General features: G+C 41.3%; 1 protein-coding gene across 3 annotated transcripts; it reads left to right on the forward strand.

The window, feature by feature from the left end:
• Positions 1 to 47,759: 47,759 nt before the first annotated feature.
• Positions 47,760 to 670,145, forward strand: THSD4 (thrombospondin type 1 domain containing 4). 3 transcript variants are annotated; one of them, XM_073303716.1, is made up of 18 exons: positions 47,760 to 48,028; positions 83,144 to 83,230; positions 91,746 to 91,815; positions 116,508 to 116,938; positions 149,809 to 150,241; positions 175,502 to 175,604; positions 288,212 to 288,348; positions 537,311 to 537,515; positions 594,793 to 594,968; positions 599,042 to 599,138; positions 600,084 to 600,326; positions 607,649 to 607,778; positions 609,696 to 609,900; positions 612,172 to 612,345; positions 635,421 to 635,594; positions 648,404 to 648,583; positions 661,438 to 661,582; positions 664,659 to 670,145. In XM_073303716.1, the coding sequence occupies exons 2-18, from the start codon at positions 83,202 to 83,204 to the stop codon at positions 664,799 to 664,801; spliced, it is 3,075 nt and encodes a 1,024-aa protein (XP_073159817.1). In that variant the 5' UTR covers positions 47,760 to 48,028; positions 83,144 to 83,201; the 3' UTR covers positions 664,802 to 670,145. The 3 variants fall into 3 exon arrangements, with proteins under 3 accessions (XP_073159817.1, XP_073159818.1, XP_073159820.1); XM_073303717.1 differs by lacking the exons at positions 47,760 to 48,028; positions 83,144 to 83,230 and adding an exon at positions 107,337 to 107,482 and having other exon boundaries at positions 91,777 to 91,815; XM_073303719.1 differs by lacking the exons at positions 47,760 to 48,028; positions 83,144 to 83,230; positions 91,746 to 91,815; ... (2 more) ...; positions 175,502 to 175,604; positions 288,212 to 288,348 and adding an exon at positions 429,935 to 430,152.
• The last annotated feature ends 443,144 nt before the right edge of the window (positions 670,146 to 1,113,289 follow it).

Consider the following 1,113,289-nt stretch of genomic DNA (forward strand, 5'->3'; position numbering starts at 1 on the left):
GGCGCAGCCAGGAAGACCTAGGCTGCCATGCCAGAAGCAGAAGGGTGAGACAGGAACAGGAAGTATAAGAGGTGGGCCCTGCAGCTCAGTGGGGCAGGAGTCTCCGAGGGAGATGCATGTTTCCAGCCCACTGCTGGGGCCAGAACCTGCAGAAGACTTGTGCTGTCCTGAGAACACATCCCAGGTACCAGGACTGCCAGACACGGCCGACGCCGAGGAGCTGCTTGGATTGCCCCTGGCGGTGTACCTCAGGGAGACGGTGGGCAACCCTGGGGTTCAGGTACAGCCTGAGGGGAGGAGAGGAAGTGGCTCGGGGCAGCTGACTACTGTCTGACTATGTTTCTGGCTGACGCTAGCTAACGTGAACCTGTGTTTAGCAGTTGCATCTGGATCCCCACTGTCCCAGTGGCAGTACCACTGTCAGGGCCCTGGGCTGGGACGCAGTGGAGTCAGGTGTCGTGCGTCCCCCCGTCACCTCGCTCCTGGGGTGGCAGGCTCCCCACCTTAGGCCAGGAGACCTGGCCGAGTGTACCATCTGATGAGCTAGGACCCGTTCTAGCTCTTTGTAGAAGGGGCATGGTACACTGAGCCCTCCCAGAGCAACTGCTGGAGTCTTTTGTCCTCCTGTACAGGAGCCTCAAGTGCTTGATGAGTTCCCGGCACTGAGCCGGAGTCCACTAAATGCCCACCTGCACCAGGCTCCGTGAAATTTCCCAGTACAGGTACAGGTGTATGTTTCTGCCGCTTTGGGTGAAGTAGTGGGGGATGGTGTACTCCGACCACACATTGATCAGGACCCAGGAGCGGTCAGCAGGCCAGGCGGCTGCTCTCGGAGCAGGATCCATTTTCAATCTGTATTGAGCTGCAAAGAATGTAGCAGAAAGCTATTCTGATATAGTCAGCACAGCTCGTTATTACTGGTCAAAGCGTGGGGATGGGAGATAGGGACCTTTCTAGATTGGGTAATGGTCAGAAAGAAAAGGGTTCAGTGCATTGTGGGAATGGGGATGGAGGCCTATTGAAACCTGTGACCTGGCCCCTTTCCTCTGTCCATGCACACTGGCATGGGTACAGAGTTGTGCCACAGCCCGAGGTATGTACTTACACACACCCCTTAGGCGTATTAGCCCTCTCTTGCCTTCAGACACATGCTTCTGGGGTACAGATGTAGACAATAGGGTATGGCCCGGCCACGTGTACAGTCACTAGTAACTTAAGGGAGATTTAACGCTTTAGCCAGCAACAGAATAATCTCCATACTTAGAGAGAAAGAGAGAGAGAGATAGAGAATATTCATAAAAATTAACCCAGATAATTCCCACTTCTTCACAAGGACACAATCCATATTTGAACGAACTGGATAATTTTACCTTTGCAAGGACTGCAGGATTGAGTATTTGGGGAAAGTAGGAAAATTCACAGGTCTAAATTCTGACATCAGTTCCCTAGATATTAGTACCATTGTGTTCAGTTGAGCTACTCTGGATTTACACCAGTGTAGATGAGATCAGAATCTGCTCCACTCTCATTACGTCCTCACACATGACCCAAAAATACAAACCCATTGTCGCTTTCCTACTTCATTCTTTTCACAAGCTGAGTTTCCTTTTTCTGCGTGCTGCTATGCAAGTTCCACGTAATCCGTGCTGCATCTTTCCCCCTTGAAGGACATGAAATTCACTTCAGGATATATATTTACCAATCCAAATATTTCTCACCTGCTTCCTCTCACTTAGTCTGAACAAAGACAAGTTCACTTCAATGAACAGATACATACCTTGAAGGGTTTGAAGAAAAAGTAAGTTTCATGTGCTTTCCTTGTGCCTTAGGGGACCTTGCTGTGGTGCTCTCTCTTTTTTATTAATTTGAAAAAAAGGAGGATGTTGGGGGTGGAGGGAAGGAAAGAAAAAGAAATGCGAATGGGGAAAGGGAGTCTGGTGTTCCTGGGAAATGTGATCTGATTTATTTTGAAAAATCAGAGGTATTTCTGTCTTAACTCTTAAAGTGCACTTACTTTTAGCTTGCCTCTTAAAAACCGCACACTCTGCAGTGTGTGTAATAGTAATGTCTTTTCCATGTCCTTCCGTAAGCTCGGCTATCCTATAAAATTTGAGATTTTTATTATGAAAAAAGGGAGTAAGAAACCAAGCAAAGAACATAAGGTTTTTAGCTTTGAACTTGTTGCTCAATGGCATGGGTGTCTGTGTGATTTCACTGAATGCCGCACAGGCTATGGCAGGTTCTCTGAAAGTGTTGATTAAATTCAGAAGGAAGCAATCCAAAGGTCCTCATGCTGGGAGTGGTGCTAAAGGCAGCATATAGTTCGTGAAGAAAACTATCAAGTCTTTTGGAACAATTCCTTGGAAGGGTTTACAGGCTCCAAGTGAAATAAATGCAGCTCCATGTTGCTGATTCTATTGTTAGAGAAGAGAAATGGGAAGAAAATTAAGTGGGAGATGAATGTGCACATTTACAATTTCAGTATTATCTATGTTTTTATTTTAATCAGCAGGAATATTGCCCAGCTGTGGGCTGGATGGTTTAGGTGACTGGTAATGGGATATAAACCATTTCAGCTCTGGTCCAGGTTGGCAGCTATTACATCATTGATAATGTGTGGTATATTGTTCATCTCTGTTCACTTCTTATAGATAGGTGTCCAGAACATCAAAAATAGCGTCACTACTGCCCATCTTGTTGGCAAAGAGGACAAATGGGCATCAAGACAGAATGAGGTGGTAATAAAAGGCAAAGAGCAAAGGTGTTTGAATGCAGCCATTTAATACTGAAAATGATACAGTTAAAATGACCATGTGAAGAATTTGCTTGTGTGTGAAGTCCCTAATTGTTAGATTGAGAGACAATTGCTCCATCTTGACATTGGTGAAGATCCATTAAAACAGGAACCCAAGCATATAGGCTGGTGGTATTTGTATTGTCTATTTTAAATGTTTGTAAGGAAGACAACTAATTTTAATAGATGTAGGCAAATTCACTGTAATGTGAACTTGTGTTTAGCAGTTTTGTGACTGAGAGATTAAAAAACCCAAAATCTGTTCTTCTTTCGATATATCTGAGTAACTCCCATGAACGCAAATGGCAAACAGCAGAGTATGCTCGTGGGGGTGTACCTGGCAGCTGGTGGGTCCATGTTGCTTAGCAGGCTGCGGGTTATCCTGTAGAAGTTTTGTCATTGCAGAAGGGATTGGTGCATCTCTCACTGGAGGCGTACCAGAGAGGATTTGAGCAACTAGTGAGTGAGCAATCAGCATGGAGTAGGAGTTCTTGTAGGGCTTGAGGGTCTCCAAGTTCATCTTTAGAGGTAAGTGGTGGTCATAGCAGGGAAGCAGATGGTGGTGCTTTGGGGGAGCCTTTGGTGCATGTTGTCAGGGAATGCAGTGGAAGATGTGCTCTCGAAAGAGCAGGACCCATACAGGTCAATGGAAAGAGATCAGGCTCTCAGCACATGTCTAAAGCCAACCCTGGACGTTATACACACAGGCATATCAATGGGGAACTGGACTCCATTGTCTCTGATTTGCACCAAAGAATGAGCCAGGAGCACCAGAACAACAATTTTTTTGTGTGTGTTTCCAGTTTTACAATAATTGTCATGTTTGTTCCTTCTGCTTTCAGTAGTAATAGTTAAAGTAACACGCTGCACCTCTTTGCAACATTCCACTGAAGGATTTCAAAGCGGTTTAAAACTTCAAGACCTACATTTAAAAAAAAACAACCATCCAATGGTTTTTGGGTTCCTAACTTTCTTGAGTGCTCAGTATGAGATACCCAAGACCTGGCTTTTCAAAAGTGCTGAGAATCTGTAACTCCCATGGCCTTAATCCACAATTCAAATTGCACAGCACCTTTGAAAAATTAGGCCTTGCATAGCTCAGGTTGGACACTCAAACCCCAAATCTGGAGACACTTTTAAATATACCACAGAAATATCAAGCAGGTAGGAATCTCAGGAGATTATCTAGACCAGCCCTCTGTGCTATGGCAGAACCAAGTATACCTAGACAATCCCTGGCAGGTGTTTGTGCAACCTGTTCTTAAAAACCTCCACTGATGGGGTTCCACAACCTCCCTTGGAAGCTTATTCCAGAGCTTTATTACCATTATAGTTAGAAAATTTCCTGATACCTAATCTAAATCTCACCCATTGCAGATTAAACCAATTACTTCTTGCCCTATCTTCAGTGGACATGGAGAAGAGCTGATTACCATCCTCTTTAGAGCAGCCTTTAACGTATTTGAAGACAGTTATTAGGTCCCACTCCGTCTTTCTCAAGACTGAACATGCCCAGTTTTTTTAATCTTTCCTCATATATCACTTTCTTTAAACCTTTTATAAATTTTTTTCCTCTCCTTTGGACTCGCTCCAATTTTCCAATATCTTTCTTAAAGTTTGGCACCCTGAATTGAGCTGAGGTCTCACCAGTGCCAAGTAGACTGGGGACAATTAACTCCTGTGTTTTACATCTGACACTCCTTTTAATATATCCCTGAATGATATTAGCTTTTTTTGCAACTGTATCACATTGCTGACTCAAATTCAGTTTCTACAACTCCCGATCTGTTTCAGCAGTACTACCACCTAGCCAGTTATTCCCCGTTTTGTATCTGTACATTTGATTTTTCGCTCCTTAATGTAGTACTTTGCATTTGTCTTGAAGGAATTTCACCTTGTTCATTTCAGATAATTCTCCAATTTGTCAAGGTCATTTTAAATTCTAATCCTGTCCTCCATAGTGCTAGCAACCCTTCCCAGCTTGGTGTCATCCACAAATTTTATAAGCATACTCTCCACTCCATCATCCAAGTCATTAATGACAATATTGAATAGTACCAGACCCTCAGTGTCTTGTCCAAGAGCACATATGAAGTCAGTGGCCAAGATGAGAAGACACCCCAGGTCCCTTGACTGAGAGTCTTATATTTTAACCTCTATACCATGCTGTCATAAACATCCAGCTAAGGGTAGCATAAAATCCCTCCTTTACCTGTAAAGGGTTAAGAAGCTCAGATAACCTGGTTGGCACCTGACTAAAAGGACCAATAAGAGGAGAAGATACTTTCAAATCTTTTGTTTTGTGCTTCTTTGTGTTCTCTTCAAGACAGCGAGGAACCAGGGCAGGGAAAATACATCTCCTAAAGCCATACCTGAACTAAGCATCTAAGATTACAAATTGTAAGTAAGAGGAAGGAAATGTGTTAGATTATCTTTTGTTTTAGCTTGTGAATTTTCCATAGGCTAAGAGGGAGGTTTTTTCCTGGGGTTTTTTGTAACGTTAAGATTTTGCCTAGAGGGGAATCCTCTGTGTTTTGAATCTGATTACTCTGTAAAATTACCTTCCATCCTGATTTTACAGTGGTGCTTCTTTTACTTTTTCTTTATAATAAAGTTCTGCTTTTAAGAACCTGATTTTTTTTAGTGTCCTAAAAACCCAAGGGGCTGGTCTGTGCTCACCTTGTTAACCTATTTGGTTGGTATGTTATTCTCAAGCCTCCCCAGGAAAGGGAGTGAAGGGGCTTGGGGGGATATTTTGGGGAACAGGAACTCCAAGCGGTTCTTTTCCTTGAATCTTTGTCTAACTCACTTGGTGGTGGCAGCAATACCGTCCAAGGACAAGGAAGAATTTGTGCCTTGGGGAAGTTTTTAACCTAAGCTGGGAGAAATAAGCTTAGGGAGTCTTTCATGCGGGTCCCCACATCTGTACCCTAGAGTTCAGAGTGGGGAGGGAAACTTGACACATGCTTTCTCCATATTAATGGGTAACTCTAATTATAATTACCAAAACCCTATATTTATCAAACCCAGTATTTCATCAGACAGAATTGGGATCTGATTGACATAAGTGGGGGGAAGTTTTTAGAAAGACCAATATTTGGTAATTATTGCTACAATTCATTAGAATTTGAAAATAGTTAATGAAACAAATTGAAATTCATTTTTTGTTAAAATATGAAAAAATATTTATTTTTCACTTTAATTTGGGCCACTTGATCAAGATCCTCATTATTCCATGGGAAAAGGTGATATTAAAACTAGAAAGAACTTATTTGAGTGAAGACTTACTGAACAGAATTTATTTGAATTGATGACCTTTCATGTGTAATTCCTAGATTCTCTTCTAGTGACTTCAGGAAGAGAAGGATTGGGCTCATTAATGTGCTTGTTCCGTTTGTATAGTTTCTCCCGTAAGTCTTTTTTAAATAGATGATTATTTATAAGGCTGAAAGTAAGGATAAAAAGGCAGTTAAGGAATTCTAACCTCTCTTATTACAAATGTTCTTTGTTTGTGTGCTTCTACCAGAAGTAGCATGGTGAAATGATTCTATGTTGTTAGTGATTTAGTAACTCGGCTTTGTAAACTACAGTAAGGTGTTTTTTGTTGCCACTCTATTTGAGAATAACCAAGCAGCTGTGAAGAATTTGGTTGAGACAGCTAACTTGGCAACCAGGCTTTCTCCAGGTGTGTTCTGACTTTAGTGTGTGCTGATTTTATTGCTGTCAGCGGAGGCTTGCTTCATGGAATGCTATGTGCTGAAGAGACAGAACTTCTATCTATCTATCTATCTATCTATCTATCTATCTATCTATCTATCTATCTATCTATCTATCTATCTATCTATCTATCTATCTATCTATCTATCTAAAGCACTTAATGGGACTTTTGGGCCATAGAAATATTAAGCTCTTGTCTACCTAAGGGAATTTTCTAAAAATGTCCCTATTGCTAAAACTAGTGCAACTGCAATGTTGGGGAGTGTAGATAAGGCGTCCATGGTTGCTAGCAATTAAATTATCTCAGAAGCAGTCTGATCAAATGAGGAGCCCCAGCCCCTGCAGGAAGCTCTACTCTATTCCAGTGAGTTGACATGTGCCCAGCGGTTTCAACCACACCACTGTGTCCCCCCCGACCTCCCGCGAGGGGTCTGCCCCACCTGCCTGGCTCCCAATTCCCCAACCTGTGCCCATGCTGGGCCTCCCTTGGAACCCAGACCCGACCCATCACTCCACAGATGTCTGAAGTTGTCACAGCAACTGCAGATAAGCTTGCAGCAGCTGCTCAACATCATTAGTGTCCCCAGCAAGGGTGCTCCCTCCAGATGGGTCTGATATGGATTCTGGGACTCCAATTCCTGGCCCTGGCCTATTTGTTACCCCGCAAGACTCACTCCCATCCCCGTCAAGTACACTCTGAGATGGACAATTTGGGTCCGGATGCTTCACCTCCCTGAGACTCGTGCAACCACCACATTGTCATATTAAAGCAGGATATCACCTGTGCCACCTGTCTCCCCAATCTCAGTCTATTGCAAAACACACTCACCCCTGGAATCAGCCTCACCCCCATCTCCTGGGTTCAGTGTAGAAGAACATTGTGGTTCTGGGCGGCCCAGTACACTTTGGAAGCCCTGCAGTGCTGTGGAAACAACCTCAGAAACAATCTCACTGACCACTTGCTGCAAATGGCTCTGCCAGAGCTTGCACCTTTAAAACCTTCTCCCCTTACATTCCAAGGGGATGAGTCTTTGCTGCAAAGCTGACCAACATCACCTTTTTGCAGCAGTTTCTGACCTTGTTTCCCCTCTCCCCACCCCTGCCATAAAGCACTACTGCCTTCCTCCGGATAGCCTGGACAATGGCCCCCCTGCTTACAGTGCAGGGTGGTCATTATCCACCACACCCGCCAAATCTTTTTCTGCATCACCACTTCCCAGGATATATTCCCCCAATCTTTGTTTTGAGATGTATATATTTACATTTAGCCACGTTAAACTGTGTATTGGTTGCTTGTACGCCCAGTTTACCAGGTGACCAGGTTTCACTGTATCAGTGACCTGTCCTCTTCATTATTTACCACTCTCCCAATTTTGATGTCATCTGCAAATTTTATCTGTGAAGATTTTGTTTTCTTCCAGGTCATTGATAAAAATGTTAAATACTGTAGGGCCAAGAACTGACCCCCTGTAGAACTCCACTGGAAACACACCCATTTGATCATGATTCCCCATTTACAATTACACATTGAGACCTACCCTATAGCCAGTTTTTAATCCATTTCGTGTGTGCCACTTTAATTTTATATAGTAGTTTTTTAATCAAAATGCCATGCAGTATCAAGTCAAATGCCTTACAGAAGTCTAAGTCTATGAAGTCAAAAAGTATATTACATGCCTGAGCTGGCCATGCCCTACCCCCTCATCCTCCAGCCAATGGCACACAGTTCTTGGGCTGTGCTGGCTCCACTCAGGATGTGTTAAGTGCACCTCCTTAGTCGACATCACCAGAGTGAATCTCTGAGTGGGAGGATCGAGGCAGTGGCAGCACACAAGCTACAACATTACTTTTCTCTTTGCCAGCATGGATGGGTCTAGTCCTATATACTTAAAAATTCATGCCCTATGTTTCAAATAGCACCCTAGTTTAACTGAATACAATTATAAAGATCAAATTCAGTGTTTTATGTTGTTACAGCTTATCATTACTCTCAACTTGGGAAATGTAAACAGACTAGTTAGTTTCTAGTCCATTTCTCTTTCAGTTTCTCCTGAACTAGCTGTAGGAACCTGGATGGAACCTGGATGGGGAGTACAGGTTTCTAGAGGGAAGAGTTGGAGAAGGCTCAAGGAAGTCAGTCTATGTGTCAATAGCTAGGAATGCTGAGCTGGTCTTGGAGCAGTACAATAAATAATTGCTTTAATAGATACAGTTTAGTATGACAAGAATAGTTGTCTCCAGTTATTACCTAGTGCACAGTACATAAAACACTAACTAAATGCAGCAGTGCTTGGGCAGCAAATGTTAACACTGATAATTAGGTTATATCATGGCTGGCCCAGCAGTGGGAAAGAAAAGGGTTCTGTGCATTGTAGGAATGGGGGAGGAGGACTATTGAAACTCGGGACCTGGTACACAGCCCTTTTCCCTGTCAACACTTCAGACTGGCATGGTAATAGAACCGTGCCATAACCCAAGCAGTGCTTAATTTTGCCAGGGTTTGCCAGGGCTGAGCCCGGGCGTCTCTCAGTTTGACAGTTCATAGCCCTGGCACCTCTGGGCTTAGCAGTTCGTAGCCCTGGCACCTCTGGGCTTACCGCATCAGTTGTGCAAGTAAAAAAAATTGCTTGAGCTGCGGCACCTAATTGCTTGAGCCCCGGCACCTCTTTCATTACAAATTAAGCACAGAGCCCAAGGCACATACCTTCTCTCCTTACTTACATCCCAGCTCATGCCACATTCCAAGAGGCCACCCACACGTCCAGTCCTTGAGTTCCATACAGAAGTGTTCTGTCTGCATGTAAATAATTGGTTAATAGACAAAGCACTAAAGTACATGGAGCGGGGTTCCTGTTCATTACTTTTATGTGGAGTTTTTCAAACATTTCGCAGAGGGCTGGGGAGAAGATGGATGAGGACAGGGCTATGACCCAAGGCCAGTGTGAAGTGAGGGATCTGAACACTGCAACATATTGGAAAATGCTGCGGCCCCTGTTCCAGGTAATGTGACTAAGTCAACCAGGATGCATCTAGGGTGCCTGCTGTTGTATCTCACTCACAATACAGCTCACTTCAGTGTGAGTGGTTTGCACTGGAATTTTAAAAAATGGAAAATTTTCTATTGTTTGGCTTGGAAAAGCTTTATAAGGATGGTTGTGTGGTTCCAGCACTGAACTGGGACTTGTGAGATCAAGATTAAATTCCTATGACCTTGGGCAAGTCACTTAATCTCTCTGTGCCTCAGTTCCACGCCTGTAAAATGGTGATAATAATACCTCTTTTCTCCCACCTTTGGTCTGTTTGTCGATTTATACTGTAGGACCTCCAGGGCAGGCACTTAGCTGCTGCTTCTTTCCCTTATCCCATCATCTGGGGTTGGGTTGTCAGGTAAGCATCCTCATCTGTCTGAGATGGCACTAGATGCACCTATTTACCACCTTCTTTGATGCAATCAGTCCATCACTTCATTTTACCTTGGTGTCTCTTTCCTACCCCCTTCTTCATTAGGGCTTCTTCTTTCATCTTCTGTATGTGTCTAAGCCAGCAAAGTTGAGCTTCCCAGTAATCATTGGCAAATGGTGTTACAATATCCTCCTCCTTCCCTGTGGGTCTCATTTTTGAAGTGCTATAGATCTCTTTGCCAGCCAGCTGTGAGTAGTTTACAAGCTTGGAGTTCAGGTCATTTAGGACATTCTCTTTGGCCTTCTTCACTGCTGTGTGGCCGCTCGCTTTGCTTCTTTGTATGCGCTTTTATTTACACTCAGTGGGTTCATTTATTCTCCTTTACACACCAGTTTTTGTCCTGCTTGCACAAACTTCTCTGCTGCAATTGCCCATAACTTCCTGTACTTTAATCTTGTTTCTTTTGAGCTTAGTTCCCCCCTTGTCCAACTCTCTACCGCAATCTTTGCCACAAGAGGTTTGTGCTGCAGCACTACCATCTTGCTAAATATCACTTTGCAGTCCATAACTCAACTCCATTGAGATTTCCTCACCATCATCATATCAGTCTAGCTTTTGTATCCACCACAGATGCATGTGGCCACATGACTCATCCTCTTTTTGAACCATGTGTTTTACCTATCATTAGCAATACATGTCTAGTAACACTTTCCCTTCCTTATTCATTGTGCCTAGGCACTTATCACTTAGGGTATGTCTACACTGTATAGTAAACATGGGTCTGTGGGACTTGTGCTTTAGCATTACACAGCATTGTAAACCTGAATTTACAGTTGCTGGACCTGAGTCTCACAACCATGCTAACATGTCCATACTGCATTATGCAGGCCTTCTGACTCAGATCTGTGGCTTGAGATGCATCTACACTGCAAAATGATAGGGCTTAGACCTAAGTCACGGTGGGACTTGAACTTGGACCCAGGTGGGTCCAAGGACCTGAATCTGTATTGCTTGCAGACCCGAGTCAGAAAAAATTGTGTGTGAACAGCTGTGAAGATTGGGCTCAAATCTGGGTCTGATCCAGGGTGACAATGCAGTGTAGACATGCCCTAACTAGGAATTTGTACAGGGCCTACCACAATGGGGCCTCGATCTTTGCTGGGGACAACAGGAGTCACTGTAATACTAGTGCTATTCCTAATTTTTTTTTAAAATGGCAAATCTATACTGTCTGAACCAATTGAGCTCCAAAAACTTAAAGTATTACAGAGAAGATGGCTGAGTAGGGTCTTTTTTTTCTTTCTTTTAATATCTGGCACAAGTCAGTAGTATCTGATGGCTTTGCAGCAGCCTGTGAAAATTGTTGGTAGTCAAAGTCCAGTTGCTAGTGAACAGCTGTTCAGCTCAGAAAAACTACAATTACAATTGCCATTAATGGACTCCCTTATTGGTAGTTTTATCACAAAGGCAAGGATTGAATGGACACAGATACTGAAATACCCCCATGCATACTTGAAGAACAATTGCATTTGACCTCTTGCTAACACACTGTTGTTATGGAAAGGCATTGAAACCAGTGTACATTCTAGAGATTAACACAACAGAGAGACCCCTTATTTTGAGGAATACAGTTGTGCATTCTAGCCATGTACTGCCAGAGGATCTTCATTTGCCATAAAATATTGTATGTCCTTGATCCAGCAGCTGACAGAAATTTTCTGCCTGGAACTAAAGCTGGCAAAAGGAAGGACTCTGGTATGAATCTGCAATTCTTCAGAACGATATATGAGAGCCTGAGGTTAGGAGTTTTTTTTAAACGATCCTGTAATACACTGTAACGTCTGGGAAATAAAAATATGAAAAGTTTCTTAATAGATAAATCTATAGAAATATTTGTTGTTGGTATGCTAAATTCTTTGGGCCAAATTCTGAAGAAGGTCTGAATTGGGACTGAGTAAAAACTCTGTAAGGCTTCAGAATTTGATCCTTTGTGTTTATCCCTGTTAGAATAATTGTCTCCATCTTCTGGGAATTAGATTTGTTCTTCAGATCAAGGATTATACATTTCATTCTGATACTCTTAGAGTGACCATCTCAGTTCCCTTTGGATTTAGGTGAAGCTTTATCAGGGGGTATTTGAGTGGAGTCTATTCCTTCTGTCTTTTTTTTCACCACCTCTTTTTTGGTGGTGGGAGGCTGAAGGGGAAACTCAGTCGCATACAGTCTTTTTTTTTTAAAATCCTTAACGCTTCTCCTGGGTGACTAACACAATCACACTGCACCCTAATACTCCATGTGGGAGGGGCCAAGACGTCAACCTGCCACGCTTACCTCTTTTTTGTTGACGTTGCTTGATTAATATTTTGGGTATGTGTTGACTATCCAAACAACTTTAAACAAAGGCCAGTTCCTTCTTCCTAAACTGGAAACTGTGAGAGGACACTTCAGGGATTTCTCATACTTTTCGGCCCATATACTTCAACCTTGATCCTGTGGGGACCACCCAGGGTGGGGGAATCACTGAAAGTTGGGAATCTCTGATGCAACAGCAGCTGCTTATTCCAAAGTATATGGCTATTCTGTGACATGGGCTAATCTCTCTTGGGATGCTGGAGAGATTCTCCTAACATGGATCAGAGAAAAAAACAGTGAATATTTCAGTTAGCCAGTCCTTATCCATTTATGTTGCCTTTGAAAGGCTGCAAAAGCCTTTGTTTGAAGCTCTCTATTCAAATCATACTTGCACCCAACTGAATGATAAAGGCAGATGGATTGCAAACTCATTCCCCATGTCAGAGGGGAAAGAGGGGCCTTTCCTGTCTGATGATTTGTGATCAACACAATGGAAAAAAACAACTCTGAATCAGTAAAGCATGCTAAGAATATTTAAGGAAATGTGTTGAGACTACTGTTAAGATTTCAGATCATGGGAACTGGACAGATAAGTCTGAATGAGAATTGACATAAATAGCCTTAGAAATGTTTCTTCTTATCCCTTTTAAAGCTAAAAAATTCAGAACTCCTGCCATTCAAAACTAATTGCATTACAGAATGCTAATTCTACGGATCATCCCAGGCAGAGGGTGAAGAATTAGAGAGGACTTCCAAAGGTGAAACCTCACTTATTTTTTAACCTGGCACAAAACTTTGTACGAACATAGGGTTGGTTTATCTGTTTGTTTATCTTTTAAAAAAAGGCTTTGATTTTAATCTTACACCAGCATATGTGAAATCAGAATTAGGCCACAGGCTTCAGTTCGTTAAGTTAGCATCATCAGCAGTACAAATACCCCAATCTGTCTAAACACAGTGAACTCTGGGTAGTGGGCAGGAAAAGGATTCCCAGTCTACAATATTCTGGGAACGTCATCTATATGCTGATTGTTGGCTTAAAGGCTCATCTTTGAGATGTCAGCTAGCTCATCCCCCTTACGCTGAGGTAGGACCAAGTATACTTAGACTATCCCTGACAGGTGTTTGTCTAACCTGTTCTTAAAAATCTCCAGTGAGAGGGATTCCACAGCCTCCCTTGGTAACTTATTCCAGTACTGAACTATTCTTACAGTTAGACATTTTTTCCTAATTTCTAACTTAAGTCTCTTTGCAGCAGATTTATGCTGATTACTTCTTGTCCTACCTGCAGAGGACATGGAGAACATTTGATCACCATCCTCTTCATGACAGCCCTTAACATATTTGAAGACAGTTATCAGGTCCCAGTCTTCAGTCTTGTCTCAAGACTAACTATGCCCAGTTTTGTAACCTTTTCTCATAGGTCAGGTTTTCTAAACCATTTATCATTCTGGTTGCTCTCCTCTGGACTCTTGCAAGTTTTTCCACATCTTCCTTAAAGTGTGGTGCTCCAAACTGGACATAATACTAAAGATGAGGCCTCACCAGTGCTGAGTGAAGTGGAACAATCTCCTCCCACATCTTCTATGTGACACTCCTCTTAATACACCCCAGAATGACATTTTGCCTTTATTTTCTTTTTTCTTTTTTTCTTTTTTTTGCAACTGTGTCATATTGTTGGCTCATATTCAATGTGTGATACCTAATCTATTATAACCCCTGATCTGTTTCAGCGGTACTGCTGCCTAGCCACTTATTCCTCATTTGTGTTTTGAGCATTTGATTTTTCCTTCCTAAGTGCAGTACTTTAAACTTGTCTTTATTGAGCTTCACCTTGTTGCATTCAGACCAATTCTCCGATTTGTCAAGGTCATTTGGAATTCTAATCCTGTTCTCCAAAGTCCTTCACATCAGAATGTGGAGTACAATTATTAAATGATCACTAAACACTTCTGTACCCTCTCCCAGCTGCTCTTCATGACGAAGGCTGTCTCTCACTTTGGACCCAAATGACTTCCTGTCCTACAATGACTCGCTCCTATCTTATTAAAATGATTGTCAATAATTCACACTGGGAAGGCAGAATTGTGAAACACAGGAGGTAAAAAATGTTGTTCATCAGAAAGAGATGAATACCAAATATATTTTAAGATTTCGCCACTCCTCCTCCTCCTCTCCCTGCATACACAAGTCCCATATTTGGGCCTTGCAGGCTAAGATGTACCAGGTGATATGTACCCTTTGCACAGTTCAGTATACCACAGAAAGACTGGTTTGCAGGTGATAAAGCGACTTAGAGCAGAGAAATGTCAGTGACTTCACTGTGAGCAGGCTCTTGTGTGAGAAATTATTTTTTAGCATGGAAGGTAGACTTACATGTGCATATGGCCTCTTGTGCAAATAATCCAAGATATTTTATGTTTTGCATTGCATGGTATGAATAAGATAATATCAATTAAAAAAAACCTTAAGAAAAGACTATGGTCCAGACCCACAGATGGACTAGATCAGCATAGGTCCATTTGCATTCAACACAGGTGCACCTGTTTACACCAGCTGAGGATCTGGTCCTCTACTTCGTTGTCTCCCTTTCAAGGTCAACAACAACTAGATGCTTGGTGAACTCAAATGTTAATTAGTCACAGTGGTTTATGATCATATGATTCAAGCTGGTATTTATGAATGGTACGAAGCATAGTATCCAATAGACACAAACCTTGTGTACACTAGGAAAATTACCAATTGCTCACATTGAGTGTTGGCAGTATTGCATCTGCACTGGAGATGGATGAGATTTAGCTGCACACGTAGGCAAGGACAAACTGTGTTGAGCACCACTTCAGAAACTGTGATTAAAACCAGGGATGCTGAGCTATCCTGGCAGTATTCAGAACAGGTACAGTGGAGACAGGGATAAAGAGAATGATCTGGGAGCAGAGTGAGAGAGCAAATCTTCTGAATCAGAAGGGGTAAAGTGGTAAACTGCTGGTGCATTTGGAGAGCAATTTTATAGTCAATAAGCTAGCTAACAGGAAGCCAGTGAAGGGATTACAGAGTGGGAATGATTTGCTGAGATAGATTAGTGGGCGTAAGTACCCTAACAGCAGCTCTCTGAACCATCTGCAGATGCCATTACATCCTACAAAGAAGTTAAGTGAGCAATAGATTACTAATGTTAACATGCTGAAGTGTAAAAACAAAACAGTGAGTTGGGGCTTTGCTGAACTTTTGAAGTTGATGCCAGTATCCCAGGGATATTAATAGGCTGTGACAATTTAAACAAAAAAAACTAGCAGAACTATATTGTACACACACACATTTGTAATGTATCAGTAATTGTTACTAACTGATTCTCCATGTTCTAGCTCTCAGTCTGTCTTAAATATCTTATCTAGCTACCTGTCTTTCTACACTGTGCTCCTCACCAGAGAGTTCATCACAGTAGAATCTGTCACTAATTGTGTCAGAACATCTTTAGCCCTAGTATAGTAGTAGAAAGAATGCAACTGCTTCTCAGAGTTAATTCCAATACTGCACCTTAACTTGTGACCTTTGTGCCTGTATCTGGCAGCATCCAGGACACAGTGTGTACTATAATAACATCTATGGCTATGTGATTTCAGAAATGCCTAAGCACTTGAAATGAGTTTATGAACATGTGTTGGCCTGATTGGATTTATGTGTTTTAGTTTTTTCCCATACTAGCCTGCTGAATCTCAACTATGTCCTGGTGTTTGTCACACGAGCAGAATTCCTAGTGAACCTATACCTGTTTTGTGAGCAGTAGCTGTTACTGCTAAGTGCCAGCAAAGTGCTCTAGTACTTGGTCTGAAGAGATGACAGCCTACAAGACATACACAGAAGTGCACTGGGAAAGCCAGAGGAGGGAGTAACTTGGCTGTTGTTGTTAATCAATACTTGTGGGCATTGTGAATAAATCTTTAGGAGGGACTTGAATGAGGAAAGAATTTGGCAAACTGGGTATGGGTAATTTTAAATTTGTATCTTTGCAAAAATATTTAGAATTGGCAACCCTAAAGAAGAGTGTAAAAATCTTTGGGGGCGGGGCAAGGGCCCATAACAGAGCCACATGATTGGGCAGCATAATGATAGATCAGGGGTGGGCAAACTATGGCCCGGGGGCCACATCCGGTCCTCCAGATGTTTTAATTTGGCCCTCTAGCTCCTGCCGGGGAGTGGGGTCCGGGGCTTGCCCCGCTCCAGCTGAGAGTGGGGTTGGGGGCTTGCCCCGCTCCGCATGGCTCCCAGAAGCAGTGGCATGTCCTTCCTCTGGCTCCTATGCGTAGGGGCAGCCAAGGAGCTCTGCACACTGCCCCTGCAGCTCCCATTGGCTGGGAACTGTGGCCCCTGGGAGCTGCAGGGGTGGCACCTGCAGACAGGGCAGCGCACAGAGCTGCCTGGCCACGTCTTGGCATAGAAGCTGGAAGGGGAACATGCCTCTGCTTCTGGGAACAGCTTGAGGTAAGCACCATCTGGAGCCTACACCCCTGACTCCCTCCTGCACCCCAATCTGCTGACTCAGCCCTGATCCCCCTCCCTCCCTCTGAACCCCTCGGTCCCAGTACAGACCACCCTCCTGTACCCCAACCCCTCATCCCCAACCCCAGCCGGAGCCCTCACCCCCTCTCCCCCGCACCCCAACCCCTAATTTTGTGAGCATTCATGGCTTGCCATACAATTTCCATACCCAGATGTGACCCTCAGGTCAAAAAGTTTGCCCACCCCTGTGATAGATGAACTTCTGTGTTGAGAGATGCAGAGTAATATACATTGGACAAAATAATTTGAGCTAGTCATGTCCACTCCTGGGTTCTAAATTGACTGTAAGCTCTCAGGAGAAAGACCTAGGGTATGTCTACACAGCCTGCAGAAGCAAGCCTCCTAACCTGGATTGACAGGCTTGGGTTTGTGGGGCTTGTACTAGCACTGAGTAGACAGAGCTTTAAACTTGTCTCAGGCTGCAGCTCAGGCTCTGAAGCCTAGGCAAGGGGCTGTAACCTGAGTTGCAACTTCAAAACACTGTGTACACAGCTATTTTTGCAGTGCTAATGTGAGTCTGTTGACCCAGGTTGGGGGGCTTCTGCCACAGGCTGTGTAGATGTAGCCTTAGTGTCACTGTGAATAACTCCATGAAAGGCTCTGCTCAGCCCACAGTAGTGGTTAAAAAAGGCAAAAGAAGCTGTTAGGATGTGTAAAGAATGGATAAAAAATAGTACTGAGAGTATTAGAATGCTGTTATCAACCTCCCCCCCCTTCCAACAAACAGAACAGAAATAGAAGGGGTTTAGAAATGGGCAACAAAAGTCCTTGGGAGACTTCCATATGAGGAGAGATTAGGACTGCTAAATTTAGGGAGGACACAAATAAGAAAAGATGTGCTATATATATATATAATAATGAATGCTCTGAGAAAACCCATTTGCTTCTTAGCGACCTTTTTTCATAACACAAGAGCAGGGGACTGGATTAGATGACCTCTCGAGGTCCCTTCCAGTTCTATGAACTAAACTAGGCTAAACTAACAAGAGACCGTCTGATGAAACTGGAAGGCAATATATTATTATGACAAGAAAATACTTTTTTTGCACAACACATCATGACCCAGCGCAACCCATTGTCATACAGTGCCACTGAAGCCAAGAGCTAAGCAGCTTCCTCTGAAGCTAATTGTAGCAGAGAAGATACCAGCTTTGAATGAGCCATCAAACTGATCCAATGTGGCAAGTCCTATGTTCCTAATGCCACCAGAATCACTTGTGTGCACAAATGTCTCAAAATGGTAAACTGACGACTTCTTTGAGTGTATACTATAACACAATCAACAAGAATTCATCCCTATTGTCATGCTACTAGTTTCAGGGAGTTATAGGATGGCTGAATTTGGCTTCATGTGCATTTAAAAATCACTCAATTACTCTCGAGTTGTCAGGCCAGTTCATGTTCGACTAACTTTAAATAGACTTCCATAATACATCTGAGTGGGCAGCAAGCTACAATCCTACAGTTTCTAAAAGAATGTAAATATGGGTTGTGGGTTCTGCTATCTCTGATTGGTGACAGTCTCTGAGAGGGGGGTCCTGCGCATACTGAAGTCAGTGACAATATTCAGTATGAACTGAAATGGATTCATTATCATACGACTTGGTGATCTGAGTGCAAATCAAGTTTACTCATATGGACCTTTTACTATAATTTTAGTGAGTGTGTATGTGTGTTTATTTTAAAGGAGTTATATGAGCACATTGATACATGCTCAGTCTTGCTGACGTGTAACAGAAGCCGAGTATCTGACTTGGGCATGTCTTAACAGTGGGAGGTGGCTGGACTGATTATATCAGTTACCTTTTTCATGCATGCCCGCTGCACTTGTATACAGGTACAACAAGACTTTAGCATTTTCAGAAAGCTGTCATATGATACATTGGATTACAGACAAACAAGATGAAATTTCTTTGCTATTTAGGAGCTTGAAGGGCTTGACTCCCACTTACATTCCTATTCTGTGCATTCCTAGTTCCCCGATAATCAAGATGAAAGAGAGGAATTAAAATAGAGACGTAAATTCTCCTTAATTTACAAAAATATATTCCTTTCAATCTGCAAACCCACACAGTAGTTATCCTCCTAGATTCTCCCCTACATTAAAGACGATTTGCACCATGCCACTGGAATAAAGTTGTCCTGAAGCCAGTGTAGCCAGGCATGGGAGGAATCACCCCAGCAACGGAGAATCCTCTAGTGGTTCAGAGTTCCCTGCCACCCCACCTGTGGCTAGCATATAAAGGAAAAGGAGGGACTAGCCAAGGGAAAGGGATCTCAGCTGGGGCATCTCTGTGCTTTGGTGATCTCCAGCCATCCCTTGGAGCTGTTGATAGCTGGTGTAACTTACTGCATTCTATAGACTATAGGCTACTCTAAGTTATGCCAGAGGACCAACGCAGAGACAGCCTAGGATAGGAGATGCACAAAGCCCCTTGCTGTCACTACGCACTCCTCAGGTGCAACCAAGAATCAGAGCCAATGAATCTGTTCTTAATCCTGTGACTTGCATTGAATCCTGGCACACAATAAAACAGAACAAGTCAAGTCAAGTCATGTCAGTTCTTTCCCCTCATCAATACCTACAACAGACAGAGCTGTGTCCAAAATGTTAAGAGTGATAACAGTGTTTTTAGTCCCTAAATAGGTTTAATTCCATGGTGCCCATCTCTTGCTTAGAGGCACAGATACTTTCTGATGCACTTAAACTCCCTGGCTTGTTTGAAGAGAGAAAACACCTTTCTCTGAAGTCAAACATCTTTTGTGCAAAAGTGCTCTGTAACCTACTTAATGTTTGTCTCCTCCTCCTCAGAAACCCGAGACACAATTGGAGACTAAAAAAGGATTTCTCAAGTGTGTGTGTGATTTCTAAGATTAACACTAAGGCTGCCTATTAGCTCTGGTTGCATTTGGTGTGGATTCTGAGGTAACTAAGGGCGCTGGGGCTGCTTATTTCTGTGAATGGGCAGGTAAACACAATAAGATTAATGCCACATAGGATTAAAACCTTTGTAACTACTGCCTTACAGGAATGCCTTTGCCCACAAAGAGCAACAGTGTTCCTGGCAGACTTGTAGGTAGGCTATGGTGCAGAAGGAACCCTCCAAAAACAGCATTAAAATTAGTTTATTTTCCCAATATCTATACAATGTGCCAATCACAATCTCTTCAGGCAAACTGACAAGAAAATTTAAACACCCAAAATAATATGCCCAATAATTACTCCCATTAAATGGGCGGTGTAGAGGCAGAAGCAAATATAGGTAATAAGGAGGAGCTTTACATTTTCATAACAAGATACATACGTGGTCTCTTGTTTATAGACTTGCTTACACAGCCTGCATTTGAAATAGAATAATTGCATAATTGACTGTGTCTCCCATGTAATTTAAACAAACAAACAAAAAACGAATCCAACCCACCAGAATAACCAATAGCAACTAGGAGTAATGGGTTGATAAAGAGAAAGGGAAATTTTGATTAAATATCAGGAATAGATAGAGATGGTGCAAGGCTGGCAGACTGTCTGTGAGAATGTGGGCTTTTCTGTTGTTAGTCTGGATTCTGTTGCCAAAACCAGGCATAAAATTCAGGATAAATACTTCTTGCTGACAGTTGGATCCTATTATTATTATGTAACCAGGGTATAAAGCAGATGGGGGATATCATTTGAGCTAGTGGCACCTAGCCAAACACCAGGAGAGGGTTAGTTTGGACATGACAACTGCCTGGGGTGTGATCATCCCAATCTTCTCCCTTCTGTCTATGCTGGGTATGAGGTTTGCAAAGACCCTTACAGAAACAGAAGAGCAAGTGATGGGAGAGAGTGAGTGAGCTGGAGTTGGCACTCATCCTTGCTATGTGGGCCAGAGCCGGCCAATTGCCACAGTAGGTGAAACTATTGCAGTAATTTATCACGCACATGACAAAACAGATGAAATGTATTGCATTTCACAGCTCTAATCAACTTTTATGTAATTAATATTTTTTCAGAATTTTTTTTCCCAAAGCCAAAAGGCTGCAGCCCCAGCAGCATTAGGCACATATAGGTTTATCTGTGGAAATTCTTCAACCCACAAGAAATATTTTTTTGGTTTTTTTCCATTTCAAACTGGATCTTGTTGCTCAGGATGGGATGGCACAGGTTGCTTAGCAGGATCATCAGTCCCTGGATGACAATCAGCCAGTGGAGGATGTGGTGGGGAAGGAGGCTGACAGGAGGCTGTCAGACAGTTTTTATTGACTCATTGTTTTTAATTTACACTTCAGCAGTGGAGGGTCTGAAGAACTTCTTGTCTATTTTTCAGGGTCTTGACTGCTCCGAAAGGAGTTTTTACAGGTTCTTGTCAAAAAGTGATATTTCTGGATTATGCCTCAGCTTGTTATACCATAGTGCTCCCCTTTCACATGGCTTAGTGCTTTATGGTATGAGCCATGGTGCATAGCTTGGACAGGTGAGTGTGTATGTAGTGGAGCAGATGTACTACACTTGTAGTCTTGCATGCTTATAAAGGAAATTCAAGAATCCCCCAGCCCCTACGATATGTCCTATGGACGCTTCCCCTCCTCACCTCAAACTCGGATACACCTCGTGCCACACCTAATCATTCATAGTCCCAGTACTTCCACTGTGAAGATGGGTCACAAGTGTGGGAGGGCTCTCTGGGACAGTGTGATGTGCACACCCTGCTGACTGACTATGAGGATTCATTAAGTCTTGCTTGTGCTCACAATTACTGACTCTATCATCGTGTCAAAGAGCGTAGGAGAACAGGATGTCTCAGCTAAACAATCTGCTTAGAGGTAGCAGCAGATCTCCTGGCTGCCTCAGCTAAACAATCTGATTAGAGGTAGCAGCAGTTCTCCTGGCTGCCTTTTAGGCAAGGGTACAATCTGAGAGGACTTTGTTTGTTGGAAAGACTCCTCTTCAGGAAGGGCAGCTAGGAAAGATGAAACAGGAAAGGTATTCATACCAGGGAGGCTCTAGAACATTTTGGATCCTGAGGCTGTCATGTTATGAGAAGACATCACAGGGCAGTCGAGAGATTTTATCAATATGTGGGTTTCAGAGTAACAGCCGTGTTAGTCTATATTCGCAAAAAGAAAAGGAGTACTTGTGGCACCTTAGAGACTAACCAATTTATTTGAGCATGAGCTTTCGTGAGCTACAGCTCACTCATCATGCTTAAATAAATTGGTTAGTCTCTAAGGTGCCACAAGTACTCCTTTTCTTTTTATCAATATGTGGTGTGCCTCTCTTCACTGTGGACATTTTGTGATGGTCCAATAGGTGAAATCTGATAGGAGGTTTGGAAGGGCACAGGTATGAAAGTGTGGAGGTGGTGTCTGCCTCTCCCGTTCCCCAGAACCATCATCAGGAAGTTGGCCTAAGTGAGATTTGGGTTCAAAGTAAGATAAGTCCTCCAAAACAGGCACTTCTTCCACCATGGCTAAAAGTCCCTTGATGTAGGCAGAGTTGATGGGAAGGACTGGAGAGGGGTATAGCACTAAGTTGGCTATAAAGAAATTCAGATGTTGGCACAAGATATCCTCTGCCTTTGTGTGACATCTTCTTAAAAGTGCAAGTGAATGTCTATGTGTAGAAAAGTAATGGGGCAATATTCTCGAAGTATGCATTGTTTTTACTTTGCAGGTTTGATTCTGCCATCAGTGCTCTTTTCACTAATTCTTTACCTCCAAAATTATTTCTAACTTGCCAAGTCTCTGAGCAGCTTCAGACAAGAATCGTTATTTTTGTAAAAAGAAACTCTCACAGAAATATTCCCTCCTTTCCATTTTAAAGGTGTATCCTCCTCAAATTAACAACATCCAAGGCTCAGGACTGATAAATAACAGACATGGGCCAGTGACAGGTTCAGGGTCTGAAATCTCATGAACCTGTCCAGGTTACAAACAGATGCTTTATGTTTCAATAGACTGAATTTCTCCATCTGCATCTAATCAGAAGGTTGCACCCTTTTTTCTTGGATGTGCACTTTGCTACGGTAATCCATGCCAATGTCACTCTATGCTGGACTGTGGCAAGGAGGGCTACCTCTTAAATTTACTCAGTAGCTACTGAGGAATGCACTGGACGGGTTGGTAAGTGGAGTATCCTGTCATGAACATTACACCACTACTTTATGATCTGCCTTGGCTGTTGTCTTCCTTTTACATGGAATATAAACTATTAGTTTTGACATCTGAAGCCTTAAATGACTTGGGATCTGCTTGCCTGAGAAATGACCTTTCTTCCCCATCTAATACTGCCTCAGTTACAATCAGTGAGGTGCTTGAGCTGGTTTATAAGGGAGCTGCTGGTAGGATCCCTCATTTTTAGCTTTAGTTCCCTCCGTTGGTGTGAGATAACCCAATGCTGCAGGCTCTCAAGCCCATCTTTTTGGAAAGGCATTTGAGGATAGCGCAAGTGTGTGGGATTTTGGAGATGGGTTTTTTGAGACCTGAAGGATGGCCTCTTTGTTTTTTGTGAAAAGACTATGTGTTCTATAGTACCTGATATGGAATTCTCTAATGTGTATTTTAATGTCTGTCCTGGGTTGTATTTTATTGTTTTGCCTAAATACTGCTTATATCTTAAATAAAATATTAATTTGGGTTCATATGAATAACTCACACTGGGTCAAGCCATGAATGAGTTACTCAGGTCATCTACAACAAGTAATGATAAAACCTTTGTGGCGCATGATTATTTATGTACTCTCATCTCCTGCATAGAATATATACACACCATACCCAAGATAAATGTAACACTTTTGAAATGACCAGGATGTTTCTGGTAAGACAACCATTGCTAAGAGAGGGGATATGATTTAACTTGAATCTATTTTGCACAGTGCAAAGGGTAATTAATGTTAGAAATGTAGGAAAGTTGAGAGGCATTGGTAAGGAAGAGGGAGGGAGGGAGAGGAAAGCTTTACTTGGGCAATGTAAACCACACTCGCAAGTAATTTCCTTGTTACCATGAGACTCCACTTACTCAGAAACAAAGCAGCTTGTGCAGACAGGTTCCAGCTTTATTAAAGAAGAACATTTTCATTGCATGCCTTACAGAGTACATGTAAAAAGCCCTCTTGCAATATGACACCATTTGTTGCCAAGATCTATCTAATTATAGCAATGTTCTGCCTTCTGATCCCTTTTGTAAGGTAAGGAAGAATGATTCTCCTAAGAAACCTTATTTGCTACCAGAGAAAAATGAGTTGGGTTTAACACATCAGGAAAATGCTGATATGCCCACCTATTGCCTAATCCTGCAAGGTACTGGATGTTTGCTGTGAGGTGCTGAACTCCCTCAGAAACTGAAGTGAGGGGTTAGCGGAAATGCTCAGCACCTTTCAGGATTGGGCTCCTGTGGAGTAATTGTGATGTTCTATGTACTTCCCACTCCACAAAAGAATATGTTAATCTGAATTTACTTAATAAAAAGAACTATAAAGCAATCTCCTCTGTATTCCTCTGCATCTGATTTCCCTTAGCTGCTCAGCTTCCGTCTCTTTTTCAATGTACAGTGGTGCCTGCCTGGTGTCTGAACTGTAGTTATTTTTCAGGTTCTCGTGAGGCAGACTGACTATAGTGTGTTACTTTCTCTGATGTGGGTGTTAAAGAGCAATTGATGTCTTCTGGAAAACTATTCTGCCCTGTCATGTGTTCTGGTGGTTTTTCCTGCTTCACGTTTTACTGGTTGGGACAGCAGCATGAAAAGCAGGATATTTTCTAGCCTAAGAAATCATGTGCTCTTGCTGTATATTCCTTTCTTGAAATCATAATCCTCCGTGACACTATAATCATTTCTGCAGCAATTAGTTGTGATTATATAAGCAAAATTGTTTCAAAATCAACTTTTTTCCAAAAAATTCCATCTGGTGTCAGCAGATCTTTAAAGGCCTCATTACTCTAAAGGTTATCAAAAGTTTTATGATTGCTCTTTCCCTCCTGCTGCTTAATAAGTGCTTTGGAGCTTGGCTTTACCTTGTACTGACAATAATCCTGGAATTCCAAATGCTGTAATTATTTGCATTTCACAACTTTCACTGATAATACTTTAAATTTAGAATCTTGATACTCTCCTGGGTTACTTCAGCCATAGGCATATTTTACAAATTAGAGGAAGGGAAGCTGGATATATTTTAATTACCACAAATTAATTTATGAAGAGACAGTGGCCTAGCACATTACTACAGATAGGGAGTCTGGTCCCACTATCCCTTGGAAAGATTTCCACAGATTGAAGATACTCAACAAAACTCATGGGCCAAATTCTGTACTCAGAATGTAAGCGTTCTAGTATAAACCAGTAGTAACGTCTCTGAAATAGAAAAAATTGCACTGTAATGTGGATTTGACTAAATCATATATTTTTATCCACAGGGAAATTCCCCACTTTTATGCACTTTCCAACTGTTTTCCTATTTTTTCCTAGAGTGAGAAGTGGGCTCCCCCTACCTTTTTCAAAAGAGAAAATAGAGAGGAAAAGAATAGAAATGAGAGGGAAATCTTGAAGGCCAAAAATGAAAAAATGAAACTTTTTAATTTCTAAATGTTTTATAAGTGAAAACTTAGTGTTATTTGGAAACTACATAAAATAAAAATTCTCATGGAAAACCCCAAATATTTTGGCTGAAAAGTTTCAAAAAAGGATTGTTTTTTCCTGTGGGAAATATGTTTGGGTTTTCAGACCACCTCTAGTCAGAGATTGTGATGGAGTGGGGTTTGCCTCCTTGCAGAATGGGCACAGGTCTTGACCCCCTCCACACATGACTGTCAGTGTCCCATAACATGTCAGGAAATTCCCTGGATCCCTGCCACATGTGAACAGCTCCATATTCCTGCCTGCACAAACATGACACCTGCTCCCTGCCTCCGTCTGTGGGCTTGTGCAGGTGCAGATCAGACACCCACTGGAATTAACTGTCAGGAATCAGGGCCTGCAGTACAGCCAGTCTTTGGTGACCTAATGAGTACAGCTGGCCTGTAGTGGGCTGCCTAATTGCCTATGCTGCCTAATTAGTTGGCAGACTGGCTCTTAAGCCCAGCAGCTCCAGTTCACTGGCTGCTCAAAGCATTTTGCCCATGGCTGTGATAATGTCTGCTTGTTCCTAACCTTGTTCCAAGTCCAGCCCTTGCCTTCCCTCCATGTAACCCAGTTCTTGTTCCAAGCCCTGCCCTTTGACTCTGGCTCTGGTATTGGGCCTCTGATTCCAGCTCTGACCATGGGGTCTGGTTCCTGCCTGCTGACTCCTGTTCTAACCAACAGGCCTGACAGCTGTGCCAACCACTAGGTATGACCACCCACATCCTGGTCACCTGTCAGTAACTTTCAGAGTCAACATTAATTCCTCTGGGCATTTCGCTGTGGGTTTGACAGGGAATCATGCAGTGCAGAGCAATTGTTCTCTCTCTATCCAAGTATACCCCTTGTGAAACCATGGAAGCCCAAATGCCTAGGACTTTCGGGCCACAGGGAGAAATGGATGGTGCCATTTAGCTTGAAGAACACTCGCTCCCTCTGACAGATTTTTGGCCATTCTAGTGGTTTTCTATTCCTTTTATCCACTCCACGCCTCAAAGTGAAGGTTGTGGTTTGGGAATAGGTATTTGTGCTGATAAGCTGTACTTACGTGTTACACAGGCAGTATATAGATTATACATAGAGATCTATTTTTCTCCATGGATTTCTCAAAGTGGAAATTGCATCCATAATTCATAAAGAAAACTCTAAACACCTATTTTTGGCTCTTTATTAGGTTCTTGTTTTCAGTTGCCCTCTGTGGAAATGTGTAGATTTTTATAAATGAGCATTTGAGCTTTGGGAAAATGTTACATAAAAAGGGCAGGATCTACCCGTCTCAGTATTGCAGCATGCAAGTATGGGATTCATTCCAGCTGTGCTTTGTACCTTTGAACTGGTGCATGTTGCCGTGCGTGCAGTGAATGCATCTGCTACAGAAAGAGAGGCTGAAATGTACATGATAACATGCAAAGCAAAAGAGAATCACCTGTGGAATTTGTTTGTGTAGCAGCACTACTCCAAAATGTGTCTGTTTTGCTGCACAGCCCTGAACAGTTTTATAAATACCAAGAAATGGTGCATCTGGACAGGCAACTATACTGGTGAATACATACTCTAGTAACAACACAGTGCTACATGACCATCCACCAATAATGGATATATGGTATAACCATTTAGTTAGAGTGCCACTACTTTAAAAAAAAATACTAGACTCCTGACCCAATGGCTTGTGGGAATTGTAACATCCTATTGCAGAACAATTCCAAGATGTCAAAGTTAGCTTTTTCAGAAATCTTAACTTTTTTTAATTTAAAAATAAATAACAAGAGTTGTCTGTGTTGACACTGGGTGAAAGTATTTAAATCTATCTAAATAAAACTTTTGCTGCAAGGGGCTGCCCCTTTTTTGGCATCAAACTCTATTGTTCAGTCCCATGGCAGTGCCTTCTTTTTTAGTCTGATGGCACTGTCTGTGCCGTTGTTTTCAATGGAAATGATACGGTCTGCAATTACCACACAACACATCATTGCTCAGTGACTGCAGCTATAGTAACTCACTACTTGACACTAACCAAGTGTAACAGAGCAGAACTGAATAGAAATGGTTTGTATGAACGGTATCTTTTTTCATTCCTATGTTATTTCATCAAGATTTGTTTGTGTGTGTGTGTGTTGGGGGGAATGCGGGTCCTTCTTTTCCTTTTGAAGATTAAGGGGCAAATTCTCTGCTGGTGTGAATTTAGCCTAAAATGTTCCTTTCAGCTGCAGTTTATCGCATCTTTCCCCCACTTGCCAAGGCTCAGGGCAAAGCCACTTCTCTTCTGGCTGAAGAGGCACCACGTTTGCAGTCTATCAATGGCAGCAGTCTGTAATCTACTACAGCAAAGCATTGTTACTGAGCAATGCAAGATGTCCTCTTCCCCACAGAAGGGCTAGCATTCAGGTACTGGAGTGAATGGCACCCTGGAAACACAAGACAGGGAGAACTTCTTCCTGGGCAGAGACCAGGGTTAGGAGTTAAACTTGCCTTTTCTGCAGAGCTATGAAGAGTATTAACTATTCGGCAGTCATGGCCCCTTTCCTCTGCATGAAATGATGATTCAGAAGTTAAATGTAAGCAACTTTTTGCTCACAGTCTAAGGGTCTGATCCACTGGGAGTCTTTCCATTGATTTCAATGGGCTTTGGATCAGGCCTGAGGTTAGAAGGGTCTAAACAAATGTAGGGAATAAATAATCTTTATTGTGGGTTGTTCTGAATTTACTGTAATTACTCACAAAATTGACACGGCCACATCTGAAATGCACAGCATCAAAAGCCAAACCTGTATGTGATGGGGTATACAAACCACACACTGGGCCCAGGCGGTCCCGCCCCACTGCACTTGCAAGCCTGCACTGGACTGAGGAGGAGCTTTAAAGAGGGAACAGAGCAGCTCAGTAGAGGTGAGCTGATTTACCTCTGAGCTCCTGAGGCCATCCCAGGAGCTCTCATTGCTCAAGGACTGGCTACTCCCTAGAGGCTAGAGATTATATTCTATGATTTACTCTGTGGGAGGAGAGAGGACTGGTAGGAAATGATCTAGAGAAGCAGCTGCATAGCACCCCAGGGTGCAGGGTTTAAGCTGTCTACCATTAGGCCCTGGACAGGAGCCTGGTGGAGAGGGTGGGCCTAGGCTTCTCTATCAATCCCTAATGAGAGATGACTGCAGACTCCCCTGATATGGGGAACCAAGTTGTGGGGGAGAGACCCTGAAGATAAAAGGGTCTGGGTTATGTGATTGCAATCTAAGGGGGGAAACCTGAGGCCTCTTGCTTAATCCCAAAGGCTCTCCTATTGCTGGAATCTCTCTTCATAACCTAGACTTGAATATGTCACCTGGTCCCTGAATTGCTTGAGGATAGACCACTGCAGGGTGAGTGGTAGTGAAAAAGGGGAATGCCTGGGATGAAGACAGTCTGCCTCAGACCCCTGCTGGACCACTAGGTGGTGCTGGTGGTGAGCACCCCCCTTCACACTTTATTAAAAAATTATCTGCCCAGGAGGGAGGAACGGAAGCTCTCTTAGACATGAGAGTGATGAAATATGATGGTTTAGAGTAACCATCACTTTTTTTCTCTCATTTGCCATAAATACGAATGATACAAAACCCCTTTTCCGCACAAAGAGCCAACTAGCATAGCTTGGATTTAATAAGTGATTGCTTTGGCTAAAGTGTCACCTATCCTAAGAGGTGTGTATGTGCATTCTTGGCAAGATTTGCACATGAGGTAAATGCTTTTGACATAAAATGGCATCTCCATACTCCCTTTATGCCTATATGATTTTGTAACTGGGTTGTAATTAACCATACAGACATGCTATGAGCTAAAGGAACTGGAAACCTGGATTCCAGCAACACTGCAGATTGATCTATTGCTGTGTAGCTCAAAAACTATGTTTTTCTTCTGGCTTGTCTTCAAATGTGTCTGATCAATGCCACTGGTCACTTTTTTTAGTGGCTGAACTGGCCCTTGAGAAAGTAGCTCCTCTTCTATGAAGAGTATAGGAATTAAATTTGATTTAAGTAATAGACTGACATCATCTACGAGTTTTCCACAGCTTTCATTCAGGAAGTTGAGCAATATTTCTCACAAATTTTATCTGGGACACTGATGCAATTAGTACAATTTAATCCTCTGGAGACTGTGGGAGAGTATCTAATCTATGTGAGACTATGTATATGCTAACATATTCATCATTGCCCCTTGGACAAGCAGACAGAAGTCAGGGCCTTGCAGGTCAGCTTCCTGTTGGAGGAGAAATCAAGGACACAGCATTTGGGTATTTTCTTAGTGTGACTTTTTTATTTGCAAATATAGCCCAGTTCTGGAAAAGTGCTAGTCACAAACATCACACAGGGAAACCTCCCTTGTCCCTCTCAGGCATCTCAGCCCAAACACCAATGCACAGGCTCCAGGGAAAACTCTCACCTCAGGAATTGACCATAGTTTAGGGAGTTTAAGGCAGAGAGAAAAGTCTCTTGCTGCTAGCCATGGCTCCCCCAGAAAGACCTCATCAAAAAAACAACAATACAGCATATTTTCCAAGGCTTGCTTGCTTGATAAGGAAAAAGAACTGAGCACCACCTGCTGATCCCTGCTATAAGAATAGGGCCTTTTAAAAAATGACTCATGAATTTGGGTACCTCGTCTTTTCACTGTCCAACTTGAGACACTTTAAGGGTGCTCAGTCTGCTGAACACCCACTCCTCTGATGGTCATCCTTCAGGCATTGCGAACTGGCCACCCAAAAATGGAGGCTCCCGAAATCAGTAGTTGCTTTTTAAATGTAGATGGGTGTGTACATTATAGGCACACCCAGAAGATTCTCCCAGTTTGAAAGTTCTGCTGCCTCAAAACTTTGCTGCTTTGCCTCTCAAACAGGTGAAATCTTTAATCTGGGAGGAATGCTTTGTTTTCCTGCGGTATATCCCAAGAATGACTTTTGTGTGCGGTCTGGAAGAGGCCAGCACTCTCTGGGTTAAGTGCATGGCGTGTAATGAATAAGGGCTTTAAGAACGTAAATAGATTGAGGATATCTGAAGGCTGTAACCACCTTATTCATCCAAGTGTACCTTGCACATGCCGAATTCCTGTGTGAAATGCATCTTGGGCATCTAATTAAAAGCAACTGAAATCTACTTACATATTTGTGCAAAGACCAAACACATTGTCTAGTTGTTTAAAAACAAGTTCTCTTCCTCCTATTACCATTCAAATGAAACAAATGCCTATCCCTCCCTGTGGGGGATACAAGAGACTTTGTGGGGGCTCACAGAGGCTTAACTCTGCCCTTTAGAAGAAAAAGCTTCCTTTAAGGGCCAAATCATGCCTTTACTTTGTGGGTGTGGCAAGCCCATTGGCAATGGAAGTGATGCCGTGCTGCTGCACAGGGCAGGATATGGGAGAACGTACTGTGCTCTGCAAGGGCTCTCTGCTTGGCAGGTTGGTGTGGGACCTGACTGGGCCAGGGAAGAGGTAAGGCCAGAAACAGGACTTCCCTTTTCTTTCACTAATGCTCATGTATGGTGGTACATAGTGTTCCATTGCACTTTCATTGTCTACTGTGCGAGATAGAAAGGATGACCCATGAGTGCTAACACCCACCATTAACAACAGTAAAAGATGATGCAGATCAGCTTATCAGTGCACGCTTGTGGGGGAGACGTGCACCAAAATGTTTTGGTTCATGCTAGTCCTCATGCAGTCAAAATATTTGGGGCCTAGATCAATGTTTTGATATTAGGCTTGCCTGCAGATCGGTATGCAGGTCGCTTATGCGCCAACTGTTTTCATGACTCATGCGTAAAACATCTAGGCATCTCCACCTCATGGGGAAACAGGCACATATTTTTTCAGTTACATCAAGCACAAGCTTCTTATTTATATTTTCATAAACAAGCTTCTTATGGTTCAGATTAATATCGTGATTGAATTGCTGGTACAAACATTTAGCAGTGAGTTGCCTGTGTACAGTATGAAATCACACGATGAGCAGAAGTACTGTCGCCAGCGGTTTGTAATCTGGTATCTGTTCAGAGCCATAGCTCAAAGATTAGAATTCTGCATTCTGTTCTCTAGGTAGTTCCCCAGAGTATTGCTCAGGAATAGAGCTGTTTCAGTTGCAGATCCTAAAACTTTTCGTCCTAGCTAAGGAACATGGTTTTAGCTGAGACTGTAGTTTCAGCGAGTCTACCCATGAGACCAGCGAGAGTCTCCCTACTGAACTTTATTTACATGTGCCCTTACATATAGATTGGAAGCAGTACATGCACAGACATTCTGTCTCAAACTTGACTGATGAGTTCAGTTTTAGGGACTTGAGCCTGCATGGCCTGGGTTCAGAGTGTTGCACACATAGGTAAAAATATATTGAGCAGGGCAGACAGGATTAAATAACCTAAGTTTGCATTTACAAGAGCTCTGCTGAAGGTTACCAAGCTACTCCTGCTCTTATAAAGAGGAGTATGTAGCTATGTGCCTCCTTTCTTGCAGTGAATCGTGCTTAATCTCATGTCTCCTCAACTGCAGCTTGTCTAATCACATCCTCTCCTTTTTAGACCTGTGTTTTTGAGAATAAGGGTATGTCTACAGTATGAAATTAGGTCGATCTTATAGAAGTCGATTTTTAGAAATTGATTTTATACAGTCGATTGCGTATGTCCACACTAAGCACATTAAGTCGGCGGAGTACATCCACAGTACCGTGGCTAGTGTCGACTTTTGGAGCGTTGCACTGTGGATAGCTATCCGACAACTCCCGCAGTCTCCACTGCCCATTGGAATTCTGGTTTGAGCTCCCAATGCCTGATGGGGCAAAAACATTGTCACAGGTGGTTTTGGGTACATGTCGTCAGTCGCCCCTCCCTCCATGAAAGCAACGGCAGACAATTGTTTCCTGCCTTCTTTTTTCCATGCAGACACCATACTGCTGTCAGCAGACGGTGCAGTAGGACTGCTAACCATTGTCATCATCCACCGCTTCCGCTGCAACTCTGCTCTGCTACTCTTGTCTCAATAGCGAATTTCTCCATGTTGTCTGTCATGTGCTCCCGGGTACTTGTGTTCTTCCTCGGGAAATGTGCGTGGTGCTAACTCTTGTCCTCCACTGCTTCCACCGCAACTCTGCTCTCCTGGTGCCATGAATCTACCTCACAGGTCCTCTCGTCGTTCTGTATAAATATCTATTCTAGTGGTATCCGTTGTCCTCCACTGCTTCTGCTGCAGCTCTGCTCTCCTGCAGACGCCATACCACAGCAAGCACGGAGCCTGCTCAGCTCACCACCGCTGTTGTGAGCATTGCAAACACCTCACACATTATCCTGCAGTATGTGCAGAACCTGCAAAAGCAGGAAAGAAGGCGACAACAGCGCGAACACGATAGTGATGAGGACATGCACACAGATTTCTCTCAAAGCATGGGCCCTGGCAATTTGGACATCATGGTGGTAATGGGACAGGTTCATGCCATGGAACACCGATTCTGGGCCCGGGAAACAAACACAGACTGGTGGGATCACATAGTGTTGCAGGTCTGGAATGATTCCCAGTGGCTGTGAAACTTTCACATGTGTAAGGGCACTTTCATGGAACTTTGTGACTTGATTTCCCCTACCCTGAAGCACAAGAATACCAAGATAAGAGCAGCCCTCACAGTTCACAAGCAAGTGACGATAGCCCTCTGGAAGCTTGCAACGCCAGACAGCTACCGGTCAGTCGGGAATCAATTTAGAGTGGGTAAATCTACTGTGGGGGCTGCTGTGATCCAAGTAGCCAACACAATCACTGAGCTGCTGCTATCAAGGGTAGTGACTCTGGGAAATGTGCATGTCATAGTGGATGGCTTTGCTGCAGTGGGGTTCCCTAACTGTGGAGGGGCAATAGACGGAACGCATATCCCAGTCTTGGGACCGGACCACCTTGGCAGCCAGTACCTCAAGGGGTACTTTTCAATGGTGCTGCAAGTACTGGTGGATCACAGTTTCACCAACATCAACGTGGGCTGGCCGGGAAAGGTGCATGACGCTCACATCTTCAGGAACTCTGGTCTGTTTGAACAGCTGCAGGAAGGAACTTACTTCCCAGACCAGAAAATTACCGTTAGGGATGTTGAAATGCCTATAGTTATCCTTGGGGACCCAGCCTACCCCTTAATGCCATGGCTCACGAAGCCATACACAGGCAGCCTGGACAGTAGTAAGGAGCAGTTCAACTATAGGCTGATCAAGTGCAGAATGGTGGTAGAACGTGCATTTGGAAGTTTAAAAGCTTGCTAGCGCAGTTTACTGACTAGGTTAGACCTCAGTGAAACCAATATTCCCATTGTTAATGCTGCTTGCTGTGTGCTTCACAATATCTGTGAGAGTAACTGGGAGACATTTATGGTGGGGTGGGAGGTTGAGGAAAATCGCCTGGCAGCCGATTTCACACAGCCAGATACCAGGGCAATTAGAAGAGCAAGGCTGGGTGCTCTGCGCATCAGAGAAGCTTTGAAAACCGGTTTCATGACTGGCCAGGCTACGGTATGACAGTTCTGTTTGTTCTGTTTGTTTCTCCTTGATGAAAACCCACCCCCTTGGTTGACTCTACTTCCCTGTAAGCCAACCAACCTCCCCGCTTCAATCACTGCTTTCAGGGGCAATAAAATCATTATTGTTTCAAAATCATGCATTCTTTATTAATTCATCACACAAATAGGGGGAAAACTCGCAAGGTAGCCCGGGAAGGGTGGGTGAGGAGGAAGCACCGGGTGGGGTGGTGGATGAGGGGAGGAGGGAAGGACAAGGCCACACTACAGTTCAAAACTTATTGAATGCCAGTCTTCTGTTGCTTGGGCAATCCTCTGGGGTGGAGTGGCTGGGTGCCCGTATCCTCCCGCCCCGCGTTCTTGGGCATCTGGGTAAGGAGAATATGGAACTTGGGGAGGAGGGCAGGTGGTTATACAGGGGCTGCAGCAGCGGTCTGTGTTCCTGCTGCCTTTCCTGCAGTTCCACCAGATGCCTGAGCATGTCAATTTGTTCCCCATTAGACTCAGCATTGCATCCTGCCTCCTCTCATCACGTTCCTCCCTCCTCTTATCGCGTTCATTTAACGCTTTCCTGGTCTCTGCCATTGTTTGCCTCCATGCATTCTGCTGAGCTCTTTCAGTACAGGAGGACTGCATGAGCACTGAGAACATTTAATCGCGAGTGTGGGTTTTTTGCCTTCTAATCTGCGCTAGCCTCTGGGATGGAGATGATAAGAGGAGCTAGAAACATTTGCAGCTGCGGGAGGAAAAAAAGGGAGAGTAGTATTTAAAAAGATACATTTTAGAGAAAAAAGGGAAGACTATCTGACACTGAATCAAGCGATTCACATTACATAGCACATGTGCTTTTGGTACAAGGTCGCATTTTTCCTCTAATATTGAGTGCCTGCCGGTTTGGTCTGAGACATGACACACGCTTGGCTGGGCAACAGAATTTGGCTTGCATGCAGCCATGGTAAGGCAAAAGGTTTCGGCTTCTTCAACCTTTGTAACATGTGGGAATGGTTTCAAACAGCAGTGCCCTCCTTTCCCAGACCAAGCAAAGCCCGTTGGGTTGGCCATTTAAAAGGAGGGGCTGCAGTTTTAGGGTGAATGTGCAGCACAACCCAACCCCCCCCAATTCTCTGGGATGATCACTTCACCCCCTACCCCACAGCATGGCTAGTATCAGGGAAGATCCCTGTCAGCCAAATGCCAACAGCTCAGCATGAACGGGCCTCCCATCACTGCGTGGCTAACACCGGGGATGATTTCTTTTCAGCCAAAGGCAAACAGCCCAGCAGGAATGGGCACCTCTGACTGTCCCCTTAAACAAATTTCCCATATTTGAACCAGGTGACCATGAATGATATCACTCTCCTGAGGCTAACACAAAGAGATAAAGAACGGATGTTGCTTGAATGCCACCAAAGCCCAGGCCCATTCGCTGCAATGCTTTGTTCTGCAGTGATTCCAGACTACTTGCTACTGGCTTGGCATGGTAAAAGTGTCCTACCATGGAGGACGGAATAAGGCTGACGTCCCCAGAAACCTTCTCCAAAGGCTTTTAGAATACCTCCAGGAGAGCTTCATGGAGATGTCCCTGGAGGATTTCCACTCCATCTCCAGACACATTAACAGACTTTTCCAGTAGCTATACTGGCCGCAAATGCATCCCAAGTCTTCAAGGCAAATTAATCATTAAACACACTTTCTTTTAAACCCTGTATTATATTTACAAATTTACGCTCACCAGAGGTGCCTTCTCTGGCTTCATGGTCTGGGAGCCCGTCTTGGGAGGGTATTGGCTCCAGGGTAGTGAACAGTTCCTGGCTGCCAGGGAGAAGGAATTCTCCGCTTGCCTGCTGCGCGCTATCCTCAACCTCCTCCTCCTCTTCATCCACAAAATCCTCATCCCTGTTGCGTGAGACTCCCCCCTTGCAGATGTCCACGGACAGTGGGGGGGTAGTGATAGGGGCGCTCCCTAGAATTGCATGAAGCTCATCATAGAAGCAGCATGTATGGGGCTGTGACCTGGAGCGACCGTTTGCATCCTTTGTTTTTGGTAGGCTTGCCTCAGCTCCTTAACTTTCACATGGCACTGGTGTGTGTCCCTGTTGTGGCCTCCGTCCATCATGCCCTTGGAGATTGGCATTTTGTCTTTTGGAACGGAGTTCTGCTTGCATGGATTCTTCTCCCCACACAGTGATCAGATCCAGTACCTCCTGTTCGGTCCATGCTGGAGCTCTTTTGCGATTCTGGGACTCCATGGTCACATGTGCTGATGAGCTCTGCATGATCACCTGTGCTGATCAGCTCGCCACGTTGGCCAAACAGGAAATGAAATTCAAAAGTTCCAGGGCCTTTTCCTGTCTACCTGGCCAGTGCATCTGAGTTGAGAGTGCGTCCAGAGCGGTCATAATGGAAGCACTCTGGGATAACTCCCGGAGGCCAATACCATTGAATTGGGTCCACACTACCCCAAATTCGACCCAGTGAGGTCGATTTTAGCGCTACTCCCCTGGCTGGGGAGGAGTACAGAAATCAATTTTAAGAGCCCTTTGAGCTGACAAAACAGGCTTGGTCGTGTGGACGGGTACAGGGTTAAATTGACCTAACGCTGCTAAATTTGACCTAAACTCGTAGTGTAGACCAGGGCTTAGGGACTGGAGATTTAGGACCAATTTAGCAAAGTACTTAAGTATGTGCATAACTTTAGCATGTGCTTAAGTCTATCCTTCTTCAGCCACTCACTTAAGCATATGCTTAAGGTTAAGCACATGGTTAAGTGCTTTCCTTAAATAGTCTTACTTCTGCTTAACTCTACCTCCACATGTAGCCTCCATTCACATGCACTGGATCAGAGCCACCTAGTGTTTTTTGCTGGTTACCGTGCTTGGACTGGGAGGCTCCAGGCCTGAGTGATTTTTGTTTTGTTTTTTAAAAGGGACACATGTACAATAAACAAGATTAAAAACAATCCATATTCCTGTATACATTGTGCCTCAGTCCATGTATTATAATGTGATTCATGCTAACACTAAGGTATATGTATAGATATGTTTATATTTTCAAAAGCTGTTGAACTAACAAAGCTTGTCCTGATAGTTTGCTTTTTAAAAGGGATGTGCAAATGTACAAAACTTTGATATACATTTGCTTTGTTTTCCCTCCACTAATGAAGCCTAGTGTACAGAAACAGAAATAAACCATCCTCTCATCTGTAAGATTTATCTGCAAATCTGAGTGTTTCCCTACAGAAGAAACTAAATGTGGATCACACTGCTCAGCCAACTGTGTGTCCGTTAATGGGCCAATGATTTGTCTCAGAAGTTGATGTTTGAACTGGATCTGACAAAGACTTCCTACTTGAGCCTGAAGTTGGCAAAAGGCATAGGAACACAGGGATTGCCATATTGGATCAGACTAGGGGGACAGCTAATCTACGACCCTACCTCCCACATTAGACAATACTTCCTCAGAGGAAACAGTAAGAAACCCTGCCATAGGCACTCCTGGTATAAGCTGCCTACAGGGAAATTTTTCTCCTAACCCCTTTCAATTAGAGGTCAGCTTCTGGTCTGAGGTATGGGAGTTCATATCCCTTCCCAAACTCTTATTTTTTGTTTTCCATCTTTGCTATCATAACTCTGGATATGGTTGTTATCTATATAAATGTCCAATCCTTTCTTGAAGCCTACCAAACACTTGAACTCAGTGATCTCTTGTGGCAATGAGTTTGTAACAGCGTGGCCTACCCCTATAAGAGCCAGAGAACCTTGGGCCAGCCTGTTCAATTAATCCCGCCTATGCTATAATTAACAGAAGGAGTGGGTGGGACTAACAGGGTCAGGTGTTACCATGACAAATATATAGGTCTTATAAAAAGAGCTGAGGGAAGTAAGGATCTCAATCAAAGGAAGGTACTTCAGGAAGTAAGGCAGATGTGTGAGGTAATGTCTACAGGAAGGTCCTTGGGAGTCCCTGGGGGAACTGCTAGGAAAAAGGGCTTCCAGAGAGAGAGAGAGAGAGAGAGAGAGAGAGAGAGATCAAGGAGGCTGTGCTCTTCTAAAAGAGCAAGAAAGTGCTCTGCAGGGCCTGGCTGTAGACTTAAAGAACAGGGAACTCCAATGCATGGAAGACTGTGAGGGGAGGGACTCCAGGGAAAGAGGCCTGGGAGTGGCTTTCTGAACAGAGCAGGAAAGCCCTAACAGCCTAGAAGGAGTGAGAGCTGAGTCTAGAAGATGGGCTGAAAAGTAGCACAAGAGGGTCAGGATATTTAGCTTTGTTTGTTTGTTTGGACTTTGTTACCCTAGAAGGGTTTAAAATTTGTCATATTAGCAACCTTGACCCAGGGCTGGCCGAGGGGACCCACCTCAAGGCAGGGAGTCCCTCCAGCACCACATTGGTTCAGAAGGGGGTGTGATTGGGGAGCCAGGCCCAGTGACAGTTCCACAAGCTAACCGCACACTGTGTAATACAGAATTTGTTTTGATCAGCCTAAAACTTGCTGCCTTTCAGTTTAATTGAACATTTCCTCCAGCCCGTGGACAGCAGAGGCTTCCTGCCTAAAAGGCTGATATACAGTGTGTTTACACTAAGTTTCAGAGCTGTGAATAACAGTCAACTTTGTTTATGCGCTTGCTATCTTGTTCTCTTAGCTAGACAGCTTCGGGTGCTGAAATAAAAGTAGCATTCTGAAAAATGTCTTTAAGAAAAGTTATCTACCCTGGAACTCACATTTCAGAGACATAAATAGTCTCTCATAACTGTTAAGCCTTTGTGATTTCATCTGCAGCATGGAAACTAGCCCAGTGGAAAAATCCTAGGGTGGACTCCTGTTTTAAACATATAAAATAGCCTGTAAACTAAGAGGTCATTATGTGCCAACTGGGATGGAAGTTGTTGTAACTGGGAACTTACCCAGCAGAAATTGAAAAGAGACAACCAAACTCATTTAATGTAGACAGAAATAGTCCTTTTCCTAACCATAATGGCCTGACTTTCCTTATTTGCATAAGTATAAATTAGGAATAACTTTACTAAAGTAAATTAAGTTACTTTGACTTAGTGCAAGAGAGTGGAGAATCAGGCCTCCTAGCATATGAAGGGTTGTAACTTACAAAGTAACTGTAAGGCAAAGATTTATGGGTAAAAGTGCATGGCTTCCATGGAAAATAAGATAATTGATCAAGTGTAAAGTTCAGAAAGCTTTTTTTAAAACAGTATTTCAGCCCATAATCAATAGAACTCTGACATGCGTTGGCAAGAATAGCAATGGGCTGACAAAGAATCCGGAGTAAATCAAACAACATGATATCAGGCTATCCATCAAAACTCAGCCTTTTCGTTTCATGACTGAGCAATTGCATCACTATTCAAAGGGCTCATTCTTCTGTCATGTATGTTGCCTTAGGCAAATTAGCTCTGGCAATCCACTTAGAAGGGGGGGAAAACAATCAGAATTTTGTCAAGATTTATCCAAAGTCAATATTTGTGAAGCCATAATGCCAAAGGAGGAGTCCTGGCTGTTTCAGGACCCTCGGCCTGTCACAGGATGTGAGGGGTGTTTTCACACCTTTCAACAGGCAAATGACTTACAAAGAGAGCTAATGTATGAACAGCTTTTCCTCTCAATGGCCCAGACCACATCGCTGCATATAGAAGGGTCTCACCCCTCCTGTGCTGAAAAGTGGTTCAGCCCCTTCTGTAGCAGCACCTTCCCCTTCCTTAGAGCACATTGAGGTCTCTCTCTGGGGCCCCACAGAGGGGGGAGCAGCAGTGGGCAAGCTTGGGTCAGGTGAAAGTGGGCTGAGGTGCTGAGCTGGGGGAATGTTTACATTCCCCTCGCATTATTCTCTGAAATTTTCTTGCAGAAAGCAATGCTCTATTTTCTGCAGAGTTCCTCCACAGTGGGGCAGCCTCCCAATTAAGATGTTCCCAGCCAGCCTTTTCACAAGCTACCATACAATAATTTCAGGGTATAATGTTGGGGTTTTCTGGGAAGGGAAGCAAGAGGAGGCAACAGCATAGGAGGTGGTCACTGGTCTTTTTTTTTTAAAAGTTTCCTAGCTCTATATTGTAAGTGGCAATAATAAAAAACATCCATCTTCTCTTGATGTGCAACTGTAAAGTTCCTTAGTGCTTGTGGGAGCCCCACAGACAAATCAAGGACAGAGAGCGAGATCCCTAATGTGACTTCACAACAAAAACAATAAGAAAAGGAGTACTTGTGGCACCTTAGAGACTAACCAATTTATTTGAGCATAAGCTTTCGTGAGCTACAGCTCACTTCATCGGATGCATACTGTGGAAAGTGTAGAAGATCTTTTTATATACACACAAAGCATGAAACAATACCTCCTCCCACCCCACTCTCCTGCTGGCAATAGCTTATCTAAAGTGATCACTCTCCTTACAATGTGTATGATAATCATGTTGGGCCATTTCCAGCACAAATCCAGGTTTTGTGCTGGAAATGGCCCAACTTGATTATCATACACATTATAAGGAGAGTGATCACTTTAGATAAGCTATTACCAGCAGGAGAGTTGGGTTTTCATTTTTGAGCCAGAACTTCATGTGCTCCAGGGAAGTGTGAAAGGGGGTCAACTTTTATGAATTTGTTGTAGCGCCAGTTAGATTTTAAAGCTGAAGTCTAGGGTTGCCAGATAGGTAAGTGTTAGCCAATATAGAATAGAATCAAAATCGGGGTTCTCACCCTTTTTCTTTCTGACCCTTCCCCCCACCAACATGTTATAAAAATTTCATGGCTCACCTGTGCCACAACAACTGTTTTTCTGCATATAAAAGCCATGGGCAGCGCTGGGTGTAGCAAGCAGCACAATTGCCTAGGTCCCATGCTGAAGGGGGCCCCTGTGAAGCTACATTGCTCAGGCTTCAGCTTCAGCTTCAGCCCTGGGTGGCAGAGCTTGGTGCACTGGGCTTCAGCTTTCTCCCTGGGCCCCAGCAAGTCTAATGCCGGCTCTGTGGGATGGCCCCCCTGAAAACTGCGTGTGGCTCCTCAGGGTGTCCTGGACCCCTAGTTGAGAACCACTAATCTAAAGGATAACGCCCCTGTATTGAGTTCATGGGGCATTAGCTGACTAACTTTGGGTTCTTTTCAGGTCAACTTTCAACTCAAACAGTATTTCTCAAATCAGGATTTGCTTATTTTTAACCAACCAACAATTTATTAATTCACCCAGAACCACATTAGTATACAATCAACAGTCTACAATCAAATGTAGACACAACCAATGTTCTAGGTGTGTACTACACCTGCAATAGCCTTGCAAGCAATTATCACAGACTGGAGTTGAGGCTCAGTGGTTATACCTCGGAACAATGCAAATTACCAATATAATTACATTAACTTATAAAAAGAAAAGGAGTACTTGTGGCACCTTAGAGACTAACCAATTTATTTGAACATAAGCGAATACAGACTAACACGGCTGTTACTCTGAAACCAACAAAAGAGAGGATTTTATTCAAGGAAAAAAGGAGCCAAATAAGCCAAATGAATTAAGCAGTTACTTACAAAGGCCTGAAATGAAATTTACATAAACTTTTTACTTGACACAAAAAATATCCTATTGGCTCTGAGAGAGGCCAAGTTCTCTCTCTTTAATCTGAGCTCAAAGTGTCAGGCAAAGGGATCTATAGAGTGAGCATGATGCCATGCAGATACACATTTATAAGATCAGAGTCCGTAGATAGAATGACCTTATCTCTTGTTTTTACTTTCACTGTCTATAGCGAGACTCTTGACCTACAGCATGTACCAAGTCTGCTGTCTTATATTTGTGTTCCTCTTGTTTTTCTGTTGTATAATTTAAATGATGATTGTATTATAGCACACTCCAGCACATTATAATATTTATAAATGGAGAATGACTTGGCATAGTACGTAGTGCAGCCTATCTGCCATCAGAGAAGCATTCTTCAGATCCTCCTTGTCTCAAAAGCTGGGAAATCTGAGCTACAACTCCTTTGAAAAACGCTGGGCACTGCTTAGCACCAGAATTGCTGAGTGTCCAGGGAACTTCACCTGTTCTGAAGGGAATGAATGTGAATGCTGGTACAGCGAAGAGAGAAATGCATCTCTGCCTTGGTGTCAGTCGGTCTCCTTGATTGTAAACATCACGTGTTGTTGATATGCAAATACAGCAGCACCTTGACAGCCCTACTGCAGTACTGCTGATATAAAGGAATAGCTGTAGAGCTGTATATCACATTAGGGCCAGATTCCCCCCTGGTGTAGTGCTATAGGCTTCTGTAGAGTTACATTAAGAATGAATTTAGCCCATTGGACCAAGTCCTCCTTTGTAAATAGTCCCTTTAGGAACTAGCCTGAGTCCATCAATGCCTCAGCTCTTTTAAAACATGATTGAAAGGGATTGTGTGACTGAGAGCCAGGTGATACCCAGGAAGGAACCTTGTATAGTGTTGGCAAGGAACTATCAGTGAGCCTTGTTCTAAGGAGTGAAGGGTTGTGTTTGAGATACTATTAAGGTCTAGGACAGGTGGAGTGATGTGAGTCTGGGACCAAGTCTCTGTAACTGCTCATCTTTTATGGGTCCCAGACAATCCAATACCCTACTGCAGTGGTTCCCAAACCAGGGAAAGCCCCTGGCGGGTAGCACCGGTTTGTTTACCTGCCGCGTCCGCAGGTTCGGCTGATTGTGGCTCACAGTGGCCGCGGTTCACTGCTCTAGGCCAATGGGAGCTGCTGGAAGCGGCAGCCAGTAGGTCCCTCGGCCCACGCTGCTTCCTGCAGCTCCCATTGGCCTGGAGCAGCGAACCGCGACCACTGGGAGTTGCGATCAGCCGAACCTGCGGACGCAGCAGGTAAACAAACCGGCACAGCCTGCCAGGGGCTTTCCCCGCACAAGCAGTGCAACAAGTTTGGGAACCACTGCCCTACTGGATCATCTATAGGTAACAGTCTGGTGCGTATACAGAAGGTGGGAAGGAAGTCCTTCACTGTTAGCCCAGGGGAAGGGCTTGACCTGGGAAGAGAGGCTGCTCTTTACTCTGGCAGGACATTCTTTTTGGTGCGGCTGGGTGGCTGCTGTGACACTGTAAATCTATACTCATACACTTAATTTGTGGAGTTACTCTGGAATTTTCACAATCATAGCTGAGACCAGCATTTGGATTTCATTCCAATAGGACAACTTAAGTCTTGAGTAACTTTCCATCTATTTATCTCAGAAGCTCTTTCTCAAACATGAATATGGGGTGGGAGGATCAATTCCTTAAACTAGAAAAAACAAGAAGAGAATTTTACTCATGGGGGGTCCCCAACCTGATGCTATGCTGATGGCTACATTAGTCCCATGGATCCCAGTGTGAGGCTTAATGCTTAATCACATGTCCTCCAACTTTAAGAACTGTGGGCCACCTCCTCAGCTGGTCTACATTTGTATTCCTTGATTGACTCAAAGGAGCTACAGTGACTTACACCTGAGGAAGATATGGTCCTTTGCTTTACACTGTGAGCCTCAGTATTGTAAGTCACAGAAAACATGGATTCTGTTTGAGTCTCTACATTCGGTTCTCACTGGATCTCTCTTGTCTTCTGGTTGTCTCATTCATGCTGGTTTCCAGCCACTGATGAGAGGAAGTGCACACCCAGTAGAAATGGTTGTTTTTAGCCTCTTAAGTTCTCAGTTTCCAAATAATCGCCTATTATCTAAGAGGCAATGTGACATATGGTTTCTGGACTGGAAGTCCTGGAATTCACATCTCCTCCCAGTTCTGCCACTGGCTTACTTTGTGGGTTGGGCAAGTCCCTTATTCTGTCTGTACCTAAGTTTGCTCTTCTATAGAATGAGGGCAATGATACTTTTCCTTTAACATGAGCTTTGAGACCTCTGGATGTGAAGTGCTAAGTACTATTATTCAAGTTTTCAAAGCAGCAATTCCATTAAAACCTATGATTGTCAAGTATTAATACCCAGATGTGGACATGTGAATTTTTGCCACTAATAAAGTGATTGATTAGCATAGAGATGAAGAGGAAACCTGTAGAAACTGCATGCTCCATCCAAGCCTGATGGAAAGGCCATCTGAATGCTTCAGTGAATCCTATTTTCCTCCTAGCACCCATGCTCTGCTTTTGTCAAGAATGGTATCTGTTTCGCAGGGTCCTTAGTGTTGTCTATATTTTAGAAACACAAAACCACAATCAGAATGGACTTTTGCCTTTTTCTAAACTCAGTGTATGAGATTATGACATCTCTGATGAAAGCTTTAGGATTTTATTGGACCATGATGACAAAGTCACATATTTTGTTGAAAATAAATTCTGTGTGTCAGCTAATCTGAAGAACAGATACATAGCTATGGAAACATTATTCCTCTTCCATTCACCAGCTCAGCAACAAATTTCCTCTTTGGCTGATGAAAAAGTGATGGCGCTTTACCTGCCAATACTTAATCAGGCAAACTAGGGGTTCTGTTCACCTCCAGGCTCCTGCTTTAGCACTGGGGGAAGAACTCTCTCTCAAAGGGGAAAGGGAGATGAATGGTGCAGAGGGAAAGATGAGTTGTGACCAGAAATGAGTGCAGAAGAAGGGAAGGGGAGGGAAAGAGATGAGAAGAAAAGTAAAATGGTGAGATGGGTGAATGCTCTGTCCTCTGCTCTTTCTGATATTCAGATAATCAATGTTATGAGTCTCAGTTATTTGTGACTGTAATTGTGAATGTTGGACTTCAAAACACTGAGCCTTCTTCTGAATGCTCTTAACATCTGTTTCAATAGGCATTTTGTTCATCCCACATGCCTCTCTGCATAGAAAGGCTTGTTGGTTGGACTTCTTTGTTTTGGGCAACTCAAGCAGTATTGTCCTTCAGCTTGAGTTTTGACAAGATTAGGTGGCCCAGCTTCACATCAGCATTCAATTATAGACTAAATCATTTGTTCTCAACCTCAGGTGTGAGAGACTGCTGCAATCAGACTGTGCCGGGATGGCAAATGCTCCGCAGTGAAGTACTCCACTCTTTAGGAAAACACTAACAATCCATTCTGACTGCATAAGGACCCAGGAAACAGTCATGGTTCTTGTCAAAGAGCAGAACCTGGGTGCTGAGTAGAGAACAGAGTTCACTGAAGCCCTTTGAATGGCATAAATGAGGTAATTGGCATTCTTTACCCAGGACAGAGCCACAGTGGATAAACTAGGGGTAATGCAGATCAGAAAAGAGGCTCCCTATATTGGCCTATCTATGTGGGGAAGCTTTGAGAATGTTTGCTCGCACTATACCTGGCTCAAGGTACTGTGTTTAGTCACTTGAATGCTGCTGTGGGTCGGGTCAAGAACAGATCAAGCTAGCATTCTGCTAGGTATCTGGCACAGCTTTACCAATCTACTGTTGGGCTGGCTTCAATCTTCCTTTCTATTCCCCCCCCCGCCCTTTCCCTGAGCTCACACTTCTAATCACCTTGAACTGTGTGCTGGCTTAGTAATGTGCATACTAAAAGTATTCACTCTAGATACCACCAACCATGCTTTATTTATCACCTATGAAGATTCAAAGGTCTCCAGGAGGGAAAGGAAGCCGTATGACTCCCCTGACTGTACAGCCTAGCTCTGTGCTTCTAAGCACTAAACATTGATCAGATTTCCCCCTAAAGTTGTCTATGGGAAGTAGGAAGCAATGGAACAGGGAGTAAAAAAAAAAAACTTAAAAGTTTCTGCATTGTTCTTCAAATTTCTCCTTAAAACTCACCTCTCGCACCGTGGTGCCAACAAAACACTCAAAAGTGCTTAGGTAGCCTGGACTGTGCTGTGATAGCTGCTTATTATCCCTATCATAAATCTCTCTCGTTACTTTGTGCTCCTTCTCTTTGTATCTGCTTGTGTCATTTTTGCACTGCTTTTGGGGTTGGGACAGTCCTTTCTTCGTGTGGTGTGTGTGTTTACACAGCACAGTGGGCAACTTATCGGCCCTGTTGGGACAGTGCTACTATAATACAAATGCTACACCATCCACCCCAAAATTTTTGTAAAATTTTTGTTTTACTTTGGTCTAAGTGCAAGGAACAAAATGGATCCACCTAGCACCAGAATAATAGTGATTAACTTCCTATGTTGCAATGAGTCTTTCCCTGTGGATATCTTGTTATGAAACTGAGATCTCATTATGGGACATTTCATCATAAAGAAAGATTCTTCGTAGTAGTACCTGGAGGGACTGTAGCTAGATTATAATTTAGGTTCCAGTATATTTAATATGGTGTGGAGAGGCAGGCAAATACTTAAAATCCATTGTACGTGGACTTGAAGTTCAAACCAATCTCTTCCTGCATTTGTACTCATTTTGTGTTCCACTTTCCACAGACGTCAGAGCATCACACTTTTACTAGCATGAATGTTGACAGCATCAAATTTCAGAGTCCCCTGTGTAAATATTGGCAGAAATAAAAAGTTAACCTTTCTTTAGTGAGTATTCATGGTAGAAGTACTTCCACACTCATCCATCCAGGAAACAAACCATAGGCTGTGGTTTACCAGATCAATCCTAAAACCAGGTAACACAACTCTTATTATAAATATTTATTAGTGCAAACTTGCAGTGACATTTAATGACCAATCTATAAATCAAGAAAAACTTAAAAGGTTCTAATAATGAATAAATCAAAGAAATCTATGACTGTTTATGATCAGAAAAAGGGGCTAAAATACTTGAATAAGTTATTTGTCGGAAATAATTCACTCAATTCTAATAGGGACTTTTTTCTCAAAGTGTCTCAGGACAGAAAATGGTCTGTAAATGAGATAGCCACACACAAAAAACCCTTTGGCACTTTGTAAGACTGTAGCAGGGAACATAATTGCCATTTATAAACTTAAATGATGACTATATTTCAAGGAGACAAGTATTCCAGCACTCCCTCCCGTGGAAGAGAGCTGCTGAGGGCATTACTGTCTTGGCACACAGCACCTATTCTCCTTGCAATAAATTAATTGTGTAAGAGCATACATGGAAGTTACTCTGCCTCCTCTAGCCTTTTGAAGTGCTAGAGGACTCTAGCCTGATCACTGTTCTCTGTAATCTCTCAGCGTTGGTTGGCAGGTGTTGGGTGTGGTGTTATCAATCCTTTTCACTTTAAAAGTAGGATTGGTGCTAGTTACCTGGGTGTGTCTACACAGTTGACATTAAAGTGCTGGGAGCCCAGCTACCAGAGCTGTAGTACTGTCTACACTGCCACTTTGCTGTGCTGAAACTTGCATTGCTCAGGGGGGTGAATAAAGAATTTTTAACTAGGCCTGTGTTTGTGAATGGAATCTTTTATTGTAATCCTGGCTGAGCATTCCCCTTGCTAAGCCAGGGGAGAACAGAGGAATTGCCATACAGGGTCAGATCTCTGGTCCATCTAGCCTAGTATTTCCTCTGTGAGGGGCTGGCCCAGGCATGCGGCTCTCAGGAGTCTCAGCAAGTCCCTTACTACTCAGACTATTGTCGTTTTCGCTCTTTGCTCCCACTTCTGTACATAGCAAAGCTACTAGGAGCCTGGGATTCACCCTTCCACGGCCCCTTGCTAGCAGAGCTAAAAACCTAGCAGTGTTTTAAATCACCCCGGCCCAGGAGGGTGGCACTACCCGTGCAAGGCGAGGGTCAGGTCCACTGCATCAACGCGTAGGGGGGAGAGGGAGATGACAACGAGGCGCGCCTGGCTCTGACTCGCAGTTTCTTCAATGTCCAGGGTTGTTAGCTAAGCAGTGTCGGCCTGTGTCGAGGTGCGGAGGGAAGCGCTGTGAGCCGAGCGGGAGATGCGGTTCTGCAGCAGAGCCGCCAGGTGGCAGCAGGGACAGCAGCTCGTCCGCCGCTGCTGTTGACGGCGTGTTTCTCTGCCCGTTCAGGCAGGAGGGAAAAGGGAGCGCGGAGGGGCGCCCGCGAGTGGGGCGCTTTCCCCGCAGCCTGGGAACCTGCCTCGGATCCCGCAGGGGTTTGCAGCAGCCGCTGCCGGGCTGTGCGCCGGGCATTCCTTCGGGGCTCCCCGCTGCTCTCCATGGGCTGAGGCTGCCTGGGCATCAGGCTTTGCATCAGCAGCACAGAGGGATCCTCACCGTGGGGGGACTGGACGTGAGCTGCCGCTGCCGCTGACACTGACAAGGTAAACGCTCCGCTTGCTCCAGCAGGTCTCCAGCCCTGCCCCGCTCCCCAGCCGGCCTGCAGGCATCCCCCTACTCCAGCGGGGGAATCGGGAAGGAGAGAGGCAGCTCACTTGGATCGGAGAGTGACCTGGTGCTTTTGGACTGAGAGGGGCTTTAGAGGGTGCTTTAGCCGGGGTGTCATTTCCCTCTGGGGAAGATGCGGAACGTGTCTCTCTGGGGGTGGTTTGAAGGGCTGCGGAGAGCCGCACGTGCTGAGGCTGGAGTTTGCCACGGTGGGACACGTTGTATAGTCACAGTTCCGAGGGGGAATTGGCCAGCTGGGTCCCACAGGGCGTAAGTGACTATTCAGCACCCCTGTCTCCCAACCTGCATCTGCACCTCAGGCCCCCTTGAGGCCCCCCCAGTGGATGGTACAGAGTCCTGGGCTGCTAATTGACAGGTTTCAGAGTAGCAGCCGTGTTCGTCTGTATCCGCAAAAAGAACACGAGTACTTGTGGCACCTTAGAGACTAACCAATTTATTAGAGCATAATAAATGTATTTGCTTTAGTAAATTTGTTAGTCTCTAAGGTGCCACAAGTACTCCTGGGCTGCTAATGTGATCCTGCGCTATAGGTTAGTTAATCTCAGATCATGAGGACTGTAGCTTTGAAGGCATTCTCTCCTGGCACATTTCTGATCTCATCTGGGGGATTTCTGGCCCTTCTTTTATTGTTACTTGATTCTTTTCCCATAAGGAACCATTTCAGAGCTGCTTTTTCCTTCCACTGACTAACAGGGGGTGGTTGTAATCATAGCGTATGTAAGGAAGAGGGAGCCTCTTCTTGTTTTGGAACTTGTCCCATCCAGATAACCCAAGAGCTCATTCCAGAGGGTTTGTACAAGAGCTTAAGGGAAAAAAGTTAGTTATTTTTATGGAGGATGAAGACCCTAATCTCTTCAGTTTGGTAATAGACATGTTGGGCCATATCCAGGGGTCCAGTTTGATGCAGTGTGCAAATTGGGAAGGGTGGGTGGGTGTCTTGCAGCTCCCTATTGCACTCCCCTGATGCTGCGCTGTGCCAGGCTGGTCCCTGGAAATTGTGCTAGAACACCCTATGGGTTGCTCCAATTTACATGGAGCTGTAGTGGCTCCTTGAGGCTGAAAATTCAGTGCAGGATTGGGGTAGTGTAGAAACATCTCAAAATATCACTTTTCCTATAATTGACATGTATAAATTAAAATAATGAATATACTTGTGGGAGACAAGTATTTAGCAGGAAGGAGGAGAGGTGTAAGAGTCCATCTCTAAATCACCATCTCTAAATCATCTCTAAATCACACTCCCTGGGTGATCTTCCCTAGGCTGGTAAACTCCCCTTAGGACCAGATTATGCCAGCAACATGGAGCAAACTGGCTGCATTGTAGAATCTGGCTCACTGTTACCACTGGGATTAGTGTTTCACAAATGGTATTGCCGTACTCCTTTTCTCCAGGACACTTTTTTATAAAAAGCCCTTGAATAAATAAATGTCCTTTGCTAAAAATGTAAGTTTTTCCTTTACTCTAAAGAAATTTCAAGTCTGACATGGCAGAATTAAGTAGTCACTGTGGTGATATGAATTCCCAACAGCAATAGTAGAAATCATCATTGTTTTCTATGCATCCCTCTACTGATAAGACTTTGTTCTTTGGACTGAAGAATAGTATCACTAATTTTGCTAGTGTCTCAAGCATAGCACAATTACACAATTCTGTGGATGAGAGAAGTCAGTGCTTATTATCTTCTGACATCTCACCAGTCTTGTATGCACCCTGCTCTTGTCCCTGCCTTGTGTTCTGTGATAAGGGAATGCACTGGAAGAGACCAGTGCCTTGCCGAGTTTACTGCTGACCATGGTACCATCAGTGCACTCTGACTCACCTAACTGGTCCATCAGTCCTACGGTAAATGTTTCTGCCAACCTGGACTTCTCCCTGGCACAAGGTCTGGTGATGGATATGATTACAGGTCATTTAGACATCATCAAGGATTCAAAATTAAAGAAAATGGTGACATTCTCCAGACTTTTGTAATGCTCAACTCTTTTGGGGGGGAGGGGCTTGTGAAAATTTCAGAATATTCTGTTGTAACAACAGAGTTGATATCCTGATTCTCTAACTATGCTCTGAGAGCGAGTGTCTTCAGTGAAAAAACAGATATCCTTCAAATAACAAGTGTCCGAAGGCTAGAAAGACTAGACAAGCTGCTCTGGCTTTTGAGGTATCTTATAGGTGCCTTAAACATAAGTATGGTCAGAATACCCAGCACACTTACCTGAGAACCTAATGCCTTAATCTGGCCCCTGATTCTTGCTAGTTAGCTTTTAGGAATAGATCAAATCCTGCTCTTATTTACACTGACTTAAATCTGGAGTAGTTCCATTGGAATCAAAACGCTAAATAGTGTTTGCACTAGCTATGTATTATACAGTTTTTCTCTCTTTTCCTGCTTCATACAACAGGTTTGCTCACAACAGTTGATTTAGTTGCAGAAAATTAATTAGGGTTACTGGTGTGCAGTGATGTGTTTTATGATGAGAGTATAAAACATTTGCTTTTGAGAACATGGATAACTGTCTTTTTTAAACCTTCTCTCAATTAAAACCAAAAGCTGCAATAAAAAAAGAGATTCGAACCCTTTGGAAGACTTGGCAGGGGCGCAAGAGAGTAACTCTGGAGATGTTGAAAATAACAGTTTATCTGCGGTCATCATTTTGGGCCCAATCCTCCACTTCGTTACACTGCTTTTTTGCTATTGTAGGCCCTTTGATCCCAGTGGAGCTGTGCGAGTGTAAAACTGTGGCAATGGTGTTTGGGATTAGGCTCTGCATTTAAATGAAAATTCCACCAAATGTCCCCTGCATTAAGGGCCTGATGCAAAGTCCACTGAACTCAAGACTCCCCAGGGTTTTGGATCAGGCCCTAAGAGAACATTAAGTTTGGGTAGGTAAGTGCTTAAAAGTCAAGTGTGCATGCACAACTTTAACAATGGCCTCTGCACTATCATCATAGGCTTTAATTATGTAAACCCATCAATTTTGGCAAATAGAGAAGATGCTGTTCTCACAGGAAGATAATTATCATGTTGGCTGAGACCAGTGTTCCATCTAATCAGTATCTTGTCTCTGTCAGTATTTTTTCTGTCACATTAGGTGTATATGTAACATTTTGTAAATTTTCATTCTTTTGTACTTCACTCCTGTAGTCCTCGTAAAGTTCCATTATATCTTAACAAGCTTGAGCACTTACCTGTGAGAGCGCAAGGCTTTTCATATGTTATGTGTCTGAACAATTTTCTTTTCAAATGGCAGCACAGCCTGCCATAAGTGCAAGTGAGTGGATGAGTCAGTTAACTATGAGGTTAATTTGGCTGTGAATTTAGTGGCCTATATATGCCAGCTGATTACTCTAGGCTATATAGTTAGCCTGTTGGATGTTGTGTACAAGTGGTTTATTGTGTACTTCTCATCTGAATGACTTCTCTGGACTGTTTCTCTGGCAGTCGGGATAGTACATGATGCTAGAAAATGACACTTGCTATCTGGTCACCCTAGTAAGTGTGTTGGGAAGGGGGAGCAGGATATAGGTGACTATATAAGATAAAGCCTCAAGTATTGGGACTGTCCCTATAAAATCAGGGCATCTGCTCATCCTGTATGTATCTGTCATGAGGTTGTAGAACAATTGTATGGTATTATTTTGAGAAATATTATGTAATTAAGGCCCATTGGCTATATCCTCAATTGGTGTAAATCTGGGTGGCTCAGTTTGCTCATTTACACCAATGTGTGGGTGGTGGTGTTTTTTAATACTGCTTAAGGCTCTGGCCCTGTATCCTACTGCATACTGCTTTGTGCAACCTTTGCTTTGGCATTTCCTGGGTTTTTTGTTTTTTTGTTGCATCCTTACCCAAGTAATCTGATCATTCCCTTAACCTAGTTGTCTAATAGAACTTCCTTGGTTTGTTTTTTCTCAAAAAAGAGAGGAGATTAAAACAAAGGTAAACAGGAACTTCAGTCTCTAGGACTCCAAAGCTCATCTGGCTTGCGATACCTGGCAATAGCAAGTATTAATTCCACAAGCTGGAAATACTTGCCTACACAGCACTGGAATAACCTGTCCCACCCTACATTCCAATCCAAGGCCCATTGAAGGGAATAGAAAGAACTACATTAATTTCAATCATCTTTGCACCAGGGCTGATCCTTACTGCAGGGCATGAGTTAGTCTCTTGCTTACCTTACAATCACACACCAGCCTTCTTAAACCCCTTCACACCTTGCAAGGGCCACAGAGATTGAGCCTCTAAGGGGGACAGCTTATAAAATGCACCTGCAGTCCTATGGAGTCTTGCCTCAGCTTCTGCATGCTCTCACTATGCTCTTCACTGCACAGCTAAATCAGCCACAGGTGCATGTGCATTGTAACCTTTCTGGAGCTCCTCGTGACAAGTATGATGTATGTGCACAGTGTGGTTTTGCTGATTCCTCCCTCTGTTCAATCTAAATCAGTTTCCTCTAACCCTAAAAAGTGTTTTTCATCAATAAAGGCTATTTCCATGGCAAAGGGCAACATTCAGGAGAGGAACCTTTAAATGGTGGATGGGGGAGTTTCAAACACTTCTAAATGGGGAGAATGTACTTTTTCACACTCCTGCGGCTTCAGAGTGGCTGACCTGTTATCCCACTTTGCAAAGATCTTCATTTTGGAGGTGGGAAGGAGTATGGGAAGGCAAAAGTTGCAGGAAGTTTTGAATCCCAGAGAAAGGACTGGTCTTGGACTGTAAATGTTGCTGCAACCATAACCATAGCTGCTTCTGCTGTAATAACTTGTACGTCTTATATTCAAGAATCTTCCTCTGTGAATTATGATTATTGCCTAAATGAAAGGTACTTGATAAATTTGATGTAACAGGATACAACCCTTACTACTATATTCTGATGTTAATTCACTTTTCCTTTACTGAGACAGTCTCTCTGTCCATGCTTTGGGTGTTTTAATGTTAGGGTCCCCACTTTTGGTGACTGTCAGGATCTTAATGCTGCTGCAAGCCCCTGATTACCCCCTATATTGCTGGGGCAAACTGCAGCCTCTGTGGCAGTGCAAAAGGGATTACTTTTGCATTAGATACGAACCTGCAGCTCTGAGAAAAGAGGTCATGGGAATATCTCTGCAGCTGCCCTAGAAATTGCAGTTTGGAGTAGAAGCAACCCGAGGCAATCTGTAGCACACCGCACTTGCTTCTGGAAGTCCAGCATGCTTCTCTTGGAGGTAGCATCCGGGCTTTTGTCACTGAGGAGGGGTGTCTCATTAGGCCATGCAAGGAAAGGATTGGTAGGAGGGAATCTCTATCCTGATCTTCTTGCCCAAATTTCTCCTCTCCCCAAGCCAGAGTCCTGGTTCCTGGGAGGCCAGCCAGCTCTCTGACAGACTGAACTTTGGGGGTGGAAGGGAAACCTACTTTCTTAGATAGGAAATAAGTGTAGGCCCTAGTTTATGTTTTATGATTTTTGTTTTGTAGTGTAACCATCTGTTTCTATTAGTTGCTCTTGTTTCTAGTGGAACCTCTATTCTTAAATAAACTTTCTTATATTTTGTTATGAGTACGCGTTAAGTGCTGTGTGTTCTACAGGGGCACTGATTTAAGGTTAAACTGGAGTACATGTCTCCTTTGTGAGCAGAGGATCTGGGATTTCTGTGCTGAGCTGGAGATCACAGGGGAATGTTATGATTCAAGGGGATTGAGGTGCACCTCTTGTTAACCTGCAAGGCAAAGACAGGACTGGCATAGCCTGGATGACAGTGCTTGAGTAGCTGAAAGGCTGGCTGTGTTAGGGAGCTGACACCCAGCTATCAAAGGCAGTACTCCCTCTAGCTAGAGACAAAGGGCAACAAGGTAACGTGCAGTCCTGGGTCCCCTGAGAACCATCACAGTTCCTCTTCCAATTTTGAATGACATTGGCAATCCAGTGGTTTATGCACTTGCTGTTGCACTCCCTCTGCCCAGCATTGGGCTCCAAAGCTGTCAGGCAGAAAAGAGGATTTTGTTTTGGGGCCCTGTGAATTTAGAGCTGGAAAGGTGCCCACTTCTACATTGGCTTCTACAGCTGCAGAATTGTGGCATTCTTGGAGCTTTGGTCAGTATTTATAATCTTGGCAGTGATTGCCATTAAACCATCAACACTTGCCAACCTCTACCACATAGTGGCAGCTGGAGATGCCAAGTAGTGGTAACTGCTGACACGTGTTTGACTTCTTAATGGCAAGCATTGTACTTGAAATGGTGCAGTGCAAACTGGGTTTAAATGATCATTGTAAATAAAAAGGCAATATTGGCTAGATGCTCAGATTGGCTGTCAGGAGCTGGGCTTCTACCTTTCAACACTGTCACTGATTTGCTCTGTGACCTTGATCAAGTCATCTAGCCTCTTTCTCTGTTCCCCTATATATATATATATATATAGGATATTAATATTCCAAATATTAATTAATACTCCAGAGGGATATTAATATTTACCCACTAGTGCTTTAATGTATTCACATGAGAAGTATATTAGGCATCAAAACTATAATACAAATTCTTTTAATGTATAAAGAAATCACGTGATACAGTGTGTGTCCTTTGGATTTATTAATGTCTTTTTCTAAAATTGCAGCTTTAGCACTTCCTTTTTGGCTATTTGACATGTTCCTGGTGGTTCTGTGTTGCTACCTTTTGGCATCCCATTCCCGTATTTATTTTGGATATTCTGTTAACAGGAAGATTCCATACTCATTATGTGGCAAGCCAGGTTTAAAAAAATTACTTCTGTAAATTCTTAGTGGCTCCCACAGATACTGAGAAAACAATCTATTTTCTGTAAGGGCCTGATCCAAAGCCCATTGAAGTCAATGGAAAAGCTCCCATTGACTTGAATGGCTTTTGGATCAAGCCCTAAATGCATGATGTAGGAAAGGAAACAGGAACAGTGAAAAGGAACAGTACTTGATTTGTGGCATTCATTTTTGTTTTTTACAGATTTGTTTTTAACTTAAAAATCCCCAGGTTTTACAAAAGTCATTGTTCGGTCTTTACCAATTTTCACGCAAATTTGAACCACTCATATATGAAAATATATATGACCACTCATATATGAAAATACTCATATGAGAAAAGTCAGTACATTAGGTAGATGTATTTATGTTGTTAATAAATTAGTGTAAATATAAATGCAAGGCTGTCTGTTAAAGTAAGGCAACATAGTGGAAGATACACATGTGTGTGCATATGTGTACGTTCTGTTAATGTGCACTCCACAGCATTAAATTGCTTTTACTTTCAATACTTCTGCTTTTCTCTATTTGTTGCTTTTTTCTGTCTTCCTGTCCCCCAATATTAACCCCCTAAAACTGAAGTTATTTTTTTGCTGATTTTCTACATTTAAATTTTTTTTTTTGTTATAAACACTTATAAATTCATGGGAAACTTCTTAAACAAAATAGAAACTGAAAATGAAGGGTTTTCTACATGGTGTATCAGACCTTCAAACACAGTCCTCTACAGATTGTCAACCTGTGGGAGTCCTTACCCAGGCATGAAAGGCAGTAATTACACTTGTGTCCTCTTTCTGCTAGTGCATGGGGCACTTCTGTTTTGCTGGAAGAGTAACTGTCTGAGCCAGATTAAAAGCACACTTTGTGATCGCGTGATACAAACTGGTGGAATGATTTGATAGAACAAAGAGATGCATACAGAAGGTCATCTCCTCCTCCAGCATTAGGGCTGGATTCTCCGGTGGCATAAATCTCTGGAGCTCCCTCTAGTATTTACAGCATGAAAACAATTAAAAAAAAAAGTTAATATGATCAGAAAGTAAATGGACAAACTCCCCACCTTGGAGATGAACCCTGTCTAAAGAGACTTGGGTTTGGAGTTTTCCTGACTCAAAGGTATTCAACCCTCTTGTTACCCCAGCACAAGGGACTATCTGTGCAATGGGAGAGGTGTTAATCCCTTGTTTGCCACAACTGTGTAATGCCCCTGCATCTTATGTGCTAGTCTTAAGGAGCAAACTAATGTTTGTTCTATTTACACTTATTTATAGAGAGAAATGTATGTGTGCTAGTGAGACAGAAAGCAAGTCTCTATGTGATTTGTTTGGAGAAACGGCCAAGTCTTAAACCTCTCGAAATAAAGGTTTCTAGTGAGATGACAGATGTCGCCATGTAGGCACTTCTGGGGCCCTGCTCTGCTATTCCGTCACTACCAATTTATTATTGTGCAGTACTGCCAACACAATGCATAAAAAGTCATGTTAGGCCCCTAAAATATTGAGATTGGCTTATAAATCATGAGATTTTAAACAATACATTTTGCTTTATAGTTTCTGTGAGCTCTTAGGGTTCTTGTTGATCAAACTTTTCTCTGAAGCTAAGAGGATTAGAAACTTACTGTTGTAATGAAAGCTGGGCTGGTCATGTCATGTCATCCAGGGCTCCAGGAGATGGCTCTTCCAGAAAATCTCTAAATATTGTGAGACTTGTGATAAACTCTCGAGAGTTGGCAATGCTGGGAGAAATTCATCCCTGTACAGAGAGCCAGCCCAAAGCTTATTACCATTTTATCCTTCATTTCATGTTCTGAAGGAATATAGCAGTGAGATGCCAGAGGCTTAACTGGGGAACAAGCTTTACGCTTGTCCTCTTCATAGAGGTGAATTTTGCCCTGCAATAAGAGTAGAAAGGAATTGCTGCCTTCTGAGATCCGCCTCCTCCCCCCGCTCCCTTTTTAATAAAGATGTTAATCGTGTGTAACTCCATATAATCCATGGGTCTGTAACTGGACAGTATAATACTATTTTGTAAGGTGCTGGGTTTTCTACTGCCTCTTTGTTTAGTTCACTTTCTGATTTTGTTCAGTTCTTCACATGATTCCTGGACTTCTAAAAACACTGCTGTTAATAAGACATGGCTGCTCTTAAATTTGATGGTACGTATAATACTGAATGATTAAACTTCTGTGCTTGCTGACCTCTCCCTTACTGGAACCCCCATTTGGGGATCACTTTAACAGCAGAGGACAAAGAACAAAGCTCAGCAGGGAAATCTGAGTGAATGGTACCTTGATGAAGAGAAAAGAGCTTTAGGGAGATACAAGTGGCATGGTAGCTCACTATCCTCCAGTGTGCCACTGACCTAGATGCATGTATTCCTGGCTCCCACTGCCAGAGGTTTGGGAAGTGAAGGGGTCAATGTAGTCATTTTAAAATGCTTTTCTTAGTGATGACTACTGGTTGATGAACACTCATGCACTCCCTTCAGCATGCCAGCTGACATCACCTCTCACTCTGCTGTATCCATTCAGATGCAGGGCTATGGTAGTGTTCTCTCTTACAGGAAAACTTCAGCTAGGTACCCTAATATCTTGGCACCGAATCCTACTATTCTTATTCAGGCAACACTCTCATTGACTGCATTTGGACTAGTGTGAGCTCCAGATCACTCACAAGCATAAGGATTTCAGGATTGGATCTACAATAGCTAAATAGTTAACTAAGACTCTATTAAAATGTATAGCATAGTGTGAGGTCAGCAATTCTGTGGTGTCATTTAAAAAATTATCTTCTAAAATTGTCTTAAAAATCCTTTAAAATCCATATGAGCACCTGTTACAGTATCTCGCATAGTGACTGTTGTCTCTCCCATCAATGGCTGATGTTCAATTTATGCTAAATTATTACCTGAGCAGTCCCCTGGAGGTTGGATATTCACAGAGTAAGGTGCAATTTAGCATGAATAGGAGTATTGCAATCTAGCCCTTTGTGAATTGAAGCTTGCTAAGGACCAGATTTTACTTGTGCTGAGAAGTAGCTACCTTGTTGAGCAGTCCCATTAATTATCTTAGTGGCAGAATCTGGCTCTAAATATGTAATTAATTTTTTTTTACTAAAACCAGTGAGAATTTACTTGAAGATAACTCTGAAACTTTCTGATTTCCAGTTCTTTCTCATGGCAACGCCTATTGTGTTACTTCTATTTTTTTGAAGTTGCCAAGGTGGTGGTCATATACGTCATTTGTATTTTTATTTAGGCATTGTTTTGTCTATAAGATATACAGTTTGATTTTTTTTTTCTTAACATCTTTAATCTGCCTAAGAGAAACCAGGTGTCCAGTCCCACTCCAAGTAATTATAGTAAAATGACACTCCATAAGCTGCCCAAAAGTCAGGATATCCTAAGGATGGACTCAATTATTGAATCTGGCAGCAGTGAAAACTGTATCTAATACATCTCTAATGCCATGGAATAATGCACTGGATAAATGAATGTGGAACAGTGGGTAAACCTGCTTGCTGTGACCCCATTGGGTCTGTACGTGGAATTTAAACATTCAACTAGAGCACTAAGGGGATTATGACTTAAAAGAAAAAAGGAAATTAACTATTAACTCATAGGTCGCTAGTACTGTTCAGGTTTGGCAGCCAAAGAAATACTGTGCATTTTTTCTAGACCTGGTAGCTGGGGGCGTTCAGGATGAATGTCAGTATTGATCTTGTAGTGATACCTGACCATTAAAATGCAATTTCCTTTACTCCTTAACTTTACTGTTATTGCTTTTAATTGTTAATCCATGTTATTCAGCAAAAGTTAGATTTTTATTATACTCTGCTAGCCTACAGGTTAGGGGTCCAATCCAGTGAGGTGCTGAGCACTCTCGTTGGGGTCAGGGGGTTGGGAGCACTCAGCACCATTCAGGGGAGGTTTAGAATGTTGCAGGCTCAGGCCTTGATTTATTACAGTAGTTCTGACAAGGCTGCTCTAGCTAATTGTCTCTAACCATCATCATTACAGAGTTTATATGCTGTCTGCTCAGATCTGCTGTTGGCTGATGCTTAGCATAGCAGGCTCTGCATAGGAGCACAGTTTGAGTCTGTTTTTTTTTTAATATAATTTGAAAAAAATCCAGCTGGCAGTTTTGAATGATTGGGGTATGAAAAAATCTTAGAAAGTTGTATGATGCTACTTCTGCACTCAGGGTCTGAGATTGGTTCAACTTCTTTTGAACATTTACCTGTGACTAATAGTTTAAAACGAAAACTTGCTTTCAAAAGACTCTTCTCAGAAACCCGGATTTACAATAAATGTTCAGTAGCTTTTGTTTCTCCTAATGGAAATTTCACGAAGATGGTTTTAGTATGTAAGATTACTGTGCATGTGCAGCACCTGTATTGACGCAGTAGATCAAAGAGCCATTTTGGTTGAGAGGGTCGTTGATCCACAAACTAAGCTTCCTTAAGCACATAGGTTCTGCTGGTTCTGGTAGTGCTTCACATTTCTGCTTTCACATATCCCTTTCCCAAACTGCTCTTGCATGGGTTGAAATGGAAGCTCCTGTGTCACTGGTATTATGACCTGCTTTCCCCTAATTTTTCTTAAATGGATATGCACAGTTATCAACAAACTCTATAAATGAGCTTCAGTAAGTGAGGTGGCAGGAAAAGTACCTCCAAAATTTTCAACTTTGATACCGGGTGCCTCAACATGGTAGGTGTCCAAATTGAGACACCATAGGCCACTGAAAAGAAACAAATTGCGCTATATATATATAATGTGTCTGCCATGGATGATACGCTTTATCTCTCTTTTTTAAAAGAAAGGAGTGGCAAATTTCAGATCTTAAAAAAAAAAACCTTACACTCCTGCAAGTTTGGGTCAAACACAAAAATCAACTTGGACCCCTCACCTCTCCTTTTTAAGATACAATAAATCCTGAAAGTAAACCAACATTTCTAAATCATCCACAGTGCAGTAGCCTACACCGCTACTCATAATGTAGAGCCTTTTGTGTGTCTAAATCTTTCCCCAGACTTTAATAGGATAGCAATAAACAGTGTGAGCCTTCACATCTGATGAGATCACATCTTGGTTGTAAAGGTCAGAAGGCAGATATAAGCCAGGGATGAATGGTACCAGGAGCAGATCTTCTGTTTCAAGCCTGCACCAGAATGAGAACTATGCACTGAAAAAGTCCACAGATATCACTCCAGGGTTATGTTGTTGTAACTGAGAACACAATTTGGCCCTCTCTTTGCACATGTGCAAATTCTGTGCCTTAAATATATCCCAGGCTGTCTTAAATACCATACTATCTCTTCCTTTCTCTTTCTTAGCCAGTAATGAGCATGCTATCTTGTTCTGCCATCCTTGTTATTTAGTGCAGCCAGGGAATTTAACCTTTCTTTTCTCTTTCTGTTTCAACTTGCTCATTTTAACACTGAGGGGCAGAGGTGCAAATATAGGTTTCTTGAGGATTAAATAGCCCCTCTCTGTTTGAGCCCCCCTCTGGGTGATAGAGGGTCAGCAAAGTAGTTCTGACACATGCTGCTGCTATCTTGATTTCCTAAATATTTTCCTGTTGATTCAGAGGAGAAACATTTTTTGTAAGACTAGGTGAGGTCAGGCCTGCCGGACTTGGTATTTCCATGGATAAAGATATTCAGGGTCTACTTTGTCATGTTGGGAGTGTTTTCCTGAGGCTCGTTATGGGGCAGATGCTACCAAAGTAAATAAAACTCTATGGAGCAGTCTTCTAATAGGTATTCTTGATTGTACTCACATTATTTGTTGGCATGTCAACCTGCAGATGCACATGCAATTTGGCATCACAAGCATTCAGTAGACTTTTTGTCACTCATGCAGGGTGGCTCTGAGATCCATTTAGCACTTCACGTTGCTCTTCTGATACTTCTAACAATTTTGTAATAAACTATTTGGTTTCACAGTGCTCTTCAGCCCTCTAATTAGAGATCCATTATCATTATGTAGGAACATAAAAGAAAGTAATAAATCTTCAAAATGTTTTTGTTGTAATTTTGTTGCAGTATGCGGGGAGTCTGATCAGACAACTTTAAAGAGGAAGAAGTTGGAAACTCATCAAGCATAGTGACTTGTTGTTAAACTACTTCATTAACTAATTAACTTAAGCAATTTAACTAGTCTGTTTTAAAATGCCACTCCCAAGCTCTGAAATTTGCCAGGAAATGTGCATAAACTGCCACTGGCTGCTATGCTGTCCACAATCCAGAGTTTGTTCCTTATCTTTATACTGACTTTTTTTAAAATGAAAAGCAACACACATCACTCATTACTAGGCACAGTAATTTGAATTCCTTTAGGAGCAGACTTGCAGCTGCATTTCAATCAGAATTGACATACTTAAGATTTATCTGACTACCATAGTATTGCAGTATTAGGTTACCTGAAGTTAACATAGATTTCATGTGCTATTTATCATCTCTTTAGTGGTATCTAAAGTCTACCCCGGTTGGGTGCACAAGAAGCTTCTACTTTCACTCCTGCACAGAGGCTTTTTGCTATTCCAGGATGCTCTCTCATGCTGCTCTACAAAGGGTGTAGCAGGATCTATTCTTGCTGAAGCACCCCTGCTTGTCTGATGGTGCTGTGCCTGCATTGGGCACAGTATCTGTGGGCACTCCTACTGAGGTAGTGGACCTCTGCTTGACCCCTCCCCCCATACAGAACTGTGGCTTAAAGCCACAATTTGTCCTTTTAATGGTAGTTGAGTTACAACAGTGTCTGAGCAGTGCTAGTTTGGTTTTAGATGGGATGGGTGTGGGGGGAAATTGGTTCTTGCTGCCAAAATAAAGCATTTGAGTTTCTTAACTTCAGGGAGAGGACTGAAGGGGAGACGTGAAGGTCGCTATCTTAAAACAAAAAAACTTCAAATCCAGACTCCAGCGAGAAACTGCTGAATTGGAATTCATTTGCAAATTGGATACTATTAATTTAGGCTTAAATAGAGACTGGGAGTGGCTAAGTCATTATGCAAGGTAGCCTGTTTCCTCTTGTTTTTTCCTACCCCCCCCCCCCAGATGTTCTGGTTTAACTTGGATTTAAACCTGGAGAATGGTCAGTTTAGATGAGCTATTACCAGCAGGAGAGTGAGTTTGTGTGTGTATGGGGGTGGGGGGGATGTGAGAAAACCTTGATCTATGCAGGAAATAGCCCGACTTGATTATGTAAAGAGTTGTCACTTTGGATGGGCTAGCACCAGCAGGAGAGTGAATTTGTGTGGGGGGGTGGAGGGTGAGAAAACCTGGATTTGTGCTGGAAATGGCCCACCTGTTGATCACTTTAGATAAGCTATTACCAGCAGGACAGTGGGGTGGGAGGAGGTATTGTTTCATGATTTCTGTGTGTATATAAAGTCTGCTGCAGTTTCCACGGTAAACATCTGATGAAGTGAGCTGTAGCTCACGAAAGCTCATGCTCAAATAAATTGGTTAGTCTCTAAGGTGCCACAAGTACTCCTTTTCTTTTTGCGAATACAGACTAACACGGCTGTTCCTCTGAAACCTTTATTTAATATTTACCACTTGAACCCCGGTCACAGTTTCTGGACACTGATTAGTGCAAAATGTACATCAATAGGTATTAGCTGTTAATTCCACTCCTCCTCCCTTCACCACTTATGGCAGGACTGAAATGTGTGTTAAAACATTTGTCACTGAAAACTTGTGTTGAAAAGGATTTAATGAGTTATTTTGGGATATGTGCCCATATTAACTTCCATTAGAGAAAGTACAGGAAACCAGTGTTCTGTAATGCAGCACTCCATTGAGTCACAATGGGGCACTCATTGTACTGTGCCGCAGACTACAGAACCTCTGTGCACTGCTCTGGCAATCTCAGCATATTGGAGCAAGATATTTATTTGGCCAGTGCTATCCATCTGTAAACATATTTTCTTTGTCTATACATAGATATGCAAATAATCCAATGCTGAATTGTCTTGATTGTAACTGTACTGAGGAGGAATTTTTATTTTCCTTGTTTAATAAATGACCCTTTTGTCTAAGCTCTAGTAAATTGTATAGGGAATGGCAACCTCTCTTTCAAATGTTAATCCAACTCACAGAATTTTGTAAGAGAATTTCACAAATAATTCTTTCTATAGGCCTGATTCTTATCCCATTTGCACCAGTGTAAACTGGAGAGAATTCTTCTGAAGCTTATGAAGTTCCAACAGTTTAAGTGACTTAGAATTGGGCCCTACAGGTTTTCATAGCAATTTCTATAGAACCCTATGTGATACCTAGAAATCTCTATTGGGTTAATTTCTGTTTAATTTTATAGGACTTTCCTGTAGAAAAGTGGGAATCTTTAGTTACTGTTTCATTGGCACCCCATGGAATTGAGCATCCAACTCCCATTTAATTTCTTCCTTTGAAAATCCCGGCTGAAAAAGGCAGGATTTTAACATCACTGGACATTCTTCTGTTTTTCCATAGAGCAGGAGTAGCTCCTTACACTGCCTTATCAGTTTGCACCAGCCCTGGTTTAGGGATGAGAGGGCTCCTCATTCTTCATGCCAGATTTCTCCTGGGTTTCTCTGAGACAGTCATCAGTGGGGGGCCAGTTTTAGTGGCTACATGACATGGACACCTCCTAGGAACTAAAACACTTCACATAGGCCACCAGTCACCAAATAATAGCTAGCGGTCACCGCCAACCTGGCAGCATTCAAAAACTTAAACTACAGACACATGACTCCCTTCCCCAGTCCCCTGAACCTCCTTGGCTTCTGCTTACTACTACTGCTGCTGCCTTTCTCCAAGCATTGTGAGAACTGATGATTGGGCCCTTGGAAGTATAAGCAAGGCAGCTTGGGCAGTCTGAACTAGTACATACAGTTTGGTTAAAAAACAGCTTGCCTCCTGCCAGACAGAAGCTCTCATTAAGGGGGGGTGGCTGAAGAACTAAATCTCCTGATACATTTCCTCTGTAAAAAGAGAAAAAATGTCTATACCTTTTGACTGGCTATATCTGGTGTCAGTGCTCCTGAAAATTAGCTGACGGTAGTGCTGACATATGTTGTACTTGAATTTCCAGGCATACATGCCGCCAGTTAATTAGTTAGGTTTTTCTAATAAGATGGCTCAATTTTTAAGAGAGGCTGGTAGGACCTTGGTTCTCATCCCAAATACGCATTTGGTAGTTTAGCCTAGCTCCTCTGAGAACTAGCATCCACCTCATGAGAGGAACAGACACTATCAATTGTTGTTGGTAAACCCATATTCTAGGGGAGGCCCAGATTAAGCTAGTATGAAGGCTGGAAGATCTTTATAGTTCTAGGAGGCTGTATCTTGCTTTGTTTGCATCTCACAGCACCAAATGAGTGCAGGGAAAGGCATTGGTAAGCTTTAGAAACAGTTTGAAGCTGTGGTTGTAGAACTGCTCCAACTAGAACCAGCACAGCAAAGCAATGCTTTGTGTTAAGAACAGCAATGTTTCTGCCATTGGGATGCATAGGGACTTTCTCCACTTACAAAAATGGGGGAGAAATCAAAGTAAAATCCATCTGCCTTCATCCTAGTCTGTGTCATTCACCCCGATCACTCCACAGCCTGGTGTTTCCATCTTCTGGAGAAGGGGTATGTGTGACATTCCCCTGGTGTTATCTGGACCAGTGATCTACCAGGTCACTCCAATCCTCGACCCTAAGAGCCAGCCTTACCCTGCTCTGCTGTGAGAACCCCCACTCCCGGGTTGTTCCTGCATAGCCTCTAGCACGTAAGCTGCTCCTTGGATTGTGCAACCAGGGCCGGCTCCAGCTGTCCAAGCAGGTGCTTGGGGCAGCATTCAGAATGAGGCGGCTGTCCATGTCCTGTGGCGGCAATTTGGCGGCAGCTCCACCGCTGTTGGGGCAGCATCAATTCGGCGGCAACTATTTGGGTCTGCAAAATTGGTAGAGCTGCCCCTGTGTGCAACCTAATGACACTAGCCAATATCTCTGGTCCCATACACAACCCTTGGAACCTTCTGTCAAGGCTAATGCCTCATCTGGCACTTTGAGCGCAGAAGGTGGGGGCCCACCAGGATTCTAAAAATTAATACTGGCCACTCCAAGCTTGTATTAAACTCCCAAGGTTACAACTTCTCTCTGTCCTTGAATGGGTAGGTGCTGCCACCACCCAAATGCAAAAGCCCTTGGACCTAGGAAGATGCACTTGGGAATTCCTTCCTGTGCAGTACCCTCCAGCCTTTTCACACCTTCTCCTCTGGGAAAGAGCTGAGAAAGAAAACAAAAGAAATTAGCTGTTGCCTCCAGCTAATTAAACAACATATGGGTACACCTCTGAGAACTCCAAAAATCCAATCCTGTTCTTTAAAAAGGTAAATTTTATTAAAAACGAAAAGAAAGAAAATACATCTGGAACTTAGGCTTTTGCTAGATTTTAAAAATCCCACCTTACAGCAATTAAACATCAAGAATAACCTTCTTGAGGTCCAGCTTAAAGGTTACAAGCAAAACAAAAAGCATTTGGGGTTAGCACAGAAGAGTCCACAAGCCAAAAAGAAATAAACAGAAATAAACCTAATCATTTCTTTCTAGACATTTTCTGATTTATGTGTAGGTTTTAGGTATTATTGGATGATTTCCATATGTGACAAAAAGTTTTTTACAGCATAGTCCCAGCCCTGTCTCTGCTCTGTCCGCTCTCTCCGCTCTGTCCCCTCTCTCTGGAGAACAACAACAGAACAGACAAAGGGAAGGTTTTCCCAATTTTAAAAAGTTCTAGCCTTCCCATTGGCTCTTTTGGTCAGGTGCCCACTCCTTTTCTTTTATTTGTGGACTTTTTAACCCTTTACAGGTAAAGCAAGTAGAGAACAGCTACTAAGAGGGATTTTATACCTAACTGGCTGGCTGGGTGTCCATAAAAGGGAGCTCCCCCCGCCCTTCATTTATCACACCTCCGTCTTGCAGTGTCCAGTTGGACACTACAAGCTTATATGAGTTTGTCAATTTTAGAAAGAAATTGATGTGTACCAGGCTTGCTATCCCAGGGGAGTCTCTGGCACACTTCAAAACAAATGTACTGCTTCTGGTAGAATAAACAAACACATTTATTAATGACAAAAGATAGATTTTAAGTGATTATAAGTTAAAGCATAACAAGTCAGATTTGGTCAAATGAAATAAAAGCAAAACACATTCTAAGCTGATCTTAACACTTTCAGTGCCCTTACAAACTTAAATGCTTCTCACCACAGACAGGCTGGTTGACCTTCAGCCAGGCTCTCCCTTTTGATCAGCACTTCAGTCATGTGGTGCTGTCTGTAGATGTAGGTGGAAGAGAGTGGAAGACCATGGCAAAAGTCTCTCCCTTTTATCATGTTCTTTCTTCCCTCTTGGCTTTGCCCCCCCCTTCAGAGTCAGGTGAGCATAACCTCATCGTAGTCCCTGACTGACAAAGGGAAGGGGGGGGGTGACTCACTGGAGAGTCCACCAGATCCTTTGTTGCTGCCTAGGCCAGTGTCCTTTGTTCCTGTGAGGCTGGGCTGGGTTTGTCCCATACCTGCCCTAATGAGGTGTGAACTGCCCCTCTGTTCCAGGAGAGTTTTGCCTGGGCTTGTTTTAAGCCATGAGGACACATTTTCAGCCTCATAACTATACACATGAAATTACAAACTATAACATTATTATAACAACAATGCTCAGTGCATCATGAACCTTCTGAAGACACCCGACATGACAAACTTTGCATTGGATACCACACAGGCATAGTAAAAGGATGAACATGGGGGTGCAGGGTGTTTCCCCAAGATACAGAGTGTCACAGTATGTATTTGAGTGCTTCAGACCGTGAGTCTGCGCTCCAGTGGGGTCTCCAAACTAGCGGCAGCAGGACTTCAGTGAGGGCATCTTCATTTTACAGCTTGGCAACTGATGCTTTAAATCTTAAAGTCTGCTGTCTTTAAATAATTATCTGACCCCCCCACCAATAATTTCCCACTACTCTGAACATTTAAAAAGATAATTTTAATGATTCTTTTATTTTTAACATTGATATCTGATGAAATTATAAAAACATAAAAATGAATTCAGCCAGGCCTAATTACACTAATCTGTGGGGTTGTGGAGGAAAGACCCTGGAATGAGAGATCTCTGTTGTAATAATAAAGCAGATCAGTAAGGGGTAAGTTCTGGTTAGGTGTAAGGGATAAGGCCCACAGCAGGGTGTCAGGCTTAGGTGATCAGGAGTGAAGTTTCCTATGAAAGCCAATATAGGAATTAGAAACTTTCCTTATAATAAATTCTCTCTCAAAGACCGCTTCTGGGGCCCAGTTCTCCTACTGTGGGATATGGGTAATTCTCACTGAAATCATCTAGGGATGAGCAAATCAGCCCCCCTGAACTACTGTAGTTGGAAGACAAAGTGGATTCTGGAAACTGGGGAGAAGGGGAGAGACAGAAGGAGGTTAGTAGGAAATATGATGGATAATAGAAACTGAGCAGGAATGGTCTCCAACAATACTGTCAGAAATCTAGCTGAAAACTCCCTAGGCTTTGAGAGAGACCAAACTCTCAATTTTCAGTGATTAATTCCAGGTATCAATCAGTGCTTCATTTATGACTTCACCATGAGGAGGTTTTGATCCATGCCATGATTTGGTTGAGGATCAGTGTCTAGGTGGCCCCAAAGAATACTGCTGACAAATATAATGGTCAGATGTTCAGCCCTAGCCACTGACCTTGCACACTCAGTTTTGCATATGAAGTTGCCTACAGTCTCAGATGTGAATGTACACCCATTTTTAGTCCTACAAATAGCTAATGTGCGCACATGTTGGGATGCACTGCTACTCATGCTGTGTATGTGTACATCAGCTGCATGCACAAAAAGGGATTCCCTAAATCACAGGTTTCCTGAAAATCTGTCCCTAAATGTCTTGGGAACTTTTAATTTTGGAAGCATTGTGTGATTTAGATAATTTACATTTAAAAAAAAAATTCGGTGGTTTGCAATATGCAGAGTAATGAGTATTCATTTGATTGGACCCAGGGTTCTGTTTTCAAAGGTGGGCACCTTTTTATAATGGCCAGATTCTACAGTGGCTGATCTTAGGTGATAGCTAATAGAGAATGGATATTTACACCTTGATTAAAAACTTGTAACAAAGCTTGAAAAGGTTGTTTTGAGTAGTGACTGCATGATGGGACACCTAGATCAGTGGCTCCAAAATATATTTGGTTAGTGCCCCCATTTTGTGATGCATTGGTGCTTGGGGGAAGCTTACGCTCTGCTATAGTTGCTGGGTCTAACCGGTCTTTATCCATTCTCTCTCTCTCTCTCTGCCTTTGCCACCTGCTTTTCTTTCTTCTGTGCAAATTTTTGAAGCAGAGTTCAAATTTGTGCACCGTGAGGCAAATGCGCCCAAGCGAGTAAAATGCTTATACATTTAAAACGTTTTAATTTGCAATTTGTGATAATAGTTTTACACCATGTTGTTTTATAAATGTATTTTTAAATACTTTAGAAAAAGGAAATTTAACCATTCTTCATGAAGTAGAAGTTAGTTTTAAGCATTATGCTTTATGATCTTTTTATAGACAATCACGAGCATATATCAAGCACATATTAATCATGATCATTATTAATCCATAGGCTTCTGCCCGTTGGTGTCCACTTTCACCTTTCATTCTATACATGTCCGAAAAGATTTTGATAAACATATAATAAAGACAGTTTAATAAGTATGATATTATGTCAATTTATATGGATTTTCAGATAGCGACATCATAAATTTAAAAAAAAAAGAAAAGAAAAACAAGAGTTTGTGTTTTAAATTTTAAAATTTTCCTAAAAAAATGATAAATGATTATCAGCCAAGAATAAGATATGTAATTACAAATGCATTTTAATTTCCTTATTGGTCGAAATGTCAAAGACTGCTAAACTAACCTTACTGTTTTTCCCTGCGATCTTTTTCATTTGCCCGTTCAATATAAACTCTGTCCAGATCTATTAGTCCTCCATCCAGCTGGTAACTCTTAATACACATCAGCATGTCCAAATGATCTACTTGTAAACGATTCCGTAGTTTGTTTTTTAGAGTGTTCATTAAGCTAAAGCCACGCTCACAGTCTGCACTTGATGCTAGGAATGTTCCTCCAATATCCATCAACTTTGCAAGATCCTGAAACTGTTCATTCTGGTGAGCAAATGTCACCGTATCCGGGAAACTTAAAACCAGTTGGCTTTTGATTCTTTTGGCTACTGCAAACTTGAAGTCATTGTACTGACTGACTATAACAATCTCTTTAGCAAGAAAGTCTTTGTATTTTGAACATAGGGATTTGACCTGATGAATTCCAAAATTGAAGTCACACTTAACTATTGCTGCACATTCAAAAATGGACCACTCCTGGACTTCATCCTCTGGAAACCTGTCTGCCAAATGTGCACACCAGATGTTTATGAGAGTTATTATGGAACTGGTATCAATTCATTATTTTCTTGAGAGCTCATATCTAAGAGAGCCTCCTCCTCCTCCTCCTCTCTCTGCTCCTCGTGCTCCATCTTCTGCCATGCCCTCTGAAGGTGCCCTGTAGGATCAGGACTTCTGCCTGCATGCATGCTCTCCCTAGCATTCTGTTCCTCCTTGCAAGGATCAAGGAGCATAAGATAATAGTGCTGATTGCCAAATTAAATTAGAAAGAACAATGTCTACAATCTTGGTTAATAGAGTGCATCTGTTAGACTGTTTACTTTTTGTTAAATCTTTGGAGTGAAAACAATTTGACCATGTGTCCTTTAGTTCCCTTGCACCTGTGCAGTGAACGTATCCATGTTAGATGGCATTCAGTTCTGTTCATCCCTGGTCAAGAGAGAGCTGCTTGTACAGGAAATGTCACTCATGATGATGGTCAGAGCAAAACATAATGAGTTCTTGTTTAACTGATTTGGCTCCTTAACAGTGAACTCAATCAAAAATGACTTATGGCATTTTAAACTATATTAAGACTTGTCAAGTAATATCACTCATTTCTCAAGCTTTAGGTAACAGTTGCAAATTGACTGAGTAATTAAGCTCAAGTGGGCAGACTGGACAGCATCTTTCAGTATGCTCAAGCATCAGTAAAGTCATTGATGGTCTCTTCTCCCCTTCTCTCTACCCCCCTTCCCACACAAAACTACCAGATTTACATAAGATGTGGAGAAGGTGGAAAGATTTATGAACCGCAGCCATTCAGGAGTTGTCTGATATGCAGAGAGGGTGAAGTTGGTTGAAGTAGCAGAGAATTGGTCTATAGAGAGTTGTGGCTGCAATACAGGATGGGGAGCCAGAAACTCTTGAGTTCTAATCCCATTTCTGATAGTGACTCTGTCAAATGATACACGTGGATGAACTCTCTGCTTCAGTTTCCACTGCCCCTCCCCAAATATTAACCTACTGTATGGGGGTGGTTTGAGGATTAGTTAAGGAACTAGATTTTCCCTGACACTTCTGTAACCCCACTAAAATTAATAGAGTTGCACAGGTGAAACTGAAGAGGAGAGGGGCTAATATAAGAGTGGGTTAGAAGTTATAGTTTTTTATTGGTAAGCATGCGCAGATGTTGATTTCACCTTATGCACAAACCAATGAAAACATATTTCCATTAATAATCATGGAAATGTACAGATTGGCAAAGAAGAAAAATGCTGCTTGAAAATTTTAGTTTGATTTAAGAATATTTACTTAGTATATTTTCACATTCGATGTTGACAATTTGTGTTTTAACAGTTATAAATCTTTAACTTTTTGAATCTCAACATCCACTGTCATTAAATAACTGTCCGAGTTCCCCTTAATTTCTTGCAACTCTGAACATTTAAATACTTAAAACTGAAAAAATGCTTAAACCCCATAATTTTACATAACTGGTAATTTTAAATTGATAAAAACAAAAAATCTTAAAAAATAAACATTGATATAACCAATTGAAATTATTAAAAAAATTGAATTCTGCCAAGCCTGCATAAGAGCTGTCATAGAAGTGAAGAGAAGCTGACTGTTCAGTAGAAAGATAGAAACCTAGGCACTTAAAACTTCTTCTTTTCTCTGAACGACATCTTTGAGGATAAAGCTGTAAGTACAAATTGCCTAGCATTGGAAATATCATCAAGTATTCCATCAGCAACTAAGACACGTATGGCCGAAAGAGTTCCTAGAGGTACATGCGTCATGTAGGCTACGGAGGATGTCAGGAAGTTTGTTTTTCCCTGAGAGGGAGAACAAAGGGGTCAGACTGATTGGTCCATCTAGCTCAGTATCCTGTCTTTCGACTGTGGCCAATGACAGGTGCCCCCGAGGGAATCAACAGAACAGATGATCATCAAGTGATCCATCCCCTGTTGTCCATTCCTAGCTTCTGGTAAACAGAGGCTAGGGACACTTCAGAGCATGGCTTTGCATCCCTGCCCATCCTGGCTAATAGCCACTGGTGGACCGACCCTCCATGAACTTACCCCGTTCTTTTTTTTAAACTCTGTTATAATCTTTGCCAGAGGATGTTGTGAAGGCTAAGAGTTCCACAGGTTGGCTGTGCGTTGTGTGAAGAAATACTTCCTTTTGTTTGTTTTAAACCTGCTGCCTATTAACTTCATTGGTGACCCCTAGTTCTAGTGTTATGAGAAGGAGTAAATAACACTTGCTTATTTACTTTCACCACATCAGTCAGTCTGGGGACCAACTGGCTAAGCGGCAGTTCTGCAGAAAAGGACTTGGGGATTACAGTGAACAAGAAGCTGGATATGAGTCAACAGTGTGCCCTTGTTGCCAAGATGACTAACAGCATATTGTGCTGCTGCATTAGGAGCATTACCAGCAGATTGAGGGAAGTGATTTTTTCCCTCTATTCGGCACTGGTGAGGCCACATCTGGAGTATTGCATCCAGTTTTGGGCCCCCCACTACAGAAAGGATGCAGACAAATTGGAGAGTCCAACGGAGGGCAACGAAAATGATTAGGGGGCTGGGGCACATGGCTTATGAGGAGAGGCTGAGGGAACTGGGCTTATATAGTCTGCAGACGAGAAGAGTGAGGAGGGATTTGATAAAAGCCTTCAGCTACCTGAAAAGGAGTAACAAAGAGGATTGAGCTAAGCTGTTCTCAGTGGTGGCAGATGACAGAACCAGACACAGTGGTCTCAAGTTGCAGTGGGGGAAGTCTAGGTTGGATATTAGGAAAACTATTTCATTAGGAGGGTGGTGAAGCACTGGAATGGGTTACCTAGGGAGGTGGTGGAATTTCCATCCTTTGAGGTTTTTAAGGACTGGCTTGATAAAGCCCTAGCTGGGATGATTTATTTGGGGTTGGTCCTGCTTTGAACATGGGGTTGGACTAGATGGCCTCCTGAGGTCTCTTCCAACCCTAATTTTCTTCTATGATTTAATAGATCTGTATCATATCCTGGCAGAGATAACATTCTGTTTGTTGGCATGTAACATCATCTGGTAGCTTTCCAAGCTGAAAATAAACAAGAAAAGCCATCCATCAATTTCCATGAGCTACCTGTGGTCCACTGCTGAAAGGAGTGGGGTCAAGCCAGTGATCTTAGCTTCAGCTATAGCAATGGATCTGTATAACCTTGACAGTAATACAATTATAAGTTGGGAAACTCTTGCCAAGTGTCATAGGTTATAGCCATCCCCAAAGTGTTTCCTTTCTGAACATCCGCACCAGTGTGATCGCTTGTGTTAATGGTAGAGGCAAACTGCTGTATGTGGTGATAAACTTTGCAATTGTCTCTGACTTCAAAGAGAAATCTTATCTTGTGAAAACCTCTTCATCTAGCAAGTGGTGAAAGGAGAGAATAAGATAAAGACCATTTTCTGTCAGTTATGTATCTGTACTGAGCAGTAGATGAGATTAGTATGGATCAAAGAAGGTTAAGGGTGTGGGAAATTTCTAATGTAGCCACTCATTTTTTGTATATTATACTGGTTCTAGGACTACAATCAGACGGGTTGTGTCTCTGTCATCTCCTTGCAGTAACATCAGGGCTTTATTTTATACAACACTGACTTTTCTTAAATGCTCTGAAATGCAGCCTCTCCTGAATTGTAAAGGGCATTTTTTATTATTTGATTTTCACTCAATAAATCTATTAGGAGATTGCAGGGAAAACACAACCTATTTTAATGCCTTTCCCACTGAGCAATGCACCGATTAGAAGAGACTGCCTTACCTCTATCCTGTCAGGAGCATTTGACATAGAATCTCCTCGTCATGAAGGATCTCAAAATGGTTTATAAACTGAAGACCAGAAACACCATTCACAAACCCCCGCAGGATTTCCCGCTCTTTACTTGTTGTGAAATGTTCCACTGCAGCAAAAGAGGTTCCTCCCAAGTAAAACACAAATTAATCTTTTAATATATTCAAGTGTCTTGATTAGAAGAGAGACTGACACATAATGTGTTTACATAGCTGTAGTTGGTAGCCCCCCTCAAAGTCATAAGCAACCCCTCACCATGATGAAGCTGTCAGAATAATTCCCCTTTCCTCCTCAGCTCTCCCCACATCCAAGTGTATGCGAAGTGCCCTGCTCCTAAGTGCCCGAACAGCATAATATTTTCCTCATGCAGTTTGTTACTGAAAATTTAGAGGCCTTCAAGGGAAAGGAGTATGCAGCTTTCTCTACCTGACACTTCTAGAGTACATTATTTGTGGGTGGGGAGAATGCAGTATTCTTGCATGATTTCAGATGGCCATGTGGTCACCAAATTTCTTGGTCCAGATCCTGGTCTGTGCTAAAGCCACTTTGCAATGCTGATGCAAAGCAGCTCTGAAGCTGGTGTGGCTGACCATGAGAGGATCTTTGTAGTGTTGGGGGCTGTTCCACTGGTGAAGAGCTAGTGTAATAACTCCTACACTGTCTCCCTTTCTGCAGCAATTGCCGGAGATATAGCTCAGATAAGAGGCATGGCAAAGGCAGAGCCGGCTCTGCATTTTTTGCCGCCCCAAGCAGCATGCCGAATTGCCGCCTGAAGAAGAGGGCTGCCGCTAATTTGCTGCCACGGGACTGTGAAGATTCAAGCTGCCGCCGAATTGCTGCGGCGGCAAAAAAACCCATGCCGCCCTAACAACGCACGGACTGCCGCCCCTTTAAGATTGCCAACCCAGGCACCTGCTTGGAACGCTGGTGCCTGGAGCCCGACCTGGGCAAGGGCATGTTTATACCCACTTGAACCCAGCTGCTGTATTAGCATCTCGGGGCCATTGGCTTATGCCGCGGGACCAGTCCAGTATGCTGCTGGGCCAGAATAGGGGGAGGACAAAGGTGGCTAAAAGCCACCTGTTCATTCTCCCTCCTGAGTTGTGTTGTGTGCTCACCTGCTGCAGATGGGGTATTATTTTTCACCCAGTTCAGATTATGAGCTGGAAAAGACTTTTTTCCTTCATCTCAGAAGGACAGGGGAGGATGGATTACTTCAGATAGATCACTCTATTTATAGGACTCTTCTCAAAAAACCATTGTTCGGATTCCATTGACGCACTTGTTGTTTGGGGACTCCAAAAGCTGTTAGAAAGGAGCAATGCTTGGAATTCGGTGGGCTTCCTTCCACAGATCTGTCTGCATGTTGAAGAGACTTTAATTTCAGACATTAAATTAAGATGATCTTTTTTGCTGCTTTATTTTCCAGAGTGCACTCTTATACCTCCAGACAAGTGCACTTTTCTATACAAAGGACTAGAATCAATAACCAGAAGAAGAAACTTGGGTGTTTTTTGTTTTTTCTTTTTTTTTAAAAAAGACTTCCTGAGGAAGCCTGCGTGTTGTGTCTACGTATCGGGAGCTCTCTATCTCTGTTCTATTTTACACTGGTATTAAGTGAACTGACTGCAGAGGAATTACTCTTGTTATACTCTGGGGTGAGGGAGAACTGGACTCCTAGTGTAACTCATAGCTGCTTTCTTCACTGTAACCAGTTATCCATGGTATCTTCATAAATTGACTCTTGATACAGTTGGTACATTATATTAACTTCTCCTTTTATCTGGGATGCTTTTATTATGAAAAACTCTTGATCCTAAGCATTTCAGAGTGGAATACTTTGTAATGGCATGTGCTCTCTTCCTTCGCAGACTATATGGCTATGCATTATCATAGTTCTATTGCTCAGTTTGGTAAAGCATGAGTCTTTCCAATAGCTTTTCATAATGGCTTTGGCTGGGATATTTTCATTATTAGAATCGAAGTTGTTGCTTATGGGTTGCCCCAGTGATGCTTTTGTGGCAAATGATTTCCCCACCTCTTTCATATCAGGAACATTTATACAATACAGTGCAACATTTCACAACAATACAAGTGTTTTAAATATAGGACACAGTCAGCTTGTCTATCCTTTCTAGATGTGGGGTATTATTATTTGTCTGGTTTTATTCTGTCTCCAAGGTCTTTTGAAGTATGAGGGCTGTTTTAATAGGACATAATACTCAGTTTACCTACTTCAGAGAAAATTGTGGAAAATGTTAAACTCTGACTATTGTTTCTTTATGAAAGGAGTACAGTAAAGCCAGGAAACGATCAGCCATGTGACAAAGGCATAGCCAAGCCCTAATTTTGACCTTTACATAAACTTTTTTAAGAAGGTTGCAGTGGAGGACAACACAGGCTGATTCAAACACCTATTAATATTAATCCGAGCTAAGACTGCTAGGCAAAAGTTGTTGAACTGGAGATGAGATTGTAAGTGCATATTAGCATTGTAAGAAAATAACCTTCTCAAGAATTTTAGCTACTAAAAACAAATGTTAGGATATTCTGATTTTCTAACTTTTTTTTTTTTTTTTTTAAGATTATCAATCTTAAATCTAGTCAATTTCCCCTGCCATTTCTGGGGGCTTCATAGTTGCAATTCTGTGTGATTCATCTCAGACTTTGACAAAAAAATTCTCCTCTTGCTAAATAAGCCACACATGCAAAAATTGAACATGACAAATATACATGACCTAATAAAAGTCATTTAGAGAAGTGGAAGGGGGAGTAAACACAGGCTTAAAATGGAAAGCTTATTACACCTTGACCATGGAGAGAGATTCATTGTCCTGTTACAAGAAGATTCCGTTCACTTTAGTGTTTTCAAAGTAACCCTATTGTCATTTTGGGAATGGGGTATCAACTTAACCTACCCTCCTCAGGACTTGTGGGTTTATAAATCTAAAACCTTCCTAATCAACTTGATACAGATATCATCCCTGTGGGTTTCGTCCTCACCTGACATCAATTAATTCAGTCCCTGCTCATGATTCATGTCAGAATAGTATATTTATCAACTAATCATCAACCGTATCATTACATCTACAAAATCCACATTTCAACAATTAGCATATTTATGGAGTTGAAAAGCTCTTCAATGGATTTTAGAGGCATATCATCTTCAAGTACAAATACATGTTCAGTATAACCTCTCCGATTCCCATAGTGATGACTCACAGGGTAGTATAAGTTTAAATGAAATGATGAATGAACCGAAAACAATTCATAAGAAAGCTGCATCAATACTAAGGGACTTGGTTATTCCCAGTACAGTGAGACTGCCTCCAGTACAAGCCTTGTTTTAAATGATCACTTTAAAATCTGTCTAGAGGTTCCAAAAGCATTTTGTTTGACCTCTGTTAGGCAGAAACCTGCTTTCTAACATGATTTTTATAAGGGAAGTTTTACTTTATAATATTTATTTATGCCAAACAGAATTTTATCTCCCCCAAATGTGTTGGATGGGGCAACCGGTTTAATACAGATACTAGTAATATTTCTACTTCTCTTGTTCCAGGGCTTAATCCCTATCCTATAGGGATCGCCTACATCATGAAGAAGCCAAGGGAAACTGCCTCCCAACAAACAAGGCCTTTGTGTGCTCATGTGGCGCTGATTCCTCTGTCTTACAGCAAACCATTAGCTTAGGCTAGATCTGTTGAAAATTTTGACTGTAGTCATTCCTTTGCATTTTACTAGGTAAATACCTGAGCTCTGTTAATTTCTGCAGTAAAATGTGTATTTGCTCCACAAAGGCTAATGCAAGAAAATGCTTTAACAATGGCAATCTGCAGCACAACAAAACCTCATTTTCACATGACCGGGTTTATGAATTTTGTGGGAATTAGATTCCTGTCATCCAGATTTCAGAGATGAGTTTGGTTTTTGTAATTAATAAACAGTTTAAGAGTTACTGTATGATTCAAGCCCCCATGCCACCAACAGCAAAAATTCAGTGTCCCTCGGCATATACCGGATATGCAGGGTATATACAAGTTATGCAGCTTGATAAAGTTGCTGTAGTACACGCTGCTTTTTGAAAGTGTTGTGAATGTAGTGCACTGGAGGTGATCCAAGGAACACATACTGCACATAGATTAATAGATAGGAGCAGCAAATAGGTAGACCATACTTTACTGACATGTCTGTTATTTTATTCAGACTATCTATGCTTTCAGGGATATTTGTTTTTCTTTTTAAAAGACAAATCTTGCTAATGTTATTTGCTATTGAACTTTCCTTAAGTTAAAAAGAGAGATTATAAATCACTAGAAAATACTTTTAAAAAGCCACTCAAGTTTCATAGCTACTTCAAGTAGCCATTGTCAGTAGCTGGCAAGATACCTAATCCTACCAGAAAGATAAATATCAAGGGAAACGTAGCTCGGCTTGCCATATATTTAAGTCAACAAGACAAAATAGGTTACATGGCACATACCTATTCTGAGTTTATGTATAAATCTAGATGATGGAAGCTTCATGCTTCAGGTTAAAGTAGTTTTATGAGCTTTCTTATTGCACGTGTGTACACACCAAGATTAAAGAGGGAGGTTTCTGTGTTTATAGCTAATATACAAATAATGGCAAATGACAGGATGTAGAACAATGTACAGGTTGAAAGAGTGACTAAGTCTGCATGGGAGTTCATGAAAGTGAAATGCCATCTATTCACAATAAACAAAAGGTGCAACTTGCAGAATTCCATGTGAGAGGTTCCATGAGATTTAAAAGGTTAAGATATCTTATAAATTAGCTTTCTGCATATTTTCAAACCTTCTCTTAGGAGGAACTTTTAAAAACGTTAATTATCCTTATGGCTATTGTGTTTTTTAACACGCTGTTGACTCCCCAGAATAGCTTCCTCTTTTCTTAACTTCCTGAGCCCCATCAGATCTCTCCAAGTGATTATGATGATTTAGTACTCTGGACTACAAGATACTGTATGTAACTTTGATATGTGGTGCCAGGGCTCTATAAGTTTCTGTGGAAAAGTATATTTTGTCCTGGATGGCTGCTGTTCTCAGTCCCTGCATTTTAGGGCAGTGGTTCTCAACCAGGGGTATACATACACCTGGGGGTACGCAGAGGTCTTTTAGGGAGTACATCAACTCATCTAGATATTTACCTAGTTTTACAGCAGGCTACATAAAAACCACTAGCAATGTCAGGACAAACTAAAATTTCATACAGACTATGACTTGTTTATATTGCTCTATATACTGTACACTGAAAAGTACAATATTTCAATTGATTTATTGTATAATTATATAGTAAAAATCAGAAAGTAAGAAATTTTTCAGTAATAGTGTGCTGTGACTCTTTTTGTTTTAATGTCTGATTTTGTAAGCAAGTAGTTTTGTGAGGTGAAACTTGGGGTAGGCAAGACAAACTAGACTCCTGTAGTCTGGAGGTGCTTTCCCCACTGCAGTCTCTGAAGCACTTTCTAGAGGCTGAGGGAACTGGGATTATTTAGTCTGCAGAAGAGAAGAATGAGGGGGGATTTGATAGCTGCTTTCAACTACCTGAAAGGGGGTTCCAAAGAGGAAGGATCTAGACTGTTCTCAGTGGTAGCAGATGACAGAACAAGGAGTAATGGTCTCAAGTTGCAGTGTGGGAGGTTTACACTGGATATTAGGAAAACTTTTTCACTAGGAGGGTGGTGAAGCACTGGAATGGATTACCTCGGGGCGTGGTGGAATCTCCTTCCTTATAGATTTTTAAGGTCAGGCTTGACAAAGCCCTGGCTGGGATGATTTAGTTGGGGATTGGTCTTGCTTTGAGCAGGGGGTTGGACTAGATGACCTCCTGAGGTCCCTTCCAACCCTGATATTCGATGATTCTATGAAATTTTACTCAATATCCTATTGACATTATGTGAAGAAGGCACACATGGAAACTTAAGACAGTGAGAGCAGTTTTGAGAGAATCAATTATATAATGGTCAAAACTGGGCTTTTCGTAGAACTTCTCACTGCCTTGCCTATGGAGATATAGCTACATCAAAGGGGATTGTGAACTTGCAGACTTTAAAGGAATCCTTAGAACCCTTCTTAAGCAAACCTCAAAACCACAGGTGTTTTTTCCAGCTTCTCAGGAACACCATCTCTACTAGAATGTCTTTCTGAAATTCAGAATGAGGTATAACTTGCAATATACTAGGAAAAAGAAAAGGAGTACTTGTGGCACCTTAAAGACTAAGAAATTTATTTTGAGCATAAGCTTTCGTTCGCTTCAGCTCACTTCATCGGATGCATTCAGTGGAAAATACAGTGGGGAGATTTAGATCTAGATTTATATATAGATGTGGGGAGATTTATATCTATATATAAATCTAGATCTAAATCTCCCCACTGTATTTTCCACTGAATGCATCCGATGAAGTGAGCTGAAGCGAACGAAAGCTTATGCTCAAAATAAATTTGTTAGTCTTTAAGGTGCCACAAGTACTCCTTTTCTTTTTGTGAATACAGACTAACACGGCTGCTACTCTGAAACCAGTATACTAGGAAGATACACATTTCTTTTAATGTCTGGGTTTGTATCTCATTGCAATATTCTGTTGGGATCACATTCCCCAAGGAATATGTGGGATGAGACAATTATCCTGCAGCGAAACAGAGGAAGAGAGTGCATCTGGAAAAAAACAAAACAAAACTGAGTGCTCTTTTTTGAAACCATGCTGGTCACAATCCATGTTACATACCTACCCTACCTTTTCTGTTAACATCACGAATCTAAGACAGTTGGCTTCTGAATTTCTGATAGCTAAATACCAGATTGCAGGAAATGAGATATTTGTTTCCCTAACAGTTTTCAAAATTGTCTGTTAGTTTCCTAGGGCATCTGTCAAAATGGTCCAATATTGCCATGTGTGGGGTTGGCTAGACTTTAAATGAGAGCAGGGCTGTTGCAAACTGTGTCCTAGATCCTCAGCTGGTGAAAATTCAGTATCCACTCTGACTTACTTCAGCTGAGAATCTTGCCCAAAATATTGCATATTTTCCCCAAAGAAATGTACGTACTTCTAAGCAGTTGAATTTGGGGAAGGGGCATATTTTGAAAAGGTCATTGGTCTCCCACTGGCAGTGAAATAGCTGGATGAAAAGATTGACTTTGCTGAACCAAAATGCTGTGTTGCTGGTGAGGAATTTGCACCTGTCATGCTCAGATATGTTTGATGATCTGGCACGACAAATCTCCAGTCCATTGTGTTCCAGTTAAATTCGTTTTAACCTGGCCAACCCCTAAACACCTTTGATTAAGAAAAACCACAGAAAGGAGACTTTTTGGTGTACTTTAGATATATTGTGTGATTTTTTTTCTTAATACATGCAGATTTGTCTTTGGCAATCTCTTGGATTATATGGGATGTGCAGTTTGTCCCATTATCTGTAAACAATCCATATTTCTGGCATAGGGCACTTAACTGTATCCATTTAAAGAAAGTTCTCATAAGTCTTTCTCTAGCTGGCTTTTAATTGTCTAGCTGGTTGACAGAAGTTGCTAGCTCCTTATCTTTGAGCAGCAATGCTCTAATGTTTCTGTTCACCGCATTGCATTTCAACACATAACTACTTGTAAATGGCAAAACATAGGCAGGGCTTGATCCAGCTCTGAGATGCATAGATATAGGTTCATTCCTAACATGAAATTAAATTTAGGACTATACTGTGTTCCTCTGAAACAGATTTTCTAGATTCTCACCCAGGGGCAGCAGGTTTGTATAATTTTTGGTGGTGCCCAGAACGGGTTCAAGTCCTGCCTCCCCACACCTGCCTTGTAAGCCAATATGTATTTTTAAAAATAATATAAAAATGGACTGGAAACAGTAGGCTTTTAATAGGTTTCCCTATATTGCACAATGTGTGTGTGTGGGGGTGGGGGGGGGATGAGGGCTCTGGCTTGGGGTGTAGGCTCTGGGGTGGGGCTGGAGATGAGGGGTTTGGGGTGTGGGAGAGGGCTTGGGTAGGGCAGAGTGTTGGGGTGTGGGGGATGAGGGCTCTGGCTGGGGATGAGGGGTTTGGGGTGTGGGCAGAGCTCAGAGCTAGGGCAGAGGGTTGAGGTGTGGGGGTGAGGGGTTCGGAGTGTGGGAGGGGGCTGAGGGTGGGGCAGAGGGTTAGAGTGCGAGTGGTGAGGGCTCTGGCTGGGGGTGCAGGTTCTGGAGGCGGGGGATGAGGGTTTGGGGTGTGTGGGAGGGCTCAGGACTGGGGCAGAGGGTTGAGGTGTGGGGGGCGTGGGCTCTGGGGTGGGGCTGGGGATGAGGCGTTTGGGGTGCAGGCAGGCTGCCCAAGGGCTGGGGCCAGAGAGGAGGACTCCACAGTCCCCACAGCCCTCTCCCTGAGGGGAGCTCCGAGGGAGGGGGCCCCTTCTTCCCCTGCCCCACCCCCGGCAGCACACTTACCTAGCACTGTCACTCCACGTACTCCTAGGGGCTGGGCCCCTGTCAGGTCCAGGAAGCCCCCTCACCTCCCCTGTGGTGGATGCCGGGGGGGAGAGGACTGCCATCACATGTGGCCTCCTCTCCCGCTGCAGCCTGCTGCCCATCACCATAGCCTCATGGGGGATGGGGCTGCCCCTTGCCCACTGTGGGGCAGGAGTGGTGGCTGCAGGTGAGGCCGGGGGAGGGGGAATCACACTGTCGGACACTCACCCAAGCCCCAGCAGCTGCTCAGGTGAGGTCTAGACTCCGTCTCCCAGAAGTCCCTTGGCGTCACCTCCCGGTGGGTGCTGGGGGAGGGGAGGGCTGCCAATCATGTGTGCACCTTTTCCCCTCCTCAGGTGCAGCAGTCGCCTCAGCCTGCCTCCAGCGCTGCTCTTGTGTTGTAGGCAGGGACTCTCTGGGGCAAGGCGGTGGCAGGCGGGGGCTGGGGGCCGCTACAGGGGAGGGCCGGGTGAGAGACCTGGCTCTGAACATTGGTGGAGCTGGGCCCCCGGGCCTTGAATATTCCTGGAGCCTGGGCACCACGGGCCCATACAACTCGCCACCCCTGTCTCATTCATATTTCAAAATCCCACTGCTGCTATTGGACACCCAGTATGTTGACTGCAACTTTACCAGACAAAGAATCCCCAGTGCCCCAACACTTCAGAACTTATGCACATGATATAATGGGCTAACAGAACTCATGTATGTGTTTGCAAAACTAAGAGTCACAAATATAAAATGCTCTATAACTAGGAGAGGAAGGTCCAGTGGTTAAGGCATTGCCTAAGATCTGGGTGACCTGGGCTCAATTCCCTGCTCTGCCACAGGCTTCTGGTGTGACTGTGGGCAAGTCACTAAGCCTTTCTGTGCCTTGATTTCCCCCATCTGTAATGTGAGGTTGATATCACTGCCCTACATCACAGGGGTGTTGTGAGGAAAGTACTTTAAAAATTGTGAGGCACTCCGATAACTGGTAATGGGGCCATAGAAATACCTAAGATAGCTAGACAGACTATGTGATGAATTCAGCGAGGATGTATTGGCTCTTGCGTTTTGGCTGGACCACAAAGGAGTCTTATCTTCTTCAGTGGGCACTTGAATGCTTAGAAAGGGTATTGGTATTAACATTTGGAAACCCTTTTAAAAAAATCTTTGTCATATCCTAAAAAAATTAAACGACCTGAGCCCGTGTGAGGCAGTTGTGAAATAATGGCATGGCGGCGCACCAGAGGGGAACTGAAGCCACCAAAGTGCCGTAACAGAGGCATGAAATAAAAAGACAAGTACCGTTTTTAACATTGGCTCTTTATACTTTGTTATTCAGACCATGATTCGGCAGTCCATTCCTTAAGTCCCATTTACTTCAGCGGGACTTAAATATGTGCTTAAATTTAAGCATGTACTCAAGTGCTTTGCTAAATAGGGGTAGAACTTAAGTTCTGATCTGAATTGTTGTAAAGTCCAAAGGAGTTCAGCTACAGATGTTTGGTTGGGACCCATCTCTAGTTTCATAGGCATCCTGGAAAGTATTGCATAAGTATTGACAAATATTTATTTTTTCTCTATTTCTGTAGGATTTGTGTGTAATCTGCATTACGTTCTAACACACTGAAGGCTTCATATTCAAGGATCATGGTAGACAGTTTAATCATATCTTTGAGGTAAGTTGTACAATAACATTATTTTTAATGATTTAATATACTCTTTCCAAAGGCAACAAGTATGGATTGACTGTGTATCTGTAGACTTTAAAAGCATGTGGTATTTTGACTATTTGGACCATTAGTAGCTTAATGCAAAATCCAGTCCAAATGATTGAATGGTTAAGTACATAGATCACTTAGAACGATCAGGCAAGGGCAATCTTTGAGGGGGGTAGGGGAGAATTGGAAAGTTCCCAGTGTCTTGTTCCTGTTCCAGGAGGGCTTCTTTTCACCTTGTGTCAGTGTCTTAGCAGGATTTCTTGTAATTTGCAGATCTTTTACCATTTTTGATGAGATCTAATGACTCCCATTTATAGTAAAGGCCTTTTAAATAATTTTTATTCTTTAATGCATACATTGCAATTCAAAGTTGAAAGTGTATGTTCTTGGAATGATTCACTCACATATTCATGACAGTTAGGGCATTGCGTGTTTCCTTTCATTTGTGTGAAAATAGACTGGAAGTGACCCCTCAGGTCCAACCCTCTCTCTTCTGAATTTCAAATGCCAGACTTTGGACTCAAATCACCAGATCCAGACCTGCTTCTGTCTTGAGCTTTCAGCTTGAATTTCATACCCGAATGGATCTTCTCTATATTGCAGCCTATAACAGTACTATCTTTTCTGTGGAGACTTCTCCCAGCCTGCCACACAGACAGATGTAGAAACCCCCATGCTCAGGGAAGTCACTCACCATGGCTACCAGAGGCAAAGGGTATGATACAAAGTGGCCCTACAGCTTATACCATGAGGAGATAACTGTCCCCCCATCATAATCAATAATAGGGGAGAAACTCACTGAGGGATTCTTATGGGCATCTTTCTGACTGTTGGGTTTTCTGTGGGGGAGGAAGGCCTTTTGACATTTCTCCCCAGATAAGAGTATTAGTGTCTTCAACAGGAAACCTCCCCCTGGATGTTGATTTAAACAAAAGGTGGCATTGCCACTATGAGGGAGTATGACTGAATACTTTGCTGTGTTCTCCACTGGGTGTGAGATGGATGTTTTGGTTTGACAGTTTGATATATCCCTACATACTCCACTTTGAATGTTGTGCTTAATTTTGATGTGTGCTCGGTATTTTTTTGGCTTTCCCACGTATTTAGAATGTCTGTAACAAATCTTCAGAGCAGGATAAACCTAATTTTGTAGTTTAGAGAACTTAGCACTAGTCAAACATGATAAATAAAATTACCAACTCCAGAGAAGTGGCCAAAGTCAACTAAGTCAAAGTGAAATAACATGAAATTAAAAAAAAAAATCAAAACCCCTCAACCCAGAAGCTTTCCTTAGGAAGGCTTAAGTATTCCTGCCAGATTTCCTATGTGCGTGAAACAGTAGGTTAATAACAAATGTTTCTGGCAGACCCAAGCACATACACAGAGACAAACTATAAACTACCCTCATTGTCCCTGTGCATGTGTGCACACACATGCTGAATTGTAATCTCCCTTTTTAGAGACTGGTCAGGAAAAGCTTGGCAGAGAATAATCACACACATGCTAAGGAGTTTAGTTTTGAAGTGGGAACTTTTAATCTGGTAAGTAATTTGCTTTGAAGATTATAGAATTGCCTCCGTCATGCAGGATTTTATTAAAATGTATTTATAGAAATGTGCTGCCCATCGACAGAGCCTGGCCTTTTGCTGTTCATGAAAGTTTGTTTCCCTATGCAAATGCTGAACTTCCTATTGCACCTTCTGAGGGCACAGGGAGAGTAGAAGCCAGACAGAGGGTGAAGACCTCTGAAAAAGTAAAGTGGGTATTCAACTGGAGCAAATCAGATGTTCCAAAACTAGTATGGGGATCATAGAATGTGAGGCTGCCAGAGGGTGTCTGTGATTTGTGTTCTAGCTAGGAGTTTGTCATATTTCCATTAAAACTTCATTGAAATGGGGCACTATGAAGGAGATCACCTTCCCGTGGGGAAAAGCATATGTGGCTACTGGATTACAGGACACACTTGGGAAGGGAGTGTGTTTCGTGGTTAGGGGACTGGACTGGGAATAGGAAGATCTGAGTTCTATTTCCAGTTTTGCCTTTTATCTTCTTTATGACCTTGGGCAAATTACTTCCCCTCTTTATGCCTTTGTTTTCTCCCTCCCTTTGTCCTTGTGTGGAAGTGCCCCCTCTTCAGGATGGGGGCTGTCTCTTACTGTGTATGCAGAGGGTCTGACTTTGGGTAGCTGGAACTTCTGGGTGCTACTTTATAACAAATAACAATAAAAGTTGCAGCATGTTTTTAAAAAGGCTTTAAAATGTTCTGATTTAAAAACAAAGAAAAGAAAACAAGACTGGCACTGCCTAATAATTTAGCTTTAGTTTTTATCCTTTTAATGATTATTGCTTTGAGCAAGAGGACTAGAACATGATAATGAGGTGGTGATAGGCACTATATAATAGTTATTATCCAATGGCCAGTTCCCCCACCCACAGTATGTCAGTGAAGGCAAACGAATATCTTTCTAATGTATCAAACAGTTTTTCTTGAGTTTTCTATGTTTGTGGTAACAAAATGGCAAGTGTAAAAAAGTATCTCTGTTTATTAGGCCCCTGTGATAGTGTATAGCAGGCCTCCTCTGCCCTTGATGGAGCCATTGCTGCCCTTATACACCTACTCGAAGGAGACGTATGACCTGGGAAAGAGGGATAGTGAGTATAGACCTCCAAACACTGCCTAGAGAAGCGACTCAAGCTTGGTACTGGGGGAACCAACAAGATTTGCCCCTCTGTCAGTTAGAAGAGCCAGGAGAAGGCAGTAGGCAATCACGATCCACCAGACAAGATAAAAAGGCTTGCCTGCTTCTCCTAAGGAGGAGTGCTGGTTAAGGTTACCACCTTTTGAAATGCAAAAAACCCAACATGCTCCTCACAAGGCAAGCCCACAACAGCCACAACCCCAACCACAAAGTAACTCCACACACCCACATCAACAGCCACTTTTTATAATATCTAGAGAGATAAGAGCTATAGATAAGATTGATAACATCATTTTCCTACCTTAGTTGTGTTTCTCCAAGTTGCTTTGTTTGTTTCTGTCTTCACTGAGATCCTTCCCCCGTTCCCCCCAAACTGCCTTGATTCTATATTTTAACTGTATACTTGAATGTGAATTTTCTGGAACTTTATACATAAAGAAAATCTATTTAGTCTATTTCTTGAATTTATATTTGCTGCTTGAATTTGCCATTTGCAGCAATTTCTTATTTTTAACAGCAACATAGTAGCATTGTTAGCTGGACACAAAAACTTTTAATATTAGATATCCCAGTGTATTGTGATAATAATTAAAATCTTTAGAGCCGGTTCAAAAAACTCTGGCAGATTAAATTCTGTTCCTGGCAATACGTAAAAACAAACAAACAAAAAAAGGCCAGGCTGGTCAAATACCGGTAACCCTAGTGCTGGGTGAAGATGGATCAGGAGAAGATTTCCCGGGACCTAACCCAAAATACTCAGGCCTGGATCAGGACCTAACAACTCAACAGCACTTTGGTTTAAAGCTTGTGACATACTGTTCAATTTTTTGAAGTGGAGTTTAAATGCCTAGCTGTCATTTTTGAGTAGAATTTCAGTTAACTGTTTCAATGCTACCAAGGAGTCGCTGTACAAGACACCTTGCTCCTGATGAGTTTTGTCAGCCCCCCTCTGAAAGTATCTGAAACAATGTAGAATATTTAAACGGTTGTGGAGAAGGGAGCTGTGAGTGGGAAGTGCAGCTGGATTCTGTCTGGTCTGTTAGGGCTTGTCTTCATGGTGGGGTAATATGCCCTATCAGGTGACAATTTCTAAAGCGTACTAAGACGTTGCACATTAATTGATCTGTGTGTATCCTGCTGGTGTGCACTAAAGGTTACCTAGTGCATGGTGAGCTTTAGAAATATCATCTCCGTAAAGCACATTACCCAACCATGCATGGATTCACCAAGGCCAAGTCATGCCTGACTAATCTAATTGCCTTCTATGACAAGATAACTGGCTCTGTGGATGAGGGAAAAGCAGTGGACATGTTATTCCTTGACTTTAGCAAAGCTTTTGATATGGTCTCCCACAGTAATCTTGCCAGCAAGTTAAAGAAGTATGAGCTGGATGAATGGACTATAAGGTGGATAGAAAGCTGGCTAGATCATCGGGCTCAATGGGTAGTGATCAATGGCTCCATGTCTAGTTGGCAGCTGGTATCAAGCGGAGTACCCCAAGGGTCGGTTCTGGGGCCAGTTTTGTTCAATATCTTCATTAATGATCTGGAGGATGATGTGGATTGCACCCTCTGCAAGTTTGCAGATGACACTAAAGTGGCAGGAGAGGTAGTTACGCTGGAGGGTAGGGACAGGATACAGAGAGACCTAGACAAATTAAAGGATTGGGGCAAAAGAAATCTGATGAGGTTCAACAAGGACAAGCGCAGAGTCCTACACTTAGGATGGAAGAATCCCATGCACTGCTACAAATTAGGCACCGAGTGGCTAGGCAGCAGTTCTGCAGAAAAGGACCTAAGGGTTACAGTAGATGAGAAGCTGGACATGAGTCAACAGTGTGCCCTTGTTGCCAAGAAGGCTAACAGCATTTTGGGCTGTATAAGTAGGAGCATTGCCAGGAGATCAAGGAACGTGATCATTCCCCTCTATTCGGCATTGGTGAGGCCTCATCTGGAATACTGTGTCCAGTTTTGGGCCCCACACTAAAAGAAGGATGTGGAAAAATTTGAAAGAGTCCAGTGGAAGGCAACAAAAATGATTAGGGGGCTGGAGCACATGACTTACGAGGAGAGGCTGAGGGGACTGGGATTATTCAGTCGGCAGAAGAGAAGAATGAGGGGGGATTTGATAGCTGCTTTCAACTACCTGAAAGGGGTTCCAAAGAGGAAGGATCTAGACTGTTCTCAGTGGTAGCAGATGACAGAACAAGGAGTAATGGTCTCAAGTTGCAGTGTGGGAGGTTTACACTGGATATTAGGAAAAACTTTTTCACTAGGAGGGTGGTGAAGCACCGGAATGGATTACCTAGGGACGTGGTGGAATCTCCTTCCTTACAGATTTTTAAGGTCAGGCTTGACAAAGCTCTGGCTGGGATGATTTAGTTGGGGATTGGTCCTACTTTGAGCAGGGGGTTGAACTAGATGACCTCCTGAGGTCCCTTCCGACCCTGATATTCTATGATTCTATGCAGACAGGCCCTTAGTTTGAAGCTGGATTCTCTGTGGTTTACAACATTTCATCAGCTCCACCATTTTTGTCTCTGCTTTTGGAATAGATCAGACTACTAGCTGTTCATAGGACCAGGTTAATTTTTACTGTAAATTCAGTAGGCTCAATCCAAGTGAGTGTAGAGAGAGGTGAAGGTGGCCATAAATTGCCTTTCTGCCTTCCCAAATCCTGGGGCTTCCTAGGGGAGACACCAATCTCTGGTGCAAATTAGAGCAGCCAAAGGACCTTTCTAATTTAGGCTAACTTGTAATGACCACTTAAGAGGCATTGTGATGGTGAGGCTAGACAGAGCAGAGTTTCTCTGAGCTTCATTGTCATTGTGGTCTCTTCAAGGCTGGGTGAGAGTGTGACTCTAAGCACCCCTGTATTCACACTACTGTCATAATCCTTGTGTAAAATATGCCTTGTGAAGTATGATATGAAACTAATGACTCATCGGTCATTAAAATTCTCGCGTAATGTACGTATGCAGTGGGCATTAAGAGTTATGAATATATGCTGGAATTACGACCAAAGTGCAGATAAACCAGATATGTCAGGGGGAGTTGGTAAACTGATCTGCCCTAAACAAAGGAATGTGTTTTCCCCACTGGGAATTGTACTTTAAAGGACAATGAGAATGTATTTACATATCACATAAACAGACCCAACAAGCTAACAAGGGGTGGAGACAAACCTCATGCTAACAAGTAGGGGAGAGGACAGCATTGTATCTACACCAAGCAGGAGAGAGAAGTTTGGTCTGGGTTTTACTTTTCAGGAGTATCCGTTTAAAAGTATCCATTTACTGGTTTATAAAGACAGTGGGCTGAACCTCAGATGTTAAGCAGTTGAATCAACTGATCATATATAGTATTACTGTATTAATGAAGTGTATAGAGTGAGGTCTTTGCTGAAACCTAATGACACACTGATTCATATAATTGTGAAATGTATGTATTAAAAGTATAGGAGGAAATATGGATACTTAATGATATTATGTTTTAAAGTCTGTAGAAACAGGTTTCCTCTCAGACAGGAGGGCAGGCACTATCTATCTGCCTTCTGAGATTAAGCCAGGTGTAACCAAAACCAATGGAAGCTGCATATACGCAGAAATCAGTCAAGGGGTGGGAAGGCCACAGGAAGGGGAAAAAATAGCATGAGGTCATCCTGCCTCTTGGAACAGTCATTGGACTTTGGAAGATAAACAAAGACAGAAGCCATCTTTTGCATCCATAACTAGACAGACACACAGAACAAAGCTCATGCAAGCTGAGAAAGATGGGTCCTTCAACCAAGGGGCGGTTGAACTGTCTGGAAACTGAATATAGGTGAGAAACTTACATAGGTAAAGGTTGTACCTTGATAGATTGTTTGACACTTTTAGGTCTGTGTTTTCATTTTTATTTGCCTGTAACCTTTCTAACTTAATCATAGAAGTATGGGACTGGAAGTGTCCTCAATAGATCATCTAGTCCAGTCCCCTGAACTCAAGGCAGGACTAAGTAATAACTAGGCCATTCCTGACAGGTGTTTGTCTACCAGTTCTTCAAAACCTCCAGTAATGGAGATTCCACAACCGTAGGCAATTTGTTCCAGTAACTACCCTGACAGTTAAAAAGTTTTTTCCTAATATCCAACCTTTACCTTCCTTGTTGCAATTTAAGCCCCTTGCTTTTTGTCCTATCCTCAGAGGTTAACAAGAACAATTTTTCACCTTCCTCCTTTAGTACCTGAACTCCTTTAAAATCCGGTCATCTTTTGTTAATAAACTTTTTATCGTTAATCTAAATTACCAGTGCTGTGTTTGAATTAAAGTGAATGTTAACTCCTGTTAATGTGGCAAGCTGGTAGGTTTTGTGTCTTTTGAGGCCTTATTATTTCTCTGAGCTGTCCAGGAGCGGGCCGGACATTACAGAGCATGCTGTTTTGGGAAAATTTGGGACTGGCAGTATGTTGGGGTCATCTTGCTGGCTGTAACTAAAACTGGTGGAAGCCAGCGTGTGACTGGTGTGTTAAAGAGTCTGCTAAACCAGGGCTACAGCTATACACAGACACTCAGGGTATGACCCTCCTGCTTGTAGGCTGGTTGTGAGTGGCCCAGGTTGAGAGCTACAGCAGCAAAGTATTGTGAGGCACCCAGGGTTACAGGGAAGGTAGTGACACAACCTCTCAGTGGTCTGGATTGCACCCCTGAACCGAAACACATCACAGAAAAGTATTAGGTGCAACTGGTGTGCCTCTGACCAGCAATCCCTTTAGTGCAGCCTTTTGAGCAGCACAAAATAGCTGGCAACAGGGCCAAGAATGAGGCCCTCACTGAGCTAAATTTGGACCCATATAGTTGTGACAAGGAAGCCCCTTATTGAGGGTGGATCCGCACCTGCCTGGTTGGTGGAAGAAGGGCCAGAGAGACTCAAAAGCAGCTTGGACTTTGGGGCCTATAGCTCCACTTGGAGTGGGGAGCAGAGGTTGCCCAGATGCTATCTGCAGATCTTGAGCACTCTTTCTTCTTGTTGACATGCCATGGATGGAGAGACGCAGGGGGACTGGGGCTCATAAACAAACATTGAACCATGTATTGGGCACCTGGGTGTGGTGAAAGTCTCTGGAGAAAGTGCTGGGTGAGTTGTCTTGCTGCCCCCTAGCTCTTGTGCTATAAAGTTTAGAAAGTTTCCACAGCTGACTGGAGAGGAACCTGTTCCCTTGCAGTCATGGAGGTTCTGTGCATGTTCAGTGCTTCCTCAACGCCATTTTACACAACTATACTAAGGAGGGAGGAGTCATGGCTCAGGAAGAAACTAAGAAGTGGGGTTTGGTTTTGTATGTTTATAGCCAAATTTTCCTTCGCACTTTTGAAAATCAGGGGAAATGTATTTGTTTGGGCACCCAAAAATGGAGGTGTACAAAATTAATGGAATGCTTCTGAAAATGTTAGCTTTCGTCTTCATTCGAGCATAAAGTGGGATATGGTTTGTAGTAATAAATTGTGTGTGTGGCTTGCCCAGTACTACCCTCTTTATTACCATGCTGGTAAGTTGCTTGGTATATTTTGCCTTTACGAATGGCACATGCACACAAGCATGCTGCAGAAATACAACTTATATGGTCCAAGAAATGTTGTGTTATGTGGATGTTTCAAGGAAGACTACTCATGTCAGTAAATTTATTCGAGTGCCTAAGCTTTTGTAGGCTCAAGCTTTAAGACAGGTAGCTGGGGTATGTGGTGTGGTTCAGTGATTATCCTCAATACATACACGTTCAGTATTATTTATTTTTTGCAGACTTCTCGGCTTCATAGTGGTATTAGGATTTCAGCTGGTCATCCCACAGACGTCAGTTGAACACAGAAAGGTAAGCAACAGAAATTCAGGTTTTGTATCATTAGAAGTAACACTGTGGTGTGTTAGTGTAAGAAACATAGAGTAACTTGGTGCAAATACCTCTGCTGTTAAGCATTATATGCAGGAATTTATTATTTAAAAAAGATGGGAGGCTGGCTGGCCCTGTGCCCTTGTGTTGGTTGGCACACTCTATTGCCCGATGCAGGTTGGATTCTCAGTCCCCTGCTGGGAGAGAGACTGACTAGTGCCTTCCATACTGGATGTTTGTGGACTGGTGTTGGATGGGCTCTGTCATTCATTCTCTGCAAACTCAAAGAAGTGGCCTCCAAGGCAGAATCTTAAAGGGTAGAGAGGAGGGGAATGTCACTGCTAAAATGACGTCATAAGGGAGGAAGGTTCCCCAACCAGCTAGCCTTCTTCCCTAGTGGCATTTTCTTCCTTGTGATGTCACTAAGGATAATAATTACTGAGCGTTTTACCATTGGGAGCAATTTGTGGTGCGGTTTCTTGCCAGTTTTCTGGGATGCTGCTGGTTTTACATGTTGTCCCTTACATGCAACAGATCGTAGGGTTGCCAACCTTCCAGATATAAACTAGAGTATATCGTGGATTATCTTTAACTTGAAGTCTTTAAATCATGATTTGAGGATTTCAGTACCTCAGCCAGAGGTTAGGGGTCAATTTCAGGAGTGGGTGGGTGAGGTTCTGTGGCTTGCAATGTGTGGGAGGTCAGACTAGATGTTCATGATGGTCCCTTCTGGCCTTAAAGTCTATGAGTTAAACTTCCCAAAACCCCTCTGACCCCACCTATCAACTGCCAGACAACAAGACAGCCTGAGCAGCTAACAGCAAAGAGAGAGATCTGTCTAATTAAGTGTCAACTCTCAGCTTTGTCACTGGAGGAGTTCTTCCCGCTTTTATGTTGAGATTCTGGTGTATGTTTGCTGAGGGAGTAACTTTGTCCCCTGCTAGCAGCTTCTATATGTATTTCCATGTGGAGCTCCTTTTGCTTCTGTGGACGGAAATTGCAGAACAGCAGACATGTTCAGGGAGAGGTTTTCCGCAGTGGAGCAGTAGTTCTTTCTAAAATTCTAGTGAACAATACAACTTAGCATTGTTTGGCATCTTTCTTATGTACTCTTACAAGGCTTTATGGAATTAAAAATTAAAGTACATATTAAATGGGCGGATCTGAGCCAGTATCCGGGATTAAAGAGACTGTTTAAACACTGGTCTTTATGCGTGTGCCTTGGGCATATTTGTAAGTCTTTGGTGCTTTAGTTTGTGGTGCTGGAAATAGTATGATTACCAGGGGTGGAAGTAACTTAAAAGTCTTACCGGTATGGGGGCCCAGCTCAGTGCCCTCGGAAGGGGTGGGGCCTAGGGTAGAAGGGGTGGGGCTGGGGGTCAGCCTCCCCCAGCCAGCCCTTCCATGTTGCCAGGGCTCTGGTGGCAATTTAAAGGGCTGGGGCTCTGGCCACTGCTGCAGTAGCAGCGGCCAGGAGCCCTGGGCCCTTTTAAATCGCCAGGCCATGGGGCAGCTGCCCCTTTTGCCCCCACTCCACTCGGCGGCCCTGGGTGGGGCAAAAGGAGCAATGATGTTAAATGTTGGATGCATACAGGCCAAGCCGGCAGCCACTTCTTACTGGCATGCTGTACCAGCCCACTTTCACCTCCGATGATTGCTCACTTTGCACCTTGCACAGCTGTTTTTGCTCTGAAAGATAAAGACAGGAAATATAATCCGAGTACTGGACTTGAATACTTGGGTGAATGTTCTCCTAAAATATTTGTAAATAGTCCAGTTATTTTCTTACTCTGAAGCTTTCTGGAAAATGAAGAGAATCCCCAAAGCAGCTGATTGGAATCCAATTTAACTGCACCTCAGTGCAGTTAACCCACCTACAGTGCAGCTGGGACCTTGTATCTTATGACTTCATAGGCAGAGGCTTTGGGTGGTGGTTTTTCCTCTTTCTCTGTCATTATGGGGACGGTCTTACTAATTTATTTTATTCTTTATTTCTCTTCCTTAACACCCTTTCCCTCCACTCCTCCCCCAAAAGTATCAGTGGTAGGAATGTTTTTTTCCTTCAAAGCAGCTTGGAGTAGTTCTCTGCTGGTTTGGAAACTTATATCCTACTTCAGCTTGTTTGGAAGTCATATTGCTTTTGAACTAAAATTCACCTGTAGTTTTCTCATGTACACTAACATTTGTTTTCATTAACTCGTGTCACTGCTTTGGATATGCTTCTAATAGGATTTGGCTTATTGGCTGTGTTAATATTAGGAGAGAAATGAAAGTCTGGTCCTGCATGCCAACATATAGTAAGAAATATTTTAGAAGAGAAAAACTCTTCTTCAGCAAATCCTGCAGGAGCTGAGCTCAATAGGTTACTTGGCTCAGAAACACACAAAAATAATCCATTTTTGGCACACTAGCCTAAATTTAGCTAGAGAGGAAAATTAGCCAAATTACTTAAATAGTGCAGAAGTGCAAATGGAAACAGGCTGTAGGGACAACAGTACTATTTGGGAGAGTTTTCTTTTTGTTTGCAGTTTCTTATTCTGAACTTCTGCTGCCTTCAAGAGCAAAACTTCAGTTTATCAAAAAACACATTAGTTGCAATTGAATTTCACTTAGAATTTTTGTGGTCACTAGAAACTGATGAGCATTGTTAAATTTATAGGGACCAGACCACGTGAACTAAAAATGAAGAATGGATTCATGTAACTTTAGGAACAAACATAGTAGAGCTATTTGTACTGCTCTGCTATTAACTCTGAATCTGAAATTGAGATTCAAATAAAAGCTGGTTTGCAGCAGATGTTTAAAGTTACATCACTTCTGAGATGTGGATTATTGTGCTTATCAGCAACTTTTGAAAAACAGATTCTTCTGATAGCTTTTAGCCTGCGGGGTGTGTGTGTGTGTGTGTGCACATGTATACATAGACTGTACTTTATCATGAGGTTAGGCTACCCACTGATATTAGTAAACACAGATGAGTTGTAGTCTGGAAACAAAATATTTGAATCTTCGCTATATTTTACGCTTAATTTGTGTTCTCCTACCTGGACTTTAATGGATGGACTAGAAAGAGTTTGGATTTAAAGGAAGAATAAAGAGAACTGTGTCTGAGGCTTGGTCTATACATAGCAATACTGCCAAAATCTTTAGTCATGTTCTTTGAATATTATTTATTCAGGAATGATCCTGAATAAGTAATTTACAAAATAGCATGTTAACATTTTATTATAACTTTGGCTTAATAAAAAGTTAAAAACAGAACAAAATCTCAATATAGATGAATCTGTGTCAACAGAAGAGTGCTTCTGTCAATGTAGCAAGCACTGTTTGGGGGAGATAGTGTTCCTACACTGACAGAACTCCTTCTGTTGGTGTAGACTGCATCTACACTAGAGGGCTCTCTTGGTGTAGGCTGTGTCATGTAGACACACAGCTAGAAAAACAGTAAAAGAATATTAATGCTTCAAGTCAAATGCCATAAAAACAAAGAAGTTTAACAGTAAAAGATCAATCAAGCCCTCAGCATAGGCGCTGACTTCCCCTCTGCCCGGTGGGTGCTCGACTCCCCCCCCACCCCTCTGCACTGCTGTCTCCCCACCTCCATTCCACCCCCTTTCCCCAAGTCCCCGCCGCTACCCTACCTCTTCTCCGCCTCCTCCCCCTAGTGCGCCGCATCCCCACTCCTCTCCCTCTCTCCCTCCTGGAAAGTCCTAAGTGCCGCCAAACAGCTGTTAGGCGGCAAGGGGGTGGTAAGCGCTGGGAGGAAGGGGGAGGAGCAGGGATGCAGCATGCTTGGGGAAGGGGGGAGAAGGAGGAGAGTGGAGCTTGGCTGCCGGTGGGTGCAAAGCACCTGCTAATTTTTCCCTGTGGGTGCTCCGGCCCCAGAGCATCCACGGAGTCGGCACCTGTGGCCCTCAGTATCTACTAAACTGAGATGCCATTCCTGTCTGGCCAACTACTTTCCATTGTCCTTCAATATGAGAGATTTGATTGACCCATTAGGCATGTTCTTGCTACTTGGCATTACTCTTTCCATTATTGGTCTCCCCACCTCCTGTGTAGTTTTGTTAAATAAATATTGTTTGGCCTTTTCTTGTAATGGTCATACTGTTATGAACAGAAGTGTAAAGGTTTGGTACTTTGCAGGATTTATAATTCTCTTCCCAAGCACTACCACCAAAGCACATATTCCTGGGTTTTTAAGAGATTTTTTGGTGGTGTGTTTAGCTATTTTATTGCTGTATGCGTTATGTGGCTATGATAAAAGAGAACTATGACAACAAAATTTGCTGTCTTGCTCCTTTTCAGAGTACCAGTAGCTATTTTTCATGTACTGTACAATTTTAGGGGTGAAACTTCTCTGGACATAAAGAGCCAAATTCTTATCCGTTACATTGGTGTAAATGTTAAATAATGCCACTGAAGTCAATGGAGTTGCTTTGTTTCCTGGCTGTTTTCCTATGTGTAACAAGTTCTGAACTCAAGCTGGAGTAATCCCAAGGATCAACTATTTCCTTCTCTTCTCCCTAAACTCTCCACACCATGGCAAGTTGCCACCAGCCCGAAAGGCATGTCCCACTGCTGTTGGGGAACTCCCTGAGCAGCTCCTTAAATCTGATTGAAGCAATCACTGTAGATTGAATTTGTATGGAGCCACAATTTTAAAAGCGTGTCTAACCACCAGAGAGAGGTTGAAGGCATAGCCCACTTCTAAGTAAAATAAGGCTTCTATATTTTCTTTCCTATCATTGTTTACTGAATTATTTGCAAACCAAAGCTTTTGCCCTGATTATTATGCTCTTTCTCTCAACGGATTCCTTCAGTGATTCCACAATCCAGTGTTCATTACGGAGCCCTTTATCACAGAATGTTCTGATTCCCAGGAACAGTATATTTTTAATGTCACTGAATAGACTAGGGGGATTGTACAGTGAAAGTGAGAGCTTCTATTTACCCCAACTGTCTTTTAGCTTATTTGCATATTTGTTTATTTCCCTTCCTGTATAAAATGGTTGCATGGTAGTTAACTGTGTACTGTTAAGCAGTTGCCTAATTTCAGTGCACAAGTGATTACACGTCACTGGTGTCAAAGTGGGAAATTTTTATACATGTGTATATTATATGTATGGAATATATGAATATGCAGGAAATAATGTTGTTAACATATAAACTCTTTCAACATGAGTTTGCAAAAGCTTCATTATATTGTTAAGCAGTTCACCTTAAATGAGTACCAATAAAACATTTTATACCACATCTTGGTGTGATCTGTGTACACCATATACTTTACAAGAAATCTGTTTTAGATAATTAAAAAACCACTTTGGTACTATTCCTATCCTGATATCTGAAAAGCGAGCTACCAAGAGTTCAACTTCCCAGGTTTGAGAGAAAGTAAGAAACTAAAACTAGTAGAAAGCTAGTCAAAAGGCAAGCTGATTCAAAATTCTCAGGGATTTTGGATTATGCAACACTCTGCAAATTCTGCTTCAGATTCATCTGAATCAAAAACACAGAGGTAAATATGAAAAACCAAAGTACATATGAAAATAAAATTACAATCAGAACAGTAGCTCCTGTGATATTTTTATATTAAGATAAATTTATTTTACACTGTTCCCTCACTTCCAGAGCTGCAGATGTTTTGTATTGTCCGATTTAGTTGCACACTATCAAGGTATTGGGATGTGGGGAAAGATGGAGACTTTGGCAGGAGTGTAGGGGACAGTTGTGGCTTTTGGCACTTGAGATGTGGAGAGACACAAAGGCCGCTTGTGATTATGAAATAAACGCATTACCTCAGTGTTTCTCCTCGGAATCATCAGGTGTGAAATGCTGTACAAACACAACTGTTATCTGCCTAGGACAATGAGGTCCTGATCTGTGACTCTTAGGCACTATGATCATATGACTAATAATAAAATATCAATAGCAGTTATTTTTCTTTAAAGTTTCAGAGTTGAGGATCCAAGGCCATTCACATCTCTTTGAGCTATTGTTCCAGGCTGTCTGTCGACTCAGGAGCAGTTTTTAAATTTGAAAATTTTCCTAAACCGAGAGACTTATCCCTTGGGTAAAGGACAAATGTTTGCATATTCATATATTCCATACATATAATATGCACATGTAGAAGAATTTACCACTGGAACAAACGTGAGAAGAATCCACACTAGCCTTTATGAACATAGTGAGTACCTCAAGTTAATTAACAAACTATTAGCTTGATGTTCAAAAGTCTAGTGAAGATGAGTTATGGAGAGTGAGAGAAGTTTTTTGTTTCTTTTTAAGTGAAAGCTTAGATTCTAGAGCATAGCTTGATAGCAAGAGGTAGATTTTTCAGCAAATTTCCCATCCTTTAAGTTGTGGGATAGAACTGATAGAAACAAGACACACTTCTTTTTCACATAATGTTTGTGAAGAATGTTATCCCTCATATATTCATCAACACTTGTGAAAATCAGGGATTATTGAACAGCTTTATTGTGGATCTCTGAAAATAGTTTTCATATACGCAGAACTGTAACTACTTTAAGCCTGGGACCTTCCAGGGCGTACAGCAAGTGCTGTGCCTGGAAAGCTGGGAGATTCTCCGTTCCAATTGTATAAATCTCCCACTTCTAGACCAGGTGAATTGTGAGATATTAGACCTTGAAATCCCTCACAGGTACAGGTAGGGTTGCCAGCCCTCCAGGATTGGCATGTGGTCTCCAGGAATTAAGGATTAATCTTTAATTAAAGATTGTCATGTGATGAAATCTCCAGGAGTACATCCAACCAAGATTGGCATCCCTAGGTATGGGACCTAACTTTGTCTGTCCTAGACTTGGGGCCCAGTGTAAATTTAAGGGAGGGAAGTTAATCAGACTGCCTACATTGGGGGAATCGCCAGTTGCCCCTTTAGGGCTGCTTTAAGTGCCCTTTTTGCTGCTGGAGTGATGCAAAGGGGACTTAGCCTGAGCCAGGGATCTGGGCCAATGTGTTCATATAAATAAAATGTTTTGGGGGTCCATGTGAATAAACACTGTGCAGTGACAAGAGCATCATTTTGGCATAGCAGGATTGATCCTGCAAGGTACTGAGTTCCAACTCCTGGTGGGAGTTGAGTGCTGATGGCTTCCGAGAAGGTGTTCAGCAGCCTAAAGTATTGGGAACATGTGATCATCAGTGACAGGAAAAGTTTAGTTCGTTAAAATATTTTTGACTATTGGCCTGAATTTGGTAATGACTTAACCTGAAGAAGCCTCTCAGTTCTAGAATCTGAGAGCCTGATGCTGATCTCCTTTACCTCAGTTTAAATCAGGAGGAGTAACTCCACTGAGTCAGTCAAGTTGCATCAGTGTAAAATGGCTGCAAGTGAGATAAAAATTGGGCTGAGAGTTTCTTTGTAAGTACATGATCTCAGCTGAATTCCCAGTGGACAACATTCTCTGTCTTGAACACTAAGCTCACAGCCAACAATGGATGTGCTCTTGGTGTGAAAGATTAGGCAGAGTTAGAAGGAAGTCTCAAGCTCTAGTCATACAAAGACTGTGCTAAATTGATTCAGAGCAGCTTACTTTCACAAGTGTTTAGAAAATATTTAAGTCCCTTCAGATGTGGATGAAATCAGTTGGTGGGGCAGTTAAGCTTCTCAGGCTTTGTAGCTCTCTGCAGTGACTCATGGATACAAACATCTTCTATTTCCAGAGTTTTTAGTCCTTTAATCTTCACAGGCACAGATGTTTAGGCTGGGATTTTTTATACAAAGAACGGAAACCCAAACCATTTAATCTGGTAGTATTTACACTTACCATGTACTGTAAAATTCAAACAGTTTACTGCATCTCTGATTAAAGGCTTCCAAAAATGCACGAAAGGATTAAAATAGCAGAGCTCACTAACCAGGCAGACATGTACACATTGTGTGGTGATGTTTTAGTTGGCCTGTGCGCCATTCTTCAGCCACTCTCCAGAGATTTGAGCAACTGCTATCTAGAAGTGCTTGGACTTGTTTGTCAGGCACTCATAAATAAAAGTCACAAATATTCAGTGTGTTTCTTGTAATTGTCATTAAATATTAATGTGCCTGTTCCAAATGAACTTATAAAATGTAGACTCTGCAGACTTAACTTAAATTGCTGGCTATAAATTATGTCCAATATACGCAATGGCCTGCATTACATACAGCAGTGAATTTATTAGAAATCAGCTGGGCTAAAATTGGGATCAGATCATTCCATGGAGAAGATTAGAATGAAGAGAGAAATATACCGTGGCACAACACTGACAATGGTGAAAAGTGAAGTGAAAAAATCATCTCACTATTACCTTGTGTCTTCTGCTCCTTGTGTCCACCTGTTCTCTATCATTTTATACTTAGACTGTAAGCTCTTTGTGGTAAGTCTTTTTGTTATGCATTTGTACAAGGGCCTAGTGCAATGCGGCCCTGAACCCCAGTTGGGTCCCCATTGTGCTACTACAATATAAATAATTGATTATTGCCACTTTATGACCCAAAATTATTTAGGTTATTCAAGGTTAGGTAGGATAGCGAGGCTCTCCAGAAGGACCTAAGAAAATTAGGATACTAGTATGGCAGATGAAGTTAAATGTAGGTAAATGCACGTTAATGCATGCATTAGAATCCACTTAAAGCACCCATACATGCAGATGGATTCTGCATTGGTTGTAAGCTCTTAAGGAGATGACATCGGGGTGCTTGAACAATTTTTATAGTGGGGTGCTAAGAGCCAATGAATCAAACTGTAAACCCTGTATATGATGGAAACCACTTCAAGCCTAGGGGGGCAGTGGCACCCCTAGTTCCGGCACCTATGGACGACATAGTTTTAAACAGTTGATATAATGATTTTTTAGTAAACCTGGAATCTTGCTGTAGAAAAGTATTACTTTGGGCAAACCACTTCATAAGATATTTTAAAAATTATCTTTATTCAATTAAGCATAGCATTTGCAAATTTACAATTAGGGATTTGAAATTCCCTAAAATGTAGTTAGTTTGTATACAAATCCATTCAATTTCTAAATATTTGGCTTGATTTGATTCTTGACCTGACCGAGGAAAAATATGTTGACCTCTACTAGTCCTCTAACCACTACTAGACTTCCTCTTTTTCCTCATGAACTTGAGATCCCAAAATTGTTTAACTCCCAGCTAGCTTAGAGGCTACTTCTTGTGTGGTACAAAGAAAGAAAATATCCAGTGAGGCTCTTGAGCCATCAGGATCTCAGTTTAGAGAGAAGGGAAATGGTGCAATGTGTTCTTAGTAAGAAGTCTTGTTTCTAAGAAGCCTTAGAAACAGCTACCTCCCCACCCCCGCCCCAGGTCTGACAGAGCTACCAGGTGCTAGACTGGGTTGCAAGAGTTACATGTTCTCCCAAGCTTTTGAGGAGGAGGGGAGAGTGGGTTGATTTGAGAGAAATAAAAGTTAGTCATCTTGGGCTAAATGGATAGTAAGGATGGCTTGGCTCACTGGCATGGGAAGCATGAAGGAGCCAGTTGTGGCTCTCTGAAGAGTTGAGGCCAGTGGGGTCATGCAGAAATCACAAAACAGAAGAGGTCTCTGTCCTTGAGTGCAGGTGGTGAGAATTTACTAGATTACTATAAAGATAAAGCTAACATGTTCATTGCTCTTTGAGGTATATTTACCCAAGTGTTTATTCCCATACCCATCCAGTTTTAATATGACCAAATATTATAAAATATTAGGAAATTATAATTTATGAAACATTAGTACATCTTCAGTTTCATGCACAACCAGTTAGATGTGAAATATTTCTGGCTTAAAATACTAGTGTTATTTCCTCTTCTGGGACATTCTCACATAGTTTCAACAACTGCTCTCTAAATCCCGAGATGTGGATCTTGTTTCTTCCTTGTCTAATAGAGGCAATGTTAGAAATTGCACTGGATTTTTAATAGCTTATGGACTGGTGGTTGCAGTGAAATTTTTGATTTGGAGCCAAAGTGCTTATACATATTGGAAATATATGAAGGCATGAGAAACTGCTTTTCTGTTCTACAGGCAACCTATGTCAACCTACCAAGGGCATATTTCATAAAATATAAACAAAGGTTAATTATAACATGGCATAAGGGGTGAAAGTCCTCTGAGAGCTCTGATAAAAATCTCTAAGTCTTATTAGTAAACAAAGTTTTCATAAGGAAATAGTTTTAGGTTGAAACAATGGAATCTGCCGTAAAAGCTAGAAAAGTATTCAAATTTCCATAGAATAACTTAAAATCCCCAAATCCTCAAAAGTCTGGAAATGAACAATGAAGGTATACAGCTGCCTAACTCAAGCCACATATTCTCCCCCTATTATTAACCCATGCAAGTTGTACCATTCCACTCAGTCTCCACTTTGCTCCCTTATAATTTACATAAATATATGTAAAGTTAGAAAGATGTGAGTAGGTATTGTAAAATCCGCTTTTCTTATCAAGAGGTCAATTTCCAATTTGCTACAATTCTAACTTGTAATAGTATTACTACTTTTTGGGAGGCAGGGGAGGAATACAAATATGAATTGATTATCTTAAGAATTAGAGCTAAATAAATAGTAGATTTAAGTATACTTAAATAAATCCCCATATACTCAACATATTTCATAGCTCCAAAGCTGACTGTTTTCACTTTTATTCATGTCCCCCTCCTGTGCCTCAGTTTCTCCATCTGTGAAATGGGGTGATCTTGACCTCCTTTATCAACCAATTTGAGATTTGCTGATAAGAGCTAGCTATTATTACTATTATTATTATTCATAAAAACCTCTTGCTACACAATTAAAATATATTAGTTCAAACCCTTACTCCCCTCATCCTCTAGAGTGCCACAGACATCTATTTTATATCTGAGTGGAGGAATCTGCACTAGTGAGTCAGCAAGACCCACTTGACATCCTCTAGCCACCTGCTGATAGAGTGGGTTTTCAGGAGAACACTGACAGACTTTTACACTAAGGTATCCGTCCAGTTCCCTGTTGTCATATCATTCTTCATCACTCACTGTTCCCACCTCTGATTTACACCACCCACTTAAACTTAACATTGCATACCAAGAAAATTTTCAAAATATATGCAGTAGTAAATATAATAGATGGGTTTTTGATAATCTGCTACTTATTAGATAGTTTCACCTTTTTGCATTTTTGTACACATTTTCTTTGGGGCAATTTTGGGATTGCATGAGCATTATGTATATGTGTGCGGCGGCGATGGTGATGGATTATATGGCAGTGGAAACTGGCTGGATCCATAGCTGTTCATTTCCAGACTTTTTCTAAGTCTTTTGTAAAGGATTCCCAATAGGACCAAACAATGTATACTGTGTTTTAGGGACTGTTGTCTGGATTCTGTGGATATCCACTTTTAACCCTGTCTGTCTTTTTTAAAAAAGTTTTTTTACAAATCTTCCTTTTCTTTTTAAATGGAAAAGCCAAAAGTTTAAGTTGGCTTGGCGTTTAACAGGATGAGAGCCCTTCTTGACAGAGTTTGTGGCACACCAAAGCGGAGTTCCCCTCCTCTGGCTGTAAGCATAAGAACCTCCATACTGGGTCAGACCAAAGGTCCATCTTCCAATAGTGGCTAATGCCAGGTGCCCTAGAGGGAATGAGCAGAACAGGTAATCATCAAGTGATCCATCCCCAATCACCCGTTCCCCGCTTCTGGCAAACAGAGGCTAGGGACACCATCCCTGTCCATCCTGGCTAATAGTCATTGTTAGACCTATTCTCCATGAACTTAACTAGTTCTTTTTTGAACCCTGCTATAGTCTTGGTCTTTACAACATCGTCTGGCAAGGAGTTCTCCAGGTAGACTGAGAGTTGTGTGAAGCAAGTCTATAGGAGGGTGTCTATGGGGAATGATACATCCGTGAGATATAGCAGCAGTGGATACTGGAAGAGAAGAGAGGGAGGCTTTTATCCACATGGAGAATGTTTAATCTCTTGCATTTCCGTATTCTCCTCTGTGTTCCCCCAGACCCCTTGCAACATGCATCCTATTTGCCTCCCCTGGTTAACCATTATGGTTAAGGAGGGTTTTATTAAAAAACAGATTGCCAAAATCTACCATCAGATACACTTGTACAACTCCTATTGACCTCAGCAGCAGTTGCATGTGCATGTGCAAGAACTCAGTAAATACGTAATTATCTTTCAGTGTACACCATGAATTACACAAGCTGTTCCATGTAGCCAGCCTAAGGTTGTGATAGAAATACTTTTTTTCTGATATTCCAGTATTTGATTTCTCAATATCAGTAATGCATTGCATCTAGATTTGTATTTAATAAATATACATATATTGCAATTGAGCAAATGTGTAAATTCTGGTAGCTGGATTCCAGCACAAAAAAAAATACGCTATAGCTGTGGAAGTTAGTCAGACTGTACTTAACTGTATTATTAGCTAGTAAGCCAATACATCTAAATTATTTTGTTTTATATAAGGAGAAGGGACAAGGTCCTATTACCTTGTGCTAATTATTATTTTCTAAATTCTGCTACATAGGAAACTTTGGACTTCATTTCCTACAAAAGGATTTCTACCTATTTTTTAACTAAAGCCCCAATTTAGCACTGTACTTAAGTATGTGTTTCATTTTAATCATCTGAGTAGTCAATGAGATTTAAATGTAGGCATATGCTTACATATTTTGCTGAGTTAAAACCTAGAAGACTAATTATGTGAAATCACAGTACCTCTTATTATCTAATTTAACCACATCACAGTATTGTCAACACCAGGTATTCAGTAATTGTGAACCAGGCCACAAAAAATGATGAGATTGGCATTAAAGTAATGATTTCAAATAAATAAATTCTGGTATTTTTTTCTTTGCCTTCTGCTATTTAAGATTTCTACAAGGCCAATGTGCTAAGGGTTTTCTGTGCAACCATGAGGGCTAAAATGTTGCATTTAAAAAACAAAACAAAAAAACCCTGAGATTCTCATATAATCACATGACTCCAGAAGCTGAAGTTTTAAGAAAAAACGCAAATATCATGAGACTTGCAGTCAAATCATAAGAGTTGGCATCACTGACTACTCCTCTATTTGAATCCCTCCATTAGCTTCCCATTCACATTTGTAACCCTTCTGCCCGTCAGAGTTGGCAGCAACAAGGGCCGGGTTCAATATCTAGGGGATCCATTCCAACAACACAATGCAAACTGGCTCGAGCCCCCACCCAGTGACCTGGGACAAATATATACCACCCCCGCTGGGCGCCTCCAAGAGGCAATACCTCTCGCAAGCACATAGCCTGAGTGTAGCAAAAGCCTTTTAATAACAGAGAGAAACAATGTGGCATTATGTTGGGGAACCACCACCAACAGGATTCATAACACAACCCATGAGCAAAAAAAACCCACCCCAAGCAAATTGGGGCATGCCCTTTTCCCTTTGGTTCTTGAGTCCAGCAACCCCAAATCACCCAAAGTCCCAAAAGTCCAATGCCCCAAAAGTCTCTGTCCCTGGTCAGGGTAGCCCCAGAGTTCGAAAGTTTATCTGCGGAGCTTTACCTCCCAACCTGGGTGGAAATGGGACGGGGGTAAGAGGCACCTTACATGATCTGAAGATGACCGCCCCATAGCTCCATAGCAGCGCTCCGCTCCGCCAGCCGCCCCACGAACTCCTTCGCTCAGCTGCGCTCCGCTCCGCCAGCCGCCCCACGAACTCCTTCGCTCAGCTGCGCTCCGCTCCGCCAGCCGCCCCACGAACTCCTTCGCTCAGCTGCGCTCCGCTCCGCCAGCCGCCCCACGAACTCCTTCGCTCAGCTGCGCTCCGCTCCGCCAGCCGCCCCACGAACTCCTTCGCTCAGCTGCGCTCCGCTCCGCCAGCCGCCCCACGAACTCCTTCGCTCAGCTGCGCTCCGCTCCGCCAGCCGCCCCACGAACTCCTTCGCTCAGCTGCGCTCCGCTCCGCCAGCCGCCCCACGAACTCCTTCGCTCAGCTGCGCTCCGCTCCGCCAGCCGCCCCACGAACTCCTTCGCTCAGCTGCGCTCCGCTCCGCCAGCCGCCCCACGAACTCCTTCGCTCAGCTGCGCTCCGCTCCGCCAGCCGCCCCACGAACTCCTTCGCTCAGCTGCGCTCCGCTCCGCCAGCCGCCCCACGAACTCCTTCGCTCAGCTGCGCTCCGCTCCGCCAGCCGCCCCACGAACTCCTTCGCTCAGCTGCGCTCCGCTCCGCCAGCCGCCCCACGAACTCCTTCGCTCAGCTGCGCTCCGCTCCGCCAGCCGCCCCACGAACTCCTTCGCTCAGCTGCGCTCCGCTCCGCCAGCCGCCCCACGAACTCCTTCGCTCAGCTGCGCTCCGCTCCGCCAGCCGCCCCACGAACTCCTTCGCTCAGCTGCGCTCCGCTCCGCCAGCCGCCCCACGAACTCCTTCGCTCAGCTGCGCTCCGCTCCGCCAGCCGCCCCACGAACTCCTTCGCTCAGCTGCGCTCCGCTCCGCCAGCCGCCCCACGAACTCCTTCGCTCAGCTGCGCTCCGCTCCGCCAGCCGCCCCACGAACTCCTTCGCTCAGCTGCGCTCCGCTCCGCCAGCCGCCCCACGAACTCCTTCGCTCAGCTGCGCTCCGCTCCGCCAGCCGCCCCACGAACTCCTTCGCTCAGCTGCGCTCCGCTCCGCCAGCCGCCCCACGAACTCCTTCGCTCAGCTGCGCTCCGCTCCGCCAGCCGCCCCACGAACTCCTTCGCTCAGCTCCACGGCCCACAAGCAGCTCCTGCCATCCACAAACTGCTCTGCGTCGAACTGCTTCACCAGGCGGTCCACAAGGCACTCCAGCCGTCCTGCAAACTGCTCCACAATATATCTTCAGGCTCCCCCCACTACTTAATACAACACTCAGTGATTTCAGCTCGTAGTAGGGGAGCCCCAGTGCTGGTGCACTGTCAGCCCAAAATGAGCTCAGCAGCCTATAACTAGACTTCTAATGAAATCAATATTCTACAGTGGAGAGAGAAGGAAGTGCAATTAGCATGTGGGGCCCATGCCACCAAGTATTACTACTTGTCCCCAGCCTCTCTCCCTTCACACAGTTTTGGAACCCATGACCCTTGCCTAGCGAGTGCTACTTAGTTGATGGTGAATCCCTCCATCATAACAAAAGGCCACGTACAGTTCCAAGCACAGTTCCCATAATCAGGGTAATAACAATTTATTCTTCCTGCCCCAATAACAGAGACACTGGGGATCCCACAGCAGCCAAAGTGACCATTTGGGCAGCTATGGTCTCATTCTAGGCATGGTGGGTGTGCCTATGCAAATGAGATTGGCCCCTGAAGTTCTTTTCCACAACTTGCCACACCTCACCACCAAATGTCAGGGTGGAGCTCATCCTGACACTGCTTACACATTCAAAACCTTATCCAACTCTGCTCCTCCCTGTTCATCCTCCTTTATTGCCCCCTGCTGCCTCCGCTCTGCCAGCATTCCTTCTCTTGTCCATTTGTATGTCAGTTTTTCCAGCAATAACTTTTGTTTCTTTTTTTCCTCAGAGTCAAGAGCTCCCTCACTTGGTTGGCCTGCTGGTCCCTATATTATTCAGATTTAAGTTCCTCTTAAAAACCTTCTTCTGCTGTGCTGTCTAAGGAGAATCTTATTGAGTTGTTTAAGAAAATAGGGATTTGGTCCCTGTTACAGGGTGAGTTGCCCCTTTAGGAGGGATCAGGCCCAGGGAATAGGACTAATTAGCTGCCTCGCAGTAGGGCCTGGTTGAATTCACATGGCTTCTCAAAAAAGCTGGGCAGTACGTAGGAAGAGGAGGAACAGGAAGTAGCAGGGCACTAGTAGAAGTTGCTTGGGGAGAGTTGCATGAGTCTGGAGAGAGGGAAAAAAACATATTTGGGGTGAATGAGAGAGAACTGAGGAGTCAGTGGGACAGTACTGGCCAGAGCTAGGGAAACATGCCAGGTAGAAGGCTTGTGTGGAGATCCCTAGGTAAAAGGGAAGAACTGGCTCAGCCAACGGCAGGCCAAACCAAAGAGCAAGAGGCTGATTTTGGAATTGTTCAGCAGGGTTAGGACTCTCATCGGAAGGGGTTTGAGGAGTGGAATGCTTCAGGAAGCCGTCTTGTAGAAGCCCTGAGGTGAGGGATGCGACAGAATGGTAATAAGTGTGAAGAATGTCTAGTGGTGTGGAGGCTCTGGAACAGAGGCACAGGAATTACAGAACTGGGTTTGTTCAATCCCAGGTAGATGGAAAATGGGCCCTGGAATAAGGGTAGAGTAAGTCAGAACAGGCTGGTTGTAGACTCTTGGGTGGGTGACCTGGAGATGGCATCCCTGGAGTAGGGATGGAAAACTACTGCCTTTGCATCTGTTGTACTTTGCAGGTTGGTGATTTAGAGGAATTGGAATTGTACTAAAAAATAACCCCCAGACTTAGGGCCTGAGTTGGACTTGAAGAAGAACATCATTCTTCTCTCATGTGTGGTAATTGACCATCTGTCTGATCTGTGGGAGAAAAGATGGGCAACTTGGTTGACCCCACGGACAGCAAGGAGGAAGCTGAAGCAGGATTCACCTGTATTGCCATGGTTGACTGCTCAAGGGTGCCCTGCTGGGAGCGAGCCGTGTGATATTCCTCAACTATTATATTGCCATGATTCCTTAAGGACATTTTTTACAGTAAAATTTAATCCTGGAATGACTGATTTTTGCACTTAGCACCTGACAGGAGGTGTTCGGCACATTGGAGGTTCAGGGGTTGAAATCCTGGCTCCAAAGGGAGTTTTGCCATTGATTTCAGAGGGCCTAGGACAGAGATCTCAAACTCAAATCACCACGAGGGCCACATGAGGGCTAGTACATTGGCCCGAGGGCCGCAACACTGAAACCTTTTCATACAACGATACAAAAGCATAGTCAAAAATGAAAAAAATGAAGAGTAATATAGTATGCTATTAAAAGTCAATGTATTAACTTTTTAAAAACTGTAATGAGAAGAAGAATTTTAATAAAATAGAAACACTTAGTAATGCAGCTCACTCAGACCACTAAACACGCATGTACTTTTAGAATTACTTTGGTTAAAGCCCCCTCCCTCTGCACCAGGCCCCACCCCCAATCCACCCCTTCCATGAGGCCCCGCCCCTGCCCCACCTATTCCCACCCCTTACCTGTCCCCATTCCAACCCCTTCCCCAAATCCCTGCCCCAGCCCTGCCTCTTTTCCGCCTCCTCCCCTGAGCATGCCACATCCCTGCTCCTCCCCCCTCCCTCCTGGAAAGTCCTAAGTGCTGCCAAACAGTTGTTTGGCTGTAGGAAGCGCTGTGAGGCAGGTGGAGGAGCAGGGATGTGGTGTACTCGAAGGGGTAAGGGGAGCTTGGCTGCCGGTGGAGTCGGCGCCTGTGACGGACCACAGGAAATAAGAAATAACTCTGCAGGCCACGTATTTGAGACCCCTGGTTGAGGATTTCACTGAAGGACTCTTGTCCAGACTATAAACTCTCTAGGGTGGTGGTTGTTTTTTTTTTTCCTTTTTGTTTTTTTCCCCCTTTTTCCTCCCACCCCCACCATTTGTATAGTGCCCAGCACAATGAGTCCGTGATCCCTTGTTGGGGATTTCAGGTACTATTGTAATGTCAATAATAGTTGCATGTGACCCATTTCTAGATGCTTTGGTTTCATAATGTTTTTGAGAATAATATATAAAGTAATAAAGCACACACAATCTATCATATTACATTTTCTTCCATAACATATGCTAAGATTGTACACATTAATAACAATGCTTTAAAGTTTACATTTTACTAGGAAAATAAGAGAACAAAATATTATATATGTGCAACTTTTGGGAGTTAAAATTATAAGAGAAACTAAATCTTGAACTCTCTTTATCTTTTTTGAATGCTTTATTTCACATTTTTAACATACTATTAGGATGAGTATATGTTCTTTTCGTTCCTCTGGTTTTCTCAAGAGAAAAATCTAGAGATGTGCAGCTTACAAGCTCTGTAGCCTTCATGAATGGAACTTGTCCATAGAGCTGGCCAAGAAACATTTTGCAAAATAATTCCAGGTTTTGAAATTGTTTAACATGAAACAAAAATGAGACCTTTAGAAAACTTGTGTTTTTTAAATACTGCCCCTTCCACCCAAATAGCCAGTAACCTTGTTGGGGTACTGGCTCTAAATTGGGCTGAGCAGGGAGTTGAACCTGGTTTTCCCACATCCCAGACAAGCACTGTAAACACTAGGTTATTGGCTATTCTGTCACTCTGTTTCCCTCCCTCCAGAAATTCAACCCTGGACCTGATGAAAGTATTGTCCATAATATTTCTTTAAAAATTTTCTATCAGCTGTATGTGTCAATTCCTGACACTGCAGTTCTTTGGTTTATGTGCTCAGCATGCATTGTCAGAGGAGCTTGTAAACTTCTCTGAAGCTAATGAATTTATGGAGCTACTGTACAAAAGTGCTGTAAATTCCTGTGTCTGGAGCTAGGCAGCTGGCTGCACCTTTACAAGACCCAATACCCCTTGCTCTAAAGTGATTAATCCTCCTAATCTTACCCTCTCTTCCAGCTTCAACAGCTGAGCTTGTAAATTTCCCTAACATACAGGGTTAATTAACTGCCTGTATACTTCATCAGTCTTCATGTGCAGTTAAGAACTTGAATGTATTAAGGTCAAGAAAGTGTGTGTTGGGATTACTGACCCTTTAAGGGGAAATGGAGCTGGCCCCACATGTGACTAATTAGCTGCATCCCAGCTGAGGCTGTGGGGCTAAGGGTCAGCTGATAGCCTGAAGAGGACCTGGTTTTTATAAAAGCAAGAGCTCAGCTGGTCTAGAGAACTGTCAGAAGCCTTCTCCAATAGGGGGGAAAACCTTGCAATTAGGTGACTCCCAGGTAGAGGGCCTGGAACATAAGAATTGAAGGAGAAGATAGGTGCCTGCAGGAAGTTCCTGAGTCAGGGCAGAGATCCGGAGGGACTGAGACAGGGGAGGACCATATCTCTGAGCACCGTAGACAAGGTGGAGCAGAGGAACTACTTTAGCTAGATATGTTGTCCATGTATTTGGTTTAACCAATGAATTAAGGCAAATGCCCGAAACAGACTTGGCTCTGGTGTTGATTCTTTCCTTGACTGATAAAAGAGCCCACCAACCTACACAAAACCTAGTGTTAAGCTCTTAAATAAGTAACCTGATTCTTCTGAAGTGCTGAGCATCTAGCAGCTCCTATTTAAATCAACAGAGTTGCACCTGCTTAAGCTGGGATTGAGTTTGGTCCTGAGATCTAGTTCATGATTCTATTTCAACCAGGTTAGATTAATTTAATCTTTTGCTCTCCTAGATAGTTCCCTTCATCAATTTCAGCTTTTGTAGATATCTGCTGCTAGTTATACTTAAGATGAAGACTTCCCACAATATCAGTCCTGTATATTAACAGTTTGCCTGACTGCATATTTCATAATGTTGGGGTATGTTTGTGGCTTTTTTCTCTGTTGCTATAGAGAGAGACTTTCGTTTGTTAATCTTGGGCACATTTTTAGTCTTCTCTTGGGCACAGATCAAGTCTCATGATTATACTTGGGTGGGTTCAAATACAGCTGAAGGCTATATGGGATTTGTCCTCTAGCTTAAGAGCTGTCACACACATATACACACACACACACAGAGTTTCAATTAAGAGATACTGGTGACATGGTCCTAATGACTCCTGCCACAAAAAAATATAGCTTTCTACTACAGAGTAGAGGGTGGTGTGGAACAGTGTCAGTCTTACCGGAATGAGGTTGGGAGAGGCGTGTGAATTACAAATAAGTAATGCAAATAACCCTAAATGAATGCTGATAAATCCTTTGCTATTCAGCTTCATTATGTATTCTGATTATGGCACATTTCAGAAAAACTGTTTTAGGAGTGGTCTCTAGCTCCAAATAAGGTAGTCATGCCTTTGTAATTAACTACAGTGACTTTTATTGGGTAAGACGAATACAAATGATTAAATAAAACACAAATGAGTTGAGTTAGTACAGTTCCTGTTTACAAACTGTAATCAGCACCTCTTTGTTGTTCAGTTTGGTATCCACCCCAGCTCCAGAGGCAGCTGATGTCCTTGAACTTTGCCATACGCTGTCACAGCTCTTGAAGGTCACAGCATCATTAACGTTCCAGACCCCACAAACATGTTTTATAAAATTTTAAAATATTTTATAGGGACTTTTTTTTATCTCCGAACCTATAAAATCAGGTGCCTTAGTTACCATGAGTCCCACTATACCAGGCATAGAGGGATTTATTAAATCCCTGTACACTTTAGGGATAGAAGACCCTTTTCAGATTATTTTAGAGGTGTTTACACCCACATATTTAAAGTCCAAAATCTGAGTCTTTCTGGGACCAGTGTGTGATGGGCTCTGTTGGGTGCCTGAGCATCTCCCCTTTTCTATGTTGCAAAACCCCTGTTTTACCTCTCACAAGGGCTACAAGAGACCAGACTTTAAACTTGTGAATTTTTAATATGTTGAATCGTTCCCTGATTGTGCACTTGTAATTTTTTTGAGTGGTTACATAAAACATCCGTTCTGTAACTCAGACTGACACCTGTAGTACCACATCCCTGAGCAATTCTCATCCAAGCTGTGGCTCAGATTTCCAAAAGAGTTTAAGGGTATTAATGGACAAATCCTATTAAACTGGGTGTCTAACTCTCAGGCTTTGAAAATCCTACCCTTATTATTATTTAGTAATAATAAACTGTGTTCAGTATGCACTTCCCCTGCACTCTGCCCACTGCTCCATCTTTGCTGAGGCTAATTTGAACAGTCTAAATCTTTGAGCAGCTTTGAGCAGCCACTTGCTTTCCCCCAAATATGGAATTGCCAACAACATTTCTCTAAGCTCGATGCCCGGGACAAACAATTGTCAGTTGTTGTTTGCTGTGACAGATCTAAGATCTAATATCTCACAACCCAGCAGTTAGAATTGGGAGACTTATACCACTGGAAGGCTAGATTTTCCTCTGTCTTTCCTTGAACTTGCTTCTGGCCCAGGAAATTCATGACATTTTGGAGTTTAAATTAGGGATATTTTTATATGTAGAAAAGTTATTTTACGAGGGTTGGGGGGGATTTTAGAAAATCTCTGACCTTTGGTTTTAAGAAGCTGCTGTTTGTCTGTATTGCAGCTTTTGTTTCAGAAGAATGATAGATTTTTTTCATGAGTAAAAGAAGAGGACAAGCTCTTTGGTGCATTTACAATTAGACTGGATAATACTAGTTAATATACAGTAGGAAACAATCCTTCTCTGCAGGAAGATGGACTAAATGGCCTAATTGATGTCTTCCATTTGTCAAATCTGTAGACAGATTGATTTAGGTTAGTGGAGAAAGGTACTATGTTCACCATGTGTTTCACATTCTCCCCGACACATATGCAGGGGAGGAAATAAATGTTATAAGAACTCTAGATAATTTTAACTGCAAACAAAAGGTCATAGTGATAAAGAAAAGGAGCGCTCCCACTATCTCTTGTCAGGTTCTTCCTTCAGGCAAATACATATTACACAAGGGACAACTGAAGTCTTGAAGGGTGAGTAACAGAGGCATAGTTAGAGCATAGGATTTGGAGCCAGGGACCTCTGATTACATAGGTCGTCTTAGGCTATGTCTACAAAGCCCTGCATTTAGAACTGGGGGCAGGTGTGGGGGGGTGAATACATGCTAGTGTGTTGTATTGTAAGTTCTCCGTGTGGATGCTGTGGATGTGAACTAAAAGGTACATAGTTTGAATTAACGTAGTTCAGTTTAAAGAGGTTTATGTAGTCCAAACTGCAGTGGTATGTATATGAGCCCTCAGACTCCAACTCCTTTGCAGCCTTGGGCAAATCAAAATCTCTGTTTTCCCAGTCTGCAAACTGGGAATTATGCCCACTCAGTTAACCTGATAGGACTGATGTGAGGATTTAGTTAATGTTTGTAAAGTGCTTTGAAGATGAAATGTGCTATGTAAATGCTGTCAGATCTGCTATCTAAACTTCCCCTTTTCCCAGAATTTCCCCAACCTGTGTGCATAAGTCATTAATGAATATACCAGAGTATAAGACATGCTAGACTTTTTTGTTTTATTACCTTCTGATTTAAATACCTAGATTAAAGCCGGCAGTGCTATCTCAGCAGTAAAACTAGACATTAAGATGGGTGAAACTACTTTTCTGCTGCCTTTAGTCAGTCAAAGTTTAATTTTATCTAAAACAATTCTTGCTATATTGAGGTCTGACAGACAGGAGGGTCTTTCTCTGGCAGGTCAACACTTGTCATGTTTATGTCTGTTTCTCTTTCTACGGAACAAAATGCTTCATTTTTAAGTGATTGTTTGAGCTTGTTTGCAAACCGATAGATACTAATCGTTGCCTGGATGAATGCCTGTGGCTTTGCAAAAAGTTGCAGTGAATCACCATAAAAATGACAACTGAGCAATCAATTTGATTGCTGATCAATTTGAAGTTTCTGGTGAGAATGAACGTTTACTTCCATGACAAGTAAATTTCACAGCAAACTAGGGCTGAGTGCAAGAAAGATGATGGATGATTATCTTAATCTAACATGGGGCAGTTTTATATTTACGATAGTGCTGTGTTAACCCAGTGTTCAAAAATAGTGAGTATTCAGTGAAGAAACTGCAAATTGATGAATAACTCAGAAGTTTAGTCATATTATGAGCCAGTGCTCTTCTGTTATTGGAAATAGATGCAAATATAACTGCCAGAAACCAGTACCTTGTTGCATATTGTTCATAATTTTGACATTATGTAGTTATTTGGTTGTACAGGCAATTGGATTTAACAGACTGATGCCAAATGGGCTACCCATGGAAAAAGAAATATTAAATAGAGAGACATCTGCTCCTATTTTCTAAGTAACATTGCAGAAACTGAGAACACATCACATTAATACAGATGCTTTTTATTATTTGCTAGTTACAATTAAATGCAGGGTTGTTTTTTTTAATGTGGTTGGTGATGAAAGAGTGAGAGGAACCTCGGAGGGGGGGAAATGTTTCCGATTATGTAGACCACAGCTGACAGTTACATAGTCCACCACAAACCCTGTTCTGGCTTGGGTTATTTTGTAATAGTGTATTCAAGCCATATTTGCAAACCACATTCCACTAAAGCCTTCCCATGTTTATAGCTAGTTGTTCAGTAATGTGCTCTGACTGGCTGAGAGGGTTTGCAGTTCAATCAGACTTTGAATGGAGGCAAATATTTAGTTGTTAATCTCTCCCCTACTACATAATGATGCATGGAACAAAACCATTAATGGCAGTTATGTTATTAAGAGGCCATCCTTTGAAAAGAAAATGTGACCTAGAGAGAGATCTGTGTGTCTATCTTTTAAAAGCTCATCCTTGAGATGGCTGCATATTTGTACATGAAGGAGTAACAAATTATTCACGACTATTCCATCTTTCACATTCCAAGTGAAATGTTCCTTGGAGTGTGTGGTTCTTGTATTCATGTTCAGTGGATAGACTAGTGAACAAATGTATTGACAGGAACATTACCTGAAACAGCAAGTTTCAGCAAACATTACAAGATATTTGTGTAAAAAAGACTTCTGAATATCCATAATCATGAGTATTTGCCTTGGAAACTTGATTAGAAGACCAAAGCCTCATTCATTAAGAGCAAATAAACTTGTCATGAACTATGTCTAATCAAAATGCCTTAACTCTTGAATTTCAAATATGAAATACTCAACCCAGTACTAAAAGGTCTCAGTCGTGACCCTGGGCCATACAGAGGAATTAGGAAACCCATTACTGCCCTGTGCAGGCTATCCTCCTTGCTAGACACTGCACATGAGGAAGAACAGGCATGGGTTGGCTGCTGCTCCTCATGTCATGCAGGTGAGTGGGGAATAAGCTGTGCAGCTGAGGGAAGTAAGCTGCTCCTGTTAAAGCTGCATCATCTTATTTCTCTCTCTGAACAATGCGGAAGTAGATTAATAATCCAGTTCCTGACCTGCTTCTGAAGTTGTAAGGTTACAATCCAGCCCATAGCAGAGTGCATTAATAGAAAAAGAAGAGGATGCAGTGCACTTTTTCAATAATGCAGCTTTCTTGTCCTCTTTGGTTTTGCTGCTTCTGTAAAAAGTTCAGTCTGAAATGTCATGTAAACCTCAATCTACCACTTGCAATCACTATTGTTCAGTCACAAGCAGGGGAGAAACAAGCAGAGACATCTTAGTCTCTGTCACAGAGAACAAAAATGTAACTCTGATCTTGTATGTTGTCTTTCAGTCACTGTGTGGTAAGTGACTTGAGGTTTTTTATTTAACTAATTTCCCCTCCCATCTGACTTTGCTGTTGATGTGGAGGGAAAAAAATAGTTTTCCATCTACATGCTTCTGAACTTTGCACTGAGCAGCATTTTCCACCGTGGAGGCCAAAGGGAAATCCAGCCCTGTCCAGAAAGTCCAAAAACAACTTTTAGTCTGAAGGGTTGATGGTTCTAGGAGGGATGCTACCTCCTTTGCTAGCAGAGTGAAGCAAATGTCTGACATAGCGTCTGAATAAATACAAATTAATCAGCTCCCAGTCAGTTTGGTTTTAATTTCCATGAGGATGGAATTAATAGCTTTTAAAAGGAAAGTAGAGCTTTCCTTTATATTGCAGTGCAATTTCTAGTTACCCTAATTCTGTCCATCTGTGTCCTCAGGTTCCCCAGAGGATAGAAGAACAAAGTTCTGAAGACAGCAGTGCAGGAATCCCAGGCATATGGGGCAGTTGGGGCCCCTGGTCTGCTTGCTCTCGAAGTTGCAGTGGTGGGGTGATGGAGCAAACCCGGCCCTGCCTCCCAAGCTATTACCACAACAGGGGCTATTCTAGGCCAGGGCAACAGTACCCAGCCTTGGAAAGAACTCTCGCACCCCAGCATTCCCGCCGTCATGAAGATCCATTGACCCCTTATTCCGGCCATGTCATCTCTGCCATCCGTACGTCCGTGCCACTTCACAGAAACGAGGAGCAGCTTCAGAGCGGTCTTTGGGTTTCAGTTTCCTCTACGGGCCACAATGACAGCCATCTGAACAGAGGAACGTTGAGAGGCAGCCGGCATTCTCAAAGGCACAGAACCAAGCCAGAGAGGAGGTACTGTTCCTGCACGTGTAATTGAGTCCATAGTTTGGTGCAAATGGTGTGTTTGAAGAATGTGTCTCTTCATGCCAGATTTTAAATTAATTGATGGGAAAATCTCAGAATAGCATGGGTCTGTAATATCCACAATATAGTTTTGGAGGGCTGTCTCAAGAAATAGCTTGTGATACTCTGTGTATTATACTTCAATATCTGCTGTTTATGTTCTAAAACCAAAAATTAGTGTGATAATTTTGCCTACAGGCAAAATAAAACTGCAAGCTATTTTAATATCTCAGCTTAAAATATAATTTTGTGATGTAGTAATTTCTCCCCATGATCCATTACCCTTTGACAACCTCATAGTAAATTTAGTAAAGGATAACTGTGCCATGCCCCTCAGGTACCAATCTCATCAACCCATTCTAATTAGAACTGGTTTGAAATTTTTCTTCAAAACTACTTGTGATGAAAAATGGCTTTTTAACCAAATTTTGCGTTCTGATCAAAATTTCCTGTCTTTCAGTAAAAAAGGACTTTTCGGTTTTCTGGTTTGTTGTTTTTGTTTTGTCGTCCCTCCCCTTTTTCATATCCCTTTTGTTTTTTCTATAGGAAAAACAATTTTTTTTCCAAGTAAATGAAACCTTTAAAAAAAAAAAAAAGGAAAATGCTTACCTTGACCAGCCCTGATTTTAATATCCACTGAAGTCAGTGTATATCATTTTAACGATTCAATCTCTAACAGCTCCACTCTTCTGATTTAATATTAACTCTATGTTCCTATCACTCCCCAAAGACAGACCTTCATTAGTTCATGCCAGAATCTCAAGGCTTAAAATATAGTTGAGAATGCACTTACCATCAAGCAACCTGCGGCCATGCCCACCTTTGAGGCCTCATTTCTTGGGTAGTTCCTGTGACCCTGTGCTTCCTTGTCAAAGTTTATCTTTCTATGCTCTGTTTTTTGCTCCTTCAATTTCAATTGGCTGGCTGGTTGAGAACCCTTGCGCTTACTCTGAGATAATCCCAGCAATACACCCATGATTTTCCATTTCTGAGGAAAAGGGGCTGACTTGACAGCTTGCAGGAAACTCTCTGGTCAAACAGCAGCAGCATCAAAGGTGGGAAATTACCTGTTCCCCTTCTGTTTGTCTCAGTGAGGTATGCACGCCAAAGCTTACTTGGAACCAGACTAGGTTCAGATTCTGACATTTTGGGCAATTTCACTTTATTCTTGTTTCTCCAAAAATACAGAAATAAAAGGCAAAAAATATATGAATGTCCCTGAATCAGCAGTGCAAAGCCATTCTAAAGCTGTCAGTCTGATTCAGCTTGTGGGGGACCTTTCCTGTCTAGGTGGAATCCTCTGGTGAGCTCCAGATTCTGTAGCATTTCCGCTGTCAGGCTACTGGCCTTGTCTTGTTTCTCTCCACTCTAGCTGTCCCTAGCTGTGATAGCAGTTCCTTGGGGCCGTTGGTGGTTGGCGCAGCTTAGAGCAGCCTCTGCAGCTGGAAAAGGAGATGAACAGAACATTTAGGAGAGGAGAATGGGTAGAACTCAGTACTGAGCATTGTGCAGAAGTCAGGATACACTACAGCTGCCTCATAATATGGAACCTTAAAATGAGGATTTAGCCTAATTCAGCTTTGCTTTCCTGTATGATGGAAGTCCTGTTGGTTTATGTTGGGGATTTTTTTTTTACACTTCTCTAGGTATGTGCAAATCTGTGTACAGATGTATAGCAATTTTTCCAAGGCTGAAGTCTTGAAAAGAGAGTGATTGATAGTGAGGTGTTTAAATCTTATTTATATAACAAATTATTTCCTCCTTGTGTAAAATGGTCACTTGCGGCTTTAGAGCCTATTATGTTGTGTAATTTTGAAATGTTTTGCCGGTGACTGTAAAGACACTCGGAAATTTTTTTTTAATTTAAAATGAAATGGATTAGTATGGCAGACCTAATATGTTTTCTTAATTTTGTAAAATCCAGAGGTCAAATGTTTGTTGTGAGGGAGGGTGCTGTATATCATGGGTAGCAAATTAATTCCAAATATTAATGAGCTGTTCATATGATTTATATACTGTAAAATGTGTTCTTCAATAGACCATAAAATGGGGAGGTATAAGGAACTGTCCCAAGTCATTCAAAAAAGTCTGTATTTTAATAATGTAGAGAATGAGTTCAAAGTTTTTGGAATATATACAATTACTGTTTTCAGATTTATATATGATCCATAATTTTAGTAGATTTCTTTAAAACAATAAAAATAGGGATTAAGATTTGTGACCGAGAGGAGCTAACATCTGAGAGCATAGTAAGATGAAATGGGACTGTTTCCAAGTCAAATATATTCCATGAGCAATGAGCGTTCTTCAAAGAAGCAAACTACATTTGTACCTTTTGGAAAGAAGTGGAAAAGTTCTCAGGCAGTTGACCAGGAAAGTAGAGGAATCAGCAAATGTGAATGGTATCTTAATGCAATTGAGAAAGTAGAAACACTGAACTGTAAATGGCAAAAATCAGCTAATCAGGTAGAGTTAGAAAATTTAAATGGCGGGGGCAAGGAAGTGGAGAGCTTAGCCCAAATTTTGACCTATTTTAAAATTTTTACTGGATTCTTTTTTGGAAGGGGAGAGTAAAGCAGCTTGGACCTTAGGGCTCTATTGTGGCTCTGTTCGTATTGTGTATATGTGGGGAGAGAAGTGTACTGCTCCAGCAGGAATACCTAGAGAAATTATGCAAGTGAAGACAAATGGCAAGCATAATGCCTATAGGAGGATGCGCAGCAGCAGTGACGACTGCATCTCTTCTACAGCTATAGATGGCTTGCCCCTCTCTGCATTTGTGTCCTGCAGATAACTGCTAGAAAGAGGGGCCAAAGTGAAGTCCTTTCCTCTTTCAAACAATCATTTTAGGGGTTTGCATCAGTGCCAGTAATTTTGGATGGCGCCTCTTCACATTATGGATGCCTTTTTTGTGGGTATGCTGGGGAAAAAGACCTCTGAAAACATCGTTTGTCCTCTCCTGATGATTTTGGGGCAGAAATTCTTATCTTGCTATACTGTTGTCTTAGTTGAGACAGAATTATGTGGCCCATCCCAATTAAGAGAAGAGGTAGTTTAAAAAAAAAAAGATACTTTCTTTAAGTAACATAGTGCACTGAATGAAAATGATATCCACAGCATTTGAACTTTCTTCTTAGGTGAAGTGCTACTTAATGATTTGGTGCTGGCAGAAGCTGTCCCCATTAAGCATAAATTGTTCTATTACTATCCTAATTAAGCAGTAGTCATTTAGGCCCTGATTCTCCTGTCCAGGAAAGCACTTAAGCTCATACTAAATACTTTTCTGAATTAGGATCTGTCCTGGATTGTCTCCTGAGAGTACTTTCCAGCCTCAGTAACTGACCACAATCACTCCAGCTCTTCTTAAACACCACGTATATATTATGCTTGGTTATATATTATGTTTACAATCCATAGCCAGCTTCCCCACTTGCTTCTGAGGTACCGTACAGTAATAGCAGCAACCAGTCCTGCCTACCTCTGCCTTCCTTAATCTCTCCATCTCCTTCCAGAACTTCCTGTTTGCTTATATAGTCCTAACTGCTGGGGAGTCTTCCATGCCGTTAGCCCCTCAGCAGGATCTCCACTCCATTAATTGGCCTCCTCTGCCAACTCCTTGTCTTTCAGTCGGAGCTCAATTAATGTAAACTGGTGGGGAACTGAGTGACAGGGTGCTACGTTAGTTCCTGAGTCAGCACATGCTGTTATAGGATCTCACTGCCATTTATTATTCTAATGTTAGCTCTGTTCCCTAGGAGAGCATAGAGGGGCTTTTCCAGTTAAGCACTGTTTCGATTAGAGCTAGTCAGCAAATGGAATTTCAAATTGGGATGAAAAGTCAAAATTTATTGTGGAATGAAGATTCCAAAAATATTTTCTTTTGGAAAAATTGCAGCAACCTTATCAAAACTTTTTGTTTTAATAATGTCTAAACATATAATATAAAATGTTATAATTATAATGCAACGTTAAAATTGATTAACACTGAAATTAAAATGACAAAAGACTAGACAAAACATGAAATGAAATGAGAAAGACTAGACAAAACATGCCAGTGTGAATTGTTTTGAAATTTTCCCATAGAAAATATCATCAAAATGACATGTTCCCTTTGGGTATTTTAATTTTAATTGAATGTCATTTGCAGATAGAAAACTGCTCCAATGAAAATTTGTCAACCAGCTCTAATCCTAATGAATAAGTCTTATTTTTTATTAACTTTTAAAATTTGATAATTATTTTATTCTTCAGTGGGATCAAGATCTTTTAGAAAATGACAGCTCCATCATGATGCTCTAAGAAAAGCTTACTAGCTTGTCTCCAGTTCCTCTATTTATCTACATGACCCTTTGCCACAATAAACATGGCTTTTGGAGCTCTGTGGACACTATTGATGGTGTCAGTGCAAAACTAAAGATGTTTTAGGAAGATACAGTGCTAGAAGATCCTAAATAAAAACAGTCATGATTGTTCCAACTCTATTTAGAACTGAGAGGTGAGGATGGAGGGGTATGGGAGACAATAATTTTGCCCAAGTTATAAAGAATACAGTTGAAGACTTGCATATCCTTGAACTTCTGAGAAGTAATTACAACAAATAAAAACATTATATTGTTTGAATACATTGTAGAACGCAGTATTTTATTATCATGCATCAGGAAGGTAAAGGAGTCTTGCACCTTATTTAGATGAAATACCAGTAGTATCGGCCACAGTGTTCAGAACACTGGATGATCAAGAGCGTCTCTATTTGACCTTTTCCCTCCATCAAATATAAATATGGCTGAATTGGAAATAGGAAAGCCACCGTTAAAGATCTGAAGATCATAACACTGAGAGGATATAAACTGTTCATTTCCTTGAGCAAAATGCAGGACATACTTTTGCTATCTCTTTTAATATAAATGCCCCGATAGGCCCTTAAGGGTTTAGTAGTCATTAGCACTGTATTATGCCTGTGCAGACACGTTTCTATCTCTAGCTCTTATTTTATGTATAACCTGCATATGTGTTAGGAAATCAAATAGCTAGAGGCACAATTAGCATATACATATGCAGGTTTCAAGGGGTGCAAGTGGACACTTGCACAAATTTTGCACACCCACAGAGCCGTGGCTCACTGACAAAGTGGTCCTAAATCCCATATTATTTTTAAATGTTTATGAAAGGAGATTTTGACTAAACGTTAGTGGTTCTAATCCATTACTAAAGGGGATATAGAGTTGTAAGCAATCAGGATCACCTCATCCCTCCCTGCTATTCCAGGTGTATTGCGTAATTTTGTAAGTAGTGAAACTGAAGAGGGAATAGTACCATAATAGGTGCTATGTGTATAGTAGGTGCGTGCAGGATTAAACCTTCTGAGGTGGGGAGCAAGCAAATTGCCTAGCACAGACTTAAGTGCTATAAAAATAACAATTCTAGTGAGAGCTCATTGGAAAATAAGGTTTTCTTCCACGGAAAGATTGAACTTTTTGGTAAAAAATAGAAAACGGGATAACTTTCAGCTGACCACTGAACATTTTTATTTGGAAGTGCTGCTGTAGTGCCTCATGTGAGTTGTGGTCTGGGGGAGATATGTCTCCACTCTTCGTTATAGGCCAGGCTGTCTGGCAGTAGAACATCTTCCATGATGCACTATGGTCTCCTCTCTTGTTGTGAGATCTCATAGGAGATGTGGTCTAGCTGGGTAGCCTGACCCATGGAAAAGGATGAAGGCATGAGGCATCCAGTACTCATTGCCATGGAAAGACAACTCTCAAGCAGAACCAGGGTGGCATTTCTGAATAATTTTTTTTTGTGTTAGGCTTTTTTGATGGAAAAGTGGACATTTTTCTGTGGAAAGCAGACTCCTTTCATGAAAAATTAGTGTTACTCGAAAACCTAATTTTTGACAGATATATTTTTTTTAACGGGCCCTAATAAAAACCTTGAGGCTGCAAATAAGGAGTTTTTAAAAAGCTGCTTTTAGCTGATGGTCACAAAAAAGTAATCCTGTCTGAAATGGAAAGACGCAGATTCTCCTTCAGAAATGGCTTTGAAAAATATTGCATGTTTTGACTGTTGGGGAAGATGTTGACAGTAATAATAATAAACAAATTTTCTTTAAAATGTGGGGCAAAGCAGTTAAGCATCTCCAGAATACAGTCCTGCTGACTTGCTTTATCTTCCCAGGTCTTGTGGAGGGGATTTGATATGGGATTTTGTTCTTTTATTTCTTTTTTTCCCCTATCAATAATCCTTAAGGAGAATGCTTTTGTATTAGAGTTTACCACATGATCTTGAGGTCCTCTGGTTCCCCTAATGCGGATCCTATATGGATCTCATACGCATCAATATTTAGTATTGATTTGTTACTGGCATTCCTTGTCTTTTTCTTAATGCTGTTTTGCATACTGTGCATAATGCTGATTGCATACTGTGTAATCCTTACTCACACTGAGTAGTACATACTTTTTCAAGGAATCAGTAGGACTAATTGCATGATTCAGTGATATATCACAACCCCAATCCAGGAAAGGACTGAAAGTGCATAAGCGTTGGCCCTAAAAATAGAAGTTTTCTTGAATTGGGACCCATGTGAATAAGGGCTGCAGAACTGGGCCCTGTATCTTTTAAAAGGAATTATTGTACTGATTATCAGAAAATTGATAATAAAAATTAAATAACATACGTTTAAAAAAACAAACCAAAGTTGCTTACAATCTGTTCCCACTTGAATGCAATTACATTATTTGGCATGAAATAAAAATTCTTGTGAAACTGATTGGAAAAAAATACTTTTCATATGCAGTGGCCAATTTTTAAACCTCAGTCTTGGCCATTCTAATTTGTTTTAATTCCAAAGGGCTCAGATTTTATTGGTGATTAATGGGCAAGCCAAAGTCCATTTTAAAATCAAAGCTATCCCAAATCACCTCTGTTTGTCTTTTTTGCTCGTTTATAGTAATGTCTGAAAAAAAATGTGGGCAGGGGGCTGCCCTTCTGGTATGTTGGACAGCGCCTACCACGTTGTTCGTGTTAACATATTGCAAATAACACATATCATTAACAATTGATGCTCTCTTGGAGCACTGTAACTAGAATTTCTTCATAGTGCATGTATTTATCAGGAAGCCATGAATTCAGTAAGTTGAAAGTGGGAGTTAAAAATGCTGTAGATCCCTTGGTTGCTAACTGTAAAATGGGCAGCACACTCGCTTTGTCTGGAGAGCTAAGTGGCCATTACAATTGTTTAACTGTATGATAATTTTATATAATGATTTTACTTCTTAAAGCATCATCTCTGCCAGCTGAGGTATTTGGAGCACTTCACAGTTAAGACAATAGGAACAGGAACAAACCAGGATAAAATCAGTAGTGTAAAAATCTAAGTACTAAAGCATCTAAAAAAGAAGCAGCCGCATTAAAAAGGGGGCTAGAATATGCAGAAAGGCAGAGTGTTCAAAACAGAAAACACCTCTGCAACAGAAATAGCTTTCACAGACTAGTGTTTAAAGCTCCGAGAGCTCCGCATTTCTCACCAGTGAAATTTCAGAAATGAAGAGAGTTGAGGCCCCAGTCGTGCAATTGATAGCACATAGGTGGGCTTCTGTAACACCCCACTGGCTTCAGAGGGACTCAAGGTGCAGGGGCCGCTCACATGTTTTAAATTGGAGGATCGGGGCCTAAAAGAGCAATTCAGATCCTAGCAACTATAAAAGAGATAAACATTAAAGAACATGGGTAGTTCCATTGATGTGGATAGTGGAAGGTGTCAATTATCTCTGGCACCAGAAAGGACGAGGGATTCATCTTGAGTGGAGAAGGTGGGGTTGACATTGCCTGCTCTCCCTTGGGGGGAATTTTCTGGGAAAGGGCAGTGTTAAACTGAGCCTGCTAAGAAACTGTGCTGAGTCAGCATATCCTTTAGTGGTGCCCACTTGTTGAGCTTCACTGGCTACCTACACACCCACATGTGGTGGAGGGACAATTGCAACTTCTTTCTGTCACTGCTACTTCATCTCCCTCTGCAAGTGGGATTTTTACCGTGGAGCCCTGTGGCTGCATCAACATTGGCAGAAGCTGATGTGGACTCTGGGCTGAACTAAGCATGTATGTGTATTTTTATTGAAAGAAGGAAAAATTGCAAACGTCAGTGAGATTTATGAGACATTAATGAGGTGGGTGGGTAACACAGACGTAGATAAACAGTGCAAGTTGAAAGTAATTACATCCCCCTGTCCCCACACAAATGAAAAATCAGTCTCACTATAGTTTTGGAAACATATTAACGGGGGAAGGGTTTCCTTAAGGCATTTTTGTATGTGGAAAGGGGGTGAGAGGGAGGATTTGTACTGAGGAAAGAATCCAAAAATTACCAACCTTTCACATTGCTACGGCTCCATTTCCTTTCTTCTGGTGCCAGCAGTTGAAGTGAAAGTCTGCTGTGCTTCTTTGTACCACGTAGGTTCTGCCTGGGACTTGCAAGAGGGGTTGGGCAATTCTAGCACTGTACATAAGGGAAGGGAAGAGAATATAGGTTATCAAAAGTGGCTTTGCCTTTCTGAAGCTACCTCTGTTGTTTCATCTGATGGCATATTTGGTGTGGGAAATGTACCTTGTTGAAACGTTTAAACTTAACTTCAATAGGGACAATACAGCTGTTATGCCTTTAACCAATTTACGCCTCACTAGCTGTAGCTCACGAAAGCTCATGCTCAAATAAATTGGTTAGTCTCTAAGGTGCCACAAGTACTCCTTTTCTTTTTGCGAATACAGACTAACACGGCTGTTCCTCTGAAATGTGTCTTTTGATGTGACTTATCTTGACCTACTCTTGTCAGTTCCAGTTTGTGGAAGTGAACACATATCTCGTTGCCTTGTTTGAAACAATCGAAACTACGTTCTCAAGTTGTTTAAATTTCTGGACTAGAAACACAGCTCAAATACTTCTCCAGGGGCTAGCATTATTGTTGTATTCTAACCAAATAAAAATTTGATGTATTGTAACCTATGAAGAGTGTTTGTATGTGAAAACGGAATTTAAAAAAAAAAAAGGATTTGCTGCTTTACTGGGTGTAAGTTTTTTAAAAGTATCCAGGTCAACAGCATCAGCATTATTCAAAGAAATCATTTCCACGACACTCAGGAGGCATGACAGCACCAGGGGGAAATGTTTATTTTCCTTCTGAAAGAAATTCTGAACAGGTTCTAATAGCAATAAAGACCTCAGGGCAAGGTATTTCCTGGGAAATGAATAGCTAACTGAGGTTATTTTGGCCTCAGCTTGACTTTGTGTTACCCCATCTCCCATCCGGCTATTAATTCAGGATGTACCCTGGATCTCAAAATTTTATTATGTTTATTACATTACTGTGCGCAGACTTTGTAAAGTGCTGTCAAAATTTTTTAAAAAACTAACATAGTTATAAAGCACCTTGGAATGCTTTTGGGGAAGGACTTATAGGCACCATTGATGGGGTGATATCAGGCAAACATGTCTCCCACTGTAACTGAATACCTTGTGGATGAACCCCATAACGCAGCTGGAGGCCATATGCATTTAAACTCCTGCTCTTGGTCCCTCTCCCGCACCCAACACTTTTTCGATTATGTGGCTGCAGCTTTGATATACGCGTTAGACAAGGACCTGAGCTGCAAAATTTGGAGCCAAGATTTTGAAAACAGACTCTTAGGATGTTGGGATTTGGGGTTTTATTCAACCTGTTACAGAAATAGGGACCAGCTGTGAAAATTAGATCTGGATCTGGGTTCAAATTCTGATGCCTCGCCTACCCCTTGTAATCGGGGTTTTGGGTGAGCTCACCTTTACATGTAGTTATTGGAAAAGCAGAATAACTGTAGTGTAGTGCTTTACCTTAAGGTTCTTGATGGGAGGTTAACAAGGACTACAGAGTGTCTCTTAAATTGTATTAGTTTTTCATTTCCTCAAAGTATAGTAAAAAAAAAATGCAAAGGAGAACTCTGTATTAAATCTGAAGCTATCTTATATCTGTACCAATGCCTGCTGTTAATGCTTAGATCAATGGATGCTTATTCTGGGGAGCATGCTATATTTGAGCTATGCTATTCCCATATTAACCTATACTGTACTAATATATCTTGATGTGCTGGATATGCATGCTATAGCAACTCTTCACAGTGCACTTTCAAAATATTGCAATTTTGTCTGGATTTAACCAGACCAGAATATTGCAGAGTATCAATTACCTAATAAAATAATACGAAAGTGACCAAAAGGCTAATGTAGTGCCAATCTTTAAAAAAGGGAAGAAGGAGGATCCTGGGAACTACAGGCCAGTCAGCCTCACTTCAGTCCCCGGAAAAATCATGGAGCAGATCCTCAAAGAATCAATCCTGAAGCACTTACATGAGAGGAAAGTGATCAGGAACAGTCAGCATGGATTCACCAAGGGAAGGTCATGCCTGACTAATCTAATCGCCTTCTATGATGAGATTACTCGTTCTGTGGATGAAGGGAAAGCAGTGGATGTATTGTATCTTGACTTTAGCAAAGCTTTTGACATGGTCTCCCACAGTATTCTTGTCAGCAAGTTAAAGAAGTATGGGCTGGATGAATGCACTATAAGGTGGGTAGAAAGTTGGCTAGATTGTCGGCTCAACGGGTAGTGATCAATGGCTCCATGTCTAGTTGGCAGCCGGTGTCAAGTGGAGTGCCCCAGGGGTCGGTCCTGGGGCCGGTTTTGTTCAATATCTTCATAAATGATCTGGAGGATGGTGTAGATTGCACTCTCAGCAAATTTGCGGATGATACTAAACTGGGAGGAGTGGTAGATACGCTGGAGGGCAGGGATAGGATACAGAGGGACCTAGAGAAATTGGAGGATTGGGCCAAAAGAAATCTGATGAGGTTCAATAAGGATAAGTGCAGGGTCATGCACTTAGGACAGAAGAACCCAATGCACAGCTACAGACTAGGGACCGAATGGCTAGGCAGCAGTTCTGCGGAAAAGGACCTAGGGGTGACAGTGGACGAGAAGCTGGATATGAGTCAGCAGTGTGCCCTTGTTGCCAAGAAGGCCAATGGCATTTTGGGATATGTAAGTAGGGGCATAGTGAGCAGATCAAGGGACGTGATCGTCCCCCTCTATTTGACATTGCTGAGGCCTCATCTGGAGTACTGTGTCCAGTTTTGGGCCCCACGCTACAAGAAGGATGTGGATAAATTGGAAAGAGTCCAGCGAAGGGCAACAAAAATGATTAGGGGTCTGGAACACATGACTTATGAGGAGAGGCTGAGGGAACTGGGATTGTTTAGTCTGCGGAAGAGAAGAATGAGAGGGGATTTGATAGCTGCTTTCCTGAGAGATGGTTCCAGAGAGGATGGTTCTAGACTATTCTCAGTGGTGGAAGAGGACAGGACAAGGAGTAGTGGTCTCAAGTTGCAGTGGGGGAGGTTTAGGTTGGATATTAGGAAAAACTTTTTCACTAGGAGGGTGGTGAAACACTGGAATGCGTTGTCTAGGGAGGTGGTGGAATCTCTTTCCTTAGAAGTTTTTAAGGTCAGGCTTGACAAAGCCCTGGGTGGGATGATTTAATTGGGGATGGGTCCTGCTTTTGAGCAGGAGGTTGGACTAGATAACCTCCTGAGGTCCCTTCCAACCCTGATATTCTATGATTCTATGAAAAAATGAAACTTTATAGTACTTAGAGGTAAATTATATTTTGTTTACTTGCAAAATGCACATTACATTGGAAGGATAGTTTATTGCTCTGTGTATTCCAGAATTTGCAAATATTCAAATCAAGGTATACAGAATGTTTAAAGGCAACACTTTAAAACCAGGATGTTTAAAGTCAAGCTCCTGAATCCATTTTTAGGCACTTAAACCAAAGTGACCTGTGTTGTGTTTAAAAAACAAACAAACGTGCTTAACGCTGTAAACCATAACGAAGCCAATGAAAGTTGCCAATGCTCATTAGCTCTGAAAATCAGCCCATTTTTACACGGATTGAGGAGCTTGGCTTTAGGCACTCAAGTTTAAAATGATTAACCAAACTGTTTAGATAGTGGTATAACTTTAATTACATTTCAATAATTAATTATTCAAATGCCTGCATTGGGCTAATAGCAGTGAAATGTGATATTAAAGTGCAAACAATGTTATGGGTGGCCAGAAACGTGTGGTTACTCATAGGAAGATGGACTAGTGTATTCCCAGGGGCTATAGATTAATGTGGCCAAAGATTTGTCAAAGGTGGCTGTTCATCACTTTGAGCTATTGTCTAGGTTAATGTGCAGATCTGCACATATTTTTATAACACAAAACGGAGTCAAAGTTCTCCCCTCTTTCGTTCGTGTTGAAACTATTTCCTCCTGATTGATTTAAAGCTGGTGAAAGGCGAGTGTGTGGAATGCAAAGCTGTGCAGTGCTGTGGTATAGTACTGTGAGGTGATATATGGTGGTCTTTGCCTCAGAACAGTGGTGCAAATCCACCTGGCTCTTAAGAGCTCTCCCTTTCTAAGGGGAGTAAATGCCACTATACTCTCCAGGACTACTAAATCAGTCATTTTCAGTAAAAATATGCTGTGTGTGTCAGAATCTACAGAAATACTACAAAGTATAAGCTTGACAGAAGTAGATGGAGTTTATTTTGTGACTTAAGATTTTAAGAAAACAGGGCAAAAATTTGTGAGGTACAGTTTTTTCAGACTAAACTTTAGTTTTTCAATCGTATGCTTTAAGACCTGTTTAGAACACACAATGCAGAAGTAGTAAGAGAACTGGAGAGTGTATATGAGTGGGACAATTTTAGAGCAGTTGTAGTTTTGAATCATGGAGTTAACAATGCCAAGAAATAAAGCCTGGTATCGCTTATGTAATGGCACTGGTTCAAGATGAACATTTTTTTATATATATATATATATATATATATAAATCTTATATTTACAGCAGCTTAAACATTTTTTTAAAAAAGCCCTTCACTGTGTGTACTGCTTCCTGCTGCATCTTCCTTATTGAAAATAGGTATCCATCTTCCTATTTTTTTTAGATAATTGCACTTTAAATTTTCAAGGACTGGCAAAATGTTGCAATAGTTTCATTGCAAACATGGAAGGCTAATGCATGCTTTAGTAGTTTAAAAAGAAAATCATGGCAACCTATCTATAGCCATATGTTTTTGTTCACAACATGATTTTTGAATCAAATATGAATGCTTTCAGTGTCTTAAGTTTAATTTTAAGCTTTTAAATTAATTTTCACTCTGACCTAATAGGTTAGAGTTGAAGTTAAATCCTGCTATCTTTACAAAATTAGTCTTACTGAAATTAGAAATGTGCATAAGGGATAGACCAGACAGAACTGGGACGGGAAGTGGGGAATCAAATCAGTATCTTATATATCGGGGGGAGGGATAGCTCAGTGGTTTGAGCATTGGCCTGCTAAACCCAGGGTTGTGAGTTCAATCCATTTTGGGATCTGGGGCAAAAATTGGGGATTGGTCCTGCTTTGAGCAGGGGGTTGGACTAGATGACCTCCTAAGGTCCCTTCCAACCCTGATATTCTATGATTCTATGTCTGCATACTAATGCGAGAAGTATGGGGAATAAGCAGGAAGAACTTGAAATGCTAGTAAATAAACACAACTATGACATAGTTGGCATCACAGAGACCTGGTGAGATAATACACATGACTAGAATATTGGTATAGAAGGGTACAGCTTGCTCAGGTGGACTGGCAGGGAAAAAGGGAATGAGGTGTTGCCTTATATATTAAAAATGTATACACTTGGACTGAGGTTGAGATGGAAATAGGAGACAGACTTGTTGAAAGTCTCTGCGTAAGGATAAAAGGGGTAAAGATCAAGGGTGATGTCTCGGTAGAGGTCTACTACAGACCACCTAACCAGGAAGAAGAGGTGGATGAGGCTTAGTTGTTTTTTGTTTTGTTTTGTTTTTTTAAATAACCAATTTCAGAGTAACAGCCGTGTTAGTCTGTATTCGCAAAAAGAAAAGGAGTACTTGTGGCACCTTAGAGACTAACCAATTTATTTGAGCATAAGCTTTCGTGAGCTACAGCTCACTTCATCGGATGCATACACTGGAAACTACTGAAGACATTATATACACAGAGACCATGAAACAATACCTCCTCCCACCCCACTCTCCTGCTGGTAATAGCTTATCTAAAGTGATCACTCTCCTTACAATGTGTATGATAATCAAGTTGGGCCATTTCCAGCACAAATGGATCACTTTAGATAAGCTATTACCAGAATAGGATTATAATTCAAAATGATCTGGACAAACTGAAGAAATGGTCTGAAGTAAATAGGATGAAATTCAATAAGGACAAATGCAAAGCACTTGCACACATACAAAATGGGAAATGACTGCCTAGGAAGGAATACTGCAGAAAAGGATCTGGGGGTCATAGTGGACCACAAGCTAAATATAAGTCAACAGTATAACACTGTTGCAAAAAAAGCGAACATCATTCTGAGCTGTATTAGCAGGAGTGTTATAAGCAAGACATGAGAAATAATTCTTCCCCTCTACTCTGCGCTGATTAGGCCTCAACTGGTGTATTGTGTCCAGTTCTGGGTGCCACGTTTCAGGAAAGATGCGAACAAACTGGAGAGAGTCCAGAGAGAAGAGCAACAAAAATGATTAAAGGTCTAGAAAACATGACCTATGAGGGAAGATTGAAAAAATTGGGTTTGTTTTTTCTGGAAAAGAGAAGACTGAGAGGGAACATAAGTTTTCAAGTATGTGAAAGGTTGTTACAAGGAGGAGGGAGAAAATTTGTTCATAACCTCTGAGGACAAGAAGCAATGGGCTTAAATGCAGCAAGGGTGGTTTAGATTGGACATTAGGAAAAACTTCCTAACTGTCAGGGTGGTTAAGCACTGGAATAAATTGCGTAGGGAGGTTGAGGAATCTCCATCCGTGACGGGTTGAGATCACAGAAACCCCCTTGGGGCTGCCAACTGATGTGCCAAGAGTACTATTGCCCCTGCTTTCCCCAGCGAGCTTGGGACTTCAGTGCCCTGCTGGGTTTGAGCCAGACTTGCTAGCCTGCTGCAAACACAGACCCAGGTCTGAACTACGTCCCACAAACTGCAGGCTTAACTGAAAATAGCTTAAGAAGTACTCCTGTCTTCAGCAGTCAGATGCCCAGCTCCTAATGGGGTCCAAACCCCAAATAAATCCGTTTTACCCTGTATGAAACTTATACAGGATAAATTTATAAATTGTTTGCCCTCTACAACACTGATAGAGAGATATACACAGCTGTTTGCCGCGCCAGGTATTAATACATACTCTGGGTTAATTAATAAGTAAAAAGTGATTTTATGAAATACAAAACATAGGATTTAAGTGGTTCCATGTAATAACAGACGGAACAAAGTGAATTACCAAGCAAAATAAAATAAAACATGCAAGTCTAAACTCAATACAGTATGAAGCTGAATACAGATAAAATCTCACCCTCAGAGATGTTCCAATAAGCCTCTTTTACAGACCAGCCTCCTTCTAGTCTGGGTCCAGCAATCACTCACACCCCAGTGGTTACTGTCCTTTGTTCCAGTTTCTTTTACGTATTCTTTGGGGGTGGAGAGGCTATCTCTTGAGCCAGCTGAAGACCAAATGAAGGGGTCTCCCAGGGATTTAAATAGACTTTCTCTTGTGGGTGGAAACCCCTCCCTCCACCTGTGTAGAATCCCAGCTATAAGATGGAGTTCTGGAGACACATAGGCAAGTCACATGACCATGCATGACTCAGAACTTACAGGTAGCAGCCATTGTTCACATGCTACCTTGAACGTCCTCAGGTAGACTTCTTATGTGGACTGGAGCCTTTCAAGATCCATTGTCCATTAAGTGTTTCTTGATTGGGGCACTTAACTTGCAAATTCCTTTCTAAAGTAGCTGCCCAAATGCTTTACTAAGGCTACTTAAAATCAAACAAGTACACAGCCAATATTCATAACTTCGAATACAAAAATGATACATGCATACAAATAGGATGAATATATTCAGTAGATCATAACCTTTGCAGAGATTATGCTACATATGCCATGTAACATAAGCATGTTCTAGTTATGTTATATTTACATTCATCTGACCTTAAAGTCTATGATTCTATGATAAGCATATTTCCATAAAGCATTATGGGGTGCAATGTCACACCATCATTGGAGATTTTTAAAAGCAGGTTAGAAAACACCTGTCAGGGATGGTCTAGATAATACTTAGTCCTGCCGTGAGTGCAGGGGACTGGACTAGATGACTTCTCGAGGTCCCTTCCAGTCCTATGATTCTATGATTCTGTAAGGGAGTAAGGCAAGCAGGATTTGGCCCCCAACAAACTGACTGACTATGCCTCAATTCTATAAAACACTCCAAATTGCCTCTTGTTTTTAAAAATTAGATGTAACAAAGTATGACAATCTTAAATTGTTTTATAAACAACAACAAAAACCCTGTCAAGATATCCCTTGAATATTCCCAAGATATGTTCATTTAAATCATAACAGGAAACTGCATTTCACTTTTCCATTTTTGCATGTGTTCTAGTTCATTCATTTTTTACCACGTTAACTCAAAAATATCATGTATATTAACTCAAAAGTATTGTGTATTAATAGCATAGAATGGTGAAGGAAGTGGTTTTACTTGATTCATAGACCAGGGGGAAACAAAATGTAGCATTTGCAATCCAACTGGCTCAGTAAAGGCTAATCATGATGATCTTGCATTATGTCCCGTATGAGATACATCCTTAAGCATATGTCTGCATTGCATTAAAACACCCCCATCTGACCCGTGTCAGCTGACTTGGGCTTGAGAGGCTGGTACTGTAAGGCTATAAAATTGCAGTGTGGACTATGTGATAGCTATTAATTTTGGGGCACTGTTTAATGATGTACATTGGGAATACTGGAATCTTTTTTTAATTGGTCCTGGAAGATTTGTACAGGGTCTAATTCTGCAGTTCTTGTACTCATCGAATATCAGGGTTGGAAGGGACCTCAGGAGGTCATCTAGTCCAACCCCCTGCTCAAAGCAAGACCAATCCCCAACTAAATCATCCCAGCCAGGGCTTTGTCAAGCCTGACCTTAAAAATCTATAAGGAAGGAGATTCCACCACGTCCCTAGGTAATCCATTCCAGTGTGACATCAGTGAAATTGCTGAGTCAGTCAATGTGGAGGGGGAAGCACTGAAGCATGTGCTCAGCTTTAAATATTCTGGTCAAGGGGATATAAGCATGTGCTTAAATTTAAACATCTACTTAAGTGCTTTGCTGAAGTGAACAACCACAAGATCAGGTCCGTGCTGTGGAACATTTTAAAAGGTGTTGAAATACACATCAAAGTTCCAAGGGACCAGAAACGGTGGGTACTTCAACATATCACTGAGATGTGTTTAATATTTGCTGCTGTCACATTAGAGCACAGAGTCCTTTTAGTAAGGAAATGTATCTGGTTGGTAGCAATTTTATGATTTCAAGAATAAATGTGTTTAAAAATAATACTCCCTCTTGTCCCCCACCAAAAAGCAACTGAAAACCATTTTTTATTAAATGTACGCATCAGATGGGATGTCTGTTAATAAGAGCGATAAATGTAGTGAATTTCTATTATGCTTTTTAGTTATCTACCCCTTTTCTCTTTCTATAACAGTTACTATTACATTACTGCCTTTTGCTGCAAGTAGGTAGCTGCAATATAATTCATGGGTCGGGGAGACTCCCAGAAGGTGTAGATAGTTAAGTTTCCAGGAAAACCTTTCAAATGAGGCGTCACCTGCTTTTCTTTGTTCATTTACCTGCTTGCCACAGCACTGTCACTGACTACTTCAAAGACTCTTGCAACAATCAAAGACCCTGCAAGGTCTAAGTCACATGTTCCCCTTGCTCCCTCCTGCAGTATGTGTGCTGCAGTTTCAAATAAAATTGCTTTTATTGCCTGATCTTTGTCTCTTTCCTCTGCCAGCACATTTTCAAGCTTCTAATAATTTTTTTTATTGCTTATCGTACTATTTTATGACCTGTCAACTTCTATAACTTCAGCTTTTTCTCCCTTAAAATAGTAATCAACATTTCAAATCTGTCTCTCAAACTGAATAAAACTGTACAGTATTACATCTTTCAAAAGACAGTAGGGCATGTTCATACCTGTTGTAACTCCATTGAATTAACACTGGAGATGAATTTGACCCACTTATTCCAAATGGCACTAGAAAAATAATCACTTCTAATTAGCAGGAAATTTGAGGCCCAATCCTGCAAAGCCCTGCATGTGTGTTGGAATAGTCACCTATTGTTTCTGAACCTGATTCTGCAACGGGATTTGTAGGTGCTTGGGCCTATATCCACAAAGGTACTTAGGTCCCTAGGTACCGGTTTTAGATGCTACTACAATCAACAAAACTCCTGCTCAGCTGCTGCTGTTTCCTAGGCATTTAAGTTCCTGCCTTCTAGGTGGGTGCCCTAACCACCTGGCTACGTGGTCATTCTCACACACTCTCTGTCCCAATGATTCTTTAAATATATATCCCAAGTGGAACAGCTTCAATAGGACAGACTGACAAAGCCCCATTTCAGAATATCCTATAGCTCTGTGGTTAGAACACTTTCCAGAGAGGTGCGAGAGCCCTGTTCAAATTCTTTCTCCCCATCATTTGGAGTGGGGAACCAGACCTGAGTCTCCCACATCCTAGATGAGTATGCTAATCATTGGGCTGAAAGTTATCAGGCAGGCAGTGGCACCCTCCCTCCCACGACTCTCCACCCCCATTTCATGTAGAGTGAAGCCAGCATCTAACTCATACTCAAAATAAATGACTTAGGCACCTAAGCCACCTGATTCCAAGACAGGATTTCCCAGTTGTCAGAGCTGGGTGCCTCCCTGCAGCCCACACTTGGGCACGTTGCTCCACTCAAGGGCACACCCCTCTTATCAGCATCTCCCATTGGCTAGCTGAGGTGGCTCCATGTCTAGTTGCTGGCTTTTGTGGATCACTGGCTTAGGCTTCTGTCTCTCCCTATAGCGCGTCCGACCAGAATGCCCAGTCGAATGGCAGCTTTGGTCTGGTTAAAAGTCTGGTTGGCAGTCCAATGGGGCTAAGGCAGGCTCCCTGCGTGCCGTAGCTCCATGTGGCTCCCAGAAGTGACTGCCAGGTCCGTGCAGATCCTAGGCGCATGGGCGGCCAGGGAGACTCCATGCGCTGCCCTTGTCCCTGGTGCTGGCTCTGTAGTTATTGGCTGGGAACCGGGACCAATGGGAGCTGCAGTAAACACCACCGGGACCCTACACCCTGAGTCCCCTCCTGCACCTCTGCCCAGCCTGAAGTCCCCTCCTGCACACAAACTCTCTCCCTCTGTACCCACCCAGTACCCTGCCCTAGCCCTGAGGCACCTCCTGCACCCCAACCCCCTGTCCCAGCCCAGAGCCCCCTCCTTCACCCCCAGCCCCACCCCAGAGCACACACCCCCTCCTACACTCCAAACCCCTTGGCCCCATCCTGGAGCCCCCTCCTGCACCCAAACTCCTTCCTGAAACCCACACCCCACACTTCCAACACTCTGCCCCAGCCCTGAGGCCCCTCCTGCACCCCAAAACCCTCATCCCTGCCCCCCCACACCAACACCCTGCCCCAGCCCGGAGCCCTTTCCTGCATCCTGAACCCCTCATTTCTGGTTCCACCCAGAGCCCACACCCCCAGCCCAGAGCCCATACCCCTCCCCTTCACTCTAACTCCCTACCCCAGCCCGGAGCCCTCTCCTGCATCCCAAACCCATCATCCCTCAGCCGGAATCCTCAGCCCCCTCCCGCACCCGTACACCAGCCCAGTGAAAGTGAGTGAGAGTGGGGGAGAGCATGTGATGGGAGGGAGGGGGGATGGAGTGAGCAGAGGCAGGGCCTCAGAGAAGGGGCAGGGCAGTGGCAGAGGTGTTCAGTTTTGTGCGATTAGAAAGTTGGCAACTCTATGCCTCACTCAGGCTTTGTGGATCACAGTGATGTTCCTGTGATTTTCTGGGCACCTAACTTATAGGCATTATGCAGTGCTCATTGTCACAAGGCCAAGTCCCTTTGTCGATTCGGACCTGGGTGACTTGTACAATTGGGCCCTCTGTGATGAGGCTGCGGGTTTTTTCCCCTGTTTCAATAATACTTGGGGCAAAGCTCTCTTTCTCACTGGCGACATTTCCATTCCACAAAAGCCAAAGCAGGGGACTATTCATGTAATCAGAAAACAGTCAAGGCATCTGTCCATTATAAACAAAATAAAACATTCTCTCTCTCTCTCTCACACACGTTTTTAAAACAAAAACTTCATTTTTTAAGTATAAGAAGTTACCTTAAGATAAAGAAAAGATAATAAACTTAAATGGAATAGTAATACAATTTTATTTAAAAGTAGGAAACCCTAGATTGCATTTTTCTAGCAAAAATATATTTTACAAGTTATCAGAGTCTAGTGGTGCATTAAAATATCCATGTATTACAGAAGGCTTAGAGATGGAATTACTCTGATATTAAAGAAGGCTCCTGGTGCTGTGTGTATATATTGCGTTGTAAGTCCTTGCTGATCATTTTTATTGTCTTTTTATTAAGTAATATAGTACAAGAATCATAGAATCATAGAATATCAGGGTTGGAAGGGACCCCAGAAGGTCATCTAGTCCAACCCCCTGCTCGAAGCAGGACCAATTCCCAGTTAAATCATCAAAGAGTAGAGATTCGTTTACCCTAGTGGAAGTCGAACAACTCAGAATATTTTTTTCCTCGGTTTGTATCAAACACTTTTAATCAAACACTTTTTTTCCTCAGTTTGTATCAAACACTTTTAATGTTTTTCCTGAATTGTGTGTTACACTGTTATCAGATGGGGAAAAAAACATCTGATTTGGGGTTGGAGATTTAATTTCAATCTATGTCTGAATTCAAATACAAATGTTTCATTTAGCTCCTGGGTCTCATTTCCAAGATGTGATAAACTAAAACTAATTCCAGCTTTGGAATGTAATGCTGTTTATAATGTTCAACTAGACTCTAAAAGTATTTTTTTACTTGGACTTTGTGTTTGAACTGTATTTTAGACATAGTTCTGAAAACACGTGTCTTCCTGGGAAATGATTGCAGGTAGCACATCCTGGCTTTTCAGTTGCTGAAGATGTTGCACAATGTTGTCTTAAACTGTGGAAAGTGTCACTATTAATGTACTGAGTGGTCAGGAATACAGGCAGTCCTCGACTTTATGATGTTCGAATTATGACGAACGGCACTTATGCCGCTTCTACATTGACACCCTGATTCGACTTACAACTACAGGTTTCGAGTTTACGACGCTCTGTGCCGCAATGGAGTAGATTGCGGTTCTGAGTTACGACTTATGACGCAATTGTAAGGAACCAATTGTGTCGTAAGTCCAAGGACTGCCTGTACCCTGCATTGATGATGCCAGTGGCTTATATGTGCCTCAGGTCAGTGTTTGATCAGATTTAGTATCTTAATGTTCATTTAAGTGTGAAGTTAGAAAACTGAAATAATAGCTTGATCCTATAAGGTACTGAGCACTCTGGCCCCAATCCAGCAGAGGACTTAAGCATGTACTTAACTTTAAGCAGCTTTAATAGTTCCACTGAACAGTCCTGTTGAAGTCAATAGCCAAGCAAGTGCCTAAGTGCTTTGCTGGATTGAGGCCCAAATACTCAGCAGCTTGTAGGATCAAGTTACCATATGGTTGGTGTGCACGTATTGTTCTGAACTGCACTGAAACGGCATGTCTGTATGAATTAAAAGGCACGTCAGAGCAGCAGTTTGGAAACTTGGTAAATTCTAGGCTATGCACCTGCGCTATTCCAAATCTCTTTCCTACTCTCATTCCCCTTGAGCCTTGCCTACCCAAAGAAATGTAGCTGTTGCTGACAATAGGTGTCAGTAGCAGGCATGGGTAAAACAGGCACGGAAAATTAATTGCAAGTCTAGACAGGACTAAACCATGGACAGCATGTTTCAGGAACCACAGTTTCCTCATGTAGATAGGTCTGTACATACTCTCAGGTGAGGAACATAAACTGGTGGGGGATTGATATGGCTTTGTGGTGGGGAGACTGGGCCAGTCTCAGAAAGTTATTTGCTTTAGCTTCCATTTATGTTGTTCTTCTCTGGTCCCTTTCCATCTTCCCCACCCCACCCCCAACAAAGACAATTAATTTTATCATTAATTTAAATGTAATTACTTAAGACACTTCCTTTGTTCTATCAAACACAAGTCCTACATGTACCTGCCACAATCAGCAAGTTATTCTTGGCAGTGCTATTACTGAGGCTCTGCTGACACCACCCATGATTTATATGGTTGTATCATTATCACTGATTGGGAATCCAGCACAGCTCACCCCATACTCTTTCTCTCCATGGGAACTTGTGAGTATATCAGAGATGTGTGGTCAGGGAGTCAGAGCTGAGCTCTGAAGAAGCCTGTAGTAAATAGGATGCTACCAACATTGTCAAGCTACAAATTCACTTAACTATCAATCACATCTCTTTGGTTTGGGGTCTCTTTGAATTCTCAGTGGGGCGTGTGCACTGCCTGTTCCAAAGGGTTGCCAATCTGAATTGAATTGCCCCATGGCTGTACTGCCAGGCAAGGGAAATGTCCATGGACAAGGAACAGCAGCCTCCCCTCAGCTCATGGAATATTATTTTGTGAGTGGAAATGAGAAGATCCAGGAAAGACACTACGGTTTTTCCTCCTCCTTCATGACAGCTTAGCAACTCAGGGGTGTTACACTTATGGTAATGTTTCAGGAACAGAAGCCCCTGAAAAATAGGATGAAAGGTTATGAACTGAAAGTGGGGAAAATTGGAAGTTTCTGTGGAATCTTACCAAGAAAACATTTTGACTGTAGTACAATAAATCTGTCATTGTATCACTAATGGATGTTTGCCACTGTCCAACTCCTATGTTTTATAATTTACTGTGATAGAAATGGTAACCAATGGAATAAATGGAATGGATGATGAATGGAATAAAAGGCTACAGTGTTAATGAAAAATATGTTCCCTAGCTCATGCATATGAGAGAGTGAGAAATCAGTACACTTCAGGTTTAAGCAAGCCAGGTAGGATATGTCCAGGGAACTGTAAGAGAAATGAAAGGAGAAAGTGAAGGGGCTGAGGAAAATGAAGACAGTACTGAGGTTTGGGGGAGTCTCTGGAGGGAGCAACCAAAGGAACAGATGGGGTGGGGAGGGGGAATCGTTACTGATGCATTTTGTTTAAAGTTTTTTTCTGAATAAATGATTCAGTTCAAAGAATACTTGTTTTCAATGTAAACAACAATCCCTCAATTCAATACACAACTTCATTACTTAACAAAACTCAAGAACACTTGAGTTTGACAGCATTGTTCCCAACTTAGATCAAAGCTCTGTGAGGAAAGGACCATGCATTTTTGTCTATAAATGGACATGCATGTCTATGGTTCTGGGTAAATAGCTAAAAACAAGGGGAGTTGCCTTGCTACAGCTATAGATCAGTTTAATCCTTTGGAATTTTACCTTTAGAGCCAAATACTTAGGATTGTGATTGTAGCGAGTCAATGGAGCTATCATGATTTACCCCAACATTGGAGGAAGAATGGTCCAGGATTCGGGGGCTATCCTGGGAGACTCTGCTCCATCATGGGCTTACTGTGTGACCATGGGCAAGTCACTTTGTCTTTATACGCCTTAGTTCCCCATCTGTAAAATGGGGATAATAGTCTTTCCCTACCTCACATAGGTGTTGCACATTAAAGATGGTGCGCTGCTCAGATACTACAGTAATGGTGAATCCATCAATCCATCGGTGATCTTCCTGATAACACCATCCTGGCCACTATGGATGTAGAAGCCCTCTACACCAACATTCCACACAAAGATGGACTACAAGCCGTCAAGAACACTATCCCCGATAATGTCACGGCTAACCTGGTGGCTGAACTTTGTGACTTTGTCCTTACCCATAACTATTTTACATTTGGGGACAATGTATACCTTCAGATCAGCGGCACTGCTATGGGTACCCGCATGGCCCCACAGTATGCCAACATTTTTATGACTGATTTAGAACAACGCTTCCTCAGCTCTCGTCCCCTAAAGCCCCTACTCTACTTGCGCTATATTGATGACAACTTCATCATCTGGACCCATGGAAAAGAAGCCCTTGAGGAATTCCACCATGATTTCAACAACTTCCATCCCACCATCAACCTCAGCCTGGTCCAGTCCACACAAGAGATCCACTTCCTGGACACTACAATGCTAATAAACGATGGTCACATAAACACCACCCTATACCGGAAACCTACTGACCGCTATTCCTACCTACATGCCTCCAGCTTTCAGCCTGACCACACCACACGATCCATCGTCTACAGCCAAGCTCTGCGATACAACCGTATTTGCTCCAACCCCTCAGACAGAGACAAACACCTACAAGATCTCTGTCAAGCTTTCTTACAACTACAATACCCACCTGCGGAAGTGAAGAAACAGATTGATAGAGCCAGAAGAGTTCCCAGAAGTCACCTACTACAGGACAGGCCTAACAAAGAAAATAACAGAACGCCACTAGCCATCACCTTCAGCCCCCAACTAAAACCCCTCTAACGCATTATTAAGGATCTACAACCTATCCTAAAGGATGACCCAACACTCTCACAAATCTTGGGAGACAGGCCAGTCCTTGTCTACAGACAGCCCCGCAACCTGAAGCAAATACTCACCAACAACCACATACCACACAACAGAACCACTAACCCAGGAACTTATCCTTGCAACAAAGCCCGTTGCCAACTGTGCCCACATATCTATTCAGGGGACGCCATCACAGGGCCTAATAACATCAGCCACACTATCAGAGGCTCGTTCACCTGCACATCCACCAATGTGATATATGCCATCATGTGCCAGCAATGCCCCTCTGCCATTTACATTGGTCAAACTGGACAGTCTCTACGTAAAAGAATAAATGGACACAATCAGATGTCAAGAATTATAACATTCATAAACCAGTCAGAGAACACTTCAATCTCTCTGGTCACGCAATCACAGACATGAAGGTCGCTATCTTAAAACAAAAAAACTTCAAAACCAGACTCCAGCGAGAAACTGCTGAATTGGAATTCATTTGCAAATTGAATACTATTAATTTAGGCTTAAATAGAGACTGGGAGTGGCTAAGTCATTATGCAAGGTAGCCTATTTACCCTTGTTTTTTCCTACCTCCCCCCCCCCAGACGTTCTGGTTAAACTTGGATTTAAACTTGGAGAGTGGTCAGTTTGGATGAGCTATTGCCAGCAGGAGAGTGAGTTTGTGTGTGTGTGTGTGTCCGGGAAAAAAGGGGGTGTGTGTGAGAAAGCCTGGATTTGTGCTGGACATGGCCCACCTTGATTACCATGCACATTGTAGGGAGAGTGGTCACTTTGGATGAGCTATTACCAGCAGGAGAGTGAGTTTGTGTGTGTGGTTTTTGGAGGGGAGTGAGGGGGTGAGAGAACCTGGATTTGTGCAGGAAATGGCCCACCTTGATTATCATGCACATTGTGAAGAGAGTGGTCACTTTGGATGGGCTATTACCAGCAGGAGAGTGAGTTTGGGGAGGGAGGGGGGGCGGAGGGTGAGAAAACCTGGATTTGTGCTGGAAATGGCCCAACTTGATGATCACTTTAGATAAGCTATTACCAGCAGGACAGTGGGGTGGGAGGAGGTATTGTTTCATGATCTCTGTGTGTATATAATGTCTGCTGCAGTTTCCACAGTATGCATCCGATGAAGTGAGCTGTAGCTCACGAAAGCTCATGCTCAAATAAATTGGTTAGTCTCTAAGGTGCCACAAGTACTCCTTTTGGTTGTCATTCTTTTCTTTTTGCAAAGACAGACTAACACGGCTGTTACTGTGAAACCTATTTTTCTGGGGTTTGTTGTATGTTTCTGACTTTTAAACTGGTGTTTGGTGTCTGTGTCTATCCAAAACACTGCAGAAAATTGTTTAATTGAATAATATTAAGTGCTTATTAGAAACCGTTAAATAAGTGGGGCCTATTCTACACTAGAAAGTTTTACTAGCATAGTTATGTTAGCGAGGAGTGTTTAAAAAAATAAAACAAAACCAAAAAAATCCTTCATAGCTATGCTAATAAAAGCCGTAGTGTAGATGCAGTTATATCAGCAAAAAAATCCTTTTGCTGGTGTAGTTTATTCTATTCAGGGATCTCTTTTGCTGCTATAATCTGCATCTCCACTAGTAGAGCTATACTGACACTCAATCTGAAAATTCTTTTACGTATAGAAAAGGGCTAACTTTCTCACTTGATAGCCTAGTGGCCTGGGATGAGACACCCCCAGGTTCAAAACCCTGCTTGCCTGAATGATGTGGGGTGAAAAATTCTGCTAAATCAAGTAGAGCAGGGACTTGAACCTGGGTTTCCTATATCCCTGGCTGCTGGCTTGACCATCAGACTAAAGAATATGAATGTCAGTCTTTCTTGCTCTTTCCTCCTTCCAACCAATGCCGAACAAAAACAAATTCTGAAACCTCAAAATTTGCCCCCAAAAGGAAGGATCATCCTCTGGACAACTCTGACAGTTATTCGAGACCAGCACTGGACTGCACACTTTTACAATAAAAGATTGACAAAATTCACTTATGACTAGTACAATAAAATTGTAGCTGTTCTCCAAGTGTAAATCCACTTGGACCCAGATGAGGATGGGAGTGCCTTTGAGGAAATTCATGTAGGAGGTAAACTGATAACCAAGCGTGCTCTGAGATCCAAAAAAGTAAGTGCAAAAGAGCCCTGAATTTACACAACGGAGAAATACCATTGTAAGGAGGCTGTAATTGTAAGGGAAGGAGCTGGAATAAAATCAGAGGATGCTGATTTGACCTTCCCATGCCTCTCTCCTTATTACCTGAGTTGTTTCACCTTTTCAAAAGCAGTTTGAGCTTTCAGATGCATGTTAAATGGGGTTTTCGCTCCTGTTGTATTTTAACTGTCTGTTATATAGTTAAGTTTCAGAGTAGCAGCTGTGTTGGTCTGTATTCGCAAAAAGAAAAGGAGTACTTGTGGCACCTTAGAGACTAACCAATTTATTTGAGCATAAGCTTTCGTGAGCTTAGCTGTAGCTCACGAAAGCTTATGCTCAAATAAATTGGTTAGTCTCTAAGGTGCCACAAGTACTCCTTTTCTTATATAGTTAAATTAGTTACAAGATTTTTTATTTTTTTTTTTTAAACAAAGCAACCCTGATCATGGAAAAGATCATCCTTGACTTAATGCCAGTGGTACACTCCTCGAATCTACTGCAATCAATCTCATGCTTAACATTCCAGCTTTTAGTTTTAATACCTAAATGAATCCCCATATACACAAAAGCTGTTCTGTACTGAATGTAGCAAGCCATTTTACCAGGAGAGGCTTACAATATGTACTTTAAAAGGTGTAAATATGACTGTGAATGCTTGTTTTAGTGGGAGTTATGAGGAATTTCTATAGAAACATTAATCCCTCTTTGATATGTGTCAGTACATTTAACACAACTGGGTTGCAAGCCTCTGAGATGGATAATTATCTTATGTCAGTACAGCTTGGCATGGTAAATTATTCTCACTTCAGAAATGCTGGGCCAAATCCTGCCCTCAGATATATGCAAACATCTCCCCACATCTGTCCAAGTGGCTGAAAGTTCAGTGGACCTGGGCTGGTGCACTTCACACAGCAATAACCGCTACTGCCAGTCATCTCCTCTTCCCAAGCTCCAAGGATCCCTCTTCTTACCATTTCTATCTTCAGAGGGAGTGGTGGTCTTTTATACATGTGCTGTTTCTGCAAGCTATTGCCTCCACCCTGGATTTTCTGCGTGTGCTGGGTGGCTATGCTCCCTGTGACAACTTGGGGAATATGTCTTCTGTATTTATGAATTCTAGTTCATGTTATGAAGAAATTATTGTATCAGGGAATGCCACTATATGGAAGTGGAATCTACCATTTGCTGACAAGGGACGTAGCACATCCCTATCCGACAGAGGTGACCATGTGACTCCCCTCCCCAGATTTCTGCAAGGGTTTATATGCCCTGCGCTGAACCCTGCTGCATACCACAGAATCTTTAAATTGTGCCCTCCCCGCACTATGAACCAATATCGTCATCTCTGCTAACAGAACAGGGACAATGGAGAATAGTTAACCTTAATGAACTATGCTCTAATTCAGTAGTTCTCAACCTGTTTATCATTGTGGGCCGCATCCAGTACTACTTGTATGGTCCTGAGGATGTCACATGGGCTGCAGCTGTGTGCTCATTGGGCTGCACCACCACTCTGACTGAACGTGGGCTTGCTAAGGAGGTTGCTGAGTCTGGGAGAAGCTAGTTCCTCTAACTTGTCAATAGGAGCGAGAAGTGGAGAGTGGAAAATTCCCAGCAGCAAAACAAAGGAACCAGGTGGTGTTGATGGAACATATTCACTTGAGAGACTCACTAAGACAGGAACAGGAATCTGTGGGCAGGAGAGGTCCTGTTCAACTGCAGTTAGAGAAGGCTAAGTGAGCTCAAATGGCTTTATGATTCTGAAGGGAAACCAATGAGCTGCAGGGAAAGGAACCTGGACACTCAGAGAGCTCTCTCTAAGCCCAAAGAACTTTCTAGAGTGGTGAGGAACTTGAGGCAGGGAAATGTATGTAGGTGTTTATAACTTTATATAGGTCTGTATATTTCTTATGCTTACTATGTGAAGAGGCATGGTGTTTTAGAATCCTGTGTAAAGTCTGTGTGTGCTGTCTTTCAAACTATCTCATGCCCTTGTAGAGTTAAACTAGAAACCAGAAGGCTCACACATTTGGTAGCATTCTGGGGAATGTGCAAGAGCAGCAGGGGAGGCATGGGAAAAACAGTACTAGTTTCAAGGCCTGTGCAATTTGACCACAGAGTCTCCAGGGCAAAGAGGGGTATCATACATATGGTCTACACCTGGAGTGTGTACCTACTGGCCCAAAGTGAGGGACAGTGCCAAAACAGTGCCCAGCCTCAGCAAGCTAAGGGCAGCTGGGATTCAGCATTTAGATCCCATCACAGCAGTCTGACGAGTATGCAGCTGTGGGAGCTTGACCAGATCTGACACACACCCATCTTCTTTGTTTGGGGAGATCTATTGGTAAGAGCCAGTGCTCTGGAATCTAACTCCCAGTGGTTCTCTGCTAACTGCACTGAGCCTTAGGCAGTGCCCCTCCCTGCTGAGTTGTTTTTTCTGTTGCTTGCTGCCTAGGGTGAAGGCATATCCTAACTCCCATCTTTGTCATGACGGAAGGGAGCGGCACCCTTAATTACAGGCTGCCCAATAAAGGATAATGGGGAAGTGGCCGTCTGGTTTCTTCAGAATAACTGTGAAAGGAGAGCACTCAAAAGCAGGCTGTGGTGAGAAATAGAGGCATGCAGGTTATTGGGCCCTGAGAATTCGTGGGAAGGAGGGGTGTCCTCGGTGATTGGGCCATCCCGTTGATGGGTCAAATAAAAAAGCAAGCCATCTAGGCTTACCCTACTTCCATCCCCTTCCACCAGATACTTCGGGGTGGGGTCACAATGTACACAGCTCTTATCATTCGATAAGTCATGGGTTTTTTTTCATGGTTCTTGCATCTGCATGAATCCAGATATTATTCTCTCCCTCAGTCTTGCATGACTTCATAAATTATACCTGACACTCCCCAAGAAATGTAGAAGTTAATTGTGTCCAAGTTATTTTTTAGCTAGCGTCTTTATATTCTAGCATCTTAATTGCATCTCTTAATGCAACATGCATTCCTAACTTGTAAGGATGTTGCCAAGAGTGAATGAAAAATGCTTTAAGGCAAAACAAACAGTGCTGTGTGGTTTCATTCCAAACAGTATCAGTTAAAATGAGGGCATGAACACTAATAAAGATGTTAATAATTAGAAGTTGCATGTTAAACTTTGTATGGTGAAAGAAATGTGTTGTGTCCTGCCATAAGAGAGACACTGACTCTCGTATTAAGGGCAAAATAATCCACTGGCCTGATATCATGTGTAGAATGTCCAGCCCAAGACCTGGATCCTAACAACTTCGATTCAGACCTAGATCCAGCTCTAAACTGCTCAGGTCAGTCTCTGGAGTTACTAACACTTTGATTTTAATAACAAAGTCCACAGTTCAGTTCAAGGACATTCCTTTGTCTCCTCTTTTTCTTTTTAATGCGCAAGAGTGGACTGTGTTTTGGTGGTATGGTGAGAACCAGTGGCTCTACCAGAGCATTAGAAAGCAAGCCATTCGCACTCTGATAAAGTTTTTTTTTTTTTTGAGTGTAGGAGTAATGAGGAGAGCTGGTAGAGGCAGGCCCCTTTAGGAAGTGATGAACCTCTCTAAAAACTCTCCCCAGGTAGTTGGACATAGTGATGTTTTGGAAAAAGTATAGGGCCATGTAGGAAAGAAGACACTTATTTTTCATTAAAGTCCCTGGGATTTTTAGTTTAGTTTTGTTAAAGCTGGGTGAGACTTAAAATGAGAGAACGAAGACAACGAATTAGTTAAAATGGGTATGGTGTGGGAATAAGGGATTACCTTTTTAAAAATCAGTAGCTATGAGAAATAGAGATAAAATATGAAGTGTTTAAGGAGAAGCTGGATCAAACCCTTGCGCCTTCCTTGCAACTGAACATTGCTTTGGAGGAAAGCTGTCTTGGTAACCTACAGTTCTGTTATTGGGTTATGTAGGTAGGCTCTCCCAATTGACAGGACAGTTCTCACATGCTATATGCATAAAACTGATAGGGAAAAAGTTTTGGAGGTTCAGCTTGAATAAGATCCACAATTTCAGATGCTTTGATCACTAAAGTACCTGTCTCTCTTCAGTCTGCAAAATATGTTTGGAAATATGTAACCACATTTCCTGGTTCTTCCTGTTTTTTGGTTTTGCTCAGAATTGGGAAGTGAGGAGGGGTGTGAAAATGAGATGTAAGGGGAAAAATCTGATGTAAACTTCTTTAATCATCAAAAAATAAGTTTTTTAGTTCAGTTCAATTCAAGTTCTGGATGAAGGTCTTCTTATACCTGGGCGTGCTTTATCTGAACTTCTGAATTGGTTTGGTTTTGTCCCTTTCTGATACACACTCCTGTGTCCCCCGATTTGCCATCTTAATAATTACCTTTCTTCCCCCCCCCCCCATTAACTTTACAAACCCATTATATTTCAGTATGTTAAGGTAGAGAAAGAAACCTTGCCTCAATGACCACCAGTCTCAGAGAGCAGATTAACTCATATAAACAACTTGAGTGCTAGCCATTTATCTGGCTGGGTAAATCAACACTTTAGTTCACACATCCTTGAGGCATGAAGATTGATTGATTAAAACCCCACAAGGCCACTAAAGCTAAAATGTAAAGTAAATTACTTCCAAGGTTTTTATGTAATAAGAGTCTTAGGAGACAATAAAAAAGAGATAGGAAGAAATAAATACAAGGCAAAATGAATCCAGATAGAGTCTTTGATTTGGGGACTAATGCCTGACATCCGTAACTTCCAGTTTCCTAGAAAAAATATGTTAAAAATATAACCTCATTTTCATTGTAATCCAGATTTATATATAATAGGTAATAAAACAGGTGAATAAATTTTACAGACAGGAGAGACATTTCCTTCTTTGAAAAATGTATTCCTCACTGACTTGTGAAGAGACTGTTTGTGAACAACTGCATCAGGAGATAAACATTTGCTGCACAGTTAGAACAAAACTATTGTATCAGCTCTAGGTCTCCAGGACTGCAGCATTAAAAAAAACAAAACAAAACAAAAAACAAATAAACCAGGCCTGAAGTGATTTTGAGTTACAGTGGGTGACAAGGAAAACAAACAAACAAAAATAGCTGCTGTCAACAGTGGTATACAATACTGGGATTAACATATATACTGCAGTAAAGTCATATAATGTGACATTATAAGCGTGGGGTGTGGGGGTGGGTGATGTGAGTTCTGCTTAACTTGTTGTTACATACTTAAAATATATGTTCAGTCCCAGTGGATCCCACAACACACCAAAGATGAAGATCAAGTTAGCCAGGAACTGGGCCATGTTAAAGGAAAAAGTTAGAGTCTACATAAACCTGTTAACCTCTGAGCCAGAGATTGCATGGGTTTGCAATGGTAAAATATAGTTAAAACTGAACTACACTGCAGCCAATCGGGACACTCAATTTAGGTGTGCAGTCTGATTGACTGACACTGCTCCAGATCTCAGTCTTCACCTCTGTTGGTATATACTCAGTGACTTACCACAAGTCCACTTATAGCCAAAGAGGAAGCAGGAGTTGTTGCACTCTCTGAGGGTATGTCTTCGCAACCTGCAGAAGTGTGCCTCCCAGCCCAGGTCAATAGACTCAGGCTAGCAGGGCTCACTCTGAAAATTGCTGTGTAGATAGTACTTTGAAGTTGAGGCTTGCATGGGAACTCAGGCTCTGAAGCCCAAACACCACCCTAGATTTCAGATCCTGAGATCCAGCCCAAGCCACAACTCCAAAGTGCTGTCTACACAGCAGTTTTTAACATGATCCCCGCTAGCACGAGTCAGTTGACCTAGGTTGGGAGGCTCACTTCTGCAGGCTGTGTAGATGCCCAATATACAGAATTAGACCAGCGCTTTGTACACATATTGTTAAAAATAAATGAAAGCTTTTGGTTCATTTGTTCTTGTCTAGTTTGTTGGCTGTAGATAAAGTTCATATGCGTATTTAAATGTTCATACATTTATCAGTTCAGTAACTGTTTTATTTTACCTTCCTTTAGAAACAGAAACCAAAGTCCCATAGGCCCAGGGAAATATGGATATGGAAAAGTACCATATATATTACCACTGCAAACTGACACTGGGCAACTGCCTCAAAAAACACGGAGGCAACGACAGTCAACAAGGAACCAAGCATATGAGCAGAATCAGGGACTTGGGAACACACCCAATCATCCACCTAACCCTTCAGTTCAACATGGGAATCTTTACCAAGAAGAACGTGGACCTCAGGTGTTGGGGCCCTCAATTTATCAGCAGGCTCCAACCCATTCACAGGCCTTTCCTGCATCTCAAAGTTTGTTTCATGGGACTGACTCAACCCACCATGGCTCTGCATCCCGCCAGCCCTTCCAAGGTCAACCTCACTCTCCAAGGGCTGGAACTATTGTGTGCATTGGAGCCTACAAGCAGTACAAACTCTGCAACAGAAATGTAAGTCCATTCTTTTCTCTCTCAATTTTAAAGACAGCTCCCTTAGCATGCTGGATTTCTATTCTTCCTGTGGCTTAAAATCAAACGATATATATTGATCTTATTAACTATGGGGGAAAAAATCCCTTCATTCTGTTAGTCATGGGATAAAAGAACCCACTGTATGTTGATTTAAAAGAAGAGTGGCTTGCGGGGATGTCCATAGTTGCTGTATAATATACTATTTGCCTAGCAGCATCCATCCCAGGGGGTCTCAAATGGTGGTTAAACCTCACACACCTGTGGTATATGTATGATTCCTGTTAGATAGATGGGGAAACTGAGGCACTGACTTTGCTTCACAGACAGTAGAAGGCAGAGCACAGGATGGGGATTGGTAGTCAGGTTTCCCAGCTCCCAGTCCCATGCTCTAATCACATGGCCTTTTTGCAACATTTTGGAATTCATATACCCCAAACTAAGGTTTCTGATTTTAGGTGCCTATTTTTAGGGTAAATTATGGCTTCTTTAGGAGTAAAAATCTATTGTATTAGAATTTTTTTTAAAAATAACATTTTTCTTAAAGCTGTTTTAAAATATTTGGCTTTGGTGCTACTCTGTGTTCTGGGATGACCTCCCCATGGGTTTTATGAGATCTTTCAGGGTCTGCTCTTCTACTTGACAAACAAATTTGTAAGAGCTGTAATTTTTGGCTGTTTTTCTTGAAAATTTCTTAAAACGTCTTTCACCAATGTTTGCCTTGGCTGAGTTTTATCAGTGTTTAACCTAAAACAAGAGGCCTTCTTCTTTCCAGTCTCTAGTGAATTAATATTGTTGAGTTCAAGAGCCATGCTATTTGGATATTAATAATTGTTTTTTTCTAAAGTATTAGTGCAGTTGTACGTTGATGTAACAGAGAATTGGGCCTTAGGGTGCATGTGTGAGTCCTAATCTGCCTTTACAGCCTTTGGGCCTTTTAAAACTGGGAGATGTAATCATAGGGCACATGCCTGGGGACAAGCATGTGACCTTCAGGAAGCCAGATGGACACTTCCTGTCTCTTAGGTGGGGGTAGGGTGACCAGATAGCAAGTGTAAAAAATCTGGACAGGGAGTGGGGAGTAATAGGTGCCTATATAAGAAAAAGCCCCCAAAATCGGGGCTGTCCCTATAAAATTGGGACATCTGGTCACCCTAGGTGGGGGCAGCAGACAGGAGAGACCCAGTGCCAAGTTACCAGAGGAGAAACATGTGTTTCCCCCTTCCCAGTTGTGGCAGCCAGAGACAGCCGGAAGAGTCTCTGTTACCAACTGTGTTGTATTATTTTGAACGTTTTTTGAATTTTCTGTTAATTAATAAACTTGCATTGGGGAAAAGGGCGTGGAATGGAATTTGAGTATTTGGGCTTTCATTTGGACTGCCATGGCAGGTGAATCTGCACACTGGTGCACGGGTAGGGTAGTAATACATCCCAGTCAGTTGTGCAGTTGAGGGGAAAAGCAGTTTGCCACTTCTCTTTGGGGAATATGGAGTTTAGCTTGGGTTAGTTTACTCTTTTTTTTTTTTTTTTTTACCACTACATCCTGACTCTGGTGGTTCAGTACCTCTGTTATGTGCTTTTGTAACACAGCCCTTTCTAAACCTTGCTTTCTCAGCCCTGAATCCTGCTTGTTCTTCCCTCTGTTTCAGTCCCAGCCATATGGGGCATGAAGGCACATAGTCATCATTTTCAAGACATACATAAAGCGTCAGCAGGAGCTTTTTCAAGAATGGTCTTTACAGACTTCTCTGTGGAAACTTCTGTTTAGTCACCACTATAACCAGCACCCTCCCAAGTCTGTTGCCAGTCTGTCCCTTGTGTAGGAAGTGTTATGCAGGATAGACGCACCATTGGTTTGTTGTTTATCAAGTTATTGGATAGTTAAGGATTATTCTGTATGTACACAGCCCTTCCGGACACACAAGACATGGTCCCAGCACAGAGGAGCTTAGAATCTAAACCAGGCTGACAAATGTGATACAGTGGATAACAGTTCAGACCTAAGAAGATGGGTTGATGATGGAGATCAGAATTGGAAGGTTCCATTAAAAAAGCAAGATGTAATGAGGGATCTGGAAGAGGAGTTTACAAGATGGATGCGAGACAGGCTATTCCAAATATGGAAGAAGGGCAAAGTTAGAAGAGAGGACTGTGAGGAGACTTCTATCCTTATTATTATTGGTAATGCCCACAATATGCAAGGTGCTTCCAAACTCAAAAGAAAAGCAGTTTTCTACTCAAAGGGGTTACTAGAGTAGCGGAGAGTAAGGGAATATCAGAGCAGAGGTTAGGTGGGGTGAAAATGTTTACAGTAGAGCTGTGAAAACAAGTGCAAAGATCTTGATTTAACTGTCTTGAATTATATTAAGATCATGACGCGAAGGAACAAGGTGGGTGATGTGGACTGAGTGGCACGAGGGGAAGATGGTTACAGCAGAAATATTTCAGATAGAGTTGCAGGTGAGTGGAGATGGAGTTAGAAAGGAGGAAGTGACAGTAGCTAAGAGGAGCGATCAAGGCATGGACCAAATGATCTAATAGTGGGGATGATGAAGAAAGGACATTGCAGAGGAAACTTGGCAGGAGGTGGCATCCAGAGAATGGGGTGAAGAGCAAGTTGTAAATGTGGGCTTGGGAGATGGGGAGGACAATGAAGATGTCAGCACTGATGGAGAAGGAGGGGAGAAGTTAGCTCCAGCGAAGTTTGGGATGGTGGCAGGACATACAGTTCACTGTAAGTTAAATATGTTTTAGTGTTCATGGGGAACTTGAGTGAAAATGCATTCACAGTAAATAACTGTAAATTTTTAAGCTACATTTAAGGGTAGGACATCAACAGAATACCAAAAAAAGGGTGAGCATATCCTCATCATTTCCCTGCACCTCTGAATGTAACCAGATTCTCAAGAAATGGGTGTGACTATTCAATGGTCTTTTTAACAAGAGAGAAATTGCAGGTGATGCAGCTAGAATTTTAAATCCTTGCAGGCACATAGCGCAGGTATTCAGATGATGAAGTTCCCACGGACCAAGTGCAAGCTGTAATTGCCATCAGGGATCAGTTTCTCCCTAGGATGTGGTATTTAATAGTTATAAACAATAATTAAGTAGGAACAGTCAGAGGAGTCAAGGCCCAGGCCAGAGCAAAGCAAGGCTGATAGTGTTTGTCCTTATTTACTTTTTCTTCCTGTGTCTCCACTTTTATACATGGACTTTGATTTATCATCAGTGACGTGTTCCAGAGTTAGCTAGGGAACGCTAGCTTCTTTTTTCTTTTCTTTTCCTTTTTCCTTGTATGTTCCAAGAGGTAAATATAATTTATCAAGGGGGAAAGATTCTATTAACTGGTACCCCAGTGTTTGGTTTCTCCTAAGGGTAGTTAATTAATTACAAATTAACTCAGTCTGCCTTGGCCTGTTAGGTCATTTCCTCATCGTTGTGCATTTAATGTGCTCTCATTGATAGCTGAACTCATTCTGCATGACTGACAGCTTGGTTCATAAAAAGTTAAGCTTATAGATTTTGGTTAGTGAGAGGCTGGGAAGAGCTTTTATTTGTTCAAGTGTTTTTGCAGGTCACTAAACCCATTTTCTCATTGTACAAATGGCTTCATCTCTTCAGCACTTGCATGTGTGTTTCCTGCCAGTCAGCCAGCTGATGGCTGAGCAGTCTCCCTGATCTGCCTGCTGGGCTTCCAGACTTCCCATGTTGCCCACCTCTGTGGGACACTAGGCTGCCTCGCTCCCCAGATGGTTAGCCAGACTGAGAACTGGCTGGCTCCTTGCTCAGAATTTTTTGAAAAATTTTCCATTCTACAGAAATTTGCTTTTGTGTCTTTTTGTTCTGATTCCGAAAAAACATTTTTTTGGAAATGTACAATTTTCCGTGGACAGGAAATTCTGTTTCCTGTATTGCTTTGTTCACTACCAACACAGGGGTGATGTGAGGAAGTATTCATTAATATTTCTGGGATACAAAAGTGAATGGGGAGGTATGGAATTTTATTCAGTGAGAACTTTATTATTAAAAACTCTTTTCGTTTGGGACATCTGGGTGCATTGTTTTTACTCATTTTGAGAATTGTGTGGCTATGTATTTGATATAATAGCAAAATGAGGTTAAGACGATGTTCCTTTTCCAAGGAATTTAGCTTTGACTCTAGTTTGGGAGTTTCCTTTTGAACAGTGTAGGATTGTATGTGCATTTAACAGTTTGACATTTCTAGGTGTATAGGAAAGTTTACTAAAAGCTTATATGAGTTTACATTACTTTAGGCTGTACTGTGGTTTCTTTGATTCTTTGAGGTTTGGGGTGGGATTTCTTAAAGTTTTAGCTCAAAGGCCATTAGTGCTAGTGGCAGAAGTAACATGCCAGCCATTGCTATGGGAATAACGGTTAAACGTTCTCCTGTTTGTCCATCAGTTGATCATTTGTCCCTTCCATTGAGATGTTACCCTAAAGAGTAACATATAGGGTATCTTCACTGAAGATACTGGGCCAGGATTAATTTCTGTTGTAACTCTATAGCTATGGCTATAATGAAATTACTCCAGGGATAAACTGGGCCCACTGTTTTGAATCTCTTTACCATATTCTATAGAACACAATGTCTTATGCAGGTCTCATTAGAGTCTGACTAAATAACAGGGACTTGGCTGGCTTAAAACACTGGGGAAAATGTTTGCCGACTTGCAGTTCAGAAGCCTTCACTTTAATGTGTTTAGTCTAACCTAAACTTGTTTCATAGCAAGCAGTGATCTATCCTGAAAAACCAGTTCATTGTCAGTCAGTCATCACAATATATTGTAGCATCAAATGTAATTACAGATGAAGAAAGGCCCAAAACTGTGGATTAACAGAGGATCTAGTTAGCCGTTTGACAGTTTTGTGTTGACCTACCTCTCCACCCCGAATAGGGCCATAAACTCTAAATGTAGGCATGTCCATTACACACAAAAAAATCACTAACATAGGTAGAGGGATGGGGACTACCAGTGTGTTAAGAAAATAAATTAAAAATACTTCTCCACCAGGGAATGTACGTTATTTTATTTTTATTGCCATAGTGCCTAGAAGCTCCAGGCACTGTCTAGGATCCAATTGTGGTAGGTGCCGCACAAATAGAGGACAAAATAATGGCTCCAATACCAAAGAGCTTACAATCACATAGTGTATGCATGCCTATTACAATCCTCGGCAATTTACGTTCTCCAGGCCAGAGAAAAGTAATTAGTAGAGGAACCTCTAATGAGTTAGCCAGGGCTTTCTGCACCCCGCATGACAGGATTTCAGTCTTCTCCAAAGATATTTTAGGTATTGTGTAGTATATTTCAAGGTGTGTGCGTGCACGCAAAACCAAAAAACTATAGACCATCAACACCCTCTATTTTAATGTAAAGGTTCAGAGTTCATATCAATAACTGAAGATGTTATAGGTGTCCCAAAACCAGTATATGCATTTATATGCCCACAAAATTCAGAGTTAAGGTTACACTTAAATTTTACCTCTTTTGGTAAGAAATTAGTAATTAAGAGAACCAAGCAACCTTAACTCAGTCCTGTAGTGATATTATGCAATAACACCACAATTATCATTAAGGCATTTTATGGCATGTTGTCCCAGCTTAGATTTACAGAGGGACATTTTTGATATTTTTCTCCTCAAGGTGTCCTGAGTGGGATGCATGCTCTACATTTTGTACAGATGTAGCAAGTGCCTCTGAGTGTGCTTACCACAAGTCCCCATGGGCTTTGTACCTTAGGTGGGCATTATTATTACTCCTCCTCTTACGTGCTGCAGCTGCTAAAATCAGGATCATGCTGTCAAACCTGCAAAATCGTCCAGTTTTCCACTTTAAATAGTTGTCATAGTCACTTTTAATTTCAACATTATGTAGTTCAAACAAATCTGCCCTTTAAAACTCAGTAAAATGTAACAAGATCAGATTCCTTTTCTCCTGAAACCCCTCCTTCCTGTTACAAGTCCAGACATTCTTTTTGGTATTCACCCTAAATTTTCCTTTTTTCTCTTTCATCCTATTGCTCCTTGGTATAGCCTCCTTGAACCAGCCAAAGGTTCCCTTGTCTCTTCTTGGAGTTTATACTTGGTGGACAGTTACCATAGCCTCACATAAGATTGGCCAATTCACACAAATGTTTAGCTCCTTTAGTCTTTCCTCAAGTCACTCGATCCACACTCACCTTCTGTGAATTCTCTTTAAATTGTTTAAATCTTTCTGGGACTTGTTGTGAAAGTTAGACATTTGGTTCATATTCTATGTCTGAAAATATTTCATTGGCATCCACACAATATTGGAAGCAGTTTGAATTCAATGTACAGAATCCATTCTGTTTTTGATGGAACGATTTCAGGTACTTCATCAAATTCACATATTGGCATTTCAGTCTTCCTGCTCTCCAGCCATTTTGTAAATCCAGGAGTTTTCAATTACAGATCACTGAACGTACATGGCTATAATCCACATTGCATTTATTCTGCTATATACACAATGTAATTGGGACCTTTTAGAGAGTCATAGTCGTTATGATGCTGGAGAGTGCTGTGTGTGGCTGAGGAAGTGTTTTCATCCAGACCAATACAAGAAAAGCCAATTGCTTTCTTGTGAAGTGGTGAAAATTAACACTTTTTTGGGGTTTCTGGTTACATTGAGTTAGCATGTACATTCTCTTCCCTGCTGATTCAATACAATAAATGTACAACACTCCTGTACATCATCCATGCTTTGTCAAGATAAGTTTGTCCCAAGAATATATTTTGCACATAATACTCAGAATCTCCAAAATCCTAATGAGAGGATAGTTTATTATGCTAATATTCTGTAACTCTTTAGAAACTTTTTTTCTTCACTATGCAGTGCAAAGCCTGCATGCAGCTATGATTTCCTGGAGTAACATCTTGGGGCTTATCTACATTAGAGCATTTTGGTGTTGCAACATCTTTGCAGCACCTCAATGTGCCTGTAAAACACCCCATCTTCACTAAAAACTGCTTGCATTGGTGCACAGTTGTTCTTGCTACCATTGCAGTTGAAGTTGCTCTGAAAAAAAATCTCCGCATTGCAATCTACCCAGGGTCACTCTGCTCTGTTGCAATGCCAGAGTGGACAGAAAGGCTTTATGTGCTCTGTGCTTAATTTTGTGCAACTGTTAAAATTTAAATGGATAAAAATTGAAGAAAATTCTTAAAAATAAACATTGATAATAGCTGTTGAAACTATTTTTTAAAAAATCGAATTCTTTCAAACCTACATATATCTCTTCATGAGGGTTCATTATGGTCTACGTTCTGTCACTGGATCTGTCTCTGTTAGTGTGTAGCCCTCTTCTGAAGTTTGAGGGATGTCAGTACACTGTTTGAGGTTGGATGGAGGTGGGGGATCTGTTTCTCTGAAGACTCAGACCCTGATTTGTGTCCAGAAATAGTGTGATAGATGAATGACTAACATTTTTATAACTGGCGCCAAATTCATATCAAATGGTTAAAGAGATTGTTTCCTGAGCTTTTGGCCAACTAAGTATAGTCGGTTTGATTTAGTAATTGGAAATGTCTGGGAAGTTACCTTAAAGTCAATGGAATTCATATGTCACATTAGAGGGAAGGGGAGGGGGAAAACGGCTTGCAACATCTGATCACCTCATCAGTTCCAAGTAACAGTTTTAGCACTAAAAATTGAATTGTGGTGGTGATTCAAAGGTCATCATTCTGCCGCTTGTCAAGTTGAATTGAATTTATTTTTTTCACAATAAAATGACTGAATGATTTAGATGTACAGCTTTGTTATTGTTTGAAAGTAACTGCTAGTACCATGTTGTAAAGATGAAAACTAAGCGATTAAAATAAAATTTCAAGTTCAAAACCTCAACTACCTAAAGTCAGGTTGTTACATTGACAAATATGTCAGGAATGTATGTTTAATATTAGTGTGTAAATTAGAATATCTGTCATTTATCTGCACACACAATGTCCTAGAAGGTATTTTAATGCGTCTTAAATTCTCTTTTGTCTTTTCAGACAAGATGCTTTGTCTGAATTTTGCTGCCTTAATATTAAACACAGCCATAATTTGAACAAGAAATTCACTTTTTACTTATATGTTGGTTTAATTGCATCCAGGCTTTGGAAGCAGTGGAAGTCTCAGTCTTCTGGAAACCTCATTCAAGCGAGATCCTGTGAATTCATTTACAAATGCCATTAAAATTGTTTTCCAAAAAATGATGCTTTTTGAACATTTGGTAACTATTCATCGTCGCTCAAAAAGAATACAATAACATACACATTCTGTCATACAGCACCTTCTACTGGAATGTCTGTTTTGGGTGAGAGCTGACTATGGTATCAGCAAGTCTTCTCAAGGGAAGAATCTATTTTTCTCTGACATTTTAAGAAGGTTTGCCCAATACCACAAGCTTAAGGTGATTTGCTTTTCTAAGGCCGTGTGGACAGGTTCAGAAGTAATTAGAACAGGGCTGATCCTATGTTTTGAAGGTACTTCACTGAAGTAAGGTATGCAGTGTGCCATCCAGCTTCCTCACTTGTGACTACATTCCTTCAACATGTGCATATTCGTTACCCACCTTCCACCCCTGCAGCCACTGACTGCCAAGCAAGCGTTGGGTAGTGCATAAACCAGACAGCAGGCAAAGAGCACAAAAAGAGTGCAGATGAGATCTGGCAGGGAAAGAAAGCTGCCTTGCTACCCTGTTGTGCTGGGCCACAGATCAGTGGGGAAGGAACAGAAGCACTGAACCAGAGGGTGGGGTGAGAGAGAGTTTGGCTGGAGGGTGCTGAGAGGCCAGGCAGTATATGAAGTTGTCAGCTGTTTGTTAGCAAGGGGTCAGAGCGATGCAAATACTTAGGGAGCATGGACCTAAGGTCATAGCTAGGTATGGGTATTTCTCTGGGCATAGCTGAAGGATAATTTGATCAAGGGTGTCCTAGAAAGACTGGTCATTCAGAAGAGCTGAAAACTGAAGACTGGCCCTAGATGTACTGTGATGAGAAAAGCAGTTGAATAGGCCTTTTCTATGTGGAATATCAGGGCCAAGTTCATAGATAACACTGCAAAGGACAAATAATTAGCACACACTCTCAGTACCCGACAAAGCCGAGACAGAGCACTGCAGGTTTGCTCTATGTACTGATGCAGTAATAATGTCCAGGAGAGAAAGCCACACCGTATGTGTAGAGACACACTCATGTGTACTGAACTATCTTTTGAGCAACACGTACAGTAATGCTGTTATTCCATAAACATTTACCTTACAATTATGGAAAGCTAATGCCAAATTCCTTGTATTATTTAAGGCGAGGAAAGGAGCTGGGCACACTAGATGAACAGTAGTTCTGTCGTTACTATGCTTGCAGGGAAGTGATTGATTTGTAGGGAGAAGCAGCCAGGGAAATATCCCCAACTCTCTCCTGCCAACTGTCTGTGTCTCTGACTTTAAACTTGCAAAAACTTCCCAGCCAAGGAATGCATTTTTCTCCTCCCTTTATTTGTCTGTGGTTTGCATTATCATTTGCTGAAGATAGTAAAGCATGCTAATTACCTTGGACTGCAGCTGTGAGACCTATGCTTGGTGGCTTTCTGATGGCAACATTTTTGTGGTGTTGTATAAATTACACACACACATACATTAAAAGGATGTTATTAATCTTTAATTACATGATCACATACTACTCTTTTCTACAAGCCCCCTGCCTATCTAGTGCATGGAATGGATGGTGCTCACTTAATGAACCGCTGTTCAATATTTTGTTTTCGCAGCATTATTCAATGTATAGCCCCATGCCTTATTTACCACACGCTGTTCAAACCCTGCTCTGAAAACAGAATTAACTTCCTCCTGGGCTTTTCTGTAGTGCTCATCACTCTAACATTGGAGTGCTTCCCAAACGTTAATTTATTTTCACAACCCCCCTTTGGAGATGAGGGATTGTTATTGTTATTTTATTATTATATTTTATTAATAAAAATAATAAGGCAAACTGAGGCAAAGATGGTAAGGTCAAAAGTATCCACTGATTTTGTGTGCCCAATATGGGACACCCAGGATATGTTTTTTTCAGAGTGCTTAGCATTATATAGCTTCATTCAAAGCACAACTCCTATTGACTTTCTGTGGCAGAGACAGGGATAGAATCCAGTGTTCCAAGGCAGCATTCAGCTGCCTTACCCATGAGACTTTCTCTTCCTACAGTTCCCTGCCTCCTGCATGACACACCTTCCAAGCAGTACCCAGTGGCTCCTTAGACACCTTTGAGGTGTGGTGGGTGCCATCTGGGGTTCTCTGCTCAATGTCCCCATCTGGCACCCTGATTGTAAACATATGACCCTCACTTCCATTCCATTCCATTTGTTGTCCCCCAGAATTAGTTGATCCCTGATTCCCTGAGGTTATTTTCCCCCCTGGTATTTCCCCTCTGAACAAATAAGGCCTTTCTGGTTTACTAGCGGGATCTCTTTCGGGGATCCATCATGTACATGGGGACCAAATAGGCCTGTGCACTCAATAAGGCAGGAGCCCTGTGGAGGAAAAAATAGTATGTTTTCTAGAGCTGGTCAAATAACTGATTTTTTTCAGTTTGCTGGCAGAGGGAGGAGGGTTTAACCTGAACCAAAATTGCAAACAAAATTGACAAACCAAAAAAGCCTTACACAAAGTCACCCCTTGCCAAATTTTGAGTCCCCACTCCAAAACCAGGTGCTTCAAGCTTCGCTAAGAATTTTTTTTTAACAATGACAAAAAACCCTTATTTTTTATCTGCCTCATTCCTGGAAATGGCGGAACCATTTAGGCTGAAATTTTCCAAAAAGTTTCAGCCTAAGGCAGACATTTGGCATGGAATATTTCAGCCTGACCAATTAATCTGGCAAGGTGATAAGCAACTAAAACAGGGTCTTATAATGGAAAGTGTCGGGTGACCATAAAAATAATAGGTCATGCTGCTGGTCCCGCCTATAATAATAACAAAGCACTTGTAACACAATGATGAACAGAAATAGTAGATTGGAACATCTTTTTATTTTTAAGTATGAACCAGGGGGTGAATACAACATGTTGGAAAAGCAGTAATAGTAAGAGCTTATTGCATTAGCAGATATTCAGGGTCTTGACTTTTGATGAAAGCAAGAACCCCCAACATGAGAAATGGCATAGTATCCATAAAAGCAACTGAAAGGGGTGGCACAGGTAACTCTTTGACATGCTGATTGAGGAGCGTTGTGCTGAGCAGAAGCCTAGAGGAAGCTGCATTTACTGTGTATTACAATGTGTTCTAAAGAAAGTTGCTTTTTGTCTGGTTTTTGTATAGTTCCTTATTTGTATTAAGGAATAACGGGTTAGAACAAAGTTCATACTCAAAGCAGATTTGCACACAATGCCTACTAGAAATACTAAATTTCTGTTCATTCCTTGCAGAAAACTGTAAGCATTTTGCTTTGAAATGATTCTGCTGATATACCTGTGAATTTTAGCTGGTGGTTTTCCTTTATTTGCATTGCTGGGGACTTGGAAATGGGATTGTTGTGGTTAGTTCATCTGCTCCTCCTGCTTGGTCCTCACTTGAAGTGGTGATCCTCCATTAGTATCCTCAGAACTGTTTGCTGTGATTAGGATTATTACTTCAAATGTGAAATAAGCAGCAGGAGTAAATGAGCAAACACAAAGCTCCTATCCTGCTATTGGATTTATGTAGACAGACTCCTGTGTCTGTGTAGAGCCCAATTGACTTAAGCAGAACTCCAGACACATAGATATATATTTAATCAATAGAACTCCACATAGGTGCACAGATCCAGTGATAGGATCATGGCCATAGGCTTTAGACTTATGCTAGTGCCCATAAATAGAAAATGAGAAAAGAAAGGCAGAACCAGAAAGTGAAAATGTACATCTAAACCTGCTTTTAGGTATCCCCTAATGACCCAGCAAAAATCAGTTGCCTTGTAGAGATGGTCTTTTAAAACCAAATCAAATATCACTGGCAGTCTTAGTACAGATTTAATTGTCAGCATAATTTTCTACAAACTGAATGTGCCAACCACATCATCTCTGCTTTAAGTTTATTGACTTCAGTGGAGTTTCACCAAGTATTAATTTGGCTTAGTGTCTTTCAAAATTGGCATAGATACCTTTTTAAAAACAATGCTGGAGTTGACAATACTTTTTCTTGTATAAAGAAAACACTTTTTAGTTTATAAAAACTCTGCTTGTGAAAGCATTTTGATTTGTTTCTATCTCTTGTATTAGGGCAAATATGCTGTGGCACATTTTTTGGTGGTGACTATAAATATATGCCATCATTTTTATTGTGTTTTTGAATAATAAAGCCAGATGAGACACTGAAGAACCAGCTAATCTGAAGGGTTTCATGTTTAGACATTCTTAAGACTTTTTGCCAGGTTTTCTCTAATAGAAATAATTTTCATTGGTTTCCCATTAAATGAGACAACAGTGGTGCTGTTTAAATGCCTCAAGCATGACACACGGTTTCTGTAAATGTGTTTTAGTGAAAGGATTTTTGAATTTGGATGGACTCCTGCAGCATATTTGAATGGGAGCAGCCAGGGTACAAAGGTAGCTAAGGATTTGCAGTAAATTGGCTAAGATCAGCCAGAGAAGATCCCTTTGGACAGCCCAATCTGAATGCTTAATGGCCTATCCATCGCACAGTGAAATGGGCACTGACAAAAACTTGAGAAAATAAAATTCGCAGACTTTTTTAAAAAAATTCATTTCTTCTGGAGTGAGGTGATAGACATCTGGCTGTCTGATGGATCAAGGGTCTGGAAAGACAATCAAAAGTGTAAATCAATGTAGTTCTGTATTCTGTGGAGCTATTCCTATTTACACCAACTGAGGAGATGTCTCCACATGTTTAGATTTTGTTTCCATTTTCTTATTGTTAAAAATAGGTAACGTAGAAGCTGTTTTTTTTCCAAGTGGTTTTTATTTTCCTGGAATAAATATCTGTGTCTGTGAAATTTTAGTAATAGACAGCGGTGGAAGCAGGAGTCCCCCTTAAAACTGTGGACTAGGTGCTGTGGAGGCAGTTGTATTGTTAGTTTTCCCACACCAGTTCTCTTGTGGACCTATTCAATATTGAAATGCCAAGTATGCTAAACCATATCACAGTGGAGTGATATGGTCTGTTTATCTGTGATTGAACGGAGTCACTAAATTTTATGTAAGACTTGAGACTGAACTTGAATCCTCCCACTGGCAGTGGAAAATGTGAGAAGAGATGTTTCCCCCAATCATTTAAACAGCTCTCTGTTTAGCAGATTTGCACAGTCAGAATAAAATACAATAATGATAAAAGCTAGGCAAGAATTTTTCAGGTGCTTTGTTAACTGAGATTCCTTGACATTGGAAGGTCTGTGATTTAAGCTGGAAAGCGTTATTGTGGGAAAACAACTGGCTAGTTATTGGTTAGTCTCTAAGGTGCCACAAGTACTCCTTTTCTTTTTGCAAATACAGACTAACACGGCTGTTACTCTGAAACCTGGCTAGAGCAGTAACAGATATACTTGCTGCATTGTCCCTGTTTCTGCTGCATTGCAAAGCTAATAAAGATTAGGTTCAAATAACACTTCAGAGGCTTTGGAAGTGAATTCAGAGAACTCTTCAGTGCTGCAAAGCTGAAATCAATAGCGGAACAAAAGATTTAAGGTTCGAGCTGCACTCCTAAAAAGCTGGAGACAGGCGTTGCCTGTATTTTGTTCATACATCCAAAAGGCATGTTCTGTTAATTGTATTTTAGCTGCAAGGAATGCAGAAAACTTAATACAATTAACAGATGGAGAAAGGAAGAAAGGTTAACAATACAGGATTGGTGAAGGAGTTACCTGGTAAAACGGAACATATACAATCAGCAGGGCTAGATGAGATGCACACCAGGGTTTTAGATAGTCTCTGAGGTGCCACAAGTACTCCTTTTCTTTTTGTATTAGCAAAGGAAATTGCTGAACTTCTAGGAATATGTTTCAATAAAGTATAAGAATTTGGAGAGGTACCAGATGGCTTGAAAGGTAAAAGTTTTATGTACCAGTATCTTTAAAAAGGAAAGCCCAGGAAATTGCTGATCAATTAGTTTGACTTCCATACCAGATAAAATATTCCAACATAAATTAAGAGAGCAGAATTGTGAATACTTGGGAGCAGCGATGAGCTGCCAAAATCTTAACAACGGGTTCCCTCCTCACCCCACGAGGGGGTTGTTGTCCACCCCCGCCCCCCAGGACTCCTGCCCCATCCAACCCGCCCGCGTTCCTTGACACCCCCCCAGGACCCACCCCTGCCCTATCCACCCCCCTCCCCTGTCCCCTGACTGCCCCCAGAACCAGGAAGGAGGGTCTTGTGGGCCACTGTAGTGGGTGCCCACCCCACTCCTAAGAGCCAGAGGCACAGTCCTGGAGGTGCTTACCTGGGGCAGCTCCCAGGAAGCATCCGGCAGGTCCCTCTGGCTCCTAGGTGTGGGGGAGCGTAGCTGGGGGAGGAGCAGGGGGAGCGGCCACTCCCCCACTGATCACATCAAAAGTGGCACCTTAGGCACCGACTCCCTGGGGAAAAAACCTCCCACGGGGAAAAAACCTCCTGGGCTGGAGCACCCGCGGCAACTTCCCACCCCGCGCCCGGCCCCAGATCACCTCACCTCCGCTCCGCCTCCTCCACTGAAGGTGCTGCCCCACTCTGCTTCTCCGCCCCACCCTGCTTCCCACAAATCAGCTGTTCGGCGGGAAGCCTAGGGGGGTCAAGAAGCAGGCTGTGGCTTCACACTCAGGCCGAGGGTGGCAGAGGTGAGCTGAGGGGGGGGGGAGCACGAGGAGGCGCGGGCAGCCCTCCTCACCCCCCAGCTCACCTCCGCCTCCCTGGGCCTGAGCGGGAAGCCGCTGCCTGCTTCTCAGCCTGCCCCAGCTTCCCTCGAGAACAGCTGATTTGCAGGAAGCCTAGGGGGGCTGAGAAGCAGGCAGTGGCTTCACACTCAGGTGGAGGGTGGCGGAGGTGAGCTGGGGCAGGAAGTGGTTTCCCTGCGTGCCCCTCCGCTAGGGTTACCTGCTGCAGCGTGGGCAACCCTCCTCACGCCCTCCCGCCCCAGCTCACCTCCGCCTCCCTGGGCCTGAGCGAGAAGCCTCGGCCTGCTTCTCAGCCCGTCCCGGCTTCCCGCAAGAACAGCTGATTCGCGGGAAGCCTGGGGGGGAGGGGCGGGGAAGCAGAGCGGGGTGGCGCGTTCAGGGGAGGAGGTGGAGGCGGAACGGAGGTGGGCTGGGGCTGGGGGGGGGGCAGGGAGCTGCCGGTGGGTGCTCTGCACTCACCAAATTTTCCTCTTTGGTGCTCCAGGGCTGGAGCACCCATCGAGTCGGCACCTCACAACCAGTTCTAAAAGGGCTTCTAAATTTAACAACTGGTTCTATCAAACCGGTGCAAACCGGCTCCAGCTCACCACTGCTTGGGAGAAAAGACAAATAGCAGGGGGTTCATATAAATTAGTTGTGCCAGCCTCCAGGCAGACTGTTACAAACCAGGGCACAAGCCCCAACTGGTTGTGTGTTTTATACTTAGATTTCACCAACCAAGTATCAAGTGTGAACTCCTCAAGTATTATAACAGCCTTAACATGGAGTCACAGACAGTCCCCTTGGGTACTCTGGTCTGTCTTGCCACCCAGCAATCCTGTATTTGTGATTGATGATCCCTTACACCAAAAGTTACAACAATATTCAGTTTACTCCAAGTCCCAAAGGACCAGTCACTTACTCCAGGTCAATTGTACCTCAGATCTTCCATCAAAGATAACACTTGTAGTCAATCCTGTAATAAACTAAAGTTTTATTAACTAGGAAAAAGAAATGAGAGGTATTTACAAGGTTAAAGCAGGTAAACATACACTCACAAATGAATTTTATTCTTAAGTATCAAAAAGAAACAGAAGCTGCTGTAACATGCAAGCTCTGTATGTCTATAAGCTCAAATGTAGTTGCACACTCAGAAAATATGGCTCATGAGATATTGTATGTGAATCAGAGTCCTGGCATTATATAAGAGCAAAACTGAAAAACCACTACTGTTGAATACTTATGATTTACTGGGGTACTGCCTAGCAATTAAACCAGGCCAGTGCTTGATTGTGCTAGGCATTGCATAAATGTATAATGCGTGGCAGTTTCTGTCCCAAAGAGCATAAACATTTGAAGAAATTCAAAGGACCTATCTCCAGAATGGTATAACTATGAGGAATTCAACATACAAAGACAGACTGAAGGAGTTTCATTTTTTTGCATTCTGGGAAAAATGGAGATTGAGAGCTATTACATTATACTGTACGAACCCCTTCAAAAAAACACTGTCGAGAAAAGATTATTCAAGTTATCTGAAAGTGGTTTAAAAAAGGGAGAAAAAATGGCCTACAGCTAAAATTGGAAAGAATTAGACTAGATAACTTGATAAGGTAACTCTTCTTTTCCATCTACCGTGAAGCTCAGATGGTACCTTAGGAAAATGGCTTGAACAGGGAGAGGTTGGGCACGGCAGTAGACTGCTGAAAGACATAGTGGAAACACTGTCAGTGGTGCTCAAATAGGAATTATATATGGAAATGCCTGTCATGATATTGAGTTGATTGAAGTGAAAGGTTCTAATTATTTATGTTTGCCCTGTCAGTGACTTTGCTTTGCAGAAAGACAAGCCTGAATAAGAAAGAGGCTGATGATGTGTGAGCACGTTGAAAGTTTGATATGTATTTGGGAAGCATGCTAAGCATGCCAGAGTTTCAACCTGTGTAGAAGGCATGTAGGTAAAATGTTAATTCCTATCTTTCACTTTTCAATTATTTTCTTGGCTGTCAGTGACTAAAATGGAACTAGTAGATCATAAGTATTTTATGTATGGATAAAATGTGTTTAAATATATTAAATAAATTGAGTAGATTTTATTTGGAAATTGTTCTTTAAGTGAATAGAAAGGAAACTAAAAGCTTTCATGTGAAGTCAGGACCAGGTTGAGGAGTTTAGTGTATTAAATATACTTTTGAAAAGCAATAAATATACTATGAAAAGTATGTTCTCTATTTTAAAAAAAAACATAAGGGCAAACATCTGCTTATTCAAGGACCCAGTTATTGTCATTTGTGTGATTTACTGGTGAAATCTAGAAACCCTTTTTAAACTGTTAGGACATACCTAGTGAGTGTAAATTGTCAAAGCTCATCTTTTTAAATGTTTGTGGAAGAACGGAAGTATTCATGAAAGCGAAGAATGAATACAAGAATTTAGGCCCTCACGTAAAGCCTAATCCAAAGCCTATTGAGTTAAATGAAAAGACTCCCATGGGCTTTTATAAGACCCACAGTGAGGAGGGATTGTCCAATGGTTAGAGCACTCGTCTGTGAGATTGGGGTTCAAGCCTGCTCTCCTGCTGATAATAGCTCATCTTAATTAATTAGCCTCTTAAAGTTGGTCTGGCAACTTCCACCTTTTCATATTCTCTGTATGTATATATATATCCTCTTACTATATGTTCCATTCTATGCATCTGATGAAGTGGGCTGTAGCCCACAAAAGCTTATGCTCAAATAAATTTGTTAGTCTCTAAGGTGCCACAAGTATTCCTGTGCTTTGTGCTCTATCACAAACATCCTGTGAGACCCTGAGCAAGTCACTTCGTCTCTCTGTACCTTAGTTCCCCATCTGTAAAAAGGGGATAATAGCACTTCCTTTCCTCACCGGGTGTTTTATCAGAGTGTGAGGTGCTCAGGTACTACAGTGATGATGTACATATAAGTATCTAAGATAGCTTATCAGTGCCTGCCTGCATGCACTATCCTCCCCTAGCTCTGCATCAGTGCAGCTCAGTATAGGTCTGAAGTATAACCTCTTAATGAACCTTCCCTGATTAGGTACTTCCAGATGTTCTGAATTTTGGCAGAAGTATGATGATTTTGTGATATGGACACAAGCCTATCCAGGAAACATGAATTAGACCACCAAGGTCACTTTCATCTGTGACACAGCGCAGGCTTGAAACCAGCTACTTATCTATCAAGAAGTGAGTCTCTTTGCATTATCTGCTGCCTCAAACTCTGCTCAAACTCTTGTTTCAAATAACATCATTCCTTAATTATTTTGTGTGGATAACCATAACCAGGCATAGAAACGTACTGCAGCAGACATGTAGATGCAACCTCAGTGCTTCAGGCAGGGCTGTGATTTAGTCAATTCAGGTGCTTATTCCTTCTAAACATGCCAAGATACAGCACTATCCACAGCTGGTAATTTTAACTTCTTGCCAACCCATATGTTCATGGTTTACTATCTATGGTCATGGTCTGTAACTAGAGTTGATCAAGAATTTTCAAAGTTTTTCCATTTATTAATGGCCCTTTTATAACTGTTTTTGCAAGAACTTGGAACGTTGTTTTGCTTTACAATTGTTTTGCTTTACATTACATTTTTTAATCAAAATGTTTTCTGAAAATATAGAATAACATTTACAACAAAAATGTCAGTTACCGTAAACCTGTTTTTGTAAACAAAAAAAGAAAAATGTTTTAAATTTAAAAAAATAAATTATGCAAAAATTAAAAAGGGTTTGTTTCAAACCTTCTAAACAAAAACAACTTAATGAAATGAGTTTATTTTTCAACCATCTGTCTCTATCACTGAATTCTGATGCATGCTAGGCAGCAGAAATGCTGTTACATAAAATTTACTTTATAGTATGTAATTACATTGCTGTGCATGTGCTTTGGACGTACAAGAAGAAAAAGCTTGTGGCCTCAAGAACTTACAAAGTAAGGGCCAAATTCTGCTCTCAGATACTGGGATGTGATTTCCATTGACTTCAGTGAGACTCATGCACATGCATTTTGGGGCAGAGTTTGGCTGCACATCCCACTGGATTACAATGGGTGATGATGTAAAGAGTTGGAGAGTGACTCAGATAAACATAGGAAGGGAATTTTGCATTTGATAGCACATTGCCTTTTTTTTTAAAGAAAGAAGATGCTGAATCATTCTTTCAGAAATGTCTTGTTTCCTTTTGTTTTGGTGGTATGTTTCCTTTTAAGAATGGTCAAGTATCAGTAAAAATAGATAAGACTGTAGAAGAAATTAAATGGGCCATGAGACAAAGGAAGTCTAGATAGATGCCTGCATGATTTCACTTTATTATGACGCATTGACTTTCTGGAAATACATGGAAAGCTTTTTTGGCTATCAGTTTTAGAAAATCCCTTCTAAACAATTTTCATGAAAGGCTAGGTCGGAGCTCACTGTAACAAAGGTTGTGACCAAAACTGATGTGAATTTTTCCCCATTTATTTATTTATTTATATACACTGAAAGTATTCATCAGTGAACCATACTCAAGTCTGGGAAATCCAGGAGGACTGTAAGGACTAGGAAAAAAGATTTTGCCAGCGACTATAGGTCAGACAAATGAAACAGTGCCAAAATCTTAGTCAATGGTTTAACTGCTCTTAGAAGTAGTTTCAGTATTAGAACAACCCATTTATGCATTTCCAAAAGTGAATTATCCTAGTGCCGCTTTGGAACAGTTTTGCTAATTGCAGGCATGTGTCCAGTTTGGGAAAGTGATAGTAATTTTCTAGTATTTAGCCAAAAGCTATTTAAACTGATTAAGATTTCAAGAAAAGTTTAAAAACCCCTCTGTTTCAAATATTTTTGAAGTTGAAGAATAAATAAGATTTAGTTTTTAAATGTTACCTGTGGTATTGTACCTGCTCCCCATTTAGGCTGATTTTGAGGCAACACTAACGATATGTGACATATATAATAAAGCGCTTCACAATCCTAGATCTCAAAGTGCTTTCCTGAACTAGGTAACCTTTAATATTCACATCGTGCAGATGAGGAAATTGAGGCAGAAATGGGGTAAAACATTCAGAAGTGTCTGTTGATTTTGGTTTCAGAGTGGTAGCCGTGTTAGTCTGTATCAGCAAAAACAACGAGGAGTTCTTGTGGCACCTTAGAGACTAACAAATGTATTTGGGCATTAGCTTTCGTGGGCTAAAACCCATTTCATCAGATGCGTGGAGTGAAAAATACAGTAAGCAGTATAAATATTACAGCACATGAAAAGGTGGGAGTTGTCTTACCAAGAGGGGAGTGTGTGGCGGGGGTCAGTGCTAACCAAGCCAATTCAATTAAGGTGGAAGTGGCTTATTCTCAATTGTTGACAAGAAGGGGTGAATATAAAGAGAGGGAAAATTACTTTTGTAGTGCTAACGAGGCCAATGCAATCAAGGTAGATGTCGCCCATTTCCGAAAGTTGACAAGAAGGTGTGAGTATCAGCAGAAGGAAAATTACTTTTTGTAGTGACCCATCCACTCCCAGTCTTTATTCAGGCCTAATTTGATGGTGTCCAGTTTGCAAATTAATTCCAGTTCTGCAGTTTCTCGTTGAAGTCTGTTTTTGAAGTTTTTTTGTTGAAGAATTTGTTAGTCTCTAAGGTGCCACAAGGACTCCTTGTTGTTTTTGTTGATTTTGGTTGCTCTATTTGAGACAGCTGCAGGGGTTCCGTGCTTCTGGAAATCAGCCCTTAGTTACTCAAATTAGTTACTCAAATTTGAGCAACAAAAATTGGTGACTTGTTTTGAAATTTTTGCCCTTACACTCTCTGGGCCTCAGTTTCTGTAGTGCTGCTGTCCTTTTCATCACTTGCTGGCTGGACAAAAATATTGAGGGTTATAGGGTCATGTTAATGGGGTTGGGGTTTTTAACTGGAGCTTAATGGTACTCTAGCTAAGTAGTTAAAATCCTGAATATTGAGTTGAAAATTTTACCATTGCACTAAGATTCAGGACTAAAAATGGCAGGTTATCATCCTGTTTCCTCTCTGTTTCTCACTGATGGGCGAGCACTGTTTGCTGAGAAGGTATCTGTTACGAATCTATCAGGTTGAGGCAGTAAAATTTTTGAAAATCTACCTTTATTGAAAAATTTTAACACTTTAAGCTAGCTAGCCTAGTAGCTAAGTAAAATAATTTGTCACTAGATTGATGCTTTCTTTCTGTGCTAGTGTACTGTGAAAAGGAGGTGACGTAAAAAACTTACACAATTATGGGTTCTAGTTTTTGTTTTCCTTCAGCATATTAGAAAGTTAAACATTCTACCAATATGAGATTGATTTATCTAGTTCATTTCTATGGGCCCTATCACAGTTGAATCTGAAAGCTTAAATTAGTAGGTGTAAATAAGTATTGCTTCACCTGAGCTCTGGTCCTAAATGTTTGTCTTCACAATTGGAGCTGGTTAAGAGTGTGTGTGGGTTCCACAAAAACTTTTCAAAACTGTCACCCTATTTTTATACATATTTCTCACCAGCTCTGTTACTGACCAAAACACAAGATGTAAGTTTTGCAAAAAATGCTTGAAATTTTGGATCTGTTTTTTAAATCAAAAGTTGTGATTTTGATAAAAAATTGCATTTTGAAAATTGTCCCCAATCCCTACTCATAGCATCCCTATTTGGTAAGGAGCTACTATTATCCCAATAATAATGATAAATGGGGAACTTCAGTGCAAAGACACAAGGAGATGAAGTACCTTTCCCAAAGTCCCATGAGAAGTCTGTGGTAGAGGTGGGACATGAACCCAGGTCTCCTCAGTCCCACTCCAAGACCATCCTTCCTCCTTGAACATGCTTTTAAAATATATTCAAAGCAACAGATTTTCAATGAACCTATGTGTAGCATTATTGGAAGGATCAGCAAGCACAGGGCATCTATCATCAGCAGACACTCTGATATCATGGTGGGAAGTGTGATTAAAAACTACTAGATACATGAGAGTTGCTGGGGAATTTTGTAAGAAGCTAAAATCTGGGGCAATGGTGAATGTGACCTTTTTCCTGGAGTCTCTCCTTTTGAAACTCAGATGCTCATGCTGTTCTTAAAGCTTTTCTTGACCAGGCAATAATATGGGTGTGTGATAAATGGCGGTAGGGAATGGGAAACTTAAAAACTGATTGTAGCCTCTGATGAAAGAAAAGGAATAAACCCAAGGGAATGGATGGGGTTTTGTGGCGCTTTCAAAGTCTCACACTTAGTTTTGTAGCATCATGATTAATTTTTGTGTTTGTGTATATTTTTTGTAGTGACACATTGTAGCATGCTGCAAAGGTTACAACTGGGCTTAAGAGGACACAGGGAGCCTACACAACTTTCAGTCCCCCCATCAGAGCACTCAAAATATCTGTTTTTCAGGCAGGCTGCACAAAAATATTGTCTGGGTCACATTTTATATTATGTTTTTAATATATTCATATATAAATGGTTTATAAAGGTTAAATGTATCATAAGTGTTATCAGACTATTATAGACCTAAGCAGTATGTATTATAGATTATTATTAGCACATCAGCAGAATGTGTTATAAATGCTTGTGACCTTAATCTATATAAAGAAATAAATCTTCAAAAAAAAAGCAAAGAATCAGTGTTGACCTGTTGTCTCCTACCAACTCTTATGTACATATGATAGTTCACAATGATTCAAAAGAGACAGACTAGCAAATGGGCTTTTTCCTACCATCACACTGTAACTTTTAGAAGTAGCCAAGACCTCATTAAGGCAGTGCATTTCTCAGCTAGTGCAAGATTGTTTTGAATAGTGTATTTTCCTAGCTTTGTCCTGTCCAACTTTTAATAACTCAAGAGCTGAGGTTTTCACTGTTTCCTCCGGGTGACTCTTCCATAACTTTAAAGTAGAAAATACAGTGATATAAAAATAAGAAAAAAAAAGACTACTTTTTGGCAACCCATCAGTGAATATTTTGATCTTTTTACTCATGTATTGTCCACAGTTAGTAGGGACAGGGTGTACAGGAAATGATTTATGTGCCAGAAATACAGATAGGCAAGAGCATGATCTCAAGACTGCACAAGGAAGAACAAGCAAGTACAAAACCTCAGACTGTCAGAAGACGTGTGCCAAAATAAAAATTAATTTAAAAAAATCAGTGACATTTAAAAAAAAATCAAGTCAGAGTCTGAGCTGGTGTAAATTGATATTGCTCCTCTGACATTCAATGGAATGATGTTGATTTATGTCAGCTGAGGAGCTGCCCTTGTTATTTAGGAGGTATAGGTGATAGATTTCATTTTTAAAGTTGCAATCCCCTCGCCTTGATTGTTCTGACATTATTATGATGTAGTTAACTCTTGTTGCACTGAAGCCATTACTGAATTTTCAGCGCTAATGCGTTCTGTATTTCAAACCTAACATTATAACTTTGATTAGTGTTTGGCAGTGGGGTAGCATTCTGTCCCGTCCTTACAATTATGTCTCAGTAACTCTCAGTGGTATTTCTAGGGTGCATAAGTGTGTGTGTGTCGTGTTTGTTTTAAAACAATATTTGAATTCCCTTGGAGATCTCAGGGGGGTGGGTGAACAAAAAAACAGATGGCTGTTTGGCTGGAAGCATTGTTTTAGCAAGCTCATTATAATGATTTAATAAAGATAAAGCAATTTGTGACACGTGGATGTGGCTTTGGCACAATGGCCAACTGGGAGAGACTTAGGCTTCAATGCCTCCATCAGCCAAACAGATACATCTCTGTAGACAGAGGGTGGATAATGACCAGGCAGCTCCTATGTCTGACCTTTAGTACGCTGTCTTCTGCTATAAAGAAAACTGCTCCTTCACCTGACATAAATATATGAAAACCAACACACAATTTCAGCAATAGCTCTCTTTTCACTGCTTTTTTCCAAAATAAAGTAGATACAGGTGAATTAGTTAATCAATGGTACTTGTTGCTTTTGTAGAATTCTGAGCCCATTCTTTGAAATCTATCTCTTCTCAGTAGAGAAACTTGACATGCTGGTCTAGTTCTTTGTGTGACATCCCATAGTCTTTCTAAGTACACACACATGCATTTTTGGTGTCTTGGACATTGTTGTTGTTTAGTTTCAAGAATATTGCAGCTGGGACTAAGACACAAGTTAAAATACCCAGTAATGGAAATAATAGAATTGTATGTAGATAGGAAGAAAAAATAAACAAACCATAGATGGAATGAGTTTTAAATATAAGCTAAGAAATAACTGTGGCCAGCTTTTAACATTTCATGCAAGTGTTTGAGTTTCAACTGTGTTGAATCTGAGCCCAGTAAATAGAATAATACAAAGCTATTGTGAAAGGGAAATGACTAAATTTGGTTTATTGTATTTCTCTTGAAATATCATTTGACATTTGTTACACGACAGTTCAGTAACAAAGTTGCTTATTTTGGACAACTATTACCCCATTAACTTCACAAAGTTCATGAATGTATTCTTTCCTTGGATACTTCAGATTTTAATGTTATTGTAAATAATAATTACAATTTTAGTTATGACCATGGCATAAATGTACTCATTTGTTTCTTGATCTTACATTTCTATGGTGCTCATCACTGTAATACCAACATTAGGGCCAGAGCTGGGTGAATTTTTTCTGACAAATAGGGTATTTGCCAAAAAATCCATTTTTTGGTCAACCCACAATTATTCACAGATTTGACATGAATTTGTGAAATAGTTTTGGCCCCAAATTTTTGGGGGACTTGGATTGTGTGTGGCGTACTAAACAGGGTGGTTGTTTTTTTATTTGATAATTTTGTTTTTCAATTTTTGGATTCAGTTGGACCTGACCTTTTTTTTTTAAAAAAAATTCAGAACAGCAAAGTAATCAAAAAGCCCCAACAATATTCACTCAGCTCTACATGGGACTTGATCCTACCAAGCCATTACTCATGATCCCCTGTAGCAGGATCCCTTGCATGACTTTTAGTGAGCAAGTAGATAAGTCACTGCAGTAGTGCTATTCCACATGCTGCACAAAGTAGCTGAGGCAATTGGCACGCTTAGCTCCAATTGTTCACTGCCTGCTTCTGTCTGTAATATAGGAAGGGCCAGGCAATCCACATGGTGATTGCTCAGAGGCATATTCCCTTGTGACTTTTGCTGGTGAGGTCCCTCTCATGGCAAGATTTCTACTGAAGAACAGGTGTTTTGACTGCACAGGACAGCCACAATTCCTCTAACTGTGCTTCTAATTCCTAACCTACGTAGCAGAAGAGATGCCTCCTGTAACATAGCTTTTTGGATCTGAGCTTGGGACATCTTTATTAGACTTGTAAAAGCAATTAATAAAGAAGAAAGTGATAATGATCTCGCTGGAAATCATAATATAACACCCCTGTTCTTTATTGTAATAGATGTGTCCTGAAAGCAGCAGAAATATCAGAGAGGTACAGTGTGCATCATACAACAACAAACCATTTATGGGTCGATTTTATGAGTGGGAACCTTTTGCAGAAGGTAAGAAGTCAAATCCATTTTATGGTTATTACATGTAGTGCATTTTGGAAATAGAAACATCTTTAACTCAGGAAATATCAACAGGCTTTAACTGTCCTTAAACCCTGTTGACCTTCCTCTCTTCATCCACTGTAGTATATGTGACTGATAAAAGCCTAACACCAATATTTCCTAGTTACCTCCTTAGTTAGTACAACCAGAGGTGACTGTTTTCAACTTCTGTATCTTCTCTTTTGCTTTCTTACATTTGGAGGCTATGTCCACAACTGGTGTAAACAGAGTGTCTCTCCATTTAAGTAAATGGAGCTAAACAATTTTACATCAGATTAGCATCTTGCCCATGGTTCTTACACATCCTACTCAAGATTCTCTGGATAATGCATTCGCTTTCTATGGACATCTTCAGCAGTTGGGGTAGGGAACAGCAGAGGATAACTGTGCTAGGAATTTGCCCAGCTGGGACTAGAACTGAACACCCTGGGATATAAAAGCAACAGCAGCTTACTAGTAGCTTGCCATCTCTAGTCAGAAGTTGGCCCGGAGGTGAGGCGGGTTAGAACCCCTCTCTTCTAGAGACATATATTTTGAACTTTGAGGTTGCAATTATTTATTTATTCATCTTCGTGTAAGCAATGGTTGGGCCCCCCTCAGGCGAGATCTGTGATTATCACTGTATAAATATTTATGGTGTATATAGAAACGTATTCTTCAAATATTTCTTTGTGGCTGAGAGAAGGCTAGTTCATGTTATGCTTTATTAACTTTGTCAAGAAGACGGTGAAGACATCAGTGGAACAAAGAGAACTCAAGCACAGAGAAGTATGTGCACTATCAGGGCAAGATCCTCCCTGCTGACTGCTGGGTAAAAGGGCTGGAGATGCCTAAAAAGCCTTGTATCTGGCTGCAGGAGGATTTCTCAGGTTGCAGAGATTGTGGAAGACAACTGGTGGGCTGCTTCTGAGGTACTGCTCATACCGTCTGGTGTAGGTGGTGTCTCAGGGTTTGGACTGCATCACTATGGAGTTTCTAGACAGTGCTGTGGGCCTATTATGTTCTAGCTTCTGGAGCAGCTCCGGATTACAAGGGAGCAAAGGAGACTTAAAGTCATCACTGTCCCCCTTCCCACTGGGGTATGATTTCTGTGCTGCACCTCTGAGTGTAGCAGAGACTGTCACCCTGAAATTTGAAAGTGGAGCATGTTAAGAAGAGTTTTTTGATCCATCCATTTTCCTCTTTTAGTATTTATTTTAAATCTTTACCTCAGGCCACTCACTCTGGCTGTTCTCAGCTCTGGAGAGCCCCGTATTATTCCTGTCACTTGGATTGCGGTAGCACTGCAAAATATGCAGCAAAGAGATGGACCCTGCCCTGAGAAACTCACAATCTAGAGAAGAGAATGTATTTGGATGTTTTAATTAGATCTTTTTTCTTACTAGCTGTGCTCCCTGCTTCTTCAACTGCCCCTTCTTCAACATAATGCAACACTCAGTAGTTGAAGTAACACATTATGCCACAGCCAGATTAACTTGAATAGATGGCTTCTTAGTAGCTAAATCTACTTTACTGGATACTGTGACCCTCTCTTTTGGTTAATGTCTGTAGGTATTTCTCTCTCTGTATCAGGCTTTTCAGTCACATCGGCAGGTTCCAATGGAGCTATCCATAACAGTCATTAATTCAAAGAGGTATTTTTACTTTCACACTCTGCCCCTTTAAAATCTGAAGTCAGCGTAGACACAATGTTGCCTGTTGTGTGCATGTCTTCCATTTAGAGATCTTTTGTGCTCTCTAGTTAAATAGTCTAGACTGAACCTACTAATTAGCTACTTGGGTTTGTTTTACTTAATCCCAGGTTTAGCACTATGCTGTTGATGGTGTAGCATTGTTTCCCTAATCCAAACAGGAAAAAGATTCCTAAGATTTTTCTTAGAATGTCATAAGGATTCTCTTTGCCACTTTGGGAGTCTAGTGTCTTCGAGCCAAAGATTAATTTAATTTTTTCTCCCTCCTCATCCAAAAATGTCTAGCAAATGGAGAGAGAGAAATTGTTTCATATTGATGTTTAATAATGTTTTAACTAATGATTTGTGTCTGTGTAGCACTGTAAATTGACACTCACAAACATTCCTTATTTAGTATAGGAACATTCGTCTACTAGGTAGCTACTAGATTGGATTATAAAAAAATTCTGAATAACAATAATAATTAATAAATAAAGTGATGCATTTTCAAATGCACCAATTTCTTCTTGGGTTGTGATTCTGCACCCCGCATGTTGAGTAGAACTTAGATACATGAGAAGACCTACTGAAATACTACATAGTCTGAATTGGAAGACTGGGGCCTTAATTTATAAAAGGCCTGCTTTTAAATGGAAGTGGAGTAGGACAGAATATGCTGAAATACACGTTCAGGGAATGGAATTCTTAAAGTGAGTGAAACACATTTGGAGTGCTAATTGTTTGTTTCTTTCCTCGTCCTTGAACTCAGTTATATTATTATTCCCCACTACAATCTGCATTTGAAAAAAATGATGGTGCTATTAGGGAATGAGTCTTTACAACTTCTTGGCTGACCATTCCTAAGAACAAGTATTTTTAAAGGATATGTTGTTGCTGCTGTTAGCTATGAAGAGGAGGTGGAATATTATTGATTTTTGTAAAAGCCCAGAGATGGTAAATTGTGACTCCTTTGAAGGTGAAGATGTGGGCCTGCTGACATGGAATACAAATCAACCTGCTGTATAGTGGAGGCAGGAAGTAAGATTTCATTTCAGTGAGGGAGGGTCCCATCAAGCTGGCTCAGTGCAGGGCTCCTCTATTTCTATACCACTTCTTGAAGGGCACAACCTGGAAGAGGTACTCATTGCTGGAAAAAATCTGTGGTTCACATATTTTTAATCACATTAGTCTTGCTTTTTATATATATATAAAATAAGGGAGCTGTCCTACTGCTAAAGGTTGCTTATCTACAATATCACCTGGTGAGATGGATAAAGTAAGTTTCAGCAAAAATATGTATATCCGTGCAAGTCTCTTGTAATTAAAATCACACTTGTTTCAATCTCCTCCTTTTTATTTGCTGAGTGTGAAATTGTAATTTTGTTAGAAGTATTGCATAAAGTGATTTAGGAATCTAAGAATTTACAAGTATTGACAGGCTCTAGTTATTATTGGTACTTGAATATAAGAGGAACTGCCCTCATTTAGCTGAAGCTTAACTCACAATCTTTTCATTTCTAAACTTTCATGGCTTAGCCCTTTAAAATACTGTAAGGAATTTGGTTTGGTTATTTAAATAGGCGTGACATTTTCCCAAAGAACTTTCAGAGGTACTATGCGTCCAGAAAGAGAATGCAATATATCGGCTACAGATCAGTATACTATATTGGTCATAGATGCAGTATGCTGGCCATAGGATAGCATGGCTTATTTTTCTTATCTATAACTTCTTGCTTGTTATCTGTTTGCCCAAGTAATGAATTACAAACACACTCACTACGTACATCACAGATTGTCACTCTCTACATCAAAACTGTTCTCCAGAACAGGGGAATCTGTCACAAGGACTGATTTGGGCAATTCCCCTCTCTCACATTTTAATTCTTTTATATGGATAATCACTACATGCAGAGCCATAAAACTCCTCCAGTTGAATTCACAGTGGCAAAACCTCCATCTTGAAAGAGCAAAAGATTGAATTCTTCAGTCCTTCCTTGACTTTTTCTTGGGGGAAACTCCCATTATGGTCCAGGAGTGTTGCAAGAGCGTGAGGGTTCCTTTTATAGACACATACCTCTTCATGCCTTCTCTGTGCTAGGAAATAGCATCATTTCATCAACTGCTTTAGCTGAAAAGGTGTAAGCAGAGGCATTGTTGACCTTGCCTACCTGTACGGCTAAACTTGGGTCAACACCAGATCAGCTAAACCAGTTGCTGACACCTGAGTGGTGAAATGGTGTTAACCATTGGATTAGCCAAGGCTTCAGTCCTGGCTTTAATTCCAGCGGCATGCTGCAATTAGTTTTACTTCTGTATTTAAAAGCATCAACAGGGAAGTTTCTACAGTCGATGTTGTGTTGTGTCTTAATTTAAATTTACCCTGTGGTATGTGGTGGCAGTGAGGGAAAGCCCAGAGAGCTGAACCCCTTTCACCCACCACATTGTGCAATCATGAAGAAGCAGGGCAAGGTACACTCCTAGCACATGAGTGCTAAGAAGGAGGCCTCTTGACACAAGATGGCCCCAAAGGATCATGATACATAGGGGTTGCCAGGTGTCTGGTTTTCAACCGGGACGCCCAGTTGAAAAGGAACCCTGGCAGCTCTGGTCAGCACAACTGACGAGGCCACTAAATGTCCAGTTGGCAGTGCAGTGGGGCTAAGGCAGGTTCCCTTCCTGCCCTGGCTCTGGCGGCTCCTCAAAGCAGCTGGCATATTCTGGCTCCTAGGCACAGGGGTGGCCACGGGGCTCTGCACATTGCCCCTGACCCGAACAGTGGCTCCGCAGCTCCCATAGGCCAGGAACCGTGGCCAATGGGAGCTGCGGGGATGGTCCCTGCGGGCGTGGGCAGCAAGCAGAGACCTCTGGTCCCTCTGCCTAGGAGCCGGACACGCCAGCCACTTCTGGGAGCTGCTTGAGGTAAGTGCCACCCGGCTGGAGCCCAATCCCCACCTCCAATTCCCTGCCCCAGCCCTGAGCCCCCTCCCGTACCCCAACCCCCTGCCTCAGGTCTGAGCCCCCTCTCGCACTCTGAACCCCTCAGCCCACCCCCCAGCCTGGAGCCCCCTACTGCACCCCAAACACCTCATCCCCAGCCCCACACCCCCAGCCACGCCCTGAGCCCCTTCGTGCACCCCGAACTCCTCATCCCTGGCCCCATCGTGGAGCCCTCACACACTTCTGCACCCAACCCCCCTGCCCCAGTCCAGAGCCCCCTCCTACACCTAGAACCCCTCATTTCTGTCTCTACCCTGGAGCCTGCACTCCCAGCTGGAGCCCTCACCTCGTCCTGGACCCCAATCCCCTGCCCCAGCCTGGTGAAAGTGAGTAAGGGTGGGGGAGAGTGAATGACAGAGGGAGGAGGGATGGAGTGAGTGGCCAGTGGGGCCTTGGGGAAAGGTTGGGGTAGGGGGTGGGGCAAGGGTGTTCGGTTTTGTGCAATTAGAAAGTTGGCAACCCTAATGATACACAAGCTTAGGGGTCTGGCCCCATCTCCTGGTATGCATGCTACAATCGACAGCATACAGTAGGCAGTGTGTGTGCTGCTGCTCTGAGGAGGTGATACTTAGACCACCTCCTCTGCACAACCAGCCCCTTCCCCTTCTGCTCTGAGCTAGCAGAGACAACTCAAGGGACTTAACACACAACTACCACCATTTCTCTTTCCTTCCCCCACATTGCACAATCCCAGTGAAGAAGGATTTGGGGAGAGCTTTTTGCCCCTAATGTTTATGTTGGAGCAGTGAGAGTGCTTAAACCATGATTTTCAGCCCAGCCTTGATGGTGGAGTTATGTATAATTAGTATTATTTTTTTAAAAATTCATTTTTTTTATTTCTCCCTTCTTTAGATTGGTGCAGTTGCAGTTCTGAACTGTATTTTATATACTTCTGCTCCAACACAAACTTCTGTCTTTATTAAAAAAAAACATTAAAGGGACTATAAACCCTATCAATTTACACTCTCTAGTTGATGTTGGAGGAACAATGGCACAGGACAGGTTTTGGGAGAAAAGTCCTATTGTGAAAAGGAAAAGTCTGAATAAAAGGAGGAGTAGAATAAAAACAGCAAGCAATTTTAAAATTACCGTAACAACAAATTTTCTAATTATTTAAATCATATGTAATTGTAATCATGTTTGTTTTGGGTAAGGGGGAAAAGGTTCTTTAACCTATAAAGAACCCCTAATATATTTTGATGGCTTATGAACAGGTAACTGAAGGTTGAAGAAGAAGCAGAATTGCTAATTTCTTTAAAAATGTATGGGTTTATCTGACCACAATAGAGACTGTCAAGGCACTTGAGCTAATGCTATTTTTTGGTGGGGAAGAGGGGAGGAATAGTTGAAGATGCCAGTTCATTTCAGAAAAGCTGTGCAGGTTTAAAGGTGAAATGAAGTACTTTTTAAATCAAGCAAAATCCTACCTCTATAGCAGAACACGCAGGTAATCGCACATATTCCAAATACATGTTGAAACACAAAGTTTGAAAATCAGTTCTTCCCTGATACACCTGCCACCTATGGCCGTTGGTTCACTTTCAGTTCCATTTGCTAGTGATGTATTAGTTGGTAAACCCCTGATATAGCATTGCCAGCACTGGATTAGATGTGACTGATAATGCAGAGGAAACACAAAACCCTGAACTCAGGACTTGGCAGATAAGTAACGGGGGAAAGGACTTTCAACTAGTAGGCTTTTAAAGTACTATGTGTTTTGAATTTGAAAGGCTAAACATACAGGGCTTATTTATGGCTTGTAAGAGCGTCATCTGTGCTAGGGAGGGGAGGGATTGAATGCACGTGAGGGGACATGAGACGTGCCTTTGAAAGGGCAAAGGTGCTGTGGGTATTGTGTGGGTGGCATTACAATCTCTGCTAGTTCAAGAAGTGTAGCTGTGGTGGGAGTTATTCCAGCATTCTAATTAGGAGAGGTGGGAGAGATTGCTCTTGTGCCCCTCCTGCATTCCACCCTGGCCTTGCTAAACCAGCTTGGGGAGCCAGGGAAGGGCTTCCTCTCCCTTTGGTAGGGAACCTGCAAAGGGGGAGGCATAACTGAGCCCTTACTGTGTTGAATGTGAAATCTTTAAGAATTTAGCTTTTTGTTTTTTTTATACAAGCGTTGCAGTTTACAGGCAGACTTCCTGAAGAGATCACACCTTACCAGCAAGACAGATTGGGAACTTGTGAGATGTGATATTCCCGGCATGTTTGCTTCTGGTGGGTAGTTGTACTCAACCTACAGTGTCCCGATTTTTAAAATAAGTGTTTCCAATTTTGCAGACCAAGCTTCAAAACTGGGACATTGTAGGTTAAGGAGAACAGCCCACAAGGAAAAGCTTCAGAGGCCAGCTTTCAGCGAATTTTTTTTTTTTATAAAAACAGAGAATTTGCTTCTTTTTGAAATGTTTCTATTTTGGGGAGAAAAAAATCATAACCTGAAAAGGTTTCCTGATCCCTGGAGCAGAGTTTCAGCATGGCTGGGAGCGAGCAACCTGAATGGAAGTTACTGCAACCTTGAAGCTGCAGTAGGGGCTATAGAGTCGTGCTGCTCCTGCTGCTTCCTGTTCTGTGGAATATTTCTTCTACCTTGCTTCCCTGGACATCTCTGTTGCCAAACCCAGCTACTCAAGGAAGGGGGGGATTTACCTCCTGTGCTTTTAAATGCATGGGCATGCAGGCTTCTCCCAGCTAACCATTTATGGGATCCTGTAATGATATTTAGGGTTTAACAGATTTTTCAGCATATTTGGACTTTGCTGTTTTTTGGACTGTTTCTTCTATCATCACTTCCACCTCTGCACTCCCTCTGCAGCCTTTATGTGCATTGAACTCATGCTGGAGCTGGCCGAAGTTCTGTGAGTGCAGTGACATCCTTTTTTAACGCTTCCTAGTACCTTAACTTCTAGTTGAAGACGTTCTCCTGCTGACGTTCTATAGCATATGGGCTCTAAACAAAATGAAATCTATTACTTGCTGAGGTGTGCAGCAGATACTGTACTTGGTGCAACTTCGGCATGTCGTAAATGCTTCTTATTCCTCACTATCCAGAGTGGTTTTAATAGCAAAAAATAGTCTTGGGATTTTATCATTCTGCTCTTCCAGACGGCTGCGTTTATTTATTCATATTTATTTTGCTGGATTTCTAACAAGAAATTTCACTGTCTGTGATTCAACAAAGACAGCTTAGTATAGCCCGTCATAAAATTAGTAAGTAGCACTCTGTAATAATGGCCTAGTTGAGGAAATTAATGGTGAATTTTATGGAAATCCTGCAGTGCACAAGTAAAGGAGCTCATCTTGATAAATACAATTATGACAAATCTAAAAGGGAATTAAATTGATCTTTTAAAAGTCTCTTTATTGGTGAGTGAGAGGTGTAAATAACATAGCAACAAGGTTTATCAGATGATACTAGACAAAGTCGGTGGGAAATGGCAGGCTAAGAAACCATGCAGCAGGTTCATTGTGGAGGAAGTGTAGAGACAGGCCAAAGAAGCACTGGTGGCATTATCTGTGGATCCAAAATTAAATAGAACAAGGGAATGGAGGGTGTTTAGAGGCAATATTGCCAGTGGACTGGAACTGCAGAGCCACTCTACTGGTGTTTTCTGACCTGTGGAGGATTCTGTCCCTGGACACTTGAGGAGCGTTCGTATGCAAGCTCATTTACTCAGATTTGTGCAGAGGAGAGGGTTTGGGCCTGAGAGGAAACCATGCGACCTCTACCACACTAAAAGGGATATAGCCCTTGGAGTCCCATTGAGTAGATTTTATGGAGTTTCCTTAGATCCAACCAATTAGCAAATTGAATCTGCCCAAGACTAGTGATCTCAGGACACTCCTTCCTGGAAATGGTGCAAGTTTGCTAAATTCTTTCTGTCTTGAACTCCAGTTAATCTGCACTCAAAAGCTTCGCTGCACAAGCCATTCTTAGCTGTATTAGCAACTCCAGCTAGTTAAATGACCAGCATCCCCAATCGTTGACACCTGCCTTGCTACCACTTTCTGTTACCACTTACCCTTCAGGATCACTGAGTCACTTGCTTCCACCTCTTTAATCAGGGAAGGGTCTGTGTAGTCATGCACAGGATGCTTGCCCTCATACTTAGGTGTTTTTGAAAATTTTACTTATGTGCTATTTTCAAAAGTGCCATAGCCACTAAAGAACCTCTCCTTCAGAGCAATGGGGCTTCGGCTTTGAAGTGCCAAAGTCATTTTTGACAATTTGGACTGCATTTGGTGCCTGATTGAAAGCCCATTAAAATCAAAGGCAAAGCATCCATTGACTTCAGTGGTGAAGAATCAGGGCTTTACACTGTAGGCTTAGCCTTATTTAAAGTATATTATAGTATTATCTACTTTAAAGTAGTGGGAGCTCCCAGGATAATTTACACAAGTTTCCAAGTCCCATGAATTTTCTCACTGTAAGTGAAGTAGGGATATGTTGTATATTGCAAACTGGCTGCATTTCCCATAGCTCCCCCTGACTTTTTTAAAATCAGAGGGTATAATGCTTCCTTTGGGTTGTCAAATGGCTGTATTGTCTATTGCATTTGCCGTGAAAATAATGCCTTTTAAAAATTTAAATATATATTTACATGCTGAACACAGAACCTTTTATCCAAACCTCCCTGAAGTGTGGAGACTGAGATAAAATGGAATAAACTTCCCCTTGTTACAGAATGAAAACCTTCCATACGCAGTCCATCTGTACTATCAAGACTGAAAAATTGGCACTCTGATGTAAATGTACACATTTTGTGCTACTTACAGAGTTCTGTAATAGATCAGCGCAGCCAGGTTACCATATAATTTCTGACAAGGTTTCATGGCAACTTTTGCATTGTCTTACTCCTGTCAAAACGAAACAAACAAAAAACCACCTCTGAATATAATTAACTTGCTTCCTAATTTATCAGGAATATGGAGTAAGATATCCTAGTAGTGCTGCCCCAAGTACCTGGCCTGTCTCTGCAGTGCCAATATTCATTCAGGCACTTCAGAGAACTTCATTGCAGACTTTTAGGCAACAGAAGCATCTGCACAGTGCAATGGCAAAATAAACCAAAATCAAACTCTGCATTCAAATAACATGAAGAGTGAATTAAAAAAGCAAAAGCGAAGATACACATTTAATGAAGAATATCAACTTTATCCTATTGTGTCATGATACCTTAGAGGTCCACTAAGAGTGGATGCTGAAGATCTATGTACCCAAAATATTGCAATATCAAAGACAACGATGGACGAGTATTATCAATTCAGATTCGATTTTACTTAGTAATTAAAGAGACCTCAGGTATCCAAGCTTGATTGGTATTTATTAATTAATAGTATGGCACATTATAGAAAGGCATATACATTATAAGTCTGGAAGTGAAGCTTGCAACCAATGACAAATGACAGACTAATTACAGTGCTTTCTGATTGCCTGTTTACAGTTTTTGAGGATGTCTGCAATTTTGGTTCCTAGTAGTTCCCTTGCTCCGATTCAAATACTGTATATCTTGTTTTTCAGTACATTTCCAGACTTTGTATTTCATAAACTTCCTAACTGCATAATTAACATCTGCTGCTTACTCATTATTTTGCTGCTGTTACATTATATTTATATATATTTCAATCTATTGCCATTAAAACATTGCTTGCTCAGTTAAAAGTCACTGTATCTTTCTTCACAAGTTTAGCAAGCTTGTATTTTTCCCTTTTTAGCATCATCATAGAAGATTATTGGAGTCTGGTTCATGAGCAAGCTATAGACCTTGTATAAGTCTGGTTCATAGGTCAACAGAAGGAGAACGTAGTTTTAGCTTGATCTTTGAATTCCCAAGGTTTTGTAGATGGGTTCATTGGTTTTTAAATATGTGGGGCCAAGATCTTCAGCTGGTGTAAATCATTGCTCCAATTTCCACAAGTTGAGGATCTGGCCCTCTGTGCTTTTGATTTGATCTCTCTACAGAAGATTTCTCTCTGGGGATTTCCTTTAATGTTGTTTGTTTTCAGTTCACGTAGGTTTGCATGCATTGACCTTCACTTTGAATTTTATGTAAAATTGAACAAACTAACTCAAAATCTCAAAGTGAAATGCAGCTGGAATGGTTTAATTTTAACAAATCAGATGAAACAGCAAATTTTTTTTGATCTTGAGCAGATTAGTGAAGTCTGCTCAAAACTGGACCCTGTCTCAATTCAAAGCTTTGTGAATTTTAGTGAGCTTTTACATGCATCCATTTTCAGTTTTGATAAAAAACAACAAGGAGTGCTGTGGCACCTTAGAGACTAACAGATTTATTTGGGCATAAGCTTTCGTGAGTTTTTTACCCACAAAAGCTTATGCCCAAATAAATCTGTTAGTCTTTAAGGTGCCACCAGACTCTTTGTTGTTTTTGTGGGTACAGATTAACACGGCTACCCCTCTGATACTTAATATTGTCTCATTTTACTCCCCTGTCTGTCTGCATCCATCTATTGTTTCTTACCTTATATGTAGATTATAAGATCTTTAGGGCAAGGATTGTTTTTTGTTATTTTTGTTTTGTTCTGTGTTTGCACAGTGCCTGGCACAATGTGGGTCCTGGTCCATGTCTAGGGCTCCTAGTTGCTATGGTAATACAAATAATAAATAATTGGAAATGAGAGATTTGCACCCAGAAGAGGAGTAGTATATGATTCGTATATCACTAAATATGTCTCTAGAGGGTAAGCTACAAATGTGGCTTCAGTTAGGTATGGGACAAGACTATCATAAGAAACATACAATCCTACCTCAGTGCATGAGGTGGAACTAGAAGACCTGTTGATGTCCCTTTCACCCCTACATTTCCTTGATTCTATGATATCTATGTCAAATTTTCAGCTGTGACTTCCCAGTTTTCCACTTACTCAAGTGTGTGGTCATCTGTTTTCCCTTCACAATCAGGTATTTGCATGTAGAGACCCAGCTACGCTCTTTGCATGAACAATTTTCCAGTACTTAACACTTGCTAGTGTATTTTTTGAACCTGGTTTAAAGCCAGCTAAATCTTTGGCCCACAGAATTCTGTGTGGAGTAGTAAATCAGTAAATGCTCTGTGCTAACCCTGAATATTTTATTACTTGTTTAAATCAGCTTAGTATGTTGATTTTTTTCTCATTGCATGTTTGAAGTGTGCATAAGTGATGTGATTGTATATATAATATACACTATATATATATATATATATATATATACACTCACACATTATTACAAGCATTCCTTTGGCACCCATTTTCACGTGTGGGGGGTATCTGTATATATAATATCTCCATAAATAAAATGATCTGTAGGATTTATCTTGAGTATTTGGAGATAAATGGTGTCAATTTTATCATCTTACATCTTTTGGATTGGAGAGTAGAACTTTAGCTTCTGATGGCTAAGAATTGGCTGTAGAGTATTTTCAAGTCCTCATTTTGTCCATGAGCAAAATACAGTAAAGTAGGCCATGATGATGTATGTTTCCTGCACACCTGTGATTTCTTGGCTGGGAGAGTGCAAGCCCTCTGAGGCAAAGGTAGTTTAGTCCTAGCTTACAAATTCTTGGCTTTTCCTGAACAGTGCCTGCCAGTTGTATTTGTGACTCAAGATTTGATATGTGAATTAGCATTCGCTTAGTTCTTGGTACAAAACTTTGACATTTTCATAGCAACTTTTTTCAAACAATAAAATAAGTCTTCCTCTCCATTTTCCTTAGCAAATTTGTTTTTAGTTAGTGGACATGCAGATGTTTTGAATATATACACAGTATCTCAAGACACAATCCAGCTGTGCTGCAATTCCTTCAGCTGTAAGGTATTATATCCAATGGGCCAGATGTTTTAAATCTCCATTTCTCAAGGCAACAGACCTTCTCCCTACCACACTCTTTATCTCCACCTGTTAGAAGGCTTTTTGATTGTTTTTTTTTTTCCATTTTTGGATTAGTTGTTGTTCTTAAATCTTATGCTTTAATTGCATACACTGTTTTAAAAGCCATTTTTTTTGTTATCCCACATTGCAATGAACTACTGTAATGAGCCAGATTCATCAGAGATAACAAACAGAGAGGTTTGGGGAGATTGTAATGAACAGATGGTATTTCTATTAGTTAGTTACATGGTGGATACCACCCTTCTGCAGTTATACAAATGAGCACATAGGTGACAACACTATTTAAGATTTATGATATGTCCTCTTAAGAAAGCAAATGGATGATTTTTTACCCCAAATTTTTGTTGCATTTAGGGTCTGCGTAGAAAGCAGCACTCTGGGTTCTCAGATCTCTTACTTTCTCCCCGAACTAGCTGACCACACAGAAGCATGCAAACCAAACATCAAAATCTGGCTATATATACATATACATAATTTTTTTTTTAAAAACAATCTTCTAAACAACCATCCAGATGTCACTCCATTCACACCCTGTGTCATCACATTCTATACTGTTGCTACAGCTACAGACACACTTTTGGTAGGCATCATAGTATATTGTAATAACTTGAGACTTAGAAAATAGTCCAGTGTGTATGGAGAGAAAATGTTGCAAAAATATCATTCTTAATCTTTATTACGGAAACATACAGCTTCAGATCTTCAGTTATTGCTGAAGTTATATACTAACCATAATGGAATATTCTTTCATTTTCCTGTTGAACTAGGATATTTTAAAGTTTGGATGTTAACCCCAGGTAGTTCAATACCAAAGTAGCTCTAAAAACAAGTGCGGTTTAAACTGGTTGTAGTATATTAACAGAAAATTGAAAACGAGAAATGGTCTGTATCAAAAGATTTTCTAAAAGATATTCCTGAGTTTTTTAAAGGGGGCTGTGAATGGGTTTAGGTGCTCAAGACCCATTGAATTTCAATGGAATATTGGCTCCTAACTCCTTTGAAAATCCCAGTCTACTAGAAAACTAGGTAACTGAGGCAGTGAGATGTCAGTGGTTTTTAAACTGCTGTACATGTTTATCGTAGTTACATTTTTCAAATGGAACCTATTTTAAAACGGTTGAACTGTAAGAACAGAAACCATTTAAATACAAACACAAAGTATGCTTATTAGTATCGTGCCTGTTCTTTTTGCTTCATGGAATCTTGATTTGTGAATGGATCAAAGAGAAAGCAGATGGGAGTTGGCAGTTTTAAAACTGTGGCTATGTTAAAATATCTGAGGAATTTCTCAAATTTGATCCTTAATCAATATTCCTGTTTCCTGGCCATCAGTTATGTGGAATTTAGACAGTTGCAAATATTCTGTGTACTACTGAAATATATAGTCCCTTCTGTAGGAGGCTTTAATAATAAATACGCATGGAGACTTATATACTTTGCAACTGATTGCTTCAACATGGCAGCTTATCTTTCATTGTATTTGTCAAGCTGTCTGGAGTGTCTCACGACTGTGAGTACCAACCTCAGGGCAGGCTGTCAAGAAACAGGGCATGAATCCCTGTTGTGTGCTCTGTAATTACATTTCTCCAACCAAGCATCAAGTGTGAACTCCTCAAGCACTGGAACAGCCTTAACATGGAGTCAGACAGTCCCCTTGGGCACTCCAGTCTATCTTGCCACCCAGGCAAGCCTGCCTTTGTGATAGATGGTCCTTTCCACCAAAAATCAAAAAAATACTCAATATCCCAAAGGACCAGTCACTTTCCCCAGATCAATTGTACTTCAGGTTTCAAATCACAGATGCTTTAAGTTTGTAATAAACTAACTAAAGTTTTATTAATGATGAAAAGGAAATAAGAGTTATTTACAAGTTTAAAGCAGGTAAACATACACACACACACAGATGAGATAGAGTCTTCGGTTCCAATAGATGATAGTAGCTGCTATAATATACGAACTTTATATGTCCTTTAGGGCTAACCCACACTAAACAGCTGGGGGCCCCTTGCTTATGCTTCGAAATCTTCACCTTTCAGAGTTCAAGCAGCACAGGGATAACAATCCCACATAAAAAGAGATTGTTATTCCCTTCCCCCAGCGTTCAAGTTGGGATGGGATGAGCACTTGTGCACGTACCCTCTTCAAGAATGTGGGGGAAGCAATCAACAAAGTCTTTTGTCCACTGATGTTTCACAATGACTTGTCGGTGTCTATTTTGTTGGGGAGGAGATAACACCTCTTGTGGTGAACTAGTATTTCACCCTGAGTAATGCTTCTCCCCTGACTGGAGTGGGGGGTTTACAGTGTTAGCAAACATTTTTATTGTTATGGAGCAAACACTTAAATAAATCTTATAACATGGGATACATATATTATAAGTAAGATTAATACATGAAGCATTCTACAAGCATTTGATAAAGTCTAAACCCTAAATGTTCTTATGACTCTAATTTATATTAACAATACTAATACACAGGCGAGCCAGACTGGTTTCCTGCTATCCATTTGTCAGTGTTCATTGGGGCCCAGGGGACTTGATACAAGCTAGCACCTGTTCTGCCAGCATCACAGTTTTCTTCCTTATTTTTTTTTTTTGAAACAACACTTTTACATCCTTTTGTGTTGGTATAGTGCCAGCATCTAGCACAATGGGGTCATGATCCATGATTGGGTCTCCTAGATTGCAATTCAAATAATGCATTCAGATTTATTCAATGTTGCTGATTCAAACAAGCCATAATCCACAGTATAAAATCATATCTCTTCCTACTGTAGCAGGCCACTTACAGAAGATAATCTAGAAAAATGAGCAGACAATGAGTTATAGTATGGAATGGAAAGTTTCTCCCCCCATCCACATAACTCATTGCATCTCCCTTACAGATGCTACAAACTGTAGCCAAATACTTTGTGTGGTAATGAAAGTTATTAGAACAGAACAGAATGTGGATGAAGGGTGTGATTTTTTTCAAAAGTACCTAAGTGGGTTAGCTGCACAAATCCCAATAACTTTCACTTAAAGTCAAGATAGACTAAGGGAGTGTTAGAATAGGTCATTCCTACTAAAAGTAATATCCAGTGACAGAGTTTTAGAAACATTACCTGAAATGTAAAAACTATGGATTTGTTTTGAAATTGTATTATTTCCAGTGATTAGTTAATGGTTTATCTTCAGACTAGAGACATATGACTGCATCTCTGTGGAAGAGGAGGCTAGGACTGAACTGTATATGTGCTTGCAAGTCAGAGTTGAGATAAATTGTCAAATCTGTGCCCAGTGATCTACACCAGGTGATCTGTACCAGGCTTGATGCAGTACTTTTAATCTCAAACTTTCATGAGTACAGGAAGTAGAGCATAAGATTAATATTTAGTATCCAATTGTGGTATTCAGCACCCATTTGACAAGAATTTAGGACAATATAGAATTCTTTGCTAGGGCAAAATTATCCCTTTCATCTGTGGAACATTTACACATGTGAGGAGAGCCAAAACTGAAGACAAGTCCTGTGCAGATCTGAAAATGATCCCTTTATTCAGCAAAACCTGTCATTTTACCTTAAGGTAAAGATTTCAGATCTAGTCTCAGTATTTTTAAACATGAGGCTATGATGGATTGTTTACCCCGCACAGGTTGTGAAAGGGTTAATGTAACCAGACAATTAACCCGCCTGGGTACACCTGGAGGGTGGCCCGTGGCTAATTAGAAATGAAGCCCAGCTGTGCAAGAGCAGGGTTTTGTCTCCATAAAGAAAAGGGAGAGCTTAGCTGTGGGGGAGGAGAACCCCAGGAGAGGAGGTGGGAAGTGCCTTGTCTCTGGAGAGCAGTCTGAAAAGAAGGTGGGGTGGGAAAAGAGAAGAGTTGATAGGCTTCTCCAGGGACAAGCTGGAAGCCTGACTGAGACGGGCCCTGTGCTAGCCCTTGGATTGGGGGGATTGACAGAACTAGGGAGAAGGAGCAGCACCAGCAGAGGCATGTCTTCACCAAGGTGACTATCTGCTGAGCCCAGCCATGCTGAAAATTTATTTTGTCTCTGTATTTTTTCTTGTCCTTCGATAAAGGACTATGTGGCCTCAGAAGGGCTGGATTCTGTAAAGTGGTCTGGTCAGAGGGCCAGAACACTCCTATGGCCAGGGTAGTCCATAAGAAGGTGAGGGGAACTGAGGCAATGCTCCAGCCAGGAGGAGGCATGTTGGGGCAGCAATTTTGTCACAGAAGCAAAATCAGTTTGATATGGAATGTTTAGGGTCAAATCCTACATTAGTTTAAACAAATAATACAGTTGGGTCAAATTAGATATTCTGCAGATGTAACTTTCAGAGCTACATTTCGAGTTCTTCTGACTGACTGATATGGGAAATGTCTGTTTCTTCTTCTGCATGCAGAACTCCCACTGTCAATAAATGCACAATTTCCATGTAGTTAGGGACACCTTTATAAGAGCAGTGTCCTGTTTACTGTATTTTAAGTTTAGCAACTAAAGAAATTGTGAAATTGCAACTATTAATATGAATATTAAGTATATTTTTAAAAAGCCAATGTGTGTTTGACGTAGCACTGATTTAGCTTTGTTTCCATTTAGTCCATGAAGCTCCAATAGACCAAGTTCCAGGCAAAGTCAGATTATGTTTTATATTTCCTCCAGAAGAAGAAATTGCCTAATCAATCAATACCATGAAAGTGAAAATGCTGTTGAAAATCATTTAGGATTGTTTTATATGCCCTTTCTGAAGACCCCAAACCACTTCAAAGTCCATTCTAGTATTTCTGGCAAGTGCTATAGTTCTAGTGAACTCTACATATAGAATTTACAAGGGAAATAATAAAACAAATGGATTGCTCTGGCAAAAGAAAGAGAGAAGTTCTTATTGCAAATGGATTTAAATTCTCTGAAATATTAACGGGGCCTTTATTGTGGTTAGAGCGTAAAACTGTTTGTGGCTCATGGTTATTGTTTGTTTGTATTACAGTAGTGGTAGCAGGTCCACCACAGAGATCAGGACTCCACTGGGCTAGTTACTACAGATACAAATAATCAGACTGGTAAAACATTGTTGTTCCCATTTTACAGATATGGAACTGAGGCCAGAGATTAAGAACTTGACCCTGCATCCATTGACGTCAGTAGCAAAACTCCCATTGATGTAGCAGTGGGTGAGGCCTTAAATGACTTGCCAAAGTCACTTGTTGAAGGAGCCTGTGGCAGAGTTGGGGAACTGAACCCACATCTCCTGAGCTCCAGTTCAATACTGTCACCACGAGAGCACATGTCTTTTCTTCTGCTCAGCTTCTAAACTATCCCCTGGTTATTTGTAATTGGAACAAGTCCTTATATATGTAGATAAAGCCAATCTGAAAGAAGAGAAGGCAGAAAAAAAACTGATCTTCAGCTACCCTAGTTCTACTGCTGGAGATGGTACTTCATAAATATAAAGGGAAGGGTAACCCTTTGATTATCATTAATCCCAAAGTGCTATAAAATCCCTCCTCGCCTGTTACCTGTAAAGGGTTAAGAAGCTCAGCTAACCTGGCTGGAACCTGACCCAAAGGACCAATAAGGGGACAAGATACTTTCAAATCTGGGTGGGGGTTGGGGGGAGGCTTTGGTTTTGTGCTCTTTGTTACATGGTGGTTCTCTCTTGGAACTGAGAGACAGAAATCCATCTTCTCCAACCCATCCTAATCCAAGTCTCCACTATTGCAACCAGTAGAGGTAAGCCAAGCAAGGCGGATTAGTTTATCTTTTGTTTTATGTGAATTTTCCCTGTGTTAAGAGGGAGGTTTATTCCTGTTTTCTGTAACTTTAAGGTTTTGCCCAGAGGGGGATCCTCTCTGTTTTGAATCTGAATACCCTGTAAAGTATTTTCCATCCTGATTTTACACAGATGATTTTTACCTTTTCTTTTTTTAATAAAAACCTTCTTTTAAGAACCTGACTGACTTTCCCATTGTTCCCAGATCCAGGGGTTTGGGTCTTTGATGATTTTGTAACAAATTGGTTAGGATATTATTCTCAAGCCTCGCCAGGAAAGGGGATGTGTAGGGCTTGGGGGGATATTTTGGGGGAAGACATCTCCAAGTGGTCTCTTTCCCCTGTTCTTTGTTTAAAATGCTTGGTGGTGGCAGCGTACTGTTCAAGGACAAAGCAAAGTTTGTACCTTGGGGAACTTTTTAACCTAAGCTGGTAAGAATAAACTTAGGGGGTCTTTCATGCGGGTCCCCACATCTGTACCCTAGAGTTCAGAGTGGGGAAGGAACCCTAACAGTTACATCTAATGGTCCTGATATCATTGCACTTGGTGTTTACTACAGAACTTTCACCATCACTCTTGGCTGCTGCTCAGTAAAGAGCAATGGCATATCATTTTGGAAGTGAAAAATTCTGTACCACTGAATTACCTAGCTAGAATGGGTCGGTGAGAAATCTGAAGGTGACGTTCTGGCCCCATTAAAGTCAATGGATAATGTTGCTACTGACTTCAGTGGGGCCAGGATTTCATCCTGAGGGTTTCTGCTGACATCAGTACACTTACTGGGTTTCAATCTGGCCCTTCTTTCTGTTGATTTTATATTTACCAGTGTTGTTTCTAAATGTACATTATGGGAAACATCATCTCTGTGGCCTGCTTTGATAATGTCTGTCTCTCTCTTCCTCTGTTCTTACCTACAGTGCCACTTTCATGCAGCATTCATGACTATTTCATGAACAAAAGTTCAGATGATGGTGGTCCTGAGAAACCTTATGGTCAAAAGGTTCAGTTGCACATCATCATAGTCTATGCTTTTTCCTATGAAATAGTCTCTGATTTCATTTAACCGTTTGAAAATATGCACCCATATAACTTCTACGAGTTCTGAGTGTCTACCTCGGCCATGGTGTAGCACTGCTATGATAGCTAATTATCATTAATCCTAAAGTGACTTGTAAAGTTATGCAAGAGTGGAAAACATAAGGATTCCGTGATTGTGTGTGTTGCTGGTGGTGTGATCTCCTGTAATGAAATAAATAAATAAAGTGAATGAATCCAGATGCTACCAATTATATTTTATGTGTTGAGAATATTACTTGTTGAAACCCCCTGAAACAAACAAGTTATAGGCACCTAATTTTCAGAAGCCAGATATAATAAGGAAATTGTCAGGATAAAATAATATATATATTTAAAAGAGGTCTTTATGTGGCGAATAACACTAACGATTACTCAAACTTGAAAGTATTTTAAAAATCCAATCGATTTTTAATTATTCTGTGTGTTCAAGCTGAAAAGTCAGTCTCATTTTAGTTTAGAGTCCTTTATTAATGATTTTCACTTCCAGGTTCCCCAGCTCTAGCCTAGTGCTGCAAAGTTTAGAGTTCAAACACAGATGGGGAGACGATTCTTTGTGTGTGTGTCTGGGGGGAGGGGTGTTAAACTACTTCCACTGGAATTTTAAAAAAATTATTCAATATCGGTCTTACACTGTGTAAACATTTATTTTTACAAAACTTAAACTCTGCGGCAAATTCGACCTGATAGTGTTCCTCTAATAATGACAAATGGAAGTGCATGTTCAAATCCAGGCATAAAACAAGCCCTGCACAAAAACCTTTCTTGGCAGCCAAAGATACTGTCTGTCTTGCATAGTAAGGTAAAGTGGTGACAGGTTATGCACAGAACTACTGTGAAATATTGTGTGGTGTTTTGCTCTGGTTACATGCTGCATATATGTAATAATTTCATTGGATGTAGTGATAACTCACTGCAGTGTTAACACATTACAACATAGTGGAGTAAATGATGTATGTTACCAATATAATAAAGGTAATGCCCTAGACGTGGATTGTTAATCTTGGGGAAAACTTCATAAGTAAAAATGTCCTTTTTGTAAGGGTTATTTATGCATGTGCTGTGTTTGTTTCACAATACGTTGCCAAATGGATGACTCTCCTACAGTTTTATAACTTCTGGAGAAGAATCTATTAGTAGTCAAATTAATATATATAATTTTTTTTAAGGGATGGAAGAGGAACCATGTCCTTTAAAAAAAAAAAAAGGGTATGCAAAGTGCTTCCCATTGTGTCACGCTTGTGAAATATTCTGTGCTAATTTCATTGTGTAAGAGCTGTAAATGGTATCTATGACAACCTGATTTTTTGGGGGGAGAGAAATAAACACTGGAATTAGCTGTTGACTAACACTGAATTATTGAAACCATACATGAAAGACATGTCTGGTTTCAATGATTGGATCAAGATAAAATTGAAAAACATAGTGTTCTTCTGAAACACATTAATGTTTGAGCAAAGATTATGTTTACAGGGTATTGTGAAGGGATGTGTCAGGACAGAGAGAAGTGAGGAAAGGAGACATACCATACCTGTTTCTCAGGGGTAATTTGATTCTCTTGCTCTAATCAGTTGCCACCATTTGCTAGAAAAATACTTTCTTACACTACTAAGCCAAAAATAGATTATTTGATCCTTAAAACCTTACGTCACTGAGTAAAACAGTGAACAGCTTTCTCAATGTCTGACTTAGTCATGAGGCAAAGCATTTGACAAGAAGTTCCACAGTATGTGACCCAACATGAGGTACAAAGGTTTATGGGCCAGATCTTATAGCCCTGAGGTAGCCTCATTGTGCCTTGTTGGTGGCGTCCTAAGAGTTGTCTTAACTGGGCAGCTGAGGATTCCCACATTGTGGGAAACTGCCCATGTGGCATAGAGGTTAGCATGGGAATGTGGCATAGGTGCAATTCCTTGCTGGTGCAATGGGTATGTTTATCGCTAGCCTCAAGCATCTCCAGAGGCTGGTCTACCTTTGCCATGCTCCTCTCTCTTGGGTCTTCTGCCAAGCAATTTTTCTAAAATGCTTTAGGCCCTTTGTGAAATTTTAAATTTAATAACCTTCCCCTCCCCCCCCAAAAAAAACAAACAAAACAACAACCCTGGGACTGATTTCAATGAGAGTTGCATGGGTATGTATTCTAGAACAGATAACAGAAGTCTTCTCTCTATTTTGTAGTGTTAGATGCCTGTTGTATAATCTGTTTGTGGGACTGATAGCTTTGGGACTTGTGTACACAGCAAGTTAGTATGTGGCAAGCCAGTATTCGCTACTTGGTTTGCCGTGTATTAATTTGCTGTGTGAAAGGCTTCCAATATTTGGACTAGAACAACATGGTCAGAGCAGTCCCTCAACCCTCAGTGGTAAACAAAGCTGGGAGTACCATAAAGTGTACTCCTTTTTTTTTTTTTTTTAATGAGACCTTAAAAATTGTGCTCTTGTGCCCAGTATATAGATTTTGAGTACATTTTCAGAGAAGGAGAGATCTTGCCTCCTTTGGGTGTAAATTGAACCCTCCAAATTCCATACACCTTTTTTTTTTTGCCTGCAGGTGAAAATCTGGCTATTTGTATTTGCTCCCACAATTCTATTGAAGGAAAAATGTTGTAGGCGCAAATTGTAACAGGAAAAGTGAGGCTGCCATTTTACAAAAATTGTCTCTCCAAATCCCATGGCACACAGTTTAGATTAGAGGTTTGTATCTGTGTATTTAGCTAAAAATGACATTCCCCACCCCCGCCCAGTGTTATGCAGTAAATTTTGAGCTATTTCTTCCAGAAGGGTTTGCCTTTCATAGGTACGGTATGGATGGTGTATATGTATGAAGTGCTTTGGGATCGTTTGTGATTAAAGTCCTGTTTGAGATTATGTTGCTATGATTATTAAACTAACTTCAGTGGAGGGTCCCACATACAAAGAGAAAGCAAAATATTATAGTCAGGATTCACAGTGTGGCTCCAAAAGACTTTTGCCTCCTACACCATGTACAATGTTTCAGGCCACTGGATCCACATAGTTCTAGCTTCTGTGGCTCCTCATCCATAGCTTGTAGGGAGTACTCTATCACCATGCATGGGCTTTTATTGGATATCCACACAAGGAAGAATTTACCCTTATAGCTGTTCTTTTAATTAGAATTAGATCTATTTTTGAATTAGACCAAGATACTTAATTTTAGAGGGTAACTTCATCTCCCATTGACTTCGGCTGGAGTTGTGGATGCTCAGCACTTCTGAAAATCAGGCCTTAATGTGATTAAAAATTAAAATAGTTATATGCTATATTTTCAAAGGGGTATAAATATGTACAATCATTTCTTGTGCTAAGGATCTCAATATTTTGCAGGTGTGTAGTTTTTGCACAAACCCTACTGATCCTGTCATGACTGCTAGCTCTATGAAAGAGTCTGGAGAATTAGAGAGCTGTAGTGTTGCAATACTGTAGTAATTTTAACGTGTGAAATGTTGACATTGGGGGAATATTGAATAAACAGTACAACAGTAAAGCAAAGAATCATCACCATGTATTCTATCCTTGTTAAATTCATGGAATATTTTCTCAATAAATTTCTTGTCGTTTTCAATTTGTGGCAGTATATGTTCTTGACGTCAAACATATACCTCTGTGATATGTGGGCTGGTCAACATATTAAGGATTCAAGACTGAAAAATGCATGGTAAATATCTCTCCATGTTTAAGCAGACACGAAAAAACTGAAAGGTAGGAAAAGCATAAAGTCAGTTCTATATTCAAGTAAAAGGGAAGATAGCCTTCGTATCTACAAAATCTATTAAGCAGTATTGTGTTTTTAATAGCTGTCTATCTCCATTTGTTATATTTTGAAGGAGTGTTTGTCTATTAACTGTTGCACAAATAACCTTGATATCACAAGATCAAGGATTTTTTGGTTCTAGTTTTAGTTTACAATTGTCTATTCCAGTCCACTCTGTTTGGCCTAATCTGGTGCTGTGTATATTCCAGGCTGTGGATCTCCAAGTCAGGTTTCTGCTGAAGTGAAAGTTGACATTAATTGTGCGAATGGAATAAATATTTTCTGTTGTTGAGATGTGCACTGTAAACATGGTTTTATGGGGCCTGATGATCCAAAACCTGTTGAAATTACTGGGAGCTTTTCCATTGACTTCAGCTTTGGACAAGGCCCATGATACAGAAGCATTTAAAAGAAATTGTGACCAAGTAACTGAAAAAGCAATGAACTTCAGTGGCAGTACTCAGCTTCCATAAAGTTAAGCATAAAACCATATGTCTTTGCAGCACTGAGGCCTGATGGCCACCATGTGCCTTATATCTACGGCAATGCTGTCTGATATGCAGTGTCTGGGGATTTTGTGTGTTAGTTGAGAGCTCTAGTGTATGTGGTCCTGGGTGGGGACAGTTGTAGAAACTGAGATTTTAAAGTATTAACAATTCGCCTAAAATACCATAAAATTAGGAAATTTACTTTTGGTTTAAAAAAACAAACCCACCCAAACCATTAGTTTTTAGACAAACTACAGGTGATTGCCATTAAATAGAGACTATTTCCCATCTACTTGAGGGTGATTAGTTCTGAATATTTCCCATGATATTGAAAGAGTTACATATTACAATAGTTTTAATAAATGATTTGTTCACTTTGGGCCTGATCCAATATCCATTGATGTCAAAGGAAAGACTGCCACTGACTTCAGTGGGAGTTGGATCAGACCCTTAACATTTTTCAGTCCTTGGCTTCCGTTTGTGCACTCATTTTGTCCACTTGTGCACAATTTTACAGGTGTCCACACTCCTGAACCCTAACTTTTTCAGTATTAATGGTCACCGGCACATTCATGTACTAAACCTATTTATCCAAATACAATTTGTAGTTGCATAGCACAGATGTTGGAAACTGAAGAGCTGGAAAAAATGAACATACACAAGTGAAGGTTAGGTTCAGGCCATACTGAAAATCGGAGCTTTCATTTGATCAGTTTAAAGAAGTGGTATAGCTCTAGAGGGAGGTCTAGTCTAGTGGCTTGTGCTGGTCTGGGGGCCAGGAACTCCTGATTGATCCAGCTGTGACACTGACTCTGCATTTTACAGTAGCATCTTTGGATGGGTCATTGGCAGTGGTGACTGAACTTCAGACCTTTGGGTCTTAAAGCATGAACCTCTACTGCCTGAGTAGAAAGACCAAGCTCTACTAGGCAAGGCTGTAGCAGACTCATCAACCAGTGTGCCCCAGCCACCACTAGAGGGGGCAGAGCCCCACAAAGAGTGGGTGTGGGTTACAGTTGCACTGGGCAAGTCACTCCATGGTCTTGTGGGGGAGGGGGTGATTTTAAAACCTCAAATATTTCAGAGGTTTTGTAGTGATTAAATATTTAAATACCCTAACTTGTTTGGAAGATAGAAATCCCAAAAGAGTGCTCAGAACAACATTTTTCAAGTGGGAGTGCCTAATATTAGGCACTTAAATATTTGTCCTGATTTTCATATGTGTCAAGTACTGTCAGCTTCTATTTACTTCATTGGAAGTTAGCGGTGGTGAACCCTTTGGAAAACCAAACTACTTATTTAGGTGCCCAAATAGGGATTTGGACAGCTGCGTTTGAGCATCAAGACTTAAATTGTGACTTAAGTATTTTGTGATTTTTTTAAATTTTTTTTTGGTACTGTTTAGGTAACTTTTGAATTCAGCTGTGCTGAGACTATTATAAACAGAGTAAGAAAGATTATGCCAACTTGACCAGCACATGTAGCTGGACTGGCATTTTATAAATGCTTGATATTGCCAGTGGCTTTGGTGAATTACTATTTCCAAGGAAAGGAAAATTTTACCCACTGTGAAAGAAAAGGTTATAATATGGTCAAATGTCAGAAGAAAGAGACTGCCAATGGTAATATATAATGAAAAGCAGAACCAAATTCTGTTGTGCACTATTTCCATTAGACCTCTTGGAAATTTTCTAAGCAGTGGTACATAATAAATACCTAAGCCATAGTTGGAATCATTTAACAAATGATAGACAGCTCCCACTAACAGCTTTTTGGGGAGCAAACCGTACTTTTGTACCCAAATAGATACAAATCTATCAAGCATTTGCCCACAGGATCAATACATGAATCAAATTTGCTTTCCATATTGTTCTCAGTAACTGTAAATTTAAATCCAGACACCACTAGTTTAAATTAGGTTTGAAAGGTCCAGAGCAAGCAGTACATTAAACTTGTTAATACATCTAGACAGAGAGCAGATCTTCTTTCTGAACAATTTTGGTCAAAGGGCTAGGTTGGACATTAGGAAAAACTTTCCTACTCTCAGGGTAATTAAGCACTGCACTAAATTGCCTAGGAAGGTTGTGGAATCTCCATCATTGGAGATTTTTAAGAGCAGATTAGACAAACACCTGTAAGAGAGAGTTTGGGATAGAGTGCAGGGGACTAGACCGGAAGATCTCTCAAGGTCCTTTCAAGTCCTTTGATTCTATGAAACGTCAGGGGCATCTCGCTGTATGATTAGTGCCAGTGAAATAATACTGTAACAGTGCTGGATGATAACAAGGAACTAACTACTTGGATACATTACGCCTCTGAGTTAGATATCAAGTATAAAAACAGACCTCAAAGAGTCAAGCCTGATTTCCCCTTCCTCCCCTTGCCCCAAAGAGAACAATACGAGTTTGACATCAATCTGTTGTCAAATATAGACTTATATGATTTTTTCATTACCCCTGATATAAAGGTAACTCCATGTATGTAAAATGTAATACAGCAAATCCTTTACAAATTCCTTTCATTGTAACAAATATCTCATTACAGCAGAACAAGCCCCCAGTTATGTCACAGGACATCTGCTTAATAATTGCAAGTTCCTCCAACAATGCTGCCAAAACATCCTTCAACATCCAGCCCACCACTTTGATCAAATAAAGTAATAAAATTTTAGATAATGAGCCAAATTCAGATCTGGCAAAACTGGGAGTAGATCTATCAGTTTTTGAGATGAGTTGCAACTGCTTATTTATAGTCTTGTTGCTAAGGCACAGGGCTGGTGGTTTGGATTTCTTTTGTAAGCCAGGTTCCTGGCTCCAATAGACTTCCTGTGTGGCACTGGGGAAAATAATTTAATCTCTCTGTACCTCGGTTCCCCATCTGTAAAATATGGCTAAAAATACTTTCTTTCCTCATTTGGGCTTTGTTATTCATTACTGTATATGAGGCTCTGAAATATTCTGGGTACCAGAGGAAAGCCTATAAACGAACAGCAAAGCAAACCTTAGGTAAAATTTGGCACAAGATTTTTAATGGTAGTTATTAACTGATTATTTTGCAAGTAAGGTCAGCTTCAGTCAGGGGTGAAAGTGCGCCGGTACGTCCCTGCCCCTTTTGCCTCCCCTGTTGGGGGAAGGGAGGGGGGCAAAGGGGCAGCTGCTCCGGGGCCGGTGATTTAAAATGGCCCGAAGCACCTGGCCGCCGCCGCTACCGCAGCAGTTTTAAATCGCCGCCGGAGCCCTGGGTGACGGGGCCAGGCAGGGCGGATGGGCTGGCTGGGTGAGGCTGACTCCCCAGACCCACATCTTCTGCCTGAAGCCCTGCCCCTTCTGGGGGACAGAGCCAGCCCCTGTACCGGTAAGAATTTATTACTACTTTCACCCCTGGCTTCAGTGAAGTGAGTGACCTATCTAAATGGTCACACCTGTAACTAGAGTTGGTTGGAAAATGGAATTTCTGACCCATGGGAAATTTCAGTGTTTTGAAATTTTGTTTTTCTTCTGACTCAGAATGAACTATATCTAATCATCCTGAGTAGAAATTCAAAGAATATTTTGTTTGGCAGCATCAAATCATTTTGTTTCAATAATGTAAAACTTTATAATATAGAAAGTGTGTGTATGTATATATATTGTGTGTGTATTTTATATATATATATATATATATATATATATATATATATATATAAAATAAAAGTTAGAATTAAATGAAATAAGAAAGTGGAAACAGGTCCTTTTAGCATATTTCCATAAAAGTTTTGTCAAGATTGACATATTCTTGGGAAACATCTTGATTTAGATGAAACTGCATTTCTGATGGTAAAGTGTTCCATTGTAATCATTGTTGGAAAGTGCCCTGAAAACATAATATATGGTGTATAAAATTAATCTGTGTGTAAGTATTGAAATGATTAGCAGTGTGTATAATTTCCAATCTCATATGAAATTATCACAACTCAGTCAATAGACGTTATGGTGTAATAAATCCCACCTTTCATCTATTGTCTGTCAGTTAATGAAGATTAGAACAAATATGATCCAACGATGATGAATAAATGCAGTCTCTTCTATTTGTTTCACTTCATATTGCATTAAAACTGCCTGAATCCTGAATGTGCATATTATGTTAAGGAGATTAATCCCAGTTTGAGCTCAGACTCAAAACAAATCAAAACATTAAAAGCGAAGACAAATATTGAATATGTTCTCTCACTCATTCGAATGTCTTTTAAAAATAACTTTTAAATGAATACAATTCACCTATACAAGCAGTAGAGCTGGATTAATGTATATGGGAGAGACCAATTCACAGAACTGCATTCACAAAACCCCTCCAGCCAGAATACGAAGTTGCAAGCAGTATATCAAAGCCAACTTGCATTGATTGTTTATAGTTGCTGTCACTTACCTGGGTAAATCATCTTGTTATCACCTGCACCATATATGTGTGACATTGTAAAAGTTTTGTGTACATGATCTGTTGTCCTCTCATCTGTTGACTTTCTGCTAATGGGAATGATGCATGTGTACTGGGGGGAAAAAGATACAGAAATAATACGCTGTGGACTGTTTAAGCAGAATCCTTGAAGTAAGAGAAATTTACTGTTTTGATTACTAACCCTTCACTCTCACTTCAGAAATGAATGCTTTATTAATTCCTTTGAAACCCTCTATTAATTGCATTCAATCTGAGGTGCATTCGGTGCATTTTGACATTAGAGGCCTGAAGTTAAGTTTTAAACAGGCTGAGATACGTGCAACAGTAACATGCAAAAGCTTTTACTTCTGTAAAAGCCAGCCCAGAGCATTCTACATAGCTCATTAAGTGCAGGCTTTCCCTGAGGATCTGTATGGTGTAGTGCTGTGACATTAAAAAAACCTTTTTTTGGAATGCTGATTTTTTTATTATTATTTTAACTCTGTGCCAGAGAGTCTGAGAAATGTCAAGTGTTCATTTTGAAATGTTGTCATGGAAATATTGAACTGCCTCTGGGTGTGATTCTTTGGGTTAATATATAGATAAAGTTAAATTTAGATAAAAATTGGTGTGGAGCCAAACATATGCCAAATTTTCAAACATGTATGCATATTAATTGGAAAGAAATGGGTCACTAGCTACTTGAAAATCAAAACCCCCCACTTACTTCATTTTCATAGCAGATTATCTATCGCCAGGTGAAGCAATCTGACAGGATATTGGAATATTGCTCCTGGGAGGCCAGGCTGTATTAATAGAGGAGTTGTATGGTGCTTTGGTAAAAGTTGTTAAAAAGTGTGGAAGTTTTTAATGTCCTACAAGGGTGTCTAATTTTAGTCAGTCCACAAATAATATGGCTCTGTGTAAATCAGCCAGACTTGGAGAAAGACCCTTCTAAATTGGTCTTACTGGGTATGATTACCCAGCATTTCGGAGCAAACCTCCTACTCTGGGTCACAGACTTGGGCTAAAAGGGCTCATGCTAGCACTCTAAAAATAGCTCTGTAGCCTGTGCTTTGAACTTGTTGCCTGAGCTCCAGTCCAAGCGGCAACTTCAAAGCACTGTCTATCCAGCTCTGTTTAGAGCACAAGTCTCTTGACCTGGGAAGTACGCTTCAAACTGCTGTGTAGACATACCCCATCCTGGTCCCTTTGAACTAGCTCTCATTTAGGCTTCTAACACTTCATGGCTCTCTGCACAGCAATAAAACTGTGTGAATGACTGATTTTTGTGGGGAGGAGGGCTTGCTGGCTGAACTGAAACTGTGGGGAAAAGTAGTTTTTGAGTCAACCCAAAACAAAAACTTTTTGACTTTTTTTGGAGAACTGAAAAAGTTTTAAAAAATGTTACATTTGATTCAAAACAAAACACTTAATTTCAAAAATTTTAGCTTAGTATTTTTTTTAAAGGTTTAGCTTCCAACAAAGTCATTTTGAATTCACAATCAAAAGATTTAATTTGGAAAATGTTGAAATTAAATGTGTTTTTTTTTAAATTTTTTGGGGGGATTTTTAGACTAAAACAATTTGTAGTATTCGATACAAATTTGTGAAATGTTTGGTCAATCCAAATCTGCATTTTGGGGGGGGAGGGAAATCAAAAAATAAAACATCAGTCCAAAACTTTTGCCCAGCTCTACACATGAGGGATGTAAAGAAATCTCTCGGAGGTGTGTTTGGGAGTTCAGTATAACTGTGGAGAATTTATTTGTTCATTATGTTCCTGTCATAGTGACATGACCCATCAGGTCATAGTAACAAACAGGCATGACAGAGCCTTCAAATTCCCTGACTGAAGCCAGACTATATGTCATCTGAATTAGGAATCAGAGGGGTTTCTACTCTACTTTTTCCCATTCTACCAGGCATCTTAATCTCATTCAGTGACTGCCAAAGCTTGGAAGCCTCTCTACAGAGTACACTTTATATAAGATACAGGGGAAGGGAAATCATATTTTCAACTGCCTGCTGCTGGCAGGGAGTAGGGATCTGTAGCAGGAGAGGCAAATTCAGAGTTGGCAATTTAGGCTATTGCCTTTTACTAGGCTTTTAAAACTAAATAGCCAAATAATTTTTATTGCTCTAATGCTGTTTTATTCAACAATAGGAAATAGAGTCCAAACATATAATATAGGATTACAAGGCACAATTCAACTCCTATTAAAGCCAATGGAATACTCCAGTTGACTTAAATAGAAGTTGGATTTGGCCGACACCAACCAACCAGCATCGGATAAATTTTAAGATCCGATGTAATACTGATGCTGGTGAATGCATGAAGAGTACAGAAAGGTTAGTGAGTACAGCGAGAGAATATACCTTCCCTTGATTTACTCCTGTTAGATTTAACACCATCCTCGTCACCTCACTGACATAATGCCACATAGAAAAGAAAAGGAAAACGCTTACCTATTTTCCTTTCCTCTTTCCCCAGCTCCTAATCTCTAGGAACTATAACATAATCCAAGGAACAAACATGTACTAAATCTTCTGGACTGTAATGTATTCAGTGGCAATTCCCAAATGATACTGGCCATTCTGGATTCAGAATTTTCCTTAATCTTAGATTAATAAATTCATAGGGGTTTTTTAAGGCCAGAAAGGACCATTATGATGATCTGGCCTAATTCCCTGCGTAGCACAGACCATAGAATTTTACCCAGTAATTTCTGCATCAAGTCCATAAGCTACAGCATATCTTTTAATAAGATATCCAGTCTTGATTTAAAGACTTCATGTGGCGGAGAATCCACTATGTCACTAGTTAAATTATTCTAATTGCTAATTACCCAATTACATTCTTTGGCAGTGATTCTAGGGATGGTCTCCAGACCACCTAGAAATGAATTATTATAAAAACAGAATTATTTCAGATTAAATCCTATCTGCACTCTTTCCCCATGAACAGTTTTCTCTATAAGGTGGATCTTAAGGTGATAAGCATTTGTGTACTAGAAACCCAGCACAAAGTGTTTTTGCAAGTAGCTAATAAATGCAGACCAAGGCAGTTAACAATAGCTCAGGAAAGGCTCTTAACTGTTGAGACCTCTCCCAACATCATGAGTAAGGGAAGCAGCCATACTTCAGTGTGTGGGTGGCTTGAGATAATGTGTTTCAAAAGGATGGAACTAAGTGGGAGATCATGAGCAATGAATTCAAATGGCATGGTGTTTTTCCATGTTGGGAATAAGGAGTTAGCCCCAGGAATAAACAGACTCCTCAATGCTGGGGTGATGGACAATATCTAAATAATCCTACAAGGGGTTTATGGGACTTCAGTTGCTTCCAACAGCTCTTTATATTCCCTGCCAAATCATTTAAAAAGGAAGAGAAGCCTGATTCCAGACTGATTAAATGTACATCAGAATAAGAGACTAAACCATTGGTTCATGTTCTGTTGCATACAGCTCAGTTGAGATTACTTTTTAACTACCATCGCCCTCCAAAGCACTTGTAAAATAATATAGTGAGAGTAATTCATTGTATTGTTTGGCACAGTTTCTCCTTTTTACTCTAAAGTGACTTACATTGGCATCTTGGAATCAGCTTCTCTTATTCCCCCTATACTCTTCCTTGGTTCAGTCCCAGACTTTTCTTTGTATGGGTACTGGCCTGTTGCACATGCAGTTCAAGACCAGGGAAAAGGTGCTTTGAACAGTTGGATCACCTAACCAACACTTGTTGCAATTAAATTTCTAAAAACTTTCTCCCTGAGTTGAATTGTGGGTGGCCATAACTTGATATAAATATCCAGTTTAACTTTTCCTTCTACTCAGAATAACTTTCACTATTTATTCTGCAGTGTTTTAATTCTATTTAATGGTGTTATTGTTACCTAAAATATCCATGCAGATTCTTAATGTAGTTTAAGGCAGAAAACCAAACTCTGCTGATGGAGAGAGATTCTGAGGGCAGATGCTTATCAGGTATAAATTGTCATAACTGTTCACTTCAAAGGAGCAATGACAATTTACAGCAGCTGAGGACCTGCATCATATTCTTTAAATTCACTATGAGGAGATGCAACAATTATTGAAATATAGGTTGTGGAAAATATCTCTGGTTTTGAGAGTTTAATAGGCAAAAGTAGCCTAGTCCAGAGCACCAGACGTGGAGCTGTGATGACAAAAAAAGAAATCCGCTTCAGGGGAATTATTTACAAATATCTCTTTCCTCAACTGACTTTTTGTGTGGTGTAACTGGATTATTCTGTGTTAGCTATTCACAAACCACCCCTGCAGGCCAGACATACATCTGAAGTAAACTACGGTAATTCCATTCGAATTAACAAACTTGCATCAACTGACACTCAGTTTGTATTTGGTTTAATGTGTGTGATACACACCGCCTAGATATACATAGCGCTTGCTGTGAGATGGGTACCTTCTTGCTGTGACAATTAAAGTATGGGGAGAAAAGGGAAGTGATGGGTCAGAGAAGGAGCCCATATTTTTCTACATGTTGTTACTTTTTTCCTCCAGTACAAGCACTAGAAGTTTGAGAAATTTGTGCCTAATGTAGAAGTAATGGCTTCTTCAGGGAAGTCAATGAGGATATCTGAGAGAAATGTTGTGTAGTGGTCATCTTTTCACAAAACATACTTTTCAGCAGCAAGCTCACAGAACAAGCACTAATTTTATGACCACAGAGTACTAGAAAGTAGAGATGTAAAAGATGTACATCCATCTTCCAGTGCTCGACTCTACATTATAGTACATTTTTAATGCTTTGTAGTCTGTTTTAAATATCCTGAAGGTTTTACCACTTCCCTTTTGAAGAATGTTCCATTATGTAAAAGATCTGACTGTCAGGTTTTGTTTCTGATTAATTAAATTTTTTATTTCTGAATCCTACTTCTTTTCTTCTAATCAACCACCCCTAATATAACCCTTACTAATCACTCTTCATTCCTGGATTTATGCACTTCTAGTACCATAGAATAGAATCATAGGACTGGAAGGGACCTCGAGAGGTCCCCTGGACTAGATGTGCAGATGACTATGGAATACCCCTTTATTTGTCACTTAGCCATACTATACATATTTAGCTTAAAAAAAAAACGGAAGGAAAAGGTTGACAGTAATTCTTAGGATTTGTAATGGGGCAGAGGAGGCAGGCGCTAGGATCCTTCTGAAGAATGAAAATCTCTTTTTTTGAGTCACCCTGATCAGATGCTAGAACCCTGCATCAAATACACAGGCAAGATTGTGTCATCGTCCTAACCCAGCTGCCATGGGAATAAATACCTCCCTTCCATTACTGTTCAGTCCTGCTTAGGTAGTGATTTCAGCTGCACAGTGGAAGAGCTGGAGCTATTCTCTGGACATTTTCCACCTCACCTCTCGTGGGCAGTTGAATTGTGAGATGGTGGTCAGGGTGGGGAATGACAGGAACCCAAGGGCCATGTCTTTACTCCAAAGTTGGTCACGCAGGTTGGAAGAAGCTGCTTCACCATAGAGCTGAAGCAATTTGCAAGAGGAGAGCAGGAGATGCACTGTGAGTGAGTCACAGTTCAATCTCTGGGTATAGCTAGGAACCAACTTTTTAATTGGGACAGACTGTAGATTACAGTCCAGCCCTTAGTAATTTCTGCTGACAAATTCTGGCTGGTGGATCTTGTTATTTCTGGCCAGGGTGTACGTGTAAGTGTGTCTCTAAATCAGAGAGAACTATGGCTGGGACAGAGAGAGTCCTGCGGGGAAGCCTTAACTAGCCAGGCTTGGGAAGAGAGCTCAGGCTAAGATTTGTTCTGTTCAAGTGAGCAGCAAAGTCAAATCCCAGAGTGGGGGTAAGTCTGGAGTATATGTGGTGTGTGTATACTTTTTTTCAGAGTGAGACTTATGCTCTTTTTTTTTTTTAAAAGCATTTGCTTTGGAGGCAGACTCCCCTGTGTGGAGGTGTGGCCAGTACTTCCGTAGTGTGCGTGGTAGTATTATCTACTTTGCAGAACTTTAGTTTTGAAAATTTTTTTGTCAAAACAGAACTGAGACCTATTAAAATATAGATGTATCGTAAAATCACTAATTCATACGTTGCCTCCAGGAGAGCCAAACATACAAACACAAAACTCCACCAGATGAACTTTCATGATGTGAATTCACGGGTGGATATTTGCATTGTAATTCAAGGTTCTTTAATGTGAATTTAAGATTTTTCTTTTAGCTGATTGTTCAAAAGTTCTTGATGTTTCTTTTGTATCACTAGGGTTTTAGCCACAGTTGAATTGTGTTGTGTTGAAAATATCTTTCTCCATATTGGATTTCCTCTCTCTCCTCACCCTGTCTCCTACTCTGACAATCCCTTAGTCTTTCCCACTTGCATCATGAGCACAAAGAAGATCTGGAAGTCATATGCCATAGTGCCTGTATCCAACCATACCCAGGTGGCAGGTTTGTAGAAATTTTGGTGGTGCCCAGAACCCGCCCCCCCAAACTCTGCCCCCCAAACTCTGCCCCCCACCTGCCCAAGGCTCTAGGGGAGAGTTTGAGTGGGGGAAGAGGTCTGGGGTGCAGGTCCTAGGCTGGTGCCAGGGATTGGGGTGCAGGTTCTGGGAGGGAGTTTGGGGATGGGAGGGCATGCAGGGGTGAGGGCTGTGGGGTTAGGGCTGAGGGGTTTGGGAGGGGCTCAGGGCAAAAGTAGAGGTGTAGGGGGCGAGGGCTCTGTCTGGGGCTGGGAGGTTTGGGGGGTCAGAGAGGCTCCGGGCTGGGGCAGAGGGTTGGAGTGCAGGGGGATGAGGGCTCTGGCTGGGACTGGGGATAAGGTGTTTGTGGTGTTGGAGGGGCTCAGGGCTAGGGTTGAGAGTGCGGTGGGGGTGTGGGAGGGCTGGGGATGAGTTTGGGGTGCAGGCAGGCTGCTCCGGGACAGGGGCCAGAGAGGAGGAGGACTCTCCCGAGCCCTTTCATAGAATCATAGAATATCAGGGTTGGAAGGGACCTCAGGAGGTCATCTAGTCCAACCCCCTGCTCAAAGCAGGACCAATCCCCAATTTTTGCCCTGATCCCTAAATGGCTCCCTCAAGGATTGAACTCACAACCCTGGGTTTAGCAGGCCAATGCTCAAACCACTGAGCTATTCACCCCCCACCCCTAGCAGCACACTCACCCCCACCATTGTCAATGTGCTCCTAGGGAGGCCCAGGAATCTCCTTTGCCTCCCCCATGGTGGGTGCTGGGGGTGCTGCATGTGCCTTCTCCCCTTCTGTTGCCCCTGACTGTAGCCTCACTGGGGGGTGAGGGATGGGGCTGCCTCCTTGCCCACATGGGGCAGGAGCAGTGACTGTGGGTGGAGGGGCCCACTGTGCTGGTGGAGGGTCCTGCCAGAAAAGGGAAGGGTCTGAGGTGGAAGGGCAAGCTCAGTCAGTGTGTCCTGGCAGTGGAGATGGGGGGCACTAGGACCCTGCAGCAGCAGTTGCTGCAGGGAGGCAGCATGGAGCTACAGGGAAGAGGTAGAGGCAGGGACGCTCTGCTCCAGGGCCCAGGGAGGCACGTGGGGCAGGTGGGCAGGGGCAGCAAGAGGGAGCTGGGGGACAGAAGGGGAAGTGCACGGGGAGGGTGGTAGGTGGGGTCGGTGCAGGGGACACACACCCAGCCCCAAATATTGGTGGAGCTGGGCCCCATGGCTCTGAATATTGTTTGCGCTAAGACACCACTTGGAGATATAACAGATCACTTCGTCTTTCTAAATTGTGTGATGATTGGGGCCAGGACAGCATCTTCCTATATGTTCATACAGCACCTAGCCAGATGGGCCCTAGTGCTAATGTAACATAAAATTAAAATTCTACGGCAGAAGATACGTTTCATTACTAAATTCTATAGATGGGGGGGGGGGGAACTTTAGAAAGATTATCAATTCGGTTGATAATACTTTGCATGCCTTGTAATGTGTAGCATACGGAAATGTACATCAGTGAACATGTCTCTGTCTTGTAAACTACTGTCTGTCCGTTGTTGTTGAAACACAGGAAGAAAGATCCAGTGGATTGTTGGAAGTATATTGTACTCTTATTGCACAGACTATGGCATGCATTATATTAGAACGATATGAAGTTTTATCCTTTTGGGAGCGTTTTGGGCTCAGAATAATAGGATTGTTTTTGTCATATAGGATTGTTTTTGGCGCTTGTTCTAAACACATACTTTACTATGATGTCAGCTCTGGCTCAGGCAGTAGTAACATTAATTTTGTGTTTTTACCACTGTTACCCCCACTGCCAGATATTACATTAAGTTCTAGGTGATGAAATACCTTAGTATGTTATAAAATGAAGTAGCTGGAATGATGTGGTAACACTGAGCCCTGGTCTACACTATGAGTTTAGGTTGAATTTAGCAGCATTAGATCGATTTAGCCCTGCACCCGTCCACACGACGAAGCCATTTTTGTCGCCTTAAAGGGCTCTTAAAATCGATTTTGTACTCCTTCCCGACAAGGGGATTAGCACGGAAATCGATATTACCGGGTCGAATTTGGGGTAGCGTGGACACAATTTGATGGTATGGCCTCTGGGAGCTATCCCAGAGTGCTCCATTGTGACTGCTCTGGACAGCACTTTGAACTCCGATGTGCTAGCCAGGTACACAGGAAAATCCCTGGGAACGTTTGAATTTCATTTCCTGTTTGGTCAGCATGACAAACTCAGCAGCACAGGTCCCCCCAGAATGGTAGAGCGTAGAACGTTTCTACGCTCCCCCTATCATCTCCATCCCTGAGGTTATTGCAGGTTAGAAGGTGAAAAAACGCACTCGCAATGACATGTTTTCCGAGCTCATGCAGTCCTCCTGCACTGATAGGGCACAGCTTAATGCATGGAGGCATTCAGTGGCAGAGGCCAGGAAAGAATTGCTGTGTTTGCTTAACAGCAAAAGTGTCATGCCTCGCTAGTGATCCTGCCCAAGCCAGGTCGTTGTGTCACATGCACTCCGCTCTGTGTCAGCCTTTGGCGGGGGCATGACCGCTTTGTGAGCAGGAAGGCCATAGATATAGACATTACATTAGGTAGCTTCTGTAGCTAGAGAAAACATTCCTGTGCATTTGACAAAAAAAGAGAAGCCCTGTCAAACACCAAACTATTCATAATACACAACCACATGTTACATAAAGTATAATAGGGACCACGTGAGGGATACAGTCAAGTTAGGTTTCTGTAGCATAGTGGTTATCACATTCACCTAACATGCAAAAGGTCACTGGTTTGGAAACAGGTCACTGTTCCTTTTTCTGACTCCCCTCCTGCATTTTTAGTTTTAGAACAGACCGCGCTGTGAAATTTTACTTTGAACTATATCAATTATGAGTTTAAATAATATGGAAGCTTTCTCTAAGTTATAGTCCCGGGTTCCTTACCCTTTCAGCTGCTCTGATAAATTAACATTTTTGTTAGGGGTGGGGGAGAATTTTCATGAAGCCTTTTTTAGGGACTAAATGCTATCTAGGACTCTGAAATAATATTAATGTGGCCCATAGAGTGCAATCCTTCATTCTGGATTTGTCATTCCACAAGTTGAACTGCTCCTTACTACTGTCCAGGCTTCATGAGCCATGGGAGCAAGGGCAGGCTGGGGTAGGTGTGACCATGTGGTGCTGCTGGCTGGGAGACCATCCTGAGGCAGAAGCCTCCAGCTTGCATGATATTCCAGGCAGGACTGAATCTCCATGAGACGAAACTTAAAGAAGAGAATGACCTGAAGTCACTCCTCGCATTCGGTGCTCTAAGAGGAGGATAGCCTTGTCTGTCCAGGTGCTCCGATCGACCTCACCGAGGTCTACCAGGAGACGTACGACGGCTATCAGTCCTACTGCACTGTCTGCCACGAAGGCAAGGAGCTGCTGCTGTGTAGCAATGCAGCATCTTGTCTGCTGGCAGCACCCAGGAGACGTACGGTGACTGTGAGCTGGGTGGGCTCCATGCTTGTCATACTATGGCAAGCATGGCAGTGGGCTGAGATGGGCCGGTGGCTGGGACCCCAGCTGGTGAAGCCAGCGGACGGAGCCCCATTCTGGCAGCGGACTGAGCGGCTCAGCCCCACTGCTGGTATGGGGCTCCGTCCGCCGGCCCCATGCAGCCCGCTGCCTGCCTGGTGTTCCGATCATCCAAGCAGGCAGCGGGCTGAGCGGGCCGGCGGATGGGACTCGGGAAAAAAGGTGCGAAACAATTGTCTGCCGTTCCTTTCAGAGAGGGAGGGAGGGAGGGGGGTCTGATGACATGTACCCAAAACCATCCACTACAAAGTTTTTGCCCCATCAGGCATTGGGAGCTTAACCCAGAATTCCAATGGGCAACGGAGACTGTGGGAACTGTGGGATAGCTACCCCCAGTGCACCGCTCTGTAAGTCGATGCTAGCCACGGTAGGGAGGATGCACTCTGCCGACTTAATGCGCTTAGTGTGGACATACGCAATCGACTGTATAAAATCGACTTAGATAAAATCAAGCTAATTTCGTTGATTCGTAGTGTAGACCTACCCTAAGGAACACCACAATCACATCCACTCTTCAGGTTAGTGTAAGTTAAATTTAAAAAATAACTTGCTCATCAATTGGAGTTTTACTTGATTACTAACTAAATTAAATTTAGTTGCTTCATCATTTACTGTCATTTACTCTGTGTCTACACATCAAAGTAAGCCAAGTCTTGAGCCTGGGTTCAAGCATTAACTCCCCTTCGCGTCTACACCCCATTTGTTTTAACCTAGGGCTTGAAAGGGTTCCAGGCCTGCAGGATTTTCAGTGGAGATCAGTTGGCTCTTTTGCAAAGAGAGCTGCTTCCTGGTCACAAGAGCACAGCCAGATATTGGTGGACACTGCCTGGGCATCCCTGCACACATAGCCCCAGGGAGGGCCCACAGGGCCCAGGAGCAAGGGACGGAGAACAGAGAGGGACCAAGTGGTTGCCAGGAAGGGGGAGCAGCAGTATGGCCAGGGGAGGGAAGATCCCCAGCATCATGGCAACCAAGAGCCGCCTCCTGCCTGTCAGCTTTGCTCCTTGCTCTGGTACTTCCGTACAGCTGCACCACTGTAAGCTCTCTCACCACTGTAAGCTTTCTAAGCTGACAGGAAAGAGCTCTCCTATCAATTTAATGCGCACCCATTAAGTGGCAGTAGTTATGTCAGCCAGAGAAGCTCTCCTGCTGACATAGCACTGTCTGCACTGACACTTAAGTCGGTGTAATTTAAATTGCTCAGGGGTGGCTTATTCACACCCCTGAGAGACCTGAGCTATTCTGACGTAAGTGGTAGTGTAGACGTAGCCTCAGATTAAATGGTAGTTCAGTATAAAGCTTTCACAAACTGCAGTTATTCTACTGAGACAGCCATCAAGGAGCTAAATATGCAGTTTATGTATTCATGGACTTGTTATGAATAGCTTATCAATAGCACTACTCAGTTAAGAAACTGGGTGGGCAGAAGAGTTTTTCCACAGTGCACCACATTCATAGGGCTAGAGTGTCACATGGTGGGGGGCACCAGGCACTCTGGGATAGGATTACTTTGACTTGGGTCCGTGCACTGCAATCTGGATGGCAAAGACCTAGGTTTGTGCATGGTTCAGAAAATCCTTAATCTAGGGTTAAAATGCAATGTAGACGCTCGAGCCCAGGGTCCCCTGACATGGGTCAGCTCACTTGAATCCCACTAACCCGAGGCGTACATTGCTGTGTAGACATACTCTGTCAAAAAGCAGTGCAAAGCAGCACAATAACAAGGTAACTGAATTAAAAACCAGCTTTCAAATCAGACTGTTCATACCCCTTTACAGTTCCAATGGTACTTGTTGCAGGAGTGAAGTCTCTCCCTTGTTTGCAGGGTCAGACTTTTAGATAAATGGATCTCTTCCATGGGACAATAATTTAATGTTTGCAGCACATGGACATAACTTCCATGGCAGGCTGCAGAATGAATGTTTACAAATAGTCATTAATAAAGGGATATGATTGGTCTGAATTGAAACTTGGTTTTTAATTGAGTGAACTGCTCAGAAACAGATTATAAAAATATTTGACCAGCTCTTGTATCTTATACCCCTGTTGTGGCATTTATACTATTCTTCTCCTACCTCTGTTTAATAATATCCCTGTGTGTGCTTGTTGCATATACATAACATATGAAAGGTTGCATTAGATATTGAATCATTGAGGTAATTTAGAGATTGTGGCCTAATTAGAAGCAGCGTTCTGAAACAAGGTTTAAAGTTTTCAAATGTGAATAGTTTGTTAAATAGAAAAAAAAATCAGATTTGCAAAAGGATTTTCCTCCAGTTCAGGAACTAGGAAGATGACAGTACTACTGTATCAGCAACTTTGCTGAGAACTTTCCACACCAAGGTAGTAAGATCAGGATGAGAAATCTGTGTTCTTAGAAAGTTGTTTTTGTAGGCTAGAACTTGCCCATCAGGTCACATTCTACTGAAGGAGAAATGTTCTGTTCAGTTGCAAAGAGCTAGGCCATATTATAAATGCTTGTTTTGCTGTTTTTTGTCTTTTGTACAATACATAGTTGCGAGGAAGAGGAAATCTTTGAATTCAGTTGTCCTCCCCTCCCGCTCCCTGTAATAGTCCTTTATACAAGTTATAACAAAGTTAATAAGACAAAAAAACCCAAAAATGCTCAGACTTGTTGCTTCAGATCTCTGAACATTACCTCTTGCCAGTGTTTTTCAGCTACAGAGATCTTGTAAGGACAAATAAATACATCACTACTCCCCAGTTGGGCATCCTCACAAAAATTATTCACAATAATTGTTTTATGGAATGCTGGCACCATGTAAATTCCTTACACTTATATGTGAAATAGTGAAATTTCAACCAGAGCTACAGTATTGTATTACTGTATTACCACATGGCTTTGAGTCCCAGTTCAGACAGTGTGCCTTTCATTTTTAATCATCTTTTCATGTATGAAGCTATGTTGCAATAAATGTATCTCCGATAAAAGATCAAGCAATTACTTTTTGGCGGAACCTTTCCACTAATCAATGCAATTATGTAGATACAGTATTTGGGCTGTAGAATAACAAAGAGAAAGGGACAGATCTAGCAGAATATATTGGTATGCAAATAGCAATCTGAAATCAAAGCATTAGGATTGTTTTAATGTTCTGATATTTCTGGGGTGGCAGAAAAAATTTATCACTAGGGTATTAATGTGTTCAGCCTTTGACATCATCCTAATCAATGACCTCCCCTCCTCCCACATATAGAGCAAAATTCTCCAGACAGATCTGCACAATGGATTTTGATTGGTGTTCTGCTCTTCCTGCACCTACAGAACTCCCAATGAGAAACCTAAGTATTGGAACAGAAATCTGGCCTGCAGCTATGACAGAAAAATTCTAGCCTTAAACAAAGCATATGTTAGGAGAATTCTGTTCCTTTTAAAATAACTGGCTGTAGTAAGTGAACCTTCTTATCTTCATTTTCTAGGTTCAAATATATTCTAGGAATGCACTTTTTTTTATTGCAATCATTTAATAAAATCTGAGAATCAAAGAAAATGTGGTTCTCCAAAGTTGACTAGTGGAACAGAAAAGATTGATTTCCACTCTAATCATGCATGGCACGTTACCAAGACAGCACTGTATATAGCATATTGGTGTTAGAAGATGTGATCTTTATTCTGATATCTCCCAAATTCACAGATTCAAGAGATGCAATAAAACTTTTCTTAAAATTCTGTTTTATCTTTGCTGAAGAAGCTCCAGTGAAGAGTTTGCTTTTGATTGAACTGTAGTTTTAGATTTGGCAAGGTCACTCAGTTCGTGTCCTAGTAAATGTCCATCTAAATGTCACAAGTCTGTATATTGCGCTTCCTGGGGACATGTGCTATTAAAATGAACAGTAATGGATAACAACTGAAAATCTAGCAAATAGTTTGAGGAAATCAAACAAAATGACCTTCTGATTTAGCCATAATTTTAAAATTAAATAAATTTTCAACCGCCACAAAGTGAGTCTACTTTATAACCATTCATGAACCAGGATTATAATCCAGATCAATAGAGTTATAGCCCAGAAATAAGGACAAAATGTGAGCTGAAGTAAACTAATATTACAGAGCTAGACATTGTCCCAGTTTCTCCTTTATTGTGTCTCCTGAGTGGGAAAGAGAAATTAGAATGCAGTTAGATGAGAATAATCCAAACTATACACTCATTGAACCATTGCCAAGGAATTTGGGTTTAACTCTTGCTTAGGCCTGTTGTGTTTTGTTTTTTATTGTCTGACTAGATTTTGGGGGTGATAGAGAAGCACAGTAATGAGGACTTCCAGAAGAAAAGAATTGTGTGGATTAAGAGCTGTAGTTTTGGAAAAAATAAAATGACTTGAGGAGAGAGTGTCAGGGAATTGCACCTAGAAATGGAGAAATCAATTGTTGTTTTTTACTTTACAAAACTTTATTTGTCTTTTCAGATTTTGCAGTCTGGTTTATCTGTTGCCTGACCTACTCCTGTAGTGGGATGGTTTCGGAGCCCAGTTCCCAACAGACCAATTTAGAGGAAAGTTAAAATATATATCGGTGAAGCCTAATTCCCTAAAAAAAAATAGATTTCCTACAAAACACAGTTAGTTAGACACGTATATCCCACCAAAAATAATGTAAAATAAGTATAAACCCAGGGCAGACTGACCATAATAGCCAGGAAGATGCAGTTAATAGGGAAATATACATCTTTCAACAAATGGGTGTAAAGAAATGACACTTAAAGTTTGGTGGCACTGATCATGTCTAGCTGTTGTGATTTTTTTTTATATAGACCTCTTGATTGTGAATTATATATTAGTTTTTGTTCAACTGTAGAAAACATTTAATGACAGATGTGAAAGTCTGACCCCTTGTGGTTGTAAGTAATGTTTCCAATCAATACTATCTGAATAGGAAAAATCCAGAGAATATTTACTGAATTTGGTTGAACAGAAAGGGAGAATGGATTACACGATAGCAAAGAGTGATGAGCCAATGATAGTAGGCCAGATTCTGATTTTACTTACACAGGTGTAACTCAGGAGCAACTCCACTGAAATCAATGGACTTACATTAGTGTAAAAACAGTGTGGGACCCAAATCAGATCCACTATTTTTTTTTTCCAATTCCAGTGAGGATGCCGTATTCTGTACTTGGCTGATAAAGTAAAATATTTCTACCTCTGCAAATGAATGACTAATGCTATCCAGTAAATGCACAATGTGGTTAGACACCTATAAGAAAATCTTCCTCCATCAGGATATTAGGGAGAAGATTAGATCTTGAAGGCAGTGCCTAGACCTTGGTTCTGGACAAAGGGGAAGAACTCCTGCTCAAAAAGGAAAAAAAGATGAGCTTCAATTCACATCTGCTTTTAGAGACTAACCATAAAACTGGGCTTATAAAGAGTATTTTCCCATGTAAATATATGCCAATCTCTGTGTATAAGAACTGAATAGAATTAGTAATAACAAGTGGTAATCTAGGGGAGCTGCTGAAATCCATTAGAGAGCAACCATGTATTTTGTAGCAAAGAGAAGCGAGAGTGTTTAGATGCAGAGTAGAGAAGTGTCTATAGGCGCTCTTCTGGCACACAAGTTATATATAGGTTTCAGAGTAGCAGCCGTGTTAGTCTGTATCCACAAAAAGAAAAGGTGTACTTGTGGCACCTTAGATATATATAATTTGCAGATGCACGAAAGGAACTATAACATCACATGCTGTAAAGACTTCTGCACATTATCTAAAGTGCATTAAAATGCTAGAACTGTTTGGTTTGTATGAGGTTATGAGTTGGAAGGCTGCCTTTGTGAATGTTAGGGTGGAGAAAGCATGCAAAATATTTAGAGTATGTGTTGATGCATGTCCTATAGATATGTGTACTATAGCAAGGCAAAGTCAAGGATGGACTTTTCAGGGAAAAAATTCATTTATTTTTCCTTTCAGGGTCAATAATTCAATATTTTTTCTCCAAGTTCTCTCCACCCGCTCCCCACATTTTTCTTATAAATGGGATTGATTGTATCTTCTGTAAAGCCCTGAATGTGAAAACAATGCATGTGCTTAACTTTATTCCTGTGAGTAGCCCTATTCATTTACTTAGTTTTGCTTAAGAGTTTTGACATCTTGGGACAGTTTATAGAGGAGTTTCCAATAGAAAAGCTCCTTTTTCCTCCCCCCTTGTACCTGAACAAATTGTAAGAATGTCATAAATATTTGTATGAACATCTGTAAACTTCTGACTTTCTACTAGTAAAATATTGAGGCTATTTTCTCACAAAGTAGGGAAATTTATAAAGAGAGGTCATCTCTATTGTCCCATCACTGCCTTGATAATCAGTCCTTGTAAATATCTGAAGGGTATGATAGCCACTCTCCAGGAAAGAATGAGGAGTTCTTGTGGCACCTTAGAGACTAACAAATTTATTTGGGCATAAGCTTTTGTGGGCTATAACCCACTTCATCAGATGCATGGAGTGGAAAATACAGTACAATACCTGCTTACTGTATTTTCCACTCCATGCATCTGATGAGGTGGGTTATAGCCTACAAAAGCTTATCCCCAAATACATTTTAGTCTCTAAGGTGCCACAAGGATTCCTCGTTGTTTTTACTGATACAGACTAACAGAGGGGTAGCTGTGAAACCTGTCTCCAGGAAATGAGACTTTCCATTTGGCCAGCCTATAGCTTTTTATTTTGGTAGCCAAGTCATTTTAATTACAGTTCACTTTAAGCATTATTTATTTTCATTTTAGAGTATTTCATATACAATAATGTTTATTATACCAGACTCTTAGAAAAATTTAGGCATCTAGTGGGATTTTCAAAAGCACCTAGGTTCCTAAAACTTATTGAGTTGAGAGGACATTAAAGCACCTAGATGCATTTAAAAATTATACTAGGCACCTAAATATGCTTTAAAATGTGGGTCTTAGCATAGCACCCATTTCTTGACAACAATCTCTATTTTCTTGGGGTTATGGTAGGAAATGTTTATGCTAAATTTTGGCATACAAGATCTTGGCTGCAAAGAAAATTTTTGGTGGTCCCAATATTGCCAAACCAAATCATTTAAAAAATCCTGAGTCAGGCCGCCAAAAATCATGAGACAAAGATTTCTCTGTTTTCCCTCTGGTATTTGGAACCTACAAAATGGTGTGTGTCAATTTTTTCAAGCTTTTCTTTACAACCCTGAGGAGTAGAAACATGGCTTTTTAAAAATGGAAGTAGAGTTTACCATATATGAACTTAAGAAAAACACCAGATATCCTGAGATTCATGGTAAAATCCCCAAAGTTGGCAACACTGTAATGGTCCCTTTTTTCATTACTGAAAGTCAGATGGGTGACAAGCTCCATAGAAATTAGACTTAAAACACACACAATACTGATGTGTGTATCTCTCTGAAGTCAGTGGAACCTGTGAATGCTTGTCACTGCTGAAAATCAAGCCCATTTATGTCTAAATGCCTAAAAAGCGATCTAGGTGTCTAACTACGGGCACCTAAGTAAACAAATATTAGACTTTATCTCTGTTTAACATTTAATGTTGCAGTAGCACTTAGAGGCAACAATGCTGTAATGGGGCTGGGACAAACGTGTGGGCTGGGTTGGGTTTGGGGTGACGGGATAACAAATAATATAATGGCATGCTGGCTGTTCTTAGTTGGTCAGCAGTAGTGATCACAGCTCTTCACCGGCCTAGCTATTATCAGTTTGCCGTTTGCTGTATGTTATGGCAGAAGGGAGTTTTAAGGAGGGTCTTGAAAGAGGACAAGGTGGTGGCTTTATGGATATTGACTGAGAGCTTTTCCCACTGATAAAAGGGCAGCATGGAGAAAGCACAGAGCGCGTTGGAAATGTGGAGAATCGTACAATTGAGGCAGGTGTTATTGGTGGAGTGAAGACAGGAGTCTGATGCAGGGCGGGGGGTGGGAAGGTGCATGAACGATATAACATCCAACATCCAATTGTGTATGCTAGAACTAAAACACAGCTGACTTTAAATAATGAGAAGAAGCTATCATCTTAATATGGTCTAATTAGTACTTTGCAAATAAAGTTGAAGCATTGATATTAGTCCTTGAAATTTAGCTCTTGCTCTTGAGTAGTAATTACTTGTTAAAAACATTTCATAAGGAATATTATTACTGGTACATGCCTGAATAGCAAATATGCATTTCTGCAAAACCCCTTAATGACTCCATTGGGCAAATACACATTTTTACAATCATTACCAAATCTCTTAAAAGGCCCATGGTGTTCCAAACTGCACACTCAAATAACCTTAAAAACTGAATGTCTTTAAAACAGGAAATTCCTGTATTTGAGTTAGTGGTAAAGCCCACAGCATCCAAAGGGCAGAGCTATATGAAACTCAGTGGTTCTAGTTCACAAGGTTCATTGAAAGCCTTCCTTCTGTTTTGAGTTGGGTGGATCTGCAGCCTTGAGGTTTTGCTTGGAAGTTTGGATTTGAATGAACCTGGAAGCTTAAAGTGAGATTCAAATGAAATGGCTGAACTGGACAATCCTGTGCGGGGTTTAGATACAAACATCTGTATCAACCCAGGTTGTGAACCTTTCAGTGAATGTGGGCTGAGATCTGTGTTTGTAACAAAACCTGAAACTGGGCAAGTTTCACGTGGCTTTGGGTTTAGTAACAGAAGTTTCATACCGTTCGGGTAAGAGCCTCTTCTAAGCATTGCCAGTTCCGTTTTGTAAAGCTTCATATTATTAATGTAATGCAATACAACAAACAGACATGTTGGCTGAGGTAAATTAAGCAATAATAAAAACATAGCTGGTTTATTTTAATCCAGAATCTAACTGGACTTAATTTTAGTGAGTCCGAGTGATCACCAATTGCTTTAATTATGGACTTAATATTGTGGAAGGGGACTGCTTAGTTCAGTACAGACCTGTTCATCTTCCTTTCATGCTGGAGGTGGAGCTGTGTGCTCTTTTTGCAACAGTTTTATACTGTTGACCCATATTTAGCTTGTGATCCTCTATGACCCCCCAGAGCCCTTTCTGCAGTACTCCTTCCTAGGCAGTCATTTCCCATTTTGTATGTGTGCAACTGATTGAGCTTTCCTAAGTGGAGTACTTTGCATTTGTCCTTATTGAATGTCTTCCTATTTACTTCAGACCATTTCTTCAGTTTGTCCAGATCATTTTGAATTTTAATGCTATCATCCAAAGCACTTGCAACTCCTCCCAGCTTGGTATCGTCTGAAAACTTTAAGTGTACTCTCTGTGCCATTATCTAAATCGTTGATGAAGATATTGAAGAGACCCAGACCCAGGACTGATTGCTGCGGGACCCCACTCGTTATGCTCTTCCAGCTTGACTGTGAACCGCTGATAACTACTTTCTGGGAATGTTTTCCAACCAGTTATATACCCACTTTCTAGTAGCTCCATCTAGATTCTATTTCCCTAGTTTGTTTATGAGAAGGTTATGCGAGACAGTTTCAAAAACCTTACTAAAGTCAAGAAATATCACGTCTACTCCTCCCTCCCCCCCCAAAGCTGTTAAGTTGGTTTGACATGATTTGTTCTTGCAAATTCATGCTGACTGTTACTTGTCACCTGATTATCTTCTAGGTCTTTGCAAATTGATTGCTTAATTATTTGCTCCATTATCTTTCCAGGTACTAAAGTTAAGCTGACTGGTCTGTAACTCCTCTTTTTATAGATTGGCACTATATTTCGCCTTTTCCAGTCCTCTGGAATCTCTCCCGTTGTCCATAAGTTTTCGAAGATAATCGCTAATGGCTCAGATATATCCTCAGTCAGTCACAGTAATTTTTAACTTGATCTTTCCCTATTTTAGCCTCAGAGCTTACCACATTTTCACTGGCGTCCCCTATGATTGCTACTAATCTTTTGGTGAAAACTGAAACAAAGTCGTTTAGCACCTCTGTCATTTCCACATTTTCTGTTATTGTCCCCCTCCCCCCACTGAGTAATGTCTTCCCTGTCCTTGGTCTTCCTCTTGCTTCTAATGTGTTTCTAGAATGTTTTCTTCTTACTGTTTATCTCTCTAGCTAGTTTAATCTCATTTTGTGCTTTGGCCTTTAAGAAAATAAGAAGAAAATAAATTTTCTTCCTACACGCTTGTGCTGTTTGTTTATAGTCATCCTTTGTAATTTGACTTAGTTCCCACTTTTTGTAGGACCCTTTTTTGAGTTTCAGATAATTGAATATCTCCTAGTAAGGCCCAGGTGATCTCTTGCCGTACTTCCTATCTTTCCTATGCAGTGGGATAGTCTGCTTTTGTGGCCTTAATCATGTCTCTGAAAAACTGCCAACTGTCTCTCACTGTTTTTCCCCTTAGACTTTCTTCACATGGGATTTTACCTACCAACTCCGAGTTTGCTAAAGTCTGCCTTCTTGAAATCCATTATCATTATCCATGTTTTCCCTATTTATAATCCTTTAGATTAATGAACTGTCATTTCATGATCACCTTCTTCCAAGTCATGTGGGGAGCCCAGGTAACTTGTTGAAAGCAATGTGTATCATCTACACTAGTTATTAGGTTAAAATATGTTCATTTGTATGTGTTAGCTACAACTTGCTTACATCATACCTTTCGATTTTAGTCTAGACAAGATGGTGGGAAGTTGAGGAGGGACCCATACAAAATAAGCTGCAGTAGTGTTTCGAATGTCTGCATACTTAATAAGAAATTACTTTACGTCTTTTTCTAGGGTCAGGGCAACATAGTCAAGTATTTTACCAAACATAATTTTGCGTAAGAAGGAAAGCAGTAACTAATGCGAGTGAAATATGTTCTAGGTAGTTAATGTACTGTTGGAGCCATTTCTTGGCAGGTTTCAAATTTTGGCTGCTTCCAGACTGTCTGTTTTAAATACTGTAGATTTCAGTAAATCAGGTTCCTTTAAGGGTCTTGTTGTTGTTGCAATTATCAAGGTGAGATTAGCATACCATACTTCCCCTTCCCCACTCCCGAGTCCAGAAGGAAAACTACTTAGCTTTAAGATGAACAGAATGTAAACATAGTTACCAGAAAAACACAAACAAAAACCAACAGGAACTTTCAAGTGTGATTTAAAATCTTGTTTAAAATCTTGTTTAAATCTTGTCTACGTGTTTAAAATCTTCATTTCCACATTATGACGTAAGTTTATCCTCAAAAAATGTTGGTTTCAACTAACATCCAACACAAACCAGGGAGATGAGTTTACCACTGGGAGATGGGAAAGAACGTGATCTCCAGAAAAGACACTTAAACTAAAAGATTAAATCCATTATTAACAATGGAACAAATCTTTGTCCCATTGAAATAAGTCAGACTTCTGCAATTGACCAGAATTTTTGGCCCTAAGAGAATTTATGTAGTCTAGTTTCCTCTTCAGTGGATGGAAACAATTTGATACTGCAAAAAAAAAGAGGAAAAAGTGTGGGTACTATAAGAAGAGGAGCCAGAAATAGGGGTTGTTTCTACAGTTGTCGTAAATACTACGAGAAGAATTAATTAAAAAAAAATCCTTCAGGTTGATGCTGTAATTCTCTCTTCCTCTTCACTTTTTCCATTACCCTCAGCTACTTAATTTTTCCACAGAGCTAATAACTCTTATCTCTTCCTCCCCAGCTCCCACCCTATTAGAAGCCTCTTGCCCCTGGTCTACACTAGGACTTTAGGTCAAATTTAGCACCGTTAAATCGATGTAAACCTGCACCCGTCCACACGATGAAGCCCTTTATTTCGACTTAAAGGGCTCTTAAAATCTATTTCCTTACTCCACCCCTGACAAGTGGATTAGAGCTTAAATCGGCCTTGCCGGGTCGAATTTGGGGTACTGTGGACACAATTCGACGGTACTGGCCTCCGGGAGCTATCCCAGAGTGCTCCATTGTGACCGCTCTGGACAGCACTCTCAACTCAGATGCACTGGCCAGGTAGACAGGAAAAGAACTGCGAACTTTTGAATCTCATTTCCTGTTTGGCCAGCGTGGCAAGCTGCAGGTGACCATGCAGAGCTCATCAGCAGAGGTGACCATGATGGAGTCCCAGAATTGCAAAAGAGCTCCAGCATGGACTGAAAGGGAGGTATGGGATCTGATCGCTGTATGGGGAGAGGAATCCGTGCTATCAGAACTCCGTTCCAGTTTTCAGAATGCCAAAACCTTTGTCAAAATCTCCCAGGGCGTGAAGGACAGAGGCCATAACAGGGACCCGAAGCAGTGCCGCGTGAAACTTAAGGAGCTGAGGCAAGCCTACCAGAAAACCAGAGAGGCGAACGGCCGCTCCAGGTCAGAGCCCCAAACATGCCGCTTCTATGATGAGCTGCATGCCATTTTAGGGGGTTCAGCCACCACTACCCCAGCCGTTTTCATAGATTCATAGATATTTAGGTCAGAAGGGACCATTATGATCATCTAGTCTGACCTCCTGCACAATGCAGGCCACAGAATTTCACCCACCACTCCTAAAAAAGACCTCACACCTATATCTGTGCTATTGAAGTCCTCAAATTGTAGTTTGAAGACCTCAAGGAGCAGAGAATCCTCCAGCAAGTGACCCGTGCCCCATGCTACAGAGGAAGGCGAAAAACCTCCAGGGCCTTCCAATCTGCCCTGGAGGAAAATTCCTTCCCGACCCCAAATATGGCGATCAGCTAAACCCTGAGCATATGGGCAAGATTCATCAGCCAGATACTACAGAAAATTCTTTCCCGGGTAACTTGGATCTTACCCCATCTAAAAACCCATCACAGGCCATTGGGCCTATTTACCATGAATATTTAATTACCAAAACCATGTTATCCCATCATACCATCGCCTCCATAAACTTATCGAGTTTAATCTTAAAGCAAGATAGATCTTTTGCCCCCACTACTTCCCTCGGAAGGCTATTCCAAAACTTCACTCCTCTGATGGTTAGAAACCTTCGTCTAATTTCTAATCTAAATTTCCTAGTGGCCAGTTTATATCCATTTGTTCTTGTGTCCACATTGGTATTGAGTTTAAATAATTCCTCTCCCTCTCTGGTATTTATCCCTCTGATATATTTATAGAGAGCAATCATATCTCCCCTCAACCTTCTTTTAGTTAGGCTAAACAAGCCAAGCTCCCTGAGTCTCCTTTCATAAGACAAGTTTTCCATTCCTCGGATCATCCTAGTAGCCCTTCTCTGTACCTGTTCCAGTTTGAATTCATCCTTCTTAAACATGGGAGACCAGAACTGCACACAGTATTCCAGGTGAGGTCTCACCAGTGCCTTATATAACGGTACTAAAACCTCCTTATCCCTACTGGAAATACCTCTCCTGATGCATCCCAAGACGACATTAGCTTTTTTCACAGCCATATCACATTGGTAGCTCATAGTCAACCTATGATCAACCAATACTCCAAGGTCCTTTTCCTCCTCCGTTACTTCTAGTTGATGCGTCCCTAGCTTATAACTAAAATTCTTGTTATTAATCCCTAAATGCATGACCTTACACTTCTCACTATTAAATTTCATCCTATTCCTATTACTCCAGTTTACAAGGTCATCCAGATCCTCCTGTAGGGTATCCCTGTCCTTCTCTAAATTAGCAATACCTCCCAGCTTTGTATCATCTGCAAACTTTATTAGCACACTCCCACTTTTTGTGCCCAGGTCAGTAATAAAAAGATTAAATAAGATTGGTCCCAAAACTGATCCTTGAGGAACTCCACTGGTAACCTCCCTCCAACTTGACAGTTCACCTTTCAGTAGGACCCGTTGTAGTCTCCCCTTTAACCAATTCCCTATCCACCTTTCAATTTTCCTATTGATGCCCATCTTATCCAATTTAACTAATAATTCCCCATGTGGCACAGTATCAAACGCCTTACTAAAATCTAAATAAATTAGATCCACTGCGTTTCCTTTATCTAAAAAATCTGTTACTCTCTCAAAGAAGGAAATCAGGTTGGTTTGGCACGATCTACCTTTTGTAAAACCATGTTGTATTTTGTCCCATTTACCATTGACTTCAATATCCTTAACTACCTTCTCCTTCAAAATTTTTTCCAAGACCTTGCATACTACAGATGTCAAACTAACAGGCCTATAATTACTTGGATCACTTTTTTTCCCTTTCTTAAAAATAGGAACTATGTTAGCAATTCTCCAATCATATGGTACAACCCCTGAATTTACAGATTCATTAAAAATTCTTGCTAATGGGCTTGCAATTTCTTGTGCCAATTCTTTTAATATTCTTGGATGAAGATTATCTGGGCCCCCCGATTTAGCCCCATTAAGCTGTTTGAGTTTCGCTTCTACCTCAGATATGGTGATGTCTACCTCCATATCCTCATTCCCATTTATCATGCTACCATTATCCCTAAGATCCTCTTTAGTCTTATTAAAGACTGAGGCAAAGTATTTGTTTAGATATTGGGCCATGCCTAGATTATCCTTGACCTCCACTCCATCCTCAGTTTTTAGCGGTCCCACTTCTTCTTTCTTTGTTTTTTTCCTATTTATATGACTATAGAACCTTTTACTATTGGTTTTAATTCCCTTTGCAAGGTCCAACTCTACTTGACTTTTAGCCTGTCTCACTTTATCCCTACATATTCTGACCTCAATAAGGTAGCTTTCCTTACTGATCCCTCCCTTCTTCCACTCCCTATATGCTTTCTGCTTTTTCTTAATTACCTCTCTAAGATGCTTGCTCATCCAGCTTGGTCTACAACTCCTGCCTATGAATTTTTTCCCCTTTCTTGGGATGCAGGCTTCCGATAGCTTCTGCAGCTTTAATTTAAAATAATCCCAGGCCTCCTCTACCTTTAAACCCATAAATTCTTCAGTCCAATCCACTTCCCTAACTAATTTCCTTAATTTTTGAAAGTCAGCCCTTTTGAAATCAAAAACCCTAGTTGCAGATTTATTTTTGTTAATCCTTCCATTCAGTTTGAACTGAATTAGCTCATGATCACTTGAGCCAAGATTATCCCCTACAACCATTTCCTCTATGAGATCCTCATTACTCGCCAAGACCAGATCTAAAATGGCATCCCCTCTAGTCGGTTCAGCAACTACTTGTTGAAGGAATCCATCAGCTATCGCATCTAGGAAAATCTGAGCCCTATTATTATTACTAGCACTCATCCTCCAGTCTATATCTGGGAAGTTAAAGTCTCCCATGATCACACAGTTTCCATTAGTATTTACTTTATTAAAAACATTAAAAAGGGCTCTATCCATATCCAAATTAGATCCCGGCGGTCTATAGCACACCCCAAGCACTATCCCAGGGGAGGCTCTAATAGTTTTCTTCCCCAATTTAATTATTGCCCAGACAGACTCAGTCATATCCATTTCATCGCTTCTTATTTCTTTACATTCTATCTCATCATTGATATACAGTGCTACTCCACCACCTTTACCTTTATTTCGGTCTTTCCTAAACAGCACATACCCTTCAATACCTGTAGCCCAGTCATGACTACTATTCCACCAGGTCTCTGTTATACCTATAATATCTGGTTTCACTTCCTGCACCAGTAACTCTAGTTCCTCCATTTTGTTACCTAGGCTCCTTGCATTAGTGTACAAACATCTTAATTTTTGCTGTTTGGCCTCACTCACATTCTGTACCCTATTAGGCACGGTTATTTTACTACCAGTATAACCTATTAGACTTGTATCTACACTGCCCTTCCTCCTACCTACAGCTGTATCCACTCTTACTTCATTTTCTTTCCACTCTATGCTAAATTCTGGCGTGGAGATTACCTGGACATCTCCCAACCATCTCCCCCAAATTCCTAGTTTAAAGCTCTCTTAATCAGTTGTGCCAGCCTCCATCCTAGAAGTCTATTTCCTTCCCTACTCAGATGAAGTCCATCCCGAGAGAACTGTCCTCTATCCATGAATGCCTCCCAATGGCCATACATCCCAAAGCCCTCCTTATAGCACCACTGCCTAAGCCATCTATTGATAGTCATAATCTTGTCACACCTTTGTTGCCCTTCTCTAGGAACAGGCAAAATCCCACTAAAGATCACCTGAGCCTCAATTTCCTTAAGCGTCCTCCCCAGCCTAACATAGTCTCCCTTAATACTTTCCAGTGAGAATCTAGCCGTATCATTTGTTCCCACATGAAGGATAATTAGGGGATTCTTTCCCGCTCCCTTTAGAATCCTTTTTAACCTCAGGTCTACATCCCGTATCTTAGCACCTGGAAGACAGCACACCCTCCTATTTTCTGGATCAGCTCTGGTTACAGGCCTATCTATTCTTCTCAATAAAGAGTCCCCAATCACATAGACCTGCCTTTTCCTAGTGACGGTGCTATTCTCCAGTCTATCCCCTGTTCCCTCTGGCTGCAAGTTTTTTCCATTCCCATTCTCCCTTGTAATCCTTTTTAACCCATCCTGTATCCTCCTTCAATGTTTGACTCCTTCAATGGAGATGGAGGCAACAAGGAAGCAGGTTTTGGGGACGAAGAAGAAGATGATGAGGTTGTAGATAGCTCACAGCAAGCAAGCGGAGAAACCAATTTTCCCGACAGCCAGAAACTGTTTCTCACCCTGGACCTAGAGCCAGTACCCCCCCGAATCCACCCAAAGCTGCCTCCTGGACCCGGCAGGCGGAGAAGGGACCTCCGGTGAGTGTACCTTTTAAAATACTATAATGATTTAAAAGCAAGCATGTGAAAGGATTAATTTGCCCTGGCATTCAAGGCTCTCCTGGATGTACTCCCAAAACCTTTGCAAAAGGTTTCTGGGGAGGGCAGCCTTATTGCGTCCTTCATGGTAGGACACTTTACCACTCCAGGCCAGCAACACGTACTTGGGAATCATTGCACAACAAAGCATTGCAGTGTATGTTTGCTGGCGTTCAAACAACATCCGTTCTTTATTTCTCTGTTATCCTCAGGAGAGTGAGATATCATTCATGGTCACCTGGTTGAAATAGGGTGCTTTTCTTCAGGGGACATTGAGAGGTGCCTGTTCCTGCTGGGCTGTTTGCCTGTGGCTGAACAGAAATGTTCCCTGCTGTTAGCCACGGGGAGGGGGGAGGGTTGAGGGGGTAGCCACGCGGTGGGGGGAGGCAAAATGTGACCTTGTAACGAAAGCACATGTGCTATGTATGTAATGTTAACAGTAAGGTTTACCCTGAAAGAGTGTAGCCACTGTTTTATAACATGTCTTTTTAAATACCGCTGTCCTTTTTTTTCTCCACCAGCTGCATGTGTTTCAATGATCACAGGATCTTCTCCTTCCCAGAGGCTAGTGAAGATTAGAAAGAAAAAAAAACGCACTCGTGATGAAATGTTCTCTGAGCTCATGGTGTCCTCCCACACTGACAGAGCACAGACGAATGCATGGAGGCAAATAATGTCAGAGTGCAGGAAAGCAGAAAATGACCAGGAGGAGAGGTGGCGGGCTGAAGACAGGGCTGAAGCTCAAATGTGGCGGCAGCGTGATGAGAGGAGGCAGGATTCAATGCTGAGGCTGCTGGAGGACCAAACCAGTATGCTCCAGTGTATGGTTGAGCTGCAGCAAAGGCAGCTGGAGCACAGACTGCCACTACAGCCCCTGTGAAACCAACCGCCCTCCTCCCCAAGTTCCATAGCCTCCTCACCCAGACGCCCAAGAACGTGGTGGGGGGGCCACCGGCCAACCAGCCACTCCGCCACAGAGGATTGCCCCAAAAAAAGAAGGCTGGCATTCAATAAATTTTAAAGTTGTAAACTTTTAAAGTGCTGTGCTTAAAGTGCTGTGTGGCATTTTCCTTCCCACCTCCACCACCCCTCCTGGGCTACCTTGGTAGTCATCCCCCTATTTGTGTGATTAATGAATAAAGAATGCATGAATGTAAAGCAACAATGACTTTATTACTTCTGCAAGCAATGATCGAAGGGAGGAGGGGAGGGTGGTTAGCTTACAGGGAAGTGGAGTGAACCAAGGGGTGGGGGGTTTAATCAAGGAGAAACAAAGAGAACTTTCACACCGTAGCCTGGCCAGTCATGAAACTTGTTTTCAAAGCTTCTCTGATGCGTACCGCACCCTCCTGTGCTCTTTTAACTGCCCTGGTGTCTGGCTGCGCGTAACCAGCAGCCAGGCGATTTGCCTCAACCTCCCACCCCGCCATAAACGTCTCCCCCTTACTCTCACAGATATTGTGGAGCACACAGCAAGCAGTAATAACAGTGGGAATATTGGTTTCGCTGAGGTCTAAGTGACTCAGTAAACTGCGCCAGCGCGCCTTTAAACGTCCAAATGCACATTCTACCACCATTCTGCACTTGCTCAGCCTGTAGTTGAACAGCTCCTGACTACTGTCCAGGCTGCCTGTGTACGGCTTTCTGAGCCATGGCATTAAGGGGTAGGCTGGGTCCCCACGGATACATATAGGCATTTCAATGTCCCCAACAGTTATTTTCTGGTTTGGGAATAAAGTCCCTTTCTGCAGCTTTTGAAACAGACCAGAGTTCCTGAAGATGCGAGCGTCATGTACCTTTCCCAGCCATCCCACGTTGATGTTGGTGAAGCGTCCCTTGTGATCCACCAGAGCTTGCAGCACTATTGAAAAGTACCCCTTGCGGTTTATGTACTCGCCGGCTTTGTGCTCCGGTGCCAAGATAAGGATATGGGTACCGTGTATGGCCCCACCACAGTTAGGGAATCCCATTGCAGCAAAGCCATCCACTATGACCTGCACATTTCCAGGGTCACTACCCTTGATATCAGCAGATCTTTGATTGCGTGGGCTACTTGCATCACAGCAGCCCCCACAGTAGATTTGCCCACTCCAAATTGATTCCCAACTGACCGGTAGCTGTCTGGCGTTGCAAGCTTCCACAGGGCTATCGCCACTCGCTTCTCAACAGTGAGGGCTGCTCTCATCTTCATATTCATGCGCTTCAGGGCAGGGGAAAGCAAGTCACAAAGTTCCATGAAAGTGCCCTTATGCATGCAAAAGTTTCTCAGCCACTGGGAATCATCCCAGACCCGCAACGCTATGCGGTCCCACCAGTCTGTACTTGTTTCCCGACCCCAGAATCGGCGTTCCACAGCACGAACCTGCCCCATTAGCACCGTGATGCATGCATTGGAGGCCCATGATGTCAGAGAAATCTGTGTCCATGTCCTGATCACTCACGTGACCGCGCTGACGTCCCCTCCTCACCTGGTATCGCTCTGCCAGGTTCTGGTGCTGCATATACTGCTGGATAATGCGTGTGGTGTTTAATGTGCTCCTAATTGCCAAAGTGAGTTGAGCGGCATCCATGCTTGCCTTGGTATGGAGTCCGCACAGAAAAAAGGCGCGGAACGATTGTCTGCCGTTGCTCTGACGGAGGGAGGGGCGACTGACGACATGGCTTACAGGGTTGGCTTCAGGGAGCTAAAATCAACAAAGGAGGTGGCTTTACATCAAGGAGTATTTCAGGCAGGACTTCACGGAGGGTTCCAATAAGAAATGGTGCACCTAAGTTATTGTTCTCATTGGAAAAAGGAGGTTAGTCTGGCCTCTGATTGATACATGGCTAGATTTACCTTACTGCACCTTCTCTGTGAGTGACTGCAGTGTGACCTAGAGGAATGAGTCCCCTAGACAGGGAAGGGGGAGAAGCAAATGAGTACAAAACAAATCTGGTCTATTTCTTGTTTTGATCCACTCCATGTATCTTTTACATCTTTGGCTGGCAGCGGATGGTGCAGAAGGACTGCATGCCAACCACATCTCTTTCCTGCCCAGCAGAAGATGGTACAATACGACTGCTAGCCATCCTCATCTCTTGCCTGCCCGGCAGAAGATGGTACAGTACGACTGCTAGCAATCCGTATCGCCTGCCTGCTCACCATAAGACGGTTCAATAGGACTGACTGCAGGACTAAAGAGAGTGACCTGGTCAGCTCACTCCATATTTAGTTCCTGCGCCCATGTCTGCCCAGGCACTCCTGGTTGACGTGGCCAGGAGCACCTCGGACATGACGATGACGGCTACCAGTCATATTGCACCGTCTGCTGCCACAAGGCAATGGGTTGCTGCTACTGTGTAGCAATGCAGTACCGCATCTGCCAGTACCCAGGAGACATACGGTGACGGTTACCTGAGCGGGCTCCATGCTTGCCGTGATATGGCATCTGCACAGGTAACTCAGGAAAAAAGGCGCAAAACGATTGTCTGCCCTTGCTTTCACGGAGGGAGGGAGGGAACGGGGGCCTGACGATATGTACCCAGAACCACCCGCGACAATGTTTTAGCCCCATCAGGCATTGGGATCTCAACCCAGAATTCCAATGGGCAGCGGAGACTGAGGGAACTGTGGGATAGCCACCCACAGTGCAACACTCTGGAAGTCGACTCTAGCCTTGGTACTGTGGAAGCACTCCGCCGAGTTAATGCACTTAATGCACTTAGAGCATTTTCTGTGGGGACACACACACTCGAATATATAAAACTGATTTCTAAAAAAACGACTTCTATAAATTCGACCTAATTCCATATTGTAGACATACCCTAAGAGATGTATCTTAAATAAACCTGGGATGGAGGTTTTTTCTGGACTTGGAGTTCCTGAATTTTGATTTCATTTATTTGAAATTAAATTAGATTCATTTTGCCCTTAACTGTCTAATTTAGAAAAAAAGAGGTTAATTTTGTCAAAGGAATCTAAGTTTAAAGCATGAAGTAGTCAGTTAACAAACTCAAATTTCTAAACCTCTCTGAAATAATCAAAGATCACCTAAGCTTGAAACTATGGAAAACAACATCAGGTCCTGTAATATTAGAGTTCTAGGTCTGTCTAAAAATGGGCAGATTTATGTTGTAACTTGCCTTCATTCTTATTTTTGGCAGCTGTGTGCTGGAAATAAAATTTGACCCACCCAAATAGTTACAGTGGTAAAGATGCAATTAAATCAACGTCTTTTGTTGTTTTAGCTGATTCTTCTCCATTTTGATTGATGTTTCTTTTGTATTGCATTGTGTGAAATAAAGGTAGTGTTGCATCCAAAGTTTGAAGAAATCTGATATATCAGGGCAAATAATCCATTTATTTCATAGTTCTATTTATTAATTAAAAAGGTAAATGTGGAAGGTAAATAGACCGCCCCAGTGTGACCATTCTGCTTTTACATATCTTTTCTAGAGGTCGGTATTTTAAGGAGTTGCTGCATACTTATAGCATCCAAACACTCCAGAACCTACCTCTTGCATGTCAAAATTTGATGAGTAGAATAGATTACCAACATTGGGAGAGCAATGCAGGCCTGCAGTAAAACATTTTTAAAAATCTGAATTATTGTCAGTAAGTCTTGCTTACATCCATGTTATTTCCAGATGCAATTCATATTATTACAGTAGCAGTTTATATTTTATAAAATGATGGTGTTAAAACAAAGAACAATTATGGAGTCCTGACTAAATCTACATAACCCCTGAGAGCTAAAATTCAGTGAGAAGGTCAGTGATAGTTTAGTTCTGTTTAGTGTCTGATCTGCATCTTGTTATGAATTTAAAATATTTATTCAGCTGATGAAGAAACTTTGCAAACTAACAAGTTTCTTTTTTGGAGCTTGTTTAGGAAACTGACAACCATCCATTCTTAGGGACAAGGTGGGTGAGCTAATATCTTTTCTTGGACCACCTTCTGTTGGTGAAAGAGACAAGCTTTCAAGCTGCACAGAGCTCTTCTTCAGATCTGGGAAAGGTACTCAGTGTCACAGCTAAATACAAGGTTGAACAGATAGTTTAGGATAAGTAGTTAGAACAATGTGCTATCTGTTGGATCTTGTGCCTCTGGGGCTGAACAGCCCAGTCAGTCTTCTCCACCAGCTGAACTGGAAGAGAATATTGGGTGCTGATATTTGGTTGGGGGTGTGTGTTTAATTTGAGTAAAACAAATAGTAATAAGAAATAGACAATACATTTAATAGCATCTTTGTATTTTTTAAAATGTTCTTTTACTAAGTTGTCCAATATGACTTGCGGATTTTCTTATATCATGCTGACCTATTGCACTTTTTCAACTCCTCCTACTTTATACTGTTCTGTTGAAAAAGAACAGGAACTATTCAGATAAAGTATCAAGAACACATGAATTCACTCGAGTTATAGAAAGTACGTGGTCTCCGCTGTATTGCTCACTGTGGTCTTGTTTTGGCTGAAGTGGAGATTTGGATAGGGAATCTTTTTTAGATGACCTACGGGTCACAATTTGAAATGCTTGGATTTTTTCATAGTTTACATTATAAAAAAGATGTAAAGCATGAAAATCGCTAGTTGCTCCTTCCTCCAGCAGCTGCCTGACTTTACTATTCATTTTAAAAACACTTCTGTGGAGCTAGAAATGCTGATTGCATGGCTAGATTACCTGTTACCATTTCAGCTATAATGAGAGATCAGCTTTCATTTACTTCAAAGACTGCATTATCCCCAGTTAATTCTTTGTGCTATGAGGTGTATTCACTTCTGCCCTCACCTTGACTCACACAGTAAAAGAGAATCTGGGAAAGGGATGAATCCAATTAAGGTAACTACTGTGGTGTTTCCTGCTCTCCTGGTTTTGAAGGGACATGTGGTGTCAACAATAAGGGCCTACTCCTGTCCTGCTCCATCCTTGGGAGCAGGGATATGGCACAAGGGTGCTCAGCTCTGGAAATATTGTTAGTCAGGACAGAATTTCACTCAGCATGTGTGGAGCATGGGATGTGCTCATCAGTAAAGGAGAAATGCTTATCTCCCCTGCTAGTGTGTGCTGCTGACATATACATTAGTAGATGAAGGGAGAGCCATATGTGTCTGCTTGCTGGCAGACTTCATCTCTGTGGGGTTGTGGAGTACAGGTCGGCATATTATTCTAGCTCTCTCCTGCTGCTCTTGGGAGCACCCTCTCCTGCCATTTGTGTGTTATGTATTTTCATGTACCAGAAGTTACGATATAATTTGTTTGAAAGACTTGTTTTGTTCTCTCTTTATTTAAAATAAGCGCAACAAAAGAAATGTCCCCCAGAAAGAGCATAGTGTGTGTGCTCCATCCAGGCTCCATCAGCTGTGCCTCATTCATAACAGATAGTCGCCCCGCAGATAGGCGGCGACTCAGAAACATAAGGGCTGGTACAAAGAAAACAAAGGTGTAACTGTCATTGGGTATGCACATCACAAAACCCTTCAGTAACTGGATGCAGAAGATAGACTTGACTTCAGGAAGATGACTCGCATGAGTAAAGACACATCCATGCATAAATGTGACAGGATCAGGGTCTCAGAGTGTAAGCTCTCTGGGACAGACTTTCCATGTTTATGTGAAGTGCCTATCTTACAAATAAATTTTAAGTAATCTTTTGAAAGAGATAAGGTAGGTAAGGTAATACCTTTTATTGGACAAACTTCTGTTGGTGGCAGGTACAAGTTTTCCAACTACACAGAGCTCTTCCAGTCTGGGGAAAGAAATCAGAGTGTCTGAGCTAAATACAAGTTGGGACAGACAGAAGTTGGTCCCATAACTTTACCTAGCTTGGTGTTCTCAGATCCTGGGAGCAACAACACTGCAAACAAATATTCTTTTGGTAAGAAAGATAAGGAAATCTTTTAAAATGTGGGTAACTTGGTAACCAAGATGTGGGTATCTTGGTAACTTTTTTTAAGGTCTTTATGAAAGTGTTAATTTTATACATGAGTTCTCCCACTCCTCCCTGCAGCAAGAGCTAACTACCATTTCCAGACCTATTCTAACATCATGAAGCTACTTCAGCAACAAGAAAACAAACCAGTTAAGGTTAAGGGAGGACAGAGAATGGGTTTTTGTTTTTTTTGTTTCAAATGGAAATGACTGGTAGAGAAAAGCAGTTTATTTTCAGGCTTCCAAAAGGCTGTTGAAAACAGTATTTTTAAAGAAAGGAAATGAAATAAATAGTTGAGTGGTTTTTTAAGTATGCAATAATTCTTCTCATTCAATTTGCTTGAGAAATACAGTACAGGAAACAAAGTATATCGTTACGTGCGTTACAGCTCTAGCAAGGCAGTGAAGAGATGGAAACAGGGAGGGACTAGGAAGGAACAGATCAAGCTTTCAGAAGGGAAAATTTAAGGAGGCTGCTGTGTAATTTAGAACAAAGAACTGAAGAGACTAGTTAACGGGCTGATTTGGGGCAACTTGCTCCCTTGCCTGACCTTGAGCAATCACTTGACCTCATTGTTTCTCAATAAAGCCAACAAGAACTGGGCAGAATGCAAGACCAAGCAGGATCTCTGAGATTTTCCAGATAAATTACTAAAAGAAAGAAAAGAAAAAAGAAATAGAAACTTTCAAGGGTTCTGACCGGGGTGGGGGGAGTGGGGTGGGGGAGTGTCAATAGTAAAAGCAAATGTGATGGGGTAAGGAGATGCTGAGGCAATATTATGTATAATTCTATTACATGCCCCCTCTTCCTGTACCTCAGCTTGACTCTGAAGCACAGGCCAGAATTCTGTCTTTTCAAAAAGCATAACACAGTCTTAAACCTCAGAGGTATTATATGTAAAATCCTGAAAGTAACTGTTATTAGTTCCCAGTCAACATCAAAGAGACAGTACCATACAGTTCCTTAGTAAAACAAACATTTAAAACACCCGGAAACATTGCAAATAGTATAAAACATTCCAAATAGCATTTGGAATACCCTGAATAACTTAAACAAAATCTATTAGAAAAGCTACGAGTTTTCCTTGTATAGATTTTTCCCAATTTGTTACTCTTACATATTTAAATGCACAGTTGCAACATCCCACTACATTATATGTGCTAAAGTACAGAAACCACATTCCCCTCGGATATTCTCTCAGAGATGATTTCTCAGGGTTTAGTGTGTGACCATAGTATGTAGTTTGTGTCATCTGGACTCTTCAGCAGTTAGTGGAACAGCAGCATCTCATTTTCCCCGCAACGCTTCAGAACCCGGTCGGCAAACAAAACAGTCTCGGGTCTCCACAGCTAGCAGCTTTCCAGCCCTTGGGTTAATAGCTGGCTGGGCCTCAGTTGCTGGTGAAGCAGGAATCTGTGGACTATCCAAAGTAGTAAAGGTATTGGGATCAGTAAATAATACACCCATTTCCAGGATTTCTATAACACTGTCATCCTACAGAGCAGGTGGTGGCTCCACAGTACCCCAGGGAGACCCCTGGGAGTATTCAGGGAACTGCCCTTAGGAAGGCCATTTACCAGCCACCCACCCTCCCCTCCATGCCTACAAGGAGACAAAGACCGTGATAGGCTGGCCAGGATATGTTCAGCAAGCCATTCAGTGGTTGGTACAGCTACCTTCTACCCCTTTTGGGGTTAGGGAATCTGAGACCGTACTTAGAGGGATGAGGGGAGTGGGAGCCAGGAGCCCCATCCCCTTCAAACATAAACAGACTGTTACTCAGTTTGTATCACAGAGACCCCTGCTTAGGCAGATGAGGGTGCCCTAAGGGTTTTTCAGTGTCTGTACAGTAGGAAGTGCCTGTCAGCACCCTGAGAATTGAGACAAAGTTCAGCAACAGTTAACATTTGACATATCCCAGCTAGTAACCTCTAACCAGCCAGTAAATCGATTAATGTTAAACATCAGAACCAATAATACCACTGGCTGATCTTTTCAATCATGTGCCAGCTTCCTGGAGGTGAATGAAACCACAGGAGTCATGGCAACTGTCAAGGTTCCTTCCCCACTCTGAACTCTAGGGTACAGATGAGGGGATCTGCATGAAAACCCCCTAAGCTTATTTTTACAAGCTTTAGGTTAAAACTTCCCCAAGGTACAAACTATTTTACCTTTTTGTCCCTGGACTTTATTGCTGCCACCACAAAACGTCGAACAAAATATAACTGGGAAGTGCCGACTTGGAAATGTCTTTCCCCCCAAAATCCCCCCAAGCCCTACACCCCCTTTCCTGGGGAAGGCTTAAAAAATCCTCACCAATTTGCATAGGTGAACACAGACCCAGACCCTTGGATCTTAAGAACAGTTAAAAAGCAATCAGGTTCTTAAAAGAAGAATTTTAATTGAAGAAAAAGTAAAAGAATCAGCTCTGTAAAATCAGGATGGTAAATACCTTACAGGGTAATCAGATTCAAAACATAGAGAATCCCTCAAGGCAAAACCTTAAATTACAAAAAGACACAAAAACCGGAATATACATTCCATTCAGCACAGCTTATTTTATCAGCCATTTAAACAAAACAGAATCTAACACACATCTAACTAGATTGCTTATTAACCCTTTACAGGAGTTCTGACCTGCATTCCTGCTCTGGTCCTGGCAAAAGCAACACACAGACAGAGAGAACCCTTTGTTCTCCCCCCCGCCGCCGCCTCCTCCAGCTTTGAAAGTATCTTATCTCCTCGTTGGTCATTTTGGTCAGGTGCCAGCGAGGTTATCTTTAGCTTCTTAACCCTTTACAGGTGAAAGGGTGTATTCCTCTGGCCAGGAGGGATTTAAAGGTGGTTAGCCTTCCCTTTATATTTATGACACGCCCCGCAAATCACAGCTAGGGTGAAATGCTGGTTGTGATTTCTTCCTGGAGCTCTAGGAGAAAACAGAATGAATAAGACACATGCACCTCTAAATATACTACTCAAGTATATAAAGACTAACATTTTCCACATCTCAAGGATGATTTTAACCAGTTGATTCTGGGAAACTTTCACGGGAGAGTGCATCAGCCACTTTGTTAGAAGCTCCTGAGATGTGTTGGATGTCGAAATCAAAATCTTGGAGAGCTAAACTCCACCAAATAAGTTTTTTGCTATTTCCCGTGGCGGTATGAAGCCACTGTAGCACAGCATGGTCGGTTTGCAGGTGGAAACGTGGTCCCCAAACGTATGGGCGTAGCTTTTCCAGAGCATAGACAATAGCGTAACATTCTTTTTCACTGACTGACCAGTTGCTTTCCCTCTCAGACAGCTTCTTGCTGAGAAACACTACAGGGTGGAATTCTGTTTCTTTTTGGTTAGGTCTGTAAGTGGGGCGGCAATTTGGCTGAATTGCGGTACAGATGTTCGCCTGTAATATCCGGCCAAGCCTAAGAAGGATTGGACCTGTTTCTTTGACTTTGGGACAGGCCACTTTTGGATAGCATCCACTTTGGCCTGTAGGGGGCTGATAGTTCCTTGACCCACCTGGTGTCCAAGGTAAGTCACTCTGTTTAGGCCTATTTGACACTTCTTAGCCTTAACAGTTAGTCCTGCCTCCGTTATGCACTCAAAGACTTTTTGTAGATGTTCCAGGTGTTCTACCCAGGAATCCGAAAATATGGCCACATCGTCAAGGTAGGCGACTGCATATTCTCCCAATCCCACTAGGAGACCATCTACGAGTCTTTGGAAGGTGGCGGGTGCATTCCGAAGCCCAAAAGGGAGTACATTAAATTCATACAGCTCAATGTGTGGTGAAGGCTGACCTTTCCTTGGCGGTACCTGCTTGATTTCTATCTAGCCATACCTGCTAGTACCCCTTGGTTAAGTCCAAGGTAGAGATGAACTGGGCCCGTCCCAGTTTCTCTAATAGTTCATCTGTGTATGGCATTGGATAGTTGTCTGGGCGAGTTACAGCATTTAGCTTACGGTAGTCCACACAAAAACATATCTCCCCATCTGGTTTGGGAACTAGAACCACTGGAGATGCCCATGCACCACCAGAGGGGCGGATTACCCCCATCTGTTGCATATCCTGGATCTCCCGTTCTGTAGCAGTTTTAGCTTGAGGAGACACCTGGTAAGGTTGGACTTTAATTGGGTGAGCATTACCTGTGTCAATGGAGTGGTATGCCCATTCAGTTAGTCCTGGGGTGGCTGAGAACATCGGTGCGTAGCTAGTGCACAGCTCCTTGATCTGCTGTCGCTGCATACGCCCAAGGGTCAGAGAGAGGTTCACCTCTTCCACGCCACCAGCATTTTTCCCTTCATAGTAGATGCCTTCAGGCCACTCAGCATCATCTCCTCCCTGGGCTGTAAACTGACAAACCTTTAATTCTCTGGAATAAAAGGGCTTTAGAGAATTAATATGGTACACCTTAGGCTTTCGGTTTGAGGTGGGGAACGCTATGAGATAATTAACAGCTCCCAGGCGCTCCTGGACCGTGAATGGCCCTTCCCACGATGCTTCCATTTTATGGGCCTGGAGTGCCTTTAAGACCATGACCTGGTCCCCTACTTTGAAGGAACGCTCTCTGGCATGTTTATCATACCAGGCTTTTTTCTCTTTTTGAGCATCCTTTAGGTTTTCTTTAGTAAGGGCTAAAGAGGTTCAGAGGGTGTTTTGTAGGTTGGTTACGAAGTCCAGAATGTTAGTTCCTGGAGAAGGTGTAAACCCCTCCCATTGCTGCTTCACCAACTGTAATGGCCCCTTAACCTCGTGGCCATATACAAGTTCAAATGGGGAAAATCCTAAACTGGGGTGTGGTACAGCTCTGTAGGCAAAGAGCAACTGCTGCAACACTAGGTCCCAATCATTGGAGTGCTCATTTACGAATTTACGTATCATGGCCCCCAAAGTTCCATTACATTTCTCCACCAGGCCATTTGTTTGATGATGGTAAGTGGTGGCAACCAAGTGATTCACCCCATGAGCTTTCTAAAGGCTTTCCATAATTCCTGCCAGGAAATTAGTTCCTGCATCTGTGAGGATGTCGGAGGGCCAACCTATCCTGGCAAAAATGTCTGCTAGTGCCTGGCACACACTTTTAGCCCTGGTGTTGCTTAGGGCTACTGCTTCCGGCCATCAGGTGGCAAAATCCATGAAAGTCAGTATGTACTGCTTTCCTCTGGGTGTCTTTTTTGGAAAAGGACCCAGAATATCCACGGCTACTCACTGACATGGAACTTCAGTGATGGGGAGTGGCTGGAGAGGGGCTTTGACCTGGTCTTGGGGTTTTCCCACTTTTTGGCATACCTCACAAGACCGGACATAGGTAGAAACATCCTTGCCCATTCCCTCCCAGTGGAATGACCTCCCCAAACGGTCTTTGGTCCTGTTCACCCCAGCATGGCCACTAGGGTGATCGTGGGCCAAGCTCAAGAGCTTGACCCGGTACTTAGTTGGAACTACCAACTGTCTCTGAGGATGCCAGTCTTCCTGGTGTCCACCAGAAAGAGTTTCCTTGTATAAAAGTCCTCTTTCTACAACAAACCTGGATCGATTAGAAGAGCTGAGAGGCGGTGGGTTGCTCCGTGCTGCCGTCCAAGCTCTCTGGAGGTGTTCATCTGCTTCCTATTCAGTCTGGAACTGTTCCCTTGATGCTGGAGACATCAGTTCCTCATTGGATTGTGGACCTAGGCTTGGTCTCTCTGGAAGCGATGTAGGGGATGGGGCTGTTTCTGTTGACTGTGAACCGCTCTCTGCTGGTGCTCTATGTTGAGTTTCGGGCTCCGGCTGAGCCTCTTGTGTAGGGTTATCGGCTTCTGCTGGTTCAGGTTCGGTGGGGCCGTCTGGTGTTGGGGTTGCAAGTACTGTAGGCAGTGCTAGCAATGGGTCTGGTGTTGTTTGTTTCGCCGGTTCTGGGATTGGCTGTGTCTGAGTCTCTGGGACTGGATCCACTACTGCTGTTGCAGATGCTGGCATGGGGTCCGGTTCCATCACCTCTGACTGGGTCCTGGTAGAAGTTTCCGGAACAGAGCTAGGCGTGACGGCTTGCTTAGTCTGGCTGCGGCTGACCATTCCCACTCTCTTGGCTAGCTTCACATGATTTGCCAAGTCTTCCCCCAACAGCATGGGGATGGGATAATCATCACAGACCGCAAAAGTCCACGTTCCTGACCAGCCCTTGTACTGGACAGGCAACTTGGCTGTAAGCAAATTGAAAGAGTTGGACTTGAAGGGTTGAATTGTCACTTGGATTTCTGGGTTGATTAAAGTGGGGTCCACTAAGGAAGCATGGATAGCCGACACTTGCGCTCCGGTGTCCCTCAACACAGTGACCTTCTTCCCGCCCACACTCACAGTTTCCCTCCGCTCTGAGGGTATCTGGGCCTGAGGACCTCTGGTGTGATTCCGGTGCAATGAACTGTCATCTTTACAGGTTCTTGGGGCAGTTGGCCTTTACATGCCCCAGCTCGTTACATTTAAAACATCATCCAGCTGCTGGGTCGCTGGGGCGAGGTGGGTTGCTGGAGAACGGTGTGGTAGGATGATAAGGGGTCCGGAGTATTCCTTGGTGTGTAGTTGGGGCCTTGGGCTGCCCCCCCCCAGTAGTAGGGTCTGAGGGTGTCCCTTCTGGTATCCACTCCAACTGCAACCAGGGTTGTTCCTCTCTCCTCCCTCCACCCATTTTGTTCCGGCTTGCCCCGCCTCTCTGGCAGTCTGGGACTGCTCGAATCAATCAGCATAAGAAGCAAGACTATCTGCTGAGTCCATTTCCTTATCCCATAAACACTGTTTTATTTCCTCCTTGGACATATTCAGGAATTGCTCCTGAGCTATAAAATCACAGATTCCGTTAAAGCTAGTTACACTCCTTTCCTGGACCCATTTATCTAACAGATCCTTCATCTGGTTTAGATAAGCCACATTACTTAGTCCAGGCCCTCTCTTAAGGGTTCGAAATTTTACTCTGTACATTTCAGATGTAATTTGAAATTGCTTTAAAACCAAATCCTTGAACTTATTATAGTCAGAAGCCTCATCAGTAGGCATCTTATTGAATATGTCCAGAGCTCTTACAGTCAATTTTGCGACCAATGTGGTCATCTTGTGAGCTTCAGGAATTTTATGGAGAGTGCACAGTCTCTCAAAGGTGAGAAAATATTCAGCAATATCACTAGATTCATCATACTCTGGACATAAGTCGTTCCCATTTGTGGATTGTTGGGGGAAGGATTGTTAGGGTTATCCAGTAGATTCCACTCAGCGCTTACCTTCTCCATCTCCAGTGCATGCTTCTTCTCTTTTTCCTTCTCCTCCAGTTCTTTTTCCCTTGCCTCCATAGCTCTCCTGTGGGCAGCCTCTAGGGCTTTTTCTGCCTCTTTCACTGCCTTCACTGTCTGGTTAACTCCAGTTTGTGTTGTGCCTTGGTTTCTGTCATGTTAGCCTCTCTGTTTTTAACTAACTTTACACCCGAGAGTTAGAAATAAACAAACAAAAAACCTGGCTTTTCAAAAAAAATATATATAGATAGATAGACTCTGCTGTAACCGGATTCCTATGTTCTCTGATAGTGATTGTCAGCCTACAGAAAAATCCTTAAAAAAAACCTAACAACTTTGTCTCCAGGCAAATAGACAGAAAACCCCTCTAGTTGCTCTTAGGTAAAAAAAACCAAAAAACAAAACTTCAGGTCTGTGAAGACTTGTGAATTTGCCTGCAGGAGGTTAACTACCCTGCCTTTAGGTAGAGAAAACTCCAGCTTACGAAAGACAATTCCCTTTTGTCTCTGCTCTGGCCCCCAACCAGAGACCCAAAAAACCTCTAACTGCTTTCAGCTTAAAACCTGCTTTCAGCAACCCAAAGGGGGAAAAAAAGTCCTTTTTTAAAATCTGTGCTTCTGGTTCAAAAAATCTCAAATTGACTTCAAGTTAATCCCACCGTTCTGCCACCATGTCAAGGTTCCTTCCCTGCTCTGAACTCTAGGGTACAGATGAGGGGACCTGCATGAAAACCCCCCTAAGCTTATTTTTACCAGCTTAGGTTAAAACTTCCCCAAGGTACAAACTATTTTACTTTTTTGTCCCTGGACTTTATTGCTGCCACCACCAAGCGTCTAACAAAATATAACGGGGAAAGAGCCCACTTGGAAACGTCTTTCCTCCTAAAATCCCCCAAGCCCTGCACCCCCTTTCCTGGGGAAGGCTTGATAAACATCCTCACCAATTTGCATAGGTGAACACAGACCCAAACCCTTGGATCTTAAGAACAGTTAAAAAGCAATCAGGTTCTTAAAAGAAGAATTTTAATTAAAGAAAAGTAAAAGAATCACCTCTGTAAAATCAGGATGGTAAATACCTTACAGGGTAATCAGATTCAAAACATAGAGAATCCCTCAAGGCAAAACCTTAAATTACAAAAAGACACAAAAACCGGAATATAAATTCCATTCAGCACAACTTATTTTATCAGCCATTTAAACAAAACAGAATCTAACACATATCTAACTAGATTGTTTATTAACCCTTTACTGGAGTTCTGACCTGCATTCCTGCTCTGGTCCCGGCAAAAGTAACACACAGACAGAGAGAACCCTTTGTTCTCCCCCCTGCCGCCGCCTCCAGCTTTGAAAGTATCTTGTCTCCTCGTTGGTCATTTTGGTCAGGTGCCAGCGAGGTTATCTTTAGCTTCTTAACCCTTTACAGGTGAAAGGGTGTTTTCCTCTGGCCAGGAGAGATTTAAAGGTGGTTAGCCTTCCCTTTATATTTATGACAGCAACCATCCTGCATAACTATGAACCTTTTTGATTTTATTTTCCACTTTTTAATAGAGGGATGCTTCTACCTCAGCAGTTTTGCACTTGTTTTTAAGGCCAGCAGGTGGCTGGTGTTTTTGTGTGTATAAGAGAGTGAGTGTGCAAGAGTGTGTGTGGCTGGAACCCACAAAACTTGAGAACAGCACTTAAACAGTAATTTCTCAAATACCTAAAATGGCCCTCGTAAAACAACCTTGCTTTATAGAAGATCATGCACACTTATTTTCGTGGGCTAGGAGTTGTATGTTTAATCTGGAGAAATATTATTTTCATCTAAATTTGTCATTTGAATATTAACTGTAACAAGATGTGGCATCTTTAATTCTATTGAAATGTTTTATTGTAACTGCGTGTTATCCAATCTCTTCTTTTCCCTCTCCACTATCAACTAATTATCAATAATTTGAGCAGGCCCATGCTGTTTATCTGGCATCAATATTAGCCTGGGAGTCATTTGACACTCCCTGGAACCTAAATGGATCAATTGGCATTGAGACTAACAATGTCCTGTTATTTTTGTGCCTTCCAGTTAAACAAGACAGCTGTCTCCCAAATTTTTGTTGGATTTTATATGGAATTGTTGGTTTATTTGTGGTTTAATCAACCTGATGATTGGATTCATTTGATTTTTATATGCATTCTATTTTTGCTTTTGCTGACTTTTTGAGTTCAATATAAAATGGAAAACCTGTGTGGTTTGGATGTTCCCTCCCCAGACATCAGGGTTCCAAACCTGAGAAGTCCTTGGAGTGAAGAAGAGGCACCTCTGTGACTTACCTTGTGGTGGTCCCATAAAACTGACTCTGGTGCCTGAACTGGAACTTAATGACTTATGTATTGATCATTTCTTTCTATAAGCAAAATGAGTTTTAGAACCTTGGAGGGCCTTGTGTGGTGGATATGAGCTATTCCCCATACTAAGTCTATACTCCTTACAGAAGCTAGTTGGGGAATTCAACATATAAACAGCTAAAAGTAAAGTGCATTTTACATTTCTTGAAGTTGAATATTGCTGACTCCTATTTTGCTTTTTCTGCCCAGTTACAACCATCCTGGTCCATACTGCATCAGAAAATTCCTTTAAAAATTTAATTCAAGGTTTGGCAAGTGTTTAATCTGTTAAATAAAAATCAATTGTATATCCATGAATAACTATGACAATAACACTGTGTTAAAGTACTATAAAAGCTGACTTGTGTAACAAGAAAAATCTTCAAGCGTCTTAAAATATAAAAAGAAAAGGAAACTGCTTGGTTTGCATTATGAATGAAGAACCTACCAAGAAAAGTTAGTTTTCCCAAAATGTTGAATATCTGAAACAGATTTAACAAGACTTTTTGGGTGAAATCCTGGCTCCATTGAGATTAATGGGAGCTTTGCCATTGGCTTCAATGGAACCAGGTTTCATTCTGTATAGGTTGATGGTGGGAGACTGTTTTGTGTATAGTTCAAGTGTTTCCTACAGCAGTTGGGAAGGCAGAACTTTTACATGGAGCTTGAGGAACTGTGAGGAACAAAGAAGGGCGGGGGGACTGGCCCTTTTTATAGGGGGGTGTGAGAGGATATCTTTTTATGAGGTGTGTCAACCAGGAACAAAATGTGACAGCTCATTAACATAAATCTCTGAAAACAGGTTTATGAAAGTACTGACACAACCTTAGCTAAGTGGCTGCACAAAGAAATCTGTCTCTTTTATTATGCCATAACTAACCTTACAGTATAGACATGTTGTATGATTGATAAATAAGGTATATTCCTAATATTATAATTTTATAACTGAGGAGGAGGAGGGTTGCACTTACCTTTCCAGCTTCTCTAAGAAAAGATGACTTTAAAATGACATGGATTGTACAGATCTCTAATGAGCCACACAGAGCAAGTTTTGACTGTAATATAGGAAAACAATAAACTAACAATTAAAATAAATACTTATAATTTTACAGAATATCATCCCAGTGCTTACTTTGCTACTCTGTTTTTGTAGTTTCATGAATAAAGTGTCTGGATGGTCATGAGTTACACTGTAATCAAAACTTGTATGCAGTCCTCTGCATTGAAGTTATGGTGTCAGATTCTGATCCTTGTTAAGCTAGTGTAAATTTGGTATCTTTGATGGAGTCCGTCCAGATTTATAACAGTGTAACTGAGCACAGAATCGGACCTGTTCATGTTCTCCTTCATGTCCTGATATTTCATAGTACATGAGAACCCCTTCATTTCTGGAGACATTTAATTTTAAATATTAATATGTTGGCAGGTATTGCTATATGATATGAGGTTTACTTTTAATCAAGAAATTTAATATTGACATTAGTAAACATTGACATTTTGCATGTACAAAATACCTTTAAATTATTTTTTTAAAACTTACAAACCCTGCTCACAGTGAAAACAAACAAACAAAAAAAACCCTTTCCTTCATATTAGAAACAAAAGACCACTGACTATAAACATGCCAATTACAATGTATCTTATGGGACTGATAGGCAATATAGAAACATTCTTACTTTTAGCTTGTCACCAAATAAATTAGCCTTAATCCCCCAAATGCTGACCCATTAAATACAACATCATACCTAGCTGAACTGCAGTACTGTTTAGTGCAGTTGGGAAATTGAACATCATGGTGTCTAATGACACTGCTGAGTTGTTTTAAAATTTCCCATTAAAAGCACAAAAACAATTCATGTCTCAATGAAATTTGTTACAGCAGTAAAAATACAGCATCCAGAATAGAGTTTCCTCTGCCAACTATGAGAGTTAACATGGTTGGCAAGAAATCCTCAAAACTAGGCAACCACAGTGTTGATAATTGTGGCCAGAGTACATAAATCCTGGTAGAAAGCTAGATGTCTTCGGTTGGTTTCATTAAAGGCAGACTGGTCTGAATTTCAAATTGTAAAATATAAATTGCTAACCTAAAACAGACTGTATTGTAAATGTTGTGCAATTTCTCTAGTTCACGTGTTTTGATAAATTACCATTTAAAATGCATTTCCAGCATGGTGCTTGGGGATTTGAGTGCACAACACTTCTGATATTTCTGTTTTATGCTAGTTTGAGGGTCTTAATGTACACAAGCTTTGCTTCAGCTTTATCCCACAAAGTCTTAGAATAGTAGGCATTCTGGAGTGGGCAGAATTAGGTAGTGGGCGAGTACATCCCTTTCATCCTTGGAGACCTTGAGGTTTAAGTCTGCCTTAGTTCACATGTGAAAGTGGAATTTTGTTGTCTCCTCCAAGCTACCAATTGTACACATGTCAAAGCTACTTCACAATTTAGCACAATTGGCGAAAACCCAAGACTACAGTAATAAGATGTTGGAGGTCACAAGGTCAGGATTGAGAGGCACTGACAGTTTGCACAGCACATACCCTTACTATGAGCCAAATCCTGTAGTCTTTCCTTAGTCCTTACTCAGGTACGATGTCTACTAACTTCTATTTAAGTTCTTTCCTTTGACTTCGGTGGGAGTGTTTTTGCCTGAGAAGGGACTGCATGATTTGGCTCTTCAACGCTGTTAATTCGTCACTTTACTAAGCACGACATTCACCCACCAGTATTTGAGAGACATGGGGGAAGGAAATGCTCTCGTCTTTTCATTGTTGTTGAGTACAATCACATGAAGATCCTAAATGTAAACAGATGTCTATTTTCTAAACAGCATATTCCTGAAATGTAATATTTTCATTAACGTCATAGACAGAAATTTTATTGCATAACATTGAATCTCTGGTTGTTTTTAAGCAATATTAAAAGATCATTGCTGTACTGAAATTTGGCGGGATTCCAGTAGGATTGCTCTGTTTTCTCCTGTCTGTGAAAGAAATGTGAAGTACTGAATTCCTTTGGCTATTGATACTCACCTTGGGGAGGGCTGATGACATGCAGGATTTTTTTTTTAAAATTTTCTACTGTTATGCATAATTGTGGCATATTTTACACAACTACCTTCCCTTGGTTAAAACCAGCACAGGAAGCAGGAGTCTATGGTAGCTTAGACTCGTTACACAGTTTTAAAATCAAGTCCCTCAGGCATCACTGAGGCTTTTTTTTATTTAGGGTGGTGTCTAAATGAAGTGTCTTGGCAAAGTATAGCCACAGGAGTCCTTTTTGGCAGCATAAGGGAAGTATATATAGAGACTGCATTCCAATTCTAGGGAGAAAGTGGGGGAAATGAAGGGAAATTGTGAGCAGAAAATTAAACATAAGGAAATAGAGTTTCTTCAGGCACTGTGCAAATACCCTAGTTATTTTGTTCAGTAAAGCAGACTGTTTAAATACCTTGAGTGATGTCTGAATCTGAGCATTTCACAAATGACATGGTAGTTGTTTTCCTGTATGTTACCAAGTTACTGGTTCTGTTCTCCTACCAAAGGATTCAAGTACCTCCTGATAAAATCAAAATAAATTCTGAGCTACCTTTTCATGGTCACTTTTCCAATGTGTTTACAATGCCCTCCGTATACCTCATTTTAAAGAAAAGTTGGAAACATTTTCCAAGTGATGGTGGTTAAGTTGGAACATTTGACTTCAAAATGTCAAAGGACCTATTGTTTGGGATTTAGTTGATTGTTTGATTGAAAAATGACAATGAATAAACAAGCTCAGCAGTCATTGCCTCATAAACAATTCTGATTGTGGCAAGTTTGAAAGGACCTTATAATCATGTTGACAAGTCTGTCTTTCTGTGGTTCAAGTCCTCAGTTTTCTTTTGGGGCAGAAGTAGAGGATGGGGAGGAAAGATCAGAATAAGTATGGTATGTTCAGGAAAAAGCTGAATTCAACAAATGTACAGTTTTGGGGTTTTTTACTGGAATAAGTATTTTTCAAAATGAAAACAGTGTATATCAGACATAAGAATGTGCTGGATTAGACCTATGTCCATCTAACCCAGTATCCTGTCTTCCAACAGTGGCTGGTGCCAGATACGTTAGAGGGAGTGAACAGAATAGGGCAATTTATCGAGTGATCCTTCCCCTGTCATCCAATCACAGCTTCTAGCAGTCAGAGGTTTAGGGACACCTGGAATATGAGGTTGAATCCCTGACCATCTTGGCAAACAGCTCCATGAACTACTTTAACTGGGTTAAAAAAAGAATGATACTTTTGGCTTTTACAACATCCTCTGGCAACAAGTTCCATAGATTGACTACGTTATGTGAAGAAGTACTTCCTTGTGTTTGTTTTAAACCCACTGCCTATTAATTTAATTGGGTGACCCCTGTTTTGTGTGTTATGGGTAGGGGTACATACCACTTCCCTATTCACTTTTTCCACAGCATTCATGATTTTATAGACCTCTATCATATCCCTCCTCAATTATTTCTTTTCCAAGCTGAAGAGTGTGTCTTTTTAATCTCGCCTCATATGGAAGATGTTTCATAACTCTGATCATTTTTGTTACACTTCTCTGCACCATTTCCAATTCTAATATATCTTTTTCGAAATGGGGTGACCAGAACTGCACATGGTATTCCAGGTGTGGGCAGACCATGGATTTATATAGAGATATTATATTTTCAGTCTAATTATCTATCCCTTTCCTAATGGTTTCTAACATTGTTAACTTTTTTTTTTCACTGTCACTGCACATTGAGCAAATGTTTTCAGATAATGACTCCAAGATCCTCCTTGAATGGTAACAGCTAATTTTAGACCTCATTGTTTTGTATGTGTAGTTGGGATTATGTTCTTCAATGTGCATTATTTTGCATTTGTCAACATTGAATTTCATCTGCCATTTTGTTGCCCAGTCACCCAGTTTTGTGAGATCCCTTTGTAACTCTTAGTTAAGTCCAAAGCTGATTACAATCTTGAACAGTGGTTCTCAAACTTTTTTTTACTGGTGACTCCTTTCACATAACAAGCCTCTGAGTACGACCCCCCTTATAAAATAAAAACATTTTTTTATATCTTTAACACCATTATAAATGCTGAAGGCAAAGCAGGGTTTGGGGTGGAGGTTGACAGCTCGTGACCCCCCCATGTAATAACCTCACAACCCCCTGAGGGGTCCCAACCCCCAGTTTGATCTTGAATAATTTTGTATCATCTGCAAACTTTGCCAGCTCATTGTTTATTCCTTTTTCAGATCATTTATAAATATGTTGAACAGCACTGGTCCCAGTACAGATGTTTGTGGAACTCTGTTATCTACCTCTCTGCTCTGAAAACTGACCACTTATTCCTATCCTTTGTTTCCTATCCTTTAACCAGTTATAGATCCATGAGAGGACCTTCCCTCTTATCCTATAACTGATTACTTTGCATAAGTATCTTTGGTGAAGGATCTTGTGAAAGGCTTTCTGAAAGTCCAAGTACACTGTAGCCACTGGATCACCCAGTGTTACCAGATATACCCTCATATTCCTTATTTGTATATAATTATGATCTTTCATATCAAACAGGCAATGTGAGGTATCGGGGAAAGGTTATGATCTGCTGAAAGTAATTTCTCTATCCATATATATAGCTGGCTGATTCCCCAACTTAAAGCATGTTTTAGTGACAACCATACAACACAATTCTCAATAATGCATATGAAGTTATGAGAATTGTGTTGTATGGTTGTCACTAAAATGTGCTGTAAGTTGGGGAATCAGCCAGCTATTAACTCCCCAGAGACAACAGCAAGGAAACCAACACCCCAGCAGGGTGTCAAACAACCCATCAACAGCCATTGTCCAGCAAGGGAGCTACAATGCAATGACTCACCTGCATGAGGCCACACCAGGGGAATTGCTCAACCTTGCCTGGGGACTCAGCAATGCCTGGACTTGTGGTCTCCAAGCACATGGGACTGAGGGTATATAACAGAACACACAGGCCCCATGCTTAGCCTTTCTCCTGCCCCTATCTATGCTGCAAGCAACCAAGACACTCACAGAAGACTGAAGACTCCAGCAGAGGAGCCTGGCTCAGGTTTCAGGGCCAAACTTGTATATTAAGGACTGCAATATCCAGTGTGGTGAGAAAAACTGCTTAATCTAGATGTTGCCCAGTCTAATAGGGTTGAGAGTTTAGACTGCGTGCTTATATTTTATTTTATTTTATTTTGGTAACTAGCTCTGACTTTTTGCCTGTCACTTATAATCACTTAAAATCTATCTTTTGTAATCAATACATTTGTTTAACTGTTTATCTTTACCAGTCAGTTTGCCTGAAGTGTGTGGCAAGTCTGCTCAGGTTTGCAAAGGCTGGTGTTTGTCCACTTTCCATTGATGAAGTGGTGAGCCAATTAATAAATTTGCACTGCTTGTCTTGAGCAGTGCAAGATGGTATATTCCTGAGGTACAGTGATGGGATCTGGGGGCATTTGGCTGGTACCTTTCCCTGTGTGATTCATGAGTGGCTCTGGGAGCATTCATGCAATATAGCTTGGTGTGGGGCTCCACATGCTGTTGTGCTGAGTGATCACAGTGCCTGGAGGGGTTTGCTGCTTGTCACTAGCAAAGCATTGTGAGAGTCAGCCCAGGCTGGAGAGTTAGGGGGGTACAGCAGTCCCACAGTCCCAGGCTGCACCCCAGGGATCCTGTCACACATCCTTGTCCACCTGGTTCTTGACACCCTCAAAGAATTCTAATAGATAAGGGTGGCATTATTTCCCTTTACAAAAGCTGTGTTAGCTCTTCTCCAACATATTGTGTTCATCTGTGTGTCTGACAAATCTGTTCTTTACTGTAGTTTCAACCAATTTGCCTGGTACTGAGGTCAGGCTTACCAGCCTGTAATTGCCAGGATTGTCTATGGAGCCCTTTTAAAAACTTTGCATTACATTAGTTAATCTTCAGTCTTCCAGTACAGAGGCTGATTTAAGTGATAGGTTACATACCACAATTAATAGTTCTGGAATTTCAAATATGAAATTCCTTCATAACTCTTGATTGAATACCATCTGGTCCTAGTAACTTACTTTTTAATTTATCATGTTTTTTTTTTAAAAAAAAACTTCTATTGATACCTCAGGCTAGGACAGTTCCTCAGATTTGTCTAAAAAGAATGGTTTAGGTGTGGGGATATGAGGGAGATTCTCTGCAGTGAAGAGCAATGCAAAGAATTCATTTAGCTTCTCCACAATGGCCTTGTCTTCCTTGAGTGCACCTTTAGCACCTCAATTGTCCTGTGGCCCCACTGATTTGTTTCCAGGCTTTCTCCTTCTGATGTATTTTTTTTTTAAACTGCTGTTAGATTTTGTGTCTTTTGGTAGTTGCTCTTCCAATTCTAATTATACAATCTGGTTCCATTTTGGTTTAGGTGAAACCCATCCTTCCTGTATAGTTTCCTCCTTTCCCAAAAAGCTCCCCAGTTCCTAATAAAGCTAAATCCCTCCTCCAAACACCATCATCTCATCCACACATTGATAACCTGCAGTTCTGCCTGCCTAACTGGCTGTGTGTGTGGAACTGGCAGCATTTCAGAGAATGCTATCATGGAGGTCCTGGACTTTAATCTCTGACCTAACAGCCTAAATTTGGCCTCCATAGATTCATAGATACTAAGGTCAGAAGGGACCTTTATGATCATCTAGTCTGATCTCCTGCACAATGCAGGCCACAGAATCTCATCCACCCACTCCTGCGAAAAACCTCACCTATGTCTGAGCTATTGAAGTCCTCAAATCGTGGTTTAAAGACTTCAAGGAGCAGAGAATCCTCCAGCAAGTGACCTATGCTACAGAGGAAGGCGAAAAACCTCCAGGGCCTCTTCCAATCTGCCCTGGAGGAAAATTCCTTCCCGACCCCAAATATGGTGATCAGCTAAACCTTGAGCCATATGGGCAAGATTCACCAGCCAGATACTACAGAAAATTCTTTCATGGGTAACTCAGATCCCTTTCCTACCTTTTCCTATGTCACTGGTACCTACATGCACCATGACCACCGGTGGCTCCCCAGCACTGCACATAAGTCTGTCTCGATGTCCTGAAAGGTCTTCAACCTTCACATGCAGCAGACAATTCACCATGCAGTTCTCCCAGTGATCACAAATCAACTATCTCTATTTATAATAATCGAATCCTCCATTACTATTACCTGTCTCTTCATAATAACTTGGATTCCTTCCCCGAGAGAGGTATCCTCAGTATGAGAGGATATGATGACATCATATGGAAGGAGGCTCCCAACTATGGGATTGTTTCTCTTTGCTCCAGCTTTTGTTCTTTTCCCCCCTCAATAACAAATAGTCTGTCAATTGGAGAATGGGACCACTGTACTCTGTCCTGGAAAGTCGTGTCTGTGTACCTCTTGGTCTCTCTTATCTCCTCCAGTTCAGCCAGTCTGGTAACCAGCACTCGGTATCTGAGGGCCATGAATTGCTTGCACCAAATTCATACACATGCTACCTATCCACAAGGCAGGTAATCCATACATGCTGCATTCAGTGCAATTAACTGGATTCTCCTCCCCCCCAAACACACACTCATCATGCAGGCAGAAGTCAAGCAGCAGAGTTTTTACTCTTGAGGCTTTTTGTTTTTGTTTTTTTTTTTTTGAGGAGGGGGCATTTAGTGGTCTAAGTTTAGAGAATGTCTGTATGACATATCTGCCTGTCATACTCCCTTGCAAAACTCCCTCTGGTCATTTAGGAGCAAACTTTTTAAACCTCTGTTCTTCCTGAGTTAGCTTCCCACCCTCATCAAGGTATCCTAAAGGGATTAGGGATCTAAGAATGGCAGGCTAGAGCCCCGCTAGGAAGCTCTTAGCCTTGCTTAGCAGGCCATTAGGCTCAGCACACAGATCCCCAAACAGACCATACTATAAAGTTTAATCAAGTAACCACACAGCAAACTTGCCCCAAGGGTTCATGTAGTCACTCCTCCTTCACCTGAAAACTCCCTCTCAGACCTCCCCGTTTGCTGCTGCTGTTCGCTAGCCACTGGAAAAGTAAAGAATACGTTGGATCTGGTGTATGACAATCAGTTTGAGTTATCAAGGGGTCATCTGTCCTTGGGACATTGCAGGAACACCAGATAAAATCCAGTTTAAGATGAGGTGAGACTGTTCACTGTGATAATATTCAAATTCTTGGCTTGCTTTTCCCTGCCTAAAACAGCTGTGGATAGTGCTGATGCTGCTTCCCTTTGATGAAGACAATTTGTGGCTGTGCTCCTTGTCACTAATTTTCGCTTTTGGAGGCTACTTCTATTCTGAAGAAACAGTGGGCCAGATTCTGTCAATTTTACTCACCTGAGTACTACCTTACTTTGCACATAGCTCCATTTAGATCAATATGACTGCTTTTAAGAGTAAGGTGCTACTCAGTGTTAGAAAGGGTGGTGACTCTATCTAATTATATTGCCCTCATCATCGTAGTAGAGGTCACACAGGAAGTGTCTGGCTGAGCCAGGATCAGACCATAGATCTCCTGAGTTCCAGTCCTGTGCCCTATCCACTAGTACATTGTTCCTGCTCCTAAATCTGACCCTTAACATTCTGAGAAACTGAATAAAACAGGAAGATGAACTACCTTTGAGTGTGGTGAAATGATGGTTCTGTTTATAATGAATCACTGTGTATCCTAGACTTGATTGGCTGTCGGATCACATTTAATGTTTTGTTTAATCCTTTAAATCATCATGGCTTGAGCGGATAGTGGAATCTCTGGCAGTGAAGAATTCTGCCTGTCCAACTGAACACATGAACTTTCTTGGTAATTTGGAATCCATGTCAAAAACCTCTGATTGTTCAGAGGGTAGGTCCAACACAAAGTGTTGCTGATCTCTGCTGTTAGTTAATTGAGTCTAAAAGGGAGTGAATGAAAGCCTATGCAAGGCCACACAAATTCTTCATGTTACTGTTGCTGTTAATCTGCTACATCAAACCATCATCAACAAAAAGGGTAATAGAGACTGCATCCCACAGCCTTTCAGTTGAAATATTAGTATTTTACCTTCTGACTCTGATTATTTGCCATTATTTGCTCTGATGAACTTCATATTTTAGCCAAATCCCATTCCCATTCCCATTCCACCGGCCCTTGGGCAGTTCTCACGTCCTTCTGAAGGAATTTGCAGCCAATGTAAAGCAGAATAGTGTGGGAATTTTCCACGGGGAATAAGTCAAAATGTAGTTAGTTTTTCAAAATGGGACCACTTCTTGGGACTTACTGGGAAAGAGGTCTACGAGGGCAGATGGGATTCAAACAGCAGTGAAAACAGAAGTGTCTGACTTATGCATCACCAGTGTGTGTTTTTGTGTTTGAGAAGTGGAAAATATTTAGAAGATAAAGGAGACTTTAGGTGTTTACATGGCTGGTAAACTGCCTTTGTGTGTGTGTATGTATATATATATATACACATACACACTTTATATATAGTGACAGACCCAGACCAGTGGGGTACAGGAGTCTGGTAGAAGGCCACTGGATGAATAGTTTTCTGTTCTCTGAGTGACCAGAGCAGGAGCTACCCTAGAGCAATCAGGAACCTGCTAAAACCAATTAAGACAGGCAAGCTAATTAAGACACCTGAAGCCAATTAAAAACTTAATAGAATTAATTATCACAGGCAGGCTAATCAGGACACCTGGTTTAAAAAGGACGTCCCATCAGTTAGTGGAGGGCATGCAAGGAGCAGGTAGTGAGAAGGCGTGCTGCTGGAGGACTGAGGAGTACACACATGATCAGGCTTCAGGAGGAAGATCCTGTGATGAGGATAAAGAAGGTTCTGGGGGGAAGGCAATGGGGAAGTAGCCCAGGGATTTGTAGCTGTCACACAGCTGATACAGGAGGCATTGTAGACACCCACCATACACAGGACCCTGGGCTGGAACCCGGTGTAGAGGGCGGGCCTGGGTTCCCCCTATCCTCCCAACTCCTGATTGGACACAGGAGGAGTTGATCTGGTCTGTGAGAAACACCAGAATGGAAGGTCTAATTTTTTAAAGGGATCTGGCCTGTCCCCGACCCACTAGGTGGGACAACAGAGACTGCAGAGATTGTTCTGCATTTCCCCCATGCTGGCCAGTGATGAGGTTAGCTGAGTGAACGGCAGGTTTGAGCCTCTAGTAGAAGAGGCCAAACCGAGGCAAGCAAATCCGCCAAAAAACCTCAGGACCCACCAAGGCAGAGGAGGAACTTTGTCACTATATATATGTGTGTGTGTGTGTCTGTATTTCTTTCTTGCACATATACAAATAGGCACTTCCGTGGCACTTTTCATATGAGGAGCTTCATTTTCTTTTTTCAAACACTAATAAACTTAGTCTTAAAGCATCCTTGCGAATGAGCTAGATAGTATCAACCGAATTTTACGATTGAAATGCAGGTCTAGTCCAGTTATGGCCCCACTGTGCCACCTGTGGCATAAAGGGGCTGTAATCCAGCCACAAATCACCAGCAGAGAATTCTATTGGTGTAGGGAAATCCCTGCTCGAGTGTCTGGCCCTCTGCTGCTTCTGCCCCATCCATTCATTATGCCAATCATCCACTGGCACTGAGTCCATTAAGGGCCCTATATCAGTGGCATAACTTAGAGCTGCCTGGCAACAGTTCTAAGTTGAATCATGGCTGGGACTGGTGCTCGGAATCAGGAAATTGGAATCCACTCCTCCACACATACACACATCCTTGCACAGTGCAGAGTTCTGGCTCAGAAGAGAATCTGCCAAAGGTCATTCTCTAGGCCCATGGCAGAGCCAGGGGTACAGTGAGTGCCAGTTGTTGGCTTCGACTAACAGTTGTGCTGTATTGTATGATTCTTCAGTACTGTCCATCATCAAGGAAAATATCTGTGTATTGGATTCCTTGTGGGGGATACTATTAATTTTTCACTTCTGTATTAAGTGTGTTCCTGCCACTGAAAGCTAATCAGTATAGAGGCAGCAGGTTTTAGAGCATCTGTAGTGTTAGTATGAGGGTCCTCTAGCATGAGCACTCCGAACAGTCAGTCTTCTTTGGTATATTGTATCAACCCCCTGACAGAGGCTGGCTGTCTTATTGGTATTCTGGAAAGCCATAGTATGTGAAAAGTGTGTTTTTTGTCAGTAATCTCTTACCTTTTCGGAATCTAGCTGATCACCTTAAATTAGTGTGCCATGTTTTCTTGTCTAGTGAATCAGTTATAGAGTGGTACGTTGTATGGTAGCCACTCTGACTGTGAAACTGCTATATTTTTTCCTGTGCTTTTAGTTACGTGTTTTCAACACTTGACACTGGCTCCTAGTGCCGACTTTCAGCTTTCCCTGGGGGTGCTCCACCCCTTCTCCCAACACACCACCCCACCTCTTCCTGCCCCTGCTCTGCCCCCTCCCCTGAGCGTACACTGTCCCCAACCCTCCCCCCTCAAGCCCACTGACAGCAATTCCGGGCCCCGGGGCAGAACAGTCAATGGGCGTCTCACACGCACAAGCGCGCCCACATGGATGCGGTCCGCCTGCCATTTGGGCAATGCTGCACCTGCGCTGCTGGGCGCGCTCTTCCGGCATGGCCAGGGCTTCCATGTGCCCGCCGGTAAGGTTGCCAACTGTCTAATCATACAAACCCAAAGACCCTTGCCCCTTCCCTTCTGAGGCCACGGCTCTTTCCGGCCCCTTCTCTGAGGCCCTTCCCCCTGCTCATTGCATCCCCCCTCCTTCTGTTGCTCACTTTCCCCACCCTCACTCGCTTTCACCAGGCTGGGGTAGGGGGTTGGGGTGTGGAAGGGGATACAGGGTGCAGGCTCTGGGAGGGAGTTTGTGTGCAGGGTCGGGCTCTGGGAGGGAGTTTGGGTGCAGGAGGGAGTGCGGGCTCTGGGAGGGAGTTTGGGTGCGGGAGGGGGTGTGGGCTCTTTGAGGGAGTTTGGGTGCAGGCTCTAGGCTAGGGTAGGGAGGTGGGGTACAGGAGGGGGTCAGGGGGTCAGTGCTTAACTCAGGCAGCTCCCAAAAGCAAGTGGCACTCCTCTCTGGCAGCGGCTCCTTTGCAGGGGGCCCAGGGGATCTTCGTGCGCTGCTACTCACAGGCACCACCCCGACAGCTCCCATTGGCCGCAATTCCCGGCCAATGGGAGCTACAGAGTTAGTGCTTAGGGCAGGGGCAGTATTCGGAGACCTCCTCCCCAGAGGCCACAGGGACATGCTGGCCGCGGCATGGAGCAAGGGCGGGCAGGAAGCATGCCTTAGTCCTGCTGCGCGGCCAGCGGCCAGGGGTCCCCGGGCCCCTTAACAATTGCCCTCTTTTCCCCCCATATTGGTGGGCCTGCTCCCCCTCCCCCCAGTGCCTCCTGCTCATCAGTAGCGGGCAGAAGATGCTGGGTGGGAGCGGGAGGAGCTGATTGGCGGGGGGCTGCTGGTGGGTACTGAGCACCCGCTGTTTTTTTTTTCTGTGGGTGCTTCAGCCCCAGAGCACCCATGGAGTCAGTGCCTATACACTGGCTACAGTTTTTGGAATTCCCCTGCAGTGAGGTAGAATAGTGCCAGACATGCGCGTGTTTCTGGTTCACTGCAGAGTGTTTTAGGATTGAGGAGAATGTCAGATAATAGAAGAATACTGGGTGCATTGGGATGTTTAATGCTTTTAATTATGCTGGCGGGGCATGAACACTCTTGTGTTTCTTTATAAATAAAATAAAGCGATTTCTGATATTTATTTCACTTCCTTAATTATTCAGTGTGGATTGGGCATCACATTCACCAAGCTGTTTAAAGGACTTCTACTAGCAGACTTTCCTCAGAACAGGCAATCATTTGAAGGGCGGGGGGAAACTGTTGAAAGGCAGTGTGTGTGTGTGTGTGTATACACACGTAGTTTTAACTATCTGAGGGAATACATGGCCATGGAACATGGATAATACCAACTTTTGTAGAAACTGCTTTTTGACTTAAAAGATGGACAATTTATAGTTTGCAGCCGGGGTATGCAATTCATTATTTTTCACAACAGACTTTTCCTGAAGCTTCCCCTCTTTTTCCCCTTTGACTCTTTACAGTTAGTAAAGCCACCCCTGGGCCATTGAGACATGAAAACTCTTCATCAATGAGGCTTGTGCATTTAACTCTAACTCTGCTCCCACCTTTTGATTTGTGGTGCTTTACCTCCTGCTCAGAAAATATTTTTGGAATAGTTTATGTGTTTGGCTGCATCTTTAGTGCCAGACTCGAGGGGAATGCACTCTATATACTATAGTGCTCTTGTGACAGCTTGAGGAGGGAATGTGGTGACAGGCATTAAGACTGTTTGTTTTTAATATAATCTGAGAGTGTTGTGATGATACTTGTCCCCACTCATGTGTTATATTTTTGAAGTGCTGCACATACTTTAATTAGTTTAACGATTCTAAAATGACTTGTCCAGTTAGATGTTTGCCTTTTGCTAGAACTGTGTTTGTGGTAGAAAAAAAGGGATGAAAAGGCTGTTGAGAGACCCTGACTTTTATAACTTTCACTCCTTTTTTTCAGGTGACCCCCAATCAGCCTCTCCAGGATCAGATGTTCAAAGTCCCCCACCAGGAGATCTGGTGCTTAGATACCAGGCCACCTGGGCAGAACTAATTTTCATGGTTTGGCCACCTTCTTTAAGTGTATCGATTGTATTGCCCAGGCAGGCCTATTGAAATGGGAATGAGTCTTGATAGTCCACTCCCGCAAACCAGACATGCATGCACCACTCCCCGGCTCCTTAAGAAAAGTAGTATGATGCAAGAACACAGCACAAATAGTCATAAGGATTTTAATTTAACAGAGAGTTCATAATCTCAAACAGGATTCCTAAACTGTACATGGACAGATTCCACAAATTGTCACAATTGTACACTTATCACTGATGGATCTTTCTACCACTTTTGTGTATAGAAGAACACTTTTATATTGTTCCTCAAACTTAAAAATGAATGTTTGAATTAAAAGTAGCCCTTGATAAAACTTCTGTTACTCATAGGTGCCGGCTTTTTCTGTTGCCTGGGGGTGCTCAACCTCTGCTTAGCCCTAGGTCCCACCCCCACCTCATCCCCCAAAGATCCCACCCCACCTCTCTTCTCACCCAGTTCCACCACTCCCCTGAGTGTGTCCCATCCCCACTCCTCCCCCTCCCCCCAGCACCTCCTGCATGCTGCAGAACAGCTGATTGCAGCAGGTGGGAGATACTGGGAGGGAGCTGTTCGGTGGGGCTGCTGTGCACAGGAGGCACTGGAGAGGTGGGGGGCAGAGGGGAGCTGGCTGCCAGTGAGTGCTAAGCACCTGCTAGTTTTTTTCGGTGGGTGCTCCGGGACTGGAGCACCCACAGAATCAGCGCCTATGCTGTCAGTAATCTTAGGCTATTTATGCTTCATCTACAACTCTCTTTATCCTACGTTCGCTTGAGATCTACGCCATCTATTGCTATGTCCCACCCTACTATTTGACACATTTAGTGTTTGAATTCTGTAATTCAAAATTAGGTTTGGAGCTTGCAAGACCGTTAAGTAGCAGAACGATTTTTAAAAAACTAATGCAATTGGTGCATTCCAGGGGCACAAATTGAAACTTTGGGGTCACCTTTATGAGGCAGTCTAAAAGTCATCTCTAGTACAATAGTGGCTTGGCAGTGTCTAGAGAAAGGGGGAAGAGCCCCACCAGAGGCAGGAAAGCCCTCTCCCTTTCACTTGGACACTGGGCACATCTGTTTCTCTGATTGCTTTGCAATATTGAAACTTCCTTAGGAGAAGCTATAGGGGGTGGCTCATGCATGCAGAGCCTGCCGTGATTAACAACAATCAGGAAGAACAGTAAAGGACAACATCTTGGAACTTGCAGTGTGTGTGTGTTGTGGAAAATTGCCGGTACAATTATGATGGGTCCCGCACTTCCTCTTCTTGGGAGGTGCGGGGGTGTTCAGGGTGCAGTTTCCTGCCCCTGAACTAGGGTATTTACTGTCCCACTAGTAACCCAGAGAAGGGTAGTGGAGAGGGAGGGACCCGGGCCTGCCCTCTACTCTGGGTACCAGCCATGGGGCCCTAGGGACAGTGGTAAGCCACTTGAACTAGTGCTTCTTTCCCCTGGGCTACTTCCCTCTCCTGCTCTTCAGCTTGTGGGGCTTCCTGCCCTCTATCTCTGCACAAGCCAGGTGTCACTTTACCTAGGGTCTTGGTCTTCTAGCCAGCCATGGCACTTCTCCAAACTCTCCTCTGTTCCAACTCCAAACCACTCTGCTCCAACTCCTTCTTCTGGCTGATTGAAGCAGGGGGCTTTTATCAGGTGACTAGCTTCAGGTGCTCTAATTGGCTTCAGGTGCTTTTAATTAATCTATAGAAACCTTTCTTCCCTCTACGGGGAATAAGGCTTCTCCTCATCCTGGGATGTACATATCTCTCGTATATCACTTTCCTGCAGCCTTCTGGCCATGCTTTATCACAGTGTGTGTGTGTGTGTATATATATAGAAACATCTCATTCTTCTTCCTGTACATAATCTCTGTAGGAGGGAATACGTGGGAGCACAGCAGAATTATTCAAGATTCTTGATTTCCAGATGTGTATGTTCTCCTCTTGTAAGTTGGTTGTTGGATAGTTATCTCTAATCAGTCTGTGGCAATCTGGCTCCTTTGCAGCACTCAGAAAGTAGAAAGGGCAAATTCTGGCTGTGAATGGCCAGCAAAGAGTTCCCTTGGTGGAGCAAAGCTCTTCAATGGGCTAAAATTGGTGGAGCCAACTCCTGCACCAGCCATCACTCTCCCATGCTAGAGTGGGCAACTTGTCGGGGGTGGGGAGAGAGCTCGATACATTAAAGCACAGAATCCTTCAGCTAATCCCTAAGATTTTGTTTGGCTCTTCGAGATTGTGGAAGGAGGCCAAGGAAATACACTTTGACATTTTAGGCTCAATAAAGTCCTTAATAGTATTTAAATAAACAGAAGCATATTCCAATATTTAAGAAAAACTCAGCACCTCCATAATAGTTTTCATTTAATTCAATATCTTAATAATATAATTATCCCTCCAGGTATATAGACACTTATTTCCTAATGGATTGTAGCAGTGACAGAACCAACTTTCCTTTCAATATGGGGCTCCCTTTTAGTCACAGTTCCTATTCCAAATTCTGTACTTGTCCCCAGATAAATTCCAAAGAGATAGCTGTTTGGTATTTTGCCACAGAAGATTCAAGGACCGATGGATCTGGTCACTGTAAAAAGGGATTTGATCTTCTTGCTTGCGCACCTTACCTGTGAGCTATTGAGAAACAGGGGAAACAAAGTGAATGCTGCCAATAAGTACATGGTCTCCTTATGGTTGAAGTGATTCATGATTGTCCAAGCATGGTCAGAAAAATGTCTAGTGGAAACTTTTCACTTAGATAATTAGCTTTGTGTCTGGCAAGTTTGCTGCCTCTTGCATTTTTAATAAACCAGTGGTTCCCAAACTTGTTCCGCCGCTTGTGCAGGGAAAGCCCCTGGCAGGCTGGGCTGGTTTGTTTACCTGCCGCGTCCGCAGGTTCGACCGATTGCGGCTCCCAGTGGCTGCGGTTTGCTGTTCCAGGCCAATGCTTCTCTTCCTCTCTTCTCTTGCACTTGCTTTTCTCTGATGTGACATGATGTCTTTGTTGAATGGAATTGTATTTTACAAAAATGTGCAAGCAACACAATAGGCTGGTAGGCACTCTTTAAGGAAAGATTGTGTCCGGCATTTGAAGGTACATTTACAAGAGTTGGTAAAGTCTGTCATTTAACATGGTAGCTTGCATGATTCCCCTTTGCATATTGCTTTTGGCTACTCTCTTGCCAACAGAGATGGACTCAAACCTCAGAATTCAGATCTAGAGACAAGTTTGGATTTCAAATGCCACTAAGATTCCGGAAGGATTGGATTTAAACATTCTAATCTTTAAATTTTTGAAGAATAACAGAACAGGGTGGCAGGGAACTGCCTTTGGAGTCAATCCTGCAAGGGGCTGAACACCTAACTCCTACTCAAGGCAACTCATAGCCGGTGGCCCTCAATACCTCTCAGGAAGTGGTCAACATCTCACAGGATTGAGCCATTTATGGTTGTATTTCTCACATCAGAAAGTGCAATTCATACAATATTTTTCTATGGAGAGAGCCAGAATAAAAGTAATAAAGTCTGGATAGAGGTCATGTTAAAATACTTGTCAGCTGTTCTATGTCTCACCTCAGTAGGGTTTTCATAACATGTATTCCAAGCATGTTTCAAAAATGTTCTCATTTTATGAATCTTTCTCTGATATTCCTGTGAAGGAGATGATCTGATGACTCCTAATCTGTCCCATAATCTACAAATGACTACATTATCAGGTGGTGGGTCTCTTAAATTTTACATTAATTGGTTGCTCACTTCAATTAAAGAGTAAAAGGATGGGAAATAAATCTATTTCATTTTTTAGAACAAGCCACTTTCTAGATTTAGGTCAGGTCCATGTATTCCTGCTGTGGAGCTTTACTGTTACAATTTTTGCTATCAATCAGGGCATAAACGATTTGTGTTGAGAAAAATGCAATGTGTTTTTCTTCTAAAGATCTAGCGACATTTGGGTAATTTTAATTGGATTGTATGTGCTGTGGACTGGGCTATTAATCAGAGCTACCATTAAACATGCATTCCACATTGAATTGTTGTCCCTTGGGATGTGAGGATGTGGATCTCTTTGACTACTGCGCAGAAACCAGCCATATCCATAAACATAAGCTGTAGGGGTATACCAATGTATTGCCTTTTTAGAGTAATATTTTTCACTGCCAGAGGAGTACTTTAATCTGTATTTGTGTGGAGCAGTGGAGACATCCAGTGGTTAGTTACCTTAATAGCTCAAAAATTGCTTGTATTGGTAGATGGCTGAATCCTGACCACATAACACATGGGAAGTTTTATGAGAGTGGACATTAAAAACAACCCCAAAACACTCATTAGATTTGGGTATTTTGGGAATGGATTATTTTTAATTTTGAGAAGCATTCCAGTTGCAACATAGTAAAAACTAAGGTTCTTAAGGGCCACTTCAGTGCCTGTCCACTTACAGTTTAAAGGGATACTGACTGTGATCTAGCAAAGCAATTAAGCATATGGGTAACTTTAAGCGTGTGATAGACCTATTGAAGTCAATGGAACTACACACAAGCTTACAGTTAATTACATGCTTAAGTGCTTTTGCTAAATTGGAGCCAGTATCTGGTCAATTTTAGACTAAAATACAGGTTCTTGTTTAAAAAAGAATGAAAACCAATTTCTTCGACAAAAATGTATTTATGAGGACTTAAAATTTGAAGGTAAAAAACCTATTCCTGTGTGTCCATTGAAGCAACTGGTGCAAATGAGGGCCAGCAAAGAAAATTTACCTCTTATCATGTTACCAAATTCTTGCAGCTGTGACTTTTCCTAAACCTTTAACTAAATCACAGTGATTTAAAGATATAGAAATGCCATCCACTCTGAAAGAATGGTGAGATGCCTTAAAATCTATTCATAACTTTACAATAAGCAATGATCTGAAGCAGGCACAAATGTTTATTGTTCATAGAAATTTTATTTCACTTCACCTCTATAATGATATTCATAGGATTTCTCCTAATGTCTGTACAAAGAGTAGCCAGACTTAGTCCTGCATTTTACCCATTCCTTTTGGTATTGTTCCAGAATTTAAAATGTTTGGAAAGCAGTTTATGGAGAGCTCAATAATATATTCCCAGTTCTCCTTTCTTTGGGTCCTAAGATTTATCTTCTGGATATTGGTTTGGACAATCAGACTGCGACTTCTGTTTTTTTGTTTTGTTTTGTTTTGTTTTTTTAAAAAAACAGTATTACTCCTAACACACAACTAATATTTTTAAAAACCAGACAACAGCATACTGTCCAGCCCTTCATTAATGAATTCTGGTAAAGGCACTTTACCAGTGGAAAAGATCCTTGGATATTATACTGAATGTAAAGATGTTTTTGAAGACAATTGGCTTCCAGTTTTGTTATATTTTAGGTGAACTAGAATGGAATAGTAATTACTGTGTTGTACAGAGAGCTGTTTGGCCTTATATTCCAACTCCCCAATATTGAATACTTGAAGACTACAAAAGGTTATCAGATACTTATGGTTTACTTTAAGGGCTAAATTTACCAAGGTGAACTCTCTCTCTCTTTTTTTTGAAAGTTTCTGAAAATTCTATTGTCAAAAATTTCCTTTCTTTGAGCTTTTCCTTTAATAAATATGACTCTGTTTAGGTAATAGCATTTACAGAAGTTGAGTTTTTATTCCGGTAACAGCCTGCACCATTCACTGTGTAAATGCCAGATGTTTATTTCTTGAAGTAGTTATGCTGCTATTACTATGAAAAAACCCACATTTTGTATGAATTATTATTTCTACATGCTAGAAAAGGAAGCCTTTGAAAGCTGCTAAAGTAACTCTTTGGATTTCTTCCTCTGACAAAAGTAGTTAAAGGTGGCAGATATGATTGAGTCAATTCCAGCCATTTCAGGAGTTTTATTAAAAAGCCAAGCTTCCAAAACAGCCAGCTCATTTCTCTTCTCTCAAAAAGGAAACCATATGTAATATTGATGATATGGTCAGTCATATTTGAAGCCAACTAGAACAAAGAGCAATTTCACAAATTTGTACAGTTTGTGCCATTTTACTGGTTGCCAGATAACTCATTGGCCAAACGAGTTTATATTTATGTTCGTGTACACTTTTGTGAATAAATTTCTTTGTAATAGGTTTCTTTCTAATTTCACCAAGGAATAATGGTAAACTTTCTAGCTATTTCTATTGACTGACAGCAAATCTGGTAGCAAATGGTATCAATAGTAGTCATTAGTAGACAGATGGATTTTGGACAGAAAGCATTTGGGGGAGCTTGCAATAAATGATAGTCTTTCCAAATTGCTTCTAAATTGCATAACTCTCGGTAGGCACTAAAATGAATCGGGGATATTTGATGATGGGGATCAGAACCTTTTAAAAATGAATCAGTCTTCCTTCATTGGATGTTCTTGGCATCCTAATTTTGTGCCATCTTTTTTAATTCCCAATAAAAATGGAGCTGAATCTATTAATTTTGTAGCTCTAATATTGTCTACTATGTATAACATCGGATAGGGTGACCAGACATTCCGATTTTATGGGGACAGTCCCTATATTTGGGGCTTTGTTTTATATAGGTCCCTATTACCTCCCACCCCGATTTTTCACACTTGCTATCTGGTCACTCTAACATCAGATGATTCAAGGAAGGAAGAAAAGCAGTAAATAAAGGAGGGATTTGTAGGTACAGAATGGGAAGAGTCACTAGGGAAACACCAACAGTAGCTGCTGTCATATCACTGAAGGAACTCAGAGATTGGGATTCAATAATACATACAAACATAGGCATGAAAATATTAACAAAGAGTGTAGTATTTAAGTTGCTTAAATGAATATGTATCATGCATTGGTCTGCCAGCACAAAACAGAGACTGTACAAATAGCATTGTACATACCCAGCCAACAAGCTGTGGTGTAAAAGTACATATTTTGGCAAGTGCAGAGTACTCAGAAAGAACTCTGCTTCAAAATATATGACACACATTTTATTTATCAATATAAGATCCCCCCACCCAAATGATCAATCATTACTAAAACCTTTTGGGGTCCATTATATGTGACATTATGCACCTTATGCAAGGTTGTAATTAAAACTTGTTCTTCTGTTTCAGTAGTGAGTGAATAAAGGGGAAACTGAAATTATTGGCTCTTTAAGGTCTTATCCATTAATTGTAAACTAGAGATGCTGGAGATTTTGCTTCCAGGGTAAGATTAACTTTATTAAAGAAAACAATCATGAACCCATGCTTTCCTTAGTCTCCAAGATAAGTCATTTTGGCTCCAATCCAATTCTCAATGAATACAATGGAAAGATTCCCATTTACTTCAGCGAGAGTTGAATAGGAATCATTTTGAGAACTCTTTCATTCTGATGTTTAATGTACTAAATCAGACGTCAAGAATTATAACATTCAAAAACCAGTCGGAGAACACATCAATCTCCCTGATCACTCGATTACAGACCTAAAAGTGGCAATACTACAACAAAAAACTTCAGAAACAGACTCCAACGAGAAACTGCTGAATTGGAATCAATTTGCAAACTAGACACCATTAAATTAGGCTTGAATAAAGACTGGGAGTGGATGGTTCATTACACAAAGTAAAACTATTTCCCTGTGCTTATTTTCCCCCCTACTGTTACTCACACCTTCTTCTTGTCAGCTGTTGGAAATGGGCCATCCTGATTATCACTACAGAAGTTTTTGTTTTTCTCCTGCTGATAATCGCTCACCTTAACTGATCACTCTTGTTATAGTGGGTATGGCAACACCCATTTTTTCATGTTCTCTGTGTGTGTATATATATATCTTCTGACTGTATTTTCCACTGCATGCGTACGATGAAGTGGGTTTTAGCTCAGGAAAACTTATGCTCAGATAGATTTGTTAGTCTCTAAGGTGCCACAAGTACTCCTCGTTCTTTTTGCTGATACAGACTTACAAGGCTACCGCTCTGAAATCTTGTAAGAAGCTAATTCTGCATCCATCCCATTATCTCACATGATTGTAGAAGTCCTGTAACAGCAGAACTGGCCCAGTTCTATTGTGTGGGAGGGCAGTTTGTGAGAAGCCTGCATACTCACTGAATTCCCTTGACCACAGAGCACAGGGAGTTTTGGAGGGGCATGACTACTGGATCTACAAGTAGTCATCCCACCCTTCTTCTGTGTAGAGGAACTGCAACAGTTGCAGCTGCAATAGTGCCCCTGGAGGCACTTCCCTGCTTCTCTAGCTCCTGGAGGAGAGAGAGACAGGAGGACTCCTTCTATCCTCTGGAATGTCTTTAGAGCTCTCCATTTACTCAGGCTGTGTGTGGGTTCTAGGATGTCATCTTGGTTAAGGAAGCTAGCAAAGCCTCATAGATTCTCATGTGTCATTTACATAGGGCTTATATAAGAGCAAATACAAAATATGCTCCTTGTCAATTCAGTTTTAAGTAAGGAGTCTGTGTGATTTTTGGATAGTTTCCCTCATATTTTTTTATTTTACACAACTTGTTTATGGTTTGAAATATATAAAAATACATACATATTAATTGGGATGAAAAATCAGGAAGGAAAGAAACACTTTGCACTCTAAGCTTAATTATTTGGTATATAAGCTAGCCATATTTGTAACTACTATACCTGCTTGAAGATGCTTGTTAACAAATATACCTTCACAGTAAGATTCTCTCACCCTTACATTGAGCAGCCTCTTATCTGGCAAATAGTCTGATTGGAGCTATTATTGGAGTAAGATACTACTTGAATGTGAATAAGGGGGGAAGAATCTAAGGGCTTGTCTAAACAGTATAGCAGGGTGCACCAGAAGGATGTGAATTCTAATGTGCTCCAACAAACTATGCACTAATTAGTTGGTGTAGACCCTGATGGTGCACAAAAATAGTCCCTTAGTGGGTGTTAACCTAGTACTGTGTCCATAGTGTGTACTATTTTAGTGTGTGTGAGAAAACTTTTGATGTGCACTAGCAGGGTCTGCAAGGACCAGTTAGTGCACAATATGGTGAAGCATGTGAGAATTCACACCCTTCGGGTATGCATTGCTGCACCATTCATTTTCTATTTAAAGGGGGAAAATGAGTTTGGAGTATTGGGAGGAAAGTCTGCAATGGAGCCAAGTCACCAAGATGAGGTAATAGGTAGTTGAAATTGCAATCTGATGAGTGGAGTTTAAGTAGAAATACATTTAAATTTAAAGATTTTTATCCTTCTGAAAAAATATAATGAATCTATTATACCACACGACCACATCTGTTACCTTCAGGGAGATCATTAACTCAGGGCATCGCAGTCTTAGAGAAAATCTAGGTGAAATCACTTTTCCAAAGAATATTGGTAGGATTCTCAACAGCTAACAGTTTAGGGACCCAGTTGTACAAAATAGTGGAGTGCCTTCAGCTCCAGATGAAATTGATGGGACTTAGGCGTGTTCAGCACATGGCAGGATTGGGTCTGAAGATGGGCTCATGTCTGACTGCTCATTCAGAATCATTAAATTATGTACACTAATATACAGTGCATGCGTTTGTGAAATAATTTAGGATCAATCATTAAACAAACAAGTAGTCCCACTGAAACAAATAGGACTGCTCATGTGATCAGTTTTTGCATAATCAGGCCCTATATTTTTGTCTATATATAAAATTGTTTTTTTATTGTTTCCTTTTAATAAAATAAAAAAAAATCCACTTGTTTAAAAAAAAAACAATCATGGCCTTTCCAGTACTTTAAAGGAAATCCCAATGTTAACACTGTATATGTCCTAATATTTGTAATCCAAACAGAAGTGTGTTTCACTTTTATCTTTTCTAATACCATCTGTGGCAATGAAATAAAAGAAGAGCTAGACCTTCTTACTGTATTTCAGTTTCCAGATGATGAAAATAATAAAAGATCAGACCTCTTTTCATTTTTGTCCCCATAAATATGTCCCCAATGCATTAAAAACACAATATTTGGATTTACCCAAACACTACCTTTTTAGGTGGGAGCAGGAGTGGGAGTTGAAGCTCAGTTGTATTTGGTTTTCTATAAAAGATCAAATATTTAGCTTGTCTTAGCACAACATAGAATATATGAAATAAAAAGTTGCTAATGCAATGAGAAGCAATCAGCATTTTTAAAAGGGGAGAAAGCAAACCTTGACTGTAAGAAATGGAAATTCTGTGTACAACTGTGGAAAGAAGATGGTGAATTAATTTTAAAAATGAGAGAGAGGAATAAAATTGCCCAAAAGCAAACAAAAATGAAAGAGACGTGGCAAAAAATAAGCAGAACTGATGGTTATTGTCAAAAGATCTTCCCAAAACAGATGTTAGCCCTAATAAGGACAAAGCATCAAAAGAAGCTGAAAACTCCCCACAGCACTAGTCCTTCTGTTGGGACATACAAATGTAGTTACATCATATGGCTGGTCTAAGCTGCTATTTCTTAAATAACGTTTTCATATTATTAATTGAATCTCTTGAAACAGAATAATTTATTGTTGACAGTAAAATCACGTCTTCTAGACAGAATGGTCTAGAGAGATGGTGTGCTTGTTCTGGACCTTTGCAATAGGGGAACCACTAGGTGAAGGTATGTTGTTTGGTTAATTAGTAAATGTATAATGGATTTTCAGGGTTTTCTGGTTCCCACATACAGAGGGTCCATCACTTGGCAGACTCATTTCCTTTCCTTATACTCCCTCCATCCAAGCCACTGCAGGATGCCCAGCAGTGCCTTTTGTTGCTCAAACCTGAACTGTGCAATGTCACTTACTTAGATGATAGACTGAGTGAGGCATGGATAAACTTAACTAAAAGCAGGCATAGTGTGGTCAGATACCGTGAAAGCTTTACCACACAGTACTGCCAAAATCTGCTACTCCCACATCAGGCTTCCTGTCTTAGACCTCTCTTCAGCTGACTCAACATTTTATTGTGGGCAAATACCGACTGTAGACTAAGCCAATTCTGCCCTAAAATCAACAGGATTTCTTAGGGTGCAAGTCAGGGAAGAATTTGGCCCTAGGACTTGGCTTCTAGGTATGTTTCATTAACTATTTGTGGAGGAGTGCTGTAGCTGATTTTGCCAGGCAATGTGCACACAGGCCATGGGTATGTCTACATTGCAGTTAATAACCCATGGCTGGCCCATGCCAGCTGATTTGGGCTTGTGAGGCTCGGGCTAAGGGGCTGTTTAATTGGAGTGTAGATTCCTGAGGTGGGAGGGACCCAGATCTCAGGCTGCAGCCCAAGCCAAGTCTACACTTCAATTAAACAGCCCCTTAGCCCAAGCCCTGCAAGCCTGAGTCAGCTGGCAAGGGCCAGCCATGGGTTTTTAATTGCAATGTGGACATATCCTGAGTGTCCACGTGGATCCTGCTGCCATGCATTAACAGTTTTAGTTCACTTTGATCTAGTCTTTTTTCAAATGGGAGTAGATCAAAGTGAACTAACGCACAGAAGCAGGATCCACATGGACCATTAGTCCTTGGCAAGTTAACAAAAAATAGATTCACACTGCAGCTTGCCGAAAACTACCTATTGTGTAGACAAGGCGTAGGATTTGGGTGGGGAGTCAGCCAGGTGAGGGTACACATTTCCCCATCCCACTTTGTGGCACTCAGAATGAGAACTTTCTCTTTGTATTATTATTTATTATGGTAGTGGTAAATGCCTAGAGAGATCCTAACTAAAATCAAGGGCTCTATTGTGGTAGGTGCACTGTAGTCCTTTTCTCAAGGAGCTTACAATCCAAATAGTTAAGAGGAGAGAGGACAGAAGTTATTATCCACATATAGTGGGGGACCCTTTTGCACTATGGTTAAACTTTCTTTAATAATTTAGTTATCAGTTTTGTTATCGGTTGCATTTTGCTTTGATTTGGATGTTGTTTGGTCCTTGGCTATTTTTAACTCCTGTTGAAAGATTGAATAAATTATGTAGCAAATGACCTGCACTTGGAACTCCCTATCTTGTGCAAGTTTTTCTGTTTTTTAAGAATGTCATTGGATTGAAATGCCTTGCACTGGCACTCTGCCTGAGTCACTTTCTCAGTTCTATCCCCTTAGGTTCTTTCTTCATTATAGAGCAGCAGCACTGCTTAGCATTGGTCTCCTTACCCATTTTGCTGTATCTCTTACCACTGACAATTCTTGACTATTTTCTTAGGCTAGGAGCTAGCAAATAGGGGCATTATGCATTAGAATAGGAGGCTGAGAGAAGAGAGCTGTTGGCATGAAGTTCAGAAAGGCGCTGTGTAGTTAACTCTTAGTATAGAATTTCTGGATTGAGGGTCTCACCTGGAGCTATAAAGTAGTGCTAGGGAGATGAGAGAGGCCTACTTCGAGAGAAGGAGAGGTCAGAAAGAAAGATGGGGATCCTGCAGAAGAGGAGTAGGAATATAAAAGGACTCGGGAGGACACATTACGAACAGATGTAGGTAATCATTTTGGTTATCTCTTGTCTCCATTCTCTGGGGCTGCGTTGACTTTGACCAAGTGCGATCAATGCAATTCTGCTGCAGAGAGCGTGAGGCTGGAGTGAGGCCCCCACATGGGGGTCCACACAGTCTGCATACTCTGAGGTTGGCGTAAGGGGACAATGAAATATAACTAGAGCTGTCTGGAGAACGACAGTTCTGTTTCATGAAGACTTTAGAGGTTTTGGAAGTTGTTTTCACACCAGAACAAGAATAAATCTTTTGAAAGTTTTCACAAGATGGAATTTTGTTGAAATAGCTGGTTTTGGCTCAAAAACAGCTGATTTTTAGATTCTGTTTTCTTTCTCTGGAGTTGACCAGAGAGTCCACCCTGAACTTCAAAACTTTTGTGTCAGAAATCTCATCAAAATAAATGTTTCCACAAAACATTTGTTTCCACGAACCAGCACTTTCTGATAACACATTGAGTCCAAAATGTTCCTACCAACTGTATGTTTGACTGTGGATCACTGGCCATTCGTTGGTGATTAAATGCACTGGCCATTTCCCTTAATTAAGCTCAACTGACATTAAAATTTGGCCCTTAATACTAACATTTTAGTTAGGTTAGACATTGACATTAACGCACTGAAGAATAAACCAGAAAACAGTAGCAGAGTAAAATGGGAACACATATTATAGGAGTGGATACTTTTGGAGGACTTTATGATGAAAGAAAACCTATTATAGTAATATTGGTCACGGTGGATGATGGACATAAGCCAGGATGAAACTTGGATCATATGAGTTTCTCTTACAAAGAGGTATGTTAGTGCCTGTCCCAAGCAGTGAGTTGGGAAATAAGACAATGTCTGAGATGACCAAACAGTATTTCCAGGGACTGTTTCCACCACTGAAATGAGAGGGGCTGGTGTGGTGCTGAATGCTTCTGGAAAGTGCAGTTTGCTCTCACGCTTAGTGGAAGTTGAGGGCACTTTCCCATTTCAGGAAGCATTCAGCGTCTTTTGACATCGGGCATAAGTTAGTGTCTCATAGCAGCAATACAGAAAAGGAACAAGTACACATTGTATTGCTATTGGATATCAGCAGTAATGAGCAGGAGCCTGAAATGCCCTAATGACATTCTGCTACTGAATGTGTAGGAGCCAGGAAACTGAGATAAGGCCAAACAAGTAAGAGTTTAAACAAACAATGAACTGATTTTTCTTGTTGCTATTCTTCCATTAGGTTTTATTTTTTTGGTCTTCACTAAACTTTGGAATAATGCGTACACAGTTGTGGCTGAAATAAAAAGTGGTCAGATACATGCATTGCGATGCCCCGGCTTTAAAAGTAGACAGGTGGCAGCAAGAACAGTTTTCTGTTCTTCTTTAAATTTTTTATTTTTAAAGGACCAGACCTGGCCATTCCTGAAGCCCGATTAAAGAGAACAGTCTTAGTCATGAGCAAGTATATGCAGTTGGAGGGTGGTACTACTTCAATCATTGGAGAAGCTGATTCAAAGACAGTCCTTAAGTAAGTCTCTTGGCCTGTGGGCTGTAGAATATGGTAGTGGAGGAAGGGCTGATTTTGCCATGCCTTTTTATGCTCCCAAAGAAACTCTGCTTTTGTTCCCATCCTGCTTTTCACCCAGTGCAACAAAGAAGGCTTTAGACTGAAATTTCAATTAAGTCCTGGTTTGATGAGCTCATACAGTTCTTTAGTGTGCTGTAAAGTTGAAATCCCTCCCCTTCTTTTTAGGAAGAGGTGTATTGGGGTTGTGCAGTGAGGTTTTCTTTTCAAGCCTATGTAAATCTCCATTTGAACTAACTTCGTTTTTCATTAAGGAAATGAAATGTGTTTATATTTCTTTTTGACTTGGGGTTGATTGATTTGTTTAAAGCACCTTCCAAGAATAAAAGCAAAGTGACAATTCATGTTGGGTTTTTTTTCTGTTTTGCATTCATTTTAAAGTGAGTGTGGCTGACTGTGTCAATTTGATAAATAGTGTTCTAGAAAATCATCCTTTTGCCTCTTTTTCTCACACTTGCATACATTAGCCTATGTCAGCACACAAAAATGCAGAAAAGATCTAAAGAAAGCATGTCAAAAAGCTAACGTTAACCGTAAGACACTGATGAATAGGGGAAAATTAATTGGGTAGCATGGTGGATTTGCTTACTTGTTGACCTTACTACTGGTAATGACTGATTTCCAACTATAGCCCTGTTGAGAGATTATGACTTCTAAATGAGGTAAAAGTGCTCCATTGCCAGGTCTTGATAAAATGTGTAAAAAAGCCCCTGTGGCGGTAAATCTGAACAGAAAGAAGTACCTTGACTGGCTCAGTGACCCTTATGAACTCAGAGCTGACATTGACCAGGGGGTGGAAAGAGAAACATTGTCTTATTTTTGGTTATGTTACAATTGTGATGGAAACTTGAACTACTTTTCTGTCTGTGAAATGGAAATCAAGAGCCAGAAAAGAAATACTTCGCTTTATCAGAATTGTTCATTAAAGATGCCTCCATCAATTCATTAAATAGTTATTAGTACTGACTGACCATGTAAGATAGTGTTAAATTCCATCTATATTCTTTAGTTATAAGGTAGTTAAAACAGGGCAACTTGAGCATTACTGCAAAGACTGAATTGGGGGTAAAGCAGGCATGACAATGAAAAAGCAGAGATCCATTATGTGGCATGTGAAATACTGCCTGTATAGTGAGCCTTCTCTGTAAATGTGTCATGGTTTTAAAGAGAGCCTGCTTTTGAGTGGAAATGCATCATCTTGCCAGCTGGTCTGGAAAATCTTCACCTTGAAGTCTTACTCTATTCCCCAAGGTCAGATAGCCCCTTTGTGAAGCCCTGGATCAGATGACATAGTACTTAATATGCTGCCTGTTGTGGAATCAATCGCTTCACAGCTCATTGCTTAATTGACATTTTATGTACAGTTGCCAAGCAAATGGTGTAGTTTGAATGAAGCCTAAAGGATTTAGAGGAACCCAAGAGCTGTGACAAATAATTTGAAAAAAGTTAAGATACATGCGAGGCAAATTAGTAATGGAGCATTCTTTTTTGAATGGCACCTAGCTTGGCACCTAGTTTTACAATGGAGTTCTAAGATACATTTGCTAATGATCACAGTAAGTGCTAACTATGCACCATGATAATGATCGTATAACACCTACAGATGAGTTCTCACCACTAATGGTGCTCTAGTCACACAACGTGTTCTGCAACCCCTAGGCTTGCAGGGGGCAGTGCGGCAGAGGATATAAAAGAGGCCTCATTTGAGTGTAGGAAAGGTCCAAATCCTTCCAAAAGTATTTTAGGCTGTAAGAGGCTTGTTTTACAGTTGTATTAAAACAGCAGTTATCTGTATATGGTCTAAGTCACCAGGTGACCACACAACCTTTCTCAGTTGAGGAACAATCTGAATATCAAAGAGTGGCTGGAGGCTGAGACAGTCATAAGAACTCATACTGTGACATTTAACTTAGTTAAGGTGATTTTGTTAATGCCCTATTTCTGTAATATTGAAGTCAGTTTTACCATTGACTTTAATGGGAACAGTATCAGTGCCTAAATGAGGAAATTAACTAGAAGTAAAGGCCAAAGTTAAGAAATAAAGGCCTGATTCTGCAAAGCAGATGGCTACTTTAAACATGCTACATTACTGCTATAGAAAGTTTACATATCTCAAAACAAGAAAATAAAACCAGAGATGCGAGGAAAGAATACTATGGTTAAATTGCAAACTTATTCAACTTCCTGGGAAATCTGCCCAAGTGAAGCCAATACAAAGGGGGACAGACTATGGCAGATGGAAATTTGGAGGACTAAGGCTGAATTTTCAAGAACAAATAACTTAATGGATCAAAAGCAAATAAGCAATTAAATATATTTGAGGAGAAAGAACAGGAAAATCACTTCTAGGTTACTAGTGAGTGAAGGGAGCAAACTTGGAGGATAAGGACATTAGAGAAAAGCTAAATGACTATTTTGCACCGGCTTTTACTATGCAGGGAGATAAGGAAATGTATACTCCAGAGTTGCTGTTCTATAACTGTTGTTTGCAGGTAATAAAAATGGGGCACTATCAGATGGAGGTGACAAAAGAAGCAATGATGGAACAAATGGAGGATTTAAATTATGATAAATTATGATGGCTCATACGCACTTGAGAATTCTGGACTTTTTAATAGTAAAGTGTCTGAGCTGCTAACAAAAATATGCCAGTTATCATTAAAATGCATTATAGGATTGGAGGGTAGGGAATGTAAGTATTTTGTTTTAAGTGCTAAAGGTGATGTTGTAGGTAGCAAACTAGTGAGTCTATCTTCAATACCAAGCCAATTAATTGAAGGTATTGTTTGAAAATAATCTAGCTGAGCAAATTAATATAAGGACAAGCCAGTATAGCTTCCACAAAGGAAAATTGTCTGTCTCCAACTTATTACAATTATTTGAAGGGTTTAACCAAAGAAAACCAGTTTCAATTGATAAGGTGTACACAAGTGGCGATTAAAATGAGGTAGTGATAGGCTGAGAGGTAAAGACTATCATGGATTAGAAACTGGTTAAAAGAGTGAAACACCAGTTGAAATGAGTGGTCAGTTTTTGACTTGAAAGCCTGTTCGCTTCTTGGGTCACGCTATTATTCTCTTAAGACTGATATGATTTAATAGATTAGAAGATCCTCTTTTGAAGACTTAAAATATCTAGCATTTTCAGGTAAACATCCGAGCTTTTGCAGATCTGGTTTCAATCTACCAGCCAAGATTCTATCTGAATAGTCTGAAGCTGTTGTGTCTGTGAAAATGGACTGGAAATCCCACAAGTACAGGCTCCATCATGACATTTTCAGTACTTTCTGGATCAGGACTGAAATACCACAAAAGCAGCCTTTTCATGACATTGGCATTTTATCATACATTAGACATTTGGATCTCTTCTTATTTTATCTGAACTGGTCCCTATCGCCATGTCTGACTAAAATTTTGCCATGGTATAGTCTTTTAAAAAGGAATATTATTATTACATTATTTTCTACATGTTATGGAGTAGTTGGAATTCTGTAAAATATTTTGTTTATACTGTCTGACTTCAGTCTGGAGAGTAAATGAGACTGAATTAGCATAGAAGCTTCTCTCATCTCTGGGCAGGTTGATACACTCTGGGTCAAGCAGAAAGTCATGGAAGCAGCATATTAGTTGCAGCTGATTAAAGTTTATGGTATCTCTTTTTCACAAAGACTAAACAGTGACATTCCCCAGATTCCAGATATGCCATTAGGGCCTCATCCAAAGCCCATTGAAGTGAGGCGAAAAGATTCCTGCTGAAATCAATGGGCTTTGAATCTGGTCCTTTATCCCTGAATATGCAAAAGAAGAAACCTTCAATGCCAAAATAAAAGGAATTTCCTTTTAATTCGTCAGTCACTATGAAACAATAAGAAAAGGAGTACTTGTGACACCTTAGAGACTAACAAATTTATTTGAGCATAAGCTTTCGTGAGCTACAGCTCCTGTAGCTCACGAAAGCTTATGCTCAAATAAATTTTTTAGTCTCTAAGGTGCCACAAGTACTCCTTTTCTTTTTGCGAATACAGACTACTCTGAAACCTGTCATTATGCAAGGTATGGAACAATATCACTCTCAGTCGGAAGGAAAGTTAAGTTAGTGGCATTTCCCTTGGCAAATAAGGGGTGATTAACCTGCTACAACTTAAAGACTACAGAACATTGGAAAGAGTGTGACTGGTTAAGTGTATTAACCGACTTAATAGCATGTGATATGTAGTTAGAATATTTCTGTTTAAATGATAAATTGGTACCATAGCACACAGGATTTTGTTTCTGTTTTGAGGAGAATTTAAATCTATGCTGCTGTCACCTAGGAGTTCGGGGGTCAGTGTTTCTTATGATTTTTAACAGTTTTAATGTTAACAGTGAACACTGGCACCAGATAGTTCTGTAGATTTTACTCATGATGAGATTTCACCGGTTTTCGAACAATGATGTGGCAGAGTTTTTTAAAGCTTTTCTTTGCCCTCTCGGTTTTCCCTCAAATTAAGGAATGACAATGGAAACTCTCCTTTTAAAGTTGCATATTGAAAAACTTAGAAGAGTCCTTTTTTATTTCATCTAAATTTTTTAGAGACTGTGTATTCATATATCTCATAAGACATGGAGGTAGTAAGGATATAATCCATTTATGGACCACTTAAACTGGCTGCTTCTGGTTCAGCCATATTGTTTAGACACTGTTTCTAGTTGGCAGTGCCATAGCAGTAGCATGCATTTGTCTTTGATGACAAAGAAGGGAAAATGCTTCTGTACCAAATTAATTTTTCAATCATCAGAAATATAGGACAGACCTCTGTGATGGGGTTTACCAGGCCCTTTGAGGCCCTTCTGAATCATCATGGTCCTACCATACCTCACCCTAAAAAAGGAGCAGTAACGGTGAGCCCTCTAGGCCTGCCTAGAAAGGTTGTGAGGAAGCAACTAATCAGAGCCCAACAGGCTCTTTTAAAAGGAGCTGCAGGGCCTAAGCAGAGCAGTTGCTGGATGGACAAGAAGGATGAGGAAGACTGGAATTCTCCAGGTCAGCAGGCTTGGGAGAGACCCTGCTCAAACAGGGAACAGACAGAACTTCAGCCCTGAGGTAAGGGTGAAGAAGAAGGGGCTAGATGGGAAGAGACCCAGGGAATAGCAGTAGCAATTATTAAAGGAAGCAGCACTTGGCTGCTATTTGTAGGGTTCCTGGGTCGGGACCCAGAATAGTGGGCAGGCCCCGAGAAGGGGGCAAGTGTTGTTTAGAAGCCCAAGAAAGGGGCTAGAATTTAAAGGGCTCAAGGATGGGACTAAGACCCTAGAGAGGGCCAACCATTTGTTGAACTTTGTTACCCTGCCCCCTTCCCCCCCACCCTCCCAGAAGGGAACTGAATGTGAGAGGCGACCTGCCTGGAGAGCTGAGTATTCAGGGAGGAAGCCCTCCAGGCACTGCTTTATAACAGGGCAGGGATGGACTTAACGCTAGCCCAGAGGGGATGAGAATTGAGGCCAGAGACAGGGCTGCAGCCACCAACAAGGGTAGAGTGATTGCCCTTGGTGAACCTTTTTTACCCCAGAAGGGCAGGGCTGGATTAATTCAGGGGCTTTAGGGGCTGCAGTCCAGGGCTTTGGGCTAAGGGGGCCCCCATAGGCCTATGGGCTGGATGCGGCCCGCTGTGTCTTTTCATCCAGCCCGCAGTCTCCGCACCATGGGCCAGACACTGTTCCCTGAGCCTCGGTGCTCCCCAGGGCTGGAACCGTGAGTGCCGGCTTTCCGATGTGGCCCCTAGGCGAGGGGCATTCAGGGAATATCTGTGCACTGCCCTCGCCCCCAGCGCTGGCTCCGCAGCTCCCATTGGCCGGCCATCTCAGGGAGCAGCGCAGCGCAGAGTCAGAGCAGGCAGGTATCCTGCCTTAGCCCTGCTGTGCCGCCAACCAGGAGCCACCCGAGGTAAGCACTTCCCAGCCGGAGCTACACCCCACACCCCCTCGTGTACCCCTACCCTAGCCTAGAGCCCCCTCCTGCACCCAAACGCCCAACCAGAGCCCAAACCTCCTGCTGCACCTCAACCCCCCCGTCCTATCCCTGGCCCCACCCCAGAGCCCATCTCCCCCCCACCTGGAGCTATAACCTCTCCCACACCCCAATCCCCTGCCTGAGCCCACTCCCCAACTCCAAACCCGCAGGAACCCCACAAAATCTAATAGCCCCAGACCCACAGGAGAGTTAATCCAGTCCTGCAGAAGGGTTTCATCCATTTTAGATTTTGTGTGATTTAACTGGAAGGCTGAGCCACTGAAGACTTGCCTGACGAGGTTAACAGCTGACATGGAGCGTTGGGATCAGAGAGTGCAAGTTCACACCTGTCTGACAGAAGGCTCTCACAAGAAGTGAATGCGCACTGTCACAACCTCTTAATAGTTTCCCCACATGAGAAACAGAAATATGCTAATTAATGGCTTCAGACCTGTTTGAATATTCTGAACTGCCAGGGCACTAACCCTTGACAAATCATCTAGGCGGCTGCTAGCTAGGATATTTTCTCCTGCTTACTGCCAATGTTCCAGTTACACCCACAGTTTGGAAGAGGTGTGAGTGAGAGAGAGCAAGAGGCATGGTTAAGCCTCTCAGAAATTTCAAATGTACCTCAATTCTGAGGGCATGAAACATAGGCTGCTCCTAGGCTAGAATAGCTGCAAAACCACTATATGCCTGTGCAGTGTCTGGGGAAAGAACATTCCTTCCCACCTCTATGCTGCCCAAAAGAAAAATGTCAGCATTCAGCTAGGCTGCTTGGGCCTTGTGCTGGCTTCAGGCTACAAGTAACTGGACGTTTACACCACTCTTTTTTTTTTTTCCTCCCCCCCTTCAGATTTGTGTTGGACTCAGACTCTCAACTTCACATTTAGAGAGACAGGGTGGGTGAGGTAATATCTTTTATTGGACCAAATTCTATTGGTGAGAGAGACAGAAGTTGGTCCAATAAAAGATATTACCTCACCCACCTTGTTTCTTGGGACCGACACAGCTAAAACTACACTGCATACCACATTGCATTTGGAAGATTATAATCTCTACCATAAGGACTATTCAACCAGCTTTCCTGAAAATACTAGTTATTTGGGTTCCCTGAGGCTGCATATGCTGCCCAACAGGCCCTATCAGGCTGTTCGTGCACTCACAATTGCAGTAAAGTGGTGCCAAGCATAACATAGTTTACATGCAACTACTCCAGTGGTGAAGTGCAGTGTAATAATAAAACTGGGCAACAAATCATTTGAGGGGAAAATGGTATAGAATCTGGCAGTGAAGAACTATTGTAAATTAATAAGCAAACTTTGAGTTACAGCAGGGTCAAGCTGAGGCCTAAACAGCTGGACCATTTCCTTTTAATTGGAGTAGGCACAGTCTGTGATATAATTTTCCCATGTCTGGTTTAATTAAACTGGTAATTCTAGAATGCATGGGGTTTATTCAGGTTATTTTGTAAACCTTTCAAAAAGGGGAAAAGAACAAATAGTATTTCCATAGAAGAATTAAAATATACCAAAACAGGTGGCCCTTTAATTTCTTAGTGTGTCAAATATTATTACTCCTATCCCCATCCTGATTTGCACTTTTAATGAATGTTTTTATCTTGGGGGACTGGATGATGATGCCAGTAGTTAATGAGCTAATGGTGCCTTTCACTTTGGGGATGCTAGTTCAAAGCCAGTCCCGATTGATGGTGACCAAAGCTGTTGTCCTTTGAAGAATGGTTAGCAATCTGTGTGTTATGACCTATCTTAACCCACTTCTTCATGGGTAGGCACCCACAACATGAGGATAGGAAAGGGGTAGGTTCCCTAAAAGTTTTCTCTCTATTTGCTGGAATCCTAGTTGCCATTAATTGAATCCCTTGTTGCCAGTAAGAGCAGAGAAGTCAAGGATTGAATGGGTAGGGAGAATGAAAAATCTCAGCCTTTCAAGTGGATCCTACAGCTTAGAGATATTGGTAGGGCAGTGTGAAATAAGCTTGCTTGGCACCAAACCTGCTCTGGATACATTAACATCTTCATGGGCTAGAGCTGTCAATCTGACATCTTTCATGAGTACCAGTTGACTTTTTTAAACAATATACATAAATATGTTTCCTCCAAAAAAAATTACTCTTTACAGTACAGTCTCATCTTAGCACAGGTCTCCTGGGAGCTGTACTTCTGCAGGTTGGGGTTAACTCCAACGAAGTGCTTAGCTGAGTCGCTGATTGCCCTCAATTTCCATTGAAACGAGGAGGCTATCAGCACCTGTGCGTGATCAGTCCTTCACACAGAAATAGTCTGTTAAGTGTTTAGTTTAATGCCATATACCATTTAGCTTTTTAAAGAAAGCTAAATGTTATCGGATTTGAAAAAAAAAATTCTGACTTTAGCAGTCTCCACCGCCCCCAACTTATAGGCTTAGTGAACTCAAGTGCTTTGAGAGCCCTTGCAGATTTTTTCCATCATTAATTTAATGCTGTGAAGTGAAAGCTATAAATCAGGGTTTCTCAAACTATATATGGTAGTCACACAAATGGGACTTCATCTCACCTCATAAATTGGGAGTAACTCAAAGGATCTAATAACAAAAAAAGTACATGAATTAAAACTACCTTTTAAAAATTCATCAGAATGTGAACCAGCCCCAGAGGGCTCCTGTCCCAGAGGGAAAGGAACTCTGTTATCTTGTATATGGTCACCTTGTCTTTTCTTCTTAAATTCCAAAACTCTCCATGTCATTGCAGCTTCCTACCCTGTGTTGTAGCCCAAGAGAAATGCAGCAGGGCAGCTAAATGTTGATCCAATAAAAGTTTGTAGTGTTGGATTTACAACTGGCTTGTTCTCAAAAGGGCAGTTACAAATATGTAACAAGAACAGCATGTGTCACAAACTCTTCTATAAGAGGCCAAGAACTTTACCAACATGAGATGTGCTCCCCTTCTCCTTCTGCCCCACACTCCTGCTCTGCCTGGAGAGTGGAAAATTGAGCACTTTAAAACAGAATAGGAAGTTCAAGTATTTTCCAGACCAAGTGTGATTTGTTGTTTGAATCAGACTTCGGGGAATGTTTTTTGCATTGGATGAAGCCCATAGGCCCCAATCTAGCCAAGCACACACAGATCAGGATCATAATACCGAGACATCCTAGTGGTGGTTGCAATATGCATTATTTAAAAGTAATGTACTCCTTATAGAAGGTGCCTAAGTCCTCTGTTTAGCCACAGACTAATAAGGAATTAACATGGAAAACTTCTTTCATCTGGCCCTCTAGCATATCTCAGCCACATTTTTGAGAAACTACTAGTAGGCATAACAGGGTCATCCAGAGGTATCTGTAATGCAAGTGCTAGTTGCAATATGGGCAATTGGACTGAACTAAGATCATTAAGTCAATACATTCAGGCCACTGAACAGCCATGAAATAGTAATGACTTTGTCACTTTCACCCAAGGGTTGATTTTAACTGGTGACTTAAAGATGAAAGGCTTTTTAGCTTATTTCTAAATCCTTGAGCCATCCATTTCCTAGAGGAGTTGTGTATTTAATCCGCTGTGTGAGCATTATGAGCAATCTACCCCTTTATAATACTATACCTTTTTAAAGTGTGGTGGATAGAATCTCTTTCATTTCAACAGCATCAACTTTGGTCCATATGTTTTTAATTCATATATAGTGGGATGAATACTCTCTTCTTCCCATTTCTTTGCCATTGAATTTGGGGATTAATGAATATACGTTATGACCATGGAGACTTTGCTCTCTTGTTGAGAATACCCTCTGAGTATTTCCCATGCTTTGAAACCAATTCTTATTTAAGGATTACTGTATTTTGGTATCTGGAGAGCCTGATCCCTGACATTAAGGTGGTACAGTAGCTTTAGTGAAATTAGTTGACGTATTACTATAGTTGCGGTAATAAAACACTTTGTGTTGGTTGCATTTGCAAGAAAGGAAACATTGATATCTGGAGGCTTGTTTTAAAGAAGTGTCCAAAGGCATTTCTTTCTGCCAAAAAGAAGTTTTCAAGAGACAGAGGTTTGTGCTGATAGGAGTTTATATGGCTGTTTTAGAAAGAATTTAGAAATGAGGCTAAGCTGAACACTTATAATAAGCAAGGAAAAATTTAGGGCATATAGTACAGAACGTAATAGGATAGTCTGCTGCACTGCTCAGATATTCTTCAGTACTTGAACTGCTGGTGTTTCATCATGAAGGGAAAAACATACTATATGGAAATGTTTCTGTTGCTAGTATGGCACCAACAGTGTGCCAGGTGCCTTTACAGACTGGTAGAACACATGGTCTTGCCCTGAAGGGTTTACAATCTAGAAAGACCACTTACAGATGAAGGCTGGGTGATGGGCTGGGAAGCAACAAAAGTCAGGGGTCTAGGTTTTAAATGTGGGGAGTGGGTGGATGACCAGCTTTGTGCCCCTCAAACAGGAAGCACGCAAAAGATAAGAGTTAGGGAACTGATTCCAGGGGTGGCTGCTAATGCCGAATCTGTACTGTCACAGGGGTCGTGGTGGGCTGCCCTGGATCAATGTGAAGACACAAAGCTTCTTCCTGGAAGTCCTTGTGTCTCTACTGAGATCCACTCTCTTTGGGAGCTAGAGCCCCTGTTTTGTGTTGACAACCCATTCACACCTACCTCAAAAGAAGAATTTGGAGAAAACTCCCTCGGGTCCCAATGGGTTTTGCCACATTGGAGGGCCAGCTTGGCCCTGGGTAATTCAACTATAATGTTTAGAAAATGTCTTGTTAGTTGCACAGTTTTTTGCGTGGATTTTTTTTAAACAAATATTTTTGCTCATGCATTGTATTAAGAGCTCTTTGAGGAGGGAATAGAAGAATATCAAATTTCTCTCTCTCTCAGCCTGTATCCCTTTTACTCTGCCTCTAGCACATCCACAGATGTTGCCTGCTGATATATTATTGTAACCCTTACATAGTCATGTACTCTCATTTGTATGTACAGATTGCCATCAGCCTTAATATAATCTGTTGTGCCTTCCCACGAACGTCCCTTGTTAATATACTTTATAACCTTCTTACCAGTCCACATCAAATGAACCTCCATAATGGTGACAATTCTGCCCGCTTTCATTCCCTAAATAACATATTTGCAGAGCAAACTGGCTATTAGTACAGCTTTTATTTATTAAAGTATTTGACTAGTTACACACTTTCCAACAGAATCAAAAACATACAAAATATTGGTCACTAAAACTGACTCAAACAATTGGCAGTGTCCTAACTCTCAGCGGGGACTCACCTGCTGTAATAATAAATAAACTGACTACATGTTATATTTTGATTGAGGAGAGAAGACTTCAGTGTGACCTGAAGCTCATCAATGTCAGGGTTTCTCTGACCATCATAGGGAATGAATTTCAAACTCAAAGAAAGCTACTAAGAATGCTCTAAAAAAGAAAAGGAGTACTTGTGGCACCTTAGAGACTAACAAATTTATTTGAGCATAAGCTTTTGTGAGCTACAGCTCATGATGAAGTGAACTGTAGCTCACAAAAGCTTATGCTCAAATAAATTTGTTAGTCGCTAAGGTGCCACAAGTATTCCTTTTCTTTTTGTGAATACAGACTAACACGGCTGCTACTCTGAAACCTATGAATGCTCTGTTGCTGATCCTGAGCAATTGCCTTCCAGGCACTTTCTTCTTTAGATGTGATTTAAGGTGGAATCTGCGCTTTCTCCTCTTTGTCCCCCCCCCCTTTTCTTTTTCTTTTTCGTCATCCACCTCTGGGACTTTAGAATCACAGATGATCCTGTGAAGGGTGCCTATAAGCTGTGGCCCAACTGTACTGGAGTATATTTTGATGGGCTCAGATTTGAGGATGTATTTCCTTAGTTTTGATTTTAGGTCTGGTTTAGGCTCCAATCTAGCAAAGCACTTTATGCACATGAATTGAACATGGAACTACGCAAGTGCTTAAAGTTAAGCATGTACATAAGTGTGTTGCTGTGTCATGGTCTTAGTGGTGTCAGGATCTTAGAGGAGAGTTTTGTTCAACCAAAGTATCCAATTTTTAGTTTTTCATTCTACTCTGACATTTCTTCCTTAGGGCCCATTGTTGTTTGTTATTTAATTTTATATCCCCCAAGTGTGCTTGACTGACAAAAGGGAAGAGACAGTCTCTGCTCTGAAGGACTTCTAATCCAAAGAGAAATCATGTAGACAAAGGAATAGGAACAGGAAAAGGAAGCAACAATCACTACCAGGTGACAGAGCCATGAAGTTAGGCATTTATCATGTTAGTTGTGTAATATGTGTGTATTCCTCTCTTTCTGGGTCTCTCTCTCAGCTACAGTCTTACGTTCAAACTACTTGGAGTGGAGGTCGGGGTTAATAAGGCTGGTGTTTGGAGGAGCTATTCTGTTATTTAAAAGTCTTCTGTGGAATTCTCCAAAATCAGCAATAATCTTGAGGTTAAAAAAAAGATATTTTCCTATCCAATTTTTTTTAATATTATAGACTACTTGCCTACTTGTTTTTTCCCTCTCCAAATCAGGGGTAAGGTCTCAGCCTAACATTTAATTTCTTTTTTTTTAAACCACATCTGTAGACTTGGTAGCAGGAACTTACGTGTTTTTCTTTCTTTAGTGAAGGGAAGTCAGAAGTGTGAACTGAATTGCCGAGCAATAGGCTACCGGTTCTATGTGAGACAAGCTGAAAAAGTAATAGACGGCACGCCATGTGATCAAAATGGAACTTCAGTCTGTGTTTCTGGGCAATGCAAGGTAAGGCCAGCATCTGAATGCGTGAATTTTAGCAATTCATCTTGGAGTGTCTCTTATGTGTTATGCAAGTTCCAATAATGATTGATGCAATCTGATTTGTGAAAGTTCGATGTCTTGGTAACTTGACATGTACCTTATATTTTTCATAGATATGAAAAATATGTGTCCTCATCATACTTTAATTATATGTAAAACTGTAAAAATAGTGACTGAGAGAATTTTGAAAGGTTGTGTGGAAGTTTCTGACCAGAATTAAGATGGCTTTCAGTGAACTTCTTCATATATTTAGCTTCTTGCAAAAGAGGTGTTTATCCCTATGTCAAATTAAACTCCCCAGTAATTTATTAAGCAAAACAATGGAAGTAAAAATAAAAGTAAGAAAGCAACTTGGCTTTAGCTTTGGAATGTAGATCTCTCTCTTCTTTCTCAGCTGAAACAGATGGTAAGACTTAGTGGTTCACTTTTATTCAATTAAATGTTAAAGTACTTGTCATTTAACCAGCAACACTGTAATTTTTCCCATCAACCCTTATGTGCAGTTAAGAGATGCAAGTTATTCTCCTTATTGGTGATCTAGTGTTCTGTTGGTAGAACACAAATAATTGTCGATTGGATATACAGTCATTTCTTTAGGGTCCAAATGAGGTACTGTGTTGACTTTACACAATCTGATATCTGGATTCTCATCATAAAGGGTAAATGCCCTGCAGCTTCTGTGAGATAATAGCATTCTTATGCAAAATGTGATGTTTATGTTTATTTAAAACCTCTGATGCAATAAGATAAGAAAAATGTGTAAAAAGCTCTTATCTGTTGAATTTGCAAACGAGAGCTTATTTTTCAAGTCTCTGGTATATGGGAAGGGGTTTAGAAATGAAATCTAATAATTGCAAGTAAGTGGCATTCAGTGTTTGACTGTTTCCAGTGTCAGTAGGCAGAAGAAACACTGGGAAGTTTTAACAAGTGGGTGAAATGTGACTTATGAATCCAAATATGAAAAAGGAAAAATTTAGTTGTTGCTTTGCCAGAAGAAATCTCAGAAATTAGAAATCTTTTCTATTAGATTCCTTCTACTTGTACACATCTGGACAATGCAATGCATATGTCTGTATTTGTATTTTTAGCAGTACAAGCAGTCTTAGATTTGAGTTTTCTTTGTAGATGATAGATATGTGTGAAGTTGCTTATCAGTAAAGATCCCTTGATTTAAAACTGATTCATAAGGGCCAGAATTTTTTTAATTACTATTCTGATTGGTGGCCAATAGCGGAATTGAGATACAGACTTTTTATTGAACCAGCAGCCCTGTTTTCCTGATGCTTTCTGCAAATACAAAATATAGGATGTTGCGTTTATATTTGTAAGTCCTGGGTAAAAAGGAATGATGGCTTCTCAGGGGCCTAATGAGAAATATTGTTCAGAATTTTGCCATCGTGAAGTTTATATGCAGTCTGTTAATTTCCAAACCTTCAGATGAGATGTCAAAAATCTAATACGTGTTCCAAACCCATAGTATAAATATGAAATGGATGCTACCTGGGAGTCTTATGCTTTGTTACTTTATTGTTATGCTGGTCACCTCTGTATTTATTTTTAAAGCTCCTTATTTCAGTAATGTTCAATGAATTGGTATAGCATATCATTCCCAAAAGAACTCAAATGAAACCAATTCTGCCCACTTTTGTAGGTGCTAAAGGCCCTAAAAGCACTCTACACCTGTATACTCTGTGTTGGCTCTCTCCACATCAGAGTAGAGTGAGAGGGTAAGATGAGCTGAGGACATGCATTGTGTCTCCAAATAGGCAGGAGAAGGGACTCAATTGTTTGCAGATACAATGTAGGTTATTTAAACATTAATGTACTCGATTCATAGGGACAGTCTGGCATATGAACATTGAAATTATCGATATTGTGTATGCACAAATGTATAGCTTCAGGAAAGGTTTCCTACTATGGGCTAATAAATCTAATCCATTCAGTAGTGTAATTGTAATCACCGCAATGTGTAACATTTCTACTTGGACAAAAAACCCATCGTCTTTCCTAGATTTAATGTGTGGTGTTAGTGTATCAAAGGGGCAGAATATGTTCTGCTTGCTAGCTTAAATCAAATAAGGTAATGTTTTTACTTAACGTTGAATCCTTCCTTTGTGGTTTTAAATCAGAACTGTAACCTTATAGGATAAAAAAAAAAAAGGGGGGGGGGGGTGGGGGAGATCTGTCATGCAGGTATTTAGAAGTTGACACAATAGATTCGTTTATCATGTATGTGCATTAAGGTGACTTAAAAACACTTATGCTTGATAAACTCTAACAGCTCCTGTCAAGTTAGTGTGCACACAGTAATTAAGTTGATACAGCAATTTGCATTTCCATAGTCCTTTCCATTGAAGGAACTCAGTTTTTGATTAATACTCACAATGTGTGATGTTGTGTATATGCATCCTTGCCTCAGTTTGTATGTGCATTTAGGGGATTTGGCTTAAATTGGGCATGCTTTTCTGCAGTCTGCATGTGCATTTGGAGATATGGCTACAACTTGTTTGATTTGAAGAAAGATTAAATTTAAAACCTATTTAATTAATGGACAAATGTGACTTGTCCTCCTTTGAAATTGTGCAAAATGCTGTTCTTTTATGGAAAAGCTTTCACATCAAGTACTAAATAAGAGAAGCACCAGAAAGAGGATAAGTATTTAGAAATTTGGTCACTCTTTTTAGGGTATTCAGAGGAGGTGGGCTCCTCAGCAAGCAAGCCAGAAACTTTAACCAGGTTCTTTGAATACTAAACTGATCCTGAAAATGTAAGTTTCAGAAAAGAGAACCTATTTTAAATTATCCCTAGTTTAACTATACTCACTAATGAAATCCCTCTTTTTTTTCTCCTGTGACTTTCTTCAGACTTCTGGGATTATTCTGTCTGCTCCTGGAGTTTTGTCCGTACTTTAATTTCTTGACCACCTCTTCTGACATGATTCTGATTGCCTTCAGAATTTCTTCTTCCTGCTTTGGTAAATGCATCTCTTAGCCTCATCTGTTCGTACCTTCTTTTGCAAACACTGTGAGGTCAGTAATTCAATACTGGCTCTTAGCCTTCTTTAGCCAGCACGGTAACATGAGGAGTTTGCATAACTATTATGTGATGGGGTAGTTTATAGTTACTATTATTTTCAATGAAACTACTGTATACTGCACAGTACTTTCCACAGAGTTTTGTGCAATTTTGCTGTAACTATGGGATGTTTGTAACTCATGTCATAATTGATCACATGTATCAGTTAGCTTAATTTGGTGTGCAGTTATCTCATTATTCTCCATTTCAATAATTAAAAGATTAGATTGGATAACTTTCATTTCTTCTCTGCTTGAAGTTTTTTACTTTGATTCATTTTTTTTGTTCTTCTTTTTATCCCAATGATTTTGTTGCTAGTTGCAGTAGTGATAAGCGAACCTCAAAAAATCAGGGTTTTCACCTGCTCTCTCCTAATCACTTGGGCCTGCAAAACTGAGCAAGACTTCTCATGAGAACAGGCTTTTGATGCAACCTTTCTGGCACTCCTTGTTAAGACAGAAATGCTGCAAGCACAGTTTTTCATGTAGTATTTTTGCACGTCTTGTCTGTGGTTCTGGATGGGGAAAATGAAGATGCATAACGTTAAAGTTTTTGGTTCAGGTTTTACACAAAGAGTTTAAGACAATTTTATTAAAGTTATCTGAATTCCTTCACCTGTCTATAGCACATGGAATATTTATGTAGTCACTTTCCATTTGTTTGTGGGGGATTCTTCTCTGAAATCATACAAATGTCTTGGCTCAATGCGTTAAAAATAGCATTTGTAGGATCTTGCCCTTTCCTCATCAAGTAAGCAAACAAGTCAAGCTTGTCTAGTATTAGTATAATATTCCTAGGCATAAAGAACAGGAGTACTTGTGGCACCTTAGAGACTAACAAATTTATTAGAGCATAAGCTTTCGTGGGCTACAGCCAACTTCATTGGATGCATAGAATGGAACATATAGTAAGAAGATATATATATATATATATACACACACACACATACAGAGAAGGTGGAAGTTGCCATACAAACTGTAAGAGGCTAATTAATTAAGATGAGATATTATCAGCAGGAGAAAAAAACTTTTGTAGTGATAATCAAGGTGGCCTATTTAGACAGTTGACAAGAAGGTGTGAGGATACTTAACTTAGGGAAATAGGTTCAATATGTGTAATGACCCAGCCACTCCCAGCCTCCATTCAAACCCAAGTTAATGGTATCTAGTTTGCATATTAATTCAAGCTCAGCAGTTACTCGTTGATGTCTGTTTTTGAAGCTTTTCTGTTGCAAAATTGCGACCCTAAAATCTTTTACTGGGTGGCCAGAGAGGTTGAAGTGTTCTCCTGCCAGTTTTTGAATGTTATGATTCCTGATGTCAGGTTTGTGTCTATTTATTCTTTTGCGCTTTACAAAGCGGTGTGGTCAATGTACATGGCAGAGGGGCATTGCTGGTGCATGATGGCGTATATCACATTGGTAGATGTGCAGGTGAACGAGCCCCTGATAGCATGGCTGATGTGATTAGGTCCTATGATGGTGTCTCTTGAATAAATATATGGACAGAGTTGGCATTGGGCTTTGTTGCAAGGATAGGTTCCTGGGTTAGTGTTTTTGTGTGGTTGCTGGAGAGTATTTGCTTCATGTTGGGGGGCTGTCTGTAAGCGAGGACTGGCCTGTCTCCCAAGATCTCTGAGAGTGAGGGATCCCTTTTCAGGATAGGTTGTAAATCTTTGATGATATGCTGGAGAGATGTTAGTTGGGGGCTGATGGTGACAGCTAGTGGCGTTCTGTTATTTTCTTTGTTGGGCCTGTCCTGTAGTAGGTGACTTCTGGGTACTCTTCTGGCTCTGTCAATCTGTTTTTTCACTTCAGCAGGTGGGTATTGTAGTTTTAAGAATGCTTGATAGAGATCTTGGAGGTGTTTGTCTTGTCTGAGGGATTGGAGCAAATTCGGTTGTATCATAGAGCTTGCCTGTAGACAGTGGATCGTGTGGTGTGTCCCGGATGGAAGCTGGAGGCATGTAGGTAAGCATAGCAGTCAGTAGGTTTCCAGTATAGGGTGGTGTTTGTGACTACTGCTTGTTAGCACAGTAGTGTCCAGGAAATGGACCGCTTGTGTGGACTGGTCCAGGCTGAGGTTGATGGTGGGATGGAAATTGTTGAAATCATGGTGGAATTCCTCAAGGGCTTCTTTTCCATGGGTCCAGGTGATGAAGATGTTATCAGTGTAGCGCAAATACATTAGGGGATGAGAGGTGAGGAAGCGTTGTTCTAAGTCAGCCATAAAAATGTTGGCATACTGTGGGGCCATGCGGGTACCCATAGCAGTGCCGCTGGTTTGAAGGTGTACATTGTCCCCAAATGTGAAATAGTTGTGGGTGAGGACAAAGTCACAAAGTTCAGCCACCAGGTTTGCCGTGACATTATTGGGGATACTGTTCCTGATAGCTTGTAGTCCATCTTTGTGTGGAATGTTGGTGTTGAGGGCTTCTACAGCCATAGTGGCCAGGATGGTGTTTTCTGGAAGATCACTGATGGATTGTAGTTTCCTTGGGAAGTCAGCGGTGTCTCGAAGATAGCTGGGAATGCTGCTAGCATAGGGTCTGAGGAGAGAGTCCACATAGCCAGACAATCCTGCTGTCAGTGTGCCAATGCCTGAGATGATGGGGTGTCCAGGATTTCCAGGTTTATGGATCTTGGGAAGCAAATAGAATACTTCTGGTCAGAGTTCTAGGGGTGTGTCTGCACAGATCTGTTCCTGTGCTTTTTCAGGGAGTTTCTTGAGCAGATGGTGTAGTTTCTTTTGGTAATCCTCAGTGGGATCAAAGGATAATGGCCTGTAGAATGTGGAGTTAGAAAGCTGCCTAGCAGCCTCTTGTTCATATTCTAACTTATTCATGATGACGACAGCACCTCCTTTGTCAGCCTTTTTGATTATGTTGTCAGAGTTGTTCCTGTTGATGGCATTGTGTTCAGCACGGCTGAGGTTATGGGGCAAGTGATGCTGCTTTTCCACAATTTCAGCCCGTGCACGTCGACGGAAGTAATCTATGTAGAAGTCCAGTCTGTTGTTTTGACCTTCAGTAGGAATAGCATAACATAGCAGTGAAGGAATAGGTGGGAACAAACCCTTGCTATCACATTACCTGTCATGGGTACTCCAGATGTGACCAAACAAGCATTGGTGCCCGGAGGAGCTGGAAATTTTCGGTGCAAGATTAAAGCTTCTGTCTTCAAACAAAAGCTGGTTGCATTGCAGGAAACTGCTTCTGAATGGAGCTGAAAGAAAGAAATCTTGCCAATAAAACTGCACAGCTGAATGGAGCCCAAAAATGTTTTCCTTAGGGATCATGACTGTATTTGACTGTACATACCACCCTTTGGGTGGGATGGTATATGTCAGGGTTTTGATAATGGATGCAGGTTGTCAAGTTCAGAACTACACTGAACACAGTTAGCTAGAAAGGCGTTCAGAGAGTGAGTATTTAGCTTCTTCATGGAACTGTGGCAAAAAACATTTTTCATTTGTAGTTCTGGCACACAGTGGGCCAAATTCTGCCTTTGGATAGGTGAACGGGGCTCCCATTGGAATCAAGTGGAAACATTTGCAACCTAATATTCACTAATATTGGGGCATAATTCACGCCAAAGTCTTGGTGCAACATAGTTACTAATTTAGGACTAGATTCTTCCACCTCATTAACCATGAAATAACGGGCTAAGATACTACTCAACAAGAATAATGGTGGCAGAATCTGGCCCTTAGCCTCTTTGCAATTGTACTTTAGTGGGCAAAAACCCAAACACAAGATACAAGCGGACTTGTGTGTCAGATGAACAGCAATATGAAGGTAAGTTTCACTGCATTCTATCTTGAGATGAGCCATTGCAACTTGACTTCTTATAGTAAGATGGGAGAGTAACTAGAGCAGTTTTTTTCCCTTATGTTGACAGCAGGAGGAATGTATTGAATTACATTTTTTTATTAGGTCAGTCACTTTAACCACAGGTTACTGAAAGGCAGTTATTCAAAAACTTGCCCTTAGTTGTAAGAAAGATATTATGGGGGTAGAGAGGAAAGAACTTAAAAACAAATAAAACCCAGGAAGTTGGAAACCGATCTTTAATTTTGACAGCTTTCTTTTTTACTTTACTCTTTCCCATTAGAAATGTTTCCCCTTCAAAGTCAAACAAAAAGGTTCACAGGTTTCTAAAGTTTAACTAAGCCAGCTGAAAAGATTTGAGGATAACTTCTGCTCCTACTTACACCATTATAAATCTGGAATAACTCCCCTGACCTCAGTGTGTTCCTCCAAAATGTTTATGCATTATCATCAGCTGCTGACAAGCAAGAGATTACACTGATTAAGCCAAATGTTTGCAAATCCAAGTTTTCAGGGGATAAACAGTTCATACTGTATCTCATGGCCTTTCCCTTTGCTAGCAAGGGAAATCATCACACCCTACCTCGTGTTCTTGTTCTGTTTTCTCCAGCCATCCAAAACATATTTACAAGCAAAGTTCCAACTGGAAGCATTCATGTGTCAATCCTGTGCTGTGCATTAGATACGGATAGTTGATTCATGGCTTCATTTAGAAGAGAAGATTTGCTTTCAAGTGTTTTCCCCAGGAATTGAAATTCGGGGAGGAGGGTGTTCAAATTTAAAGGGTGGGGGGTCAGGGCCGAGGAGGGGTGAGACTGTGAGGGTGAAGGTGTCTCTATGGCACCATAGTAAAAACTGAAAAATGTTTCATGACCATTTAATTAGATTTAACTCATATTTTAAAATCATCACAAAAATTAAAGTTGGCTACTCAAGCCTTCTATGAAGCACTACCTCTTCATCCTTCTTGGTTTCTTGTTATAATTTTGCACAACTCTGTTAATGAACTTCTCGAATACAATGTGTTCATCTTTGGTGGCTTCTCGTGTGTCCAGGACTTCCATTCCTTCAATTGATATGCTCATTAGATCATTCACATGATCAGGCAGAAGGCGACTTCTTTCAGAATACAAAATTTTGTTCAATGAGGCAAAAGAACGCTCAACTGTAGCTGTTGTGACTGGGAGTAACAAGAGATGAATTCCTACTTCTTTCATCCCAGGAAACATAGCACAAAGATTGGGTCAAGTCACTAATGATGATAAAAAAAGAAGTTGAAGTCAAATCTTGATTCATTCGTTGTATGATATTCCACTCTACGTTCAAATTCTCTATTCTGTCCTGAGCACATGGCAGTCCCATTGCTGGTAGTGCCTCACTCCACTCAACTATCGGTGTTTTGTAGGACAGGGATCTGTAAAAGCTACGTAGAGGTTGAGTAGAATCTATAAGTCGCTCTTGTAGATTTTTAAGAATCAAGTCTCTGTACTTTTTCAGTTGTCTTAACAAACACTTCTTGTCCTCTTCACTTAAGGATTCAATATAAATGCCTTCATTACTCAACTTCTGGACTGAAGTCTTTGCTTCTTCCAGTACTTTTTCAATGGATAGCTCTCTGATTGATCCAAATGTAGCTTCTATTGCTGGACAAAGGTCTACTACTGTTGTAGCAGATGCCTGAATGGTATTGTTTAATGACCCATGTGGTTTCAACAGTAGACTTACAAGGGGGAGAATGGCAACAGTCTTCTCTGAACATAGTAGCAAAAGTAATCCACAGCCTCACTACTTAGATCCATCCCATCTTGGTAGATACTTTCCAAAGCCAGTAATAATGGCTGGAGTAATTTTAAGACAACAGCCGAGGATTGCTCATGAGAAAGCCAGAGGGTTTTCCCAGGTTGGACTAATTTGAACTTCAGTCCCAGTGTATCTTCTATATTTTCCAAGCTATTCAGTTTTTGGACTCTTGCAGAAAGAAGAATATAATGAAGACATTAATTGTATAGCTTTTTAAATGTCTTTTGAAGAGTCTGCAGCTCGTACTAGCGCTAGTTGGAGTAGATAACCTCTGCAGTGTGTATAGAAGAGATTAGGATTACACTTTTCTCTGAGCAAAGCTTGTATTCCACCATGTCTTCTAGAGAAGTTTGCAGCTCCATCAAATGCACAAGCAGCCATCTGTTTGCGGTCCAATTGACAAGCATTTAACTCTTCTAAGATGTGTCTTCTATAACTTGAACATCTAGAAATGCGTCTACTGGCCTACCACTGACATCTAGATAACATACACAATGACTTAATACTTGATGCCCCTTTGCATCAGTGCATTCATCAGCCCTGTAAGCAAATTTTTTTTGTGGAGAGTTCTTCACTTTTTCAACTGTTGAGTCTTTCACTGTTGCACCACGTGCTTCTAGACAGTCAGTTGAGTTTCTTGAAGAAATATAGTGAGCATTTGCTGGTCTTGTTCAGAACCAGTGTTCAACTTCAGGATGAACAAGTGACAATGCACTTAACATTGGTCTCCAGTTTGTAGGGTGTGGTGTCTCTTGCTTAAATAGAGTATGATGCCACAGCCCTGTTTGTTCGCATGAACTCTGTTGTGTCTCCAGCATTCTTAACAGCCTCATTAACACTCACCAGTGTTGTTCTTGGTCAGTGGAGACTCAGAGTTCAGAGGTGCTTTCACATGAGTTCACCTACCAGGTGGGGGGCAAGAAGGCACCTTGCTCGTTCCTCCAGCTGCTTACTGTACGCTCTGGCCACTGTGTTTGTTGTGCCACCGTTGACTCCATCGCTCTGTTGCCCATGGCCCTACACCGTCACCTTTTGCTGCCACCTGCCACTGTGACCTCTGCTGGTTGGTCTCTTGAGATTCCATGCAGCTCTCAGTGATTTCAGCTGAGCTCTCAGTGCGGGAACCTCGCTGCTAGTGCAGACAAGGCCGTCTCTTCCACAGAAACACTGTCCCACAGCAGGTCTAAGCACTTAGACTCGATTTCAGCTGTAGTGGTCACTTAACAAAACAAAAGACTATCTATGGAGCCTAATCAGCTCTGTCTTTAAACAGTGGAGACGGGCAGGTCTAATAGTACTTATGACTCAGGCAGACCATCAAGCAAAACACCTGTCCCTACCCTCTCTCTTGATGCCCTCAATGAGCACAGGCTAAGTACAGTTCTACTGCCCTTTACTCCTACAATAAGAACAACAATATTTCATTATCTCCCCCGCATTCAAGTGATTTGTAACCCAACCCCAGCCAAAATCTATCACTTGGGCAGCGCAGCTCTGTTTGCTGGATACCTAGGTAGATTAGGTGTGAATGTAAATACAATCTGGTCCTGAAGCCTTTTTTCCCCAGCCCTTAGCTCATCACTAGCTGTCAGGGAGAGCTCATTTAGACTTTGCTTACAAATTATAATTTGAAATTATTAGGTTGGCCAACATCACCGAAATGAATGCACTGACATTGTCATAAAAAAGAACAGCTGTATACGGAAGCTAGTCTGTGTTTATACTTTTCAAATCTGTTATACTTTTCCAGATACATGTATTTTATCATACACTGTATATGCTTTTAAAGTGTGTATTAATGTTTCAATTTCAGCTCAAATTTCCAAACAGTCATTAAACAGACAACACTGCAACTAGTAACTAGTTCACAAAACTGGGGGGAGGGGGGGAATTCAGGGTGTGTGTTGGGAAATCCCTGTTTGCTTTAATTTTATAAAAATCATCCGTATGATCTTATTTGGTAACCTACACTCTACCTCCTTACAGAGAGTTTTTGTTTTATTTTAAGACACGGAATGTGGGGCTTTGAGAGTGACTCTTAGATTTTTTTTTTTATTGGTAAGTTGTTTTATTTCATTATGTCTGATTTTACAGAGAGTTTTTGTTTTATTTTAAGACACGGAATTTCAAGCATTGACTTTTATTGTCCTCTTTTTCCACTGAGGACCCGCTTCTCATGCTGAGTAGCATTTACTCATGACATTGAAGCTTCTGGGACTACTGGCATGAGTAAGAATTGCAAAATCATGCCCTCAATTTTGAACATATTATAGAGAGAAACCTCACAACCTTTATTGACTTTTCATCCAAAGAGCCGATAGCCCTTAAAAACAGACTAATATTACAGATGGCAAACTGAGACACAACAAAGTAAACATACTTACAGAAAATTACGTATGAGATAGAGCCAAGAATAACAACACCCGTATGATCTTATTTGGTAACCTACACTCTACCTCCTTAATTTTCTTTCCCCATCTGCTCTGTATCAGTTTGCATGGCTGTGCAGAAGGCTTTCTATTTAACTGGGAAGTGATTCCTACATGTGTATTATCAAGAATCTAGGAAAGGGGTAGCTGTAATATAATTTATGCCTATTATACAATGCTCTGTTTGCTTGCTTTATAGTTATCTGTTTGCTTGCTAAACAAGAACTAGAAGATAATTTTCTGCAGATATGTGACTTCAGTTTTAGGTGGTTTTGCACATTGGGAGGAACCAAAGCCAATGGCTTCAGATAATCCAAGCGCTGGTAATGAACAGATAATACAGTGTCGATTCTTCGACGTTTTACCCCTGCCATGTTCTGATCAACAGGCTGGCTGGTAACTCCAAAGTGGGACCAGGGAAAAGCCAATCAGGGAAGATGAAACAATGAACTTTGGAGGGTTTAAAAACCTCAGCCCTAAAGCTGAAGAGACAGAAGCAGGCATTGATTGCTGGTCTTGAAGATTGACCCTTCAATGCCAGAAACAGGGGTGTCTGTGATAAGTTAGATCTACCTAAGATTTAGGTAAGGTGTATATGGCTTTCTTTTTGTCTGAATGCTTTGTTTCTATGGATAAATAAATAATACTTTGTTTTGGAGAAGCTACTCTAAATTGTTGCATTTACCTACTGGTCACAGCTCCCACAGGGATATCTCTTGCAAATGCCAAACCAAACCCAGTTGAGCCATCTGAGGATTCATGGTTGGTGAACAGGGGTGTTGTAGCCAGTGGACCTGTGCTGTGAGTGGGAGAATCTCAGGATTCCACCCTAAGAGGAATAGTGGTGCAGGGCCTATCACTTAAAAGGTTGTATTCATTATAATGATAATTCAGTTATGTTTTTTGTGCACAAAGAGCAACCTTATAATTTCAGTGTGGATGACTTTACTTTTCTTCTTTCTTTGGTTTGGTTTTAGTTTCCCTTCATTTAAAATTAAAGTATCCTTGAGACAGCATGGTATGTGTATCTCCTATCTTGGACTGAACTAAACACACAATAGTAGCTGCTATTAGTATCCAATAGTCTCCTAGAAATTTAAAGGCATGGCACATAGGAGACAAAAGCATTAGTTACACAGCTACATGCAGCACAATAAATGCTAGAATATTAATATAATCTGTGTGAGAGGTGCTGGGGTAAAGGCAAATAATTTATCCTCTCATATTGCTGAACAATGAATCTTCCATGCGATTAAAGAATGGTGCTAATAGAAACTACAGAGAATCTCATTTAGTTTTCCTCAGCTGGATATGGCACATATCACCTCCGTCATTATGCAAGTAACTGAAGGAGCTATTCATGAAATATTCATCCTGGCTACATTCTTGTGCCCCTTCTGAGGGTAGCTAGTACTGGTGAGTAGTGACACTGGTAGTGGAGATTATATGGGTTTTTTGTTGTTGGTTTTTTAACTTTTATATTCTAGACCATCTCTTGACAATCAGATTTAGTATCAGTAATGAGCAAGTCTATGTGAACATAATTAAACAACTTCCCAGGTTTATGGGAAATTGGGCAGTGTGGGTTTAGCTTTATTTGTAATACCCCATGGAAATTTTGGAGAAAAGAGTAAATTTGAATTCTGCATTTACTGGGCTGGGTGAAAGCCAACTCAACCTCCTTGTATACTTAAGATATTTGAATAAACTATATTTTTAGGGTCAACATTTTTTATAGTTTTTGCATTGAGAGTTTTGTTTAATGTATTTTATTTATTTAAATAAGGTATAAAGGCTTTCATCACTCAGAACGCATCTGGGTAACGTCTATAAAATACCAAAGTTTAAAAACCATAAATTTGACCCAGTGGTCCAGATATATAGACCTCCAGCACCAGTGTGCTTTCATGCACACAGAGGGGTTGGTGGAAATACAGAAAATAAAATGGGGAGGAATGAAATAATCCAAACGCATTACCCAGTGCTGAAATTTCTGCAGTTTGCCTTCAGTGTTCATAGCATCTTTCTGTGGCCCATGACTGTAATGCTACACCTGTGCTGCTCAGAAAAAGTTTTGAGTAAATTTTAAGAGGGGGAAGCATTTAACTACTGTTTGATAGCTTGTTTGTTTGTTTGTTTGGTCCCAACACCCATTCTCAAAAGGAAATTAAATACAGTTAATCAAGAGGTTGCTATTTTTCATAAATCTGGCATTTTGGAAAACTATGACAGGAATTGCATATGCTCAGCATCTCTCAGAATCGGGCTGTATGGCATTAGCACTGGGTAAAGAGGGTTTGGGGTGGTTTTTGCCACTTTTGAATCTTTCAGGCATTTCCTGCATGGCGATATTTGTACTGCCTGATGAAACGAGGGGGGTTACACACAGAACTCCTATTACACTGTTAGAATTCACAAGCATAAATCACTTGTACAGCCAATGGAGTCTGTTCTACATGGGCCAGATCCTCAGCTGGTGCAAATCAGTGTAATTTCACTGACATCAATGAAGCAATGCCATATTTACACCAATTTAGGATATGGCCCCTAATCTTAATATTAACTCATTTTTTTTTTCAATGAAGATAACTACCACAAAGAATAGGTGTCATTAAAGTAATACTGGGACTGGAAATAACTTTAGAGATTTTCTGTAAATACTCTTTACACAATTTAAATTTAAAAAAACAAAAAAAACCCTTCCTCTTCAGTGGATGACTTGTATCGGATGTGTCACAGTTTACCAGGTGCCTTTTAATGCAGTAGGATGTGGTACTGTAGTAAAAGCAAACTTCTTAGATACATCTAGCATTCTCAATTTGCTATCTGAATCTAAACTGAACTGCTAGTGTGGGATAGATTCTTCCGAGCCTGTCTATTTTTAACTGTTTCAAAGCCCCGATTGGGTATTTGAAGGGGATCTTTCAAGGATATTATATTCTATTTCCCTAATCTTAGTATGCAGTGTCACCTAGTGTTTATTACAGGTACTGTAGCTACCATATCCCGCCTGTCCCGTTTACAGCTCAGTTCTGCTCCCCCTGAAGTCAGTTACAAAACTCCCATGGATTTCTTTGATTGCAGGATGAGGCTTATGGTAGAGTGAAACTATCTGGGTGAAATCCTGGCTTCATTGACGTCAATGACAGTAGGATTTCACCTTCTGTATTGAAACAAAGTTGGCATATGATATTGTAACTTACATAGCAGATGAGCTGTCTCTCATTTCGTGCCTTCCCTCTTGAGAATAATTTACCTCTTCTTAAAAAGAAAAGGAGTACTTGTGGCACCTTAGAGACTAACCAATTTATTTGAGCATGAGCTTTCGTGAGCTACAGCTCACTTCATCAGATGTTTACCGTGGAAACTGCAGCAGACTTTATATACACACAGAAATCTGTGTGTATATAAAGTCTGCTGCAGTTTCCACGGTAAACATCTGATGAAGTGAGCTGTAGCTCACGAAAGCTCATGCTCAAATAAATTGGTTAGTCTCTAAGGTGCCACAAGTACTCCTTTTCTTTTTGCGAATACAGACTAACACGGCTGTTCCTCTGAAACCTGTCATTACCTCTTCTTGCGATGAGAAATTTTAAACAATGCAGTCTCAGTCAGGAGCCATTTCCCATTGTATTTGAAATTATTGAGGGAGCCAAGTTTTACCTAACTTAATTGTCTTGCACATTAGGGATTTCTTATCAAAGTGACTTGTGTACATGCGAATCTTTAAAGCAGGAAATATTGCCAGTCTGCTTGGTTTGGGGGTTTTGTTTTTTACATATTTGAAAAGCACTTTGTGCTTTTAAAAACTCTGTAAATATCAATAACATGAGTCTCCATGGATTGTAGAATGAACACAATCATACATCACAGGAATGAAGTAAATTAAGGAACCAATAGATTTGTGTCTTTTTTGCTAAAGAGTGGCTATTTTTCTGAAAGAAGTATTTCCCCCCCTCTTTCTCTCTGACTCTGCGGACACACATGCACAGAGTTCTGTTGGGAAAATGTCTCTTAAAAATGTAAATTATTTTTGGAGTGGATGCTACTTGCATAGTTTGATTAATATGAAGCACCATATTCAATAACACATATATTTACTTTATTAAGCGAGTCTTATCCACTATGATTTGCTTTGCAGTTTTCCTTTTAGCAACATATGAAATGATTCTCTTAATTTTGTCTGTAGATGCCAATGTTGTTCTTACAAGTAGGGATGGGCAAACTGGTTTGGATGAAATCAGAACTGACCTGGAGCCCTACCCCTTGTTGTGGCTAAATAGGTTGGGTTAAACTTTAAAAATACATTTTTGTTACAAAAATATACTTCACAACAGCTGTTAGCTCACCCTGCTCACTCACAGAAAATGTATCTCAAAATGATCAAGCTTATTGAGAATGTGGTTATACACTGCAGTTATTCCTAATTTGCACATTATTTTGTGCTGCTATGGATTTTATGGAAAAATAATTTAGAAGAATGCCTGAATACACTGTCTAAAGAGCCAGTTTACATGGTCTGTATCACCATCTTCTGGACACTTTTTGTTTCTTTAGTATAACAAGAATAAATTCCTATTTCAAATAACACGATTTGTTCTGATAACATTTGTGGTCTGTATTTTGTGTTTGATTGCTTCCTTTTTGCTCTTTGTAATAGTTGAAGCTAAATAGGGGAAAATGCATTCATAAACTTGAGTAAGAAAAAGGAATGGGTTGTAAAGGCAGCAAATTACAAATAGAGAGATGATGGTTCAATGTCAATGAAAATCATATTCCTATAGAGTAACACATTTCTTGCCAATTCAGGATTAAAAGTGTGCTACAGCTCTGGTCAATGTTGATTTACTGAAATTCATTTAAATGGAGTTTTTTCTCCCAATATCTACTCTATTGAAAATCCACTCAATTAGATGAAACAGCAATTAGCTGCTCTTATTTAGAGGGCCCCATGTGATCAGATAATCATCGTAGAAGGGAGAAAAGTAATACTTACGCCACCAATTGTTTTAAATTCTGCTGTAGACTCTTCACATCTCATTGCAATTAAGACAAAAATGATAATTTCAGAAGAGTGAAGTGCTGGGTACGTGATCTTGTACGTACGGGGGCAAACTTGATCTAAGGCTTTTCTAATATTGTGTATCTTTGAGCAGACTCCATATTTTCTATGGCTGGGGTGTGTGAAGAAGTTATATTTATTCAGCTAGACTTTCTTGTTCTGAGATCACTGTTGCCATTTTATGAGTGTCACGGTTACAGGGCTAGCTGCACTTCTGTCCCCTCCCTCTGAGTGCAGGTGTCAGGCCTCATACTTTTACTTCCCTGGGGTGAAATCCATATGATTTTTCTCACTCTTAGGCTGGGCGCTGGGCTACAGTACCCTGTACATCAATCATACTACCCCAGCAATGGTCTGGAATCTGAAACCAGTGCTGAATTCAGTGACTTCTTAAACCAAAGTATTATTTAACCTTAACAGTAGAAATGTAGCATAACGTGAAGCGGGAGGAAGGATTTTAGAACAGGGTCTATATAAATGTCTGTGTTTTACCTAAAGCCCTACTATCTAGGCTGACCTAGGTGACCCAGGCTGGCCTAGGCTTTTCAGACATCCCCAGCAATGTCTGTGTGTGTCACTCTCAGAACAGCATTTCAGCAGCAACTTCCTGACCTCTGGACAAAGTATGTCATTTTAACTGCTTATACTCTCTTTGATCTGCTGGCCCCCAGCACTGGCAAAATAAGCTTTGGAATATGGCTGGTGCTTCGAGGTAGGCTCATCACAATTAATAGTTCAAGTATTGTCTGAAGTGTTTATGGGGAGGTAGTTTGTCTCAATCTATTTTGTTTCCTGGTTGTTTTTTCCGACAGCCTAATGCTAAACTACACCATTGTATTCATACAGTAAACATCCCAGTAGCCACACCACATACAATATTAACAAATTATTACAGAGCTGCCCCACATCCATCACAATTATCATGTGCTTCCTGGGCTGGACTCTGAATTCCAAATGAAACCAGCCTCTTTCACAAGCACTTTAGTCATTTCAAAAAGGACCCTGGAAAAAATAGGAAAGATTGTTTGTTTGCTTTTTTTCAGCCTACCCAAAAGCAGGAAGTACCAGAAATCTCCCAGAAAACAGTTATATTGTTTATTTTCTGACACTGTGGGTTTTGTGTGTGTGGTCGTGCCTATTTGAATAGGGTACTTCCTGGTGAGTTTTGGGGAAGATCTCACCTTTTGGGTGGTCATTTCATTAAACTTCGCCTCACTACTGTTGATAGTTGTTATGGCAAATGCTGAATAGCTGTGCATTGCTAATACATGTACACCAAAATACAGGTCTAGAAATAGTTTGTCAATATAATCTTTTATATTTATGTCTTTTTTGCTATATCTTGCCCTCAGGTGTCCTAAACCTCCATAAAAGTAAGTTTCAATGACTGAAATATCCCTGGATTAAGGACAAATCTGTCTTTCTCCAGCATCTCCTCTAGCCATAAGGGTCATTTGATTCTAATGCCAGGAGACCCCTTTAGCTTCACATCAGTATCAGCCTTTCTTGTGTTGGTTTTTTTCAGTCAGGAAAGTGAGCTTCAAAGACTTTTAAAAGTATGAAAGAAGAGTGTAAATGGAATTCTGAAGGGGTTTTTAATCACTAAGAGAAGAAAATCTGAGGAAAGATTTTATTATAAAGAATTTATAGTACAGGCCATCACTTTGATCTTATTTTTGTACCGTTAGAGGAAGTTTTGTATGTTAAATTCTAGACCATTTACAGTACTGTAGATATTTCCCACTCATGACAAATAAGTGGGAGAGGGCATGTGAACAGTGGAGCAATGTAGTTTTGAAAAGAGCAAAATGGTTATTCCAAAGCTGTAAAGCAAATGACAAAGCAGTTGATTTTGCAGACAAACTAGTAGCCACAAAGTGGCGCACTTTACAAGAGGACATCCCAGCACTGCACATGAAGACTGGACTGAGATAGAAATTATCTCGCTCCCCTGATGTTGCGCTAGACAGCAGTTAAAAAGCTCTTTCCTTTCTCTTCTCATCTTTGGTGTCTAATTTTCTCATTTGAGTGCTAGTTGATATTTCACCCTCCAGGTAACTTCTTGCAATATCTGAATCGGGGAATATCAAAGCAGTTCCATGATGCAGTCAGTAAGTAGCTTTAGTTTTGTAAAGAAAGGACCCTCAGTCAAGCTGTAGACATTTTATTTTACAACCTTTCAAAGATATAATTTATACTGAGGAAAGCACGTATCAAATACTGAAATCCAAGCAGACTTTACAGGGTAGAGATTCAGTCAGCCTTATGAAACGTGGTCCATTCTTCTGCAGCTCTAGCATACAAAAGTGTGGTTAGGTAAGGAGCTCCCATGGCGACCTAGACGCCAGTGTCAAGTTAGCAAAACTATGGACCACACCATAAATATATATTAGGAAATTCTAAAGATTATGTATATAAATCAGAGCCTGAAAACATAACAGTGGGAATTGTGCAGTTTCCAGGTGTTAGGGCTTTTCTCGTAACTCACAAGTGGTGGAAGGTAGAGATTGGAAAGGTTAAGAAAGGTCATTCCCTGGTGGGAAAACCTATTTCTCATAGGGATGTCCCCTTAATTATATACTGCTTATTCTACTTCCAGTATTGACGATTATTACATTTCTAATATTAAGGGCCATACTTTATGTCCCTTCCCCCTACCCTGTGTCTGTCTTGTCTGTATAGATTGAAAGTGCTTTGGGGCAGAGACTCTGTGCATATATAGTACCAGGAACAATGGAGCTCCATTTTAAACATAATAAACATGATTAATAGCACTACCATAATAAAAATGACTAATAGTAATAATAACAGTGTGTGGTTGTCCCTTGCATTAGTGTGTAAGGGGGAAGGGCATGTGGATCAATGGGCTTATTTTGTCAAGGTTCCTTCCCCACTCTGAACTCTAGGGTACAGATGTGGGGACCTGCATGAAAAACCCTCCTAAGCTTATTTTTACCAGCTTAGGTTAAAACTTCCCCAAGGTACAAACTATTTTACCTTTTGCCCTTGGACTTTATTGCTGCCACCACCAAGAGTCTAACACATATATAACAGGGAAAGAGCCCGCTTGGAAATGTCTTTCTACCCCCCCCCCAAATCCTCCCAAATCCTACACCCCCTTTCCTGGGGAAGGCTTGATAAAAATCCTCACCAATTTGCATAGGTGAATGCAGACCCAAACCCTTGGATCTTAAGAACAATGACAAAGCAATCAGGTTCTTAAAAGAAGAATTTTAATTGAAGAAAAAGTGTAAAAGAATCACCTCTGTAAAATCAGGATGGTAAATACCTTACAGGGTAATCAGATTCAAAACATAGAGAATCCCTCTAGGCAAAACCTTAAGTTACAAAAAGACACAAAAACAGGAATATACATTCCATTCAGCACAGCTTATTTTATCAGCCATTTAAACAAAACAGAATGTAATGCATATCTAGCTAGATTACTTACTAAGTTCTAAGACTCATGCAAGCTCAAATCTCAGTGAGATACCAAGTAAGGAATTGACTGTATTGACTGACGGCAGGATGAGACAGTAATTTATGTGGTGGTCTTCAGCATACTAAAAGCACAGCAGAGCATGCCGCCTTACTAACTCTCCCAGTAGGCTCGTGTACTGCACCTCAAAACATTCCTTTTCTGTTCCTGGCAAAAGCATCACACAGACGGAGAGAACCTTTGTTTCTCCTCCCTACTCCAGCTTTGAAAGTATCTTGTCTGCTCATTGGTCATTTTGGTCAGGTGCCAGCGAGGTTATCCTAGCTTCTTAACCCTTTACAGGTGAAAGGGTTTTTCCTCTGGCCAGGAGGGATTTTAAAGGTGTTTACCCTTCCCTTTATATTTATGACGTGTGTAAGGGGGGAGGGCATGTGGACCAATGGGCTTATTCCCTGTTTGAACCCAGTCAAATGAATTACCTGACCATGGCCATCTGCTTCTCTTATTCCATGTTCATTCTCATTCTATCTGAGGGCATCTGAAGAGTTGGCACAGTGGGGGCACTTTTGCCAACACGCAGGGAGCTTTTGTAAAGGTTTGTGTCTGAGGTACAATAGCTCTTGGAATGCCCTGTGGGGTCACAGCAGTTCTGTACCACCCTAAACACAGGCTTGTGCCTTAATGGCACAATCAGGTTTGCAGTGTTTAATTGGAACCACACAGACAGCGTGGGTCTGAGGTTTGGAACTTTGTTTGCTTTTGAGGAGGGGCAGATCTAATGGAGTGTGTGTACTGGTATTTGACCCCATTCTAAAAGCTAGTCTTGGAATATGCAATTATTAAAATTATCTTAAAAACTAGAATGGCATAGAACTATATGTTACTGGTAGCTTTTGTCAGGATAGGACCACGCACACAGAGATGTGCATCCTGGACGTGAAGAAATAGGTTACTGTTGATATATTGAATAGCTTTTAAGAATTAAACAAAAGTGGCTTGATTGAAACATTCAGAAATTGTCTGTTTTGGGGTTTAAGTGTCCACCATGACCAAGCATAACATGCTGTAAACCTGAAAGCTTAACACTGAATTTTTGTGGTGTACATTGTTTTCTTCATATAAAAAAGTAGGATTCCTTCACTATAAAATAAGCAGAACAACTTTAGCTCACTTGCTGTTTTCATACCTCATTTTGACTGAGATTTTGCTGTTCTTGGAGACTATTAGGAATGGTTATATTTACCGGCAAAAAGTTAGAGCTCCTAAATATGCAACAAAAATAATCCAGTGTGTACAAAACTAAAGAGAATTAAAATATATTTAACTATGGTAGAATGTGTTCTCTCACTGTGCTTTCTGCATACACTGCTATGTTTCCTTGGCTCCTGGAAATATGACTCTCCATTGTTTCTCCCCATAACGACTTGCTAATGCCAGGCATTGCATTGGGAAACACCTGCCTGGCATTAATAAGGTGTTAATGGAAGAAACAGGTTCCTGGGAACTAAGAACCCCCCACCCCCTTGACTCTTGGTATAGTTTCATGTTAACAGTGTTTTCCAAAGACAGTGAGCCTCTGTTATATTGTAGATAGGTTCCTTCTGTTGGGATTTCCCTGTCCAAGAAGACTTTGCTCACAATCAGTGTCTTTCAGCTTGTCTTTTGCCTTCTCATAAGTGTAGAACAATATCATCTTATTGTTGGGATATTATCTTCAGCCATGCCCTAATTTAAGTTTCTTCTGGAATATGATACACAGCATGTAAAACTACTGCATGTAAAAGATACTGCAAGGCCTCCCTCTGTTCAGTATCAGTTTAGCAGCTTTGAACTGAACTGAAACTGATGCAAAGCCTGATGATAGGAAATACCTGAACATCTAAAGTATGCCAACAGATCAGGTAACCCAAGGAAGATGAGTATGCCCTAGACTCAAACTCCTGTGCCCTTTGTCCTGCACCCTGTTGACCTGGGGGCGGAGGTGTGGTTCAGAGGACAGGATGAGGTTCTCTGAGTCAGGATACTTGAATTTTTTCTTCACTTCTTTTTGTCTCCATTTCCCCCAAAATGGGGACAATAATGCTTAACTGTCTTTTGGGAGGCAATTAGAGACCTAGAGATCAAAAGTTCTATGCAAGAGCTGGGTGTGTTTTACTATAAATTGGTGAAGGCAGATTTCATGTAACATAGAAATAAACTCAAATTAACCGTACTTTTGAAGATTTATACTTGGAACCTAAATATGTCTAGAAAAATAACCAATCAAACAGAAGAGAAACCCTAGTCTGCAATACCCTAGGCAGATTAAGATACATAAACGATAGTGGTTTTAACAAAAAAAGCTTATTCAGCACTGGACTAACGCATGCCTTTTTGGTCTAGCGTAAGTAGCACTTGAGCTAAATATTCACTGATTATCTGACAGTAATAGTAGCAACACTGATGTAATGTTAAAGGTCTTTCACTTCAGTCATCACAAAGTGTGAGTCAGATCATGTGATAATTAATCAGGGATAGAAGGCCAAAGAAAAGTGTTGTCAGAAAACCCTGGGACCTTAAAGGAATGTAAAATGAAACGATTTTGCCAAACATTGTAGGGCCTAGATTTTTTTTCCCTGAGTAAACAAATCCAATTTAAATTTGCTTGTGTGTAAAAATATCCCCTATTTATTACACCCTTTCCCTGGAAATATTTCCAAGCGGGAGTATGAGTGTTCCTCTTTGGGTTCTGCTTTCTGATTCTAGGCTTTGCAGTCTTGTGTTCTGTTTCTGTCTTTGTTTCCGGGACTCCTTTATGATTCCACTGTCTGAAGAACCATCTTTTTCTCTGTCATTCTTTGCCAATCTCTTCCATCATTTGCCACCTCTGGCTCACTCTTTCCTGCTTCTTTCACTCAGCCCAAAGGCCCATGTTCTCTGCTCATGTCAGACTCTGGTCTTCACAGTTTGTTTACCTCTCTCTTTGATCCATGCGCCAGTGCAAAAACTTTCAAGTGTGTTCAATATTTATGGTGCTTCCATTTTTGAGACCTCTAACGCCCTTGGTTTTTTTAGAGGCACTGAACACCCAGAACTCCCATTGAAGTACCACGAATAAACAGCATTCTCCTGGTCACTGCTGCTGTGTGATCATCTAATAGCAGCTGATCATCCATCATTACCCACAGATAGCAAACTCATGTAATAAATGACAGGCACACATCCTCAATCAGAGGGATGGATGTGGGGTTTTTTTCACCATATCTTCCTACTGCTTCTCCCCAACCTATTAGCACTGCTTCCCTCTTATTGGAATCGTGCTTTGACCAGGAAGCCTTCATGCATGCTCAAATCTCAGTGAGATACCAAGTAAGGCAATTGACTGTATTGGCTGACGGCAGGATGAGACAGAAATTTATGTGGTGGTCTTCAGCATACTAAAAGCACAGTAGAGCATGCCACCTTACTAACTCTCTCAGTAGGCTCGTGTACTACACCTCAAAACAATGAGAGAAGAGGGAGCCCTGTGAAGTGTGTCCTTGGGGATGATGAACAATTACCTAAAATTCATCTTTTGGAAACACTCAGCAAGGAAGTAATGGAGCCACCCAAGAGCAGACCCATCGACTCCCACTGTGAGCCACAGGCAGGTCAACAACTTATGATCAGTGGTGTCACTTTTAAATTAAATGTCTGTCCTGTGCCATGGTGACAAATCTAGTTCAAACTGACATAAGAAAGTGGAAAAAATAATCCAGAATGCTGAATTCAAAGCCATTCTGTCTTTCCCAGTCCCGTTCCTAAGTGCTAAAAGGACACATTCTAGCGAAACAAACCTGTGTCTGTACATTAGTGTAATAGGATAGCCTTCAGAATGAGGGAGAGCATCGGGGTACTGCATTTACAAGGGTGGGGGAATAATGAAGAGTGAAACAGGCCCCCTTTCACATCTGCACTGCTGCTGAGGGGGCAGCAGCACACATGATGCCTCACATTCAAGAATTACTAATTTATAGTTAACGCCTTTTAAGTAAACAAGAGAACCAAATCTGTTTCATATTAAACTAACTCAAAATGAAGGAAGCATAGCAGTTCAAAGAAAAAATGCACAAGAAAACACAGCCTGTTGAAATTCATTCTGAAGAGGCAGGAAGGCAATTGTAAAAGAGGATCTTGCAGCTAGTGAGAGACCTTTGTTCTGAGGTTAAACAGCAAAGAAAAACAACATAATTGAGCTTTTATTGTAAAGAATCAATAAGCCTACAAAAGAAATAGGTTTCAGCTCAGGTTTTTAAGGGGTCTATTTAACACCTGGACAAGCAGTGGGAGGAAATATTTTAAAGGGAAGATTGGTTACTACTAAGAGATGCATGTACTGGCTGGCTCTCCTCGTTACAACGGAATATGGACTGAAACTTAGAAATAGGCCAATAATTTCATACAGAAGATCTGTCCTGGGCCTCCAATTTCAGGATCCTTCTTTTCTGTTTAGCTTTATTAGATTTAGTGCAGCAGATGTTAAAATTGTGTTTAAAGAAGAGAGTGACCACCTAAGGGTACATCTACATAGCAAGCGGCAGCCCACTGCAGCAAGTCTCACAGCCTGTCCTTGTCGTGAAAAGAAGCTGTGTAAAAGTTGTGGCTCTGGTTGTTGCCTGAGCTCTGAAGCCCACCTTGTGCTCTAGGCTTCAGAGCCTGTGCTCCAGCCAGAACCTGAACATCCACACAGCTATTTTTAGTGCTGTAGTGTAAGCCCCGCAAACTGTAGACCCAACCTCTGAGACTCACTGCTGTGGGCTGCGTCTTGCTGGGTAGATGTACTCTTAGTGGTTCCTCAGTCTAGTCAACCATGAGCCATTTCATGTAGCTTGGTGCGGGGTGTCTCAGAAACGTCTGTGTCAATTCTTAACATAATGCAGAGAATGTTTGTAGTGAATAGCAGAACTAGTAAAATCCGCCCATGTGCAGAGAGCCAACATGAGACCTATGTGCTGCTTAAGTCCTATTTTGAAAAAAAAAATTGCTGTGAAAAGGTGCACATCGTTTGTACAGTCCATGTATTAAACCACTACATTGTATGACATGGGAGAAAGTGTCCTAATTAAATTCCACCATACTAAATATGAAACTGGAGGTGAATGAAAAGGATGCTATCTCTACAGCTAACCCCATTAGGAAAGTAAGGAATTCCTGGTGGGGATGAAGGTTGATAATAAATGACTGAGAGTTTATGCCTGCCATACTATACAGAAGCTTACTAAACCTGGATTATAATTATTAGATTTATGGGGGCAGGGTCAGAATTTGTTGTGACTCTATCTAACCTAGAAGTCAATGATTTTATTTTGTACTGAAAAAATTGGTTTGCATTGTAAGAATTCAGTTGTTTGGGGCTTTTTTAAATCATGGCCAGAAATTAAAAAGCAGAATAAAAAGTAGAAGAATATAGAATCACTGAACATGTAAAGTTCTAATGGTAATGTTCTTATTCATTCTCTGCTATAAAGTGTCTAAAGCCTACTAAGAAAAATGAATAGAGTTGGCAGCTGCCAATGGGTCTTCGAAAACTTCATTTTGTCAGTTATTTGCTATTTTTTTGGTTAGTCTTGGGGGGGCTGTTTGCCTCATTCCTAAGTAGATATTAGTGGTTGCAAGTGCAAATCTAAAACCAAAAATGTCTTCCAAGTTTTCAGCTAAAATTAAAACAAGCAACAACAGCAACCACTCAGTGATGTATCTTAAAGAAGTGGTGTGGCTATTCTAACACAGTTGTCTAAATTGACTAAAAAGCAAGCTTTTAAAAGGGTCTAAAAATGTCTAGCGAGTGGCCTCTGCCTATTTTGCATTCCTGATGAAGGCAAAATTTCCATTGACTTGCACATAAGCCTTATTTTGAGGCCTTAAGTGTCATGTAAGTAGTGCAGAGGTGTACTGGTCCTTTGCACAGAGGGAAATTTCACAAATAGTAAATTCAGTTTGAATCCATTTAGTTGTGTAGGCCCAATCCTGCATAAGTCCTTGCATCAGTCCTGTTCTATCCAAGCTGTACCTTTAATTAACTTTTTACAGAAACATAATAGTTTCCCTCCTCTTAACTCCTTTATTTGTATATTTAGTTACAGTAAAGCAATGTTTCTCAACAAGTGGATTGCACCCCGGAGTGGGTGGTGGTAGGAGTAGTTGTTGTATTACATAGGCATATCATTGTTACATGATCACTGATACATTTTTTTTTATTCTTTCTTTTATAGCAAATGTAAGGGGAATGTGAAAATGTTTGACTTCCAATAATGGGTCACCACCTTGAAAAGGTTGAGAAGCACTGCGGTAGAGGCTATATACATTTATATAAAACTAGTCTACCTTTAGCCTAATAAGTTGAACTTGATGAGCCAAATGCTACACTGACTTACAGCCTGTGTGTTCCACTGATGTCAATGGGGGGTTGTGAGCTGTAAATTAGTACAGAATTGGGCCTCATGAGTTCCTGTTGTTAATGTTAATACCTTGTGTCAACATGTTGGAAAGCTATGTGCTAGAATTTCTTTTTCACCAAGGGGCATATAGTATACCGTACTCAGAAGTGGAAAAATTAAGCTTGTAATACCCATGAGTTAACTGAGAATTTTGTTAATACAATGGTGAGTCTTGTTACTATCACAGCTTGACAAAGACAAATGTAAATTGTGTTGATTATTCAAGCAGGATGAATACCATGTATTGTATTTTGTGAATATTCCCCCTGATTTTGGTTTGGGTCATACTTGTGCACCTTTTCTGTTTGCTTTTTGAAAACACCAAATGCTGGAGTTCTAATGCACAATGGGTCCCTGATGCATGACCAACGCTCGTAGGCAGTATTGCAATTCAAATAGTAACACTGTCATGAATAGAAGACCAATCACAAAGTAGCCAGTGTAAGTATTTGCAGAAACTGAATTTCAGATTTACATTTATGAGTATTCATGTTGGAAGTGTTAAAACACTTCTTGACGCACCAAATATGAATAATACCTAATTATTATCTCATTGTTTCCTTGTGTTCCCCCATCTGTTGTTTTTTGTCTAAGATGTAGATTGTAAACTTCTTAGGGCAGGACTGTCTCTTTGTTCTGTGGTTGTACAGCACCTAGCACAGGGTGGTCCTGGCCCACAACTGGGGTTACTAAGTGCTACCACAATATAAATACATAATAACACCATGTAACTTATCTGACCAATCACAACAAATCAAAACAGCTCAAATAAGAATACTGAATAGTCCTAGAGAATAGTTCACCATCTAGGTATGAATTATTTTAAAAAATAATAAATTGTATTGAATACTCCCTGTGACAGATTGCTGAGATCTAACAGGTGGTCAGCATTCTGATGGCTTTAGCCTCCATTAGTTTCCCCAGTAACAGTTGATTGGCTAATTATTCAATCAGAAGGAGTGGCTGGGGAGGTAAGGAACTAATTAGCTGTCATCTGACCTTCCTGATAAAAAGCCAGGAAGGAAGTGTTACAGGTTGAGAAGAACAGGGCTTGCTGAGCCTAGAATGAAGGAGCTCTAGAGTGAGGGAGACTTCATAGAACATCAGGGTTGGAAGGGACCTCAGGAGGTCATCTAGTCCAACCCCCTACTCAAAGCAGGGCCAATCCCCAATTTTTGCCCCAGATCCCTAAATGGTCCCCCTCAGGGATTGAACTCACAACCCGGGGTTTAGCAGGCCAACGCTCAAACCACTCAGCTATCACTCCTTTCCTCCTAGGGTCCTGCAAAGAAGACATGTAAGAAGCAGAGGTTAAAACTGAGGTGTTGCATTGTCCTGGTGTTGGTGAATTGGTTTAGAATAAAATACAGCCTGCACACAAGATGAAAGTGACTCTCAGCAGTTTCTAGGGCATCAGAGGACAGGGACAGAGCATGGCCCCATCACACTCCCAAATAAAGGCCATTTCAATCTGCTCACCGGTATTTTGCAAGCTAAATTAGACTAAATGAATCAATTAAATTGTGTTACTAATTATTTGCTTAGCTCTGACCACTACTATACAATTGTACATTTGAACCATTGGATGGATGTAATATTTATGGTATTTTAATTACTGTTTAATGCTAGTAAAATACATTACTCATTTTGATAGTGAGAAGTTAATAGTATAAATTCAACCCTTTTTTTAAAGTTCTTCTGTTTTTTGTTTTTAAACTGCAGCATGGCTGAATTTCAAAAAGCTGTAAATACTTTCTATGAAATAAGGACTTCACTCCAATTTAGAGAGAGAGAGAGAGGCTAATCAAAAAGAATTTCAGCCTGCGTTTTACTTTAAAAGGAATTGTAACCAGCTATAAGAATCCAACACCACAAAAGTCTCAAGTAAAAAGAAAAAGTAAAACAAGTAATGACAGCTCACTGGAATGCTGTCTGAGAGCCAAACTGCATTCTATTAAGGAACTAAATAGCAAGAAATCTCTTTATTTCATTTTGGTGACTTTTTTTTTTAAAATTAGCAAAACTTTTTTTAGCAAATTTTGGCATTAAATTACAGTAAAATTGTGATACAAACCGCCACCAGAGGCAACAACATGAATTAAATTATTATAACATTAGTATTAGATCTTTAATCTTTATTTGAAAATACAAATAAAAACTATTATGGAAGTTTCTAAAACCTCTGTTTAATCAAGAAACATGAATGGCTCTTTGAAATCTTTCTGGTCTCACAGGAAATTATGTATTTACACTGTTTTTCATTTAAGTATATTACAATACCTATTTGAGAGACTGGAATGTGTCTGATATGTAATTAGGCATTTCTCTTAGGGTATTAATTATGTATTTGATAGACTGAGTTGGACTAATTTGTTTTATGAAAAAGCAAGTCATTGGACTCCTCTGTGTGTGTGTGTGTGTGTGTGTGTGTGTGTGAGAGAGAGAGAGAGAGAACAGCTTTGTCAACCAACTTTATTACAATATATACCCAACAAACAGTCCAGTAAAACTCTGAACATCACCTGGTTTCACCCATAAATTGTGAAATTGAATAGGATTTGGATACAAGACTATAAATTTGGTGGGAAACTGAGCCTGATCAACCTTGGTTGATATTGGATTTCATAACAAAACCAGACAAACATTTTCGTGGCTTTCTAATGAAACTGTGGATTCCCAGTGTTGCGAACTCTAACGATTTTGTTGCATGTCTCGTGTTACTTGATTTTCTTAAAGCCTTAGCTACTAGAGTCATGTGAATATGTAAGAATCTCAGCTTTCAATTTTTAAAAAAAATAAGTTTCTAGCCCAAGAGGTTGTGGAGAAAAGCTTAAAAATATGAACAAATCTGCCCCAAAAGTTCAAAACCCAAAAGGCAAATAAAAAGAACCCAGATGTTGTTGTTATAAAATCTCTTGACTTTTAAGCCAATTTCATGATTTTTTTTGGAGGGAAGAGGGGCTGATACATAGGTTTTGAATGATTGGTGTCGGTAATACAAAATTTCATATGAAACAAAGAAAGATGCTCACTGCCCTAGTTAAGGCACCCTTCATAAAGAGTAGTTTGCAAGAGAAATGTTGTCACATTTTGAACCAGACCAACAAAAATGTGGTGCTGTTATATGTGACTGACATTTTTAACCACCATTTTGTATGAGCAAGGCTCCTTCACAGTCACAAGTCTGTGCTTCTTGAATAATGTGGCTATTATAACCCATGAATGGTTAGCAAATTCATGTTTCTTGGCAGTTCTTTTTAAACACTTTAGCAGGAAAAGAAGGCCAAGATATATCAGCCACAGCTGGCAACTCTGAATGTTTTCTGTACTTTGCTCAGCAGAGAAGTGGTTAAATTGTCTGTGGATAAATTCCTGTTCCTTCATGTTGTAGACAGTGACACTGGATCTGCTGAAAGTCCCTAGTAAAATTCTAATTGCATACACAATATTAAATTTGATAGATTTTCTTTTTTTAAATGATAGTGCATTTAATTGTATCAATAATGTGTCTGCCACATGTCATTAAGACAGATTTGTAGTTTGCTGCAGTGTAGCATGGCATTCAAATGCTTTTCATAACATGAAAACTTTGCCAGTGGGTGAAAGGCTTATACCCACAGGCAGGCAGACCAAATGGTTCTTTGGCAGTATTTTAGTGTAGTTTGGCTTGTCTGTAGTTTTAACAAATCCCATGTAGTGGAAATTAGAAACATAAGTATGTGTGTATTTCGTAGCAGGGGAAGATGGGTTTGAAATAGAAATCTGCTTTCTTTTATAATCTGAACATAAAATGTTTGTCCAGATGCAGCCTTTCCCCTTTCTTCACCAGATCTGTGCTTGTAATTGTAATAACTTCAGGTTACCAGGCTGTTAGAATCATAGAAATTAGAGATGGCAAAGACCTATTAGGTCTTTTAGTCTATGCCCTTGCCAATGCAGGCGTTTTCTACAGTATAATTTTCTATGCAGTTTATACACTATTAAAAGCAGGTGATACTCCTGAAGCAAAAGTACGTATGTTAATTTTATAGGCTGGCTTCCTCGTGCGAAAAACAAAACAAAAAAAATACTAGCAAGCTACAGGTAAAATCAGAGGTATGGGAACATTCAGGGGCAGAAGGGCTAACTTAATCTATGATACAGGCTCTTATTGTTCAGGCTTTAGCTGCTTATAAAGTTTTGAAAATCAACTACTGGGTTTTTCAATGTAGAGAGGTTTGAACATTCAGACAACAGCATAATAAATGTGTGCAGATGGCTGAAAGTTGCACCCATGCCTCTCTACAAAGTGCTAGGTGAATTATCTGTATAGTATATTCATTTTTGCAAAGTTATATTAAACTCTTACCACAAGACTTAATAAATTTCCACAGACTAGATGTCTTCTCAGCCTTCTCCCCGCAAATATTACCGTCAGGTCAAGACACTTAAAAAGCTTTATCTAAAACCATTGGTCGAGTCATAGAATAATGGCTCCAAATTGAATTTAATCAAGCTAGAATATTTTTTGGAATCAAACTCTTCCTTTGATGGTTGATTCCCTCAGTACATACAGTTTGGGTTTTTCAGACTTACAGAGAGTTGCTATCTTTTTATAGATTGCTTCTGTAACGAGGGCAGCTACTGTCTATTTCGCTAGATTCATAGATACTAAGGTCAGAAGGGACCATTATGATCATCTAGTCTGACCTCCTGCACAACGCAGGCCACAGAATCTCACCCACGCACTCCTGCGAAAAACCTCACCTGTGTCTGAGCTATTGAAGTCCTCAAATCGTGGTTTAAAGACTTCAAGGAGCAGAGAATCCTCCAGCAAGTGACCCACGCCCCATGCTACAGAGGAAGGTGAAAAACCTCCAGGGCCTCTTCCAATCTGCCCTGGAGGAAAATTCCTTCCCGACCCCAAATATGGCGATCAGCTAAACCCTGAGCATATGGGCAAGCATATGGCCAGATAGTACAGCAATGTCAGAACTTAGTGATTGTTTCTTCTGTTAAACCACCATAGCTGTACATGGACTACAGACGTTTGTCAGCTGCCCCAAAGTATCATCATGTCCCTGAGCTACATGTTACCACAGAATCAGAGAAGCCTCTAGGGAGTCCTCTTGCAATTATACAGTCAAAGGAATTTGCCATGTTTGGTAATACAGGTTCCGGGTCAGATTGTCCTCTGGACAGAATTTCTTTGCTTGGTTTAATTTTGAAAATTTCAGTGAAAACAGCCTTTTTTTTTTTTTCTGAAGGAGTTAAACATTCTCTCCCCCTCCTCCCCTCCTCCTCCTCCTCATACTAATCCATTGCTCTGGGCATTGTACAAAAATTAAAAACAGTACCTCAGCACAGGCAACACATACAACAGGATAGTCCCATAACATGCTGTGATCTCATAAAAATTGGTTGTACGTGGCCTCCTCCAGGACTATTTCCTATCCCAACTCCTCAAACAATCCCTCCACCTGCCTTGTAAAAAAGTATTTTACTAATGCATGAAAACCAGAAAGGGAAGCTGATTTTTCTAGTTCACACATCACCTGTAATCAGGATGCTGCAGGGCCATTCTGCCCTCAGTTACACATGTGGAATCTTACCCTCTTCAGTGGGCTTGGAAAGATATAACTGAAGGCCTAATTGGGATTTCCCCAGTTGCAATTTAATTGGCAACTCTGACGATACACAAGTCAGAGTCAAATCTGGCTCATTCTGCCGTAGTTTTGTTGGCTCAGCAGAGACAACAGGAGTAAGCAGCAGTACACATAAGTTAGCAGTTTGACCCTGATACACACAGGGAGCAGATCCGTTGTGCAAAAGGGTTCCATTTTTATATCTGTTGCTTTTCAGAATAGTAACCCCCTTTTTTTTAACGTCCAGCTCTATCCCAATATTCAATATTTCCTAGATCAGTGTCCAGATGGAATTTTGAAGGTCATTGAACACTGAAATTTTTCAATAAACCTTGCTGGTGCCTCACATCTGTACACAGCCACTGTAAACATTCAGTGTGGTCAATAACTGAAAATTGTTTACCTATTCTATAATGACCTAATGTTTTATATTACAAAGCAGTACAAAGCAGACTGTGTAGAGATACCAGTTCAACAGATTTGCCTCCAACTGTAGGCAATGATATACATTTAGGAAAATCAGATGGCAGATGGGAAATATCTGCAAAACTTCTTCTAAATCAATTGAAGAGTTTTGTTTCCAGCTCAGGTTTTCACTCCTAATGGTATGTGTGAGAGAGAGACAGAATGGAATATGTCTGTATCAAATTATGAACTCCATTTTGCAGTAGTTGTTGAATACAAAGTTAAACTTGGCTGAGGGCAGCCTATCGTATTGTGTTCCAGACAGTTGCCTCATCCAGAAAAAGTATTCGGCCACTCATTGAAGGGCTATCAATGACAGAGAATCATCTGGGACGATTGACTTTGAATAATTATCAACTACTGGTGCACTCCCATTGAACAGTGAATTTTCTACATGTGCTTGCAAGGCAGGTGGGGCAAGCATAATTGTTTGGGCTTGGAGCTTCTCAAGTTGAGCACATTACACAGAGACAGAGACTTAAGAATGGGAGTCTACTCTATGCAGCAGGAGGGTGGCCAACACCAGGACTGGCAGACTGACACCATTCATAAGAACTTACAGGAGAGAGAGAATGGAACAAACTCTATCCAGTGTGAGAGGCTGATGAACCATGGACTCACAAAAGCAGGTGAGATCGAACTACGATGTGGTACATCTCAGGACTTGTCTTATTTTCAAAGTTCTGTAACTCTTGGGTGTTTTAGTAAAGTCACTGTGGTTAAGAAATTTCTTTGCTAAGCTTGTGTTCTTTGCTTTCCTGCCACATATCCCCAAAGGGATTAAATTTGCAGACCAGAGTTCCCACAATCTAGATCAAATGCTGAGGGAGTGGATGGGCTTGGGAGGTTTTAGAGTCTAGGGCATCTGGTCAGCAGTGCCCTATGTCCCAAAGAATGACCGATGAGGTCTGAGCCTGGAAGTGTGTCTTGTAATCCCTGAGTTAGAATAGTGATTAGGCTCTGGCCGTACCTAGTTGGTTTATAAGCACATAGTACCAAGCGATTGGGTCCATTAGCAATAGACTGGTGGTACAATGGGGAACAGGGTCAGGTTGTAATGGGGTTTAATTACAACTTTGTAGCAATGAGTATTATGCTTGGGAGGAAAGGGGTACTCAGCTCCCATTCATTTACACTCCCTAAAAATGCTGGAATGTACAATTGGCAAATGACTGGAAGTATATTAAAGTTCAAGATCCAAAATAACTGTAAAAGAAAGGCAACAAGACAAAAGGTAAGGAACTCACTGAGTTCTTATAAACACTCCTGAAGCAGCACTAGAGCTGAGCAAAATTTTAAGCAGACTTACTGCATCACTCGTGGGTTCTTATTTACTTGTTTCCTTACAAGTGGTGGTGATGGTATTGGAATGAAACTGTGCTTTGTACTGTAGAGTAGAACAAAATGTAAATAAAATAAAATGAAAATAAAGGTAGTCCCAACCCTAGAATCTTACCATCTAGGTTTTGGGCAGTGACTCTGGTTTCTTTTTTTCATTAAATATTTAATAATCTTACATTCCCATTAGGAACATGAAAGTTTTCTTCAATTTCCTCAAAGAAATTAATCTTTTGAAACTGTTGGTTCTGTTAGAATGGTTCCTGTCAGCAGTATTTGTGGTCTAAAATAATGTGATTAAGACGTAGGCCCCTTTCTTGGAACTGAGAGGCCAAGAGCAACTCAGTAGGTTCTCATTACAATGTTGTTGCAATGGAGTGATAAGTATTCTGGATCAATCCTACTCCTGCATAAATCTCCCTGTCTGTTTTTCCTAGTTTTCTGTGATGTGATGACTTTGAAGAGTTGCCTTCTTGGCAGCTTCTGCAAAAGCAAAGAAACTCTTATCAGTGTGAGCCCCAATTTTCTCTGTTGGATGTTAATCACTTTTCTATAAAAAGTAGCATGCAGCCTTAGAGAACTGTTGGAACCCATTGTAAGGAAACAAGTAAATAAGAACCCACGAGTGATGCAGTAAGTCTGCTTAAAATTTTGCTCAGCTCTAGTGCTGCTTCAGGAGTGTTTATAGGAACTCAGTGAGTTCCTTACCTTTTGTCTTGTTGCCTTTCTTTTACAGTTATTTTGGATCTTGAACTTTAATATACTTCCAGTCATTTGCCAATTGTACATTCCAGCATTTTTGCGGAGTGTATTAGGCTGTTTTGATTAGTACTTGTGCTATCTTGGTATAAACCCAATAATGTGGGATTTTTTTGTTCACCTGTTTTCAAACACGTTTTCAAGTTCTTCACTGTTCATTCTAACTTCCACGGTGTTTTTTGCTTCTTTTAGTTCATCACTGATATCTTCAGGCTACTCCAGTATGAATTTCACTCACCAATTTCAGCTAGAAGACTATATGGCTCCTGCTATTTTGAAAGTAAAAAAAAAGCTAAAATTAAATTAGAAGTTCTGCCAATTTGTTTTAATGTTAGGTCATGATACAGGTTTTTTTTTTTTTTGAGCCAGTGAAAGGTACTGTTTTTTTTTCATAAAAGTTGCCTTAGTAATTAGGTAGAATTTTTGGGCGATTTTGTTTTCGCCATCTTGGCTACTTAGAGGCAAAGGCTATTTCATCTGAACTTATTCAGCCATGTCAAAAATTTTCTGTCTGGTATTTGATAATGACAAGCCAAATTTGATTCTGGTACATTAATGCAACCCCCACTGATGTCCGTGGGACTGTACACACAGAGTCATAGAACTGTAGAGATGGACAGGACCTCAAGAGATCATTTAGTCTGTCTCCCTGTGCAGAGGCAGGATTAAATATACCTAGACCATCCCTGGTCGATATTTGCCTAATCTTAAACAAGAGCAGAATAGGCCCATTTTGTCCCACTCCATGAAATTCAATTCAAACTCATTTATGCAATAGTTAAGAGTTTTCTTTATCAACAATAGATTTAGGCAAGATTCTCAAAAATGACTCAGGGTTTTGGGTCCCTCCATTTTTGACTGCCCAGTTTATGATATCTTACTGGTGCCTGACTTTGAGAAGACAGGTGCTCAGCACTTCCTAAAAATCAGGCTCCTTTAAGGTAATGATCAAGTTGGACAGTCAAATTGTGATGCTGCCCATGTGAGTTATTTCTGAAAATCTTAGCCTTAGTGTTGGCTGGGGAGGGGGGACTATCTTTATGCATAAACACAGGGGACTGGAATAAGTCACATTTGAATTTTTTAGTAGGCATACGTGATCTTTCCATTGACTCATGATAAAACTGAAAGAAAACAATTTTATATGTAAATAGAAGCCATATTAGTGCATGACAATTCAGAACTATATGAACTGTTGGTGTATTAGACTGGCAAACAGCATAATCATTGTAGTGTCCTTGAATCTACTACCTAAGCTCTTATGTGTAAGGGATTGTTGTAATTTATCCTAGCATTTCAAGAAATGGGGCATGACTAAAAGTCCTTGACCTATGGAAATCCTATCTGTGTAAGGATATTGTTTTACAGCCTATAGAATTTTATGAAAACAAATAAAAATTTTATTACCACAAGAATTGTTTGTTTAGAATTCACTGTATGTGGCAGATATAGTTTATCTTGCATGCTCCATGCTTTTTAAGCTCCTTTAGCAACACAAAATCATACCATGTCAGACATGACTTCTGAACTCTACAGTGTTTAGTGTGGAGGTCACTCACCTCTCTTATGACTTCTAATGAATTTGCACAGATATAGTTGGGCTGGAACTCGGAACTTGCTGTTGAAGTTTTCATATGCCTTAAATAAAAATAATTTATAGGACTTAAATCTTCATTCTCAGAAAGAAATATACCAAAAAAAGGTATTTGGTATTTGTACATTTATTTTCACTTCAATAGCAGCATTAAAATACAGTGTCAGGAACTGAAATATTAGGGTTTTTTAAATACTTTCCATGCTGCTCTGAGACCCTTCATGCTCCCCACTGACAAAATTCGTTGGGGTAGTGTTTGGGTTTTATATCATTGGGATGTCACCCTTCTATTTACATGCTAACTGCTCATTATTTCCTGTCTTAATTTAATTTCTTGGCACATTTTTTTGTCTATTTCATGCATCTCTCCTTCCTATGAAGGCTTCTTTTGTTTCTTTTGGTTACTTTACTTTCTATCTATGCATAGTGTGTGTAGCAGTCTCTCCATACAGTGAGGACAGCTTAGTCATCATTTCCAGCCTACTTGAGTTTACTCCCTGATATTTAGGATTTATATTTAATATACTGAGTTGGCTTTTTTTAAACCCTGGAAAATGATTTAAATATTCTTGCCCTTAAAATTGCTGAGATGTTTGTTGGCTTCATAATTACATAGTGTTCTCAATCATTCTTGTTTGTCTGATTGTGGATACTTTGTGTACTAAACAAAAAGTGGGTATTCACACATGAAAGCTTATGCTCCAATACATCTGTTAGTCTATAAGGTGCCACAGGACTCTTTGACGCTTAAACAAAAGTATTATTTTTAAAAGCACTGTATATATTCACCTATGATGTATGCGCATGTTTACTGTAAATAATAGAGGGCCACAGCATCCCATAATATCAACGGTCCTATTTAAAATTTTAATCAAAGAGATGTGTTGCTGACTGATTTAAAAGCTTTCTGATTTCTAGGATGCTAATGTAGTTAGTGCTAATTTTCTCAATGATTTTGGTCTGATTTCATCAGCTTTTATAAACTGAGTTTGGGCCAGATAAGTACTTTGAGAGGCATTATTAAAAGTCATCAGCAACAAACTAGGTATTGTAAGAAGTGGTGTTAAAGATCCAGTACGGGGTTCACTTTCCTCTGAGGTGGCACTGAACAAATTCTCAGCATGGTGTAGGGATACTATCTTAAAGATGAGACTTAAAACTGAGACTCGGACCACTTATGGTAATTACAGGCCAATCCGGTCTCTAACTTTGGACAGAAATCTATTAGCATAAACATAAATGCCTTTTAAGTGCCTAAGTACAGCACCCTATTCACCTGTAAAATATGAGTTTTGCACATGAATTTTTGTGGTGCAAATTTAGATGCCATGACTCAAAATTTGTCCCTAAAAACTCTGTCCCCTATTCAAGTTGTTGAGATGTATGTCCCTATATCCTGGATACAATCCAATATTGAATGACAGTCTGTCTGCGTAAAATTACCTGGAATTTCAGATGTGTAAGATATTCTTTCCCTTTTGTCCTGAACAGTTGTGTAGTGATGGTGTTTGCCATTAAAGACTTCCTTTCTCTGGCTGCATTTCCCTGATGAGTGAAGTACTAACAGTATGTATCCACTAGATGGTTAAGCTGTGTGTATTGTTTTTCAATTATTTTTTACGTAATTGTCAGTGCAACATCTAGTCCATCAGTAATGAAATGTGAAGAGAATGTGACTATAATACAGACACTTAATCTTCTTTGTAGCTTTTAAAAGCAGCAGAAATTGAATGGACAAATATACATAATGCATTCCTTAATGTCATTTTCAGTGCTTTCACTGGAAAATAGTTCAGAAGGCATCGGATCATGCTGACTAGAACCAAGATTAAAATACCTGGAGTGAACCCAAAGTAAATTAAGAAGAGTAAAGGCAGTGAACTGGATCTACCTAGGGTAACCATGCCAATTCATCCCCTTCTGTAAAAAGGCTTGCCAACTTCTGCTAAATGTTTGTATTGAGTGTTTCATGTTGATTCTTAACCTAGATGATGTGTTGTGTTGAGACCTTGTTTGTTGTACATAAGGACTTTGAAGACGTGGAGAGACCAGGATGATTTTCTGACTGGTGTGTCATTGCAATAAAATGGGAGAGCAGCAGGTTGAGCTCTCACCTTTCTTGTAGCTATCAGAACTTCCTCCCTGCCTTGGGTGAACACTTCCTTCAAGTGTATTGTTCTCTCAGCCACTTTAAAACACAGTACAAATCTATAGTGTCATTTGAGAGTGCTGCACAGTTGTGTAGACGCTCTGTGAATGAACAGTCTGTGTTCTGAGACTGTGGCATAAAGAGGAAAAATTTAAAAAAGAAAAAAAAGACCCAGTTGACAAAACTGGTGTTCTATGTCTACAAACTATTTATTGCTGTAGTCCTGATTGTCAGTACTTTTAACAAACCTTTTCCTTTTATTTTTAAGCTGAATCCTAAAAGTTCCAAGTTATTAGAATTGTGGGCTGCATTCATCAATTCATCACACAGTTTTTTAATAAAGAATGTTAATACTCTGATTTGTGACATATACTTAGAACTATGTAAAGTTCTTTGAGAATCATTCAGGAGCCAGTACAAACTCAGCAATGCACTTATTTCAGTTAATCTAATAAATTAGAAGTTTAAAGCTTACAGATTGGTGTTTAATTCTTCAAGTCATTGTGCTTAGTTTTAAATCTGCACTGGTACATCAGCCACGATAGTCACTGAAAACAGTACTTTGGCTTTTTATTGCACCGAGAGTCATTGTTCAAAAATGAATTCATCCTATTTACTTTCTCCTGGAGTACAGCATAGTTTAGCAAAATCAGGCCAGAATTGGAATTTCAGGAGCTCTTCCTTCCATAAACACTTTCTGTGAAACTATTGTCTTCATGTTAAGCTTCTGGTGACTGATTTTCACAAAGGTGTAAAAATCCCATAAATCAGGCATTAGGTCATCTTAATTTCTTGTCAAATATTTAAATTCTCTTGAGCATATGAAACACAGTTTGAGATCGTTCTTGCGAAATAATTACCATGATTAAACAGAACTGCTGTGGAATAGCTTTTTATCAAAACCTCGTTTATCTACATGTATTCTGATTGAGAGAAAGCATGGTCAGTGTTGATGTCTACCTTATATTACATGTCAGTTGCAGGAAATCCTAACTTCTAATATGCTATATTCTCTAATATTCCATAATCTAATGGATATAGAAGTATTGCCTTGAGTTTTGCCACTTAAAATATGTTCCATTTCCCCAGGCTGCACTGTTGATTCTTTGTAAAAAATGTTTTTGCTTTTGAAAGTTGAGGAGGGGCAATGTCCTTTCCTATGCAGTTTTGATAACCGCTCCTGAATTTATAGACACGAATTAGGTACAAAGTTTTCTCATTTTGGTTCAGTCTTTCTGGCGCTCTCCTAAGTCATTTAATGAATTACTTGCTAAAATTACAGATACATCATAATTTATTCTACTTTAGCTTGGTTTACCACATACAGTCAATGAAATCTATCGACATATACAGTTCAGAAATCTCTTAAATGCAGTGCTGTGGGTGGGAGTTTAATTGCACACAAGTCAGGAAAATCAAGGATTCTAAGTCTAATCTTTGACTTTTTACCCTTGATTTTTCACCATTTTTTATAAATGACTCTCAAGACCTTACACTGTACTGTGCTGGAGGTGTGTGCAGAATTTCTACTAATGTCAGGTTCATGCATTAACTGGGAACTGATAGCAAGGAAAGAAAATGTATTTGGGAATGAGAAGCACTGTTGTGATTTTTATGGCACTCTGTATTACGGGCAATATTATGCACTTTTGGAGCAGTGTGTGTTTTTATCAGGCTAACATGTAAGCAAGGTGAGATGAACAATAACTTTAAAGCTGGTTGAAATTTTCCCAATTTTAAATTTTTGATGGATTTTTTTGTTAAAATTTCAATTAAAAATGGGATAAATTTTTCAGAAAAATATTCATCAAAAATTCATCATGTTTTTTGAGTAGCCTTAGAACTCATAAAAAATTTCCAAATTTTGAATTTCAGTAAAAAAATTTATTGACATTTTTATGAAAAAGGAGCTCTTTTGTTTTGTAAAACTTTCCCCCCTTTTTCACCGATCTCTACTTAAAACCATTTGTGCTTCCACCATTGATCTGTAAAGCCAATTGCTGACAGAAAGGGAGGTCGGGCAGAAGGGGCAAGGAATATTTATTTTAGTGATGGCATTTTGTGTACATTTGAATACACAGTCTGTGTGGCAGGGTATCTAGAAAGTTAAGGAAACAATAAACAAGATGATGAGAGCCTGGACAAGCTGTACAGATAAAAAGAAAAGTTTTGGGGGAAGAAAGAGCAGGATTTGGATATGGTTTGAAAGTGTGCGGCAAGCAAGAAGAAGTCAGATTATGCCCTCCCCTAAATTATGGCTTTGAGACACAGGGTGGTGTCAATGGTAGTGAGGAGTTGGGAGGGCAAATAAGGAGTTTAGGTTAGGCCATGTTAATCTTAAATTGACAGGGAGACATTAGGAAGAGGTATGGGTTGCAGGAATGGATGGATGGAGTGGAAGGTAGATTTGTGAATCAGCAGTGTAGAGAATGATGCCTCAAGCTCTGCCATACCAGCGGAAGTGAGGGTGAAGAACAAGGACAAACCCTGCAGTATACCACAGTTCCAACATTGCAAAAGGCTCTTTTCCGTTACATTAAAATGTATACAGCCATTTTTATTCCTATTTAGGTTTTGTAAAGCTCTCCTTTGAATAAAACTGTCACGGTTCCTCCCCCACTCTGAACTCTAGGGTACAGATGTGGGGACCTGCATGAAAAACCTCCTAAGCTTATCTTTACCAGCTTAGGTCAAAACTTCCCCAAGGTACAAAATATTACACCCGTTATCCTTGGACTGGCCGCTACCACCACCAAACTAATACTGGTTACTGGGGAAGAGCTGTTTGGACGCGTCCTTCCCCCCAAAATACTTCCCAAAACCTTGCACCCCACTTCCTGGACAAGGTTTGGTAAAAAGCCTCACCAATTTGCCTAGGTGACTACAGACCCAGACCCAGACCCTTGGATCTTAAGAACAATGAACAATCCTCCCAACACTTGCACCCCCCCTTTCCTGGGAAATGTTGGATAAAAAGCCTCACCAATTTGCATAGGTGACCACAGACCCAAACCCTTGGATCTGAGAACAATGAAAAAGCATTCAGTGTTTTACAAGAAGACTTTTAATAAAAAATAGAAGTAAATAGAAATAAAGAAATCCCCCCTGTAAAATCAGGATGGTAGATATCTTACAGGGTAATTAGATTCAAAAACATAGAGAACCCCTCTAGGCAAAACCTTAAGTTACAAAAAAGATACACAGACAGAAATAGTTATTCTATTCAGCACAATTCTTTTCTCAGCCATTTAAAGAAATCATAATCTAACACATACCTAGCTAGATTACTTACTAAAAGTTCTAAGACTCCATTCCTGTTCTGTCCCCGGCCAAGAAGACTACAGACAGACACAGACCCTTTGTTTCTCTCCCTCCTCCCAGCTTTTGAAAGTATCTTGTCTCCTCATTGGTCATTTTGGTCAGGTGCCAGCGAGGTTACCTTTAGCTTCTTAACCCTTTACAGGTGAGAGGAGCTTTCCCCTGGCCAGGAGGGATTTCAAAGGGGTTTCCCCTTCCCTTTATATTTATGACAAAAACCCTAACAAAAAATTTCACGTCTGTTTTGATCTTCACCTACACGATAAAGGTTATTTATACATATGAAATTAGATCACCAAATTTAGATGAAGGTAGCAAAAGGTAATGTTCCAAATAAGTCACTGTACATAATAGGGAGTGAAATGCCTGCCCTCAGAGTGCTGTACATCCGGCATATACATTTGACCGTAAGTGGGTGATCCACGTGAAAAAAGCATAAACTCTGGCAGGGAAATGCCTAACACTTACATTTGGTATTCTTCTTGCCTACTCTTCTGTTTGGAAAAAGAAAAGGAGGACTTGTGGCACCTTAGAGACTAACCAATTTATTTGAGCATGAGCTTTCGTGAGCTACAGCTCACTTCATTGGCTGCAATGTTTGGATGATTTTCAGCTTCACCTGCAGCTTCTCCACTAAATAAACACACTTGGAAATGCTCATTTGAGGCATGGGAAGTAGCATTGAGGATCCAGCAAGTGAACTCCCAGTGGACACTAGTTGTCGTTATGATTTTCGGCAACAATAGTTAAAAGGTTGTTGTTAACAGTGTGCTGTTTCTCTAAAAAGCTGGTGTGCATTCTTGAAATTTAACTGATTATTTGTTCTCCATTGTGCAGGTTTGTTTTTCCTAAAGCCCTGGTTCTGTGCCAAATAGCACAAATATGCTCACATAGGTACTTAAACACGTCTCTAACAAAGCAAGTGAGGACTGCTCAGGTACTTCAAGTTAGGCATGTCCTTAGGTACCTCAGTGAATCACAGACTTAGGGAATTTGTACACAGCAGTTGAATACCCGTGGTTTGCCCAGGTTAGCTGAGTCCTGCTCTAGCCTGAATGTCTACACTGCAGTTTTACAGCCCTGCAGCCTGAGCCTGTGTTAGCTGACTCCAGCCAGCTATGGGTGTTTAATTGCTGTATAAACATGCCCTTAGTGGCTGGATGAGGATTGTAGTACTGAAAAGTTCCTCTAGGCAGAGTCATGATAATAGAAAACTCAAATGGCCATATTTCCAGGTGAAGCTGAAGTGTGTGGTGAAGAAAAGAAACACAAGTTACAGAAGATACAAAAAGGAGTTTCAAATAAACCAAGCCATTTATTGAGACACAAAGCCCTTAAGGGTTGTTCTGCAGACCATTGCATCAAAATAGAAAGACCAGAATATATGTTATTTACTACATCTGTCTCACAGCAGGGCATAATTATGCTCCACCAATACCAAGAGTTATGGAGGTAGTAGCTTAGTTTATCTTTTCTTAAGTCGAAACCTTCTGTCAGGAGCTGACAGTGATACACATGAGACTTTTGTCTCTGTGATTTACACTGGACCACTAAAAATCAACAAACAAGTTCCTTGGGTGACCCTATATTCTGAGTGTTGACCTCTCTTTGGCTTTATAATGGTAGGCCAGCCAAAGTCTGCTTTTTATAAAAACAGAAAGGAGGGGTTCTTTCCCAGCAGTGACACGGCTGTTCCTAGTTAGAGAGTGAATTTGGTTAGTTAGTTAACAGGCCCTGTCACATAAGTCCTTTCCCTAGTTGCTATTTAGTTTTTTAGTTTCATACTGTTAAAATGGAAAATCTCCAGACAGTTGCAGCAGTATCCGCCTAAAGATCTTTAAAAGATAAGGTGGGAGGCAATTTTGTAGACTTAATGCCCATCACAATTGTAACTCCTTTGAAGAGAGAGAGATTTTTATTGATCTGCCTATAATTCTTTGGTATGTGTTTGAGTTCATTGTTAATGTGCTGGCCCTGTGGAATCACAATGTGCAAATTTAATTCCTTTTGAGCTATGCGTTTTAGCTTCCTACTGTACTTTGGCTCTGATCTTGTAACCTGGCACCCACCCTATAGTTAATTAGGAGAACTGAGATGTTGGCATGCAGAGAAAAGGAAGAGATTTAAGAGATGTGCTGACCAATATTTCTTGTGTAAAGCCATTTCCAGGTTAAGTTTTAATGACAGATTTACATTTACCATATTTTTCCTCCCTGGCCATTTTCTGTGATCAAATGCTAGGTGGCAATTGTGTTTTATTTTGGAAACCAGCAATGCAACTCCCTCTTCTTATTTTATGACATGGACATGCTGGGACTTATTGCGTTTTTGGTGGGAGTTGCTTGTACACAATTTAAGATTTTAGTTAGTAAGGCTCTTGAAACAGTCCCACCTAAAATTCTCACGACCGAACTAGGGCCTATATGGAATTACTGTAAAAATGGGTACAGAACTGGTTGAATAACTATACTCAGAGTAATTATCAGTGGTTTGCTGAGAAACTGGGAGGACGTATCTAGTGGGATCCAGTCCTATTCAATATTTTCATTAATGATGTGGATAATAGAGTGGAGTATGCTTTTAAAATTTGCAGACGATACCAAGGTGGGCATGGGGGAGCTCTACAAGTTCTTTGGAGGACAGGATTAGAATTAAAAATTGGAGAATTGGTCTGAAATCAACAAGATGAAATGCAATAAAGATAAGTGAAAAGCATTACACTTAGGGAGGAAAAATCAAATGTGTGAATAGTTTGGGAATAACTGGCTAGCTGGTAGTACTACTGAGAAGGATCTGGGGGGTCACAGTGGATCACAAATTGAATATGAACTAACAATGTGATGTCGTTGCAAAAAAAGGCTAATATTCTGTTGTATTAACACGGGTGTCAGATATAAGACATGGGAGGTAATTGTCCTGCTCTTCTTGGCACCGGGAGGACTCAGCTGGAGTATTGTGTCCAGTTTTGGGTACCACACTTCAAAAAAAGGTGTGAACAAATTGGAGTCTACAGGACAGCAACAAAAATTATAAAAGATTTAGAAAACCTGACCTTTGATGAAAGGTTAAAAAGACAGAGCATGTTTAATCTTGAGAAAAGAAAACTTCAGCAGTGAAGTTGTGGCAGCATGGGTTGTACGAGCCCCCTTGGTACCCTGTATATGTACTCGAGGGACCTGCTAAGGACTGTTACAAAGAAGACTGCAATCAATTGTTCACCAGGACCACTGAAAGTAGACAAGAAATAATCTGCTTAATCTGCAACTAGGGATTATATGTTAGGAAAAACTTTCTAATTAGGGCTATGTCAACACTACAAGCTAGGGGTGTGATTCCCCTGCTCATGTACACATACTCGCACTAGCTCTCATTGAGCTAACTCAGGTATAAATAGCAGTGTAGCTGCAGTAGCTTGGGTAGCAGCAGCAGAGATACGGCTGTGCTGTGCACATACTCGTTGGTTTTGCTGGGGGGGGAAGAGGGGAAAGATCATCTTTCGAAAAACAAAGTTGTATGTAAAAGCCTTTTTTTTTTTTTTTTGTAGACCCTAACTTCTGTCCAAATGCTGTGGATTGGTGCTTTTAAAATATACAACATAGAGGTTTTAAATTTGGAATATCATTCCGTGGGGGTCATGTTATCCCTGATATAACAATGCTAACTCCAATGGTGTTGTGCCATGGATAAAATTGGCACTATGTATGTTTTGCAAATTTCGTTACAAAAGTTCTTTGTAAGGAATGTTGCATGCAGATTCCAATGCTCTGTGTTCTATTCTGTGTTGCGTGGCTCTGACAGAGCTGAGAGGAGCACAGCATTTTCCTCAGAGGTTTCCTTTTTTTTATGCCCTATACATAAAAGGTGCTGTTTAAACCTGTATAATGAAAATAAATCCCAGAAACATGGACATGTCCATGCACGGTTGTTTTGGGAGCAGCCTGCATGTAACAACTTTGGCGATTTCTGAGCTCTTTGTTATTGGATGCTTTTCTTAGGCCTTCCTTTCAACAGATACTGTATAAAATGCTCATTAGAAAAATCAAAGTACATCTTCAGCATAAATTTGTCCTATCCAAATGAAAGCTTAAATTATGCATCAGTCTGAAATATGCACCAGACTTTTCATGTTATGATCACCATCTCTGATGGTAGGGTAGATCTCTTTTTACTTCCCAACAAGGCTGAGGAGGTTTTCCACATTAAAATGCATATTGAGCCCCACCATTCCCAAACGTTCACATCTTTATCCTGACCCATTTCAGTCTCCAGTGCAAGTTCAGTGCAGACTTTTCATCAGACTGCATTGACACTGCTGCAGAGTCTATCTCTTGGAGGACAATCCCCTCTTATTGCTGCATTAGTCCGGGAAGGTTTTGGTTTTATACAGTGGTGATTCCTTATTGACCCACAATGCTTTTCTCTTTACATATGTCTACACGGCGCTCAAAGGTGTGACTGCAGCACATGTAGACATAGTGGAGCTAGCAGTGAAGTTGTGGCAGCATGGGCTGTACAAGCCCACCTTGGCACCCTGGCTATGTACTCAAGTGGCTAGCCTGTGCTGCCGTGGTTTCACTGCTCTTGTTGTTCAAGCTAGATCAAAACTCCATGTATTGCAGTCACAACTCTCATTGCATTGTAGACGTACCCTTTGTCTGAATAGCAGCAGACTTTCTTTTTTCTAGACATGATGTACCATGATGCTGAAGTGTGAAAATGCTGCAGAATACATTTGACAAGATGCCTTCGTTTTCACTGCAGAATTCTCACAAGTACTAAGTTGTATTCTGTGTCTTGCAGTTTGCCTGCCTTACATTTTGTTTTTTCTGTGTCAGTATGATTCACTGTGCTTCACCCCAAAGGAGAGTTTATTGGTTTTCCTATTCAACTCTGGCACTGCTGCCCTTAAAAGGACAGAATGAAAAAGCAAGAGGACAATATTTACATTCGGTATAACGCATAAGCAGAGTGAAAGTTCTGTTCTCGGTTACACTTTGGAAACCTGAGTAATTTCATTGACTTCAATGCAGTTACACTGTACTTACACTGGTATAAATGAGAACAAAGCATGGTCCTATGTAATTTATACAGAAGTGGCAGCATTTGGATGGTCACATGTTCAGGCAAATTAGTGGTTGAAAATGTCTTTACCAAACCAGATTTTCCAATGAATGAAGAGCTGCAATCTCTAGTCTTGTGGTTATTCTTTGAGGTAAAACTTCTTGCAACATTAAACATAGCATCAACCTTCATATCCATATACAGTTGTCATTGCAAGTTTATTTCAACATAGCCTGCACAAGCCACAGATATAGCATTCCTTTGAACCAATGGTTTCTCTATGAAGCTAACAATGATTGTGACCCTGATGGGAGAGAACTTTCATCCTCAATTTACTAAATATCTTTGCCATTTGCACTACTGTTTGAATTTAACTGTTTGAATTTATTGTTACTATTTATGATGCTTCCAATAAGTCAAGTTCTATAACTGATTAACTTGTTAAATATATATATATATAACATATATATTATAAACATATATAAAATATGTTTAATTCTGAAAGTGGAGCCTTTGGGAGCCTGTCTTGGCAAACATTCCCACAAGGCAAATTGTCTCCTGCCCTGGTTGAGGCCCCTGTCAGCAGCAGAATCAGTGAGGTGTTGGCGTTGAATGAGGTGGTGGTGGGCAGGAGCCCCCAACCCCTTGTGCCATGCAGTCCAGATCCACAGGGTCCCTTTTTCTGCAACAATGCAGGTAGGGAGAGATACAAGGACAAAGCCAGTAGTTTAATGACTAAACAGACGCACAATCCATTTTGTTACAATGGGGTCATAGGAAATGCAGGATCTTCTACAGTCTTAGGACGTATTTATACAAGTCTTGGGTGTCTATGGCCTAGGTCCACAGAGGTGAGGTCTTGGTGCTGTAGATGTCAGTTACAAAAGATGACTTATATATTAGTATAGTTCAATTTGTCTCTTGTAAAGTAAAACATTGGGCTAAATTCTCCTCAGAGTTAAACTGTACAATTCCTACCGATGGGAATTTGGCCCATTTTGTTTTCTAATATACTGCTGTAGATTAAATAAAAGAAAAATATGCTTGCTTATGTTTTTCCCCTTATACCATAAAATCCATTTCAACCATGAGAATTGCAGTCACAAGGTAATATATATATCCAGTATCCTATTAAAATTCTAACTTGAGTACAATACAATGTCTAATGAAACCAATTCATTGTCTGCATGTCCAAAAACTGTTTGAATGAACAGGTAAGTCAGACTTTCATTGGATCAGGGGGTACTGTCAATACCATTACTGCCATACACCCCAAAAAAGTAGACTGGGGCTTTAACGAGTCACCCTATACTGAATGGCAGCTTCTATGACATCATTCCATCAACTAATTAGCCCGCACCCTTTAAGAACTAATCATGCTTTATGTATTCCTGGTGGAATTCTGCAGCTGTTTCATTTGGAATTATAGCAGCTATGCAGTTTTCCGACAGGAGCCTATATAATGTGTTTCAGTTCATAACATTTCTGCTCAGCTTGCCTCTGGCTTCATAACAATAAAAACTCAGGGAGACAATATAATTTGGAAAGAGAATTTTAGACAAAATACAGTACACCAGGATGTCTTTGTTGCACTGGACATGTACTAGGATTTCAGTGTTTGAAAGACTCCGACATATTTTTGGTTAAAAAGCATTGTGCGCATTCTTTTGAAATATGGAAGAAATTATCCAAATATAAACGATCATACAAATATTAACAATGACACATTCACATTAACATTCACACTGTGGAAACAGCTTTAGACAAAGATTGTTCAGTAATCTTTCAACACTCGATTAAAATGTTTTTAAAGTGCTAAATAATGCTTTATATTTAGCTGATTTGTTTGGAACCAGTTGGATCTAAATTCATTACTATTTCCCACATGAGCAAACTTGTAATAAGATTACCGCAGAGGAAACACCTTCCAGTTCCCTGACAATGAACTGCCTAATTAAAGAAGAGACAAGCTGGGTGAGGTAATATATTTTATGGGACTAACTTCTGCTGGTGAAAGAGATAAGCTTTCGAGCTGACCTGAAGAAGAGCTCCGTGTACCTCAAAAGCTTGTCTCTCTTTCACCAGCAGAAGTTGTTCCAATAAAAGACATTACATCACATACCTTGTCTCTCTCATATCCTGGGACCAACCTGGCTTCAACACTGTAAGCAAAAATGATTAAAGAAGAAGTTTCAGAACTTATCTTCTTGTGGACTCTTTTTCTGACATCATTGCTAAGGACCTAGACAGCAGAATAATCAACTCAGAAAACCTTTTTATCAGCAGAATACTTAATAAAGCTGGTATTGCACATGGTATTCTAAATGCAACACTCCCTCTTCCAAGATAAATCACTTGTTGACAGTGAATAGATTTTTGGTAACGTTGTGTAATAGCGTGGCAGGGATCGTCTCCTAGGCCATCCTGTTAGCAGGTGTATGAAACCTGCTGGGAGACTGACTGACTCCTGGTGACTCCTTTTGGTTGCTATGGCTCATTAACTCCAACCTGCATTTCAAGGAAGTGGAAGTGGCTGTCTGAGTAGATATCTAGGACTGAGAGCAGAAAGGTCCTATGGGGTGAACCGTGGGAACAGCCACACCTGAGGAGAAGGCTTGAGCTAGATTACATTACTTGTATTATTTACCTTGTTAATTAAACTGCAAGAAAGGGATGAGTTTGACTTTATTACAAGGCATGCAGGCTTTGTATAGAGCAGGCTGGTAACACCAAACGCTTACAATCAGTAATAGCAGACATCTTTTCTTCATGTTTCATGGACACATAAGGAAAAATCCCCCGCACAGGAAGAATGTGTTGTCAGAAGGGAAAGTTACAGGCTTTCAGTGAAAATTTGAAGCAGCTCCCTCAGAAGCTGGAGAGCTAATCTAAACTGGCACAGCAAAGCATGGCACTTTGCCAGCCTGGAATAGCCTGAGCCCTGGGTGCCCATCTCTGAAACTTCCTCCAATTGTCTCCTGGCACAACTGCTCTAGGAAGGGTGCTGTCCTCACAGAATCAGCTCTTCCAGGCCAGTGTTGTCATGTGACCATACTGTGTCATCGTGCAAACGTCATCCCCTCAGGACATAAGCAGTTCTTGGATTTGCCAGACTTCATGACTATAACCTAAACTGATCTAGAGTCACCCAACATGATTTGTCAAATCTACAGCAGTGATGGCAAACTTGGACACACAGTAATAGTGTATCGTTTCCGGTACAACTCTGCATCATTTGTGATCAGTCAGACCACTTAATCATGTGCCTGTTTCATTTTTAGCACATGATTTTCCTACAAGCAAACTTGGTCTGTTGTTGTTATTTTCTTGGTTTTGATCAAAAGGTAACAAAACCCTGGATAGTTCAGGAGGAACAGATGTCAGTCAGGAGGATCCACACCCAAGTGAAATGAGAATGTACTGCCTCCAAATTATGCTTCCGGAGGGTCGTCATCTGGCCCTAGTCAGAACATAAAAGTGAACAGTATTAAAATAATATGAAAGCCCTGGATCTTTGTACAAAGAACATTTTTCGTATTGCAAGGGATATAGAAATACTATGCCAAGAGATGCTATTTCCCCCTACATCCATCTTGTACTAAATACTGCACTTTTCTCTTCCCCCTACAATGACCCTGGTCTCAGGTTACCTACAGGTTTGCCTGAGTGTCCTTGCATGTGATTAGCAGGAAAGACCACCTAGTAGGGCTTTCACATCCAGCAGGAAGTGGCAGGGAGAGAGAAAAAACCCAACTTGGCAGGAGATGTGGGCATTAAAGGAACAAACCATGTAGCCAGAGAGGAAGAAAAACAATGCTGCCCAGCTGCACAGAAGAAGCTCCAGATACCACCTTGGTGGGTGGTGGAGAATGAGAACTAAATTAAAAACCTACCACTACAGTGATTTATGCCGGGGCTAAACAGCCTCACCATACACCACTTCCACAAGATATCAAATTACAGACCTAGCCAACTGCTCCCTGGCACAGAAGAGAAGTGGCACAGCAGGGAGCCAGAGCCATGGAATGAGCTGCCTCCTCCTTCCACCAAAACTGGTGTCAGAGGTAAGGAAGCACCAAGGAGGGCAGGATCCCATTTGCTGTAGCAGCTGATGAAGGAGACAAGAGAGTGCAGAGCATTGCTGTGCTGCTGAGAACACTGGCCACAATCCACAGCAGAGCCAATAACATGGAAGTAACTTGCAGGAGTCCATCTGTTGCATCCAGAAAGGGATACGAGGCTGCTAGGGCCTGCGGAAAGTTAAGCTCCATTGCCTATGAGTTAGCTAGCAATTTATCTGTGCCTGAAGAAGGGAAGCCAGGCAGTCCACACACATCCTGGGAGAGGGGCCAGTGAGGTAAGCACAAGTTTATGGATGAGCCAAAAGAGGCCTGCCTATAAACCAAACCTAAGTATGCCTTGAGTGTTCAAAAGATAGGTCAAGGCCCTGTGCTGGCTGGTGTTGCCACTGAGACTGAGGTGGTGCTCCACACAATTCACGCTCCCACAGAATAGGCACATCATTGCTGTTTGGGGGATCCCACCTCGAAGAACTGTACCTGAAGCTGGGATCAAGCCTGAAGAGTCTCAAGGATTTTGGAAGACCCTAAAGTAACAAAACGGTGTGATGGACAATAACAACAAAAAAACTTAATTTTTCGGCAGTTGTTTCTTCTCTCTAGGCCAACCTCAGCAATATCTTGGGGCCTGGATGCCACTCATTATTAAGGATTATGGCTGTAAGCAGCTGCTTCAGTTATGGAACACAACTGTGCCTGAATTTTGAGGAAATATTAAGAAAAATAGGTCTTCATTTGCAAACAGTTGATAGAACTATTTGTCAGTATTATCCCATTAATCACAATTCAGCTACTTTCTCTAATGGCTGTTTTAGAGCAGAACCACCCAGCAGAAATCTCAGTTACACAGATGAATCAATTGGAAATGACTGTGGCTTAGTCTACACTGCCAATTTATGTTGGTATAACTAAGTTGCTCAGAGGTGTGGAAAATTCACGCTCCTGAGTGATGTAGTTATACTGACCTAGCCCCCAGTGTAGACAGTGCTCTATGTTGACAGTAGAGCTGCGCCTGTCGATATAGCTACGGCCTCTTGGAAAGGTGGAGTACCTATGCTGATGGAAGAAGCTCTCCTGTCAATGTAGGTAGCATCTTCACTAAGCGCTTGCAGCACTGTAAGTGTAGACAAAGCCTCAGAATGGCTCACTTCCTAATGATTAACAATGGTGGTGTAATTTGGCTAGAAAGTATGAACACCCAGCATTAAGAAAAACCATCACTTTTTAGAACTAGAAAACTTTGGGTCAGTCTCCTGTTAAACAAAAACAACCTCTACAAAAGCAAATAAGCTGTCCTCAATTAGGCAAGCTCTACCCTTAAGTCAGATCACATCATTCTCAAAGTGCAAAACTCAGGAGTTGATTCAGTCCAAAACACTGAGTTTTCTTCTGGTTCACTTATGAAAAATTAGGTGAGAAATACCAGAATCACATCTTGAAATTTCCCTTAAAAGGAGACATTCACAATACAGCCTCTCTGAGCTCATCTACAGGACCCCTATCTTGTCCACACCTAAGCCCTTCTTAAAGGCCCACTTCTGTTGCACTGCCTCTAGTGTATCACGTTGACTTGTAAATACGTTTAATATCAAATGCCTATTATTATTCTCATTCTCCTGATCTCTGTCTATGTCAGGATGGGTGGACTAGAACCCAAGTCTGCAGAGCCTGGGATGGCTGATGTTCCCACAATGCCACGAGAAGGCCATGTAGAGCCATACCCAGGGAGCATTGTGGAGATTAGGTACCACAGGAAAAACCGCTCAAGAGTCAGAGTGACAGAACCCTTTGGCACTCTGATTGGCCAGCCACCGTATTTAATCCTGCAGGGTGCCCCAGGAACTTGCCTGAGCAATAACATGGACTTTGGGCCTGCTGTGGCTCCAGAACTCACCTCATCTCCTGACCTTTGGCCTCCATTCCCAGCCTGACTCTGATCCTGACTCCTGACTCCAGCCTGGTATTACGTCTGATCTCTGCCCCTGGCCTGACTGTGACCCCAACTCTTGCTTATTGAACCAGATTCTAGTGATTCCCCTGACCACCGTCCCTGACATGTGGACTCCAGCCCAGCTGTGACCAGTAGGCCTGATCACCTATGTCCTGGTCCCTTACAGTTTACTTGTTTTCCTTAGATTGCGAGCTCCTTGGAGCTAGGATCAAGCTTTTTAATCATTTGGAAAGTACTGAGCACATAATAAACACTACTGGAGAAAAAAACTACGACTACTACTTTGGTAACAACAGGTTTCTGCTTCTTTATACTGAAGAAATAATTCTTGTGATGCCACTCATATCATAGTAGTACAGGGTTAGGTGGCTAAAACTCTGCAACACCTAATTCCCACCTAAACACCTAAAACCGTTTTATGACTCAGCCAGACAAATTCATTATGGCCCAATCCTGGAAAATGCTGACCACATTCCACTCCAAATGACTTCAGTAGGCACGAGATAGGTCCCAGAGTTCCAACGGTGAGTGCCCCTCTGAGCACTTTGCATTGCCCTGGATCTGGCAGTACTGACTGTGAAGGACAAGCCCAGACATGAGATCAAGAAGCACTCTCACAGGCACAAGAGCAGATCCCTGCAGCAGACTATTCCCACGTGCGGGTCAGGTGAAATGTCCCATGTGGATCCAGATGGACCAGCACCCAATCTTCCCCAGGTAGAGGGTAAAGCTCGGTGCAAACAAGACCTGGTGGTACCGATGGTCACCTTGGTACCTGTGTGTCCAGAGCTCTCATCCGCACATGCACTGCCCATCCTGCCAGACATCACCGTGGCCCTTTGGCATTTCCACGAACTCCCGGCTGCTGAGAGCCCCTCATTTTGGCAGAGGAGCTGATACTTCCATACCCACCTTCTCCAGTCCTCTCTGGACCTCCATTCACCTGAGAATTCTCCACTCTGACAGACAAAACACTTCTGCTGCAAGGGTTTGGTACTAATACTCATGTGGGCCACTGCACCCTCAGAACCCTTCCCCCTGGCTGTACTGGGCATCCTGGGACCCCTATTTACCATAATACCCACCCTCCCAAGAGTCCTATCACCTCCTCCATGCTGATCACTGCTTGCTAATCACCCACATATGGAATACATATAGGGCTATCACTCGAAGAAGAAGAGGAGATTACTCACCTGTAACTGGAGGTTCTTTGAGATGTGTGATCCTTATTTGTATTCCAATAACTGCTCTCCATCCCCTCTGCTGCGGACTGGACTGCACAGCAGTGAGAGACGCGTCGACCCACATGACCTATTATACCCTCAGCTGTGAGCATGAGGGGACACGCTACACACATTCGGGTCAACGGACGCTACTAAGAAATGCTTCTGGACTCAGGCACATCCATGTATGTAATACAAATAGGGACTACACATCTTGGAGAAACTCCAGTTACAGATAAGTAACCTCCTCTTCCTACCAAGTGTCTATAGCTAACATCTATGGTACAGTCTAATGAATGTTCTGCTTTAGAATAAGTTTGGCATGCATTTGCACACATGCACATTGAGCCAACATATCCACGCACATGCATAAACAACCCGATAGGTAATCGAACTGTTTTTCCTACAGGCTGGGAAGGAAGAACAAGAGAGAAATTTGTATTTGTTTCTATATTTAAATACTTAGGAGACATTCAGATATTATGGTGATATAGGTAGTGGTGAGCTGGAGCCGGTTTGCACCGGTTTGCGCGAACCGGTTGTTAAATTTAGAAGCCGGTTTAGAACCGGTTGTTAAAGGGTTGGGCAAACTCCGGCCTGCGGGCCACATCTGGCCCACAGGACCATCCTGTCCAGCCCTTAGAGGCTCCCCTTGAGAATCCTTTTTTACTCACCAGGCAGTGCTCCGGGTCTTCAGCGGCACTTCGGCAGGGGGTCCCTTAGTGCCGCCAAAGACCCGGAGCGAGTGAAGGAACCAGTTCTTCAGATTTTGGCAGCTCATCACTAGATAAATATATATATATATACTGGATAGGTAGATGAACTCTTGAAATTTCCTAAGCATTTGAAATAGGAAACTCTGAACTCTAGCAACTACAATTTTAGCAGTAGTTTGACATAAAATAAGAGAAACAAGGAAAAGTAACATTAAAGACGGAGCACTTACACATGTAGACCAGCTGTGGAACAGAATAGTAATAATGGAATGAGATTTCCAGAATGGCTGCATAGTAAGGATTTTTTCTGTAGTTCATGTGCCCTATCTAATTCTATACAAATATTGCATTTTTTAAATATAAAGGTTTCTTTCTCAAGGTTTGGTGTCAGTAATCCACACTATTTTTGATTTGGGAAAGAAACTTTTTGTTTAGCAAAAATGAGGTGTGACGTTGCACTCAATATGTTTTATGGAAATATGTTTATAAGTGTGAATATGATGTAACTGGAATATGCTTCTTGCAAAAGGTCTCTTGCAAGGTATCATTACAAAGCTTATAATGTACTGAGTGTGTTCGTCATATTTGTATGAATGTATCATTCTTGTATCTGAAGCTAGAAATATCAAGTATTACTCTGAAGTCCTATTGTAATTATGCGAAGATTGGGCCATTAATGGTTTAGAATCTTGATGGCTCCCATTGACCAGGACAATTGGTTGTAAATGGCTCTGTTTATTTGTAAGCCTTGCTGTGTTCCTGAGAGTCAGGCTGGAAAGAATGGAGGCTTGCGGTCTCACAGACATGTGGCCATGTCACCTGGTACTGGAGTCCATCTTAAACTGGTGCTTTTCCATTTAGAATGTGGGGTGGGGACCCAGAGAGACAAAAGATTCCTGCTTTGTGCCAAAGCCATAAAAGGGGGGTGGAACAGAACAAAGGGGGCTGCCAGTCATAAGAAATTCCCTAGTTCTCACCTGAGCTGGAAATAACAAGAACTGTACCAGGGGAAAGGATTGGGCCCAGACTAAGCAGAAGTCTAGTCTGTGAAAGAAGCTTATTGGGACATCTCTGAGGGTGAGATGTACCTGTATTCAATTTCTTAATATATTAGGCTTAGACTTGCGTGTTTTTGCTTTATTTTACTTGGTGACTTAGTTTGTTCTGTCTGTTATTACTTGAACCCACTTAAATCCTACTTTTTTATTCTTAATAAAATCACTTTTGTTTATTATTGAACCCAGAGTAAGTGATTAATACCTGGGGAGCAAACAGCTGTGCATATCTCTCTGTCAGTGTTACAGAGGGTGGACAATTTATGAGTTTGTACAGAGTAAAACACATTTATTTGGGGTTTGGATCCCATTGGGAGTTGGGTGTCTGGGTGCTGGAGTGGTTTTCAGTTAAAGCCTGCAGCTTTGGGGATGTGGTTCAGACCCTGGGTCTGTGTTGCAGCGGGCTTGTGTGTCTGGCTCAGCAAGGCAGGGTTCTGGAGTCCCAAGCTGACAGGGAAAACAGGCTCAGAGGTAGTTTCAGCATGTCAGCTAACAGTTCCAAGAGGGTCTCTGTGACTGAACCCATCACATGAGGATAATTTTATTCTGGAAAATTAGTAACTATTAACTCAAACATTAACTTTTGCCTGTAAGCAGTTTGTCTACAGCAAATTGTTAAAATGTTTCTAGTATGTGTTTATTGTTTTCAAAATGGAAATGCAGAATGTTTTTATTTAAGATACATGGAATTCTTTTCTAAGACTTTATAGACTAGAAATAAAATACATTGATAATACTGATTAAATGAAAATACGGAAAATCTTTGTCTCTAGAATTTATACTGCTACTTAATTTTCTCCTGATTCTTTGTTCACCATGTTATCAGCTACAATATGCTGAATGACTAACAGATAAGTGTCCCTTCAACTGGTAAAGTTTTACATACATTTCTCATCCACTCAGTAGGATTTTACAAACTTGGTGCCTCAGGTTTTGGTGATGCAGTAGATGGTACTCTTTGTAAAATGATGTGAGGGTTCAGTGATGCTAGAGTGGGCGTGGTGTCTGGATGAGCTGTAAAACTGAGATCCTGATCATTTAAAGGTTGCACTTTTTGCAACAGTTACAGGGGTTTGTTAAATTCCAGCTCTGGTGTTTATTTCTTACCTATGTAGTTTCCTTCTGTGGTTGGATGCAATATTTTTATTTTCTGTCCAAAAACTGATGTGTACTGTTGATGTGCATTGTTAAACACTTGCTAAGTTACATCCTTAAAGGTAGGCACATTTCTCTGGTGGTTTAAGTGCTCCCTGTGTATCATTGAAAAGTGCTTTAGGACTTTTCACAATGAAAGGCTCTAGATAAATGCAACATATTCATATTATTTTGCACAGCTATATATATTTTAATCCAAAATTTTGCTGTAAAAGCACAAAATACCTACCTGAATACATCTGATCTACAGTTGACATTTTTTCTTTTAGTTGTTGCTTTTCTGTACATCAGACTTCATTGACCCAGAACATAATGCACCACAATAAGTGTAAATGTACTGTATATTAAAGGATACAGAGGTCATTACACAACACTGAAAGAAATAAGGTAAGTATATTATGACAATGTCCTTTCTCTGATATCTGATCCAAATATATTGTATCTTCCAGAAATGGAAGAACTATACCAGCATAGCACCTGAAGTTGTGTAACCATTGACCTATTGCCTTCTGCAAGTCAGTGCATTATTTTTGGTCATTTGCTGTATATACAGTTAAAATACAAGGTACAGTCTACCATGCATGGTATTTATAGCATTAGAGCTTTAGTCTGGATGAATTTAAATGAGAAAGATGCATTAAATCGTTTCACAGGGCTGTGGCCAAGTTGGAATTGATCTTTTCGAATATCATCATGGCTTCCCATTTCCAGCTGGGCAGAAGGGGGCTGGATTTTACTGCACTAGTGGTACTGGCTGCTTCCTAATAGGATTTGGCATGTGTCTCCTGTGAAAAAATTTGAAAACCTAGTCCTGGATGTCCAGTTGTCTTTGTGGGCCTGCATGCAGAAAGAAAACCATATTGAGGGTTTCTACTCTTGGGAGAAATTTCATTTGGTTCCTGTTGCTATGCAAACAACTTCCTCAGTTTGTACATATTTAGAATAGATACCTTATGTGAAGTCTGGCTTTCAGGCAATCCTGGATCTGGTGCCAAAATAGAAATAAATCAGAAAATATATTCAATCTTTAAAACAGTTTTCTAATACTCTGAGGGGTAGCTGTGTTAGTCTGTATCCACAAAAACCATGAGGAGTCTGGTGGCACCTTAATATAGCTAATTTTGTAATACTGTTATATTCACAATATGTACATAGGATGATAAAGTTCTGGTTAAAAGAAAGAGGAAGATTGGTTGAAGGTAAAATATGAAATGTCTATATATATGGAAACAACAGTATCTATATCAGAATCAATTTCTGCTAATTCTGGGGTCTATATCACCTTTCGGACTCCTATGTCACCCTTGGACTTATTTCCTTAGGGCCAGGTTTGTGAACTCCTTGCTCTAGTTGATGAGCAGTCATTAACTCACCCATGTGAATAAGGAGTTCACAGTCTGGCCCTTGATGTTTTTCAATTTCACATTCTTCATGCAGTTTGCGATTAGGAGTTTTGAAGTATTTTTAAGATGAGTAAATGTTCTGGTGCAGGTCTAGGACTAGAGGATACTAATACCATAAATGCTACATTTTAGTTTGAGATTTCAGAAAGTTGAGTTGGGGTTAGAAGCATTAAAGAAAGGCATCTAAATGTACAAATCCTGCCTCTTTCATGTGCTTTATGTCATCAGACATGTAACAAAGATGTGCAAGATTGATTAGTTGGTTAAGGGCCAAACTCTGCCTTTAGATGTATGCAAATCACTCCCACTGACTTCATGTGGGACAGAGTAGGCCCGTTACTCAATGGGGGGGGAAAGACCATAACAGAAAATGTGGAAGTGGCAGAGGTGCTTAATGACTTCATTGTTTTGGTTTCCATCAAGGAGGTTGGTGGCGATTGGACATCTAAAATAGCGAATGCCAGTGAAAATGAGGTAGGATCAGAGTCTAAAATTACTTAGACAAGTTAGATGTCTTCAGATCACCAGGGCCTGATGAAATGCATCCTAGAATACTCAGGGAGCTGACTGACCAGATATCTAAATCATTAGCAATATCTTTGAAAAGTAATTGAAGACGGGAGACATTTCAGAAGACTGGAAAAGGACAAATATAGTGCCCATCTATAAAAAGGAAAATAAGGACAACCTGGGAAATTACAGTCAACTTCTGTACCCAGAAACATAATGGAGCAAATAATTAAACAATCAATTTGCAAACACTTAGAAAATAATAAGGTGATAAATAACGATCAGCATGGATTTATCAAGAATAAATCATGTCAAACCAATCTGATAGCTTTCTGATAGCCTTGTGGATAGGGGGAAGCAGTAGATGTGGTATATTTTGACTTTAGTAAGGCTTTTGATACTGTCTCGCATGACCTTCTCATAAACAAACTAGGAAAATACAACCTAGATGGAGCTAGTATAAGGTGGGTACATAACTGGTTGGAAAATCGTTCCTAGAGAGTAGTTATCAGTGGTTCACAGTCATGCTGGAAAGGCATAATGAGTGGGGTCCCACAGGGATCGGTCCTGGGTCTGGTTCTGTTCAATATCTTCATCAATGATTTATATAATGGCATAAAGAGTACGCTTATAAAGTTTGTGGATGATACCAAGCTGGGAGGGGTTTCAAGTGCTTTGGAGGATAGGATTAAAATTCAAAATGATCTGGACAAACTGGAGAAATGGTCTGAAGTAAATGGGATGAAATTCAATAAGGACAAATGCAAAGTACTCCATTTAGGAAGGAACAATCAGTTGCACACATACAAAATAGGAAATGACTGTGTAGGAAGGAGTACTGGGGAAGGGAATCTGGGGGTCTTAGTGGACGACAAGCTAAATATAAGTCAACAGTGTAATGTGGTTTCAAAACAAGTCAACATCATTCTGGGATATATTAGCAGGAGTGTTGTAGGCAAGACGTGAGAAGTAATTCTTCTGCTCTACTCCACACTGATTAGGTCTCAACTAGAGTATTGTGTCCAGTTCCAGGTGCCACATTTTCGGAAAGATGTGGACAAATTGGAGAGAGTCCAGCGAACAACAACAAAAATGATTAAAGGTCTAGAAAACATGACCGATGAGGGAACATTGAAAAAACTAGCTTTATTTAATCTGGAGAAGAGAACACTGAGTGGGGACATGATAACAGTTTTCAAGTACATAAAAGGTTGTTACAAGGAGGAGGGAGAAAAATTGTTTTTCTTAACCTCTGAGGGTAGGACAAGAAGCAATGGGCTGAAATTGCAGCAAGGGCGGTTTAGGTTGGACATTAGAAAAAGCTTTCGAACTGTCAGAGTGGTTAAGCACTGGAATAAATTGCCTAGGAAGGTTGTGGAATCCCCCATCATTGGGGATTTTTCAGAGCAGGTTGGATAACACCTGTCAGGGATGGTCTAGATCAGGGTGGCCAACCTGAGCCTTAGAAGGAGCCAGAATTTACGAATGTACATTGCCAAAGAACCACAGTAATACATCAGCAGCCCCTGCCCCGCTCCAGTGCCTCCTGTCTGCCGGCAGCCCTGCCAATCAGCACCTTCCACTCCCGCCCCATGCCTCCTGCCTGCCGCAATCAGCTGTTTCACAGTGTACAGGAGGCTCTGGGATGGAGGGGGGGAGGAGCAAGGATGCAGCAGTCTTAGGGGAAGGGGCAGGAGCCTTGGGGTAAGGGGTGGGGTGGGAGCAGGGCCTGGGGTTCAGCAGTGGAAAGTTGGCACCTGTAGCTCCAGCCCCGGAGTCAGCACCTATGCAAGGAGCCGCATATTAACTTCTGAAGAGCCTCATGCGGCTCCTGAGCCACAGGTTGGCCACCCCTGGTCTAGATAATAATTAGTCCTGTCTTGAGTGGAGGGGACCTGACTAGGTGACCTCTCGAGGTCTCTTCAAGTTCTATGATTCTGTGATTTTATGTGCATATTAGAGTGCAGGATTTGTCCCTAATGTACTGCAGGAAGATTTGCCTTAAGAGCTTATGATTAGCTATCAGACTTAACAAGGGCCACTGGCCTTCAGAGAGGCCAAGAAAAATTTGTTGCCCTTGGGGGACGTCTCTACTGCATTTCCTTTTTTGCTCTTTCTGATAGCTGTCAGTGTGGCAGCGAGACTAATAATGCATTTTTTAAATTTTATTGCTGTATTAATTATAATCAACATTATGACCACTAAAGCAAACAAGCTTAGATGAACAATAGCAGCTGTTGGCAACAATGTACTTCTATGAATTTTACATTGTGCAATGAAGACTTTAATGGGTCTTGTGTTTTCCAGTGGAATTTTTGTTCTGATGTGAAGCTGTCAAATTTTGTAGCAAACAAGATGTTTCTCCACCCAGTGAGGATGTTTGGATGGAGCAATTGGCTTTGTTTAACTTTATTTACAATGTTGAGTTGAACACTTACATTTCTAAGACTTGTTGTATTAGATGCTTCCAGCAAGAGATATAGAACATACTGATTTGTGTTTTTAGGGCATATTTTATTTTCTGAAAATGGAATAGTGAGTAGATGTGAATGTTAAAATGTAAAGCTTCAGCTCAGACTACTGACTATAAACACATTTTTACTCTGCATTTTATGAGTTCTGTGGATTTTATTTTTAAGGGTTATCCTTTCACTTTATAGCAGTTTAGATGACTGAAGTTGTAAAGTGAAGTAGCAATGAAAGACTCAGCCAGCAGGATTTAAGTAGATTATTGCTGGGAAATTAGCAAATAAACAGGATATGAATGACCCTTTAAAAATCACCAATTCCCATCCAGATCAGGAAGTTTGGCAATGCGTGTGTGTCTGAGGGTAGAGTATGAGTAATGCACTGGTGTCTGTGAACCTGATTCCACCCTCCCTTAAACCAGAATAAATCAGGGATAACAAGGTTACCATGGTGTGGAACCAGTGACTTAGAAGCCTAGTTTTGCTAACTTTCAGTGAGACTCAATTGCCTAATTGCTTAAGTCACTTTTGAAAATGGGTCTCAGGATCCCAAGTGTTGTATCAACCAGGCAAGGTACTAACAAGCTTCAACAGGACTTTATTTTCAAAGTGGAAACCTCTTTACCAAGCTGCTGCTGCTCCCTCTATAGCTTTCTCCCAGCCTCTCAACTCCTTCCCCCTCCTTCCTGTTTCCTGTCCTTTCAGACTCCCAACAGCCATGCTCCCAATTCTAATAATTACAAGCAACATTTAAACACCACACCAAGACAGTAAGGCACCTTTAAAAAAATCGATCCAGTGTGACTAGCTTGCTTTCAAAGGGATGAAAAACCTACTGCATTAAAGACCATCTAAAATATGAAACACTTTTTTGACACTTCGTGTGCGCACTTATGGAAGTTACCACGGACATGTTATGGAAGAGGACTGGTCCATACAGTTAGGAGTGGGAGGGAAAGTCGTCTAGAAGGAAGGTTCTCTGTTAAGTAGTGGTTCTGTGAAGAAGCTTTATAAACCTTGCCTCAGGGAGTTAAAGCCACCATGCTGTATATTGGAAATGCAATAAAAGCTATGTAACATCTGTCATCCCTGTGTGCTTTTTTTGTTGCTATTTTTCCTCTTGAGTTATTTTTAAGTGACAGTTTAGATATGCAATAAGCATATTTGTCAGGATGTCACAGGAGGACAGCTTGTTTGCAGTCCTGTGCATTAAGCAACCCCGCTCACAACCCACCCAACCGTCTCAACCCCACTGCTGTTGCAAATATAGATATAATCTAATTATTGAGGCAGGTCGGTCTCAATGAAACAAGTTTCTATACTAATTTTGGCTTTAGGGTGGTCGCCTGTGGGCTTAAGATACCACCTGCTATAGAAAACACATACTCCAGTTGCACAGGCAGGTCCAATGCTTAAAAAACACTTTTGTGATGGCATGTTGTAGAGGGCATACCTGTGCTGCTGAGCTAGAGTGATGCTGCAGGTGCTCCCTGCCCTAGTTTCCCTTCTCTCAGGGCCCTTTAAGAACTCCATGCAGTCCAAATGGGATTAAGACAACATTCCCCTGCTGGGGTTCTACTTTATTAAATCCCAAATAAACTTGAACTCAAGTCTCTCCCCTTAGGCTCCCGGTATGCCCAGCCCTCCTCCCTGGGGCCTGTGGTTTTCAATCCTGGGAGCTCCTCTTCCTTAGTTGAACTGTGCTCTCTGTGAGCACCTCCCTGTAACTGAGCCCTAATGGTCTTTTATCATCTCAGGTACTTATTATCTAATTAACTGCCTAACTGGGCTCCTTAAATTAGCTTGCCACAGGTAGCTTGGGCCTCGGCCTTCCTGGTCTTTGGCAGTCTGCCTGGTGGGCTGACAGGGAGCTGGGAACCTTGCCTTGTCTCTTAAACTCCACTATGAGAGTCCTGGCTCAGCTCAAGCTCGCAGGGCTTCCAGCTCCCGCTCAGCTTCCTCCTGGAAGCCCAGGCTGCCGAGGAGCAACCCACTGATCAGATTCAAGGGTGCCAATTTTCTAATGTGCTTCGAGGTGCTTGAACCCTGCCCCGCCTCTCCTCACCCCATTCTGCCCCCTCCCTCTCTCTCCCCCAGCGCCTCCTGCATGCTGCTGAACAGCTGATCACCGGCATGCGGGAGGCGCTGGGGGGAAGGGGAGGAACTGTTGGGCGGTGCTGCTGGTGGGTGCTCCAGCCCCGGAGCACCCCTGGACTCAGTGCCTATGATCAGATTGCCTCTGTGTCAGGAACCCCAGGGCTTCCAGGATCCATGGCCCTGGAGAAGCCCACTAGCTGGATTGCCTCTGAGGTGGCAACTCCAGGGTCTGCCACTCTGGGGCAGCCAGGAAGCCAGGCTCCATTCCCTTTTACTAAGAATTTTAAAAAAAAAATTTGTTTCAAATTGGAATGAAACCAAATTTCAAAATTTCTAAACCCTCTGTCAAACAGAATCACCTTTCTCTGAACAGCAGTGCATACAGAGAATTGGTCTCTTATTTGCATATTGATTACTTCAGTATTTGCAGGGTTGTTTTGAAGGCAGATATGCCAAAACACTGGCTTGCACAATCAAGGCCCAAGGGGCCTCTTCATTAAAGTCCTGTGCTGGACTATTTTTTTAATTCCACTCCTGTCCCACCCCACAATATCCACTCCCACCTGCTCCTGCATTGTTTCTTGAATTTTTATCCCACTCCCACCTGCAAAAACCTCTGATCCAGCAAATCCTGCAAGAGAGACAGATTCCCCCATGCTACTGCAAAAGGGCAAAAAACCCACCACAGCTGGTTAATATATTATACATATAAATAGAATTCAGACACAATTTTTACCATTAAACAAATAAACATATCTTGCTTAAACCATGTAAAAATACTTAAATTCTTGTTATAATAGACATCAAATCTCTTTCTATCACTTGCTTAAATTTAAGTATATAAATCTTTAAAAAAAAATAAAGGTTTTGTGTTTTCCCACAAATTACCGTGGTCTGTGTTTTTGTTTTTGTTTTTGTTTTTTTTACCCACCCAATCCTGCCCGCACTACTGTTCATTTTACCCACTCCCACTATTATGGCAGCGGGCCCTTCAGGACCCGTGGGATCACAGTCTTGCTGCAGGGCTCTACTCTTCACAGAAGGAAGTTAGGGACAAAGGTGATTTTTCTCTCTCTTTAGTTCATTTTGTTTATTTCACAACACTCTGAGTGTAGTCGGTTTCATTGCTTTCCCTGGTGTAGAAAGTCAGTCAGTTTTCCCTGTTTGTGTGGATTTTCTTCACAGCAGTGGGGCAGGAAGGGACATTTTTAAGGTAAATGTAACTGAAAATCCACAAAAATTATTAGGGAGACTCAGGGACAGGTATAGTCAGAAATTACGTTAAGCTCCTTTTTTAAATGGACTAGTTTCAAAATTGACACTGTCCTATATATTGTGAGAATTTCAATTGCAAGTAATGCTAGAAAATAATGAATATTTAAAACTTAGTTTTATTAAAGTATTTTGTTGGCTGAGACTTTTCCTGTTCCCTCTCCTGTTACAGATAGTATTTATTTCCTCCATACCCACACTTTATATTGCCATATAGAATTTTAGTATCAGCTAAAGCAAACTAGACGTGATCTAATATTCTGCTCCTAGAACAATTAAGATAGATATGCTGTTCCAGGACACTGAGTAAAATCATTCAGGATTAATTACAATCAAATGATCGAGCACATTTATTTCCCATAAATGAATATTTAAATCAATGTTCTCAATTAAGACACACATGTTATCATTCTTACTATAACCACATTTCCTGTTCTGCCAAATGACAAACTTGGCTGTCTTTTTTTTTTTTTTTTTTGGTTGTGTCTTTTATGTTTACACCATAAACATGCATGTTAGAATGTGAGTAAGCTGTTCTTTATTGTTAACACTAGTGGTCCACTGCAACCAATTATGTTTTAAATGGCTGGTTCTACTAATTATTATTTATTATTCTTATTAGTGTAGCACCTAGGAGCCCCAGTCCTAGACCAGGGCCCCAGTGTGCTAGGGCCTGTACTCTCACAAAAAAGAAGGTGCTCCCTCCCTTCAAAATCTGTGTTATGTTGCTGACACTACTATTGGTACCAAAGAGAGATTATGCAATGCACAGTGTCCAAACGTTGGAAACATAAACTAACTGCCACAGGGATTATTGAAGGAATTTCCAACCTGTGTTTTACATTGTACAGTTCTCTTTCGCTGGTTTGGGTTCTTCCACCCCCTTCTGAGACATCAGGTACCAGGGATATATGAAGCAGTTAATGGTTTGATCCAGTATAGCAAACCCAGCTCTTCCAACTCTGAGGTCCTGCACTTAGACTCATCTTTCCAGCTGGGTGGGATTCTCTTTAGAGGCCATTAGTGCTTCCCCTTCACTTTACAGTGGGATCACTGTGCAATGTAATAATCCCCAGAACCTAAGTATGTTGCCATATCAATACTCCCAGCCAGAGGGGATAATATTTCCTTATTTTGTGGGTTTGGAACTCTGCTAAAGAAAGATTTCTATTCATTTGAAACACCAGCACAACTGTAAAACAGAAATGTGGTTAATGTAAGGATTGCTTTAATTCATTGATGAAGGAACAATCACAAGGCAGCACTAGCAGCTCTTTAGATTGTAGTTTTTGTTTTATTTATTTTCAAGTGTTTTCTCAGTAAGGTATTTTTTTCATACAACTCTGTGAATGGAAACATAGGGGTCGATCCTGCAATGTGCTAAGCGCCCTCAAATACTGATCAATGTTAATGGGTGCTAAGAATGCTCAGCACTTACCAAGAGCTTGTACACACTACCACTTATGTCGTTCTAACTTATGTCACTCAGGGGTATGAATAAGCCATCACCCCCCCCTCCCGGGGGGGACACGTAAGTTACTCCAACCTAAGTGCTGGTGTGGACAGCAGTTCTCCCACCAACATAGCTACCACCTCCAGTGGAAGTGGAGTTATTTTGTGGATGGGAGTGCTCTCTCCCATCAGCATAGAGCGTCTTCACCAGACGTGCTACAGTGGCACAGCTGCATCGGGTATAAAAATTTTATACCGAGTATAAAAATATTGCTCGGGCATGTAGGAATGTTATCAGGAGGGCCAAATCGCACCTGGAGCTGCAGCTAGCCGGAGATGTCAAGAGTAACAAGAAGGGTTTCTTCAGGTATGTTGGCAACAAGAAGAAAGCCAAGGAATGTGTGGGCCCCTTACTGAATGAGGGAGGCAACCTAGTGACAGAGGATGTGGAAAAAGCTAATGTACTCAATGCTTTTTTTGCCTCTGTTTTCACTAACAAGGTCAACTCCCAGACTGCTGCGCTGGGCATCACAAAATGGGGAAGAGATGGCCAGCCCTCTGTGGAGATAGAGGTGGTTAGGGACTATTTAGAAAAGCTGGACGTGCACAAGTCCATGGGGCTGGACGAGTTGCATCCGAGAGTGCTGAAGGAATTGGCGGCTGTGATTGCAGAGCCATTGGCCATTATCTTTGAAAACTCGTGGCGAACCGGGGAAGTCCCGGATGACTGGAAAAAGGCTAATGTAGTGCCAATCTTTAAAAAAGGGAAGAAGGAGGATCCTGGGAACTACAGGCCAGTCAGCCTCACTTCAGTCCCTGGAAAAATCATGGAGCAGGTCCTCAAAGAATCAATCCTGAAGCACTTGCATGAGAGGAAAGTGATCAGGAACAGCCAGCATGGATTCACCAAGGGAAGGTCATGCCTGACTAATCTAATCGCCTTTTATGATGAGATTACTGGTTCTGTGGATGAAGGGAAAGCAGTGGATGTATTGTTTCTTGACTTTAGCAAAGCTTTTGACACGGTCTCCCACAGTATTCTTGTCAGCAAGTTCAGGAAGTATGGGCTGGATGAATGCACTACAAGGTGGGTAGAAAGCTGGCTAGATTGTCGGGCTCAACGGGTAGTGATCAATGGCTCCATATCTAGTTGGCAGCCGGTATCAAGTGGAGTGCCCCAAGGGTCGGTCCTGGGGCCGGTTTTGTTCAATATCTTCATAAATGATCTGGAGGATGGTGTGGATTGCACTCTCAGCAAATTTGCGGATGATACTAAACTGGGAGGAGTGGTAGATACGCTGGAGGGGAGGGATAGGATACAGAAGGACCTAGAGAAATTGGAGGATTGGGCCAAAAGAAATCTGATGAGGTTCAATAAGGATAAGTGCAGGGTCCTGCACTTAGGACGGAAGAACCCAATGCACAGCTACAGACTAGGGACCGAATGGCTAGGCAGCAGTTCTGCGGAAAAGGACCTAGGGGTGACAGTGGACGAGAAGCTGGATATGAGTCAGCAGTGTGCCCTTGTTGCCAAGAAGGCCAATGGCATTTTGGGATGTATAAGTAGGGGCATAGCGAGCAGATCGAGGGACGTGATCGTTCCCCTCTATTCAACATTGGTGAGGCCTCATCTGGAGTACTGTGTCCAGTTTTGGGCCCCACACTTCAAGAAGGATGTGGATAAATTGGAGAGAGTCCAGCGAAGGACAACAAAAATGATTAGGGGACTGGAACACATGAGTTATGAGGAGAGGCTGAGGGAGCTGGGATTGTTTAGCCTGCAGAAGAGAAGAATGAGGGGGGATTTGATAGCTGCTTTCAACTACCTGAAAGGGGGTTCCAAAGAGGATGGCTCTAGACTGTTCTCAATGGTAGCAGATGACAGAACGAGGAGTAATGGTCTCAAGTTGCAGTGGGGGAGGTTTAGATTGGATATTAGGAAAACCTTTTTCACTAAGAGGGTGGTGAAACACTGGAATGCGTTACCTAGGGAGGTGGTAGAATCTCCTTCCGTAGAGGTTTTTAAGGTCAGGCTTGACAAAGCCCTGGCTGGGATGATTTAACTGGGAATTGGTCCTGCTTTGAGCAGGGGGTTGGACTAGATGACCTTCTGGGGTCCCTTCCAACCCTGATATTCTATGATTCTATGATTCTACTGATGTAGCTCTTCCAGTGTAAACTAGCCCTTGAGAGGAGCTTTTTGAAAATACAGAGTAATCTGTTTTTCACTCTGAAAACAAAGCACATAATTAAGAGTGGTTGGGAAGTTTCAGGCTCACAGAACTCTCAGCAACACCTTTCAGGAAAGCAGTTTAAACTGCTTGTGATGCAGCTTTCTAGAAGTGTAGGTATAAACCAATAATTTTTTTCCAAAAGACCTGAGTCAGTTACTTTAAAATTGCAATGAATTTTAGCAGTCTTTTAAAGGTGGCACTGACTATGTCTAAGTCAATGTGTAAAAGAAGTGAACTGTATGTAATAACATTCTGAAGGATTGTGTCTTGAATGTAGTTTTTAAAAAAATTACTATATTTTATAACTTAGGTAAACAAACTCACATTGCTCTCATATTGGCATTGACTAAAACTGCAAAAAAAGTAACTGGAGGAACATTCTGACAGGCTATTTGGCTTGCTAAAGTTCAGCTTGATCTTGTTAAGAATTACAGTTGAAACACTTTCAAACGTCATGTTAGACATAATTTTGTGTGTCTGAATTAAGGCAAAGAGAATGTTGCAATAACAATAAGGGCGTTGTAGGGGATATGACTATACTGAGAATAAATAAGCCCGGAGAAAGTGTGCATTATTGTAGTAAGTCATCATGATATCCCATGAAATATGGTTCCAGTTTTATGTGGTGTAAAGCTTACTCTCCAAAAACTGCACCCAGAATTCAGTTTGGTAAGTGAGTTATGTAAGAAAAGTAATTTGGAATGTGAAACAATTTACCTGTATTGAGAAATACTTTGCATTAATGATCTCAAATATGCATGTAATTTATAATTAAGTCATTATTTTACTAACAGTCTGTTAGGTGCATACCTCTTAAAGAATTATATATATAAATAGTGATTAAATAACCTTATCTAATTCAAACCAGTTTCACACTGGTGTAATTCCACTGGCTTCAGTGGAGCTACTCTTGATTTACATCAAGATAACTGAGATTAGCATTAGGCCTGATCTCTGTCATTAAATAATCATGTGGTATTTAATATTCAATAACTGACATATGGATGTGTGATCAACATCCACAGAGGTCAATGAGAGTCTTCCCATTGACTTGAATAGTGTTAGATTAGGGCCATAATGACTTCAATAATGCAAGATATCCAACCTTGCACAGGGGCTGCAAAACCTAGGACAAGCTCTTAATTCTTTATTGACACAGGATGAGCAGTTGCTAATTCTCTAAGCTTTATTCTGTCTGCATTGAAGTCAGTCAGAGTTTGGCATTGACCTGACTGGGGATTTCTCTTGAAATTTGAAATTTTGAAGTTCTTCTTTCTTTTGATTTCTGTCTTTTATTATATAATTGATATTGTTTTCAAATCCAGGATTCACAAAGTGTAGCAGATACTTACGGGTCTCATTTCACCAAAGCACAGTATTTGTCGAAAAAATATTTAAACAGAAAATGCAGAAAGAATAAATTTTTATCTAAACCTCATCACTTTGAGCTGGGAAAACCTAGCTAGTTGTTTTATTATTGTACCTTGAAAGCCAGGACACTCTGTTGAAATTCTTAATGCATGCAGATTCAATCTTAATGACAACACAATTACTTAAAATAGTTTTATGTATCACTTTATAATAAAATCTTATAGAAAAAAGAAGGAAGAACTTTTTGTAAAGATGGGCGTATAGAGAAAATACACATTGATGAATTCAGTGTTGTCACATCCAGAAACTTGGAGTCCCATTGTCTTTCTACTGTTTTGTTGTTTGAGCAGAGCTCAAAATTCTTAATGTAGTGCTAACAGAAACTGAGTTTGCATAACTTTTGATTTTTTTAAAAATCATGGCACATTCTTTCTGCATATCATGTATTGTTTCTCATGCAGATACTGAAACATAAGCAAAGTTTTGCAAGCACAAGGTAAATATGTAATTAAGGGGGAAGGGTTCACAGCTGCTTATTATTTTGTATGTTGGCAAGGAGGCATTGTTTTCCTTGGATGCCATGAAATTTTTGTTTAAAAGAAAGGAAAAAGCTAGAACTGTCTGTAAAGATTAAGCTAGTTCATTGTGTTAGTATATATAGAAGTAGAAATTTGGTAATGAACAGTTCCCCATATTTCCCAACTTAAAAGCATATCCATTGTATTTGTACATGGTCTAGGAAGGCAATCTCCAGTAAAGCAGGACATTAAAAATAATGACTATAGGGCAAGATAACTCTTAGTCCATTTTGTTTTGCCAGTTCCTCATAGTTTTTGGTAGGTTAATTCTTATTCTTTGGTTAGTTTCTGGTCAGGTAAAGTATGCTGGTTTATCTAAGACTGTTCTGGGCTATATTTTTTTTAAAGTTACATCGGCATATAGCAGTGATGAAAAATGTACAAGGATTTTAAAGTTAATTTTATTAGAAATTTTCTTAATGTGCAGAAAAGACTTGGCAATACATATTCTTTTATTACATGGAATTAAATAAAATACCATGCAAGAGGAACAGTAGCCGCCCCTATAGTGAGATTGATACATTATATTACACTGGTAGCTGAAATCTTGTGCTGTTGCCTGGGTGCCATTCGTCAAGTCATGTATGTAAAAAAGCCAAAAATGGCTGAGAACTTAAAAATTGAATGGTAACAGAGCACAAATATCAGGGATGTTTGAACCTGCTGATATTTTGTACAAAAAGAGCCATCAGCCATGCATGTATCTGTTTCCATCAATTCACAATGACTCAGTTTCTAAGTTTTAGAGTGATGTCTGAGGTAATTATCTGTGCTGGTTGTGTTATTGTGTGGGTGGTTGTGCTGATTTTTGTCTTGAGGTATTGTGTTTGTTTGATGGCAAATGAGGGATATGTGCTGCTGTGAGGGGCTGTGTGTGTTTGAGTTCATGTGTAAGCTAGTTGTGTTGTGTTTTGAAGAACTGTGGCAGTTGGGCCAAGTAATCCACCATCTATGCAGTCTCCCTCATTCAGCCAATAAAATGGTTGCATGCCAATTAGCTGTAGAATAGGAGTGTTGATTGGTTGAGTCACCTCTATCATGATGGTTTAGGACTCTTGGCATGGCATAGATACATGCATTGCTGGGGGATGGGTGTAATTCGTAAAGGCAAAATTGCTGAGAACTTAAAAATTCAATGGTAACACACTGCGAATCCCAGTGATGATTGTACCTGGTGGTATCCTCAGCAAAATGAGCTCTTAACCATGCTTGTAACTGCTTCCCTCACTTCACACTGATTACAGACACTTCAGGCTTCAGAGTGACACACAGTGTGACATTCCTGGAATCTTACTATGTGGATAACTAAAGTGGGGTGAAAGGCAGTTTGAGAAAACCTGTGTAGCATTTATTGCTATTGCTTTATGAATAGGAGTACTGAAAACAATGTGCTGTGGAAATGTTATGCTTTGAGGCCGATTCCAGAGTTATCTGCGGATTTTAAAATATGGATATTGATAGAAAAGTGCCTGTGCAAAGGGCAATTTCAAGATCAACAGATCTGATCCCTATTTAAGTCTTTATTTAAAGTCACCTGTGCTTTTGAACAGAGGAGTCGTACAGCTTAACCTTGCCCTCTGTTGCACCCTTTGGGACTTACTGACTTTTGTAGGTGTTACTGAAGAGAGTATTTGGCCTTTTGTATCTTAACAGACAATTCTGCTGTCTTAAAGTCCAAGATCTGTGTAATCTATAGGTGTCAGACTTGAGACGATTATATGTCTGGTTGTTAAGAGCAAGCTACAGCATGCAAGATGCTGTTCAGGAAGTTGTCTGGTGCTGCAGGAACTGCTTTTATGTCATTTTCAAATAAAGAAGATCATGGTCCCTTTTCCCCTGTTTACCAACAGAATGTGTTACATTGGTTCAAAAATTGTTTATCCTCTGTAAGGAATACAAGAATTGGTGTACAGCTACAACAACAGACAGTTCCTTCCACATCTCTTTTTCATCCAAAAGGGATAGGGCGTGTGAGCTGAAACTGCTGCTGGCTCATACATCATCAAAAGAGTTTTTAGTGAAGAGCTAATTGATTCTTGCCACATTATACTGCATTACTCCACTGAAGGGTTGAAAGCAATAGATTTGAACAGGTGTGATTGGGGGCCTTACTTGAATAAGTTGCACTGAAGGCAGAATTTGGCCTGTAAGGTTTTTATTACTGATGATGAATGTAAAGGAATGAATACAACCAAAGATTGGAAGTCAAACTCTGTTTGTAGGGCTGCTTATTAGACAGCAACCACAATAAAGCCTTTTAATTTGTAAACTGAGCAAATCAGAGTGTGTGTCACTAAGACTTTGTCTACACTGGAACATGAACAAAAAAGCTTTTGTCGTTCAGAGGTGTGAAAAACACTTCCCCCTCAGCTGCAAGCGATAAAAGTTTTGCCGATGAAAAGGTCCTCCCCCTCATTGGGGGTGGACGCTTTTTGTCAGCGGGAGAGCGCTCTCCTGCCAACAAATAGCGGCTACCCTGCGCGCGTTTTAGCGGCATGGCTGTAGCAGCACACCTGTGTTGCTGAAAGGTGCGTAGTGTAGACATAGCCTGAGAAACAATAACCCTCCCTTTGCCCTTTCTACAGTCACTTTTCAGAGCAGAATTTAAAAATACTGCTTTAACACATGGGAAGTGCTTCCAATCAGATCAACAAAACCTCTGGTATTTCTAGTTTGCACCATGAAGCTTGAGAGTTAAGATGAATAAAATGAGATGCCAAATTGATGCAGTATAATGTAGATGGGCATATGCATTTAATTATATTTATTATGTGTAATGTAAGTCAGAGTGAGGCTGTAACATGCTAGGGACTTTACAAAGACATAGTGAGAAGCAGTCTCTGCATCTATGAGTTTACAATCCACATAGACAAGGCAGACCAAGGATGGGTGATGAGACAGCAACACAGAGAGGTGAAATGAGGGAGGCAAGCTAGTGACAGAGGATGTGGAAAAAGCTAATGTACTCAATGCTTTTTTTGCCTCTGTCTTCACGAACAAGGTCAGCTCCCAGACTACTGCACTGGGCAGCACAGCACGGGGAGGAGGTGACCAGCCCTCTGTGGAGAAAGAAGTGGTTCGGGACTATTTAGAAAAGCTGGTCAAGCACAAGTCCATGGGGCTGGATACGCTGCTACCGAGAGTGCTAAAGGAGTTGGCGGATGTGATTGCAGAGCCATTGGCCATTATCTTTGAAAACTCATGGCGATCGGGGGAGGCCCCGGACGACTGTAAAAAGGCTAATGTAGTGCCCATCTTTAAAAAAGGGAAGGAGGAGGATCTGGGAAAATACAGGCCAGTCAACCTCACCTCAGTCCCTGGAAAAATCATGGAGCAGGAATCAGTTCTGAAGCACTTAGAGGAGAGGAAAGTGATCAGGAACTGTCAGCATGGATTCACCAAGGGCAAGTCATGCCTGACTAATCTAATTGCCTTCTATGATGATAACTGGCTCTGTGGATGGGGGAAAGCAGTGGACATGTTATTCCTTGACTTTAGCAAAGCTTTTGATATGGTCTCCCACAGTATTCTTGCCAGCAAGTTAAAGAAGTATGGGCTGGATGAATGGACTATAAGGTGGATAGAAAGCTGGCTAGGTTGTCCGGCTCAACAGGTAGGGATCAATGGCTCCATGTCTAGTTGGCAGCCGGTATCAAGTGGAGTGCCCCAAGGGTCGGTCCTGAGGCCGGTTTTGTTCAGTATCTTCATTAATGATCTGGAGGATGGCTTGGATTGCACCCTCAGCAAGTTTGCAGATGACACTAAAGTGGGAGGAGAGGTAGTTACGCTGGAGGGTAGGGACAGGATACAGAGAGACCTAGACAAATTAGATGATTGGGCCAAAAGAAATCTGACGAGGTTCAACAAGGACAAGTGCAGGGTCCTGCACTTAGGATGGAAGAATCCCTTGCACCGCTACAGACTAGGGACCGAATGGCTAGACAGCAGTTCTGCAGAAAAGGACCTAGGGGTTACAGTGGATGAGAAGCTGGATATGAGTCAACAGTGTGCCCTTGTTGTGAAGAAGGCCAAAGGCATTTTGGGATGTATAAGTAGGGGCATTGCCAGCAGATCGAGGGACGTGATCGTTCCCCTCTATTCAACATTGGTGAGGCCTCATCTGGAGTAGTGTGTCCAGTTTTGGGCCCCACACTACAAGAAGGATGTGAAAAAATTGGAAAACATTCAGCGGAGGTCAACAAAAATGTTTAGGGGACTGGAACACATGACTTATGAGGAGAGGCTGAGGGAGCTGGGATTGTTTAGTCTGTGGAAGAGAAGAATGATGGGCAATTTGATAGCTGCTTTCAACTACCTGAAAGGGGGTTCCAAAGAGGATGTATCTAGACTGTTCTCAGTGGTAACAGATAACGGAATGAGGAGTAGTGGTCTCAAGTTGCAGTGGGGGAGGTTTAGGTTGGATATTAGGAAAAACTTTTCTGCTAGGAGGGTGGTGAAGCACTGGAATGCGTTATCTAGGGAGGTGGTGGAATCTCCTTCCTTTGAAGTTTTTAAGGTCAGGCTTGACAAAGCCCTGGCTGGGATGATTTAGTTGGGGATTGGTCCTGCTTTGAGCAGGGGGTTGGACTAGCTGACCTCCTGAGGTCCCTTCCAACCCTGATATTCGATGATTCTATGAACTTACCTAAGGTAACATAGCAGGCCAGTGGCAGAGCCAAGAATAGAACCTAGGTTTCCTACCTTCCAGTCTGTCCACTAGAGCACACTGCCTCCCAAATGTATAGTATGTTTTTATGTATTGGGCTCTGTGTATATATTAATCTCTAACATGGGCATACTTTCCCACTTAACAGAAGTTATATGAGGTTTAACCCATTACCTTGTACAAGAAATCCTTAGATTAAGGGCACTGTGAGTGCAAAATTATTATTATTATTTATTTATTTATTATTTGTTTTATTACCGCTGCCAGTGTCCTGATCTACTACATGCAACAAAATGTGAGCTCACGCTTTACTCTTTCCATGGATGCTAAGCAATTATTTTCGATATTGCTATACAATATATACTTCTGTATGCATTCTCTCAATACAAATAGCAGTAAATGGACAAAGATAATATATCCTGTGTGAACATTGCTGGTGTATGACCTGCCAGTCTCTAAAGTAAGGCCTGCAGACTTGTCTATAATGGATCAGACTCTTGAGCGCAGAGAGCCTGGGGACTCTAAGCCCCTTTTCCAGTTCTAGGATCTGGGGCCACTTGGGACAAAACGGGTTCTAGTGGAGCAGTGGAATTTTGTCCCATGCCTTTCTAGCTCTGTTGTACTCTGTCCTAGCATTGACATGCTCCCTAAGCCAGGGGCTCTGCTAGCTTTGTCAGGTTTGGATTTCCCTCACACTGTCCTTAGCGGTAGTCTATGATCTATGCTTATATTACTAATTGAATAAATATCTACATATAATGCTATCTACCATGGACAATTGTTCTCCAGGGTATGGCTAAAAATATTTTGATCCAAATTCTGCTTTGTTATATTGCTGTAGAAATCCACTGGGCTTGATTATCAATGGTTCACTGTCAAACTGGGAGGACATATCTAGTAGGGTCTTTCCGCGGTCTCTCCTTGGTCCAGTACTGTTCAATATTTTCATTAATAACTTAGATAAAGAAATTAAGAGCACTTATAAAATTTGCAGATGACACCTGATTGGGAGGGATCTCAAGCACTTTGGAAGAATTAGATTTTAAAAATGATGCTGAATTGGAGAATTGGTCTGAAATCAACCAGGTGAAATTCAATTCAGGCAAATACGAAGTACTACGCTTAAGAAGGAAACATTAAATGCGGAAATACAAAGTGGTGAATAACTGGCTAGGAATCTGTACTGATGAAAAAGATCTGTGGGTAACAGTGGGTCACATGTAAAACACAAGTGGTAACTGTCCCTCTCTACTTGGCACTGGTGAGGCCTCAGCTGGAGTATTCTGAGCACCATATTTTAGGAAAGATGCGGACAAACTGGAGAGACTCCAGAGGAGAACAATAAAAATGATAAAAGATTTAGAAAGCCTGACCTATGAGGAAAGTTTAATACATCTGGGCAAGGTTAGTCTTGAGAAAAAGAAGACAGGATGTCCGGGGAGAACCAGATAAGTCTCCAAATATCTTAAGAGCTCTTATAAAGACATTAGTGATCACTTGTTCTCCATGTTCACTGTAGGTAAGACAAGAAGTAATGGGCTTAAACTGCAGCAAGCAAGATTTAGGTTAGATATTAGGGAAAAACTTTCCAACTATAAGAATACTTAAGTTCTGGAATAGTTCACCAAGGGGGTTGTGAAACCCCTGTCATTGTAGGTTTTTAAGAACAGATTAGTCAAGCACCTGTCAGGGATGTTCTAGGTATACTTGGTCCTTCCCCAAGCACTGGATGACTCTTCTGAGGTCCCTTCAAGCCCTGTATTTCTATGATTGAATGAATTAATTCCAGATTTATATTAATGTAATTTAGAGAAGAATCTGTCTTTTTGTCTGCACTGTATTCCAGTGACAGGCATTTTGTGTTATGGAAATAACGAGATACCAATAAACAGTATTTTTATTTTGAAAGGACTCTAACCAGCCTGAGTACAAAGCTTTTAACCAGCCATTGAAGTTAAAAATATGTTTTCAGAACATTGATTCTGTGGGAGCAATTGAATTATGGCAATCTTTCATCTACATTGTACTACACTAATTGGGTGAGACAGAAATCTAAACAATTTGAGTGTTAGTGATATTTCATAGTTTGTCGTGTTTTAGACAGGCATCACAATTTGTCTTTTTACATGATTATACATTTCACAGAGTAGTATCTAAATATTTCTGTGTATTTGTGACTAGCTTGGAGTATCAGGGGGTAGCTGTGTTAGTCAGTATCCACAAAAACAACAACGAGTCTAGTGGCACCTTAAAGACTAACAGATTTATTTGGGCATAAGCTTTCGTGGGTAAAAAAAACACTTCTTCAGATGCATGGAGTGAAAATTACAGATGCAGGCATTATATACTGAAACCTGAATTACAGATGCAGGCATTATATACTGAAACCTGAAGAGAAGGGAGTTACCTCACAAGTGGAGAACCAGTGTTGACAGGGCCACCGGACTCCTTGTTGTTTTAGCTTGGAGTAGTTTACATTAAGCCACCTTTGCTAACTCCATCAGAGGGAGGATGGGAGCAGATTTGAGATGGTACAAAGCAAATCTTTTGCATTTGCTCTGCTCCAAGTTGTATGCACTGTAGCTTGTTTAGTATAGTGACCAAGACCATAACATTCTGAGGAACACAGACAAATAATTTGTGCTGGGGATCTATTGGATTTGTAGATTCGCTTGTTGAAGTGATAATAATTGTAAACATTTTAAAAATGAAATATTTTATAAAGTTCTTATCTGAAAATAGTTTTTTGCATTCCTTCTGGGATTCTGAAGGGTTGTTTGGCTGCTTTGCAACAGGAACTTAATTTTATTCAATTTACAACAAGGCCAAATGAGTCTCTTCGTTTCGTGGTGCACATAATTAAAATAAATAAATAAATAAACTGTATGTGGTGGCATGCCAGCATTTAGTAAAGGTTTAGGGAGAGAGGGAATAATTGTTTGAGTGTATATAAATTAAATGATTGTTTTAATAGGGATTATACATTTAGCATCTAATCATCAGCAAAGAAGCAACAGATTCTCAGTCTGCCAGTCGAGGATCAGGTTGGCTTCAAAGCATACAGCCAAATCTTATTGCCACTGAAGTTAGTCACAAAACTCCCATTCATCTCTTCAGTGATAAGCTGCATCTAGTCTATTATTGAGAAGAATTGCATCAAACAAGCCACTAGTTATGGTGTTTTTGACTGTTCGCTAGCAAAGCATTTAAGTGCATGCTTTACTGTAAGCACAGTTGTCTTCATTAGAATAATTTCTGTGCTTAAAGCTACTGGATTGAGGCTATAGTGAGTTGTGATGCTCAAAAATGGTGTCTTTCAGGCAGACCAACCCCTGAACTGTCTGAACTGTCTGTCTTGAGATACCTTTGGGATTATCTCATCCCATCAAAGGGACCTAAAACCTATTTCCAGTCACTAAAGGCTTGTCTGCACATACAGTGCTGCAACACAGCTGTGGTGCTGCAGCTCATCTGGGGAAGATGCTCTATGTTGATGAGAGACAGCTCTCCCATCAGCATAATAAAACCACCTCTGCGAGCAGCAGTAGCATTGCCGGTGGAAGATAGTGCTGTCCACACTGGCACTTATGTTGGTGTAACTTACGTTGCTCAGGAGGTTGGTTTATTCGCACCCCGAGCGACATAAATTATGCCGACATAAGCTGTAATGTAGACATAGCCTTAGAATGTTTCTTAACTGTTTCTCCTCTTTGGTTTGTAATGATGTGAGTATGACATGCAGCAACTCAGACTAATAGAAGCTTGGTGGTGATAAAGAATGGAGCTAATTAATATTCTTGATAATATATGTTTAGCTCTTCCACTTGCTAAGTGTAGAACAACATTGGGGTTTATACAGTGGCTTACGATACTCAAAGGATGTCAAGGCCCTTTCTAAAGCAATGAGTTAGGGGATCTTTAAATATTGGCCCGTTTTGTCTTTAGCCCTATATAGTTTCATTCTTTCAGGAGGAAAACTGGAGTTATACCCTCCTGTTTGTTTGTAGCCCGTTTAATGTAAAAATTGTGAAAATAATGTAAAAATAAATTTTGAAAAGCAACGAGTTGATGAAGTAACTCTAAGCAAACACAGCAACCTTTATGCCAGTCTTCATCCCAGCTGAAGGTATTTTTACTTTCTTGCTCTCTCACAAATGCTTTCTACCATATTTATCTTTCCCTTAATCTTCCCCTCCATTTGTGGCCCCTCCAACATTTTCTCAACCCCTCTTCTCTTTTCCTTCTCAGGTGCTAAACAATTTTCCATGGCTTTTTCCTTCCCTCACCCCCACGCCCGTGTTTGTTCTCCATCATTTACCACCCTTCCTCCAAGATTTCACTGACTCTCAACTTTCCAGCATCATCAGCCATGAAGGGACATATGAGTATTTTGCCTTTCCATAGTCTCTTTCAGTAACTTTCTCCAAAAAAGAACAACACTTGCTGCCTCTTTAATTAAGGACCTGATGTGCCGTAGAAAGTGATTTTCTATGAATGGGGTGGCAGAATGTATAGGGATCTTGCAAGGATAGTGTTTAATCCTTAAGAGGCTGAAGAAGCAAAAGAGGAACTCCCATGATGGGAGAAGGCTTCCAATTGCAGGAGGCTTTTAGCCCTATAAAAGGATGAGAATGAAAAATACCATTTGGAACCACCTCACCTCACCCTTAGATGCATGCATCTATCTGGAAGTGGGAAAAGGTCTCCAATGTTCTTAAATCAGTTGGTAATTGATTCCACATTTAGGAGCTTAGCAACAAAATTGTTTTTGTCTATGGTTTTAATTCATTTTGGCACATGCCAATTTCAAGTCCTTGGTCATGTATAAATTATCCTACTTGAACATGTTATGTTAGTTGATTACCATGGGTTAATTGCCATAATCTTTAAACCAAATTTCTAGCAACAGAACTTGGGGATGAGTCAAATACTCCAAGATAAACAGAACAGTAGCATGCATCTTATTTTGCTAACAATAATAATGAGAAAATATGTTATGCTGTACAATATTTTACATTTTGTAAACATGGCCATTTTCAGCTTCAGAAACGACCGTAAGAAAACATTAAAGACCACGCTTAAGTCTGAATCCATCAAAGTTAGGAAATTAAGAATTATGAATCAGATGTTCACTATCTAGATACAGTGCAATACATTTAAGCCATACTAATGTGACTTCCTGTTGTGACTGGATAGCGAAAGTGTGGTCCCTAAACGTGAATGCCTTGTAGGTTTAAGCCATAGCCTTAATGTTCTTTCAATGTAGCTTTTGTCTGTGAATTTACTTGATGTTTTGCTTTTCTTAAAGGGTATTGTTTACACTGGGATTGGATCTCAGCCAATCCAAACCTAATGTAAATGTATGAAAAATCCAGATTTTTTGATAAATATGGTACACTGGTAACTTGAATTACTGCTTCCATGATAGTCCTGATAGCTATGTAAATATCTTGTCACCACAAAGCCATGTGTGCTACAATAATGATACTTATCACTTACAACATAGTGCTTTTCATCTTGGAAACTCTCTCTATACACAATCCTCACAATATCCTAGTGCGGTAAGTATTGCTATCCTGGACATAATACAGATGGAAAAAAGAGAAGCAGAGAGTTTGAGGGACTTACTCAAGGACGCAGAGGGAGTCATTCTGGCTACAGTCCAGCAAAGCACTTAAGCATGTGCTTGTCTTTAAGCACGTGAGTATTCTCATTTATTGAAATGTGAGTATCCATATGTTTAAAGTTAAGCACATGGAAAAGTGCTTTCCAGGGCTGGGGCCTGTTATAGGTGGCATTAGAACTCCAATTTGCTGACCACCCAGCTCTGTGCTCAAATCACAGCTGATTTCATTACCCCTTATCAAACTTTTTCCCAATCCTTCACCAGATGTGAGTTAGACACACACATTTTTGTACAGACAATTTGAAACATGAATTATTAAACTGTAGTACTCCTCTGATTTACTTGACCAGGTCCATCAATCAAATGTCTGAAGTAGAATGCTTTGAAGATATGCCATTATAATTTGTTGATGTTCAAGTGTGTGGAGACGACATAAGCAAACCATGATTGTTCACTCTATTTCTGTTCCCTTTCTATGACCATTTTAGTGAACAATTTTTACTTTCACAAATGTCCGTGGAAAGTGAATTTTGAACTCGCACATTTAAGTATTTGTACTACAAGTGCTGTAATTTATATGGGATGGGGCACTGCTTGAAACAACAGGGTTCCCAAAAGTTTCCTCCTGTTGTTGCAAGCTGACAGACCCTGTCAATTAGATGTGCATGTGACCTCACCCAGGCCAGTGCATCTACACACAATAATATATTGGAATGGGACAATAGGAAAATTAGAACAGTTTGCACAAGTATAAAAGCACTATGCACAGGGCTGGCCTAAGTGTTAACCAGGTGATCTTTTGGGTGCACCACAAATTTACCAGACTCATTTTCTATAAAAAGTGGGGGAGGGAGGAGGGCAGTCTTTAGGTCCTCCACAGCCTTTTGATCAAGAATTAAAGTCCAGCTACATATTCCTTTGAAACTTAGCAAGCAGTTTGTGTTTTCAAGGCTTTCTTTACAAGGAGGTTAGAGTTTAGGGCTTCATTTAAACACAAATGTTGTTCCACTTTAATGATAGTGGTATAATGAAAGCAGTACAACCTTCCTAGTGTGGATGCAATTATATTGATATAAAGGTACTTGTACTGGTAAAGCTTATTCCATATATGGGAATAAGGTCTACTGCTATAAGACACCATTATAACTGCATCCACATTAGGAGTTGCACTAGTATAACTTATTGGGTTAAAAAAAAATCACATGCTAACTGAAATAGTTATATTGGTACAAATTGCATGTAGCTCATGCTTTACTCCTAAAGCTGAGAATCAACTTGACAGGGCAAAGCCTGGCTCGGTTAACAAGGGGCTCTCATGAAAACCTTCCTCCAATCATGTTTGGAAATTAATTAGCCTACATCACACAATGGTAGCAGACACAATTTTGCCTTTCTTAGGTGTAAACCCAAATGGCAAGCAGGTGCCAAGGGTATGGTAACATTTTGAGAAGTTAATCATTGAATAATTCAGACACACAGTAACACTTGTACCCTCCAAATATCAGAAGATTCTCTCTTACTTCCTCCCCATCCCCTATTTTATTCCTCTTGACACAAACAGAAACGAGGCTTGAATCAGAGGCCAGTAAGAGAGTTTGATGTTTTCTGGCAAGCTGTGATTCACTTTGTGTGTTCATACAACTTTGCTAGAATCAAAACGTCAGCAGGTTTAGTCATAAGACTCACACATTTGGTTGAATTATTTTTAGACCCTTAGCATTAAGCCAGTGGTATAGAAACTTCACATCTGTTTTTTGAAAAGCGCGGGGGCAGAGACAAGAAGCATGACTAGGAGCATAATATACCTTCGACTTTTTTCACATATCTTCTAACCTATACATACGTTACCTTCTGTTTCTTTTGTTTTTAATTCTAAAACAGATCTCTTTATGTCCTGATGAAATATTGTTATGAACAGCGATTACGTTGTTGCATATTTGATGTCTTTAATGTTTTCCAAATTATTGATCTATCAGAACTACTTAAAACACCCTCTCAGAAATAAAACTGGTAATAAATTCAGGTCTACTATTGCTTATAGAAAAACTAGGCAAAAAGATCACAATAATGATTAAAAACATTTTTTGTCAAAGGCTGCAAGAGAAGTACACTGAAAATGAAAAATAGGTTTCCCCTACCAAACAACTGTTCCCCCTTTTCAATGTATGTAAGTTCATGATTCCTTCTCAGTTCAGATCAACACTTTAACTGTCATATGTTACTGGACCAAAGTCATCCCTGTGTAACCCAATAAGTTATAGATACAATGAATTTGGCTTTAGTGAACTGGCTCATTTTGTTTAATGCCCCCAGCACCAAATCCTAGTTAATAATCATTTATGCATCCCTACCCCACCCCAAAAAAAGTTAAAAAAAATTCTATGTTTTCACTCAAAAGTTGACAGAATCCAGAGGCTAGTTCTTATTCAAAATCCTATGTTGCCACTACAGTTTTAGGATACTATGTAAATACAAACCAACTTACAAATTAAATATTACCATGATCTGCAAACAGAAACCTTTGCGAATTCCCAAGACAAAATACTTCCAACCACCCCGGTCTCTTAACAAAAGCATGTCTGCAGGCAGCCAGGTCTCTGACTATCCAAGGGTCAATTTTCATCCACATCCAACTTTCCCAAGCAGACACTTTCTGTGTCATCAGCATTTGTCAGGTAGAAGTTAAAGGACTGGGTTGGGACTTGCAATCCTAAGAGTCTAAATTCCTTTAAAAGTAGTGGTTTGTAATGTTGTTGTAGCCATGTTGATCCTAGGATATGAGAGAGACAAGATAGGTGAGGCAATGTCAGGGCTTCCTTCCCCAGACCCGAAGAAGACCTCTGTGTAGTTGAAAAGCTTTACCTTCCACCAACAGAAGTTTTGCCAATAATAGATATTATCTTACCCACCTGGTCTCTTTAAAAGTAGTTGGCAGAAAGAGGGTATGGGTTTATGCTTGGAGTATACTTTCCTGGATTTTGAGGCAATCCGTTTATATTGGCCACTTGGTTAAAGCAGCAGGACTCCCAGGCATCCATATACATTTTATTTTTCCAGAAAGGAGGCCATACTTAATGGCAAAGTGCTGGGATTTATTTATTTTTCCTTACTGACACTGCATGCTAAAAGCAAACAGTGTATAGCTACAGCAAAGTAGAAGGACAGGATTCCATACATGATGCTCTCAGTCTAGTGTGGAATTTTTAAAAAAATATATTACCATATAAAGATACATAATCGCCCAGCCAGTGTGTAGATAAGTACAGAAGCTCTCACCTTCTAGAATATTTTTGTTTAATTCATTTTACAATTCATAAAATGAGTGCCCACCAAAAAGTCTATGGGAGAATGTATAAATATAGAAATTAAGAAACCATTATATTAACTCAATCTCCCCTGCATAGACCCTTCTCATCAACACCATCTAGCAAAAGCTAGGGTCATTAGTATGATTCAAGACGGACAAAACCAGCTGCCTGCATCTCCTTTTCAGTCTGGACATAGCTTTGTTTAGGAATCTTGCTGCAAATACAACTGGCTGCTCTTTCTGTCTAAGGCATGCACAAATCTTTTGGAAGTATTAACTCAGTATTCAGGTTATTCTCCCTTTTCAATAACTCCTATTTTTCCAGATCATCAAATGCAATTTTATGTAATCTGTTCAGGAACTTGATTTTTATCTTGCTTCATAGGACAATGGAGAATTTATTAACTCATTTTAGGGGTATTATCATTCCAGATATTATAGATCTTGAAAATTCCTCTTATCTGTTTTTGTTTGTTTGTTTGTGAATCTGTGGCATTTTACATCAAACATCTTTAACTTCATGGCTAGGCATATTTTTACACATCACATAGATGATGCATAGCATTTAGGCCCCTTACAGATAAGAATGTGCTGAAGTGATTTTCTGAATACACTTGGACTTAAGCACATGCTTGAGCATTTTCCTGAGTCAGGATCATATTCTTTGAAAGCTGAACAATGCTGTTTTTTAAAAGTAGTTGTAAAGTTCCTTGCTTTTGCATGTAAATTATATATTAGAAAGTTCTACAAAAAGTGCTGATCCTGTTTGAAATGTTGTCAACTTCCCAGTGCATATCCTAAATATGAAGCTCTGTTTTAGATTTCTGCACTACTTTCTTGACTTCAGTTCTATATACTTTCCTTGGATTAAGCTTGCATCATGATCTAAAATACAGTTTAAAGGATACAATTGCCTTTCAGAAAACCTTTTATTTTTATTTGGATTGCTGGTTTGGTTTCTAACTGGAGAACAGAATCAGTTGAATCGGTAAATCAATTTGTTCTTACACAATAGGCTATCAAATTTTCATTGTTACAGCCCACAGAGAAAAAAATTGCTTAGTTAGGCACATTACAAAAATCCCCAGGGTTCTTCCAAGGTCATAGGTTTCCCAACAAGACTAAAAAGGCCCTCTTAAATTAGTTGACGTATTTGAGATGCATATTTCCAGTGTGAGGTGCCAGGCCAAATCTGCTGAGCATCAGTACATTCTGTTGAATTTTGGACAACCTTTATCGTAGGATTCCAAGCTGGATTTTAGAAAAATCCATGAAGCTAATTGGCATAGGTTGGTGGGAAATGTTTGAGGGAGCTGCGATTCCAGAATCATCTCTCTCCATTGGTTGATGGTGGGAAAATGTGCCTGGCTCTGATAATTGTTGATGGATTGGACGATTCCCCATTATAGGCTGGGACCAACCTGACAAGCCTTCTGATACACTGTTAATTCCAAATGACCAGGTACCACTATGTCCAACAGGAACCCTAAAGTTAGTTCCTAAAGGGGTAGGAGTGACAGAACCTCCCTGTCGAATTCTAGCAAGCCTTTCCCTCCCACTAGGAGGTGGTACCTTTCGTTCTTGATTTGTGCTACCTGCTTTTGGCTGGTCCAAGTTAGAAGGTGCAGAAGCAGCGGAAAGGGAAACCAAACCAGCTGCTCTTTCTACATCAAGGTCACTTAGAACCTATATCTATGGTTTGAGTTTAAGTTCAGTCTGCTTGCTGCATTAGTTTCTGCTTGAATTGTAAGTTTGTATACTAGAAACAAGCCCATATTTTATTAATAAGTCTTATGGCTCTTTAAGTTCACATGTTTGAGCTTTAAGTGATTCATATAGCCTTTGATAATGACATGTAACAAACCAATCTCTTTCTCCTCTTGCTCTTATATATCTGCAGTGGTACAAGGTTCACCAAGGAGAGGAACCTTACAACCATTTCAAGTACTTTCTCCACAACTGCCCCTAGTGGTGGGAAAAAGAGGGGTCAGTTTGTTTTTAATGTCGGTTACTTTTTTCCACACATTTCCAAATTCAAAATGTAAGGTTTTTTTTAAAAATAAATTTATTATACCCGCTCCCTTTCCTGGTTTTCAACCAGCTTAAACGAATGCCATTTTTTCTGCAAAGTTTCCTTGCAAATCCAGTTGTGTTGATAGAAGTAATTGTTCCATTGACATAACTTTTGGCACTGTAGATGGTTTAGTAGAAACCCTTGAGTCAGGTTTTGCAGGAGAGGAAGAACATCTCTTTCTATTACCTGGATGCAAACCTAGCTCAACCTGAATCTGCTCTGGCTACTGGGACATACGAAGCTCACACAAGACACAGTGTCCATTTCACAGCATAGTCACTCCCATAGTAATAGGAAAAGGAGTACTTGTGGCACCTTGGAGACTAATCAATTTATTTGAGCATAAGCTTAGCTCATGAAAGCTTATGCTCAAATAAATTGGTTAGTCTCTAAGGTGCCACAAGTACTCCTTTTCTTTTTGCGAATACAGACTAACACGGCTGTTACTCTGAAACCTTCCATAGTAATGTTACATCATTTCATTGCATGGTAGTCCCCTACTAATAACATTATACCCAGCTTTACAATCAGCAATACCAACAACAGCTGATAGTACACATACATTACTTAGCTCTAGGGAGGCTTCTTTACCCATTATATGATGTTAATCCTTAGAACACTTGCTGTTTATTTCAGATGTCCCAATGCAGGTGCAAGGGGAACTTGAAATTAAAATCAAGTAACTTTATAACTAAAATGCATACAATCAACATGTGGAGTTTGTTGCAATGAGAAGTCAAAGTTAAATATAATGTAGGTGTATGTATGGATAATTTATTGGCCGAAAAATATTTGCCTAGTGACCACTATTAAAAAGTCCATATTTACCAAAAGTTGCTGTACCCATGTGTAGCGGGGTGGTGACCCCGCTCGTGCCTTAAAAGGCTTAAAACAGCCCGGGGAGAGGACTGTTGCAGGGAAGGAAAAGCAGGGCTGATAGGGAGAAGCAGCCTCAGCAAGGGGCCATGCCCCAATCAGGCTGTGGCTGGCTTAATCAGGGCCCAGCTGGCCCTTATAAGAGGGCAGTGGGCCAGGAGCACACAGAGTCTCCTCTAGCTGTGGAGGGCGATGGGCCTGGCTGCTGGGGAGCATACCAGGGTACCTGAGGTGAAGCAGGGCTGGGGAAGGCCAGAGGAGCTGGGAGGCTCCAGACTGGGAAAGCTGCAGGCCTGGCAGATGTCTGAAGACAGGATACTGGGCTTGCAACAGGGCAGCCTAAGGGTAGGCGGAGGCAGCAGGTCCAAACCCCCCTTGCCTATGATGATTGGCTTAGACAGACTGCAGTCGGCCCCAGTGAAAGGGGACTAGATGGTGACTGGCAGTAGCCCATAGGCTGAGGCAAGGTGGGGATAGAGGGTGGGAGGTTCCCTGGGGAGGGGAGACCCAGATCTGTAGGGTATTGCCTGGAGGGGCAGCACCCCAGGTAAAAGGGCACCGGGTCCGGGAGGGACACAGGGGCCAGCGACAGTGAGACACGAGTATAGGGCACTCTGGAGCTGGTAAAAAGAGCTAATTCCCAGACAACCAGCAGGAGGTGCAGCTGGGTGAGTCTGCGCCCCGTTAACATTATGTAATCTGAGAATTCAGTTATTTCCTTTCTAAGTAATTGCAACCACTTTACAAGAGCATCTGTCAGATCTTACAGTTTGGAACATAAATTCATTAACCCCCAGGTGAGGATGAATTCTTCCTCTGTCATCGTCCTTAATGTCATTGTACAACTAGCTAAGTGTTTTATGGTGTGGTGTTGGGGTTTGTTTTTGTTTTTGTCTTGCAGAACCTCCCTCTGAAGCATCTAGTACTAATCACTACTAGAACTAGGAGGATACCAGACATGGTGAGCCAGCTCTATGGATAACAGATGTCTGCTGTGCTGATTAAGCAAAAAGAGGCAGAGAACAAAGCCTGCTAATCTGTGACTGGTATACTTTGCTATTAGATGGATTTATTAACAAATGGTCATATACTATATTGTATACAGTGCTTATCTTTTTGAAGACAGATTATTTTATAATACGTTTAGACCTGGCAAATCTGAGACTGCATTAGCCATGTGTGCTTGAAAATGTCCATCTGCAAATCACTACTTAAAACCCCCAGAACTCTTCTGCCAAATATTGTAGCATAAACAGAATTTTAGAAATCTTCTCTAGAAGAGAAATTGCAACATGTTTTAGTAAAACAAAGTAAAGTATAAAATATGCAGCCCTATCACCCCCCCCACACACATTTATTGAAGTAATATGTTTCTTTCATGTTTAGAAAGATGATACAGTAAAATACTTTATTCTGAACTGTACAAAGGTCCTGATTCTCACATATACTAAGGACTTTGTAAACTATTTGGATGTGCTATAACCCTACGGAGTCATGAAAATTGTGACAGATTATTGGATCAAATCCATCACTGGTCTAACTCCATTAACTTCAGTAGTTACATTAGAGATGAATTTGACTCTGTGTATTTAAAAGTGTTATACTCACCATAGAAAAGGACATGTGTAGAGAGAAATCTCTATAATCAAGGAAGCAGAAAGACTTCATCTCAGAATTTAGACTAATTCATAAAAGCAGACTTGGCAGCTATTGGTATTCTGGCACACAGTGCCAGAATATCAGGAAGTTTAGTTATGCCACTTGTTAAATATAAACTAGAAGCCTGATGAAATTGTTCCACTGAAATATAAGATATGTAACCAGTAACTGTAGGATTTCCAGATCTGGGAATAAATGGTGAGAGAATTTTTCCTTGAGACAGTCTTTTTTTAAGTGAGATAAGATGGGAGCAGATAAAGAGTGTTTTCAGTGAGTTGATGGGCTGGGGCTTTCCTTAAACTTATGAACTACAAAGAGGTGGACCCTTTGGTTTCCACTAACATTATGCTCCAGAGGCCAGTCCTATCCATTTCAAACTGAGAGCAAAAGGATGGTTTGTTTTGTTCTGGCATTGAAAGGAATAATTTCCTTTCATTGATGTGAATGGGAAGGGAATCCTTTCCTTTCATTGGCTGGGGAAAATCCTTGCCTAGCCAACGTATTTGAAGATATGATTTGCTACCCAGTGAATGAAAAGGCTGCTGTACCTGGAATAACAATACTCTGATGGATGGTGTGATTCAGAGTGCTAGCAAGAGCAGAGTCTTGCTTATTCCTGGAGGTCTTAAGAAAATCTTCTGCCTTTATCTGTGTGTGGGAAAACAAACATGATTTAATTATTCTAAGATTAGCTTGTTGTGCTGATGAGTTTGACAGCAGCTGCTAAACCTCATTTTAGCTGCTTCCCCACTGCAGGACTGTAGAGTTACTGCCGTTCCTTTTATGTAAGTATGGAAGGAGGAATACACTGTGCCAATCAACTTCAATTTGGCCTGTGCTGAAACTAGTTAGTCAAGGGGCTTGTGGTTTCCCCAGAACGAAATGCTGTCATGGAAAATCAGGCACTAAATGATTTAGTCAGAGCTCTTCAGGCACATAGGGATCTAAAAGCCTTTAAAGACTGACTGACTGTTTTCTTTTCTGGGAAAAAGAAAAGGAGTACTTGTGGCACCTTAGAGACTAACCAATTTATTTGAGCATGAGCTTTCGTGAGCTACAGCTCACTTCATCGGATGCATACTGTGGAAACTGCAGAAGACATTATACACACAGAGACCATGAAACAATACCTCCTCCCACCCCACACTCCTGCTGGTAATAGCTTATCTAAAGTGATCATCAAGTTGGGCCATTTCCAGCACAAATCCAGGTTTTCTCACCCTCCGCCCCCCCCCCCCCGAAACTCACTCTCCTGCTGGTAATAGCCCATCCAAAGCGACCACTCTCCCTACAATGTGCATGATAATCAAGGTGGGCCATTTCCAGCACAAATCCAGGTTTTCTCACCCCCCCCCCCACACACACACAAACTCACTCTCCTGCTGGCAATAGCTCATCCAAACTGACCACTCTCCTTACAATGTGCATGATAATCAAGGTGGGCCATTTCCAGCATAAATCCAAGTTTAACCAGGTTTGACCTACAATTGTTTAGGTTTGGGAGTAACTAATTATTGTGCATGTGATGGTAGTGGGTGCAGTCAGTAATGACAAGATACCTTGAGGTTTTAATTAGGTGATACAAGCTATGGGCCTACCCTGAAGGGCTTGCCATCCTAATGGAAGGGAGTATGGGAGGGGTGTAGGTAGTTCCAGCATGTACAGTATGTCCGAAGAATAGATGGTTGAAAGGTTTCTGGCAGTTTGCAGGAAGAATAGTGCCCATAGTGCTTGTGATTTCATATTTCTGCAAGCAAACTGAAACTACAAATTTTGTATTTCTACAAGGCTGACAGTTTCTTGGGCTCCTGTGAAGCTGTGCTGCACTGATGAGGCCCAGGAGAGGCCCAACATGTGTCTGTGGTTGCTGCTTCTGCCTTTGCATGCCAATCATGAATGCTAATTGCTGGCACCCTCCACCTTTGCTGAGGAGTCAGCATTACTGAGCTAATATTATGGCAATGTGCATATGGATAGTGTTACACATGGGAGAGCTTTACAATTTTATTCTTAAGAGGCAAGGCAATAACCTTTTGGCAGCTTTAGCATCCACCTGAATGGAGGTAATCTCTGATATGTATCGTCTGTGGTACCAGGTTGACAGATGGGTGGGCTGTTGTGTGAACTTGAAGATCTTTGCTGAAGTGCAGAAAAGAAACGTGCAGCATAGGAAATAATCATTCACCTATTTTGTAATAGGAAATGGTTGGTAGGAAGCCTAAATGCCTAACAATAGGTGGTGGATCTGCTTGAAGGAACACAGTTTTTATTCATTAAGATAATAATCACTAATGGAAATTCATTTGGCTTTTAATGGGCTGTAAATTAAATGATTCTAGGGAATGACAAGGCCATCAGAACTCATTACTCAAAATGTCTTTCAAGAGAAAATAAGCAGCCCAGGGAGTGTGTTCCAGGCCATCTGCCTGGTAGAGGACAGGCTTCAGCAGGCGGCCGTAACAACTGCCTTGAAAGAAGGAAAAAATATTAATAAATACACTTCTTGACAGTTTGTTACACACACACACACACACACACACAACTTTTTAATCATCAGGAAAAGGCTGCTCACAAAGCCGTTAAAAACAAAAAATCTGTGTGCCATCAGGAGCCAAATTCAACCACAGACTGCATATGTCATGCCCTTTAAAGGTGAAGGGCTCAGCTTTGAACCTTCCCGCTAATTGGGGATGCTGTGCTCACTCTTCTGATGTCAGCTTTTTTCATTTTCTTTTGCAGCCATCACCTGCTGCTTCATCACTGGTTTAAAAGCATAAAACAAGATGCTAAGTAAAATGTTCCCTATAAAGGGAGTGATCTTTTGCAGCTGTGTTTCCATGTGGGATGATGCTGAAACCTGTCCTTATGGCCATCGTCTTTCTAATGGGGCAGTTTCCCATTCCGTTTTGTCCATAGGTCTTTTCCCATACCCTTATTTATGTACACATCACCCACTCTGAAGTGAAACTGAAGTTTTCCAGTGCCTTGGGTGGTCGCTTAAGGAAAAGAAAGTGTAACAAACAAGTACAACTGTGTTTTGCACAGTTTTCATGGGTTTTTAAAAAAACATTTAAGGGTTTAGTTATAACAAGGGAAAGACGATATTCCCCCTTTGACTAACATACTACATCATTTTGGATTTGAAGCCCATGTAAAGCTGCTGAACTCTTTTTTTCTGGTTTGCTCAGCTCTTGCTTTGTACTGGGAGGAATTTTAAATCTCCACAATAAATCACATGAAAAACATTCTGCCGGGTTCATGGAAAAATAAGTGGATAACGGCTAAAGTACTTACAATGAATAGTTTTCCCTCCGAAGCTCTGTTTGCTTGTGTAGCAGGATAGTGCAGTAGTAACTCTTAATTCCTGCATTGCTTAAGCATTAGATACTTATATTAGCTTACACTTTTGTGCATGAAAGTAAACCAGTAATTCACCTTTCGTTATTTATATATCTTAGGACCTTAATGATGCATCAGTACTTGAATATTGTAATGCGGCCACCTAGAATTCATGATTCAGACCTAGGCTTCCTGGAAATTCATAGTGACAGTAGGGATAGAATAGGACCCCTCTGTTCCAAAAGCAGAAGCCCCTTTCACTTAAGCTAAAAGAAAATCTCTGTTTGTTGGAACGATAGTCTGACACCCATTTGAATGATTTTGAGGGTTGCAAATGGGTGAGAAGAGTGGTCCACAATACAATCTCTCTTTGGTACTGGTCACACTATGGAAAATGTTTGAGAGCCCCTGACTTAGACGACAAGACTGGGGGTGAGGATTCCATCTGGAGCCTTATCACTGAATAACAATAGTATGTGATACTGGACAAGTCACAGGAATCTTTTCCAAAGCGGCTATTGTGATTGGTTCGTTGTGCTTAGTTTTGTGTGTTTCCCAGGGCACTCATACAGATTTCAGTATGCACCTTCAAAAGGTGTTTCAGGGTGTTAGTACAAATTTTAATATGACTTTCTTCTGTTCCCTAGGGAGACTTGTATAAGAACTGGGCAGCAAATGCCATTTTTAAAAGAAGTTATGTGCTCCTTAAAGATATGAGCGTTTCAAGTATTATCTTAATGCCAATTAAAAGAATAGACTAATTCACACTTAATTGGACCACTTATCTGGGGATCTCAAAGCACGTCACAAAAATGAATGAAGCCTCACATAGCATTAGCTCTGTTTTTCCAATTGTTAAATAGAGGATCCCAGAGAGGGTCCAATATTTTCAAAAATGATCATTAATTCAGTCTGTCTCCATTTTTCAGGGGCTCAAGTTGAGCCCCCTACTGCTTATCTAGACGGTACCAGTAATAGAGCTAGTTTTGGAATGAATGGAGGACCTGCCATTGATAGAGAGTCAGTAGTTCCAGAAGAACTCTCAGCATTTCTGATGGCAGGAGGTCAAACTAAAATAATGTGGACCCCCTAGTTGTGGCAACTGAGTTGCAACACTGAATTTAACAGGCAGATGAGATGTGATTTCAGCGTGAACACAGAGAAAATGGGACAAATTACACTGATGAGATTGTGCTAGTAACTTGTCAGGTGTTCACATGAAATCCCTGATCAGACAATAGGTGTGCTGTTTGCTACCCTTCGGAGCAGAGAGAGTGTGAGAGAACTTTCATCACTACATCACCTTTCTATATCTATCTTTAAGCTGTTATCTCAGTCTTTTCACAAAAATAATAAAAAAAATAGAATTAATGGAAGCATACCATAAGACAGGAACCTGTGCTTTTAGTGTCATTCTACCTTGTAATTGCTGAGAGCAATGAAATAAAAAAAAAATCTCTCTTTGAGAATAGATTGTATATAAGGCTAAGTCAGAAAAGTCCACTAAACTTGGAATACAAGCTTTAACCCATGTATTCCCTCATGTACCTCTTTGAAATGTAGAATCAGTTTATTTTGCCTTCCTATCCAACCCCAGAGAGACAGGTGATGTAGCTACTGGGAGCTTTTATTGAAAAACTTCTCACACAACTACGGGTCACCAAATGAAATTAATAGGCAGCAGGCTTAAAACAAACAAAGGGAAGTATTTTTTCACACAATGCACAATCAACTATGGAACTCCTTGCCAGAGGATGATGTGAAGGCCAAGATTATAACAGGGCTCAAAAAAGAGCTAGATAAGTTCATGGAGGATAGGTCCATCAATGGCTATTAGCCAGGATGGGCAATGATGGTGTCCTTAGCCTATGTTTGCCAGAAGCTGCGAATGGGTGACAGGGGATGGATCACTTGATGATTACCTCTTCTCTTCATTCCCTCTGGGGCACCTGGCATTGGTCACTGCCAGAAGACAGGATACTGGGCTAGATGGACCTTTGGTCTGACCCAGTATGGACGTTCTTATGTAGAAAACTACAGCAGCATAAACAAACCATTGATAAATGTGCTTAAATGTTCCAATTTAGATTGCATTATTGTCACCTAGTTCCTAAAATTTTGGCCCCTGGTAAGAGACAAGTTACAGCAAAATGGCAAGATAAAAAACCAAAGATTTTCTGTAGAAAGGCTCCTGTGTCTAAAGCTCCAGTTTGAAGAAATACTTCACAATGATGTAAATTACCCACCGCAACTCAGACACTATAGCAAAATTGCCTGTATGAAAATTGGTAAAATTAGTAAATTAAGAATATACTGCCTTCTTATATGAGCCAGCTTCCTTTGCAGGGATCTAAACACTCAGTGAAGGGAAGCTGTAGGCAATACCTTTGGATACTGCTCTGTGGTGATTGGACTGGATTTACATAAATATGTTTCCCTGAAGTTATTACTATTAGGTCTCAGATTTCAATAAATGGCACATTATCTCAGTAACTGTCTGTGGCTTTGAGCTAAAGAGTGTAACCATTCTGGAAATCATTATGTGATGCCAATTTCCACTCTGCAGAAATTAATTTCTGTGATAAGGCTTTAAAAAGCCCAATTAGTAGTTTTACAATGACAATTTACTCTGTTTTAAGTTGTCTTTCTCTGGAGTCACATAAAAAACCCCCATGACTTAAACAGACCCTCAGGTTAGTTCTTTAGCACTGTTGCCAACAAACCTTGTGTGGGGAAACTCAACTCCTGGCACAAAAGGATTAAGTGTCACAGAGCTGGTACAGCTTCGGCATGCACAGCTCAGCCAGTTCCAACACTACATTGTGTGTGACCTACAGCCCTGTTTCCAGGGCCAGTGTTACAGCTTACAAGCTGCCTGAGAATGGTGGAAGACCATGAGTTTCTGTTAGATCCAGACTCACTGTTGGAAAAGCCAGCCCATGAGTTGCAAGTATACTTGGGAAGTCAAAAAAACTGACATTTTTCTGACTTCTGTGCTTCTCTGCCTTCATTTTTTTTTGTTCATTTGTTTTTGAAAGTGTTAAACATGGAAAATATCCTAGCACCTGTTTTAAGTGAAGCAGGGTATGGCTCAATCATTTGCAGTCTTTCTGGACACACACTTTCCCCTTTAATCCTGTTCAGCATCACTGTACAGTTTCATCACCTTATGCTGCCAAAACTCTGGGTGCAGGACAGCTTAAAAGCCCTGAGATTTTGGGGACAGTCTTGCTGGCTTGAGAAGTCTCCCAGAAGACCAAATCTGATGCCAAAAGCCTGAACTTAGCCAGAAATGGCTGCAAGTTTATATAGGGCTCCAAAATCATGTATTCCTATACAGTTCTCATGGTTAAGGTCAACTCTAGCTGCTTAGATTAATTAAATGATATGAAATGTATTGGGGGCATGTTTAAATTGCAATATTTGTTTGGGATTGACACATACACTCAGTGTGTACCTACTGTAATCTATCAAGCCTAATTTCTGCCACTTGAATCATCTTGATAGCCTATATTGTAAATGTTTAATATAGACTTTAAGAAAACAATAATGGTTCTTATGTGTCAGAAGAATATAAGAATTCTTTCCTGTGGCAAATAGGCTGAAGTTTCAAAAGCAACACCAACTCTGTGATTTGATTGCTTATATATCTATTTTACTGATCTGAAATTGTTACACAATACACAGCAAAATTCTGGAACTAAGTCATTCAGTCCAGGCTAGTAAAGCTGCTTTAAATAAGTGATGGATGTCACTGGAAAAAAGTGCACTATCCTTGTTTCTTCAATGTTTTATAGATCAGCTTAGTTCTCAGAAACATTCAGTTGTCACTATGGTCCTACAGAGGTGCAGAGCAAGTTCAGAGTTCAGATAACGAAATGGTTGAGTACTGCTAAAAACATATAGTATTCACCAACAGTCACTAGACTCCCAAACAGCTATTCTGTTCAACCATGTGCGCGCCCCTTATTTATTTCCATCTTTTTCATGAAGAGGTTTTCATACATGTAAGTGTTTACCTGCAAAAACTGCATTTCTGAGCCAACAGGACTATTCATTAACCAATATTTGTTAGTCACTCTCAATAGTCATTCAGTCAGGAAGCAGAAGCAATACAAAGGTGACCAATCATACACCTCAAAAAAAAATCAAGTATATTTACAGAAATCAGATTGGCGAACAGGCGAAAGGAGCAAATTAATTTGGATAAATTGTTCATCGTGAATAACTGTATCAGCTCTAATTGTCACTTTGAAATGAGATTCTTTATGCTTTGCACATTGTAAGGATAAAGTATGAGAACTAATTATAGATAGCATAGCAGCATTCTGATCATCATCATCATCTGGCCTAGAAGAGGAAGAAATTGGAAGGACAGTGATAAGTGGTTTGTTTGTTTTGTTTTTTTGGTTTGAGAAATGCATTGCTGATGCTATACTCAAGTCTTGGAAGAGCATTTAATATATGAAAAATCTTCCAAAAAAGGTTGAAACAGTAGTTATGACACTGTTAGGAAGAAGTCACTTGGCTTAGGGACTTCTTGATTAATGGAGATGAGAAACAGACCAACGTTCATTTGTGTTTAGTAAGCTTGTGGTCTTTGTAATATTTCATCTACTATGTTAAACTTTAGTTAATTTTTTACATTTTGCTTCGCTCCTTGTCCCCACCCATATTCCCACACACTTTTGAGCAATTTGCAGGGAATGTATACCTAACAAGTGATGTATAGTATTCAGATGTACAAGTATTTATAATATAGATACAGGAACCCAACTGAAAGTAGTAAAGCTGCAGCTTGTTTTAAATCTTGAGTAAAAAGGGATTTATTTCTACAAGAAGGAATAATTTCATACACTCATTCAGTGAGTTCTGAAGAATCTTCAAATACTTACCAGACTCTATGCCATCACTTAACCATAGAAATGTAGTCACTTCTGGAGTGGAAGTCATCAACTATCCAGACAATGTGCAGGCAGTACACTGAACAACAATTGGAGGGGGAAAGGGGACAGAAATTATTCCATTATAGCACTGTCAGTTTGCCAGATGCCTTTTTTGTAGCCTAAGACCCTGGGATAAACCCTGATCTTACTAAAATAGTTGTGGGATCTATTATGTCCATGCAAAGCAGATAGGAGCTGAGTTTCTCATCTGAATGAGCAATACATTGTAAACATTGTGGAATGAAAATAATGAAAGATTGGTTGGGATTTCATTCTAGGAATTCTGATATTTCCAATATGATGCATAGAAATGGAAGCTTGAGGTTTATCAAAATTTGTTTGTCCGTCTTCATGGAAGTCAGAATGTTCTAAATTAATGTATATACTTCCTTTCCCCATGCAGTGCAAACTTCAAAGCAGCATTGATTGCTATGGAACAAAAAATGCCTGTAGAACAACTTAGGTGAGAGGTTTTTCGCAGGAGTGGGTGGGTGAAATTCTGTGGCCTGCGTTGTGCAGGAGGTCAGACCAGAGGATCATAATGGTCCCTTCTGACCTAAATATCTATGAATCTGTGAATTTTTTTTTAAGAGCATCAAGCCTTGTGGTTGAAATTGTCAAGCAAGGCAGATTAATAAACTGTAATGGTGAACGTCATAACTTCCTTCTAGGGTATGTGTTTTTATGTGAAATATTCAGTGAAAAAAGTAGCAGAGTACCCTAGAGTAATTCGCAAGTAGAAAAGAGTGATAGCTTGGAAGTGTGGAGGGAGGTTATTTTTTGGTGGAAGTAATGTCTTATTCAATGAAGGATTACCCATCTCTTTGCAGTATTGGTTTTCAGTTTTCATCATCTGGAAAAAATGGTAATTTGACTTCTATAAAATTGATTCAAAATTGATATAAAATTGGGAAAAGAAATTTTTTGTCATGTTTTTTGTTCTGTGACATGCCTTGTTGATATGCTTTAGATTAATCTATAATTGATTGCAGAGCTGACAAGAGGACTGCTTGTTAAATTTATTCTCCTATCTCAAACATCATACTTGATTTCTTTTTACTTCTTTTAGAGTGGTAGCCATGTTCGTTTGTATCAGCAAAAATAACAAGGAATCCTTGTGGCGCCTTAGAGACTAACAAATTTATTTGGGCATAAGCTTTCGTGGGTTAGAACCCACTTCATCAGATCCATGGAGTGAAAATACAGGAGCAGGTATAAATACATGAAAGGATGGGGGTTGCTTTACCAAGTGTGAGGTCAGTCTAATGAGATAAATCAATTAACAGCAGGATACCAAGGGAGGAAAAATAACTTTTGAAGTGGTAAGCAAGTGGCCCATTACAGACAGTTGACAAGAAGGTGTGACTAACAGTAGGGAGAAATTAGTATTGGGGAAATTAAGTTTGGGTTTTGTAATGACCCAGCCATTACAAAACCTAAACTTAATTTCCCCAATATTAATACTGCTCCTGTATTTTCACTCCATGCATCTGATGAAGTGGGTAAATATGGATATTACTTTAGATTTATTTTTTTAAAAAATATTTGGGATTAGAGGCAGAGGGGAAGGGAGTAGGAAAATAAAAGAAGAGAAATAGTCACAGCTTGCCACCTATCTAGCTATGACTGTAGTCAGAGGTTTGTAGGCATCATAGCTGAGGGAACTCATAAGGAGGAATTTGGAAGAGAATTTTACTTAAGTGTCCAAGACACTTTTGAAAATGGGACTTAGTTTCCTAAGTCACTGGAGCACATTTGAAAATGTTTCCCTGAAGGTTTGTTTATTCATGAGCATACCATTTAATTAGGCTTTGTGAAAGGTTTTTCTATTTTTTTTAAATCTGAATTTGTGTACTAAATTGCTTTCTAAAAACTCCTTTCAAAACATTGGTAATTTAAAACACTGACTTTTATCTTGAAATAAACATAAACCTGCAGATTCCATTTTCTCAGCAGAAGTTTGTGGCTGAATATGGAAAACATGTAATTTCAGAAAGAAATGATATTCAGTTCATTTTATGGCTGTTGCAGTTGTTTTAATGCAAGATTTTCAAAAGCGCCTAAATAATTTAGGAGTATAGGTTCCACTGACTTTCAGTAGGACTGTACTACTATCAAACCCTTTAGACGTTTGTGAAAATTTCCTCTGTGAAACATGGCTGTGATGGGATATACAAACCTGCATACTCTCAAGGAAAGGGTTAACAAGCTGCTGTAGACTCAAGTCGGCCCCGCCTTGCTATACCTGCAGTAGGTGTGTGGCTTGGAGGGAGTGTTCAAAGGGGAGAGCACAGCTCATCTGGAGACTGCCTGGGAAGGAGAGCCGATTTCTAGCTCTAACTCTGTGACAGAAGCCTGGTTGGGGTTAAGAACTGCTTGAGCGGTGGCTCCCTGTCAGAGCCTCCCTGGAGGAAGGTAGGCGGCCTGACACGAGACTATAGTTACGGTGTCCTAATTTCCCCACCCCCCACTGTTCCTCAGACATTCTTGTCAACTGCTGGAAATGGCCCACCTTGATTATTGCTACAAAGGGTGTCGCCCCCCACCCCCACCCGCCGCTGTCCTGCTGGTAATAGCTCACCTTAACTGATCACTCTCGTTACAGTGTGTATGGTAACACCCAATGTTTCATGTTCTCTGTGTATATAAATCTCCCCTCTGTATTTTCCACTGCATGCATCTGATGAAGTGAGCTGTAGCTCACGAAACCTTATGTTCAAATAAATTTGTTAGTCTCTAATGTGCCACAAGTCCTCCTTTTCTTTTTTTGGTGTCCTCTGAGAGACTTGCTTGAGAGCTGGCTGTCTGAGTCTCGCTGAGGGAAATAGGCCTGATGCTAGGCTATTGTTTCCTACCAGTGCCTTGGTTGTTGCTATGGAGTAAGACTGCAGCAGGTGCCTCCAGGGCGGTGAGAGCCCAATAAATTCCTTTTGTTTCATTACACCTGACTAAAGTCTTGGTAGGGGTCTGTCTGAACCAAGGAGGGACCCTTGTCACAGTGGATTTTTGGCTTAATGAATTTCATCAGCTACTCTTCACATCTGTTAAGCATAAAGGGTTAATCACAAGAGGAGTGAGATGTATTCCATTGCACAACTTCTTCATCAATTTTACATCCAACCAGAACTAGTGAAAAGAAAAGGAGTACTTGTGGCACCTTAGAGACTAACCAATTTATTTGAGCTCAAATAAATTGGTTAGTCTCTAAGGTGCCACAAGTACTCCTTTTCTTTTTGCGAATACAGACTAACACGGCTGTTACTCTGAGAACTAGTGAAGAGACTCAAATTCATTGTATTTGATTCCCTAGTCTCTTTACCTTTAATGTTAATGCTATGCCTTTTTGTAGAAGAATCTCAAGAAAGCTGGGGAAGTGTTTTAACATAACTCAGTCCTACCATCTGATGATATCCTAAGAGACCGCATATATAGTAATATTTAAAAAGCACTCCTCAGTGTTATGCATAGTACTTACTGTTAGGGAAATTTACAGTATGTCTTTAATCTGATTGTTGGTAATCTCCTAGGACCTCTAAACAGGAAGGATAGTTTGTATGAAAGCTGATTTATGTTTATAAATTTTTGTGAATCGTGGCTGCTGGTCTCCCTCTGACATTAAATGGGAAAAATATGGCTGCCTCCTAGAAAAAGATTTAGACATTTAGGGAAACAATGGAAACACAATGTCATTTTTATCACTGGGCAGGATAACGGTCAAAGTGATATGACTATAATGTTAATACAATGTCACTCTTGAGTAGTTTTATCCATTACACTGAGAAGGACTTTCTAGTGCCTGGTAACCAGAGGACGTCAAGAATGAGATATTTCTAGTTTGCAAAGGAATTTGAATGCTGGGCAGATTTATTTTATTTAACATTCTTATAAATGCAGTTATTCTCTAAAATATTTTGATTGAACTGTATAAGCATTCATTTCTTCATTGATTGCCAAAAATAGATTTAAGCAATTTTTTTTACATTTTCCATTGTGATATTTATTAACTTGTGTCCCTTGGGGAAAACAGTCCATGACTTACAATGTTTGGAAAATTTTCAAATGCTAGTTAACTAACATTTAAATGCTTTAATAGTTTGATGAATTATGTATACCTTATTTTCAGATGTTCATGATAGTAAGTAACCCTATCAGGCATTAGAAAAAATCCTCTCCACCCCAATATGGTTGTGTGGTTTCTGGTTCCAGTATGGACTGATCCTGCCCTGTGCCAGAGGAGGAACATGGTTTGTTTTTTGAAGCTAATAATATTGTCTCTGAGCAAGAATTATTGGTAACATTTTTACAGTGGGTGGCTAATCATCACTTGGATCCTGCCAAAAAAAATTTTTTTTATGAAAAGCATGTTTTACTTGCTGTTCATAATCCATCCTGTGAAACTTGAAAATAAGATTGCTTTGCCTTCCCATTTTGTTCTTGTTGTATTTGGCAAACATTGTGGCTTGAATACATTTTTATATCCTCCATTTTAATATTTCCTGAGATAGTCACTGTAAAAACATTATTCCTAATGTACTCACAGAGTGCTAATAATATATGACTAAGTAGGGATTACATTTCACTTTGACAGCCTCCTTCTATTGTGTATTAAAAACTTAGCTGTGGGAATTTACTATTAATATCCCCCTTAACTACCAAATATACAGAGGTTTCCAAATTTATGGACAACGTATGGAGATCTCTCTCTCTATCCTTAAGTTTCTCTTGTGGAATGTGGCTGGAAGGGAGCAGCAGCTTGACTTGTGCTTTTCAGCTGTGGGGATCTTGGGCACTTAGATGTAAGAAGTGGGCATGCTTAAAGGGCAAAGGGGTGACACTGTTCTAACCTGCCTCTAAGGAGAATGCTGTAATCTGGAGAGACCAGATGTACAGATATAAATTTGAGTATAAATTTACATTTAAACACACACTTTCTGCTCCCACAACCAATTGTGGTTCAACAGCCATCTCTGCTCTTGACACCCCAATCCACCCTCTATGGTGATGGAAAACCGATACGTTGCCCTGGCAATAGGCAATGAGGAATCACTCCCAAAGGTGGAGGAGGAGAAGCCATGTATCCACAAGGCTGGGAGGATGCAGCCACCACTCTCAGGAGGAAACGTAGGGTAGTAATGGTTGGTGACTCTCTTCTGAGGGGAATGGAGGCACCCATCTGTCACCCTGACATGGCAACCTGGGAGGTATTGCTGCCTGCGAGGGGCCCATATCTGAGATGTTACGGAGGGATTGTCAAGGATCATCCAGCCCTCTAACTACTGCTCATCCATGTGGTCACTAATGATACTGCGAGGTATGACCCTCAGCAGATCAGAAGTGACTACAGGGCTCTGGAAATACGAGTGAAGGAGTTTGGAATGCAGGTGGTATTCCCTTCAGTCCTTCCAGTCAAGGGTAGGAGCCCAGGCAGAGACAGATACATCCTGGAGGTGAATGCCTGACTGTAAAAATGGTGTCGCCAGGAGGGCTTTGTCATCTTTGACCACGGGATGCTGTTCCAGGAAGAAGGACTGCTAAGCAGAGATGGGGTCCACCTATCAAGGAAGGGGAAGAGCATAATTGGATACAGACTGGCTAACCTAGTGAGGAGGGCTTTAAACTAGGTTCCAAGGGGGCAGGTGACCAAAACCCACAGGTAAGTCAAAAGCATGGAGACCTTGGAGAAGGGTCGGAATTTGCTGGGAGCATGAGCTGTTATAGTAGGGATAAAGGAGAGAATCAAATCAGTATCTTAGATGTCTGTGTACTAATGCGAGAAGTATGGGGAATAAGCAGGAAGAAGTTGAAATGCTAGTAAATAAACACAACTATGACATAGTTGGCATCACAGAGACCTGGTGGGATAATACGCATGACTGGAATATTGGTATAGAAGGGTACAGCTTGCTCAGGAAGGACAGGCAGGGGAAAAAAGGGATGAGGTGTTGCATTATATATTAAAAACGTATACACTTGGACTGAGGTTGAGATTGAAATAGGAGACAGACTTGCTGAAAGTCTCTGGGTAAGGATAAATGGGGTTAAAAAACAAGGGTGATGTCATGGTAGGGGTCTACTACAGACCACCTAACCAGGAAGAAGAGGTGGATGGGGCTTTTTTTAAACAACTAACAAAATCATCCAAAGCACAGGACTTGGTGATGATACTGATACTTGAACTACTCTGATATCCGTTGGGAAAATAACAGCAAGGCACAGATTATCCAACAAGTTCTTGGAATGTATTGGAGACCATTTTTTATTTCAGAAGGTGGAGAAAGCTGCTAGGGGAGAGGCTATTCTAGATTTGATTTTGACAAATAGGGAGGAACTGGTTGAGAATTTGAAAGTAGAAGGCAGCTTTGGTGAAAGTGATCATGAAATGGTAGAGTGCATGATTCTAAGGAATGGTAGGAGGGAGAACAGCAAAATGAAGACGATGGATTTCAAGAAGGTTGGTGGTGATTGGACGTCTAACATAGCGAATGTCAGTGAAAATGAGGTGGGAGTAGAGGCTAAAATAGGGAAAGAACAAATTAAAAATTACTTAGACAAGTTAGATGTCTTCAAGTCACCAGGGACTGATGAAATGCATCCTAGAATACTCAGGGAGCTGACTGAGGAGGTATCTGAGCCATTAGTGATTATCTTTGAAAAGTCAAGGAAGATGGGAAAGATTCCAGAAGACTGGAAAAGGGCAAATATAGTGCCAATCTATAAAAAGGGAAATAAGGACAATCTGGGGAATTACAGATGAGTCATCTTAACTACTGTACCTGGAAAGTTAATGGAACAAATAATTAAGCAATCAGTTTTCAAACATCTAGAAGAGGTGATAAGTAACAGTCAGCATGGATTTGTCAAGAACAGATCTTGTGAAACCAATCTGTTAACTTTCTTTGACAGGGTAACAAGCCTTGTGGATGAGGAGAAGTGGTAGACATGGTATATCTTAACTTTAGTAAAGCTTTTGATACTGTCTCACATGACCTTCCCATAAACAAACTAGGGAAATGTAATCTAGATGGAGCTACTATAAGGTGGGCGAAAAACTGATTGGAAAACTGTTCCCAGAGAGTAGTTATCAGTTCAGTCATGCTGGAAGGGCATATCAAGTGGGGTTCTGCCTGGATCAGTTCTGGGTCCGGTTCTGTTCAATATCTTCATCAATGATTTCGATAATGGCGTAGAGAGTACACTTATAAAGTTTGCGGGCCGATATCAAGCTGGGAGGGGTTGCAAGTGCTTTGGAGGATAGGATTAAAATTCAAAATGATCTGGACAAACTGGAGAAATGGTCTGAAGTAAATAAGATGAAATTCAGTAAGGACAAATGCAAAGTACTCCACTTAGGAAGGAACAATCAGTTGCACACATACAAAATAGGAAATGACTGTGTAGGAAGGAGTACTGGGAAAGGAATCTGGGGGTCTTAGTGGACCACAAGCTAAATATAAGTCAACAGTGTAATGCAGTTTCAAAACAAGTTATTTCGGGATGCATTAGCAGGAGTGTTGTAGGCAAGACATGAGAAGTAATTCTTCTGCTCTACTCTGCACTGATTAGGTCTCAACTAGAGTATTGTGTCCAGTTCCAGGTGCCACATTTTAGGAAAGATGTGGACAAATTGGAGAGAGTCCAGAGAAGAGCAACTAAATGATTAAAGGTCTAGAAAACATGACCGATGAGGGAAGATGGAAAAAATTAGGTTTTAGTTTGGAAAAGAGAAGACTGAGAGGGGACATAACAGTTTTCAAGTACGTGAAAGGTTGTTACAAGGAGGAGGGAGAAAAATTGTTTTTCTTAACCTCTGAGGATAGGACAAGAAGCAATGGGCTTAAATTGCAGCAAGGGAGGTTTAGGTTGGACATTAGGAAAATATCAGAGTGGTTCAGCACTGGAATAAATTGCGTAGGGAGGTTGTAGAATCTCCAACATTGGAGATTTTTAAGAGCAAGTTAGACAAACACCTGTCAGGGATGATCTAGGTAATACTTAGATCTGCCATGAGTGCAGGGGACTGGACTAGATGACTTCTCGAGGTCCCTTCCAGTCCTATGATTCTATGATCATCATTAGACTTCTCTTCTGCACCTTAGTCCCTTTTTTGTCTCCAACAGTTGATCTGACTGCCCTCCCAGCATCAGCATCTTCTCCATAACCATTTTCCACTGCTGTCACTAATTGAGCATCACCCTGTCTCATTCCCAAACTCTTTCTCTGCTTTAGCACCCTTCCTTTGCTTTCTTCGGTGTTGCCAGCAGGCATGGACAGAGTCATATAGCAATGCTGTTCATTTTCACACACAAGACAAAATAAGTGGAAGTTGTGCAAGGAGCAAGAAAATTGTTTGTCAAATTTTAGAGCCTCTTTATGTAGTTTAGACTCTGTTGCTGTTTTTGTCCATGGCCCCACCCAGATGAGAATTTATCTTTACATTTGCAAACTTGCTATCAGAAGCTTTTCAAAAATAACATCAGCCTGAAGTCTTTCCAGTATACCCAACACCTCCCTCTACTCAAAATTTGCTGTTTGGGGTTATGTTGTGGCTGAGGGACAATGCATGGCTGCATGTATACAAATCCTGGTTAAATAGTCATTAACATATACACAGATATGTAAAATACTGTTTGGTTACATTGTTTTAGAATATATACAGCCATGTTAGCTTATGAATCATTTACAGTTTTGTTTCTAAATAATACTCTATCTTGAACTACCCTGAGAGAGAATATTTGCATTGCTCTTGAAGCACTGTAAGCTGGTTAGATCACATCTAATTAAAAGGCTAAATTTTGATTAGCTCGTGGCTAGTTCAAAACTCACAATAACTTTCCTGCTGTTTAAGACTGCCATTAAAATGTTTTTAAATATTTTACATTTTTGCACCTCAGCTGTGCTTCACTTCCCCCTGCCACAACATCTCTCAACCATGGCTACCTCTGACTCTGACGCTGGAGATTTAGTCAAACCACTGTATAAAACTGCATAGACAGGAGCTGAAATCTGATTGGTAAAAGACTACCTTTTTCGAGACAAAAAGAAAAGGAGTACTTGTGGCACCTTCGAGACTAACCAATTTATTTGAGCATAAGCTTTCGTGAGCTACAGCTCACTTCATCGGATGCATTCAGTGGAAAATACAGTGGGGAGATTTATATATACACTAACCAATTTATTTGAGCATAAGCTTTCGTGAGCTACAGCTCACTTCATCGGATGCATTCAGTGGAAAATACAGTGGGGAGATTTATATATACACAGAGTCTCTTTCTGTGTATATATAAATCTCCCCACTGTATTTTCCACTGAATGCATCCGATGAAGTGAGCTGTAGCTCACGAAAGCTTATGCTCAAATAAATTGGTTAGTCTCGAAGGTGCCACAAGTACTCCTTTTCTTTTTGTGAATACAGACTAACATGGCTGCTACTCTGAAACCTGTCATTTTTCTAGACCACACTTCAGGAACTGAATGCTTGAAAACATAGAGTAAATAAGAAATTTGAGAGAGATGATTGTTGCATAATTAGGTCAAGTTTGACTAATATTAAGTTTGCCTGAGTATTCCAAGTTCAAAAATGGATGAACCTTTTCCTGCATAGCAAAACTAAAGAGACTTTACCGCATGTGAGGTGAACAAGGGTCCTTTATGTTCACAGGATATATTCAGAGAAATTAGATAAAAACATAAATATTCTTGCTGGAAAGTCATGATGAAATGCTACTTTATTTTTTAAAATTGAGAACAATAACACAGAAGAACCGAAAAACAGAAAGAGAGAAAACAGGCTGCAACCTCAAGCAGTGATGCACAGTTCTCCCCAGCTTGCTATAGGCTGTCTTTCTTTTGGCTGACTGCTGCTCTGCTCAGAATGCGCACACAGCCTCCTAGCCTGCAAGCAGGACCAAGAAAAACCCCTGAACATTTAAAGTGACAGCTTACAATTCCAATACAATTTTGAATACACCAAACCTTCTAGGATCTTGCGCCTGCAAGGTTCTGAGAGCAAGGCTTCTTGCCTCAAGTCAACAAAGTCTTTCCACTCCAAGTTAACATTGAGAAATTCCATTGACTTCAATAGGAGTATTTACATGTTTTTGTGCGCTCCTTGCTGAAGCCTCTGGACCTGATCACCTTGAGAACTGAGCCCCAGCTGAGGTTAAACTGTTTGTTCTTTTGAGTACCTACCTGTTGAATACAAAGATGTCTAATGCAGAAGACATGACACAGTGAACTTCCATGTAGTTGTCGAGAAGAAAATGTTCAGTAACTGAATCCAACACATTAATGCCTCCTCTTTCTTCTATTGAAGTCAATGGCAAACTTCTATTGACTTCAGTGGAAGCAGGAACCAGGCATGCTACTAATATGCCAGTCTTAACTTGACACTTCTTGGGGGACTTTTGGGTTATGTGTCCCAACCTTAAAAATGATCTAAAGGCTCTTCACCTGAGTTCAGATTTTGGTTTGTCCTGCAAAACTTGATGGCAGTGATCCCAAACCAACTCTTTCTCCTTCACTCAGAGTATCCCTTGCATTGCCCATTACATTGTCAGGATATCATCAACTGTTGTGGACAGAATCATACTGGGTTCTTGGAAAGTAATTTAAGCAGAAAATGATTGTCAACTCTGTTTTCATTTTTAATTTATGCATTAATTCTGTTGCTGATTTAGCATTTAAGAGTTTTGCAGTGTAAACATCTGTTTTTAGGAATGTATGTATTAATGTGTCTGGGCTAAAAACCAGAATATATGTTGGAGCTGGAGAGGATTTAAAGTAAACATGTAAGTTAAAAATAACAGATTTATGAGAGCCACAAAACGTTTACTAGTTTTGGATGCATTTTTACTCAACAATTACTATGAAATATTTTTAAAATATTGGCAACTCAGTAATTCATAAAATATAATTTTTTATTGTCTTGAGGATGGGGGAATTAGAACAACGAGCCTTTAAATTCCTAAAACAACAAAGGGTTACTGTATATATACATATGAATCCTATATTGGGTTTATATGATCCCTCACAACCGATCCTTCTTAACTTGATTCACAAAAAATATAATTGTTTTTAAACACTGTATTATAAATATCAAAGGTTATGGACAGATCAAAATAGGTTCAAAGTAAATGAGAAATACTTTGTGATGGAATTCTGTTTTAATACAAAATTCATTTTTAACAATATTTAAGTGTTTTCACAGACAAACAATAATTTATTTTTGTGGTTGTACTTAGAAGCCTTAATCAGAATTGGGACCTCATTGGACCAGACACCGTATGCATTTATAATAAAAAGACAGTCCTTACTCCAAAATGCTTAGAGACTAACACAATAAATGTAAAATCCAGTGGCTCCTCCTAAATGTAGCAATTTATAGTATTTGTTTACCCTGCTTTGCCTCTGTGGGTACATCTATAGAGCAATTAAACATCTGTGGCTGGACCAGGTGAACTGACTCAGCTTGCAGAGCTCAGGCTATGGGGCTGTAAAATAGCTGTGTAGATGGTTGAACTTGGGCTGGAGCCAAGACATCTACACAGCCCCACAGCCCGAGTCCTGTGAGTCAAAGTCAGTTGACCTGGCCATGCTGGTGGTCTTTTATTCCAGTGTAGACATTTCCTGTACTAAAATGTGAACCTACCCCTCTACTAGGCCAGATTTTATTCCCCCTTTTCATTGTATGGGCACAGTAAGTTTTCATGATACTATGCTAACCAATCTTGAGCCCTGACTATAGTAGTGTTTACACTTTTGTTAGCACCATTTCTGCACCATTGCTGGAAAATGGTAAAAATTTTTTGCGTGTGGATTGTGGCTGGTATGGCTTGTTTAGTCTACCTGAACGGCATAAGAGTATGTAATGGAGCTAGTACTGAGGAGATTCTGGAGGAAACCCTAAAGATAGCTAAACTGAAAGAAGAAATTTAGATTAAGTTTATGTTGTTGTGTTGGGTTACCAGTAAATCCAAACCCCTGTTTGGGCACTAGTCTGTGTATTTTGTTGTGGAAAGGATAGGATAGGGCCTCTGCCCATTTGCAATTACTAAACTACCATTAAACATTCCATACGGTTTTATAACTTCATGTAATCCGTACTCCAACAAGCATATGGCTAGACAGTAAAACTACACTAACTGCACACAGACATAAAATATTACATCTCCCACATGGACTGCATGAGCTCTGGGTGCAATTTGTGCTTGGAACCTTTCGTGGTTTTCCTGTGGGACTCAAGGTATATGGGGAGATGCAGGTATGTGTCTCAAATTTTGAAACATTTGTACACAGCTGCAACTCAAACCATTCCAACTGGTTTCTAGTGATATCTAGACCATTTCATGCTTTCTACAAAGTCTTCAGATTTATCATTGTTTGTGATTGAGACATCTGGCACAGAAAGAAGCAGCAAGGAGGCTAGAAGCATACCCTGGAGAAACAAATTGACCAACATATCCCACTGGCCTAATGAAAAGTGTGCAGAGAAGTCACAAGTACATTTTCACAACTCTTTTTTTAATGAGGTGACAGACACACACACGCACACAAACACAAATAGAGAACTTGTTTTGATAATTGCCAGCAGACCCTTCAAACTGATTAGAAGAGAGAAAGTTGTCATTGTTCATTGGGGAAGCTACATGTGGGGTCCCCAGGAGATTCTAATCAGATATTTTCCTCACCTTTGCATTCAGTTAAGATTAGAGATTGGCCAAAAGGCAACCAAAGATCTGAAACTATTTTAATTTTGGAAGGTGGGGTTGGATCCAAAGTCCACCCACTTACCCCGATCTAAATCCAACCCCATAGTTTTGCTTTTGGGTCAGAATTTCCCATTTTGGATGTGGCCAAAATTGCACCTACCAGCTCATTCTCCATTGGGTCTGAACCTGAACTCTAGCCTCAAATCCTAATCTTGCATTTAAACCTAATTCAGATCCAGGTCTCAATCTGAACACAGCTAGCTCAGGCCATTTCGAATTAGGAAATTTGCTGTGGAGCTAGGTACAGAACCCAGATTTCCTGAATCCCATTTGTTACTATATAAGACCCACCCTTCTCCTTATCTCTGATTAACTCTCTCGTGTACAGTTTAACTGCAAGAGGGTGGGGGGAGAAATGGACTTAGAGTTGAAACTATAAATGACCAAACACTTGCACAAATTTGTCTTATTAGAATCTTAGCAGTGCTGTAGGTTTTTCTACTTCTCTTAAATGGCAATTTTAATATACTCTTGGATCAGGGAAGCCAACTGCACAGCCTGTAAGACAAAGGGTGATGGGGCACTTTCATAGGGCATTGTTTTGCTCTGGTATGCAGATTGCTGAAGATTGTAACAAGCTCTGATTCAGTTAATGTATTAAATATTTGTTTTATGAGTGAGCAAATTTAGGGTTTTAATATATGTCATATATCTATTCTGCACATGGAGTGTGTTTAAGATTCTGCATCTGTGACCATATGCAAAATTAATACATTTATCATGGGATTTAAAATATGTGCAATCAATAATAATTCAGTAGTTTATGTGCTCTGCTGTACATTTATAAATGCAATGACGTTTTGGCATGGCTTAAAATACTTTAAGTATAGTCACATATATTTTACCTATGTGGTCTGTGGTTTTTAAACATGATTTGGAAAGACACCTGGCTGTATTCAGCATAAAATACCATGCTTCTTTTCAAGTGCATGTCTGAAGATTTTTTTTATTCTAGGTTCCCTAACAATGGAGTAGATGGTGGACCTCTTACTTTCATTGAATTGTCTTGTTTCATGACTGTCCCTTATGGATTTCAATGGGATATTTTTAGAGCATGACCCTATGCAGGGTGAGCAAAGGGATGTCAGTTAGGCCCAGCATTTGTGGTCACAGGCTCTGATTCTGTGGATGCTCTGGGGCTCATGCACCCACTGAAAAAAAATAGGGGGTGCTCAGCACCCATGAGCCACTGGTATGTGGCAGGAGCATATACAGCGAAACAGGAAGGTGGAAAGCACTCACTAGCAAAAACAAGTCAGCGCCTATGTTTGTGGTGATGCATGCTAAAATAGGGATGATCAAAGGTCAGACTTCAGGACTGAATAAAATTATCATTGCATGAGCCAGAAAGGAAATTTTCCTCCCATGAAAATCATAGTACATTTAATTGAGTACATATTACTTTTATTTTTGGCCTTCCTTTAATCTGAATTGCATAAGGTATTGGCCACTAACAGGGAGTATATTAGGCTGCTACTGATGGACCAATGGTTTGAGCCAATCTTGTATTTCTAGGCTATGAACTATAAGTCTTAAGCTATGGCAAATTAGGGTCAAATTACATGTTTACATATGTGCTTTTATTTCCCCTTCTATATTATCCTTTCCTTTCTTACATAGAATCAGTTCTGATGTTCCTATATCTGTACAGGAGGGGTGTAATAAGTACCTTTCAGAGCTCAGTTAATGGTATTCGTGAATAGCCATAAGGTATCCCTTTGGGCAACATTTGACAGAGTCTGGGATTTAATTTTGGCTTTCCCACTTAGCAGTGAACATGCTATTTATTCTAATTCCATGATCTAAACATCCTGATGTATTTTATTTTCTTAGTTTCCTTCAGTATTCACGCAGAAGAAAAGGAGGAAATTATGGTGAAAGATGCTATGTGTATTTAAAAATGTAAACAGAATTAGAGCTTTTATCCCAATGTCTGTATTGTAACAGAGATGTTTTTAAGAGTAAATATTTGCTCTCAATTTGAATAGTCTTTTTTGTGACAAAAGACTCAGAACACTTACAGTTTGATAATCTCTCTTGTATATACAGTATAAGGTAGATGCACAACATGGTATGCAGCCTAACGATGTTCACTTCTAAATCAGATGGCCAGACACAGGAGCTGAAACCCGTATTTAAAAAGTAAAACGTTTTACTATAGTGTTAGGTGAATATGCTGACAGACATGCATCAAAGTGGTGTGTTGTTGTTTTTTTGTTTGTTTGTTTGTTTTTGAGCAGGAGGCTTCAGACTTCTCATGCTAATCAAAACTCCCCAGGCCAATAAATCCCCTGTCCATAGCTTTCTTATCAAGGAGGGACATCATGCTTGCTACTGACTAGAAAATTAGCAAAAGGAATTCTCCTGAATGTCTTCCATTAGGCCTCCAGTGTTTTTTTTATCTGTGATGTCTTGTTGTTGAATGTGAGATACCTATCTGGGTATGTCAGATTTATTTATGAAAAGGAACTATATAAACTGGCCATGTCATTCTCTTGCGTGTCTCTTTGTTAAATTATGCTGCACTGGTATCCTGCTATGCTTGTGCTAAAGAAGAGTTAGGGTCCAATGGATGTCTCATTCTAGTGGTGATGTGGGGCAGTGGGGGTTCCCCATCCCTTTCAGAAGACACCAAGTCTCCTCTTCTGGTTCACATGGTGGATTTCTTTTTCTGGAGATTATTGGGTAATCCATATTCACTTCGATTTGTATCAGAGCCCAGGTCTTTTCAGTCTTGAAAGTGCATAATAAAAGGATCTCTTGTGTACTTCAGCCTTGTCTAAAAGAGAGATATGGGGATGGTTTTGCCAAGTGCCATTGGAACAAACAAACATGTAACCTAGCTGCTCTCAGAAAGGGGATTTTTGCCAACCACGCATATTGTCTTCTTCCAATATGGTGGTTCACAGAGGCTGACTGCATCTCTTCTTGTTCTCTGGAAATCTGTATAGCAGTAGCTGCAACAGAACCCCTTCTAGTTCACTTTCTCTCTATCCTGAAGTCTTGGGTTATCCCTTTCTTTGCCTTTATGGGGGAAGTGGGCAAAATACCTCAACCCAGTCCCAGAATATCAGCTTATTTGTGGCCTCTGAAGCAGAATGTTTCTTTTCCTACAATTTCATTTTATTTAGCTTGAAAACATATCTAAAGTGTTTTGAATAACAAAATAATTTAATAATAAAACACAATTTAAGACTAAAATATGTATCACTAAGTAGAAACATCCCAATTTGTCATTGCACAAGATCTAGACTCTGAGCCACGATGAGTATCTGCAATTCCCATTGAATTATTAAAGCGGAGGTGCAGGCATGGGCACAGCATTAGCAAAACGGTAGGTAGGGCCAGTGCACAATCCCTCTGAGTCCCCTGGGGAAATTGAAGCTCTCTGCCATATGTAATGTGGATTGCTACCGAAATGGAATGGTTTGGTCCATAGTGTTGAAATGATATCAAAACAGTTTCTCTGACTGTGGGAAAATATTGTATACAAAATGGAAAGCCCATGACGACTAATTCTTTCCTTGTATGCGGAAAAGAAATCTCAGGCCATATCTGAATTTTCCAGATTTTGCCCTTTCTGTCAAGCTTTCCCATGACTCTGATGTCGACATGCACCACTTATTTTAGCCAACCTCAGGACAGAGTCCTGTCCTATTAGACATTGTAAAAGTTCTGCCAGGGAATGGTTGAGCTGGTGTGTAAGGGAAGTTAAAAGGTGACCCTTGACATTGGTGATTAGAATAAAGTGGAATTAATCCCAGTAGGAGATTTAGTACAGATGTATTTTCTCATAAAATTCCTAAATATTTGTTAAAACCCTTCCTTAATTAGACTTGCAAATGTAAAGGGAAAGATTGTACCATGGTCCACATCTGATCCACTAAAGAGAGGGAATGTAAAATCACTTTCAAGAATTCAGGTTTGTCTTAGCTTTCGCCAAATAAGGACAATAGGAATTAGCTGCACTGTTAAGACTTGAAAAGCCAAATGCACAGTGATGGGAAACTACTATAAAAAGCATAAGATGCTGTTGGCAAAACATATGACTTAAAAAGTCAACAGCCTTTTTACTAGAGAAAAATAGTAGCAGTAGTAGGTGGTATTTTATTTTGCTTTTATTGTATTTGTTTTCACTGTTGTAAAGCATTCCAAGTGCTTTAGTGAGAATATCTACTCGGTTTATTTATTTTTTTATTATTAAAGGGGAGAGGGATTTCATTCTTACAAAATGAATATTAACCACATGGAGTGTTCAGCTCAGTGTTCTACAGCGTTCTGATTAAGCACAAGTGGGATGGATGTTTATCACAATGGAAAGATTGGAACAAGTGTCTACTTAATTCCTCCTTTAAAGCTTGATCCTGCTCTCATTGAAATCAGTGGAAAAGTGCAGGATTGGCACTTAGACCGTGCCTATGCTACAAACTTTGGTCAATGCAATATATGTTGTCATGAAGCTACCAAAATTATTGTACTGCTCATGCACTTGCATACTTGGCTGCTTGTGTTGTCACTGCATATACTCATTAGGAGTACTTGTGTCGATGCAAAGTGCAGTGCACCACAGGTAGGTATCCCAGTGTGCCATGCTCTGCTGTCCAGTGCAATGCTTCGTGGAAAGTTTTTGCAGTGTGTTGTGGGGTAGAAATTACTTTCTCGGGGATCTCTGGGAGGTGGGGTTCAAGTTCCTTTCATGCTGCTTTCTCCATCCCATAATGCCATACATACCCATAATTCCCTCCCCCCCTTTTTAAATACAATAAACCCATGTGGCAGTTCTTGCTCTCTGCCATCTCTGACAGTAGCATGGAGCTCACACAATTCTGCACTATTCTCGTGAATGTTGCAAGTACAGGTAGAATGGTCCTCTGGTATTTCCAGATCTGCAAGAAAAAACACAACAGGGGACACGATGATTTCTTTGAGGACAAATTATGAAGGGACAAGCACTGACGGGTGGGATCACATCATAATGCAGGTTTGGGATGATGACAGTGGCAGCAGAACTTTCAGATGCAAAGGGCCATGTTCCTGGATCTGTGTTCCAAGCTTCCTCCGGGGCACAGATGCCAGAATGAGAGCTACACTTATAGTTGGGTATCAGGGGGTAGCCATGTTAGTCTGTATCCACAAAAACAACAAGGAGTCTGGTGGCACCTTAAAGACTAACAGATTTATTGGGCATAAGCTTTCATGGGTAAAACACCACTTCTTCAGATGCATGGAGTGAAAATTACAGATGCAAGCATTATATAATGACACATGAAGGGAAGGGAGTTACCTCACAAGTGGAGAACCAGTGTTGACAGGGCCAATTCACATCACACGATCCATTGTCTACAGCCAAGCCCTAAGATACAGCCAAATTTGCTCCAGTCACTTAGAGATAAACACCGACAAGATCTTTATCAAGCATTCTTAAAACTACAATACCCACATGGGGAAATGAGGAAACAGATTGACAGAGTGAGACAGGTACCCAGAAATCACCTACTACAGGACAGGCCCAACAAGGAAAACAACAGAACACCACTGGCCATTATGTACAGTCCCCAGCTAAAACCTCTGTAGAAGACAGATGTGCATTTGTTGCAACTCTGTCTACAGCAATGTCCTGATGTTCCTGAAGCAGTTACCTGTGCTTGCTTGAAGGCTTTCTTAAGCATCAATGATGACAGCCTTCAAGGAACAAATGTGAATTTAGATTCAGTAATCAGTTACATCGATATTACGCCCAATGATCAAGTAGAAAAAAAAAAGTGAAACTGTACAGAATGGCTTCAGTTCTGAACTGATGGAGGACAGCTGTGATGTTCAATTAACACAGAAATCCCATGTGATGAACACTGAAGAATTATGCCCTGTTGGACCACAAAAGGCAGCACTGTTAAATGCCATTCTCCATTCAGCATACAGTGAAACGTTTCTCTTGCCTCATCTGAAAGACCTTTCAGCTCAGCAAGTCGTTCTGTTTCTCCAGTATTTGCAGTACCTGTATATAAAGTGCAGTGAAAAAGTTAGTATGAATTTTCCTGGCATGCGCTCTCCAACCATAAACCAGATTATGGACTGGATGTGCCTGTTACTAGATGCTCATTTTACAGTTGTGTTGATGCTACCACAAGCAAAAAGGTTTACTTTTTAGCTTTATCACATTATCAACAATCTACAACCTATCCTGGAAAACAATCCCTCACTCTCACAGACCTTGGGAGTCAGGCCACTCCTTGCTTACAGACAGCCCCCCAACCTGAAGCAAATACTCACCAACTACATATCACACCACAGAAACACTAACCCAGGAACCAATCCCTGTAGCAAACCTTGTTGCCTACTCTGTCCCCATGTCTACTCTAGCGACAACATCAGAGGACCCAACCACATCAGCCACACCATCAGAGGCTCATTCACCTGCACATTTACTAATGTTATATAGGCCATCATGTCCTAGCAGTGCCCCTCTGCCACGTACATTGGCCAAACCGGACAGTCCCTACATAAAAGAATAAATGGACACAAATCAAATATCCGGAATGATAACGTACAAAAGCCAGTAGGAGCACACTTCAATCTTCCTGGACATTCTATAACAGATTTAAAAGTAGCTATACTTGAACAAAAAAACTTCAGAAACAGACTTCAAAGAGAAACAGCGGAACTAAAATTCATTTGCAAATTTAACACCATTAATTTGGGCTTGAATAGGGACTGGGAGTGGCTGGCTCATTACAAAAGCCACTTTGCCTCTCCTGGAATTGACACCTCCACACTGGAAGTGGACTACATCCACCCTGATTGAATTGGCCTGTCGACACTGGTTCTCCACTTGTGAGGCAACTCCCTTCCCTTCATGTGTCATTATATAATGCCTGCATCTGCAATTTTCACTCCATGCATCTGAATAAGTGGTGTTTTACTCAAAAAAGCTTATGCCCAAATAAATCTGTTTAGTCTTTAAGGTGCCACCAGACTCCTTGTTGTACTTATAGTTGAGAAGTGAGTGGCAATCACATTCTCGAAGCTTGCAACATTGGATTGCTACTGGTCAGTGGGAAATCATCATTACAATGGGGGTTGTTTTCATGCAAGTGTGCAGGGTCATGAATCGTATTCTACGCGGGACTGTGACTCTGGGCAATGTGTAGGTCATAGTGGATAGATTGGCAGCAATGGGATTCCTGAACTGTAGTGATGCAATAGACAGCATGCATAGCCCTATTTTGGCACCAGCCCACCATGCCACAGAGTACATCAGGAGAGCATTTAGTGTGTGGAGCTGGCATGGTTGCTTAGGTAACTGAAGAGTTGCTAGGTGTGCTCCCAAGTTTGGCAATCCAGAAAGGCATTTTAATAATACATGGTGATTTTTAAAGGGGGAGGTGACTTCTGATCTCCATGACCCCTGGGCAGTGGAGTTCACAGTTGTGACCAGAACGGTGGACTCCTCAGGTTGATATTGGCCACACAGTCTCTATGTTCACACTGCATTGACCTCTGTAGGTTGACCATGGCTCAGTGGAGTTGTGATGTTACTGCATCACCTTAACAAGGCACTTACATCAGCCAGAAACAAATTTGAATATAGATATATGCACAAGTAGTTTGACGCAAGGTGACCTAACATTGTAGTGTAAACCAGGCTTTAATGTCCTCCTATCCTGCACTTAATGTCCCCTCTTTACTTAATAATGGGCTTAATCTTAGGGTCAGGCTGAACGGTTTTGTGTTCCTTCAAAGTAATACAGCTCCGAGTACATATTTTTGAAACATTGACTAAAGGAATCCTGAAGATACACACAACCAATATTTGGCAGCTCAAATGTTCATTTTGAGTCTCTCATGCTCACACTCTCACATATTGTGGTCAAGATGGGCAACACTGTATCCCTGACGCACACACAGACTATGACAAACATGTTGTATAACCATAATTATATGTTTGTTTCTAACATTGTTCCACAGCAGACCAAAAATATTCATTGTAGCCATAACAGAATCAGAGCTCAATCAATTAAAAAAAACTATCCAAAAGTCAAGGCACACCTGATCAATTATCCCTAGTTTTCACTGCACAGCACCTATGTCTGTAATCTAATCTCTCCCATCTCATGCATGTACTTCAAGGATCAGCTTGAGCAATCCGGGTTCAGTTTGTCAGTTGTTGTTTCTTGTGTATTTAAACGCAGAGAAACTAATGAGGTTTTGCTTTGGGCACATTTTTTAAAAATTATAGTTGGGAGGTGATATTCTTTGTCTTTTTAACATCAGATACATAATACTTCAACCAATCAAGCTCCCCTTCTATTGCTCCTTGGTTTGTAAGAGGAATGTTAACCCAAATTAAGCATGATGTGATGACTCTCTTTTTTGGATTTAAAAAAACAGAGTACCCTTCCAATGAAAACAACGTACTAGACTATCCATAAAGTAAACACATAGTTGGAGAAGTTTCAGAGTAGCAGCCGTGTTAGTCTGTATTTGCAAAAAGAAGAGGAGTACTTGGGGCACTTTAGAGACTAACAAATTTATTTGAGCATAAGCTTTTGTGGGCTAGAGGTTATGCTCAAATAAACGTGTTAGTCTCTAAGGTGCCACAAGTACTCCTCTTCTAGTTGGAGAAGACATCCATTGGAGAAGGGGTTTTCGATTGTTAGTTTTTAAATCCCAGATTGGACAGTCCCTACTTCCCCTCCTTTGCTCTTGTTTATTTAAATAAATAAACTTCTTGATCAAGAGTCATTTTTTTCTAAGCTGCTCATGTAGAATTTGGGAACATTATCAGAGTTTGTGAATTTTGCCAGTTTTACCACCAAATGGATTCCTCTTTTTGCTGGTAGAGTTTTGCTGCAAGAGAAAAGCAAGTTTCAATGCTGAAACTGCTTAGGAATCAGCAACACGAAACATATGGATCATGCTATTCTTACCATTTTTAAAGCCCTTTAGTGACTTACTAGGATGGAAGTGTTGATGAAACTTGGCTAATGATATTTCCCTTATCTTATGGATGATCATAGAGCCTTGCAACTTGATGGGACCTGACTACAAGTGTTGGGTTTGGGTTGGGTCAGAAACAACCCGACCCTCTCAGGGTCAAGTTGAGTAGTCTCTGATCACCATCTCCTGCCGATAGGGTCCGTGCAGCAGCAGCTGTATGGCCCGCTCCTACCTGCCATGATCACCTCACTGTGCAGTGGAGTGTGCACAGTACTCTGAGGTGGCTGTGGCCCCTGGAAGGAATGCAGCATGCAGCTGCCACCCTACCAGCCCCACAGGCAGGAGGTAGTTGAAGATGTGGCTTGCTGGCAGGGAGCATGGGGAGCAGGAAGATCCCACCAGGCCAAGGCCCAAAGACGAGGTAGCAGAATTGATACAGGTTGGGAGGAAGCGTTGGGTCTGAAAACGACTAGATACTTTCCTGTTAGGTTTGGGTCTGGGTCCAGCTTAAAAACTGGGCCCAAGCAGATTTCTAGTTGAATGGGGTGTCCCTCATAGTGCATGTATTAGTGTTTGATACAGATCTGTAGGCAAATTTGAATTTCCTTTAGAAATTTTGCTTATTTATTATAGATGTACTTCATGATATTTATTTTGGTAAGTGAGAATACTGTACATCTGACTTTAAATTATCTTCAGTAAAAGTTTTTTAAGAGCACAGCTGGACCCCAGTTGATATAAATCTTGTTTTGCTGTGACTGTTTTTCTACTATCTGTAAGGTCAGAATAACCATTTAAAGTGACACTATGGCATGTTTGTTGGAGTCAGCTTGCTGTTTCTAACATGACAATACAACAAGACACATGAATATGAGAGAAAAATAAGCAATGTGTGGCCTTTATGTTGTACTGTAAGTAAGGCTTTTGGTTTTGTTTTTAGGCCAATATTTACCTGCAAAAGCCTGCCCCCAAAATTTAGACTGCTTGCAAAAATTTAGGCAATAAAAGATCATCTTCTGCTGTGTCAGCTCTTGGCATGGTAGCCATTGTTTTTAATCAACTACAGTAATCAAGCTGAGAGTTAATGACAGAGCAGGGACTAATGTTTTGGGGTCAGAGAGAATCCCTTTTCCCCCTCTAAATTTCTATGACATTTCCATAAACTGTCTTAAGCATCTGTCAATTTCTATGACAAATATATTTTTTTCAAAAGCCCCAAGTAAAATAAAGCTTAGTCAAATCTTGGATTCAGGGTAGGCATCTTACAGATGAGGTAAACCAATGTTTCTTTTAATCATTTGTGTTTTTTTAGGTAGAATTCAAAAGAGCCCTAGGAAGTTGAAAATAAAATCCATGAATAGCATGGAATAATCTTTATCCTCATGGGGAGCCAGCCAATATTCCCTTTTGTAGTGAAGCATGATTGTAATAAGCACCTGTCCCAGAGAGGATACAGGATTGTTTTTCACCTTTTGGTAGTGTTTAGTCTGAAGAGATGACTACTCACTCTTGGGTTCATCCAAAAATACAAGCCAAGCTCCTGTTCCCCGCTTCTCTGGTCCGTATCTAGTAAAACACTGAGGTACATGTGAGTAGACCCACTGAAGTCCATGAAGTCACTCTGGAAGACTAAGGGGCAGATCCTCAAAAGGTGTAAATGGCCATAGCACTATTTACATCAATTGAGGGTTTGTAATTTAGGAGCACAATTAAGTGCTTTTGAAAATCCCACCCCAACATTTTTATGTGTATATCACTGATGTTGTCATCTATTAAGTCAAACATTAGTAATACTACCTTCTTCTTGAATGACCTACAGAAGATATAGCTAAGGTCAAGCCTGAACATTTTCAAAATATGTCTCCATCCGTAGAGGTTTTTAAGGCCTGGCTTGATAAAGCCCTGGCTGGGATAATTTAGTTGGCGTTGGTCCTGCTTTGAGCAGGGGATTGGACTAGATGACCTTCTGAGGTCTCTTCCAACCCTAATATTCTATGATTCTAAGATTTACCCGTTTCCAAAAGCTTCCCTGCAATAACTGAACAAGGAACTACAACCAAATAACAAGCAATAGGAACAATAACAAAAATAGGAAGTTAAACCTAGGAGAGGTGAGGAGTTCTGTGGACGCTATGTGATACTTTTCACTGTTTTGGGACTCAGAAATACAGAGATTGGCACACTAGAAATATCCCCAAATAGCCATTTAAATAAAGAGAAAAGCAAGTATATCCAATATTGGATATACAACCAGTTGAACAACAAGGGGCATAATGCAAAACAGCACTACTGCTGCTCATTTCAGTGAGCATAAGTTTACATGTCAAGCTCACTACATATTAAAATGAGACTGTTCAGTTAATGACAAATATATTTCCTAGAGTTCACGGCAGGGAAATTTTCCTGAAACATTTGCTGAAAATGATTTAAGACATAATCCATACAAATGTCAAGTTATTGTACTGAAAAAATTTGGAACTGGGCAGGAAGTCTTTCGAGTGTTCCTGATGCATCAATATTCAAAGAATTTTGTGTGGTTTTGTTCACTTGTTTTTCCTGAAAATGCTGATTGTTTTCCAGCACATATGATGCTGTTAGCTATACAGATGTGCCTTTATGGTCCCATTTCTCTAAACAGTCAAGTTTTACAACTCTCTGGGGGGTCTTTCAGATTAGAATTGGTGTTGCTCCTAGCTTTGGCCCATGTAGATCATATGAGCATGGGGATCAAGTAATCAGCACCACTTGTTCCCATCACTGGTGATACAAAATTCATTTCCCCGATTGCTTTGTTCTACATGGACATTTAAGAATTCTTTTTTTATTCTTCTTTAGTAGCATCCATATCATATCTCATAAAATCCTGTATCATTAGCAGTATATAATATATAACTGTTTAATTACATGTAAACATTTCCCGGGTCTGATGATAGATCTTGATACTTCCCAATTCTTTATCATGATATACTTTTATACTACATGCTAGATGTTTCATTATTTGCCTAATTACTGAGCACACTATGTTTTAAAAAAATATGCAAACAACTTTTATACTGTTTCATATTTTCAGCGAGCATCTTTCTTTGACTATTTTGCTGCAGTCATTTCGGGCTCAGTTCTGCTACCCCAACTCTACAAGTAGCCTTTCTGAATTCAGTTGAGCTATTCACAGGAGTAAGGTGCAACTCAACATGAGGCAATGTGGCAGAATCAGGCACTTTATGATTATCTGAGTTTCATTTTTTACAGACTAAATTATGTTTGATTTGCACTGAGTTCACAGTTGAACAGTAGCTGCTGTGAACAAGTGGCCTGAGATTTTAAGGATGTTAGTGTTTTTTGAGGGCTTTTTTCCCCCTAAAATTCCCTATCAGTCTGCTGACATATTGGTACCTGAAAAAATGAAACATCAATGAGGGACTTGAATACAGAATTAATGTAGGGACATTTTCCTTTTGTTAAGGCTTCATGTTTTCAAAATGAACAAAACAAACATACAAGCTATATTTAATATAATCAATGGGTTATATTTGTGACATATATCGCTACTGTACACAAAATCTTTGGGGACTATATCGTATTAAGTGTATGAAAGATTTATGCATCCATGCATGCAACTCTGGAGAGGGGTTTCCACAGCTCCACCAGCAACTAAGAACAATGGGAGGTGATTAAGGTGATCAGTTACACTATACACCTAAGCAGTTGCTCTGTCTTCCTCAATGGATTTTATACCTACAGGCACCTAGAGGAATCAAGCAGTGCCCCAAAATGATTGCTCTTCTATGTTTGCCCACCAACCCTTTCAGCACAGGTGATCACTTTCTACAATCTGGACAGCTGGCAGACTACAACATGCTGATACTATACTTGGTTCCGAGGGACAACATGTGTTTAATGTGATTAGTTCAAAAACAGGCAGACTTGTAAGATAAACTGTTCAGAAGTCTGTTCTGTAAACAAGCACATTTTCCACAGATTTTAATTTTCTTCAGTATGGCTAGACAGTTTCTCTTTAATTAAAAAGGGATCATTGTTGACACTGTACACTTCTGGGGAAAATTAAAGCCTCATTCTTGCATCAAAATCATGCTTCTAATTTTCATCAGTGATGTGTAACTGATCTGTTGGTGCTTTGTGTTTCCTTGACCTGGCATGGACCCCAACCAGTAACAAATGAGCCCTTAGCCCACTAACAAGGTAGGGTTGTGACCTTGGCCTGTTAATTCTTTTAATTTGCAGTGTAATTAGAAATGGGAAGTACTCTACAGTATGTTGAGATCAGCCTTTGACAGCTTTATTGGAAAGATGGAAGTGGACAGTATGTGGGAGAGTTTTGACATGTGTAGCTACTTCTGTGACTCCGAGGTCTTGTGTAAATGGATGGGAAAGGCAACATGTGGTTGCTGCCCAAAGTATCAATAACATCGCTACAGGATTAGTTCTCTCTGACCGCTCATTTCATTTCTCTGCTGTGTGGTGAATGGCTTTGGAATTTTTTTTTTTTGTTTTGAAAAATACAGAATGAAATAATGTAGGTTTTCATTTATAACTGCTGAACAAAGTTTAATCCAGTGTGTTTTGATCAGTATTGTAATTAAGTCCCAAGTCTTTGGCCAAATGTATTCATTGCCTTTAGCAACATACCCACAATGCTTATTTCCCTTAGTAGTGTTTTATAATAGAATAGAAAACTGGTGTGCTGTAAGTGGGATTTGATCATGAACACCAATCCTTTGCGTTACTGTGCTATTGTTTTTATACCCGAAGTCAGCTCTGTTTCACTGCCTTGGTGTTATCAGAGAGGTGGCCTATGTGTTCTAGAGAAATAAGTCTCTCAGATGGCATCACAACTGTGACATTTACTTGCTGGCTTCTCTTGGGATTCTGGAGAGAGAGAGATCTATATCTAATCTATATCTATCTTTCCCCAAGCTCATCTCTTGTTTGAGGCCATTTCCCCACTTTATAATATGTGTCTTTATCCTCTTCTCTTTGTTGCTATTCCTATATACAGATAGTTATAGATGTGACTTTATGGATACCATTATTGCGTCTTTAGAAATTGTCCAGGAGTGTTGCTGTAGCTAACAACTAAGAATGAAAGTCATAGGTCAGGTTTTTATAGTGCTCTCTTTTCATCTTTAGTTGTGCAAGAGGTTGTGTCCCCCCTTCAAATATAGACTTGACCATAATTTTCCACCTATTTGCCAGACTACTGTAATGTGCTGTACATAGTGCTACAATGATGACCTCTACAAGGCTTCTAGAAGTACAATGTACAGCAGCAAAGAGAGGGTGTGCCAATGAGAACTTATTATGCAAGTGCTTCATACTCTGTGCAAGTGTCCAGGATGTTTCCAAGTGCAGTTAAGGATATTAATTAGTTTCTAAAATCTTAAATTATTTGTTCCTTCATGGAGAAAGACTGTCTAATTTTGTCCCTTAGCATTGGCAAATATACCACCAGCTTTCATTCGCCAGGTGGAACTTGTCCAGGCAAGTGGTAGAATGTTATTTGTGTATCTTTGTGTATTCATCTTCTTGGTCCATCAGTCTTGCCACTATATGGGCATGATGAAAGACTCCTCTTTGTTGCAATTATTATTTTGTACTACTGTAGTGCCAGAGAATCTGATCATGACCAAGGCCCTACTGCACAAAAAGATCCCCACAAAGAATTTACAATATAAGAGTCAGAGAACCTTCAATCTTTGGTCAGCTTTTCCTCTGTCTGTGGATGTTGGTGTTCCTCCAGTTATTAGTCACCCTAGTTCGTTTTCACTGTCTCTACAGTTACAAGGGATGACAATATAGTTCTTATACTCCCTAGAGGACAATATGGTTTGTATAACCCAAGAAATACAAATCAACTTTTGTCATCATCTGCCCCCCAAAATTCACTACATTCCTCCAGTTCCTTTTTCTGACACAGCCTGTGGAATGTTCTCTTAATCAGATGCAAACTACTAACATCTTGTTGTTTGCTGGAACTCGCATTTCTTTGTATTTGATTAAAGAGGGAAGATATTATATAGTAATATGATCCATAGACCCATTTTCCCCATCTGTGTTTAGAGTACTTTTGTTAGTACATGATGTTGGACACAACAGCTTTGATCTATCATGAAGAAGTTAAGTGTATTTTAATTCTTTCTGTGCAGCCCAGATTTATCTTAAAATGTTTAATTAGTACAAGCCATCATTTGAATAGGAAATAATCCTGCATTCTCTGTGCAATTTATATTTCATTTGTTTTGTTTTAAAGGGAGTTTATTGTTTGTACTTGGGTTTTGCAAGGTAGGAATTTTTATGTGGATTCGTGTTTACTACAGATTAAGATGAAACATTGGATTAAAGTGTTTTGTGTAAAAGTAACATGATCAGATACTGCCCTTTCCCTTTTTCTCTTGAGGGGTGGGTGGGTGAGTGGGTGAGAGAGAGAGAGAGACACTGAAAGAAACTAAATGTGAAGCACCACAGTTTACACAGAGATTTCTCAAAGACATTTACTTCCTGGTGAGCAGAGTCTGCCAGGTTGATAGTGTAACATTGTAAATTTTAAACAAGAAATGTATTAAATGTAAGGCTTTATTACTCCTGAGAGGAGGTGGGAGGGGGCACGAGTACTTTAGGGATTGTGGTGTTATGAAAATAGAAAGGGAACTCTTAAAATAATAATTTTAAAGAAGGCCCGGCTATGGTACAAAAGATCTTAATGTTTTATTTCGAGAGCAGAAAAGTTTAACAGATACAGATATAAAATAACAACATCTAAGTCTTTGGTTCCATATGATGGGCTTTTAATAACATTCAAAGTTCAAAGCAAGGTTGCCACTTCTTTTTAATCAAAATGTAGTGTTGGGCAGAGGAGTGAATGTTTTATAAACATCTCTTTATTCTGCTTGCACCACACTGCTGCTTTCTGGGAAGGTGGAGAGTTGCTGGGAGGACTTGGGATGGAAACCAGGATTCTGTCATCAAAATACAGAAGACTGGAGCATGGCCATGAAAAATAAGCAATGAAGTCCAAGACAGGGTAGGTGACAACCAAGGACCTTTTCTCCCTCCCCATGTGTCATTCCGGAAAAGAGAGACATTTTACCGCTGTAGAGAAGATTCAAAATGATAAATCAACACAATGTTAATATTCAGTCAGCTCCATTAAGATGGACTTTTCAGTCAGGCCTGGCTTCAAAATCTCTCCATGACCCTTGGGCACATGCAGCAACAGCAGATCAAGGAGCTATGCACTAGCTATGCGCCGACGTTCTCAGCCACCCCAGGACTGACTGAACGGGCATACCACTCCATTGACACAGGTAATGCTCATCCAATTAAAGTCCACCCTTACTGGGTGTCTCCTATAGCTAAAACTGCTATAGAACGGGAGATCCAGGATATGCTACAGATGGGGATAAACTGCCCCTCTGGTGGTGCATGGGCATCTCCAGTGGTTCTAGTTCCCAAACCAGATGGGGAGATATGTTTTTGCATGGACTACCGTAAGCTAAATGCTGTAACTCGCCCAGACAACTATCCAATGCCACGCACAGATGAATTATTAGAGAAACTGGGACGGGCCCAGTTCATCTCTACGTTGGACTTAACCAAGGGGTACTGGCAGGTACCGCTAGATGAATCCGCCAAGGAAAAGTCAGCCTTCACCACACAGGTCAGGCTAACTCTAGGGTACAGATGTGGGGACCTGCAGGAAAACCCCCTAAGCTTATTTTTACCAGCTTAGGTTAAAACTTCCTCAAGGTACAAACTATTTTACCTTTTGCCCTTGGACTTTATTGCTGCCAACACCAAGCGTCTAATAAATATATAACAGGGAAAGAGCCCGCTTGGAAACGTCTTTCTCCCCAAAATCCTCCCCAAACGCTACACCCCCCTTCCTGGGAAGGCTTGATAAAAATCCTCACCAATTTGCGTAGGTGAACACAGACCCAAACCCTTGGATCTTAAGAACAATGAAAAAACAATCAGGTTCTTAAAAGAAGAATTTTAATTGAAGAAAAAGTGTAAAAGAATTATCTCTGTAAAATCAGGATGGTAAATACCTTAGAGGGTAATCAGATTCAAAACATAGAGAATCCCTCTAGGCAAAACCTTAGGTTACAAAAAGACACAAAAACAGGAATATACATTCCATTCAGCACAGCTTATTTTATCAGCCATTTAAACAAAACAGAATCTAACGCATATCTAGCTAGATTACTTACTAAGTTCTAAGACTCCATTCCTTTTCTGTTCCTGGCAAAACAACACACAGACAGAGAGAAACTTTGTTTCTCCCCTGCTCCAGCTTTGAAAGCATCTTGTCTCCTCATTGGTCATTTTGGTCAGGTGCCAGTGAGGTTATCCTATCTTCTTAACCCTTTAAAGGTGAAAGGGTTTTTCCTCTGGCCAGGAGGGATTTTAAAGGTGTTTTCCCTTCCCTTTATATTTATGACGCAAGGTATACCAAAACCATGTTGCTCTGCTTTCCTCCTTTTGTGTCAACATTAAATTTGAATTTTAGTCCCACAAGGAGCTAGAGGGCAGGCTGAGGGTAAGACAGACAGCAGAGTAATAATTAAAAAGGGATGGAGCCAATTAACAAGAGCAGTGTGGGAGCACTTTTCCTTTTCCCTCATTGTGGGGAGAGGGGTATGCTTCTCTGTAGTATTTAATATCCCTCCTGGAAGGGAAGGAATATCCCTCAAGAAAGGGAAAAGAAGAATATTCAAATTGCTTTTAAGATGGTTAGTTCCATATCTAAATGTATGGAAGGGCTTCTAGAATCAGTCCACCCTTAGAAATGTTTCTATTTAAATTATATCACAATGTGGGAAATCTTGAAAGAGAATGAAATAAATGCATGTTACTACCTATAATGAGTTCCTTCAAAATGAGTGCAATAGATTATTCTTTTCAATCTGATTTGTTTCAGCCCTGAGTTAAGACTACATCAGAGGGACAATGTTTTAAAAATACAGTTATATGGTAACTCACCCTGTCATTTGAGAAAACTCTTCTACATGAAAATGATTTTTAAAAACGCATCATGAAGTTATCATTACAGAAGTATTTGAGATAAATAATGTTTTTAAGTTCTATTGTGAGGATGCACGTATAGTTTTCAGTGGTTCTCATTTTCCTTTTTGGCAGGTTGCAGGTCTTGTACATGCTGGCCTGTGATAAGACATTTTGTAATAGGTTTGCTCAAAACTTGCAAAGGCTTCTTTTGGGTTAACCTGTCTGTGCTGCATCTGAGCTTCTTCAGGTTTGTATTGTTGTATCTGAATTTATTCAGAGCGACCTATATTTAAAGGAATGAAATAGGTGAAGTTTTAGGGTAGGCATTATCTTGAAAGTTGTTGACAATGTTGTACTACATGTGTAACCCAATAGAAAGAGGAAGCAAAGTGTGATTATTATTAATGTGAGAGCAAAAGACTAAAGAAGTTCAATCTATTTAGCTTATCCAAGTGAAAGGTAAGATATGACTTGATCACAGTCTGTAAGTACATTTATGGGGAGAAGATTTCTGATGGCCGAGGGCTCTTTAATCTAGCAGACAAAGATATAACAAGATCCAATGGCTGGAAGTTGAAGCTAGATAAATATACTTGAAATAAAACATAAATTTTGGGTAGTAAAAGTAATTAACCATTGGTACAACTTACCTTGGGATGTGGTAGATTCTTTATCACTTGAAGTATTTAAATCAAGATATAGCTCAACCAATGTTATGGGATTGGTGAAGGAATTATTGGGTGAAATTCTGTGTTGTTCAGATCTGCATTATACATCAGGTCAGACCACATGACTGTAATGGTCTCTTATGGCCTTAAAATCACGGGCACAGTTTGGGGAGATAGGGCATGTTGCCCTCTCCCCCCCAACTGCAAGCCTTAGGCAGGCAGCCTGAGTGTACAATGTATACTCTTAGGGGAATTCTGCACTACTGCACATGCGCATAATTAATGCGCCAAACATAGTTTTAATTTTTTGCGCAAAAAAATCTTCTGCCAAAATGTTGCAGCAGTTCCACCTTTTGCCCACCAGAGGGGACTGTGGTGATAGAACACAGCAGTAGCTCCCAGCCAGCAAGGGAAAAGAAAGAGCGCCTTCCTTCTTCGCAGCACTTGTCAGGCCAGCTCAGGAGACAGGCTGTGGGGAAACAGACAGTGTGTGGTGCTGGAGGGTCAGATGGGGGCTCATAAGGGCTAGTGGGGGAGGACACATGGGAGCAGGGGCTGAATGGGAGTGGAGGCACAGGGCCACTGCGGGGAGGGAGGTGCCGGGCCATGTGGTGATAGGGACAGGGGAGTGGCTGGGTTGGGGCAAAGAGACACATGGGGATGGTGGAGGGAGTACAGAATCACATGTAAGTAGTCTAAATGATAGAAAGTAATTGTAGATTTTTCTACAGTTGTTTCAATTGTTGTATTCAAGAGGTGGTAACAAAGTTACTAATATCTTTCTTTGAGATGATAATTGTGTTTTTAGACAAAAGAAATGCAGTAGATCTAATCTACCTGGATATCAGTAAGGCACTTGATACAGTTCCACATGAGAAATTATTAGTTAAATTGGAGAAAGTGGGGATTAATATGAGAACTGAAAGGTGGATAAAGAATTTATTAAATGGGAGACGACAACAGGTCATAATGAAAGGTGACCTAAATTTAAATTAACTGGGAATTGGTCCTGCTTTGAGCAGGGGGTTGGACTAGATGACCTTCTGGGGTCCCTTCCAACCCTGATATTCTATGATTCTATGAAAGGTGAAGTATCAGGCTAGAGGGAGGTTACTAGTGGAGTTCTTCTGGGATTGGTCTTGGGACCAAACTCATTTAACATTTTTTTTATTACTGACCTTGGCACAAAAAAGTGGGGGTGTGCTAATAAAATTTGCAGGTGACACAAAGTTGGGAGGTATTGCCAATACAGAGGAGGACTGGAATATCATACAAGAAGATCTGGATGACTTTGTAAACTGGAGTAATAGAAATGGGATGATATTCAATAGTGCAAAATGTAAGTTCATGCATTTAGGGACTAACAATAAGGATTTTTGCTAAAAGCAGGGGATTTATCAGTTGGAAGTGACAGGGGAGGAAAAAGACCTGCGAGTATTGGTTGATCACAGGATGACTATGAGCCGTCAATGTGATGTGGCCACGAAAAAGTCTAATGTGGTCCTGAGGTGCATCAGGCAAGGTATTTCCAGTAGAGACAGGGAAGTGTTTGTACCATTACACAAGGCACTGGTGTGACCCATAGGCACCAACTCCATGGGTGCACTGGGGTTGAAGCACCCATGGGGAAAAATTGGTGGGTGCTCTGTAACCACTGGCAGTGCCCTCCCCACCCCAGCTCACCTCTGCTCCGCCTCCACCTCCTCCCCTGAGCGCGCCACATCCCTGCTTCTCCCCCTAGCTCCCAGTGCTTCCCGCCATGAAACAGCTGTTTTGTGGCAGCAAGTGCTGGGAGGGAGGGGGGAGGAGAGGGAACACGGCGCGCTCTTGGAAGAGGCGGGGCTGGGATGGGAGTTTGGGGAGGAAGTCCAGTAGGGGCCGGGAGGGGGCAGGGACTTTGGGGAAGGGATTGGAATGGGGGTGGGGCCGGGGGCGAGCACCCATTGGCGCTGGGAAAAGTTGGCACCTATGGTGTGACCTCATCTGGAGTAATGTGTGCAATTCTGGTCTCCCATGTTTAAGAAAGATGAATTCAAACTGGAACATGTGCAGAGAAGGGTTACTAGGGTGGTTTGAGTAATGGAAAACCTACCTTATTAAAGGAGACTCAGAGAGCTTGGCTTGTTTAGCCTAACCAGTAGGAGGCTGAGGGGAAATATGATTGCTCTCTATAAATACCTCAGAGGGATAAATATCAGGGAAGGAGAGGACTTATTTAAGTTAAGCACCAGTATGGACACAAGATGTACAAATGGATGTAACTGGCATTGGCAAGTTTAGGCTTGAAATTAGGTGAAGGTTTCTAACCATCAGAGGAGTGATGTTCTGGAGCATCCACCCAAGGGGAGCAGTCAGGGCAAAAAAACTTAACTGGCTGCAAGACTGAGCTTGATAAATTTATGGAGAGGATGGTATGACAGGACTGCCTACAATGGCGAGTGGCCTATCAGCAACTGCCTGCAGCAAACATCCCCAATGGCTGGACCCAGGACACTAGATGGGGAGAGCTCTGATTTTTACTACAGAGAATTCTGTCCCAGGTACCTGCTTGGTGGGCCTTGCCCACATACTCAGGGTCTCACTGATCACCATATTTGGCGTTAGGAAGGAATTTTCTCCCATGTCAGATTGGCTGAGACCCTGGGTTTTTTTTTTAACCTTCCTCTGCAGCATGGGTCACTTGCAGGTTTATATTAGTGTAAATGGTGAATTCTCTGTAACTTGAAGTCTTTAAACCATGATTTGAGGACTTCAGTAACTCAGATCTCGAATCTCTCGCTATTACAGGAGTGAGAGGGTGAAGTTCTGTGGTCTACACTGTGTAGGAGGTCAGACTAGATGGTTCCTTCTGACTTTAGTAAGAGTCTCTGAGTAAAAATATACAGTAATTCCTTGCTTGATGGTGTAGTTATGTTCCTGAAAAATGCTACTTTAAGTGAATCCAATTTCCCCATAAGAATTAGTGTAAATGGGAAAGGGGGTTAGGTTCCAGGGAAAATTTGTTCACAAGACAAAAGACATTATATACATATACAGTATAAGTTTTAAACAATTTTAGGCAAACAATTTAATACTGTACACATCAATGATGATTGTGAAGCTTGGTTGACGTGATGGAGTCAGAGGGTGGAAGATGGTGGGATATTTCTCAGGGAATAACGAGGAGTCTGTTGGCACCTTAAAGACTAACAGATTTATTTGGGCATAAGATTTCGTGGGTAAAATTCTTCAGATGCATGGAGTGAAAATTACAGATGCAGGCATAAGGAGTTACCTTACAAGTGGAGAACCAGTGTTGACAGGGCCAATTCAATCAGGGTGGATGTGGTCCACTCCCAATAATGGATGAGGAGGTGTCAATACCAAGAGAGGGAAAATTGCTTTAGTAGTGAGCCAGCCACTCCCAGGCCCTATTCAAGCCCAAATTAATGGTGTTAAATTTGCAAATGAATTGTAGCTCTGCAGTTTCTCTTTGAAGTCTGTTTCTGAAGTTTTTTTGTTGAAGGATGGCTTCTTTTAAATCTGTTATAGAATGTTCAGGAAGATTGAAGTGTTCTCCTACTGGCTTTTGTATGTTACCATTCCTAATGTCTGATGTGTCCATTTATTTTTTTACATAGAGACTGTCCAGTTTGGCCAGTGTACATGGCAGAGGGGCATTGCTGGCACATGACGGCATATATCACATTAGTAGATGGTGTGGCTCATGTGGTTGGGTCCTCTGATGGTGTCGCTAGAGTAGATATGGGGACAGAGTAGGCAACGGGGTTTGTTACAGGGATTGGTCCTGGGTTAGTGTTTCTGTGGTATGGTGTGTAGTTGCTGGTAAGTATTTGCTTCAGGTTGGGGGGCTGTCTGTAAGCAAGGATTGGCTTGCTTCCCAAGGTCTGTGAGAGTGAGGGATCGTTTTCCAGGATAGGTTGTAGATCGTTGATGATGTGCTGGAGAGGTTTTAGCTGGGGTCTGTATGCGATGGCCAGTTGTTTTCCTTGTTGGGCCTGTCCTGTAGTAGGTGATTTCTGGGTACCCATCTCACTCTGTCAGTCTGTTTCCTCACTTCCCCAGGTGGGTATTGTAGTTTTAAGAATGTTTGATAAAGATCCTGTAGGTGTTTGTCTCTGTCTGAGGGATTGGAGCAAATTTGGTTGTATCTTAGGGCTTGGCTGTAGACAATGGATGGTGTGATGTGTCCTGGATGGAAGGGAATGCCTTGCTGCTAAATGATGAACTAGCACTTGGCTGAGCCCTCAAGGGTTAACAAGTTGTTGTTAATGTAGCCTCACTCTACAAGGCAGAGTGGACTGAGTCAGGAAGGAGGTCCATTGTGTTTCCTCCTTCCTGACTCAGTTTCCGTAGGGAAGTGTTTGCAAACACTTCCCTACGGAAACTGAACATTATGATGAACCCACGCTATCCCGCTGGAGCGCACGGTGCTTGCGTGGCTGCACACATGCTGACTTTCCATGCTGCGGGGGTTGGGGTGGGTGTGTCTGACAGACACACACCGTGTGTGTGTGTGAGAGAGAGAGAGAGGTGCACATTGCCCCTTTAAGTACACTGCCATTTTAAGTAGATCAGCAAGTTACTTCAGACAAAGCAGCAGCTTACAGCAAGCTCCCTCTGTCCTGAGACCTGCGTGTTGTTCCCCCTCTCCCCCGGCTGCTCTGTGGCGATGGGGTACTGGAGTGGGGGAAGGGAGACACCCTGACATCAGCACTCTTCTTCCCCTCCATCCCCCTTGCACAGGAAGCTGGAGGCTCCCAGGAGCGTCTCCAAGGCAGAGGGGCAGGAGCAGCACAGGGCAGTGGGGAGAGGGACACCTGAACTTCCCAGCAATTGATAGCCCGTTGGGCAGCTGCCGCACAGGGAACTTAGGGTAGCCAATAGGGGGCCTACTGCCCACCCTGGTTCCAAGCTCCCACGAGGACGGGCTGCTCTTCCAGAGAATCCTGCATGCAGTGGATAAAGCAGGTGGCAAAACGACTTATAAGGGAGCATTGCACAATTTTAAATGAGCATGTTCTCTAATACATCAGAAATGAAACAACCTTAACCGGGACAATGTTAAGTGAGGAGTTACTGTACATTACAATTTTAAACCTATCCAGTGTCCCTTAAGTGACTTGCCACACGATGTCAGAACATGTTAGTATTAGAGCTGAGTGGGTCTAATATTTATTTATTTTTCTTTCTTGATATAGGAATTAGATACAGTACTCCTGTCAGATAATTTCTAAGTTATTTGCAAAAAAACCCCTTAGTTTTCAGTTGCCTATGTAGTCCATGGAATCACGGTTAAAGTTGCCCATCCTCCCCCTTCCCCCCTCCCCCCCCGAAAAATCTGAAATGGCACCCCTGTGGGCAGGCACAGAATTTGTCCCCCTCCCCTCCCATGCATGGCCCTGTTGGCATGACTGGAGCCAACCTCCCTCCCCACAATATAGAAGTCAAACTATGCCTATGTTTAAAATTTATGAATAATAAAACCCACAATCTAATCATTTCCAGAACCAATGAAATCAGAATTCTCCAAAATTCACGTCCCAACAAGTGACTGAACACAGCAGTAATCTAGCTACATAAAACTAACAATGAAACATGAGAATCTTCATTCTCTGAAACTTTTGTACCTATTGTTGTTACAAGTAACACACACATAGCCTTGTAAGAGGGATGATTAGCAATAGAAAATCTTCCTAATGTTTTCCATTTGTTTACTTTGTACATTCAACAGCATCTTGTGTCATTTTCACTGCTTCTCTGGTAAGTCTGTAAGTTCCCCCCCTTTTTTTTTGTTTGTTTTACACAGCAACAAGGGAGAGAACCTTATTTTTTAATTTGCATGGTAGGAAAATATGATCGTAATACCAGAAAAAAATTTGAGGGCAGAGCCGGGGGTGGAGGTTCCGGGGTGGATATACTGTCTGAAAATACTTTAAACTCAGTTTTTGAGGGTTTTTTTTTTTTTTCAAAGACTAGACTTCAAGTGGACAATGAATCAGTTCATGGTAATGATATGTTAATAAGAGTAATTATTTTTCTACTCTTGTGTGTTTTTTGAATACACTGAAATATTACAGGGATATTCATTGTCCACTTATAAGTCATTCCTTTAATAACAGAAACTATTATTTGGTTGTCTTGGTTTCTCCTCAACACAAGAGTCACTTTATTTTATACTGAAAAATTAAAGAGGGAGGGAAGTACAAATATATACTTAAAATATCATGTCAACACCAATAAAATAACTTTCAATAGCAGAAAAACTTGTTAGCATTTTTTAATGCTAGACTGTCGTGTATGGGATTAATTAAGCTTCTGGGGTTTACTGCTACTCTCATGTTAGAAAGGTGGTCTTCATTCTAAGCAAATATGCCACAATAGAAAGAAGCAATGAAGTATGATTTCACCTGAGCATATTGTTTATGATTTCAGTTGAAATTATGGAAAAGCTTAGGGATCTGGAGCTTAAGGAAACTGAGAGCTTGTCATAAGTTTGGAGAACTTGTCCCAGTGGTTTATTTCTCTCAGGAGGCAGCCAGGAAGTGAACTCCATAAACTAATTGAGATTTAGGAATTCCCTGGGGCTGGCAGTCAATTTGTTCAAAGATGAAGCTTAGTATTTTTAAGGGGAAAGTAATTATGCAGATAGATCCTGTGTGATTTACTTTGTTGTTCGTTAATTTCAGAGAGCAAAAGTTAGAAATTACTCTGAAAGGAAGTGTAATCTGATGCCTTTCTCATTAAAGTGGGAAGAAGGTGTGAGAATCTTACTGAAGTGAGCTGTAGCTCACGAAAGCTTATGCTCAAATAAATTTGTTAGTCTCTAAGGTGCCACAAGTACTCCTTTTCTTTTTGCGAATATAGACTAACATGGCTGCTTCTCTGAAACCTTACTCTAGATAATATCTCTGAAAAAAATAATTAAAATAATTGTGGTCCTAAATTTCTGTGGTTCTAAGCAAATTAGAAGAGGAGTTTGTGCTGGTCTGGAGACATTTTTTTTATTTACCTCCAGTAGAAAAGTACTTTGGCTTCTCCATCCACTGCTGCAAAACTTGAAATGTGAGGTGGCTTAGTAGTTCTAAACTACAACTTTCTCTACTAGACAAGATTATTTTATGTAGTTTCTGATCCAGTGGTTACTGAGTTTTGTGGACAAATTCTCACCTCAGCTACAGGAGTATAGGTTTGGGGTTACTTTGGATTTACACGTGACTAACTAAGGCCCATATCCCACAAACACTTTATGCGTTTGAGTTCTCCCTATTTAAATCAGTAGAATTAGTCACATATGTAAAGTTAAGCATGTACATACATTTTTGCAAAACTGTGGCCTTCGACATTAATTTGACCTTTAGTTGTGTTTTTTTTAAATAATTTTCTCATGATCTTAGTACTGTACACTAATAAAGTACAGTGATGCCATTTAACAATAGAGATTTGGTCAAACGGTAACACCTTTAATATTTATAACAGTGTTAAAATAAGCCACAGTTTTCTAGAACAACTGTTTCAAATGTTTTAGCTTTCAGTATCATTCGTGTAGTTCGGTGCATGTGTGTGGGATCATTATACCACGAGATTCTTTTTGATAAGGTAAGATATTTCAGGAAAGTTTTCAGTGATCCTGTCTAGCTCTCTGAGGGTGAGACTGTAAAATGCATAGCAGCGTAGTCAGCTGAGGTGGATAAAATATAAAAAAATATGGTGAAGAAAAAATATGGTGTTAGCTTATGAAACTAAGGAATGCACTTATAAAAGGTAATGGAGGTAAGTGAAAGGGCTCTACAAAGGCTATCGCTGCAGAATTTGATCTTTTCTACAACAATCTTTACACTCCATTTCAAAAGTACTGATTTTTAAAAAGCATTTTACTCTAATAAGATTGAGCTTCCTAAAATGGAATGTAAAAGCAAAACTAACCTTGAAAAGGTAGTGAATACTCAGAGCCACAAAGCAAACAAGATGCCCTAACATAATGGCTTCTCTACTGATTTTTATCAAGAATTTAAGCACTTGCTTTTATCTTCTTTAGCCGACACTCTTAATGAAGTCTGTTTCTTGAGTTTTCTCCCAGTCACCATGTTATGTGTCTATCTGAATCATTATTTTTTTTAAAGTGGGGTTGGAGGAGAGAAATGTAGTTTCTGTAGGTGAATATCCTTGCTTAAATGGATAATAAAATTATGCACAAAATGTCAGCATCTGGATTGGAGGAAATTCTGTCTATCAACTTCATTTAAGATAAGATGGCTTTACTAAAAATTTAATTAGATGGATATGGAATACAATTCACTCTGCCCATTCATAAAAACTCCATCCCTGATAAGTATATTGTAAGACACTGGAAAAAAAATTGATGGGGTGAAATGGCTATATCGCTTTGTGATGACAATAGCAAAAAACTGTTATTAATTTTTGTGCTCATTACAACTCTGCTATTGTCTGGTCCCCTTCTGCAGCTCACTACCAGCTACGGAGGGGACCCAGAGGGAGGTAATAGAAGGCCAAGATGTATTACCTCCAACGTAAATTTCCAGGGACTTTGTAAATCATAGTTCTGCAGAGAGCTTCACCCACCTCTGACCTCGCATCCAGAATTTGCAGAGACTTGTGCCCAGAATACTTATTGAGGGGCATTTCTGCAAGGTCATCATCTTCTCTCCTCTCCTCTATTGCTAGAGAAGTAACTCTGCACATGAATTTCCAGGGGATGATCTGGACCAACGTATTTGAACTGCTGAAGAACTTAATTTCCACTTTATTTGAGTAGACAATTTTTTTTCTGCTATACTCTACTTTTACTCAGTAGAGGCTTTTAGCTGAGGATTAATGTTCTTTATTGTAGGAATCCTCTAGGCTCCCTATATGTGCTCCGAGACTCTAACAGGTCTGCTTCCAACTGAAGAGATTGGATGCAGATTTCTCTGAAATTGGTTAATGCTACTCTCTGGAAGGGAATCATATGAGAGACTCAAGTAAATCCTTCATCCCCTGGAGCTGAGTATGTTGCCTCCCTGTTACTCCCAGTTCTGCTTGTCATAGATGATTAGGTACCCAAACCTGGATCCCCTGCTTGGCAGTCCATTTGGATACCATTTACACTACGAGGTGGTTTGTGGATGAACAATTTTTAATAATCTGACCCTGATTTATTCAAGAAAAGCATTTGCAAGTTATACAAGCCATATAAAAATCAGTAGACTCTCCTGTTGACTGTAAGGGGCAAAGTATTTTTTAAACCGTATAAATACTATTAAATAAAATAACAAATGTATTTTTAAATTCAGGGTTTTGAAAAATTATTTTAGCATTTATCTGTGGGTTAGGATAGAATTACCTAGTACTCCAGGCTTCCTACAGATGCCGCCCAAACACCTGATTTACCCACAGATAGGGCTGTGTGAAATTGTGGACATTTTTCACTATTTTTTAAATATTTCTTTAAATGGAATATTTGTAAGAGATTCATGAAAATGTGAATTTGTAACATTTTTTTCCTGCAAAATCACTTAAGCTTGAAAATTTACTCATTTTCAAGTGAACTTCCACAACTGAGTGGATAATTAGAAAATTTTTCACAAAAATTATGCAATTTTAGATTTGTTTTTCTTACCAAAACGAGAACTCACACTTTGAGTATTTCCAATTTCATCCTTAAAATTTTGTTCCAGCTGTTAAAATCAACTGCTGGGCTACATTCTCTGCATCAGAGGAAATGAAAGTTCTATTAATAGGAAGACAGGATATGCTAGGAGTTGCTTTGAAGAACACAAGAACTTTGGTTTTTAGAACTGGGTGTAGTATTTTTTATAAGATATATTTTTGTTGAGATATGCTGCTTCATCAACGCTGAAATGTTTTACCGTTGGGAAGATTTCTGAGGTAAAAGGCTCTTTGGTAACTTTGGACAAGAGGAAGGGAGAAAAACACAAATTGAAAAACTGACCTTTTTGATCTGAAAATAGACATTTCAACACATTTCTCAAGATCATTTGAAAAGTTGTATATCCATTCTATATTGGAATGGGGGGAAAAAAGTCAAAATCTCAAAAGTTGTCCCAAAACAGAATTGTCGTTCTCTGGCCAGCTCTACTCCTAGTACTTGCCTTACATTGCACAGAAACCCTTCTTACTCCCAGAGCATGACATACCCTCAAGGCCTTAGGTTCAGATTTTGTCATCAACTGCACATTTGAGAACTGAACTGACCCTTAGAAATTCGCCAATTAATTCCCTGTTGTTAATAATGGCTTGGGAACTAGGTCAGTGAACTGACTATATGTAAATAACCTTTGGCCAAATATGAAATTACACAACGAACAACTGTGGTATGTAACCTAATATTTAAATCACCTTCTGAACCAGCTGACTGGAGGATAGCTAATGTGATGCCAGTTTTTAAAAAAGGCTCCAGAGAAAATCCTGGCAATTACAGGCCGATAAGCCTAACTTCAGTACCAGGCAAATTGGTTGAAACTGTAGAAAAGAACTGAACTATCAGACACATAGATGAACATGATTTGTAGTGGCAGAGTCAACATAGCTTTCGTAAAGGGAAATCATGCCTCACCAATCTATTAGAATTCTTTGAGTGGGTCAACAAACGGGCACAAGTGTACTTAGACTTTCAGAACGCCTTTGACACCAAAGGCTGTTAAGGAATATATGCAGTCATGGGATAAGAGTGGACGGTCCTTTCATGGATCAGTAACTGGTTAAAAAAATAGGAAACAACGGATAGGAATAAATGGTCAGTTTTCAGAATGGAGAGAGGTAAATAGAGGTGTCCCCCCCAGGGATCTGTACTAGGACCAGTGCTATTCAACATGATCATAAATGATCTGGAAAAAAGGGGGTAAACAGTGAGGTGGAAAAATTTGCAGATGATAAAGAATGACTAAAGATAGTTAAGTTCAAAGCAGATTGCAAGGAGTTACGAAGGGATGTCACAAAACTGGGTGATGGGGCAACAAAATGGCAAATTAAATTCAATTGTTGATGAAAGCAAAATAATGCACATGAGAAAACATAATTCCAACTATACATAAAAATGATGGGGTCTAAATTAGCTGTTACCACTCAAGAAAGAGATCTTGGAATCATTGTGGATAGTTCTCTGAAAACATCTGCTCAATGTGCAAAGGCAGTCAAAAAAGCTATCAGAACATTAGGAACATTAGGAAAGGGATAGTTAATAAGACAGAAAATATCATCATGCTTCTATACAAATCTTTGGTATGCCCGCATCTTAAATATTGTGTGCAGATCTGGGCACCCCATCTCAAAAAAGATATATTCGAATTGGAAAAGGAACAGAGCATCGCAACAAAAATTGATTTAGGCATATGGAACAGCTTCAATTTGAGGAGAGATTAAATAAACGGGGACTTTGCAGCTTGGAAAAATGTTGACTAAAAGGGGACATGGTAGAGGTCTATAAAATCTTGACTGGAGAAAGTGAATAAGGAAATGTTATGTACTCCTTCACATAACACAATAACTAGAGGTCACTCAATGAAGTAAATAGGCAGCAGGTTTGAAACAAACCAAAGGAAGTACGTTTTCACACAACACACAGTCAACCTGTGGAACTCTTTGCCAGGGGATGTTGTGAAGGCCAAAACTATAACTGGGTTCAAAAAAGAACTCAGAACTCAGAAAAGAGTTAATAGAGGATAGGTCCATCAATGGCTATTAGCCAGGATGGTCAGGGATACAACCCCATGCTCTGAGTGTCCCCAGCCTCTGATTGCCAGAAGCTGGGAGTGGACGACAGGGGATGGATCACGAGATGATTTCCTGTTCTACTCATTCCCTCTGAAGCACCTGGCATTGGCCACTATCAGAAGACAGGATACTGGGGTAGATGGACCATTGATATCACCCAGTATGGCCATTATGTTCTTATGAAAATTCTGCTGCCTTTATTTGATCAAAATTCCCATTGACTTCAGTTGCAGTTTTGTTCAGTACAGTTAAGCAGAATCATTTTACATAAATATACTTGATTGTTACTTGGGCACTAGTCTGAAAACTAAAGCAAGGAAGCCAGATATGCCTACCTTTCCTTTTTAGGGTAGAGAGAGGAAAGGATTGTTGTGGACTTAAATGTCAAACAAAATATTGTAAATAAATTAAATTTAAAAAAAAAGGGGGGGGGGAGCGAGAGACTGGATGAAGCAAACCAAGGCACAAAACAGATACAGGATCAAATGAAAAGTTACAGTATTGCAAACCCCAAGAATTCAAAAATCATGAGTCAAGCCCCCCCAAAATCATAAAATCAGCATAAAAGGCATGAGATTTTTAAAAAGAATAAATTAGGGTTGTTTTTTCTTTGCCTTCTGGATTTTGAGACCTTAGGTTATACTCAAGACATGTTTTTGAGTTTTTTCTGCTACCATGAGGGGTAGAAATGCATTTTTAAATGAAAGCTCAGATTCTCATGTAATCACTTGACTTCAGGAGCTTTAAGGAAAACAGATCTCACATGACTTGTGTTGCCAACTCTCAAGATTTTATCACTAGTTAGAAGAAAGTAAAATGAGAAAGGGAAGGAGAGGAATTTTAGGGCTGATGTAGAGGTCCCATAAATTCTTAAATGTTACAAAATTGTTCTGTTCTGTTGTTGAGTGTGATGCATTTAGTCAATATGACTTCAGAACTGTATTTTCATGTCTTGTAAATATTTTGTATTAGTTTCTTGATGATAGCAAAAAAGAGCACCCTACAAAGAACTGCAGGCATGTTTAAACAAAAGGAACCACTTCATTCTTTAGGGCTTGTATTGTGCATCTTTGCTAGTTTCTGAGACATATAGCAGTCTATTTGGCAGATCGAATACTAAAGCTATGTTCCATATTTGTTTGTTTTACTATTTGCTTGAAAATGTCATGATCACCAGCTAAAAACAAAGCAATCAAAAAGCTTCTCTGTTTCCCTTATTTTTGAAACTCTGTAATTCTGGTCAAAGCAGTTTATCATTGATGGGGTTTTATCACTTTAAATCAAAATTTCTTTGGTCTGCTGTCTACATGAAAACAAGAGAGAGATTGCATATTGGTGGTGGTGCTCAAGATTTACCATAAATGATCCCGTTAATCTTTCTATAGAGTCCATTCCTGCAAGCAAGGAAGCACCTTCTGAGAGGTAATGAGCACCTTCAACTCCTAGGAAGTAGGCATGAGAGTTGAGGGTGCTGACTGCGTCCCCTTGCAAGATTGGAGCATTTGTGCTCTAATGCTGTGCTGATGTAAGGCTCCTTGTAAACTGAGAGATTATATGTAGTTTTCTGAATAGTGTTTTAGTTGATTTTTTGCTAGCTTTTGCTAGCTTTTGCTTTGATATTTATTTTTTAATAAAGGGACATGCTGCAGCTTTAAAGTAGCTCTTGCTGTCTAAGCATCAACAGGCATCTTTGCACTGCTTTAGCCTCTGTTCTCCAATCATGCCTACCTAAGTCAATAAGTATTGACAGGCTTCCTTATGTATTAAAGGTTACCTTTTAGCTTGTTTTATGAATCAGAGCAGATGCATAACTTGGCATTGACCATTTTTGTCCCTCCCCTTCTTTGCTTTATACAAACTGCAGCCCCCAGCTCATTGCTGTCTCAAGCCCCCTCCCCCAGCAGGGAGAAGTCATTACATGAAGAGATCAGCTTACCAGTTGTCTTCAGTGCAGTGGCTGAGAGCAAAGCTCTTGGTAGTACTGAGTCAGAAGGAGAGAGAGTGGTGCCCAGCAGAACTACAGGGCTGTGATACTGAGACACAAGTGCATCTGCTAGCTGTTAGTACTTGGCAGAGGGATTTCTCCTTTAGGGTAGTTCTAACTTTGGGTAATAATGTTTGTCAGCTACCTGATATTAACATTGCTCTACTTTCAAACAGCAGTGTTAGCAAGACCTGAGGGAGAGGTAAGCCTAGTATAAAGTCTTGTCAAAAATTATCGTCTTGTCAGAATTTAATTTCCTCTTCTATCTATCAATAGGGATTGTGAGTGATTTTATGTTGTGTAAGACTAATGTGAAGTGTTACATTTTAGACTTGCGTTGTCTGCTGCTGTATGAAAATAGCTGTTTGCAGAATTCTATAGTTGCTAAAATGAAACTACCTATTGAAAGCCAGCTTGATTTTAATTGTTGCACAGAGGATACACCATGTTTTGTGGATTTTTCTCTGCTAATATGTAGAAAAATATAATACTGTTTAGAACAATCTGTAGTGTTGATGATATACAATGTTAAGTTCAAGTTTTCTGCAGGAAAGATGTATGATTGAAAAAAGTTTTTACTTGGTGTTTTTCTTATGTAAAACACTGCAAGTCTCCTTGTATGGAGTATATTTATAATATGGGTGTGAATTCAATGTGTGTGAATTATTAGAATAATACATAAGAGATAGGAAAAACTATCCCTGTTTTAGAATATATGTGGTATCCCTGAAGGAATTTTGTGATATTCCTATTAATATGAGAATTCTAAGTGATGGAATGAAACAGTCATTCCTGTACATTTGAAGTTGCTGCTTCATTTGCTAAATGCGCTTTTCCAGGTTTTTGCTCAGATCAGCCTAGTTCTACATCAAGCCCTTATTGCACATTGAAGCAGAAAATTTAAAATAGTCATTTTCCATTTAGGAAAGAATTCAGCAAACATCATTATATAGATATGAAATATCCTTATTATTGAAATCACTGGCAAAAACAAAACTGCTCCTTGATACATTTGATACTCTTCTCTCCCCACTCCCTAACTAAAATGTGATGCATATTTATCCATTTGTTCTTTTAAAATGCATATGTTATTCTTTAATAAGCCTCTTTTCTTTAAGCTCTTTTGCATATTATGTCAACAATATGCAAAAGAGCTAAGTGAAAACTAAATCTTCTGAAGGATGGTGATTTCTGCTTTAAAGATCTAACTTCTGTTGTTCGTGTCAGAAGGTTATAATAGCCTTATTACTTTCCCTGGTAAAAGAAAGTGGAGGTGAACTGAAAACACATCTAAGTTGCTGCTGGATTGGCACTGGTTATTACCTTATAGTTCTAGATAGAGAGTGCATTTTGCTTTCAGAGTGGTTTAAAAAAGGAATGGTAATATTTGTGATTCCAGAAACAAGGTCTATTTTAATGAAATCTTGTGTTGGGAAATGCAGTCTTTGATCTAATTAAAAAGGTGGGGGAAGTTTTCATCAGAGGCTCAGGGCATTTAAAAGGGTGGACATTCAGAGTGACTAGAAGCTAATCATTGCCCTCTAGTTGTCACTGAGGTTTTAACTTTCCTGTTGATTGTCACTGAGTAAAGAAAATGATAGATGGACTCACCTTACCCGGGCGCAGGGACTTTGAAATGTGTGGTGGCTCCTATGGAAAATATTTCAGTTAGATTGCATGCACATGTGGTCTTCAGAGATCCATATAAACAGTAAATCTACTGCAGCAGCAGTGTTGCCTGCCAATTGTCCTTGTTAGTGAGTAAAATAAAAGCAATGCTGTGTTCTTACCTGGAAATGAATTGCTGCAGTAGAAGTGCAATGTGGAATGTTTTAGAACTGTAATCCTTATGCCATATACTTAACACTGCTGTACTGTTAACTTGAGTTTTTCAGCTAATATTGCAGACTACATGTGAAAAAGGGATTGGAGTTGTATCATTGATCATATGCTTTACTACAGTAATGAGACATCTGCTTTTTTAATAAAATTATATGTCTAATTATGAAAGCCATATAATAATTAAAATACACAATGTCTGATAGCAATGGAGTAGTTCCTTTGTCTGTGAGTTGCCAGAGACCAGTAGATAATCATGTGCATTTTTCTGCTGCAGCTGCAGATCTTGGCTACATAAATATTATCTCTCTAGGAAACTTATTCAATTAGGATTTTTTCCTTTCTGGATAGACAAGGAAATAAAAAGACGGAAAATAAGTGAGCAGCCATTTTAAAAAGTAGCCCGTATTATAGTGTGCTGATTTAAAGTGTTGCATTTACTTCTACAAATGTTTCTATTGCTTTATAGTTAGGACCCTACCAAATTCAAGGTCCATTTTGGTCAATTTCACAGCCACAGGATTTTAAAAATCTGAAATTTCATGATTTCAGCTATTTAAATCTGAAATTTCTCTGTGTTGTAATTGTAGGGGTCCTGACCTAAAAGGAGTTGCGGGGTGGTGGTGGGGTGTCACAAGGTTATTGTGGGGGGGGATGTTGCGGTACTGCTACTCTTACTTCTGCACTGCAGCTGGCGGCAGCGCTGCCTTCAGAGCTGGGCAGCTGGAGAGCAGTGCCTGCTGGCCGGGAGCCCAGCTCTGCAGGCAGAGCCACTGCCAGCACCAGCGCAGAAGTAAGGATGTCATGGTATGGTGTTGCCATCCTTACTTCTGCACTGCTGACTACAGAGCTGGGCCCTCAGTCAGCAACCACCACTCTCTGGCTGCCCAGCTCTGAAGGCAGTAGCACAGAAGCAAGGATGGCATGGCATGGTATTGCCACCCTTACTTCTCTGCTGCTGCTGGTGGGGCACTGCTTTCCGAGCTGGGCACCCAGCCAACAGCTGCTTCTCTCCATCCACCCAGCTCTGAAGACAGTGCAGAAGTAAGGATGGCAATACCCTGACCCCCCCTAAAATAACCTTGTGACCCCCTGCAACTCCCTTTTGGGTCAGGACCTCAAATTTGAGAAACATTGATCTCCCCCATGAAATCTATGTAGTACAGGGTAAAAGCACACGAAAGACCAAATTTCATGGGGGGAGGCCAGATTTCATGGTCTGTGGTGAGTTTTTGATGGCTGAGAATTTGTTAGGGTCCATTTGTAGGGGGGGGGGTGTGTATTTGTATTTGTTAAAGGTCTGCTCATAAAAACATCAGCATGTGATGGTCTTTTTCTTGCCAACTTGTTCTTTCCTGCATTCTAATACATGCTCCTTTGGTTATTCAAGAAACATTCGAGAAAATCATGAGAATCCAACTGTTACAATTTCCTCCTTTGTGAAACGTAAAGAATTCCTGATTGTATTTGTCTGGTTATTTCATGATTGTTTTTAGTCGTTGGGATAGTGAATGAATCGACATGATGTCACTTAAACTGCATTGCTCCACTTTTCCTGTCTTTTAGGTGATATTTTAGGATCAAGATTTTTTTTTTTAATCCAGAAGGGAAATGTGGCAGGGTAATCTTGCAACTTGCTCATTACTCACACTAGCCCAGTATCAGAACCCTTTTTGATACTGTTTGCGAGGAAATTGCAACTCTCTTCACCCATAGCTGGATGCTCAAAATGTTACCTTCTTCCTGACTCTTACTCTCCCTGGAGATCAGAGTACAGATTATTCCTTCTCTACCGGGTGTCCAGGAGCAGTTGTCCCCACCAACAGACTGTACAACTGGTTCCTGTGACTAAGAAAGAAGTAAAGTTTATTTGGCATTGGTTAGAAAATAATGAGAAAACCACAAAAAACTGAAGCAGACTAAATCTATCTGAATTTATGCAGAAAGTGCAGTGCTTGGCTCTTATTTTTAAAATTATGGTTAAGCATTTTTTTTTTTTTTGAAATCCTGTATTTTTGCAAGTCCTGTGTCTTAGCTCCCAGTGTGACAATTCACTGAGTTCCACCCTTTTGCTGAAACTTTCCTCCAGGGCCAGTGTGTCAGGGCTCAGCAAGGTAGGTTGTCCTGGGAATTCTCTATGTGCAACTGGAGAGTCTCTCCTTTAGTAGTTCTGAGGGACTTCGTATGCCCATATGTTAAGCCTTCATTAGCATGCTCTACATTACCTCATTCCTTGGTTCAGACATCAGCACACAACTGCATCATATTTTATTAAAATCATCCTTCTTTCTATTTCAAAATACTCAGACTTTTAAATATCCCCTTTGCAGTTTGCAAGTTACACATTTGTACATTTCAGGGGACTCTTTTGAACTTTTGTAAGGGTTAAATCTCTTCAGCTGAATACTCAAACCATGCCTCCTCTTCCATTGTGGCAGTTGCTTTTAGCCTGGGAAGGCCAAATTGTGCCACCTTACATTGAGACATACCCTACTCCTTGAATAGTCCTATTGATTTCTGTAGGTGTCAGTGGAGCTATGCTGACTTGCACCAGCTGAGGATCTGACCCCAAGGAAGTTAAGCTTTAAGTAGTGAAATATAAGAGAAGATTTCATAAAGCATATTGAATATCTCACAGGATGACAGACATTAGGTTGTTCATGGCATTTTAATCATGACTTGTACTGAGTCTTATTTTTCAGATTTATTAGAAGTTTGATAGAATTTCTCTCCCATTAAAGATCTCTGTGGTCTTCAACCTGATTGGCTTTAATACGTTGTAATTTAATCCCTACACCCTTGTCCCACAATAAGTTCCATGTTAAAGATTCCTGCACTTGCATGGAGCACCTGTGTGGTTAGTGGAGCTTGATCTGGCATAGGGGTCCACCCAAATGTGTTCCCTAACAGGATGGAGCCCTAAGGGTATGTCTACACAGCAGCTAGACACCTGCAGCTGGTCCGTGCCAGCCCACTTGGGCTCTCTGGGCTTGGGCTGCGGGGCTGCTTCATTTCTGTGTAGACTTCCGGGCTTGTGTGAGAGCCCAGGCTGTAGGACCCTGCGGGATGGGAGTATCCCAGAGCTCAGGCTCCATCTTGAGCCCAGGTGAAACAGCCCCATGAACCTGAGCCCCATGAGCATGAGTCAGTCGGCATGGGCCAGTTGCGGCTTTTTGTTTGCTTGTAGACATACCCTATGTTGCTCATGACCACTGACTTCAGAAAATAAAATGTATGTGGAAATGCATAAATCTTTACAAAGAAATTCACCCAGCTTGGGCTCCTTAGGAAATTCTCATCCAAACCCATGTGATACTAAACCAAGGTCAAATAGTAAAATATCTGGATTTTTTTTTTAGTATTGTTTGCAGTTAACATTTTTAAAATTCTGTCTGCCCGACAATAAATAAGTGTACATTATAGACATGGCAAAAAAAATCAGCCTCAAATGTAAAATAAATATCTCCTTCATCTGTGTTTTCATCTGTATGTGAACTACTCATAAACGTATATTTCTAGCTGATTTTTTTGGTGCATTTAAATGGATGGGAACTAGCTTGTAAACGGTTTCCGAATCCTTTTCAGCTCTAGGATGATATTGTGTCCAGGCAAAAGAATTTTTTCTCCAATCACTGTAGTAATTGGATTTGTTAAAGAAGCAGAACTTCTGTTCAGACAGATGGGATGTCATTCGCTTTGTACTTCCTACAACACTCAGTATGAAGCACTGAAAATCTAACCACATTCTTAAAGGCTAGTTTCATCAGCTGTCTGTCGGAAATACAACATGTTTTATTAGTTTAATGGTTGTTAAAGTATCCCCTATGAGTTTAGGCATGGGGAGGGGATCAAGACAGCAAAGTGAACATACAAAAATAGGAAACAGAATGTATAGGTCTTTATATCCCTGCCCACTGAAACCACAGAAGATCCAATGTGTGAACTATGGATGTTTCAGACACTTCGATTTGGTTGAGTGGAGTAAAGGTTGTTGCTAGGAGAGAGTGCTTTGTACAGCATCATGGATTGCAAAAATAGGAGGAGATATGCAGGAATGCAGCTGATCCTGCCTGCATCAATTCCTTGCCCACATCATGGAATTGCAAACCCCAGTTCCTGACTTAATATTTCCCTGGAAATGTCACAAGTCTTGGAGATAAAGGTCCTCGCTTTGTGGGTGGCCAACATCTTTAGCAGAAAGGTTGGCTTGCTGTGGCAAACCATCCTGGGTGGCCCTTAAAAATTTCTGTTCAGTTGCTTATCTGAACCATGCAAACTTTGCACTGAAAATCTTGCGAGAACAGCCTTTCTCTTAGTACTTTGCATGTCTGTTCCCTTTTCTAACCGGAAGCAGGAAGTACAAACATGGATAAAAATAAATAGAATATATTTCTCTTTAAAATTAGACTAATTTGTTCACACCTAAAAACCCCGTTTGGTTCAAATTTAGGCCAAGATTCTAGTCAGTTCCTATTATATTGGAATAAGTTTCCTTATTCTCTCTTCCATCCTGAGACAGAGCTAGGGTCCATGGTGCCAGCTTCTAGCTGGGGTTTTGTTTCTAAAAATACATATACGTCTTTAATTCTTTCCTGGGTTGGGTGGTAGGAGCCAAGTCACTTAACAGCCTTCTTTTAAAAGTATCTTCAGGTTTTGTGTTGCTCGTATAGTAGTCTTCCTTGGCTGACAGGTCTATTTCTGAGGTCAGCCAAAGAGTATAGTTTATGCCAGCATTGTGACTCTCTTTCCATACAGTAGGGTATAAATCATGCTCTCCCTCGCTGTTATGAGAAATGGACTGCTTGAGCAAGCGAAGAACCCAGTAAACATCAGGCCATGGTCCTTTTACATATTTTCCCTGGTTGACTGACATTTAGTCTGTCATGCAAGAATTCACCCCCACCCCCCAATCTAGCATGTATGACCAATTTTCTTAGCATGCTCATTGGAATCTTCTGGTGTCATTCTAAAAAGCTCCATACATTGTGTCAGATGTTCTATCCTTGAGATGAGACCATGTGGAATATTTAATATGGCAGTAAAAATAGGCCAAATGCCTTTTTAAGCTGTAAACGTGGAAGCAGCATGTCATAGAGCAGACGGTGCCGGCCCCCCCGCCCGCTGAGATTGCGCCTGGTTTACTGCCTTCACCTTTCTATCTATGGTACTTGTGTGGCTCTATTACTGTAGCATTTGAATGCTTCACAAGCTTAATGTATTTATCCTCAACACTGCTGTATTTATGGGATGTATGAATGTGCTTATCTACAGCACCCCTGTTAGGTACGAAAGTTCTCTTATCCAAATGTCTGCCTCAATTTCCCAAGTGACTTGTCCAAAGTTACACAGGAAGTTTGTGGTGGAGCAGGGAATTGAACCCAAGTCCCTACCTCACCACAGTCTGTTGCCTTAACCATTTGGCCACCTCAACATTCACTGTTAGGCTTTGGACACCTTGTTACCAGAAAGAAGAGAGCTTGGGCAAGATTAACAAAAATGATTAAGGAGCTGGGGAGATTGAAAGATTTAAATTGAAATAGTTTAATCTAAATAATGTCTGTGAGGACAGAAAGGATAATAAAACTATATTGTCCACAAACAAATCATCAGTCGAACTCTTGGAATGGAACACTCCCAAGGAAATGTGTGGGAGGCCTATTGCTCAAGAGATTTACAGCTAGACTGAACAGATACCATGAAAATATATTATCGGGGGAAACACTTTGTTGGGTGGGGGATGGAATAGATAACCTAATCCTGGGTTGGCAGGGGAATGTGGCTGGCAATCTAACCTAACAATATATTGACAGGGAGGTGAACTATTTAACTTACTACTGTAGGTTTTTTTCCATTCCTAATTTCCATGGGACTAATATTCACCTCAGTACACAATCAAGGAACCTTGTTTCTATTCCCATCTCTCCCACGCCCTTGCTGTGTGACCTTGAAAAACTCGCTTCACTTTTCTGCATATCTGTAAAATGGGGATACAAAAGCTGTACTGATTCTTCTGAGACATGAGCCCTCCTAACATGCAGAGGAAATTTCCCATAAAGTACCATGGATACTCCCTATGTCTGTGGACCATGGGGATCTTGTGGAGCCTTTGGATGGGCAATTGAAGAGGCTGGATTGACCTTTAAATTTTATAGCATATATAACAGAAAGTTCCTTTGGATGCACTGTAAATTTACACTATTAAGATTATAGTAGATGATAAAGCAGATGGTAATTTATATATGACAGTAATTGATGTCATCACAATTAGTTATAATACCCGAAAGAGAGACCTACTGGAGCTGAAAAACAAGCCTGTAAAGTGCACAGCACAAAGTGCAGCCAATCTGTGAATATCCCCTCTGTTGTTGTTGTTGTGCATAAACACTACAGAGATATGGCATACTTAACTCCATACTCTCTAGTCGTGTGCTGCTACTGCTATCTCTCAACTTTAACTTCAGTACTAATAGTTATCCTTTGCTATAGAAATGTGTGTGTATGCTAGGCTGATTTACCATCAATAAAGTTGTAATTTATATTGTTGTAGAAATAACTCCTAAAATGATTCTTTCACGTTTCATGAATTTTTCCTCAAATATCCTCAAGAATTTCTCATTCCTTCCCATGCATTAACTGCTCCTGGATCTTCTCCTCCTATGCGAAGTCCAGGTCTGTAATACCAGGAATATTGCAGATCTTAGTGAAGTGCACTGGCAGTGAGTTGTGAATATACCGTGGTAATAGCTTTTGGCCCATAAAACCTAATCCAAAGCCTATTGACTTTAATAGGCTCTGGGTTAGGCCTATATTGCGTTTCTTGGTTATGTTGCAAGCATCTGAGGAACACAAAGATTAGGTTATAATAGTGCATGCATCTTCTAACTATAGCCTCATATTTGAAATCCACTATAGGTTAAATTCATTTCATCATTGGCAAATAAATGGTTAAGCTTGATTGGTTAGCTCATTGATTCTTAAATTTCATAGACCATTTTTCCAGAAAGCCTTTCTCTGAAAAACCTGTTGGATCACTTACTAGATAAAGACACATGTTTAAAAAAATGTACCATGAATTTTACACATGGAAATATCATTTTATTCAGAAACTAATAGTGCAGTAAATCCTTTTTTATTCTACCGTACTATTGGTTTACTTGCTTTATTTAGATTTTATTTTATCTTTTGCTTTAAAAATAATAATCCCCTTAAAAATACGTTCATCAGCATTTAGACTTAGCAATGTAATATTAATGGTTTTATTTACTCTGGCATAGCAAGTTAATCTTGAGTAGCAGAAAGTTTGTAAGAATGTTAAGATTGATCCAAACATGCTGAATATATAAATGGAACAATGAATGTACAAGGCAGGGTAGTTTACATTGCGATGTACTGAAAGATACTCACTTAAAAAAATGTATGCCACAAAGGCAAAATAATTCACCATAATTACTTTTAAATCATACAGTTGTTATACAAATAGTTTGTTCTTTTAAAGATCATTTCTCCGATTTTCCGATCTCTTTATGGAAATGTTATAAGGATCTGATTTTCAAATGCTCTGATGTATAATGAGGCATAGGAATGTTTAAAGTTCTTGTAAACTCCTGGCTGCTGCCTTTGTGAGGTAATATCTCCTTTTATCAGCTCCCTACTTTAATATTTGGGTTTATCTCTATTATTTACGGCAGCATTTTGTACGTTCTCTCTCTTTGCACCTAGAGTGTACACATTTTGAAGGAGACATAAGGAGGTTGGTGTGTTAACGGAATTACCCAGCCTCTTCCCACTAAAACCCTTCCAAAAATAAGAGCTGGCACATAAAAAAGGCTGCTGTAAGTAAACACACACCTTGCTGTTAATGTCAAGACTGTAATTTTACTACAAGCTTTCCTGCAGGCACAGTGATATGGATGTATTAGTAGCAATGCTCACTGGGCTGTGGATCAGAGTCCATAGTTCAGGTGTTAAAGGTAATTAAGTAGTGATCAGGAACTTAAAGCACATTGTCTTTGTGTGGTTGAAATACAGTGGACAGGAGATGGACTGAAATACATAAGCTGTATTCTCAACACTGCTGATACCTGTAGCTGTCTCGATTATGCCTTCCATATGCTTTCCTTTCATTGCTCCTAAAAGGACAGCACTAGCAATCAAATGTCATCCTCCAGTGTGTTTTAAGACCCTTATTTACCAACATAGCAATTATATCGACAGCAGCTACCTTGCTTCTCTTTAAAGACTCTTTTTAAATGAGACACATGAAAGTGGAGCGAGCGAGAGAGAGAGAGCATTCAATTAAAAGGTCTATCTGTTTGTGTCTGCCTGAAGCTATTGATCTGTTTCTTCATGGGTGCCAAAGAATTGTTTTTCCCTGGGAGAAATAAGAAGTGTGGATAAGGAGGAAGGATATGTCAGGGCGGGGGGCAAGGGTTCTTGAAGAGTTCTCTCTCCTCTTCCCCCTCCTTCCAGGGGAAGGGAAAGCCTCCATTTTGGGAGATACAATAGGCTAAGGACAGTTTTGAGTGAATTTTCTCCTGCCCTGTAATTTTGTTTTGTGGGGTTTTTTTTAATTTATTTTTTTACAATAAATGGTTTTTTGCTTAATTTTTCATTAGATTCCTCCCAAAAGTTAGGTTTTCATCAAAAAACTGGAAAACTCCAAAGTTTTTAATTTATATTTTAAATCAAAATGGTTTTCATTCTTTTTAGACAAACTCAAATATTTTCATTAAAAATTTTGTTTAAAAATATTTTCAACAAAAATCCATTTTTTATTTTTAAAAACATGTCTACCCAGCTCTGTTTAACGGGTCACAAATAAGAGAAATATGGCAGTAAAAATCTTGGATATTTGATGTTTCAGTGTATGATTATTTCCTTGCTCTTTGGAAATTAAAATTATGAAAGCAATGGTAAAAACATGTGGGAATGCTACATTTTAATATCAAACAGTCAACAGCTTTACCAGAACAATTTACCTGCACTAAAGGAAGATTTCTTGTTTCTCTCTCTTAGTTTAGTATTTTGTGATGTTCCTTAGCTTTACATAAGCTGTTCTTATTAGTTTTATTTCTGATGAAATCAAGTAGTCTCTTAAAGGTTAGGACAAGGCAGCATTGACACCTCTGTTGTATTGGATTATATTGATGATGCTGTTTATATTAAACAACGTACTGTACTTGAATCAGGTCTGGAAACCAGTAATCAAATGTAATTGTTAGAGAGAAAATAGTGTGAGATTCCTGTAAGATAAGCATTTACTGGGTGGGAAACATAACATCTGTACATGAGTAAAACACTTCAAACAGATGTGCTGAGCTCTTGCTTGTAGGTGCTTGAAAACTGAGATTTATTTTAGTGCTCCAATGAGCAGGTGATAGTGAAGTATTCTAGCCAGGGGCGCCAAGTGCTCTGAACCAATATCCTCCAGAAAAACATAAGGACATAGAATGGCTATGTTAACTGCATTTATTGTTTCCTTGTTAATCAGGAAACTATCTGAGGTGATCTAGTAGAGTTACATGTTCTTTCCAATCTGTTGAACTAAAAGTGACTGCTTAGGTGTCTAGATACTGAATAGCTGATTTCCTCTGGGGCATCTTCAGCCAGGCACCCAGGCCATTCTCGAAAATTTTCAGGGTGGGTGTTCAGTGCTGCCTAATGTAACAGGTAACCAAGGTCAAATGCATCACAAGTGCTTCTCTGTGTATAATACCAGGTATAGCTTAATTAATGTGCCTGGTTTCCAGTGGAATGGTGGCACTCAAAAGCATGATGCAGCAACAAACGAACCAATAACTAAAAATAACTGAAAGTCGTAGCACTATATTTTGGCTCTTCAGCAGTTGCCTCCACTATTGTAGAATGCTGCAGGAAGAAATGGCAACTTAATGGAGAACAGTGAGCAGAAAAATGATGCAAAAGAGCTGAATTCTAGTGGCACTCATAAAATGTCTAATAGGTCCAACTTCTCATTGTGCTGCCTAGCCCAGGATGTGACCAAAATCGTTTTCTTCTTCTTTTTTTTTTTTCAATTCAGCAGCAGTTTGTGGTATCAGATCGGAGCCAGAATTACTGAATGCATCACTAATATTATGCTGACTTATTTTCACTATAAATAACAGAAATGATTAAGGTATGCAGTTATATACCCAGACAGTGGCATGGTAATGCTTAATACCTAACTAACAATGAGGAGTCTGCTAGGTTCTTAGGTAATGAGTTCTCTCTTTCAGCAAAAATAGAAAGGAGATGGAGGGCCTGATTCTCATTTACACTAAGTCCCCTTTATATTACTCTGGTAATATAAAGGGGCCTTAATGTGAATGAAAGGCCTGAATCTATTGAATTCTGTTCTGTTTCTTTGTGTGTGCAGTTTTCCCCCCTCCTAGTGTGTCCTAGACAGGGCCTCTGTCCTTCTTAATTTGTTTAAGGACCAGCATTTACCCTCACCAGTGAAGTGCCATGAAAATAAATGTTAGTGTCTTTGCCCAAATGCCCCAAAATACCTCACTGTAGTTGCTTTGCAGCTTTCCATGAATACACACATTTTTCTCTTGCTTCCATGATTTGGAGAAATTTCTCCAAATCAGGTGTTAAAGAGAAGTGAAAAAGAAACCTCTTGTCTGTCGGCATTTGATACAGGCATACAATAATAATGTTAGAAATATTTGATAGGTATTTGGTGGGAAATGGATCTCTTTCCTATAGAGCCAGCACCTGGCTGCCATATGCTAAGAGTGTAGGTAAAGAGAAAAATTATTGAAAAGTCATGTAATACAGAAGGCTTCAGCACTCATAAACTTCTATACAGAGACAAACTACTAGAGTCAGACAGAGAGCAACCTTGCATTAGTCTGGGTTTCAGTTACAATGAAGACTTGGAAAAACAATTAGATTCAGCAAGTGCAAAATGTATGGAGAGGAGAGGGATCTTCCTGGACAAGCCAGTAGATCTGGCTGCCCATGGAGGGGAGAGTATTCTAAAGATTTCCAAGGAGTGGTTGTGCTCCATGGGATGGTTATTGTTCCTGTGTCAGGTGTAGTACCTCGTGGGAGTGGTGCACCACTCACAGCTCAAGGAAGGGGAAAACTAGGTGGGAAATCTGTGGGACCTGTTCAAAGAATCAAAAATGCATCCCTCACAGCTGTAACTTTGCAGGATTATATTGTAAGGAGTTTGAGTTTTGGGGTGGAGGCTTGACAAACAGATCCAGCATAGGAATCCCTCATAGATTTCATGGTTTGAGGAATATCTTTGGATCCAGGAATGCTTACACGCATCAGCTTTGCGGCATTTGATATATTTGTAACCTATTTAGAACTTTCCAAACTGCATGGGGCTTTAATTTCATTATGCTCAGGTGAATCTATGGCACATATCATAGGCCACTTACTTTCTGATAAACATATGAAGTGCTTCATCTTGAGTTTCAAACATCAATCTTTATGATCATTGGAGTAGACATTGCTAAATAGAAGACTAACAAATTTATTTGAGCATAAGCTTTTGTGAGCTAGTGAGCTGTAGCTCACGGAAGCTCATGCTCAAATAAATTTGTTAGTCGCTGAGGTGCCACAAGTACTCCTTTTTTTTTTGCGGATACAGACTAACACGGCTGCTACTCTGAAACCTAAATAGAAGAGTTTTGTTAGCATGAGATACATGATAAAAGTTAGGGAATGAAAAGACTTAGTGGGCCATTCTGTACACCTTCCTGTGAATGCACAATTATTCCTTTTCTAGTGTTTTGATCAGTAACATTTTTATAGTCCCAAATCTTCTGTTAGGTTCTTCTTCCTCCTCAGTAGATCTAACTAAAAGGCCAGTGACCACCAAATGCTTGTTTCTAATTTTTGGCATTTTTTTCTTGATTCCAGTAGAGACCTTTTGAATTTTGGAGTAATATACGGTAAAGTGGCCATAGGTAAGGTTGACCAGTGACCCCAATAGTTTAGCTAAACCCTCTAAGAGACAGAAACACAAGACATTGCTTCCTTGTGCCTTGTTGTTATGGATTTGTTATTGGATCAGAGGATGATTAGGGTCAGGGCACTCGCCTTTACCAGGAAATTTAAAAAGCTGAGCTGGGCACAGAGATTAATATGACATACTTATATTAGCAATCTAGAGCCCTGAACAGGTGGGTATTGGCAAAGATAAACTTTTAGCTCTTCTGGCTGTGCTAATTAGGTTGTGCTGGTTGTGTAGTCCGGCTTCAAGATGTAGGAGGAAAGTGAGGGATGAAGGGCTTCTCAGGAGCAGGATACTGCATCCTCTCAATCTCTATAATACTTGATCATCACAGCTCTGGATTCAGAAATGTTCCCTCTCTTCTGTACCCTTTTTTCTTTATCTCCAGTATAACTTAAGAGACTAGGGAACCCCTGTGGCTTGTCTAGAATCTCTAGCCACCTCTGCAATCTGTAATATCTTACCTGGCCTCCTTTGGCAGCCACAGTGTATCAATGAGTCCTGCTATCAGAACTGACATTGTGACGCTAATAGGAAAGGAGAGAAATGTCCTGTACAGCTAGGTTTCAGAAAAAGACTCCAGCAGAGATTACTGTTATAGCTCTAGACGTTCACAGTATTGTGCATTCTTCTCCCCCTTTATCTACCAGCTTTGAATTTATTTCTGACCATTAGGCATAATTTTCAGTGTATTAAATATTGGGTAAATGCATTTCCATTAATTAAATGAAAGGCTGTCCAGACAGTCTATGCTTGGGGTCACTGTGACCCTACAGAACTTCTTTTCATAGCGCTCAGTTATGGGACTCTGGAAAATGATAGGCAGAAGCTTGAAAGCTACATTCACAGCCTCTTCCATGTGAATCTTGACACCTAGCAATTGCATTGGAACCGGGGAGAGAGCTGTTCAGTTGCATAAGTAAAGTAATTGACTGGTCTCAGTCCAGTTCCTGATTTAGAGGTGTCTACATGACGATATCATCATCACAACTGACACTAATTGGTACCTTATTGATAGTTTCAGCAGATAGTCCAAGTACCGAATGAGCTATGGAGACTAAATTACTCCTTTGCTTTTAGAGGTGATACCAATAGGTTGAGTTCAAGTCACACTGGGGAACTGTAAGGAAACTTACGCCATCGGTGCCTATCTTGTGCCTGTCCATTGGGTAAGCAGAGGATTTTGCTGCCTAAGGATGTTGGTCTGGCCCTTTTCATTAGCAATAAATGTAATTTAAAACAAATTATCATTTGTAAAATGTTTGTTCCCCCACAACAGAGCTGCTGAGTGCAGCATAGACGTGCAGTAATTTCTCCCAGTCCATACTCTAGTATCTGTTTGGTTGTCCTCTGACCTCCGACCTGTGCTAATGTTTTCTTTTGTTTAACTTCAAAACCAAGGACGATAATGTATTGTCATGTATAGCTGCCTAGCTAGGATGTAAAACTGCAATTTTTGAGTTTACAGAGAAATGTCACTGTAATTCCCAATTTATTTTCCATTCAATCTTTTGGACTCACTAGTTGTGACATCATTCATTAGGTTAATCCTAATTGTGTCACTTCAATTATCATAGATTTTAATTGTGAAACGAAGACCTTTCTAATCCTTTTACAATTTTCCCAAAGGCAATTAGGAGAAAAATGTAAATCAGTGTTTGCAAGACAAGGTACAATGTGCAGAACAGGTAGGAGTTAACGTGCAGGATGTAATATACATTTTCATGTTGTCAGAAGTCAGTATGGCAATGCTGAAAAGTCCATTAGTCCTTGGAAGTGAGGAATGGCACTTGGTATAGCTCCAGCCATCTATGCAACTGTTAAGATTTGATTGAGAGCAGATGAGATCAAAAGTTAACATCTGCAGCTGTTTTCAGCTGCTAAATAAGCACAGGAGAGCTGGTGAAGCGGTATTTAAGTGAAAGAGAAACACTTCAGGGCTGGAAAGAGCAAATTTCAACACTTACAACAGTACAACACTCTTTCCACATGAGTTTCAGGACTGTGTTTCTTTGCTGTGTTCAGGGGGAAGCTCTGAATATCTAGCAAGCAAATAAAATCCTGCAGAACTTTCAAAACTTCCATTAAAATATATTAAATTCTTTCTTGGATGGGGAAGTAATGTTGCCAGAAGGTGCTAATGTTTCTGCTTAAGGTCAACAAAAAAACTTCATGTTATTGCAAATGGCTTGGCAAAAATAATGAAAGAAAAAGTATTGAATACATTAGCTGTTTTCTTAACAAAATTGCCCTACATTCTCAACAGGATAGTAAGGAAATGAGTTGAAAATATCAGTCCTGTGGAAATTATTGGGGGCTTCATTAGGGGTGCATGAAAGGAAACCAAAAGGAGTGAAGACTCCAACAGAGGAGTTTAAGGGACAAACCTGTATATTAAGGACAATATCCAGGGGGGTGAGAAAAACTGCTTAGTCTAGATGTTGCCGAGTCTAATAGGGTTGTGAGTTTAAACTGTGTGCTTATATTTTATTTTATTTTGGTAACTAACTCTGACTTTTTGCCAATCGCTTACTCTCACTTAAAATCTATCTTTTGTGGTCAATGAACTTCTTTTACTGTTTATCTTTACCAGTGAGTTTGCCTAAAGTGTGTGGTAAATCTGCTCAGGTTTGCAAAGGCTGGTGTATATCCACTTTCCATTGATGAAGTGGTGAACCAATTAATACATGTGAACTGCTCATCTTGAGCAGTGCAAGACTGTATATTCCTGAGGTACAGTGCTGGGAGCTGGGAGGATTTGGCTGGTGCCTTTCTCTATAGTATTCATGAGTGGCTCTGGGAGCATTCATCTAATCTAGCTGGATGCAGGGCTCCACATGTGGTTGTGCTGAGTGATAACAGGGCCTGGAGGGTTTGCTGCTGGTCACTAGCAAAGCATTGTGAGAGAGAGTCCAGGCTGGGGAGTGAGGGGCACATTGGTCCCGCAGTCCCAGGCGGCACCCCGGGGATCCCGTCACACCTCTCAACACAGGGAAAGAAGAGAGCTGTTTTCCAATGCTTTGAGGGCGTGGGGTGACTTTTGCTACCAATATTTCTAAAGGCAGTGGGAGCTGGGTGGCTAAATCTTATGTAGCTCATTGTACATTTATGTCTGGCAACAGCTTTTTATGGTAAGAAAGAGCCATCATAAACCTGTGCTTCTGGGGAAGGCTAACAGCATAGTATTGTAGCTATTCGATACTAAGTTCTTCATTCAGTTAACAAAAAAACCTCTCCAGGATGAAGCCTCATTCATGCCTTTTGGGAGTCCAATGGAGATGGTCAGTGCATGTGAAAGAGACAATGATTTTGAACATGGATAGCTCTGCCAAAATGATAACATGTCCTTCCCTTCCACTTTATTTGCAAAATTCCCACTCTGACCATCGAAGATGGACATTTTCAGATTCATAGCAGTGGTGAGATGAGACTTTGAGACTGTAGCTTTACATACCTCTTAGTTATAAAGAATGTGTTATGTCAGCAAGGGGAAAGGTTATATTTGGATAAATCTTAGTAAATGTCTGTAGCAGCTGGCTATGGACCTGCCCAGACAGGTGTGGGATAATAGGGATCATCCCAGTTTTGGGTTCTCATTGGCTTTGAGGTTATCATTAGCCTTGGAAAGGAGAAGGGTGACTCTGCATTCCACTAGTGCATGTTAACAGGAAACCACAACATTTTCTGCATACGTGAGATACCCTCGCATGAAGTGAGATATGAGGAGAAGTCACTGGAATGGATGTTAGTTGTACACATACACTTTGAAAAGGTAAATCTGCTTTTATCAGGAGGATTTTATTCACATTTCTTACATTTCACCAGAAGGTGTACATAATATAAACCATTGTGTATGTTTGGTTTATTTTGTTATAAATGAGGCTACAGCATCAAACCAGTCGGAGAACACTTCAATCTCTCTGGTCACGCAATCACAGACATGAAGGTCGCTATCTTACAACAAAAAAACTTCAAATCCAGACTCCAGCGAGAAACTGCTGAATTGGAATTAATTTGCAAATTGAATTAAATTAAATACTATTAATTTAGGCTTAAATAGAGACTGGGAGTGGCTAAGTCATTATGCAAGGTAGCCTATTTCCCCTTGTTTTTTCCTACCCCCCCCCCCCCGAGACGTTCTGGTTAAACTTGGATTTAAACTTGGAGAGTGGTCAGTTTGGATGAGCTATTGCCAGCAGGAGAGTGAGTGTGTGTGTGTGTGTGTGTGTGTGAGAGAGAGAGAGCCTGGATTTGTGCTGGAAATGGCCCAACTTGATGATCACTTTAGATAAGCTATTACCAGCAGGACAGTGGGGTGGGAGGAGGTATTGTTTCATGGTCTCTGTGTGTATATAATGTCTGCTGCAGTTTCCACAGTATGCATCCGATGAAGTGAGCTGTAGCTCACGAAAGCTCATGCTCAAATAAATTGGTTAGTCTCTAAGGTGCCACAAGTACCTTTTCTTTTTGCGAAGACAAACTAACACGGCTGTTACTCTAAAAAAAGCACCAATAGGTGTTTTCCCGTGCATGAATGTTTAAGGGATAGGATTAGACACAGTTAGGACATTCCAGTCTGAGAAGATAATGTCCAATAGCATCATGTGATATAATCAGGGTCTCTTTATTATGGTTCTGCACAGTACTTGTTAAATGCCTCTAGCTGATTGTACAGTATTCACACAGAGCTGCAATTCACTGACAGTCTGCCAGGGGAACCTATACTGCAGTACCCCACCAGCCAAAAGACGTCTCACAGTGGGGCAAAGCAGTATAAGCTGCCTGCATCCCCTTTTCTCCAGGAGGCTCCTGCTCCAAATGTTTCTGTCCTGTGATGTGTGTGTAGATGAGATGTTCCCTTCAAATGAATGGATGTTTTGTTTAAAATCATTGCTGAAATGCATGGATGCTGTGAGAGTACTGAAGGAGTTAAAAGGAGAACTCCACATAAAAAAATTAATACAGTAGATGAAAAGGAGTGGAAAGCCATCCTCTGTGGAGCTGTAGAACTGACAAGTTTGATGAAAGGTAATGTGCATAACCTATTGTTTTGTCAAAACTTAATTGCCTCATACTTTTCTGCACTATTGACCACATCTTAAAAAATGACTCCCTATGGCTGGCCTACAGGGATCACCCTCAGAGATTCCAGTAGTTATATCCTCTGTGTCTGAGCTCCAGTATTATCTCCTTCGGGCTTTTCTTAATCAGTTTGACAAGGGCAGTTCAGATTGATCAATCTCAGTCCAGCAATTTCATTTGCAATAGTATTTCCATGTTTTTTAGTGGGCTGTCTTCTCCAGCGATGTATTAAAAGACTGCTACTTTTTTTTTTTTTGACGTTCCTCTGTGGTAAATATTCAGACAGTTTTAACTACTGCCGAGTTTTCCTTTTTGAAGAACATATACTGTGAACTGTTGGTGTTCCACTGAGCTGGTCAACCATTAAATTTTTAGGCCCCAATTCAGCAAAACACTTACGCACGTGTTTTTGTCCAATACTTAGTAGTAAGGCGTTGTACAAAGTCTTAAAGTTATCAGTGGTAGAGGTTCAGTTAAATGAGCTACTCTACTTTACTCCCAGAGCAAGCCAAGGGCTTCTCCTAATGTGGAAAGTCTATCACTGGTTGACACGGACTCTATGTTAACACAATGCAAATAATGCATAAATATCTGGGGCAATTCCATTTTCTAATTACCTCTTCCAGAATAACTTGACACACTTCAGATATAAGAAGTAAGAGGAGGGAATGAAACCATTTTGGAGAATGTTTACACTGGGCAATTTGGGTTTAGAACATTTCCAGATGCCAACATATTGCTGCATGAGAACAGTTACTTTTAATAAGACCTACTTTATTCGTGTGCGTGCGCGTGTGTGTGTGTGTATACAAGCTCCAGAAGAAGAGCTGAAAAGTACAGATGTGGTCATAAAAGCTGTGTTTTTTTATCTGGTTTAGGATTTTATACTGCTGCCCATCTCTGTAGTATCCTAGCACCTTTCATGTAAGATTGATAACAATAGCAAAGTTCTTAGTGGATTTCATGGAGTCTGTCATAAATATAAAGGGAAGGATAACAACCTTCCTGTATACAGCACTATAAAATCCCTCCTGGCCAGAGGCACAGAATCCTTTTACCTGTGAAGGGTTAAGAAGCTCAGGTAAACTGGCTGGCACCTGACCAAAAGGACCAATAAGGGGACAAGATGCTTTCAAATCTGGGGAGAGGGAAAGGCTTTTGTTTTTCTGTTCTGGGTCTGTCTGTCCTGTGTGCTTGCCGGAGACGGATCAAAAGAAGCAGGAACTCCAACTCCATTAGAATTAATAAGTACTAGCAAGGGAATGCCTTAGCTTATCTTTGTTTTGTCTTGTGTTTTTCTCTGTGCTGAGAGGGAAGGTGTATTCTTGGTTTGCTTTTCTGTAACTTAAAGTTGCCCAGAGGGAAATCCTCTGAGTTTTTGAATCTGAGTACCCTGTAAAGTATTTTCCATCCTGATTTTACAGAGATGATTTTTACCTTTCCTTCTTTTTAATAAAATACATCTTCTAAGAACCTGAATGATTTTTCCAAGACCCAGGGGTTTGGGTCTTTGATCATTTTGTAACCAATTGTTTAGGATATTATTCTCAAGCCTCCCCAGGAAAGGGGGTGGAAGGGCTTGGGGGGATTTTTGGGGGAAGAGGAACTCCAAGTGGTCCTTTCCCCTGTTTCTTTGTCTAAACCACTTGGTGGTGGCAGCGTACTGTTCAAGGACAAGGTGGAATTTGTGCCTTGGGAAAGTTTTTAACCTAAGCTGGTAAAAATAAGCTTGGGGGGGTCTTGCATGCGGGTCCCCACATCTGTACCCCAGAGTTCAGAGTGGGGAGGGAACCCTGACAGAATCTCTGGCTGTTCTCCCTTTTTGAGATCAAAACTCTGCTTGGAATAATATTTTGAGGGAGGTGAGAATTGGTTGGGGTTTAATTGTAGAAGGGGCTTTCAGTGTTGAGTGTCCTCCCTGAGGTGGAAATTCATCTTATCCCTGTTCACTAATTGGGACCATTGGAATATTAATAAGTCTGGAATATTGTTGCCTTTCCCTGAATTAGCCACTCTTCCACATCAACAGCTTTTGGGAATATAAACAATGCAGCATCTCTTGAATTGAATACAGGTGCCTCAGTTCAGCAATGTACTTATACATGGGTAGCTTTAAGCACGTGAGTAGTCCCACGGAAGTCATGTGCTTGAGTATTTGGCTCAGTTGGGGCCATACTTAAATAGTGCTTTTGTTTCCACTTCCTGAGGGTGATGGGACTTCCTGCTGTAAGCAATGGAGCCATGTTTATTACAAATTTCAGGCCACACATAATGTAGTTGAGGGATAGTTAAGAAAAAAAATGTCATAATTATCTCTCATGAGTTTTGCTTTCTGGATCTATTTTATGTGTTGTCTTGGATTCCCTGATGTTCTGTGGTGTATGTGGGATTGTGACCGGGTGCTGCTTGGAAAGCCCTTATTCAGCTCCTGCCACCCCAGCCCCCAGTCAGGGGGAATGGATTGGGGCTGGGTAAATAGCCAGCGCTTGCCTGGGTACCTGCCAGCCTCATTAGCAGGAGCTAGAAGGCTGGGAGAAATTGGAGGAAGAGGGGGTGGAGACCAGGAGGGGAAGGTCAGGCTCGGCTCAGAGGGAGGAAGGAGCCTACTAGTCTGTTGCTGGTCAGGCCTTTGTGAGGCCAAGCTGTGTAAATAACCTGTAAATAGTGGGAAATTGGTGGTGGGAGACAGACACAAAGTAAAGAGCTTGGAGCATCCCTGAGTCTTTAAGGAGCGGGGCCAATGGGCCGAATCCAACGGGGCAGGGCTTGCAATCCATTACAAGGATTTATGAAAAATTAATTAGGTCAAGAGTGCCTGCTGGTGCCAATGTCATGAAGGAAGTGTCTTGAACAATCAAATAACAGTGTTGTGAATAATAAGCACTTTGCTAAGGATTGGCTTTTTGGTGATGTTTAAAAAATAACCTAATCACATCTGCTCTTTCTGTAAGAAACCTATAGTTGATTAGTCTGGATTCATCTTGGAGAGAGAGAGAGAGAGAGAGAGAGAGGGAGGAGATATATATAGAAGAGTCTGGTCTCAAAATTGCTTATTACAATTTTTATTTCCTGACAAACTTCCTCTCTCCCCTATGGTCTAGCTCAGGGGTGGGCAAACTTTTTGTGCCGAGGGCCATATATGGGTATGGAAATTGTATGGCGGGCCATAAATGCTCACAAAATTGGGGTTGGGATGCAGAAGGGGGTAAGGGCTCTGACTGGGGGATGCAGGCTCTGGGGTGGGGCCAGAAATGAGGAGTTCAGAGTGTGTGAGGGGTTCCAAGCTGGGGCAGAGGGTTGAGGAGCAGGGGTGGTTGAGGGCTCCAGCTGGAGGCGCGGGCTCTTGGGTGGGGCTGGGGATGAGGAATTTGGGGTGTAGGAGGGTGCTCCAGGCTGGGACCGAGGGGTTCAGAGGGTGGGAGGGTGATCAGGGCTGGGGCAGAAAGTTGTGGCATGGGGAGGGGTGAGGCCTCTGGCTGGGGGTGTGGGCTCCGGGATGGGGCTGGGTATAACGGGTTTGGGGTGCAGGAGGGTGCTATGGGCTGGGATTGAGGGGTTCGGAGGGCAGGAGGGGGATCAGGGCTGGGGCAGGGGGCTGGGGCGCAGGAAGGTCTCAGGGTGCAAGCTCTGGGCAGCACTTACCTCAAGCAGCTCCTGGAAGCAGTGGCATGTCCCCCCTACGGCTTCTCCATGGAGGCACGGCCAGGCAGCTCTGTGTGCTGCCCCGTCCGCAGGCGCTGCCCCTGCAGCTCCCATTGGCCACAGTTCCTGGCCAATGGGAGCTGCCGGGGCGCCACTTGAGGCGGGGGCAGCACACAGAGCCCCCGGCTATGCCTAAACATACGAGCTGGAGGGGGGATATGCTGCTGCTTCTGGGAGCCATGTGGAGCTGCGGTGCACAGAGTGGCCCCTGACCCCACTCCCCGGCTGGAGCGTGGCAAGCCCCACACCCCGCTCCCCAGCAGGAGCTCGAGAGCTGGATTAAATCGGGTGGCAGGCTGCAGTTTGCCCACCCCGGTCTATCTGAAGCCCCATGTGAGACAAGGCAACATTTTGGGAAGGCCCATTGTTTTCAAGGTAGGAAAACGTGAGGCTGGCTATGAATCAAGATACAGAAGTTCAGATAGTCTTTGGCATTCTGTGTAGTACTGGCAATCCAGTCAATAAAACTCATACAATAAAAATACAGTGATCATTAGAGATGCGGTGATGAGGCTGAGCACAGATCTGAATAAGGCTGGATCAGATTTAGATTGGACTATTTTGAAATCCCGCTATCTGTTTTCATGAAATATTGACTTAGTGATGGTTGGCCCTTATGTCAAATGGGGCTACAAAACAATCATTTATTCTGAATGATAGAGGGATGTTATATCATTTTACACACACACACCCCTGAGAGGCAGAGATTTTTTTATTTTCATTGGGCTGAGGTTTCCTTTTCTTTTAAGCCAATATACCTGTGTGAAGCCCAGCTGTACTCCTCGTGTGCATTGCATACCAGACAATGACGGAGAGCAGTATTTTAAAATCATGAGTCTGGTCTGATGGTCAGGAGAGGTAGGCAGGGAGGAATGAAAACTGGTCATTTAAATCCCAACCACTTTTACTGGAATATGGGGACAAGTTTTTTTTTGTTTTTGTTTGTTTTTAAACAGGACCAGCTCTTTGGTGCTTTGAAAGCATTGAAATGTAAGCATAATACAAAACATTTGAAAACTACTGGTGTCCTAGAGCCTGATCTAAAGCCTATTGAAGTCAACAACAGTTTTTCCATTAATTTCAGTGGGATTTGAATCAAGCCCGTAGTCTTCACTATAATTAAACAATGAATGATATGTATAATTCCAAGAGACCATAGAAGAGTATCTGAAGTGTGTCAAGTTATTCTGGAAGAGGTAATTAGTAAATGGAATTGCCCCAGATATTTATGTATTATTTCCATTGTGTTAACACAGAGTCCGTGTCAACCAGTGATAGACTTTCCACATTAGGAGAAGCCCTTGACTTGTTCTGGGGGTAAGGAAAAGTAGCTCATTTAATTGAACCTCTACCATTGATAGCTTTGTCTTTGTACAAATCATTTAAACTTAGCTCAAAAATGGAAATAAATTCCGGAAAGATGCATGTTTCTTCTTAATATGTTTCACTGGACTACCTATTTGTGTTACAAATTCTTAGTATTTAGTAGACATCAACTAATGATATAATGAAATACTGTTTTTTGCTATTTTGATAAATATGTTCTTAGGAAAATGATTTTTATAATTTATTGTCTATAATATAAATATGCATAAAAGAAAAACACATTCATTAAAGTCCCTGAATACAGATATATTTCATTTAAAATGAACTTCATCTGGATCAAACTGGGAGAGTATCTAAGCTCACATTCCAAGAACACTGAGAATTCATTTATTTGTCCTGTAGTTCCCCAGTAAAACTGTGGCAGTACAAAAATGGTACATAAAGTAAAATCCTGATGATGTATTGAATGGCATACTTTGAGCATACAGTTACACTATCTTTATTTTAAATATTTCATGTCCATGAGTATAAAATCCGTTATAAATATAAGCACTGTCATATAAATGTTGTTATAGCTTTCATTGTACAATGAAATATTTCATAAGTACAGTAACATACTATAAATATACAGTGCTACATAAAATATAGTGATGGTTACATGGTAATAGTCCCTCCTTATACTTTCAGTTTTTCCTGTTTAACTTCAAATGAACAGTTCTGCTTTTTCGCTTGGCCTGATCACTTACAGAGGAACTCGATGAAGGCTTGTGGAGAGTGTTTATGTAAGCTCAGAGGGAGACCGGAGCTGTTCTTGAGCAATTAATGTTCCAAAAAAGGCTTTAAAGGAATTGCCTGAAATCATCTAGAGTACCAAGTCTGGGTGCCTAGGAACCAAGTATACTCAAAATAAGCTAGTGGTGTGGTGTTGACTCACCAAGTTATCAAATTTTGCTAAAATGAAGTGGTAGTGAATTCAAAACCTTTATTGGAAGCTATCAGCAAGGGGTAAATAGCTGACTGAATCTGAATTGCTCATTATGGTAATAGGTTTGGTTTGTTGCACTGGAAGAAATGGCCTCTTTTGACAGACAACTCTTACCTGGCTGCTTTAGAGCACAACACTGACGTATGTGTTAAATAGTCTTCTATTGCCCTTTTTATGGCCATGGTCTCCCAGAACTTCCAAGTCACAAAATGGAGAAATGTTGTACTAATCCGATTTTCTGTTCAGTAAGGGATGCCTTCCTCTAGTCTATGATTTCAGTTTTCCATTGTTAATGGTTTTACAGGCAAGCAGGCTGCCAGCAGACACCTTTTGTTCAAGCCAATTAAATTTCTCTTTGTTTTCTTTTCACTTTAAAGGAGGGTTAAAAGCTAGATTGTCAAATACTACACCTGAATATTACGTATAGCTTTCAGACTTGATGTTCATTAGGAATCTACAGATTTAGAAACTGAAAACTAAGGGTAGTCTGTATATTTTATAAACTTGTTCTGAAATGTTTGTCAAAGATGGATAACTATTTATAGTTACAATTACATTTAAATTATAGTTAAATTAAACAATTAACTAGTTACCCTTATTTCACAAACGTTTGTTCTAAAATGTGTTGCCGGGTTAATAACAGATCAGCATGAATATAAACCCATAAAAATTAGTTGGCTAATAACAGTAGCCATTAAGTTTGTCCATTAAAGTGTATCAATTATATTCAGATTATTCAGACTCTCTTTGCATTATACAGTTTTGATCAAATATAAGCAGTTAATCATTTTAGGTTAGATAGGTTAATATTTCTTGGATTATTATTAATATTAAGCATTAGAAAATCTTCTTCACTAATTCAAATAGGAAATTGCAGTTTTATTTGTTCCTAACATTATAGTGTCATCATATTTTTGCTGTAAATGTAATTACTTGTAAATTCACTTCCATTGTATACATTTCCCATTTGTCTGCAAATAATTGTACTACAATCTTGAACAAAGTGTTTACATTATTAAAAAGCATCTGTTAGAATTAAGATGATCTTAATTGAAAAATGCAATCATGCCATAAAAGGAGCAACATTTTCTTTTTGTGGTTTAAAAAACCAAACACACCGGAATTGTGTCTCTTTCCTGGAAACTAGTTTGTTTGTTTTTTTTTCTCCCCCCAGGACACCCAGGATTCAGTGGCCTTTGATTGTAGGAATAAAACCAAATCCATTCAGGAAAGCCCTCATTTCCCACTCAATCTTTTACTGCTCGGTTGTTCCTGGACATCTTTGGTGTGATATTGGCTTCTATTTTCCTCTCTGTCAACCACAAAGATAATGTGTTACTCAGTTTGCATGCATCCGATGAAGTGAGCTGTAGCTCATGAAAGCTTATGCTCAAATAAATTTTAGTCTCTAAGGTGCCACAAGTACTCCTTTTCTTTTTTCAGTTTTCATGGCATCTTATAACTTGGAGCTGTACTGTAATAAGTTATTAAAACCAAATATATTGAGCTTAAAATGCATTCAAATGAAATAGTTTGCTGCGAGGGAGGGATGTAACCATAATGGGTAGAATAAGAACCTTTGGACTCTGAGACTTTTCCCAAAAGTAAAATAAAACAAAACTATGTTTCTTTGAACTTCAGAAAAGTGTACTTAGCTTTTCTCATTAATTTGGCATTTTTACATGTTTTTATTCGTCTGCCTTCCAGCAAGAAACAGAAGCACCAAAATCCCTTTAAAAATTGGTTTTAATGGTATTTCTGACCTTTCCAGGAAATATAGAGGATCCTGTTCAAGTTAGATTTCCGTTAGTGGTTTTCAGACCCAAGAAATGTGGCTAAGATTCCAATGAAGCAAGCAAATGTTGTGGTTCTTATCCTGGGTTCATATCCCAGGTGAGCTCTCAACTTTTTACACACACTGACTTCTCTGCAGGAAATCCTGTTCCCTCCTCTGTAGCCAAGCAGGCCCCCTTGAGGTATTGCCATTTTCCTATGCAGGGGATGAATGGGGGGAGCTGTGCAGAATGTTAACAACCCTGAGCCATTAGAGGTTGGTGCATAGCAGACAGAAGATCAGTTGCTATGAAAGCTTCCCTGTATGGCAAGGAAAGCTTATAATTGTCCCATTCAGGTTACTCTAGTTATTGGGCGGAAGAAGCGTCCGCAGAGTGGTTCTGTAGCTAAGGTTGCCAACTTTCTAATTGCACAAAACCGAACACACTTGCCCCGCCCCATCCTGCCCCTTCTCTGAGGCCCCACCCCCCACTCACTATGCCCTCCCCCTCTGTTGTTCACTCTCCCCCACCCTCACTCACTTTCACTGGGCTGGGGCAGGGAGTTGGGGTGAGGGCTGTGAGGTGGGGCCAGAAATGAGGGGTTCAAGATGCAGGAGGGGGCTCTGGGCTGGGGCAGAGGGTTGGAGGAGTTTGATGCAGGAGGGGGTGGGGGATCCAGCTGGGGGGTGTAGACTCTGGGGTGGGGCTGGGGATGAGGAGTTTGGGGTACAGGAGGGGGCTCTGGACTGGGGCCAAAGGGTTTGGAGTGCAGGAGCAGGCTCAGGGCTGGGGCAGGGGGTTGAGGTGTGGGAAGGGGTGCATGCTCTGGCTTGTGATGTGGGCTCTGGGGTGGGGCCAGGGATGAGAGGTTTGGGGTGCAGGAGGGGGCTGGGGTCAAGGGGTTTGGAGTATGGGTTTGGAGTGCAGGTGGAGGTTTGGGGTCTGGGAGGGAGTTTTGGTGCGGGAGGGGGTTAGGACCTGGGGCAGGAAGTTCAGGGTGCGGGCTCTGGCCAAGCAGCGCTTACCTCAGGTGACTCCCGGTCGGTGGTACAGTGGGGCTAAGGCAGGCTCCCTGCCTGCCCTGGTTCAGTGCTGTTCCTGGAAGTGGCCACCATGTCCGGCCACACGTGCTGCCTGTGCTCCACCCCTAGTGCTCCCATTGGCTGCAGTTCTGGCCAATGGGAGCTGCGGAGCCAGCACTGGGGGTGGGGCAGCACCTGGAGCTTCCCTGATCGACCCTGTGCCTAGAGGCCGGACATGCCATCCACTTCCAGGAAACCATGGGGAGTCATAGCAGGCAGCGAGCCTGCCTTAGCCCTGCTGTGCTGCTGATGGGAGTTTAAACAGCCCAGTCAATGGTGCTGACCGGAGCCGCCAGGGTTCCTTTTTGACCAGGCGTTCCAGTCAATAACTGGATGCCTGGCAACCCTATCTGCAGCTGATCTGGGGCCTGGCAGACAGGAGTCTTTTTTTCCCCTTACCTACCATGCATCTTCCCAGCACCTGGGCCCATTAACTAGGCTGGGTATTGGGCTTGGTTGGTGGGTATAATAGGCCAGGGGAGGCTAAGCCTCCTCTGGAGCAGCCGCTGTCGACCCCATCACTGGACGCTTGGGCTGTAGTGGCCCACCTTTTCCCATCCCTGCTCCGCTGCTTCCCTGAGGCCTCCGCCATCTGCTGTTGCCTGGCTCCAGCTCCAGCTCTCTTCCACTCCACCCCCATCTCCCTATGTCCCCACCACCGCTCGCTGCATCCCTCCTCTTCCCCCCGCTCTGATCAGTACCCCCTGCTACCGCTCATCGCGTGCATCCCTCCTCTCTTCCTCCCCCTCTGCCACTCACTGCATCCCTCCACCTGGCCCATAGCCCTTTGGAGTGTTCCCAAGTAAGCAGCAGGCTGGCGGTAATTAGGGTACCTGGGGGCAGCGAATACTCCCCCCAATTTTTTTTACTTGTTCAAGTTCCGCAATGGGTGAGGGGAGCACTCAGCTTGAGGGAGTGGTGGAGAGAACGAGTGGCAGGGGCCTCAGAGGAAGGGGGGTGACGGGTGTGGAGGATAGGAGGGATGTGGTGAGCAGCAGCAGCCAGGCCCAGCAGGGGCAGGAGTAGCAGAGTGGGACACGCAGCGAGTGGTGGCAGGGGACCTAGTTGTGGGGAAGAGAGGAGGGATGCATGCGGCAAGCAGTGGTGAGGAGGCCAAGTGGGGGAGAAGGCAGGGCCTGGGGCGGAGCAGGGTGGAGTGTGGGCAGGGCCAAAGGCAGAAAAGGCAGGAAGGGGGCTGGCTTTCCCCTGTGGAACCGTCACCCACCGGCCCTTGGTATTGGGATCTGGATTTCAGCCAAAGTGCAGGCAGAAGAGAGCAATGGGGTTACTTAGCATATTTAAAACAAAACTAGTCTCACTTTATTCTGAAGAAAAGTACTGCTTGATGCTCTATTGCTGGTTTTCTCGTTCGGCACAGAAAGCAAATCCTTAGCTGACCAGTGGACACACCTGGCTATGGAGTCCTGCTGCATCTCTCATAGTTGTTTGGTAGCTTCACTGTACCTTACACTTAAAGACACTGTCTGTTAAATGGGGATAATGCTACTTACTTTCTTTTGTAAAATGCGTTGAGATCTAGGGATGAAAAGTCATACAGGAGAGCTGATTACTATTATCACCTCCTTTGAAATCGGTTTCACTTTCCAAGTAAAATACGCCTTTCTCCTCTATAACACTAAGAAGTGCTGCTCTACCATGTTTCAAACATAGGTGGAGGATACCTGAGATAAAATGGTGGATGACTCAAGTCAAAGAGGAGCATCAAAGTGTCCACAAATGATCTTAAAAATTTCTGGTGTCACTAATCCCTTATTAAGTATAATGAGGCCCCACTTAATTTTTGAGCTGCCTTCATTAGCCCGGGCTGCATGTAACTTGGAGAGGCAGATGTTAAGTGTCTTTGTTAACATAGCAGGAGAGGTTGTTAAAGGTTAATCCCTGCAGCATGACATTTTTTATGTAGCTATAAATTTATTTGTGTACCTTAAAAATACAAATGGTTTAAAGTTCAGCACTTGCAGTCTGGAGCTAATCTCAATGCACAATTGTGGCAGATTTCCAGGTAGTGACTGTGCAGGCTAAAGACTTGGTTTCTTTGTCACGTAGGAACTGAACCCACCCTACTCCACATACTTAGAGCCAGATTACTACTGATTTGGTAGCAGTTATAGTCAAGTACCAGTTGCAAGAAAATGCCTAGCTACTTCCAAGTATGCCTTTCAGGGATGGGAACTTGTAAGGAAATAAAGCCATCTCTGTCCTTGAGACCCATGAAGGCTACCTGATGGGAAAGAGTGTGGGGTATATATTCCCTCAGAAATATACATGGCTAGAAGGCTGAAGTGGTATAGCTTGTTGGACTTGTAATGTTTTGTTTTCTATGAACTTCAACTCTGCTTCTTCCAAGATTTGCTGGACTGGGCTGCTCCAGCAACACTAGACGTTAAGCTTTTCTGCTGCTCTCTCATGAGTGGAAAGATATTTGATAAAATACATGGAGCAACTAGATTTTGCCCTAGAGGAAGCAGGGAGGTGGAAAAACAACTTTGTGTGGCAAAGGTTTAAACCCAGAATCCAAGTGAGATGAAAAAATACAGTGAAATCTCACAAGGGATCTGTTTTGCCTTTTACCCACCCTCTCACACCCCACTCCCGTCCTCTGTAAAATAGGAGTAAAATAATTTTCATGTCTGAATTACTTGCTCCTCCGTCTCTTGATCATCTGAATTTGAGAAGTCTACCTTCCAGTGGCCCTCCAAGATCAAACATTTCTAGGTAGAGTGTTTTGCAATGCCATCCTATTTAGTTATAGTTTGAACTGGATTTAGTTTTCTTGTGTCAACCATACAGTGGAAACTGGTCACGTTGCAGAGAAAACTGTGATTTACATACAGGCCTAGTTAACACAGAGCTTTTTCTTGATAGATGCATGAATCTTGATGGTTCTCACAACCTCCCTTCCCATGCTTTCAAATATTTCTGGGGAAAGAATCACTCCTGTTTCCCTGTCTTACGGATATCACATTGGGATAGGGGAGAGGAGCTGGAGCTTACTGAAGAAGATGAGAGTCTGAAGTTGTGTGTGTGTGTGTGTGTGACAGGGGGGAGAGGATCAGTCTACCATATATGAGAGAGAGTAAGCCTTAATACCCCTCATCTTCTGGTATGTAATTGGGGTTGAAATGCAAGAGGTACCAACCTGCAAGAGTCCAGATCCACCTTGTGGTAAGGAGAGTCATGTGACATGCCAGACTCCTTGCCAAGTGGCTCTATTAACCAAATAGTAATGGGGTGGGTAAACGAGGCAGGGGGACCAAGGATCCTTTCCCTTTTGGATTGGAGTTTGCGGTGAAAGGGTCTGTGGAAGAATTACTAATCAGCAAGGACTTTGCAGCTTGTTGAATCCCAAGTGCTAAAGAGAAATCACTTGTTATTGTGGAGGTGTTGAGGAGATTCCAGTGTGTTGCTCTGACTCTGTGTCTTTCTGTCCTTTTTTTTTGGCAGCATGATACTCTGCAGGCAGGAGCAGTTGTGGCAAAGCTCCCATTCTATGCTTCCTGAGAGGAATTCTTCACAGATGGAGCACTGCTTGGTCTTTGGTTTGGTCTGCTTGGCCTGCTTCTGCACAATGGGAGAAGGAAATATAATTAGCAAGTAGCTGGTCCCATTCACAGAATGGAGCCCCAGAAAATGTTTGCTTCCTGAGGGAGAATGAGGAAATGGGAGGCTTTGTTTTTCTGCCCCAAACTGAGCTATGAAAGCTAGGAAGTGATTGAGAAAGGAGGAAGCACTGAACTGCTGCTCTGTTTTTTGCCTCCGGAAGCAGAGGATCAGGTTCCAGGGCAGAAGGGGCTTGGCGAAGCCCCAGAGCCCTATTGATAAGTCTGAGCTGAACTCTAGTATTTGCAAGAAGAGGTGTAGTCCAACTGTCTGAGCTTGGGGGAGAGGTCAGGATCCAGAGAGCAGCTGAGAGGGGCTCTGAGGTTGGCCATACTGGAGGAAGGGGCAAAGAGAAAAGCAAGCAAGGCAAAAAAATAAAACCAACTTCTTTAAAAAGAAGGTATACAGAGAATATGGACTGCAGTCCACAAACAGAAGATCTTAAGCAAGATTGTGCAGAAAGGAAGGTGGGCTATATCCACAGGAGCTGTGGGTGTGTGAGAAATAGAGAGGGCACACTAGACTACTTTTAAGGCATAGAAACAGGATCATTTGTTATATCAAGAAGAACCGTAATACCCTACCTATGGCCTTCATAGACATATATATCAGAATCATCCCATTCCTCAGATACCATGAAGAAGGTCTCCACAGCTTCCTGGTGGGGCAATGAGCTATTAGGGAGGATATCTGTACTGTGTCAGAATGAGCCATAGAGAGCAGGCTGAATATGAGGCAGAATCCTCTCAGGAGCCACGGGGGGTTAAGTAGTCGCTGCCTTGCAGTTTATTGTTAGGCCTCCTTGGCTGTTTTAATATAGCTAATATTAATGAAGTGAAGAAGGGAGTTGTTCTGGACGGCACTGAAAGTACACAGAAATAGGGCTGAACGTCTTGGTCACTGAAAAGGTACTTTCCTCCGCTGCAACCACACGTGCCTTTTTGTGCTCCCTGCTTCTGCCAGCACCACACAAATGGACAGCTGCCTGCCACCCCAGAAGTGGGTGCAAAGAATCTCCTTTGTATGGGCTGGGAACGTGCTATATACATGCAGTGTTGAATCTTGGTCACATCATTGATTTCTAGAGCATATGTGTATACTCTGAGCCAAACCTGTAGTCCTTCCGCAGGCAAAACTCCCAATGACTTCAGTGGGAGTTTTGCCTAAATAAAGACTGAAGGATTTGGATCACCAAACTTAGAACACAGAGTTTTCTATAACCTTGGACTGGACTGCACTGAAGACGGTGGGTGTTGGAAACAAAGAGGAAATACACTTTTGTACAATAATTTCAGCTTTGTTAGTACTGAAGTTAAAAGCATTCCTTCTGAGAAAACCCTGGCTTCTGAACTGTGCCAGCATCTGGGAGTGGGGATGTTGAGAATTACGTTTAGATTTCTTTGTTCTTTACTGCCAAGTACAAGGAGATACTCTTTAATGAATTATAAGAAGTATTAGCTTGGTCAGTGTTTTGTCATGTGGTTACAGAATAGATGTTCTGTGAAAAATAACAGGGTACTTTCAAAGAGCTTGTTTTTTCTTGTTTTAAGTTTAAAACAGAGACTTATTTGTGCAAATAATCTTCATATGCAAAAACCTTGAACAAGGTCCAGGAAATCATGATTTATTTACCCAATATAATAAATATACCAAAGGTCCATCTTACAACCATTTGCTGCTTACCATTTGTTTAAGGCTTGCCGTCTTCCAGAATACACACTGGGGGACCAGTTCTCTTTTACCACCTGGTATTTATACAATGGTGTAAAATGCTACCTAGTCACAATTATAGTGTTTCACACCCACTTTCCACGTGTGTAAATGAATATAAAATATGCAAGGTAATGGAGAATCAGGCTCCTTCAGTAGTTATAGCAGGTATGGTAACTTTCTAAGCAACTAAAGTAATGTTGGGGGTAACTAGTCCAAAGATGGACGAGAAATAGGGCACAGATTTTATCATGTGGGATCAGTTCCTCTTGCGGCATATTGGTTGAGGCTGGGTGTCATAAATGTGTCTTGCTGAATTGTGGGAGTAGGCCAAGTCAGTGGCTGGTAAGAATTGGGGATAAGTGTTGGTTTTACTTTATCAGGAGCAATTTATCTGCTTTCTTATTAGGTGGTTAGATTAGGTACCACAGCTGCTGTAATCTATGGGATTCTGCCTAGTCTTGAAGAGCATAAAAGAATGTGAGAATGGAATGGGGAAAAGTTGGTGAGACCTCATGCTGAACCCTGGCATCCTGAATCACTGCCTCAGGATAGAAATTCTGTGGTATGTCCTGTGGCCAAAGATAGGGAGAAGGGAAATCAGCCTGGGAGGTCTGGAGCCACACAGGACTTTGGGGAGGGAGTAGAAAAGCTGGATCTAACTCAGAATATTTTATTCAGGCCTTCACATTTCGTAGTCCCTTTCTAACTGTATAGGTCAGCCCAAACTCTGTTACTGTTGCAAACAGACTTTGAAGATTTTGTGTCAGAACTTCAAAGTGCTGCTAATTTTGCTATAGGGTAGAAAATGGAATATTTAGATTCTTTCTCAATTCTAGCATCAGGTTTCAGCAATTCTCTCAGTATGCCTGCCATAATTTGACTTTTTTTGGTTACCCTGAGTATGCTTTGTATTCAGAATAATACAAATCAGCCTGTTGGAAGCAATGCTTTTTAATCCTTAGTAACCTGCTAATGTCCTGGTTTACTTGAATTGTATCTTTTGCACAGTGATGCACAACAGACTGTAGTACACTCATTTTTATTTTTTTACATCTTTGTGTTGGATGTTGGTTGCAGTTTGTGGGTAATTGTGGAAAAACTGTATATTTAACAGATAACATACAATTGTAAAAGGCCAAATTCTGAATCTTTAGTCAGAGTTTTCTGGCCCTGTGAACAAGAAATCTGTGCTAATGTCAGGAAACTTCTTGGGTTTCCTACTCATCCCTGTCCAGTGAAATGAAGGAGAGGGGAATTCCCCTTTATTGCAGAGTAGATTGTGTGTAGGACCTGACCATCACAAGTACAGCGGGAGTGCAGAGTGAGGGAACCATGCCTCAGCTGGGCTCCATGACAGGATGGCTCTTCCAGCAGAGCTGGTGGTCTGCAAACCCTGCCTGCACTTGACTCAGCAGCTCTCTTCCATGCTACTTTCAGATGATTGAGTCTGGTTTGATAGTGTGGGTTCCTGGCAGCACAATGCTGACAGCATAGTGTGCTGTACCCGCACCCATTTCGGACCCCCATTATAATTGCTCCAACACAAGGGGGCAATAGACAGAATCTTACAGAGCTCTCTGGTCCCTTCTGTGACACTGCCAGGTAGATTTTTTTCATGGGAGGGAGAGGAGGATTGTAACTGTCATTACAGCTAAAAGAAAAACCACAACTAATGAAGGGATATGGAGAGATTTTTCTTTTTGAAGGGAAAGTTTCTTTTAATTGACATTTTCCCCTTAAAGCTATGTCTTAAACATCTTTAGGCTCCATCTCACTGGGTATTGGACTGCCACACAATAGCAACCAAACTGCAAAACATTAACTTTAATCAGAAAGAACCAACCAGCCCAAATATACATCCAGGGAGAACACTGGAAGCTGGCCTAGGAAGAAACCCAATCAGCCTAATGTCAAAGCAAGCCATTCCACCAAGAAAAGGGAATCAATTCCATCCTATAAAGAGGATATGAGGAGATAGCAGATGTGAGAAACTATGGATGGAGCCCACCAAATGGTAACGTATAGGTTAAGCAAAATAAATGGGGGCTTGCAGTGTGTGCCCCTAAAACTAGGCAGCAAATGAACTTTTGGCAGACTTTCTCCATCGGTGGATCCTTGGCCATGACAATCATGCCTCCTGCCCAATCCTAACTGAATGGAGGCACTTGAGAGCAGTAGTAGTGGTTAAATCCCAACTTTAGAAATAAACAGAAGGAAAATAAGTGGTACATTGTTGGTATCAACATAAGATTCTAGTAATTAATAAAATTGTGTTTGTTCTAGTGTCAAAGTGATAATATAGTTATGGTCAGGATGGGCACTTTAATTCTAAAGCCCTATTTTATTATTTTGATTTTTAATTTATTTCACTCTAGTCTGAAGGCACAATACCTTACATGGATCCAAAAAATGGAAAAATATAAATGGTTGAAAAAGCGAATCCATCAGGCAAAAGCTAAATAAAGACACTTCTTTTAAAGCTGCTTTATTTTTGGGCAGATTTCTTATGCCAAATGGATTGAGATTTCTTATTTAAAGCATAACACTATAATTTCAGCTAACAGTGTGTAAGTACAATCTGTTTCTGATTAACAATTCCAATCTGATTGATATTGTTTAGCAATGACAGAAGGACCTTGTACTGTCAGTGACTTGTTTTTGTTTGTTTTATATCCACTAGACAACCCGTTAATAATTAGTTATTCGTAACTTTACTGAAGCTAGGGAAAGCCATGGGGTCATTGAAAGAAGAATTTCTGGCTTGAGCTGTACTGAACTTCTCTGAGGTTTCTTTTAGGAAAAAGGTGTGAAGAAATCTTGTCTAGCCATATAGGTATTTCTGACAATGCCAAGGCGTTCTTTTATTAATGGACTGGCTTGCTAAACATAGCCAACAGCTAGTGTTGTGATACAGAGCTGATAATATAAATAAGGTCCAGTTATAATTCTCTCACACAAATAGGTTTCAGTGTGTCTCATTTCTCAGCCGGTGACACTTTGGTGATGATGACTGATGAGACTGCATGAGGACATTTAGCCCCAGCCCTGCCCTCCCCTTGCCCCCACTGGAATGTTTTGACAGTGTTAGAGTATTTAAATCAACTGGACATTTACAGCAGGCATTCACTCTCCTCTGGAGTAGAGTTCCCATCTGTATCATTTCAGAGGTCAAGCTTAAGCCCTGTACAAATGCAATACCCTATGGAAACCAACATAAAATTTCCAACAAGCTGGAGAAGCTTTCCATGCTGCCTCATGAATAGCTGTGGACGGATGTCCTTCATGTGAACTATTTGCCCTGTTTGTTCGTTTTATTCCTTTCTTTCACTGGGGGTCAGATTGAAAGACTTGCAGATGACAAAGGCAATTTCTTCTACAAACACTTGAACACTAATGCAGACACCCTTTCCTTTGTCACATTTAAGCTACTGAGGCCCCTTGTCTCATTTCCTTTTTCTCTTAGAGTTTCAGCAAATGTTAAGCTTGAGACCACAATAAATACAATCTGAACTAGAAGGTTAAGCACTTTAATTGCTGTAAAGGATTTAACTGCCAGACCGGGCTATTAAGCGCTAAGCCAATATCAGCCATTTAGTTGTTAGAGATACGGAAAGTTGAACGTTGGCATATTAAGTCCGTTTTAACAGGGCCTCTGCAGCCAGCCCACCCAACAACTTTATAGTGACACAATCTAACTTTTTACTTGAAAAAAAGTAATGAAAGGATAATGTAAAAGATGAGTGAATTATAGCACAATTTATAAAAACTGCACGTGGAGTCCATGCATTTTTTAATTGTATTTAAAGATGGATAGCCAGACTCTCAGCTGATGTAAATGGGGCTGTGCCAATTTACATCAGTTGAGGATATGGCCTGGAGTTTTTTAATTTTATAGCCACATTTCTGAGCCTTCTGTGTGTCATATTGCTGAAAAGCCACTCATTGATAGTAGGGGAGGGAACCTAATGTTAAGGGCATGTAAACCATTAGCATTTAGTTTTAATAATGGTTAAATAATAGTAGAGATTTCAACAAATCAACAGGTTTTATTTTTTAAAGAATAGGCAGTCAGGTTCTGCTTCTTAAAGCAAAACCAAGAAGTGCTTTAGTTATGCGCAGTACTACGATTGTGTTAGCATCCCAAAATGGCATTGTATTTTCAGCAGGACAGCTGCCAACCACAGTTGACTTGGAATTAAAAATGTTTTAGTCTGAAAAGTGTATTTTCCTCTTTTTGTTTGTATTTCTTATTGTTGGAAATTCCAGAAAAATAAGCTAAATGAAGCTGGGGTGGATTTCTTGTGTTCCTTTCCTTGTTTGTCAGTTGCCACAATTCCTTATAAACTTGCAAAAATTGTGCGTTTGGAAAGAGAATTTGCTAACAACTGCAGTAGTGTTGTTAATTTGGCATATAGATGAGCACTTCCACCTGAGCTGTTCAATAGTCTTTAGGGATGGGTGGGCCTCAGTCAGCTCCACATTTTCTAACTAGTTGAGGACAATTTCCAGACAGGTGGGGGACAGTCTGCCACTTTTCCCAAATAGAAATATATGATTGAGAATATAAGGTTCTACTGCTTAACAGGCTGCTCAGACTTTCAGAATATGTCACTGGAAGAGTCTTACTTCTGAGTGGTGTCCATCTCTTGAGCTACTCCAGTTTGCCACTTCCTTCATGTCATTCTTTAACTGTGTTTTTGATTTACATGAAAGTCAACGAGAGACAAGGTGGATGAGGTAAAATCTTTTATTGGATCAACTTTTATTCGTGAAAGAAACAAGCTTTCAAGCTTAAACAGAGCTTTTCTTCAGGTCTGGGTTCTGTGAAAGAAGAGCTGTATGTAAGCTCGAAAGCTTGTCTTTTTCACTAACAGATGTTGGTCCAATAAAAGATATTACCTCACCCAAATTATCTCCCTAATATCCTGTGACTGACACAGCAACAACTGCACTGCATGAAACTCCATGTTCTTTCTCATTCTCCAACTCCCTCTTCTGGACACTGGCAATTCCATCCATTTGACAATTCAGTTATTTTACCTTTCTTTTCTATTATTACTGTTTTATAAGATTTGTGAAAAATGATGTCATTATTTAACACATCGTTCATTGTAAAAATTCAATCTTCCACCAAGAATATTAGCTCCTTGTGTTGTTTTTGGCTTCTCTTGCCATGAATGGGTCTCTGTTTCATTTCCAGAAACAGAATAATTTTACACTGGAAGATGGCTAAAACACTTGAAGAAAGAAAAATTGAAACCATGAAATATTGTATACAAGTGCAATAAAGAATAAACATACCTGCAGCAATTAGACTTTTCCACTGAGGGAACAACATCAAATCAGAAAGGAGACAGTTCATAGAATAGTGAAAAAAAAAATCCAAGTGATAGTAATTCAGTGCTTAATACTTTGTTGATGTGGACACAGCAGCAAAATGAGGACAGACACAAGCATGGATTTAAGTGGCCTGCTGCAACTATTATTTAACTTACCCCCACTATGCTGTGCTAATCTGCCTATCACACATACACTCTTATACTAGGCATTTAATTGGCTCCAGTGTGGAGGCTACAAGGCTTCTTATCACATAACCAATAACTAGAGCCAGAGTTACAGGGCTCCTTACCAGATATGCCCCCAGCATCCTTCTCCCTGTGAGGGGGACAGAGACTGCAGCAAGGTGGGGACCTCAGCCTCTGAGGGCCACAAGATCTGACCTTGGCTCGCAAAGGCCACATGGTCTCACCCTATCCCATGAGCCTAAGGCCCCACACCAACATACCAAGTCTTTTACCTCTGGGAACTGTTCATTTTATTCTCTTAACTGTACTGAAAACTGGCCTCAAGTTGCAAGAAACAACTCCCCAAAGTATCTCAGCTAGGCACAAAGCATGTTCCTACTGAATCCACTGTGGCTTGAAGATGCTGTGAGGAAGGAAAAAACTCCATGGTCCTCTGCCAATTGGCCCATGGGGGAAAAAATTCCTTTCTGACCTTCTAAAAAGGCAGTCGGCTAGACCCGCAGCATCCATCAGGCCAGCTTCCTGTTCCTGGTTCTGGTGGGTAGGGTGGGCTTCTGGTATGGAGCCAAAAGAGGCTCCAAGTGGCTCCTGTGCTGAGTTAAATCCTGGGAGCTGGGGAATGCTGATCAGTCAGTACCCCTTTGTCCCACCTGGCCAATGGGTGCCAGAAACTCCCAGGGGTAGGAGCTATCTGTTGTCCCTGGTGAGTGTCTCCCTCCCTTGCTACCAGGACTTTCCCCTTTCACCACTGGTTCCATCAATTCCCCCACCCATTGATGCTGGTGGGTGGCATTTCTGCAAATTTGTAGTTAAAAGCAATAGTAATACATAAATGTACTTAGTATAATGTAGGAGCAGATCCCCAGCTGTTGTAAAGAGCTGAATGATGGTCCTGTGGCTAAGGGAATGAACTGGAACTTGGAAGAACTGGATTCAATTCCCAACTCTGTCACAGACTCCCTGTGTGATTTTGGACATATCCCTCTGTGCCATATTCCCCCATCTGTAAAATGGGGATAACATATCCTTTCTCAGTCTTTCTTTTCTATTTAAACTATAAGATCTGCAGTTCAGAGACTTTTTCTTGCTAAGTATTTGTACAGCACCCATCCCACTGGGGCCTCCAGGCACTATATAATACAAATAGTAAATCAGTGACACTCTGTTGACTTCAGGGGAACAACATCAGTTTACACTAGGTGGGGATCTGGCCTGTAGTGATTGTGTGCTTGGTAATTTCTTCCAGCATAGACCATGCTGATCTAATTTGGACTTATTTTCCTACTGATTAATGTTTTAATAGTTTTACCTTAGAACTATCTTACCTCTGCCAACACTGAAATTTTTGCATTTGCTGCTGATTTTACAACTGGGTCCATTGCCACTAAAACCACAATGAAGTATTATTATGCAACATGATGTAATTCTCCTTCTATCTTTCTGTATTTTCTTGGCTACAGTAAACCACAGCAGGGACAGTGTACCATCTGGTTTTTAGTGCCTCTCTGGAGTTTCATTTAAACTGAACTGTCAGGAAGATTTTTCTTCTACTTTGTTAATAAGAGATGGAAATATTAATAATAGGATGGAAATTATACAGACAGTACTGAATGTGTTTCACATGTTCAGAAGGAACAAATTCTATATTGTACAAGGATAGCACAATGTAACAGGATGGCTTGCCTGAGGGGCTGAAGATCACCAGGCTAAGTCAACCCTGATTACAGAATAACCCCCACCTGAGAGGAATCAGATGATTCCAGTATAAAAAGGAGCAGGAAATTGCAATAAAGGGGGAAGCTCAGGAGACAGTAGTTATGTCTGTGTAGACTCTGCAGGGCGTATGTAGTAAGAAGGCTTTTACAGGGCCCTGATTCAGCAGGGGGCACTAACTGAGAAGACCTGGGGAGAAGGGCAGACTCCAGGCAGGAGGTACTGAGAAGTAGAAAGTCAGTCCTTCTAGGAGAAGGCACTGCATCCTTCAGAATCTGGGATGAAGTGTGAGTAAGTTTGCATTCTATTTGGAAGACTTTATTATTTTGGACGATCAGGAGAGAGATACGTGAATGAGGGGTGACGCCTGGAGTACCAGTACCGGGGGGGATTGTTTGAACTACTTTTCAACTGAATGAGTTCTTAGGAGGTCTACAAGAGGGGTCTAATGGGCAGAGTGCCTGCAAAGCAACCTCTGGCCACAAGGGGGTGCTTGGTAAACGGGCACCCTACTACACACAGGCGCATATAGATTCTTGTGTATTAAATTATCTGTTGTACATGATGCCTCAAATGAGGTAGATAACCAAAATTATTATTCAAATAATATGTGCCACAGCACAGCTTGTGACCATTTAAATAGCTTGCAATGGTTTTCCTATTGTGTATGTTAACATAGGGATTTTCTACACAGTGAGAAGGAGCTTCCTAGCTCTTTTATTGACTAGTCAGTTGTTGGTCTCCTTATTTTTCACTTTCAGAACGTCTGTCCACAAAGTGGTCATTAACAAGAAATGCATCCAGGCACCAATCCTGCAAGTCATTCTCCACAGGTGGATCCTGGTAGTGCAGGCACAGGTATCTGCCATATGGGGCAGCTTCCAGGATTGGAGCTCTACACTCCATGGAATCATCTTACTGTGTAAGTCAAGGATTTCAGCTCAGGTGCATGCATGGGCGTTCATTGACTAAAGCAGACCTGTGCACTGAACAATCACCTTTTGCTTTGCGAGTATTTATTTAGTTATGAGTGAGTGAAAACTGATATATGAATGAATTTGCAAATTTGATCCTGGCTATTAATTTGATATGCTAGCAAATACAGCTGCCAAACTTCCACACTCTGGATAATATTATGAATTTGCACGAGGTGGAAATTAACGTTTTTATACTCCCTCCCCTTTCTTACATAAAGAAGCTAATGGTATATTCGTTGAATGATTAGTTCCATACTTGCTATGGATATTTTTTTGGCTGTTTTCTTATATCTTTTGGCTATTTCTCTAAATGGAAAAAACTAACCATGCCAGAAAAAATTATTGCCACACTGCTACCTGCTGTTGCGGTTACTTGTTTTCTACTACTCCATGATAGGGAAAGTAGCAGTTTAAGCCTTCCTCCTCTACTTCCCCCGAGTGATATTGGATTCACTAGAGGACTGAAATGAGGAAATGATTCAGGATTTTTTCCAGTCAATTTATATGCACTAGCATGAGTGAATGCTGCAATTACAATCCTATTTTACAAGAATTATTTAAGAAGTGTTTATGAAGAGTCAGTATGAGATACCCAACCAGAAGCCACATGGTAAGACATTAGTTGTACAGGAAGAATGATGTAATCATGTGACTAGGATGACATCAGCAGAAGGATTAATTAATATATGTTTGCATGTTGGATTCTGATTTGTACAGGTGACTAGAACTCTTGTTTCATCTATTCAATCTTAGTATTGATTGATTCATTCATTCATTGATTTGTATTACGGTAGTGCCTAGGACCCTCATTCATAGACAAGGGCTCCATTGTGCTAGGCTAAAACAGAACAAAAAGACCCTGCCTAGAGAGCATACGATCTGTTGAAGTCAATGAGGCTCCGCGAGTGTGGCTGAGAGCAGAATTTGGTCCATAAAATATGTGCACCAAAGTTTTTGTTAGAGCTTTTTGAGTTGTTTGTTAAGAGTAACATTCATTATTTATTTAGCTCTTTATTGAAACCTGTGCCGGTAATGTATGCCCAGTATCTCTGTTTGATCCCAGATATGAATTTCGCAGTGGCATTGGGGTTGAGGGGGAGTGCTTAGTACTCCTGGAGGGTATTTTGTTAAAAAGTGCTTAGAAATTGCTACTTTGTAAATTTTTGTGGCTTTTTTTTAATCTTCCCTATATTCTGTTGTTTATCCAAGACAGCTTTTGTGATTAGTCTGAGAACAAAATCCTGGAAAAGTCATTAATGCCTGGGGTTAAGCCTGACAAACTCAGCAGTGTATGTTAGTAGGTTATCTCAGACCAGCAAACTTGCTGTGCAATTAAGAACATTCTGTTCTCCATCACTGTTCCTCACCTAGAGGGGCTCTTAAACACTATGTAAAATCTGGTGCAAATGGAGTGACAGGGCTGATGGAATTGGACAGGCTCCCTTGTGAAACTTTCTAGTCTTTGATAAGAATGAATTTGCCAATGTTATACAAAGACTTCCAGTTATAGAAGAATCTGCTTTTTTGCCTCTGTTTTCACATCAAGAGGAAGGGTCAAATTGTATTGTTTAGCCTCTGGCCTGAGCAGGGGAACTTCATGGGGAACTTTTTGGGGAGAGTGATAATATGATGTCAGTCCCTTTCTTAGGCCCAGGGATAATGTGCAAGCTGATTCCCCATGCTGCTGAAACTGTGTGCCAGTGTGGGTAGCTTTCACCCTCGTCCGTTCTCCATTGGTTGCTGTGCAACCCTGATGGAAGTGTTGCAGGCTCCTGGTGTGTTGTTTAATCAGACACCCAGTTGTGTAAGGGCCTGTGACTGATTTGGGGCCAGATTGTGAGGATGTTCCATAGCTGCTAAAACAAATGTTATTGTGTGCAACCGTGTAGGAATGGCCAGTGTGGAAAATGCATATGAGGGACAGCAAAGGAGGAGAATGCTGCAACCCACAGGTGGTGACATGGGAACACAAATCTTGTGTGTGAATGGGTTTCTTAACTTTAAATTGTTTCAAGGTTCTGTTTTCTTCTCTCAGATATGATTAGACATATTTTCAGTGCTAGAGTGTCTTACCCATTCCTACTTATGTTGTGCTTCAGTGGTTGACACGTAAGAGTCACCATGCGTCAACAGATATCATGCAGCAATATTTGAGATATCACAGTTAGGAACTAGCTACAATATATGAGATACCATAAGGTAACTGGACAAATGCTGACTGTCTAATGACAATCACAGTATATCTTGTGAATAGGATATGCACTGTGGTGTGAATAATGCTAACTTTAATCATAACGCTTTAATTCATTTTGTCTCCTTCCGCTGAAGCATCAGAGATGGCCACAGCTGGAGATGGGACACTGGATGGAGTAGGCCAATACTCTGAGCATTCTTTCTCTCTCAGGTGCTTGTCTGCCTGGTTCTTGCTCACCTGCTCAGGATCTAACTGATTGCCATATGTGGGGTCAGGAAGGAATTTTCCCCCTTCCTCTGCAGGGTGGGGTGTGGGTTGCTTATGAGGATCATTTATTCAGTTCTGCCTTTACAGGGGCCTCAGAATCTGTCCCATAACCCTGAGCCTAAGATATTTATTTCCTTCAAGGCCTCCTCTATCCCAGTCCCTACTTTCCTCTGACTCTGAGACATATTCCAACTTGGAGTTAACAATACTGCTAAGTTGACGCAGCAAAAATATCTCTGCATTTTTATGCAGGTTTCAAACACCTGACATGAGGAGGATTCAGCTGGACAATCCCATATCTCCACACCAGGCCCTAGACTTTGCATTTTGTTATACTAGCATAGTGTGGTATTTGTACAGCAGGCATTGTAGATTGTCATAACATTACAGTATTTTTCAGGAGAGGAAGTGAAACATTTTTCCTACTAAAACTAGATGGAGTATTTTAGACAAGTTGGAATTTGGTCATAGTACCAGGGTTAAAACCTCCTCTCATAGAAAACGTACCACGGGGCCTTTAAAGAATACAAGTACTCAGAATCTTGGCTCTACCTCTGACTGAAGATGGAAAGCGCCAAAGGGTTAGAGCTGTGGCTTTCTTAAGACAAAGCAAGGAGCATATTGTTGGCTGGTAGGACAGTTGTCTGGGCTGTCTGGCTGTATTCCAGAGAATTTGAATAATTTCTTTTGTGACAGGCATTTGTATTTTTACTAGACAGTCGTAAACACTACAGCAACCTAAATATCAAACAAAGCCAGCACAGGTCACACAAGTCCAGGTCAATAAATCACAAACCAGAGCACTGGGAATTTTTCCTGGACAATGCACGTATCCCATCTCCTGTTGCTGAGTACCACTGTTGAAAAAGTAATAGCTATTTATTCATAAATTCTCTCTTATGTTTTCAGTAAATGGAAGGCAAATGCAGAAAGCCCTTCTTCCCACTGAAGACAGTGCCAGAATTCCCACTGAATTCATTACAAGTTGGACTGATACTTAAACTTGCATTTCAATAGCAAAGTATAACACCCAGCACCAAAAAAAAATTATCTATCTGGTGTGTGTGTGTACGTATGTGTATATATATAATATATATAGTGAAGTGCTAAATACAGTGGACAGTAAAGATTTGTGGGTAGTGTGGAGAGAGGAAAAAAATGGGGACTTGAATCCTGTGTAGTGCCCCATAAAGTAGTATAAGCATTTGCTTTCAGGGTATAGTAAATATAGGAGAACAATGTGAAAGAAGCAGTTTTTTATTTGCAAATCATTGATTGAAAAAAGTGGGGGGGGGGGAGAATTGCACAATTAAATGAGAGATTCAATTTTGGGATCAGATCAAAATTCACATTTATTTCCAGTGGGGTCCTAACTGAGGATTTACCTTGAATAAAAATAGAGTAAGTACGTCGGCCCCCTTCAGCATATTTGCTTGACAATTTAACCATAGTACACAGATAGGCTCTTAAGAATAAGGACCCTAATAAAGCTATTACTGTGCTTTAGCTGGGGTTCAAGCACTGACAAGCTGTGGGGAAGGGGAAACCCATGGCTAATTCCAGCCTTCATGTCCCGGCAAGAGCAATGTGCTGTAATTACATTGGTGAGTTCATGGATTGTTAGGGGCAAATGATTTTGAAAGGGTCTAAACGATTACTTGAACTTGATATTATTGTGTTTAATTATTGCTATGTAACGAGTGATTGAGGGAGTACTAGCTAATGTCTGCAGCCAGGGTAATTTAGTAGCAGATGAATTATAAATTCTGACAGTGGAAATACTACAAGGGAAAGAGCTGTTTGTAGAGAGGTACGTATTGCCGTTAGGGTGTAAATACTGCAGATAGTTTCCCAGTGCTGATATTAGGTTAGAAAAACAAAACACTGTTGAATGTGTTTGCCGAAAGATGCCTGAAGAATGGGTGCTATATTATGTGTTATTGCATCATGGTAGAGGTAAATTATGGGATATTTTCTTCCTCCTGCTACCCTGCAGTGCAGTGGCCAGGCATAATGGCCCTCCCAGCAAACAGGGACTACCACTGCCAGCTCCAGGGATATTTCTGGGCAGGGAGAGTGCTGATTATTGTTCTTACATATCCGGAATCAGTATAGCTCTGCTGGGAAGGAGGAGGGTACAGGCTGTGACTTGTTCAGATGTAGCAGGAGATGCCCTTTCTAGGGTGACCAGACAGCAAATGTGAAAATCGGGACGGGGTGGAGGGTAATAGGAGCCTATATAATAAAAAGACCCAAAAATCCAGACTGTCACTATAAAATCAGGACATCTGGTCACCCTAGCCCTTTCCCACATTCCCACCACTGCTTCTGGAGTTTTCTAGAAATATGTTTAAATGGATGGATCAACAGATCCCCTTAAAGATGTGATGGAACAGATTCTGTCTCCCATTGTGGCCCCATTATGCTGTTTCACTGCTGTCAAGGGGATGAAATGGCTCCCTCGGGAAGGGGTGGTGTAGGGCTGAAGTAGGCTGCTCCTTTCTGCGCTGCTCCTTTCTGCACTGCACCTGTTCTAAGGACTTGCTAAGTTGTGGCCAGAGGCAGGAGAGGAAGGAATAGCCCAGAAGTAGGGAGAGAGAGAGCAGTTGGTTTAAACCTACCTTCTGGATTCCTGCTCAGTAGAGAATCTTACTTCTGTGCACTGCTGGCTGGGCACATTGCCTCCTCTCCACCCCAGCACAGCTAGGCTCATAAGAGTCCTAAATGAGCCCTTTTTACTTATAGCATGTAAATGGTGAGCCAAACTTTCCAATAAAATATATAGTATTCTTTTATAAAGTATGAGAAAATGTTACCTAGCAACTTCTCGTGTCATAAACATGTCAATCCACTATGCCTGTTTTCCATTGACACAGGATGTATTAAGGTCCCTGCATCTGGGGTGCAACTTAAAGCTGCTCTGAACCTCAGATCAAGGCCTCAGCTGGCCCTGAAAATCATGGTAATACCTGTGGAAAAAATACTATGTGATCATATAATTAGTATCTATATCATACAATCCAAGGGGCCAAATTAAGGTTGCACAGACAACTGAAAAGTGGCATTTCTTAGGTCTTGAGTGATTGACTTTGCAACCTTAATGTTGTCTTAATGGAGTTCATTGTATGGTCTCTCTCATATTTTTAAAAACAGCAAACTGAAGGGAAAAAACACCAGAAATTCCATCATGTGGAATTATATTGACCCATAGATAGGCCAGCAGCTGGTTGAAAATCTGTAGTTCCAAAACACAGACCACTGCCGCTTAAGTTAACAGAGTAACTGGCAACTGTTAAAAGCTGTTGTCTATGTGAACCAGCCATTAGGAGGGAATAAAACATGAGCTTCAGATGTTTACTAGATAGCAAGAAATGCTGAGATTCAGAAATCCTGGGTTCAGTTTCAGGTTCTGGAAGGAAGCATGATCTGCTGGTCACAGACCCTTCTGCCCTGTCTCACCCAGCCTGTCCCCTCTGCCCCAGTCTTCTAGAATGCCTCCCTTTAGCCTGTTACCCTTGTTGCTGTTTCCCCACCTCCTATTGCTGTCACTTTCAGCTCCAGCCCCTCTTGTTATAGTTCTGTCCCTCACTGGATGCACAACAGTTCAGCTTTTTCTTATGTCTCCTTCACACTGCCTGGGTATAGAGAGCTCAGGAGAATCAGGGACTCTGGTTCCTGGCACCAAAGCAGCACTGCCCTGGCAGGGGCAACAATTGCTGGAACAATCCTCATCAGCCCCTGGAGTGTGCTCAATACAGATGGAATCTGGAGAGAATTTTACTGTCAAATGCTAACAAACCTCTGTTGAGCATCTAGAAATGGTGATTTTTTCAGAGTTTAACACGTCACTAAATTTTGGTGGATTTCACAGGGACAGAAAACGGCACATCTCTGATACCGGAATGAACTTCCTGAAAAATTTCAAGTCCCGGCTGCAAAGCATTGAAGTGCTAGAGCTTCTCAATGAAACAGTTGTATATTTTTTTAATATTGGTGAACAACATATCTTTCCCTAGTCTTGTTCACAGAAATGGCTGAACTCTTTCTACTGAAACTTAAAAATAAAAGACAATAACAATCAGCAGAGGCAGGCACCCTACATGTAAAATTTCAGCCCCAAGTGTTAAAATTCACCAAAAACATAGGTAACTGAAAACAGGATTTTCTACTAGAACGTGTCAGACTGCCTTATCTATAAACCATAGTTACCAGCTCTGCCTAGAATTTGCTCTGTAAGCCGTAGTTTGGATGACTGCCCTTGTGAAGTCCTGATAGAACTCCAGTGGCTAGCACAGAGATGAAGCCATCTGCAGTGGACAGCATTTGGAGGAGAAGATTGGCTGTGGGCAATGGCCCAGCAAGTCCTATTGCACCCTCAATTCCCTTCATCTCAGTTTCACTGCAGGTGCTGCTGCTTGGGCGGCACACCTTTTACCTCTCTTCAGCACAGCAATGGCTTGTAATAGGCATAATTGAGCCCAGAGTGCAAATATAACTGCAACATTGTTTCCAAGAGAGTGCCTTTTCACTCTAATAAAAAGTTAAACTAATTAAAGCAATGTTGAGAGACCATGTAGAAAAGGAAATACAGCGTTCTAAGCTACCATTTTGTGAGCAACTGAGTGGCTGGAAAGAAACATTTGCAATTGTAGAAGAGTACGTATGAGTAAGTGTTTATTGGATAGATATATTCCTGTAACATTAGCTGCTGTTTCAAGATCAGACATCTGTCCTTAAAATATTTTGCTGCTTGAAGTTTCTTCTTTACCTTGAAAGGACGCCAAGTGTTTTCTTCACAAAGGAGAACACTTGAATAAACAGAACCCTAATGTAAAGCCAGTTGGGACTAGTCTGTTGGCAATGGCCTGAACCCCTTTTACATTGGGAATTATTAGAGGGACACTGAATCTGCCATTTCTTTCCACAAAGTGGCTCGTGAAGTCTTTGCATTAAAAAGAAAGAAGTAGCAAAAACATAGTTGGAAGATGCCAAGAGTTTTACACTAGTAATTAGATCACCTTTATATAACATATAGTGTTTTATGTTTCAAAATAATGTAAAGATTTAACATTAGCCCTGTAAATCTATCCTTTAACTTTGCTGTGGCAAAATGTGCAAGCATCCATTTGTCTGCAAAATCCACACTTGAACATGCAAACTGGGAAATAACTCACCTAAGCGCTTGTTTTGCACGTGTAACTGACAAAATAAGGATATTTAGAGGTAAACTTTATTCGAATAGTGAATCACTGTTATGCCTTGATATTCCAGGAATCCACTGTGTGTTTCACGTTGCATCTGATGGACTTGAAGATGCAGGCACCATTACACTTTGTTGTCACAAGTAGTTCCATTTAGAGCTGGTCAAAACTTGGAATTGCCATTTGGTGGGAATTTTTGAAATTTTAAAATTAATTTTTGTTCTGAATTGGGGCAAAACAGTGTAAAAATAACAAGAGTTATATACAAATGAAAAAAATCCATAAAATAAAATTTTTGAAAGGGAAAATTCATTTTGAAGCAAAATTTTGAGGTTTCTTTTCCACAAATGACATTTTCTACATGAAAAAAAAATCCCATTTCAGTTTTTTACCACATGAAATTTCATTGCATGTGAAAATTTTGGGTTTAGTTGAAACAGCATTTTCCAACAGAAATCTGTTTTTGTTGTTTTGACAACAATTTTCCAGCCATCTCTAGTCCCCATCACACAAGATTCAGTTGCCTGTGTACATAAATGACAGACTTCCTTGTGTTTTGGAGTGAGGTAATGACAAGTGACTGTAGTGAAGGAATTGGGAATCAGAATCCCTGGGTTCTGTTCCTGGTTTTGCCTGTGACTGGCAGTTTTCAAATTATTACACTCCTCTGTGTTTCAGTTTACATAACTGTGAAATTGGTGTAATATAATATCTGCCTCACAGGGTTTTTTCAAGACATAATAAATGTTTGTAAAATAATTTGAAATACTTGGATGAAATGTGAAAATACGAGTGCAAAGTATTATAATTTTTTTGTTAAAACTGTAATGTTATTTTAATATATTCTGTTTTCTTTTTTTCTTAGCCCTTCTTCACAAGGGCTAAAATATGCCAACAATGATTGTATGTTTAAGTTTGCCTCCAGGCATTTTAATTTTAATCCAAGCTCTAGTGCTTTGAGGCACACATGGCTTCAAGACCTCCCAGTGCATCTCTGGAGCACCAGACCATATTGGAGCCTGAAGAATCAATCCTGTGGCATAATACAAACTGCAGACAGTATTTTAATAAAAACCAAATATGGGCCTGAGGCACAGAAGTCATACACAGAAACAGATATTTCCCCTAAATTTCAGAGTGCTGGATTTTGGTTTGGGCTGCTCTTTAATAACACTTCCCTGCCTATTTAATCTAGGTGTCATAAAGGTTGATTAATGTCTGTACAGAAGTTTGAAGCTGTAACGTGCTTTATACTGTAACTATTAAGCATTATTGTCAATTTTGATTTGACTGCCCTAGAGCCTTTTAGCTGTAGGAGCTTCTTAATGAATGCACACTGTTTACATTTTCTGATTTGATAGCATTTCTAGAAAGTTGAGGAATATTATGCAGTAAACTTCTCCACACATTTAATTAGAATTATCTCCTAGTTTAAATGGTAGTATAATACTTACCTACAGTGAATACATAAAATGGGAGCTCAAGTGCATGACAAATTACAAGATTATAGACATACTGTAATTATGAGATTATGGGCACTTCAGGTGGGTTTGTCTTGTTTACCAAATCCAGTATAATTTTCAGTGCACTAATTTAACTTTAATGTTAACCTCACATTTCACCTGAAAAACAAGCTACCAACTTTTTTAAAAAACTAAACTTCTGCAAACTTTCTATTCTCAGTTGCAACTCTTTGAATGTTTAGGGCCAGATTTTTAAAGGTATTTAGGTGCCTAATGATGTGCATAGTGGGATTTTGAAAAGTGCTAAACTCCTATGGGAGATAGGTGCCTACGTGCTTTTGAAAATCCCAATTAAATACCTTTGAAAAATCTGTTTTTTAGTTCTTATTAGAAGCTGAATAAGGAAATTCTCTGCCCCTCCCCCCCAGACAGGTGTGAAAACAGCAAGGCAAAATGCGGAGTTAGGGTAAAATTTTAAAAAGCAACTTAAGTGAATGACCATGATCATATTCGAGACTGGAACTTAGACTTCTAAGTCACTTAGGCACTTCGAAAATGTGAAATCTAAATCTAAAAAGTGCATGTCACAGTTTAGCAGAGTGCAGTAAGAAGACTATTATTGATGTACATGCACAATACTCAGGAAAGTCATGAGCCTTAATGTGCATTTTCTCAGCCTGCATTTCTAAAGCCTTGATCCTGCAATCAAATCTACTCAGTAAGATGATGGGTGAATCTAACTGCAGGGCCACGCAGTTTCATGCACAGTTTTGAATATACTGTTCATTGGGCATGAACTCATTCTGCTTGCACAGTCATAAGTGTAAATTGAGTTGCTATACGGTTTGTGGTTACAAATGTATATTTTTTTAATGTTGAAAATGGGTGCATCCAATTTGGTGGGGTGCAATCAGTTGTGTGTGTAAAACTGGGTACATGCATATGAAGGCTGACTTTCTGTTAGTTTAGAATTTTGGATATGAATTTTTTGATGCGAGTTACAGCTATGTGACACCTTTAATGTCCCACCTTCCCACTTAATGTTTTGAAATTGAAGCCCCAAGGAGCCCAATCTTTTGCCATTCAGTAGATTTTTATGTGTAACTTGTAGATTGGGATGACAGTAAACCAAGTTAGTAAACTTGACTTGCCAATTGACAGGCTAAACTTGATAAGTTTAGAAAATGGAACTAAAAACAAATCTTTAGTTTAATTTAATTTAGACAAATATATTTAAAATGTCCTGTACTGTTTTGTGAAATAATCCATTAAGGACACAGAAATGTCTTGCATTTGGGGAAAAAATTTTATTAATACATCAGTTTTCCCTTAAATAACATTCTGGACAAGAATGCATAGGACAAGATGGCGAGCTAATATGTTTTATTAGATCAACTTCTGTTGGTGGAAGAGACAAGTTTTCGAGCTTCACAGTGCAAGCTTATTTTCACTGAGCTTTTTGCTTAATTCTTGTTAATGCTTGTGCTTCTGGGTATTAAAAAAAATCTTTACTTGTTTCTTAGTCTGTGCATATGCACTTGTAAATGTAAAACACCTTGTTAACATTAGCTACCTTACTCACAGCATGGTGGCAAGCAGGCAACATATCTCTGTATTGATACAATCTCAACAAGAAAGCAGAATTAATTAAGTAATCCTTTACAATGACTGTCAGCGGAAGACAGATTATCAGGTTTCTAGTGTTAGAGCAATCTTCTATTGCATTGTGATTAGAAATTGAACAACTATTTATATCGTTTGAGGTGGAAGGAAACACAAGATGTTACTAGAAATAGTCTAGGTGAAAGTGACCAATGGAAGTGAAACGTAAAGGGTCAGATTCTGTAGGCCTTACTCACGCTAAGTAGTATCTTTTTTCCCACAAGTCACCCCTTTAAGCTCAGACGCTATTCACTGTGAGTAAGGGAGGCAGTAATGGGTCCAAAGAATATCATTAGCAACGCAATATATTAGCAGTTACATGGTTTGAGCTTTAAAAGTTTTCCTTAATTTTTCTGTCTTTGAAAAGAAGTTGTTGACACGTCTGATATTTCCGCATTCAAAGCTGCAGTTCAGAACAGTTAAGGTGCTTTTCTAACAGTCCTTACTTTTAAATATCTGTGAATTATAGTTTTCAGTGGAGGTCCTTGAGTTTGAGATTTGGTGCCCATATGTCCATCAGAATACAAGTCTGACTGAATTATTTTACTGAATTCCAGATAGTCCAACCCCATTGTAGACTACATGTCAGATATAACTGAAGGAATAATATGGGGCCTGATCCGAAGCCAAATGAAGTCAAGGGGAGTCTTTCCATTGATTTCAATAGGCTTTGAATCGGCCATAAAGGTCCACAGAATCCCTTATTAGTCATGTTGTGTGAGAAGGAAAGAACCCAGTTCTCTGTGCAATGTGTGCACTGAATGAAGCTGGGATTCTGGAGAATAATATGTAAACGTGTAATTAGATTATCGTAATGCAGGAATACAAGGGAGCAGAGTTAAGGTTGCACAGGCAACCCTAATGTTGTCATTTGCTGACTTTGAAGTACTCCACTTTGCTGTTCTTTTAATATCTTTTTGTTTGTGTGAATATTTGTTACGTGATATTTTTATAAGACACTATGAGCCAAAGTGACAACATTCTGTGTATGGGTACAGTTACTGTTCTGTTTATTAGAATGTGTATTGAAACATTCCTTTTTAAATATATTCCCTACAAATTAGATTTGTTTTACTTTGTATTTGATTGATATCCCTCTAAGTATATTTGTTTTCTTTGGATTTACTTCTTTCTCTGTATGTTTCTGACCTGCTACTTAGAAACATGTAACCTCCCATATTCCTTCAATTTGTAAAACCCCCAACTGTCTCCAAAAGCATTGCAGTGACATAAGGAGAGATACTTGAGCTTGTAGTTTCGTATGGAGAGTGAACACTGACTTGGCAAATACACACTGTAGTCACACACAAGTTATTGGAAACAGAAGAAAGTCATCACCTTATCTCTAGCTATAAACGTAAGTGGGTTTATAAATTAAACTAAAGCAGGGATTACCTGGTATAGAAGTTATCTATTATTTGTGTTTGGTTATTGGATATTTGGAAAGTCAGAGGCACATTTTTATGGCTTTAATACTTCAGAGGCCCCAAATTACTCTGTTTATTTATGGGCTGCCGTCACTGACCATACTGCTGAGCCAGTTGGAAGATGACTGGTAGAAGCTTCATTCACTGCCTGTGACAACCTTATTTAAAGCTATTTGATTTACTGTTTCCTTGACTTAATCTGAGGAAGGAATGGCATTTGAGTCTGAGTTTATCATTAGTCACATTAAGTGCACTGTAAACTTGGATGGTTTGCCCACACATCATCATCCATTTAGTCTATAAGGTATTTCTGGAAACATAATATGGCTATCTTATGCTGTGGATTTAAAAAATGGTTTGCCATTATTCTACTACTCCTAATATTTGCCTTGCAAGGGTGATGTGAAACTTAATTGAAGTGTGTACATTGATTTGAGATCCGTGGATGAAAAGTTTTATGTATGTGTGACCTTGATTTAGTAATGCATTTCAGCACATGCTTAGTTTAAAGCATATGAGCAAACACATCATGTGACAAAGTTCCTGCTCTACCTTGGTGGGTCTTGCGCTTATTGCTCGCCTTGGAGCTTCACGACAGCCCTCAGCTTGGCCGTTTTTCTGAACCCACAGTCCAGGTCGACTCCTCCTGTGTCTGACCAGGAGTTGGGAGGATTTGGGGGGAACCCGGGCCCGCCCTCTACTCCAGCTTCCAGCCCAGGGCCCTGTGGAATGCAGCTGTCTACGGCACCTCCTGGAACAGCTGTGCAACAGCTACAACTCCCTGGGCTACTTCCCCATGGCCTCCTCCCAACACCTTCTTTATTCTCACCATAGGACCTTCCTCCTGGTGTCTGATAATGCTTGTACACTTCAGTCCTCCAACAGTCCGCATTCTCACTCTCAGCTCCTAGTGCCTCTTGCTCCCAGCTCCTCACATGCACACCACAAACTGAAGTGAGCTCCTTTTTAAACCCAGGTGCCCTGATTAGCCTTCCTTAATTGATTCTAGCAGCTTCTTGATTGGCTGCAGGTGTTCTAATCAGCCTGTCTTAATTGTCTCCAGAAGGTTCCTGATTGTTCTACAACCTTTCCTGTTACCTTACCCAGGGAAGAGGGACCTACTTAGCCTGGGGCTAATATATCTGCCTTCTGTTACTCTCCTGTAGCCATCTGGCCCGACCCTGTCACAATCATTAATAATATAACTCTGCAAATCCACAGATATCTGCTTTATATCTGCAGATATCCGCGGATCGGATCCAGATACAAATTTTGTATCTGTGCAGGGCTCTAACTGTTAAGCTAAACATCTAAGCTTGTGACATCAATGGGATTTAAGCACATGCTTAAAGTTAAGCACATCTATACATGCTTTGCTAAATATGGCTAGGAATGTTTATTTGCTTAAAGTTAAGCACATACTTAAATATTCACAAAATTGCATCCAGTGAAGTGAGCTGTAGCTCACGAAAGCTTATGCTCAAATAAATTGGTTAGTCTCTAAGGTGCCACAAGTACTCCTTTTCTATTCGCAAATTAGAGGCTTTTATATGTATGACACTGAGCCATTCAAATAAATCTGAAACCATTGCTTTCTTGAAGGGCTATTTTGATTTTCCCAGCAAACAAATGTGAATAATAAGAGAAATGTGTGTTCCTGTCTGTTCATAAATATGCCCCAAGACATTTACTTCATGGTTTACAGCATGTACAGATTGCACCTGCTATGCAACCTGTTAAATTTGCAGGCTAGTTTCCATTAATACCTCACTTTTTATCATGGCCATAATATTCTGAAACATACATCCTTTGGACTAAAATTTCCCATGCATGTTCTCTTCCTGAAGATGAAGTGTTTTGCAAAACTAGGTCAAATTGCCACCAGCTATTTATTTTTTTATACACCAGGAGGGTGAAAAAAACACCAACACCTTTCCCATTAGGGAAAAAATATTAATAGCTATACTTTCATTAGAGCAACAACAATAGTGGAGAAAATTTGGAAATTGAAAATAAGTATAGATATAATCTTCCCTCAGGGCTGTGGTTTTGGCTTGGATTAGGGAAAATTAAATACATGTATAAATGATAAACAATAGAAAAATCCCTTCTGAGGATCCTCAGTACAGCACAGCTTCAACCTACACCTATCATTGTGACATCACTGAATGCTCTCCCTGTCTAATTTAGGTAGGGCATTTTGGTAGTTACAGAGACTGCTTCCCCTAGTCCCCTGTTGCGGACAATATACAGATTGCAAAAATGTAAAATGCAAATATATCTTAGAAATACCTCTCCCTGCCACCCTCAAAGCAAAACAAATACACACACCCAGAGAAATTCTTGAATGAGGGGGGAGAAAAAAATATGAATCCTGAACTTTTAAAGTTTTTGCAATTTTAGCAGGTTTTTGCCAATATTCTGCCTATTTCAAGCCATTTTAAAAAAACCAACAAAAAAAACCCACCCTCTTTTTTTCATTGTCAGAATACATCCATCCCAATGCACAATGGGTACACTTAAAAAGTTCATTTCAGTTTGAGAGAGAGAACCAGTTCCAACAATATTGCCCATATTTATAATTGCCTTTAAAATACTGCTAGAACCAGTAATATCTCTAGAAGGAGAATGAGTATTTTTAAATTCTCCCACTGTAAGCTGCTGCCTGGTTAACTCAGCTTAGTAGACAACTGTCACCAGCCAACAACCACAGTAGCAACAGGCCTTGTTTCTACTCAGACATCTTAATGAAATGTGAACTTTAAAGCTTAACTGGGACTAGTTAAATATTAAAGGTGCCATTTCTGAAAGCACCTCAGTGACTTAGGGACATAACTCCCACTGATTTTGAATGGGGCTCATGCTCTTAAATCATTTAGGTCCTTTTTTAAAATCTACCCCTAATATAGTATTACAGAAAATTTCCTTCCCCCCTTCTTTGCTTAAAAAAATAAAGAAATTATAATACAGCATTTAGGCTGTACATTTAAATATCATAAACAGAAAACTCAGAAATGCAAAGTTAAGATTCTAAGACCAATCATAACTCTTCCCTGTTCCCTGTCCATAGTATTTTCTCTCATTGTTCTTCTGGTTAGATGTGCAGCTTAATATATAATTGTTTTTTAAAGTATTCCATAAAACATAAAGAATAGGCAAAGAGACAACTTTAAGATCACTTTTGGAAACTTGATATTTGCATTTCCCAATTTTTTATGACTGAAATATAGTTTTGTCACAATTATGTACCTGGTAACACTGGAACAAATTCCTTTATTTATCATAAACTCATAGACTTTAAGGTCAGAAGGGACCATTGTGATAATCTAATCTGACTTCCTGCACATTGCAGGCCACAGAACCTCACCCACTCCTGAAATAGAACCCTAACCTCTGGCTGAGTTACTGGAGCCCTCAATTCAGGGTCTAAAGACTTCAAGTTACAGAGAATTCACCATTTACACTATTTTAAACCTGCAAGTGACCTGTGCCCAGTGCTGCAGAGGAAGGTGAAAACCCCCCAGGGTCTCAGCCAATCTGTTAGACCCTGAACATGTGGGCAAGACCCTCAAGGCAGATACCTGGGGAAAAATTCTCTGTAGTAACTCAGAGCCTTCCCCATCTAGTGTCCTGTCTCCAGCAGTTGGGGATGGCCAGTTTATAGACATTTGTTCTTGTGTTCACATTGGCGCTTAATTTGTATAACTCTTCTCCCTCCCTGGTATTTATCCCTCTGATGTATTTATAGAGATAAATCATATCTCCCCCTCAGCCTTCTTTTGTTTAGGCTAAACAAGCCAATATTTTTGAGTCTCCTTTCATAAGGCAGGTTTTTCATTCCTTGGATTATCCTAGTAGCCCTTTTCTGTACCTGTTCAGTTTGAATTCTTAACAATGGGAGACCGGAACTGCACACAGTATTCCAGATGAGGTCTCACCGGTGCCTTGTATAACTAACAGTTCCCTGTCTCTACTGGAAATACCTGGTCTGTTGCATCCATTACTGCTACCAGGGAATAATCTGAATATATTTGTTCCTTGAACTGCTCCCCTACATTCTGCCCACTAATCTCTGCTGGAAAATTCCCAATCTCTAACAGCTTTCAGAAGGCTACCATTAAAAAAAAACTTACCACAATTTTTTTTCCATTTATCTTCCCAAAAATGTGGATCCGTGGACAAGCAGAATTTGAAAAATACAGGAGAGACAGCACTCATCTCTTTAGCCAATGATCGGTTTGAGTTCTGATAGCTGTAAATGACTGTGTGTAGAGGTGTGCTTTATCACATTAAACATCAGGAAATCCTGGTTTTCCATTGATATTTAATATTTGTATCTATCTCCATCTTATATCCAAAACTGCAAGATGTAGGACTTTCAAGTTATGGCACATTTACTTGTAGAAAAGCTATTTTCAACCATTTTTAGCGATAATAGTACTTATTTCCCTGTTCTGTCAAGGCTGCAACATGGGGGTCTGGACCTGAAGAGTGTTGAGCTTCTTGTGCCAGTGCTGAGTGCTCACAATTTGACTTCTGTAGACAGGTGCATCATACTGAATTTATGAGTTTTAAAGTATGGGCCTCATTCCATGCCCATTTAAGTCCATGTCAAATCCCCTTTTATATAAGATCATATGAATGGTCATACTGGGTCAAACCTTTGGTCCATCTAGCCTAATACCATGTGTTCCAATAGTGGCCAGTGCCATTTGCTTTAGAGGGAATGAACAGAACAGGACAATTATTGTGTGTTGTCCAATCAGTTTCTGGCAGTCAAAGGTTTAGGGACAACCAGAGAATGGAGTTGAGTTCCTGACCATCTTGGCTAATATCCATTATGGACATACCCTCCATGTACTTATCTAATTGTTTTTTGAACCCAGTTATACTTTTGACCTTCACAATCTTCCCTAGCAGTAAGTTCCGTGGATTGACTGTGCATTGGGTGAAGTACTTCCCTCTGCTTGTTTTAAAACTGCTGCCTATTCATTTCATTGGGTGACCCCTGATTCTTGTGTTACGGGCAGTGCTAAATAACAATTCCCTATTCACTTTCTCCGGGCCATTCATGACTTTATAGACCCCTATCATATCCCCCTTAGTTGTCTCTTTTCTAAGCTGAATGGTCCCAGTCTTTTTATTCTCTCCTCAGATGGAAGCTGTTCCATATCCCTAATAATTTTTGCTCCCCTTTTCTGTACCTTTTCCAATTCTAATATCTTTTTGAGAGGGAGTGACCAGAACTACATGCAGTATTCAAGGTATGGGTGTTACCATGGATTTATATATTGACATTATGATATTTTCTGTCTTTTTATCTTTCCTTTCCTAATACTAAGTTAGCTTTTTTGACTGCCACTCTGCCAGAGAACTATCCACAATGACTCCAAGATCTTTCTTGAGTGGCAACAGATAATTAAACCCCATCATTTTGTATGCATAGTTGAGATTATGTTGTCCAGTGCATTACTTTGCATTTATCAACATTTGAATTTCATCTGCCTTTTTCTTGCCCAGTCTCCTAGTTTAGTGAGATTCATTTATAACTCTTTGCAGTCAGCTTTGGACTTAACTATTTTAAGTAATTTTGTATTCTCTGCAAATTTTGTCACCTCACTGTTTACCCATTTCCAGATCATTTATGAATATGTTGAACAGCACTGGTCCCAGTATATATTCTGGGGGCACCTGCTATTTGTCTGTCTTTGCTGTGAAAACTGATCATTTATTCCTACCCTTTCTTTCCTCTTCTAACCAGTTATGGATCCATGAGAGGACCTTCCCTCTTATCCCATGACCTTTTCAAAGGCTTTCTGAAAGTTCACGTACAGCTGTATCAACTGGATCACCCTAGTCCACATGCTTGTTGATACCCTCAAAGAATTCTAATACATAGGTGAGGTATGATTTCCCTTTACAAAGGCAGTGTTGACTCTTCCCCAGCATATCCTGATCATTTATGTGTCTGATAATTCTGTTGACATTAATGCTCCTGGTACAGGCTCCTCTAGCTAGTAATCTAGCAAGTGGAAATACAAATCCGTGCAAATGTAAACAAACAGTCTGGCAGCCCACGGGCTGCAGGTTGCCCACTACTGCTCTAAGGGTATATCTATACTGCAATTAAAAACTCGCAGCACTGCCAGGGGGTTGGGCTGCAGCCTGAGCTCTGGAACCCTCTCACCTAGCAGGCTCCTGGAACCTGGGCTCCAGCCCAAACCAGAGGTTTTCACTGCAATTAAACAGCCCAGTAGCCTGAGCCCTGCAAGCCCAAATCAGCAGGCATGGGCCAGCAAGTTTTTAATTCATTTGTGTAGATATATCCTAACTGGCATTATCCATGCAGGTGAGAGAGCATGACTTAACCACATAAGTGTATGGATAAGATATCAGAGTAATGCGGATTGGCCAAAAGTTTACGTGTCTAGTGAAAGGAGCCTGGTTTACAGAGGGTGGATACTCAGCACTTTCTAAAAATTATTGCTCTTTTAAGGTATCTCAAGTTAGACACCCAAAACCACTTGTCCCCTTTTTAAAATGTTGGCCATTATCCTATACAAGTTACTTGGAAACGTGCAACCTTTACACCGTGCCAGATCTAGACATGGTGAAATTGTGGGCAAATCTGCTAAGAGAGAGGATTTGCACCAACTTGACCAGGTCTGAAATTAACTCTTAAGACCAGATGTCATCTGTACCAAGGTCTTTTTGTACTACTCTGGCAGTGTAAAGGGGTCTTAGCATTAATAAGAATTTACTCATTGTCTTTGAGATTGTAATACCACATCTATCTGGAAAAAAACAAACCTCTGTTAGAAATAATAAAGAGTAGAAGTAATCCAGAGTAAAGAAGTGTGTGCGTACATAAAAGGCAGAAAGTTTCAGTCATTTCAACCAAGTTAAAATCCATCAGGCTTCCCTTGTTGTTCCCAGAGGATTCTGGCATGGGAAAATAAGCTGACTCAGCCTTTGATGTTGCTTTCTGATTTTATATATTGTTAATCTAAATATTTGCAGACAAGAAGTGCAGCCCTGACTCTGAAACTTTTCTCTGTGGGATTGTACTTGAATGACAAGTGTTTCTACAATGTTAGAGTTTCTAGCATTTTATTGTTACCTGACATCTGTTATCCAAATGTGATCTTGTCTTTTTCTTTTCTCCGCCCTCATTCCCCCCCCCCTTTTTGGTTTGCTAAATATCAATCAGCCTTGGAGCAGAAAGGACACAGAATATTCACCACCCTTTCCATACACTTACAATAAACAATATGTATTAAACAAAATGTAAATCATTTGCTCTGCTGAAAAGGCTTCCTTTAAATATCACTCTGTAGTGTTCTTGCAATAAAGATTGGTTTAGGAAGAGCTCTTAGGCCTAAATGTGCACATGCATATACACATGGTTAACTATTAAGCGTATGAGTAGTTGCATTGAAATTCATTGTAGAAGTACAGTACAGGAAAAGAAGACGTTTTTATATGGTTACTACTCTTAGAGGAAAAGATACATAATAATATCAGTGTGCCTTTGCATGTGTTATATAAGGATTGCATGATTCCAAGTAAATTGTGTGCAATAGTGTGTTATTTATATCTTTTCCCTTAGCCACTGTAACCATGTAAAGGCACTTTTTCTCTGCCTCATTCTGTTAAGAGGTTTGCAGTTTACATGAGGGATCATGTAGATAGAGCCAAATATTGAAATCTGAAATACTTATTATCTTCTCTGCTGAGTGTGCCAACAAGGTTGCTAATTAATACTAACTGCAGTAGTAATCTGAGCTATGCTCACAGAATCTGCAAGAAACCAGACTGAACTCTCCAACTTATTTGACAAAGGGTACTGAACATTCCAGAGGTTATATCGACTTTTATTCCTTACCGTCCTGGCCTGAGATTAGGGTTGACAACTTTCTATCTGCAGAAAACTGAAGACCCTTGCCCCGCCCCCTGCCCAGCCCTTTTTCTGGGGCCCGCTCACTCCATCCTCCTCCCTCCGTCGCTCACTCTTCCCCACCCTCACTCACTGACTCATTTTCACTGGGCTGGGGTAGGGGGTTGGGGTGCAGGGGGGAGTGGTGGTGAGGGCTCTGGCTGCAGATATGGGCTCTGGGGTGGGGCCAGAGATGAGGGATTTGGCGTGCAGGAGAGGGCTTCAGGCTGGGCCAGAGGTGCAGGAGGGAGCAAGGGCTCCAGCTGGGGATGCAGGCTTTGGGGTGGGGCTGGAGATGAGAGGTTTGGGGTGTAGGAGAGGGCTTCAGACTGGGGCAGGGGTTTCGGCGTGGGAGGGGGTACGTGCTCTGGGCTGGGGATGCAGGCACCAGAGTGGGGCCAGAAATAAGGAGTTCAGGGTGCGGGGCCGGGACAGGGGGTTGGGGTGCAGGAGGGGGTATGGGCTGCAGGCGGTGCTTATCGCAGGCAGTGCTTACCTCAGGCGGCTCCTAGGAAGCTGCTGGCATCTCCCTCCAGCTCCTAAGCAGAAGCACAGCCATGTGGCTCTTTGCACTGCCTGCACCTGCAGGCACTGCCTTCTCAGCTCCCATTGGTCATGGTTCCTGGCCAATGGGAGCAGCTGACCTGGGGGATGGGGGCAGCAGGCAGAGTCCCCGTGGCTATCCCTCCACCTAGAAGCCAGAGGGAGATGCTGGCAGCTTCCCAGAAGTCGCACAGAGCTGGGTAGGGAGCCTGCCTTCGCTGCCGACTGGACTTTTAACAGCCCATTCATTGGTTCTGACTGAAGCCGCCAGGGTCCCTTTTCGACTAAGTGTTCCGGTCTGCTTATCCACAGGGCCTGTTAGGAATTTGTGATTATTTGGAGAGATATTGGTCTATTGTAGTGAGATCCTCTGAGTTTTTGGAGTTTCCTTAATTTACTTGCAATACATTATGACTTTTCCACCAACATATTATGTGAGAAGTGTCCCCTAGCTGAAATATAAAATTAATTGACAATGTATGCCTTGATACCTATCCACTCTGTTTCATTCTATAATTTCTGCTCCACCATTTTATAATCAACACATAACTGCATATTATTTAAATACTAAGAGCAGTAGGAATTGTTTGGCTATTTCATATATGTGTCTTTTGATATTTTTTAAGATGTAGTGATGGGAAAATATTTGAATTGTCCTAACACTGTAGAGGAATTATTTATTATATGTCATTGTATTTATGGACATTTCTGTGGTGCCTATCACCATAGTATCACGTTGTGATTGAAATCTAGAAATGGAGCCCTATTTCTCATCTCTGAGATTCGGAATAAATACCACCTTCCAGAGTTACCTAACATAGAAGAGTACAGACGAATCTGCTCCTAGAGCTCTATTCTTCTTAATATGTATGTGTAAATTCCATTATAATGTAAATGTAAGTAGCATGCCCATATTGGGAAGTTGAATAGAATCCCCATAGCTCAGTCAAAGCTCACCATTGTTGTTCATGCTTTCTGCAGCAAGGAGAGTGGCTGGGAGACTGTATTAGTCTAAACATTCCAGCTGTTTGAACTACGTGCTGGGGAAAATGCCATCCATTACCCAGTGAAGGAAAATTGGATATTTATTAATTTAATTTATATATACAGTGTGTAATGACAAATACTGTAGTTATTCTTCTGTTTGCATTGATTATTCCAACTTAAAATATTTTGGGAATAAATGACATAATGTAAAATTGTCTATAGTTTCCAAATGCTTTTTGTCCGTCAAAATAATCACTCTAGAAAAGACTGTAATAAATACTGTAGTCACTCTAGAAAAGACCATAATAAATAGTTCAAATGAAAGATTAAATATTGAAAAGAAGAAGACATATCATGACTGAGAGCTAATTCTCTCATAAATGACTTCCAGCAAGGTAGTAGCCAGAAGGGTTGCCTGCTGTGAGAATGCTGGGTATTTTACTGACGTCTTTAAAGTAAAACAAGTGTTTTATAAGGAGAGACTTGGCCAAAACAAGATGTTGCCTTACAAGTGCTATGATTACGATGGCTTCAGATGTAATTTCTGCTGCACAGATACTAATAAGAATCTTTTAGTTTGTGCTACAATTTCTTCCAAGTCACAAGACCTCCTCTCTAAATATGGATATAAAAAAATCCCCAAAACAGATTTTTATTTTCTGTTTCTAAAAATTTCAGGTAGAGTGAAAGGGTGAAATCTTTGTCTCATTGACATCAATAGGAGTTTCACCATTGATTTCAATGGGGCTAGGATTTCACCCAAAGAACCTTAAATGTCATGTCTTTAAAAGTTGCATTGTTGTAGCCATATTTGTCCCAGGATATTAGAGAGACAAGGTGGGTGAGGTAATATTTTTTATTGGACCAACTTCTGTTGGTGAAAGAGACAAGCTATCAAGCTACACAGAGCCTAGACCTGAAGAACTACTCCACGTATCTCTTTTTCAGGTTTGGGATAGACTTCAAAGAAGAGTTCTGTGAACTTTAAAGCTTCTTTCACCAACAGTGTAAAACACTGAATGCTTTTTCATTGTTCTCAGATCCAAGGGTTTGGGTCTGTGGTCACCTATGCAAATTGGTGAGGCTTTTTATCCAACATTTCCCAGGAAAGGGGGGGTGCAAATGTTGGGAGGATTGTTCATTGTTCTTAAGATCCAAGGGTCTGGGTCTGTAGTCACCTAGGCAAATTGGTGAGGCTTTTTACCAAACCTTGTCCAGGAAGTGGGGTGCAAGGTTTTGGGAAGTATTTTGGGGGGAAGGACGCGTCCAAACAGTTCTTCCCCAGTAACCAGTATTAGTTTGGTGGTGGTAGCGGCCAGTCCAAGGATAACGGGTGTAATATTTTGTACCTTGGGGAAGTTGTGACCTAAGCTGGTAAAGATAAGCTTAGGAGGTTTTCCATGCAGGTCCCCACATCTGTACCCTAGAGTTCAGAGTGGGGGAGGAACCTTGACATGTACAAAATATTACACCCGTTATCCTTGGACTGGCCGCTACCACCACCAAACTAATACTGGTTACTGCATTCAGTGTTTTACAAGAAGACTTTTAATAAAAAATAGAAGTAAATAGAAATAAAGAAATCCCCCCTGTAAAATCAGGATGGTAGATATCTTACAGGGTAATTAGATTCAAAAACATAGAGAACCCCTCTAGGCAAAACCTTAAGTTACAAAAAAGATACACAGACAGAAATAGTTATTCTATTCAGCACAATTCTTTTCTCAGCCATTTAAAGAAATCATAATCTAACACATACCTAGCTAGATTACTTACTAAAAGTTCTAAGGCTCCATTCCTGGTCTATCCCTGGCAGAAACCAGCATACAGACAGACCCAGACCCTTTGTTTCTCTCCCTCCTCCCAGCTTTTGAAAGTATCTTGTCTCCTCATTGGTCATTTTGGTCAGGTGCCAGCGAGGTTACCTTTAGCTTCTTAACCCTTTACAGGTGAGAGGAGCTTTCCCCTGGCCAGGAGGGATTTCAAAGGGGTTTACCCTTCCCTTTATATTTATGACAGGTCCAATAAAAGATTTTACCTCACCCATCTTGTCTCTCTCAATTTGAATGGGGAAAGTTGTTTGGATTTTGATTTCAGCATCTAGTTTTGTTTTCACCAAAATTTAAAAATGGTGCGAGCTGGGCCGGAGCCGCTCTAGGTAAATGCTGTGGGGGCTGCGGGGAGCCTTAGAAAATAACCCTGCAGGCCATTTGTTTGAGACCCCTGTTCTCGACTGAGCACTGAGCCCCATTGGGTAGATAGGAAGATTAAGCTAAATAATCTATACAGAAGACTGTGGAACCCCATAAGATTGGGTTCCTAATCCATGAACTATTGGAACTCATTTACAAAACTTTTCTTAAACATTACATGAATATATTGTCTCATAGAATTAGAATTTATAATCCCTATTCCATGATGAGATATCTTTGAGCTATAATGTATCTTAATTAAAACTATCTTTAGATAGGTTTTTTTCCTCAAAAAGCATTTTATCAAAAAAATCCGATTTAAATTTTAAAAAGATCTGTTTTTTAAAATGTTTTTAAAAAACATCATTGATTTTTATCCACCCTGTTAAAAATAAATAAAATATGTGACAATGCACCTTTTAAACCACACATCCCCCAGCTGTGTAGCTCCTGAGTATTTCAGTGCTGAATTGTACTGTAGCTATTCATTTTCAGCACTTTGGTGCTAAACCTAGGCACCTCTGTTAGAAGAGCAGACATCATCAAGTTGCATTGAAATTGGGCCCTTTTAGAACTTTTCAATAGAAGGTAGTTTGTTGTATCGCAGCAAAATAAGAACTCCTCCCTAGTAACCCCCTTTTTTCACTAGATAGTCCCCTCCTTTTTGTGCTAGAAGGGGTTAATTTGATAGCATATTTAATTGTGAGCCTGACCATTATTGCACATACTTGCACTGCAAAGTGCTGGTTGAAGGATGGCCCCTTTTATAGGCTGCGGGTATTTGGGAGGCAAAAAAGAAGAAAAGTGGAGTGCCATTTAAGTATGAAGGGTTCTCACCAGAAATATTGGAAAACCTAGCAATGCAGCCAATGGAAAGCCACTTGTTATGTCCACATGGACACTTGAAACACAAGCAGACCTCTGTTTGCATCAGTAACTCTGAAAGGTCCTTCTGTGGCACTATTGTGTGCTTCTGATGAGGAAAGAATTTTAAGCCAATGAGGATTTAGCGGCCATTGTGTGGCTGTGATGCATGGTAACTCATTTAAAGTACAAATATCCTTGGCGGCCACCTGCTTTTCAGGGTGACACTGAGGAAGAGGATAGAACTAAAAGGTTCAGGGAAGAATAGCCTCCTGCTCTTAAAGGCCAGTAATATCGTCAGACCTTTGGAAAGGGGTCACTAATGACAAATATCTTTGTGCTGTTGTCGTCGTAAATACTCAAAAGGGATCAAGAACCTCTGAAAAGGAGGTAATGAATGTACTCAGGAGTGATAGGTTTTCAAAGGCTAAATGCGTTCAAGACTGCCAACTTCAGCTAATCATCCCTGATGGCAAACTGGAACTCCTTCACTCTTTGGAGCTGAAAAGATGCCAAAATCAAAGGGTTTTCAAGTTGTTATTCGAATAGAAAAATATAAATAATCCTTTGGAGATTGAGGCGGTGAAAAACTCAACCCAGCTGTATGCAGTTGAATAGTATTTCTGCAGCAGGCTCTCGGTTACACCATGCTAGTTAATTTTTGAGAAGTTTCCTGTTGCCTTTCTCTGTGCACATACAAACACGTATGTTTTATAGATGACTGACATTCACAGAAAGGTAGATACAGGCTCTGCTGCAGCTGGTGACTGGGGCGGGGGGGGGGGGGGAATCAAACACTGTTATCATTTCCTAAACTTTTGACATATTGCTGTGAGAACAAAATGAAAACCAAGTAACCCTTCTGTAGGATTTTAGTATTCTTCTAAAATTTTATGACTGAAAATACCATACTGAGAAAAGTGCACAGGCTGTGAAATAATCCCCTAATGAATACTTACAGCATGGTATATAAAGTGCATGCCTGTTGTTCTCTTTGTGTTAAGACTGTTTTTCCTAACTATTAACACAATACATTTAGTGGTAATTCCATGCCTGGGAATCAGTGTACGATAGCTAATTGTAAATTGCTATAGTCAGATCTATTGTCCAGTAGATATATGGGGAATGTCAGTATCCCACATAAAGGGAAACAGGCGGTAAAGCAGAAAACTGAGTAGAGGAAGAAATTCAGTCGTAACCCATTCTGGAGATCACCATGTTGTTTAAACACATGCTCTTTTCCGGTTGAGCAGAGATGCATAGTATCTGGGAGTCATTGTTACTGGGAAGCTTGGTTATGCAATGAAATATCTTTGGCATTTAAGAATTATACACATTTCCTTTCTGGTATAATATGTGGTCTACCAACCTTCCAACCCTGATATTCTATGATTCTGTGACGCATAATAAGAACCAATGACTGGAAGTTAAACTCAGGCATATTCAAATTAGGAATAGGGCACACCTTTTTAAAAGTGGTTAGTAATTAACCATTGGAACAAATGACCAGGTGAAGAGGTAGATGATTCTCTATTTCCTGAAGTCTTCAAATCAAGATTGGATGCCTTTCTAAAAATATATATGCTTTAGCGAAATCCTAGGTATTGGGCTCAATATAGGAGTAACTAGATGAAATTCTATGACCCATTAAACAGAAGGTCAGACTAGATGATGAAATGGTCCTTTCTGGCCTTAAAGTCTATGAAATATGAAAGTATAATGTATGCTTAATATGCAGAATGACATGTATAAATTTTACACTAAAATCTTCTAGCTAGAAGTATCTGACTTGGTTGCCATCTTATTATGATTAATATTCATTCAAATATAAAATAGTTTTATAATTAAAGTGAGTTTTTTGTTATCAAATTCTGATATTATTATCACTTGATCATTACCTGTTCATTACCTCTAAAGCACCTAGCATTGGCCACTGTTGGAAAACAGGATGCTGGGCTAGATGGACCTTTGGTCTGAACCAGTATGGCCATTCTTATGAAATCCTAGGAACCGTGTCACCAATTTTGGAGGTTGTATCTCTTCTCCATTCAGTTTACAACAATAGTTTTTCTTGTCAATAAAGGATCCTTCCTTTAATTAGGCTTTGTCTCATTATTAAGTCTAACATTTAAGCAAAGAACAAGTCTGGAGATTATGGGGAAGGGAAATATACTAACGTATCTGTACTATGTAATTGATAGTATAAAAACTGTTCTACCACAGGACACTCAGCTTGCATATTTTTACTTCAGTTCAGGAAATCATCCTTTCATATATGATTTTATTAAAGAAAGAGAGAACCTAAAAACTAGTTTTAAATAAATATGGCAAACCTTCAAAGGTTTGGAAATGTATGTCTTGATTTAGATAAGAATCCCAAAGTTTAGGTACACATTCTTAAGCTATGGAGATCTCCTGCCTCCCATTTCAGGCCCAGACTCTGATTATTTTTAGATCACACTCATGTAAGGATATACTGTAGGATCTAGTTGCTGGCTCCCTCAGAGGTCTGGAATGGAAGGAGGAAATCTGAGGTCAAGGAGAAGCCCAGATTGGTCTAGGTGCAAGTTGAAAATGGAACATGTTGAGTTTTGAGAATTTGCTTTCCTTAACTAGATCAATCCCAAATATTAAAAACAAGGAAAGGGGTGGGGAACCTTGTTCCTAGCAAGGGATAAAGATGGACTCAATTCCTAAAAATAGCCTCATGTAAGGGTAAAATCAGCTGGCTGCTTCTCTGTTCTTCCAAATTACTTTATCCTATCCTGTTTCCATCTGAAATAACATTAGCTTGAATGTTAAGATGTTGATAAATAGGTATTAACAAGGTGTGAACACCATGATTGATGATATTCACTCCAAAAATGCTTGATGTGGAGCTCTCTATGGGAGAGGGCAGTCACCAGACAAAGGATGCACTGGGGAAGTATTATCATTAGCCCATGAAAATACTGATCGCATTAATGCTAGATTGACATAGGATGTTTTCCTAGTAAAATAATAGAGACAGTTTCAGCATTTATCATGTTCATTACAGGAACAAACCACAGCACAGGAGAAAAGTACCTTAGGTATATTCTCACCAAATGTCTTATATATAATGTGGGTGGGATTTTCAAAGCTGTCTAGATGATTTGGGTGCCCAGTATCCATTAAAATTAACGCACCTTAATATGAAAAATTATCAGTAAAGAGAAGCCTTGTAGCTAAAGCAGAAAAAAAAAGAATAGAGATTAGTTAATTTTGTGTAGCATCATTTTTTTCTATGACATGTTGTAAAATGCTTTTACAATTGGGTGTATTTGCCTCTGCAAAAGTATATAAATCAGGGCACATTTTGTATAGATTATCAAAATGAATTGACACACAAAATGCTTATATTATTGATGCAAAAATAACTGCTCCAAGGGTGAATTGATTTAAATCACCTTTTTCTAATCATGATTTAAATCAGCAAAGGGTAAACCTGGATTTCAATAATCAATTTAAATTATGTTTTTCAGTTGTACTTTTTAGTTATTTTCTTAAGGAAAGGTTGATTCTCATTGGATGGTAACCATTTAAAAATGTTGATTTGCAACTATACGATATCTGTACTTGGTCCAAAAAAGAGATTACCTCACCCAGCTTGTCTCTTTAATGTCCTGGTACCAACACAACTACAACAACACTGCAAACACACATTTATGTAAGCAATCATGTAGTTTTACTTGCATTTATTCAGATTATTAATTTTTACATATTTTATTATGATAGAAAATGGAAAATGATAGATTTCTTATTTACAAGATCAATTATTCTTTTACTTGTGATTTGTGTCAAACTCTGTCTGGCTGGAAATTCAAATTCAACTGAAATGCACAAAAACAACATTTTAGGCATTTAAGTTTCCCTAGGAAAAAGCACAGTCATTTAAAAAACAAAAACAAAAAAAAAACAGTGTGTCTTTCTATTGCTATTCAGTGAAAGCTTAATGAAGCTGACGTATTGTTGTTTTTATCTGACGTCCGGGACAGGTGAAGTTATGTAGAATACAATTGAATTATAAAATTAATTTCCTGTTTAGCTAAGGTAACGGTTTGGTGTCCTATTTCTTTTTCTTTCCTTTCCCCAAAGAGCCATTTTGCCATTCCTGTCAGTGCCTATGGTGGCATGGATGAGTGCATACACAGCCCAAATAATCTTTTCCAATGTGCTGGAAAAAAGAGCCCTCATTTTTCACTGATGATACTCACATAAGGGATAGTTAAACATAGTCAATCTTCAGTGAAGCCTCTAAAATACAGAGAGGTAGCCAAAGGAATGTGGAGAAGACAGATATGAAGGGATATTTTAGCTAAACTTTCCCAGTATGATTTTCTCCTGACTTTGCCCAGTTTATGATGAATTTTTATGACATAATTCAGCCTGGGTTTGATATTAAATGTGGTTCATGTATGGATTTTGATATTAATAAAGCCAGCCAACAAATAACATCAGGCACTTTGGGCCTGATCCAAAGCCCATTGAAATCAATGGCAGTCTTTCCACTAACTTCAATGGGGTTTGGATCAGGTCTTTTTCTGGAAAAGAAGTTTGGGAAGAATTTTTGCAACACTGATTACAAAGACAAGTTACAAAGACCAAACAAGCCAAGAGTGGCCTATAGACTGTCAGGACCTATGGGTGATGAATGATTTATCATGTCTAATCCGCTTAAAAGTCTAAGCTAATACAGAAGGAAATTATCCTTTTTTTACAAACATAAAGCTCTGTCCCTCTTCCTTTTTATCATTCCAAGATATGTGCAACATTGATGGTTCTGAACATTTAGGGATCTGCCTTCCCACTACCACCCCGTTTCTTTTGTTACTGTGTTTTGAATTGTTAAGGCCCTGAGAACTTGCAAATTGCAGACATACATGCACATGCACATGCTTAACTTTCCACATGTTTTACATTGGTGAGGCCTCATCTGGAGTACTGTGTCCAGTTTTGGGCCCCACACTTCAAGAAGGATGTGGATAAATTGGAGAGAGTCCAGCGAAGGGCAACAAAAATTATTAGGGGTCTGGAACACATGAGTTATGAGGAGAGGCTGAGGGAACTGGGATTGTTTAGCCTGCAGAAGAGAAGAATGAGGGGGGATTTGATAGCTACTTTCAACTACCTGAAAGGGGGTTCCAAAGAGGATGGCTCTAGACTGTTCTCAATGGTAGCAGATGACAGAACGAGGAATAATGGTCTCAAGTTGCAGTGGGGAAGGTTTAGATTGGATATTAGGAAAAACTTTTTCACTAAGAGGGTGGTGAAACACTGGAATGCGTTACCTAGGGAGGTGGTAGAATCTCCTTCCTTAGAGGTTTTTAAGGTCAGGCTTGACAAAGCCCTGGCTGGGATGATTTAACTGGGAATTGGTCCTGCTTTGAGCAGGGGGTTGGACTAGATGACCTTCTGGGGTCCCTTCCAACCCTGATATTCTATGATTCTATTATTCTATGTGAGTAGTCCCATTGAAATCAGTAACTCTGGCAGTGTAAGGTGCCTTAAAGTGGGTTCAAAATAGAAAGTGGGTATAAATTACCTTTCCACTCACTTTAAGCACTTCACCACACTCCATTTGCTTCCACAGTGGTGTAAAAGAATCTTAGTGTAAATGAAAATCAGACGTCAGTACCCTGATATACTAAAGGTTTTTCAAAGAGATTTTGCAGAGGGCAAAAGAAGACATTTCCTCTAGTGATCAGCTATTCACTGGATGCAGTTGTGTACTTGTACACTGGAGGAAATAGTAGTAACTTTTTGTGGACGTATCTAAGTAATTTTTCATACCCCAAATCCTTACATACTACATAGGGTTCTCTTCAAAACAGAATTTTAGCATTAGAGGTGTGCACATATGAAAAACTCCAAATATTTTATAAGAACATATTTTGCTATTTAATGAATCAGTCTCTTCTATGCCAAAAACTACCCACTGGGATATTTTCCATAAAGATGCTTGAAAAGGTTAATCATAAGGCATATATGGGAGTGTAATATCTGAAAAAGTACTTATGGCTCATAAGTAGAGTAAATATCTTCAGTAATGCTTATCCCATGCAGATGATTCTTCTAAATTAGGTACTGACAAGTAGTGAAACCTTATCAAGAGCCATGTGTAGAAATACAACACAGAAACATCTTATCCTGTGGGAGACCTCAAAGAACTTCTTATGGAAAGTATGTTGCTGCTGCTGGGTGTGGGCTAATTGTGCAGCTGGATGAATAATGAAATGTTTGCCAATATTAAGGAGTAATTTATTTGGTTGTAAATGGAATATTATTATTTAATCAGTACATTGTATCTGCCTTGGTAGATAGAATACTATTTGAGCAGGTCTGCCGAGCCCATGGATTGCAAATAAGCCAACTTTACAAAAGGAATGTAAACCAAACTCATGGGTGAGTTCCACAGAGTAAGAAATGTTTTGGAAATATTGCTCATCTTTATACTGCATTTTGCTCTTTTGCTGAGATAGCTTTAGGGATAAGTCAACTGTAAATTGTTTCTTAATCTCATAGCAAACACCCTTGTCCTGAGATGTGGATTGTCTGGTCCCAAAATGTATAAAAAGCACATTAGCGCATAGATGTTATCATTTTGAGCAGAAGACATTCATAGCCTTTCTGCAATAATAAGGCTTTTTTAAAGAATAAAAAAACCCAACGAAATAAGTGTATATCAACAGAATGTTTGTCACTGAAGGGTACTATTGCATTTGGTAATAATTATATTTGAAGATTTAATCTCAGAATGATAGATCTATACCATTCTGCCAAACCTATTTGCATCCGTGAACACGTCTTCCTTCAACTGTAAAATCAGCAATAGCCCTTTTTTGGCTCTTGGTCTACTCATCCATTATGTCTTAGGAATACTTTCTAACCATGTAAACAGTTACTTGATTTGGGCCAGATCGATTGCACATAAAAGATAGAGATTTCTGTGAGTGCTGGATTAGGTCTTTGATGTTGACCACCCTGCACCTTTAAGTGGGGGAGGGCGGCGGGGGTGATTTGGCTGGCTAGCTGAATGAAGGGAACAGTGCTTTATGGTTGGGGGGGAGATAAAATTGTTGCAAAAGGGGACAGCAGGGTTGCTGACTCATCCCCTAGGAATGCATGGTTTAAAAGGGGGCAACCCTGCACCTGATCCTCCCTTTTTACACAGAGCAGTCTGAAGCAGCCAAGCTAATTACTGGCCCCTCCTTGTGGCGGATGTCCAGTGCAGGTACTCCATAGGAAAGGTATACAGTGGCTGGATAAATGGCTTGGAAAAGGACTTAAAAAGAGGTGTTTGTTAAAGGAACGAATGGGGGCGGTTGGGGACTCCTATGATTGATACGACAGGGAGCCAACTCCCCATTCTTATAATCCACCTTAAACCCTCTTACGAGGGGGGTGTATAGTACATCTTCTCTAGTACGGTCCTGGCAATGGATTTGCTGGAGGGATTTGGATGGAAAAAGAGGGGAGCTGGTAAAAGCCCCCTGGGAATTACAGAATAAACATGGGGTTATCCACACTGTACATTTTTGTTTGCCAGGTAGTCCCAGACATCTAATAATAATGTTACAGCCTAATTAAACCCATCTCAAATGTCTCCTGTCCTTCTTTTGATATTGCCAGATGATGTGATACGTGGGTGGATCAAGTCCTTTCCCTTCATTCAGAAGGGAAGTGTGTTGAGAAGACTACAAATCTCTCTCTCAATACTGTTTCTTTGAGTCTGATTTTTCTCTCTCTTTTAGGGGGATTTTGCAATGTGTGGCATACAGAATTAATGGTACAATAACCAATAGCACACAGAAGTTGTAACTATGGTAATTCATCCCTTGGCATACTGTAAATGTATCTTAGTAAGCAACAATAACAAGAAAAAGGATAATTTTAATGAAGTGCAACCAACAAATTTTACACATGGAAGCAAAGAGCCTCATGATCATAGGAAAGCTGTTGATAGTCTCCTCAGTTGCTCAGCACATTTGTTTGACTATTGTAAAACTCAGGCAGACTACACCACCATATTATTTCATCCTGTCACATTTGATCTTGCAATGCTTTTATTGTGTACACTGTATATAAAACATAAGCACATATATGTATATAAAACATAAGCACATAATGTCACTCATGCCACCCAGAACCTGACCCCCAAACTCCATCCCCGACCTGCCTAAGGCTCTGGGATAGGGTGACCAGATGTCCTGTTTTTATAGAGACAGTCCCGTTTTCTGCTGACTTTTTCTTATATAAGCACCTATTACCCCCTGTCCCGTTTTTTCACAGTTACTATCTGGTCACCCTACTCTGGGAGGGAGTTTGGGTGGGGGAGGAGGTCTGGGGTAGGGGATTGGGGTGCAGGCTGTGGGAGGGAGTTTGGGTGCAGAAGGGGTAAGAGGTTGGGCCCTGGGAGGGAGTTTGGGTGCCGGGTGCAGGCTCTGGGCTGGGGCATGGGGTGGGGTGCAGGAGGGGGTGTGTGGGAAGGGGGGCAGGCTCTGGGAGGGAGTTTGGGGGCTGTGGGGTATATGGGGAGTTTGGAGACGGGAGAGGGTGTGGGGGAAGGGGGTGCAGGCTCTAGGAGGGAGTTTTAGGACAGGAGGGGGTGGTGGTACAGGCTCTGGGAGGGGGTTGGAGGGTGCAGCGCTTACCTGGAGCTCCAAGGTGGGGCGGGTCAGGGAGGGGGCCTCCACGTGCTACTGCCTCCAGGCACCACCCCTGTAGCTTCCTATTGACTGCAGGGGTGGGGGCAGCATGCACAGGCACAGCCCCGCCCTGCCCTGTTCTGGGGTGACAGCCACATGGAGCGCACACACAGGAAACTGCTCAGCTCTGCGGTGCCGCCGGCGGTGGGTGGGGCCCAGAGCCATTTAAAATCGCCCAGGGGGACACGTGGTGGGCAGCGCCTCGGGGCAGCAGGTGGGGCCAAGGGAGAGACCCAGCCCCAAAATTGCTAGAGCCCTGCAGGCCACATCGGGGAGGTTCTCGGGCTGCAGATGGCCTGCAGGCCGGGAGTTTGAGACCCCTGCTTTAGGATGAACTCTTTATATATTGCCTACAGTACCATATTGTGTAGCAACTTTTTAAATCCCATTCAGAGTTTTCTGTTTCACTACATGCAGTTACATCTGAGGGGCTAATTTTGTTTCGTGAAGTGCCTGATCTTTCTGTACCTACGTAGTGTCTCATTCAAAACTCACCATATGCAACTTTTTAGACAGGAAGAAGGAATTTGGTTTATATATTGGGTGTATTAGAGCCCTGGTGAAAGCACTGTACAAGAAGGAATGTTTCTACATCTACCTTTCAAATCTGTTCTCCCCAATATAATCTTTTCCTTCTTTTTGTTGTCATAAAAGTCTTTCAAGCATACATTTCATAGAACTCTGGTAAAGACTTTAGTGACTGGATTTAATTAGATAGAACAAATACAATACAATTTCTATTCGCAGTTTGGCATCAGCTTTGGTTCAGTTTCTTCTTTTCCCAGCTTGTTCACCTGTCCCTGTGAGATTTTCAGCTCTTTTGGCAAGCCCAAGAATGGTGGTGTTTGTGCAGTTTGTGTGTAAGACAGTGTTTTAGAGAAAACTGTTGGCTAATACATTTAGTAGTAGTTATGTTTACTGACATAGGTTAATGTGTTTTAGGCCTGTTCTGGTTCCTGTGGTCTTCAGATGGAGAGACATGACATCATGCTGCAAGTTCAAATATTGCACTAGGGCAGGTCAACACTGAAACTGGTTCACATGTTTTTCTTAACATGGGCTTCTGGCTGTTTCCTGTCTCTGTGAAAGCATAGTGTATAATGTATATAATGACTGAAACAGCAGGTGTAATTAAGGCAATTCCTGTCATTTGCTCAAATGTGAAAAATATTTAGGTTTTGTGATCCAGACAGGTGTCACCACAGGATAGCTGTGAAGAAACTCACCAAATACATTTTTACAGCCCTCCTTAGCTCACAGAACCTAATGTCTCTCACATGTACATGGTGTTTTACAGAAGTGAGCTTTATTTGCCATCATTTATAGATTTTAAAGATGTACCATCTTGATCTTGATTTATGAGGAGTCTAGTAAAGATTCATACTTATCAACCCCTGTTATGTGTTACCTCTCAAATGGTCCATATCTGAATGAAGAGGTCTTTGCCTAAGTCCAGCTGCAAATTTAATTGAAGATAATGTTTTCATATTTCTGAGTGGCACAGCGATCTTTTTGTCCGCTTAGTGCATTATATCTTTCTGAAATAGGCTAACTAAAATTTATCACTTTACTTTGTTTGGCAGTGTGGCACCATATTCCAGCTTTGCCTGAAAAACAAACAAACAAACAAATCCAAGTCCCTGTTTGATCCTGTAAGAGGCCTCATCTGGACAGAACCATACAGACTTCAGTGAGCCTCCACTCATGATCAGGGATCTACCTGCATGGAGCTCATTACAATATTGAACGCTGAAGTTGCACTTAAAAAAATTGGACATTCAAATGCAATAAATGCTTGACTTAGAGTCCTCTGTTTTGGTGAGGCACTGGGTTAATTTGCATTGTGCAGTTTTGTAGAATAAAGTCTGGAATGGGATTGGGAGGATTTATTCTGTTGAAGTTAGTAGAACTCATAAGAAAAAAAGGTCTATTGATCATACTGAAAAATCAGTTTTAACATTTCCAACCCTCCATAATCACTTAGTGCCGTTTTAAAACTGTCAAGCCTGTGTTTACATTTTGATCCCGTGTGATGGGAATAAAATGTGTTTTCACATATTAAAAACTCATATCATAAATAATACAATGCATTTTTGTAGCACCTACTCGAGATCCTCAGAAGACTTTATATATTCAATGAATCTGGCCTCAGGAGTCCTTTATCATGTCATATGTTTGTCTGAGAAGTCAGAATATCAGTCAAAAATTTCAAGTGCAAATTAAGGATTCAATTCCCATTGTCAGCATGACAAAGCTGAGCACGTTCATCTAAAAGTTAGAAATTGGCCCCAGGACTTTTTCCTTGTTCGTTTGCTGTTTAAATTAAAGAAGTGCACAGAGGCGTCTCCTGGATGAGGACATCATATGACAGTGCAACAGGTTTTCTTTCACATTAACTACAGTAGCGGTTCTCAAACCGTGGGTTGGGACCCCAAAGGGGTGCGACCCCATTTTAATGAGGTTGCCAGGGGTGGTGGTAGAGTTGCTGGGGCCTAAGCCCTCGCCCCACCACCTGGGGCTGAAGCTAAAGCCTGAGGGCTTCAGCCCTGGGCATCGGGGCTCAGGTTACAGGCCTCCTGACTGGGACTGAAGCCCTTGGGCTTTGGCCCACCTCGCCTTGGGGGGGAGGGGGCTTGGGCTTTGGTCCCCCCACCCAGAGGGTTGGGGTTCAGGCATGTTTGGGCGTCGGTCCTGCCCTCCTGGGGTCATGTAGTAATTTTTGTTGTTAGAAGGGAGTCGCAGTGCAGTCAAGTTTGAGAACCCCTGAACTATAGTATCAAAATCTTAAATACAAAACCTTCTCTCCTTCCAAGCCTGAACACAAAGTTCTATTTAAAAATAAGCAAAAAACAGGACAACATTCCCTCTGCTGGTGTAAAAAATTAAAGGGCACTTCTATAAAAATGCATTGCAATTTACAGTTTTCCACAGAATTCAAGGACTCTTTCCTGCTGATGTAAACAGCTCCAGTTGTACAGCACGTGATCAGTGGAAACCACCACACAATATCTTCTAAAAATAGCAATAAATGTATATAACTGCAGGCAGGGGCTACTTAATTTGTTCCATAACATGACAGATTACATTTTGAGAATGAGTGTTGTGACAAAGCTCTTCCTTGTCTCAGTGGGTCCCATGCTTCCTGGCAGATTTCGCTAGCCTCAGAGGCTCACTGTGACCCTCCATGTAGCCCTTCTCTCTCTAGAGGCAAGGGTCACAGCCTACAGAGCCATTTTGACCATAAGCCAGTGAGGGAGGTGAGGAGAAGCAACCCTCCCTTGCACAGGCTCTGATCTCCCAGTCTCAATGATTAATCAGGGAGTGGAAGCCCGGGCCCGCCCTCTACTCCGGGCTCCAGCCCAGGGACCCTAATAGTAGCAGCTATGGTAGCTGACTTTTTGGAAATAGGATGTGTACAATTCCCTGGGCCACTTCCCCACAGCAGCTGCCACTTCCTCAGTATCTAGTTCACTGTTACCTCAGGGCCTCCTTCCTTGCACCTGATATGGTTTGTACTGCTTAGTTCCTCCAAGAGCATAGCTTCCTCCTACAGCTCCTGACACGCACACCCATGTGACTAACTGGGAGGCTTTTAACTATTTTCAGCCAGCCCCTGATAGACTTCAGGTGTCCCAATCAACCAAGCTGTCTTCCCTGCCTTCTGGAAAGATCTTAATTGGCCCCAGGTGTCTTAATTGACCTGGAGCAGCTGCCACTTGCTTATCCTGGTAACAGGGATTTGTTTAGCCTGTGGCTAATATATCTGTCTCTCACTACTTTACTGCCAGCTAGAGTTTCAGGGGTGCAGCTCTTACAGGTGTCACTGGCATCAAGTTCTTCTGGGACTCTGTAAGAGTGGCAAAATATTATAGTGGGATTCTGCTCTGTCCCTTATACAGAATATCCCAGAAACATTCAGTCCTCATTCTGGGGTTGGGAGTAGCTGTCACAAGGGGCAGCAGGTTTCCAATGACAGAGTCCCACTGGGATGAATCCCTCTCCATCTCCAACCATTTTAAGTCTGCTTTGCAACATTTAACTCACCAGAGGATCTGGCCCTAAAGACTCTTGCTAATAAGTAGTTGGAAAATAAGGTGACATTTCATTCTTCAGCTTTCCAGGAGGAGGATAACTATTTGAAATACAATAAATAAGAATAATTTGAGTCAATGTCTTTGTTGTACCTGTAAAAACCCTTTGAAGGCAATTTAGTTCAATCAATTTAATTTTCCTTACAAATACTATAATCAAACTTTTACATTTTCTGTGGGAGCCTAGTGAGCTACTTGTTAAATATGTGTAGGAGAATCTTAAGAAGTGTTGGTGTACAAATAGTTTTTGGGAAAAGCAACTTCCTAAAACTGGAAAGAAATACTGAATCAAATGGGTCGAGAAATAAGTTCCTGCAGAGTTAAACACCAGATACCTCAGCTTATAGCCCATGCAATTCCATTCAAGTCAATTCCTCTTTGAGTTGCACAGGATGCAAGTCTGAGCAAAATTTGGACAATAACCCAAAGTAATAGCCCCCCAAGCCCCATAATATATAAATAATCCTTTAAAAGAAAATGTTTAATATAAATCAAAGAGGTCTATTTTTGGCTACTTTGTAGATCTTCTATGTTGTATTAAAATTTGATGATGTAGGTTGATTGTGAATCATTGGTACATTTTGCAAAGATTTAAGTGTTTGCGATTTAGATACTATTAAATATTTGGGGCAAAATTCCCTCTGCTGGTGTAAATGGCCAAAACTGCATTGAAGTAAAGAGAGCTGCACACATTCACAGCAAAAGAAAACATGGCCTCTGAATTAGTCTCTTTTTCCCTTTGAAGTAACTGTAATATTACCAATAAAATGTAAATCAAATAAGGTTTTGTAATTGGCACTACTTGTTATGTATAACCCAGAGAGTTTTCATACCTGACATTAAACATAGCTTCCTTCAGTTCTGTGCACTGGAGTTCCCATTGCAGAATAGCAACAGGATAATAAACTACATTGTCTGGCAAGATAAAAACAGATCTTGGTGCATTAAAAACCACTAGATATCTGTTTGTGATGGAGCTCTGAGTGATGAGACAAAATTAAAAGAACTAGGGACAGTAAAATTAGAAATGAGCTAATTTTTTCCAGAAATATGCTCCATGGGTCTCTAAGGAGGGACTCTACCGGCAGAGCTGGTGTTCATCTACTCTTTCGCTGATTACTTGTCAGTACGAAATCATGTAGAGATGAGAGTTTTGAACTCTCGATATCATCTTACACAACTGGATCTCTGCTCAATATGAATTTCACTCTATTAGAGGAAACCTCAATGGTAGGAATAGTTACAAAACAAATAGATTCTTTAAAACAATTATTTAATATAGATGAGAAACAGAAAGGTATTTGGGCTGTATATGTTGGCAGAGTTCACTTACACTGAAAGGACAATAGAATACAGAATAACCTAGGTGAGTATGAGCAAAAGAAGTACCACAGCATGATAACCTGATATAGGCCATGAGATAACAGGTGCTTTAACTGCAAGGTGACTAACACAAAGATTATCCGAATATGTGATAGACTGGTGTTAGGCAGAATATACCTTCTCTCATGGACATGGTGATACTTTTTATTTATTTGTACTGCATATGGAAAGTGCTTTTTATGTATCCTGCTACCTGAAAGTTATTAGAATGACCATGAATCACAGTGTGCTTCTTTGACCTAGCCCTTGATGATAAGCCCACATTAACAACCAGACAAATACAGTACAAGCTAAACAAAGTCCAATTTTTGATAGTTGAAAGAGAGAGAGAGAGAGAGGAATATACTGTTACAGGTAGACTCGAAAAGTAAATGGGTGCTCAGGATCACATAAGTTACCTCCAGAGAGAGACTGCCACAAAGAAACCATCTCTTTCAGGAATTGCTTAGATTCATAGGAATATGGGTGTTCCTGGTTCTGCTACTTGTGATACTCTGAAAGCAGCTGTCTTATACCATCACATCCTCCACTTCTATGGCCTCCTCCCTTTTGGACTCCCTCACCTCCTTTCTGTATAGCACTAATGTACAGCCAAGAATCCAGGTGGCTGAGCATTAAATGTAGTTAACTAGTATGACAGAGCCATAATCCACCACTTCTTTCTAAAAATTTGGGTGAAAATGAGACCACAGCAGAGCAAAAAGCCCTAGAGCCTTCAATTTCAACTTGTTCTGAGGGGATTTTGAATAATAGATCTTTTTTCCTATTTTTTTAAAGGCTGTCATTTTCTGTAGGACAGGTGGAATTTTAAGATTCCTGCACTATGGGCTCAAATAAAGCCTTGTGAGAATATATAATCTGTTATACAAAAAAGTAGTAAAACTCATCAAATGTGTGTAGGTGCAGCAGATTTCTTGTTCGTGAAGTTTCTCAGTTATAGCTCTCTTGAGTGAACTATTTCCATTACTCTTAATGTGGCAAAGAGGCAAAGCAAGAAACAGTATTTACAGCTGCGCGAAAACACCAATTTTTTCCTTGCTGCTGAACTGGTATTAATTTAGAGAATATTCTACAGCATTTAAGCACTAAGGATTGATGATGGGGAACTCTAAGGGGGTGAGGGAGAAATCTCCACTGCCTATGCCACAGGGCAGCAGTGCAGCTGCTCCATAGCCAATCTTGGGGTTAATCTACTGTAACAGGGTTGGGCCAGATGGCTACAGGAGAGTGATAGAAGGCAGATATATTAGCCCCAAATTAAGCAGGTCCCTTTTCCCTGGGTAAGGTAAGAGGGGTGGTTCCAGAACAATCAGGAACTTGCTGGAACTAATTAAGGCAGGCATAATTAGGATATCTGGAGCCAATTAAGCTGCTAGAATCAAGACAGGCAGGCTAATCAGGGCACCTGGTTTAAAAAGGATCTCACTTCAGTCAGTGAGGGGCATGCAAGGAGCTGAGAGTGTGAGGGTGTGCTACTGGAGGACTGAGGAGTTCAAATGCTATCTCGCATCAGGAAGAAGGTCCTGTGGTCAGGATAAAGAAGGTGCGGGGAGGAGGCCCTGGGGAGATAGCCCAGGGAGTTGTAGCTATCACACAGCTGTTACAAGAAACACTGTAGACAGCTGTGATCCACAGGGCCCTGGGCTGGAACCTAGAGTATACAGTGGGCCTGGGTTCTCCCCATCCCCCCCAACTCCCTATTGGATACAGGAGGAGTTGTCCTGGACTGTGGGTCCCACCAGAGGGGAAGGTCCATGGCCTTTCACCCGACCCACTAGGTGGATCAGCAGAGACTGCGGGGATTGTTCTCCTTCTGTTTCCCCATGCTGGCCAGTGATGAGGTTAGCTGAATGAATGGCAGGTTTGAGCCACTAGCAAAAGTGGCCAAACTGAGAGCTGCCGTGAATCTCTGAGGTGAGGAAATCCGCCAATAAGTGCAGGACCCAACAAGGCAGAGGAGGAACTTTGTCACACCACCTTTAGTGCACCCACATGCATGTTGGGAGAAGCTGTTTACCTAAGCTTTGCAGGAGGAGACCATAGTTTGAGCCTTGGTAAACAATGGAAGGGACCTTGTGCAGCTGTTTTAACACTTAATTAGAGTTGTAGGAATCATGCAAAAATGTTACAAAAATCATGAAATAAATTATTCATCCAGCTCAATGTCTATAGTTTACTCTGGATGGCAATTAGACTCCTTCCCTTTAGAGCCACATCCTCATCTAGCGTAAAATGGCACGGTGGAGCTGCCCCAGTTAATATCAGCGAAGGTTGTGGCCCATCATAGTGTAATTAAAATCCTGTTATGATTAGGTCTTAACTGGATAAAATGTAACAGAAATTGTACTATGTATAACTACAGCCCTGACTGTTTTGTTAGAAATCCCACCTTTCATGTTCCTTTACTTTTATTTATATATATAAAAGTATATAAATGCCATATGTGAAATGTTATGAATCGCAATAAGGAATTTAGAAGATTCAAAATTGCCCTAACAAGCCTTAACCTTGGTGACAAATATATTTTCTAAAGTTTTTGTTGGCTCTTATTTTAACCCAACTATTTTGCCCATCCTTAGCTTCGGACCATTAGGCTCCTGAATTTGTTTTTCTTTTAGAGGAATATTCACTTCTTGATGTGAATTTCATACATTAATATACTCCATTCTTAATGGAAGTTACACATGTGCATCCATGGGAGAATACAAATTTTCTACAAGTAACAACCTGATGTGAAATAAGGCAGCTGACTCTGAGTTATATAATATAACCTTGGAAATTGGCGCTTAGAATGAACAGAGTGGAACCAGTGGGTTCTGCTATAATAATGGTGTATAAAGCTACATTTTTTTGAAGTACAGCTTATCTTCTTCTTCATTAGTCCCTATTTTAGTTATTTGTGAAAATCCCTTTATTTTATAGATTTATGATAAGGAAAAGGCAAAGTTTGTAGTTGCATGAAACGAGCTAAATGTTCCTCAGGAGAAAATTATTTGTGCAATGACTGTTCTTGCCAGCAAACCTTGGCCTTCCTTATCATTTTAAACATTTAGAATTAGAGTAATTCCACCATTTCTCTATAGTGATCATGAATTGAGCTTTGGTATCAAAAGAAGACACGAGTAAAGGTTGTTTTAGAATGGTATGCCTAGCAGCAAGCAAGTAAATTCATAGCAAAGGATCATCACCATTAATACACTTTTCTTTTTTTTTTTTAGTGTAAGTGGTGTACGGCTTTTAACACTAGTAGATAAATGAAGTTAATCCAAATCCCTTTGCTTTAGGAGACATAAAACATATGTACCTTTAGTCAGTTTTAATCAAGTTTACTGCCTGCTGTAGAATGATTGCATCTTATAAACCTGACAGAGGGGATAAAAATGGAAATGATGAGAGAGCAGGGAGAGCCATTGTTGGCAAATAGATCTAACTGAATAGAAAATATTGAAAAGGAAGAGCTGCAGATCCTCTTCCAAGTTTTATGGTGGAAGCACTCGATAACCAGCATCATTTTATTATGAATTTTTCCCATCCTTCTGTGGTTTGCTTACTTTTATATGTTTATACTTCTGTGTATGTAACGAAATAGTATGGAGACAGGACACCACCTTTTTCTACTAAGGAAAATGACCCAGCCATCTTTTATAATCTTTTAAAAAAAACCCACACCCCAAAGACTTTATGGTTCCAATTTCTGAAGAGATTTTGAAATGAAATTATATATAAAAATTGGCAAATTCTACAATGAAAATAGTGGCCAACAGGACAGAAAATAATTAACCCTGGTATGATTTCCACACCCTTCCCCAACCACACAATACCATATAGTGGTTGACAAGGATACCTGCAGCTTTATCTGTGATATCCAGTTCTCGAGTAAACAAGCATTAATTCTGCAGAATGCACCAAGCGCGTGCTATGCTGTGGACTTCGCAAGCAGAGAAACCTCTCATGCCATTAGCAATGTTCTTTTCTACAGCATCCTTCCTATATGGATGCCTTAAGTGCTGACCTCTCCGCAAAGCATTACATTGCAAGCAAAGGGTTTGTACATATTCAGCCATGTCTGCTACAACTGAAAGACTGACTACTCTAACAGGGAATAACATCTCATTGAATTAAGGTACCCACATGAAGCTCCTTCCCATATGAGCAGGAAGCCCTGATTTCTTGTAAATCAGATGAAGGGTAAGCTACACTTCCTATGCTCATTTCGCTTGTGACCTTTCTCAGATCATTCTTCTTATATGTACAGTATTACCATCACATCTGGGAGGAATCACGTCGCATGAAATGGTGCATGGGTTAGTTGCTCCAACATCGTACCAGTGCTATTTACCTGTTACATCTATGAATGATAAATTCAAACCACAGACAATTATCTTATTGCTTGGCAACTCCTGTAAATGTCAGTGAATTCCTTTTCATTCCATTGTGCTATATTAGAGGGACTATTGGAAGGGAGCATGTGCCTAGTGGTTACAACTGCTGCATGGAAGCCAGGAGTCCTGGATTTTGTTAAGCCAGGCTTGTGGGGTTCAATTAATGTTTGTAAAACCTCTTTGAGACTCAGATAATGTAAATGCAAGGACTTATTACTAAGAGGAACTAGTTACTACAGATATATGAACCAAGAAATCTTGTCTGTCCTGTCTGTCTGTCTGCAGTACTAGTCGGATCCCCATAGCCATAATATTTGAACATCTTTATAAAGTAATCTTATTTACTATAAAATGGTTCAATTTTTCAGCACAAAAATAAATAACATAACTCTCTTCCTGCCATCTTGATTTCTCATTCAAGATGTCAGTCTTCCTGATTTCCATGTTAAAACTTCTCTGCTGCATGTACATTAGTAGGCTGGAAAGTAGGTAAATGTTGCCTGACATTGACAATCATGCAGCATGGTAAATCTTTCTGAGTTCGTATGTTACCATTTCTAATGGGCAGCTTTAAGTGAAATATATGAGGGCATATTTATACTTTTCAAATTCAGAGCTCAAGTTACCTTGAGAGAGAAAGAGGATGGGGTTGTGTTTAATGTACTGAACGGGGATTTAGAAGATCTGGGTTCAATCCCAAATTCTAGCAAAGACTTTCTGTGTGATCTTGGTCTCTCTGTACCTCAGTTCCCCATCTATAAAAAGGAGATGCTTCCTTTTTCCTACCTGTTATCTGTCTTGACTATTTTGATTGTTTCACGTAGAAACTGTGTCTTCTTATGTGTTTATATGGTGTCTTGCACAATGGGGTCTTGATCTTAGTTGAAGCCTTTAGGTGCTACCATAGTACAAATAAAAAAGAAACAAGTGTGTTTCATTTCCCCCCCCCCCCCAGAAATATCTTCAAGGAGAAGATGCATGTGTCTCTGTCTCTCATAATATATTCCTTCCTTCCTTCCTTCTGCTCTCTCACTCTTCTCTTACCTTTGACACATGATTATTAAGCCTTATCCAATTTTATTTGGTTTTCAGATTTCCAATCTTTCTTGCTGTCAGACACATCAGAAGTACTACAAGACTTTCTGTGTTATTTTGGTGCTTTGTTTTCTGTTTCTTGTTGGCATCAGCAATGCTAATACAGGTGAACATCTATTTTTAAAATATGCCAACCAAACTTCTGAAAACCGCAAATTGATTTGGTTAGGGTTAGGTCAGATGTCGGGCAAAGGTTCAGATTTGTTCTTATTTTATCTGAACAACAGAATCATAGAATATAAGGGTTGGAAGGGACCTCAGGAGGTCATCTAGTCCAACCCCCTGCTCAAAGCATGACCAATCCCCAACTAAACCAATTCACCCATTAGCAATTTTGTTACTCATTCTCCAGTTTTTTACTCAACATTAATGCAGTAATTAGTGAGCTTCACTCATTTCAATCTACGTGTGAAGTTATAAGAATAAAAAAACTAGAAAGCAAGATATTTATTTGAGAGCTGCCTGAATTTTTGTGCAGTGTCTCATTTAAGTCTGTCAGACAAGTATATTCTATTATCTGTGATCCATTAGAAACAGTTATGAAGACAATGGCATTGAAAAAGTTATCCCTACGTAAAAGGATAAATGGATACAAATCAGATATTAGGAATGGCAATATACAAAAACCTGTAGGGAACACTTCAATATCCCTGGACACACAATAGCAGATTTAAAGGTAGCCATCCTGCAGCAAAAAAAACTTTGGGACCAGACTTCAAAGATAAATTGCTGAGTTTCAGTTCATTTGCAAATTTGACACCATCAGTTCAGGATTAAACAAAGACTGTGACTGGCTAGCCAACTACAAAAGCAGTTTCTCCTCCTTTGGTGTTCAGACCTCAGCTGCTAGAAGAGAGCCTCATCCTCCCTGATTGAACTAACCTTGTTATCCCTAGCCTGATTCTTGCTTGCATATTTATACCTGCCTCTGGAAATTTCCACTACATGCATCCGACGAAGTGGGTATTCACCCACGAAAGCTTATGCTCCAATACGTCTGTTAGTCTATAAGGTGCCACAGGACTCTTTGCCACTTTCATTGAAATAGTTATGTCTTATCAAACCATAATAGGGCCAACTTCTATTGACTTTACTCAGGCAGAATTCCAAATGATGTCAACTGTTGAAGTCAATAGGATTTTGTCTTGAGGAAGGACTGTAGGATTTTGCCCAAAATCTTTATTTATGACTGATAAATGGAGTCCACCTGGTCTCCAGATGAACAAAAAGCAGCTGATGGGGGGAAGGGGGAAATCAGTTCAAGAGTTTCTCTTTCATTCCTGCTCTGTGCAATATTCTTCTAGTTCACATTAAGTGTCTCCAGAGGTTATAGGATTCTATGAATTGCTGAGCGATGGCTGTCAGAAATATATTACTCAAATAGTGTTTAACCACTCCGAAGGGGGAGAGCACAAAAATTGCTCTGAGTTAATATGAGCATGAACTGTTTCATATAAATACAGAACAGAAGCATACAATATTTTAATATTATGTAATATTGTGTTTTCTAATAAATAATTAAACATTTAAAATGTTTCTAAACAGTGGCCTAATTTGCAGAAATGTAATTAATTTTTGAATATGAGTTAAAATGATCTTCATCCAGTGCTATTTATTTTTCCTGCATAAGACTTTCTAAATTCAGGTTAGGTTATTACATTATAAAGCTTATAAGTGCCACCTTGTGGGCAAAAATATTAAATATGGTTTATCAGATAAAATTCAGTGGAGGTAAGGTAGTATAATTCATTTTAAAATGTGTGTGGAAAGGAAATGTTTTGATACAGTTTGCTGTTTGCTACAAGACCTCAATTTATTTTATATTTGAGTAGGATTAACTGATACATGCAAAACATGTAGCAGCTTGATCCAAACTTTCTACTGGCTTTCCATTGGCTTTGGGTGAAACCCTAAATGAATACTACCATCCCATCCATGGAATCTGTCCAGGGTGCCTCAACATCACAGGTAACAGCTGAGAGACATTGTAGAATGAACACAGCACATATTACTGTCATGTTTTTCAGCCAAAAGGAATTTTTGCCATCAGCAAAGTAAATATTAATTTTTTGTACATAAACGCTATTATGTGGTATAGCATCAGAACTTTTTTAGCCCTTTTGCTTAGTCTTGCTGTAGATTCTTGCACCTCTGGCAGTTTTAGCACTTTCCTCTAGAGTATGTGATGCTGGCTGCTGTCAGAGACAGGATGCTGGCTAGACGGACCAAAGTTTGGCAATTCTTATGTTCCTGTATAGCACACGGGACCTGGGCACAGGTTTTTTTTCATTAAGAAGTTCACATTTTAAAACGAGTTTACCTGCCCTTTTATCTTTTCTGCTGTGTCCCATAGGGTATGTCTACACAGCAGCTGGAAGGTGTAATGTCCAGATCAGGTAGACATACGTGCAGTAGCTCTGCTCGAGCTAAAAATGGGGCTGTGGTCACACAGTTGGCAGCTCAGGCTAGCAGCCTGAACATGGGGCTAGGACCTTGGGCAGGATTATACTCAGGTTGCTAGCAGATCTGTGGCCATATTCTGTCATGTCCAGTCTCCAGCATCCAATTCCCAAAGACTTGATCTAGGATTTGCCTTTAACTAGCTGCTTATGTGCTTTGTAGAAGCAAGGTTCAACTTTAGCCAGTTCTTGATAGTAAATGGAAGGCATAAACCCCCTAGGAATAACTTTAGTTGCCATCTTTACTAGTCTTGTAGAATTGAGCTGTGCTGAGAGGCAATGACTCATCACATTGCCCCATTATCCTTTTCGTTTTCTGTTGGCTTCCAAGATTGTGTTTTTGAATCTTCATTGAGTGACCTTGAAGTTTGGTGCTTGGTATTACAGTCTTACATGCTCATTGAATCTTCATGAGATCAGTACAGGAGGAATTGTTCCACAGCCAGTTTTCAGGCAGGAGGAACTCTGGAGAAATGACCATCTCATGAGTTTATATGAGAAAAGGTTAAACAAACGCACAAGTATTTTTCAGTATTTCCTCTGGACAGTGCATTGGACCTTATATCAATAATAACAAGCAAGTTACCAAGACTAACATGCAGATCTCCTCCTTGTCAGTGGCAAATAAAGTAGCAGATGAGTGAATGCCAACTTTTGTCAGTTTATTAGAAATCCCCCAAACAATCCAGATTGGTTGATATTTATAGGTCCATAGCAGTAGGAGAAAATTTCATGGAGATGGAGGAAAAACAGAAAGAATAGGGTCATGAAGGGATTTATTGGCCTCAGAAATGTGTGTGCAGACTCCTGCATCAGAGACTGCAAACACATTTCAGAATGACTAACGAGAAGGAGAACAAAGAGTAAACAGCCCAAATATCACCATTAGAAATGTTACCACAAAGCTTGTCAATTTTATTGAAGAAAAACATTGGTAACTCAACAGGCAAAAACACTGGCACGCAGCACCTAAAACCTTGGAAGATGGAGTCTTAAAAAGTGAGCTCAAAATGTTTTATTTAAAAAATTTATTAAAAAATGTTTTATTTTTTCAATTCTAACTTGAAGTTTCAATCAAGGACAGAAAAAAATGTGGCTCGGTGTAGGCCAGACTACCCTTTGATATGCTAAAAAGTGGTTAAAAAATCATCAGCCATGAGAAATGAATGACGGAGTGAGGTAAAGACAAGAGGCACATTGTGACTGGGTCTTAGAGGCTCTGGCGATGAAGGATGAATATTAGTTCCAATGGCAATATTATATACAAGATGACTAACTAGTCAGTATCTTCCAAAGCAGGCATCAAATAGAAAAGATTATCAATGTTCACGTTAAAATGTTTCTAATTTAGGTTGCTTTTATTTCAGTGAGTGGTTGTTGTGGTAGTGGAAACTTGGTTAGTTTAAGTTGAAATTTGCTTAAAAGAATAATATAAGGAACCATACAAGATAATGAATGAGGGTAAATCCCTTCAAAGCCCAAATCCAAGTGAAAACAAGATCCAGAGGGTGTGTTGCCATCTGAGATCCTTGGTAAGCTGGTGTCTGAGTTTAAAGGACTCTGAAAGGGCATTAATGATGATACATAGTGACATAATTAATCCTAAAACTACATGTTGAAAATCTTTCACAATTAATAAGGGGCATGAATAGTTTTAACATCAGCAAGCTGCTTTTAGCAAACCAAGGAACTAGTGAATTAGCTTGACATGTTGTATAAATGGCACTCCACTAAAGAATAGGACTAAGCTGGCCTGGTCCAACTCTCATTGAGTTCAATGAGGATCTTTCCATTGGCTTCAGTGGCAATTGAATTGGAGGCCATAACAAACTGGCAGTACCAAGAATGTGTTTTTCTACAAAGTGATTATTGTTGGGCAGACATTGGAAGACCTGGCCTGCTACCCAAAAGTCAGGGCTGGATTTCAGCTGAATGAATATTATGCCTGTAAAACACAGAAGGGTAGGACAAGGAGAAGTATAGGTGGGAAAAGTCCTTACGAACTTTTGAAAGCACATGCTCAATTTAATTGCAGTAGTGCTCACCACATTAACTGACAATGATCATGCTTAGACCAAAGGCTCTTAAATGATACATTTGAAATGAAGCAGTGCACCATTATTTAACACAGGTGCACTATTAGAGTGCTGAGAAATCCAGAGTTCAGTAGCCCTCAAATCTATGCTTGCACCAGGGTGGTGGTTCATTATAAGCATCTTGAAGTGAAGTGGAAATCATGATGATATCTGGGGCAATTGGTGTCAGGGGACCTGGATGCAGAAAATGAGTCAGTAAGAAAATCAGGGCTGAATTGTGACCTGAGTAGTGAAGTTCCTTCTTACATCAAGGCTGTCTAACAATTTTTGTTTCTATAAAAGTTTGCTGGGAACTTATATTTATCATGCTGTAGACTTAAGTGACTGGCCACACAACTCAAATAGGCCCTGATCAAAAGATTCTCATTGTCTTAATGAGCTTTGGGTCAAACTGATAGTGAATTCTGAATACACACTGTTTGTGTGGGAGACATCATCTCAAAGACATTTATAAAAACTATTTGTTGGCCAGTTACAAATAGTGCACAAATTCAGTATCTGTTTGCAGACAATTCACAAATAGGAAAAAGGGTCAAAACCAGATTGCAGGAACTGATTCAACCAGCTCTCTCAGTAACCCTGACTCACTTAAGGAGATTTACAAGGTATCATTAAGTAGCTATTAAAGTGTTACACCTCAAGGTTCTACAAATGAAATTTAGTTAATAATTCTGTTGATGATACATAAACCAGAAAAGAATTTGTCTCTCTTTCCCATACCTCTGTTGGCGCTGCAGTGCTAGGGCACAACTCTGAATTGATACAGGGAAGAGAGGAAGAATAATCTGGTAATTAAGACATTGGACTGGGACTCAGGAGGTCTGGATAGTGTATTGGGCTCTGCTACCACTTTCCTGTGCCTTTGAGGAAATCATGAAATTTCATTGTTCCCTATTTGTAGAGTAGGTATCATTGTACTTCCTTTCTCCTGCCTTTTGTCCATCTTGTCTATTTGTATTGTGAGATCTTTGGAGCAGGGACTATCTTTTACAATGTATATGTATAGTGCCTAGTACAACATGGCCCCAGCTGAGTTAAGGGCTTCAGGCATTTCTGTATAAAAATAATAATAAAGATAATAATAAACTCTGAGGAGTCATTTATATGTAGTCACTTTTCTGACCATAACTATTAATTAACAATTTGAAGGTAATACTGGATAGAAGGCATTTTTAAATGTACTTTTTAATCTTAATGGTGTGTCTTGAGCATCTGGAACTGTCCCTTCATCTTACAGAGGTACAAGTTACTCCTGGGGGGATTCTGCGCCACTGTGCGTGTGCAGAATTCATGTCTCCCAGAGATTTCTTTGCTTCCCTGCAGAAAAATTACTTTCTGAAAGGGAAGCAAAGGGAAGCTGCAAGAGCAGTCACGCACCACTCCCTAACTGTGCAGGTACATCATTTCAGGCACCTGGAGCAGCCGGCAGAGAGATTAAATTGCATCAGAGAGGTGTCTGGTGGCACCTTAAAGACCAATAGATTTATTTGGGCATCAGCTTTCGTGGGTAAAAAAACCCACTTCTTCAGCTGCATGGAGTGAAAATTACAGATGCAGACATAAATATACTGATACATTAAGAGAAGGGAGTTACCTTACAAGTGGAGAACCAGTGTTGACAAGGCCATTTCAATCAGGGTGGATGTAGTCCACTCCCAATAGTTGATGAAGAAGTGTCAATACCAAGAGAGGGAAAATTGGTTTTGTAGTGAGCCAGCTAAAAATTCAAGCCCAAATTAATGGTGTTAAATTCACAAATTAATTGTAGCTCTGCAGTTTCTCTTTGAAGTCTGTTTTTGAAGTTGTTTTGTTGAAGGATGACTACTTTTAAATCTGTTATTGAATGTCCAGGAAGATTGAAGTGTTCTCCTATTGACTTTTGTATGTTACAATTCCTGATTTCTGATTTGTGTCCATTTATTCTTTTACATAGAGACAGTCTGGTTTGGCCAATGTACATGGCAGAGGGGCATTGCTGGCACATGATGGTATATATCACATTAGTAGATGTGCAGGTGAATGAGCCCCTGATGGTGTTGCTCATGTGGCTGGGTCCTCTGATGGTGTCACTAGAGTAGATATGGGGACAGAGTAGGCAACGGGGTTTCTGCACCCAGAAGCCCTGCCTCCGGACCCCATCCCTGCACCCAGACTACCCCTCACTGAACTCCCTGCACACAACCCCTATCCTGATGAGCCCCACCTCCCCTGCACCACCCTGAGCCCCCACACCACTGACCCCCAATTAGCTGCATCCAGACCCCTATCTCACCATGCCCCACTCCCCAGACCCCCCTGTTGAGACTCCCCACCTAGACCCCTCCGTTGAGCCCCAACCACTTTCACCTGGAAGCCCTGGCAGAGTCTCATTGCCCCTGCACCTGGAACCCCCCAACAAGCCTCTGTGCATCCAGATCCCCCCACACCTAGACCCCCCCTCCACTGAGCTGTCTGCACCCAGATCGTCCGACACAGAATCCTCTCACCCTACACCTGGATCCCCCCACACAGGGATCCTCCACAGTTGGATCCTGCCTTGTTGAGCCTGCCTGCCCCACACCTGGTGTGCCTGGCACAGAGGGGCAGGGCCCCAGGGTGTTTCTGGGGCAGGCTCAGGCCTTGTGCTGTGTCAGAGTCAGGTGCAGCCTCACCACTGAGTCCGTGTCTCTGGGGTGGGGAGGCTGCGAGGCTGCAGGGTGATCTCCCAGCTTTGTGCAGACAGTGGCCTGTGCTTCTCACTGCCATGCTGGAGACCTCTGTATTTATTTATTGACTAATAAAACTTGCAGAACTTTCATAGAATCCTAGAATCATAGAATATCAGGGTTGGAAGGGACCTCAGGAGGTCATCTAGTCCAACCCCATGCTCAAAGCAGGACTAATCCCCAACTAAATCATCCCAGCCAGGGCTTTGTCAAGCCTGACCTTAAAAACCTCAAAGGATGGAAGTTCCACCACCTCCCTAAGTAACGCATTCCAGTGCTTCACCACCCTCCTAGTGGAAAAGTTTTTCCTAATATCCAACCGAAACCTCCCCCACTGCAACTTGAGACCATTACTCTTCGTTCTGTCATCTGTTACCACTGAGAACAGTCTAGATCCACCCTCTTTGGAACCCCCTTTCAGGTAGTTGAAAGCAGCTATCAAATCCCCTCTCATTCTTTTCTTCTGCAGACTAAACAATCCCAGTTCCCTCAGCCTCTCCTTGTAAGTCATGTGTTCCAATCCCCTAAACATTTTTGTTGCCCTCCTCCTGACGCTTTCCAATTTTTCCACATCCTTCTTGAAGTGTGGGGCCCAAAACTGGACACAGTACTCCAGATGAGACCTCACCAATGTTGAATAGAGAGGAATGATCACGTCCCTTGATCTGCTGGCAATGCCCCTACGTATACATCCCAAAATGCCATTGGCCTTCTTGGCAACAAGGGCACACTGTTGACTCATATCCAGCTTCTCGTCCACTGTAACCCCTAGGTCCTTTTCTGCAGAACTGCTGCCTAGCCATTCGGTCCCTAGTCTGTAGCGGTGCAAGGGATTCTTCCATCCTAAGTGCAGGACTCTGCACTTGTCCTTGTTGAACCTTGTTGAAGTTTGCAGAATTTTAAAATATTGTGCATAGAATTTTTAATGTTTTAATGCAGAATGCCCTCAGGAGTAACAAATGTGTGTTCTTGAAGCTGAATCTCATGAAGTTTATTCCCTATGTGACATATATGTGGTATCCTAATGACCAGTGTGCATGGCTATACATATATGGTCACAAATTATTTCAGCCTCTAGGTTATACTTCGACCATCCCCAGCATGAGTATAGGAACTCAAATCACATCTCAAGCTTGCTAACATAGTGCTTTGCTTAGCTGCCTCTGTATGGTTTTGCAGGACAGAAGCGGGCTTTGTCTTTTAGAAAAATTGTTTTTTAATTAAACCATTACAAAAATATACAGTAGCTATTGTTTTTGTAGAAGGAGATTCCTGTTACCTTTGGTCACTGAAGAAGTCTCATTAGAGTCTCTGCTTATAGGAAACCACTTTATATATTTTAAAAATTGTTACTTTTACCCAAATGCCCTGGGGGCAACACTAACTTTTAAATTCTGTCTACCATATTACTGGCTGAATTGTTTAAAACAATGTATCTCTCCATTTCCTTTTGAAAGGCATGGGAAGTGAAAACATCAGACTGTGTGAGTGGGGAAGATCTCCAACATGACTAGATAGCCAAGCTTGCATTAGAAATAAACACTAGGAAGTTGTTCGTTAAAGCCGCAATGAAATAAGGTAACAGATGATATTCTTGCAGTAAGGCCTTCTGGAACCTTGAAAATGGTAGAGCAGTGATTAGTTAAAAAGAAGAGCAGCAGTTGGTAGAAAGGAGGAGAAAATGGTGGAAGGACTTGGGAGATTTACTTTCTCATTTCATGTGCTTTCTTCACCTTTCAACTTTAACTTGGAGAGCAGTATTTCCCCTAATTTATCTATATCTGTTTCTAACTTCTCTCTTCCCTGTTAAACCATTACTATCTTCATCCACAGCTAAAACATCAGAGCTGTCTTGGCTTTCTACTTTGGCATGAGCTTGATTTGCCTTGTATTTTAGCAGTCATTTTATTACAGGTTTTAAGGAAAGATCTCAAAGATTAGGGCAAACTGAATGAAACAAACTTTAAACACATTTCTAATTTTTTTCTTCCATTTTCTGAGATGTTTTTCCCTTGCAAAATCCCCAGGAGTCCAGATTTTATTTTATTTTATTTATGAGGAGGGCTATGATACATGCAGGAATCTCTTCTTCTATGGTCTTCAGCTTAATGTGTATTCAGAGAACTTCTTAGGCTTGAGATGGAGGGGAAAAGTCAAACAGAAGCTTTTAGTTTCCACTGCTGTTGTTATGACCTACTTGGTCTTCTCCTGCTGTAATACCATTGAAATTAAGCTAGAGGGACGAGGGAGCCATTACGTACTAGGTTGTTGCTACATAATGCTAAGTGACAAAAGAACCATCAAGAGACTAGTGCAAATACAGTGTTAATTGCCAATAAGTGCTGTAGGAGAATTGATATGGTGGTGTAGGAAAATGTAAAAGTCTTCTAAACCTAGGTACCTCTGATGAAATGTAAGACATATTGTAGATAAATAAAAAGCTTTATGGAAGTGCTACATATGAAGGTACTAAACTTTCCTGTGCCTGTTCCTGTCAGATACTAACCAAAATAATGCTACAAACCATTTCAGAGATTGGCAGAAAACCTGAATTTGAGCAGAGAGGAGGAGAGAGAGAATGGAGAGTCTTAACTCAGGTGTTGAGCCTGTGATGGAACATGCTCTTGCTAACTTTTCATAAAATAAAAAGTTCTGGAGACTGCTGATTTATACAGCAAATGCAAAATCTAATAATTGTGTGTCACTGCTGTTCTGTTTTCAGTCAATGCTATGTGGCAGTTGCTTTGTTTAGGATGGGTAGACAAGGGAAACCATACTTCTGAAAGACAAATTATAGGGAAAGATGGTCTCTAAATATAATTTCAAATGTTACTGTCCTAATAATACTTGCTTATGCTTTAGGTAGACAGATTAAAGGTCATTTCAGCACAAATCTAAGGTTTCTGTTTTAGTTTGTTGTTTTCCCCAATTCATTAAGTGCATCTTGACTCTTGCTAGCATATATTCTGCTTGTCTTGTTCCACACACTCAACATCTCTGGGATATGATCTTCCCTGTATGATACAAGTAATTAAATTTTAATAATAGCATAATAACAAAAATACCGTGAGACCTGGAAAAATCAGGATTCCCCTTATTCTTTTAGACAAGGTCTAGCCTTCAGTGATGTTCTGTGTCAATGGTAAATATGTCACAGGATAGCAAGGCTGAGTCACCATAGTGAGTGGGAGCGGGTGCTCCATGGAGCAGAGAGATCTGTCCTTTACATACCTGAGAAACAGCAGTGACAACAAATGTAGTAGACATTGGCAGTGTGCTGAAAAGACCATGTTGAATAATCTACTGCACAACCTTAACTTTGTTACATACTTGCAGGTCAGCTTTAAAATACTTTTCTCCTCTCATTTGTTTTTTCAGCATCATTTAATGGAAGGCATTAAAAATGATGATTTCACCTCCAGTGCATCTTTCTTCTTCTTTTTCTTCCCCCAAAACAGCTTGATTAGCAGTATGTTTTTGCTGAAAGCAACTTGTGTAAAATTTACAAAGTGGATGCAACAAATGCCAGACCCCTGTAAGGACAGTCAGTTATATGTAATATGAAAATTATCTAGCTAGAACCTGTTCTTCCACACTGTTTTTATTAATTTCAATGTGATATTAAATATGAATTTTGAAAATTGTCGTTATAAATTACCATGGCTCATGCTACATTAATCACATAATTGAGATAAAAACTAGTCAGAGACATTTCCTATAGTATTTAGATAACAATATTATTGCTATTAGATTTTCTTAATAAGTCACTTCATATAAATTCACAGATTTCAAATCTAGAAGGGACCATTATGGAAATCTGGTCTGAACTCCTACATAGCACGAACCATAGAATTTCAGCCAGTAATTCCTGCATCAAACCTACAACTTCTGATTGAGCTATAGCATATTATTAGAGACATCCAGTACTGATTTAAAGACTTCAAGTGAGATAATCCACCACATCCCTAGGTTAGTTATTCCAAGGATTAATTCAGGGGTGGCCAACCTGAGCCTGTGAAGGAGCCAGAATTTATCAGTGTACATTGCCAAAGAGCTACAGTAATAAATCAGCAGCCCCCCATCAGCTCCCACTCCCAGCGCCTCCCACCCAGCAGCCCCACCGATCAGCACCTCCCTCTCCCTCCTCGACCTCCAGGTCAGCTGTTTTGTGGCATGCAGGAGGCTCTGGTGGGGAGGGGGGAGGAGCTAGGGCATGACAGTCTCAGGGGAGGGGGCGGTAAGGGTGGAGTAGGGGCAGGGCCTGTGGCAGAGCCAGGGGTTGAGCAGTGAGCACCCCCCGGTAAGTTGGAAAGTTGATGCCTGTAGCTCCAGCCCCAGAGTCGGTGCCTATACTCATTTCACTCTTTAATTAATGTATTTTTTTCAGGCAAGTTTGCTTTAATGTATAACCATTAGTAATACCAACCAAACTTTAGCAATAGCATGTGTGGGGAGAAGGGAATTGCCGTATATGTTATTTTAGAAATGTAGAGACACTTTTCCTATTTTTAAAATCAGACTTGCCTTAAAGTTATTTTCACCAAATTGGAGAACGTCTTGAACACCGACCTGGCCAAGATGGCAGCCTACTGTAGCAGTTGACACCTCCAACTAAGTATAACTAAGACCATTTCAGATACCTTCCACACCACAGTGCAAGTGCTAACATGAGTTAGACGTCTCCCGCAATGGAAAATGACTGAAACTCAAGGCAAAACCAGTCTACCTTGGAGTTACACTGGGCGGTTCTTTGACTTCCCATGACCATACAAAAAAGACTGCTACCAAACTCAGGACCAGGAATAATCTAATCAGCCAATTTGCCAGTTCGACCTGGGGCACAGGCACACAGACACTTCACATGTCAGCTCTTTCTCTGTCCTATTCCTCAGTGGAATACTATGCATCTGTGTGGTATCATTCACCCCACACTAAATTCACTGATGTCACCTTGAACTCAACCATGCTTATCATAGGCATCCTGTGCCCCACTCCTATCCCATGACTACCAGTTCTGAGCAACATAGCCCCTCCAGACAGTCGTCACAGCCAGACTGGTGGAAAAGCTATATGCCAATCCAGATCTCCCACTGTACATAGACATTTTCACACACTCCAGAGCATGACTTACATCGAGACATCCATTGTGGTTTCAACTATCAGATCAGAATCTGTCAGCAGCAATCCTATGGCGTGATGAGTAGTTGGCTAAAGATGTTTGGAATGGCTTTCTTGTCACTGATACAACCATTTGACCATCTGGATTTGACCTGCCTTGTTACCTCTGGACTCTGATGAACAGGTTCTGAACTGGCCAAGGAATATTTGCAGCCAGCCTCTACACATGGGGTCTGTGTGATGACCCACTTATCACTGTGGCCTCTGTCAATCAATGGCGCATGTTGTTGATGAGTATCAGCTGACTAGATTTTCCGGTGGCCTTAGGGCCCTTTGCTGTTGGTTGGCTCAGCAAGCATTGCAAATGCTAGTAGAAGTACCTGATCGAAAAGTGAACCTTTTTGCAAGACATTACTCTGTGGCAGGACACTCCATATTCTTCATAGAAATATGCTTAAGATATGAATATGGCATAAATAAGATATACTTCATGCAAGATGGCTCATGTAAGCTATCATTGAAAAGTTTATAATTTACTGAATGTGATTATCCAATTTGTATGCATGTATCATTTCTGTATCTGAAGTTAGGAATATTGACTTTGTAACCATTACAACTGTGTGTGTACTTGGGGAAACGCCCACCAGACAGTAGGCAATCATCCTGAATGAGCCATTTAAGAAGGACAATAGAGCTCTGAAGATACTAATCTCCCACCTTCCTGAGGAGTTTCCTGGGATGCTGCATTGACACTACAAGGTCAGGTGATAAGGTCACCTGATGCAAAATACCACTTTGGACACTGCTGGTACTTTTCCACAGGAAACAAAGGCTTCCTGCCTTATATAAATCTTATTTAAATCTTACTGGGGAGTAAGGCAAACGGGACTCTCCTCCATTGCCTACCTATGAAGAAAGACTGCTAAAAATACCTGAAGAGACAAAGAAACTAATTTGAGGGGAAACTCAGGGGTGAGCCCAGACTGAGATAGGGATCCAGTCTGTAAGAAGAGATAACTGGAACTCTAAGCTACAGAAACTCTGCATCCTGCATAATTCAACATTTTGGATGAGAAATTGCATTTTGTAACCTGTTTCTTTAGAGAATCAGGCTTAGCTTGCGTGTTTTGTTTTATTTGCTTTGTAATCTGCTTTGTTCTGTTTCCTATCCCTTATAATCACTTAAAATCTGTCTTTTATAGTTAAACTTATTTATTGTTTATAACATAATCCAGTTTGTTCAATCCATATCTGGGGAGGGGCAAGAAGCTGTGCATATCTGTCTTCTCATTGAGAGAGAGGGTGAATTTTTCTGAGCTTGCACTGTGCAGATCTTTCTATACAGCGCAAGACAATATTATCTGGGGTTTCTCTCTCCACAGTGGGTGTGCATGTGAGTGCTGGGTGAATCCTCTTACAGAGATCTGACTGCAGTGTGTGGTCTTGTCTGGGTGTATGCTGAAAAGGGGTTTGAGAACCTGGCACAGCAACCCAGTGCAAGGGAAACCCAGGCTGGCAGGGCCAGGGGGCTAAGTGGGACCCCAGCACATTAGGTGGCATCCCAGAAGTGGGGTCTTACCAGTCACATACTCCACACAATAAGACTGGATAATGTACACAGCCCTATTTATTTCTAGTCACTAAGTATTCTAAAGGTTGCCTGAATCAGAATATGTTTGGTTCAAAATGATCATTTTTGGTTTATTCACTGCTAACTTCTAATAGGTTGAAAAAAGTAAATCTCTCTTCTATGGCTGCAAATTATAATTTTAAAGAGTCAACTGTCAGCCACCAAAAACACTTTTTATTGTGTCCAGTGTTCAATTATTTTAATTGATTTCACCTACAAAGGGGCTGGCAAGGCCATTCTTTAGATAAATGACTAGAAATCTGAAAAAATATGTCTGACTGAGTGGGGGATAATGTTGCAAAGCACCATCTTATTAGGTTCACACTGAACATTTATCAGAACAGAGAGAGATGTGGCCTTAAAATTACACAGAAGAATAAAGGCAATATCTGGTGATGTAGCTGCGTTAACATAAATACCACCAACAATGCTAGTAGCCCAGCTGAGTTTTGTACCGTTATTACAAGAGGAAGAGTTCAAGGCCTTGGCTGGCCCTGTTGATGCTACCTGTCTGAAGTCGGATGTTATGTTGTGCATGCAGAACAACAGAGAATGCAGATCCCGAAAGAGGCTCTGCACAGCTGAGATTAGTAGCCTGCAGGTCTTTTGATCCGTTTGTGGTAAATGAGATTTCTAGATAATTTACAATGTACAATCAGGTCATCGGTCATATTTGAATCTTGTTGCTTGTGGCACCACACTCCATTTCTTTAGTGGCTGAGCCACTTGTGGCACACGTGTAGTTGTCATTTTGCCTTTTTGGCATAGGCACGGGAGTTTTTCAACTATATTTAAGTATAACTTGAAGCTACCTGCTTTGCTCCACAGTCTGCTAGGCACTGGAGCACACAGTATCCAAATCAGTTGTCTGACGGTTTTCTTCTAAATCATTTCACTGCAAATACTGGCAGTTTTAGAAGTGGACATTAGCAACATATTGGAACTCATCATTCTTTTTATCATTCATAAACTAATATAGCTAGAGCACAGAAGGCAAATCATTGGCACTTTGTATTGTGTATGCCACTGTACCAACATAGGTTTTAGTTTAGTACATTCATTTAGCACTGAAATTGTAACATCTGCTTTCCATTTCAAGAATCAGCACTTCATCTCTTTAAATGCCTGGCACTAACCCCATTCTATTGTATATACAGCCCTAAATCCCTGTGAAGTCCACCACTGAATATTTCATCCAGATTGTCCTTTGTTTTTCCCAGAGATTTCATTTAACTTAATGTTGGCAATTGTGTGTAATTCTTGAACAACTTCTTTAGTACTAACCTGTAACTTATAAAGTTTTCTTAAAACATATTGCAAAAATTATTTGAAAATAGTAAAGATATTTGGCTTTTAGTACAGTTCAAAAAAGTAGAAGTCTTTTGAACTAAAACATTATTTTAGGGGACACATGCTCACTACCCCCCTTCCGTTTGGAACCCAAAGAACAGCTGCAAATGCAGTGTCATAAGAAAAGATAAGTTATGGCAAGAGAAAAAATTATTCTTCCACAGGCAAGACATGTCTTTCTTTATATGTGCCCATGAATCTGCTGTTAACAATCCAGACTGGTGTATGTGGTTATATGGAATGCAAACAATTTAATAAGAAAGTTTAAAGAGGGTTTTGATTTTTTAAAACATTTGTTTAATTGCTAATGAAATAACAAACCGGTACTCAAATGTATGTAATCATAATTCCAAAAATTCTCAGGAAAAATATTGACTTTTTTATAGCACAGGAAGAGTGCATTAGCTGATCACTAATCAGCAAAGTGCATTCACTGTATGCTACCAAAAAGTTATATTAGCTGATTCATTGCTGTCCTAGCCAACCCGACCTACTTTCTGGGCTGCAGAATTTGGCTTCAGGCCACACTGCAGAAAGGCCAGTGTGAGCAGCTTCTGTGGATTATGCTGCTGTGACTTCTCCAGTCAACTTTCTGCCATTGAAATCCAGGGCCATTAAGTCATTAATTCTGGACGCTGGATACACTGAGATTTGTTTTGGGCTTGTTACGTTTTTTTTATTTCCTAATTTTATTTTCTCTCATTCGTTTGTTCATTCATGTGTGTGTGTTTATACAGAGATAATTACATCCTGATTCAGAAAAGTGTTTAGGGGCCATACTATGTCACACGTGGTAGAGAGCTCCATTCGATATCATGCATCTTTCCCTGCTTCCACAGCACTCTACTAATTAATCTAACTCCACCAGGACTATTTCTAACATTCCAAACCTCTGAGCAGCTTCAAACAGCTGCCTTTAAAAAAGAAACTCAAAATCAACTTGCCAGAAAAATGTTTCCTCCTTCAGTCCAAAATTACTCTGGCCCAAGGCCCAGGACAGGCCGTATTTAGTCCTGGACCAGTGATAGGGTCAGATCTAATATCTCATGACCCTTCAATAATAAAAATATGTGTTTTACACAGTTAGAAAGTCCCACTGATCCAGTGGGACACAAAACTTGCTATACTGCCATATCTGGAAATATGGGCTATGCACACATTTTTTTATACATGACTAAAATATTTTAGGTAATTTTAGAGGGTTTCTAAAATGAAGAAGTTATCATTTGCCTGTCTCTCAGACCTTTGTGCAGTACTTATGTACAAAGGCACCTTCATTCACAGGCAGAAATTAAAATTAAAAATTAAAAATTTAAAATCCCTTGAAGTATTTCTAAAATACTTATTCTGTAAAATATCTCTTTTGCTTGTTTGAATGAAGGAAACTTCATTAATCCGTAGAAGACAGAATATTAGTCTGGAAGACCACTGTGCATTTATACAAGCAATACATATCATACAACATTTCATACATGAAGGGGTTTCCTCCATATATTGACATACTGGCAGTGGAACAGTTCCTACATGTCACTGGATAACCTAAGAGGGTGATAAGCACCATCACATTTCTTTTCAGATAAATTTACAATGGAAAAAGTGTAAATCCTTTCAACAAAAGATCCTTAATAGGGAAAAGGCTAGAACTTAATTAATCATCTGTAGTTATGGAGCAGAAGTCTTAAATTCAGAGTACTTCATTTTTCAGATTGCTCTAGGCTTGTCTGAAATCTTGATGGAGCAACATGCAGTGGTAATTTCTGTATTTGTCCAAAGGCATGAAGTTATTAGCAAGTAAAATAAATTTTAAGTAAAAAGCAAAAATGAAATATGTACATGATTTCCTTCTAATGCTATGTATATGCTATGTAGTGTAAATGAAAGATGTTAAAGCAAATACTTCCAACAAGAAACAAACTCTCTTCTGAATGACAGGGCAATTCAATCTTGCTAAAAATGGTAGGTTATAACAGTTTTTCAGTTGTCAGTTATCCCTCACCACCCACCCACCCTCCTACACACACAGAGTTTTGGACCTTGATTCAGCCTCTTGCTTCATGACCACAAACAGGCATCATTTTCAAGCCCCACATGATACTGGCGGGGTTGAGTGAGATGGCTTAATTTGTGTTCTTTGGATAATCATAAAGAAAGATGTAGGGGCTTCAATATTTTCACTGGAACTAAGCAGAATTTGGCTTGTGGTTTAGAACATTTTTCACAGCAAGGGAGAAGAATTAGGATTGGAATCTGGAAAGAAACATAACAATGCCAGTGCTCCTGACTCTGCCCTTTCTTATGGGTTATTGGAAAAGCCTTCTGTATCCTTTTCATTTGGCTCTTTACTTGCAGGAGAGAATATGGAACAGGCATTAACCAGCTTTTTGCACTAAGTATTGTGCAATCTACTTAAAATAATGGAAGAGTGCTTTTGACTTTAAAAGAATATTTAAATCAAACTGATAAAACTCATAAGTCTGAGAGGCTGTTTTACTGTAATATTTAATCAGGTTGGTTTGTCTTTCTCCATAAGGTCACACATTTTTTGAGTCATAATATGAACTGTAAATTTCTTCCTTGTATGTGTGTCTCTAAAACACCGTTTTGAAAGCAGGCCTATTATATAGGTGAAATGAGAACTGTCTATCAGCATTCGTGAGGAGTAATGTTCTACAGAGAGAGACTATACATTCAGTCTACTTTTTATGGACAGAAATAAAAATGCTTGAAAATAAGGAGGAAATGTATGTAGTGCATGCATGTAAAATACAAGTCTTGCTGAATTTTTCTCTGGTTTGAAGAAAGTACTGAACGCATTTTCTTGCTTTAAATTTACATTACTTTTAGGAATACAAATGGATTGTCTTTGAGATTGCGTGCCCAAATCTAGGACCTGGCTGAATTGTACAGGACCAGGTGAATATTGGAGAGGGAGCCAAAGTTGGCATTAGGCCACTTTTCTGCCCCTCACGTGGATCACTGGGAGCAGCCAGGAAGTTGATTTGTCTCCTAGCACAATTTAGAGACTTTTTAGAGACTTGTTTGTTTGAGAGATGCCTCATTGGTCCTTCTTTTTGGGCTTAAAAGTATCAAATTTGTAAGAAAAGAAACAAAAGATTTCTATATAAACCAAAAAATCCCAGTTTGGGCTGCAAGAAGTTCTTCAGTGATTGGTCCCTATCGTATTCCATTGAGGGTTTACATATATGCACCACATGTCCAGAACCGGAGAATTTGAAAGTAGTAGTGTCCAGTGATCCTCACATGCACCCTTGCTTTGCCTCATGGTTTCATCCTAGGTGATAAAGGGCAGGGCGGACTGACCACGTCTCCAGTTCCTTCTTACCGCTGCTGAGTCAAAGTTGGAGCTACTAGTGTCCTCTCATGTGTGACACACCTTAAAAAGAGTAGAGCTGTATATAGTTAGTTTTTGTTGTAGTATTTGCTGTTTTTACTGTTTTAACATAGTTTTAGCTTTTTTAAGTAGTATTTGGAATAGGACTGAGACTTTGGGGGAATCTGTTTACCGGTTACACCCTCCCTCTGTACCCATGCGTGGGTACTGGACTATGCCAAAGATGCCAGGATTTAAAATCTGCGCCTCCTGTCCCCGTTCCTTCTCGATCAGTAACTAACATCAACACTGCCTCAACTGCTTGGGAAAAGCCCACATTTCATTCAGGTGCAGTATCTGCCAGTCCTTCCCAAGCCATACCCGAGAAGGCTCTCTGCCTTAAGAAGCACCTCATGGAAGTCACCATATGGCCTCAATCGTATCCAAGCCGGGGAACTGCCCCCTGTATATTGGCCTGAGACAGCCAGGTATGTGCCTCTGGCTCTGGCGAGCGAGTCCACCTCCAGCGATACCACCACTACAGACCCCATGCTGGGGCCTAGGTGGGAGATGAGGAAGCATGCGCATAAGCATGGCAGTAAATTTTCTTCCAAACCGAAGAAGGGCAATGCGCCTTCATGAGTTCCACACCCTCCAGAATTTGAGCCATACTTCAATCAATGTGTATCTACACACCTGCACCCCAGCAGAAATTCTACCATCAGCTCATCTGCACAATGGTTCAGGACTTCCCAGTTCTTCCACCAAAAACCATATGAACCATCATGCAAGCACCAGAAGACCCAACGATTCTGTCCTCCAGGCCTGCCTTCATCTTTGCACATACAACTGTCTCAGAAAAGATATTTCTGAGACCACTAGAGAGCCGATAACCTTCTCTGCATGTCAGTCCGTCCCCCACTTCCCATTCCCACTTTCTCGGAGCTGCTAATGCACCACAACAGCAGGATCAGACATTCCGATACAAAGATGCTTCACCTCAGAGCATGGTACTTGGATTGGCATCTTCTCTAGAAGAAGAGTGTTCATTGGAAGTGAAAGGCATGCTATTGAACAGTAGGAAAGAGTCCATTAGGTGTTCCTACTGGATCATGTGGAAATGCATTGCCTCCTACGCCCAGCAAAAAAGGCTTTCCCCAGAGGACATGAAGATTCCACTTCATTTGGATAACTTCCTGTTCTTAAAGGGCTTGCCCCTCTCAAGATCCACTCTCCCATGGAAGAACACTCTGTATTTACACATCCGTTGACAACTAGTTTTGGAAAGGCCTTCTGAGAACATATCACCTATACAACCTATTGCTCCCCAGTGGGACCTCAACCTCATTCTATCGGCACTGATGAAACAACCCTTTGAGCTGCTGGCTTCATGCTCTGTGTTCCTTCTGTTCATGAAAGTCACCTTCCTTGTGGCTACCACTTCAGTGAGAAGGGTAGGAGAACTTGGTGCCATGATGGCAGATCCCCTCCTTTCACCACTTTCCATAAAGACAAAGTCTCCCTGCACCTACATCTTAAGTTTCTACCAAAGTTTGTCTTTCAGTTTCATCTCAGTCAACCCATCCACGTATCTGCTTTCTTCCCCAAGCCTAATGGCTTGGAAGAGGAGTGATGACTTCATTCCCTCGGGTGCACTGGGCCTTGGCCATCTACCTCAGAGGACAAAATTGATCGGAAAGTCTCCTAGAATTATTTATCTCAATAGCGGAGAGTTAAGGGGCAAGCAATTTCCACATAGAGAATCTCCAAATGGATTTCTGGATGCATTACACTGGTCTATCAGTTGTTGGACTGAGGGCCCATTCCATGAGAGCCCAGTTGTCCATCATGGTCACCCTCCATGATATGCTGCTTAGGGACATATGTAGGGCGGCCATGTGGAGTTCAGTACATACCTTCACTACATATTATGCCTTGGTGCAGAACTTTGTGACAGATGCCTCATTCGGCATGACTGTCCTCCGCTCAACTGTTCCATCTTCAGCTTCGCACCCTCTGAATTAGGTACTGCTTGTTAATCACCCTCAGTGGAATGCAGTAGGGACCATCACTCGAAGAAGAAGAGGAGATTACTTATCTGTAACTGGAGGTTTTTCGAGATGTGTGGTCCCTATCTGTATTCCACCTCCCGCTCTGCTGCGGATCTGTTGGATTTGCAGTGGGGAAGGAACTGGAGATATGGTCAGTCCTCCCCGCACTTTATCACCTTGGACTAAACCATGAGGTGAAGCAAAGGTGCCTGCATAGACCAACGGACACTCCTACTTTGAAATTCTCCAGCTTCAGACACTTGGTGCATGCGTAAACCCTCAGTAGAATACAGATAAGGGCCACACATCTCGAAGAACCTCCAGTTACAGGTAAGTAACCTCTTTGTCTTTAAACTACTGCTTAGTCCCACCTTTGACAACCAGCCATTGTAGCTGCTTCTATAGGGCTCCTTGGCTTTCCACTGAGTATCTGTTGGAGATTAAAGTCCCTAGTCTTCCTACATTATGCCACCCTGTTCACCTGCCACTCTGTTCACCTAAGCTTAGAGTTAACTCATTGTTTGCTGATGTTCAGTAGGTCAAGTGCTCTGTGTCACAGCAGTGCCCATATTTTAGTAAATTTGATTTTACATTGATGAGAATGAGAGTCCCTCTGATCAAAGCATGGCAAGATTAAGTGCTGCAACACCCTTAAGCTCACTTGAAAATTCCAGCCACAGAGTATCTCAATGTCTATTCTGCGACTTGGGTATTTTATTACATTTAGTGTGTGGAAAAGCAAAGAAATGAAACAATCCAAAATGCCAATTCACTGAATCTCTGAAGTCTTTATATTCTGCAAAAGTCACATATCCTATGTTGATTAATATTCTGAAGGATTCATGAGACAGTATTTGTAAGCTCTGAAAAAAATGTTGGTTTGATTTTTGCAGAGCATTGGCTGTGATGACTACCTGGGATCAGACAAGGTGGCTGACAAATGCGGAATATGTGGAGGGGACAACACTGGTTGCAAGGTGGTCTCTGGTGTTTTCAAACACACGCTAACAAATCTTGGCTACCACAAAATAGTAGAAATTCCTGAAGGGGCTATTAAAATCAACATTACTGAGATGTCCAAGAGCAACAACTACTTGGGTAAGTTGTATTACATTCGAGATAAAACATGATTGGTGTGATGGTGCAGTTTGCCTGGAGGTTTGTCCCAGTTAGTGCACTCTCAGCAAAGTGAGAGAATTGACGAGAATACTAACTCATTGTTTCTAATTCTCGGTTATACGGGAGAATAGTGCAAGTAGGGTGGTACTCTCCAGTACGCAGTACCTGCAAGAGATTTTTAGGGGGTATGAGTACCGGAAAGACTTAGAGCTGCGCTCTGCTCATTCTTTATATGGCTTTAACAGCAAAATGCATATGCTAACAAACTTAAACAAAGGCTTTGTTTATGTTTGTTAGCATATGTATTGTGCTGTTAAATTGGTCATGAGTCCTCAAGACGGGAGAGGGGGGGAGGAAGATGTTTAAACAGTGTTTTTTATTCTGTTTCTCCCCATTGGTCTGAATTATCCATGACATTCATCATGCATCATATCAAGTCCAAATCATTAGTGGAATGCCTCTGCTTGCACTGACCAGAGGATGTTTGGATTCTGATGTCAGCCCGCGTCTGCAGCCTGACAGGTATCAGGTGTTGTCCCCAGTGTACACAGAAGTCGTCTTTGCAGCCAAACTAGGCTAACATGCATTTTGCTAACTGGAACTGGAGCAGCAAAACAAGGAAAACAAATGCCTAACTTTCCAGCTTTGTGGGTGGGAGAACTATAAGTGAAGATTGGTATCTGAAGTTATGAATATTAGCTTTGTTTGCTACACATTTGCACCTGTGGGAATGCCCACAAGGGATTTAGCCAGCACATGAAGGGACAAGTCAAGCTGAATGGCCCATTAAGGAACACTTAGCTCACAATGGCCCCTGGAAAGTGCCTGTCTACACTTAATGGACTTTTTGTGAATGTTCTAACTAGAATATGGGTGGGGGTGATGGACATGTAACTTGCCCATGTGACTCCAAACTCCATCTTTCACAGTAAGAACAGATTTCCCTTTACTTGGCACTTGGCAGAAGCTAAAAGGCCCGGCCTGGAAATATATCCGTTTTGCCTCTTTCCTGCTGTGGCCTCTTTACTGCTCCAGTCTCTGGACTATGAACATATACTAATGGAAGCATTCTAACCAAGGGACTGAGGACTTTAAGGTAATCTGGAGCCTTCGTATTTCCTTGATCCTTTGCAGATGGACTTATGAGTTGGATATGGTACAGAGACTGTTTTAGCCTCATTGATTGCTGATCTCTCCCTTGCAGTGCACAAAGATGTATGTCTGCTGACTTTCTCACATGAGTCAGCCGCCTTTGATACCTGTGGTATAAGCAACATAGCTCTTTTGTGAGTGGTTTTGTTCTTTCCTCTCCAAATGTCAAAGCCTGTTCCCATTGAACTCAATAGCAAAACTCCTTCTGATCTCAATGAGAACAGGATTTGGCTCCAAGAGATCAGAGAATGTGATTTTGATCAATTGCTTATCTGTCCAGAGACAGTTCTCATGCATGTTCTGCCAGGTTGATTTTGGTTGCCCCTCGTGTATGCCATGCTGAGGAAAATAATAAAACAATTTGGGCTGTAGTTCTAACAAGATGCACATGGTGCACAGAATTCTACGCCTCTTTTCCATCAAACCGAGATGGTGCAGCATCTTTGCTTTCCTAGTGACTGGTGGAGAGCAATACTTAGATAAAGACAAGCTGGCAGAAGCTTAGTTTGGACATAAGGGAGGCACTGATACTGTATTAAGGGAAAGTGGGGTGATTGTCCTTCCTATCCTTTCATTTAAGAAGTTTTCAAATTGGGGTACTGCTGGATCCTCAATGACACCTGGAAGTACAGGTAGCACGAGGGGCCCAAAGCATCATTTTACAACTTTATCTGTTTAACAGATGCAGTTGTAAAATTTTAGACAGGTAAGAGTGTGTGTGTCTGTGTGTGTGTGTTGGAGGGGCCGGGGAGAGGGTGGAGGACCCAGGCTGGGGGCAGGGTGGGGAGGAGTCACAGGGAGGGTCACGTGCAGAGGTCATGTGCCCTCCCTTGTGTCCCTCCCATGAGTGCAGTACCAGCAAGAAATCATTTCTACTTAAACCACTGGTTATACTGGCAGGACAAACCCCATGATTTGTGTCTATTGCCCTGTTCATGTGATCTTGCTTTGACTTTCCCTGTTCATTGGTTCCAATGTGGGAAATATACTTAGCACTTTCTAAATCTTCTCTAAAATGTTAGTGAGACCATTGTCTCCAGCAAGGCAGGCAGCTAGTCAGTTGAAAGCCGTAGAAAACAGGATTCTCCTATTTCCTTAAAAAACACCACGCAGACCTTTTAATGCAAAAGGTACCCTGATCACAGTCACAGCACCAAGTATTTCAGTGGGTGGGTGGGTATGAGTGTGTGTGTTTGTTTTGGGAAGGCATCCACAGAATGTAGTGTCATTCAGATGTGAAGAAATACCATGAGAATTAAATAGGAAGTGAGAATCTGGGAATATCAGGTAACACCAGACATCTGAAGGTACGTTTTCAGAGCTGAATCATGCCTGGCATTGGGGCTGTTGTGGAACTTCCTGTTTTACAAACATAGACCTGCCATGTCCACCATTTGTGAGTTTTCCCCTATTTTCCCTATATATCAATCTTCCTATGAGTGGCATGGACTCACACAGCTCATCTGCAAGGCCCAAGCCTGTCCTCATTTAAGTCCCTCTTAAAGACCCACTTATGCCAGACTGCCTAAAGCAAATCCAGTTATCTTGGTGCACCCATTATGAATGCCATCAGCAAACACTAATGAGAATGGAGCTCTGCCTGAGGGCTTTGAAAGATTCCAGATCAGAAGGGATCATTGTGGTCTTCTAGTCTGGCCTCCTGTATAACACAGGCCATGGAACTTCCCAAAAATAACTCCTCGAGCAGATCTTTTAGAAAACATCTAATCTTGATTTAAAAATGGTCAGTGATGAAGAATCCACCATGACCCTTAGTAAGTTGTTCCAATGGTTAACCACCATCGCTGTTAAACATTTACAGCTTATTTCCAGTCTGAATTAGTCTAGCTTCAACTTTCAGCCATTGGATCACAATATACCTTTGTCTGCTAGATTGATGAGTCCATTGTCAAATATTTGTTCCACATATAGATACTGAGACTGTAATCAGATCACCCTTTAACATTCTCTTTGTTAAGCTAAATAGTTGGAGCTGGAGTCTACCACAATAATTGGTTTTCAAATCCTGTAATCATTCCTGTGGATGTTCTCTGGAACCTTTTCAACATCCTTTTAGGATTGTGGACCCCAGAACTGGCCACAGATTTCCAGCAGCGGTCACACTAGTGCCAAATACAGAAGTAAAATAACCTCTCTATTCCTACTTGAGATTTCCCTCTTTATGCATCAAAGGATTGCATTTGACCTTTTGGCCACAGCATGATCTCATGTTCAGCTGATTATCCACCCTCCCCTCCCCATTTTTTTTTCAAAATCTTCACCACTGTCCTCCTTAGCCCTCACTCCTAGAATTGTCCAAGTGCATTAGAAGCTTCAGGCCCTAGTATTCCATTTAACAACTCTCCTAACATCATCTGTTTCTAATGTCTCTCCCACTACTAACCAACAGAAAGAAGGGAAACATTATTATCCCCATTGTCACTTGCCATTTTCTTATCCTTTCTGCTCTTTCCTTTGCGCTTCCTACTTCTTTTTCTTGCTAGTTGCTAGCAAGAGGTGGAAAGGAATTTGACTAGTTTTACAGAAATCTTTCTGTGTAGACAGGAGTCCTTTTGCGGGGGTGGAGTAGAGGACTATATATTGTAATGTGTCCTTGTGCATTTCTTCCTTTGGCCAAAAGTGTGATTTTTCAGACTAATACAAGAAAGACCAGACTTGTGGTTCTGCTGACGTACTAAAACCTAGACATTCTGGAGCTCTTGTAAGAGAGCCTATTGACATAGTATTTCTGACCTTGGGTACTTCCCAATCAAAGAATTTTCTGATAAGCTGTATATAAGCATGAGTTTTTGGTTTCCTCGCTGAACATTTTGAGCTGTGTCCATCTCTTTGAACTAATTTGGTGATGAAGGGAATTAATTATTCTATATGAGCAACGTCCATAGATACAGTATGTTTGGAAGAAAATGTGGAATTCTTATATCAAATGGGTGAAAATGCAGTTTGCTGGGCAAACTGCTGGAAGTCATTACATAATGAAAGCTGTCAAACCATGAAATTGCAGATAATTTTTCTTTCAGATGTACATGCCAGCATCTGAAAACAGCAGAAAAACCCCCTTAACCCTAGTGAAATGTGCTGGGCCACATGAACATTCTTTGAATGCGCAGAGCAGAAAAATAGTAACATTTTTGCTTAAAAATAATCAGGACTCTTGGCATGTATGGGAAAATATCAAGCTGTGTGTTTCCCATGCTTCTCCTCATTCCCAGAGCTCTCTCTGGTTTGTTTGTGCCACCACCAATTATTATATTTTTTCTATACTGTCACATATGGTTCATTTTAAGTATGGTATGGATTTTAGATGGCTAAATTAACCAAATTAGCCTCCCTGACAGTGAAGATTCTTGGGGTAGTGGTTCCATCCATGAGACTACCAGCCTGTCTGCTTATCCAGTAAGGGCGCAGCTAACTTCTCTGTTTTCACAAATTGCAGCCAACTAATGATCAAGCAAATCAGCTTTTAAACAAGGCCCTGCTTTAGCATACAGGCAAAGAAGGTGAACTAGAGGACCAGGATATGACAGCTAGCAAAATGTTCATTGATAGTTGATTGTGAAGTGAAATGGGGGACTAAAGGCAGACATTTCCCCATAGGTGGAAGACAACAGAACTCCTGCAACCAGCTTTGTGTTCAAAATCTGGGCAGTCTAGCAGTTTTTGATAGAGAAGGACTTGAACCATAACATTGAATCTCAACTGAGCTGTTCAAAACCCAGACTCAGATCTGGTATTTGCAAACTTCCCTACATTTAGTGGGATGAATAGAAACCTTGAATCTAAACATGCCAGAGTTCAGGGTTCCCACCAGGGTCCCAATTCAACAAAGCATTTAAGCATGTACTTAATTGCTTTGCTGAACTGTGGCTTAAGGATCTAATTCTGCCACCTTTGCTCACACCAAACAGGAATTTACTACATAAATGATCCCACAAAGTCAACATGACTGCTTTTGGAGTAAAGTACTACTTGATGTAAAGAAGGTAGAATTGGGTCCTTAGTTTTTTGTCACACAATATGCAAGTTGCGTGTGTTTTCTTTCAGTGCAGAATCATGAATCAGCACCGGATCATTAAAAAGGTTCACATGCTTCAGCAAAAACCCTGGGAACCTGTGCTGAGTTTTCAGTTTGTAACAAAACATGGAGACCATCTATGCTCCATGTGGTTTGATTACACAGTTTTTGCACAGCACCAAATTTATCACACTTCTACACTTCACAATTTTGTCTATGACAGAAACCCCAAATGCAGTGAGGAAAAACATGTTCTCACAATACAGTATTTCCTGCTCGGCTGAAACCAGGAAGTACTAGACATGGTAGAAGAGATCATCTGTGGGGTTTCAAGTTGGATTTCTTGACCAAAGAGATTCAAATTCAGCTAAAATTCATACAAACGTCTAAACATTTGTATGCTTCTCCAAACTAGAATTGCAAACCTTTTGAAGTTGACCCATCACTAGCAACTATAATAGGCTTTAGTGTAATTGGGAGCCCAGAGTGTGTTAAGCAGAATGGCTTTGACAGCAATATTTAAAGAGGGTAACTTGTTCATTCTTGCTAGTTCTAGGTGTAGTTTCCTCAGCAATTTGTTCAGGTTAACATCTACATGAAAGAGACAGTGATTAGGGGATAATGATATTTAAGTTGCTTATACTGTAAAACAATAATAAATGTTATCTTTAGAACAAAACCCTAGTGTTCTGAACAGGGTTTGTAGTGTTTCCAGAACATGTGATATTATCCAGGTATTCAGAAAATTCAAATTAAAAGAAGACATGCAGTAAATATCATAAGATCAGGACAGACTGGTTCAAAAGTTAAGTATTTAAACACAGGTTACCTCATGTCTTTAAATTTGACATATCAGAAGAGATCTCCATAATATCCTTGGACAGTGTTCATAGTTTTTTCAGCTTTGTTTATGTTACTTAAATGGTCTCAAGTATAACTCTATTATCTACATATCCTTCAAAACACCTCAAAACTTTCCTAGTGATTTACATTCTAAATTTCCAGATCGTCTTGCTTCTGATTTCATTTCACGTGACATCACTTTCAAACATCTTGGGTGCTACTTATTCTAAACATTAAGTAGTAATAAGCATATTTACCAACTCACTTATTTTCGTCTCAGCAGTTTAATTTGGAAATGAGTTACAATTCAGATTACTTACCTACCTACTACCTTAGGTTTAGGCTCATCTCAATGCAGTCTGAACTCCACATGTAATAATTTGCAAATAATTTGCACTTTCTTTTGAAGGTGGTTCTCAATAATGTATAATGTCTGACAGGCTTGTCAGGTAGACATCTGATGCAACAGAGCAGTTGCTCACACTAAAATTCTTCATCTGGAGCAGCAGTTCTGCGACATGCCCAGCTGTGCATAGAAAAGGGATGAAGGTCTATTTTTTTATCCCAATGGTAAAATTATGATCCATTGAAACTAATGGAAATTTTGCAATGGACTTAGCTGGGACCAGGATTTGTACTATTGACCTCTGTTGGTCTTACAGTTCTACCTGAGCAGCAAAATGTTGTGTTTGAATGTAAATATTTTAACATCCTGGGGATTACGATTTAGAGTAGATAAATAATTTAAAAGCTGCATAATATCAATCTGACACTGTTATTGTGAAAGTGGCTATTTTACCGGATGTCTTTAAGACCTAATTTGAAGGAGCTGATTGATTTTGTTATTCATTGCCTCTCAACAAATAGAAATCTTGGGGAAAGAATGTTCAGCATTAAGTATCAAAAGTTGGCTTATTATAGTCTGTGAAGGATGTAATGGCCAAAAAGCCATTAGTGATAAAAGTATATTAAACCTATCTAATGGTCTGATAATCTGAACAATCATATGTCTCCAGAAAAAACTCCCATTCTGGACTCAGAAAACCTTAGCATCCAGACCTACAAGCACTTAGTACCAAACAGAGTGATTACCAGTATTAGCAACAGTGTGACATTTTATGGACAGAAACTAGTGCAGAGAAGATTTTGGACAAGCCACTTAACCTCTCTGTTCTTCCTGGAATGATTCATCTTTACAGCCATTAAGAGATATGTGGAACATAAGCATTAATGTCAATTTTGCTTAGCATACAACACAACCACATTTAGACTTTTTAGTGAGGAAATGGAAGGTTTATTTCCTCTAATAAATACAAAATAGACAGTATGTGTGTTTAAACAAGAATCTGGAGGTTCAAATCAAGATTTTTTTAAAACAAAGTCTGGGGGAAATAGCTAGTGTCCTTTTGAACTGGACATATTGCTTAGTATGTCTGAATGTTTAAGTGGATTTAAGAAATTTGTGTTGTGAAAATGAGATTGGATGAAGCCAAAGAAACTGAGAGAAGATTCCGTGAAAAATATTTTGATTCAATATTCCCAGCAGCAGAGAGAACATTTCCAACATAATGTCTCATGAGAAACATTGTCAGCAGCCCTGGAGCTTGAAATAACATTTTTAAACCAATGTACATCTACAGCAAATAAATGAATTAGGTATTTTAAACCATTGACAGAGGAGTTTGAAGATAAACATTGTTAAAGGCACTCCTTTATCACACTTAATCATCTAGATTCTAAAATGTCAAGGTAATTTGTGGCTAGCTGACTGACTGATTGTGTTATGTTAACTAGGTTCATTTTTATTCAGTTAATATATTTAAAATCAGAATCTAGAGAGCAGATATATTTGGTTGCTGTTGAGAATTATAATTGTATTACAGAGGCCAAGGTTAATGGTTTGTTGTGTGATATACGGAACAGGTGCAACACAGCTAATCTGGCGATGGTGGGCTTGGAATTAGGAGGTATGAATAGTTTGAGCCAGAAAATAAAGAAGGAAGTCAGTACCGTGATCTAAGTTCTCAACGTCACAACTAAGGGCACAACTAAGCACCAGGAGCTTGATCCAGTGTTAACTAGAAGGAAGGGGATCTAGAGGAAGATTTCATTATGGTCATGGATCCATTGTTAAGGGTGAAACACACATTGATTCTAAATCCTATTTTTGACACTATCGTGACTTCTATCCACATCTGAAACAACTTTCTTTAGGTCTGATACTGCTTGTGCTTAGTCTCATGCCAGAGGATGAGAATTTATTTATTATATGATCATAGAAAGTCACGTCTATTATATGATCATAGAATATCAGGGTTGGAAGGGACCTCAGGAGGTCATCTAGTCCAACCCCCTGCTCAAAGCAGGACCAATCCCCAATTTTTGCCCCAGATCCCTAAATGGCCCCCTCAAGGATTGAACTCATAACCCTGGGTTTAGTCGGCCAATGCTCAAACCACTGAGCTATCTCTCCCCCCCGCCCCCAAACATTTAACCAAGTTTGATGTGCACAAAGGGATCTGCTTATAGTGAACTCATATGTAACAGTATTCTGCTCATAGTTGACCTCAATGAGAGTCCCAGATTGCTAGTGAGAGCCATAGGTGAATCACTAATGATTCTTCCAATTTCATTGTGGGGAAAATCCCCAACAATTTTTATTTTGTTTTCACAATGCACAGCACAATTCAAAGCTCTGTGAATACAGCTATGGTTTGTGAAATTCCCTGGGAAACTTTGACTGCTGTGATTTCTACCATATATAAGATTCATAGAGTCTATTTGGTTATAGATCAATGTATGTGTGAGAGAGGTGTATGTGTATGGGGCATTCATCATAATGCATATATTGCATATAACAGATGCAGTGATGATATCCAGGTTGTCCTAAACCATCATCTACCCATTCTGCCCGCTAATCCAGCTCCACTGGACTGATCTTTTCTCATCCTCAGAATGAGGAGCTCTTGGTGAAATTATATAGAAAATAAAGATGTAAAGAAATGTATTCACATATAGGCTGAAACTAAGCATAGGAACTCAGATCAAAAGGAGAATTTCTGAGAAAATTATAAGCATCTGAACACAGGCAGTTACAATTAAAGCCTCTATGCAAAATTAATTCTAGGATTTGCTTTAATATCACTAAAATGTGATAAAAGAGCACAGTGATAGGCATTTGTATGCTAATATTACATTGTGACCACCGGTATAATATTGTTTTTAAGGAAGAGAACTCTTTGTTGGCAACAGATGTAGTTTAAAAGCAAAACATTTGTAAGAGAATCATAGGACTGGAAGGGACCTTGCGAGGTCATCTAGTCCAGTCCCCTGCAATCATGGCAGGATTAAGTATTATCTAGACCATGTATTAATGTTACTTGATAACTTTTGGTTATTTACTTTTTTTTGGCCATTGAACTCGTTTTTGCAACTGATTCTTTTCCCATAGTGTTTGTCATGTTTTCCTTTCACTTTGAAATTTTTCAGATCTCTTCAACTCATTTACAAAGATTTTTTCAATCCCAGCAAGCTTTTAGGTTTATACTACAGCTAAATAAAATGCATTCTATTTCATTTTAATTTTGAAAACTTCTGAAGCATTTATTTATTGTCTTGTTCCCTTTAAGGTAACCATCTAATAGATACCTCATATGCCTGCTCTACACTATAGGCATTTGTTTCTCACAGAAAAATTAAAATAAAATAATCTATTTTAAAAAATGTTTCATGTACTTATGAAAATGCCAAAGCATTCACACCTGTTTGTATAAAGGATGGAATTTCTAATGTGCTCTAGTAGAGAGCGACAGCCAAAACCTGAAAACAGCTGTTGGATGGGTGTTCGCAGTATTTTGTAGCAGTTGCTTGACTTGCATCCGCTTGCTGTAAAGTGAAAACTTCATTTGTGTCAGTGTAACACAGTGAATGTGAAATCACAAATCTCTTCCTCTTCCAGTGGAGGTATTCAATCAAATTCTTCCTTCACTTTCTCCTTCTAAGAGATGCATTGGGTTATGGAAATGATCTTCTAGTTTTAATTGAGAATCCAGACATTGAGTAAACCAGGTTTTGAAAGCTGCAGGGCTGGATTCCTGAAAATGATGCCCTCCAGTGCAGTTTTTCAAAAGCTCAAAAAGGTTGGAGTTTGGATTCAGTTTCCAGAAGTATCCAGAAGTTCTGGGGTCAAATTATGTTTTCAGTTACATAAGTAGGAATCTAGGGTAATTCATCTGAGTTTGATAAATGCTGAAAACTGTTGAAGAGTTATTTAAGTTTTCATCAGTTTAAATGAGAGTAGAATTTGGCCTTGGGTTCCTAAGCACAGCTTAGCTGAACTATCCTTACCACCTGAGTCTGCACAGCTGGGCTGCTAGGCCGATAAGAACAGACTTTCTGCAACACTTCTGGCACAGGTCCCAACTGAAATGCTGTGGGAAACAGTGTTTCTTGTTGCATTTTGTTTCTAGTTCCGGCTAGAACGTGGATTTGAAAATACAACATAAAATTGAGTAAAAAAGTTAAATCAACATTTGACCACCTTAGAAGGGTTGAATCTAGATCTGCGCTAAAAATGAATGAAGGCTCAGAGAAAATCCTTGGTTTCTTTCCATTCCTACTCTTCTGGCATTGGTTGATTATTAGAGCCATAATTAAATATCTCAGGGTAGAAAAAGGTGCAAACATTTTACCAAGGCTAGAATATGACCAGAAAAATCGCTGTACAAGATAGGTATTTGATTAAAAGAATTAATAAAGACAAAAACTGTGCAATGTCTTTAAATTTTCTGAGGTATTAACTAGAGCAGAGAGTTAGGGTTGGCATAGGGTTAGTTTTATGTGAAGATTTATCAGTGAATACATACAGGCTTCAAAGAGTTTAGGAAATAGGATGGTACAAAGTTAATCAATGAATGGATTCTTGCTCAAGGAAAATTTAGACAAGCTTTCCCGTACAGGGCTACTAATACAGGACTCAAATAAGAACTAGAACTGGATTTTTTGAGAGGTGCTTAAAGAGCTGTATAAAGAAAAGCTAGGTCAGATATTTCACCTGATTTTTCAAATTGCCATTTTTAAGTAAGAAAATAGATCCATGCTTACCTAGGTTAATAAATTTGTTATGGCCAGTTGGAATCTGTCTTTCAGTTGGGTCATCCATAGTATGGAGATAGCATACGTTTATGTGATGAATGAAGACACATCCCTCCAGAAAATGGAATTTAAGACCATAGTTAGCCTTGTGCTGAACTGAGAGATACCAGATTGTGCAGGAAAGGTCCCTTCCTTAATTGTGGTTTTGCCAGAGAAGCTGAGTCTGATCTTTGCTGTGTTAACAAATAATCTTAAGGAGTTTTCCTCTCCATGATATGAGAGTTGGTGTAATACTGATGGTTGTTAGCTTTTGTTGGGATTGACATTTAAATTATGTTCATTGCCTTGAGACTTGGAATGGGTTCATTTTATAAATCAAGAAGTAAGTAAAATGATGTACTAATTAATTCTGGCAAAATCTTTGTTTAGACTGATGGTGTTAGTTTAGTTGTCTTTCTCTGCTGGACCTCAGCCTAAATATCTGATCCTGTTTTGGACCTCTTAGTTCTATTACTCTTTAATAGCTGAATTTTACAAGCTGAAAATGTCCTTCTGCTGTTTTGGGGAGGGTACTTTTATGTGTGAAATCACACCTGGCAAACAGTCCCCTTACCGTCTTCTGAGAGTCAGTCTTGCATGGTTTATAATCATTTCGGCTTTAACACAGGCAATCAGGCTGCCAAGTTGCATTTGATGAACACAAGAGAGTGATGAAGAGGAGTTTGATTCCCTGACATACACTTTGACAAGACAGAAATTTTGGCAGCATAATTTGTCAGGAATCTTAGGGTCAGTCTGGACTTGGATTTTTCCTTATGTAATCATGTTGCTGTCAGTACAAGTTTGGGTTCTCTCCATCTAAAGAAACATAGTGAGGATAAGGTGTTGGCTGTCTGTGTTGTTGTGGAAAAATCCTCATCCATATTTTTCTTGCGATTAAAGTTTGTTATTGGTAGTGCTGTTTACACAGCCCTTCCTTCTGCTGTTATAATGTCCTTTTCAACAGGTCCAGCATGGAGTGGCTAGACATCCTATATGTGTGGTAATCTGATTAGTCCTGTAATCTAGAATTACAGTTTCTTGTACTGCTGTCCACCTGTCTGGAAACAGCTATGTAGTATAGTCAGTACCTTCCATGTCAGGTTAGTCTAGGCTGGCACTTGGAGAGACCTTGTGTAGTGACATTAAGCAGCACACCCTGTGTCAATCTGGGAGCTAAAGATCTTAAGACCTTTCTGCGTCCAGCAGCCTTAGTGAAGATGCCCCTTTGTATTTACTGTAACCACATTCAGTCTCTTCTCTACCCCAAGGGACGTGACAAGCTGGTTATAAGATATTATTTTGTACATAGGCGCGGGAAGTAGTAGTGCGGGGGTTCTACAGCACCCCCGGTTTTATGCAGGGCTGCTGGCCCCGCTCCCCAGCCGCTGATTCAGAGCAAAACCTGGGGGTGCTTCCTGTGCCTATGCCCTGGCCCAGCCCTCTGCTCTCCAACCCCTCACCTCACATGGGGCTCAGGTCCCCACCGCCGGCCCCGCTCCCCATCTGCTGGCCCCATTCCCGGGACTCGGTGCCTGGCCCCAACCCCTGCTCGCAGGCTTCCACTGATGGGGCCCACCCCACTCCTGGCCCCACACTTGCGGCTCTGCTCCTAGATGAGAAGAATTAAAAGAACTATCCTTTGGGTGGTATCTATAGCAAATTCCTCTCATCAATTCACAAGTGAAAAGCTCTGCCCAGAGTTATGTAGAGAATGTTCTGTTTCTGATGGTACTGGGCAAAGGGGCTAATTAGAGGTGGGCCTACATGCTTCAGAAAACTTTGGGTATCTAGGAACCTCACAATCCCAGTCTGCCTGTAAGAAGCATGGGTATTTGTCATCAAGGTCCAGACACCCAAAAGGGAAAACAGAAGGGTTAAATCCCCAAAATAAAGTTAAACCAACAAATTGCATACTGTTTTGTTGTACTGTAAAATCTATCAGTAAGCTCTTTTATGAAAGCTTGTAATGTCTGGAACTTGATGGTTATGATGAAATATGTATATACATTAGAATGTCATTATGAATTTATATATGTGTATATATGAAAAATTGTAACTATGGTGCAACTTCAGCATCACCATGACTTTAAATGCCTTGATCTTACTTGTGTTATGTATCTGTCTCCGCCTCTGAGATACTGTAGTAAAATCTTCTTCAGGTATGTGTAGATAAACAAGAAACTGTGGTTTGTTTGGCTATTTTATCTATTTATAGAATAATAATTTGTTTCTCAATACAGTAAAAGCTGTGTTATCCAGCACTTTACCAACCATAAAGCTCTATAAACCAGCATTTCTGATATCACCATTAAAAGTCCAGTTGGCATGGGGCCAGCAGGTGACATGTCTCTGTTGCACTGAGGCAGCAGAATGGCCACGGGGGCCCCGTGCACTCGCCCCACCCCACCCGAGCGCTGGCTCCACCTGGCTCTACCTCCATCTAGGGACAGGTATCTGAGCATGAGCAGCAGGGTCATGTCGCCGCTTGCAGGGAGCCGCCTGAGGTGAGCACCGCCCAGATCTGGCACACCGAAACCCCTCCTGCACCCCAACCCTCTGCCCCAAGCCCCCTCCCGCACCTATACTTCCTCTAAGAGCCTGCACCCCGTAGCCCCTCCCATGTCCCAACCCCCAGCCCTGACCCCCTCCCGCACCCAAACTCCCACCCTCCATTGGTAAGTTTAACTCTTATTTAACCCGTATTTTTGACTAACTGGCACCCCCCCATTCGTCCAACATGCCGGGTAACAAAGCTTTTCCTGTATATGGATTCCAACCAAATTGAAATTCTTGGTTTATTAAACATTTGAAAAATTGGGATTTTTTTCTCTGTCTTTTGCCAGCAGAATTAAAAAGAAAGCTAGTAATCATATCAGGTAAACACATCTGTTGTGCTGATGAGTATGTAGGACTCTACCCAAAACATGAGAGCATTTATATGCAAAGCAACATAAGAGTTTGGGAAAATTCTTGGAAGTGATATATGTTTATTGGCAAAATAAGCAGCCCATCATTTGTCTTATAAATTGCTTGACAGGAACTGAGGCAACAATGTTTAAATCTGTAATCTGCCTGCAGATGTTCAGCCGTAACTTTTATATAAGAGTCCTTCAATAAATGGCAGATCTTTCAGGTTAACTATTGAATTTCTGTCACAACATCATTCACTCATAGGTTCATAGTCCAAAGCTTTTGGGCGGTTGTTTTTTCCTTCAAGTGAATCGGTCACAGGTCACCTGGCTTCCAAATTAATAGTCTGCTCCGATTTTTTTGTTGATCTTACCTAACACTTTTTCTTGCCATATCCAATCTTGATTAATGCAACTCAAGACCAAGAAAGGGGTTCCCTTTCTGCACACATCATCCCCTTCTGGTGCAGGATGGGAGTCAGTCTCCTCCATAACACCTCTTACCTGCCAGTCTGCAGGACCAGGCGTCCACATGTGGTTGAGGCAGGACACATGTTATCTTCCCATACAGGACATCAGTCAAGCTGCATTAATTTTTCTATTATGCCTTCTCCAAGCGGAATCTAGGAACAGCAATTAATCACAGTGTCCATTTAGTTCGGCTCCAGGGGAGCCAGACAAGGAGTCAGGGTGCTTCAGAGCAAGTGCAGAGGCATTCCAACCTTCCCCTAATATATGCAGTGTTTGTGGGGGTATTCCACTGCCTACTCCAGAGCCTTCCCCCAAAGGAATGGTTTTGGAGAAAACTCTGCAAGGGGGACCCGTCCCTATAGAATTTTTCTCCTCAAGGCTCTCTTCCATGTACTGGTTTGTGGAAAGGGGTGATTCTCACCTTTAACATGTTTATAATTTAATATGACCCAAGTGAGTAGCCTCTGCACCTTAACTAAAATGGAAATGGAAAAACTGCCCCAGCTTATGGTGATGAACTCCTGGATTGCCTCTAGTGCTGGTGTTCTTTCAAGTGCTGCATGTACAAATAACATACTCAATAGCTTCTTTCTGACTGAATCCTTCTGTGCCAAGCATTAGGAAAGCAACAAAACCGTGGACTATGCTGTCTAGACCATACAGCAGTGGTGGGCAACCTGCGGCACACAGGCCACACGTGGCCCATCAGGGTAATCCGCTGGTGGGCCCCCAGACAGTTTGTTTACATTTGCACAGCTGCCTGCAGCTCCCAGTGGTCGCAGTTCACCATTCCTGGCTAATGGGAGCTGCAGGAAGCGGCGGCCAGCACGTCCCTGCAGCCCATGCCGCTTCCTGCTGCTCCCATTGGCTGGAAATGGTGAACCACAGCCACTGGGAGCTGCGGGTGGCCGTGCTAATATAAAAAACTGTCTGGCAGCCCGCTAGCAGATTACCCTCCTGGGTCGTGTGGGGCCTGCAGCCTGCCCACTACAGCCATACAGCACACATGAATAGTGTTTTCACAAGCCACTCAGGGTATGTCTACACTACGAAATTAGGTCGAAATTATAGAAGTCGGTTTTTTAGAAATCGGTTTTATATATTCGAGTGTGTGTGTCCCCACAGAAAATGCTCTAAGTGCATTAAGTGCATTAACTCGGCAGAGTGCTTCCGCAGTACTGAGGCAAGCATCGACTTCTGGAGTGTTGCACTGTGGGTGGCTATCCCACAGTTCCTGCAGTCTCCGCTGCCCATTGGAATTCTGGGTTGAGATCCCAATGCCTGATGGGGCTAAAACATTGTCGCAGGTGGTTCTGGGTACATATCGTCAAGCCCCGTTCCCTCCCTCCCTCCGTGAAAGCAAGGGCAGACAATCATTTCGCGCCTTTTTTCCTGAGTTACCTGTGCAGACGCCATACCATGGCAAGCATGGAGCCCGCTCAGGTAACCGTCACCGTATGTCTCCTGGGTGCTGGCAGACGTGGTACTGCATTGCTACACAGCAGCAGCAACCCATTGCCTTGTGGCAGCAGATGGTACAGTACGACTGGTAGCTGTCATCGTCATGTCCGAGGTGCTCCTGGTAGCCTGTGTGAGGTCAATCAGGAGCGCCTGGGCAGACATGGGCGCAGGGACTAAATTTGGAGTGACTTGATCAAGTCATTCTCTTTAGTCCTGCAGTCAGTCCTATTGAATCATCTTATGGTGAGCAGGCAGGTGATATGGATTGCTAGCAGTCCTATTGCATCATCTTCAGCCTGGCAGGCAAGAGATGAGGATGGCTAGCAGTCCTATTGTACCATCTTCTGCCGAGCAGCCATGAGATGTGGATGGCATGCAGTCCTTCTGCACCGTCTGCTGCCAGCCAAAGATGTAAAAGATAGATGGAGTGTATTAAAACAAGAAATAGACCAGATTTGTTTTGTACTCATTTGCAACGCCCCCCCACCCCGTCTAGGAGACTCATTCCTCTAGGTCACACTGCAGTCACTCACAGAGAAGGTGCAGTGAGGTAAATCTAGCCATGTATCAATCAGAGGCAAGACTAACTTCCTTGTTCCAATAAGAACAATAACTTAGGCGCACCATTTCTTATTGGAACCCTCCGTGAAGTCCTGCCTGAAATACTCCTTGATGTAAAGCCACCCCCTTTGTTGATTTTAGCTCCCTGTAAGCTAACCCTGTAAGCCGTGTCGTCAGTCGCCCCTCCCTGCGTCAGAGCAGTGGCAAACAATCGTGCATCTGAGTTGAGAGTGCTGTCCAGAGCAGTCACAATGGAGCACTCTGGGATAGTTCCTGGAGGCCAATACTGTCGAATTGTGTCCACAGTACCCCAAATTCGACCCAGCAAGGCCGATTTAAGCGCTAATCCACTTGGCAGGGGTGGAGTAAGGAAATCGATTTTAAGAGCCCTTTAAGTCGAAATAAAGGGCTTCATCGTGTGGACGGGTGCAGGTTTACATCGAGTTAACGCTGCTAAATTCGACCTAAAGTCCTAGTGTAGACCAGGGCTCAGGAGGGTGGCGTTTGTGTCTCTGTCATTTTTCTTTACGTAACAGATGGTTAAATGACCATAACAGCAAGCACAAGGCAGTGTTATTGTAACAATAAAAACAGAAAATTATTTCAATGGTTCAAACCCTTAAGTAAACAGTGTGACTGCTTGGAAACTTCTTAAAAGAGAGCATCAATTTGGGTGTTGTGCATTGGTTGAGAATCTGGTGAGGCTGATGCCTTAAGGTATCTGACACTGTAACCTGAGAGAATCACATTTCTCAAAGGTAGATTTTCTTGGATAAAGTTAACAGGCATAGATTTAAACAAAAAGTTGGAACCCAGCAAAGAGGGAGTCTTAATATTTACTGCTCACTAGGTTGTTTTACAACTTGGAATGTGTGATCTGTTTTGAGCCTCACCCTGTTCACTGTAAACACTTTTGAAGCAGATATGGGATCAAGCCACAGAGTCTAGCCCCATACTTGAACTTCCCCAAAGTTCAGGGGACTATAGATCTTGGGTTTTGGTTCAGGCCCATCTCTGATATAAACCATGTGTTTCTAATAGTTCAAACTGAAATAATGTCTGGAAGTGAATTGATTTTTTTTTCACTTTGTTAGTAGCATAGCTTTTGTTCAACAGACAAAAGGGCAATGAATTCAGGATCTCTCTAAATTTCACCCAAAATCAAGCATCCTGGAGTTTACTAGCATATTGAACTATTGTTAAAAGCATTTACATCAGGGCTAATACTTAGGGCTTGATCCTGGAAGGTGCTGAGCATCCCTGCAAAATGCTGCAGGTCCTTAACTCCCCTTGACTTTAGTGGGATTTAGGGAGCTCAACCTCTTGCAAGATCAAGCCCTAAAACCCTAAAGTGTTTGTTGGTTGTTATAGCAAAATCTTAGGTACAAAAAGTGACTGAGCAAAGCTGCACCAACCTAACGATTTTTGCTTGACACCCAATATTTTCATGAATATTCGAAAAAACATGCCAGTCTGATATAAGGAAAAATGTCATTTCAAATGATAATTTGATTTTTTAAAAGTTTCATCACTAGTGCATTTCTCCAGGGCCTGATCCTGCTTCCATTAAAATCAGTGGTTAATTCTGCTGTCCATCAGAATCATTATTTAAAATGTGTATAATTTGTTAGGACAATAGATGTTAAAGAATATGCATGAAATTTTGTAACTAATCAGACTTTTCCTATGCACATCAGCATCACATGAAAAATCTGGTAAATTGGTCTGCTTTGAAAAAACGTTTTCTTTAATATTCTGCTTACACAATATGTTGTCAACTCACAGATTTTTTTTTTGAGTAATTAGAAAGGGTTTGTTTGTTTGTTTGTTTTGTTTTATGAGGATGCTATTCAGTTTGGAAAACAAACAATTGCCAATAGTCCCTTCTATGAAATCAGATTCCAGGACAATAAGTACACATACATGGTCTTTGAAAGCACTGAGATGCAGATTCATTAAATAAAGATCACATATGTATCCTGTTAACACTATGAATAATATTTCAGCCTGTCATTTCTAATGGGAAATTGTTGTGGATTCAGCATACGGAGATGTTATCTTATCTTTATTAGAATTGTGATGGTCAGAACATATCTGTATTAGCTGTGTCCTTCAAGCTTCCTTTTTCTTTACTTTTTTTAACTCTTTCTTTTATATGCTGAAAGAAACCTAAAGTACTGAGGTTGCCAGTTATGCACATTCTTTTTGCAAATACAGACTAACACGGCTGTTACTCTGAAACCTGGCACATAAATATGACACAAATATTAAGGGTTTTCTCATGGCCAGTGACAGAGGATATCTTTTAGCCTATCATTCACTCTATTTTTACACTGACCAACAGTAATCTGAAACCAGTGTGAGATAGAGAATTTAAATCGACTGTTCCTTTGTCCATGAAGACATATCACAGCGCAGGGAGTTCCAGCGTAGTAAGACTGAAATTGCAACCAGCAATTGCACTGATTTGCAGTTCCTCTGCCTTCTTATCCTGGAGGTGGCAATTCTTCTTATTTATTTTGGAAAAGGGGGAATAAAGAGATTGGGGGCAGCCATTACAGGTTTTTAACCAAAGTCTATAGCTTTCGGGTATGAATGGATTACAGACTATAGTGTGTGTGTGTGTAATTAAATAAATATTTTTTTTAAAAAGGTTGAGCATGCAGGAGCACATGACGTTGTTTCAACACCTCTGCCCCTGTTGGCGGCCAGGGTAACAGTGGGAATTTTTGAAGAGTTCTCAGAAGGCAGCAGTGTGTTTTGCCATTGAGATGTTAATGCCTATCATCCCTACACAGACACACACACACAACCCAAGGGACCACACAAAGATACTTGGCCTGGGTGATGTTAGACCTGTGGAAGGAGGTCTAATACAGAAATGAGTTCCTCTGTTTTTCTGTGCACAACGTGGTGAAGTCCTATTGTCACCCCCCCAACTAAGGTAGGAAACCATTCTAAATTATTAATCTGAACATTGAACTTCTTCCCTAACTTAGAAGGTTATTTGCTAGGCAGGGTATTGAGTTTCTCCCTGTGCTCCATGTCAAGTAATGATGGTATTAGTCAACATGATGGAGTGATTAACACTGGGGTGAGCCAAGGTAGATGAGTTGTCTCAACAACTCCTGTCCTGACATGTTACTAAGTAGAGAAAGGTGTTTGAAATCTTAAGCCTTTCTGTTCACTTTACACAATTGGAAGAGGAATGAGAGCAAGCATGTGCCTGATGTATTTGAACAAAGTCCTGTATTTTTCCCTTGAAAGAAAAAAACCTCCATTTAATGATTCGCTGGAAAACAATTGTGAGTTTTAGAGATCTGCTGCTGCTTTTTTGGCTACATCTGATATGCCACTCAAAGCCATTATGTATTTTGTTCAGCCAGCACGATATTTATATGACAGCTATGTGAAATACCAGTCCATGACTCTTATTTTTTTTTTTTTTTTTAAGCAGAGGAGGCGTTTAGTGCAGATGTGTGCTATGATTTTGTTGGCTTGAGTGAGAAAATTACTGTTGTTAGATCAGCTGGTTTTGGTTTCTTTGGATGAGTTTGGCAGGGATTGTGTTGTAGTTTAGATTTTTTATTTATTTATTTATTTTTGGCACTTAACAACAGAAACCAGCATAAAGTGAATAAAGGAAAAAAAAAGTTTTAAAAAAGAAAATGGGGATTGGAAAGCAAGAGTGAATGGTGGGAGAAAGAAACACCACATGCAAATTCACTTACTCTTCCAATTTACTCCTCAGATTGCTAAGGATACATTGTAACATGTATTGGTGTTTTTAAATGTCACTAGGTTGAGCTACCAAATATTACACACCTGTAGAATGGGTTTTTATTAGTGTTTGTACAGCAAGTGGTCAGTTCTGCCAAAGACCTTTATCTTCTTGGCTAGTCTGACTATATTAATCAATCCCTCCATCAATCTGAATCTGTAGAGGCGATTGTGTATCGCAGCTACATGCATATGTCTCTGATTCAATTACTTTTTAAACTACATGTAGCTAATAACCCTCTGCTAACTTTGGCAACTACCAGCTCTCACACTACACCAGCATGTAAACTATTTAAATATCACATGCTCTAGGACCCTGGAGGATCCTAATATTTGTTTTAGGGTTATATGCTTGACTTTCTGGGGCGTCCTTCTCCTCAGTACTTGTTTTCCTTGGGTCTTTGCCAGCAGCTGGGCCATTTCTGTTTTTCACAATTCAGTAAAAATGTGTAAATTGGAAATATGCTTCCAATTTAACAGTTGAAATTAAACAACTAAAAGCCAGAAATAACCTGGTAGTTGGCTGGTTGGCCACAAAATGCCAAGTTTGAAAAATATTGTTTCAATTTACTTTCTCATCTGCTCCCTGCTTTTTGACAAGTTTAGCTCTAATATTCATATTGAAATAGCAGAGTGGCCTTCTCATTGGTGCTCACCAAGTTTAATCATTCAACATCAATGTCAGAGCATTCTGAGGCACAAAATGACCATGGATTGGATTTGGTGGGTGAAATCCTGTTATACTGTTCAGGAGGTGGTGGAGTCAGGTTCTGCACTGGCAGAGACTCCCCTATATGGAAGGGAAATTCTCCAGGAGCAATTTCCAGCGGCTTTAAGTTCACTTTGCACCACATAGGATTAAAGAATCTGGTCCTGTATGTTAGACTGGTATTCCATCCCCGGATGTCATTTAATGTCATAACAAAATTGTGTCATCAAGCTCAGGCTTTTAGGGCTCATGCATAGTGCCATATGGAAATCCTCTGTTTATGCACAGAACTGGTGTAGCACGGGCGTTGAACACTGCAGGCTTTCCCACACGGCCCTGCTCATCTGCCTCAGTATGAGAGATGATCTCCAGATGAGGAGGTTCTTGCTGTGGAAGGATTTGGGAAGGCTTTTGTCTCTGACTCTCAGTCCTTTATCTTTGAACTGAAATTGCTATCATTGATGCCAGTCATGGTGATGTTAATACTTGCACACAAAGAATTGAACTAAAACCACCATTTCTGTAATTTTGCACCGGCCACATTAAATTGCTACCATTTCTGCCTTGGGTCAGATTCAGACTGGTGATTTAGAGGTTAAAGGTTCTGTACCCAGCTAATAACTTGTGCCATCTAGAGACACTATTAGTAAAAGGATCATCTCTTTATTTAGTCTTAAGTGTGGACAGTGTTCACCCATTTGAGCATGCACTTTTATACACTGTGTAAGGCAAAAGGGAAGATGATAAAAATTGAATGCTCTTCTTAATCAAAGTCAAATGAGTCATATTGGCTCATCTGCTGACAAGAGGCTGAGGATTACTCCACATTTGTTTTGATTTAAAGAGGCCCTAAGCCTACAGCTAATCCTTCTTGATAATTATGAAGAAATATTGGTATGGGAGAAATCCCATTAAAGTGGAGGAAGATTAAACTCATCAGATTTTTATATAAATTATTTTCAAGGCACAGAGACAAGAATTTCTTATTTTACTAGCTGTAACTGTAAAGGACAAATAACAAAATTACATTTGAAGTGATAGTAGAGATTTGTACATTTCAAAAAAAGAAAAGGAGTACTTGTGGCACCTTAGAGACTAACCATAAGCTTATGCTCAAATAAATTGGTTAGTCTCTAAGGTGCCACAAGTACTCCTTTTCTTTTTGCGAATACAGACTAACACGGCTGTTACTCTGAAACTTGTACATTTCAGTTATTGAAAGTCAAAATAGTGCCAATTACTTTTTAAACTACAAATTTATCTGTATATTTCTATAGATCCTTGAAACTCATTTATAGTTTAGGTTTTTTTTCTCTTATGCCTACTTTTTCTCTACCTGTTGTTTCTGTTTTTCTCACTAACACAATCTCTGTTGTCAACTTAGAATAAATCACACTGGATGAAAAAACCCATAGTAAACATTTAAATAAGCAGTAATTTATTGATTCTTTGTTTAAGAAAGTGGACAGAGTTTCAGATGTGGTTCAATAGAATGACAACCTGCTGTAGTTTTAGCTATATTTGAAAAAGTGCTTTTTGCCAGATCTGCTTATCATTGCTATGATATCCAGTGGCAGAATTTCTCAAAGGTGCATGAAGGCTGAAGGCATAGATTTGTGGTTTTGCACTCTTTGAAAGAGACTACATGAAATATACTGTCATTGGCTGGAACATCGCGGGGCTCCAGTCCATGGACCCTGTGAACTGCAACAATTGCCTTGGTATACTATGGCTGAATACTGTGCGCCAGTGTGGTCTCACAGCAGACACACTAAACAACTTGATACCAATCAAGTGGCTCTCAGTCCTATAGTATATCTAGCCTCCACAGATTAAAAGAGCTGCCCAAACATCTCGCTTTCTCACCCATGTCAATGCAAACACAATGCAAACATTGCACAATGACCTGCAGAACCCACCAAGATACAATTAAAATGCCACAATCTTCTATGGAACCACATCAAGACCCTTACACTCAACTTTGACGCGGAGGCTCTATGGAGAGCCACATGGAGTGTTTCAACCATTCAAAACAAACAGTTTGTTGTTGACCCTGCTGAGGAACCCCTGGGTTTTGACTTATGTAGGAAAGACTGGTAAGAGAAAAGCAATTGCAGACATCTCACTGCAGTCCCATAAAACTCTGTCACATCTATGGTCACACCTGTGGAATCCCACAAGCTCTATCTCTTCATCCATCTAATTCAACATCTATATGAAGTACTAAAATGCCAGAAATACATTCCCTGCCCCCCACCTGCTGCCTCCACTCAAGATGACTAGAAAGGAACTTAATATTATTCATTTTACTGAGGTTTTTTGTAACATTTGTAGTTTTCTATGAACAATTCTGTATTTTGGGAAAATACCAATTTATAGTCCAGATCCTCAGCCAATGTATATCTCCATTTCCTGTAATGGAGAAACATCCCCTTTCCATGAGTTGAGGATCTATCTCTGTATTTTAGAAGTTCCTGTTCACTGCAGCAGTTTCTCTGCCACTGGTTGTGTGGCAATAATTTGATGGACTGCAGTCTGGTAGGGACAGAACAGAATTTACATAACAATTTGTATAGAAATGAAGATTAATCATTAATCTTCATTAATCTTAATGATGTACATAATTATCTCATTATATTTGTCCTCTTTCATTTGGAAGCCAAAAATGTTTTCCAGCTTATTTTTGCCTTATTTAAATTTAAATTTTATTTACGCTACCGTATGTAACCATTTATATATGTTACCTGTAATTCCTTTATATTAATTCTTATCCTTTCAAAGCTTGACTGTCTCTAGCTGTAAATTTACAGGCATTTATTGAAGGGAACAGTCCTTTCCTTATTAAAACCTACTGTATCAGTCTTTTTTTTAGTTTAAATAAACATGAAGCTAATCAGTTTGGAACAGTATTGCCCTGAAGATATTTTCTCCCTCAGTATTGACTTTAATGAAGACCTAAATCCATCATTTCCCTGTGTTCAAAAGTGACTGTCCAAGCCAAAAGATACATTCACCAAGAAAATTTAAAGAAATAATTGTGAAGGAATTACATATATATAAAAAACCAACTAAAAATGTATCAGCGGGTAGCCGTCTTAGTCTGTTTACACAAAAACAACAAGGAGTCCGGTGGCACCTAAAAGACTAACAGATTTATTTGGGCATAAGCTTTCGTGGGTAAAAAACCACTTCTTCAGATGCATGGAGTGAAAATGTGCTCTCAACAGCTTTCTGGAGACATTAGTATGAACAGAAATATAACACATGACTGATGACAGACATTATTTCCCTTGTTAGCATGCTGTTGTCTGTTGTGAAAAAAGAAGACACACTGTGCTAGATGAGCTATGTTGTCATGGTTTTGGTATGCAGGAATTTGACAGCGACTGCATTTATAACTACAGTCTATCAGGTGATGTAGGGAATTGAAACATCAACATGTAAGAAATGTGGCAATCTCTGTTCAAATGAAAAGCAAGAAGGGCACAGGCCTGAAAAAGAGAGAGTTTCTGAAGATCAAGACTGGGATGTATTTAGAACTATTTGCATAATATGTACTTTGTTTCGAAAAAAACACTCCTTAGGAAATCATATTAGCTTTGTTGGTATTGAGCCATATCTTTTGTATCATCCTTGCCACAAATCAGTTTTATAAAACTTTAAATCCTGAATGCAAAGCAGCTGGGAGCTAATTTGTCCCAGTTATGCTCAAATGTAAATAATACTTTTGTTAGCTATTTAGAGTCTGATCCCTGATGCCTTGTCTATGCTGCAAACAGTGGTTGCCATTAATAAGGTAGCTTTTATGTCATAATGATATTGGGCCAGACTCATGTCTGTTGACTTCCATGGAACTCTAATGGAGTTTGACCAGGGAAGAATTTGGTCCATTAGTTTAATTTACTTTGGTGAAACTAGTAATGAGGCACAGTGATAGAATGTAATTTTGCGGTGTGGTAAACTCAATTCAGTGATGCCTTTGCATTTGCATAGTTTTCTTTTCATGTAATACTGCTGATGTACAAACTCTTGCCCTTGGACTGGACCCACACAAGACATTAACATTAGAATTATAGAAACGTAGGACATCATCAAGTCTAGCTCCCTTGAGCTATTGCAGGACCAAGTAAACCTAGACCATCTCTGACAGGTATTTTTCCAACTTGTTTTGAAAAGCTTCCAATGATGAGGACTCTACAACCTCCCTTGGAAGTCTATTCCAGAGCTTCACCATCTTTATGGTTAGAATGTTTTTCCTAATATCTAAAGTAAATGTCCCTTGCTGAAGATTAAGCCATTACTTCTTGTTCTGCCTTCAGTGGACATGGAGAACAATTGATCACCGTCCTCTTTATAACATCCCTTAACATATTGGTTGCCCCTTAGTTGCCTTTTCTCAGGACTAAGCATTCCCAATTTTTTCAACCTTTTTCATAGGTCAGGTTTTCTAAACCTTATATCCTTTTTGTTGCTTTCCTGTGGACTCTTTCCAATTTGTCCAAATCCTTCCTAAATTGTGGTGCCCAGAATTGGACACAGTACTCCACCTGGGGCCTCACCAGTGCCAAACAGAACAGGACAATCACCTCCCATGTCTTATGTACAACACTTCTGTTAATACACCCCAGAATCATATTAGCCTTTTTGCAGCTGCATCACAGTGATGACTCATATTAGGTTTGTGGTCCACTATAACCCCCCAGATCCTTTTCAGCAGTACTACCACCTGGATGGTTATTTTGTAGTTGTGTATTTGATTTTTCCTTCCTAAGTGAGGTACTTTGTACTTGTCTTTATTGAATTTCATCTTGTTGAATTCAGATCAGTTCTTCAATTTGTCAAGATCATTTTGAATTTTAAACCTGTTCTCCAAAGTGCTTGCAACCCCTCCCTGCTTGGTGTCATCTGCAGATAAGTACTCTTTGAGTGCAGACTTTCAACCAGTTGTGCACTCACCTTATAGTAATTTAATTTAGACCGCATTTCCCTAGTTTGCTTATGAGAATGTCATGCAGAACTGTGTCAAAAGCCTTAGTAAAATCGAGGTATATCATATCTACTGCTTCTTCCCTAACCACTAGGTCAGTAATCCTATCAAAGAAGGAAATTAAGTTGATTTGCCATGATTTGTTTTTGACAAATCCATGCTGACTATTCCTTATAACCCTATTATCCTCCTAGTGCTTACAAATTGATTTTTTAATAATTTGCTCCAGTATTTTTCCAGGTATTGAAGTTAGGCTGACTGCTCTATAATTCCCTGTGTCCTCCTTGTTCCTTTTTTTAAAGATAGGTACTATGTTTGCCCTTTTCCAGTCTTCTGGGATTTCTTCCATCCTAGAAGTGTTTTCAAAGATATTTACTAATGGCTCAGTGATTGCTTTGGCTAGTTCCTTAAGTGCCATAGGATGAGTTTCATCAGATCCTGCTGATTTGAATACATCTAATTTATCTAAATAATCTGTAATCTGTTCTTTCCCTATTTTGGCTTGCGTTCCTTCTCCCTGGTTGTCAATATTGTGCTAAATATCTTTTTAGTGAAGACTGAAGAAAATTTTCATTAAGCACCTCAGCTTTCTTGATTTCATCAGTTACTAGCTCTCCTTCCCTACTAAGTAGAGGGCCTGCACTTTCCTTCATCTTTCTCTTGCTCCTAATGTATTTAAAGAATCTCTTCTTATTGCCTTTTATGTCCCTTGCTGAGTGTAACTCATTTTGTGCCTTAGCCTTTCTGATTTTATCCCTATGTATTTGTGCTGTTCTTTTTGTACTCCTCCTTATCAATTTGACCATGTTTCCACTTTTTGTAGGATTCCATTTTAATTTTCAGGTCATTAAGAGCTCCCGATGGAGCCATATTGGCCTTTTACTATTCTTCCTCTTTTTCCTTTGGATCAGAATAGTTTGCAGTTGTGCCTTTTATATTGTCTCTTTGAGGAACTGTCAGCTCTCCTGAACTCCTTTTTCCCTAAAATTTTCTTTCCATGGGACCTTACCTGCCCGTTCTTTGAGTCTGTCTGCTTTTTTCAATTACATTATCCTTATTCTACTGCTCTCACTCCTTCCTTTCCCTAGAATCATGAAATCTGTCATTTCACGATCACTGTCACCCTAATTGCCTTTCACCTTCAGATTCACTACAAATTCTTCTCTCTTGGTCAGAATCAAGTATAAAGTGCCCACCCCCATGGTTACTTCCTCCATTTTCTGGAACAAAAAGTTAGTGAAAATATTAGCAAGATATTTCCACATTTTCCAGTTAATGAGTCTCAGGCTATACTTTGATTATAGTTACAGGAGTTCTCCAGTTCAAATAATTTGATAACTTCATTCAAATGAAAAAACAAATCATTTTCATTCACAGTGGATCTTCTTAACTTTCAGTGTGCAGGGTGTACAGCAATGACAAATGATAACATTTGCAGGATATGTTCCCTTGAGACTGCTAAGGGAAAAATAATGTATCAGAAAACAGATATCATAAATGAGTCTACGTGATAAGTTTCCAACTATTTTTGACCACCCAGCTTACACTGCTAGGAATTCTCCTTGCAAAGTGTTCTTATATAAATGGAGACAGCCTTTCACTAGAGTATATATTATTTTTCTTTGCTGGCAGCCAAATGCTAGGGAGGATCCTTAATAAATTAATGTTGTTTTAAGCGAAAACCCAAAATTTATTTCTGAGTTGTCAGCTTTTATTGGAATGGAGAACAAGTGAAGAATGAAACATTTCTGTAATGAAAAAAATACTGTAGTAGTTGGATTTATCCTTTTACATGCAGTATTCAAAATTATATAGCTCTAAGCTATCCACCTCGCTTGGGCTGTTGTGTAATGAATAATACGTGTATAAAAACCCTAACTAGTCTCAGCATGTGGTCTGTCAATATATAGCTAGTCATTTTTCATTGGAGACCATACAAGCCAAGAAATACAGTACAAATGCTTTAAATTTCCCATCCCTTAAGTATACAGAAAAGGTTAAAACTAAGTCATCCTCCTTCACAGACAAATTAGAGAAGCAATTGAACATCTCTTGGATAGTTCTGGTCAACTCACTCAAGACGAATCTTTCTCAGATGGAATTATTTGTTCCAGGTCCTCCCAGGAAATGAACCAGATGCATTTGTGAGAACATCCACAAGACTATTTTACACTAGACTTAGGAAACGTGATGGGGGTTTAGTACTCCATACAATACTGTGAATGTAATTGTCCTTTCACCCACACTGAAATCAGTGGAGCTACGCTGCTGTAAAACTGATGTGAGAGGAGAGAGAGTCCCTGTTTCCTTACTTCCTGGCAGCCAGATGAAGTGCACATTTTGGGTGGGAATATGAAAACCACTAATGGGGTATAACAAAGCCAAGCTGCATGAAGGGATTTTGGGAGACAGAATTTTGAAACATGCAACATTCTGTGCGCAATTACTTGTGCACACAGTTTTGATCATTATCACTGCATAGAATTTACATGGCTAAACCCTATCTTTTGTGCACTAGAAGCACAAATCAAGAACACATTTGTCTTCAATGTATAAATGTATAATTTGTACACCCAAATATTAGTGCTCAAAAACTGTATATGCAACTAATTTGAGGCATTTATAAATGGTGATGAGATTGAAGCTACTTTAAAAGAATGGCTCTAAGCCTTTTTTCCCCTGTAAGTTTCTATACTAAGACAAAGTTTATAGTAGGAACATAGGTTTGTCATGATGGAGCAGATAATTGATCCATCTACTCCAGCATCCTGTCTTTAACCACTTCAGAAGAATGTACAAGAAACTTTGAGGTAGCAATTATGAAATAACCTGACCAAAGGAGAAACTTTTTCCCATTACCTATCAGTTAGTGGTTGGCATAAGTCCTAAATTTTATCTTATCTAAAGTAACTGTGAAAATTCTCACTATCCATATAAATGTTATATCTTTTTTCATTAAGCTCTCGGCCTCAGTTGTATCATGTGTCATGGCTGTATTCCACTGTCATATCCTCTTTTATTCATCTCACATCTAAACTAAGCCAATAAATCTCTCTTCATATGGAAATCTCTCCAAACCCTATTAATGTAAGAAAATGAAGCTTGTTTGCACAGAGTTCTCCAACAACCCAAGGAAGACGGAAGATCCTTGTTGGAGATTCAATACTGAGAAGAATCGAAGGAAGATTTTGCAAGGGACAGGCAAACAACAGGATATAGTTGCCTTCGTGGAGGCAAGACATGAGACATTACTCTAAGATTGGACAGTCGTCTGAAGTCGATGGGCAAGGATCCACTGGTGATGATTCATATCAGTGTCAATCACACTGTATCACAGGATATCTCATAGACAGTAGAACTCAGAAGCATGCTGAAGGAGAAGAAGAATTTTCAAGTGATCTTCTCTGAAATCTTTCCTGTCCCACAAGCAAAGGAAAACAGAAGGCAGAAGATTCTGTATGTGACTTGCTGGCTAGGTAGATGGAGTAGAGTGAAGGGTTTGGGTTTTGTGGAACATTGGTCTACCTTCTGTGTGGAGAGGGGCTGTATAGTTTGGATGGCCTCCACCACAGTAGAATGGTGACAAATCTCCTCTGGGACAGATTGACTAGAGTAGGGGAAAACAAACCAACAAACAAACAAAACAAAACAAATCTGGGCATCACTGCAGACAGCTCAGTGATAATCTCTGCTCTACATGCACTGGCAATCAAAAAATCAAAGTGTAAGTGTGTATAAAGAATGTGATGGAAAATAATAAGGAAAATATTATGCTGCTATTATAAAAATCAATGACATGCCCTCACCTGGAATGCTGTGGTTAGTTCTGGTTATCCCATTGGATAAAGATATTGCAAAAACAGGAGTCTAGTGATGAGTGATAAAAATTGATAGATTCCAAGGCCAGAAGGGATGATTGTGATCATCTCGTCTGACCTCCTGTATAACACAGACCATAGAACTTTCCCAAAATAATTTCCAGAGCTGATTTTTTGGAAAAACACCCAATCAATTTAAAAATTGCCAGTGATGGAGGATCCACCACAACCCTTGGTACGTTGTTCCAATAGGTAATTACAGTAGTTAAAGATGTATGCTTTCTTTCCAGTCTGAATTTGTCTACCTTCAACTTCCAGACATCAGCTCATGTTATACCTTTCTCTGGTATACTGAAGAATCCATTATTAAATATTTGTTCCCTAGATACTCTCACACTATAATCAAGACAGACTTTAACCTTTGCCTTCTTAAGCTAAATTGATCAAGTTCCTTGAATCTATTGCTATAAAGCACGTTTTCTAATCCTTTAATCATTCTGCAATTTAATAACATCCTTCTTGAATTGTGGGTACCAGAAAGTAATCCAACAGTAGTCCTAGTGGTGCCAAATTCAGAGGTAAAATATCCTCTCTGCTTCTGCTTGAGATTCCCCTGTTTATGCATCACAGGATTGCATTGGTTCTTTTGTCCACAGTGTTGCACTGGGTGCTCATGTTCAGCTGATTATCCACCATGACCCCCAAGTCTTTTTTCAGAGTCAGTGCTCCCCAGGACAGAGTCCCCCATTCTATAAGCATGGCCAACGTTCTTTGTTCCTAGATGTATACATTTACATTTAGCCATTTAAAAATGCATATTGTTTGCTTGCACCCAGTTTACCAACAGATCCAATCACTCTGAACCAGTAACCTTTCCTTTTAGTTTTTTTACCACTCCCCCAATGTGTGTGTTATCTGAAAACTTTATCAGTGATGATTTTAGGTTTTCTTCCTGGTCACTGATAAAAATGTTAAATAGTGTAGGGCCAAGAAACACACCTACTCGATGAAGACTCCCTATTTATGGTTACATTTTGAGTTCTTTGTGATTTGTTAGAACAAGGTCTAATAAAGAATTCCTCTATATTGGCTGCAATAATTTTTGACTTAGCAGTTTGTCATTTATAATGCTTAGAAATTCCAAGGATGACTTAGTACTGGCAGCATGGGACTTCCAGCATGTGTCATCAAATTGAAGTCCCCCATGATCACGCAGCTTCCTCCCTGCTCCACACATTGCAAATAGGTGCATAAGGAGGCAGTCATCCTGTTACCCAGTGTGATTTGGTGGTCTGAAGTAGACACTAGGTAGGAGTTATGCTCATAAATGAGCAATTTAATTCCTGTTGTTTGTTATCCAGGCTCCTAACATTTTATGTATAGCAATTCAAGAACTTCTTCCCCTCACATTCTTTGGTTCCTTGATTAATTTTGTTCTTAATATCTCAATTTTGTGCTAAGTGCTCATATCTTCCTTCTTTTTACCTTCTCTTTTTGCTGTTAGTTTAACCCCCTCCTGACTACTCTAATCAATCTGTCTCAGAGGAGATTCGTCACCATTCTACTGTGGTGGAGGTCATCCAAACTATACAGCCCCTCTCCACGCAGAAGGTAGACCAATGTTCCACAAAACCAAAACCCTTCACTCTACCCCACCTACCTAGCCAGCAAGTCACATACAGAATCTTCTGCCTTCTGTTTTCCTTTGCTTGTGGGAAAGGAAAGATTTCAGAGAAGATCACTTGGACATTCTTCTTCTTCTTCAGCATGCATCTGAGTTCTACTGTCTGTGAGATATCCTGTGATGCAGTGTCATTGACACTGTTATGAATCATCACCAATGGATCCTTGCCCATCGACTTCAGACTTAGAGTAATGTCTCATGTCTTGGCTCCATGAAGGCAACTATGTCCTGTTGTTTGCCTGTCCCTTGCAAAATCTTCCTTCAATTCTTCTCAGTGTTGAATCTCCAACAAGGATCTTCTGTCTTCCTCGGGTTGTTGGAGAACTCTGTGCAAACAAGCTTCATTTTCTTACATTAATAAGGTATGGAGAGATTTCCATATGAAGAGAGATGTATTGGCTTAGTTTAGATGTGAGATGAATAAAAGAGGATATGACAGTGGAATACAACTATGACACATGATACAACTGAGGCCAAGACCTTAATAAAAAAAGATATAACATTTATATGGATAGTGAGAATTTTCACAGTTACTTTAGATAAGATAAAATTTAGGACTTATGCCAACCACTAACTGATAGGTAACCACTGGTGCGTGGTTACAATTCATGTAGAAACTAGCAATGTATTTGAGCAGTTCAAATTATTCTTTCTCATATGTATTACCTTGCATTTGTCAATGGTGAATTTCCGCTGCTCTCACTGTGTCCATTTGCATAGCAATGTTAGGTCCCTCTGAAGTTCTTCAGTCTTCTCAAGTCTCCACTTATCTAAATAAAATAAATACATTTAAACCCCATCTTTCATAAACAAATAAACTATACTATATCCATCAGTCCTTTGGGAACCTTTGGCCATCCCACTGTTAACCTTTGGCCACACTAAAAATTGACTTTTTTATATTTTATATTTTTTTTATTTTCCAGAAATTAGTTAATTCCCTATATGGGGTCAGGATAGATTTAGCAAATCACTTTATAATTCAACATTTAGATAAAATTAGCAAAGCAATTAAGGTATTGCCTCCAGACGGTCTGAGACTATAAATTGTGGAATGGAAAGACTGAGGAGTTAAATAATATGGACAAATAATCTATGACAAAAGGGACTCATTGTCAGGAGGCCATATAAGAGCTGCCTACAATGTGCACACATAAAAATTCTCTTTTTGTTTTCACCCTAGTACTTCCTGCTGCTAGACTTTCTGCTAACATGGAAAGATACCATGAAACCTTTCTGAATTGGAAGTGTTCAATGACAAAACAAACCAAATACTGACTTTGGGCTTTTGTGTGGAAAGCTGCATATAAAAGCTATGTTGCCATTTCAAATCTAAATGATCTATGTAATATCCTGTATAGTTTACACTGAATCAATTATATGACTAGGTTAGAGAGTTACATTTGCACTGTGGACACTAATATGTGGTCGAGCATTTCAAACATGTGGTGACATTCCACCATTGGCAAGGCTTTGGCAACTTAGGGCCTGATCCAAAGTCCACTTAAGTCAGTTGGAGTTTTTCCATCAAATTCATTGGGCTTAGGATCAGGCCCCAAGTTAGCAAACAGCATACAAAGATTTTAAGAATAGAGGTACAATTTGGAAAATTACACAGTTAAGTTCTTTCATTGGTTCTGTGAGTGACTTCCATACTCTCCATATGTAAAACTCAAATACATTGAGTACAACTCCCATTGTAAAATTCGGCCCAATTTTATCTGAAGGTTTATCCAAATTGTATAAAGAATATGAAGAAGAGCTCTGTGTAGCTCGAAAGCTTCTCTCTTTCACCAACAGAAGTTGATCCAATGAAAGATATTACCTCACCCAACTTGAGTCTCTGTCACGGTGCCCAGTCATTCTCCTTAATTATCCAAATCTCACTCTACCCAAATGTGTTTGCTGTTCTTAATATACTTCAGATAAACAGAGTTATATGATACACTGAAGAAAAGCAAATGATATCAGTTTTGACCATTGTATTATTTTTATTGAATTATGCCAATCTGCAATTTCACCACTTTTTTGGTATCCAAAATTAGATACATTATTGATAAATACCTTCTGAAATTCAAAACAGTTTGTAATTATTAATTTTTACATGGCTAGAAATGCTTTTTTTTTAAAAAAAATCTTCCTGTTTCATCTTTCTGTTATGAATCTGGGGTTTTATAAATAAGATGACCGTTGAATATCTTACAGGTTTAATGGGAGTTGTGTAGATAAAACATCGCATGCTACACTGAAAAGTAATCCCCATCAGAGACTGCTAGTGTCCAGATCTGAATACTGGTCACTTCTTCTAAGTGCTGGATTTGCAGGTGTTCACGATGAAGGAATATTTCCCTATTTTACAGTAGGAAAATAACCTCAATTCAAGGTCATTTCTTCAATGGGTATAAATTGGTGCAACTCCATTGAAGTAGTTGGGACTATGTTGTTTTACATCAGCTGTGAATCTGGCTCTCCATTGCTTAAAATGTTAACCTTCATTATGTCCTGCATTCCCTACAGCAGAAAATTAAAGATGCTCGTCTAGGCATGTGAAAAGACTCCTACAAATTGGCTATAGAATAACAGGCAACTCTGAGTTTTGGGGCGGTGGTTCTGTTGATTGATTGTTGTGACATCCTAAACCACAAGAGCAACTTGTGCCTAAAACAGAATTGCAGGCTCATAATTCTGAATATATCTATTGTATTTTCTGTATGATATACATGGTCTTCCCCTTCTTTCCTGCTCTCTCTAATGCTACCTTTTCCCTTCCTCTCCCCCTTGCTGTTTTCTCTCTCCCAGCTTCTGTGTCACCCGTTGTGTTCCCTTTTCCCCAGTGTTTTCAGGATGATAGGTAAAATTCTGGCTCCATTTAAGTCAATGGGAGTATTGATTGTCAGTGAAACCATGATTTCACTTGGTGCTTCCTAATCTCCTACCTTTATGGAAATTCCTATACAATTGAATAGAAAATGTTCTCCTTTCTATATATTTTTGGACCATCACATAGTATTTAACAGAAAAATGATCTCTATATAGAATTCTGTAGGATGGTATAGTAAACCTCAATTGAGGATTATAATTATACTTCCCCATGAGGGGACATTTTCTCATTTGCACTTATTATTGAAGTCAGTTTTACCTCCCGTTCCTTGCTGTAGTGGCTTCTTTATCTCCCTTCTCCCACCTTCTCACTGCAGCAACTATTGAGAGGGCTTGGGATGCAGGAAGTGGTAAATAAGTGGCTGTTTCCCATTATTCAGGTGTACAACATAATCTTTGCAATTCACAGGTATTGTGTTTGGGCTTTTTTGGTGTATCTGTTGCATATTTTGTACTTACATGGATTGCCGTATTATGCAACAAGAATACAAATTAAAATCAAAGCATGTTTTATGGAGAATAAGATTATAATGTCTGTGATCACCCTAAGCTTTGATCAGGAATGCAGGCGAGTTCAGGACAGCAGACTAGCAAGTGGCTAAAAGCACTGAAGTCAATGGAACTTAACCACATGCTTATAGTTAAGCCTGTACTTAAGAGATTTCCCATGTATAGGTCCTAGTAATGTTTTTAGGAAAATAAAAAATAAGATTAGGTCCATAAAGAGGTCATATTCTTGGTTTTAGAAGAATTCCTGAAAGTCAAAAATACTGCCTTAATTTTCCTTTTTGTTTGCAACATACAGTAAGTTTTATGGACCCTCTATTTTAAAAATCAGAGCCCAAATATGGATTCAGGACTAGCTATATTTCTGGTTTTGTTTTATAGCTGGCTGACCATTATATTTTAAAAAGAGCTCAAAATGAATAACAATGGTATTTACAGTTTTTAAAATGGATCTTATGCAACCCTGCCAGTTCTCTGAATCCCTCCACAGTGCCCGTGTCTGGGTAGATTACATGGCCACATGATACATCAATTTTTGTTCCTCAGTGCTCTTGTGGTTTCTTGGTCTGCATCTGTAGTTAATATTCTCCTCTGCTTTGCTACTGTGGTTGCATTGACGTGGCTTCTGGTGTCAAGAAAGTAGGAAATAATGGAATGTGTAGTTGACTAAAGAGGAAGTTAGATCATTGGAATGGTGGATTGCAGGGCAGCACTACAATAAATATTCCAAGGTGAATGGTGATTCTTTCTGAAAGATACAAAAAACCATGCAGGCTGGGTCCTTGACCCAGCCACACACTCTTTACTTTATAATCATTAATTGATTGTTATGATACCACAATTAAGTAGGTAAATAATATCTCTTTTGTAGACAGGGAAACTAAGGCAGAGATATTAAAGTAACTTTACCAAAGCCACACTGGGAATTACTGTCAGAGCTGGTCTTAGAACACAGGGCTTGTCATGCTTAGACCTTAGACCGTGCTTCTCTCTCTTTGGAAAATCAGAAAATTGTGATAATAAAAAATAAAGGTAGCTGAAAGAAAGCAATAATAAACTATGTAAATGCTTCTTTTAACTCTTAATAGTGCCTTATGTGGAGTCTTTACATACATTAATCTGTTTATCCTAGAACTAAATCTTTGGAGGCAGGACTTCATCCTCTTATGTCTGTGAACAGAACCTAATATAGCCTAGTGAGGCCTAAGGAACTTTGGTCAGCACCATAATAGACATAAATAATAACAACAGTGAAAGTGTAGCCTAATTTAGAATTGGCACTCAGCAATACATACTTCTAAAATTAAAAAAAAACAGCCCCAACCCATGATATAATTTAAATGTAAATCAGGTATGTAATGTTCCTCTACATTCTTGATTCTCCTAGCCAGGCAAAACAAAATGAGTCCTGAGTATGTGTGTAAGAAATCATGACACTGAAATTTTATGAAATGTAGATGCAGATTCACCCCCAAAATACTCCTGGCAATATTGTAATATCTTCTCAGAGTTGGATTCTAGATTCTTGATGCCATCAAGTATTTGAGATACCAGAGAACAAGCTGTACCTGCCAACATTATGACCTCCAATAATAGAGGATCTAAAAAAGATACCCAATGTGAAACACTAAATTCTGGAATGGGAATTTCAGTTGTTCTGAGATTAGCAACTAGGGAACAGCTACGGGACAACAAAATGGCAGATGAAATTTAATGTTGATAAGTGCAAATTAATGTAAAAATCCTAATTATACGTATAAAATGATGGGGTCTAAATTAGTTGTTAACACTCAAGAAAATTATCTTAGAGTATCATTGATAGTTATCTGAAAACATCTGCTTAATGTGCAGTGGCAATCAAAAAGCTGACAATGTTAAGAACCATTAGGAAAGAGATAGACAGCAAGACAGAAAATATCATAATGCCACTATATACATCCAAGGTATGCCCATAACTTGAACACTGCATACACTTCTGGTCACCCCATCTCAGGAAAGATATATCAGAATTGGAAAAGGTACAGAGAACAGAAGCAAAAATGATTAGGGATATGGAGCTGCTTCCATAAGAGGAGAGATTGAAAAGCTAGGTCAGTTTAGTTTAGAAAAGGAATGGCTAAGGAGGAATATGACAGAGGGCTATAAAATCATGAATAGTGTAGAGAAAGTGAATAGGAAAGTGTTGTTTATCTCTTCTCTTAACACAAGAACTGGGAATCCCACAATGAAATTAACAAGCAATGAGTTGCAAACAAACAAGGAAGTACTTCTTCACACAACAGACAGTCACCCTGTGGAACTTGTTGCCGGGATAATGTGAAGGCCAAAAGTATAACTGAGTTCAAAGAAGAATTAGATAAGTTCCTGGAGGATAGGTCCATCAATGGCTACTAGCCAAAATGGTCAGGGATGCAAACCCATGTTCTGGATGTCCTAAACCTCTGACTGCCTGAAGTGAGGACTGGATCTCGGAGATGGATCACTGAATAATTGCCCTGTTCTGCTCATTCCCTCTGAAGTATCTGATACTGGCCACTTCCGGAAGACAGGAAACTGGGCAAGATTAACCACTGGTCTGATCCAGTATAGCCATTTTTATATTTATTCTATGAAATTTCCAGACAAAATAGCAAGGCTGGAGAAAGTACGAAAGTCAGCAGAAAGGTGCAGCACTTGAATGTGATCTAGCAGTGAAACCTTAAATTATGCAGACAAAAGGACTGTCATAAATATAAAGGGAAGGGTAAACCCCTTTAAAATCCCTCCTGGCCAGAGGAAAACTCCTCTCACCTGTAAAGGGTTAAGAAGCTAAAGGTAACCTCGCTGGCACCTGACCAAAATGACCAATGAGGAGACAAGATACTTCCAAAAGCTGGGAGGAAGGAGAGAAACAAAGGCTCTCTGTCTGTCTATATGCTGCTTTTGTCGGGGATAGAACAGGAATGGAGTCTTAGAACTTTTAGTAAGTAATCTAGCTAGGTATGCGTTAGATTATGATTTCTTTAAATGGCTGAGAAAAGAATTGTGCTGAATAGAATAACTATTTCTGTCTGTGTATCTTTTTTGTAACTTAAGGTTTTGCCTAGAGGGATTCTCTATGTTTTGAATCTAATTACCCTGTAAGGTATCTACCATCCTGATTTTACAGAGGGGATTTCTTTACTTCTATTTACTTCTATTTCTATTAAAAGTCTTCTTGTAAGAAAACTGAATGCTTTTTCATTGTTCTCAGATCCAAGGGTTTGGGTCTGTGGTCACCTATGCAAATTGGTGAGGATTTTTACCAAACCTTTCCCAGGAAGTGGGGTGCAAGGGTTGGGAGATTTTGGAAAGTATTTGGGGGGAAAGACATTTCCAAACAGCTCTTCCCCAGTAACCAGTATTTGTTTGGTGGTGGTAGCGGCCAATCCAAGGACAAAGGGTGGAATATTTTGTACCTTGGGGAAGTTTTGACCTAAGCTGGTAAAGATAAGCTTAGGAGGTTTTCATGCAGGTCCCCACATCTGTACCCTAGCGTTCAGAGTGGGGGAGGAACCATGACTAGGACAAATGCAAAATATAGGCTTGAAATGCACTGTGATGTCTATTAATTGCTAAACTATACCTACTGAATCTGCAGACAGTTATAAAAGGAATTGTCAGTAACAATAACATTTGTGTTTTTTTCTCATAGGATTTTAGATCTCTGTTAGCAGGGTAGTTTGAACTTGTTTATTGCTTAGCAATGGCATTTTATGAATCTGAAATAAAAAATTACAAGACTGTATGTCTCTTCTCGACAGTGAATGATTGGAACAGTTGATTATAATTTCTCTCTTCTGTGAACACAATGTTGCAATCACTGAAACATCTCTGCACGTAATTTGGTTCTGAAACAGAATCAAGACTAGACTGATCATTCATTTCCAGAATTTGCTGATAAATAAAGCATAACATTTTTTTAGTAGTAACCAGCCTATTAGGAATTATGTTTTAGCCTTTTTGTTATACAGTCACACAAAAAAGATGTTTAAGATGCACAGAAAACTTCCATGTCCTTAGAGGATCTCAGAAATTTAAACAGTCATTGCAAAGCAGTTTAGGGCCAAAATTCAGGTTAAATGGAGGGGGTGGAAGTGAAGGAGGAGGTATTACAAAACTAGTATTAATAGATATGTTTTTATGACAGTTTATGCTTTATAAATATTTGCTCTGAAGGGACTGCATCCAAAGCATTTAGCATTTGCTGAATGCATAAGATTCAGAAAATGAAACTGTTTAGAAACCAAAATAAAATTGACTGTTTTCATCACCTCTGCAGAGTGAATTGCAAAAAGTAAGCAAACAGGGTAAACAGTGAAAAGTAAATTAACTTTTCAAGGCTCTTGCACTTTTAGCACTCTAACCTGGTATTACTGATACAGGTATGGAAAATGTGGCCTGGTGTATTCCCTCTGTGCAGGCGAGGTGTCCTCCATGTGCATGCACCATTTGGGGACTGTCCCCACTTTCTGGGGCCCCAGAAAATCCCCTCCACTGGGGAGTTGAGGCTCTGCAGTATTTGGGGAACAGAACTGTGATACAGGAAGGTCGAGAAAGGACATATTGTGTAACACCATCTCCTATGGAATCCCCAGGCTTCCCCATGAAAATCTGGCTGGAGATAACACAGCCCTGAGCTACTTGTACTCACTCAGCATCCCCCTGTTATTGAGCAGCTGCAGGAGAGCTGGGCAATGGCAGCCAGAAGGGGAAGGAGGACAGAAGCAGCACAGAAGGAGGAATCAAGATTCCACTCCCGCACTCCCAAACCCTTGGCCAGCCTCATGCTGCAAGTATTTCCATGGAAGGGGGTAATCCCGACCTATATTTTTTAAATATTATTTTTAATGTCACCATTTCTGACTGTTACACACAAACAATATTTTTTCTTAAAGTAAATGCAGCCATGGTAAATACATCATTCTGGGATGTATTAGCAGGAATGTTGTAAGCAAGACACGAGAAGGAATTCTTCTGCTCCACTCTGCACTGATTAGACCTCAACTGGAGTACTGTGTCCAGTTCTGGGCGCCACATTTCAGGAAAGATGTGGACAAATTGTAGAAAGGTCAGAGAAGAGCAACAAAAATTATTAAAGGTCTATAAAACATGACCTATGAGAGAAGATTAAAAAAATTGGGTTTGTTTAGTCTGGAGAAGAGAAGACTGAGAGGGGACATAACAGTTTTCAAGTACATAAAAGGTTCTTACAAGGAGGGGGAGAATAATTGTTCTTCTTAACCTCTGAGGGTAGGACAAGAAGCAATGGGCTTAAATTGCAGGAAAGGAGGTTTAGGTTGGACATTAGGAAAAACTTCCTAACTGTCAGGGTGGTTAAGCACTGAAATAAACTGCCCAGGGAGGTTGTGGAATCGCCATCATTGGAGATTTTTAAGAGCAGGTTAGACAAATACCTGTCAGGAATGGTTTACATAATACTTAGTCCTGCCATGAGTGCAGGGGACTAGACTAGATGACCTCTTGAGGTCCCTTCCAGTCCTATGATTCTCTGTACTCTATGTAGATGCCTGGTGCACCAGAGCCAGAGAACTTTGCCTCAATTCACTGAAGGCTCAAGGCCTGTGGTTGGAACAGGAAACTTCTCTACATGTTCATGTCCTGGAGTTTTGTGTTATCTACAAGGCTTGTCACACCTTTTAAGATCACAGTGGTTCTCATACCCACCAGCAATACCCACCATGATGTATTATCTGTATAGGCAGGGGGAATCACACTCCAACATGCTTTGTCAGAAGGCAGTCAAATTCAGACAGTTTTGCATTAGGGAAAACATTTCCCCCAGGGACATTCACTTGCCTGTGGTCCACAATCACCAGGTGGATCACCTCAGCAGGACTTTCTTTTTCAATTACGATTGGTCTCTGAAGCCAGCGTCCTGTGGTCCATCTTTGTAGTTTTGGGCATCCCAAAAATTGACTTGTTTGCCACGAGAGAAAGCCAGAAATGCTGTCTGTTCTGCTCTCGAGGGGATCTCAGTCCAGGCTCCTTGACCAACACTTTTCACCTCAGCTGGGAATCAGCACTCCTGTGTGCCTTTCCTCCAATTCTGATAATCCTGCAGTTCATTCTTAAACTGCAGTTGGACCATACCAAGCTCATTCTCATTGCTCCAGTGTGGTTGCGACAATGTTGATTTTCCAAGCTCTTCACAGTATCAGTCAGACCTCCCATATCCCTTCCTCTTCACCCCAGTCTCCTGACTCAGCATCAGGGTCACATTTAGACCCAGCACTCTGCTCCCTGCATATCACAGCATGGATGCTGCATGGTTAGATGAGGAAGAGAAATGGTTACTACCTATAACTTGCTCTTTGAGATGTGATGCAGATGTGTAGTCCATGACCTGCCCTCTGTCCCCATTGCATTGGAGTCTGCACCTCTGACAATGTGAAGGAACTGAGGGGGCCAGGATGGTGCTGCCCTTATACAGCATGGGGAGGGGCTACAGCCACTAGGCATGAGCACTGCCCTTATGGGTACTGCTAGATGAAGTTCTCCAGCTCTGGTGTGTGGAGCATGCACACCCATATAGAATACAAGTCTGCATCACATTTCAAAGAACAACATTTACAGGTAGGTAATTGTTTTTTCAAGTCTACAATACAAAGTATTGAACTAAAGACGTTGACTGAATAATACTGTATGAAAATTATAATAAGTGATGGGAACAGTCTGTGTTAAGCAGTGGTCTTCTTTACCATTAATATCCTATAAGGAAAATCAGTAAAATTCATCATCCATTTTTAACAGCAACAAAGTCATGAGTCTAACATTATCAAAAATGAATCTGTAAAAAGGTAGCCAACAAGTAGTACAAAATCCAGAACATAAACAAGACAGGATTTAAAGAAAAAAGAAAAAATGCCTTCATTTTAATTTGATAAAATGGAACATTTCATGTTGGATTATTCAAGACAGTAGAGGAGACATTTGTAAAATTAGCAGTCTATTGATTTAAACCATCAATTTTACTTGTAGAGAAGTCTGGCAAGTTCAGAATGATTCATAGAAATTGTTGCCTCTTACTTGACTACTCTATAATATGGATTCTGGATTTAAGATTAATTTTCTTTAGCATAATTGTCTAGCTACCAATGCAATTAATTTTTTGAGTAGTGGTGAAGTCCCATTCAAAGTGACTCTGAATATTAAAGTTTCTGTCTTTCAAACTGGTGCAAACATTGTTGGTCACATATTGTTAAAAAAACCCTGTACCTTATTCATTGGGAACTGTATCAGTCTATGATATATATGTGCCCTTGCTTTGAAACACCCGTAAAATATACCCCAAATGGCAGGACATAAATCCCATGTATAGTCCCTTCCGGATTGCTTTACCAGGGAAGGGTTGAACCTGCTAAAGCAGATTCTCTGGGCAAACTGGAGGGAAAGCATTTCATGCCACTCACTCTCTGTCTTATTCTTCCTAATGAGAAGCAGAGGTCTCTTTGATTTATCACTTTGCGATCCTATATTGACCTGGTGCCTACTTTCCTGCCTTTTTGGTGACAGCTTTATTGATGAACATTTTGAATAAAAACACGTACTTCAAAAAGGACACATGGTGTCCTGTAAAGATAGAGATAAAATGATATACTGTAGTGGGAAAAGACAGGCCTGATGATAACGAAAGAAAGAGGGAAATCGGCTTCTATAAACGTCTGTCACCATCAGTTAAGAACACAGCAATTTCCATTCACTTTTAACTTTTTGCAGAGTTTAGTAGATTCACTGCACAAGAAAATGCAAAATTATTGCTCTTGATCATCTAATTAGAAAACATTCCTGCTTGAAGAAGTGCCCAATAAATTGCCCTTGTATTGCATTTTAATTCCTTATCTAATAAAAAGCTTAATTGAAATGAATTCAGAAGTTATTAGGACCCTGTAAGTTGAAGCATGCAATTTAAAAATGTACCAAATGTTTTACTTAGCTCTTCTTAATGGTTAAATAATATTGTATACAGCATAATGAGCAACTGTTAGGATATTTTTTTTCTAATTGCCTGCATCATTACTCATTGGCGAAAGAAGATAAAGCAATATCCTTTATGAGAAAGTGATTTCATCAAAAGATAGCCCCTTTCATTTAAGGGGGTGTCTAGCTTAGGAGTTTCATAGAGTCATCCTGGAATGTAGTGACTTTCAATTCTGTGTCACCGGTTCTAATATCCACCTCAAATTGGTCGTTACCCAAAATCAGTAGGAGAATCTGCTGCCGTAAAATTGCATGAATGAAATGAGGTGGTCATGCCAGTCCAGTTCTTAGTGGGTAGCTGTCCAGACATTATAAAGAGCATTTGAAATGACATTAACTGGCTTTTTAGTTATCACTCTCAGTGGAAAGGCTAAGGAAGAAACAAACATAGGGATCAAATTGTCCTCCCGCCTTGAGAGGTAGTCCCTCTGCAGCAGGGGTGAGGCATGTTATTGGAGTAATGTATGAAGTGCTGGCTTCTGGTTTTGCTGCATTTGTTCTCTCGGAGAACAGAGGAATTCAGATTCCAGGGAAAGTCACCCTGGGCTTTACCAGTCTCTGTTCAAAGTAAGAATGATGGGGCACCATCCAGCTCCCCTGGACTGCTTTGTCTGACCAACATTCCTATTAATTATACAGTAGTTGGTGGTGAGATGATTGTGTTTTCGTGACCCCATGCACTACATAGATCATATATGCTTTGCTGCTACTATCTCAACAACTGTTAATCCAGCATCTTTCATCAACACTAAATTCACTTACCAACAAAAGGTGTATTCATTTTATTACTTTCTGACAAAGAGATAGCAGAACCATCAAGAGCTGATATTCGGATAATGAAGGGAGCCTGATTTAGCAATGCATTCATTTTATGTCCACATTTTGTTGTTTCACCTCTCCTGCATTTTTCACAAAATGAAAGAACCTACTGAATACTTGTCATGGTAGTTTTCTTGTGGTACATGTTGATGTCTTTCTTTTTTCTTTAATTTGTGTAAGAGATTTAAAAAAAAAACACTTTCAAACTATTAATCTGGTGTATACAATTAACTGAAGTACCTCACTGGTGAAAGTGAAATAAGGAACATTTGAAACTGTTTTTAATGAGATAACATAAGCCAGAGACAGGTGTTTGCAGGGCACCTTCAGGGGAAAATGCAGTTCTCCAGCGAGCCAGGAACACACACAAATTTATTCTTTCCACTTGGGAAACCCCCAAACCCCCCACTCAAAATAGAGTGTTGATCAACTTGTTTCTTGAAATAGCAACATTTGAAAACAAACAAACATAAGGCCTGATCCAAAGCCCATTGAAGATAATGAAAAGACTCCCACTGACTTCTGGCCCAACTTGATTATCATACACATTGTAAGGAGAGTGATCACTTTAGATAAGCTATTACCAGCAGGAGAGTGGGGTGGGAGGAGATATTTTTTCATACTTTGTGTGTATATAAAAAGATCTTCTACATTTTCCACAGTATGCATCTGATGAAGTGAGCTGTAGCTCACAAAAGCTTATGCTCAAATAAATTGGTTAGTCTCTAAGGTGCCACAAGTACTCCTTAACATTTTTTGGTTAATTCTCACATTGTAATTTTATTGTTATGATTCAAGGTTCGTAGTTCACTTTCCACCGTAGAAGCACCAGTTTACAAAATAGTAAACTAGAAATAGTGTATTTTTCTGATACTTAATTATTTTATGGTTTACAAAATTATTCCCAATCTGCACATATCTGTGGTACTATGCTTCACTATGTAGTATTTTAATTAAAAAAGAAAAACAAATAAATGGTTAATCTTTCCATGAAAAGAAATAGTCCCACTGATGTTCATACGATTGTTGTTTTATAAACCATAAATATTTATTTCTATTTGTGCTATGTTTATAGAACCTTTATTGCCTACTGCATCTTTCAGAAATATTAATTAATGATCACCCGTGTTAATAATGAAACTATAAACCTAGAAATGGAATTTACAAGTTAATGTCATGATTGTTATAAATAATCTGTTCCTGGAAAACAAGAAGCAATGTGGCTAGGAAACATGCAGGAGGCCAAGTCATGGGAGAATCTTGATGTCTAGGAGAGAGATTCTTTGTAAGATTTTTAAAGGGCATATTGTTAAGTTCTCAATAGACAGGAAGATCATGAAGATCTCTCAGGAGGTGAACTGTAGGATGCTGTTTGGGGAAATATGTGGGAGGACTGAGCTGAAATTTGAGAAGGTTCAGTGATTCAAGTCTGAAAAGGTTTCTGAAGTTTTGGATGCATATAGAAGGGATCTGGTCTCTAGGCTTTGGAACATCGGCTGGAAATCTCACAAGATCAGGTTCACTCTCTGTTTTAGCCTAGCTGTAAACACCACATTTAAAGGTGTTTGGGGTTTGTTTGGTGTGTCAGCTTCTGCTTCTGCTCCTGGCTGAAACCAGGAAGTGCAGAAGTGTACATGTGGTTTTTTTTTTTTTTTTAAAGTTTATACATATATTAGAGGGCAAGTTCTTTGGGGCAGGGGGTTGTAATACCTAGCAAAACAGAGCTCTGATCCTAATCTGAGTGCTTTGGACCCTACTATAATATAAATAATAATAGCTTTGAAAATGCTAAAAAGTTTTGAAAATTCAGCAACAGGTTGTCTCAGGCTAGGATTTTCAAAACCTAAAGTTGGGGACTTAATTCCCATTTTTGCCTTTGAAAATACACCCCCCTTTTTGTTCTTATTTTTTTTATTTATATTACCCTATGGTCTTTGTCTTTGGAAAACTGTGTTAAGGAGGCTCCGCCATCAAAGCCTGCAGACTAGGAGCCCTAGTCATGGACTGGGACCTCATAGTGCTAATGCACAGGAGGAGATGAAGCCTAGGACCTGAAGGGATGTTGTGTTCAAATTCAACATATGTAGCAGAATCCTGATTTAGGGCCCAATCCTGTGAGCGGCTAAACATCTCATGAGAGTTGCTAGCACTCCACTACCATTGGAACCAGTGCTATATAGGATCAGGTTCTTAAGGATAAGTTGATCCTTACTGATTAGAAGACTCTCCATTTTTTGATTAACTCTTGTGTTAGTGTAGGAAGGTATTCCCATCTAATTCAGTGGGAGGTTTGCCATTGACCTCAATAGGAGCAGGTTTTATCCCTGAATATTTTATTTTCCAGGGCTAATAATAATGAATTCAAGTCATAAGAGGAATTGTGTATTTCATAAGAAATCACCCATTTCTCTAACTATACCATTGAACAATTGGTTCTAGTAACAACCACATTTCTAACACAAAAGAGTTATTTCATGACAATCCATTTGTGATACCTCCACTTATACACTCACTTTATTAAATTGAAAAGGCTTTTTAGATACTTGAGGCACTTAACATTTGGCTGCTTGCCACTTTATCCACCTGAAATGTTGGTTTTTCCCCCTCTCTTAGGTGCTAAGTACTGTGTCACATGTTGTTTTTAGACGGTACCCACCTTGCCATGTTATTTAATGTAGCAGTGGTGAATTTTTGTGATAGCACTAAATGAGCACACAGCACATTTTCAGAGTATTTACCATTAATCACACAGACCTGATCCTATTAGGTCTGCCACTGGCACACAGACTCACATTGTACTACACTGTTCTATGCTGACACACACACAATCAGAATATCATTCGGCAACAAATTGCAGTTTAAACTCCAGTTTACACAGTGGAGCTTCACAGTATAGCACCTCTGGTGTAAATTTAGATTTCTCCTGACTTCCGTTGATTACTTGTAATAGATTATTGTAATAGATTATTCATCCTACACTGTTAGTGAGTATTTAACCCTGCAGACTGGAAGGCACGCTACATTTTGTAACGTTTGAATACGAAAAAGTTTGTTGTCCTGAAAGGTTTTAATGGGGAGAGTGATAGGGAGAGTTTCTATAGTCCACAGACATTAAGAAGTTACCACTGGCTTAAAAAGTTATACTGCATAACTCTGGTCAACGTGTGAGCTGTTAACCTTCACTATTCAAATTAGCAGATGGTCTGATACACACTAAACTGCGCTGTTAGAACTTACAAGCCAAATAAGTTTCATTTAATTTTTCCAATGCCAAATTATGCATATGTTAGCGGGGGAATAGTCCTGCTATTGCGGGGAACTTTCCTGGCTTCTGCACTACGCCGGTGAAGTGCGCTAGCGAAAGGATCTGAGTCCTCGCTCCCACCTCCTTTATCCAGTGGCCTCCCTGCCCTTTCTGGGGCGCTCGACCCCCAACCCTGCTCTGGTCACCTAGGATGGGGCTAGGGTGTCCCCACTCCGGGGTACTCTCTCTGCACTGGACACTTCTCTGACCCACTGACCATTACATACAAGTTAAAGCAAATGCAAGTTATTTAATCAACAATTAATTTTAAAAAGAATAAGGAAAAATGGGAAAGGTTAAGGGAAACACATCAACCCGCTCTGTGGCAGGGAACATCACAAACAGTGTCTCTGGAACGTCAGGGCAGTTCACAGTCTGTTCCTTGTAAGTCCCAGCCCTTCTTCTCAGGCCCTGGCTTTCCTGCAGGGATGCTGTGGGTTGCACACTTGCTCTGGTGGTGGCCACACGCTCTCAGGCTCTAAGTGGTAGGACCCTTCTTCCCAATGTTGCCCCCACCCTGTCGGGGTTATGATCCAAGCCTGTCCTGCAGAGCCTCTTGGCTGAGGCGTCTCCCTGTGCTGGGCCCGCTGCCCAGGGTCCCCCTCGGTCTTCCCAGCTGCTCACCGCACGCAGCTCCAGACTGCTCCAGCCCCAGCTGCACCACTCTGTCTCTGCACTACTGCTGCTGCTCTGCCTCCAGCTCCCTGGGCTGCTTCTTTGTCCCCTCCGGCTCTGGTTGCTGCAGCTCTGCTCCCAGGACAGGTCTGCTCTGCAGGCTGCTTCTGTGACTCTGCTCCCAGCACTGACCTGCTTCCTGGGCTGCTTTTCTGGCCCCTCTGGCTCTGGTTGCTGCAGCTCTGCTCCCAGGGCAAGTCTGCTCTCTCTGGACTGTGCCTCTGGCTTTGAGGCTGCAGCTTTGCTCCCAGGACAGCGTCTGCTCTCTCTGGATCTGGCACAGCTCTGCTCCCCAGCTCAGCTTGGACCCCTGCTTTCTCCTTAGCTCGGCCACACTCTGTCTGTCCCAGGCAAATCCAGCTCACACGGAGGACGGGACCTCCCTGGCCTCCTGACTCGCTGATTAGCCTGCCTGCCCTGTCATTCAGGATGACCTGGAGCCTTGCCCTCTCTCCATTGTTCCTGGGGGCTGTCAGTCTCAGGGTCCTGATTCCCCATCGACCCTTTCCCCTTTTCAGTACTGGGAGCTAGCAACTAAAACACCCCCACTGAATGTTAATAAGGGGCAATAGTCCTCTTACACATAGCATTTATCATCAGACTAATTTTGTTCCCTTACATGGGATGCCATCATATCAGATCCTTATTTTATCAGTTATACCATTATAAGATATTTAATCATCAAATTTATAAATTTTAGCAGATTTACCTCTAACAACCCTACTACAAACAAGTTTTCATATACTGTATGAAAATGACTGATAAAGAGGAAACTGTGTCTTTCTCACCTCTTTCATCACAGAGCTTATTCAGCAGTAGTTGCATTATCTGCTGCAACTGTTCTCTGGACAGCTGTCTCTGAAGAAGTGCTATGTGATATCAAACAAAACAGTTTTTGCCAAAACGATATTTTAAATGGCAGAAGAAAATGCATTTTAAACTTTACTTTTATTTAATATAAATACCAAAAATATATTATCAATGTGATGTCATAGTGCAAAATTGTTTCACTTATGGTATGAATATGAGTAATTAACAAATTATGCCACTTAAGCAGTGCAAGTAATCAACGGAAGTCAGGAGAAATCTAAATTTACACCAGAGGTGCTATACTGTGAAGCTCCACTGTGTAAACTGGAGTTTAAACTGCAATTTGTTGCCGAATGATATTCTGATTGTGTGTGTGTCAGCATAGAACAGTGTAGTACAATGTGAGTCTGTGTGCCAGTGGCAGACCTAATAGGATCAGGTCTGTGTGATTAATGGTAAATATTCTGAAAATGTGCTGTGTGCTCATTTAGTGCTATCACAAAAATTCACCACTGCTATGTTCTATATTGATAACACATTTTTAATTTAATACATGGTGCTATATCAATCAGCAGCACTTGCTGCCCATTAAAAATACCTGCTCTTTTTTTTTAGTGATGTGGTAACTGACTGGGTCATGCCAAGTTTGCTTGCTCTCTGCCACCACGAAAGAGTGCTATGCAGCTCTTGGTTCTCCCTGGCAGACTTGACTTTAAATTTGCTTCCCTTCATCTTAATAAGCTCTGACACCAGCTCTAACTGTTCCCCAGATGGTCTTGCTCTAACTAGGTTCTCTTTTCTTGAAGCCATGACCTTTTCAGTCTAACAAGTCCCTTATGCATGCATGTACTGGCTCCTCCTTTTGCTGTTGCACCATGTGCTATCCACCCATGAATTTAGCCTATGGTGCATCTTTCCTGTGATAAATGTTGCATTTCTTGAGTGAAATCATGACCACATTAAAGTCAGTGGGATGTTTGCCATTCACTTCAATGTGGCTGGGGTTTCACCCTGTATTTCCAACTCCTGTCAAATATAAGTCCCCCAGTCTACTCCCCAAAGAAAGGAAGTATTCCTTCATTTTATGATTTTATACGGTTAGTCAGCAAGCAACAGGGTGTCAGTGAAGGTCCTAGTCAAGCTGGAGTATCCCTCTTAAGAAATCACAGTGAAGATGGCACTGTTGTTTGTTTGTTTTCCTGTGTCGTCCTGTGTTCTTTCCCTACAGCTCTCTCTTTGGGGCAGGACCAAACAAAATGTTTGAGTTATTCTCATACTTTATATCCATTTTAATATAAGGGTAATCAAATTGTGTCCATCTGGTGAAGATTTTTTGTGGTTTTGAAGCAATTAAGTAGGACTTAGGACATTGTTCTCTCAGTCCATAAGGCCCTTGTAATATGAAATAGATAAGCTACATTACTCTATCAATGTTACTGCCAGATTTTGAGAGGTTTATGAGAAGAATATTTTTGTATGACTCTTTTTAGTAATACAGAGCCTACATACTATAGGGATGGATGAATGGTTTAAGGAAGATAACCAGCCAGTGTACAATTTTTTTCACCTGTTCAAGTTTTCGAATGTAAACTAGTTAGGAAAAAAACGGTTTTATAAGGTCGTATTGGAAAAGAATCCCAAATCACTCTATGGATCTGGAAATCATCAGGGTTCTCTGAACTCCAAAGCACACTCTGGTTATGCTGTTCCCTTCCTCATAAGGTCAGAGGGGACCATTGTGATCTTCTAGACCGACCTCTGGCACATTGCAGGCCACAGATCCTCACCCAGTCCTCAAATAGACCTCTGACCTCTGGCTGAGTTACTGAAGTCATCAATTCAGGGTTTAAAGACTTCAAGATACAAAGAATTCACCATTTACACTAGTTTAAACCTGCAAATGACCCATGACCCATGCTGCAGAGGAAGGCAAAAAAACCCTCAGGGTCTCAGCCAATCTGACCTGGGGGAGAAATTGTCCACAATTAAAGCTGTAGCTGCTCAGCACTCTTGCAAATCAAACCCTTTAGATCAGTGGTTCTCAACCTATTTACTATTGTGAGTCGCAATACTACCATTATGGCCCTGAGGATGTGACATGGGCCTCAGCTGAATGCTGATTGGGCCGAGGGTTGAAAGCCACTGCTATAGATGTATTACATTTGTACAACTATACAGGGATGCCCAGATGCCATGGCTGCATCATGAAGCCAAGTGCAAGGTTATAACTGCATTTTTAAATTGCTTTTATTGTTTTGATTGTCACAAATTTTTTGTAAGAGTTGGCAAATGAGTCCTACCTCCATGCTTACCCTGAACACCTGCACAATCAAAACCTTTGCCATGCCAATCTGATACTGTTCCTCTTTACATAAATATATAGAGAGAGGTCTCAGTCAAAACTGCCAGTGATTTCAGTGGGAGTTAGAATTATATGAAGACTGGAGGAGCTAATGTGTGGATAGTTAATTTTTTTTCATAGGTATGAATTTTAGAGCCCTTTCTGTCCTTAGATATGGCAAACTGCCCGGAACATCTGCAATGTCTTGCAGCACATGGATTTTTTTAACGTAATAAGTTAACAAGTAATTAACCTTACCTCTTTTTCCCTACAGAATAAAACATATCAAGAATTTTAATTAAAAAAAAGAAAGAATTAGCCAGAGTTACATTACCAGGCAGGATTTATAAGACTCACCATTAAATGTTTCACAAACTTAATTGGTTACAATTGGCACCGAACAGGAAAGGAACCTGGCATTGCTTTATACTTAGGCTAAGCAGAATTGGATTTTTAATTCTTTATAATTTTGATGGATATTGGTTTATTTTTAAGCATCTTTTCAATTTTAATTGATTTAAATTTTTCACACTTGTATGGAATTATGGGAAGGAAATAATTATTTAATGACAGTAGATGGTGAGATTCAAAAAGTTAAAGCTTTATAACTGTTGACTGTTAACATCATATGTCAAAATCAAACTCTTAAATTCTTAAGCAGCATTTTTCCTACTTTGCTATCTGTATGTTTTGATTACTATCAATGGAAATATTTTTTCATCAGGCTGTGTGTGTACAGTGGAATAGATTTTATTGACATTTACCAGTAAAAATCTAATCCTGCCAAGCCTACACATGCTATACGAGTCCTCTGCTATCCACCCACTCCATCTCCAAACTACACAAGTATGTTTTGTCCCTAAACTTCACAATAAGTGTCCATCTGTGGATAATCCAATGCATGGAATTATGTCTCCCTTGAAAACCATTTGGCATCTTTACTATTGACATTTCAATAGGATTTACAAGATTTCATATGCTTATTCTAAAGATTTATTCCTCTTCAAAATGCACAGCAAAGCATTTTTTCTCTTCTGATTTGATGTGTGTCTGTCTGATAGCATGTGATACTATCCCACGATATTGTTCTTGTGATCCATTGTTTAATATATTCCCTCTATACTGGCAAGTGCATTAATATCTTCTGTTTCAATGTGCTTTTCCTGTTCAATGATTGTTATACCATAATGTTTTGTATCACCTGTATGTTACACAGTTTGCTGACATTATGTAATAACTCGGCATGTGTATTCTTCATGATACTCTAGACATAGACAACGTGGTGTTAGGGTTTAGTTTTGATTATTGATTAACATTAGATTACTCAGCTTAAACAGTTTAATAAACATAGGTAAACCAGCACAGAGAAGTTGATACTTCACCAGCTCTGGGGAACAGGCTTGCAGCAATTACAGCTTATATCTTTTGTCTGTGTCTGTTTCAAAGTATGTCATGTGACTGAGACCAGGGAAATAAAAGGGCATTCTCTTGCCAATACTCTTTTTATAGTTCTATTTTACTGTATTTTCAGTCTTGTCAACTTTTGCAATTTTTGTTTGTGAAGTTGGTGGTTTAAAGCACCAGCTCCTGGAGGCCATTGACTATTTGGAATTCTTAGTTGTGATTTTTTTAAAGTAAGTTTCTACCCCTTATGGTTGTGGAGAAAAGCCTGAAAATGTGAACTGGGTAAGCCCTAAAGGCACAGAAGCCAGAAGACAACCTGTGTCTTTAAAAAAAATCATGGAAATCAATGGGCATGAACATGTTGTTTACAGAACTTTACTCTTTAGTGCTACATTATTTATTTTAAATTGTTTCCTATTCTTCTCTGCATTAGAGGCAGGAGAAGCAGAATAGAATCTGCAAGCATCAGGAGAAAAGCTCTGAAACGTTGTCATTAAAAGAAGTTTTCAAAGCTGAACTTGGAAAAATGAATGTTTTTTAAGATACCTGAAGTTCAGTTTCTATTTTATATCACATTGAGCTTTTCCCCATTGATTCCTAGCCCAAACAAAAGTGTTGATGAGAATTTGAAGTCTGAGACGGTACAATCGATGCAAAGTGTTATTGAAGTGTATTATAAACTATGCAGTGGTATTTAAGAAGCTGACAAATAGGTCACATGAAATCATCAGTAGACTGTGCCTTACTGAGGAATCTGCTAATGCTCTTTATACTCTTTCATACTTTGGCTAAAAATATTAGCACCATAACATTTCTAGATGGAGGGCAGTAGAGGTGATAGATGCAAGGTGATCAAAACACAGTAGGAGGCACATTTGGTTGGTTTCCAGACAGCCATCTTTCTACAGCTTTATTATTAACAATAATTTAATCTTTGCCAGCACTTTTTTCATTTCCAAGCTCTTGATGTGCAGATTATTTTTTTTAAAGTAACTGTATAGGAAAAATATTCAGATCATAAAGTTAAACCTTTATTAGAAGTGTTGCATATTAAAAAGGATGCAACCCCAGGATCAATACAGTTTGCAAAGCAGCCGTGTACTTCAGGTGTTTGAATTAAAATGTAACAGCTGTAAATAGCATGTTGCTTATAGTCATTTTCTTTTTGTCAGTATTTTGTAATAATCCATATTTAATAGTTTGTGAACCTGAACTTTGCCTCCCAGAAATATGTGAGGAAAGAGAATATACTTGTATGGCTAAACTAAAAAAAAAATTATGTGAAATATATTATTTGGTTCAGCCAACATCCGTAGGTACAGAAATTCTTTATTTAATAACAGGTGTGTCAGAAAATAAGGAAACAAATGGACTTAAAATACTTCTCAAGAGGAAATATGTAGCTTACATTACAATAAAATGATAAAATTACAATAAAAAAAAAATACTATTGTGGGGCCTGATCCTGCACCATCATTGTTACTAGTTGGGCTGAGGACCTCAATGTGAGTGGGATCTGGGCCATAAACAGTGAGGGATGTTTTTGCTGGATAACACGTATTCTAAGTTATTGCTTGTGCCCTTGAGCATAGTGCTGTGTTGGGAGCAGTAAAGAGCTACGCCACCCCAGGAGGAGAACCAGGAGAAAGAATGCCTCCAGGAGTTCTCAGATGCAGGGGGGTGCATGCCTCATACCACATCCTTTTCTGGGGTGCAGCTTATTAGTCTTTGTAAACTTAAAGTAAACATTGGGTTCTGTGCATGACAGCGGAGTACTTGCCAATTCCAGCCCCTTGTGGAGGATAAGTTGTCTAAAAGAATAGTAACAGAGCAGTCTTTATGTTCCGTTGAGAGCAGGGATTACAATGATGGTTGACCGTTACATGGCCTGCAAAAGTGGAGGTTTCTTTACGCCTTCTCTCGCATGTAGGTGTAATCTGGCCTTAGCTAGACACTTCTATCAATGTTTTTATATTTGCTATATCACATTGTCATAAAGTTATATTTTATTAAACAAATATATAAAATTCACTGTTTACAGTGGAAGAAACCTAGTAGGCTGATATCTAACACCCACATTGCAGTTTATATAGTTTGAAACCTGTATTGTGTAGTGTGACGGGGCAAGGCCAGATGGCTTTAGAAAAGCAGTGGGAGATAGATATATTAGGTCCAGGCTAAACAAATCTCTGGTACCAGAATAAGTGAAATGGCAGCTGCTCCAGGTCAATTAAGACACCTGGGGCCAATTAAGAACTTTCCAGAAGGCAGGGAGAAGGCTAGGTTGATTGGGACACCAGAAGCCAATCAGGGGCTGGCTGAAACTAGTTAAAAGCCTCCCAGTTAGTCAGGTGGGTGTGCATGTCAGGAGCTGTGGGAGGAAGTTGCGCTGTTGGAGAAACTGAGTAGTACACACCATATCAGGCACAAGGAAGGAGGCCCTGAGGTAAGGGTGAAGTGGAGCTGCTGTGGGGGGGAAATAGCCCAGGGAATTGTACATGTCATGTTTCTAAAAGGTCAGCTACCATAGCTGATACTATTAGGGTCCCTGGGCTGGAGCCCGGAGTAGAGGGTGGGCTTCTCCCCCCCCCCGCCCTTTTCCCCCTGATTAATCACTGAGACTGGGAGACAACAGAGACTGTGCAAGGAAGGATAACTTCTCCTCACCTCCCTCGCTGGCTTATGATGAAAATGGCTCAGTAGACGGTGACCCTTTTCTCCAGAGAGAGAAGGGTTACGTGGAGGGTCACAGTGGGCCTCTGAGGCTAGCGAAATCCACCAGGAAACGCGGGACCCACGGAAGCAAGGACAGAGCTTTGTCACAGTAGCTATTAATTTCTTTTTAAAGGTAAACAGATTTGTTTCCACTAAAATGTTTTCTTACATGATCTTAAATAAAGCACAATAAATGGTGTGTACTCTGCTTGAAGAATATCCTTGTGCCGATCGCTCATGAATTCCTCACACATCAATTGTTTAAATGTATTTGGTGAATGTGTTTGCCAATTTCCTGAGCCAATAGCATCTCTGGTATGGGCACTGTGTCTGTTTGTTACTGAAAAGGTACTAAGTCCTGTCCAACTGGAATACCCACTTGTTTGTGGTGTTCAGAATACTTATACTCTCCCATTTGATAACACTGAATACTGAGAACCAACAATATGGATTTATTCATTTTATTCTGCCCATAATTCCAACCCCATCTAGGAAAGAGACCTCTTTTTGATATGAGAAGCAATACAGATAAAAGTTAGTTTTGCCTCTCATCTTCTATATGTGTCAATGTATGATGCAGACCATGTGAAACTGACCTGATGTCACTAACATACCGCAACTTCCATTTGATTTAGATTTGAAAACTGGTAGGTCAAGGTTACCATTGTTTCTTAATAATAAATATGTGACTATTATTATTAATTCACTATATATAACCATAGTATATGAGTACTCTTTACATAATTCAGTTAAAACAATAATTTCTTATATGTTCCCAGCATGGAGACTTCTCCTAGAAGTAGGTTTCACCAACAAGTTTATACTTGTTCTATTTCCCCAAAGCCAAACGAGTCAGCAGCAATCACTGTCATGGGAAAAGAGAGAGATCCAGAATTTGGGCCTTGCTGTTTAACCTTGTGAGAACCAGCTGCGGAAAGTGCCCTACCCGCTCTGGCTCCTTGGTGTTCTGCTCAGGGCTTCTCTAGTCTGGGAGTAAATGTATTGCTCCAGTGTGGCCGTTGATCTAATGCTATACTAGATCAGACCAGGGTCCATCAAGTCCAGTACCCTGTCTGCAACAGTGGCCAAAACCAAATGCTTCAGAGGAAGGTCTATGAATTCTTGCAGCTTTGCATTGAGCAGAGGTTGTCATTGAGCTGTGTACTGTGATGCCCAGGTCCCTGTCTTGGGTTTATACAGTTACTTTAGAACCCAGTAAGGTATAAAGGTAGTTCAATTTTTTCACTCAAGGATGCAATAGGATCTTATTGTTCTATTTTATATATCTCCCTAAATGGTAGATAACCTCATTCTACATTTAAACTATAGTAGACTCAGGGTGGACTCTTTGGGGTAGAGATTGTCTCTTTTCTATGTATATGTACCATGCCTAGCACAATGAGACTCCAGTTTTGTTTGGGCCTTTAGGCACAAGTCATAGCAATAAAATGATTGTACTAGGTGTTGGGCATACATAAGAGGTAGGTCCTTCCCCAAAGAGCTTACAATCTAAATAGACTAGGCAGAAAAAATGAATTAGTAGTATTATCCTCCCTTATGGATAGGGAACAATGGTGTTTGCAGATACTTGTCACCCCAAGCACTTCTATAGAACAGAATTTTGCAGATGTTTGGCAAAATGTGTATTCTGTAAAGGAAAATTAAAGATTTGCCAAAGGCTGCATTAAGAATAATTGGAATATTTGGCGAACCAAGGTATTTTCTGGTTCATAAATTGTAGGGGTGGTGGTAGTTCTACATAGTGTAGTTGTTGTGATAATCTGTATCCACTTCAGTGCTTTACTGTGTCCAAACCACTAAATAAAGATTCACGTGGATGTGGAGGAAGTTCAGGAAACCACTTCCCCGTTATCCATGTGTATTCAATGTACCCGTCTGGCTGGCTGAAACAAAATCACAACATGATATTCCATGAAAAATGAGTTTTCTATTGTAGCTTTGTATTTTTCTCTTCCTGCAGAATAAAATTCACATATTCAAATACGAGTCAGGTTTTTTAGGCTGTTTTTTTTTTGCACAAGTATTGATATAATCTGTAATATTTTTTGTTCCAGCAATATTGCCTGATTCCATGAAGTCAGGGAACATACAACAGCATAATCCAGTTACATGAATTTGTTTGTGTACACTTTTAACAGTCTGAGAGCTAGTATGTAAAGGTGATTTCTTGTGATCAGCATTTGTGTGTATGTGTTTTTTTCTCCCCCCTGACAGCATTGCGGAGTCGATCAGGACGGTCCATCATCAATGGAAACTGGGCAATTGATCGACCTGGGAGATATGAAGGAGGAGGGACTACATTCACATATAAACGCCCAAATGAAATCTCAAGCACTGCAGGGGAGTCCTTTTTAGCAGACGGTCCGACAGATGAGATCTTGGACGTCTATGTAAGTTTGTCAAATTCAGATTAACCTTCCTAGTGGAAAACAGGAGTTCTGGTTTTTGTTCACACACGGCATTAAAAACACAAGCAATAACAATAGATAAATGCCAGCATTCCATTTAATCCGTAAAGGTAACAGTGTTTTAGATATTACAATATCCTTTGCTGTTACTTCTGTATTGCCCCAGATCACAGGAAAACTAAACAGTAACAGATATCTGTTACCACCTGAGTTTACTGACCCAGTAAAACCAATTTTACTTGTTGAGTAAAATCGGAGGCAAAGCATACAGTATTCTTTATTTCATGAGAGCTGGATTTCCACCAGACACTTTTCTACTGAAGTTAATTTGGCTTGGTTTAGTTTTATAGTTACCCGAATCAAATGTCTGAAGCAGGTCAAGACCTCTGATGGATTCAAGCCTTCTTGGTTCTGTATTTTTTAAATAAATATAAATAAAAGCAACAGTATGTACAAAATGAAGCATTCCTGGGCAGTTTTAATGGCAAACTTCATTAGGAAATCCTGAACAGTAGACACTCCACAAAGCAATCACAAAACCAAGTTGCAGTGAAATCCTGGCTCCATTGAAGTCAATGGCAAAAGTATTCAAAGATTCAGTGTATTTCTGGTATTGTTCAACACTGAAATAAAAATGCAATTGTGGATTATTATAGCATACTATGAAATAAATTGTGCATATAGGCATGCTCATACACACACACACAACTATAAAATAAAATATATTGTCTGAAAGACCACATGTAGTGTAGGTACACAGTCTGATTTGATGATATTGGTTGTTTTAATTGGCCAGGGTTTGGTCGTCATTAAACTCAACGAGTGATGACCCATGATAGAAAAATTAGTGCAGTATATTTTTATAGAAAGTGCACTGGCTCCTACAAATGGAAAAGTTACAAATGGCAAAATGATTAAAAAGTAACAATAATTATTTATTGTATTGCTTTAACAGGGCACAGCATGGGAGATAGGGATGATTTTTCATTTGTTGTGATGTAAAATTTGGATGTAAAGATAAATGGATTCTGATTGCCCAGAATGCATATTACTAAAAAAAATATTATGAGCACTTATGTAAAGAATATTGGATGGTGTGAGCTGAGATGCTGTGATGTTTTTATTGCCAAGAAATTGATGCCTAATGTATGATGATTGCATTACCCAGAGAAAAGGCAAAGGAGCCATGCATGACTTATGCGGGTGTTCCCAAATAAGTATCATCAAAAACTTTAGAGTACCTTAAATTAATCATAATAAAATGTATTTTGATTTTTATAGCTCTTATATCGCACGGTTTGTTTGTGTCACTACTATGTATTGATTTAATCTTTGCCTGTTTATCTCCCTTCGTTTTTCTCTTCAAGACATCTTATTTGCCAGAAAGAAAACAGTAAGATTGCCGTGGGTTTGGGCACAGCTTAGTGACTTGAACTGTGGGTTATTGCTGTGGACTGGCCCCCTGGTTTGGCATTCTCTCTCCTTCATCATGCTCTCTGTAGGATGTCAGGACCACAGGAGGCTCATCTGGGCTGGCTGATAGATCAGCATTTTCCCTTTCACTGCACTGTGGGTTTGTTGAAAAGCCATCTGTGCTGGTTTGTCTTAAAATGGAGATTGGAGAGTTAGATAAAGGAAAATCATAGGAGCTTTGTTAATAGCATAATCACCCTGGCACAGGTCCTGACTTTCTAGTTACAGAGAGATAGCTAATATTAACATAAACTAGTTTCCAATTCCTCAACTCCTTGAAATGTACAGTCCTTGTCTTACCATTTCTGAATCTTCCACTTTTCCTTAGCGCTGAACCCTGGAAGCTTTAAGAATCAGGAACCATAGGAGAGCTTTCCTCGGAACTACCCAAACCGTAAGGTCCTGATCTGAAGAGCACCCTCAGCTCCCACTGAAGTCAATAGGACTTGAGAGTGCTCAGCACCTTGCAGGACTGGGCACGAAGAGAGTGCATTTTAAAATTGTAGCAAGAGGTCGGAAGGTCAGCCCTTGTAGAAATCATTACAGGCAGTGCATTTTCATATGATTCCAGAAAGTGGGTGCTCTCATTGGGGTGGAGCTCAGAGAAAAAGCTGTTGTTTGCCAGAGGAAACGCTTTTCAAAGTCAAAGGGATGGACCCTAACTCAGAATAACTCTGTAGACTTCTGTGGATTCCAGAATGGCTTTCGGACTGCAAAACAAACCTAGTGCCACAAGTTTGTTGCTGGTGGGTCATGGGGGTGTAGAATGGATTTTCTCTTGGTTGTAACCCTTGCTTTGGCAGAACCAAGGAACTTTTCATGTTCAAGAGGCAGTGTCTGGCTGATAAGAAACCCAGGTATAAGGCACTAACAGCAATCTGTAGTGATGATTTTTTTAAAGACTTTTTTTGAATTAAACTCACTGAGGCTTCTGCCAGAGCAATCCAACACCCCTGCATCCATGTGATCAGCCGCATTATTAAAGTAACCAAGGCCAGATTATTAGAATCAACAGTACATGGTGTCTATAACTGATAATGCAAGCACCTCTATTCCCACTCCACCAGCATAATGTAGGGCTGCTAGGGGATTCAAATGGTTTTCCAGGAGACGTAAGTACCTTGCAAGGGCTTTATCATGAAACTCCTAGGTTGGTAAGCACTTATTCACACACCCTCCCATTGATTTCAATGGGATACTCATGTGAGTGCTTGCTAATGTGCCTAAGGCTTGTACAGTTGGGCTCTAAAACCTCTACCCTTTGTTGCTGTCTTTCTTAAAGCAGGTACGCTCAAGGTTCCCAGTGCTAGATAAAAATATTAAAACAAACAAACAAACAAAAAACATACCAACCCTTTTGTCCAACAGTAGAAGAAACGAGGGATCTTTTCTGCATGTTTGGCTATGTGTGGAATGTTCAGTCCAACTGGCTGAAAATGTATTTGGCAGTTGTCGGGAACACAATTCTATATCAGTGATACAGTCACCACAATAAGAAAAGGAGAACTTGTGGCACCTTAGAGACTAACCAGTTTATTTGAGCATAAGCTTTCGTGAGCTACGGCTCACTTCCTCACGAAAACTTATGCTCAAATAAATTGGTTAGTCTCTAAGGTGCCACAAGTACTCCTTTTCTTTTTGCGAATACAGACTAACACGGCTGCTACTCTGAAACCAGTCACCACAATGTGTATGTGGACCTCTGTTATCTATTTACTTGAGCAGTGTTAAACGACTGCTATATAAATTGAATAGACATACAATTGTTGTTAGCTATTTTTGCTTGCTGCTTTATAAATACTGTGGTGAGTGATATGTGCAGAGCTGCAAGGCTATAAAAGGAAGCAACTTGGTATATGAGGTAACACAGATGGGTTAATAACATAAGAATGGCCATAGTGGGACAGAGCAAAATTTTGTCTAGCCCAGTGTCCTGTCTTCCAACAGTGCTCAGTGTCACATGTCCAGAATGAACAGAACAGAGCAATTATCAAATGATAATACATAAGTGCTGTTTATGTGTTCTCAACTCAAGTAGAACTGTCAATCATTTGAGGAGAGAGCTAGCGGGGTTTGGAACATTTGGATTTGGACCCTTCCCTTTCTTTCTTCTCTTTCTTGTTTACCTTTTCTCAATTATCTGTCAGGTCAGTTATTTCAGACCCAACCCATTTGTCGTATGAACCTCTCTCGCCACCTAGTGTTCATTGAAAGACTCTTAACGACACTTCTGAATTTTCACATTGTGCACCTGTACCAAGAAGACACATATGATTTAGTTCTTCACAGTGAGGATTTTGAGTAACAGCTGTTCCTTCCTATTACAATTTAGTGCAATTTGCAAGCGTAGAAACTCATCTTTTCCTTTCTTGTCTTAGCCTTTCAGGAACAAATTGTTTATTTTCATATTTCACTGACATGTACCAAACAAATCTTTGTCTTTTCTAATAGTAGCAATCATCATGCTATTGATTGGTTTAAATGCATATTTCTGTTAAACAGTAGTAACCTAATAGGTGGTTTAAGTGAAAGGGTGATTATTTTGAATCAGATAACATTTATTTGGCTGTTTTTCCTCATAGATGATACATCAGCAACCTAACCCAGGTATACATTATGAGTATATAATTCCAGAAGCCAACGTCATTAGCCCTCAGTTGCCTCCTCACAGAAGACCAGGTAAATCATCATTGCATTAAGCATATTCTGTAACATTATGGGCCAGTAGTAATATTCTGGCCTCACTGAAGTCAATGGAAGTTTTGTCATTGACTTCATGGGGCCAGGATTTCACCCCCAATGTTCAGCTGGTGTAAAGCAGTGTAACTCCATGGACTTCAATGGAGTTACTCTGATTTGCTCCAGCCTAGGATCTGGTTCTTTATTTTTATTTTGAAGGTAATTTTGTCTTTAACGTGTCACATGGGATAAGAACACACTGTGACTTTTCCTTGATCAGTTACTGTTATGAGCTGAATTGCTGTGCCTGTATTTCAGAAATTAAAATACTTTTTCTTTCTTTTTGGAGTTTGATGTTTTGAAACAACCTTTCTCAGCTTCTCTCTCTCAATCCTGTGGAAATTTCTAAGCCCCCAAAGCTAAAATTTCTCTAGACAGAATGTATTTTAAATTCTATAGCACGGAGGTGTGTTAAATGTAACAGTAATTCTGAAAAAAAGAAAAAAAAGAAAATTGGCAGGCAAGTTTGGTACTATTTCTCATGTTTTTGATTCTCCTTGTCAGATTTGTATTGGCTCTATAGTCTGTTTCTTAATGAGGAGCAGCTGGAATTTGACATTAAGAGGCACCGAATATGGAGCATGATGAAAAAACAAATCCTTGGGAAACTGGATTGACATTAGGTGCAATAATTATGCTAGAAAATGCCTGGTGAATTTCCACTTTTGTGTGTGTGTTTGCTGGCTGAGAATTGGGTGCCTCATTGAAAAGCAGCAAAGTCTTTGTCTGCAGAACAACCCAGCAAGTCTGTATATGGAGATAAAAGCTACTTCCAAGCTTGACAACTTTGTAGACCATTGTTTCAACTACTAATTAGTGAATGCATTAGCTAATATTTGAAAGAGATGATCACTCTTTTAATTTGCTCTTGTTGCCTGTCCCCAGGGGAGCCATTCAATGGTCAGTTAGAACTGACAGATGGTACAGATCACGAAGATGAGAATTTGCGTAGGGAGACAGACGCTCACACTGGACAGTCAACAGGGACCTTTCCTGTTATTCAGCCAGGAAGGTTTCCTTCTCATCAGCCAGACAACCAGGTCCCTGCTGTGCAGCCACCACGACGAAACCGAGAGCACAACTGGAAACAGGTTGGAACAACTGAGTGTACCACTTCGTGTGGGAAAGGTAAATGCTTTACAGTGTATGCACAGTATTTATATTACACACCAGAGGATTCCAGGCCAGGAGAAGAAAAACATGGGGGAAAGAGCATGTTAGAAAACCCAGCAAATCCCTGTAGACATTAGACATATGTTTGAGCCACTGCTTTCTGTTGTTTCTCACTAAGTGAAAGACAGACAAATCTGTAGCACAAAGTGGGTTCCAAATATATGTCAATAAAAATAATTCTAAAATAAAATAAACAGGCCATGGTGCACATAGTTTATAAACAGGCTTGGCAGAGTCCAATTTTTTTTCATTTCAACAGATAATATTAATGTTTATTTTAAGCATTTTTTATCAATTACAATTTTCATAGTTTTGCAAAATTATGGGCTTTAAGAATTTTTTATATTTTTATCCATTTACATTTTCACAGCTGTGGGAATTTTTTGAGGGGGTCAATCCATAGAGGGGGTCAGTCCATAATTATTTAATGACAGCAATATTCAAAAAGGTAAAGCTTTATAACCATTAAAACAAAAATTGTCGACACACATCAAAATATACAAAATATCCTTAAACTCTAATAAGTTCTCAAGCAGAATTTTTCTTACTGTCCCTATCTGTAAATTTAAATGATTATTGATGGAAATATTTTTCATTGGTTTGTGTGTATGGTGCAATCGACGTTTACTGACATTTACTGGTAAAGATGTAATTCTTTCAAGCCTAGTTAAAAAGCAGAATATGGCATCCATTTCTGAAATGAGAAATATTGCAGTCTTTTATGGCTGAGGACAGTTGCCTCAAGTTGCTTTTCTAATGTTTCCCTGATACACTATCATTATCCTCAGCATTCTTTGGTTTCCTTTCCCCATTTGTTTAAATCCTCCATTTTCATTGATACTTTTTGCACCTCTGTCAATATCTTCCTCCTGTTTGCCTGGATTGCACCTTTACTGGCAGTGATTCCTCCAGTGCTGTTCAGCTCAGAGCTCCATTTGCCAGTTAGATGCCCTTACAATATGTGGTGTGAATTACAAGCTTTTTTAGGGGTTCGACCCCTTTAATTAACCTTTTGCGTGATGGGACATAGCTTTTTGCGGCACAAAAGCTGGTTGAACTAGCCAATTGTAGGAACAAAGGTACTGATGCTTTTGACAAACATCAGTGGTATATTCTCCAGAACCAGTGTGCAGGACCTGAATACTCGAGCAGAAGATGGTAGTAGAGTGTGTAGTTTCTAGAGATTTATGATGTCCAAACACAATTTTTTTTAATGGTTACAGCCTCTCTTGCTGAAGCAGCTGAGTACCCTTTTCCTATTTGAAAATCAACAAATTATATTAAAATATAACCCAAATTGGGGTACTCTAATAAATACTGTCCTTTTTGGAATAAAACCCAAGAGGACATAATAAAAACAATCAAAATAGGATATAATCTAAACCAAGTGAAAGTGTCTTTCACCATGCTCTGACGCCTGCTCTAGCAGACCTCTGACGGGAGTAAATTCTACTGGTGGGGAAGCTCACCTGAGAAGTCGTGGCACCAGGCACACTTAACTCCAGGTATTGTCAACACATACCTCCTGGCTGATCTTACTTTAAAATGGAGGGGCTCTCTCAGAGAGCTGGGCCAGTGAGGTGTATGACAGGACTACTGGTATAGCTAACAAAACACAGCTCTACGCGTTCCATATAACTTGTTAAGCTGCTGGGAAAATTGTGGTTCTGTTGAGCTAGAATAAAGGAAAATTTAACTCTGGACATAGAGGAAAGGTAATATCTTTGTGGCAGTCAGCATATTCCTGAGGTGAGGGAAAGCAATTAAAGGTGGTGATGTAAAGGGAGTTGATAGCGTATTCTGTTACTGGAAATACTGAACTGTTAGAGAGATGTGACTGCTCTGCAAACCTATTTCCTCTGGGGAAAAATTGTAGTTAATTTTCTTTAGGGCTCTCTCCTTGCTTCAAGATATGAAACTGAGCTAGTGCATGAAATCTTAATGCTGTGCTGATCCTTATGCACATCATCATCATAATGAATTCAAATTATATCTCTGACAGGAGAGCTGGTAGTTAAGCACACTACATGGATGTTCTCTTTTTTTATTGTTATTCCCTGCTAGTCCAAGACAATGAATTGGGAAATCTGCCCTACTTGCGGAAATTATGTCAGAAATGTTACAGTACTAAAATCAGGACTCTTGTGAGTCTGACACGTTGTGGGGGAGGGCAGTGAACGTAAACCAGAATTATTTTGCTTGGCCCTGGGAAATGGCTTTTAGATTAGGGTATGTGGACAGGATCCTCAGCTACTGTAAATAGACATAAACTCTCTTTCAATCAGTGAGGATCACCAGCTGAGGATTGGGACCATCATATTTTCAGAAGGTGGAAGCTGAAGTTTCTGTGCAAAGGAATTGTGCATTTGAGTACTCAGATCAAGAAATTCTGCATCAAATGCAGGTGCACACATCTGTAAGGGTTTTGAGGGGTTTCAGTCATTTTATAGGAAGAATGTTGGAAACTTTCCTTTGTAATCCCTATGATCAGAATTTTGCTGTTTTTAAATATCTGGCAGTCAGTGGGAAGCAGCTATAAAATCTGAATGCCGATTTAACAGCAGAACACTAGAACAATATAATATCACAGGAAAGCTTTCAGCATGTTATGGAACTGAGACTTACACCCTGAAATTAGAGAGGAGGAATGTCTGAAATAAATATTCCTCCCCTAGGTTCTGAGTGGGACCTGGGGTCAACCTTGTATCCCAGACTCTACCAAATTTAATTTGGAGCAGTATACTGTACTGGGAGTACTATGATTTGCTGATAGTATGAACAATTTTTTACAAATCTAGTCCTGAGTTACTTGGTTGACTACCTCTGCCCATGTAATCCTCTAAGGCAATTGAGGTCCAACAGGCTCTTTGCTCTCTCCCAAAGAGAAATGGTAAAGTGAGGCAAAACAATTCGTTGAAACAAAGTTGAAATTTTGAATTTGTTTCCATTTTGCAGAATTTGTAAAGGAATGGGTTTTTTTTCTTTCTTAAAAACATTCTGAAATTTTTTTTGATAATTTTTGAAATTTTGAAATTTTAGTTTTTTCCACTTTTGCCTTTTTTGAAACTGCAAAAAAAATTGATGTCCATTGTTTCCTTCACTTTTTCATTTTTTCGTTTCTTCTTTTGCTACTCTGTAATTTTTCATAACTTCTTCAACTTTGGGAAGTTATTAACTATCAAAAGGAGGAAAGAAAAGAAGAAACGCCCCTAGACATCATTTATTCTCTTTCATTCCATGGCAGAATGAGATCAAGGAAAAAGGAGAAGGAAATGATTGATTTTTCATTAAAAACTGGAAATATTGGATGTACTTTTCACTGAAGTTTTTGATTTTGAAAAAAGGCCATTTATCTTTCTTTTAAATTATTTTTCAGATGAAAAATATCAACCAGCTCTTGTCCTAAAGTTCCACCTGATCAGGCTGAGGGTGTAGTTTTCTAGTACCAGGGCCATGCCTGTGGAAACTGCTAACTTCCCCAAACAGAGTAGGGAGGGTATTTCTATGGCACCAACCCTGTGCATCAGCCAGAAATAGATGAGATCATATGCCACTGAAGTTTATACACTCCAGGAACCACAGAAACTCCTCCTGAGAGCAAACCCTCTTTCCTGTTCCCCTGTCCTCCAACACAGACTGTAGCTTAGCTGTAAATGGAAACACATTACAGAGAGACCGGTCTGAATACGAAATTTATTAACAGTGATACTGTAGTGTGCAGCATGTTCTTCATTTAAAAAGCAAATTTGTAAAGAAAGCTAATGAGTAAAGCACCCTGCTGATTGCTAAATTACCTACTTTCTACTAGAACTGGAAGAATGAAGATGGCTCTGTATACAATTTTATTGTAAATTAGCATTTCAGATGCAAAACTTCTCATTTAAATATATTGCTGAATGAATTTAAATTTGGCAGATGTGTAAGCTTTTAATTTCCTTTATTACAAATGCCATATTTTGCTGTATGTCAGCCAACAGTTATCATTAATCAGAACCACACTTATTGTATTTAAACCATGGGCGTGAGTTAAAGCTATTACAAAACTTTAGTGCAAGATCAATTAAAACAAGTTGCCATCTGAATGTACTGTGCATGCTCTCGCTCTCTCTCTCTCGCAGCTAACCTCCCAGTTAGATGAAGAAAAATGTAAGTTTTGTAAATACGGGATGAGATGCAGGAGTCTGCAGAAAATCTGTTACACAGTTAAAAACTTTTAAGTAATCACCAAAAGTTACCATTAAAATTGAGATTTAGAACACTAGGAGGTAGGAATGTGGGGCTAGTTAACAACAGATGCTAGACTTAGACTGCAGATTCAAGTGTATAATTAGATATAGAAGGAGCTGGAGCAGACTAAGCATTCGGTCCAATGGCATAAGATCTGCATTGTCAGCTATCATGTAAGCCAGTTGCAGTATCGATGGACTCTTAGCATCTAACTTATGCCACATTAGCCAAGATATTCAGGCTGTTGCTATTACAGTATTACCCTTTTGTTCACTCCTCCCTGCCACATACACCAAAAGAAAAGAGACAGCTGCATGTTGTCAGCAAATTATCCAGTTTCAGAGTTGTGCAGGCTTTTAGCCATGTGACTCGTTTGGACTTTTACAGTGAGTCATACAGCTTTGAACTCTGCACATATGTGTGTTTCATATGTTACATGCTGGGTAACAACAGGAGAGGACTCTATGTTTCTACAATAAACAGCTCTTTGTTAAGAGAACTATTTACAGAGGTGCAGCTAGCATTCTAGCCATTTGCACACAGGCTGGCTTTCTGGTGCCACCTGCAACCTGGGCTCCTCCCTCTAAATTCCATGCAGGTTGCTGCACTGTGGGCCCATAGTTTGGTTCGAAAGTAGAGGCAAGCATATTTGGTGATGGAAGGAAGGAATTAAGCTGCAACTCTAACATCTTGTGCCCTACTTTCTCACATCTCTCTTGTAAGGATTTGCTTCTCTTTACTCTGAGGATGTAAATCCTCTTGGTGTTTGGTCTAGACCAGTGGTTCTCAAACTTTTTTTTTTCCGCAGACCGCTTGAAAATTGCTGAGGGTCTCGGCGGACCACTTAATGATCTTTCCAACTGTTGTTTGTACCCATTAGCTAACTATTGTAAAGTGCTTTGGATAAAAGCACTATATATAAAAAAACCTTCATAATAATTAACGATTTTTTTGTTCTACAAATAATAGCGCACAACTCATATTTTCCTATCAGTAGTCTTACCTTTCTAATGCGATGGATGTGCCCTCTCTCCCCCGCTGCGGCAGTCCCTGAGCTGGGGCTGAGAAGGAGGGGGTCTCTCCCTCTCTCCCTCACCACAGCAGCCACAGAGCTGAGGCTGGGAAGGAGGGCCATCTCTCCCTGGCAGCTGCAGCCCTGGAGCTGGGGAAAATCGCCTCTTTCTCTGGCCACCACAGCCCCACATATCCTAAATGCCCTCCACCCCCTCTTCTCACCCCACTGCCCCCTCCCAGCTACCCCCTATTCCCCTCAAGGCCACCACCTCGCCTTACATATCTCCAAGGTCCAGGCACCTAATTAATGGAGCCATGCTTGCGCAGCTCAACTAATTAGGTGGGTGGCCCTTCATTCTCTCCTGTGCGGCCGCCCAGGCACCCACCTTAGAGGAACTATCTGCGGACCACCTCAATGGAACTCGCAGACCACAGTTTGAGAACCTCTGGTCTAGACTGACCTTGTAGAGGACTGTGCCTTCAAGAAACCTGATACATCATGAAGAATGACTGGTGTTGGGTAAGGGTGGGAGATGTGCAATGTGACCTCTGGAAAGCTGCAACAAAAGTCTGCTTGCTGAAGCATAAACATTATCTGATAGTTGTCTGTGTGTCTGATAACAAACTGAGGACTCTACAGACATTTGTATTCTCTTCTCTTCAGGTTGTATACTATTCTTCCCTAAATTCTCAAACACAGCAACTGTTAACATAAATGTGAGTCAGTATAATTTTACCCCAGAAACAAAGGTCTACCCCAGCTGTCACATAGGCTCATGGCAAAACTTCCATTGTTTTCAATCGAAACAGGATCAGACCCTAAATTTGGGGAAGAGAGTTACTAAGATAGGGACAGCATATCAGGATATGTGTGTGGAAAGAAGGGCAAACGATTTATCTGCATTGCTGTTTGAATTATGTGTTTTGTTTGTGGTCAGTTCATTTTGGGGTATAAACACACTTACCTCTAATGTAAGCAGGATCTTTCCCTTTCAGATCAGAGTTTATTTTCATACTCCATTATTTCTTTTTTTGCCCACCCCTCAGTCTCCACACTAACTGGGCCTCAGTATTCAAAAGTTGCTAATGATTTGGGGTGCTTCACCGTGTGATGCCCAACTTGAGATAACTGAAAATGGCCTCATTTTCACAGGGCTCATACTCAGCCAATTTAGTGTAGCTCCCGAGAAGAATTAGAATAAATTGGGTACAGGCAGGGATGGAGAAGTTTGGCATGGATCTTCTTTGGAATAGAGTAGCAGGAATGAGAAAAAACTGTGTGGGCTTTGAGGGAGTTTGTACAAACTCTTCTTTGACCTGAGAACTAGTGCTGCATGACTCACTGAGCTGCTGGAATTGGTGAAAATTCTCTCTGTACCAGAATAATGGAAGTGACACACTTAGCATCTTGGTCTGAATTTGTCACCATCATGAGAGACAGGTTACACAAGCAAAGGAAATCACTGTCTTTCTGTCTAAGTGCAAAACTTAGCTAAAGAGACTGAGCAGTTAAAAAAGGAGAGAAATAATAATACTTAACATCTATCCAGCATTTGTCATCCCTAAAGCATTAATTCATGAAGCCTCAAAACACTCCAATGAGGTAGGTATTATTTTTATATCCTTATTGACCAGATGATAATCCTAAAGTAGGGAGGGTAAGTCACTTGCCCAAAAGCAAAAAGAAAAGGAATCTGACTCAGAGGCTGGATTAGTGCACACAAGTTCCTGCTCCCAGTCCTGTGTTCAGGCTGCTAGATTTAAAAAATGCAATCAACTGCAGGCTGAAGCTAGGCACAGTTCTCCCCATAAACATTTAATGGAGCAAAACCACAACATTTTCTCAGCCTCTCTTGCAATGCTTGTGATAAGGACCATTTTCCTTATCCTGTTGCTCTCTTGTGTTTAGGTTTTCTGCACCAGATCCTGTTGCTGTAGCTAAGTCATGTGTATGTTGAATGTTTTCTTTTTATCTGCACTACTTATTATTGGTTTGTTTTTTGTTTTTTTGTTGTTGTTGTTTTTTGCCATTTCAGGGTTGCGATACCCAATCTTCCGCTGTGTAAATAGAATCTCTCATGAGGAGGTGTCTGAGAGCTATTGTGACACCAGCACCAAGCCCACTCCAGAAGAAGAAGCCTGTAACATCTTCCCGTGCCCAGCCTTGTAAGATAGTGCCAGAAAATACACTGGGAAATGAAAGCAGCAGTGTCACTGAAGCTTTGCACAAAGGAGGGTAGCTGTTTAAATAGGACTCTAGGGTGAACATCTCAAGTATTTTCCACTTGTGACATGGAGTGCAGTTGATGGGTTCCCCTGTCAGAGGTGGTTTTTATTTCTTTATATGAAGTGGCAGCCATAGCACCTTATCCTCCATTACAGCACTGTTATCCCATGTGAGATAAGGGAGTTAGGAGAGATTGGCAGTCATTTACTCTGGGTTAAATGCAGCCATTCCTCAACAGGTATGATGGTTGAGGGTGCACTGCCCCTGCAGTCTCTCCCCTAGTCTCTCCCTTGGTGCTCTTTCCAAGAGAGAAGCCTCTACCTGCACTTCTCCTAGAGCAGAACTCCACGGTTTACACCACTTTAGACTGAATCAACAGGTTAGGTTCCCATTTGTACCGGGCGAGTGGTGCTTTCTACATTATATTCCTTTGCAGTCCCTCACGAGTGCACCCTGGTGACAGGTTCTGCTGCCTTCACCTCTCTGGGTGCAACCCCACCCCATTCTACCACTGAGCCCCCCAGCTTCTAACCATGTTGATACGACAGGCCCAAATGTACAGGTACCTGCAAGACATTTCCTTCTGGGAGCCTGTGATCAGCAGCTGATTAAGGTAACTCAGAACAGCTCCTTCCAAACAGCACACTGTGTATTCACCCAAGGATATATAGCAAGCAGATAAAAGGGTTAACACTACAGAGGGTCTTGTCTAGGCTTGGAGACAAGGGATAAGCTTTAGGTGAGCCTATACTGCCTCAGTGTACGCTGCGGGGCCTCTGTCTTGACTGATTGCTCCTGCTGCAATCTCTGCCTCTCTCTGTCAGTTTCTCTACACACACACTTCCTCTCCGGGCAGGGAGTTTTAAGGTTTGCTATCATTTTTGATCTTAGGGCCTCTGGCCTGGGAAAAATAGGACTGTGACCTGGCTGGAGCCAGGTGGTCACTTCCCAGTAATAGCCCATCCAATGTTCTCTAGTCTAAAGGACTACTGGAATACTTTCCCCAGAGATATCTGATCTCTAGTCACAGCTTTGTTTCCTGCTTGTCCTTCCTAATCACCTTTAATTCAAGCTTTAAGTTTTAATTCAACTCTGTCTAATCAGACGGAATACGGTCAATCAGGTAAACTGGGATGCCTGCCGTGCTGATGATAAATGATACAGCTGTCTCCCTCATTCTCCACAACAAGTCTAAAGTTAACAGTGTGAAGGGCTTTTGTACTAGCAATGCACTAACCTCCCTGAGCATGACACTAAAAATGACACAGAATGAAAATATGTATATTAACAAAACAAATACATATATGCAATCTTAATGGAAAGGAATCTTATTGTCACTTAAATGAAATGCATCTATTCATTGTTTTTATATGTAAGTTAATGCCCATTTAGATGATCCATCTATCATTCCTCCTCGGAACAACTGTCTTGTTACGGCTCTCCCTGTGTCATGTCCAGAAAGTCTGTTAGCTCCTCAGGGCAGGCATCTTGCTTTTACATGTTTTGGAAAGTACTAATAAAGTAATCAGAAATAATATATATTGCTAGACAATTTCTAAAAATACACTCTGATCACTATGTACCCAGTTCTGCAACTCTTACATATTTAATAGCATAACTCCTCACCCTACAAGTAGACCCTTTGTAAGTATGCAGTGGTCCCCTACATAAAGGATACATATTATTTATTTCAATATTCAACAAAAGACAAAACAGAGGTTTAAATGATAGTATAAGACATATTTTAGTCCAAATGCATATAATCAGAATTGAAATGAGATGAATGTCTACAATATGGCAATATCTTTATTAACAGTGGATCATTATTATGTTCTCCTTTTTCTTTTCTCTGTTAGCTGGGATATAGGGGAGTGGTCTGAGTGCAGTAAAACATGTGGCCTTGGTATGCAGCACCGACAAGTCCTGTGCCGACAAGTGTATGCCAATCGTACGCTGATGGTTCAGCAATACCGATGCCATCACTTGGAGAAGCCAGAAACAACCAGCACATGCCAGCTGAAGATTTGCAGTGAATGGCAAATTCAGACAGAGTGGACTTCGGTAAATGGGAAAGAGTGGTTCATGTGGAGTATGAAACCTCAGGGGAGCCGCGGTGGAGTGGAACATTCCTCCAGAGATCTTTACTCAGATGTGATTTGGATTACATTTGGCTTTGACTAAACACCACAGAGGGGAAAGTGGGAAAGCTTTCAAAATAGGTAGTAGGTGAGCTTAGACAATTTAAACAAGCCATGTGGTTATGACCAATTAAAACTTGTTGTTTAGGACCAGAGAGAATAGAAAAAAGGGACAGGGTAGACATATACTTAGTTAATTAAAATATCATTCAGAGTGCTTTGCAAGGTCAATGTATTTATCTGCGTTTTTAGCGAGGGAAGACCTGATAAAGGCTTGTTTTATAGTTCAGGGGCATATGTTATTATCCAGCGTGTGATTCTTATGTAGGGTTCATTATTGTCTGTTTTGGTGGTAAGAAGCAGTAGCTGGTTAAGGTTTTTTTGTTTTTATTTTTATTCAGTTGTATTTTGAATAATATTTAAATGCAAGGGCACCTAGAGGCTTGGATGGGTGGTTTTGTTTTGTTTTTTTAAATACGTATGAAGCAAAGTAAAGAAATATTATAAATCAAATACTGCTTTAGTAATTTTAGCTGATGATATGAAATGGCAATCGAAATAAAATTTGGTGATTGATTTATTCTCCTTCCTCCCCCCCTCTCCCCCACCAAAAAAGAATCCTTTGGCATCAGGAGGAAAGGATCTACTGTAATGAGAGAGGCATTTAAGTTTGGAAGCTTTGTGGTTTAAATAGAGCATTTATTGTGTTAACCTACTGGAGTTCAAGTAGGTTTTCACTTTGGAGACAGCTCCCTGATTTTAAAAATGCATCTTAAGGAATTTAGTGCAGTGCCATTTTTCCCAACACAGAAACATAAATGACAGATGCTTTGATCTGATTCTGGTTAGAAAAGATGGCACTTCTGATTTAAGGAAGCTTCCAGACAGTGTGACCTAGTGGAAAGAGTACTGGACTGGAACTCAGAAGACCCTGGTTCCATTTCTGGGTCTGTTCCCAGACTGCTGGGTGACCTTGGGCAAGCCACTTCATCTCTCTGTGCCTCCGGAAGATGGGGATCATGATACTGATCTTTGTAAAGTGCTTTGATTTCTGTGGATGACAAGAGCTATGTAAAAGCTGGGTGTTCTCATTATCGTCATTATTGGTGTTACTCTAGTACATTACTGACTTGTTTCACGAACCTAACCTGAATTTCTGCAAGTATCTTGGAGTCAGGGATTGGAGAAATAGACGCAATCCATATATAAGCGATGCTCTTACTGCTAGACACTTTTGTGGCTTTCGCATTTGCTTAGATAGGAAAGTGAGGAGCGTGTCCCTATGGGGAAAATGAATGTTCCAATTGCTGGCACTAATCATTTGCAGCCATGTGTATAATCATTAAATTTAAAAACAACAACATCGTACGTTAAGAGAATGTTAAGTCTGCAAACTCAAGCACTCAGAAGTTAGGAAATGCCAAATATAAGGCTGCCTGTGCAACCTTAATTTGTACTCCTTGTGTGTATGTGTTATCATGCAGCCTTTAATTACATGGTCACATAGTATTTGATGATAGAGCAATAGGAGCACTGGCAGGGCAGGGTCCTATCCAGGTGTTCAGTTTGGGGGCACAACAGGCCGTGGAGTTCCTTAGGCAGGACTCCTTATCTGCCTCTCTTTGCCCTGATGATCTGAGCTGCATACATCGCCAGGCAAAGATGCTGCTGGCTGCTGTATGGAGCAGCACTCCATACAGAGAGGCCAGAGAAGAGCAGGGAAGGGGTGTCTTTCAGTTGAGGATCAGGAGCAGCTGTGCTCCTTTGAGTTACTCTTTGCTTTATCTCCTGCCCAGGAGTGCAGCTCAAAAGCATGCAGAGTATGTGGAAACCTTGAGACAACCTTTCTGGACCTCAGAGGGCTGGCTAGTTTCTGTGCATTGTAACAAGGCTTCCCAGTGCAGCAGAACCACACCAGTCCCAATGTGGTTAGGTTCTTTATGGTCATGGCAGTGTTTGGCCCTATATTTTTAATTTTTATCTTTCCAAATTCACCTACATGATGCATTGGAATGAGACCCACATCTATAAAACTATTGAAATATCTCCCCTGAACAACCAGTATTTCTTCAGCTCATGTAGATTTTTGCACATATGGGATTGCAGGTAAATGGATAGATGATCTCCAGCTAGACCTGGACTGTAGTTGCTAGGTCTTGAATGTAGTGCTGACGCAAAGTCTGTTTCATTACAGTGTTCGGTGCCATGTGGAGTGGGGCAGAGGACCCGAGATGTAAAGTGTGTAAGCAATCTTGGAGACATTGTTGATGACGAGGAATGTAATATGAAGCTACGGCCAAATGACATAGAAAACTGTGACATGGGGCCCTGTGCTAAGAGCTGGTTCCTCACGGAGTGGAGTGACAGGGTAAGACTTTCCACGGTTTTCTTGTAAACTGTCCCATTCACCCTTTTGAGACATAAGAATTGAGTAATTTAACCTAAGTGCAACAGAATATAAAATATCAATCATAAAAGATACTTGTACTTTTACTGAATTGTTTTAATCTATAACATAGGCAGGTGCAGATAAAGAAAAGATAAACTGGTTCCTGAGCTTGTTTTAGGTTCAAGAAGTGATAAAAAGGACAAGAGTGTGGGCTGAAGTCGCAAAGTCTGGATTTGGAATCTGATCTGAATCTAGACTTCCCTAAAGATTGGGTGTGTTCAGATTTATTTGTTTTGCTTTGGTTAGGCCTGAGTCCCTCAGTTTGGATCCAGATACTGCCCAAATGTTCTTCTGGGTAGGGAGGTTTCAGATTTGGTGTTCTGGTTTGAGCCCATTCAATAAAATATTAGCTGGCCCCTACAAAGCCATAGAAATGACTCCTTGGAGCTCCAGAAAGGTTCTCTCAAAGTTTCCACATCTTAGGGAAGTTGGATGTATGTTTTGTTCCAATGCTGCATACGCAGGATCAGACTGCTGTCAACAGAGAGATGCTGATTTACACCATCTGATGATCTAGCCTAGGGAATTTGTTTAATAGTTGTAACATATTATTTCATTAAGACTTACAGGATAGGCATAGCTAACACCAACAAAATATTTTAGTCCCTCTTATGGGTTGCATAGCAGATCTTATCCATACACAAGTCAAACTCCAGTGTTTATTGTGCATAGCTTACTCCGTTGGCCAGTCCTTACACACACAGGCAGATAGTCACGTTCAGAGGAAATACTTGTAAGATTTTATATATACTCCTCAGTGATATTCAATCCACTGTGACACTTTGCGGTCCAACAGTTCTTGTTCAGAGGTCATGTCGAGTGCTGACCAGCCTGATTTGCCTGAGGCAACATGGGAGTGTACTGAATGAACTTAGCGGAGCCACCGGGATCTTCTCATTTCTCTCTGTGATGATGTGTTCTGGCAGTGTAGTAACATGAATGCAAACATTGCAGAGTCTAGTGTGTCATGCTACAAATTTTAATCCCATGATGGGATCATTTTATGATTCTCTGTGACTCAGTTTGATGACATAGAGGCTTTCCAGCTCTTCAGAGTTCAGTACTCCTTAAATTTTAGACATTTTCTAGCAGAGAGTAGGAAGAGGTGCTCAATTAAAACTAACTCCTGAGTCACGTCTTCAAAGCATCATTGGAAAAAATTATCAGAATCTTACTAGGATCTGAATGACAAAACTCCAGGCTGAGCGTTTCTTTTCAAATAGATTTGTTGAGAGAGAATCATAGTGCTTCAATGGAATATTATAGAAGTCATCGTTTGACAGCAATATTATTTACCAGTCTCTCCATAGACTAATTAACTGCCTCGTCAATGCAATTAACTTTTGAGGCATATTTTTGCGGGGGAGAATGTCTCATTGCATCTTAGAACATTTAAACTTTTAGAGGAAGTTGCTAGTCACTCAGGATAATGTTAATGTACATTCTTACGTGGACTAACCCAGAAGTTAACAGCTAAGGTATATCCTATTGCTGTATTATAAACCACAAAGTGCCTTTCTATGTTTGTTTTTCTAGTGTGTAGAGCTGGATTCCTTGTAAAATGTTATTCAAGTGATATTTTATGTGTGTGAAAGAAAAAAAGCAGTTTATCCTCAAAGATAAAAAAGCTTAACTAGCCCTTTGAGAACATGCTGGGCCAGATCCTCAGCTGGTTTAACTTGCTGTAGCTGCATTGACTTCAGTGAAGCGCATCTTTACCAGCTGGGGGTCTAACTCTCTATTTTTTCTTCTCCAAGCATGGCACTTTCATTTCTGCAAAATTAAAAATGTGACTTTTTAAATAGCTGAAAATGTTTATTTTCAAAAATTAAAATAAATAAAAACAGTTTGCATGCTGGGAGAAAGCTTTTGAATCTAGAATCATGTTTTTAAATTTTAATGTATATATTTATGTATGTTAAGTGAGAGCCTAGAGATGAAATATCTTATGTTGAAAACTTTATTTTTTTTCTACTGTGGCTGTTTTAAAGTTGGATAATAAATAATGGGCTTGTAACCTTTTCAGCGTATGGAAGTAAGTGAACTAATTAATGATTTCCAAATGTTTGCTACTGTGGTTGGCATAATTTAGCAGCAACTCTGCCAGCAGTGCATTTAGTTAGATTTGTGAAAAGAATAAAAGGAAAAGGATTCTTCTCTACATGAATCAGAAAAAAATACAGGCCAAAATTTTCAAATTAGATCCTTGCCTTAGACACCTGTATAAGATATTCAAAGGTGCTGAACAGTAGCAACTCCTGTTGAAATCAATGGGAGCTCTGTGTGCTCTGCAAATCTGTCCCTTTGGCCAAAAATTTTATTTTTGCATGTCAAATACTACTTTAGTGATTCAGCAGCCTCTTTCCCCTTTGATCAGGTGTGTTTCTGTTTAAGGGCATTTAGGTGGACAGTTTGAAATGATATGGAAATGAGCACTGCCAGATTTGCAGGCTTTGTATCTTTAACTCTAATTTCCTAAAGCAACTTTTAAAAAAAAAATTTTAAGCCAAGCCACAATTCAGCAATAAGTGTAGATCAGCAGTGGGTGACCCACAAATAGTTCAGATAAGCAGCCAAAAGTTCAGAGGCTGAAATAAAGCTTATTTAAATCTCCTGAGTCTGCAAAAGAGTGGTAGAAATCTCACAAGAACAGACCTTCTTTATGAGATTTATTACATGTCTACCTCCACTCCCAGCTGGAAATACCACAGAACAGTCTTTCTCATTGTATTGTGGCCCTTGTGGCTGGAAACCATAAGTGAAAGAACTTATAAGCTTTCACAACTTTGGAACCTTAAAATGCTTCAGTTCAATTGTGTTTACAGCAGGAGGTGAAGATTTGGTCCTTATTTTTCTGAACAAGTTTTGCAGTTACTTAGTGTATATGGATGTATATTCACCATATGAATAGATAAGGTGGCCAAGGTAATCTTTTATGGGAGCAACTTCTCTGGGTATTGACATCTCTGCTTTCAATTCCTGTATGCATTGGTGCTCAATACAGCTCAGTCATTATTATCTGCTACAGTGGGAGGGGTCCAATACCTAAGCAAAAATTACATTTACAAGGAGCTAGATGCCTGGGAGAGAGAGAAACTGAAGTCTTTGGGGACTGGGGCTTGACTGTCCAGCCAGGGCTAGAGCAGGAGGCAGACTGCAAAGAGGGAATGAGCCTGGATAACTAAGGAAATATAGCCTAGACAAACTTACTATAATGCAGGTACATAACTGGTTGGAAAATCATACTTGGAGAATTGTTATCAATGGTTCACAATCAAGCTGCAAGGGCATATTGAATGGGGTCCCGCAGGGATCTGTCCTGGTTCTATTTGATAGCTTCATAAATGATTTGGACAATGGCATAGAGTTGCAAGCTCTTTGGAGGACAGGGTTAGAATTCAAAATGATTTGACAAACTGGAGAAATGGTCTGAAGTAAACAGGATGGAATTCAATAAGGACAAATTCAAAGAACTATACTTAGGAAGGAATAATCAACTGCACAAAAACAAAATGGGAAATGACTGTCTAGGAAGGAGAACTTCAAAAAAAGATCTGGGGATTATCGTGGTTCATAAAATAAATAGGAGTCAACAATGTAACACTGTTGCAAAAAAAATAAAACACACAAAAAAACCCATCATTCTGGATGGATTAGCAGGAGTGTTGTATGCAAGATATGAGAAGTGACTCTACTCAGCACTGATAAGGCCTCAAATGGAGTACTGTGTCCAGTTCTGGGCACCACATCTGGAGAAAGATGTGGACAAATTGGAGTAAGTCCAGAGGAAAGCAACAAAAATGATTAAAGGTCTAGAAAACATGGCCTATGAGGAAAGACGGGGGGAAATGGAGAGTCTGAAGAAGAGAAGACTATGGGGGAACATTAATCTTCAAGTACATAAAAGGTTGTTATAAAGAGAAGAATGATACATATTTCTCCATAACCACTAAGGACAGGTTAAGAAATAATGGGCTTAAATTGCAGCAAGGGAGATTTATGTTAGGAAAAACTTCCTCAGTGTAAGGGTAGTTAAGCACTGGATTGAGGAATCTCTGTCATTCGAGGTTTTTAGGAAAAGGCATTTTCCAAACTTTTTTGGCCACGGAACACTTTGTAGCCTATTCCGGGACACTTATAATATTATTTTATAGTTGTTTGGTTTTCAAATAAAAAATTGCGTTACTTATGCTCAAATATATTTTATTTTATAAAACAAAGCAAAAATACAAATTTAAAATAACTTGAACTAACAATTTCTAACTGGAAAGTGCGTATAAACTAGTAAAAAAATCAGGTGCAAGAGTCAAAATTAAATTCTAGATTCTTTCACGGAACACCTATTCACATCGTGTGGAACACAGTTTGGGAAATGCTTTAGACAAACACCATCATGGATAGTCCAGATAACACTTAGTCCTGCTTCAATGCGGGGGACTGAACTAAACGACTTATCGTGGTCCCTTCCAGTCCTACATTTCTATGTTTCTATGATTTGTTGAAGTAACAGGAAATTTTGGGGTAGGAAAATTTTTAAATAACTCATCATTACGCTTTTTAAAAAAGATTTTTGTGTCCTTAATACCAATACATATTTATAATTTGAGTCACTCTGACTGGAAGTTTCTGTAGATGGTGTAGATTTCTTATGGTGTGCTTAACACGCTCAAGAAGAATCATCATGAACAGTTTGCTTGGAAAGGAAGGCAGAGTGATGCTGTGGTGATTAGAGCACACCAGAGCATTGCCTTACCCTTTCCAAAATAGGGGAATAATCCCATGGCACCAGTCGTCAGGTAGTTTCTCATGAATCCATATTTTGTTGATAATGTGGGTCAGCCCTCCCAAAATGGAATCCCCAGCATGCTCAATTAGCTCTGCAGCTATACTGCAAATACTGGCAGCATGGCCATTCTTCAGTTTACAGACTGTGCTTCAAACCTCCTCGAGCATATCAGCCCTCCAGCTGCATACATTTGATCCAACAATAGCTGGATGGAGAAGTCCTCCTGAACAGCCTCACACATGCTGAAGGGATGTCATGGCTTCCAACCTCACCCACCTCAGCCATAGTATAGGGCAGGCCACAACATTGACAGAGAACTGGGCTCTGGTGATCTGAAGGGTGCACTCTGTGATCCACGAACAGGAGAATTAATGAAAAATTGTATTAAATTATATACCTAATTGAGATGCAGGTTCGGTAATGGTCTCAGCCCTAATGACATGCTGTAGTGTATATTTCTAAAAATTTACTCGTCGTCTATAGTATGAACTATTCAAGAACACACTAATAGAAATCAATTACCATTAGAAATTCTGCCTTAATAATAGAATTCTACAGCAGACCATAAAATGAGCTACCCAGCTAAGAGAATTAGTTATTATAGTATTGAGCATATTGGCAGCTGCTGTTACCTTCAGTCACTGCACTAACACTGCTTGGTAAAATGCTTTTGTATACCCAGAGTCTGAAAGGCGCTATATAAAACCGAGTTCTGATTCCCTCCTAGAACAAGCCATCTTGCTCCAAGCAATCTCCCTGAAGCAAATCTTTGAAGAGTAAAGCATGGTTCTCTGTAGTGCTCCTTCTGTCATAATCTAACATTATATGTAAACTAAGCTTGAATTGATGTAGTGACATGCTGTCTAATAACCACCATTAAGCAACCTCTGTTAAGTAAAGAAACTAGAGAGAGGCTGCATATCAGATCAAGGAGACTCATAACAGACAATTTCCAAACCACAAAAAAATCAGAGCATTACCTTAATAGTTATTTCAAGGAACATTGACAGAATCCTGTGTATGCGCTTATGTAGAGTCTTATGGACTTTGGGGTTTATATACATTGCATGTGCAAAGCTTACAGTTTGCATGACCACAGTGTGGATCACATGGTGTATCTTCTTCTGTATCTGGTGGTCAGACCTTCCACACTCATCCTCTTAAAAAATAAACCAATCAACCACAAGTTTAGAGAGTGACATGATCCAGTAAATACTTAAAGAATTTAAAGTTAGGTGTCAGATACCTGACTCTGATATCTACTAAGCTCCAACTGAAATACACTGAGATATTTATTTCAGTATGAAAAGTGAGAGCAGTAGTAGGTTAAACACCAAATATTGTTCCCATCAAAGTCAACAGGAGCAGGATTGGGCCCAAAACATTTAACAAGAACTTCATCTGTTTCTATTTGTCATACTACATTCATTGTTTCTTTTTCTATGAAAAAAAAATTGACCGGCTAATTAACTCTCCAAATTCCAAAGACTGCCTTTACATTATCTGAGATTTTTTTCACTTACAGAAAAGCTCAGTAAAACTTGGGGAATTTACTATCATGAGTTTGCAGAAACAAATTTGCGTAGATCTTCCCAAGTCTCTCTTGCGATGAATCTGACAGCTCAAAATCAGGGGCACCATTTCAGATTTTGGTTGGGGGGGACTTTAACCATGATTCATGAGACTACTTAGGCACTTGAGAACTCTAGTTTTTTGGCAGGTAACTTATCAATTAGCTGACAGGAGCCCTGTATCTAATTCCTTTATAAAAGAAAGAAAATTAAATAAATATTAGACCCACTCAGCTCTAATAACAACATGTTTTGACATCTTGTGGCAAGTTGCTTAAGGGACACTTGTTAGGTTTTAAATTTTAATGTATATTCTTACATTATTACTAACTCTGTGGGGTTAGTAACCCCTAATCATTTCTGTTGCCCTTTTCTGTACCTTTTCCAAATCCAGTATATTTTTTTGAGACGGGGTGACCAAATGTGCACACACTATTCAATATGTTGGTGTACCGTGGATTTGTATAGAGGCAATATGATATTTTTCTCTTATTATCTATCCCTTTCCTAATGATTTCCAATGTTCTGTTAGTTTTTTTAATTGCCACTGCACATTGAGCAGCTGTTTTCAGAGAACTATCCACAATGACTCCAAGATGTCTTTCTTGAGTGATTTCAGAGTAGCAGCCGTGTTAGTCTGTATTCGCAAAAGCTCACGAAAGCTTATGCTCAAATAAATTTGTTAGTCTCTAAGGTGCCACAAGTACTCCTGTTGTTTTCTTGAGTGGTAACAGCTAATTTAGACCCCATCATTTTGTATGTATAGTTGGGCTTATATTTTGCCAAGTGCGTTACTTTGCATTTATCAACACTGAATTTCTTCTGCCATTGTGTTGCCCAGTCACGCAGTTTTGTGAGATCCCTTTGTAACTCTTTGCAGTCTGCTTTGGACTTAACTATCTTGAGTAATTTTGTATCGTATGCAAAATTTACCACATCACTATGTACCCCTTTTTCCAGATCATTTATGAATATGTTGAATAGGACTGGTCCCAGTACAGACCCCTGAGGGACACCACAATGTACCTCTCTCCATTCTCACCTTTTATGCCTACCCTTTGTTTCCAATCTTTTAACTGAAGTGCCTGGCAGTGCCTTCAGGATCATCTAAGGACCCTTAATCTACTTAATCTACTTTAATGCTCAAATAAATTGGTTAGTCTCTAAGGTGCCACAAGTACTCCTTTTCTTTCTGCGAATACAGACTAACACGGCTGCCACTCTGAAACCTACTTTAATGGTAAGCCTTTTTTTATCTCAATCACCCTACCTCTGTTTATAAACAAACTCCTTTCCTCAAAGGCTATGCTGCTCCCAGCTTTGGAACTCATCCCATATCACCCTCAAGCTGTTGCAGTTAAGAGCTCCATCTGGGGCTAGGGTGAGTAGACCTCCCCTATGAAACTTGGGGGGAGGGGAGGGCTAGAGCTCTCCCCTGCCCTCCCCCCCACAAATGGTGCCCCTGCTCAAAATAATACTGTGTTAAAACTGCAAAGTTTCACCACATTTGGATTCGAATTCATAAATCAATTTAGGCCAGGGTATAAGGTTGGTGACCCTTACCAAACATATCAACAAAACTAGGTTGACAGAAATTAGATGAGATCCATGTGGCCTGGAAATGTTGTTGCTAATGGTCCATATGGTTCTGATCTATAGTTCAGTTTACTGGAGAATGAGAAGCAGGGAACGCACACTCTCCTATTTTACTATGGTGCGAAAATCACCCGTGTTCTCTGTCAACTGACTGGTGTGCTCAATATTTTCGTTTGTTCATTTGCTTCTCATTTTATATTTAGTACATATTTACAGGGAAGAGCTTTTAAAATGTTAATGATATTTGGAAGCCAAAATAAAAGCTGGAAAGAAGACAGCATTGTGCATTAGGGAACAGCAAAGCAAGACTAGCTTTGAATCTCAACTGTGCTACAATAAAATGAAATAATAATACTTACCTTACGTCTCCCGTTGGAGGGATTCTAGGGTGCTTCACATACACTCATTTAACAGATGAGGAAATGTAGGCACACAAGAACAGGCATATTGGTTCAGACCAGTGGTCTATCTAGCCCAGTATGCTGTCTCTGACAATGGCCAATTCCAGACGCTTCAGAGAGAATGAACAGAACAGGTCAGTTATTGAGTGATTCATCCCTTATTGTCTAGTTCCAGCTTCTGGCAGTCAGCGGTTTAGGGACACCTGGAGCATAGATTGCATCCCTGACCATCTTGACTAATAGCAATTGGTGGACCTATCTTTCATCAATGTATCTAATTTTTTTAAACCCAGTTATACTTTTGGCCTTCACAACATCTTCTGGCAATCAGTTCCACAGGTTAACTGTGGATTTTGTGTAGGGAAGTACTTCCATAGACAACCTTAAGGTTTCAGAAGCGCTGAGCATCTGACTTCCAGGGGTTTGCAGGTGCTCAGAACAACTGAAGTTCAGAAGATAAGTTTTATGTACAGGGTGACAATGTGAGTCTAGAGCAAAGCTGGAAAAAGAACTCAGGACACTTGAATCCCAGTTCTGTGCTTTATAATCAAAAGACCATACATTTAGTTATGAAAGTTAAATGTCATAAATAAACAGTATGTCACAACAATTGAAAAATTAGGTTGAGAAAGTGCAATGACATATCCTCAAGCCTCAGTGGCAGAACTGAGGCAGGTCTACACTACGGGCTTAAGTCAATCTAAGTTACGCATCTCCAGCTACGTGAATAACGTAGCTGGAGTCAACATAGTTCAGGTCGACTTACTGCTGTGTCTACACTGCCCTGGGTCAACAGGAGAAACTCTGCCATTGACTTAACTTATGCTTCTCATTCTGGTGGAGTACCGGAGTCAATGGGAGACCCGCTAAATTGACCCCCAGTGGATCGATCACCACAGCGTCTATCCCTGGTAAGTGTAGACATGCCCTGAGATAAGGAGAAGATGTATGAAGTGTTGTTGCAGCTATGTTGATCCCAGAATATTAGAGAGAGAAGGGGGGTGAGGCAATATCTTTTATTGGACCAATCTCTGTCAGTAAGAGAGACAAGCTTTCAAGCTTACACAGAGCTCTTCTTCATATCTGGGAAATGTATTCAGAGTGTCACTGCTAATTACAAGATGGATATTACAAATTGCAATATCTGTAGACATGTCTTCATTGCTACGATGATCAACACCCCCCACAACACACCTTTCAAGATCCATGGGCTCCTACTCCTGTGTATCACAACAGGATCTCATCCAGTGCACTAAATGTCCGAGTAACAACTGTGTGGGTGAAATGAGACAATCATTACACTCTCGAATGAACTCACATAGAAAAATGATAAAAGACAAAAACACCATATCACTGTGGGTGAACACTTTTCAAAAAGCGATCACTCTATATCTGACCTCTCAGTGCTCATCCTCAAACACCTTCAAAAGATTAACCTGGGAGCTTAAATTCATTACTTTGCCAGACACTAAAAATAATGGACTAAATAGAGACACTGGATTTATGTATAAAGAAAAGGAGTACTTGTGGTACCTTAGAGACTAACCAATTTATTTGAGCATAAGCTTTCGTGAGCTACAGCTCACATCATCGGATGCATACTGTGGAAACCTGGATTTATGTATGCAGTTGTTGTAGCTGTGTCAGTCCCAGGATATTACAGAGACAAGATGGGTGAGGTAATATCTTTTATTGGACCAACTTCTGTCGGTGAGAGAGACAAGCTTCTTCAGCGTAAACTCAAACATTTGTCTCTCTCACCAACCAAAGTTGGTTCAATAAAAGATATTACCTCATCTACCTTGTCACATGGGTTTATGGCTTATTACAACAATCAATAACCCACTTACACACACACACCCATTTTCCTCACACAGCTGTTACTGGAGAGGGTTTAACTGGCTACTTCATCCACCCTGTCTTTCTAATAAGGAAAAGATAATGGTGAAAAATTTCTAAAGTACTTAAGTCTCATTTTCAAAATCAATTAACTCACCTATGAGCCTAAATTCCAACTGGACTTAGATGCTTTTGAAAATGTTACCCCTTGAACTTTCTGTTTATATATTGTTTTAGATGCAGTTTTAGTGCTATCTGCTGCTTTTAAAATTCTGTGTCAATTTCAGATGATTTATACCCTTACCAGGATTATTCCTGTTAATACTGACTTCTTACTGGTCTTGAACATTCAGCCTTGAGATGGCTGGCTGGAGTTCCACCATAAAATTAGGCCTATCCACTGCAGTTTACTGCTCTGTAACCTGGCACAAATCTCATCTTCAACAGGCTAGCTGACTTATATTTCAGTGAAACTGTTTCCTGTTGTTTAGTGTCGTATATTTTGACAGTGCATTCTTCATCACTTGAGAAATTCACCCTAGGAATTCCAGGTGGCTTTTAGAAATCAATATACAATATAACCTTCCAAATTGTTAAATTATTCTGAAATGCCTACAGTTCTGATATTGAAGGCTGCCAAATTGTCCTCCCAAAGCTGACTCTAAAAAGGAGGTGGAACAGGTGGTTGCTTAGAGCAGCAGAATGTTCAGGGACTGTTTGTATGGGTGACTGATTTGGTATACTAGATTAGCTAGCTTGACAGAAGCAATAGAAACCCTAGTTAACCGTATCCAGGAGCAGATTTACGATGAAACAAACCACAGTAGCATGGGGCTCTCAATGACAGGGGGCCCCCCAAAATGCAGGACAAATATCTGACAACCTGCCTCTGAGTCTCAGACGGCGGTGCAGCAGGGCTTAGGCAGGCAGGCTGCCTGCATGCTGTGGCCGGTGGCCCCACGCCACTCCCAGAAGTGGCCGGCTGCTGGCATGTCTCTGCGCGCCCCTGGTGCAGGGGGGAGGCGGCTCTGCATGCTGCCCCTGCCCTGGGCAGCGCATGGAGACCTGCCGTCCCCCTCCCACCAAGGGGTGCATAGAGACATGCCAGCAGCAGCTCAGCAGGGCTAAGGCAGCTTCCCTCCTGCTCTGCCTCCCTCCCTCTATGCCACTTTGCTCCCAGAAGCAGCCAGCATGTCCCTGTGGCCTCTGGAGGTGGGGTGTCTCTGCGCACTGCCCCCGCCCCAAGCACCAACTCCGCAGTTCCCGTTGGCCGGGAGCTGCAGCCAATGTGAGCTGCAGGGGTGGTGCCTGCGGGCAGTGGTGTGTGGAGACCGCCGTGCTCCCCCCTCCTAGGAGCTGCTGCAGGAGGGGTGTGTATGCCGGTCACTTTGGGAGCCGCGCTGCCCGAGATAAAGTGCCTCCCTCTTGCCCCCATCCTGCACCCCAACCCCTTGCCCCAGCCTACAGCCTGCACCCCACACCCAAACTTCCTCCCAGAGCCCACATGCCTCCCACACCCCAACCCCCAGCCCAGAGCCCACAGCCAGCACCCAAATTTCCTCCCAGAGCCCACCCTCCACACCCACTGCCCCAATTAAGGTACCTAGCTTTATTTTCATTTACTTCCCATTATTTATAATATAGGAGGAGGATGAAGAAAAGAAGAATGCAAAATGGAGAGGAGATAAGAGAGAATGTTCTTTTTCTTGGCTGGGTCCTGTGGGGGAGGCCCCAAAAATGAAGCTCCACACAGGGCCCTGTGACGTTCCCCTGGTGTTATCTGGACCAGTGATCTGCCAGGTCACTACAATCCTTGACTCTGGAAGCCAGCGTTACCCTGCTCTGCTGTGAGAACCCCCACTCCTGGGTTGTTCACGCACAGCCTCTGGCATGTGAGCTGCTCCTTGGATTGTGCAACCAAATGACACTAGCCAATATCTCCAGTCCCAGACACAACCCTAGGAACCTCTGTCTTGCAGTGTCCAGTTATGCCTGCTGGATGCTGCAAGCTTATATGAGTTCGTCAATTTAACAAAGAAATTGATATGCACCAGGCTTGTTATCCCAAGGGGAGTTTCTGACACACTTCAAACCAAATGCACTGCTTCGGGTAGAATAAACAAACAAATGTATTAACTACAAAGATAGATTTTAAGTGATTATAAGTCAAAGCACAACAAGTCGGATTTGGTCAAATGAAATAAAAGCAAAACACATTATAAGCTGATCTTAACATTTTCAGTGCCCTTACAAACTTAGATGCTTCCCACCACAGGCTGGCTGGTTGCCCTTCAGCTAGGCTCTCCCCTTTGATCAGCGCTTCAGTCGCTTGGTGGTGATGTATGGAGATGGAAGAGAGAGGAAGAGCATGGCAACGTCTCTTCCTTTTATCATGTCCTTTTTTCCCTCTTGGCTTTGCCCCCTTCCCCCTTCAGAGTCAGGTGAGCAGTCCCAAACTGACCAAAGGAAGGGGGGTGACTGACTTTGTCCAACAGATCCTTTGTTGCTGCCTAGGCCAGTGTCCTTTGTTCCTGTGAGGATGGGCTGTGTTTGTCCCATACATGCCCTGATGACGTGTGAACTGCCCCTCTGCTCTTGGAGAGTTTTTGCCTGGGCTTGTTGTAATCCATGAGGATACATTTTCAGCCTCATAACTATATGAATTAAATTAAAACCTATAACATTACCATAACAACAATGCTCAGTACATCATGAGCCTTCCGAAGACACCCGACATGACAAACTTTGCATTGAATACCATACAATCATAGTATAAGGATGAACGTGGGGGTGCAGGGTATTCACCTGAGGTACAGAACATCACAGGCCCTACTAACTCTAAATCCACCACTGCCTGTATCCCATGGTGTATTATGATTAACAATGATTGTTTCTAACAGTGGACATATAAAATAGAATCCTCCTGGTCCTGGTGGAGTGATGGGTAGGGAAGGCCTGGGGAAAGCCATGGAAAGTGCAGCAGTTCCACCTCACAGGAGATCATGCAAATGTGATTTTTTTCTTCCAAGTTTTAAGTAAAACTCCGTCAAAGTGTCAAGTTTCCCCTCATTTTGTGTTGAAACCCTATAAGGGCACCAATTTTGCAATGTTTCAGTGCAAAGCCATAACTCAGTATTTAGCTTGCAATGAAACACAAAACCAGTCTAATTTTGAAGGACATGTTGATAGAAGTGTGGCCACTGCCTAAAGAAGCGTTTATTCCTCCTCCAGTTTGTTTTCCTTTCACATGATGCAGCTGCTTCAGATTTCCTAAAAAACATGTGACTGCCAAAAAAAAATTGGTTTGTTTATAAGCAATCAGGCACTCATTGGTCAATACAGCATGCTATTATATTTGCAGACATGAATATAAACCCAGACATTTTATAACTGGAAACTATACATAGAGATTAGAATTACAATAAAACAAGCTCATATTTTATCACAGAACACTGAAGTTAAGTATAATAGTGCACCAGATTTCACAAGCAATTACTAAAAATGTTTCCCCCCTCAAGGATTTACATACATCTTTAGGAGTCCAACTCTCACCAAGGTTCAGACTCTGAGGAGGGGTCTAATTGTTCACATCACTAACTGTGGTAGTGCAATTCACTGTGTTGTGACTTGGTACTGTCCCTGGTCACACATAATTCCTATTGCTAGCCTATTATTGCTCTTCCACCACTAGTGTATTTCTAGCCATCACCCTACTTCTAAACACATCACACACTTTTCCCTTGGTTTAAAAAACTTAGCCCTGCTCTACACTGGGGGTGGGGGGGTCGACCTAAGATACGCAACTTCAGCTATGCGAATAGCGTAGCTGAAGCTGGCGTATCTTAGGTCGACTTACCTGGCCATGAGGATGGCGGTGAGTCAACCGCTGCCACTCCCCCATCGACTCCGCTTCTGCCTCTCGCGAGCTGGTGTTGCGGAGTCGACAGGGAGCACGTTCGGGGATCGATCACTACCCGCCGATCTGGGTAGTGAAGACCTGCCCTTAATGTGTAGTAGCCTGTGCCTTCCAGTACAGTAACCAGTCTGAAGGAAAATCTTCATTGGCATCTCTCTGGAGAGGTCCTGTGTCAGCTACTCCCCTTGTTCTGGTGTATCAAGGCAAGAGAAGGTTAAGCAATTACTTGACATAATAAAACTCCCTGTTGTTGGGAGCAGGGGCATAGCTCTTGGATCTGAAAGATAATGAGCATCTATTAGGACAATAGAGGTTAGAGCAGTCACTTTAAATAAAAATAAAGACACCAATCAGGTAATACAAAAATAAAGTGGGAAATAAGCTGAATTTATAGAATAGTTACTGCATTTTTACTATTCATCTGGGAAAGGTTTGGCTGGTTCACTCTTTTAATGTAACTACCAATTAACCACTAATTCTACAAAGTTTCGAGTGGTTCTGCTGCATTAGCTCATTTAACTCCACACTGACTAATTTTCCTATTTGTTTAGTCCAAGTGGTTTAAACATGCTTAGTATCTCAGACAAATAGGAACTGACCATTTCTATTTGGGACACTTATGACCAGATTTTCAAAAGAAATCAGCATTGCTCCCAGTACGCTGATCTCCTTTGAAAATCTGGCCTTTATTTGGGTGCCTAAATGGGAATTGGGCTCTCTTGAAAATTTGGCCCTTCACCTATTGCCAGTAGATCACTGCTTGCTTCACCTTGGAGTATATTCCAAAAGCACTAGTGTCCAATTTTCACATAGTTTAGATGAAATGCAGGTGAATGATTTTTGTAACTTTGTTTTCTGACTTTTCATAAATACATATTCATTTTATTTTTGTGGCCCTCCTGTAGTACATAAATTGGAGAGGATTTGCACAATCTTCTAAATACTGCAGGAAATAATGTGTGGGATAGGGATGGCGTCTGGAGAAGGGGTATCAGCAGAAATTGGCAAGTTTTACCAATGCTTTACTAGAAAACATGTTACTTGTTTCTTTGGTTTTTTTTTAAACTTCAGTTAAAGCTAAAAATTGTGGCCTAAAACCACATGAAATGAGTGGGGAGAGGGGGCTTAGTTTAGCTCCTCGTAGACAAATGTCTACACTGCTGTTGTCACTTACCTGGAAGCCATGTTGACTGTCTCAGTTTAGAATATGAATTGGAGACTGAATTATCAATGTAACTCCAGGTCGCACATCAATGTGTGGAAGCTTGCACAATCAGTCTACCTGTTCTACCTATCCTGTGAATAAACACAGAAATTCAGGCCTGCTGCTCCCAGAGCAAGTGGTGCCAGATCAGACATCAGTTTTACCCAGAGGTCATTCTGGCTTTCACAAACACTGGTATCAATTTTTTTTTTAAGAAGGTAGGGAATAAATGGGTCTTCAAGCTGAACTGTTGAGGGAGGGAATTTGGGAATAAAAGAAATAGCACGCCTCTGAATATCAGGGTGGGTGTCACCCAAACTTGTATTTTTGTGGGACTACAAAGCAACATAACATATGTGTGTAATCTGTAAGAACTGGAAGGGAAAGAATGGCTTTATCCAAATACTCCCTCTCTGTACCTTTGGGTAGAGCCCTCCGTGGGACTATTTTTTCATTCCGCTCCCATCCGCTCCTGCTATTATGGCAGCAGGTCCTGTGGAACTGTGGGATCCCAGTCCCGGTGCAGGGCTCTACTGTAGCCCTGTGCTGGGCTGTACCTTTGAGCTCTTGGGAGCCTGGCTTTTACATAGGAGGTTTTTACTTATGAAAAAAACAACATGGAAAACCAAAAACTAAAATAAGAAACATTTGGGTTTTACATTTGCTGCTCAGATCCTTTGTGGGTAGCTAATCTGTAGTAAAATCTCACAGCACAGAGTGGGATAGCTCGATACCTTCCCATTTGGTATTTCCTTTGTTATTTGAGACATTAATCCAGCTCAGACATAATCATTTAAAACAGAAGACTATGGAGAATTTCTGGAAGACTTCACAGACTAAGCTTGTTCCCAATTCTGTTTTGTTTGGGAAGCAGAAAAGTAAATTAGATTGTCAAATGGAAATTACTTAGAAATAAGGAAATTGTTTGCAGGATAACCCTGCTCCTGCTTCCCCGCCCCTCCCCTTACCGTATATTTAACTATACCTTCCTAGGGTGTAATATGCTGAGTGGATACAAGACATATTCCCACTTAGAGAGACAAGGTGAGTGAGGTAATATATTTTATTGGACTAACTTCAGTTTGTGAGAGAGACAAGCTTTTGAGCTTGCACTGAAGAAGCTTGCCTCTCTCACTAACAGAAGTTGGTCCAATAAAATATATTACATCACCCACCTTATTTCTCTAATATCCATTAAGACATGGCTACAGCAACACTGCACATTCCTGCTTAGTTGGTTTGAAATACAATTATTTATGGGAAAGGAGTACTTGTGGCACCTTAGAGACTAACCAATTTATTTGAGCATGAGCTTTCGTGAGCTACAGCTCACTTCATCGGATGCATACCGTGAAAACTGCAGCAGACTTTATATACACACAGAGATCATGAAACAATACCTCCTCCCACCCCACTGTCCTGCTGGTAATAGCTTATCTAAAGTGATCATCAAGTTGGGCCATTTCCAGCACAAATCCAGGTTTTCTCACCCTCCACCCCCCCCCACACAAACTCACTCTCCTGCTGGTAATAGCCCATCCAAAGTGACAACTCTCTACACAATGTGCATGATAATCAAGGTGGGCCATTTCCTGCACAAATCCAGGTTCTCTCACCCCCTCACTTCCCTCCAAAAACCACACACACAAACTCACTATCCTGCTGGTAATAGCTCATCCAAAGTGACCACTCTCCCTACAATGTGCATGATAATCAAGGTGGGCCATTTCCAGCACAAATCCTGGCTTTCTCACCCCCCCCTTTTTTTCCGGGGGACACACACACAAACTCACTCTCCTGCTGGCAATAGCTCATCCAAACTGACCACTCTCCAAGTTTAAATCCAAGTTTAACCAGAACGTCTGGGGGGGGGGGTAGGAAAAAAGAAGGGGAAATAGGCTACCTTGCATAATGACTTAGTCACTCCCAGTCTCTATTTAAGCCTAAATTAATAGTATCCAATTTGCAAATGAATTCCAATTCAGCAGTTTCTCGCTGGAGTGATCCATCGGTGATCTTCCTGATAACACCATCCTGGCCACTATGGATGTAGAAGCCCTCTACACCAACATTCCACACAAAGATGGACTACAAGCCGTCAAGAACACTATCCCCGATAATGTCACGGCTAACCTGGTGGCTGAACTTTGTGACTTTGTCCTTACCCATAACTATTTTACATTTGGGGACAATGTTTACCTTCAGATCAGCGGCACTGCTATGGGTACCCGCATGGCCCCACAGTATGCCAACATTTTTATGGCTGATTTAGAACAACGCTTCCTCAGCTCTCGTCCCCTAAAGCCCCTACTCTACTTGCGCTATATTGATGACATCTTCATCATCTGGACCCATGGAAAAGAAGCCCTTGAGGAATTCCACCATGATTTCAACAACTTCCATCCCACCATCAACCTCAGCCTGGTCCAGTCCACACAAGAGATCCACTTCCTGGACACTACAGTGCTAATAAACAATGGTCACATAAACACCACCCTATACTGGAAACCTACTGACCGCTATTCCTACCTACATGCCTCCAGCTTTCACCCTGACCACACCACACGATCCATTGTCTACAGCCAAGCTCTGCGATACAACCGCATTTGCTCCAACCCCTCAGACAGAGACAAACACCTACAAGATCTCTGTCAAGCTTTCTTACAACTACAATACCCACCTGTGGAAGTGAAGAAACAGATTGATAGAGCCAGAAGAGTTCCCAGAAGTTACCTACTACAGGACAGGCCTAACAAAGAAAATAACAGAACACCACTAGCCGTCACCTTCAGCCCCCAACTAAAACCCCTCCAACGCATTATTAATGATCTACAACCTATCCTGAAGGATGACCCAACACTCTCACAAATCTTGGGAGACAGGCCAGTCCTTGCCTACAGACAGCCCCGCAACCTGAAGCAAATACTCACCAACAACCACATACCACACAACAGAACCACTAACCCAGGAACTTATCCTTGCAACAAAGCCCGTTGCCAACTGTGCCCACATATCCATTCAGGGGACACCATCACAGGGCCTAATAACATCAGCCACACTATCAGAGGCTCGTTCACCTGCACATCCACCAATGTGATATATGCCATCATGTGCCAGCAATGCCCCTCTGCCATTTACATTGGTCAAACTGGACAGTCTCTATGTAAAAGAATAAATGGACACAAATCAGATGTCAAGAATTATAACATTCATAAACCAGTCGGAGAACACTTCAATCTCTCTGGTCACGCAATCACAGACATGAAGGTCGCTATCTTAAAACAAAAAAACTTCAAATCCAGACTCCAGCGAGAAACTGCTGAATTGAAATTCATTTGCAAATTAGATACTATTAATTTAGGCTTAAATAGAGACTGGGAGTGGCTAAGTCATTATGCAAGGTAGCCTATTTCCCCTTCTTTTTTCCTACCCCCCCCCCAGACGTTCTGGTTAAACTTGGATTTAAACTTGGAGAGTGGTCAGTTTGGATGAGCTATTGCCAGCAGGAGAGTGAGTTTGTGTGTGTATGGGGGTGGGGGGGTGAGAAAACCTGGATTTGTGCTAGAAATGGCCCACCTTGATTATCATGCACATTGTAGGGAGAGTGGTCACTTTGGATGAGCTATTACCAGCAGGATAGTGAGTTTGTGTGTGTGGTTTTTGGAGGGGGTGAGGCGGTGAGAGAACCTGGATTTGTGCAGGAAATGGCCCACCTTGATTATCATTCACATTGTGTAGAGAGAAAAGGAGTACTTGTGGCACCTTAGAGACTAACCAATTTATTTGAGCATGAGCTTTCGTGAGCTACAGCTCACTTCATCGGATGCATACCGTGGAAACTGCAGCAGACTTTATATACACACAGAGAATATGAAACAATACCTCCTCCCACCCCACTGGCCTGCTGGTAATAGCTTATCTAAAGTGATCATCAAGTTCGGCCATTTCCAGCACAAATCCAGGTTTTCTCACCCTCCACCCCCGCACACAAATTCACTCTCCTGCTGGTGAGAGTTGTCACTTTGGATGGGCTATTACCAGCAGGAGAGTGAGTTTGTGGGGGGGGGGGGGTGGAGGGTGAGAAAACCTGGATTTGTGCTGGAAATGGCCCAACTTGATGATCACTTTAGATAAGCTATTACCAGCAGGACAGTGGGGTGGGAGGAGGTATTGTTTCATGATCTCTGTGCGTATATAAAGTCTGCTGCAGTTTCCACGGTATGCATCCGATAAAGTGAGCTGTAGCTCACGAAAGCTCATGCTCAAATAAATTGGTTAGACTCTAAGGTGCCACAAGTACTCCTTTTCTTTTTGCGAATACAGACTAACACGGCTGTTACTCTGAAACCTGTAATTATTTATGGGGCTCAGTTAAACACTTACGTATTGAGAACTATATAGGTCACGGTGTTAAATAGGGGACCAGCATATATTTTAACACTTAAATGCAGTACTTAACTTGTGCCAGGGCTGAGCCCCAGCACCTCTAAGCTTGGCAGTTCATAGCTCCAACATCGCTGGCCTTGCCACTTCAATTATGAAAGTAAAAAAATTGCTTGAGCCCTGGCACCTCTTTCGTTACAAAGTAAGCAGTGTTTAAAGAACCCATGTAATTGACATACAAAATTAGCTATCAGATTTGTTTGCAAATTATGATTCTTGTACATATCAGTACACTGCCAATTCATAATATTAGAGCAGAGAGGCATACTGGGGAGACCAATACGAGAGCTGTGTACAGCAACATGACCATTTTAATCAATCAGTTTAGTAGCTGGGGTCTGGTTTTAGGATGTCTCACAAAGAGACTAAGATTTATATCTGTTATTTGCAGGCATCATTTAGAAGAGACTGAATTATTTTTATTTTTCAGATTCAGGAGGAAATTTGGGACACAAGTCTTAATTGAGAAAAATACTTAAGCATGTGTTTAAATCCTGAATTTTCAACCACTCCAAAATTATATTTTGATTAGTAATTAGTATTAACAATAGTAGTATTATTCAATCAGTATCATTTGTAACAGTTAACTCACTTTACCTTCTTCAAGGTCCCAATTCAGCAAAGCACTTGTATGCTTAAATCAGGTATTTGCTTAAGTGCTTTCTGAAAGGTGCTGGCTGGATGACAGCGGAAAGTAAATTACTGGTGTTAATCCATGGAACAGTTACAAAAGCAATATGTTTCCCACATTACCCTACCAATATGCATCAGGATGGTGAGGGGGTAATTTGGTTTCCATTGCCCATTCAATCCTTGGCCTCTCTTGAGAAGACCAACAGAAAAGGCAGCTAGTGCCAGTTGTGATTGTTTTTTTATAATGTGGATAGCTGGAACTAGGCAGAAATCACCAGCTCAATAAATCACTAGCCCCACAGATCACCAGCACTGTAATTCAGATAGGGTAGACTTTCTGTCACCACTGACTGGAGCGAGATTCAAACTAGGAGAGACCAGGTCTGTGTCCCATCACGAGTACCTTGAGTCATCCCTTTAAAAATGCAGTAAGGGTCCACTAACCAATACAGAGCCATCCATTCATTCACAAGGAATATTCTATACAGTCTAGCAGCAATGCATAACTTCTCCTAGCTAATGAAATTATATATTAAAAATAAAATTGCAAATGCCAATCAAGCATATGTTTTCACCATGTAACAAATTGTTATTTGTGGTTTTCTTTCCATGTGTAATATAATATAACAGCTTGTAGCTGTTTAAATTTAGTTATGCACACATCTTTCAGCAAGCTGCATGCACATCTTTCAGCAAGCTGCACACTTTTTCTTGCTTTTTAATAATCCAGACACAAAATATCGAGTGCAGCTAAGAAGAAAAATGTGAGTAATAAGAAAAAATAGACAAAGAAATCTAGAGTCTGCTATATGCAAAATACCAAACTGAACACTGGCATGTTAGGCTTGTTTGTTTTTAATGGCAGCAGTAGAAGCTGACCAGGGTATTGAACTGGTAGAATTATTCCTCGTGGAGAAAGATTCCAGGGCAGAGTGCAAGGGGAATAGCTAAAATTGTGTGCTAAGTGGAATCTAATCCAAGATGAGCGATGAATAACTGCATAGCATCTTTATGTTTGTGACAAATGTGTCCACCCATCTATGTATAGTAATAAACAATTTATTTAATGCAATGTTAAGGTTTCAGTGTTAGCAAAGTTTAGTAATTAAGTCATGAAATGTGAAAATTAATGCTTGGTGTATGCATTATAATACAATACAATGCAATGTAATATAGTTGCAGATTTTTCCTGCAATTTTGGTGGTACCTTTTCATTTTCAATAACTAGAGGCCAAAGGAAAACCTCAAATCTGAAAACTTCCCTGACCTTTTGTGAAATCTGGATCTGAACTGTCATAGATGCATGGATTTTTAAAACCAGAAGGGACCATTATGGTCATCTACTTTGTCCTTGATGTGCTTTGACTACTTTGTGGTAATTTCTAAAGTCATCCGTGATCATGTAATTAATGACTGTATCTTAGGTTTCATATTCAGTAGATAATTGTCAAATGCCTGTAACTTTGGTAGATTCAATCAAAAACTTTTTAATCCTAGCAAAAGTCCTCAATGAGACCTACATCCATGGTAGGTTTCAGGCTTTCTATATCAATTGGTTTTGCAGTAGGCTTGTGTTCTGGGAAAAAAATAATAGCATGGTTAGACATTTTTTTAAATGGGAAAGGGAGTCAGATCAAATTTAGAAATAAAATTTAAAAAATCAAGTCTCCTCCTAGCCATGATCCAGGAGGAATATGGAGCCCAAAGGGAATTTTAAAAAAGAAAGTGTGTGTGTGTGTGTAGGTTTAGAAAACATGCTTTGGGTTATATGGAGGAAGTGTACAGTTAAGAAGTAACACTGAAAAAATGTGAATGTCAATGTACCACAGAATCAAGTTCTCTGGAAATATTACAGTCAATAGTTTTGCACTGAAATTATTTGTTTAATAATTAGTGATGAGTTAATAACGATTGGGTTAGGGTTTGCCTGACCCTTTCATGTACCTTTTTATTACCCTGTGGTGGCTCTAGCTGTTGTACCCTGCAACATGACCAACAGACTTCAAGACTTGCTCTGCAGCCCACCTCAGTACCAGTGCCAGGGGTCTAGGAAAGGCGTCCCAGCCCCCATCCTCTTTGTCAGCCGTAGGCTGTCACTATTGGTATATAAATGCAAAATGGTGCACCCAGATGTGAAACAGGGTGTCCTGCCTCAAGCATCAAAGTTTGAAAATGGAGCCATACACGTCTCATATTGTTTGTCAAATTCATCCATTTTCCCTTCCCTCTGCTCACATATATAAGGAAATAAAACAAATCTGGGGTAGAGGAGAAGAGCTTTGAAGAACTACCATGACTTCATCCTGCTCACTGTCCTTATAAGTTACATCCTTCCCTCCCCACCTCATCCCTTTCATCTCTCTTGTCCATTTAGATTGTAAGCTCTTTAAAGCAGGGACTGTGTTTTATTATGTTTGTACAGCACCAAGCGCAATAGAGCCCTGACATGATATGGGGCCTTTTGGCACAACAGTAATACAAATAATAATGAGCATTGAATAGTATCATTAGCACTTCCAGGATTGTTCCCGGTCTTCATTTAATTGTGTAACCATCGGTCAAAGAAAGGGACTAATGAGTGTCTATTTCGTCTCCCATTGTACAGTGTTCTGCGGAATGTGGTGCAGGAGTCCGAACACGGTCAGTAGTTTGTATGACTAACCATGTCAGCAGTTTGCCACTGGAGGGCTGTGGGAATAACAGACCCTCTGAAACCATCCCCTGTGACAATGGACCCTGTGTGGGTAAAGTGGAGTGGTTTGCTGGAAGCTGGAGTCAGGTGAGTTTTACATCAAAATGATATATTTATATTTCTATCACCAATTTTTTATCGATACAAAAATTATTTAAAGTGGGAAAGTATTTTGGTTGTGCACCTTTTGGACTAATTGTCTTCTCATAGAGTATTACAAACTGTGTTTATTTTTTGTTCCTTTGATATGATGTATATTTGCTGTCATTTTCTCCCCCTGTTTTTATTACTCGGATGAAATTATTATGACACTTGGATGAAAATAAGATTTTTGTTTCTTTGCTCCTTTACTATGACACTTGTATCTCTCAGCTGGAGACGTAAATCCAGATCTTTGTGTCACTGCCACAGAGCAGCTGGGGATTCCCTTGCAGAGGAATCCTCATGTGACATAAACCCAGCAACCAGCTCTGTGTAACACTTCCCTCCTCCATGGTATAGGTGATATTTCCTGGGTAGACCAGAGGCACGGAGGGGTATGGCTGGAGCACGCTGCTCTGGCCAGCAAAGCTGCCCGTAGCAGGGCCGGCTCCAGGCACCAGCTTTCCAAGCAGGTGCTTGGGCGGCATTCAGAATGGGGCGGCAGTCCGTGTCCCTCGGCGGCAGCTCCGCCTCCCTTCCTGCCATGGTGGCTTTGGGAGGCAGCTCCGCTACTCCTCCAGGCATGGCGGCAATTCGGCGGCGACTGCTGGGGGCGGCAAAATTGGTAGAGGTGCCCCCTGCCCCATAGAGGACTGTTCTAGCCAGCATAATTTAGATCATCCCTTAGGCTGAGTTAACTTACACGAGGGGCCTGTTTGGTCCCAGGATCAGAAGCATGGACAGCGAAGTTAGAGCTACTCATTACCCCAAATCCAGGTATGCAGTTCTCATTTGATGACAACACTGTCACCAGTAACTAATACGATATTACAAATCTCTAACTGTAAGTGAATTATAAGCAACAAAAGTTAATGAAACAGATGTTTTTTCATGAAATGTTCCTTCATTTTAAAATAAAAAATGATAAACATAGGCTATATTCCCACAACTTTCTCTGAATGGAGTGTTTTTCACCAGGTATCAGGGTGTCCTTAATGATAAGTTTTTCACCAAATAGCAAAAAATTCTGCCATTACACTTGAGGTTTGCAAGTTTAATGACCGGTTTCAGTGACCAGTGAAAAGAATTTGTTTATTTTTTAAAAAAGAGTGGATAAGGTTTTGTACTTCTTTGCCACAGTTAAATATATTCAGTAATACACCATTAAACAGATATAATAAAACTCAACCTTTACTGTAGAACTAGCTGATGATGCTCAAGAACATTAATGCTTGAAAGAATTACAAAGGACTCTTCTCTACTGTCAGCCCCAGTTCAAGAGATAATCTCCCTGTTTAGGGCCAGTCGACACTTTAAATGTTTTCCTGGCATAATTATGTTAGTTAGGTTTCATTTTTGCCAACCTAATTATTCTGGTAAAACCCCAGTGTAGGTGCAGTTATACTGGTAGAATGTGCTTTGCCAAATCAAAATAGGCTATGCTGATATAAGCACTTTCATACTGGTATAACTATAGCTACACTAGTGGGATTTTGCTGCTCTAACTGTGCTGTCATAGCTAAAATGGCAAAACTTCTAAGTGTAGACAAAACCTTAGTCTCCTTTTTGGAAATTGAATGACTTTGATTTAATCCCATTAGAGTACTGTACCTTATGAAGTATATATTGACCCAGCTTCCTCAGAAAATGTGGACATTGCTTCTGGCATTTAAGGCAGCTCAAAAATTCAAAACCAGCATTCTTCTCTTCGTACCCTTCATCATAGAGCCATTGAACACCAGAAGGGAGGCATGTAGCACTAAGCATGCCAAAGCACTAAGCATGAATAGACAAAAGCAAGTGCTAAAAACAAGTTATTTTTGGTTTGGCTCCCCTGAGTTCTGAAGTGGCAGGTGAAGAGAACAAAATTTGGCCAGTGGCCAGCTCCCTGGTGCTCTTGTACTAAGATAAATTCTTCCCTTGTCCCACATCTCAATGTTTCTTTTCATTCTAATGGAAAAATATTGTTCCTGGCGGTAGAGGAATTTCAAAAGCTGTCAACTGGAGCCCAAAGAGTTACATCCCCTTTGTGTGGAGTTTTATATAACCTCTAGAGGTTTTCAGACTGCTGGTACCTACATTCCATCAAATTATTAGGGAAGTGCCTCTTGGCTGGGCCTGTAGTTTCAATGTATCAGAGATTTCAAGATCCCCCCGGAAAATAAAGGATGCTTAGATGGTGATTAAAGGGCTCCTATTCTGAAAATGCTTTGAAGTTGTGAAACACAATATAAGTGCTAATTGTTGGTATTTTTAAATAGCCACAATAGACTTAGTTTTAAAAGATGTTTAAATGTAATTGTAATCATATTTGAAATCTGCGTTGTATTACACAGAGTACTTCATACACACGAATAGGTGCTTTGCGTCTGGTCCTGTCCCCATAGAAGAAAAGGGAGCTGATGTTGCATACAAGCCTTACATGGCAGTTTTCTTGCACGTCAGGCTGCATGGAAATACCAGCTTCCTTCCATTGTAACTCTCAGGAGCTTCTGAAGTCAAGTGACATAACCTGAAGGGTTCAAAATGTACCCAGCACAGTAAATCTAATCATTCTGGGTCCTGCACGTTGTTCCAGCAAGAAGAATTTGGCTGTCAGCAATCAGATAACAAATCACGAGGCCTTTTCAACATAAAAATGCCATTTTTACGACATATAGGGCTTTCTGCAGAAAAGGTGTGGTCAAAAACGATACTAAGGTTGTTAATGTCCATGCAAGTGCCAACAAAAACTGAGGCCATGAAGAAATGACTTGTACAGAGGTTGAAATGAAAGCAACTCCAATGTAGCCCAGCTGTCAGTATTGTCCGCACATTCCTTCAGAGCAAAGACTGAACTCAGAGGGTCAATGGGGCAAGAAATAGTTGTAAGCCATAAGCATGCTTCTGGTGCACCATCCCATGTTCAGATATGATTCTGCCCAGAAGCCTTTTCTAGACATTGAGCCACAATGGAGATAGACTAGAAGCTTGAACACTGCACACATGAAATATATTATTTGTATTTTTAATCTGTATTCTTTACAGCATAGGAATTTCTGAACATTTGAACATCAATACAATTAATAACACATTTAACAACGTAAAAAGGGAAAGAGTAGAGTAAGGGGAGAACTGCATTGATTTAATAGATCTGAAGTATCTGTGTTCCAAAGAACAGAACATCTCAGAGAGTAACCAGAACACCCCCTTTACGAACAATGTGCCTGTTTCGTTGCTGCGCCATTTAGGTTACATATAGTACAGAAGATAGAAGACACACTTTCCAGCAACTTCTAGTGAACCCTTCCTGAGGAAGGAGAATCCCCTCTATCTGAAAACATTACTGCATCTGTAATGGCACCTGCAGCTCCTTTTCTGATGGGCGATGGCTGTTTCCTGTAGCAAATTCTCTCAGGCATTAACAACATTTGAGGATATTGTCTGTTGTTGTGTCTCAGCTTTTCCCCTGAATTCCACATGCTGATGTTTGAAAATGTTTGAAAACATGAAAAAGATGTTTTCCAAATCTCCCTGCTCTTTGATCATAGGCAGCCTTTCCTTTTAAATGTACTCCGGCAACTGAAGGGTACCTCAGTGAATTGCTGTCAACCTAAAGACATTCAAAAAATTGAACTCTGGACATCAGCAGTTGTGCGGAAAGTACACAGGCCTTTTACGTCTTTCCCTAGGCCTGTTCAGTCCATTTGTGAGAGTTTGGTGACACACAGTGCTGCAGTTAGGAGCTAGATCCTAGTAAGAGGATACATGCTGCTTCACAAAACTAATTGCAACCAAATCATCAGTGAGGAATCCTGTAAATAGTGGGTATTTTGTGGCTGGGAATGGAACTTGATGAGGGCATTAACATCTGCATATATCATAGTTACAATGAAATAGTCTTCAGTCTCCTCGAGGTTGATGAAGTGTTTCTTGACATCAGAGCCCATGTATGTGCAAGTGGTTTTCTTGCAGAAGTGGCTAGAACGCATTCTCTACAAAGAATTGCAGTCGGAAATATATTCAGAATCACATATGTTGCTGTGCACACAGTTTAATTACTAGTTAATGATAAATCCTTTTACATTTATTGACAGTTGTTGCTCAAGTCCTGGATGTTCAGACCTGTTGTGAAGAACAGAAATTATTATGAAATAAAATTATACTTTTAGCTTTCACAACCATTCTCAAGAAAATCAGTAATAAAATACCATCAGGACTCCAAGTGCTTTTCAGCAGACTTGTCCTTTATTCAACAGATTGTCAGAAACCATCTCTAAATTACATTATCTAAGAGCTATACCAATAACAATATTTTAAAAAATAAGAGAATAGAATTTCACTGATACGAGACAATGCAGTGGTTATCGCCGCCAAACCTAAATCTGGGAAGCAGAATTCCAAAGTTTTAAATCATAAAAGCATTCTTTTCCATTGAAAACACATATCACAGGGCATAAGTTGAAGCAATGCTCAAGTATGTGTTTTGAAATGGAAAAAAGAGGCATTTTAAGTTTTTAAACCAGCTATTGAGTCTAACATGGCTGCCATTTTTGATTCATTTATAAGAAAAGTTCTACCTATGCCCATTTTAAAATGCTTAGACAGTTCTTTTTCTCAGACTTGGCCACTGCGTTCAAAGCAGATGAATCTGTCATCAGTATTAAACAATTAAATCATCTAAATGAATCTCTTGCAAAAATCAAGAATGTCATTCATTCGTTCAATTTTTTCCTGATTCCAAACTCATTTACTGTATGGTAACTCATCAAAGATCTTAGCAAATGTAATTTATTATTTTGTACCTATTCTGAGTCCTGTGGCAAACCTTATTCATAATCTGTGCATGTGTTTCCTTTGTAACTATTCAGGAACAGAAGAAAATCTCTCTCATATTTCACCCAGGACACATGCCAAAAATCTATTAGTGCTACGTATCCTTGCAGTTAATATAAAATACACAAAACAAGGATCATTGTATATAGTCTGCTCAAATAGACATATGTTGACAATTGTGATTATTGATTACAAATTGGTAACACAGAGGACCTGTTTCATAGCTTTAACTACACATCTGATCTAGAACTAAGCCAGAGTTTTAGTCTCTCTGACACATGAGACCCCCATATTTCACTTAAATTTGTTTGTCACCCCTGAAGGTTCAAACTGCACCCAAAACTAAAAATCTCTTCATTCTTATCACACAAAGTCTCCACCCTAACAATGACTAGTTTGAAAAGACAACACTGTGGGGAATTTGTATTACTTAAGAGGATACTAGTGGGAGTGGAATGGAGTGGCTGGACAAGTGAGGTAGCATACCGCTGAGATACTAAAAAAGCAGAAGATAGTGTGCAGCGCTTGTCCATTAGTATAGCTTGTGTTTTAATTTGCCATTTCCTCTTGTTTTTCTTATTTCACTGACCTATCACAACTTGGTACCCATTGTCCTTGACAAAGTCACCACCCTGACTTCTCCATTGAGTTAAACAAGTTTAAAATAGAGAAAATGAGTCAGAGCTATTGAAACATTGGATCACATTCTACTTGTATAAACATACTGGCTGCGCTGAAGTTAATGGCAAAACTCCTATTGACTTCAACAGAACCAGGATTACTACCAGAAATTCCACATATAACTGCATCTCTCTGAAATAGTATTATCCTAAGAGGATATGAGCTCTATTCCACCCAGGGAAAGGAGCGCAGTCAGGGCAGCTTCTGGAGCTTTGGCTGACTATTAAAGCTTTCTGGGTAGAATCGCTGAAGGAGGGGAATGGCAGTGATGTTCTATGTAACCGTTAAAGAAAATGCAGCTACATTGTTTCTCCTGTTGTTTATTCTGTTCAGTAGCTGATTTACTCACATTCTTCCTGATAAGAGTATGACACAGTGCCCATCTCTGTGCTGTTACGGGTAGTTTGCAGCCTTTTTGCTGCAGGAATTACATGATTCTGAGCTTTTGCTATATGTGCATGTTAGAATATCCTAGGTAAACTGTATGCTGATTTTCTCAACACACCCTGTACTTTTTCATTGGTGCCAAGGTTTTTGTGGGTATCTGGTCGAGGGATCACAAAATTCCACCCAAAACATAAACAAAATCCCCATTATTAATAACACTCAATTGTTTTAGGCCAGAATAAGCCTTTGAAAATCATACCCCTTTATTCAACACAGAAACCAATATGCTGCTGGAATAATCTTCTAAAAGCCTTTCAAACAATGCCAGGAACAGTATTGTGTGTATTTAACCTTTAAACAAGCAATAAGAGCCCATGTCAGCCAAATTTCCATTTCAGCCTGGAACCAACACCACCTCACATAGATATGTGCAAACACTGAAGGAAAACCCTGGCAGATTCAGGCATTTTCTAAAAACCACACACAATATGAGAATTTGTAAGGCTGAAGAAATGAACTCTAACCTTCAAAGGATTCATGATTATAATCCTGCTTGAATCAGGAGCAGTATCAGTGAACACATCCCTCCCTTTTAAAACAACAAACAAACAAAGAAGTGTGCTGGTAGCAACAGAGTGTTGGATTTTTCTAGGAGTACTAAAAAGAAAAGGAGTACTTGTGGCACCTTAGAGACTAACCAATTTTACTGATTGTAACCATACCAAATAGGGTATTGCCAGACTGGATCAGATCCAAGGTGCATTCCCTGTATCCTGCCAGTAGTCAACACCAAATACTTCAGAGGAAGGTGACCTCGCCCCCCGAAAGCAGACGTGGGATATAGTCTCTCTCACACACACACACACAGAGGGGTTACATCCTGATCACTGCCTCTGTATTGTTGCCCCCTTTAAGGACTTACTCTGCAATTAGTAGCAGAGGAGCAAGAAGGGAAAAGTTTCCTGGATGGAGTGGGGAGCAGGAAATGGCTGGATGAGGTCAGAGGTGCAGGGGGGCTGCTGTTCCAGCTAACTGGGAGAGTATTTATATCCCGCGCAGGGCCGGAGAAGCCCTCTTTCACCTGGACATGGTTGGCAGCACCCTCCCAGCCATGTAATCATAGAAGAATTGGGTTTCCTCTTGGCCTGCTCTGGGCATTACACTAGTTGCCCTTTTCCTTTGGGGGCTGGGTCACCACTAGTCTGAGTGAGGTGGGGTAGGTTTTTTTTTTGCCTTCCCCACAGCAGGTTTGGGACCCAGAGATAGTGGAGCAGGGAGGGTTATGTTTCAATGTCACACCTTAGTAAATAAGACTCACGGCAGATGTCCAGTGCAGGTACAGTATACTCAGGATCATCCGAAACGCTATTATCCAAACCTCGATATTATCCAAATACCTTCCTTGTCCCCGCATGTACTTAATGCTGGGGGACAAGGAAGGGATTCAGATAATACAGAGGTTTGGATACTACAGCAGAGACACCCTGACCAGGACTGTGAGGACGAGGACATGCCCCAGGCCAGGTGGGAGGCCACCCTGCTTCTGAATGGCCCCTGCAGTAGCACTGGGAGCTCTTTACAGCCCCGCTGTCATGGGAATGAGCAAGAGGACCTAGACAGCAGAGCTGCAGAGGGATCCCTGTGCTGCCACAGGGCCAGTGACACCCGATCCCTACAGGCACAAGGTGCAGGGAAGGCTGGTAGGACAGAGCAGAGTCCTGGATATGTGCAGTTATTTCACACATTGTGTGGTCGTTTGGTGAATATAATCAGTTAGGGTTTTTTCTTTTGCTCAGTGTTTGCAAAAACAAACAAGTCAGTATCAAACAAAATGTCATAAAGATTTGTAACACTTTTGGTAACATAAAGGGTCTAGAGAGGTTTTGTATAGAAAGGAAAAAATCCATCTATTATAATATTAATAATAATAAATACTCATTGTAGGCACTTGTAGAAAACAGTGAGATCTGTGTGTAATGATAAGCCAATTGGCTATCCTCTTTGGTTAGGTTTTCATCATCTGTCTTTGAGGATGCTGTTGGGTTTGTCTTCTCATCTGCTCTGGCTCTTTGAGGAATGCTTTGGTGAAGACACAAGTCTTGCAAGGACTAGACTTTTCCTGGTCTCATTTGGAGGAGTGTTCCAGAGCCTACTGGCTGCTGTAGATATTGGGTACAATGAAGTGAACATTGGTAGGTGATGTGGCAGGTCCTAGGACAGCTAGTCCTTGAGATAATATGGTTTAATCACATAAAGGCTAAATAGAGCAATTGGAGGTTTCTGATGTAGATCCAGAAGTTCTTGAAAGATGCAGAGCACCAGTGCAATTTGTTCTCATCAACTCAACCCACTCACTTTGTACCAGCTGCAGCTTCCTCTTTAAACGTCTTATCTTGATCCAAGAGTTACAATAAGTAAGCAAAGAAGTGATGAATGCAAGAGCCATCATGACCAGGCCATATGCATAGAAAAATGGATGGAGTGTTTTTGTTAGCCAGAGACAGAAGAAGAAACTTTTGATGACTCACCTTTTGTGTTAGTAATGACCCTACACTATGACCATCAGGCTCCGCACTAAGTTTTTGTACAGTGTGTAGCACAAGGGGGTCCCAATCCATGGCTGGAACTCCTAGGTGTCACTGCAGTATAAAAAACAAATACTAACTGCAGGTGGGCAGATAAAGGTGCTCACCAGGTCCTTGAAGCAATTCCCTTTTCATTTAGCATTACGTTGTTCTTTCTAAAAAAAGAATGAGGAGTACTTGTGGCACCTTATAGACTAGCAAATTTGTTTGGGCATAAGCTTTTGTGGGGTAGAACCCACTTTCTCAGATGCATGCAGTTCTTTCTGGGGTTCTGCTTGAGTCAGCTATTTTCCATCCAGGCTCCAGTTTGCACATGCACTGAAAGAGGTAGGAGAACACATTGTCCATAGCCATAGCTTATGAAAAGAATTAATATAGCTGCATGTCACCAGGGTAATGCTGGCATTACAGCTTGTGTCATCACAATATCTCTTAATGGTAGTTAATAGATGTTAAATAAGAGCAATTATTAAACCCTGTAGGACCTACATGAACTTTGGAGAGGAAAAGCAGCTGCACAGGTGGCATACAACAACACTACACTTAGACAGCAGAGGTCCGTAGAGCCAAGTGTCCATGACTCAGTATGCTTTATTCCTGGCATCTAAGAGCGCCACAGGGTTTTTACTAATTTGGTGCAGCCAGGGTTAATTGTGGGCAACTGTGCGACCACCGCCAGTCCACAACTGGGCCGGGTCCTCTCCCGGCATCAAGTCCAATCTTCAGAGCTTGATGTGCAGGGACTTTGTTTAACCAGAAGGGCAGGCAATGTGACCAGAAAGTGCCAGCAGACAGATTGATGATTGATGGCCACTGATGATTTCAGTCCTCTCAAGGCCAGTTCTCAATGATACAATCCCTATTAATGATAGTCAAACCATCTTATCGTCACCATTGGCAATGCATATTAAAAGCCTCCAGACGTCTTGTTTAAGCAACATTCATGAGATGGAACTGGACACATCACCTCCCATCCAGCAGTCCCGCAGCATATTTAGCAGCATGTGTCTTGGAGCCTGACGGTACCTCTGGGCATCACTGTCTTTTATCCTAGTTTTATGCATTCTGTTGGAAGGCCAATGGAGGCAACCCAGTGTTTTCTTTTTGGCTGCATCTGTGATGGAGGCTTAGGGAGAATATTTTAATATTAAGACCCATCTTAAACCATCGTCCATTTAAGATTGTAAGCATGAAAATATTGTTATATTCTTGTAATATGAAATTACATATTCACTCCAATATTCACAAGACCTTTTGTCTGTTAACACTATTTCAGACAAGAGCTTGTGCATATGACCATTCATGGACAGCAAAGGAGAGGTTATATGCACTACGAAAGCAAATTCATGATAATACATGGTAAAAAACCACCTCCCCCGTGCCTTCACCAGCATGCCTACCATTGCTGCCACCAGTGGAGAATTAAAAGGATCTGAGTTTTGCTAGTGCTAGCTAGGCCAGTAGTGTAGAAGAGTTGGATGATCAAGCAATATTCCCGCAACTTCCCAGCCCTGTATCAACAGTTCACAACTACAGAAAGCCTGTAAGAGAGTTCACCAGAAAATGTTTGTGGTGGTGATAGCCTTTTCCTATGAAAAGAAGTAAAGCTCTTTCATTGATGTCATCTGATCTGTATTATATGCTCATACATATGTTCCCTTCCACTAATGAAAACCAAGGCAAAACAGAAAGTGTTTTTTAGGCTATTGTCATGCATTTGACAAAGTGGAGGCTAGTTTGCTGGCCGTAAGTAAATATTATTAATTGGTTCACAGGCTAGGACATAAGGTAAATTTTGTTGTGAGTCTCTCTTTAGGCCTTAAAAAGAGACTCTAATGTACAAGGTTGTGATTAACATCCCTTAGTATTCTTAGGATATATCCTAACAGATTAGCTTCCTGATTTGTGCCTTGTTCAGCCTGTGCCTGTGAGCCTTATTTTCAGACGGTCACTGTAAGCTAAATTGGCTCCTGAAACCTAGTGAATAAATATAGGGTTCTCAGTGTTTATCCTCAATGTTCCTTTTCACAGAGCCTCACAGAAATTTGTATCCCATACTGGCCTGGTTCAAGTTATATGTTATCACATTACGAACTTTAAAACCAGTCATGCTCAAATATAACAAAATGTTTCTTTAGAGTGGAAAGCCTCCAACTTATTTCAGTTTAATATCATAGACTGATATTTTAGCTTCGTGAAAGTGTATTGTCTCAATGTTTAACCTAAGTTTGCTATAAAGTTTACTTCATGAGCAAATTAAATCCTTGTGATAAAAAAGTGTGCAATAGTTCTCAAGACAGCGATGGACCTTCCTCTTCCTATAAGTAAGAAAAAGAAACTGCCATGTAAATATAATATGCTGAGACCAAGTACAGAAATCAAACAACAGCTGTGAAATGTAAAGATAAAGAATCCTGTGTTTACACCTTTTGCTTCTTTACTTTTAACGTAGTTTGGGAAACTAAGCTAATGGTGTTGTCATGGCTTTAGTCAGAGTATCCTTTTTGGTTTGGTTTTGGTAATGTTCACATTTGTTGGAATTTCATGCTCTGAATTCAAATCAACAGTTACAGCTGTCATATCCTCAACAGGAAACACAAAAGTTTCCTGACATAATCCATTCAGAATGTGATTTTGTTTAGAAATTTACTGGGGGAAAATGTTTTGTTGGCTTTCACTAAATCCTCCAAGTGTGTTTCTGATAACCCTTCTTTATCACGTGCTGACTAAATACTATATATCTTTCATTGCTTCTGAGTGATCTACAAGATAGGTATTGCAGTTTAGGGGGCAAACTTTTCAAAACTAAATGACAGGAATCTAAGTCCCATTTTCCATGTTATGTAGGCATTCAGGAGCTTAAGGGGTTTGCTACGCAGTTTTTGTACTGCTTTATCTATGCCAGTTTAGAAGCCGAAACAATTAAGGTGGTACAACTACCTAATGTGGATGCAGTTATACAAGTATAAAACTTCTAAACTGAGATAATTAAAGCATTGTAAAAACTGTGTGTAGACTAGCCCTAATTCTCATTTGAAAGTCAATGAGACTTAGGCACCTCTGAAAATTTGACCCTAATTTTGGGTAACAAGACCGAGTAGTACCTTAGCTGCTTCAGTACGACAAATGTAAGGATTTCTTTTTTTAAACCAAGTAATCCTGTTTCCTTATGAAAAAGAAAAGGAGGACTTGTGGCACCTTAGTGACTAACAAATTTATTTGAGCATAAGCTTTCGTGAGCTATAGCTCACTTCATCGGATGCATCATGCTCAAATAAATTTGCTAGTCTGTAAGGTGCCACAAGTCCTCCTTTTCTTTTTGCGGATACAGACTAACATGGCTGCTACTCTGAAACCTGTTTCCTTATGGACAGTTTTGAAAAATGAACTTTGGTGCCCAAATAAATAAATAAACAATAGAAATCTTGTGTGTCATTTGTTTACTGGTTAGCCATATGGAACAGTACAAAGGATAGAACCTGTAAACCTAGAACTTGCAAGTTCATAAAATCACAGAATACCAGGGTTGGAAGAGACCTCAGGAGGTCATCTAATCCTACTCAAAGCAGGACCAATCCCCAATTTTTGCCCCAGATCCCAAATGGTCCCCTCAAGGATTGAACTCACAACCCTGGGTTTTTAGCAGGCTAATGCTCAAACCACTGAGCTATCCCTCTCCCCTAAACAAAAATGTGACAAAAAGCTGTATAGCCTTGAGCCAGTGAAGCACTTAAACAGGCTAACCTTGAAGCATATGAGTAATCCCACTGACTTCTATGGGACTACTCGGAAGCTTAATTATAAGCATTTGCTGAAGTGCATTGCTGAATCAGGGCCTCGGGGCACTATTAAGGTTAAGTGTTATGTATAATATTTCCCGGGGCAGCAGTATTTCAAGTCCACTTTTCACCTGCAGTTTCCTAGCATAAAATAAAGTTGGGCTGTGGGCAGGGCATAGGAAAGAGTGAATAATCAGGACTGCAGTGCTGGGGATGAGAAGAAAGATCTGCCTCCGTTCAATGGAGGCAGGGAACAAGGATGTACAAAAAGACTTTAGAATGTTGCAGTCCAGATTTGTATACAGGGACTTGGAGCATAGGCAAACCAAGCTTTAAAGCTTCCTCTTTCAGAACATTAATACTTATAAAGTGTGACTATCCCTCTGGTGGCACAGAACGCTATTCTAAAATGCATATTTAATTTATGAGAGTAGCAAGAGTATGTGACTAGAATGTCAGAGGTATGCTGTTATGTGACTTCCACCGCTCTTTCTGTTCCCTGATGCAGTGTTCAATTGAATGTGGCAGCGGAACCCAACAGAGAGAAGTCATTTGTATTAGAAAAACGGAAGGCAGTTTTGATGTGTTGAACACTTATGAATGTTCATTTTTGGAAAGACCGCCCAGCCAGCAGTCCTGCTACCTCAAACCCTGTGGGGCTAAGTGGTTTAATACAGAGTGGAGCACAGTAAGTCCTTTTTTTCTTTTCTATATTCAAGCCAGAATGGTGCATCTCTGACCATCTCCTTTGTATTTATATGAAAAACATCACACGGGGAATAATACTGACCTTGAAGTGAGACTTCATATTCTCTGCACGTGAATTATATTGTAAATAAAACCTGCTTTCTGCTGCCTCTGGGGCAAAGCAGCTGGAAATCTTCCCTACAGGGACAGCCAAGGAGTCTCCCAACAGAAAAAAAAAGGGAGTACTTGTGACACCTTAGAGACCAATTTATTTGAGCATAAGCTGTAGCTCACGAAAGCTTATGCTCAAATAAACTGGTTAGTCTCTAAGGTGCCACAAGTACTCCTTTTCTTTTTGCGAATACAGACTAACACGGCTGTTACTCTGAAACCCCAACAGAAAGCAATCCCCAGGTAGTGCGGCTGCCTCTGCATCACCCACGTCTCCCTCCATATAGGGGGCATGCTGAGGAAGAATGGAGCTTATACTACTTCACCTGATCCTTGTCCCTATGCCCTGGTCTACACTAGGGGGTGGGATCGATCTAAGTTACACAACTTCAGCTACGTGAATAACGAAAAGGAGGACTTGTGGCACCTTAGAGACTAACCAATTTATTTGAGCATGAGCTTTCGTGAGCTACAGCAAGTGAGCTCACGAAAGCTCATGCTCAAATAAATTGGTTAGTCTCTAAGGTGCCACAAGTACTCCTTTTCTTTTTGCGAATACAGACTAACACGGCTGTTACTCTGATACGTGAATAACGTAGCTGAAGTCTACGTACTTAGATTGACTTACTGTGGTGTCTTGACTGCTGCCACTCCCCCGTCGACTCCGCCTGCGCCTGTCGCCGCGGTGGAGTACAGGAGTCGACGGGAGAGCGCTCGGGGATCGATTTTAAATTTTAAATCGATCCCCGCCCACCAATCTGGTGGGTAGTGAAGACATACCCTATGGGACCACTGCAGACAACATAATTTAGAGCAGTCTTTATGCCGCTTATGGCCCCCAGCTTGTCCATGATGAAGGGAGCAGAAAAATGGTATAGAGCGTCCTCCACACTCCCAAATCTCCTCAGCTGCAGTGAGGGTAAACTAATGTGGGATTTAGTTAATCAGATAAAAGAGAATGTAGACATCTGAAATGCTATGGTGTCAAGCCAGATTCCTTTCTGTTGGGGGACTCTTCGGCTGCCCTCTATGGAAGATTTCCAGCTACTTTGCAACACTGACACAAAGCACGTTTTATTTACAATATAATTCATGTACAAAGAATATTAAGTTTCACTTCAAGGTCAGTAGAATTATCCTTCATACTGTAGGCTCAGTGCTTAGGGCGATGCTCGTAGACTCATGTGAATACTTCAGAATTTCAACTTTATATTTTAAAAATTTGTCATGATTGTGAAAACTCAAGTGTAAGCAATACAGTGATTCTGCCTGAGTCTGGAGACTCAGCTTGGACTGTCTCATTCACCTTAATTGTTAACTCTGAAATCCACTGCTTTGAGGGGTCCCACCAATACCATCCCAGAAGAGGACTCTGTGCTTGGGGGGTCCTTGTTGCTGTCACCTGGATCTTGACTCTACTGGCGTACCTCTAGGCAGAGGTAACACTCCAGACATAGTCCTGTGTTTGGCAAAGTGGAGGCTGAGTCTTTCCTCCTCTGGGATAGATCCCAGCCTTCCGGAATAGAGGGAACAGTGGTCTGGGAAGTACATAGGCTCAGCCTGTCCGAAGAAGAATTGGTGAGTCCTCACCAGGTATGAGGGTACTTATGAGTGAGAATCCAAGTTGGGATAGGGCTAGAGTGTGTGGGCCGTAGAGGACGGGGCACTTGGGCACAAAGACCCCAGATTGCCTGTTTAACTGGGAGACGGCAATCTGGCTTTATGTTGCCTTCCAAACGAACAATGAGCCCATATTCTCAGCATTGTGTCATTAAACTGGAAAAATGGAAAAGGCTCTGCTGAGCATAGCCAGCTTTGTGTGACTGGTAAATCTGTGAATTAAAATGCCTGAGGAATTTTATGAAATGGTCAGTCCATTCCACAGTGGAACTGGCATTTGATCCCTAAGAAATAGCTAGAAAAATACTTCTGGCCAAATTCAGAAATCAGAAATAACTTAACTTTAAACTCTTATTGATCTTAAAGTGAGGTAGAAAGGAACTTATTTAACAGATATTAAATTAATGTCAGTAATTTTTCTGTGACACTAGGCTAGAGATCTCACCACAGCTTTTGCAGCAGCACAGCCGTCAGTCACAATGTGGTGGTTTTGTGGTGTGTGATTGTGGTTTTAGCTGCCCATTTTAATCAATAATGCAACAATGCTCTCTTCTGCAGCTGCTTATAATAAAACTACCATTCTTCTAGCTGCTCCTTGATGGCATTTTTTTCTGATGTTTCTACAACAGAAAACAATTGCAGTAAAATTGATTAAATAAATTTTCAGCTGTAGTTTAGTACAATCAAGGGTCTTTGAGGCTGACTATTGTTAGTTTTTTCCCCCTAAAGAATATCCCTTTGTGACTGTGAATTTAAAATGATCCTGGGGCAATATTTATTCATGATATATGGTGTAACCCTGCAAGAAGCTGAACACCGGCAAATCCTATTTTAAATTAAAAGGGAGTAGAGATTTCTATTCAGGGCTTGGCTACCCAGGGAGTTACTCTGCAATAGCTATTCCTGATTAATTTCCTGTCTGGATGCTTTTATTCTGGAATAAAAGTACTTTAAACTGAATTATTTTTATCCAAGTGGACCAAACTAATTTGGATTAAGGCATTCTTATTCTGGGATAAGAGTGCCCGCACAGGGAGTTAATCAGAAATAGCTATTCCATTTTAAATCACACCGTATCTTAATCCAGATTAATTTATCTGTGTAGACAAGCTTTCAGACCCTTTTTCATGTCTATCATTTTGGAATCTCCATCTTTTAAGATCAGGTCCATATCATTTAATGTTCTTCATTTGTTTAGGTTGTATACTATAAACTTATAAATAGGCTTGATAAATAAACATTACTAATTATGGCTATTAAACTTTTCCGATATTGCTGGGTTTCTTACGGCATGATCTTGCAAATCTTTCTATTTACCTCAGCAGGTACTAGTTGGACTCTTAGTATGGGCAATTTCCCTTATTTTCATCATGTAATGAATTTGCATCGTCACTTGTACAATGACTAGAAATTTCAGAGAGCCAGCTCAAGGATTGCCTAATACGATTTCTTGATTCCCAGGAAAAATTGCAGAGCAATGTGTGTGCCGCTTTCCCATATTGTCTGCATAATGTGCAATGCAATGGTCTCTAAATGTTCTGGAATATTCAGGATATGTCAGGGAAATTCCCCACTGAGAGACGAACATGTCATTACTGTTGAGTTGAGTGAGACTTGTAAGCAGTATTGTAGTTTTACATTTGCTGCTGGGTCTGAATGATACAGGAAAGAAGGGCACCACCAGGGCAAGAATGATTTGGAAAGGATTTAAAAGCTTTTGGAGATTAGGATCTAAACCACTCAGCTACTAGTGGAATTGATAACAAACCCATGCTGCAGCCCACTGGAGTTAATTTACCAGTTTTTATAAATGGAGATTATTTATGGAATTATTTTATCATAAAAAGAACTTGAATGGAGCCTTCAAGATGTGCACATACCATAGCTAAGCAAACGTGTGATCTTCACATTGTAATTTTGTCTTGCCTCATCTCTGCAGTTGTTTTTCTCAGCCATCCATTTATGTAATAATTCCAGTAGTAGGGTCCAGTACTGCAAAAAAAAAAAATACCTACAAGTGTAGTGCTCACAACTGTGAACGTTTCCACTCCCCCACTAGTAGTAACTGTATTCATTAGTCAGTGTTGGCATGATCTGGTTCTTGTTTTGAACTTCTTCCATACTATGTCTTTATCTTTTTTTTCTGCAAACTGCCTGTCACAATTTGGGGCACTGTACAAATAATAAATAATGTCACCAGCATCATCTCTCTCTCAAAAAGCATTTGGGAAATATTGCAACTTATTTTCTAGTTTTGTATATAATTTGAATACAATCCCAGTTTTCAATGCAACTAACACAAAAGAAGGCTGCCTCCTAAACTGATATAACTTGGCATAGACACATTGACCTCAGAGAAGCTATATTGATTTACCCAGGTTGAAGATTTGGCCCACAAAATATAACGAGAACAAACATTCATGAAACCAATGTTTCAGAAAAACTACACCATGTTAGGAAAAATAATACTATCTGCAGGAATAATATCAGTGAAGAATATGCTGCTTATCAGAATAAATAGAAATTAACTGTTTATAAGGTTGTTGGGAGGTCTCAAATTCTATATAGTTCCAAGTGTCTGGAGGGGTTTTTTTTGTCCGCTTGTTTGTTTTATTAGATTCCTAACTGACCACATCAAATAAAAGAGAGAGGGGGGCATTTTCAGTCTAAACATTTTTTACACACAGACCAGTAATCCCTGACTATCATTGTATATGTGTGGATTTGAATATACCTTATGGGACAAAGAAAAGGGAGAAACCTTCACTATGGCAATGTTTCGGGATGTTACCTAGAGTGACTTTCCACTAGTTATTTCACTATGGTTCAAGAGGAAGTACTTTTTTTTATTGCCTTTCTTAGTATGCAGTACTTGTGGCACCTTAGAGACTAACCAATTTATTTGAGCATAAGCTTTCATGAGCTAGAGCTCACTTCATCCGATGCATACTGTGGAAAGTACAGAAGATCTTTTTATACACACAAACCATGAAAAAATGGGTGTTTACTACTACAAAAGGTTTTCTTTGCCTCCACATCCCACTCTCCTGCTGGTAATATCTTATCTAAAGTGATTGATCACTCTCCTTACAATGTGTATGATAATCAAGTTGGGCCATTTCCAGCACAAATCCAGGTTTTCTCCCCACCCCACCCTACCACAAACCCACTCTCCTGTTGGTAATAGCTTATCTAAAGTAATCACTCTCCTTACAATATGTATGATAATCAAGGTGGGCCATTTCCAGCACAAATCCAGGGTTTAACAAGAACATCTGAGGGGGGGGGGAGATAGGAAAAAACAAGAGGAAATAGGTTACCTTGCATAATGACTTAGCCACCCCCAGTCTCTATTCAAGCCTAAGTTAATTGTATCCAATTTGCAAATGAATTCCAATTCAACAGTCTCTCGCTGGAGTCTGGTTTTGAAGTTTTTCTGTTGTAATATCGCAACTTTCATGTCTGTAATCGCGTGACCAGAGAGATTGAAGTGTTCTCCGACTGGTTTATGAATGTTATAATTCTTGACATCTGATTTGTGTCCATTTATTCTACATCCATAGTGGCGAGGATGGTGTTATCAGGAAGATCACTGATGGATTGCTGGTAGCGTAGGCCCTGAGGAGGGAGTACCAGCACTCCCAGCTACCTTCGAGACACCACTGACTTCCTGAGGAAACTACAATCCATCAGTGATCTTCCTGATAACACCATCCTGGCCACTATGGATGTAGAAGCCCTCTACACCAACATTCCACACAAAGATGGACTACAAGCCGGCAGGAACAGTATCCCCGATAATGTCACAGCAAACCTGGTGGCTGAACTTTGTGACTTTGTCCTCACCCATAACTGTTTCACATCTGGGGACAACGTATACCTTCAAATCAGCGGCACTGCTATGGGTACCCACATAACCCCACAGTATGCCAACATTTTTATGGCTGACTTAGAACAACGCTTCCTCAGCTCTCGTCCCCTAACGCCCCTACTCTACTTGCGCTATATTGATGACATCTTCATCATCTGGACCCATGGAAAAGAAGCCCTTGAGGAATTCCACCATGATTTCAACAATTTCCATCCCACCATCAACCTCAGCCTGGTCCAGTCCACACAAAAGATCCACTTCCTGAACACTACAGTGCTAATAAGCGATGGTCACATAAACACCACCCTATACCGGAAACCTACTGACCGCTATTCCTACCTACATGCCTCCAGCTTTCACCCTGACCACACTACACGATCCATTGTCTACAGCCAAGCTCTGCGATACAACCGCATTTGCTCCAACCCCTCAGACAGAGACAAACACCGACAAGATCTCTATCAAGCATTCTTACAACTACAATACCCACCTGCAGAAGCGAAGAAACAGATTGATAGAGCCAGAAGAGTTCCCAGAAGTCACCTACTACAGGACAGGCCTAACAAAGAAAATAACAGAAAGCCACTAGCCATCACCTTCAGCCCCCAACTAAAACCCCTCCAACGCATTATTAATGATCTACAACCTATCCTGAAGGATGACCCAACACTCTCACAAATCTTGGGAGACAGGCCAGTCCTTGCTTACAGACAGCCCCCCAACCTGAAGCAAATACTCACCAGCAACCACATACCACACAACAGAACCACTAACCCAGGAACCTATCCTTGCAACAAAGCCCGTTGCCAACTGTGCCCACATATCTGTTCAGGGGACACCATCACAGGGCCTAATCACATCAGCCACACTATCAGAGGCTCGTTCACCTGCACATCTACCAATGTGAAATATGCCATCATGTGCCAGCAATGCCCCTCTGCCATGTACATTGGGCAAACTGGACAGTCTCTACGTAAAAGAATAAATGGACACAAATCAGATGTCAAGAATTATAACATTCATAAACCAGTCAGAGAACACTTCAATCTCTCTGGTCACGCGATTACAGACATGAAAGTTGCGATATTACAACAGAAAAACTTCAAAACCAGACTCCAGTGAGAGACTGTTGAATTGGAATTCATTTGCAAATTGGATACAATTAACTTAGGCTCGAATAGAGACTGGGAGTAGCTAAGTCATTATCCAAAGTAACCTATTTCCCCTTGTTTTTTCCTACCCCCCCCCCCCAGACGTTCTTGTTAAACCCTGGATTTGTGCAGGAAATGGCCCACCTTGATTATCATACACATTGTAAGGAGAGTGATCAGTTTAGATAAGCTATTACCAGCAGGAGAGTGGGGTGTGGGGGCAAAGAAAACCTTTTGTAGTGGTAAACACCCATTTTTTCATGGTTTGTGTGTATAAAAAGATCTTCTGTACTTTCCACAGTATGCATCGGATGAAGTGAGCTGTAGCTCATGAAAGCTTATGCTCAAATAAATTGGTTAGTCTCTAAGGTGCCACAAGTACTCCTTTTCTTTTTGCGAATACAGACTAACACGGCTGTTACTCTGAAACCTGTTAGTATGCAGTATGTTTCTGAATAATCCATGAAATCAGCATGAATGTAATACTAAAATTTGATACAGATGTTTTTCTTGCAACTAAGTCTGCATTGAAAAATGGCTATTAAGTATTTAGCATTGGAGAAGATTAAACAACTGATACATGTTGTACTTGGAAAATTAGTTCTGCAAAAATAGAAATGTTCTTACAACTGGACCTAATAATATTCTATTAATTAATCATGCATCTTGAATTATCCCCCAGGTCTTTGTATGAATCATGTTTCATTTGACTGCTGGGTGAAGAGCAATACCAATAAACTGTCCTTAGCATCTGTTTCAGAGTAGCAGCTGTGTTAGTCTGTATCCGCAAAAAGAAAAGGTGTACTTGTGGCACCTTAGAGACTAACAAATTGATTTGAACATAAGTGTTCATGAGCTACAGCTCAGTTCATCAGATGCATCCAATGAAGTGAGCTGTAGCTCACAAAAACTTATGCTCAAATAAATTTGTTAGTCTCTAAGGTGCCACAAGTACTCCTTTTCTTTTAGCATCTGTGTTAAGACTAGGAAGCCTGAGTGGGCTTTTATTGGAGATCCATTCCAGGGAAATGGGTGTAAATGATCAAAATCAAACTTGATAAATCCAGTTATCCTTTCAGTCCTTCAGCAAATAGATGAGACAGAATATAAAGATACAGGGCCTGCTTACACGAGGTATGAATTTGGCCCTCTATAGCTGAGTATAATTATTGCAAATTATGTATTTTTTCTGTTACTAAGTGGTTTCACCCCTTAATGATATTACCCAGAGCATTAAGAAGTGCCTCTTTCCAGCATTATGACTTCATTTAAAATTAAGGGACACTAAAGAATGATGGATGTGCTCCAGTTCCCAAAGCCATCTGATATTTACCATAAAACAGTCTACAGTACTTGGAACATCACTGAGAGTAGAGCTTACTGTGTAGAGAGTGCCATGTATCAACAATTTCCAAGGAAGTGGGCCTGCTGCTGTGCACCAGTGCCACAAGTGACTTTGGTTTCATATATCTTCCCAACGTTGCTCATCTTTGACAAAGTAGCTTATTAGAATTATGATGAAAAATGAACATTTGTCACAAAAATGAAAACCCAAACTCCAGTATTTCCTCAGAAGGACATGTGATATGTTTGATGAGCACTTAGATGCCATCTTATCAAATGCTGTAGTTCACTCCTCTCCATGGCCTTAAATCAAATCCAAAATGACAGTCGTTTGTGTGGAGAGCCCACAGATCCCTCATTTTGATTTTCCTTCTGCAAACCTTTAGGCAAGTGCCTTTGAAAGTAATATGATTCTAAATCCCTCCTGACATTTTTTTCCCACATGACATTAAGCATAGAAATTGCTTTTTGTTTGTCCTCTTGCTTGCATTACCCATTTATCTGGCCATGCTTAGGGCATTAAAGGAAAGCAGAAAAGAAGGGGGAACACTTTAGCCACTCTTTTTCAGAGGGGAAAACAAAATAAAACAAAGTAGCTGACCAGAATCCAGATTTCTCCCTGTAACTGTTTCTTGGGTGCTTCTCTAAAAACCAAAATTCATGTTTGGCTCTCAATAAAATCAACATAAATCCAGAGTAACTCAACAGAAGTCAGTCTAAAGTGAGACCCAGGTTCAAGTCTGTGCTCTGCCACAAAATTCCTGTGTGACTTTGGTCAAGCTTCTTAACCTCTCTGTGCCTCAGTTTCCCATGTGTAAAATGGTGCCAATGATATTTCTCTACCTCATAGGGCTGAGGTTAAACAAATTAGCAATTGTGAGGTGCTTTGAGATGTTCTGATGAAAAGCACTATCTGAGAGTCAGGTATTATTCCTGTTGTTGTTTTATGTCAGTGGAATTTCTTCAGATTTCTGTTGGTGTTGCTGACAGCCAATTTTGGCCAAAGTGAATCTCTACTATCAAAGACTGGAGTTTTTAAAGACCTTTGTGAAGATACTGGCTGTTTTGTTTAAAACACTTAATCCTCTTTGGGGGTTTTCAAGAATACTTGAAGGTGCTGTTTCTGTGTCTGATTTTAGTAGACGTGCCAGGAACCAGAGCAGAACTCTCAGCAATTGCCAATGGTATGTGCAAGTATAGGAGTAAGTGCTGAGACAGTAATAAGCCACCCTGCAAATCTGTGATCCAGATGTTATAGCTTCTCTTAGGGCCAAATTCAGCTCAAGTCTGCCCTGGTGCAGCTCCGCTGCAGTCAATGGAATGGCACTCTCTTTAGACTCAGGCTGAACTTGGCCCTTTCGGTGAAGTCCTCCTGGCTCCCAAAATGAAGCAGCACTTCAGTGATTACGCTGAGTAGGATGGTCCAAGAAGTGGAGAGGACACAGAGGAGAACTCTTTGCCTCCTGCAGTCCTCCAGCGTTGTACGTGGGGGTGTGTAGGGTATGTAAGGTCAGCCCAAGGGAGTGATAGAGACATGGCAAATAGGTCTGCGACTTTCACTGATACTCCAACTTGCTACATTTGACACTGAGTTGTAGCAGTAGTCAAGACTCAGCTGCCCTTGTCCGTCCCGTCTTCCCTCCCTTCAGTTTTCATTTCCACAATCACCCATGTTTGTTCTGTGCAAAAGCTGTTTAGTTCAGTTGAGCAGAATGCACATGAATTTCACATTGCAGCATGTTTATGGTATCCATAAATATTTTTCTCCTCTAGAGAAAATGAGATTTTGTTTTTTCAGAACATTTTCTGTAGCTAGAGGGTGAATTAAAGACTCCTGGGCTATCAATTCCATATATATTTCACGCAGGCTGCATTTACTTTAAAACAATCCTGTGTGTTTTGATCAAAGGGCATTGGAGTTGGTTACAGGTGCCACGAGAAAGTATAGTGCGTTTGGGGATTAAGGAATCACAGTTCTCCCCCCACCTTCCCTCTTTTCCTTACTGTGATGCTGGCAGACCAGGTGCCAGCTCATGCTGAAGGCCCAGGCCAATTCACTTGTGTATTAGCATAGGTCAAAGTGATTGTTAAATGTATAAGAGTATATTGGTGTTTAAACTTCATGAAAACTAATGGGATGTTGCTTGCATTGTTTTCACTTATCTGTATCCTGTTATAGTGTAATAACAAACATTACATTGTGTAAACACCTGTAACTAAATAACCCATCAAAGGGAGAAAGAAACCTTGTGGAATGCATATGAAGAACTTTAACAGAAAAGTGCTCATTTTGAAGCAAGTGGTCATTGTGATGATCGGAGGTCAAAGACCCAAAATGTGTACCTCTCTCTCTGTCATCAAAGGAAAAGCCCACATGGGTAGTGACCCTGTCAGCTTATTTTCTATGAGAAGAAGCTATAAGTATGGATTCAGGGAAAGATCCTTCATCTCTGGACTATTTGGACTCCTACAGGGAAGTGTACCAGATGCAAAGCGGAGATTCCCCAGGGACAATCTGGGACAGGGCCATCCTTAGGCATACGCAGCATATGCAGCTGCACAGGGTACCTTGAAAATTGGGGCACCAAATTGCCCCAAATTTCATGGTGCCCTAGGCAACTGCATGCTGTATAGGCAGCAGCACCAGCCCTGCGACCAGCCCTATCCCCTGGCCGGCCCCCGCACGGGCTGCGCCCACTGCAAGGGGCAGGGCCGTCCCTAGGTGGGTGTGGAGCCCCGGACAACTCCCTCCACCCCACTTCTTACCCTCCCCCCCCTGCTCCGCCCCCGGCCCGCCCCCCATTCCACCTCTTTCCCAGCGACCCCGCACTCACCAGCAGAGGCGGGAAGTGGAGCAACCCGGCCCCAGTCCGCTCCACTCCGCCAGCTCCCAGCCGCGGCACACCACTTCCCGCTGCTGGTGAGTGTGGGGAGGTTAGGGAAAGGCTGTCCCCTACATTCACCGGCGGCATGTCGCTGGTCAGGGGGGTTAGGGATAGGTTCTCTCACCCCCCGGACTCACCGGCGGCAGGAAGCAGAGCCCCGCAGCTGGGAGTTGGTGGAGTAGAGCTGGCTGGCGCTGGGCTGCTCTGCTTCCCGCCACCGGTGAGTCTGGGGGGGACGGACTTTTCCCTAACCCCACCCCCCTGAGCAACATGTCTGGGCCTGGGGCAAGGGAAGCGGAGTGGGCTGGGCCACATCACTCAGCTTCCAGCCGCCAGCGAGTGCGGGGGCGTCCTTTCCCCAACCTTCCTGCACTCACCGGCGGTGGGGAGCGGAGCGTCGTGGCTGGGAGCTGGTGGAGTAGAGCTGGCTGGAGCCAGGCTGCTCCGCTTCTCTCCACTGCCAGTGAGTGTGGAGGTGGGATCTCTTCCCCCAAGCCCCCTTCCCCAAGCGACACGGCTGGGGCCAGGGCGAGGGAAGCGGAGCGGGCTGCTCCCAGCACCCCGCTAATCCCCTGGGCCACTCTGGGCCTGTGGGGCCCCCAAAAGTGCCCCCCCACAGCTCCTGCCTCCCAGACCCTAGGTGGGGAGGCCTAGGGCCCCACACGCCCTCCCCCCCCACCACGGGGGGTTGCGTAGGGCACCTAAATGGCTAGGGATGGCCCTGATCTGGGAACCCTGAAAAGTTTATTGCATCACTGCCACCATTTGGAATTACAAACTGTGACTCACCTGTACATATATTTTACCTACTTTACCTCTCAGTAATTCTTGCTTCCTTTTCTTAGCTAATAAACCTTTAGCTAGTTGACTATAGAATTGGCTACCAGTGTTGTCTTTAGTGTAGGATCTAGAGTACCATTTGATCTGGGGTAAGTGACTGGTGTCTTGGGACTGGGAGCAACCTGATGTGATGTGATTTTTGGTTTAAGTGACCTTTTATCAGAAAGTCCAGTTGTCTGGGTGGCAAGATAGACTAGAGAGTCTAAGGGGTCTGTCTGTGACTCCATGGTAAGACTGGTATAGTGATCCAGGAGTTCACATTTGTCCCTGGCGTGGTGAAATCTAAATATAAAACACCATCAGTTTGGGGTGTCTTCCCTGTTGTCTGACAATCTGCCCTGAGGTAGGCACTCACAGTCGTGAACCACTCCAGACAGCGTGACACCCACTGTCTGTTCAATAGTCTCTTTGAGGTTGATTTGGTGTGGTGTACAGGCCAATCCCTGAGCAGAAGCAATGACCCTTGCTCATCAGACAGGAAAATAGCATTCCCATTGTTATCACACTGACTGTTAAGAAAGAGCTGCAGCTGGGGTTGTTGTTTTTCACTCCATCGTGTTGGAACCTTTCTCCCCCCCCGCCCCCCCCCACCACACACACACTACAAATTGTTCCTCGAATTCCTCTCACATCTATAACAATCTTTCTGGCTTCCTGTCATCCAGCTAACAGGATGGTTGATAAAATGTACCCCAGAAGGGGGTACTATGAGAGTATTTCAATTGAAGTGATTTCTCTTAGAGAGAGCCTTGTCTTGCTCATTTGTCCTGGGGATCATGAGGACAGGGGATTTTTCTTGAGCCCTAACAGGAAATGACTCCCATAACTTTCTAGTCAGCATTTTAAGGCTCCCAATCCTATTGAAGTCAATGGAAAGAAGGAGGCTTTGGATAAGGGTATACGCCCCCTTTCTCTGTGAGGGTTTCCTAGTACAAATTATCACCTTCCTGAATTTTAACTCATTTGATTTCAGTGTTCCAAATCCTGTGAAGGAGGATTCCGGGTTCGAGAAGTGCGATGTCTGTCAGATGATCTGACACCCAGTAACCAATGTGATCCACAGCTTAAACCAGAAGAAAAAGAATCTTGTAACACTCAGGATTGTATACCAGAAATAGGTAAGGAGACAAGAAAACTCGACTGTTTTGATTGTGGAACTCCATCTAGTAGAGAAAATATTTAACAATCCTGTATAGGCTCTTTGGGTTCAGCTTTTATTTTCTGTTCTGATTTTAGGAGTTCATTTTTAAACAAAACAAGGCTCTCTTTTTAAAAAGGTACAGTAGGTTCTCATAGACATTAAGGCCAGAAAGGACCATCATGATCATCTAGTCTGACCTAGTCACATTGCAAACCATAGAACCTCACCCACTCACTCCTGTAATAGATCCATAACCTCTGGCTGAGTTACTGAAGCCCTCAAATCATGATTTAAAGACTTCAAGTTACAGAGAATCTGACATTTACTCTAGTTCAAACAAGCAAGTGACCCATGCCCCATGGTGCAGAGAAAGGTGAAAAACCCCTCGGGTCTTTGCCAATCTGACCATGGGGAAAATTCTGTGATCAATTAGACCCTGAGCATGTGGCAAGACCCACCAGACAGACGGCTGGGAAAGAATTCTCTGTAGTAACTCAGAGCCGTCTCCATCTAGTGTCCCATCACCAGCCATTGGAGATATTTGCTGCTAGCAGTCACAGATCAGCTACATGCCATTGTAGGCAGTCTCGTCATAACATCCCCTTCCTAAACTTATCAAGCTCAGTTTGGAAGCCAGTTAGTTTTTTTGCCCCCACTGCTCCCCTTGGAAGGCTGTTCCAGAACGTCACTCCTCTGAAACTTTTGTCTAATTTCAAGCCTAAACCTTTTTGATGGCCAGTTTATATCCATTTGTTCTTGTGTCAACATCGGTGCTTAACTTAAATAACTCCACTCCCTCCCAATATCTATCCCTCTGATGTATTTAGAGAGAGCAATCATACCTCCCCTCAGCTGTCTTTTGCTTAGGCTAAACAAGCCAAGCTCTTTGAGTCTCCTGATTAAAATGTTTTCCTTGAACTCTGTCAGAAATTGACTTCCCTTTAAAGTCCCAGAGAGCATGAGAGATTTTTTGATCTGCTAAAATGGCACATTTGGGTTAATTTTGGTGTGTATTTTATGGCACCTCGTATTTTGAATGTTTGATTTGGTGGGTTCTTACTGATTTAGCCCTAAAACCAGAAAATCTAATCATGTACAATATTCTATGTCTTCCAATACCTTGTATGAGAAACTATCCATACAAAAAAAAATTTCTTCAGTATGAACTTCCTGGTGCTGTTGCATACATTCATAGATTCCAAGGCCAGAAGAGACCATTATGAGCATCTAGTCTGACCTTCTTTATAATACGGGCGATAGAACTTCCCCCAAATAATTCCTAGATTTCACTTTTCTTCTTGATTTTAAAATGTCAACCTAAGATGTCAACGCAGAGTCAAATTTCTTTCATAAAATTTATTAACCAAAATGTAACATTTTTGCATTACTTTGATATTGTCAGGGATTTTTTCATAATTGTATGTAATAATTTTATTACTAATTATAATTACTAGAGAAGGGGAGAAAGACGTATTAAGAAGCAGATTGAACCTCATTTTGTTCTGCATCAACTTTCAGGTCAAATTTGTTCACAAATATAGATTTTGTAAAAATTAGCTGTTTATGTAGCGTAAGACTGATAGAAATGTTGTTGTTGTTCTTCCTCCACATGGAAACACTTTTGTTTAAAACAAATTAATACTGACAAGTCTCATGATTTTATTGTGTGCCTTGTGTTATTTGGTCTTTTTCTTAAAATCCCTGCTCCTTGAGTTATGTGATTATGTGAGAATCTCAGTTTTCATCAAAAAAGCAAGTTTCTAGCCCTCATGGTTTTTAAATGTGAATGGAGTGCACCCTAGTGGCTCAGAACCCAGAAGGCAAATATAAAGAACCCAACATTTATTATTTTTCAAAATCTCAATCTTTATAAGCCAATCTTGTGATTGTGGGGGGCCTGATTCATGACTTTTCAGTGCTTGGGGATTGGCAGTACTGTTAATATTCCCCTGAAGCATTAGCCACCCAAACACTGCAGCATGGTATTTATTACCTGAGAATCTGAAAGTGAAAATGACACAAACCTGACTATACAAACAAGTGCTACTGCCTAGTCTATTTTCATTATTCAAGCCAAATTAAGTGTAAAAAGCAAACACAAACTGTTTATAGATTCATAGATACTAAGGTCAGAAGGGACCACTATGATCATCTAGTCTGACCTCCTGCACAATGCAGGCCACAGAATTTCACCCACCCACTCCTGCGAAAAACCTCTCACCTATGTCTGAGCTATTGAAGTCCTCAAATCGTGGTTTAAAGACTTCAAGGAGCAGAGAATCTGCCAGCAAGTGACCCATGCCCCATGCTACAGAGGAAGGCGAAAAACCTCCAGAGCCTCTTCCAATCCTCTTCCAAAATTCCTTCCCAACCCCAAATATGGCGATCCGCCAAACCATGAGCATATGGGCAAGATTCACCAGCCAGATACTACAGAAAATTCTTTCCTGGGTAACTCAGATCCCACCCCATCTAATATCCCATCACAGGCCATTGGGCCTATTTACTATGAATATTTAATTACCAAAACCATGTTATCCCATCATACCATCTCCTCCATAAACTTATCGAGTTTAATCTTAAAGCCAGATAGGTCTTTTGCCCCCACTGCTTCCCTTGGAATGCTATTCCAAAACTTCATTCCTCTGACGGTTAGAAACCTTCATCTAATTTCTCAAGTCTAAACTTCCTGGTGGCCAGTTTATATCCATTAGTTCTTGTGTCCACATTGGTACTGAGCTTAAATAATTCCTCTCCCTCTCCAGTATTTATCCTTCTGATATATTTATAGACAGCAATCATATCTCCCCTCAACCTGTTAAAAGTAAAGGAGATTTTTTTAAAATGTGCACTTTTTTCTAATTTTATTCAAGTAAAAAAAGTTATTGTAGTTTTAATAATTTAACTTACTTACATCGGTAGGCTATTTTAAAATATATGCTTTTTTCACCGGATAGTGAATCTTTAAAAATAAATTTGTGCTCTACCATAATCTGCTCTGATAACATAATCTTTCTGAATCATAAAGGTCTGTGCTTTTTTTTTCTCCCCAGATGAAAATTGCAAAGACAAATACTACAACTGCAATGTGGTGGTGCAGGCCCGGCTCTGTGTCTATACCTATTACAAGATAGCTTGTTGTGCGTCCTGCACAAGGGTGGCCAGTAGACAATCACGGTTTCTAGGACGCAGATAACAACTACTCCATCACCCGTAACATCCATGTTTAACTTCGATATGGGAACATAAACAGTGTTACTGTTTGGACTACAACAGGTTCTACCTTCTTAAAGAGATGGTTGCCATATTGCTGAGCACATCAAGATTATGGTTATGTCTCACACATAACATGCAGCATATAATAGGAGCTTTTTGGCTTTTTAAAATGTTCATTGTAAAACCGTGATTTTTAAAGCATTATTTTTTACTGATACTATTGTATACATCTGTTCATCAAATAATTGTTATTTAAGGAAAATACCACCCTTCTTGTTATGAACTGAATGAAAGGAAAATCAGTCAGATGCATTTACTGGAGATGTTTGACCAGTACAGATTCAGCAGCATCATTCTTTGCTGAGAACCAACCCTTCTTTGGTGCTTTGGTCTTAAATTAGTAGATGGTATCAGTAGAACACATACATGAGAAGTGTTATGTCATAAAAAAAACCCAGCACCCTTAGGACCCATTTAAGCTCAATTTCCCAGCACCCTAATACATTGTTTAATTACCTCAACCCTTCATACTAAATTAGTGTCATGATTAATCTCTCTCTACTGTACTTTCACTAACTTCCTGCCTTCAACAAAGCAGCAAATGTACACACACACTTTGACTGCCTATAAGTGCCTTGTATCTAATTCATAAACTAGTGCACCAAAGTTATAGCCGGTAAGTCTTTATGGATGTTGAAAGCAATCTATTACCCACCACAGTGCCCACAGTGACCTTAAGTCTTCTCTTTAACATGTGAAGCTAACAGCTGAAGCTCAAATTCATGGGTGACGTTCCTCCACTGATCTAAATTGTCAGTTTACACCAACAGAAAATCTTCCACCATGATGTAGCAATCTCGCTGCATAATAATTTTTCATTGTAGAATTGTTCAACAAGTAACAGGATCAATCCGAATGTGTATAAGATTCAGTTAGGATTGCCATCAGTTTCTGAAGCTGCCACCAAAGGATCTGGCCCTCTGTCTCTAACATGTTTTCATAACCCTTTGGCATCAGCAGTCTGTGGTGCGTTTTTTTATATATATATATATACTAACTGCTTGTGCAGTAGTTTGGAAGTCTGTATTAAGGAAATCCTGACTCCTAGCTGTTGAAGGATTATTACAGTGTAATTTGTCTTGTTTTCATCCTGTGTTGTTCCTCAGTAAACTTACTCTAAAAGAATAGTATCTATTTACACCATGTCTTCCTGTTCCAGTCAAGAATGGTTACAGATTTGCACCTGGGTTAGATGATCTTCATTTTCTACACTTACTGTATTCAGTCCTGGGATTTGCTAGAGCTAAACAGAATGAGGCATTCAGTACAGATAAAGGCATTCAGTGCAGATTAAAAGTATTAAACTACCTGAACATTTCACAGTTCATCCACTTTTATTGAGTCTTTTTAGATATTTCTGTGTAAGTAAAATAACTTGCTTATTGAATTACTCATTGCAATGTGCTCTAAACCCTAGTGATGTCCTTAATCTTGAGTCCATTTTTAAGGTGTCCACTGTCTGAATTCAAAAACGGTGCCAAAATAATCCTATTTATACCTGATACATATTTCCTGTTGAGCTTTATGCTAGTCCTATGTTGATTGTCTTTGAGCCTGTTGTACCATCAATGTTCGATCGGGAGTCCCTATTGTAATCAGTGGGAGTTCTCCTTTGTCTCTAAAATTTGATGTCACAATAATGATTCTTTGTGATTAGAAACCATTAAATGTCGTTAGGACTTTGATTACCCTCTAATTAATTTAATTAAACAATGGGAGACCTATGTGAAATTGAAAGACTAATTATATAACTTTTTTTTGAGTTAATGATCCCTTCTCAGTTCTATGCCTTTATCTCATGAAAAGTCATCCATCAAGGAATTTAGATAGCTCTTGAAGATCTGAGATTATACTGTATACAGTAGATTCTTGACCAAAGAATTATGGGGAGAAAATGCAACATAAAACAAATGTCAAATTTCCAGTGGTAGTAAATATAAATTTTCATATGAATGTCACATTGTAGCAAATCCTGACACACTGTATCTAATGTTGTTTCACTTTTGCCTTAAGAGAAGTGTATTTCATCTGCTTTAGGGAAGTATCTGTAGCATAAAAAGATTATTTACATCCCAGATGAAGAAAGAAATTATAGTTCAAACAACAAAAATATATGACCCATAAACAGTTTGCATCTACCTTTGGATAAGCTGAACAGTGAGTTGGTAAATAGGTATGTGAACGTGGTGCCTTACACGATTTATAAGCAAGTTATAAAATGTGTTGCTCTCGAACACGTGGGAGTTGGGATGGCTTAGAAGGATTTATCTTTTTGTGGGCTCCATTAATTTACCATTGAAGATGACAAAGTTCATAGGAGCCGAGTATAAAAGGGTATGTATCTATGTATATATACTCTGTATTACTCCTCAGATTCATTGCTTTGTTAGTTGAATGTGGTGACTTATATTGATAGTTATATAAACTGAGCTATCTGGTGTAAGGAGAGTTTTCATATATACCATTAAAAAAGTATTAGTCTCACCTAATTAAACACCATGCAGTAAGGAGTCAGCCTGATTGTGGCCAGATTTAATCTCTTATTGTCACTGGCAAGTTTCACTATAATTATGATAGATGTTTCTAGAATATAAACTAATCAACTCTCCTTTCCTACACACACCGATGCAGAAGGACTAATATTATCTATGGTAATATTTTGTTGTCACATGAAGTGCACTTTTAAAACTATTCATTTAAAACAATTACTGCATTTTTATTGTTACAAGTGTTTGTTTTTATATAGCAGTGCACCAGTTTAGCCTGACACCATGTATAGTTCCTGATTCTTTCACTTACATTGATGTAAATCAGAAATGGCACTAATGAACTCAGTGGAGTTACACAGGTATAAAACCAGTGTAAGCAAGTACAGAATCAGGCTCATTAATTTGAACAACACCTTTTCTTTATTGTGTGTTTATATATAGTAGAAAAAACATTACTTCTCACATTTCAAATCTTCAGGTTACATGATCTGGGATAAAATAGAAGATCAGAGTAACTATTGGGAGAATATGTGGATTGTCAATATAAGGCAAAGTGCTGACAGGTGATTACCTCAAGCCAGCACACAACAAAGGGAGCCCCACATCTGGGTTCTCAAACATCTGTAGAGAACCCATTTTGCTGATCTTACATGGCAGAGTCAGATTTTGAGGGGTGATGCAAAAGCAAGAGGGCAAGGTTTGCATGGGTTTGCATGAACATCACACAACCCAGCCGTGGTTTCAACACACTCATACAATTACACCTAATGTAATAATCTGTCTTTGGGGCATAATATATCAGGCTGCATAGAGGCAGGGTCTAATATTAATGTTGTTTTTACAATGTTTATATGATCCCATTTCCATAGCCAGATGGTACAGATCCAAAATTGGGTCCTTTTAAGTAGGAAAACACTTGCTGTATTTTAGAGATGTGTTAACTCAGAAGTTCATTGACAAGATATATATGGATGAGATAGCCACAACTTAACTGATTTCAGTGGGACTACTGACATTGAGGAGTGTTTGCAGGTTTGGAGTGCTAATAGCTACTGCCATACTGCTTACTCAACAAGCATGTTTGATGTTTAGAGCAGTGCTAGGTGATCAGACCATTTTATTACCTGGAACAGAGGACTAGCTGGCACAGCTGTGGGAATTAATACAAGTTTTGCAGCGTGAGAGAACAAGATAGCTTTTATCAGTTTGTGTCAGAACTAAGACTAGTTATTAGTAGAGCTGTTCTCCTGCTAGTTCAACCAGCTCCTGAACCGTTGGTGGTTCATTTTATTAAAATAACTACTGAATGAATTCCTGTGCAATGAACCCAGAGTACCTATAACTGCACAATTATGAAAGTATGTATTGTGCCTGTATTCTCACATACAGCATCTATTGTTTTAAAAGAACCATTAGAGCAATCATGTATAGATTCAAAAGCAGAAAAAAATCCTTGCAGGACTTGGTTTTTATGGCACAGCTGTGTTTAATGCCTTTTGGCTCCTCTCTATAAAAGCATTTGTGCTCGGTCTATTGGGCAGTTAATTGGGAAATTCAAACAATGAATGCTGAAAGTCAACTTCCTTTGTTCCTATCACGGCTTACAGAATAGGTTAGTGGGGGTTATGTTTGTTTCTATTTAGGGAGCTGAATCAAAGCAATTTACTAACACTTAACATTTTCATCTTTAGTGTTTTTAAATAGGCAAACTAATTTGCATTATAAGAAACCATTATTGGCTCAAATTCTGACCTGGTGAAAGCAGGTGCAACTTCATCAGAAATGCATCCACTAACACTAGTCTGAATTTGGCCCTTTGTCAATTTTCAATGAAACACAAGGGAGTATATTACTGCTAGTTACATTTTTTTAAATGGAGGCTCCTTGGAATTTTAATGGATTGGGAAATGCAAACTCCCATTATCTTTTGGGCTTGATTATTTCCTTTGAAAATTCAACACTTTCCCAGTGACTTTCTACCAACACTGCTTTCATTAGCCTGCTTTGTCATGGGGCACTGTGTGGGTCTCTTCAGAACTGACCTTGCAATGAGCTCATAGAATCATAGAATATCAGGGTTGGAAGGGACCTCAGGAGATCATCTAGTCCAACCCCCTGCTCAAAGCAGGACCAATCCCCAATTTTTGCCCCAGATCCCTAAATGGCCCCCTCAAGGATTGAACTGACAGCCCTGGGTTTAGCAGGCCAATGGTCAAACCACTGAGCTATCATGGTGGACCTACGTGCCCTTGCTGACCCTCCCTGAAGTCATCAGGGGCATCATGAAGCAGGGGTGCTGGAACAATTTGTATAGTGGAGGTGCTGAGAGCCATTGAACCACACTGTTAACCCTGTATATGATGGCAACCACTTCAAGCCAGGGAGTGCAGAAGCACCCCCAGCACCTCTAGATCCAGCACCTATGTCTTTAAGGATGGGGGCCTTAACTGGGCAGATCATGAAGCCTTGATTTGAATGATACAAAAAACCTACTTTATATATGTAAAATTACTTACATTTCACCTTAACCCCATCATCCATCTTGGCAGAAGGATATACTTTATTATAACTTATTTTTTGTTATTTGTAAATACAAGATGTTTATAGGAAATATGTATTCTGAGCTATGTCTATGGAACAAGCCACTGCACCAAAATAGTTCAATTATTTAGAATATGCAGATTTTTATTAAACGGACCTAATGTGTATTTATTTACATATGCCATCTATATTTTTGTCCAGGTCTTTCATCATACTAACCCAAGTTTTCATGGAATTTTATAGCATATATATATATATATATATATATATATATATATATATATATATATATATATATATATGTCATACTGTAAATCGATAGTTACCATTTTGTAATTTTCTGATTAGCCAGTTCCTTGAGTGGATTTAAAGGGGGAGTGTAAGTTAAAGTACTTTGTGACTAGTTCAGGAATATGTATCCCTGGGAATGCACCTGAACCTGAACTGTACAGCATCCTTTTCATATTGTATACATTTTCTCTTTGATGGAAAAAGTTAACTATTTTTGTTTATGACTAATTTATTTTTTATTATTGTGAAAAATAAAGTAATTAAAGATCAGCTTTTGTGACATGGTTTATTTCCTGTTTGGTGAACCCTATGTAACTCCTGTACACAGGAGTTAAAACACATGTATCAACAGCTGAATAGATCCCTGGAGGGATCGAATTAACATGCCTTATCTAGTATTGTGCAGAACATAGAAATGTTGCCACAATAGTGTGAATTTATTGTTTCATTTACTATTTATATTTCTGACAAAGTAAATATACAGGCTCTGCTGTCCCTCTGCAGGTGAGCAATTGGCATACTCCCTCCTGCCCTCCCCTCCCCCCTGCCAGTCCTCCGAGCATCTCCCTAGAGTGCCTAACCACTGGACAGCCACAGATCCTCTGGTCCCAAAGGAACAATATACCCCGGTTTAGCAATTACCCAGTAGAACATAGCTGCACTTAACACAACACATAGATTTGTTCAGAGAGAAAGCAGGTATGAGTTAATTTAACAAAGAACAGAGTCAAATAATATCACATAGAAATATTGGACACAGGAGGGTTACATATACAATAAAATTATAACACACATTCTAGAGCCTAAATTTCCCTAACGAGCTGCTGCTTGTCTAATAAGGTTCTGCTTATCCTAAGTCCTTCTCCCAGTGTTTTTCAACCAGGATGGCTGAGCCCTTCTTGTCATAAAACCAAGCCTGCTGGCAACTTACCCCCCTCAGATGGCGGCTGCCAGGGGGGTCTTTCTGCACCCCTAACTATATTAGACCAGTCCTTTGTTCTTCACCCCTAAACTGGGTTCCCTCCAACCTACTAGTCATCGCTTCCTGTTAAATTAATCTCCTGAAGTGCCCATAATCTCCTCACTAGCATTTGACTCAGTATGTAAATAGATTCCCATTGTAAAGCATACAGTGGGCAGCCAGGAAGATAAGTCTCTCACCTCCTGGAAACTAACTTAGGGCATATTACCTCTGGGTCATCTGCCTGTAATGGCAATGCTCTAAGCACATACCTGCCAGTCGATACATATCTGCAATATACATATGCAATTACATATTATCTGCACATACTTTTTGCAACGATGATGCTGATCAGTGTGGCACAGGATTTCCGTACACACCTTACAAGACACTGTATGGTGAACTAGTATGAAGATACCAGCCCCCGGGGGATCCCTGTAACCCTTATGCACCTCTGTGCCCTCTGCCAGTTGGCATCACAGGGTCCTGGGGTGGCCATTTCAATCAACACTAGAGAATGTTCTCTGACTTGCATTGCATTGCTATTAATTTTTATTTGTATTATCCTAGTGCCTAGGCGCCCCAGCCATGGACCATGAGCCCACTGTGCTAGGCGCTGTACAAACACAGCCTGTAAGTTCCTTTGGAGCAGGGACTGTCTTTTGTTCTAGATATAAGATAGGCAGCAAGAGATGGCTCTACAAAGATGGGGCGCACACGGAAATAAGGAGCCAATGGTGTCCAAATGGACATAGCCTGTGGGAAGGGGTAGAGCACACAAGCCGCGTGAACAGTGGGGTGGTGGCAAATAGCATGTTAGTGCCACGATTTGGTCGGCTGGGGGTTTTGGGTGGGGTTTCCTTAGGAGGGGCTCAGCCCAATGGAACACAAAGGGGAGCGTGCAGGGCAGGGACGGGTACGCGGTGAGCTGAGGTGAAGAGACAACTTGTGGCGTGGGAGGCTGGAGCCGACAGCCAAGCAGCACAGGGCAATGCAAGGTACCAACGCGTTAGCTGCAGGTGGTGGGGACAATGCGCCGTGCCTGCGGACAGCCAGCAAGTTCCCACTAGCTAAGTCACGCCTGCCTAGCCCCTCTGCTTCTGCTAGCTGAGCGAACATGTTACTGTGGTAAAGCAGCTGCTCCAGCATTATGAGTTAATGAAATGCCAGCCCCAGTGCAAGGTTTACAATGGTGCCAGTGGCTCCATGTCCATGCTCAGAAGGGGCCCTGGCCTATTCCACTTGCACTGTGCCCTGAGACCCCACTGGCTCCCCCCGCCCATCGCTTGCTCCTCTCGGCCTGCCCACTGACTGGCCGAGGGCTCCTCTCCTCCCCCTGGTCCCACCCCCTGCTCCTCTCAGCCCCCTGGCAGGACCCCAGTGCACCTCTGGCTCCAGGCCTGTGGGGCCCCGCCTGCCTCCCTGGAGCTGAGCCGCCTGGGACTGGTGCAGAAGCCTTGTCAGTCTCAGCCTGGGGGAGAAGGGAGGCAGTGGTGGGGGCTTGGCTGGGCCCCTCCAGGCAAGTGTGTCTTGAGAGAGCCCGGCCGGGACAGGCCTTGGCCTGGCTGATCGCACCACTCCTGAAGAGACAGACAATTCCCGGCCCCGGGACCCTCCCTGGCTGTGCTGCTGACTCAGCCCAGCAGACACAGTCACCTCCCAGCAGGGCTGGTGAGTGGGGCCAGGAGGCAGGGCGTGGGGGAGTGGGTCTCTGGGGAGTCTGCGGGGAGCAGGTGCTGGGTTATGAGGGGGTGGGGAAGATGTGTGTTTTGGGGCAATAAGGAGTGGGGGTTCTGTGGGGGGTGGTGGGGCTGTGGTGTTGCATAGGGCGCTGTGCATTTCTGGGGGAGGCCTTGGGGGGCACTGGGCATAGTGGGTCCGGGGGGCTCTGGTCATAGGGAGTTGGGGGGGCGGTGTTGGGCAGGGGGCTCTGTGGCATGGCATGGGCCTGCCCCTGAGGGGAAGGGGCATGCTGGCAGCACAGGGCCACTGTGCATCTGGCAACTGCCAGTTTGTAAATAGTGCCCTGCACTGGGCTGGGCAGAGCAAGGCCGCCCCGCTATGCCATGCTCCGGGGACTGAACTCCCCACACCATGCCCCATTGCCCCCATGGGGCCCACAAATATGTTTGGCACCAGGCCCACAAAAGTTTAATCCAGCCCTGTCCAGCTCAGAGCAATGACAGACCCTGCAGCCCTCCTTGAAGAAGAGTTTAAGCCCTTCATGGCCACAGCTTGTTCAACACTCCCCTGGTGAGCACGAAGTGTGATCACTTTTTTGACATGCCCATAGGAGGGGAGATTGTCAGTGTTTGGCATCCAAAACCAGGGGCCATTTTGTTTCACTACATCTGGGTCCAGAACCCCAGGACTTGGAATGTGTCTGGACTAAGCACCTGAGTAACGAGCCTGGTTTGTAACCCTTGGTGGGTGTTTAAAAGCACTATGTTGCAATCCGTGTTCGGAAGGGTACTAGTCCCTTTGAACTTGCTAATTACTCTTGAAGAAGAAAGACGTCTGAATGGTTTGGATCTTGATGAACGAGTTAAACTAGGGGAAATGGGACAAACCTGGCTTTATGGGCTATAAATACACCCTTAAAGTCTGCTGGCTAAAGTGCTGTCGCACTAGAAAGCACAGCAAGGGGTGACATCGCAGGACTCTTTAAAATGTTAGTTAGCTGTTTCTTCATGTGCTGTTGCCTTGAAAATGTTAGTTAAGAACGTACAGACTGAAGTTTAGGAGGATTTCTCAGACAGTATCAAAGAGTTGCCTTCGGTTCTACTAAACGTTTTGCATTGTACTAAACATTGTGTGCCCAGAGACACACAAATCCCTTTACTACCGGAAAAGGGTCTCATACAGCCATGAAAGGGAGGCACCAAATACTATCTTGCCACTACAGTGATGCTATTTCTGGGGCTGTGATGTTTCTTCTAAGATCCATTGTTCTTTTTGCTTAAAACTGTGCCCAAAATCTATTCAAGTAGCGTGCTGGAATAACATGCATATGTGAAATGATCCTCCTCTTTGATTAATTTCTGGGGTGCATGAATTATATGAGACAAGGATGTATCTTACTGAGGACTATCGTAGTTAAATAATCAGTGTCCCAAAAGGGCACAAGTTAATCTTGGTTCTTGAAGTAATCAGTTCTTTTTACTAAATCCCTCAATTAGCTGGCATGCATTAGCATGGCTCTTGTCAAGTCATCCACAGTTGCTGCACAGATGAGGGCAGGATAGGAATTTTAACCAGAGATCGTTGTTGGTTGGCCCATGTGTTGGTTGGCCATGCAAACAACAAACAAAGACTAATTATCACCGACTGTAGTGGACTCTGGGCCAGACCATTCTCTCACAGCTGTGTCACAGAGTGGGGGAGGAGATTGGACATCCCACTCAAGTACTCAGTTACCTCCCGCCAGGCAGAGTTAAGTACTAAGTAGCCCCACCCAATCTTACCTGTGGCTGTATGCCTGGTGTATACCAGTGGTGAGGCGACCAGGGCTTAGGGTGCTAGAAATGGGGTGAGGCTGGGCAAGTCCCCGGGGTTGTGGTGGGAGCTTTGGTACAGGAGCCAGCCTCATGGCAACAGCAAGGAGAAGGGGCCATGGTCCCAAACCTAACTGGTGCTGTGACCCCCTGGGCACCAAATTGCAAAGCCATTCACTCAGTTTTGGACCTACCTCTTCTCCCATGGTGGAGGAGGCCATGGGACAAACCTAAGTGGCACTGTGACTAGATTAATCCACCAAAAGAGATTATGTAGCAGAAACTCCATGGCTTCAAGACCAGTGGAGTTTTCAGTACAACTGGTGAGAAAATGGAGTGGTTGTTTTTTTATTGGAAAATTTAGACTTTTCATCAAAAAACTGAAAAACCCATACATTTGTAACCCTTCTGCCCGTCAGAGTTGGCAGCAACAAGGGCCGGGTTCAATATCTAGGGGTTCCATTCCAATAACACAATGCAAACCGGCTCGAGCCCCCACCCAGTGACCTGGGAAAAATATATACCACCCCCGCTGGGCGCCTCCAAGAGGCAATACTTCCCCTCTCGCAAGCACATAGTCTGAGTGTAGCAAAAGTCTTTTAATAACAGAGAGAAACAATGTGGCATTATGTTGGGGAAACACCACCAACAGGATTCATAACACAACCCATGAGCAAAAACAACCCCACCCCAGGCAAATTGGGGCATGCCCTTTTCCCTTTGGTTCTTGAGTCCAGCAACCCCAAATCACCCAAAGTCCCAAAAGTCCAATGCCCCAAAAGTCTCTGTCCCTGGTCAGGGCAGCCCCAGAGTTCGAAAGTTTATCGGCGGAGCTTTACCTCCCAACCTGGGTGGAAATGGGACGGGGGTAAGAGGCACCTTACGTGATCTGAAGCTGACCGCCCCATAGCTCCATAGCGGCGCTCCGCCAGCCGCCCCACGAACTCCTTCGCTCAGCTGCGCTCCGCTCCGCCAGCCGCCCCACGAACTCAGCTCCACGGCCCACAAGCAGCTCCTGCCATCCACACACTGCTCCGCGTCGAACTGCTTCACCAGCCGTCCCGCAAACTGCTCCACAATATATCTTCAGGCTCCCCCACTACTTAACACAACACTCAGTGATTTCAGCTCTTAGGTGAATTCAGCTTATAGTAGGGGAGCCCCAGTGCTGGTGCACTGTCAGCCCAAAGTGAGCTCAGCAGCCTATAACTAGACTTCTAATGAAATCAAAATTAGCTCTGATATTCCACAGTGGAGAGAGGAGGAAGTGCAATCAGCATGTAAGGCCCTCACCAAGGGGCCCATGCCACCAAGTACTACTACTTGTCCCCAGCCTCTCTCCATTCACACAGTTTTGGAACCCATGACCCTTGCCTAGCGAGTGCTACTTAGTTGATGGTGAATCCCTCCATCATAACAAAAGGCCACGTACAGTTCCAAGCACAGTTCCCATAATCAGGGTAATAACAATTTATTCTTCCTGCCCCAATAACAGAGACACTGGGGATCCCACAGCAGCCAAAGTGACCATTTGGGCAGCTATGGTCTCATTCTAGGCGTGGTGGGTGTGCCTATGCAAATGAGATCGGCCCCTGAAGTTCTTTTCCACAACTTGCCACACCTCACCACCAGATGTCAGGGTGGAGCTCATCCTGACACTGCTTACATCCTCCCCCCAGCCGAGACTTTGTCGTCCCGACAAATCACACTCCCTTTATACCAACTCATTGGTTTCCTCCAAAGGGCCTCAGGAAGCCCACTTTAGCTTCCACAAGCCTGTGTGCTAAATGTATTGGCTCCTCACTAGTCACCCCAGGTGCATCATAAGTTAACCGTTTCACTGGTCTTATCACCCTGTCTCGTCTATTGAGAATCTCTGTTGCCGAGGTAGGGGGAACATCCTCTTGAGTGACGGATGGAGAGGCTTCCCTGGAGGGTCCCTCGGCTACTGGCGTAGGCCCCTGCACTCCTAGTTCTAACGCTGGAGGGTCCAAGGTGCCCAGGACATCCTCTACCTGTCTGTCCCCATTGTCCAATAACCTGTGTGTGTCATCACAGGGGGGTCTCATCAGCAGCACCGGGGTATCAGAAATGGGCCTAAATAGTTCCGCCATTGGGTTTAGGGCGGAAGAGGGAAAACTCTCGTTTGGTTCAGCTGATCGAGACTGAAATCTTGTCTCCATCCCAGGATACACCAGGGTTGTGTCTTCCTCCTCAGACTCACTCTCAGATGTGCAGAATAGGGGTAAGTTAGCTGCAGGGGGCCCACTGTCTGTGTTGGATGGCGGCTTTGGTCTAGCACCTCTGTTCTGCCCGGCGGCCCTGCCGTGGCCCATCTCACAAGGGGTGCTTACCAATTCCCCCACAGGGAGCAAAAGGTTTCTATGCACCGTCTTTATTTGCCCTGGACCGTCTTCAGGTTTGATCTTGTAGACTGGCAGATCTCCCAGCTTTTCCATCACCAGGTAAGGTATTGCCTTCCATCTGTCAGCTATCTTGTGTTTGCCAGCAATACCCAAATTTCGCAGCAGGACTCTGTCCCCCGGCTGGAGCTCCTGCGAACGCACTCTAGCATCATATCGATGTTTGTTGCGGTCTGCGTTCTTCCGAGCCGCAGCGGTAGCTAAGCGATAAGCATCCCGCAGCTTTTCTCTTAGTCGGGATACATACTGCTGATGAGTTTCATAGCTATCTCCATCCTCTGATACACCAAAGCACAAGTCTATGGGTAATCTTGGTTCTCGCCCAAACATCAAGAGATATGGGGTGACTCCCGTAGCATCGTTCTTTGTGGCATTGTAGGCATGCACCAGAAATGCGACATGCTGGCTCCAGGTTGCCTTCTGCTCTGGTCGCAAAGTTCCCAACATATCTAATAGGGTTCGATTGAACCTCTCGGGCTGAGGATCACCTTGGGGGTGATAAGGCGTTGTCCTAGACTTTTTAATTCCTGCTATCTTCAGCACCTCCTTCAGAAGGTGACTCTCAAAATCCCGCCCCTGATCAGAGTGTATCCGAGCCGGGAATCCATAGACTGAGAAATATTTGTCCCACAATACTCGAGCAACGGTGGTGGCCCTCTGATCACGTGTGGGATATGCTTGTGCATACCGTGTAAAATGGTCAGTCACTACTAGAATGTTTCCAACATTCCTCTTGTCTACCTCCACAGACAAGAAATCAATGCATACCAACTCCAAAGGTTTGTTGCTGGTGATGTTCTTGAGATATGCAGCCCTCGTGGGCAGAGTTTTCCTTTGAACACATCGAGCGCAAGTCTCACATTTCCTGCGAACATCTTCAGCCATTCGGGGCCAATAGAACCTACTACGAATAAGTTCCAGGGTCCTCTCCATCCCTAAATGCCCAAAGTCATCATGCAGGGCCCTCATGGCCAGGGCTCTGTACTTTTTTGGCAGTACTAGTTGTGCTCGTTGTTTTTGTAAAGGGTCAGTGGTCATTCGGTGTAGCACTCCCTGAATCAGTTTTAGTTTGGTCCATTCTCTCAATAGTAGTTTACCCTCCGGGTTAGGTGGGACAACCGCAGCTGGGCTTCGCCCCTCCCTTTTGGCAAGTAGTGTATCACGAATGTCAATATCTTGCCGCTGGGCTTCTTGCCAGTCAGCCGCATTGAGCATGGGCAAAGGAGATTGGTCTAATGCAATATAGTTCACCGAAGCAGAAGGCATGCATTCAGGGGGCAGGCCCAAAGCTTCTGCAACACATCCCTGAAAGTCTTCACGGGCCTCTGGCTCTCGGCGACTCACACTGCAAATAGCTCTCACTCCATCTGTGGGTATCACAGCAACTTCTGGAGCCTGCGGACGCCTGGACAATGCATCTGCATCTACATTGCTTCTCCCTGATCGGTACTGAATGCTGAACTCATAGCTAGCCAAGGCGGCCACCCATCTCTGCCCTGTAGCATCCAGCTTAGCACTTGTTAACACATAAGTCAGTGGATTGTTGTCTGTCCACACCTGGAACTGAGCACCATACAAGTAGTCTCGAAATTTCTCAGTGATGGCCCATTTCAAGGCCAAGAACTCCAGCTTGTGGGTGGGATAGCGAGTTTCACTATCAGACAATCCTCGGCTGGCAAAGGCTACCGGTTTACATTTGCCTTCCACTTCCTGGTACAGGACTGCTCCCAGACCCTCCAAACTGGCATCAGTATGCAGGATAAATGGTTTGCTTGGGTCAGCAAAAACTAGGACTGGAGCATGAGTTAGGCAAGTAATGATTTCTCGAAAAGCCCTTTCACATCTCTCATCCCACCGTGGCCCAAATGGTGCAAAGGGGCCATTGTGTCTCTGCACAGGAGGCTTTGGGGACCTCCCCTTATTCTTGGACTTAGATTTGTTCTTGCTGGACTGATGTCCCCTGGTAAGATCATTCAGAGGCTTTACAATCGTAGCATAGTTTTTCACAAATCTGCGGTAGTAGCCACTAAATCCAAGGAAGGTCTTGAGTTCTCTGTAGTTACTTGGACGTGGCCATGTAGTGAGTGCTTCTATTTTATCAGGATCGGTACTCACACCTTCTTGGGACACAATGTGACCCACATACTTCACTGAGGTTCTGCAGAACTGGCATTTGTCAATTGAAAGCTTCAGACCATAATCCTCCAACCTATCAAGCACTTTAAGAAGTCTTTCTTCATGCTCCTCTAAGGTTCTTCCAAACACAATCAGGTCATCCCAATAAACTAACACTTGCAGTAAATTCATGTCTCCCACAACTTTCTCCATGAGACGTTGAAAGGTGGCAGGTGCTCCAGAAATCCCTTGGGGCATGCGTTCGAACTGATAAAACCCTAATGGGCAGATGAAGGCTGTCTTCTCCTTATCTTCTTCTCCCAGAGGGATCTGGTAGTATCCACTTCGAAGATCCAACACAGAGAACCACTGGCTTCCCAGCAAACAGTCTAAGGCGTCTTGCACTCGAGGCATAGTGTACTGGTCGACCACAGTACGGCTGTTTAGGGTGCGGTAGTCAATACACATCCGGATTTTCCCATTCTTTTTGCGGACTACCACAATGGGTGAGGCGTATGGGCTGCGGGACTCTGTAATGATGCCATTCGCAGCCAGCTCCTGAAGATGATGTCGCACATCTTCCATCTCAGAGAGAGCAATCTTCCTAGATCTCTCCCTGAAAGGTCGAGAGTCATGTAGTCTGATATTGTGCTCTACTCCTTTTGCACATCCCACATCCCACTCATGCAGTGAGAACACCTTGGATCTTTCACAAAGTTTCTTCCTCAGGCGATCTTTCCAGTCCTCGGACACTGGTGAATCTCCAAAGTCAAACTTTGCTGGGTCTATTGCCGAAACTGGAGTTTCATACTGGGGTTTTACAATCGACTCAGGCTCAAAGAGGTCTGCTATCTTTTGTCCTTGCTTCACAAAAATATCACGACTCGTTTCATTAGCAATCAGTATAGTCACCCTTTCCTGGGCTTCAGCAGGTAGGGTTATGACTCCACTGGGGACCAGCACTCCTTCAGGGAGCTCTCCTCCCATCGGCTGCTCTATCATTGCTAACGTCCCTTTACTGCCTTTCAGACAGGTACTCATGACAAGCACTTCTTGCTCCGTCCTTGCAGGCACTACTAAGGGGGTTGTGCCCGCGTACTTCAGTGCCCCAAGCGGTAGCTCAGATGTGTCCCTTTTAGCGCTCTCAATTTTCCTATAGGCTTCAGCACAAAGCGTATGGATCATCAGGGTATTCAGGTACTGGTCCCCAGCCCGCCTTCTGCAGTAATCCGCGAGTACCTTGAAGAGACTGGAGTTGGTCCCTATCAGCACAGACACATCGGAAGTCCCTTTAGGGTCAGGGCATATTAAGGCAGCTGTGTCTACCTCTTCTCTTACCCCAGCAACCTCCTCTGAGAATTCCAGGTGCACTATGACATACCCTTGATAGGGGTATTCATCCATGCTGAGGCCACATAGGCCAAGGCCAGTCAGTGGCTGTATAGGCAGGTGCCTAAGCATCTGTTGGTAGAATGACTGAAATATAATAGTCACTTGAGATCCAGTGTCAAGCACTGCTTTACACTCCACCCCTTCGATCCTCACCATGACCTCTGCTCGAGGCCCTATCAGTCCTGCAGGGATCCCAGCTGGACAGTCTTTTCTGGGGGAATCTTCAAATCCTGCAGACCTGGGGGGTCCCCGTCCCCAGACCCTCTGGCAGCTACCGGATCTCTCCCAACTGATCCTCAGCTTTCCATACACTAAGGAGGGGTTTTCTTCATTACGGCACTTGGCAGCACTGTGTCCATCCTGACCACATCGGTAGCAGAAGAATTGACCTTTCCCCCTTCGCCTGGGGGGGATGGTGGCTCTAAGTGCGGGCTTCTCAATCGCCACAGTTTGAGGCTTCTTATTCCTAGAAGTCTTAACTCGGTCAACGGTACTTTGCAGCTCAGCTATCCGTTCCGTCAGGACCTGCATTTGTTGGGCAAGTTCCTCTCTGGTGCTCACCATCAGTACACTGGCCATTTGCAGTGGTGTTGTGCTGGCTGGCTCCGATGTTTGGGCTTCCCAAAACTCACTGGCAGCCTGCCTTTCTTCCTCCTCTCTGACCTCTTTTATCAGCTGGAAGTAACTTGGGGGATGTTCCCGTCGTTCTCTTAGCCGGAGATGAAGTAGAATCGGGTTCTGATACTGAGTTCCTCTTACAATTTGAGCCAGTCTGGTCTGATCCATCTGCTCAGCAGTCACTGCTCCCCTCATGACAGCTCTCTGAAGCAGTCTCTCCAGTCTCTGTATGTAGGCTGAAGCCTTCTCGCCCTTTTGTTGTCGGGAATTAAGGAACTTACAGTAGCTGTCTTCAGGGCCCTCTACGCTCCCAAAGTTGTGTTCAAGGGCCTCTAGGCAGTCCTTCACACTGACCCCAGGGTCAATGAGCTTCAGGGTGCGAATCACATCTAATGCTGGGCCGCCAAGGCTCTCTATAAGGCATCTTCGCTTTTCTGCATCTGGTACGGCCCACTCTTGCAGCATTTCAGTGGTATGCTCTAACCAGGGTTCAAACTCCTCCTCCCCAGCAAATAATCTTAACTTACGACAAGAGTCTGACTCAGCATGGGGCAGCACAACCTTTTCCAATATTTGCCCCAGAGCTTTTGTCCAATCATCAGCCGAGGCTGCAGCCTCCGAGCTAGAAGCTGCTGAGCCAGGGCCCAACAAACCTGACATATTAGCCATTATACAAACAGTAATTTCCTCAAAATATAAGCACAAACAAAAAAAAAATATAAATTGTTTCCCAATGTAGTGGATCACTCAACAGGTGCTTGCGAGGGGTACTGACCCAGGCGATCCCGGACGAGCCCCCAAAAATGTAACCCTTCTGCCCATCAGAGTTGGCAGCAACAAGGGCCGGGTTCAATATCTAGGGGTTCCATTCCAATAACACAATGCAAACCGGCTCGAGCCCCCACCCAGTGACCTGGGAAAAATATATACCACCCCCGCTGGGCGCCTCCAAGAGGCAATACTTCCCCTCTCGCAAGCACATAGTCTGAGTGTAGCAAAAGTCTTTTAATAACAGAGAGAAACAATGTGGCATTATGTTGGGGAAACACCACCAACAGGATTCATAACACAACCCATGAGCAAAAACAACCCCACCCCAGGCAAATTGGGGCATGCCCTTTTCCCTTTGGTTCTTGAGTCCAGCAACCCCAAATCACCCAAAGTCCCAAAAGTCCAATGCCCCAAAAGTCTCTGTCCCTGGTCAGGGCAGCCCCAGAGTTCGAAAGTTTATCGGCGGAGCTTTACCTCCCAACCTGGGTGGAAATGGGACGGGGGTAAGAGGCACCTTACGTGATCTGAAGCTGACCGCCCCATAGCTCCATAGCGGCACTCCGCCAGCCGCCCCACGAACTCCTTCGCTCAGCTGCGCTCCGCTCCGCCAGCCGCCCCACGAACTCAGCTCCACGGCCCACAAGCAGCTCCTGCCATCCACACACTGCTCCGCGTCGAACTGCTTCACCAGCCGTCCCGCAAACTGCTCCACAATATATCTTCAGGCTCCCCCACTACTTAACACAACACTCAGTGATTTCAGCTCTTAGGTGAATTCAGCTTATAGTAGGGGAGCCCCAGTGCTGGTGCACTGTCAGCCCAAAGTGAGCTCAGCAGCCTATAACTAGACTTCTAATGAAATCAAAATTAGCTCTGATATTCCACAGTGGAGAGAGGAGGAAGTGCAATCAGCATGTAAGGCCCTCACCAAGGGGCCCATGCCACCAAGTACTACTACTTGTCCCCAGCCTCTCTCCATTCACACAGTTTTGGAACCCATGACCCTTGCCTAGCGAGTGCTACTTAGTTGATGGTGAATCCCTCCATCATAACAAAAGGCCACGTACAGTTCCAAGCACAGTTCCCATAATCAGGGTAATAACAATTTATTCTTCCTGCCCCAATAACAGAGACACTGGGGATCCCACAGCAGCCAAAGTGACCATTTGGGCAGCTATGGTCTCATTCTAGGCGTGGTGGGTGTGCCTATGCAAATGAGATCGGCCCCTGAAGTTCTTTTCCACAACTTGCCACACCTCACCACCAGATGTCAGGGTGGAGCTCATCCTGACACTGCTTACACATTTTTGGTTTTCCAACAAAAAGTTTCAGTTAGTAAAATACCCATCAAGTTTCATCAACAAGAAGTTTTAGTGGAAAATTTCCAACAAGCCCTAGTTTTCAGTTTAATGTTGATCCGCCACAGACTTTTACACAGGAAGACACTTCAGCTCTGGACGATCTAGCTCAGGGGTGGGAAAACTTTTTGGCCCGAGGGCCACATTGGGGTGCAAAACTATATGGAGGGTCAGGTAGGGAAGGCCGTGCCTCCCCAAATGGCCTGGCCCCCATCCCCTATCCACCTGCTCCCACTTCCCACCCCCGACTGTCCCCCTCAGAACCCTCCCACCCATCCAACCCCACCCCTGACTGCCCCCTCCTGGAACTCCACCCACCTATCTAACCCCCCCGCTCCCCGTCCCCTGACTGCTTTCCCACGAACCTCTGCCCTATCCAACTGCCCCCTATTCCCCATCCCCTGACTGCCCCCTCCCGGGACCCCCCGCCCCTAACTGCCCCCCCCGGGACCCCACCCGCTATCCAACCACCCCCTGCTTCCTGACTGCCCCCCAGGACCTTCTGCCCCTTATCCAACCGCCTAGCCCCAGCCCCCTTACCATGCCACTCAGAGCAACATGTTTGGGAACCGCGCCGCCCGGCTGGAGCCTGCCGCGCTGCCCTGCATGAGCATGCAGCTCCGCTGCCCAGAGTGCCACCCATGCGGCAGCGTGGCTGCGGGGAAGGGTGGACTGCAGGGAAGGGGCCAGGGGCTAGCCTCCCAAGCCAGGAGCTCAGGGGCAGGACGGTCCCGCAAGCTGGATGTGGCCCGCAGGCCCTAGTTTGCCCATCTCTTGTCTAGCTCCACTCTATTGTTTCCTGGGAAAAGCCTTCTAATTAAAAAGTGTGTTTGAGGAAAGGATGTGTGACAATGGAAGTACTTCTTTTTTTTTTTTGCCACAGCAAGGCAGGAGGTGTGACTGCAGGAGGAACAGATGTCCTTTTCCTTGTGGATTGGCTTTGGCTGGCATCCTCCCTGCTCAGAGACTATGGGCTAGATGCTCTGAGAGATACAATGTGTGCCTTTGAATGTCTGGTGAAAAGCACTACTGAATATTTAGTACTGTTGCCCAAAATTACACTCTCAGGAATTAAGCTCAGACTCTAGCCCTGAATTTATCTGTCTGGGTCACCTAGATCATACATTTATTTAGCCAAGGCAGAGAACAGCACCCAGCTCTGGCTTACAAATTAGATGCTCTTGACTGACAGCACGCCATCAAATTTCTATCCAATAACACTGCAAATTGTTTCCTATTTTTGAATCCAGAAATCATACAACATTGATTCTTACCTACCAGTGTGATCTGTAAGCTTGACAGGTGTTTTTGCTAGCATCTGCTAGAGCGGCAATTAAATGATCTAGGAAGGTTGTTAACGGAGCTAAGCCAAGTGGTGTTTGCATTTCTGTAGGGTTGATAGAACATCTTTTTAATTTTGTTTGTAATTTGCATATTTAACAAGGCGTGGCTGTAACAGTGTGCTATGTAGACATTAAGAGCCAGTCAAGCTTGCTGAAGTGCCAGGCTTATTATTGGACTGTGTAGCTCTACCAGGTGTTTTCATAGAACTGTTAGATAGAGATATTTTTCCCCCTCTGCAATGGCTGAAATCATGTTGGCTTTCCAGCTGGCTTAAAGTGTTCCACAATCCCATTACAGATACAGCATTGTGTATGGTTTTGCGACTAGTGGAAATCTATGCCAAACTTTCATACTTAAATGTTTCATACTTAAAAAGTTTTTGAAATTTACCATTTTGCAGGAATTTTCATAGAATCATAGAACTGGAGGGGACCTCAAGAGGTCATCTAGTCCAGTCCCCTGCACTCCTGGCAAGACTAATTGTCTAGACCATTCCTGACAGGTGTTTGTGTAACCTGCTCTTAAAAGTCTCTAATGATGGAGATTCCACAACCTCCCTAGGCAATTTATTCCTTAACCACCCTGACAGTTAGGAAGTTTTTCCTAATGTCCAACCTAAACCTCCCTTGCTGCAATTTAAGCCCATTGCTTCTTGTCCTATCCTCAGAGGTTAAGAAAAACAATTTTTCTTCCTCCTCCTTGTAACAATCTTTTACATACTTGAAAACTGTTATCAGGTCCTCTCTGTCTTCTCTTTTCCAGACAAAACAAACCCAACTTTTTGAATCTTCCCTCATAGGTCATGTTTTCTAGACCTTTACTCATTTTAATCATTTTCTGTGGACTCTCTCCAATTTGTCCACATCCTGCCTGAAATGTGGTACCCAGAACTGGACACAATACTCCAGTTGAGGCCTAATCAGAGAAGAGTAGAGCAGAAGAATTTCTTCTCATGTCTTGCTTACAACACTCCTGCTAATACATCTCAGAAAGATGTTTGCTTTTTTTGCAACAGCATTACACTGTTGCCACATTAGCTTGTGGTCCACTGTGACCCCCAGATCCTTTTCTGCAGGACTCCTTCCTAGGCAGTCATTTCCCATTTTGTATGTGTGCAACTGATTGTTCCTTCCTAAATGGAGTACTTTGCATTTGTCCTTATTGAATTTCATCCCATTTACTTTAGACCATTTCTTCAGTTTGTCCAGATTATTTTGAATTTTATTCCTATTTTCCAAAGCACTTGCAACCCCTCCCATCTTGGTATCATCCACAGACTTTATAAGTGTACTGTGTATGCCATTATCTAAATCACTGATGAAGATATTGAACAGAACTGGGCCCAGAACTGATCCCTGCAGGACCCCACTCGTTATGCCCTTCCAGCATGACTGTGAACCACTGATAACTACTCTCTGGGAATGGTTTTTCAACCAGTTTTGCACCCACCTTATAGTAGCTCCATCTAGGTTTCATTTGCTCAAATGTAAAGTTTCCTGCAAAATTTCGTGGAGCAAAAATCAGTCAAAATTGTCCATACATCTTTTTTGTGTGTGAATGTCACAACAAAGGTTTTTGTTTGCTTTTTTTGCCAGGGGATTTGAGGGAAATAGGTGTATTTCCAAGTTTCAGTGAGCCTTGTAACATAGTTTAAGTCACATGGTATTTGGTATTCTTCAGGATCCCTGGCTGGGTGAACTTACCCATGTGTTGAAGATCACCTGCAGAAGCTATTTTAACTCTCCACCCTCCCAGTAAATATGGGAAGGAAAGGAAGAGAGTGTCTCTGTTTCTCCCTCATGTCCAATTCCTAAAGGATGTCTTGTACAGAAGACATCAGGCTGGGGACTGATAGGAGAAGACAAACACAAGGTAAGAGTGAAGGGGTAACTGTAAGAAGGTTTTGTCACATGACCTGCTGAGGGAAAAATAATTGTGTGTAGTCAGAGGACTATATAGTCTTGGGCAATTGTGTTCTTAGACTTAAATAGTTTGGATAAGAGCAATGAGCTGGACAGGTAGGAAATCCCTAATTTTTGTGCACCTATTCTTCATTCTTAAATCAGCAAGTGTAGGTTCTGCCATTCTGCAGATTTCATTTTAAAAAAATGGGTGTTTTTTGCCATCATCAATGTGCATATAACCTTGAAAGCTTGACCTGAGTCTAGACAAATACATCCATGTCTTCCCAACTTTGCAGAAAGTCTGAAACAATAGCATTGAGAGGAGAGGACTGCTTCATGCATCCTAAAGTGGTGTTTACTTTGAATCCTAAATAGGACAGCGTGTTCAATTTATCTGGCTAGGTTGCAGAATTTCCATCAGTGTCACAGAGCTTGGATATAGTTTGCCTCAGAGTTCTCTGCCCTCTGGCCTTGATGTTTCACTAGCACTATTTTTTTGTATTTAATTTCCCTTTTGACTTTTAAAGGGATCCAAAGGGAGTTCAGGCGACTCTCCTGGTGACTAATGTATGGGGATCATGTCCTTAGCTAGTGTAAACTGGCATAACTGCAGTTAACACTGACATCAATGGAGCCATGCCAGCTGACATCAACTGAGACTCTGAACCATAGTGTTAAAACAGATTTCATACTTTACTGAGCTTTCCAAGCCTATCAAAGCCAGTCAACACCCCTGCCACCACCCCCCAACCATACCCACACACCTTCTTGCTATTTCAAGAGCAGGGAGCCAGAAATGGGTCTGGTGGCTTTTTTTCTAAATGACATTGAGTCTGAAGTGTCACAAACCAAACAGGTTTTCTTGAGAATGCCCTTTCGTACCTGTCTGTAGGAGGTCAGAACCACCACTGTGGCGACATCTACTCTGCAACTCAGAGAATAATTTGCAGCTTGTGTACACCCAGTGCTTAATTTGAAACGAAAGAGGTGCCAGGGCTCAAGCAATTTTTTTTACTTTCATAACTGATGTGGCAAGGCCAGAGATGCCAGGGCTATGAACTGCCAAGCCTAGAGGTGCCTGGGCTCAGCCCTGGCAAGCCCTGCACAAATTAAGCCCTGTGTACACCTGCGCTAGTCTAGCTTACTAAAAATAGCCGTGAAGGTGCCAGGTGTGCAAACCTGCCTGGCCTCCCTGGGTATATACTTCTGTTCCGAACCAAGCCCGCCCCACTGCATCCTCACTGCTCATTTTTAGCAAGCTAGCTAGTGTGGGTATGTCAACATAAGCTGCAAATCATACTGGAGGTTGCAGTGTAAATGTAACCTGTGTGAAAGGAACTTTTAATAAAATATCTACTTTCCAGTGGTGGTTGAATTTAAATATTTGCTGGGCTGGTATGTCACAGGAGTAAAGTTAGTGTTGTATCATTCTGATTGGTAACACTTTACCAGGCATACTTGTCTGTGTTCAAAATAAAGTAAGCCCTTTGGCTGAGAGAAGTGGGCAGTCCGCCTGGAGGAAGGGCGGGGCGCTGGAGGAACTAAGCCCTAAGATTTCAAGGGCATGCTCCAACACCCATTAGAGTCAATGGAAAGATTTTCCATGGGATGGATCCAGGGTGCATCTAGGATTATGGAAGTTTTGATGTCTCTGGGCTTCCTTCTAGCACATTCAAGTTATCCCCACTTGAAAGGAGAACAGATTTTCCTCACTGTGGCTAGGTTTTATTCGTATCCAGCTGGCAAAAGGAGTAAGGCAAGCTCATGATAGAAATGCCACTTTTTAAAAACCTGTATAAAGATACCAAACATGTAGTTAGCTGTAAATATAGTTTACAGGAACACAGTTTGAAAGTAAGTGTGTGTAACTGCATAGTAAAACAAACAGAAACAGACATTACTATGTACTCTTCAATAGCATTGTGCCTGAATGCTATATTGTGCTAGTCCAGTTTAGTGAGCAAGACCCCTACTCTACAGCAGTGGATTTTTACAATGCATTTGTATTGTCTTCCTGATATAGAATGTAAACCTGCTCAACAGCAGATTTGGCAATAAAGCTGGGTTGATTGATTCATACCACGGTGTAATGACCAAATAAAATCTGAAACCAACAGCCTGGATAAATAGGCATAGTCTATTTCCAAATGGATTTGGAACCTGATCTATGACTAATCAGTGTCTCACAAAATATGTCTTGGAATGCATTCGTACTCAACTCAGGGCTGACATTATTTATTTCCATGTCAAAAATCAGGGTGTCACAATTCAAAGTATCCTGATATGAACAGCTTATATTTCAACATATAGAGCAAGATGCTCTATTGATGCACAGCTATGGATGGGTGGGATTAAATAAGAACTGAGTGGAACCATTACTGAGGTTTTTAAATTGTATTTGTTGGTTTTGTTTTGTTTTTTAAAAAAACAAGTGTTGTCTTATTTTGGCTCTGCTTTCAACTTTCTTGGTTCGAATGGCACTGGAAACTGAAGAACCAAAATTCTCTTGGTGGAAGGGAAATTCTCATGGTATTTCTGACTTGGCCTGAATGCTGAAGTACTGAAAACCTTGATCAAAAGCCTTTGTCAAAATCAGATTATCAAATCCAGATACATGGATAACTATTATCAGAGCATGCTGTATGTTTGTGGTTATTGACAGACCCATCAATGCTAAGGTTCATGATCTACTCCTGTGACACAGAATTTATGTCCCCCGTAGATTTCTTTGTTTTCCTGCAGAAAAATGACTTTCTGATGAGGAAGCAAAGGGAAGCCACAAGAGCAGTCATGCAACCCTCCCCACTGTATGTTTCAGGTGCCCAGGGCAGTGGGCAGAGAGGTAAATCACTGTGGGGCAGGACTAGGGAAGATTTGGCTGGTGGCTCCTACCCTGCGGTGGGCTCAGCTGCTAGTCCCAGCTGATCTGGGGGAGGACGGGACTTCCTCTTTCCCTACACTGCATTTGGGACCGCGTTTGACCCACCCCCAGATTTGTGCCCCGGCTGCAGCAAGCTCTGCAAACTCCCCCTGCCATTTCCTGCACCCATTGCTCCTCAGCTACAGGGGCAGGGATCCCTGTACAGGGACCTGCTCACCATTCTCCCTTGCCTCCAGATCCCCTCATACCCAGACCCTCCAGCTGAGCCTCACCCTCCACCTGACAACACTTCCCCCCGATGAGCTCCACTCCCTTGGACCACCCTGACAAGCCACCTGCACCCAGATCCCCACTCCATCGAGCTCCAACCAGCTGCAGCTGGATCCCCACCCCACTGAGCCCCACTCCCCTAGAATCTGGATCCCCTGCTGAGCTCTATCCCCCCCCCCGCACACCTAGACCCCCCCTGCAGAGTCGCATTACCACTGCACCCAGAACCCCCCAACAAGCCCCTGTGCATCCAGATCCCTGACTGAGCTGACCGCACACAGATTGCCACAGACAAAACCCTCTCAACCCACTTGGGGATCTCCCCGCACTAAGCCTCTCTACACTTGGATCCTGCCTTGCTGAGCCTGCCTGTCTGCACCTGGCACAGAGTGGCAGGGCCCTGGGGTGTTTCTGGGGCAGGCCTGGTCTTTGTGCTGTGTTAGCATTGTGTGCAGCCTCACCGCTGAGTCTGTGTCCCGGGGAGAGGGAGCTGAACACCTCTGCACCCCTGTGCAGCCAGTGGCCTGTGCTCCTCAATGCCATGCTGGAGCCTCCACATTTATTTGACAAATAAACTTTGCAGAATTTTAAAATATTGTGTGCAGAATTTTTCTTTTTTTTTGGCTCAGAATTTTAAATTTTTTGGAGCAGAATGTAATCAATGATGATCTTAAATTTACCCATTTCCAGGTACACCAGGCCATTGCACATAAGATAATCAATCTCTCCTATAGCAGGTGTAGTTAGATCCAACACACGTAGTGTTTGCAGTTTGTTAACGAAATACCTCTGTCCTCCTTTTACTCCAATGCAGGAGTAAATGACTAAAGAAATATCTCCAGCATATAATACAGCGTACCTAGAAAGGATTATCAGGACTGGTTGGTTGGTAAAAAGCTGGTAATCCTCCTCTCTGAACGATTTGTTAAAAGTCCAGAGTCTGGGAATATTTACTTCATACTGTAGTTATAAGCTTAAGGGTAAAAGTCCGTTCTTCTCTATAGTGCCTAGTATCCTTTCTAATCCTTAAATGACTGTTGTACTGTTGACAAGATGTCTGAAATCCAGAGAGAAAATTTTAAAATGCATGAAGACAATTAGTTTCTCTCCCTTAATCAGAATGGAAAATAACCAGGATAGGTTCATTTTCACATGTCCTCCTTTGACATATTACTTCTACACAAATTTTACAGAATTCATTCTTATTCTCTTTAAATTGCAATATGACTTTTGTGAATGATCTAGATAAATATCTGCTGCATTTTTTTCCTCACTAGCAAAACGATACAGTTTTTCCCCCCAGTCTCATATGTTGTACTTGAAAGTGCATTTAAGAAGAGGCAAAACCTTGAAAATGTTATTACTATGCAAAATACGTTTTCAAAAGGATCATTTTTACTGTAATATTATGATCAAAGACTTCTACTCACTTTCATAGAAAGAAGTTTCTGTGGGAAAAGAATTATTTATCTTTTTGGGGTTTTTCCTTTTTATCCTTCACTTCCTTTTAAAAAGCTTCCAGTGTACATCAGTCCCACTGAAAATCCAAAACGAATTACACACTCCCACAGGGAAGCTTTAAGGCTTCAGCAGACATGCAACATTTTTCTATTTGTGGACATTTGTTTAAAGAGTTAGAACCATCAACCATCCCTCAGCAAAATACTTAGCAATTAAAATGAGGGAGTCAAGCAGGCTGAAGGCTAGAATTTGTGCTCATCAAAACAGTGAGTGTGTTTCCATAACAGGGAGTTCATTGAAATTGCCCCATGTGCTCTAATAATGATGTTTCATTGCAGCTGGAGGAAACCCCATCATTACCAAGGTGTTGGTATTGTATACTGTCCTGCTGAGTCATCCCAGGAGAGGCATCTGTCAGGCAGATGTCATTTCTTTTTAGTGAAAGAGAATGCATTGTGATAATGCTTCACAGTGAACTCTCCAAGGGAAGGGGCACCCTCATTGTTAATGCATTCCTCAAGCCTCCATCAAGGGGTTGTGCTGTACAGTCCATTCATGCATCTCCCAATCCCTTCATTGTAAATGGTACCACAAATGTAGAATACGGTTCTCATTCTGTGAGTAATTATAATTATATTTTACAGCCTGTAAGCCAATTTTTTTTTGTGCTGCATATTTTTAATGGGATGTGCAAATATTTCTCCAGGAAAACAGGTCAAAACATTTTTTTCTTTTGAAAGGGGTAGGCTTTTGTAGGTTGATGTAAGATGGATGTTTTGTGGGCTACTCTCATGGTTCAAGAAGCAGTAAAAGCTTTATTTAAGAAATTAAGGGCCTGATTCAGTTTCCATTGAAGTAAATGACAAGACTCCCGTTGACTTCAGTAGGCTCAGAATTAGGTCCAAAGCACAGTTTTCTTCAGTCAATTATCTTAAAAAAACAAAAAACAAAAAACCCTGAGAAGAAAGGGCAAAATAATATGCTACCAGATTCCATGTGGAGGAGTATAATACCCCACGCTAGTAATGAAAGAGTTAATTGGAGACAGACAGCAATTAATGCACCTTGTTGCACCTGGAGGGTGAGGCATGCCCAGCTGAGAAAGAAGCTCCGTGGTAAGCCCAGAAGAGAGGGAAAGAACTCTTCAGTCCTTCTGTGGTTGCTAGAGAGTTCAAGACAGGTTTAGAGCTAGGGCAGATGTGCAGTAAGCTTAGGGAGGGCTGTAAGAAAGGGCCTGAAGAAAGACCAAGGTAGGGAGAAGTCCAAGGAGGGCTTTAGTAGCTCACTGCAGAGTTGCTGAAGTGAAACCCGGGGATGGAGGGCCTGGGTTCCTCTACGGATGGTGCAGAAAATCCTGACACAAAGTGAGAAGGACTTTTGAGTCTGGGGCTAGGCATCCAGAGAGGAAGTCCAGCAAGGCATTGCTCTGCACAAGCATTGGAGACAACCGCAGCAGAGCCTGGGAAAAATGAAGAGTCTGCAGAGGAGTAAATCCAGGTAGGACCAAGGAGTTATGGGTATTTTTAGTTTAGTTTATCAGACTTTCTGTTTCCCCTGAATGTGGGGGACTAAAGGTGACCTACTGGAGGGCCAAGTTGCAAGGTGAGCCCGATCATTGCAGTGCTAGAGCAGCTGTTGGTGGGCTGCTAGAGAACTAGAACCTGTTGCACTGTGCCCAATCACAAAGGAGCATGCTAGCAGTGACTCTGCTTGTTGACAGGTCACTTTTAAAATGGCTCTTATTAGAAGGCATGCACAGAACAAGGGCCAGATTTTGTACAGGTGCTCAACAGAGGAAGTTAATAAGGACCATTCCCCTGTCCTCCTGTAGCCCATGAAAAGGCCAGCCAGAATTGTAGTGTCTGTGTTCTGGGGTATGTAAAGCAATTGGGGTGAGAGACAGGCTATGGGTTTCCCACTATGCACAGGGGAGTAAGCTGCAGCCCACAAAGCCATGCAGTAGTCAGTACACAGAGGCTGTGTGCCCAGGAGATGGTGGTGGCAATGTCTTCTGGGGCAGTACAGCTCAGTTCCTGGGTGGTGGGGAATATTCCCCTTTACCTTTGTGACTCTCCCTGGATTTGGGGTGGCCAGGCCTGGGTTGTCTTGTGAATTTATAAGAAGGAGAAAGAGTCCAGGCATTATGAAGTAAGGTATTATTAGAACTAAAACAGTTACACAAGACTAACGGGAGCCATGAGCTCCTAGCTGTGTGTCTGGTGATACTGCCACTAAACTGCTTCCAAGTGATTCTCCCTAGTCCCAAATCCAGTTCCCTCTTAGCCTGTGCTCTGCCCTTAAAGGCACAGTACATACTCTTAACATCTCCCCTTTCCAGTAAAAGCAACCGCAAACCATTTAACATATATACCAGTGGTTTCTGCCAGGTACCATAACATACTCAACTTTGTTAGCAGGGCTCAATGAGTCTTTCAGGTGCTCTATACAGTCTATTAGATCTATGGTACAGTTCTTGCATTAGCTGAATCACCGGACTGCTCTGTGTGGTGATCTGAAGGATCCCTTGTGGTTTTCTCAGTGCTTTGTCCTTTAGCTGTCAGTGAAGTATCTGCTTCCTTATCTCCTCCTCTTTCAGGAAGATGTTGCAGATCCCCGAACTCCAGCCTCAGTGGAGTCCACATAGCTATTTTCAGTGCTGTAGCATAAGTGCAATTCCGCCTGTCAGCTTGGGCTCTGAGACTCAGAGGGTATGTCTGCACAGTGAGTGGTAGTGAGTCTGCCCATCAGTGCTAAGTATGGTGGTGAGTTTATGATTTGGGAGCTAGAACTAAAACACACCAAACTCATCTCGTACTGGAGCCAGCATGAGTCAAAAACAACTTTCAGTGCTTCCTGATCTGGGCTGGACTCAAAGTGGTGAACAACAGGTGAGAGGCTCTGAATCCATACAATGTCCTGAGAGAGATCCGGTTCCCCCACAAGTGCTAACAGATGGTCTCATATATATTACACACGGTAAAAGTCCTGCAGAATGTTAAGGTTGCAAACTTAAATGCTCAAAGTTAAGAAGTGCCAGAGTTAGTTGTGCATGTAACCCTTAATGCTGCCCCCCCCATATGCTTTAGGATACAATCTTTAATTTTCACATCCATGTTATTTTTTCCTAGATGGGTAAGTAATCAGCAGAACTCAAACCAGGAATCTTCAGTTTCACGGCACAGACCTCTACCCCTTAGCTCAAGGAATAACTATCAGGAAGGAAAAAGAGAGCACAAACACTGTCTGACTTCCTGAGAGGGTTTTGTGGGTGGGTAGTGGGAGCCTGAGTAGTTTCTGCCATTCTTCCTGCATCAGCCTACCCCATACTTTCCTGTTGTCTCATGCCCTTCAATTTCATCTCCAAACTCAGCCCCCCCTCTTCTTATTTTTCTGTCTCTCCCTTAAGGGTTAATGCTGAAAGTATTGGTGCGACAAGGTGGGTGAGGTAATATCTTTTATTGGACCGACTTCTGTTGGTGAGAGAGACAAACTTTTGAGCTACACAGAGCTGAAAAGCTCTTCTTAAGGTCAGCTCTATGTAATCTCAAAAGCATGTCTCTCTCAGCAAGAGAGGTTGGTCCAATAAAAGATATTACCTCACCCACCTTCTCCCTCTAATATCCTGGGATCGACACAGCAACAACGACACTGCATGCAACAAAAGTATTGGTGGCATTTTAATAGCCTTCTCTCTAGTGCAGTTCTCTGACAATCCCTTAAAATATATCAAAAGTTCAAGCCAACCGCTACTAAGATTAAAATATTTTCTTATACAACATTCATATTCTCATTATTCTTGTAGTTCCTATAAAGACGTGTCTGTGGTAGGCTTTACAAACCCTATATGGATCCAGAAGGGTTAATGGGCTGCTGTGAGCCCAATCAATTGAGCATGTGGAGTGTAAGGCCAGAAGGGAGGGACTAAAACAGGAAAAGCCCACTCAGCTCCAAGGAGCACAGATCAACAGCCCTCACTGGGGAGAGACATCGGCAGGAATCTGGAGATGAACTAGGATTGATGCCTGATCCTCTTTGAAGGAAATTGCCTCTGACAGGGAAATATTTAGAGGTACTTGGGGACCTGAGGAAGGTTTCTTAAGCCATGCACTAGCAGTGGGGTGTCTCACCTGCAGGAGCAGGGGAGTGACAGAGCTAAGCCCTGGTTGTGGATGGATGGCTAATCTTAAAGAGGCTGAGAACTAAACCAAGCTAGAACAAAGACTTCTATGTTTTGTTTGTCTGGACTGTAACTTTGGACTCTGCTACCCTGAAGGGATTGAACTTCCTTAGTGATGCACCTGGCGGACCAAGCCATATAGAACAATGGCTCTCAACCTTTCCAGACTACTGTTCACCTTTCAGGAGTCTGATTTGTCTTGTGTACCTCCCAAGTTTCACCTCACATAAGAACTACTTGCTTATAAAATCAGACATAAAAATACAAAAGTGTCACAGCACACTATTACTGGAAAATTGCATACTTTCTCATTTTGACCATATAATTATAAAATAAATCAATTGGAATATAAATATTGTACTTACATTTAAGTATATAGTATTCAGTGTATAGTGTATAGAGCAGACACGTCATTGTCTGTATGAACTTTTAGTTTGTACTGACTTTGCTAGTGCTTTTTATGTAGCCTGTTGTAAAACTAGGCAAATATCTAGATGAATTGAAGTTCCCCCTGGAAGATCTCTGTGTACCCCTGGTTGAGACCCACTGATATAGAACACCAGAGTAAGTGGGAAATGCTGGTTAGGGAAACTGAGGTCAGGGCCTGCAGCACTGTCTTATCACTCGGAGGTGCACGTGGGTAACCCACTTACAACATATAAATGACTATATATTGCCTCAAACCATATTTTGGTTCCACCTGGCAGGATAATGAATGCTGAATCTGAGGCCTTGTCAAACAACAGTAAGTCAAAGTGCTGTGTGGAACTGTTTAGTGCGTGACGGCAAGATCTGCACGGTGCCTTAGTGTGTGTGGCAGGCTAATCTATTGTACAGCTGTACCCTGGCTTGTCCTGCACTACATCTCTGTGTGGCCAAGCCCTAATAGAAAATGAATATGATGTATTGCCTATATCCAAAATGAAATTACTTTAGGAAAGACCACAGCACTGATGTGCAAGTGGACCTGGTTTAAAGGGATATTTTCAGCAATTTTTGAGGAAATCAAATTATCTGCTTGTAATTTAGCAGAGTTCAGCAAACTTGAAATCATGAATCATTTCACATTTAGGCTGGCCACTGTATGGAATGATAGGAGTTTTACTCCAGCCATGATATCAGGTTAGCATTTGAAGGTCATAATACTGAACTGTGCCTTTTATAAACGTGCTAATCATGAAATGCAAATAAGCTTTAGTGTTCTGTACTGGTGCTTATCTTTTAATCACAGGAAGTCAGTGTGTGATATTGTGCAATTGGGTGTGTGGTCATAGAACCTTGCATTCTACCCTGAGTAAGGTGGCATTGTACCTGTTGCACTGGACCAGCAGCCAAACAGAACCAGATTGCAACTATCCAGTTCCTGCTTTCTTTCTGAGCCAAATCACAATTTCCCTCTTCTACTCAGACTCAGGTGTATAAGCCCATGAAGTCAAGAGTTTATTCTTGCCTGCCCACCTGTGTGTGGGAGAGGAGTAGCAGTCCTGGCCAGGCTCCTATGATGCAGCCACCCACATGAGACCTCCCTACTCCTCTGCACAGGCATGCCGCAGGGCTCACAAGGGAGCCCAGAGTGAAAATCCCTGTTGTTTGGCATGCATGCAGAGGACAAAGATTAGGTTTCAGAAGAACCACAGCACTGAGTGTTCTGACTTGTGTGAGGAAAACCTCAACCTTCATACTGCATTAAAGCATTGCCCATAATGGTCTTGTTTACTTCAAAAACAAAACAGATAACTTTTAACAGAGGCACTTGTAACGGGTTGCCCCCTTTTAAGGTGTCACCTGATGTACTAGGATACCACTGTACCTGCCTGTTCTGCTAGCATGTGCCCCCCTTTTACCCTGTCTTGCTGATCCAGGCTCTTAAACCTCCACTAGCTCAAACAAAGGCAGGGCCGCACCCAACTGCAGAAAGACACAGACACTGAGATCAGCTCTATGATCCAGCTCTGTGATCTCCGCTTAAGGTGCCCCAGCACTCAGGTGCCAACTCCCTTGGAGTGCAGACCCAAAGGTATATTGTGAAATCCTCCCCCTCTCTCAATGTGGAAGAATGCATGCACAGCCTCTTCCCCTCCCTCTCCCCCCCATTATGAATTGCACAAACTGGGTTTCAGAATAAACAAAAACAATTTTATTAACTAGAAAGGGTAGACTTTTTTTAAGTGATTATAAGAGATAACAAACAGAACCAAGCAAATTACTGAGCAAATGAAACAAAACACGCAGACTAAACTTAATACACTGAAGAAATTGGCTACAAATAGTAATTTCTCACCCTAAATGTTGTCTCAGGCAGATTACAGAGATTCTTGAAAGCCAACTGCACTGGCCTGCAGCTTGAAACTTCAGGTATTTTCATTCACAGGCTGGACACCCTTATCGCCGGGGCTCATTCTCCCCCCAGTTCTTGTTTTCAGGTGTTTCCCTGTGTCTCTTGTGGTGGGGAAGCAGAGGAGAACCATGATGATGTCACTCCCCTGCCTTCCATAGCTTTTGTGTATGGTGGAAAAACATTGGCATTCCAAGGTGGGATCCCGCACCAGGTGACTCAGTCACAAGTCTCTGCAGGGTCGTAGCAGCCATTACTCGCAGGCTGTCTGGAGCATCCACAGGAAGACTAGGCTCTTTCACATTTCCTTGTCTCTGCTGATGGACCAATGTCTGAGGTAAAGGGCCTGCTGCACTGTATCACATCTTCAATGTCTGTCTGACTTTTTCATTGTTGTACCTGAGGACTAGTTGCAGGTGTCACCCAAAGCAGCACATTTGAAATAAAGATTCATGGTCAATATTCCTAGCTTCAGTACAAAAATGATACATGCATACAAATCGGATAAACACATTTGGTAGATCATAATGTTTTCAATGATATCTTATGTGAGCCATCTTCCATAAAGTATATGTTAGTTATGCCATATTCATATCATAACCATATTTCTATGAAGACTATGGGATGTAACATCACAGCAGTGTTTATAGACTTGCTATACTTAACTCTACAAGTGGAGTTGGGGGTAAAATTCATCCCTCTGTGCAAGTCCAGCACAAGCTGTGTCAGTGGCTGCTGTAGGAAAGTACCTGATGCAGCCCACCCTGTCCCTCTAGATATTCTGAAGTCAGGATGGGCAGGGCCAGTAGCTGTGGCAAAGTGGGAGTGATAAAGAAAAACTGAACAGCAGGGGATGTCACAGTGTTTAAATTGGGTGCATAACAATTCCAGGATTCTGCTCTTTAGTTGCTAGTCTGAGCCCTCCTCCACACTACAAACTTATGTCCCTAGAACTACATCACTCAGGGAGAAGCTTTCCCATCAGCATAGGTAGCGTCTTCAGTAAATTACAGTGGTGGAGGTGCAGTGCTGTGAGTGTAGACAAGTACTGATTATCCTGGCTTTAGGTCAGTCAGAATATGTCAAGGATGGAACAAAAGATTGTCAGCCTAGCCTAATTATTAGTTAGCCTAATTATTCTTTAATAAAAGGAGAAAAGTAACAATGAAAGACATTAGCTTTTTAGCCTTCTACACTGCAGTTCTTATTTTTAAACTTTAGCCAATGATCCATCTTTTTAAAATAAAAAAATCCACAAATCAATAATCCCTCTTTCTTTTATCTACAAAGTTGGTATTTAGGTAGAAAATCAACTCTCAAATACGAGGTTTCAGAGTAGCAGCCATGTTAGTCTCTAAGGTGCCACAAGTACTCTTTTTCTTTTTGCGAATACAGACTAACAAATTTATTAAAGCATAATAAAGCTGTAGCTCACGAAAGCTTATGCTCTAATAAATTGGTTAGGTCTCTAGAGCATAAGCTTTCGTGAGCTACAGCTTTATTATGCTTTAATAAATTTGTTAGTCTCTAAGGTGCCACAAGTACTCCTTTTCTCAAATACAAGTTTGAGTCATACAGAGTTAATTTCATCCTACCTTTATTTTCCTTCCATGTGGTGTCACTGTTGCATATCAAGAAAGAAATGTAAATCTTCCTTGCGTTCAATAGACTTTGCTGCTCATAATTTACACATAAAAAGTGAGATTGAAGGAATTGTCACAACAAGAAAGCAAACTCCAAATGGCTTCATTGCTTTACAGAGGTTATACGCATCTGAACCACTGGGGATGGTCTTTCCATATGGGAGTTTGGGCTATTCAGTGATTTTCTTTAACCTGTTGCTTGCGGTATATTGTATGAATCATATTATCCAGGATTTATGCAACAGTTCTGTTCTGTGAACTTTGCATTAAAAAGAATGTAGGGAGAAAGAATGGTCTTGTGCTTAAGGGACTCTCTAAGGCCTTTGGAGATCTGGGTTCAGATCTTGGCTTTGCCCCAGATTCCCTGTGTGATCTCAGGCACATCTCTTAATAATCGCTGTTTTAGTTCTCCATCTGTAAAACAGAGATGATAATGCTTGCTTTCTCCCACCCTTTTTCTGCCCGAGCAGCAGCTGGTGCGACTGGCCTGGGGGCGCCCAGGCAGTTGGCCCTGGGATCAGCTGCACCGGCCATTGCAGCTGCGGAAGTAGTGGAACATCATGGAATCTGCAACTTCTGTAACAGAATCGCAGCCTTAATTGTAAACAATTTAGGAAAGGGTCTTTCTCTGTGTCTGTACAGTATCCTGAATGAAATTGGTGGTAATAAGACTACTTTAAATGTGTGTGCAATATTATGGATGGGGTTTGTCATTCTGGTGCCACATTTAGAGTCTTTGCTAATTACCTTGTATTTGCTCTATAGATAGAAGTACAACAAAGGGGGGAAACAGCTAAATCTTTTTGTTTCCTAACTTATCCCTAATTGAAAAAGTTCTTCTCACTTCTAGTCTATTTCAAAGAATTGTGAAGTAAACCGTCAACAATATAGTCTTCAATCCTGCAAAACATTGAAGTGTATGTTTCAGAGTAACAGCCGTGTTAGTCTGTATTCACAAAAAGGAAAGGAGTACTTGTGGCACTTTAGAGACTAACCAATTTATTAGAGCATAAGCTTTCGTGAGCTACAGCTCACTTCATCAGATGCATATCGTGGAAACTGCAGCAGACTTTATATACACAGAGAATATGAAACAATACCTCCTCCCACCCCACTGTCCTGCTGGTAACTTTCAGCATGGGAGTAGTCCTATTAGCTTCAGTGCTGAAAAGGCAGCACTCTTGGAGGATACTTAGTTGCCATAGTGCTATTAACATGCTTAAGTTATGTCCATTCATAAGTGCTTTGTTGGCTTGGGGCCATAGTGAAGATGATGATTCTTAATTGATGATAATTGATGAACAAGATCCTCTTCTATGCCTTTTCCATGCTTAATTTCTAATATTCAATGCAGGAGGACATTTTGTGTGGGAGACATGGTTTAGGTGTAGACTCTCTCTGCTAATGAGGAGTTGAATTGCTAATGCACTGGGAACAGTGTAACATTTGCACTGCTGTTTGAATGACCACTGTGGGGAAACCAATGAGAGAACGTTCTGTTTCTCTATCTGGGAAGGCAAAAAATACTCCTTCCCTGGTGCTGTCCCTTAGCAGTATGCATTGCTTGTAAATCAATGTAACTGCTCCCAAAACATCACAAGTTAAGAAAGTGGTGCAAAGTATGTTCTTTCTGCTGAGGGATAAGCCAAGTTAAGGAAAAAAGTACAGTACCTGATATTCATCCCCTGGTGTACTTGCCAGCTAATCAGAAGTAGTAAAATTTGGAGGATATAAAAAAATCCCTACCAAGACCATGATAGAACCAGAGATACAAGTTATTTTTAATGAAAATCTTTCATTTAGCCAGTCAGAAATACCTTTTAAACCAGAAGTTCTCAAACTTTAATAACCCAAGGACCCCATTTTTGTTTTAAAATTTTTGCAGACCCCCCCCTAACCACAAGTACCCTGCTCAACCTCAGCAGCTCAACCTGCCCCCACTCCACCCTTTCCCCCAAAGCCCTACGTCCCACCCCTCTTCCCACCCCCAATCCACCTCTTCCCCTCCTCTTCCCTGCCTTTTTCCGCCTCTTCCCCTGAGAGCACCCCATCCCCGCTCCTCCCCCTCCCTCCCAGCACCTTCTGCACACATGATTCCACCCCCTCCCCCGAGTGTGCCCCGACTCCACTCCTCCCCCTCCCTCCCAGTGTCTCCTGCATGCCGTGGAACAGTTCTCTTTTGAACTCTTATAGTTTTGGCATTCACAACATCCCCTGGCAGAGTTCCACAGGTTGACTGTGAAGAAATACTTCCTTTTGTTTGTTTTTAAATCTGCTGCCTATTAATTTCATTGGGTGATGCCTAGTTCTTGTGTTATGTGAAGGAGTAAATAACATTTCCTTATTCAATTTTTCCACACCATTCATGATTTTATAGACCTCTATCATAACCCTTCTTAGTCACCTCTTTTCCAAGCTGAAAAGTCCCAGTCTTTTTAATCTCTCCTCATATGGAAGCTGTTCCATACCCCTAAATCATTTTTCTTGCCCTTTTCTGAACCTTTTCCAATTCTAATATATTTTTTTTTTTGAGATGGGATGACCAGATCTGCACACACAATATTCGAGATGTGGGAGTACCAAGGATTTGTATAGAAGCATTATGATATTTTCTGTCTTATAATAAGTACCTTTCTTAATGATTCCCAGTATTCTGTTAGCTCTTTTGATTTTCACTCTACATTGAGTAGATGTTTTCAGAGAACTATCTACAATGACTTCAAGATCTTTCTTGATGGGTAACAGCTAATTTAGACCCCATCATTTTGTATGTATAGTTGGGATTATATTTTGCCATGTGCATTATTTTGCATCTACCAACATTGAATTTCATCTGTAATTTTGTTGCCCGGTCACCCAGTTTTGTTGAGATCCCTTTGTAACACTTAGTTAAGTCCAAACCTGACTGCAATCTTGAGTAATTTTCTATCACCTGCAAAATTTACCACATCACTGTCTACCCCTTTTTCCAGATCATTTATGAATATGTTGAACAGCACTGGTCCCAGTACAGACTCCTGAGGGACACCACTATTTACCTCTCTCCATTCTGAAAACTGACCATTTATTCCTACCCTTTGTTTCTTATCTTTTAGCAAAGCTTTCAGGATCATCTAATAATCCTTAATTTAATATAATGACAAGCTTTTTGTTGTCTTAATCACCCTGTCTCTGTTTATAAATAAACTCCTCTCTTCAAGGGCAGGATCTGGGAGCAGCATAGAACTCATCACATATCACACTCAAGCTGTGCTTCAGATAAGAGCTCCGGCTGGGGCTAGGGCATGCACTGTGAGCAGACCTCCAGGTACAAAACTCTGGAAAAAGGGGGGCCTCTTCCGAATGGCATCCTGGTCTGTTAAAGCACAGCAAGGTTTGAGGAAATGCGCAGGTAGGGGGATAATTTTACTAGAGGGGAAGACACTAGTTTTTTTTAAGACACTTACCAAGGTGATTCCTGATGCTTTTCCCTGGATACTCTTCAAAGCTTTTGAGTTGTGCAGGTTTTAAGATCTACTTTTTCCCCTCCAGTGGGTGGGGTTCTTTCCCTGAATACCTGCCAGACACTTCAAATTTGTTGTTGCAGGTCTTCAAGATCACTGGAAATAGCTGCTGCCAATCCTAAATCACAGAGAGCTTAATTCATAACCCAGCAGTGACAGTTTGCAAGGGCTGCTTCAGAGTGATGGATCGAACAGTGTGACTAGTGAAGAACAGGCAGGTGCTGTACAGAAATTAGCACCTTATTGTCTGTGTTTGAAAGGAGAGTTTGCTATATTTTCTTCTGACTTATTACATAAAAAAAGCAATAACCCTAGAGATAAAAAAAAGCCATCATCTGTAGTTTCCTTCACAGCTACATCTTTTCTGAACCTGAATTTTTGCTGTATGTGAAGAAATCTCTGATACAAAGCTTACAGGGTGTCACGGTTCCTCCCCCACTCTGAACTCTAGGGTACAGATGTGGGGACCTGCATGAAAAGCCTCCTAAGCTTATCTTTACCAGCTTAGGTCAAAACTTCCCCAAGGTACAAAATATTACTCCCGTTATCCTTGGACTGGCCGCTACCACCACCAAACTAATACTGGTTACTGGGGAAGAGCTGTTTGGACGCGTCCTTCCCCCCAAAACCTTGCACCCCACTTCCTGGACAAGGTTTGGTAAAAAGCCTCACCAATTTGCTTAGGTGACTACAGATCCAGACCCTTGGATCTTAAGAACAATGAACAATCCTCCCAACACTTGCACCCCCCCTTTCCTGGGAAATGTTGGATAAAAAGCCTCACCAATTTGCATAGGTGACCACAGACCCAAACCCTTGGATCTGAGAACAATGAAAAAGCATTCAGTGTTTTACAAGAAGACTTTTAATAAAAAATAGAAGTAAATAGAAATAAAGAAATCCCCCCTGTAAAATCAGGATGGTAGATATCTTACAGGGTAATTAGATTCAAAAACATAGAGAACCCCTCTAGGCAAAACCTTAAGTTACAAAAAAGATACACAGACAGAAATAGTTATTCTATTCAGCACAATTCTTTTCTCAGCCATTTAAAGAAATCATAATCTAACACATACCTAGCTAGATTACTTACTAAAAGTTCTAAGACTCCATTCCTGGTCTATCCCCGGTAAAGACCGACACACAGACAGACACAGACCCTTTGTTTCTCTCCCTCCTCCCAGCTTTTGAAAGTATCTTGTCTCCTCATTGGTCATTTTGGTCAGGTGCCAGCGAGGTTACCTTTAGCTTCTTAACCCTTTACAGGTGAGAGGAGCTTTCCCCTGGCCAGGAGGGATTTCAAAGGGGTTTACCCTTCCCTTTATATTTATGACACAGGGTAAAGATTCCAAGAATGAAAACATGAGGGGGGAAACAAAATGTGTTTAAAGGCTTGAATCCTGCAAATGGTTACGTGTGTCTTAAGGAGAAAGAAGTGGGCAGGTGTAGGGGAGTGTTGGGGTTTGAGTATAAAGACGGCTCTCCTGAACTTGAGCTTGTTGTGCACCGAGCCAAAACCCCTATATAAATCAGAGCACCCCGTAGAGTGGGGGGGTATAGGAAAGTCATGGTTCTCTGAACAGCTGCAAAGCGTGGGGTAACATACACATCACTGTGACAGCTCTTTATCTTCTGAGAATCTCACATTCTCATTATCGGTTGAGTTGGCTTTGCGGGTCACTTCGTGGTGGCAGCACAACACAAAGTGGTCTGGCTCTGGGGAGAATCTAGGCCACTGAATCTAATCTCCTTTTGGGACCGGGGTGACATATATGATTGTGTGTGATTGCCTTTTGCTGGAATGATACTGCACATGGAACATGTAGTATTTACTGCTTTTTGGTGAACAGCCATTTAAGTGCTCCAAATTTTTTTGCATATCAATGGGCACTGAATGGGTTACTGCCCTTACATTAGTGCCTTGTATGTTTCTCAGTGTCTTTTGTTTATGTATTTGAACAGCTTTGAAGAATTAAGACAAGGTTTTTTTTCCTTCTTCGTTTCTGCCATTGCATGATGCAACCTGAATGTTAACCAGGATTGAGGCATGACCCACCTGTCTGGGAAAAGTGAAATACAATAGTAATATCAAACCCACCTGGGGATGTACATTCCCTCATACGTCCACTCTGTCATTTGTCTAATTAATATACTGAGGCCATGTCTACACTCAGGGCCAATCAGAGGGAGGGCCAAGAGGGCCATTTGGCCTGGGCCTCAAGCTCAAAGGGGGGCCTCAAATTTTAACACTTGTTAATTTTTTGGCATTTGAGAAGTTTCGCAATTTGTTTTTATGCGCATCACTATCTGACCAATATGTGACACACACTCTCAGCTTAGAGCTGCAAATTTAAGCAAATCAGAGATGTGATTTAGTAAAAGACATAAGTGTTTTGTTAACTGATACGGATTTTGTCATATTAAAGAGTTTAAAATGTTCATAAAGATTAATAAAAATATATCGCTTCTGATGGCCCAAGATTAGATCATGTGTCATCATTTTTTATTTTTATTATGGCTAGGGTCCTCTAAAGCTGGAAGTGGCCTGGGCCTCTCTGGACCTCTGAGCGGACCTGTCTACACTACTGATCTTATAGCACCACAGCTGTACTGAGGCAGCTGTGCCACTGTAAGATCACTCCAGTAGCTGCTCTATGCCAATGGGAGAGAGCTGTCCTGTTGACATAATAAAACCACCTAAATGAGCAGCGGTAGCTATGCACACAAGCATTTATGCTGGCAAAACTGTCGATTGGGGGGGGTGTTTTTTCACGTCCCCGAGCGACACAAATTTTTCCAACCTAAGTGGAAATGTAGACATGTCTTGAATTATATGTTGGTTAAAATAAGAAATTTCTTCTCCCATTATATATTCATATAAGATCTAGGTAAGTTAAAACTTAGGACTTTTTAAAGTTATTACATTGGAATTTTAATGCAAAGTCTCCACTCTTGTGTGTGTTTTTATTCATCTGCAAGCTATTTAACAAATTGACTTTCAGAGGATCTAGATGTTAAGCCATGGAAAAACCCTCTAACAGCACCATATGGATCTTTGGCTATGTCCATTAGCAGCTGTTATGCTGCCTCTAGGCTAGCACATAACTAAATGAAGTTTGCCAAATAGTATGGAAAATATTAGAATAACTCTGTTTCTATCTACATTTGGTTTATTGGGTAATGTTAGAGACAGTTCAGACCAAACAGTCCCCCTAGAAAGCCCCTATATGCCCTGAGCTTAGTATGCTCAACAACCAAGTTATGTGACACTGTCCCTTTTTCCCTTCCAATATTTCAGTGCAAAATCTAGTGTTTATGAAACTTGAAAAATTTGATATGAACTGTTATAATGTCCAACTTTTGTTGGGCATGAGATTAAATTTAACAGTGAGCCAATTTTGCTGCTAGGAGGCTAAGATTGTTGCCATATTTGTGTCACAAACACTTTTGCTCTTTCCCAGATACAGGTGGGCTTGAGCCAGGAAGACTCCATTAGCATTTACCCTTACACTTGCATGGAGTCTGACTGAATGACACTCCACACAGGCACAGGGGCCCACCCTAGTGGATCCAGTTGCAGGATTAGGGCCAGGTTAGAGCCTGGGTCTGAACTTGACCTGAACACACCAGATCTTTAGTTTCCATCTTCTGATTTTGGCCCATTTCTGTAGAATAGGGTTTTGGTCCTTCTTTACCAAAGCATTTAAGCATGTGAATACTTCTTCTTCTACTCTCACACCTGAAGTTAATCATGTTTAAATGTTTTGCTTGATTTGGGCTTTTTGTTCTGGGGATCTTTTAGTTGCAATTCATGTACAATTAAGTGCAGCAAGAACAGATGGAAATTCCATTTACTTTATGTCATAAAATAACAAGTGATAGCTTTAGCTCTAAATCTTCCTTGGAAGTGCATCTGCACACTGATAAATGCATCTGAAGCATCCCTGCCTGTTTCAGATTATACTTTTGATAGAAAATCTAATGCTGATGTTACTTTGACAGCCATAGGCAAATATGGCTCATCCGTGTTTGAGTTATCTGATCTAATCTTGCCTCCTTGTAATGATCTAATATTGTTTGTCAGATTGATATCTTTAGAAGATTTGTTCCACTGATGTATACAAATGAGTGTCTTGGTTTATCTGCTCTAATAGGAGTGTATCTCTCTAAATGTAATTAGTTGAAAGACTGTCCACAATAATGTAGGGAATGTGTAGGGAAATCATTAGCTGACTCAGCTGAATAAAAACTTTACTCAGGGAAACACAGCCTAATAACAGTGCTGGGCTAAATTCCTTAAAAGACTAATGTGCCTAACTGCCACTTTCAGAACCCCAAACTTAGACCACAGTGGGATTAATAAAAATCCCAACTCAGCTACTGCCAAACCCTGCAGGTACCTAAAATCACTCAGTGCAAAAATGTAGGTGCTAAGTTATCTTAGCACCTATGTTTCCGCTTCTGAATGTGCGAACTGCAGCCCCATGCCAGGCATTTGGACGCTGAAGCCTCCCAGCGATGCTTGAGCCAGGGGAACATAGGTGTTCTTGTGCCTAACTTACCTGTGAGGCCAGATCTGGTAAGCATGTAGCATGCCCAGTGATTAGGGTACTCACCTGGGATGTGGAAGACCCTGGTTCAAGTCCCTCTTCCCTCTGAGCTGGAGAAGAGGTTTGCCACATCTTAGGTGAATGCTCTATCCACAGGGCTACAATATATATTCTGATGTGGGCTTCCCTCAGTGTCTCCTGTTGAAGTTGTCCCACTCTGGATAAATAATGAAAGAATCATTAGGCCAGAGATAATCAGAGCAAGCATGAGAGAGAGACTGGTGGTTGGATCAATCATCTGGGAGGTGGGAGATACAAGATCCTGTCCCCCTACACCAGTGACTTTTTAAATACTTATTTATCCACAGTGAAGCAGGACAAATTGACAGAGCCCCACATCAAAATATCCTATAACCCACTTACCTGGGAGGTAGCAGATCCTTATTCAAATCCCCTCTCCCACTCAGGTGGAGGGGGACTTGAACCGGGAGTCTCCCACATCCCCTGTGAATATCGTATCCATTGGGCTAGAAAGATATGAGGGAGTTCCTCTTCCAGTGCCACCTAACTCCAAGAGAGAGTTTGCACCTGAGAATCCCAAGCAGAGGGGGTGCATCTTCCTGCAGCCCAGACTTAGGTACTGAACTCCCTGTGAGGGACAGGGCCTAAGAGAGACCCCTCACCTTGGCATCTCCAATTGGTTAGCTTAGGGGGATAGCCACCTAGAGTGGTGGTTTTTGTAAATCCCATTCTGAGGCAGCTCTCTCCCTATTCATTGTATAGAGAGGGAGAGAGAGAGAGAGAGAGACACCTGCCCTGGAATAGCCAATATCCCAATGTCTTCTAGGGCAATCTTCTGGAAATGGGGGAGACCAAGGCAGTGCCTACACTATGGGCACTACAGTGGCATAAATATGGCACTGCATTTATGCCACTGTAGCATTGTAATGTAGAGGCTTACTATGGCAATAGAAGAGGCTTTTCAGTCACTGTAGGAGCTACACCTCCCTGAATGATGGGAGCTAGGTCTATGGAATCATTCTTCCAAGAAACCAGCTACATCTACATCAGGGCCTAGGTTGGCATAGCTATGGTGCTCCAGGTTGCTGGCTATTTTGTGGTGTGTGTGGCGGGGGGTATGAAACTTTTTAGAAGATCTTGATTTCATCCTGATGCAGAATGAGAGATTTTGAAAATTTCATGTTTTCACTAGGTGGAAAAACTGTTTTCCACCCACCTCAAATACTTACCTGCTTATGCCTTTAACTCTCACAATATGAGCAAGTTCACACTCTCGATGGTTTGGGATAAACAGTGTAGGATGGAGCTAAGAAGCTGGTTATCAGAGAGGAATTTCAAAGCTTCCTTTCACTGATGGTCTCTCATTTTGTTAATGTGTAATAGTGGGATACAACAGAAGCATAACTGGTGTTGGGTATGGCCAGACTCCTGTTCCTACCCCCGCCCTGCAATCTAAGCAGATGTTCCCTTTTAAGACCTTACTCCAGCTCTTTGTCTGCTTTCCCAACCATTCCCTCCTGTCAAGGTTCCTCCCCCACTCTGAACTCTAGGGTACAGATGTGGGGACCTGCATGAAAAACCTCCTAAGCTTATCTTTACCAGCTTAGGTCAAAACTTCCCCAAGGTACAAAATATTCCACCTGTTGTCCTTGGACTGGCCGCTACCACCACCAAACTAATACTGGTTACTGGGGAAGAGCTGTTTGGACGCGTCCTTCCCCCCAAAATACTTCCCAAAATCTTGCACCTCACTTCCTGGACAAGGTTTGGTAAAAAGCCTCACCAATTTGCATAGGTGACTACAGACCCAGACCCTTGGATCTGAGAACAATGAAAAAGCATTCAGTTTCTTACAAGAAGACTTTTAATAAAAATAGAAGTAAATAGAAATAAAGAAATCCCCCCTGTAAAATCAGGATGGTAGATATCTTACAGGGTAATTAGATTCAAAAACATAGAGAACCCCTCTAGGCAAAACCTTAAGTTACAAAAAAGATACACAGACAGAAATAGTTATTCTATTCAGCACAATTCTTTTCTCAGCCATTTAAAGAAATCATAATCTAACACATACCTAGCTAGATTACTTACTAAAAGTTCTAAGACTCCATTCCTGGTCTATCCCCGGTAAAGACCAGCATATAGACAGACACACAGACCCTTTGTTTCTCTCCCTCCTCCCAGCTTTTGAAAGTATCTTGTCTCCTCATTGGTCATTTTGGTCAGGTGCCAGCGAGGTTACCTTTAGCTTCTTAACCCTTTACAGGTGAGAGGAGCTTTCCCCTGGCCAGGAGGGATTTCAAAGGGGTTTACTCTTCCCTTTATATTTATGACACCCCCCCAGCTCCCTACCTGCTCTTTCCTGTGCTTCAACAACAAGGCCATCCTTCCTCTGATTAAACACACTGTAGCTTTCATATTTCCAGCTACCAGAAGTGAGTGTAGAAAGTATGGAAATGAACTGTCACTGGGGCGCACCCAATCTCTCTGAAGCACAGGATGAGGTGTCAAGAGCACCCTGTTCTATCTCTTCCTCTGGCATAGCCTTTCTATGTGAAAACAAGCTACTTATGCCAGAAATGTCAAGTGTCCACTAATTTTGGATGCCTCAGTTCTCCTGTGCCCAATTCTGCAACATATAAACCTGACTTTTAGATGACTTTCAACAGCTCCAGTTGAAATCAATGGTATTTGAGATACCAAATTATAATTTCTATTATTATTACTGCCCTTAAAGCTGAGTGATAAATCCTCCATGATGAATGAAGTAGACTGGCAAATGCTGCATGAATATTTGTTAACAAAAAGGCAGAGGGGCAGCCTGTACTGTGTGCTGTTGATAGCCAATTTGACCTGACAAAGAACTGAGTAAATCTTTTCTATTGGTACCTTTGCCACTCCTACTGCTGAAGCCAGTTCTTTTTGTTCATTAAAGGATGCTTCTTCTGGAAGTGACTTGTTTTTCAGCTCTTATGCTTTATATTGGGGATAATGTCAGCAAATCAAACCAATAACAGCATCAAACTGATTGCAGTCCTTGGCGGAGGGGCTGGTGTATGCTTCAGCTTGAGGCTGGTATACAATTCTGCTTTGAGTATTCTTGGGTTCATCAATATATATGCCTGTAATTGCAGCAGTTACATCTTTTTCTCTTTTGCTGGTCAGAGAACAAAAGATCAGTAAACACTGGCCAGAAATTGTCACCTTGCCTGTCAGTTTCTATTCGCAAAAAGAAAAGGAGTACTTGTGGCACCTTAGAGCCTAACCAATTTATTTGAGCATAAGCTTTCGTGAGCTACAGCTCACTTCATCGGATGCATACTGTGGAAAGTGTAGATCTTTTTATACACACAAAGCATGAAAAAATACCTCCCCCCCCCCATGCCACTCTCCTGCTGGTAAAAGCTTATCTAAAGTGATCACTCTCCTTACAATGTGTATGATAATCAAGGTGGGCCATTTCCAGCACAAATCCAGGGTTTAACAAGAACGTCTGAGGAAGGGGGGGGGGGTAGGAAAAAACAAGGGGAAATAGGTTACCTTGCATAATGACTTAGTCACTCCCAGTCTCTATTCAAGCCTAAGTTAATTGTATCCAATTTGCAAATGAATTCCAATTCAGCAGTCTCTCACTGGAGTCTGGATTTGAAGTTTTTCTGTTGTAATATCGCAACTTTCATGTCTGTGATTGCGTGACCAGAGAGACTGAAGTGTTCTCTGACTGGTTTATGAATGTTATAATTCTTGACATCTGATTTGTGTCCATTTATTCTTTTACGTAAAGACTGTCCAGTTTGACCAATGTACATGGCAGAGAGGTTGCTGGCACATGATGGCATATATCACATTGGTGGATGTGCAGGTGAACGAGCCTCTGATAGTGTGGCTGATGTTATTAGGCCCTGTGATGGTGTCCCCTGAATAGATATGTGGGCACAGTTGGCAATGGGCTTTGTTGCAAGGATAGGTTCCTGGGTTAGTGGTTCTGTTGTGTGGTATGCGGTTGCTGGTGAGTATTTGCTTCAGGTTGGGGGGCTGTCCGTAGGACTGGCCTGTCTCCTAGGATTTGTGAGAGTGTTGGGTCATCCTTCAGGATAGGTTGTAGATCCTTAATAATGCATTGGAGGGGTTTTAGTTGGGAGCTGAAGGTGACGGCTAGTGGCGTTCTGTTATTTTCTTTGTTAGGCCTGTCCTGTAGTAGGTGACTTCTGGGAACTCTTCTGGCTCTATCAATCTGTTTCTTCACTTCTGCAGGTGGGTATTGTAGTTGTAAGAATGCTTGATAGAGATCTTGTCAGTGTTTGTCTCTGTCCGAGGGGTTGGAGCAAATGCTGTTGTATCACAGAGCTTGGCTGTAGACAATGGATCGTGTGGTGTGGTCAGGATGAAAGCTGGAGGCATGTAGGTAGGAATAGTGGTCAGTAGGTTTCCAGTATAGGGTGGTGTTTATGTGACCATCGCTTATTAGCACTGTAGAGTCCAGGAAGTGGATCTCTTGTGTTGACCTGTCTAGGCTGAGGTTGATGGTGGGATGGAAATTGTTGAAATCATGGTGGAATTCCTCAAGGGCTTCTTTTCCATGGGTCCAGATGATGAAGATATCATCAATGTAGCGCAAGTAGAGTAAGGGCATTAGGGGACGAGAGCTGAGGAAGCGTTGTTCTAACTCAGCCATAAAAATGTTGGCATACTGTGGGGCCATGCGGGTACCCATAATAGTGCCGCTGATTTGAAGGTATACATTATCCCCAAATGTAAAATAGTTATGTGTAAGGACGAAGTCACAAAGTTCAGCCACCAGGGTAATACAACCCCTGATATTCTGCATAAAATGCCTGGGCTAAAAGGAGAAATGTTTTTACTTGGCTTAATTAATAATTATTACAAACTTTAAAAAAAACTTGCACAGTGTGTACACAAATAAATTAAAAACACTTACCCATATATTATTTTCCTCCATGTGTATGCAAAAAAAGTACTTGGGCACCTCATTTAAGTATTCAGATCCCATATTTGGCTGCTCAAATGGGCTCTTCTGTGCTTAACTACTAGACTCTCCCCAACATCCCAGTTGATATCCAAACCCTGTATGAAATACGTATATCTGAACACCACCAAACATGGGGAGAGTTTCAGTGTGGATCTAAAGTTTCTACTCTTGGGCTCAGTGCCTATTCAATCTATGGTGCTAGGCACCTAGGTGTGCCTATTTGATTGTCCAAATGTGTAGGTCATATTATCATCAGGTCAAGTTAATTTACCTTCCATGTTACTTTACCATGTGAATGTACTTTGAAGCCATATGTAACCCACATCTTCTCAATATGTTCCTCTCTAGTGGTGACTGGGCCTCAGGTAGAGATGGTTGAGTAGAACTATGTGGGAATCAGAGTTCATTTCATGGGAAATTCTGTGATTTTTTTTTAAACTACTTTCATTCTGAATCTAAACAAAACCAAAGGCTTTCTAAATAGCCCATGAAACAAAATTACTGGAAGAAAAATCATTTTGGGTCAATCACAACATCTCCATATATAAGAATTTTTGTTTTGATTTTGTAAAATAAAAGAAAATTTTAATTGAAAAGGCATTTCCTATTTCAGCCTTATCTTAATGCTTTTCCCCCTAAAATGAAATTCTTTAAAATCAACACATTGCCACAGGAATTTTTGGTTTCAACAAAATGGCATTTTCCAACAAGGAAGGCTTTCCACTGTAAAAATGTTGACTTCTGACAAGCCTGCTACAGCCTTGGCTAACATGCCTGGGATTTTCTTACTTCAGGTAGTAGGCCCTCTGGGTCTTAAAGCATAAGGCTCCTGATTTGATCCCTGGTGCGGATGTCCCATGCCAGCGGCGTGATGTTACAAGTGATGGCCCGTACAAGAATCGAACCCACAACCTTGACATAACCATGAACCAATTTTGCTGGAACTAAAAGACCTAGCTCTGTTAGTCAAGGCTTCAGCAGCTTCGCTAACATCTATCACCACTACGGAGGAACAGATTGCCACACTGTCTGTAGTGTAGCGCACAAAAGCAGATATAAAACTCTTTTCTAATCCACACTACGTCTCTCTGTTGCATATGCTCTTTCAGTGTATGGAATTTCAGTTACTATGAGTGGAGCTTCAAATATAGCATGCTGTGAGTGAGGAATATGGAATTGTTCTTATACCTGCAATGCACCACAGTTGTGACTGGAGGAAATATTTTAAGATCCCCTTCTATGCAACCTTATTCGTCCACTGTGAAAATTAACTAAAAGGAGCAAAACTTTATGAAAGTCACTATGATAAAGGGGAAAGAAAAGTATTTAAATCTTTTATGAAGTATTTTCTTATTGTTAATTTGATTAAGTTAAAATTAGCTTATGGTATCAGACACTGAAGGTAATGAAATACATTATCTTCTATTTACCTGTAACAAGTGTTTTACCATCATTTAACCTTAATGCACTCTAGAATTACTGTCAAGAACATGAGAGTTGTTTTCTAAGTAGGATACTTTGTAACAGACTCTTGTACAAATTAGTCTGTTAATGAGTTCATTAGTAAATTAACTCAGCACAATTTGTTCCAAGTTTAAACTGAGGTTCAGGTGGAATAAAAATGTCATTAAGCATTGCACTGTGCAAGGCTTCACATGGGGTTTTGTTAGCAACACTGCAGTAATTATGGTCTGAAAATCATAGTCCCACTCTGGTACCATTTTCTAACAGAGAATCCTTTTAAATAATCCAATAATAAAAATAAACTAGGGCTATCAAGTGATTAAAAAAATGAATCGCAATTAATTGTGCTGTTAAACAATAATATAATACTATTTATATAAATATTTTGGATGATTTCCACATTTTCAAATATTCAATTACAACACAGAATACAAAATGTACAGTGATCACTTTGTTTTTTATTATAAATATTTGCACTGTAAAAATAAAATAAATAGTATTTTTCAATTCACTTAATGCAAGTACTGTAGTGCAATCTCTTTATTGTGAAAGTTGAACTTACAAATGTAGAATTATGTACAAAAAATAACTGCATTCAAAAACAAAACAATGTAAAACTTTAGCGCCTGCAAGTCCACTCAGTCCTACTTCTTGTTCAGCTAATTGCTCAGACAAACAAGTTTTGTTTATCTTTGCAGGAGACAATGGTGCCTGTTTCTTGTTTACAATGTCACCTGAAAGTGAGAACAGATGTTCACGTGGCATTGTTGTAGCTGACGTTGCAAGATGTTTACGTGCCAGATGCGCTAAAGATTCATATGTCCCTTCATGTTTCAACCACCAATCCAGAGGATACGTCCATGTTGATGATGGGTTCTGCTCGATAACTGTCCAAAGCAGTGCAGACCAACGCATGTTCGTCTTCATCATCTGAGTCGGATGCCACAGGCAGAAGCTTGATTTTCTTTTTTGGTGGTTTGGGTACTGTAGTTTCCGAATCGGAGTGTTGCTCTTTTCTGAAAGCATGCTCCATACCCCCATCCTTCTCAGATTTTGGAAGGCACTTCAGATTCTTAAATCTTGGGTCAAGTGCTGTAGCTATCTTTAGAAATCTCACATTGGTACCTTCTTTGAGTTTTGTCAGATCTGCAGTGAAAGTGTTCTTAAAACAAACAACATGCAGAGTCATTTGACACTGCTATAAAATGAAATATATGGCAGAATGCAGGTAAAACACAGCAGGAGACATACAATTCTCCCCCAAGGAGTTCAGTCACAATTTTAATTAATACTTTTTTTTTTTTTTTTTTTTTTTTTTAGTGAGCATCGTCAGCATGGAATCATGTCCTCTGGAATGGTGGCGAAAGCATGAAGGCCATATGAATGTTTAGTATATCTGGCACATAAATACCTAGCAATGCCGGCTACAAAAGTGCCAAGTGAACGTCTGTTCTCACTTTCAGCTGACATTGTAACTAAGAAGCGGGCAGCATTATCTCCCGTAAATGTAAACAAACTTTTTTCTCTTAGTGATTGGCTGAACAAGAAGTAGGACTCAGTGGCCTTGTAGGCTCTAAAGTTTTACATTGTTTTGTTTTTGAGTGCAGTTATGTAACAAAAAAATTGACATTTGTAAGTTGCGCTTTCATGAGAAAGATTGCACTATGGTACTTGTATGACGGGAATTGAAAAATACAATTTCTTCTATCTTTTTTTACAGTGCAAATATTTGTAATAAAAATAATATAAAGTGAGTACTGTACACTTTGTACTCTGTGTTGTAACTGAAATCAATATATTTGAAAATATAGAAAAACATTCAAAATATTTAATAAATTTCAATTGGTATTCTATTGTTTAACATTGTGATTAAAACTATGATAAATCGTGTAAGCAGAGTCAGGATGAGCTCCACCCTGACATCTGGTGGTGAGTTGTGGCAAGTTGTGGAAAAGAACTTAAGGGGCTGATCTTATTTGCATAGGCACACCCACCCCACCTAGCATGAGCCCATAGCTGCCCAAATGGTCACTTTGGCTGCTGTGGGATCCCCAGTTTCTCTGTTCTTGGGGCAGGAAGAATAAATTGTAATTATCCTGATTATGTGAATCAAGGACAGTGGAACTGTACTTGGCCTTTTGTTATGATGGAGGGACTCGCCATCAACTAAGTAGCACTCGCTAGGCAAGGGACATGGGTTCCAAAACTCAGTGAATTGAGAGAGGCTGGGGACAGGTATTAATACCTGGTGGTCTGGGGCCCCTGGTGAGGGCCTTAATGCTAATTGCACTTCCTCCTCTTTCCACTGTGGAATATCAGAGCTAATTTTGATTCCATGAGGAGTCTAGTTACAGGCTGTTGAGCTGAATTCCCTTTGGGCCGATGGGGTGCACTAGCACCGAGGCTCCCCTACTACAGGCTGAAATCACAAAAGAGCTCAACTTACGAAGAGCTGAAATCAGTGAGTGTTGTGTTAAGTAGTGGAGGAGCCTGAAGATATATTGTGGAACAGTTTGTGGGACAGCTAGCAGAGCGGCTTGTGGGATAGCTGGAGTGGATCGTGGGATGGCTGGCAGAGCAGAGCAGCTGGCGGAGCGGAGCAGTTTGTGGGATGGCTGGAGTGGATCGTGGGATGGCTGGCAGAGCAGAGCAGCTGGCGGAGCGGAGCAGTTTGTGGGATGGCTGGAGTGGATCGTGGGATGGCTGGCAGAGCAGAGCAGCTGGCGGAGCGGAGCAGTTTGTGGGATGGCTGGAGCAGCTCATGGGGCGCGGCTGGCAGAGAGGAGCAATTTGTGGGACGGCTGGTGGAGCAGAGCCCCATGGAGAGCTGGGGCAATCGGCTTTGGACCATGTAAGGTGCCCCTTAAACCCCTCCCCCCCCATCTCCACCCAGGTTGGGAGGTAAAACTCTGCAGATAAACTTTCGAGCTCTGGTGCTGCACTGATCAGGGATGGAGACTTTTGGGTTGTTGGGCTTTGGTGACTTTGGGTTGCTGGACTCAAGAACCAAAGGGAAAGGACATGCCACAAATTGCTTGGGGTGGGTTTTTTTTGCTCATGGGTTGTGTTATGAATCCTGTTGGTGGTTCCCCAACATAATGCCACATTGTTTCTCTCTGTTATTAAAAGGCTTTACTCAGACTCTGTGCTTGCGAGAGGGGAAGTATTGCCTCAAAGAGGCACTTAGTGGGGGTGGTATATATTTGTTCCAGGTCACTGGGTGGGGGCTCGAGCCGGTTTTGCATTGTGTTATTGGAATGGAACCCCTAGGCCCTTGTTGCTGCCAACTCTTGACGGGCAGAAGGGTTACAATCGCGATTACTTTTTTTCAGTTAATCATGTGAGTTAACTGCGATTAATTGACAGCCCTAAAATAAACATACTAAAATTAACCCCCAAAACAAGTAAAGAGTGTTAAAGATTTTTCTGATCTCTTGTTGTTCGTGTCTTTTCAGCAGTTGAGAAAATGACTAAGGGTCAGATCTTTTTTTTTTTTTTTAAAAGATCCCTAAAGGAATTTGAATTAGAATGGAAACTGGTTGCCAAAATCTCAGCCTAATTGATGAAATAGGGGAAACAATTACACTGATTTGACAAAAAGAAAAGGAGTACTTGTGGCACCTTTAGAGACTAACCAGTTTATTTGAGCATGAGCTTTCATGAGCTACAGCTCACTTCATCGGATGACACACAATATTGTTCTATGCACAAGATAAAAAATTGGATTTTTTCCCACGAAATATTTTCACCTTGGGTGTTACTTGTAACTACAATAGACACAGAAGTTTCAGACAAATCTTCAAGTTGACTCTGTCCCTTTAAATATTAATGTGTTGAATAGCTAAATCTCCCTGTAATGCTTAAACATTATCTCTCACAGGGCTAACTTGGCATGATCTGCAGATTCTGAATTACACCACCTCCATATTTTGTCATGTCTGTCACAGCTTGTGTGCTTCTGATAAGACTCAAACACAACCTCTCCTGAAAAGTATTCTGGGATATCCAAGGGTCCACTGCTCTTCCACTAAATGAGCTGCAAAAGGACCAATTGCTGTTGTAGCGAGAATGAGAAATAAAATACTTGCAATTGTGCCTGCCAAGTGGCAACCCAAATATTGTTCATGCTCTCCAGGGACTACTGTAATGAAGGAGACAGAAATGAGGTGTGTTTTTTTTTTTTTTATTGTGGAGGAAGCGGCATGACAATTTGTGGCTGTAGGTAGGGACACTTTTTGTCTCTGCTGCAGTTGACAGTGGTGGCCAGTTAACAAACCCAGCAGGTATGTGTGTGCATATGCATACACCATATCCAGTCCGAATCTGAGCCAACTTTCCCAGCACTGGTTTCTTTCTCTTCCCCTACACTGCTGGTTTTTTTTTTGTTTTTGTTTGTTTTTTATTGTCTCAGTAGAAGACACAATGGTCGTAACTAACTCTGAAGTGGCTCCTGAAATATACTGGGCTAGATGGCAATGTCTGATAATGACCAAATTCTAGCTAAAGTAAATACGTGTGCTCCAGCTCAGCTTTGTTTCACTGAAAAGTTCTCTTTGCTGTCTGGGTTTTATTTAGTTGGCTGTAATTTAAGGTACACCAGTATCTAATCTCTCTGAAGGAACAGAATGAATCTGATTTTCTTCTGTGCCTTTCATACTGCAGACATGCCAAAGTGCTATACAGAATTGTTACGGAGGAGCTGAGGCCCACATCCTCAGATTCCCACTTGGACCTTTCATGGCACGTAGACTCCAGTGTAATTTGATTGTCTGAGTGGAAGGGACAAGCAGTGGTTATTCTGTATTGCCTGGGGCTCTTTCTTTTCTTTTCTTTTTTTTTTTTTTACAGCTGATGGAGGGCTCTCTTGGAACAGGGTTAGGGTTACTGTCAATCTACCTGTCAACTTCTCCTCGCTCATCATATAATCGTAATGAAGGGAAGGCACAGTATCCACAGCACTCTTGCCCCCCCCCCCCCACACACACACAAATTCTGCATGTAGCCTGTGACACTGTATGGAATATGGGAGGCAGTTTATTGTATTGTTTATACCAATATTATAAAAGTGCAATGAATTTTACCAGATATACCATGTAAGGTATCATAACTACAATACCCACCTGCTGAAGTGAAGAAACAGATTGACAGAGCCAGAAGAGTACCCAGAAGTCACCTACTACAGGACAGGCCCAACAAAGAAAATAACAGAACACCACTAGCCATCACCTTCAGCCCCCAACTAAAACCTCTCCAACACATCATCAAGGATCTACAACCTATCCTGAACGACGACCCATCACTCTCGCAGATCTTGGGAGACAGGCCAGTCCTTGCTTACAGACAGCCCCCCAACCTAAAGCAAATACTCACCAGCAACCACACAACAGAATCACTAACCCACAAACCTATCCTTGCAGCAAAGCCCATTGCCGACTGTGTCCACATATCTATTCCGGGGACACCATCATAGTGTGGCTGATGTAATTAGGCCCTATCAGAGGCTCGTTCACCTGCACATCTACCAATGTGATATATGCCATCATGTGCCAGCAATGCCCCTCTGCCATGTACATTGGTCAAACCAGACAGTCTCTACGTAAAAGAATAAATGGACACAAATCAGACGTCAAGAATTAGAACATTCAATAACCAGTCAGAGAACACTTCGATCTCTTGGGTCACTCGATTACAGACCTAAAAGTGGCAATTCTGCAACAAAAAAAACTTCAAAAACAGACTCCAACGAGAGACTGTTGAATTGGAATTAAATTGCAAATTGGGTACAATTAACTTAGGCTTGAATAAAGACTGGGAGTGGATGGGTCATTACACAAAGTAAAACCATTTCCCCATGTTTATCTCCCTCCCCCCCCCCCCGCCGCTGTTCCTCACACGTTCTTGTCAACTGCTGGAAATGGCCCACCTTGATTATCACTACAAAAGGTCCCCCCTCCCCCCCCCCCCGGCTCTCCTGCTGGTAATAGGTCACCTTACCTGATCACTCTTGTTACAGTGTGTATGGTAACACCCATTGTTTCATGTTCTCTGTGTATATAAATCTCCCCACTGTATTTTTCCACTGCATACATCTGATGAAGTGAGCTATAGCTCACGAAAGCTTATGCTCAAATAAATTTGTTAAGACAGTGTGCCTACAGTTGGTTCAAAGGAATAATGATTTATAAATGGGAGTTTTCAGGTATCCCAAATCTCATTCTTGCCCCATCTAGACTATGGTGTTAGCATCTATGATCTTACATAATAATCACCTTCTGGGGGGAAAGAAACCATTTGTTTGTTTGCAGCCTTCTTTTGAAAGAAAAACAGAGTATTCCTCAAGCATCTACTTTCTATATATGTAGAAGGCTTTACATAATGAGCTGGTATCAATGCATAGCAAAGCCATTTGAGTTCAGATTCTAGACTGTCACTTTCTGTTTGTCATAAAAAGTTAATTTCACAATTGGTGACATCTTTGTAAATTTGCTCAGCCACTGATTGCGGTAATGCAGGGAGACTTCCATTTTCTGAGCAAGACCCTCAAGGTGAATGTTTCAGCTCTGGTGAGTTCACATCATTAGTATACCTTGCCACTTGACAGGGTTCATTTTTAATTAAAACTGCTGCTGTTAAAGAATTTAATTAAAAATGGACAAGTGTTAGACTTGCCTTCTTTCCTAGTTTTGTGCTGTTTTTCTTTACAGCTTAAGATGTAGACATCAGATCCTCTCAAACAGGAAAACATTTCTCCCTTGACCCTGCAAAACTGGCGTCTGTCCCCTACTTGGATAGGCCTCCAGGAAGCAGGTCATCCTTTCGAAGCTCTGTGCCTCTGCTCTGGCTCTCTTTCCTCCAGCCTTCTGGTAACGTGCTGCCTACAGGACCCCTCTAGGGGGCTCTGTAGTAAAGCGAATAGAGTGCTGGTGTCCGTCTTTCTCTGTGAATATACACAGGCAAAACTATCTCCTTCCCGGCTGCCACTCTTTCCCTGTGTACATCCCATCAGGTGGGGTTTTGGAGCCAAAGAGAGGGCCCAGAGGAGGAGGGGGGCAATGCTACGGAGACAGCTGAAGTCACCTTCTGGGGAGGAGATCTATATAGAAAAGGTGCTGCACCATTCATATAAAAAAGGGGGACATAATCTTGGATAGGATGGGGACGTCAAGCATTTTCCCCTAAATCAGGCTTTCAAGTATAGGAGCCATGATCCTGAAAGCCCTAAATTTTCTTGATCTAGGTTATAAATGAGCACTCACCTGAGATTCTGCTAACCTGTATCTTATGCGATAAACTTTTTGGATTTATTAGCTGCTGCTGGAACCCTGGGTAATGGATCTCATCATTCCTTGGCATTTGGCTCTGGCATTCATTTAGTCTGGTATTAATCTTGCCTTCTTGCTTCATTGCAGCTTTTACATTCACTGCTGTATTTATGATGTAGTTAATGTCAGTCGTGTTGTTTTTCAGCTCATACACTGACATACCGTTTCATGTTTTCTTTGTGACCTTTTTCAGCAAAAAGGTTAAACTGCTCAAAATAATCTGTGACATAGTTTTAACAGAAAAACTCAACAGATGTTTCTGAAAAGCTGTGTCACATAACAAAGAGACTTTGTGGGAAAGGGCATTTTCCACTGATATGAACTAGGAGATATCTTTGTAAATAGTCTTCTGCTACTGAGTTCAATAAAATGAAATAGGGTATTTTACTACATTTGCTGCAGAGTACAATGACATCTATTGCTACTTCCATGCTCTTGTCAGGCATCTTATTTCATATAGAAGCGGGAGGCTGATGCCAAAAGAATAGTTATGAAAGATGTAGATTAGAAGGATTGACAGGAAGACACATGGAAGTTGAGGAGAAGATGCCTCGTTTTGATTAAATGGCAATCAACCCCACACTGAGTCCTTGTCAAGGTTTACAGTGTCTTGAGGACTTCAGGTGAATTCCCAGTACTGATGTGAGCTTATTAAAACACATGGTTGGAATTATCTTGAAACGTGCTCTGTACGTGTGAGACAGAGAGAGACACTGACTACTGATCCACAATATTCTATTAACGTTCCAGGTCTGATTTTGGCTCAGACGCTTGGCTGTGCTGTGGTATCTTTGCCAGCCACTTGAAGAATTCCCAGCAGTTCAGAATCTGGGCCTTCATCACTAAGAGCACTTTGTGTGTCATATAAATTATTCATCACAAGCTCTAGAGTTTTTAAAACAGCTGATCGTGGTGTGAGAACAAAGGATCATGCAAATAGTTAAAGATATGTTATGCTGTGGAAAGACATGTTCACTGTGGGAAAAGTGCTGAGCCTTGGAAATTGCCTATCAATAGACAGAGTGTCTATCTCGTTTTATTTCCAATGGGCTTTTTGAAACTATTAGAATGGGGAAATACTGTATTGTCAAAACTGTGCAATCCACCTCCTCTGTGGTGGACTGCAAAATAAAGCAGACAGGTGCATATCCTCTCTTCAGAGGTATGCAAACAGGTTCTTTTCTGTAAGATTTTTGGGAATTCATAGCCCAATTGGACCTCTGCAAAAGAATTTTCCAAGTAAAAAGCAGTGAAAGTGATCTTGAATAACAGTTCTTTATTATAAATTTCATTAAAGACACAAATGTAGTCATGTACTTCTGTTATCTTGTGTTCAATAGTCCTAAAATATTGTATCTATAGATTAATTCCAACATGCTGTACTAGTCACAGTACTTCACTGGCACTATTTGTCCGCAGCAAATACAAATGTAAATGCCCACATAGTCTCTCATCAGGTACCTGGCCTATACACTGCAAATGTTCTTTCTCTGTATGAAGTTCAAAAAGTGTAGATGTTGCCAGCCTGCTGGTACCTTGCATGGCTAACAAAAAAAATAAAATCCAAGTTCACTACTTTCATTATAAAAAATGAAAGACAAAATGGCACACTGTGGTGGTAAAATATCACAATATTATATATTACCCAGAGTATAACCTGCAGTGAAAAACCCTTTCATAAAAGATAAACAAATAAAATGTTATTGATAGCTATTTATGCAGGAGTTTTATGTGTTCTATGGATGATTTTTAAAGACACTGAAATCCCTTAGCAGCCACAGCAAACTATAGCATGTGCGTAGGATCTATTCTCAACTCCATCCTCCCCAACAGACCCACATACAAATAGTTATTCTATGCTTGAAAATTAAGATGAAGTTTTTGTTTACTTGAAGGGAACTGCCTCTTGCTCATCTGACCTTCTCTTTTCTAGTGTTGTATCAAAAAAGAAAAGGTGTATGGTATCCAACAGCCCTTCTTTGCAGAGGTCAATCTATGGGGGGTCCTTAACAGCAGGTGCTCAGATATATCAAGTTCATCAGTGTAGTAAAATCCTATGTAGAATAGAATATGCTGTAATAATTCTCCTCTGGAGGCCCCGATTACTTCTAATTTCTTGGTGGGGGGGATAAGGCAATAGAAAATAAGGGCACCTCTCTCAGTTCCCAAAGTTAGTTTTGTTCCTTTTAATTACTGCATCCTGGAAGTGTGCCAGTGGGTCATGCATTATGTCAGTGTAGCTTTTTCATTACAACATCACTACACTGAGCCTGAAGTCCTGATCTCATTGAAGTCAATGGGAGGTTAGCTTCAGTGGACCCAGGATTTCACCCTGAGTATTTAGTGCAGGACAGCAGATAACTGTGATTTAAAAAACAAAAAAAAAACCCTCCCCCTTTCCAAAACCTTAATATCACTGAGCAAAAGTATTTCTGTATGCATGTACAAAATGTGCAAAGTAAATTACAATGAAGTAATTGAAAATGAAATCAAAACTAGTCAGGGAGTCTAGGTATTGCAAGCAACTTTGACTTTATTCACACCCCATTTTATATTCACTTTCCATGAATATTTTAACAAATGAGTATGCTGGCAGGAAAGTAATCTTAAATAGGAAGTATTAAGATAATGCAGAATATTTACAGAAAGTTGAATATTTGCAATGGAAACCTGATCCTAAGAGTAACGTTCATCCAATTAGGTAATAGGAATGTCCCATGTGATTTGAGAGTCCAACATTTTTATGTATAATTCAAAACACATTCCAAAGGTCAGAAGTCAATTGACCCTCCAAATTATTTTCTCATTTAATTTTTAAATGGTGATACTCTGTTTTATGGTACAAAACTCCAAGGAACAATGGCTACTCTTCAACTGAGCTGACTCTGGAGGCTCGATACAAAGGGCTTTAGAATAACAATTCACCAGAAAAAGACAGTATCACTTATTGTACCACATAGGAGAAGAGAAGGAACATCTCCCTTCCCCCCCATCTGATTTCTTGTGTTTGTCCAGTACTGATTTTGCTAAGCCACAGAATAAATTAGTGATGATCGGAATTCAAAAGGTTCAGTTTGGCAAAGCTTCCACAATGTCAGGGGCTTATCCAATGCTCATTCGTATCGAGAGAAACAGAGGAGGAAAAGTTTATCTGCACCTCAAAAGATGTGTGTTTGATGCATTTGGAGGTGAAGATTTAAATTATCCATGCCAGGTCTCTGACAAATTGATATTAACAATTGTCAAATAGTAAAATTATGATTGGTCAAATTTAAAAAAAGGCACATGGGCAATTGATTAATGGAAAGTCATGTTTTCAAGAGTAAGATTGAGATCTCAATTTTTTTTCCAGACAGTGGAGTTAAGCCCTTTGCTATAAGGTGTCCTTATGAGACCTTGTTCTTTCACAGTTCATCCAATTTTGCTACAATGTATTGTGAACCACAGCTGGAGGTTTCTTATGCTAAATGAAATGACCTGTCATCTTTGAAATGGATTCTGTGACTGAAATTTTTCTGCAAAAAGAAAAGGAGTGCTTGTGGCACCTTAGAGACTAACAAATTTATTGGAGCATAAACTTTCGTGAGCTACCTCTCACTTCATCGGATGCATGCAGTGGAAAATACAGTGGGGAGATTTATATACACAGAGAACATGAAACAATGGGTGTTACAGTCTGCATGGTAACAAGAGTGATCAGGTAAGGTGAGCTATCACCAGCAGGAGAGCGGTGGGGGCATGGGGGAGGACGGGACGATGGAACCTTTTGTAGTGATAATCAAGGTGGGCCATTTCCAGCAGTTGACAAGAACATGTGAGGAACAGTGGGGGGCGGGGCGGGAATAAACATGAGGAAATAGTTTTCCTTTGTGTAATGACCCATCCCCTCCCAGTCTTTATTCAAGCCTGAGTTAATTGTATCCAGTTTGCAATTTAATTCCAATTCAGCAGTCTCTCGTTGGAGTCTGTTTTTGAAGGTTTTTTTGTTGAAGAATTGCCACTTTTAGGTCTGTAATCGAGTGACCCAAGAGATTGAAGTGTTCTCTGACTGGTTATTGAATGTTACAATTCTTGACATTTGATTTGTGTCCATTTATTCTTTTACTTAGAGACTGTCCAGTTTGGCCAATATCCATGGCAGAGGGGCATTGCTGGCACATAATGGCATATATCACATTGGTAGATGTGCAGGTGAATGAGCCTGTGATAGTGTGGCTGATGTGATTAGGCCCTATGATGATATCCCCTGAATAGATATGTGGACACAGTTGGCAACAGGCTTTGTTGCAAGGATAGGTTCGTGGGCTAATGGTTCTGTTGTGTGGTGTGTGGTTGCTGGTGAGTATTTGCTTCAGGTTGGGGGGCTGTCTGTAAGCAAGGACTGGTTTGTCTCCCAAGATTGTGAGAGTGATGGGTCGTCATTCAGGATAGGTTGTAGATCCTTGATGATGCGTTGGAGAGGTTTTAGTTGGGGGCTGAAGGTGATGGCTAGTGGCGTTCTGTTGTTTTTTTTGTTGGGCCTGTCCTGTAGTAGGTGATTTCTGGGTACTCTTCTGGCTCTGTCAATCTGTTTCTTCACTTCAGCAGGTGAGTATTGTAGTTGTAAGAACACTTAATAGAGATCTTGTAGGTGTTTGTCTCTGTCTGAGGGATTGGAGCAAATGCGGTTGTATCGTAGAGCTTGGCTGTAGACAATGGATCATGTGGTGTGGTCTGGATGAAACCTGGAGGCATGTAGGTAGGCATAGCGGTCAGTAGGTTTCCGGTATCAGGTGGTGTTTATGTGACCATCGCTTATTAGCACTGTAGTGTCCAGGAAGTGGATCTCTTGTGTGGACTGGTCCAGGCTGAGGTTGATGGTGGGATGGAAATTGTTGAAATCATGGTGGAATTCCTCAAGGGCTTCTTTTCCATGGGTCCAGATGATGAAGATATCATCAATGTAGCGCGAGTAGGGGCATTAGGGGACAAGAGCTGAGGAAGCGTTGTTCTAACTCAGCCATAAAAATGTTGGCATACTGTGGGGCCATGCGGGTACCCATAGCAGTGCTGCTGATTTGAAGGCACACATTGTCCCCAAATGTGAAATAGTTATGGGTGAGGACAAAGTCACAAAGTTCAGCCACCAGGTTTGCCATGACGTTATCGGGGATACTGTTCCTGATGGCTTGTAGTCCGTCTTTGTGTAGCATGTTGGTGTAGAGGGCTTCTACATCCATAGTGGCTAGGATGGTGTTTTCAGGAAGATCACCGATGGATTGTACACTTCAGTCTCTTTGGTCACTCAATTACAGACCTAAAAGTGGCAATTCTTCAAAAAAAAACTTCAAAAACAGACTCCAATGAGAGACTGCTAAATTGGAATTAATTTGCAAACTGGATACAATTAACTTAGGCTTGAATAAAGACTGGGAGTGGATGGGTCATTATACAAAGAAAATTATTTCCCCATTTTATTCTCCCTCCACCCCCACTGTTCCTCACACTTTCTGCTGGAAATGGCCCACCTGGATTATCACTACAAAAGGTTTCCCCCCTCCGCCCCCCTCCCCCGGCTCTCCTGCTGGTAATAGCTTACCTTACCTGATCGCTCTTGTTACAGTGTGTATGGTAACACCCATTGTTTCATGTTCTCTGTGTATATAAATCTCCCCACTGTATTTTCCACTGCATCCATCCGATGAAGTGAGCTGTAGCTCACGAAAGCCTATGATCAAATAAATTTGTTAGTCTCTAAGGTGCCACAAGTACTACTTTTCTTTTTGTGGATACAGACTAACACGGCTGCTACTCTGAAACGTGAATTTTTTCTCTGGTTCAATTTATATCCAAAGAAAATGCTTATAGATAGATTACTATCTGCCGTAATTTATCTTTCCAGAAGTTTAGAAACTTTGTAAGCACCAAAATGTAAATGTGCATAGTCTGTCATTTCCAGCTTGCTTGTATTGCTGACTATGGATATTCAGAACTTGAAAGTGAATATCTTGCTGAACTTTTTCTTTTCCAGGTAAGGTCTAATCACTAATTTAATTTGTAAAACTTTCCCTATGAGCTTAATTCCCTACTTTTGCTTTGCTGAAATCTTATATTTATGTACCTCTCTCTTCCAAGTAGTTGACAATCACTGGTTTCAATATTTCCTGTTATTTTCAGATAATTTCTTGTCTGTAAACTGATGATCCAGGATTTTGTCTCCTGATTGTAGTCAGTATCTCTAGATCATGAACTGATTCATAGGTGACAGTATCTGTGCTTCAGAATGCCTTGAGAGTTATCCCAAAATGTTTCATCTTCACTTCCGTCTAGGCTTGGTGGTCTAGAGGAGATGCCTATGGTGACCTCTCCCATGTTTCTCGTGTCTTGCCATGTTCTACCTTTTCCTATGAATCCAAATTAAGTTCTGTCTTTGATTATCTGTACTACAACCCCACTGAAGCCTGGCCTAACACAGGAAAGTGAAGATGCATGCAGGGAATCATTTAACTGGATTTAAGTTTTGCCTATGAAATTATTTTTTTCACCTACTAGTAATATTTATAGCTCCTCTTGTTTATTTCTGATACCCCTTATTTGATTTTACTTTCTTGTAGGACCCAGTCCAGTGCCCTTAGAAATCAATGGACATCTTTCCATCTTTCCAATGGGCTTTGGATCAGTCCTGTGTACTAATTAAACAAACCATAGGATCTGGCCCCATGTTTCCTGTCACGCCAAGATCTCTCTGCAATGCCTTTGGGATAGAACATAGTTTCAAACTCAAAGTCAGACAAATGCAAGTGGATGGGGAATAAACATTTCTATTTGAGAAAGAGAAGATCAGGATACTTTTGAGAAAAGATATTATCTGCTAATATTTGGCGGAGAGGAGGAACAAATAATGAAGGACTAAATGATAGAGGAAGACAAATCAATTGAAAAGGATGTCTGAATTTTGTATGACTAGGATAAAGCAGCACAAATGAAACCACTAGTAATCTTTCACCCATGAAGGGTTGGATGGTGAACATGCTAAAATGGACTAAAATTGAATAAACGAACACACATGTGACATCAGGAATTATAACATTCAAAAACCAGTAGGAGAACACTTCAATAACAGACCTAAAAGTGGCAATTCTTCAACAAAAAAACCTTCAAAAACAGACTCCAACGTGAAACTGCAGAACTGGAATTAATTTGCAAACTGGACACCATCAAATTAGGCCTGAATAAAGACTGGGAGTGGTTGGGTCATTATAAAACCTAATTTTCCCCATACTAATTTCCCTCTACTGTTACTCGCACCTTCTTGTCAACTGTTTGAAATGGGCCACTCTCATTACCACTACGAAAGTGATTTTTCCTCCTTTTGGTATCCTACTGTTAATTGAATTATCTCATTAGACTCACCTCCCACTTGGTAAGGCAACTCCTATCTTTCTTTTGCTGTGTATTTATACTTGTTACTGTATTTTCCACTCCATGCATCTGATGAAGTGGGTTCTAGCCCATGAAAGCTTATGCCCAAATAAATTTGTTAGTCTCTAAGGTGCCACAAGGACTCCTCATTGTTCATGCTAAAACGGACATCTAACTGCACCTTATCTACAGCAAGAGAAGAATATGCTTCTTCTTTGCAAATCTCTTTAGTATAATTTATAAATGACAGAAAAGGCACTTAAAATAATGAAGTCTTCAAGGGATTTGATCACTGAGCTCCTGAAACTCTCTCATTCACCAAATCCCTAAAATGGCAAACATTCTGTTCCCACTTTTTGCTTAGCACCTTCAGCTAGTAGTATCCCATGAAACATTCATGCTCTATGGTTGTATTAAGGTTAATATCTCCATAGGATGCAGTCAGTAAACTGTTTGTATGATCACACGTGCTATACTTGAGCTGCTCTGATATTCTCTATAATAAAGAACCATTGTACAGATGCATGCAGTATGCAGCATGGAAGGAAAGACACAAATGTAGTGCATCTGTAAATATAGGGTTTTTTTTTTCCTAGCTGGATTATACTTGGGGTAATGACAAATACCGAATATAAGCAGAATATACTAGCCAGGTATTTTCTCAAAACTATAAGGTGTAATTGCATTTCTTTTCAGATGGGAGAAAAATATTCAGTTAAGTATTGCTTAAACAAGTGAGAGAAGAGCAATGTACTCCCGCAATACTTTACAAACCTAATCCAAGGCAATCGCACAAAAACAACGGATAGAAGAGGGAAGATGTAGTTTGCTGCAATTCCAATAAAATTGTATAAAAGCTAAACAAATTTTGCAATCACTGTTTACAAATGTCACTGCACATAATAGAGAATGAAGGGCTGGGGGAACACTTAGTGTTTAATATTCGGCATCCATGTTCTTAAACAGATTTTTTTTTTTAAATTCCACTGCACATATGTGCATAGCTGCACTTTGAAAGTCTCGGGATATTAGTGTATAAATATACCATAATGCTTTTTTATGCCAAAATTTGACCAGCCCGAGTAAGACTCATGAGAAGATAAAGATGGGAAGGATCTATCTCCTTATCTGTGGCTCTCCAAAGAAGATGGAGTAGGAGGGAGTCTATCTCCTATGGAAATCAGAAGCTTTGCAGGATGTTGCGAGGGAGCCACCCACACCTCTTGTTTCCTCGCCCCTCCCCCTTCCCTCCCCCCCCCCCCCCCATGAGCCATTATGCTTCCAGCACTGGCAGAGAGTAGAATAAATCTTCTGGCTCTTGCTCTGTTGAATGAGTTGTTGAGGGTTGTGCAAAACTATTTTATTATTCTAATGCCAGTCTCTTCTAACAGTACCTGGTAACACCATCTCATAGGCGTAATGAACCATAGGCTCGAGAGCATTCTTCATCATCCTCATATTTCCATTATGCCTCTGGCGTTTAGAGCAGTGCAAAGCTCCTCCACTCCTGTCTGTTTCTGGCAAGTCTTTTAATGGTTCCCCAGCTGTGCCCCAGGTGTTTCAGCTCGGCTTCAACAGCTCTTTGCCTATTAATATTTAGGATTGTTTCTCACACTGAAATTATATTTCTTTCTTTCCAGGCAAGTCTTGCTAAACTCCATTACTTCCCACACCTCTGCACTAGTGTTCTTATATATATTTTCTATTGGCGTTGCCACAAGTCAGCCAATAACTTCACTAAACTAGTACAGCTTATTCTATACAGGTACACTTAAGCTTGTATGCATTTTGAGCTGGACTCTTTTATCCCCTGTGCAATGAGTTTTTGCATCTTGCGTCCCTGCCCAGTTGGCTTGGTTCTATTGTCATTGCTGTCATTTGATTCCCCAAAGAGGATCACACCCCCACACTGAGGCACAAACGCTACACCCTTATCTAGGGCGGTGCAGCAAACTCCTCAAGGCATAGTGTCTGCCTGAGGCCTCAAATAGTTCCCACCAGGGTTGTGTGCCTCTATGCTGCTCTGTTCCTCAGGCAATGGTTTACTGTCAAAAATTATTCCCTTAACTTGTCTCTCCTGAAACTGTGTAGTGCAGTCTCCCATTTTCTCTGTTCTTTATGGAAATATTTACTGCATGTTGTTGTCAGTAAATGACTAAAACCAAAATTTTAATCAAGGCTGCTCTGAAAAGAAAAAGACATCTTATCCTCAGGGAGGAGAGCTAAGGATAAAAGGGAACAGCTGTAGAATGAAGGATTCTGAATGCTGGAAATGAGGGAGATGAAGGGGCTTGATATCCCTCAATGTAAAGAAGAAGGTTGTGAAGTGTCATAGAAGCCTAAACCAATTTATGTTGAATCCTACAGAAAGTGTAGTAGTGTCACTATAAAAGAAGCCGTACAACATTTCCGAATGTTTGAAATTCTGTATGACTTTGTATCAGAATGCCCTGTAGAACTGAATACGCAAACTGAAGTAGCTAAACTACACTGCCTATGTCAAGAACATTTTTACAACCATGCAGATGTAGGCAGATTGTTTTGATCTATCAGAGAAAAGGGAGAGCATGTCAGTCTTCACCTGAAAAATCTCTTTCATACATTCTGAAGAAGACTCTTGAAATCACTTAACTGAAGCATAATTTATCAACATCCCAGGTACAGAAGAGTTGTCAAGACCTATATACCCAGCTGGAGAAAGGAAAATCCAAAAGGAGATAAAGTGGTGCAAGAAGGATTGAACACTGATCTTTTTGTCGATTAGTGTCGAATGGGATGTCGGAAACATGGCAGTAGGTGGCTTTGAGAAGGAAATTTGCTGTAAATGTCTTATTTTGTGGTAGTAATAGCTAATGGGCTTGATCCTTGGGTGTGGGCATGGAGCACGCAGCACAGCTTGGGAAGGTACAAAGATGCTCTGAGGTTCCCCCAACCCTGGGCCACTCTGCACTGGGCTGGTCCCCTTGCACAGATTAAGCAGCCTGAAAGATGCTCTAACCTATTTCAAGGGCTCTCATCCCCTGGACAGCTTCCTACTACATGCCACAGAGGGTTGGGTGACGTAATATAGAGGCCACTTTAGAGGTTCTTATCTGAATATTTTTCCCTAAACAGGGGGATTCTCCAAGAGCTGGATCCCCTGAATTCAGGGCTGCTTTGCACCAGGGTATATCTGTACATATTTGCATTAGCCCTTTGGTTAAGACAACTTATTTATTTCCCCAGATAGGGATGATTCTTTATGGAATCTGAACTGATCATTGTACATAGAGCTAATCACACAGATAGGAGTCTTTTGGATATTTGCTTTATTTTTTCTAAGGTCTTGGTCATGCAAAACACTGTGCACTGTCTCTGAAGTGCTGAGGCCCATCAGTGTCCACTAAAAATTAATGACAGTTGGCTGTAGAGCACTCAGCAGAGGAGGAACCTGGCAGGAGCTGGCCCCAAATGCTGAGCATGTCTGAAAGAAGTCACAAATAGATAATAGTAACTTTGAGCCAGCCAAAAGCAAAGATGTCAAGTGTTTGAAGGGGACAGTTTGCAGTGTATGAAATAAATATAGGCGTGGAGCAACAAAGACACAAAAGAACATCTGGAACAAAAATAGGTGACCAGCAAGGAAAAAAACAAAACATTATCAAAACCTGTGTGTGTGATTCTGTTGCATTTCAAATGATGAGACTATTGTAACATTCGGCTTTACCAGCTGAGCTAAATAGAACTGTAAACATCTGGGGAGCTTTAATTATGTGGCGGATTGGAGTGGAACCCCCTTCCGAGCAGTCATTTTCCTTACTCTGTCTTTGCAGATCCTCAGGTGGCCCCACTTTTCAATTTTACATTCTCAGGATGCGATTGCATGACAGTAGAAATCTTTGGAGCGCTGTACCAGCTGAGTATTAAAGCTAATGATGTATGGTATCCCAGAATCATTAGCTCTAATAGCTCTATATGGTATGTGCTAAAGTTGTAGCAGTCCATTAGTACATGATGCTCATATGAGTAACTGGAAATAGAATAGAGTTATCCGGAATGTTCACAGCTGGTTTTATGTCAGCTTTTGTCCTTCAGGGCAGTAAATAATATATTTTAATGCAGGTTTTCATGGAAGGAATTTGCAGACTCGCTGACTACCTGAGTTAAAGAGAATTTCAGTTGTTTACCAATGTACGTATAAGCTCTGGCAGGCATTTCTTTGGTGCCATCTCTCAATTAGTTATGTGGGAAGGCAACTCTGAAGAAGAGGGGAAACAAATAAGATATGGGGGCATGCACAAAGATAAGCGGGTAAATTTGTTAAAGCTCATAGGGTGTCACAATTTTAAACATGCAGTAACTATTTGAGTTGAATATGCCTTCCTCCAGATCAATTGCTTTCCCTTGACTACACATAAAACATCAGTAGGATCACTCAACTGACTTGAATTGAGTGACTTCAGGGATGAGTTTGACCCAGCAATGCTAACAGAGCAGCAGCGGCTGAAAAGTACAGACGTACACTTTTGACTCCACTGCAGTTCCTGTTCTATGGGGAAACATTAAGAGCCCTGGCTGAGTGACAGCAAGAGTCAAGAGATTTAGTGCTTAAATATTTTATTTTAATTTGTGTAGCGGTCTTGCCATTTACGGATTACGTTCACTGAGGCATGCAAATGAAATCTGTTCTGAGGCCAAGGGATGCTTTTTTAATTAGGTGGCGAGACTGTGGAGACCTCTCTGAAAGCATAGTCTTGATGTTAAATAAATGTTTCTTTAACTTGTATACCACTGTAGCAGGTATTCATTTTAGTGCACGTTATAGGGATTGATTGGTGCAGAGCAGATTTATCTCTGACAAGTTCATACATTTCAAAGTGCCTTATAGGGCCGTTCTTAATGTAAAAATCAGTAATTTTCATTAATTTAAGAATTTTTATTCCTCCATATGGTACCCATTTGAAATTTCTGAGGTATACAGAATGCCAGACTGCTCCGGCTTATTATACCTTGTTTAGAGATTTTATTTTTCTCTTCTTTAATTTATTTAATTTCTTTTATGAGGATACTTACTAGTAAATTTAGAGGTGTATACAGATACAGGTTTGCAGGTGTGTGTGATGGAGGCATGATGGTAGCTTGTCTAATATCATTGTAGATAAGAATATAGAGTTGAATATTCAAAGCAGCCTAAGGGGCTTAGACACTCAATTCACTTACATTCCTTTTGAAAATGAATGGTTTGGGTAGGGCAGTGTTATTTCTGTAAAGGCCTGATATTCAGAATAGCTCCTTTCTTAGCTGGTACTGAGCTCTTATGAAAAGCTGGCCACAAGGTCACCGTGGGAGCTGCTGGGTGTCTGAACTCTTATTTAGCTCCGGTTGTGGGTTCTGAACTCTTGAAAATCTAATCTTAATATCTAAATCTTTCAAATTAAACTATAGTGCAGTTTAGGTTCAAGGTTCAGGGATTCTCTTTCTTGGTCATTCCAATTGGCTAAAGCTCAATGTTCCTCAGAATCACAGCTCACATTAGATATCCTAGGTTTTTAGCCACATTTTAATTATGGCTGTAGTGGGGTGACTAGCCTGCTCCTGCCCTGAAGGGGTTAAAGCAGCCTGGGAGAGGGCTGTGAATGGGAAAAGCAGGCTGATTGGGAAAGCAGTCACAGCTGTGGCCAATGCAATCAGGGCCCAACTGGCCCTTATAAGAGGGCTGAGGGCCAAAGACAAAGACAGTTTCCTAGAGAGAGAAGGACCTGGCTGCCTGGGAAGCTAAGAAGGGTATCTAGGGTGGAGCAGTGCTGTGGAAGGGCAGAGGGAGCTGGGGAGCTCTAGCCGAGCAAACCCGCCAGGCTGCAGGCCTAGTTAAGGACACACAAAAGGTACTAGCAAGGTATCTGAAGTGGAGCTGTGCTGGGGAAGGGCAGGGGGAGCTCCAGCCTAGAAAAGCCCCAGGCTGCGGGCCTAGTGAAAGGCCTATGAAAGGGTACTGGGGCTGGAGAGGGGCAGCCCAGAGAGAGGCAGCTGGGCCAACCCCCCTTGCCGATGATGAGTGGCCATGACGGACTGCAGTCTGCCCCAGGGTGCGGGGGCTAGATGGTGACTGGCAGTGGCCACTGAGGCAAGGTGGGGGTAGAGGGTTGAGGGATCCCCTGGGTGGGGAGACTCGGATTGTGGGTTACTGCTGGGGCAGAACCCTGACAAGGAGGGCACCGGGGTCCAGGAGGGACACGGCGGGCCAGCGGCAGGCAAGACACTGGCCTGCAGAAGGTGCTCCTGGCTGGAAGAGCTAAATCCCAGGATGACTAAGAGGAGTGCTGCACCGGTGAGTCATTGCCCCATGACAATAGCTTATGGAAAAAAAAATTAAGTACACTTTATTCATTATTCAGAGTTATGTGTACACTACATTATGTGATATAGCAGCAGAAATATAATCTCACTGGTCCAAATTCATCTCAGTGCAGTCATACAGAGAATGATCTTGGCACCCTGTGCTGATGCTGACTTCTATCCAACTCCTATGAGTTCAGTGGGGACGTGTATCTGAGGACTGAACTGAATTCTGTCTGTCCCTTCTGAGCCCCGTTGGCGAAAAGCTATGTAATCGTAAGGAAGCTAATAACACTGAGAGGTTTTTCCTCATGTTGCAATGACCCCCAGTTCAAAACTCACCACTTAAAGAAGGATGATTCTTTGTGAATGTAACTGTTAGGCTCACAATGAAGAGTAAGACTGCAGACTAGTGGAGTTATGGAAACGTTTGAAGACAATTGTCTTAGAACTGAGAGGCCATAGACTGGCAAGTGCATACATAGAAAACAAAAGGTAGCTTTTTTTTTCTTTTCATCAAAATCACTTAGGCTTCTAAGTCTCATTAAAAGTCAATGGAAGTTCAGCATTCTGAAAATTGTATCCCACGTACGGTTCTGGCTGCTTCTGAGCCAGAAAAAAACATTTTGAAAACTGAGTTTGTTTAGAAAAGAACAACAAACATGCCAAGGGCACCAAAGGAATTGATTTTATAGAGAAATATTAAAGAGTCAAATACATTTAATCTGACAAAAAAAAGAGGGAAGAGTTTGAAGGATGTAAAGACCAAGAAGGAAGAAAAGTTCTCTTGGGCCAGATTTGTTGCCTAGGGCAAAGGGGATAAAATAAAGAGTAATGGAACGAAAAGTAGCAAGAATTCATATAAAAGGAAATACCAAGGCATATTCCTTAACAATGATGTTTTCTGGACTAGAAAAATGTGCCCTTAAGAGTAGTAGTGACAGAACAAAATGCTCATCAACATACTGTACTACAAAACAATCGTTCAGTTCCAGGGGGATGGATGGACAGGATGATTTAATACTGTAGGTCTTGACCATCTCTAATTTCTAGGATTCTATGAAAAGAGAAGCTGATGAAGCTAGTGCCAAATATTAATGTTTGGAATAAGACCACAGTAGAATCATGAAGTCATTCTAGACAGGTATTCATTTAGCTGGTATAATATGTGTAACGAGAGCTCTCAAACTCTGATTCACTTGTGCCCTAACCCAGAACTTGAACCTGTGTACTCCGGTGTGACTAATTTAATTTACTGCACCTCCACTCCCTGATTGTGCACAGTCTGTTTTACCTCTGGAAGTTAGCATAAGATTTTCTACATTACTCATACAATTACAGCAAGTGTTACAATGTCGATTTCCATTACAAGAATTGTAATGTATATTATGTTAGTTAGTATCCACAAATGGTTACCTTGAGGAGTATATGAAGCATGCTTTTCAATGACTTGTGATCCTCCTCAGGGCTTACCTTGACCTTTTGAATGAAGTATATAAGGTAGTCGACATTGTCAGCATGCTGACATCTCCTGTTGGAGAACAAAGGACAAGGCAGAACATATATTTCATCTACTGAAAAATGACAGATGGTATCTAAATGTAACATTTAGCAAGATACACTCAGCATATTACAATGTGGACATGGCAATGACAGAGCTATCCACTCTAAATGCATCACTGGACTGAGAAGTAACAAGGCTAATTTCTTGCAGTAGCACCCTCAGACAGATTGAAAGGTATTTTGGTGGCAAGATAGGTGACCTGGTGCTGCTAGTTTTAACACACACACTGGCTAACCTTCTACGCTGAAAACAGCAATTGTGAGTGATTGGGAAAGCAGAAGCGTGAATTATGGCTGTGTCTTGGAGAAAGTGCTTTCTTCAGCTCTGAGGCCCTGGCTCAATTGAAGTTTACAAAGCTTGGGTTTTGTCTGAATAATTTATCAGGCAGCTTGAAGCATGGCAATTGAAATAGACTGGTAAACAACAAGCCGGTCAAGGTAGATTTTATACCAATGTACAAATAGTCATCAGCTTCTTAAATAAAGCCAAGTTGGAACATACTTGCTGAAAAGAAGAGGTCATTGTAATAAGAGGGGAAATGTATTGAATAAATTGTCTGAATATTTTCTTCCGTATATACTTTGCAAGCAACTTAAATTCTCAGCCTTTAGCTCAGCAGCTCCCTGCAGAGCAGTCCTATGGTTAACTTTTTTACTATATAGCTTGAGACAGTAAAATATTTTTTTCAAGGCAAGCTTAAGCCTTTCTTGGTGTTCTTCATCGGGCTGTTACCTATACGTATCTAATTAATTATATTGACATTAGTCACTTTAATCAGAGCTAAATCAAGCCAGAGTTCTGGCAGCAAATAGGCTAGCATCCATTAAGCTACTGGTTGTATTCTTTTCAAATTATATTGGGTTTTTTTTTTCCCTTGGGAATTACAATGATTATCCAGGCTGGAAGTTATAGCAGACAAGAAATGTGATGTGCTGACTTTCTTTGCTAGTTAGTTTGGGAGTGAAATCTCAGCACTGAAATCTCAGTGAAAATTCTGCTCTGAGCTGTCAACTGTAAAGCCAGGAGATGGGACGTTGGTTGGATCCCAGAAGGTTATTGTCCAGATTGCCAAGCTAGTGTAAACTATATAGGTTGCAAAGTTGACTTATGATTAGATATCTATGGCTGGCACAGGGCCCAAGTGTTAGTGCTGTTTAAGACTCTGTGCTTAATCCATGGAAAAGTGAGATTTATTTGTTTTTATTTTAATACCTAAAAGTACTATATGGCTCTCCCGTCATCACGCTATCCAACCGCCTCTCAGATGTTAATGAATTTACTTTTGCAACACCCCTGTGAGTTAGGGAACTACTATAATCCCTGTTTTACACACAGAAAACTGAGGTCCAGAAATGCCAAGAGCTTGATCAGGCTCTAAATGACTTACCCAGGATTATGCAGCTGTAGTTTCAGGGCAGGACTTTAATCAGAAGACTCTCCTTATTCTCTGTAAGACTATATAGGGCCTGATCCTCAAAAGTCTGTGTACTGCCTGTGAAGTACTGAGGAGCCCTTAATTCTCTCTGTAGTGAAGGAAGAATTGCTTTGTTCCTTGCAGCATCAGATCCATGATGACCCAGGCCAGCTCTTCTGCTTGAAGCAGAATGAGGCAGAGTATATGTGGATGTGAGAGCCAGTCTGTTTGTGTGAGAGAGAGAGTGTGAGTGTGTGTTAGCGAACTGTGAGAGACAGTGAGCACACTGTTACTTTAAGTCCCCCCTTTCTCCCTCCCACCCCTGCTGACTCACATGGAAGTTTTGCTCCTCCTGGCCTGGCCCCCACTGGAGGAGCGGCGCAGGCAGGCAGAGTCCAGGGAGGAACTCCACTCTGGGCGGCAGTGGGCCGGGTCTGTGCCGCTTTGCGCTCCCTGAGGCTGGGGCAGCAGGGCTGGAGGGAGGGAGAAGGGGAGAGGGTGGGGAAAAGCCCGCCGGCCCAGCACAGAGGAGGGGCCGGAGAAGCGAGGATTCTAGCCATGGCTAGCGAGGAGAATGGTTTTGAACTTCAGGCATTTCATTTAGTTGGAAAGGCCATCTAGGTCAACAAATTAAAAAAAAGAGAAAAGTTTTTCTTATTAATGCTATTCAGCATTTTGTGGTCACTGAGAGTAATAGATGAAAGGTGAATATTCAGCAATAATTTGTTTTGCTGCATTATTGGGTGTTACATATTCTCTTCTTTTGTTAAGGTACAGCAGGTTTCATATTGTGGGCCCTCACTATCCTTGAAGAAAGTAATGATAGACTGATGATCTGGTAGAATCCAATAATGCACCTAGCTCATGCAAAATTATCTTGTGAGAGGAAAGATATTCTTGATCCAATGTGCCTTGAAGCATGACAATTATAGGACCGATCCACCCTCACACATCCAGACCTTATTTACTGTACTGATCCTACTGATGCTATGCTCTGTACAATACACAGAGACAGCTAGTGGATGAATAATACATATTGCAAGTAAACATATAATCAAATGTGGAAGTAATGGTTGCAGGATTAGGCTTCCCAATCCATCTCCTCAAAGGTATTTAGGCACTTAACTCCTATTTATTTCAGTGGGAGTTAGGCACCTAAATACCTCTGAGAACTTGGGCTTCTATCCCCTCTTCTGTGTCTTGGCTAGTATAACTTAAAAATAAATGTCTGTACCTCATATAAATGCTGTGATGGCCTCAGCTGCTGCATATTTGTGGGAGAGGGATTAGGTAAAGAGGATAAACAAATTTTGAAAGAGAAAGTAGTTTAAGGACATAGATGTAAGTGGTAATTGGGATAAAATACAACATGGTTTTACAAAAGGTAGATTGTGCCAGGCCAACCTGATCTCCTCGTTTGAAAACATAACTGTTTTAGACCAAGGAAATGTAGTAGATTTAATATATCTGCATTTCAGTAAGGCATTTGATACAGTCCCACATGGGAAATTAATAGTTAAATTAGAGAAGATGGGAATTAATGAGAGAATTGAAAGCTGGATAAGGAGCTGGTTAAAGGGGAGACTACAGCGGGTCATACTGAAAACTGAACTGTCAGGCTGGAAGGAGGTTACTATTGAATTGGTCTTGGGACCAATTTTATGTAAAACATTTTTATTAATGACCTTCACACAAAAAGTGGGACTGTTCTAATAAATTTTGTGGATGACACAAAGTTGGGAGGTATTGCCAATACAGACAAGGACTGGAATATCATACAAGAAGATCTGGATGACCTTGAAAATTGGAGTAATAGAAATGGGATGAAATTTAATAGTGCAAGGTCATGCACTTAGGGACTAACCACAAGAATTATTTTTATAAAAAGCTGGGGCTTTATCAGTCGGAAGTGACAGAGGAGGAGAAAGACCTGGGTGTATTGGCTGATCACAGGATGACTCTAAGCCACCAGTGTGATGTGGCCATGAAAAAGGCTAGTGCAGTCCTAGAATGCGTCAGGCAAGGTATTTCCAGTAGAGATAGGGAAGTGTTAGTACCATTACTCCACAAGGCACTGGTGAGACCTCATCTGGAATATTGTGTGCAGTTCTGGTCTCCATGTTTAAAAAAGATTAATTCAAACTGGAACAGGTGCAGAGAAGGGCTGCTAGGATGATCCAAGGCATGGAAAACCTACCTAATGAAAGCTTGTTGAGCCTAACCAAAAGAAGGCTGAGGGGAAATATGATTGCTCTCTCTCAATATATCATGTGGATAAATACCAGGGAAGGAGAGGAGCTCTTCAAGTTAAGCACCAAGAACAAATGGATATAAACTAGCCACCAAAAAGTTTGAAATTAGGCGAAGGTTTCTAACCATCAAAGGAGTAAAGTTCTGGAACAGCATTCCAAGATTCTATTTCTAATTTCTAATGCCATTTCTAATGCTAGTGGGGGCAAAAAAATCTAACTGGCTTCAAGACTGAACTTCATAAGTTTATGGAGGAGATGGTATGATGAGACTGCCTAGAATGGCATGTAGCCCATCTGTGTCTGCTAGCAGCAAATATCTCCAATGGCCGGTGAGGGGACACTAGATGGAGAGGGCTTTGATGGTAACGACAGAGAATTCTTTCCCAGTGTCTGCCTGGTGGGTCTTGCCACATGCTCAAGGTCTAACTGATCACCATATTTAGGGCAGGAAGGATTTTTTTCCCTGGGTCAGATTGGCACAGACAGACCCTGGGGTTTTTCGCCTTCTTCTGCAGCATGGAGTATGGGTCACTTGCAGATTTAAGCTAGTGTAAATGGTGGATGCTCTGTAACCTGAAGTATTTAAATCACAATTTGAGGATTTCAGTAACTCAGCCAGAGGTTATGGGTCTATTACAGGAGTGCATGGATGAGTTTCTGTGGCCTGCAATGTGCAGGAGGTCAGACTAGATGGTCATGATGGTGCCTTCTGGCCTTAAAGTCTGAGATTGTCTAAATCAGTAATTTCCTTGCTAAAAGCTTTGCTCAGACTATGATGCTGGGGGAGGGAGGACAGGATCAGGGACTTCATATACAAAATGTTTTAAAGTGAAAAATTATCCAACTTTTTTTTCCCTTGCACAAAGAAATTTAACATTCTGTCAGCAGCGGCCTGTTTAGTTTCTGTAAAGGATGACATAGCAAACCGTCTGCTTTTTCCTTCTAGAGGTGAGGATTTATGATGCCACAACCTGAATATTTCAGTCAGAGATGAATTTATAGTATATCAAGTTGTATGTGACTTGTATTAGCTGTCTCAGATAAGGATGTAAAGGTACAAGATTCATCCTTCTCCCTGTGAGCTCATAAAGGAAATTTCTAATGCTAGTGGAGGTGGGAGCCTGGAAAACTAGCAGGCAAAGGGTTAATTATTTAGTAGTGTGGTTGCTTCCCTAGGGCCTGCTGGGGGAATGGGGTAATTTGGAGGAAGCTAATTGCACAATCTAGGAACTCCAGACATTTGCAAGTGAAACAGGGGAAAATGTAATGGGTGTTAATTGGAAGCTAATTATTCTCATTTAACAATCAGCCACCAGGTGTTCTGAGCCATACCAAAAAAAACCCACCACCCACCCACCCCGCTTTTCCTCCAGAAAGTAGGTATGTGCCAGAAATTTCTTTTTATATCACATACAAAGTGAGAAGTCTGCTATTTTGTTCACTTAATGGAGGCCTTTAGCTGTCGTGTAGGCTAAGAAATAGTACTCATGGTTTGTTTGTTTGTTTAAAAACCTTTTGTTTTGTGTGTGGTTTATCCTCAACCTGTGCTGAATAACTCTATCTGAAATGTTTCAGAGTAGCAGCCGTGTTAGTCTGTATTCGCAAAAAGAAAAGGAGTACTTGTGGCACCTTAGAGACTAACCAATTTATTTGAACATAAGCTTTCGTGAGCTACAGCTCACTTCATCGGATGCATTCAGTGGAAAATACAGTGAGGAGATTTATATACACACAGAACATGAAAAAATGGGTGTTTATCATGCACACTGTAAGGAGAGTGATCACTTAAGATGAGCTATTACCAGCAGGAGAGTGGGGGAGGGGGAGAAAATCAAGGTGGGCCATTTCCAGCAGTTAACAAGAACGTCTGAGGAACAGTGGAGGGGGGGGGGAATAAACAAGGGGAAATAGTTTTACTTTGTGTAATGACTCAACCACTCCCAGTCTCTATTCAAGCCTAAGTTAATTGTATCCAATTTGCAAATTAATTCCAATTCAGCAGTCTCTCATTGGAGTCTGTTTCTGAAGTCTTTTTGTTGAAGAATAGCCACTTTTAGGTCAGAAATCGAGTGACCAGAGAGATTGAAGTGTTCTCCGACTGGTTTATGAATGTTATAATTCTTGACATCTGATTTGTGTCCATTTATTCTTTTATGCAGAGACTGTCCAGTTTGACCAATGTACATGGCAGAGGGGCATTGCTGGCACATGATGGCATATATCACATTGGTGGATGTGCAGGTGAACGAGCCTCTGATAGTGTGGCTGATGTGATTAGGCCCTATGATGGTGTCCCCTCAATAGATATGTGGACACAGTTGGCAACGGGCTTTGTTGCAAGGATAGGTTTGTGGGTTAGTGGTTCTGTTGTGTGGTGTGTGGTTGCTGGTGAGTATTTGCTTCAGGTTGGGGGGCTGTCTGTAAGCAAGGACTGGCCTGTCTCCCAAGATTTGTGAGAGCGATGGGCTGTCCTTCAGAATAGGTTGTAGATCCTTGATGATGCGTTGGAGAGGTTTTAGTTGGGGGCTGAAGGTGACGGCTAGTGACATTCTGTTATTTTCTTTGTTGGGCCTGTCCTGTAGTGGGTGACTTCTGGGTACTCTTCTGGCTCTGTCAATCTGTTTCTTCACTTCAGCAGGTGAGTATTGTAGTTGTAAGAATGCTTGATATAGATTTTGTAGGTGTTTGTCTCTGTCTGAGGGGTTGGAGCAAATGTGGTTGTATCGTAGAGCTTGGCTGTAGACAATGGATCGTGTGGTGTGGTCTGGGTGAAAGCTGGAGGCATGTAGGTAGGCACAGCGGTCAGTAGGTTTCTGGTATAGGGTGGTGTTTATGTGACCATCGTTTATTAGCACTGTAGTGTCCAGGAAGTGGATCTCTTGTGTGGACTGGTCCAGGCTGAGGTTGATGGTGGGATGGAAATTGTTGAAATCATGGTGGAATTCCTCAAGGGCTTCTTTTCCATGGGTCCAGATGATGAAGATGCCATCAATATAGCGCAAGTAGAGTAGGGGCATTAGGGGATGAGAGCTGAGGAAGCGTTGTTCTAAGTCAGCCATAAATATATTGGCGTACTGTGGGGCCATGCGGATACCCATAGCAGTGCTGCTGATTTGAAGGTATACATTGTCCCCAAATGTGAAACAGTTATGGGTGAGGACAAAGTCACAAAGTTCAGCCACCAGATTTGCCGTGACATTATCGGGGATAGTGTTCCTGACGGCTTGTAGTCCATCTTTGTGTGGAATGTTGGTGCAGAGGGCTTCTACATCCATAGTGGCCAGGATGGTGTTTTCAGGAAGATCACCGATGGATTGTAGTTTCCTCAGGAAGTCAGTGGTGTCTCGAAGATAGCTAGAAGATAGTGGTGTAGCATATGGCCTGAGGGAGTCTTCATAGCCAGACAGTCCTGCTGTCAGGGTGCCAATGCCTGAGATGATGATGGGGCGCCTAGGATTTCCAGGTTTATGGATCTTGGGTAGCAGATAGAATATCCCAGGTCAGGGTTCCAGGGGTGTGTCTGTGTGGATTTGATCTTGTGCTTTTTCAGGGAGTTTCTTGAGCAAATGCTGTAGTTTCTTTTGGTAACCCTCAATGGGATCAGAGGGTAATGGTTTGTAGAAAGTGGTGTTGGAGAGCTGCCGAGCAGCCTCTTGTTCATATTCCGACCTATTCATGATGACAACAGCACCTCCTTTGTCAGCCTTTTTGATTATGATGTCAGAGTTGTTTCTGAGGCTGTGGATGGCATTGTGTTCTGCATGGCTGAGGTTATGGGGCAAGTGATGCTGCTTTTCCACAATTTCAGCAGAAGCACTCTATGTAGAAGTCCAGTCTGTTGTTTCGACCTTCAGGAGGAGTCCACCTAGAATCCTTCTTTTTGTAGTGTTGGTAGGAAGGTCTCTGTGGATTAGTACGTTGTTCAGAGGTGTGTTGGAAATATTCCTTGAATCGGAGATGTCGAAAATAGGATTCCAGGTCACCACAGAACTGTATCATGTTCGTGGGGGTGGAGGGGCAGAAGGAGAGGGCCCGAGATAGGACAGATTCTTCTGCTGGGCTAAGAGTATAGTTGGATAGATTAACAGTATTGCTGGGTGGGTTAAGGGAACCATTGCTGTGGCCTCTTGTGGCATGCAGTAGTTTAGATAGTTTAGTGTCCTTTTTCTTTTGTAGAGAAGCAAAGTGTGTGTTGTAAATGGCTTGTCTAGTTTTAGTAAAGTCCAGCTACAAGGAAGTTTGTGTGGAAGGTTGGTTTTTTGAGAGTATCCAGTTTTGAGAGCTCATTCTTAATCTTTCCCTGTTTGCTATAGAGGATGTTGATCAGGTGATTCCGCAGTTTCTTTGAGAGCGTGTGCCACAAGCTGTCAGCATAGTCTGTGTGGTTTGTAGATTGTAATGGATATTTTACCTTCAGTCCTTTTGGTATGATGTCCATCTGTTTGCATTTGGAAAGGAAGATGATGCCTATCTGTATCTGTAGGAGTTTTTTCATGAAGTTGATAGATTTCCACTCCATACGGCTAAACGCAGTGCCTTGCATAATGACAGGTTTCAGAGTAGCAGCCGTCTTAGTCTGTATCCGCAAAAAGAAAAGGAGGACTTGTGGCACCTTAGAGACTAACCAATTTATTTGAGCATAAGCTTTTGTGAGCTACAGCTCACTTCATCGGATGCATTCAGTGGAAAATACAGTGAGGAGATTTATATACACACAGAAAAGACTTCAGAAACAGACTCCAACGAGAGACTGCTGAATTGGAATTAATTTTGCAAATTAGATACAATTAACTTCGGCTTGAATAGAGACTGGGGGCGGTTGAGTCATTACACAAAGTAAAACTATTTCCCCCCCACACACACACTGTTCCTCAGACGTTTTTGTTAACCGCTGGAGATGGTCCACCTTGATTATCACTACAAAGGGTTTTCTCCCCCCCCACCCCCACTCTCCTGCTGGTAATAGCTCATCTTAAGTGATCGCTCTCCTTACAGTGTGCATGATAAACACCCATTTTTTCATGTTCTGTGTGTATATAAATCTCTCCACTGAATGCATCCGATGAAGTGAGCTGTAGCTCACGAAAGCTTATGCTCAAATAAATTGGTTAGTCTCTGAGGTGCCACAAGTACTCCTTTTCTTTTTACTGTCTGAAATCTTTTTGTTTCACTGTCTTGTTCATATAAGCTTACTTCAGCTGTTCCATTTACGTGTCAGCACTTTTAACAGAGTAAAGAGTGCTTCAAATCTCCTATAAAAAATTAACCCCTCTCAGTGTAAGCGGCACTTAGAAAGAGTTCATAACCATTTACTAGCTTTCTGTTAAAGCAGTGTAGTGTACCTAGAGCAGTCACTGTATGTAGGACATCTCCAAACCACCATTGAGCATTAACTAACTGGACCTAAGCAGTACTGTGCAGGGGTGGCAAGTTTTATATGGGCCCGTGGTGCCTGTGCTCCAGCAAATTCAGGGCCTAGGTGGTCTGTCTCCACCCATGTCTCGAGCCTGCCCAAGAGCATCCCTGCCTACACCCTTCACAGCGGGCGGCTGCCCTGCCACTCTGCGCTGTGCTCCCTCGCCGGCCACTGCCGGCTACAAAAGGGAGTGTTGCCGGTGGCAGGCTGAGGTGGCAGCTGTGGAGGGGAGGAGGCACACACACGTGATGACAGCCCTCCCACCCTTGGCACCCACCGCAGGGGTGGCGAGTAAGCCCTGGTCTACGCTAGGAGTTGAGGTCAAATTTAGCAGCATTAAATCAATTTAACCTTGCACCCGTCCACACGACGAAGCCCTTTTTTTGACTTAAAGAGCTCTTAAAATCTATTTCCTTACTCCACCCCCGACAAGGGGATTAGCGCTGAAATCGGCCTTGCCGGGTTGAATTTGGGGTACTGTGGACGCAATTAGACAGTTTTGGCCTCAGGGAGCTATCCCAGAATGCTCCATTGTGACCACTCTGGACAGCACTCTCAACTCAGATGCACAGGCCAGGTAGACAGGAAAAGGCCCATGAACTTTTTGAATCTCATTTCGTGTTTGGCCAGCGTGGCAAGCTGCAGGTAAGTGCAGAGCTCATCAGCAGAGGTGACCATGATGGAGTCCCAGAATTGCAAAAGAGCTCCAGCATGGACCGAATGGGAGGTACGGGATCTGATCGCTGTATGGGGAGAGGAATCTGTGCTATCAGAACTCTGTTCCAGTTTTCAAATGCCAAAACATTTGTCAAAATCTCCCAGGGCATGAAGGACAGAGGTGAAACTTAAGGAGCTGAGGCAAGCCTACCAGAGAGGCAAACGGCTGCTCCAGGTCAGAGCCCCAAACATGCCGCTTTTATGATGAGATGCATGCCATTTTAGGGGGTTCAGCCACCACTACCCCAGCTGTGTTCTTTGACTCCTTCAATGGAGATGGAGGCAACACGGAATCAGGTTTCGGGGATGAGGAAGATAGCTCACTGCAAGCAAGCGGAGAAACAGGTTTTCCCGACAGCCAGGAACAGTTTCTCACCCTGGACCTGGAGCCAGTATCCCCAAACCCACCCAAGGCTGCCTCCCGGACCCACCAGTTGGAGAAGGGACCTCTGGTGAGTAACTTCTAAAATACTATACATGGTTTAAAAGCAAGCATGTTTAATGATTGATTTTGCCCTGGCATTTGCGGCTCTCCTGGATGTACTCCCAAAGCCTTTGCAAAAGTTTTCTGGGGAGGGCAGCCTTATTCCGTCCACCATGGTAGGACACTTTACCACACCAGGCCAGTAGCACGTACTCGGGAATCATTGTAGAACAAAGCATTGCAGTGTATGTTTGCTGGCGTTCAAACAACATCCGTTCTTTATCTCTCTGTGTTATCCTCAGGAGAGTGAGATATCATTTATGGTCACCTGGTTGAAATAGGGTGCTTTTCTTCAGGGGACGCTCAGAGGTGCCCGTTCCTGCTGGGCTGTTTGCCTGTGGCTGAACAGAAATGTTCCCCACTGTTAGCCGTGGGAAGGGTTGGGGGCTAGCCATGCGGTGGGGGAGGCAAAATGTGACCTTGGAATGAAACCACATGTGTTTATGTATGTAATGTTAACAGCAAGGTTTACTGTGAAAGAGTGTACCCATTGTTCTATAAAATGTCTTTTTAAATACCACTGTCCCTTTTTTTTTCTCCACCAGCAGCATGTGTTTCAAGGATCACAGGATCTTCTCCTTCCCAGAGGCTAGTGAAGATTAGAAGGCGAAAAAAATACACTCGCGATGAAATGTTCTTTGAGCTCATGCTGTCCTCCCACACTGACAGAGCACAGACTGTCTGCCTCCATGCATTCATGTCAGAGTGCAGGAAAGCACAAAATGACTGGGAGGAGAGGTGGCAGGCTGAAGAGAGGCTGAAGCTGAAAGGTGGCGGCAGTGTGATGAGAGGAGGCAGGATTCAATGCTGAGGCTGCTGGAGGATCAAACTAATACACTTCAGCGTATGGTTGAGCTGCAGAAAAGGCAGCTGGAGCACAGACTGCCGCTACAGCCCCTGTGTAACCAACCACCCTCCTCCCCAAGTTCCATAGCCTCCTCACCCAGATGCCCAAGAACGCGGTGGGGGGGCCTCCAGCCACTCCACCTCAGAGGATGGCCCAAGCAACAGAAGGCTGGCATTCAATAAGTTTTAAAGTGCTGTGTGGCCTTGTCCTTCCCTCCTCCACCACCCCTCCTGGTGCTTCTCTCCTCCACCACCCCTCCCGGGCTACCTTGGCAGTTATCCCGTTATTTGTGTGATGAATTAATAAAGAATGCATGAACGTGAAGCAACAATGACTTTATTGTCTCTGCAAGTCGTGATTGAAGGGAGGAGGGGAGAGTGGTTAGCTTACAGGGAAGTAGAGTGCACCAAGGGGCGAGGGGTTTCATCAAGGAGAAACCAAGAGAACTTTCACACCATAGCCTGGCCAGTCATGAAACTGGTTTTCAAAGGTTCTCTGCTGCGCACCGCGCCCTCCTGTGCTCTTCTAACTGCCCTGGTGTCTGGCTGCGCGTAACCAGCAGCCAGGCGATTTGCCTCAACCTCCCACCCCGCCATAAACATCTCCCCCTTACTCTCATAGATATTGTGGAGTGCACAGCAAGCAGTAATAGAATGGGAATATTGGTTTCGCTGAGGTCTAACCGAGTCAGTAAATTGCGCCAGCATGCTTTTAAACGTCCAAATGCACATTCTACCACCATTCTGCACTTGCTCAGCCTGTAATTGAACAGCTCCTGACTACTGTCCAGGCTGCCTGTGTACGGTTTCATTAGCCATGGCATTAAGGGATAGGCTGGGTCCCCAAGGATAACTATAGGCATTTCAACATCCCCAACGGTTATTTTCTGGTCTGGGAATAAAGTCCCTTCCTGCAGCTTTTGAAACAGACGAGAGTTCCTGAAGATGTGAGCGTCATGTACCTTTCCCGGCCATCCCACACTGATGTTGGTGAAACGTCCCTTGTGATCCATCAGAGCTTGCGGCACTATTGAAAAGTACCGCTTGTGGTTTATGTACTCGCTGGCTTGGTGCTCCGGTGCCAAGATAGGGATATGGGTTCCGTCTATGGCCCCACCGCAGTTAGGGAATCCCATTGCAGCAAAGCCATTCACTGTGACCTGCACATTTCCCAGGGTCACTACCCTTGATATCAGCAGATCTTTGATTGCGTGGGCTACTTGCATCACAGCAGCCCCCACAGTAGATTTGCCCACTCCAAATTGATTTCCAACTGACCGGTAGCTGCCTGGCGTTGCAAGCTTCCACAGGGCTGTTGCTACTCGCTTCTCAACTGTGAGGGCTGCTCTCATCTTGGTATTCATGTGCTTCAGGGCAGGGGAAAGCAAGTCACAAAGTTCCATGAAAGTGCCCTTATGCATGCGAAAGTTTTGCAGCCACTGAGAATCATCCCAGACCTGCAACACTATGCAGTCCCACCAGTCTGTGCTTGTTTCCCGGGCCCAGAGTCGGCGTTCCACAGCATGAACCTGCCCCATTAGCACCATGATGCCCACGTTGCCAGGGCCCATGGTTTGAGAGAAGTCTGTGTCCATGTCCTCATCACTCTCATCCCCGCGCTGCCATTGCCTACTCACCCGGTTTCGCTTTGCCAGGTTCTGGTGCTGCATATACTGCTGGATAATGTGCGTGGTGTTTAATGTGCTCCTAATTGCCAAAGTGATCTGAGCGGGCTCCAATCTTGTTGTGGTATGGCGTCTGCACGGAAAAAAGGCGCGGAACTATTGTCTGCTGTTGCTCTGACGGAGGGAGGGGCGACTGACAACATGGCTTACAGGGTTGGCTTTCAGGGGAATTAAAATCAACAAAGTGGGTGGCTTTACATCAAGGAGAAACAAAAACAACTGTCACACAGAATGGCCCCCTCAAGGGTTGACCTCAAAACCCTCGGATTAGCAGGCCAGTGCTCAACCCACTGAGCTATCCCTTCCTCTGGTATTTCAGGCAGGACTTCATGGAGGAAGGGAGGGGTGGGAAATCCAGATATTAAAGAAGTTATAGAGACAGAACTATAAACCCATCACGCAAAAAGGGCATGGTACCTTTCCTTGACCAGGAAATACAGGAGGATTAGAAAATGTACTGTACAAATGGAAATTCTAAAAAATGCTGTTCTGAAAAATGTGAACTAAACCCTAGATGCCATGCAATCTGATCAGCTTTAGCTCGCTCTGCTAATGACCATTTTGTACACATCAGTACTTTGGGTAAATATATGTACGGTATATAAACTTTCAACTTTGGAAAACAGGGGCCAAATTCTCTGGTGCAATGCAGATTCTGCTGAAGAACCAGGGATACCCAGCCCTGGGAATATATATTTAGTGCAAAAAGGATCGTCCAAAACCATGGAGACAATGGAATGTCTTACGCTGACAACACTGAGGGAAGCAGCGTAAGAGATGTGGCTGGCAGAAAAGGGCTGTGGCTGGAATGTTCCTATGCTGTGCAAATAACTGAGTGTGGTTTGGGGCACCTGGTAATAGATAGGGCCGCTAGCAGCTGGTATGAGTTAGAACATCCTGTGGCACCTATAATTTATGCTAGAGGACCATCCTTGCACTGAGCTTGACAGCACCCTTGTACCACTCCAACCTCAACCTATACTATGTGCAGTTTGATTGGATTGTAGAATCTGGCCCATATTTATTTTAATAGAAGCTATGGCAGGGATTTTTAACAGGCTTATTTCTTTAAAACATGGAATTTCAGAGAGGGCAATTTTGATTGCGTAGAAATCTATTGAATGAATCCCTTAACCCAAAATTCAGTGAAAGGCAGAGTTGTTTCAGCAGACAAATGGTGAAAACTATTGAGTGCTGGGAGCTGAGAGTTAAAAGCATGAAGAAATGATACATTTCTCATGTTGCTGTAACTAACCATAAACATTTAAGGAACAGCAGTAATGTGCCTATCTATTGCCGAGGCTTAACCTGCTCAAAGGGAATGGGCATAGGACCCTCAAATGACAAAAGGAACAATTTAACATGACAAAACTCCCTTTTAAACTACAAAATAAAAACGGGGATCAAAAGGGAATATATCTTCACAGGAGATAAGGTAATAAAAAATGTCACCCTAGTAAGGGAACTATGTAAAATACAAATGTTTTACAGACAGAATAAATGTGGTGATCTAACAACTACAAATGTATACATTCAAACATTTTATTATTTTTTTTTCTAATATGCTGTGCAGTAAAATTAGGCCTACAAAAACTGGTAGTAAATTCCACTGAGATTATTTCCCTCCCTACCCCCAAGATCTAGAGCATGTAGCCAGGAACAATCTTGAATATGCAAAGAATAAGATTAAAATGTTATCTACTGAGTCTGCAAGGGCAGAATGGAGGCCAGGTTACTTTACCCAGTGCTCTTTGTTTTTGTTTTGTATTTTGTTAGAAACTTCGCAGGAATTTATCATTGTTAATTATAAAGATATAATTAATTTCATAGTTTTCTGGGTAAATAATGTAAGGTAAGACTGGGCAATGAAATAGAACCTGTTAGGACTGAGGTTGAAGAAGGAGGGGGAGCATGGATAACAGATCTTCCTATTCACATGGCCTTCTGTGGCAGAAATATCAAGTCTAGGGAAAGGGCACACGTGAAGATACATTTATGCTAATTTTCTTCAGTGTTAAGATGATTAATGGGAAACACTCCTCTTACACGTCTAAAGCTACCTGTGACCTAGTTATCCAAATAAAATAAACATATACAACTCGCATATGGAATTTTTTTGATCAAATAGTTGCAATATATTTTATGAGCAGTCTTCAGACAAAGTAATATTTTCAGAAATTATAACAACTTCAAGTAATTCATCATAATGGACAGTGTACGAACAGAAAGAGGTGATATTCCTTGATTAAATTATTCATTTTGAAATACTTCTCTGTCCCCAGACATGAATCATCTGTTTTTCAAAGGACATTCTGACAACTTCCTTCCAGTTGACAGCAATAGATCTTCAGCTCTTGACAGTGAAATTGTTAAACTGTTCTTTTGTTGCTTGTTGGTCAGTTCAATTGCAGATAAAAAAATTTTTAAACCTTCTTTGTGTAGTTAATACCATTTACTGGTAAATGCCCACCATTGACCTTGAAAGTTTAAAACCTCATGCAAAGAGGAAAGGGTTATGGTGCATTTGTTTGCTGCTGCTATTGTGTATTGGATCTGCTATTCTATTAGTTTGGTTTTCAGAGCAACAGTAGGTTTATTTCTGTAAGGGAAATAATCACAAATCCACCCTTCGTCGTCTTCATAGCTAGTTAAGACACTGGACTGGGACACAGGAGATGTGGGTTCAATTCTCAGCCTAGCCACAGACTTTTGGTGTGATCCTGGGCAAGACCCTTACCTTCTCCATGCTGTTTCCATCTCTTCTGTTTAAATGGCAAAGGGCAGAGAATTTGTCTAACAGTGGGGGCCTGATGTCAGTTGGGGCCCCAGTTGCATGTCTAACTTTTTAAAAAATCTTGTTTGTGAAATGAAAGCTGCTATTCTGCAGAAAACAGCATAAAAATAACCAACAATAAATAGGATCCAGGGATGCTTCACACCTTCAAGTTTTTATGGGCTTTACTAGTTGAGTAACGAAAGTGATGGATAAAATGAGGAAAACCCCTCCCAATATTTCCCCCTGTGTTGTGCCTCGCTTCTCAACACTTCTGAAGGTTTCTTTGTTTGTTGTTTGCGTATAAAGGGCATATTTAATTCCCTGAATGGAGAAAAGCACTCCATGGGGTGTGCCAGCAAAATATGTCTAGTGAATGACAGGTGGTAATGTCTCTGAAGTCTTACCACAGTTTTCTAGCTTTGACTAAGGAAAGAATTCTTTCTGAGATGGAAATTGGATTTTGACTTCAGTGTTCTGCTCTTCCTCTTTTATGTATGGAATCCCCAGTGAAGTCAATGAAAGGTATGTGCCTGCAGAAACAACAAAATTTAAATCTTAATCCAGTATAAGAATTTGAAAGGTGACTTTTCCCCTAATGGGTCACATCATTTTATGTAGGATAAAACTTATCCCCTGCACCAAGCCCAAATAACCAGAGTCTGGCACAATGCATGGACACATCAAATCATCCTCCCATAGCAGAGTACCAGTTCCATTCTAGTAGGCTCACTACAGTCGTGGAAGAAGGGTCAGGATTTTCCCTTATGTAGTCTAGCATTCTGTCATAGTATGCAGATCCTTTTTCTGCTCTATCTACATTTGTATGCCTTCTCTTATTTCAGGGTTACATCCAAGACCAAATTATTTGCTGGTATAACTCCAATAACTTCAGAGGGGGTTACTCTTAGGCTGAACTGAGTCAGAGCACTTGGGTTTTCCTGATTTCAAGTCAACTCAGCTCCTACAAAATATACCTTTTTTAATTAGTAGTATTTTACTGTCCTTCCATATGTGCAACTCCCATTGAAACCAAAGGGGGCCTTCCATTCAAGGAGGTTACAGGATTACACTACATTTGTATAACTAGAGCTGCTGGTCTTTGCTTTCAGCTTACTTTTTCTGTCAAAAGCCTGCTAACTCCCCTCCATCCAACTAAACTTGGTAAAGATTTAACCAGTTTATTTTTTGCTGCGCTTGGGAACTGAAGTTAATTGAAGTCCTTTAATTAACATCAGTGGGTGTTGAATAAGCAATTTGATTATTTACTCTCATACAGATATTGAATCCTAGACCATTTGCATGGACTCCTTGCATCCTGGGACTGGCATTAGGGAATGATGGAAATGCTTGGAAAATTAGGCTATTTATTTGTGGAAAAATATTTCACATGTACTTTAGGTCATAAATGCTAAAAGTCACAGGCTAGAAAATCACTCCAGTTTAGAAAATCCATTCTATTATGCCTGTAGTTTAATTGAAATCATTTTTGCAAATTGGAGAGGCCTACATAGTCTGTGACTAGCTATGAGCTAAGCACATCAAAAATCAGAGTTCCCTTTTTTTATGTTCAGCCTATCCAGATTCATTGTAACAAAGTGGGAACACGGCACTAGTCAGATGAATTCATGTTTATATATAGAGAGCAACATGAATATTGAATATGAAATATTGCATCTTTTACAGAAGGTACAGGTTTGTACTTCCTTTCACATCATTCAATTTTTGCTAAAGTCAGTAAGAACAAATCAGCATTTAGTAGATGAAAAGTAACACATTTCAGTTAAAGACCATAAAATCATGACAAGGTAGATGAAAAAGAGAACGATGCTGCTGGTGTTGCATAACAAAAATCAGATGTTGGAATCACGTTTTTGAAAAACTTTTCACTTAACATTAAAGGATACCGCTGCATTTTTTTAGTACAGTACATTTGCAGAGAGATTTTAGTGATTCCTTTATTACTGGATCAAAGTTTGTTTTTAATGCTGACTAAAAGGCTTGAACTAATTTTAAAACGAATCCAGAATACGGGGACCACTTTTCATTAAAAAATAGGTACATGATCTGCTTTATTACAGTATTTTTATGGCAACTACAAGGGAAGAGTAGAGACTATTAGTTGATTACATCCAATGTAGTCGTTGCTATCAGATAGCTACACATGTGCACTGTCATAAATATAAAGGGAAGGGTAAACCCCTTTGAAATCCCTCCTGGCCAGGGGAAAGCTCCTCTCACCTGTAAAGGGGTAAGAAGCTAAAGGTAACCTCGCTGGCACCTGACCAAAATGACCAATGAGGAGACAAGATACTTTCAAAAGCTGGGAGGAGGGAGAGAAACAAAGGGTCTGGGTCTGTCTGTAGTCGTCTTGGCCAGGGACAGAACAGGAATGGAGTCTTAGAACTTTTAGTAAGTAATCTAGCTAGGTATGTGTTAGATTATGATTTCTTTAAATGGCTGAGAAAAGAATTGTGCTGAATAGAATAACTATTTCTGTCTGTGTATCTTTTTTGTAACTTAAGGTTTTGCCTAGAGGGGTTCTCTATGTTTTTGAATCTAATTACCCTGTAAGATATCTACCATCCTGATTTTACAGGGGGGATTTCTTTATTTCTATTTACTTCTATTTTTTATTAAAAGTCTTCTTGTAAAACACTGAATGCTTTTTTCATTGTTCTCAGATCCAAGGGTTTGTTGGTATATTCTGCCGGGCCTTTATCCTCTCCACCTCCTCCACATGCTTCCTCTCTTTTTCCTTCTCCTCCTCCACATGCTTCCTCTCTTTTTCCCTCTCCTCCTCCACCTGCTTCCTTGCCTCCATTTCCCTCTTGTGGGCAGCCTCTTGGTGGTGTTCTGCCTCCCTTGCTTGTTCCTTCTTCAGCTGCATGAGTTCTATCTGTCTTTCATGTTCCCTTTGTTTTTCCTCATCCTGAAATTTGGCTAATTCCAGCTGTAGTCGAGCTGAGGATTTGGCCATTCTAACCTCTCTGTTTTTAACTAACTTTACACCCGAGGTTTAGAAATAAACAAACAAAACTTGGCTGTAAAATTTTGCTGTGCTGGAATAGAATACCTATTCTCTGATAGTGATTGTCAGCCTACAGAAAAAGACAATTCCCTTGTCTCTGCTCTGGGCCCAAATTAAAGCAAAAAACCTCCAACTACTTGGAAACCTGCTTACCCAGCCCAAAGAAAAAAAAATTTCTTTTCAAACCTGTGCTCCTTGTAAAACAAACAAAAAATCAAAATCCTAAAAAAAAAACCCTGCCACTTTTGTCTCCAGGCAAATGGGTAGAGCACACCCCCCCTATTTACTTTTAGGAAGAAAAGAAAAAAAAAAAACCTCTGGGTTGGAAGACTGTGAATTTCCCTGCAGGAGTTAAGTACCCTGCCTCCAGGCAAAGAAAACCTGCAATTCACAAGATAATCTCCTTTTGTCTCTGCTTGGCCACAAAGCAGAGAGAAACCAAGCTGCTTTCAGTTTCAAAGCTGCTTTCTGGACTTCCTAAAAATTCCTTTTTAAAATCTGTATTTCTAGTTCAAAAAATCTCAACTGGATCTCAAAATGATTTCAGGTTAATCCCACCTCTGCCACCATGTCAAGGTTCCTCCCCCACTCTGAACTCTAGGGTACAGATGTGGGGACCTGCATGAAAAACCTCCTAAGCTTATCTTTACCAGCTTAGGTCAAAACTTCCCCAAGGTACAAAATATTACCCCCGTTATCCTTGGACTGGCCGCTACCACCACCAAACTAATAGTGGTTACTGGGGAAGAGCTGTTTGGACGCGTCCTTCCCCCCAAAATACTTCCCAAAACCTTGCACCCCACTTCCTGGACAAGGTTTGGTAAAAAGCCTCACCAATTTGCCTAGGTGACTACAGACCCAGACCCTTGGATCTGAGAACAATGAAAAAAGCATTCAGTGTTTTACAAGAAGACTTTTAATAAAAAATAGAAGTAAATAGAAATAAAGAAATCCCCCCTGTAAAATCAGGATGGTAGATATCTTACAGGGTAATTAGATTCAAAAACATAGAGAACCCCTCTAGGCAAAACCTTAAGTTACAAAAAAGATACACAGACAGAAATAGTTATTCTATTCAGCACAATTCTTTTCTCAGCCATTTAAAGAAATCATAATCTAACACATACCTAGCTAGATTACTTACTAAAAGTTCTAAGACTCCATTCCTGTTCTGTCCCTGGCCAAGACGACTACAGACAGACCCAGACCCTTTGTTTCTCTCCCTCCTCCCAGCTTTTGAAAGTATCTTGTCTCCTCATTGGTCATTTTGGTCAGGTGCCAGCGAGGTTACCTTTAGCTTCTTAACCCTTTACAGGTGAGAGGAGCTTTCCCCTGGCCAGGAGGGATTTCAAAGGGGTTTACCCTTCCCTTTATATTTATGACATGCACAATCACTTATCAAGCATCTGAATCAAGCACCTGATAGAAAAATAAAGCAAGTTCCACTCATAAGTACAGCAGCATTTCTGTCTGATAGATTAGACCATACATTTGCCAAGGAAAGACAGGATGCATCTTGAAAACAGTATACTCCATTAGTCTGAAGTCTAAAGATGGATAAGATAAATATGTGTTCTGGAGTAATTAAGTTTCTTAGTGGATAGGAGCTGATGCAGGGGTTATTTGATTTGAAAAGATGGCATATCCTTACTTTCTCTGTTTTCATAGGACTTGTGGGGTGGTAAGGAAGAATCGGGACAAGAGAACATAGCCTCTCACTTTTTAAATCTGGACACCTAAAATTAGGCACACAGTAAGTGGTGGTCCACCCTCCCACCCCGTCTTCGTAGAATTGCTTAGCACGCACAATTACCATTAATTATAAATGCAAGTTCATTAAGGCAGGGAAGCATAGGGGTAGTTTGACTTCTATATTTGGGGGGCAGCTCCAGCCAGGCTTGCAGTTTGAGGGGGGGCAACGCTCCCCATGCCCTCCCCAAACTACACCCGTGCAGGGAAGTGTTTGCATTTCAGCAGAAAACCAAGCCACATGTTTAGATGGCTAAATATGGATGTTACCTACAACTGAGCTTTAGAGCTACAGGCAAGAATTTTATCTGCTGAAGCTTTGTATTTGAATTTCAGCTTCTAGTTGAGCATTGATGTTAAGCAAAATTCATTTTTTTTAAATATTAAACACTGATGTAAGCACTAGCTCCTTATATTGAAGTATTGTGCTTAATGGCCCCATGTCATCGTGCAGTGATTTAGCCCTGGTCTACACCAGGACTTTAGGTCGAAATTAGCAGCATTAAATCGATGTAAACCTGCACCCGTCCACACGATGAAGCCCTCTATTTCGACTTAAAGGGCTCTTAAAATCGATTTCCTTATTCCACCCCTGACAAGTGGATTAGCGCTTAAATCGGCCTTGCCGGGTCGAATTTGGAGTACTGTGGACACAATTCGACGGTATTGGCCGGAGTGCTCCATTGTGACCGCTCTGGACAGCACTCTCAACTCAGATGCACTGGCCAGGTAGACAGGAAAAGAACCGCGAACTTTTGTATCTCATTTCCTGTTTGGCCACCGTGGCAAGCTGCAGGTGACCATGCAGAGCTCATCAGCAGAGGTGACCATGATGGAGTCCCAGAATCGCAAAAGAGCTCCAGCATGGACTGAACAGGAGGTACGGGATCTGATCACTGTATGGAGAGAGGAATCTGTGCTATCAGAACTCCGTTCCAATTTTCAAAATGCCAAAACCTTTGTCAAAATCTCCCAGAGCATGAAGGACAGAGGCCATAACAGGGACCCGAAGAAGTGCTGCGTGAAACTGAAGGAGCTGAGGCAAGCCTACCAGAAAACCAGAGAGGCGAACAGCCGCTCCGGGTCAGAGCCCCAAACATGCTGCTTCTATGATGAGCTGCATGTCATTTTAGGGGGTCAGCCACCACTACCCCAACTGTGTCGTTTGACTCCTTCAATGGAGATGGAGGCAACACGGAAGCAGGTTTTGGGGACGAAGAAGATGATGATGATGATGAGGTTGTAGATAGCTCACAGCAAGCAAGCGGAGAAACCACTTTTCCCGACAGCCAGGAAATGTTTCTCACCCTGGACCTGGAGCCAGTACCCCCCGAACCCACCCAAGGCTGCCTCTGGCAGGCGGAGAAGGGACCTCCAGTGAGTGTACCTTTTAAAATACTGTACATGATTTAAAAGCAAGCATGTGAAAGGATTAATTTGCCCTGGCTTTCGCGGCTCTCCTGGAGGTACTCCCAAAGCCTTTGCAAAAGGTTTCTGGGGAGGGCAGCCTTATTGCGTCCTCCATGGTAGGACATTTTACCACTCCAGGCTAGTAACACGTACTCGGGAATCATTGTAGAACAAAGCATTGCAGTGTATGTTTGCTGGCGTTCAAACAACATCCGTTCTTTATCTCTCTGTGTTATCCTCAGGAGAGTGAGATATCATTTATGGTCACCTGGTTGAAATAGGGTGCTTTTCTTCAGGGGACGCTCAGAGGTGCCCGTTCCTGCTGGGCTGTTTGCCTGTGGCTGAACAGAAATGTCCCCTGCTGTTAGCCACGGGGAGGAGGGAGGGTTGAGGGGGTAGCCACGCGGTGGGGGGAGGCAAAATGCGACCTTGTAACGAAAGCACATGCGCTATGTATGTAATGTTAACAGCAAGGTTTACCCTGAGAGAGTGTAGCCACTGTTTTATAAAATGTGTCTTTTTAAATACCGCTGTCCTTTTTTTTTCCCTCCACCAGCTGCATGTGTTTCAATGATCACAGGATCTTCTCCTTCCCAGAGGCTAGTGAAGATTAGAAAGAAAAGAAAAACGCACTCGTGATGAAATGTTCTCTGAGCTCATGCTGTCATCCCACACTGACAGAGCACAGACGAATGCTTGGAGGCAAATAATGTCAGAGTGTAGGAAAGCACAAAATGACAGGGAGGAGAGGTGGCGGGCTGAAGAGAGTAAGTGGCGGGCTGAAGACAGGGCTGAAGCTCAAATGTGGCGCCAGCATGATGAGAGGAGGCAGGATTCAATGCTGAGGCTGCTGGAGGATCAAACCAGTATGCTCCGGTGTATGGTTGAGCTGCAGCAAAGGCAGCTGGAGCACAGACCGCCCTCCTCCCCAAGTTCCATAGCCTCCATACCCAGACGCCCAAGAACGCGGTGGGGGGGCCTTCGGCCAACCAGCCACTCCACCACAGAAGATTACCCAAAAAAAAAGAAGGCTGGCATTCAATAAATTTTAAAGTTGTAAACTTTTAAACTGCTGTGTGTCATTTTCCTTCCCGCCTCCACCACCCCTCCTGGGCTACCTTGGTAGTCATCCCCCTATTTGTGTGATGAATGAATGAAGAATGCATGAATGTGAAGCAACAATGACTTTATTGTCTCTGCAAGTCGTGATCGAAGGGAGGAGGGGAGAGTGGTTAGCTTACAGGGAAATAGAGTGAACCAAGGGGTGGGGGGTTTCATCAGGGAGAAACAAAGAGAACTTTCACACCGTAGCCTGGCCAGTCATGAAATTGGTTTTCAAAGGTTCTCTGATGCGTACCGCACCCTCCTGTGCTCTTTTAACCGCCCTGGTGTTTGGCTGCGCGTAACCAGCAGCCAGGCGATTTGCCTCAACCTCCCACCCCGCCATAAACGTCTCCCCCTTACTCTCACTGATATTGTGGAGCACACAGCAAGCAGTAATAACAGTGGGAATATTTTTCAGAGTAACAGCCGTGTTAGTCTGTGTTCGCAAAAAGAAAAGGAGTACTTGTGGCACCTTAGTTTCACTGAGGTCTAAGCAAGTCAGTAAACTGCGCCAGCGCACCTTTAAGCGTCCAAAAGCACATTCTACCACCATTCTGCACTTGCTCAGCCTGTAGTTGAACAGCTCCTGACTACTGTCCAGGCTGCCCGTGTACGGCTTTATGAGCCATGGCATTAAGGGATAGGCTGGGTCCCCAAGGATAACTATAGGCATTTTAACATCCCCAACAGTTATTTTCTGGTCTGGGAATAAAGTCCCTTCCTGCAGCTTTTGAAACAGACGAGAGTTCCTGAAGATGTGAGCGTCATGTACCTTTCCCGGCCATCCCACGTTGATGTTGGTGAAACGTCCCTTGTGATCCACCAGAGCTTGCGGCACTATTGAAAAGTACCCCTTGCGGTTTATGTACTTGCCGGCTTCGTGCTCCGGTGCTAAGATAGGGATATAGGTTCCGTCTATGGCCCCACCACAGTTAGGGAATCCCATTGCAGCAAAGCCATCCACTATGACCTGCACATTTCCCAAGGTCACTACCCTTGATATCAGCAGATCTTTGATTGCGTGTGCTACTTGCATCACAGCAGCCCCCACAGTAGATTTACCCACTCCAAATTGATTTCCAACTGACCGGTAGCTGCCTAGCATTGCAAGCTTCCACAGGGCTGTTGCTACTCACTTCTCAACTGTGAGGGCTGCTCTCATCTTGGTATTCATGCACTTCAGGGCAGGGGAAAGCAAGTCACAAAGTTCCATGAAAGTGCCCTTACGCATGCGAAAGTTTCGCAGCCACTGGGAATCGTCCCAGACCCACAACACTGTGCGGTCCCACCAGTCTGTGCTTGTTTCCCGAGCCCAGAATTGGCGTTCCACAGCATGAACCTGCCCCATTAGCACCATGATGCATGCATTGGCAGGGCCCATGCTTTCAGAGAAATCTGTGTCCATGTCCTGATCACTCATGTGACCGCGTTGACGTCGCCTCCTCGCCCGGTATCACTCTGCCAGGTTCTGGTGCTGCATATACTGCTGGATAATGTGTGTGGTGTTTAATGTGCTCCTAATTGCCAAAGTGAGCTGAGCGGCCTCCATGCTTGGTATGGCATCCGCAAAGAAAAAAGGCACGGAACTATTGTCTGCCATTGCTCTGACGGAGGGAGGAGTGACTGACGACATGGCTTACAGGGTTCGCTTACAGGGAATTAAAATCAACAAAGGGGGTGGCTTTATATCAAGGAGTATTTCAGGCAGGACTTCATGGAGGGTTCCAATAAGAAATGGTGCACCTAAGTAATTGTTCTTATTGGAACAAGCAGGTTGGTCTGGCCTCTAATTGATACATGGCTAGATTTACCTTGGTGCACCTTCTCTGTGAGTGACTGCAGTGTGACCTAGAGTAATGAGTCCCCTAGACGGGGAAGAGGGAGAAGCAAATGAGTACAAAACAAATCTGGTCTATTTCTTGTTTTGATCCACTCCATCTATCTTTTACATCTTTGGCTGGCAGCAGATGGTGCAGAAGGACTGCAAGCCATCCACATCTCGTGGCTGCTCAGCAGAAGACGGTGCAGTAGGACTGCTAGCCATCCTCATCTCTTGCCTGCCTGGCAGAAGATGGTACAGTAGGACTGCTAGCAATCCGTATTGCCTGCCTGCTCACCATAAGATGGTTCAATAGGACTGACTGCACGACTAAAGAGAATGACCTGGTCAAGTCACTCCAAATTTAGTCCCTGCGCCCATGTCTGCCCAGGCGCTCCTGGCCGACGTGGCCAGGAGCACCTCGGACATGACAATGACGGCTACCAGTCGTACTGTACCGTCTGCTGCCACAAGGCAATGGGTTGATGCTGCTGTGTAGCAATGCAGTACCACGTCTGCCAGCACCCAGGAGACATACGGTGACGGTTACCTGAACGGGCTCCATGCTTGCTGTGGTATGGTGTCTGCACAGGTAACTCAGGAAAAAAGGCGTGAAACGATTGTCTGCCCTTGTTTTCACGGAGGGAGGGAGGGAACGGGGCTTGACGATATGTACCCAGAACCACCCGCGACAATGTTTTAGCCCCATCAGGCATTGGGATCTCAACCCAGAATTCCAATGGGCAGCGGAGACTGCAGGAACTGTGGGATAGCCACCCACAGTGCAACACTCCGGAAGTCGACGCTAGTTTCGGTACTGTGGAAGCACTCCGCCAAGTTAATGCACTTAATGCACTTAGAGCATTTTCTGTGGGGACACACACACTCGAATATATAAAACCGATTTCTAAAAAACCAACTTCTATATATTCAACCTAATTTCATAGTGTAGATATACCCTTAGTGTATCTGACAGTCAGATATTACTGTCTGATTCTGTGTGCTTTTGAAATGTGATATACAGCAGATAATGAGTGATGTGTTACATGAATGATGCTTACAAAAAGAGAAATACCAAGCACTATTTCAAATTATATGGCATTGGTGATGAGGTAATAATCTAATCTTATGCTAAATATTCAGTGTGGGGTTATATACATTTATTTTATATGTACTGAAGTAACTGAAACTGCTTCAGGACTTTCCAGAAAACAGTGCACCAGAATGGTTCATAAATTTTTTTATTTTATCTTATTTTTTTAAAAGCCAGAAGGTACCCTTATGATTCTGATCTCTTGCATAATGCAGTCCATAGATCCTCACCCAGTAATTTCTGCATCAAGCCCAGGATAACACCAGCTATTCTCAAAAGCAGAGTGAACTGTGTACGGTTACCATCCAACAAATTAACCAATCCTCTATCTCATTTTCTTTATTCATATTGAGTCTACTATATGATGTTATGATAGTTCCCCAATTAGAAGAAGTGACAAGGAGAGAAATATTCTGAGATTTTTGAAAAACCAAGTATGTAGGATTGTAGATAAGCACTGAACTTGAAAGAAGGCCCCCCCTCACTTTTTTTTTTAAATCTGGTGACCGTGACTGATGCACATACTATATGATAAAGGAAAATCTAGCTATGATCAGGTAAACTCAGTTCATAGATATGGGTGTATAATGTGTCAACATCAAATATCATTAGATTGTCAATGGTAGTTTACTAGAGATACCTGGTCGTTGATTAGCATATTTTCTCTCTGTCACGTAGTTTTCTCAGCACCCTCTCCATTTCTGTAGCCTATCTGAAAAGTTTTTAATGATTACTCACCTGGTCAGGGTGAATCAGGTATAATGGGCATTTTCCCAGACAGGTTGCTAAGCCCCAGGAAATAATTTTATTATTCTGCACTCTTGAGGTATGAGCAAGCTGGACATATAACCTTGGCAATCAAAACACAGGCTTTCATTTCCTATACAGATCTAAAATATATGTGCCTGCCAGCAACTGAATTGTCAGATAAAGTGTTTGCTTAATATACATAACAGCAGTTCAGGAATCTGACAATGAAGCATTTTAAAAAAAAACTCTGTGGGGAAGTCCTCCACCCCAGGGACTTTACCTACATAAAGGATAGCTATAGCACTGCTAATCTCCTGGAGGGTGATGGGATTATTTAAATCCTCTTTGTCAGTCTGCTCAATGTCAGCCAGTGGTGATCCTATGAAAGAGCTTTTGATTTCCTGTAGACCTGAAGAGACAGGTGATGTAAAAATGTCTTCCTAAAGAGTGTGGAAGACCTAAGCAATACCCCAGGAGCTAGCTAGAAAACTGCTATTATTGTACTTGATGGCTGGGATACAGGAAGATGCTTCTGGTTTTGCTTCTTTTTCAAGACAGTAGTACAGGGACTACCTGCTCCTTTCACTTCCCAATGTACTGCTCTGAAGCTGCACAAAGCAAATTCTGCTTTTAACAATTATCCAGTTTAAATTTGTTTCTTCAGTAGAAAATCAGAATGTGGATGGATTCTTTTTCTTTTTTGTGTCTCATGACAGTTTTCACCAATCATTCCATCCCCCCTTTTAGGAGGTTGATATGGTTCCAGGGTGAGCTGTACCATTGGGCTTTGTCTCCCCATTGGCACTCCTTCCAAGGTTCTGTGTGGAACCCTGCAATTCACTCCCACTCTGAGAATGGGGTCCCCAAGTTACAGAACCCCTTTTTTATCAACTGGATTTTGGTCCTACTATCAACTCTCCTTTGGGAGCCAGTGATCAGTGTGACTATACAGTGACAGAGAAAAGCTTGTTCAAAACAAAGTCTTATTTATCAATAAGAACATAACCAACAGAGAGGAAAAAGGTTAAAACAATAAAAGGCCTTGTCACGGCCCCAGAGTAGACTGACCCCTCTGATACCCTTTTCTAGCCACCTGAGTGCACCCTTATCAAGTGTCGGACCCATACCTTCCCTTCTCTTTGAGATAGGATGTGAAATCCAGCCACTCTGATTAGATTACAGCCTGCTTCTGTTTAGTGTCATAAATAGTCCCAGTTCTGTCAAATTCCCTCTGCTGACAAGGTCCTGCTTTGAGCAGGGGGTTGGACTAGATGAACTCCTGAGGTCCCTTCCAACCCTGATATTCTATGACAAGGAGAAGAGGATCTAGCTTTCAGACAGACCTGAGTTTGGGAGAATAGTTTGTACAACCCCTAGCAGAATGGGGTCTTGGTCCCTGACTGGGGATCCAAGATTCTGTGGTAATTCACATAATTAATAATAAAACAAATATCGTCTTCCAAATACATTCATAGGTAAGTTCTGCTCAGGTTGCAAGGATGGGTCAGAAAAGAAGTGTGCTTTGCATAAATGTGGATATCTTAGTGATAAAAAATTATATATTGCTTTCATCTGGAGCTGTATTAATGAAGACCAAAATCTGTTCACCTTCCAGAAAAATAAATAATGGAAACAGGCCTGTTTCCTTATAGAAATGGAGAAAATTTGGGACTGAAAGACAAGCATGTGCTCATCTGCAATGATGGGTCTGGACTCATTTCAGAATACACTAAGGAAATTATGTGATCCTTTACATTCTGCCTGACACTAATGGTTTGTAGTAGATACATCATCTGAACTGTCACTTTGCTTTACTGTGAATCATTTCAACACAATTGTATGGTTCAAAAAGTGAACAAATTTGGGTCTCCCCCACCCCTTTGGATAGAATATTATTACTTGTCAAAGTGGAAACGCTCTACTTCTACTTCCTACTTCTCCTCAAGGTGATACAATATAGTCCAATATGAAATGGGACTTCCCCAGAAGTTTGAAACTAGATCCCATTTTTAAAAAAGGGAGGGGCAGTCCTGAAATCATTTAATTTCTCATACCTATGCTCTTAGGCAAATTGTCCTCTCATATTACACTAGTGTCAGTCAAAGGGGCTACTCCATTTTCTCACCAGTATCACCGATCCTCTGTAATGTGTATTTTTGTCTTTTTCTTTTTGTTTGTTTCTTTAGGGATTTCTTAAAACTCCTTAGGGAAAGTAATTGCTAAGAAGATTGTGGCCCCATAGTTTGTATCTCCCTCTGGACCCTGGAAGTGCTACTTGGCTAATTATTTAATGCTTGCTGCACTTCCAAGTTATCATAATGCCTTTTCTCCCTAATGTTGTTCTGATTGTGTTCTGATTGTTTTAGACCTTTTGAATTATTGAAATACAGCGTTTTGTAATCTGTTAATATAGCTCTTCTTTTGCCTTCAGATCAGAAGTATTCTTTCCTTATCGCTATGAAAATAATTGAACCACAATAATAATCCCTGATGGCTCCTCCTTATATGAGAGGACTCCATAAATTTAAGACTTGAAAATATTACTGGCCTTGATTGAGTAATCCAGCACCACCAATTCAGGAGCTATCGCATAATACAATTTGCATCCAGTGAAAAGAAACTCCAATGCTTAAAATTTATATGAATCAACCTTGATACAGAAAATGTGAAATTATACAGCTTTAATTAAAGATGTGAAGAAACTGAAATTCATAATAGCATGAATTATAAAGGAGCTGTTCTATTTGAAAAATCAAGGCCAATTGTGGTAGCTAATGAATTCCCAGAAGATTAAAACCAGTGCTGAGAAACAAACTGGCAGAAGTAGTAAACTGATTATGTAGCAGTGCATCTTAAAGTACTGCCTAAAAGAAAATAATTCCCCCAAAGCCTACCCATAGTTTTAAGTGCTAAACTGCAAAATTCCATAGAAATAGAGAATTTGCAGCCTGCAGATATCTCAACTTTTAAAATGATTCTTTTTCTTTAATGGCTCAGAAAGGATGAATCTGAGATATTCAAAATGGGAAGTACAAAAATTAACATGTCTGTTATGCTGCCTTAGAGTAAGCACACTGGTCAGTGCAGTCAGCAGAAAGCTGTTGGGATCCCTTTGATGCAGCTTGTGGGATACTGCAGTGGTTGTGGGATTGTGTTCAGTTTCTGTGTAACTGAAAAAGCTTGGCAGGTAATTTAGCAGAACCTGTGGTGCAAGTCCCTATCCCACTGTTCTAGTCTTCCATTGCTGTATTGTTTCAGTTCTTTTGACATTTTCATGTATTAATACTCCATAAACTGGCAGGCTAACATTAATACTTCCGCTACTGCAGCATTACCATAAGAAGGTCATGAAATATACTGCACTGGAAAAGAATTTTCATTCTAAAGAATTATGGAGGTGTGGGAACCTCCTGTATGGTATGTCAGTTCTTGGTTATGAAGAGTAGATTCTTGTTTTCAAAGAACTTGCAGACTATCTGCCTCAGATATTATGATTTTTGGGGCGGGTAGAAAGTTCAGATTGAAATTCATGGAGCATGAGTCTTTGGATTTGAAGATTCCTGACCAGGTAATCAATGTTTAATCCATTGTCTCAAGGTGGAGAGAGTATCAAGGTGACTTAATATAAGAACTGACCCTTTAAGAAGGGAGTTGGGAACTTGTAACTTAAGTCCTTAGCTAGAAAAGAAAGGAGAGAAGCAGGCACCAAAGCCAACAGACATCAAACTAGGAAAAAAGACTCTGCCCCCTATTCTGGATGATATGGATGAAATCAATTTTGATTTCAATGGGGCCAGAATTTTCCCCTCAAGACACCAAGCAAGGAACGACCAAATAATCCCAGCATAAAAGAACCGAACTAGCCCCGTTTGATTTGTTTGCTGTGCAGTGATGGATAAAGGCAACATGCATGCAGACCAGGACCAAATTTCTGTCTCCTAGCAGGAAGTGTAAGAAATTGTCCCATCCAAATACTGAGAAATTCTTGAATGGGACTTGCCTCTTACCTTGACTCATTTGTCTCCATCTCATGCAGTTTGACTGTCAGATAGCATGGAAAAAATGCATGGTGACAAAGGTCCAGGGTTGGTAGAGAATGGTTCTTGCACTGTCAACATAACCTCCAGAATCGTATATTTGGGGTATGAGGCATGAGAGAGAACATGGTAGAAAGATATCTCCATGCGTTAATTGATGGTTGTATTACTTTGTCTCTGCAGCCTGGAAATGGCATTGTATCTTTCTAGTGTGTCGAAAAAGAAATAGGGGGCGAAACTACTGTAAATCCAAAAGAGAATGAAAGGCAAAGAATATAAAATGAGTGTATCTTAACAGGTGTTTGAATCCATACAAATAATTGTCTTGATTTTTTTTAAACTTGTTTTTCATCTGACCTGGGTAATTTAAGAGCTCAGATCTCTGTGAACTTAAAACCTTGCTTTTTGGAGGCAGAAATGTTACTCTGTAAATTATAGTTTAAAGAGTCCTGGTTAAAAAAATTTCTTAACCCTAAATATTGCTACTATTGTTTCCTTGCTGCCTTTCCTCCAGAGCTATCCATTTGTATCTGAATAATTCCTGGCCTCTTTCTTGCTTGTGTTTTGGAAATACTACAAGAGATCTTCCCCCATAGCTTTTCTGTTAGACATGGAGGAAGGTGGCATGATGAATTGGTTTGGATATGGGAAGGCATTCCAGGCACAGGGCTGCCTGGGAGGGAGAGTGAAGACAAAGATGAGAGAAAGAAATGGAAGGCGATGGGGTGTACCAATATAGGAGGAAACACTGAAAGAGCAATTGAGATGGAGGAAGAAAACTGTTGAAACATGCAATCTTTGAAGCCAGAGGAAGAGAGGGAGCTTTTGGAAAGAGCAAGATAGAGAAAATCCTTAAAACTTTGACGAAAGGGTCATTAGTGACTTTGTAAAGGGCACATTTATTGGAGTGCAAGGCTCAGGAGTGCTGTGGTCAAAAGACATTGCAGGGTATCAAGGAAGGAGTTAAGGGAGGCGCTCAAGGCAGTAGAACTAGACAACGTGTTTGAAAGTTTGCGTCTAATGTCAAAAGGAAGGAGGGAGACGAGGTGCTAGCTGGAGAGGGCTGTACCATTAAAGGGAACATTTTAGGGTAGGAAAGAGACCATCATGCTTGAAAGCAGAAGTGGGAGGAAGCCAGATATTAGGAAGTGATTGTAAATGATGGAGCAAGGGAGCTCAGCAGCGGGGATAAGGGAACAGGTAAAACACTTGGATACCATGCTGAGACGCGGAATATTCATGCCCAAATCGACTGGAAACGGAGAATAGCTCAACATAGGTGCTTTTGAGTCCAGACAGAACAAAAAGAAGGGCAAATACAGGGTGGGAAGAGAAGAGGAAGGATGAAGCTCAAGATGGGATTGCTTTAGTTTTCTCTTTTAAAGAAATGGGCAAGATCCTGGGCAGGCTTGAGGAAGGCAGAAGTGGTAGCAGGGGTTATAGGAACAGGAATTGACTAGGAAGAAGAAAAGTCATTCACCCAGGAATAACCAGGGTAATAGGATTACTAAAGGAGATAAGTACAAGCCATGTAGTGGAGGAAATCCATAGTCTCTGGGTTCCTTCGGGGCCCTCTACATCTCTTTTAAGCCTTTAATTTCTCTGGCAGAAAATGCAATGAGAAAAGTTTCACTTAAAGTATTTTATCAATTTTTCTATCTGCGGTGCAGGATGTGTGTGCTGAGTTATGTGAAAATGACAGAGAACAGGCAATCAAACCTCAATCTAAAACATTTTTGACTTTTACTCATAAATTTGGGTCAGTTCTTTTGTTACTGGCATATAGACATCATAATTTGCCTAGACTGTCAACTTGGATTTGCTATATGAAAAGAGATGTTTTGCTTAACAGAGTTCTTGGAGTCCTTCCAAGTTATTACTGTCATGTTATTACTATTGCAAGCTAAATTCAATGGATATTATGCATCTCAGATTATCAAAATGCATTTGGTAAGGTTTCATATTCACAAGCTGGCTACAGTACAGAAGGAACAGTGATAGAAAGCTTGTCGTATACAACTGACTCATTAGAAAGTGAGCAGCTATTTAAGATATCCACTAGAGATGCATTAAACTTATGCAGTTTGAGGTTGTGAACTTTGCAAACTATTTTGGCATTTGTGGAGTTGACAGAACTAGGTAAAATGTGAGCATTTATTTCTGTGATACGGATCAATGTTTTTTAAATTTTATTTTAGATGGTTTTCTGCATTAAAAAAGATTGTCTGTGTACTGGGGATGGAGAGAGAAGAACCCAGAAAAGTAAGGTTGCACAAGTTAAGTGGTTTCTATATTGTGTATTATGTGTTATGTATACACATGCTGTGTGCGCATAAATAAAAAAAAGAGGGTAAATTTTCAAAGGCTTGGCTATCTAATGGACGTACTTGGTTCCAATCACCATAGTATCTGAGTAGCTTTTAATGTATGTATTTTCTGTAACAATCACATTTTACAGATAACTTCTCTGTGCCTCAATTCCCTACATGACTTACCCACAAATTGTGCCTTCAAAAAAGTTTGTCCTTCTAAAAATTAAACCCTTTTAAAAAAATTAGTATCTTTCTCTCTGCCTTTCTTTGCTCCTTTTCTTTAACAGTCTTACTGGTAGAGTAGTTGGGTATTTTAGGTGACTAGCCTAATAAATGTAGATACCAAATAATACATCTTGCAACAATACCCTCAAACCTAAATCAGATGCTAATGGAAAATATGTAGATCAGAGAAGGGATTAATGTCATGTTGTGGAATTCTGAAAACCTACAGTTTGGCTAGTAAAATAGGTAAAGAGGATGCTAGGATAAAATGAAAAAAGTAATATTGATGTATACAGCACTGGTGGTTGAATATGGTCTTGAATATACTTAAGTAAACCTTTCAACAGATGGTGACCTATTATCACTGTGGTGGGTATAAAGTAACAATACAGAATGCTTCAAAAATATTTTGAGAAAAGGCTCCAGAGATTGCATCTTCTCTAATGAGAATAAACTCAGTAAGTGCTCAAATGGCTAATATTGGCAACTTTATATCTTTGACTGAAATATGAGTTGAACTCTTTCTTTCAGAGTCACAAATATATGAAAGAAATTGCTAACCAAGTCCATCAAAGTAAACAGTATAAATGAGTAACGATGTAGAGAAAAGAACAGAGATAAGGCTAGGGTGACCAGATAGCAAGTGTGAAAAATCAGGGTGGGGGTAACAGGAGACTATATAAAAAAAAGCCCCTATAAAATCGGGACATCTGGTCACCCTAGATAAGGCTGAAAGCAGTGTGATATTAAATTAAAGAAAACAGCCTTGTTGTGCCAAGCTATCCATTTTGAATTCTAGTTCTAGCCCCCTTATAAAATAAGTTAGTCTCATTAAGGAATCTACAGGTATCCTTCGTATTATATGTTTCAGAGTAACAGCCGTGTTAGTCTGTATTCGCAAAAAGAAAAGGAGTACTTGTGGCACCTTAGAGACTAACCAATTTATTTGAGCATGAGCTTTCGTGAGCTACAGCTCACTTCATCGGATGCATACTGTGGAAACTGCAGAAGACATTATATACACAGATACCATGAAACAATACCTCCTCTCACCCCATTCTCCTGCTGGTAATAGCTTATCTAAAGTGATCATCAAGTTGGGCCATTTCCAGCACAAATCCAGGTTTTCTCACCCTCCCACCCCCCTCCAAAAACCACACACACAAACTCACTCTCCTGCTGGTAATAGCTTATCCAAAGTGACCATTCTCCTCACAATGTGTATGAAAATCAAGGTGGGCCATTTCCAGCACAAATACAGGTTTTCTCACCCCCCCACCCCCTTTTTTCAAAAAAACACAAACACAAAAACTCACTCTCCTGCTGGTAATAGCTTATCCAAAGTGATCACTCTCCCTACAATGTGCATGATAATCAAGGTGGGCCATTTCCAGCCATGTACATTGGTCAAACTGGACAGTCTCTACGTAAAAGAATAAATGGACACAAATCAGATGTCAAGAATTATAACATTCATAAACCAGTCGGAGAACACTTCAATCTCTCTGGTCACACAATCACAGACATGAAGGTCGCTATCTTACAACAAAAAAACTTCAAATCCAGACTCCAGCGAGAAACTGCTGAATTGGAATTCATTTGCAAATTGGATACTATTAATTTAGGCTTAAATAGAGACTGGGAGTGGCTAAGTCATTATGCAAGTTAGCCTATTTCCCCTTGTTTTTTTCTACCCCCCCCCCCCCTGAACGTTCTGGTTAAACTTGGATTTGTGCTGGAAATGGCCCACCTTGATTATCATGCACATTGTAGGGAGAGTGGTCACTTTGGATAAGCTATTACCAGCAGGAGAGTGAGTTTGTGTGTGAGGTTTTTGGAGGGCGTGGGGGGTGAGAAAACCTGGATTTGTGCTGGAAATGGCCCACCTTGATTATCATACGCATTTTACAGAGAGTGGTCACTTTGGATGGGCTATTACCAGCAGGAGAGTGAGTTTGTGGGGTGGGGGGGCAGAGGGTGAGAAAACTTGGATTTGTGCTGGAAATGGCCCAACTTGATTATCATACACATTTTACAGAGAGTGGTCACTTTAGATAAGCTATTATCAGCAGGAGAGTGGGGTGAGAGGAGGTATTGTTTCATGGTCTCTGTGTATATAATGTCTTCTGCAGTTTCCACAGTATGCATCCGATGAAGTGAGCTGTAGCTCACGAAAGCTCATGCTCAAATAAATTGGTTAGTCTCTAAGGTGCCACAAGTACTCCTTTTCTTCGTATTATATGCTTCTCTTGATATACATATTGCTCGATAGCACTTTCAGGTTTTAGGAACCACCAGGGAATAAAATATTGATTCTGTACATTCTGGGTCTGGGCATGGTGGGCATGACCTTTAATTTCGGCTGTAGGGTTTCATTTATTTTCATTTCTTACTACCTTTTCCTGATGTTTCATAAATATGAATGTTTCCTGGATTCTCTCATCTTTAAAACATAAAAATGCATAGGTTAGGAACCAATAAATACAAAGCACAGAATTTAGTTTCTGTGTTGCATGTCACCAAGCAACAGTGTCACCCAGAGAATTCTTACATTTAGATATAGCATCTTCAATATTTCAAGTGTTTCACTGTTCTGATGATATAAGTTCTAGTCGAGTCGCTCCATTGCATAAAAAGTATAATTCCCTGGATCTTGTCTTTTTTGTGGGGAGATTTTCTGATAGAATTTAGAATATTACAGTTTATTCATTTAAGAAACAATGCAGCAATTGAATTAAAGACAAAATGTAGGCCCTCAGTCTCCTCACTAATATAGTTCCTCTTGTTTTATACCAGTGTAACTGAAAGGAGAATTAGGCCCTGGATCTCTTCATTCCGTGAAGTCCAAAAGCAGTCTGTTTTCAGGAGACAAAGTTTGCAAAAATTGCCAATATTTTTATGGGTTTCTTATCAAAATTTTCATTAAACTTGAAATGAACCTCTCTGGATTGCACTCTGAGTCTGATTATGGTTCACTGCTGGGCAGAGAGTCTGACTTGCTGCAAATATGAAGATACTGAAGAGGGAACATCAGAAGATCAACATAGCTTTCCATCTGATGAAGTACCATCAACATCCTGAAGTTGCCATGAGATAATCAATATAAATCCATACTGCATTTCCCTTAATAGTCTAGCAGATGGCTAACAAATGACAATTGTTTGAGTTAAAATATAATGGGCCAAATTCTCAAAGCAGCTTCAACCAAAGCCCCTCTTGTGTTCATGGGCAAAATCGCTAATTAGGCATGATTATGAGCAGTGACAGCAAGGCTGCAGACTGTCTTTACAAACAGGTGCCTTCAGTGGAGCATAATGTTGTAAATGTGAGTTCCTCAAGGTTTTTCCTTCTCCCCACCATGTTCTTTAGTTTCAATGTGGTGATCTCTGCCAAATCCTTGGGTAGCTGGGAGATGGCCAAGGCATGAAGTTGATGTAGAAATTGGCTTCATCTCTGAATTATCCGTATACTACTTCATGATGTTTCACAATACTCCCTAGTGCATCAATGAAATTTGCTGTGATTTGGATTTAATATCCACATTTTGCCAAATTTGCAAGCAGAGGCTGCTCAGCCATAGTTCAGCTTTCTATTCCTGAGAGTACTATTAGGTTCAATTTTTAAAGATGGTCTTTGGAATAAGGATTTTGCAATTGGAGAGGAAAAATGAAAAATGGCTTTTGTTCATGTTTTATTTTAATTTAGGAGTTTACTGGCGACCACTGATTAGTGAGTCAGATTTAGCACTTAGTTTCAGCTATGTAAACATGTAGGATGGTGAATCTTATACGACTGTCAATCAGTCATGTGTATACATGGTTTCAAGACAACACACAAGACTGTGTGTCTGCATGGATCAGGATCAACCTCTTAGAAACCATTTTTAATTTGAGATAATATCCTCCCTTTATGTTACAGACATCTGTGATAAAGCTGGTTATAAATACTTTAACTTTGTTCTTGTGTACCTATTGCCCTGGTGGATGAGCTGTAAATCCTTCTATGGCCTGCTGTCTAGGGAGCTAGTATGATCCAGTGGAAAGGGTACTAGAAGGGGCTCAACAGACCTGACTTTTATTCTGAGCCTTCCCTCTGACCTTCAACAAGCAACGTCATCTCCCTGTGCCTCAGTTTTGCCATCTGTAAAATGGGGATAATCTTACTTCTCTTTTGTAAAGAGCCATGAGATCTATGGATGAAAAGTTACATGAAAGCTAATTACAATTGTTACAATGATCAGTTGTGTCTACAATGGAATTGAGCAATTCTTCCTCAAACTACAGCCATCCACTAACGTATAAGCCTACACAGTAAAGGAATATTATTTTAATAAGACTTGTCAAAAACACTCACATGAAACAAAATCCTGGCAGCACCTATTTGCCTTGGTTTAGAAGGAAAACTGGTTTATGAACAAAATATAAAACCTGACATTTTCACCAAGACTAAACATAAAGTTTTAAAATGCAGAAAACACCTTTCATTTGCTTTAGGAATTCAGACTCATCAATTTTTCAAACCCTTCCAACTCTGACAAACTTCTGTTTCTCCTCCCCCACTCCATCTAAGAGTCCCAAAATATTGGTTTCTCAATAGTTAATAATACCAGCTGTTCCACATCATTTAGAGAAGATCTGATTCTGTATTTCCTCACAGGCTAAAGTAATCTCTGAATAACTTTAAATACTGATTAGAAATAAGAGCTCATAACTTATCACTGGTCTATTTTACATTCATTGGAGTATGAGAAAGGAACATTGAAGTGCCAAGGGGCAGATCCCCAGGTAGTATAAATTGCCCTACCTCCATAGACGTCAACAAACTCTACTGACTTCAATGGCACTATGACAATTTACAGTAGAACTGGTCAGGAATATTCAAACTAAACATTTTTAATGGAAAATGCCAATTTGTTGGAACCAAAACATTTGCCGTAATGTATTGGTTTTGGTGAAACTGCAGAAAGTTTTCCCCATGTCCAGTATTTGGGAGAGAGCCCATCCCAGACTAGGCAATAACCCAGTGACTCAGGCACTCACTCAGAGCAGGGACCTGAAGCTGGGTTTCCCATATCCCAGGTGAGTACCTGAACCTCTATGATATTGGCTATGCTGGAGGAAGGCAGGGGCCAGGGGGGCTTTTCCGGCCAGCCCTACTGAGCATCTGCTCTGCATACAACTACTTTTTCTTTTTCACTAATAAGAGATAAGCCCTAAATTTAATCCTGAAAGGCTTTTATGTTATATCCTTACCAGGGGATTAAGTCCATATCTTTTGGCATTTAGTTGTATTTTGCTGTGATATCGTCGGGGCAAATTCCTCCTTGCACAGGTACGTGTTAGAAAAGGTCCTGAACCATTTTAGAATGCATGTATGTTTTAGTGCCTTCAGATAAAGCTGTGTGAGGCCAATCAGCACAGATGTAAGGGAATTTATGAAAATGGAGGACTATGACTGCCATGGAGAACAGGGAAGTGATATTATAATACTTAAATGCAGGTTTAATTAAAGTATTTTAATTCCCAACAATATCTGTCTGAGTTCAGATCCTAGCCTTGCATGGATATCTGCTCTTGTTAACTGTGTTCACCCATCTGCCCCTTGACATCATGACTCCTGCTGGCTCCCTGCCTGCTGTTTCCTCCTGGGCCATCCTCCAGGCATGAGGTTTAAAGACCCTACAAATATAGGTGAGGAGAATCTGGTGAAGAGCTGTCAGCCAAGTCCTACCCTCATCTAAACCGTGCACATCTATGAATCTGGGACCTCCATGGAAGTGCTTCTGTGGGGTACAGGAGAAGAGGAGCATACCAGGGCTGGCTCTTTCCAACTCCTTTTGTGCTTTTCCCCAGCAAGGTCAGTGGGGAGCTAAAGATTCCCTCAACTCATAAAACAATGGTCACAGAGGACCCTCGATCTGAATACCAAATACCAGAACTACAGTAGCAAGAAAGGTAGTAAATCATATTTGTGTTATGAAGAGCTGGTTAGATGCTTCATTGTGTAACATACTGGCCCACTATGTCTCTGTTCTTCTTCTCATGATTGGGCCATTTATAGAGTTTTAGAGCTAATGCAGTAAAAGTTCATTGTTTTAGATCCAAAGGTCCCTGGTTCGTTCTCCCTGGATAACCCAAATAGGGGCAAATATTTAGGGGTGGGGCTAGAGCATAGAATGGATAGAATTCCTCCTCTGTGTCATACAGAAAAATCTCTAAGTATTTAAGGTAGTAGGACTGACCCTCGGAGAAGGAGTAAATTGTTTGGTAGCCATACACAGAAGTGAATTACAGATATAGGTCCCCAAAACCCTTTAACTGAAGAATAATTATCAAAAGGATGTCATGAGTACGTGCAGGGAAATCATGCATTGCACTAAAAGTTACTATTAAAATATCTTTTGAAAGAAGCAGTGATATAGTCACTGATTTAAAAATACTCTTCTGAAATTACTGTCGATTACAATGATCTGCAGTAGTCCAGAGCCTAGATTTAATAGTTGGTTTATTGTGGTATACACTGACTACAAGATCACAAACATAAAATGATAGGGCATCTCTGCTAGAATCACACTTATTTATTTGTTAATTGCCCCTCTCTGGACTGGGATAGTGACATCTTGAGTGCTGGGGTAGCTTTAGGATGGTGCAATCCGGCATTTATCCTGAACCAAGTTATCACCTAAGTCATTAACCATGATCATCTTGGCTTGGGAAACCTCTTTGGTCTGCTTAACAGCTTGAAGAGCAAGCCTCATAAACCCATGAATAATTTCACCAGTAGAATTACCTTGCTGGGACTTTGCATTGTTTTCGAAAGTAATTTTCTGTAGTTGTGGTAGGTCTGCAAAAGAGCCCCCTGCAAGATAAATTTATCTGCCAATTATACCATTGCTACCTGCTAGCAATGATGGCAGTTGATGCAGAAGGAAATACTCATAGATCAAATACACAGTCAGAACAAACTGCAAAAAATAGTGTTAAAACCAACAGTGGTAAGACGGCAATAAATATTAAAAACTGTACTAAATACTAAAAACTTTTGAAATGCCATTATGCATTAAAGAAATATTGTGATGACTTCAAAGAAGAAAATATACCATTATATACATTACAAAGAGTAATTATAGGAAATTGCACTTTCACACCATTGAGTCAGAGCTCACGGGGAAGTACTTTAGCCAAATAGCAGGCTGAGCAGTTTTCCAGAGGAGACTTTTCTTAGAAGTTGCAGACTAGATCTTTAGCTGATATAATTGGCATAGCTCTTTTTAGTTCATGGGAATTTACACCACTTGCAGCTCTGATTTCAATGTAACGATGCTGATTTACACCAGTTGAGGAACTGGCCAAGGCTCTTTGAGCCAGTTAATGTTTACTCATCTGAATCTGAATCAGATTCCTAGCCTGGTTTTGTTCAAATATTGAAAGGAGTCTGGTAATCCCTCCTTAAATCTTGCCTTTGTTGTGATGCCTACAAAGGCAGCTGGTGTGCTGAGACCTGTACTTATCATGCTGACCACCTCTGTCTCAGTGTATCCTTGTGGTCCCGTCTGTTTCCATGAGGGAACTGACAATTTAAGTATAAGAAAAAGGCTGTCTTTTTGCTCTGTTTGTAAGGTGCGTGCCTTGCGTATTGGGATCTTTGCCTGTGTCCAGCTCCTAGGTGCTTCTGCTATACAAACGATAAGAATAATAAATTAATTAACCAAGCCCCAAACCATGTGGCACAATATATAGGTTCTGTGCAAGTGGAGCTAGGTTGGTAGGGATAGCGTGGGCTGTGTTTTGGAGCAGGTAGGGAAGGATGTCTGGTTACAGGTTAGCAACAGGATGAGCCTGCTAAAATGTGCCATTTTTTTTTTAATTCACAGTATTGTGGGTATGAGTAAATTGTAATAGAGGGACAGAGCCTGATGGACCTCTAGGTAAGGTAAGCGGTATCAAAGATCATACTTTTTAATCCCTCCTATGCCACATCCCCGTGTATACTTAAGGACACTCCTTGGAGAGCAAGGTCATTTAAATTGATTGTCATGACTAATGACATGTCATGACTAATGAGGGGGTGAGAGAACCTGGATTTGTGCAGGAAATGGCCCAACTTTATTATCATGCACATTGTGTAAAGAGTTGTCACTTTGGATGGGCTATCACCAGCAGGAGAGTGAATTTGTGTGGGGGGGTGGAGGGTGAGAAAACCTGGATTTGTGCTGGAAATGGCCCACCTGATGATCACTTTAGATAAGCTATTACCAGCAGGACAATGGGGTGGGAGGAGGTATTTTTTCATATTCTCTGTGTATATATAAAGTCTGCTGCAGTTTCCACAGCATGCATCTGATGAAGTGAGCTGTAGCTCACGAAAGCTTATGCTCAAATAAATTGGTTAGTCTCTAAGGTGCCACAAGTACTCCTTTTCTTTTTGTCATGACTAAGAAGCAGGTGAGTGACTTGACAATTTCTTTCTGTGGAGAGTGGTCTCCGTGTAGTGCTTAAAGACAGATACAGGGACAACTAAAGGTATTTTGTTCCCTGTTCTCTATCATGAGTAACAGCATGTTTGTTTCACTGCTGCCAAGCACCGAACCACATTACGTAATCTGAGCACGCCTGATCCTTATCTCGCACTGGTTTTACCCTCGAGTAATGCCCTTGGCTACAGTAGAGATAGTGTCTGGGATAGTAAGATCAGAATCCTTCCCTTTGTATTTTTGCTTCTTGTTTTATTGCCCTTACTATCCTCTTGCCTTTCCCACTTCTCTCTCAGGGTGTGAGTCTATACGGCAATCATGGGGCGTGATTGATGCTTGTGTAGACATACATGAGCTAGCTCGTGTACCAGAGCAGCACACAAACAATTTTCCAGCATTCTGGATGGGCTTGTCCTGCCTGCTCTGAAGCGTATGCTGCTGCGATTTTACTGCTTCACTGCCTGAGCTAGCTCCAGTAAAGCTAGCTCAGCTATGTCTACTCAAACTGCAGTCACACCCCAGGATACCCCTCAGTTCTTCTTTTCCAACCCTGCCTCCATGGTTTCTCACTGACAATCTCTGTGCTGGATGCTACAGACATCTTTCACATTTATGAAACTCTTCCTACTGGATGACAAAAACACACAATGATGGTTCCTCAGCTGTAGTTTTATAAAATTCAATAAATAAACTGAAATGGAAAATACTTGGGAAAAAAATCCTGTATAAGAGATGGAAGAGAGCAAGAGTCTACAAAGTAGGGATGGAAAGAGAGCAGCAGACATTTGTCCATCTTCCATGATTAAAAGGACATAGGTTTGTTTGGTTTTTTTTAAAGCTCCTGGCAAATGTTCAGTTCATAGAAAGATTTAGTATTTGTTAATGGCGGTGGCTGGCACCGTGTCTTCTCCCTTCTATAGAATGACAGTACCTCTTTTTGGGAAAAATAAAAGCACACATGGGTTTATCTTTAAAGAGTTTTATCATTGACCTTAATTAGAGTAAAGTTAGGCCAACACTGAGAGCTTCTGGTGAATAACAACGATTTAGATTAGGGAAAGCCCAGCAAGCTAAAGCCTTGTGAATAATAGTCTGGTCGTATTGTACTAGATGTCTAATTTGCGGGCACTATTCCATTGGAGCTATATAGCAATTTAGAACAATATAATCTCTACTCTATCAACAAGGTAGAATGTTACAGTTTTAACTATAAAAAGGGGGTGGTGGAAATTTTGCCCTGTCATATTTCATTTTACCCATCTGATAATTCACAATAGCTGTCTCAGAGCTAGTCATGAGAATCAGTGACATTCAGTCATGCCATGTTCCTTTTTTTTTTATATAGGTAAAAGGGCAATTGTATATTACAGCTAAAGCTCAAAAGCTATCAAAGATTTTTCTAGGGCTGGTTTAAATCAGTTTAGCTGTTCCTCTTTCTTGTGAATCATGCTTCAGTGAGCAAATAATGATGGATGCCTTTAATGATTTTATAGAATGCTGACTGAAATAGAAAGATCTTTCATTTCTTGAGGTACAAAATGGTGCAAGACCAATATTTCTGAAACAGATGAAATACAAATATGATGTGTCCCCTTCTTGTTAACAAGTTTAAATCTGCAATGGAAAAGGTAGACTTCTTCAGTGAACATTTATTTTATCCACCTCTTTGACACATCATTACAAGCTGGTTTGATGTAGCTTATTCAATATTGCTAAGGTCAGAATGTGGACATATTTTTGCTGTGTTCCACGGTGGCAGCTAAGAAAACAGTCCTCCTCCTTCCTGAGTGTAAGTAATCATAATCAAAGTATATTGAATTGTAATTTTCTATTTTATGAATCACTAACTTCCCTTTAGTAATATAATTGCTATTTGTATATTGGAAACCCCTACATATATCAGATATTAAATGTTAAAAATAACCTATTTTTAAAAAAAATCTCCTGGTTAAATTAAATTAGAAATGAATGTAGAAAGGCAAATCATTTGAAATCAGTTACAATATAGAATTACCTTCTAATGATTAAGAACCTGGGTGGTGAGATGTAGCTAGAAATGAGTTATTTTTTTAAAGCATCCATTAACTCCTCTGAATATACTTTTCTATTAAATACTTAGAGAACATGATCCAGTTGAACACAAAATCAGTATGATCAGTGATATCTGAATCACTGATATTACTGAAGACAGGATGACAGTTCATTAAAACAATGTTTAACTACTTAATATTTGTAGGAAGTTCCTTGCTGAAAGAGAATGATTTAGTGCTGTGGTTAAAACCCCACATACCCTATCTAAAATTCAGAAGTACTTGGATACCACCTTTATAATTTTAATTGATATGTTTTCATGGATTCTTATTCTGAAATTACCTAAGACTCTCTTTGGCTAAAATTGGTCCTGTGATCACAGCCTGTGTACCTCAGTTGAGAACCCATCTAGCGTAGCAGCACAATGCTGTAAATCAATTCCAGTAATGGTGCTATTGCTGATTGACTCGCTGTGTTCAGCCTTAGAGAAATATCTTAACTTGTCTCTGCCTTAATTTCCCCATAATATAAAATAGGGATAATCTCATCTCAGAGGGATTGTGGGGATATTACCCAATGTTTGCAGAATGGTGTGAAAATGTTCACTGATTTTATAAGTATTAAGAGACCATGATACATTGAATATTCCTCATGTTTCTGCAGCACATTGTAGCTTACATTTCTGTTGTATTTCAATATCAGAGAATGAGGAGGAAGGAAATAGTTTGAGGAACACACAACTGTTAATCTAATGTGAGATGAGACATGCAACCGTTGTGGCTACAAATATTACAATGGAAAAGCAAAAGCTTCCCAGTCAGAGAAAGTGTCTTGGCAAAAGCGGTAGGCAGTGGAACTCACTAATGTGGCAGTATCCTACAATAATCAGAAGAATTCCAGAAGTCTCTTTCTGACAGTAGGCAGAGCATTGACCAATACATGACTGAGGGGGAACCTCAGCTAATGTGAACATTCTGTCCTGGGGGCAACCAGGGGGACTTCAGGTCCTCTGCCTACTGACCACAAGTTTGGTGAGCCCAAACCTGAATTCCTCTTCCTGCCTGTGAACTGGAAAAGGGATTCTTTAGTACAGGACACTTCAGGAAAGCAGGCAGTTCTCTTATAACCTGGGCCCTAGGAAGAACACCAGTTGACTTCAGTGGAGCTGGGATTTCATCCCTGTGCTCTTAAAAGTAGCATTACACCACAGTGATAGCATGCCAGTGCCATACAAATGTGTTGTCAAAGATAGCAATCCTGTGTCTTCCAGATCATTCACAGTGTTTAAGTTCAGTTCATAGAATCATAGAATATCAGGGTTGGAAGGGACCTCAGGAGGTCATCTAGTCCAACCCCCTGCTCAAAGCAGGACCAATCCCCAATTTTTGCCCCAGATCCCTAAATGGCCCCCTCAAGGATTGAACTCACAACCCTGGGTTTAGCAGGCCAATGCTCAAACCACTGAGCTATCCCTCCCCCCAAAAAAATTGATAAAAAAAAATATGACTGAAGGACAGACACCCAGCTGTCAATACTAGAAGGCAAGAGCCTATTTCAAATCCTGCTTCTTACACACAAATAGCCCCTTTGAATAAAATAGGACTGTTTTGCTGAACACCACATGTAACATTATGTCCCAGGGGCAAACAGAGCTGTATTCAGTAATGAACCTTTTTCTAGGTACACTATTCAAACCACTTCAAGACATATTCATTTGGTTGTTTTCCCTTGGCATAAAGCAGGCTTTCACAAAATATTGTCTGCAGTTTCTACTCTTTTATGAACAGTAAGAGTGCCTTTTCTTCCTTATAGAATTATATAGTACAGTTTAGCATACTGGTTCAGGCATGCTCAGATAAACCAGCATACTGGTTCAAGGATCCTCGGATTTCCATGTAGCCCTAGATAACATGCCTTAACTACTGATTTGAGTGAAGAAACAGCCTGAATAACTGAGGCAGCAGATATTATTTTAAACTGAATGTTCCTGACTCTGCCACCTACAAACTGTCAGTCAGATCTTTAAAGGGATCTCAAGAATGTGAATAATTTCTAAGTTTGGTTAGAAGGTTGGCATGGAAACAGTGTTTATTTGCCAGCTCTGGAATATGAGTCAATCATGAACATCAGAGGAGAACATGTTACTTTCCTGACCCACCCATTTGCTGCCTCCCTCATGACAGCTCAAGGCTAGAGTAGTTGACATCAGCACAGGATATACTACTACAGTACTGTGTGTTTGTCATTTCCATCAGGAACCTAAATCGCATGAGCATAGTCAGTTTCTTAGTTCCATGAACCATATTGGAATTAACTGAGAATAACAAGCCTTCAAATTCACTCTTGATTGGGGGCAGGGGCAGGAATTCATGGTATTAAATCCTGTTTAAAGGAATTTGTCCAAGTTACATTATATTTTTTCTCTCCTGCTGGTAATAGCTCACCTTTCCTGATCACTCTCATTACAGTCTGTATGGTAACACCCATTGTTTCATGTTCTCTGGGTATATAAAATCTCCACGCTGTATTTTCCGCTGCATGCATCCAATGAAGTGAGCTGTAGCTCATGAAAGCTTATGCTCAAATAAATTTGTTAGTCTTTAAGGTGCCACAAGGACTCCTGTTCTTTTTGCAGATACAGACTAACACGGCTACTACTCTGAAACCTGTCATTATATCATACTGTAAATGGATAACAAAGCATGCTAGCTGCCTCAGTGCATTTCTTATAAACAGCACATGAAACAGGGGAGCTACCTTAAGGGATTACTGTAACTGCGTTGAGAAATAGGACTGGAAATGAATATAGGAAAAAATATTTTTCAGCCATTATGCCAAAAATTGTGGTTGTAAAAGGATAAAAGTAGGAAATAAATGGATAAATAAATAAATTTATTTTGAATAAATGGATTTCTTCTGAATAAATGGATTTCACAGAGCACGATAACCACTGATCTTGGAGAATGAAAGAAACATGATTTGCAAATTGGATACTATTAATTTAGGCTTAAATAGAGACTGGGAGTGGCTAAGTCATTATGCAAGGTAGCCTATTTCCTCTTGTTTTTTCCTACACCCCCCCCCCCCAGATGTTCTGGTTTAACTTGGATTTAAACTTGGAGAGTGGTCAGTTTGGATGAGCTATTACCAGCAGGAGAGTGAGTTTGTGTGTGTATGGGGGTGGGGGGGATGTGAGAAAACCTGGATTTGTGCTGGAAATGGCCCACCTTAATTATCATGCACATTGTAGGGAGAATGGTCACTTTGGATGAGCTATTACCAGCAGGATAGTGAGTTTGTTTGTGTGGTTGTTGGGAGGGGGGGAGGGGGTGAGAGAACCTGGATTTGTGCAGGAAATGGCCCAACTTGATTATCATGCACATTGTGTAAAGAGTTGTCACTTTGGATGGGCTATCACCAGCAGGAGAGTGAATTTGTGTGGAGGGGTGGAGGGTGAGAAAACCTGGATTTGTGCTGGAAATGGCCCAACCTGATGATCACTTTAGATAAGCTATTACCAGCAGGACAGTGGGGTGGGAGGAGGTATTGTTTCATATTCTCTGTGTATATATAAAGTCTGCTGCAGTTTCCACGGTATGCATCCGATGAAGTGAGCTTTAGCTCACGAAAGCTCATGCTCAAATAAATTGGTTAGTCTCTAAGGTGCCACAAGTACTTCTTTTCTTTTTGTTAGCTTCCATTCTACTTGGCTAAAGCTAGATAGGCTTTTTTGTTTTTTCAATATCCAGTCCTAAACTCTTTCCTTCAGTAACATTTTCATTGGGATATATGTTCCTACCAAGTTATATTAAGAATCTAAGGTGAAGAAAAACTTTTTAAAGAGGACATTCTGTATTGTATCATTTCTGCCTACAGTATATTAAACTGTAAGTTCAACATGATAAAAGACATTTAGTCCAGTGCAATGTAATTATCGGACAAGTTGTTGTTAAGTAGATTGGGTAGTGAATATATGGCTTTCTTTCTCCCTGAGTAGTTAGTAGGTTTGAGAGAATAAGATTTTTCACAAATCTAATCAACTATGAATCACAGTGAAATATCATTTCTGTCAGTGTCTCAGGCACATAGATTTTTTACATGGAAAAATGGTAACAGCAATGGTCTTTGGGCAAAATCTTACATTTTCATGCAAACTCGCTTCTCTATGAAAATAGCAGGTACTTTGCATATTGACAATGCATGTACCAGCTGCACAGGGAAGTTCTGTGTGCTCTTGGACAACTGGGATGTAACTGGCACTGTCTCTGGGGCTGCAGAACTAGCCTGTGGGGGCAGGGTGGCAAAAAGTGAGCTGATTTGACTACAGTTGATATTCCAAGTCTCTGGATTAGCCACTTGCTTCCCTCCGCCATTATAACTGGCCATTGACTAGGAGGAGACTCTTGGTAGAACTGGTTGAAATTTTTGGAAATTCAAATTTTGATTTTTTTTAAAGGGAAAAACACATGAAAAATTCATAGAAAATTCTGCCTCCCCCCTTGTTTTTTTTTAACCAGGTCTGGTCTCACTCATTTTCCCCTTTCTTCTGTTTCCTTTTTTTTTTTTTTTTTTAATGCAATAGGGCAACCTATTATTCTACTTTTGCTTAAGTGACTTTGAGTTCAGGTTACTGATCATTACATACTGCATAGTCTGTTCTGTAAGTGGTCTTGCATCCTCTTAAGGCAGCAGCTGACTGCAAGTTTTGGGGGCTGAAAAGGAATTTCCCCTTCACAGAAGACTGAACAGATACAGCAGGCTGAGTTTCTGCTTTCACTGAGCATCCTGTTGGTTGTACAGCATTGTATACTTTTCCTTAAGTCTTCTCTCATACTATTTATGTGGATGCAGTGAGAATTTCCCTTGTGTTGGGTTTATTCTTTTATCACAGCTTTGCATTGTGGCTTTGTGTGTTGTCTGGTCTCCTGGCTCAAACCTAACCCAAGCCCTGTGACAAAGTCTGAGGCTGAACCTGGTTAGGTACTTTAAATATTATGCACACATTTAGGGCAAAGTACCTTGTAGGAAATGGTCAGATTAGTGAATCTGGGCACAATTCCATGTGATTAAACACAGTATTTCCTGGTTTCTAAGTGACCTGACAAGCCAGGCCATGGTTTGCAAGGAACCAAATGGAATGTATTTTTCCTGCCTGGCAACTGTTTTAATGATACTGTAAGTTATTGATAAATAAGTAGAAGTCTAATGCTTTACTCCAGCACCTATCTTCATTCTCTGTCTCCAATCTACCTTTCAAAAGCAGCAAATAACATTTTTTTCAGCCAAATGATTGTTTTCTGATGTGATAACATTTGTTTTCAAAGAAATATTTGAGGCAAATTTAGATTCTCTTCCTTTTTTTTGCCAATAGTTAGAAGGTCTCCATACAGAGTTCTTTGAATGGACCAGGATTCATGCTGTAGATGAATGTTAAGGCCTAGAGACAATGAGATGATTGTCACCCCTAGCCAAGATAAGCAAAAGTTATATTATTGTGTTGTAATAGGGGTTATTTTCACATATGGGTGGCTATTATGCATGAAATGGGAAAGAGAGGGTGCATCTATTGCAGACCACAGCTCAAGGAATGGAATTGGATACAATCCCATCTTTGGCTATTTGCTGTGAGATATTCCTGATTTTGCATTGAAAGTGCCCAGTATCAGTCTCTTTTTAAAGGGACACTTTAGAAACTGTGTCCTTCAAAAGAACTGAATGTGTAAGTAATTAACTCTCAAATGGGTGGTCACATCCACACTAGAAAAATGTTGCCAAATTAGAAGGCATTCAGTGAAAAGCAGCAGAAGAGATCGTCACCCTTTAAGAAAACTGATTTTCTAGACAAAGGAAATACAGTAGATCTCTACAGTTCCACTTGGGAAATTATTAGTGACATTGGAGAGAATGGGGATTAATGAGAGAATAGAAAGCTGGATAAGGAACTGGTTAAAGGGCAGACTACCACAGTCATACTGAAAGGTGAACTGTTAGGCTGGAAGGAGATTAATAGTGGAGTTCCTCAATAATCGGTCATGAGACCGATATAATTTAATAATTTTAATGACCTTGGCACAAAAAGTGGGAGTCTAATAGAATTTGTGGATGACATAAAGTTTGGAGGTATTGCCAAGATAGAGGAGGACCAGAATTATACAAGAAGATCTGGACAGTCTTGAAAACTGGAGTAATAGAAATGGGATGAAATGTAATGCACTTAGGGACTAACCACAAGAATTTTTGCTAAAAAATGGGGACTTATCAGTTGGAAGTGACAGAGGAAGAGAGAGACTTGGGTATAGTGGTTGATCACAGGATGACCTATGAGCTGCAAATGTGATGTGGCCATGAAAAAGTAGTCTTTGCAATCCTATGATGCATCAGGCAAGGTATTTCTAGTTGTGTCAGGGCAGCGATAATACCTTTATTCAAGGCACTGTTGAGACCTTATCTGGAGTGCTGTGTGCAGTTCTGGTCTCCCATCTTTGAGAGATGAATTCTTTCAGATGCAGGGAAGGGCTACTAGGATGATCAGAGGAATTGAAAACCTTCATTATGAGAGGCATCTCAAAGAGCTTGGCTTATTAAGCCTAACCAAATGAAGGCTGAAGGAGATATGTTTGCTCTCTCTAAATATATCAGAGGGATAAATACCAGGGAGGGAGAGGAGTTATTTAATTTAAGTGTCAATCTGGACACAAGAACAAATGGATGTTATCTGGAGATCAACAAGTTTAGGCTTGAAATTAGATGATAGTCTCTAATCACCAGAGGAGTGAAGTTCTAGAACAGCCTTCCCAGGAGAGCAGTGGGGGCAAAAAAACAAAAAAACACCTAACTGGCTTCAAGACTGAGGTTGATACTTTTATGGAAGGGATGGTATTATGAGACTGCCTACAATGGCATGTAGCCAATCTGCGACTGCTAGCAGCAAATATCTCCAACAGCCAGTGAGGGGACACTAGATGAGGAGGGCTACGAGTTACTACAGATAATTCTTTGTCAGGTGTCTGGCTGGTGAGCCTTGTCCAATTGCTTAGGGTCTAACTGATTGCCATAATTGGGGTCGGGAAGGAATTTTCCCCCAAGTCAGATTGGCAGATTTTCACCTTCTTCTGCAGCATGGGGCACGGGTCACTTGCTGGTTTAAACTAGAGCAAATGGTAGACTCTGTAACTTGAAGTCTTAAATCATGATTTGAGGACATCAGTAACTCAGTTGCAGGTTATGGATCTATTACAGGAGTGGGTGCTTGAGGTTCTGTGGCCTGCAATGTGCAGAAGGTCAGACTAGATTATCATGATGATCCTTTCTGGCCTTAAAATCTATGGGTCTATAAGAGGCTAGAGGGAGAGAGACTTTAAAGATAAAACCGATGGAGAGCTGAATAGCAACTGAAATATCTGAATGTTATAAACAGAACAACATTCAGGCTAAATGGATGGAAAAATTCCTAACAGTGAAGTTGAGTCATACTTGGTAAACAGAAGGCACCCCATTGCTTGAGTCATTTAAACCTTGCCTGACCAATGCAACGAATGAGCATGCAGGGAACAGTTTGCACCAGCAGGGGGATGAATAAGCTTGCTGAATCAGTCTTTCTTTTATTTCTCTAATTGATGTGATGACTGTGAAACAGTGAAGGAGGAAATGTTAATTCCCCAACCTTTCATTTTCTGCCTAGGCTATGTCTGACGAAGACTAGATTAGAGAGAGGCAAATAGGAAGCAATGTTATTTTTAGTAATAGTGCACCTTTGTCATGGTTCCATGTGTGAATTGCTTAGTATATGCCATGCCAAGTCAATGAGTCCCTTCCTTGTTTTGGCAGCAGTTCATTGGTTCTGAGGGTCTCAAAGGGATTCTTCTACCAGCTCAATGCGACAACATTCTCCCGTTGCAATGGTACAGATAGACCCCTACTTAGCCTCTGTGACTCATCACTGTGTGGTGGCTTAATATGCGTATTGTGTAAAAGAAAGTCTAATCTAGTCTCTCTTCTCTCTCTAAAATGGAGCTTTGTAAATGGACTGTATTAAGTATTATGGCATATATGAAATCTTAGTAAACCTAGTAATCTGAATAATAAGAGGCTAATGGAAGCAAACACTTGACTTTTGAGTGTGGAACAACAGTAATGAGGCAGTCACTTCACCTTTTTCTGTACTGAGCGTAAGCTCTGCATACAAAGAAATAGCTTCAATTCAGAGAGAAACAAATAGCTGGAACCCTGTGCAGCGGTAACAAGGCTACTTGTTCTGTAGCCATAACTTGCCTGCTTTGGATGGCTTCGTAAGTTGAGAACCAAATTTAATTTCATGTAAGAATAAGAAAGCATCGATCCTTCTGAAAATAATTCATGGGAAAATCCTCATTAATACAAGGCTTTGCTCACCTCTCTGAAAGAGGTGAAGTTGCATGTGGAGAGCAACGTGTGCAACAATTTCAAGGATTACATGTAGAATGTAGGTGCCTGAGCTGTAAATTAACTGTATCACTGCAGTGATGTTGGGTTTGTGTGTCGATTAATATTCATTACTTTAAGGATCAGTGTTATGGCGCAGCGGAGGAGACTTTTTTTTTAAAAACTCAAGCTCTTGCATATTGATCTTTTTTCTCTACCTGTTACTACTGCAGACAACATTTCTACAAATAATGACTGAGCCAGTGTTGCTCTTGAGGGAATCTCTTATTTTTCCATTGGCAGCAGATTATAGTTTATACCTGTTTGTTGATCACCTTTCTTGTCATGATTTTAATGGCAAGGCAGCAGACTGGGAGGAAGAGGGCACTAGAGAGGTTTAGTGATGGACAGTTGCTCAGAAACAGCATCAGTCAGAATGAAGCCCCATGTTCCAGGCCTATTTACAGAAGCAGAGTAAATACCCACTTATGAGTTTTTGGAGCCATTCTTCTTTTAAGTAAATAATTCATATTTTAAAGCCTTCAGTTTGTTTGCTTTTCCTCTCTCCAAATCTAAACAAGAATAAAATTTACAAAATGACAGAATTATGGAGTTAATGTGGATTTGAGATGCAAACCATATGCTTTCTGGGCCAAATCCAGTTCTCCCTTACATCTCCATCTCAGCCCTTTTTTTTATTTGAAATTCAAACCTTAGCCATAATTAACGTCTCTAATTGTCCCTCATAGGCTGACAGGTTTCTAAAAGATTGGATTATTTATAATTGTCAATATTTCCATGACAAATGCATGGCAGGGACTCAGATTGCTTTGGCAGATGCCCTGTGTACTGACATTCAGAAGGCAACAGCCTGAGGGGGTATGAGGTAGGGTGACCAGATGAAACGGACAAAATATCGGGACACCTGGGGGAAGTGCCAAAAAAAAAAAGCGGCCGGAGCAGAGTTGCCGAAGCGCACGCAAAAAAAAAAACTAAAATAAAATGCAGCCAAAGCCGCAAAATCAGGACAAATGGCGTCCCAACCATGCATCGGTCGGGACACGGGACAAAGAACTAAAAATCGGGACAGTCCCGATTTTATCGGGACGTCTGGTCACCCTAGTATGAGGAAAGGGACTCATTCAAAAATTCCTGTTTGAGCTTTGATTGACAGAGATGCCAGGAATATATAGCCAGGTGCAATCCAAGGAGAGCTGGGATGCACTTGTAGCCAGAGCTATAGTGTGTGCTCTTTTGAGGGGTGCCATAAATATAAAGGGAAGGGTAAACCCCTTTGAAATCCCTCCTGGCCAGAGGAAAAATCCTCTCACCTGTAAAGGGTTAAGAAGCTAAAGGTAACCTCGCTGGCACCTGACCACAATGACCAATGAGGAGACAAGATACTTTCAAAAGCTGGGGGGAGGGAAAAACAGAGGGTCTGTCTGTGTGATGCTTTTGCCGGGGACAGAACAGGAATGGAGTCTTAGAATTTAGTAAGTAAGCTAGCTAGATATGCATTAGATTATGATTTCTTCAAATGGCTGAGAAATTAAGTTGTGCTGAATAGAATGAATATTCCTGTCTGTGTGTCTTTTTGTAACTTAAGGTTTTGCCTAGAGGGATTCTCTATGTTTTGAATCTAATTACCCTGTAAGGTATTTACCATCCTGATTTTACAGAGGTGATTCTTTTTACTGTTTCTTCTATTAAAATGTTTCTTTTCAAGAACTGAATGCTTTTTCATTGTTCTAAGATGCAAGGGTTTGGGTCTGTGGTCACTTATGCAAATTGGTGAGGATTTTTACCAAACCTTCCCCAGGAAGTGGGGTGCAAGGGTTGGGAGGATTTTGGGGGGAAATACATTTCCAAACAACGTTTTCCCAATAAACCCAGATAAACGTTTGGTGGTGGCAGTGGAAGTCCAAGGGGAAAGGGTAAAATAGTTTGTACCATGGGGAAGTTTTAACCTAAGCTGGTAAAAGTAAGCTTAGGAGGTTTTCATGCAGGTCCCCACATCTGTACTCTAGAGTTCAGAGTGGAAAAGGAACCTTGATAAGGGGTACACTCGAAAAAGAATTAAGCTTGAGTTCTCACCTAGGAGAAAAAATTACTGAGTGTTGAAAGCCAAACTGCTTGCTTTCAACACTGCAAAAATAAACAACAATGTGTAAACAAAAGTATCTGTTGGTACCACATAATTTTGCAAAGAACTTATTTTTATTTTCTATTTAGACCACCTGGTTTTGCTTGCCAGGGGTACCTAGGCTTTGAGGCACCTCCCCACCATCTACCCTTAGTGTGAGGAAGCCTTGTCTGTGGGTCAGCTCCCTGACTCTGTGGGCAATACAAGTATTCCCCTCTGGGCTATGCAGGCTCCACTGTCCCTCTGCGGGTTGGAGAGAGGCTGCTCCAAACCCCAAGTCCTCCAAGCATCTTCCTATAGCATCCAGCCTTTGGCCCACTGGCCACTCTCACAGTGTTCACAGACTCGCTGCTCCCAAAGGAACAGTACACCATGGCTTACCAGTTACGCCTCCAATCACCACTCCACTTAACACATAATACTTAGATAAGTTTATAGTGAAGACAAGTAAATGTTTATTAATAAAGCAGAAAGATTTGAGTGATAGCAAGTAGAAATATTGGAAACATGGTTTCAAATAAATTATAATACGCATTCTAAAGCAGGGGTCTCAAACTCAAGTTACCTTAGGGCCAGTGCCAGTCCGCAAATCTCCCAGCAGGCCAATAATGTCACTGAAGAGGGTGTTCAGAAAAGAAAACGTTTAATTGTATTTTTTTATTTTGAATTTCTTAAAAATAATAAAACGGTCATACAACTTTATACAATTCTTCGCCTGCCAGAGAGTTTTTAGTGTTTGCCAGACACCTGGCAACGCTTCAGTTCTGTCAGTTTGTTGATCTTTGGCCGCAGTGACTGAGCAGTTGAAATCTTCAGGATTGCAGCAAGGTGGGCATCAGATAGTTGTGTTCGGTATTCTGACTTGTTTATTGTCATTGTCGGGGAAAAAGTGATGCTGCCTCCATGGCTGTCTCTGCCCGGCAACTAATGATGCTGCCTCCATGGCTGTCTCTGCCCGGCAACTAATGATGCTGCTTCCATGGCTGTCTCTGCCCGGCAACCAGTAATGGTATCTCTGTCCCTCTCCCCCGGCCAATGGGAGCTGCGGGGGCGGCACTTGCAGCAGACATTGCTGGCAGCATGTCTGCATGCGTCTCTCCTCCGCAGGCCGCAGAGGGGAGGTTCTCGGGTCGCAGGTGGCCCGCAGGCCAGGACTTTGAGACTCCTGTTCTGAAGTCTAGACTCAAGTATCTGGACTCCTGCATGTCTTAGAACAAATCTCACCACAAAGTCCTCCCACCATTTTTCAGCCAGGCCTGGCTGCTATCCTTTTTTCATGATCTAAAACACATTGCCAGCTTGTCCCTCGATGAGGGATGCAGAGGATCTCTTGGAATCCTTAGATATCTCAGGATGGTCCTTTGCTCTTTTTCATAAAGAGGACACACCCTCACCCTGCTGATCGTTTTTTCCTTGTTGATTTTGCAATCTTTTAATTGTCCTCTGGCTCCCTATACAAATAGGCTTACGCTGTGAGACACACAATGACCAGACAGGGAGGTAAGCTTGTCTTCTGGAAACGCACCGAGTATTGATTTGAAGTCAAGAGATGGTGTGCCCACCATTTCCCTTGAAATAGCAGAAGGTTGACTTTAAGTGGGTTTGTCACTTGAATAGAATGATTCTGTGGTTCTGCCTATAAGTTTATATATTGTTCTGCCACATTAAGGAATTGGTAGCGACCCCAGTGTATAAGGGTAACTCTCCTGGTCCAACAAATTGATCACCATTTTGGGGGGGGATTCTATTTCCTATATCTTTGGCACTTTGTATCTCTCTACTCAGCATCTCTCTCTTTATAGGTTTCAGAGTAGCAGTCGTGTTAGTCTGTATCCGCAAAAAGAAAAAGAGGACTTGTGGCACCTTAGAGACTAACAAATTTATTTGAGCATAAACTTTCATGAGCATCCGATGAAGTGAGGTGTAGCTCACAAAAGCTTATGCTCAAATAAATTTGTTAGTCTTTAAGATGCCACAAGTCCTCCTTCTCTTTTTATAGCGATAGCTCCTTGCTCTGAAAACCACTTCATATGCTAAACTAACATTTGTGTGATCTATATAACATCAAGCTGGGCTGCATGAATGTGAAAAGACTCTTAACTTTGTCTGCTCTCCAAATACACGCATACTGAAGGGAGGGAAATAGGAGAGAAGTATTCTTGGAGGAGCAAGAGAGGGATTTTACCCCAGACACAGCCCAGATGTCCTCTTCCCAGACATCCCTTTTTTGTCTCATTTGTTTTAAAATTCCTTTATTCAGAAATAATCAGCAGAAAAGGTTATACTTACCAGATCATTCTGCTCCCTTCCTGACACCCTCTGCCCCCACTACCCAGTTCATAAACATTTCCATTGTGCTTGCTGTGCTGTCAAGAAGGTTGTCAGCTTACTTCAGCACACCTCGGAAAAGGATGCTGAGATGCATCATCAGTTAGCTTTAAGGGAATGTTGTAGTGAATAAAGAGTCTGCAGGGATAGTGGGAGGAGAAGGGTCAACAGAGAGGTGAACAGCCAATAAGCCCTTATTCTTATGGGGAAGGTAGTTACCAGCTGCTACTTTCTGCACTTTTGGTTCCTGGGAGGTGGATGGACTGGGCTGCTGCTCTCTGCTTACCACAATCACAGCACTTAAGTAGCATCTGAATTTGGATTCTGTATCATTGTCAGAATAAACATCCAGTATTTAGTAAAAGCATATATTGTAGGCAATTCTAGTATTATTGGATATTCTCTCCCCCCACATACCACCTGACAAATCTTTAATGGATTTTTCAAAGGCATACACAGTCATCAATTTCTTTGATGGGGTGAATGAAGGTTGAAATTACAAGGACATGACAGAAACTCAATCTCCTCCTCCCACACTGTAGGTCATTGTAATATATTGTTGATTTCCATCGGATTAGTATTTTAAAATGTCTGACATTTGATTGAATGCATTGTTAGGCTATTTATTAAGAATGAGAATATGCTGATTTTCTGCAAACTTTCTCACCTGAAGGTAGGGTTGCCAATTTCGTTTGGACATATTCCTGGAGGTTTCATTATCTGATATAATCTTTAATTAAAGATTAATCTTTTATTCCTGGAGACTCCAGGCCAATCCTGGAGCACTGGCAACCTTACCTGAAAGTCTTTGTAAATGCTGATCTCATTCAGGTTAGGACAGAGCAAGGTTGGGAACACAGCACTGACCCTTTGGGACAATGTGTGTCACCAGGGGAACCAAACAAAAGCAATCTCTGATCTCTGGAACACAAGGACTCCAATTATTACAAGTGCTTTCATGAAGCATGTAAGAGAGGCTCCTTGCGTACTCCTCCCTCTACCATTACATGTGTAAGGCCCTGTCAGAATCAGGCCCATAAGCACTGTGTCACCCATAGTTGGTGTGGGCTTCCCTAGTCATTATGAAGTGCTGTTGGCACACTTTGCGCGGTAAACTGGCACACTCTATCTAATTATAGCAAGAGTAGAAATGGTGCCAGCCTTATTCTTATATAATACAAGCAGCCACATCAGTTCTGGTACAGGGTTCAGACTCCCTATTATAAAAAGGGATGAAAAATTGGTGGTTAATTCTTTACAGACCATGGTTCAAAATATGAGTATCAGAATACTTATTAGCAGTATAGTTAACATTTATAACAGTGCATGCATCATGTATATTACTTCATACCTGTTTGTAAAGATGCTACCTAGAATTTAGGATGATACTTAATGCACTAGACATAAGTTCATACATACTAATTTACTCCCTGACAACTTATTATTTAACCATACATATTTCACCCCGTGCATACTCCACAGAAACAAAGGACTTGATTCTCCTCTGCCTTGTGTGGTCATTCCCATCCATATAAAGTGAGCTTAAAATCAACCCACCCTGTTTTACATCAAGATGACTTAAATAGCAATTTCAATCACCAAGTAGAAAGCCACAATTTTAAATCAATTTTAATCAACGTTTCCACTTGTACTTCCTTTATTTTGCAGAGAAAGATGCATTCACTTTGGTTGATAACCATTAAAATGTTGATTTACAAATAAATAGAGCTTTTATGGTAAATTTGGCACATCTTTTTACTTCCCAGGAGGGTATATATTATGTATGTTTATTTAAGCAATTATATAGCTTAATGTTTTTGGACCTTATTAATTGTACACTTTTTAATATTTTAGCAAATTGTGAATGATGTATTGCTAACATACAAGATAATTAACTTTTTTGCTCATGATTTGTGTCAAGCTGCATTAGGATGGTCACTGGAATTTACTTAAACACACAGCATATTTGTTTTTAATTTATATGTTTTAAGAGATTATAATAAATTTAGGCCTTAAGATATTTTGTGTTTAAATGCAGCTTTCATTTTAAACAGGTTTATTTTTAAAAAGAAAAACATACCTATAATTTAATTTTTAAAAACTTATTTAAATCAGATGTTTTAAACTGATTTTTTTTTATCCACCATGGTGTGAAATGCCACCAAATCAGAATATTCTATTAATGATAGGTCTAAACCTACCTTGCATAACTTCATGTGACTAGACAGCCAGGAATCAAGCCCAAAGTCTATATTTCTGAAGGAATTGGTATGGAAAGTTGCAAACTTTAAACATATGCAGGGATTATGCTTAACCCTGCCACTTTTAGAAATAAGTAGGGATTCACACTTAAAACATTGCATTGGAGTTGTCCGCTGCTGTAGTAGGTTGGTAATAGACTATATAGAGCCTTTCATCTTTAGGTGACCAAAAATCCAGCCTAGAGTTGTTGCCATTTGATAGATATTCAGTGACCTGTTACATGGATTATTGACATCAGGTCAGTCTTTAGCAGACATTTGTCCACTCTCACTAAAAGTACCATTGGCAGCACCCTGGCTGATAGTCTCATCAGAGAAGTCAGTGATCCATGGTGAATGGAGTTGGTCTCTCTCTCTCCTAAAGATACTTCCTCTAGGACATGGCTGAAGAGCAGTGTGGGAGAAGCTTGTACTTTCACTGCTTCTGCTGTGCGTGCCCTGTGGAAAGGAGCCTTTGGTTTCCAGTGTTAACTCATAAGCAAGTTTCATGATCACTCAAATGAATTTTTAAAAAATGCGGTGAGCTCATTTGGCCTGTTTATAGGTTGGCTCTTTGGGACAGGGTAAAACAGACAGTGTTTAATGATAGCTTTCCCGGAGCTTGGAAAGTCTCTTCAGATTGTTTCTCCTGAATCCATCTGTTTAGGTCATAGACCTATTTGGGTCAGAGGTCAAACTAAGAAGTGTTTAACCTTAATTTTGGTCTTTAAATTTACTAAAATAAAGAGCTTTTGCATACAATTGACAGTTTGGGTTTTGGTCATTTGTTCTCCCCAGTATAGAAAAATGGATTTTACCCAGAAGTGGGGGATGTTGGCCTCCTTTATTTCTGAGTATGAAGGGAATAATTCCTAAGGATCTTGCACAGGAGTCGTTGGGTCACACTTAGCTTGCTAGGGCACTCCACCTACCCAGAATTACCTTGGAATCACTATTTTTCTTTCATTGGACCAACGAGTGCATATACATTACATTGTTCATTCTAACACAGCCGCAAGCTTTAGGTGTGTTTTTGGTTGGTTGTTTTTTTTTTTCTACAAACACTATGAAATAAAGTTTTAAGAAAAGAGAGTTAGGGCCTGGTTTGCTAAAAAAGATTCTTGCCAAAGGAAAACAGTCTCTTGTATTTTGGCAGGAGACTATGTGAACCCAGCTGTCTACCCACAGTTGCTTTTGGCTGGATTATTTGCCAGCTTTTAAAAAATTAATTAGTTTTGTTATGGAGAATGAATTTTTCACTTTTGTGAATCAGGTTTGAACTATCCCTTGTGGAAAGACATATGAAAAGTATAATAGCATGAGTTCTTCATTCCCAACCTGCTCCCATTGGTCACTTACAACTATTCCATGCTGGGGGTTTGCCTTATTAGCAGGAACTCAAGGGAATCCCATAGCAGAGCACAAATATTCAGGTGTCCTCAACTGTAAAGGGCCAATTCCAACACAGAATAACTAAAGGATTGTGAAAAGAACAGGAGTATTTGTGGCACCTTAGAGACTAACAAATTTATTTGAGCATAAGCTTTCATGGGCTACAGCCCACTTCATCAGATGCATGCAGTGGAAAATACAGTAGGACGATTTTATATACACAGAGAACATGAAACAATGGGTGTTACCATACACACTATAACGAGAGTGATCAGTTAAGGTGAGCTATTACCAGCAAAAAAGAAAAAAACACCTTTTGTAGTGATAATCAAGGTGGGCTGTTTCCAGCAGTTGAGAAGAACCTGTGAGGAACACACCTGCATCCGATGAAGTGGGCTGTAGCTCACGAAAGCTTATACTCAAATAAATTTGTGAGTCTCTAAGGTGCCAGAAGTACTTTTGTTCTTTTTGCAGATACAGACTAACACAGCTTCTACTCTGAAACAACCTGTGGTGTAAGGTGCCCACTCCCTCTGCTCCTAGAATTTCAAATATCTGGTGAGACTCAGAAACATGGAGAATATTGAATACTGAGCAAAATAATATATGGGGAAAAGACTTACAAGGACCTTTCAGGGTTTTTCATTATTTGTATTTCAGTAATTCTGTGAGGCCTAAAGCAAATTCCAGGCCCCATTGTGCAAGGTACTGTACAAACATAATAAGAGGGGATCTTTCCCTGAAGAGCTTGCAGTGCAAATAGACAAGACAGATAAAGGGTGGGAGAAATTATCCCCATTCTAGAAATGGAGAACTTTGAGACAAAGAAATGGAATGACTTGCCTAGGGTCACACAGTCTGTGGCAGGGCTGGGAACTAAAACTGGCTCTCCATAGTCCCAGTCAAATGCCTTAACATAAAACAATCTTTCCCTCCTCCTCTTTGTGTTCTACACATTCAGCTTTTTTGGCATCAATTCTCTTTTTGTGCTGTGTTTAGCACAACTGGGTCCTGGTCTATGAGTAGGGCTCCTACATTATTGAAATACAAATAACTGTGGATGGAAGATCCTTGTAAGTCTTTTACCCATATATTATTCTGCTCAGTTCAGTATTCTCCATGTTTCTGAGCCTGGCCAGAAGTTTGAAACTGTAGGAGCAGGGGGAAGGGATTGCCTAATACTAATATAGATACCCCATAGTGTTCCCATAATCATTTGGTTATTCTGTATTGACATTTATTTTGATTATTGTTTATATGTGGTAATGCCTACAAAGCCCAGACCAGGGCTCTGTTATACTAGGTGCTGTACAAACACCAAACAGCCTGAATTGCCCTTATAAAGTTGTGGTCACTGAAATGCATTCCTGTCTTCCTCGGGTTCCCTTGAGCTCCTGCTAAAAAAAGGCAGACTCCAACCATGGAACATTACAATACTGTAAGTGAGCAAGGAGAATGGATTGCAAGTGAAGACCTCCTGCTCTGATTATTTTCATATATATCTATAGGAAGCAACAAATTTAGCCTCACTTTTCACTATAGTGCAGGTTAATAAATGTCAGTTTTGTGGACATGACTGGTTGGAAGTTCTCTAGGGTAAGTATATAATTCATTTTAACATAGCTTAACAGTGAAGAAATTCTGGTTGTGTTGAGTACCACTGATGATAGCCTGTTAGCAAATGCAAGAATGATCACATCCAGAAAGTACTCCCCATCATCGTTCTGCCTGTTTCATCCTATGCAGCAGAGCAGCAAAAACAACTCTTGAAAGGTTTTAAAAGCTGAGAGCTGTCAGTGACAAAAATTAATAGCTGCTCCTATACATTTAGAAAAAGCAGAAGCATCTTAAAGTATGGCCAATTTAGGGACCACCTGTTGCTTGACCGAGTAAGTAACTCCTGCAATGGCTCAGGCTCTTCTTCATTTGCATAATACAGAGAGGCCCGAGAGTATAAGACTGGACAGGAGACTCTTGTGATGGGCAATACTATGGTGGGCAATACTTGCTGAATAGGAAATGAAAGACTTTTTGTGAACAAACCGAAACAAATGGTTAGGTTGCAAAAGAATGAAGCTGATCATTTTACTTTCAGTTTAGGGCTGCTACATAAAAGACAAAGAAACCCATTAGACTGACCTCATTTCCTCTCAGTTTAGAAAAGATGACCCTCATTCAGCTAATTAGAGGTTTTCCTATTTAGTATTTATATAGTCAAGTTTACAATAAATATTTTCTTCCTATTCTGCCTAATTGAGATAAAGGAAATTATTGTGCACCTAAAGTAACTGTGGCTGCATTTTGGTTAATCTACCATATAAATACTTCTCTATTTACTACATGATTATTTATGTATTCTCCCTGTTTAATCTATACTGGTGCTTTTAACAATCTTTTCTGAACATGGCAGTAGATAGTTACATAGCCCTTATTACCACTGCTTTTGATGTTTAAGCTCTTTTTAGCTCATATATTTCTCCTGATGAAAGACCCTAAGAAACATAGGCGCTGACTTTTGTTTTTGCCAGTGGGTGTTTTTGAAGAGGTGTGTGTTGGCAGGGGAGGGAAGACAGGAGGTACTCTGCCAGTTTTGGAGAGGGAGGCTATTTTCAGCATATTTATACACTTCTGTCAAGGTTTCTTCCCCACTCTGAACTCTAGGGTACAGATGTGGGGACCTGCATGAAAGACCCCCTAAGCTTATTCTTACCAGTTTAGGTTAAAAACTACTTCTCCAAGGTACAAGCTTTGCCTTGTCCTTGAACAGTATGCTGCCACCACCAAGCGTTTTAAATAAAGAACAGGGAAAGAGACCACGTGGAGACGTCTTCCCCCAAAATATCCCCCCCAAGACCTACACCCCCTTTCCTGGGGAGGGCTTGATGATCTCACCAATTTGTACAGGTGAACACAGACGCAAACCCTTGGATCTTAAGAACAATGAAAAATCAATCAGGTTCTTAAAAGAAGAATTTTAATTAAAGAAAAGGAAAAAGAATCACCTCTGTAAAATCAGGATGGTAAATACCTTACAGGGTAATCCGATTCAAAACATAAAGAATCCCTCTCGGAAAAACCTTAAGTTACAAAAAGACACAAAAACAGGAATATACATTCCATCCAGCACAGCTTATTTTACCAGCCATTAAACAAAAGGAAATCTAACGCATTTTCTAGCTAGATTACTTCCTAACTTAACAGAAGTTGGAAGGCTGCATTCTTCATCTGTTCCCAGCAAAAGCAACACGCAGACAGACAGAACCCTTTGTTTCTACCCCCCATTCCAGATCTGAAAGTATCTTGTCCCCTCATTGGTCATTTTGGGTCAGGTGCCAGCGAGATTACCTTAGCTTTTTAACCCTTTTTTAACCCTAATGAAAGGGTTTTGTCTCTGGCCAGGAGGGATTTTATAGCATTGTATACAGAAAGGTGGTTACCCCTCCCTTATATTTATGACAACTTCTTTCATATTCTAGTTATTGAATGACTATCATTGGTATCTTTACTATTTTAATAATGATTCGATTGTTGTTAAAATCATTGCAAACACCTACAAGCAGTCTCCACTAATGTCCTAGTTTAAAGACATAGTCTCACTGTAGCTTTCTGGGTGAAACTGTCAGCAATCTTAGTCCCTGATATTGTCTTGATGCAGGTTAAGGACAGCTACATTATTCCGTTGTGTTTGTCCCACTGATGACTGGAGACAATTTTTAAGTCTTTTTGAAGCTGGCAAATGAGTTCAGGATAATACAGGCACAGTGAGAAGGATTCTTATAAATTTTCAGTACTCTAGAAACAGTGCTTCCACAGTACTGTAAATGACTCCAAGATCTCTTTCTTGATGGGTAACCCTTCCCACCTACACCCAAGTATATCTTAGCCCACTGAGTACAGCTGAGAAAAAAACTATGTGCTCCTATGTAGTATGTCCAGCAAATAACTGCTCGAGAAATAGGGGTCTAAGTGCTGCAATTCTCGATGCAGGAGTAAAGAAATATTAATACCTGATACACTTTAATCAGCAATGAATGCAGGAGGTGCTCCCATTAGCCCATGTTTCTAGTTTCTAAGGATTGATCATGGAAATTTGTCAAGCAATTGAGCAAAATCTATGAATCCTTGCAAACTGGCAGAGCCTGAGCCCCCTGAACCAGATGTTGCCAATTCAGCAGAGGCTGTGTGGACACATGACATTTGCAGCTCAATGTCATCTCAACTTGGAAGAGCCTACATTTGGAAAGACAAGCTGTCTGCATAGGCAAGTGGCTGGCTAAGAGTCTGGCCCTGAACTGGGTAGTTCTCCATTCAACTGGCGCACTCCTTTCAACCACAATTCATGCCTACAGCGCAAGCTCTGTTGGTCTGGTGTTGCAATGTAATGGTCTTTATCATAAAGCATTTCAGCATGCTGCAGGCTGGGATTTTCAGGTTCCTACAAGAGTTTGGTACCTAATGCATTAGTCAATTGGAGGTGGGTACCCAACTTCTTTTGGTGCATTTGAAATATGAGCTATAAATATAACGTTGTGAGTTCACTAAACGTGGCTAGAATCTAAACCAAATCTTCTGCCCATTTGTGTTTTCACCCCAGTCAATATTTTATAGAGCGAGGGAAATAATCTCAAGAGATACAGCAACCAAATTGTGTAACCTGCAAAAAAATTTAAGCTACAGCTTCAAGGAGTAGGAAACATGAAAAGAGTTTGATACTGTGGTTATCAATTATTTGTTTGGTTTGGGATACATGAATGTGTCAAAACCTTGGCTGACAGTAGTTGTTTCAGATTCTAATGTTTTTGCCTCTAAGGCAGTAAGTGACCTAGTTCTTCCTGTATACTCTTTAGTTAGATTCATTAGAAAAGCTGTAATAAGTTGTGTTTATTGAAGTAAGTTTGCCTAATACCTTCATTCAACTTTTTTATGTATTTGTCAGGCCTTTTGCCTCATTGTGAAACTGAATTACCCCCAGAATAACTGACCTGCTATTTTCCCCTCTAATCAAGTTGGGCTTCTCATACCACATCAAGAAATGGAAAGTTGCCTGTACCAATTGACTGTGGAGACAAAACACCATATAGAAATACTAAAAAAGAATGTTGGTGAGACTTGATAAATTGCAAGACTACTAATTAAATGAAAAAATAAGTCTGTCTTGGTCACTTTTGTGCTGCATTTATTATTACAGAGACTATAATATCAAATGTGCATTATGCATGAGGAGTACATAAAAAGTACAGATGACTCAAACATTTAAGCTTTCCTCTCTTTGGTCATTATGCGCCCATTGAATTCAAGGTGGCCTCTATTTGGTCTCTAATTTTGCAAGCACAATCAATTATAGGCACTAAAGGGAGATGTCAAAATCTCGTCACTTGCACTTATTTGTAGGTAGCTATTTTTATACATTTGGCTCATCTCTAGGTGCTGTGTGTGGTGCATGGGGAAAGTTGAACTCCTTGCCTACAGCGTGTTAGGATAGATATTCAGGCCTGTCTGCAAAGGCCTGTACTTTAAGAATTTAGGTGTATTCTTATCACTTGGCTAGTTCTAGAGGTATAAAAGAACCAAAATCACTGTCTGCTGGTGTAAGGGCCTTCTCTTACTGTGGCAGTCTGAGGCCCTGTTCTTAGGCTAAGGCCTTTGGCTAAGCAGCAGAGGCAGCCATAAGCTGGGAAGCAAACAGTCACATCCTCACATTCCAAACTAGTCACAATGAAATAAGGTGCTATTGGGCTGTTAGGCACTATCAGGACAGGATTGTATTCCTGTCACCTCCACAGAAAGGGAAGTGCCTAGAAAATGTAAAAGGAAACTTAGTTTGATAGCATCCTGTCTGGCAAGAACTCACTTATCAATAGCTGGGATGTGAAATCCTCACTTCTGTATTGTCTTGTCATTATAGTTCCCACTTTGCTATTGCTTGTCTGTATAATCTCTGTCTGGTTCTGTGATTGGTCTTGTCTGCTGTATAATTAATTTTGCTGGGTGTAAACTAATTAAGGTGGTGGGATATAATTGGGTACATAATCATGTTACAATATGTTAGGATTGGTTAGTTAAATTTCAGGAAAATGATTGGTTAAGGTATAGCTAAGCAGAACTCAAGTTTTACTATATAATCTGTAGTCAATGAGGAAGTGAGTGGGTGTGGGTGGGGGTGTGTGTGTGTGTGGGGAAAATGGGAACAGGGAATGTGGGTAAGGAAATTAGAATCATGTTTGGCTAAGGGCAGGAATGGGAACAAGGACACAGGTGTAAGGCTCTGTGGTGTCAGAGCTGGGAAGGAGGATACTAAGGAAGGAAACTGGAATCATGCTTGCTGGAAGTTCACCCCAATAAACATTGAATTGTTTGCACCTTTGGACTTCGGGTATTGTTGCTCTTTGTTCATGTGAGAAGAACCCAAAAAGCTCTCTCCAAACAAGCTCACCAAGCCATCTCTTTCACCTCATTCAGATCTCTCCTAATAATTCCCCTCAGCCATGCAGCCTGCTAGAAGTATGTAGTGGATGAGGGGATGGAAGAGCTTAAAAAAGCCCGGAACCTTCAGGACGTGTACATGCTTTTATTGTCATCTTATTACTGTCACCCTTGTGCATCCTCTGCCCCCATCTTCTCTCCCACTATACACACCCTTGTTTGTTTAGGACCCTAGCTTGTAATCTCATTAAATCTAGGGATGGTCTTTTTATTTTGTGAGTTACCTAGCATGTTGGAGATAATGAAAAGTAGTAACAAATTTTACAGTTTTTTGTGTTAAACTCGCTTAAGGTCAGAGAGGGATAAGGATAAATCAAGATATTTTTTTAAGCCTCTTTCTAGCCTTGCATAGGATGACCTTTATGCACTTGTTATACCAATACAATAAAACCCAGCAGGATCTTATTAAAGTGGAAAAGGCAAAATACCACATTTATTGTGAATACAGAAAAAATCATAGTAAGCAGTTAGTTATAGCTATAACATTCCATTCAATCTCATATTTATTCACACATTCATTCATACAAACACCCACACACACAGGTTCTGCAAGGTTGTTATCATAGTTACCAGCCTTAGAGTTGCTGATGCCAAGCCACTGGCCCGGTGGCCTGGACATGAGGAGGAAGCAGGGCCTCATCAGATGCACATCTGATGCTCCTGGACATTGGTTTGCAGAATCAGACCCCAAAGTTCTCACTTTCTAGAGTCCATTTTTATAGGAATTTCTTCCTATGCCAGTCTATGGGAATTGCTTCATCATGCTGTTGCTGAATCAATCAGCAGATGGCACATTCCTGACAGCTCCGTGCTGCAAGATGTTATCTTGTTCTTTGGTTCTCCCATCCTTGAGGCTGTTGGGTGGATTCCAGTCTGCCCTCCGGGGGTCCTCTGGTTATTTCCACTTGACGCCTTCTTCGGCCGATGGACACTGGATTCTTCGGCTGGCACCTCCATGATCATTCAGTTATTATCCACACCAAGCCTCCATCCACATACATCCTCTATCTCTATTTTAATCACAATTGTTAACAAAGCGAGATGAATACAACAAAAGGGCGGGGAGTCTCTGGGTGCTGTTTCTGTTGTTACAGAGTATTGCTTTGAGTCTCTCTGTGTGAGTAGTTGTTGTGTTACAAAGAATTGCTTTGAGAACAGACTCTGTCTTAGAATGTACTAACACAATTAGCAGCTTGCAAGTTTCACACATAGAGGGAGAGGAACAGTACCAAAAACCAAGAGACCTCTTAATTAGTAATACCCTGGAATTTAAATTATGGAGAATCAAACTTATTTGTGATTTTAATACAGAACTACTTTAATATGATCCAACACACTGACCATCTGGGGACGTTTAAGAGGCATGAAAAAGCTCTTTTGAGGGCACAAGCATTGACATCCAGAGCTACTGTGGTCTCGCTCAAGGTTCATTCATCCTTATTATACAACATTACTTTCCTATTTTGGTGTAGCAATCTAACAGTGGCAGTGCTTATTGGTGTGTTGTGTATAGCTAGTAAATATGGTTATTTGGACCCCAATGTGCCTCTCCCACCCCTTCATGGTATGTTATATAAAGAGGAAAAGTCACAACAATCAGGGAAGAGGGATGGGATCCTAATGCAAGAATGTGATAAATACTGAGTGACTGCAGAGGGAGCTGGGAGGAAACCAATTTATGCTCAATGCCTGATTAAGTGCTCTGCATTTCTCCAATGAATCTTCCTATCAAGTGATTATACCCATCTCACAGCATGAAATTCAGGGTAGGGGGTGTGAGGGAACTATTCCCAAACTGTTCCATTGGACCAGCCAGGAGTTCCCCTCTCAAGGGGGAGCTCTCTGCTGGCCATTTGCAGCCCCTCTGTACCTCCTGAGTGGCACAGAGGGGCCAGATCTCAACAGACAATCTTGCCTTTCATGTTCACGTCTGTCTTAGTGAATCAGCTCTCACCAGCATAGGCTTGTTCCGCAGCACAGAGTAAAGGAATTGCGTCTGCAGAGCCTGTTCATGCCGATGCTCATTGTGCTGCCATTTGATACATTAAAATCTACACCGTCACAATCACAGCTGCTGCTATTATTTCACAGCACCTCTCAGACATCCGGCCAAGGGATATGCTTTAAATCTATGCATGCTAAAATGATAAAAGCTTTATAGCACACATTTGAAGACAGACCTATTGGTGCAGAAGAACACTTCAATGTTATCAGCTGATCTATGGCTCTGGAATGATAATGGATAATAAAATCTAGATATGGCTTTGAAAGGAAATCCTGCTGTGCCTCGTTGCCCAGAGACAGTGTTTGAGTGAGGCAGGGGAATGGCAGCATAAAAAGTGGGATTTTCCCTTGCATAGTGATTATATTTGTTCAGGGGAAAGCAGCAGAAAAGTTCTGATGTGTAAATGCCTGATGGTTTCTGTAATGATTGCCCAGTCCCCCACAGGTCCTTTTGACCTGGGCTGATCTTCCATGCTCTGTGTGAGTCAGTAGTACAAGATTCAGAGTAACAGCCGTGTTAGTCTGTATTCGCAAAAAGAAAAGGAGTACTTGTGGCACCTTAGAGACTAACCAATTTATTTGAGCATGAGCTTTCGTGAGCTACAGCTCACTTCATCGGATGCATACCGTGGAAACTGCAGCAGACTTTATATATACACAGAGAATATGAAACAATACCTCCTCCCACCCCACTGTCCTGCTGGTAATAGCTTATCTAAAGTGACCATCAGGTGGGCCATTTCCAGCACAAATCCAGGTTTTCTCACCCTCCACCCCCCACACAAATTCACTCTCCTGCTGGTGATAGCCCATCCAAAGTGACAACTCTTTACACAATGTGCATGATAATCAAGTTGGGCTATTTCCTGCACAAATCCAGGTTTTCTCACATTCCCTCCACCCCCATACACACACAAACTCACTCTCCTGCTGGTAATAGCTCATCCAAACTGACCACTCTCCAAGTTTAAATCCAAGTTAAACCAGAACATCTGGGGGGGGGCAGTAGGAAAAAACAAGAGGAAACAGGCTACCTTGCATAATGACTTAGCCACTCCAAGTCTCTATTTAAGCCTAAATTAATAGTATCCAATTTGCAAATGAATTCCAATTCAGCAGTTTCTCGCTGGAGTCTGGATTTGAAGTTTTTTTGTTTTAAGATAGCGACCTTCATGTCTGTGATTGCGTGACCAGAGAGATTGAAGTGTTCTCCGACTGGTTTATGAATGTTATAATTCTTGACATCTGATTTGTGTCCATTTATTCTTTTACGTAGAGACTGTCCAGTTTGACCAATGTACATGGCAGAGGGGCATTGCTGGCAAATGATGGCATATATCACATTGGTGGATGTGCAGGTGAACGAGCCTCTGATAGTGTGGCTGATGTTATTAGGCCCTGTGATGGTGTCCCCTGAATAGATATGTGGGCACAATTGGCAACGGGCTTTGTTGCAAGGATAAGTTCCTGGGTTAGTGGTTCTGTTGTGTGGTATGTGGTTGTTGGTGAGTATTTGCTTCAGGTTGCGGGGCTGTCTGTAGGCAAGGACTGGCCTGTCTCCCAAGATTTGTGAGAGTGTTGGGTCATCCTTTAGGATAGGTTGTAGATCCTTAATAATGCGTTGGAGGGGTTTTAGTTGGGGGCTGAAGGTGACGGCTAGTGGCGTTCTGTTATTTTCTTTGTTAGGCCTGTCCTGTAGTAGGTAACTTCTGGGAACTGTTCTGGCTCTATCAATCTGTTTCTTTACTTCTGCAGGTGGGTATTGTAGTTGTAAGAAAGCTTGACAGAGATCTTGTAGGTGTTTGTCTCTGTCTGAGGGGTTGGAGCAAATGCGGTTGTATCGCAGAGCTTGGCTGTAGACGATGGATCGTGTGGTGTGGTCAGGGTGAAAGCTGGAGGCATGCAGGTAGGAATAGCGGTCAGTAGGTTTCCGGTATAGGGTGGTGTTTATGTGACCATTGTTTATTAGCACTGTAGTGTCCAGGAAGTGGATCTCTTGTGTGGACTGGACCAGGCTGAGGTTGGTGGTGGGATGGAAATTGTTGAAATCATGGTGGAATTCCTCAAGGGCTTCTTTTCCATGGGTCCAGATGATGAAGTTGTCATCAATATAGCGCAAGTAGAGTAGGGGCTTTAGGGGACGAGAGCTGAGGAAGCGTTGTTCTAAATCAGCCATAAAAATGTTGGCATACTGTGGGGCCATGCGGGTACCCATAGCAGTGCCGCTGATCTGAAGGTATACATTGTCCCCAAATGTGAAATAGTTATGGGTAAGGACAAAGTCACAAAGTTCAGCCACCAGGTTAGCCGTGACATTATCGGGGATAGTGTTCTTGACGGCTTGTAGTCCATCTTTGTGTGGAATGTTGGTGTAGAGGGCTTCTACATCCATAGTGGCCAGGATGGTGTTATCAGGAAGATCACCGATGGATTGAAGTTTCCTCAGGAAGTCAGTGGTGTCTCGAAGGTAGCTGGGAGTGCTGGTAGCGTAGGGCCTGAGGAGGGAGTCTACATAGCCAGACAATCCTGCTGTCAGGGTGCCAATGCCTGAGAGAGAGCTGCCAAGGGGGCAACATTAGCTGGTGCTTTGGAGTTTGGAATGTTAAGTATGAGAAAAGTCTGTGAACTCCTGCCACCACTTCCTCTGAACCAGCATCTCCCTCTCCTATTCCCCCCACCCCAGTGTTCTACATCCCTTGTAATGCTTCCCAGGCTTTCATCTTTTTCACAAACCCAAATGCTCAGACAAAATGAGAGGTGCCAAAGTATCAATTTTGCCTACTTGAGATGAGTTCTGTTCCCCCACCTTTTCATTTAAATTATACCTGCTTTCATAGCTCAGGCAGAATAGAACCCTGAGGTATCTTGTCAGTTATGAAAACTGATTTGCAAATTTTTTTTCTGATAGTTAAAAATATTTAAAAGATGTTTGACCCATTCAAGATGACCATCTCAAATCGCTTTGTGTGCACCAGTGAATTAAGTTTTCACAATATGTATGATATAAATATTATTTTTCCTGTATTCTGATATGAAACTGACAAGTGACTTGTCCAAAGAAACAGTGTTTGGTAGAGCTAGAAAAAGAACGTAAAACTCCAGACTCTCAGTCCAGTGCTCTAACCACAAAGAAACTTTCCTCATTGTAAAACATTTGCTGGTAGGTACAACAAGTGAATGATAATATGCAAGTTTCCATCTAATAAACTCTTAGTAAACTTAGTACAATGGGATGGGTATAATGGATTTTCCATCTTCTGCACTGGTTTGGATAAAATAAGAAATAACCTGAATCTCCTTTAGCTAACACAAACTGATTTGAACAAAACCCTTTACATATTTGAAATAGTTTATTTACTTTGGATATGTCTATTTCAAGGGAATGTATGGCTTGTACAGTTGATAATATAATTGTACAATAATCAGGTACACACTTTCCACCTTGCTCTGAATGGAACGTACACACTCCTCATGGTCCAGACATTATCTTTCCTGGGGTTCCGCCTCAGTGGTGACAACTGAGATAACAACTAAACACAGGCCTTAAGTTTTTTCGCTGGCATGTGAAAAAGGCCTGTGAATTGGGTCCAGAGTCTAAATAGAACTAGGGGTGGAACTGAGTGCTCTTGAAAATCTGGTCCTTATTTAGGTGCCCAAATGGAAGCTGAGCGTTTTGTTTTGTTTTGTTTTTTTTAAATCTGGCCCTTAATGACCAAATGGATTATCGGTATTGCTCATGACTTGGGATCCATGTGAATTTTTCACACCTAGTAGCCCCGATGATTTTCAGTTTGCAGTGGTGGTATAGCCATGATGTCCCCTGGATATTAGAGAGACAAAGTGGGTGATGTGATATCTTTTATTGGACCAACTTCTGTTGATGGAAGGGACAAGCTTTGCAGAGTTCTTCAGGTCTGCTGACTTTTAATCAGGATCTGAAAAGCTCTCTCAGCTTGGGTTATTACTTCAGAGACCAGTCCCCAAGTCCTTCTCTCAGTAGTTGTCTTTTTAAAAAAGAAATATCAGACCCTTCAGTTCTACCCAGCAGACAATGTGTCTTGACTTATTTTCAGGGGCTTCACAATTAGAACTCCAAGTCACATGAACCTTTTACTGTGTTCAGTACAGTTTGCAGAGAATCCGCTTTTACAGCAAATGACTGTTCTTCCTAGTTTTGAATTGTAACATTCACATCCCCAAAGTGCTTGTCCACAGAAATATTTTTCAAGCAAGCTTTCTCTCCTCCTCTAGTTGTTAGAAATGAAGCATTTTTTTTTAACTACACAGATTGGCAGAAAAAAGTTTCCTTCCCTTGCCACACTTCCAATAGGGAGAAGTGTCTGCAGACACCTCACGTTTTACGGCTCTCCAACACTGGGTAGATTCTGTTTACACCACTGCAGATGCTGAGTTTCAAAACTGAATAAAATCTGGCTTAGTGGATTCTTGTTTTCTAATACAGAACAAATAGCATGTTAGTGTTCACTAGGACAAGACGTACCAAGATTATCGTAAATCTAGCTGCTATTTGCAGGTGTACATAAGCATACACTCAAGCACTTCAAGCATAAAAGAAATGTTCAAACTTAACTAGAGAAAAAAATTAAAGGGTTTACCTGTCTGGTAAGAGGTAGCTGAACTTGTTCTGTTTAGCCACAGGCATCTTGTGAGACCTGGTAAAAGTCACTTAGCCTCCGTCCCTCAGTTCCCCATCTGTAAAACATTGATAACACTGGTGATAGCAGTAGTAGGAGAAGTCTGGGAGGAGGAAGCAAGTTCAGGAGCAGCAACTGCCAGAAGATGGGCAGATCCTTATAGCCCCCCAAGTGACATTTAAAAAGAGAGCACAGATGGCAGAGAGAGAGGTCCTGGAGCAGCAGCATATGTTTCCCATGGATCAAAGGAGGCAGACAGGCTGTGGTACAGTGCACTGACACAGCGCTATTTTCATAAGTACCCATATTTGAAGTACCAGTAGTGTGAGATCAGCCTATTTCCAGCTGTATAGAAACCAGTAAGCAACGAGTGAAGAAGTTCAGATAGGTTTGGATAAGGCTTCTGTAGCCTACTCCTGAACACTTGCTTATGGCTAATGATGACAAGCCTTTGACTTAGTCTTGGATCATTTGAACCAAATTCTGCAACTCTACCACTTCCAGGCAGGGACATCGTTTCAGAAAAATTCTGGGTGGCGTGGTGGAGGTACAACGTTGTGTTGTCATATAGAACATTATATCCTGCAAAATCCGGGGAAGAGGGGTGACAAAAAGTGAAAGACATAGTGGAGCATATATATCACACGCCTATATGCCTCAGAGCCGTGCTTCACAATGACTCTATCCACAGAACTGTAGAGGGTTGTGTCGGAGGTTGGGATGGGGCAAAATATTGGCCAAGATTTTCAGAAGTGATGAGTGATTTTTGGGTGCCTCAATTTTGGATGCCCAACCTGAAACTCCTTAGGGGGAAATGGGATGCTCAGAAATTTCTCACAGCTAGGCCCTTTAGGAAGGCTCAAGATGAATACCCAAAACCTGAGGCACCCCAAAATCACTGCTTACCTTTTGAAAACCTTGGCTAGATTATCTGAGTGTGCGGAGCTACTGGCCTAAGCCCCAAAATGGTGATGGAGGCACAGCAAAAATGGATTCTATCAGAATGTAGTAGCGGCTGCTTTGGTAATCTGCACTGCAGGATGATTCTGTCCCTGGCCCCTAATGGTATTCACTGTGCAAGGCTCACTTATTCTGGATCTGCACGGGGGTCCAGAATTTGGGCCAGTCTGAGGTCATTGGCCTGAATAGGTTCTGCAGGATTGGACCCCATCTGTTTTGGTAAATTGGGGGTTTCTGTCTATATTCATGGAAGCTTTATTTTCTTTTTTCAAGTCTTCCTGAGTTTAATATCAATGCATGTTCATGGATGACTTGAGGATGCTGATGAAACAAGGTTTGACGCTATGCACTTCAGTATGTTTGTTGTTTGTTTAACAAGCTCAGCTTGGCACTGTGTAATTTTTCCCATAAATTTCCCTTCATTAGCTCTTACCACTGTAGGCTGATGTAATCTGACTTGCTAACATCTTTTTAACAAGAGCATGTGTGTTTTTATTTTCCTCTAGCAAATTGAGATTAAGTCACAACAGCAGCAGAGAATCTGCAGCAATCGCATTTACTTAGCTTATTATGTATTTGAGTAGGAACACCCCTCTTAGAGAACCACGTGCAATTGTATGCTTCAGTCAATAAACTCTTATTACCTCAATGAGAAACGTGTCAATAATACCTGTGGAGGTTATTAAAAAATACAGAACCTCAGTGTATTAATGTGCTAGAATTTATACAATTTGTTGTATCATTTAGAGTAACTCTGGAGATGTAAACATGATTATGCATCTTCCATCCATCGTGTACTGTTATTGATCCACGTTATTTGTCAGCATTAATAATTCACTAATAGCATTTGAATACTGAAGAAAAAAGTTGGTTTACATTCATAACACTAACATTAGATGGGGCAAATTTCCTCTTTCATATGAATGTTTTATAATGGTGTCAATTTTTCATTTACTTTTTAAGCTGAGTAAAAGCCTTGTTTCAGTGTTATAAATGCTGTGTAGGTTTATCCTATCTCAGAGATTTTGTTTTTGCACTGGAAATATATTTTTCTATCATCAAAATGTTTTGACACTTGTAAAGTGATTTATTTCAATGAGCAATAACAGGAGGTGATGGCTTAGGGGCCTGAACATCAACTTTGAAATATCAAGGTGCCTTGGAATTTCAGCTTTAAATCTCAGAAGGGCTGCCTGAACTCTGTATCTCTTGGATGCTAAATGAAGTTCTCTGAAGTTTACTGTGTGTGGATCTTTAGGATGAGACCTTCCTACCCAAAATGTCTTCCACCCTGTGTGGCCATGAAAGATCCTATGTCACAATTTGGAAGTTTGTTTGCCTCAGTATTTATAATTGATGACAGTTGTTTGTTAAAAGGCAAATTTTTCAAAGTGTGTTTTTTTGAGTTTTCATTGATTTTTAAAATCCTGTGGTAGTGAATGGTGAAACAAGCTAATGGTGTGAAGTGACAGCTCAGCTGTTCTGGATTCGAAATGGCTATGCAGCTGTTCTGATATTTCAATAATGCTTGTGATAATGAATTTAATACTTAAGTCTTTCATTGATACAGTATAAATGTTACATTAAATGTTTAAATTTAGAGGATAATGCTGGCTTAAAAATATTTTATGTTTTGGCTTATAGTTACAATGTAACAGGCTGGACTCAGACATGATGTAAAATGAGTAACTCTGTCGCATGCACATGAGTACAGTAACCTTTTAAATAGCCTTTCTCCCAATCCTTGAACAAGTCAGCTAAATGTATAAATTATAACTGGCTCCATTTTCTGTATTGATTCCTCAGACATACATATTTGTATTTACTGGGTCAAGTTCTGCTCTCCTTTAAAGGGTGTCACCCCCAAAGAAGTGAAAGAGAAGTTCTAGCCATGTAACTGAGAACAAAACTTTCCCCTGTATCGTTTAAAATACAATTATTTTAATTTAAAAGTATTTCATTTATATGTTTAATGGAAAAAAATAGATCAAATTATGGACTTCGTTTCTTAGGGCTACATTGTCCCTCCTGCAGAAAAACCCATGGAAATGGCCAGGAAGAGGAAACTGTAAATTTCATCTAGCTGAGTCTTCCCCAGATCATGTCCAGGGAGGTGAGAAGGGCCAGGTCTTTCCCTCCATTTGGGCTGAGCATGTTCCCCAAGATGCAATGTGCCCCTCTGATTTCCTGGCTGCATGACTCCAATGGACTTCTCCACTTGCTGCACCGCTGCTTCTTCTGGAGCCTGCACCCACTTCATAGGGGTTTCACAGCATGCAGGGCTCCATACACAGACTAACACAGACTGAGATGTCTAGTTTTTTCCCCTGAGAGATTCTCTGCTTGTGTTTGTATCCTGATTCCCTTGCCCTGCTCCCTCCCTGCAAACCAGATCCTTTTACTGTGGGGACAGCTCAATATAAATTGGGAAGGAAGGAAGATAGCGCAGCAGGGATACAAGATCACTCCTTCCATGGGGAAAGAGATGGAAAGGCCCTGAGGAGGGTGAGATGACTTCATTGTTCCATAAGCCCTGTTCACCTCACCTGTATAAAGCTCAATAACATACGCCTCATGTGGATTAAGTGAATTTTGTCCAATGTGCAGGTCTGGCAGTGGAAAGGATTTTTCCAAACCCATACTCAGTGGTCACTAATTAGCTAGACTCATTGCTGGGGCTAGATTTAAGAATGTAGAGCTGGTTTTAAAGTGGCTTGTTCATTGTTCCCGCTTCAAAACACCCTCTCCACTTATTATCCCAACTGAAGTTAAAATTTATGTTTATGCTGGGAAACCAGAAGATGAGCCATAAGATTGTTTCATGATGGATTATCCTAGACAATGTATTTTTCAAAATGTTTTATGTTGTACACAGGCTAAAGAGCCATCAAGTGCTGGGCCCTCCATGTCATGTTTACTGTCACCAAAAGGTTAGAATCCCAAATAACACAGTAGGGAATTCAGCCTTCAAGGCCTGTGTCACACTTGCTTTTCTGCTCCAATATGATACCTAGGTTCAAGCCATTTGTTCTCTTGGGGGCTGTGACATTACACTCCACATGTTTTATGGAAATATGCTAATGAGTGTCAATATGATGTAACTGGAATATGCTTCAGGCAAAAGGTCTCTTGTAAGGTACCATTGCAAAGCTTATAATCCACTGAGTATGTTCATCCTATTTGTATGAATGTATCATTCTTGTATCTGAAGCTAGAAATATGAAGTATTACTCTGAAGTCCTATTGTAACTATGCAAAGTGGTGGCCATTAGTGGTGGCTTGGAATCTTGATGGTTCCCATTAACTAGGACAATTGGCAGTAAATGGCTCTGTTTACTTGTAAGCCTTCCTGTACAGTGCGTGCCAGCCAGTGAGTAATGAAGTCTCACGGGACATGTCACATGATACTGGAATCCATCTTAAACTTGGTGCTTTTCCATTTAGAAGGAAGGGTGGGAACCCAGAGAGAAATAAAGGATCTCCGCCTTGTGCCAAAGATATAAAAGGGGGTGGAATAGAACAAAGGGGGCTGCAGTCATGAGAAAACCCCTAGTTAACACCTGAGCTGGAACTAACGAGAACTGTACAGGGAGAAAGGATTGGGCCCAGACTAAGAAGGGGTCTAATCTGTGAAAGCAGCTTATTGGAACATCTCTGAGGGTAAAGATTTACCTGTAATCAGTTCCTTAAATGTATTAGGCTTAGACTTGCATGTTTTGTTTTTTTATTTTGCTCGGTAACGTACTTTGTTCTGTCTGTTATTACTTAAAACCACTTAAATCCTACTTTTAGACTCAGTAAAATTACTTTTGTTTATTAACAAACCCAGAGTAAGTGATTAATACCTGGGGGAGAAAACAGAGGGAGATCAGTTCAGCTATCAGTGTTATAGAGGGTGGAAAATTTATGAGTTTACCCGTATAAGCTTTATACAGAGTAAAATGGATTTATTTGGGGTTTGGATCCCATTGGGAGCTGGGTGTCTGGGTGCTGGAGAGATTTGACCGGCTGAGCAGTTTTTGGTTAAAGCCTGCAGCTCTGGGGGCGTCGACCAGACCTGGGTCTGTGTTGCAGCAGACTAGCGTGTCTGGCTGAACAGGGCTGGGTTCTGGAGTTCCAAGCTGACAGGGAAAATGGGCTCAGAGGCAATTCCAGCATGTCAGGTGACAGTCCCAAGGGGATCTCTGTGACTGAACCCGTCACAGGGGCCTTAATGGATTTTTCACTATTATAATTTTAATATTTATTTTTCTTGGTACTGCAGTACTCTTGCTCTTTGTGTTGCAGAATATTATTATAAGGCTTTGTTTTGAGGCCAGTAATGATGGTCTGAAATAAACCAAAGGTCTTAAATCATTCAAGGCAGTAGAATAATCATTTTTCCACAGAAACAGCCTTGTTTTTCCTGAGGGCTTTTTTTTTTGTGTGTGTGTGCTTTACTAATGTTTTATGGGTTAAAATGTTGTTCCGTCTTCCAGTGATTTCAGTTTATGATGTTTGTGATATCTAAGAATTTATAACAGTAAAATACAGTGTCTGGTATCTTGATGTATCCCCAGCTATGTGATAAAATACTGTCCCAGTGGGATCTTTGGCTTATTAACTATGCACAGACACTTGAAACTAGACCCATACTATTTCAGTCTGTCACAATGCTTTTGGGAGAGACTTAGCAGGAAACTCTCAGTAAATCATTAATAACTAAAAAGAACATTGTGTGTTATGTAGTATTCAAAGCCACATGAAGTCTGTAAAATAAACAAAGGGAAGAAAATCAGCTTAAAAATCCATTATGAACATGACTTCTGTATGGGACCACCTTTCAACTGAAGCTCTCAAAGCTCTTTCAGATTTAGTGGATCATTTTGTAGTGCTGCCAGCTAATGGTACTCTTTGTACAGATGCTGAATGCTCTATAAATGTACAATAAACACCCAACATTTATTTACAGGTAAAATTGCACATCTTATTACTGTGATTTACAGTTATTAATCTTTTCATCAGCCTTAGGTCATGATCCATCTCCCACTGGAATATTTCCCCAGTACAATGGAAGGTGGATGGGGCCATTATATCCCCAGTACATCAGGGCATTCAAGCACACGCTTCAATTCCATTGAGGTCTTAAGCACACATGTAAGTCTTTGTTTGTTTTTGTTTGCTGAATTGGGCCCTTAATCTGCTTTCTAAATCTGAAAGGTGTTTTGGGGAAATAGCTGTAATATTTTAGATGATATTTATGTACTTTTCCTAGGACTAATTTCTGTGGAAGAGAAGGGTCAAGGAAATAGGAAGGGGGTCCCTCTTTTATTCTGTACAGTAACTTCTTTTGAGGTGACAGTGGAATTATTCTCTGAACATATGCATAACTCTCTTTGAGTTACCCAGGGTAATGAATCTGTCCCTTATAAATGACAACAGAGTTAAGAAAATATACAACTGCTGAAGAATCTGGGAAAAATACTCTTTCCCCTTGAAAAATAAAGCAGTATTTTCCCCAGCTTAATATAAAGTTATGGCAGAGGAATAAAGATGAGGACATTTTGTTGAATAGGGTTGTTTTTTTGTACATATCAGTGTATTATTCTTCTCCTAGAAGTTAATACAGTTGAGACTAGTTGCCTTAGAGATGAGTTATCTGTTCATAAAAGTGAATGCACCCCAGGGAATTTAATAATAAAAATAATACATCATGCACATATAGCTTGGGGCCATCTAAGCACTCACCCACCCGACCGCTCGCCCGCCCACTCACTCAGTATAAATCTAGCAGTGAACTTACAACATCTTCCTGCATTTTTGACATTAGCAGTTCTGATTATTAGCAAAGGATGGTTCTGCACTAACAAAGAGGGTTATTTATTCATTGCCAGTCTTTAGTAACTATCAATGTAGTATCATAAATAGCTATATCTAGGAAAGCTGATTTTCAAAAAACAACAAATATTCCCCATTTGCCAATACAGCGGTTAAACCCTTGCATGGTGGGCATGTCTTCCCACAACAGCCCATGATGGATTGCAGTACCACAAGCTGTTGTTTTTCACTGGCAACAATCACAACTGCAGTCTGATTATACCCATGGTGAGATCTCAAGATGGGAAGGAAATTAACTCATGTCATTACTATAGCAATCTAGGCCTTTTTTCTGTAATTATATCTCCTGCTATGCTAAAGATTTCTGCTGAAGCTTATTGGCAGGTAATACTTAATTTTCAAAGTCTGAGAAGGAAGATCACACCAGTCTGATTGGTGGTTTTTCCCCTCCTGTTCGTATGAATAGCTTGCTTGGGCTGTGCAACCTTGAATCAACAAGGTTGTTTTGTTACAGGAATGCCAGTTTTAACCCTCTTTTCACACTGCCACATCCTGGTGGCCAAGAGGGAGAATACCTACAACTAGAGTTGGCTGAAAATTTTCCAACGGAACAATTTTCGATCAGGAAAAAGCTGATTCTTCAGGATCTAAATGTTCTGTGAGAATATCAATTCTGTCAAAAGTTTTGATGAACCCAGGCAGGCTGGGTCAACTTGCCTGCTTGCCTGGTTTCCTACTAGCCTGCCAGCCAGCTGTTGGGTGGCAGGCTGGCTAGCAGGTAACCAGGTAGGCTGCCTGGCTTGCCAGCTCACCAGCTGCTCTGCTAATGAGGAGTTATGCTCACTAGGTACTTTGCTGGTGAGTGGGTAGGTGGGCAGGCCAGCAAAAGGGACTGTTTCATTTTTGAACTATGTAGAACAAAATGCTGGCAACCCAGAATTTCCCATAAAACAGCAATTTCCTCTTCCATTGAACTCTACCCATGACATATCTCATGATTTGGTTCAAACTCTTTGAACCACCTTGTTGCCAGTGTGTGTACGTGTATATACACACACAGACACACCTACCTGTGTACAAGTACACATGTACATACATGCAGCACATAAAAGAGCTTATACAATACAGTGGAGACATCTGTCCCCTCTGTTGCATCTTCTTCACCCCAATAATCCATTTAACAACCTTAGGGTATGCCCACATTTGAGCAAGGAGATGTGATTCTCAGCTTGCATAGATGTACTTGGCTAGCTCAAGCACAGCTTTGCACAATAAAAAACAGCAATGTAGTGGGGGGTAGCATGGGCGACCTCTCAGGCTAGCTGCCCAAATGCATACCAAAGGAGTCCAGGTGGGTACGCTTTTGAGCAGCTAGCCTTAGCCACCACCTGTGCTACCCCAGTTACATTGCTACTGGTAATGCTCTAGCTCAAGCAGAGGTAGCATAGGTATGTATGTGTGAGCTGGGAATTGCACCTCCTGGCTCAAATGTAGGCATATCCATAGTGGTAGACAGGGATGTTGTCCCTCCTTTGGTAAGTTTTTTCTGTTGCATATCTTTCTTTAAAATCCTATCAGTATTTAATGACACACTCAGGTATTCAATACATTTTTCCATGTAGCTCTACTATTGTGCCTACGGTTGATATTTTGTTGCTTTGCTTCACCTGATCAGAAATTGCTAATCGTGACAAACAATGTCATGCGTTTTCAGAGACATACATTCTGTATGTCCATCACAAATGACTGAAACCTTCAGATTCATTTTTGTGTGACTTAAGCCAAATTTAAACTGAAGTATCCAGAGAACTAGTAATCCTTCCCTAAGCCCCTAGTCACTTCAACTATACTTTTCTAACCATGGATACCCTTTCTGACCTGCAACCTGCATAAAAATGACTCCCCCTTTCGTAAGCCAGTGGCTTAGTTTCTTTCTAGACAGGTTTGTTTTACATTTAAATCTTAACCATGGTATTCAAAGGCTTGGATGAATGACTAGTATGAATGTCTTGGGAGAATAACTGACTAATTTTTTCTGCTGCTTGTGGGTATATAACTGTGAGGATAAATCACCCTTGTCAGGAATGATTTTCCCTCACAGTTGGTCTGCCACATGGCATATTACTATGGGCAATTTCTAATCTTATCCAGATCAAAGCCCTCTATAAAACTTAGTACAGGGTCTTACGCTGATGTTTGCTACATTTTTGCCTTTTTAGGACTTACTTCATTTATAGTAAATATTTTGTACTCAAGATGTTCTTGCTGTCTCTCTTTCCCCTATGAGATGATATTGAGCTATTCCGTTCTCTGTAAGGAACGTTCTAACCTGCTTATGGTCCAACGGTATGGACTTGATTAAACAACGTAGTTCATAGCTTGACTGAACTCTTGATGGGCCCTTTTCATTCATTCACCATAGTGTAAGCTTTTGGGGGAAAAGAACAAGTATCTAGTAATGAGGGGCCTGATTCTGTGAGACTCTGTGCACCTGTCACTTCCATTGGCTTCCATGGGAATTGAAGGTACTCTGCACCTTTTGGGCCCCAGAAGAGTAGCAATGCTAACTAAACTGGAATGCTGAGGTACACAAAATGCTTGTAAAGCTTTCCTTTTGTGTTGTACCAACCATTATATGGAACAATCAGTGTCCTGACTCTTCTCCAAGCCCGATGAGCTAGTGCCCTTACTCCTTGTGCCTTTACATCTGACAGAGTATTCTCTAATCCTTCTAGGCTGGAAAGTGGCCCATCTAGCTCCAAACCCTACCTATCAATGTGTTCCCATCACGGTATGTTTCTTTCTCTCTCTCTCCATATTGCTGTGTCATAGTGTTGCTGTCTGCAGCGTAAAGATGTGAACTAAAGGAGTGATTTTCAAAGGTGAAAGGCAGGCACCCAACTCCCTTTGACTTTGAATGGGAGTTGGGTACCTACCTGTCTTTTGCATCTTACTAAGTTGCCAAAAAGTTTCTATTTAGTCATTGTGTTTTTTATCCTTTACATAAAAGCAACTTTTGTAGGTTCTTTAATTACCTTGTTTTGGCAGATTAAAACAAAATGCTTCTGCAGATAGAGTTCTGTTTTCAGAATTTCCTCCTTGTGCGCTCACTCTTATATGTGCAGAAACAGCTATTTGCATGCAGCAAAAGCAGTTAAGAGAGCATCCCCCCCAGTTTGCACACTTCTGCATGTACAAAACAGGACTCCATTCCTTTAACTGGATCCACCTTGTAGATTTTGTCCCTTGTTAGAGTGCCACTGAAGACACTGGGGCTCCATGTGGGTGCAAAAGTCATGTGTCAATCTGACTGCAGATAGCCCCAACTGTTGCCAATTTGTGCCCAGCCAGACAGCTCCAACAGCAAAGGATTGGTATTTTGGCATGTCTCAAGGGTTAGCTGAGGAACTATTCAATAATTCTTTGTTTTAACAACCACTTGCTAGAAGCTTTTTCAATATATTGTCCATTTCCCTCTATAAACATGAACTGAGGTTCTGTCGTTAACCACAGTATCTCCCGGAAAATTATGCATGAGTGCACTAAATGCCTCATCTATCTGGGGTCTTAAATGTTTATAATATAATGGATTATTAAGGTTATTTTACAGTTATGCTGGTTATGGTTCCTCAGGCTGAACTGCAACTTGTCTACCTGAGGCAATAGTAGCAGAGGGTGATAAAGCAGCTACAGAGCACGAAAGGAGCCAGACTGAAAGTGATGTGTAGGTGGAGGAAAAAACAATTACAAGGTACACCACTCTATATGGAGACAACATCCTGAAAGAAATCTTTCCCAACCTCTCCCACCCCCTTCTGCCCTTCAAACAACCCCCCAGCCTCACCAAGCTCAGCATCGCAAGCTAGCTCCCCACACCAGGACACACCAACTGAATGCAGCACCAGACCCTGACAGAACAATAGATGCAAAACCTACAGACATATCTCCATTATTATCATCCACAACACACCTTTTTAATGATCCGTTGGTCCTACACACACCTGTCACAACATGTGGTGCTTCTCATCCAGGGCATCAAATTCCCTCAACAACTTTGTGGGTGAAACCAGACAATTACTACACTCTCAGATTAACTCACACCAAAAAATGATAAAAGACTAAAAAACAAACACACCCTGTCACCATGGGTGAACACTTTTCACAGAGCAATCACTCAATATCCAATCTCTCAGTCTTCATTCTGAAAGGAAACCTGCAGAACACCTACAAAAAAATAGCCTGGGAACTTAAATTCATAACTCTGCTTATAGCTCATTATAACATTTTAAGTGGTGTACTGCAGCATGTGTGAAACCCTTGTGCTTAACAATCTGTCACACCTTGTATTTGAGCTAAATACTCTGGTTACTTTCCCGAGACATGAAGAAATGCTCTGTGACTCTCAAAAGCATGTCCTAGAAAAAAAATCAGTGGATGAGCACACATTTGTCTGCAGAGAGAAAATGAACGTGTTCATCAAAATGGATATCTTATCACTCACTCTGTGATGTCTGACCACCAAACCCGCTGGAGATCCTGTGGGCTGCAAGCTCTTAAACTACCCCAAATAGTAACAGGACTGGTTCACTGTGGACCTGACCTGTGTCCTTCCCTTCCCATGTCCCTGATAGTGAGCAAAGATGGGATGCATGTTAAGAATAATTCTATCCCAGCTGACTGGAAGGTACTGGGAAGTAGCTGATGTGTGGAGCCTATGTGGCCCACTGGGATGCTCAGGAGGGCTGGCTCTGTGCCCTGGCCTCCTACTTCAGAAGTGCCCGCCTCTCCATCAGGACCATACATGGATGGAAGGGACCTGTGGGTTGTTCTTACCCTGCACTAGCTGGTGTGCTGTTAGCAAGGTTGGGGCCACAGATGCAACCATATTTCTACCCTACATTAGCAGAAAGGAGCATTTGGTGCATGTAAGTTGGAAAAAATTGTCGGAAACTTTAAGCATTCCTGCATATATATGTATTCTGCTATTTTATAGTAACAGCATTGTTAATTCTAGCCATTGTGCTCTATGAGACTGTGTTTTTTTAAATATATATAGCAATAATGAAAACAGGGTTTTGGGGGGCTTTTTTCCAAAACAATAATATAGGGCAAACATAATGGCTGATTAAAACCCCGGTCTCATAGAGCACAATGGCTGGAATTAACAATGCTGTTACTACAAAACAGCAGAACGTGTTGCCATCTGAACCTGTATTACAACTGTGTAGTACAGTAAGTTTAAATCTGAAATAAATTAGTTTGTTACACCCATAAATGGTGTAAGACCACCTTGTGGTTTTGCAGCCAACAGCAAACATAGCAAGGTATGCAATGAAGGCATCAGATTGTCAGTCATTAAGTAATCAAGACTAGCCCATGAGATGTAGCAAAAGATGTCTGCCTATAAAACACAGCTTGACTTTAACCATCATTCCAAGAAGTAGAGTTTCAGGGTCATGCATATATGACAGTACTCCCATAAGTTCTCTCTGTCTATAGCTTGTTTATAAACAAATTGCAATAAACTTCCTTATTCTACCTGATTATTGAGGGTTTGTCTAGCTCCAATAACTGCGTGCCTCACTCCAGTCTCCATTTTCTCACACTGCCCTATTTCCTATCTTCATATGGGCTCCTCAAATGTAGACCCCGTCTTCAGAGGCACACATGTTTCTAGCACCTTTTACACAGTGGGTCTTTCTGTGCAATTCTTTCTGTCCACTTATATATGTTCATCCTGCTCTACCTAAAGAAAATACCCTTTCCTTCAAAACTCATGGATTCGATTTGATATCATCTTCTGCTTCAGACTCCTTCTGGGTGGGATAACTTGCTGCTTTTTAATTTATTGGCTTATTCCAGAACCTCTTCTTTTGACACCTCAGTCTCTGATAATGTCTCATCATTGTCACCAGGAAAGAGTAGATACCAATAATATTGGGCGTGAAGGTGGAGGCAAAAATCATTTATCTTCCCATGCTTCCCCCCTTTCTGAAGTTTAATTATCTCCCAGCGATAATACCTAACACTAAACTGCCAGATGGCGAACTACTTCAACCAAAGGAGAATTCTCAAAACTGCACTTCTTTGGACTGAATGATGGTGGCCCTGGCTTAGCTGCTGCTCCTGTCACACAGTCTTTCCCATTCCTTACTGGGAAAATTCTTTGAAAGAGGTAGTGACTATGGCACAGTGTCTGCGTAAGTAACTGCACCTCAGCAGGATTCTCTAACAAAAACATCAGAGAGCCTGGAAACTGTGTGGCAATATCAGTACAAAATATGGAGATCAGAACTGGAGAGCTTGTGATAACCACTCTAAGCATGAGGACGCAGTACAGGCAATTGGAAAGAAAATTGTTATTCTTAAATAAATTATGAAGCAGCGTGATAACCTTTCTAAAAGAAAATGGCTTTTTGAAAGATTTGCTCCAAGTGACAGTGGTAGCATGAGCTTTTCAAGATTCCTGTTGTTAACATTGAAATCAAGCTTTGGATTATGTTTTATATTGGGCTGTCTTTTCAGTTAGGGTGATGTTGAAGGTTTTATTTTTCTTTTACATTTCATTTGACATTTTAATCACTGAGAACAGAATGAGCTGATTGGATCTGGGGAATTGGTCTGTTTATAAAACAGGCAGTGGACAGGAATGGGTAAAAGTGTACTTCTGAACAATGTTAAGATATGTAAAAGTTCTTTCCTATGTTATTTATGCCCTTAGAAGGCAATGTATACGCAACAAAATACTACTCCAGTTCCAACCAGTTCTCCAGCACGGCACAAGACATTGTGGGAATAGTTTGGGGTAAAATCTTGCTCTGTTCCACTTTTTGTGTTCTGTTCTGTTGTGTTTTCAGTGAATCAATATGGAACGGTCAGGAAGACTCATCCACTGGCCAATAGTGCGTATCAAGCAAATCCACTTTCAGCAATCCCTGTTTCATAGTGAATATATTTTATACCTGTGGGCTATACAAACACATAGCTATTAGAAAAGGTCACAGACAGAGCCTGCTATTGGGTACATAATTAGAAATCATTGTGCAATTGTACTGGTAAATGTCAAATAAGATAGAATGTTGCACACGTTGGGTAGGTTGTAGGTCAATGTACTGTAGAAGAATTGAGCTTTTTTGGCCTCCTCAAAGATATGCAGTAACAAAATTGCTATGCAATGTGCATTTAAACCAACCCTTCTCAAACCAACTAGGAATTACATTTTTAACCATATCGCCATGCTTTTAAAAAGGCCTTTAACATGAAAAAAGTCATTGACATGGAGATAATCCGTGGTATTGGAATGAGACAATGAAATGTCAAAGAAAACAAAAGTCTAATAAAAATAATTCTTCTTTGGGGAATTTTTTTTGCTATTCATCTTTTTCTGGTATGAATATAAAAAGATAACCTTTAAGAGCACAGATCAACACCTATAGCCACTGCTCAGCATGATGTATCATGTTTGAAAACACATTTTGATATGTGGTGCAATTAATTTTTGTGATAAGATATCGTTTCACTGATCTCAGTCTGAATGATCTGCCCCTGCAGAATTCTGGTAATAGCTTAGTAATATAAAGAAATAGGGCTCATCACAATGCTGGGTAGAGCTGGTGAACATTTTCAAAATTTTGCAGGTGGGGCAGGGGGTGAGTGAGTGAGAGAGAGAGAGACAGCTTTGCTGTTTTTCAGCAAGCTTGTAGAGTGGAAATTACAACACAAAGGTCTCTGCATTTTTTCAACCAGTGCTAATGCTGAGCTAGTAGCACTATGTATTGTAAGTCACAGGAGCTGCTCAAATCTTGTCATAACTCAGGCTGCATCATATATTGCCTTCTGTACGGAGGCACCATGGTCTTGTGGTTAGAGTAAGAAATTGGAGTCAAGAGACTTGGATTGTGTTCCTTACTCTGACATTTGAAGCTGTTTATGGGACTTCAGGGCAAATCATTTAATTTCTCTGTGCTTCAGTTTCCTCTTCTGTAAAATCAAGATAATAGTTTTTTTGGGATCCTCAGACAAAAGGTGCTATACAAGTGCTATGCAATATTCTGTAGGAAAAGAAAAAAAGTTAAAACAATTTAACTGTTGCACAACTAGGTAGTAAAGTCCTTAAATGGCTCAGTTAAGGTTGCACATGCCATTTGACTTCGGATCCTTTTGTTCTGTCTGTATAACTATACAATCTCCAGTTCTGTTTCTCATTCCATTGTTTTCTCTAAGTGGCAGAGATAAGAGGATGTAATAATAGAAACAGTAGGGATGATCATCTTGCAGAGCAGAGCGCAGAAACATGTCTGCACTGAGTCTGTACAATTTGCAAAGGAACCTAAGAGAATTAAGTGTTTAAATCCCATTGAAATTCATTGGGATGTGGAGGTTGACCTAACCATGAAAAGAGAAAAGGTGGATTTGAGATAGGATTTCCAAAGCTGAGGAAAGTTAGGCACCCAAATCCCATTGGAAGGCTCTGAATTGAGAAGTCCTAGTAACAGAACAAACCCCTCTGACCATCCTGGCTGGTGGTGCAGAACAACAGTCCTGGCCTTAAGCTGCTGGATCTATCAAAACTGTTCGTGGGTCAGCTTTGATGGGCATCTCCAGTAGCAGGTCAACCAGCATATCTGACATTGGTTCCTGAGCACATACAGCACAGAATCAGGATAAATCCCATTGTTCTTTGGCTCAGCTGAGTAGGGGCTCAACATGCATGAGCATATGGGTGTGATTATAAAATATCTACCTACTCTGTGGCCGTTTCCCTGTGTCCCATGTGTCTGGAGCCACAGAAGCAAGGTATAATCTGCATTTGGGATTGAGGCAGAATTGCACACACTTTTACAAAACACATGAAATAGTTTCACTAAAGGTCAGCATTTGTCCCTAAAAAATTCCTATCCCTCATGATACCAATATGTGAGTAGTTTTATGCATACAGATTAATACTAGCAGCAAGATTAATGTGCATGGTTTATTTAAAGTTTAATTACAATTCTATCAATATCACTTGCATTATTCCTGCAGTATAAAAACCAACTGCTCACTGCATATGGTAATGTGGAGCTTGCAGCTTTTCCATTCTAGGAAAGGCAGCAGAAAGATAGAGGGTTATAATTAAGCTAGCCATATATCTATGAAACATGTATAGCTATAAAATATATCATAAATTTAATTTTCAAGCTGCTTTTTGAAGCTGGAAGTATAAATGTTCAAGAGTTAAGTTCTCATTTGGAATGCTATTATGGTAATTACTGTATATATTTTGGAATTAAGCAATTGTCACTAATATACAAGGGGATAGGCGTTAGTGTGTGCATATTTTGCATGCGTGCTGTAAATTGGCACTTGGGAGAAAGGTTTACAAGAAGACCAGACTGGAAAATTGAAGTACTGGACAAAAAGGTGGTTATTGTATCCAGAAAAAAAACCCAATATGTTTGTTTTAATAAATACATTTGGCAACAGTTATCCCTCTCCTTGTTGTCATCTTAGGTTATGTATTCTACAAGATGCACTTGTGGGGCCTATTAGCATTTCCATTCTAAAGGTCCTTTTCCAGTTTCTGACAAGTTTCCTAAGCTTCCTCCTTTTGGGCTGCATTTTACACGCGTGCACACCCACATGCACCCACAACGTTCACCCATGCACACATACTCACACACCCCTGAAAGTGATCAGTACTAGATTAATCCCCCACCTGTAACTACTCAATAATTTTGGTTATGAAGACTGGACCTGAACTGCATCCTCGAACTGTGCTGAAAAGGTGGCTAACCTTGGATAGTCCACACAAGAATGTATAAATCTAGAGTTGGCAGGTATAGGTACCAAGGAAGTATAATGTCACATGGCCAAATTGTGCTCTTGGTTGTGCTTGTGCATCCACTCTGAAACCAAAATTAGGTCCATGTATACCTTTTACCGCACTGTGTAGTGAAGTGGAAGGATTTGTCCCTAGTGGATATAGTAATTATTGTCACTTACTGTAAGCCCTAATTTTTCCCTTAGTTTTGAAGGTGCAATTTACGGAAGCCAGCGAAAGCTACTGCACCTGAAGGCCACATTGTTCTGTGGGGGTTTTGTTACATATGATATTCCCATCTCACTACAACTCTAAAAGAAACTTTTATTATCATGGATAGTTTTACCATAGGCATGTTTATGTGTTGGGTAAGATGTAAGCAGGATGACACAGATAAACGATTACTTAATCATTCCATTTTTTTCTAATCTTTAGATATGCTACATGCCAGACTCAGCATTTGAAAACCTTCAGATACACTATATCTTTGTCAGTTGTCAATCTGAAAGAGATACAGATGTGTAACTCTCAAAATCAGAAAGAATGTAATTGGATTACTCTCTTTTCTATTCTGTTTCCCTTGCCACTATGCTGATTAATCACTATGCTGATTAATTGTTAAACTTTGGAGACTGATTAAATTTCAGACATTTTATAACTATATCTATGATTGAATTGGGGAGGAGTCAATCAATAACTGATATATAGTAACTTGTGCAGGAGTCAGGACAAAAAATAGGACATTGATTTTCTCTGCCCCTCTAGCACAAAGAGGTGTTCCCAGGAACGTTATTACTCAGTCACCAGCCAAAAAAGATTCTCTAAAACAGTGGTTCTTAACCAGGGGTATGTGTACTCCTGGGGGTATGCAGAGGTCTTCCAGGGGGTACATCAACACATCTAGATATTTGCCTAGTTTTACAACAGACTACATAAAAATCACTAACCAAGTCAGTACAAACTAAAATTTCATACAGACAAAATGAGAAAGTAAGCAATTTTTCAGTAGTAGTGTGTTAAGACACTTTTGTATTTTTAGGTCTGATTTTAAAACTACTTGCTTACAAAGTGCAATGAAAGTTGGGGGTATACAAGACAAATCAGACTGCTGAAAGGGGTACAGTAGTCTGGAAAGGTTGAGAACCACTGCTCTAAAGCAACACAAATTAGTCATTTGTAAGAATGTATTTCAGGGAAAATGAACACACTGCAAAAATGGAAATGCAATATAGTTTGAACACCTGTATGCTGCATATTAAGCATTTTGGTGATTTTTTAAAAAATTGATATTGTTGTTTTCTTCCCTCTTTCTGTTTCAATTCAATGGGTATATCTTGGTGAATCTCAATAGGAGTTAAGGGCCTTTCCCTTCTCAGTTTGCAGGAAAATGGAAATGTTGTCATAGACTTGAGTAGCAGCAGCATCAGGCTGTAAGACTATGATAAGGCCATATTCCACAGAAGAAGGGTTTAAAAGTGTACAGTGTGTGGCATAAGGTATGTGGGGAAATGTTAGTGTTCCAGGATTGGCTCTGAACACAAATATATCATGCATTTTTATAGTGCAGTACTTAATATAGTGGGAGATGGACTTCATCCTGAGCCCTAGGTCAGGAGGCTTTGTAGCATTCACACAGGATTAGAAAGCTGTATTAAAGGCACGGTCAGGGTCTGCCCCTGATGGAAGGCAATTCTCCTATACCATAAATCTGGCATAATTGGCTGTATGTTACCAACTTCCCCACCCCTCTGCACAGAGCATGTTGGAGATAGAGGGAATAGGGCTGGTCAGGGGGCTGGAGCACATCTGGCACAGCAGTCCCTAATGGATTACTGCTATCTGTTTAAAGCAGTTCTAGTTTATGCTGCATGGCACTTTGTTTTCTGAAAACCCCAAGCATGGAGAGGCCAGAAAGGTGATTTAGAAAACAGATTCACTACACTATGTTGAATTTCTAAATAATTGAAAATAACTTCCTTTACCCATTATTCTGTCCCAAGCAAGGACTGAGATTTAGTGTGTGTGGTAGAGTAAGTCAGGAATTTTTCCTATTGGCTATTCTTTGCTGGGTGTCTCTCAGTTTCTCCTGTTTAAAGCTATTCCACTTAGCATAAACAAATATTCATTGGGCCAGAAAGAGAGAGAGAGACTGACACTCTGGCCTGGTGATTAGGACCGAGGAACAAGTCACTGCTCCCAGTCAGGCAGAGCAGGGAGTTGAACCTGGGCTTCCTACATCCACAGTGAGTGCCCTACCCACCAGGCTATTGGCTATTCTGGGGTCTCTGGCTGGGTTTCCATGAAAATTTTTGAAAGGTCTCTTTCATCCCAATGAAGTATGAAACCCAATGCAGAAACCTTGAAAAGTTTCATGAAATGAAATTCTTGTTTTCTGGCCAGCCTGAGTGTCTAGTGCTATGTGGACATCGGAGATGGCAGCTGCAGTCCACTTTAAACTAAATGGTACTACTCATGTTGGAATTCACGATGCCCATTTTTTTCTGCTCCACTGTATGCATTGCAATTAAATGTTTAACCATTTGGAAAACACAGATGCCATTTGCATGTCAAATAATTTAAATTTGTGCCGGCAAATTTCTGCATGAGTTGAAATTTTGACCCTAAAATTCAAGGGGAAACATTTATTGCTGGATTAATTCATATTACAGTTTCCTTTAAAACTCTTCAAACATTTTTTTAAACCAAGATTGGGGACTGTATTTTCATAAGTGACTGATTTTTGGATGCCTCAATTTTGCCCAGACTGAGAATCCTTTAAAAGACCTATTTTCAGAAGGTGGGTGTTCAGTGCTTTCTAAAAACAAAAATGTAGGCTTAGGAGTCTGCCCAATCACTTTAATGTTGAATCAGCCTCTGAAAGTTTCTCTCTTTCTACTAGCTTATCCATTTCACCACAATGCAGGGATTCTGTAATCTCTCCCTTATTAACAGATAGCTTTGATGTACTATCAGAAATTCTCATAAAGAAATACAATTCAGTTCAATTACTTAGGGCCCTCTACCACCCTTGTTCTGTGAATGCAGTTCTTATGGACCTCAGTGGGAGTTTTCAATATATCAAGGGGAAAACATGGCATTACACTAAAGGATCATTCAGCATATCATTTGCATGTCATCTGGCTGTATCTCTAAACCTCCTTCAGGTTCTTTCACTTGAGACTTCCTTGCCTTGTGTCAAACTCATATACAGTAGCTCAGCATTACTGGGTATTATTTCTCTTACTGTAGCAGAGAGATGAGCACACTGGCCTAAGGATTTTCAAGTTGTCTAGTGCAATACGGTGCCAGTTGGTCGACTGATTATTTTTTAACGATTAAACCAAAGCTTTTACTTTTTAGAAATTGTCAATATTTCTGTCCCTGAATTGTAGCAGAAGAATCTATTTCACTTCTAAAAAGGTGATCTGTCCCCCAGTCATTTTGCCCCACTATGTATTGCTTTTCATTAAGCAATACATTAAGCTGTGGCTTAATAATACTCACCAGTTGGGGAGTCAGTTGTCATAAGTGTAGGAAGGCCATACAGGAGTGTTGCTAAGAGAATTTCTTAGCCCTCAGTTAGGGTTACAAAAGGTTAATGCTAAGTCATGCTGCAGGGTCATTATCCACTTGCAGAGCTATTGCCACATGCTATAGATTTCACACTATCTTCATGTCTTGTCCCATGTACAGCACACTGCAGGTCCTCTAATCTAGGGGTGGCAAAAAGCATGAATCTCTGTGGGAAGGTCTGGTTGGGTAAGAGACGCTGGCAAACAATTAACTTAATGAAGATGAAAAAGATGCCGGTTACCAATGCCTTCAGAGACTCCAGGAGCACATGAGTGCAAGGTGGAGCAAGAGGCCAAAAGCACCACCACATATTTAAACTGTTGGGCAAAGGGTAGATAAAGCCCTCCCCCAATGGTGCTTAAACCTCTCCTCCATAGCATACCCACAACACTCTTCCCTGAAACCAGTAGCATGACAGTAGTATTCTTATCTTTTTCAAGGGAAGCATTAACAACCCCAATAATCCGAAAATCTCCATCTTGATTTCACGACCCAACAGGATTAAGAATCTTGCAGGTGGATGGATAAGGGTCCTCTAAAATCTTCAGCACCTCAGAGCAAAAATGGCCTCAGCTCAACAAAACTTTGTTCCCTCCAAACATGGGTCTGCCATCACCGGCCAATCTGTTTGAATCCAGTTCACTTGACTCACAAAGTAAAAGCAATTCCCACACAGAATGAGAGAGCTGACAGTTTTTTTGAGCAGAGGTAAACAGTTATCAGCTTAAACCCAGAAGAGAGCTCCTATTTTGCCCTCCCTCCCAACCATCTATTTGGGCTTTGCGTGGCATGGTCTCAATAACTCTGGATGATAAGGGTGATATAGATAGAGATTTACAGTCTACAAATGTGTTGTCCATGTTGCTACATTTAGAACAGTGGTTCCCAAACTTGTTCCGCCGCTTGTGCGGGGAAAGCCCCTGGCGGGCCGGGCCGGTTTGTTTACCAGCCGCGTCTGCAGGTTTGGCTGATCGCAGCTCCCAGTGGCCGCGGTTCGCTGCTCCAGGCCAATGGGAGCTGCTGGAAGCGGCGTGGGCGGAGGGACGTACTGGCTGCCACTTCCCGCAGCCCCCATTGGCCTGGAGCAACGAACCGCTGCCCATGGGAGCTGCGATCGGCCAAACCTGCAGACGCGGCAGGTAAACAAACCGGCCTGGCCCGCCAGGGGCTTTCCCTGCACAAGTAGGGGAACAAGTTTCATATTTTAATATATACATGAAAACTTACAAGCAGGAAAGAATCCTTGTGACTTGGGGCAGCCTGCTTTGAGAAAAGCTTTCAAACTATTTACTGGTAGCCTGTGTAAGAAAGCTGGACCTTTCAAATGATATTAGTTCCATGGAAATAATCCATTGTAAACCAGTATATTTCAGGAACTCAGGCCTCTAGATGGTGCTACTGTTCAATAACTAACTTGATAAGGGAGGCTTTTCTCTCTCACATTTCCTTCTTTCATGAGCAGTTGCGCAGGAAACAAGAAGTCACTAGAAGCAATGGAGTCAATGGAAGTTGTGCCTGGCTAAACAGGGGCAGATGCCAGTGTATTTCATATTTGAGGACAATATGAAGTTTAGATCTTGTTTGGGTTTGAGTTTTCTTCTAGTGTAACAATGCAGAAAGTTCAAATGTTTCTAAAAAGAGATTATTGATTTAGTTGAAATACCACACATCCATATTGCAGTAATATGCATTTGTTAGCTGAAAATTTATTTTGCCAACATGCTTGTAAATTAAATGTTCATCAAAGGTAGTATTAGTTGAATTAGTAGAATACACTATGCTCTGTGTATTTGCTGACATGATGGATAGATTTTAAATGGCACTGGAGTTGGCGCAAAAAGCAATTTTTCCATCTTTCCTCCTAGCAGGGTGTGACAGGTACAGCAATTCCCAAAAATATCTTTGGAAGATCTTACAGTTCCTGGCCCACAAACTTAATATAGTATGTAATTGCATGGGGGAGAGTGACCACAGCTCCTCCAGGAACTAAGAACCAAAGAAGAACCAAGTCTTTTTGAGAGGAAGGAGGAAGAGCCATTTGTCAGAGCTGGCTAGAGACAGGCTGGGGAGGAGCCTGAAGGAACTGGGCCTTCCCAGATCCAAGGAACAGTAAGCCTTAGGGAAGAATTAGATATGCATACAGTGTGCGTTATTGGTTTTAAGATGTGTTTTCTCTGAAATATTTTTGTTCTAAATAAATACTTTGTTTTAAGGAGGCTGTTTGGTCCTTAATTATCACTGTTATTGTCCTGCAACTGAATTACAGGGTACAGACATAAATCAGATCTGCAGAAGTGATCACGGTTAATTCACAGAGGACTGCAGCCCAGCACCAGGTCGTAGTGGGAAGATTGAATATTTTGCCCCAAGAAAGACATGATGTTAATAGATCTAAAGAGGGTGCAGCTGGAGGGATCAGAGGTGCATTTGGGCTGGTAACTGTGACAGGACATTTTACCTATTTCACTAATATTAATTGCTATCAATGAACTACACTGGCATCTTCTGAAATAACAAGAGTTTACTAATTGTTTGAATTCCATGTGTCAGTGACACATTGTCCTTTTTTTCCCCCAAAACAAGTTTAGTAGTGAACAAAATCATTGTAAGAGAGATCCCAGATAAAATATATCTGATTCTGATCATTTAGAAGAGTGTAAAACAAAATCAAGTCCAGTGATATCAGTGGAGTTAAATGAGATCAGAATCCGTGTCAGAGTCTACAGTATGGTGATGGCACTGTCAATGTTTGAACTATTTTTTGGAACGTAGAAACACTCTATTTTCTCAAATTTTTCATCTGGTAAAATCTCTATGATCCCTCCTGTGAAAACTTCCTCCAGTATGAAAATGATCTTTTCTTCACAAGAGTACTGCTTCCATTTAGCTCTGCAAAGCAGTTGCACAGCATCTGCCGAGAAAGACACCAGTTAAACACCTTTGTATGTGGTGCTGGGATCAATAAGTTTGGCTTCAGCAGTTAGTTTCTTGGAACTGAACAAAACCTCTTACCAGCTTCTACCACATACAGTAGTTCTGATTATGAGCAAAATTTAATTTCCAAGTAGAGAAGCAATTTGTTCATCTTTGTGTAAATGAAGGGTAATTGGGAATAAAATAGACACCCATCTGGAAATAAGAACATAAGAATGTCCCTACTGGGTCAGACCAAGGGTCCATCTAGCACAGTATCCTGTCTTCCAACAGTGGCCGGTGCCAGGTGCCCCAGAGGGAATGAACAGAAAAGGTAACCATCAAGTGATCCATCCCCTGTCGCTCATTCCCAGCTTCTGGCAAACAGAGACTGGGGACGCCATTGATGGACCTATTCTCCATGAATTTATCTAGTTCTTTTTTGAACCCTATTATGCTCTTGGCCTTCACAACATCCTTTGGCAAGGAGTTCCACAGGTTGACTGTGCATTGTGTGAAGAAATACTTCCTTTTATTTGTTTTAAACCTGCTGCCTATTAATTTCATTTGGTAACCCCTAGTTCTTGTGTTATGAGAAGTAGTAAATAGCACTTCCTTATCTACTTTTTCTACACCAGTCATGATTTTATAGGCCGCAATCATATCTCCCCTTAGCCATCTCTTTTCCAAGCTGAAAATCCCAGTCTTTTTAATGTCTCCTCAGATGGAAGCCGTTCCATACCCCTAATCGTTGTTGCCCTTTGCTGAACCTTTTCCAATTCCAATATATCTTTTTTTGAGATGGGGCGACCACATCCGCACACAGTATTCAAGATGTGGGCGCACCATGGATTTATGTAGAGGCAACATGATATTTTCTGTCCTATCATCTATCTTTCTTAATTATTCACAGCATTCTGTTTGCTTTTTTGACTGCCACTGCACATTAAGTGGATGGTTTTCAGAGAACTATCCACAATGACTCCAAGATCTTTCTTGAGTGGTTGGTAACAGCTAATTTAGACCATCATTTTATATGTATAGTTGGGATTATGCTTTCCAATGTGCATTACTTTGCATTTATCAACATTAAATTTCATCTGCCATTTTGTTGCCCAGTCACCCCGTTTTGAGAGCTCCTTTTGTAGCTCTTCACAGTCTGCCTGGGTCTTAACTCTCTTTAGTATTTTTGTATCATCTGCAAATTTTGCCACCTCACTGGTTATCCCTTTTTCCAAATCATTTATGAATATGTTGAATAGGACTGGTCCCAGAACAGACCCCTGGGGAACACCACTCTCCATTCTGAAAACTGACCATTTATACTTACCCTTTGTTTCCTATCTTTTAACCAGTTACCAATCCATGAGAGCACCTTCCTTCTTATCCAGTGTCAACATACTTTGCATAAGAGCCTTTGGTGAGGGACCTTGTCAAAGGCTTTCTGAAAATCTAAGTACACTATATCCACTGGATCCCCTTGGTCCACATACTTGTTGACCCCCTCAAAGAATTCTAGTAGATTGGTAAGGCATGATTTCTCTTTCTAAAACCACGTTGACTCTTCCTCAACAAATTATGTTCATCTATATGTCTGACAATATTGTTCTTTATTATAGTTTCAACCAGTTTGCCCAGTACTGAAGTCAGGCTTACAGGCCTGTAAAGGCCGGGATCATCTCTGGAGCCCTTTTTAAAAATTGGTATCACATTAGCTATCCTCCAGTCATCTGGTACAGAAGCTGATTTAAATGATAGGTTACAGACTACAGTTAGTAGTTCTGCAATTTCACATTTGAGTTCCTTCAGAAATCTTGGGTGAATATCATTTGGTCCTGGTAACTTATTGCTGTTTAATTTATCAATTTATTCCAAAACCTCCTCGAATTATACCTTAATCTGGGACAGTTCCTTAGATCTTTCACCTAAAAAGAATGGCTCAGGTTTGGGAATCACCCTCACATCCTCAGCCATGAAGACTGATGCAAAGAATTCGTTTAGTTTGAAGGTTTCAGAGTAGCAGCCGTGTTAGTCTGTATTCGCAAAAAGAAAAGGAGTACTTGTGGCACCTTAGAGACTGTTGCAAATCCTCCCCAAAGGCCCTCCCCCCGCCCCCAATCAGTGCAATTATTTCCACATAAAGGATCAATTCCTATCTTTTATCATAATGTTTGCATGTTGCCCTATTCAGAATTGTTCATTAGAGACAGAGGTCCAAAATCTAGACATAGACTCATTCCACACTCCAGAGCACATAAATAACTCCTGTTGATCTCAAAAGGAGTTATGTACAGTGGCTGAAATTCAACCATATACAAAGAGCCAGCACAAGACTATCTTAAGCCCAGTGTTGGGGTCTTAAGTGGGGACTTCCATAATGCGTAAGTCTTGTCCTGGCCCTCTGCATGCAGGTGAATTTCACCCATAGTGTATCAACAGAAGAACATTACTTTTAGATTGTTCTGCTCATGTCACCACTCTATCAGGAACTGTAATTTCATTCTCTGTTTGTACAGCACCTAGCACACTGGGGTCCGTGATTTGGATTCCTGCAATATTGGGACTACTGCAGTATTAATACTATCTATCATGCATTCAGAGCCTTATCCAACTTATTACCACTCTGTGCTCACCCATTGTCACATTCCCCTTATGCCCAAACTGCAGAACTAACAGCTCTTTTGTGTTCTCTTCCCACTCTTTTCTTCCATTTCTAATGCTACATAATACACTCTTTGAACCCCGTCCCTGAATTTGGTCTGCCATGCCTTCACTCTCCTTTCTCAAAGTACAATTATATTCTTTAAAATAGTCTAATGTCACTCAATAGGGCTGCTGCCAGTGTGTATTTAGCACTTTAAAGATCAGAAAAATATATTTTCCTCCTTCTTTACTTATTTTAGCCTTGCAGAGCCAAAACAGCTGAGAGAGAGTGAACTGCAGTTTCTATTCTATCTCATACATCAGCAACAGAATTGTTTACCAAATTCCACTCAGTTACACCTGTGCAAACCCATTAAAGGTAATGAGGCTGCACAAGTATCACTGAGGGCATAATTTGGCATGCAGGGTTTTTATTTCTTGTGGTGATGCATGAGCCAGAATGAACTCAGTTTGACTTTAAGAGCACTGGCTGAGATTGCAGGGTTGGTACCTGGGGAAAAAAATATTGCCTTATTTATAAATTGAGCACATTTGATCTGGATATCATTGAGATGCAGTAATTGTATTTTTACAAGGATGCTTTTCAGAGTATAATCACACTTTAAAATTCACTCCTTTAAACACTACTAAAATCTCTCCTTCTGGGAGTGAAGACTACTCAAGAGAGGAAAAAAGTAACTGAAAACCAACCAAACAAATAAAAAACATTGGCCCACAAGATGTGTGCTAAGCATCTCTGTTCACTCAACCCCAATTCAGCACGATACTTATGTACATGTGGACCTTTAAGCACATGTATTGACTGAGTCAAACCAATGGGACTCACGATCTCTTCCAACAGAAATCTCTGGATAAATCACTTGTCACCACTTCTGGTTCTGTGAAGAATGGCTGCCAGAGTGGGAAGCCACCTAGAGGAGCCTTAAGCTTAAAGCCACCTTAGGAGGCTTAAGCTTGGGTGCTCAAGAGCATTAGGCTGGAGGAGAGATGTAGGCTTGATGGACATAGGAGGAAAAGAATAAGGAATTTATAGATTGTAGACAGTTTGGGGAGAGTGTGGAACTGATTTTTTATAAGAGGAGATGGCAAGAGTCTTTTACGCAGGTACCATCTTGGGTATCACCTGAGGTGGCATGTTTGTATTTGAATTTTGTATCTTTTTGTATCTTTGAATTTTGGCAATACTTCAGTGGTATCAGGAGATCTGAGCATGCCACTTTGAAGTCAGTGGCACCAAGCCTGGGCCCAGCAGAGTATCTAGCCAGGCTTGTCCCTTAACTTTATTTCATTCTTGAAGATGTTTGTGAACATGAAGTCTTTGCCCAAAGAGGGAGAGAGCTCGCAGAAAGCCAAAACTGATTCTGTTCTTTTTCTATTAATAAATTATTTCTTCTCAGTATATTATGGCAAAGTAATATGGCTTGTTACTTTCCAATATGTCAGCAGGATATCTGTTTTTAGGGGCCACATTAAAAGGCAGGTTGTTGGGCTTTGGGGACTTTTTTTTCCAAATAGTGTTCATTTGATCTTTTTTTCCTTCATATTTAACTAATTCATTCTTCGTCACTGGACTTTAAGAGTAAGTGTGAGATCTAAGTCACCTAGATGCTCTTGAAAAGCCACCCTAAATAATCAGTAAGTAATTCTGGAGACTAATTACTACACTTCATTATTTGCATAATATGTTAATTATGAACTACTGTTTTTGATAAGCAAATTAAAATCCAGTAATTACTAGAACTATGTGTCTACTCTTGAATGTAAATGAATAGGGAGGACATTTTGTTTGTCATGGTGTCCGGAACGCGTCGCAGCTGAGAGTGCCAACCACAACTCAGATTGTAAGAAAACAGGGCAGACACCCAAATTGGTGGTATACTCTATAATTAGATTTAACTAAACCAGCAAGAAATATGTGCTCCTGGATCACTATACTAGCTTACCATGGAGCCACAGCCAGTCCCCTTACACTCCAGCCTATATTACCAACCAGACAAACTGAACTTAATGGTGAAAGGTTATTAAAACCAAAAATATCACACATTCAGTTACTCCCACCCCCAAAGGGTCAGTCACTTACCTCAGGTCAGGGTATATTTGAGATCTCACCAAAGACAATGCTGAAGCCAGTTTCTTTAGTAAACTAAACTAAAGATTTATTAGTGAAGAAAAAAATAAGAGTTATTGAGAGAGGTCAAAGCAGGTAAAATACATTACAGGTGAATCAAAGTTTGTAAGTCCAATGTGATAGCAGAGGTGTGGTAATTTGCTGGTGTCCAATAGTCTGTCAGGGTCACCTAGAATGGCTCTACGGATCTCAGTCCAATATCTCAGAATTCCACCCTGTCAGAATTCATCAGTCCAGAGATAAAGGATCATTCCCAGGTCATAGCTTTTATAGCTGTCTTCCCCAAAAAGCAGTCAAGCAAATGCTTGCTTATTCGAGTGGTGTCCCTGTGGGTGCTCCACTCTAGGTGTCTCCCTGCGCCGGAGATAGGAGATTTCTCGCAGCAGTACTCGGTCGGGGGAAGGGCGTGTACAGGAGTTGTCTCGTGCAGCCGTTGGCACCTCCTGTATCACGCGCTCCCCCGACCATCATCCTTGGCTGCAGACGGAGCTCCGCAGCAGTGCTCTCTTTGATTCTTTCGGGGGGGGGGGAAGTTACAAGTTACATAGGAAGTCTATATTTAGTTACGTTGTTTAGTTAGTCTTAGTCTATACATAGTTACTTAGTTTCTTCTTCCAGTGCGGTCCCTGTGGGTGCTCCACTCTAGGTGATGGTGCATCCCGGCGCCGTTGATCGGAGATCTTCGGTAGTACTGCCTGGTCGGGACGCACACATTCAGCTGGTATCTCCTGTCTCGCTGGAATCTTCCTGAGCTCGTGCGTCCCGCACCCTCCTCAGTTCCTTCTCAACTGTCCTCGGCTGAAGACTGGATTCGGGGCAGTGCTGATCCTCTTCTCTGGTTTCTGAAGGAAACAATTACAGAGAACATAGAAATAGTTAGTTAGTAACATCCCAGTTGTTTCCCTTCCTTTAGAATAGTTACTTAGTTAAAAAAAAAACAAACAAAAAAACCCAAAAAACAACTTCAAGTTTCTCTCCCACTGAGACACTCTCCCCTGGCATTACTAGCGTAATAATGCCAGGGACTTCAGGATTCAAGAAATGTGCTTCCTGTCAGGACTTTATGCCAATGTCCAGTGGACACTCATGTTGTGTGAAGTGCCTTGACGAGACACACGTCCCTGCCAAGTGTGTCCGCTGCACGAGCCTCAAAACCAGGGCTCGTTGTGAAAGGGACCTATGACTGAAAATGCTTCTCATGCAGAAATTCCTGCAGCCACCTCTGGAGGTAGGCAATGGCAAACCCTCTCTCTCACGCTTCCCGGCCAGGCCCGAACTGACCAGGAGCCCGGCTTCACCCTTTCTGGAGCAGAGGCAAGAAGCTCTGCAGCCACCTATCAAGAAGGGCAGTAAACCCTCTCCCTCAGGCTGCCCTGCCAGGTCAGAACCGACCGGGAGCCCGGCTTCACCTCTCATGCGAAGAGGCAAGAAGCCCTGATGTCTCCTCTCAGAGACACTCAAGAGGGTAAAAGATCTCTGGCAGGGTCTTTACCCTTGGTGCTGTCAGTGCCGAGAGCAGGCAACTCTGACCGCCCTTGCACTTCACAAGCAACTCACATGGGGCTCAAAAGCAGCAACCCAACTTCCTGCAGCGGGAAGCTCTCCTCGGCACCAGTTCCCCCAGCACTGACCATTGACCCAGTGCCGACAATGCATTTCACCCTGGTGCTGACCAGAATGTCAGCACCGAGCCTGCCTGCCACCCCCCGAGTGGATTCAGACTCTCTGCGGGGCTCTCACAAATGGCTCTCGGCACCTGCAAACTAAAATCACTCTGGGCTGGCGTTCACACTTCACTCTCTGCAGCACACCAGCCTAGGGAACAGCAACAATTCCTGCATCAGCAAGATATCTCTGTGGCCCCCAAGCCTGACTCCCTGCTCCTAGACACGGAGCATTCACTGATTGAACAGTAGCTCTCACCACCTGACCTGGATACTTTCACTGATAGTGAGAACGGCACACAGCAGCAGGCAGAGTTCTCTCTGCCTGGGTCTTCCCCTCCACTGGAGCCATACGTACCCCAAGACATGGGGCATCATAAGAATCATCCTCAGTTTCCCTACTTTGTCCCCCAGTGGCTGGGACCCAACTTTTTCCTACCTGCTGCCCTGGCTCCAGTGGTACCCGTGGTCAGCTCCTGCCACTGCTCCTCCTTGCGCCCCTTCTACCGGACCGCAAGCTCATACCATGCCTATATCCTCAGCTCTATCAACCTCTGGAGCTACTGAACCCCCTCCTGAAGATGTGGGATATGAACTCTTCCTGGTTTTACTGGCTCCTGCCTTGCCATCAGCCGCAGAAGTCGCCCTCATGCCTCCACCTCCAGAAAATGTGGACAACTTTTAAGCAATTCCAGGAACTTTTTAAGAGAATGGCACTCAGCCAGGTCATCCCTTTGGAGGAAGTCCAGGAGACACAACACAGACTTCTCAAAATCCTCCAATCTTCTGCACCTTCGAAGACAGCACTACCCATAAATGAAGCTCTCCTAGAACCAGCTGGTACTCTCTGGCAGACTCCTGCCTCCATTCCACCAACATGCAAGAAAGCTGAACATAAATACTACGTGCCCACGAGGGACATCGATTTCTTATTTTCACACCCACAACCCAGTTCTGTTGTGGTGGATGCAGTGACCTAAAGAACAAAGCAGCCACGCTACCCGCCCACTCCGGAGGACAAGGACCTCAAATGCCTTGACCTCCTAGACCACAAAGTTAATACCTCTTCTACTCTACAATTTAGAATTACAAATTATTCCACCCTCTTTGCAAGCTATGACCATGACAACTACAACAAGCTTTTTGATTTGCCTCCCATATACTGGAGGACAGGAGAGCGGACTTCAAGTTAGTCCTCGTTGAAGGTCAATTGGTGTCTAGGACAGCACTACAAGTGTCCATGGACATGGCTGATCCAACAGCCCACACCACTGCAGTGGTGATGCGCTGCTCTTCCTGGCTCTTGGCATCTGGTATCCTCAAAGATTTTCAGTCCAAAGTGGAGGATCTCCCCTTTGACAAAGATAAACTCTTTTAAAACAAACACATGCAAAAAACAACAAAAAAAAACCCACCGATGAAGTCTTTCACACTATGAAAGACTCTAGAGCCACTTTGCACACATTGGGCCTATACCCATCCATCCCCAGAAGACCACGGTATCAGCCTTATCAGAGGCCCAGCACACAACAATATTACTGACCCCAGCCCAGACTGTATGACACTGGGAAAAACTGCAACAGACCTCCTAGGTGCAGGCAAAACCAGGCACAACCAACTACTTCTCACCATCAGGTAACAAACTGTTCTGAAGTGCTGGTCAGGGGTCTGTGTGACCACCCCTTGACTCCGCTGCCTATTTGCCCATTTGGCTACCGCCTCCAGGCTTTCCACCATGTCTGGCAACAGATCACGCAGGACTGCTGGGTCCTGGAAATAGCTCAGTCAGGTTACTCCATCCCTTTCCTATCTTCCCCGCTTCCCCATCCCTCTTTGGGACCCCTCTCACAAGCACCTTCTCTGCGTGGAGGTGGCTCATCTTCTCCACCTAGGTGCAGTCAAACATGTACCGACGCAACATCGGGGAAAAGGATTCTACTCCCACTACTTTCTAACCCAAAAGAAAGGCGGTGGGTGGAGACCTATATGGGACCTATGCCGACTGAACAAGTTTGTACCTGTACAAAAATTCAAGATGGTCACATTGGACACAATAATACCCACACTGAAACAAGGGCACTGGTTCACAGCCCTCGCCCTACAAGACGCCTATTTCCATATATCCATTCTTCCAACCCAGCAGACGTAGTTTCTGCATAACACTGACTCCGCCACCAAACATTTTGGCCTCCCTACATTGGTGGACAAAACCAGAGAACCTATGCAGGTGTGTTCCCCTCCATCCACACTCCCCAGTATTCATGCTGACCACGGACGCTTCCCAGATGGATTGTGGAGCGCACTTAGGCGACCACAAAGCTGGTCCCTATCAGGGACGTGTCTGCACATCAAACTCCTAGAACTCAGAACCGTCAGGCAGGGAGGAGCACAATCTCACTCCCTGTGCACAGCAGCCATTAAACTATGGAATTGGTGCATACAACACCACATAAAAGTCACCGCATCCTACCTGCCCACGTGTCACAACACTTCCACCGACACACTCAGCAGACACTTCTCCGAGGAACATGAATGGGAATTACATCCCACGATACTCCGACAGCTCTCCTCCCACTGGCACAGTCTGTCGATAGACCTGTTTGCCACTCCTCAAAACTGCAAATGCCATCTATTTTGCTCCAGAGCGGGACTCGGAAACGCATCTCTAGGGGATGCATTCCTCATTCCTTGGAACAATTCCCTCAAGTACGCTTTTCCACCAATTCCACTCATACACAGGGTTCTATGCAACATCACAGAGGACAAGATTCATACTTATTGCTCCAGCTTTGCCCATGCGGACATGGTATCCTTACCTGCTACGCATGTCCATCCGTCCTCCCCAGACTTTCCCCGACAGACCAGATCTCTTCTCCCAGAACTGCAGTCGGCTTCTTCATCCACAGCTCTGGAAACTCCATCTGACAGCGTGGTTCCTTCATGGTTTCAATCCCATGAATTAGCCTGTTCGGAACAGGTCTGACCCGTCCTCCTGCACAGTAGAAGGTACTCCTCTCCTAAGACTTACCTGAAAAAGTGGAAATGCTTTTCCATCTGGTGCTTCCACAGATGCCTAATACCCCAGATTGCAACCCTCCCTGACTTTTTAGACTATCTTTTCTAACTAAAACAGGACGGGCTTTCATTCAGTTCTATCAGAGTACACCTCATGGCCCTTACCACCTTCCATGACACTCTGGACAGCTATTCACTTTCGCCCACCCCACCATGAAACGCTTCCTCACGGGTCTGCAAAATTTCTTGAAGGTCTGCAAAATATTGGACACAATATTCCAAAAATGGGGTCACCCAGTAATTGACCTTTTTGCCTCAGCAACAAATCACAAATGTCCACTATTTTGCTCCAGGGCAGGCCTGGCACCAGGATCGTTAGGGGGATGCCTTCACTCATGTACGGCTTCCTGCCGATACCACTGATTCCATGGGTCATCCGCAAGATACGACTTGACAGAGCATACATCATTCTCATTGTCCCCACATGGCCCAGACAGACTTGATTTCTGTACCTCTCACATCTAACAGTATGTGCCCCACAACTGCTGCCTTTCCAGGCGGACCTCCTTTCCCAAAACAAGGGCCTGATGCTCCATCCAGACCCAGTGAAACTCCATCTCAAAGCATGGCTCCTCTCTGGTTCCAACATGAGGAATGGATCTGTTCAGAGAAAGTAAAACAGGTATTACTAAATAGCCATCGCCTCACCACTAGAAATACTTACCGCCACCAGTGGAGAAGATTCTCCCTTTGGTATCAGCAAAAACAGCTGGATGTGACCAAGGAGCCTCTCTCTATGATCCTAGACTACCTACTAGAACTAAAGGAAACAGGGTTAGTCATAAGTTCTATTAAATTATACCTCGCTGCCATTACGGCCCTCCATGAACAGATAGAATTGGCTTCAATATTCGCTCACCCGGTTACACGGCACTTTCTAGCAGGTATACAGAACATGTGCCCAGAAGTACACCAACCTGCACCACCCTGGGATCTCAATCTTGTGCTCAAATGTCTCACAAGACCACCCTTCGAGCCCCTAGCAACCTGCTCGCTGCTTCTTATGTCACTGAAGGTCGCATTCCTAGTGGCAATCACGTCTGCCAGACGTGTCAGCAACATAGGAGCATTGATGGCTGAACCACTGTACACTGTATTTACCAAAGATAAAATCACGTTACGTGCGCACCCAAAATTCTTGCCCAAAGTGGCTACACATTTTCATATTAACCAAACCATACACTTACCTGCCTTCTATCCAAAGCCACATAACGACTCTCGAGAAGCAATGTTGCACATGCTAGATGTCAGACGGGCTGTACCCTTTTACTTGGACAGAACTAAACCATTTTGCAAGTCACCAAGACTATTCGTCTCTACAGCAGAGTGCTCCAAGGGCTCTACAATATCAACCCAGAGACTCTAAATGGGTCTCTACTTGTATTCAAACTTGCTACCACCTGCACCCCAAAGCATCCCCCATGGGCATCAGATCCCACTCAACACAAGCCATGGCAACATCAATTGCATTCTTGAAAATGTCCCCTTAATATAGATATTTGTTGAGCTGCAACCTGGACTTCGGAGCACACTTTTGCAAAGCATTACCCTATCACCCAAAGCCTTGTCTCAGACTCTATTGTTGGCCATCACACACTTATACATAACTCCGAACTCCTACCACCCCTGGTGGGGTACTGCTCTACAAGCACCTAGAGTGGAGCACCCACAGGGACATCACTCGAAGAAGAAGAAGTTACTCACCTTGTGCAGTAATGATGGTTCTTCGAGATGTGTGTCCCTGTGGGTGCTCCACTACCCACCCTCCTCCCCTCTACTTCAGAGTTCACACAGCCGAGCTCTGTGGTAGAGAAGGAATGGAGGGGACAGTTGGGGGAGCGCGTGATACAGGAGGTGCCAACGGCTGCACGAGACAACTCCTGTGCGTGCCCTTCCCCCGACCGAGTACTGCTGCGAGAAATCTCTGATCTCCGGCACACGGAGGCACCGACACCTAGAGTGGAACACCCACAGGACACACATCTCAAAGAACCATCGTTACTGCACAAGGTGAGTAACTTCTTCACTCACAGCATGGGCTCTTCCTTTGATGAAGAAAGCATTTGGAGTCTTTGACCTTGGGTCACTACATCAAGGACCGCTTGCTTTGAAATACACAAGTTGTTCAGTTACAGTGACATACATATGCAATTGCCTGCCATTAGATTCGAAGGGGGATAGAGAAGTGGAAAAAAAGACAGATAACATTCATTAGTTCTCAGGAAGTCTACACATTAAGCAAATTCTCATTGTAATGCTAGCACAAACCTCTGATCTAGGATTAATTCAGCAAAGGGTATACATATATAATGCAAATCAACAAGCTACAGATACATGAAGGCAATAGCACTTACATTTCTTGAACTATTCTAAGAGACAAGTGAATTGGCTTGACCCCATTACAGTGCTTCTTGGCATTCTTTTGATTTCTATCAGCATAAGTGAATGGACCTATGTCTACTTGCCCACTTAACATCTCTTTGATACCCTCATGCAAGTGATTGGTACACCCAATCCTTATTTGATGCTTTGACCTGAGCTGGCTTGCTGTCAGCACCACAGTCTGCTAAAATTGAAAACAAAAGCTAGCTACCTGTTGTTGATCCTTTGTTGAATGTAACCAAGCTTGTATTATGTAGCATAAGCACCAGAATGCTTGTAAGCTTGCAGCATGTAGCAAAGTCCAACCACATCAATGTATTTTGTATGTATCTTGGTAATGAGGTATACTCTGGATTTACACCTAAACAATTCAGATCAGAATTTGTCCATTAGTCTTTGCATGGGATTCTCAAAGGTACCTAATTCCCTGGAACTTGTGCTTCTACACCACTTAGGCACTTCGGAAAATCTCACCCTTTTTCCCCCCCCTTCTCCCAATGGGCTCAACCCTGCAGTTCGTGCAGAGACAAACTCCACCAGAAATCAATGAATATGGATCGTAGGATCAGGTCTGGTGGTACTTTTTGTTAGCCCACTTCTTTCTTCTGAATTGATGCTTTAATTTGCTATCATTTAAAATGCTGGCACGCTGAGTGGGTTGAGATTTGGCAATTTTTAAATAGCAAGTTTAAGTGCACTTTAAATTGTCACATGCTGGAGCAATGCAAAACTGACATTTTAGCATACTGCGGTATGGAACATGTGAGCTGAGCACACAACTTGTAGCACAGCAAACTCTAAGTTTGCTACCATTGAAATGTTTGAAGCCTATAGGCCCTGAAGGCAGCTCTTACACTCTACTATAAGATGACTGGCTCTTCACTGTTCCCTTTGGATAGAAGTAACCGATCAAAGTGTCTTTTCATCAGCAGAGGAATAAATTTTGTTTTGATTTGATAGCAGATTAGCAAGCATTTAATTCCCTGATCCTCTATGGGAGGAGGATTGATCCCAAAGTCAATGACAAAAACTCCCATTGACTTCAGCTGGGGCGGGTTTTGGCTCATTCTACCCCACATCTCCTAGTACCTGATGCAAAAGCCATTGAAATCAATGGGAGCATTTTCATTGCTTTCACTGGGCTTTGGATTGTGCCCCTAAACACTGCCATGGGAGTTTGGGTGAGGAAAGGGCCTGATCCTGCATTCTATCTCTCTCCCTCATCTTCTGTACTCTAGCTGTACTACCTGCATGTTTTACTCAGTGAGGAGTCACAGCATATAGTCCTTGGTCAGTTACAGAGTTGCCCGTAAGAGGGTAAGCGTTTTTAACAGGATGGGTAAATAAATAAATTAATTAAAAGAAACTGCTTTAAAGTGTGGTTATATTCTGAAAGGTGTCAATGTAAAAATGTGCACTTTATTCAACAGCTCTGCACCTGTGTGTGTTCAGATTCCAGAGTTGTTCCTTCAGGGACAACAATAAAGCTTTGCTGTTTCTCATCCCTGTTAGTCCTGTGGTCCTAACCCAGCTGTTGGAGAGCGACTTGCATTCTCTTGATCCTCATACACAACTGTTCAAGTTCCAATGGCAAGGCCAGATTTTGCCCTCTTTGTTTGAAGAAGCTGGGTTTGCACAGGTGCATGGTAATTGAGACAGCATATGCCCTGCAGAATCTTTATTACTGAAGATGAGGAGGATGCATGAGCAGGAAATAACCCAGATTGACTTCCAGACCCAGGATTAGTTTGCTAGCCTGGCAGTTGGATAGCCTGACTTGTCTTGTCATTTGAGGGGCAAAAAAATGGGATTTTAGAAGATATAATAAACCTGGACCACCACAATGCCATTTTTACAGTCACCTTTCAGAGTGCAACACACTTCAAGAGCTAATACTGCCGTTTCCATAGTTTCATTAGGCTGAAATAAAACTGCTGGAAATATAGTGTATCTGCATGTCTGACTTTTAAAAACTACTTAGGATTGGGCATATTGATGCAAGTGAGTTAAACTGGTTTTAGTTACGTAAATTCACATTAATCTAATAACCTTCTGTTCTGGATGAGTCAACAGAATTACAAATGGTGTAATCTCATTTTCTCTGCCACTCAGTTCTAGAAGTAGTACACAAATAGCGAAAATAAATGGCTGTCAGTGCTGAGAAATCAGGAATAAGCATGACTCTTTCCCACAAAACTTGTTTCATGTCATGTTCTATGAGACTATTGGACAAATGTGTAGCTTTTCAGAGGTCCCTTACATTTTGCAGGGAAGTATTTAAAAAAGGCAGAAAAATTACTTTTCTTCAACTGACAAGTGGCAGAGTACATGTACGGGAAGATCTTTAAAGGCACAAATGGCAATCTGGTGCCTAACCCCCTTTGACATTAAATGGGAGGTTGGTGCCCACTTAGTGGGAGGCAGGTGCTGAACTGCCTTTGGAAAATCTCCACTGTAAAAGATACCTCAGTGAAATGGTAACTTAGGGGCTAATTGCCTCTCAAAGAATTAACTTGGGGAAAGGATCATCCTCTGATTTTTCTTTTGACTTGCTGAATTGACATGATGTGTTGCTTTCAGCCCACAATTCCCAGACCCTCTTCAGAAACTGGAACTCCACACTTTTATGCCAGACCAAGCACTCCTGTTACTGTTTTTACCTAAGAGCATCTTTAAAGGGCTATCCCCTCCTCCCCAAGCAGAATGGATCGGGGTGGATTCAGTGGCTATGTCCTTGATGTGACCTCAATTTTCTCTTGTGCACTGACCTATTTGGAGGCAGTATGGAGCCCTCCTCCCTGTGCAGAAAGTGCACGGGGCCAAGTTCTCTGCTCTGCTATGTCCCCAGTAACCCTGACTGCAACAGGATTGCAGTGTAACCGCCACAGTATCTGATAACTTGGGAAAGTGGTTGTTGAGCTCTGGCTACACTTCTATAAAGATGTTTCCAATTTCTCTCTCAAATACTTTGAGAGCTGTAGAGATGGCTTAAGAAATAATAGACATGTAAAACACTTTCTAAACACATTTTTGCAGTATAAACTGTAACTGCTATGAAAGATCAGTTACACTCCTAATTATAATATATCCATTTCCTGTGCACTTCAAAGAGTTTTCTTCTTGTCTTTTTCTTTTTTTAAAAAAAAAGAATAAACTCTAAGAACAAAGAAAATGAAGATGACGGAATAGCTCAGGGTTATAAGACTTCCTAGATAACCAGCTGTAGTATAGCTGCTGAGTTTTGTGCAGCTCCTTGTGTAATGGTTTATGCAGATGATTTGTAGGTATGCAAATAGACTAATTACAGTTTGCATACTTAGTAAGAGTTTACATTTAACTATAAATGTAGGATTCTATCAGAGGAATAACTGGGTTTACAGGGGTGTCCAGGAATGTGGGAGCAACTCAGTGGCTGGGAGTGGAAATCTTCAGGAAGAAGCTGTGGTGTATGTGGATTCTGGGGAAAAGATGAGGGTGCTTTCAGGTGTGCTGGATAGGATCTAGGGAGTGTGTCTGGGCAAAGATGACGGCTGTCACTGTGCTGCGCAGCAACTAAGTTTGTGGGGATGTCCCAAGTGGTAGGGTGGAGGAGAAGCAGGGAACACCTGGGTTTCAGGGCAGTGTCTGCAGACAATATGAGGGCTTTAAGGGATGCCTGCCTATTGGGTGGAAGCTGGGGGTGACTAAGGGGATGAGAGTGACTGGTGGGCAAACTTGCTGGTTGCTGGGTGGGGAGCTCTGGAGGCTGGAGCAAGTATTGAGCTACCTTCATCTTCAGTTGACAGTCTCACTGCTGCCTATTTGCTCCTTCTGGCTGCCTTTTCTCTGTCTAAGTTCAACGTGGGGGAACACAAAGACAGAGGCTGCTCGACTGCCTGGTCAGTAGGCACTACAATTGCAGCCATTCCTGTAGCCCAGATGAATGTGTGATATCTTAGGGACGCTAAATGCATGAGTGTCACACAAGATGCATGGCACTCCTGCATGAATCCCTGACTTAGCAAGATACTTGAGCACATGCTTAACTTCAAGCTTGTGAGTAATCCCATTGTATTAAAATATCGTAAAAATTACTTGAACAATGAAGGCTACTTGTGCTTTAAATTACACATATGTTTAAGTCCCATATTATATTGGGCCTCATTCTACATTAGATTCATAGTGACAAAAATTGTTGCCATTGAATACATGTTACACAGGCTCATTAAAATCTGGTGGTGGTCTAGATATGGTTCCTAATATACAGATGCTTATGTGCCTACATTCTCAGCAAAGAAAAGGTGGGTGAGGTAATATCTTTTCTTGGACCAACTTCTGTTGGTGAAAGAAACAAGCTTTCAAGCTGTGCAGAGCTCTTTTTCAGGTCTTTCTCAGAAGAAAAGCATGATGTACCCAGAGTCATGGCCCTCCTCAGTGCACCACACAGCTTGATCAGCTGTGGGAGATGTATTTCTCCATGGAGTATGGCCCATAGTTGCTGTATTAGCATGGCTCGAGTAGGCAGGGACTGATTTTAAAACATTCAAAACAACTGTAGTTCTCACCCATTTTTCTGTTGGAGATAATATTGTACTGTTCTGACCTTTTTTCTTTGTCTCACTAAGAATGGTTTGAAACGACAAGTACTATATTATGGTAACCCTTCACCAAATATTCTGTTCTGAAACAACCCCCTCGGTACACTATATGCACTTTGCATTTTAAAAACCTAATTCACATGGTGTTTGATATAAATGTCTGAAAATCAATCATTTTAACAATGTTGATTATATTATAAAAGTCATTGGCCAAGGCTAAACTTCTCTTGCAAATCTGCTTAGCTTCAGATCTCTTTTTTTCCCCATTTTCTGCCAGTAGTGTGATACAGCATGGCCAGAGGGCAGCAGGAGAGTGTTTTTTTAAAGCAGAAAAGAATTTTATTTGTATAACGCTTACAAAAAATCACCAAAAAGGATAAAGCAAAACTATGCAACAAAACAAAAGCAAACACAAGGTATAACACAGCAGCCTTCAGGGGGGAGAAGTGTTCAGGCTAGCCTGGGCCCAGAGCGGGGGGGCTTCCTCGACACTCGTGGTCTTCCACCCTCCTGAGTGTACCTGGTGGCCTAGAGCAGGGGAGCTTCCTCGACACTCACTGTCTTCCACCCCCTCAAGTTACCTAGTGCCACGCTCAGTGTCACCGATTATTCCTCTACTGAGAGTCCCCGACAAGATGGGCATGGCTGCGGGGTGGGCGGTTTGGGGGTGGGGGGGACGTACACCACGTGTGATAGGACCCCTCCTAGGTGACAATAATGATGGTATCCACAGCGGCAACGGCTGGGGCTGGGGTCTCTCTCTCTTCCCCTCAATCAAAGGGTCAGACAGAGGGAACCGGACGGGGTCACCGAGCAGAGAACCTTGGACAGCGCCCACCACTCCTCGAAGGTGTCAAGAGAGTCGGTGGATGCCACCCAGAGGAACTCCACCCGGATACGTGAATGTACTGAGGATCGGAAAACAGCCCTACAATCGCAGGACGCTTCATTAGCCAACCTCCTCTCTGGTTTTATAAATGGCTATTTTAGCTAGGGCTAGGAGGAGGTTAACCAGGAGATCTTGCGATTTTGTGGGGCCACGGATGGGGAGTGTGTAGATAAAAAGGTGAGGGGAAAAGTGTAGCCAAAAGCGTAATAAAATATTCGTGAGGAGCCGGAAAAGGGGCTGCAGCCTGGCACACTCTAAACATACGTGTGCCAGGGTTTCCCTCATATTGCAAAAAGGGCAAGTATCCGGGATGGGGGTGAACCGTGTCAAAAACACGCCCCATGCTCACAGCTCCGTGAAGAAGCCGCCAACTAATGTCCCCGACGGGCCTCGGGACCAAGGTGGAATACAGGCTGGCCCACCGGGGTTGCTCACCCTCCAAAGGTGGCAGGAGGTCCCGCCACTTTGTATCGGGGCGGGACACCAGGGTGTGGGCTTGAAGGGTGTGAAGCGTGAGTGTGTATAGATATTTCCATGGCACAATTTGGAAGCTGACCGGCTGCAGTTCATGAAGCCGGCTCGCAATGAAAGGGCGAGAGGTTTGTTGGGATATACGGGGTAGGGGCCCAATTGAAAGGTCCGGCAGGCCTGGGGTAGAGGGTGGGCGGGGTGCACCCTCGCGCAGGGCTCGGTTGAGATAAGTCCGAGCAGCAGGCATCAAGGCGGCCTTCACCTCCTGAAGAACGCGCCGGGGGGTACGAGGTCTGGAGAGCCCCATGCGCCCAGTGAACGTCAGGGGATCCAGCCAGTCTCCCCGGTCGTAGTCCAGGAGGTCTCCGACTCTCGTGACTTCCGCCAGGACCAAACTCTGGCGCACCGAGGCGAGGCTCTGGGCTTCAGGAGGCAAGCAGCTGAGAGGTGGTGCCTCCTGAACAGATTCAAGGGTTAAGGGGGTGGGGAGTGGGCTCCCAGTGATGATAGGCGCAGGCTTTGTGCTGGATTTGGCAGCCATGGCCTCAGGCGGTGGACTACCTTCTGCAGGGTGCTCACCCAGGAAGGCGGTTAGGGGGAGGGAGCATGGAGAAAGGGGGACTGGGGTAAGGTTGCCCAGATTGAGGCCAGCCGGCAGTCTGTCATTCTCTCTCTGGGTGACCGGGGTCAAACCTAGGGCCTCAATCTCCTCATACATGGAGGAAAGGTCGTCTTCTGCCACCCCGGGGGCTCCCCTCTGGCTCCCGCTACGATGGTCGCTTCAGGGTTCGCGGGGGGTTCGGGTGATATTCGGGCAGAAGGGGCTTCCTCAGGGGTCTCGGAGGGGAGATTCTACCTTCCAGTGCTATTTTGTCTTTCCCTCCCGACGCCAGCAGATGGATCTCGCTCATGGGCATAGCAGAAGGCTCAGTGTCAGTGCCTCCCTTCCTGGTCTTCTGGGGGGCCTCCGCATCGGATGGGTGCAGTGGAGCTCGAGCCTTCCGCTTGCCTCGCTTTCTCTGGACTAGGGTCCAGCCCTCCATAGCATCGTCTGGGGGCTGGTCAGCAGGGGTCATGTCGGGGGACAGAGGCAATGATTCAGAGGCTCGGGGGGGTAACGGTGAGGCAACATGGGGGGGGGGGCAGTTCTCCTTGGGGCGGGCCCTCTCCTATGCCCGGTAATATCTTTGCTACACCCTTCTCCATAGGCTCTGTTGGATTGTTAACAGCAAGGGCGGGGCTCCCTCGCTCGTCTGGGCGTTGTAGGGGAGATGTCTCTTGGGCCCGGGCAGGAGCAGCGGTGGATCGAGTAGGAGGAGAGGTGGTTTCAGATCTTGGGTGGCCAGGGGCGTCGGCAATGACGGAGCCGATGTTCTGCCGGGTCTTGGGTGCCTCGGGTGCCCCTCCCCGCCGGGCCAAGGGGCAGTCTCTTCGGACATGCCCCACTGATCGGCAGAGGTAGCACCGGGCCTCTCCTGTGGAATAGGAGACCCAATAGCGGGCTCCCTGGTAGGGGACTAGGAAGGACCCCTCAAGCGCCTCTCCGTCATGCACCGCAGGCGGCGGTAAAAGCTGCACGTGCCGGCGGAACAAAAGGACGTGACGGAGGTTGGGGTCCTTGCAGCCCAACGGGAGAGGGCTGATGACAGAAACGGGTTTCCCCAGGGTGGAGAGAGTGGGTAACAGGGCGGCATTGGGTAGAAAAGGAGGGACGGAGGTCAGGACTAGGCGGATGCCCAGGTCTTCTAGCGGCTCCAGGGGGACAAATACCCCCCCACCGCCAGGCCCTTCTCCACTGCCTCCTGGGCAGCAGCCTCCGATGCTAAGAAAAAGACGACCTTCCCGTACATTTTGGAGGCCGCCACAATAGCCGTGGGTCCTACCACCCTCGCCAACTCCTGCACGTATGTCTCCACGTGGGGCAAGGGGGGCACCAAGAGGCAACGGACGCCGTGCTTCTTGGTCATGGTGGGAAAGGGGCCTTGGCCGCTATTGATGGTAGCGGAGGCGGTGGGTGGGCGAGATGACGAGGCGGCAGGCCGGGGGGGGCTGCCACTGCCCGGGCATACGCCCTGGGGGCCGGGGGAGAGTTGCTCGCAGAGCTGGTGGAGGGAACAGCGGGGAGGGATGCCATGGTCGATGACGAGGCCACAGCGGTGGGGGCAGCCTCTGCCATGGAGGGTTTGGTGGTTGTGGCAGGGCCCTTCCCCTTCTTCGCACCCTGGCCTTTCCGGCTAACCAGGGGGGCTTTCCTAGAATCTGGGGGGCGATGGGCATAGCAGCGGCAATAGTTGCCCCGGTGCCTCCGGCTGCCGATGCCCCAGTGGGGGTGGTGGCAGGTGTTTTGGCAGTAGTGGTGGGGGAGGGTTGGGCAGGGGGTAGGTGGGGGAGGGGCAACTGAGGTTGTTAGAGGGGTCTCACCCCTCTCATTCCCTGCCATCGTGAGCAGGGAGAGACAGGGAGACACCCGAAGGAGGAGGAGGGAGGAGGAAGCAGATTAACCACTTCTCCCTGTTGGGCTGCAGGCAGGGGGTGGCCAAATGGGATGGACTGGACAGGGGAAGGAAACAGGAGTTGGGGTCAGGTAGTAGGGGCAAACTGTGGGGTGGACAGTCCGGGGGTGGGGTGGGGAACACGGACCCACGCGCGTTTATCCAAAGAGTCTCGTTTGGTCGGCTGTTGTGTCTGGTCGGGATGATGGAATTCAAAGCAAGCAGTTGAGGCTAGAGGCAGACGACAGGTTGCCAGCAGGGATGGATGGCGGGGGGGCCGTGACGATTGTAGTAGTGTTGGGGGGGCACCAATGGATCGGGAGGCAGCTTCGTGCCAGACCCCCTGTGCCCCTACAAACACAGGTAAGACACAGTCAAACTCCCCCAACACGAGAGAACTCCCCCAACACGAGAGTACAGTTCAAAAGTTACTCAGTCTTACGGCCCCCTCCACGATGATTTGTAGCTTCCCCGGGCGATGTCTCTGTCAGCTGTCTTCTCTCCCCGTCTTTGTGGAGCATTCTAAAAATGCCAAGCAAAGATAAGTAGACGGGTCCACAAATTGCGGGTCCACAAACAAACAGCAAAACGGTTGGGTCTGGAGGCGTCCACTCCCCTCCTCCGGGGAGCGGGTCGGCAGTCCTCCCCCCTCCTCTGGGGGTTGCAGCTGAAGCAATAGCAGCGTCCGAGGGCAGGCGTGGGGGGGCTGGCAGGCCAGCTGGCAGCCGACCAGCACTTGAACGGCAGCAAAAAAAAAAAACAGCAAAAAAAAACCAAAATGAAGAAAATGCGTCTGGCCCGGTCGCGGGGGGGGGGAACTGAAGCAGGGGCAAAAAGCAAGGAAAGCCCAGGCCAGAGGGCAGCAGGAGAGTGTAGAAGGGAGCCTTATTGCCTGTAGAGGGAAGAAAGTTTGCTATAGATTAATTAGAGCACCTGAAGCCAGTCACCTGATAAAACCCCCCTGCTTCAATCAGAGAGGGGATGGAGTTGAAGCAGAGTGGATTGGTGTTGGAGCAGAGAGCAGTTTGGAGGGAAGCAGAGGAGAGTTTGGAGAAGTGCTGCGGTGGGCTAAGAAGATCAAGACCCTAGGTAAAGGGACACCTGTTTTTTGCAGAGGGAGGGCAGGAGAAGGAAGTAGCCCAGGGGAAGGAACCCACTAGTTCAAGCGGTTTACTGCTATCCCTAGGGCCCCTGGGCTGGGACCCAGAGTAGAGGGTGGGCCTGGGTCCCTCCCTCTCCACTCCCCTCCTCTAGGACACTAGTGGGGCAGTTAATACCCCAGTTCAGGGGTGATAAATGGTGCCCTGAACCCTCCCCAAGAAGAGAAAGTGTGAGACCTATCAAAGTAGTGCCGGCAATTTGCCACAGTAGCCATATAACAGTTTACATCAACAAAGCAAGATTGCTGTTGTCTTTGCTAACACAGATTCTAAAACATATGTCAAATTCATAGCTAAATATGCTTATGGATACAAGAAGTTAATTAGCTGGTATTCAGACTAATGTTACTGTGAAACCCACTGTATGCTAATGATTATAATGATATGGTCTCATTAAAAGAAATGCTGTAGGTAAAGAAAGAGAACAATGATAATTTATTAGCCCAATCAAGTCAAATTAGGCTTGCACCAATATCATGCATCTGATTCATAATGATCCTTTGGAAATGTGCCTTTGGCTCATAGTGTTGAAAGTTACAAAGTGTATCAGAGAACCTAGCTAAATCTCCCAAATTCAGCAATCTCCAAATAAAATGTACTAATGGACAGTGGTGATGAGACATCTTTTGATAGCTCTTTCACAGGTGCAAGATTTAGAACTCCCACGTTGGCTGAAACTGTTTTTGGTTACATTTGACGAGTTGAACTTTCCGTCATTCAACCACACTGCATCTCATCAGCAATGCTGTGTAGCATAGCATCTCGTCAGACATCTTTCTTAGGGACATATTTCCCCATTATTATTTGTGTTGATAAGGAAATACATGTTGAATTTGTGTTAAACTCTAAGTCCCAGGTGTAATGATGGGGATGAAAGGTCATGTCATGGGACATCTACAGCAAGGTACCACAATTAGACCTCACCAATATTAATTTCATGGGGTGGAATCAACAAAATGGTCCAGTTCTTGTTGAGGTGCTTTGACAAGTCTAGAGCTCAGTGAATGCCACAAAAATATTTATTAAGTTGTAGTTTTAAAATTAGTTTTGCTCCATTCCTGCTTTTGGATTTTACTTTCAAGTGGTGCTTTGGGAAGCCTGAAGGGAGTCAGGAAGTTTGCAGGGAACGTGTAGTGTTCGTGTGTCTGTCACATTACCACCATTAATAAAATTGTGCTTCTGGCCTTTCCACTTATTGTATTGTCTCTGTCATTAATTTGTTTTGTGTTATTTGCTAATAACCCAGTATGAAGCTGAATAAAAGCAATCTTAAATATTCAAGTTGCAGTGGGGGAGGTTTAGGTTGGATATTAGGAAAAACTTCACTAGGAGGGTGGTGAAACACTGGAATGCGTTACCTAGGGAGGTGGTAGAATCTCCTTCCTTAGAAGTTTTTAAGGTCAGGCTTGACAAAGCCCTAGCTGGGATGATTTAATTGGGGATTGGTCCTGCTTTGAGCAGGGGGTTGGACTAGATGACCTCCTGAGGTCCCTTCCAACCCTGATATTCTATGATAAATAGCTAGTATAGTCATAGTTACGGATTTGAGTGAAAAGTTTGTTTTTAAATCAGATTTTTTTTCCAGATTCCATGACAGCTACTGAAATATACATTTAATATTACAAAAAGAAAAGGAGTACTTGTGGCACCTTAGAGACTAGCAAATTTATTTGAGCATAAGCTTTCGTGAGCTACAGCTCACTTCATCGGATGCATTCAGTGGAAAATACAGTGGGGAGATTTATATACATAGAAAACATATATGGGTGTTGCCATACACACTGTAACCAGAGTGATCACTTAAGGTGAGCTATTACCAGCAGGAGAGCGGGGGGAGGGGGAACCTTTTGTAGTGATAATCAAGGTGGGCCATTTTTCCAGCAGTTGACAAGAACGTCTGAGGAACGGGGGGCGGGGAATAAACATGGGGAAATATTTTTACTTTGTATAATGACCCATCCACTCCCAGTCTTTATTCAAGCTTAAGTTAATTGTATCCAGTTTGCAAATTAATTCCAATTCAGCACTCTCTCCTTGGAGTCTGTTTTTGAAGTTTTTTTGTTGAAGTATTGCCACTTTTAGGTCTGTAATCGAGTGACCAGAGAGATTACAGTGTGTATGGTAACACCCATTGTTTCATGTTCTCTATGTATATAAATCTCCCCACTGTATTTTCCACTGAATGCATCCGATGAAGTGAGCTGTAGCTCATGAAAGCTTATGCTCAAATAAATTTGCTAGTCGCTAAGGTGCCACAAGTACTCCTTTTCTTTTTGCGAATACAGACTAACATGGCTGCTACTCTGAAATTTAACATTACAGTTAAGTACTCCTCAACAATTCTGATTTGGGGGGGGGGGTTGTTTGTTTCCTTTCCATGCTGAGTTGGACTTCTGGCCACAGCCTATGTCAGCTGAGCAAAATTTTGAATTTCTATCCTGAGAGAAATTTGAAGTTTTGACATTTGTTTTAATTCCAAAACAGAATAAAAAGTTTGATTTTTTCCCAAAATGGAAATTCTGAAATGTCAATTAAAAATATCTAAGCATTTCATTTTGACATTTGATACAAATGAAATTTTTCAACAATCCTGAAGTCCAAATGTTTTGTTTCATTTAACCAGATCAGCATTAAATTGCGTTTTGCCTTGCCTTATTGGAGTGGTAATTAGGACCCCTATTGTCTCCTATGGGCCATGCTCCCTGAGGGACAACATCTCCCACAGCTAACCAAGCTGTATGGTGTATTGAGGAGTGCCATGACTCTGGGTGCATCATGGGAGATGTAGTCTAGTGAGGGAGACTGATGCCCCGATTCTCCCCCTATAGGCCAGACTTCCCTGCTGGACTATATCTCCCACGATACACCCAGAGTTATGTGACTGCCCTGATGCATTATACAGTTGGATCTGCATTATGGGAGATGTAGTCCTCCATTGAGCCTAGTCTGAAGGACAGAATTGGGGAAGGTAGGTGGTGGTGGGAGCGGGGTCCTAAACTACAGCTCCCACAAAGAAATGTTTAACCCTTTGTTTCTTTAACAGTTCTTTGAACTGATTCAAAACAAAATACTTCAAATCACTTAAATAAAATCAAACATTTGGGTTGAACCAATTGGAAACAAAATATTTCATTTCAATTTTCCCAACAGAAAATCAATTGTTGGCAAAATTGAAATTTTCAGGTGAAAACTTTATTTTGAAGAAACTGCATTTTCATCGGAAAAGTATTCCAGTGGAAAATTCCCGAGCAGCTTTACTGTAAAGAAAAAAATCAATCGATAAGAACAAAGATGGTGTTTTTCTCAATATAGTACATCAGCCTTGTAACATTTTCAATGATGATACCTGTTATGTATATTGGGTGTTTGCAGAACATAGAGACCATTTTTTTGTCATTGGTATGTTCTCCAGTCACATTTACAGGGGCCCCATTGCTAAATCTGATTAGTTGCTGTTATAAATCTCTAGTCAAAAGTCTTTTTCTGTTTTTGTTCCTTGTATTATCCCATTAATTGTTCTCCAGACTATTGGTAGACTAATAGAAGTATCATTAGGCAGATGGGAAGTATTTTAATAAACACACACAAGTACCAAGCATGGACTGGGCACAAGCAGTCCCAGAAACGAGGGTCAAGTAGATTCCAGTTTCAGATCACTTGCTTCGTTTGGTACCATATAATATTGTCTTGGAAATCATGTTATACAGTAGAACCTCAGAGTTATGAATGCCTGGAGAATGGAGAATTTTCGTAACTCTGAATAAAATGATATGGTTGTTCTTTCAAAAGTTTACAACTGATCATTGACTTAATACAACTTTAAAACTTTACTATGCGGAAGAAAAATGCAGCTTTTAACCATCTTAATTTAAATGAAATAAGCACAGAAACATTTCCTTACCTTGTCAAATCTTTTTTAAACTTTCCCATTATATTTTTAGTAGTTTACATTCAACAAAGCACAGTACTGTATTTTGTTTGTCTCTGCCTGATTGCATACTTCTGGTTTCAAATGAGGTGTGTGATTGACTGGTCAATTCATAACTCTGGTGTTCGTAACTCTGAGGTTCTATTGTATGGTCTTTGAAACTTGAGTGCTGAGAAATATTAGCGATGAGTGAAGGATACAGTGTCCAGTTTATAATTGCATTCGATTTATGCTCGAGTTTGGATTTGATGACACACATCTCTCAAACTCTGCATGTAAGATTTTGATCCTAGTTGATGGAAACACTGAAAACAGCTAATTTTGCAAGATTTCAAACACAACCAATCAAAATCAGAAAATAGATCTCTTTGGGTTTGGATTTGACCTGGCTGGATTCAAAACAATGGGAATGCATTCAGATTCAGGGTATTTGAAGCTGAATGCTCCTGAAATTCAAATGGATTTGGATTTGAGGTTCTAATTTTGACCCTTCTTTAGAAATGTAATACATCTGGCCATGAGATGTGTGGTGTACTAGCTTCTCATCTAGATTCTTACACGATTGGCTTCATTATAAGACTTTGTACAGGACGTAGCAAGGAACATGTAGTTTTTGTGCTGCGATGCAATGCAGAGAGTGTGTGAGAACATAGTAATTAAGCACTAGACATACCTTTTTTATGCAGAAGGAAAATAAATCTATAGCTCTTGTGAATACAGTGCTTATTCTTAAGAACTCAGAGGAAATTGGGCTTGTCTGAGGAATGATCTTTTCCTGTGGATGAATCATGCAAGTATAAGGGCAGGGTAAAAAACATGGGGAGCAGGAGCACAGGGATATCTGATCTCATAATATAGGCACTGTGTGCGGGCAACTTATTCAGGCCAAGTCTCAAGAATGATTTGAACACTAGCTAACTTAAAATGTTGCAATGTTGTATTGATATTACTGAAGGAAGCTGAATGAGAAAGCAAACCAGGAGAGCTGTAACATGTAAATCAGTTCATACTGGACAAAAGCGTATATGGGAGGCTGAAGCTGAGACTAGTAGTCCAAATACACCCTTTTGGAATCATGTATCTGGATTCTGCCGCCTACAGATAAAATAGCTGGAAAAGGTACATAGATAGAACAGAACTGTGGGACAACTTAGCCAGATTTAAGGCTTGTTTGCAGACCAGAAAACCAAGTCTTGCAAATAAACTGCATGGAGAGCCCTCGAAGTACTTACAGATAACATACAGCTCTGAGGTGCTTCTGTGACTGCAAACTGAACTGTAGAGCTAGCTGTTTTGGTTACAAAAGAGTTGCTTTCCCCCTCTTCTTCTTCCCTCCCCAGTGGTGTGGGTTTTTGTTTTTATCTGGTGATCCCATTAGGCTAATACAATCCAATTTTTTTAGCGTTTTATGTTTAATTTCTTAAGCATTGCGTTCTCATGAATTTTATGTATTTTTGTTCACCCTGGTTTGATGCTTTGTAAAGTCTTCTGTTGTCCCATATATACCCTATTCTCAGATCTGTCTTTTTTAAAGGCCAAGATTAATGTTAATTAGAAAGAACAGCCCTGGAAGAGGGAACTTATGAGACAGCACAGCAGTTTTTAAAAAAGCATAAAAATCAGGGTAAAGATACATACAGTGCATGGGGAAACTGTGGTTTTGCCACCTAAAGTAATGCACTAAACTAATGCAGTGCAATCAGGGGGGGGTGTGTGTGTGTGTGTCTATGGGTATGTCTACACTACGAAATTAGGTTGAATTTATAGAAGTCGTTTTTTTAGAAATCGGTTTTATATATTCGAGTGTGTTGTGTCCCCACAAAACATGCTCTAAGTGCATTAAGTGAATTAACTCGGTGGAGTGCTTCCACAGTACCGAGGCTAGAGTCGACTTCCGGAGCGCTGCACTGTGGGTAGCTATCCCACAGTTCCCGCAGTCTCCGCTGCCCATTGGAATTCTGGGTTGAGATCCCAATGCCTGATGGGGCTAAAACATTGTCGCGGGTGGTTCTGGGTACATATCGTCAGGCCCCCATTCCCTCCCTCCCTCCGTGAAAGCAAGGGCAGACAATCGTTTTGCTCCTTTTGTCCTGCGTTACCTGTGCAGACGCCATACCACGGCAAGCATGGAGCCCGCTCAGGTAACCGTAACCGTATGTCTCCTGGGTGCTGGCAGACGCGGTACTGCATTGCTACACAGTAGCAGCAACCCACTTCCTTGTGGCAGCAGACGGTACAATACGATTGGTAGCCGTCATCGTCATGTCCGAGGTGCTCCTGGCCATGTAGGCCAGGAGCGCCTGGGCAGACATGTGCGCAGGGACTAAACTTGGAGTGACTTGACCAGGTCATTCTCTTTAGTCCTGCAGTCAGTCCTATTGAACCATCTTATGGTGAGCAGGCAGGCGATACGAATTGCTAGCAGTCCTATTGCATCATCTTCTGCTGGGCAGCGATGAGATGTGGATGGCATGCAGTCCTTCTGCTCCGGCTGCTACCAGCCAAAGATGTAAAAGATAGATGGAGTGGATCAAAACAAGAAATAGACCAGATTTGTTCTGTATTCATTTGCTTCCCCCGCTCCCCCGTCTAGGGTACTCATTCCTCTAGGTCACACTGCAGTCACTCACAGAGAAGGTACAGCGGGGTAAATCTAGCCATGTATCAATCAGAGGCCAGACTAACGTCCTTGTTCCAATAAGAACAATAACTTAGGTGCACCATTTCTTATTGGAACCCTCCGTGAAGTTCTGCCTGAAATACTCCTTGAAGTAAAGCCACCCCCTTTGTTGATTTTAGCTCCCTGAAGCCAACACTGTAAGCCGCGTCGTCAGTCGCCCCTCCCTCCGTTAGAGCAACAGCAGACAATCGTTCTGCGCCTTTTTTCTGTGCGGACGCCATACCAAGGCAAGCATGGAGGCCACTCAGCTCACTTTGGCAATTAGGAGCACATTAAACACCACACGCATTATCCAGCAGTATATGCAGCACCAGAACCTGGCAGAGCGATACCGGGCGAGTAGGCGATGTCAGCGCGGTCGCGTGAGCGATCAGGACATGGATACAGATTTCTCTGAAAGTATGGGCCCTGCCAATGCATGCATCATGGTGCTAATGGGGCAGGTTCATGCGGTGGAACGCCGATTCTGGGCTCAGGAAACAAGCACAGAGTGGTGGGACCGCAAAGTGTTGCAGGTCTGGGACGATTCCCAGTGGCTGCGAAACTTTTGCATGCGTAAGGGCACTTTCATGGAACTTTGACTTGCTTTCCCCTGCCCTGAAGCATCCAGGAGAGCCGTGAATGCCAGGGCAAATTAATCCTTTCACATGCTCGCTTTTAAACCATGTATAATATTTTAAAAGGTACACTCACTGGAGGTCCCTTCTCCACCTGCCGGGTCCAGGAGGCAGCCTTGGGTGGGTTCGGGGGGTACTGGCTCCAGGTCCAGGGTGAGAAACAGTTCCCGGCTGTTGGGAAAAGCGGTTTCTCCGCTTGCTTGCTGTGAGCTATCTACAACCTCATCATCATCATCATCTTCTTCTTCGTCCCCAAAACCTGCTTCCGTGTTGCCTCCATCTCCATTGAAGGAGTTAAACAACACGGCTGGGGTAGTGGTGGCTGAACCCCCTAAAATGGCATGCAGCTCATCATAGAAGCGGCATGTTTGGGGCTCTGAGCCGGAGCGGCGGTTCGCCTCTCTGGTTTTCTGGTAGGCTTGCCTCAGCTCCTTAAGTTTCACGCGGCACTGCTTCGGGTCCCTGTTATGGCCTCTGTCCTTCACGCCCTGGGAGATTTTGACAAAGGTTTTGGCATTCTGAAAACTGGAACGGAGTTCTGATAGCACGGATTCCTCTCCCCATACAGCGATCAGATCCCGTACCTCCCGTTCAGTCCATGCTGGAGCTCTTTTGCGATTCTGGGACTCCATCATGGTCACCTGTGCTGATGAGCTCTGCATGGTCACCTGCAGCTTGCCATGCTGGCCAAACAGGAAATGAGATTCAAAAGTTTGCGGTTCTTTTCCTGTCTACCTGGCCAGTGCATCTGAGTTGAGAGTGCTCTCCAGAGCAGTCACAATGGAGCACTCTGGGATAGCTCCCGGAGGCCAATATCATCGAATTGCGTCCACAGTACCCCAAATTCGACCCGGCAAGGCCGATTTAAGCGCTAATCCACTTGTCAGGGGTGGAGTAAGGAAATCGATTTTAAGAGCCCTTTAAGTGGAAATAAAGGGCTTCATCGTGTGGACGGGTGCAGGTTTACATCGATTTAACGCTGCTAAATTCGACCTAAAGTCCTAGTGTAGACCAGGGCAATATCTAAATCTAGATATCCTGCATTGAGAGAGGTATGGAAATCTGCACCATAAACTCCATGTGCTGAAATAACCAGATATGTTCAGGATCCAATCCAGACTGTAACCAATAGATTTCTTTACCTTTGCAAATTTTGCATTACTTTAATGTGCCTTTTTATCATTTTAATTATATTTCATCAGCTTTTCCCATTCTCCAGGAATCCATTGGATTTAATTTAGGCCTCAAATTCTCAGAGACAATTTCCTGCAGCGCCCCATACCCACCCCCATTCTGGGCTCCGGGCTTGTCATAAATATAAAGGGAAGGGTAAACCCTTTAAAATCCCTCCTGACCAGAGGAAAACTCCTCTCACCTGTAAAGGGTTAAGAAACTAAAGGTAACCTCGCTGGCACCTGACCAAAATGACCAATGAGGAGACAAGATACTTTCAAAAGCTGGGAGGAGGGAGAGAAACAAAGGGTCTGGGTCTGTTGGTATGCTGCTTTTGCCGGGGATAGACCAGGAATGGAGTCTTAGAACTTTAGTAAGTAATCTAGCTTGGATTTGTTAGATTATGATTTCTTTAAATGGCTGAGAAAAGAATTGTGCTGAATAGAATAACTATTTCTGTCTGTGTGTCTTTTTTGTAACTTAAGGTTTTGCCTAGAGGGATTCTCTATGTTTTGAATCTAATTACCCTGTAAGGTATCTACCATCCTGATTGTACAGAGGTGATTCCTTTACTTCTATTTACTTCTATTTCTATTAAAAGTCTTCTTGTAAGAAAACTGAATGCTTTTTCGTTGTTCTCAGATCCAAGGGTTTGGGTCTGTGGTCACCTATGCAAATTGGTGAGGATTTTTACCAAACCTTTCCCAGGAAGTGGGGTGCAAGGGTTGGGAAGATTTTTGGGGGAAAGACATGTCCAAACTACGTTTCCCAGTAAACCCAGTTAGAGTTTGGTGGTGGCAGTGGATATTCCAAGGACAAAGGATAAAATTAATTTGTACCTTGGGGAAGTTTTAACCTAAGCTGGTAAAAGTAAGCTTAGGAGGTTTTCATGCAGGTCCCCACATCTGTACCCTAGAGTTCAGAGTGGGGGACGAACCTTGACAGGGTTTCAGCTGCAGGTGAGGTGGCTCAGGGCTTTAGGTGTGCAGGGGTAGCAGGACTCAGGGCTTTAGCCCTGCAGGGGCACTGGGGCTCCTGCAGGTTTGAAAATATTTATCAGAGCTCTGCTCCAGGTGGCTCCACTGAACTTAAATTCTGATTTAATTAGAATAACCTGGGTTCAAGTTCTAGAACTAAATAAGGATGTTGTCATGGTCTCACTGTAATTCTGTATTTTTTGGCTGTTATGTTGGTGCACAGACACATGTGGTTTTCATGGCCATTACTATTTATTTTGTGTAAGGGCTTTGGTATTTTTTTTTAAAAAAATCTGAATTAATTTGTTTGTAGTCTAGCTGGTTTTATGTTAGAAAACTGGATCTATTATCTAGGCAGAAATCCACCTCTTACTGTGAGCAGTGATCCAAAAAGAAAAGGAGAAATAATTTATCCAAAGTGCTTTTTCCAAGAAATGGATTTTGAATGATGTGCTTGTCATATGCCATAGCGATTTATTTAATTATTTCTTTGGTTGTTTGAAAATATATATAATGAAACAAGGAAGAATCAATTCATCATACAGTGCAGTCATAAAATATGAAGAAAAATAACTTCCTTTTTGATTTCTGAATTGATCTAATATGAATTGCTGAATTGTCAATAATTCAAGTGCAAATGGGACTTAAACTCTTCAGGGTTCTATTCTGCCATATGTGGCAAGGATTTTTTGACACACCTCTTCCTTGCTAATGCCAATGGTGACTGCAATACTTGGGCGGAGCTTCACAAACTGTGCCCCATGGAGAGGTGCTGGTTACATGGTGCTATCCTCTCCTCATTTCCCGTTCATAAAATTGCACTAGTAGATAGCAAATATAGAAGCACTTTTCTGATACATGCTTTGATTACAAATGGAAAGGCAGGTGGCCTAAGCCTGGGATAGCAAAAGTCAGTGCAGGAGGTCCAGAGACAATGTCTCTAAGATGTGGCCCAGTGTATGAAATGTTTGAGAAACCTCATTAGGAAGCTCCAGGCTCCCCTTTCTTCTTTCAGGCTAGGGGAGAAAACAGAATTATCCCCTACTGCTCTTTTGACTGACTGATTTGGCTTGGCGCTAAGTGAAATAAAAGGCCTAGTGAATCACTGACCACTCATTAACCACAGTGATTGACATTGGCAATGAAGCATCCACTTCTTCCTCATTGCCCCTGCTGACCTCCATTATCTTTTTCCTACCTGTGACAAAGGGATGGTGAAGAAAAATGGGTAGAGAAACTCTGGTGCAGGGAACTCCTGTTAGAATAAGCTCTGGTTGCAGAAGAAGGATCCAAAAGAAATCCCACCCTTCTCCTCAACACAATTTTCTAGATCACACCCCTCTGAACTCCTACAGATCTTGAATCTTTTTGTTAGCTGGAATGTCCCCATTGAACCCCCAAAACCAGAACCTTTGGTGGGGGAAACAAACTATTTTTGTGTACACCTTACGCTTTTGGGAGTGCTTATGGGTGGTGTATAGTAAAGGTATAGAGATGGGTAGATTGAGAAGGGAGAGTGAAAAGATGAGAGACTAAGGGCTGAATGTTCGAAAGGAGTTAGGCTCCTAATTAACTTCCATTGATTTCATTGGAAGCTAGAAGCCTAATAGAAATTAGGCTCCTAACTTCTTTTGAGCAGCCAGCCCTAAGTCGTTAATTTGTGCAATGAGGATCCAGATTTTTACAGTGGTGATACATTTTTCTGTGTAAAAATTATATCTTGCTGTAATAATGCCTTCTTCATTTGTCCTGTCTGTTCATTCTAGAATGCAAATTTTAGTTTGGGTAGAATATCAGATACTAATCTATAATTTGTATGCAACCATATTCATTAAAGTGCCATACATTAGAGCCTGGTTCTGTAAACCTTTACCCCCACAAGTAGTTCTGACTATTGGCCCATTAAATTGTATGAGACATACATGACTGTATTGGAGTTCTATGGTTGATGGACACTGGCCCTATTTAGTCTTAATCCAGTTTTGCATTCAGCTGTTCCATATGTTTCCTCAATTCAAGTGGATTCATATTGAATATTTTAAAATGTCTGGGGGTGGATATCATGCTGCTAATGCATTCCTCCTGCTGTGCAGAAAATCCACAGCCAAAAAAATCCATAAACATTGTTTAAATATAGTAACTCCAGAACAGAGCTCTCCTTTTGCTATCCTCCTGACTCTAGGAGTTTAAACCATCAGCAGGAATAAAAAATATTTTGCTCAGATACTTGTAAAATCCTTAGTATCAGCTCAAGAGAACTTAGTTCTGTTTTAGCTGAGAAGCTAAAACAAATGCCCTTGAACTGGTGTTTCTGTTCCTAGATGGACTCGAAACTCTAGCTAGGTGTCTGAAGAGAGAGGATTTTTTTTTTATTTGAGGTTGTAAACAGTGCTTTCTTTGGTTTCTCTCCCACTGAATCCTAAATATGAAGTCTTATTATTAGTTCCATTAATCAATGTGACTTTAAAAATTAGGGAAGGGTGAGTTTGTTTTGGATAAAATGAAAACTGAGCTGTACTTTCTTTAATGTAAAATAACAGCAAACATTTTTGAGGTTCAAAAACATTGTCTTGCTACACTCCCTAGTTTTGCCTTGGACCAGAGAAAGGTGCGCCAAAGCACTGCCAGAAAAGCCATCCGTGTGGTAATTCTGGTGAAGCCAAAGCCAGAAATATAGGATATCAACTGAGAGAACTTTTATCTAGTGAACATTTCAAGAAGTTCAAATTAAGTGGGTGGGATATATGTGCATGTTTGGATGCATATCTGCATCGAACCTCAGAATCTTTTAAAGTTTAACCATTGCTAATTATAAAGCTATGATGATTGCAATGCTGGCTATTGTTTTCTATTTGGAGTATTAAAAATAATTATCTGAGAATGCGCTATCATGACTGTTTATTAGGCAGCTCATAGGTTTCATCTCTAAAGGTAAGATTCACAATGTTTGAACACTACCAAATACTATAGTGCCTATACTGAGCGGAGAAATGGGAGAAGAGTGTCTCATTTGGATATATGACAACATGGGACATACTACTTTTGATCATGTAGATTAGTAACAGGCAGATGGCAGCCAGGATGAAGTTGAGGATAAAAGATGACTCCCAGATTAGTAAAGAGGACTAGGATTTTTTTGTTTTTGGAGGGTGGGCACTTTGGTGGGGAAACACCTTTGTTACAAGAGCTCTTAAAAGATGTACAAACCAAAGTTCCACAAATATCTAACAGAAAATGGATTTAAAACCACTTGGAATATACTAGAAGTGGCAGTTGTAAAGGCAGGAAGCTATTTGATTGGATTATATGGAGTAGTAGAGGAATGAAAACAATAAGAAAAAAGGATTTCAGGGCAACATTAAGGTTAGTGGGGAGTATTCTTTTGCTGGCTTATCGCCAGGTTCTCAGCCTAGAAAAAACTGTTACTTTTGCCAATATGCTAAAAATCTTATTCAGAAAATGTTTAGTAACACCAGCATTTGTGCATTATCCTGTCACTCCAGCCCATAATAGCAGCAGAATGAATGTCTTTTTAGAAAAGCAAACTACCATTATTAAACATTAGTTATAACTTAGTCATATTATGAAAATCATTAGCATCATCTACTGTGCTCTCGGAATGTACCACCTACAAGTCAATCAGATCTTTTCTGCCCGGAAGCAAGCAATACACTTCAAGATTTGGTATTTGGGCTAATGTGGATTGCATGGTAGGAACCAGTTGCATTGACAACAGCTTGTGAAGACTTGTGAAGACTCCTAGCTGGAAGAAGTTTAACACCACGAGCCTGTGTACCAACCAACAGCCAATTTCACATGCATACATTTTTAAATTTAGTTTAGAAAGCTAGAGCAAAGAGATCCAATATTGCCTCTTACACCCTTTAATTTTCATGTCATATTGGGGGGAGGGTGGTCTTCTATACACACATTCACATGTGTATTCACAGAGCCTTGTGATAAATTGAATCTGTTTAGCATCTCTTGCTACCTCACCTGTACTCTGTCCACTAACCCATTTCTCCTAGCACTTTCTCTGAATTTCTGCACAGCTTCAAACAGCTGCCATGTTTTGTGTTTTTTAATTTGCCTGAAAAACATTTACCTCTTTCACCCCAAATCTAGAATTTCCTGTGACGCAGGACGGGCAATATGTAGTCCTGGACCAGTGGCTTGTTTAAGATCCATCATCCTGAGGACTTTCAGAGCTAGAACAGGAGCTCTGTGCCATTAGAAAGGGAAGATAAAAATTTTCCTGGTGGGATCTACAGCACTTGCCTCCAGCTCTGGAAGGTCCTCCTGCGATATAGGTTATTACTTTTGTGACAGTTTTGTTATAGAAAAATCTGTTTTTAAGTCACTTTTTAGAGGCATGTATAAGCTAAATTATAACTTTCCTCTTTCCTCGAGTCCCTATATTAGTTGGACTCCTGGTATCTAAGGTACTTGGATTTACAGATAGAGTGGGCCTATTTCTAGGATCAATCGCATTTGAGGGGGGGGGAACCACACAGACACTCAAAAAGGATCTAAGAGTTCTTCAGAAAGTATGTGTCCTGAACACATAATACATGAAGGTATGGTGTGGTACAAAGGTTTTGTGTCATTTTTGTTATAGATCAGATGAATACTCAATCTAGTCAGATATCCTATAACCAGAAGTGGCCAATAGCAAGTACTTCAAAGGAAGGAGCAAGACACCTTGCAGAAGGCAGTTATTCCATAACCAGCCTCCATTAATTAGATGTTGGATTATGTTCTGAAAAATGAGGGTTTACATCCCTTGCAAAACTCTTGGTTATTTTTTTAATTCTTACTGTTATAGCTCTGAATTTTCTTTTTATCCATATAAATACCCAATCCTTTTTTAATCCTGTTTAGCTTTTCACCTCGGTATCTTTTAGCAATGAGTTTGACAGGATAATATGTACATATTATGAAATCTCTCCTTATGTTTACTTCTGTGGTATTTTGGGTGCTAGCCCTCTTCTGTTTCTTATTAACTGTGTATAGTTGGTGTGATTGCAAGTGGCTATTTTATATTCTGAGTATTAGGATTACTAATTAATTTGAAGTTTTTGACTTCCTTTAAAAGTTAATTTAGTGCTGGTGAAATGAAGATAACTAACGTAATATATTTTTCTTAGCCACAGACAAGGTAAAGCTTGGGTAGTGACAGAACAATGTTAACACACATCAACCTTAACCTAAACATAAGGATTACAAATTAAACAACAGTAGTTCATGTGTCCTTTCAGTCCTTGGCTTTTCTGCTGGTAATACTGTCAAAAATTTAGATGATCTCTATTGTGAAAGGTGATTGATTATTTATTTATTTTGTGATGTGACCAGCTGTACTTTAGGAACTGGATTAATATCACCAACCCATTTCTCACATGCCACTAAACACCCATCATATAATTTATTTGTCATACACTCATGTCAAAAATCAATGTTAACTTGAACTGTTCCTGTAAACTGAAAGACTCTGTCCCCTATTACCAGTGTTCTGAGCCATCTAATCCCCCTGACAAAGCTGTTTCCACTCTGATACCCACAAAAATTAAATTGCAGGAGAATTGCCTGATTGATACTAAACTACTTCTGTGAAACCTCTGTTCTTGAACGAAACATTGATTGCCTGTCCTATTCATCCCAGCCACAGCCAAGACAACATTCTGGCTTGTAAAAACCCTACAGCTGTTGCATACCTACAACAATTGTAGTATGGCTTTTCTTATATCCTGTATATTCTAAAGTTTACCATAAGTAAACTAATGCTATAAAACCAAACCATATGGGGTAGTTTGAAAAAGTGCATTAGAGTAATGCAAAATATGGAAGGTACTGCCAGTTAATTCATTTTTATACTAGCTAATATTTTAAAGAATGTAATTCTGCTGGTGATCAATAAATTACAATTCAAAGTTGGCATAAATTCATAAAATTACTGACCTGAGAGTTACATTGTGCTATAGTGCTGTCATGTATAACTTGGCAACTCTACTTCTATTCATGATTTTCTTGTTCCTACTAATGTTCTTCCTTATAGGGCGGTTGCCTTCTAGGAAACTTTTTCAGCATGCTTTTTTGAGGCTAGCCTTTCAAATGTAATAGAAACACAGCTGCAGCTCTAAAGTGGCTATTTTGGAACTGGTTTTGAATTCTGCTTCTCCCTCTCTTCTAGCTAATAAACACTGCTATCATGTGATCTGTTTTTCCCTGGCTTTCCCCTACTTTCCAAGTACATTAAGCAGTACAAAACAATTCTCCTCCTCTGCCTTCATATAAAAGTTTGAACTACTATAATACCCTTTATCCAGAATCTGAGTGCTGGGACCCAGTGGCCTAAAACCTCCTAAAGGAGGAAGATATGGGCTGAACCCACTACCATCTCTGAGGCTGAGTAACAGCTGTGCAGCCTTCTATTGGCACTGTGCAGCAAAAGCCAGGAAGGTTAATTCCCCCCACAAACCCTACAGACTCCTTTACTTAATCTTTGTAAGGGGTTGGGGTTTTTGCCCTAAATAGCTTATGCAAGATCACAGAGAATGTCTTTGACAGAACAAGGAATAGAATCCAGGATGCCTGAGTGCAGGGAAAAGGATTTTCCGGGATAAAATATTTATTCTGTAAAGGCATATTGTATGAATTTTCATCTTAAAATGCAAGTAAGTTCTCACCATCTGACTCTTTTTCAACAGTAAATCACTATTAATTTCACGTGAATGCATTTGGTATGAAGAAAGATGGGAAATGATTTGGCTAATGTATGTGAACTGTACTGGCATTTTGCCATAGTTTCCACAGCACTTAGTGTTGCAAGTTCATCCAAAAAAACCAACAACATGGCAAATCCCAAGAGGAAAAAACTTATGGCCCTTCAGTAAGACTGAAGCTTTCTTTTTCAAAAATACTCCTACAAAATGGAGAGCTACCAGTACTTCTGCTTCTGTGCAATCCAAATAGAAAATAGTTATAAAGGAGTTTAAACAAATAATTACTTCCAGTAAGTTACATAAATGTCTTTTCTGGTACTTTTTGATGGGAAAGCAATTTCCTCTCAAGTACAATAATTTTAAAGAGTGTGGACTAGTATATATCTGAAAAGGTTCTTAACATGAGGAAAAGAGGCTAGCTATGGGCAATAGAGCGCTCTTCATGAGCTCTATTTATACTGACTGACAGAGTCAATCTTACCACCATTTCATAGATGATGATGTTACCAGCTATTTGTGTGGTAAAGAAAAAAGACTAGAGAAATGATGTCATTGAAACTAATCTCAAATCAATAGGGGAGAGGAGTAGTGATGAAATTCAATAGTTATATTATTTTTAAGTTTGGGGTCCTCATGTTGATGATCTTGGTGAGTTTAATTATATGTAAACACCACACAATATCCAGAAATGTTTTCCAGGTTTACAAGCCCAAGAGACCTCTTAATATTCAATAATCAGATCTTTTCATCCTTCTCTCAGTCAAAACTACTTTGTGCAAGATTAAGAAAGGTGATGGGGTTATGGCTTCTCATGTAAACACTTTATTCAACTCTGTCAGTCCTTTCTCCTAAACCTTCTTTATACAGCTGATGTAAAATTTTCAGGCTTCCGATACTCTCATCTCACTAAAACACAGATTTTATATAGCAACTGGAGGATTATTGCTCAACAGCTGCTTTTAAAACTGAGTATGGAACAGAACATTTTAATCTGACCTTAATATCTCTTTAGACATTTTTATGACTTCTATAGAACCCCTGTGGATTGCATTATTGCATTTTCTGTGCCCCCAAGCATATGCTTAAAACATTTTCTTTACTGAAATTTTTAACTTACCTTGTTCAAACAGTCCATGAAGGGTTCCAGATTGCTTTAGAAGTAGATTACAAATAATTTGCATACATTTTGACTCCCTTTAGTTACAGAATAGGATGCTTTCTCCAAAAAACTGAAAATACCACCCTATCATGTATCCCTTCACATGTACTCATGACTCTTCACCAGCCTTCTCCGTGTACCACCATGTAATTTACAAGATAAACAGAATAGATGGATTAAATCCAAGTGTATGTTACCAGATAGCTAAATCTGGACCTTTCACTAAAAACTTCACTAATATGTAATCTACAAGAATAAGTAGTTACTTTAGTAGCAGACATAGCCTATAAGTAAGAATTATTTCCAAGATATTTGCATAATATCAGAGGATTAGTATGGAAATGAATAGAACTGGTAAAAGAGGGTTTTAAGGAAGGAGGAAGGGCAATATTGGTGTTAAGGAAAGAGGAAAGGCAATATTGCTTGACAGTACAGAAAATTATCTGTATTTAGGTGACAGAAGATGTGATTAGACAAACAAGAAGAAAGGTCCCAATTTGCAGAGATAAACAAGGCACCTAGCACTTGTATAGAATGTACCACTTCCTCAAGAACTGCAGAGCATAGTTCACAGCTGAGAGCTGCAGCTTGATAAGTGTTAGCAAGTAGAACTGTGAGAATAATTACCTTTTTTTTTTTTTTGGTTTGAATTCTGAAAAACTGAAAAAAATTGTTTTGGGTCAACCCAAAAATGAAATTTTTCAAAACTTTCAGTGACTCAAAAAGTTAAAAAATAAATTCTGATGAAACATTTTGTTTGGCCTTAAATAAAACATTTTATTTAGATTTCAAACTTTAATGATTTTAATTAAATTGAGGGAAATTTCAAAACAGTCATTTCAAACAAAAATTTAAAACATTTCATTCAGAAAACATCAAAGTAACATTCTTAGATTTTTTTTTCTGATTATTTTTTATATTTTTTTTTAGGGGCGGGGGCAGGTGTCCCTAACCAAAACCATTCAGTAAATTCTGCACAAATTTATAAAATGTTTAGGTAGAGCCAAGCTTCATTTTTCACTTGAAAATTTTTGGTTGAAATTTTCTCCCTGGATCTAGTAGCAACTGAGGGAGCACTAATGTAGTGGGACAGAAACAATCAGCATTTTAATTATCATGACATCTAACCCTGCAATCAGCAGGTCTAGAGGATATCGTTCTTGAAACACTGGCATCTGCTGGAGGTCTGTGTTCAAAAGCACTCCCAGTACTGTCACTGGGGCTGCACAAGTAGTAGGAAACTATAAAGGGGATAAAGATTAGCTAGAGACCCTAGGAGTGTGTACAAAGGCATTTACAAATTAATTCAATGCCAACAAAGGCTTTTCCCATCCACCATCTCCAAATCCCCACGCATCAGCTCCTATGTAGTTTTGAGGCCTGCTGCAGACTTCGAGTATGGGGAGTGAATCGTTGTGAAGTTCCTGACACAAAACCCACTTACTTTGTCTTTATGAGGGAGGGAGGGATTTCACTCTCTGTGTACTTAGGTGATTATCAGAAGTCTTCAGATGTCAAAGCTGTTGTGTGACTTTCAAAGTCTCCTTTGCATCTGTCAAGATTTCAAGCCATCATGAAGATTTATTGTCTCAACTCTCAGGGCTGCAGGTTTCACCAAAGAACCTGCTTTGTGTTTGCTGCACAAACTGCATGAAACTCTAGTAGTTGTAATTTGTGTGAGGCTCCTTCGCATTTCAGGCTTATTTGGTTGCCAGTCTCCTCAGTTTGCTTAGAGTTTTGGATTCAAATGAATTTAAGAGCTCTGAGAAGTGAGACTTAATGGTTTGAGCACAGGAACTCTTGAATCCGAATCCTGGCTCTGATTCTGATACTGATTTCTAGTTTGGGCTTCAGTTTCTTCATATGTAAAATGAGGGTTACAAAAAGGCTCTGAGGTAAGGAAGTGTGAGGATTAGAGCTCAGATTCACTGACTCATAGACTAATAGATATTAAGATCAGAAGGGACCATTATGATCATCTAGTCTGACCTCCTGCACAATGCAGGCCACAGAATCTCACCCACCCACTCCCTTAAATAAACCTCTCACCTGTCTGAGCTCTTGAAGTCCTCAAATCATGGTTTAAAGACTTCAAGGTGCAGAGAATCCTCCAGCAAGTGACCCGTGCCCCATGCTACAGAGGAAGGCGAAAAACCCCCAGGGCCTCTTCCAATCTGCCCTGGAGGAAAATTCCTTCCTGACCCCAAATATGGCGATCAGCTGAACCCTGAGCATGTGGGCAAGATTCACCAGCCAGATACCCAGGAAAAAATTCTCTGTAGTAACTCAGATCCCACCCTATCTAACATCCCATCACAGGCATTGGACCAATTTACCATGAATATTTAAAGATCAATTAATTACCAAAATCATGTTATCCCATTATATCATCTCCTCCATAAACTTATCGAGTTTAATCTTGAAGCCAGATAGGTCTTTTGCCCCCACTGCTTCCCTTGGAAGGCTTTTCCAGAACTTCAGTCCTCTGATGGTTAGAAACCTTTGTCTAATTTCAAGTCTAAACTTCCCGATGGCCAGTTTATATCCATTAGTTCTTGTGTCCACATTGGTATTGAGCTTAAATAATTCCTCTCCCTCTCCGGTATTTATCCCTCTGATATATTTATAGAGAGCAAACCTATCTCCCCTCAACCTTCTTTTGGTTAGGCTAAACAAGCCAAGCTCCTTGAGTCTCCTTTCATAAGACAGGTTTTCCATTCCTCGGATCATCCTAATAGCCCTTCTCGGTACCTGTTTCAGTTTGAATTCATCCTTCTTAAACATGGGAGACCAGAAGTGCACACAGTATTCCAGATGAGGTCTCACCAGTGCCTTGTATAAAGGTACTAACACCTCCTTATCTCTTACTGGAAATACCTCGCCTAATGCATCCCAAGACCACGTTAGCTTTTTTCACGGCCATATCACATTGGCGGCTCATAGTCATCCTGTGGTCAACCAATACTCCCAGGTCCTTCTCCTCTTCCATTACTTCTAATTGATGCATCCCCAGCTTATAACTAAATTCTTGTTATTAATCCCTAAATGCATGACCTTACACTTCTCACTATTAAATTTAATCCTATTACTATTACTCCAGTTTACAAGGTCATCCAGATCCTCCTGTATGATATCCCAGTCCTTCTCTAAATTGGCAATACCTCCCAGCTTTGTATCGTCCGCAAACTTTATTAATACACTCCCACTTTTTGTGCTGAGGTCAGCAATAAAAAGATTAAATAAGATTGGTCCCAAAACCAATCCCTGAGGAACTCCACTGGTAACCTCCCTCCAGCCTGACAGTTCACCTTTCAGTAGGACCCGTTGTAGTCTCCCCTTTAACCAATTCGTTCTCCACCTTTCAATTTTCATATTGATCCCCAGGATGTAACTATTTCGGTCAGTAAAATTACACCAGTGATGGTGATTTTGTCCAATTATGTGTGAATACTAATGTTTGAACATCCTATTACATAATATTAAGTGAAGCTTAGTCTTGAAACCTCCCCAACAGAATTTCACCGAGTTTCCTCCTGAATTATGAATCCTGTCCCAGGTTTACTCAACATCTAGGTCAGGTTTGCAAAAGATTAGCAAGGCTCCTCAAATCTGGCTTGAATTTCAGGTTGCTAATGAAACCTGACATGCAGGGGAGTGTTTCCTGGCTTCAGGTTTTGTTTTGAAAGTCCTCACTCAGTTTTATTGACAGCACCTGACTGCAAAAGAAAGTGTAGCAAAGAATTTGAGTAAATGATGATAGTCTCATTATTATCTTTATTTTTCTTTAAGAATTGACGTAACACCTGAAGCAATGTTTATAATTGCTACATTAAGTAGTCTGGAAAATGGAAATACTGTTATGGAATTGACCTGCTCTGAACATAAAAGCAGCAAAGAAACCATTACTAGAATGCTCCTGTTAGGGTTCTTTAATGCTCACTGAGCATTTAAAGAGCAGATTGTTTTTTTTTTTTTTTAACTCCCTACTGTTTAATAAGAGCAGTGGCCTATGCCAGAATTTCATGGGAATCGGGTAAAGTTATTGTTGCAGTAACCTCCCACTAAGAGGAGGCGGGGAGGTTGGTTGTTTTTTTTTTTTTTTTTTTTTTTTTTTGAGGCTGTAATAATAATGAAACATAACCAAGCAGACATTGAAGAGTTAATGTCATAGCACCATCAGACAAACCACTGGAACATCACAGCTTCTCTGGGGAATATCACCATGCCATTTGAGGAAGCTTCAGCCACACTGACTCACCTACACCAGTCCTCCCTGAAGTTGCTAAGAATGGCATTATTGGCTAGTTGTCAGGTCCAATCCCTCTGGAGGAACAGAAATGGACACCGTGTAGAGTCAAACACAAGGGTTTATTGCACACAGCGCTGGTGGAGTGTCACTTTGCTTGTTAGGTTCAGTGAGACACTGCGAAGCAATGATTACAATAGATTGCATGGGATGCCCGTGGGCAGACAGAAGCGATGGGGTGGGAGTTCCTGAGCCCCTGGATAGGTTCTAGCAGCAAGACAAGATTAGTACAATAAGCCAATAGTCTAAAAGATTACAAAATAGCTCTGCCCATAGCTCAGGTTAACATGTTGCTAATACACAGGTGTTTTCCCTCAAACTTTTCCTATTGCAATGTGTAGGTTAAATCCTGATTTTTTGCATCCATAGTAATGAGGCAGATATTCTGGTTGGCCAACAGGTACATTCCTAGGGGTTTAAAGCAAAAATACAGTGAAAAGTACACAGCAATAGCAATTGTTTTAGGGTTCACCATTATGTTTCTGAGAACTAGAAGTGGCATCTGTGAGGGAGGATACATCTGGAAGGGAGGATGTCATATCTCATACTGACATGTTAGGCTCTCCCTGAACTCTAGTTGGCATTTGGGGAGTGTGTTCATATCTCCTCCCTGCACCGGGGAGTAGACTTTGAGGCTCCTCTCAGTGCCTTGTGTGCCTGTAACTCATGATAAGGACACCCAATTACTTCTCCCCATCTGGAATTATGCTGACTCCGCTTATCTAGTTGAAACAAAACAAGGTTGTCTCCTGTTCACCAGCTTTCCTTTAGACATATATTGTCCATTGTTAGCCAGGCCTCAGGCCTCAGACCAAGCTGTAGAATTTGGGCCTATGTGAAAAATTAACAGAGACTGTGGTTAAGATCTTACATACATATTAAATGGATTTTGGCCCTTCACCCTCAGTGTTTCTTGCCTACATGTGAATATGGATAACTTATCTTTTAAAAAGAAAATGCTACTGATACAATACATGAGCTGCATCAAAACTTATGTTCCCTAATGTGTTTCAAGCTATTGAAATGACATCTTAAGCTGACTGTTACAAAGGTTACTGTCATAAGAGTAAGTTTAAATGTAGTAAGCATTCCAGTTGACTGATTTCATCCAAACCCATGGTCTTGTTGTAGATTCAGGAGCATAACTCACTGCTGAAATGACTCCTCCTTCTAAATGGCATATACAGTACACTATTTTTTCTTAACGATTTTCTTTGGTTAATCTGACACTATGAAAACTTCATGCTGCAGAAAAACTTTAGAAGAAAATGTATGCCTCTCTTCAGAGGTAATATCGCTAACATAAAATGTATTATTCCTTCTAAACTGACATTGGACATTTCTACACTGCCTTGTAAACATTTAGTTCTTCTCTAAGTAGGGTACCTCTGAGTGCACCACTTCCAGCGTGCATGCTTCTCTTGAGTCCTTGATTGGAGATCTTCTGTTAGCTGCATCTGTTTGGCCCATGCATGTGCTCTAGACAACCGTGTGCTGCACTCCAAGGATATAGAGGGCTGCACGGGTGAATGACCCTCACTTCCTTCTCTGCTGCTGTGGCCTGAGATGAGGTATGCACAAAGTGCTAGAACTCCAGCATATTTTGTAGTTGCTGTTTAGTTAGTTTAGTGTTAGTGTTAGCCCCTGTTAGTATAGGATTAGATAGTTGTGGGAGGACTGAGTTTTTCCTTTCCCTTTTTTCTCCACCCCCATATTTTTGGGGGCATTTATTTGGCCTCCCTGGGTACGCCCGGCTCTTCAGGTTTCAAATGCTGTCTCTCTTGTCAGGACGCTCTCCTGATCAGTGATGGTCAAACTAAGGGTATGTCTACACTACGAAATTAGGTCGAATTTATAGAAGTCGGTTTTTTAGAAATCGGTTTTATATATTCGAGTGTGTGTGTCCCCACAGAAAATGCTCTAAGTGCATTAAGTGCATTAACTCGGCGGAGCGCTTCCACAGTACCGAGGCAAGCGTCGACTTCCGGAGCGTTGCACTGTGGGTAGCTATCCCACAGTTCCCGCAGTCTCCGCTGCCCATTGGAATTCTGGGTTGAGATCCCAATGCCTGATGGGGCTAAAACATTGTCGCAGGTGGTTCTGGGTACGTGTCGTCAGGCCCCCGTTCCCTCCCTCCCTCCGTGAAAGCAAGGGCAGACAATCATTTCATGCCTTTTTTCCTGAGTTACCTGTGCAGACGCCATACCACGGCAAGCATGGAGCCAGCTCAGGTAACCGTCACCCTATGTCTCCTGGGTGCTGGCAGACGCGGTACGGCTTTGCTGCACAGTAGCAGCAACCCATTGCCTTCTGGCAGCAGACGGTGCAATACGACTGGTAGTCGTCCTCGTCGTGTCCGAGGTGCTCCTGGCCACGTTGGCTGGGAGCACCTGGGCAGACATGGGCGCAGGGACTAAATTTGGAGTGACTTGACCAGGTCATTCTCTTTAGTCCTGCAGTCCTATTGAACCGTCTTATGGTGAGCAGGCAGGCGATACGGACTGCTAGCAGTCGTACTGTACCATCTTCTGCCAGGCAGGCAAGAGATGAGGATTGCTAGCAGTCGTATTGTACCATCTTATGCCAGGCAGGCAAGAGATGAAGATGGCTAGCAGTTGTACTGTACCATCTTCTGCCGAGCAGCCATGAGATGTGGATGGCATGCAGTCCTTCTGCACCGTCTGCTGCCAGCCAAAGATGTAAAAGATAGATGGAGTGGGTCAGAACAAGAAATAGACCAGATTTGTTTTGTACTCATTTGCCTCCTCCCCTGTCTAGATCACACCACACTCACTCACAGAGAAGGTGCAGCGAGGTAAATCTAGCCATGTATCAATCAGAGGCCAGGCTAACCTCCTTATTCCAATAACAACGATAACTTAGGTGCACCATTTCTTATTGGAACCCTCCGTGCAGTCCTGCCTGAAATACTCCTTGATGTACAGGCACACCCTTTATTGATTTTAGCTCCCTGAAGCCAACCCTGTAAGCCGTGTCGTCAGTCGCCCCTCCCTCCGTCAGAGCAACGGCAGACAATCGTTGCGCGCCTTTTTTCTGTGCGGACGCCATACCAAGGCAAGCATGGATGCCGCTGAGCTCATTTTGGCAATTAGGAGCACATTAACCACCACACGCATTATCCAGCAGTATATGCAGCACCAGAACATGGCAACGCGATACCGGGCGAGGAGGCGACGTCAGCGCGGTCCCGTGAGTGATCAGGACATGGACACAGATTTCTCTGAAAGCATGGGCCCTGACAATGCATGCATCATGGTGCTGATGGGGCAGGTTCATGCTGTGGAACGCCGATTCTGGGCTCGGGAAACAAGCACAGACTGGTGGGACCGCATAGTGTTTCAGGTCTGGGACGATTCCCAGTGGCTGCGAAACTTTCGCATGCGTAAGGGCACTTTCATGGAACTTTGTGACTTGCTTTCCCCTGTCCTGAAGCGCATGAATACCAAGATGAGAGCAGCCCTCACAGTTGAGAAGCGAGTGGCGATAGCCCTGTGGAAGCTTGCAACGCCAGACAGCTACCGGTCAGTTGGGAATCAATTTGGAGTGGGCAAATCTACTGTGGGGAATGCAAGTAGCTCACGCAATCAAAGATCTACTGATATCAAGGGTAGTGACCCTGGGAAATGTGCAGGTCATAGTGGATGGCTTTGCTGCAATGGGATTCCCTAACTGTGGTGGGGCTATAGACGGAACCCATATCCCTATCTTGGCACCGGAGCACCAAGCCGCCGAGTACATAAACCGCAAGGGGTACTTTTCGATAGTGCTGCAAGCTCTGGTGGATCACAAGGGACGTTTCACCAACATCAACGTGGGATGGCCGGGAAAGGTGCATGATGCTCGCATCTTCAGGAACTCTGGTCTGTTTCAAAAGCTGCAGGAAGGGACTTTATTCCCAGACCAGAAAATAACTGTTGGGGATGTTGAAATGCCTATAGTTATCCTTGGGGACCCAGCCTACCCCTTAATGCCATGGCTCATGAAGCCGTACACAGGCAGCCTGGACAGTAGTCAGGAGCTGTTCAACTACAGGCTGAGCAAGTGCAGAATGGTGGTAGAATGTGCATTTGGACGTTTAAAGGCGCGCTGGCGCAGTTTACTGAGTCGCTTAGACCTCAGCGAAACCAATATTCCCACTGTTATTACTGCTTGCTGTGTGCTCCACAATATCTGTGAGAGTAAGGGGGAGACGTTTATGGCGGGGTGGGAGGCTGAGGCAAATCGCCTGGCTGTTGGTTACGCGCAGCCAGACACCAGGGCGGTGAGAAGAGCACAGGAGGGCGCGGTACGCATCAGAGAAGCTTTGAAAACCAGTTTCATGACTGGCCAGGCTACGGTGTGAAAGTTCTGTTTGTTTCTCCTTGATGAAAACCCCCGCCCCTTGGTTCACTCTACTTGCCTGTAAGCTAATCACCCTCCCCTCCTCCCTTTAATCATTGCTTGCAGAGGCAATAAAGTCATTGCTGCTTCACAGTCATGCTTTCGTTATTCATTCATCACACAAATAGGGAGATGACTACCAAGGTAGCCCAGGAGGGGTGGTGGAGGAGGGAAGGAAAATGCCACACAGCACTTTAAGCACAGCACTTTAAAAGTTTACAACTTTAAAATTTATTGAATGACAGCCTTCTTTTTTTTGGGCAATCCTCTGTGGTGGAGTGGCTGGTTGGCCGGAGGCCCCCCCACCGCGTTCTTGGGCGTCTGGGTGTGGAGGCTATGGAACTTGGGGAGGAGGGCGGTTGGTTACAGAGGGGCAGCAGTGGCAGTCTGTGCTCCAGCTGCCTTTGCTGCAGCTCAACCATACACTGGAGCATACTGGTTTGGTCCTGCAGCAGCCTCAGCATTGAATCCTGCCTCCTCTCATCACGCTGCCACCACATTTGAGCTTCAGCCCTGTCTTCAGCCTGCCACTTACTCTCTTCAGCCCTCCACCTCTCCTCCCGGTCATTTTGTGCTTTCCTGCACCCTGACATTATTTGCCTCCACGCATTCGTCTGTGCTCTGTCAGTGTGGGAGGACAGCATGAGCTCGGAGAACATTTCATCGCGAGTGCGTTTTTTTTTTCTTTCTAAGCTTCACTAGCCTCTGGGAAGGAGAAGATCCTGTGATCATTGAAACACATGCAGCTGGTGGAGAGAAAAAAAAAAAGGGACAGCGGTATTTAAAAAGACACATTTTATAAAACAGTGGCTACACTCTTTCAGGGTAAACCTTGCTGTTAACATTACATACATAGCACATGTGCTTTCGTTACAAGGTCGCATTTTGCCTCCTCCCACCGCGTGACTACCCCCTCAACCTTCCCCCCTCCCTGTGGCTAACAGCGGGGAACATTTCTGTTTAGCCACAGGCAAACAGCCCAGCAGGAATGGGCTCCTCTGAGTGTCCCGTGAAGAAAAGCACTCTATTTCAACCAGGTGACCATGAATTATATCTCACTCTCCTGAGGATAACAGAGAGAGATAAAGAACGGATTTTGGTTGAATGCCAGCAAACATACACTGCAATGCTTTGTTCTACAGTAATTCCCGAGTACGTGTTACTGGCCTGGAGTGGTAAAGTGTCCTACCATGAAGGACGAAATAAGGCTGCCCTCCCCAGAAACCTTTTGCAAAGGCTTTAGGACTACATCTAGGAGAACCGCAAATGCCAGGGCAAAGTAATCCTTTCACATGCTTGCTTTTAAACCATGTATAGCATTTTAAAAGGTACACTCACCAGAGGTCCCTTCTCCGCCTGCTGGATCCAGGAGGCAGCCTTGGGTGGGTTCGGGGGGTACTGGCTCCAGGTCTAGGGTGAGAAACAGTTCCTGGCTGTCGGGAAAACCGGTTTCTCCGCTTGCTTGCTGTGAGCTATCTACAACCTCCTCCTCCTCATCATCTTCTTCGTCCCCAAAACCTGCTTCCGTATTGCCTCCATCTCCATTGAAGGAGTCAAACAACACGGCTGGGGTAGTGGTGGCTGAACCCCCTAAAATGGCATGCAGCTCATCATAGAAGCGGCATGTTTGGGGCTCTGACCCAGAGCGGCCGTTCGCCTCTCTGGTTTTCTGGTAGGCTTGCCTCAGCTCCTTCAGTTTCACGCGGCACTGCTTCGGGTCCCTGTTATGGCCTCTGTCCTTCATGCCCTGGGAGATTTTCACAAAGGTTTTGGCATTTCGAAAACTGGAACGGAGTTCTGATAGCACGGATTCCTCTCCCCAAACAGCGATCAGATCCCGTACCTCCCATTCGGTCCATGCTGGAGCTCTTTTGCGATTCTGGGACTCCATCATGGTCACCTGTGCTGATGAGCTCTGCATGGTCACCTGCAGCTTGCCACGCTGGCCAAACAGGAAATGAGATTCAAAAGTTTGCGGTTCTTTTCCTGTCTACCTGGCCAGTGCATCTGAGTTGAGAGTGCTGTCCAGAGCGGTCAGAATGGAGCACTCTGGGATAGCTCCCGGAGGCCAATACCATCGAATTGTGTCCACAGTACCCCAAATTCGAGCTGGCAACGTCGATTTAAGCGCTAATCCACTTGTCAGGGGTGGAGTAAGGAAATCGATTTTAAGAGCCCTTTAAGTCGAAATAAAGGGCTTCATTGTGTGGACGGGTGCAGGTTTAAATCGATTTAACGCTGCTAAATTCGACCTAAAGTCCTAGTGTAGACCAGGGCTAAGTGTATCTGTTGCTTGGGAGAGATCCATAGCCCAAGTGTAACTTTTGCCTGTCTCTAAACTTTAGAGCTCAGAAGAATTGGGAGACCAAACTGAAGCTGCTGCTGCTGATGGAGTGTTCTCTTCAACCTGCTTCCAAATCAGATGTACAGAGTAGAGGGGTCTCTTGACCTGTTTCCAGACAGATCCAGCATCCCACTGACTTTGGCTAAGGACTCGCCTAAGAAGGGGAAGATCTCGGAGGACTCAGAGAAGGTTCTGAAGAAGAGGAGCTCAGTCTCTCACCACAAGAACTCCGCTGCCAAGAAGTTCCAACCTTCTGCTAGGTCTACGGTGTTGGAGGCCTGGACCTCTCAAGTTGGTACTGTGGAAGCAAAAGACCCTTCTCCTGTACCTATGGAGCAGGAAGATCCCAGAGCACTTCAGAGAAACATGGCATTGGCAGGGCCACGGTTATCATCGCCTTCAGCTTGGTGCCATCCGTTTCAGATTTTCTAATGATGCTTTGCCACTCAGCTCTGTTGGTGGTAACAAAATCGAAGTACAGACCTTCATCCTTCATGCCTATGCACGCCAAGTCAACTGCTGCATCAGTACCGGTGCACTCGATATCACAGGAATTTCATTACTCCAGGGACATGTCAGTGTTGGACGTGCTAGAGTCTCCACTGCTTATGGGTACCAAACGATGCTCAGTACTAAGTCCTTGGTCTCCGGATTACCTATGCTTCCTGGTCCCACAGTGTTCTCCACCCTTTTCTACTGCGCCACCATTGGATAACATTGAGCCGGAAGAAGGAGATTATCAATGAGTCTCCTTGTTAGTGCAGGGTCCCCTCTGCATCATTAAGTAACTCTCTTATTTTGACAAAGATCCTCACCAATGTCAGGGATGGTGGGATCAGTCCTGGGTCCCACCCCATGTCCCATCAGGGCATCCCCACTGGCCACACTGGGATCTGTGACCAGCAATTTCCCAGAATTCTAGTTCCACTGCGCCAGCAAACTAGGCTCACACAGTCTCCTCCACCAAACCCCAAGTCAAGGAGACCTTTGAGGAAGAGGGCAGACAAACAGACTACTCCTGAAACCCCTGTCTGTGTTCATCTGCATTAGACAGTCATGCCTCCACCATCAATGGCCAATGATTTTCATCAATTCCAGGTCCTTGTGAAGAGGGTGGCAGACACTCTCCAAATATCTCTTAAGGAGGTTAAAGACTCACATCACAAGCTCCTGGACATTTTGCAGTCAATGACAGCCACCCAGGTTGTACTACCCATTAATGAAACACTCTTGGACCCAGCAAAGACTGCCGGCCACTGTACCACCAACTTGTAAATGGGTGAATAAGAAATATTATGTCCCTCCCAGGGGCTCAGAATTTTTGTTTTCCCACCTCCCACCTAACCACCTGGTAGTGGGTGCTATAAATGAGCAGGGTGGACAGCATTATTCCAGGTATCCTCCTTTGGACAAAGACAAGAAAAAGGTAGATCTTTTTGGACAGAAGGACTATTCATCCATGACCCTCCAATTTCGGATCACAGACGTATCAGGCAATCATGGCCAAGTATGACAACATTAATTACAACAAGTTTGCATCCTTTATTGAACATCTTCCACAGGAGCATAGAGAACACTTCCAGGCCATCATTAAGTGGGTCAGTCATTAGCTAGAACTTCTCTCCAAGCATCCTTGCATGCCATGGACATTGCAGCTAGGTCTATCGCCACGGCAGTTGTCATGCTCAGGGCTTTGTGGCTCCAGTTGTTGGGTTTCCCGAGAGAGGTTCAGAATACAGTTGTGGACCTCCTGTTTGAGGTTATGGTTCACCTTCAGGTGAACTCCCTGGATTACTATTCTAAGAAGAAGAAAAGGTTACTCACCCTGTAGTAACTGGTTCATTGAGATGTCTGTCCCCATGGGTGCTCCATTAACTGCCTGCCTTCCCCTCTGCTTCAGACTGTTCTTGTTGAATGTTCAGATAGAGAAGGAACTGTGGATGGTTCACCCACCAGTCTTATATACTCGGAGCATGACATGAGGTTGTATAGAGAACACTCACAGGCCAAACAGAGTTGGCCAATGGACAATCTCTGATCAAGAGCTCCAGATGGTCATGCACCCATAGAGAGAGACATCTCGAAGAACCACCGTTAGTACACAAGGTGTGTAACGTTTTCTTCTTTGAAAGCCTATTAGCATCTAACTTAAAAAAAAAAACTATTTATTTAGGAAGTTGTAACAAGTTTACAAATCCTTGCCATGTAAATACCAGAAACAAAAAAAATCATTACAACAATTAGCTTTTGTTTAACAAGATGTTATACAGGAATATAGTAATCAGATCTGTCTATTTAAAGGTAGAGTGACCATCTACCTTTTTTTTTAATGGAATTTTATTTTTTTTTATTGAAACCTGCTCTTAAAGACTTTCAGATAACCTTTGCTGTTTGCCTTAATTTCAAGAAAGCTAGTAAGTGGTCTGAATTTTCAATTACTTTTTTGGCTAGTCGAGTTTTTTTTTTTCCCCTAAAGCATGTCAGGTTTTTTTTTGGTGTCATACTACAGTGCGTGCACCATTCCTGCTGACTAGCATCTGTTAGCCAGATAATGATAGCTGAGGAATGGGAGAGGTGTATTGTGGAAGGAAATATTAGGAATTAATTTAATCTTAGATATTTATTATAATTTTTGCTTTATACCATACTGGGCTAAATTTAGCCTTACTGTAAGATTTTAGAGGGAGTTCTCTTAAAGCAGGGATACTGAATATAATGTTGGCTGGTCATTTAAATATAATTTGCTTATTTAAAGCTATGGCAGAGTGTTTGGGGGCTTTCTATATTTGCACATGGTGTCTTTTGGGTCTATCAAACCTTGAAAAGTCTCTCGGAATGGGATAAAGTGGAAATTCATTCCCATATATTAGTATTTTGAAGTTTGGCTTCTCAAAAAAAGACATTACTTTATAATTGAAAGTAGACTACTCTGATTTAGAGGTTTTCAAGGTATTGGGATTAATCACTTTTTTTTAACTTGAACTAGCTATACTTTCGCTGAATTGGTTGCTAAAAACTGTCAATACTCTTTATACCTTTCTTCATCCCAAATATCTATCTTGTACTGGGAGCATGATGTAATGAAGTCATCTATGCAACTTCAGCAGGAATTTTCCCTGCCTCTTAGGACAGGTATGCACACTTCATTGTTTGTGGTATTTTTGGTCCAGTGTCATGAATGTTATTCCTGCTATACAGTAAAACCAAATGAATCAATAAATAATACTAGGAGGGGTTGAGAGCAAGTGGTTTTGCTGCCTTCTCCATTTTCATTGCTTTTACTTTCATGTGGGGTAAAGATTAAGTAGAATAATTGCTAAACTGAGAGACTAAAGAGTGAATCATTATTTGAGGGAAAATGGAAAATGAGTTGTCTTATTTCTGATATACAGCATTAATGTGGATTTCAGTGTCATTGTTAACATTATACATTTTCTCAGCTGTGTTTGGTTGAAATTCTTCACGTGTATAATAAAACTAATTGCACTGCCCTGAGGAGCACTATTTTAAATCTCAAATGACAAGTCCAAATCCCCCTCAGATCTACTTGGCACATGAGTTGATGCCAAAAGATTTTTGTCTTCCGTTTCTATCCACACTTGGGAAATGTTCGTGGCTTTCGGAAATACCAGGTCTCCAGTTGGCATGTGGGTAACTGGATGAAATTCTATGGCCTGTGTTATACAGGTCATCAGACTAAATGATCAAATGGTCCCTTCTGGCCTTTAAAAATCTGTGACTCTCTATTCAGCGCTCCTCGTTCAACCTACACTCCCACTGAAGTCAAAGAGGGCTGGAGTAGTGCTGAACTCCCTGTGACTTCAGTGAGAGTTTTGCCTGTGCTAGGAGTGAGCAACAGGCTATGCTGCCATTTATACCAATCCTTAAAATTTGATGAATAACCCATCCTTCCAAAGCATGTCATATGCCCTTTTTAATGTCAACAGATACTGCAATGAAATATTCATTAGTTCTAAATGCTTTTTTAATATCAGTTTCTCATTTAATTATTTGGTCCAATGAGTTTCTATTATTCCTGAAGCCACTCAGTACTGGTATCAATCTATTATATTGTGTTAAATTAAAGAAAAGCTCTCCATGCACCATGTTCCCATTATCTTTCAAAACACTCTCTGGTATTACTGGGTTGTATAAGGTATGTAGTGGATCACAAGGGTTGTTTCCAAGTCTGCAAATAGAGATTTGAGAATTTCCCCAGTTTTCCAGTTAGACCAAATAATTTAAGAACCATAGTAGTCATTGGCTCATTTGTTGCACCTGGCCTTTGAAGAGATGTGGATGGGTAGGTTGATGTGTTGGAATTTAATTGTCTGCTGTATTTTGTTTTTGTAATTTTAGATAATTGGCAGGACACTCAGAGCCTGTGCATTCGCACACTTCATTTATTCTAAATCAAAAGGAAATGCATAATTTTATAACCCATATCATAATGACTAGGAGACCTTGAATCAGTCAGAAAGCCTCATTGTAAAATTATCCCTGACAAATTCCACAGCTTCATGTTTCTATATTTCTGTTCCTAGCTAATTTCTCTCTCTCTCTCTTTTTCTAAATAAACATTTTAAATTATGATGGTCATCGCTGCAGACTTCTGCACATGGTGTCCTCTCTACCATCTCCTGCCAGCAGTAGAGGCCTTTTCATCCCCATAAATACTACCAAGTATTTAAATTTTGTTCCATAACTTTAGATTAGCATCTTTATTTTCTGGATTAAATATTTTAGTAATTTCCATGCTTTTCCCTTATGTCTCTTACTAATGATGTCTACATGTTCTATATATTACAATATGTGTAACTCATTTTTAAAGCCCCTGGAGTCCAATCATGTTAAGCATTACTTCATGTTAAATAAATCATTAAGTGGATGCTTAAAACTAATGATATGATATTGCCTGTTGTTTTTGGTACTAGTTGCACATATACCTGTATTGTAAAATGCCATGGTTCTCTCTTCAAGTATCAATACCCACTTTGAGGGTTCACTTAATCTCAGTGCAAAAAGAAGAATACAGCACAGAGTAAATATTTTAAAATGTCAAAACCAAAATGCCAAAAATGGGATTAATTCTCCACTGGTTGCAATGGGTGGATTGGGGTGGGAGGCTGTCAGAGAGCTGGTCACAGCTTTCTGATTCTCAGCCACCCACCCCTAGTGCAAATTAAATTTGAAGGTGGCAGCTTTAACTCTTGCCAATGATACAAGGTCTCTCAGAAACCTTACTCCAGTGGAGAATTGAGCATGGCTGAGTCTGACTCAGCCATGATTCCTCCTTGTCTTCATTCCATGGAAAGGATTCTAATGCAGGGGACAGCAGAGATTTTTCTGCTAGGTGCCAAATATCCCCCTACATGATACAGGGGGGAGTTCCCCAGCAAGAATATGTAGTCTTTCCTGGTTTCCATGTTGTTTAATTCTCCCTTTTTCTCCTTTCATTGGCAATAATCAACGTATCAGATCCTGTATTTGTACCCTGATGTCATCCTTTCTGTTTTAAATCTTGTATGACATAAAGTGCGGTAAGTCTGTCGGTATTAGATGTACACAGCTAGAATGAACAAGCATGAGCCACGGATGGGTTAGCTTTAGTGGGTTTTACTTATTTATTTTTTCAACAACTAAGGCTCAAGAGCTTGTCAGGACCCAACTTTGCTATTAACTGAGAATTAACTAAATTATTCAGACTAATGACTACTATCTGTTCAACTTTGAATCTAGCTGTGACAACCTGAGTACCTTTCCCAGACCTGAGGAAGAGCTCTGTGTAGCTCAAAAGCTTGTCTCTCTCACAAACAGAAGTTGGTTCAATACAAGATTTTACCTCCCTCTTGTCTCTCTAATGACTAGAAAGTTGTTTAAAACATGGTTTCATTTACTGCTTAATTACCCTCAAGAATGAGGGAGAATGTCAAAAGGAGACAACTTCAACATCTGATCAGGTACCTCCGAAGCCAGAGCAGTATCTCTCAATGCAGTTATATAGTGTTCATCTTAACTACGGAACAGGCCATAACATAATCCGTAGTTTTGCATATGAAATTATTTAACTTTTTTGAATGAGTAAATGATTCTCTGAAAGACCTGGAAAGTTTAGCTTGATGGGGCACTGTCAAATGACTAAATGTCTAACTTTTTGCACTTTGACAAAAGTAGATACTGTACCAGTCTCCACATCTCCAAGCCAATGTCTGTGGTTTTACAGTTATGCATTTCATAGATCAGCAAGTTGCCCTGGATTCACAGATTGGATGGATGAGACTACCTCTCCTGTTTTTGAAAGTTGAAGGGAAAGTAGGACTACTCCACTTCAGGTTCACTTGTCTTGGGAGTATGATCTGAGATCAGGTGCTGGATGGGAACAGATTTTACTAATATTGTATTGAATAACGTGAGTTTGAAATCTTGGGTTTATCTCTAGCTTCTATGGCCCTCAGCAGGGTTACTTGTAGCCACACATTCATTTTATGTTTGAGAAGTCTGGATCTAGAAGAATAAGATAAGCAGAGGTCTATAATTAAGCTTACCACACCTATCTTTAAAGAACTAGAAGGCTGCAGTGGGAGCAATTTAAGATCCATTTTGTTTGGTTTTGTGAGGGGTTTTTTGGGGAAGAGGGGGGAGTTCCTGCTAGATTATTGGTTGTTAATTCTTAATGATTGACAGGGGTTACAGAATTGATACCTTTCATGGCTGTGTACTTAAGAATTGTCTAGAAGAGTCTAGAGCAAGTAATGGGTGCTGCTCCTTAATGTATGTGTGTATAACTCTAAATAAATAAGTCCAAGAAAAAAGGCTGAAGGCTTCAAAATACTGCCTGCTATAAATAAATAAATCCTGTGAAATGGTTTTTCAAATGTCATCCTTAAAGGTGAGAAGCATGTCTTCAGTCAGCCAAGGAACTGATTTTCTCATGATGCTGTGAAGGGAAATAATTTAGCTTCAGATATTAGCTGGAAGAAGGACAGTTTCTTACTTTTTGGAAAGGGTATTTTTTGCTATTTCTCTGTAGACAGCAAAGATTGGTACATCAAAGGGATTATTGATCACGCTTCTACTAGCGGGGCTGTGCCAGAATAACAATACAGTTAAAAGTATCAAAAGGCCTCCGTTGTATTGCTGGTAGTGACAATCATTCAATGCATTTCTAATGTTAGCAGCAGCATCTTGTTTTCAGTTTCTTATTACTGATATCTGACTCTCTTATCATTGCTATTTTATCGAATCTAGGAAAGACCTCTTAGCTCATATAATCAATCTTCCTGTCAATACAGGAGTGTTCCCTACAGAATGCTGTCTAGCTTTAAATGTCCCACACAAGGGAACCTTGGCAGTTTTCTTTGGAGACGCTTCAACACCCTAACAGATCTCACACTTGTTTTTCTCTAAATGCAGCCTAAACTTCCCTTAATTTAATCACATCTTCCCTATGCAACCCTAAAATATTCCTCTTACCCTTGGGGCCTTCTTGTGGCTGACCTTGCAGAAGCGTGCAAGACAGAGAAAGCATGAAAAGCATCCTTTCCTTCTGCATCCTCCATACCACCAATAGTGAGTGCAAGAACTTCTAGTCTGTCTCAAAATGAGGCCTAGATAAGCAAAGTGCATTGTCCCACTCTGTGTCATAACTACCAGGAGAGCAGAGTGGATGTGGAATCCGAATTTTTCACACTGTGAAAGGCTGCTTTCCCCTAGTGCCACTGAAATAATTCTGAATGAGTCAGCCAAAAAGTCTCTGGGAACTCCTTTCCTGACACGTGTGTGTGCATGCATGCGTGAGTACACACACACACGCACCCTGCATTGTGACTTAAAGGCCCAGATACTGCCTTTAGCATTTACACCTTCTAAATATTAATTTTTGTCTTAGTTGTCATTTTACCAAATGTGTGTGTAGGAATTGGTTGCAGGAATTGGTCAACAGGGGCTGCAGGGGAAGGGCATGGGAGGAACTGAGAGAAACTTATCAGGTACTCTTCAAAGCCCTACCCATAAACCAAGCTCTTCGCATTGATGTTTTGTTCTACATAAGAACAGGAAAAAACCATTGAAAGGAAGTGAAGATGTTAAAGGCAGCATTAACATTTCCTGCTTTTCCACTACTTATTTCCATTTCCAGCCTGATACACCCTCCCGCACCAAATCCACTCAGTCCCCTCAGACACAGACTTCCATATGTTGGCAGAAAAATGCTGCTCAGCCACAGTCCCCAGTCCTTTCCCTCTTCAACCATTTTATAATATTTCCTGCTAGAGCCGGAGCCTTTGTCCCTGATTTATTAGACAAATGTACAGACAATTAAAAATAAAATGTTTGTAGAGTGCCATGGTTTTCTCCTGATAGTTGAAATTAAACCACAGTTAACTTAAAGCTCATCTTCCATCTGTTGGTGTTTAAACGAGGGAATGGTACCTGTATCATGTCAACATTGTATCTAAAGTATTTCAAATTAATCGCTAATCTTCCAAGAGCCAGAAATCCAGTGGGGGATAGTCAGTGGGATTTTAATTGCAGATGGCTTACCACACTGGGCCATCAGGTAAAACAAAAATTAAAGGAAAGCCTCCAAACTTCCTCCAGTCTGGTAAAATAATAATATCCTTTGATTATTAATATTTTTAATTCACTGTTCTTACTGCCAACACACTCTCAGAATCATAAAAGTTAAAGGGGGTGAAAAACTAGTAGGCTTTTTTTTCCATTTTGATTTAAATAACCATTTTTTAAATGTCCATACAAAAGGTCCAGGCACTTTATCAATTAATTAGACTTACATTCACAAATGATGTCCACCCAGCAGCACAATGTAATCACATAGAAATAATGTATGAACTCAGCCAGCTAATAAATCAAAGCAATAAAACAGCCCTTGTAGCGCCCCCATCCCTTCTTTCTCTCTTCTCTTCCCCCTGACTTTGTGAAGTGTGCCCAGAAAGTCATTAAATTCAGGCTATTTCAGACCAAGATAAGAAGCAAGCTTCAGAGTCCAGGGTCCTCAGAAAGAATACTCTGCAGACAGTTCCCATATTTGTGTACTCGGCCTCCTTACTCAGTGCCAGATAATTCCCTACAGTACCTTTTCTACTGCTTTGTCCTGTCTTATTTTCATACTTCTCATGAACCATATTGTGCTTAATTAATACAAAATAATATTATGAGATCAGTTGGTAGGAATGAAATTTATACACATCATGACTTTACACCAAAATAAAAGTAAGTATGTGTTCCAGTTGAAGTTCCAGCCACTGTATTTTCTTATATAATCTATTCTATAACTCATCCAATACACATGCATGAGTGAATTTTATTCTAAGATCAATACGTAGACAAGGGCAAAAGTTCTTTGAAATTGCTAATTCACTCTTTCAGTCATGGAGTTGATTGGCTGAAGCAAATTCTTTTCTCAAATGGAGTACCACTGTAGTTACTTCTGTAATTAATGTGGGGAAACTATTACATTTAATTCCCATTATCATTTTTATGCACATTTCCTGGTAGTTTAACATAAATGGGGTTATTCCAAGAAGAACATAATCATATTTTACTGGAAATAAAGATAATTTACAGGGATCACACCTAAAGCACTTAAAAAGTATAAAATAATTCACTCAAAAATAAAAAGAATTAAAGCACTGAAAAGAAACACAATATTTATTTTAAAATGGTAAAATGATATTGAAGCTGAGACAGAGAACTACAAGACCAAGAAAAAACTAAATTGCTTGCCAAGCATTCTTAGCTCAATCCCATTTTGCTTAACACATTAAGAGAATTACACTATTGTTTCTTCAGAAATAGGTTGGAATTCAAAGTGGATAGTCTGAAAACTCTTCAGACCTCTGAGCACAGTTTATAAAAACAGGATGGAAAACAGGAGAGAGTAAGAAATAGAAAAGTAAAATGTGCCAATGAAGGCAAAAATATTGCAGCAAACTGTGAGATTGTGAAATTACCTTTTATGGCATTGTAAGCAGAGGTGCTTGAACCCCAGGTGCTGCCACACCCCCTGGCTTGAAGTGATTCCATCATATACAGGGTTTACAGTTTGATTCAATGGCTTTCAGCCCCCCTACTAAACAAACTGTTCCAGCATGTGTGAATAGGGCTATTATTCTTGTGATGTTAGGACTTCCTTGTTTTAACCAGGCCAGAAATAAAATAAGAACATCCTTGCTCATTATATTTTGAGACTTCTGCTTCTGTTCCCATACCAAGGGATTCAGAGGAACAAAAAAAATGTTTCTTAGAGCTTGTTACTCAAAAAAAAAAAAAGGGGGGGGGGCTTTGGGGTTTGACCCAGTTTGCCTAACCTCTAGTTTCCATTGCTCCACTCCACTGGTGAGGGGCAAAAACCAGTCCAAATAAGCTAATTGTCCCTGAAAGTGCAAAGGGCGAGGAGCAAAGCCAGTGCACCATGCAACCCTTTGCTGGGAATCTATGAAAGTCTCTGCTTGGTAACAGCACCAAGTCAGTGCTCTGTCAGCATCTGGTGGGAAAGTGAGCCAGGAAGCAGCTATTCTAAGCAACATACAGAACAGGCAACATTTCCATCTAAAACTCCCTGTAATATTAATGATCAGCAGCCTCTATTCCTATGCATTGGGAATAAAGTGCAGGTGCTGTGTGGCCAGCTCCAATCACATGACCAGGAGGGAGGAGAAGCCTAGAGAAGAGTGTGGTGGGCTAGTTCTTTCATAGTGTAATCCAGGGATAGTTAATTATTTTTTGTCAAGGTCCAAATTTCTTGGTCAAGGTATAGTCAAGGTCCAGACTCCAGAGAAAATAGGTTTTAAAAAAAAAAAAAGATTTTGAGGTCTGTTCAAAAGCATCTGGAGGTCCAGATTTGGCCTGCGGTCCACCTATTGGCTACCCCTGGTGTAACCTCTCTACCAGGTGGTTAATGGCTGTAATAAAGGCTGTGTTCAATAGATCTAGGGGGTCTCTTGACACACAATTAAATCAGCCTCACCCAGAAACCTGGAAAAAATAAATGCACCCTTTCTGGGTGTCCTTTACAGACAGAGTTTCCCAGTGCACAAGTGTTCTGTGACTGTGTACAAAGAAGATCATCTTTATTAGGGTAAAGGGAGCACCACTGTAAATTTTGCAAAAAACACAGCAGAGAATTTTTATGCAAATAAAAAGTGAAAGACCTGCCCCCACCTCCAGTAGGCTGTCTAACTTCCTTCTGCTCTGCCGGTGAGTGTCCCACAAGTAATAGTGCCTTGCCCACAGCACCTTGCCCATCCACCAAACCCCACTCAGAGTTTGTATCAGTGAGCAGCAGTGTCTCTTCGCAGGTCTGACTCCAATCTCAGGGGCGCTGCTTTCCCGGTTCCTCCTGGAGGCACAACCACCACCATTAAATTGCTGGGTAGGCAGTGCACTGGAGTCCACTTAGCTATGCTGCTGTCCTCTGCAACAGCTCTCACTGCAAAGACCCTACAGGAGGGAATTCCACCCTTGAAAATGAGCTCTTAGCCACAAGGTATGAGAATCTGTTCTCTGGCAGATGCTCCAATAATGCACCATACCATCATATCTATGCCTATTTCTGTCACAACTGAAGCCAGATGGTAAGCTTCTCTCTATTTATTTCTTTAATTTGGCAACATAGCAATAATGACAGGTTTCAGAGTAACAGCCGTGTTAGTCTGTATTATGAGTTTCCTGTCTGACTCCACGGTCTGACATGCCTAGTGTAAGTTATGGGTCATTGGAGCTTTCTACCAAACATCAGAAAATATGGGGGAACTAGACAGCATCATTCTTTGTGGCAGTGTAGGCATGCACAAAAAAGCAACATGCTGGCCCCAATTTGACTCCTGCTGTAAAGCCTCCAACATAGTGTCTAATTACTCCCTTCTGGCCAAGGATCACCAGTTAGGAGTTGACCTAGATTTTTTAATTCCCACTATACTGAGTACCTCTTCCAAAAGGACCCTCAGTGCCCCTTCCTTGGTCCAAGTGTTTCCAAGCTGGAAATTCATACACTGAAAAGGTGTGTTGTTTTTTTTCCCTCCCCTCCACAGCACTCAAGCAGTAGTGGTCTTCCTGCCTCTGCTCAGGTAGGCCTGGATGAAATGGTAGGTCACTACTGAAATGTTTCTCACATTTTTCTGGTACACCATTTTTTGGGTAATAGGAAATTCTTACTGGCCCCACAGTCTTGCTACTACTGATGTTTCCAGATATGCAGCTCTGGTGGGTAAAGTTTTTGTTTTACCCCTTTCAACACAACGAGCACATCTCACGTTTCCTGCAAATGTCCTTAGCTATCCGGGGCCAATAGAACCTGTTCTGAATGAGTTCCAGGATTGTTTCCATCCCAAGTGTCTGAAATCACCATGTAAGTTTCTTACGGCAAGGGCTTATAAGTGGCACTAATTGATTTTGCTGATTTTTTTTGTAGAGCGTCGCCTGCTGTTCAGTGCAATGATGCATTAATCAGCTTCAGTCTGTTCCATTCTCTTAGCAGCAGTTTAACCTCTGGAGAGAACTTCACTGGTCCCTTCTTTTTAGCAAGCAGCATGTCATGGCTACTACTATCCTGGCATTGAGCCTCTTACCAGCCAGCAGCATTGAGCCTGAGCAATGGGGATTGATCCAATTTAATGTAGTTTACCAAAGCTAATAGAATACTTTCAGCAGTATGCCTAAAGTTTTTGCCATGCACCCCCAAGGGCCTTGACCCTCGGCAACTCATTCACCAAATAGCTTTCACTTCATCTGCAGGAATTACAGCCAGATCTGGAGCTCATGTATGATGGGATCGTGCATCAGCATCTATATTTCTCAACTGATACTGAATGCTGAATTCCTAGCTTAGCCAGTGCATCCACATACTTCTGCCCCGTTGCATCTACCTTGGCACTTAGCAATGCATAAATTGATGATTTGTTATCTGTTCATACTGGGAACTGAGCACTATTTTAAAAAATTCAAAAATTTCTCATTGACAACACATTTTTAAGGACTGGAATTCCAATTGTTGTCTGGTGTATCAAGCCTCACTTTCAGAAAATCCTTGTTGTCAAAGGCCACAGATATACATTTTCCTTCAACTTCTTGGTCTAACACTGATCCCAAACCTTCCACACAGGCTTCCATATGTAGGACGAAAGCCTTGCTTGGGTCAGCAAAGACTAAAACTGGGGCATGAGTTAATCAATTAATGATTTCCCAAAAGGGTTTGTCACACTTCTTAGCCTATTGAACCCTCTGAGAATCTAAGGGATTAGAATGTAGGAGACTCTACTAGATGATCTCTCAAGGTCCCTTCCAGTCTTACAATTCTATATTTCTATCCAGAAGGCTGTGCAGACTCTTTTTATTGTTTGTCTTGCATTTCCTTTACTGCTTGCTGGATTGGTATCCCCTGGTGAGGTCATTCAGTGGCTTTTCAATAAGAGTGTAATATTCCATGAATCTCTGGTGGCATCTACTAAATCCTAGAAACATCTTGACTGCTATAATTTTGTGGGCCTATATTTTATGATGGTATGTACTTTATATCTTCTTGTGACCCTTTATGTCCCACATACCTTGACCTATGTTCTGCAGAAGTGGCATTTATCAATTGATAGCTTTTGAAAGCGTTAGACCAGCTAGGTGCCTTTCTTCATACTCCTCCAGAGTTCTCCCAAATACAATCAAGCAATCCAGATCAACTAATGCCTGAAGCAAATTTGTCTCCTATAACTTTCTCTATGAGACACTCAAATGTTTCTGCACTCCAAATATATCTTGGGGCATGCGTTCAACCTGATAGCTTTTATCTGTCACTTAGGCTTCCATCTTCTCTTTATCATTTTGTCTCTGCAGAATCTGGTAATATGAGTTTTGAAGGTCCAGCACTGAAAACCACTGGCCCTTAGCAAGCAGCCTAAATAGGGCTAGCTTTAGGGGCAAGCAGGATGATCGCCCTGGGTGCCAACTTCCAGGGAGACACCACACTGCTGTGCCTCTTGGACCTCTTTTTTTAAATTGTTCTGGATGCTCCCGGGGGAATCAAAAACATTTTCCACCCTGGCTGGAAAAATATCTAGGGCTAGCCCTGAGTCTAGGCATCTTATACAGAAGGTATGGGGTACTGACCAACTACAGTCCATCTGTTTAAGTTCTGGTAATCTATACAGATTCTGATATTGCCATTTTTCTTCCTAACCACCACAATGAGGAGGTGTGTATATATTCCATTTGACAGCAGTTCCTGGAGATTACATTGTACATCCTGTATTTCGGTTTACAGTATTTTCAGAGGATTCCTTTTCGTGTATATGTTTTGGGTTCTGAAGGCTTTTTGCCTCTTCTGTAATCATGTAAAACTCCTCCTCCAAATACATCAATAGGCATAGACTGTCCAAGGTAACTGTGCGGGTAGTTTGCTGAGTCTTCTCTACCCTCCCAGGGGGAAGCTCTTCCATGGGAGGGTCCGATTTGGTCCCTTTGCTGATGTTTGGTAGCAAGAAGTCTCTGAAAACTCGTGAGCTATGCAATAAATTGAGGCCAGAGTTTTTCTATTTCAATCTTGTGCCCAAGTCTATTGAAATTATGAAGATGAATAGTGTATCAAAGAGAATTACCATAAGAAGGAGCTGACTGAATTTTAATCAGGGTCAAGTCATTGAACACAGCTGTGACAGATGAATTTAAAATTTCAAAAAGTATCTATTGCAAGACTTTAAATTAGATATCTCAAGTAACTGACATATTACTTCATACTGTAATAATTCTAGATTAAATAATTATGCATAAATTATTTTTACAAACTGTTCATTGAGATACATCTGTCATCTGACAAATTTAGTTTTAAATTACCTAAAAGATAAATGTTCACTCACTGCTATTCATAATATATTTTGAAAAGATTAGAAAACGTTGATTTCTAGCAATGATTAAATTTAGGAGAATAGCCAAAGCAAGTTGGTTGATAATTTAGTAACATGCAGTAAGTGCCCAAATTTAACATGCAAATTAAATTCATGAGCTATTTCCTTTCAAGAGCTGCCAATGATGTATATATGAAGTAGAATTACCTAGACGTAATTCGATTTCCTATTTACTAGAACTACAGAAACATCAATGAGTTAATTTTGCCTTGGCAAAATCTCTAGGTATATTTCTAACCAGTGGAATAAACAACAAATACCTTATTTCTTGTGACTTTAATACAAGAGGAACAACAACAAAGGGAAAAAATGTAGATGTATTAGTAATGACAAGCTCAAAAAAATCTCCTTGCACATTGTGGCAATAGCCTGCTCCTGGTTTCTTACTACTGGAAATGTATGAAATTTGGATGTTTAAAGGAAATATAGATTCCTTGGGATAAACTTTCAGACCCTGGCCATTGCATGTTCTATATCATACTTGCACATAAATAGAGGCTTCATTGTCCAGTAGTAGAAGCATGAAACTAAGTCAGGAGACCTGGATTCTAATCCCAACACTGCCTGGGATTTACAGTGTGACCTTGAACATCAATTAATTGCCATTCTTCCACTTCTGTATCTATTAAATATGGATGATAATTACCCGCTTTTGCGAAATATTTAGCAAACTTAAGGTGAAAAGTGTTATATCAATGTACATTCAAATACAAATTTGTAAAAACAAAGCACTTTCAAAAGTCAAAACCTGCATATGTGCACACTAGAATTCACAGCAGAATGTATGTACAACTGTTAGCTAGGAAAGTGAACACCAAATGTTAGAATTATGGAATCATTTAAGTAGGGTTTTCCCGCTCCAAAATTGTAGACACATATATGTGCATGTGCAATTTTGCACTCTCAAAAGTGGAGACCCAGTAAAAAGGCCTTTTGAGAATTTATGCCACAAGTACAAATTAGAATCAATAAACTAGCTAATTTCACAGAAAGGAAGAATATCACTGATATTGAGGAATATGGCCTCTAGGTCCTTTGTTGTTCTGAAGGTCGGACTACATAATCACAATGGTCCCTTCTGGCCTTGGAATCCGTGATACTTTGAGTATGTGCTTAAACCGCAATGTAAATAGCAATCTCAACAGACAAAGGCAGTTTAAAAAAGAAAAAGGAAAGAATAAAAATGTAAGAAATTGAAGAGTTACAAGGCCAATGAAAATCAGGCCACAAAAGACATCCAAAAGTGAAAAAAGAAAAGGAGTCCTTGTGGCACCTTAGAGACTAACACGAAAGCTTATGCTCAAATAAATTTGTTAGTCTCTAAGGTGCCACAATTATTCCTTTTCTTTTTGCAGATAAAGACTAACACGGCTGCTACTCTGAAACCCATCCAAAAGTGAAGTTCCCTGAAATTAGTGAATACTTTTTAAAATGTTGGCTTTATTCTCCCTCTGTGTTCAGGGAATATCCAGAAGTAGATCTCTTTAGAACTCTTTAAAACTCTGGATTATTAGTCTGAATCCTTCCTGCACTTAGGGCACAAACAAGGTTCCACCTTGTCTATCCTGTGCCATGCCCAGAATCTCCTCGGTGGTGTTAAGTTCCTTAAGTTTTCACTCTGAGTACTGCTCGATAGAGTGATTTTTTTCGGTTGGCCTCTTTTGCGTGTTCCTCCAGCTGCCCAATGATACGTTTGCCATAGCATATACTCTGACTTCTTTCTTAACACATGTCCTAGGTATTTCCATCTTCTTTTCTGGATAACTTTTGATATAAAGGGTTGATGAGCTCTCTGATGAATCTTGGCATTTGTTATATATTCATTCCATTTAATATCTAGTATTTTTCTAAGGCATTTGCTGCAGATTGATCGTGTGTGTTAGTCACCAGTAAGGAGCAGGAAAAGAACTCTTGGCCTGCAATACAGCCTTAGCATAGGATTGAAGAATGTATTTGATTTTCTCAATACCTGACAGAGTATACAGACAATACCTTTCAGAGTAGCAGCCGTGTTAGTCTGTATCTGCAAAAAGAAAAGGAGTACTCGTGGCACCTTAGAGACTAAGAAATTTATTTGAGTATAAGCTTTAGTGAGCTACAGTAAGCTGTAGCTCACAAAAGCTTATGCTCAAATAAATTTCAGTCTCTAAGGCGCCACAAGTACTCCTTTTCTCAATGCCTGATGTCATTTCATCTTTTTTGCTGCTTGGCTAGTGCCTTTTGTCCCTTGTACTTTTGTGGCATGAGCTTTCAATAAGTCATTGGTGAGATCATATTAGTATGGTATTTATTTTCTGGATCTCTTTCCACCATTCTCAAATTGGATGAGTTAGCCAGCTGTTCTAAACCTTCTGCTCTGAGCACTTTGGCAAATGAACATGTCTCCTCCTCTTAGATTAATACTATAGACTTCCTATATTTAGGGAATCTGTTTGCTTTTGTGGAAAATGGGTATGATAAGTGTTACTATAGTCCACAGCTACAGAGTTACTCTGCCTTTGGAAGCTATTCTGCTGTTTTTAAATTTCTATCAAAACCATGTATTTCATGGCAGCAGATTTCAATCAAAAACTGATTCCATAATTTGGGAGTACAGTTAGAAAAGGCCCCTGTGTTTATTGTCTCCAAAATTATATTTAGGAAGGCATCTTAATAAGAGGTCATCATATTCAAACCTCGATAGACAACATGGGACATATCGTAAGGCAAATAAGAAAGAAGAGCCAAACTATTAGCACTCACTACTACATTTGAAAGTGTTCATAATTAAAATTTTATTGATAAAAATGTAAAAAATATTGTATAACACTATTGTCTTTAATAAAGTGTATTGGAGGAAATCCAAAAGAGGACTCAAACATAGGGAAACATATAGCAGAGCATAGGAGCCAACCAGTTATAGTAAGAGTTAGCAGCTGAATCAAATTCTGACAAAGCAAAAGCAAGCCAACACAGAAATCACACGCAAGGACCAGAGTTTCCAGATTTCTATGTCTAAGAACCAGGTCCCCCAGAGTCAGAATTAGAGAGAAACTATGAATAGCTCTGCTTGAATGTCTATTTAATTTTTTGTCATGTGTACAAATACAACAGTCGAGCAGTAAGATGGAAGTGGGCCAGAAGTGTACAGTATAATACATAACTTCAGAGTATATCAGTGTGTGGTCAAGAAAATAAAATCTGAATGAAGTTAAGCTTTGGAGGCTTTGTTTGCATCAATGAGTTACATGGAAGGTGACTGGCATGCAGACTCATGACAGCTACATTCAGTTTATTTATGATTAGATGCAATAAAGTAGCCAGACAAGTATTTAGTATTTATATTGAAGTAGTCCCTAGATGTCTCCCATTCTGCTATCTACAAACAAGTATTACAAGCCGCAAGGCAACATTAGAAATGCAGATATTGTGACTTTGCACTCTATATGACTTTATGAAAATATGCTAATGAGTGTGAATATAATGTAACTGGAATATGCTTGACACAAAAGGTCGCTTGTAAGGTATCATTACAAAGCTTATAATCTACTGAGTGTGGTCATCCTATTTGTAAAAAGAAAAGGAGTACTTGTGGCACCTTAGAGACTAACCAATTTATTTGAGCATAAGCTTTCGTGAGCTACCGCTCACTTCATCAGATGCATACTGTGGAAAGTGTAGAAGATCTTTTTATACACACAAAGCATGAAAAAATACCTTCCCCCCCCCACCCCACTCTCCTGCTGGTAATAGATTATCTAAAGTGACCACTCTCCTTACAATGTGTATGATAATCAAGGTGGGCCGTTTCCAGCACAAATCCAGGGTTTAACAAGAACATCTGGGGGGGAGAGGGGAGGAAAAAACAAGGGGAAATAGGTTACCTTGCATAATGACTTAGCCACTCCCAGTCTCTATTCAAGCCTAAGTTAATTGTATCCAATTTGCAAATGAATTCCAATTCAACAGTTTCTCGCTGGAGTCTGGATTTGAAGTTTTTTTGTTGTAATATCGCAACTTTCATGTCTGTAATCGCGTGACCAGAGAGATTGAAGTGTTCTCCAACTGGTTTATGAATGTTATAATTCTTGATATCTGATTTGTGTCCATTTATTCTTTTACGTAGAGACTGTCTAGTTTGACCAATGTACATGGCAGAGGGGCATTGCTGGCACATGATGGCATATATCACATTGGTGGATGTGCAGGTGAACAAGCCTCTGATAGTGTGGCTGATGTTATTAGGCCCTGTGGTGGTGTCCCCTGAATAGATATGTGGGCACAATAAATGGTCACATAAACACCACCCTATACCGGAAACCGACTGACCGCTATTCCTACCTACATGCCTCCAGCTTTCACCCTGACCACACCACACGATCCATCGTCTACAGCCAAGCTCTGCGATACAACCGCATTTGCTCCAACCCCTCAGACAGAGACAAACACCTACAAGATCTCTATCAAGCATTCTTACAACTACAGTACCCACCTGTGGAAGTGAAGAAACAGATTGATAGAGCCAGAAGAGTTCCCAGAAGTCACCTACTACAGGACAGGCCTAACAAAGAAAATAACAGAACGCCACTAGCCGTCACCTTCAGCCCCCAACTAAAACCCCTCCAATGCATTATTAAGGATCTACAACCTATCCTGAAGGATGACCCAACACTCTCACAAATCTTGGGAGACAGGCCAGTCCTTGCCCAGAGACAGCCCCCCAACCTGAAGCAAATACTCACCAGCAACCACATACCGCACAACAGAACCACTAACCCAGGAACCTATCCTTGCAACAAAGCCCGTTGCCAACTGTGCCCACATATCTATTCAGGGGACACCATCATAGGGCCTAATAACATCAGCCACACTATCAGAGGCTCGTTCACCTGCACATCCACCAATGTGATATATGCCATCATGTGCCAGCAATGCCCCTCTGCCATGTACATTGGTCAAACTAGACAGTCTCTACGTAAAAGAATAAATGGACACAAATCAGATATCAAGAATTATAACATTCATAAACCAGTTGGAGAACACTTCAATCTCTCTGGTCACGCGATTACAGACATGAAAGTTGCGATATTACAACAAAAAAACTTCAAATCCAGACTCCAGCGAGAAACTGTTGAATTGGAATTCATTTGCAAATTGGATACAATTAACTTAGGCTTGAATAGAGACTGGGAGTGGCTAAGTCATTATGCAAGGTAACCTATTTCCCCTTGTTTTTTCCTACCGTCTCCCCCTCTTCACACGTTCTTGTTAAACCCTGGATTTGTGCTGGAAATGGCCCACCTTGATTATCATACACATTGTAAGGAGAATGGGTTTAATAGCTTATCTTATTTTGCGAATACAGACTAACACAGCTGTTACTCTGAAACCTGTCATCCTATTTGTATAAATGTATCACTCTTGTATCTGAAACTAGAAATATAAAATATAACTCTGAGGTCCTATCGTAATTATGAAAAGTGTGGGCCATTAATGGTGGTTTGGAATCTTGATGGTTCCCATCAACTAGGACAATTGACTGTAGATGGCTCTGTTTACTTGTAAGTCTTCCTGTATATGTGTGTGCTGGCAAGTGGGTAATGAAGTCTTACAGTGACATGTGATCATATCACCTGAAATGGAATCCATCTTTAACCTGGTGCTTTTTCATTTAGAAGGAGGGGTGGGAACCCAGAGAGGGACAAAGGATTCCTGCTTTGTGCAAAAGATATATAAGGGAGTGGAACAGAACAAAAGGGGTTGCAGTCATGAGAAATCCCCTAGCTACCACCTGAGCTGGAACAAGGACTGTACCGGGGAAAGGATTGGGCCCAGACTAAGAAGGCATCCAGTCTGTGATAGAAGCTTATTGAAACATCTCTGAGGCTGAGGTTTTATCTGTATTCAGGATTCTTACTGTATTAGGCTTAGACTTTCGTGTTTTGTTTTATTTTGCTTGGTAATTCACTTTGTTCTGTCTGTTATTACTTAGAACCACTTAAATCCTACTTTTTGTATTTAATAAAATCACTTTTTACTTATTAATTAACCCAGAGTATGTACTAATACCTGAGGGGGGGGGTAGCAAACAGCTGTGTATATCTCTCTAGCAGTGTTCAGAGGGTGAACAATTTATGAGTTTACCATGTACAAGCTTTATACAGAGTAAAACGGATTTATTTGGGGTTTGGACCCCATTGGGAGTTGGGTATCTGAGTGCTGGAGACAGGAGCACTTCTTAAGCTGTTTTCAGTTAAGACTGCAGCTTGTGAGGGATGTGGTTTAGACTTGGATCTGTGTTTGCAGCAGGCAAGCGTGTCAGGCTCAAACCAGGCCAGGGACTGAAGTCCCAAGCTGGCAGGGAAAGCAGGCTCAGAAGTAGTCTAGGCACATCAGGTGGCAGTCCCAAAGAGGGTTTCTGTGACCCAACCCATCACAGATCTATTTCTTTAATCTGTTTTTAGCTCATTTGGATATCTGGACACACAAATTATATGCTGGCAATAACAAGTGACCTGTTAATCTGATTTACAAAAATCAAATTATAATATTTATAAATGGATTTGGTGAAACCTGTTCTGTCACATGGGAAGTGGGAACACTTTAATGGAAAAAAATGAAATACAGTTGATGTACCTGAAAACTAGAAACCACTCTCCCACACAGTACATTTTAGGCAAGATAGTGCCAATATGGTACCTTTCCTCCGAGGATTGCTAAGAGTTTTAAAAACCTTAATTAAGCTTCTTGGTTACCCCTTTGAGTTGGGTACTCAGAATTTAACCCAGGCATGGAAGAGTTGTGATTTGCCCCCAAATCACACAGCAAGTCCTGGTAGAACTGGGATTAGAACCCATGAAAAGGGGGGGGGGGTAAAATGGGAAATTTCAGGCAACCTTAAATATCGGTGGTGATACCACCTCCAATTATAATATATAAAACCACTAACAAATCTGTTAAATAATAAGTGTCATATACTCAACATCCAGAACTTCCATTGATATTAATGGGAGAGGGAGTGAGGGTGGGTGGGTGCATTTGTGCAGGTCATTAACACTATATGCACCTAAATCTTCAGTTCTATGACAGCTGTTTACACGTAACCCCTACACTGCTAAATAAGAGAGTTCATGGGTAGAATTCATGATCAGCATTATCTCCTGAAAAATTTGTTTCCTGAAGAAATCAGCCCTTATGACTTTACCCATAGATGACCTATAAAACTTCTTTAAATGTGATGTTAAAATCTTTTAATCAACAGCAGTTAAAGCCTGTCTTGTAAAGATTCTGTCTTGAATGTATGACACTCTCCGTTCTTGCTGAGCATTGTTCTACATTTCAAAGTGAATATCCCCCATTAAAGAGTTTTAATGGGGGGAAAACATATTTTACTCTTGGGGTCTTAGTGAGGAGAGGAGAAATGTATTTCTTTCACACGCAAGTAATTATCTCACGATTATGTGGCAAATGCACTCCAGAGTTTGAGGGATTATAGCAATATTTACCTAGAATGATGCTAACAATTCACTTAAAATTCTCCGTAACTGTAAACATGTGGATGGGTGGCTGCCTCCCTTCTTTTTTTGTGCATCTCAGTTAATACTACTATGCATGTATATGAAAACTATTGGAGTAACACATGAAATCATATATAAATTCCTCTTTCCTGGTAAGTATAAGATCAGTAAAGGATTGCTTACTGTAGAGCACTGGGCTCTGTTGGGAAAACATTAAATGGGTTTCATAGTGAATTACAGTAGCCAAACATGGAAATGCAAATGGTTTTTCTTTTCTTTTTGCAGTAATAATAATGAGGATTTTATTTTCTTTATTATTTAGTACAAGTTTTTACATGGGAGTGGGGGTGGGGAGAGAGAACAATTTTTCTGGAGCATACAACTAGATCTCAATAGAAAATGGAAATTTCTTCCTGGGAAAAAATTCTCATTTTAGAAGAAAAATTGTTCTGAACTGGGACAAAACATCAAATATGCAATTATTTTCAAGCAAAGCTCCCTTTTAGGAGAAACACTATAGAATTTTTTGGCCCAGTTGCCACTTGGAAAGCTATTTTCAGTTTCATTTTCAATGTCCCCAGAGCAGGGGAGGCAGAGCATCAAGGCTCTCTGGCAGTCCTCCAGGAAAACTTGTGCCAGTTTCACTGGCAGAAAGTGAAATGGACAAGAACCTTGCAGCTGGGCAGCCATCATTTAAATGTTTCTGACAGAAAATCAATATTTTTTCAGGAAGACTGAAATTCTTTCATTGGTCAGAAAATCATTCTAATTTTTTAATCCAACTAGGATTTCAAAGGCATATGTAAAGTAAGCAAACTTTTCAGAAACGTGCACACACTTGCATTTGCCCAACTTGAGTATACAAATACCCCAAAGCATGCACATTTCTGAGATGTGTGGGCATATGTGTTTCTTTACTTAGGCTGGAATTAGAATCATAGAACTAGAAGGGACCTCAAGAGATCATCCAGTCCAGTCCCCTGCACCAAGGCAGGACTAAGTATTATCTACACCATCCCTGATAGGTGTTTGTCCAACCTGCTCTTAAAAATCCCCAATGATGGAGATTCCACAACCTTCCGAGGCAATTTATTCCAGTGCTTAACCACTCTGACAGTTAGGAAGTTTTTGCTAATGTCCAACCTAAACCACCCTTGCTGCACTTTAAGCCCATTGCTTCTTGTCCTACCCTCAGAGGTTAAGAAAAACAAATTTTCTTCCTCCTCCTTGTAACAACCTTTTATGTACTTGAAAACTGTTATGTCCCCCCTCAGTCTTCTCTTCTCCAGACTAAACAAACCCTATTTTTTCAATCTTCCCTCATAGGTCATGTTTTCTAGACCTTTAATCATTTTTGTTGCTCTTCTCTGGACTCCCTCCAATTTGTCCACATCTTTCCTGAAATGTGGTGCCCAGAACTGGACACAATACTCCAACTGAGGCCTAATCAGCGCAGAGTAGAATGGAAGAATTACTTCTCGTGTATTGCTTACAACACTCCTGCTAATGCATTTGCTCCAACCCCTCAGACAGAGACAAACACCTACAAGATCTCTGTCAAGCTTTCTTACAACTACAATACCCACCTGCAGAAGTAAAGAAACAAATTGATAGAGCCAGAAGAGTTCCCAGAAGTTACCTACTACAGGACAGCCCTAAGAAAGAAAATAACAGAACGCCACTAGCCGTCACCTTCAGCCCCCAACTAAAACCCCTCCAACACATTATTAAGGATCTACAACCTATCCTAAAGGATGACCCAACACTCTCACAAATCTTGGGAGACAGGCCAGTCCTTGCCTACAGACAGCCCCGCAACCTGAAGCAAATACTCACCAACAACCACATACCACACAACAGAACCACTAACCCAGGAACTTATCCTTGCAACAAAGCCCGTTGCCAATTGTGCCCACATATCTATTCAGGGGACACCATCACAGGGCCTAATAACATCAGCCACACTATCAGAGGCTCGTTCACCTGCACATCCACCAATGTGATATATGCCATCATGTGCCAGCAATGCCCCTCTGCCATGTACATTGGTCAAACTAGACAGTCTCTACGTAAAAGAATAAATGTACACAAATCAGATGTCAAGAATTATAACATTCATAAACCAGTCGGAGAACACTTCAATCTCTCTGGTCACGCAATCACAGACATGAAGGTCGCTATCTTAAAACAAAAAAAACTTCAAATCCAGACTCCAGCGAGAAACTGCTGAATTGGAATTCATTTGCAAATTGGATACTATTAATTTAGGCTTAAATAGAGACTGGGAGTGGCTAAGTCATTATGCAAGGTAGCCTGTTTCCTCTTGTTTTTTCCTACCCCCCCCCCCCCCAGATGTTCTGGTTTAACTTGGATTTAAACTTGAAGAGTGGTCAGTTTGGATGAGCTATTACCAGCAGGAGAGTGAGTTTGTGTGTGTATGGGGGTGGGGGGGATGTGAGAAAACCTGGATTTGTGCAGGAAATAGCCCAACTTGATTGTCATGCACATTGTGTAAAGAGTTGTCACTTTGGATGGGCTATCACCAGCAGGAGAGTGAATTTGTGTGGGGGGGGTGGAGGGTGAGAAAACCTGGATTTGTGCTGGAAATGGCCCACCTGATGATCACTTTAGATAAGCTATTACCAGCAGGACAGTGGGGTGGGAGGAGGTATTGTTTCATATTCTCTGTGTATATATAAAGCCTGCTGCAGTTTCCACGATATGCATCTGAGGAAGTGAGCTGTAGCTCACGAAAGCTTATGCTCTAATAAATTGGTTAGTCTCTAAGGTGCCACAAGTACTCTTTTTCTTTTTGCGAATACAGACTAACACGGCTGTTACTCTGAAACATCCCAGAATGATGTTTGCTTTTTTTGCAACAGCATTACACTGTTGGCTCATATTTAGCTTGTGATCCACTATCACCCCCAGATCCCTTTTCACAGTACTCCTTCCTAGGCAGTTATTTCCCATTTTGTATGTGTGGAACTGATTGTTCCTTCCCAAATGGAGTAGTTTGCATTTGTCCTCATTGAATTTCATCCTATTTACTTCAGACCCTTTCTCCAGTTTGTCCAGATCGTTTTGAATTTTAATCCTATCCTCCAAAGTACTTGAAACCCCGTCCAGCTTGGTATCGTCCACAAACTCTCTTTGCCATTATCTAAATCATTGATGAAGATATTGAACAGAACCAGGCCCAGAACCAATCCCTGTGGGACCCCACTTATTATGCCCTTCCAGCATGACTGTGAACTACTGAAAACTACTCTCTAGGAAAGATTTTCCAAACAGTTATGCACCCTCCTTATAATAGCTCCATCTAGGTAGTATTTCCCTAATTTTTTTATGAGAAGGTCAAGAGAGACAAAAGCCTTACTAAAGTCAAGATATACCACATCTACCACTTTTCCCCCTCCCCCACCCACAAAGCTTGTTATCCTGTCAAAGAAAGCTATCAATTTGGTTTGACACAATTTGTTCTTGACAAATTCATGCTGACTGTTACTTATCACTTATTATCTATATTATCACCGTTTGCAAATTGGTTGCTTAATTATTTGCTCCATTATTTTTCTGGGTACAGATGTACAAATGTGCAGTGTCACTTTTGTTTACACAGCTCTCAACAGCTGATTCAGCATTTCTATGTGCTGCCAGCCATTACTAACACATGTACAGCACAGTCCTAGGTGTGTATGCATATTTGCAGTCTGAAGGTTTGTGTATTCAGCATTGTCACAAGATGACTGCTCCCTCTAACAGGAGATGGGCCTAGATCTCATGAGTAATCAGCTGCCTTCTAACTGAGGCTGTGTGCTTGGGGTCAGGTGAGAGCCTGAAGAGCACCTAGTCTTTAAAAGGTCAGCCAAGAGCTCATGTGAACTGTAGGGAGTGGGCAAGCTCCTACAGGAGTGTTGCTGGGTCAGGGGAAGAAACCCACTTGTAAATGGCTCCCTGACAGATTGCATGGGGAGCGAAAATTGCAGGAAGTAGGCTTCTGTGGGAGCCCTTGGGTGAGGCCACTGGCTGAGTGGTTAGGGGAAAGCTTCTGGGAACTGTAACCCATGTTGGACAGAGGAACTATTTTGTTTTGGTATTTGGCCTAGGTTCTGCTTAACTGATACATAATGCCCTGGAACAGATTCTGGTGTGTCATCATTCTTTCCTGGGTCAGTGAGCTAGCCTCCCAACTTACATGCATCCTTCATTTTCTAACAGTTGATTTACTCCCCTGGGTGAAGCTATACCAACATAGATATTCATGAGAAAAAAGCAGACAGAGGTATCATGCCATCAGGTTCAAGCTAGGATTCCATAGGACTTCCACAAGAGGAGGTTGCCTGGGAAATATCTTCCCGAGCTGGCTTTGCCCAGTTTCTGGGAGCTGGTTGGCTCTGGACTCCTCAGCCAAGAGACTGTTGCTGGTAGTTTGAGCCTGCTGTGGCTCACAGCATTTGTGCAACTATTGGATGAGAATCTAGCTGCCCTCAAGAAAGCAGAACTTTTCTTGGCTTTCACCACTCTGGGAAATTATAAACATTGATTTCCCTGAGGGAAAACTGGAGACCAAGACAAATAATTAGGTACCTGCTACTACTCAGTGATATTTTAAGCTCAGAGTGCTTGGTGGAGAGAATTGTTATCTTTCTATTCTTTAGCTTTTCTTATGTTAGTCAGTAGGTCAAACAAATCAAATACTTGGACCATGTTTTCTTAGGTTTTGGATTGTTGCCTAGGTGGGAAGGAAGAGATTGATTGTGTATAAGGATCAGTACTCTGTTGTTTTCCCACACAGTAACTAATTGATGCTTTTCTTGACCTGGAATAAAGCATATCAGAATGTTTTGCATACCATTATTTCAAGATACGATTCTATTCAAAATAGTTAATTTATCTTTGCTTAATTTTACCACCCACATGTCTCTCTCTAACAGGTGACTTTATTTTTTGACATTTGTCTATGCTCTCTAATCTCATGACCTTGCATATGAGTCACAAATCTTCTTGTCCTGAAATTGTTGTTAAAATGCATGAAGATAAAAGTGGCAGCAATTGTTCTGCATCGAAAAGTGCTTGTTGATCTTTAGTGGAATATTCACAGTATGCTACCTCCAGTAGAGTGGCACACAGTAGAAAACACTTAGTCAAAACCAATATCAGACATTGGTATCCTTTTCAATTAATATTTCTTAAAATACTTCCCTAAATAGGCTTGAACTGTAAACAGTCAATACTCCAGGCTTCTGTGCAACTAAGTACTGATTGATTAATTATTAGCATATTGAAACACAAAGTATTCACCATAATATCAACCTTTAAACTGTGTCTGTTTACTCTAGGGACACACACTGCTCTCATTCTGTAGGTACAAGTCTTTGCAAAGATATCAATAAGGGATCTATTATGGATTGACTATAGTATAAGGCCATTACTATGATGATGAAGATTTTCTGTAAAATTTGTACTATTTCTTATTAAGAAAAAGTATTCTTCAACATTCATTGTTTCAGCTATGTAGAAAAATTCCGATCAGGTCAGGTGGGTTTTAAAATCATGTTCAAGCTGCATTCAGAGTCAGGCAAGGAGGAAAATCAGACCAAGGATAATTTTATTGTAAGGTTAAATCAAGGCACATTTTTTGGAAAGTGCCTTAGTTTCCTTAAATTCCAGATGGTCAATTACGAGGGACTTCAGTTGTTTGGGTGCAGTGCCTAGTAACTTAAATAGGACCAAACGTTTCACATGACAGAATAATTTGGATGCCTTGAATAAAGCATGGAACTTCTAGTAATGTAGCACTTCTTAGTATTGCACTGATATAGGTATTGGGTTAGGCACAAATCCACAGCCTTGTGGTCTAGAGGTCAGAATATTACCAAATGAATTTAGACCAAATAATATCACACTAGGATTAGTATTATAGTAAGGGAATAGCCACACCCTTGCATGTATCCATATGGGTCTATCTTGGAAGTCTTGTCATAGAACTCCTCCACAGAAACCTATCTTGGAAATCTTGTACCAGTGCTCCATGACAACTTACCTCAGAGGATGACTTATCATGTATTATTATGCTTTTTGGCAACGTTTATTCCAGTACCTCTAAGAGATCAAGCCTTATTATTATAGCTGTTGACTGCTTTATTCAACCTGCTGTAGACAGTTATAGTCTGCTTTTGCTTCTCTTCGTGCAAGGAAGTAACAGCTGTACTTTGTAAGAAGGATTTAAGGGATTTATTTTTGTCTGATGGCAAGTTCCTCTTTGTATTGCTATGCATATCATGTCACCTGAGTCAATTTCCTCCTATAGTCCATACCACCCACATGTAGCCTAGGGCAAATGCAGCATAATAATCTTACGTTGGTCTTCAGTGGAAGCTTCTGTTGTTACTATCATTTAATTTTTTTGCAAGGCTAAATCAAGTCACTAAAATCAAGATATGGGTCTTTGTGGAAGTGCAGCATGCTTCAACAGGAAAAAAAGTTCTGTATAGATATTTTTCTTTTCAAGTGTCAAAATTATTGGATAATATGAGATTAAATATTTATTGCACTACATTTGCTCCAACAACATCTTTCACCATACAGAGATTCAAATCCTCTCCAGATTTTTATGGCTCACTTATGTTTATTTTTTTTTAAATAATTCCTGATGAATTCAAGGTTGGGGATGAGGTAGTATTTTCTCCATGGTGCATTCTGTATATGATCCATTAATATGGTCTTTTATTTTATTAATAAGTCTATTGCCTTGGCTGGACACATAATCACTGATAAATGAAGTATCCTGGAATATATTTCAGAAATCAATGTTCACTGTTCTATTTACCTATAATAACTGTGACATCTTCCCATAGTTAAAAGGAGATGCTACTTTGCAATTGTTGTGGTAGCTATTGTGTTTTTAATTCTTCCCATTATATAAGGTACTGTATTTAAAAGAATTATTTGTTTCTCTTAAACTACAAGAAGAATATGTTTGAAAGATTTTAGAATTGTAGGCTGGATAGGTAACAACCAAAAAAACCACTAAACCTTTTCAGATTGCCCATAGCTGAAAGTAACGGTACATTCTAGAAAAAAGAGTGGAAAACTTCCTGAGAAAAGAATCCTAATATGCATGCTTCTGACCCAGGAATCCAGATTACCTTGTTCTTTCTATGTAACTACTGCCAGTTTGCCTGATGTGACACACAGAAATGGCTGTGTCAACTGACTGGCTTTAAGGGTATGTCTACACTACGAAATTAGATCAAATTTATAGAAGTCGGGTTTTTTAGAAATCATTTCTATATATTCGAGTGTGTGTGTCCCCACAGAAAATGCTTTAAGTGCATTAACTCGGTGGAGTGCTTAAACAGTACCGAGGCAAGCGTCAACTTCCAGAATGTTACACTGTGGGTAGCTATCCCACAGTTCCCACAGTCTCCGCTGCCCATTGGAATTCTGGGTTGAGATCCCAATGCCTGATGGGGCTAAAACATTGTCGCGGGTGGTTCTGGGTACATATCGTCGGGCCCCCGTTCCCTCCCTCCCTCCGTGAAAGCAGCAGCAGACAGACAATCGTTTCATGCCTTTTTTTCTTGAGTTACCTGTGCAGACGCCATACCATGGCAAGCATGGAGCCCGCTCAGGTAACCGTCACCGTATGTCTCCTGGGTGCTGGCAGACGTGGTACTGCATTGCTACACAGCAGCAGCAACACATTGCCTTGTGGCAGCAGACGGTACAGTAGGACTGGTAGCCATCATCGTCATGTCCGAGGTGCTCCTGGCCACATCGGCCAGGAGTGCCTGGGCAGACATGGGTGCAGGGACTACATTCGAAGTGACTTGACCAGGTCATTCTCTTTAGTCCTGCAGTCAGTCCTATTGAACCATCTTATGGTGAGCAGGCAGGCGATATGGATTGCTAGCAGTCCTATTGTACCATCTTCTGCCGAGCAGCCATGAGATGTGTAGGGGATTCATTCTTCTAGGTCACACTGCAGTCACTCACAGAGAAGGAGCAGCGAGGTAAATCTAGCCATGTATCAATCAGAGGCCAGACCAACCTGCTTGTTCCAATAAGAACAATTACTTAGGTGTACCATTTCTTATTGGAACCCTCCGTGAAGTCCTGCCTGAAATACTCCTTGATGTAAAACCACCCCGTTTGTTGATTTTAATTCCCTGTAAGCCAATCCTGTAAGCCATGTCATCAGTCACCCCTCGCTCCGTCAGAGCAACGGCAGACAATCGTTCCGAGCCTTTTTTCTGTGCAGACGCCATACCAAGGCAAGCATGGAGGCCGCTCAGCTCACTTTGGCAATTAGGAGCACATTAAACACCACACGCATTATCCAGCAGTATATGCAGCACCAGAACCTGGCAGAGTGATACCAGGCGAGGAGGCGACGTCAGCGCGGTCATGTGAGTGATCAGGACATGGACACAGATTTCTCTGAAAGCATGGGCCCTGCCAATGCATGCATCATGGTGCTAATGGGGCAGGTTCATGCGGTGGAATGCCAATTCTGGGCTCGGGAAACAAGCACAGACTGGTGGGACCGCCTAGTGTTGCAGGTCTAGGACGATTCCCAGTGGCTGCGAAACTTTCGCATACATAAGGGCACTTTCATGGAACTTTGTGACTTGCTTTCCCCTGCCCTGAAGTGTATGAATAACAAGATGAGAGCAGCCCTCACAGTTGAGAAGCAAGTGGTGATAGCACTGTGGAAGCTTGCAATGCCAGACAGCTACCGGTCAGTTGGGAATCAATTTGGAGTTGGTAAATCTACTCTGGGGGCTGCTGTGATGCAAGTAACCCACGCAATCAAAGATCTGCTGATATCAAGGGTAGTGACCCTGGAAATGTGCAGGTCATAGTGGATGGCTTTGCTGCAATGGGATTCCCTAACTGTGGTGGGGCCATAGATGGAACCCATATCCCTATCTTGGCACCAGAGCACCAAGCCGGCGAGTACATAAACCGCAAGGGGTACTTTTCAATAGTGCTGCAAGCTCTGGTGGATCACAAGGGACGTTTCACCAACATCAATGTGGGATGGCCGGGAAAGGTACATGATGCTCGCATCTTCAGGAACTCTGCTCTGTTTCAAAAGCTGCAGGAAGGGACTTTATTCCCAGACCAGAAAATAACCATTGGGGATGTTGAAATGCCTATATGTATCCTTGGGGACCCAGCCTACCCCTTAATGCCATGGCTCATGAAGCTGTACACAGGCAGCCTGGACAGTAGTCAGGAGCTGTTCAACTACAGGCTGAGCAAGTGCAGAATGGTGGTAGAATGTGCATTGGACATTTAAAGGCGCGCTGGCGCAGTTTATTGACTCGCTTAGACCTCAGCAAAACCAATATTCCCATTGTAATTACTGCTTGCTGTGCACTCCACAATATCTGTGAGAGTAAGGGGGAGACGTTTATGGCGGGGTGGGAGGTTGAGGCAAATCAATTGAGGCTGAGGCAACCAAATCTGGTTACGTGCAGCCAGACACCAGGGCGGTTAGAAGAGCACAGGAGGGCTCGGTACACATCAGAAAAGCTTTGAAAACCAGTTTCGTGACTGGACAGGCTACAGTGTGAAAGTTCTCTTTGTTTCTCCTTGATGAAACCCCCCGCCCCTTGGTGCACTCTACTTCCCTGTAAGCTAACCACCCTCCCCTCCTCCCTTCGATCACCGCTTGCAGAGGCAATAAAGTCATTGTTGCTTCACATTCATGCATTCTGCATTCATTCATCACACAAATAGGGGGATGACTACCAAGGTAGCCCAGGAGGGGTGGTGGAGGAGGGAAGGAAAATGCCACACAGCACTTTAAAAGTTTACAACTTTTAAAATTTATTGAATGCCAGCCTTCTTTTTTTCCGGCAATCCTCTGTGGTGGAGTGGCTGGTTGGCCGGAGGGCCCCCACCCCCACCGCGTTCTTGGGCGTCTGGGTGAGGAGGCTATGGAACTTGGGGAGGAGGGTGGTTGGTTTCACAGGGGCTGTCGTGGCAGTCTGTGCTCCAGCTGCCTTTGCTGCAGCTCAACCATACACTGCAGCATATTGGTTTGATCCTCCAGCAGCCTCAGCATTGAATCCTGCCTCCTCTCATCACGCTGCCGCCACATTTGAGCTTCAGCCCTGTCTTCAGCCTGCCACTTACTCTCTTCAGCCCGCCACCTCTCCTCCTGGTCATTTTGTGCTTTCCTGCACTCCGACATTATTTACCTCCACGCATTCGTCTGTGCTCTGTCAGTGTGGGAGAACAGCATGAGCTCAGAGAACATTTCATCACGAGTGTTTTTTTTTTCTTTCTAATCTTCACTAGCCTCTGGGAAGGAGAAGATCCTGTGATCATTGAAACACATGCAACTGGTGGAGGCAAAAAAAAGGGACAGTGGTATTTAAAAAAGACACATTTTATAAAACAATGGCTACACTCTTTTAGGGTAAACCTTGCTGTTAACATTACATACATAGCACATGTGCTTTCATTACAAGGTCGCATTTTGCCTCCCCCCACCACGTGGCTACCCCCTCAACCCTCCCCGCAGCTAACAGCGGGGAACATTTCTATTCAGCCACAGGCAAACAGCCCAGCAGGAATGGGCACCTCTCAATGTCCCCTTAAGAAAAGCACCCTATTTCAACCAGGTTACCATGAATGATATCTCACTCTCCTGAGGATAACACAGAGAAATAAAGAACGGATGTTGATTGAACGCCAGCAAACATACACTGCAATGCTTTGTTGTACAATGATTCCCGAGTACGTGCTACTGTGGAGTGGTAAAGTGTCCTACCATGGAGGACGCATAAGGCTGCCCTCCCCAGAAACCTTTTGCAAAGGCTTTGGGAGTACATCCAGGAGAGCTGTGAATGCCAGGGCAAATTAATCCTTTCACATGCTTGCTTTTAAACCATGTATAGTATTTTAAAAGGTACACTCACCGGAGGTCCCTTCTCCACCTGCCGGGTCCAGGAGGCAGCCTTGGGTGGGTTCGGGGGGGTACTGGCTCCAGGTCCAGGGTGAGAAACATTTCCTGGCTGTCGGGAAAAGCGGTTTCTCCGCTTGCTTGCTGTGAGCTATCTACAACCTCATCATCATCTTCTTCGTCCCCAAAACCTGCTTCCGTGTTGCCTCCATCTCCATTGAAGGAGTCAAACAACACAGTTGGGGTAGTGGTGGCTGACCCCCTAAAATGACATGCAGCTCATCATAGAAGTGGCACGTTTGGGGCTCTGACCCAGAGCGCTGTTCACCTCTCTGGTTTTCTGGTAGGCTTGCCTCAGCTCCTTAAGTTTCACGCGGCACTGCTTCGGGTCCCTGTTATGCCCTCTGTCCTTCATGCCCTGGGATATTTTGACAAAGGCTTTGGCATTTTGAAAACTGGAACGGAGTTCTGATAGCACGGATTCCTCTCCCCATACAGCGATCAGATCCCATACCTCCCGTTCAGTCCATGCTGGAGGTCTTTTGCGATTCTGGGACTCCATCATGGTCACCTCTGCTGATGAGCTCTGCATGGTCACCTGCAGCTTGCCACGCTGGCCAAACAGGAAATGAGATTCAAAAGTTTGCGGTTCTTTTCCTGTCTACCTGGCCAGTGCATTTGAGTTGAGAGTGCTGTCCAGAGCAGTCACAACGGAGCACTCTGGGATAGCTCCTGGAGGCCAATACTGTCGAATTGTGTCCACAGTACACCAAATTCGACCCAGCAAGGCCGATTTAAGCGCTAATCCACTTGTCGGGTGGAGTAAGGAAATCGATTTTAAGAGCCCTTTAAGTCGAAAAAAAGGGCTTCATCGTGTGGACGGGTGCAGGTTTATATTGATTTAACGCTGCTAAATTCAACCTAAAGTCCTAGTGTAGAACAGGGGTAAGTCTCTCACTGAGATAGCTAAATATAGTGTGTTTCTTTCTATCTCCTGGCTACTTCACCAAACATCTAAATGGTAGAGAGTTGTATGAGGAATAATATTTAACTTATTCATGGCATCTTACACTAGCAATTGGCTGAATATCGATGTGGAAGCATCTGTCAAGTTATTGAGGCTTCCTCTCAGGTTGTACAATTGGTATCAAAAGCATCAGCTTTTGGATAAAAGTTCATCTATGAAGTGCTATGAAGCCAAACATTTTCCTGTGTGCTGAGCACCGATGAGAACTCTGCAGTATTCGATATGATGTTGCTGAACTGTGTGCAAAGTATTTTTTCTTTGAGGCCTCAGATCCCTGTGGTCCCAATTAAGTAATTTGTGACTGATTTTATTTTTACATTTCTAAACCACTGCCTATTTGATTAATAAAACATGACATTTAGAAGGAGAGTAGTTATAAACATCCCATAATATCCAATTACAGTCAAACTTATTTTAATAAAAATTCTAAGGGATTATTGACTTGAAAGTTCATTTTGCTGCCTCCTAAACTGTAGTGACGCCAAAGTCAGAAGCATAAAGGAAACATGCCTAGGTTGCTGTTTGGGGTAGGTGTATAAAGCAGGGAAGGTAGTGTACCCTTATAGAAAAGTCCATTAGAATATAATAGCATTTAACCCAACAGCATAGCATCCCTGCTATTTCTGGTTGCTGAGCAAATACAAAATAACTGCATTGTGTGTGCTGTTGCTGATTGATTAGCCAGTTGTAAACTGTTCTACTAGGTGTGCATGCTGCTAGTCAACATAACCTAAACTCAATCACTTCTCCTACTGTTATTTGCAGTGTTGTTGTAGCCATGTTGGTCCCAGGATATTAGAGTGACAAGGTGGGTGAGCTAATATCTCTTATTGGAGCAACTTCTGTTGGTGAAAGAGATGAGCTTTCAAGCAGACACAGATCTGAGTAAGTTTGAAAAGTTTGAAAGCTTGTCTCTTTCACCAACAGAAGTTGGTCCAGTAAAAGATATTACCTCATTCACCTTCTCTCATCTCTCCTACTCGAGTCAGGGCAAGGCCTATGTGAATAGCTATCATCCTTACAAAGCTTTAACTTCTAGATACTAAGATTTTGTGACAAAACAACAGGAACAGGAAATGTACAGTTAAGTTAATGCATGTTCCATAATTAATCGGGTTGTATTTGTAGTAGAGTACAGCACACCACACCACATGATGACTTGAGACATCTGTAGTTCTTCCACAAAAAAGAGCAGTCTTAACACTGAATCTCTTTTCATCTGAATGCTTTTTTCCAACACTGCATAGCTTTCCAGGATTCTTAATACATACTTTTTTACATCTGCAGAGAATAAAAGAAACAATACTATAAACTAAGAATAATTACAAACATACTGTCACGAAACAATGGACTGACCCTCACCTCGCAGATTCCTTGCTCCAGTGCTTAAAGAGCAAGAGGGAAAGGAGTTTTAAAGTGGCAAATATGCAGAAACACCTTCATTGTTAGGGGCATTAAACTTTCAACTAGGGGCTTGATCCTGCACCACTGAAGTTAATGAAATCTTTGCTATTGACCTCAGTGGGTACAGAGTCAGGCAATAGAGTACTGTTCATTCTTAATTGTTTTAAACTTTGCAGGTTGCCTTTAAGGAAAAGGAAATGTGCAGCTTTTTCTTTTCTTTTTTAAGTTGGCGGCACAGTCCTCTACTCCCTCTAGCTGATCACACTCTCTCATATCTCATACTCATTTATTTGTTTTCCAGAGGAGTCTTCACACCCAAAGTCTTTCAGAATAATGAAACTGAATAGTTGATCTCTCCTTCCCAGCTCATGCAGTATCTCTCATGTATGGGCTTGTGTGTGCAAGCAGGACAAATTAACACTAATTGTGGGTTGTTTAATCTGACCAGTTAGGTTCAGATCTTGCTCACCTTGCTCGCTCAAAGCTCCATTGAGCTCAGTGTTGTTTGACTAAGTTATCCAAGATCAGGCCCTGTGTGACTGAATTGTTTAACCTGGATGTGTGTTATGTAAAATGTTTGAGACTAGATATTGTGGATCAAATCCTGCTCATAGTTCCAACGGTGTAAACCAGAACTAACTAGTAGAGTCATTCTGGATTTATGCTGTTGTAACTGACAGCAGAATATGATCCCGTTTCTTTATCTTTGGTCCTAAAAAGTAATAAATTAATAATAAACCCATCAATGGAAGAGGTAATTAAAATGTTCATAAAAATATATCCTTAGTTATAGTTGAACTTGCATCCTTATAAATAATAAGCAAATACATTATCCATTAGAACAATCTCTTGTTCCAGACCTTGGCATCTTCAGCTGTAACATTAGCTATGGGGAAGCTCTCTTTTTCCCTGGATGCATTGCAGCCATTTTGATTTACAAATTAATTTATTATGATGGCTGTAGAGTTACAACAAAGCCTAAGTGTGCTCAAAGATACATACAAACTTTGCAGCAAATCAGACTTAATTTGCTGTGTTTTTTGTTTTTCAATAATAAAGTGAGAAGAGGAAGAAAATTTGAGCTATTTTAGTAGTTGGGGTTTTTTGGATTTAACGTTAGAATGGCTAGATCTGTTGCTGGCTGGTATTTTCAAAGCAATATCTCCAAGTTATTTTTTTTCCTTGTGTAGACAAGAGTCATCTGAAGTCACAACTTTGATTGCCACATTGAGGCTGGGAGGAAGGATTGGTTCTGGGTTGAGATTATGAGCCAAACATCACGCTGAGATGAATTTGTACATCTGAGTAACCTTTAAAAATATTGAAATTTCACCTGTAGCTGTATGGAAGGTTCCTTTATAACATACTGCAAAACCTGGGCTGGCAACTGAGTTCAGTTGCTTCAAACGTACTGCAATACACTTTGTAAAAGAGCACAGTAGTCACTTGAAAAGAAGGTGCTTTAAAGAGACATGGCAATATTAGGGCGGCACCTGTGCAGCTGCTCTGGGGAGGGAGAAACTGAAAGTGTTCCTCCTTGCACCCTTTCCCTCTGCCAGTGCACTAGCACAAAAGACAGCCATAAAGTGGATACTTTTAGTCTCTGAACATAGGCAAAGGGTGGGGCATGGATGAAGGGCTATTTAGTGCTTCTATCAGTACTGCATGCTCCCATGAGATGCGAGGGTGCTTGAGTTCATGGATAAAGAAAAGGAGTACTTGTGGCACCTTAGAGACTAACCAATTTATTTGAGCATGAGCTTTCGTGAGCTACAGCTCACTTCATCAGCTCACGAAAGCTCATGCTCAAATAAATTGGTTAGTCTCTAAGGTGCCACAAGTACTCCTTTTCTTTTTGCGAATACAGACTAACACGGCTGTTCCTCTGAAACCTGAGTTCATGGATGTGGCCTACTTCCCCTGCACACTGGCTAGCGTTGGCAAGGAGTATGTATGTCATCTTTCCTATAGGTGTAACTACTGAGCATGTTCCTGAGCAGAAACTGAGTATATCCAGAGTAACACTATTGCTTTCAGTGGGGTTAGCATCAGTGGAATGAGAGCAGATCTGACCCATTATGGTGCATTGCAGTTACTTGCACTCACCCCTCCCTCCCCCCGACACCCCACCTAGCATTATGGGGATTTTTCAGTTAATATTGAATAACAAAGCAGTGGATTATATTGTGTTCAACTTAATATATTCTGACTGAGACTAGTTTTTACTGAAAAGTGTCAATTACTAAAGGTAAATCCACAGGTCATCACTTTATGTAGTCTCTTTACACTAAATTTCTATTTTTTATACAACTAGATGGCACTATTCAAAAATGTGCATTTATGAGTTGGATCTGCTGTGAACTACCATCCTATGCCACTCAGAAGGCTAGCAGAGATGAATGCTCTCCGTATTTGTTTATCCTGTGGCTCATTAACATCTGCAGTCAAGATGCTTTACCATTAAGCAGTGAAGCCCACTGAAAAGAACCAAAAGCAAAATCCACTTTATACAGAAATACAGTACAATGCAGACCTTTAGGCAGACCAGCATAAACTTGTTTATTTCAAAACATCTAGTGAATCAGCTCCAATAGTTTGGTCTCTTCCGTGAATACTCTGTATACGTGGACTTCCTCTCCATTCCAAGGCACTATCCTGTATTTGAATACTGCAATCTCCGGCCTACTGCCATCCCATCTCTTTCCAAACTAGTCCATCCAAATTAATGCCTCTCAAATAATTTTCCCATCGGCTACTCACACCGTGTGTCTGGCCTTCCTCAATTTCTCTATTTTTTTTTATTAAAGTTCACTCCAATCTGCTTCGCAGCTTACAACTCCTTTACTCTCCTCTATATTGTCCTCCATTCCACTCAAGCATCCCTCCTTGCTTCTTCTTTTAATCTTTCATTCACATCTTCATGCCTCTGTCCACATCAGAGCTATATAAATAATTCTTAACTATAGTTCCATAGCCAAAGTGGAGGTAAACTAACTTTTTTTTTCTTTTCCAGAGTAGAAAATTCAGGTAAATCAAGTGCTTGCTTAACCACCTAATAATACTTATACAGTGCTCTTCATCTTCAGATCCCAAAGCACTTTACAAAAGACTTTTATAGCTATCCCCATCTTACAAGTGGGGAAACTGAGGCGCAGACAGGCTATTTAGTAGAGCTTGGCACTGAACCAAGGTCTCCTGAGTTCTAATCCAGTGCTTTATCTACAAGGCTATAATGCCTCCCCAACTATAGAGGGATATTTCCTGTGAGCCATTGCAATCTCCTAATCCAAACAAAAACATTCTTCTTGTAGATTTTGATACTGTCTCCTTTGTTCTATTTATACACATTGTTTATCTGTCTAGACATGCTGTTCCTGAAAAAATGACTCTTGAGTCCCCCTGTTAAAAGCATTGCAAGTGTTACTGATGCTGTAATAAATGTTCCTTTAAACAACCTAAGTTTTTATGGCAGATGCACCATGTATATTACTTTTTGCTTTCATTTGCTATTTAGAGAATTATTTTCCTTCAGTCTCTATCAAATTTGTTGGTTGTGTGTGTATTACAGACTAATATTTCTCTTGTTCCCATTCATTCTCCATCTAATTTCATTGCATGCTATGTCACAACTCTGAATTGTTTCCCAAGCAACTGAAGACACTGTTTTAAAAAAACAAAACAAAATGATATAGAATAACTAAAAAGAAACAATCCTTCCAGTTAAAAATGATTTTCCTAGGGTGGGTGTCACCTTGGGTAAATGCTTTAGCCTTTACCTCTGAAGACTTGACTTGAAGTCCCAGTTTTCCATACACAGACCTCCAGCCAGAGATGAGCTGCCAAAATCTTAACAACGGGTTCCCTCCTCACCCCATGAGGGGGTCGTGGCACACCTCTGCCCCCCTGGGGATTCCTGCTTCATCCACCCCTGCCCCCTGATGGTCCCCAGAACCGGGCAGGAGGATCTCGTGGGCCACCGTAGTGGGTGCCCACCCTGCCTCTAAGAGCCAGAGGGACCTGCCGGGGAGCGAGGTGGGGAGTCCCTGAGGTGCTTACCTGGGGCAGCTCCCAGGAAGCATCCGGAAGGTCCCTCTGGCTCCTAGGGTCGGGGGAGCGTAGCTAGGGAGGGAGCAGGGGAGCAGGTGCTCCCCCACTGATCACATCAAAAGTGGCGCCTTAGGCGCCAACTCCTTGGGTGCTCCGGGGCTGGAGCACCCACGAGGAAAATTTGGTGGGTGCAGAGCACCCACCGGCAGCTCCCCGCCCGGCCCCAGCTCACCTCTGCTCCACCTCCGCCTCCTCCCCTGAATGCGCCGCCCCTCTCTGCTTCTCCACCCCCTCCCCTGGCTTCCCGCAAATCAGCTGTTCGCGCGGGAAGCTGGGGAGGGCTGAGAAGCAAGCGCCGGCTTCGCACTCAGGCCCAGAAAGGCGGAGGGGAGTGGTTCCCCTGTCCCCCCTCCCCCGGGTTACCTGCTGCGGCGCAGGTGGCCCTTCTCATGCCTCCCAGCTCACTTCCGCTCCGCCTCCTTATGGGACAACCGGTTCTAAAAGGGCTTCTAAATTTAACAACCCAACCAGTGCAAACCGGCTCCAGCTCACCACTGCCTCCAGCTTGGTGGTCATATCCTCAACCCCACCTCATAAGAAACACCACAGGTTGGTTTGCTCCCGCTCCCTTGAAATCAAACTCCGCACTGACTTCAGTGGGTCTAGGACTGGGCCCTCAAGCCAGTGACATGTATTGCAAGGACTTTCATAGAAACTGCCTACAACTATATTGTTGAGCTGAAGTCAACAATAAGATGAAAAATAAAATCTGATAAAATCTGGATCGTCCCCTTCCATGGTACAGCAGTTGTGAGAGGATCTCTGGTTGAGGAAATGTCTGAGGAGCCCCTTGACGAGATCTCCTCTCAGAAAAGGCTTCATTTCCCACCCTATACGTAGGAGATGCCAAGCCATTTGCACGAAGACCCTGTGTCTCCAAGCCTGTTCAGGCCTTGGGCAGCATAGCTCCATTAGAATGGTGTCACTTTGTTCTTCCTGGCCACGGCTGCTTCATAGGATGCCAGAGAGGAAACTCTACAGAAATGAGAGTCCCGGGCTTATTCTACACAGGGCTGCATTGCATCTCCTCGGCCCGCTCTCTGTCCACCTCCCTTGCCCTGTGCAAATCTCAGATCAAGAGTACCCTCTGTGGAGTAAAGTGGAGGGTTGACAATACTGCAGGGGTGGCTGGCCAAAGTGTGATTAACCCTCCATATGTCAATCAAAGGGGTACAATTCAGACCAATTACACTGTCATTTAATTTATTCAAAAACTCTCTCTGGGGGAGAGAGAGGACATTAAATCCATGCATTTTAAAAATGAGTCAGCCCTGTCATGAGTCCAGAACTCTTGGATAAAGTCTTCTATTCCTCTCCGTGACATCCAAACAAGCCCTGTCTATCTCAGCAAGTCTCTCTATGTTGCCTTTGGAGTCCAGAAGGTCTTTAGTAACTTTGCTGGGCACATAACTGGTGGTTTGGGTTGATTGTGTGTTGTGGTTCGTTGGTTGGGTTATTTTTTTAAATCTTGCACGGACACGTGCAAAAGTCTCTCTTCTCTGATCTTGAACTCTTAGCTCTTCTTCCATCTCTGAAATGCTCTTTGATTTCTGGCTACTAAACTAATCTCTCTTCCTTTGCCTTAAGAAGAAGGGGCACTGCAGCACTGACTCTGCCTGAGAGAGTTTTGTTGAGTGAGTGGAAAGTGCTGCTTGCCTGATACATAAAAATAGATGTCTGAATTAGATAATGCTGCCTTAGTGGGAGAAATAAGATGCCTGATAAAATCTGGATCTTTTCTGATAGGCTTACTAAAGTAGTTACACAAGCACTCATTTTAAAAGTGACTGTCTCCCTGATACTTAGTCTCTGTGTATGCTTACATCCATGGGAGAATATCATCATCTTTCCTCTTATCTGTGCTGTTGTAAAACGAACCAAAATTCTGGTATGCAATGTTACATTTTTCCATGTTAATCTCTCTTGGTTTTGTAACATTCTTTAAATAAATACTTAAATGACATCTTATGCTCGATAGAGCTTTCGCATCCCTGGTACGAAATAGACTGACCAGATAGCAAGTGTGAAAAATCGGAACAGGGAGTGGGGGAGGGTGGTAATAGGAGCCTACATAAGAAAAAGCCCCAAATATTGGGACTGTACTTATAAAATCAGGACATCTGGTCACCCTAGGTATGAAATGTCATCCTGTATCTCAGTTTCCTAGCTAATGTAAAGTGTGGATGATACTTCCCATCTCCTTCCCTTTGCCTGTCTTGTCTAGTTAAATTTCAAGCCCTCTGAGCTGGTATCTCTATCTATCTGTACAATGCCTAAAGCAGTGGGAATTGATTCTGGTTGGGCCTCTAAGCATTAGTGAAACTTATAGTAGGTTGTGTATTTGTGAACTTCGAAAGTGTGGGAGGGGGATTGTAGACAATCTGGAAAGAATGCGGGATGAGAACTGCAGATTTATAATAGGGACAGTGGACAGGCTTTTAGGTTGGTTGCCTGGCTGGTATCCAGTCCAGGTCCCCCAAAGGTTCTGAACCGACGTTGCATGTTGAAAGAAATGTGACTCAGTGTCTGTGTCTATTTTATAAGTTTTATTAAACATCTGCTTCCCCCAACAGCCTCCTTTGATCTAATTATGCAGTCAAGCAGAATAATATCGAACAGATGAACTGAGGTGCATGTTATAAAATAATATACATAACTACCTCATTCTCCACAGTGGGATTCAATAACTAAATGGAACTGATGTTTGTATCCTCTGCTAGAGGCTCCTGCATCTTGTATACACCCCATAAATTATAGTTTACAAAATACATTTAATCCTGAATATTTAAAAATAATTTGTGTTTACATACACACAACATGACCAGTCCACTTACACACAAAGAGGAGGTTTTTTCCACTGAGCCTAGTGGGAGCTGGAGTGAGTCCTTAATATCCTGGTATATTTCTTGTCTCTGATATAACCATCTAACACTTTTAAAAATATGTCTGTCAATTTCCCAGTGTAATAATCATAGATCATTTTAAGATTACAGCTGAATAAATTAAGGAAAGATCTTTTATTATGAGTAGAGAACATGGATTATGTTTTTCTTGAAATTTTAAGGTTTTCAAGTACTCTTTCCTTCCACCCCCACTTTTCTAGTTTATTGTGCCTCAGAACTCCTTTACATTAGTGATGTGAAGCAATCCAACCTGAGTGACATATTACAGAACACTAGGCCAGACAAGGCAATTAGCAAAAGGTATGAGTCTGAAAATTGTGATGATCTCAGCTCAAGAGTAATAGGAAAACTACACTATACTTCTCTCTTACTTCCCTCATTCCAAATTATTTTATATTTTGGAGTAGATAAGAACCTGCCACTGCAGCAGACAACAGTTTTCAGAATATTTTTAGTAGATTCAAGATTTGTGCAAAGTGATTTTTCCCAAACCATGGAATAATAACCTTGTAAACCAGCATCAAAAGTAATTGACCAATCTTAGTATACAGATACCTGCTTCCATGGTAACCTATTTTAATGACCCTATGCATTGGATAAGAAAAGATAATATATAGCAACTCTAAACCTGCTGCTCTTAAAATACAAGTGAGAAAAACATGGTAAGCTTCAAAGATCAAGGAACAAATGAGTGGCTCATGGCAGGGGTCCTGGAATGGAACTGGGGGGGGCCTCACTTTAAAAATGGGAGGGCACTTTTTACTGGCTTAAAGGCAAGTGATGGGGGCAGGGCCGCAGGAAGAAGAGGCACTGTGGGGCAGAGCCTCGGGGGGAAGAGCTGCCGTGAGGGTGAGGTGTCAGGGGAAGAGGCACTGTGGGGTCTGTGGCTGTGGCCGCCCCCCCCCACCCTTTTAGTCATGGCATTATTTTCTTTTGGTCTTTGAACAGATTATCACATTATTGCTCCATTCAACCCACACTGAAAACAGCCTTTCCAAAACTTCTTTTGCCAAAAACAAGAGCTTAAGAAAAAATGTACACCTGTCCCTACCAAAAAAACAAAACAACCAACTTTCACAGTACGTGAAAGATCAAAACCAATGCTTAATTAGCAAGATAATTCATCACAGCCTGGCTCCTACTGCCATTACTGTCAATGGGAGCAGCACTTGGCAACATGTTCACATCTTGTATGAGCTAGGAAATGTATTTAAAGCTAAATGTTAAAAGCAACTTTTGAGCTTTTTTTTCCTCGCAGTGATCATCTTGCCTGAAAAGGAGGCAGTGTCTACATTTACGAGCTTACAGCCGTGCCACTGGAAGAGTGCTCGTGTAGCCACATTACGCCGACAGGAGAAAGCTCTCCCGTCCACATCATAAAACCAGCTCAACGAGCAGTGGTAGCTATGTTGGAGGAACAGCATCTCCTGCTGACATAATGCTGTGCATACAAGCACTTATGCTGGCAAAATTTATGTCGCTTAGGGGTATGTGTTTTTCAGATGGTTCAGATTTTTAGTTTTTTATGAAAAGTTGGGAAGCAGGCATTTTCCACCAAAAAATCCCACCTAATTTAGTCAATAATACAATTGTGAAAACTGTTTTGATGGACATTTTTTTTTTTACAAGACCAGGTATTCTGTTTACATTATTCAGAGAAATAAATTGGAATCTGGTTTTCACAGTGACTATGGAGCAGAAATATTGCTGTCTGAAACAGTTTCTATTAAGAATGGCTCTACACTTATCTACTCAACAAAGGCTCAATAAGACATTCTTGCATTAGGAGCAAAAGATACAAAGTGGAACTAGCATGTGATACAAAGGAACTTGTGAATGTACAGCTTGTTACAAGAGGATGTTATTGGCTGAGACAATCTGGTTGAAATGCAGCTGCACTTATATGACCGTTCCAGAGAGATGACAGAAACAATAGACCACATAACAAGCATCTGCATATTAATCATACTATTAATCTGCTCCTGAGCACACAGTTTGCCATCTTGATCCTGGAGGTGGCAGTCAAGTTTAATATCAGTCCTTACAAGCTCTGTGGCTTGAACATTGAAGGTGTGTCACAGTCACCGGAGTAAAATGAATCCATAGTGCTGCGTACTGCACTTATTCAGGGCAGCTGGTCACATAATGGGGGGAGGAAGGGAACAGGTTGTGAATAAAAACTTCCAATTAACTTGTCTAATGCTTGTCGGTGGTTGTTTATGAATATTCAGATGGCTGCCCAGTATCTATGAAATGTTCACTAATCCTGAAAGTTTCTTGAATTCATACTGAAAGTGCATTAATTGTTCACTATTCCAAATTCACTATGAACTATTTGCCATTCATTATTCCTCTGTTAAGTCTGGCATTCAATCAGGGAGCTAAAGCCTCAATACCAATTCTCAACATTGGATTCATCACCATAAATGGCACACTATTCACCTGGGATATTTGGTTAAACTTTAACAATGAAAATAGTCACAAAACCTAAAAGTGGTTCATGAATGATTTGCAAATACAATTCTCCTCTCCCAAGGAAAAATATTCACGCGGTTTGCAGTTCATGTAATACTGTTTTGCTTGTTCTCAAATTTGTTACTGCATGTAGTACATGGAATTTTTATGATAGAACTATTAGATACTAATGATCCTTTTCTGATTATCCACTCCTGATGCAGAAGAGAGCATCTAGTTCATATAAGAGATACGTTGAGCATTGTATCATTGCTTTGAGATGCTCAAAAATGCATCTAGCTTGTATAAGAGAGAGATGTCTTTTTAACCCAGACATGCTTCCTTGGAAACTCAAGAACAAAAGGAATGGTCAGAGAGAGATTTAAAAAAGAAACAACTAGGAGCTACTGGAAGTTAGATTTCTTAATGAGGAAAGGTAACAGACTGATGAAGAGAAGTTTCTGTGTGTTGGGCAGTATGGTTGCTTTGTAGTGAAATAACTGAGCATTTGAGTTGAAGTTATGTATACATTCTCTGCTTATGCAACATTATTTTTGTCTACCTAAATTATACTGCACCCCATTTATGAGATCCTGTTTATCAGATCAACACTCTTAGTGACATTATTATAGCTAGGTTATCATCCAGTAGCCATCTTTCTGTAGTGTGTTTAACTGTCTTATTTCCTTTTCTTTGTTTGTTTTTGTTTTGTTTTACAATCCAGCAATACACAAACAGGAAAACACACCTTGGTGACTTTAGGCATGTTTTCCTTTATATTCTTGAGATTAATTATTTATACTGAATAGCTATTTTGTTCTCAGTCCTATCATTTTAAAGGAAACAGTGGATGTACTAATAAATTATATCATGACCTTGTGTTCAAACCCTGTAACAGCTGCACTATTTTGATATCTTAATTTTTCAATAATCTCAAGCCTCTTCGCATTTTATTGGCTCCCAGATCACTAAATACTTTTCACTGTGTGAAAAAGTTCATGTTTAATCAATAAAACATCTATTTTTTTCACCCATTTGTGTTGTTGATGCCAGTCAAGGGAGTTGTTGTTCATAATGATTTCAGTGACTTACTGTTTGCTGTGTGTCAAATTAAAAATCATCCTCCTAAGCACCTGTTGAGACCCTTCCAGAAGATGTTCTGCTATGGTCCTCTGTTAATCCTGGAGTGACTGTTAAGCAGCTGTTTTATAGGTGCCATTAATGCACAAAAATAGTCGTGAATCTGAAAACTCCCAATGGGTTCCGATGCGTCAGCTTCAAAGAAGCTGGTTCAGAACAACTCCACATTACAACAAAAAAGTAACAACAAAAGTCTATATTCCATCAATGTGTGGGAGATTTTAAAGGACTTTCGTACACAGAAAAGCTTTCAGATAGATCTGATTAAAAACATAAAAGCACCTGAAAAGTAAATTGAAATCATGGTCTTTGCTGTGTTTGCTGGTTATTAAAGATGAGATGTTTTGAGTTTAAGTGAGGTTTTGCTGCTTTCCATCCCATTTTACCCTGGTATTTTATCCTGCAGTCAAGTTGATAATACTGGATTTGTGACAGCACAGTCATTACAATAGCAATAGACTATGATATCAACACATTAATGCATCTGGGGGGAAATAATAAGAAAAAAAAAACAGATTCAGTGGGGGAAGGGATTCTCGAAAGCAGTAATTTTGGAAAAGATCTAGGCGTTCATTATCAACAAGAAATTAGACTGGAGTTTGAAATGCAATATGGAAGGAGTTAAAAAAAAAAGACCCATCATTTCTGGACTACCTACACAAATGTGTCACATCACTGCATGGGGAAGTAACTCCCTTTCTTTGTCACAGTGGTGAGACCCATTTGCATTATTGTATTCAATTCTAGATACCTCTGTGCTAGAGGATATAGATAAACTAGAGTGAGCTCCATGAAAATGAATAAGAGTTAGGAGGGGATCATCTTCTAAGAAAAGTTTTAAAAGTGCTAAATGATCTATAACTTGGCTCAGTTATGACTAAGATGGGAGGCATAATAACTGTCAACAAATATTTGAAGGGTGGGAAAATCAATGAAAGAGAATTATTTAGCATGATGGTGCATATTCAATGGGTTGTATCATCTCTTCTTTTACATGAACAGAGGAGACTCCAATCCACTGGATTTCTCTAGGATGGGAGCAGGTTAGCCCTGGATCTGGGTCAGCAGCAGCATTCTTCTGCCATTTGCCTGTGCTAGTACTCCATAAAATTGGTGCCAGGGAAGGATTAAGAGGGGGTAGAAAAGGGGACTATCCCTACTGATCCTCTGGAAATCCACTTGGGAATTAATGCCATTGGAAGCAGCATTGCCTCATGCTTGGTCCCTTCAGTCACTGCAAGTATGCAGCCATGTGTCGCTTAGTCAATGGAAGCAAAGTTCCTGAAAAAGGCGTACTGCTTTGGGGAAGAAGAGGCCAGTAGAGCAACATGAAGGAGATAATCTTCCAGAAAGCCAGCATCTGCCTCGTTGGGATAAGGGGTTTCCCTTTATGCATTTCCAGGATTTATGGAGCCATGTCCCAATCTAGTCAATACTGCCCAAAATTCCTTCCACCTGATAATCGGTGGGAAACAAGTCAGTCATCATCTGGAGCTCTTCTACCTTTTCCCATGAGTTTGTCAGAATTAGGTCTATGTTCATAGAACTCCAAGCATCTCAATGGCACTCAATAAATAAAAAAATAAGAATCCTGCTATTGTGCAATAAAAATGGTAACATTAGTTCAAACCCACCCTAAAAAGCAAGAGGCTCTTCACTTCCCTATCTTGAAGAAGGAATGGAGACACACACTAAAAGGAGCTTGTATATTTGCAGCTAGTAATGACTTGAAAATCAACCAATGATTGGGATTCCCTAGGCATTTTATTTCCCATCATGCTAAAATGTTATCTGCAGAATTAAACTTAATACATGTAAGAAATGTATTTGCAGAACACTGTGTTATTTTACCATTGAGTGAGCACTCCTCACTGTGTGGGGATTATGGCAACATTTGGGGGTAGGTTTAAAAGACAGTGGCAACTCACTACTTGGTGCTACTTCACCAGGAGCCTCAGGTTTGTTTGCCTGAAATAAAGTTGAGAGAGAGAGAATGTGTGTGTGGGTGTGAGAGAAAGAGACTGTTTTAGACAATCTATTTGAAGTATTGGACAACAGACATTGTTTCTACCAGAAAAGCCTGGATAATACTTAAGGGCTTCTGTACCTGGAACAAATAATTTGTCAAACAGCGGAAAGTAAGGAGACTGCTGCTCTGTGGACAATAAAAAGAAAAACAGATTACCACCTGCCATAGTCTCTCATGGACAATTCTATATATTCTGTATCTGAAAGACCTTGTGTAACTCACTTGTTAGGATAGATATTTGTGTGGGTTACTCTCTGCATCAACCAAACAATTTAAAAAAAATTACCTCTGAAAAATAGGCCATGGATGGGTGTGATAGGGTGGACCAGGCCCTGAGGCCAGGGGCATAGCCGTGGGTGGGCCGTGGCTCACCCACTTAGCCTCCAGGCCTACCCAAATCAGAGGGGTGTAGTGCTGCCACATAAGCCTGGAGTGCCACTTGGGCACCTGAAATCCAGGGCAGAGCCATGCACCTGCCCTTCAAAAAGCTACACTCTGGCAGCTCTGCTTTGCCTTTTTCTGACTCTCCCCATTCGCATGCTCAGCTCAGCAGCTGAATCCCTGGGGGGGGGGGGGGGGACACCAGGGCTAGGAAGAGGGTGTGGCATCAGGGGAGAAGTTGAGCTAGCACAGTCTGTCATTGCCTGTCCACCCTAAAGTCAGGGCCAACCCCAATTTTCAGTCCTAGCTGCGCCACTGCCTGAGGCCGCCTGCTGGAACCCTTGTGGCCCTGCCACACCCCGCCCCAGAAAAGGGCAGTAGAGAGGGTCCTCCAAGCTGCCAAGAGTGGCTGCACAGGACACAGCCAATCAGAGAGCAGCCAGTCTGGGCCCAGCAGGCCCATATAGAAGGAACTGCAGTGCAGAGCAGAGATTAGTTTCTTGCTAGAGATGAGCAAGAGTGGCTGGTATGCCTGGCTGGCTGAGGGATCTACAGGACCTCAGACAGCAGTGCTGCCAGAGGATGTGGGGAATGCGAAGGTGCTCTGACCTGGCTGCTGGGACTCAATCAGGACAAGGCCCAAAGATAAGGGTGAAGAATGTGCTGGAGTCATGGGGAACTGGCCCAGGGAATTGTAGCAGTGATGCAGCTTATTTAAAAGGATGTGGCAGATAGCTACTATCTATAGGGTCCCTGGGCTGGGACCTGGAGTAGAGGGCGGGCCCAGTTCCCACCACCACCAGCCACTGCAAAAGTGGCCTGGACTTTGATACACCTCAGAAGGGGAACTGAACTCTTTTTGTGGCCCAGCTAAAGAGCTGGGTCCAGAAAGGCTCAGAAAGGTGTACAGTCTCCAGGGAGGAAGCCCTGGAGATGTAGCCCCACACCAGGGCGGTACAATTTGAAAGAACCCAGAAGGAGCTGAGAGACCGTTCAAACCACAGTACTGCGAAAGGCTCTACTGGGCTGATGGAAGAGCGAGCCCAGAGTTAGGGCTGCTGATAAACGGGACCTTAGAGGGCACTGAGATAGGCTCCCTGTTAGATTTATATCCCGGAAGGGGTTTGATTTTTATCTCACGTACAGATTGTGTGTGACATGGCTGAAGGGCTGGGTAGCTGAAGACTCACCACAAAGCAGAGAGCACATGCACTGAGATGGGGTACTCGTGAGGGGTGAGTATACCCCTTTACAATGGGATTTTCAAGAGTGTCAAAGTGACTTAATAGCACCTTTTGAAAATTCCAACCAATGTTTTAAAATAAAGGGCTTATAAAAGAATATAGAACTTTTCACCTCCAGGATGCTGATTGAAATTGATCAGATGTTTACCATCATCTGATGGTGGTTTGGTTGCCTACATATAATAGCTTCTGGCAGTCACATTCCTGTCACAGAATCCTCAGTAAATGGCAATAACTGACAAGCAGCAAAGGTCAAGGATTAAATATACATAGAAACTGAATAGCTTATATCCTTACAGGTGATCCATCCTTATAGTTATAACTATCATGGTGATGGGGCATTGTGGGGGAGCTTCCCCTGTCATTGTTCTTGCTGATCCTGTTCTGTGTGTAAACAGTCTTCAGGACTGTCTTTTGACTGGCAATTGATTTTATGTGAAAAGTGCTCAGATACAACAATGATGTGAGACCATATCAAACCCTAAACAAAGAGTTAATTCACCCATGTAAAAATAATATTTATAAAGTAAAGTTTGAAAATATAGCAAATAATTGTAAAACATCACTAAAAGTGTCAGAAATAATGTATAGGATAAGGAAGGGGCCTAAAAATTAATCACTTCTTTGAAAGGTTTCAGAGTAGCAGCCGTGTTAGTCTGTATTCGCAAAAAGAAAAGGAGTACTTGTGGCACCTTAGAGACTGACAAATTTATTTGAGCATAAGCTTTCGTGAGCTACAGCTCACTTCATCAGATGCATTCAGTGGAAAATACAGTAGGGAGATTTATATACATAGAGAACATGAAACAATGGGTGTTACCATACACACTGTAACCAGAGTGATCACTTAAGGTGAGCTATTACCAGCAGGAGAGCCGCGTGGGTGGGTCTGTATGGTAACACCCATTGTTTCATGTTCTCTATGTATATAAATCTCCCCACTGTATTTTCCACTGAATGCATCCGATGAAGTGAGCTGTAGCTCACGAAAGCTTATGCTCAAATAAATTTGTCAGTCTCTAAGGCGCCTCAAGTACTCCTTTTCTTTTTACTTCTTTGAAAGGCATTCTTCCTCACTGCAGTAAGGAAGCTGATATGGCTTGAGGCTTGTTTTGATTTACTTGTCATTAAACTGATTATCCTTATAGTTCTGGAGATGCTTAATTTTTAGTAAGTTACCTTAGTTGCCAAAAATGACTGATGTGTCCCCCAGTAAAGAATTCTTTCATACTAGGTTAGAGTGGACTTCATAAATTACTGCTTCATAAAGCTCCTGGACTGTTTTTACTTGCACACTAAATTGCAGTTCAGTATCAATGAGCACAAATAGTGGGCATGATGGCAGAGAACAGTAATGCATCTCTCTAAACACGTCATCTGTTTAACCCCATACCAGTGGAGAATATATCAGCACTTGGAAATTCTATGTGTCTGTGTTGCACATATACAAACTGCATATTTGTAAAAGTGGCATCTATGCATCTTTAGGCAGAAGAACAGTGTTATATATTGTGACAGACTAACAATATCCTGAATTAAATTAAACCTGTTGAATTAGTTTTAGGATCTTTGGAATTCATTGTATTAAAAATGTAAATATTTGTGTTCTATTGTGGGATTGTAAGAATCTTCAAAGGACCTTTTGAAAGAATGAGAACTTTTAAGATTAAGGAGGTCTCTCTAGGAGGATAGAGATATTTTATAGAACCTTTGATCTTTTTTGTTGTCCTCTGGACTCTCCCCAATTTGTGCACATCTTTCCTACAGCATGGTGCCCAGAACTAAACACAGTACTCCAGCTGAGGCCTCACCAGTGCCAAGTACAGTGGGACAATTACCTCCCATGTCTTACATACAACAGTCCTATTAATACACCCTAGAATATTAGCCATTTTTGCAACTGCATCACACGTTGACTTATATTCAATTTGATTTACAGTGTCATTCCTTTGTTATCCCCCTGGAGAAGTGTGCATCTACTAGTTCAAACTGAGTTCTCCAGGGACCACAGACAAATAAACTGTGTTTAGACTGACTCAGGGCTTTCTTCCTGATCCAGCTCGGGAAAGCTTATGCTCTAATAAATTTGTTAGTCTCTAAGGGGCCACAAGTCCTCCTTTTCTTTTTGCGGATACAGAGTAACACAGCTGCTACTCTGAAAGTTAATAGCAGTATCTGAGGTGTCAGAGCAATTGTTCAAGGAACAATGCTGATGGAATGGCATACAAAGAAAAAAGAACCCATGCAAAGCTACCAATTTTCACTTAAGGACAGATTTAACTCCCCCCAAAAACTCATAGAAAGGCTCCCAACGCTGAAATCAGTGGGAGCTGGATTAGGCCCATAATGAGCACTGATAAATTTGAGTCATAAAATTAAGATTTCCAGTTTCCAACAACGTAATTCCATCTTCTGCGCAAAAATTTCTGAATTTGCCAAGATGGCAATTTGCCATTTTCATAAACAAGCCTGTTTTACACAGGCAAATGATTCAATAAAATTCCACCTACAAAAATATCTATTTACAGTGGGGAATCCAGACTTTACCTGCCTCTGTCAAGGAGCCAACAAAAAATTGCTTACGTGGACACCCCATTGAATAAGCGGGGATCTTACCACTTTAAGCAGTGGCACTGCACTAGGAATTCAAGCATTCGAGAAGAGCTGAGATTGAGACTTTCACCCTCCCCAACCACAGGCATGCATTGCTGTATATAACTGTCTAGTTACTAGGGGGTGATGTCCAAGGACAGTGCCTCAACATCCACATGGTTTTTTCCCCAGCTAAGTGACATCCAGAATAGTCTAGACAATGTCCTGATATAACAACTCCAACCTGTTAAGCACATACTTAAGTGCTTTGCTGGATTGGGACTAGAACGGTCATCATCTTGCAGGATCAAGCCCAAAACTAGTCTAGAGTCTAGCCCATGGTAAAGTCCTTTTGCCACAGGGCAACTTGGCTCAACCTGAAGATTCATTATAGCCTGAATTTGTTTCTTTTGCCTAAAGAAGCTTCTCTAGCAAATTTGTCATCTAGCCATCCTAACTAATATAAAAAGTGGTGGTGGCATTTCAAGCATTTTCATGCATGCACCCATTTGTTAACAGCAAGCAAAACAGCATAAATTAAGAGAGGTGAGAACTAAACCATAATTTTGGTTTTGGGGTTTTTTTGGGGGGAGTGGGACGTAATATAGTAAAGCATCCCTTGATTAATAGTGACCTCGGCTGGTGCGTGGCCAGGTCATTTCTGTGTCAAGTCATTGGCGTTTAGGAGACTTGAACTCTCGTTTTGGGAGGACCTTGTTTTCACAAGACCTCAAACATCAAGCGGGAGATACTTACAATTAGAGCCGGGCAAACATTTTTGGTGAATATGCTGAAAAATGCATTTTTGGGACCCTGAAATTATTCATAAATTCAGGTTGAAGTCAATTAAAAGTTTTGGCTGGAAAAAAAAAGATTAAAAGAAACAGTTCATTTTTACCATTTTGAAACCAGCCAACACAGTGTTATTCACTAAGCTGTACTATGATCACTGGGTGAAGGGTGGCACACCCCGTTATTTATCATGTCACCCCATGGAAGTCAGCTGCAAAGCAGCATTAGTGTGAGGCCCAAATCCTGGCCCTTGTGCCAAGTCCAAATAAAGAGCTTGATGAAGGTAGGATTCTGTAGTAGATAAGTGGGCAGAATCTTCCAATCACTCTAGGCCACAGTCCAGCAGCAGAACACTCCATGCCTGTTGTTGCAGCCTCAGTGCTGCAGTAGCTTTGTGACTGCCAGAAATTCCTGCCCCCTCTCTGAGGGATTTTGGTTAGTGGATCTATTCTCCCCTTCAGTCTTCCCCCTTTGTACTCAAAAGAGTCTCTTGGTGCACAAGAGGTGCAAGCCTACATTTGTGTAACTTAACAAATCACTTAAAAGAAAAGGATAGTGCTTATTCTAGAGAAATACTTGTAGTTAAAGTGCACGTCTGGAGACCATGTAGTCTATATATATTGAGTACGATCAAAGCTTGAGTATTAGAGAGAATGAACTGTAGTTTATTCCCTTTTTGCATGATTAGCTGAGTGGTGCTGCTGTAAGCAAGCTTGGAAACCTCATTTACAGTAATAAAGAAGGGAGCCTATCGATGACAAGCATGAGTTCTACACAGATTTCTATTAGTTAATAATACATTGGGCAAAAAACAGTGAATGGTGGTAAATGCAGAACAAGTCATATAGCAGTGAGGTATTAAAGAACAAAAACAGTTTCTATTAACTGAAACTCGGTAGCATCAAGAAGCTAAACATGGGGGACGGGAGGGAAGAAATCCAGGAATCGTTTCAAAATCCAGAGTGCAGCTGAGGTGAAGAAAATGCACAGTAGGTATTGACTTCCTTGATCATGAACTACTACAGGCCAATATACCATGCTTTTAGATGCTAATTACATGGCCTTCAAATGTTTACTGTTCCTGATGTAACGTGTTACCTTAAAACTAGTTCTTTAATGACATTCGTGCATGACTCCTATTTTTAAGTAATTCCATTTTAACATTGTCTACTGTGTCACACGGCATCACTGACAGGTCAAAGTTGGTCTGTCATTGTGACGTATTGTTGAGATTGCAATGGTGAGTTTAACCAGCCAGTGATGTGAGTTATTTTTCCTCAGAGCTCTAACTACATCATAATTCCTAGAAACAGTGTTGATTGACTAGCTGGGAATTTGGAGTGAAAGTACTTTCTGTGGGCCCTTCAGTACCCTTCTGTGGGAACCTGCCTGTATGGAGAAAAAGTTGTTAAAATACTAGCAGCTTTGAAATCATGGATGCCTCAAATAATTACAACCCATACTCAATGGGGAGCACATCCTGAAAGAAATCTTTTCTGAATCCCCTTTTCTGGCCTTCAACAATCCCCCGTTGCTCCAAACTCATCATATATCCACTGCTACAATGAGCAATGCCTCTCCAATATACTTTTCAAGATCCATGGTTGTACACTTGCCTATCACAACATTTAGTGTACCTCATCCTGTGCACTAACTGCCCCAATAATAACTATATGGGTCAAATGAGACAATCACAACAATCTTGAATGAACTCACACAGGAAAAATAAGATAAAAATACCCTATCACCTCTGAGTGAACACTTTCCACAAAATAATCACTCTATATCTGACCTCACAGTCCACATCCTCAAAGGAAACCTGCATTACACCCTCAAAAGATGAGCCTGGAAGCTTAAATTCATAACTTTTGCTAGATACTAAAAATCATGGCTTGAACAGTGACACCGAATTTATGTCTTATTACAACAAACTATAACCCACTTAACCCCCCTAGCCTCTTTTTCCCTCTCCTTCCCCCTGCCCCAGCATGACCCAAGAGGGTCATACTTCACCTTCAATGGTCCCTTGAAATATGTGCTAACTGTTTATGCTAGCTAAACCATCTGTTCCACCTTGTATTTAACTGTGACACACTGGGTATGTCTGCATTGGAATAAACGACCCACAGCTCAGCCCATGGTTGGCCCAGGTCAACTATCTTGGGCTCCTGGGACTAAAAATTGCTGTGTAGATATTTGGGCTCAAGTTTTGGGACCCTCCCGCTCATGAGGTCCCAGGGCCTGAACTCCAGCCCAAGTCTTAATGTCTCTACAGTAGTTTTACATGGCCTGAGCCCAAGTCAGCTGACCTGGGCCAGTCACTGGTGTTTAATTGCTATGAAGATGTACCTTCTGAATACATTTCACAGACCTGAAGAAGAGTTCTGTGTAAGTTCAAAAGCATGTGTCTTTCACCAACAGAAATAGGTCCAGTAAAAGATATTCCCTCACCCACCTTGTCCCTCAAGGTCCCCTATCATCAGGAGCGCAGGTTTTATTGGGTTCTCAAAGGGACCAAACAGCACAGAGCCCAGGACCTTCCTGCACATCTCAGGGTTGCAACGTAGAAGGAATGAACACTGCCATACAGCCACTGGCAGCACAGTCATTGCAAGAGTTGGGCTGCCATTGGATACCCATCCTGTATCGTGGTACCTTAGAAGCCATTGAAGAATTCTGCAGGAGAGTTGGTCAGGGAATGATTTTCCCATCCCATATGAAAAAAATTCTCATCCCAAATCAGGACATAAAGTCAAAATCTTCACTAATTGATCATGTGAATATTTTTTTATCGGGTCAGTCAAAACGTTTTGCTTACATTTCCTTTTTTTTTAACCTTTTAGTATAAATTAACTAAAATTTCAAAACAAAACATCTTTTGAAGTAAATAATTAAACTTTTCACTTTGAAAATGTCAAAGTGGGTCTTTTGTACAATTTCAAAACATTTTTCAACTTCTTGTTCAAATCAGGAGATTCAACAAACCTGGCCTTCCCTGCAAACAGTTTTGGTTTTAGCAAATCAGCATTTTCTGATTGGAAAAAGCTATTAGAAAATTCCTGACCAGCCCTATGTAGCTGAAGTTAGTTCTCCTTGAAGCAGCATTAGCTCTGTGCAGATTTCCACTGCAAATCTGTGGGGCCTTTTAAAGTGAGCATACCGTGGAATGCAGCTTCTTCTTGGCATCGCTGTCCCACCCAGCTCTGTCCCCTTGACAGGCTGCTCAAGATAATCTGCCACCCTAGGAAAAATTTCAGTTTGCTGTCCTCTTCTTCCTCCCGCCCCCGCAACACCAACCATTAAAGGTTCAAAACCCGGGGGTGCATGTTAGACTTTCAGGAGGGGCATGGGAAGCCTTCTGATGGATCAGTGGTTATTGTAGAAGTAGGGGGGCAAAGTGCCAGGTCTCAGTGCCACTCATTCAGGTTCGGCCCTGCTGCCCTAGGCAGAATTTGCCAGCTTTGGCAGCCAGTTTGGCTGTAACTAGAGTATCCCCTGCCCTGTGAAACCCACACAATATGAAGGTGCAAAGTAGGCCCAAAGGGGAATCTGAGTTTTGAGGAAGGTATGACACATGCAGCATAGCTTCCGCTTGCTGCACCAATTCCCGCAACTTTTCTTCTTTTTGGATTTTGTAATGGGGAGCAGCATAGGATACTGGATGTACTTCCACAAATGAGGACCAATAGGTGCTGAAACATGGGGTGCTGCTGTACTCCCTGGCTTGAAGTGGATTCCATTATAAACTGGGTTTACAGTTTAGTTCAATGGCTCTCAGCACCCCAGCTATACAAATTGTTCCAGCACCCCTGTGAGGACTGGGGCAGGGGGTGTCAAAGACCAAGATTACAAGGAGAGCTCTGCTGTCTTATCAGAGGCCAAAATTTGGCCAATAATTTTGATTGCAGTTTGTGTGCTGGTAACTTGGTAGTGGCCAAGGAGAAAACTGGGAGGTTGGCTATTAAAAGGCAGAACCAGAGCTGGCATCGATCAGCCTGGCTCCATTGACTTGGATGGAATTATGCCAGTTTACAGCATTTGAGGATCCAGCCCTCCTGCATATCTGGTGTTCACAAATCTTTCTGAAGCTGACCAATCTGTTTCACCATCTACTGAGAATTTACAGACTCCAGATTCCTAAAACAATGAAATAAAACTCATGCCTTTGTGTTTACAAAGTAGAGGATAGGATAGGGTAAGCAGCTCAGCTGCCGACACTAAATGAAATAAAGCAAAGGATTCATCATAGTCTCATATGCTCTTTTGACTTTCACACTGCTAAACTAATAAATCAAATAGTTTTACAGTTGTGCCACACACTTTTATGTGGCTAACTCTTTTAACTGATGGCAGTGGTATAATTATTAGTCTCAAGGCAATAATAAAACTAATGTGAATTGAGGGTGGGACATGGCACGAGCACAGAAGGCTGTGCAATATTGTAACTCTTAAGGACAATATATTGCATCTTATCTTATTTGCTTCCCATCTATTTCTATCTAAAATGAATCTGTTGTCTTCATATCAAAGGAGCTCCTCAGACAGTTTCCTCGTACTTTTTTGATGCATTTGCTCAAGGATATTGAATTGATAATAAATGTTACAACTAGATTTGTGGGGGAGAAAAGAGACAGTGTTTCATTACTATGCTATAAACATTGCTGTGATTCTCTCTGAAAGCCAAAGTCCACTGGAGTGAGTCAATGGGAATCTTTCCATTAATGGGCTTGGGATTGGGCCGTGAATCAGAAGCCTTCTTTGGGAGAAAGAAAACAGTAAAAAAAGATGTGATGGAAGGAATGCTAAGCAGAACCACTGATTACTTAAGCTGTCTGTCTTCCTACACATTCCTTCTTCTCTGAATATAAAACAGTCAATGAGAATGTTTGTTTATATGTACTACTACTCTTTTAAAAATTACGTGTGTGTGTATGTGTTTGAAAATTATTTCCTAGCCATCAAAAGAGTTGAGTTTTTTGCATACACTAAAACAAGTGCCACTGCTCTGATGCTTAAGAATAGATGGATATTGGATTTCCTTCACCTTAACAGGACTACCTAGTTTTTACAAAGAAAATGAAAAAATTCTTTGTTCTGAATGAATGAAACTACTAAACTGTGTTACTTTATACAACAGATTGCAATAGTGATGAATAAAAATCATATTGCATTACTGCTTTGAGATAACATTGAAAATAGGGGGTTTATTATGGAAATGCTGACAGACCTTTAATTACAGAAGGACAACCAGACACTGCAGTGATACAGGAAAAAACTGGAAACACAAGTCAAATAATGGAGCATTTAAGGGGATGAGAGAGAGAGGGTTTTAAAACGGTAAATCCTTCACAGAATACTCCTCCAAAGGAAATGGCTATGATATAAAACCTAGCAAGGTATTCGTGAAACCTGAGATGAGGTATTAATGGAAGATTTTAAAAATATGATTTCTCAGCTGATGAAATTGTAATGGAATAACTTTGAATATTTTTGAAGAATTTTCAAAAGATTCTAGTTATAGATGAGAGAAATTGACATCAGATATCCTTTCGTTGCAATATGCCACTTTTATACTGTAATCTGTATATATGAATTTGTAGATTTTTGTATTAATTAAATACAGTCATACACGTTGAGAAATACAGGTGTATTCTTAAAAGTGGTATCATTTATGGAGTTGTCTTTATGTGGAACAGAGATGTCTAAAGATAAACCATCATGAACATTCAGTCACTCTTGTTTATTTGCCTCAAAATACCTGTCTACTTTTTGTCCTTTATACATCAAGACTCTTATGTTGGTTTTGCTAGTCAATTTCTGTTCATAACTATTTTTTGGGCAGCACAATTTCCTGATTTAAGTACAATGCATGCTTTCTCTTTCCACATTCATTTTCCAATCAGATTATTATCCAAGTTAACAGATGTTCTCTTCAACCAGGAAGATTAAGCAATTCATGAGCTATACTTTTGGGATAACTTTAACTGGCTAATGGATTTAACCTCTAGTGATATAGCAAAACACTATATTTGTTTACAAATATAATAGCCATCTGGGATAGTTTTCCTGAGTGATTTGCCCATGGGTAAAGGGATTATACACGTTCTGCTATTATCTTTCATTTCCTATCACGTTGAAGGAAGTTCATTTTGTATTTGAACATATGAAGAAGCACAATATGGAGTATATTGTGCTTTTACTGCTGCTTCCAGGTCTTGATTTTAAAGACATAAAGTCACCATCGGTTTTTGGAAAGAAGCTTTGGACATTCCTTATTATCCCTGACCACCCACCACCACCACCATCACCAGAGTACGTCGAAGAGCAGAGCCATAGATTATCAATTTCTGGTCAGTAGAGACTGAGACTGGAATTGTTAAAGGTGCCTAAGGGAATTAAGCAATTCAGTGATATTTGGATGCCTAGTCTGCCTAAGGCTCCTTTGACAGGATATATGATGCCCTGCTAGACAGTTTGTTTCAGCACTCATCCTCTCACTCGTTTATTTTTTTAAAATCATTTCAAAATCAGGAATATTAAATTTCCATAACTAGTGGTCATATCCCAAATCAGTTTCCAGCCTGACCATTCACTGATGGCCTAACAGCACCAAATGAGAGGCTTAAGCTTGTTATAGATAAAATGCTGCATCTCTGTTAATATTAGTAATACAAACAAATGGTGCAGACAGATAATTCTGGAGACCTCGATTGATGGCAATGTGTCACAGTCCCTACTTGCACCCAGCTTTTCCTGGCTCAAATGACTCCAAGTGAGAGCACAAGCATGAGACTGGCTCTATAGCCCACTCACTCAGCGGGTGGGACATCCAGAGCCAACTCCCCATGCTCCAATGACTGCTTAATTGTTCATGCACAGTGCAACAGCTTTAAGAGGACATATTGAGAGAGTCCTGTGATGTGTCATTCCATATCTTTAAGATATGAATGACTTAACTGAGAGATACTTCATGCAAGATGGCTCATGTGAGATCATTGGAAAGGTTATGATTTACTGAATGCGATTATCCTATTTTATGAATGTATCATTTCTGAATCTGAAATTAGGAATACTGACTATGTATCTGTATTTCAACTATGCTACTTTGGGTGATGCTCACTGCCAACACTTCAGGTACAACAATGGAAAAGCCAGATAGGGTGGATGGCCCATCAACAAGGACAATGGACTGTAAAAAGAAAAGGAGGACTTGTGGCACCTTAGAGACTAATCAATTTATTTGAGTATAAGCTTTCGTGAGCTACAGCTCACTTCATCGGATGCATTCAGTGGAAAATACAGTGAGGAGATTTATATACACACAGAACATGAAAAAATGGGTGTTTATCATGCACACTGTAAGGAGAGTGATCACTTAAGATGAACTATTACCAGCAGGAGAGTGGGGGGCGGGAGGAAAGAAAACCCTTTGTAGTGATAATCAAGGTAGGCCATTTCCAGCAGTTAACAAGAACGTCTGAAAGTGAGCTGTAGCTCACGAAAGCTCATGCTCAAATAAATTGGTTAGTCTCTAAGGTGCCACAAGTACTCCTTTTCATTTTGCGAATACAGACTAACACGGCTGTTACTCTGAAGAACGTCTGAGGAACAGTGGGGGGGGGGGGGAAATAAACAAGGGGAAATAGTTTTACTTTGTGTAATGACTCAACCACACCCAGTCTCTATTCAAGCCTAAGTTAATTGTATCCAATTTGCAAATTAATTCCAATTCAGCAGTCTCTTGTTGGAGTCTGTTTCTGAAATCTTTTTGTTGAAGAATTGCCACTTTTAGGTCAGAAATTGAGTGACCAGAGAGATTGAAGTGTTCTCCGACTGGTTTATGAATGTTATAATTCTTGACATCTGTTTTGTGTCCATTTATTCATTTATGTAGAGACTGTCCAGACATGCCAGCAATGCCCCTCTGCCATGTACATTGGTCAAACTGGACAGTCTCTATGTAAAAGAGCTTAGTCTTCCTTTGAACCTGTGGGTCAGCCTGTGAAGAATGGTTACACAAGCCCAACAGAGTCAGGTGGTCTTGTCACCTGATACTAAAACATTACCTGGGACTTCTTGTAACTTTCCACTGTAAGGGAAGGGGCGGGGGGTCAAACTAGGAAACAAAGGACTCCTGCCTCATGCAAATCCTATTTAAGGGTGGGAAGTGAGGTAATCTAGGTCATCTGTTCTCCCCTGCTACCCCGCTGAAGATGACTGCTGGGAACAACTAAGACAGAACAGGGGGAAAGAACTGGCTGGCTGGAAGGGCATCTGGCCTGTGAAGATGATTAGTAGAAGCACGTTTAGGGTGAGAACTCACATGTAACAAGTTTCTTTAGCGTATTAAGCTTAGTTTGCGTACTCTGTTTTATTTTCTTAGTAATCAGCCTTGTTCTGTCTGCTACCTCCTTAACTACTTAAAATACACCTGTTATAGTTAATAAATTTATTTCTGGTTTATAATATAACCCAGTTTATGTAATCTCTACGGATGCGGGGGGAAGAAGTGTGCACATCCCTCTTCCACATTGAGGAAAGAGGCGAATTTCATAGTATGTCTTTGGGTCTGTACTGCAAGAGAGGTGGACATCTGAGTGCTGGAGCAAGTCCCTTAAGCTGAGTCTTCCCAGAACTGATCTGCAGCTGGGTGTGGCCCTGTCTGTGTGTGTTAGAGGAGGTTTTAAGAGCCTGGTTCAACACGACAGGTTAAAGGGGGCCCATGCTGGCAGAACAGGTAGACTTAGTGGTATCTCAGCACATCAGGTAACTTCCCAAGGGATCCAACCCATCACAAGACCCACATCAGAATTTCCCATAGCCCAGTGTTTGGAACACTCACCTGAGAGGTGGTAGATCCAAGGTTAAATCCCTTCTCCCTCTCAGCTGGAGGGGAGACTTGAACCAGGGGTCTACCTTATCCCAGGTGAGAACTTTTAGCCCAGCGATTAAGGTCATGAGAGAGGTGGTGGTCCTCTGGCTTTCTGCAAAAATGGTGCAGGCACATAACTCCAAAGAGGGTTCTCAGCTGTGACTCGCTAGCAGAGCTAGATGTCTCCCAGCAGATCTGCATTAGGGGACGAGGTTTAGGGCACACTTTTCTCATTGGCATCTCCCACTGGCTAGCTTAGGTGGCTCCCTGCCAAGCATACTGGCTTTTGTGAATCAGTCTAAGGCGCCTGTCTCTCCCCATTCATTGTTCAGGAGCTTAGGTGCCTAACTCAGGCTTTGTGAATAACAGTGATTTTCTACGCATCTGTGACGAAGTGGGACTGTTCTTAATGTTTCCTCTGAATAGTGTGGGGGTGCCTCAGTTTCCCCTAGGCAGTTCTTAAGTATCTAGGGGGTGGAGTAAGGGTGTATGATCATTGCAGAGCCCTAGAGGGCATGTGTGTGCAGGAGTCTGGACACAGAGAATGGCCAACACCCTGTTTCCTGGCAACTGATAGCCTGGGCCTCCCCCCCCCCCCCGCAAGGTGAGAGCTGAAGGGTTGGAGAACAAAGGAATCAGGTGACCACCTGGCCCGGGAAAGGAACAAAGCCCAGAGGAGGAGGGGCTGGAGGGGGTTTTCAGTTTGGGGCTGGCTGGGACATGGAGTGAAGTGCAGACGTGGTTGTCTGGCTCACTGCCCCCCAAAATGGACCCAGCTGAGGGGTCCCGTTCTCTGCACCTGCAAGCTCTGTTTTAGACCATGTTCCTGTCGTCTAATAAACCTTCTGTTTTACTGGCTGGCTGAGAGTCACGTCTGACTGCGAAGTTGGGGTGCAGGACCCTCTGGCTTCCCCAGGAGCCCCACCTGAGCGGACTCGCTGGGGGGAAGCACACGGAGGGGCAGAGGATGCTGAATGCTCCGAGGTCAGACCCAGGAAGGTGGAAGCTGTGTGAGCTGTGTGTCCTGAAGACAGGCCGCTCACAGAAAGGCGACTGCCCCAGAGTCCTGACTGGCTTCATGGGGAGCAGTTCCAGAGCATCGCCCAGGGACTCCGTGACAGCATCTAAAAGTTAGGTGCTGTGATGTTCAATGTCCCAATACCTAACTCCATTTGTGCATCCAGCTCCTAGAGAATTATTTTCTTTCTAGTTTATTATCCAAAAGCCCACCATGTGATACTCTTTTCAGATTTCTTAGCATTGGAGTCAGAGTTAACATCCTGCTAGCAATACTATCATCAGTAACAACAGATGTGTTAAATATTCCTTCATGGAATTTCTTCAACCACAACAGTCTAATGCAGTATCCATTAATAGCACAGTGGGACAAGTCTCTGAAATCAAATTGAGGTCAATGGGAGTTTTGACACTGACCGGGATTTAGCCAGCAATTTGTGATGGCATTATTCGGAGAACTCTGTTTTTTTGCACTTTTGCTGGTTATCCCACATTCTCAACCAAATAATCAGTCACTGTCAAGTGCCTCCTGTTTTTCCCCAGTACTTTTGTTACCCAAAAAGAACCCAAAAACATTTGATCTGAGATTAAGAGCACTGAAGTCAAAAAGTCAGGAATCTCTACTGGCTGACAAGGAGAATGTTGTTGGATAGTACATGGCTGGCACTAAAACAGACCCTTGTCCCGAAGCTTAATGAGCTGAGTAATCTGGGGCGAGTCATTCTAGACAGAGAAAATCCTTTCTTATGATGGAGCTCCCATCTTTTCATTTTGATCAAATGTTTTAAGAAGATCTGTACAGCATTTCGTGGCAGCCTGTAACGTTCAGAAAACATCCTCAGGACTTGGTGTTTTGAAGCAGAAAACCATTTGCAGGAGCTACATGGGGTCTTACTGTATGTTTGTGCCCTTGCATGGTTCATGTGGTTTGCCTCACAAGAGCCCTAACAGATTTGGCAGGGAGCAGACTCACTCTGCCAGCCGCTGCAGTCTGGAACATGGCTCACATAGGTATGCAGAATTAGAATCTGAGGAGGATATTGATTAAGAACTTGGTGGTGAGGGAGGATAGAATCCTATTCAGGTTTCAGAAGCAAGAGAAGGATTTGGGGTTGAGAATAAGTCCTATGTAAAATATGAATCATAAGGAAGCACAAAATAACTACCCCTCTCCCCGATCTTATGCCAGTGTTTATTGGGGTGAGAAGAAATGAATTGCTGTTGCTGTTATCTAACAGGAATGTGACAGCAAATCTAGACAAATGTATTATATTTGCTTTAATCTAATTTGGAGGTCTTTGCAATAGAATTGTAAATCAATATAAAGTAGGATTTATATTTCCACACATACATTTTCATTGTCATTAGGAATTAATATGTATAGTGCAAAAAAAGGCAGGCAGAATTTAAAATACCTACCACTTCTTTATACCCATGGAGGATAAATTATTTGCTGTTTTTAGCAGGGTAGGCACACTACACATTAGGCTATATAATAATAATAATTAATAATAGTTGTACCTAACACTTATCTGTGAATCTCATAATGCTTAAGGACAGGTTTCAGAGGAACAGCCGTGTTAGTCTGTATTCGCAAAAAGAAAAGGAGTACTTGTGGCACCTTAGAGACTAACCAATTTATTTGAGCATGAGCTTTCGTGAGCTACAGCTCACTTCATCAGATGTTTACCGTGGAAACTGCAGCAGACTTTATATACACACAGAAATCATGAAACAATACCTCCTCCCACCCCACTGTCCTGCTGGTAATAGCTTATCTAAAGTGATCAACAGGTGGGCCATTTCCAGCACAAATCCGCTGGAAATGGCCCACCTGTTGATCACTTTAGATAAGCTATTACCAGCAGGACAGTGGGGTGGGAGGAGGTATTGTTTCATGATTTCTGTGTGTATATAAAGTCTGCTGCAGTTTCCACGGTAAACATCTGATGAAGTGAGCTGTAGCTCACGAAAGCTCATGCTCAAATAAATTGGTTAGTCTCTAAGGTGCCACAAGTACTCCTTTTCATAATGCTTAAGGAAGATGCTTTATAGATGGAGAAACTGATGCACAGAGAGGTTACATGATGTGCTTGAGGTCATATGGTGAGTCATCTTGAAACAGAACATAATGCTTAGGACTTCCAGTCTTATGCCCTGAACACTAGATCATGCAGTCTCCATTTATATCCTAAATCTGATAGCCATTACATTCATGGAAGAGAATTTTCCTTTCAGGAGAACAGAGATTGGAAAAACACTTAGAAGACAAACCTTGTCTTACTCCATAATGAGCTTTGCTGAAGGAGCCAGGAAATACCAGTTGTGAAGCTATCTAATTTAGTTAGAAGAACATAGTTTTTATTGCCTTTTCTGTGACTTCCCAGACAATCATTAGGAATACATGTTTCTCCAATCAATATTTCCAGTAAAATATTTCTGGTCAAGGTTTTCTTTTCTCCTTAATTATGGCCTACCAACTGTTTTCAAACAATTTTAATGAGAGCTGGTTGGAAAAACAAGATTTTTCCAATGAGAAATTTCAAAAGAAAAATCTTTGAAAAGTTTCAGTCAGTTTTTTTTTTTTTAATTTTCCTACTGGAAGTTTCAAACTGATTTGGAACAAAAATGTTTGTTCTGAATTAACAATTTAGTTTAGAAATTTCCTTCTGGAAAACTGAAATCTTTCATTGGCATTGATATTTTTCCCATGAAAAATTTCAGTTTTTTGTGGGAAAGCTTTCTACATGAAAAATGTTGACCAGCTCTAGTGTAACATACATGTTTTAAAATATACATGTACATTTTTAAAGGGCTGTTTTAAAATAATCAAAACCACACATCTAGGTAGATGGTGCCCAACTCCATAGTCTTTACGCAAAACAAATATTCCCATCGAAGTTGACAGGACTACAAGCATAGGAACTGTAGCATTCAGGGTCTCAGACATGCACAGATTTGAAAATCTGGAGGGGTTTTAACTAAGAAACCTGGTAATATGTTATTGGGAACCATCAGACAATTGTTGCTACACGTGGTAACCATCATAAATTATTTTTGTTTACATGGCTCTTCTAAAAATACTGTTAGCAAATATTAATTGAACATTTTAGTTCTCATACATAAATGAATTGCTTTGATTCAGGGCTTCATCCTAGAAACAAAGAAATTTCGCTTTGAGAGAATATCTGTAATTGAACTGAGAACAACTCCTCTCACGTGCATACACCTTGTTAAAACCAGCTTAAGTTCACAGATGCTGGGTTATTTATTTTTTTCTCAGTTCAAACCTCTAACTGTACATAGAGGATGAGATGGATTTTTTTCATTACTGCCAATGCAGAAAGCTGAGCAACAAGTGTTATATTCAATATAATCTGTTATGAAATTGCAAGTAATATAGAAAGCTATTCCAGTTAATTTGGAGATGTTATTACCAAAGCTGTGTGAATTTGAATTAATTGGCCTTCAGGGTTGTCTTTTTAAAAATTCAGTTCTTTATTGCTTCCATCTGTTAATTTGGGTTTATTTTTTCTCCTCTTTTTATGGGCAATCTGCTATTTAAAGAGAATATTTAAAAGGTCAATTTTTAGCAGAATGTCTCATACAGAGAGAAGCCAGCCATGGGAATGGAAGGTGGTTACCATACACTCCTGTCTGATAGACACAAGAAAAATACATCAAATGCTTGCTTTAAGAGAAGCCAGGCAGTATCAAATAGAGAGGAGAGAATGGGTGTTTCTGTGTATCTCTTTGATACCAAACATAGCTCAGCTAGATCACAATGTATCAGTCAATTCTTACCTTTGTACCAACCTAAAACTATAAAACAAGGCATGCAACTGAAATCTTAGTGCTCAGGTTAACAGCGTGACTGGCTTTTTCAGTTAGCCGATGTGGAAACCGTGCTGGGTGAGGCTGTTTGGTTCCAGCTATCTCACTGGCAGGCGTGGCTTGAAAAGTACACCAGCATATAAAGGAGTCTGGATGGACTCTCTGGGTAGAAAAATCTAGTTCTGGGGCTGAAAATCCCAAGGGAAGAACTCTAGGCATCACCAACTCTGTGAAGATGTCTTAGGCTGTAGCTGATTTCCTCATCCTCATCCAGCTTGTGTCTGTGTAGTTCAACACAAATTCTCATGGTGCATTTTTGAGTTCCAAACTGAGTTCAGTGACAATTTGTCATATGATTGAAGTTGCATGAGATTTCATTTGGCACCTTGTCTGGCTGAGCCCTATCCCATGTTCTAAGGAAGGTCAGCAGAAGCCATTTTGCCTTGTGTTCTTGGTGGAAGAAGCTACAGTTTTGCTCTTTGATACTCAGAAAGAACCTAGATGGTGTTATACATTATTTCCTACACCTAAGATCATATTGTTTGTTAGAACGTCTTACAGGACTAATGTACCATTTTGTAACAACAAACTAGACCTGAGGATCTGTTTCTTCTGCCTGTGTCGTCATGGCCTAGTGACCTAGTTTTACAGGTCTTGATCCACAAGCTATTTTGCTTAATCCCTTGATTTTTATACAGCCAGGGAAGTGGTGGCATGGGCCTGAGTTTGACATGCTAAGAAGTCTCCGGTTACTAGCATACCATTTTTGGAGGGGAAGAGAAACACAAGAGTTTGATATTGGGGCAGAAATCCCTCATAAAAATAAGATGGCCAAGAATAATAGTAACATCTATTGTTCTGCAATATCATGAAAGGAAGGCATTTCTCCAGAGAATGAAAATTGCTGAAGGGCTGTAGTAATGCAATTATACTGAACAAGGCACTGTCATCCACAAGATATTGACTTTCTTTTGGTGGATTCGAGTAAGATCATTCAGCCTTTTAAATTAACACTTAAAGGGCAAACAAAAATTTATAACATTGCTAACCTGGTTACAGTATTCCATTTTACCTATTATCTTGGACAGACAGTAGCAAGTGGATATTAGCTAAAGCCCTAACAAATCAGCTATGTTCCTTCATAAGATTTGTTTAACTCTACCGGGTGTACTTTGGAGAGAATCAGCCTGATATACTTGCCATATTTTGCAAAAACTTTCCAAGCCTGAGGCAAACATGGGTAATCTAAAATGATTAAGTCTTGAATTGGGCTGTTAGCCTTCAGTATCTCCCATAAAATCTTACAGCTCACAAATGAGAGTTGAATTGCCTTTATTTATTTTTCTCACTGCTGCGTCATTACATTTGCTGTCGTCTTGCTAAAAATTTGTTGAACAGAAAAAAGCATAAAACTTTGTCAATCTAGGAGATTTGGAATCAGCAGATTACTCACAAGTGGGGTTACTGCTCACAGAATGAGGATGACTTACAGTTCTTAAGGATAATGTGTTATATGTCAAGTTATACAACTAAATTTTTTAAATTCTAAATCTCAAGGAACAAATAGACAAGACATCATAGGCCTGATACCTCACTCCATGCTCCAATTTTATAATGATGCCTGATCATATTACAGTAGCTATGAATGCCATTGGCCTTTTGATTTTCTATGACTATAATGGCCTGATTCTCCAGTGTAAGAGGGAGTGTGATCTAGTGGACAGAGCACTTGACTGGCATGCAGCAGACCCAGGTTCTCTTTCTAACTCTGCCACTGACCTGCTGTGTGACCATGGAGAAGTCATGTCACTTAACTTCTCTGTGCCTTTGTTTCCCTGCCACACTTTGTCTATTCTATTTAGACTGAACATTCTTTGGGGCAAAGACTGTCTCTTACAGTATGTTTGCACGGTGCCTAGCACAATGGAGCCCTGACCTCAGTACAAATAATACGTTTTACCAAATTTACACTGGTGTAAATTGAAGTCAATGGTGCAAGATAGTCATGCCAGTTTAAATCTGGTGTAACACAGTGTAGGAGAGTGAAGTTCCATATTGTCATAGCAAGCCAAACAGTGGTGTTCATAGTGACCAGAATATGATTCCGCTTTGGATTAAATGTAGAGAGACATTGATTTATTTTTAAAAATTAACAAGTAAGGTAACTTTTTTTAACCTTAAGAAAATAAGGAAAAGAGGAAAACAATATAACTTTCCTGTCTTCAGTGTTTTGTAACTGGATCACTTATGTGCCTTTGCCTCAAGTCTTTCAACTCTCCTTCTCTTCCTCATTTGATTATTTTGCTTCACAGTGTCTGCCTGGTTGTCTCCTTGACTTTGGTATCTCCAGTACTGTTCTTCCTCCAATGAGTATACATGGCCTTCTCCCAGCCTCTTCTTTCAATGCTGGCCAAGGCAGGCTACATCTCCTCTCTCCAATCCTGTGCCTCTAGTCCCCTGTGACCAATCACCATCTTTGTCACTCTATTTAAGCCTTTTTATCTTTCCGCTTCTTTCCCCTTCTCTCTTGTGTGGCCAATCCTTCATAGGGCTGATTGCCCTTAACTCTAAAAGAAGTCAATGTCCCTTCAAGGATTGAGCCCCTTTCACTAAAGATCTTGTTAACTTTTTTAAAGGCAGAACTGAAAGGATCTGTTGAGTTCTCCACTCCTGGTCCCTTCCTTTCCGCCATCCCCCTCTCCTTCTTTTATTATGTCACAGTGGTTCTCAAATCCATGATCTCCCAGCATCTGCCCACATCCACTTACCTTCTCAGCCTTGTCACTTGCTTCTTCCATCCCTTCCTGCCTCCTATTTTTCAGTCTGAACTTCAGATAAAGCAGAGTCAACCTTAACAAAGAATCAGTTCAGTGTGGATACTTGTGAATGTTGACGTTGTGAGTGTTTTTTAAATGACTCATGCTTCTCTCAGCCTATTCTATTACATCTTCTCAAGCCTCTCTTTCAGCAAGTGCTAAATTACCCTAGGCTGACATGTCTGAAGAAATAAAAATATTTATGTATTTTAGTGCCATTGTACCCAAGGTTCCATTTACAGTAGAAGAGTTGCCTGTACTGACAGCTTTACTACTGGCAATTTTGGTAGAACTCAAGAGGATGGGAATACGTGTTTAATCTTACTGACTATGAAAGTGGGAAGGCAGGAGATTTCAAGAAGTTTTTCATATTAAAGCAAAGCTAAAATATTGTTTTAGACTGGGTTATTATTATTGTTATAACATAAACCTCTATCAAGAGCCTTAATATCAGGGAAATCAAATAAAACTTAGCCATTTTTAAGTTCACTGGTTGGATTCCAGTCAGTTAATACTGCAAAGGCAAATGCTTATCCATCAATATTCCTTAATTTCTCACTTTAATTCATTAGTCAAATTTAGCTGGAAATTTTACAATTAAATGAGAGGCCTCTAGAGTTATTGGCAGATGGCACATATAGAAGTTGTGTGGAGAAATTACTTGCTGGCTGTCTTCAGTAAAGACAGGTTGCACAGCATGGCTATGCCAAGAATAGAAAAACAAGCCATTTTTATTATAGTTTGTTGCATTTCCAGAATGAGGGTTGTTACAGATAAATTGTTGAAGTGCTTTCTGTACAGTTCTGTAAAGTATTCATCACCCTGCAGAAAATATTTTGACTGATCTAATAGACATTCCCAGTTTTGCTAATAGCATGTGCTGGTATTGCTGATTTTATGTTTACCACTTTCACAATTTAAGTAAACTGAGCAGCTGTGATTAATAAGGGTTCTGCTCATATTACTAGCTCCCATGTGCAGTGGCAGCTAATGGCAGAACCTCTTAGAGTGGGATAGGCCTGTGGTCTTTGCCAAACTAGTAATTGTGCCATTTTGTAATTCTGATGTGCTCCAGATGATGATTTAGCTATTTTATGGAATCTCCTGTTGAAAGCCCACAAGTTATAGAAATTTCATTAACAAGAACTTTCAATAAGACTTTGCCTAATTAACCAGTCAAAACTGCACCTGATATAGCTATGGACACTAAATATGATTTATATTTGAAAGTTAATACAGTTCAGATCTGGATTAAGGATGCTATTTCCCAAGAGATTAGGATAAACATCTTTCTTGGCATCTCCAGTAGGGCTGACAAATGGTTTGTATTAAACCTCAACCTATTTAAATATCATACATTTGGGTGATCCATCTACAGTCTACATTTTCGGCTGGTGGTTTTAGCTACACCCACAAAATTTGCATGCACACACTGTTGCATGACTCACTGGCCGATTAAAAAGTGGTATAGAGACATAGAAACAAGCAAAATACCCACCTGGCATATGAAAATGGGGTAGAAGTGTAATTTGCACACTGGGCAGTTCATTGCTAGTGTGACTGATCTGCCATCTTAGTATGGGATGGAAAGAGAGAGAGAGGTTTCACAATGGAAAAGGAATGTGACATACGCAAATAGAATAAATTGTAACTGGGGCCCTATTGAGCTAGATGCTATACAAATATTGGCCCTGATCCTGCGTGTGCTTATACGTGTGCTTACTCACATGCATAATGTCAATGTCATTGATTTCCATGGTACTGGTCAAGTGCTTAAAAGTTAAGCACATATTTAAATTTTTTGGTAGATCAGGGCCATAGAAGAGAAGGACAGCACCTGTCCTGGCAAGAGGCAACTATGGGTATAACAAATTGTAGGATGAAGGAGGGAGGGGAGAAACTCCCATGGAGAACGTATGTTAATATAACCCAACTTTGTGCTCAGTTACATTATCTTGAGTCTTTTTCTTATATGCATATATGTATGTGTTTGAGTGTATGTATTTTTAAAAGTATTAATCACAGATAAGTAAAGGTTTAAATAGACACTTTCTGATAAACCAAAATTAACAGATAAACATTTTCCCTGCAGCATCTTACTTTGCTCTTGGATTCCCCATTATTAAGTATAAAATAATAAAAGTAAGAGCTGTAATGAATGCAGTTGTGAAAGTTGCAAGCTCAGGCACGCAACGGTCAGAAAATTCCAGAAGTTCAGGTTTCTGTGACAACATTAAAACAACCACACTGCATTTCCTGAATATTTATAAGCTGCATTAATAACTGACAGTAATACATTAAGACTGACATTTAAGAAGGGAGAAGAATAGAAAATGCTACTGTGTATGTGAACTTTTGGGTTCTGGTGATTAGAAAGATTGGGGAATGCAGTTAGGATATGCAGAAACTTGTTTATGGGACCCATATAATAACACCAACAAACTTTTAAGTCAATGGGGCAAATTTGGCCCTTGGATGTAAATGTGCACAGTTCTAATTAATTTAGGTCCAATATTTAAGGACAAAATGTGCCTACTGGTCTTCTAGTTGATCGATAAATATTGCAGATACATCGCAGACCAAACTTAGTCTGTGTACAGTATCTCTGGAATTCTCAGTGTTCATTAGTATAACATTTCCTCCAAGGAAGTTACCTTGAGTCACACAACATGTTGCCCTTGGAGCAGTCTGACATTTTAAAACTGAAGTCTCCCTTGGATCTGGCACATCTTATTCAGCTTTAAGCTTCGACAGCATTGGTTAGGCAAACCGAAGGAGTAAAATGATGGAAAAAATCCTACACTATTGAAGAGAAATGCTCGCTTCAGTGACTGCTGAGCTGCACCTACCCATCTCCCAGTTACTTAAGATGACTAGAATACAGTGCACCTTTTCATTATTAACTCTTTTACTGTAATGCTATACTATGCTTGCTTTTTCTCTCTATAAGGCTGTCTCTTCTGATTTAACCTTAAGATGCCAACTGGATTTTAAAAGGTAGTAGTAATTACAGTGTATAAAATCAAATATACCAGCTTGAAGAATGTCTAATGATAACTGACTAGGGAAGAGGCATAGAATCAGCTGTAGGTTTCTTGCAAAGACCAGGAATACAATGATCTAACTGAACAGGATTTGTGTGCTGGTTTCTCCTAACACAGCATTAATCTGAAGCATTGAGGTGTTCGTTCACGGCCTTGGATAGTATGTAAAACACAGGAGTAATAAGTAATGTTGCCCTTTGGCTGAGCCATGGTCAATTTCAGGACCTACCAGCAGGTAGCTTTCTGTTGCTGGAGGGGAAACCATTTTCATGGAGTCATATGTGGTATAATGTGTTTGTTTACACTATGTACATTCGTCTTATTACTCCTAAGCCAAGATAGACCTAGCTGCACACAGCAATACCAGAACCCCCGGTTCAGCCACCAGCAACAGCTGCCTTCTTCATTTTCCCTCCAGGTCTCCAACCATGCACCCCACACACTGCCATGCATCCTTCTCCTCCTGAGCTGAGCAAGAAGGGCATCAGTAGATTGACTCACTAGTGATTCCTCATGTTACCTTGTTCCAAACTCTTACTGCTCAGCAAATTCATTGTTATAGTATGTGCAATTACTTCAAGTAAGTGAAGTATCTTTTTTTAAAAAAGGCTCTTTCTATTCAATAGTTTAGGCAATACATAATGCTCCCTCTTGGGAATTCAGTTTTATTGGCATTATCCATATTGCCAAGTGAAAATACTACCTAGGGGCCAGAACTGGGAAAGAGATTTGTGGGCAGCAGATTTTCTGGCTGTCAGATAGTGATGTCTCTGAGGTTCCGTTATGACATTACTTTCTCTCTGGTAGTGAAGTTGTTTCTAAATTAATTGTTGTACAGAATAAACAGGCTGTTCTCTGAAAAGCAACTGTACCACAAATTTCATGAACATTCTATCATGTATAAAGCACTTGGGCAATGTAACCATTTTAATTCAAATATGTAATTTCAGTATATTTTGAAAACCTGTGATAAGTTACTCTGTTGAGGTGTCAGAAGAGGAGGTTTGAAAAAAGTTGATAAATTAAACAGTAGTAAGTCACCAGCTCATGATGTGTTTCACCCAAGAGTTCTGAAGGAACTCAAATATGAAATTGCAGAACTACTAAATGTGGCGTGTAACCCTATCACTTAAATCGGCCTCTGTACAAGATGATTGGAGGATAGCTAATGTGATGTTGGGTTTTTTGGTGTGTTTTTTTTAAATTGATTCTGGCAATTACAGGCTGGTAAGTCAAACCTCAGTACCATTGGTCTGACCCATTATGGCCATTCTTATTTAGTCACAATTAACCCTTTCAGGTAAGACTGAAGCAAAATAAGCATTGGTATTAAGAAGGTTGAGTTGTTTTTAGCAGTTAATAGTTCTTCTTCCCTGCTAAGTAGAAGACCTATACCCTCTTATGTCTTTATCTTTCTCCCAATGTACGTATAGAACCTCTTTTTACTGTCATTTGTGTTCCTTGCTAGATGTAACTCATTTTGTGCCTTAGACTTTCTGATTTTGTCCATAAACACTTGTCCTATTCTTTTGTACTGATCCTTAGCAATTCATCTACGTTTCTGCTTTTTGTAGGATTCCGTTTTGATTTTCCAGTCATTAAAGAGCTCCTGATGATGCAGACATATTGGCCTCTGTTGGGGCTGACCGCAAGTTACCTTGGCCTGTTACAGAATAGTTTGGGGGGAGCTAGTAGTGAACTGGCTTTCACCAGCCCGTCTGGCTTGCAGCCACTCAACTGGATAAACAAGTAAAGAGATAAGGAGGGCCTGAGAGCAGTGATGAGCTGCCAAATCTTAACAACGGGTTCCCTCCTCACCCCACGAAGGGGTCGTTGCCCACCCCCCGGGACTCCTGCCCCATCCAACCCCCCCGCATTCCTTGAAGCCTTCCCCCTGACCCCTGCCTCATCCACCCCCCTCCCCTGTCCCCTGACTGCCCCCAGAACAGGGTAGGAGGGTCTCGTGGGCCACCATAGTGGGTGCCCACCTCTAAGAGCCAGAGGCACCCACCGGGGGGTGAGGTGGGGAGTCCCAGAGATGCTTACCTGGGGCAGCTCCCAGGAAGTATCCGGTAGTTCCCTCTGGCTCCTAGGGGCAGGGGAGCATAGCTGGGGGGGAGCAAGGGAGAGCGACCGCTCCCCCACTGATCACATCAAAAATGGTGCCTTAGGCGCCGACTCCCTGGGTGCTCTGGGGCTGGAGCACCCATGGGGAAAATTTGGTGGGTGCAGAGCAGCCACTGGCAGCTCCGCGCCCGGCCCCAGATCACCTCACCTCCACTCTGCCTCCTCCGCTCAATGTGCTGCCCTGTTCTGCTTCTCCGTGCCCCCTGCCCTGGCTTCCTGCGAATCAGCTGTTCGGCGGGAAGCCGGGGAGGGCTGAGAAGCAAGCGGCGGCTTCCCACTCAGACCGAGGGTGGCAGAGGTGAGCTGGGGTGGGCAACGGTTCCCCTGCGCTGCTCCCCCCCTCCGTCCCCCTGGGTTACCTGCTGTGGTGCGGGTGGCCCTCCTCGTGCCCCCCTACCCCAGCTCACCTCCGCCTCCCTGGGCCTGAGTGGGAAGCCGCGGCCTGCTTCTCAGCCTGCTCCAGCTTCCCACGTGAACAACTGATTTGCGGGAAGCCGGAGGTGGTGGGGGCAGAGAAGAAGCAGGATGGGGCGGCATGTTCAGGGGAGGAGGTGGAGCGGAGGTGAGCTGGGGCCGGGGGTGGGGTGGGGAGCTGCTGGTGGGTGCTCTGCACCCACCAAATTTTCCCCTTGGGTGCTCCAGCCCCGGAGCACCCAGGGAGTCAGCGCCTAAGGCGCCACTTTTGGCTGGTTAAATTTAGAAGCCCTTTTAGAACCAGTTGTCCCTTGTGGAGCAACCGGTTCTAAAAGGGCTTCTAAATTTAACAACTGGTTCTAGTGAACCGGTGCAAACTGGCTCCAGCTCACCACTGCCTGAGAGTGTTAAGTGTGGGAATAGAAACCAATAGTGTTTCCTGCCAGAGCCTGCTTGTGGATGTATACACTTCCTTAGAAAGAGATGATAAAAATGGCTATGAGAATTGCTTTAGACGAACAGTCTCCCCTGCAGACCTTGGCCTTGTGGGTGCCCAGGAATTCCCCACACGGAGCAGCTCCTGCTACGAGCCCTCAAGGACAAGGCTGGAGGGTCGGGGACTGTCTGTAGCAGCAGGGGCATAAGCATTGATTCTTGCTTGATTGCTGGAAAGCACTTATTTAGTAACGCGTAAAGGACGGGAAGCTTATTATACTTTGGCAATAAAACAGGTTATACTTATGCAGCTGGTGTGGCTTCATTCAGTGTATCCGAGCCGCCCTTTGGCCCAACAGCCTCTTACTATTCTTCCCATCTTTCCTTTGCATTGGGATAGGTTGCTGTTGCACCTTTAATATTGTCTCTCTGAGAAACTGTCCGCTCTAGAACTCCTTTTTCCCTTAGATTTTCTTCCCATGGGACTTTACCTACCAAATAAAGTCAGCGTCTTTGAAGTGCACTGTCCTTGCTCTGCTGCTCTTTCTCTCCTTCCTTTCCTTAGAATCACAAAATCATCATTTCATGATCACTTTTACCCAAATTGCACCAAATTGTTCCACCTTCAGATTCATTACCAATTCCTCTCTGTTGATCGGAATCAAGTCTCAAATGGCTGCCCCCTGGTTACTTCCTCCACTTTCTAAAGCAAAAAGTTGTCCCCTATACATTGCTTACTTTGCATAACAGCCTTTGGTGAGGGACCTTGTCAAAGGCTTTCTGAAAGTCCCATTGCATTATATCCAGTGTATCACCCTTGCCCACATGCTTGCTGATACCCTTAAAGAATTCTAATAGATTGGTCAGGGATGATTTTCCTTTACAAAAGCTGTATTGACTCTTCCCCAACACATGGTGTTCATCTATGCATCTGATAATTCTGTTCTTTCCTATAGTTCCAACCAATTTGCCAGGTACTGAGGTCAGGGTAACTGGCTTGTAATTGCCAGGGCCACTCTGAAGCCTTTTCAAAAAAATCAGCAACACATTAGCTACATCCTTCAGTCATCTGGTACAGAGGCTAATTTTAAGTGATTGGTTACATACCATATTTAGTAGTTCTGCAATTTTGTATTTGAGTTCCTTCAAAACTCTTGGGTGAATACCATCTGGTCCTGGTGATTCATTATTATTCTTTTTTTGTTCCAAAACCTTCTCTATTGACATCTCAGTCTGGGACAGTTCCTCAGATTTGTCACCTAAAAAGAATGGGTCAGGTGGGGGAATCTCCCTCACATTTTCTGCAGTGAAGACTGATATAAAGATTTCATGTAGCTTCTCCACAATGACCTCGTCTTCCTAGAGTTCACCTTTAGTGCCTCGAGCATCCAATGGCCCCACTGATTGTTTGTTTGGCAGGTTTCTGGTATACTTTAAAAAAAATTGCTGTTAGTTTTTTGTCTCTTGCTAGGTGCTCTTCAAATTCCTTTTTGGTCTGCCTAATTATACTTAATTAACCAGAGTTTGTTCCTTTCTATTTTTCTCAGTAGGAATTTGACTTCCCATTTTTAAAGGGTGCCTTTTTGTCTCCAGCTGCCTCTTTTACTCTGTTTAACCATGGTGGTATCTTTTTTTATCCTCTTACTGTTGTTTTTTATTATTATTTATTTATTTATTTATTTATTTATTATTTGATGTATACACATAGTTTGAGTCTTTATTATGGTGTTTTTAAAAAAGTTTCCATACAGCTTCCAGGCATTTCACTATTGTGACTGTTCCTTTTAATTTCCATTTAACTAGCTTCCTCATTTTTATGTAGTTCCCTTTTTTGAAGATAAATGATGCTGTGGTGGGTTTCTTTGGTTTGTACACACACACACACACACACACACACACACACACACACACACACACAGTATGATAAATTTAATTATATTATGGTTGTTGTTATGAAGAGGTTTAGCTATATTCACCTCTTGGACTAGATCCTGTGTGCCACTTAAAATTAATTAATTATGGTAAGTAAGTTTACTCTTAACAGCAAGGGGGAGGAATTCAACCCAAAATAAGAAAAAAAACAGGTTAAAGAATAGTTAAGTTAGATGTATTCAAGTCAGTAGGGCCTGATGAAATGTACTGTAGGATATTTAGGTAACTAGCTGAAACAATCTCAGAACCATTAGTGGTTATCTTTGAGAAACCCTGGAGGACGGGTGAGATCCCACAGGATTAGAGAAGAGCAAACATAATATCTGTCTTTATAAAGGGGAATAAAGAGGACTTGGGGAATTATAGACCAGGTAGCCTAGCGTCAATACGTAGAAGGATAGTGGAGCAAATTATTAAACAATCGGTTGTAAGCACCTAGAAGATGATAATGTTGTTAGGAATAACCAGCATGGATTTGTCAAGCACAGATCATGTCAAACTAATCTAATTGTCTTTTTTTTGAAAGGGTAACTGGCCTAATGGATAGGGGGAAGCAGTAGACGTGATCTATATTCATTTTGGTAATGCTGTTGACAAAGCCCATGTGACATTCTCATAGAAAACTAGGGAAATGATTAAATTAATAAAAGATGGGTGCAAAACTGGTTGAAAAACTGTACTCTATGGTTTGCTGTCAAACTGGGAGTGTGTATCTATTGTGGTCCCACAGAGATTTGTCATGGGTCTGGTACTATTAAATATTATCATTAATGAAATGGATAATATAGTGGAGAGAAAACTTATTAAATCTGCAGGTGATCTCAAGGTGAGAGGGGTTGTAAGCACTTTGGAGGACAGGTTTAGAATACAAAATGAGCTTGATAATTTGGAGATTTAATCTGAAATCAACAAGATGAAATTCAATAAAGACAAAAGTACAAAGTATTACATTTAAGAAGGAAAAAATCAAAAGTACAATTACAAAATGGGGAATAACTACATAGGTGGTAGTACTTTTGAAAAGGATCTGGAGGTTATAGTGGATCACAAATTGTATGAGAGTCAACAATGTGGTACGGTTTCAAAAAGGCTAATTTGATTCTCGGGTGTATTAAGAGGAGTGCCATATCCCATATGTAACATACGGGAGGTCAATTTTCTACTCTACTCAGTGAGGCCTCAGCTGGAGTACTGTGTCCAGTTCTGGGCATTACATATTTTAAGAAAGATATAGACAAACTGGAAAGAGTCCAGAGGAGAGCAACAAAAGTGATAAAAGGTTTAGAAAACCTGACTTATGAGAAAAGGTTTCAAAAATTGGGCATGTTTAATCTAGAGAAAAGAAGACTGAAGTCAGACCTGATAACAGTCTTCAAATATGTTATGGGCTGTTATGAAAAGGATGGTGATGTTCCACTGAAGGTAGGACAAGAAGTAAGCAGCTTGATCTGCAGCAAGGGGGATTTAGGTTAGACAAACTTTCTAACTATGACAATAGTTAAGCTAAGAATAGGCTTCCTGGGTAGGTTGTGGAATCCCCATCACTGAAGGCTTTTAAAAACAGGTTAAACAAACCCCTATTAGGGATGGTCTAGTATATACTACTTTGTCCTGCCTCAGCACAGGGGGTTGGACTAGTTAACCTTTCACGGTCCCTGATGTTAAAACAGGACAGTGAGCATGGGCATTAGTTAAAATCAAATCAAATGCATCAAAACAACTATTGCTCACATAAAGTAACAGTAGTACTTGTATATTGTGATATTGTGTATACTTGTGATATTGATACTTCTCTGAGGACCAAGCCTACTCCCACTAAAGTCAATGACAAAATTCCTGTGGATGCAGAATCAGGCCTATTCTTATTAGTACAGGTGACTGCTGTAAACATTACAGCAGTGATTTCACCCCACACATACTATTTCCCAGACAAGTCCATTAAAAAGAAATCCCTGTAATAATCCTCCCGTTGGATGCACAGTATAGAACTCTATTGGAAGCTATTAGTATAATTAAAAGAGAACCAGTTTCAAAATTATTTCTTGGAAATGGGTTGAAATCAATTATAACAATTTTCTATGGTTGAAAATGAAATTTTCCTGGAATTGCTAATTCCTGGAAGCAAGCTTCTGTGGTGCTAAACAAGTGTGTATTACCCCAGCTTTTGGGGAAGATTTTCAAACCGTTAAGAACTAGCATTGTCATTCTTGTTCAGAAGACACTGTTAATTGATATCATTACATTTTTAACTAGATTGTGCTGCAACTTGAGAGCATTATGGAAGAGATTGCTTGTCTTTCTCCAGAAAATCACAGTTGATTAACATTGATGAACGATAAGAGGAAGTGTGTCAAATTAAGTGTGTTTTTGTTGTAATTATATAATTTAATTCATTTTACCTGAATAAATAGGCGTTTGTTTCTTCAGACAAGGACAGCTGGTTTGTGCCATCACTGTTTCATTGATTTTTTTTTTACTTCAATCCATCAATATGGTTTTGCTGAAACAAACAAAACTAGCTCATTTGATTTGGCAAGATAGAAACTGTGCCAGTTTTTTTCCTCATTCTCTCCACTGCATCAGCTAGTGGCAGTGCTGCCCTTTTATCATTTAATAAATCCTACCTTGTTTTCCTCAAGGCTCAAAGAGCATGGACTGCACTACATTTATGAGCCTTGTGTCTATTTACTGGTGCAATATATGTACACAGTACTCAAGGACTGCTAACTGTCTTTCAGCTATAGCTTGCCCATTTGACCCTGAAAATACAGTGCTATGGCTTAAAATTCTGATGTTATTCCCTCTATAATATACAGGGAACAAAGGTGAATGATCTTGCATTTTAGACCTTGGTACCCTACTGTATTACAGTGTACTTTCAGGGAAACTGTAAGACTTTAAAAATGCCACTACATACAAATTTATCTGCTACATTTTGAATTTAAGAGCAAATAGCTCAATCCTACTTTCACTGAGGCAATACGCCCTGTAGGGTTACCACCTTTGAAATGCAAAAAGGGGGAAAAAAAAAAAGGCACACATCCCCTCCACAAGGTAAGCCCACTGTGATGGGTTCCCCCTAGGGTGCCACCCTGAACTGGGGTACCAGCTGTGATGTGATGTGATTACAGAGCCATTGGCCATTCTTTAAAAACTCGTAGTGATTGAGGGAGATCCCGGATGATTGGAAAAAGGCAAATATAGTGCCCTTTTAAAAAAGGGAAGAAGGAGAACCAGGGGAACTACAGACCAGTCAGCCTCACCTCAGTCCCTGGAAAAATCATGGAGCAGGTCCTCAAGGCAACCATTTTGAAGCACTTGGAGGAGAGGAAGGTGATCAGGAACAGTCAACATGGATTCACCAAGGGCAAGTCATGCCTGACCAAACTGATTGCCTTCTACAATGACTGGTAGAACTGGCTGTATGGATATGGGGAAAGCAGTGTATCTTTTTTGCATCTTGACTTTAGCAAAGCTTTTGTTACAGTCTCCCACAGTATTCGTACCAGCAAGTTTAAAAAGTATGGATAGGATGAATGGACTATAAGGTAGATAGAAAGCTGGCTAGATTGTTGGGCTCAACAGGTAGTGATCAATGGCTCAATGTCTCGTTGGCAGCTGGTATCAAGTGGAGTGCCCCAGGGGTCAGTCCTGGGGCCAGTTTTGTTCAAGATCTTTATTTATGATCTGGATGATGGGATGGATTGCACCCTTGTTAAGTTCGCAGATGACACTAAACTGAGGGGAGAGGTAGATATGCTGGAGGGTGGGGATAGGGTCCAGAGTGACCTAGACAAATTGGAGGATTGGGCTAAAAGAAATCTGATGAGGCTCAACAAGGAGATGTGCAGAGTCCTGCACTTGGGACGGAAGAATCCCATGCACTGCTACAGGCTGGGAACTGACTGGCTAAGCAGCAGTTCTTCAGAAAAGGACCTTGTGATTACAGTGGATGAGAAGCTGGATATGAGTCAGCAGTGTGCTCTTGTTCCCAAGAAGGCTAATGGCATATTGTATGCATTAGTAGGAGCATTGTCAGCAGATTGAGGGAAATGATTATTCCCCTCTATTCGGCACTGGTGAGTATTGCGTCCAGTTTTGGGTCCCCCACTACCGAAAGGATGTGGACAAACTGGAGAGAGTCCAGCGGAGGGCAACGAAAATTATCAGGGGGCTGGGGCTTACTTGACTTACGAGGAGAGGCTGAGGGAACTGGGCTTGTTTAGTCTGCAGAAGAGAAGAGTGAGGGGGGATTTGATAGCAGCCTTCAACTACCTGAAAGGGGTTCCAAAGAGGATGGAGCTCAGCTGTTCTCAGTGGTGTCAGCTGACAGAACAAGGAGCAATGGTCTCAAATTGCAGTGGGGGAGGTCTAGATTGGATATTAGGAAACACTATTGTGACGTTGAACTCTATATGATTTTATGAAAATATGCTGAGGAGCGTGAATATAATGTAACTAAAATGTGCTTCATGCAAAAAGTCTCTTGTAAGGTATCATTACAAATCTTATAATCTACTGAGTGGGATCATCCTATTTGTATAAATGTATCAATCTTGTATCTGAAACTAGAAATATGAAATATAACTCTAAGGTCCTATTGTAGTTATACAAAGTGTGGACCATTAATGGTGGTTTGGAATCTCAATGGCTCCCATTAACCAGGACAATTGACTGTGGATGGCTCTGTTTGCTTGCAGGCCTTCCTGTGAGTCTAACTGGGAGGAATGAAGGCTTGGTGTCTCACAGGACATGTGACCATGTCACCTGGTACTTTTCCATTTAGAAGGGGAGGTGGGGACCGAGAGAGACAAAAGATTCCCACCTTGTGCCAAAGCTATATAAGGCAGTGGAACAGAACAAAGGGACTGCAGTCATTAGACATCCCCTAGCTACCACCTGAGCTGGAACAAGGGCTGTACCAGGGGAAAGAATTGTGCCCAGTCTGGGAAGGTGTCCAGTCTGTGATAGTGTCACAATATAACTTCCCCCCATGGGGACCCCTGGGTAAGTAGTTTAGCATCGCATGTTGCTAGAACTTGTATATGTGGTAAAATGTATTGTGGGAAGGGTTGCAGGTGTGAGTGTGGAGTAAAAGATTCTTTTGCAGGTTACGAGAGGCCATAGAGGGAGGAAAGGAGAAGGGAAAGGGTTAACTCGATGCTCCAGCTAAGTCTGAAGATAAAAAGTGGACTCAGCCCAAGGCCACTGCACACAACAGATTCTCTGCTACCTGCCAAGAAAGATGGGGGGCCAAGATTCCAATCCCAACGAGCCGTGAGAAAGAGTTGTTGAACAAAACTGCAAGGGCTGCAAAAACCAGTGAGACGGCGAAGGTCAGCAAGTGAAAAATAACCATCTCACGTCCCTGAAGCTGGTGTGTTTTGGGAAAGCTGAGGAAGCTGCAGAAAGCTGATTCAGACTGGTACAAAGAGCAAGGGGGACAGAGGTCCCTGAACAGAATGCCCCCAAAGGAACCCAGGGCTTAAAAATCCTCCCAAGAGCCAGGGCAGGTCGGAGATCAACAGCGGACCCTGGATGACCTGTGCACAGGACAGAACTCTCATCTACCCTTCCCCCTCTTCTTGCGTTACACCCGGGCTTGACCAGCCTCGGGTAGTGCATGTGTGAGTATTAAAGTGGGTTAAGGCTTGGGGCACAAACACTCTCTTCCTTCCTCTGAGCGACGTGCGGAGCACCCATCACTCTCCGCTGTTGTTTTACTTTATTTTATTAACAAAACTTTAAAATTTAGTCACTAGGTATGCTCCTACATCTCCTCCCCTAACGATCCTGCAGCCTCAGCATGATAACCTGACGCCTCAGGCAGGTTGGTAACATAAATCTGTCACAATAGAAGCTTATTGAAACATAACTTTTCTAATGACACCTTACATGACTTATCTTGCATTAATTACATCATAATTACATGATATTCATATCATCATAATATCACTGTGAAGAATATGGGATGCAGTGTCTCACCCACCGCAATCCCAGCCATAAGGCAAGTCTGCAACCCGCCTTCAAGAGCCACTTTTAGTACCTAGAGAGATTGGTAACATCACAAATATCCTCACTCTCATGTGACTCACACCCTCATGCACACACATGCATGGTGCACTTGTGTGTTGGTGTGCAAACAGCTGCTGTGTTTTCAACAGCTTTGATCTGTTATCGCTTAAACTGCAGAAGTGGGAACACTGCAGCATCTTTAGCTGGACACAAAGTTTTAGCATTTGATATCCCAGTGTATTGTGATAATAATGAAAATCTTCAGACACACACACACAAAAGCAGCAGATTAAATTATTTTTCTGGCAACTGGCAAATCCATTAAAAAAGCAGCCAGGCCGGTCAAATGCCAGCCAGGTGGTAACCCTAATGCCCCCTGTAACCTTCATGCGAGTATGTCTTTGTCTGGCTAGCTGGAAGAAAAGGAGTGTTGCTCCTTTAAGGGCTCCCTTCTACCAGGTGGAAAGTTTATAAAGAGGGGCAGGATGCACCTGGAGCAAGGTCATGAGAAGGGCAATGCACTGCCCTTCTTGCTGACCAGAAGAGTGGAGGGAGTGCAATCTATACTACATGCAGGCTGGGAGTACCCACCCATCCATGAACTTTGACAAAAGGTCAAGGTTCTCTATTGACCCTCAGAAAGCATTTTCCTTGAAGGGATTGGGAAGGAATTTTTTCCTCTCTCCCAGATTGGCTGAGGTGTGTGTGTGTGAGGGGGTGGTATTTCACCTTCCCCACAGCTGGTCTTGGACCTGTTGGGATGCAGTAGAAGGGTTAGGTTGTAATGTTGCAGCTTAATATGTAAAACTTGCAGCGGATGTCCACTGCGGGTACTCAACATGGAAAGGATACAGTTATCGGATAACATGAATGGAAAAGGATTTGAAGAAAGGTATCCCTTAAGGGAGATAAGGAGGGTTTGGGGCTTCTATGCCTTGTACAACGGGAAGCCTTACCCCCCTCCTTTTCCTAGGTCCCTTTAAAGGAGTTGAGGAAGGAGGTTTGTGATTCCTATTTTTGGAACAGCAGGAAGCTGACCCCCCTCCTTCCTGCACTATACAATTTTTTTTTTTTTGGTCAGGTACTCCTAGATGTTTTATGTAAGTAAAGTTGCAGCCTAATTAAACCACATCCATTGCTCCCTGTCTGTCTTCCAACATGGGCAGACAATGTATGTTTTGCTCTGTTAAGCCAGTAACCTGAGAGACCCTTGATGGTGAAGTGTTCATTAATATGCTAATAGAAACTGCTCCAAGCAGGATGTGTTTTCATAGACACAAAGTGGGGTGGAGACCCTTTGAAAAGCTCTGACTTGTTCGAGTTAAATTTTCTAAGCTGCTTAATCAGGTTTATGCACTAGTGGGGAAGGTTTAGATTGGATATTAGGAAAAACTTTTTCACTAAGAGGGTGGTGAAACACTGGAATGCGTTACCTAGGGAGGTGGTAGAATCTCCTTCCTTAGAGTTTTTAAGGTCAGGCTTGACAAAGCCCTGGCTGGGATGATTTAACTGGGAATTGGTCCTGCTTTGAGCAGGGGGTTGGACTAGATGACCTTCTGGGGTCCCTTCCAACCCTGATATTCTATGATTCTATGATTGTGTATCCAGTTTACAGGATTCAGCCCTTTAAATAGGATGGAAAGTTCTTTTGAACTGGGTGAAATCTTTGAAATAAGCAGGTGTGCATCCCTGCAAATTATAAGAAAATTAAAGTGCTTTGTAGCTGAAGTTGAAAATACACAATAACTGAAATACAATTGTACTTGTTTGTTGATGTGTAGACTAAGGGATCAAGTAAGACAGACTTTTGACACCGGGTTTCACAAAGGCCACACAAGGCTATGACAGGTGGGGAGAAAGGGAATTTAACATACCCACTGAGTGCAGAGTGAGGAGAGATGGTTGTAAACTATTATAACTTAGAGACGCTCCCTCAAAAGGGACAGTATTACAAACATAGGAATTTGGAGATGTGGCCTGAAGTCTGGGGTTGGGAACACCACACAGCTGTGTGCAGCAGCTCACTACAGAAGCTCTCTAGTTTGTTTTATTAAGGTTTTGTTGCTTTCTCATTCACTGGTTTGTTATTTAATGAACCTCAAGATTGTTACAGAGAGCAAAGGGAGGTACAAGAACTCAGTCTGACAGCATGACGGACAGCTGGGCCAAGAGTGTCTTTTCTAATATGCAGAATCTTCAAGTACTTACACTATAAGCTCCTTAGGATATGGACTATCTTTTTGTTCTGTGCTTATACAGCACCTAGCCCAATGGTCTCTATTAGGGTTGCCAACTTTCTAATTGCACAAAACTGAAGCCAGTGCCCCACCCCCTACCCCGCCCCTTCTCTGAGGCTCCGCCCCCACTCACTCCATCCCCCCTCCCTCCATCGCTTGCTCTCCCCACCCACACTCACTTTCACCGGGCTGGGGCGGGGGTTGGCCTGCAGGAGGGGGGTGAGGGCTCCAGCTGGAGGTGTAGGCTCTGGGGTGGGGCTGAGGATGAGGTGTTCGGTGTGTGGGAGAGGGCTCTGGGCTGGGGCAGGGGGTTGGTGTGCAGGAGGGGTACAGGCTCTGTGCTGCGGGTACAGGCTCTGGGTGGGGCCATAAATGAGGGGTTCAGGGTGCGGGAAAGGGCTGGGGTGCAGGGTGGTGGTGCGGGCTCCAGCTGGGGGTGTAGATTCTGGGGTGAGGCCAAGGATGAGGGTTTGGGGTAAAGGAGGGGACTGAGGCAGGGGGTTGGGGGCAGTTGCGGGCTCCAGGAGTGAGTTTGGGTGCAGGAGGGGACTCTGGGCAGGGGGTTGGGGTGCAGGAGAGGGTTCTGAGTGCAGGGTCTGGGTGGCACTTTCCGCAGCTCCTGGGAAAAGGAAACTAATTGTTTTAGAATCCTTTCTTGAAAAACCTGTAATGTTCTTTACCTGCAACACATCCATGAAGAATTACACCATAAACTAGAATGCCCACAAGGCTGGAGCTCTGAAGAAGGGTATGCTGAAGCTGAGAGCCTAGTGCAGCTGGACCATGAGGTCCCATTTCTATGAATGGGTAACGGAAGAGCCTGTGTCCAGGGAGTGTACCAAAGGTGCCAAAGAAATAGGCAGTTCTGGAGCCTAGCCAGATGCTGAAAGGACAGATGGCCCAGTGTGGTAGGACCCAAACACAGAAGCCCTAACAATGGCCAGTGGGAGTAGCTGACAGTTAGTAAAAACACATTCTTTCAGTGGTGCTCCTCATTGCCTGGTAAATTGGTCTCTTAGTGAAGTAACATACATGCTGTGTTGGCCAAGTCAAAAAAGTACTGATATGTTGGTGCTTTAATATTTGTTTCATTATTTTGTTGGGCATAATAGTTTGACAACTTGGGCCAGATACTCAGTGGATGTAAATGAACACAGTACCATTGGAGCAGAGCTATGCTGATTCACACCAGCTGAAGATCTGGTTCCTATTGGACAGTAATTGCCATCTTTTATTTGTTGTTTTTTATATCGCAAAACATTTGAGCTTTAAATTGCAGTGGGTATTGTGAAAAGTGATTCTGTAAAAATGGCATTGTGATGTTTCATCAATGCTCACTCAGTAATAGCAAATCATTTTTGAACTGCCAGCCCTATAGATTCAAACTGTTTGAATTAAATTAAATTACAGTAGCAACCTTGATGGTTCATGAATCATCATGTGTAGTAAAAAGAAAAGGAGTACTTGTGGCACCTTAGAGACTAACAAATGTATTTGAGCATAAGCTTTCGTGAGCTACAGCTCACTTCATCAGATGCATTCAGTGGAAAATACAGTGGGGAGATTTATATACATAGAGAACATGAAACAATGGGTGTTACCATACACACTGTAACCAGAGTGATCACTTAAGGTGAGCTATTACCAGCAGGAGAGCAGGGGGAGGGGAGGAGAACCTTTTGTAGTGATAATCAAGGTGGGCCGTTTCCAGCAGTTGACAAGAACGCCTGAGGAACAGTATGGGGGAGGGGAGATAAACATGGGGAAATAGTTTTACTTTGTGTAATGACCCATCCACTCCCAGTCTCTATTCAAGCCTAAATTAATTGTATCCAGTTTGCAAATTAATTCCAATTCTCCCCCGCTCTCCTGCTGATAATAGCTCAGCTTAAGTGATCATTCTGGTTACAGTGTGTATAGTAACACCCATTGTTTCAACAGCACATTAGATGTGAGTTTTCAATATGATATAGCAGCAAAAGAGAGTAATAGGATGTTTCCTTGTATACGCAGCTCAACATCATGTTGCTAAGTATCCATTTCTGTGGCTATGTCTACACTGCAGTAAAACATCCACAGCTGGCCTGTGTCAGCTGACTTGGGCTCAGGCTGTGAGACTATATAATTGTGGTATAGACATTTGGGCTCGGGCTGGAGCCCAAGCTCTGAGACCCTGTGAAGTGGGAGGCACCGTGTAAACTCGTGTAAAGCAATTTTATGTGCACCAATTTGGTATTCAGCGTGCATTCAAAGCAAGTGTGATGGAGCAAAAGAAGGCAGTGAAACAAGAAAAGTCACTAGCACGAGGGAAGGATAAAGTGAACCTTTTATAAACACACTTATCCTCACACTGTCCCAGCCCTCCCCAAGGCTAATTGAACCCATGATTGAAGCTAAATGAACACATCAGTGGGCACAACTTCAATGGGAGTAACGATGGCTTACACCAGGGGAAAAATTGGAGCCCTACAATATACCAAATTGTAATTTATTCATTTTGCACAACCAGTGAATGACAAATTAATTCAAGTTACGCAGCATTGCTACCTATATCCCTTTATATAGTCAGCTTATTGCTGATGTACAGTTTACCCCACCATTTACATCATTGATGGATTGGGCTCACAGCTTCCTAAGGGAAGTGATGCAGCATCACATGAGGTATTTAAATGTCTAATGAAGAAGAAACACTAGAAAAGTCTACATTTGCAAAGAGAGGGTCTAGATGGCAGAATCTTTCCATCTCCATGTTCTGTAATTCAATGTTTTAGTATAATTTATTATTTTGGATATTTGTCAGCTTTGCTATTTAAATGCTTTTGTGGCATTACCCTCCCTCACTTCCCCTCCCACAGCAGATGCCAAGAGTTTAGCTTTATAATATATGTCTTTCTGTACATAACACTTAACAGTTATGTCACATTTTAAATGTCCAAAGCCCTGTACAAACATTAGCTGTTCCTGCTTAATTTATTGCATAGCTGGAGTAATGAATGCTCTATTTATGTTAAAAAGCAACTTGTAATTATTATGCAATAAATTTAGAATGTTTGACATTAAATAGGTTTCAGAGTAGCAGCTGTGTTAGTCAGTATCCGCAAAAAGAAAAGGAGTACTTGTGGCGTCTTAGAGATTAACCAATTTTTTTTGAGCATAAGCTTTCATGAGCTATAGCTCACTTCATCGGATGCATGCCGATGAAGTGAGCTGTAGCTCATGAAAGCTTATGCTCAGACAAATTTGTTAGTCTCTAAGGTGCCACAAGTACTCCTTTTCTTTTTGACATTAAATAGTTCTCAACCTAACAGCTGTAAGATGCTCCAAAAGGTGCTTCATGGTTTTACAGGTGAATTTCTGAAAAATTATACTCTATTAGGAGAACAAAATGTTTCCTCCAGTCTGAGCCAGTGACAGAATTCTCTGCTCTGTGTTTAGCATTAAAATACAATACTTTTCATGTAAGCTGCTGTTTTCTGAGGCAGAACACCTAGTCTGCTTGTTATACCTCAGCAGCTTCATTGACTTCAGTTGGTTTGGCCCACTATTATTTTATATCTTCAAATACAAGTATGCTGCATGCTCCATAACAGTTACCTGGCCATCTTAATTATTCTGTTTTGATATCTATAAACTTCTTACTGCTAGTTTTAACGCTAATAATTTACAGTGCTCCAAGGCAAACTTTGTGAGCAGTAGAAGGATTTTTTGGAATGATTAAATATTTAAGCCAAGAGTTGCTGGTTTCAGGAAAAAACACATTTTTCCTGGAAGACTTCCCTGGGGAACTTTGGTGACTTTGTTCCCTGAGGTTGTATTATCTTTACTTTCTTCCAATAGGATTTGTTTGTTTGTTTGTTTTGTTTGTTTTGCTAGTACATGTAAAACAGAAACATCTTTATTAAATCTGGCTCACGCATTGTCCATTTTAATTAAGATATGCTCTTAGGAGAATACAAAGACCAGGACTAAAAGGCACAGACGGAATTCATTTTACTTAGAAAAGATAATGCATCAAGAAGGATTTAAATCATCTCAGGAGACTAAATTGGCTTCATATCATCTGTACTGGAAATGTGTGGGGTTGGCATTTTTGAAAGTATTTTTTTATGTAAACAATGAATTGTCCTCAAAAGCCCATTGTAACTTTGCAATCGATATCGGGTAAATAATTGCCCGGGGTCCAATTCTGCAATCCTTACTCAGGCAAAAGTCCTGCCGATGTTGATGGGTAGTATTAATTCTGGGTGTAAATTAGCAGATTTAAACCATGGATTAATTTGGCCCCATGAGAGTGTAAGATCTGAAGTTATAGGTCCATAATTTTTGTGAGGAGCACATGTACATGAGTAACGGAGCTACCTAAACTGATAACCTGATAGAGACTGTCATTCAGGTTATATCAGCTCCTCCCTGAGAAAAATCTTCACTTGACGCTCATGGCACTTCCAAATCCTCTTCCCATTCTGATGGGAGTACAAGGGGCGAATACAAGGCTTGTGGGGCTGAAGAAGGGGTGGGAGTTGCTGCCCTCTGAATATGCAGATTTTCATACTAAACTTTCTTGGACATCTGCACATCCTTCCCTTGCTGGGGGATATTGCTGCAACCAGTAGCACTCCCCACCATGCAACCCCAAAATCCATGGGATCTCAAACACACCATGTTATAGGAGGCATTTCCCCAGCCTCTGAAGGGCCTGTGTTGAAGAAGCCAGGTTGGCTCCATCTTCCTTCCTCAGGTGTGGGCCAATAAAACAGTGTTCCTGCTCGTTTTGTCCTGTCCAATAGATGTAACAGGGGAATGATACAGCCATAGATGTCTAGTCTTAAAAGATCCACTACCCCATTACTGGAAAATTAATTTCAGTTCTCTCTGCACTTTCCCCCCTTCCCCAAAATGGCCATTGTTTCATTGCAGTGCCTGGCACATTGGCTCGGCCGCAGAAGAATGCTCAAAGAATGGTGGATAGGTTAGAGAATTAACTAAACACCAATAATGTTGATACAGAAACATGAAAGTAAGTAAAGCTGAGTCTTGTGTGTTTGTCGGTTAAGGTGGCAAAACTGGGCCCTTAATGTCACAGCTTCATAGCTGCCATAGCAATGGACTCTGTGCAAAATATTTTCTCAATATGTTCCTATTACCAGATGACATAGTTATTGCATCTAGCATCGTTTCAGTCATTTCCACTATATCAATTGCTGTCTCTCTCTCTCTCTCTCTTTTCTGACCTTCGTTTCTGTCTGGCATTCATTGAATTATGGTCTGTACTTTCAATCTGTCTTTCCATATGACTGAGTCATTTCAGCTCTCTGTTCTGCAGAATTATCATGTCATGTCATCGAATATCCTGGCTGCAGTGTTTATCCATGTACTGACTTCCCAATTTGTTACATACTCTTTCTATAGGACCTATAGCCACCCACAACAGCAATTCACTTTCATCTGTCCCTGTGGTTTAAAACAAAACAAAACACCTACTTTGTAAAGCTGGTACATTGAGTCATACTATGTACATATATAACACACACTTGTCTACCGTCATGTAGATATTGCTCTACGGTGATCATCATGTGGATAATGACTTTCAGAAATGGTTTGTTCCAGAATACATTAGGCAAGGAACTTGGGTCTTGTTCAGCATAGTACTTGAAGCTAGAGCTGAGCGAACAATTGATTTTTCTGTTTGGTGGCCGAACCAAAAAATAAATTAAAGAAATAGATTAGTTTTAAATCAAGACTGGATTTTTTTGTTTGTTTTCTTGCCAAAATGAACAACCAAAACCATTTAATTGGGTCAAAATGAAACATTCTGAATGTTGGAAAAAATTGAAACAAACTGTTCTGATATTTCCAAAAAAAATTCTTAGTTCTTTTTAGCTAAAACTATTCAGCAAATTCAACCCAATTTCATGAAAAGTTTTGATGTTCCTAAAATGGCATTTTTAATACATTTACTATTTAATGAAAATTTTTTCCTCTGACTTGAAAAGAGCATTCTAGAGGTGAAAGGGAGTCTGGTGTGTCTTTCCACCCAGTCTTTAACCTTTTAGCTGGTGGATTGGATATTTATCCAGTAGCCACAGGAGTTCATTGTTTTATGCAGGATATCAAATCACTACTCAATGAGAATTAATTTTTGGCCACTAGCAACATGGACTGGATTCAAAAGGGTGACTTACAGGTAAAAGGGTCTGTATACCACTATTGGTCTCTTTAGTACAGCTGGCTGGGAATTTTCATCAAAAATGCCAGTTCATCAAATCTGAAATGTTTTATGGAAATATACCTGGTTTGAATCACCAGCTCTGGGATTCCCAGGTCAAGCCAGGGCTCTTAGGTCTTCCAGGCTCCTAGCCACAGAGCCTGGAGATTGGCTTTTGATTGAGATTTAGATGATGTGTATGTTTTAAGGGCCATAAGCACTTACGCGGAACTGGGTGCCCAAAAGCCCTGAAAATTACAGCTGAACTAGGATCCTTGGAGCTTGGGCTCCCAGGATAAACTTTATTTTGAAAATTTTGGAATAGAGCATTCTGATTATTTCTAAATGAAATTTCTCTGGATTTTCCTTCCTGGGAAATTTTGAAAATTCTACTTTTCAGGCTGAAACTCAACACACATTTATTTAGGATTTTGGAGTTTCCCATGCAATGGAAATTCTGACTTTCAACCAGCTCTGCTCCCAAGCCGTCTAGTGACCAGTCAGTATGAAGCAGTAATTCCACATGCCATATCTATCAATTTTTAGTTAGAAAGTCACTGCAGCCTAATAAAATTAGAGTGTATTCATCAGCTGGCAACTCAAGCTCACACTTAATGTGTGTTTCCCACATTTTGCTACCAATCTCTGCATAGTCTACAAGTAAAAAAATGCATTGGACTGAACTTAATTGTCTTTATCATAGCTATATTTTGGCTATTTGAATACATAGTTCTGTAATTACAGGGAACAATGTTGCAAGAAGCCTTGTAGTCGATGGATAGTGTTGTGAAATTGAAACTAGCAACGAACATAGGCATTTGTGTAGCTATGGCTCTCCTGAATAAGACAGGCTTACTAGATATGTACTAGGAATAAAATGAATGAGGAGATTTGTAGTTTATTGCATATCTTGAAAATATGCATTAAAATATCTCTTTTAGAGTTTTTATTATGGCAGTTGGTGCTTATTAGCCTCATAAAAAGGAAAGCATTCCTAGAAATATATCCATAAATATTTAATGGAACAAATGGAGAGGAGATCTTATCAGACAGATTTCTGGTAGTCTGTTAGCTCACAGTTTTAAACAAGGAGAGCACTTTGGGTGGATGTCTTATCTGAAATCCATGTGCTTTAAACTCTGCCTGTTTTTTCATTAGCCCCATTGCTAGTAATTGGCATTAGCAATGTAAAGTTATGATCTCTAGTGTAATATAAAGTTATGATCTTGGATGCAATAGAAAAGATTTAAAGGTAATTGAATTGTGTGTCTGTAGTGTTTATCATAGTGGATGAATAAATCATCAAACCCGTATCATGTTACATAGATCCTGCCATTTGTCCTTCATTCACGTTTTGAAATGTGAAACAATCTGGTCCAAGAAGTAACTATAACAGGGCCGCTTGGAAATAGTGACCATAATATAATAACATTTAACATTCCTGTGGTGGGAAGAACACTTCAACAGCCCAACACCGTGGCATTTAATTTCAGAAAGGGGAAGTATGCAAAAATGAGGAGGTTAGTTAAACAGAAATTAAAAGGTACAGTGACTAGAGTGAAATCCCTGCAAGCTGCATGGACACTTTTCAAAGACACCATAATAGAAGCTCAAGTTAAATGTATACTCCAAATTAAAAAACACAGTAAAAGAACTAAAAAAGAGTCACCGTGGCTTAACCACCATGTAAAAGAAGCAGTGAGAGATAAAAAGGCATCTTTTAAAAAGTGGAAGTCAAATCCTAGTGAGGTAAATAGAAAGGAGCATAAACACTGCCAAATTAAATGTAAAAAATGTAATAAGAAAAGCCAAAAAGGAGTTTGAAGAACAGCTAGCCAAAAACTCTAAAGGTAATAATAAAATGTTTTTAAAGTACATCAGAAGCAGGAAGCCTGCTAAACAACCAGTGGGGCCCCTGGACAATCGAGATACAAAAGGAGCATTTAAAGACAATAAAGTGATTGCAGAGAAACTAAATGAATTCTTTGCTTCAGTCTTCAAGGCTGAGGATGTTAAGGAGATTCCCAAACCTAAGCTGTCTTTTGTAGGTGACAAATCTGAGGAATTGAAAACAGAATGAAGAGTCACTAGAGGAGGTTTTGGAATTAATTGAGAAACTTAACAGTAACGAGTCACCGGGACCAGATGGCATTCACTCAAGAGTTCTGAAGGAATTCAAATGTGAAATTGCGGAACTATTAACCATAGTTTGTAACCTATCCTTTAAATCAGCTACTGTCCCAATGACTGGAAGATAGCTAATGTAATGCCAATATTTAAGAAGGGCTTTAGAGGTGATCCTGGCAATTACAGCTGATAAGTCTAATGTCCGTACCGGGCAAATTAGTTGAAACAATAGTTAAGAATAAAATTTTCAGACATATAGAAGAACATAAATTGTTGCGCATAAGTCAACATGGTTTCTTTAAAGGGAGATCATGTCTTACTAATCTATTAGAGTTCTTTGAGGGGGGTCAACAAACATGTGGACAAAGGGTATCCAGTGGACATAGTATACTTAGATTTCCAGAAAGCCTTTGACAAGGACCCTCACTAAAGGCTCTTATGTAAATTAAGTTGTCATGGGATAAGAGGGAAGATACTTTCATGGATTGAGAACTGGTTAAAAGACAGGGAACAAAGGGTAGGAATAAATGGTACATTTTCAGAATGGAGAGGGGTAACTAGTGGTATTCCCTGAGGGTCAGTCCTAGGACCAATCCTATTCAACCTCTTCATAAATGATCTGGAGAAAGGGGTAAACAGTGAGGTGGCAAAGTGTGCAGACGATACTAAACTGCTCAAGATAGTTAAGACCAAAGCAGATTGTGAAGAACTTCAAAAAGATCTCACAAAACTAAGTGATTGGGCAATAAAATGGCAAATGAAATTTAATATGGATAGATGTAAAGTAATGCACATTGGAAAAAATAACCCCAACTATACATACAATATGAATGGGGCTAATTTAGCTACAACTAATCAGGAGAAAGATCTTGGAATCATCATGGATAGTTCCCTAAAGACGTGTGTGCAGTGGCAGTCAAAAAAGCAAACGGGATGTTAGGAATCATTAAAGAGAGAGAGAATAAGACTGAGAATATCTTATTGCCCTTATATAAACTATATGAATACTGCGTACAGATGTGGTCCCCTCATCTCAAAAAAGATATACTCGCATTCGAAAAAGTTCAGAAAAGGGCAACTAAAATGATTAGGGGTTTGGAATGGGTCCCATATGAGGAGAGATTAAAGAGGCTAGGACTTTTCAGCTTGGAAAAGAGGAGACCAAGGGGGGATATGATAGAGATATATAAAATCATGAGTGGTGTGGAGAAAGTGAATAAGGAAAAGTTATTTACTTGGTCCCATAATATAAGAACTAGGGGCCACCAAATGAAATTAATGGGTAGCAGGTTTAAAACAAATAAAAGGAAGTTCCTCTTCACACAGCGCAGTCAACCTGTGGAACTCCTTGCCTGAGGAGGTTGTGAAGGCTCGGACTATAACAGGGTTTAAAAGAGAACTGGATAAATTTATCAAGGCCAAGTCCATTAATGGCTATTAGCCAGGATGGGTAAGGAATGGTGTCCCTAGCCTCTGTTTGTCAGAGAGTGGAGATGGATGGCAGGAGAGAGATCACTAGATCATTACCTGCTAGGTTCACTCCCTCTGGGGCACCTGGCATTGGCCACTGTCGGTAGACAGGATACTGGGCTGGATGGACCTTTGGTCTGACCCAGTATGGCCATTCTTATGTTCTTATATACTGTCCCCTTTCCTATCAGCTATTACAGTTAAGAAAGCTGTCTTTTTTTCAGTGGACCTTTTTTCCAATAAACTTTTCCACTGAAACTTTTTTTCAACTAGTTTGAATGGGAAAGCACTAAGCAATTATAGTACAAGCTAGCAGGTCTTATATGCTGACCAGAAATAATCCTTGTCATCATCCTCATAGTTCAAAGTAATTATTTTCAATAATACTCAAAATTGTGTTAGGCAAGAGTTTACATGAAAGGGCTTTGGACAGCTCTAAAATTCTTCTGAAAGAACAGGAGACAGTTAATAATAGTAATATTATTGTTAAACTCTACAAGGTGTATTACAGACAGAGATGAAGATAAAATGATGTATAGTCTTAGTATTAGTCTTACATACATCTGCTTCTCAGTGTGTAAGGGAGTCTGTACTGATTTAGCTTTACCCTTACTCATAGCTGTCAGTGAGCGATTATTAAATCAAACTGCCCCATTGACATCACTGCAGCTCAGCAACATGAAAAAGAGCTCTGCAATCTGGCGCGTGGGTGGTAGGTTTTTAGTTTAGTTTTGGTTTTTTTCTTAATAAACTACGTATTACTAAAGCCTTTCCTTTCGTATGACTTTTTGGCATACTAAATGGAAGCTTATAATATAATATAATATATCCTTTTCAGTTATTGGAAGTGTGCATTAATGAATGGATTCATTTTAGACCTAGTCCTTGTCCCAGCACAATCAATGGCAAAATTCCCATGGTATCCGTATCTGGTTCTTCATGAATAAATACTACAAATTAAGCTGGAGTGTTGTGAATTGAACTAATTTTCCACTCAGTTTTCCTAGAACAAAGAGGAAAGGTCAACTACTCCTGGCATAATAATTTCATGCATTAGAAGTGGCAAATTAACTCTGAATTCTGTCATGCTTTTGTGGCAGAAGCTTTACACTCTGCATCTTCTGACCTCCTTGACATTTATTTCAGTGTATATATGTGTAAAAAGTAAAATAGATTTATAACAAAAATGTACTAATCTTCTGCGGGCCCTTTTAGAGGAAGACTAGCCACTCTTTTAGAATACATAGCAGCTATATTCAGTTTCTTTTATTTTAATTGTGATTAGTCGCCCCTTACAATTTCTCAAAAGGTGTCCCTGTGGCAGTGGCAACTCAGGCTATAAAAGGGTAGCTATAGAATTGAAAACAAAATGAGAATGTGATTAGTAATGTACAAGTATCTTCACATCAGCCCTGGGACTCCACAGGAATATGTCTGGGGTATGTTAAGGTCAAAAAGTGCTGATTCATCTGTCTCAAGGCTGCCTGTGATGTACTTAAATCAGAGTAATTCTGCAGTGGGAACATTTTAGACTTATTGTGGAATGATATTGTGTCACATGTTAATTAACAAACAAACAAAATATTGCCCATTATATATAGATTTCTACTACTGTCAGCTGGTTAGAGGGTCTTTTTATTTCAAGAAGTAGCTTTCCTGCTGTAGGACCTGAGGGTACCCATTGTGAATCCCAGGGGGGTGACTTTCCAGTTAAAGAGAGACTTTAGCTCTGATCATAGGAGCTGGCTTATTGGTTCATGCTCATGGTGAATACATGCTTCAAGGGGCCTCACATAATACTTTCTCAAGGTCTGCTGATGAGTTACTAATAGGCTAATATTAGCATCATACCGTTACCCAGGGTCCTTTCAACCCAAAGCTCTTGGTAACTTTTACTCTGTGCGAGGTGGTGTCAGGAAATAAACCAGGGGAGACACGGCTGTGCAACCGATAGACAGCTGGCACAAACAGGACAATACAAGAGTGCTTTCGCTTAAAGCTAAACTTTACTTAGTCTCAAGCACTTACACAGATCCGCAAAAGGTTAGTAAAACACCCCGAACCCTCAATAATTACTGAAGCTGAGTGTGGCTCTTGAGTGGCACAGGGGCAGTCCATCTGCCAGTGGGGAACACAAGATGCATCCAGAGAGAGAGACCAGTCCTGAAGAGACAAACTGCCTCAAACTTTTCCCCTTTTTATATGTTAGTAACACAATGACATGTCCCTTAAAAAAAAACTCGTTAAGCAAGCAGTTTCAATGGTCAAACAAGAGGTTTCCTTCTGATCATTGATTAACCAGATGTGGTTTTTCCCCAGAATTTGCAGCCTTGAGGCCCTAACAAACATTCCTGAGGGCACATCCTGCTCTTCTAAAATGCAGGTATCAGCAACTTCAACACCATTCTTATCAGGAAGGACGTGGGGTGAAACTGCCCTTTCTGTGGCACCCAAAACCCCCTCCCCTCCTGCCTTGGTTAAGCTAAGCCTGCTGCATGGCCTCTTTATGGCCTGCTGACTTGACTGCTTTTAGCAATAAGCAATAGTGGGTTCAGGCACTCTACTGGTTTGCTGACAGTACACTACTACACCAGCAATGAATTATTTTGTACAATATCTAGCTATGCAGTCTCCTTTGAATCTCCATTAAGATTTTTGCATAGGGACTGAATATGCACCATTCACTTTGGAATACAAATGCTATCTAGAAATTATTTTTCCTCTGAAACTGATATTACTGCCTTGAGTGTCAGAGTAATTTTCTTTAGTGTCTCACAGAGAAAATTTGGATTCAAATACTGTGCCTATGTTTTGACATCAGATAGAACCTTCTCTCATAAGGTCTGATCCATTGCCTTTTGAAGACAATGGAAGGTTTCACATTGACATTAGTGGGAACTGGATCAGGCTCATAACTGCTGTGTTTGATGCTGATAGTCACATGGATGTAGACTCCCATTGATCATTACTGCTTCCTCTGTTCCTTGCTTATCATTTAGGGCTCAGTCCTATAAAGTGCTAAGCACTCTAACCCCAATCCAGCAAAGCACTTAAGCATGTGCTTAACTTTAAGCATGCAAATAATGTGCGTTAAGAATATGCTTTACAGGACTCAGCCCTCAAATTGGCAGCAAGGAGCAGAGGAGTGGTCAGTGGTCTGTAATGGTCAATGGGAGTCTAGAGCCCCGCGACTGCCAACATCAGATGGACTGTGAGCATCAGCTGGCTTCAATGGGGTGGCTCACTTGCTTAAAGTAAAACACACAGAAGAGCTTTGATGGATTGGGGCAGGAATGCTCAGCAACTTTCAGGACTGAGCTCTTGGTCATAACACTGGCCTCGAAAACACTTCTCATAAGTGGCTTGTGAAGACTTGGGATGTCCTTTCCAGAGTGAAACTTGCTTGTCCAAGAAAAGATGCCAGTGTTAGATGGAAATGTGGTTATGCTCCATCTGCTGCATAGGTTTATACATTTTGATGTTTTCTTTAACGTGAGATATATTTTAACCATGTTAGCATTCTCTCTCTCTCTCCCAAAAAATTTTAAAATGAAGGAAAAGCAAAGTCTTTTAAGATGCAAATTGGAAAAGCAATTAAGTGATTTGAATACAACTATTTTTAAATTTCAGGACATAAACAGCCTAAAACAGTGAATATTATGTAGCTAAAGAAGAAAAACCCTTTGTATTTCCAATCCCATAAATTTCTATGTTAACGTAATAATAATTTACACATGAATGTCCCCTTTCTGACTTTAATTGTATCATTTAAAATCCATCTGATCAGTTGTGTGTTAGTATACTTTTTAATTGAGGTCTGTGTAATATACTATAAAAATTAACATTTTAAAAGCTAGTGATCAACCTTGAACAGGCAAAGGAAATATATTTGAACCACTGATCCAGAGCTGCATCAGCTTTCACAGAGATTGTTCCATCAAATGTAACTTTCTAGCAGAAACCTTAAGTCCCCTTCTATATTTCTCTGAATTATCTATTGCCATTTCCTTGACTTTGACTGAATTCTGCAGGCACATTAGTGCTGCAACCTTTTAAATGTATTTATGTTCTCAAATCCTTCAAAGAGCTTATTTATTATATACAGAGTGCTTTAATCTTATATGGTAGCTAACAGACGTTACACCTGTTTGAAAGCTTGTAACATCAATGTCTGAATTATGCTTCAAAGCTGAGACTCAGAGTAGGTTTTATGCCATGTAAGCTGCAATACACTGACAACAATAGTGACTATAATTTATTTACCATGTTGAACGATAAATTAAGGCCTCAATATGTTTCAAAAGGTATGACACACCTATCAAAAGCTAGCATCGTTTTTCATGTCAAAATACCACTATTTGTAAAATATTACTCATACTGTTGGTTCTTAAATGGAGCCCCACTGTATTATTTTGAAATGTTCCTGTTAGATACAATGACTCTCCATAACCACCCAACTATTAAATGCAGAAAGAGAGAGTTAGAATATCTGGACTTGCTCAAAATAATTACAGTTGAATGTATGTTATGTCAAGTTGGTGTGGTAAATGTAACACTTCTAGGCTAATGATAAATAGGTTGCAGTGGATACCTTTGGAGCTCCTAACACACTCATACTGAATTGATTACAATTAATATTCAAAATACAATAACAATAATAAGCATCTATTTTACAGTGTTTTATTGCTAACAAACTGCAGATAAGAGCTTGGAAGCTGTTCAAATAACTCCAAAAGCCAGTGATTGTATTATGGAAAAAGAATTATTTTGAAGTGACGCAATGTTACAAAAATGTGTAAGGCACATTTTTAAATCCAGCATTTTTGTCAGTTATTGAGGAATTCAGTTGTAAATCTTTAAATACCTGCATGTACATAGCTTGGCAGTGATGTGTTGAATACTTGAATAGCAAGGGTTAGAGCTAGATTCGTGTCACATGGTTCTGAGTTTCTCTCTTTCTATTTGCATTATTTTAGATCCCCCCAAGTTCATAACTCAGCTGTGATTCCCGAAAACCTGCTATGCTCTGATATGCAGCCATTCCCAGGAACCCGAGAAGATTGTCTCCAGCCAAGAGAAAGGTAAGTGGAGGTTTTTTGTTTTATTGAAATAAGGCACCAGTTTGCAAAGGTGTTCAATTATCTTATGTCTTAAGATATGTATGCTAGGATTGCAGTGATATGGAATCTCATTAAGGTCGTCCAATTAGTCGTAGTTGATAAAAATTCCAATATACATCTTGTCATTAAGCAAGAAGAACACTTGAAATGCTAAATTGCAGAGGCATTCAAAGGTAGGCTATTTAATTGCAATTACAGTCATTATTAGCTAAATTTCAGAGTGCTTGCAAACACTGTACAGTAAACTATTGCTTGATTTAAAGTGGGTTCAGCTTTGAGGTTTCTATTAGGAAGTCACCTGGAAAAAAATCAATATCGGCCTCAAGCCTTAGGTTGATGGGCCCTTACTGCAGATCCAAGTACATTTATTATTAAGACTAAATATAGACATAGATGTATTATGTGTAAAGCTGTGGGTCTTTTCAAAAAACTGTTTGATAATTAGAAGGAAAATCCTGCCCCTACCTCCATGAAAGCAGAGGTCTTTTGTCACTGGCCCAGCTGCAAGGAGAAGGACCCGTGCTCAGTTATATGTAGGGGTTGAGTGGCTGGATAAGGGTGGGTCACTATGCAGGGGGATAGGGGAAAGGTTGACTGTGGCCCTGGAGCTGCTATATAGAGGCTACTTCCGCCTATTGGCAATCCACGGGAAGACTGGTGGCCCCATGCTGTGTAGGATATTCTTGTCTCCTAAGCCCTCTTCCCTGCCCAACTCATTACCAAAAAGTCTTCTGCAGCCAAAGAGCTAGGAGCAGGGTTGCCCTTTAATTGCTGTTATCTCCATCTGTCTCCAAAGATGAGATGAAAAAAGCAGTGGCAGTGACCATACCTGTAACTCCCAAAGAGAAGGCTCTCCTCTCCCATTCCCCTTCACAGTCCCCTGTGGTCTCTCCAGCATTCTGCAGTCTGTTCTATCAGCATTTGTTTACCTTAGCCTGAAGCTCTGTTAATTGTCTAAATCCGTATATTCCAAAATGAAACCCCATTTTGTTATTTAGGGTATAAGAGTCCAGGTAATATGTAATTCCCTGGGAACCGAGGGTGCTCAAGATTTCTCTGGAGAAAGAAACAGAAAGTCTCTAGACTTCTGCCTAAAGGTCATCTGGTTTCAGCTTCTCTAAAAATGTGGAGAGAGAAATCTGAAGCCCAGCTACCCTATCTTCAAGTTGTATGTTTTCTGGTGTGTTTAGACAACAACATCTATCCTTTTCTAATACCTCTATCTATGACAGCATGCTTCTGCTTATGTTACTCCAACATGTTAATCAAATCAACTCTTAATTCTATTAGTTTTGCTTTTGTGTGATTCAGTGCTGGCAAACGGATCTGCAAGGCCAGCTGGTTGGTGTATCTTCACCCTGGTCTAACAAGTAGATGCTTTGTCATCCTAAAATCCCTCCCCCATTCTCCCAACTTCGCAATGTAGGGATTAGAAAATTCAGCTGGATTGCATTTTATGCCTTGACTCTGGGATATATTGATCTTTTGCTATTTCCTTTGAACCTGCTATGCACCTTGGGAGTATGAAGAGTCTTCCCATTTGTAGGTTATAAATCCAGTTAATTGTTATATATTTAATGCCTCAGAACAAGAAACAGTAAACAAGAGCAGCCCCTACTGCCTTTACCAATGCGGATTTAGGTCTTGATCCTGCTGTCTGCTGAGCACTACTGGAAGAAGTGTGCAGAGTCAAAGCACCAGTGCTCAGTGGTCACTCGGTAGCTGTGCAAAGAGTTATCATACATAATGTGGAAAAATCCAATATTAGTGGGACTGTGCATCCACCAGGATCTGAGCACAGATGAGTAGAGGCATATCGGACATGCTAGGGTGTGAAGACAATGTTTCGATAGTTGCTTTAATGTAATCCAGTGAATGCAAATGAGGTGATTATTGGCCATTTTTAGGCTTTATAGCTAGCCATGCATAGTGGCTCACACAGGTAGGATTATGTGCTGCACTTAAAAGAAACTGGTATCAGTGCCAGTCACTGACACGCAAATGTGTCGGACGTGTCTAGGTAGACAGTTCTTAGTACCGGGAAGAGTTCTTGCCAGCCCATCAACCTGTAATGCCCATTTCACACACTTTTCTTTTCATATTGGATTGTTAGTAACAAAACATCACACTCAGCAGCTTTCCTGGTGACTCAGCATTGCTTTTCTGAAATCTTCATCTGACAACTGCAGGTTCAAACCGTTAATTAAGTGAGAGTGGTCATGGTCAGTTTATTTGGAGTGAGATCCTGATACTTTCTTACCGTGCTATCTAGAATGTAATATTTAATTTCACAGTACTTTAGCCTGATTGCTAAATTGTATTGTGTATTTGTATTGTATTTACCAAAACAAAAATCACACTATGCAGAACCACAATAATGTGTGTACTGTATATTCTCTTAAATACCTGCCAGATGTATAGGCACAAGTTTTTTGAGTGCTGCTAATAACTGTATATGGTCAGATAAGCCAAACATTTGCCTTAAACAGTTGGAAGGCAGGAATATTGACCCTGGGAAGAGCAGAAGGCGAATCTTGACCATTTTACCTCCGCAAAAATATTTTCCATGAAACAAAGTTGCATCATGTTGAGTTACATCACACAACACAACAAATGTCTCAGAAATAACTTTCTCTGGAATATGTAGAAGTGTCCCAGGTACCCTGAGAATTGAATATTTTAAATTAGGATGTATGTAGCATTTTGATATCCAAAACTTTAATCTAAATTTAAAATAGTTTTACTGCACAGCTTAATTGTGTGCAGGATTACTTGAGTTTAAATCACCAGTATAGAGAAGATCCTTCACCAAAAGCCCATTGAAATACAAATATAATTAAGTAAAGATTTCACTCCCTAAAAATCTCTTAATCCAATTTCATTTTTAAATAGCCCTGAGTTCTTGTTTCTTTACTGTAGTCTAAACGTGCTTCCAGAATTTAACATTTTATTGAAGTATACACCTCAAAGTTTCTACTTTTCCCGTCACACTCATTTTAGCATTTTCTAGTATCTAAAGATAATTTAACTTAGGATTCAAATGGAAGTTACAACCCTGATGCAATTAATAGCAATTTTGAATAAATAGTTTTACAGCAGTTGGGAGCTTTGGGTCCTGTATGTACCTGCATTATAAATCAGAGTCTAATTGTTTGTGTCTTGATCTCTGACCATTACAGCTTACCCTAAAATTTAAAAGAAACATCAGTTATTTATTTTCTTGGCAAGCGGTGCTGTTCCTGCAATGTGATATTTTTATCTTGTCTTATCTTTCTCCACACTGTCAAGTAATTTGCTTCTCCTGGGAGTTTTCCACATATCCATGATATAGCTCATTTCCCCTTCTACTAAATGGTAAATTATTTGCATAAACTCAGAATGTAATATTTAATGGATTGTTAACAGAGACGCATCAAATCTGGAGTACATTATTATGTATACCTATACCAGTAACTGATGGGAAATGCATCACTCTCACCAGTAATTCATATTCCCAATGATCTGTTTAATGTGAGGGAGGGTTGGGAAAGAGATGAGTGGCATATAGGGAATTAGTTGAAATGCAGGAATGCTACATATCTGAAAAATCCAAAATTAATTTTCTTACTGTTACCCCTGTTACTTTGGGTCCAGATGGTGATACCCTTGCTGATGCTAAATAGAATCTTATGCTATGAGTAGTCCTGTGGAACAGAGGGTACATCGACCCAGCATGCTGTGTGTGGGCTAGTCTACAGGAGCTAGTCTGAATCCAGGTAACAACAGCAAAGCACAAGCTTCAGATTGGGCTAACGAGCAGATTACTGACCCAGGGACTACCAGGCTTTTAGAACCTGCACTGAAGCCCATGCTGTGCTGTGTTTACTACTATTGTTGACCACACTATCTAGATTCAAGCTTTTGCTTCTGATCTCAGTGAGAGACTGGTTGGTACTATTCCAAGTCAATAAGGTATTGCAGTCTGGCCAATAGGAATCTGCTAATCCATGTATACATCTTTTGTATGTAAAATACCTGCCTCGGAAATGGAAACAGAGTCCACCTTAAAATGGTCCCAATGGCATCACTGATTATCAGTCTGAACCAAAAGCTGCTTCCATTTAAGCCAAAACTTTAATGAGTGCAAGACGGGGCCAAACTCTCATTGCCTTCAGTGGATTTGGAAGCAGGATTTGGCCCACAGCCTCTAATTTCAAAACTGTTGCTGAAACTTTTCTTCAGGAAGGGGATTACATGAACAGAAATATAAAATGTAGGAAATGTAAACATAAAAACCAGAACCAGATTGTTACTGATTTCTACTTCATCATAAGGTCATATGCACAGAAAATGAATTTCCATATATCATAACTTTAAGGCCTCGTGACCCATCAATATTTGATTTCTACATCAATGTCTTCATTTTGGAATGAATCCTTTACAGTGTATTTGTAGTGTTTTATTTTTTTAAAAAATCGAAAAATATGCACTGACTTCAGTGAGAGGATTGGTTAAATTTATACTTGCAAAGGGCTGTAATACTGGCAGAATTAATTATTTTAGCACAATAGATGCCTGGTAGAGCTGGATGAATAATTTGTAGTGAATGATCATTCAGACTTTTTCTGACTGCAGACAACTTAATGGTTTCTTAAATGTATTTGATTTTTGAAAGTATTTACCAAATAGTTCAGGCAAATAATTCTTGTTCTGTAAATAGTTTAAAAGCAGTATCAGAGGTATAGCCGTATTAGTCTGTATCCACAAAAACAGCAAGTTGTCCGGTGGCACGTTAAAGACTGACAGATTTATTTGGGCATAATCTTTCATGGATAAAAACCCCCACTTCTTCAGCCCATGCATCTGAAGAAGTGAGGTTCTTTTCCCCACAAAAGCTTATGCCCAAATAAATCCATTAGTCTTTAAGGTGCCACTGGACTCATTGTTTTTGTTTAAAAGCAGGTAGCTGCTTGTGTTTGGTATTCAAAGTTCAGGCTATATTGTTGATTTTGATGGAACAAAGATCACCTGGTACAATTCTGCTCCCTTCTTGGATTTATATAACTTTCAGAATCGGATTTCCAGTATGAATTCTTTCATTCATGGTTATAAAATTGACATTCCGTGATTGTTCTCCAATATGTTAAGTGTGCTGCTACCATGAACATTCCTGCCAGTAAACTCGTTTGCTGAAATATTAACTGAAAGGAGAAGCAAATGGGGGAATAAAACCAGAAAATACTCACATAATCAAATAAGTATTTAATATTGTTTGTATTATAATAGTGCTTTGGGGCCTCAACCAAGATCAGAGCCCCATTGTAGTAGGCAATCACAAGTCATAGTGCTGTGTACAATGTACAAAATTATAGACAGTCCCTGCCCCCCAAAAAGGATAATCTGAATAGACACAAGATGAGAGAGGAAACAATGACACAAAGGAATATGAACTTACACAAGTTACTTCACAGCAGGTTAGTGTCTAACCCAGGAGTGGAACTTGGGTTTCCTGATTCCCAGTGCAATGCCTTATATGCTGGCCCACATTGCCTTTAGAGACTATTTTCTAACAACTTTGGTGATATTCACCCTGGTCTAATTGCTTATATCGGTAGCACCTAGGAATGTGAATCTGATGGTATTCTGAATGCTGTCTGTGAACCTGAACCCCATGGTCATGGCAGGAAGGCAGAAAGGACAGAGCAATGTGCATGAGTATCTATAGTCCATGGAAAGAAAGATCTAAATTTAGGTCTGTAATAGCTTTGACATGTAAGGGTCACATATGCCTGATGCAAGAATCATATACAGAATATGAAAGAATGTTCTCACAGTTTCCTTGCATTAAAGCTTGAATAATTCATCCTTACTTCATCCATGTATTATCCTTGCACTTTTCCTAGTGTTGGGACCAATCCAGATTTTGTCTATGCTGAAGTTGCGTGTATTTGCTGAAGAATGTAGCATTAGACAAACCATGACCACCAGTACCTGGAGGATAAAATCACTCATTAGAAAAACAGAACACAACTGGCCTGCATATACAAACCTACAACATAGTCCATCTCCTTTCAGCATACGCACTTTCATTCAGGATGTGACATCTCTGACAGCTGGAAGTCAACTATTTAACTGCACGTTCAACTGCTAACTGTGGCCCACCTGTCTACTTATATTTATATACAAAATTCAGGTGTCAGAGCAATTGGGAAACCTATCCACATTTCTGCATAATTCAGAAGAAAAAATGCATCTAAGCCTTTAATTAGGACCTGTCTGCCTCCTGTTCATAGTGGGGAAAATGTTCTCTGAAACTTCTAGCTAAGCTATTCCTTCACCAAGACACAGGGCTAAATACGGCCCTGGGGTAAATGGGTGCAACTCAACTGACATCCCAATTGTGTCTGAAGGGGAGGTCCTACTTAGGCAGTTACATGAGAGTATATGGGGGTTCAATCCCAACAAGGGTCCAGACCAAGTTTTCTGAATCCCATCTGGAAAAGCCCCTCTGAGAACAAAGGGAAACAATGACTGTGACATTCCCCAGTGTACAATCGGGACTCGCTTTTATACTGCTTCACTGTGAGAGCAACAACTCCTGGCCTTGCTCACACACAGCCTCTATCTCAGGGGTCAGCAACCTATGGCACGCGAGCCAATTTTTAATGGCACACTGCTGTCGGCCGGACCCGGGTAGACAGCAGTGTGCCACTAAAAATCCTGCCCGGCCCGGCCCTCTCTTTTCCGCCCACCACTCTCTCCTTGCAAGGCAGGCAAGCTTCCCCTTCCCCCTCCCCCCACCTCTTCCCCCAGCGTGCAGGGTTCCTGTCCCTCCTTCTCTCTCTCCCTGTGGCTGATCAGCTGACGGCCCTTGCCACGGAGCGGGAGAGGGAAAAGTGGAGCCACAGCGCTCTCTCTGCTCTGGGGACCTTGGGGAAGGGGGTGGAATCAGGGCATATCCCCTCCAGCCCCCTGCCATGAGCTGTTCAGGGCAGGGGGCTGGGAGTACCCCCATGTCCCCAGCCCACATCCCCAGCCCTCTGCCCTGACCCCTGTACCCCCCCACACACTCCCAACCTTCTGTGTTGACCCCTGAACCCTCCTCACACACACCCAGCCCTCTGACCTCACCCCTTCACCCCACACACACCCCAGCCCTGTGCCCTGACCCCTGCACCTCCCCCACAACCCTAGCCCTGTCTCCGGCACCCACCACACATACCCAGCCCCCACAGCCCCCTGACCTGATTCCTGCACCCTCCACATCCCCACTCCCACCCTGAGCACCAAACAGGAGCTCCTGCGTGCGCGCACACACACACACACACACACACACACACACACAGCCCCACATTCCCACCTGCACCCCTCACACCAAATAGGAGCTGCCCAGATAAGCGCTCCACACCCAAACCTCCTGCCCCAACCCTGAACCCCCTCCCCCATTCTAGCTCCTGGCCAGACCCGGCACCCCAACCACCAGCCTGCTCCTTCACCCCCAGCCCTGTTCTCAGCACACTACCACCCTCATCTCAGTGCAGAGAGAAGAAGAGAATGGCTAGAGCCCGGGAACTAGGTAGATACCTACTCTGTGTGGACAGGGCCGGGACTCCAGACTGGCAGTGGACTGAGCAGCAGTGGGCTGAGCTGCTCAGCCCACTGCCAGTCTGGGGTCCTGGCTCAGCCCACTGCCGGTCTGAGGTTCTGGCTGCCTGCCAGCCCACTGCCGGCCTAGGTGAATGGAACCCTAGGGCGGCAATGGGCTGAGCGGGCCAGCGGCATAAGATCAGCATTTTAATTTAATTTTAAATGAAGCTTCTTAAACATTTTGAAAACCTTGTTTACATATGACAATAGTTTAGTTATATACTATATAGACTTATAGAGGGAGACCTTCTAAAAAATGTTAAAATGTATTATTGGCACGCGAAACCTTAAATTAAAGTGAATAAATGAAGACTCAGCACACCACGTCTGAAAGGTTGCCAACCCCTGCTCTATCATATAAATTACTCCCAGCTGAGTTATATGAGTGCTTCTAGCCAGCCGCTCCTGAATTATATTGCAGAATGACACTAGCAAATTCCCAGTCCCAGACTTGTCCCCAGAAATGTGCGTCTTGTACTGCCCAGCTCTTTCCTTCTGGAAAATACAAGCTCATAGAAAATCTGTCATTTCATTAATAGAAAATTATATGCACAAATCCTGTTATCACAAATGAAGGTTCCCAAACACCTCAGTCCAAACTCCCTGGTTTAGATAAAACAAGTTTATTAACTACAGAAAGATAGATTTTAAGTGATTACAAGTAATGAGGCATAAAAGTCAGAACTGGTTACAAAAAAATAAAAGGTAAAATGCAAATTAATACCCGCCTTATCAGGCTAAGTGAATTCAAAGCAAAAATGTTTCTCTCACCATATGTTTACAGCAGTTTGGCTGGACTTTTCCCCAGCCAGAACCCCCCCTCCCAGTTCAATGATGCTTTCTTTGTCTTTCAAATGCTGTTGATGCCATGAGTAGAGATGAGGGGAAAGAGGTGATTTTTGTCCTCTGTTCTTCCTTCTGGCATTTCTCTTCTTTGAGAATCATCTCCAGCTGGGGTTCAGGCAACAGCAAGTCTGTTTGCCAAGATGTAAATTTCTTACTCACCCAGTCCATTGATTTTGCTGACACCTGCCTGAGGCGTCAGTTTGTCTTTTGTCTCTGAGGAACTAGTTTGGGGTGCTTCCCCAGATTGGAAATATGCCTTAGTAACATCATACAGTAGAATCTTATAACTTTACATACCATGTTGCCCGACGTATGTTACTGGGACAATTATGATCAGTGAATTATGAGTATTTAAATCATAATCACAAGGCATACTTTGTACAAAATGTATCAGTCTTATAAAGTGGTGAACATAGGGGTATCGTCTGTCACAATGACATCCAGGGATTCCCAACTGGACCACAGGTCCAGAGTCTTTAAAAGGGGTGGTACTCCTTTCAGGCCTTTAGAGACTGATGTAGAACTACTGCCTAAAAGCTAGGGCATGGAATTCTGGAGACAGAAGAGCTCCCCTGTTTATATTACTGGGGACATGTTGTTTAGTGGGTTTTTTGTTGAGATTGTTTATTTTACCATCTAAAGCCTGTTAAGTAGTGCAAAGTGAATATGGCCAAAGACTTTGTTAGTTTAATTTATTTTAGTTGCACGAGAAGGGAAAAAAATCTAAATAAACCCAAAGTATGTTTTCTCTGCTTATCTTAGAACTCCTGCTGAGTTTCTGTCTGGCATCACCACCTTTACACCTTTCTAAGGCTCCAGTCCTGCAGAATGCTGAGAGCCTCCTGCAAGTTGCTGAGCATCCTTGGGGTCAATAGGAGTTAAAGTGCCCACCAGAATCAGGCCTTGAGTGACTTTCTCAAATATGGTGTGCATAGGTTTATGGCTACCAACAAATATTGCTAATTCCCTAATCTCCAAAAACATCATGAGCCCAATCCTTCAGGGTCATGAGCACTTTCTGTGAGGTGCTGTGTTCTCTGCATCTAACAGGGTCGGTTCCTAATATGTCAGACTTTAAATTTTTGATCTAGTTCCCTGAAGGAATTGGGGAATCTCATTCATTAGCTCAGAATTTTTCTGCCTTCTGCCTAGTTTTCTGAAAAATTAGCTGCTAATCAATTCTATTTTTATACAAATGTGTGGCAGCTGTAGCTCTCAAATTATGGTTGCTATCAGATCTTTCAATTCCAGCCTGCTTACTCAGGCTCCCTACAGTCTTACACAATTGATTAATTCTAATGTGTGTATCCCTGAACATTCACTTAATTTAACACCCTTAAAAGGCTTCAGGTACTGCATGGATGAGATTATGATGTAGGGAGGAGGGATTTTGGATTAGTTGAACCTACGGAACCTTTTGGGAAAGGGGAAGCCTGTACAGGAGGGACACATCTGAGTACCTTTCCCAGACCTGAAGAAGAGTTCTATATAGCTCAAAAGCTTGTCTCTCACCAACAGAAATTGGTCCAATGAAAAGATATTACCTCACTCACCTCTTATCTCTCTAATATCCTGAGACTGACATGGCTACAACAACACTTGCATATTAGCCAAGGTAGTCCGGGTGCAACCCTATGTGGGTGACCCTAAATTTCTGACTACCCAAAGCCAGGAGTGCAAGACCAGATGGATTACTCCACAACTTCCCTGTTCTCTACACTCTCCCTGAAGCTTTGATATGGGCTGCTGTGAGAAGACAGGATACTGGGCAAGATGGACCATGGTCTAATCCAGTATGGCTACTCATCACCCTTGTAATATTCCATTGGGTATCACTTCTAAGGCCTGATACTGTAGGCCACTCTAGGGCTTCAAACTTATCTGGTTCAAATAGAGCTTCATCCTCTCTGATACCCACTTCAGGTGTATCTAGCTCATTCAACAAACTGCATGGGGACTTTGGTCATGGTGACACAAAGCTAAGGATTGTTGGAGGATTTTTCTAGTGTCGACTCTGCATAGGAGCCACAGAATCACGGCAGGCCCTTGAGGTGGTGACTGCCTCAGGTTTGGTTGGAGGAGGCTTGTGCTCATGTGAGATTACCTGAGCTCTGGGGAGAAAGTGGGAAATGATAATCTGGACAGTGGAGAGGGAAAAGGTCATTTAGGGTGACTTCTGTGCCTAGAGGATGGTCTGAGGGAATCCAGTAGCACTGGCCCATTAGAGGTGAGACTGCCCCAGCATGAGCTAGTGGTGAAGTAGGATTGAGGAGGAGATGTCCAGAGGAGGGGAGTTAGTCTGAGCTTGCAAAGTCCCAGCGAAGGTCACCAACTACACACCAACACACTCAGCAGTCTGCTAAGGTGAATTTGTCCTTTGAGCAGGTGAGGAGATCAGCAAAGCAGGTATTACTGGTGGGAGGCATAGAACCAGAAGGAATAAGGGAGGAGAGAGTCCTCCACATGGCTGTAGGTGGGGAAGTTCAGCTATAAGGGAAAGTTAAACCTATTTACAGTTGAGTCTAACAACTTTTGGCATGTAGTGCATTTTACAGAATTGTACTGCTGGGCATTCATTGTGTAAGAATATTCAGTTTGTTATGTTTTTAAGTTATATCAATGGAACCAGGATAGGTGTAGGGGCCTCTTTTTTTTAACATTTGTATCAAAATAAAAATCCCCCCCAAAAAAATAATCTGCTTATTCTTTCTTGAGGTCACTTTCAAAGGCAAGATATACAATCACATGTGGAATGCGATGTGGCATTTATTATTCTATTTACTGTACATCACGTTGCCCCCATCACCATTTTTAAAGTACTTATCCTCCCAACATGCCTGTGAGGTAGATACTATTATTCCCATTTTACAGATGGGGAACTGAGGCACAAAGAGACTAAAGGCCAGATTTTTAAAGGTATTTAGGCACCTAAAGCTGCACATAGGCACCCAGTGGGATTTTCAAAATTGCCTAGAAATCTAGCTCCCATTTATTTCAATAGCACTTAAGTGCCTAGGCACATTTAAAAAATCTTGCTAGACATCAGTGTGCATCTTTATGTACCTAAGTATCTTTAAAAATCAGGCCCTAAGTGACTTGCCCAAGGTCACCCAGGAAGCCTGTGGCAGAGCAGGCACATGAACCCAGGTCTCCCAACACCTAGGCTAGTGCCCAAGCCACTGGACCATCTCCTCTTTATTACTATTTTTACCATTCTTCTAATGTTATTCTGCAGTTCATAAACAGAATGATCTCAAATTAAACAGTACGTCCAGGTCTTAGAGCTAATATTTTTACATGTCAATGACTAATATATTTCTTATGCCCAACATGAAAACTTTTTTTTTTTGCTGCTGAACTAGCTATGAACTTCCTAAAGTTTCATTATTGAGGGGAATGATTTTTAGCAGTCTAGCAAATGTACTGAATCCTAAACTGGAAATGCTGCTCTGTGAACAAAATAATTAATTCTCGCTGTTTAAAACTAATGCTGAAGTCCTGCTGGTGGATGTGATGGCACAGAATGCAATTATAGAAGAATTGCTTCTGTAAGGGTATTTTGGGGGAAGTTGTACGTTAAATGTTTCTTTATACAAAGGAAACTCCATGAATGATTAATCTAAAATTCTTGGATTTATGATGGCATGATATAGAAGGATTTATCTGTATAAAAAGTGTCTCCTTGTTTTGGATATAGAAATGGTTAATCAAGTTTGCTCCTTTTTTTTAAGGAAAATTACTTCTACTAAATGTAGAAATGGGTCACAAAATGGGGATTGATTTCAGATGTGGAGTACATGTAGCCTAGCAATTCTAGCCTAAATTGGAGGGTTAGCATTTGTATGCAGATTGGATGGTGCAGGTGTATTATAAATGGTTCTCAGAAGACTTTGTCCAAAATGGTGACAATAGACTGAAATTATCTCTTCTCTGGAGATTGTTGCCATTCTGAGAGAGACTCTTATGAGCATGTTTCAGAGTAGCAGCCGTGTTAGTCTGTATCTGCAAAAAGAACAGGAGTACTTGTGGCACCTTAGAGACTAACAGATTTATTTGAGCATAAGCTCTCGTGAGCTACAGCTCACTTCATCAGGTGCCTTGGTTGCATCCGATGAAGTGAGCTGTAGCTCACGAAAGCTTATGCTCAAATAAATCTGTTAGTCTCTAAGGTGCCACAAGTACTCCTGTTCTTCTTATGAGCATGGCTGTCCCCCTCAGTGCTCTGGTTAATATTTGATCACATCGTGACTGGAACCAGAAATGTAAGAGTCTTCTAGTTTGAGAGCGGACCAAAACCAAAAGCTTAGATTGTGATTCAGGTGTTCAAATAAAATCTAAACCCACTTTCTTCATCTTTATGTAACACAAAGGAATTCCAGATTTATAGTTCTGGGTTTGGCCCATCTCTAACTCACTATTTACATATTAACCTTACAAGGTAGAAATAGTTTGACAGAGTATACAAGCATTACTTATGGACAAATAAAGAGCTGACTTTTTCCCAGGAAAAAGGTAAATTAACTTTGACAGTCAAATTTATTCTTTCCCAAGGAAAAAAAATCAGTGTTCTGATTAAACTGCAGAGACCGCAAATTGCTATAAATCCAGTGAAGTACAGTGTGTCTGGCTTCATGTAATAATAGATTCTATACAGTAATTGTATGCAATCATTAGAATGTGATCTTTAACTGCAGCTTGGAATTAAATAAAGAAAAAAAGAAAAATGCTGGATTTGAATTCCTAGGAGAATCACCTTCTCAAAACATCAACATTTGCTGGCCCTTCATCCCTGATGTGGCGGAGAATATCCATCAGAAAGGCTTAGTCCTAGCCAGCTTCTTGTTTTAATGTTTTCAGATATGATATGAACCATCTGTGGAATCTGACTGACTACAGTATCCTACAAATAGGAAAACTAGTCTACAAAACCTTAGTCAAGTCACTTAATCTCTCTGTGGTCTGGGATCATCATGTTAACCTGTTTGCAGGAAGTTGTAAAGTTTAAGACACCAATATTTGTGGGGTGCTCCGATACTAGAATCAGAAGAAGTGTAGAAACTACTGCAAATAAGAAAACAAAGTAAAGAGATTTTAATTGGGAAAATAGGATCGTGTGTGTAGCTCTGTGAAAATATTCGTTTTTATTGTGAACATTTCCATAAGACAATTCTAAAAGTTTATGCACTAAGGATAACACGTAAGCCAACATTTTCCCCTGGAGCTATAGTTTATATCAGATGAGGATATCCCTCCCCACCCAGTGTTTTCAGTAGGAGCTGGGCTTGTGTGTCTGAGGGCAGAATTTGGCTCACAGTCATTTTTCCTTCAGGGCCTACTTATGGCATTTGTCTGCTGGCACAAATAGAGGACAATGCAAAATTGCCCACTTCCTGGAAGGCTTAGGGGGGAATTGTGCTTTAGATACTGTGCCTGCTCTCAATGGTGCCATTGAAGGCATGTGCAAAGAGTAGGGATTCTGCCATGGCACCTCCTCCACTCCCACTTTGGGGCACTGCAAAGGAGCAGCCTGTTCACTTTTGTGAGTAAGCACAGGGGCTGCAATTGTGATACACCTTTCGATGGGCCGTGCATGTGGGCTTCCTGCAGGATTCAGACACTGATAGATTTTTAAGGCCAGAAGGGACTCTTATAATTATGTAGATTGACCTCCTGCATAACATAGACAATAGAATTTCACCAAGTGATTCCTGCATTAAGCCTATAATTTTCTGGTTGAGCTAAAGCATATCTTTTAGAAAGACATTCCACCACTTCTCTTGGTAGGCTGTTTGAATGGTTAATAAACTTCACTCTTCAAAATTTGCCTCTTAATTCATCTTGAATTTGTCTAAATTCAGTTTCCAATCACTGGATCTTGTTAAGATCCCCCTACCACATTCTGGCCTTAACTTCTGACTGAAACATAAAAACTATCCAAGGATTTTACCAGCTCACGTCCAGTTTGTTTGATCAGGAATTTGAATTGTTTTGAAATTTTTTTATGGAAGGGACTCGTTCAGGAAATGGTGTGTTAACAATTCAGATGTACTGTCAATCACTGACTTAACTGTAGGCTCTGATCTACCCTGATACTTAATTCACAAAAATGTCTGAGATGAATGAGATATGCATAATATAAAAAACTTTCTTCTCAAAGTTATTCCATATCCCACTGTCCCCTTGCGCCAGGCAGTAAAAAGCCAGGTTGTATTATGTAATGTGAAATAGCACCATATGGTTAACGTAGCTTAATGTTGCATGATGCAATGAAATCATGTGCAATTAAAAATGACAACTAGAAAATGGAAAGCCCGTTTTATGTGACACTACTCATCCCAAAAATAAAATGTTAATTTAACATCTCATATAAAATGCATTTTATTCTAATGTATTTACCCAGGAAAGTTCTGCTTTCAGGTAGCATCTGGTTTTCAGTGAGATATTGCTTTTTTTTTAAACTCAGTTTTCTGGATGGGTCAAATTGAGCAGATAACTTATTCAAGGACACAGAATCAGTTGTCCAGATGAGTACAGAACCAAGGAATGGGAAAACTTTCTGAAAATCATCCAGAGTCCAGAAGTGACAAAGTCTCTTACCCTTACCACATCAAAGATTTGTTTTGGTTCTGATAGAAATGTCCTCTGTAGTTCTCTGTGGTCCCCAGCAAGTTCCTTTCCTGTGATCTCCAGAAGACCAAGAGCTCTCTCTCCAGTGTAACCATACACGTCTTCCTGCTTACAATGATCTTGTTCCTAGCTCTTGCAGTGTCCATGCTGGGACCCCTGTAGTCTTATATTCCAATTGTATGCAGTCCAGAATGCCTGTCACCACAAAAACCCAAATAATTATCAATTCAGTGCAGTCCAAGGCCCAGAAAAGAGCTTGCTAGACAGGTTGAAACAAGAAGTTACTCAATGTTGGAGCACTTGTGGATGGAGCAGAAGATCAGTTGAAAAGGGAAAGCTGAGAGATTATCTGAGGGATAAGAGAAGGGAGGGAGCTGGCAGAGGGAAATGATATATGCTTTGATTTACCAGACGGCAGTTAGTGTGTTACAAATAATGGGTCTCATTCAGTATTCTTTATGTAGGCAAACCTGCTATTGACTTTCTTGGGAGTGTTGTCTTTTTAAAAACTGCAGCATAAAGTCCTTAATAGATTGACTCTGTGTGTGTGTGTGTGTGTGGTTAGAATCTGTATGTTATGCACTTCTGAATACTGTAATATTTTAGTGAGTCAGTCACTGAGCAGCTGTCAGTGGGTAAGTTTTCTCTAGCTGATTTAGCTAAATCTGTAGCTATTTTAGTATACTTCTTATTTAATTCCTCACATAAGGCTACCTACAGCCATTGCTTCTGTATAATCCACCCATCACTTTCCATTGTTGTAGTAATGTAGAAAAGTGAAATGCAGTATGGAACAAGTATTCTGCTTGTGTGAATAGTCTACTATGTCAGGTATAGAATTAGTGTATTGATGGCTCCTCAGAAATATTCCTTTCAGTAATATTTTATGAATGTCTGAATTTTTTAAAATAAAACCACTTAAACATTTTTACTAGTTATTGTGTTGATTCCATTACAAACTCATTTTAAAAACAAGATTAATGCATATCACCCAGGATAACAATGATCAAGCCATTATTAGTATTGGTATTATCATATTCCTAGGAGCCTCAGTCGTGGACGAATATCCCACTGCACACAAACCGAACAAAAGGACAGTCCTCGCCTCTAGAAGCATACAATATTAGTATTGGGAGACAACTGATGGATGCAGACAGAGGAGTACAAGGAAACAATATTGGTTAGCATGATAAGGAGTAGTCTCAGCACACAAGCAGCTAGAGTGTTGTCAAGTTTTTTGTAGCCATAACAGCAAAGGAGCATTTTAAGGAGAGATTTGAAGTGATTTAATGAGTTTGTTTTGCAGATGTTTACGGGGAGCTCCTCCCATATGTAAGGAACAGCATGGAAGAAAGCACAGAGGTGCTTGTTTGAAAATATAAGTAAGTAAGGCTGACAGCATGGACCCATCAGAGGTGGAAGTTGGCCTTCAGATACTGAATGAGTGATGATAGGTGGGATGGGGACTGACTATGAAGAACCTTGTAAGTGAAGACAAGTAGCTTATCTTTCATTCAATAGATAAGACGGAGCCAGTGGAAACATGCAGCCAGAGAACTGATATGGTCAAAGTGAAATTTACAAAGAACAAAATAGGGAGTCTCAGCATTCCTGGACTTGTAAATGAATGAGGTAGATAAAAATCCCAGAGTGTCATGAGGGTAGAAAAGAAGAGGAGACTGATTGATAGCAGTATGGTGGGGTGATAGAGAGTAGGGTAATATGTGTGTTGTCAGCATATGTGCTGCAACAATGTAGCCCTATGGAAGAAAAGGAGAGTTTTGGAAATGAGCTGGCAGAGCTGGCGGTTATGATTGAGTGTAACATCTTGTTAGTTGGTTGGTGGTTATTTAACTGCTATGTTGGTGAAGGAAGCCTAGTAGAAGGAATTGTGTGTAAATTTGGGTTTGGTAAAAGAAATACCGGAGATTAGTAGGTTGAGTGGTGTTTGTTTAATGGGTTCTCACTGGTGAATTCATGATTTGAAGACAGGGAATCCCATATGGTGACATGTTATAGAGAAAAAAGAACTATATTTTGATAAGAAGAGAACATATGAAAATGGTGAAAGATACAAAGGGTATACTGAGTTAATATATGGTCAAAGAACATAAGGTATTAATAGCTAAAATCCGACTGCAAGTCTGAGAAAACAGGAAAGAAGATGAATTTGAGGAAGAAATTTCATTGATGGTCATGTAAGGGGATTGGTCCTGCTTTGAGAAGGGGGTTGGACTAGATGACCTCCTGAGGTCCCTTCCAACCCTGATATTCTGTGATTCTATGAAAGGAAGAATTCTGCCAAAAAGTGAAGGAAGGCTTTCATGCTTTACCAATGACAATGAAGTCAATAGAGGAAGAAAGGAGGACGTTTAAAGAATGTTTCATTGAGTCAGTAGAGGTAACATGGCAAAAGGAGTGGTGAGATGGGAGCTTTTGGAGAACAGCTGGCGTATATCTGACATACGAGATGTGACTGTTCAATCCAATGGTGTCTTCCTTCCCCCACATGTCTATTCCCCAAAGTTTCTTATTTAGGACATTGGAGAAGGGTGGCCAAATTTCTTCTGATACCTTGAAAGTGGTGGCTGTTGTTAACTGGCCTATATCCCAGTCTAAAAAACAAGTCCTTTCATAGGTTTGGTCCTTTCATAGGGTCAGACACTTGCTCTGGCGGTGGCCACACACCCTCAGGCTTTAGGTGGCAGGACCCTTCTTTCCAGCGTTGCCCCTGCCCCATCGTGGTTATGATCCCCCTCCAAGTCTGGCCTGCAGGGTCTCTTGGCTGGGGGCATCTCCCTGCGCTGAGCCCACTGTCCAGGGTCCCCTTCGCTCTCCCCAACTGCTCACTGCACCTGCTTCAGACTTCTCCAGCCCCAGCTCCAGCTCCACTCTGCCTCAGCTCCAGCTCCACCACTCTGTCTCAGCTCCAGCTCCATTCTGCCTCAGCACGGCTGCTGGTGCTGCTCTGCCTCCAGCTCCCTGGGCTGCTTCTCTGGCCCCTCTGGCTCTGATTGTGCAGCTCTCCTCCCAGCGCAGGTCTGCTCTCCGGGCTGCTTCTGTGACTCTGCTCCTAGCACTGACCTGCTTCCTGGGCTGCTTTTCTGGCCCCTCTTGATCGGGCACAGCTCTGCTCCCCAGCTCAGCTTGGACCCCTGCTCTCTCCTTAGCTCGGCCCCAGGCAATTCCAGCTCACATGGAGGACAGAACCCCTCTGGCCTCCTGACTCCCTCATTAGCCTGGCTGACCTGGAGCATTGGCCTCTCCCCATTGTTCCTGGGGATTGTCAGTCTCAGGGTCCTGATTTCCCATTGACCCTTCCCCTTACTTTTAGTACTGGGAGTTAGCCAACCAAAAAAACCTCACGGAGTTTTAGTAAGAAGACAACAGTCCCCTTACACATACAAACAGGCAAAAAAGGAGAATGAAAAGGCAGTTGGTATGGCAAGAATGGAGGATGAAGAGACATTACACTGAAAATTGGATGGGAGATGATGGCAGGAAATTGGTTTTTGGGTTGGCAAAAAAAGTGGGACAATGAAATACAAGATATGAAGAAATCTTTTTGTGAAGGATGGAAACTTTGTGGTAATTAATTCTAAAGAGGTGGTAGAGGTATGGAAAAAACATTTTCAAAGACTGTTAAATGAGAGATGAGAATTATGAGTGCAAGCACCACCAACAATTATGGGGAGGCCTTCAAATGCAGTTGATTTCTGTAGAGGAGGTAGAAGAAGCTCTGAATAAGATGAAGATTGATAAAGCAGCTGGTGAAGATGAAATAACAGTTAATATGATCAATGCAGTTGAAAATACTGAAGTAAAGTGTCTTCATAGATTACTATGTGTTTGCTGGGATCAAGCTAGGATACCAAGTGGCCGGAGAACAGGGCTGATTGTTCCTCTTTAGGAGGGTAAGGATGTTGCAAATGATCCAAATACCTATTGAGGTCTCTCTCGGTTTGTCAGACTCTCAAAGTCCTTGAAAAAGTTTTGGAGGCAAGGTTGAGGAAAATATAGGAGAGGAGTAATATGCCTTTAGGAAGGGAAGGAGCACTATAGACACAATATTTGCAATGAGACAGAAGTTTGAAAGAATATCAATGGAAGGTGTAACTGCTATGTAACATTAATTGATCTTGAGAAAGCATATGACTTGATTCCATGGGAGCTTATGGTAGGAGTATAGAGATGGATAGCAGGGGAACATCTTATTGCACTGGTTTTATATAAGCCACTGATGTAATGGGACTACTCCTGATTCTCCCTAGTATTATCTAAAAAGCAGGCCCACTATGAAAAAGACGACAAGTTACCTTTACCAAATCTCATAATCATGAAAAGCAATTCTCTCAGATATGGTTCAGTAAGAACTTAAGTCATCAGACATATATCATACATAATTCTTCAACATCTCTTCTATATGATCATAAATCTTCTATTAGAACCAGTTTATAATACAACTTTTTTCTTAAATCAGGATGAAATATAGAACATTTCAGTCTCCAAATATGTCATCAAAACTCTTTGAACTCCCTTAAGCCCTAGTTTTCACAAATGTGCTCAAATTTTGAATGCTTCAGTTTTTGGGTGCCAGTTTGGAGACATCTAGGTCCATTTTTCAGAGGTTCTGCATCCCAACCACTCCATGGTGAGTGGAGTTGGATACAGTATTAGCTTTATCCTGTCATCTACATTTTTTATGTAATGTTGCTTTGCACTGATAAATGATCTCCATGTTTCACCCCATAGATAATTATACTTCAGCCAGCAGTGGGAGAAGTGTGTGATAGATAGACAGATAGTATTGTATGGCACTCTGAGCTCTTTCTCAATGAGACACTATAAATACAATTTAGCTGCAGACATGTTTGTTGCATGGAACTTGACACTTAAAAATTAATCTGTTTCTATCCCTTACAGAATATCATACAGTAGTACATAAAATGGAAGCAGATTGTTCCATTTGATCGAGATATACATATTTACTATCCTTTGTATATGGAACAGCTATTTCAATCACTTTTAGAGGCTTCTAAGTTATCATTTTGCTCACATTCCAAGGCTTATACAACTGGACATTTGACAGCTAAGATTTTGTAGTTGGAGGGCCACAACATTAGTTTATGTTCTCTAGAACATTCCTGAAATATTTAACTTGCAAATTACACAGAATACACAATATATATTATGGTGTACTTTGGTGAAGAGGTTTTGTCAGCACTTGTTTAGGATGACCTGCATAATTCATTTGTGGCTTCACCACGCAGAATAATACAAACTTCCCAGTTCTGCCAATAAAACCTTTATACCATGCCATCAAATGTCCCCCGCTCCCTTATATGAGAGATTTTTCTTAATTAGGACCAAATAAGGGTTTCTGTATTTGGCCCACTGTTATTTTTCCTTTGCAGTTTCTTGTATTCCTCCAGCTTCTGTTGATATACTATGACACAATATCTGAGTTTGACCTTTTTATAGGCCAGTTTTGATTTTATATCATACTAAATACAATCCCTTCTGTTTTTACAGACAAAAAATTCAACAAGGGCAGCCAAAATAATACCGAATGGAATGATCTATTCCTGGCAGATTTCAGTAGTGTCTGTGCAGTTATAAATCAATTTAATTGGTGCCAGCAAAATGCCAGTTACAGGCCAATGTTTGAATTGACTGTGACCTTAGCATGATCCAACATGGCCAGTCTTTGCAGGGAAGTAGAATTTGTAAGACACATGGATTTGGGCATATGAGGAGCACTTTTATAACAGATGTCACTCTGACAGCATTGCCAGATAATTTAACCCACATCAAAGACTGATGATGAGGGAGCAGTAATGTTCCAGTCATACTGGAAAAAATTATGCTTACCACCTGAAACTGGCAAGTGTTTGCACTGAAATATTCAGCTCATGCCCGATTCAGAAGTAACCTAACAAGCAATATGTGTTGTGAGCCATTTGGAGAGTATACAAACCCACAAAAGGGTATTCCAATTATTGCTAGAGCATACTGGGAAGGTTAAAGATCATCGTTTATTTTGACCACATCATTCATTGATGTACCGGAGGGACAAATAGTAGTCCAGGTTCAGAAGAATAATACCCTTGAGAAAATAGGCCAAGCAGCAGAGAACTTCTCTTGGTTAGTAAAATGCACAGCAGTTTCCTTAAATTTGCCCATGACTTTGTGAATCATCCTTGACTGATAATATTCAGTGGGGAAGGATAAAAGGGGTAAACTCACTACTCCACCACTGAGAAGCTGAGATTAAAGAAGTTAGCCACTCTGGTGGTAAGAACGATGTATTCTATGGATGACAAAGACAATTCCCTTTGGGTGTTTGAGTATCAAAGATTACAAAATGAAAAGCTTCATAATTTTTAGCAGTAGTATGGTTAAGGGTATCTGTACACTGTGAGGAGATTAGTGAAGTGGTAATGGAAGAATGGAAAGAAGTAAAGGTGTGTGTGTGTGTGTGTGTGTGTGTGTGTTTTTAAGTTGTAGATATTTCATATCTAAGGTAATTTTTTTAAAAGCACTAATTTTTCCAGAGAAACTATTCACAATTATTGAAGCACCAATGGTAACACTGAAAATTAAAATAGCATAGAGGGATAGGATAATGGAGGTTACACTCATAGAAGTCTGGGCCTGTTCTGTGACTCCCTCAACAACAGTCTTGGTATTAACGTTTTTGTATTCTGTTTCTTAGGAAAGTCTGAATTGCTCATATTACCTCCATAGGCTATTACTACTTAGTCTACATAGGCCTCTGTGGAGAGCTAAAAGCACTTAAAAGGGAAAATCACCAAGACAGAAAGTTACTTGTCACTGCCCCGTGATAGAATCTACTCCCACCAGTTCTGCAGGGTTCTGCAATGTCACTTGAAGTTCACTGAAGTTGCTGAGACACTGTGCTGCTACACCCCAATATCACTAAAGAACTGCCCAGCTAATAGAAAAAGCAAGTCCAATGCACTACATGGGAACAGTAAAGGAACTCCTCACTTAAAGTTGTCCCGATTAACGTTGTTTTGTTGTTACGTTGCTGATCAATTAGGGAACATGCTCGTTTAAAGTTGTGCAACGCTCCCTTATAACATTGTTTGGCAGCCGCCTGCTTTGTCCACTGCTTGCAGGAAGAGCAGCCCATTGCAGCTAGCTTGTGGGGGCTTGGAACCAGGGTGGACCGGCAGCCCCCCTGTCAGCTCCCCGCTCCCCTAAGTTCCCTGTGCGACAGCCACTCAGCAGGCTATCAGTTGCCAGCAGTTCAGCTGTCCCTCCCCACACTGCCGGGTGCTGCTCCTGCCCTCTGCCTTGGAGTTGCTCCCAGGAGCCTCCTGCTTGCTGTGCAGAGAGGGAAGAGAGAGGGACTAATGTCAGGGTGTCCCCCTCTCCCCTGCTCCCCACTTACCCCATCTCCATGGTGGGACAACGACATGACAGGGCTCAGGATGGAGGGAGCTTCCTGGGAGCAACTGCTGTCTCAACTTGCTGATCTCCTTAACTAGGCAGTGTACTTAGGGTGGGGTCAGCGTACTTAAAGGAGCAATGCGTATCTCTCTCTCACACATACACACACAGGGTGTATGTCTCTGTTTCTGTCTGCCATGCTGTCTCCCCTCCCTCCATTCATGCTGCCTTGTAGAGTGTGAGGCTACATTAACAGCAATGGGTTAACCCTTCCGGGCTCAGCTGAGTGCTAGTTCACCATTTAGCAGTAAGGCATCCCCTGGGAAATATCCCACCCTCTGACTTCACCCCCTCAACCAAGCTTCACAATCATCATTGTTGTGTACCAGTATTAAGTTGTTTGTTTAAAACTTATACTGTGTGTGTGTGTGTGTGTGTATTTATATGGTGAAAAAAAATCCCTGGAACCTAATCCCCCAATTAACTTAGGCTTGAATGAAGACTGGGAGTGGATGTGTCATTACACACAGTAAAACTATTTCCCCTTGTTTATTTCCCCTCCTACCATTCTTGTAAAGTGCTGGCAATGGCCCACCTTGATTATCACTACAAAAGGTTCTCCCCCCGCCCCCGCTCTCCTGCTGGTAATAGCTCACCTTTCCTGGTCACTCTGGTTACAGTGAGTATGGTAACACCCATTGTTTCATGTTCTCCGTGTATATAAAATCTCCCCACTATATTTTCCACTGAATGCATCTGATGAAGTGAGCGGTAGCTGTTGCTCACGAAAGCTTATGCTCTAATAAATTTGTTAGTCTCTAAGGTGCCACAAGTCCTCCTTTTCTTTTTACGGATACAGACTAACATGGCTGCTACTCTGAAACCTGTTGTTAAGCGAAGAGTTACTGTATTGAATTCTGACCAGATTAAAGCAGAGTATTAAATTCTGGGGGCCAACTATCCAATCTCTTCCCTACTTTGAATGAACCCTTAAAAGATCAAAAGTGGCTAATAAACCCCCAATATCTTTTAGTGGTGATAACCATAAAGGCACTTAGCATTATAGGATGCTTTCTGCCAAGCCTATTGCTGCTAACTTAGGCAGACCTGAATACAAGAAGAACTGGTGATGCTGCTGCTATATGGAGGTTGGAAGGGAAGAGGGGGAAGTGCAGGATTCCTGTAGTCCATACAAAAGTTTGCACTACTCTGCAGGCCTTACTCATTCTCAGTGGGCATGAGTGGCTTGAATACTGGCCTCGGAGGGGGGTAGATGTGACAGTCTGTATCCCTATGTTCACTCTTTTTACAAAACTATCATGCATTTTGTACAAAGTATGCCTTGTGAGGTATCATTTGAAAACTCATTATTTGTTGATCGTTATTGTCGTAGTAAAATACATGTGCCATCATTGTATGTAAAGTTATAAGATTCTACAGTATAAAATACTGAGACATGTTCCAAGTTTAGAGAAACAGACACAAACTAGTTCCTCAAAGAGAAAAGGCAAACTGACCCTCAGCAAGGTGTCAAGAAAATTAAGTAGACTGTTACCTGGGTAAGTGGCACCTTAAAGACTAATAGATTTATTTGGGCATAAGCTTTTGTGGGTAAAAAAAACCACTTCTTCAGGTGCATGGAGTGAAAATTACAGATGCAGGTATAAAGAAACTGGCACATGAAGAGCAGGGAGTTACCTTACAAATGGAGAACCAGTGTTGACAAGGTCAATTCAGTCAGGGTGGATGCAGTCCACTCCCAATAATTGAGAAACTGCAGAGCTACAATTCATTTGCAAACTTAACACCATTAATTTGGACTTGAATAGGGACTGGGAGTGGCTGGCTCCAAAAGCAATTTTCCCTTTCTTGGTTTTGACACCTCCTCATCAATTATTGGGAGTAGACCACATCTACCCTGACTGAATTGACCTTGTCAGCACTGGTTCTCCACTTGTAAGGTAACTCCCTTCTCTTCATGTGCCAGTATATTTATGCCTGCATCTGTAATTTTCACTCCATGCATCTGAAGAAGCGCTTTTTACCCACAAAAGCTTATGCCCAGATAAATCTGTTAGTTTTGTGGTGGGGCGGTGCCCAACGCCCTGAGAAGAAGGACTGAACCAGGCCAGAGAGGCTGCGCAGACTGGCAGCAGCCAATCAGAGAAGGCCTGGGGAGAGCCAATCAGGGCTGGCCTAGGCCCTATATAAAGATTGCCTAGCAAAGAGCAGGGCAGTCTCTCCCTGGTGGTCAAGAGCTGAGCTGAGCTGAGCTGAGCTGAGCTGAGCTGAGCTGAGCTGAGCTGAGCTGAGCTGAGCTGAGCTGTAGCACCTTGGACAGAGCAGTGCTTGGGAAGGGCAGAAGGAGCTGCGGTGCTCCGGCCAAGGAAAACCCCAGGCTGCCGGCCTAGCTACCAACGGCCGGGCAGGTGCATAGGACTGAAGGGGAAGCGGCCCAGGGACAATAGCAGGGCAAGGGGAGAGAAGGAGGACAGAGAGGCTGCGGCTAGAGGGTCCCTGGGTCGGGACCCAGAGTAGCGGGTGGGCCTGGGTCCTCCCCCTTCCCCTTTGTACCACACCAGGTGGCCTGATCCAGGCTGTGGCTGGTCCCAGCGACAAAGGAGCTAGACTCTGAGGCTGCAGCCAGCCACTAGAGCAGGTGCAGATGGTGGACTGCTGATAACACCAAACCCCCGGAAGAGGGCTATACCAGAGCAGTGGGCACTGCCGGAGGACAGTGTCCTGAAGCGGACGTCGCTGAGCAGGGAGCAACGCGGTTCCAGATGCCAACAGATGGCGAGAGATGGACGGGACACCACCGGCAGAGGGCACTCTGCAATGAACAGAGCTAATTCCCAGATGTGCCAGCAAGAGGCGCAACGGTGGTGAGTCCCAACCCTGTCACAGTCTTTAAGGTGCCACCAGACCATTGTTTTTGTGGATACAGACTAACACGGTTACCCCTCTGATACCTGATTAAGTGGCGATTCTTTGGCAGGAAGAGGGTGCGAGTGAGAAATATACATTTTTTGTTTTAAAAAAAAAAAAACATCTGGAGATACCCATTCCCACAGACCATTTGTCTTCTGAACCCCCACTGGCTGATTTTCAAAGAAGAAAAACTATAAAGAATGGAGAATGGATGCCCAAATTTCTCTCTCCCTTGATCTCTACTCATAGCATCGACGACACTTGAAGAACAAAGGAAGCATCATTGAACTGGGGAGGGATCCTGACTGAAAGATTCAGCTAGTAAAACTGCTAGAACATGCTAGAGAGACCTTTTTGCTTTGAATTCACTTAGCTTGTTAAGTTAGGTATTAGTTGCATTTTACCTTTTATTTACTTGTAACCAATCCATGACTTTTATGCCTCATTATTTGTAGTCACTTAAAATCTATCTTTCTGTAGTTAATAAACTGCCTCATTGTTTTATCAAAACCAGTGTGTGTTTGGCTTGAAGTGTTTGGGGAAACTTCATTTGGGATAACAAGATTTGTGCATATCATTTTCTATTAATGGAATGATGGACTTTATATGAGCTTGTATTGTCCAGGAAGGTGCTGTACAGTACAAGACACACATTTCTGGGGGAAAGTCTGGGGCTGGGAGTTGGCTGATGTTGCCCTGCAGTGTAATTCATGGGTAACAGTTTATAGCACTCCTACAGCATAGCTGGAAGTGATTTACATGCTGGAGGCAGTGTGTGGGCAGATGAGGAGTGGTTGCTCTAGTCTCACAGTGAAGTAGTGTAAAAAGCACTCCAGATTGGAGAACTGAGGGGACACAGCTGTCCATCAGTCCAGATTGCACCCTGAGTAATGTCACAGTAGGTGAAACCACAATTATCTGGGTCTACCTGTCATGCCCCTCTATTTGGGGGAAGGGTTAAACTATCATAGCCCTGAGGTTGCTGCTCCACAAAAAGGAGGATTTCTTATACCTCTGACCTCCAATTTCCTTGTACAGAACTGTGCCAAGCCTATATACTCAGACCAGGCTTGGGTTACAAGATTTGGCTCAATGTGCCTAAGAAAAGGAGTGCCCAACACTGTCTGAGTTTGTGCAAAAGGCTGCTGGTAAGATAAAATGTATTGATTAAACTAACAGAACACCTAAAAGGCTATTTCAGCCGAGGAAGGCAATTCTCTCTCTAATCAGTTTTAAACATTTAATACACTTTTGAATTAGTAGATATATATAGTTTCAGCTGTGAAGTCAAGCAGACAAAAATAATGAGCAATAGGGACTCTAGCTCTAACTGAAGCACTAAGCCAAGTGAGGATTTGTGCCAGTGCAAAAGGTGAAGAGGGTTTCTCAGTCATAACTCTGTTGCTATAACTACCAAGTACAGAATCAAAAATCTCCTTGCCAATTATGTGCCATTATGTCTGTGCCACTGCTGAGCTGTGTATAATACATGCCGCAGGCAAGTTCCTTTCTTTAATGTGGATTAGGAGTAGGGTTAGAAAGCTCACCTCTGCATATATTTTCTTTTCAATAGGTTGCACTTCTTTCTGTTACTCCATCCTATGGCAGAGATATTGAACACTGATTAGCAACCACTATGTCCAGCCTTCACCAGTTTTTTTTTAGTTATATAAAAAATATGTCCAAAAAGGTCTAGTTTCTCCCCCATGAATGCAGACAACTCCAGTTAATACTAACCGAGATGCACAGGAAAGGCCAGGTGTGTAGACGAAAGGCCTAAATTTCAGTACCGGGATTTCAGAAATCCTAATCCTACTGAAGTCAGTAAGAGATTTTTTTCCAATTGACTTGATTAAGACCAGGGTTTCATCCTAGGAGCCAAATTTTGCTCTTAGATATACACGTCACTTCACTGAAATCAATGGAGAAATACAGGTGTAAATTAAGGCACAATTTTTCTTTTCATACCCAAACAACACTCTTTCAGACCCTCGTATTTTCATGTTACCCATATTTCAGTTTGGAAGGAATTTTAAGTTTTATAAATTGAATGTGGGTTTTTAAAGTACTGAAAATAGTCTCTGTATTCTGTTGCATCACAAAGGTATTATGGTTTGACAAAATGGGATGGGGTCAGAAGAAAGGGAATGTGTTTTCATTTAAATAGCTTAAGTACATGTATGCTTTTTTAAAATCAAGCTAAATAAAATAAACAAGCTACCAGTGTTATAAACATTTCAGTGGGATTTCTTTCTCAATAAGTAGCAGGACACATAATAGAATAACTAATTTTACTTGACGTACCTTCCTGTTCAAAAGCATCCTAATCTTCTGGGGGCGTATGCCACATCATCTTTTTCCATCTAGAGAGCACTGATGTTAAAGTGTTTTTGCTGCACAAATAACCAACATTTTTCCACAGGGTTGTGTTTTTCTGACATTGCTGATTTTTCTGTGCTTTGCTCATGTGCATTCTACATTTTCCATCTTTACATTTCTGAGTTTTCCATTTACAGGATGTTGGTCATGATGGTCCAGATCAAGAAAGTACATAAGCATATGCTTCATTCTTTCCCCCCAGGACAGCACTTAAACATGTGCTTAATTTTAGGCATGTGCTAAGTCCCTTTGAGTTCAGTGGAATTTAATCACATATTAAAGTTAAATACATGTCTGAGTATTGTCCTGAATCAGTCTGTGTATCCTGCTCAGATATGAAACCTACCATCTTCCACATTACTGGTCTCTCAGTGAAACAATATCCAGCACACATTATTCACCCTATTTTCTGGAAGGACGGTGAGCTTTCGGTGATTCTGGTGGTGGCTATATTTTAGAGAAATTATGTGATTATATGATATTGCCCTTTAAAATTGCCTATCACATCATGGTGGCCAGGACAACACCAGTATATCACCAGTAAGAGAAGCTGAATTACCACTGGGGCCTTTTCTTCTTTTAAAAATAAATAAATAAATTAGTGCTCATGAAAAATACAGGATTGACACCTGTAGAGACCAAAGACCCTTAATAATTCACAGAACAGGTCCTGCCTGGGCACAGGCAATATAAGTTTCCTTACGCTGCCCAGCCAGTGTATCTCAAACTTCTTCGGGAGGAGACTCCTCTTGGGGTGAGAGAGGATTTGGTCTCCATATCCTTGTATCCATTGCTGATATTGCCAATCATAATGATAGTGAGTACCAGAAGCACAGTCTAAATACATTGGAGGATCTGAATGATATATTTTGAATTATGATTTATTTTTAAAGCGTTCTTCATTAACTTTCACAATGTTATTTTGCCTGTGGATCCTTGTATGAGTATGTTTCAGAGTAGCAGCCGTGTTAGTCTGTATTCGCAAAAAGAAAAGGAGTACTTGTGGCACCTTAGAGACTAACCAATTTATTTGAGAATAAGCTTTCGTGAGCTGTTAGTCTCTAATGTGCCACAAGTGCTCCTTTTCTTTTTGTATGAGCATGGTTTCTCTGTTAAATTTCTGGAAGTCTCTTTGCAACCTGACCTCCTTTCAGTATGTGAAAGGATCTTCAAATTGCAAGTGACAAGTCATTTCCTGTTTTCTTATCTACTTTCCATTTTCCTAAAAAATGTCCATTCCCACATATGTAATACACATGGATTCCATCTTTTCTTATCCTAATTTTAATCTTTCTGATTGTTAGAGGGGTTATAGCATTCTTTTCTTTTATCTTCTCCATCATCCTTCAAGATCAAGCATCATGTCACAATAGATCAATATGTCAAGTCACATCAAGGTAGCTGATCATAAATTACTACTGAAGTTAGAGCCATAACATAACTGATGCCACCCAGAAATGAATCCTTTTCTAAGGGCTTGTATACATAGGACGGTACTGCAAGCTAGTGCACTGTAGATTCACGCCATGGTTTGCTGCCCACTAATGTCTCAGGTAGACAAGCCCTAACTAACAAATAAGGGGGGCGGTGGGGGAGAGATGATCAGACACTAATGTTTTCTGTCAATCAATGTGCCTTTTCGAAAACTTCATTTTCCAGAGGATAATATCCCCAGTGGTTAATATTCCACAGGTCAGTCCTACAGCCATGTGTTTTGTATCCCTTTTGGGAATTACTGCTTTTTTCTCTATATTAATCACTGCCCTCTCCTGGTTGAGATATGTAGTGTATATAACAGACCCTTCTACTGGGTGAACTATTGGAGTTGTGCTTCTCTGGCTAAAGGTCAAAAATTCTATTTATAATGCTACATTTGTGTGGTTGGCTGTGAGCATCTATGGCCCCCATACCACAAATACTGGTATACATGCTTATCTTTCAACATATCACTAGTTAGTTTGTCCAAAGTAGGCAAGGCAAGTAGGGGACCAACTCCTTCTCTTAATAAAGTCAGAGAGAGAGAGATTATGAGCAAAATTACTCATCGTTCAAGGACCCATAGTTAGTCTTTTTGAGCAAAAATGGCATGCCCATATTTTTGTGTGATGAAAATAGCCTGTGCATTTTAACATGTGAAAATATGCATTGTGAAAAAATGTGATGTGAAAATAGTCATTAAACTGAAGTTGTGAATAAAATAAAATCTGAACTGTGTTAAATGAAAATGCTAAAGCACAATTTCAAGAAAAAAAACTCAGTTTTGACTATTTCTCGTTGTCTTTTAGTCTCTCCCACTTTAGTAAGTAAAATAGTGTACTGCAATGACTTACAATTACTGAAGAGGGTGATGTTGTACAATTTTTCACTTAGAATTTTAGAAATCAGAAGCATTTTAAATTTTAGTCAAAAGTGCCTATTTTGTAAATTTTCTCAGATGGTGCAATAAAAAATTGATCAGCACAAATTTTTTGCCACAGCCTGTGGTTTGGGGGGTTCTGTGCTTGTATTATCAAAAGCTGTTACTTTTGCATCAGTTTTCAGAGTAGCAGCCGTGTTAGTCTATATCCGCAAAAAGAAAAGGAGGACTTGTGGCACCTTAGAGACTAACAAATTTATTTGAACATAAGCTTTTGTGAGCTACAGCTCACTTCTTCGGATGCATTCAGTGGAAAATACAGTGGGGAGATTTATATACAAGGAGAACATGAAACAATGGGTGTTACCATACACACTGTAAGGAGAGTGATCAGGTAAGGTGAGCTATTACCAGCAGGAGAGCGGGGGGGCGAGGGGGGAACTTTTGTAGTGATAATCAAGGTGGGCCATTTCCAGCAGTTGACAAGAACGTCTGAGGAACGGGTGGGGTGGGGGGTGACAAAACAAACCAATCTAGAACTGAACTTCCTCATCGCTCAGGGATGTTTGGATCCTAGGTTTTTGTTCAACCCGTAATAAAGAAAGACACTGGTAGTAAAATGTGGATCTGGATCTCCAAAATTGCAAGCACTAGGATGCAAGGAGTTTGGTTCAGGCCAGTACATACAGAAAATTAATTAGTGCATAGAATATATGAAAACCAATGCAAATGTGGGAATTAAAACTGAGAATTTCTGAGATTCACTGGAGATGGACCAACTTAAATGAGTATTTCAGATGGATACTTTCTTTACTCTAATGATGTAGTTTTGGAATATTATCTAGTATCAGAAATACAGGTGATTTTAAATATTCCATGTTATGCTCCTCAGCACTCTTTTTTTAAGTGATATTTCCTAAGCCAAATAATGCACTATAGTGGCTTTAATGATTGCTATGTACATCATTCGTTTGCAAAATAAATATCCATTACCCAATGACCAGATTCTGATTTCATTCACACTGATGTAAATCTGGATGAATTCAATTCAGATATCCTACTTTTCCACTGGTATAACTGATCAGAATCTGGGCTCTCAAATTTGTGATTACTAAGCAGCCTATGAAAGAGTGCTGTATACACTTTGTGATAAATTAGTCATTGTAATATATGAAATTTATGATCCTTTTCAATTTATAAAAAGAAATAACATTTGAACCACTTATTCTAAATCTCCTCTCCAAGTGGTGTCTTCTAGAGACAGAAGAGAAGGGGAAACAAGATGGCTCTCTCTTCAGGGAAGGGGTTTTAGGGAAGGAGTAGCAGTTGCCCATCAGCACTCTCAGGGTCCCTTCAAGAAGGACTCCATTTGAGTGCTGCATCGTCTACTCTGGCTGTGTCATGTAAGTGGGTCTGTAGCACTTTGTGGTCAACAATGTTCAAAGCTGCGGAGAGGCCAAGAAGTCTGAGTGCGGAGATGCGGTGTCAGTCCATGGGCACCAAGCAGTCCTCTCTTAGCACTAGCAGGCCAGTTTTTCTACTAGGTCCTTGCAATCGGTGGAATTTCACAGGGATAAACTTGTCCCAAGAGGAGTTTTGGGGACATGAGGAGTGCAGGATCACGCTGACACTCTCTGAAAACCAGTTTGGTATTGGAACATAGAGGTCAAAAAGTGTTTGTTTAATTATTTTTGACTCTATAAGAACACTTTTGTGTATTTTTGAGGGCATAGGATATGGGAGCTGTGTGCTTGGGTACAGAAAAGAAACTGTAAATGTCTGATATTACCACCCAGCAGGGCTTCACGGCTATTTATTTCAAATCACTCTGAGATAATAAGTGAAATACAATAGTAAATATTATTGGAATAATTATTGTCCATTAAGAATAATAAATGAAATGAATAATTTGCAGTCCCACATGTCTAATTAAAACTATGTGCTACAATTAGATTACACGCAGCTTGTAATGCCAGCTGACATAAGCAAAGAGATGCAAATCGAAGGCTTAAAGTCTGGAGGTAAATTCCATTGGGGTGAAGTTGCCCCTGGTGTCACATAGGGTGCAGCAGTTGGGGGAAATTAATTTATCCTGCTATCTTTAATTCAAGTTATTGTGCCAAATTTTTTATAGCATTGCTCTTACTAAAGTGTTACAGAATGCTCACAGACAATTACAGGTATGTTAGCTTTACAACGTTCTGTTCCCTTCCCAGCCCCTGACTGGTAATGTTTTTCCGCAAAGTTAGTAAAGTTTTGCAGGAAAAAAATTCTGATGAGTGAGTAAATGTCATGTCTTTTTCATTTAAACCATCAAAGTAGTGGGCAGAGGAATAGATTTTGTGCCTGGGCTTTTAAGGTTTCATTAATTTTTTAAGTTGAGGGATACATATACATCCAAATGCAATTCAACTAGGCGAGAGAGAGAGAGAGAGAGAGATGAAGAAAAGCATGGTAGCCAAGATTCAGGGAGGAAAAAGTGATCACAGAAAAACTTGACGATTCATGTAGGTATATATGATCTTATTTACTTTAAGGGAAAACATTACAAGCCATTTGCCAAGAACAAGAGATGAGATCTGAAAAATAAATGATTAATTTTATTGGTGGAGGACTAGAAACTGATCCATGTGTTTATAACAAAAAGTAAATGTCTATTCATTGTAATCCCTGTTTAATGTACTTTCTTATAAAAATCTTAGATACTTATGTAAGCGGGGGAATAGTCCCGCTATTGTGGGGAACTTTCCTGGCTTCTGCACTACCCCAGTGAAGTGGGCTAGCGAAAGGATCTGAGTCCTCGCTCCTACTTCCTTTACCCAGTGGCCTCCCTGCCCTTGAGGACTCCCCTTCCACTCTCCTGTCTGGCAGAGTCCTCGTAACCCCAACAAGGCTGGGCCCAGGATTCCTGGGGGGCTCGACCCCCAATCCGGCTGTGGTCACCTAGGATAGGGGCTAGGGTGTCCCCACTCCAGGGTACTCTCTCTGCACTGGACACTTCTCTGACCCACTTACCATTACATACAAGTTAAACCAAATGCAAGTTATTTAATCAACAATTAATTTTAAAAAGAATAAGGAAAAACGGGAAAGGTTAAAGGAAACACATCAACCCGCTCTGTGGCAAGGAACATCACAAACAGTGTCTCTGGTACGTCAGGGCAGTTCACAGTCTGTTCCTTGTAAGTCCCAGCCCTTCTTCTCAGGCCCTGGCTTTGCTGCAGGGGTGCTGTGAGTTGGACACTTGCTCTGGTGGTGGCCACACGCTCTCAGGCTCTAAGTGGTAGGACCCTTCTTTCCAGTGTTGCCCCCACCCTGTCGGAGTTATGATCCAAGCCTGTCCTGCAGAGCCTCTTGGCTGAGGCGTCTCCCTGAGCTGGGTCTGCTGCCCAGGGTCCCCCTCGGTCTTCCCAGCTGCTCACCGCACTCAGCTCCAGACTGCTCCAGCCCCAGCTGCACCACTCTGTCTCTGCACTATTGCTGCTGCTCTGCCTCCAGCTCCCTGGGCTGCTTCTTTGTCCCCTCTGGCTCTGGTTGCTGCAGCTCTGCTCCCAGGACAGGTCTGCTCTGCAGGCTGCTTCTGTGACTCTGCTTCCAGCACTGACTTGCTTCCTGGGCTGCTTTTCTGGCCCTTCTGGCTCTGGTTGCTGCAGCTCTGCTCCCAGGACAGGGTCTGCTCTCTCTGGGCTGCTTTTCTGGTCCCTCTGGATCTGGCACAGCTCTACTCCCCAGCTCAGCTGGAGCCCCTGCTTTCTCCTTAACTCGGCCCCACTCTGTCTGACCCAGGCAAATCCAGCCCACACGGAGGATGGGACCTCCCTGGCCTCCTGACTCTCTGATTAACCTCCCCGCCCTGTCATTCAGGCTGACCTCGAGCATTAGCCTCTCCCCATTGTTCCTGAGGACTATCAGTCTCAGGGTCCTGGTTTCCCATAGACCCTTCCCCTTTTAGTACTGGGAGCTAGCCAAGCAATACAGCCCCACTGAATGTTAGTAAGGGGGCAACAGTCACTTACACAGCCCTTACACTTAGAAAACATTTGGAACTTGGCTAGTTTTTTGTCTATTTAACCTTAATTCTGAGATTTCTTAACTTTCAAATTTTGATTTAACGTTCCTTTTACACAGTATGTGTGTGTAAGCAATTTCCCCAGTGCAGAGAGCTGTCAAGCTTTTCCCCACTGAGACATGTAGCTTCACATCACAGCGTGAACACAGCCTACTTTTCACTGCGGTGTGTAGCTACGCATATTCTACACACCACCGCAAGTGGTGTGCAGTGTAGGCATAGCCAAAGGAAAGGTAGTATATGAGGCTTTGTGATGAAAGTTGAGTGCAGTTATTAAATTGATACCCATTTAGGTAATTGTCGAAAGTTGTTTAAACAATAAGGCACCCAAAGGCATTTTGCACGTGAAGATCTGTGTATTGTGACCTAAAATGAGTAAGTGGTCTCCCTGAGAGCATGGCATTATTTCTGGCACAATATGTGCACAGCAGTGACCCATTGTGATTATTTACTGTCATGATGCTCAGCAGTTAGTGCACTTAGACCCAGGTAGTTTCATTATGCAAAGAAAAAAGGATTCACAAATTATCTTAATTGAGTTTTATGTGCAAATGTACAATTCCTGAAGATTGGCTCTGAACAGAATAGGATATTAATAGCAAAGCAGCATAATTCAGGCTTATATGCAAAAGAGCCAACAGAAAAGATTTCTGTCTCCATTGGCTCCTTTGTCTGTCTTCTACCACTGTTGAATTTTTGCTTGGTGTTTCCTGTCCCCAGTAAAATAATTAATCTAGTTATAATTCTCAACAAACACACACAGTTATTCAGCGCTTTCTTTAACTTCTTCATCAGAGGCATTTATTGCCTAGGGATGAATTTGATGGGCACCTATTTTCTTGCTAAAAGACTTTGTTTAACCTCAAGTGTTCATTTAAATAATTAAGTGTATTCAAGCACTCAAATACCAGGATGATGGGTACCATGTAATAGCCTAAACAGGTAAGCACTACCCACTTTAATAACTGAATTATTTTATTGCTCAAGTCCTCAAGCTCAGGTCATTTACTAATAAAGGGTTTCATCAATATAAAGAAATAATTTTAACATCTCCCATCCATCCTAATATCTGATGGCTGAAGGAGGAGCATGAGAGTCAAGAGGCCTGTTTTCTAATCCCAGCCTTGGCACAGGTTCACTGTGTGAACCTAGATAAAATCATTTAATTTCTCTAGGTCCGTTTCCTCATGTGTAAAATAGGGATAATACCCATCTTTCTAAAGTGCTGGGCCATCCTTCACAAAAGGTTCTAAAACTAATGCAAGAGCCAGGTGCTAATGAGTAATGGCCCTCTATCCTTCTTCAGGTGCATTGGTTCTTCCATTGTGCCAGATGTCATTGTGGCACATTGCCTAAAATCAAGCCGCATGGGCAAATCTCCTGCATGGCAGAAAAAGGGGGTGGACAGTCCCCCAATATGGCCATCCAGAAATCTTCAAGGAAAAAGATGTATGTCATAAATAATTTAAGAAAGAGGATTGAAGAGCACTTTACAAATTTAACTGAAGGCATCCCAAGCTAAACAAAGGAAATTACACTCCCAGCTGTGCTTACAAAGTTGTTTTCTTTACAGCTGAGTAAATGTCTGTATTTAAATCTACCTTCATTCAAACCCTTTTCCCAAGTTAGAAGTCTGTATTCTAATGAACTTTTGGAGACATGTTGATGTTTTAATTTTAACCTACATTTGTCATCAATAATAGCTTTTTGTAGCTAAATGAAAGCTGCTCTTGTAGTGCCCTTGGAGACATCTCCCAGTTAGATGGGAAAAAAGATACTTGAAAATAAAAAATTAAGACTTCTTTGTGTCAGTGGGGCTGATTGTATATTCCATACACACCCAAAATTCCCATTGACGTCTTATATTTGTTTATACAGTAAATAAACACTTTTCTCATGCAGCCTTGTAACATTTCAATGAGGAGAAAATACAGTTCTTTATTTCAGTGGGAGACAACATTGCCTAGTGGCCAAAGGAGGGGCCCGAGAGTCAAGAGGCCCAAATTCTAATCCCCACTTTACAACCAGCTCACTGTGTGAACCTAGATAAAATCATTTAATTTCTTCATGTCAGTTTCCTCATGAGTAAAGACAGGATAATACTCTATTAATAGGAATAATGCCCAACTCCCTAAAGTGCTGGGATGTCCTTTGATAAACGTGATATACCATAAGTATGGGATGTTATTAGAAGTTATTACAATAAAAATGACAAAATATAAAAGCACCCTATCATTGAAAGTAATTGGGGCAATTTATCAACATTTAACAAGAGAGATGACATAAAGCTACATGCAATGGTCACTGCACCTTCTCTTTTTAAATGGTACCTACAGTCCTTAGGCTTAATCAAAACTACAAGTAGTTTACTGAGAAGAAGGATGGTCTGGTGCTTAAGGTGCTACCCTGCGATTCAGGAGACCTGTGATCAATTTCCCTGCCACAGATATCTTGTGTTGCCTTGGGCGGGTTGTTTTGGTCCAGATTCTTTAGGCTGTTTAGCGGCTGTTTCACTCAACATTGCAAGGCCTAAGTGACTTAGGTGCCTACTTCTCATTTTCAAAACTGCCGTGGGGACAGATTTTAAAGGCATTTGGGCACCTAGCTCCCATTGGTTTCCATGCAAGTGAGGCACCTAAATGCCTTTAAAAATCGGGGACTTAGGCTCATAAGTCACTTAGGCCTTGCAATTCTGAGCAAAGAAATGCCTAAATACCTTTTAAAAATCTGGGCCTTAGTCTCTCTCTATAAAATGGGGGTAATAGCACTTTCCTACCTCACAGTTGTGTCATGAGGATAAATCCATTGAAAATTGTGAGGTGTTCAGATACTACAGTCATGTAAATACTGTAGAGATGTAAGACAGACTAGCATGCCTCTAAAGTTTTATTGGTAGAGCAAATGTCAGGAGTGCAACCAAATAAAAAATAAAAGCTAAACAAAGCTAGGGCAAACAAATGAAGCTTGTAGTTGACTAATTCAGGGTCAGACAGAGGATCAAGAGGAGGGGAATTCCAAAGGGAGGAGCCCTCAATTCGAAGGGCTAGGACATCAGCACAAAAAAAGAGCATGGCAACTGATCCTAACTAGTGCTACAGAATGTACAGCGACACATGGGTCCTTTTGAATAATCACATACTGGACCATTCTCCCACAGTGATGAAGTGTACAAATAAAGATCGATCTCTCTCTTCTCTCTAGCCCGCAGGAACTAAACTTTATTAATTTTGAAAGTGGTGTTAATACTGTAGGAGAGGACTAGGTCAAAGGAGTGTTTCATTTTGATTTTAAGGCAATAAACTTCATGGTCATCCAGATTTGTCTGATATTGGGTTCCAGGTCCACAGGCTGTTGTCAATTAAACAGACAAGTTTCACTCTTTAAACTTTCAGAAAGGAACTTTCATAAACTCTTTGAACTAAGCTCTGACATAGCTGGGGAGCAGATCACAGAATGGGCCTCCTTTGAAGACCTCCACCTGCTCTATGATCCGAAGCAATCTGGATTTTTTCAGTCTGCGAGGTGGACAATGGATCACAACTCTAGCCTGTATTTTGTGACCTGTAATAGTGCAGGTGTGCCACTGGCCACAACAAGAACCATCCTGAGTCACTTCCCATATAGCCCACATCACCCAGTCGTCCTCCAGATTGGCCTGGAAGTGCCTCTTCTGCAGTCTGTGCCAAAGCCGCGTTGGAATTTCCGCAAGGCTGACTGACCACCTACATTTCAGAAACAGAATCTCAGGTCCCACGGTTCAAACCGATACCTAAAAACTTTGGTCATTTGACAAACATCTAAAATAGACCGCTAAGAAGTACATCCCGCGTGGTCACCACAAGGCTTTCACCCCCTGCTGGACAAAAGAATCCGAGTCTCTCCTGAGGGAATAGGAAAAGAGTGGCAACCCAGATAAAGCCACTGGGCTGCTTGAGCCCTGGAGTTCGGCACGCCTGGAATGGTGGAAAGAGACTGTTAAAAGCCTTGATTTCACCCATTCAAGCCATAAGGCATGGGCTCTTTTGCGGCAGCTTGGAGGATCCCAGCCAGCAATGCAACGCTCAGCAAAGGTGACAGCAAATGCTGTTGCCTTTCATCTTCTTTCTAACAGCAAGACGCTGACAGACAAGATTACACACCAGTAGGTCCAGTGGGAACTCCGCAGAAACCTTCAACAATGCCCTGAGGAATCCCCACTCTCTTTTTCTTCAAGAGATGTCCCTGTGGGTGCTCCACTCCAGGTGTTGGTGCATCCCTGCGCCTACGCTCTGAGATTTTTACAGCAGTACTCATACCAGTCATGCACGCACAGAGCCTGCCCCTCCCCCCCACTCTGAATGTACCTTAATAGTACGCTTGCACGACCGTTCTCCTCAGTTCCTTCTCTACCATCCCCAGCCTGAGATGGAGTTCAGCAGACTCATTAAAGAATTTCTTCTCTCCCTTGTTCAACCTTTTTCCCTCTCAGTTTAGCTTACCAGTATTAGTTAGGTACCCTTTTCCCTTCTCTTCTCTTTAAACCAACCAAACAAAAAAACCAAACAACAAACTTTGTGTTCCTGTCAGCGCAGCTGGTTCCAACATGCCTGGCTCTCCAGGTTTTAAGCACTGCTCTAACTGTAATGATGCCATCCCTCTTTCAGATGGCCACTCTAAATGTATTAAATGTTTGGGGGAGTCCCACATCCCAAAAAAATGTGCCCACTGCACCAAGTTGAAATCTAGGGCAAGCAAAGACAGGGAGCTGCAGTTGAAACTACTCCTGCTGCAAAAGTCTCTCAGACCAGCCTAAGACCCGGACTCTGACTCTGCTGTACACTGCAGCCCCCCCTCTTCAAAGAGACAAAAGAAAACTTCAAAAAAAATCAGTCTCTCTCACCTGCAAAGGTTATTCACAGGGACAAGCCTTCTCCGGGTACTGCTTCCCTCCCTGCGCTTTCCCGGCCGAGTACCTTTGATGCTCCAGGCTCCTCTGGCACCATGCGAAACCCGCCTGTGGCTGCGGATGTCACGCTAACCTCCGGTGCCAAGGCTTCAGGCTTTCAGTTGCCAGCCTCTCACACGGCACCGTTCGGCACCACAATGGAAGCAGTGCCGACGCATACTAGCCTGCCTGACCCCCCCACAGGCTCCTCTCGCTCTCCCGGCACCCTCAGCCTTTGAGCTAGCCGGCAGTGACAGAACGCTTGGGACACTGGTGCAGAGGAATCCTTCCTCACAACCAATTCCTTTCGCTCAGCCCTCCCCTCACAGAGGCACTGCGGCACCGCAATTCACACACTCAAGGGACCTCCTGGTGTCACCTATCTTGCAGTCACCCATACTTAACACCTATTTCTCTCCGGACCCTCACGCAAGGTTCGCACAGCTTTCCTCCAGTGATGCGGAATCTGGGCTGCAGGGAGAATGTTCACCTTATCAGATCTCCCATCCACAGACCCCAATCAAGAGAGGTCATAGAAAAGCTGCCTCATCCTAATTCGAGGGTCCTGCCCCACGGTGTGTGAACCCCTGGATGGCTCCTTATACTCGGTACCACACTTGTTATACCATTTGTTATACCACTGCAGCTAGGTGTGAGACTGGCTTGGTACCACCAGCTGACGACCGGCCACTGACTCCAGACACCAGGCAGCCCTGTCACAACCGCAAGACCAGCACGGCCTGCCTCTAACCCGGTAGAACCAGTTGTTCTGCCTGATGAAGCGTTGCTTCCTCTTCCCCCAACGTCTTCGGACGACTTCTCAAAATTTCAAGACCTGTTTAAAAGAATTGCCAGTGAGCTACGAATTACCCTGGAGGAAGTCCTTGAACAGCAGCATGAGCTAGCCGACATCCTGCAGCCCTCTTCTTCTTCTAGAATTGCATTGCCTATCAACGCAGCCCTTTTAGAACCTGCCAGTACTTTATTCCTTCCAAGGGCTTGGAATTCCTTTTTACTCACCCAGCGCCAAACTCGCAGGTAGTAGATGCAGTTAATCAAAAGAACAAACACCAGTGTCTCCACTCCACTCCTTCTGACAAGAACAGTAAGCGATTAGATCTGCTCGGACATAAGGTATATGCTTCTTCCACGCTGCAGTTTCGCATTGCTAATTATACAGCTGTTCTAGCAAAGTACGACCAGAAAAATTACAATAAATTCATGGACTTTATTGATTACATTCCAGAAGAAAAGAAACAACAATTTACAGCCATAGTTTCCAAGGGACAAATCATCTCCTGCACTGCTCTTCAAGTTGTCCTTGATGTGGCCAATACTGCAGCCCGGTCCACTGCCACAGCAGTTGTGATGCACCAGGGTCATGGCTCTCGTTCTCTTCCTTTCCCCGGGAGGTCCAGAGTACCATTGAGGATCTCTCCTTCAACGGTGACAAACTGTTTGCCTCCACCACAAATGATGCACTCCACACCATGAAGGACTCCAGGGCAACTCTCCGGTCTCTAGGAATTCAAACCCCTGTGACCAGAAGGCAACAATATAGATACCAGCCTTACCAGGAACCACACAACCCCACATACATCCAGCAATTCCATAGATCTCACGAGCAACAGCAACAACAGCAATGCCGGAGACTCAGATACCAACGCTGCTGTCCCAGCTCCTTGGCAGTGTTTCAACCCCTTCTGACCAATAAGCAAATCTGAAGCTTTGGTCGAGGGTATAGAAAACAATATTCCCACTTCAGCGCTTACACCGCCTGCCCCTATTTTTGTCACCGCCTACACCCATTCTCCCATCAATGGCGAAATATTACCACCAACAAGTGGGCTTTAGAGGTCACCACAGTTGGCTATTCCTTCCTTCCCCATCCCTCTTCAGGGACCCCTCTCATGAGCAACTGCTCCTCCAAGAAGTACATCTCCTTCAATACAGGGCAGTGGAAATTGTGCCCGAACAAAACAGGGAGAAAGGTTTCTATTCCCATTACTTCTTAACAGAAAAGAAAACTAGGGGATGGCAACCAATCCTCGACCTTAGGTGGGCTAAACAAATTTATCAAAAAGCAAAAGTTCAAAATGGTTACCCTCACCACCAAAATCCTAGCACTGGAGCAGGGCGATTGGTTTTCAGCCCTCGAACTACAGGACTCCTATTTTCATGTGACTATTCACCCAGCCCACAGACGTTTTCTTCATTTTACCCTCGATTTGACACATATTAAATACAGAGTGTTGCTCTTCAGCCTATCTACCACCCCCCAAGTTTTCTCCAAACTCATAGCCGTGGTTACTGCTCACCTAGGAAACAGGGCGTTATAATATTTCCTTACCTCGACGATTGTCTCCTCAAAGCCTCCACACTCAACGAAGCTCTTCAATCCACGCAGCTTACCATCACTTGCTTCCTTTCCTTTGGCCTACAAATAAACAAAAACAAATCCACCTTATCTCCTACCCAACAACTGGAGTTCATAGGAGTGCACCTCGGTTCCAGAATGGGAATAGTGTCTCTCCCGCTCAATTGTTTCAACACCATAAAACTCCTGGTTACAAAACTTCGCAACAGTCCCCAGGTCATAGCACAAGACTGCCTGCAACTGTTAGGCCACATGGCCTCGTGTACTTTTGTGGTAAAAAATGCACGCCTATACATGAGGTGCTTCCAAGCTTGGTTGTACATGGTTTACAGACCAAACCTACATGCTCTAAACAAGCATCTATCCATACCCTTCAGAGTCAAAGACTCCCTCCGATGGTGGACAGTTCCCTCCAACCTCTGCTCAGGAGAAACAGCAGCTTCTGCCTTCTTAGCAATCCCTGAGAGCATGGAATAAGGGGAGTTGATGTTTTTCTTTTCTTTTCTTTTCTTTTCTTTTCTTTTCACTTCAGCTTTTGTAGCTATCCAAGTCTAGTTCACTGCAGTTGCAAACCTTCCTGTGAATAAACCCACTATCCTTAGGTGGGTGTTAGTTGCTTTTGCAACACTTTGGATAAGAAATAAAATTCTGAAAGCAGCTAGATAGGCAAATAATCTGGAATGCTGCTGGGCCAGAATTGAAATACATCCAGACTATACATCTGCTTTATTAAAAAGCAAGAAAAGCTTCATCGAGACAAAGAAGTAATTTTGTTAGATGGGTTTATCAGCAGTGTTCTTATGCCCCAGGGAGTTGGAATGGCCTTTGGAGGACATAGATATATCATTAAATTCAAAGAAGCCTGTTCTTTCATTTCTTCCAACAAAGCAGAAGTAGTAGAGAGAACAAAATTGGATTCTTTGAAGGACTGAAATGTGTGGACTTTCAATAATCCCAGAACCTGTACATTTTTTTTTCCAATGGTGACATTTCTTTTCCCCATTGTTTGACATTCTGAAGGGAGACTTTCTACTTATGAAGTGAGCTGTAGCTCACGAAAGCTCATGCTCAAATAAATTGGTTAGTCTCTAAGGTGCCACAAGTACTCCTTTTCTTTTTGCGAATACAGACTAACACGGCTGTTCCTCTGAAACCTACTTTTGTAGAGACACCCTCCCTCCTGTTCGGTTTTCTTATCTACACTTCAGCAAATTTTTACCTGTTGTGTTTGGATTTATTTGTAGATTTCTTAACATGAGTACCAACAAAGTAATTTCCTGTGTGTTACAATTACTTTAGTTACATTGTTTTTATGGTAGATCAACATTGGTTATTTCTACAAGACAGTTTGTTCTACTGTCCTGGGGAGGACAGAGGTTATTTGTAATAATAGCGAATCTTGGAGGAAATGTAGTACAGCCTATTAAACTATTTGATATAGCACGGTCAGGTTTAGTTACTTGTTCCTGCATTTGGTTTTTTATTATCAGAATTTACTGAATTATCTCCTTATGATTAGTTGAGTACCCATAACTCCAGCTGATCAATTGGAGCTACAGATGCTCAGCACTTCTGAATATCAAGACCTATCATTGACATGGCAAGTCAATGAATTACTGGTTACCTAGCTCATTTCTCAGCCAGTGTTGTTCCCTATTTTATGTTTTGTTGTATTGTATCTGTCTGGCCCTGATTAAAATGAGCCAAGTGCTGGATCTTCCACCACTTCCCTAGGGAGACTGCCATTCCACAATCTAATAAGGTTACAGCAGAACCTCAGAGTTATGAACCAGAAGTTTGCAATCAGGCAGCAGCAGAGACAAAACAAAAAAGCAAATACAGTACAGTACTGTGTTAAACATAAGTTTCTAAAAAAAAAAATAAAGAGAAAGTTTAAAAAAAGGGTTGACAAGATAAGGAAACTGGTTCTGTGCTTGTTTCATTTAAATTAAAATGGTTAAAAGCAACATTTTTCTTCTGCATAGTCAAGTTTCAAAGCTGAATTAAGTCAATGTTCAGTTATAAACTTTTGATAGAACGGCCATAATCTTTTGTTTGGAGTTACAAAGATTTCAGAGTTACAAACAACCTCCATTCCCTAGGTGTTGTAACTCTGAGCTTCTACTGCATTAGGAATGTCTTTTCCTGATACTCAGCCCAAATTGTCCTTTGTTCAGCTTCATCAGCCACTTAAGCAATAGTTAAGATAACTAGACCCTCCCCATCTCCTCCTACAGGAATGGGCCAGCCACGGGTTTTTCTTTGCTGTGTAGACATACCCCTGTACATTATTCCTCTCCTGGGCTCAGCAGTTCATTATGTGTGTGTAACAGGGTGACTTGTCCTTTAAGTCCCTGAGGCCTGGGCCAGGCATCCCTAATTACAAAGGATGCATAGCTGCACAAGGATCAGCTGATTCCCTATAAAGAGTATCAGGAAATGGAAGTGAGAGAGGGGCTGAGAGTGTTGCAGGAACCACCAGAGACATGAGGCCTGGCAATAGTTTTGGAGGAGAGACCCCTGAGGGCAGAGAGACTATGGAGGATAGATCCATCAATGGCTGTTAGCCAAGATGGGCAGGGATGGTGTCCCTAGCCTCTGTTTGCCAGAAGCTGGGAATGGGTGACAGGGGATGGATCACTTGATGATTGCTTGTTCTGTTCATTCCCTCTTGGGGAGGGGGGCACCTGACATTGGCCACTGTTGGAAGACAGGATACTGGACCCGATGGACCTTTAGTCTGACCCAGTATGGCCGTTCTTTTGACAATAGAGTAATTACCTAATGTTGTTTTCATTTTGGTTTGTTGTTTTAGAAAATAAATAAAGCTCTGCTGGTAGGGCCTTGCAAGACTGACCTATTGTGAGTTTAGTTGGGGAGACATGAAGAGTGGGGAGTTTGATGGCAGGGGCTTGCAGTGTGACCTCTGGCCACAAGGGGGTTCTCTGGAGTAGTCTAGCCTCTGACAGCCCCTCCTGAGGGTTTGGCTCTTGTTTCTCACTGCAGTAGATCTGGCCAGGCCTTTCCCACTGGCTGATATGGAGAATTTTCTGCATATTTCCCTCTGGATCCCCCTACATGAGCCTTCCTGCATCCCTCTTAGCAATTAAATGTATTTAGTCCTTTTAATCTTTCCTTTAACCTTTAATCACACCTCCAGTTCCTTATGTGTCTCCTTTCTAAATTCTTTCTAATTCGTTGATGTTTTTCTGTTACCAGGATGCCCTGCACTGCAGGCAATATTCTAAAAGCTGTCAGTCCCATGTAGTAAGGTACTATTCTCTCCTTAGAATATGACTAATAATGTTATTGTACTAATAACCTTGCAAACACTTCATATACTTTAAATTGAATCCATTGCTGCTAAGTTGTGTTGTCTGGCAAGGAAGATACTTTTAAAAGCACAACAGAAGAGTTTGTTCCAAAAGCCCATTATGGAGGGGTCATTCCACTTAGCTCACAGTGGGGAAAAAGAAATAATGGCATCTTTTAAAAAAAACTTAGCAGAACAATGTCTTTTGCTGTGTAGATTAGTAATGTAGCTCTGAGTGAAGAAAATTAATGGAGAAAATTGAAAGCCATTGGAGCTAAAATTAATTTTGAATGTACTTGCTAACCTCATTATTCAAAAGGCCTCATTTGGAGATACTGCCTGGTGTATGATGTGACCTAGAATACAGAGATAGTGTACAGTTACTTTAAAAGAAAGATCCTGTTCCAGAAAAAGTCCAGCTCTGATATGGCTATACACTGGGAATGAAACACAACAGGATTAAATTAAACCCATACGTCAGCAGCTCACTGAATATCTCCTCTAGCATAAAGCCACGTTACACTGTTCCGCTGCATCAAGCAGAAAGTGGGATTTGAATTTAGAGCCTGGTCCCCATTCATGTGAATAGCCCCTTAACGAACTGGCAGGATATTAGTTTTTCATTTCAGCTATTCATTATCCTATTGACATTGTAAATGTCAACATATTTCCAGATTGCCTGCCCCCTGGAACAAAACTGCTGTCTGCAAGAATAAATGCCATACCAAGCTACAGCTTTTTGCTGTTCCCCAATGGTTTTCAGCACATCATTAGGAAGTCAAAATAGAGACTATTAACTAAAACTGTCCCGTCTGAGTGTATCTTATCCCTTGAGAAGGGTACAGTGAATAACTGTTATTCTGCTTTCACTTAAAATATTGTCTTCATGTCCATTTCTTGGGAAACGCTGTACATAAAAGTCTAGCTACAAAATCTGTGTACTGTCTGGTAAGCATGATACTCATTCTTCTGCATCAGGAAGCGGTGGAAACATCTCTGTAGTGACAGAGGCTGGGATTTTCTTAGGGAGTTAGACATCCAATTCTCACTGACAGTAAATTTGGTGCCTAATTCCCTTTGAAAATCCAACCTGATCCATTGCCACTCAGTGGTGCTATAACTGGGGGTGCTACCACGTCTTCTGGCTTGAAGCAGTAATAACAAACGCCAAATACATGGTTTCCATCATCAGCGCCTAAACTATATAAATTGTTCCATCATCCCTGCTGACACTTCCCAGATTAGTGATTGTTTAACATAAAATGGTGCATATTGTTAAATAAGAGTTGACAAGTAGATGGTAGTGACTATATTAGAATTGCATGGGAGACTGACCGACAAAGTCGTGTTTAGATAGATCAAATGAAGAAATATAAGTGATGCAAAAATACAACTGTACTTTTACAAGGGACAGTTCTTATAGACCATAATGTGCATATCTCAAAAAGATAAGTAGTGTAAATGGACTTTTAAGTATTTTAGAACCCAGAAAATCCAACCAGGCATGAAACTGTCTGGGGAAGACCAACAGTGTGGGAGGGAGGGCAGGGGTGTGTGAAGGTTGTTAGTTTGTTTTGGGGTCTTTTTTTTAATTATTAGTTTGATTTTCCTATTATTTTTTAAACTGAATTGTTTTTATTGTAGAGATGGGTTTGAATTACATCTCTAGAGATTAAATAAATTTAGGGGTGGCTTACAATTGGAACGGAAGTTTGTGGCTTGGTACCATCTCCATACACTGTATTAAACAATACACCCAGAAAATTTTATAATAAAAAGAGCACAGTGGATTTTTTTTTCTCCTAGTTAGCAAGGAAATGTAAAAAGCCATGCTGACAAACCTCTTGATTAAGAGAGAAAATAGAATTGCTAAAGAACTGTCAGATAAAAGTTTCTTATAATTTCCCTTTAAATATGACATGAAGCAGTTATTGCATATTTTTATTAGCTATTAGAATTCCATTTACCATCTTATTTTATACAGAGATGGCAGATTTTTCTTCCATCATTAGCTAATTCAGTTTGTCTCTGAAATATATTAATTACCACGGGCTACAAACACACTTACAATATGTTCCACATTTCAACAAGTAAAAAGACATCACATTTCAGACCACTGAACAGATGAAAAGGGAGGAAAAGTTCAGGCATTAGTCACTGAAATGTGACATGAAAAGAAAGTATCTCAGAAGAACTAAAACTAACATAACCTGAACATCACATTAATAGGTTAGTTTTCTTCTGCATCTCATTAGAACTTTGCTCATATAAATGAAATATTTCAGTTTCATTGCCTAATATGTTCTATGAAATTTACCAGTGTTGTACTACTTTGTATTTTCCGCATACAGTTCTTTTTAACTTAAATGTTTAGACTACCTCATCCTAACAGCTTTAGAAAGGCCATAAACAGGGCAGCACAGGACACAAATTCCAGAATTTTGAAAAGGTTGCAACTGTACAACAGAAAAGCATTGGCTTAATCCAAAAAGAGTTTCACAAACAGAGTCAAAAAACTGTTCAAAATACATGTCAGACTCATCATATTATTACAATAATTTTACATTTAGTTATGAATACAACAGCAGGTACTGTAGAGATACTCTGCTGCTGCAAAAATGGAGACAGAGAATAAACTGGAGCTCTCAAATCTTTTAAAGTAACTAATGCCCCAGTCCTACATTGGGACCACTACAGTGGTCCCTGGTACCCATGTGGAAACCCATAGACTTTGGGCCCTTAAAGCAAAAACAAAAGGTGACTTCTGGGATTTATCACCCAGCTTAACCCACTCTTTAGCATCAGTGCCCTGGGATTGTTTCCCACATTTGGCACATTAATTAACTCATTGTCACAATAGCTTTGTGAGGTAGGTATTACTTCTCCTATCATGGAGATGGAGAAACAGAGACTCAGAAAGATTCAGGGACTTGCTCAAGATCATATAACAAATCATTAGCAAAGTGGGGACAAGACCAAGGTTTTCTGATTCTGTGTCCTGTGCTTCAACCTTATCAAAAGTGTTTTTCATTATAAAGATGTAGACACACATTAATACTGTATTATGGAAATTAAATACATGATATGCTGAGGTACTTTGCCAAAGCTAGTCATATTGTGACCTATTAATAAATAATTATACAACTAAATGGTCACATCCATTTAGTTTTTGATTACAAGTGGTTTCAATGATTCTCAGGTTCATGTCTTTCTAAAGTTGTTATGGCAAAGAATATAACTGTGTTAACAAATGAGCTCACTCGAACAGAAAAATCCATTTTCCTTTCCCCTTCATTCCCCTCACTAGCACCCAAACACAGTAATTGATAAGGCTACTATATCAAAAGAATATCAGTGAAACTACACGAAGGGCAAAATACAAAAGACATGGTTTATGGTTCCTTTGCTAATTAGAACTCTAGTTTTGTTGTTTTAAGACTATATTGTTCCAAATGTTTTTATTTTTTCCTTCTACGGCTCTGTGAAAAATGCTGCTTCTTTGATTATTGGTTTAAAAAAAACAGTTAGGTCAAGAAACGCCACAAAATGCAGCGGTGAATATCATCTCTCTTTAATAGGTTTTTCATGGAGCTTTTAATAATGGATTTCAAAATGAAAAGACTATTTTTTATAAAATGCAAATGTCTGGAAAGCCACACAATAGGTCTACAGGTTTGCTATTTTTTCTGTGGGTCTCCCCGTCATTATATTATAATGTTGGTCTCCCAGTCATTATGTAAAAACATTTAAGATATCAGTTCAGTAGAGTGAGTTGATTAATCTCTCATACAGTTCCACTTGCCCTACTTAAGAAAAAGAAACCACAAAAGGCATTGTACAATCTGTCATCTATCTCTGTGCAGACTTTAAATTTCAGTGTAGAACATCCCAATTCCTGAGTAAATTAATAGAGGTGCCACTAAGTTCAGTACTTCTAAAAGTAACCACCACATGGTCAACAGCACTTAACATTTATCTGCCAGGTTCATTTCAGCACATCTTTTTCTTTCCAACTGCCTTGTCTTAATAGTGAATCATAGAATCATAGAATATCAGGGTTGGAAGGGACCTCAGGAGGTCATCTAGTCCAACCCCCTGCTCAAAAGCAGGACCTATACCCAATTAAATCATCCCAGCCAGGGCTTTGTCAAGCCTGACCTTATAAACTTCTAAGGAAGGAGATTCCACCACCTCCCTAGGCAACACATTCCAGTGTTTCACCACCCTCCTAGTGAAAAAGTTTTTCCTAATATCCAACCTAAACCTCCCCCACTGCAACTTGAGACCATTACTCCTTGTCCTGTCCTCTTCCACCACTGAGAATAGTCTAGAACCATCCTCCCTGGAACTACCTCTCAGGTAGTTGAAAGCAGCTATCAAATCCCCCCTCATTCTTCTCTTCTGCAGACTAAACTATCCCAGTTCCCTCAGCCTCTCCTCATAAGTCATGTGTTCCAGACCCCTAATCATTTTTGTTGCCCTTCGCTGGACTCTCTCCAATTTATCTACATCCTTCTTGTAGTGTGGGGCCCAAAACTGGACACAGTACTCCAGATGAGGCCTCACCAATGTCGAATAGAGGGGGACGATCACGTCCCTCGATCTGCTCGCTATGCCCCTACTTATACATCCCAAAATGCCATTGGCCTTCTTGGCAACAAGGGCACACTGCTGGCTCATGTCCAGCTTCTCGTCCACTGTCACCCCTAGGTCCTTTTCCGCAGAACTGCTGCCTAGCCATTCGGTCCCTAGTCTGTAGCTGTGCATTGGGTTCTTCCGTCCTAAGTGCAGGACCCTGCACTTATCCTTATTGAACCTCATCAGATTTCTTTTGGCCCAATCCTCCAATTTGTCTAGGTCCCTCTGTATCCTATCCCTGCCCTCCAGCGTATCTACCACTCCTCCCAGTTTAGTATCATCCGCAAATTTGCTGAGAGTGCAATCCACACCATCCTCCAGATCATTTATGAAGATATTGAACAAAACCGGCCCCAGGACCGACCCCTGGGGCACTCCACTTGACACCAGCTGCCAACTAGACATGGAGCCATTGATCACTACCCGTTGAGCCCGACAATCTAGCCAACTTTCTACCCACCTTATAGTGCATTCATCCAGCCCATACTTCCTTAACTTGCTGACAAGAATACTGTGGGAGACCGTGTCAAAAGCTTTGCTAAAGTCAAGATACAATACATCCACTGCTTTCCCTTCATCCACAGAACCAGTAATCTCATCATAGAAGGTGATTAGATTAGTCAGGCATGACCTTCCCTTGGTGAATCCATGCTGACTGTTCCTGATCACTTTCCTCTCATGTAAGTGCTTCAGGATTGATTCTTTGAGGACCTGCTCCATGATTTTTCCGGGGACTGAAGTGAGGCTTACTGGCCTGTAGTTCCCAGGATCCTTCTTCTTCCCTTTTTTAAAGATTGGCACTACATTAGCCTTTTTCCAGTCATCCGGGACTTCCCCCGTTCGCCACGAGTTTTCAAAGATAAAAAAGTGAAGATGTTCTGGGAGTTTCCACTACTACTGGAACTGCTTTTCTAGGATTAAACATATGCTTCTCCCCTTGTTGGCAAATCTGCTATATCAGGGCCCACTCCAAAGCCCTTTTCAGTCAATGGGAGGCTTTCCACTCACTTTAGATCAGGCCTAAGAGCTTGATTGTGCTACCTGTAGTACCTTTTTTTAACCGTTGTTTGTTTGTTGCTAAAAACACTTATGTTGTGGTAGTGCCTAACGGCCACTACCAAGTTGGGCCCATTGTACTAGATGCTATACAAATATCTACGAAATTATGGTCCCATTTCTTAGCTCTGATGCCTTCAAGGAGGTTCCAAGGCTTTTTCAGGTAGGAAGAGATGGCTGGTACAAGAGCATGAGGCATGCCAACTTGGCAGGTGACCGAGATCCAATGGCTTCTCACCTGTGCTGACAACTTCAGCCCGTGCTTATTAAACTTTTGAGAGCATGGGTTTCTGGTTTGCAAAAGCATCTGTCTTGGAAAACAAGACTCAGTTGAATTAGATTAGAGGCGTGATACAAATATTTTGCATAGTTCTACTGCAGACCTGTTTCAATTTTGGAAACAATCAGAATGTGTATTTATTCCATTACAATGAAGTTTTTAGCTCTTTGATTTCACCTGTGCTAACTAAATAGGTAGCTGGCGAATAGAGTTCCCATTTATAGATCTATTTTTTAATTATTTTGTTTAACTTCCATGACTTCTGTTATAATTCCTCAGTGATCAATATAGGCTGTTCAGCTCCCATCATGAGTTTTAGTGTAAGTGTAAATTTTCACACTTGACAATTTAAATACTTTCTTGAGACACATTGCATTTTTTGTGATGAATAATTAGAACATTATCCTTAAAAGAAGCAACTTATTAAATTACCTGAAGCAAGACAAAGGACCAGCGGTAATGACATTCTTCTGGCATAAACTTCCCAAGGATAAGACATAAAAAATAAATATCATTGGCCCAAAACTTTAAAGTAAAATATAATATAAAATTTCACCAAAAAGTCAAACATAAAACTTTATTAAAATAAAACTTTAATGTAAAGGTTTTACAGTTTAACAAACTCTGGTGCTAAAACCAATGGATTGGTATCAAAACAACCCCAAAAGTCTGCAGCTGGGACTAAAATGGCCTGGTAGGTTGTTTTTCTAATTATGTCAGAAGCTGTCACAGCAAAGAAAAAAGCTACATCCGAAAGACAGTCAGATCCAGTGCATTTAATATAGTGCTCTGAGTTAGAGAAAGAGAGAAATATTGAGGTCATTATTAATAATGACTGGCACTTTGTTTACTTTTCTTCCTTTGAACTAAAAATGAAAAAAAAGAAAAAGAGAAAAAGCAAGTGTTCATCTCTACAGAACACTTGATATGTCATGAGAGAAATTTCCAGTAGCTGCTTTAAGCATTCATAAGCCAGAATAAGCAATGAACTTGAAAAATAAAGAAATGGCACATTAAAACAGCAGCGGTTAATAAAATAAATATAACTGAAAATATAACTGGTGGTATAAAGTAGCCGAGAAGAAATTCAAAACGCTTGAAATTGTGAGCAGTTTCCTGTTTGTTAGAAATTCAAAACTGTGGACCCATTTTAAATTAAATTAAAATGAGCACAATTTTGTATACAATTATTCTCAGAAATAAAAGTAGGGCTTTGGGGGAGACCCTCAAAAATGAGTGAAATGAAATTTTTCTGAGTATTTAAAAAAGAAGTGTCTGGAATGTCACACCAAGCTTAATCAATTTTATTGTGAACGGGATGTTTTCACTTCAAGAATGACAGGCCCAGAACTGAGCCTGAGTTAAAAATTACATTTTTCAATAGAAAATGTCATCCTGATTTTGGAAAAAATGAAGGATACAATCTAGATAAAGCTTTCATTGCAATGCTGGCTGCTTGATATCACTTCCAACAGAGTGCTGGATTTGTCTGTGATAGCTGGTGAGTATGGGCATGGCATTGTAGTGATTGATGTATGTCTATTGTGCTGGACTGTCATATTCCCATGGGCATCCTGGAGCATGGTTCCTACTCCATTTCAGTTCCCTGAGTGCTCTCAATGATGGGTTAGGCAGGTAAAGTGGAGAATGGGCGGAGAGCGGGGAGGATGCAGGCACTCACATGCAGCTGTAAATCAAAATCAAGTTAGTATGTCATATTTTTGGCCCTACCATATCCCGTCATTTTTTTTCATACAATGGAATTTTGTCTATTAAAGTTCTCTTTTTGCCCTTAGAAGTTGTAATACTTCCAATTTGCCAGAAGGAAATAGTGGTGGAGCTTACATGAGGGAAAGAAAATCCTTTTTATAGCACTCTCTTTAGTTGACGAAATAAAAGAAAGGAAAATGAAAATAATGTTGTCAGTGAGGTTCAGTTGGTAGCTCTCTTGCCTGGGATCGTAAAGTCTAACATGCTTGCCTCTAGGCCATTTGTCTGCAGGCAAGTACAAGTCCCATATTCCAGGTTCTAAATCCAGTGACGACAATTCGGTGTAATGCTTTTTTACCTAACTGTGTTGGCTGTGCAGATGGAAGTGAAAGATCCTTATGGCATGTTTTGAAAAGGGGAGGCGATAACTCCAGGGTGAGTCTAATGAGTGACTGTTCCCCCTCAGTAAAATAGGTTCTTATGTCAGAGCATATCACCTGCCAAAGTTGTCTGCATACAGTCACTGCACTACTACTATCTAACTCATCACTCTGGAAAACTACATTTTGTTCCACTATGAAAAGTTTGGTTTCAGAGTGGTAGTCATGTTTGTCTGTATCAGCAAAAACAACGAGGGGTCCTTGTGGCACCTTAGAGACTAACATATTTATTTGGACATAAGCTTTCATGGGCTAGAACCCACTTCATCAGATGCATTGAGTGGAAAATACAGGAGCAGGTATAAATACATGAAAGGATGGGAGTTGCTTTACCAAGTGTGAGGTCAGTCTAATGAGATAATTCACTTAACAGCAGGATACCAAGGGAGGAAAAATAACTTTTGAAATGGTAATGAGAGTGGCCCATTTCAGACAGTTGACAAGAAGATGTGAGTAACAGCGGGGGAAATCAGTATTGGGGAAATGAGGTTTAGGTTGTGTAATGACCCAACCACTCCCAGTCTTTATTCAGGCCTAATCTGATGGTGTCCAGCTTGCAAATTAATTCCAGTTCTGCAGTTTCACGTTGGAGTCTGTTTTTGAAGTTTTTTAGGGCTGTTATTGAATGACCAGAGAGATTGAAGTGTTCTCCTACTGGTTTTTGAATGTTATGATTCCTGATGTCAGATTTGTGTCCATTTATTCTTTTATGTAGAGACTGTCCAGTTTGGCCAATGTACATGGCAGAGGGGCATTGCTGGCACATGATGGCATATATCACACTGGTAGATGTGCAGGTGAACGAGCCTCTGATAGTGTGGCTGATGTGATTAGGCCCTATTATGGTGTTCCTTGAATAGATACGTGGACAGAGTTAGCACCAGGGTTTGTTGCAGGGTTTGGTTCCTGGGTTGGTCTTTTTGTTGTGTGGTGTGTAGTTGCTGGTGAGTATTTGCTTCAGGTTGGGGGGCTGTCTGTAAGCAAGGACTGGCCTGTCTCCCAAGGTCTGTGAGAGTGAGGGATCGTCCTTCGGGATAGGTTATAGATCCTTGATGATGTGCTGGAGAGGTTTTAGTTGGGGGCTGTAGGTGACGGCTAGTGGTGTTCTGTTACTTTCTTTGGTGGGCCTGTCTTGTAGTAGGTGACTTCTGGGTACCCTTCTGGCTCTGTCAATCTGTTTCTTCACTTCACCAGGTGGGTACTGTAGGTTTAAGAACGCTTGATAGAGATCCTGTAGGTGTTTGTCTCTGTCTGAGGGATTGGAGCAAATGCAGTTGTATCTTAGAGCTTGGCTGTAGACAATGGATCATGTGATGTAGTCTGGATGAAAGCTGGAGGCATGTAGGTAAGTATAATGGAATAGTTTGGAATTCTATTGGTGTAAATAATTAAAAGGTTTGGCAAAATTTGTTATCAGCAAAGCAATCTTTTCCAAACCACCTTAATGTACAACAAATTTAAATTTAACAGACTTTTGAGAGCTCATATGACAGTAGCATCTCACAAGTATACCAGAAGATTAGGTGTGACTTCTCTTAGATGATGTCTCACTAATGAAACATTATTTTAGGTTTTTTCTGTTTTATTCTGTTAAATGAAAGTCTTGTTTATTTGTATTGAGGTAGCACCTAGAGGCCCCAATCCCACAGTGCTAGGCACTGTGCAAATCTATCACAGAAATGGCCCCTGCCCTAAAGAGTTCATAACATAAATACAAGAGTATAAACAATAGGTGGCTACAAGCATACATAATACTTGGACAATTTAGATCAGTATGAAAAGCAATGATCAATTTTCATTTTGTTCTGAGATCAGGTGGAAGATGGAAGTACACCAAAGTTGAGAATCAAGAGCATGAACTTGTACTGAGTCACCATAAAAAATAAAGGCTTTATGGCTTGCATCAGATGTTTAATCATGCTTGTGCAATCTGTCAAATGTAGTTTTTCTTGGTGTAGTTTCAGGGATGGGTGGGATGATTTAGCTGAGAACATTTTGGTTTTTAAAATCTTAGAAAAATATAGCACAAGTGGAACAAATCCTTTTAATTTAGGGGGATCAAGCAAATCATCATTCTCAAGCTGGTTAGAAAAATCAACTTCATGGATTGTGTTAGATGTCAAATCACTTAAAGCATATCTCTTCACAATTGTTCAGCTCATTCACTGTGAGTCAAGCTGCCAGTTAGAACCAATGCACCAGCCTGGTGATTATTCAACACGTTACACAGCGCACGCTTTCTGATTTGCTTTTCCAAAATGTGTTTTTATATAATGTGAAGGACAGCTATGTGATCCTACAGCATCTGGAAGTAACGAGTGCTGCTCAGAGGAGATAGTGTAACTGGGAGACGCTGCAGCAGTTAAAGTACGGATAAGTGTGACACCTTCCATTTGGTTCAGATGCCACGAAAAGATACAGGTCTTACTGATTTCTTTTGGAATACAATCCCTTGGTGACACAATACATGACTTGACAGAAACTCCAGCATAGAAGTTGTAGTGCCTTTGGCCTTGTAACAGAGTGGCAGGATTGTCCTTTTGCTTCACCCTATTGGTACGTGTTGAGATCCTGCCTGAGAGCTGTAGGATAACTGCTGATGACTCACAAGGGACAAGTGTGGTTCCTTAGATTCCACTCTGAATGTGAGGGAGGAGAGAGTAGTTTAGTGACAGAGCAACCTAGTGTTTGGGACCGAGTCCTGAGGGAAGAAATACTAGGTTTAGCCAAATCTATAGTAAAGGAACTTTAGGAGTAGCCATGCCTGGGGAGAAGGTTTAGACTGAGGACTATTTGGAGTTGGTTTGGAATTATCTTTTTGTTAGCATAGTACCTAGGAGCCCTAGTTATGGATCAAGACCCCATTGTGCTAAAACACTGCTCCAAAAAACTTGGAGTCAACATTAGATTGCCATAGAGGGTTACAAACAAAGGGAGTACATGGATAGACTGGGTCTAAGCACACCAGTGGACTAACCCATGTCAAGCTTTTTGTAGGCATTATGGAAAAGGAGAGTTATACAGAGGGATTAGGTATATTCTCTCTGTATAGGTTTCAGAGTAACAGCCGTGTTAGTCTGTATTCGCAAAAAGAAAAGGAGTACTTGTGGCACCTTAGAGACTAACCAATTTATTTGAGCATAAGCTTTCGTGAGCTACAGCTCACTTCATCAGATGCTCAAATAAACTGGTTAGTCTCTAAAGGGCCACAAGTACTCCTTTTCTCTCTGTATAATGAGGTGGCTTTGTGAATATTTATGGGGAGCTCCTCCCAAGTGTGAAGAGCAGTGTGAGAGAAGGAGGCTGACATCAGGGGGTGATCGGAGGCAGGAGTTAACATCTGATAGTGAACGGGAGATGATAGGTAGGTAGGAATAGGTGAAGAAGGGCCTTGAAAGTGAAGAGAAGAAAGTTATGTTTGAGGGATCCAGTGAAGGGATGTAAAGAGAGGAGTGATGTCAAGGCTGATTCCCCACTCTGGCACTTCGAGTGCAGAGGTGGGGGCCTGTAAGGACTCTAAAAATTAATAGTGGCCAATCCAGGCTTGTATTAAACTCCCAAGGTTACAACTTCTTTTTTTTTTTTTTTTTAAACCTTGGATTGGTAAATGCTGCGACTACCCCAGCACAAAACCCCTCTGAGAATCCAGGAAGGCGCACTTGGGAATTCCTTCCTGTGGGGTACTCTCAAGCCCTTTCACCCCCCTCCCCCCCCCGGGGAAGAGCTGAGAAAGAAGAACAAAGGAAATCAGCTGTTGCCACCAGCTAATTAAACAATATATGCACAAACCTCTTAGGACACAAAAATCCAATTCTGTTCTTTAAAAAAAGGTAAATTTTATTAAAAAAACAAAAGGAAGAAAATACATTTTGGAACTTAGGCTATTGCTAGATTTAAAGAGAGCAGCTACAATGATTAAGCATTAAGAATAGTTTCTTGAGGTCGAGCTTAAAGGTTACAAGCAAAACAAAAGCATTTGGGGTTAGCACAGAGGAGTCCACATGCCATAATGAAATAAAAGGAGATAAACCTAATCACATCTTCCTAGATATTTTCTGCTCTATTTACATATCTGGAGTTTTAAATGAGTAGTTTCTAGGTATGATACTGATGATTTTTTACACCTGGCCCCAAGCTTCTTACAGCATAGTTGCAGTCCTGTCTGCCTCTCCCCAAGAACAACAACAAACAGACAAAAGGGGACTCTTGTTTCAATTTTTAAAAAGTTCTAGCCTTCCCATTGTTTTTTTTCGCGAGGTGCCCACTCACTTCCTTTTACCTATGCATAGCAGTGACTTTTAACCCTTTACAGGTAAAGCAAGTAGAGAACACCTACTAAGAGGGATTTTATAGCTAACTGGCTGGCTGGGTCCAAAAAAGGGAGCTATTCTCCCTCCCCCCTGCCCCCTTGATCACAGGTGATATGGTCAAAGTGACAGGCTAAGAAATGATTTTTGCAACAGCATTCTGAATGACTATGAGTGGGGTAATATTTTATTTGTAAAGACCAGAGAGAAGGATGTTGTAGTAATCAAGACGCAGATGAGACCCTGGGCTGAGAAGCTTAGTTGTATGGATTGATAGGAAAGGCTGTATCTTAGGGTATGTCTTCACTGCTATTAGACACCCCCAGCTGGCCCATGTCAACTGACCTCGGCTCACAGGGCTCAGGCTAAGGGACTGTTTAATTGTGGTGTAGACATTTGGGCTTGGGCTGGACCCCTAATTGCTGGCCTGAGTAACTGGCAGGAAGGCATGGTGAGAGTTTTGTGGAGGATGATTAAGAGCTCTGTTTTAGCCATGTAGAGTTTGGGCTGTCAGGTAGACATCCATGCAGAGATGTCAGAGAGACAGGCTGAGATTTTAGCTTGGACAGAAGGAATTAGGTCTGGAGTACAGAGGTAGATGTGTGAGTCATCAGTACAAAATTAAACCACCATCTCTGTGCTGATGACTCACATCTACCTCTGTACTCCAGACCTAATTCCTTCTGTCCAAGCTAAAATCTCAGCCTGTCTCTCTGACATCTCTGCATGGATGTCTAGCTGACAGCCCAAACTCTACCTGGCCAAAACAGAGCAATTAAGGATTGCTTATCAAGTCTAATTCTCCCTCAGGTGTGGCCTGTCAGGTTAATTGGCCACTTCTGAGCCTCATTAACCCTTTTTCCAGGCTAATGTGGGGTTAATGAGGCTCAGAAGTGGCCAATTAACCTGACAGGCCGCACCTGAGGGAGAATTAGGCTTGATAAATTTCAGAGTAGCAGCCCTGTTAGTCTGTATTCGCAAAAAGAAAAGGAGTACTTGTGGCATCTTAGAGACTAATTTATTTGAGCATAAGATTTCGTGAGCTACAGCTCACTTCATTGGATGAAGTGAGCTGTAGCTCATGAAATCTTATGCTCAGATAAATTTGTTAGTCTCTAAGGTGCCACAAGTACTCCTTTTTTTTAGGCTTGATAAGCAATCCTTAATTGAGGATGGAGCCCAGCTGAGCAGGAGCAGGCAGGGCCGGTATAAGGCCAGGAAGAAAGGACAGAAAAAGGCTGCAGTGTGGAAGTCTCTAGTCATTCTCTGGGCTTAGAGAAGGAAAGGAGAAAGCCCAGGGGGAGAGTAGAAGCCCTGGGATTTCTGGACCTGAGGGAAGAGTGTAGTGGAGCAGAAGCCTGATAGGGGTGGAGTAGGAAAGGCTCAGGGAAACTGCAGCAGGGATTGGGACAGTGCAGACCTTGGACACTGATTCGAGGGTCTCTGAGCTGGAGCCTGGAGTACGGGGTGGGCCCAGGTTTCCCTATCGGCCCCTGGGGAAGTGGCATTGCCTTGAATTGGAGGACAGTGGATATGATACTGGTCAGCCAGTCCAGTGAGACTTTAATCCCTCGGAAGGGATATGCCTTATAGTGACCTGGCCAAAGGACCAAGCCATGAAGAGGGAGCATCCCAAGTCACAAAGAGGAAGCACTGCAACTCCTGGAGCATAAGGCAGCTGCAGTGTGAACAAGAGACAGAAGGAGGCATCAGACCAGGCAGAGCTATTCCCCAGATGTAGCCCCAAGGAGGTGCCCCTAGTGGTAAGTAGAGAACCCCATGACAATTGCCTAGACATATGGTGTAGAGGGAGAAGAGAAGGTGACTAAGGACAGAAAATTGGAGAGGAGATGAGAAGCATCCTCTGAAGGACACTCCAAAGGAGTAATTAGAGAGGTATGAGGAGAACCAGGAGATTAGAGTCTCGGAAGCAAAGAGAGGACAAAATTCCAAGAAGAGTCTGTCAGTGGTGACAAAGGTATCATAACAGGCTAATGAGGATGGAGTATGAGTTTTGGCTAGAAGAGGTCATTACAGATTTTGGTAAGAGCTGTTTCAGTGGAATGCAGGATGGTTGCTGGATTGGAGAAGGTCTAGCATAGAATTAGACGAGAGAAACTCCAGACAGCGATTGTAAACAGCATGTTTAATGACCTTTAAGATGAAATGGGGAAGGGAGGGGAGTTGGAGAAGCAAATGGGGTCAGGAGTGAGTTATTTAAGATGGGGAAAGACTAAAGCATGATTGTGTTGTAGAGGTTAAGGAGAAGAGTGAGGGAGATGAGATTGGATGTGAAGGAGATGGATGGGATGCCATCAGTAGGGCAAGTGGAGGTGTTAGAAGAGCACAGCTGGTGGGTGTGTGCTAACAACACAGCATATTTCACTACTGATTTAAAGTGCCATTTTCATATTGATAGAAATATTTTTTGCTAACAGTTTATTTTGTCAGGAAAAGCCTTCTTCCCTTTATGAGAGCCCACCTGATGTAGATTGCACTTTGTACTTTGTAAGCTCTTTTTGGGGTGGAGTCACTGGCTAGGGGGAATGCAGACAAAGCAGGAGAATTCTGTAGGTCTAAGAGTGTCCTAAAGGCAGTATAGAAATGTTGTCAGTTGCATGCTGTGTTACATGCAAACACTTCTACATTTCGGGCTGTTTAAGTTTACACTCTTCTGCTACAACCACTGCTCCCACTCACACAGGTTTCAACAGTAAATCTATGTATCTAAAAGTTTTCAGCTGAGCTCCTTACTTGATGCAGGCCAAAGCCTCTGCCCTGAGTGAAGGGGATGGAGTCTTATTAGGGTTGCCAGGTGCCCAGTTTTCAACCAGAACGTCCAGTCAAAAAGGGAATGTGGCAGCGTAGGTCTTACAGAGCACAGTATAGTGTTGCACAGGGGCCATGAACTTATTGTGTGCTGCTCCCAGCCTTGGCCCCACTATACTGTAAAGCTGCACCTCTCCTATTTCCTATCAGGCTGTCTGTGCTGGTGGAGAGGGGCAAGATTTGCTCTGTAATGTTGATTCTGATTTCTAAAGCTAGAGCCTCTGATCCAGCCAGCCTGTAGATAGGAGAGCAAAGATGTTAATAAGCCATGTTTACACTCTCCTGGTTGTGAGGCCAGCCAGGGTGGACCAGTCCTTGGTGCAAGTTAAAACATCTTGAAAGCTCCTCGAACTTCTGCTTGGTTCCCAACAGCCAGAAGGGGCAGTTCCAGCAACTGGGACTTACTGGGATGTAAAGATGCTACGTTTATAATTCTTTTCCCTCTGGGAGCAGCCACAGCACCAGGGGCCTAGAGAATGGATGGCCTATAAGCCACTACTATAGCCATACACAACCCAAGGATTCTTCTATGCTGGGGGAATCCTCAAGGGACTCCTCTGCACCTGGAGTAGCACAAAGCAGCTGGAGTAGAGCCAAGATACTGGCTCTATATTTGTATTTTCAAACCATGTGGTCTGAATTAACAGTACGCCAAAATGTTGTAAGCAAATCCAAAAGGAGAGAAATGAAAGCTGATGTTTCCCCGATTGTGTCTTTAGAGGGTGCTGCTCTTAAAATATAGTAGCATGTAAGAAAAATTTGTGTGCTGAGAATTAACAGTGGGAGCAATATGACCTAAATAATTCAAAGAAGCTGACAGGCAGTGAAGTGCTTTGCCTGTTCTGTTCTCCTGTCTGCCTTAATGAGCACAGAGTTTAGAACTCTGTTAAGTCTTGCGTTCAAATTGGCCTATTTGAATTTATAATAAAAGGATTGAATTACAATAAAATATTATAGTTATTTGCCTAGACATAATTAATATTAATGCTGCTAATAGTGTCAATGACATAATAAGTATTCCGCATGGCTGATCATTAACTGGGAAAGCTAAACTTTCCTAAGTGTTTCAGGAGCCTGTATTGTTTTTGTAGAATGTTGACATGTAGTGGTAATTAGAGAGAACAATAGGCAAGTAAAATAATGCCTTTCATTTTCTTAGTGTTCCCTTAGCATATCAGCAGATCTCGGTAGTGATATGAAATGTTTGGTATGTGTCCTGTTCTACTGTCTGCATGTAGAGAAATGTTCCATTCCCACTTCACCTCAAAACTTGCATGCTGGGAATTTAAACTGGGGGGAAAAGACACCAACAGAACCTAGAACTGTAGATGTGTTTTAAAAGTATTGGTGAAAAAAAGATGTATTTTTAAACCACGAGACTCTGAACATTACCTCAGATCAAAAAAGATCAATTGATACCCTAAATCCTTGGATTAAGGTAAAATTACCTATGATCGATCACACAAAAAAAACCCCTCTTTTAAAGATAAATTACTACAAGTATTAAATATTTTGAAGACACAGAAACTAAACTATTACAATCCCTTCTCTATTACTAATCCATAACAGTTTGTGTAACATCACTGCTGCATTACATTCAGTGTGTGAGGAAAATCATATTTTTTTTTGTAATTTGTTAGATATATTTTAAAGACAAATATAGTTTAATTCAAGATTTGTCTTCAATAATCTTATGGAATGGTCAGTCTTTTTTTTTTTTTTTTTTTTTTTTTTTTTTCCTGCTGGAACTCATGAATAAGGGAATGTTGATTTCATGACTCCAATGGCCATGTGATAAATTCATAACTCTGGAATTCATGTTCATATGCAAGTTTGAGAAGAACTTGGTTTCACAAAATCAACAGTACTTGATGGTTTCAATAAATGTGCAATATTGGCATCATTTTCATGAAACCAGTCATTACTTCCATCCAGTGTAACATTTTTTTAAAAGCTGGAAAAATAAACTGGATCACAAACAAAAGAAAACCCCAAAGATATGAAAAGCAATCCATTGAAAACAGCATAAAAACCTATTAATAAAATGAAACTTAAAATTTATAGGTTTCAGAGTAACAGCCGTGTTAGTCTGTATTTGCAAAAAGAAAAGGAGTACTTGTGGCACCTTACAGACTAACCAATTTATTTGAGCATGAGCTTTCGTGAGCTACAGCTCACTTCATCGGATGCATACCGTGGAAACTGCAGCAGACTTTATATATACACAGAGAATATGAAACAATACCTCCTCCCACCCCACTGTCCTGCTGGTAATAGCTTTTAGGGTATTAATATAATATATTAATATAATTATATATATATAATATATTATAATATATTAATATATATTAATATAATAGCTATTACCAGCAGGACAGTGGGGTGGGAGGAGGTATTGTTTCATATTCTCTGTGTATATATAAAGTCTGCTGCAGTTTCCACGGTATGCATCCGATGAAGTGAGCTGTAGCTCACGAAAGCTCATGCTCAAATAAATTGGTTAGTCTGTAAGGTGCCACAAGTACTCCTTTTCTTTTTAAAATTTATACTAAGCCCCACATCTGTTTGCAAAGCTCAGGCTATCTGAAAAGGGGGAAGCTGGAGAATAGCTGACTTTAAATTTCAGAGTAGCAGCCGTGTTAGTCTCTATTCGCAAAAAGAAAAGGAGTACTTGTGGCACCTTAGACTAACAAATTTATTTGAGCATAAGCTTTCGTGAGCTATAGCAGCTGGGGTGGAGTCTGTTAGCCCTTGGCTGGCTAGCTTGTGTGCTGCACTCAGTGAACAGTTACAATTACAATTAGGTTCACCTCCAAAAGCACTCCAGAGTGTGTTCCTGAACTCTCCAACAGAATTCTGCCCTGGCTGGGAAGTATGATTTATAGATGAAATACTGGTTAGTTTACTCTCCCTACACCAGCAAGAGATGGATTTAGCCCATAATCTGCAACTGGAACAATTAAAAATCACTTTTGATATCATGGCAGACCAGCAATTTGTGGTTCTGGCTGCTGCTGTACACTGCTTTCCACTTCATCAGTTAAACGTCACAAAGAATTGCAAGCTTTAATTCTGTGCCTGCCTTGTCTGTACAGGACGATGCTTTCTGGAATGCCTAAAAGTTCTCCAATTCCATTGTCCACTGTACTTAGGGCGTGACTTAATGAGCTCAGTCCTGGGCTCTGATCCTGGAAAGCTGCTCTGAACATGCAGCCAAGGAATCTTCCTCCCAGCGGGAAATCCTTGGATGGTGCAAAGATAGAGTAGCTGGTCCTCTGCAACCAGCCTACCCTGGCATAGAAGATGTGTTGGGGGAGGGGTGGTTGTTGCACAGAGCAGGGAAAGGGTGTGGTAGATAGCAGCTACTGGTTGCTGGCAGCATAGTTTAAAGCAGCTCTGGAGCGGCTCTACATTTACACCAGGGACTCTTTTGGCCCCTGGCCAGTCTAAGGTTGAAGGAACAGAAAGATGGTTGACCTGTTCCATCTCCGCACCCCACATAGAACAGCTATGGAGCGAACCTAATATGTTCAGTGACTAATACTAATCGTGTATTTTAGTGGAATTGCCCCAGTGATATAATGACAGGACACAGTAAGGATGGAACAGCCATTATCTTCCTTATTTGTTCACAAACCCCAGGAAAGCACATGTATAATAAGTGAGGCATTGCCACACCACTGAAAAAGAAATATAGGCCCATTTTATTACCTTTTAGGGCTGTGTGGAGCAAAAGCAATAATATTTCAATCTGATAACCTTCTTTGTGGTTTTAAGGATAAAAAAAGGGGCTATAATTCTTTGAAGGAGTTCTTGTGATTCCACACTGCTCATTTTGTTGCCTTGCTTGTTCCAAGTTTGTTTGGTCTCTCGAGAAAGGGCTTGTTGCTTGGGGATGAGCTTTTACTGCATTGTGCATGTTTATATCATCATAGCTCTTTTTAAAATGCTAGTCTGTAGTTTTGAATGGTTCTCAGAAAGAATTGTAGAACATAAACCATCTTACAGGGATTGCCAGGGCGAGGGGGAAACAGGCCTGGACCCAGTTTTAAGTGTCTGTCTAAGTATTTGTGCCGAGTGCCTGTCAGAATTAAAATGTGTCTGGCCTAGATCATTCCCTCTCAATGGATCCACTTGAGCTACAGTGCCATCCACACAGTCCCTGTCCTTCCACACTGGCTCTGAGGCCTCCTGTTCTAGGCTTACTTAGAGAGTAGCGCTATTGAGGTTGTGTTACCAGGGCCTCCCCTGGCCATGGCTACCCCAAGGATTCCTTTAGTAGAGGAAGGCATAGAAATGGTATAACAGAGTGGAAGGGTGTATTACTGTTTCCAGATCCCAGGTTTGGTTTGGGAACAATCCACCCCCACCTACAGAGTTGTTCATTGTCCTAAAATCCTGGACTCTCTCTAGATTCTTAAGTTGGCTATAGTGCTACAAAGATTTCTCCCTTCAGTCTAGGATAGGAGAGGCCTGTTGATCTAGGATAGTCTGAGTGATAGAGTTTAACCCACCCTAAAGGGGCAGAGATATTGTTGGTGAAATAAAAACAACACAAGCTTTCCCCACCAGCAGTAAAAGTATATACAAATGTGAACTTTATACCTGATTTAAATATCACTTACAAATGGAGCATGAATTAGAAAGACAGCGATCAGCAGGAGTCGTCTGATCAGATTAGGCCCACATCTCCATGCTATGGTAATTAGCACATGATGACAAAGATTTAAATGTGAGGTTTTTTTTTTAAACATTACATTTTTTGACATTAATAAAGGGAGCAAATATGCCTGCAATTTATTATTTTTTCCTTTCTACAAAATATTGAGGATTGAATCAGACTGGCAGAGCAGCATAATATTAAATAGTTTGCTTTCTGGTGTTCAGGGAGCTGGTATCAGATTTCTGATCACACTCCTTGTTCTCAAAGGCAGCAAGGCAACCTTGTTTAGAGATGCGTAAGTGATGAAGGATTCAGGTTCATGCAGTGTTGGCAGTTAATTAAAAATTATCTGCTGTTCATGAACAGCCAATTCTAAACCCATCTGCCAGAAATTCAGATTACATGTTTGCTTTCCAGAGCGATAGTGGGTAATCTGCTAAGCAAATCTTTGCTGTTGAAATTTTTCAATAATATTTTGGGGGGCAATCTTCTCCGTTAAATGATGGATGGGAGAACTAGTTCTGTAAAAACAAGGAGTGATCTGAACCACAATCTGTTCACCAAACCAAATCTGAAATTTCATAAAGAAATTAGAAAATTGGGTGTGGGGGGGGAGGGAGAAACCCAACCCTGCTTCTTCTGCTCCAAATAATTAATTCTCTCTTCCCAACCTATAAAGTCTACTGGTTTCCCATCATTCAATATTGCTTGCATTAGGTCTCCTGACCCTTCAGTAAGCTTTTCCAGCCACATCTCCCAACATGTCTGGCAGTGTCTCTCCTAGGGTTCTTGACTGTTGCTGCATACATGTTATCTTCAGAACTTGATGTGCATCTCTGATCAAGGAAGCCCACAATTATGGGGCATAGGGTCAAATACTACACTCCCTTTGGCAGATTCTCTGAGTTCTGGATGTGGCAGATCTGGTGCAGTTCTGCTGTACACTGAGGCTGGGGAACGGGCTGGATTTTAGGAAGCCATGCAAGAGGGTCCATATCTTCCATACACCATGTAGCATAGCTCCTCCATACAACCACATGGAAACAAGTCTGGAGAGAAGCAGCTGGATCCTCCCACAGATCCTTGAGATTGCAACAGCAGCTGAAGTGTGATTCTGTAGTCTATCGCAGAGATTCCTTCTCCCCAAACCTCTGTGGACCACTCTAAAAAAGAGCCTGAATTGCTGATCTGAGCTAACTGTTTGGCCAACACTAGGATTTCCAAATCTAGAAAAGCTAGAGAGGGCTATGGATGGAATGCACTATAAAAACCTTTTGATTGGCTAGGAAAGACAATTAAATTAGACATTGTCCATCTTTAGCAAGAGAACAAATAACCATGCTAATAGCATTATCAGTAACTACAGGCCATGGGCAATCAAAAGGCAAAATCCGGTATGAATTCTGCAGCCTGAAGGCACTTTAGGACTGTGCCTTTTAGGCACTGGCCCACATTGGGGGCAGCATGGAACTGCACAAATGTAGTGGGAGCTCCAGGCAGTGATAGGTCACTTCCAAACATTGTGATGATACAGGCAATACATTTTACAGCACACAGTGGGTCTCTGCAGAAGAGCATAGGACTGGAAAACGAGGGTCAGGTGGGACCCAGTGTGGAGTAATATCTGGAGCTTAGGAATGCAAGTTGGTGACCAGTCTGCCCCTGCCAGTCACATCACTAGAGGAAAAATATGTACGTTGGCCTCCATTTAAAAAATCAACAGTTCTGAGACTGATACAACTGTTATTTCTTAACCTAAAATTTCAGGGCATCTCAGATAGCACTGGGAGGTAGCTGTTAGTAAATGCTGAATGGCAACCATTTTACACGTGTTGAAATAAAAGCTTGTAGATGTTATGGTTGAAGAACTGAAAGACCTGATTTTCAAAGGTTCTGGCCCACCTGCTCTTGCTGATTTCCAGCAGAGCTGGGAGTGCTCAGATCATTAGTGAATAATGAATACATACAAGAAAAGTCTCTGTATGAAAGATATGCTGCTGATTGAACTACCCGCAGCTTTAGTTTAAAGTCACTTGCGTTTGTATGTGCTAAATATATATATTTGAACCCTAAGCAGTTGTGTGGTACAATGTGTGTTCCAAAGTGACTAGGGAGCTAATATTGCAATGTGAAATGCAGAGTTTGAATAGTATAGCCATGGTTTCAAATCTGTGCGCTGCTTTTGGAATAGTCTGTGCTCCAGCAAAGCATTAGGCTGCAGCACACAAAGGAGAATAATAAGAAGGCCCAAACAAATTCATGGCAGTGAAAAACATATCACAGACTGTGAAATCTGGTCTTTAGTCTACTTTTACCCTATACTATTCAGATTTCATGGGGGAGCCCAGTGTTTCTCAAACTGGGGGGTCTCAACCCAAAAGATGGCTGTGGGAAGGGGGGGAGTGCAAGGTCATTGTAGGGGGATTGCAGTATTGCTACTTCTGCACTGCCTTCAGAGCTGGGCGGCCGGAGAGTGGTAGCTGCTGGCTGAGGGCCCAGCTCTGAAAGCAGCAGCGCAGAAGTAAGGGTGGCAATACTGCGACTCCCCTACAATAACCTTATGACCCACCCCACACACAACCTCCTTTCGAGTCAGGACCCCTACAGGTACATAACCATTGTTGGGGACCCTGGGGCATGGCCACTAGGTAACTCGAGGGGATGGAAGACCACGAGTGTCAATGAAGCCCCCTCGCACTAGGCCCAAGTGTCCTTGGGGGGGGGGGTGTCCTCCTGCCTGGAGGCACTCGCAGCAGCTCTGCATACTAGGCCCAAGTGTCCTCGGGCCCCCCCCGGCCTGGAGGCACTCACAGCAGTTATGCTGAGGATCTGCAACAATATGTTGCAGAGTCAGACTGCCTGAAACTAAACAAGGCCAAACAGGGCAGATATGGAAGAAAAATGCTGAATAAAGCAGCTTTATGAATGGTTTAACAAATGATACAGAGAACAAGGGAACTAGCTGGGAACTGGATTGGCTGGCTATATGGATACTTAGGGCAGCTTGCTATTGGATAAGTATGCTGGGAAAAAGGATGTATAAAAGCCTGTGTAACTTCTTGCTCTGTGTGCAGGATTTGAGATTCTATTCTCCCTGTACCTTTTTGCAGCTGCAAATAAACTTTTTTGCTTCTCCACCCCGTTGTGATTATTGGGTGTAGCACACCGGGTAGCGAACCAACCTCAGCTGTTGTTTAGCCTCTCGGCAGTGGGTGCCGGCAACACCATGACCTTTCAGATTTAAATAGCTGAAATCATGAAATTTACTATTTTTAAAAATCTTACAACTGTGAAATTGACCAAAATGGACCACGAATTTGGTAGGGCCCTAATAATAAGAGTGAAATATAATTTGCCCTGATGTCCTGCTTACGCTTGGATCTGCCAAAGGATAGAATTTGGCTCTTTATTTATAGACTCTATATCTGAAATCTACATACATTGGGTCAACCCCAGAACTGGCCAGTTGCCTTAGATAACTAAATAACATTACTCCGGGATTGCCAGCTTTCCCTTGATATTCTCTATTGTAAGTATAAGGAGTCCTGCAAGTACACAGACAGGCTTTATCTATCTAAGTGTACGGAGCCAGGGTGGCTTCCCTCTGAACCAGAGGGTAAAGAGCCACCCTTTCAGCCTGAGTGGGCGGGGCCAGACCAAGCTTATGCCAATCCCTGGGAGGGGTGGGACAGGAAGTACAAAGGGCGGGGCCCTTTGCCCAGTGAGAGGAGCGCCAGGGAGGGAGACAGACACAGGCTGCTCCCTCCAGACCCTGCTGCCGGCCCAGGGGAGGCCCTGGGCCAGGAGGAACCTGATCGGGAGGAAGGCCTGTGGCGACCAGGACTGCCAGCCGCTGAGTACCCGGAGGACCTGGAGGGGCCAGGCTGTAACCCGGGCCAGCATGAGCCCGACACAGAGGGGGAGCTGGAGCTGCCAGCAGCTGAATACCCGGACGAGCTGGAGGGACCAGAGAGGCCCGCTTGAGAGACCGGGTAGGAAGTAGCCCAGGGGCAGAACTGCACCATGGGGTGGGTGTATTTGGTCAGCGGGGCGCAGATGGCTCCCTGCTGACCCAGCTGTGGGACCTTCGCCTCCCGCCACTGTCAGGGCCCTGGGCTGGAACCCAGTGGAGTTGGTGGACCTGTGTTCCCCTACCCTGGCCAACCCGCCTTGGGCGCTCCCCTGCCAGGGGGGCGCGCTTGCGGACTCGTGGGGGCGCTCCCCTGCCGGCACACCTTTTCCGCTAATTCCCCAACGCCCAAAAGGTGTGACTAAGGCCTGCCCGTGGGACCATAGCTCTCCATCGCCCCCTAGGGGCTCAGTGGACCGATTGAAACCTGTCACGTAAGGCAATAGGGCAAGCTCATAAGGTTGACTATCATACCTGTTAAATCTTTTTATCTAATAATTCTGGTGGATTATAACTCATCCATGCTTTATTTCTAAAACAAAGTAAAAAATACAGCCTCATACCATAGCATGTACTAACATCTGAATGTAGCAGCTTCTTTTCAGCACTATAGTGGCCATAGTAAAAGTTGGAATACTGGGGAAATTCCAAATGACTTGAAGAGTATTAAAGTTGTGCCAGTATTCAGAAAGGGAAAGCAGAATGACCCAGGTAATTATAGATTGATTAACCTGACATCAGTCCTGGGCAAAATAGTGGAAAAACTGATATGGACTTCAATAAAGAATGAAAGGACAGAAATATAATTAATGCCAATTAAAAATTTTTCATGGAAAATAGGTTTGGTTGATAAAGGGAACTTTGTAGAGTGTAATGTACTTAGGCATTTATAAAACGAATGATTTATTATCCCATGACATTCTCATAAAAAAATTAGCGCGATATAGTACAACTAAAGCACATGCTAAATGTATAGAGAACTGGCTTGCTGACAGATCTCAACGTATTTCTCAGTGGGGAATCATCATTGAATAGAAAGTGTTTCTAAGGGGGTTCCACGGGGATTGGTTCTAGGCCTGGCGCTATTCAACATTTTTATCAATGTTCTGGGAGTAGGTATAAAATCACTGGTGATAAAATTTGTGGCTGATACAAAAACTGATGGAGTGGTAAATCATGAGGACAAAACAATCATACAGGGTGATCCAGATAAAATAAAAAGCACTTTAACAGAGCCAAATGCAAGATCCTACATCTATGAGCAAATAATGAAGGCCATCCTACAAAATGGGGGATTGTACCCTGAAAAGCAATGACTGAAAAGTCTTTAAGGGTCACAGTAGACAAAAAGCTCAACATGAGCTCCTAGTGCATTGCTGTGTCCATGGAATTTTTGGATGTATTAACAGGGGAGTAGGAGCAGGGAGGTGAATTTACCTCTGTATACACCATTAGAGAAACAAGTACCAGAATACTGCGAACAGTTCTGAGTTTTAGAAAGATGTTTGAAAAATTGGAGAGCGTGCTGAAAGAGCCATAAAATGATTCCAGGACTAGAGAAAATATCTTACGCTGAGAGATTTAAAGAGCTCAATCTGTTCAATTTATCAAAAAAAAATTTTTTTGAGAGATTGTATCTTGATTACAATGTGTAAGTACCTTAATGGGAAGAAAATACCTGCATTAAATGGCTCTAGCAGAGAAGGGCATAACAAAAGCTAATGGCTGAAGCTGAATCCATACAAATTCAAATTAGAAATAAAGCACTGATTTTTAACGGTGAGGGTGAATAACCACTGGAACAAATTACCAAGGGAAGTGGTGGAGTCTCTTGATGTCTTGAAATCAAGACTGGCTGCCATTCTGGAAGAGATGCATTAGCCAAACACAAGTGATTAGTAAATGGGTGAAATATAATGGCCTGTAAAGGCAGTCAGACTAGATGATCAAATAATCCATTTTGGCCTTAAAATCTATGAAGTTAGCAGAGCTGGGAAAACAATGTAAACCCCCTTCAGTGAACATTCAGTTACATATTTAAATGCATTTATTTTGGCCATGCTTTCACCCCTTTTGTGTTTACTTTCTGCAAACAGCCAAGCAAGTAATTTTTACTGATGCAAATGTTTGCAGTAAGCAGAGTTCAAGGTCAAAAGTGCATGGGTCAAGTGTAGACACATGAGTATCTGTGCTGGAAGAGCTTGCATGCTCATCCAGTTGGAACCAGATCTATTCTGTTTATCTGACCAATTCGTACTCGATAGTACAACACAACTTGAATTTTGAATGTTTAGTATTGAATGCGATCAGCTCTTCCAGTGGAAAAAATGATATTGGAGGGATATGATGAAATTGCAATCTGCTTTGGATATTCTGTGAGCATAACAGGCTTTGTAAATCCATGAATGTTTGTGCATTATGCACTGCGCTCTAGAGGAATAAGTATTGCATACAGTACCTTAGAGCTTTGCTGGGCCATGAACCACTAATGGATCTAAACCCACCTCTAATCCCCTATTAGGGAAAGAAGTATAGCAAAAGCTGAGCACTGGTCTGTAAGTTTCCTCCTGGAATTTAAGGATCTCTGAGTGTATTCTCCATATTTATGGTCTCTTCGCTAGCCCTTAAAAAGAGTGAAGAATGTGGGACTAAAATATCTAAACCAATGTTCAACATACTAGGTGAGTGTCAGTTTTCTGATGACTCTTTAAAAGAAGCTGGGATTAACACAGTGTGAACCTCACGAACTCCATGGTTCTGTAAATTTGTTACCAAAGGGGTGCTTGAATTCCGTGAAACGAGTTTGCATTTTGTGAATCCCAGCCTGTAAGTAGCTTGAGAATTTTGTTCATTTCTTTAGGCCTCATGTGAGAGGAGGGAGGTGAAGATCCCCAGTTGTTTCCTCCCAGAAGAAATAGGGGAGGAGTCCAGCATGGTGTATTTCTTTTCCTGCAGGGGAAGAGTGTTCTTCCATCCCTTCTCCTCTCCCTGATGGAGGGATCAAGCAGGAACCCTGCCTAAACGGGGAGTTTGTGTGTTCTTAGACAAGGTCTGTGTGGTGGCAGCAGACTGGAACTGGCAAAAATCCACTTCATAACACCATGTGAACCAAAAGGTTTGAATTATGCTTGTTTTTTGAACTCTTAATATTGGCAGTTTGCCAGTGAGGCAAAACAGCCCTAATTAGGACAGCTACAGCTCTACCATTTCATTAAGTGACACAAAATAAAGTAAAAATAAAAGTTCTGACTCAGTTCCCTCACATGCAACACAATTTATTACAAGTTCTTTGATCTAAATCCAAATTTAGCCTATGTGCATGTTGGATTTTTAAGATCAGCCTTATCATAATAATAAATTCTCATTAATGATTAGTCTGGGCCTATCAAAAGAAAGGGCAGGAGTTCTCAGGAGAGAATCTTGTCTCCTAGACATTCAAACAGTGGTAATATAGATGCTTCACTATTACTATTCTATAATGCAATGGGCAAATTAACTCTCAAGGCCTTGATTCTCCTCTTACTAAAGTCAAGGGGCGTTTTGCCATTGAATTGAGTCGGAACAAGGGCAGACACTAAATGTGTTTAAAGAAGCTACATGGGTAGTAAATGTTGTTCTATCTTCTTGTGTATGGCAATAGGTGCAATCCCTTAATTAAATTTAGCATTCTGAGAGTAGCAGGCTCACTACATGTACTGTAAATTATTTTTATATATTTTTCAATCACCTCACATTGTGATTGGTGCCTCTAAAAACAAACAGACATGGTTCCTGCCCCACAGTGCCTACAGTCTAAATTGATCGTGTCTCAACAAGTAAGGGTCATAGTGTACTGGAGGGAAGGGAATAGGAAGGACAAGGGCGGTACTCGGGAAGACATTGGCACATCTTGATGATTCTGCTACTTTTGTTATTTTGAACTCTGAAGACTTGAAACCAAGGAACTACTCTTCTAAAATTCACTAATGCTCTCGTGAAATATCATTTGACACAATACTCACATCTCACTGGCTCTGTTCTGTAGGTATCTTGTTTTTCTTAATATTATGACTAGCCTGAAAACATCCAGTGAATGTTTTTGCTACAGTATAAGGTTGTGTTTTGGGAAGAGAAGCATCAGGCAGTAGCAGATGGGGAATTGTATTTAGAATGCTAATAATCATCTAACTGTGTCATGGTTTCACTGAATTAAACTCCTTTTGGCCAAAATAAATTTGACCTACAGGAAATCCCAATTACTGACTATGCAGCAAATCCCACTCCCGTCTTTGCTCAGGAAAATGCAAGAATTGCCTCTGTGACTGGCCCTGAGTGGGATGTGAAAGGTTTCTCATGCTTTTTCGTCTATGAACACCCATTCAGGGGATGGTCACGATCTTTATTAAATTAACTCAGGAATACCAAGAATAGGAAATATGTTCAAGTTTTTAAAAAATCTGTATAATAAACCCCAGTGTTTCCTACTCTGGGGCCTTGTCTTCTATTTATGCTAGGCATGACTCTACAATAAATTCAGGGCTTGAATGCTTTATTATAAAGAATTAAAATATGTGGTGTTGTTCCCTAAGGTATGGGGTGAAATAGCAACTATAGTCTACCCTATAGAAATGGTGTAATAGTAACTGGGGAGTCAGTTATTCATAAATTACTGTAGAACCTCAGAGTTATAAGCACCCTGGGAATGGAGGTTGTTCATAACTCTGAAATGTTCATAGTGCTGAACAAAATGTTAGTTGTTCTTTCAAAAGTTCACAATGAACATTGTCTTAATACAGCTTTGAAACTTTACTGTGCAGAAGAAAAATGCTTTCCTTTTTTTAGTAGTTTAACACAGTACTGAACTGTTTTGGGGTTTTTTGTCTCTGCTGCTGCCTGATTATGTACTTCCAGCTCCAAATGAGGCATGTGGTTGACTGGTCAGTTCATAACTCTGGTGTTTGTAACTCTGAGGTTCTACTGTAGAAATCTAACTGGGGTGTCATCTGAGTTACGGTTTAATCCTATGCTAATGGGTGGCTTCTTGTTGCTCCTGGCATAGAGCATGATTTGACTGGCCATGGATTATAACAAAGGTACTGCAAAAGATAAACTGCCATTGAGAAAGGAGCTACACTTCCTCAGGAAAATAAGAACATAAGAAGATCTTGGTTTTCTCAGAATTAATGACAGAAAAGTGTCAGACATTCAGAACTGACTATCACCTAGACATCAAATCATGCTGGAAATTGCTTTCCCAGAGTTAACTGAGATGGGAAGATAAACCTGCATATATTCAGCATAACAATAACTGAAATTATGCCATGGGATGAAAGTACTTACTGTTTGTACCTATTGTAGATTCAGAATAGCATGCGTCAGACAGTAGGGTAGTGTGAGACTTCACAGCACATCTGCATGAGACTGGAAGAATATTATATTTTCATAAAACTGAACTGTGACCTGTGTGAAATAAGGTTGAAACAATTTTATAACAATATGAAAACATAGGTTTCCAACAACAGAAACAGGGAGGTCATTATCAACTGTTTTGAAAGTGGTCAAAACCCTCACAAAGGAGGGCCACACATTTGCTGCTATTATATAAGAGAGATTTCTGAGGACTGTCATCTTTCTTTCTCTAGGTATATCTCAAAGTGCTGTACAAGGTAGCAAGTTCAATATTGTAAGTGCAATGAGGGTTTTGGTAAATGGAGGAATCATTACTCATGCAACAATAACACAGCACTCAGCTTGGACCTTGGGATCAATCTGAGCCCTGATGCAGTGCCCACGCCTTTGAAAAGCAACATGACCTCTTTAACTCCCACCTAAGCAGTCACTAACAAGCTATAATAGTTCATCTTTTACTGATCTATCATGCTGTTTTTCCACACCCACGCACCAGCAATGCTTCTAGGAGTTCCTTGGCTTTATTGTGTCATTAGAATAGGACATACGAAACCTGTTCTTCTACATGGAAGAATAACCAAAAAAAAAAAAAATACTTTGAACTTGTATAGCACTTTAGCAAAGCACTAAGATAAAATTGTAACGATCAAACTCCACAATATAATTCTTTTTCAGAATAGCAGAAGAGAAACAGAAAATAGTAGCTGAAGGCCACAGTGCTGTTCATGAATCATGAAAGAAGACTGGTGTTGTGGCAAAACACTAGACTGGAACTCAGAAGATCTTGGTTCAGTTCCTAGGTATGCTGCAGACTCTCTGTGGCTTTGGACAAGGTGCGGAGGCAGAGATTTTTCCAAAGGATCACATGAGACTTATGTACCCAACTCCCTTGAAAATCTCCCTCTTAATCTCTATGGCAACAGGCTTTGACTTCTAAAATATTTGCTTATTTCCAAGATATTCCAAGCTCTTTGCTTATGTTTCTTCTCTTTACCCCAGGCCACTGCTGTTTATGTATTAAACCAATAGTCCATTGCTAACAACTAAAACTAGCATGTGTTATTTAAAAAAAGTTTTCTGTCAACTACTTAAAATGCAGCTGTACTCTAAAAAGTCGGATTATCTGATTCCATTGCATCTTGATGAATTCCAGAAAATTTGCTCAGTTTAAAAAAAGAAGAGTGGGGTGGTGGAGTCTGACCATTATATCTGCAAGTCAATCTGGGTTCTTTCTAGTTCACACATCGTTGCAAGTAATAAAAATCCTGATTTCAAAACTTAGTTAACAATGCTATTGATATGTGTACCCTCTCAGAGACTAAGTCACCAAGAGAGAACCAGTATATTCTGAAGGGTGCTGTTCTGACCCCATTATCTGCACAGACAGGAAAATGTTTGATCTACAGGCCCCAGTGCATAGGGAAGCAATGGTCTCAATCCAAGACAAAGAGACCATATGTGAGAGGTAACCTTGAATGTTCCTTAGTTTCCAAATATGTCAAGTTAGCCCTAAGCTGATATGGTACCAAAGCATTTCAGAAACAATGCAGCTGATAAAATGCTGATTTATGTTAATTAATGCAGAACCTTAAACAAATTAAAACTACTTGTTAATTCAGTTGGTGACAGAAACCATGCTGAACCATCAGGGTTTAATAGCCTGGTCATTTATTACAGCTGTGATCTGCAGAGCGCTGTAGAATGTTAATTTGGGTGGGTTAAAATTGCTAAAGGAATATGATCCATATGAATATGGATTCATGCCACAAGATTTACTTAATCTGAGCAGAGAGAGACTCTCTCTCATAGGACCTTAGCTATTTGAAATCTGTTAAATTGCTAAAACTGCTGAGGCTTTCAAGTGAACTTCACCTCTCTTGAGGCTTTTTAGATGGTCGTTTCCATCTATGCTGCTAAGTTATGAGTGAAGTACATCTCTCCTAAAGTTGAGACCATATTCTCACATTTATGTACTGCCCATGTTTGTGGCATAAAGTAAATGTAAGATAAGAAATGGAGCTCTAGTACTCAAATCCTGCAAAATGAATAATTGCCGTGGGAAGTGGCTTAAACTGTTTGAGTGTAAGAACCATTATTGAAAATAAACCCGTGCAGCGCTGGGGCCACTGTCCAGATAAATGAGAGAGGTGTATGCCTGGTATAGGAGACAAAGATTTTTGAGACACCAAAATAAAATAGCCTTAATAAAAACTGAAGTGGGAGGAGAAAAGCATAAATTACACCTTGCTATGCCAGTCTGACAGGCCTGTTAGAGGAGAGCTTCATCCTAAAGGAAGGCATGCCATTTCAATATCACCTGTCCTTTATTTTTATTTTTTATTTAATTGTTTCCTGAGATTGGGGCCCTTTTGTTCTGAGCACTGTGAAAATCTACATTAAGAAACAGTCCTTGACCCAAAGAGCTTACAATCAAAATAGAGTGACTATGGGTTGAAGTGATGTGCCTGAAGCCACTCAGCTGGTCACTGGTAGAGCCAGAAAAAGAACCCAGTGCTCTGGACTCACGTTCCAGGGACCTACATACCAGAATGTGCTGCCCTTTCTCTGGGCTTCTGTTGGGGGTGGGAAGTAGGGGCCATCTGCAAATCTGCCATGGCTCCTACTGACACCAGCTGCTGAAAGGACTGCATTGAATAAGTGGATCTCCCACAGTTGCCTTAGCCACATGTTATCTAGTCCAGGCCAGTCCACTCTTCAGGCTGTGCATGCTTCTCTCATCTCCCCCTCCAGTAGAAGGACTCCTACTGAATCTATATCACATGCTAACCATCTACCCCACTGATACTTTCCAAATCTTATAACTATGAGCCATTAAACATGACATCAGAGTTAATTCTATAGACAATATATTGTCCTATAACTTGTATTGACCCTCAGCATCCTTACACTGGCCTGTGGTTAAAAATCATCTCTGCGAATTACATGGACTCTCTTTAATAAATACAACCATTCCTTCCCTGGTTCTTAATCAAGAATTACAAGTTACATAATGGGTTTTTCTACTCAAACATTTTCAGGCACTTGCCAAGATAAAAGCTGTATTACAGCTGGGGTATGGTAATGAATAAAACGTACTGTGTAACTACCAGGACAATAGACCAACTCATATGACTGAAGTCAGTATCCAGAATTCAATGTGAAGTTTGCAGTCTATGTGGAAATTCATGGTTTTAATTTTAATTATTTGCTTCAGATAGTTTCAAATGCAGTTAATAGAAGTTCTGGGGAATCACCCACCCTGTGTAATGAAGCTTCTATTCTTTGGCTAGTTTCAGATTAGAAATACAGAGGAAAATGGCAAAATTATTTGGAGCCAAATCTTCAGCTGTGTCTGAGGAGCACACCATGCAGGAGTGAATGAAGTGACATAGAGTTCACCCTTACTGCTGTCTGGTCCTGGGATGGTAGTCCAGCCCATAGGCATAATCTAGAATAGCCTGAAGCTTTCTCTGAGTTATTTCCGTTATCAATGGCCCCAAGGGACTGAAACAGCGCTTGGGGATTTGAAGGGCATAAGAGCCTCTATACATCACAGAGCATTCCCCTTCCACTGGGCAATGCTCTTGGGATCAGATATGCTGACTTTATGCACCTGGAAACCTGGCCATGTTGAGTAGGTAACTTAGGTGTGCACCATATGGACCTGCAAAAAGCACATGTATTTAGGACGGAGTAAGATGGCCACAGTTCTGTTGGGATCAGATAAGGTTAGAAGAAGGTGGTTCAACTTTCCTTTTAAGTAGAGCAGAGTACTTCTTTGCGTCCAAATTCCCTGCTGAGCTGGAGAAGGAACTGTAGAAAGGCCAATACATTAATCGGTGATCTGTACCAGTTTGCAGAACCAGCATGAAATTCTACCCTGACTCTCACACCAGGGAATTCCATTAACTTTAGTCAAGTTGCATAATGTTGTATAAAGTCAGGCTGGAATTTGGCCCTGACTATCTAATTTTGGGTCTCTGATTTATGAAGTGCGGAAACATGTTAGTAATGGTTCTCTCTCACAGTTGTTAAGCCTGGCCCATCTCCAAACTTCAGTGGCCTATCCAGTTATGTTCACATCCTTCTGTGTCTCTCTGGCTGCAGCCATGTGAACAGCATGCATAGGTCTCTTCCACATACCAATAGTCTTCCAGAGCTTCTGTTCCATAGAAAAGGAGTACTTGTGGCACCTTAGAGACTAACCAATTTATTTGAGCATGAGCTTTCCCATGGTATTTAACTAACCACCTCCCCTGCACTTCTGTTTCTCAGATCTAAAAATAGCTTTGTCCCCTTTTCCGTGGAGGGGAGGAGGAGGAGGGAAGGAGTTTGTTCTGCCCCTGCTGTAACTGCTCTGGGAATGTATGAAAGACTTTTTAGTCTCCATCTCCGCCTTTCACAAAATTAACCCCTTAAATAATTTCACAAGTGGCTTTCCCCCGCCTTTCCCCAAAATCTGTGAAAGGGGGAGTCTTTTCAAGTGTGTCATGTCCTACAATCTTTCCCTATGTTTGGACACATATATTCTGTTATTCATCAAAAGCCTATAACTACTGTGATATACCAGCAGCTATACATTTCCCTTTTGAAAAACCAATTATAAAACAAAATGCTAGCAATAAATATTGAAGGAATAGAGCCACTGCATATGGAGATGAAACAAAAAGTTGTATTAGATTTAGATAGCTATGGACATAATCATTCATCCTGTGATCCGCGAGCTTCTGGCTGCAATTCAAGGAAGGCTCCAATGAACTTGAATAAGAAATTAAAAATGAAAACCTTGACAAAAGTCCCCATGCACCAGAATGGATGTTTAAATCAGTTTTTCAGGAATACTAAGTCATCTGTGCAACAGTACCTCCTCTTCAGCCTTACAACACTCCACTTGATTAAAAAAGTTCAGCGGAAATTTAGTTAGTGAAACAAAAAAACTGCCCACAGCAGTCTGAGGGCAGATTAAGTCTAAACTATGGACTGATTTACACCTTGTGCAATCCCATTTATTTGTAAATCAGCAAAGAATTTGGCCCAAAGTACTTTTACAGCCCTACCATTTCCATCTGGCTATAATTAATGGAAGTTATTACTGACTAAAATAAAACCTGTAGAGATTCTTATAGAACCCCGGTGTATCTGTGGGTTCTGAAACATAAGGGACAGCCATGCTTTGACGTTATTCCTTGAAGTATTTCCTCAGGAAGGCTATATTGCTGAAAAAGTAGATTCCATAGTGTTCTTTCTCATTTCCAAGGTTAAATAAAAGCAGCTGCCAAAGCACAGACATACCTTCAGGCTTCAAAGCAATTGAATGCTTGGAAGTACTGTATCTGAATGTTATCAAACTAGCAAATCTCCAGTAACTGCTCCTGTATTTTAATAGCATCCACTAGCATGTGGTGGGGTCTGTTATGAAGACATCGGTACTGGTCTAGCATTGTTTGCTATAACGCATTATGTATGTGAGAACTGTTCGTAGTAAGTCTATATCCTTCTCTCTGTTAGTTTCAAACCAAGGCATAAGGTATCCCTTGGTTTGTGTCATTGGTCTGTACCTGACAACTTTTCAGAATTAAAATTAGAAGGATAAGGAGGAGTCCACCCCATTCTGTTGCCGGGGAACTGAAAACATTAAAAAGTTATAGTCAAAATGCTGAATAAAGCAAACTTCCTATAAAAACTAATCACTCTCACTGTTTTCCCATTTTCTCTTTCTATGCTCCACTGTCACTTCATCTTGGCATGTCACACCCTGTGTCTCCACTGGGGGAAAAAAGATATGATTTTTTAAAAAAAAAAACAAGATAAGAATCTCATGTAAAATCCTAGTGGTAGTCCTAGGGAAACTAGGTAGTTTTACCTCAATGTAGCTAGTTGAAGTAAACGGTAGACCTCTCCCCAGTGTTTACCTCAAATAGCTATCTGGAGATAAAACTGCCAGTACATTGATTCCTAGTAGAATTTTACAGTGAGATAACCATCTTGTGGAAAAACACCTTTTTCCTCATAAAGACAAGCCCTTACTGTGTCCCTATAATTATCTATAAATTTCTCTCCATTTTAATGTGTTTTTTCTCCTTACCTCATACACGTGCTCTCTCTCTGACATTGTGGGCCGTATTCTCCAGTCCGTGATTGCAGCTTTGCAGTGATTTCGACTTGGGGCCTATTAGCCACTGGTGTGGTTTCGGTGACAAGAATACCAGGTTTTGATAGTGAGCAAAATCCATAGAGTTTTGTGAAAAGCTGGAACTTGTCACTTTCAGTTTGTTTGGTTTGACAGAAGCAGCTGTTCAAGTAACTCATCAGGTGCAAACATTTGGTTTTAGACTGGAATTGAGCGGAGTAGATTTGCCCAACTGGAGCACAGTCTTTGCTTTAGTCATTTTTTCTTGGAAAGTATTCTTTTCCTGGATTCTGGCAGTCACTAACTCTTCCTTTCATTATAAATTATTTTATGTTTCCATTAGGCAGTAAGTCACACTGGAGCTTAAGTGTAATTTGTTCAGCCAATTTTTTATTACACACAATATTCAAAGATTCTTTTATGTCCACCATTGATTATAACTGTTTTCATATTTTTTTCATAGCCTCTAGTAAGGGTAAGTTGTCTGAGTTGGCAGCTGGAAGAACCTTTGTTCTTGCATTCTCTGTTTAGTCTTGTGAAAATTAGTTTAAGATTGACATATCTCCGCAAATGAACTGATCACTGACAAATGAATTTCTTTAATTTAGTGAGAGGAAGGAAATGCATCTTACTGGTTGTATGGCCAGTATCTGCATGCCTAATATATATCTTCAGTCTCTTTCCTTTCTAATTAAAATACAATATAAAAGGTATGCTAGACAATTTGTAAGACCTGATGAATATATAAAAATTCCATTATATAGTTTTCAATTTATAAGATCATTTCATTACTTCAAGGTAATATATGTACTACAATATCCTCTTAAAATATCTCACTTTATGAAGTGTGGAAAATAATCTGTTGCTTTATATTAGGTTTGTAATGAGTGAGAAATGTGTTCATAATAGTCACTATCCATGTGCTCTGTAACATGCAAAGATACATATTATGTTTGAGTGACCAATTCAGTAACTTTTCCTCTGACTTTCCCAAGCTATCTGTTTTTCGAGGAAGGGCAGTGGGTTTGGAGGATGTATTGCATGCTGTAGCCTGCAGAGCCTTGCCAGGAGAAAGAAAATGCCTCTTTTGGGGGGTTGGCCATAGCGTCCACCTTAATAGTGCTAAGAGAATATTTTGAAATTTTATGGAAGTAATGAGTCCAAACAATTCAACATTCTTTGGTGTAACCCCTGCAAAGAAAACCAAAATGCTTTAGCCATCTCATTTTAGATCTGAGGGAAAAGAGGCAGTGCTTTGATATTAACTAACTTAAAGTTACAGGTGCATTCAACTAGCTTTGGCAAAATTACTAGGCCTCTCATTACCATGCATCTAAAACTGCACACTGTATTGATTATGTGCTAAAATTAATTGAACATTACCCCTTGCTCTTGCACTCAGTATTTATTCTGTTCCATTTCCAAGATCCCTAATGTTTTTGATTAGGGTGGTGTTGCAAGTCATGTATCTCTATACATATGTAGGTGTTTTTGCCATATTTTCCATACTCATGCTGCTGTTTGAATTGAGATGAATTTTGTAGCTATAGTATATAACAATCTGGCATAGCACCCTTCAATACCACAGAGTGATGAGATGGAGTTCATTCCCCTGTTAAATCTACACTGCACAGTAAACCTGACTACCGTAAGCATCCATGGCTATAGAGGCCCTACCTGCCCCATGTGTTCCAATGGCCAGAAATCAGTGAACTTAAGAGGTCTTTTCAATTGTCCGCTCTGAAGAGTAGGTCTCAGTTAATAAATGTGCTTTATCTATTTACATTTTAAACAATGCAATAGTAGATAGGTCTTCCAATATGTAAATACAGGCTCTGGGTTTGTATTTACCGTGCAGTTTTGAGGGTTTGTATTTTCTATTGATCTGCTGAGATCCATAATCATTGCAACATCAGATTTTTAAAAGTAGTGTCCCTGCTTCTCCACTCATTACTATGATGTTAATAGGATATTTTGCACATATCTTGGAATGGTGACTTAGTAGGTGGTTTCTTTATAGCCCTTGAATTTACAGCAAGTCCTCAGAAGGTAACTGATTGAATAGTAAAATGAACTCTGCTTCAGTAATGTTTTCTGCTATTTCAAAGCATTTTGGCATGAAAGAGCCTTTGCCCAAAGTTCATGTCCTAAGAAAGTAGATTTTATTTAAATATTAAGGGCCAGATTTTGGAGCCCTGGCTGCTCCCACTGTGATTCCCCAGAGACACACATCATCCAAAGTGGTTGGGAGAAAGTGAACTAAGGTCCTATCCCTGCTCCCTATTGGACCATGGAAGTTGCTCAGTAAGAGAAAGGGAATGTGTTGCACCATCTGAAAGGCTGCTGCAGTGCATGTTCCCTTTTCACAGCAAAGGAAATGGGGAGGGCTCATGTCTCCTGAAATTGTTCGATATTATACTGAATTGTTTGCAAAATACTGTATGATCATGTAACTAAAATTGTATGATAAAGTATAGACACGAGTAGCAGAGTTATAGCTACATGTGTAACCTTAACTGCAGAATTTCCTGACTTAAGGTTAAAAGAAAAGGAGGACTTGTGGCACCTTAGAGACTGACAAATTTATTTGAGCATAAGCTTTCGTGAGCTACAGCTCACTTCATCGGATGCATTCAGTGGAAAATACAGTGGGGAGATTTATATACATAGAGAACATGAAACAATGGGTGTTACCATACACACTGTAACCAGAGTGATCACTTAAGGTGAGCTATTACCAGCAGGAGAGCTGGGGGTGGGGTGGGGGGAAACCTTTTGTAGTGATAATCAAGGTGGGCCATTTTCAGCAGTTGACAAGAACATCTGAGGAACAGTGTGTGTGTGGGGGGGGAATAAATATAGGGAAATAGTTTTACTTTGTGTAATGATCCATCCACTCCCAGTCTCTATTCAAGCCTAAGTTAATTGTATCCAGTTTGCAAATTAATTCCAATTCAGCAGTCTCTCCTTGGAGTCTGTTTTTGAAGGTTTTTTGTTGAAGAATTGCAACTTTTTGGTCTGTAGTCGAGTGACCAAAGAGATTGAAGTGTTCTCCAACTGGTTTTTGAATGTTATAATTCTTGATGTCTGATTTGTGTCCATTTATTCTTTTACATACTGCCTTAAGGTTGTGTGGTTAAATACTTAAACATTCTCCTTCCATTGTTTATTTGATGGAATGGTTATCCAGTCCCCTTTTTATTAGCTATGCTACTATAAACCAGATACCAGAGTGTAACAACCACATCAAAAGGACTTTTTTTTTTATTTCTAGTTTGTTCTATTTCTGGTTTGCTTAGCTTTTATTTACTTGCTTCAGGCAGTTTTTTCTTGTTTTGTTTTAAATTTAGTTTCTCTTGTGTCACAGAAAATAAATCTTGAATAATAAACTATGTTTTAATCTTTTCTGCTAACTTGACTTTCAGTAGAGTGGAGTAATGTGGGTATACAGGAGTGTCTGCTGGTGGAAATTTTACTGGGACCCTCAAAAGTGAATGGCCCCACTGCTCAGAAAGAACATCACATCTCTGAATTAGATGCAGTGTAGAAGAATATTTAAGGCACCGTGCCAAATATAAATTATTTAAGAGCACAAGCAGCAGGTGTTTTCAAGTGAAACTTGGTGAATTAAAAAATTGCTGACAAGAATGGGATCTCAATTATTTCCCAGGAATCTCAGTAACAAGAATGTGTGTTCTTTTGGAGGGGGTGGGTAAATCCAGAGGTGTGCAGGATGCTTGATTGGAAAAATAGAAAAGTCAAGGTTCTTGGCCCAGAGAAATTCCTATCTAAAGCTAGACCAAGGAAAACACAACAACATTCATGGAGTCATGTAGGTCGGACAGTGGTAAACAAAAGGAGGAAGGGATACAGTCCGGGACTAGATGGCTGGGATACAATCACCTGCCATAAGCAAAAGGCAGCGGCTGTTCTCACTAGTGATTGCAAGTTATGTGTATAATTAAGTCATATTAGAATGCATTAAGGGTTGGAGCGCTTCAGTCAGCTAATGTTTTAAAATATCCTTACACCTCAAGGATGGGCAGGAATAACAAGGTGCTAATTGCCTGTTTACGGATCCTGGCTATTGGTTTCTACAGAAAAACAATCTGAACTATTTTTAGATTACTTTATGTTCTTTAAACTAAATATATCAATTTAAATATTGTATTAATTTCACATGCCCACATCTTGGGTCTAACAATACAGCACTCTAACCATCCTAGGCTAGTATGCTTCTCAGCACAGCAAGCACTTTTACAGACACAAATGGATTTAATTAGATTTTGTTTAAACAGATATCATTTGCAGAGCACCATTTGGAACAACACATTGCCCTTAGATTGTGCTTGGGATAACAGCAGCTTAGCCCATGTGCACACAGCTACGAGTCACCTTTTCCACTGTCTTGCCCCTAGTATAGTCATAGAGACCTGTGCGATGGGCTTGTACAATCATGTTGCACTCCCTCTGCACAGCTGTAACTCCACAAGGGGCAGTGCGGTATAGGAGCAATGGGGAGTGTTTGTGTGCACAAATTAAGATGTATAATGTCCTTGGCTATTGATGATTTAACTGGGAATTGGTCCTGCTTTGAGCAGGGGGTTGGACTAGATGACCTTCTGGGGTACCTTCCAACCCTGATATTCTATGATTCTATGATTAATTGTTAAACCCCAAGCACGGGATACAAGACAATAATATGATGTCGGATAAGTACGTATATTGTACTTCACAATCTTGAATGGCTTTTGAAACAAATGTTTATTTTTGAAATAGAAATTGCTTTGGATAAGGATCAGAAGCCTCTCTGTATACTGTTGCTTAGAATTCTTTTTCATCTGTATAAATCGGGCTTTCCTTTTGCAAATTGTATGTAGTTTCAGATCTGCTTTATTACCCCATGTCATTATTCATACTTCAACCCATGAATTTTAAGAGGTAGACATAGGAATAAATTTATTATTAATTTCCCCCACTTTGTGATTGCTGATTGTTATATGGAGCAGCAAACTGGAGAGGGAATATTCTAACTGAACTGACCTCAGATAACATGCTACTGTTACATCTATAGATAGGGAGAAGAGAGACAGCCCTTAGCCCTGGGCACTTTATTCAAACAGAAGTGAGCACTAATTCCCTTGTTACCGCTATGTCTTCTATCTACAATTTTTAGTCCTTGCACATCACTAAGGTATCTAAGTAGCTGGTTTTGTACAGGAAGAACCAAACGGCAATGCTCGTGAGAATGTGCTCTGCATGTTCTCATCTAAGACAAAATGATCAGTCTATTGTAAATTCTACCTAAATCAAAATAAGGAACAATAAAGACTTAAAGACAAGGCAAGATCGTTAAGAATGAAAAAGGAAATGTGAATGCTTTGATATTAATTTTACTATAAGATTTAAAAGATCTGATGGGAATTTGAATGTTAGTTAATTATTTGTTGAAGAAATCTGAGTGAATTTTGAACTGGAGCCAGTAATATTTACAGAAGCAGCAACTGTTCCTGTTGTTCTTTGTCACAAAGACAGTTCTCAAGGTCTAAATAATAACCACATAATTTCAATTTTAGCCATTGTCATTTAATAATATCTTACATTTAAAATAACCACATTCAATCCTTTCATCCAGAAGAACTCTCTAATGTGCTTTATGCTGTGTAGACAGGAATCATGTTACTGAAGAGCAGGTACTTCTGGGGTGGAACCCAGCAGCTATATAACAGCACACAGAAACAGTGTGCCACAATTTAGGACAGGAAATTAAGAAAAATATTTCCAATTAAGGTTGCAGAGAGTATTTAGGTAGACAGAATGTAATTACCTAGACTGGAATATGGCCAGGACTCCAGAACTAACAGCTTTATAATGAAATAAAAATTCTTTGTTTACAAATATTTTATTCTCGTGAGAGCACTCTACATTCAGTTCTAATCAATTTCAGCATCATCAAAAAGAAACAAATGACAGCTATGATGCTATGAATAGGCATTACATGGTAGGGGACTTTTGTATTGATTTGTTCTGGGATTTCTGTCTCCTGAACTGTAAGATCTAATTTATCTAATTTATAAAATTTCATTAATCTGTTTTCTCATATTTATCCCTAACAGATGAAATCTTACCCTCCTGATAGGAAACAGTTGATTCATTAAAAGATAGACAGATTTGATTTTTTTTTTTCCTATCAGGTTATGCTGCCTTGTGTAGATTCTTGTTGTTTTCTAACTTTACCTTGAATTTAACCTACATGTGCAGGTTATTCTCTCTTTCTTTATTCTGGCAACATTTTTCTTTCTTTATAAAAGTGCAGTGGTGATTGCACTATTAATTGCATCACTATGCACTAGTTTTTATTGTGATAACGTAATGCAAATCAGCTTGATTGAACTGAGCAAGCACTACATTTAGAAAGAATGCTGAAGTGTAATTTGCTAACAGTGTATATAAAATCACAATACTAGGTCACAATCCATAAGCTGCAAATTACTAGCACTTTTACACAGTTACGTTTAAATTCTCAGACTTCCATTTCTCTTATTGATATTTTAATTAAGGTGGACATGAAATGTGGTCTTTTTTTATTGCTCTGAACAAAACTCTCTTGTGTAAAATATATTCCCACATTTGCTACTGTCAGGCAACTGGGACCAGGGTGGTCTAGCATTGTGGTCAGAATAGGTGTCAGGCCCAGTGGTTGGAGCAGGAATTGGGAACCAAGGACAAGGGTCGGAGCCAGAGTCACTAGTTAGAAGCTGGAGCCAAGGGTCAAGCCAGACGTCAAGAAATGGTTCCTACTTTAGTCATTAGGCACATTTGAAAAGGTTGCCCACACTGTGAAGAGCAGCTCCTGTGTTTACTCAGCTCTGATACAGCCAAGAGAATTAGCTGTTTGGGTGCCAGATATACATTTCAGCTGAAATTGTAAATGTTGCGTAGGAGATCTGGATGCACGAATGCCCATTAACATGACTCTGTGCTTTGGAAATCTCAGCCTTCATTGCTAAGGTAAATTTGTAGTAGAGAAGCAGGATTCGCATTCTACCTTATCTAATGGTCCCATCTGGCCTTGAAGTCTAAGACTTAATGAATTGATGCTTGGTCTTCATGTATGTCCAATTGTACTTATTTTTTGCCTTTGGCATTCTGTACTGGGAGCTACATGCCCATGCCACGGAAGACTGTAACCTACAAAACCACAGAGGTATATAGATTTTAAATTCCTATGGGCAGAAATGGAGATGAGACCCGTAGCGTAACCCTAGCTCTGAATTCTTCCAGCCTTTGTTCAAAATCTGAACCCAGATCCAAAGTATTTGGTTGTCCCCTATGGACCAGACTCTACATTGTCTCGTGCTGCTGTGGACTTGGCAAAAGTCTCAGGTAGCAAAAAGTCCACCGGGGGACAAAGTTGCAGCGTTTGAACTCAGATACAACTTCAAAGGGAGCAGAGACTGGGCATGGCCAGACGCTGTGCGGATGCAGCAGCTCCAGGTACTCCCAGAAGAATTAAGGCTGAGGAAGGCAATTTGGCCAGACTTCAGTTCCAGTCCCACAACACAAACCACCAGAGCTCATTTTCCCTAGAGAACTCCTTAAAAGCCCCTCTGCTAATAATGCAGTACAGCTGATTTCAGTAGCAGCTCAGACACCCAAATTGATTCTGAGGGTCTTCACCTCACAAAATCCCTATCCCAGTACCTAGGCTGATGTGACCAACGTTTTGTTAGGGAAACTGGGGCAGTAGCATCACCTGCCTGCAAATATAATTTGAGCTAGGAGCTTAGGCGGTTCAATTGCCCCTTAGCTTTCCTAAATCTATCTCATGCACTGTTGAGTCTGCCCTTACAGAATGCATACACATCATCATAACAATTAATTATTTGTACTTATATAAGCACCTTCCAATGAAGGATCCAAGTTGGTTTTAATCTGTGTTTGTATCTAATATCCATATACTGATATTGCATTTTGTCTAAATCAATACACTGGTAAAGATGATATACCTTGTTATGAAATGAATTCTGTGACATTTAATTTTATGTTATTCCATACAGAAGGGAGAAGAAGAACCACCAGCAAATTGAATAGCAGAGTATTAGAAAGGTCAAAGTGGTACAATTTACAACCCCATTCCACAGACTAAAATACAGCATTAATTAAAATTCTGAATGTATATTCTTGTTATAAATTGTAAAGAGAACAAAAGAAGCATAACACAAATCCATTTTTATGACAACTATAATGGGAACAGCTAATGCTTCATATTTAAATCATTCAGATGCCAAATAACATTGTGATTTTGTAATTTGATATTTTGTGATTCTCCACCAATGTTATACTTCTATTTCATTTTTGCAAAGGAGATATTTCTATTTGGAGTTGTATGTAGTGGGATATGGAGCACATGTCAACTATTTTTCATTGGAACTACCCAGCATTTTCCAATAATTTCACAAACTTGAAAAAAAATACGAAGACTAGATTGGTCGCAGTGCTATCCCAAGTGAGAGCATAAAGCAACCTGACCCTAAAGATACAGTACATTGCATGGGGGCATATTCAGCTTCATATCAAGTAAGATAGTTTCACAATTACCAGACCCCCATCTGGCAATTAAAAGTCCTACTGAAATTCGCCTCCTGATCATCCTGCAACCACGTACTCCTATGAATAAAGTATATGCATATGGAAGTGTTTGCAGGACCATCATCCATCTCTTTTTAGCCACCTAGCTGACTACAGAGAATTATAGCCAGCAGCTAATGATTGTTTTTAAGTGCAGGCAAAAATAAATACATAAGTTTGCATTTGGTTTACAGAGGCTTTGGTGACCAGAATCCATGCTTTATTCATTTTAGATATCTCTCTCTATTCCATGCTCCTTGGTTCTTTATGCCTCTGATTCATTGGCCACTGTTCAGCAGCCGTGCCTACACCAGATTAAAAGTAATCTCTTCCGCATCCTTGGTTTTACTAATGCTGCTTCTTGGCTCCAGGAGAGGGTCTGGCTCTTGGCACTTAAGCTCGTTTACTTAGAAACTGTTTGTGCGTCACTTTAGAGATGTAACTCCCTGACATTGCAAAGATCTGACAAATGGCAGTATAACTGAGAGCAGGCAGACAGAGTTGCTATTACAATATTTAAATATTAAGCACACCGGACTGAATTAACTAGAAAATGTAAACAAGGGGTGTAAATGTGGCAAAAAATGAGTAATTGCCACGGTAATATAAACTGTACCAATTTTGAATTCATATGTTGTGCTAAGGGAATCTATCTCCAGTCAGTCACTGAGAAGTCATGAGGGAATGTAGCTGGGAAAGGGGATGTGGTCAGTCACAGGGTATTCCATGTATGTCAAATAATAATAATAATAATAATTAATAATAATGTTGCAAACTCTCCTGAGATCTGTCTGGTGCTTTTCTTAAAGCCCCAGCTGCTCAGATCAGGTCAGAGATTACATGAGAAGCTCACCTTTCATTTTTTTTAAAAAAAAGTAAGCTTCCAGCCCTCACATTTATGAAGAAAAGCTTGAAAATGAGAACCAAGTGCACCCTAAAGACTCAGAAACCAGGAGGCAAATACAAAGAACTCAATATATATTTTTAAAAAAAATACCCTCATGATTTTGGGTGACTGACTCATGATTTTTGAATGCTTGGGCTCAGCAGTACTACAGCTGAAGTCCTGGCAAGGCAATTAGATGGCCATGCAAGCAGCTGACAAATAACAGGATACAGTGGAGAAATTAAAGAATCCCTTGCCACACACAATAGCTGTTCTATCCCTGCCAGACAGGAGAGACATTACTAACACTTTCAGTAATTTAGGCAAACTTCATACAGAGCCCCAGCAATTTGGGGAAGCCAAACTGTCAGACCAAGCAGCATTTCAGCACTCAAAATATATTAAATGTTCTGAAATGACATTTTTTATAATGCTTTAATTTTTGAATGGCATCCACTGAATTGGAGAATGGGATTAATATGGGAAAGCTAATACATATAAAATAGTGGGATCAATCTGTGGCAAAGACTTTGCTAGCCTCAAGTACAGTAATAGGGATTTTTGAAAAATATTACACATCTGAGATGAATTTTCAATTTTTAAGAGATTCTGATCTGATTTTTAAAAAAATCCTCATTAGCTGCTTCTTTGGAATTTTCCCAGTCATTCTAGTTAGAGCAGAAATGGCAGATTGGTGGGATTTAGGATATTATATTAACTTTGTTACAGTAACAAGGACCTGAAATTGCCAAATGTGATTTCTGCTTGTAATCCCAGGTTGGAGCAGTCATTAAATATCTTCAACTAAATAAAGAAATGTGCATCCTTCTCTAATATGTATGTAACTGTTCAAATATATTTAATTCGAATATTTAGGTAGTCTGTAAATAACTTTATAGGAATCAGTTATATTTGTACAATATATTGATATCATTTTAATATTTTATTTTGCTGGATGTTACCAAATAATTACCTTATACCTGTATCAATTGTACATTTTTATGTTAAGTCTTTAGGTAACTCTCACTAACAGCGTGGCTCTTTGTCCTTGTCTAGTGGCTAGACTACATATAAAGAGTTTTATGAGCTGGCTACTGCCTTTGAACTAACCCCCGACCCCTCTCATTTGATTCAAGCAGGAGGGTCTCACGTTTATGGATCCAAAGTTCCTGGATTCTCTCCCTGCAGATGACCCAACCGGGTGGGCACTGACATGTATATGTAAGCAGTGTCAGGATGAGCTCCACCCTGACATCTGGTGGTGAGGTGTGGCAAGTTGTGGAAAAGAACTTCAGGGGCCGATCTTATTTGCATAGGCACACCCACCACGCCTAGAATGAGACCATAGTTGCCCAAATGGTCACTTTGGCTGCTGTGGGATCCCCAGTGTCTCTGTTATTGGGGCAGGAAGAATAAATTGTTATTACCCTGATTATGGGAACTGTGCTTGGAACTGTACGTGGCCTTTTGTTATGATGGAGGGATTCACCATCAACTAAGTAGCACTCGCTAGGCAAGGGTCATGGGTTCCAAAACTGTGTGAAGGGAGAGAGGCTGGGGACAAGTAGTAATACTTGGTGGCATGGGCCCCTTGGTGAGGGCCTTACATGCTAATTGCACTTCCTCCTCTCTCCACTGTGGAATATCAGAGCTAATTTTGATTTCATTAGAAGTCTAGTTATAGGCTGCTGAGCTCACTTTGGGCTGACAGTGCACCAGCACTGGGGCTCCCCTACTACAAGCTGAATTCACCTAAGAGCTGAAATCACTGAGTGTTGTGTTAAGTAGTGGGGGAGCTTGAAGATATATTGTGGAGCAGTTTGCGGGATGGCTGGTGAAGCAGTTTGACGCAGAGCAGTGTGTGGATGGCAGGAGCTGCTTGTGGGCCGTGGAGCTGAGCGAAGGAGTTCGTGGGGCGGCTGGCGGAGCGGAGCGCAGCTGAGCGAAGGAGTTCGTGGGGCGGCTGGCGGAGCGGAGCGCAGCTGAGCGAAGGAGTTCGTGGGGCGGCTGGCGGAGCGGAGTATTATATTAATATTATCACAATATTAATTGTGTTGAGTAGTTGGTCACCATTAACCTTTTTAATAAAGACTGGCAAAAAATAGGCATTAAACTCCTCAGACTTCTTGATGTTATTAGCTTTCCTTCCCCATTGGATAGAGGAACTACACTTCCCTTCATCTTTCTTTTCATCCTAATGTATTTTAAAGAACCTCTTCTTCTTATGTCCATTGCTAAATATAATTTATTATGTGCCTTAGCCTTTCAGATATTGTCCATAAATACTTGTGCTATTCTTCTGTACCTTAGCAATTAGTCCATATTTCCACTTTTTGAAGGATTCCTTTTTGATTTTCAGGTTGTTAAAGAGCCCCTGATGAACCAATATTTGCCTCTTACTATTCTTCCTCTCTTTCTTTCTTTCTGATTGGAATAGATTGTGGTTGTGCCTTTAATATTGTCTTCTTCAGAAACCACCAGCACTCTTGGACTCCTTTGTCTCTTAGATTTTCTTCCCATGGAACCTTACATACCAATTCTCTGAGTCTGCTTTCTTGAACTTCATTGTCCTTATTCTGCTGCTCTTATTCCTTCCTTTCCTTAGAATCATGAAATCTATGATTTCATGGTCACTTTCACCCAAATTGCCTTCCACCATGTTGGTCAAAATCAAGTCTAAAATGGCTGCCCTCTTGTTACTTCCTACACTTTCTGAAATAGAAAGTTGTCCCCGATACATTTCAAGAACTTGCTGAAAATTTTGTGTTTTTCTGTATTACTTTTCCAACAGATGTCTGGGTAAAGCCCCCATTACTACCACGTCTTGCTTTTGGGATATTTCTGTTGTTTGTTCTAGGAATGCCTCATCTGCTGCCTCCTTCCTGATTTGGTGGTTGATGATAGACCACTACCATGATGTCACCCTTATTTTTTTCCCTTTTATCTTTATGCAGAATTTTCAACTGATCTGCCTCTCACCTCCTTCAGGACCTCAGAACAAGTGAATATATTCTTGATGTATAATAAGATACCTCTTTCCTTTTTATCCTGCCTGTCTTTCCTGAAGAGTCTATACCAATATTCCAATCCTGAGACTTATCCCACCAAGTCTCTGTGATGCCAGTTAAGTCATAATTTAGTTTATGTACTAATACTTACAGTTCTTCCTCTTTATTCCCCATTACAAGTAATTTGATTGGTATTCTGCAAACTGTGTCAAATGTGGTCTCAAAGCTATGGGTGTATTTTGTCCTTTCAAGCAGTTCAGGTGTTTTGAACACTCAGTCAACATCTCAACTGTTTCCACTGAGTATACAACACTGTAAGAAATAGAAAGAGGCCAAATGGCTGATACTGTGGTGTGTCCCAAGAAAGGAAAAGTACTTTCCTTATGAGTAATAACATGGCAACAGCCTGAGGACTGCATGCGCAACAGGAAGGGAGTGAGCTGTGAGATACAGTGGTGCCCAAAACTCAACATCTGCCACAGTCGTGATAGTGGTACCATAGGATCTATAGGAAATCACTGAAGTTAATGTACATATCTGGACCAGTGAATGTTTAGTTTTAATGGTATCCACTCTGCACATGGGCAGCTGTATCATTTGGATATCTTACCAACTCTTATATTGAATTGTGAAAATATTTCCATTCATTTGGACTTGCTAGTGAAGAGAAGATAAATGAAAACAGAATTATGGTGAGCATACTGGTGTACAGACAAGAGATGTGCATACTAAGAAACAATCAGTCACATAAGTGCAAACCCACAGAATGTAGTGGGTTCCACAGATGTCAATGACAGCATCATCTATAGACTAGGAGTTGCTTTAGTGTCACTGTGAGCATCATTTAGCATCTGTATTCTTTAATATTGGTGGTGATGCATGAGGAGAAAAGATCCCAACTTGACTTGGTTTCCAGTCTGAGTTTGCAGGATTGGCAGTTAAGGGGAAAAGAAACATATTTGTATCTGTAAATTGAGCACATTAGATCTGGATATGATTGAGACGTGATGCCATTTTAGAGTCCCCTCTGGGATAAAACTATACTTGAAGGTAACCTGGCCAAATTTTAAATCAGGGAATTGGCATCTTTGTATCAGAGATTCTCTTTCAGATTCAAGTGGATCCTTGTTCACTTTCTCTCCTAAATTATTGGTAGCATTGCCAACTTTTCATCCTAAAAGTGACTGTATTGCAAGGGGGGATGAAATGATCCCTGTATTAAGTGTGGTTTCTAAAGTGCTTTGTGCTCCTTTTATATGAAATATGCAATATAAATGTGAGTCCTTATCATTTTTATTGGAGATTGCTAAATTTTCATTCCCTCCCTTCCCTCATATTTCTTTCTGAAATGTTGAGATAATTACTTAAAACAAACCAGTATTAGCTATTTGGCAAGATTATAAATTATTTAAAACTTTAGACAAGTCAGACTGAAAGCTAAGGGCAGAGTAGGGCAATAAATAATAATACCAGATACTGTACTGTACATCAAAATGTAAATTTCCTATAAAGACATCATTGGTGTATCAATTCAAAGTTGTTTATCTATAAAAACCTATTAAAATAAATGTTTATAGAATTAGTAATTCTTTTGTGATGGAGAATGGGATTAACATTGGAAAGGGAATACATATTTAATAGAAGGATCAGTCTGTTGTAAGGAGTCTGCTCACCTTAATTAGATTTGTTTTGCATTATTAAAGAATGCCAATCAAAATAGCATCTATGTGCTATTATTCCTTTGAAGAGTTCCTAATCTTTCCATTTAGCTAAGAAATGCATCATGTTGTTGTTCAGGATATTCTGTCTGTTAAAGAACTATATAAATATCAAGAGAAATAGTCTTTTTTTTCAATCTTTTCTAAAATATCTCTTGGGCAGTGGCTAGGAAGAACTATTTCAGCTTATGAAAGCCACAGGATTATAACAGGTTATTAAAAAAAATGCTAATGGACCATTAATGGCATGATGGTTGGGGCAACATTATCACAGTTTTGTCAAGTGCACTCGGGGTGAAATCTTGGCCTTATTGAAGTCAGTGGGAGTTTTGTCATTTAATTCAGTTGTCAGGATTTTACCCCAGGTTTCCAATTTGTTGCTAGTTTACTTCATGTCCAGAAAAAGATATTTGTCCATAGAGCTGTTTTATTACTGCATAAAAACGTGTTGAGATAGATTGGGAATATGTTTGATAGCTATAATAGATGCCATGACACACTGCACAAACTCATTTAAAAAAAAACTCTTCGGAGCTAGCAATATGTCAAGTAAGATGTCCAGATGTGAAAGGGGTGGTGTGCATGGGAGAGGATTAACCTTAGCTTTCACGGTCCATGTGTGATCGACTAACAAATCTAATTATTCTGTATTTGTCTAATTATGGGGAGTGGATGCCTCCTTAGTGACCCTTCAGACAGGCTATAAATAATTGGAGGTATTTATTTCATATGACAGACTGACAGACTGAATAGATGTTTTACATTCATCCAACTCCTGAATGATTTGTTTTTCCTTTTCTGTGCATACCTGGAATATCTGTCACATTCTATGTTGACTTTTCTTCCATTGAAAGGAAAGCATTTTCAGACTTCCTTAAAATAACTTCTGATACCATTTAAACTGGCTGGACATCTCCAGTATCTGTTTATCCCACTAAGGAGAAAAAAATATTCAAGCTTTCGCTATCTATTCCAGTAGAACTCAGCTGTAACTGACGTCTTTGTTTAAGTATCTTATCATTTCTTGCCAAGCATCGTGATGGTTGCAGAGGCGGCAAGTTGTATGGGCCCATGGTGCCAGGACTCCACCAATGTTCAGGGCTGGATCTCTCCCCCGGCCCCGCCTGCCACCCCACGCACCTCCCCTGGAGCATTCCCCAGCCCCGCCTGCCGCCCCCACACGCCTTCCCCGAGCATCCCTGCCTGCCCTGGACAACGGGCGGCTGTCCCCTGCAGCTACATGCTGCACTCCCTTGCCGGCTGCTTCTGGCGACGGGGGCAGGCTGAGGCAGCTGCTGCGCCTGCGGAGAGAGGAGGCGCATGGCAGCCCTCCCACCTCCCCTGGCAGGCGACTCTGAGTTGAGTCCAAGGCAGGGCTTATCCTGGCTGGACCTCCTGAGCAGCAGCCTCAGGGAGCTTGGGCGAGTGTCATGCCGGGGGGGTTGGGGTCGGAGCTTGCTGCTGCCAGCGGGGAGAGGGCTGTGGTGAGTCCTCCTCTCTGGTCTCCTGCCCCAGCCCTGGGGCAGCCTGCCTGCTGCACCCCAAACTCATCTCTGGCCCAGCCCCATCCCCTCCACCCCTCCTGCACCCCAACCATCTGTCCCAGCCCAGAGCCCACACCCAGCACCCCAAACCCCGTCCCGCAGCCTCCTGCATCCCAACCCCCTGTCCCAGCCCAGAGCCTGCACCCCAAACCCCCTCCTGCAACCCAACCCCCAGCCCAGAGCCTGCACCAGGCACCCAAACTCCGTCCCAGAGCCCGCATTCCTCCCGCTCCCAAACTTTGTCCAAGAGCCTGCACCCCAAATCCCCTCCTGCCCCCAAACTCCCTCCCAGAGCCTTAGGCAGGTACTGGAGCAGGGGGGAGGGAACGACTTGGACCCATTCTGGGCATCACCAAAAATTATACAAACCTGCCACCCCTGGATCATTGATGCTAGAGCCTTTTCCATTTTCTGGAAGTTAAACTTTAGCCAAACACAAGTTATTGGACTCACAATGGGGTAACTGAGTGAAATTTAACAACCTATGGTATGCAGTAGGTCAGAGTAGTTGATCTAATGATCTCTTCTAGCCTTAGAATCTGAAGCTATGAATCTGTCCTCATGACAGAAAAAGATTGGCTTAAAAACCAAAACCTGTGTTTCCAATATAATTTTGATATGTAAATTATCATCATGCACTTCTAAAAAATGAAAAGGCAATTATTTTGAGAACTTGTATCCCCTTATCTCTAAAAGATGAATGCTGCCACATTTGTCTGTAAAGATGAAATGTATGATGAATTTAAGACATGACTTGTCTTCATAATTATAAGAAAATGTGAAGCTTAATGAATAATTCCTGCAGATAAAAGCCACAATGAATTAATTGTTTAAACATCTGAAAAAGTCTTATACTGAAGATTATTTATTGCTCAGACTGCCAGAGTATTAGAAGTTTCCACAGTAAAAAGAAATTACATGACAGATTTCTTCATGTTTTTATCTATGTGTATGTGCATTGAAAAGGTGTGGGAAAACTTTGTAATTACTGCAGCATTACCAATTAATTACAGCACAGTGTAATTACAGCACTGTCTACCTGGAACAGGAAGTACAATGGAGATAAAAGTTCAGGATATGTGATGTAGAATGTGTTGGTCATACTGCAGAGATGTAGGAATGGAAATGCAGTTACACTCTGGATACTCCTATCAACCCTAAGTAAGAAAGAAACACTTGTCAACTAAAAATGCCACCAAAAGGGAGGAGAAATAAGGCACCTTCAACATTAGCATTAAAAGTGTTTCTGCAGCACTTAAAACAAGAAATTATTGGTGCCAAATCACCTTTCAGAGTTGTATGTGCCTGGGTCAAAATAACAAAAATTATGGCTTGCCTGTTAATCATTCACTGGAAAATTGGACACTTTTTAACTGATAATTTAAAAATGGAAGTGGTGGGTCTTGTTTTCTACTGTAAGCATCTGTGATTCAGTTTTTCTTCTCTTCCAGATGCGATTTTTTTTCATCACAGCCACCACCCATTTATGAAAGTATGCGTTAAGTGAATCACATATAGTCTAGGAGGAAGTTGCATTTGGCCATGTCATATATATATAAAGGGAAGGGTAAACCCCTTTAAAATCCCTCCTGGCCAGAGGAAAAATCTTCTCACCTGTAAAGGGTTAAGAAGCTAAAGGTAACCTCGCTGGCACCTGACCAAAATGACCAATGAGGAGACAAGATACTTTCAAAAGCTGGGAGGAGGGAGAGAAACAAAGGGTCTGTGTCTGTCTGTATGCTGCTTTTGCCGGGGATAGAACAGGAATGGAGTCTTAGAACTTTTAGTAAGTAATCTAGCTAGGTATGTGTTATATTATGATTTCTTTAAATAGCTGAGAAGAGTTGTGCTGAATAGAATGACTATTCTTGTCTGTGTGTCTTTTTTGTAACTTAAGGTTTTGCCTAGAGGGATTCTCTATCTTTTGAATTTAATTACCCTGTAAGGTATCTACCATCCTGATTTTACAGAGGTGATTCCTTTACTTCTATTAAAAGTCTTCTTGTTAAAAGTCTTTCATTGTTCTAAGATCCAAGGGTTTGGGTCTGTGGTCACCTATGCAAATTGGTGAGGATTTTTACCAAAACTTCTCCAGGAAGTGGGGTGCAAGGGTTGGGAGGATTTTGGGGGGAAAGACATGTCCAAACTACGTTTCCCAGTAAACCCAGTTAAAGTTTGGTGGTGGCAGTGGAAATTCCAAGGGCAAAGGGTAAAATTAATTTGTACCTTGGGGAAGTTTTAACCTAAGCTGGTAAAAGTAAGCTTAGGAGGTTTTCATGCAGATCCCCACATCTGTACCCTAGAGTTCAGAGTGGGGAAGGAATCTTGACAGGCCACAACTAGCTTCTGGACTCTGTTCAGTTACTGCTTGTGAGGGACAAGTCCAGAAGAACAACAAGAAAGAGTCAACAACTTCATATAGCTGATTTGCAACAAAGATCTCGTGAAATAATTTAACAAGTGAGAAAGTTGTTTTTTCTGCATTTTAAAGATAAACAGCAGAGGTGACTGAAGTAACTGAGGGCAAGTCTACAGCAATTACTCCGATGCAGCTGTGCCACTGTAGCGCATCTGGTGAAGATGCACTACGCCGATGGGAGAGAGCTCTGCCATCGGCATAATTACTCCACCTCCACAAGAGGCAGAAACTGTATCGGCTGGAGAGTGTCTCCCACTGACATAACACAGAGTGGAAACTGCTTTAAGTCAATGTAACTTATGTCACTCAGAGGGGCGTCATTTTCACACCGCTGAGTGACGTAAGTTACGTTGACTTAAGTGGTAATGTAGACCCACTCTGAGGTGCTGCAGTTCAAAGTGACTCTTCCGATTACTTGCAAATGCATTTTATGGCAATTGTTTGTTCTTAAAGGTCAACAACAAAGGCAACTAAAAAAATTTAAGCCAGACATTTGCTATCTCCAGTGTTTCTTCTTGTAATTATTTCTCAAGTTATCCTTTATCTGTCACTGGTAATGGGAAGGCAGTTAACATCACTAAGCCACATCTCATTTCATCTGTAGAAGCAGTATATTGTGGGTTTCTAAAGAAACATATTGGCTATATTTCCAGCATTGGATAGGCAAGAGGATACTTAGTTGCAGTTACATATTATACTGTAATTTCTGATTCATCATCTTCTGCCGCCTCTTTCTCTGTGCTAGCATGAGACACTCCATCAGTAAGGGACACTACACTTGATCCTTAACAATGGTATTCACCAGTATATTGGTATGGTCAAAAGAATGGTGTTGCATCAGTAGAACTGGTCACACTTGGGGCCAAAAACAAACATACATGTGAGAGGTGCTGGGGGGAAAAGCCAAAATGAAGAAAATCCTGTCATTGGGTAAGTCATTTCAGCTCTTTGTGCCTTAGTTTCCCTTCACATCATTTGTCTGCCTTGTAGGCCACAAGCTCTTCAGAGCAGGGAGAGTCCTTCACTGTTTGTTCCGTGCCCACCACAACAGGGTCCTCCTTAGTCTGTTTACCGAGCTGTCTGTTCCCCATGCAGCCCATCTCCCTGTTGGGATCTGTCCAGGTGGCCACCTCTTCAGCCTGCCTATTCCCTCTTGGTTATTAACTACAGGAGAACCCTCCCTTCAGGGTTGATTATTTTTGGCCAGGGTTTCAGGGTAGGTCTCATGTAAGCCTCTAACTCCAGAACAGATCATGAACTCCTTCCTCTCATGGCCCAGTGTGGGATGTGTAATCCCCATTACACTGGACAGTGTGTATTTGGGAAAGGATATATGATACAAATATGCTGTCTATGTAAATATATGTAATGCTAAAACTACATCACATCTGGAAAAAAACTGACTCTCTGTGCCATTATAGTTTCTGCCTGGCATAGATTCCTAGTAACTACCCTCTGGGGTGCTGAAAAAAACAATATTCAAATACTCCAATATTATGTTCCCAGATCAACCCCATCTTGCATTGCATGTACTTTTAAAGGTTCCTTTTCTACAGAAAGTCACTGCAAGCTTTTCAGGGATTAATCAAACTCTGCTACCAGGATTATGGAGTTTGTAAACAAGGGAAGCAGTCTTGAAAAATCAAATGCTAACACATGCATATGTCTCTCTGTGTATTTAAATATTCATATTATTTTTGCTCCACACTGTTATGTGTTGGGGGCTGAAAGAGAGCCTGTGAAATGGTGATGTTAGCCAACCCAGTTTGCTTCCATATAGCTGCTGCACAGTGAGTTAGTGGCAGAACTTTATTTCCCAACACATCCTTTAAAAAGTTATAGAAAACCAGCCAAAAGGTGTTAAGTTATTAAACGCTGAGAGCATCCTCCACTGAATTCTCTCTCTGACATGATTAATACTTTTCCTGTGCCCATATGCTTTGCAGGCCTAAACTATAAATAATTTAAAGTGAAACACTTTTCAGATTGATAAATAGTGCATTGAACACAGTCCTGGAAGAGTTTAGCTCACGTTTTCCTCTGTCAAGGTGCAATGATCCCTTACCTTTATTTTCTTTTGATAATACATGCAGCTACAATGCAAGTACTTTACTGCAGGGTATAAAGTGCCACAAAGCTACGCTTTAGAAGAAACACAGAGCACTGTCAGAGCCTTAGCTCTCTCTTTTCCTATGGATAACAGCTAACTTTATTCACCAATTCTTTTATAAGTGGGTTTGAATTTATTTCAAGAGGATTTCAATATGACTTTGGTTCCACATCATAGAAACCCCCAACATAGCTCATGCTAATTGACACCCTGGTTGTTAGTCTCAGTAGACAGGTCAAGGAATGAATTTAAAGTGAATGCTCCTCTCCGGCCTATAGATTGTCTGTCTTTCCAGATTTGAGCTCAGGAAGAATCAGCCCTAATCTCCAAGCTTTCCCATGCAGGATTGGGGCTTTAAATTACAAAATTGATATAGGCAGGGAGCTTGCCATCAAACATGGACATAAAACTTCATGTACACCAATGCCAACAATGATGCCGGAATGGAAACCTGAGATGTGCCTGCTCTTGTTCCATGGGAAAAGGTAGACTAACGCTACCAGTCTAGCACTACGTTTTGTTTAACCAAAAAGTTTCAACTGCTGCCGAGTCCTGTTGTGCATTTGACATATCAACAAATTGTTTTTCAAACAGTAACTTCTAGTCTCCTAACTTAGTGTCACTCCATCATTTGTCTTAAAGTTGGCCACAGACACTACATGAGTCATGCCAACTCCTACACGTTCCTGACATTCTCCCTCCTTCCATGTATTTCATATGAGCTCAGTTTTGGAATTTTATATGGCCCTTTCCTTGGGAGAAATGTATTCCCATCACTGCTGGCAATCAGTCAAGCAATGGGCATTCAGGACTTTAGCCACACAGATTGTTGAAATGTATATGGATGGAAGTAGGACGAATCTATTGTTAGATCTGCTACATGCTAACTCAGGACCATATTCTTATGATCGTTCTGCAGGAAGCACCACTGTGTATTTTGAAAAGTTCCTTACTCCATGTGAGTATAGGTCTGAGATTTGGTAGAACTGCATGAAGCTCCATGGTGTCAGTTCATGCCATCTTGAACTTAAGGTGACAGTCTCAAAACCACTGAGGGCTTGTCTTCACTATGGGGGTAAGTCAATCTAAGTTACGCTACTCCAGCTACATGAATAATTTGAAACCATCAGTTCCTCCCCAGCAAGCCAAGGATTTGCTCAAATTTCATCCTAGGTTTTCTGAAAGTTTCATACACCTACCTTGGACTAGTTAGAGGTTAGGTTATGAAACGTTCACACAGCATTAATTTTTAGAGACCGTGCACAGCTAAGATCAAAATCTGACCCTTACATTCCAGGTCTCGGGATCCTAAGCAGTGGTACCTGAGGAATATCCATATATAACAGTCATTAAAATCAGCCCGAGTCTTCACTGAGCTTTTCTTGAGCCTCTCCCACTGTGACTGAAGTGCACCAGTGCAGCTCTATTGGTTTAAGCCATAGTTGCGGGTACCAGTGTAGATCATCCACCAGCATTTTTATCAGTGTGTCTCCTCTCACTGTGCTCAGATTAGGACTATATGTCTATAAATACAGCGTTGCAGTGGTGCTGCTGTAGCATGTCTGATGAAGATGTGTTATGCTGACAGGAGATGCGCTATCTCATTGGCATACAAAACCCACCTGCGAGCAGCAGAAGCTCTCCCGCTGACATGGCGCTGTGCACACGAGCGCTTATGTCGGTGTAATTTATATTGCTCAGGGGATGGAGTATTCACACTCCAGAGTGACACAAATTTTGCCGACATAGGCTATAGTGTAGACATCGCCTTATTGGTAAGAATACCAGCAACCAGGCTATACCAGCATATCTATCATTGCTAACACTGGTGCTAAAGAAATAATGGGAGATTTTCAGAAAACTAATGTTGTAGACACAGCCTTAGTGGGTCTGTTTGTATGAATCCTGCACATGCGAAACATAGACTAGACCCCTAAAATCTATCTGCATGAGAAGCTGATTACAGAGTGAAGGAATAACACAGAACTGGTGATGCGGGCAATTAGATACAATGGGATAGGTTAAGAATAGAGTGGAAGCCTTAACTTTGAATTTCCCTTGTTACAGTGAGTCTGAAGCAACCCATTAAATATTATTTTAATGTATTCATTTGGGGTGAAATTCGCCCATGTGGAGAGTGCCTGCCCAGTCTATGCATTGCATTCACCCTATTTAAGCCCTTGCAAAAGCCTTTTGTGATTGATTCATTTGAACATGGAATGAAGAAGGAAAAAAAACTCCATGAAAGTGTCTGAGAAACCCATTAGAACATAATGATATATTAACTCCATTGAGCTGATGTTGCTTTTTGTGTTAATGTGGCAAGAAATAGGTTTGTGTGGATGGTTCTGTATACTAATCCCAGCTCTTATTATTTTTTACTTATAGAACAAGTGTGGGACTTAGAAACAAGACATGATAAAGAGAAAAATACACTTAAATCCTCCCTGAGCCATTACGTTACCTTGTTATATTATTACTAAGGTATATTAGGTTGATACTTAGGGACTGATTCTGCAGTACACAAATAGGACAAAACGTACCTCTTTGCAAGAGGATCTAAGCCCTCTTCACTGTAACAAGAGTGCTCTCAGAAGAGATATATGTAGATAGTTAATACATAATGTGCCAGTAGATGGCTGTAAATAGCTTTCTTTGTTAAGCTCTCTACATCAGCTTTTAACATGCATCTCATAAACCCCATCTAAGCCATCAAAACACTGGGACACAGGTCCCACTGCAGGTAAATGAATTTCACCTACAATGCTAACTCACATGAGTAGTTCCATTAATTTCAGTGGTACCTGAAATTTCAGCGGTATCTCTTGTATGAATAACTATGGTAGAATCCCATCCTTATTGTGTTCCTAAGTGGCTGATTGGATGTGTGTTCATACTTTACTGGTAGATAAGTAGGTAGTACAATAGAGGAATAATAATACAGTAGATATTGCAATACCACAGAACCCTTTGCAATATTAATAAGAAGTAGTAATTCATTAAATTATTACCCTATATTTTAAAACAACCATCTCTGTGTTTAAGGGTATTTGTATTTGATTACATTTAGGTTCAGCTAAACTGTTCTATTGGTCTGATTGTGTGATTGGCAGTGGTGGCTCTATGCTTCTTGGCAACATAATTGAGGAATGAATTCAAGAAAACATTCTAAACAAAATGAGTGTTGATAAGTTAATTTGGTGGCTTCTACAGTTGCATGATTTTGCAGAGCTGGAAGCAAGGAAGAGTCACTGTAGTGAGACAGCAAAATAAATAAATGAGCATATACAAAGGTAGGATAGGTATCTGGCATAGGTTGAAATTGTTCAACACTGAGCCAAGATGCAGTAACATGTGAACTTGGGGGTCAAAATGTTATCAGCTACATGTCATTGGCCTGATGAGGGAGCAGGGCTTTGCACCAAAGTCAGAAGGTACTTCAAAGCTAGTCTCTCCTCCAGCCAACCATGTTCTTCATCAGCAGCACAAAAAATAAGAAGGCATGAACCTCAGCTGATGTAAATGTGTTGATGTGACTTTAAGCAACACTGAAGTCAGCGAAGCACCATTGATTTACACCAACTGAGGCTCTTTCCACACAGCTTTTTTCAGCAAAGCACCTAAACATGTGCTTAAGACTCATTAGCTTCAAATACATTCTTAAAATCAAACACATGCTTAAATGCTGTCCTGAATCGGAACCTGCATGTTTTCTAAATTTGTTTCTAGCTTATAAATCACGGCCAAAAGCTGTTAACAGTGTCTATCTAATTTTTACATTCTTTATTTATAGTAAATGTTAAGGGCCAGATCCCTACTGATGTAAATTGTGACATGGTTTCACTGAAATCTGATTTAAATCATATGAGTCTCTGGGCCTATATTTATAAACATTTTGATTCATAACCTCACCCATTCTTACCTTTTAACTACTAAATTTGTATGCAGGCTGGATGGGAGGTTCCCGCAGGTATACATTGACTAAAAAAGATATATATATCACCACAAATACAGGCATATCTATAATTTACATATCTTGTATACATATTGTATCCCATCAGGTTCCAAATAATGGAGGGGCGTAAATAATATTGACTTAAGTGCTTAAATATGATTTTAGGAACACTAGGCTACCCATTTTGAAACTCTTGGTCTGTTAATGCATATCTTAACATGATCTTCAATATGCCAATGCTACTGACACCTCCATAATAAAGTGTCTAATCACTGTAGGATCTAGAAACATGCTTCATCTTCAATAGCCCATACAGTTCTCCTGTTATCTTAGACCTTCCTATTGTCTTAGACCCTCCTCCGCTCAAAAAGATAATGGAAGTAAATATTTAAGAAGCTAATCAAAATACAATTTTTACAAATTTTCATTACAAATATTTTTTATCCTGATATGCGCCTGTTTACAATTTCCTCTGTTTAGAAGACTATTAAAAATATGCTGTGATCTGTTTCTAGAACAGAAAACAATGGCAATAACTCTTGAACTGAGAGCCGATTTGTTTAATTAAGTGATGGGATCATTAATAAAGGGGCATTAAATTCCTAGATTTCAAAGTTGAAGCACAACTGCGGTAGGGTTAGAGAAGGAAATTCCATGTATATCAGAGAACTAGTGTTGCATTATTCATGGGGAGATTAATAGTGTACTCTCATTACTTGAAAGTTTGCATCTGATTACTCTTCTCTTCAACACCATGCCATAAAAGAAATGGGATTTTAAAAGATGTTTTATGACCTTGCTGCAGTTAAAATCTACTGCAATCATTTTCCACCCCAAAAAAACCCCAAGCCCAATCAATGAATTCATCCATGAATTTGTTAAGTTTATCTTGAGCTTTTAATACAAAAATATTTGTTCTAGTTCTAAAAAGTCTTTGATCTGTTATTAGGTTAATAAAACTTGTTAACTATTTCTCTAAGCAGATTCTGCCCTTTTTAAAGGTCTTCTTAACTCTAGGCAATGTGAAAAGAATAACAGAAATCTGTATAAAAGAGCTCCAAAGTAGTATTAATTTTATTAGACTATGTTAAGTGAGTCTTAGAGCTTGTCTAGGCTGTAGATTTCTGCACCAGTACAATATAGACTGAGGTACCTGCACTGGTGGGAACCCTTACTGTAAATGATCTGCATTGGCTTACACATTTTAGACCAGTGGAATGCATCTACACTTAGGGCTTTGCCCCCTAGCTACTACATTAGTGTATCTATATGATGCAGAAAAACACAAAGTAGACCAGGGGTCGGCAACCTATGGCACGCGTGCCAAAGATGGCACGCGAGCCAATTTTTAATGGCACACTGCTGCCTACGAAGTCCCAGCCACAGGCCCCACTCAGCCCACTGCTGAACCCAGGCCAGGACCCCGGCAGGCAGCAGCATGCCATTAAAAACCCTGCCCACCCCGGCCCGCTCTTCTCCGCCCAACCCCCGGGCAGGGTGAAGAAGCTTGCTCCTGCTGGCTGCTGCCTTCCCTGCCTCTTCCCCCAGCATGCTGGGTTCCTGCCCCTCCTCCTCTCCCTCCCTGCCGCCGATCAGCTGATGGCCCTTGCGAGGGCGGGGGAGAAGTGGAGCCGCAGTGTGCTCGCTGCTCCAGGGAGGAGGCAGAGAAGAGGTGGGGACAGGGCCTTGGGGAAGAGGGGTGGAATCAGGCATATCCCCTCCAGCCCCCTGCCGTGAGCCGCTCAGGGCAGGGGGCTGGGAGCACCCCCACGACCTCAGCCAACCCCCCCCACTCCTCTGCCCTGACTCCTGCACCCCCCCACACCCGCAGCCCTGACTTCAGCCCCCCCCACACCCCTGACTCCTGCACGCCCCTCACATGTCCCCAGCCCCCTGCCCTGACTCCTGCACCCTCCTCACATGCCCCCAGCCCTCTGCCCTGACTCCTGCACCCTCCTCACACACCCCCAGTCCCCCTCACACTCCATGTCCTGACTCTTGCATCCCCCACATTCCCACCCCCCACCCTGAGCACCAAACGGGAGCTCCTGCACCCCCCCACCCCACCCCCCACATTCCCACCAGCACCCCTCATACCAAATGGAGCTTCCCAGGTAAGCACTCCACCCCCAAACCTCCTGCCCTAACCCTGAGCCTCCTGGATCATTCTAGCTCCTGGCCAGACCCTACACCCCAACCCCCAGCCTGCTCCTTCACTCCCAGCACTGTGCTCAGTGCACTCCCACCCTCAGCTCAGTGCAGAGAGAGAGGAAGAGAATGGGCTAGAACCAGGGAGAAGGTAGGTACCCACTCTATATGGGCAGGGCCAGGATCCCAGACCAGCAGCGGGCTGAGCGGGGCCGGTAGCCGGGACCCTGGCTGGCAGGAGCCAGCAGACGGAACCCCAGACCGGCAGCGGGCTGAGTGGCAGCGGGCTGAGCCGCTCAGCCCACTGCCAGTCTGGGGTCCCAGCCACTGGCCCCACTCAGCCTGCTGCCAGTCTGGGGTTCTGGCTGCTGGCCCCTTGCCAGCCAGGGTCCTGGCCACAGGCTCCGCTCAGCCTGCTGCCGGCCAAGGTATATGGAACCCCAGGCTGGCAGCGGGCCGAGCGGGCTGGCGGCGTAAAATCAGCATTTTAATTTAATTTTAAATGAAGCCTCTTCAACATTTTGAAAACCTTGTTTACTTTACATACAACAATAGTTTAGTTATATAATATATAGACTTATAGAGAGAGACCTTCTAAAAAATGTTAAAATGTATTACTGGTACGCAAAACCTTAAATTAAAGTGAATAAATGAAGACTCGGCACACCACTTCTGAAAGGTTGCTGACCCCTGAAGCAGACCAACCCACAGTCCATATATATATATATATATGGAGGAAGACTCAAACATTTATTCCCTTTGGCCTCAACTCAGAAGGAAATGTAAAGATGGTTGGGCCTGAAGCTCAAGGAACGCAATGTATTTTCCACTCTGCAATCAGTCAGCTCTGCTAGCATGGTACAAAATGAGAGCTCGAACCCTGACCAGACCCTCTCCTGCCCCATTTGGGGTGGCAAGCCATGTTAACAGTATTATCCCAGAGTGCTCCTTGCATTCAGATGAGCATAAGCACCATGACTCTGAGTTGGGGTGCAAGCAGGGTGAAGGCTCATTACACCCTCCCCACCTTTTACACCCATGAAGCTGACAGTGAAAACATGGCTCTTATTTTTCAACACGCAGTAATATATGGATCATATTATGGTGACTGTAATTGTTCTGTAGTGAATATTTTGCAATGCGTTAACATGATACTTGGTAGAATTGAAATGAAGGCTGTTTAAGTGTTTAATTGCATTGAGTTGCATTATTTTTTCTTTTTCTTTTATTATTTGTGATGTTAGATAACTAGCATTATTCAGAAAGGTTAATATATTCTATGATACATGTTGCTGCTGTATTGCTATAACTGAAATAGAAATGGGAAGTACATTTATGAATGTAAATTCCAGAACTGTAATAAATAAAACCTGTATGAAAAAAGGGCTGTTGAATTTCAGGCGCCTCTCTCTCATATAGAATCAAAGAAGATTAGGGTTAGAAGAGATCTCAGGAGGTCATCAAGTCCAACCCCCTGCTCAAAGTAGGGCCAACCCCAACTAAATCATCCTAGCCAGGGTTTTGTCAAGCCCGGCCTTAAAAACCTCTCAGGATGGAGATTCCACCACCTCCCTAGGGAACCCATTCCAGTGCTTCACCACCCTCCTAGTGAAATAGTTTTTCCTAATATCCAACCTAGACCTCCCCCACTGCAACTTGAGACCACTGATCCTTGTTCTGTCATCTGCAACCACTGAGAACAGCCTAGCTCCATCCTCTTTGGAACCCACATTCAGGTAGTTGAAGGCTGCTATCAAATCCCCCACTCTGGACCCCATCCCTACCCTCCATCTTATCTACCTCTCCCCCCCAGCACAGTGTCATCCACAAACTTGTTAAGGGTGCATCCATCCCATCATCCAGATCATTAATGAAGATGTTGAACAAAACCGGCCACAGGACCAATCCCTGGAGCACTCCACTTGATATTGGCTGCCAGCTAGACATCGAGACCTTGATCACTACCCATTGAGCCTGATGATCTAGCCAGCTTTCTATCCACCTTATAATCCATTCATCCAATCCATACTTTCTTAACTTGCTGGCAAGAATACTGTTAGAAGAAAAGGAGCAGGTTGACCCAGAGGCAGATTTTGAGTACGGGCTTCTTTATTGCGATACTTGTTCCCCTGGACCCAATTGTCCAGTAAGCACCAAATTAGTTACAGCACCTCTTTTTGTCTAAGTTAGTATGTGCATGCCTACATCTGTTACAACACCCCAAAAACCCTTATTAGGTAATAAAAACACCCATTCTGTCAGTAAACCCACCCTATCTATTGTGCATAGCATTATGCATATCACACAGGTATATTTACCTTAAAAATACATTTTTTGCAGCAATCTGTTGCTGCACTTCTCAGGGGAGGGAGGAAGGGGCCATGACCCCGAGCTCATTTATGTAGCTGGGAAAGGAAGGGAGGGGGAGATAATACTGCTGTATGCAAAAAGTATCTTTTAGATCCCCACATTCCTTATGCAGCTGTGAGCTTATCTATCCTCAACAAGCTGAAGGGGAGGGCGAGGGATGACACTTCTCCATCAAGCAAAGAAATGGTGCCTACCTGTAACTTTACTCCCTAATACCATATCAGCACACCAGGGGTTTCCCAGGTCTCTACTTAACCCTTACATATCCTAACACATACTGTGGGAGACCGTATCAAAATCTTTGCTAAAGTCAAGATATATCACATCCACTGCTTTCCCCAAATCCACAGAGCCAGTTAGCTTATCATAGAGGGAAATTAGATCGGTCCGGCATGACGTGCCCTTGGTGAATCCATGTTGACTGTTCCCGATCGCCTTCCTCTCCTCCAAGCGCTTCAAAATGGATTCCTTGAGGACCTGCTCCATGATTTTTCCAGGGACTGAGGTGAGGCTGTAGTTCCCCAGATTTTCCTTCTTCCCTTTTTAAAGATGGGCAATATATTTGCCTTTTTCCAATTATCCGGGTTCTCCCCCGATCACCACAAGTTTTCAAAGATAATGGCCAATGGCTCTGCAATCACATCAGCCAACTCCCTCAGCACCCTCAGATGCATTGCATCCAGACCCATGGGCTTCTGTGTGTCCAGTTTTTCTAAATAGTCCTTAACCTGTTCTTTCACCACTGAAGGCTGCTTACCTCCTCCCCACACTGTGATGCCCAGTGCAGCAGTCTGGGAGCTGACCTTTTCTGTGAAGACGGAGGCAAAAAAAAGCATTGAGTACTTTAGCTTTTTCCACATCCTCTGTCACTAGGTTGCCTCTGCCGTTCAGTAAGGGTCCCACACTTTCCCTGACCACTTTCTTGTTGCTAACATATCTGTAGAAGCCCTTCTTGTTACCTTTCAACTCCCTTGCTAGCTGCAACTCCAATTGTGCTTTGGCGTTCCTGATTACACCCCTGCATGCTCGAGCAATACTTTATATTCCTCCCTAGTCATCTGTCCAAGTTTCCACGTCTTGTAAGCTTCCTTTTTGTGTTTAAGCTCACCAAAGATTTCTCTGTTAAGCCAAGCTGGTTGCCTGCCATATTTGCTATTTTCTGCACATTGGGATGTTGTTTTCCTGTTTTAAGACTTCTTTAAAATACAGCCAGCTCTTCTGGACTCCTTTCCCCCTCGTATTAGTTTCCCAAGGGATCCTGCCCATCAGTTCCCCGAGGGAGTCAAAATCTGTTTTTCTAAAGTTCAGGGTCCATATTCAGGGTCTGCTGCTCTCCTTTCTTCCTTTTCTCAGGATCCTGAACTCGACCATCTCATGGTCACTGCTGCCCAGGTTGCCACCCACTTCTACTTCTCCTACCAATTCTTCCCTGTTGTGAGCAGCAGGTCAAGAGGAGCACTGCCCCTAATTAGTTCCTCCAGCACTTGCACCAGGAAGTTGTCCCCAACACTCTCCAAAAACTTCCTGGATTGTCTGTGCACTGCTGTATTGCTCCCAGCAGATGTCAGTCTCCCATGAGAACCAGGGCCAGTGATCTGGAAACTTCTGTTAGTTGTCCGAAAAAAGCTTCGTCTACCTCTTCCTCCTAGTCTGGTGGCCTATAGCAGACGCCCACCACGACATCACCCTTGTTGCTCTTGCCTCTAAACTTAACCGAAAGACTCTCAACAGGCTTTTCTCCAGTTTCATACTGGAGCCGTGAACAGTCATACCGCTCTCTTACATCCAATGCAACTCCTCCACCTTTTCTCCCCTGCCAGTCCTTCCTGAACAGGTTATACTCATCCATGACAGTGCTCCAGTCATGTGAGTTACCCCACCAAGTTTCTGTTACTCCAATCACATCATAGTTCCTTGGCTGTGCCAGGACTTCCAATTCTTCCTGCATGTTCCCCAGACCTCTTGGATTCATGTACAGGCACCTAAGATAACCCTACTTCCTCTCTCTCACTCACTCACTCACTCACACACACACAATTAGTGTGTGAATTTAAGAAGCACAAAAATCTGTTGGTCTTTGCTGTTGCAAACCTTGATAGGAAAACTGTAGAGCACAACTCTGGCTTAAATTGATTGAACTGTCTGCCTCAACAAATTTGAGAGTCTTTGGTATTCAAGCCAGGCAAGGGATAGAGTAAGAGCAGCCATCTGATTAGCCGAAGACCTAGAGTTAAGCTTGTCTATTACAGGTGAAAATTGTTTTCCTTAGACTGTCCAAGATAGTAATCTGAAAATCATATGTTTGCTTTAAATTATTGTTTGAAATGGACATCAGAAAGGATTAAGGATTCTCTTATGAAATAATAGAACATTACTTTCATTTTGTAATAGTCTAGCCTTGTGTTCTGCTCTGAAAGCTATGCTATCCTGTTTACCCAGCACAGCCGGGCATGTCGTATGGGAAATATGGGTATCTGTGATTGCTGTGACTACATATAGGACCAGATCCTATAGGTACTGCCTGGTGTTCGAGAGCAAGCCATAAGTTCAGAGCCAGGGTAGCCAATTCTGTGCCTTTCCCTCACATTCTCTGCACTGTGGCAGTGGGAAGGTGCTCTGGCTATTTTTAGTTGGGGGACAGTCCCAGGGCGACTGTTGTAGCTGGTGGCGTTTTGAGCAGCACCATGGTGTCTGTCCAATAGAAACTGGGGGGAGGGGCCAAGAATCTGAGCCACAAAGTGGGTGGATTCATGTTTCCTGTAGCAGTGATGTGTCTATAATGATGTCTGCTGTGTGTTAACTACAGTAAAGAATAATTTGAAGTGTGAAAAACACACAATAATTTTTCCCTTTCACTGTTCATCAGCCCACATGCAAAGTGAAAATATAGATCTCTGCTTATTATTGATATAGGATACCAACACATTACATAAACAAACTCCTAAGTCTTTGGCTCTCTCCCACTGTACTTATTGTCCCAGAGACCGAAGGAAACTGCCTATTATTAATGGGCATTAGTTCATTACAAAAACTCATGAAAAGGAGAGTGACAGATTTATTCTTTTTTTAGAGGGATTTTGATGTAGAATGTCTGGCACGTGGGTGTGTGCATTATATTGCATTAAATGATTAAGTGAGCCAGATTCTCTGCTGCCTTGAGCCTTGCCTAGTCATTTACACCTGTGCGAAGTGACTATAAAATGCTGCCTTTCTGATCTGGTGGCATCCCCCAACTACTCTGTATTCATATTGCACAAATATAAATGATGAGAGGCAATGGCAAATCAAGCCTTGTACAGCAGTGTTGGGAATGAGAACTACAAAGTGGTTCCTTCAGCCATTCTGGTCATCAGCGCATGGCCCAAATGTAAAATCATGTGTTCTATGTATGTGACTTCATCAAAGTACAGCCACAGTGCAGCTTCTTTTTATTTGTGCCTTGTCTCTAGGACCTACTGATGCAAACTGACCAATGTGTAATTGTCTTGGAAAAAAGTCAATCAAATTCTCAAAAATGAGTCTTGCCTGGGGAACATAATGGAACATTCAGCTATATCTTACAAAAGGGATTTTACTTGCCATGAAACTTATTAAAGTGAACAATATGTGCTGGTTTGAGACCATAATCCTGAAAACTCGTTCTTTTCAGCAAGGTTATTCCAGGCTATTTTATCAGGGAGAGTCTTGGGTTTTTAGAAATATTTTGCATTTATAATTGGGAAATACGTGAAAGCTGCTGTCAGTTCATGAAACTGAGCTGTAAACTGAGTGTCTGTGAGAGGAGAATGTGTAAAAAATGGCTAGTTATAAAACTAGTTGAATATGTAAAAACAGTCTTGAAAAGTTATGAATTAAAATAACAATCTCTGTAGAAAATTAAAACAAAAAGAAATCAAAAAAAGCAACAGCACAGGCTAGTGTTTATAATGCTAGTAAATAATGTATCATCTCTTTTAATAGTACCTAGTACCTTTTTAGCACATAGTAGTAACAGAGAGAGGGTTTAAAGATTTGTCAGTAAAACACCTAAAGTTTCTCTTTTCCATTCAATGCATGTGAATATCTTCCATTAAAGTTTATTAGGAGTCCATTGCCTGGAGTATAGCCCCTTAACTGGTAGGAGAACTCAGTTTGCTAGTGTAAGACAGCATCTCCATATAGATCCAAACTTTTGCTTTGTCATTTCAGACAAAATGATGTTGCAGTTAACAATTGTTTCTAGTATGGCTTTCCTGGTCTTCTGAATTAGATTTACCATTTTTGATTGTTCCTTCCGAATGTGTTCTCCTATACTCAGTAATTCAGTTAGTGAACTCTTTCCTTCATTTGTTTGACAGCTGGTCCTTGACAGCCAGCCCATAGTGTGGGGCAGGACTCCGGTGGAAAGAGGGAGTCACTTCCCTGGGTAGGCTCTGGTGGTTTCCTTAATTATGGAGGCTGCCTTGGTTAATTCCCAGTGCTTGTTTCACGGGCTGGGGTTGGCTGGCTAATAAGGGGTCATCTATAAAAGAACGGCAATGAGAAGAGGTGACCTTCCATGATCCACTCTCCATTGCAGCATGAAGAAATGCTATTCACAAAGTTAATAGTCATAGGTGAGGTGTCTGCCAAATTCACAGCTGTGAAAATCATGTCTCAGTCTGTGAAATATGGTCTCCCCCATCAAGTATGGTCTCCTCCATGAAATACGGTCTTTGGCTGCCCAACTCTGAAGGCAGAGCTGAGAGCAGCAGCTGCGGCCGGGCGCACAGCTCTGCGGGAAGGGTCGCCACAAGCAGCAGCAGAGAAGTAAGGGTGGCATGGTATTGCTCCTCTTACTTCTGTGCTGCTGGTGATGGCAGTGCTGCCTTCAGAGCTGGGCGCACGGCCAGCAGCTGCCACTCTCCTTCCACCCAGCCAGGCAGCGCCATGGCCAGCAGCAGAGCGGAAGTAAGGGTGGCGATACTGTGGCCCCCTAATAGACTTGCAACCCCCCGTTAGGCCAACGCCCCCAGTTTTAGTCTGTTTGTCTAGTTTCAATTTCCAGCCATTAAATCTTATCAGACCTTTGTCTGCTAGATTGAAGAGTTTTCTATTATCAAATTTTGTTCCCCACATGGGTATATATAGTCTGCAATCAATTCACTCCTTAAGCTTGTACTTGCTAAGTTAAACAGAGGTAGTTCCTTGAGTCTGTCACTATAAGGCATATTTTCCAATCCTTTAATCATTCTTGTGGCTCTTTGAACCCTCTCCAATTTTTCAATAGTTTCAGCAACAAGGGAAGTTGCTGGAATTGTTATCACCAGCTCAGTGACCTTGGACAAAAAGGGGATTTATTTCTGATGAAAGTTTTGATGGTCTATGGGAAGGTTGTTATTTTTCTCCATAGTCTAGTTCAGAACTTCTGTGCAGCTATGAAAAGAAGCCTAGCACTCAAAGGAAAGAAATGAATAAGATAGGTATTAGTAAAGACTGGACTACAGATATGTCAGCTTTTTAACAGCAAAAAAAAGTCCACAAATCCCAGGAGCAGATGGTTGAGCACAGTCTCCTGATAACATTGAAAATCCCCCCCCAGTTGTTTGCACAGAAAACTCATCTAAAGTGAAAGTAATGAACCATGAACAATTTAATTAAAGCCAGAGGAATTTGAGTGAGACCACTGAAGGGCACAGCAGCCATCTCTCCCTCATATCATCAAAATACATACATAGAATGACACAAAACTGAGTGGAGGTAGTACTGCTATGGGGAGATTTATGTTGCTCTGTTAGACATAATGAGGAAAGGCCAGATAATCAAATCTGGCCTTCTTAAACACATGCCCATAAACCATCATTATGATTCTTCTAGATCCATAAACAATTTGTCTCTCTGAAGCACCTCAGAATACTAGAGGTGCTTATAGAGCCAAGAATATAGTTGTTATCCTATTATATTACTCACAAATATTTGCAAGCAGATGGTGATTAGATCAATTGTAGCAGCATTTGTTATTATAAGATCTTGTATTGTGTTTGTCTGAGAAATAGGATTTGACTATGACATTTAGCACTGTGTCATAATGTGTATGCGCAAAAGATCGTGCAGGCAATCTTACCTTTAGTAAAAAGAAAAGGAGTACTTGTGGCACCTTAGAGACTAACCAATTTATTTGAGCATGAGCTTTCGTGAGCTACAGCTCACTTCATCGGATGAATGCCGTGGAAACTGCAGCAGACTTTATTTATACACAGAGAATATGAAAAAATACCTCCTCCCACCCCACTGTCCTGCTGCGGACAGTGGGGTGGGAGGAGGTATTTTTTCATATTCTCTGTGTATAAATAAAGTCTGCTGCAGTTTCCACGGCATTCATCCGATGAAGTGAGCTATAGCTCACGAAAGCTCATGCTCAAATAAATTGGTTAGTCTCTAAGGTGCCACAAGTACTCCTTTTCTTTTTGCGAATACAGACTAACACGGCTGTTACTCTGAAACCTTACCTTTAGTGTTTCCTGAGTGTTGAGTGCTTAGTCATGCAACCATAACATTCTTGACTCTTCACATGTCTTTTGAATAGAAATCCATTTCTTCAACTTAATTTTACTGCCCCCCCAAAAAAGCCTTTCAAACACATCAGCATCTTCACACTTTTCTTTTTATATTCCAATGATAACATTAAGCTTGAACATGCTGGCATAGCTGGAAGAGGAATATTGTTGTGTTGACTTTTTGTGGCATACACTAGTTTGATACTATCATGATAGCTGCTATGCCCTTCAATGATAGTTGCTATGCAGTCTCACTCAGATAAAATCTCAGAGAAAGATGAGTCCAAATCAGAACCTATTACCTGAAACCTCCCAAACATTGGTGGTTAATGTAAAATAGAAGCTGAATTACCCCGGTTTGGAATTTGGAAAACTAATGTTAGGGCTGGTTGAAAATTTTCCATCAAAACTACTTTTTGACAGAAAATTGTGTTTGCCGCTATATGAAAACTTTTCCTGGAAAGTGTCTGATTTCTGCAGAAAAATTTGACTTTTATTTAAAGAAAACAAAAATTTTGGTATCTGTTTTTTCAACAAAAAATCAATAATTTTCTTAAACAAGCAAACCATTTTCTGACCAACTCGAATCACGACTCTGCCTTCTTGGATGGTTTCTGATATTGTGTGTTGATTTTCCCAGTTTCTTTTCTTTAAAAAGAGAAGAATCAATTAATAAAATGATACGAAGATAGCAAATCATGGATACCTACCATAATAACCCTAATTATAAACATTGCAAAATTAGACCTAGATGCCTGTTCTGATGAGTGTGAGCAGAAATAATTTCTCATGAATAAACTGACTGATTTCTCTATTGTAACATAATAGAATAATAAGGCATGTGCATGTGTTCATACACACACATCAAAAGCCATTTGCAGTCAATGGAAAGATTCTCATGGACTTCAAATATGCTTTGGTTTGAGCCCTTAACGAACAAATAGCTAACACCTTTTAAAATGCATTTACATCTAAAATGAGATGTAAAACCATTTACAATATGACCTTACCTACATCTAAAATGAGATGTAAATGGTATTAATTTTAGTAAATAGAAAAATAAATTGAAGGCATTTTAAAGCCTAAGCTAGTAGAAACCCTTTTATTGCTAGTTTTTCATTTTAGCTGTCAAGAATGGTTTCTGTCAACAGTTTGCCTTCCACTAAGCTAAACAGAAGGCAGAGGTTAGATCCAAACAGATGGCTGTCAGCAGAATGCTGGTAGCATTCTGTAGTCAAAAATTAATATTCAGCATCTGCAACTTAATACACTGAACAAAAGTATAGTTTCCTGCTCTTGTGCAAATAAATTTTGACCTGGAAAAAATGTTTATTTTAATATATTTGTTGATCCTGCAAACATTGCAAAAGCATTAAATAGACCAAATAGCCTATGCAGCAACATGATCAATGGGCCACAGAGATGAAGTTTAGACTGATTTTAAAATTATATTACTCTGCCTGTTCTCAGAATGATGGTGAGAACAAGAAAAGAGGAAAGTGAAATTCCCAGAAATCTTACCTGCTGCTGGAGCAGTAGAAAGCAGAAAAAACTCAAGTCTTTCTTGCTCTTATTCCCCTATTCTGTTTTCCTCTCTTACTCCCCTCACAATCCTTTGTAAGCATAGCCTTCTCCAGACTCCGCAGCCTCCCCTGGGCATTCTAACTGTCCCGGGCTCAGAACTCCAGGCTTCTCATTGGAACATTTACTTGTCCTCCACTTACTCAGAGGATGTCACCCCCAGCTCTTCCTCAGGCTCTTAGAAGGTCAGGATTGGCCTCTTTTAGGACAGTGGTTCTCAGCCGGGGTACATGTACCCCTGGGGGTTTGCAGAGGCCTTCCAGTGGGTACATCAACTCATCTAGATATTTGCCTAGTTTTACAATGGCTACATAAAAAGCTAAGTCAGTACAAACTACAATTTCATACAATGACTCTATATACTATGCACTGAAATATAGGTACAATATTTTTATTCCAAATTATTTATTTTATAATTATATGATAAAAATGAGAATGGAAGCAATTTGCCAGTAATAGTGTGACACTTTTGTATTTTTATGTTGGATTTTGTAAGCAAATAGTTTTTAAGTAAGGTGAAACTTGGGGGTACTCAAGACAGATCACACTCCTGAAAGGGGTACAGTAGTCTGGAAAGGTTGAGAACCACTGTTTTAGCACATGTAATATGACAAGTTACATGTGTATGCCCCCTACTGTCATTAGTTACCTCAGAAGTGTATTGCGTGCCAGATCCAGAGCCTGCTGAAATCAGTAGAAAGACTTCCATGAGGGTTAATCTCCACCTTTTTTGTATTTGTGCTGCAGCACTAACAGAAACCTATATAACAAATTAAGGGAGAATTTAAGGTCAATCATCAAAAGACTCTCCTACATGTTTGCACATTTTTCTTTCTCAGATGTATGTAGTACATCATCCATAACATGCCATGCTGACCTATTCAGATAGTGGTCAATAGTCGGTCAGACAGTCATTCAGGAGTAGAAGCAGGTAGATTTTTTTGAATATTTTCACGTACAAGAGGAGCGTGTTATATCTACATGTAAACTGAGAAATTAACTTGAGAAAATCCGTGATGGAGGGAAAAATGTGAGGAGTAAAAACCATGCTCATCTCTTAGCATTAGAGAAAAACAAAATACAACCATTCTTCTCATTTCTTGAATAAAATAAAATAAAAATATGTTCACTTACTGAAGAGGTTGAGAAGATTTCCGTGAGACCATTATCTGTCTTATATTTGCCAAGATACTTGGGGGAAAAAATCACAATTGCATTTAACCACTGAGACACGACTTAATAGACCAGAGAAGCACTCGTGCTTAGACAAAGTATTGCAAAGCTTTAAATCCTCTCATATCTAACTACATAGGAAAAGTAATTTGAAAACAATGGATTCCCAGGAACTATAGGCAAAGGTATTTTAGATCATAAGTCTATTGTACCAGAATGCACCAGTGGTCTATGGGAATCTGGTGTATGTCAATAATTTATAGTTCAAGGCAAGGTATAATTGATTACAAAAAACGTTGAGGCCTATGTAAGCGGAATATAGTCAGGCCAAATGATTTGTGAAAGATTGCACTTTGCGTTTGATAGGTACTGAAAGCTTAATCATCGTCAAAGGACCTTCATCCTTTCTGGGTTCCCAAACTGTGGTTACATGTCCCAGAAGCAGCGCACGAGTGAGCTTGCTGTTCCAGTCATTCATGTCACAGCAGGGTTTTAAGAAGGCGGTATGTGAAGCAATAACGTTTGCGAACAACTGCGAGTAGACAGACTCTCCTAGAGAAGGCACTAACCTCTGTTGTGTGTTTGATCCCCAGAGAGCTGTCTTGGAAAACAGAGGATATTGCCTTCGATTGAGGGGTCTAATAAGAAGGCCCATAGGGTGAACAAGAGAGAGATCTCTGTGCACACAGCAGCACAAAGCTGTTGCACTGACCAGGGAGGATGGAGAAGTGCCTTGCTGTCTCCAGATAAGCAAGGAAAATCTTCCTCCTCAATCAAGCTAAGCCTGAGATTTTGCAAAGTGCTAGGTCAACTGTGTTATGCCAACCATTTCTTTTATTTTAGTCTAGTTTTCTATCTCCTTTTAATCTTAAAACTGCTGCTGTGTGGGTTTTTCACACACAGCACTTTCAAAGAGAGCAAAGTCCTTCAATCCTTAAGCAAAGGCAGGGGTGAAAGTAAGTTAAAGGACTTGCCAGTACGCCGGAGTCCTAAGCAGGGGGCGTGGCCTCAACCGCAATAGGTGTGGCCTCAACCGGAAGAGGCAGGGCCTTAAATCCCTGGGCCCTTTAAATCTTGATTTAAAGGGCCCGGGGCTCCAGCTGTGGTAGTGGCGGCTGGGAGCCCCAGCCCTTTAAATCACCCCTGAGCTACCAGCTGCAAAGGCAGCTGGGAGCCCCAGGGCTTGGGGGTGATTTATTGGGCCTAGGGCTCCAGCTTCCGCTACCACAACAGAGCCCCAGGCCCTTTAAATCACTGAGGAGCCCTGGGGACTCCCGGCTGCCATCGCTAACCCAGGGCTCTGGGCTCTGGCAGAGCTTTAAAGGGCCTGGGGCTCCACTGTGGTAGCGGCTGCTGGAGCCCCGAGTCCTTTAAATCCCCACCTGAGCCCTGCTGCCCGAGCCCTGGGGTAGTGGCGGCTGGGCTCCGTCAGGGATTTGAATGGCCGGGGCAGTAGCGGGGGCTGGGAGCTGAAAGTCAAGCTGGGTTCTTTTTGGCTTGTGTGTAATCACTGCAGCTACTACAAAAACAAAAATTCTACAGGCCCAGTTCTGTCCTCTTTTAAACCGGTATGGCCCCATCATCTTAAATGAGATTGCACATGTGTAACTGCAGGCAGAATTTGTCCTTCTGTCGTAGCTTTGTTAACAATTCTGCTGATGCATAAGCCAGAACAGAACTCTGCTCGTCTTGATGCTGCCATCTTGAAACATGAAATCTAAGGCGCTGTGACCCTGAATACACCCAGAATGGGATTTACTCCACAGAAGAGTCTATGCAACATTTAAATCACCAATTAAAACCCATTTTTAGGATGTAAGTGGTACATAGGATTTTGCGTGAGCCCTGTGCCCAAGGCCTATTGGGAATAGAACCATTAAAGTAAGAGAGTGACATTTTTTCATAGGGCCTGATCCAAAGCACATTGAACTCAATGGGAATTTTCCTATTGACTTTAATGAGAATACATTCAGGCCTATAGCAGGTCAGTTTGTGACCCTGCTGTGGTTTAAGTTCCATATGTGATGCCTTGTTCTCCCTTTGAATTGCCCATCTTTGAAGTTCTCTCCTGTCCGAAGAAGCTCTATCATCTGAGATTTATTATGAATTTTCCGTAAGCAGCTCACAAGTGTTTTTAATTAGAAAAATGTGAGAGCTGAATCCTTCCAATCATTTTTACACTGCTTGCTTTTTCTGTGGTATTTATGACTAAACAGGTTTCCAGGGAAATACCTTTTTGGAAGACAGAATGAGGGTAGTGATAAAAGCTTTAGAAATATTGTGGGCCTAAAGAACGGGTTCTACTTTAAACATAAACTGTCCTGAGGGGGAACAAAATTACTGAATGATATTATTTAACGTGCTTTTCAGAGCCCCTATTATGGGTTTTTATAAAGGTAATTGTTTTGAATGGGAAGTTGCTGTGGCGATGCTGTGATTGTTGTAAAGATGTTCTGATTAAATTATGCTTATTTCTAGTTCACTACAAGATTGTTCAGTGGGAAAATGGGCATGTATATACCTACAGTCAACATACAGACTATTGAGAATTGTATGCATTTTCAACAAGTGTATTTGCAGATTTACAAGGCACTTTGTAATGGCTCCTTCAACACAAGTGAGCTCATTACCATACAGCCTATTATTCCCACATGGAAAAAAATTTAAAATAAAAACCCAAATCATTACTTTGTTTCTTGCCGTTTTCAGCACAAACTATTACAGTCTTTGAAAGGTTCATATCTGTGGCAGTTTTTGTTAAACTGAAATCTTCACTAAAAATAAAAGCATTCATTAGCCCTTCCCAATTTGTATGGGAACCCTGACACAGGGCCTAGTTGTACATTGCAGCCTTTGCCTTCCTTGAGCTGTAGGCCCCACATGGGCAATGGAATGACAACACTGACTTCAGTGGGCTTTGGATCAGACCCCAAATTGTTTTAAGTAGATGGGGGGTGTTGGGAAAGCATGGTGGCCTAAGATAGGGATGGAAGTAAATGGATTTGGGAAGGGGGGTCGGGGGGAAAAAGTATTGTATCTAGGGAATGGCCTGATTCCCTAGTGAGGAAAATAATGAAAATTTCTGATGAAGGTACAGAAAGCCGGAATAAAAAGGTATTTTCATCTTTTGTTAACAAATCATGTAAAAAAATTGATTTTGAAAACCTGAGACACCAGAATTGGTACACAAATAATGTGAGTGCAGTCACATACCAAATATGTGCACTTTGGTCATAAATTTTGTATCTGTATATAGGAGATTTGCATATGCAAATAGCTAATTTGGTATTTCTTTTTGGGTACACAAATATCTGATTTGCAAATACAATAGCAGTCATTACGGCAGATCACAGCACGTGTTTTTACGGGTAACTGTGGGTTCCTCCCAGTTTAAAAATCGGGCCCCAAAGCATTATTAGAACACAAAAAACTTCATGCACCCTTACCCATGCATGCCTTCCACTTCCCTGTTTTAAATTAAGGATGTAATCCACTGTGTCTAAACAACATTCAAAGCCATTGAACTGGACATGTGTGATAGGATTTCAGACAGCTCTTTTTAGATGTAAGTGCCCTTTAATAGATAAGTGCAGATGTTTATAATGAATACAATATATTTCCCATACTTCAGAATTAAATTATTGAAACCTGGGCATTAGAACCTGGTTATTAGACTATAACCTGGGATAAACACTCAAATAGAATAGAAATATCTTTACTAGTTTACAAAATATACAGCAATTTACAGGATAACATAAACACCCAGCATATGCTGAGCTATAGAAGTAGATTCAGTTGTTTTTAAAGTGCACACACAAATTTGCAAACAATTCCATTTTTGCTTGAGTTGCATGCACAAAAAGCATTCAGGGTGAAATCTTGGCCTCACTGACATCAATGGGGATTTTGCCATTGTCTTCAGTGGAGCCAGGATTGTGCCCTCAGTGTCCACATGCAAATCAGTGCTGCAAATCCTCTGCACCAGCCAAACTCCACTCTGTGTGGGGCTAAAGAAGGAGCAATGCAAAGATGGCTTTTGTAGTTGCCAATACAGACAGAACACACAGATACCATTTTTAACGTTAAAAAAATAAACTGACTATTGTGACGACCTATCTTTAAGAGCCAAAATACTGAAATGAAAGGAGTTATAAACACTACAGCAACAGATATTTGAAATTCAGAAGAATTTCTGGATTTTCTAAAGTACAGTATGAAATAATTTAGACCCTAAATTTGATAGTGTACTTTTCAAAAGACAGTAACAGCTGGAGATAGTCTGTGTTTTCATTGTACACCTAGTAATTAACCATAATTTCCTGGTCTCCCCCTTTTGTTGCTGTATCTAACCCTGTTTTGCTGCTGTATCTATCTGAGGTCAGTTTTCAAAGATTTGCATCAGAGGGCCAATCCTGCTCTCATTGAAGTCAATAGGAGTTTTGCTGTTAACTTCAGTGCAGTGAAGGATGGGACCCAGAAAGTTCCACCTGAAGGTACAAGGCTAAAAATAATACAGGACTCAGCTCAGCTAAACAGAAAATTCCTGCAGCAATCATAAAAAGAAACGGAAGTTCTTATAGTAGCACCTTCAGTGCACTGTTGTTCTTCGATTAGCATCGTGCTGATTCAGCAGTTTAATTAGTAAGAACGTTGTTACTTTCCCACACTTTCTTTTCCTGCCCTGGATAACAATCCATTTTTTCATTGTATTTCATCTATTTAGTTATGAGATTCACAAGGGATGAGGTGTTGAATCTGTCATTGTAGTGGCTTCTGCACTAGGTGTGGTGCTTGAATAAGGACTGCTGTATCTGTGAATCATAAAAAAGATGGATAATACGAGTGTAGGTGTAGGCAGATTTTAAGCAGGGTAGTTAAATAACACCTAAAACCCATTTAATTCACATATGTGCAATCACGAAAGTTCATCTCACACATAAATAATTCACGTTCTGACACAAACCAGTTCCTCATATTTTAGATGTCTTTTTGATGCTAATGTTTCATGCACTTAGCCCACAGGCGTTCTCAAGTTAATAACCCTCTACTTGTTCCTTACTTATCTAGGGTTGTGCTCTTGATTTTGTATGATGTGTGTAGTGTATTAAACAGTCACAGTTCTATCATTTTCAGCACATAGCTGCATATGATTATTTCAAGGTATTTCAGTGGCTTCCAAGAGTTTCTTCAATTTGAAATCTTAAAAACGTAACAGCCATACTGGGTCAGACCAATGGTTCATCTAGGCCACTATCCTGTCTCTGACAATGGGAAGTGCCAGATTCTTCAGCGAGAATGAACAGACATGAAGAATTTCAAGTGACCCATCCCCTGTTGTCCAGTCCAAGATTCTGGCGGTCAGAGATTTAGGGCCACCTGAAGCTTGGGGTTTGCATCCCTGACTAACCTGGCTCATAGTCATTGTTGGATCTATCCTTCAAGAACGTATCTGATTCTTTTTTTTTTAACCTAGTTATACTTTTGTCTTTCACAACAGCCCATGGCAACAAGTTCCAAATCTTTCCTCATTTGAAACTCTTTTCCTCATTGGTTGCTATGATATTGTAAGGCTGGAGTTCAGAAGTTTCTCAGTTTGTCCTGCATTAATTCATTTTTTATTTATTTGTATTGTGGTAGCACCTAGGACCATGGACCAGGACCTTATTGTGCTAGGTACTGCACAAATGACAGTCCCTGCCCCACTTTGCTGTCTTGTGTCTGTCTTCCCAGTAAACAATGCCACTCCTGCTCATTTAAACTTCACAAACCATTCCCTTTAGCAGTGTGCAGTAAGTAAAAGGAGCATTGCATTGACTTGAATGTCATAAGTTTCTGTTTTATCATGGTACAAATGTCCTGTTTTCAGCACTAAACACAGTACATTTTATTGGGCTAAATCTCATCAGTGACTCCAAGTGTTTTTTTCCAGATAGAAAGTAGGAAAAAGTTTAATAGTCTAACAACTGGCCTTTTAATTATTGATGTCTGTAACTCTCGAGATATAAGGAAGTAATAAATAGTCCCAGGTACAACTTGTGGGTTTCCTAAGATCCTCTCTCTGACCACCACTAACATTTGACCAATTTATACCATGGTGCAATGACCTCTGAAAATTCACTGACCTCAGCCTGTTGGCTACTCATTGTTTTTTCTTCAAAATAAAATGCTGACTTTTAATTATCAAATTCACAGGGTCTCAGTTCTACAGGACAATTTATAATATTCATGAGAGCTGGGACTTAATTAAGTTTTCAAGACAGACCTGCCCAGTGGAGCAAACTTGGGCTCCTAGGCAGGCCCCTGCTCCCTGGTGTAGCCCAAAAGGCATTCTGCACAGATGTAGGGATGTGCCATCACAGAGCAACTTTCAGGACTGGGGCCTTTGGGGGGAGCAGTCATTCAAACAGAAAGCAGCTCCTCTGCTTATAACTTTCTGGCTTGTCTCTATAATTATTTCAGGGGTGTGTGTTTAAATAAAAGCTCTCGTCTAACCACACTCTTTTCCGGCTTGATATTGCAGAGAAGTCCCCGTAATCCTGGGGGTCAGTCTCTTGTTCAGTGACATTATTGCAGGATCAAGTAGGAAACAAAGTTGATATGGAAAAGGGCAAAGTTGAGGCATAAAGTCAAATGTCTTGGATAAATAGCAAACAGCACAGGAACAAAATTATGGAAAACATGAAAAGTAGCCCTGGATCTGAAAGTCTTTTTTTTTTTTTAATGAAGCTGTGGAAGCTTAAAATGCTTAAAATGTATGTGATCTTCTTGAACGCCAGAGGCTACATATTGTGACTGCTCAGTGTGCTGACAGGAATGCTGTTTGGTAAATTGTTTGGTAAACTAGTTTGTAATAGCAACAGTAACAACCCTGCTGCTATCATGCTCTGACAACCCAAATGGTATGTGCATAACACACCTAGTCACTTGGCATGCCTGGATGTCTAGTACATTGTTGTTGCTACCTGAAACAAATAATATAGAATAACATGGTTTTCCTTCCACTTTGTCTCCCTAATCTATTAGACCTCAGTTCCTTATAACAGGTAAAAGATGGGAGGTGGGGAAAAAATAATGGAACCCAATATTAATTCCCATCCTCTTATGTGTGTGCAGTTAGCACTAGCTGCAGACCTATTAAATTCAGTGGAACAGTTCACAGATGTTCCAAAGGCAAAGCATGCACCATTTACCCTCACAAATCCAAATAATTTTCCCTTCGTGCAGCTTTCCGATGGTAGCAATGGTGGAATCTATAGCATAGAGGAAGCATATACGTTTTTTACACTATGATGCCTGTCCTTACTCATCAGACAACACAGCTGTAAAAAAACCAACAAAACAACTTTGCTCTCTCCAAACTACAGCTTCAACCAGTGGATGTGCATTAGTGGTGATTTTTGTGTCTGATTTTCCTAGTGTAGAAAAGGTTCAAAAACTCACTGGGAATTAGGTGCCTAAATACCTTTTAAAATCTGGGCCTTAAGTGCATAAATCACTTTTGAAAATGGGGCTCAGATTATTAAGTCACTAGGTCTTTTTTGAAAAGTGTACCCAAGGCTTTTCTGGATCTTGTAGGATTTAGAGCTTTTTCAATTTAAAAAAAATGCTGATGTAAATCAGGGAAGTGAATGAAATGGTGCTAATTTATACCAACTGAGGATCTTGTCCTCTGTCTCTCTCTTTAGCTATAAGTCAATAAACCAGGGTACTTCATACAAATAAGATCTGCATCCAAATTAAAATTAAGGGCTCACAACTTACCAAGGAGATCCATTTTCCAAGCACAGCCACATACTCGTATAAAAGCATTCTCTTTTATTACAAAAGTTTTCAATGTTGTATAGAGTTTGCCACACCCACCACAGCAGCAGATTCTCAGTCCCTTATTAACAGTCCTGTTATAGCTACATAGGTAACAGGCAAAATCGCTTGACAAAGGAGATAAGACAGAAGTACTTCCCTGTAGAGTTTTGCCCTCACTGAAGTTCCACCTCACCCCCCCCACCCCGTTTTACTTTCCTTTTAGCTCCTTACATTATGTCAAGTGGCAATATCAATCACGCTGTCTCCCATCAGACCAGCCTTTCCACACTCACTCGTTTCCAGAAGTGTTGTGACTCAGCATAGCTTGCTGTATCTTCCATCACAAAATAGCAGATCTAGTGAACCCTCCTCTGCAGTGCAGTAACTGAACATTTATAACCTCACAGGTTCCTTTGAATGAGTGTTATGATGAAAAATATATCTGTGTTCACCAGCTTCTTTAAAGGAATCTCTTCCTTTGTTTCTGGCTTTGGCCTGCTATCGCAGGTATTGGACCCTAGCTACCAAGGAATTTTATCCCCAAGGACAGAGGAAAGCAAACAAAAGTAGGTTTCAGAGTAGCAGCCATGTTAGTCTGTATTCGCAAAAAGAAAAGGAGTACTTGTAGAAAAGTAGAAATCCTGTAGTAATAGTTGCACTTTGATTTAATTTGCAAAACATTATCCATTGCTTTCACTCATTACGCCTAAATTCAGCAAGAAAAATGTATTTGGGGCAGAGGCATATACTCTAATTAATACAAAGAGAAGCTTTCTTAAAATGTCCGTAAAGGAATGCCCATTGTTTTTCTCAAGAGAATGAGAAATCAATGTTGCTATAGTCTGCAGGAAAAGGCTATGGATTACCTGTAAACTCATGCCACTCCCTGACACAGATCATTTTCCAAATCAATCATGCAGTTTGCAGCGTTGCAGAAAGAATACTGAAGGTTCTTGAAACCAACTCATCACAAATGACTAAAATGCGAAGGAGAAAATACCCAGCCTGTTGCACAGATATATAACAGCACAACTTCTGCTGGTGGTAATGAAAACTGGCAGAGCAAACACAGCGCACACCATACTGAGCAAAAGAAAATTGAGACATGATGAAAAGCCCCAGAAATTCATGGAATGGAGAAGATAAAAAATGACATATTTTAGTTGGTCTTGTGACTTTAGCCAAAATACTCAAACTTGGCTGTTTAACGTTAGGGATACAAAAATGAGCCTGTAGCTCATCCACTGTTTTCATTTTACACACACAGTGCTGAATTCCAACCTCCTTTTGTACTGATAAAATGGCAGTCAGTGTCTGTTGCAGCCCTGTCCTCATGCCAGGTCGTAGCACAATTTCCACTGGTTCTGGGGCTGTCAGGAGCCAGAATGGGAAGGTACAAGAAGCGGTTAACTATACAGAGACACATATGGGGAGATGTGAAATGTGGGCCTGATCCTCCTCTGGCTTCATGTGTTTATACTATGTACATCCATAGAATTCAGTGCAGTTATTCTTGATTTTATACCCATGTAGGATTTCTACACTGCAGCAGATGGGACATTTTCCACTGCATTACAGAAAATGCATGAGAAAAAAAATGAACTTTATTCCAATACTTAGTGGCTGTGAATCCTGGCTCAAAGAATGGGCGTTTGGAAGCCTTACATCTCTGCAGTGAAATTCCTTACAGGGTAGTCGCCATTGGGTTCACAGTGCAATCTGCTAAGTGATTTCAAACCGACAAGGAGCTTTCTAAAAAGACAGACCAGGAGCTGAAAATAATTGTGATGCTCCTAGGGAGCTTGTACATCCTAATCCCTTCAACCTGCAGTTAAAAATTCCTGTAAAATCTCAGGAGGGTTTTTTTCCTCCTTGTATAGAATGGCATGATAACAGGCCAGGCATAATTACTGTAACAGAAAACCTATTAGGGAAGCAACTTTCAGTTGCTATAATTTTGTAGAGAATTTAATGATATTTATTCAGTCTTGTAAGCCTTGTCAGCCTTTTGGCATTTGTCAAGGTTCCTCCCCCACTCTGAACTCTAGGGTACAGATGTGGGGACCTGCATGAAAAACCTCCTAAGCTTATCTTTACAAGCTTAGGTCAAAACTTCCCCAAGGTACAAAATATTACCCCCGTTATCCTTGGACTGGCCGCTACCACCACCAAACTAATACTGGTTACTGGGGAAGAGCTGTTTGGACGCGTCCTTCCCCCCAAATACTTCCCAAAACCTTGCACCCCCCTTCCTGGACAAGGTTTGGTAAAAAGCCTCACCAATTTGCCTAGGTGACTACAGACCCAGACCCTTGGATCTTAAGAACAATGAACAATCCTCCCAACACTTGCACTCCCCCTTTCCTGGGAAATGTTGGATAAAAAGCCTCACCAATTTGCATAGGTGACCACAGACCCAAACCCTTGAATCTGAAAATAATGAAAAAGCATTCAGTGTTTTACAAGAAGACTTTTAATAAAAAATAGAAGTAAATAGAAATAAAGAAATCCCCCCTGTAAAATCAGGATGGTAGATATCTTACAGGGTAATTAGATTCAAAAACATAGAGAACCCCTCTAGGCAAAACCTTAAGTTACAAAAAAGATACACAGACAGAAATAGTTATTCTATTCAGCACAATTCTTTTCTCAGCCAATTAAAGAAATCATAATCTAACACATACCTAGCTAGATTACTTACTAAAAGTTCTAAGACTCCATTCCTGTTCTGTCCCTGGCCAAGACGACTACAGACAGACACAGACCCTTTGTTTCTCTCCCTCCTCCCAGCTTTTGAAAGTATCTTGTCTCCTCATTGGTGCCAGCGAGGTTACCTTTAGCTTCTTAACCCTTTACAGGTGAGAGGAGCTTTCCCCTGGCCAGGAGGGATTTCAAAGGGGTTTACCCTTTCCTTTATATTTATGACAGCATTGTATGTCATATTATGCTTAGGCAAATGAAAAACATAGGTTAGCCACCTTTTTTGCTGTTTACATTTTGCTGAGTAAAACCCAAGTAGCTGTTTAAACCTTTAAATATGTTTTGTTTAGTAGAACCAAAATATATTATAATTTAAGTGTTACCTTGTATATGCAGCTATGTCGTGTATTGCTCTGAGTATCTCTCTGAGATTTAAGTGCCAAAACAAGTTCCTCCATTCTTTATGCTACATACTGCCCTTGAACCTTGCATAGAAATCACATGGAAATCAATGGCAGTTCTATCACCAATCAAGGACTCCGAATATGTACATCAAGGATCAAACTGTGATAAGTGATGGATCTTTCAGAACTCTTGGGTGAATACCATCTGATCTTGGTGACTTATTACTGTTTAATTCATCAATTCTTTCCAAATCCTCCTCTACTGACACCTCAATCTGGGACAGTTCCTCAGATTTGTCACCTAAAAAGAATGGCTCAGGTGTGGGCTCTCCAGTGAAAACCAGTGCAAAAAATTCATTTAACTTCTCCAACATAAGAAGGACCCTACTGGGTCAGACCAAAGGTCCATCTAGCCCAGTATCCTGT

The sequence above is a fragment of the Lepidochelys kempii genome, chromosome 10 (assembly GCF_965140265.1).
Source record: "Lepidochelys kempii isolate rLepKem1 chromosome 10, rLepKem1.hap2, whole genome shotgun sequence".
Classification (NCBI taxonomy): domain Eukaryota; kingdom Metazoa; phylum Chordata; order Testudines; family Cheloniidae; genus Lepidochelys; species Lepidochelys kempii.

What these genes read in the sequence shown, in the direction of transcription:
- THSD4 (XM_073303716.1), top strand. Translation starts at nt 83,202, where the DNA reads ATGGTAGACAGTTTAATCATATCTTTGAG. An exon ending in CAAGAGCAACAACTACTTGG is followed by an intron (nt 537,516 to 594,792) that starts GTAAGTTGTATT and finishes CCCCCCTGACAG; the next exon opens with CATTGCGGAGTCGATCAGGA. An exon ending in TACCACTTCGTGTGGGAAAG is followed by an intron (nt 600,327 to 607,648) that starts GTAAATGCTTTA and finishes TTGCCATTTCAG; the next exon opens with GGTTGCGATACCCAATCTTC.